Raw genomic sequence first — 1,153,433 nt, 5'->3', positions numbered from 1 at the left:
GTATATAAGCATTTATTAACTCTTTCAGTGACATTAGTATCTTGTGAAAGAAGCTTTTCAACGTTGAAGTGCATAAAAAGTCGGTTAAGAAGTAATTTAACACAAGATCACTTCGAAACATTTATGCTAACGGCTATAGAAAAAGAAGCTTTGAATGAGCTTAAAAATGATGAAATAATCTAGGAATTTGCTCAAAAATTTACTTTAATGCGAAAATTATTGATCGAGAGTTAAGTAAATATTTTATAAAATAATTGCAAATTAATGTTTAGATTATTGTGTTGTATTAACATCTTAAATATTACTAAATCAAAGTATCTGCACTGTACTTATATTTGTACTCTCTTGTATAATTGATTTACTAAAATCCAACTTAATACCTAACTGAAAAATTCTCAAACTTTTATTTCACTTTTATCAAATTATGGTTTCTGCCTTACCACATACAATATTGTCATACATGTCATTTACTATTTGTAAGATTGCTTATTCTTAAATAAAAAAATATAGCAAAATAAAAAAATCATTGAATTCAAAGTTTTATGTTTGATTTAAAAATAATTTATATTTTTGTTTTTTTGATTTTATGAAGAACGAATAAAATATCCTGATAATAGAAGGTTAAATGAGGAGGGGAGGCCGCTTTTCTATAAAATCACCGGGCCGCTTGAAAAATTCCAGCACGCCACTGCCAAGTGACGTCCATAACGTCGAGGAAACGTCAGCTTTTGGTTGAATATATACACGTGTTTGAACATTACGTTGTATACACGTCTTTTGTAGGTGATATTAAATACGTAAGATTAATGACGTTAAAATACGTTTTCATTTCAGACAGCCCAAGTCTGACGTCACAAAAATGGGAGGAGCTTAACGGGTTAATGCTTACAATGTTATGTTGTATATTGACGTTTATAAGCTTAAAAGAAATTTTTCATTTATTGTTTACGTGCTTTGTGTGGTAAAAAGGACTTTTCATTTAGATATTTAGTTAAAGAAACGTGTTAATTAAGAGATATTTATTCGTTTTTCTCAAGTGAGTAGTGAGTTAGTTTAATGCAATAGTTTTTCTTGAAAACGGTTTGAGATTATGTGTTTTGTTTTGGTGAATATTTCTGTTAATGAACTAATTATGTGTTATCGAGTTTAATTAAATTAATTTGTGAATAAATTATTTATTAGTTTATATGTTGTTTCAGTTTTGACACAGTAAGTATACCTTAGCCTTAAGCTAAATTTAAAACAGTTAAATGAAAAATTGCAATATAATACCAACAATACCCATACGAATAATTATTATTGTGTATTTTTAAAACCATAAAATGAAAAATAATCTAAAAAATGACATAAAACTACGTTTTTTATATCACCTGTTTAAAACGTGATAAAAATGACGTCATTTACGGAGGGACATATTCACGTGACTTTCGACGTCGAAAAAACGTGACAAACTGACGTGGTTTGGTGATAATTATGACGTCTTTTCAACGTTTTGTAAACGTTATTTGGTTGCCTGGGAAAGACGCTCTATTTAAAAACCTCTAGCTCTTTTGAGAAATAGTTTCGGACTAGATGAATTGGGTCAAAATATCTTCAAATAATCTCCGGTCTTCGTTTGTTGGGAGAGTATCTGGACACCCTGTATAACCAAGTTTTATTGGGTTATGTCTTTTCAAAATTCAAATCTGAGACTCAGAATTTTACAATAGGTAATTAATCTTTTTTTAGAATGATTTTCGGAGCGGAAATCGAACCGTCAAATATTAATTAAAAATGTAATTGTCATTACACCAATAATTTGTAGATTGATCACATAATAAACATAATTACATATTTAAATTAAAATTTAAAATGTCAAATAAAAAAAATAAAACATAAAATTTAGAAATGTCCTGTATTAACCCTCAGCGCCATCTTATCGAGAAAGTTTGAACGAACTTCTTGGAGTTTCTGTTTTATAAAGTTTGCTGTTTTATAAAACGTGCCGCCATCTGACGCTTGTACTGGGAACGTACACCGAGAAGTGAAGATTTGGTGTAGATTTCTGTTTACTCGAGGTCGGTGCGGCGCAATTCATCGAATTTCAACTCGTTGAAAGGCATTTCATATGCGCCCAACTCGTATACAGCAACTTCATCGAAGACCCGAACTTATCAACGGGACATTTCATATACATTCACATTAACGCCAGGGTTTGCTTTACTTACAGTTAAGTACTTAGTATACTGTTTTTTTTCCAAATTTTCTATTTTAAAATGGTTTAAAACTCAATTGCGTTTTAAACTATACTTCCTAGGCTCAAAATTTCGGCTCCAATGAACTGCATTCATGTTTTCCGAATGCTGAGAAAACTAATATATATTTTTGAAAAATTTAAACGCAGAATGAAAAATTACGTTATTAGCGAGGGCTGAAAGTCCCTGAAAATTTCTATAATGTTTATTTTACTAAGTTACAGGAGTAAAAAGAAAAGAGAAAATTTAGTGTGATTTGACGTTTCTATTTAGAACTATGTACACCGAGAAGTTTTAATGTTGTATTTTTGTATAGATTTCTGTTTCCCACAGGTTCATTCAGTTTTCAAGAAGTAATCAATAATATTTGGGTTCAGCTTTTGAACTAAAGATGGCGTAATAAAGACCAAAAATTAATCTTTCTATTTAGATCTTTATAGGGTGATAATATATTACAGAATGTAATAATAATTAATTATTATCTTAGAAATAAATCCTAATCATTATTTTTATTTGGATTTTCTTCTTTTTCTTCTTAGCCTTCTATTGTTCATTGGACATAGCATAGGCCTCTCATAACACCTTCAATCTTCCTGAGCAACATACCTACTTCCAATTTGTTTCGTGTTCGGTCCCAATAATATACCCATTTCATCTGTTGTCCTTGTCCTCCTGGTTGTCTACTTTTGTAAGGTCTCCAATGTTATAGAATGGCCGTGCGGTGCTATGATGCGATGAGGCAGCCGCATCAGGCGGCATCACAAGGGGGCGGCATAATCAGAAAAATCAAAATACAAATTGAGCCATTCAATAATTAAAAGTATATATAGGACCAAGTGTCAGCCGAAAATATTTAACTGGTGAAGGTTTAACAGAACTTATTTTGACAAATTTGGAAAAAATAGTTCTTGATTTAAAACGGCTCAGAGGACAAGGTTATGATAACGAGGTTAATATGAAAGGAATAAGAAAGGGTGTGCAAAACAGAATATTTGAAAAATATCCGAGGGCGTTTTACTTGCCCTGCGCATGCCACCTTAGTCATAAATGACGCATCGTCTTCTTCTACAGAAACAACAAACTTTTTTTTGTATTATAAAAAAACTGTACACTTTTTTTCTAGTTTTACAAAGCGTTGGAAAGTTCTGAAAAAAACATGTTTCACAACTAACACTAAAACCGCTGAGTACTACTAGATGGTTAAGTCGAATAGATGCATTGAAACCTCTCCTCTAATAAGATTTTAAATTTGTGAAATACATAATGCCTTATTCGAAATAATAGAAGACGTCAACAATAATTCAGAAACTAAAGTCAAAGCACGAGGATTAGTAAAAAATATTAAAAATTATAAATTTATATACGGTTTGTCAGATTGTGTAAAAATGTCAGAAACTATGGAAAAAATGAAAATTACTGATAATGAAATTGCAGAAAATCTTGTAAATAAGTTCCGAATTTCCTGCTGAAAACGAATATTGAGGCAAGAGAAAAATGCGTCAATTTGATCTGTGGATTAGCTCTCAACGGAGAAAGATAAATTTAAAGTAAATTTTTCCACCTATATTTTAAACATTGCCTTTAATTCTTTGATTGATCGATTTTCGTTTTTAGAAACTCATAATAAAAATTTTAAATTTTTATATGATATTTTTAAATTGAGGGAAATATAAGAAAAAGGAAAGATGATAAAATACTAGAAAATATTCATTCAATACTTTTCATAGAAAAAGAATTGGATATAGAGGCAAATGATTTTCTAGAAGATTTATTGCATGATTTATTCCAAATGACACCATACTCCATGAAACCTTTAGAGGTTTTGAACTATTTGTGCCAAAATAACCTAATTTCTTAATACCCAAATATAGTTGTATCACTAAGGGCCGATATTATCTGTTCCGATTAAAACTCGGTTAGAGGAATTTTGTCATGCGAGGTGCAGAAAGTACCGGCCCTAAGAATTTTATTAACACTCTCTGTCTCGGTAGCTTGGGGAAAGAAGTTTTTCAGAATTAAAAATGATTAAAAACTATTTACGAAGCTCCTTAAGACAAAGAAAACTAAAAAAAATTAACACTTATTTCAATAGAGTCCTCACTAGCTGCTACTTTAGACTACACCAATCTGATTGACGAGTTTACCAAAATTAAAATCAAAAGGATAAAATTGTAATTTTCATAAATTTTATTTAATATTAATACATATTATTTCATTGAATTTAAAGTATGTTTTGTTTTTAAAATAAAAGTTTTCGTCCATTTTGTGTAATTTCATTTAATAAAAATAAATACTAGTATTAAGTTTCAATAATATTTAGGGGGCGGCATTTCGAAGACTTGCATCATATTGAAAATATGTACCGCACGGCTCTGGGAGTTACGAGTTACAACATTTCGTCTAGCAGTGTGGCCTGCAAAGGCTCCATTTGAGTTTGGCAATTTGGCAATTTTTGTTATCAGTATTATCTGTCGATGTGTCGATGCCAGTATTAAATACTCTTCTTCTTCCGCACTTTTGTTCTATCTAAAGTTGCAGAATTTGGTCTAGGTAGATATATATTCTTGAACTTGTTTTATCTTATTGCCATATATGAGATCTGGGGTCATCTGTGTTTTGTGTTTGTTGTTTGTCATTGTTTTTGTTTTAGACATATTCATTTTTAGGCCAGCGCAACGTATTGAGAGAGCCATCTACGAGTTCTTCCACCATAGTACCTATGTGTGGCGACACGTTTCAATTACTAGACACGTCTACTTTTAAATGCTAATTTTAATTTTTAAATTTTAATAACTTTTTTAAAATGAAATAATACGTCCCATTTAAAATTCACATTTAATATACAAACCATATGCATAGAAGAGCCTGTTAAGTTTTAAGAAACGAAATATATCCCTATTCAGGTAAAATGCTTTGCAGTTTTAAAACACCAGATCTAATAAATTGTTGCCTGTCTGGCCATATGGTAGAACCACATAATGACAGATTAGTGTTTGTGGTCTAGTTCAGTAGAGTCACAGCGGGCACCCCGTGTGGTCACATCCTCTCTAAAATAACAAACCCTCTTTCGAGACATTTTCACGTTCTTTTTACCGATTGAAATAAATATATTATTGATAGAGAGTTTGTTATTTTTACATTTATTTTAATTTCATGTAAATGTTTCTGTGGACAATAAGGTTATTACACGCAACTCAACCACCACGGAACATATGTAATTTCTCGATTCTCGAATGTGCTCGCTATAATCACGATGGTGATGTCATCAGCGAATCTGAGGTGGATTAACTTGTGGTGATTAACATTGATGCCATGTTTAACCAATTTGTAGTTTTGGAGACTTCTTGTTTTAAGAGTAAGTTAAAAACCTTGATGGTATTACTTCGCCTTTTCGCACCCCTCTTTTAATAGAGATGGGATTTGTATTTTCGTCTAGTCGTACCATGATAGGTACTTGCGCTTTCATAATAATATACCTATTCTATTATGTATTAGTTGCTTCTTCAGTCTATTCTACAATAATTATTATTAATAGTTTGTTCTATGGTCAACATCTCTTTACTGTCCATGGGGACGGTAATCAGTGGCGGATCCAGAATTTTTGGGGAGGGGGTCATGAATCTTGAGGGTGATTTAATTACTTTTCTCTGATGCAAGGTCACTTAGTCTTACCACCCCTAGGATAAGTGGGTTTTCAATTATTTTTTAGATGGGCCTATTTTTTTTTGTTTGACAACTCTCGGTTTTTCTTATTTTTAGGATTATTGAATTGATATTTATTTTCGTTTGGGGGGGGGACATGCCCCCTTGATCACTCTGGATTCGCCACTGTGTCAAATTCCTTTTTATAGTCTACGAAGGCACGAATTATGGTTAATTGGTAGTATTTATTGGTGAATAGGTAATACATAGTATTCAAGTAAAGGGTTAAGATAGGCAAAATACCCTCAATCCTAGAATTCAATTTTTTAAATTTTTTTACGTTCTATGCAACTAAAAAATGAGATAACGCGGATTTTTAGCTCGCCACCCCCATTACTCCTCCCCCCACAGCCAAAAACGTAGATTATTAGATTTAATTTTTTTTGGTTGGGTTGCAATTGATATAAAAATTTCAAAAAATTCACACGTGTAGCTGAGGCTTTTACAAAACATGTCCATTTTTTATGGACCCATAGGTCGAGTGTATATAACCTCAAAATTTTTTTTTAACTTTTTTAAAGCTTATAACTTTTTTTTAGAGAGGGCTGCAGATCCAATTTTTTTGCATTTTGTGTAATTTATCAAAAGCTATCTCTCTCATTTTTTTCAGATTTTTCCGTCAGGTGCGCCATCTTGAAAAATCAGGAAAACTGTTTTTTTATGGGGTTTTTGGGGATTTTCTCCATTTATAGACTGCAACATGGGTCAACTCAAGGTTTTGTTAATAGATTATGTATAATTTGAAATAACTGAGTATTTTAGCACCACCACCCCACCCCACCACCCCCTCCCCTGTCCCCACAAAAACGTCAATTTTTCTGTTTTTTTTTTGTTTAGTTAAGTTGCAATTAATAATTAAAAATAGTAATAATTAAAACATATCTATTTTTATAGACCCGTTGGTCGAGTGTACAATACATATAACCTCAAATTTTTTTTTTATTTTTTTAAAACGTATTTTTGACTTCCAATCAATATTTTTTATAACGTCCAATGAATTGTACATCTCTCTCGCGGACGGCCGCTTCCATACGTGCTTAGCGCTCATTTTTAATTAAATTAAAATAATAGTTAGTAATAAAACAATGTCAAAAATTTCTTCAGGCTATTGCAGGGGGGGGGGGGCTTTAAATTTTGAGTTGGTCACTTTATGACTTTCATAATAATAATTTTTAATCGAGGTATTAAGCCTTGAAAATGGCTATTTTCGCGTTTTTCAAATTTTAAATTACATGTAACTCGACAACAGTCAATTTTATAGAAAAATCACAAGAGGCCTATTTGCTCAAGTTGATCCAAAGAATCTAAAACAAATTTGTCCGAAGTAAAAAAATTCATTTTTTGAATTCGTTTAAAAAATTGTTTAAGCAATTTTCCGACCGCGGTACTGCCTGGCACCTTGTAGATTTGTTATAAGGACCTATTTTTGAGTAAGTTTGTGCACAAAAATGAATCGGAATAATTTACCTAACGGGACAAGCATACAGCGTGGACTATTTGCATTATTATGAGCCAAACTTAGATGGTTTGGAAAACAAAACATTAAACGATAGATACTGTTGTAGATGCAAGTTGCGCAAACGGCAACATAACCATAGGCTGTTGTTCGCATGTAGCTGCCATGATATAATATTTATCGCATGGAAGATATTTTATAAAAATCATCAAGCCAGCAGAATATCTTACAAAACTCTTTGACAATACAGGTGTTATACCTATAGGTACCTGTAATAGACGAAGACAGCGATGAGACTTTAGAACTGTAAAGTGTAATACCAACGAATATACTCTACGGCAGTCTACGGGCCGGTATTTCAATAGCTACTTAAGCTTTTGCTTAGCTAAGCCTGTGTCAAAAGTTAAGGAGAAGCTTAAGCTCGGTGCCGTATTTCCATCATTCTCTTAACTGATGCTCAGCTGTAAAGTTAATTGGTTTGGTACCTCTGAATACGTCAAAGTGCCAGAGCTAACTGTTCTGAGGTAAAAACCACTACTGTTGACATTTAATTTTATCTTGTCATCTGTATCAATGTTATTTTTACTTCACTTAATTTTGTGTACATGGTACATGTGTTTTTAGTTTATTGTCTATATTTTCTCTGGTTATATTTTTATTGTTATTTTGCATAAGCAATAGATCCGTTTTTGTAATTTTGTTTATTGGATATATTCCTTAAAATGTCAAATTGGAATGTAAGTTTATTTTTGTAAAATAAATATACCTACCAAGCATTGTAGAAATAAACAATTTTCATGTGCCTACACCTTCCAAAAGTAGTAAGAATTTTAATAATCGTTATTACGATTAATAAATTAATAGATTATTATTTAATAATCCAATAATAACGTTATTACTTAAAAGTTGATTTTCAAAACAACTCTATAATTAAAAATCTATAGAAATAACCTCAAAAAACAGAAAACAAATTTTAAGCAAAGGCTTAAACCAACTCCCGCGCGAGCTTAAAATTATTTGGTCTAAGCCTAGGCTTAAGCCTCAAATTGAAGTGGAAATACAGGCATCTAAGCTTAAGCAAATGCTTATAAGTAAGCTTTGGCTTAAGTGAGGTTGGAAATACCGGCCCTAAGAGTATATACGGAGCTATATATTCTTTGGTAATACTTTCCTTATTCTTTTTATGGTGTTTTACGTGGCAGTAAATGTGAAGCAAAATGACAGTATAGGCAGAGATATAGGTTATGTAGATGGTACAAGCCAGTGATGTGGTAGGGAGGTTGTTTTTAAGTTTATTCAATAGCAAACTTTATATAATATATGAAAAAATGTTTGTCCGACAAATATGTTGGGCATTTTAACAAGTCCGCATCAAATGACAAATGACAGGAATTATATTGGTGGTAAATAGTAGTTTAATTTTTGCATGAGAGTTTAATGAAAGGCTAACAAATCAATTGGATATTCTGTCCGACAAAATACATGGGACGTTTTCGTAATCTGACGTTCGAAACTTGTAACGTGTTCAACAATTAAAACTTCCCCTGTTTCAGTGTTCCGGTACATCAAAGTTTGTCCGACTAGACACTGTTAAGCTATTAACAAATTTTCAGTTTGCTATTAATAAACTTGTTTTTGATACACAGTATCCAGGCCTGTATGAGTAACCGCTCAAAAACCTTTAAAAACATACCTAGTTTTTGGGTTTGCACAATTTTTGAATATCCCTGAAAACTCAGTTATTTCAAATTATACCTACATAACCTATAAAAAAACCTTGAGTCAATCTATTTTAAAGTCTATAAAATGGAGAAAATCCCTAAAAACCACCGAAAAAACCAGTTTTGCGGATTTTTGAAGATGGCGCACCTTACGGAATAATGTGAAAAAAGTCAAGTTTTTGATAAAATACACAAAACACAAAAAAATTAGACATGCAGCCATCACTAAAAAAAGTTATACGTACCTATTAAAAAACAAAAAAAATGAGGTTATAATATGTACACTCGACCTTCGGTTCCATAAAAATAGATGTTCTGTAAAAGCCTCAGCTGTGCGTGTGAATTTTTTGTAATTTATAATTTAATAAATTATTAACTATTTTAAATGGGAAATAAGCCACAATTTAACTAAAAAATGATTTTATTAACGTTTCGACGTCCACCACGGACGTCGCTGTCAAAATACAAAATATTAATAAATTAAACAAAAATGTTGTTGCTTGGTAAAAAAATCTTCTAATAATTGAATCTAATCTGACTTATTTATATAGATCGTCCCAAACCCTTTTTTCAGTGCGTCAACAGATTATCGAATTCTGTCTTTCGCATTACAGATGGAAAATAAAATAATTTTTTAGTTAAATTGTGGCTTATTTCCCATTTAGAACAGTTATTTACAAAAAGTCCACAAAGAAATAGCTTCAGAACAACATTTATAACTTATTTGCAAACCAACTTAAAAAAGGAGGTGAAAAGGAGGTGGGGGAGGGGACTAGGGGAAGTGGACTAAAATTGCAGTGAGTCCCAATTTTTTAAAATCATATAGAACGTAAAAAAATAAAAAAAAATATTCAGGCTCTATCGACCTCAAAAAATATAATTAGACCCGCAAAAACCCTTACAGAACTTTAAAAAACATGGTTTTTGGGGGTTTTAAAAGTGTTTCGCCCAATTTTTGAATACCATAATATACTCAGTTATTTTAAATTATACATAATCTATTAACAAAACCTTGAGTTGACCTATGTTGCAGTCTATAAAATGGAGAATATCCCCAAAAACCCCCTAAAAAACAGATTTCTTGATTTTTCAAGATGGCGCACCTGACGGAAAAACCTGAAAAAAATTAGAGACATAACTTTTGATAAATTACACAAAATGCAAAAAAAATTGGACTTGCAGCCCCCTCCAAAAAAAAGTTATAAGCTTTAAAAAAGTTAAAAAAAAATTTGAGGTTATGTACACTCGACCTATGGGTCCATAAAAAATGGACATGTTTTATAAAAGCCTCAGCTACACGTGTGCATTTTTTGAAATTTTTATATCAATATTGCAACCCAACTAAAAAAAAATTAAATCTAAAAATTTATGTTTTTGGCTGTGGGGGGAGGGGTAAGGGGGGGTGGCGAGCTAAAAATCCGCGTTATCTCATTTTTTAATTGCATAGAACGTAAAAAAATTTAAAAAGTTGAATTCTGGGAGTGAGGGCATTTTGCCTATCTTAACGGGGGGTACCCTTTGGTCGTGCTGTACCCTTCGCTGGTTTGCGAAGCCAGCCTGTTGTGTTGGTAATGGTAATCTCTTTGTCAATCGGTTGTTACTAATTCCCATAAACAGTTTGTATACTTGACTGAGCAACGATATAGGTCTGTAATTCTTTAGTTCACATTTTTGGTGTAAGAATATTACCATTGTTTATTTATATAGTCTATATAAACAATGGTATTACTAGAATCTTGTTCCAGCTTTTAGGAATTGTGCTATTATGAAGACATCTATTAATCTAGCTTAGATTAATCTATCTATTAATTAGAAGACATCTAGCTTTGTTAATATTGGGATTGATATTGTCTTGATTGTTTACAAAAGCTCAGCAATATACCTACTGTCGTGTCCTGGAGTTTTATTATTTTTAGTTGTTTTAAAAATCTTTCTATTTTGATTCCCTCTACATTTGTTTTTCTGAAGCTATTTCCTTGTGGCATTTTTATAATCAACTATTTTCAAGGGGAAATAAGCCACAATTTTACCAAAAAATGATTTTTCCACCTACCTCTACCGAAAGTATACTTTTCCGGACCTGATTGTAGGGAGCAAAGTTGTACTTTTCCTCCCTAGGGAGGAAAATATTTTTCCTCCCTAGGGAGGAAAAGTAAAAGTGACGTCATGGTATTTCATTCATGAAATATAACTTATTGACGCCCTGTACAATATCTATTTTCTATTACGTAAGTATCTATACATTTTAACGTTTATTTAAAAACACTCTGTATTTTGCAGAATGGTAAAAAACAGTAAATTGTTATTCTGATTTAACAATGTTTACATTAATAATTTGACTTATATTATTGACAGTTGACAGTTATATTGTACCTACTTATTAGTTTTAGTTCTAACAAATTTTGTTGGTTAGTTACATAAATAAATTAAGTAAAAATGAAAAAATGACTTGTTATTTGAGGAAGGTGGAAAAACCATATGTATAACATGGGAGTAAAGTGCCTTTTCCTCCCTTGAATGATTACTGCCCTCCGCTACGCGTCGGGCAGTAAACTTCATTCTCGGGAGGAAAAGTAGCACTTTCCTCCCTTGTTATACAAATAGCTATTATTAACGTTTCGATGCCTAAGTCGGGTGTCGTTGCCAAATTACAAAATACTACCCGACTTAAGCATCAAAACGTTTATAAAATAATATAAAATCATGTTTTTCCTCTATATTTACTTGTACCTCCGATCCCACGTTTTTATTTTTCGTATAACGTATTTATACAGTGCGCTGGAATAAGTGTTACGCTCCCCCCCTTCTTTTATTTATTTTTAGCACATAAGCAAAACGCTCGGACAGCTCGATTTTTAAAATAATCATAGTATATTATACCATCAATGTTTCGAACTTTCCGTGATCCCTCTTTATCTATATCTTTTTCGAATCCTGAGAAAACTAATAAATATTTTTGAAAAATTTAAACGCAGAATGAAAGAATACATTATTACCGAGAGTTAAAAGTCTCTTAGAATAAACAAAAAGTTTCTTTTTAAATTTGAAATTAAAAATCAGATTAAATTCTCTCTTTTTTTCACCCCTGTGACTTATTAAAATAAACATTATAGAAGTTCTCAGGGACTTTCAACCCTCGATAATACTGTAATATTTCATTCTGTGTTTAAATTTTTCAAAAATACTAGTTTTCTCTGAATCCGAAAAAAATAAATGCGTTTAAAAATAATTCGAACGAAATTTTGCGCCTATGCTCTTAAAAAGGATTAAAGTATTATACATTTTTGTAATCAGTATTTCAAAAGCTTTAAAATGAAGTGTCACATGATGTACTTTCCTATTTAAAAAAAATCAAAGTTATGCCTGTCACCTGAAGAGGAATCGTGTAAAGTTCGAAACATTGATGCTATAACCCTACTATGATTATTTTAAAAATCCACCTGTCCGAACGTTTTGCTTACTTGCTAAAAATAAATAAGTTAATAAGGGGGGGGGGGGGGGTGTAACGCTTATTCCAGCGCACTGTATAAGTATATCAGGCTATTTCTTTCATACATATATTAAATAACATTGATTTAGACCACATAAAAAAAAATGAAAAATAAGGCCCCTTCTATTGTTTTCGCCTAAGTATCCAAAATATCCGCATATGTTTATTTTTGAATCGAACCACGGAAAAATGACTTCCTCCAGCTCTTTTGGTATCATCATCCTAAATGACTCCAGTTCCGAGAAAGATTACGTTTGATGCCTTTTTCTTTCTATTTAAAAATAGTTATGGTCGTTTAGTTTTGTCGGCGGCGTTGTAATTTTTCTGTTTTGTTGTTCTCCGTATCGATTTCACCATAAGGCCATTTGTCAACGAAACACATTCTTAAAAGAGATGTAGCTTCGGTCATATGTTTTTGGTGTGGCAGAGGTAGACGACTCGGCACCATTTTCATTGGCGTGCTGTTACGAAATTACAATTCAAATGGAACAAAAAGAACTATAGTATTTTTACTACAAAAGCGATATTACGTAGGTCAAAATTTTTGACGTAAGAGAACTGTCAAAACATTAGAATGTGACTTTTCATTATAGCCATGTTTATAATAAACATGACAATAATGAAAAGTCACATTCTAATGTTTTGACAGTTCTCTTACGTCAAAAATTTTGACCTACGTAATTATAAACATTACTCTGGGCTAATTAGCAAAATTCATGGAAAAGTTATTTACCAGCAATTTTATTGCTGGAATCGAATTATAAGATCCTATATATTAATAATATAGGTATGCAAAGTCCGCAGATAGTGTGCTACTTTTTTTATAAACAAAATGGCGCCGACAAATCGTATTTTTTTCAATTATAGCTCTATAACTCCGAAGATTATAACTTTACAACCAAAACACCTTAATAAAAATTCACCGCAATTAAATTCTGCATAGAGATATGTTTTTCACGATTTGCTCCGATGAAAATTTTCCTCGGAAAATGCGGGTTTTCCTAACAAAAACTCTAATTTTCAAATAAAGTTTTAGGTAAGTAATTATTAATCAATAATTAAATAACTTAGCAACATCAAAGCTTTCTTGGTATAGATTGTAATTCCAGAAGCCGGTGAAAATTAAACGAATATTTTAGCAACAATTCAATTGTTAATTAACAAATTACGATCGCAATAATAACCAAAATAATCATGATACATTGATCAAACTTATAAAGATTATAAAGATGAGATGCTTATTTAATATTTTATTGACAAAATATAATTTTTTTTTGCATAATCTTTCAATTTTGAAAAAAGAAATAGTTATAATACGCTGGTCTAATTAGTAAAGTACAAAGAAAGGTTATTTACCAGCAATTTTATTGCTGGAATCGAATTATAAGATCCTATATATTATTAATATAGGTATGCAAAGTCCGCATATAGTGTGCTACTTTTTTTATAAACAAAATGGCGCCGACAAATCGTATTTTTTTCAATTATTGCTATAACTATAAACTATAACTCCGAAGATTTTAACTTTACACCAAAAACACTCAAATAAAAATTCACCCAATTTAATTCTGCATAGAGTCATGTTTTTCCCGATTTGCTCCGACGAAAATTTTCCTCGGAAAACGTGGGTTTTCCCAACAAAATCTCGAATTTTCAAATAAATTTTTTGGGCCAGTAATTATATATCAATAATTATATAGCTTGGTGAAATAAAAGCTTTCTTGTTATAGATTATAAATTCAGAAGCCGGTGAAAATAAAACGAATATTTTAGCAACAATTAAATTGTTAATTAACAATTTACAGTCGCAATAACAACCAAAATAATCACGAGACATTGATCAAACTTAGAAAGATTATAAAGGTGTGATGCCTATTTAATATTTTGTCGACAAAATATAAATTTTTCATTTTTTTGCATAATCTTTAAATGTTTAAAAAAAATTGTTATAAAGAAATTAAGATTTCTCAGAAATTGTTTATTATATTCTAATTTAAAAAAATACTTAAAATGCGTATTTCATAGGTCTTGAAAATGAATGCTTTAAAAAAATTTTCCAACCATTTGCAAAAAAGTTATGAAACAGCAAAGTAAATATACCAAATTTCCGTTGTTTATAATTTGTTTTAATTGTTTCAAAGCTTAAAAGTTAGTCTATGGTACAACTTAATTACTCACAAAGAATGTCGAAAATTAGTGCAATGGTTATATTTTAATCAAAGATTAAAAATACTTTTTTTGTAATTTTTAGCGCAAACGTAGGCCTGATACAGAGTCGGAGCTAAAATGTTCACTCGAAGCGACTGACACGCAGCATTCATTATTTATTAAAAGTGTACATCACGCGGCCGGTCGCTCCGAGTGAAAATTTTAGCTACAGTACTGTGTTACTCTACTTTCGCGCGTGTAAATTACAAAAAAATATATTTATAATCTTTAATTAAAATATAACTATTAAACTGATAATCGATATTTTTTTGTAAATAATTAAACACAGTAGTAATTGTATGTTTATTTTGCTGTTTCATAACTTTTTTACAAATGGTTGCAAAAAAGTTTTAAAGCATTTATTTTAAAGATATTTAAAATGCGCATTTTAGCTAATTTTTAAAATTATAATATAAAAAAACTTTCTGAGAAACGTTAATTTGTTTATAACTATTTTTTTTAAACATTTAAAGATTATGCAAAAAAATAAAAAATTCATATTTTGTCGACAAAATATTAAATAGGCATCTCATCTTTATAAGATTTCAAAGCTTGATCAGTGTATCATAATTATTTTGGTTATTATTGCGACCGTAAATTATTAATTAACAATTGAATTGTTGCTAAAATATTCGTTTAATTTTCATCAGCTTCTGTAACTATAATCTAAACCAAAAAGGCTTTTAAGTCACCAAATTATTTAATTATTGGTATATAATTACTTATCTAAAACTTTATTTGAAAATTAAAGATTTTGTTGGGAAAACCCGCATTTTCCGAGGAAAATTTTCGTCGGAGCAGATCGGGAGAAAGGCGTCTCTATGCAGAATTTAATCACGGTGAATTTTTATTTTGGTGTTTTTGTTGTAAAGTTAAAATCTTCGGAGTTATAGAGCAATAATTGAAAAAAACACGATTTTCGTGCGCCATTTTGTTTATAAAAAAAGTAGCACACTATCTGAGGACTTTGCATACCTATATTATTAATATATAGGATCTTATAATTCGATTCCAGCAATAAAATTGCTGGTAAATAACTTTTCCCAAAAATGGCCTATTCTCCGATAATCAGCCCAGACTACATGGCAATAATGAAAAGTCACATTCTAATGTTTTGACAGTTCTCTTACGTCAAAAATTTTGACCTACGTAATATCGCTTTTGTAGTAAAAATACTCTAAAAGGAATTTTTTTAAGAAATACAACTGCATAAATATAAGGTCATTAGTGGTGGTTTAGAAGTTGCTTGACGGAATGGGTGTAAAGGAAATTTTTTACGAAATCTTTTCGCATTTGTTGTGCTTATCGCCTGGTGCCGATCTCGCTGGAAACTCCAGAAGATGACGTGACTCTAGACACCAGGTGCTCCGAGTGTCGGTTTTGATGGCGCATTTGTTTTTAGCAACCTTAAAAACCTCCCGAGTATTCTATTTGCATCAATTTAATGCCGAAAACCCTCGAAACTCCAGAAGATGACGTGCCTTAGCAGTGGCTCTGGGTATCAGTTACCACAGCCAGTTTTCCGCTTTTCTTCTTACGTCGTTGGTCCATCTAGTCCTAGTCGGTGATCGTCCTCGGCTTCTTTTATAATTTCTGGGCCTCCATTCCACGATTCTTCTTGTCTACCGTGAATTTGTGTTCTAGCTAAGTGCCTTGCCCAGTTCCACTAAAGCGTATTGGTTCTTTCGATGACGTCTTGTTTGAACTGCTGATATTTGCCTGATTTGTTGGTATAGTACGTGGTCTCCAAGGCTCATGTTCAGCATTGCACGTTCTATGGCTCGTTGTGTAATGAGTTTACTTGCGGATTTTTGCGTTAGTGTTAAAATTTGTACGGGAAAAACACATTCGTTATAAACTTTTCACTTGAGACACTAGAGACACATGGGAACTGCACTTTTTGGAATATTGTTTAGTTTGCCAAACGCTGCCCTCCTCCTCCTCTATCTGTTCTCCTTCGTAAGGATGTAGTGGCGTCATGTAAGTCGTTTGACTATTTCTATCCAATCCTCTCTCTCCTGTGCGTGTTGTTTTGCTTCGGAGAACGAGTAACCAGTCATGTCCCTTATTTGGTCCGACCATCGTAATGGAGATCTTCCTCTGGATCTTCTGCCCTCTACGTTGCCTTCAACTATCATTCGTTCCATGCCTTCCCTTCTTCTAGTTATATGTCCAAAATATCTCAGTATATTTTGGTTGATAGTTGTGCTGAGTCTAGTTTTTATGTTAAGTTCATGCGGTCCATGGTATGCGCAACATTCTCCGGTAGACCCACATTTCAAATACCATTATACGTTTTGAATCTGCTTTTTTTATGGTCCAAATCTCTGAAGCGTAGGTGGCGATAGGAAATATTAACGCTCGAACAAGGCGTAATTTTGTGTTTTTTGTAATGTCAGTATTCTTCCATATTTTTGTGAGTTTGGCTGTTGCCGATCTGGCCATTATGATGCGCCTACGGATCTCGTTTTCACATCCTCCACTGTTAGTAATAACGGAGCCTAAGTAATTAAATTGTCTGACCACTTCGTAACCTGCCAAGTCTCTTATCTCCGGTTGGTTGTTTCTGATTCTATCGATGATCATTACTTTGGTTTTCTGTATATTTATTTTCAAACCATATTCTGTACTCACCGTTCCTAGCCTATTCATAATTTCTTCCAGTTCTTCTGGTGAAGACGCCAATATAACAGTGTCATCAGCATAACGTAGGTTTTTTATTTTTCTTCCTCCTATCGTTGCTCCATTCCTCAAAAACTTGACGCATAATGTGTTCACTATATATATTGAATAGACTGGGGGATATTATACATCCCTGCCGCACTCGAGATTTTAATTTAAAGTTTTTCGAAACCACATTATTAACTCTTACATTAGCGGTGTTATTTACATAAAGTGCTTGTAATAGATAGATTAGATCTTCTGGCGTACCCATTTCTCTAAGTATATGCCACATTTTATCCCATTTTACGTTATCGAAGGCCTTGGAGTTGTCAACAAAGCACAAATATGTTTCTATGTTAAACTCTCGAGATTTTTCGATAATTTGACGAATATTAAGAATGTGTTCTCTTGTTCCCCTACCTGGGACGAATCCGCATTGTTCTTATGGAATTTGCGGTAAGAGAATGGATTTTAATCTTTCAAACGCTACCCGTCTCAGGCTTATTCGCATCTGTATTTCATCTGTTTGAATTACTCTGCTTATTTTGATCTCATTTCCCAGATATTTGTAACTATCTATTCGTTGTATTGTGTTATTATCAATAAATATTGATTACGTAAGTTGTAATAAACTTAAAAAATATTTTAACAAAATATACCAACTTGTGTTTATCTCTTCCCCGCCACCGCCCCTAAGAACTCCTAAGCTGCTGATGCGATGAAGATAAATATGTAAGATAATAACTTTTTTTATTGCCTACATTAATTTGGACTCTCTTATAATATAAAACAATGGTTAACCATCCACCGTTCCATGTCTTAGAAAAAATGAGTAAGCATAATAATATGCAAATCGGGCCCCCTTTCGGATGGATCTTAGGGAAAAGTCGGGAGACGTTCTCCAGAAACTTCCAAGACTTGTTTAGTTTGTTGTTTACCGAACAAGTACATTTACAAACTTAACAAGTTTGCCTGGAGCCAAACTCAACTTAGGAAAATGAAGTTCCTCTAACGAAATTTACATATTTCATTGAAAGACAATTATTAGATGCCTCGAGTCATTTCAGGAAAGTGTACTTCAAGATATTATTAAGAGGCTCTGTATTCGAGAGGTACAAGAAACGATAATAAAACGATGACTGATTCAATTAAGAAAATACACTGCTCTTTATAACAGTTTTTGCTCCTTCTTAATTAAAATAAATTATATAAAGAAAGAAAGAAGAGGAGAAAATATATAAACAGTGGCAAGAAAATAGGTTGGATCTTCAAAAATTCAAAACTACATATCTTCTTTTATAAAAATAAAATAAAAATTCCATTTTTATTCAGTTGCAATGCGAAGGCAAAACAATCTTATTTTTCACTTAGAATACGGAGCGAAGTCCAGCACTCTGAATCGACGATTTTCGACTCTTTTTGGAGTCATCATCAGAGAGCCGTAGGCCTGCTGCTCTCTGCCCGAAGTGACAAAATCACGAAAACTTATCCCCGCATTGCAACTGACGTTTATGGAGTAGGTGACTAGCGTCATCTGGCAACTGAAAGACATAGTTTTCAACCTAATAGAAACATTAATAATATTGAAAAATATTAAAAATATTACTAAGCTTTTCAGTTGAAAACTTATTGGTCCATTTCCCTGGTGACACCTCCATGGCTTCTAAAAATTACAAGCCAGATGGATGCTGAAGCGAAGAAGACAAGAAGGAATTCAAAAACTTACAATTCACGACCCCGTCTGTTCAGCTGGTAAATTCCAACGGAAAATGGACCTAGCTACTCAAAGGAGTAAAGATTAATATAAAAATAAAATAAAAATTACATTGACCAGGGAAAAAATTCCAAAATATCAGGGAAATGGACCAATAAGTTTTCAATTAAAAATCTTTTAGTAATATTTTTAATAGTTTTCAATATTAGGTTTTATTAGGTTGAAAACTTTGTCTTTCAGCTGCCAGATGACGCTAGTCACCTACTCCATAAACGTCAGTTGCAATGCGGGGAGAAGCTTTCGTAGATTTGTCATTCGGGCAGAGAACAGCAGACCTACGCCTCTCTGATGATGACTCCAAAAAGAGTCGAAAATCGTCGATTTATAGTGCTGGTCTGCGCTCCCTGTTCTAAGTGAAAAATAAGACAATTTTGTTTTCGCATTGCAACTGAATAAAAATGGAATTTTTATTTTATTTTTATATTAGTCTTTACTCCTTTGAGTAACTAGGTCCATTTTCCGTTGGGATTTACCAGCTGAACAGACGGGGTCGTGAATTGTAAGTTTTTGAATTCCCTCTTGTCTTCTTTGCTTCAGCATCCATCTGGCTTGCAATTTTTAGAAGCCATGGAGGTGTTACCAGGAAAATTGACCAGAAAGTTTTCAATTAAAAATCTTTTAGTAATATTTTTAATATTTTTAATATTTTTAATATTTTTAATATTTTTAATATTTTTAATATTTTTAATATTTTTAATATTTTTAATATTTTTAATATTTTTCAATGTTATTAATGTTTCTATTAGGTTGAAAACTTTGTCTTTCTATCTTCTTCTTCAGCCTGTTTGCATCCACTCCTGGACAAAGGCCTCCCCATAAGCTCTCCACTCTCTTTTGTTTTGTGCAATTTGGTGCCAGTTTCTCCCTACTTTGTTTTTAATGTCGTCTAGCCATCGTTTTTGTGGTCTTCCTCTACTCAGTGGCGTAGCGTGAGTGTCGGCCGCCCGGGGCGTAAGACAATTTTGCCGCCCTCTTATTTAGGTACATATTTTAATTTAATGTATACTACACATTACATACAATAATTATATAGGTATAGAACGTTTCGGCGAGAACAGTCATCATTATCTTGCATTATACAGGTTAGATTTTCAATAAAAAAGTTTATCTAATGTCCAGTGGCGCCAACCTATAAACGATTGATTTGGATTGCCCGTTTATTTTAAAATATAATTGTCCAAAAACTGTCAAATTAAAAACAGAAAAAGTTTTTTTTATTTAGTCCAGAAAGCCACTGCGCATATTCCGATTCGGATTGTTTGCACAATCTTGCTCAAAAAGGGCCCATTTTAACAAATTTGCATGTTGCCAGGTCCAAAAATGGGTCAAAATTTTTTTAAACGTTTTTTTTTTTTGTTTTTTTCCTAAACTTTTTTTTTGCATCTAACAAAGTTCTTTTTTACGTTTTTTGGATCATTTCAAACAGAAAAGGTCTTTAGTAACTTTTCTCTAAAGTTGATAGTTTTTGACATATAAGCGATTAAAAATTTAAAAATTGCGAAATCGGCCATTTTAACCCTCAGAAACTATGTGAAAAACTGAAAATATCGATGTTGCCAATAAGAAGATATTCTTTGAACATCTATTGATGAAATACCGAGAAGCTTTTTGCAATACAATATCGAAAACCCCTTTGTTTTAATTGCCAATCAAGCGGGCACTTAATCGGCAACCGTTGCATGTATATGTAACATGCGTAAATATATGTGCGGAAAAATAATTCGATTCAATTTTTTTTTCACCATCTTGCTTGAAAATATCCCCTCTTAACAAATTTGTATGTTGCCAGAATCAAAAAGTCAAAAAAATTTTTAAACGTTTGTTTTTTGTTTTCTCCTAAAACTAATTTTTTTGCATCGGACAATTTTTTTAGGTTTTTTGGATCATTCCAAATAGCAAATATCTCAAGCGACTTTTCTGTAAATGTGATAGTTTTCGAGATATAAGCGAATGAAAATTTAAAAATTGCAAAATCGGCGATTTTTAACCCTCAAAAACTATGTCAAACACCGAAAATTTCAATGATACCAAGGTACGTAGATATTCTAAGAATATCGATTGATGAGGTCCCGAAGAGTTTTTGTAATACAATATCGAAAACCCCTTTGTTTTTTTTTAATTGCTAATCAAGCGGGAGCGACATTATTTTCAACCGTTGCATGTATACAACATTGTATGTAATATGCGTAAATATACATAATATGTGCGGAAAAATATTCTGATTCAATTTTTTTTCACCATCTTGCTTAAAAAGGTTCCCTATTAACAAATTTGCATGTTGCCAGGGTCAAAAATGTGTCAAAAAAAATTTTAAACAATTTTTTTAAACTTCAAATGTTCTCCGATTACATATACACATGCAACGGTTGAAAATAGTGTCACTCCCGCTTGCTTAGCAATTAAAAAACAAAGGGGTTTTCGATATTGTATTGCAAAAAGCTCTTCGGGATTTCATCAATAGATATTCTTAGAATATCTACTTACTTTGGTATCATTCCAATTTTTGGTGTTTCACATAGTTTTTGAGGGTTAAAAATGGCTGATTTTGCAATTTTTAAATTTTCAATCGCTTATATGTCAAAAACTATCAACTTTAGAGAAAAGTCACTAAAGACCTTTTCTGTTTGAAATGATCCAAAAACCTAAAAAAACTTTGTTCGATGCAAAAAAAATGGTTTGCGATAAAAATATAAAATGGTTCCAATATTTACAAAATATTTTTATTATTTATTGTTAAATTTTGCCACCCCCTAAAAAGTGCCGCCCGGGGCAGGCCGCCCCTGCCGCCCCCACTACGCTACGCCACTGCCTCTACTACGACTGTGTTCGCGTGGTCTTCAATGTACAATGTTTCTTGTCCACCTTTCCATGTTTTGTCGTGCCATATATTTATTTTCCGCTGATGTTCCACTTGTTCCAGAGTCCCTGTTTCACTTCCATATGTAACAACTGGACGAATAATAGACATGTACACTCTTAATTTAGATTTTTGAAGTTATACTTCTTTACGGGCGATATGGGGGTGAATTTTTATATGTTAAAACCTATGATCCGGGCGCATGCGCATTATAACTTTGTTCTGATTGGATGTTCAAATGACATGTCAAAAATTATCCAATATGGCAGCTGTAGCACTGCTGTGGTGTGGACGGTTGACGGTTTGGTTATGTAATGTATGGTTGTTGCGTGTTAACATTTGTGGGAAGAGAAACAACAAAGGTTAGTTAATAGTTATACTGCCTTTTTGAAGTTATACTGCTTTAGGCGCGATTTCATTGAGGGTGAAATTTTAGTAATCTGCGCACACAGGCAGTATGGAGTTCGTTACTAAATGTTTTAATTTATGTATGTATCAGTCCAGAAAAGGTGTGGAAAGAATATATTAGTGTTTTTAAATATATTTTTCTACAAACGTGTTAAAAATGCAATTTATAGCACTCCATAGGAGCGTTAAAAATGCTACTTTAAAGCACCGGTGCTTTAAAAATTTTAAGGCACTGCAGTTAAAAGTGAATTGTCAAATTGTGAAACGTCAAAATATTTATATTTCATTTAGTAACATTAATAGATATTAATAATACCTATTTACGAATGTTTCTTCTAAAATTTAGGAATACATTAATTTTATAATACATTTAAGTATGTAGTAATTTTCTTTATAATTTTTACTTACCAATTTGTTTTGTTTATACCTAATATCGCCGTTGTCTAGCAAGTGTCTGCGTAGATTAGCGGTATGTGTATTTAGCTACGGACCCGTTAGTACTTAATTCAATTCCCACATAAGGAAATTTTTTTTGTTTATTATTAATGGTTATTGACATCTTAGACTATTATTATATGGACTTATAAATGATTAAAAATAATTAAAAATAATTAAAATAATTAATCGGGATGTTGCCCAACTATTTACCGGGTTGCAAATTTATAATAATTGCCTATTTCAAAATGCACTTTTGAAATGAATTTTTCTTATTCATCCAACGCACCAAACTGCATTAAAATCCGTCTTACTGCGCCAAAAATCGAGAGTAAGGCCTTTTTTTGTGCTTCAATGCCTCGACTAATTCGGCCAGAGATCGAGAGGTCGTGAGTTCGAATCCAGTGCAATCCTATACTTTTTTTATTTTTTTGAAAGCGGTAAGCACAAAATTAGTTTGGTGTTTAAAAAAAAATTAAAACAAACTGTTAAAGTATATTTATTTTTAAGAAATCATATAATAGAAGTATAACTTCCTACGTGCGTACAAAGTACACACACACATTCTTTTTTTTCTAGCAATTTAGATCTTAATAATGATGATAGGAGGTATGGTATAATGCTCTATTCCCGGCAGTTATCCTTGCTGACACCTCTTTTTCTATGTGGTTGTCATCTGTGATTACCGTCCCCAGATATTTAAACTCTTACTACTTCGAAGTTGTGGTCACTAATAAGTTGTAATCATAACCGTTTGGAGGCCTTTGAAATGTGGCTGCACAGACGTATTTACACTAAAAATACCATGGACGGCTATGCTAACAAATGTGGCAGTCCTTAAGAGAGCAAATGCTGCCCGCGAGCTGCTTGATAACATCAAATATAGAAAAATGGGCTATTTTGAACACGTAGTAAGGGGAGACTGATATAATATTCTTCAACTTATTATGATGGGTAAAATCGAAGGACGCAGAGGAATTGGTAGAAAGCAGGCCTCCTGGTTGAAGAATATCAGGGAGTGGACAGGAATAAAGAAAGCAGAACAACTATTTAGAATAGCTCGAGACAGAGACAGTTTCACCATGTTACTCGCCAACGTCAAGGAGACTTGATAGGACACGTTAAGAAGAAGGTCATTAATAGTTCGACTATACCGTGGCTATCTCATTTCATCATGCTTATGGGTTTTCTCTAGCTGACTGCTGTCTGGGCCATGTATGTACCGTTCTGTGGTTTTCGTTATAGTCCATTAATTCTCTTAATACTGTGCTAGGACATTTCCTGATATTGTTGAATATTTCGAGTGCTCTTTCGTCTATCATTCTCAGGACTCTCTTTTGTTGCTTGTGTCTAAATACGTACCTTAGTGAGAAGTATCCAGGTAATTCAGAATTTCCCTGATCATGTGGTTCTGAATAGTCTATATTTTTTTCATGCGGCCGAGGTGTATGTTAGCGTTAACTATCTGGGTTCAGTTGAGGTCTCTAGTGTCTGCAATATATAGGTAATATGGTGTATAGATAAAGATTTGGCGAGAACACCGCTTCCTGTGGTAGACCAGCCTCCATGGTTCCAACTTCGGATACTATTGGCCCTAGGTATGAGAAGAGAAGACATGTCATCGCCTCACTATAACCATATTGGTTCATTTTATACAGCAGGCCGTCGTGCCAAACACTGTCGAAGGCATTACTGACGTCTATAGAAAGGCGGCTGCTGTATATTTCTTTTCGTTGAATCCTTTCGTGATATATTCTGTTAGCCTCAGTACTTGAAGTTCATATGAGTCTTCGGATTTAAATCCGAACTGTGCTTCAGGTGTTTTTCTGATTGCTTCTGATTCTTCTTTTCGCCTGGCTAGTATGATCCGATTTGCAATTTTGCTTATTGCTAGTAGTAAGCTTATCGGTCGATAATTCTGTGGAAGTGTGCCATTTTCCCTGGCTTTTCAATTATTACTAATTATTACGTGAGCTTTTTTCCATCTCACAGGAAAATGACTTAATTTTAACATGTTGTTTATTAAATTTGTTATGTATACTATTGCTTTTCGTGGCATTTTCTTCAGAACTCTATTCGTAATCTTGTTCTGTCCTGGAGCTTTTTTGGCGTTAGTACGCTTAATCAGCTGTTTGGCATCTTCAGGGGAGGTGTACTACCTACGTTGTCCCTTCTTCTTTTTAGAATTCTATATCATCTTTCGACTTCTTCTGTGAAATCTAGATCTTTATTGGGATGATAGTTTTCCCTACATCTTCTTTCTAGCGTTTGTTTCATTACTTTTTAGTTTTGTATTCTTCTGAATACACAATTCGATTTTCTCCGATTCAAATACACTGCGGTGCAAAAAATCAATCCACTAAAAAGTTGGTCATTTTTGATGTTTCGAATTTCCTAAACCGGTTGTCCGATTTAAGTGATTTTTTACCACGTTATAGCCTTATTCATTGGCAATATCGCTGTAATAATATTGTTGCTAGACAGTCAAACTGTCATTGTATACCGGGTGTACGAATCAAACTGTGTTTTTTTCTCAGAGTTCGCATTACCCTGTGGATTATTCTATCATTTATAAAATACTGAAATTAAAACCCAACTATAGCCTCAGGTTTTCTTAACATTTTGTCTTTCGATTCATTCGCTTATGTTGCATAATAAAAAAGTTAGGTACTTTAACAACTGGCCATGTTCGTCATCAGTACAGGGTGTTTCTAAATAAGTGCGACAAACTTTAAGGGGTAATTTTACATGAGAAATAATGACAATTTGCTTTCATATGTCCGCAAACGCTTCGTTTCCGAGATACGGAATGTTAAATTTTTTTTTACAAACTGACAATTTATTTATTGCTTTAAAACCAGTTGAGATATGCAAATCAAATTTGGTGGGTTTTAAGACGTAGTTATTGCACATTTTTGACATACAATTAAGAATTTAATATTCACCATTGGCGCGCAAACGGGTATTATGACCGATAATATTACCCGTACGCACGCCAATGGTGAATATTAAATTCTTTATTGTATGTCAAAAAATGTGCAATAACTACCTCTTAAAACCAACCAAATTTCATTCGCATATCTCAACCGGTTTTAGAGCAATATATAAATCGTCAGTTTGTAAGAAAAAATTCAACATCCCGTATGTCGGAAACGAAGCGTTTGCGGACATAAATATGATTATAAAGCAAATTGTCATTATTTTCTCAGGTAAAATTACCCCTTAAAGTTTGTCGTACTTATTTAGAAAACACCCTGTACTGATGACAAACATGTTCAGTTTTTAAAGTACCTAACTTTTTTATTATCCAACATAAGCGAATGAATCGAAAGATAAAATGTTAAAAAAATCTGAGGCTATAGTTGGGTTTTAATTTCATTATTTTGTAAATGATAGAATAATCTACAGGGTGATGCGAACTTTGAGAAAAAAGCACAGTTTGATTCGTACACCCGATATACAATGACAGTTTGACTTTCCAGCAACAATATTATTACAGCGATATTGTCAATGAATAAGGCTATAATTTGGTAAAAAATCACTTAAATCAGACAACAGGTTTAGGAAATTCTAAACATCAAAAATAACCAACTTTTTAGTGGATCGATTTTTTTGCACCGCAGTGTACGAGTTAATTAGAAACATTATAAGATTAGGGTTGGTGCAATTTTTTATGATTTTTTTTTTCAAATAATGTTATGTTTTCAGGGAACGTAAATTCCTTTTCGTACCTGAAGAAGGGGGGTGAATACACTTCAGTAAAATATGCATTTGTAGGATGAAAACACTGATTTTAAACACATTTATTGACATACACATACATAGATGTTGAGCGTTCAACAGATCTTTTTACACTCTCGTTTTTTACTACAGCGCAAAACCACAGGTCGGAGTAACGCTGCGCCTTACATAACATACATAAATCAGTGGTGGGAAGTGGCGCGCTTGTTTGAATTGCTTACAATTTGTACATGCTCCCCACCTTGAAAGGGCAAGCTTTCAACGAAACAAAAGTATTTTTCTACTAAACATTAATACAGAATTGATAGAACACCTGAAATTAAATAAAATTTTAAAAACACTTAAATAAATAAAGAAAATATTGTCAATGTTCATTCACTTGTACATCACTTGGAAGGGGACATAAATTAACGACAGTTCTTTTCAATAGTCCCTTGACAGTTCGAACGGTAACCACTCGGACCACACCATCTAGGCCAGGATGCAAAACTTCAACACGTCCCATGGACCAATTCAATGGAGGTAAGCACCGATCTTTGATTAGGACCAGTGTGCCAAGTTTTATGTTAGACTGACTCTGCTTCCACCTTTGTCTTTGTTGCAACTCAGAAACGTACTCTAGAGACCAACGTTGCCAGAAGTGCTGCCGAAGTTGCTGAAGTCGTTGAAATGATGATAGTCTATTTTGCGGAAGATGAGTGACATCAATTTCAGGTACGGATTCCATAGATCGTCCAATCAAAAAGTGAGCAGGTGTGATAGGAGCAAGGTCAGAGGGATCAGAAGACATAGGGCTAAGAGGCCGGGAATTAAGTATTCCTTCAACCTGAGCAAGCATTGTAGAGAAGTCCTCATAAGTTAATTTAGATTCTGACATTACTCGCACTAGATGTGACTTCATGGATTTTACTCCAGCCTCCCATAGGCCTCCGAAGTGAGGCGAATGGGCAGGTATAAACTGCCAATTTATATCATTATTTGCACAAATATCAGATATACTGGTTTGATTGGCTTTGAGAAATTTACCTAACTCTTGTAACTTGTTATTACAACCGACAAAATTTGTACCGTTATCTGACATAATTTGTGATGGTTTCCCTCGCCTAGCAATAAATCGTTTTAACGTGTCTAAGAATGATTGAGCCGTTAAGTCCGTAACAAGCTCCAGATGAATTGCTTTTACAGCTAGACACACAAATAGACAAACATATGCCTTGTAAGAGGATGAGTTTCGTCCTCGCTTAGTTTTAAGGGTAAAAGGGCCTGCATAGTCAACTCCTGTCACAGAAAATGGAAGAGTTGGAGTAACACGTGCCGCCGGAAGGTTTCCCATTATTGGAGATAGTTGAGTAGGCTTCATACGAAAACACCGTACACACTGACGAACTGTTTGCCTTGCAGTATTTTTGCCGTTAATGGGCCAAAAGGTTTCTCTAACCACAGAAAGCAAATGCTGAGGGCCAGCATGAAAAAGTCGAAAATGAATTGACCGAAACACCAAAGTCGTCAGCGGATGACGCGCAGGTAGTAACATGGGGTGTTTCTTATCGAAATCAAAATGAGAATGACGTAATCTGCCTCCTACTCTTATTACACCCTTTTCATCTAAGAACGGATTAAGGCTGATAAGTTTGCTTTTCGAAGAAATCAATTTTCCTTCCTTCAAAAGAGAAATTTCATCAGAGAAGCTTTCTAATTGAACTAATTTGACCAAACACAGAATGGAGGAGCGTAATTCCTCCGAAGTAAGGGAACCAGTCCATCTGAGAGAGTTATCACCAACTAGAGCATTGTGTCTAAATCTCAACCAATATGCCACCAATCTCGAAAGCTTGGTTAGACTCGAGAATTCCTCAAATGGAAATTTAAAGGGGTTGACTAAAACTAGAGCCTTAGTCAAATTTTTAGTTTCAGGAAGAACTTCAGGAGACTCAAACTGACGAGCAGGCCAACCATCTTCAGAGGCCACCAAGAATGTTGGGCCATGCCACCAGAGATCACAAGAACTAAGTAGAGCAGGATTGATACCCCGAGATACAAGATCAGCTGGGTTGTCAGTTGTACCGATGTGTCTCCAATTTGCAACTTTGGTTTTAGACTGTATTTCCGAAACACGATTAGCCACAAAGGTTTTGAGCAAGTGAGAGGGAGTTTTAATCCAACCCAAGACAATGGTTGAATCTGTCCAGAAAAATCTTTCATGAAACTCAATATTGAGGGATTGGTTTACCTTATCCACAAGCTGTGATAAAATAAGTGCACCACAGAGTTCCAGACGCGGAACAGAGATTTTCTTTAGAGGTGCTACTCTGGATTTAGCACATAAGAGATTGACTGATGTGTGCCCGTGATTATCCACACTTCTAATATAGATTGAAGCACCATAAGCTGATTCGCTGGCATCAGAGAATCCGTGAATCTCTCGACGAATAGAATTCTTTAGAATCGCATGTCGGGGAATACTCAATTTATTTAAACGACCTAAGTTGTCTCGAAAATGTAACCACTTAGTTTGAATATCGAGAGGAACAGATTGGTCCCAATCCAATTTTTCAAGCCATAATTGCTGCATTAAGATCTTGACCGTAATAACAACTGGACTGAGAAGTCCAAGAGGGTCAAAGATTTGAGCAATTCCAGAGAGGATGGATCGTTTAGACACAGTATTCAGCAAAGATGAACAATCGACTCGGTAAGATAAAAGATCAGATTTGGGGCACCACTGAAGACCTAACGTCTTTGTATCTTCATTGGAACCTAATGAAAATAACATGTCTGGAGAATTTAAGTTCTGCAGCTTTTGAAGAACCTTCGGTTCATTAGAGACCCATTTACGTAATGGAAAGCATCCAGATTCTAGAATGGAGGAAACTTCAAGGCAAATTCGGGATAGACTATCTGCAGATTCCGAACCTGTTAACAGGTCATCGACGTAAAAGTCATGACCAATAACTTTGGAAGCTTCTGGATATTCATCCACGGAATCAAGGGATAGTTGATGAAGACAACGAGTTGATAAGAACGAGGCAGCAGCTGTGCCATATGTAACTGTGTTGAGTTCGTAAGCACAAAGTGGTTGAGAAGGCTCAGCTCGCCATAGAATTTTCTGCAAGCAACGTTGCGATGGGTTTACTAAAACTTGCCGGTACATTTTGGCAATGTCTGCAGTGACAACATAGGAGTGTTGACGAAATCTCAGCAAAATAGATATAAGATCATCTTGAAGTGAAGGTCCTACCATTTGTAGGTCATTGATGGAGACACCTGATGAAGAGGGAAAGGAACCATTGAAAACAACCCTGAGTTTAGTAGTCAGGCTTTCCTCTTTGATGACTCCATGGTGAGGAAGATAAAAATTTGGTTCAGCAGTATCAACTGAAGTACATTGAGACATATGTCCTAAAGACAAATACTCGTCCATGAAGTTAACATATCTTTCTTTGAGGAGAACATTGGCTTGAAGTTTGCGCTCCAGACTATAGAAGCGTCTTGTGGCGGCTTGAATGGAATTTCCAAGTTTAGAAGGAGAATCTTTTAAAGGTAGTGATACAACGAATCTACCTTGTTCGTTTCTTTGGAAATTGTTTTTGAAATGTGTTTCACAATTTATTTCTTCTTCCGAAAGAAGTTTGGAAGTATGACGCTCTTCAATTTCCCAAAACCGAGTTAAGTCAGGGCTTTCGTTGTGGTATGAAAAGTTACACATAGTTTTCGAATTACCATAGCGAGATATGGGGCCGGAAATTATCCATCCCAGTTTTGTCTTCTGGAGTATGGGATTGTTCGGGCCTAATTTTATTTGACCAACACATAGCAGATTCCAAAAGTGACTTGCACCGATGAGAATATCAATATCAGATGGGATGCCATAGTTTGGATCCGAGAGCTGAATATTGGAAGGAATATGAAAGGATGACGTATCAAGATGGCAACTTGGAATCGTATCACATATGTTGTCAACAACTAAACATGACATAGAAGATTCATAAGAAGAGTGAAGCGACTTGATTTGGATATTGGACTTAAACCGAACATTAGAAGAGACTTGACCAATACCGACAACAGAGATTTTCGCCTCATTTCTGGGCAGACCTAGTTTATTTAGAAGCCTGCTTGTCACAAAATTTGATTGACTACCACTGTCGAGCAGAGCTCTGAAAATATGTGTGTTTTCTAGTTCGTCAAGCACTTGGACTCGGACAGTTGACAGCAAAACACCTTCCCGCTGGACGATGCTTGAAAGAGAATGAGAAGTTGAACTAGTACTTGGTTCAGAACTAGGATTTTCACTTGATTCAAAGTGGAGCAAGGTGTGATGCTTTTTGCCACACCTTTTGCACTTACCATACTTACACGAATTATTTTGATGACCACTGTGTAAGCAGTTGAAACAAAGAGAATGTTTCTTTGCTTCTTCCATGCGAGCTTGTACATTTTGTTGTAAGAAAATACTACACTGTATGATCTTGTGTTCACCTTTACACAAGATGCAAGAAGATGAAGAAGAATTATTGCTAACAAAAGAGCGGCTACTGGAAGGTTTAAATTTAGCACCTGATGCCGAATTGGAAGAGCGCCTGTAGGAATCTACAGACTGCTCAACCTTTTCCAACACATCAGCTTTATTTTTGAGAAACTCTAAGAAGTCATCGAAAGATGGATCAGTAGGCTTGGTTTTTTCCCAATCGCGCGCTGTTTCCGAATCTATTCTTTCCATTACGATGTAGATCAATAATGCATCCCATGTCTCCACCGGTTGATTGAGTGACTGTAGGGATCGAAGATTGCTTGTAATTGTATCAATTAGATGACGGAGTGAAGAAGATGAATTTTCCTTAATGTTTTTTAAACCAAAGATAGATTTTATGTGGTTATGAATAAGTAGCTGCTTATTTGCGAATCGGTCACAGAGAAGTTTCCAAGCGACCGTGAAATTGGAAGAGGAAACTGTAAGTGACGTAATGACCTTTTCGGCATTCCCCGAAAGACACGATTTGAGATAATGAAACTTTTGAATGTCTGATATGCTTTCATTTTGAACAATGATTGCTTGAAAGGAATCGTGGAAGGCAAGCCAATTCTCGAATGACCCTGAGAATTTTGGAAGCTGAATGGACGGTAAAGTAACTCCTGATGTTCCTGAAGAACGAGCATTATTCGAGCTATGAGAGGCAGAAGTACTTGGGTTAGTAACCCCAAGGATTTGCTTTCCGGTAGTAATCGCTTTGAAGTATGCGTCTTCGACTTCCTCGCGGTAGTTTAATTCAGCGTCCGGTATTTGGTCTAAACAAGACTCTATCTGACACTGTATATCCTCAAATTCTGAAAGAATACTTTCAGCTCTATCGAGTCTAGCTTGCAATACCATCGGAGCTACCTTAGACTTAGGATCAAGACATGTTTCAATGAATTTGGTGAAAACTGTCAGACGCGACTTAATCGAGCCTCTGCTTTTACGTAATTCAGCTAATCTCTCTGTATTAGCCATGATAAAGAGAGCACACTAATTGAATAAAATAAATGAAATAATAATAACCAATAATTAAGAACTAATAACCAATTATCAACAATTAATTAATTAATAATAATAATTAATAATCAATAAACAAATAATAATTAATAAATCAAATATTTATAAATGTAATAGAAAGTTATGAAATAATTCATAGATAAATCACCCTGTATTTTTTATTTTAAAAAGGTCTCCTATGAAACAGAATTGTTATTATTATGTAAAACTTGGTTCTGACTGAAAAAAGCAGCCGCGAAAGGTTAAAACCACTTACCCAAAACCAATGAAACTTGATATCTACGCTATGAAGGGTCGAGTGTGTTTATTTAGGTGATAAAAATTTATTATACTTGCATAAGTTGTTAAGGGTCGTTTAAACACAGCGATAAATCAAACAACTTATCAAGGTCAATCGAGTTGTTGCAACTTATCATTGTGTGTAAACGGTGCATCGCACAACTTATCAAAGTTGGAGTTGGGTTGAAGGTGGTATCGCATTGAATCGCAGCGTCTAAACAGTGTTTCAACTTGTCATCACAACTAGTTGCTGTGACTTATCGTTGTGTTTAAACGATGCTTTAGAATACACGGGAAGAAATTAATAGGTATTTGAAAGAATACTCACAGGACCGTAAAAATAATAGTTGACCAGTTGAGGTAGCAGACGCTTTGTTTGATGGTGTCTGGCAGTACTTCTTTTGGTCGACTTGGACTGGAATTTGACGATGGCGTTGTTCAATCTAGCTGACCAATTCAGTGGCAGAGTGCTTGATGAAGAATGTCTAGCAACACTTACTTGGTCGACTGGAACCTCGTTGATTGCAGTTGTTTGCGGGTAATTTTTGATTAATATTAATTACTAACGCTGGAATTTAGCAATTAATACATACAGCTCTGAAGGACCATGAAGAAGGGGGGTGAATACACTTCAGTAAAATATGCATTTGTAGGATGAAAACACTGATTTTAAACACATTTATTGACATACACATACATAGATGTTGAGCGTTCAACAGATCTTTTTACACTCTCGTTTTTTACTACAGCGCAAAACCACAGGTCGGAGTAACGCTGCGCCTTACATAACATACATAAATCAGTGGTGGGAAGTGGCGCGCTTGTTTGAATTGCTTACAATTTGTACAGTACCTATTAGTACATATCTATTGTTCTTAAAAAACTTATTTGTTTTGTTTAAATCAGTGGTTTTCAACCTTTTTGAGCCATGCACCACAAAATTCTTTTAATTATTTTTGGTAGGTATTTTTGTGTTGTTTGTAGAGGAGAATACCGTTTAAGTAAGGAAGAATTTATTCAATGTCGTTTTCGTAGTCAGTATGCCCACGAATCATGTGGAATAACTGGAAATTTGAACTTTTTTGTAGGAAGTGCTTTTAAAATATTTTCACAACAAAATGTAGGCTTACATCAACCTGTTTCTATTTATATTATATATGAGGCCATGAGAGCCAGAGTGGCCTAACTGCTTTTAACATTACTTTACTTACATAATCAAAGAAAATGATCAGAAGCTATCAATATCCGATTGTCTTAGTAATTGTATGTTGACCAATAATGATTCTTGGTCAACATAAAACTACTAAAACAACCTGACATTGTTAGCTTCTGATCATTTTCTTCGATTATGCAAAGTAATGTTAAAATCAGTTAGGCCACTCTGGCTCTCATGGCCTCATATGTGTCCACTTCATAGTCATAGCTCCATAACAAGGACAACTCTCTACGAATTGGACATTTTATAAAATAAAGTTTGGGAAGTGTTCGGGAAGTGTTCGGGAAGAGTTCGAAGTATTACGTAACGCGATTTTTGAAGATTTTTGACCCCTCCTCTCCCCTACGTGACGCACTGTAATGGGCGTTTAACTATTACGTAACTCAATTTTTGAAGATTTTTGACCAAACCTGTGTTACGTAATACTTGAACGGTCCCTTGACATGTTTTTCCTATACCAAAAGATTTTTATTTTCCGTTTTTTTTTATGAGAAAATAGATGCACAGACCCACTGCCAATAATCTAACGAAGAAATTTTTAAAAAATCCACAAGGAAAAGAAAATTTTTTCCTGTAGTTGGCTGTATAGGTACCATCAATCCCAAAAAGTGGAAAAATTATTTGTAATAGGTATAAAAATTTTTATTAAAAATCCCTTTAAGGGCTACAAGAAATTTTTAACTGTTTTATTCGCAGAAATATTTTACAGCTAAAAAATTAAAATTGCCCATTTCAAGGAAACTCTACCCTACCACCTAACTGAAATACCTGTCAACTTAGGTAATAATGTAATTAACTCCAAATACTCTGGATTTTGGCAGTTTTTATGTGTTTTGTTTTGTGTACCACCGCGAATAATGATATGTACCACCAGTGGTACATGTGCCACAGGTTGAGAACCCCTGTTTTAAATCGTACAATTAGATTACGTATTTTGCGATTTAAAAAGCCAATTTAAAGTTGCCTCGAAAATCTTTACATCTAAAAATGTGTGAAGTAAATTAGATTTGATGACGGCATCTTAAAGTAACAGATAAAAATCTGAACCAATTTGATACGCCTGTGAAAATGATGGGAATAGATTAAGTTGAAGTTATGTTTCGATGATTTAATAACGACCATCGCTAACAGCGATTCGCTTTTTGAAGAAGCTATCACTCATCGGCTCCTTTCAACTAAATATTTCCTATCCGTGTGAACATAATATCATCCCGCAACTGCAACTCTTTTATATCAAATGGGAAATGAGACATTTCGGCGGAATATCCGGAGTGATACAGTTATCAAAGGCGGCTATCCTGGATCAGTTGACTGTCGAATGACGGCCGTCCTCCGTTGTTTGTATTTTTAGCGAAAAGCGTCTTTGATGTGGCCGAGAACCAGTTGAGCGCAGCACCTAGGTGTTAACCGCCGACGCGATATGCTACATACAAAGTGGAGGAAATGTTCTGTGGTCGATAAAAATTATAGTTCAATCCTATCGACCATATGGTCCTCTGAACCAAACACTCGCTGATATTTGAGCATAAATGAAACAAAAATTAAAAAACCGCTAAACGCGGTAAAAATGAGGCGCACACAATATTCCAGATAAAATGAAAATTTCTATAGTTTTATTGTGAAATATTTTTCCTATATTATTTGCTAAATTTGAAGTAAAACGTATCATAAAAGATTGATATATCATTCGAAGCACCACCAGCAATTTACTTCTCTTTTTGTTAGCGTCCATGTTTTGCTTCCATACGAAATTGCTGGTCGTATTATGTCTTACATATCTGGATTTTTGCACCTCGTGAGAGAAGTTGTGACTTCATTAGATGTTACATTGCTAAGAAAGATCTGTTTCCTGCCGATATTCGCATTTCAACTTCTCGTTCTATTTTGTTATCATTGGTGATTGTTAGTCTTGTACCAGATATTTAAACTCTTTAACCACTTCGAAGCTTTGATCGCTTATAGACTTATAGTTATATTTTACAAACGACCATGTATTTTGTTTTGTATTCATTTATTTTTAAACCGATGTTTTGCAGCTTCTTCAAAGCTCGAGAGCATATCCTTTACTTCTAATATTGATTGTGCAGCTATAGTCCGGGGTAATAAGGTTTTTTCCATGACACTTCAACAGCCAGGGTAATGAAGTGTTTTTTTGACAGGTAATATATACCTATAAGTATTAGCATTATAAGAAAATTGTAACTATTTCCTGAGTAGGATCTGGCGGCCATTTTTATTTATAATCAATTTAGTGCCAAAAACGTCATTTTTTCCTTTTTTCTCAAATCAATGGAAAACAGTGAAACTTATGGTATTTTTAGTACAGACATCTTCGAGAGAATGGAAAAAGCTTTAAGATGGCGTATTACAAAGTTTAATATACTCATTTATTGTTAATATAACTGCGAAAAAAGATCGAAATTACAAGAAAAATAATTTTGCAATAACTATTGTAAAAATTAGTGTACAGCTTTGAAATTTTTGTCAATTCTTTGGTGCTTAATATGTGACAAAAATTTCAAAGTGATTCATTCAATTGTTTAAATTTTATTCAAATTGTTTATCTCAGAGAGCATTTTTTTGCAATAACATAAGTTAGAAAAAGAGGATGTTAGAACCATTCGACATGTGTTAAATGAAAGAGCATGAGCTATATTTTCAAATTGGTTTAAAAAAGTAAATAAAAAATGCATTTATTAGTAATAAATAATATGCAAAAGTATCGTCAATCTTTCCTTATAAACTTTTTATTTTTTTATATAATAAATTATATATATTTATTACGATTTTTTATCAATTATTATATAAATAACATTACTTGGTAGTTGTGCACCTAAAACAAGGTAAAAAAATACATAGAATTTTTTGAAACAAAATATTCAAAAAGTTTATAAGGAAAGATTGACGAAACTTTTGCATATTTATTTATTAATAAATGCATTTTTTATTTACTTTTTTTAAACCAATTTGGAAACAGCTCACGCTCTTTCATTTAACACCTGTGGAATGGTTGTAACATCATTTTTTCTGACTTATGTTATTGCAAAAAAAATGCTCTTTGGGATAAACAATTTGAATAAAATTTAAACAATTAAATGAATCGCTTTGAAATTTTTGTCACAACATATTAAACACCAAAGAATCCTCATTTGACAAAAATTTCAAAGCTGTACAATAATTTTTACCATAGTTACATATTGCGAAATTAATTTTTTTTGCAATTTAGACCTTTTTTCGCAATTATAATATCAATAAATGTACATATATCAAACTTTGTAATACTACATTTTAAAGCTTTTTCCATGCTCTCGAAGATGTTTATATGTACTAAAAAAAACATAAGTTTCAATCTTTTCCATTGATTTGAAAAAAAAAAAGGAAAAAACGCCGTTTCTTGATACTAAATTGTTTATAAATAAAAATGGCCGCCAGATCCTACGCAGGAAATAGTTACAATTTTCTTATAGGTATTACTTGTCGAAAAAACGCTTCAGTACCCTGGCTGTGGAAGTGTCACGAACAGGGTATATTTTTGTCTTATTACCCTGGCCTACTACTGCATCTACGCCATCGGCAAAGGCGAGTAAAATTTTTGCTCCTTGAGCAGCTTTATCTGGTTTGATTTTTTGGATAAAATTTTTCGCACGACATATTTTAAGACCAGGTTTAACAACAATGGTGACAACGGATCTCCCTGTGTCAGTCAAGAATTTACGCAGAGAAAGAAACGGCTTAATCGGAAGCAACGAAAAATAAAATTTTTGGGGAATGATAACTGCATCATCTTTGGGTAAAGGTTCAAAATTATTTTCAGCGTTAACATTTTTAATGAATAAATGCTAACAAAGGCAAAAGGCGCACCTGAAAAGACCAAATACTAGAGGATATATCAAAGATGGAAATTTCAAACTGGAGAGAAAAGATTCAGGACCAGAAAGAGTGGACAAAGATAGTACACGAAGCAAAAAAACAATAACCTTTTGAGAAATAGCTTAGATGACATCTTATGCGGACTAATCCACCCCGTTAAATTATTAAAAAGACCTCACGGAATATTGAGCGACCTATACTCTGCCTATACTAAATTTACAATCAAGATGAAGTAGAAATAAACAAACCAAGACACGTTAAATGCTACTAGGAGCACTCACGAATCATAATTTACAATGTACCTATATACATTGTAAATCCCAACTCCCAAAGTTTATACATAATAAATTATGATTCGGAAGTGCTGCTAGAAGCATTTAACGTGTCTTGGTTTGTTTATTTCTACTGCATCTTGATTGTAAATTTAGTATAGAGTCATCGGTCTATAATATGTACTCGTAATAATATTCTTAATATTTAACTTATGTTTAACAAAGAAAAGTCGACTTTACATTACATGATTTATCATGTGATTTGTCATATGATTTGGTCATGGAGTGAAATTTACATGTTTACACTGTGTGATTTGTCATATGATTTTGCATTGTTTATACGGCTCGTTTTGTCATAAGCATTGTCATGCGGCTCGTCATGGGAAAAATCATATGACAAATCACATGATAAATCATGTAGTGTAAAGTCGACTTAAGACATTACCAAACGTAAGCAGCATCTTAACAAGAGATATACCTTGTTAACATATTTTTATTGCTATCAAATCAACCGGAATAAAAAATAGTAAGTGAACAATAATAACCTCTTTGATACATCGCAAAACTACTGAATATTCAATCCAATCCAACACAAGACACAAAGCTTTCTCTGTTTTGTTAATATTAAACTACATTAGCCCAGTAAATGAACGTGGAATTCGTCGATACCATGTAATTTTCCGCTATTTTTCAAAAGAATAGACTTCATAAATACATCATTTATTCATATTTTTATAAGCTACATTTTTGCAAAGAGTATTTTTTGTGGATGTGCATGTTTGTTACGTTGATTTTGAAAAAGTATTTGACAAAGTAAAACATGAAAAATTAGTCTATTGTAAAGACAAAAAACATAGACAAAAAGGATTATAGATAGATAACGAGCCCAGACCCAGTCCAGAAATTGAAATCAGAAGAGGTGTTAGGCAGGGAATTATTATGTCCGCATTACTATTGAATGTTTATAGTGAAGCCATTTTTGAAGAAGCATAACTATATTAAAGTATCAAAGTGAAGGAATAATAATTACCGGAAGATCTACTAACAACATAAGATATGCAAATGACACCCGCGATTTTGTTTAGCTCTGCTGAACAACTCAAATTACTACTAACCAAAACAAACAGTTTTTTAAAGAATAAGGACTAAAAATGAATATAAAAAAGATCAAATACATGATAATAACTAGGAAAACAAAAAATATACAAACAAGCATACATTTGGAAAATGTACCGACAGAAAGGGTTGATAAATACAAAAACTTAGGAACCTGGATTTCAGAAAATAATGATCAAACAACGGAAATACGGGCAAGAATGCGTTTTTCAAAATGAAAATAATTCTCTGCAACAAAGACCTTATATTAGAACTGACGTGAAGCTACGTGTTTTTGATAGGTACCTACTGCAATGGACTTGAAAGCTAGACATTGAAGCAAGAACACATAAAAAATAAAGCTACGGTCATTTGAAATGTGTTGTTACAGAAGGATGCTTAGAATAGCATGAACATACAAAAGAAAACGAACACGGAAGTATTGCTGGAAATGGTCAACGAATACGAAATAATAAACACAATAAAAATAAGAAAGCTACAATATCTGGGACACATAATGAGGACACAGCGATATGAAATGCTAAGACTGATAATACAGTGGAATAAGGATAATAGAAGGAAGGAGTATAGGAAGAAGGAGAGTGTCATGGTTGAAGAATTTATGGGACTGGTTTAAATGCAGTTCTATAGAATTTTAGATGAAGTAGAGGGTAAGAGGACCAAATTTTCAAGCAAATCCGTCGTGACTAGGAAAATATCACTCTAAAAGGGTCATTTACTGGCCTATACATGGCCGAGACGAAGCTTCACCTACAAAGATGACTGGTAACAATTTCGAAGAAAAGAACAGAGCCAACGAGGAAGATGCAACTCCAACTCGGCGTAGAGTGTAGAGGCGAGGGTACTTTCCTCTTCTTGTCACCGATCAAATTTGACAGCTGGTACGATGAACGTGATGAATGAATGAAGGGAGAGATTACGAGTGGCCGTTGTCTTGAAATGCAGAACCGAATGTTCATTGTGGATTGTTGAAAGTGGCCACTGATTGCGAGCGGGGAGTATCTGAAGGCGGTTGGTCATTGTCACGGATGTTATACAGATTGTCACAAAGTTATACTTAATCGGTTTTGTGAAATATTAAATTTCAGAGTTTAGATAAGTTATATTAAAAGTTTCATACTCGCCATATCGCCATACTCAAGAATACGCACAAATCTGACATCAAAAACTGGAACGAGGACTGAATAGAGCAACTCATAGAAAACAACAGGCTTAAAATGTCATAAGACCAACGCTTTCAGAACATTATCAAAATTAATGACACCAATAATAAGAAAGAGAAGAACAAACAAATAATATAAAATACACAACAAAGTTAGTTGAGTACTTCTACAAAACAAAAGATAACGTAAAAAGAAAAATATTAAACGTGTAATATAAACGTGCTCAAAGGTACTACCAAATATGGAGGGTCTCTAAATAGAAAGAGCTTTACAAGATCTAAAAAATAATAAATCTTCAGGACACGACGTGATAGTATAATTAAACATTTTTTGGAACAAGTAGACAGTAACAATGTTAATACCAACAGAGCTATTTAATACATGTCTCCATAATAGCAAAATCTGTAAAACTGTAACGACTTCTTCTTGATATGCCCATCCGTGACGAATATTGGTGATCATCATGGCAATCTTCTCACATGTGTTGAGCAAGCTTCTCAGGTTCTTTAACCAGGATGTTCTTCTTCTTCCTGGACCTCGCTTTCCACATATTTTTCCTTGCAGGATGGCTGGAGAAATTGCAAAATATGGTGAAGGAACTCGCAGACAGCTCTCAATACATCGGCCTAAAAATGAATACGATAAAAATAAAAACAGTGACCAACACACGACAGCTCAGATGTAAGGGTAATGGATTTTGACAAGAGCTATGAGCCATGGTGAAACAGTACACAAGTTTACGTGTTATTTACAAGATCACAGCTCTTGTGAAAATCAACAACAACAGTGAACAAGTCTAAGAATATATCTATCTAGACCTAGGCCAAAGTCGAGGATATCACAACAAAAATTGCAGACCTTACAAAGGTAGACTACCAAGAGGAATACCACAGATGAGATATAGGTAGATGACATTAAAAAATAGCCGGAACAAATTGGAAGTATGTTGTTCAACATAGAGATCGATGGAAGGAATTAGCAGCGTAGCACTAGCAGCATAGCGCACCATCGGTCGGATTATGGTCTTATATGGCTGATTCCTATCTAGCTATGGAACCCTGATGTGGTTCCGTAGTCATGTATAAGAAGAACAATGTCCGGTACATATGATATAACTTCAAATTCTACACAATTTATAGGAAACGAAACTTCTAAAGAGACACCTATAGAAAAAATACCAAAGAAGAACAGACTCAGATCTATTGAACTGGACCTGACGATTCTGTCTAAAATATATTTTTTGATTGAAGTTTCGACTTTTAAAATGGAATAATCCCTTAAGGCCATCGGTACATAATTCGCAAATGTTTTACGGCTATCCCTACTTTTTCTGTTTTTACACGGCAAATTACGTGTAGTAAAATTCACACTGGTATGGATATGTAAACATTACTAGAATGTCATTCTACTTGAAAATGTCATCATTAACTTAAAGAAATGGCTTTTCAATGTTCTTAGATAACTGTTATTTGTATAATTACAAATTAATAATTCAGTTAATAGGTAAATGTGATAATTTTTCACTAACTATGTATTCAGTGATTGTAATAATTTATATGTACAACAAAAACTAATACTCAATCGAGAAAAGAGGAAAAGTGTTAAAGTGATTTTTTAATAATATAAGTATTGTTACTATTGAACGCTTACAATTTTGAACATTTTTAACAACAAAATACTTGGATCACAGAATATTTATCCTGATGTATTCTCTGCTTGGATCTTCCACAAATAACACACAATAAATAACTTTTTATTAAGTTCACGTCTTAAATCAATTATTTATCAAATACACTATATTATATCAATATTATTTAATCAACAACTCAAAATATTCCCGATGCCATGTCAAATATTTAAAGTTGTCACTGATTGTCACTGTCTGACTGACAATATGCTGACAATATTCTATTCGACTGAGTGCGTTGTAAGACAAAGATAGTTTTGGAAAATATAAGCACGGACATTGTGTTCATTTTTTTCGAATCCTGAAAAAACCAATAAATATTTTTGAAAAATTTAAACGTAGTAAAATTTAAAAATTTGAAAAATTTAAAAAAAAAACGTCAAACTGATAGTTATAAATTTAATCTGCTCTCAAAAAAAATTAACTTTTTTAATAATAAAAGTGTGTCAGTATATAAAAAAATTAGTGAATTTGACGAAGAAAATCGTGGCTTTAAACTGATGAACTAACGTGCTAAATATAAACTAATTTAACTATTTTATTTGTGTTTATAAGTGACGAACAAAAAAAAAACAAGAACAACAGTGTTAAGTGCTAAACAACAGGACAGAAAGGGGCTCTTGGCCCACGAAAGAGCCTTCCAGACACCGGATGACGACTAAGCTAAGTACCTTAGATGATTTTATAGACAATAATATTTTTGAAAGCTTGCCTGAATTGACAGATGACGAATTAGCTAATGATTTAGAAAATTCAAAATTAAATAAGACAAATAAAGTAAATTCAAATCATACCAATAAACTAAAAACAAAATTAGGTCCATCAGACAATTTAAAAATAATAAATAATTCACAAACAAATAAAAAGAAAATAGATATTGCAAACATTGAATTCCTAAATAAAGCTAATTCTACATATTCTGTAGGTAGCATAGTAACAGTAGTTACTGATTCCATGTCTAGTAATAGTAATATATCCACATGTATTTCCCATAATAATTCTAGCGAGGGTGAAATAAGTGAAAGGGAAGATGAAATCAGTGAAAATAGTACAAATATAAGCAACGTACAAAAAGAGAAAAGAAAAAGACTCAATTCCTTAGGAAGCGGCTCAGACAAAGGAGAAATTAAACGTGCCAAAGAAATGGACACATACCACAAAGAACTAGTTCGATCATTGGACACATTAACTGAACAGATGAAAAAAATGGAGGCGGAAAATAAGCGCCTAATGAATCAAATCCATCAAATGCAAGAAGAAAACAAGTTCCAAATGGTCAAACTAGAAGAGAAAATAACCGGCAAAGATCAAGAAATACAGAAACTAACTCAAAAGCTACTTGAGATGATAGACAAACATGCGGAAAAGGAAAAGCTGATTTTAAAATCGAACGAAAAACCAACGCAAGCTGAAAAACAAACGCAGAAGAAAACGACGGTAGAAGAACCAACAAATATGCATGAAAAGGAAAGACGTAGAACTTCTGCTAATAGTCCAAATAAAGAAAACTTAATTGAAATGGAAAACAACAATGCTGAATGGACAACCCAGCAGCACCAGAAGAAAAAACAAAACAAAAAAACCAAAATAACAGAAAAAAACGTCACAGAAGAAGAACCGAAAAATATTAGCGCTGCTGAAAAGCAGACATTAATAATACAAAAGAGAAATGAAGAAGCATGCGTAGCCAGAGGAATGCTAAGAAAGAAATATGAACAAGAGAAAGATCAACACACTGAAATAGAAATGGAGACTGAAAACGAAAATGAAAAAGAAAAATCGAAAAACAGTATTCCCAAATTACCAGCGCAAAAACAAAATACCGTAACAACAACAGAAAAAGAACAGCCAACGAAGGCTGCACCTAGACCACCGGCGATTATCCTCAAATCGATAGGAAAAAGCCAAGAGATATTACAAAAAGCCGCAGAAAGGGGAATCGGATCCGCTAATAAATTCGCTAAATCTGGAAGGTCAATCGTGATCCAGACAAATAATAGAGAAGGGTACCTAGCAATGATCAAGATACTTGAAGAACAAAATACAAAGAACCCTGAAAGCCCTATTGAATACATCGCATATCCAATAGATTCAGAACGCACCACAAGATTAGTAATCAGAGGATTACATGAAACAACAGAAACAAGCAATATACAAGAAGAACTTAACAAAAACGGAATCATGGCCATTAAAGTAACAAATATGATCTCCAAGAAGGAAGACAAGAAAAAATTGCCACTTTTCTTAGTTACAATAAACGAAGAAGATAAAGAAAAAATGAAAAGCTTGACAACTCTCTGTTACATGAAAATATATATCGAAGAAGAAATAAGAAAAAATACAGAAGTTATGCAGTGCTATAACTGCCAAGGATTCTACCATGGATCCAAAGCCTGTCACTGTGGAACTAAATGCGTTAAGTGTGGCGGATCACACATTAGCAGCGAATGCACAAAGGACAGGAACACCGAACCAAAGTGCGCAAACTGTGGCGAAGCCCACACAGCTAATTACAGAGGATGCTCCAAAGCACCAAAAAGAAAAACATACACCGCACAGGCACAAACAAGAAACAGAACAGAAGAACACACACCTACAGACAGAAGTACCAACAAAAGCTACGCACAAATAACAAAGACGACAGATGAATCTAAACAAAACAACGAAACGGCAAATCTCATGGCAATTGTAAATGAACAGATGAAAAACTTCATGTTCATGTTCGAGAGGATGACCAATGTAGTGAGTGCTATGGGCAATATTGGTGTAAACAGAACTAACTAATCAGTTGGGCGATCTGCGTATAGGGTCATGGAATCCAAATGGGCTAAAACAGAAAATTAACACCTTGGACGAGTTTTCCAACAGACTCGAACTAGACATCATAGCCTTACAAGAAACTAAGATAACGGAAAAAACAAAAACAAAATTTCCAGGTTATGATGTCTATAGAAATGACTACACAGCCACATCAGGAGGCACGGCGATCTTGATGAAAAAAGGAATCAAACACCAAGTAATTCCTACACCAGACGGACTCATCACTATGGAAGCCACCATAGTGAGGATCAAGACAGGAAAAGATATGCTGAAAATTGTTTCAGCATATGTTAGACCAAATGATCCAATCTTCAAGGAAGACTTAAATGTCATATTAGACACAGTAGAGCCCTCTATCATTATAGGAGATCTGAACGCAAGATCTCCGAACTGGTTCGATAGAACCACAAACCGCAACGGGAGAATATTGTGTGGCTATCTCGAAGAACGACCAAACACGATGGTGGCGGGACCCATAGAACCCACATGCTTCCATGGTGGAAACAGACTTCCCACATTCCTAGACATAGCAATTCTACAAAATGTGGGTCAACAATACGAAATATATTCAATGAATGAGGGTGACTCAGATCACAACCCAATTGTACTGACCCTGGGAGCAGTAGAAACAAACAACTTGCAAACCTATAAGAAAAAACGAACAAATTGGCCAAACTACAAAAGAATAGTAAGTGAAACTATTGGTGCAATACCAACAATAAATACAAAAGAAGAACTAGAGGAATGCGTTAAACATCTAGAAAAAACGATACAAAACGCTATCGAGGCCAGCACCACAGAAGAAAAAACTCCAACAACAAAAGGAAGATTCAGGGAAATCAGCAATGAGCTGAAAGAACTGATAAACGAGAAAAACAGGAAAAGAAGAAGAGCCAACAGAACAAGAAACCCAGAGGACAAAAGAATTGCTAATGAACTGAATAGGGAAGTCAAAAAACAATTAGACGATCATCGAAATGAAAACTGGGACAACTATATCCAGCAACTAAACCCAAATAAATCCGCGTTCTGGAAGCTATCTAAAATACTAAGAAAAGATAAAAAACCAATCCCTCCTTTACACGGTGAAAATGGAATTGTGTACACAGAAGAAGACAAAGCGGAAGTAATGAAAAACACGCTAGAAAGAGAATGTAGGGAAAACTATCATCCCGATGAAGATCTAGACTTCACAGAAGAAGTCGAACGAAGATGTAGAATTCTAAAAAGAAGAAAGGGCATTATAGGTATTACACACACCTCCCCTGAAGAGGTCAGACAGCTGATCAAGCGTACTAATGCTAAAAAAGCTCCAGGACCGGACAAGATTACAAACAGAGCTCTGAAAAATCTGCCAGGAAAAGCAATAGTGTACATAACAAATTTAATAAACAACATCTTAAGACTAAGACATTTTCCTGACAGATGGAAAGAGGCTCACGTAATCATGATTGAAAAACCAGGAAAAAATGGTACATTTCCACAGAATTATCGACCGATAAGCTTATTATCAGCATTAAGCAAAATCGCAGAGCGGGTCATATTAGTTAGGCTAAAAGAAGAATCTGAAGCAATCGGAACAATACCTGAAGCACAGTTCGGATTCAGATCCGAGCACTCGTGTGAACTTCAAGTACTGAGGTTAACAGAATATATCACGAAAGGGTTCAACGAAAAGAAATATACAGCGGCCGCCTTTCTAGACGGCAGTAAAGCATTTGACAGGGTATGGCACGACGGCCTGCTGTATAAAATGAACCAATATGGTTATAGTGAGGCGATGACGTGTCTTCTCTCGTCATACCTAGCCAACAGGAGGTTCAGAGTTCGGATAGGGCCAACCCTGTCCGAAGTTGGGACCATGGAGGCTGGTGTGCCACAGGGGGCAGTGTTGTCGCCATATCTATATACCATATATACGGCAGACACCCCAACTGAACCCAGATCGTTGCTAAGTCTATACGCAGATGATACAGCGATAGCTTTTAGCAGTACCCACCCAGATTTTGCAACAAGACATCTACAAAGAGCTCTTGACGAACTACAAGAATGGTGTGTGCAGTGGAAAATAACTGTCAATCCTGACAAAACACAGGCCGTTATGTACCAAAAAAGAAGAGGCAGACCAAATGAGGTACTATCCCTATTTGATACCCAAATTGAATGGTCAAATCAAGCCAAATACCTAGGCGTAATGTTGGACAAAAGGCTGACCTTTACAGAACACGTAAAACAAACGGTCAACAAAGCTAAAGCCCTTAGGAGTCAACTGTCATCGCTAATAGGTCGAAAGAGTAAACTGAGATTTAAGACAAAGATTAGGATGGCAAATTGTATAATTTTGCCAACTCTAACATACGCCTCAGCCGCATGGGGGCACACGTGTAAAACCAATAAGAAAAAAATACAAACCATCCAAAACCACATGATCAGGGAAGCTCTGAATATACCTACATATGTCCCATTAAGATATGTATTTGGACATACGCAACAAAAGAAAGTCCTGAGAATGATAGACGAAAGAGCACATGAAATATTTAACAATATCAGACACCATCCTAGCAGATTATTAAGAGAATTGACTAACTACGACGAAAACCAAAGAACGGTACATAGACGGCCTAGACAGCAGTTAGCTGGATATAGAGGAAACCCTTAATGAAAAATTGAGATAACCACAGAATATCGAAACACAAATGTCGCCCTTCAGGCACTAAGTACCCTTCAGGTAGGTCAAATGGACCATAGCCGCGGAATGTGAGCATCAAGGTCACGTACCGACAGACGTGGGCTTGATGGCCACACCTTTCGGGCGCTCAGCCGTCGAGGAGAACAAAATTTATTTTGCCAATTCGCCGGCTGAGTGACCGAGCACACACGGTCTGGACAGCAAGACACCGATTTAGATTGGTGCCTTGATGTCCGGAACACATTTTTTTAGGACTCAAGTCCAAAGTAAAGTAAAAAATTAACTTAGTCATTAATAGGGAGAAAAGCTCTTCTAGCTACCCCTAAAACCAGGTGGCTTAACCACATGAAGTAATACAAAGGGTGTCCCATTACCCAGGGCATCCAAAGTAACATTAAGATCAACGCCTCCCCATTCGGTATGTCCTTCGATGGGGAGGGGTGGAGGTATAGCTTGGGGGTCAGATAGGTACCACTCCATTACGGGGTGTGACCGGTTTGATCTTCGGACATGTGGGTTCCACTTTTCCATTGGAACACACATGTTCCCCGGGGCTGGGGTTGATACGAGCATGTGTGTGTATGAAAGACTAAATTATTACCGAGGGCCGAAAGTCCCTTAGAATAAATAAAAAGTTTATTTTGAATGAGATATTTGGAATTAAAAATCACACTAAATTTTCTCTTAGTTTTTCACCCCTGTAACTTATTAAAATAAACATTATAGAAGTTCTCAGGGACTTTCGGCCCTCGCTAATAACGTAATCTTTCATTCTGCGTTTCAATTTTTCAAAAATACTTATTAGTTTTCTCAGGATTCAAAAATAATGAATCCCCATTTGAATAGCATTGCAGCCGAAAATACGTACCCATCCCCTTAAATATATGTTTTTCATCCTAAACCACTCAATCTGTATCTTTAAAATAAGCACAAAATAAATATAATCATAACATTCTGTACAGAATGGTTAAAGACCGTTTTTCTAAATCAGGACAATCTGTATAACAATCCTCAAGTTGCCCATTGAACGCTTGAATTACCGATACAACATAATTAAGTGTTAGGCTAGGTTTAATATTTGATATACAACACTTGGATCAATAGCAGAAATATTCCTGTATTTTAGTCTTAAAAAGAATAAAATTTTAATTTTGAAGACTAGAATACTTCTGCCTACTATGATAACGGCAGTTCAATACCATTAAAGCTCAAAAATAAAAGTAACTTTGATGGGATGGATGTTTCCTGATTTGTAGTTAATAAAATAAGAATTTTGCGTGAATGATTGAGTATGGTGTAATGTGTAATTGTTTGGTACATATTAACACAGACCCATGGCAACTGGCATTACTTATCTGATCAGATCTTGTGTTGACTTTATTTTATTTGTGGTATATTCTATCTTCTATCTGCATATGTATAATGCAAGGCTTTTATGACAGAATATTATAACAATACAAGGCAATATAAAATGTAAATAAACAAATCAAAAAGGTTTCTTATTCTTCTTTAAACTCCTGTCATCCGCTAAGATTAAGGATTTCTTCTTGTGGTCTATTCTCTTTTCCAATCTTTTTTGTTTCACGATGTTATTTTCATTTCTGTGTAGACCATCCCTCTAACTTATCTGCTTTTTTTCATTTAATTTATTCAGATTTTTCTTGACCGTCCTCTTTCGGTTTGTTACTCTTTTAGTTTCTATTAATAATATTGTCTTTTGGCAATAGCTCATATTCAATACCTGTACGTGTCCAAACCATTTCAATTGTTTTCTGGTATTATTTGACTTAATATGGATACCATTATTAACTAATAAACACCATTCTTTGATTGTAAGACGGTGCCCAAAGAAACATTTGCTATAAATAAATATTATAAATAAAAAAAATATGTTAACCTGTAGATTCTAATAATTTGGCTCTTTACACATCTACATAGTCCAGAAAGCCACTGCGCATCCGCTAGGAAAAATATTCTAATTCGGATCTTTTGCACAATCTTACTCAAAAAGGACTCCTTTTAACAAATTTGCATGTTGCCAGGACCAAAAGGTGGTCAAAAATTTTTTAAAACGTTTTTTTTTTGTTTTTTTCCTAAAATTATTTTTTTTGCATGGAAAAAAGTTTTTTTAGGTTTTTTGGATCATTCCAAACAGAAAAGGTCTGTAGTGACTTTTCTCTAAATATGATAGTTTTTGACATATAAGCGATTAAAAATTGAAAAAATGCGAAATCGGCCATTTTTAACCCTCAAAAACTATGTGAAAAACTTAAAATTTGAATGTTTTTAAGGTAGGCAGATATTCTTTAAACATCGATTCATGAAATCCCGAAGAGTTTTTTGCAATACAATATTCAAAACTCCTTTGTTTTTTAATTGATAATCAAGTGTGCGCGACACTATTTTCCACCGACAGTATGGTGCAAATGAAAGGAATAAATTCGTTATTTCGTAAACCGGCAACTTTAAGGAAAAATACCGAAACAGGTCGATTTGTATTTTTAAGTTACGATATTATGGGGTATATGGTATACTAGTGACGTCATCCATCTGGGCGTGATGACGTAATCGATGATTTTTTTAAAAGAGAATAGGGGTCGTGTGCTAGCTCATTTGAAAGGTTCTTCAATTCTCTATCCAGTAATATAAACGTTTATATAATTATTTATACAGGGTGTCCTTCTACTTCTTTTTTTGTCAAATAATTTAATTTAATAAAAATTTTTTGGACACCCTGTATAAATAATTATGTAAATGTTTACATTGCTGAATAGAGAATTGAAGAACCTTTCAAATGAGCTACCACACGACCCCTATTCTCATTTAAAAAAATAATCGATTACGTCATCACGCCCAGACGGATGACGTCACTAGTATACCATACATGCCACAATATCATAACTTAAACATAAAAATCGACCTGTTTCAGGTTTTTTTCTTAAAGTAGCCGGTTTACGAAATAACGAATTTATTCCTTTCATTTGCACCATACTTATTACACATGCAACGGTGGAAAATAGTGTCGCGCACGCGTGATTAGAAATTAAAAACAAAGGAGTTTTGAATATTATATTGCAAAAAACTCTTCGGGATTTTATCAATCGATGTTTAAAGAATGTCTACCTACCTTGGCAACATTCAAATTTTCAGTTTTTCACATAGTTTTTAAGAATTAAAAATGGCCGATTTCGCAATTTTTCAATTTTTAATCGCTTATATGTCAAAAACTATCATTTTTAGAGAAAAGTCACTACAGACCTTTTCTGTTTGGAATGATCCAAAAAACCTAAAAAAACTTTGTTCCATGCAAAAAAAATAATTTTAGGAAAAAAACAAAAAAAAAACGTTTAAAAAATTTTTGACCATCTTTTGGTACTGGCAACATGCAAATGTGTTAAAAGGAGTCCTTTTTGAGTAAGATTGTGCAAAAAATCCGAATTAGAATATTTTTCCTAGCGGATGCGCAGTGGCTTTCTGGACTAACAGGTTAATATAATTTCTTAATTTATAATATTTCTTGTAAACGATTTCCGAATTCAATCGAAACGTCAAAATCAATAAATAAATACTTCAAATCCTCTCACAGACAAAAACATTGCATATTTTATTTTCAGTCTGTATTCGAAATATATTTTTTCCTTTTGAAAAGTTTAAAATTAATCAAAAGATCTTATTTTGAATGTCGTATTCTCAGAAATTCCTGGTATTTAGCTAAAAGAATCCAAACAAAACCACATTCCGGAAATGAAAAAGGGAAAGAGGAAGAACAAATCACTTGACAGGGTCGACAGGAAGGTCCATTGTCAAACAAAAGAATAGCAAACACATTGGCAGCACGTTCATCCTATTACCAGATGATTTTTGACCAAAAAAGTAGGTACCACTTGCCCTCAAACCACCCATGAAGATGCCCATCTGGACTGTAGATATTTTATTTAGAATTCATATTATACATCTAAATATATAGTTATTAGCCTTTACATTAGTTTTGTTGTGGTTCATATAATGTCCTTGGGATTATAAAAAGGTGTCAATGATTTTTTTTAAATATCATATTTAAACCACGAAAAAGATCCATAACAATTTTCCATGTCCGGAAAAGACGAAACAAACTGATTATTATAGAGATAAACCTTGAGTAATTGTGATTTTCCTTCAATTAATAAAAAAAAAGTGACTAACAAACTATGATAATGAAAAATAGTTTCTATCCTTGTGGGATCGGTACTCACCGGAGGGATCAGAGACGTTCGGATACAATTAGCGTCTCCTTGTAAAGACAATGGAGTCAACCTTTCAAAGTAACAAGACATTTACTCAACACACACTACACACAACATAGGTACCTGATTGCAAAATCAACTGTTCCATGCCAATCATTAGTTGTCGAGGCATTATGGTAGGGAAGCAAAGTATGCTAAATGTGCAGTCACTCGAGCGCTTTGGGGACCTATTGGGATGTGAAGAGTAGGTCTTAAAATCAAAAAAAGTTAAGTACAGTTTTCCATTTTAGCGGGAGCTTGCCATTTTTTAATTTAATTTTTTATTTCCAACAATCGATTTTTCCGATTATAACGCCATCTATCCATAATTCGAAAAAATGTTTCGAATAAGAGTTACTTATTTTTACGTAAGGAATCCAAATCTGCAATAAAAAATGAGGGTTCCTATTTAAGATTTTAAAGTAGCCCCCCACCCCACCTCCGTAGGGGGTCGTGTGTGATGCCATTCGATATATTTTTCAAAAATATTGAATAAGTGTATTTTACAGTTTTTCGATCTGATCTTCATTTCGCGAAATATCGCGGGACTCGTATTTAAAATATTAAATTTACCCCCACCCCTCTCCGTTGGAAGTCGTGTTTGGTATCATTCGATAGATTTTTAAAAAATATTAAGCACATATTTTTTAGTTTTTCGATCTGTCATTCATTTCGCGAAATATTCGCTTTTTTCTTGTGAAACTTTGGGACCCACCCATTTCCTTATGCCCGGCTCAAATCGTCAGATTTTTTAAATATACACTCTTTTGCATGTGCTTAACTTACCTTATCTTAATCTGACAATTTCGAGTTTTTTTAAGGATAGATTTTTTTTTTCGGGCCCCTCTTAACGAACTCCCCTGTGTTGAGAGCCAATATATGGTAGAGGTACATCTGCAGGGTACCAGGTTTCTCCCCATATGATAATCTGACGCGCTCGAGTAACTGCAAAAATCCCCGCTTGGGCTCCCCTACCATTAAGCTAAATAAAAAAAAACTATGATAATTACTATGACGTCCGCGAGCGGGATAGAAATACATTTTACACCATGAGATAAAATTGAATTGGTTCCAATCTTACTTGAATAATAGGAAACAACTAGTTAGAGCAAAAAATAATACTGACTCTAGTCTCAAAAACATTGTATGTGGAGTACCACAAGGTTCAGTATTGGGTCCTCTACTGTTCCTAATCTGTGTAAATGACATCACTAATCTAAAAATCGATGGGAAAATTTTTCTTTTTGCTGATGATACCAGTATCACTTGGAGCAACTCAACTATTGCATCTCTTCATGCAACTATAACTTCTGATTTGCTTACGATAAAAACCTGGTCTGACTCTAATTTACTCTCTTTTAACATGGATAAGACAGTAGCACTATCCTATAAAAGTGCTCTTCAACCCCTGCTTGTTAATAACAGCCAGATCTCTACCGCTGATTCTGTAAAATTTCTTGGTTTTTTTTAGACAGCAACCTCAAATGGTCCCTTCATATCGATTTGTTAAGTAAGAAACTCGCCTCAGCCGCTATGCTATAAGATCTGTTTCGAAAGAACTCAATTTAGCATCTTCTAAACCAACATATTTTTCCTTGTTGGAGTCTCATCTTCGATATGGTCTTCCTTTTTGGGGTTCTAGTACAGCTACCCAATTAGATGTTATTTTTAAATTACAAAAAAAAAGCAATAAGCTATCTGTTTGTCCTCAGAAGAACAACACACTGCAGAAGTTACTTCAAAGATCACGAAATTTTAACGCTTCCATATTTATATATTTTAGAAACTGTTTGCTTAATTCGTAAACACATGCATGTCTTTCCAGCAAGGCCTCATCATGACTACTCTACCAGAAATTCAACTTTTGATGTCTATTTACCGATGCCGTCCTCTGAGTTAGTAAAGAAATCTATATTATATTCCGCAAAAATACTATACAACCATCTCCCTTTACAACTCAAATAATCTGCAACATCTTTCCCCAAGTTCCGTAAAATGACAAAAGCTCATCTATCTAAAAGACCATACATATTTATTATTAGATGAAGCAACGAAGCATTAAACCTAGGAATTTTGTGCAGTAAGATGAATCGTCATGCAACTTTTTGCATTCGATTAGAGAGAGTGTCAGGCAACTTTGTGAACTAAATTCATCTAGGGCAAAAATTTTTGTGCATAAGAAAATGCATTTTAAAAGTGCATCTCGAAGAGGTGAAAATGAAAAATTTAGAACTCGGGCAATATTGATGGAAATGAGTTGAATTTTTATAATCGGGGGTTTTGGGGATCGCTGAGTACGAATTTCATATCGGCGATGGTCTCCAAGGTACCTGGTGCCCACGGTGGAACTCGTCGCCTAGAGTTTTACGTTATAATCATTAAAAATCAGTCAATATCCATTACTCGGGGGTTATTGGGGACGCCGGCCACGAATTTAGTGTTGGCGATGGTCTCCAAGATACCTGGTGCCCAGGGTGGAATTCGTCGCTTGGAATTTTATGTTATAATCATTCAAAATCAGTCAATAACCATTACTCTGAGGGTTTTGGGGGTCGCTGAACAAGAGTTTCATGTGGTCGATGGTCTCCAAGATACCTGGTGCCCAGGGTGGAGCTCGTCGTCTGGAGTATTATGTTATAATTATTCCAAATCATTTAAAACCATTACGCGGGGGGTTTTGGGGGTCGCTGAGCACGAATTTCATGACGGCAATGGTCTCTTGTGTACCTTGTGCGCAGGGTGGTACTCGTCGCCTGGAGTTTTATGTTATAATCATTCAAAATCAGTCAATAACCATTACTCTGAGGATTTTGGGGGTCGCTGAACAATAATTTCATGTGTTCGATGGTCTCCAAGGTACCTGGTGCCCAAAGTGGAACTCGTCGTCTAGAGTTTTATGTTATAATTATTACAAATCATTTAAAACCATTACTCGGGGTGTTTTGGGGGTCGCTGAACATGAATTTCATGACGGTGATGGTCTCCAAGGTACCTGGTGCCCAAGGTGGAACTCGTCGCCTGAGTTTTATGGTATAATCATACAAAATCAGTCAATAACCATTACTATGAAGGTTTTAGGAGTCGTTAGGCATCAATTTCATGTTGGCGATGGTCTTCAAGGTAGGTATACAATAATCTAAAAAATACGTGTTAAATTAAATGTTAGTGCACGTATTCATAATCAATTTATTTGTATAATATAATGAAAAAATTAATAAAAGAGTAAAATAAAATAAAAAAATATATTTACTTACTTGAAGTTACACAAATTTCGCTCTTCCGCAATTTCGAAAACCAAAATTATAAAACAGCGCAGCTATAGACTGTAGATAATGAACATTCCTTTAATTCTTTTAATTCCTTTAATACCATTTCCAACAGCTTGATATTATAATATTATACTTTATTCTGTAATTAACAGAACTAATAAGTATAAAATATATGACTTTCAAAACACCAACATTAAAAACTTACTTTGCTTTAAATACGGTATCACTTTTTAGATGTTCTTTTATAATAAATTAAAAATTTTTAAAAGAACAGAACTACATAAAAGTGTAGCTTGGAGGTATTCACATATATATACTATGCTTTGTTTTTAAACCAGGAGCAGTAAAATAAAAAGACAGATTCACACCCAAGAAAGTCAATAGAAAAATCACCATATACATCTTCTTTTTTGGTTGATCATATCGGCCTTCGACGGTAATCCATCAACATTATATTATACTAATACGTCGCTAAAGAGTTCTAAAAACCAATGTTTTTTATATAAAAGCAGACTAGAAATCTAAAAATTAAAATAATACCGCAGAAAACACAAAAAATCGCTGATATAACTTAATTACCCTTGAAATGCCAATTATGTCAAAATTTCATGAATGTCATTAGTGTCAAAATTTAACGACCACTGCTTTAAAAGCGACAAAATTTTAAAATAATTTTTAAATAGGTAATTTTTTAGGATATAATACATATAAAAGTGTTTTAAGAAAAATGAATAATGAAAAATATATTTAGCGACACCCAAAACACCGAAGTAATGGATATTGACTGATTTTGAATGAATATAACATAAAACTGCAGGCGACGAGTTCCACCCTAGGCACCAGGTACTTTGGAGACCATCGCCGACATGAAATTCGTACTCAGAGACCCCAAAAACTCCCGAGTAATGGTTATTAACTGGTTTTGAATGGTTACAACATAAAACTCCAGGCGACGAGTTTCACCCTGGGCACCAGGTAACTTAGAGACCATCGCCGACATGAAATTCGTACTAAGCGACCCCAAAACCCTAGGTATAATAGAGAAATATACGAGCAATATAGCGAACCAACTCTAGCACAACACACTAAACTACAGAGATTACGGTGGGCAGGGCACGTGGTCCGCATGCATGAGAATAGAATCCCCAGAAAATTGCTGAATGCAAGAATGCAGGGAAGAAGACCGGTTGGAAGACCTAAAAAGAGATGGGAAGACGAAGTCGATGAGGATGCCAGGAACTTCCTGGGAACGCGTTCATGGAAAAGAACAGCGGTAAATCGAAATGATTGGAGAAGCTTATTGAAGGAGGCCAAGGCTCGATTTGGGCTGTAGTGCCATTGGATGGATGGATGGACCCCAAAACCCCCAGATTAATGGTTTTTCACTGATTTTGAATAATTATGATATAAAACTCCAGGAGACGAGTTGCACACTGGAAACCAGGTACCTTGGAGACCACCGCCAACATTGTGTTTAGCGACTCCAAAAACCCCCTGAGTAATGGTTATTGACTGATTTTGAATGGTTATAACATAAAACGCTAGGCAACGAATTCCAACCCTTGGCACCAGGTACCTTGGGCACCATCGCCGACATGAAATTCGTACTCAGGGACTCTCAAAACCACTAAGGTAATAGGTTTTGACTAATTTTGAATAATTATAACTAAAAACTCCTGGCGACGAGTTCCACTTTAAGCACCAGGTATCTTGGAGACCACCGCCGACATTAAATTCGTGGTCAGCGACCCCAAAAACCGCCGTGTAATGGATATTGACTGATTTTTAATTATTATAACATAAAACTCCAGGCGACGAGTTCCACACTGGGCACCAGGTGGTGCCCAGTGACCATAGTCGACATGAAATTCGTACTCAGCGACCCCCAATACCCCCAGGGTAATAGTTTTTGGATAATTATAACTAAAAACTCTAGGCGACGAGTTCCACCCTGGGCACCAGGTATCTTGGATGCCATCGCCAACATTAAATTCGTGGCCGGCGACCCCAAAAACCCCCGACTAATGGATATTGACTGATTTTTAATGATTATAACATAAACCTCTAGGCGACGAGTTCCACCGTGGGCACCAGGTACCTTGGAGACCATCGCCGATATGAAATTCGTGCTCAGCGATCCCCAAAACCCTCAAGTATAAAAATTCAACTAATTTCCGTCAATATTTGCCAAGTTCTAAATTTTTCATTTTCACCTCTTCGAGATACACTTTTAAAATGCATTTTCTTATGCACAAAAATTTTTGCCCTAGATGAATTTAGTTCATAAAGTTGCCTGACACTCTCTCTCTAATCGAATGCAAAAAGTTGCATGACGATTCATCTTACTGCACAAAATTCCTAGGTTTTGGGCTTTTTAGTGCTTCGTCTAGATTCAGTAGAAGCGTTTCTTAATGAATAACTAAGAAATTACAGAAATGTACAAGTAACCAAACTTATCTATTGTCCTTTTCATGATCATTTTTGAGTGCGTAACAAATGATAGGAAAAAGGGTAAGTCCGTGATAATACACATTTATGACATTTATTCTAACATGGCATTTTAGTTAAATCTGACACTATAAAAATAATATTGTAGAATGTACTGATGTTTATAAGAAATTAATGACTATGAATCTGCAATCAATCACAAACAAGTCTGGCTAATTGGCTCTGCCAAAGCTATTTTTCAAAAAAAAAAAAAAAAAAAAAAAGACAGTTGTCACATTTTACTTATTTTCAATTTGGAATGAAAACAAATCAAATGTGATTCTTGCATTTATAAAATGGTATTTTCTTTGATTTGTATAGTCTTATAAATTATACAGATTATATTTGTAATATTATTATCTAAATAAAAAAAAATTATTTTTTTATTATGGCGCCATGGCGTCTATCGACAACTAGAATAACTAGAATAAATGTTATAGAAATGTCACCGACGAAATGTAATCACCGACGTGCCTTTTCTTCTGTCACATACAATTTAATGCGTTAGAAAGAAATCGAAAAACTGTGACGCACTGAAAGATGATCATGAGAAATACTGTATATTTGGGTGTCACATGCAGCAGCTTAAACTAATTAGTTCCTATGTCTGTATTTTACTTTGTTGTATGTTCACTTTGCAATTTCTATTAATTTTTGCAATATCTGGATTTTGTTTTATTTTCTTTACTTTATTAACTTATATTTTTTTATATTGACGTTTTATCAAATTTCAGAAAATTGTATTTATTATTAGTATTGTTATTATTTTTTTTTCTGACTTTATGTTAAGCTTTGTCCATAAAATTTGTATAATTTTCAGTGACAATAAAGCATATTTCTATTCTATTCTATTCTATTCTATTCTATTCTATTCTATTCTATTCTATTCTATTCTATTCTATTCTATTCTATTCTATTCTATTCTATTCTATTCTATTCTATTCTATTCTATTCTATTCTATTCTATTCTATTCTATTCTATTCTATTCTATTCTATTCTATTCTAAAATGTGACGTTTAAGCAACTCACAACTTACCTATTGCAAGTGTGGAAATCAAAAGAGGTGTCCGGCAGGGGTGTATCTTATCTCCACTCCTATTCAATATTTATTCCGAGGAAATATTTAAAAAATGTATGGAAAATGCAAATGAGGGCATAAAAATAAACGGTGAGTTAACCAACAATGTAAGGTTTGCCGATGACACAGTGATCCTTGCCAGTAGCATACATGAATTATAACAGGCAATGAAAAGGGTTAATTCAGTTAGTAATGAATACGGCCTGAGCCTAAACTTCAAGAAGATAAAATGGATGCTGATAAGCAAAAATCAACAACCTGCTCGACAGTTACGGATAAACAACATACTAAGTGACCATGTAGAATCTTATGTATACCTTAGCACCAACGTAAATGCAAAATGTAAACAGGGCAAAGAAATTAAGGCGAGAATAGAACGAACTAGAGCAGCATTTAACAATATGAATAAGCAAAGATTTAAAGACCTAAGTGGAAGAAGGAGGTATGTTACAAAGCCTACCTTTTGAGATATGGTCAGTCAAAGTTTTTATTCATCTACTTTTATCATGAAAATATTGGTTGTGTTATTTGGTTTTATTTATATTGCTGTAAGCATTCATTTACGTAAATATAGGTATAATGTTGATTATTTCATTCATAGGAGATTCTGAAGAAAGCTACAGAAATAAAAATTAAACTGATAATTTTTGATAATATCCCGTCCTCAAGTATATTACGTCAGATGCCCTTCGTTGCTATGAAAAATACATTCAGTGACGTTAATGACAAATTAATGTTTTAAAAATTATAAAAGTGATGACTTTCAACCGTAAAATATTTATAACAACTGTGTGTTTAATTGTACTAATTTGTACTTACATAAATAAATTACAATAAAATTTTGGTTTTGAACAGTTTTATTCATGAAATAATCGCAACAAATTGCACTCGATCTCTAAAATTAATATAGAATTTTAGAGCTCTTGTGCAATTACTACTGATAATTTGTTTTTATTTTTAGTACCTATTTTTTCTAAAAATAAATAAAAACTGTACATACCGCCTTCTTCCATTAATTTTAGTTTGTATAACTATTCTTTATCTGAATGGATGAAGGGGGTATGTTGCATGAAATAATACTCTGTAATCAGTTTTACAGAATTTTATGTAATTAAACACAAAATAATCTTCTTCTTCATGTGTCGTGCTCGATTATTAAGCGTTGGCTATCAAATTGGCTATAGTAATTTTGTTAATGGCAGCTCGGTAAAGGGATGCAGAGGATCTGTTAAACCATTCTCACAGGTGTCTAAAGCCATGACGGTCTTCTTCGACCGGGCCTTTCTTCTTCGACCTGGCGTTTCTTCTTTCGTCTACCTTGCCTTGTATTATTAAATGGAGTATATTATACAGAGTGAGTTTTATGTATGGAAAGCCTCAATTATCTCGGAAAGGGCTTGCACGATTTTTGATAGATTTTGGTGACAAATAGTTTTCTAATGCGACCGATATAATAGTGACAATTACATTGTTGTCAGAACTTTCGTCTTTCTGTAAATCTAATGAATTTTCTTATTTCAAATGGAGCACCCTGTATATTTTTGCGTTTTGAAGTCGTTAAGAAATGCTGTTTATTTTTCGTGTTGTATTTCCTATATCTAAATGACATAAGTTCGTAGTTATTAAGCTACATTTATTGAAAAAAAAATTTTAAACAAATTAAAAAAATCAATTTTTTCAACCTGGGTACATTACTTTAGGTTCTTTTGATCATTTGAAACAAAAAAGGTCTTTTGTAATTTTTCTGTAAAGTTAATAGTTTTCGAGTTTTAAACCTGAAAAAGACGAAAAATGTTTCATACCTCCTTTTTCCATTCAAGAATTGTATTTTACATGTTACATACCTCCTTCATCCACTAGAATATCTCTTATTAGGCTTTTTAGAGGTACAGTAAAAGTGGCATATGATAGTTAAGTTACATACCACCTTCATTCACTAAGAAACTCAAAATTTTAGAAAATGTTACATACCTCCTTCTTCCACTTAGGTATTCATTTATCTCTTCCCCTAAAAATACGTCTAATTAAATGCTACATTTTTCCGATCTTACTATATGGTGGGGAGGCCCTGGACTCTGATAGAGACGCAGACGCTCACGAAAAAACTAGAAGCATTCGAAATGTGGGTGTACCGACGTATTATTCGTATATCCTAATATCCTGGACCGAACATGTTACCAACATATGAGATGTAATCCACAGAATCGGAAAAGAGAAAGAAATCGTGAGCACAATTCAACAAAAAAATCTTGAATATCTAGGACACATATTGAGACACAATAAGTACACTGTCTACTGCAATTGATTGCCCAGGGGAAAATAGACAGTAAGCGAGAGCCATGCTGGAGAAAACACTCGTGGCTCCAAAATATGCGGAAGTGGTTCGAGCTCACATCAGTCGAACTATTCAGAAGTGCCGCAAGCAAGATCAAAATTGTCATGTTAATAGCCAACGTTCGCAACGGACAGGGCACTTAAAGAAGAAGAAGAAACAACCCACAAGAGGTTATGACATTTCTTGTTAGTTATAGAAATAATATCTATGTTTATCATTCTACAACCAAATAAAGTCATATCACAAGTGAAAACTACCATCTCAATTTGTTTGTATCGATGAAAAAACTATCTACCAAAAAATTTCTCACGCATACCACCCACCTCATTCCTCATTGTACTTTCACAAAGACTAAGCCAGATCAAGTCAGTATCGAGATAAAATCTGTCAAAGCTGTCGACAGTTTACCCAAAACAGAGATATTTTATATTTTCTCACTTTGTGGCCTGATGTCTAGACTGACGTATTGTGGTCATTGTCGATTGATTTCTAATGCCTTAAACGCTTTCATAATACCTTTAAATACCTGTTAAACGTTTCCTTTATCCGGCAAGAAAGAAGCGATTTTACAACGAGAATCACTGACAATGAAGGTGATGGATGTGAATAGAAAGTCATTGCTGGATGTGCTTTCAGGTGCATAGAGGAAGAGATAGATTGGTACGGCAATACAATTAAAGATTCTGATGGTGTCAACATATCGGTATGTCATTATAAAAGAAGAAACAAAAAAGATGTCATGGGTAGGCAAGTCCATTTTTTTTTATAAAAGTTAAGAACAGCGAACAGGATATTTACATATCCTTCTTTCTTATTAACTCTACATACTTTCTCTAATGTAGAGAATAATTGATAGAGATATACGTGATGAAACTGAATTACCCAAAATCAATTTAGATTATACAAAGCAGATTAACACCAGATGCAATTTTAACTGTGAAAACTGACCATTCAGTATTGCTCAACGAAGAAAAAGTATTACCTACCTCTATAAAAGTAGCAAAAATCTAGAAGGGAATAAAAGCTAAGACTAGAAGAAGTGAGACAAATACAAAATATTTGTATCGATGCTCATTTGAACATACAAAATTACTACTACCACTAATAAGATGATGAGGATGATGAAATGTTTTTTTTCTTCTTCATCAAAGACGCGAAGAAAGTGAGACTCTACAATCAAAGTGCGATAGTCCAATGTTATAGGAAAGTTAAAGAACTTACAGATGGGCCAAGATGGAGACATAAAGGAAATGTAATTGATTCTGACGGAGACATCATCTTGTATAAACAGAGTAAAATAAGAACGTGGAAAGAATACCTAAAGAGGCTGTTCGAAGACCAAAGAGATAACACCTTTGAGCTAGAAGAAGAAGTAAATGATGGATCAACAATATTACAGAAATAAATTTATTCTACAATCTACAATAACACAGCTAAAGGATGGTATAACAGCAGTACTCAAAATAATGGACAACGAATCAATGGCAATAATCCCAAAGATACCTACTCAACAACATTTATACTCTGGAGAAATACCAAGAGCATGGCTGAATTCTGAGTTTATTGCACTTCTCTCTCTAAAACTGTTGCTAAACCTAATCCTAAGATAATTTACAAGCTATGTAAATGTTAAATTTGTTTGAAAAAGAAAAAAGAAAAAGAATAGCAGGAAAAAAATAACAGAAGGTCAACTCTACGATAACCAAACACCAGCAGAAAGAGTGACGCACTACAACTACCTCTACGCCATAATAAATGAAGAATGGATCAACATCAAAGAGATAAGAGCGAGCATTGGAAAAGCTAGACCTATCTTCAACGGGATGGGGGTCTTCTTGAACAGCCACAGCCATTCTGTTGATATAAAGATAAGAGTGCTGCGATGCTACGTCTTCTTGTACTTTCTTATGGCGTTGAATCGTGGACATTAAACGAAGATATATGCAGAAGATTGGAAGCATTTGAGATGGGGCTATATCAAAGAATACTTAGGGTCCTACGGACTGATCGAGTCACAAATAACGAGGTCCTCAAAAGATAAATAAGAACTGAGAGGTACTGACCACCATCCAATTTGGAAAAATACAATACTTCCAACACATTATGCGAAATGAATCCAGATATGCCCTCCTACAAACCATTCTGCAAGGAAAAATATTTGGAAAGAGAGGTCCAGGAAGAAGAATATCCTGGTTAAAGAACCTCAAAACTTGGTTTAACACAACATCTGCGCAGTTTTCCGCGCTGCTGCAGATAAGATAAAAATTTCCATGACGATGGCCAAGAAAAGTATCTACTTGCCACATCCCTACGCCAAATAGAAAAGAGCATTGAATATAACAAGTCATTAGTCATGATATTTGTTGACTACGAAAAAGCTTTTGACACCATAAATCATCAAAAAATGCTAAAAGCCTTAACAGAGTGTCGTATAGATCATCGCTATATAAACATGATTAAATACATCTATCAAAATGCGACAGCAAGCGTGAAATTGGTAGATAAAAAGACCAACGCATTTAAAATAAAACGGGGAGTGCGACAGGGAGACACAATTTCGCCTAAATTGTTCACAACATTATTAGAGCGTATGTTGAAGAACGCAAATCTGAGTGAAAAAGGAATTAATATCAACGGAGAAATACATACTTAGTCATTGGAGATTCGACTTAGTCGACGATATTGTTCTTTTTGCTAACAGCATCGATGATGCAGTATCGCAACTGGAGAAACTATACCTAGCCTCCTTACAAGTTGGATTAAAAATAAACCATACAAAAACACAAATCATGACAAGTCTTGTGTTAAGCGAAAAGATTTCAGTAAATGGCATGCCTATTGAAGAAACCACCTCTTATAAGTACTTAGGGCATGAGATACGCATAGGAAGAGATAATCAAACGTATAGGACTCACTTGGGTGGCATTCAGCAAGCTGAGCTACGTCCTTAAGTCAGAACTGCTTATGTGTCTCAAAAGAAAAGTCTGTGATCAATGTGTGTTGCTAGTACTTACCTAGGGTGCAGAAACTTTAACAATAACCAAGAAAGTGAGAAATAAAGTTTGTGTTACCCAAAGAGCCATGGAACGCTCAATGTTAGGCATTTACTGTCGAGATCTAATTACGAACAGGGAGATAAGATGGAGAACAGGAGTTACGGATGCCATAGAAAGAATTATGGCCCTAAAGTGGAACTGGGCTGGACACATAGCTAGAATATCGGACAACAGATGGACACAGCGAATAATACACTAGAGACCAAGACAAGAAGCATATCGAAGTAGAGGTCGTCTAAAACTTGATGCAAACAGCACAAAACAGAAATGCATGGAAAATACTGAGGGAGACCTATATCCAGCAGTGGATGGATCCGGGTTGAATAATGATGATGATGTAGCCCTTTTAGGGGTTTTATATAAATATAGGTACCTTTTATACAGAAAAAATTTTCATTAAATTTACTTGTAATTAATGGTCTACAGTAACAGCCAGCTACAGGAAATTCTTCCTTTTGGATTTTGCATTTAAAGATCTTTATAGTCTTCTCTTTTGACGTTGCTTCTTTTTTACATACAACCTTCATTCTTCATTTATCCACCACCTCTTTATTTTCCTGAAGCATAAGACGAAGACATCAACTTTTCTTAACTCCATCTTCGCTAATCATAAATCAACAATCGCCTCAGGAAGAAGACGTAAAAAAACATCCGTTAAAAAACGATTGTCCCTCTCCAAGCTTTGTGTTAGAATGGGAATGCACCGTTTAAAATTCCTTAAGTATTAACAGGATTTGTGGTATTTCGTCTATAGACACTGATTAAAAACACTTTGTTGGTTAATTTGGGTAAAATTCTCACCGAGATCCGAACTACAATGGGTCTGTCAAGTGTTGAATGGAGAAGTCAGCCTCTTGAATGAGTTTTAATCCTATTCACGGTGTCACAGGTTGCACCGTAACAGTTATAATAATAATCTTCGGATGTGCACAATTCCACCAAATATTCTATTACCAGAATTATACAGTGCGTCCATAAAGTAACGCATAAATTCATTATTTCGTAAACCGGCAACTTTAAGGAAAAATTACGAAACAGGTCGATTTTTATTTGTAAATTTCAATTTTTTGGCATATATATCATACTAGTGACGTCATCCATCTGGGCTTGATAACGTAATCGATGAATTTTTTAAATGAGAATAGGGGTCATGTGATATCTCATTCTCTATTTACTAATACAAACAATAACATAATTATTTATACAGGGTGTCCAAAAAGAATTTTTTGAGATAAAAATTAATTGAGATAAAAAGAAGAATGTATGTAACTTATTTAATTCAAAATTCGTTTTACTTTTGTCAGAAAACAGGAATACATGTTTATTTGACAAATAATAAATATTGCTTTTCGCTTAAATTCAATGTTAGAGCTGCTACCCACCTGTCTCTTGGAAGTTTAACATTACGCTTAAGTGAAAAGCAATGTTTATTTTTGAAATAAAGCATTTTTATGTTTTCTGGCACCAATAAAATATATTTAGAATTAAACAAATTACATATTATGTACATTCATCTTTTTTAAACGCTTTTATTTAGTTCAATAATTTTCGTCAAATCTTTAGACGTTAATTTGAGTGCCTTTTCTCCAATACAAATGGATGAAAATTTGCAGACATATGCATTCGCGGGAACAATACACGAATAATCAATAATTTTTTTTATGTTTAATAATTGTTTAAATAAAAAAAACAATTTTAATAGGAAATGCTTAAATTCTCTTGTTTTTTACAATGTAAAAACTTGAAACTTTTACGGATTGTAGCTAATGATATGAACTATACATAATTTCACTTTTTACGTTAATCGTTTACGTTATGCTTCATAAATAAACAATAAAGTTTCAAATTTTTTGCTAAAATAAGAAACATAACGATATACAGTATGTCCCTGTAAGTTGTATCCATATGGAAAACTTTTTTATTATTAATTTTACGAAAAAAAGTTATTCTTCATAAAAAGCTCTGCATGGTCCAAAACCTAAGATTTGACTATCAAATATCAAATTTTTTGAATATTATACGAGGTATGTCAAAAAGTTTGAATTTCATTCAAGAGTAAAGTAGCTTTATTTCTCACAATATTGAAATTTGCTATTATGAAAAGTTGTTGGGAATTAAAAACTATGTTCTAGTATGTAATTACATCCTTCTAATTGAATTTTTTTTTTTTGAAAAATTATGGATAACCAACATTCTTTTCAGTTATTTCAATTCAGATAACTTTTTTATTATTAATTTTACGAAAAAAAGTGATTCTTAATAAAAAGTTCTGCATGGTCTAAACCCTTAAATACAACCATCATATGTCAAATTTTATCAATTTTATACGAGGTATGTCAAAAAATATGAATTTCGCTCAAGAGTAAAATACGTTTATTTTTCACAATATCGAAAATTGTTATTATGAAAAGTTATTTAGAATTAAAAACTATGTTTCAGTATGTAATTACATCCTTCTAATTGAAATATTCTGAACTGTAAAGGTACTTGACTTTTGATCTAAATTTATCTTTTTTGACATACCTCGTATAAAATTGATAAAATTTGATATAAGATGGTTGTATTTTAGGTTTTAGACTATTCAGAACTTTTTATTAAGGATCACTTTTTTCGTAAAATTAATAATAAAAGAGTTATCAGAATTGAAATAACTGAAAATAATGTTAATTTTCAAAAAAAAATGTTTTTTTTTCAATTAGAAGGATGTAATTGCATATTAGAATACAGTTTTTAATTCCAAACAACTTTTCATAATAGCAATTTTCAATATTGTGAAAAATAAAGCTACTTTACTCTTGAGTGAAATTCAAATTTTTTGACATACCTCGTATAACATTCAAAAAATTTTATATCTGATGGTTGAATCTTAGGTTTTGGACCATGCAGAGCTTTTTATGAAGAATAACTTTTTTTCGAAAAATTAATAATAAAAAAGTTTTCCATATGGATACAACTTACAGGGACATACTGTATTTTAATGTTTGAAAAGTGTCAGACTAAAAAGTAAAAAATAAAAAAATATGAAAAAAAAATTTTTAAGAAACGCTTTTCTTTAGTTACGAGTGATTAAAATTAAAAATAATATAAAAAAAAACAACTAAAAAGCAAAAAATAAAAAAAATTGAAAAAATCCAACACATTCGTTAAAGAAAAGCGTGGGGCGAAAACCGTTTATTCGATGAAGGCGCGCCACGCTTTTCTTTGACGAATGTGTTAGATTTTTTCAATTTTTTTGGTTTTTATTTGATTTTTCTATATTATTTTTAATTTAATCACTCGTAAATAAAGAAAAGCCTTTCTTAAAAATTTTTTTTCATATTTTTTTGTACCAATTAATTTAATTTAAAAAAACATTTTTTGGGCACCCTGACCCTGTATAAATAATTATATTAATGTTTATATTATTGAATAGAGAATTACATAGCCTTTCAAATGAGCTATTACATGACCCCTATTCTCATTTAAAAAAATCATCGATTACGTCATCACGCCCAGATGGATGACGTCACTAGCATGATATGTATGCCAAAAAATCGCAATTTAAAAATAAAAATCGACCTGTTTTGGGATTTTTCCTTAAAGTCTCCCGTTTACGAAATAATGAATTTATGCTTTACTTTATGGACGCACTGTATACATTTTTCCACACAATTCTATCCTGGGTCTGGGTCATATCAATATTAATCCCCTTTACCAACATGTCCTGCCTTATTGTCTCCCTCAGGTCTTCTTTGGTCTTCCTCTCCTACTCCTTCCAGGAATCTGCACTTCAGCTACTCTTCGTATTGGATGATTAATGTCTCGACGTTGAACATGACCAAACCATCTCAACCTATGCTATCTCATTTTGGCATCAATGTGGTGCCACATCTAGACTTCCCCTAATATACTCATTTTTAATTTTATCCTTTCTTGTCACTCCACTCATCCATCTAAGCATTCTCATCTTCGCCACATGCATTCGTTGTTCCTCTTTCTTTTTCACTGCAAAGTGATATACAAAGAACTAAAAAATATATAAGTGAATATCTACTTATTGAATCTTTACAACCTATCTGTTTTATTGCATGTGTCAATTATTTACTGAGATTTTTTGTTTCAGGTGACTGGAAAATACAACTTGACAAGAAATTAGAAGCTTCTACTGGCTGTAGTGGCCGTATAGAGATCAAGATCAAATTATAAGTAAATATTTTTTCTCTATATTGCTTAAGTGTTATTCTCTCGCTTGTAACTTGTAACTTAGCAAATCTTTCTTAAGTATCTCGTTGTTAAACATACCCTAAACATCTTAACCCATAGCCAATACTTATATAGTTATCTCCCACACTTTTCGCCTACTGTCTTATTCCTATCGCCATTTCTTTCTGTCGTATATGTCTTCTTCAGTGAGGTCTCTTTTTTCCAGTGCTGTTTTATTTGCCCATTCCACTGTAATATCTTTTCCTCTTTCTATTTGGTTTCCATTTTCAAGGGGCCGTTCAAGTATTACGTAACGCAGGTTGGGGGGGGGGGGGCAAAAATCTTCAAAAATGCGTTACGCAATAGTTAAAGAAAGGCCCATTAGAGTGCGTTACGAAGGGGGAGGTAAGTTCTTAGCAATATTCTTGTCTCGTCCATTCTTCGCATATGTCCATTTTTTGGACATATTTAACTCCGGACCATAGCATTGTTTGCGTTTAACCTGCGGCTTCTCTTCCAAAACATTGTTTCTATTTATTTTATTATTTTGTTTTCTATTCTTTTATTTGCGACCTTCGTCTTTGAGCCACACAGTGAGCAATTTTCCACTATTATCTTAAAGATTTGATACTTAGTTTTGCTTGTAATATTGTCGCTTCATATTATAGTCGGGTTTACCTAATTGTCGTGTTATTGTCTTTTCTTTTTTTATTTTATTTATTATACCCGTTTCATCTGATCTCGTATTTATTGAATTTATCTCTAAGTATTGTTATTTAGTTGTTTGTTTTATTGAGTTGTTATTTATCTCCAGGTCTTCTGCGGTGTTTCCGCATAATTATTTTCCAAACTCCAGCTCCCAAATTCTGCTTATAGCTATCTGCTACAATTATTTGATCATCGGCAAACAAAAGGCTATGGATACAGTTGTTGTCAATTTTTATTTAATCAGACCACATTTCTTGTTTCAATTTTTTAATGTCTGATCTATCATCATCATCAACAGCTATTCCATCCATCTTCTGATGTAAACCTCCCTTAGGTATATCGATTCATTTCTCTTCATTGTTTTTTGCATCCATACGTGAGCAGCCATTCGCTTGATGTCATCAATCCATGTTTTGTTTTGAGGTGTGCCCCTACTTCTGTTATTTGCTCTTGGTCTTGGTCTTCGTTCAACAATTCGATTCGTCCAACGGTTTCCTTCTTATTGTAGGTTCTTTCTTTTCTTTTATTTGGTTTTCTGTCTTTTGTTCACCAATATGGTTTGTATTTTTATAATTTATCTGGTCATTTTCTCTTTCAATGGCCTCTTCTACTACTAAGTTTTAGAAGAATTAGTTTATCTTTTAATTTAAAGGGTCAAAATCAACATTTTGATTTTTGGTGGAATGTTTTTAGCTGGAACCATGGATCACACTTTTAAATACTAGTTAATCATTTGATTCTTCGCTGATCAACTTCGTTATTACTTGATTATGGTAGCCCATTGATGGGCCAATTTAAAAGTGATTAATTCAACGTCAAGTGGACTGCTCATTGGATACTTTTGTATCTCTACTTAATACTACTATGTATTTTCTCGTATTTGCATCTCAAATATGTCAATGCTGAATGAGTAATTAGTAAAGTACTTACCAAAATGTTTAAAAACATTTTTTCTTTAAATCGACTGCTGCTGAATATTGTTTTCACCCATTTTGAAAAAATGTGAAATCTTTGTATTATCCACGTCCGTCTGTCCGTCTGTCCGTAACCACAACTCCTCCGGCAATATAGCAGCTAGAATGACAAATGAGGTGTCAAATGAAAGCTGATAATCCAAGGATGGTACTAAAGGTGAGATATTTGACCTTGGCGGTCTGTCCGTCGGTCTGTCCGACCGCGAATATAACTCCTTCATCATTATACCTGGTAGAATGACAAATGAGGTGTCAAATGAAAGCTGATAATCCAAGGATGGTACTAAAGGTGAGATATTTAACTTAGGCGGTCTGTACGTCGGTCCCTCCGACCGCGAATATAACTCCTCCATCGTTATACCAGCTTGAATGATAAATGAGGTGTCAAATGAAAGCTGATAATCCAAGGATGGTACTAAAGGTGAGATATTTGACCTAGGCTGTCTTTCCGCCGGTCCGTACGACCGCGAATATAACTTCTCCGTCATTATACCAGGTAGAATGACAAATGAGGTGTCAAATAAAAGCTGATAATCCAAGGATGGTACTAAGGTGAGATATTTGACCTGGGCAATCTTTCCGTCGGTCCGTAGGACCGCCAATGTAACTCCTCTGCTATTATACCGGGTAGAATCACAAATGAGGTGACAAATGTCAAAGTTTAGTAAGAATGACTCAACATTAGTAAATTCGTATATCAATCCACGCAAAGTTACACGTAAAATTCAAATATCGTCTTCCAGTTCTACTTTCGATTACTTTGGGTGAAAACCTAGGACTTACGAAGTCCAATTACTTGTTTGTGTATTGAATTACCAGTCTCTCAGAATCACAGAAGGCATATTATAATCATATATTTACTAAAAATACTAAAAATAGATACTTACACTAAAAATACTAGAAGCGAGAGTAAGAAAGAAGAGGAGAAAGCGAAGAAAAGGCCAAATATACGAAAAGGACATAACAAGAATACATACAAGGACAATACCTGATAATAATCACATAAAAAATATATAAATTCGCAGAAATAGAAAGATTACAGTACCAAGAAAAAGCTATTCATCGGGAGACCAAGTATAAAGGAAATAATCCAAGCTCCAAGCAAGAATTATGGGTGGTAATCGTTGTAGCTTTGCTCTAAACAAGGTATTAAGAAGTAAAGAATATCTAGGAATGTTAAGATAAGAATATACATATAAGACAGTGATAAGACCTATAGCATTATAATATGCTTGTAAACGTGAACGATGAACTAGTCCTAGATGCTGAAAGTGTGGGAAAGGAAAATCCTCAAGAAAATATTTGGAGGAAGATATGAAATAAAATGTTGATAAAAAGACCAAATATAGAACTTATGGAGATTCGAATATTGTAGTTATCATAAAATCACTTAGACTGAGATGGTTGGGATATGATATATCCAAATATGTTAAACACAAAACTACTCAATAGAATACTACTTAAATGGAAGGAATAGGAGGAAACCAGAAGAAAGGTAGTCCAAAAATCAGGTGGAAGAAGGATGCTAAAAAAGAAATAGAAGAACGTAAAATCACAAATTGGAAAAATTAAGCAGCAACCCGGAAGGGAAAAGAATAGTAAATCAAGTCATGGGATTTCTAAGTCTGAAGAGCTAAATCATTAAGGTCTATACCAAACTTACTCTATAGACACCCGACCATAGACTTTCTCAATATTCTGCAATTCACACCACCTTAATTCATAAACTTAGATCAAGAGTTTAGCGTTTATAAATTTTATAGCATTCTTGATTCAGACGAAGTGTAATGGACTAAAAAATGTTCCCTCGCCCTAATAACTCCAACACTGATTTTCGTTTCCAATCGTAAAACAAGTGATAATCGAAAACGGCTAGGCAAATACAAAGCAGACAGCTTGGCACCACACAGACAGCAACAGGAAACGACCCTGAGGAACACCCACCATAAAAAGAATGCACCCCAATTCATCATCTGGTCATAAAAACAAAAATAACGACTTCGGCACGACTATTAAATCTTTCATGGCTATTTATTAATGGCTGTTTTGTGTGAGTTTCTACTTTTTGTTTTTCTTTTTGAAATGTAACAGACATCTGGTCAGTGGCGGAACTCGAGGGGACTTCGTTCGAACAGGAATAGATATAATCAGTCCAAGAAATGAAATTTTCTTGGTCTTAATATTGATAGGTGTTATCATAAACCGATGACAAAGTATTTCAAAACTATTTGCAATTTACTTGTGTTCAATTTTGGAGTAAAAGTAGATAAAATACATATATCTAATATAGATAAAATATTACCGTTAAGAAGCACTTGGAAGAAGGGTCATTTAACAGTGCATTTGAAGACTGTAGCGTTAAATGTATGTTGAGACTTATAATTCAAGGAAAAATAGAAAGTAGAAGCGTAGGAAGGAGACGTGTTTGATGGATGGCACTTAAAGAAGAAGAAGATATTATTAACAACTAGTACCTACTATTAGGAGTTAGTTTCTCAATGTTTAACCTTGACGGGGTTGGAGAAACTATTTATACACTTTTGCCAATGTCAACGTGAAGAACAATTCAGCAAATAGACGACATTTTTAAACAAACCTTTAGAAGGCAAGTGCATTCATATACATATATAGATTCGGGTTAGAACGTCCTGCGACGTTGTCCGATGCCCAATTGCCATCGCGGCCTATCATTTCAATCGTCCTCTGTCAATCCTCGTTCGCTCATTGATCTTCGAACTCCTTCCATCCACGATTTTTTTGGTTTTCCTCGTTTCCTGTGTTCCGGTGGTATCCATTTTGCTACTTTCTTTGATAGTTTTCTTCTGGCATTCTTTGAACATGCCTATACCATATAAGCTGTTTTCTATCTATGCAGTCGGTCACAGTTTCTTTTAGACCCATTTCTTCCTTAATTGTGTTGTTTCGAACCCTATCAAGTTTCGTTTTTCTAGCTGCTCTTCTTAGTGCATCCATTTCCGTGGCTTCTATTTTCTTTATTTGATGTTCTTTCAGACGCCAAGTTTCAGATCCGTACAGCAGTGTGCTTTTTATCATTGTGTCATATATTCTCAATTTTCTTTGTTTTCCTATTTCAGTACTCCATAATACTCCATTCAGAGATTTAATTAATTTTCTAGCTTTATTTATTCTACTGTTTATCCCTACATCATCCGTTCCGAAGTGCACTCATTTTATCTATCAATTAAGATACCTGTACTTTTGAACACACTTTTACCAGGCCTTAATAGTGATGAAACTTAACATGTCTCTTCTTCTTTTCTAAAGTGTGTTTACCTGCTACAGTGTCGGATTTTTTATTGTGTTGGTGTCTATTCTCTTTTTCCGTTCTTTCTTGATTCTCGATATGATTTTAATTTCTGTGTAGTTCATCCCTCTGGCTTACCTCTTTTTATAATTTCATAAATCCAGCTCTTTCTTGGCCGTCTTCCTTTACTCTTTTAGTTTATAATGTTCTCTTTGGCCATCTTTCGTTTCCCATCGTCTATACGTGACCAAACCATCTCCAATTGTTTTCTGGTTATTTTATTTATTATGGATTATTGCGTCTGGTTGTTTTGTTATTTGATCATTTCAGATTCTGTCTTTCCTGGTGTTGTGTGTTATTTTCCTCAATATTTTCATTTCGATATCATGTAATTTTTTCATGTTTCTTTATTCTTTTATTTAGCGTAGGTATATTAGATTTTGTTGGCTTTCTTTTGTTTATGAAAAATCGAATTTTCTACCATTTGAAAAGATACTTCCTAGGTATTCAAATGTTAAGACCTCCTCCAGTTTTTCTCTTTGTGTGTTATTGTCTTTGCATTTTTGCATCAAAACTCATTATCTTGCTTTTTGTGATATTTATTGTCATCTTTAACTTCTTTATCTCTTCTATCCATATGCTTTTTAATTTGTGCATCTTGTTGTGAATGTCCGTTATAAGGAAATGTCTGTGTAGTGTGTAGTAAAGTATTGTTTCAAGTTGGGTAGAAGTCGATTGTATCCAACTGTAGTTTTGAGGACGCTCGTTCTAGATCTCGTATTTTATATTAATCTACCCATCAGTATTACAAATATTAGAGGGCTCAGGCTATTACCTTGTTTCACTCCTCTCTATGTGAAAAAATCTTCTTATATTTCTCTTCTGATGTGTATTTTCATTCTAGGATTTTCATTTAATATTGATTTTACTAGATACCTGTATTAGATTATTTGAGGTTTTGAGTTGTTTTAAAAATTTATCAAGTATTTTTCGATCTATTAGGTATGTCCAATGTCGATTGAAAGTCTACGAATGCTAGTACTATTTCTTCCCCTATATCTCCATTTTTCTTTCTACTATGTTCCTCAGTACACAAATATTATACATTGCCTATGTAACTGTTTTCTTAAGGTCGCTCGTTCTTCTTCAAGGTTTTTTTTAATTGCGGCTCTTAATTTATTCGCCACTGCGTAAGTCATGCAGTTCCAAAGCGAGTAGGTAATAGAAGAATACAATTGTCGTACTCAAGTGGTAAATTGATGTAAAAACCAGAAAGATCTTTTAAATTTTAACAAAATGTAAATTTAAGAAAAAATTCACGATAATCCCCTAACGTTTTGATACATTACAAAATAGGAACTCTTAATAAAAAGCTGCATGTTTCAATTACTTAATCAGGGAACAGCTTTATCAAAAACTATTTTATTGTCCATTAATTTAACTGCCCTTAAAAAATAGGGTACGACAGGTTGTATTGTAAAGCGTATTTGGTTACAATACGATCTGAGTACAATGGGGGATAAAGCCACAGGCAGCCACGTGAAATAACACAAAGTTTGTACAATTTTTATGGACGATTTGTCTTTTCTTAGTCGATTTAATGTTTGATAGACACTTTTCGGAACAATCGGTAGCTTATGGCCTTTTTTCCTTTATTACGATTCTGTCAGCAAAAAAACGGATAATACAAATATATATCGATTCAATTGTTTGTAGACAATATGTACTATGGTCAATGCTTTTTTTATTTCTATATTTTTTCCGTTAAAACTTTATTAGCAAGGAATATTACTATTGTCAAAGAATATGTAACAAATTACATAAACAAATACATATTAAATGAAGTAAAAGACATACGTACTCTCAATCATTTATTGTAACTTCCGACGACCGGTTTCGCTCTCTAAAGTATGCAGAGCATCTTCAGGTCAACGGTTACAAGTCACTAAATGATTCGGGTACGAGTAGCCCCTTGTAGCTGAATCATTTAATGACTTGTAACCGTTGACCTGAAGATAGCCGAATCATTTTATTAGTCATTTAGTGACTTGTAACAGTTGACCTGAAGATGCTCTGCTGCTCTGCATACTGTAGAGAGCGAAACCGGTCGTCGGAAGTTATAATAAATGATTGAGAGTACGTCTGTCTTTTACTTCATTCAAAATGAACTCTCACATGCAACCCATTCAACATTTAAATACATATTAAATTTGAGTGCTTTTTACTAGTCATTAATGATAATGTTTAGTCGTGAAATTGCGGACTGTGTTAAATTATCATTATGAATTAGCCTATATTTGTCCACTGCCGAATGTAGTCCTCCCGTAAAATTTTCCATCTATCTCTATTTTTGAGTTCTCTGCTTGGATATGCCTCTTGTCTTGGTCGCCATTTCAGAAATGTGTTAAATATAATACTGGATTAAATAAAAAATACTTAATAATATAAAATCACCGTAGATCCGCCACTGTACTTACGTCATTTTTGCTGCAATATTAAATTCTTATAGAAATAACTTCGAATTATACCAATTCTAATGAACGAGACGTTCGTCGTAATTACGACGTAATTACGACTTTCATGTACGTCGTTCGACGTACATGAAAGGAATGCCAGACAAAACGATCGCTAAAAAACTAATTACAGGAACACCTGGTAGAAGAAGATCTTATGGATATTAAAAATCAGAAGATGGTAGCAGATCGTTAGAAACAGAACACAGAACAGAACTGCGAATTTTGGAGCAGGCAGAGCCAAAGACGATGATGTAATTTTTTCAATTTCTATTGCTTCTCTGATTTCACGATTTATTTTAATCTCAATGCTACTAGCACCGTTGTTTGATTTCGATTCATTGTATCTCCTGTATTTGAAGGATGTTGGGCAAAGGACGACGCTTTTTCTCTCCTTTCGATGGTTCGCTTTTTCTCTCCTCTCTTCTTCTCGTTTAACATGGATTCTTCTGTTGGTCTGTAGATGTATGATTTATCACAGTGTCCACATGGAATCTTGTATACTCCTTGATTTTCTAACGATATTTTTGTTTTTGCGGATGGTTTCTATTTTGTTTTTTTACCGCTCTTCCTATTGTCTCTGTTGTACTCTTTACGTAGTAGGATGGTTTTGCGATCGGATGTTCGTCTTCTGTTGGGCCCTTAACTCTTCTTTGAGCCTTTTGGACCTTTTATATTCGTTATGTTGGGAAGCCGTTTTTTCTTAACACTTTTTGTCAATATTTAGGTATATTTTTTTATTCCATATTTATTTACGTTTTATTATAGTACGTTACCTACACACTCGATGAATGAATTCGTTTACTATTTCATTGTCTCAGGACGCTTCGCAGAAATTTCAAACATCCACTAATTAACAATTTACCAATAATTTTTTTAAATGATTGTCATGATTTAAATTGAATATTTTTGAAAGTAAATCATACACCAATCTGGCCGATAATGAATATTTATCGAACATTCATATAACGTAACGTACCAATGTAATTTATTGCTAGTTAAGCTATTATCGGTTTGAAATAATAATATAAATTAGTTTCATTTATTAAACCTAATTATTCCACATTAAAATATTTATTGTTTTGTTTTGGCAGTTTTGGAATTTGTGTAAACCAATTTGCTAACAATCCGTGAAACATGTAGGTACCTACAAGGTGGATTTTGTCGTGTTTCATGCATAACAACATTTTGCAGATTTATGATTTTTTCTGTTATCATTGTTTCCTGTGTTAATGGCAGGGCCGGATCTAGGCTACTCCGTAAGGGGGACAAGTTGAAACTTGCCGCCCCCTTTATTGAAAAAATGGATGTAGATCATAGCATAGGTGTTGGCAGGCGCGGATACAGAGGGGGGTCAACGGGTCCATGGACCCCCCTATTATATTTAGTCTATAAGCATTTGTTTATTATTTATTATTTTTTTCTGTCAACTCTTATTTTCAAACGATCAGTAAGTAAGTCTGGACCCCCCTATTATAAATTTCTAGATCCGTGCCTGGGTGTTGGTATAAAAAAATAGTACATACAGTTTTTTGGAAGGAATGAATTTAATTGTACATTTTGAGTTTCAAAAATATACTTAGTTATTACTAATTTGCAACATTACTATATACTTCATTACGGCAAATCCACAAAAACTAGGGCTAGGTATACTAACTTTATTTACTCATAAACCACCTTACAAAGGTAATTGATTTTACGCCTTTTTTTTTAGAAGCAAATACTTGTATTACGTCATAAAAACTAATGGAAGATGAACGTTTGTGCTCAATAGCTATGATGCTTAAATCAGTGAGCCTTTGTTGCTCCATTGAATTTCTTAGATAGTTTTTTACTATTTTTAATTTTCTAAAACTTCTTTCTCCCGAAGCAACTGATACTGGGATAGTTAGAAATATTTGTAGTCCTGTTGTGATATAGGGATAACCCTCATCAAGTATATTTTTCAAAATTATGTCAAGAGTTGTTAAAGCATTTGCATCCTTCAAGTTAGGATCTACTGCCAAAACATGGTTCTTGAAACTTTTAATTTCAAATACAAAGTCTTTTTTGTTCATGTCTTTCTTGTAGGCCTGCCTTCACCTTAAGATCAGAGATGTCCATTTCATTAATTCGATTTCCATTCAAAAATCCAAACTTTTCATTGACATTTTCCAAAGCTTTGAATTTAGTACTTAACTCTACTACCAATCTGTCAGTGATTTCTAGCACTGAACTTTTGAATAAGTCTTCTTGGGAACGGTTGACAACTTCATCCTCACATAGTTCGTCAAATATGGCTTTCTTCTTCCTTTTTCTTTTCTCTTTAACTTCTTCAGATACGTCGTTTAAACTAGCAAGAAACTTAGCTTCATCAAGGGCTTCTTGTGGCGAAAAATCTCTAGAAGATTTAATAAATTGCAGAAGTCCCTGCAGGTGTTTTGCAGCCTGATCAACTGTTATATCGTCGTTTTGAAGAAACTTCTGCACATAATCAATTCTTTTCAATTGGGTGGGAATACCAGAAACAACAAAATGCTATGAATGCAAAGTTTCACAGTCAGTACAACTGTTTAAGAAATTTATGGTACTTACTAATTTTGCATGTTGTTTGTCTTACTACTCAAGTTATTTGAAACCATTTAAATCTGTTTTTGACGTTTGCAAAAAAAAATTGCCGCCCCCTCGAATTTGCCGCGGGGGGCGCAAGCCCCTTTGCCCCCCTAGTTCCGGCCCTGGTTAATGGATATTTACCTCTTCCTCTCATACACACATAGGTACATATGTACATACTCCACTTCTTCTTCTTCAGCCTTACTTAAGTACCTAATCCAACTTTGGACATATGCCTCCCCCAATTAAATCCAGTATTTTCTATTTTCCCCACTTGTTTCCACTTGTGTCCTCCAATCTTCTTAATGTCATCCATTACGCAAATGAGACCATCTCATTTGTGGCCTTCATCTGCTTCTCCTTCCTAACCATGTTGTATTTTGTGATTCCATCTTTTATTCTTCAGTCGGGAATTGTGTCCTGCGAAGCTCCATTTTAATTTGGCAGCATGTTATCCTGCGTCTTTTACTTTGGCTTTGTTTCTAATCCATTTATTTGTTTTTTTGTCTATAAAAGTACGTATCCATACAAGGTTGAACCCTGCTCCGTGTAGCTGCTCAAATGGTTACGTCATGCGCTCCCCTACATATAAACCGCAAACCGGTTGAATCGAAGAGGGTGAGCGCCAAGGGATCATCCATAAACTACGTCGTTGAAAAGGGGGAGGGGGACATTGCTTATTACGACGGTATACGACAGGGAGGAGCGAGCCATAAGTGCACATCCTACGTCGTTTAAAGTTCACGAATATAAAAATATACCCTATTTTAGAATGAAAAAGAATTTGTATATTACTTTTGTAGCATACTTTTCATTTCGTTTTTATCACTCACAGCCTTAATAATATTGCTAGCAGTTTTATACAGAATAAAAAACAATAAAACATTGTCCTATGTCTTTAAACAAACGCTTCTTTTCAGAACAATGTCTGGAAGCAATAAATATTCACCTGTTCACTTATTTACTGAATACTCTGTGTGAAAAAGTTCTAAAAGAATGAATAGAAATAAAATATTCTATTCTATTTAGTTAGTACATTGTATCTATTTATACTTAATAAAAGAAATGGCATTGAAATCAAAACAAAATAAGAATCAAGATATATTATGATGCAGTTAAGAAAGCATAGGAACTCCGATAAAAGTGTTGTCTTTTGTCCCAATAAAGTTAATTATTAGTTGTACAGTGAATTGAGAGAAAAAAGTACGAGGATATTAATGAACTACATAGTAATACCGTTGACTGATAAATATACTGGTATTTATCCGTATTTATCAATCAACGGTAATACTGATTTGGACACATTCTTAAATAAACTTTGAGAGCTAACTTTTAAAAATTTAGGAATAACATGGAATTAAAAAAAACATCACTAAAAAGGGGGGTCATGAGTTGCAAATGCGACGTCGGTATGAGCGGGGGGGGGGGTCAACTGCAAACGACGCTTTACGACGGTAGGGGGGGGGGAGGGTATTAAAAACTCCAACATTTTTACGACGTACTTTATGGATGTACCCCAAGCAGCGTTCACCAACGTATTCACTACGTGGAGCTGCTACAACGAGCGGGGTTCACCCTTGTATGGATACCTACCTTAAGCTTCACCCAAAGCGTTGATCTTTCCATCGCTCTTTATGCCTTTACTATTTTATCCATATTGGCCTTGGTATAGTGACTGGTTTTCAAATATGTATTGTTCTATTTAGTGTTTTTCAAGATCCAACTGAGTTTTCCACATCCGCCCCACGCTAATCTTATTCTTCTGGCAATTTCGGCAGTTTGATTTTCTTTGTTAACTTTTATTATCTGTCCCAGGTAGATGTATTCGCTTACTGTTTATAAATTTATGTCATTCTACGGTATTTTTCTATATTATATTGGCCTTTAGTTCTTCAGATCTCCCCTGTCTCCTTTTTTGAAGAGAATTATTGTCAAACTTTCTTTCCAATCATTTGGGACTTCTCCTTTGTGAAGGCATTCGTGGAAAATATTTTTCAATTCTTCGAGAATAATTTCACTCCCCTTCTTTAACATTTCGGCAAGTTTTCCATCTGGGCCTGGAGCCTTTTTGTTCTTTAGTTGTGCCATAGCTTGTTTTATTTCGAAAGATTTTATATTAGACCCCATATTCTACATACCTACATACCCCACACAGCTCGCTAATTTTATCATTTTTTGTCATTCATTCTACATACTAAGCATTCTTATTTCCATCAAATGCATTCGTTTTTCGTCTTTTTTTTAACTACCCAACATTCAGTTATATAGATCATAAATAATAATCTTTGGCTGTTTTATAGAATTTTCCTACCTGTTAGATTTCCAAGATTCGTTTCCAAACAATAACAAAAGTACGTTAACAAAAATTGCTACGAAAACCGTTACATTTGACTTTTTCAAAAATGTTCTCTCCTATTTAAAGAATTTTATCTATGTGAAAGTTTACTTAAAAAGTCCCATATGGTAGTCAAACCAGACATGGTGGCACCAGCCCTCAAGGCAAGGCCTATATATAAACCATAGCCGCGTGTTGAGGGTTTTGTTTACAATTTCTAACCTAAATAAACAATTTTTAACACTTTTTGTCGATCCTAGGGAGCATTACCCTAGGTACATAACGAGATAGATTTTTTGAGAGAATTGTTTATTTTTATAGGAACGTATATCATTTTTATTGTTTTGATAAAAAAATATATGTTTGTTTAGGTTTATTACCCTTTCAAATGTGTCTAAGTATCTAATACTGAATTGTAACTTAATCTTTTGACTATAAAAACGAAACAGAAAAGTCGAAATGAATAAACAATATCTACTCTGTTCAAGTGGAATGAAAATTACTGTTTCCTACTGTAATAAGTACCTGTATAATAATTCAACTTCCAAAGATCTTCACCAAACTTCTTCTCTCATCTTAAACTATGCTCTCTTATTTTTGCATTTTGCATTAACTATATAATATTGTGAGAGACATGTATGATGGAGTAACAACTATAGATAGTGTTAGAACAGGTGTGGTAGAGACCTTAACACCGAAACTACAGGCTACAGGCTAACTTTTCATTGTGATTTTATTAATTGAACCTACGAGATGAATGGGCATGTGTTTGAAGAATATTTTGTACAAATGATTGCATTAATACCTAAACATTCAGTTATTGTAAAGGACAATCCAAGTTCCATTCCAGAAGACCATTCCATAGTTGAAAATTTACCAGCTATGCAATGGAAGAAAATGTAATTGCAACGTGTTTCATATCTTATTGGTTCAGAGGTATTATTATTGTGCCATTCAAAACAACTATCAGCATTTTTTATCTGTCTTTAGGTCATCGCTTACCATTTTTATGAATTTTGAAACATTTGAGACATACCTACTCTTCTACTCTTCAATTTTAGTTCCGTTATTAGTCCACGTTTGCTAACACAGTTTTAGATCATTGCCATCATTGGTGTAATTACCAGTTGTTTGAAATCAAAAACTCATGTTAGTTCTACATGTTACTAACAAAGTAATAGACCAAATCAATAATTAAGTCGGGGCTATTAGTATCATCCCACAAGGAGTACTGTATTACGTAGGTACTACTATTTTAATTCGTTAGTGTAAAGACTGTTGAACTAGTTTGTTACTAATTGATGTTTAAATAGGTACCTTTTTATTTTAAGATTTTGTATGACAAAACCTTATGATTCGCCAAGAATTGATTGGACGTGAGCATTTTGAAGGTTTGGCCTCTACATTTTTTTCTTTTTTTTATATAATAGTAGTTGAATTTATAAGATACTTCAACGCAGTAACGTATTATTTTTAATTTTTACTATAACTTTTCATTTTCAGTTTAATTTGTGATGTACAAATGCAGATCAGATGCAAAATTATGGAATAAATCATTTTTTTTTTTCAAGAATAGGCGATTTTGGAAATAAATACTGAAACAGGTCGATTTTTATTTTGAAATTATGATTTTTTGACATATGTATCATACTAGTGACATCATTAATCTCGGCATGATAACGTAATCGATGATTTTCTAAATGAGAATAGGGATCGTATGATAGCTCCTTTGAAAACTTATTCAATTCTCTATTCAGTAACATCAATATTTTATTAACATAATTATTTATACAAAGTGTCCAAATTTTTTTTATATTAAATTAATTGACACAAAATGGAGAATGTATTTCACAAATAAACATTGCTTTTCACTTAAATTCAATGTTCAAGCTTCCACCACCTGCCTCTTGGCAGTTTACATTTAATTAAAGCAAGAAGCAATGTTTATTTATAAAATAAACATTTTTTTTTCTGTTATCTGAGAGCAGTAAACTGTATTTTGAATTAAATAAACTACATACATACATTCTTCTTTTGTGTCAATTAATAATATTTTTTGTACACAATATATAAATAGTATCTAATGTTATTGTTTATATACATAATATATACTTACTATACTATATAGAGAACTATACTATATACTATATAGAGAATTGAATAACATTTCCAAGGTCGTGTGCTACCTCTATTCTCATCTCAAAATAATAATAGAATGCGTCATCACCCCCAGATGGATGACATCACTAGTATGATACATGTGCCAAAAAATTATGATTTAAAAATAAAAATCGAGCTGTTATTTCTAAAATCGCCTAATCTTGATAAAATGAATTTATTCAATTATTTTGTCCCTCTGTATATACAAATACATTATTATATTATTAAGATACATCATCACTTTCTAACAAAAGACTTTTTTTTGTAATATATTATTTTTTTGAGTTCTTATACAAAACTTAGACAATTAGGAACATAATTTAGAACAAACTACATAATAAATGTTCTGCTTCCAACAATTTTATTATTTTTCAGATCATAATCTAATTATTTCTCATTACAAAAAAAATAGTAGTAAAGTCGGTTCGCTAAACTCAGACACAACTGGATAGTGATTTTAGTAAGTGATTTTGCCAATTTGGTAAAATGGACAAAAAAAATAATTACTAAATAGTTAATAATTGCTAAATAGTTAGGAATTTTACCAATTTTGTCAAAATTGGCAAAAAACCAAAAAATTACCTACTAAAATCACTAGCCAGTTGTGTCTAAGTTTAGCGAATCGACTATTTATAATAATTGACCTTATGATACATATTTTCACAATAATTTATCCTCGATATGTATAAAGCTCAGCTTTTTTATCTTCCGCATTCCATCTTATTTTACTCAATGCAATGGAGGAAGGAACACCCTTCCCAATTTTCTGGCATTCGGTTTGGAATTCTTGCGTGCTAATGACGGCTCTACAGATCATACATCTTGCCGACGATGATAGTAACAAATGACTGTTTTGTTGCCCTACGCCCTTCCAAATTGCTTTTTCATCTATTTCTGTTGCTCTAAATATATACCTCGGTTTCTTAATTTAGCAGAAGTTGTCGTTTTAGGGATTAGGACTGATTAAGTAATAATCAGATTTTTTAGTTATGTTGGGTTGTCAATAAGATGCAGAAAATATTCAACAAATTACTCTATGAATTTTAAAGTATATTTTATTATAATAAAGAGGTAAAACCAAATCTTACAATAATTCTACTTATTTTTATACTTCATATTTCTCATAAAAACAGTAGACAGTTAAATGTTTCTCCAAATTTGCTTTTAAAAACTTCTGTTTTGTGTCAAAATATCTTCTTCTTCAGCCTGTTTGCATCCACTCTCCGACAAAGACGTCCCTATGAGTTCTGCACTCTTCTCTGTTTTGTGTCAGTCCCCCACCCCCATTTTTTCTTTATGTGGTCTAGCCATCGTTTTTGTGGTTTTGCTAGTGCTCGCGTGGTCACGGATGTACGATGTTTCTCGTCCAGCTTTCGTTGTTTTATCGTGCCACGTGTCCTACTCAGTTTCATTTCATTTGCGCAATTCTTCCAATTATATCTTCAATCTTCGTCCTGGTTCGCACTTCCTCATTTCGTATATGTTCTCTCAGAAAATCTTCTAACATAGCTCATTCGATGGCCCTCTGTGTATTTTCAGGCCAGGTCAGGCCACCCTGACCTTCTGTTATCTTTTTTTTGCTGACGATCATAAGCTTTGTTTTCTTTACTTACTATATTGAGTCCATATTGTTGACTATAATATGTGATTTTGTTCACTAGGACTTGTAGGTCTTCTAGTTTGTCCGCAAATACTATGGTGTCATCTGCATACCTGTTGTTATTCAGCCGGTACCCGTTTAGTAGAATACTTTTTTCAGTTTCGTGCAAAGCTTCGATAAATATTCTTTCAGAGTAAAGATTGAAAATTAGGGGGGACAAAATACAGTCCTGCCTCACTCCACGCATGATTTTCACATATTCGGTGTGTTCACCGTCAACTCTGAGGTTTCCAGTCTGATTCCAGTAAAGGTTTCTGACTATTTTCAGATCTTGGTTGTTAATTCCTGCTTCTTTTAGTATTTGCATCATATTGGCGTGTTGTACTCGATCAAACGCCTTATCATAATCAACCAGACATGCGTATACGTCGCAATTGACGTCTCTGCATCTCTGGAATAAGACTTTTATTGAAAACAAAACCTCTCTCGTACCAACAGCATTTATGAACCCGAACTGGTTGGGCGAAATTTGACTTTCACATAGCTTGTAAATTCTCGTATGGATTATCTTTAGGAACAATTTGAGGAGATGACTCATCAGGCTTATCGTACGGTATTCTTCGCATTTTTTGGCTCCTGGTTTTTTGGAAGTGCAATACACTCAGACTTCAGCCATTCTGTTGGTATTTCTCCAGAGTTGTATATATTGTTGAATAACTTTGTGATTATTTCTATTGATTCGTTGTCCATCAGTTTAAGTAGTTCTGCTTGTATATTATCGGGACCTGCTGCTTTGCCATCCTTTAGCTGTGTTATGGCAGAATAAACTTCCTGCTGTAATATTCTTGGTCGAACATTTACCTCTTCTTCTAACTCAAATAGGTGTTATCTCTTTGGTCTTCAAATAGTTTTTCTAGATATTCTTTCCACGTTCTAATTTTACTCTGTTTGTCTATGATGTTTCTGTCAGAATCAGTTAGATTTCCTCTCTGTCTCCGTCTTAATCCACCTGTGAGTTCTTTAACTTTCTTATGTACATTGTGACTATCGTACTTTGACTGTAGAGTCTTAATTTCTTGGCATCTCTCCATTGCTCCTTTTTCTTTCGCTTCTCTAATTTTCCTTCTTATTGATATACTGATTGTTTTATATGTGTCGGGGTCATTTTTGGCATTTCTTCTTTCGTCCATTTGTTTCAGGATCTCATCTGTCATCCATGATTTCTTCTTGGTTAATTTATCTGCCTTTAAGTGTTTATCCTTTACATTTTGAACTATTTCGGTCATCTGTTTGATCATTTGTTCTTCGTTCGATTCGTCTCTAATTGCAGTCACTTGCTCGTTTAACGTGGCTTGGACCCTCATTTTCGTGTCAGGGCCTTTTAGTATACATACATAGGTCGTATGATTGTAATTTATTTTTCTGCACTATTTTCTGTCTTGTTATATTGGCTGATAACTATTCAAAATATGCAAAATATCCTATGTGTATATGTCTAAGTGCAGGCGCACATACAGGGGGGTCACTAAGTGTGATAATAATGAAATAGTCTTCATTTACGTCATTGAAATTAATTTATTACAGTTCAATTAAATTATCTAGGAGTCGTATTTTTGTGAAAGTCTTAAGAATGATCTTTAACCTAACCGAACTCTTCCTTTCTTAAGATCTCAAAGTTATCGAATCGATGCAAGCCGAAATTATTCCTTTAGGATAAGTAAATTTTTTTTATATAGCTCCAACAAGGGTGGTTTTAAGGGTTGAAATATTATGATAGTATATCTTAAAGCATAAAACAATCATTATGTAACTATTAAGAACCAAATGTTGACAATATTAAAGTTTAAAATGTTATTTTATAATTTTTTACAATTAGGGGTAGTTTTCACCCTTAAAAAAACAAAAGCGTACAACGGCCCAATATAGAAAATGAACTAGAGGGTGGAATGAGCCTAATCCCAAATTTTTGTACAAATCGATGCTGGACGAAAAAATTGCGAGGTTTTGCCATTTTTTCAGCTTCATTTCCTCGACTAGTTTGACTGATTTTGTGAGTCGTTTCTAGGATCGATTAAACAATATTATGCAATGAAGTGTTTTGGATTTCCCATTTTATACAATTTTTTGCAAGATTTTTCTGTAAGGACACTCAACTACTTTCAGGACTCATCAACAAACTAATATTTCATAACACGCATAATTTAGACGAACACCGTCGTTTTTTTCTGCTAACGTCTATTTAAAATTACCTTGGCGCTAATTTTGTCTGACAGAAGAAAGATTTTCCTCAAACTACTCAGTCCATTTGACGAGGCTTTTTAAACCGTTTTGTTTTCATCCAGACCAACGATTTTGTTGGTCTCATATTAGTAATTAGTAATTAGTCTTATGTGACAGCATCCACCAGAGCTTGAGCCAGTCTATTTTCTGTCTGCTGCCGAATTTGTATTCGTATGTTCGGCCGTTTCACGAACGGCAACGGCCAAAATGCAAATGAACTTCAGAATAAAAAAAAGAATGTCCCGAACTAATGATGGATGGTGCTAATGAGCTATGGTACAGCCGGGCTATTATGACAGATTCAGGGGCGTAGTTTTAAATATACACTGAGATTTAAAGACCTTGAAGATAAATAATATTGGTCAAAAATGATTTCGCTAAAATATTTTTTATCTATCTTTACATTTTATAGGAAAGGTTTTATATTAATCAGCAATCTTATTTATCTCTGTTATTCATGTTTTTTCCATTTCGCTCACGCTACAAGAAATAATATACAACACAACCTGAATCTTGCCAGCCTTTTTCTATTATTTTTTTGATGATTTTTAAAGCATATAATTTGGCTATAGTCCTTTTGGTTTTTTATTTATTGAATGTCCTTCTACAAGGACAAAGTTACTTTAGGAAGTCACTGCGTAGAGAGAGTCGACCAGACGTAGTATTTTGATAAATTTTCTGGCCTGTTCTATTCTCGATCCTCATTTTAGCTCAGGATTTAGGCTGCTCACGATCCAAGTTTTTAGCTACTAGAACTTGTTGACCTGTTCTAAAATGTGGTTGTCTATTGTGTAAAGTTGATATTGATCTCTTTTTTTCTAAATGTTTATTTTCATACCAAATTGCTCATACACTGAGTTGGTCAAGTCGGTGAGTCGCTTGTAGACCCACGTCGAAATCCACAATCAACACCGTATCATCGGCGTATCTGATGCTGTTGATATTTATGCCGTTCACCTTGACTACATTCATGGAATCCTCCATTATCTCTTTAAATAGAAACTCGGAATAAAAATTAAATAGCACAGGTGACAAAACAAATTCTTGTCTAACTCATCCCCTAATTTCTACTTTTGCAGACATGGAACTTTCGATCTCTACTCTGGTGTTTTGGTTCCAATAAATAATTTAATCAAGTTCCAGTAAATAAATTATTTTAATACAAAAAAATAGTAGAGGTAATTGATTTTAACAAGAGCTATGACCTTGAAAATATCACGTAAATTTCTGTACCTACTGCATCGGCATGACTCATATCTCTTGTCAAAATCAAATAAATCTAGCTGTCATACTTAGCTTAATGTTTAAATATGGCATTATTTCTCGCGACATTTTAGACAAGTAAGGATCTGTTTTTAGGTGGATGTGAGAGGTGGCATTCAGATTTTTGCGGATAAAGTTAGGTGATAACTTCGTTAATAATAATTGATTTATGCTCCTTCTCAAATATGCCCGGAACATTAATAAAAAAAATAAAATATTTAAAAATTTCAAAAAATTTCGTTTTTTTTTCTACTTTTTTGCTTATAACTTAAAAACTATTCATTTTAGAAGAAAGTCCTATAGGAATAAAACAAAGATAATTAAATTTTATATCAGATGCGATTGGTTAAAAATGTCTTAATTTATCACCCTTGCTTCAAAATAGCAATAAATATAAAATAAGGGGGCAAAACAAGCCTGTCCTTATTCAATGATTTTCCATCACTTAGGTTACACTTAGAACCTTCCTAATTCGCTTAGAAAATTTTTTTAACGTGCTAAAACCCTCCACCAAATTTCATTAAAATTGACTTACTAGATTTTGCATAACAATTTTGCAATTTAAACTTTTTTTAAAAAATTAAAAATTTTTAAAATCTTGCACAACAAAAACTAAAACATACAAATATTTGTCAATTTTTTTACATATAAAGAAGTACTCCACCTCTCTAATGCACTTTACAGAATTGAAATCGGATTATTTAAGCAGCCCCAGCAATGTTTTAAAGTTATAAACAATTTTTTGGCTTATAAACAAATTAGTGCTGTGGCCAGGAGGGGGTGCTACGGGCTCCTTTATTTAGATGGACTTACCCAAGTTTTTTATGTATTTTGACCCGTAGAACACGAATTTTTTGGGTAACAGTTGATCCGGATGTCGATAAGATTGTTATAAACAAAGAACTTGAGGAATTACATAAAATCGATTTTTCGCAAAATAAAACATTTTTTGTATTTCTTGGGTAATTCTAAGCAAAAAATGTTGTTACAAGTTCTTTCGTAGGATGCATAGTTTTCGAGATAAACGCGGTGGAACTTTCAAAAAATCGAGAAATTGCAATTTTTGAACGCGAATAACGTTTGATTAAAAAAATAAAATAGCAATTCCGCTGACAGCATTTGAAAGTGTAAGTCAAATTATACCGGTTTTAATTATTTGCATTGCTAAAAATTAATTTTTTTATTATTAAAGCCATCAAAGCTATTTGTTTATAAGTCAAAAAATTGTTTATAAATTTAAAACATTGCTGGGGCCCCTTAAATAATTCGATTTTAATTCTGTAAAGTGTATTAGTGTATTAGATAGGTAGAGCACCTCTTTATATGTAAAAAAATTAGCCAACTCCTAAATGGTCTACTTTTTGTTCAGAAAGATTTTAAAAAATTTGAACTTTTTTAAAAACATTTACATTGTAAATTTATTATGAAAAATTTATTAGGTCGATTTTAATGAAATTTGGTACACGATTTAAGTATGTTACAAAGAATTTCCTAAGCGAATTACTAAGGTTCTAAGTGCCATCAAAGTGGTTAAAAAATATTGAATAACAACAGACTTATTTTGCCCCCTTATTTTGTATTTATTGCTATATTGCAGAAAAGGTAATACCTTAAGACATTTTTTACCAGTCGTATATCATACAAAATTCAATTATCTTTATTTTATTTCTCTACGACTTTGTTCCAAAACGAATCGTTTTAAAGTTATAAGCAAAAAAGCAGAAAAAAATCGATGTTGTTTGAAATTTTTAAATATTTTAATTTTTTTATTAATGTTCCGGGCATATTTGAGAAGGAGCATAAGTCAATTATTATTACTGAAGGTGTCACCTAACTGGTGTGGTATGGCCATGTACAGAGAATGCCAGACGACAGGATCCCTAAACAGATTTTGGCATGGACACCACAAGGGAGAAGAAAAAGAGGAAGGCCGAGAAGAAGCTGGAGGGAGGGAATTGAAAAAGAACTAGAGGAAAGAGAAATCCCTCCAGGTCTATGGTTAAACAGAGAAGAATGGCGGTTAGGAGTCGGAAGGCGTCGGAGAACGCTGTAAACCGATAGTAGTAGTCACCTAACTTTATCTGCAAAAATCCAAATGCCACCTCTCACATCCAAAAATAGACGTTTTTTCGCAGATCCTTACTGGTATATCTCCCTTCATTTGTAAAAACAATATTTTTGATTTGAAAATGTCATTTTAAAATTTTTGTGCTGGTTTATGCCATTACTTGTTGGGGCGATTATCAGCTGTGTTATAAAAACTGTATTCTCAATAATTTTCAAATGAAATATAGAATAATTTTCATACTTTCCTATTAAATAATAATTCATTACCAATACAAAAAATAGTAAAAAAAAAATGAAGATGTTGATCTAAAGATTACCATTCTCATATTATCCTTTGACATCTCCATCTACTCTAAAATTAAACATAGCACCAACAGTGACGTCAAATTTTTGTATGTATATAAAAACGATGGCGTAATACTAACAAGTTTGTAGTTGTTTCAATTTAATAATATTATGTCTTGCAGAAAAACTAAATATTTTTATAATATTTTGTGCTCTTTGTTAAATATTATGTAAAACATTTAATGCAAAAACGGCATTGAAAATGACTTGTAATGTAAACGACGAACAGGAAATGCACATTTTATCTACGTCAACGATGCATTGAGAAATTTCACACAAAAAATGTTTGTATGTATATCATATAAACTATGTGTATAAAGAAAAACATGTGCCATCTCCGCGCCGAAGTTGGCAATCATCATGGCTATTCTGACCTTCGAAGCAGCTGCTCTGAACAGTTGCCTTGAGCTGCAACCAAACCATTCTCTCAGGTTCTTCAACCATGAAACGCGTCTCCTTTCTCCTTCCTACGCTTTTTCTACCCTCTATCTTTTCTTGAATTATCAGTCTCAAAATGTTGTAGTTTCAGTTATCAGTTTCCATTGATGAGTTGAAATGATGCTTTTAACCCTCCAGCGGTGACGTACGGTCCACAGTTCCGACTATGAAGTAAATCATCTTTTACTGCGCAGAATTTCAACAAAGCCCTTCGTGAATATACATATATTATAATTAGGTGTACCAAATAAAGTCCTTCGCTGCCCGTGACGACCCAGTTTTATACGAAGTTCCTTACTGTTAGTAACCAAGTATTGGTGTCTCAGACCGTACGTCACTGTAATCAACTACTTACCCAATTTAAATAAAGATCTTCTTCTTTAAGTGCCATCTCCACGGTGGAGGTCGGTAATCATCATAGCTATTCGTATTTTAGAGACGGCTGCTCTGAAAAGTTCATTTGATGTACATCCGTACCACTCTCTCAGGTTGCGCAGCCACGATATTCTGCGTCTCCCTATGCTTCTCTTTCCTTGAATCTTTCCCTGCATAATCAATTGGAGCAAGCTATATCTCTCGCGCGTGTAATATGTCCGAGATATTCCAATTTTCTTGTTTTGATGGTATTTAGGATTTCCATTTCTTTTTTCATCTTTCTCAGAACCTCTTTGTTTGTGACATGTTCTGTCCACGATAGTTTTTTCATTAATGCAGCATTCAAGGTCCAAGCTTCTATTCCATAAAACAAAGTCGAGAAAACGTAGCACCTAACCAACCTAACTCTTAGCTCCACTCCAACTTCAAATCTCTTGTGCAGAGCACTTTTCTCAGTTTGAAGATCAAAATGAAGATCAAAGTAGATCAAATCAATAAGTATGTTTGGATTTAGAGAAAATTGTACTTTCGCATCACATGTTCCAAAACCGAAGAAAAACGTTCTTCTATTAGTAATTCCATGCATGACGAAGATGAGATCTATGGAACTACACAAAAACCAATGATGATTATTGACTATACAAAACGATGTTAGGAGTTGACATGGTAGATCAGTTATCATCAAAATACAATGTAGCTCGCAATACTAGAAGCTCGCCAGCTCTTTATTAAGTATCTATAATTGTTTGAAAAATGTGTCTTTATACGAATAAGTAGATAAAACGATACTCTATCGGTCCAACAGACCGAGGCCACCAATAATGTGTAAACTCCTTACGTCACCGCTGGAGGGTTTAAAAAACATTAATAAATGATCCTCAATCCTCAATATTTATACTTTAACACACATCTTATATGTATAGTATAAGGATCCGTGACCCGTCAAAATGACCCGGTCAAAACAGCCCCGTCAAAATAGCCCGGATACAAAATAGCCTCGACAAAATAGCCCGTAAACAAAACAGCCCCGACAAAATAGATCGCACGCAAAATAGCCCCGGTCAAGACAGCCCTGGCTAAAACAGCCCCGGCGAAAACACCCTTAATAAAAAGTTCTACCTTTTAACTTAGTACCATTTATTTTAAATCACTATTCTAATTGGGAAATAAGCCACAGTTTAACTTTAAAACATAATTTTATTAACGTTTCGACGTCGGACGTCGTTGTCAAAATACTAATTATTAATAAATTAAACAATAATTTTGTTGCTTAGTAAAAAAAATTCTTCTGATAATTTAATTTAATTTGACTCATTCATATCGGCAATTCAGACATATATTATACATTTTAAAGTAGAACATTTTAAAATGATATTGCCAATTTATATTAATGAGTTGCGTTCCTGGGACGACTTTATTGACAGATAGTTCATTCGATTACATGAAATCAACTTTAACTTAAGAATACCCGTCACAAAAAAAACATAGTATGTGATCCGTCTTTAAAAAGACAACCACACGCAATGGTGACAGTAAAATTCTCGTGTTAGTGATTCCATAGTAAATCACGAGGAAAACCAGGTTTTTTTCCTGGTTTTTCCTAACAGAAGACACAGGGTTCGAGTTCTCTGAAAAGACCTTTTTTATTTAATGTGGTTAAGATAATGATCTGAATAGAGGATAATTATTACCATTTCCGAAAAAATGTACTTTTAAGGGATTATTAATTTCATAATGAATTTTGAAGGGAGCTGTGTGTCGGGACTATTCTGTCGGGGCTATTTTGTCGGAGCTTTTTCGACGGGGCTATTTTGACGGGGTACCATAAGGAACATGTCAAAAGTATAGGCATCTTCCTACTTTTTGGACGTAGATTTAATATTTATTTATCAAATTATTATGACCAATCTGTAAACAGAAATTCTTCCTTTCGATACATAATATACCTATATAATAATTTATAATATAATTTATTATATATAATTTATAATGTATAATAATTGTTGTCTTTATTTTCATATAGATTCAGTTTTATATCCCTGGATTAATTTTCTCCATCCTCTAGCTGCGACTATGAACGCAACCTATAATGACAAAGTTATACATATGTCGGGCCAATCAGTGGTGCTATTTTTATCTATTGCATTTTTTTGTTTATTTTTACACATATGTATGCTCCTTACCACTAACGGCATTCCTCGCTGCTTTTTCGATTTTTTTCCTTTCTCCTTTTACAGTGGAATATGTATGGCAATGTTACGGCACAGTTAGATTTGTTTACAAGGGGCGCTTACGAACCATCAGTACATCCTGTACTGTTAAAGCCATTACGGCCATTACGTTTGTCGTAGTGTAAAGGTTGAAAGATCGAATTTCCTCAATAATTTTAAAATATTTTCTAACGTAGACAATCCTATTCAATTTAATATTTTTTGTAAAGGCAAATGTGGATAAAGGAATTGCTTGGGATTATGGGATTGCGATCAAAAGAACAATAAACAACGAATTACAACGAAAAATCGTATGATATGGCAATCCGACTTCATTAGTGCTATAACCCGGAATTATTCGCAAACTTTTCAGGAGAGCAAAAACAAGATTTTATGTGAACTCTTCATTTTTTTTCTCCGCAACTTCAATACCTAAATTAACCAAATTCTGCACTCATGTTAATTATGTGTGTAGCTATCTAATGCTGGTATTTATTTGTATTTATTGTCATTGCTTTACCCTGAAATTCACCCTTAAAATATGACAAGGCGCTATTGCTAACACACCCATATTCAAACATCGAGGATTAGGGAATTTCAACCTGCCATATCACAGGTTTATGGCACTAAAGAAATTTCACTTTAAGTAGTTTTTTTTTGCCAACAAATGCATTATCACATGTTAGTACATACAATATATAAAAATAAACGGTATTTACTAAATATCCACTCTTGACCACAGCGTAACGCAAACTGGCACTATTGAAATCGGGTGCGATATACCTAGCCATCATAACTGACATAAAAAAAGGGAACTTTAGATAAAAAAAAAAGATTAGGCAAAGAAATGCCTAATCACTGGAATAAAGAAATAAAACAAGAACAACATTACTTTAATAGGGACTTAGGGACCCCCATTTTCATTGCAGAGTTGGATTCCTTATGAAAAAGTGAATAACTTTTATTCGAAACATTTTTGCGAATTGTTAATGGAAAATTAATCGCAAATAGCTATTTGTATATCAAGGGAAGAAAGTGCTACTTTTCCTCCCGAGAATGAAGTAATCATTCCAAGGAGGAAAAGGCACTTAACTCCCATGTTAAACATATGGTTTTTCCACCTTCCTCAAATAACAAGTCATTTTTTCATTTTTACTTAATTTATTTATGTAACTAACCAACAAAATTTATTAGAACTAAAACTAGCAAGTAGGTACAATATAACTGTCAACTGTCAAATATGCCAAATTATTAATGTAAACATTGTTAAATCAAAATAACAATTTACTGTTTTTTACCATTCTGCAAAATACAGGGTGTTTTATAAATAAACGTTAAAATGTGTAGATACTTACGTAATAGAATATAGATATTGTACAGGGCGTCAATAAGTTATATTTCATGAATGAAATACCATGACGTCACTTTTACTTTTCCTCCCTAGGGAGGAAAAATATTTTCCTCCATAGGGAGGAAAAGTACAACTTTGCTCCCTACAATCAGGTCTGGAAAAAAATACTTTCGGTAGAGGTAGGTGGAAAAATATTTTTTCCGATATTTGTATATTAGACCATTTGAAAATGGTCTAATATGTCGAGAAATACAGTTCCAAAGAAAAACAAACTAAAAAACATGTGTTTAATATTTTTCAAAATTCTATCGAATGACACTAAATACGACCCCTTATCCCACCCCATGGGGATGGAGCAATGGGTACCTTTGAAATCTTATATTTATGGAAAGCCCATTTTTATTGCAGATTTGGATTTTGCATTCAGTAGGTACCAAAACAATTTCAACCTGCCATATCACAGGTTCTATCACCTTCTTCCATTCCCACTCACCCTTAAAAGGAGGGGGTATAATTAAGAGGATATCAATTTTTGCATGAAAATATGTATAACGGTGGACGGAAGAGGTTGCATGATGATGACAGGTAAATCACAAGCTGAGCCACCAAAAATACACGGGTAAAATTTTGGTGGCTCAATATGTGATTTGCCTGTAAGTTTAACCAAATTTGCTTTTTACCTTGGTCAACATTTCAATTTTAATGTTTGTATCCATTAAAATGGATATCTACTTATTTTAGGTATCAGCACTGATGATGATATATGTAGATTGAAAACGTTCTGTGATTTAGATGTGGCCCTTTGAGGGTTTTTTAATAAATGTATACCTTTTATAAAGGGATCCACAAGGAAAAAGTTTTCCTGTAGTTGGCTGTATACCATGTACCTAATACAAAAAACAATAAAATCCTTTATAAAAGGTATATATTTAAAATCCCTAAAAAGGGCTACATCACAGAACTAGTTTTCGATTGGTTGACCAATCATCATCAGTGCTTACGTGACATGTACATGCTAACCACCAATATATATATTTACAAAAATATGTGGGTCATAGCCCTTTACAAGTGATCCCTCAAGGAAACATCGGTTAAAAATGCTAACAAGCATGGATGTTAGAAATGTTTCGTTCATAATGGCAGCAAGTGACTATACTGTCATACTGTCACTATGTGAACAAGTCCAACCATAGCTCAGATGTTACCTGGGGCGTATTAACGAAATATTTCTAACCCATGCTTAAGTTAGCATTTTTATTAACCGATGTTTCCTTGACGGATCACTTGTAAAGGGCTGTGACCCACATATTTTTGTAAAAATATATCTTGGTGGTTAGCATGTAAATATCACGTAAGCACTGATGATAATTGGTCAACCAATCGAAAACTAGTTCTGTGATGTAGCCCTTTTTAGGGATTTTAAATATATACCTTTTATAAAGGATTTTATTGTTTTTTTTTTCTTTTATAAAGGATTTTTCAATAAATTTTTGTGATTAGCGGTATTACAGCCACCTATAGGAAAGTTTTCCTTGTGGATTTTTGAATAAAATAGAAATAATCAACTATTATCATCATTTTTATAAACTTTTGACGTCCTCGAGCGTGATGGAAATATATTTTACCCCCATGGATAAAATTCGATGTTTCAGCAACTGACAAGAGATGGCAAATTATGGCATTAAAATTTCATGTCAGTTATAGAAAACGCATTTTTATTGTAAATATCAATACAATATTTTTATATTTAATTTGAACCTACATCCATTTGCCTTTATTTTCATCTATTTTCCTCACCTACACGTACACAAATAATCCATTCCATGAATGACTAACAGCTTAAATGATGCTTATTATTTTTCTCCGGATCAAAAACAAACTCACTACACTCAACCTTAACCTCAGACAACTATCTCAGACCCAGACCCGTAAGTAAAGAATGATTGTTATTTAATTGAAATGGTGGTTTCAGGCTACGACTATAAGTAAATATTGAAACTGGCTCAAGACAATGTTTTCTATGTAAACAAGGCGTACAAGTGATACATAATTAGGCCACCAGATAATCCCGACTTGCTCTCTCACGGCGGGTTCTGAGCAGGTGCCACCACGCAAAAAATATTTTAATGACAAAGTGAATGATGGGTTTATGTAATGGTTACCTGGTAGAGTATTTTAAAAATGTTGCGAAAAAATTTTGGACGGTTTCATTACACCATGAACAACAAAAATAGATTGCTAACATAATACATTATTTTTTTCTATTTTTAAGTGTTTTTAACTTCTCTATAGCTATTTTTTAAATTTTTTCTCAATATTGTGCCATCCTTAACTCCATATTAGATATTACAAAAAATTAGTAAAGTCTTTTATAAACAGTATATTTTATTTAAAAATACCTTAAAGGGGCTACATAACAGAACGTTTTCGAACAAAAAGTTCATCATCATCAGTGTTGTTAACAGGTTGTTTTTAACAAGCTAGAGCCACCAAAATATATGGGTTCAAACCCTTTAAATGTTGTACATAGAAAGTTTACATATTTATATTAAATTGAATCATCATCATCATCATAATTGGCTCGACAATCCGTTGTGGATCTTGGCCTGCTCACAAAGAAGTCGCCACTCCTGTCGATTCCTGGCAACTTCCTTTCATCTTCTGACATCTAGAATTTTTAGGTCTTCTTCAACATCATCAATCCATCTTCTTCGTGGTCGTCCTCTACTTCTTGTACACTCTGGTTCTGAAAATGTTAATCTCTTGGTGTATTCGTGGTCTGACATCCTAACAATGTGTCCAGCCCATCTAAGTCTCTGCACTTTAACGAATTTCACAATATCTGGATCAGTGTATAACTGATACAGTTCAAAGTTGTATCTTCGATGCCATAGTCCATTTTCATTTACTGCCCCAAAAATCTTTCTAAGAATTTTTCTCTCAAAAATACCAAGAAGTCTTTCATCACGTTTCAGCTCCATATATCCAAACCGGTCTTATTAAGGTCTTGTATATATTGAGCTTTACTGCACGTTTTATATTTTTATTTTTTAAATGTTTATGGAGAGCGTGAACAGTTCTGTTTGCTATTGCTATGCCTCTTTTTATTTCATCGCTTGTCGTATTTATTGAGTTTACTAGCGATCCAAGATACGTGAATTATACTATATCGTCAGCTAATGCGAGAATTTGCGTCGATCTATTAAAAATAGTTCCATTCATTCTAATATTTAATTTTCTGACTGCCTTTTCCAAGGCAATATTAAAGAGGAGACACGCCAGCGCGTCTCCCTGTCTTAGACCATTATTAACGTCGAAGAACGTAGAGTTTCCTCCTTGAATTCTAACGCACGAGCTTACGTTTTGAATTGTTAGTTGGGTCAACTTAACTAACTTAGGTGGGATCCCAAAGTCTATCATTGCAATATATAATGCGCTTCTTTTAACACTGTCATAGGCTGCTTTGAAGTCGACGAAGAGATGGTGGGTATCTATGTTATATTCTAGTGACTTTTCTAGAATCTGCCTATGTGCTTGAATTTGATGTATAGTTGGCTTTCCAGCAGTAAATCCGCATTGGTATTGACCTACAATATCCTTTGTAAAATGTCTTTCAAACAATACATTGCCGAAGATTTTATATGCAGATGCTAACAAAGTAATGCCTCTATAGTTCTTACAATCCAGTTGATCACCTTTTTTATGCAACGGACATATTACTCCCTTTAGCCACTCTTCTGGTACCAATTCATTCTGCTATATAAGAACTATCAGTTTATGGATTGCTGCAAAAAGTTGATCACCACCTTTTCTAAACATTTCCGAACAGATTTCACTTCTTCAATGCCTAATAGTAGCGTCTGCTGCAGGCCTTTTATTGGACGTATCTCATCGAAGCCAATGCTTGGAATTCTGTCGTGCTCGTGCAGATTGGAATATGGAAGAGTGGAGAGACGTTCTGTTTACAGATGAATCTCATATTAGGAGATATTTACGTGATAACCGCCACAGAGTATAGTTTGGTGTTGAGGTATAATGGGATACGGCGACATTTCTTTGGAAGCACATACAGATTTTGTATGTTAGGAGCAGGTGGCCTTAATGCTGATAGGTACATTAGGGAATATCTGAAAGAACATGTGCTATGTTACATAGATTTTTAGGTGAAAACCTTCTCTTGATGCAGGATAATGCTCGGCGCACATAGCCAGTATTACCATGCAATACGTTAGCGATGTTGGTAATCAGTTACTAGACTGACCTCCTAAGAGTCCAGCTTAACCAGATATAGAGCATTTCGTAAGACCAGTGAGACAACTTCGGAAGAGTAGTTAGGCCAAATTATGGAGAGTTTGGAACTGTGGTAGCGTTAGAACGGGCGCTAATAAGCGAGTGGAAACCAATACCGCAAAACAACAAACTTTTTTATAAACGATTTGAATTCAGCAAATTGACTTGTAGGATTATTACTTTCGAGTACTTGTGTACATATTTGCAGCGGCATAGAACTTTTGATTTACTTTCCCTTTCCCCTTTCCTCGTTTGCCTTCTTTTTGCTCTGACGTTGTATACATATTGTTTGCAAAAATTTTAATTTTTTAATGTGTACTTAATAACTGTAAAATTATATTAAGTAGTATAACTCACGCCATTTACTTGGTGTCTGTTTCTGTTTTTGTTTTGTTTGTAGTTTTTTACTATTTTTTGTTTTTTATTGTATTTTTTATTTTGTATAAGCTTTGTCCACAAATTGTTAAAATTTTTTGACAATAAAGCATACCATACAAGAGTGCTGCTTTGATCCAATATAAAATATGTATGCCAGAGAGGATGCGAGCTGTTATTCGAGCTCGAGGAGGAAATATACGATTTTATGTATTTTTATATTGTTTATTTTACGATTTTATAATTTTTATTTGAAAAATATCTTACTTAGGAATAAAACGGTTGTAAATTTTTATTTGTTGTTACATTAGTCAATATTTTGGATTTTGTTTTTTACTTTATGATTTGTCATTGAACATACAATAAAAATACCTTATTGGAATAATTTTATTTTTCTTAAAATAAAGTTAGCGTCCGGTTACTTTTGTGGGTCAGTGTATTCATATATGTGTATTTGTGTATTCATTTGTAATGAATACACATTTTTATAATAGAAAACGTAAATATCTATAATCTGTCATAGAAATTTTCAAATTCGAAATCAGACAAATTTCTGATTTTAGTTCTACTTAAAATGCCCTTGAGATGTTTCTAAATGAATAAATGAAGCCAGTGAATGGAATGTAAAACGTGAAGTGCCCCATTCGTTCCGACACTTTTCCTCTAATTTTCACTTCATAAAAATTTCTTAAGGAGTGTTTTAAAGAACATTTTCCAAAATAACTGACAAGGTGTAAAAGGCTTGATAGTGTGAAGTGTATTACGATTACGGTTTACCAAAAATCTGGGATTTATAGCAACGCCGATGTCCCACGCCGAACATTAGGGTTTCTCTTACGTCGAAAAAATCAGTGACGTACAATTCATTAATATCAAGCCTCTTTCGTCTTCCAATATAAACTTTAAATTTGATTTAATTTCCTATTTGAAGTCTAGAAAACAAAATCATATTAGGACTGTCTTTCGTCTTCTATTTTTGTTTTTCCCGAATAAACCCTATTTCGATACTCAAAGTAAATACTTTAAGATGCTTAGAAGCCTTTGATATATGTATCTATAGAAGAAAGATTCTTGAAAATACTTCAAACGTTCAACAAAAAAAGAGAGTTGATTTGGAAGATAAAAATAAAAAAATGTACCTACCTATTCTGGCTCTATTATAAGAAACAGTTAAGCAAAGCTTTTAAAGAAAGGACTGAAAAGACGCAGAAATTTGTTAATGTTTGCGTCTCTAATAGTCCCCAACACGAAGCCCTGTGGCACTTCTACTGTGGTCTCCAGTCTGTGTTCTTTAGTTACCTCTCGCAATGTCAAATCTCTGATGTAGTCCCTGACCAAGTTCTGCAGATGGAGAGATATCCCAAGTCGCCCAGTAGTCTGACGATATTTTTTTACAATCTTATAGCTAGCGCAAGAGGTCGACAAGAGAGGAATTCTTGTCTTGATAACCACTTCTTGTCTTGTCTTGAGAAAAAATCAAGAAATTTTATAAAATCTTGTCTTAACGTTTTCTTGATATCTTATATCTTGTCTTGACTCAAGAAATTTCAATATCTTGAAATTTCTTGATTACCCAATCCGGTGATACTTCGGCGACCTTTTTATTGCGTTGCTAACACGGCTTTCACTGCCACTGGCTTCCGACCCCGGGAGTCCCTGATCTGCATTTGTTTCCTGACGACCGCAAAATTGATGTGCAGTTGCATGCTTTTATCTCGTTTAGTTAAAGTTAAGTAAGGTTAATATTATGAACTGGTAGTATGTACCGGTTTCGTTATATTTTTGATGGAAGTTTGTTAATATTGGTGATAAATAGTAAATTGTATTGAAATGATCTCTTATTTTACCGTGAGTGACATCGACTCTTCAGTAAATAGTTTCTCTGCTTAGTCATTTGGCTCTGATTCTGGCTCAGAATATTTACCAAAAAGCAATAGAAAGAAACGTAAGGGCTACGGTTTCAGTTAATATGAAATAATCGATAAGACTAACGACTAACGCCACTACTAGTGCGAGTATGAATACTGAGTTACTGAGATTGACAAATCTGAAGCCAGTGACCAGTGAACCAGTGAGACTGTAGTGTCTGCGATAGCGGCAGCAAAAGGAAAAAGTAGGAGTACAAATGCAGGATAGTAGTGGGTAGTACATAGTACTAGAGGAAAAAAAAATATTTTTTCTGCCTGTTTTTCAAGTTTTCATTATTAGTCAAGATATTTCAAGATTTCTTGTTTTCTTGACAATAAATCTTGGTATTGACATAAAATTTCTTGTCTTGTCTTGAAATCTAAAATTACTTCTTGTCTTGATCTTGTCTTGAAATGAAGACAAGATCAAGAGAAGATCTAGAAATTTTGAAGAACTTGGCGACCCCTAGCTAGCGCTATTAAAAGCATTTCTTATATCGAGGAAGAAAGCTGCCATTCATTTGCTCCTATACATACATCATCTCCTTTTCCAGCTTTGTTGTAAGAAAAATCGCATAGACCCTGTCTAAGGTATTTAACAGTAGATATAGGTCTGTATATCCTAGGCTGCTCTAATTGCTTTCCCTGTTTCGGGATAAGTATGAGATTTGCAGTTCGCAGATCTCCTAAGAACTATTGCCTTGTTAGCGGACAAGAAGACTCCTTTACCTTTTAAAATTCTTAGCAACTATTCCGTTGGCGTCTCCACAGATATCCTTTCCAAGATTTTCGCAAAGTTCTTTTCAACATCTCCTTTTTTCGTCATTTATTTCTCTCACCAGCTCTTTTTTCATGGTTTCTAATGTTTCTACCTCATCTTCCATCACTCGGAGCCTTCATATGTCTCTCGTGGCTTTTCTTCTTAGCTCGATGTAGGCTTTACTTATTTCTACAATCCTTTCCGTCCACTAATTGGAGCGACTATTTGCTCTTCTACTCTGCAGACTACATTTTTCTTCCATATCTTTTATCTTCTCGTATCCCTCTTCGAAGTTTCAGGTCCTTTACCGCTCGGATTTCCTCTTTGAGTCTTCTCTTGTCAAGATATTTCAACCTGCCTTCCTTCCTTCGTTTTATTACGTTTCCTGTAATTTAAAAAAAAGCTATTTACGATGAGTGAATATTTCTTCATCCATGATCTTTCGACTTATCGACATCGTTGCCATTGTGACGTCAAGATGTGTTTGACTTTCTCCCGAAGGTGTTTTGATGTTTTGAGAGAATAATTTTCAAAAGAATCTTTGAACGTTATCATGACCCGAATGCTAAGCAATACCGAATGAGAACAAATGCCGAGGTCAAACAGATGTATAGGGCTAGCGACATAGTCCAAGAGATTAAATCCCAACGTGTAAGATGAGCTGGCCATGTCCATTGACTCCTAATAACCGCCTTGCGAAGCTAATCTGAGAGGAATCTTTGACAAGAAGAAGAAGGCCCTTAGGATGTCTATGAATGCGATGGAGAGATACCATATGGTCAGATTTAAGAACAATAGGGCTATCTTTGACTCAACTATCATGGACGAGCGTTGAGATGGAAGCGAGTTGTGCAGTTAGCCAAGAACCCACCCCGGGTTGTGGTACTAAGAGAAGAAGAATAAGTAAGAGAAGAAAGTCACTTCTTGGTTAACTACCACACTTGCACACTTTATGGTCTTAGTTACGTAAACTCAGTTACGTTTATTTTCACTTATTTTTATTTAACAATCAAGCAAAATCGTCAGTTTTTCTTCTGTACAATTTTAAAAATGTGATCTTACGATATAATCCTTTTTCCACAAAACATATTTTCAGTGAATTCCCTCTTCAATGCTCCTGCCACTGGTCAATTCTCGAGTCTCAAGAATCAAATCGAGGCTGATTGTGGTGGCACCGCATAAAAAACTATAAAAGTTAAGTGTGTGAGGAGAACATTATCTTAGTGGAAATCATATTGTAAACCAAATGAGCAATTTGTTTACAATATTACACCGAAAATAGATCCGATGGAGCGTATGAATTGAGGGAGATGGAAATGCTCTCGCTGTTTTATATTTCGTACCCTGCTGCTGCTGCTGCTGCTGCTGCACAGTTTTATTCCAGACAATTTTAATTTGTCATGTTAAAGAAAACAAACAGATGGTCTATAATTAACAACTCCATGGGAGCGAGAGATATTAACGTAAAGATTTATAATTTGTGGTGTTTAGGGGAATAACTATGTATGTTTTACAAAAACTTTTAACCATCGTTTAACTATTATAAAGCCTAATAAATGTTACAGATACAAACAAACCGATGAAATGGGTTTAAGATTTTACAAAAGTAATACTGATAATATATCATGTAAACGATTTTTCCTTCTTGTTACTATCCTTCTTCTTCTTCTTGTGCCGTCTTCTAACAAAGGCGATCACTACTTTAAACGCTTCTCTATCTTTTGCAACGTGAAATATCTGTTCAACACTGAGGTTATTCCAATCTCTGACAAAATTTCTTCTTTCTTCCCAAGCGTTTTCCCCTCTACTCTTCCTTTCATGGGTGATGCTATGTATGTATTCTTCTTGATGTGCGATGTGCCTATCCGTGACGAATGTTGGCGATCATCATGGCAATCTTCGCTTTATCTGCAGCAACGCGGAAAAGCTGCACAGATGTTGTGTTGATTCAGGTTCGGAGGTTCTTTAACCAGGATGTTCTTCTTCTTCCTGGACCTCGCGTTCCAAATATTTTTCCTTACAGGATGGCTTATAGGACGGCATATCTGGATTCATTTCGCATAATGTGTCCGAAGTATTCCAACTTTCGAGATTTGTTGGCGGTTAGTACCTCTCGGTTCTTCCCCATTCTTCTAAGGACCTCTTCATTTGTGACCCGATGAGTCCATGGGATTTTAAGAATTCTCCGATATAGCCACATCTCATAATGCCTCCAACTTTCGGCACATATCCTCGTTCAAGGTCCATGATTCAACAAAAAAGGACAGAGAAGACGTAACATCTCAACATTCTTACTTTTATACCAAGAGAAAGGTTGTGGTTCTTGAAAAATGCGCCCATCCAGTTGAAGATTGATCTAGCTTTTCCGATACCCGTGGTTGTTGGTCCATTTTTCATTTATTATGGTGCCGAGGTAGTTGTTGTGCCTCACTCTTTCTACAGGGATTTGGTTGATATAGATTTATCTTTCTGTTATCTTTTTCTTGCTGACGATCATAAACTTTGTTTCCTTTACATTTATGTTAAGTCCATATTGTTGACTATAATACGTGATTTTGTTCATGAGGACTTGTAGGTCTTTTAGGTTGTCCGCAAATACTATGGTGTCATCTGCATACCTGATGTTATTTAGCTGGTACCCTTTTAGTAGAATACCTTTTTTAGTTTCGTGCAAAGCTCCGATAAATATTCTTTCAGAGTAAAGATTGAAAATTAGGGGGGACAAAATGCAGTCCTGCCTCACTCCACGCATGATTTTCAGATATTCGGTGTGTTCACCGTCAACTTTGAGGTTTGCCGTCTGATTCCAGTAAAGGTTTCTAATTATCTTCAGATCTTGGTTGTTAATTCCTGCTTCTTTTAGTATTTGCATCATCTTGGCGTGTTGTACTCGATCAAACGCCTTCTCGTAATCAACCAGACATGCGTATACGTCGCAATTGACGTCTCTGCATCTCTGGAATAAGACTTGTATTGAAAACAAAGCTTCTCTCGTACCAACAGCATTTATGAACCCGAACTGGTTGGGCGAAATTGGACTTTCACATAGCTTGTAAATTCTCGTATGGATTACCTTTAGGAACAATTTTAGGAGATGACTCAACAGGCTTATCGTACGGTATTCTTCGCATTTTTTGGCTCCTGGTTTTTTTGGAAGTGTAATAAACTCAGACTTCAGCCATTCTGTTGGTATTTCTCCAGAGTCGTATATATTGTTGAATATCTTTGTGATTATTTCTATTGATTCGTTGTCCATCAGTTTAAGTAGTTCTGCTTGTATATTATCGGGACCTGCTGCTTTGACATCCTTTAGCTGTGTTATGGTAGAATAAACTTCCTGCTGTAATATTCTTGGTCCATCGTTTACCTCTTCTTCTAACTCAAAGGTGTTATCTTTTTGGTCTTCAAATATTTTTTCTAGGTATTCTTTTCACGTTCTAATTTTACTCTGTTTGTCTAAGATGATGTTTCCGTCAGAATCAATTAGATTTCCTCTCTGTCTCCGTCTTAGTCCACCTGTGAGTTCTTTAACTTTCCTATGTACATTGTGACTATCGTACTTTGACTGTAGAGTCTCAATTTCTTCGCATCCCTCCATTGCTTCTTTTTCTTTCGCTTCTCTAATTTTCCTTCTTATTGATATATTAATTGTTTTATATGTGTCGGGGTCTTTTTTGGCATTTCTTCTTTCGTCCATTAGTTTCAGGAATCCATGATTTCTACTTGGTTAATTTATCTGCCTTTAAGTGTTTATCCTTTACATTTTGAACTATTTCGGTCATCTGTTTGATCATTCGTTCTTCGTTCGATTCGTCTCTAATTGCAGTCACTTGTTGGTTTAACGTGGATTGGACCCTCATTTTCGTGTCAGGGTATTTAGCATACGTAGGTTGTATGATGTAGCAGAGAGTATTTATCATTTCGAAGTATGTGGTCCATATGCGATGTTTTTCTTATTTTAATTGTGTTTATAAGCTTTCTGCCATGTCCAATTCGTCTTAACACTTCTTCGTTTGAGACTTTTGCAGTCTAAGGAATTTTCAGAATACAGCAAGAATAGCTACATTTCGAATTCCTCCAATTTTGTTACAGCTTCTAGTCCATATAGTTCTTCTTCTGGTTCCTATCCGTTTCGAATGTTGGAAATCATATTGGCAATCATAATCTTGCGCGCTGCGGCTCGAAACAGTTCTGTTGAGATTTTCTTAAACCATGTTCTCAAATTTCGCAGCCATGATATTCTCTTTCTACCAGGTCCTCGCTTACCTTTGACTTTACCTTGCAATATGGACTGCAGCAGGGAGTAACGGTGCTGATTTCTCATAACGTGTCACAGTTTAATGGTAAACACAATCTCCGGTTCATTCTTCATTCTTTCTAGAACTTCCTTGTTCGTGATCCTTGTTGTCCAGGGTATTCTCAGCATTCTTCTACCCGATATGGTAGTTGCAACCAAACATATAACATTCGACGGAGCTCATTCTAATGACCATACTCAATTTCTTATTTTTGTAAACATTGACTTGTATTTTATAAATTCTTTTCGAGCTATTGTGAATTTATAATTGCTCCGTACTTATTTATACTTGTCGATCACCATGTAATTGTTTTCACCACAGTTCCACTTAGCTTTCTACTAGGTGTTCTGTTATTATCCATTCTTATGCACAAGGTGACTTGCCCAGTTCAATCTTTGCATGTTTACATAATTTGCTACTTACACTTTATCCATTCTGTTCTAAATCTACATCAAGCGGCTCTATCTATTTCCCATGACTCTGTAGTACCGGTCCTAGGTAGGTACCTACTTAAAACTATTAGTTGTCACAATAATTTCACCATCCAAAGTTATCATTTTAATTATTGTAGTGGCAGCTCCATTTTTAAATGAACATGCTCTTTTTTATACTCTTACTATAGTTTATTTTTTAACCAGGAGGAGTAAACTAAAAAGACAGATTCATACCCAAGAAAGTCACTAGAATAATAACCAAATACACATCTTCTGTTTTGATTGATCTAGTCAGCCCTCAAAGGTAATCCATAAATATTATATTAAATTAATACGTCGCTAAAGAGTTCCATAAACAACTGCTTTTTATATAAAAGCAGACTAACAATCTAAAAATTAAAGGAATAACACAGAAAACACAAAAATCTTCGATATAACTTAATTAACCTATGAAATGTCAGTAGTGTCAAAATTTGATAAATGTCATTAGTGTCAAAATTTTATAACAGTGGAGTAAATTTGCCTGCGGATGGACCAATTACAAACAAGCAATACAGCGCGGTAAATTTGAATCACTCCTCTTTTTTAAAAAACAAACCATAGTCTCAGTTAATGTTTGTATCATAATTTTATACGCTCTTCTTTTGAATTTTCTTTTTATTGTTTTTTGTCATAGACATTTATATTAGTTTCTTGTTTCTTCATTGTTTTGTTTATTTTGCCTACATTATTTTTGTCAATATGATATTAAGCTTGTCTACTAGTCTACTCTCTTCATCCACTGCTTTCTTGACCAGTAAAACACTGAAAATGGACAAACATTTGAATTTTCCAACTTGGCTTGAGTATTTTGTGTCTCTAAGTATACGATTCCTTGAATTGGTCTGATCAAAGTGTGTGTGCAAGTATTAACAAATATTTTGAGTTTCCAATGAATTTCGAGCTAAAATAAAATACAATATTTATTGCAACACTTTGTTTATTTGACTAAACGTTCAACCAGTGGAGTAGATCCAGAGCAAAATTATACATGATTTTTACACACTGACAACAAATCCTTATATTTTTTAGAAAGAGGCTGATATGTTTTACACACACTTATGACAAATGAATCAATTTATAGTTTATACAATACATATTTAATTCCTAGATCGGCTTATGAACCCATCTTTGGAGCCAGAGCTATGGTCAAAATTTAAAAAAAACCTCTACTAAAGAGAGTTTTAATGTTTTTCTCTTTGTTCTATTCTATCACTTACCTTGATGGATATATTAGCTAGACATAATCTTTCTTTTCGAAATCTGTTGTTCTTCGCCATAGACATAGTGGTCCATGTGCTGTTCTATTTTTTCGTTTATAACTGTGGAAAAGGTTCTTGCTATTGAAAGCATTATCATTACACTGATCCCTCTATAGTTATTTGTTGACTTTTAGTCACCTTTTTTTTAAGCGGACGACATGTATGATGTCTCATCTGGAACCTTTTCTCCTGCTTCAATTTTGTTAAACAATATCAGCATAAAGGATACGATCCTTGTTCCTCCATATTTCAGTAGATCCATTTTTTGTTCCCTGGTCGTGGTGCTTTGTTGTGTTTGGCTTTCTTTAGTGCTTTAGTTAAACCTAAACACTAATGCACAAAAGGTGCATTGTAAGGTTAATAGATTTATAGAGATACAGTTTCTCTTCATTTGGGCATAGACCAGTTCTCTCGTAGGTACTGGCATTATACTTTTTCATTGACTTCATTCCCTTATTGTACTGTAATGTTCGTGTTGATGATAACAAAAAGTGATAAAGAACGGCTGTTTTGAACCTAAAATCCTCAGAAATATCTATAAAGGCGTGCAGTAAAACGGATTATGGCGTAGACTCTACAATTTTGAGCTTTACCACCTTTATAGTGAGCCTAACATTGGTAAATCTATCAAAATAAACAGACTGTGGTGGCTAGGCCACCTAGAGAGAATGAATGAGGCGGAACCGTCGAAACACATTCATAGCCAGAGACCGGATGAAGTTAGGAGTAGAGGCAGGCCCAGAGCACGATTTAGGGACCAGGTGGAAGACGACTTGCGAGTGTTAGGAGTGCGAAATTGGAAAACTAAGGCGAAGGACAGGAAGGAATGGAAGCTGATTCTGGAACAGGCCAAGACCAAGACCCACCATGGGTTGTAGAGCCAATGATGATGATGCCTGTACTGTAATGCTCGTCTATATTATTTTATCGAAAATCTGTTAAAGATACCTGGGAAGGCCTACCAATTAAAACCAACTTCAGTTTTTCCTATGCATCTGGCATTGCCTTGCCGGTATATGCAAAGGTGCAGCAGATGCAAAAGAGTTATTGTATAGTAATTAAGGGTAAACTACCCTCGTGATGGGGTTAGATGAGTATTTAGTGTATTCCTGATATCCAACCCCATCACAAGGGTAGTTCACCCTTAATTACTATATGATTTAAATGATATTGAAAGTATTGAACCCACTCCAAGTTACTTTTGTACTTTTGGTAGGAACTATAGCTTTAGATCAATATTTTCGATACTCTGTTTTGTCTTACTGATCATCATCATTATTTAATCTTCGCTTGTCCATTGCTGGACATGAGCTCCCTCATAATTTTCCATCTGTTTCCATCTTATGCCTCTTGCATCTTATTCCTATGACAACGTTTTAGATCTTCAGTCCAACGTGTTGGTGGACGAGATCTGCTTCGGTGGGCACCATCTCTTGGTCTCTATTCCAGTATTTGCTTTGTCCATCTGTTATCTCTCATTCGAGCCACGTGACCTATCCAGTTCCACTTCAGAGTTGCTATTGTGTACTTCCATAGTATCAGTTACTTCTGATCTTCGTCGTAGCTGGCAGTTTGGGATCTTGTTCCGCAGTGAAACGCCCAACATACGCACGCTCCATCACTCTTTGAGCCACACGGATTTTTCGCACTGTTCTCCTTGTCATGGTCAACGTTGCCGCTCCGTAAGTCAACACTGGCAAAACAGATTAAAGGTTTTTCTTTTAAGACATATTGGTATGTCGGACGATTATCTTTTCCTATGCGAATCTCTTGACCTAGGTATTTATGGGCCGTTACCTGGTCTATGGATCTTGTTCTTAATAAGCATAGGCGTAATTCAGGGGTGGCAGCTGCCACCTCAAAGTTTTGTACCCTCCTATTTTGCCACCCCAAAGATTGACCCATAAAACTAAATTTTATAAATAAATTATGTATAAAAATCAAACAGCACAATTGAGATACTACAAAGTTTTAGGACAGACCAATACTTCGACAAGCTGTTTCATTACTGCTCTAAAATTACTGAAAAATGTGGGTTTCGTCCAGCGGAGTTGAGCGGAGCTCCTAAGGAAAGGAAAAATCCCAGCTATACTTGACAGAGGCTCTAAAGCTCCATTTGAAATGGTTAAATAGCACCTAAATGCTACCGTTTTTTCCCACTCCTTGACACTTTGGAACAAGAAATTGAAAATAGGCTGCAGGAAAACAATTTGGATGTACTTAACCACCTGAGCCAATTGTTAGGAAGATATGAAGTAGTGGAGGAAAGCATCAAGTTTGTTTCAAAATACTACTCTTTGGATGAGGACTTACTTTTCTGCAAAATGAAAATTTTTCGTAACATGAGAGAAATGAGAAACAAAACAGTTGAAGAAAAATCGTCAGTTTTTGTGGAAAAGCCTCTAAAAAATGTATTGCCCATGACGTTTGAAATATTCAGGCTATTTTCCACGATACCACTAAACTCAGCTGGGTGTGAGAACCTTTTCATGCCTGAGAAGATTAAAAACCTACACCAGAAATGTTAGCGGCCATGAAAGAATGCCTGCATTGGGGCTTTTAGCCATTGAAAGGAAAGTCCTAGTCGTTATTGAAAGTGTCATTGATGTATTTAATATCCGGAAAAGGAGACTTCATTTAAGTTAGATTTGAATCCATCACCTCTAAAACACACATTGTTTCTCTTATCTTACTAAAATACTATTGTAAATAAAAGCCTATTTTAAATATTTGAATTATTGTATTGAATTTATAAGATTTAGACCTATATCCAGTAGAATCCTAGGTTGGTACACAAGGTTGGGGTAGATATTGTAAAAAAATCGAAAATCAGGATTTGTACAACCAGTATGTATAGTATAAAAAGAGGTGATTTCTTACTAACCTTCAGAAAATAAAATTTGCTAAAATGTTCGTCTTCTAAATATAAAAGTAATTATTATCCTTAGACATTCGGCGCCGCTGGTTTGAAAAGATGCGTTTCCGAACCTCCCAATTTTCCTGTCCCATAAAATACACCATTTTAAATAGCTGGAGGTACGTCTCCCGTCTCCCGTACTTTGTTTAATAAGAAAACAAACAGTCGTAGAGGTTAACCATATTTATTTATATATATCCTAATATTTTGAACATTAGGGTATTGTACCAGGTTCTGTGTAAATATATATAATGGGTGTCCTGTGGTGTTTGATGACTGCTTGTTAAGACTTAGATTAAAAAAATAATCGTCCTCAAATATTGTTATTATCGGCGAAAAACACGAAAAATCTCATTTGGGGATCAATATCCCCGTTGAACCGACTTTAATAAATTATTGAAAATATTTAAGCATTCTCTTTTTTCAACCTACGTATTTTTTAATATTCCGAAAATATTGGTCTAATTTTTTTCTTTTTGCATCATTGTCGAGGATGGGTCTTTGCCTGTCTGTCTATATCCTTCCATTTAGACCTCTCTTGTGCACTTTTCCTCCATTGTCTTACATTCATAGTTTTCAGGTCATCTTCCACGTCATTCAACCATCTCGTTTTAGGTCTTAGGTATTCCTTTTTTCGTTTTCCTATCGACTTAAGTTGTATATGTATATGACACCTACGAGTATATGTATTGTTATGCTCTACTTTATCTCTTTTATTAGATTGATTAGCAAATTCTTAATTTAATTAATTACTCAATTATTTTAATTTCTGCCTATGTAAAACACAAAACCAAATTCAAATTAAATTTTCTAATAAACTTTATTCTCAGGGCTAATTTTGTATTCGATGCAATACCTTTGATTTGTGGCTTCTAGTATCTCTAGTTGCTTACTCCTTCCAGGATAAAACAGGGAAATTAAATACATTCAATATCATATAAATGTAATCTATTATTTATTTATCCAATAGGCCGTATAAATAAGATTTGAAAAAAATACTAGAATCTAAATTTGTAGCAACAATTTCTTACTTAATAAATCAAGCTTTAATTCTGATGTCTCCTTGTTTGAGCAAAAAAATTATTTAAATAAATTATTGTTTATTCATACTAAATTTAATAAAATTTACTTTTCTCCTATTGAATTGATTACTTAAAGTTGGAATGACTAACTGAGTTATAGAACTGTTCAATACACAAAAAATAAGCATATTATATGGTGTGTATATAAACATGCTCTCTCCGTTTCGACAAATGATTTGACTAACCTTTTTGTTTCTTTACTGCTTCTTTTCCCAGATTGCGTTGTCCTTGATTCTCCCACACGTACTCTTATGATGTTGCGAAAAGGTCCCTCTCGTCCAAACTGCTTCAAAAACAAACAAAACCAGGACTCGCTCGAATTCTCCACTCAGTTTTCTCCTTGCTCGATATCTTGTGCAAATAGATACCAATCAGCTACTCGTTCTAGACTGAACAAAGGAATCTTCCTCGGACACAGGAAACTTTTACTTCTCAACCGGTCAACAATTTCGTTTCAACTTGATTCTGCTCGCAAAGGCCGATTTCACCACTTTACACTGACTTCTCACTTTTCAAAAACTGGACTGCTCTCTCCCGATATTCATCACACAGTGTATATCTTTTCTCTCTGAAATTCTGACTCCACATTCTCATCCCCTCCATCGATCTATCTCTACCAATTAAAAACAAACTCTCTACCCAAAACATTCATACTAAAAAATCCAACTTAATTTGTATTCAACTTTCCATTTTGTTGAAATTCTAAGAGACATCAAATTACTATCGTTTTTTTCAAAAAACTAAACAAAAGGCCTTACGTTCTAAACTCAATAAAATTTGTTTATCGGTTAAAGCTTCTACGAATTATTTACAAAAATCCTATTGATGTTCACAAAACGAAATAACATGCACTTTCCAATATTTTCGAACCATTGTCTGTAAATCCTTTCAAAAAACCCATTAACAAAAACCACAAATGCACTTTCCAATATTTTCGAAAAATTTTCTGTAAATCCTTTCAAAAAACCCATTAACGAAAACCACATTAACGATTTCACCTTTCCCGAAAAAGCACTGTTTATTAACTAAATTATACTCTATACTCTATACAATTTTTGGTCATATACAGGGTGAAGAAAATCTACGATCTTATGGTCCCTGATATAAATTTATTTTCTGAATTTTTCCAAAAAACGATTCTACAACAGTATATACTATTTTCTTTGTTGATATTGTATCTTCTTGTCTCTGGACATTTCCCAGCTATGACAGTCGTTGACTTTTAACAAATCTTACAATGTCGTGTCCTTCACTCAATTCATTAATCTAGTTGTTTTTCTGATTTTCCATCAGCAAATAGAGTGATTACTGGAAACTCCTGTGAAAATCCCAAGTCATTAATATAAAGGAGAAATAATATTGAGCCCAGGACTGACCCTTGAGGCACTCCATTCTTCAAAGGTATTTTATTAGATTTAAGCTGGTTAAAGAACACATGTGAAATCTATCTGGTAGATAAGACTCAATTAATCGAATAGACATAGGATAAAATTATTGGCATACAGTGTTTTAAAATACCTGTTACGAGTGACACGATCAAAATCTTTAGTAAGGTCAAGTAATGAGAAAAGGGTATCAAGAATATTTTCAAATCCTTCAAAAAGACGGCTTGTAAAATGACCGATATAGCAAGTGTTATTGTCTTGTTTTTCCTGAAGCCAAATTGAGCTACTGCAAATAGATTCAAAATAGTCATTAATCTCCCTCTTTAAAATCCTCTCAAATAAATTGGAAAGAATTGGTTAATTGTCACTTAAATCATACAATAAACTTCATTGTCTCTATTAAAACTTACGCCATAATGTAGGTATCTACATATCTATATATTAGCGAGGTTCCTACAGCCTTTGTCGCTTCTCGCATTTCGACCGCCATCGTTTTCTGTCCATCCATTCGTCTTCTTTGATGGCTCTATCTTCCATTATGTGCCGTATATTTTCTTTACAGGCAACTGAAGGCCTTCCCCTTTTTCTTCTTTGTTGTGGTACGTAATTTACAGCTTTCTTTGGCCATCTTTGGCCATTCATTCGTTTCACGTGACTATACCACACTAGTTGTCTCGTTTCAATTCTATCTACACTGGAATATATAGTATCTTTTGTCGTTCTTCTAATATCTTCATTGATATTAGAAGATATGATTATTAGCTGATATGATTTTTTTGCCAAACGCTCTCCTTAGCTAATCCATTTTTACTATGTACTTCTATTCCTTTTCTATCTTTTTTCGTGATCGGCCAAACTTCTGCTCCATAAGTCATAATAGGCTTTATCAAGGTTCGATAGATTGTCAATTCCGTTTTTTGTCTTACATCTTTAGACCGTAGTAGAGAGCTTAGAATGTTTACCGCTTTTTGCCCTGCTGCGTTCTGTTTTCGATGTCTTTTTTGATAGTGGCTTCTTTAGATATTATAGATCCGAGATATTTATATTCTTTACATGTATTTGTGGTTCCAATTTCTAACTCTGGATCTTCTTCATCATCCCCTATTTTAAGATACTCTTTGGGCTATTCATATTGAAGACCCATTTTTCATATTCTTTCTTTAGTTTTCTAAACATTGCATATTGCATCCACATAGCATCCACATACTCTACTGAAATTTGCTTTTGTAAATGTTTGAAACAGTTTTTTCAAAGGTACCGTATCGTATGCCTTCTCTAAAGCTACAAACAATAGGTGGGTAGATAGATTCTTTGCCTTCCGATTATCTATTACCAGCTGCTGAACGACTATATTATCAATGCACGATTTTCCTATTCTGTTTTCGTATTCTGATTCCTGATTCTATTCTTTCTTTTATTATTCGACCGTACAACCTCCCCACTAAGCTGGAAACAGTGATTCCCCTATGATTAGAGCATACATGTGTTTATCCCCTTTCTTGTATATTGAGCTGATGTCTCCAACATTCCAATCATCAGGGATATTTTGTCCTTTTAAGCATTTATTTTATAGTTGAACCAACATCTCATGTAATATTTTTGGTCCGTACTTTACCAACTCAATTAGGATGTCTCCAGGTCCTGTTGCCCGTTTTTTGATCTTTACTATAATAAACAAAATCAATCACTTGTTATGGTGGATAATCCTCTTTTGTTCTCCTGATCCTGATTTTTTTGATCCTGATTTTTATTCTGACTTTGAAACGTCACAATTTTTGTCTTTTTCAATATTTTCTTATTGAAATGGATTTATGTTGTAAAAAGCTCACTTTTAGAAATCTTTTAAATCACATCTAATTGTTCATTCAATTTTTCGTATTCTGACTCTTTGTGCTGTGATTTGTTCCCCTTTAAATATCCGTGTCTTTTATCTTCAAAGGAAACATCATTTTAAACAAAAACATACAAATGGCTATGCAAAAATTTCACGTAAAATCGGCCGAACTTTAAAAGCAATATCCCGGCAGAAATATTGCAAAGGAAAACAAAACATGAGCTTCCGCTACCGTCACAAGCAACCTCCTCCTCCTCATCCTCATCCTCCGATACAAAAACAGCTTCCTTTTCTCATATTTTCATCACACTTGTTCGGCTATCAAAATATATATCCACTTCGCCGATAGACTTTTTAAAGAAAATATTATTCCAAGCGCGCCCTGTATAAAATCATAACGGTTTTGATTTATTTTTGTAAAAAAGAAATGAATGGAACGCAACCTATGATACGGTTTTTATAGTTATTCACGCTAAAAGCACGTGATTGATTGAGAAAAACTATTTTTTAAGTACTCTTTCGTTAACATTTCTTTTTATGATATTCTTGTCATTAGTTTCATTTTAAATGTTTATAAACGAGACTAGAAACAAAAAACTAACAAAAATAAGTTGAAAGAAAGAATAAAACAAGGAATAAGAGGCAAAAACAGTAAACACCAGGCAGAATTTACTTCTTCTTCTTCTTTTTGAGGAGGAGGAGTCAGTCTTTTTCTTTGTAATTCGGGGTGAGTTTTCGCCACATCCACTATAACCCTTCATCTACTACGATCTTGCGCTTCAATTTCCCATTGTCGTACTCCAATCCTAGAAAAATCGGCTTCAACATCATCCTTCCAGCTTTTCCTGAGGCGGCTTTCTAATCTTCTGCCGTCTGGTCTCTCTAAAAAGATTGTCTTTAACACTCTGTCTTCCTCTGATCTTACCACATGACCTGCCCATCTCATCCGGTTAGGCTTTATATGTCTGACGATGTTTTCAGTACCATACAGTCACCAATTGCGACGCCTTCTCCACTCCTTTGTCAATTCATCTATTTGAGATCCAAATATTCTGAGAACCTTCCTTTTAAATACCAGCAGCTTATTTATTCACTTCACCTTTACTTCCATGTGTATAACTGGGCGAATAATTGACATGTATATATATAACCGGTTCTATAGCGTTCTACCCCTTCCGGTAACCAATCGCCAAGCCTGTCGATCTAGCCAGTCATTTTCTTGAAGATTTCTTTCTGACATAGCTTTTGTAATTCCTTGTTTCCAGGAGGTCGGTGGCCTTCCTCTTTTCTGTTTTTCTGGCGGTATCCATCTCATTGTAATTTTTGGTAATCTTTCATCTCCCATTCGTTGGACGTGTCCATACCAAGTAAGTTGGTTTCGTTGTACCTCGTCCACTATTGTTTTCTGCTTACCTACTTTTTCTCTGATCTGTTCATTTCGAACATGGTCCCATCTCGATATTCTGGAAGATCTTCTAAAAAAATCCATTTCAGTGGTAAGCAGCTTATTTTCGGATTTTTTTGTCATTTGCCACACTTCGGAGCCATACGTTAAAATTGGTTTCAGAATAGCGTCGTACATCCTCATTTTTGTATTTAAATTTATGTTATGTTGCCATAAGACAGGGTTTAGGGCTCTAGTAACCTTTCTAGCCTTCGTCACTCTATCATCTATACTGGGTTCCGTTCTTCCACTATTTGTTAATTTAATCCCTAGATATATATATATACTCTGTACAACCCCTGATGTAGTCACTTCCGTCAAGATCTAGGTCCTCCTGTTGTATTTGGTTACCGATGCGTAGATATTGTGTTTTCCTTATGTTTACCTCTAAACCCCATTTCCTGTATTCTTCCATCAATTTTCTGGTCATATATTCTAAGTCTTCCTTATCTTGGGCAACTACCACCTGGTCGTCTGCGTAGTACAAAGTGTATAATGTTATGTCTCCGTTTGGTATACCCATACCACTGCATTTCTGCTTCCAAAGTCTGAGAGCACCGTGGGTATATATATTCAAAAGAATGGGAGATAAGCAGCACCCTTGTTTAAGGCCTTTTGTTACTTGGAAGCTAGATGACAGATGGTTACCTCTCTTTACCCTTGACATAGAATCTTTATAGAGGCATTGTATGGCTTTGATGGCAGTTGCAGATATGTGTGTATTGTCCAAAACCTCCCACAATTTTTTTCACGGGCACTTTGTCATATGCTTTCGTTAGGTCGACAAAAAGTATATGTGTGTCTTGTCCACGTTCTAGTCTTTTTTCCATAACCTGTGTTAGACAGAATATATTATCAATCGTAGATCGGCCGGCCCTGAAGCCACACTGTTCTTCGGATTCATAGGGTTGATATTTTTCGCAAATAATGGTTTTCAGTATTCTGCCATATAAACGGCTCATTGTGCTTGTTACAGTTATTCCCCTATAATTGTTGACATCACTTTTACTTCCCTTTTTGTGTATTGAAGAGATCCAGCCCTCTTTCCAGCTTTTCGGAACTTGTTCTCCGTTAATAATTCTGTGAAGGAATTCTGTGATCATTCGGATTGTCTTTTGAACAGCTTAGATCTTAATAATGATGATAGAGAGTATAATGCTCCATTCTACGCAGCTATCCTTGCTGAGACCTCTTTTTCCATGTAGTTGTCATCTGTGATTATTGTCCCAGATATTTGAACTGTTTTACTACTTCGAAGTTGTGATCATTAATTTGGGCAGATTTTATCAATCACTTCATGAATCACGAAGCAGATTTTTAGAAGTGGAAGAATCATAATATACAAGACCATGTATTGACGATTAAACATTTAGCACAAAAACATTACAAAAGAAAAAGAATATGACGTAGATAAGACAAGTAAACGCGATGGAAAAAATTAAAGGACATAGAAATAAGCAAGATTTTTAAAGAAAAATCTCCAAAATTTTTAAAGAAATATTTATAGTACTAATAATGTTTATTCGTATAATATCCGTGGACAGTATCATAAAGAAATCGTTCCAACAGCTTTGATATTAAAAGAAGCAGGTTGATGATAAAAACTGTAAAAACAGCAGAGATGCAATAAACCCTTCGAAAAATCGATGGTAAGACACTATGGGACAACGCTAGAAGTACAGATAACGGAGATGCAAGATGGAGAACATTAATAATTGGGTAAGAAACAGAAGAACTCACTCCGTATTCGGAAGATATTCTAGGCGACTACCAATGCGGCTTTCGAAGTGGAATGTCAACAATAGATCAAATATTTACCATCCGACAAATATTAGAAAAAAACTGGGAATTCAACCGAGATGTACACCAAATCTTCGTAGATTTCCAGCAAGCATATGACTCGATAAAAAGAAGCAGACTATGGCTAGCAATGCTAGAAATGGGAATACCAAGAAAATTAGTGCAGCTCACTCAAATGTGCGTGGCAGACTCATATGCACAGGTAAAGATAGGAAACAGAACATCGATGCCATTTAGTATAACATCAGGGCTTAGACAAGGAGACCCTTTATCACCATTGCTATTCAATTTGGCTTTAGAATACGCAATAAGTAAAATATCGTCTGAACTAACAGGGGGATTTGCAAATCGAGGATCAAAACTATTGTTGGCCTTTGCCGATGATCTAGATGCAGTCGCTCATTCTACAAGAGACATAAGAGAGGTGTTTTCACAGCTCGAGGAGGAAACAGGTAACCTGGGCCTTCGAATAAATGAAGAGAAGACGAAATATATGCTGGTGACCAAAAATCCAAGAAGTTAGGCAGAACGTAACTATTAATGACCACAACTTTGAAGTAGTAAAAGAGTTTAAATATCTGGGAGCAGTAATCACACAGGACAATCACATAGAAAAAGAGGTCTCAGCAAGAATAGCTGCGGGAAATAGAGCATTATACTCCCTATCATCATTATTAAGATCTAAGCTGCTGAAAAGACAATCTAAATTAAGACTGTACATGTCAATTATTCGCCCAGTTGTCACATATGGGAGTGAAACATGGACTCTACATCAGCGAGAAATAAATAAATTGCTGATATTTGAAAGGAAAGTCCTCAGAATGATATTTGGTCCTCAAAGAGATGAATTGACAGGAGAGTGGAGAAGGCGCCGCAATGCTGAATTGGTGACTCTATATGGTACTGAAAACATCGTCAGACATATAAAAGCTAATCGGATAGGATGGGCAGGTCATGTAGTAAGATCAGAGGAAGACAGAGTGCTAAAGACAGTGTTCTTCGAGAGACCAGACGGTAGAAGATCAGTGGGCCGTCCCAGAAAAAGATGGAAGGACGATGTTGAAACCGATCTATCTAGGATTGGGGTACAACAATGGCAAATCGAAGCGCAAGATCGCAGACGATGGAGGGCCATAGTGGATGCGGCGAAGACTCACCCCGAGTTGTAAAGCCAGTCAAGAAGAAGAAGAAGAAGAAACAGAAGAGTAGAATGGAGTGAACACATAAACTGAATGAAAGTAGGGTAGTAAGGACAAGGACAAGGACGGCAAGAGATGGTCCCTCGATAGGAAGACGCTCAGTGGGAAGACCACGAAAACGACGGAACGACAATTCACTAGAGGCACATTGAAAAAACAGACAGTCATATCTTTACCAAAAGGAGGAGAAGAAGAAAAATAATTAAATCATAACTCTGAGCCTTCTTCGGATTAATTTCTTCTTGTTGTTAAACAGGTTCCTACTATCTTTTTGTGCATTACTTCTGATCCAATATCAATTTTCTAACTTATCTAATGGCGGAGTATGACTAATAGGCCTTGTTATAATTCGTTTAAAAATTATTGATAGCACAGTTTTTATGACTCGGGTCATTTCTATTGTATGTTGCATTGTACTCGAAGTCATAAGCTTCAAGAACATACAATACAAAAAATGACCTGCATCGTAAAAATTGTGCTATCAATAATTTTCAAACGGAGCATAGTTTTTTATTAGCTGTATTAGCATAACGAATAATTGGTGCATACTTCACAATTAAGAAGAATAAGAATGTTACCAACTAACTAAAATACAAAAAAAAATTTAACCTCAAAACAAATCTAACTGCCTCTCTACGTACAAAATATGATTTTTACTTGTTTATAAAACCCTTTCAAGTTGTAAGCAGATAGTGGCATATTATTATCCTACGAACATACATTTTGTGTCACTTGATGGATAGACAGGACAGACACGTTTCTAAACTTATTTTAAGCAAGCTGACAACTCCGATCCCGAACGATTAGGCTCAAAACACTAAATAGCAATGGAAAAGCAGTAGCGGCACAACTTACTACATACATACATTTTTTGTTTATACAGAAAAAAAGGTGAGAAAATAAATAAAAAGAAAGTAGAAGTTGAAAAAATAAACGCTTTGACCAGTAGATCTTTATTCGCTCATCTAAGTATCTATCAAATTGTCAATGGTGATCTGTTGAAGACATTCTACTTATGATATACATACAGATCTCTAATTTGCTCTCGAAGTCAAACGTCTGGGACAACGAGTACAGAGTACAATGGAAAGATGCATCAATAATCATGAAAGAAACAGACATGAAAAAAAGAAAAGTTAAAGAAGCAGTCCTCATCCTACTTAACGAAGAAAAAGGTGTAGCAAATCCATCAGCAGAACGCAGTAGGCTTTGGTTGCCAATACCCAATACTAAAGGAAGAAGTCAAAAAGAAGAACATACTACCAATAGCGGAACAAAGGAAGATGAAGAACAAACCATTGAATATCTCATCGAAAATACTTAAGCAACATACAACACAACAATGAACAAAATTAAGAATTCAATTTTTCCAACAATCACATCTACGATACAGATTATACAAACATATTAACAAAATAACACACAAAAAGAGTAAGAATTGATACTCCTAGGACAATAACATCATTTTCAGACAATTTGTTCAACCACATAATTGCTATAGTCCATAAGATGGAGACCAAAATTTCATTGTTTGAAATACATATAAAATACATAGCACAAAAAGGGTTATAAAATATTAGCAGAATTTTCAACGAAAACATTTCGTTTATAAATTCGCAATAGTGTGTGTGTTATTGCGTTGCCGCTCCTGCAATACTCAGATCAGATTTATCGATGGATTCTTATGTAGTTTTTTCTTCTGAATCCAAATCTGAAAACGGCATTTCGATATTTCTAACCGTCTTCGAGATAATCGACCTCAAAGTCTAAAATGTGACGTCACAATCGTTTTATTTTCTTCCGACATACTACACGTCCAGCTGAAATCGTTGCTATTAAGTAGGCTAGCTAAATTTTAAATTAAGTATTAATAAAACATCAATGACATTTGATAGTGAATTTAATTATTATATAAAATAAATAGGATGTTCAAAAATACAATTTGAGTATATTTTAAAAGCAATAATTTATTAACAGCTTTAAAAAGGTTTATACGAGTATACGGCCTCCCCTTTATGATAAATGGACTGTTCCAGTTGCTATGAAATTAAAATATAGTCGGTTCGCTAAACTCGACACAACTGGCTAGTGATTTTAGTAGGTAATTTTTTTGTTTTTTGCGAATTTTGCCAAAAGTGGCAGAATTACTAATTATTTAGTAATTATTAACTAATTAGTAATCATTTTTTTTGCTTAATTGCCAAAATTATTGACTAAAATCACTAGCCATTTGTGTCTGAGTTTAGCGAACCGACAGTATATGAAATAATATTGTTTGGTATAAAAAATTATGGTCTGATGTGTGCAATTACATTCTTCTAATGGAAAAAAATATTTGAAGATTTTTCTCAAATTATGGATACCAACAACATTTTCATTTATAACTCTTTTATTTTTAATTTGACGAAGAAAAGTTATTATTCATAAAAAGCTCTTCATGTTCTAAGATTTATGATGCAACCATCATATATAAAATTTTATTAATTTTATACGAGGTATATAAAAAATATGAATTTCGATCAAGAGTAAACTACCTTTATAGTTCATAACATTTAAATTAGAATGATATAATTGCACATTAAAACATAATTATTAATTCTAAACTACTTTTCATAATAGCAATTTTCCATATTATGAATTAAAATACGTAAATAAACAAAGTTTTCGTTATGATAATGCTCGCATTTTCAGCTTGTTTAGAATAAAATGATTTTTTCTTTTTTGAAAACAATTTCCGAAGCGAAAACATTAGCTAATTTAAAAATGTAATCTTCATTACACCAATAATTATGGTTACATCCCATATCCACATAATAATTACAATAATGCTAGCTGATACATTTTTACTCAACCATAAAACTAATCGTGTAAAAAGTGGCATCCGAAAAATGCAAGCAAATCCCTCTACACCGAGGTTACACAACTTATTTGTATCAAACTCAAGCTCTATAGAGCTTAAGCGAAACGTTCATAATGGTCTTAATAGGCATGTGGAAAGGCTCTATGTAATTTGTGGGTACACATCTTATTCAGTAACCATTTGACAGGCGTCAATTGAACAATGCTCGATGCTGGAGGCAGTTGATAAGCTTTCAATGCTACTAACACACGCTTGCCCTGGGATGATTGTTGTATTTCTTTAACCGGCTGATAATCTTTTACAGATTCGGGACCACCGTCGACGATAAAGAGGGCAACTGTATATGTATAATGTGGCATTAAGAGGGAATTTACTAGTAAATAACTACTAGGAAACACATTTTTTAGAACAAAAAGAATGATTCAAATTAGCGAAAAAAATTTGGGGTTTTAATTTAGAGTATTGATTTTTTGTGATCATTTTGATCATACATGTACTTTAGGGTGACCAAACTTCCCATAAAAACGGGATTGTCACGTTTTGTAATCTGCAAAATCATTGTTTTTATTTATTATCTTGCCCCACATTTTAATTTAAATTATATATTCAAAGGTAAATTGAAAAAGGTTTATGTCTCAAATTAGCTAAAAAGAGCATGTGTCAACGATTTGGTCTGCTTAATATACTTGCATAAAAAATAGTTTTGGCGAAGAAAAAAAATGTTTCAAATTAGCGAAAAAAAATTTGGCGTTCTAATTCAAAATAGTTTTGAAACATAGATATTATTACATTATGATACTAAGCTACAATTGATTATAATAACTATAATAAGAATAATCCATTTTCGTATTGGTAAATGTAAAAAATCGTTTTTCAAAAATTCTAAAAAAAAATTTTGAATGTGTTTACCCTTTAAACTTTTATAATCGTCTTCTTCTTCTTATTCTTTAAGCGGGTTGGCACGATCCAAGTTGTATCCAAGTGTGCTTCATCCAAGTCAACTCAAACGCTGCGCGCGCTACTTGGAAGCTACTTTGATCGTGTAAATTACTTGTACGTCAAATAAAATATCAAAATATAACTACATATTTGGAAATACAAAATTTTCTCATTCTTCTAAATGGGACACCCTGTATATTAGTATTGCATTTTGTAGTAAATACTGCAATATTTCTTTTGGTATAGTCGGTTCGCTAAACTCAGACACAACTGGCTAGTGATTTTAGACAAAACTGGCTAGTTTTAGTCGGTAATTTGGGCATTTTTTGTTTTTGGCCAATTTTGCCAAAATTGGCAAAATTACTATTTAGTAATTATTATTATCTAACTAAGTAATAATTTTTTTGCTAATTTTACCAAATTGGCAAAATTACTTACTAAAATCACTAGCCAGTTATGTCTGAGTTTAGCGAACCGACTATATTATAAGGTTATATGTACCTAGCATATGCCAGCATGTTTCGTTTTGTAGATAACGAAGTAGATTTTACTAGATAATAAAAAACTATAGATTTTACGTTTTTGCGGACTTTTTATTAAAAATTTTTTTTGGAAAAAAAAAGAATTATAATCTGGTTTTAGAAACATACATTAAAATATTAAATATAAAAATAAAAACGTAATTAAAGATTAAAATAAATCTTACGCTAGTACAATTCAATTGAATTTAATAACTTTCAATTATTTTACAAAAACTATTTTACCATACTAATGAATGCATAAATTAGTTACTAAATTAAATAAACAACCAAATTTGAAATCTACCCTAGTAATTTTTTTTTCTACCACAGCAACTTTCCTGTACCAAATTAATTGTGAGTCATATTGTATTTACGAGTAAGATCAGATAAACTTTTAATTTACCTTATAAATTTACACATGTGAGAACATAATTATAAAGTATGCTTTGAAACAAATGAATGTTAAATGTATTAGCCAAATTATTTATTAATATAAATAGTATTAACTGGTGTCACAAAAGCTGGTAATACTTTTGTAGTTGAAATTTTTATAACAATTTTTTATATTTTAAATTTAAATTTTTCAACCGAACAATTGGTGGATATGTCATTTGTTTTGGGGAAACCATAAGAAATTATTACCAGCGTTTATGACACGACTACATAGATACATATACTATTTACTTCATAATATACTTCTATAACGTTCATTTGTTTCAAAGCATAAGTATACCTTATATACGTTTTCAAGATGTATGTAGGTAAATTAAAAAGTTATTAACTGATCTTACTCGTAAATACTATTTACTATTTTTAACTAACAAAATTGGGTACAAGAAAGTTAGATACAACTAAAAAGATGATTGGGTACAAGAAAGATTGGGTACAAGTAGATTTTAAAATTAGTTGTTTAATTTAATAATTAATTTATCCATATTAATTACTTATTAGTATGGTATTGTTTGTAACATAATTTTAAAGTTATTAAATTCAATTTCAATTTCAATTCAAACGTATGCAAGTTGCGCTTGCAGTCGTTTTATTTTAGTGTATGTTTCTAAAATCAGATTATAATTTTCTTTTGCAAAAAAATTTAATTAAAATTATCGCGGAAATAAAATATCCACGTAAATTCTATAGTTCTTTTTTCAATATTTACAAAACCAAACATGCTATGTATAGTGTTATTCACTATATTTTGACCCACCTGTAAATTTATTTACAGAATTAGAAAAAAATGTTAAATACAAAAGTTATTCGATTTTTAAATTATGATTTTTTGACATATATAGGTATCGTACTAGTGACGTCATCAATTTGGGCGTGATGACGTAATCGCCTATTTTTTTAAATGGGAATGGGGATCTAGTGCCAGCTCATTTGAAAGGTTATTTAATTCCCTATTCAGTAGTATAAACAGTAACATGATTACTTATACAGGGTGTCCAAAAAAAATTTTTTAATTAAATTAATTGACACAAAAAGAAGAATGTATGTAATTTAAAAACAGATAAACATTACTTTTCACTTAAATTCAATGTTCAAGCTGCCACCCATCTGCCTCTTGGCAGTTTGAACATTAAATTTAAGTGAAAAGTAATGTTTATTTGTTCAATAAACATTTATTTCTGTTTTCTGACAGCAGTAGAATTTATTTTAAATAAAATAAATTACATACATTCTTCTTTTTGTGTCAATTAATTTAATTAAAGAAAAATTTGTTTGGATACCCTGTATAAATAATTATCTTAAAGTTTATATTACTGAATAGAGAATTTAATTACCTTTCAAATGAGCTAGCACACGACCCCTATTCTCATTAAAAAAATAGTCGATTACGTCATCACGCCCAGATGGATGATGTCACTAGTATGTTATATATGTCAAAAAATCATATTTTAAAATTCGAATAACTTTTTTATTTAACAGTTTTTTCTAATTCTGTAAATAAAGCAGTTTACAGGTGGGTCAAAATATAGTGAATAACCCTGTACATACCACCTTATACCAAAAGAAAGGTTGTAATATTTACTACAAAATGCAATACTAATATACAGGGTGTTCCATTTAAAAAAATGAGAAAATGTTGTATTTGCAAATAGTGATCACACTATATATTTTATGGCTATAAGTAAAAGATAGTAGGTAAATTATTTAAAAATGACAATATATTATAAAAACTTTGACCTATTACTTAAATTTTTATTACCTTGGAAACATAATCCACAGCCCTATAAATATTACCATTTTTCTCAATAAAAATGTACTGATGTGATCTTGATTATTGATATGAGATAATATTCTTATGTCATTTAATTTAATCAATGCATCAATAATAATCTAATTAATTAACCGGATCACATATCAATATGTTTTCAATCTCAGGGCGAATTATAAAATTAATTACTTACTTACGTGGCTTCTAAGTATTTCTCAATGGCTCCTAATCAGGATAGGAAAGAAAAGAGTCAAATAATACACACATATGGGTTACAATTATAATCAATCTATTGTTTATTTTATTTAAATGGCAATCACTGCTTAATATGTGCTAGATCTTATTATTCTTAAACATAACATTTACAAATGGGAATCTTATTTCCTTTTGGTTTCCAATTGAAAGTTTTTATGAACATTTAACTATTAGGATTCATTAGCAACAATTCTATTTAAGTTTGATGAAGCTTTTCTGATATTATTGATTATGTTCTTCAATTTATAATGTGGTATTTAATACGAAAAACCCATACATTCATGTCCAAACAAATGAGACTGACCTTTTTCTGGTGAACTGAGAATGTCTTCACACAAGACCCGTTTCCTGCTATCCTTGGCTGCGATCAAAACCTCGTCCTGGCTTTCAGTAATGTTCTCCTTTGAAGATTAGCTCGTATGGCTCTCGTTCCTGCTTCTGTCGTGATGCTGTGTTCTACCTTTTTCGAAACTGCAATCAGCTACCGGGACACTCTTGGCTCAAGGAGGTTCTTTACTCTCAACCTGGCCTACCTCTCGTTCCACGATAGATCTCCACACTCACGGAACTACACCGGCTTTCTCACTCTCCGTACACTACCGTCTACTACTGGACTTCACTTCTCGACAGCTCAAAACATTCTGCTCTCTATTTTTCATTCATTCCCCTACTTTCTAAATATCCCTTCCAGATTCACAAATCAACCTTCCACCACCAACTCTCATTCGCAGTATTCCTCAAAACCCATTTTTAATCTTTCTAAATATGCTTAATGGATTTCAAAAAAAAATAGTTAATTCCCATTCTAAAATTACTTTCTACTATTTACAAAATTTAATGACCTATTATCTACTTCAACTGAGTCTTATTTAGCATAGACTAATGATCGAACCTTCCGCGAACAACGATAATGACCTATTATCGATTTCAACTGAGTCTTATTTAGCATAGGCTAATGATCGAACCTTCCGCGAACAACGATAATGGTACGCGCCATTCACTTTGTTTATTCTAAGCGCATTGTCCCGAGTTTCGTATGCTTCTTCTAATCACTTCTTAAAATTAAATATAACAATTTGTTGTATACAGGTTGTTCTAAATTTATATGCCCGTGGTTGAGAAAATTGAAAATATTTTATATTAAATTGAATTCTGTTTATAATTATCAAAATTTAATTTTCATATCAAATAGACATATAACAGTACATATTTCGAAAATTATTAATTTTAGGCCTACCTATGAGACTTTATACAAATTTTTCATATTTTTAAAAAATATATTCAAAAATGATTTAATATATAGGGTATTTCATTAAGAAAAAAATACAACTTTGGTTCATACCGTCGTTCTGACTCACCGTGTATAATCGAAAGTAATTTTAAATTATATACGTCTTTGATTTACACAGGGTGACCAAATCATAAACGTGAAAAAAAAAGGACACTCATCCAAAGAGAGTTTGGGGGCGATACTCTTCAGCGGCCTGCATCGAGACGTAATCCTTGAAACATGCTTCTTTTTTTAGCTAATTTGAGGCATAAACCTTTTTCAATTTACCTATGAATATGTAATTTAATCTAAATGTGGGGCATATATGTGGGGCATATATGGGGCAAATCAGGGGCGGTTTCTCCATTGGTTCACTTGTGCAGTGAACACCCAATCAAATTTCATTAAACTACATATTTTTAAAAATCTCATAAATATCATTAAAATATTTTTTCTTAAATCTCATAAATATCATAGTATCATTAAAATATAACTGTATTTATTAATCACATAATTTGCTTGCACAACACCGCTACGCTAGATGCACGTGGTAAGTGCAGAATTCAAATTGAACCCAGCCACTATACAGTAACCCTATAGGTATAGAAGAACGAGAGCTCTTAAATCCGTGAACCAGGGATTCTCCTATCTTAATACATTGACGATGTGTGCACTGCACACAGAGACCGACCGTGGCGAAGCGTTTGGATTCACAGTTTGGCATTTTCTGTTGTGGGATTTTTAGTGGAGTCACTGAAGGTTTTCACCTCCGATTTCGTTGAACCTTCATCGATTTTCATGAAAATTGGTAAGTAGTTAGAAGATACTTCAAGGAACAAAGGTGACATGATGTTAACTTGCGCTTTTACCCTGGGGGTGGTTGCCACCCCTTCTCGGGGGTGAAATTTTTTTATTAAAAATAATACCAGAAATCGATAGAGGGGCAACTTCTAAGCAAAATTTGTTATATAAAGTTATTAACATAAATCAATACTTTTTGAGTTATTAAATATCAAAGATTTTATTTTTTCTTAAAAAAATGCATTTTTAAAGCTGTTTTTCACGTATTACTCAAAAACTATAAGCTTTTGTAAAAAAGCTATTATTACCAAAATTAAAGATAATAAAAAATTTAATACACTTCCTGTTTAAAGAACTAAACTAATGTTATTTTAAAGTGAGTTATTTATTTATTTATTTATACGGGCAAGCCCAATTCGGTAATACATTAATAAGATATTGATAATTACAGTGTTGAATATATAAGAATAAAATGAGTAAATGGGTAATTGAATGTATATTTTTTTCGACGAGTACTCAAATCTAAGTATTCATGCTTACATAACGGGATAACGATGCATTTTATAGAATATACTTGTTAAGCACTTGTCAAAATACTTCGGAATACCTATCCAATGAGCTTCAGTAGAAGTTAATAGCATCAAAATTAAGCAAGTTATGATGAAAATAAGAGAACCCTTTCGATTTTTTTAGGAAAAAGTTAAAAACTAAACATACGTCATTTCCGCAAAAATTAAAGTTTGTAGTAATCCTCACAACAATTTCTTTATGTTATCGTAGTTAATTATTTCAACAAATTTGACCGGTTTAGAATGCATATTTTTGAAAAAAAGGTATAATTTAAAAAAATCAGAATTTTTAGAATTATCGTACTTTTCATTTTCTTTTGATAATAACTCCAAAAATACTCAATATACGTAAAAAATGATAAATAGCTAAATTTTAGTTTTTTCTGTAACAAATACTTTACCCATTTTACTATTTTCGTAGAGTAAAAAATAACCGAGATAGAAACGTTTAAAATTTCAATTTTGCTGCGAGAACCATATAACCGGGGCCATTTAACCTTTTATTTTTAAAAAAGTAAGAGGTATAAATGACTATTTTGACGTTTTTTAGTAGCTCTTGGAATAAAATTTTAACCAGTTATTAGATGAACTTGCTACTTTAAAATTTAACGGAGTTATTTACAAAAAAACAATAACATTTTTTAGAAAATTTTTTAAAAGATACATTTTGAAACATTTTTGGTGCATAAAATTTAATGCTATCAACTTGTTCGAGCACTTATTTGATATATATTTCAATGAGCTTTGACAAATGTTTAATAAGTTTATGTTATAAAATGCATCATTTTCCCGGTTTTAAGCTTGAATACTTAGATTTGGGTACTCGACGAAAGAAATATACATTCAATTACCTATAACTCACTTTCAGTTAACATTGAAAGGTTTTTCTAGTAAGGAATTTATTTGATTTTTTATTAGCCTCAATTTTGACAATAATAACTTTTTTGTAAAAACTTATAGTTTTTGAGTTATTTATGAAAAATCGGTTAAAAACATGCATTTTTCTCACGAAAAATTAAAATCTTTGATCTTAAATAACTCAAAAAGTTTTGATTTATTTTAATAACTTTATATAACAAATTTTGCTTATAATTTGTCGCTCTATCGAATTGTGGGGTTATTTTTTATAAAATAATTTTCACCCCCGAGGAGGGGTGGCATCCACCCCCAGGGTAAAAGCGCAAGTTGGCACCATGTCATCTTTGTTCCTTGAGATATCCTCTAACCACTCACCAATTTTCGTGCAAATCTATGGAGGTTCAACGAAATCGGAGGTAATAGCTCATATTCACCTTCAGTGACTGCACTATTTATTAAATACAATATTGGTAGGTAGTTTTTTTTAGGATGGTAGAGATTTATTCAGTGAAGTTTATAAAATAAAATGCAAATAGTTTTGAAAATCGACTTCTTATAAAAAGAATGGACTAACTTGGCCGGATATAAACTTGGTACAAGAATGTGCAATAAGAAACAAAAAGTTTAAACATTGTTTTAAAGTTTTTTTTCCTTTTTTTTCTCTAATTCTGGCCTTGGTTAACTAGAAACTTTAGCCACGTAATTGTATAACTTATCACTAACTCAGGTGAAATGTGTAGTGTGTGTGTTGAGTAAGTGTCTTTTTACTTTGCAAAGTCGATGTCATTGTCTTTGCAAAGAGACGCTAATTGTATCCGAACGTCTGCGGTCCCTCTGGTGAGTACCGATCCCACAAGGACAGAAACTATTTTCATTTATTAATTTATAATAAATGAAAAAATTCCTGACCCTGATGAGATTCGAACTCACTACCATTCGGAACTTTCGATCCAAAGGTTAGGCGCTCTTACCACTGAGCCACAGAGGGGGTTGCTTTAAAGTTGAACAATATAGAAAAACTTAGTGATTATGTGGGTGTGATAAACTACATTCTTTATTTTATTTTCCATGTTTAGTATTTTCAAAGAATAAAACTATAATTTCAATCTCGGTCTTTCGATGCCGTTAAAATAAAAGGATTTTTAAACAGTTTTGACAAAGCCATTTCATTATTCGTAACTTCTGCCTCCACCTTCACCACCGAGGAAGCGCCATCATTCAGTAGCTATCATATTCTGCACAAAACAAAAAAAGTGTGTGACATCCTGACTAATCGGGTCAAAGATAGGTTTCATTTTACAGAACATCTTTTGGCGAGGCCCCAAAAATTTTTCGCCTGCGGCCCTTATTCACCGTTTGTATAATTACATTCTTTAATTGAACACCCTCCTTAAATTACCACGAGCCGCCACTTTGGCAAATAAATAAAATCGACGATTTTGCAGCTTAAAAACGGGACAATCCCGTGTTTACGGGAGGTTTGGTCACCCTAGTCTAACATAAATTTTTAAATTACTTCTTCTATATAGAGATTTATTTACAGCTTTATTCCTACCTATTACATAATGTAATACCTATGTACATGTGTATGTGTATTATTCGCATATAAATAAATATTGGCTTTGCCTAAATGTACATTAATCATAAATATCCTCTCACAGAGATACAGATCCTCTCCGTATTATTCCAGTCGATTTTTGTCTGAATATTGTATCAAATAATTGAGAGAAAGCAGATTCGGAATTAATAAAACATCAGGAATCAAACGGTTGTGATAACAGCGGTCCATAATAGAATGCAGATAGAGTAGAATGGATCGGCATAGCAATGAGATCAAAAGCTTTCATTATCATATCAAAGTGAGCTGTGAAATTCGGGATGAGTAAAATGCATTGTTATGGAGATGTGGCCATATTATCGGTCCGCACCACCACGCACCAGAATACTTTGTGAGAGTATAATATACCTCCCGGTAATTGCTTTTTCCGATTCTACGGGGTGTTTAGAATTTATTATCCGTGAATATGTTGATAAACTATCAGTGTGGTTTATGCGCATGATCTGTTCCTCAGATTAATTATTGCACCATTATTATACTGCATAGGTGGCCTTATATATGTCAATTATGATACTATTTGCAATTAGGCATTATATTTTTAGAATTTTGACGTCAGATCAGAACAAACAACAAGTAATTAAACATAAGCCTGAAAAGGAACTTGTTTAAAAATACCCTTATTTTCACGTAACTTATCAAATTACATGTAGAAAGAAGAAAGACGAATAAATAAAGGTGCTATCTACCACCGGTACGGTACGGTGCGGTCTACCACCGAGAGGATGCGGTCTACTTGTGCAGATAGCTCTATTATAATGTACGGTGTACCGTGTACCGATAGCAACCTGAAAATTCATAAAGGATTTGCGCAAAATAATGAAATGCAATCAAACTCTTGTAGAAAAAATATTTATTCACAAGTAATAAACATTTGGAGGAAAATAAATTAATGTAAAATGAAAGGGGACTTCTTATTTTCCCCTGAAAGTCCCTATTCCAGAATTCTAGAACCCTATTCCAGCATATACAGGTCTGATGGGGGGTGCATGTGTATTTTGAGTCACTTCGATGTCTCTGAAAAGTGTTTGCCGCCTTCGATCCAATGTTTCGCAGTCATGTAAGATATTATGGTTGACTGTTTCAGGTTCTTTGTTACAGAGTCTGCAGCTCAAGTCTCCATGAAACAGCCCCATTGTATGCAGGTGATCCTTAACTGGCGCATGCCCAGTGAGGAAACCTGTTATGACTCTGAGCTGATTCCTGCTTGTTTTTAGCAGTAATTTAGCCGTACTAGCACATACCCGTCTGATATACATTTTGCCATGTGTTTGACCGGGTATACCCTCCCAGTGTCAGTTCTGTTGGCTTCGGATCCAGGCTTTTTTACGTTCTCGAACGGTGCTTTTTGACACTCCCTCGGCCGGCTCTGGACCCAGGTATTTGCATCAGCTCTGGAACTCATACCAGTATAACACTGTTATGTTGCGCCAGTCTGTCAAGTTCTTGTCGACATTCCCACACTAGAATTCACCTTAGGGCTTATAAGAGCCCAATGGCTGCTTGGCTATCTGTGCATATGTTAACCAGCTGTAGTTCGAAGGCCCGCCGCAGGAATATTCTGTAGTGGTGGAAATTTCATCATTTCTATTCCACTGGGAGAATATACCTCTCTATTTCAGGGGAGCGTTCAAGTATTACGTAACGCGATTTTTGAAGATTTTTGCCCCCCCCCTTACGTAACGCACTGTAACGGGCGTTTAACTATTACGTAACGCAATTTTTGAAGATTTTTGACCCCCGTTACGTAATACTTGAACGGTCCCCAGGCAGAGATTTTTGCAATCTTGCAGTGTGCAAGAGAAAACAACTCCTTGCACACTGCAAGATTGCAAAAATCTCTGCCTGAAATAAAGAGGTATATTCTTCCAGTGGAATAGAAATGTTGAAATTTCCACCACTACAGAATATTCCTGCGCCCGACCCTTCTGCAGTTTTAGACCCGTCCGTATACCAGATGTAACCCTGCAGTCTGGGTCGAGAGTTTCCTTTGTCCCATTCCACTCGTGGGTAATGTCCACTCGAAAAGTTACTTCAGGCTTGTATCTGGATGTCATATGGTCAGAAATCATCACCCATTCGGCATCATTAGTTTCATTTATTATTCTAATATGTCCTGATTAACTGGTACTTTGCTCAGATTTTCTCGCAGTCTATAACATTCCATTCTCGCCTCACCTCTTATAATTATATGTAAAGGAGGGAGATCCAGCAGTGCCTCCGCATAGCTGCCGTAGGTGTGCCTCTCATAGCCCCCGTGATCCCGAAACAAGCAAGTCTTTAGTCTTTGAACCTTGCTTAATTTGATAATGGTACTTTTTTGCTACACTTTTGGCCACCATACCACTGATGCATATTATGTAATTGTGGGTTTTACCACCATACTATAAATCCAATGTACCATGTCAGGCCTCAAACCCTACATTTTTCCATGAGTACGTCTGGCTACTATTAACGTAGTTACCGCGCTCTTCGTTATTCGTTCTATCCACTGATTCCAAGTGTCTTGAGTCTAATATTATCCCGAGATCCCTAGGGAGGAAAAGTAAAAGTGACGTCATGGTATGATGACCTATACATAGTTTGACCAACTCCAATTCAGTCGAATTCGGGACAAGGCTGAAAAATATACCTAAAATCCGGGACTTTTCAATGAAAATCGGGCTATTTTTTTTAAATATATTTACAACTATAATATCATCATTTTATTGATTATTTAACATTTTTATGTTAACAATTTTTTTTTGATGGGATGGGTTGTAATGATAATTACATTTTTGTTGATCCAAAAAAGGAAAAAATTAACTGATCTTGGATTTCCATGTAAATAGAACCTTAGGTTAATATAAAAATATAACTATCATTATTTAATATCCATGTTTTTGAATCGTCTTTTCAGAATACGATAATTAAAATACAGAAACGGGACGGACAAGTCCAGAGTTTGAGTTTTCGTAGAACTATAATATCACGATATAAAATGTGGACGTTTTCGATGTGGTATTAGTATTACACGCTAGAAATTGTCGACTTTTTTTCGTCCCACCAATTCAATTTGATGTGAATTCTTAGAAGAATAACGTATTCAAAATTTTAAAATAGAATTTTACGAAAACGTTGAAAATTCGGATGGCCCGGAAGCCTTGTCCGGGACGCCGGGACACCACTTCGTAATTCGGGCCATGTCCCGGATTTTTCGGGCTAGTTGGTCACACTACCTATACAATATTATTCTATTATCTATTAAGTATGTACGTAAGTATCTATACATTTCAACGTTTATTTATAGTAGAGCACCCTGTATTTTGCAGAATGGTAAAAACAGTAAATTGTTATTCTAATTTAACAATGTTTACATTAATAATTTGACTTATATTTGACAGTTGACAGTTATACTGTACCTACTTGTTAGTTTTAGTGCTCTAATAAATTTTATTAGTTAGTTAAATAAATAAATTATTTAAAAATGACAAAATTACTTGATATTTGAGGAAGGTGGAAAAATCATATGTATAACATGGGAGTAAAGTACCTTTTCCTCCCTCGAATCTCTCCCTCCGCTACGCGTCGGGCAGTAAACTTCATTCTCGGGAGGAAAAGCAGCACTTTCCTCTCTTGTTATACAAATAGCTATCATTGTACATTCCTGAAATTGTTTGTTTTATACTTTACTTAGCAATAAACATTTTGCCTACAAACGCTGTGCTGCCTTTCACAGAAATATTGATTTCTGTTGGCACTCCGCAAGTGCACACGTTCTTTTTCTTGTTTATCACATCTTGTGTCTATCTTTGGATATTTGATCAAATTTTTTGTATGTTCTGTTTTATTTAATGAACATTGTGTTTAAAGTACCAATTAGATACATACATATTATTATTCTCAATTATTAAATGTTCATGATTATTGATTATTTGCTCTATACCAGATGTTCCCAACCAGTGTGCCGCGGCACATTGGCGTGCCCTGAAGTCCCTGTAGGTGTGCCGCGAAATTCACATAACAATACATTATGATTATACTCATTATTATACTCATTACCACGGCACCCAAGTGTGCCGTGGCTGAACGAGTTTTTAAGTTAGTGTGCCTCAAGCTAAAAAAGGTTGGGAACCGCTGCTCTATACTCTATACCTAGCTAAAATGGCTATTGCTTATTGCTAATATTATTTTGTATTGCTTCTTCCATATTTTAAAATGAGTATTATGCATTATCCTATTCTTTAAATGACTAAATAATTAAATTTAATGATTTGTAGTACATATATTGTATATTGTACTTTATCAAAGTATTCTGTAATAAAAGCGGCTTTGATCTTATAGGTTCAATAACTCGAATATTACTCCCACTTATTGTTTGTTTATATCCATTCTATATAGCCCATTGTTATTGAGAAACATTTTATAAGACGCTTCTTGTTTGGCTATTCAAAACTATACCATAAAATTCATTAGACTTACCCAATTTCTTCCGTAATACCATAAAAAAATCCATTGTAGTAGTAAAAAAAATCAGAATAATAACCCAAATCCTCACAAGTATTTGGCAAAGTGGCCAAAGACCACCCAAAGCGAGGGTGCCTCTCGACAATAGGGTTTTATATGCCCTATTAACCAGAGAGGTAAACACCGAACCCCTGCATCTGGTCAAGTGATGATTAGCCCACAAAAATTTCGAGATATTTGCCGGATATCTTAAATATTTTCAGAATTTGAATAAATATTTGTTTTGGATTGTGTCCTAATACGTGAATGGAGGAAATTTCATTCATAAAACTCGGCGATTTCGAGACATGGGTAGACAGATTTACAAGAGAATCCAATTACTTTGGAAGCGGGCCTAAAAAAAGTCAAATACTGCAGCAGCCAAGACTCGTTAAAAAGTAAATAAAAAATTAGCTCCATATCAAATTTCACGTTGTGTACAAATCAAACATGTCATCCAGTATTGTATTCATAATTTTTAAATATGAGGAATTAATACCACCAACAGGCCTATATGCAAATATGTAAATAATGTCCCAAATAGGAATAATGTCCCAAAAACTACACAAATATAAAATATACATGGAATATACGTATGCACAATAAACTAAGTTTAATTGATTTATTTGAAATACCAAAAAGCATAACGACTGACAATTAATTTAAACAAAACAAAATATCTGTGCAGAGGGGAAGACATTGAATACAAAAATTGTTTATAGTCCAAGTAATCAAGCTTAAAATAGGACAAAACCTCGCAATTTTTACAGAATGGATCGATTTGCTTGAAAATTTGAGAATAACTAGAGGATAGTCCAAGTATCAAAATCTATATGATACCGAAAGGCGCTTTTACTATGGGGGTGGTTGCCACCCCACCTCGGGGTGGAAATTTTTTATTATATTTAGACCGCAAAATCTGGTAAAAACATTTATTCTAAGCAAAAAAGCATCTATACATTTTTTTGATAAACTTAATAGTGTTCGATTTATTCGCTATCGACAGTGTTAGTTTTATATCGAAACAAGCTGAAAATGCGAGCATTATCATAACGAAAACTTTGTTTATATACCTATTTCAATTCATAATATAGAAAATTGCTATTACGAAAAACTGTTTAGAATTAAAAATTATGTTTTAATGTGCAAGTACATCATTCTAATTTAAATGTTGTGAACTATAAAGATACTTTACTCGAAATTCATATTTTTTTACATACCTCGTATAAAATTAATAAAATTTGATTCATGATGGTTGCATCATAAATCTTAGACCAAGAAGAGATTTTTATCCAGAATAACGTTTCTTCGTCAAATTAAAAATACAAGAGTTATAAATGAAAATGATGTTGGTATCCATAATTTGAGAAAATTCGTCAAGTATTTTTTTCCATTAGACGGATGTAGGGGAATGGGGGGCATGACGGGGTCTCGAGGTAAGACGGGGTACCGCACACAAACAAGAAACTACACGTTGGTGAATAGCATGCAGTAACTCAATAGGAAGAGTCATTCGACTAACGGTCCCTGCAAGAGAAACCGTGAATGAGAGTGCACGCGTTTTTTGTTTACAAACGGAAAACTGTTTTAGCGATCCGTTGATCTAATTTTGTGCAAGGACAACCATCGTTATTTTAAGGTAATTATGATCACCTCATTAATGTCTTTTTTATCGTTGTTTACTAGTATTCTTATTTTGATAATGGCATATTGTTTGTGTGAATACGTTAAACATTTAATTAGTGAATTTTTTTTTGTTCGAAGTTACCTTTTGAGGCAAGATGGGGTATTGGGTGCGGGGTATGATGGGACATTGGTGGTAAGTCTGGGTTAATTTAAATTTCTTAATAAATAACATTGGATTATTATTTTAGATAATACCATGGTACGTACTTACAAGAAAAAAACAAAAAGAGGAGAGTGGTCGAGATATGCTATGAAAACAGCCATAGATAAAGTGACATCGTCAGAACCCTGGGTAGGCTGCCAGATCTGTGGATGTTGAGCTCACAATGCTTGTGCTAGGGTGGACAATGAAGATCTGGAGCAAATACACATTTTTGTTTGTTTTGTGAGAATTAATTAGCATCACCATCATGCCCCAATTCCATTACCCCATCATACCCCATAGTATGGGGCAAGATGGTTTTTCATAATGTTCTTATTAATGGCTAATTTTTGAAAAATGTGATAGGTTGATTTTCCAAAGATTGTACCAAATCGTAATTAGATTAATGACGTAACGTGCCATCAATTAGTAATAGTAATAAACGTAGTAATTATGTTGTATTTCTGTTATTTTCCTTAGCTACCCCATCATACACCCCCTTCCCCTAATTTCATATATCAGTACATACTTTTTTATTCCAAACCAAATTTTAAATAACAATTTTCCAATATTGTAAAATAAATAATACATACATGATAAATATACTTTTTACTGATGAACTTTACTTGGATCTACAGACCTAGCGAGTCTCGTAAATTCCACGGCTTTGCGCCACTCTTCACGCAACCGTATTTGCGTACTTGTGTTTTGAGTTGTGTGCGCTGGTCGCTGGTCGAATGGAGTTATAGATAATTTACCAAATTTAAATATAATCGTTTCTACTGATTCATTATTAATATAGTATAATATGTATTATTGCTTTCAAAATATACTCAAATTGTATTTTTATACATTTATTACACTAATTAAATTTACTATAAAATGTCATTTATATTTTATTAATAGCTAAATAATTTAAACTTTAGTTTGACATTCACGAAGTGTCAAACTTAAATATAAATAATAACATTTGCTTTGCTTAACAAATTCAGATTAAAAAAGTAGCCTACTTCCTAATCAAAGATTTCAGTTGACGTTTAGTGCCTGGTAGGAGATAACCGGATTGTGACGTCACATTTTAGATTTTGAGGTCGATTATCTCGAAGGCGGTTAGAGATATCGAAATGCCGTTTTCAGATTTGGATTCAGAGGTCAAAACTACATAAGAATCCATCGATACATCTGCTCTAAGTATTGCAGGAGCGGCAACGCAATAACACACAGACTTTTGCAAATTTATAAACGAAAAGTTTTCGTTGAAAACTCAATGTTTTCTGCTAATAACTCCAAAGGTTTTCGTTTCATCAAAACAACTTTACTTACCAAAAATGTATCTTTTAAAAAAATAAACAACCGTTTTTTTTATTAAATTTTCTTTAAGACCAATAGTAATCGAGCTGGACTTTATTAATATGTTAACTCTTCTTCGTCAAATGCTAAATATTGTAGTTTCAAGTCAAAAGACGGGAAAACTATGCATTTTTCGAGGATAACTTGTTAAACTAATTTAAAGTATTTAAAAATATCTATCTCTAAAATTAGAAATAAAGAAAAGTCTCTAGCTCAAAAATTAAGTGACTTATAATGAATAGAATGACAGTCTCTATTTTTTTTCAGCGAAAAAGTGATTGGAAGCAACCTCCTTATCATCACCCGTATTAAAATTAGTCATTGACCTTATTTGGTCTTCTTTATTTATGTATTATTAATAGGTTCTAGAAGTTTGACCTGCTTAAATAAAGAGCTTTAAAAAAAATGGAGTTAAAAGCGAATAACGAAGTTTTGTAGTTTGGAAAAAATGGGTTTTTCTTCAGAATAGACAAATTAGCATCAGATATACGAAAAACCGTTTAAATATGAAATTGTAGCTCATTTAATTCTCAAGAACCTATTGAGTGAGCTATTGACAATTAAAACTTATAATAACTTTTTATTTTGACTTTTTTAGTACAAATATCTTTGAGGTTATGGAAAAAGCTTTAAAATGACATATTACACTCATTTATTGTTAATATAATTGCGAAAAAAGGTCGGAATTCCAAAAAAAATATTTTCGCAATAACTGTTGTAAAAATTAGTGTACATGTTTGGAATTTTTGTCAAATGAGGGTTCTTTGGTGCTTAATATGTGATAAAAATTTCAAAGCGATTCATTAAATTGTTTAAATTTTATTCGAATTGTTTACCTCGGAGAGCATTTTTTTTGCAATAACATAAGTCAGAAAAAAATGACGTTAGAACCATTCCACAGGTGTCAAATGGAAGAGAACGAACTATATTTTCAACTTGGTTTAAAAAAAGCAAATAAAAAATGCATTTATTAGTAATAAATAATTATGCAAAAGTATCGTAAATCGTTCCTTATAAACTTTTTGCATAACTTTTTCCAAAAATTTAACTTTTTTACCCTGTTTTAAGTGCACAACTACCAAGTAATGTTATTTATATCATAATTGATAAAAATTGTAACAAATATATATGATTTCTTATATAACAAACTAAAAAGTTTATAAGGAAAGATTTACGATACTTTTGCATAATTATTTATTACTAATAAATGCATTTTTATCCGCTTTTTTTAAACCAAGTTGAAAATATAGCTCATTCTCTTTCATTTGACCTCTGTGGAATGGTTCTAACTTCATTTTTTTCTGACTTATGTTATTGCAAAAAATGCTCTCTGGGATAAACAATTTGAATAAAATTTAAACAATTGGATAAATCGCGTTGAAATTTATATCACATATTAAGCACCAAAGAACCCTTATATGACAAAAATTTCAAAGTTGTACACTAATTTTTACAATGGATATTGCGAAATTAATTTTTTTTGCAATTCCGAACTTTTTTCGCAATTATATTAACAATAAATGAGTATCTATATCAAACTTTGTAATACGTCATTTTAAAGCTTTTTCCATAGTCTCAAAGATATTTGTACTAAAAAAACCACAAGTTTCCCTGTTTTCCACTGATTTGAAAAAAAAGGGAAAAATGCCATTTTTGACACTTAATTGTTTATAAATAAAAATGGCCGCCAGATCCTACGCAGGAAATAGTTACAATTTGCTCTTATAGGTATTAACTGTCGAAAAAACGCTTCAGTACCCTGGCTGCTCGAGTGTCATGGGAAAAACGTTATTACCCTGGACTATGATGGAAGACCGAAGAAATTGGAAGAAAGTTGTACATGTACAGTCAGCCAGGACCCACCCAGGGTTGTAGCGCTACGTGCTACGTGATGGTGATGATTACTTTGACAGTCTGTAAAAATTATTGCTTCGATAATATTTTTTTCTATGCAAATTGATACTGTTTTATTTAGTACGATTATTTCAGCATTGTAAATCTGACTGAATAACCTGGCGGACATATTATACTCTAAGAAAGGTATAATTTTGGGGCATTTTGATGTGATATCTAAAATATTCTAGATTTTTAATTCTTCTTCTTTTTCGTCTTCCTATATGGACTAAATCTTAGGTATCTATCGTAAGAATACAGTTAAGTAAGCACGTTAATTGGGGAGATCGGAGCCAATTGAGCATACAATGTAGCACACACCCCTCCCACGCCTCTGGTGCACGCAATGCCGCCTCGTTTACCGAAATGCCCTCCAGTTTTCCGTGTGTATGGGGAAACGGGAGAAGCCGTGATGGGTGGGTGAAAGGGGGTCGTACAACAATACTGGCGGTGTAATACGCGCTACACACTAAAACGTTTCGCAGCCTGCGGCTCTTGATACATTCCACTGCTGTTATTTTCATACCAAACATGGAAAATCGGTAATTAAGAGTTTCCATTAGAACTAGAGAAGTTTTAGTTCGAATTGAAGCTAAAATCAGCAAAATTCTAAATGATATATTTACCTTTGGATGTAGTTCCATTAACTGAAACAATAGCACGGCGACTGATGAAATACTGAACAAAAAACAGGCTAATATATGTATGAAGGAATTGCATACAGATTTTAGGTTAAACAAATAAAGGAAATTTTTTTTTAAATTAGTTTGATGGCTTTGGTAGGGACAGGGACCAATTAGCCAGACAATTTTTTCTTTAACTATAACAATTTTTATTATTTAAAACTCATCCTTCCTCACAATTACAATGCTGAAAATATTAGTAAGCTAAAATTAATGTGTGCAAATTTTTCTTTTGTTTTCTTTATAATTTGATTTTTACGTATCTTTTTATATGTATAATTTAGTTTGTTTTGTTTTAACTTTTTATTATTCTTTTTTATTATTTTTTTTTGTTTTAATTTTTTTTTTATTTTTTTTTTATTTTTTTTTTGTTTTTTTTTAAATTTTTTTTTCGGTGCACACGTACAAAACATAACTAGTTGCAGAATTGCTAACAAAGATGTGGTTGGTAATTTATAATTTCATTTTGCACTTCTTCGTGTGATATAAGGCAGCGGTTCTCAATCTGTGGTACATGTACCACTGGTGGTACATATCATTATTTGCGGTGGTACACAAAACACAAAAAAAAATAAAATAGTAGTACTTAGTAAGTCTTGATAATACAATCTAGTAATATAGGTGGTACCAAAAATAATAAAAATAACTGTAGATGGTACATGACCCAAAAAGGTTGAGAACCGCTGATATAAGGAATACAGTATAATATTATTATTCGTCTTAAAAATTATACAATTTAAATTTTATTTAAAATGCACTTTTTTGGTTGAAATTATTTTAAAAAACACGGTCAATAGGTACAGATTTGCGTTTCCTAAAAATTTAAGAAAATTGGATATGGTTCTTGATACATTTCATTGCTGTTATTTTCATACCAAACATGGAAAATCGGTAATTAAGAGTTTCCATTAGAACTTCTTTAAGTGCATCAGCGACGGATGTCGGCAATCATCATAGCTATTCGTACTTTGGAGACGGCTTCTCTGAAAAGTTTATTTGATGTACATCCGTACCCTTCCCTCAGGTTGCGCAGCCACGATATTCTGCGTCTCCCTATGCTTCTTTTTCCTTGAATCATTCCCTGCATAATGAGTTGGAGCAAATTGCAAATAATGTGAGTAAATATACCTTATTTGACGAGCCCCCTCTGCATATCAAATTCCTTTGCAGATTATATTTTTTAGTCAAACAGTAAATATTTTATATTATTCCAACATCTTGGTTCTGTATCCCAGATATTTTAAAAATGTATTTTAATAGTATACATAGGTAGGTCAATGAGGCACAGTCAGTTTTAAAACAACATAAAAGCAGGCTATATTTTGATTGTTTGGATCAAGCGATATGACTCCATAGCCATATTTTGCTAAAGGATTTGTTTGTTTAGAATGGCAGAGTGATTTTGCGTGTTGCGCTTAGAGTAGTTTTAATAATGCACCGTTAAACAAGGTGAGAGATAATAGATATATCGGCAATGTTTTTATATTCAAAGGCAAGAGATACCTATCATACATACAGGATAGAATGTTTACAGCGTACATTGCAGTGCCCATAATGTACTATTTTTTTATTTTAACAGTTTTTCTCATACGACTTGATCTTCTAAGCATTCTGCTTATATTCTGTTCTTGGTTCTATGCCTATAAATGTATATTTTGCCCATTCCCTGGCAAGTAGGTCCACTTTTTCGCTCCTGTCAATACCAGTATGTCCATTCACCCAGATTAAACTTACTTTGTTACTTTTTCGAACCGAATCGGATTCTGGAGAGGGCAGAACTAACTATGTAGTAGTCAATTCGATTCGATTGCAGTTATGGATTCCGATTCCACTGTTGTTATGGATCCGATTCGATTCCAGTTCCAATTTTTATAGATCTGTTCCTCAGTTCACCAGTGTCTCTTTATTAGTTTCTTCAGGCCCATCGCTGTAGCAGAAATTTCCGCTTGGAAGATAGTACGCACCCATAGGGGTGCTTGCATCTGACCTGAATCTTTTTCCAGAAGTTTTGGTAGAAGAGGGTTTATTTCCTGCTTTCTTTTTCTCTTTAGGAGGTTTTCATGTTTTGTAGTATAGGGTGACCAAATCATAAAAGTGAAAAAACGGGACACATCCATGGAGCAGTAGCGCACCTAGAACACTTTTGTATCATAAAATCCATAAAAAGGACAAATTCATAAAATAAAAGAATTTTACAAAAACGTCAGAGCAATAATAAATACGACCAGCATTAAAACAAAAGCACTAAAAAACAAAGAGGAGAAACCGTATTTGAAGACAAACAGATCAGCAGAATATGTGAAGAATATTACGAAAAAATGCTATACTTATTACAAATTACGAAAGGCAAAAAACATGGAATGAATAGAAATCCGCTAAGAAGTAAGACTCTAAGTAAGAGAACAAAGATGAACCTATATATTATATAAGACCTTAATAAGACCTTTTGTTACATATGGAATTGAAACAACGATGATTAACAAGAAAGAGGAAGATATCCTTCTGAAATTTGAAAGAAAAATTATGAGAACAGTGCTGTACCAGAACATAACAAGAGAGGGAGAAATAAGAATGAAACCAAATGTCCAAATTGAAGAATAATTTAAGATAGAAAATATAGATCGTCAGATAGATAAAATCAACCCAACGTAAATACGGGACATTTAGGCGTCCCGAGAGACTTCTTCGGGTCCCCGGGACAAATCGTTAAAAAACGGGACAATTCCGTTTTTACGAGCCGTTTGGCCACCCTATTGTAGTACCTCTTCTAGAGCTTTTTTAGAGGATATTCCTGAAGCTACATCTGCTTTTGTGTCGAATACTTAGTTTTTTCCTCGAGTTTATTTTCAGGGCATTCCAGGATATATTTTCTCCTATTTTGCACTCAACGAAAAAGGTACGTAATATCAATGAAAATGTTAATTCAGACAACAAACGTAATACTTAAAATTTGTCCAATTCTTGGTTTTATTGGGACAACAAAACGATGTTCATCAATTCATTATTTTCGTTCGTTGAGCCAATGTATTACGTTTATTGAATGGATGAACATTCATTATGTATACCATAATATCACTTTATTGGTATTACGAACTCTGTTCACTGAGTCAACGAACACTATTTATTGATATTACGAACTCTGTTCACTGAGTCAACGAACACTATTTATTGAAACAACAACTAAGTTAATTGACCGACAAAGACTATTCGTTGTGTCAATAACAGTGTTATTTCTCCTAACGTATTTCGTTTATTTCTACAATTATTTCCGTTTATTGTTACAATTAATTCCGTTCATTCCCACAATAAATACGGTTTTTCTTACAAGCAATTCTATTCATTCTTACAATAAGTTTCGTTCATTCCTACTATGAACGTATTTTATATTAATAATTCCTGAATGCAATAGAGACCACAAATGAGACGATGTATGATGGCCCACAATAATAATTTTTAAAATCCCCCTTTTTGTCCTTAACCTAAAGGACTTTACACTGTGTGATTTTTCATATGATTTCACTTATACAGTGTACTGGAATAAGTGTTACACTCCCCCCACCCCCTTATTAACTTATTTATTTTTAGCACATAAGCAAAACCCTCGGACAGGTAGATTTTTAAAATAATCAAAGTATATTATAACATCAATGTTTCGAACTTCACACGATCCCTATTCGGGTGACATGCGCGGCGTAACTTTGATTTTTTTAATGGGAAAGTACGTCATGTGACAGCTTATTTAAAAGCGTTTGAAATAGTGATTCCAAAAATGTATAACACTTTAATCCTTTTTGAGAGCGCAGGTGCAAAATTTCGATCGAATTCTTTTTAAACGCATTCATTTTTTTGGAATTCTGAGAAAACTAATAAGCATTTTTGAAAAATTTAAACGCAGAATAAAATATTACGTTATTACCGAGGGCAGAAAGTCCCTTAGAATAAACAAAAAGTTTCTGTTGTATGGTATACCTATTTGAAATTAAAAATCATACTAAATTTTCTCTTTTTCACCCCTGTGACTTATTAAAATAATCATTATAGAGGTTCTCAGGGACCTCAGACCCTCGAAAATACTGTAATATTTTATTTTGCATTTAAATTTTCAAAAATAATAACTACTTTTCTCAGGATTCGAAAAAAAATAATACATTTAAAAAGAATTCGACCGAAATTTCACGATATTAGACACACAAAAACTTCCTTCTACTACGGATTACACTTGAAAACGAAATGCAATTATTATTCGGCACTTCGGTAACACAGAGAAGCTAGGGCTATCACGATAAGGAAAAGCCGTTAACTTTCAAATGGTCAAGCAAAACATTTATTGTCTCAACAACGTACGATTATTGTCACAATGAACGCATTGATTGTGGGTATTAAATGCAGTAGTAGATTGATTAATGCATTCGTTGCCACAACAATCAATTTACATATATTCAATAATCATATATTACTCTATATTAGCAACATTTGTACATTGTTTTAATGAAATCTGTACGTTGTCACGATAAACCAAGGTAATTGTTTGTCATCTACGAAATCAAGAACGTGAGTTGCTGCCAGAATTAACAGTATTTATTAGATATACGAAACTAAGTTATTGGCTGAATAAATTGAGTGTTATTGATTAATGTACTCTAGTTATTCTCACAATTATTATTCAATCATTGTGACAATAATCAAATACATTCGTCAATGTCTAAAAGTTCGTTGAAACAACAAATTAAATTGTTGTGACAACGAAATGCTATTCAGTAATAACTGTTAATCAATATTACGAACTAAATTTTTTTGAGTGTGAAGATGTTTTTTACCGGCTTCCTGAAAATTCATTATGTCTTTTATTTTTACTGTTGGTTCTATACTGTTCCCCAGAGTAGCTAGGGAATAAATGTCCACTTGCTCTGAGCTCCGCATTTCCAATTAAGCCTTCTTACAACCGGAGGTCGTCTGAGATCCAGAGGGATCCGTTCAAGAACACATATTATTATCGTGTGGTCATGCATCATTTAGCACGGTGTCTCATATTTTGAATTACAGGTTTTTCCGTTTTTTTCCCATCTGTTTTAAGGTAAATGCTGTTTGTTTCCTGGGGATGTCAATGGCGGATCCATCAACTTTGCAAGGAGGGGGCAATGAAATACAAATTTTCTCGTTACTCGCGTACGCAGAATTCTTTTTCGGAATGGGCTGTTACTTTATTTTCTTCATGTATTATGTCCTTTCAGAACGTTGGTTACTATCATAGCTATCTTAATTTTATTCACTGCCAGCCTAAATCAACCACGAAGTGCTTCTTGATCCTGGACTGTGTTTGTCTTCTATTTTCTCTATTTTCACTTGCATAATATTTTGTAGCGACCTATATTTGAAACTTCTCATTACATGTCCAAAATACTCCACTTTTCTCTTCTTGATGCCTTCTATAATCTCAGTAGTCTTGCTGAGACGTTCTAGTATTGTGGAGTTTCGAATCTTCTTCACCCAAGATACTTTTAAAATTCTTCTATAGCACCACATTTCGAAAGCCTCAAGGCGATTTAGGTAAGTAGATAGATTTTATTCACAGTCCAATACAGTAAGACCATACAGTAAAACCGAGAACACGTACTTCGGAGAAGGAATTCTTCGAAGGAATTTATATTTCATTCCGTTATTCAGTTATCAACAGGTCACAAAACCCACTATCTATTTTCAATCGTAATTATCTCTTTCTTAAAAAAAGGCGATACCAGACGAAGTCTCAAGGAGGGGGCAATTGACCCCCCCTTGGATCCGCGTCTGGGGGATGTAGGTATAGTCATAGTGGGAAGCAGAATGATGGATGAATAACCTTCTCTTGGTTGTACTCGGAGTGTAGGATAAAAATGCTATCACGTCTTTTCAAATTGAGTATGTATGAGATGTAATGGAGCATGCCAAGTTGTTAATAAAAAACATTTATGTATTAGTGAAAATAATTGGACATCATAATATCGTTGCTTGTTAGTCTTTGGAAATCGTTAATAAATTATTTTTCTTGATGTGCCTATCCATGAAACATGTTGGCGATCACCATCATGGTGACACCATGGCAATATTTATCTTATCTACAGCAGCGCGGAACAGCTGCACAGATTTTGTGTTGCACCAGGTTCTGTGTTTCGTTAACCAGGATGTTCTTCTTCTTCCTGGACCTCGCTTTCCAAATATTTTTCCTTGCTTGTAGGAGGGATTCGTGATTCATGTTGCATAATGTGTCCGAAGTATTGTAACTTTCGAGATTTGATGGTGGCCAGTAATTCTCGCTTCTGCTCCATTCTTCTGAGGACCTCGCCATAGTCGGTACTCACGACTCGGTCAGTCCACGTGATTTATTTATTCTGTTAGGGGCTGTCCATTAACCACGGGAGGCTCGAAAGGGAGTGGGGGGGTTAAAAAATGACAAAAAAACATCACGTGATTAATGGACGGCCCCTTCGCCCCTTATTAGTAAATTAGTTTAAATCAAAAGTTCTAATTGGTAAGTCAAGTCGACTAGATTAAAATAAAAATATTTTGTAAGCAATCAAATAAAAATTTTTTTAGCAAACAGCATTTACAAAAATGCAAGCGTAGGGGAGATTTTTGTTCAATATTGGACGAATGAAGATAAAAAGAATCCTTATCGTAGGCGGCGAGTCTTTGACTTCAATTCTAAACAGAAATATTGAGATGAAAAGTCGGCCTTTTTGCATTATATTTATCTGGATTTATTGAGGATTCAGCTATATCCTTTATGACCTACCGATAATTTCATCCAACCATAGAAAAATGTTAATAGGTACTAGTATGTCACTGTTAAAATTTCAAAGGGCGAACGTATTTGAATTACTCAATACAGTTAGTTGTTTATTTTACGTTCCTTAAATATTTTCAGAACGTTTCAAATGATCTAGTTACTCTTCAATATCGCCAATCAAAAAACACTACACAGGATCCAAAAGTTATATTCTCTTTCCTGCTGCTAAACTATTTACGTCTTTACTTTGCTTTGATATATGGTCGACCATCAGAGGAGATTTTAAGCAACGAATGTCGGGCCACATCAAAGAAGTAGCAATGAACAAATTACCACTATTAATGATTCACCGTAAACAAACACTTCGTGGAAATAGTAGGGATCATACTATATGGATCAAAGGCTAAATACAAACTTTGGGGGATAATGCAGTGGCGTGGAACTGGGAGGGATTTAAAATTTAAATATAAATCTAGCAAGAAAGTCAAGTCTGATAATTCAAAAAGTTTTCAAAATAATAAAAACAGGGAGTGCTTATTAATAATTCAATCAGACATATTTTTTTATTTTCTTACGAGACGGAGATTTCTTGGACGGAGAAGTCTTGATTATTAAGTTCTTCCCTGTTTCCCTGTTTGTATGGTTTTGTGGTCGTTTTTCGTGACCATCTTCTTTATTTCTTCATTAATTATTACTATAATCTCTGATCTTGTTACCTTTGAACTCTGGCTGTATAGAAAGATCTTGAAAATAACTAGGACAACCCACACCATTAACGAAAATGTTCTGAGGAGAATAGGTATAGATAGGAAGCTGCTAAAGATAATCAAAGTTAGAAAAGTTAGCTACTTGGGACACATAATAAGAAACGAAAAGCAGGTACCCCTCGCTCAACTGGTCAGGGGACATCCATAAACTACGTCGTTGAGAAGAGGGAGGGGGGCTTGCTTATTTCGACGAAATACGACAGGGGGTGGGGGGATGACAGGGGGTGGGGGCACATTCGACGTCGTTTAATTTATTAAGCAAACAATATTAAATTGTTAATTCACTTATGTGCTGCATACTGTGTGAAAAAATAGTTCTGAAAGAATGAATGGAAATAAAATATTGTGTTCTATTTAGTTAGTAAGTTGTATTTATACTCAGAGAAGATTTATACTCAAAATCTTGGTCCAATTAGTAGCAAACGATATTGGTCTGTACGAATCTACTTTATTTACTGGTTTCCCTGGTTTCCCTGGTTTGGGAATCATGATTATTAGTTCAGCTGTTTTCCACATTATTGGTACATATTGTAACCGGAATACTGTATTTATTAGGTTTGTTACTTTTGCGATGGCCTTCCTAGGTAATTGTTGTAGTATTTATCCTGTTATTAAGGTTATTTATGTAGGTATTAGGTGATATTTTATTGCTTTCCACAGGTTGTTGACTGATACACTATTATAGGCCTTTCGAAGATCCATGAATACAATGTGCAATTCAGCGTTGAATGCTATTGTTTTTTCTATGAACTGTTTTATAGAAAATATATTATCAATACATGAACGTTCGGGATCTAAACCACTCTGTTCTTTTAAAGTTCGAAGCTGTTCCTCCTCCCTTTCTTGAACGATTGTCTCATACAACCTATCTACAGAAGATGTGACGCATATTGTGCTATAATTATTGGGGCTCTTTGTTTCCAGTGTTATGTATGGAGCATAAGTAGGACATTCTCTATTACTTCGATATTTTCCTATCAAATAGGCTTTGTTAAATATTTGTTGTAATTATCCATTTCTGCAGGTATATCTCCAGGGCCATTTGTTCCGTTATTTTCATCCTTTTTCATTCTTTATTTATTTTTCAGATCTGCAACTTGTGTTTGGTTGTGTCTTATTTCGTAAGTTGGAGGAGTATTTATAGTAGACATCTTTTTAAAGTTATACTTCTTTAGGAACGAGGGTAAATTTTTATTATTTTACTGAGCGCATGCGCACACCGACAGTATGGTATAAACGTTATACGGGATCTGATTGGGTGTTAAAATCATCTGTCAATAATTGTTCAATATGGAGATTTTGAATAAACAAATTAATGTTGTGTATATTAGTTTTTATTGTTGTGATGGAAGAGAAAAAGCAAGTTTATAATATTGTAGTGAGTTTTTAAATAGTTTTTAAAAGCGACAGTTACGTAATAATTGTAAATGTTTCAGTATCCTAATAAAAAATTTCATAGGTATCTACCCATTTTGAAAAATTTAAAAAGAACCTACCAAAATAGTATGTAATGCTTTGATTTACATAATTTAAATAACATCAAAATTTCTATCAATATTCACCTAATATATTGTTTTTTTACTCTATGTTTTGTTGTATTTCTTTCAATTCTAAATAATTTCAATTCAAAATCAAAGAATTTGGTTAAATTTAGAACCGTCAAAAGTTTAATCCGTTTAGTTAGTTGATCTTCGCACATGATGACACATGGTCTCCGTGGGTAAAAGTTTAAGGTGAATAAATTTCAATACTAACTGCGCTGATAAGCGGGTTCTAACCCCAATGGAAACTTTTATTTTTTTATTTTTTTTTATACATTTTATGATTGTAAGTTTATTTATTATATAATTTATTTTCAGGAAACACGTATTTAGTTGAAATTTTTTCCTACATTGTCCGGAAATCATTTGTGTCATTTTTCAATGTGTTTGTTTGTGTGTGTTTTATTTTTTTATTATTTTAATTTTTGGCACTGTTTTAATAAAAATGTTTGAGAAGTAGTAAGTATGAATTAGTTTAATATTTAAATAAAATATAAATAAAAAGTATATTAATTTCGTTGAAATCATATAATAGAAGTATAACTTCTTACGTGCGTACAAAGTACACACACATTCTTTTTTTCTTGTAAAAACTCCTAGTAATATTTTACTTATTCGTCCATTTGTATTGGTTCTATCTTTACACTTTCATGGGCATTCTGTCCAAAGTTTCTCATCGTTTTCTATGCCTCCCTGGCTTTTGAGTTTCCCTTTGGACTATATATCTTGTCCTATTAAAATAATAAACCAAGTATAATACTATTATAGTACTACTATAGTACTATTATAGTACTATTATACAACACAGTAAACATCTACTCAGTCTATTCATAATAGTAGACTGCAAAAAGTAAAAAATGTAATTTAAAAAAATCCAGATCTACAAAAAGCATATTATACTGACATGTCAATATCAAAACAACTGCGGCAAAAATTAAAAATTAACTAAATATTGTTAATACGATGCAATCATATTACGACTCCGGTTCGGCGAATCGGAGTCGAAGATACTATCGAACGTATTAAAAGGCAAAATGGAGATGGGCAGTACATGTTTCAATAATGAAGGACGATAGATGGACAAAAAAATTGCTTCAGTGGAGACCACGGGCAGACAAGCGAAGCCGAGGAAGGCTCCCAACGCGGTGGACCGACGACCTCAAAAGAATTGTTACCATTGGATAGCAGAGACGCAGAACAGAAGAAGATGCAAATATCTGGAGGAGGCCCATGTTCGACAATGGACAAACCAGGGGTGATTAATATTGTTCGTCCGCTATAACTTTTCCCATGCGTCACGATTCATTTTCAAACAAATTAAGTCAAAACATAAAGTGGAACGAACGTCGATGTGTATAGTATATAGTATACAGTATACAAAATGTATATACACATCGACGTTCGTTTCACTTTATGCTTTGACTTAATTTGTTTGAAAATGAACCGTGACGCATGGGAAAAGTTATAGCGGACGAACAATAATGAAACATATTACGAAGACATATTATATGCAAGAATTAAAATCAAATACGAAATCACTGCTTCCTGGCTAAAAATTTCTTTATAGACTTTTTACTTTTTTAGTCTACATAACTTTGATTAATCTTTTGTTCTTTAATTGAAAGGACAATGAAATAAGAGTATAAGTTTAAGTGGTGCCTTAATATCAATCGACAACAAGTAATTTAAGCGACAACTTGAGCAAACCCCTTTTTCTGTCCCTGTTGTATAGGGAATTTTTTTGACTGCTTCTGGTTTGTGGGTATCAACTAACTACGGCACTGCTTGAATCTAAACAGAGTCGGCATAGAGAATGAAAAGTTTATAAAATCAACGGCCTATCATCTGTTACCGATCAAACTCCTCTCTCACTGAGGTCGAGAAGGTTTGACGTAAACAAAACACTGCGATGTGATGCCATCAAACATATTCTGAATGATATAAGTATGTCATTAAGTTCATAATAATGTGAAAACTGCGGTCTAGTTCAAAGAGCAGGAAAGTTACTTCGCGCATCCACTTACGGCCAATTTCCTGGGAATCGCCGATTGTTGACTTCACTAACCAGGGATTTTTAATTTACTTGTTTGTGATTGTTTCTTTGGTACAAAGAGGGAATTTAATGAGCTCTTGCTCTTGGATATAAGAAACTGCTTAAAGAACAAACAATTCGTAAATACAAAGGATAAGAAACAATATACAATATTTCCGGATGATCAAATATGAAAGGTATAAAAATTTTAATTGGAAACTGTGTGCAAAGTGGATGTATTTACAATATTAGTTTAATGGTAATAAAAATCGAACCGAGGAGTACCAACAGTTGTTTAATTTCTGGACTTATCTCTAACAAGGAAAGAAAACTTGAGTTAAAATAAATAACTTAACATAAGAGATTGAATCAAAAAAACAGAATGTTAAGATCATATAAAGCTACAGTTGGTTTTTAATTTTAGTATTTTATAAATGCTAGAATATTCCACAGCGTGTGGTGAACTATGATAAAAAAAACACAGTTTGATACACCCGGTATACACTGTCAATTTACTTGTAAGCAACAATTTTATTACAGCGATGTTGTAAAGAATAAGGCTATAACATGTTAAAAAAATCATTAAATCGTCCGACAGGTTTAGGAAATGCGTAACATCAAAAATGACCCATTTTTAAGGTGGTGCGTTCATTTCTTGGAGTAGTGTACCTTGTAAATTATTGTTTGGTAGTGTCCTCATAACATTCAACGTGTCTTGGTTCGTTTATTTCTAGTGCATCTTGATTTTTTTTTACTCCAATTTATTTAACAATCTGTTCCGTTAGGAACAATCAGTTAAAGTTATGACTTTCTTAGGCTATAACATGTAGGTAAGAATTCCAATGAAAACTTTCCTTTCTAAATTATCAACAAATGTATAGATAGTACTACTAGTAAAATAAAGTAAAACTTAAAATAGTTCTAATTTATCTAAAATCTATTTGGTAAGTCAGTTGGTTTATAACGCTTAAGTCTGCGAACTTCGCCCTCCGTGTTTAATAATTCACTCGCGAAATCATTTGGATGCGCACTAAGTCTTTCTTCATACTTTTCACTGTATTTGCTGATTTCTTCTTTGATGCTGGGAACTTTCAGTTCAGGTCTCTCTCTATTATTGCGTTGGGGACGTACCATGGAGCGTTTACTATGGTTCTTAATGCCTTATTTTGAAAACGTTGTATAATTTCCAAGTTAGAGTTGCTGGCTGAGCCCCATAGCTGTATGCCATAGGTCCATATGGGTTTAAGTATGGCTTTGTATACCACTAATTTATTTTCAATTGACAGTCTTGAATGTCTACCCAGAATCCAGTACATTTGTTGAAGTTTGAGTCCAAGTTGCTTTCTTTTGGTGAATATGTGTTTTCTCCATGTTAGTCTTTTATCTAGATGTATGCCCAGGTATTTGGTTGTATTTACTTGTAATAATTGTTTGTTGTTTATGTATACTGGTGGACAGCTCTCTCTTCGCATGGTAAATGTGATGTGGGTCGATTTTGTTTCATTAGCTCTTATTTTCCATTTTTTTAACCATTTTTCCATTTTATTTAAGTGGGCTTGTAAGTTATGCGAAGCTCTTTGGGGGTCTGTGTGAGATGCGATAATACCTGTGTCATCCGCGAATGTTGCGACTGTTGTCAATCTAGTTGTAGGTAGGTCAGCAGTAAATAACAGGTATAGTAAGGGACCAAGTACACTACCTTGTGGGACGCCAGATTTTATTTTAAATAGTTCTGAGCGAGCATCTTGTTGTTTTACTAATGAAAAGCGATCTGTCAGATACGATTTTATAATTAAATAATATTGATACGGAAGATTTTTCTTCAGCTTATGGAGGAGTCCTGTATGCCACACTTTGTCGAATGCTTGGCTGAATCTTGATTGTAATTGTAATATAGTGGTAGGGGAGCCCAAGCGGGGATTTTTGCAGTTACTCGAGAGCGTCAGATTATCATATGGGGAGAAACCTTGTAAATGTAAATGTACCTCTACCATAATATATTGGCTCTTAATACAGGGGAGTTCGTTAAGGGGGTCCGAAAAAAAATATATCCTTAGAAAAACTCGAAATCGTCAGATTAAGATAAGGTGAGTTAAGTACGTGCAAAACAGTGTATACATATTTCGAAAATCTGACGATTTGAGCGGGGCGTAAGGAAATGGGCGAGTCACAAAGTTTCACAAAAAAAAACGAATATTTCGCGAAATGAACGTCAGATCGAAAAACTAAAAAATATGTGTTATATTTTCAATATTTTCAAAAATCTATCGAATGATACCAAACACGACCCCCCACGGAGGTGGGGTGGGAAGTTACTTTAAAAGCTTATTCGAGAGTATATAATATAACTTTTATTCTAGGCATTTTTTTTCGAATTATGGATAGATGGCGCTATAATCGAAAAAAAAACGATTGTTGGAAATGGAAAATTAAATTATAAAATGGAAAGTCCCTCCCTTTATGGAAAACTTTACTTAACTTTTTTTGGTTTTAGAATATACTCTTCACTACCCAATAGGTTTCCATAACGCTCGAGTAACTGCAAATTTAGCATACTTTCCTCCCCTGCTATAGATATTTTTCGTTAATGTATAAAAAAGTGACCAATATTTTAAAAGAAAAGTGACAGAACTCAAAATGTTAATCTTTTTTCTTTGTTAAAAATAAAATATAGTTTTTTTGGTTTTGCACAATAATTAGAAACTAATTAAGTATTTTCTATGGGAAATAAGCCACAATTTTACTAAAAAATGAATTTATTAACGTTTTGAAGCCCAAATCGGGTTTCGTTGTTATATACGTTAATAAATTCATTTTTTAGTAAAATTGTGGCTTATTTCCCATAGATGATAGTTAATTATAAAAATGCCACAAGGAAATAGCTTCAGAACAACAATAATTAGAAACATTTACTTATCCATATTCTTCGGTGTCGCGAAAAAAGGTCGCCAACAATTGGTCGAGCGAAAAAATGTCGCGCACATTTGAGCGCGTATCAAAAGGTCGCCGGCGAAAAAACAGCGCCGACGAAATAAGGTCGCGTGCAATTGATCGCGCGAAAAAAGATCGCGTCATGTTTTACATTATTAAAACCATTCAATTGGTTTTCAAAAAGGTTCTAAAGAAATTCTATTGGCATACTTTAACTTTATGCATTATGAGCCGATTAGTCTTGGAATTCCATCTAATTACTTTTTAATGTATTTTGGATGTATAAGAAGATGGGAAAAATAACGTATATCTAAATACTTTTTAATGTATTTTGGATGTGTAGGAAGATGGGAAATATAGGAGAATGGGAAATTATTTCATATGGTATTTTCAGGTTATTCAAGTGAATATACTTGAAAATTGAACAATTTTTAACATGAAGAAAGTATTTTTTTTGTTCTACGTGAATAATTTTAATATATGGATCTAAATTCAGAAAGGTACTTTCCTTCACACTTTTTACAGGCTTAGGACTGTCAGCAAAAAACTGGCGTGTTTAAAAGTGTTTGCTCTTCCTAATCGGATATCGTTAAAAATGTACAGTAATAATAGTTCTATTTACAGTATATATTACATACAAACGAATACCAGGTACCAGTTTACCTATTTTTGGTATTTTCAGAGACCGGTAATTAGCATAATTGGTTCTTAGTAGAAAGTCGTTATGCAGATTAGTGAAGAATAAGTAGTTTAGATAAGGGCACCTTATTGTGTAGGTATTTATTAGGAATTCCATGAAGTCATTACGATAAGACATTATTGGAAATGCTAAAATAAATATTGTACAAAAGTTCTTTGTCTAATTGTGCGTTATTCACTAATGTGGTAATTATTATTCCATATTCGTGAAACGTACTTTTATTACTTTTTAATGTATTTTGGATGTATAAGAAGATGGGAAAAATATCGTATATCTCATTATTCATTAGCTTGTCGATTTGTCAAGATGGTCTTAACTTACGTAAAGAGTCAAAAAGGTGCCAATATGTTGGTGTATAATGGATATATCCATAGAAAGGAAAAAACGATTGATCAAAAGACAATTTGGAAGTGCGCTCAGTACAATAAGCATAAATGTACCGGGAGAGTTCACACAGTGGGAGATGAAGTAGTGAAAAGTACAAGTCACAACCACGTTGCCGATGCGTCAATATTAGAAGCAAAAAAGGCTTGTAACAGAATGAAAGAACTGGCTCATCAAGTTGAACTAACAACACAAGGAATCATAGCTACCGTTTCACAAGAAGTGTCTGTGGGTGCAACTGGGCAGCTACCTTCTATTTCATCCCTAAAGCGAACTATTCAGAACACACGCCAAAGAGTGGAAGCTATTCCGGCAAATCCAAGAAGCTTAACAGAGCTTATTATTCCGGAAGAATACACCAGAAACAATAACGGCGAACCGTTTCTTTTATTTGACAGTGGTCCAAACGAACAGAGAATTTTAATATTTTCCACTGAAAGAAATTTAACTTTGATGGCGAGCTGTGAACACTGGTATGCCGATGGAACATTCACATGTACTCCTCTATTGTTTGGTCAGCTGTATACAATACATGGCGTACAGTATAGCAACGTTATTCCAACTGTTTTTGCTCTACTTCCTAATAAAACTCAGGCAACATACACTCGACTCTTCCATGAATTAAAAACGTTACGACCAGGTTTACGTTCTACAACAATAATGGTGGATTATGAAAAAGCAGCAATTAATGCTTTACAACAAGAGTTTCCTGAAGTCAGAATCCGTGGATGTTTCTTTCATTTCACACAATGTTTGTGGAGAAACATGCAAGGTACAGGACTGCAACAAGTTTATACAGAAGACGCGAATTTTGCTCTACATCTGCGACAATTGGCAGCCCTAGCCTTCGTACCTGAAGTAGATGTTGTTGCAACATTCGGAGAGCTACTGGACAGCGAGTTTTACACTCAAAATGAAAATTTACTAACACCTTTAATAAACTACTTTGAGGATGTATGGATAGGCAGATTGGATCGACGACAACAAAGAAGACCGCCAATGTTTCCAAGGAATCTTTGGAATTGCTTCGAATTTATAGAGGAAGATCTACCGCGTACTAATAATGCTGTCGAAGGTTGGCACAACAGCTTCTCCTCGATATTAAATGCAGCACACCCAAATCTATGGAAGTTTATTACGGGGCTAAAGAAAGAAGAGAGTTTAAATCGATTAAAAGTGGAGCAATACATAGCTGGAAACCAACAACCTCAAAAAAAATTTATAAAGATACAGCGCGGCGAATAAAAACGATTTGTTTGCAATACGGGAACCGGCCAAATCTAGAATATTTAAGAGGAATTGCCCAAAATTTTCAACTGCAAGTATAAAAAACTAAAAAACAATTAAAAAAAAAATTTAAAAAAAACAAAAAAAAAAATAAAAATTAAAAAAACACAAAAAAATAAAAATAAAAAAAAAAAAAAAATTAGAAAAAAATAAAAAAATTAAAATTAAAAAAACTTTTAAACACGCCAGTTACTAACTGCCAGTCCTAAGCCTGGATAAAGTGTGAAGGAAAGTTAAAGTATGCAAATCTGTTATTAATATAAATGTATTCTTTAACTATGATATCTTCAATAAGTACTCACCAGTGACAATGTATTAATGAAATTGTGCCTGTTATATAATTTTTAACCACAATATCATTATTTTATTTGGGAAATTTTATTTTAATAAAGATGGTAGCCCTTAACCTACCCTATCTATATGTAGTATATACCCTGTAAAATATATTAAGCTTATATTAAAACTTACTCTTAAATAACCAAGGGTAAATTTTGCGACACTGCCAAGTCGTGAAATAATACCTCTAGGTACTTTCCCTACAACATTTACAGTTAAAATTACCTTAATTCGACCATTAAATTGGTCGAACATTTTACATGATCAATTTCAAATAGGATTATTTACTTCCAATTATTTTCCTATTATTTAAAGTGGAAAATAAAACTAAAGTCATTTAGAAGTCAATATTGGGTTGACGAAATATTTTTTACCAATAGGTTAAAATGACTAATAAGAAAATATTTAACTGTTTGGGTCATTATTTAACAGCAATCCTTTAGTTCTATTGCATCATCTAAATCTGACCTAAGCCTGGATTAAGTGTGAAGGAAAGTTAAAATATGCAAATGAAAACATATTTTCTGACGCGATCTTTTTTCGCGCGATCAATTGCACGCGACCTTATTTCGTCGGCGCTGTTTTTTCGCCGGCGACCTTTTGATACGCGCTCAAATGTGCGCGACATTTTTTCGCTCGACCAATTGTTGGCGACCTTTTTTCGTAGATGCATATTCTTCGTTTTTAATTTATACATTTTAGCAGTTACCGTTTAAAACTTACAGTTAAATTAAGATCTAAAAAATCCATTTTCGTCTCTACTGAAAAAAGTTGTTTTTTGAGTTGTGACACTCTTCTACTCTTCTTCCGGGTGAGCGATTTGGATTTAGCGAAAGGCCACACGGGCGATTATTTACGGCGCCGGAAGAGCAGTAAACCTTAGGAGGCGTTTGTCTAACCCAGTGATTGGCAAAGTGTGGCTCCAGAGCCGCATGTGGCTCTTTGATTCTTTAAGTGTGGCTCTGGCACAAATATCCACGGAAGATACAATAATATTTTCATTTCAAAAAAAACTTATGTAGGAAAAAATCACTTTCCGAGCCTGCTGAAGCATCGCTAAAAATAATTCCTCTATGGGAAGGATTTCTCATCAAGGTTTCAGGAATTTAAAAACAGCAGAGCAACTTTAGCATATTTGTCAAAATTCTTCTTAATGCTACGATAGCCGGTGGAAATTTTCTTCTTTTGAAATTAACATTGGTAGCTTTGAAATACATTTGCTGGATTTAAGAAACAAGGAGCTATGGCGCTCTAAATTCGAACGCCTTTGTCTTGAATTGGAAATATTGGAGAATAAAAATGTGATCTTAGTTCACAACGCAAGTGGTCTGCTTTGCATGACCTGGAGAAGGAAGACATGATCGTTTTCAACACTTGGAATAGTATTCCTGACTCTTGCGATCGGCTGAAAAAGCTCGCCTTTGCTGTTCTTTCAAGCATGAACATTATCAAGAGCAAACTGAGAAGTGGTCTCACTGATGAGAACTCACTTTAGTTTTATTTAGTGTAATAAAAGTTTACTAAACAAGCAGATATGGCTCCCAATTTTTTTAAAAATTGTTGTAATGTTCATATTTGGCTTTAAGCCAATAAGTTTTTCGACCACTGGACTAACCAATTGTAGATGAAATAGGGAGTTAGTCAACCAATGCCCCGTGTTTACTTCTCTTACGGCGCCTTAAATTATCGCCCATGTGGCCTTTCGCTTAGGAAATCGTATTAAAGATGCCACAAAGAAACAATTGAATAATAATATTGTTTATACTTATACTGCATGTAATAGTTTACTTGTTTTAAAATAACTATTTCACGCCTTATATAGCTATTATACATCACAACACGTGTTTGATATTAATTTAAAAACACTGTCGACTATAACGTCTCTACTTCATTATTATAATCAAAAATCCGAAACATATTTTGACATTGTCGCTGGCGTTTGTCTTGTCCCCTTACAAATATAATCATAACAAAATCCCAAATTTAATACTGCATAGTTTAGATTGAGCCAGCATTTAAAAGACAGTATGCCTGGATTGTTTACGCTATTTTATGATTTGTTTGAAAAAGAGTAAGTGTGTGAAACCTCACACGAAGTCTCAACACCAACACTCGCAGCAACGAACCAGAACAGAACTGGTGCATGGTGATGGTGATGGTGACTTACATGTCAGCACAGCGCAAAGGATTATAACCGAACCGACTACAAGTCGATTGCAGATCCTAACTTTCTACGCATACCCGGTACGAATGGATCAATATAAGTTTATGAATAATATGTAGTTATATAATTTCACCTAAAATACATCAAAATTTTAATAATGTTATACAGGGTGTCCAGAAAAGATTGGCCATACATTATACCACAGATTCTGGGGTCAAAAATAATATGTTGATTGAATCTAACTTACCTTAGTACAAATGTGCACATAAAAAAAGTTATAGCCCTTTGAAGTTACAAAATGAAAATTAATTTTTTTCAATATTTCAAAAACTATTAGAGATTTTTTATTGAAAATAGACGTGTGACATTCTTATGACAGGAACATCTTAGCAAAAAATTATAGTGAAATTTGTGCACCTCATAAAAATTTTATGTGGGTTTTGTTCCCTTAAAGATCCCTAAAATTTTGTGTATGTTCGTAATAAATTATTGTTAAAATATTATTAGTTAAACACAGTGTTTTTAAAACTTTTTTGCCTCTTAGTACTTTCTCGAAAAGCCAGTTTTTATCGAGATATTTTGAAAATGTGTCAAATCCACCACCTATTTGTATATGGTTAAATATGATTATAGAGTCCTGGTCAGGTAATAATATGAAAAATCTATAATTTACATTTTTATAATATTAGACTAAGAGCCGCTATAGGTGAAATTTCTTAATCATTTTAGGCACGATGGGACCCTATAACTTAAATAGTAGAACCTAACAGAAAACGTTTGAACACTGTGCCGTCACTTTTCAGTGGCACATGCGTCGACAGTGGCGCATCAAACTTTCCACTTATGGACGGGATAAATAAATTAAAAGTTACCTTCCTTTACTAACAGAATTAATTTTTTTTTATTTTTTTAAGTTATATGTGATTAACACATAGAATTCAGCGTAATTTTAACCCACCACCCCCTTCCCCCTGCCTCCACCATCAAAAAATTCATTTTTCGTTTTTATTTTTTTTTTGGTGGGATGCAATCAATTTTAAAATTTCAAAAAATTCACACGCATTGCTGAGGCTTTTATAAAATATGCCTATTTTTTATAGACCCATAGGTAGAGTGTACATAACCTCAAAAAATTAAAAGAAATTTTTTTAAACAAAAAAGCTTATAAGTTTTTTTGAGGAATAGCTGCAGGTCTAATTTTTTCTTAATCTCGTGTGTTTTATAAAACACTATATTTTTAATTTTTTTCAGATTTTTCCGTAAGGCTCCCCACCTTCAAAAATCCGAAAAACTGTTTTCTGGGGGGTTTTGGGGGATTTTCCCTATTTTATAGACTTCATAATACATATATAAAATCAATTTTGTTTTTATAGGTTATATGTAACTTAAAGTAACTGAGTCTTATAGAATATTTAAAAATCAGAAAAACACGTTCAAACCCTCCAAAACCCCCTTAAAAACAGTTTTTTGGATTTTTGAAGGTGACCAGTGTTAAAGAAAAATCTAAAAAAATTAAAAATATAGTGTTTGATAAAATACACAAGACTAAGAAAAAATTAGATCTGCAGCTATCCCCAAAAAAAGTTATATACTTTTTTCAAAAAAAAAAATTTTTAAGAATTTTTTGAGGTTATGTTCACTCAACCTACAGGTCTATAAAAAATAGACATGTTTTATAAAAGCCTTAACTATGCGTGTGATTTTTTTGAAATTTTAAAATTGATTGCATCCGACCAAAAAAAATAAAATCGAAAAATAAAGTTTTTGATGGTGGGGGCAGGGAGAAGGGGGTGGTGGGTTAAAATTACGATGAATGTTATGTCTTAATCACATAGAACTTAAAAAAATGAAAAAAATTAAATTCTGGTAATGAGGGAGGGTATTTTTTAATTTAAGTATCCCGTCCATGAGTGGAAAGTTTGATCCGCCACTGTAGACGCATGTGCCACTGAAAAGTGACGGCACAGTGTTGAAACGTTTTCTTTTAGGTTCTACTATTTAAGTTATAGGGTCCCGTCGTGCCTAAAATGATTAAGAAATTTCACCTATAGCGGCTCTTAGTCTATATGAAAATATACTAAGAGGCAAAAAAGTTTTAAAAACACTGTGTTTAACTAATGGTACCGCAATAAAAGTTTAATTGGAACGTACACAAACATTTGGGGGGTTTAAAGGAACGAAACCCCCATACAATTTTAACCCTGGGCAGAACTGGTGTGGGGGCCCTTCATCCTGCCATTAAAAATCCTTTTCGAGATTTGAAAATTTCTTGATTATGTCGGATATGTCTAGTTGCTTTTAGACATCGTGGTCAATGCTCATTATAGAGAGATGATTCAAACGCTCTTGGCCCATCATAGACCGAAGTCAATTTTTAACTTAAGTGTTGAGAATGACCTCTCCCCGCTGCAGCTAGTTAGCATTAGAACTAAATATAAACGAAGTGCCACCTCAACGTTTGGAAACGCATCATTCACATTATTTTCTTCTAGCAGTCGTTACATTTGAATTTCTTTGCTTATATTTGATGAGCCGATTTCCTCTTTAAATGAATTAAAAAATTCTACAAATTGTACTAGTTCGACACCTAGTATTTCATCTAAATCATTGTTATAAGTGTCGGTAAGCTTCAGTGAGTGAGCTTCAATTTCATATAATTATTCTGTGGTCGTTTTCAATGTTTCTTCCGCTTACTATGTCGCGTCGCGTTTCATATATTTCGAAATTGTCCCGTCTTGACTCTATATATTCTTTAAGTGATCTAAGTGCCGTCAGTCCTGAATTAAGGGCAATATTTGAATCTTGGAGAATATGATTTAAGCTGTTTGTTTTCTCTAAGATTTCATTCCCGCAAAATATTGCAAATATTCCTATTTCCAGTAAAAATATTCGATTATACAAACCATTTGCGCCGCTACGAGTTGTGAATTTTTGCTCACCGTGTTCTGAAATTTTGGATAACTCTACTTTAATGTGATTATAACCTTTAACTAGAGCTTTTGCGGCATCACTTCTACATGACCATCTAGTAGTATTTACTCTTTTATGAACAACAATATTTCTGCCACGGTCTGCGTTGCTGTCGCTTAAATACGCAGCTTTTAAACATTCGATTAACCAGTTGTATCTATATCTAGAGGAAGTGAAAAATAGCAGGACCACAGTCAACTGCAGCTTTTTCAACTAAATTTAGAGAGTGGGCGGTACAAGTTTTTGCATAAAACAAAAATAATTGTGAATAATTTGTTGATATTTCTTACGTTTGAGGCATTGTGGGGGCCCCTGGAATGTGGGGGCCCCGGGCAGCTGCCCAGCCTGCCCCCTTAAATCCGGCCCTGTGTAGTTAATTAAAAAAGCCACATTATTCTTACAATAAATAATGCAATTGCAAAAACCGGCCATTTTGGACCATTCGCAACAACAAATTAACGAAATTAAACTTGCCATAGCTCAAATTGTGGCTTTTTTAAATTTACTACAACTTTCTATTTAAAAGTTATTCTCTAAAATGAATGAATGAATATTTTTATAAAAATGTTAGTTGTCAGTATTAGTCAGTATTTCATGTAAATAATAAGTTGTTTTTACAAACTGTAAAGATTTCAAATTATTAATATGTCTTTTTACGAAGTTTCATATATTCGCTCATCCGGAAGAAAAATGTCCCAACTCAAAAAACACGTTTTTTAGGGGAGATAAAAATAAATTTTTTAGATCTTAATTTGACTATAAGTTTTAAACGGTAACTGCAAAAGTTTATAAATTAAAAACGAATAATGTGGATAAGTGAATGTTTCTAAGAGGCAAAACCAAAAAAATTATGATATCTGATGTAACAAAGAAGAAAGATCAAAATTTTGAGTTATGTCACTTTTCTTTTAAAATATTGGCCACTTTTTTTAAATTAACGAAAAATACCTAGGCCACTTCTCGAAATACAACGGTTTTTGTGTTAAATAGCGATAAGTTCACGTCGAATGTCAGAGAATAACTGGAAAGTGTCATTGTTCCGGAATAAAAGTGTCCATTTTACCATCAAAAGAATAATGACACTACCGCCATCTTTCGAAGTTGGAAGTAAACATCTATGTGACATTTTTCCTGATGAAAGTGTAGGATATTTGGAGCCAATTTAACAAGATAACTTGATTTATGCATTTTTTGAGTTATGTCACTTTTCTTCCGGATGAGCGATATATGTAATTATGTAAAGATCTGCAGCGATTATGATTTGTTACTGAAGGAGTTACCTAATGTATATTATATAAAATTATTAAACTTTTGATGTATTTTAGGTGAAATTATATGTTTGAAGTACATATCCATAAACTTATAATAATCCATTCGTACCTCGCATGCGCGTAGAAAGCTAGGATCTGCAATCGGCTTGTGCTTGTAGTCGGTTCGGTTATAATCCTTGGCGCTGTGCGGACATGTAAGCATGATGATGGTGGCGTGTGCATGTGGATTTCCTTCAGCGTAAATATGGCAACCGATATTTACACGAAAGGCACTACAATAAAATTAACCTACTGTTTTATTGTTCGATAACGAGCGCATCTGTGTTTTTGCTGCTCGAACTGCGATACAAATAAAATGCCACAAGAAAATAGATAGACAAACCTATAAAAAACCCTGGATAATCAAATAAACTATGAGGCTAAAGTATAAAAAGATGGCATTTGCTTTTAATAACTTATATTAGCAACTTGTGAAATGTAAAGCAACTTGTGAAATGGTAACGAATAAATTCATTTGAGAATCCAATTAGGGTGTGATTTTTCCGATTTTGAGTTTTCCCCAAAAAGTACTTCATTTTTTGGTTATTTCACGTTAAAAGATTCGATTTGGTAATTGACGAATATGAACCTATATATATTTCATTAGCTATAACTCTGCTTCTACTACAGGAGCGTCATTTGAAATTTTGTTTGGGGGGGGCAAGCACTATATATATTATACATTATATATGATGTTATGATGAATATTGATGTATTTTTGGTAAATTTCAGTCATTTTTTAGGGCTAGGGGGGGGGCAAATGCCCCCCCCTGGACGCCCAAATGACGCCCCTGTTCTACTAGGTCTAAATATCTAACACCATTTTTTCCCCTTTTTGCAGGCTATATTTTTGCTAAGAATATTTTTTTCGACAAAATACTTACTTTTTGAGTTATTTGCGAAAAACCGTCTAAAAACGTACTTTTTTGTCGAAAAATTAACATTTTCAATGGCAAATAACTCGAAAAGTATTGACTTGGTGAAAAACTCTATAGAACAAAAGTTACTTAGAATTAGACATTGTATCGAATTCCGGACTTATTTGGAACGTATATTTTTTCACCCCCGAGAAGGAGTGATATCCATGGGGTGAGGGACTCACCCTAAGGGCAAAAGCACACATCGCCACAATATCACTTCATTTCTGTGACATGTTAGTTATGTGTATGCCAAATTTCACGTCAATCCAAGCGGTTTTTTAAAATCAGGAGCCAAAACCGTGAGTATTTTGACTATAGAGAGACCGTGAGTATTTTGTATTGTTCGTAATATGCTTAACTCGTCTCGAAACATCTTAAAATAAATTTTATACCCACAGTTTTTTCTACAGAAAATTAAAGACTATAAAAAGATTTTAGCTGAAATAATATATATTGATCCCTTATAAAAACACACCATTTTCCGCTACCAAACCAATCAATATCGAAAAGAATTTCCGAGTTCCATCGTCGTCAAATTAGAGCGGACAAATTAGAGCTCACATTTAGAGGGAGCCGAGCGGAAGGTGCGGCCTGTGTGTGGCTGTGGCTGTGAGCGTGAGGGGCTCATTGAAAGCCCTTCGTCGGGTAAACGATGGCATCGTCCTCGGTCGTTTAATAGGAAAAGCATATTTGCAGAGCACTTTAGTTAGGGCCAGTGTAAACACAATAAAGCGGCGGCGATTCCCCGCCCCTTCAATTTACTCCGACGGTTATGGGTTACGCTTCATGCACGCTTTTTTCTACCACAAAAAAATGGTTGCGTGTCACGGAATACGATCATTTTTAAAAAGATTTTAGATCTCAAACATTTTTAACTTAAACACTTTGAAAATAAATCAAAACAAATCGAAGACAAGTACAAAAAGGATGTTCTTCTTAAAATTAGATGTGGTAGATACAAGAAATAAGAGGAAAAATATTTAACCTTACTGCAAAAAACAGAAGAAAAAAGACAAGAAAAAAGATGAGACAGGGGGTTAAGGGAGGAAATTAATGATAACAATGGAACAAATGCAAAATATTCAATAAAAAAAGAATGTGTGTGTACTTTGTACACACGTAAGAAGTTTTACTTCTAAATATGATTTCAATGAAATAAATATACTTTCGGACAGTTTATTTGTATTTTATTTAAAGATTAAATTAATTTTTACTTACTACTTTCCAAAAATTTTTATTAAAACAATACCAAAAATTAAAAAAAAAGATTAGAAAACACCAGGATTCGAACCGGGGACCTCTTGATCTCCAATCCAACGCTCTACCACTGAGCTATACCCTTTTCTTTATCCGGGCTACAAGATTTCTCAGACATAGTGACAAACAGACGAAGTTGATTATAAAATACTTTAAATATTACTTATTATCTTATTCCCGAGGTCAAATACACAAAAATTATTATAATAGTTATTTATGATATAAATGTTAAAAGTACAATTTTAAGGCACGTATGTGAAAGTTTCGTGTGAAAGATTCGCTTCGCTCATTCTGCAATTCACATGAGTGCCTTAAAAATGTACTTTTTAACACGTATATCATACAATATTTTTTCTACAAACGTCTTATATATCAACAATTATAATTTATTCATTCTCAATTACAGGACAATACCTACAAAAACTTTTACTTGAACTTGACTGACATTCTATTTTTATATTTTTCTTGACATTACATCAAAACTGCCTATACTGTCAATACGCAAATCATAACAACTATAGAATAACATCAGAATCTACTTTTATTTTTGTATATTCTAACAAATTTTAATAGTTTTTTTCTACAAACGTGTTAAAAATGCAATAATACAGTTTAAATTAAATTTTAAAAAACCTTTTAAACCACCTTTTTCAAATTGCGCAAGTTTTATTATTAATATTAATGTTAATAAATAAAATATAAATATTTTGACGTTTCACAATTTGACAATTCACTTTTAACTACAGTGCCTTAAAAATTTTAAAGCACTAGTGTCTTAAAGTAGCATTTTTAACGCTCCTATGGAGTCCTAAAAATTGCATTTTAAACACGTTTGTAGAAAAATATATTTAAAAACACTAAAATATTCTTTCCACACCTTTTCTGGACTGATACATACATAAATTAAAACATTTAGTAACGAACTCCATACTGTCTGTGTGCGCATGCACGCAGATTAATAAAATTTCACCCTCAATCGCGCCTAAAGAAGTATAACTTCAAAAACAACCGGGGATAACGAGATATGAGGTTCAGGGTGAGGTAAGGTCAACTCTACGTAAAACCAAATTCCAGTAGAAAGAGTGACACGCTATATCTATCTCGGCACTACAATAAATAAAGAATGGATTAACAACCAAAAGATAAGACCACGCATCGGAAATGGTAGATCCACCTTCAACCGAATGGGCGCCTTCTTCAGGAGCCACAACCTCTCTCTTGGCATAAAAGTCAGCAGGCTGCGCTGCTACGTCTTCTCTGTCCTTTTTCATGGCGTTTAATCGTGGACCTTGAACGAAGATATGTGCAGGAAACTGTAAGCATTTGAGACGTGGCTATATCGTAGAATACCTACTTAAAATCCAGTTGACTGACCGTAGTCACAAATGAGGAGGTCCTCAGAAGAATGAAAAAGACATGAGAGCAGTGGCGGCTAGTCAGAGGAGGCAACGGAGGCTTGTCAGAGGAGGCAACGGAGGCTTAGCCTCCCCATATTTTTTTTACACATTTTATGTCATATCTGGGACATAATATTTCTAGAATTATTGATGAAATGTCACTATTTTGTTTATTTTGAATCACGAGAAACAACAAGCGCTCGTACTAATAGAAAGTGTAAATTATTGAACACTTTTGTAACTAAACGCATCTGGAATGCATCAATATGCCCACCTGTATGCTGTGAGCAGTTCCTCATATCCCTACCAAGGGAGGTAGAAGCCAGACTCGACTCCGTTGTGTTCTAAGTTACGACAAACGTCTCGAAACCAGCGATATAGTTTCCTATGCGTCCAATAATACTCGATAGAGAAACGTAATATTATATCGCTTCACGTCAAACTACCCAGAAATATATGCCAAGGGAGGCAAAAGCAGAATTAGGCTCACTTGTGGTTTTACTTATATTCTATAAGGAAGTTAATAGTCAGGGTATTTCTTGGTGTGATTTTATCATTTTATTTCTTTTAATTAGTGTTTGGTGAATTTTTGTATTTCATCTATTTTTAAATGTGTTGTTATTGGCTTGGTAAGGTTATTTTTACAATTTATGTACCGTTGTTTGTTTATATAAAATTTATATAAATGAATAATTTTAATACTTTAATATAAGTATATTATAATAAAGCTTATATTATTAAAACCTTAGAAAGACCACAGCCAAATTAAACTATTATTAAATCCTCAGATAACTTTTTGCTAAACAAAATATAGTAACTGCTTTAGATACAGCTCAAAAAGAGGCCATAATTACTTACAATAATCAGGTTTTGGAGAATAGAATGAATTTAAAAAGGCTTATCGATTTAACACTATATTTGGCTTCGCAAGAATTAGCTTTTCGCAGACACGATGAAAGTGATGATTATTCCATTAATCGCGGCAATTACAAGGAACTTCTATCGTTGTGGGGTAATTATGACTAAAAATTCGAAAAATTTCGTTAATTTTAGATTTAATCCTGTTTTTATAGTAAAGTTCCTTTAGTAACAATAATATTATTATTAGTTACAAAAGCTATTCTACATCTCAGTTATCAATGCAAGCATGCGGTAAGAGGGAGGGTCCCCGTAAGGTGACATGGAAATAAAAATGGTCAAAAACAAATGGAGCCTTAAATTACTTTTTTGGTGCATTTTTTTGCTAGTGCAAATTTGTCTAGATTTTTTATAGTTAGAGCCTCCCCTATTGTAAAACTTACGAGCCGCCACTGCATGAGAGGTACCTACTGATCACCATCAAATCTCGAAAGTTACAAGAGAGTTAAGCCCTTCTACAAGCCATCCTGCAAGGAAAGATATTAAAACTTACTTCATAGTTGCACTCAATCAGTATTATGCTATGCTTCACGGTTAATAGAAAGGAACAGTTTCTGTAGATTGGCAATTATTCTTTTTTGATTAATATTATGTATGGTGTTAGTCGGTTTATTATCATTATTTCTTGGTCTCTTATATTTATTTAATGGATCATTCAAGATGGTCTTTACATTAGAAGAAATATCACTTGGTTTGGTTGCTGTATATTGCAAGTAGTTTTCTCATACAGGCAGCATACAGGGTGTTTCATTGGGAAAATAACATACGTTAACTGTAGAAAGAGGACACTTAGGCGGTCTCAAAAATACCATACTTAATGGGTCTTACTTCATTAATAACAAAGATACTGGGCGATTTATCTATTTTGCCATTTTCTTATTTGATTAATAATTTTTTAACCACACCGTATATTTATTTTATATTTGGCAAGTAAATATTGTTTAACTTGTACAATCAATTAATTTATTTACAATTGTAAAACATCCAGGTTCGGATTAAAATATATTGGAAAAATTTTCCGACCCAAAAACAACACCCTGTATATTAAATTTTTTTAAAATGGATTTTGCATTTGAAAAGAGGATAAAAACTAAATTTGGTGGTATATTTTGAATTTTCGGCAAAATGATTTTTCTGGTAAAATTTTGAATTTGAATTCTGAAATTATGCGAATTGCAAAAGCTCGAAGTAAAAAAAAATTATACGACTTACAACTTGTTCAACACACTGTATTTTTCTTTTATATTTAACACCGAATATTCTTTAAGGTGCCCAATCACTTAATTTATTTACAATTATAAAAATTCCAGGGTCGGATTAAAAAATATTGGAAAAATGTTCCGATCCAAAAAAACATCCTGTACATGATTTTTTTTTAAATGGATTTTGCATTTAAAAAGAGTATAATAATCTAAATTTAGTGGTATACTTTGAATTTTCGTCAACATGATTTTTCTGGTAAAATTTTGAATATGAATTGTGAAATTATGTAAATTGCGAGAGTTCGAAGTAAAAAAATAATGTAACTTAATTTTAATTAATACCATTATTTAATCTAAATTGGTCAAATGGTAACATTTTAGTGTTTTAGGGCAGGGTGTTGTTTTAAAAAAATTTAATGGACAGGGTGTTGTTTTTGGGGTCAGAATATTTTTCCAATATTTTTTAATCCGGACCTGAATTTTTTACAATTTTAAATAAATTAGTTGATTGTACACCTTAAATAATATTTGCGTGCCAAATATAAAATAAATATACAGTGTGGTTGAAAAGTTATGAACCAAATAAAAAATGGCAAAATAGGTAAAACACCCAGTATCTTTGTTATTAATGAACTAAGACCCATTAAGTATGGTATTTTTGAGACCGCCTAAGTGTCCTCTGTCTACAGTTAACGTATGTTACTTTCCCAATGAAACACCCTGTATATTCATACAGTGAGCAGGTTTTTAAGATCGGTTTATGGATAATACAAATTATAGTGAAAGTAAAGATCGAGGGAAAGATAGGACTAGGAAGGAAAAGACTATCGTGGCTAAGTAACATTCAACAATAAACAAGGCTAAATTTTGAACAGCTCATAAGAACAGTTGAAGACAGAGAAGAGAAGGGAGAAAAGAGAAGAAAGAACATCAACTGTAGTAGTCAATCTCCATTGAGGATAGAAAGGGCACTTTAAGAATGGATAATTTCAGCGTGCAAGCAAGACCTTATGAATGTGAAAGGAAGAAAAGCCGTACTGATCAAACGACGACGACTGTGCGAGAAAAAGGAATACGATTTGAGGGTTGCGACATGGAATATTCGAACCTTGTATAGATTGGGAGCTCTCCAAAATCTCTTAAATGAACTAAATAGATACAAAATAGACATAACTGCCATACAAGAAATGAGGTGGATTGGAAACAATATAATGGAAAAAAGAAGCCACACGATTTTCTACAGCTGCGATCCTAAAGATCACGTCTTGGGCACTGGATCCATAGTAAACAAGAGAGTAAAACATACTATAAGAGGTTTCAGAGCAATTAGCCCCAGAATGTGCATTTTAAGAGTTAAAGGACGTTTCTTTAATTACAGTCTAATTAATGCGCATGCCCCGACAGAAGAAAAAGAAGATGAAACTAAAGAAGAGTTTTATGATGAACTAGAGTCCGCATATCAGTCATGCCCAAAAAATGATAAAAAAATAATCTATGGAGACCTAAACGCCAAAGTTGGAAGAGAACAGCAATTCCAACCCACAATAGGTAGGCACAGTCTCCATGAGCAATCAAATGTCAATGGCAATAGGTTAATAAACCTAGCAAGATCACTTAACATGGTGATTGCTAGCACATACTTCGCTCGCAAAGATATACACAAGGGTACCTGGAAGTCCCCAGATGGAATGACAGTAAATATGATAGATCATGTTATTGTAGACTCGAGACACCAATCGAATATAATAAACGTCCGCACCAGAAGAGGGGCAAATGCGGATTCTGATCACTACCTGGTCGAAAGTAGAGTAAGGGCTAGAATTTCAAACATCAAAAAGGAAAGAGGCTCTAAACATGAACGATACAAGGTAGAAGGACTCAAAGAAACAAACAAAAATAAAGAGTATAAAGAAAAGATAAACATCAAACTAGAAAACAGACCAAAACATGAAAACCCAAATAAGGAGTGGGAAGAGTGCAGAGAAATCATAAAAGAGACAGCTAAAGAAGTGTTAGGCATAGAAGGTAAAGAAAGAAGAACAAGAACGAATGACTGGTTTGACGAAGAATGTCAGATTATAACAGACAGAAAAAACAGAGCATATTTACTGATGCAACAGGGGCACAGAACCCGACAAGCAGAGGAAGAATATAAACAACTACGCAGAGAAGAAAAGAAAACTCACCGAAGAAAAAAGAGAGAATATATGAACAAAGAACTTCAGGAACTGCAAGAACTAAGTAGATCGACAGAGACAAGAAAATTTTATCAGGAACTGAACAAAAGCAGAAAAAACTTCAAACCGAGAACGACGATGTGTAGAAATAAGGAAGGTAATATATTGACAGAACAGCAAGAGATACTAAGAAGATGGACAGAACATTTTACGGAAAAGCTTGAAGGAGATGGGAGTGAGACAAACCCTTATATACCATTAGACCAAGCAGACAACAGAGAAAAGAGTCCACCAACAATAGCCGAGATTAGAACAGCAGTAGACAAATTAAAGAACAATAAATCACCGGGATCGGATCAAGTAGCATCGGAATTACTGAAGGAAGGAGGAGACGCACTACAGAAAACAATACATGTATTGATAACAAAGATATGGTCAAATAAACAGCTACCAGCGGAGTGGAATAGTGGTATTATTGTACCATTACATAAAAAAGGGAATCAGTTAGAATGTGGAAACTACCGTGGAATCACGCTGCTGAATGCAGCATACAAAATAATGTCCAACGTCATTTATGAAAGACTTAGACCACACGCTGAAAAAATAGTTGGCAGGTACCAAAGTGGCTTCTGTAGACAGAAGTCAACAATAGACCAGATATTTGTTCTGCGACAGATCCTTGAAAAAACAAGTGAACATAACATCGACACACATCATCTCTTCATAGACTTCGAAAGCGCATATGACAATATAAACCGAGAATTCTTAATAAAAGCAATGAAAGAATTTAATATACCAACACAACTAATAGAACTGATAAAAGAGTCTCTAAAAGTAGAAAGTAAAATCCGGATACAAAACGAACTAACGGAAACAATAGATGTGAAAAAGGGACTACGCCAGGGAGACGCTCTATCATGATAGCATGCATGCATGCATCTTGTTCAACATTGTACTCGAGAAAATAATGAGGGACACAACAGTCAATACTCGAGGAACAATAATTAATAAAAGCGTGCAAATACTAGCATTTGCAGATGATGTTGACATAATCGCAAGATCAAGAAGAGAAATGATAGACGCATTCAATCAAATAGAACGAGCTGCACAAAATAGTGGCCTGAAAATCAACCAGAACAAAACAAAATATATGCAGGTAAGTAAAAACACAGAAATAAGGCAGCCACAAAATATAACAATAGGAGAATACAACATTGAGGGGGTAAAAAACTTTACATACTTGGGATCCCTAGTCACATCTGATAATAACGTACACCGAGAGAAAAAAATTCTTGACATAAAGAAAGTTTATTAATATTTAAGAAAGATCGACTTGGCATATTGCCTAAGAAATATATCTTTGTATGTAAGATATAATTTTCTAAAATATTTCAAATAAATTCTACTATAGCCAAAGAAATATATCTTAAACATGATTGAACTATCACTTTCTGGCAAACTTCAAACCCATTTATCAGAAAGAAATTAAACTTGATGTTAATTAATTTTATTAGTCATAAAAATATATTTTCTACACATAACAAAACTATTCTTTCCGAGCAATAATATTTCTTAGTAAGGAATATTATTATTTTACTATTAATAATTAATGTATTTAATGTTAAGAAATATATTTCGCAGAGATAAACGTATATTTAGAGTTAAGTTAATATTTCTTGAAAATAAATTGATATTACATACGGCAAAATAAATAATTGTGTTAAGGTAAAATCATTATTTATTAATAAAACAAGATATAAAACGTTATTATACATACAAATATTTTCTCCACTCTTAAACCACTGGCTTCTATACAACAATAAAAGGATGGAGAGGCAAATCCAACTTCTTCAAATTTTCCTTCTTTTGTTAATAGCACTTTGTATATCAGCAATTCACTAAAACAAAATCGTTATGTAGAAAGAGTAGTAAACTTACTTTAATAAATTTTTTTTATAAAGACATAGATATTTATTTTAACAAATTTAGGAAATAAAAAAAAACAAATACACGGCCCCACATAAGAACTATTAATACTAATAATAATCAATCATATTTAGTTCAAACATGGCATTATTTAACCTACACATCTTTGTTTATTTTTTTCTTTTTGTTAATGAAGTATTAATTATTTATCTGTATAATATTAAGTCACACAATAAACATTGTTTAGCTAAAACAAGGGGGGAAATACAAACAATGTAAAACATTGAAGCAGACATAATAATATGTAATTTTCTTAATTTTTATAATCTAAAAGAGACAGCATACCTAATCATTAAGAAATTTTATTACGGGAAAGTATTATTAGTTTACATCTAAGTCATTTAATACATATTAACTAATTCACGGTTTTCGGCAATAACATTTCTTAACCATAAACATATATTTCTTTTAGACTAACTGATTTCTTTATCTCAAATAAATTAACAGAAAACATCCTCAGCGTTGCACCCGCCATGTTTAATATAGCGTTGTATTGTATATTTTTATAGAAGACGATACATTCAATAAACCTATTATAGTTGATACATAAGTATACACATTTTTAAAAAGGTACTTACATGTATGAAGTTCTACCATTTTTGGAAGGCCCCGCAGTTGGTTAATAACTCCTTTCTTAATATTGTTCTGAAGCTATATATTATATCATTCTGTCCCAGCTTTAAATTGTGGCATATTTCCCAGTTAGAATAATAAGCTCCTTTATTTCAGAGTCGTCCATCATTATACCTAAAAAGCATATAAAGATACTATTATGTTTCTTTTTTAACCATTCGGATACGCAACAATATTATTATTACATCTTAAATTACTCAATTTACTTTTATTTAATACCTATATATGTACGTACCTTCAAAATATCCGTTAATTTTTAAAGAACACCAATAAATCAAAAATCCATCTATATGAACATGAACATATCACGCCATCTTGACAAACACTGACGACTAAATCATAAATAGTTAATCTGCGCAATTCTTTTGTGGAAGAAAATCTCTTTGCAAGTAACATTTCGGCATTAATGACAAAGTTTTTATTTTATAACCACAGTTACTACAGAGGGTATTTCTGAAGAATTATTTCTTGTGGTTTAAAATATTTATTTGATTGCAAAAAAATTTCTTGTTCACAAATATAAATATGGATTAACTTAACATTATTATATTTCTTATACTACAAAATATTTGTAGTTTTCAATTTAAGGAATAAAAACTTTAGGATAAGAAAATTAAATGTAACCATTAATGCATTTCTTAGTATTGAAGAAATTATCTGTAAGAAATTATTGAGTTGTGTTTAAAAAACTCGTTTCTTCATATGTGAACCGGTATGTTTAAGTTAATAGGATATGTTAACTTTTAAGAAATATTGCTCAAAGAAATCGGTGTTTTAGGAGAAAAGAAATTGTTCTCTCGGTGTAGCAGAGGAAGTGAAGAGGCGAATATTTATTGCCAATAAAAGTTATCATGGCTTAATTCGGCAACTAAAATCAGACAACGTCGCAAGGAAAACAAAATGCCAAATATACAAAACCCTAATAAGACCGGTACTCACATACGGCTCAGAAACCTGGACACTCACTAAAAGAGAGGAAACATTGCTAGCCACCTTTGAAAGAAAAATCTTGCGACACATATATAAGGGCACAAAAGAAAATGGAATTTGGCGAAGAAGGTACAACTTTGAACTATACGAAATATACCAGGATCCAGATATCATAACATTCATTAAAATAGGACGGCTGCGTTGGATGGGACATGTAGAAAGAATAGAAGAAGGCGAAATACCAAACAAAATATTCAAACAGATGCCAGTAGGAAAAAGAACAAGAGGAAGACCGAAGCTGAGATATTTAGAACAAATAGAAAATGATATAAAAACCTTAAAAATAAAAAACTGGAGAAAAAAAGCACGAAACAGATCAGAGTGGAGAAGAATCCTGGAACAGGCCAAGACCCAGAAAGGGCTGTCGAGCCAATGATGATGATGATGATGATGATGATGAAGCAAGACTTTGCAGAAGCGTCTCACAGCAGTGGGAGGAAAATTGTGATAGATAAGTTCGTTAATAATTTAAATAAGAGCTTTACGATTAGTAAAAACTATTAGACGATTGCTATATTACGATTAGTAAAAACACTCACTATAACCTTATGGTGGGGGAACCCAAGCGGGGATTTTTGCAGTTACTCTGCAAAGAAACCTTGTACCCTGTAAATGTACCCCTACCATATATTGGATCTTAATACAAGGGAGTTCGTTAAGGAGGGAGCGAAAAAAAATTTATTCTTAGAACAGCTCGAAATTGTCAGATTAAGATAAGGTAAGTTAAGTACATATGCAGAACAGTGTATATTTCAGAAATCTGAAGGTTTCTGCGGGGCTGTAAGGAAATGGGTGAGTCACAAAGTTTCACAAGAAAAAAGCGAATATTTCGAGAAATAAACGTCAAAATCTATCGAATGATACCAAACACGACCTCCCTCCCCCTACGGAGAGGTGGGGGGTAAATTAAACATTTTAAATAGGAAACTCGCCATACTATCTACGCAAAATGAACATCTGATCGAAAAACTGAAAAATACACGAATTCCACGTTTTTGAAAAATCTATCGAATGACACCAAACACGACCCCCACGGAGGTAGGGTGGGGGTTACTTTAAAATCTTAAACAGGAGCCCCCATTTTTTATTTCAAATTTGGATTTCTTACTTAAAAATAAAAAACGATTGTTGGAAATGGAAAATTAAATTAAAAAATTTAAAATTCCTACTAAAATGGAAAACGTGTTTTCCATTCCCTAAACTTAATTTTTGGCTTTAGGACGTACTCTTCACAACCCAATAGTTCCCCTACGCTCGAGTAACTGCAAATTTAGCATACTTTCCTCCCCTCCTATTAAAACACGAAATCGTTAGTCAAATTTCACAGGGTTATATCAATTTCGAACAATTATTATAAAGAGATGAGCCAGCGAAACGATCATCTGATTAGGATACTCAATTAAAATTTGAATTTTTTGTTAAATTGAATATGACACTTCGCGCATGAAATGTTTTTCTATATCAATAGGGCAAACGAAAAAAAAAAATCACCACAACCGATACAAAATAAAATATTACACCACACTTTTGCTGTTTCAATTGAAACTTTGTGACAGACAGAAAAAATATCGCTCCAAGGGAAATAATTTATGACTTGGATAAAAACTGTATTTTTAAAATAATAATCAAGCGAATGTCAATCAATACAAATTATATTAGAAACTGTTTTTTCACGTCACTCATCATTTGGTTTAATGGGTAAAACGAAGAAAGGAGTTGCCCTAATAACTCCAGGGAAAATGTACTTTATCCGAAGGAAAAAGTTTCATTATGACGTGGACATTTCTAAAAAAGGTTTTAGTAAATTGTTTTTATTACACGTAAATTGTTTTTATTATATTATTATTATCAAATAAGTCTGATATATCAAGAAGCAAGAAGAAGAAACATCTATTTAATGTAAATAAATCGAATGCTTGTGTACGTTCCTTCCCTGCTTGGTTGATTTGGATTGTATATGTTTCTAAAAAAAATCCCTTATTTTTTCTATCAAAAAAGTGAAATAAAATTAAAATTCACTGTTTTTAAATTTTATGTTATTTTATAATTTCTTTAATTGATTCCAAATATTTCTAATTCAAAATTTTCTTTCCCGATTATTCTTCTGCCAGATGATGTAAGTACAAACCCCTCTTTTTATAAACAATGGTTGTTGGGTGGGTAAAGTCGTATAAAATGTTTAATTATCTTCCCCGCACTATTTATTTTCTCTGTAAATAATAAAGTCCGATTTGAAAACAGATTCACCTGCTTATTAAACATTGCGGTTGTATATTTTAAAATTTCGTTATTGGCGATTATAAGTTAGAAAGAAAAATAGTATTGATTAGACGAAAATAAATAGTCATAGATGTATGTTGAATGTTGATGTACAGAGCAGCTCAAACAAGTCTAGAAACCATTAATAAGCGTTATGCTGGATAGATAATATGAATTTTAACACTACTAAAACCAATACCTAACTGTTGCTTCTCGTTTTTGTACTTGTACTGCATCTATTTTCATAGATATTAAACAAGCATTTGATAGAGTATGCAGGGCTAGACTGTAGGAATGCGATGCAGGAATTTGGCTTTCCAAAAAACTAGTCAGGTTGATACGGATGTGTATGGAACTGTTACGATGTAAGGTGGTTGGACAGCAATACTCGGAGACATTCGAAATAAACAATGGACTAAAACAGGGAGATGCACTTTCTTCACAACTCTTCAACTTAGCTCTGGAACACATAATCAGAAGTGCAGGAATCGAAAAACCGACTAAACACCCGATTAAGGATGAAGGAGATTTTCGTGAGGTTGCATGGAAGCGAAACGTGGACGATAACAAAGGCAAACAAAGAGAGACTACGTGTTTGGGAAAGAAAAATTCTAAGGAAGATCTTTGGGCCTATGCTGGATGAATCATCAAGACAATATAGGATAAGAACTAACAAAGAGCTCGAAGAACTTTACCCAGATGCCAGAAGACTCCAATGGGCAGGACACCTCAGAAGACATTCTGACCAAAGAACAGTAACGCTGATGTGGGAGGAAGTCCCAACGGGAAGAAGACCGCGTGGACGCCATCGACTCCGGTGGCAAGATAATAATATAGCAGGAGACCTAAAAGCTATATTATCTCGCCACCGGACTCGAGGGCGTCCGCGTGGTCTTCTTCCAGTTGGGACTTCCTGACTTCCTCCCATACCAGCCATACTGTTCTTTGGTCAGAATGTCTTTTAAATGTCTTCTGAATTCTCGGTCATACAGGATACACGTGTAAAATTTCATAAAAATCGGTCAAGTCGTTTCGGCGGATGATGATAACTAACACTGTTACAGGAGAATTTTATGTTTATATATGTATGTAGTTGTGAATTAAATAAAAAAAGTGGCTAGCTTTGACCGTAATTACCTAGGCGAATTTTTTTCAAAAGTTCTTGTAAAAATACCAGCTTCTCAAATTCCACAGTAAATTTAGTCTACAAGCAATATTAACAAAGTTATTCAAATACCCCCCTCTCGAAGATGAAAAAAATACATTCAAAATAAGACCGGAAATAGATAAAATGACTAACTCTAAACAACTTTTTTTCTATAGAGTTTTTTCACTACAATACTTTTCGAGTTATTTACAAGTGAATATGTTCATGTTTAACAAAATAAAACATGTTTTTAAACGGTTTTTTCGGAGATACTCAAAAAGTAAGTATTTTAGCGAAAAAAATATTCTTAGCAAAAATATAGCCCATAAAAAATTGAAAAAAATGGTGTATACATGAGGTCTGTAGACCCAGTAGAAGGAGAGTTGCAGCTAATGAAAAGTAGGTTGTAGGTTCTTCTTTGTCAAATTACAAATCGAATATTTCAATGTGAAATAACCCAAAAACGGAGCACTTTAAGGGGAAAATTCATTTTAACTTTTTTAAAGTGCTTAAATAAAAAAAGTTTATTTTTGTTTTTTAAAAAAACATGTAATATTAAAAGTAAGTGAATTAAGCTTAAAAAATTGTTGGTCCCTTTTATTTTTTGCTAAAAAGATATACATTTTAACATTACCACTTCACAAGTTACTTTGTCTATGTATTATTTATATGATCTGTAAGTTTCATCGGTTCAAAGTGCTTCGTTTTGAAAAAGCTGTAGTTAAAATGGCTTGAACGAGTAACTTATCAAGAGTTTAGGCAAATTTTGGACAGCCATATCATAACTAATTTTTGTCTAACAAGAAAACAAAAAATCAAAAATATTCAGAAAAGCAAAACGTACATTTTATTACTCTTTGAGATTTTTGGTATTCCTAATTGTTTTTAAGTTAATTCCATAAACAATTACGATTTTTCTCAAAATTAAAAAAAATGTTTTATTTTAAACCCAATTATTTTCAAAACTGAGCGCACTTTGAACCAATGAAACTTATAGATAATATAAACAATACATAAGTAAAATAACTTGTAAAGCGGTAACGATTAATTTTATTTGAGAAGCTAATTAAGGGGTGATTTTCGCCATTTTTTTACTAAAAAATTAAAGGGACCAACAATATTTTGAGCATAACTCATTTGCTTTTAATGTTAGAAGTTTTTTTAAAAAATAAACCTTTTTTAAACGCTTTAAAAAAGTTGTAATGAATTTTCCCCGAAAATTGCTTCGTTTTTTGGTTATTTCTCATTGAAATATTCGATTTGGAATTTGACAAAGAAGAACCTACATTTCATTAGCTGCAACTCTGCTTCTACTGGGTCTCCAGACCTCTCGCATACACCATTTTTTTTAATTTTTTATAAGCTATATTTTTACCAAGAATATTTTTTTCGCTAAAATACTTACTTTTTGAGTTATCTCCGAAAAACCGTTAAAACTTAGTAAAAAACTCAATATAACAAAAGTTACTTAGAATTAGTCATTTTATCCAATTCCGGACTTATTTGAACGTATATTTTTTCACCCACAAGAAAAAAAATTTTACCTCGTATTTTCCAATTTTTGTAAAATAGAGGGGATGTCGAATTGTAAAATAGACAATTTCAACTACTTATTCCCAAATTTTCATCCTTCCTTTATTTTTTTGGAGGTTTTCGTAAAATTTTGCGTTCCCTGACCGGGCTATATAGAGAATTGTCTCTGTAAAATTTAAACTAATTGACGAATTGTCTTGAAATTTTTTTGTGTATTATGTGAACTGCTTTTCATGCAATATCAAAGTCTTATGTTAATTTTCGCAAAAGTTACAGCAAATTTTTGATTTTCGAAATTTTAGTTTTAATTTGCAATGTTCGAAGCAACAAATTATTGGACCAAAATTCAAAAACTTCCATTTTAAGGCTTTGCTCATCTACTAAAAGACGAATACCTACTCTAAATAAGATATTTGATTACCTACCTTACATTTTTTACCCTTATTTGTTAATATGTAACTGAAATTCTCGTCTGAACTGTGACGGGCATTTTTGTATTTGTAATTACATATTAGGTATATAGTATTGTTCTGAAACTATTTCCTTGTGGCATTTTTATGATTAATTATTTATATGGGAAATAGGCCACAATTAAAATGAAAAAAATAATTTCATTAACGTTTCGACGCCCAAATCGGGTGCCGTTGTCAAAATACAAAATATTACTAAAATAAACAAAAGAGTTGTTGTTAAGCAAAAAAATTCTTCTAATAATTTATTTAATCTCACTCATTTATATTGGCAATTCAGACATATATTATACATTTTAAAGTAGAAGACTTTAAAATGATATTGCCAATATTTATGAGTTGCGTTCCTGGGACGACTTACTGAAAGATAGTTCATTCGATTACATGAAATCAACCCCAACTCAAGAATATCCGTCATAAAAAATTATAGCATGTGATCTGTCTTTAAAAAGACAACCAAATGCAACGACAGTAAAATTCTCGCGTTAGAGACTTCATAGTAAATCACAAGGGAAAACCAGGAAAAACCCTGCGATACTATCCCGACATCGTAAGTATTTAGTCTTACATTAATTTACTCTCAAAAAATAATACCAAATTCTGACTTGTAACATGTTTAAATTATAAATAATATTAATAATACTAGATATATAAGTAATACTAAAATATAAAATATGTACTAGCTCGATATTATTGACTTACTAATCTTGGTATTTTCTTTCTATTGACTTCCTCTTTCAGTATGGGTAACCACATCCTACTGCATTCTTATTTCCCATATAAATAATTAATCAGGTATATAGTAAATACCCAAAAAACTCATTTATCTACTCTATCTCATATTATGTATAAGTTTTCAGTTTGTGAAAACTGTCATTATAGGTAGCAGTGCGTAAAGGATTTAAAGTGTGCGTGAAGTAACAATGTATTTTAAATGGGATTTACTTTTTCGCACTGTTTTGGGCACACTTTCATATAATCAAATATCCTTAACTTTCGCGTTGTCATGGTGATGACATAATGAGCAATAAGTTACAACAAAAGTTTTGACAGTTTTGTGGTTTTAAACAATTTTTAAATGTCAAATTTCTAAAAATTGTAGAATAGAAATGAATTCCAATGACGAAGAGTTACAATTTTTAATTTGTTTATCGTAGATAAAATATTGTATGAAACTGTGCGTGAAGTACCTCTTGCGAACTTACGCGATGTATAGCACTCGCTCCGCTGTCGCTCGTGCTCTAAACATCGCGTGCGTTCGCAAAAAAAGCATACTTCACGAACTGTTTCATAAATAACTACATATTGCAACCTGGCTGGTCAAGTGTCCCGACAAAAACCTTATTTCTCTGGACTAATTGTCGTCTGCTTGTATATTATTGTCCTGACGATTTATTCGAGTTTTATTAGGCCACGCTGTAGAATGAAAACTGGTGTATTCAGACAAAATACATTAAAGTCGCGTATTTATTTTATGGTTCCTCATATAATAATCAAACTGGTGGTATTCAAACAAATTATCCAAATTGACTGTTATTGTCGTTTCTGACGATTATTTTTCTTCGGTTTGAAATCACAAATCATCTCCGGTTGAATTTGAATTAGGGAATGCAAACTTGGTGATATGTTTGTTATCCTATTGCACGGTGGACTAATCTATACGGAAGAAGATGGTTAAGATTTAATTATAGGTGTAAACTGATGTGTAAAGACCTCACAAACAGATACAAATTTAAATTATATGTAACAAGAGTCCTGAAAATGTCTTCTTGTGACGATAATTAATTAAAAATTGGTACTTTACCTGTGTTGTTATCCAGGAATTACAATTTCACTAAAGAAAATATTCTGGAAGATAATATTTTTGAAGCTTCGCTGCACATAATACAGTGTTGGATAAATATAGTCCAGGGCGCATCTGTTTTGAGATGGACGTTGAGAGGTGACTCAAATTTTTTTGCAGAAATTGCTTGAAAATAAATCAAATAATAATATTTGAGTTATCCTCCCTCTCAAAAAGGTCTGGAACATTGTTTAAATAATCAAAATGTAAAAAAATTAAGGAAAAATTCGATGTTTTTCTTCGTTTTTTGATTATAACTTTAAAGGTATTAATTTCCGAGAAAAGTTGTACTGACATAAAAGTTGCGTAATTAAATTTCCTATCATATACAATTGACTAAAATTTAAAAAATAGTCATCCTAGTTGCAAAATAGCAATAATTGCGAATAAACCATACAAAAGCAAGTATCCGCATTTTACGTTTTTCAACCATTTATGCTACACTTAGGACCTTTATATTTCACCCAGAAAAACTTTATGATACAGTAAAACAATACTGTAAATTTCATTAAGATCGGTTTAATAGATTTTGCAAAATAAATTTTGCAATCCAGCTTTCGCAAAAAAAATTCATTTTTTCAAAATGTTACAGGACTGAAAATAAAGCAGATAGCAAGTTGAAATTTTTTTTGCTTATAGATGTGTACTGTACCTTTCATTTGCAATTTGCAAAATTAAAATCTATTACTTACCACGACGTCAGGAAATTTTTCAAATAAACATTAATTTTTGGTGCTATGCGCAGGACAGCGGTGTTCGATTCACACAAGTTGATTTCCACCAAAATTTCTTCCAATCTTTACCTAATATATTATTTTCTTAATCTATATTTTGTTGTATTTTAATATTTCAATTCCACAAAAATTAAACTAATTTTATTATTGTTTGTGAAATATTGTTTAAACAATTGCATATGTTTAAAAATAATAAACTTTTATTCTCTAAGTTAAAATATATGAACAAAGAAAGTTTTTGCTAATAAAAGTGTTATTTCAAATGACAAAGTATGTGTTTTTATTTTACAATAAACAAATTTATTTATTTATATTGAAATGTAATAAAAATTAAAATGTATCAATCATTATCAAAGGTCTTTGGAATGCTCAATCAGAGCAAACTATTCGCTGTCCTGCCCCTGCGCGTAGCACCAATAATTAATGTTTATTTAAAAAAATTCCTGACGCCGGCGCCGTGGTGTTAATTGATTTTAATTTTGCAAAATTGGAAATGAAAGGTACAGTACACTTATATAAGCAAAACAAATTTCAACTTGCTATCTACTTTATTTTCAGTCCTGTAACATTTTGAAAAAATGAATTTTTTTTGCGAAAGCTGGATTGCAAAATTTATTTTGCAAAATCTATTGAACCGATCTTAATGAAATTTACGGTATTGATTTAATGTATTATAAAGTTTTTCTGGGTAAAATATGAAGGTCGTAAGTCTAGCATAAATTGTTAAAAAACGTAAAATGCGAATATGTACTTGTTTTTGTATGGTTTTTTCGCAATTTATTTTGCAACAAGGGTGACTATTTCTTAAATTTCTAACCAATTCGATATTGTAGGAAATTTAATTAGGCAACTTTTATGTTAGTACAACTTTTCTCGAAAATGAATACGTTTAAAGTTATAATCAAAAAACGAAGAAAAAAATCGAATTTTTCCTTAATTTTTTGACATTTTGATTATTTAAACAATGTTCCGGACCTTTTTGAGAGGGAGGATAGCTCAAATATTATTATTTGATTTATTTCCAAACAATTTCTGCAAAAAAATTTAAGTCACCTCTCAACGTCCAAATGTACCTACTAATATTTTTACAGATGCCGCCTGGTCTAATAATCTTTATGTTTTTAATCTTTAAGGATTATAATGTTTAAAAATTTTTAAAAATTCATATATCTTAACTGCAATTTAGGTTGTTTCGATGAAATAAATCTGTATATTCTACGGGATCTGTTTTGAATTGGACAATTTTCATGATTCTATTTTTTGCTGAAATTACTTCCGAATGTATCTTGTATCCATAGTCACGATATGCGCAAGTCGCAAAACTTAGGTAAACCTTGTGCATAATTTTGGAAAAAATCGAAAAATTTTGCTTTTTGCACCCATATTCTCGCCAACAACAAGATAGATAGATAGAGATATTTTTTCAACAAAAAAATATAGAAAGTAAAGATTTCGTTTATCAAATTATGTTTGATAGCCAGTGTATAACTGGCTAGAAATTGAAAATTTAATGTTTATTGTTTGAAAATAGCAATACTTGGGAAAAGCAAGTGCAAAAAATGGAGTTTCCCTTTAAATTTTTTCGACTCTTTAGACATAACATACAGTCTTCATATTCCGCCTCGAAGAACTTTATAATACGGCTAAAAAGTGTGCAATTGTTCGTTAGGATGGGTTTAAGCTTTTGCATAATAATAACAATCCAGGGTCCGTAAGAAAATTGCAAATTTGCAAAGTTATGATGAGTCCAAAATAAGCATTTTAAATAGTCGAATTTTTTATAATGATAAAGAAAGACTCAAGCTAAGCTTCCAAACGCACTTTGAAAAATTGAAGTCGGTCAACTAGGAGAGTCTACGGACATTATTTTGGGCTCAGCATAATTTTACAAATTTGCAATATTTTTCCGGACCCTGGATTGGAAAATTATTGCGCAAAAAACTATTTCACCAATTCTAAGGAAAATTTTTGAAGTTATACTTCTTTACGCTCGATATGAGGGTGTATTTTTATATGTTAAAACCTACGATCCCGGCGCATGTGCATTATAACTTTGTTCTGATTGGATGTTCAAATGACATGTCAAAAATTATTCAATATGTCGGCTGTGGCAAAGCTGTGGTTTGATTATTTATGGTTGTTGCGTTTTGAAATTTGTGTGAAAAGAAACAACAAACAAAAGTTAGTTAATAGTTATACTGCCTTTTTAAATAGTTTTCATATATATTTTTGGAGTTTTGGACTACTTTGGACAAGGACTCATTCTAATTTGGTAAGTAGTTTTTATTATAGTAATATTGTAATTATACATTTGGATTAGGTTGGAATAAATTTATTTTCTCAAGAATGGGGATTTTAGAGAGAAATCCGAAATTAGGTCCGATTTTTATTTTTAAATTATGATTTTTTGGCGTAGATTTATTTATCTAGTAGGTATGTAATGCTTTGATTTACATGCTTAATTTGATTACCAACAAAAGTTCTACCAATCTTCATCTAATATATTGTTTTCTTACTGTTTTGTTATATTCTAATATTTTCTTCCACAAAAATCAAACTACATAATTTGATTTAAATTCAGAATAACTGTCAAACAGTAAAACGTTCAGTTGACCTATTTTTCCGCATGACAAATAATGAGTAATTGGATGAGTGAGTCTAGGCTTCGATTACGAATCAAAGCGTTCCCAAATTCGCGGGTTCGAATCCCGATGCAAGTTTTTTTTTTTCAGAAAATGCGTATTTAAAATTTTTGCCAACAATTATTATCGTTCAGAAATCATTTTTTCTTTGTGGCATTTTTCAATGTGTTTGTGTGCGTTTTATTCTTTTATTTTTTAAAATTTTTGGTATTGTCTTAATAAAAACTTTTGGAAAGTAGTAAGTATTAAAATTAGTTTAATATTTAAATAAAATATAAATAAACTGTTTAAAGTACATTATATCAATTTCGTTAAAATCACATAATATGTAATAGAAGTATAACTTCTTACGTGCGTACAAAGTACACACACATTCTTTTTTTGCTTATATTTCTGCCAACTTTTAATTCATTAAAAATAAATAAAAAACAACAAATAGGTATTTAAAGCAGAGTAGATAAAGTATTTAGGAGTTTTAATTGACAGGCACCTTAAATGTGACTTACAAATAAAAAATATTATAAGAAAAATACGAGGACTGCTACCAAAATTCCGCTATTTAAAAGAGTTTTTGGATGTTGAACAGCTTAAAATACTTTACGTATCTCTAGTATAATCTTATCTTGTATATATGGGATTTTAGGATGGGTTGGAGTAGCTGATTGCCATCTGGTGACCCTTCAAAATACAGTGGAACCTCGATAAGTCGGATTAATCGGGACAGCGGCCGATCCTGGTTATCGAAAATCCGGGTTAGCCGGAGAATATGGTAAAAATTATTAAAATACGGTATACTTAGAGATAAACTCCATTATAAATGCCAAAACATGAAATCCATATGCACAGTACATCTAACTTACATACAGTTGTATAGAGTATTGTTTATTTCTTGGTAAAAAACTCAGTTGAAATGAAAAAATTTTTGTTTTGTCTGATGAAAATCGGTCCGGGTTAGCCGGACTTCCGAGTTATCGGGGGTCGACTTATCGGGGTTCCACTGTACTCAGAAATGGTTTCTTAAACTAATATATTATGGAAAACGAAAAACATATCCGTCAGACCAACTTTTTCATGAAACTCAGATTCTTGATGTTCAGCAATTGTACTGCTTAGAGCTACTTAAAAATATTCATAAAGATAAAATTACTCTTAAAGTAAAAGTGTCAAATTATGAAACAAGAAGAAAATTGAATGTCGAATGTCTTCACACTTTAAAAATTCACTCAACGGTCAATTAAATATTTTGCTCCAAGAATATACGATCAATTGCCCATAAATTTTAAAAATATCAAAAATTTTTATTTGTACAAGAAATTAGTTACTGCTTGGGTAAAAGAAAAAAGGAGTTGTGTAACAATCCAATAAATTAAAATTATACTAGATAAAAAAATATAGAAATTAGATTAGAAACTGTAAAAATAAAATAATGATTTTTAAAAAAACCAATATTAGACAAATTAAGTGTCAACAAGCATGTTTATGCTGTTAAGACTTTTTTTACGTTTACTTTATTGAAAGTAAACCGAAATTGTAAGTTATTGTAATAACTATTGATTTGAATAAACGTATATTATTATTTCCAATTTATACATATTTATGTATCTACATAGTCATATATTATGTAAAATTGAAAAACGAAACTTTTTCCCTGTATGATTTTTTATAGGAGCAATAGTATCATTTGAGTTAAAGATGAGCACATTTTCGATTTTCTTCAGATTTTGTTAAATAAAAAATTATGAACAAGATTTACGACAGACACATATTGTGATTATTGATAAAAAGAAATTTTGAAGTGATTCCAGCAAAAAAGTAAACTCCTCTGGAAAATATCACGATTAACCTTTTACCTATAGTGTATATTTTATAGATATAAATAAATCAGAATAAATTGTAATTCAGTTTACATTTGTCTTTTCGATTTCCAATGCGAAAATAATTTCTGAACTATCAAATCTAGACCTAGTACAAACACTAATATAGTCGGTTCGCTTAACTCAGACACAACCTGCTAGTGATTTTAGTAAGTAATTTTGCCAATTGGGTAAAATTGGAAAAAAATAATACTTAATGATTACTAAATAGTTAATGATTATTAAATAGTTAGTAATTTAGCAATTTTTTTCAAAATTGGCAAAAAACAAAAAAATTACCTACTAAAATCTCTAGCCAGTTGTGACTGAGTTTAGCGAACCGAATATAACTCTTGAATGATGCATAGCCTTACGATAAATCGATTAATAGGGATGTTCACAAAAAATTAAAAAGTCATTTCAAACATGTAAAACGATTAAGAAACACCCTAGGAATAATTGTCCAAAATTTCAACAAAATTGAAAAAGCCTTTCTATAAAAAATCTTTATTAGAAATCTAGCATTAGTGTTACTGTTTACCTGTTTGACGTTTCAGGTCATTTTATTTTGTTCTCTTCTTGTTTTATCAGGGTTAAAGTGGAGTTTTATAGTGAATTTGTTTAGTTTAAAGTGGATAGACTGTTTGTAAGGACATATTTTGGGTTTTACAAAAATAAACAAATAAAATGGAAGAAGGTTTTCAGAAAGCCGATTCGTATAAACTACCGACTGTAGTGTAGATGTAACAATGGTGTATGATTTATTGGCATCTTGTAATCTTGTAATAAATCTACCTGCTTTACTGAGTGTATATTCCATATAATTTTCCATGTCTTCTTTAAGCTAAAAAAATAAATGCTTAATACTCCACAAAAAAAAAAAGAGAAAGTTGTATGCATGCATTGTTCGCATGCATATTGTATACATACATTGGCTGGTTATTACTTTACCTTGGTTAGGTGTATTAAAAATATTTTTATTTTTCTTCATGTGCCTTGTCCGTTTTGGACGTTGGCTATCATCATGGCAATTTTAATTTCATTTGAGGCGTTTCTGAATAACTCGATCGATTTTTGTCTAAATCATTGGCGTAAGTTTTTAAGTCATGAGTGTCTTTTCTTCCGGGTCCGCGTTTGCTCTCTATTTTACCTTGCGTTATCAGTTGGAGTATACGATATTTATCATGCCTCATGATATGACCGAAATATTTATGATTTCGTTTCTTAATTGTAAAAGAGATTTATTTTTGTTTTCCCATTCGACGCAATACCTGTACGTTGGTGTGGGTCGCCCAGGATATTTTGAGGATACGTGGGTACACCCACATCTCGAATGCCTCTAGCTTTTTCATTAATGTTTCCAATATTGTCCAGGCCTCTGCGCCATATAGCAAGACCGGAAATAATAGCATTTTAGCAGCCGCATTTTTAGTGGGAGAGATATTATGTCGCAATGGGTGAAAATATTTCTCATGCATGTTGTTAAATGTTGCTATGTCCTTTTCAACTCTAGATCTTATTTCGGTTGTTTCGTATTTCGAGTTGACAACTGTTCCAAGGTAAAAAATATTTTTGAACTTGGGTATTATACATTTTTATTTCAACCAATCTTTTCACTAAATTATTAGATAATGATTTTAATATAATATAAAGTCATACCTACATCCACATGTAGTTATTTCAAGGTTTACTTTTACTGTATGTATTATTAGAATCCCGTTTTTAGGAATATCCCAGTTTAAGGAATACAAATTTGAGGTCCCGAAACTTTTTCATTTACTCTTTAAGGGGGTAAGTGCAAAATCTTGGTCCAATGCTATTTAAATTCATTCATTTTTTTTCGAATCCTGAGAAAACTAATAAGTATTTTTGAAACATGTAAATGCAGAGAGAACAATTACATTATTACCAAGGGCCGAAAGTCTCTGGAAAACTTATATAATGTTTATTTTATTAAGTTAGTTCTTTAAGTTAGTTATTTTAATTTCTAGCTGCAACAAACCATTTCTTTTTCTGTTTTAAATTGGCTGGAACGGTAATAAAAATCTTGTCAGAACTGTTTTTTGATGTATTTACACACCCAGGAACAAAACACCACTTATTTGGCTTTATTTTTAATAATTAAATACGTAAAAAACTGCGCACATTCAAATACACTGAGTAAATAAGTATACAAAACTAGTCGTCGATCAAAGACGTTACGACTGCTGACGTCACAGACCGTAGCCTCGCTGCAGGGTACCGTTTTTCTAGCCTCCAAGAAAATCAACATTATGAACTCATTTATCTTAAAAAATATACATTTTTAAACAGTTTTATGATTGTTACGTTTTTATATACCTTGTAATCTATTGAATTTAACTATATTTAAAAATTAGTGAACATCCCTATTTAATTGATACTTTGTTTTTTCGAACATTTTGTTATGAAAATAATCTAAAATTAAGCCAAAAATGCCGTTTTTCTGGCGAATTTAATTTATCTGTTTCAACTTGGGTAAACCTGCTACGAAAGTATGTGACCCGTTCTGTAAACACTGTCTGGTCCATATACCGTACGGAGTCTGGACAGTTTCTTCGTCAATCTCGAAAATAATCTCTGACGAATCAATAAAAAGTGTGCTTTTTAGATAAACAGATACATGAGTTGTATCTAAATATATTCCCTTGACGTGTTGTCTGATTGGCAGAATTCGTCATTGTATAATTTACACTAAAATGGAAAAATTATTAAGTTTCATAAAAGTTATGTATTAGTATTTTGGTAAGTTTTTAAATCTCACTTGCATAAACTAACTTAAGTAAGCATATTCTTCAAATATGTAATGTTAATATCCAATATCGATTTCTTATTACTTTTTTTAAATTAAGGACATGTGTTCATTTGTAGCTGATATTCTACTATGTAGGTATTTATTTCCTCATCAAATATTTTTATTCTACCCTTTCTTTCTTCATTCTCTTTGTCTTTATCGATTATGCGGGGTCGAATTCCTTAGCTACATTTTTCCAAAGTTTCTATGTGGGGTCACAAAAATAGCAATCCCTTTTACTATTTTACCAACATGACCTAACCCATATAGCACACAACGTCCAATGTACGTCCATATAACGTACATTTAAAGTCCAAACGTCCATGGACCAAAACTGGAAGTACTATGTACGTACATTACGGGACGTCCATTGGACGTTTGATTTCAACGTACATTGGACATCCATTTGTGGTCCATGGATATTTTACACAAAACGCGACTATTATATTAAGTCCCAATATAAACTAAATGAGAATCTTCTTGACAACGTTGTCGCTCTTCGCGCTATCGGTCGTGAAAGGTAGTATTAGTCAGGTACTTTTAGGGGATTATCGCTGTTAATTGTTGTGGAATACTGAAGGAGGGTTTATTTATGATAATTCACAGAATGGCAAACCTGCTTGTAATATACAACAACGGTACTGACTCTAAAAATAGTTTGGAACAGAAACAGAACAGATATTAAACTTCTTAATGTGCATGCTTCCTAAGGCGTCATTATCTGAATCTCGTCTTTATGAAAATACATCCTGTGATATATTTGTGTTTTCTGTTTATCGTGCAAGTGCAGTCGTGCATTAATGAATTTCCTAGTTCCTATAATAAAGTATATATTATAATGAAGTTATAGTAAAGAGAAATAAAAAAGGTCTTTTGTGTAATATTTTTAAGTATAAGTTTAGTATTATAAGGAACTATTTCCTATAAAGGCTTTTTGCTATGTATTCACAAAATTATGGATACTAGATTGCTTTCTGAAAAGTGCCCTACAAATGTCCATAAGACGTACATTGAATGTACATAAGGTGTACACTGAAAGCTCCAATACAACGTACAATGTACGTTTGTAGCGGACGTTCTATGGACGTCCAATTTTGTGAACTCTGGACATTCGTTGGACGTCCATCGGATGTCCATTGTACCTTAGCGGGACGTCCATTGGTTGGACGTTCCAATGTACACAGATGTACGTCCATTGGATGTCCATAAAACGTACTTGTGCTATCTGGGAAGCGTCTCACCACAGGTGTTCCTCTCCTACTCCTTCCAGGAACATACAGATCAGCAATTCTTCGAATTGGGTGATATTTCGTCTCGACGTTGAACATGAACAAACTGTCTTAACCTATGCTCTCTAATTTTTATATCAATTCTCCACTCAAGTCCACTCATCCATCTGCATGCTAATTTCAGCCACATGCTCGTTGTTCCTTTTTTCTTCTTACTGCCCAAAATTCAGTTATGTACATCATAGCTGTTTTGTGACCTGTGTTATAGAATTTTCCCTTCAGCTTCATTGGAATTTTTTTGTACCACAACACATCACTCGCCTCCTTCTACTTCATCCATTAAAAATTCTGTGGTAGGTACCTACCGGTCTTATGTAGTTAAAATTCCACTTTTCACAATAGTTTCACCATCCAAAGACATCATTTTGTTTGTAGTAACTCCATCTTTAAATGAACATTCAAAATACTATGCGTTTATTCTACTACGTTTTAAACCTTTGTCCTCTTGAGATTATCTCTACTGTTTCGGTTTTTGTTCTATATCGTTTTCTCTATTGCCTACGTACCAGGGAATGTTACCCTGTAGTTTCGTGTAATCTGATTCAAAACTAATGAGAATAAATAGATACTAAGTACTAAGCCTTGGTGCATCTATTCTATTTTCACATGAATTTATTAAAAATGAAAAGGAACAATCCCAGTAGTAGGCTGTATAGCTACCACTAAAAAACTTGTATTTTTATGTTTTACTATTATATTATGTTTTATTAAAAAACTTTTAAAAAATCATACAAATGGATTATAAAAATTTCAGATCGTTTTCGGTCTTATCAGACCATCATCAGTGAAACATTATATTTTGTAGTTGAAACTATAGCCCACTTTGGTGCTTATAAAACCTCAGTGTTACATGATTTTGTTGTATCTAATAATTAAATTTTGAAACGACACTAGGTCGATGTTACAGGATTACCTTAAAGGGCAACATGGATATCCCTGCTCGGAAAACGTGGGGTAGGTACGTATCTCTATGAAGATGACGGATACAAAATCGGTCTGCACAAGCAACTTGTGTTGTTGACTTGCTGTCACAATAACTAAGTATATCTTCTATTCTTGGCATGGAATAATCACTATTACCATTCAGTTACACAAGAATTATATTATTGTCAATGGATTGTCAGGTTTAAAACGAGACTTTTTATGTAGGTACTCGATTTTAAAGACTTTTAAAAATCAGTAAACAGGATATTATCCCTTTTAACATAAAAATTGCGAAATACTCTTCCTTGTTTTAACGTTAAAAATTGGAGTTTATTTGATGTTTTTCCTTAATAAATTCAACACAAGTCTCCCCCTTTTATCATGGTTTACTTGATTTATTTCATCATGCTTCTCCCACATTTAAAATTGTAATTGAGGAAGTCGGAGGAAGTTGGTGTTTTTCCTGCGATGAAATCCCGGAAACGCCGGCATTTCCTGCAAACTCACGGAAAAATAAAGACGGCGGAAAACGCCGTCGCCGCAGAGCGAAATGAGAGAACGGCTTTCTCTCGTTTGCCGAAAGACGCCCTTTTCGCAGTAATATGGCGGGATAATACAGTGCATATTATACAAAACATAATATTATTGTTTCTTAAAACCTTAAAACTCTGAGTTTCTCGTTATCTTTGGAGATCATTTTGTTTTCCGATTCGATATAAATCGTCTTATTATGAAGATTTATTCTATACTGATTGTTTTTATTTACACAATAAGCCAGAAACTAAATGGTATGCAAAAGTATTAATGTCTTAACGCACTAAGACGTTAATTATTATTATTCTCTAATACTACAGAGAGATCAAGCTTTAAGAGAAGAAAAGTTCCTCAAAGAATGCAAAACCAGACTTATAAAGATACCAAAAAAGGGTGACAAAAATATTGCGAAAACTGGTGAAAAATCATATTCCTGAATCTTCTCCTGAATCTTTGCCATCTTCTAACGAAGGTTGGGGATCACTTCCTTAAACGCTTTCCTATCTTTTGCAATGTGAAATATCTGTTCAACACTGAGGTTAGTCTAATCTCTGATATTCCTCAGCAAAGATTTCTTCGTTTTTCCACTCCTTTTCTTCCCTCTACTCTTCTTTGGATGATGACGTGCAGGGGCGTAACAGAGGCCCCCGCAGCGTGAAGCTTGCGGGGACCCCAATCGCTTAGGGGCCCTATCTTGTCACCTGATATTATGTAAAAATCTGTTAATGTTATATTATTTTACGTTGTGTTTAAAATTAAAAACGTAAATTTCTAAATAGACGTATTTGCCAAGTGAATCATCTCATAATATCTAGAAACTTAACCCCTTCCGGCCTACCGAAATTTTATGGTAACGACAATAAACTATAATGCTTTGTACATGACTACTGAAAGATTTGAGGATTGCAATTTGCCGAATTTGATAATTATATGTAAAAATGTTTTGTTATATTATTTGCATACATACGTTTTTTTAAGCAGTGCAGTATTGAAAATGAAGTTGTCCATCCGAATTAATAGGTTTGTTCTAGCAAACAGTCAAACTAGTCAGAAACCGTCAGCAAACAGTTGGTCAGTGAGAGAACATAATACAGTCACCAGTGCTATCCCCCTACTCGCGCTGGTCGACTATTCGCTGATGGTTTCAAACCGTTTGAAACTGATGCTAGAACAAACCTAATAAAATTGTAGACATATTCGCTGATAGTAGATAGTGCACGAAGAAAGTTGTTCATCTCATAGAATAATAATAATGTAATCATTTAGTAATTTTTGTTCTATTTTATTCTATACCAATAGAAATATATTCTATTATACCAAGATGAAAAATGTAAGTCGTCATAAACAATGCATAAATACACCAATAGCTCAGTAAATTACAGTTTTGGAGTGAAATTATCAGCGTCACGACGGACGTATTTGCTTGATTATTTCATTCATAGGAGATTCTGACCAATAGAAAGCTACAGAAATCTAAATTAAACTGATAATTTTTGATAATTTCCCGTCGTCAAGTATATTACGTCAGATGCCCTTCGTTGCTATGAAAAAATACATTCAGTGACATTAATGACAATTAATGTTTTAAAAATTATAAAAGTGATGACTTTCAACCGTAAAATATTTATAACAACTGTGTGTTTAATTAGTTGTACTAATTTGTACTTACATAAATAAATTACAATAAAATTTTGGTTTTGAACAGTTTTATTCATGAAATAATCGCAACAAATTGTACTCGATCTCTAAAATTAATATAGAATTTTTCCCCCGTGACACTTTGACAATTTGTCAAAGTGTCACTCTGGAAAAATTCAATAATTTTAGAGCTCTTGTGCAATTACTACTGACAATTTGGATTTAGGTTCTAGTTACACTCCACTTCAAAGTTGGATTTATGCCGTTAGTTGCTTTTACTTCGGGGGGTGACACACCTCCTTGGGGTGAAAAACATACGTTTAATATAAGTCCGGAAATGTATAAATTGACTATATATAAGCAATTTTTGTTCTTCTATAGAGTTTCTTTATCTATGTTAATACTTTTCAAGTCATTTGCGAGTGAAAATGTTTATTTAAAAAAAACAACGTTTTCCGATGGGTTTTTCGCAATTAACTCAAGAAGTCAAGAATAAGTTTTTATCGAATTAAATATGTATTCATGAGGTCTATCGACACAGTAAAAACACAGTTGAAGCTCATGAAAAATTATTCTTATTTGTCCAATTCGAAATCGAATATTTTAACCTGAAATATCCAAAAGATGAAGCAATTTACGGAAAAAACTCTTAAAACTTTTTTTAAATGTTTCAAAAAAAAGCTTTATTTTTATTTTTATAAAAGTTTCTAGCACCAAAACTATACGAGTTATGCTCAAAATAAAGTTGGCTCCTTTTTTGGTAAAAAAAAAATCACGAGCCCCTATTTCGCACCCCAAATAAAATTTATCATTAGCGCTTTACCATTTACTTTAAATATTTATTGTTTATAATATGATCTGTAAGTTTGACCGGTTCGAAGTTCTTATTTTTAAAAAATTTTAAAAGTTTTTTTATTGCCTTTTTTTCAAAGTAACTTTCAAAATAAAAAGTATTAGTGATACGAAAAATCTCAAAAAGTAAAGAAATGTAGGTAGGTCTTGCTTTTATAAATATTTTGGCTTTATTTTATTTTTCTGTAAGGCAAAAATTGGTTAAGGCATTTCTGTTTAAAATTTGCATATACTCGTGATTAGTGACTCGTTCAAGCCATTTTAACTACAAATCGATTTGAAAATTTTTCTTTTTTTGAATTTCAAAAAAAAAAAATTAAAAAAAAACTATTTAGAAATCTGAAAACTGGTACGTTTATTTATATTTCAGAGATGAATCGATTTCATTAACTGCGAATTTCTAGTACGGGTCATATGCGCCCGTTTTGCGTAGGTCAACGGTTATTTTATCGCATAACATTTTTGTCTTTCATTTTTAAGCATTTTTGACTCTAGATTATTAAGTTATGAGGTATTCTAGTACTAAAAGTTACTCTTGCTTTAAGTTGATAAAATACACCGTTTTTTTTTGAAAATATTTTTTAATTTTTATTCAAATTCAAAAAACGAAAAATTTTCAATTCGATTTTTCTAGAAAACCGTGTGTCCTACGGACTTAAACCAAGAGTACCTTTTAGTACTAAAATACCTCACAATTTAATAATCCAATGTCAAAAATGCTTAAAAGTTGAAGACAAAAAAGTTATGTGATAAAATAACCGTTGCCCTACCCAAAACGGACGCCTATGATCGGTACTATAAATTGGAAATGGATGGAATCGATTTATCTCTGGAAGATAAATATACGTACCGATTTTAGTTTTTCTAAATTGAAGCGTTCTGGAGGTATTTAAGGAAAACTAATTACAAGAAGCCATCTTCAAAGAGCTCTAGGTCCTTTAGGAAGCATTTTCGGACTAGGCAAATTGAGCTAAATTGTCTTAAAATTATCTGAAGAATCTCCTGTCTTCGTTTGTCGGTAGAGTTTCTGGACACCCTGTATACACAAAATTAATTTCCATGAACGTCAAAACACCGCGTTTTCTTGCAATTAACCAAATAAGCTTATTAAACTGCAATGCGTTTTCTAGCAATTAACAAAATAAGCTTACAAATTGCAAGTCTCAACTGTTTATATGTATTCGTGTTATATTTTGCTATTTGTCATTTAATTTATATTTTAATCATACTTAACCTGACCCAATTAATTTCATTTAATTATATCACACCTCATCACAAGCTTCTTACAAGAACATAGTCAGCGATTTTGGTATGGTTTAAAGCCAGACTACATCAACATCGCCTATAAATCGTCCTGGTAATCGCCTTGCAGCGAGACCAAAAACAAAAAGAAGAAGAAGAAGAAATGTAATTTTTGACAATAAATTGCCAAAAAACTATCAAAATAACAATGTTCGACAAAATATTATTTTGTTATGTAGCAAATGGAGAAAAATTTGTGATTTGTGATATTATGTGAATATCTACGATGTTATCTAGGAAATTGAAAAAAATTATTTGTGATTTGTACAGAAATTTTCGGATATGAAAGTCTAGGATGGGTAATTAATTAATAATATAGAAAACAGTTTGGAGTGTTGTACCAAATGTGGTTTGCATAATTTTTTTTCTAGGGCATAACTTTTTTACATTTTTAGTTTTCACAATACTTTTATGTCATTGAGTTTCTTCTATCAGCTTGAGGTACCACATCCAGATTATGACTTAATACTTCTTTTGACATCATAACCGTGGGTGGGTGTTTGACCTTCCATTTAGATCTCTCTTGTGCCCTTCTCTTCGATTAGATTATGACTTAATAATTGTCCAAAATAAACTTTGGATTTTAAAGTAACATTCCTTGGAGCATGTCGGCTCTATTCCATCACATATTATATGTCTTGAAGCGAACCTGTAAGAAAAATGAACAAATTTTGTTTGGTATAGCCTAATTTTCCAACGACTTTTCCATTTTCTAATGGTATTGGCAATTTTTTGTACATTTCTGCCTCTTAGCAGTTCTTTCCACTGCTACAATAGCATTACCATAAGATAATTAAATATGGGGCCCTTTTCAACCTATATCCTTAAAGTATGAGTTTAAGAAAAGTCCTTATTCACTACATTGTGACATTCTGGTTCTAGAGATTTTCCTATTAAATTTACAAGAATCATTCACAGAATGTGAAACATATATTTACTTACTATTGTTATTAGTATTTTCTTTTGACTTTTATCTGAGGAAAATAGCGAAATATAAGTATAATACTTCATGTTTTTCCTATTGCCGTTTTTCATGACTAAAAACATGATACGGGCCTATGGTATTGATTCCTCTCCTTGGCTCTGTGTATAATTCTGTCTGCATCTTTTGCTTGAATAGGAATATTATTAGCTTCAAGGCTTTGACGATAAAAACAGGTGTGGGCCTATTATTGTTACCAACGATTTAAGGAAGTTGACACACTATATAAGAAATTAACTCATGCACAGAATTCTATCCAGTTCGTAGGATGGTGCCGCAACAACAACATTTTCCCCAAATGCTTGAAGCTAAGGCTATCCTATTCAAGCAGAAGATTGGACAAAATTTTACACAGATGGGAGAGGATTTAATAAAAACACGATATTATTATTATTACTACAATTAGTAAAAATAGATGACATTTAATAAAGAACTTACCAAAAATACCTATATTAAAATGTAGTTATCAGGCTCCATCGAGGTTTCATAACTTTTAAATCAATTATACGTTACTTTTCAGATTTAGTAAAAAGACTATTAGTGGATCCGAAGATAAAATATAAAATGAAATTATATAAAAAAGTTAATGCGAATCGCAATGTAAGGATTTTTACCTTCAAGTTACCCGAAGATGACATGATATTAGGTATTCATTTTATAAGTATTATAAGTACAGATTCTAGTGATCACATTTTGGTCCATTATCACAAACTTTTGTTTCGCATTATTTTGTAGTTTGTTACTGATTACTGAACGAGTTGTTTTTCTGACATTGAGCATTCTCTGTCTCCTTCTTGAACTATTTTTCTGCTGGTGTTACAGAAAACAGTAAAGTAGAAAAATTAATTTTTTAAATGTTTTTTAAATTCCAGCCCTAATACCCTAATCTGGGTACAATTTGGGGGGTCAGATAGGTACCATTATGGAGTGTGACTGGTTTGATCTTCGGACATGTAGGTCCCACTGTTCCATTAGAACACACGTATGTCTCCTGATCTGAGGCTAGCTTGTGTGTGTGGGGGGGGGGGGCGGGGGGACGCCTGTGCTAGTTTTGCAAGCGGGCACCTCATACCCTAGCGCCGGTACTGACAGCTGAAGTCGTGTCCTGGCCTCTCCCAGCATCTGTCTCTAAACATCCCGTTCCTCGGCTGCTCTCGTCTCGTGTAGTTAATTACCTATCTAATATCTCTCTAACATGGGCATCGGTTCCCCTTCGTTGTCTTTTTCTTCCTATTGACCGGCGACGTCCCACCATAGTTAAGGGCTTGTCCATATGCAGGCGGTTTGCCAACGTCGACTGAGAGGTTTACCTGTTTCCCCCTGTTTATCTTGGTGACTTCAAAGGCGGCATTACGGTGAGATCAAGTAAAACAGGTAAACCGCGCGCGCGCAGTCGACGTTGGCCAACCCCCACATATGAACAAGCACTAAACCACAGTATACAGATGAATACTGTGTATACTGTGGTTAAACTTAGGGCTTGTTCATCAGTGGCGGTCGGTCAGGGTCGGCAGGGTTGGCAATGCCGACCCACACATTTATATAGATAGATTTTTTTAATATTTGTATCTATGAAGTAAAAAAAAATCTGTCAGATAATACAGACTAAATTTTATTCATGGTTTTTAAAAGGATTTGATCAATCCGAGCGTTAAGTGATCCCTGCGCATAACAGACTTCTCAAAAAATGAATGATCCGAGCCACTCATCTGACTTTTCGGCTAGCCGTACCTAACTAGCCGAAATAACAAGTCGATGAGCAAGCGAACATACATTCTCTCCGTAGGCAGGTACGGCATATTTAAATCTGCCGGTCGGTGTTTCATTTGGCATCGCCAGATCGCATCGGCAGAAATTGCCAAAAATAATTACGCCGTTTTACTTCGTTTAATTGATATTGTAATTTTTTTAGGTTGTCAGGAATTATCATTTAGTGGACATGATGGATCGAAGCATTTGTTAAAAATCAAAGTAATTATAGAGATAATAATGAAATTGTTTTAGAAATATTTACTTTCTAATTCGAAGTGTATTCGTAATACAGAGTGAACTAATACATATACCTAATCAAATAGTTACATTTTGAATAACGTTATTGAATCTGAGATTTAGAAAACCATTTGCTTTTCGCTGGAACTAGATGAAACTTCTGATTATCATGTCATTCACAATTATCAATTATTGTTGTTCGATACGCGTTACGTGGTAATATTTATGAGAGGTTTTTAGGTTTTAGAGACGTGAGTAAAAGCAATAAGGCATAATATATTTTTGGAGTTTTAAAGAACAGATTAAAATTTTTTGATATCAAAAATAAATTGGTAGGGCAAACTGGGGCAATCTTATGACGGCGTTGCTGTGATGTGTGGTGAATTGAATGGTCTCCAGTCAAAAGTTAAAACTACATATTGCATCACAAGCTTTATTTACTCACTATTATGCGCATATAATGAATTTAGTTTTGCATGATACGTGTAAAAAAATAAAGAATATCGTCTTTTCTTGCCAGTTTAGCTCACCTAAACGGATTACTGCTTTAGAACAAATTTGTTTCGAAAAAAAAGCGAACAGTTTGTCAGACGCGATGAAATTTTAAATCTCGATTAGTTTTATCTAAGCAGATTATCTCTGGTAGTTTTAGTATCTGTAGCAGATTTTCGTGAACAGGTTTTGGAAGTTTTTGATTTTATTATCGAAGGCGACGATTTTGAAATTGGCGATACCTCGATCCGTGAAGCAAGCGGTTTGAGAACTTTATTAAATAATTACTCTTTTAATATTCTTTTAAATATTTTTAAGACAGAGTTTGCCTAAGATATTCATTATTGTTCAAAATCAGTCAACTGACATTATTTATTCAAAAAATAGAATACGAAAGCTGGTGAAAAATCTCAGAGATTTTCGTAATGATAGTAGTTTCCAATATATACGCAGTGGCATTTTGGATTCGCTTGATATTTCCGAACCATCCCAAAAAAGACAACAACATGATACATCTCTCGAAAAACGAGTAGGTATATCTTGAAATTTTGGATACCTACTAATATATGCAAATATTATAGATACTCGTTTTTCGAATTTTGAAGATTTGCAAATTTTTGACCTCTTTGACGATTCAAAATTTAAAAGTTACCTTCGCCAAAGAATTTCCAAGGTATTTATTATAACAAGTTAGGTACTTAAAAATTATGCCGATCCAAATATTTTCAGAAAGTGGGATAAGTTACAAAATATGTATGTATAATTCTATGTAGTAATGTACTGCAATTCATTATAACAAACTGTTCATAGATTTTCTTATCACCACTACCACCAATTTCTGCCTCAAATAAACGGGATTTATCTTGTCTCAAAAGAATTAACAAGTATTGTCGAAACGCCAGGAAACAAAAATTTCCTATGATGATTTAAGCCTTTTAGTTTGATGGTATACCTATATGAGGAGACAAAAAAACCTTGCCGACCCTGTCTCCAAGGCCACGAGACGCCACTGTTGTTCATATTATGTGGGCGGTTGGCCAACGTCGACTGCGCGGTTTACCTGTTTTACTTGATCTCAAACTAATGCCGCCTTTGAAGTTTCACCCTAATACCAAGACAAACAGGGGGAAAACAGGTAAACCTCTCAGTCGAAGTTGGCAAACCGCCCGCATATGGACATGCCCTAAGCGTTCTAATAGGTATTCCGTTCCGTTATTATCCATATTTTTATAAGGTGACCTCTCCAACGCAAGCTTTGTATTTTAACAGAATTTGCTAAAGAAGACTGTTCGTAACATTGATATAACTCGTGGTTGAACTTTATTTTCCACATACCATTGTCACAGATGGGTCACAATATCCTTCTCAATATCGTTCTTTCAAACGTATCTACTCATAAAGTTTATTATTTTTCTGTCATCCATGTTTCTGTGCCATATGTGGCTATTTTAGACATTTATTACTCCTCTAGTATTACCACGATTTAAATCTTCAACATTTTTAGTGTTTGATCGTTTTTGTATCTTCTCTTCTTTTTTCTGCATATTTAGTCTGCCTTTCTTCTTTCTTCGTTCTACATAAAATTTTTCGCCTCTTTCTCGTGTTATTCTTTGAATATACAACACGTATAGTTAATTTCATTTGTCTATTTCTTGTTTACGTTCTTCATGAAACCAAAGCTCTTTTTTTGAAGTTTTTTAATTCTTATCACTCCTTTAACCGTTTTCCATGTTAACTCCGGAATTTTATTATATTCTTTTTCTATTTCTTCCTCGCTTTCTATTCAATTCATCTCGCAATCACTTTGCTGTTTGAATTTTTCAGGTTGTCCTTTTCAATCCTTTTTATTTAGAAGATAAAAAAGGAATTTTTCGGAAGTATTTTTGATAAACAAGTTAAATATTAGATATTGTTGTACTTTATTATTTTTTGTTGAATAAATTTGTTGAATAAATAAAAACAAAATAAAAAAAGGCAACACAATGTACCTATGTATCTAAAAATAATATTGTAGTATGTACTTATGATATAAAATAAGAAATTTATGACTATGAATCTGCAATCAATCACAAACAAGTCTGGCTAATTGGCTCTGCCAAAGCCATATTTCAAAAAAAAATTGGTATTATTCAATTCCTTATATTATGTTGAAATTAAAAGAGGAATTTTTTGTTATAATTTTTGTAAAATACGTTGCCTTTTATTGTTTGTTGTTTTTTTTTTTTAGTTTATTGTTGAACAAAAGTTGTTCTAACATTTGGCATTTAGTTCTTGATATTTAGAAAATAAAAACAAATATTTTCCTAGTGATTTTTGTAAAACAAGTTGTAATTTGTTAAGGAAATACAGCTTTTGTTCTAATGTATTGTTGAACAAGTGTTAAAACATTTGACACAAACATTCTGTTAATTTCAAGCCTTAATTATTACTCGACTTGATGTTGCTATTACATTTTTGTTTGGCTTTACTTTAAAGAATGAGTTTTCAGCTTATTAAAGCTAAAAATTAAAGAATATTTTAGGCCATGCTTGTGGACAACATTGTTTGTTTCACGCCAAAATTGGAGGCAAAGATATTTCAAGAACGTATTCCCCAACATCAATTTGTTCTACAAGAGGATATGCTGAATTTATGATAAAGGTAAAGAATATTGTATCGCCATAGTGGCACAAGGATTGGGTATCTCAATTTTAACTTTCAAGATAGGCATGTGAACAGGGATTTTTGCCTTTTATTTTTTGTCCAATTATTTGTTTGGTCAAACAAAACTCAATTTTTTGTAGTTTTTTGCTGTATTTACTTGAATTATTTTTCCTGCAGAGAAGACTATATGGTCATTCTCAAACGTAACAACGAAAATATGCTTCTTTTTGTTAAGTGATTGTTACATTTTTTGCAAAAACGAGTTACCCAGTTCTTGTATATCTCGATCACTATAAGCAACAAATATTTCAGTGAACCATTTATTGTTCTTAGATTTATTTTAAAAACGAAGACCCTAAATTCCCGGCTGGTGGTAAAATGTCACAACATTTGGACAGTCTGAAAATTGGTGATGTAATCCAAGTATCTAATCCTTCTGGTAAAGTTATTTATAAGGGAGGAGGTAAATTCTATATAACTCATAAAGCTGGGACGCTTGTAGTAAACACCAAAAAACTTGGATTTATAGTAGGTAAGTAATGTTTAGTGCCCAATATTTTGTTTGTTTATTTTTTTGTCATCGCTTAGGTATCTCTTTAATTATTCAAACGTCTTACTTCTATCATGCTGATTTTTCTTTTCAATCTATACTATACTTTGATGATGTTGCATACATTAGTAACCAAAAATCCAAAACCAAGGGTTAAGCAGATTGGCCACAACTTCAGAGTTGTACAAGAGTTTAAATATCTGGGGATGGTAATCACAGATCACTAACGTATAGAAAAAGACGTATGGATAGCTGCGGGGAATAGAACATTATACTCCCTATCACCATTATTAAGATCTAAGCTGCTAAAAAGACAATCAAAAGTTGATTAATAGCAAGCTGAAAATTTGTTAATATCTTAACGGTGTCTAGTCGGACAAACTTTGATATATGAGAACACTGGAACAAGGAAAGTTTTAATTGTGGAACAGGTTAAAAATTTGGAACGTCAGACTACGAAAACGTTCCATGTATTTTGTCGGACAGAATTTCCAATTGATATGTTACCATTTCATTAAACTCTCATGCCAAAAAAAAGACTGGTGTTTATCACCAACTGGGGATTTTAATAAGTGGAACACGAAGAACATGTCAAATGACAGGAATCATGTTGGTTAGTGATATCAGTCTGATTTTTGCATGAGAGTTTAATGAAAGGGTAACAAATCAGTTGGATGTTCTGTCCGACGAAATACATGGGACGTTTTCGTAATCTGACATTCCAAATCTTTAAACTGTTCCACAATTAAAACTTCCCCTGTTCCGCTGTTCCAGTGTTCCCGTACATCAAAGTTTGTCCGACTAGACACCGTTAAGCTATTAACAAATTTTCAGCTTGCTATTAATCAACTTTTTTTTTGGTAGTCGGGATCCAGGTCTATAAGACGTGGAACTTATGGATAAAAACATGGACTCTATATCAGCGGAAAGCATCGTCAGACATATAAGAGCTAACCGGATAAGTTGGTCAGGTCCTCTGGTAAGATCAGAGGAAGACAGAGTGTTAAAGACAATATTTTTTAAGAGACCAAACGGTAGAAGATCAGTTGACCGTCTCAGAAAAATATGGAAGGATATTGTTGAAGCCGATTTACCTAGGATTAGCAAAGAAATTATTACAATGGAAGCCGATGGGATGACGAAAAACGGAAGTCTCAGAACGTTAGGTCAGACTCAGAACGTTTGCAACAGTCAGCAGTCATTCACTGCTTAGTTCGTTTCCGTTTATTTCCATTTGTTTCCATGCGGTATCCAAGGAGTGTTAATTACTATTGACTTTCTTGAATAATTTCAAGCTTTAACTAAGATTCCTTTCCATAATTTTTTGCCAAGAAAGCAATTCGATATGTATACGACTGCTAATGATAAATCTTTCCACAGGCGGAATTGGAATCACTCCTGTAATACAAATGTTGAGGACAATAATAGCCGATCCTCTAGATGGCATAAACTGTACCCTCATCTACGCCTCCAAAACCGAAGCAGACATTATTGGCAAAGAAGAATTAAACGAAACGGCTAAAAAAATGCCAGGCCGGTTAAAAATCTGGCATACACTAGAACAGCCTCCCCCTGGTAATTTTTTCGGTTCCAATCACATCTCGTAACGCGACAGTTCGTAACCCCACAAAATGAGTGGCGCATACAATATTCCAGCTACAAAAGAGCTGATATAAATATTACGTGGCGCGAAAATGTATTTTCATTTTGATGGAAAACAAAATTCTAGTTTTATTTTAAAAGATTTTTTCATAATATTTGCTAAATTTGAAGTAAACGCGCCACAAAAGAGTTTCAAAATTCAAACTGTATCAAAGTTACTCTTTTTTGGCGCGTTTTACTTCAAATTTAGCAAATATCATGGAAAAATCTTCTACTCGCCGTTACGAATTTATGGCGTTACGGATTGTGGAGTTACGAAATGTCGCGTTACGGGATGTCTTATTACCATTTTTTTTTTCTATATAGAACAAACCTATATTGTCATACATTTTGTTTTAGACTGGCGATTCGGCAAAGGGTTTGTTTCAAAAGATATGATGAGAGATCATCTTTTTCCACCAAGTACACAATCGTTAAATTTGCTGTCGGGCCCTTATCCGATGCTTAAAGCTTTGGCAAAACAATTATCCGATCTGGGTTATAGTAAACAAATGTATAGTAGATATTTTTGAATAAATTTTGTCAACGTAGCAGTGAAATACTCTAGTCAGAGTGATTCGCAGAATGACTTTCAGTCATTCTGCAAATCACATACGGAAGTTTTAATTTGAGATTTTTATATAATGTGAAGAAAAAGAATTTTGGTACAGAATTTAAAGAAGCTGGATTTTGCTAGTAAGGTGAATTTTGGGACCCCACAAAAGATACAAACAAGTTTTCCATGCCTACCCCCGAGTTTCCCCTTAAAACCCCCTCCTCGTAGGGGGGAAACATCAGTTTCCAAAGAATGTGTACGCCAAAGAGAAAATTAGTCCATGTGGTGAGACCGCTCCCGTCTGGAAAATTTTCTGATTCGGTTTCTTTGTCGATTCCTATTCAAAAATGTCCCCTTTAAACAAATATAAAGGGTGCCGGGCGGAATTTTTGGGCAGAAGTTGTTTAAACAATTTTTTTAAACAAATACAAAAGATCATGTTTTTCTGCTCTGAAATATATATTTTTAGGTTTTTTGGGTCATTCTAAACAAGAAATATATCTTGTAATTTTTCTCAAAAATTGATAGTTTTCGAGTTATAAGCGATTTAAAATCTGAAAAATGCGAAAATACGCATTTGTGAGGCTTAAAAACTCATATTTAGATTAGAATTTTTGAGGCTGCCAGATACTTAATTTGAAGGCTAAACATTGAGCTTCAAGATTCTGAAGAGTGGTCGCGTCTAACTTTAATTTATACCGTTGTTTTTTAATTGTTAAATATGCATGTTTATCCGATTTTTTTGCCGGTGCGGCGCGCTCTATTTCAAAAATCTCCTATTTTCCTCCGAAAAATATTTTTTCTAGATTCTTTGGGATATTCTAAATAAAATAAGTTTCTTGACATTTTTCTCAAAAATTAATAGTTTTAAAGTTAGATGCAATTTAAAAACCGAAAATACGTTTTTTTTTTGTCATTTTTCGGATTTTAAATCGCTTATAACTTTAAAACTATTAACTTTTGAGAAAAATTTCAAAAAACTTATTTTATTTAGAATATCCCAAAGAATCTAGAAAAAAAATTGGGGAAAATAGGAGATTTTTTAAATAAAGCGCGCCGCACCGGCAAAAAAATCGGATAAACATGCTTATTTAACAATTAAAGAACAACGGTATAAATTAAAGTTAGATGCGATCACTCTTCAAAATCTTGAAGCTGAATGTTTATTCTTTAAACTAAGTGTCTGGCAACCTCAAAAATACTAATTTAAGTATAAGTTTTTAAACCTCAAAAATGCGTGTTTTCGCATTTTTCAGATTTTAAATCGCTTATAACTCAAAAACTATCAATTTTTGAGAAAAATTACAAGATACCTTTCTTATTTAGAATGACCCAAAAAACCTAAAAATATATATTTTAGAGCAAAAAAACGTGATCTTTTGTATCTGTATAAAAAAATTGTTTAAACAATTTCTGCCAAAAAATTCCGCCCGGCACCCTTCAGATTTGTTTCAAGGGGACATTTTTTAATAGGAATCCACAAAGAAACCGAATCAGAAATTTTTTCATTCGGGAGCGGTGTCAACACATGGACTAAATATTGTTCTGGAGCTATCGTCACGTCACGGAAAAAGCTTCTACGAAGACTGCGTTTGATGGTATTTGTAACTAAAGTTGTGTAGTTTTAAAACACGTATCAATGCAATCGAAAAGAAGCAGTTTTAACTTATTTATTTGAAGTTTTCATATTCTAAGAGCTTTACAGGTTCACTGTGAATGTAATCGAGACCAGATGATTTTCCAGTTTTCATGTTTTTAATGCGCTTTATTTTATTTCTGATGTTAGAAGTCAGAATCATCATCATCAATGGTGCTAGAGCCCTATGAAAGAGCCTCGACCTTCCTAAGTTTATTACGCCAGTCAGTCCTATCCATTGCCAACCGTTGCCAGTTTGCTGCGCCTATTTTTCTCCCATCCTCATCTACACCATCCTTCCATCTGAGTTTTGGCCTACCTCTATTTCTACTTCCCACAGGTTGTGACAAGGATTTTTCTAAGAGGGTTGTTCTGCTATGATCTTTCTAGATGTCCTGCCCACCTTAGCCTTCCTATTCTTATAAGAATTTTAAATTTCACCAAATTTTTGTTTATATCTGTGGTATACCTCGTAGTTGTACCTCCTCCTCCAAACACCATTTTCACAGATGCCACCGAATATTGCTCTCAGGATCCTTCGTTCAAATATAAGCAGAAGGTTTTCATCTACCTTGGAGATGGTCCATGCCTCCGATCCATATGTCAACACTAGTTGGATAAGGGTTTTGTATATGGATATTTTTGTTTTTTGGCTTGAGTTTCAGCTTCTCATAATATGTCTTCTCTTCTTCTTCTTTGAGTGCCTCTCCTATCGGAGATTGGATATCATTAGGGCGATCCTAATTTTATTTACTGCTGTTTTGAACAATTCGTTAGTGGTACAGCCAAACCACTCTCTCAAATTTCTCATCCAGGACATTCTTCTACGGCATGGATTTCTTCGTCCTTGGATTTTTCCTTGCATTATATTTTGTAGGAATGTGTACTTTTGTCCCCTCATCAGGTGGCCTAAGTATTCAAGTTTTCTCTTTTTTATATTCAGTAGAACTTCTGTCTCGTTATTTATTCTGCGTATTACTTCTTCATTTGTAATTTTATCCACCCAACTTATTCTTAGTATACGGCGGTAGCACCACATCTCAAAGCTTTCAAGATTTTTAATATTCCTCTGTTTAAGAGTCCATGACTCAACACCGTAGAGCAAAGTACTGAATACATAGCATTTTAACATTCTAGTTCGTAGATGAATACTAATATCACGATTACAAAATAATTTTTTCATTTTTATAAAAGTAGACCTGGCAATTTCAATACGTCTTTTTATCACCCGTGTTGAGCTGGCCCCCCCCCCCCACTTGCAAAAATTAAAAAACAAATAGCCCTGATTTATGAGCTATTTATGAGCTCTCATATTCCGCAAACTAAAAATTTTGAGCTCGTTCCACTGAGCAGGAATTTAATACCCTAGTGGGGGGGGGGGGGCTGAGTCAGCCCCCCCCACTACTTAAAAATAGGAATATTGAATCGGTTTTTGCGGCAGAATTACGAGCTATTTATGAGCTCTTGAAATTATATAGTTTCGATTTTTGAGCTCATCCCCTTCACCCCCAAACAACCCTTTAATTGATTTAACTTAAGAGAAAGATGCTGAGAAAACTTAAAATATATCGTATTGCGAATATAATTCCTATAGCTTATATACTCTAAGAATAAACTATTAAATCAAGAGCATTTCGATTATTGAGCTACAACCCCTTCGCCAGAAAACCACCCTATCTTCCCGGCTTAAGAGAAAGTTGTATTAAAAATGCGTTAAACTAATTATTTGGTGACTACATATCATTTAATAATTTATAAGCTTCCAAATTACGCGCATTTAGATCAGTAAATTGCAATTTATTTTGTATAGTGCAGTCACTGAAGGTAAAAATCAACGATTACCTTCAATTTCGGTGAACCTTCATCGATTTTCACGAAAATTGGTCAGTAGTTAGAGGATACGTCAAGAAACAAAGGTGACATGGTACCACCTTGCGCCTTTACCCTGAGGGTGGATACCGCCCTTTCTCGGGGGTGAAAATTATTTTATAAAAAATAAATGCACAAATCAATAAAAGAACAAATTAAAAGCAAAACTTATTATATAAAGTTAATAAAATAAGTCAATACTTTTTAAGTTATTAAAGATCAAAGATTTTAATTATTTGTGAAAAAATGCATGTTTTGAAAAGGTTTTTTGTAAATCACTGAAAAACTTTAAGTTTTTACAAAAAAGTTAATAGTAGTTTAATTCGTATAGCTTATATTCTAAGAATAAACTCTTAAATCACGCGTCTTTCGATTATAGAGCTACAACCCCTTCGCAAGAAAACGACCCCATATTCCCGGCTTAAGAGAGAGTTGTTCTTAAAATAATTTAAATTAATTATTTGGCGACTACATATCGTTTAATAATTTATGAGCTTGCAAAATATACGCATCTCAATTATTGAATTGCCATTTTCTTTCTATAGTGCAGTCACTGAAGGTAAAAATCTACTAGTACCTTCGATTTCGGTAAATCTCCATTCATTTTCACGAAAATTGGTGAGCGGATTTTGATACTATCAACTTTTTCTGCATCTTATTTTTCATAGTTATTTCTAAGTACTTTGACAAGTATTTAGTACCTAAGTGTTATAAAATGCATCTCTTTCCCGTTATTTAAGCTTGAACCCTTAGATTTTAACAGTCGCGGAAAAAATATACATTTAATTACCAATAACTTACTTTAAATTAACATTAAAGGGTTTTTCAAGTAAGCAATTTATTATATTTTTTATTAGCTTCAATTTTAGTGATGAAAACTTTTTTGTAAAAACTTACAGTTTTTGAGTCATTTATGAAAAATCGCTCTAAAGCATGCATTTTCTTTCCAAAAATTAAAATATTTGATCTTTAATAACTCAAAAAGTATTGATTTATTTTAATCACATTATATAACAAATTTTGCTTACAATTTGTCCCTCTCTCGATTTGTGGGGTTATTTTTAATAAAGTAATTTTCACTCCCGAGAAGGGGTGACATATACCCCAGGCTAAAACCCCAAGTTGTTATTGTCAATTCGTGAAAATCAATGGAGATTTACCGAAATCGAAGGTACTAGTTGATTTTTACCTTCAGTGACTGCACTATAGAAAGAAAATGGCAATTCAATAATTGAGATGCGTATATTTTGCAAGCTCATAAATTATTAAACGATATGTAGTCGCCAAATAATTAATTTAAATTATTTTAAGAACAACTCTCTCTTAAGCCGGGAATATGGGGTCGTTTTCTTGCGAAGGGGTTGTAGCTCTATAATCGAAAGACGCGTGATTTAAGAGTTTATTCTTAGAATATAAGCTATACGAATTAAACTACTATTAACTTTTTTGTAAAAACTTAAAGTTTTTCAGTGATTTACAAAAAACCTTTTCAAAACATGCATTTTTTTCACAAATAATTAAAATCTTTGATCTTTAATAACTTAAAAAGTATTGACTTATTTTATTAACTTTATATAATAAATTTTGCTTTTAATTTGTTCTTTTATTGATTTGTGCATTTATTTTTTATAAAATAATTTTCACCCCCGAGAAGGGGCGGTATCCACCCTCAGGGTAAAGGCGCAAGGTGGTACCATGTCACCTTTGTTTCTTGACGTATCCTCTAACTACTGACCAATTTTCGTGAAAATCGATAAAGGTTCACCGAAATTGAAGGTAATCGTTGATTTTTACCTTCAGTGACTGCACTATACAAAATAAATTGCAATTTACTGATCTGAATGCGCGTAATTTGGAAGCTTATAAATTATTAAATGATATGTAGTCGCCAAATAATTAGTTTAATGCATTTTAAGTACAACTTTCTCTTAAGCCGGGAAGATAGGGTGGTTTTCTTGCGAAGGGGTTGTAGCTCAATAATCGAAATGCTCTTGATTTAATAGTTTATTCTTAGAGTATATAAGCTATATGAATTATATCCGCAATACGATATATTTTAAGTTTTCCCAGCATCTTTCTCTTAAGTTAAATCAATTAAAGGGTTGTTTGGGGGTGAAGGGGATGAGCTCAAAAATCGAAACTATATAATTTCAAGAGCTCATAAATAGCTCGTAATTCTGCCGCAAAAACCGATTCAATATTCCTATTTTTAAGTAGGGGGGGGGGCTGACTCAGCCCCCCCCACTAGGGTATTAAATTCCTGCTCAGTGGAACGAGCTCAAAATTTTTAGTTTGCGGAATATGAGAGCTCATAAATAGCTCATAAATCAGGGCTATTTGTTTTTTAATTTTTGCAAGTGGGGGGGGCCAGCTCAACACGGGTCTTTTTATCTCGTGATTTTGGTCACCTGTTTCATTGATAAGGGTTCCCAAGTATTTGTATTCGTTTACTTTTTCAAGTTGGGTACCGTTTATTGTGATACTAGTGTCATTTATTGGATTCTTACTGAAGGTCATATATTTGGTTTTTCCTTATTCCGTAGTTATTACATGCCTCATTCATACTTTCAACTAGATGTTGTAGATCTTCCGCTGTTCTTGCCATTATCACAGTATCGTCAGCATATCGAATGTTATTGATAACTTCTCCATTGACTATTATCCCTTCGTTTGCATATGAGAGAGCTTCTTGGCATATTTGTTCGCTGTAGATATTAAACAAGAGCGGTGTATCGTTAATATCGATGTCTAGTTTTTGATAGATTCGGTTGTGGATGACTCATCCACATAGAAATATTTTAAGCAGGTGACTCATCAAGGAGATTGTTCGAAGATCTGAACATTGCATTGCCTTAGTTTTCTTCGGTATATTGACAAACGTAGACAGCAACCATTCTTGCGGTATTATACCAGTAGAAGTTATAGTATTATACAGGTTATAGTATTATACCTACTGTATCTTGCATTGAATATATGCAATATTATGGTTACGGATTTATCATTCAAAAGCTTCAGCAGTTCTGTAGGGATTTCATCAGGTCCGTTTGCTTTTCCATTGTTAGCGTTTCTTATTGCGTATTCTCTACTTCTTCTTTCAATATGTCTGGCCCAGTTGCATTGATTATCTGAGTTAAGTTGTTTCTATCGTCTTCAAATAATTCATTCATGTATTCTGTCCATCTTTTTATTTTATTCTCTAGATCTACAATAAGATTTCCATCTTTGTCATTAAGTTTACCTATTTGGCATTTCTTTATGCTTCCTGTTATCTCTTTTACTTTTTTGTGCATATTGAACGCATCGTACTTTTTCTCATAGGTTTCCATTTCTTCACAATGTTCTTTAATCCACGCCTCTTTGGCTTCTTTTATTCTCTTTTTTATGTGTTTGTTTATTTCTTTGTATTTGTCTAGGTAATTCTTCATCTTTCTTCTTTGTTCCATCAAGTCTAGTATGTCCTGTGTCATCCACCCCTTGTTCTTTGTTGTCGTTTTTGTCAGATGTTTCTTTCCTGCTGTTTGTATAGCTATATTTATGTACTTTAATTTTTGGTTAACGTTATCTGTATCATCATAATATGTCTACTCAGTCCAAAATAACATTTGTTTGCTAGGATTATCCTTCGCTTGATTTCTTCCGTCTTGACGTTCTCCTTGGTGATCAGGGAGCCCAAGTATGTGAATTTGTCCACCACTTCAAAGGTAGAGTTATCTGTCGTGAATTGCTGGCTCTATTGTTAAGTGTCGATGCCATCATCTTAGTTTTCTCTGTTTAGTTTTCTGATGTTATGGGAGAATGGGTTAATTATTATCAACGTTTAAACTTTTGTTGACATCTTGTTCCCTGTTGTCTCAGAATAGATTCTGCATTCTGTATATTATATTTTTACCATTTCTCGTAGATTTCTTTTATTATTGGTAGGACCCTAGAATCTCTGTTTGTTAGTAGGTATACCACACTATCTTTTATTTATGTTTCAAGTTAGATCCTTTATTTTCTAGTGGAGAAGTTTGTCACCGTAATTCTTCTACCTCTTCACATATTTCTGTAAGTCACTTCTCCTTGCTTCTAGTATCTTTCGTCTGTCTGTGAACTTCTTTATAGATTTACTATTTATTCTTGTGTTGTCTTCTCAAATTCTTCATTTCTAATATTTCATCGGTCATCCATGGTTTTTTGCCTGTGAGTGTGTGTTTCTGAGATTGTCTTCAGTTTGATTTCTTATTGTTTCTAATTCAGACTACAACATTTCAGATCTTATCTCTCCCCACTTTCCGTATTTATATTCTTAAGTTCTCGTCATTTGGAAGTTATACTTCTTAAGGCGCGATTGGGAGTAAATTTAAATGTGCGCTAATTCATTAAAAAAATTTTAGCCCTACGCGCAGTTGAAACGTTATACGTTTGCTCTGATTGGGCGTTACAATGACCTGTCAAAAATGATTCAATATGGCGGCTATGGGTAAACAAATGTTGTGTTTTAGTTTTCATTGTTGTGAGAACAGAGACACAAGTAAGTTTATAATTGTAGGGACTTTTTACATAGTTTTTAATAGCAACAGGTACGTAATTGTAAATGTTTTAGTATTGTAATAAAAAATTACATACCTATTTGGAAAATGTAAAATGTACTAGTGCTTCGATTTACACAATTTGATTTCCAACCAAATTTCTACCTATCTCCATCTAATAATAATTGTTGTATTTTAATATTTGAATTCCACAAAAATCCAACTAATTTGATTAATTCACACAATAAGCAAATACGACCAACTGTCAAAAACTTTAAAACATCGAGTTGGCTTTTCTAATTGGCTGCATTTTAACGTACTTGATTTACAACCTAATGACCCTAATATACACGGGTTCGATCCCCAATGCAAATTTTTATTATTTTTTTATATATTTTATGATTCTAAATATATTTATTATATAAATTTTTTTTCAGAAAAAAAGTATTTAGTTATAATTTTTAAAGACAATTTTATTGTTCAGAAATAATTTCTTTGTAGCATCTTTCAATGTGTTTGTGGGTGTTTTCTTCTTTTAGTATTCAAATTTTTTGGTATTGTTTTTATTAAGATTTTTTGGAAAGTACATAGTAAGTATTAAAATTAGTTTAATATTTAAATAAAATATAAATAAACTGTTTAAAGTATATTGATTTCGTTGAAATCGTATAAAAGAAGTATAACTTCTTACGTGTGTACAAAGTACACACATATTCTTTTTTTTTATTAAAGTGACGTATTATATTTTGCTTCGTTTCTTCTTTCTTCGGTAAGTTCTTGTCTGTTTTTGGTTCTTTCTTTTTTGTTTTGATTCTTTTTAGTTTATTCTTAAATCTGGCTACGCTACAAGCAAAGTTTGATCTTTAATCAACGTGTAAATCAAAGCATCTTTGATTATTCATTATGTAGTCTGTCGATTTTTGATCTACCTAATTTTCTTTATTTTCTTGTGGCACTTTTCATGATTTACCTTTCATGAATCCAATCCCTACGTAATGAAAATGGGGTGAAAAAAAAATAAAAGGCTTTATGTAAATTCACAGGTACCTATATTTTCATAATTTTTAAATAAATAATATACAGACGCAACTTACGCTAATATTTATAATAATTATTGAAACATCTACATATATTACAAACGTTTATTTACAATTCACGTGAATACCAAATGCCCTTTTATACTTTTCGATAATATTTTGAACCAAAGTCGGATTGATTACGATATCGATGCTGTCATTTAATATTCTTTTAAAACTGTTTAGATGTAAAAAATAAAATGAATCACAAATGAATTTAATGAAAAATTCCTTTATAAAAGGTATATTTATTTAAAAACCCTTAAAGGGCTACATTTCTCACAGAACGTTTTCGCTCTAAATAAAGCATCATCAGTGCTGTTATCTAAAGTAAGTATAACCATATTAACATTTGTCTTCACTAATATATTACACATTTATCATAACCATATTAACATTCGTCTTCACTATATGGTTATACTTATTTTAACTAACACCACTGATGATGATGCTCTATATAGAGCGAACACGTTCAGTGATAAATGTAGCCCTTTAAGTGTTTTTAAATAAATATACCTTCTATAAAGGTCTTTTTCATTAAATTTATTTTAAAAAATACGTTTTGTTTCTAATGCGTACAAAAAATGACAGAAAAAAAATAAAAAAACTGAATGTACGGGAAGAGATGACGGCAGTGATTCAGCTGTTTTACACAAAACTAAGTGTTCATTTTTTCATGCAAGTTGCATTTAGAACAAAACATCAGTTCAAAATATTACAAAATAGTCAAGACTTCTGAAATGTGCCTTGAAGGACATCTGGCAAATTGTTGCTATAAATACTAGATCAAGATTTAAATGCATTGAAATATTTTATGGAAAATAGCCAAAAAACAATTGAAATAAAAGACAGGCTGGAATTTTTACAACCTATTTATGACAAACCTAACGAACTTGGCTACTAGATATAATACATAAATTTTTCTTTATTAAAATCTAATTTTTTATCACAAAAATAAAGTCAGTGCCTGGATAAGATATTAGAGAACACAAGTAGTATGATGTTATTGTTGTCTTTCGATGCGTTTAGTTACAGGAAAAAATCAATATAATCTAAGCTTATAACAGAATTTTTAACTGTCTTACGTCTTTTTATTAAACATCAAAAAATAATTACCTAAAAATAAGCAGTAATATAATAAGCTTTAAAATTAAGAACAAAGGTATTTAATGCATGCGTTCTACCTGTTCTGACATATGAGGCACAGACGTGGACGTGTAACAAAAGCAACTTAGATCAAATAAAAAAAAACTCAAAGGGCTATGGAAAGACAAATGTTGGGAATATCGCTGAGAGATAAAAAGAGGAACGAGTGGATAAGAGGCAAAATCGGAACAACAGACGCTGTCGAACTAGAAATTAGCCGCTGGAGACCATATACTGCAAGACAGTATTGGCAACAAAAGAATGATAATCAAATTATATATTACATGCAACTTTAAATGTGTAAAATGTACTAGTCAGGGTCCAAGAAATGTAAAAGACAACAAGGTTAAATAAATGCGAAAATTGTTCGGGAAATCATCCAGCAAACTACAGAGGTTGCAAAATTGCAACAAAAGACATATCCCACCAGACTACGCTAAACTTCAACCTCCAACAAACATAAACAGAGAAGCACAACAACCTTTAAACTTGATAATTGATGGATTCGACCGTTACTTGATGGAAGTTCATTTTATCTAACAATAAAACACTGAAAACGTTTGTTTTCTATACTTCCACAAAATTTATTATTTACAACTATGTGACTACAGCTGTTTCGGCGGAGTGCCTTTCTCAAGTGATATAGTTTACAATGTGTTTGCCTTTTTAAGTCTTCAACTGAAGAGGTTGAGGAGTGGGGAGCTGTTTGTCTCGAGTTGGTCATTCAGAATTATATCTGTATTTTTCAATTTATTAATTTCCATAGATTCTAAAAAAGATAGCTTAAGGCCTTTATTTTGAATATGTAGAATTTGAAACTCTTCATTGAAAGAATGATTATGATCTAGAAGGTGAAGTGCGTATGTAGAAGTGTCTGTTTTTCTATTGTTGAATGCCCTTTTGTGTTATGCTATCCGTTTGCCGGTCAAACTGGCAGAACTTATGACAAACGGATAGCAGAACACAAAAGGGCATTCAACAATAGAAAAACAGACACTTCTACATATGCACTTCACCTTCTAGATTCTAGATCATAATCATTCTTTCAATGAAGAGTTTCAAATTCTACATATTCAAAATAAAGGCCTTAAGCTATCTTTTTTAGAATCTTTGGAAATTAATAAACTGAAAAATACAGATATAATTCTGAATGACCAACTCGAGACAAACAGCTCCCCACTCCTCAACCTCTTCAGTTGAAGACTTAAAAAGGCAAACACATTGTAAACTATATCACTTGAGAAAGGCACTCCGCCGAAACAGCTGTAGTCACTTAGTTATAATAAATTTTGTGGAAGTATGGAAAACAAACGTTTTCAGTGTTTTATTGTTAGAACCTTTAAACTTTTAAACACACGCACAAGAAACATCTTAGCAAACATTTGGTGCTAATAATAAAAATCTGTCAATCTCAGTAAGTCCCTAGATTAACCACAGCTGCTACATTATATTTTGATGACACGGCTGTTCTTATATCACATATAAAAACCCACAAAGAGCATCATAAAACATTCAAATTAATCTGAACAAAATTTAAAAAGGCATAAAACATGGAAAATCAAAGCAAACGAAACAAAATCACACACTGACATTCACAATGCAATATTACCTACTTGGTCTCCAGTTTATTTAAATGATGGTCAACAAACACAAGCACATTCCAGAAAATGTCTAAGTAAACATTTGGATAAAAGACTGACTTGATATAGATGTCTAAGTCTGAGAGATAGAAGAAGACTGTTTAAACTTAGGGGTGCAATTATGGGGTACAGTAAGTAATTCTAAATTGTAAATGCTTCAAAGATTCCAATACTTCCTGGAACGTGCCCAATGAAGTGGTAGGAAGTGACGAAGAAATATCCAACTTCAGCCGAAAAAAATGCAAAGAGAGGCTAAGTATACCTACATCCCAACATGCTCACGGGTGAGATGTTCGTTGTTAGTGGTGAAGTGCTGGATTTTAAGATCAAACTGACATATCTGTTAAGTATTCTTTAAACCTTAATTTAATTTATGTTACGTCATTATTGCATATTCAGTTAAAGGGAAACTTTTTTGGAAGTGACATGACCATTATGTAATTTTTTACAAATAAAAGACAGGTGTCGAGCACAGTTCTTTATTTAATCTTGCCCAATGATTTTAGTTCCCAGAGCATCTTCAGGATCATTCCGTTAAAAAAATAGGAGGCTATCCAGCACATCCAGAAATATCGTGAGCATTGACATACGAATATACAAATAACAGACACCAGACAAAAGGACATACAGTTTAAAATAATTATTGTGGAGGCTACATTATGAGCAATGGCAAGAGACAGAATTCTGTCATTCTGTAGCTCTGCCTCCGGCCATTGCCCATAATGTGGCCTGCAGAAAAATTATTTTAATCTGTTTGTCCTTTTGTCCAATGTTTGTTATCTGTATTTTTTTGACGAAATGCCCCTGAAGATGCTCCGAGAGCAAAAGTATTTTTAGCAAGATTTAGTAAAGAACTGTACTCAATATCTTCCTTTTGCCTTATTGTTCCAATAGAAGGAACATATTACAATAAATAACAAAATGAGATTGATACATATCTTGGACAAGGATTCTAAGGTCTTCAATGCAGATTCTAAGGTCTTCAATGCAAAGAAAAAAACAAAACTTTTTTGCTCCTTGTTAATTTTGTGGATTAAAATTTCTATCTGTAGATTGTTGCAAATTACAAATAACCAAATAGTGCAGTCACTGAAGGTTTTCACCTCCGATTTTGTTGAACCTCCATCGATTTTCATGAAAATTAGTGAGCAGTTAGAGGACATCTCAAGAAACAAAGGTGACATGATGCTAACTTGCGCTTTTACCCTGGGGGTGGATGCCACCCCTTTTCTGGGGTGAAAATTATTTTATTAAAAATAATACCATAAATCGATAGAGGGGCAAATTCTAAGCAAAATTTGTTATATTAAGTTATTAACATATATCAATACTTTTTGAGTTATTAAAGATCAAAGATTTTAATCTTTTGTGAAAAAAATGCATGTTTTAAAGATGTTTTTCACGTATAACTCAAAAACTATTAGCTTTTACAAAAAAGTTATTCTTACCAAAATTGAAGACAATAAAAAATTAAATGCACTGTTTACTCAAAGTACTAAACTAAATTTAATTCAAAGTGAGTTATGGGTAATTGAATGTATATTTGTTTCGATGGGTACTCAAATCTAAGTATTCAAGCTTAAATAACGGGAAAACGATGCATTTTATAAAATATTATACCTGCTAAACACTTATCAAAGTACTTCAGAATGCCTAACAAATGAGCTCCAGAAGAAGTTAATAGCATCAAAATTAAGCTAGTTATGATGAAACAAAGAGAACCCTTTCAAATTTTTTAGGAAAAGTGCAAAATAAAACATACGCCATTTCCACAAAAATTAAGATTTATCGTAATCCTTACCAAATTTTTTTTGTATAGCATCAGTAATGATTTTAACAATTTTCACCGGTTTAGAATGCATATTTTAAAAAAAAATAATTTAAAAAAACAGAATTTTTAAAATTATCGTCATTTTCATTTTCTTTTGATAATAACTATAAAAATACTCAATGTACGTAAAAAATGGTCAACTTTGAGTTTTTCTATATAAACTATGCATTTTTTACCATTTCTGTAGGGTGAAAAATAACCGAGATAGAAACGTTTAAAGCTGTAATTTCGCTGCACTGAAAAAAAATATTGTACATAGTACCAATGAACGCCAATCATTGACTTTTTTTACATTGATTCAATGAAAATTTCGTTAATACTATAAACACGTAGTCATTAAGTAATGACCATATTCATTATTACAATGTAATTCTATTCATTAAAAAATAATGAATAGAACCATTAATCCAATAAATCTTTTTATCTATCCAATGACTTTTTTCATAATACTAATAATTTGTTCATTAGATATATGAAATTATACATCAGGATTATGCGGTTAAATTAATGAATATAAAACGTGGCACTAATGTACAGTGTTCTTTAAATTACGAACTCGTTTATTGAATCAATGTTTTCGTAACATTAAATCAATGTTTTCGACTTTGATTAATAACTCGATACATTGTTTTGATGTAACGCAATCATTGTGTTAATGTAATATACCTGAATCAATGATCAATTCATTGTAGCAATGATCTTATACATAAACCGATACATTTCTTAAAACTCTATAAGTGTTTTTATTGGTGTACAAAAATCACGTGACAACAGTTGCAGCCTTCTAGCAGACAGTCACCCTGCAGACTCTGAGGAGAGGTGTTTGGATTAGTGATTTGGTTGATTTTTGTAAGGTATGTATTTACATATATTTTTAACTATTTATAAATTATTTTGTTGGATTTCTATAAAAAAAGCTGTACTTCTATTTCCACTTTTGCAGATTGATATGGACTTTGGATTGGCATTTGGAAATGGAAATGGACTTATTGATGGATGGGACAGCAATTTCGAAAGAATTATCTCCTTTCTTCGGTGTGAAAGTCATATTAAGGATAAAACAAATAAATTTTTATTTGAAAAGATTACCCATGAAGACATTATGGAATGTAAGTACCTATTTCATTATTCAATCCTGCATATCTAGTATTAATTAATTTTTATTCTCTATAAATTTTTTCAAAAGCTAATTCGACACATAGGTAAAAGAAAATAGAAACCATTCGAAAATATTTCTAAATGGTATAATCTTATAAAAGATTAGTAAATTAAATATTTAGGTGATTAAACCGTAAATAATTGAAAAATATTATTAACTCTTGCAGTCGGTAGTATCTATCAAAGTAAAAATAAATATCTCAACATCTAGCAATTTTTTTCAGGATAAATTAAAATATTTCTATAAAAAAAGTGATACCCAAAAATACAACTATGTTCACTATTTAGATTTATTTTTTTATAATAATTATTAATATAAATTGTAGATGGCTAACATGCAGTTATTCTTTGGGTTCGACATCGATATTTTGTACGAACTAATAAAATGGTTAAAAAAAGATCTTAATGGACAACCAAATATATAATAAAATATACCATCAGAGATTTCCCGTAATCATTCTTACATCGGGAAGACCCAGCAAGAAGTCGAAGATCATATTAGATTTTTGAAATCAAAGAAAAATGCCATTCAACCATTTGTTTTTTGTTTGGGTGGTGATAATTAATCCTAGAGAGATGTTGTATTTAAGGAGATGTTATTGTAGATGTATTTATTTTCACGATATCAGGTATACATGTTTTATATAATATAAACATATATATTTTTTTATATTTTATAAGAAGAATTAATTTCTGTTATATTTAGTTATTCAGTTTTTTCCAAATTACATTATAAAAAGTTGTTTGTGGTAATTAAAAATATTTATGTTTTTTTCTTTAAACTTGTAGATTATAGATACTTAACATTAGTGTGAGAATCGGCAAAAAATCGTTGCTTCAACCTATATTTGTAATATTTATGTAGATATTAAGTCGTCATTTTGTTTACTTATTAACTATTTATATGATATATACAAATATATACGAAGATGCCATTCACTGAACCAAAAAAGTACGTAAATATAATGAAAAAAAACATTGATTCAAAAACGAAGAGCATTAATTTTCGTCCAATGATCAGTATCGTTGGTCCAATGTAAGTAGATACATTAACTAATGCTCAAAAACATTAATTTTAATGAATTAGTACGTTCATTCAATGTACTTTCTAGTTAAGAATTAATGTACCGATACATTGATTCCATGTACCGATCCATTGATTCAATGTACCGATACATTGATTCAATTTACCGATACATTGATTCTTAACTAGAAAGTATATTGAATTAACTTATTAATTCATAAAAATTAATGTTATTGAGCATTATTTAATGTATATACTTACATTGGACCAATGATACTGATCTTTGGACGAAAATTAATGCTCCCCGTTTTTGAATCAATGTTTTTTTTTATTATATTTACGTACTTTTTTGGTTCAGTGTGCGAGAACCATGTAACCATTGCCATTTAATCTTTGATTTTTAAAAAAGTAAGGGGCGTAAAAGATTAATTTCAACGCGTTTTAATAGCCTTTGGAATTACCTTTCAAACCGTTTTCAGGTGAACCTGATATCTTAACAGTTTACTAAGTTATTAGAAAAAAACGATAACATTTTTTAGAAAAATTTTTAAAAGATTAAATTTGAAAAATTTTTGGAGCATAAATTTTAATGCTATTAACTTGTTCTGTATCTCATTTGATAGATATTTTTAAGTACTGTCACACATGTTTAATAAGTTTATGTTATAAAATGCACAATTTTCCCGTAATTTAAGCTTAAATACTTAGATTTGGGTACTCGCCGAAAAAAATGCATTCAATTACCTATAATTCACTTTTAGTTAATATTAAAAGGATTTCTGGTAGAAAGTTTGTTTAGTTTTTTATTATCTTCAATTTTAGTAATAATAACTTTTTTGAAAAAACTTATAGTTTTTGAGTTATCTATGAAAAATTGTTAAAAACATGCATTTTTCTTACGAAAAATTAAAATTTTGGATCTTTAATAACTCAAAAAGTTTTGATTTATTTTAATAACTTTATATAACAAAATTTGCTTAGAATTTGTCCCCCTATCTAATTGTGGGGCTATTTTTAATAAAATAATTTTCACCCCGAGAAGGGGTGGCATCCACCTCCAGGGTAAAAGCGCAAGTTGGCACCATGTCACCTTTGTTCCTTGAGATATCCTCTAACCACTCACCGATTTCCATGCAAATCGATGGAGGTTGAACGAAATAGGAGGTAATAGCTCATATCCACCTTCAGTGACTCCACTAAAAGCTAAAATAATCACTAGCTGCACTAGAAAACTTTTTCAAAATCGGATTTTCCTAATCATAAATACACCGTTTAATTGTAATATAAATATTGAATTAAAAATAGGACCACACTCGGTCCACCGATATTTTTAGTTTTTAGTTGAAACCTATCAAAATATTGGCAGATTCTAATAAAGAAAACGATGGCTGTTTAGCAAGATTTATTACTTTAGTGTATACAAATGTGTAGAAGCGTTTAAACAAATTTTTGGGATAATACAAACGGTTTGAGTGGTAAGTTAGAATTGCAAGAAATTTATTGGTTTGGCGGTGGAATAGTCATATTTTACGTTGGAACGATTTCTGGAACATTTACAATGCGTGGATACCAAAGATTTCCCCAGTTGAAGAATCAAGTAAAATTTATTAATAAAATATAAAACAAACGTCGTTATCTACAGGATCATTACCTATATTAAATTTAAAATCAAGATGCAGTAGAAATAAACAAACCAAGACACGTTAAATGCTAATAGGAGCACTGCCGAATCATAATTTACAATGTATAGGTATACATTGTAAATTCCAAATCATAATTTCCAAAGTTTATACATTGTAAATTATGATTCGGTAGTGCTCCTAGTAGCATTTAACGTGTCTTGGTTTGTTTATTTCTACTGCATCTTGAATGTAAATTTAGTATAGTGTGTTGATAATGAAGATTGTATCACGAGAGTTAAAAGAGGAACTTTTTTAACAGATCGAGTGGTAACTACTATGTAATATACCATCAAAAGATCGAGGTTTAAAATTAAGGTTAAGGCTGTTTTATCAGTTGAAGCACATTGCAATGTTAAGTGGGCGTATCACTTACTTTCGTAGACTGCTTACGTCAGACACACGTGACTCCCTACTTGAAATTGATTGGAAGTAGGGAGTGCGACCGAGAATTCGATCTTTACTCAGTGGCGCCGGCGGACAAGTATTTTAATGACAACAAAATGCATTATTCTCCATTCAAATTAGTTTTGTCGGGAATACCTTGTTAGATTGATTTTATCGTGGATAATATTTTAAAAAGAATTATCACATTTTTGTCACATAGTTTGGCCTAGGTCAAACTAGTTTATCCTGATATAATAAAGATTCACACTTCAGGATAAACTAGTACGGCCTTCTTCTTCTTCTTGTAGTGCCTATCCGTTTCGGATGTTGGCGGCCATCATGGCAATCTCTACTTTTCACACTGCTGCCCTGAAAAGATTTGTAGTGGTTGTGTTGAACCACGTACGTAGATTTTTCAGCCAGGAAATCCTTCGCCTAGTACGGCCTAGCCTACACTAATTTAGCCGAGTCGAAAGTAATTTGACGAACATGTAAGGACTTTTACATGCAAGGAATTCCCAAATTACGTCCTTTATAATCCAAGGATGGTACTAAAAGTGAGAAATTTGACCTAAGCTGTCTGTCCGTCGGTCCGTCCGACCTCGAATATAACTGCTCCGTCACTATACTAGGTAGAATGACAAATAAGGTGTCAAATGAAAGCTTATAATCCAAGGATGGTACCAAAGGTGAGAAATTTGAGCTAGGCTGTCTGTCCGTCGGTCCGTCCGACCGCGAAAATAACTGCTCCGTCACTATACCAGGTAGAATGAAAAATGAGGTGTCAAATAAATGCTTTTAATCCGAAGATGTTATTAAAGGTGAGAAATCTTAGCGAGGCTGTCTGTCCGTCTTTCCGTCCGATCGCGAATGTAATTTGTCCGTCAATATACCACATATAATGACAAATGAGGTGTCAAATGAAAGCTTAGAATCCAAGGCTGGTACTAAAGGTGAGAAAGGACCCCGCAGAAACCTTATGGGAAATGGCTCTCTGTCAAATGCTCTGATACTTTGGATTCTGGTAGTCCTTGATATGTAGAACAAAAGACTTCATGGGCGCGTAGCTCCAAAAAATTATAGTTCTGAGATATAAGCCTCTGTTATAAGCTATAGGTCCAGTGAGGACGTTTGAGTTGAAATAAATTCATTTTCTCGAGAATGGGAGACTCTGGAGATAAATTACGGATCAGCTCGATTTTTATTTTTAAAGAATAATTTTTTGTCGTATATATCATACTAGTGACGTCATCTATCTGGGCGTGATGACGCAATCGGTGATTTTTTTAAATAGGAATAGGGGTCGTGTGATAGCTCATTTGAAAGGTAATTTAATTCTCTATTCACTAATGTAAACATTAACATAATTATTTATACAGGGTGGCCAAGACTTTTTTTTAATTAAATTAGTTGAGACAAAAAGAAGAATGTATATAATTTATTTATTTCGAAATACATTTTACTGCTGTCATAAAACAGAAAAAATTGTTAATTTGAAAAATAAACATTGCCTTTCGCTTAAATTAAATGTCCAAACTGCTAAGAGGTAGGTGGGTGGCTTTAATATTGAATTTAAGCAAAAAACAATATTTATTTATCAAATAAACATTTTTTTCTGTTTTCTGACAGCAGTAAAATGTATTTCGAATTAAATAAATTATATACATTCTTCTTTTTGTTTCAATTAATTTAATTAAAAAAAAATTGGGCACCCTGTATAAATGATTATGTTGATGTTTATATTAGTGAATAGAGAATTAAATAGCCTTTCAAATGAACTATCACACGACCCCTATTCCTATTTAAAAATATCATCGATTGCGTCATCACGCCCAGATGGATGACGTCACTAGTATGATATATATGCCAAAAATTATAATTTAAAAATAAAAATTGACCTGATTCGTAATTTATCTCCAGAGTCGCCCATTCTCGAGAAATATTCTCGCCCATTCAGAGGCTTATATCTTAGAACTATGATTTTTTGGAGCTACGCGTCCATGGAGTCTTTTGTTCTACACATCAAGAATTACCACAATCCTAAGTTTCAGAGCATTTGACAGAGAGCCATTTCCCATAAAGTTTCTGCGGGGTCCTTTGTTCTAGGACTTCCGTTTCTAGACGCTCACTTCAGGCCAAACTAGTTTGGGCTTTAGTAACATTCTTGGATTATAAGCTTTTATTTGACACCTCATTTTTCATTCTACCTGGTATAGTGACAGAGCAGTTATATTCGCGGTCGGACGGACCGACAGACAGACAGCATAGGTCAATTTTGTCACTTTTAGTACCATCCTTGGATTATAAGCTTTCATTTGACACCTCATTTGTCATCCTACCTGGTATAGTGACGGAGCAGTTATATTCGCGGTCGGACAGACCGACAGACAGACAGCCTAGGTCAAATTCCTAACTTTTAGTACCATCCTTGGATTATAAGCTTTCATTTAACACCTTGCTGAAAAATCTACGTACGTGGTTCAACACAACCACTAAAAGTCTTTTCAGAGCAGCAGTGAGAAAAGTAGAGATTGCCATGATGATCGCCAATATCCGAAACGGATAGGCACTAGAAGAAGAATAAGAAGAAGGCCGTACTAGTTTATCCTGAAGTGTGAATCTTTATTATATCAGAATAAACTAGTTTGGCCTAGGCTAAACTAGTTTGGCCTGAAGTGTGTTTATTTATATCAGGATAAACTAGTTTAGCCTACGCGTGATATGATAAACTAGTTTGACCTAGGTCATACTAGTTTATCCTAGGCGGTTAGGACAAAGTAGTTTGGCCTAGGCCAAACTAGTTTGTCCCGAAATCGGGTTTGGCCGGTAACATATACATTATTTTAATATATTTATAGGTTGCAGTTACATAAAAAAAAGTATCCAATTGATGAATAAAACACAAATCGTGGATAGTAGTATAATTTTCTGTCTTATTTTAAAACACCCTGGGACTCATTTCTTATCTTGTCAACTTATATCCCTAAACTAATGTAATACTTAAAAATACGCGTAAACTAAAGAACTTGTAACTTATACCACTAAACTAATAATATATTATGTACTTAAAATACCAGTAAACTAAATAAGTTTAATGTTTTCAAAATAACTAAGAATACTGTAAACTGTAAACACTAAGCAAGTTGATGAAGAAAATACAAGAATGAATAACTGGAAATGGATTCTAATAATTCAAGCGAACTGACCGACTGACCGTACGTTCATGAGATTTGTCGTCACGAAGGCGATAACGATGAAACTAAGCGCCAATGCTGCGTAACTCGTTTCATTATTAGATTTCAATATTTTTAGCAAATTTTCTTCAAAGTTGGAACACGCTTTTCTCGATTATTACTGGACACAGAAAGGTGAAAAAAAAATCAACGATTACAGAAAAAAAAACTCTTTCAAGTGATGGGAGTAAAAAGTTTGGTTATAATAGAACGTTAAACATTATAATCTAATTTTTCAACAGAATTTTCAAAAAAATAAAAAAAGTAAAACCATCATTTTAAAGGCAACATAATTTCGAACAACGTGTCCAAATTTCGAGACATTCTGTCGGTAAATAACAGAGAAAACACTGTCCCTAGGTTTTGGTGCACCGATAAAACAGCCTTAAATAAAATCTTTATTTAGAAAGAAAAATCACTTTTATAGAGCATTGGCAACGAAAATTAAAAAACTATGTCCACACGACATAATGTGTCACATTGTTTAAATCCTCACACAAAATAATCAGACATCAAAATTGATGAAGCCGTATACGAGCTTTGTCAAAAATATTTTTATGAATTTTTACCGTTATAAGCTTAGAGAATATTTTTTCAAAAACAGTAGTAGGCGACAAAATTTTAGATCCTCCTCACTAAAAATTATTTCTAACTAATCTAATATCGGTTAGTAACATATTTATTTCTATTTCATTAGCTTTTTAAATTATCTCGCCCGCCATGAAACCTTTTTTGGTTTTTTTGTTGCTTTTATATCACGGCCAATTGACTATCCAAGAGGCAATGTTCGAGTTTGTTCATACTGACACTATCTTAACAAATAAAAAGGAACTCCAGTTTGGTATTATACTCCGGTCAACTTACACATCCGAGGTTACAAAAATTACCATCAAGCTGAAAATTGGCAGGATTGTTCATAATACCATCATAAATGAAATCTAAAAAGTCCTTACAAATCCGACCCGAGCTAAAAAATTTACGCGGGGTCAAAGGTCACCAAATATAGTTTTTAGCGATTTTCAGCGAAACGGTAAGTTTTATCATGTTTTATTATAAAGTCAGTTCTAACAAAATATGTAGATTAGATCATTATCTATCAAAAATGTTTTATTAATTTTTTTCCTAAGAGCCACCGTTTTTGAGATACAACGATTCAAAAAGTTGTAATCGTCATAATATGCGCACACGTTTCCACACCACCTTTGACATAGTGTAGGTACTTAGCGCGTTTTTTAACGTGGTTTCCCCAGTAGGCCTATTTCACGGATCTGTTATGATTCTGTTTAATTTGAAGCTATTGAATAATTATTGATATTGGCAAGGGTTAAAAATGATAAAAGTTATAAAAAGCGGTATAAATTAAAAAAAAAGGAAATTTATCCAACTGGTTCATAATTTTCTAATACTTCTGCTTTCTCTTCTCCTTGTTCTTCCTCTTCTTCGTTACCTTCTAGTTCCTCTTCTTCTTCTTCTTCCTCTTCTTCTTCTTCTTCTACTTTATCTTGTTCTTCTTCTTCTACTTTTTCTTGTTCTTCTTCTTCTTGTTCTTCTTCTTATTCATCCTGGGTGCAAGTAAATTGCCCCAATAATGACACATCGCATGGCTCCTCGATAGAATCAAATGAATCCTCACTTGTTGGTGATTCAACGTTGGAGCACTACCGGTTTTGACAATTGGTGCATGCGACCGAACAAAACAGTCAACTTTTTTGTAACCACATTTAGCGCTACATCCCTTTATACAGTTGCAAAAAATTGTGTTCAGGAATTTTTCCGGCGCAGCGCAGGTGGGAGTAAAGTTTGAATTGGTTCTAATGAACTGTTGACTAATTTTCATCCCCAGTCTTTTGGATCTAGCTGATAACCAAGCCACACTTGAACTTGGTAATATACCCGAAACAGATGTTGATGAGGAGCCGCTGAGGTTGGAGGAAGACAAGATAATTGCACTTGTTTTTTATTTCGAGTATTTTTAAAGAAACATGCATATCGAAACTTATCTAAGCACGTAGTTTTTTAGGCGCTCAATACATAGAGAGAAGAAAGCAAATTCCGTTGGAAATAACTTCTTGTGGAGTTGAATTAGTTTTTTTAAAAACGTCAGCACATTCAAGTAATATAATACAACTTATACATTGCATCCGTCGGTAGACCGCAAGCTATATCAGTATCGTAGAATCATTATCATATTTATAATATCTTATATTATTATGTGTAATATAACTTAAGTTGGCCGATAGAATATTATGTTTACTTGTATTACAGCTTCAGTGATGTATATACGTGGTGTGCTAATACATATGACGATTAGAACTCTTTCAACTCTTTGAACCGTTGTATCTCAAAAACGGAGGCTCTTACGAAAAAAAGTAGTAAAATATTTTTTATAGATAATCATCTAATCTACATTTTTTGTTAGAACTAATTTTATGATAAAACTTACCGTTTCGTTGAAAATCGCTAAAAACCATTTTTCGTGACCTTTGACCCCGCGTAACTTTTTTAGCTCGAGTCGGATTTATGAGGACTTTTTAGATTTTATTTATGATGGTATTTTGAACAATCTTGCCAATTTTCAGCTTGATGGTACTTATTGTAACCTCACTCCTATTTTTGAGTCTAGCTAGACCGGTCTAATAGTTTGTGGATGGATTGAGTAACATAGTAAAGTATCACAGCCGGTTCTGTGTCCTGGTACAGCAGGTAGGTTAAGCAACAAGCCAACGGCTTGTTATCCTAAAAAAGAACCATTGTCAAAACAACCGATAGACCATCAGCTCAGGACTGAAAACCTAAGACGAACGATGGAAATATCCTATATTATGGATAATAAATAATATCCAAAATTGAATCAAAAATCGGAGAGACTACAAACGGAAAATCAAAGATACCGAAATAGCATAAGTGCAAAACCCTTCTCCGGTTTAGATGTTCCCACCATCATCCACACCTTCTTTATAGCCAAATTTAAAAATAAAATCAAAAGAATCTAAAACCAGATATGAACTTACTGAAGAAAGAAGAAATGAATCAAAATAGATCACGTCACATTAATAAAAAATATTGAGAATTTAAGAATAAAAATACAGAGAGTGGAGAGAGAACAAATTGACAAGTTGTGGTCTGAATTAAAAACAATAATTAAACAAACTGTCTAAGCATCTAAACAAGTCAATCTACTAAAAAAATCAATAGTCAAAAAAGTGCATGACTGATCGATAAACTATGAAATGATGAATTTGCGAAGTCAACACCAGAATAAAAATAACAGTAAATATAACGAAATTCACTAACAAATAAGAAAAAATATGGTGGAGGTAAAGAGAAAAGACTTAAACAGCAACATGTGAAGAGATAGAAGAATGATAGAAGGCTTACAAAAAAAAAGTTTAACAAACTTCTCTACAAAAAAATAAAGGAACTAACTGGAAGAAAAAACTGCACAAACATAAACATAAACTACATAGAAAAAAAGAGTAATGAAAAAAAAATAAAAATCTTCTAAAAGCCTCCTGAAAAATAACCGCACGCTAACACCAATAGACATTTTAGATTTTAGGTGTCCAAAATTTCATTCAAAAGAAGGGAAGATTATTTTAAAAAAGAACAATAATTAACGAAACAGTGAACAGCAGCATGAAGACGGGAACGAAATGGGCAAACCTACAGAGAATATAAATACCTAAGAATGAATCTTACCTATAACGGCACACTAGAGGAAGCCATAAGAAAACAATATTTAAAGAAGAAAAAGCATAGTTACTATTGAATATTTTTGAAGTTATACTTCTTTACGCGCGATGAGGGTGAATTTTTATATGTTAAAACCAGGCGCATACGCATCACCCAGGCGCATACGCGCATTATAACTTTGTTCTGATTGGATGTTCAAATGACATGTCAAAAATTATCCGATATGGCAGCTGTGGTTTGGAGGTAAAGGTAAAGCTAAACAAATGTATAATATATTAGTTTTATTGTTGTGAGGACAGAAACAAAAAAGTTTATAATATTGTAGTGACTTTTAAATAGTTTTTAAAAGCAACAGGTACGTAATAATTGTTAATGTATCATGAGTATAAACCTACCTGTTTGATCTGCCAAAATACATAGTATGTAATAATGTATATTGTTTTCTTACTATATGTTTTGTTGTATTTTTTTCAATTCTAAAGTCTACTTTACATCAACAATAATTGAATAAGAAATTGACAAGTTATTCAAGGTCAAATTTGGCTTATACAAAACACAATTCTACATCCGATTTTGCCGTGAATAAAAAGAAAATAAAGAAATTTGACAAAATAAAACATATCCAATTGTTCCATTTCATCAAATTCCTTCATTTTCTTTTACAAACCATACATTTTGTACTCGTCAAATTTGGCCTTCAATAACTTTGTCAATTTCTTATTCAATTTATTGTTGATGTAAAGTGCACTTAAATCATTTCAATTCAAAATTAAAATAATTTGATCAATTTTCAAAATATCACAAGTTTAATGACGTTCTACACCTTCGGCAAAGAATTAAGGATTTGCATGAAATTTTAGTATTTTATAGTTTACTTCAAAAAACTAAGACTTGATTTTTTAAAAAATGTTTTACCGTGCCGTTTAATTACTATTAAGGGTCAAAGTTAAGTTTTAACATGGGCTCTTATGGGAATTCTTAAAAAGTTAATAACTTTTGACCCAAATTTACGATTTTTAATTATTTGTGCTTAAATTAAAGGTATTTTTGTAAGGAATAACATATTAAAAAATGAGGATTGTTTACTGTACCATTATTAAATAAAAGTGAAATTACTGTTTCGAAATTTAACAAAGTTTGTAGTAGTGAGATCAGCTGCACTCATAAATTAGGCATTCCAAATCACGTGATATAATATGGCTGCTGGATGGCGAAACTGTCATCCATAGGCGTATCCAATGTTTAAACCACTTCATATTTAATTTGCTATCACAATTTCACAAATTTCGCTACACAATTAACAAAAAAAAACAAAACCAAACAGGATATTCTTTACAAATTTGTCAATATTCAATGTAAACATTAGATACGCCATGACCACCCCCCTTAACTATGTCTATGGGCATGTCAGTTTAGCCATCCACCGACCACCACTGACAGTTCATTGGAATCCCTAATTATATCCGAAACGTACGTGTCAATCACATGGCCTCGGTGGTCTAGTTGTTGAGCGTTCGGTCAGAGTTCGAAACGTCCCGGGTTCCAATCCTCTACGATTCATTTTTTTTTTAGTTGTTTTAATAAAATTTTTTTGAAAGTGGTAGATAAGAAGTCAGTTTAATTTTAAATAGAATACAATTACTTCGTTAAAATTATATAATAGAAGTATAACTTCTTACGTGCGTACAAAGTACACACACATTCTTTTTTTTATTTAGTTCAATGCCTCAACAAATAATGGCCATTGGCATGGTACAGTGGATTTTTCAAATCATATACCTAGTGTAATATGTGTGTGTTGAGTAGATGTCTTGTTACTTAGCAAAGTTGACGTCATTGTCTTTGCAAAGAGATGCTAATTGTATCCGAATGTCTGCGGTCCCTCCAGTGAGTACCGACCCGACAAGGATAGATAGAAACTATTTTCATTTATCAATTTTTAATAAATGAAAAATTCTCTACCCACGTGAGATTCGAACTCACGACCTTTGGGTCCAAATGTAGGCCAACCTGAGCCGCAGAGAGGTATTTATTGAATATTGAATGTAGTATTATGAGATAAAAATTTAAGCAAATAAAACAAAACAGTAAAAATCACGTATAGCTCAGAAGTATAGCACCTTTAAGATGAAAAGAAATATGCAAATGCTACAAATAAGAGAAATGGACCAAGAAGAAGCATAGCAGGTAAATCAAAGGTAAAGATAGTAACAAATCAGATAGATCATAGATTATGACTGCAAGGCACACAAAACTGAAGAAATAAAAGAAAAACAATTCATCTGATTTGGTCATGTACAGAGATATCCAGTGATCCAAAATTATTATCATCATAGTGGGCTCTAAAGGACAGATACAGCGCATGTCTATCATTAATTTAGATATATGTACTTGTCAGTTTACATCAACTTTGACTTTTCATTAATTTTATAAAAACGTAATTTTTTGCTCAGATAGCTTTGATGACAATTTTTGGACCTTGGTTCTAAAAAATTCATCACCTACTGTTTTTAACGGATCAACTTTAATGGTAGGGGAGCCCAAGCGGGGATTTTTGCAGTTACTCGAGCGCGTCAGATTAGCATATGGGGAGAAACCTGGTACCCTGCAGATGTACCTCTACCATATATTGGCTCTTAACACAGGGGAGTTCGTTAAGGGGGGCTCAAAAAAAAATTTATACTTAAAAAAACTCGAAATTGTCAGATTAAGATAAGGTAAGTTAAGTACATGCAAAAGAGTGTATATTTCAAAAATCTGACGATTTGAGCCGGACGTAAGGAAATGGGTGAGTCCCAAAGTTTCACAAGAAAAAAGCGAATATTTCGCGAAATGAATGACAGATCGACAAACCAAAAAAATATATGCTCAATATTTTTTAAAAATCTATCTAATGATACCAAACACGACTTCCCACGGAGAGGGGTGGGGGGTAAATTTAATATTTTAAATACGAATCCCGCGATATTTCGCGAAATGAACATCAGATCGAAAAACTGTAAAACACACTTATTCAATATTTTTGAAAAATCTATCGAATGGATTTTTTCATTTTTCTATCATTTTTTATTGTAGATTTGGATTCCTTACGTAAAAATAAGTAACTTTTATTCGAAACATTTTTTCGAATTATGGATAGATGGCGTTATAATCGGAAAAAACGATTGTTGGAAATGGAAAATTAAATTAAAAAATGGCAAGCGCCCACTAAAATGGAAAACTTAACTTAACTTTTTTTGGTTTTAAGACCTATTCTTCACAACCCAATAGGTCCTCAAAGCGCTCGAGTGACTGCACATTTAGCATACTTTGCTCCCCTACCATAAATATTTAGTTCGCAAGATACGAAAATATACGCAACAACAATAACTGAACTACCTACAATTATTTTTCCAGGCGCTTATCAATTTTTATAATACCCCATGTTGCATGTGTTACTAAATTATATTAACTGTCTCGATGCAAATATTCAGCATACATACTTTCACAAATTAGCTACAATAAACTAACCGAATATTTTGCATTAACGTGAGATTTGCGACACTTGTCGAAGAATTTAGTAAAAAAATAAAGATATTTATATATCATTCACACTTAAACATTAATAAAAACTGTGAACTTTTTCCTTATCTGTTTTGTTTCTTTCTGATAATATAGATATCTTTATATTCATCTTCATGGTGCCATTAATTTTTGTACAGATTTGCCCAAAAAGTTCTTTCGTAAATATTAGGTACCTATAACAATTAAGTTACGTAGCAGAGTTATGGTATAACACTCATATCTCTTGTTGTACATAAATAGAATGTTATACATTGAATTTGTTTTGTTTGTAATAATAATTAAATACATATTAAATAAAGTTAGTTTAAGAACAGCTTAGAAAGTGGGCTGGTCTATTGCTGAAAAGAGGAAAGAGATGCTGTGAATAGAATAAGATAGGTCAATGTGATTGCCAGCATCTCCTATAATCTCCTATCTCCTACAATAGAAGATCGGCACGTTTAGAAGAAGAAAAACAGCTAGTATTGAATATTGTGAAGAAACATAGGCACAGATCACCGATGATAACGAAAAAATTATATCAGTCAAGTTTAAAACAAAAATGGAACAGCAAAAAATTACACAGTAGGAAATAGGAAAATATAAAATTTAATTGAGGAACAATTATTATTCAAAATAATATAAAAATATCACTATAACGGGCTTCCAGAGAAAGAAAAATAATAAACAGAAACTCAAAAAATCGTACACTACCTTCTCATTAACCAAGTAAATATTCAATTCAATTGTCTTCGTTTTCACTTTTATGTCTAAAATTGTTTAACCCCTTTCACTTTTCTGTCAAAACTAATTTCGGTAGTTTTCATTCTAATAGATCTTTGCCTCATCACCCAGCTTTCACATCCAAATAAAAGAAAATAGGTGTGGCCAATGCCTTATACAAATTTATTAATGTATCTACCTTTCCTGTCTTGTTTTCCAATTTTAGCTGTCAATTTTGCAAATCATCAAGTTTGCAATGAAATTTATGTAGCATCCCTAGATAATTTTGAAATTACTTAGTTTTTCTAGTGTAAGTTTTTTCTTTTTTTGTTGACTCTTTTTAGCTCATTTCAAAATTTTGGATGATCAACTGATCATCGGCTCAAATATTGTTTTTATTTCTGTACGTTGATAGATCTGTATCCTGTCCATATTGTTTTATGATACCTACTGTTAATAAATATATTTACATATTGTTTTTGTTCAGTTGATTCCATTTTATTCGTTATATTTGTATTCATGTAGGTACATTAATATTTTGATTACCCTAGCTAGGTTTTTTCTAAATTGTTTCTGTCTATAATTGAGGCAGTCGGAGCAACAGTGGTCTAACCCACAACACACAGTTTTACCAAAACGCTTGTATTACATTAAAGTTTTTTCAGATGGAGAATGGCTCAAGCAACCATTTTTTGAGCCACTCTGCATCTGAAAATACTTAAATAAGCAATAACTTTAATGTAATAAAAGCTTCTTTTAACTTTGTGTTGTGGATTAGACCACTGTTGCCTGTTGCTCCGAGCGCCTCAATTGTAAGTTTGCACGAGTTAAGTTGTCTTCGTTTTTCGATTACTTGTTTTACAATGAAGGCACTGTTATTGTCTTTTCTTCTTATAGTGTCCACCTGCATGTCGGGGATCAGCATGGTTATCCTAACTCAGCTTGCTGCTATTCGAAATAGTCTGGTTCGTAGACGTATTCAACCACTTTCCGGTTTTTGAAGCCAAGATATTCTTCTTCTCCCTGGTCCTCTCATTCCAAATAGGTACCTTGCTCTGAAGAATTAGTTGCAGCAAGCCATATCTTTCTTCTTTTCGATAATTTTTCTCTTAATAACTGCAATTTTCTTCACAAGTTTTCTAATGATATTGAAAAATCAGGAAAAATAAATCATTTATGGGTCGAATATTCACACATATCCTGCCTGTGACAAATACACAACCAGATTGTATATCTATAATTTTCTAGATTTCAAACAAGTGTATAACAGCAATGAAAAGAAATCAAATGTTCTATGAAATATTACAAAAAAGCGAAGCACAATGGAAAGGATTTAGTTCAAACTCTGTGCAAGGTGATGCATGAGCATAATAGAAAATATAAAAAGGACAGAAATAATTTTTAAAAATAAAACACTTTTTTGCTTCTTTGGAAAACTTAATATTAGCTATAAAAAGTGTTAAAAGTTTGGTTTGAAAATCAACCATAGTCTATTCCACTTCCACTAAGATCAGTAAGATTGCTAGTGAAATCCAAAACTATTCCCAAAAAACGTGCAAAGTAAAAAAAAAACAAAAATATAAAGATTAAAAGCATTAGATGAACGATGTATAGAATAGAAGAAATAATATAGAAATTTAAGGAAGTATGCTAAAATACATAGTTTTATATTTAGTATTATGTAATTATTCATTAAATAACTTTTTGGGCAAACTGTAGGTATTGGTATATGTTTCAAATCACAGATTTTTACGTTTATTTGAAGAGATTCGCCTCCCACTTTCCCCCATAAAAAACCTAACGAAAATTGCACACAAATTCCTCGAAAACCTTATACATACGTTTCGTGCTAACCACCCATAATCATCATCAGTCTTCGTTATTTACATATTTACACGTCTAGTATGCCATACCCTCAGTACTTCTGCCCCACGCAGTCCGTCGATTGATAGTATGCGGCGGTGGTGCGATAGTTTGGCGGGCTAGGGGTGACGCCGGGGTGCCTGAAGCCCGCCAGTTGGCAGGAGGGGGCGGCACTGTTGTCAAAAATGATGTCTCGGTAGCTGGTGGCCGACTCAGGGGAGGTTTCGGGGCTGTACCAGGGGCTGTAACGGGGGGCGGCTTCGTCCGCTATGCTGTATTGGTGTTGCGGAGTAGCCGACGGACAGTACGAGTACATTCCTGTAACAAAAACTTCATTTTAATATGAAATGTCAGTTTACTTTTTATTCTCTACTCTATTTTCCACTATACTGGTTAATGATTAGTCTGCGAGAGATCTTTCTAGATAAGTCCGAATTGATTTAGCAAAAAAATGCATAAAGAACATTGTAAGATGTTTTAGAAAAGTGTAGATGTTTCAAATATGGAACCATATTACTAGAGCATATTAATAATTTGTGTAATGATCAAACCTACCAAAACCTATTGCCTTTTACAATCACTTCATCATACAACATTACTTAGTAGGTACATACATTCAATTCTGGATTTTTTTATATTGGGAGATCCTAAAGGGGGGGGGGTTACAGCTACTAGTGGGTCTCTGAGGGTGGGAGGGGGGTATGGAATACTAATGGTGTTAATCGTATAGAGCACAAAGTACATTCCAATGGGGGGAGGGTACGCCACTGCCCAAGACATTATGCTGACATTAATAATTGCCATTTCGTATTTTTAGTTTGGTTTTGACAAATATAAAAGTTATGTTGTGCTATCGACCAAATGGATAAAAATATCTACATTAACGATCTTCTTCCTCTTCCTCTCTATAAAAAATTTTGATTGTTTATTGACTCAATTTTATTCAAGGTTGTCACTCCATCTTTTCGTGATCTGCAAATACCTTCTTCTATGTATAGTGATGTATCTCTTGCCATTCTGACAAATCTGGTTTCCTGTTCTCTTTCCATGTACCTACATTAGTACATGAATGCATATACGTTACCAATACCATGTACGTTACATTATTTTCTGCCGAAAGAGGAGTGAACTCTTTCGACCTCTCATCGTATTGCCTGTAGTTCTTGTCAATATCCTCATCTCTGTCGTTCCCAATAGCTTTTGTGATGTGGTGTGGTATGTTTATATAAGATTGGATGTAGTACCTTTTATCATATTTTCTTGTTTCTATGTTCTAATCGTCGGCAAAAAGGATTGTACATAGGTACTTAAATAAATGTCTTCTATCTGTAGCCTTGTGGGGCTGCATTTTCTTTTCCATTGTTTTAAAGGGCTGCAAATATTTTGAAACAAAGCTGAAGAAAGGCAGAAACCCTGTTTAAAACCTTTTGTTTGTAGATATTACAAAAGGGGGAATAGTGTTATGTGTTAATGAATTAAAGAAACAGATTTAAAACTTAAAAGGACAAAAATGTATTTGGAATGTTCATTTAAAGATAAAGATGTTATGGATGCATGGATTGTTCACGGAATACACACTAGGAAAGTTTCGCAAAACAAATGGAACACGACGTCTCCGGAACACAAGGAGAAATAAATATAGAGAATGATTAGAGAAAAGAAAAGGACGAACTAGTAAAAACGAAACATATTTAGAAGGAAACAAACTACAAGTGACGACAATGAACCCCGAACACCAGAAGTGACGACAAACGAAGAAATAAACATTGAGGGACAGATACAGCATTAAGGAACTTAAAAAATGAAAATAACCAGGAGAGAACAGAATCCGGAACGAACTCATAAAGTAGATACGAAAGACCAGATGACCAAATAACTATTAAAAACTAATCTGAAAAATAATAGAACAAAACAGAATATCGTAAGAATGAAGATCAAGCATCCTAATAGCTACCTTCATAAAGGGAAACAAATGGGACTAGGAGAATTACCGAGGAATTACTTTATTGAACACAACGCTAAAATTAACAACCAAAGCGATAACAAATAAACTAAATGGAATTACAACTACAACACCAGCAGAAGAACAAGGTTTAGATCGGGAACCTCTTCCATGAGCTCCCTATTGTTTAACCTGATCTTTTTAGCTACGGAAAGTTCGAAACAGAAGTGGTAGATCAAGTGAATAGCGCAAGTAGTGCCGCAAGATGTCTGAATGAGACACAAAAATATCGAGAAAGAAATGAAAGCCAGAATTTACAAAACACTCATCAGACCAGTATTGCCAATCGGCGGATAATTATCCGATTTGCGTACCTTTTTGAGAGTTGTCGTATCTTCTTCGTATCTTTAAATAAATCGGATATTTGCGGATATTTTTCAGTGTATCTACCATCAACTAAAACTTTCTCATCCATATATTCCCAACACCAACAACACATTAATTTTGTTTGGTCCCACCCAAATTTTTATAAATAACCTATACTGGATGAATGTTAGTGATATCCGATACTTTTCATCTTTTGACAAAAGGGACATGTGCCGATTCTTTTGTTTAGAATTTAAATGCACAAGTGCATCCATTTAAGGCATACTAATCCAATTCAAATTTCAAAAACCGTTTGCCGTCCGATGTTATTTATGAGTTTTTAGTTTTTAGTCTTTAAACTTATGAACGCTAATTCACGCACGATTTTGTTTTATCTTCATTTTATGTAGTGCAGTGCTTAAGTAAACGTCTCGTCTGTTGAAATAAGTTTTGGTTTGTGAAAATACTTTTTTATAATGGATAAATGGTTAATAAAAAACGTTAAGGTGGGTAAGGTATTATGCAGAAAAGAACTTTCCGGCACAGAAACGTCACTTTTCTGCACACTACTGTGACAGTAGTACTGTCAGTTATTCTGTGAGAAAATATTAAGTTTGTTAACATAAAATTGTGCAGAAAAATGCATTTGGAATCATAGGCGTAACCAGGATGATCCTAAGGGGGGTTACAACTACCTGAAAGGGGGGGGGTTACAACTACTGGAAGGTCTCCGAGGGCTATGGTGTTAAGCGTATAGAGCTCAAAGTACATCCCAATTGGGGGGGTTACAACCCCCAAAACCCTCCCCTGGTTACGCCTATGTTTGGAATAGTGGTTGTAGAAAAATCTACTTATTTGAAACTAGTAATATCTAGATATCTACTAATGGACTCAAAAATCCTTTAAATTTTTTGCCTATAAAAATTATTGAGTCGGGCATTAACGTTGAACGTACCACAGGTATTATGGATAATAGCTTTGATACCTTAATAACTACAAGACTGTCTAATACATTTCTATTGTTTTAGTTGTAATAAATCTTTAGTTGTTAAAAGAGCGCAGGCGCAAAATTTCGAACCAATAATCTTTAAACGTATTAATTTTTTTCGAATACTGAGAAAACTAATAAATATTTTTTAAAAATTTGAACGCTGAATGAAAGATTACATTATTACCGAGGGCTGAAAGTCCCTTAGAATAAACAAAATGTTTCTTTTGAATGAGATATTTGCAATTAAAAATCACACTCAATATTCTCTTTTCCATTTACCCCTGTAACATATTAGAATAAAAATTATAGCAGTCTTCAGGGACTTTTGGCCCTCGGTAATAATATAATCTTTCATTCTGCGTTTAAATTTTTAAATAATACTTAGCTTTCTCAGGCCTCGAAAAAAATAATGCATTTTAAAAGCATTGCCCAGAAATTTTGCACCTATGCAATTAATGTAGCTGTAGTTTATTTTGTATTGATTTATCTATTACTTATTTTTCCAGTACCTAGTTTTAGGTAGTTATTACCTTTTAATAAAATAATATTTAAAAGTGTTTTTTTTTACTTAAATAATCATAATAAATTAATTTAACGATCCAAATAATGAAATATTTAGATTTATTTATTTATTTGACACTTACAATAATACAAAATACGAATAATATAATAATAGTAAGTAAATAGTATTTACATACATGAAAAATAATTAATAATCAGCTAGGATACGAGATTTTCATCTATAAACAAAAATTTTTAAACTGTGAAATAGAGAATCCAGTAGATTAAAGGGCCGGTTGTTCGAACGCTAATCAGAAATGGAATCAACTGATCATTATCAAATATTTAATTACTGTCAATGTCAACTTTGATTGGGTTGCTGAAAACATAATTGATTACAATTACGAGATTAATTGATTAATTAATCAATTATGTTAATAATTGTTACGTTAACTGATAATTAATAATTAATTAATCAATCAATTATGTTAATTGTCATAATGATAATTGATTACAATCAACTGATTGGCGTACGAACAACGGATTATGTTATTTGATGGTTGTTAAGGGGACTAAAAGAATAGCATTGGCAACATTGATTTTAATAACAGAAACATTTTTAACCTAGCGTACCTTGTCGTGACAAATCGGATATTTTTCGAGCGATCATCGTATAATCTAGAGAAATGCGATTGGCAACACTGCATCAGACCCATAATGACATAAGCGGCAGAAACACGACCTAACGCAGAGAAGACAAAAACAATGCTATAAACAGCAGAGATAAAAACCCTTATAGGCCAGGAACCGAAGCTTTTCACCTCGCAATTTTTACAGAATGGATCGATTTGCTTGAAAATTTGAGAATTAGTAGTGGATAGTCCCAGGATCAAAATATATATGATTTCGAAAGGCGCTTTTACTATGGGGGTGGTTACCACCCCATCTCGGGGTTGGAAATTTTTTATTATATTTTGACCGCAATACAATTACGAGATTAATTGATTAATTAATCAATTATGTTAATAATTGTTACGTTAACTGATAATTAATAATTAATTAATCAATCAATTATGTTAATTGTCATAATGATAATTGATTACAATCAACTGATTGGCGTACGAACAACGGATTATGTTATTTGATGGTTGTTAAGGGGACTAAAAGAATAGCATTGGCAACATTGATTTTAATAACAGAAACATTTTTAACCTAGCGTACCTTGTCGTGACAAATCGGATATTTTTCGAGCGATCATCGTATAATCTAGAGAAATGCGATTGGCAACACTGCATCAGACCCATAATGACATAAGCGGCAGAAACACGACCTAACGCAGAGAAGACAAAAACAATGCTATAAACAGCAGAGATAAAAACCCTTATAGACCAGGAACCGAAGCTTTTCACCTCGCAATTTTTACAGAATGGATCGATTTGCTTGAAAATTTGAGAATTAGTAGTGGATAGTCCCAGGATCAAAATATATATGATTTCGAAAGGCGCTTTTACTATGGGGGTGGTTACCACCCCATCTAGGGGTTGGAAATTTTTTATTATATTTTGACCGCAAAAGTTGATAAAAACATTCATTCTAAACAAAAAATATTCTTTACTTTTTTTTGATAAAATTAACAGTTTTCGATTTATTCGCTATCGAAAGTGCTTCAATGTTTTCGAAAATTCAATGTTTTTCGATATACTCATAATATACGATACACTCAATTTTTGCCGTAGAAAAAATTTTTTCAAACCAATTTTTTGGGAACTAATGCCTGGTTGCACCAACAGATCTTAAGCTCCAGCTTAGCTAAGATCTACTTATAATTAGTGCCCCCTTGAGTATCACTTACGTTGCACCATAATTTTAGATTCTTACCTTATTTTCAATCATATCTATTACTATATTATGGTATTCTTATTGTAATATATTATAATTGTATTATATTAATTCTTATGATATTCTCGACTTAAGCTTAAGATCTGTTGGTGCAACCGGGCATAAATATATTCTATAATTTTATATTGAAACATTTTTTCGTATCTCTGATGCTAATCTTTCTATTCTGAAGAAAATGGCATTTTTTACCGAACTACAAAAATTCGTTATTCGCTTTTAACTCCAGTTTTTTTAAAACTAATTATTCTAAGGAAGCCAGACTTCTAGAATCTATTAATAATACATAAATAAATAAAAATAAATAAGGCCAATGACTAAAAACACCGCTAACTTACATTATTATGCTTCCAATTGGATTTCTCCTTTTTTTTCAAAAAAATATATTGATTTTTCAACCGTAACTTTTTTATTTTTTATCTTAAAAAGTTTGTTAGAAAACAATTTTGTAGGTGTTTACAAAGTCCATAACCCTATTAATATTAAATGTTTTTAAAATCCTCAGTCGCAAAAAGAGGTGACTTTGAAAGGGTTGGTAAACGTGGTTTTTGCATGTTATTATAAGTTTTAATTGTCAATAGCTCACTCAATTTTTCTATAGAAAAATTTTTTTCAAAGCAGATTCTTGGGAATTAAATAAGATACAATCTTGTATTGAAACATGTTTAGTATCTCTTATGCTTATCTTGTTGTTCTGAAGAAAAGGCCATTTTTTCCATTTTTTTTTTAAATAATCATTCTAAGCCGGTCAAACTGCTTGAACCTATTAATAATATATGCATAAAAAAGACCAAATAAGGTCAATGACTAATTTTAATTAGGGTGGTGATTAGGGGGTTGCTTGTCATCACTTTTTCGCTGAAAAAATAGGGACTGACATTCTTGTCCTTATAAGTCTCTTAATTTTTGAGCTAGACACTTTTTTTTGATTTCTGGAGATAGATATTTTTAAGTACATACTTTAAATTAGTTTAAACAAGTTATCCTCAAAAAATGCATAGCTTTCGCGTCTAATGACTTTGAAACTACATACAATATTTAGCATTTGACGAAGAAAAGCCAACATATAATAAAGTAAGTATAGCTTGATTACTATTGGTCTTAAAGAAAATTAAAAAAAAAAAACGGTTTTGTTTATTTTTTAAAAGGTACATTTTTGTTAAGTAAAGTTGTTTTGATAAAACGAAAACTTTTGGAGTTATTAGCAGAAAACTTATTAAAAACATTGATTTTTTCGATATAAAACTAACACTTTCGATAGCGAATAAATCGAAAACTATTTATATTATCAAAAAAATGTATATAACGTTTTTTGCTTTGCTTATAAAATAGCGAATAAATCGAAAACTATTAATTTTATCAAAAAAATGTATAGAACGTTTTTTGCTTATAATGAATATTTTTACCAACTCTTGCAGTCAAAATATTATAAAAATTTCCACCCCCGAGATGAGGTGGCAACTACCCCCATAGTAAAAGCGCCTTTTGACATGATATAGATTTTGATCCTTGGACTATCCACTACTTATTCTTAAATTTTCAGGCAAATCGATTCATTCTGTAAAAATTGCGAGGTTTTTTCCTATTTTAAGCTTCATTACTCGGACTATTAGAAAAATGTATGGTAAAATACTATTAAACAGAGTTAGAAGTACATACATACAGACCAACAAGTAATATACATAGTTTGAGAATATGCATCTACAGAGGTGCAAAGTTAAGAACATCAAGTAGTATTGAGTAATAAAGAGAAAAGTAGAATGGAACGATCATAATAAACCGAATGAAATGTAGTAATATAGGTAGAGTAGTAATGGTGAAAGACGGTTCCCCGATAGAAAGAGGATCAATCGGAACACTACGAAAAAGATGGAATGACAACTTACTAAAGGCACATTGAAAAAACAGACAGAAAAATGTCTACATAAAATATGTAGATGAAGAGAATCATTTTTTGTATGTTCTCAAAAAAGCAAACGGTTTATTCTGTGATAGAGAAATTTAATGAAACTGAAAAAAAATATATACAGAAGTCAAAAGTTGATATGTATTTATAAAGAACAGACAACGAATTGATGTGGCCGAAATCGGAATTCTTGGATGGATAAGTGGAGTGACAAAAAAGAATTAAGTTAAGAATTGATGACGAAAGAAAAGAGCATAGGCTAAGATAGTTTGGTCGTCTTTATTAACCATCCAGTATGAAGAATTGTGGAGTTGCAACTTCCTGGAATATCAAACAATTGGTGAAAGACGCTTGAGACTTAATAAAGGCAAAGACAATGATGAATTATTCTTTGATATCTAGTTGTCTTATATTTGTCGCGTATAGTTGGCTTTCGCTGTATCTATCAGGAAAATTTTCTTTTATATTAATTTGTATGATGTATTGTTTGATTACAGTCAGAAAAATGAAATAATGCCCATGAACGATCACATCAATCACTTATTTTGTATTTGCTGTCATTTTCTATAAATAACAAACGTTTGTTATAGAAAAGGTAGCAAATACAAAATAAGTGATCTTAGATGTGATCGTTCATGGGTATTCTTTCATTTTTCCGACTGTACATACTATTGTTTTGCTTTGATTTTTCTTTATTTAGATGTTTTGTTTTCTGTTATTATCATGCTATGATATCTATCAGTGTTATAGTAGGGGAGCAAAGTATGCTAAATGTGCAGTCACTCGAGCGCTTTGGGTACCTATTGGGTTGTGAAGAGTAGGTCCTAAAACCAAAAAAAGTTAAGTAAAGTTTTCCATTTTAGTGGGCGCTTGCCATTTTTTAATTTAATTTTCCATTTCCAACAACCGTTTTTTCCGATTATAACGCCATCTATCCATAATTCGAAAAAATGTTTCGAATAAAAGTTACTTATTTTTACGTAAGGAATCCAAATCTGCAATAAAAAATGAGGGCTCCTATTTAAGATTTTAAAGTAACCCCCCACCCCACATCCATGGGGACTCGTGTTTGGTACCATTCGATACATTTTTCAAAAATATTGAATAAGTGTATTTTACAGTTTTTCGATCTGATGTTCATTTCGCGAAATATCGCGGGATTCGTATTTAAAATATTAAATTTACCCCCCACCTCTCTCCGTGGGAAGTCGTGTTTGGTATCATTCGATAGATTTTTAAAAAATATTGGACACATATTTTTTAGTTTTTCGATCTGTCATTCATTTCGCGAAATATTCGCTTTTTTCTTGTGAAACTTTGGGACTCACCCATTTCCTTACGCCAGGCTCAAATCGTCAGATTTTTGAAATATACACTCTTTTGCATGTACTTAACTTACCTTATCTTAATCTGACAATTTCGAGTTTTTTTAAGGATAGATTTTTTTTTTCGGGCCCCCCTTAACGAACTCCCCTGAGCCAATATATGGTAGAGGTACATCTGCAGGGTACCAGGTTTCTCCCATATGCTAATCTGACGCGCTCGAGTAACTGCAAAAATCCCCGCTTGGGCTCCCCTATCATTAGATTAATTTGTTACTGATATACCTAATTTTTATAATAATTTTTTATAATAAACTAATTTTTATAATAAACTATTCTGAAAACAGACTATTTCATTTCTTTCTTCTTTTTTTGGGACTTCTCATTAAAATAAAAATCCCAAAGTTACTGAGAATTACAGGACAAAAATGTTTTTTTTTTCTTGTACTTATGTATCACATATCTTCATTTTTAGTCCCTATGAGACAGTTATTTAAACCATGGACTATATCTACCATAATAATATACATCCTTCAATTAAATATCATTTGACTAACAACAATACTTTGCGAACCAAAAATTAAGGAAATCAACATTTAACTTTCATGAATATGCATATAATTCGCAATGTATTCCGTAACATGGTACGAAAATCTCAATTTAAATAAGTTATGTAAGTATTGTTGATGAGTTCATTAAAACTTTTCGTATTCAATATTATAATCGAGTCAGAAAAGGGTTCAGGGATTAAGAAGGAACAAAACAGGAAACAATTATGGGGAAGCTTTTATATGGAGAAGGGGTGGTATATCTACAAGGTACGATCAGTCGTTCAAGCTAAGTGAAAGTCTCATACAATTTACATTACTTACGTATGTGGAATTTAACCCTCTAGTGCCTGAATTTTTTTTACCACTACCAAATTTCACCCTAAACTGAAAACTACAGTGTAAAAATTTGTCTGATTGGCCAAATTTTTAACGGTTGATGCTTGTTATTGGATCTAGTCCAGAGGCTGGTTGGGGTATTGCAGCTATAAAATATATACTTAAATAATAAGCCTGGAAACTTTTATTACGGTCCGCCTTGGGCGGACGGGGGCACTTGGGGGGTAAGAATGTTTGAAGTAGAGGTGCGATCGATGTCTTTCGATCAGTTAAGAATTAGAAATACACCTTTTTGTGTAAAAAGTAGGAAAGATTTACAATATAAGTATATATTTATGATCACATTATACTTTTACGCTACGTAGGAGAGGCCAGTGGACTAAAGAATATCTAAAGCGAACAAAAGAACTCATATACAATACCATACTTAAAAGTATAATCACATATGGCATTGAAGTTTGGCAGAAGAGATCGGATACCAAATGAGAGAATACGAGAAATGATGGGAGTCACACATACAATAATTGATCAAAACAAAATATCTTATTTGGTACGGCCATGTACAGAGAATGCCAGATGACAGGATCCCTAAACAGATTTTGGCGTGGACACCACAAAGGAGAAGGAAAAGAGGAACCGAGAAGAGGTTGGAGAGAGGAAATTGAAAAAGAACTAGAGGAAAGAGAAATTTCTCCAGGTCTATGGCTAAACAGACAAGAATGGCGGTTAGGAGTCGGAAGGCGTCGGAGAACGCTGTAAACCAATAGTACCTAGTAGTAGTAGGAGAGGCCAGTACACAAAATGGAAACCAGTGAGAAAATATATGGACCAAGCTATCAAAAACTCACTCGGTGGTCTTTGGAAAACCGAATACATACGTCATTATTTGAAGGCTTCTGCTCCTCTATACCTGACATAATTAGTTCAGAGAAATAAGAAAAAAATATCCTGTTGGTGACACAACCCCCTCCAGGCCAAAACCAAATTTTTTGAGTAGTATGGACATCTATATTAATAACCTATATGTTTAATGCAGTCGATTTTGATTCTATACATAGTTATAATTATAAACAAATACAGATCAAAAAACGGTAAATTTTCGCTTTTTTCGTCTATAACCAAAAAGTTAAGTATTTTAAACAAATTTGAGAGTAATAAACTCATAAATCGTAAAAAAACTTCAATATGGCGTTCGCTGAATATGTCTATCCTTATTGGTTGCTTAGAAAGTTGCAAAATAAATAATAAATTTTGAGTTTTTATAAATATTCATAACTTATGTAAAAATTAACTTAGAACGTTCTTATTACACGGAATGCTGAGACTTCTGGTGCTTAAATCATACCCTAAAATTTAAAGCAATTGGTCAAATAGTTTAAAAGGTATTTAATTTGTTTATCCCAAATTAATTTTGAATTTATGAAAGAAGAAGATTTATACTATTAATTTAATTAAAAAAAATGACAAAAAATAATTCTAACTACTGCAAAATTATTTTGCAAAACATGTGATTTAAAAAAAGGGGGGCTAACTTCGTCACTAATTATTGTCCTAGGACAATTTTTTTCTTTCTAAATGTGTATAAAAATTCAGTCTTTCCAAATATGAAAAAATTATTTTTCTACGGGTAATGGTTAAAAAGTTATTCTAATTGTTTATAAGTAAGCAGAAAATCGACGTGTTATTGCAAAATAATTTTACACTGTTTAAAAATTACTTTTTGTCATTTTTTTAAATTAAGTCAATAGTATAAATGTTCTTCTTCCATAAACCGTCAGAAGTCTTACTGTAACCTCATAATTTTCTGACTTATAGTGTTGCAAAAAAAATGAATTTCGGATAAACAAATTAAAATCACTTTTAAACTATTTGACCAATTGCTTTGAAATTTAAAATATAATTTAAGCACCAGAAGTCTCAGCAATTCGTTTAATAAGAAGGTTCTAAGTTAATGTTTACATAAGTGATGAATATTTATAAAAACTCAAAATTTATGATTTATTTTGCAATTTTCTAAGCAACCAACAATAGTGATAGACATATTCAGCAAACGCCCTATTGAATTTTTTTAGACGATTTATGAGTTTCTTACTCTCAAATTTGTTTAAAATGCTTAACTTTTTGGTTATAAACAAAAAAGGCGAAAATTTACCGTTTTTTGATCTTCATTTGTTTATAACTATGTATATCATCAAAATCGGCTGCAGGAAACATAAAGGCTATTAATATAGATGTCCATACTACTCAAAAAATTTGGTTTCGGCCTGGAGGGGGATGTGTCACGAGAAAAATCTTATTTCTCTGGACTAAATGTCCAATGATTGATATCGGTTATGGAACTACAAAGAGAAATTTCATCCATATAGGTATCTAATATTTGATGTAGGTATACCACATACCAGTAAAGTTGAACAAGAACAAACTATCGGATGAAACAAATAAATATAAAAAGAGGAGTGAGACAACGTTGTATACTATCATTACTCGTTAACGGGTATACAGAAAAAATATTTAAGGATGCCTTAATGAAGGCAACAGAAGGCTTTATTGTAAATAGAATATCCGTGAACAATATTAGATATGCCGATGATACCTTGGTGCTGACTAATTGCGGAGAAGTCCTTCAAAATCTAATGAATCAAATAAACCAGACCTGTATTTAGATACTTAGTTAGCAAAAAAAATTATATGTATATGTACAGGGTGACAGCATAAAAATATGAGATGCCGTACTAGGCAGAGTAGAGAAGCTTGTGTATATCGACAGTACCTACCTATATAATATTAAATCTTAGTATGAACCTTCGCGTTCTAATGACATATTGCCATACATTTTCAGTACTACTGTATGAAGTGTAAACGTGGACCCTAAGTGAGGGTGTAAACTTAACCGCTAGGAAGCCTTTGAGATGTGGATATCCAGACAACTACTACTACTAAGAATAAGCAGGGTCGACAAAGTCAGAGTCAGAAATGAGGAGAGATCCTTAGACCAGGTGTGTTGTTTGGTTGAACCAAACACAAGGCTTTTAATATCATAATAAAGGACGCAGGCTGGAATATTTCGGTCACGTAGTCACATTATGAGACACACCCTTAAAAATATGAATTTTTGCATCTGATCATTTAGGGCAGGGAAAGATCCAAGGTAAAGGGAGCGTTCAAGTATTACGTAACGCGATTTTTTAAGATTTTTGACCCCCCCCCCCTACGTAACGCACTGTAATGGGCGTTTAACTATTACGTATCTGCATTGTCAGGATATCTGTGGGAGATAGTCTGGTCAAATCCGTATATGCGCACAGATAGTAAAATTAGAATCTGCAAGACTTGCATACGACCGATCATGACATATGGCATAGAAGTGCGCGAAGACACCAACAAAACGAAACAGATGCTAAGAGTTGCCGAAATGAAAACCCTAAGAACAATAATGGGGATAACAAGAAGAGACAGAGTAAGAAATACAGACATTAGAGAGCAATGAAAAATTCAAGATATTGTAAGATGAGGAAGGCAGCGCAAGAGGATGTGGTACAACCATGTAAGACGAATGGATGAGAATAGACTCCCAAAAATTGCTCTAGAAAACAACCCCCCCGGTTCAAGACCCCCGGAAGACCACCTAAAAGATGGAGGGATAGTTGGCAATCTACCTTCCAGGAAATTAACCAGAGGTAGCTTCAGAATTAAACAGATCGAAAGATCTCCAAGAAGTAAAAGGTTTAAAAGGTATGCTTGGAAAGACTTTCTATTGACGAATGAAGAAAGAAAAAGTAGCTAAAATCATTTAGATTAAATCTTCTTCTTTAAGTTCCATCTTCTATCGAAGGTTGGAAATCATCATGGCAATGCGGACCCTGTTGACTGCCGCTCTAAATATCTCTGCACTACTGCATTCGAACCATTCCCGTAAGTTCTTAAGCCAGGATGTTCTTCGTCTTCCCACATTTCGCTTTCCTCGGATTTTGCCTTGCATAATAAGTTGTAACAATGAGTATTTTTGCCCTCTTATCACATGTCCCAAGTACTCAAGTTTTCGTCTTTTGATAGTTAGTATTATTTCCGGTTGATTTCCTATCCTTCTAGTTACTTCCACGTTCGACATTCTTTGAATCCATGATATTCGTAGGATTCTTCTGTAACACCAAAATTCAAAGGCGGCCAACTTATTCAAATGGACTCGTTTCAACGTCCACGCTTCCAAGCCATAAAGAAGAGTAGAGAACACGTAACATCGAAGCATCCTTAGGCGTAGTTCTAACCTTATATCCCGACAACAAAGAAACTTTTTAAGTTTAATGAATGATACACGTGCTATTTCAATACGTGTCTTAATTTCTTTGGTTTGGTCTACATTTGATGTTATCCATGTTCCTAAGTATTTGTAGTTATCCACACTCTCAATTACAGTATCTTCAATAGTTAACTGGATATTTGCGTGTGCTGATTTAGCTATGATCATGCATTTAGTTTTCTTTAAATTCATCTTCAGTCCGTACTCATGACAGCGTTCATTAAGGCGTTGCATTACGTTCTGTAAATCATTGTTGTTATCTGTTATTATTACTGTATCGTCTGCAAAACGTAAGTTGTTCAAAACTTCTCCATTGATAGATATACCTTCTATTGAATTTGAGAGCGCTTCTTGAAATACCGCTTCACTGTAGACATTGAAAAGTAGTGGAGACAGCACGCAACCCTGACGGACTCCTCTCTGTATTTTGATCTTGGGTGTCCTGGTTGTCAACTCTTACCTTGGCAGTTTGATTCCAATATATATTAGATATAATTTTCATGTCAGGAAAACTTTTCCAAGATTGCTTAAATGGTGCCGAATTACCAAAAGAATGGAAATTATCTATCATGTCAACAATCCACAAAAAGGGCAGCAAGGATCAATGTTAAAATTACACAGGAATTGCGGTAAACAGCACAATAAGTAGGATGTATGGGAAACTTATTAAGAATAAAATAGAAAATGACTATAGAGATTACGAATCAGAGGAGCAAGCTGGCTTTAGAGCTGGGCGGTCCACAGTAGACCACCTGTACTCTATTACGCAAGTTATTGAGAAAAAAACAGCCGTCAATAAAGAAGTTCACCTGGTATACGTAGACTTACAAAAAGCATATGACAGTGTGCCCCTCAGCAAACTATGGTCAACCCTTTATCAAACCAACATTAAACATGGTCTTATCAAAGCAGTCCAAAGTCTGTATAATGGAACTACTGCAAAAATTAAAACTGGATCAAGGATGTCTGAGGGATTTAAGATCACGAAAGGATTGAAACAGGGTTGTTGTATTTCGCCTACCCTTTTTAAAATTTATCTGGAACAAGCACTCAAGCTGTGGAAAAGAAAATGTAATGGCATGGGAATCCCTCTCAATGACGACACAACACTATACACTCTATGTTTCGCTGATGACCAAATTCTGATTGCTCAAGATCATGACGACTTAAGTTACATGACGCGGAAGCTAATAGAAGAATATAACAAATGGGGTCTCGAAGTCAACATTAAGAAAACTGAAGCCATGTGTATTGGAGGAACAAAACAGTCCATTACATTAGACGATGGGGTAGAAATTAAACACTGCGATGAATACAAGTACCTGGGCATGAAGATAACTCAAGATGGAACACTCGATGCTGCTATAAAAGACAGAAACATGCAGGGTAGAAAAGCCATATCCATGATGAACGGCATTCTGTGGGACCAGACAATATCTAAAGCGAACAAACAGCTCATATACAATAGCATACTTAAAAGTATAATCACATATGGCAGTGAAGTTTGGCCACTGAAACAAAGAGCGCAGAAAATGTTACTAGTAACAGAAATGGACTTCTGGAGAAGAGCAGCAGGCAAATCAAGAAGAGATCGGATACCGAACGAGAGAATACGAGAAATGATGGGAGTAACACATACAATACTTGATGACAAAAAAACAAAACAATTGGTATGGTACGGCCATGTACAGAGAATGCCAGATGACAGGATCCCTAAACAGATTTTGGCATGGACACCACAAGGGAGAAGAAAAAGAGGAAGGCCGAGAAGAAGCTGGAGGGAGGGAATTGAAAAAGAACTAGAGGAAAGAGAAATCCCTCCAGGTCTATGGTTAAACAGAGAAGAATGGCGGTTAGGAGTCGGAAGGCGTCGGAGAACGCTGTAAACCGATAGTAGTAGTAGTAGTTCATGTCACGACTGTCAATATTTTTGTTTTTTAATATATCTACAAGCTTTTTATGTTGAACTTTATCAAATGCCTTTTCAAAGTCTACAAAACATAAGTACATATCCTGATTCATGTCCATGCATCTCTGGGCCAGCACATTCAAGCCGAACAAAGCATCTCGTGTGCTCATACCGTTTCTAAAGCTAAATTGTGTGTCACTGATTTCATATTCGAGAGTTTTAACAATTCTACTGTGTATTATTTTCAAAAATGTTTTAAGTGTGTGACTCATTAAAGATATTGTTCTGTGACCCGAGCAGGTTATTGCACTTGACTTTTTGGGAATTGCTACAAAGGTCGATTGCAGCCATTGTTTGGGGATTGTGGCAGTCTGATATATTAGATTAAAGAGTTCAACCATTACATCAATAACATCTTCATCAATAAGTTTTAATAATTCGATGGGCACATCATCTGGTCCAGTAGCTTTACCCTCTTTCGTGTTTTTAATGGCATAGATGACTTCGTCTCTTAATATTGGTGGTCCGGTATCGTCTGTGATTTCTAATGACAGTTCTCCTCTTTCATCATTAAAGAGTTCTTGGATGTAATTGGTCCATTGACACAATCTCTCCTTCACGTCAGTAATAATATCCCCTTTATCATTTTTAAGGGTATTCGTTCTTGTGCTTTTTCTAGAACCTGTCATTTCTTTGATTTTTTTGTGTAAATTAAAACTGTCATACTTTTTATCCAGGTCTTCTATTTCTTTGCATCTGTCGGAGAGCCACTTCTCTTTTGCCTCTCGAATTTTATTTCTGATGTTTCTCTGAATTTCTTTGTATTTATTCGGGTCTTTTGTTTTATGTTTTCTTCGTTCTTCCATAAGTTCAAGAATTTCTACTGTCATCCAAGATTTTGTTTTTTCTCCAAGTGGTTTGAGTGTTTCTTTTCCAACTGATACTAAGGCATGTTGAATTTTTCCCCATTTTTGGTCAACAGTCAGAGTTTCCGCACTATCTTCTTTGACTTTCCTTAAGTTCTCGTTTATTTTAAATTTCGTTTCCGCATAGGTCTTGTCTTGTTTGAGCCGCCTTGTATCCATGATTTTATTGGAGCGATTATTGGAGCGAGAGATTAAATAGAGATATTAAAAGCTGTAGAAAAATTTCTTATTATGTAGATTTATTGTTTTTGTTTTCTTAGTATTGCTTATATACTGATCTTCTTAGTTTCAATTAGTTTTTGGTAGAAGACTTAATGATGACAACCAATCGTTCAACTTTTTTAATGTTTAATTTAATATTCAACTTCTCTCTACACTTTTTAAAATATGTAGTTTCTCTATAGTGTCATTTTTTTAGTATCTTGGAAACAAATTTCCTTCCTCTGCTTGTTTTCTTTGTTGAATTATGTATTTAGACAAATTTTTGAGGTCCTGGAGGTATTTCTTCTCTACTATAACGTTATTGATTTGTCTTTGTCAATGTTTACTGTTTCATTTTCCTAAAGCCACTATCCTCTCATTTCATTATTCTGTTAAATGTTCCACATCCCTTATTATTTTTTTTGTGTATGTTTAATATCTATTGAATCCACAGTGCTGAATATACGAGAATGTATTGAAAAATTATTTGCCTATTGTAGAAGCAAATAAAATTTGAAAGTTGAAGTATTTTATTATTCAACTGTAACATTGTAAACGACCCACTTTGGTCTCGATTTCGAATTTAGTATAATTCTTCATAATCTTCTTTTCATTGATTCTCAGTCTCTCTTTATGTTTTACTATTCGATAAGCCCTCGTAGAATTAATTTTTCAGAATTTTAGATGGCCCTTTCCAAAGGGCCTAGCCGGGTAAGATGATGAAAAGTGCCCCCAACTCGATTCGAATTCCATATAGGTCACCGTTTAGCAAATATAGTGAAACTAACTTTCTGAAATTTTTAGCCCCCTAGGTGGTCATGTGACCCACCTAGAGCCTAATTAGGCTTTTTATGTTTTTATTTTTATCTCAGCCGCATCGAGAACTAGCGAAAAACTTTAAATAAAAAATTTGTAAGATTTAAAAAGTTCTGTGCGAAAAATTTTTTTTTTTTAAATTTTTGGTGGGAAATTTAAATTTTAGAACGATTTTAAAATTTTAAATGAGTATAAAAAAATAACTAAGACATTCGTTTTCACGAAAAAATATATAACTTGTATTTTTGCATAATATTTCACCCTGAATTTTTTCAAATTTTTAAAATTGGTGAAACGCACCTTCAAAAATAAAAAACCGCATTTTTTCGGTTTTTTTTTTTCGTTTTTTGATACAATTTTATACATATTTTTCAAAAAAGGTAACACCGTCACTGGAGCAGGTAAAAAATTTAAAAAGAACTGGGGTTTGCTTAATAAAAATTTTTTGTAACACCATCCATTTTCAAGATACAGGGCGTTGAAGAAAACAAAATTTTACACATTTTTTACAATTTTGCCAAAACTACTGGCAACATTGTAATAAAACTTGGCGGGTTTTAAGTGCATGTTTTGACATACAATTAAGGATTTGATATTCATCATTGGCGCGCTTAGGGGTAATGGTCTGAACTTTTCAAAGAAAAGAGATAGTACGCCACTGACATATTTCAAATTAACAATCATTTTAAATCATTTTAAAATTCCTCATTAAATTTGCGATAAAAAAACTATCTTATCATTTTTTCATACGAGGCGCCGTTTTGCTGCAAAAAAATAAAATATCTTAACGCTTCCAAAGTATTCGAATTAGTTTTTATAATGGACGTATGAGTTTACGTATGTAGATGTAGAAACTACTAATAGAAGTTCGAATACTTTGTAAGGGTTAAGATTTTTTTATTTTTTGAATAAAAATGGCGCGTCGTATGAAAAAATAGGAAGATAGATTTTTTGTCACAAATTAAACGAGGAATTCAAAAAGGTTTGTTAATTTGAAATATGTCAGTGGTGTACTATCTTTTTTCTTTAAAAAGTTCAGACTATTACCCGTATACGCGCCAATGATAAATATAAAATTCTTAATTGTATGTCAAAAGATGTACAACAACTACCTCTTAAAACTCGCCAAATTTTATTACAATGTTGCCAGTAGTTTCGGCAAAATCGTAAAAAATGTATAAAATGTTGTTTTCTTCAACGCCCTGTATATTGAAAATGGATGGGATTACAAAAAATTTTTATTAAGCAAACCCCAATTATTTTTCAGTTTTTTACCTATTTTAGTGACGGTATTACCTTTTTTGAAAAATATGTATAAAATTGTATCAAAAAACGAAAAAAAAAACCAAAAAAATGCGGTTTTTTATTTTTAAAGGTACGTTTCACCAATTTTAAAAATTTGAAAAAATTCAGGGTGAAATATTATGCAAAAATACACGTTATATATTTTTTTCGTGAAAACGAATGTCTTAGTTATTGTTTTATGCTCATTTAAAATTTTAAAATCGTTCTAAAATTTAAATTTCCCACCAAAAATTAAAAATAATTTTTTTTTCGGACAGAACTTTTTAAAGCTTACAACTTTTTTATTTAACGTTTTTCGCTAGTTCTCGATGCGGCTGAGATAAAAAGTAAAAACTTAAAAAGCCTAATTAGGCTCTCGGAGGGTCACATGACCACCTAGGGGGCTAAAAATTTCAGAAAGTTAGTTTCACTATATTTGCTAAACGGTGACCTATATGGAATTCGAATCGAGTTGGGGCACTTTTCATCATCTTACCCGGCTAGGCCCTTTATCAATAGCATCATCATCAACAGCTATTTCGTCCATCGTCAGATGTAAGCTTCCCATTCAGATCTGTTTTTGCATCAATTCGTGGTCAGGGATTCCAATTTACACCCTCTTGCACACCAACTTATTCCGGTCCTGCCAACATGTCACATGTCTTATTTTTAAAGTCCAATTATCCCTGGAATAAATTTTTTCATTGAGGTTTTGTATTTTTATTATCTCTTCATTCTGTATCTCCTTCTACCCCTTGTATTTTCCTTATCATATCTTTTTTTTCCTTATCATATCTTTCCTTATCATATTCTCTTATTATTATAGCTCCTGAGAAGACACGAACGAAAGAGATCAGGAGAGATGTGATTAGAGAAAGAACCGAACTGACCACAGTCTCTAAAATGTGTCAAAACAACAAAGACTGCAATGTTTTGGTGATCAGACGTAAAAATGAGAACTATATGGGACGAAGGATAGAGCTGTTAGAAGTTGAGGGATAGAAGAAAAATCCCGAGGAGAAGATGGAAGGATTGTGTAGCAGAGGATTTGGAAGAGAAAGGTTTACCTAAATTAAGAAGAAACGATGAACAGGAATGAGTGGCGAAAAAGGGTAAGAAATAGCAACCCCTGAAAAGGAAAAAAGTTGAGGAGGAGGAGGAATAAGAAGAGACGAAGAAAAAAATAATAAATTTTCCAAAAAATAGTTAATGAGAGTATAAAATTCACTTAGAAAATATAAAAATACTGAATATAATATCTAATAGTGTGCGTAACTTGAAAGTGTATTACATATAGTTCTGCAATAGAACTACGAGACTCATTAATATTCAGCCTGCGCGGTATTATTGCTGGAAATATGTACTTAAATAAACAAGGGATCACTTTATGACACAGGTAGATTTCTTGTTGATAGAATTTTAAATCTCAAAGAATAGAAACCCACTGAGCTGAATATTAATGACTGTCTTAGTTCGATTGCAGAACTATATCTACTTTATAAAATAAAAATAAACTAATAAAATAAAACAATTTGTTTTGAATTATTATTGATAAAGATAAAAATGAACATTACAAAAGACAAACACAAATGATACTCTTCAAACCGTATCGAACAAGAAAGGTAGGTAATTTGTGGCACGAATAATAATTATTAAAAGAATGAAAAATGTGTCCTAGAAAGAGATGAACATACTCAAGAAATAAAGAGGCCGTAAAATACCTACCAAGAAACTTAAAATTACAAAAGAAAAACAAGGCTAACATGATAGGGAACGAACAATGACAGCTATATAGTCGTAGATCCTTATACAGTTTAATTATTATTGCATAGTGGAAAAACTATTTTTCTACAGACGACAAATGGTGCATGTGCATCATCGTGGTTATCGTTAGCTCTGTGAAGTTGGCACCTCCAAACACGATTCTTTAAAAAAAAAATTTTTTTAATTGTCCATCAAATGTCCACTTTTGTCCAGCAAACAATCTTTTTTGTCCACCTTTTGTTTACGAGATACTAAAAAAACGTGAAATAAGGCCCAACACCCCCAAGTCAAAAAAACGTAGTAAAAACTGATACGTTTGATTGTCCAACTGTTGTCCACACTTGTCCAGGCATTTTTTTAATTGTCCACCTTTTATTTATTTAAATTAGCAATAATTATCGTTTGCTAGTAAAAATGCCAAAAAAATAAGAATTTTTGGAAATTTTTTTTCACGTTTGATTGTCCATCGAATGTCCACCCTTGTCCAGCAAAAAATTTTTTTGGCAACCTTTTGTTTACGAGATACTAAAAAAACGTGAAATAAGGTCCAACACACCGAAGTCAAAAAAACGTCGTAAAAACTGATACGTTTGATTGTCCATCTGTTGTCCACACTTGTCCAGGCATTTTTTTTAATTGTCCACCGTTTATTTATTTAAATTAGCAATAATTATCGTTTGCTAGTTAAAATGCCAAAAAATAAGAATTTTTGGAAATTTTTTTTCACGTTTGACTGTCCGTCGAATGTCCACCTTTGTCCAGCTAAAAGCTTTTTTGTCCACCTTTTTTGAAAAATATAGTGTAAAATAATTTTTCGGATTGGGAAAAAGTACAGTTTTCCGAATTCGAGATAAAGTCGTCAAAACTGACAGGTTTCGATTGTCCAATAGTTGTCCACACGTGTTCAGGCATTTTTTTTACTTTTCAACTTTTTTCTTCATTATAGGAATAGTTGTAGTTTTTTAATAAAAATGTCAAGAAGAAAAAAACAAATCTAATATTTACTCGTATGATTGTAAATCTCGGCTTCGCCTCTGGGTACAAACTTCACACTCGTAAATAAAACAAGTCCTAGTTATGTAATATACTATTTTTGAAATTTTTTTTCATATTTGTGCCTGAACACGTTTGTGCCTGAACACGTGTGGACAACTATTGGACAATCGAAACCTGTCAGTTTTGACGACTTTATCTCGAATTCGGAAAACTGCACTTTTTCCCAGTCCGAAAAATTATTTTAAACTATATTTTTCAAAAAAGGTGGACAAAAAAACTTTTAGCTGGACAAGGGTGGACATTCGACGGACAATCAAACGTGAAAAAAAATTTCCAAAAATTCTCATTTTTTGGCATTTTTACTAACAAACAATAATTATTGCTAATTTAAATAAACAAAAGGTGGACAATTAAAAAAATGCCTGGACAAGTGTGGACTACAGTTGGACAATCAAACGTATCAGTTTTTACGACGTTTTTTTGACTTCAGTGTGTTGGGCCTTATTTCACGTTTTTTTGGTATCTCGTAAACAAAAGGTGGACTAAAAAAAATTTTTGCTGGACAAGGATGGACATTCGATGGACAACCAAACGTGAAAAAAAATTTCCAAAAATTCTTATTTTTTGGCATTTTTACTAGCAAACGATAATTATTGCTAATTTAAATAAATAAAAGGTGGACAATTAAAAAAAAATGCCTGGACAAGTGTGGACAACAGTTGGACAATCAAACGTATCAGTTTTTACGACGTTTTTTTGACTTCGGTGTGTTGGGCCTTATTTCACGTTTTTTTAGTATCTCGTAAACAAAAGGTGGACAAAAAAAAATTTTTGCTGGACAAGGGTGGACATTCGATGGACAATCAAACGTGAAAAAAATTTCCAAAAATTCTTATTTTTTTGGCATTTTTACTAGCAAACGATAATTATTGCTAATTTAAATAAATAAAAGGTGGACAATTAAAAAAAATGCCTGGACAAGTGTGGACAACAGTTGGACAATCAAACGTATCAGTTTTTACGACGTTTTTTTGACTTGGGGTGTTGGGCCTTATTTCACGTTTTTTTTAGTATCTCGTAAACAAAAGGTGGACAAAAAAAATTGTTTGCTGGACAAGAGTGGACATTTGATAGACAATTAAAAAAACATTTTTTTTGAAAAAATCGTATTTAGAGGTGCCAACTTCACAGAGCTGTTATCGTTATTAAATCGAAAATGAAAAAAACAACACCACAGGTCTTTCTTATTTATTCACAATCATTGGAAGAACACTGTCTCATATTTGCAAACAAAAACACTAAAACAATGTAGGTATCAGTGGCGGCAGGTCAGGGCCGGCAGGGTCGGCAGTGCCGACCCACACATTTATGGACACATTATAGATTTTTTTAAATATATAAGTTAATCAGAGTTGATGATATTCGTTTCTGTGAAATAAATATCTGAGATAATACAGACTAAATTTTATTCATTGTTTTTAAAAGAATTCGAACGATCTGATACGTTAAGTGATCCGTGTGCACTGTGCGTAAGAGACTTTCCAAATTAAGGATCCTAGCCAGCCATACACCCGACTGCGGTTGTGTGAATTCATGGCCCGCTTCGGCTAGCCGTACCCAGTTGAGCATTTGCTTGTAATAAGACGCTATGGAATATTAGCCGATAGACAACCAATTATACATTCCCCGTATTTATTTGATTGACAAGTACTGCAAGTCTGCCGAGCACAGCGGTGATCTGCAAACGGCAACAAAACACGTACTTGGACGTTGAGATTTAATTTGGACGTTGAGAGGTGACTTATATAATAATATTTGAGTTATCCTCCCACTCAAAAAGGTCCGGAACATTGTTGGAATAATCAAAATGTCAAAAAATAAAGGAAAAATTCGAATTTTTTCTTCATTTTTTGATTATAACTTTAAAAGTATTCATTTTCGAGAAAAGTTGCACTGACATAAAAGTTGCGTAATAAAACAATACTGTAAATTTCATTAAGATCGATTCAAAACATTTTGCAAGATAAATTTTGCAATCCAGCTTTCGCAAAAAAATTAATTTTTTCAAAATGTTGCAGAACTGAAAATAAAGCAGACAGCAAGTTGAATTTATTTTTACGTATAGAAGAATACTGTACCTTTCTTCTATATGTAAAAAAAAAACCAACTTACTATCTGCTTTATTGTCAGTATTTTGCAAAATGTTTTGAATCGATCTTAATGAAATTTACAGTATTGTTTTATTATATCATAAAGGTTTTCTGGTTAAAATATGAAGGTCGTAAGTGTTAGCATAAATGGTTGAAAAACGTAAAATGCGAATACTTATTTTTTATGTTTTTTTCGCAATTATTGCTGTATTGCAACAAGGATGACACTTTTTAAAATTTTTAACCAATCCTATATTGTAGGAAATTTAGTTACCCAACTTTTATGTCAGTGTAACTTTTCTCAGAAGTGAATACTTTGCAAGTTAAAATCAAAAAACGAAGAAAAAAATCGAAGTTTTTCTTAATTTTTTGACATTTTGATTATTTAAACAATGTTCCGGACCTTTTTGAGCGGAAGGATAACTCAATTATTATTTACAAGGAATTTTCAAAATATCTATTAGACAAGTTCATTAAAAATTATCCATCATTCTTTATTCAAATAAAATAAGAAAATGGATTAACAGTTTTATATGCTGATCTAAATATTTTCGGAAGGTGGGATACAAAATATGTTTAATTTTATATACCTACTGCAATTCTAAGTACAACAAACTGTTCCCGAATTTAATAAATTATTGTGCTCAAATGTGGGCAAATTCTGCCTCAAATGAACGGGATTTCTCTTGTCTCAAAAAAGTCAAAACGTATTGTCGAAACACCATGAAACAAGAGAGAATGTCAAACTTGTCTCAAATGTCAATAGAAAAAAACTTTTAAAACCTCTCCAAAACAATAATAAATTTTACAATGACGTTATAACCCATTTTGCTACTTCGAAACAACATAGACTAGAGTTAATTTATAAACAGGTTTACAAAAAAAAATAAAAAAAAATAAAAAAAAACAAAAACCAAAAATCTTCTATGAAATTGAAGCCTTTTAATTAGATGACATACCTATCTGAGGAGAAAAAACCTTGCCGACCCTGTCCCTAAAGCCACGGGCCGCCACTGGTAGGTATTTATAGTAAAAGTAAAGCTTACTAACTAAAACTAATTTGATTCTGATCGTGTAAATGGTAGGTACCTATAAGAAATCAGAATCGAATCGTTGCCGTGTCGGACGATATAAACCCACCTTTATTCTTAAAATAAATATTTTTAAACAAAAATTTACACAGGAGAAAGATACAAATTTTTACGACTCATAATGGAAGGGAAAGTGGAAGGAAGAAGAGGTACAGAGAGGAGAAAATGCTCCTGGCTGAAGAACGCAAGAAACTGGACATACATGGACACACATTCGATACTAAGAACAGCTCAAGATAGAGAGCAATTTGCTGTAGTTATTATCAACCTTCAGTAATAAAGAAATCACCATAAGAAGAAGAAACAAAAATTGAACAAAGACAGCTGATACCTACATAGCAATTAAGGCAATAGAGAAACAAAAATGCGTCTTGAACTTATATAAGTATGCGAACGAAATAAAGAAGGACAACTAACGAAATTGCGACCAAGGGAAGAAAAATGTGCCAAGAGAAATACCAAAGAACTGAAGAAATGAAAAGTGCTCAAAAACGAACATTAAGCGATGACTGGCAAGCTAGAGAGGAAATAACGACAGAAAAATAATCGCAGGTCTCTCATATAGTAAAATAATATAGGTATTATAATACAGTGAAATGTTTTAAAGCATGTGTACATACCTCCAGATGAATGCAGTCTTGCAGAATTACTGTAACTAATCGCCTGTTCTCTACTGGTCATCAAACTGTCCACACTAAATGCCGCCGCACTGTCCATAGCCTGCAGACTGGCCGTAACGTCACTCATTACATGTTCCTGATGAACTATCACCGATTTAGGATCGCCATATTTCGTACTCATACAATGGCTCAATTCAGTATTAGGCTCCCTTTTAGGCTTGCATTCCAACTTGCTTTTGATATCTTCTAAAGGCTTCTCCTCGCGTTTGTTTATAGGAGAATCGGACTGGATTTGTTGTCTTTTCAGCTGCTCTTCTTTTTCCCGAAGAGCATCTTTTTTCTTGAATCGCCTTCGTCTTCTGAGGTAAGAACCATTATCGAACATGTTGTATGAGTCGGGATCCAAGGTCCAATAACTGCCTTTGCCCGGTTTCTTGTCGTCTCTAGGAACCTTCACGAAGCATTCGTTCAGACTTAAATTGTGCCTTATGGAATTTTGCCAACCTTGTTTATTTTCTCTGTAGTACGGGAATCGTTCCATGATGAATTGGTAAATGCCGTTTAGAGTTATCTTTTTGTCTTGTGCGTTCTGTATAGCCATGGCGATTAAAGCGATGTAGCTGTACGGAGGCTTCACCATGTCTTTGGCAGTGCTTAAGGGATGTTGTTGATGGTGCCATGGTGAAGGATACCCGTACCGAGAGTACTGCTCGTACGCGTACGGATTCGATGCTGTTATAGCTGCTGAAGCCGAACTACTGTAGCTGCTGTAGCGGTTGTAAGCCGTCGGATGCTCAGAAAATATAGTATGCATGATGTTTTTCCACTAGTTGTTTGTATAAACACGTCCCGCAGCGAAAGAAAATAAACAAAACTTGGGCAAGTTGTAATCGAAAAGTGTCAGGAGTTTTCTAAAAGGAAAACACCGACTGTTATTTCAACAGTACGTTACGTTTTGTGTTTTCATTCCAATCAATCTTCCAAAAACAAGTCGGAGCTCACTTAATATTATGATACACAACATAGGGTGGTTTACACAGAGATTAAGTAAAAACAGTGTATGTTGCTTCTTGCCGAGACACAATGTTACTAGTGAAAACAGTCGGCTCGCTAGGGCAGGGGAACCAAGCAATTAAAGCGGTGATCTGCGCGATTCTGTAAACTCTTGCCACTCCCTCTCACCGCCCCACCAATCTCCTTCAATGTACAGCGACGCTCCTCCCTCTTTCACTAATGCACCATGACGGCTACAGGACGCCTAGTCACCGCCCCAGCGCTTATTTTTTTGCTAGGCAAAAAGATCGCTCGCAAGTGGAAATATTATATCAATAAAGCCCTGGTAGAAATTATTCTAAGGCTTTTACTTTATTTTTAGCAACACAAAAGTTTTGTGTACGTTGCGAGAAGGGACACGGTCGAAAGACAATGGAGAGCTTGCTCTGGGTGAAGGCAGCTTAATGAAGATTGGGAGGTTGCGCTGGGCAGTTCAGTTCGTGGTGGCTGATGACAGCAACGCGGGAAAAAGTGTTGTTGATGAACTACTACTGTTTGGTTTTTATCTGTCGGATTATAGGTACCATGTGAGCTGAGCTGTCATACAAAGGTAAGGTTTTAACATTATTAACCCTGCTGTAAAGTACAAGAATCATATTTAAACAATCAAATTGGCTTTAAAGGCACATTTCAAATTTAAGGTTATTAAGAACTGCTTAACAACAGTAAATCTAAATATTTGTTGAAGAAAAGATACACAAAAGAAACATATTATTTAAACATGTTTTTTATTTCACTATGTTTTATGTTTAACTTGTACTTAGTCTACTAAGTAGATATTCAAACTAGGCACCTATTCAAACACTATATTGTGTGGTTTTCTTGGTAGGCAATAGGTAATAAATATGTCTTTTATAGAACCTTCATCTATTGGTTTGCGTTTAGGTACTACCTATTTAAGTAGGTATACCTATTTATTTCTAGATATAGATCTCGTCCTTTCGTCTAGTTTATATCCAATGCTGTCACTTATAGTACTTCGTTATCCAGCCTCCAACTGTTCCCGAAGATCATAGACCATCTGACTATCCATCTTTAGGCTCTTCAGTTTGGTCGCCAATATCTTAGGTATCTTTGTGTGTACCTACTCCAAATCTAGTGATTTTGTTAAATGATGACCTACAAATTGTCTTACTGTTCAGGTAATTGGTCACATGTCTCACATTTGCCGATTTTGACATTCACTCAACGAAAAAGGTACGTAATATCAATAAAAATGTTAATTCAGAATTCAGACAACAAACGCAATACTTAAAATTTGTCCAATTCTTGGTTTTATTGGAACAACAAAGCGATGTTCATCAATTCATTATTTTAGTTAGTTGAGCCAATGTAGGTATTACGTTTATTGAATGGATGAACATTCATTATGTATACCATAATATCACTTTATTAATATTACGAACTCTGTTCATTGAGTCAACGAATAGGTACTATTCATTGAAACAACAACGTCGTTAATTGACCGACGAAGACTATTCGTTGTGTCAATAACAGTATTATTTCTCCTAACGTACATATTTCGTTTATTTCTTCAATTATTTCCTTTTATTCTTACAATTAATTCCGTTCATTCGCACAATAATAAATACGGTTATTCTTACAAGCAATTCTATTATTTATTCTTACAATCAGTTTCGTTCATTCCTACTATGAACGTATTTTATATTAATAAATTACTGAATGTACTTATTTATAATGACTTTACTTACACTGTGTGATTTCTCATAATATGAGAAATCATATCATGTTTCAGTGCGCTGGAATAAGTGTTACACTCCCCCCTCCCTGATTATTAACTTATTTATTTTTAGCACATAAGCAAAACGCTCGGACAGGTCGATTTTTAAAATAATCAAAGTACATGTATTATAACATCAATGTTTCGAACTTTACACGATCCCTCTTCAGGTGACAGGCATAACTTTGATTTTTTTTAATGGTAAAGTACATCATGTGACAGCTCATTTATAAGCGTTTGAAATAGTGATTCCAAAAATGTATAACACTTTAATCCTTTTTGAGAGCGTAAGTGCAAAATTTCGATCGAATTCTTTTTAAACGCATTCATTTTTTGGAATCTTGAGAAAACTAATAGGTAGTTTTGAAAAATTTAAACGCAGAATAAAAGATTACATTATTACCGAGGGCTGAAAGTTCCTTAAAGTTTCTTTTGAATGGTATATTTGAAATTAAAAATCATACTAAATTTTCTCTTTTTCACCCCTGTGACTTATTAAAATAATCATTATAGAAGTTCTCAGGGACTTCAGACCCTCGATAATACTGTAATATTTTATCCTGCGTTTAAATTTTTCAAAAATATTAATTAGTTTTCTCAGGATTCGAAAAAAATTTAAAAAGAATTCGACCGAAATTTCACGATAATAGACACACGAAAACTTCCTTCTACTACGGACTACACTTGAAAACGAAATGAAATTATTATTCGGCACTTGGGCAGAGGTAACAGCATTGTTTAACAAAGAATTCCTTTGTAAACAATGGTAACATAGAGAAGCTAGGGGTATCACGATAAGGAAAAGCCGTTACATTTCAAATGGTCAAGCAAAAGATTTATTGTCTCAACAACTACGTTTATTGTCACCATTAACGCATTGATTGTGGTTATTAAACGCAGTATTTGATTGATTAATGCATTCGTTGTCACAACAATCAGTTTACATCTATACAATAATCATATACTTATTACTCTATATTAACAACATTTGTACATTGTTTTAATGAAATCTGTACGTTGTCACGATAAACCAAGGTAATTGCTTGTCATCTACGAAATCAAGAAAGTAAGTTGCTGCCAGAATTAACATTATTTATTAAATATACGAAACTAAGTTATTGGCTGAATAAATTGAGTGTTATTGATTAATGTACATACTCTAGTTATTTTCACAATTATTATTCAATCATTGTGACAATAACCAAATACATTCATCATCATCAGTAGTTCCACAACCCTTTTTGGGTCCTGGCTTGTTCTAGGATTTTCCGCCATTCTGTTCTGTTCTTTGCTTTGTTCTTCCAGTGGGTAATCTCTAGTGTTTTCAGATCTTGTTCCACTTGTTCCATGTATCTAAGTTTGGGTCTTCCCTTTGACCTTCTCCCTACTGGTATTTGCTTCATTATATGTTTTGGTGTTTCGGTCTCCAACATTCGTTCAACATGGCCCATCCAGCGCAGACGTCCGATCTTTATGGATGTTATGTTAACCAAATACATTCGTCATTGTCTAAAAGTTTGTTGAAACAAAAAATGAAATTGTTTTACAACGAAATACTATTCAATAATCACTGTTAATTATCTAATATTACGAACTAAATTTTTTTGAGTGTTCATTTTTGATGTTTATGTTGCAGTGGTGTGATCTAACGTTTAACGAAAGTCATGCATCATCCTTACTTTTGTCTTTGTGCCTTTGAAGAGTTCACTTCCCTAATTTAATTTCTCGATAAGTTTCGTTCTTGTAGTATACTTATCAATATTGATCACTCTAACTATGAGAAAACTACCTATTAGAAACTATCATCATCAATGGCGTTAGAACTCTTAGAAACTCGCGCCTTTGCCGCGTTTTTAATGCCTTTTATGTTTGTCAGTCCTCTATCACTTAAATTTCTCCCTTTATCCCACTCCCATTATCCCCAGACCCGACCCTCTCTGATTGCATCATTCCACCTTTTTCTAGACCGTCCTACACACCTTTTCTCATCTGGTCTTCCCCAAAACACATTGTTTATAAGGCTATTGTTGTTACTGCGTATCACATGTCCTGTTCATCTTAATCAATTGGTCTTTATATAATTTATATATCTCACTAGATTTCAGCTTTTCAGTCTTTCCCTTCAGTATGTCATTGGAACTTTTCTGTCACATAACCCACCACTCGCTTTCTTCCACTTTATCCATACAACCCTAATTCTACGCATGCATCTCCTTTTATTTCTCCATTACTCTGTACCTAATACAAATCCCAGGTAGGTATGTACGTACAGCTGCGGCCATCGAATACTTTACGCCCTTACATATGTAGTAACCGATTTTTTGAATTTTTACCTCGTAAACGCACGTTTTACGTTAAAATGACAGTAATTATCAGTGGTGAGCCCAGAATAAATTGATTAAAATTAAAAAATCAAAATAAAAGGTAAATAAATAAATCAAAAAATAAATCAAAATAAATATAAAAGTGAAGGTGTAAACTTTTCAGTGACCGCAGCTGTACATTAACATACTCAAAACAAATAGGTAGGTACTGTTCACAATAATTTCACCATCCAAAGATATCATTTAATTTGTAGTAGGTATAGTTAAGTCCATCTTTAAATGAACATTCCAAACTTTGTTTTTGGCTTACCAAGTTTTAATTTTTTCTCAAGAGCTTGTTTCCAGTGTTCCAATATTTGTTCCAACTCGCTCTCAGCGTCTTGCGTCTTAGAACGTTACATACATTAAGCACCATGGAACATTACCCTGTAAATTCGGTGTTATTAATAATAATTATTGATCCAATATTAATAAGAATAAATAAGAGCTAAGCACCAAGCCCTGATGCAATCTTAATTGCACATGAAAATCAGTCTCCCCACTACAGGGGCGGCCCGTCAGGGTAGGCAAGGTAGGCGCCGCCTAACCTCTTCAAATGTACAATGATAAATTATTTATTAATATAAATTACTTATTTCAAAACTGTAATTTATAAATTTTGAGACAATACCGAAGTATCTAAAAATCTAAAATAAAGCAAAGCTACTTTTTAATTCATCTCTGAAGTTGTAATAATTATTGTACGCTCCCCGTAGCGTAGCATTACTACGACGGCTTTACCCTAGGGCAGGCTCTCTAAAAAGTAGCCGAACAGAATTCGCATTTGTCTCACTCTTTATAGGCCTTGGGCCCGCATATACAATTATTATTTATGACCACACCGTTGAAACTTTTTGTACTTGTTATTTGGGTGGAGTCGGACAAATTTTGAGCTTGGCGCATTATGGTAGTGGGGCGTTTGTCTGTCAAGCGGTGACGAAGTTGTCAATTTTATGCAAGAAAAAAATTTATTACCACATTGGTCATTCTATTTTAATCAATGGATTTTATCATATAAACAACGAAAACAATTTTGTCGGACAAAAATATTGGGGCATATGACGCGTCGGACACGCTAAATATGTCAAATTTATGAAAATAATAAATTTATTACCACATCGGTAATTTTAACGGTATCTATCATAAAACCTTTTTACAATAATGTGGTAACCTTGTCGGACAATTTTCACGGGGCATATGCGCAGTCGGACGCGCCGAAGATGTCAATTTCCTGAAATTTTTTTATTTATTACCACAGATGTCATTTTTATTTTGTACTGTTCTTTTACATGTGTAATGCATATTGGATCACTTGTCGGACAAAAATAATGGGGCGTTTTGGTACAATTAAAAGAAGAAGTAATTTTTATGCATACAGGGTGTTTGGTAAAGAATGGGCCATAGCTTAACCTCAGGTTCCTGAGGTTAAAATAGGCCGATTTAAGCTAACTTACCTTAGTACAAAGTTTATAAGAGCCGAGATACAGGGTGTCAAAGTTAAACTTTTTTTTTATTTATTATTTAATATTTCCTGATAGGTATGAGATAACAACATGAAATTTTATATTTGGGGGTTTCTTGGGTCGAGAAATCTAAATTCCTTACCAAAAATTATGCATTGCCCAGAGGGCGTCACATATGCCTTTCAGCACTCATTTATTACGTTCAATTTTTTTTATCCCTCACTCTGTATAATTTTGACATTAAAATTTTTATTTTCCTATTAGTTTTACTTAATAAAGGTATACTTCTTTCATCTTCCTAAACTCAACCGTTTTCGAGATAAACGCATTTTAAATATGCGATACACCATCATTTTTAGCATAATATCATTGAAGTTACACCCGAAAAATAACTTAAAATTTATGAAAATAATAAATTTATTACCACATGGATAATTTTAACGGTATCTACCATAAAACCTTTTTACAATAATGTGGTAACCTTGTCAGACAGTTTTCACGGGGCATATGCGCAGTCGGACCCGCCGAAAATGTCAATTTCCTGAAATTTTTTTATTTATTACCACAGATGTTATTTTTATTTTGTACTGTTTTTTTACATGTGTAATGCATATTGGATCACTTGTCGGACAAAAATAATGGGGCGTTTTGGTACAATTTAAAAAAAATTAATTTTTATACATTTTTGACTTCATATTAAATTACGTATTTTTCGGCTCATATTACCCGTATGCGCGCCAATGGTGAATATTAAATTCTTAACTCTAGTTAAAAAATGTGCAATAACTACCTCTTAAAACCCACCAACTGGTCAACTGGTTTTAAAGCAATAAATAAATCGTCAGTTCGTCAGAAAAACTTCAACACCCCCTATCTCGGAAACGATGCATTTGTGGACATACGTTTTTCTCGTAAAGCAAACTGACTTTATTTTCTCATGCACAATTACTCCTTAAAGTTTGCCATTTAAAAACACACTTTGTCTATGAAAAACATGGCTAGTTATTAAAGTCCTTAACTTTTTTATTATCCAACATAAACGAATGAATGAAAAAACTGAATGTTGAGAAGGAATGAGGCTATAGTTAGGTTTTAATTTTAGTATTTTATAGATGCTAGAATATTCCACGGGGTGATGCGAACTTTGAGAAAAAACATTTTTCCCTTTTTAAATAGAAATTGAATAAAATTTCTGAGATCGGTAACTTTTGAATGGTATATACAATTTTCAAAATTACAATGGGATAAGACAGGGAGATTCTCTGAGTCCTCTGTTGTTCAACCTGATCATGGACGAAATAATAAAAAAAGTAGGAACAAAAAAAGAATACCAAATGGGAGAAAAACCACTTAAAATAATCTGCTATGCAGACGACGCAATACTAATCTCTCAAAGTGAAGATGATTTACAACGTATGCTGCACGAATTTAGTATAACCGCTAGAAAATTTAACATGTAAATTTCCCTAAAAAAGACTAAATGCATGGTTATAACAGCAGATCTAATAAGGTGTAAATTAGAGCTGGAGGGTCAAATAATAGAACAAGTCATGGAGTTTAAATATCTAGGCATCACACTATGCAGCTACGGAAAGCTCGAAACAAAAGTGGAAGATCAGGTGAATAAAGCAAACAAAGCCGCAGGTTGCCTGAATGAAACAATATAGAGAAATAAAAACATCAGAAAAGAAGTGAAAGGCAGAATTTACAAAAGAGTCATCAGACCAATAATGACATACGCGGCAGAAACACAACCTGATACAGAAAGGACAAAAATAATGCTATAGAAACAGCAGAGATGAAAACATTGCGAAAAATCGATGGTAAGACGCTGTGGGATAGAGCTAGAAGTGCAGATATATGAAGGAGATGCAAGGTGGACAACATTAATAACTGGGTGAAACAGGGTTGTAACCAGGATGATCCTAAGGGGGAGTTACGTCTACTTGAAGGTCTCTGGGGGTATGGAATAATAATTGTGTTAAGCGTATAGAGCTCAAAGTATATCCAAAAGGGGGGTTATAACCCCCAAAACCACCCCCTGGTTACGCCTATGGGGTGAAAAGCAGAAGAGTAGAATGGAACGACCACATAAGCCGAATGACAACAAATAGAGTAGTAAGGACGGTCAGAGAAGGTTCCCCAATAGGAAGACGATCAGTGGGAAGACCACGAAAAAGGTGGAATGACAACTTACTGGAGGCACATTGAAAAACAGACAGAGTAATGTCTATATAAAAGGAAGAAGAAGAAGAAGAAGAAGAGAAGAATTTTCAAAATTAAACATGCTTTGGAAAGGTAATGTTCAGTACTAAAGGAAGCTGTAAAGTCGGACTTAAATTTTCTAAATTTTTGGGAGTTTTGGGGACGAGAACGAAAAACAGACTCTAAATGGGACGTAAAATCCACACCCTTGGAAAAAAATGGATGGTTGACATATATCTCTTTTCCTATATTTTAAGATTGGATTTGGCCCAATTTTTTCAATTCAGTCACATTTAGAAAATCGAAAATTTCTTGTATAATATAGTGTCGCATGTACGGGAACAGCCGTTTTCTGGGATATAAAAAAATAATAAGCATCAAGGAGACCAAAGCGAACTATAAACAATTTTTCTCGGTTAGATCTACATAGATCAAACTGAAAATTTGTAGAAATACACCTTATAATATTTATAAGGACGTAACGTAGAGAACATTCCTTCTTCTTCTTCTTTCTCATAATCCTTAGTGCCCTTCAGGGCGTCGGATGTCGGGTTCCGCCTTGTAGAGGACATTCTAAAATTTTAAAAAAAATTTCCGAAATTTTCCCTCTTGTCGGAAAATCTTTTTGGAAAATTTTGTGTACAATTCTTTGTCATGCCCTTTTAAGTGTAATACTTAGCGTGTGTACCAATTTTTAGCTAAATCGATTCAAAAGTAACCGAGAAACACTGTTTTAAATTTTTTTTTTGATAATACCTCTTCGTCGATAGCCTAAAAGAATTAAGATTTCTGTTAGTTTGCCCCAACATTTTTGTCAGACAATTATATTTTTTATTTAAGAATATAATTACTTGTAACCTACTACTTTGGTCGGAAAAATGGTTGTAAAGATAAGGGATGCACGAACCCAGCATAATTTGAAAGTATACTTTACTAATAAAAATAAATTTTTTGTCCGACTGTCGAGTTGCCCCAATATTTTTGTCCGACACTTTGATTTTTTGATTAAGAATATAATTACTTATAACCTACTAATGTTGTCGGAAAAATGGTTTTAAAGGTAAGGGTTGCACGAACCCAGAAAAGTTTAAAAGACAGTTTATTAATAAAAATTAAATTTTTTGTCCGACTTTGGATTTGACCCAATATTTTTGTCGGACACTTAGATTTTTTGATTTGGAATATAACTACTTATAACCTGATACTTGTGTCGGAAATTTTTTTTTATTTCGAGAAAAAAAACTACAGAACGATGTTTGTCGTTGTTCAAGGAGTATGTACACAAATTATCAGATCACAGTTTTTCTAAAATTTTCCCTCTTGTCGGAAAATTTTTTAAGAAAATTTTGGGTTCCGATCTACGTCATACCCTTTTAAATGCTTTATTTAGTGTGTGTACCAATTTTCAGCTAAATCGATTCAAAAGTAACCGAGAAACACTGTTTTAAAATTTTTTTTTGATAATACCTCCTCGTCGATAGCCTAAAAGAATTAAGTTTTCTGTTCGTTTGCCCCAACATTTTTGTCAGACAATTATATTTTTTGTTTAAGAATATAATTACTTGTAACCTACTACTTTTGTCGGAAAAATGGTTGTAAAGATAAGGGATGCACGAAGCCAGCATAATTTGAAAGTATACTTTACTAATAAAAATAAATTTTTTGTCCGACTGTCGAGTTGCCCCAATATTTTTGTCCGACACTTTGATTTTTTGATTAAGAATATAATTACTTATAACCTACTAATGTTGTCGGAAAAATGGTTTTAAAGGTAAGGGTTGCACGAACCCAGTAAGGTTTAAAAGACAGTTTATTAATAAAAATTAAATTTTTTGTCCGACTTTGGATTTGACCCAATATTTTTGTCGGACACTTAGATTTTTTGATTTGGAATATAACTACTTATAACCTGATACTTGTGTCGGAAATTTTTTTTTATTTCGAGAAAAAAAACTACAGAACGATGTTTGTCGTTGTTCAAGGAGTATGTACACAAATTATCAGATCACAATTTTTCTAAAATTTTCCCTCTTGTCGGAAAATTTTTTAAGAAAATTTTGGGTTCCGATCTACGTCATACCCTTTTAAATGCTTTACTTAGTGTGTGTATCAATTTTCAGCTAAATCGATTCAAAAGTAACCGAGAAACACTGTTTTAAAATTTTTTTTTGATAATACCTCCTCGTCGATAGCCTAAAAGAATTAAGTTTTCTGTTCGTTTGCCCCAACATTTTTGTCAGACAATTATATTTTTTGTTTAAGAATATAATTACTTGTAACCTACTACTTTTGACGGAAAAATGGTTGTAAAGATAAGGGATGCACGAACCCAGCATAATTTGAAAATATATTTTACTAATAAAAATAAATTTTTTGTCCGACTGTCGAGTTGCCTCAATATTTTTGTCCGACACTTTGATTTTTTGATTAAGAATATAATTACTTATAACCTACTAATGTTGTCGGAAAAATGGTTTTAAAGGTAAGGGTTGCACGAACCCAGTAAGGTTTAAAAGACAGTTTATTAATAAAAATTAAATTTTTTGTCCGACTTTGGATTTGACCCAATATTTTTGTCGGACACTTAGATTTTTTGATTTGGAATATAACTACTTATAACCTGATACTTGTGTCGGAAATTTTTTTTTATTTCGAGAAAAAAAACTACAGAACGATGTTTGTCGTTGTTCAAGGAGTATGTACACAAATTATCAGATCACAATTTTTCGAAAATTTTCCCTCTTGTCGGAAAATTTTTTAAGAAAATTTTGGGTTCCGATCTACGTCATACCCTTTTAAATGCTTTACTTAGTGTGTGTACCAATTTTCAGCTAAATCGATTCAAAAGTAACCGAGAAACACTGTTTTAAATTTTTTTTTTGATAATACCTCCTCGTCGATAGCCTAAAAGAATTAAGTTTTCTGTTCGTTTGCCCCAACATTTTTGTCAGACAATTATATTTTTTGTTTAAGAATATAATTACTTGTAACCTACTACTTTTGACGGAAAAATGGTTGTAAAGATAAGGGATGCACGAAGCCAGCATAATTTGAAAATATATTTTACTAATAAAAATAAATTTTTTGTCCGACTGTCGAGTTGCCCCAATATTTTTGTCCGACACTTTGATTTTTTGATTAAGAATATAATTACTTATAACCTACTAATGTTGTCGGAAAAATGGTTTTAAAGGTAAGGGTTGCACGAACCCAGTAAGGTTTAAAAGACAGTTTATTAAAAAAATTAAATTTTTTGTCCGACTTTGGATTTGACCCAATATTTTTGTCGGACACTTAGATTTTTTGATATAGAATATAACTACTTATAACCTGATACTTGTGTCGGAAATTTTTTTTAATTGGAAAAAAAAAACTACAGAACGATGTTTGTCGTTGTTCAAAGAGTATGTAAGCAAATATCAGATCACAATTTTTCAAAAATTTTCCCTCTTGTCGGAAAATTTTTTAAGAAAATTTTGGGTACAGCTCTACGTCATACCCTTTTAAATGTTTTACTTAGTGTGTGCCAATTTTGAGCTAAATCGATTCAAAAATAACCGAGACAACTCTTTTAAAATTTTTTAATATTACTTTCTCGTCGATAGCCTAAATGAATTAAGTTTTCTGTTCGTTTGCCCCAAGATTTTTGTTAAAAAATTACATTTTTTGCTTAAGAATATAATTACTTGTAACTTACTACCTTTGTCGGAAAAATGGTTGTAAAGATAAGAGATACACGAACCCAGCATATTTTAAAAGTATAGTTTATCAATAAAAATTAAATTTTTTGTCCGACTTTGGATTTGCCCCAATATTTTTGTCGGACACTTAGATTTTTTGATTTGGAATATAACTACTTATAACCTGATACTTGTGTCGGAAATTTTTTTTTATTTCGAGAAAAAAAACTACAGAACGATGTTTGTCGTTGTTCAAGGAGTATGTACGCAAATATCAGATCACAATTTTTCTAAAATTTTCCCTCTTGTCCGAAATTTTTTTGGGAAAATTTTGGGTACAGCTCTACGTCATACACTTTTAAATGTTTTACTTAGTGTGTGTACCAATTTTTAGCTAAATCGATTCAAAAGTAACCGAGAAACACTGTTTTAAATTTTTTTTTTGATAATACCTCCTCGTCGATAGCCTAAAAGAATTAAGTTTTCTGTTCGTTTGCCCCAACATTTTTGTCAGACAATTACATTTTTTGTTTAAGAATATAATTACTTGTAACCTGCTACTTTTGTCGGAAAAATGGTTGTAAAGATAAGGGATGCACGAACCCAGCATAATTTGAAAGTATACTTTACTAATAAAAATTAAATTTTTTGTCCGACTGTCGAGTTGCCCCAATATTTTTGTCCGACACTTTGATTTTTTGATTAAGAATATAATTACTTATAACCTACTAATGTTGTCGGAAAAATGGTTGTAAATAAAAAAATTTCAGGAAATTGACATCTTCGGCGCGTCCGACTGCGCATATGCCCCGTGAAAATTGTCCGACAAGGTTACCACATTATTGTAAAAAGGTTTTATGATAGATACCGTTAAAATTATCGATGTGGTAATAAATTTATTATTTTCATAAATTTGACATATTTAGCGTGTCCGACGCGTCATATGCCCCAATATTTTTGTCCGACAAAATTGTTTTCGTTGTTTATATGATAAAATCCATTGATTAAAATAGAATGACCAATGTGGTAATAAATTTTTTTCTTGCATAAAATTGACAACTTCGTCACCGCTTGACAGACAAACGCCCCACTACCATAATGCGCCAAGCTCAAAATTTGTCCGACTCCATCCAAATAACAAGTACAAAAGGTTTCAACGGTGTGGTCATAAATAATAATTTTATATGCGGGCCCAAGGCCTATTACGCTAAGCACAGCGGCTGTATTGTCGCTTGCCTGGCCGTGTATTTTCGGGCTATAGGTAGGCTAGATTTTTTTGAGTCTTTGACATTGGTTGTGTCGAGCTGCATCTCCGAACTGCCAATTGCATGTTTTAGGATCTTGACTACCAATTCTGAAAAAAACGAAAAGTTCGAATTTTGTCGTGAAATTTGGTATGTGGGGTCAGAATAATATTTCTAACAATTTTTCCAAATAACTTTTTGCGATATCTCTAACGCCAAACAAAATATTGAAAATTCGTCCTGTTTGTGAATTCGCAATAGGCCACGTTTAAAATTTAAATTTCAGTTGACTATCTTAAAAAGTGTAAACCATCAAAATCAATGACTGCAAAATTTTAAATCTGTATTTATTTTAATAGCCGAAATATAAGGGTGTCTTCATCTTAAATACGACACACTGTATACAGGGTGTTTGGTAAAGAATGAGCTATAGCTTAACACTAGGTTCCTGAGGTTAAAATATGTCGATTTGAGCTAACTTACCTTAGTACGAAAGTTGATAATAACCGAAATACAGGGTGTCAAAGTTAAAACTTTTATTTTATTTATTCTTGAATATTTCCTAACAGACATGGGATAATAACACAAAATTTGGTAAGCGGGGATTTTTTGAGACGAGAAATCTAAATTCGTCACCAAAAATGATGTATTATCCAGGGGGCGCCACATACGCCTTTCAGCGCTAATTTAATAGGTTCAATTTTTTTATTACCCACTCTACATACTTTCTAAAAAAAAATTTTATTCTATTAATATTTTTACTTAAAAAAGGTATACTACATTCATCTCGCTAAACTCAACCGTTTTCGAGAAACGCATTTTAAATCTGCGAGGCAACATAATTTTTTGCAGCATATCATTGTAGTTACAGTTACACCAGAAAAATAACTTAAAATCATAAAAATTTACAAAAATGTATCTCAAATTTCTTCAAATGGAATTTGCAACATAAATATGAGAACTGGCACAATTATTATGGTTTCAAGTATATTTTTCGGGTCTAACTACAATGATATGCAAAAATTATGTTGTATCGCAGACTTAAAATGCGTTTATCTCGAAAACAGTTGAGCTTAGCGAGATGAATGCAGTATACCTTTTTAAAGTAAAAATATTAAGAGAATAAAAATGTTGATTCAAAAAGTACGTGGCGTGGGAGATAAAAAAAATTGAACGTATTAAATGAGCGCTGAAAGACGTATGTAGCGCCCTCTGGGTAATAGATCATTTTTGGTGGCAAATTTAGATTTCTAATCCCAAAAAACCCCGCTTACCTACCAAATTTTGTGTTGTTATCCCATGTCTGTCAGGAAATATTGAAGAATAAATAAAATAAAAGTTTAAGTTTGACACCCTGTATTTCGGTTATTATTAACTTTGGTACTAAGGTAAGTTAGCTTAAATCGACCAATTTTAAGCTCAGGAGTGTAAGGTTAAGCTATGGCCCATTCTTTACCAAACACCCTGTACCTATATAGGTATGTACATATTATTATACACCATATGCGTTGCCTACCCGGATACTGAGGTCACGAGCCGCCACTGCCCCACTACTCCCCAGTCAAAAGTAATCCCAGTAATCAACTGTCAAAATACTTTTTCTATCACTTTTTGAGATCCTTTTCGGGAGTTAGTAGGTAATACCTACCTAGTGCGGCAGATTCGTGCAATATATTATAAGAATTGCACATTTAATGATACAAGCGTATAATTTGGTCCACATATACTGCACAAATAAAGGTTAAAATTTAGATATGAGGCCATCTCAGTTTTTGCCTTTTACAAAAATGGCGGTTATTCAAAACGGGCGACTATACATATATGACTAATAGCACGATATCTTTTGAATGAAAAGTCCGATTTCAACCAAATTTGGTACGTAGGTTCGTTTTGTGATTTACAAGATCGATGCCATAAACTGGAAGAATCGTTTTACCAGAAGTTTTGTTTTTCCTGGTTTTTTATGTAAAACTATTTTATATTATGTAAATAATTTATTTTCAATTTTTTCACCCTGTATATATTAATTTTTCAAAATGGTAATACCACTATTGAAAAGAGGGTAAGAATATGTTTTAGGAAATATTTTGAACTTTGTAGTTATGTTAATTATAATTACCATTTAATAAATGCATAACGTATCTTCAGATGTACCTATATGTGGCAGATTCGTGCAAATATTATAAGAATTATTGTACATTTAATGGTAGAGTCATATAATTTGGATAACATATACTACACATACAAAAGTTCAAATTTAGATATGAGGCCATCTCAGATTTTGCCTTTTACAAAAATGGCGAGCATTCAAAATGGCGGCTATACATATGTGACTAATAGCACGATAACTTTTGAACGAAAAGTCCGATTTTAGCCAAATTTGGTATCAAGTTTCTTTTTTTGATGAATAAGATCGAGGTCTTGAACCGGAAGAATCGGTTTACCAGAAGTTGTGTTTTTACTGTTTTTTATGTAAAAATATGTTGTTGTTTTTTCAATTCTTTCACCCTGTATATATTAATTTTTCAAAAAGGTAATACCGCCATTGAAAATAGTGTAAAAATATTTTTTTAAGAAAGATTTTGAACTTTTTAGTTATGTTAATTACCATTTAATAAATGCATAACGTATCTTCATATGTATCTATGTGCGGTAGATTCATTTTGAATGCCTGCCATTTTTGTAAAAGACGAAATCTGAGATGGCCTCATATCTAAATTTGAATCTTTGTATGTGTAGTGTGTGTGGTCCAAATTATATGCTTTTACCATTAAATGTACAATAATTCTTATATTATTTGTACGAATGCGCCGCACATAGGTTCATAGGTACATGTTAAGATACGTTATGCATTTATTAATTGGTAATTAATATAACTAAAGAGTTCAAAATATTTCCTAGAAAATATTTTTACGCTCTTTTCAACGTCGGTATTAACTTTTTGAAAAATTAATATATACAGGGTGAAAGAATTGGTAAAAAACAACATGTTTTTACACAAAAATCAGGAAAAACACAACTTCTGGTAAATCGATTCTTCCGGTTCAAGACCTTGGTCTAACACATCAAAATAAGAATCTATATAACGAATTTGGTTGAAATCGGACTTTTCGTTCAAAAGTTATCGTGCTATAAGTCACATATGTATAGTCGCCATTTTGTATGCCCGCCATTTTTGTAAAAGGTAAAATCTGAGATGGCCTTATATCTAAATTTGAACCTTGATGTGTGTAGTATATGTGGTCCAAATTATATGCTTCTACCATTAAATGCACAATAATTTTTATAATGTTTGCACGAATTTGCCACACATAGGTACTTGTGATGATACGTTATGCATTTATTAAATGATAATTAACATAACTAAAAAGTTCAAAATATTTTCTACAAAATATTTTTACGCTCTTTTCAATTGCGGTATTACCTTTTTGAAAAATTAATATTTACAGAGGGAAAAAATTGAAAAAAAACATATTTTTACATAAACAACCAGTAAAAACACAACTTCTGGTAAACCGATTCTTCCGGTTCACCATATCCCTCTTGTAAATCAAAAAGAAAACCTATATACCAAATTTGGTTGAAATCGGACTTTTCGTTCAAAAGTTATGGTACTATTAAACACATAAGTCTAGCCGCCATTTTGAACGCCCGCCATTTTTGTAAAAGACAAAATCTGAGATGGCCTCATATCTAAATTTGAACCTTTATATGTGTAGTATTATATGTGGTGCAAATTATATGCTTGTATCATTAAATGTGCAATTGTTTCACATATCGGCCGCACTAACCCATATTTTATTATTTTCAGTTTATTTATTAATTTCATTTCATGGGTAGGTAATACCTACCCATATTTTATTATTTTCGTTTTGCTTTCTTTGCTCGTTGTTTGGTTATTTGTTATTTTATATAGGCAGGCTATATACGGTTTAAGTATTATACATAAAGCAGACAAAAGTAACCAGACTAAAGAAATAAACAGAAGAATAAGAATGGGTTGGGCGGTATTCGGAAAACTCTCATATACTATCAAAAACCAAAAATACCTTTAAAATTAAGAACAAAGGTTTTTAATGCATGCGTTCTACCTGTTCTGACATATTATGAGGCACAGACGTGGACGTGTAACAAAAGCAACTTAGATCAAATAAAAAAAAGAATGTGTGTGTACTTTGTACGCACGTAAGAAGTTATACTTCTATTATATGATTTAAACGAAATTAATATACTTTTTATTTATATTTTGTTTAAATATTAAACTAATTTATACATACTTACTACTTCTCAAACATTTTTATCAGAACAGTGCCAAAAATTAAAATAATAAAAGAATAAAACACACACAAACACATTAAACAAGCCACAAATGATGTCTGAACATTAATTGTCGAAAATTGTTTTAACTAAATACGTATTTTCTGAAAATACAATTATATAATAAATATACTTACAATCATAAAATGTATTAAAAAAAACAAAAAAGAAAGTTTCTATTGGGACTCGAACCAGCGCTGATAAGAGCGGTTGGTATTGGAATTCATTCGCCTTCTCCGCTTAGCCACGGACACTATGTGTCATTATTTATGAAGATCGACTAACTAAACGGATTAAACTTGTGATATTTTGATATTTTGAAAATTGATCAAATTATTTTAATTTTGAATTGAAATGATTTAGAATTGAAAAAATACAACAAAACATAGAGTAAAAAAACAATATATTAGGTGAATATTGATAGAAATTTTGATGGTAATCAAATTATATAAATAAAAGTATTACATACTATGTATTTTGGCAGATCAAATAGGAAGGTTTATATCCATGATACATTAACAATTATTACGTACCTGTTGCTTTTAAAAACTATTTAAAAGTCACTACAATATTATAAACTTTTTTGTTTCTGTCCTTACAACAATAAAACTAATATATTATACATTTGTTTACCTTTACCTTTACCTCCAAACCACAGCTGCCATATCGGATAATTTTTGACATGTCATTTGAACATCCAATCAGAACAAAGTTATAATGCGCATGCGCCGGGCTGATAGGTTTTAACATATAAAAAATCACCCTCTATCGCCGGTAAAGAAGTATAACTTCAAAAACTCAAAGGGCTATGGAAAGACAAATGTTGGGAATATCGCTGAGAGATAAAAGAGGAACGAGTGTATAAAAGGCAAAACCGGAACAACAGACGCTGTCGAACATGCATTGGAATTCAAATGGAAATGGGCTGGGTACAACGAAAGATGGAATAAAGAAATTGGCTTCTGGAGACCATATACGGCAAAAAGATCAAGAGGTCGACCGCAAATGAATTTGAAAGATAATATTGAGCAAAGCGCAGGTTCAACGTGGAAAATGCAAACAGAAGACAGAGACAAATGGAGACAAATGGGAGAATGGGAGAGGCCTATATTAAACACATGAATAGATTTTGGCACACGGATCTGAATTTTGGCAAATGACAATGAATGAGAAGAAAAAACTGGAAGTAGTAGAAATTGACTATCTAAGAAGAGCGTGTTGGACATCTAGACTTTATCGCATCCCAAATGAAGAAATAAGAAGAACAGGAAGGATCTACAATACCGTAGATTTATGGCCACTGTATGGTTTTGAAGATCTGTGTTTGACCTAGTTCCTTGCGACTGTTTATATAATTTTCTTCTCTCTTTTATTTTTTCCTGAGCTTCGTTTACCACCACCAGGTCTCTTTATTCTCAAACTTATTTCCTGAAAGTTTTCCAAAATTTCAATACAAGTATCTAGTATAGAAGTATCTCTAATAATACTGGCCATTTTCCTCCAAATTGTATTAGAACTTTCTCTTATGTCCCCACACATTTTTCGATTTTTCCCCTATTTTCGTCCTGAATAGATCTTCTTTCCCATCGTTCAACATTTCTACCACTTAATTTTTTGTGGTCCGCAATAATATTATAAATCTACTAATTAATATTAATATTATTACTAAATAATAGTAGATACCATTAAAATAATAATTAAAATAATAATACCGAAAATAATTTACTTTCATTTTGGTAATTCATAGACTGGACTATAGAACAAGCAAACAATAAATTTAGTTTTACGATAATGTAAAAAACGTGTTTTTTCTACCATTGCATAAATTAAGAAGTGACCCTTCATCCTATATTAGCAAAAAACTGAGAACAAACAATGGTGTCAATTTTCTTGTAAGAAAATAAACCAGTTTGGTCTTTACAAAATGTAAAAAAAGTTTTATGGGCAATTATCACCTAATAAAACCAACTTTTTATTTATTTTTATTACCTAGCAAACAAGCATATTAGGTTCCAAAAAAATAATGACATTTTTTGTTTTTTTTAATAGTTACCTATTATTGGTCTTTGAAAAATGATAAAGAAGGTATTTCTTATCTTAAATAAAATATGATAATTATTTTTAGGTAAGCTAATTTATTTGTACTTAGTACTTTATAGATACCTATATAACAATATTAAGTACCGTTCTTGGTTTTTATTCTTCATGTACTTTTCTTGTATACTCATCTAGTATCAGAACAGTTGTCGGGGAGACTGAGACTGATAAATTTCATGTGAAAGGAGATTGATTAGAGAAGGAATAGGATTGCACTAAGGCTCGATAATTTGTTTTCCGAGTACCTACCGTTCTGCAACTGTTGCATCTCTCAGGTTTTGCATATTTTATTTCTTTCTGGCCATTTCATTTTCCTTGCTGACATTTGCAAGTCTAGTCCTCAATTTTGAGATCACTGGGTAGTGATATGAGTCTATGATGGAGGTGCAGATAACGAATTAGACAAGAAAAGGAAAATACACTAAGGTGCGTGTGGGGCACATATAATACGGAGTAGTAGACCGGGGAGTATCGTCGCCCCCGCTAGCGCAATTATTCCGATTCGATTTTTTTGCACAAACTTACTCAAAAAGAGGTCCTTATAACACATCCACAGGGTGCCGGGCGGTGCCGTGGTCGAAAAATTTTTTAAACAATTTTTTTTAAACAAATTCACCAAAATAATTTTTTTATTTCCAAAATTTTTTTTTATATAATTTGGGTCATTCTGAGCAAAAAATGTCTCCTGTCATTTTTCTCTAAAATTGACTTTTGTCGAGTTATACGCGATTAAAAATTTGAAAAATGCGAAAATGGCCATTTTCAAGGCTTCATAACTCGATCAAAAATGATTATGATGAAATTCAAAAAGTGACAAAATCAAGATTCAAATACCATCTTCAGCGTTCTGAAGAGATTTTTGTCATTAATTTATTACAAAGCTGATATTTTTAGTTATTAACAATTAGCGCTATAGTCCAACTGTATCGTCGCCCCCGTTAACGGAACTATTTCGATTAGATTTTTTTGCACAAACTTACTCAAAAAGAGGTCCTCATAACATATCCACATGGTGCCGGGCGGTGCCGTGGTCGAAAAATTTTTTAAACAATTTTTTAAAACAAATTCACAAAAATAATTTTTTTATTTCCAACAATTTTTTTTAGATAATTTGGGTCATTCTGAGCAAAAAAGGTCTCTTGTCATTTTTCTCTAAAATTTACTGTTGTCGAGTTATACGCGATTAAAAATTTGAAAAATGCGAAAATGGCTATTTTCAAGGCTTCATAACTCGATCAAAAATGATGATTATGAAATTCAAAAAATGACAAAATCAAGATTCAAATACCTTCTTCAGCGTTCTGAAGAGATTTTTGTCATTAATTTATTACAAAGCTGATATTTTTAGTTATTAACAATTAGCGCTATAGTCCAACTGTATCGTCGCCCCCGTTAGCGGAACAATTTCGATCAGATTTTTTTGCACAAACTTACTCAAAAAGGGGTTCTCACAACATATCCACAGGGTGCCTTGCGGTGCTGTGGTCGAAAAATTTTTTAAACAATTTTTTTTTTAAACAAATTCACAAAAATAATTTTTTCATTTCCAACAATTTTTTTTTAGATAACTTGGGTCATTCTGAGCAAAAAAGGTCTGTTGTAATTTTTCTCTAAAATTGATTGTTGTCGAGTTAAATGCGAATAAAAATTTGAAAAATGCAAAAATGGCCATTTTAAGGCTTCATAACTCGATTAAAAATGATTATTATAAAATTCAAAAAGTGACAAAATCAAGGTTGAAATACCTTCTTCAGCCTCCTGAAGTGAATAAAATAATGCCAAAAATCTCTTCAAGACGTTGAAGAAGATATTTGAATCTTGATTTTGTCACTTTTTGAATTTCATAATAATAATTTTTAATCGAGTTATGAAGCCTTGAAAATGGCAATTTTCGCATTTTTCAAATTTTTAATCGCCTTTAACTCGACAACAGTCAAGTTTAGAGAAAAATGACAGGAGACCTTTTTTGCTCAGAATGATCCAAATTATCTAAAAAAAAATTGTTGGAAATAAAAAAATTATTTTTGTACATTTGTTTAAAAAAAATTGTTTAAAACATTTTTCGACCACGGCACCGCCCGAAACCCTGTGGATATGTTATAAAGACCTCTTTTTGAGTAAGTTTGTGCAAAAAAATCTAATCGAAATAGATCCGCTAACGGGGGCGACCATACAGTTTGACTATACCGCTAATTTTTAATAACTAAAAATAACAGCTTTGTAATAAAATAATGACAAAAATCTCTTCAGGACGCTGAAGAAGGTATTTGAATCTTGATTTTGTCACTTTTTGAATTTCATAATAATCATTTTTAATCGAGTTATGAAGCCTTGAAAATGGCCATTTTCGCATTTTTCAAATTTTTAATCGCGTATAACTCGACAACAATCAATTTTAGAGAAAAATGACAGCAGACCTTTTTTACTCAGAATGATCCAAATTATCTAAAAAAAATTGTTGGAAATATAAAAATTATTTTTGTGCATTTGTTTAAAAAAAATTGTTTAAAAAATTTTTCGACCACGGCACCGCCCGAAACCCTGTGGATATGTTATAAAGACCTCTTTTTGAGTAAGTTTGTGCAAAAAAATCTAATCGAAATAGTTCCGCTAACGAGGGCGACCATACAGTTTGACTATACCGCTAATTTTTAATAACTAAAAATAACAGCTTTGTAATAAAATAATGACAAAAATCTCTTCAGGACGCTGAAGAAGGTATTTGAATCTTGATTTTGTCACTTTTTGAATTTCATAATAATCATTTTTAATCGAGTTATGAAGCCTTGAATATGGCCATTTTCGCATTTTTCAAATTTTTAATCCTGTATAACTCGACAACAATCAATTTTAGAGAAAAATAACAGGAGGCCTTTTTTGCTCAGAATGATCCAAATTATCTAAAAAAAAGAATGTGTGTGTACTTTGTACGCACGTAAGAAGTTATATTTCTATTATAATATAATTTCAACGAAATAAATATACCTACTTAACAGTTACAATACAAAAAATTAACAATAATTACCAAAAATGAACCAAAACTTAACAATGCCAAATATTAAAAAAAAAGAAAAACATATGAATCGTCCGGGATTTGAACCCGCAATCTCGCGATTTTTTGATCTCTGGTCCAATGCTCTACCAACAAGGCCATCAAGCCGCATGCTACTTACCTTTCAGATATACATAATTATACATCACGGTGACAAGTGAAATATAAAAATAGATGTTTTATTATTTTACGCCCAAGGAAGACAAATCCAAAGACACAAAATTATAATAAAAAACCTTTTAAACCACCTTTTTCAAATTGCGCAAGTTGTATTATTAATATTAATGTTAATAAATGAAATATAAATATTTTGACGTTTCACAATTTGACAATTCACTTTTAACTGCAGTGCCTTAAAAATTTTAAAGCACTAGTGCCTTAAAGTAGCATTTTTAACGCTACTATGGAGTCCTAAAAATTGCAATTTTAACACGTTTGTAGAAAAATATATTTAAAAATACTAATATATTCTTTCCACAGATTTTCTGGACTGATACATACATAAATTAAAACATTTTGAAGTATAACTTCAAAAATATAATATGAAAACTATTTAAAAAGGCAGTATAACTATTAGCTAACCTTTGTTGTTTCTCTTCCCACAAATTTTAAAGCGCAACAACCATACATAACCAAACCGTCAACCGTCCAAACCACAGCTGCGCTACAGCTGCCACATTGGATAATTTTTGACATGTCATTTGAACATCCAATCAGTACAAAGTTATAATGCGCATGCGCCGGGATCGTAGGTTTTAACATATAAAAATTCACCCTCATATCGCGCGTAAAGAAGTATAACTTCAAAAATTGTTGGAAATAAAAAAATTATTTTTGTGCATTTGTTTAAAAAAAATTGTTTAAAAATTTTTTCGACCACGTCACCGCCCGGCACCCTGTGGATATGTTATAAGGACCTCTTTTTGAGTAAGTTTGTGCAAAAAAATCTAACCGAAATAGTTCCGCTAACGGGGGCGACGATACAGTTTGACTATACCGCTAATTTTTAATAACAAAAAATAACAGATTTGTAATAAAATAATGACAAAAATATCTTCAGGACGCTGAAGAAGGTATTTGAATCTTGATTTTGTCACTTTTTGAATTTCATAATAATCATTTTTAATCGAGTTATGAAGCCTTGAATATGGCCATTTCGCATTTTTCAAATTTTTAATCCTGGATAACTCGACAACAATCAATTTTAGAGAAAAATAACAGGAGGCCTTTTTTGCTCAGAATGATCCAAATTATCTAAAAAAAATTGTTGGAAATAAAAAAATTATTTTTGTGCATTTGTTTAAAAAAAAAATTGTTTAAAAATTTTTTCGACCACGTCACCGCCCGGCACCCTGTGGATATGTTATAAGGACCTCTTTTTAAGTAAGTTTGTGCAAAAAAATCGAATCGGAATAATTGCACTAGCGGGGGCGACGATACTGCCCGGTCTATAGGGACAGTCCATTTACAAACAATATGTTTTGGCAGAGATTAGATGGAAGAAGGTCTGTCTGTAGCACTATATAGGAAAAGATGCAGCCAAAGAGGAATTAAAGAAAATTGAGGTCACACAGTGGGAAATAGTGGCAGAGTAAAGTTGTAACGTAGTGGATAAAGATGATGATATGTTGGTTCGCAATTATTGTTCGTCCTGGATTTTCACCTGAAAACCTAAAAAGAGATCGTCTCTGATTTCGGAAAACTTTTTCTCTTTTTTGTTAGTAGTTGTAGTTACATAGTTTTCGATCGTATTTTGGGCATTTCTTCTGCCTCTTTGTACTTTTGCCTTGTTTCTTTTTGCCAAAATATTCCTACATTCTTCATCGAACCAATTTTGACGTCTCTTTATATGCTCTCTTCCTATATATTTTCCTCTGCTTTCGACATGGCTGTCTGTATGATCTTCCATTCTTCTTGTCTGTATTTTCTGTTTGATAGGATTCTCTAGCATTTTATTTAGGTATTGTTTTCTCTAGTCTGTTTACTATATTTATGTTTCTTTTAAAGGCGCTCTAATTGGTAATTTAATTTTTAACTTGACTACTTGACTGACTCAGAATAATGCTTTTCTATAGGTACATAGGTATTTTAATTTTGTTTAGTTTTTTTCTTTGCATCAAAACCCGAAAAAATAACAAAATTCGTAGGAGAACCACATAAAATATTTTCAACGTTTTTATGCAATAATTTTGTCCATAAAATTATAGGAGGTCCTAAACTGATGATTATTTGTGTTAACATTTACAAAATAATTCATTAAAATTTAACAATTATTCATAGAAATCGAAATATGTAATTTACCACTTATCCAAACTACAATAATTAAACATTAATTGATTGTAAATTAATTATCAATTAATTGAATAATAATTAAAGTCTTAATGAAGCATAAATTAAATCAAATAAATTATAATTGGATTAATCGTTTTGGTCTTTTAAGTAGTATGTAGATACAAAATAAAGAAGGTTATTACCTACATGTATTATCTATAGAATTATAATAATTTAATATAAAAGGAATGGTTAGATAAACCATATACAACAAATTAAAAACTGATAAGTATCTTCTCTTTCTATCATTTCTCTTTCTATCATTTCTCTCTCTCTCTCTCTCTTTCTCTCTCTCTCTCTTTCTCTCTCTCTCTCTCTCTTTCTCTCTCTCTCTCTCTCTCTCTTTCTCCCTCTCTCTCTTTCTCTCTCTCTCTCTCTCTCTCTCTCTCTCTCTCTCTCTCTCTCTCTCTCTCTCTCATATTCCTGAGGACTTTTCTTTCCCACACTTGGAATGACTTGTTTGGATTGTTCTTCGTGCATATTTCACGGGCATATTAATTTGGTCTCTTGGTGATTGACGCTCCTATGGAATCTTTCTAGTTCTTCGAATTTTATTTTTTTCTTCTATGATTGTTGTCGGGTCGGGTATTATCGTTTTATGTATTCTCGTTCTGCCTATTTCATATATTTGGTATTTTCTTCGTTTATGACTCTTTCTTTCTCGATTTATTTTTTTCTTATTTTTTCTTATTTCATCCTATGCTGGGCTCTAATTTTTCTTTAGTTCTTTAGTATTTCTTTTCATAGGCGTAACCAGGATGTTACAGAAGGTGGGGGTTACAACTTCAAAATGGCTAGATTTGTCAACAACACATAATGGTGTTAAGCGTATTGAGCTCAAAGTAGATCCCAAAGGGGGGGTGTTATAACCCCCACAACCCCCCTGGTTACTCCTATGTTTCTTTTTAATCTTCTAATGAACAGAGGAAAGACCTAGCCATTCTTGATAGTTGTATTGCTTCAGTTATTCTTCTTCTTCATATCCTGTTGTGGGCATTTAAAAGATTCTTCTTCTTTAGGTGCCGTATTCGTATTCAGACGTTGGCTGTCATCATGTTTACAAGTTCCTAAAACCTCTCTCTATCGGCTGCTGCGCGAAATAATTCTTCTATCGTGGAACCGCTCTAATATTACGCTCTAATAGTACACTCTAATATTACTCAACCTTGAAAGTTTCTTTCGACCAATCCATCTCTTTCCCTCCACTTTTCCGTGTATTATAAAGCGAAGTAGATGGTATATAGGTCCTCTAATTATATGGTCGAAGTCTGTTTTTTCCTCTTTATGATATTTATGAGCAGACGTTCTGAATTCATCATTTGCAGAAACATTTAAAAGCTAATCGAAGTATTCTTTCCATCTGTTCAGTATTTCCTCGTGACATACTTTTCTTCCATTTTGGGTAATAGGACTAAAGTACATACTGTGTTTTAAAAGTAACCTTTTTCCTCACTTTTTACCTCTTAATATAAGTTTCTAATTTTCTGTATTTGAGATTATGACTGAAATTAACAATAATTAAATTGTCCACATTTGCAGAACAGTGGTTGGAAAGTTATTTGCTGTGATCCTGTGACAACAAAAAGTTCAAAATAAAACATGAATTGATTAAATGACGCCTTAAAGAAACTACATTAAAAGAAAATGGAGTAAACATTGACAGTAATTTTGAAAATAGACCATGAAAAAAACCTAGTAGACTAAGGTACTACTAATAGATTGTTACTTTTAAACTAACAAATAGGTACAATAAAAAATAATAATCCTATTAATCTTTTTCTTTAAAAAAATTGGAAAATATCCTTTGTAAAAGGTATAAAATTTTATTAAAGTTGCCATTAAGTCATTGGAATGTAAACAACTCAATTTGGATCCCACGTGTTGGGAAATTTCAATACATTACCTTAGGGCATTATCCTAGTTGCCATGTGACCAACATAAGGCATTTTATTAAAGTAGGTATGCACTTTTAACGCATCTATGTTATATTTAATGGGTTTTTACCCGGATATTTTTCTTTGGTGGCTCAGTTAGCATCCAGCTTATCTAACACTGGTGATGATTTCTTATAAAAATCGAAAACGTTTTGTTGTGATGTAGCCCTTTAAAGGGCTATACCTTTTACAAAGGATTTTCTCCAATTTTTGTGATTGATGGTATACAGCCAACTACAGGAAAAACGTTTTTTTCCTTGTGGACTTTTTCTTTAACTGCCGCTTCCCAATCGGAGGTTGGATATCATCATCACTATCTTTACTCTATCTACCGTCTACTGCTGCTCTGAAGAGTTCTATGGAACTGCATTTAAACCAATCCCTTAAATTCTTCAACCATAACCCTCTACTTCTTCCTATAGTCCTTCCTCCTCTTATCTTTCCCTGCCTTATCAGTTTTAGCATTTCATATCGCTGTCCCCCCATTACGGGTCCCAGATATTGTAACTTTCTTATTTTTATTGTGTTTATTATTTCGCATTCTTTGCCCATTTCTCTCAATTCCGGGTTCGTTTTCTTCTGTGTCCATGTCCTGTAGCCTATTTATGTGTTCTTGTTTCAATGTCCGCAGCTTGCAAAGAACACGTATAGCATCTCAAAACTCTTACTCTCAGTTCTATCTAATCTAAGGTCTTTGTTGCAGAGAATTGTTTTCATTTTTACAAAGGCATTTCTTGCTATTTCTATCCTGGTCCTTATGTCTGTTGTTTGAGCATTTTTCTCTGAAATCCAAGTTCCTAGGTGTATGTATTTATAGTCGATTCGCTAATCTGAGACACAACTGTCAAAACTACAATCACAATAAAAATGTATGTACTAGGTATATAGAAATAAACAAACCAAGACATGAACCAAATCATGATTTGGGAGTGCTCTTCGTTCTTGTTTATTTCTCATGTATTTTTATTGTGATTGTAGTGTAGACAGTTGTGTCTCAGATTTGCGAATCGACTATATTTATCAATCCTTTCTATCGGTACATACCAAAAATGTATGCTTGTTTGTATGTTTGTTTTTTAGTTATTATCATGTACTTGGTCTTATTTATATTCATGAAGAGAAGTAGGTATCCATATTTCTCAAATGGGGTCTCGAGGTAACAAAGTAGGAAAACTCAAAGAGTTACCACAAAGTTTTTTTTTATTTATTCAATAAAAAGTCATATAAGGACGCGTTTCGGCTCTACACGAGCCATCATCAGCTTAAGTATAGGAACATAGAAAACAAAAGACTAACCAGAAACAGGAAGGAGAAAGAATCGACTAGTTAACATTGTGGTACCTCTTCGAGTTTTCCTACTTTGTTTTTTATATTCATTCTTAGTCCATATTCTTCACGGAAACTGTTTGTTTTGTTTAGTAGTAATTGAATTTGTGTATCGAAGCTCGCCATAATCATATTTATAAATAATTACAAACAAGTTTGTATCTGTCTTATTACAACAAAGATAGGTGTACCTATGATTAAAACTGTTGCAAATCAACAGATTCTTCCTAGTCTTCGTGATCGCCCTGTATAACCAAAAGCCCAACGTAATACAGTAGCGAAAGAAAAATCGTTAAGACTGTTTTGTCGGCAGCCGCCTTAGGAAGAATTGGATTAACTTTGGGCTCCGGCTCTTACGTTCATCCCCCTCACCCCCTAAACCCCAAAACGCACACATCAATATTCTCCCACCACCCGGACCCTCTTTGTTATTACAGTCTACGGAAGCCACACATCTTCTCACATGCCTTGTATTATATTTTTGTTCCCGGTCTGTTCTTTCCTGTCAATCAGTTTTCTGTCCCGCAGGCATATTGCCAATTCGAAGGTATATTTATTTTGTCTATTGTACGTGTTTCGATATTAACGATACTTTTAAACCGCTTTTTCGATTCAGTTTATAACCAATTAGCAAATGTATATTGGGCAAATAAGTAGGTATAAAAATCGATAGATCTATGTACCTATGTATATTAAAAACTACAAACAAAAATTTAAAAAGATATTGTTATAATTGTTGACAGGGATGTGTTCTCTGCCCTCTCATTTTAGTATCTACTCCGAACAATTTTTTAAAAAAGCACTGTGACTGGATGAAGCAAACGAAGACATAAAAATCAATGGAGAATCGACAAATAATATCCGATAGATGTGCGGACGATACAGTCGTACTTGCCAGTAGATGCCAGTAGTGTCGATGGACTTCAGCATCTTATGGACTATGGACAGGGTACAAATAGCGAGTGAACAAAGGGGACTTAACCTCAACATAAATAAAACAAAAAGGATGCTGGTCAGCAAAACTCAAAAACCTTGAAAAACATTTGAAAATAAAAAACCAATTAATTCAACACGTTGACTCGTACATACCTTGGAACAGTCGGCAACTCGAATTGGGATCAAACAACCGAAATACGATCTAGAATTGAAAAGGCCAGAGCCACATTTAACAATATGAGAAATATATTCACCCATTGCGACATATTTCTCCCACTAAAAATACGGCTGCTAAAATGCTATGTATTTCCAGTCTTGCTGTATGGCGCAGAGGCCTGGACAATAACGGAAACATTAATGAGGAAGCTGGAGTCATTGGAAATTGTGGGTGTACCGACGTATCGTCTATATTTTCTATCGAAATCTAACTATATTCTCCCTTCATTATGTCTCTTTTAGTTCATGGTTCATTCCTCTTCTCATTTTTCCATGTTCCATTCTTATCGGACCCATAATTCGTCTGAGGATTTTCCTTTCGAATATTCTTAATTTCTCTTCATCTTTTTCTGTAAGGCACATTGCCTCCTCACTCCTCAGTACATATATGTAACTACTGGTCTGATTGCAACTCTGTATATTTTCAGTTTTATATTTCTGGATAAGTTCTTATCCTTCATTAGCGTATGATATCTCCAGTATATTTTGTTGCCTGCTAGTATTTACAACGTTACTTCTTCTACTCCCTATATACCTACCTACCCCCAAATTCAAAATTGTTGAAGTATTTCAGAAGTATAGTTCTTTATCTTGATTTCTCTCGTCCTCTTCTCTTCTAGATTCTAGAGCAGATTAGATATTTTGTTTTTGCCTCTTTAATTTCTAGACCTCTTTTCCTGCTGCATTTGCCCGGATTTTTACTGCTTATTTTAATTCCTTGTTTCATTCCTTGTTTCTTTCCATCAGAACTATGTCATCTGCATACGCAACTATATATTTCTGTTGAGTGGACTATAATTTCTTTACTTCCGCTGACCTTAATTGTTCCTCCTATTGCTGTGTTGAGTAGTTAGGGAATCGCCTTGTCGCGCTCCTATTTCTATTGCAATTGATTTTGTGTTACCTTCTTCTGTCGTTACTCTAGCTCGAGATCCATCCATAGTCATTTTTGTTAATCTGATTAGCTTTACTGGTACCTATATGTTGATTTTTCATTTTAATAAATAATACTTTATTTATTCCAAGACAATCAAAAACTTTATATTGAAATGGAAATGGAAATATATGATATTTGAAAGGAAAGTCCTCAGAATGATATTTGGTCCTCAAAGAGATGAATTGACAGGAGAGTGGAGAAGGCACCGCAATGCTGAATTGGTGACTCTATATGGTACTGAAAACATCGTCAGACATATAAAAGCTAATCGGATAAGATGGGCAGGTCATGTAGTAAGATCAGAGGAAGACAGAGTGCTAAAGACAGTATTCTTCGAGAGACCAGACGGTAGAAGATCAGTGGGCCGTCCCAGAAAAAGATGGAAGGATGATGTTAAAACCGATCTATCTAGGATTGGGGTACAACAATGGCAAATGCGGCGAAGACTCACCCCGAGTTGTAAAGCCAGTCAAGAAGAAGAAGAAGAAGAAGACAATCAAAAACGATGAAAAAAAGGATATCAAATGAGAGAAAAACAACTTAAAATAATCTGCTATGCAGACGATGCAATACTAATCTCTCAAAGTGAAGATAATTTACAACGTATGTTGCACCAATTTAACATAACCGCCAGAAAATTTAACATGTTAATTTCCTCAAAAAAGCCAAAATGCATGGTTATAACAGCAGATCCAGTAAGATGTAAATTGGAGCTGGAAGGTCAGATAATAGAACAAGTGATGGAGTTTAAATACCTATAGGCATCACACTATCTCGCTACGGAAGGCTCTAAACAGAAGTGGAAAATCAAGTGAATAGAGCAAACAGAGCCGCAGGTTGCCTCAATGACACAATATGGAGAAATAAAAATATCGGAAAAGAAATGAAAGGCAGAATTTATAAAACAGTCATCAGACCAATAATGACATACACGGAAGAAACACGACCCGACACAGAGTGGACAAAAAAATTGCTCGAAACTAACAGCGGCGATGAAAACCCTTCGAAAAATTGATGGTAAGACTCTATGGGACAGAGCTAGAAGTAGGTGCAGATATACGATGGAGATGCAAGGTGGATAACATTAATAACTGGGTAAGAAACAGAAGAATAGAATGGAATGACCACATAACCCGAATGACAACAAATAGAGCAGTCAGGATAGGGAGAGACGGTTCCCCAATAGGAAGACGATCAGTGGGAAGACCACGAAAACGATGGAAAGACAACTTACTAGAGACACATTGAAAAAACAGAGTAATTTCTATAGAAGAAGAAGAAGACGAAGAAGAAGACAGTCAAAGGATTGTCTGAAGAATACGAAAAACGTGGGGAGTTCTATGAAAATGTTCCTGGCATTTTTCGATTGTTTTGAAACATGTTTTCGTGATTGATTGATAGTGGATCTGCGATCTGCCTTCTCTGAATCCTTGCTGGTAGTCTCCAATTTTTTCTCTGTGAATTGAGTTTTTGCCTGATGAGGGCTGTTACAATTTTATATGATGTAGAGATTCCTGCATAGTTGTTGCAGTCTGTTACTTCCCCTTTCTTAAATATCGATATAATTTTGCTTTCTTTCCAATCCTCGAGCATTTCTTCGTCTTCCCATAGTGTAACTATTATGTTATAGTTAGATGCTTCTTAATAATTTCCCCTTTGTTTTTAATTAGCTCTTTAGGAATTTCATCTTGGCCAGGTGTCTTTTCTGTTTAATTTTTTGAATGATGTCTAAATATTCATGATATTTGTTTGTATCCCTATACGCTGTGAGCTCGTACGTAGAGGGGATATTTACAAATTCGCGAGCGCCAGTAGTGGCAAGTCTGTAAACGTTTACCGGAAATTTGACATAAATGTCAAAGTGATTAATTTAAAATTAAAATTAAAAACATTAATTATAAAAAATATTAGTTGGTCAAAGCTGTGGTATATATTTTTACCTTAAATATATTTACGTTTTAAATACTGAATTTAAGTTTTTTTAATGTTCCGTAATATGTAATTATAAATTATTGTATTAATCTTGGCGCCATCTACACGATAATTGTGAAAGTATCCGAAGTAAGAAATTCATATTTTATCAATAGAACGTCAAAATGATTAGCAAAATCTTAAAATAATCGATTACAATTTAATTAATTTTTTGCGTTGTAAATATTAAGCGATAACAATTAAATAATAAATTTAAAAATTACCGGTGAAAGTTGAATTAGTAATCCGCCAGGAGCGACACCAGCGAAGCTCAGAGCGTATATCATTATCTCTCGTCTTCCATTGTGCCTTCTTTCTCTTCAGGGATTTCTTTGCATCTGTGTAGTTAGGGGCCGTCCATTAATCACGTGAGGTTTTATTATTGGCTTTTTTAACCCCCCCCCCACCCCTTGGTGATACATTGTGAGGTTTAAGACCCCGTATATCACGTGTATTGTGACATTTCGAGATTTTTTATAGACCCCTCCCCCCTTTCCAGCCTCACGTGATAAATGGACGGCCCCTTATGTGAAGTGTGTTTACTAACATTAATTATAGATCATGTACACAAAATCTACAAAAGTTTGAAATCTATTTATAATATTTTTGCAATTTCATCCCGAAAAGTACCAAAGTCCATGTTTATTCAAGAACTGCAACATCCGGATATCCCGCTGGCCTTTCTCGAATATCTCCAGATGTTAAAAGTCAACTGCCACTTCTGAAGCTACACTGATGCATCATGCATCAGAAATCTCGTTTTCTATTCTATCTCACACTTTCGGAGACCGCCCGTCGACACGTCCGCATTTTACACTACATTTAGATCAGATGACAGCGAAACCCGATACCCCTTCACTTTTTAATCTTCTAATTTGACTTAATGAACGGTCTTTGTTTATATTTAGAGGGATATATTTAATCATTCATTTCAAGATTTCATTCAATAATTTTGGCTGTCTGTTTTTAAAAGTTTTGTTAAAAGGAAACGTTTTTGGTGTCATTCTAATGAAACTCTTCCCTCAGATTGTTACGAAAAAATATACTTACTACGCGATTTTTCCTTTTATTTTTATTTCTTTGTCTTCTTGACAAGCTTTCAATGCAAGCAATGGTGCATATATATCGTCGGCTTACTACCAAAACAAGCTAAGTCCACTTTTTGTCAATTCTGAGTTAAGTACGCGAGTATACTTAATCTTTAAAGTTCAAAATTCTCAAAGAATATACTAAAAAAAAAACCATTAAATGTGAGAAACAAAAGGAGCTAAAAACTAATTCCAATAATAACACTTTTATTCAACCAAAACCATATTTGTCTTTGGTGAGACAGGATTTCCTAAAACCGAAAGTCCGGTGTCAAATTTCTCATCTTTAATACCATAAGCTTTCATCCAACACCTCATTTGTCGTTCTATCTGTAGGTATTATTACTTACGTGTAGATTGCAACCTTATCTAAAATTTTTTGTAGATCTGTAATATTTTCTGCTATTAGTATTGTATCATCATCATGTCTAATTTTACATATGTATGGGTAGGCCGTTTATTTTTATGCCTGCTGCTTCTTTTTCTAATGCTTTTTTGAATATTTCTTCTGAGTATGCATTAAACAGTGATGGCGACAAGACCCAGCCCTGTGATTTTTATTTTTAATTTTTATTTTATTAGTTTTTAAATTATTTATTCTTATGACAGCTTCTTGTTCATAATATACAGATTATTTATTATTCTTATATCCTGTGTGTCGATGTTCTTTATTCTCAGTAGTTTTATTAACGGATTATGTTTCACAGTATACATAATATGTAGGTATAATATGCTTTGTTATAATCTAGCAATAATCTAGGAAGCAGATAGATGTACTGGTTTACATATATACTTCTCTGTATTACTCTCTATTCGGTAGGGATACACCGGTCACGGATTAATAAAGAAACAAACGAATCGGCAGGTCGATTGTAATATTTTAGGTATACCAGTAACATAAGCGTAGATGTCGGGTGCGTAGAGGGCCAATATCTATTTAATTATTGAATTTTTAGTAATTTTTTGATTAAAATTTAATAAACAGGATAATTTAAGGAAAAATAATAAGATAAATAATAAAATACAATGCACCCTTGTTAGAAATACCTTTCTTAGCAAAAACTTAATACTAACTTAGGAGTAAGATTATGCAAAACACCTGACTAGAACATTTTCCCGAGCAGATGCGAAGAGACTTCCTTGACTAAAAGAACAATTAGGATTTACCCGCAAGTAATATTTTAAATACGAAAAAATATATAGATTAGTGCCGATTCGATATGCGGTCTACCATCCAATATGCGGTCTACCGCAGAGTAACTAATTCGTTATGTGGTCTATCACAGAGTAGTTATTTCGATATGCGGCCACCACTAAATAATGTTAATGCATTCAGTAAATTTTGCAACTACTCGTATATACAGTATGGTGCAAATGAAAGGAATAAATTCTTTATTTCGTAAACCGATGACATTAGGGAAAATCCCGAAGCAGGTCGATTTTTGTTTTTAAATTATGATATTTTGAATGAAGTAAAAGACAGACGTACTCTCAATCATTTATTGTAACTTCCGACGACTGGTTTCGCTCTCTAAAGTATGCAGAGCATCTTCAGGTCAACGGTTACAAGTAACTAAATGATTCGGTTACAAGGAGGTACTACCTCAGTATTCATTAACATGATATATCTGCTTAAGTTATGCTAACGGGATATGGTGGAATAGACGGAGAATGTTGCAAAGGTAAACAAGTTTATGGAATTTGGGAATTTTTGAGGGTGAAGAGATAGTTGGTGAAAGACAACCAACAAATCTGTACCGGTTTTAAAGATTTTTATTTCTATTTATTAAAAGATTTTTGTTTTTATTTATATTTATTAAAGACTTCTATTTATTAGTGTATGTGTTAGTGTAAGACTAACAACGTTTGGATCAAAACGGGTCGATATCTAATATGTATGTTAGATGTGGACGTGCAGCTGTAACCTAAATTGTTAAAGTCAATACTCCTTGATGTTTTAATGAGAGGAGTAGTGGTCGTAAAAAGAATGAAAAATCGGAAAGCTTAAAAATTGTAGCTAAAAGGGTATATTAGCAGTCATATAGTAATAACAGTAATAAATGTGAATTGATAGACAACAATGTAGGTACATGAAATTGAGATATAAATTAAAGGGTGAGAATTAGAGTAGAAAAGAAAAGAAAGGAAGGGATTAAAATTCAGTTGAAAGTAATTGATTGTAAATTGAGACTATGTATTATTGATATAAGCAGTGAAGAAACATTAATAAACTATTGAAACAGATAAAAGAAAGGAATAGTAATAAAATATATTTTGGGGGTATACCTATATTGTGTTTTAAAATCTGTCAATAAACCCATTCAACATATGATATTTTGGCATATATATCATACTAGTGTCGTCATCCATCTGGGGGTGATGACGTAATCGATGATTTTTTTAAATGAGAATAGGGGTCGAGTGCTAGCTCATTTGAAAGGTCATTAAATTCACTATTTAGTCATATAAACATTTACACAATTATTTGTACAGGGCGTGCAAAAAAATTTTTAATGAAATTATTTGACAAAAAAGAAGAATGTATGTAGTTTATTTAATTCAAAATACATTTTACTGTTGCCCAGAAACAGAAAAAATGTTTATTTCAAACATAAACATTGCTTTTCGATTAAATTCAATGTTCAAGCCAGCTCCCGCCAGCCACCTGTTTCTTAGGAAGTTTGAACATTTAATTTAAGCGAAAAACAATGTTTATTTGTGATATAAACATTTTTTACTGATTTCTAACAGCAATAAAATGTATTTTAAATTAAATAAATTATATAGATTCTTCTTTTTTTGTCAAATAATTTAAATTAAAAAAATTTTTTGGGCGCACTGTATAAACAATTATGTAAATGTTTATATTAATAAATAGAGAATTGAATGATCCAAATGAGCTAGCACACGACCCCTATTCTCATTTAAAAAAATCATCGATTACTTCATCACGCCCATATGGATGACGTTACTAGTATGACATTTATGGCAAAATATCATAATTTAAAAATAAAAATCGACCTGTTTCAGGATTTTTCCTTAAAGTCGCCGGTTTACGAAATAACGAATTTATTCCTTTCATTTGCACCATACTGTATAGTATCAAAATAAAGCTCATTTTTTGACCTAGGTATTTTAATTACGGTACTGTCTTGGCATTTTAATTATTCAAGTGAAAGTACTTAATTACCCAAATAGGTGCAAAACCAAATTAGAGAAAGTATGACAAACTAATGCAATTTTAATAGGTAATTTAACTAAATGGGTCGACAAACAAATCAGGAATGCTATAAGAAACTATAAGGACATTTGTTATCTTCCAGTTGAATTTATTCTGTCGAATTGGTAACGCCTTATATTGTTAATTTTGTGAGAATCTGTTCGTGCTGTTTAACCGAAAATGCCAAGACGTGTTTTAGATGTAGATACTCTAATTTGTAACCTACATAAGTACTTTATTGCGGAAAAAAACAATGGTGGTCCTTTAAAATCGGTAACGTCTGTACAACAACGCGTGTGCGATGCTTTAGAAATTAGCGAATCAAAATTAAGATCTACAATTAAAAACGAGAATAGTGAAGTGCCGGAAAACGATCACCACCATACTCGCCTGTTATTAAAAACGAACAATATGTTAGAAGGACGAAAATTTCAAATTCGTAATATCATATATCAAATGCGTGCAAATAAGGAACATGTGACTTTAGGTACAATTTTACTTAAGTTAAAAGAGAGGAAATTTGGTGACATCGGCAGAACAAGTTTATGGCAAGTCCTACATAACATAGGATTCAAATTTAAAAAAGAGGATAACAGAAAAGCGCTTTGTGAAAGAAGTTCTGTTGTACACAAGAGAATTGAGTTTCTGAGAAAATAAATATAACATATTTAAAGAAGAAGGGTCAACTTTTGTATATTTAGACGAAACATGGATATTTTCTAAGGGTGCTACCAAGAGAATATGGCAAGATGACAACATAAAATCGATCAAGCATGCTAGTGGAGAAGGGAAGCGACATATAATTCTGCACGCGGGAGGGAAGACAGGCTTTATAGAAGGTGCTGATTTAATATTTTCGTCTACATCAAAAAACAGTGACTATCGTGACAATATGAACACGGAAATGTTTGTGAAATGGTTGCGTGAAAAACTTCTTCCCGGATTAAGTGAGCCCAGCGTAATTATTTTAGACAATGCGCCTTATCATTCAGAAATACTAAACAAAAGTCCAACAAACTCGTGGAATGTAGATAAGATTAAAGAATGGCTAACAAATGAACGCATATCTATTCCACAGCATATATTAAAGTCTGAGTTGTTACGTTTGGCAAAAGAACATGCAAAACCAAAAATCTTTGTGGTGGATCAGGTTACTGAAAGTTACGGGCATCAAGTTTTACGTCTTCCACCATACCACTGCCAGTTTAATCCCATCGAATATATATGGGGAATAGCAAAATAATATTACGACAACCATATTGGGCCTAATGGGTATACAGACGAAGCGGTTTGGGAAACTTGGCGAGAAGCACTTTCAATTGCAACTCCAGAAGTATGGCGGAACTGTATATACAAGTGCGAAAAATTAATTGAGGATTGGTGGATTCGTGAAAATAAAATTAACGAAATAAGCCCAATCATAATAACAATTAACGGTGACGACAGCGATGATGATGACAGCGATGGCGATGATAGTGTGAACAATAACGACTAAATCATTTTAGTAAAAAAAATTGGTACGTATATTGACTTAATAATATTTAGCATTTTACTTAAATATTTGATGTTTACATAATGCCCTGCTGTAGGATTTCCGGATCCTTTTCAAGGCGTGATTTGTTTGAAATCGAAACTATTTGTAGATATTGTAGGTACATACGTAATATTATAATATTGTTTTTAATAATTTTTATTTACGGGAAAAATACCCCATTATACATATAAACTATAAAATATACATGACTAACATAGAAAACATGCGATCTGATAAAAGAATAAAACAAGCTCAAATTAGTTTACAATGTCATATAAACGCTTTTTACACGCGTCAATTGATTTTAATTTAAAAACATCCAACGTCAATATATCACTTAAATTGATTGTGACTTTATAGAAAACCATTTTAGAGATTAAATTAAAACATCAACAATACAGCAACGTTTAGCCTTCTACCTTTTATAAGTTATAATTTGTTTTATTTTTATTATATTGATATTCATGCAACAATTAATATTAGGTATATTGATTTTTGGCTACGGATAATGAACTGTTATAAAGAATCACGAAATTATGTCGTTTAGGCTTCTGAGGCTATACAAACACCTAAAATTTAAAATTATTTGATTTATATAAGAACCTCCTCAAATAAAAAATTACTGCGCCCATGTGTAAATAGTTAAACTACAGCGGACCAGTAAATTCGTTCATTTCTTTCTTAATCCATGACCGGTGTAAGTCTACCGAATAGACTTTAGCACATTTACTGCATATTATGCTTCTCTAGCAGGGGCGGATCCAGGACCGATTTTCGGGAGGGGCCATGGACTTTTTTTGGGGAGGGGGACCGTAGGTACGGGGGGGGGGGAATTTTTAAAAATTAGGGTTACAATGTTGAGTTTTAAGGCACTTCTCATACACTTTTACCGTGTGTGAAAAGTGCCTTAAATTCAAAATTCCTGCCGTAGTACCGATTCCTACACATTTCTTCGGATTTAAGTGCAGTTCTTTCAACAAGTTTAATAATACCGTTTTTCCCAATGCTTCTCCTGTTAGGCCTTGTTCTTCCCTCTTTCTTGATTTTCAGTAATTATTTTTAGGTTTTCATAAGCGTCAATGAACTTGACAAAGTCTTCACGAATGTTGTTATTGTATCAAATATCTGTTGTTGTATATCAAATTTAGGGAAAACTTTTCCACTTGGGATACATCTGTCGTTTCGTCAAATATGACAGAGTAATAATTTGCACTTTGAACCTCATCCATTATTTGTTCAATTATTTCTTGATTTTGACTGGTGCTACTCATGTATGTTGCTCAGAAAGATGCTGTAGATAGGTGTTATTTAAAAGTCTTATCTCCTTATGCGATTTTAAACCTTAACAATTCCCCTCATTGCTAGGTCCAGCATCTTCGTCCAGAAGCAGAAGGCCATCATCACGATGGTCTCTTAGAGGAATATTTTGTCGACCTATAACACGAACACTATATACCCTACTCTTGGTCATAGTCTTTATTTTTTTGTTTCTGTTTAGACCTCTGAGAGTCTATCTGCTTAATGACTGACTTTTGAGAGTTGCGATAACTTTGTAGAAAATCCAGCTCAACCTGAACGCACTCCTTGTGGTATGATGTTTTTTCATGGGTTTGTTGGCTCCGTCTTTGCTCATGAGTTTGGCGAAATATGTTAAAGGTTTAGTGACAAGGCTTTGGGCTGTCATCCCTTTATTGTCACCATATTTTTCATTAGAAAAAAAAACGCAATATTTGTAAAACCATTCCTTTTCACTGTGCGAAATTACCATCCAACTCCTTTGTTCCAGGTGCTAGTGACCCAAGTAATGCTTCATTTCTTTTTTATTCTTTGTGTGTATAGAATATGGAAATTGATACGATTTTGATAGCTGTAAAGGTCGTTCTAACAATTGGCCCTTTGTAAAATTATCAAAATTTTGATTTATAAAACATCCTATGTGATTCTTGAAGCTTCCATTACTGCCTTTGTTCAATTCTAGTCCAGAAAACATATCCTGTATCCCGTTTTGTACATATATATTTGTTTGCAATTAAAAACATTTGAACTGCAAATATTTAAATTTATTTTTTTTTTATTCTCGGAGGGGGCCATGGCCCCCATGGCCCCCTCCCTGGATCCGCCCTTGTTCTCTAGTCCCTTGAGCATTTCAGAATCCGAACTGAGTTTAATTGGTTATGATGGTTAAGATAATTGTGTTATGGCACAAAAAGCAGAAAGAAAAAAAAATACCAAATAAAACAAATTCAGATTTTAGGCTCTTTTATACCGCCTGAGTTTTTTTATCTTCATTCAATAAATTGAAAAGATTAAATAATATTTGCGTAAATTTTTTTGAAAAGAACAAAGTATATTTGTTTAATTTTGTAATCGAGCTTATAAAGAAAAAGTAAAAAAAATGTAAACATATTACTGCGCTACTTTCTAATTTTATTGCTCTCTTTTTTACTTTTTCTTTATAAGCTCGATTACAAAATTAAACAAAAACTTTATTCTTTTCAAAAAAATTTCCGACAAATATTTAAACCGTTATGGACGATATAAATGCATTAGGATTATGTCAGAAGAACAAGATATAGAGTAAGAGAAATGGATAGCGACTAATAAAAATAAAACAGTATTTTAACTACCTATATTTCAACTTATTATTAGTGATAAATTTTAGATTATCGACAATATTGCTGTTATTTTTTGGCAAAAAATTTACATTCAATCAACCAGTTCTTTTTTGCATACAATTTTGATTCCACAATATGTTATCCTTTGGTTGTGTTGGTTTTCCAACAACAGCATCTAGCACAATAATTTCTTATCACGTCGAAACAGTGGCAGGGCTTACTATGTACAATGTACACTATTGTTATTCAATATTGGGTGGATGTGAATCCGTATAATGAAACGCCCGTATGATTTTACCGCAAATTTACTCGCTCAATTTCGAAAAGCTTTTGTGCTTTTGTCCTGCTGCGGATGGATCCGCCGAATGCTGATTTTAAGCCATCGGCTTAACTTAATCCCAAATCCTCATCGCTTTGTTTCATTTTAATGGTTCGCCGGATTTATTGGCAAGTGCCAAATGAAAAATTTGTGCAGCGAAAGAGTTATATTAAAAAAATACTTTTTATAGATTAAACTTTAAAAACAATGTTGTAACATTGTTTATATTGCTTAGCTTGTTAGCTTATTTACTACTATTAGGGCCGGTATTTCCAACCTCACTTAAGCCAAAGCTTACTTTAAGCCTTTGCTTAAGCTTAGATGCCTGTATTTCCACTTCAATTTGAGGCTTAAGCCTAGGCTTAAACCAAATCATTTTAAGCTCGCGCGGGAGTTGGTTTAAGCCTTTGCTTAAAATTTGTTTTCTGTTTTTTGAGGTTATTTCTATAAATTATTAATTAGAGAGTTATTTTGAAAGCCAACTTTTGAGTAATAACGTTATTATTAGATTATTAAATAATAATCTATAAATCTATTAATTTATTAATCGTAATAACCATTATTAAAATTCTTACTACTTTTGGAAGGTGTAGGCACATGAAAATTATTTATTTATACAATGCTTGGTAGGTATATTTATTTTACAAAAATAAACTTACATTCGAATTTGACATTTTAAGGAATATATCCAATAAACAAAATTACAAAGACGGATCTATTGCTTATGCAAAATAACAATAAAAATATAACCAGAGAAAATATAGACAATAAACTAACAACACATGTACCATGTACACAAAATTAAGTAATTGACATTGATACAGATGACAATATAAAATTAAACGTCAACAGTAGTGGTTTTTACCTCAGAACAGTTAGTTCTGGCATTTTGACGTATTCAGAGGTACCAAACCAATTAACTTTACAGTTGAGCATCAGTTTAGTTAAGGAAATCATGGAAATACGGCACCCGGCTTAAGCTTTTCCTTAACTTTTGACACAGGCTTAGCTAAGCAAAAGCTTAAGTAGCTATTGAAATACCGGCCCTTGATTATCATCAATTATTAAACCGTGACCATTCTTCATCTTATTGCTCCTTTCGAAGGTTGGCGATGCAAATGGCAACTGTAGCTTTGGAAAGTGCTGCACGAATAAGGTTCAACGCTGCAGCACTACGCTGTGGATCCACAAAAGTAGATTCCGATCATTTACCGTGGCGTGGGTTCTTATGGGAGTGGACGTTCCATCACTCATTTTACTCACCTAGGCAAATGCCTACTTTGCCTATTGGTTAATCCAGCACTGGCTGTTGGGAAATAATTAGTAGGAAATATAGTCCTTTTCATTTTACTATTAAGTAAATATTTTGCAAAACGTACAGGAAGGGCTCCGTTTCGCACAAACCACAAATTACCCCCCTCAAAGGGATGAAAAGGGGGGTTCCGGGGCGAAATTTTTTAAGAAAAAGTTAGTCATATAATAAGCACCCTTGATATACCAGAAAAAAAAAAAATAAAACCGGACTTGTGTCCATTTTGCGAAGTTAAACCTCTGTTTCCTACACTACAGAGGAATTAAATTATTAAACCCAACAATAAAATTAACAACCAAAGTAGTAAAAACAAACTGGATGAAATTATAGCCTTTGCAGAAGAACAACAAACTAAATTTATATGGTAAGGGTAAGGACAAAAGAAATTACTAGAATACAACAAACCGACACCGACATATTTGTTTCGTGGATCTTAAGAAGGTATTTGACAGGATCGAATTAAAGAACGTTATCCGCTTAGACTGCATGCAAGAGAATAATGAAAACGATCGAAAATAACTATCACAACACAAGAAAGGTAAAAGTAAAAGAGAAACTATCTGAACCAATTAAAACTGGTAATGAAATCAGACAGAGGGGAATATTCAAGCGGATCATGGATGAAATAATAAAAAAGTAAGACGGAAAAAGGGAGTCCAAATGGGAGAAAAGGAACTTAAATAATTTTCTATCCAGACGATGTAATACTAATCCCTCAAAGTGAATATTTACGGTTAATTTACCCAAAAAGACAAAACGCTTGGTTATAACAGCAAATCTGCCAAGATGTAGGTCAGATAATGGATTAAGTGGAGAGGTTTAAATATCTAGGCTTTACACTATAAAGCTACGGAAAATTCGAAACAGAAGTGGAAGATCAAGTGAATAGACCAAACAGAAACACAATCGCAGGTTGCCTGAATGAAATAATATTGAAAAATAAAAATATCGGGAAAGAAATGGAAAGGCAGAATTTACAAACCAGTCATCAGACTAATAATGACAGACGCGATAGAAACACCACACGACACAGACGGAACAAAAAGAATTCTACAAACAGCAAAGATGAAAATCATTTGAAAAGTCGACGGTAAGACACTATGGGACAGAGCTGTTTAAAAGTACAGATATATACAACGGAGATGCAAGGTGGGGAACAAGAACTGGGTAAGAAACAAAAGAGTAGAATGGAAGGACCACATTATGTCAAGTGACAACAAATAGAGTAGTAAAGACAGCGAGAGAAGATTCCCCAATAGGAAGACGATCAGTGGGAAGATCATGGAAACAAACGATGGAACAACTTACTGGAGGCTCATTGAAAAAGAAACAGACATATTCATGTGTACACAAAAATAAGAAGAAGAAGATTAGGCGATGGAAGTTAAATTGTGAACGATAATGTGCATTCAGACCAAATAATGGGAATTGGTAAATGAGTAGGAAGAATAAAAGTGAACTTGACCTGTTCGTTAAGGAAATTTTAATTTTATTGACTTCTGCCTTAAACTTCTGTAATAGTTGAACCATTTTTGTAGATTTCTCGTCTCAGATATTTTTCCTTCCTAGACCTCTCTTTGTATACATCTTGCCTTGAATTTACAAGAAACAAATAAGAACAGGAAACAATCGTGATATATAAAACGCTGGACGGAAGGGCCGTCCGAGAACTTTATCGTACCGATCTATTATCGTTATCGTACTAGATACTGGCATTCTATAAAAATAACAAAGTTACTCGTTTTTTTGTTATTTTAGAAACACCTTCTGTACTTGAAAGTATTTTACGGTTCTACGCATCATTAATTCCTGCATTTGAGAAAATGTTCGATACCATATTTCGGGGATACACTATAGATGTATAAATTATTGCATAATTCAATAGAATATTAGTCATACTTTCATTTCAAATTAGTTCATTTTTCTGAGAAATTAATAGTTTACAATATTTGCATTTCATTCTATTTCGATTACGCCAGTCAATGCGCGAGATTAAGAACAAGATATTATCTCCGAATTCTATCCTACTGCATGGATTTTAATAAAATTTTGGGAGTAGCCCAATCTCCTAATTCATAGTCTATCCTATATACTATGGCGCTTTTATCATGGGGGCGGTTCCCAATTATAGAATGAATTTGATCACATTTTTTACAAAAACCATTCATTTTAAACCCGTTCAACTTTTTGAAAGTAGAAATAACACTATATTAAAAGGTATCGCATTTAAATTATGGTGGACGGGGAGTTAAATGTATATACTTTTAATTTTTCCTTGAAGTACATTAGTCATATATTTTTTGCACCATATCTCGCTTAATTTGTATGTAACCGACATTTAACGGTGCTCGTTTTAAAGGCCTTTTCAAACACTACAAAAGGTGTTGGTAGCATTATACACCTAAAACCTACCGTTCCTCTGTTATTTTAAGTTGAATACACCAATTTGAGCATGCACCAAAAAACAAACTATTTTCACCTACCACATCTCTTTTTGTATTATAAATAGAACATTTACGAAGGAACGAATATCTTTATTATTTATAATTTAAATAATGTTTTATATAGTGTTTTTAGTTCGATGCATAGTTTTTAAGGTATTCACAAAAAATCCGTCCGAAAAGGTGTCATTTTTCAATGAAAATAGCTAATTTTCAACTACGCATAACTCAAAAAGTATTGAGTTCTCAAAAAAAAGTATAGACCAGTTTTTGCTTAGACATAGGTTCTTTAGCCACTTCCGTGCTTATTTTGACCAACAAATTTTCCACCCCCTTGAAGAAGTGGGAACCGCCCCAAGATGAAAGCGCCATAGTATATAGGGTAGATTTTGTTTCTTGAGCTATTCCCTATTTACTGTGAAAATATCAAGTACATCAATGTAATAAGATGGACTTCGGAGCCAAATACCCTCATTGACTGCCCTACAATAATGTTCTGCTATGATCGCGTGAGAGAGGACACACATAAGATTATAGCAAAATTTCTATTTACCGTAACTTTTCGAGTTTTTGAGCTACAGCAATAAATTTTATGTCATTGGAAAGGTAATTTTGCATTCTTTCAAAATATGTAAAAATATACAGAGCATATCTAAAAAAATTCACATTTTTTATTTATTTCCGGTTCAACCGGAAGCCATTTTTTGGGTAAAATTGATTGTGATAATAGATAATAAAGTACTATATATGTCTGCAAAATTTCAAATTTAAGTTTCTATTATGAAGGAAGTTACGGGCACTCGAATATTTTTTTATAAAAAATTCATAACTCCCCTCCTATGTGGAGTTAACAAATCTGACTAATGTCATTCAATTTACCGATAGGATATCAAAAACATATCAAAAAATAAAAAAATTCCTTGGAGCCATTTTTGAAAAAATCGAGTTCAAATTTATGTCAAATTTTGACCCCTTAAATATAGGCAACCCCTAACTTTTTCTGAAAAACGATAACATCCTTCTTATAGTCCCATCTTTAGGCTATATAACGACGTTTTCAAATTAAACTTATCTTAAACAAGTTTTTAGATAGGTAGGGAAATGTGTCGGGTGGGCGGTCGGCCATGTTGGCCGCCATTTTGAATTTGGAAATGTCAAATTCCGTATTTTTATTTACCTATTGATGAGCTTACTTTGAGTTGAATTTCATCCATTTCGGTAAAAATTTGCCAAAATGGGCCCTAAATAACCCCCCTATTTCGGCCCCCCTTTGAGAGGTTTTTTTTAAAAGCTTAGTTTTTCGACAAAATTCTCTTAAACTTACTAATACCGAATTTCATCAAAATCGGTCCGGTAGTTTTTGCTGGGCGGTGGCGACATACGTACGTACGTACATACGTACATACGTACGTACATACTTCCGACATGTTTTTTTTATTTGCTTTTTAGACTCAGGGGTACTCAAAACGTCGAAAAAAAGTGAAATCTGAAAAAAAAATTTTTGCACGATCCTATAACTTTATCTATTATACTATACTACGTATATAGTACGATAAAGTAATATTATACTATACTACGTATATAGTACGATAAAGTAAAAATGTGACAATGCTGACAATTTTAGAAGAGTATTTCTAATAAAGTCTCTATTTCTGTATCAATCCATTTAATTAGAGAAAATATGAGACTATGAGACTATATAACAGGGGTGGCCAAGCTTCTTAATAGTCCGAGCCACTTTTCACAAGTTGAAGTTTTTCGCGAGCCGCAATAAAATACTTATTCAAAAAGTATCTATGTATAGAAGGTATTTACAATTTTTTTAACAGAACTTTTACTTACTGAAAACCGAAATACAATTACGAAATATTTAAACTTAATTACATTTTTGTTTTCCTTCTTTTGATAATTCTTTAGAATTTGGTGATTAATATGTGACTTCTCAGTAATTCTTTTAGATGCTGGTTAGGTAATATTGATCGGTGTTAGGATTTCACGAATTATAGAATGGAATAAAATGGTCCACACAAGTACGTTGTTCCTAATAATATGGAAATAATTTGACAAGCATTCTTTTTTAGGGTATCTTCTTGGATTCTGGTACAAATTTCCAAAATTCGGTATTCGGCGTCGACTTATAGTTTTATTTTCGAGCTTGATCTTCTTGCGTCTATTAATTTTAATTCTCCAGATGTTGTTTGGGTCATATATTGGTAATAATAAAAAATTCACCTTATGAACTATGTTCATTTCAAATGAATTCGGAAAAAAATGAAGAGACGATTTAACATATTTTAAGTCTTCAAATCTATTTTGGAGTTCGATCAATATTCCTTCCGGCTTTTTTATATACCTACTCGTTAAGTTTTTCTAGTATAATATGGTAAACATTTTTTTCTAAGTCGAGTAAAATGACTTAAATGCAAAATGTGTACCTAATACAAATTACAAATTACATCTGTAGCAAGAGTTATACAAAAATCGGTCTGGATTCGGTTGATTACTGACTTTTACATTGCGCCACTATTATGTAATGTTCGTTAGCGCAGTTTTCGATGTGTCATGTGTCATATCATTCTTATCTTGGATGGAAATGGAATTTGTTACAAAGTCTTTCATGTTTGTTGTCAGTAAATTAAAAGACATTTTGAAATACATATTATGGAACGATAATAATTTTTTTAAATCATATCTAATACAAAATTGAAAAATAACTCGGGTATTACAATCGAGAGCCACAAGTAATCCTTCAAAGAGCCGCATGTGGCTCGCGAGCCGCACTTTGGCCACCCCTGCATATAATAATATGGTCTCATTTGTTTGCTGTTGATTCAAAAAGTTCTATTATTTTTTGAACAGTATAGATAACAGTAACGTTTGTATGAAATTTCGTATTCATTCAGCCTCAAATCCCACAATTTTACCTGCTCTCCCGATTAGTTAATCAATACAGGTCTCTTCGATTTGACACCTACTTTGTCCATCACACCCTCAACATCTCGAAATGTTTACTTAATATCGAGAGGTTAATTTGTCGTTGCTCCTCTTTTCATGTCCCTGGAGCCGCACCTCTTAGTCCAGGATGTATTCTCGCTCCCGTATTATTCCGATTTTTTTTTTAGGACAAACTTGCTCAAAAGAGGTCCTTATAACAAATCCACAGGGTGCGAGGCGGTACCCCGGTCGGAAAATTGTTTAAACAATTTTTTTAAACAAATTCAAAAAATGAATTTTTCACTTTGGACAATAGATTCTTTGGGTTATTATGAGCAAAAAAGGTCTCTTGTGATTTTTCTCTAAAATTTACTGTTGTCGAATTATACGCGATTTAAAATTTAAAAAACGCGAAAATGGTCTTTGTTAAGGCTTAATAACTCGATTAAAAATTATTACTATGAAAGTCAGAAAGTAACCAAATAAAAGTTTAAAGCCCCCCTACAAGATCCTGAAGAAATTTTTGTCATTATTTTATTATTAAGCTGTTATTTTTAATTATTAACAATAAGTGCTAAGCGCGTATTTATATAGGCGGCCGTCAATGTGCGTACGAGTGAACTGCACCATTACGGTCGTCCAATGGTGTTTCTCACTCACACTCACCATTGGGAGCCTGTTGTCGTCCATTCGTTCTACATGACCATACCAGATCAGTTGTCTCCTTTGAATATCGTCTATGATGGTTGACTTGACTCCCATTATATTTCTGATTTGTTCATTTTGTATTCTTTCAAGCCTTGATTTTCTAGCCGATCTTCTCCAGAAGTCCATTTCCAATGCAAGTAGGCGTCGTTCCAGGGATTTAGTAAGTTGACATGTTTCGCATCCATAGGGAACTATACTTTTAAAGATGAAATTAAAGATGAGATGTTTTCTTTGATTATTTATTTCTTTCTCATGTTGATTGTTGTTCCTAAATGTACATATTCCTCCAAGTTCTTGATTGTTTCAAGGTCGTTAACTATTATATCTTCTACTTCATTCCCGATGCATAAGTATTGCGTTTTGTTTCTATTTACTGAAAGACCCCAATCTTCGTAATATGTTTAAAATATCTCGTCATGAATTCTAAATCTTCCTCATCCGCTGCTTCTACGACTTGGTCATCCGCAAAATGTAGCATATACAATGTTGTATCGTCGTCAAGTTGAATTCCCATCCCTGAACAAGCTCTTCTCCAGTGTTTTAGTGCTTCATTTAAATAGATCTTAAATAGTATTGGAGAGGGGCAGCATCCTTGTCGTAGTCCTTTTGTTACTGGAAATTCTTCTGATAAGGTGTTGTTTAGTTTTATTTTTGATGTTGCTTTATTGTATAATTGTTTGACTGCGGTGATCATCGTGCTATTTAAGCAAGGTCGTTCAAGAGATTGTCACAGCTTTCTCACAGGAATTGTGTCATATTATGCTTTTCTGAGATCCACAAATAAAGGATGTATAATATTCCATGGCTTCTTGCAACTTTCTTTTCATTAAGTTGTGTTAGGGTAAATATGTGGTCTACGCAAGATCTTCCAGCTCTAAAACCTGCTTACTGTTCAATTTCATGAGGTTCGTATTCTTGCTCAATCGTTTTTTTTAAGAATTTACCAAACAGCCTGCTAAAAGTACTTGTGACCGAGATACACCTGTAGTTTCCGCAAATATCTTTTGAACTTTTTTGTGAATTGGAGTAATCCATGCTTCTTTCCAACTCTTCGGGATTTCTTCCCCATTTAAGTATCTTGTGCTTGTGAATAGCACTTTAAGAAGATACCTTATTAGTTTTAGTTTTGGTGCTCCGTGTTTTAGAAGTTCTGCTGGTATGTTCTCCGGTCTGGATGCTTTGTTGTTCTTCATGGATTTAAGTGCTTGTTTATTCTTCTTCCACGTTTACATATTCGCCGTGTACTCGTATATGTTGGGGTAAATCAGAATATAAGCACCTCTTTTTGAGTTTGTGCAAAAAAAACGAATCGGAATAAGTTACCTAACGGGGGCGAGCATACAGCGTGGACTATCTACTCATCCTGGCCTTAGAATTTACGCCCGAAATTGTGGAATGAATGAGGTGAATGGCAAATTTAATTACGGACCGAAAATCGCCTGAAATAATATTTGGACAGACGATGCTCGAGTTGGATCTGCCAATTCGAGCCTTTTGTTTGTCTAAAGAAAGAAGAAAATATGGAATTTTAAATTGTTTATGTTCGTTTTGGGTATGTAGCAGAAGGTGTAACGATTTTGATGTGTTGAAAAATGGTGTTGTGTTTAAAATTTTGTATAATGGGACGATACGAAAAGGGGTAGTATTAGGTTACGGCCAGACAAGCGACAATTTACGGCGCTGTAAGAGCAATAAAATGAAGCGCGAATGCTGTTCCTAGTTGTTACTTTCCCTCTACTTTTTATGCAATGTTGTCTGTAGGTTAGGGACCGGCCCAGAGTTACCCCAAGACCCAAGATATATAAGTTGGTCTGTGTGTTCTATAGTGTATTACCATTCTACGCAATTTGGAGTTTTCGCTTGGCTTCCTTTGCGCGAAGGTGGAAGGCGCAGGCTTGGGTTTTAAAGGGATTGAGTTTCAGAGAATTCTGCGGATAAGTACTCTGTCATTGTTTATAAGGTAGTTTCGAGTTTCTCCTCCACTTCTTCAAAGCTATTTCCTTGAGCACATATTGCGAGATCCTCAGCATAGTGCGGAAATGCTTGGTTTAAGTCGGCGTAGGTTGGTCGTTTGTGTATATATTGAAGAGCATTGGTGCTAAATCATTTCCCTGTGGGAGGCCGTTGTTTTGAACTCTCCACCTACTTACTTTGCCATCCAGCATAATGAAAAAACGTCTGTTTTGCACTAAGGAATATTATACGACCTTACACACTTACACAGATGGTAGTCGTTGAGAATGTCGTATAATTTGCGGAGCAATGTTTTGTGCCTTACTATGTCATAGGCTGCTGTCAAATCTACAAAAGCAGCCCCTGCAGCCTGTTATTGTACTATCGGCACAATCCGGCAACTCTGTAAGTTGTGAAGCTAGTCACTAATACGTCAAGGCCGGGGCCGATGGCAGATCTCATCGCTCCTAACCTGACTGTTTGTATCGTTTGCATTGAGTTCAATAAACCTGAGGAAGTGCAAGAACCCTTTTACTTATTTAACAGAACAGTTTAACAGTTATAAGTTTTTCTTCAAAGCCCTCTTCAATGTGTTCTTTTGTTGCTATGTATAGCTTGTATAGTTTGAAAAAGTGACACAAAAGCGAAATAGGTCTGTAGCTACTGGGATTTTCTGGGTCCTGGTTTTAACAGGGCTATTACTTTGGATTTTCTCCATGACTTTGGAATTTTGCAGTCTTTGCAGCACGTGTTATAAAGTTGCAAGATCCAGTTTTTTGCTCCTTGGCCTAGATGCTTTATTTGTCCAGTGCATATTTATGTTCTGCTCACTGCATATAAACCAGCTATTACAACATCCAATCTGCGATAGGAGTGGCACCAAAGGAGGAAAAAGAAGAGGGTGGGTAATTGACAAGAAGACAAATAATGATAATGATATATAAAGAATTATGTATTACTTAATCTGTTTTTGAAGTTATTTTGTTGTGGCATGCACCTAATCTTAATTCAAGGTACTCTAACGAACATCATTGTAACGAACAACATGTTTTTAACATGCTGATAAATTCGTTCCCCACAGATTTGTTTCAGATAAAAAAGCTCAAACATAGATTAGTAGTTGTCGTCGGTCGTTGATTTGTCGCCGTTAAACGAGTACACGTGTCTCGGGAATGCCGTCGGGAGGGCCATTGAGCAAATGCCGGGACTCTGTCGGGACTCTTGCCTGGCGTGGCGGCAATTTGTGCCTTTCAAAGTGATGGATGATCATCCCGCTTAAGTTTACACGCCTGCGGTAAAGCCGGAAAATTAATATTTTACGTTTGCTCGAGCTTAATTTGCCAGAATGGCGATTAGGTGAGAAATGTGTCTTGTCGTTCGTTTGTGTGATTTACTTGTTTTCTTTAGCGTTTAAAACGAGAAGAACTTGACAATGTAAAAACTTTCACGGACCTTCTTTTTTTATATATGAATAAGAACTAATTATATCCACATCCAGACTGGATTAACACCCAAATAACTTCATACAAAATACTCAAAATAATTAAATAGCTTCTTCTTCTTTTTGTGTAGATGTGACTCTGACTGTTTTTCAATGTGCCTCTAGTAAGTTGTCGTTCCATCGTTTTCGTGGCCTTCTCACTGATCGTCTTCCTATTGGAGAACCATCTCTTGCCATCCTTACTACTCTATTTGTTGTCATTCGGCTTATGTTGCCGTTCCATTCTACTCTTCTGTTTTTTACCCAGTTAATAATGTTGTTCACCTACCATATCCGTCGTATATCTACACTTCTAGCTCTATCCCATAGTGTCTTACCATCGATTTTTCGAAGGGTTTTCATCTCTGCTGTTTCTTGCATTATTTTTGTCCTTTCTATATCAGGTCGTGTTTCTGCCGCATATGTCATTATTAGTCTGATAACTGTTTTGTAAATTCTGCCTTTGGGACCGTTCAAGTATTACGTAACGCAGGTGGGGGTCGGAGGAGGGTCAAAAATCTTCAAAAATTGCGTTACGCAATAGTTAAACTCCCATAAGAATGCGTTACGTAGGGGGGGGGGTTAAAAATCTTCAAAAATTGCGTTACGTAATACTTAAACGCTCCCTTTCACTTCTTTTCCGATATTTTTATTTCTCCACTTTGTTTCATTCAGGGAACCTGCGGTTCTGTTTGCTTTATTCGCTTGATCTTCCACTTCTGTTTCGAGCTTTCCGTGGCTAGATAGTGTGTTGCCTAGATATTTAAACTCCATAACTTCCAGCTCTTCCAGCTAAATTCCAGCTCTAATTTACAGCTTAGGTATTAGATTTGCTGTTACAACCATCTTCACTTTGAGATATTGGTATTGCATCGTCTGCACAGCAGATTATTTTAGGTTGTTTTTCTCCCATTTGGTATCCTTTTTTGTTCTTACTTAAAAAAGCAAGAAGAAAAAAGTAATTAAAAAACCGTTGTCACAAACAATTGAATAGAATATTTCAGTCAACTACAAATACAAGCTCAAAATACATGAAAAACAATGGGCCTAATATAAAAAGAAAAAGAAGAAGAACGTTTAAATGTTTATCAATTGGCACTGACCCAATTTGACAGTTGACTTATATAGGTCTCGATCTTATTTTGTAGGTTTAAACTATATTTTGAGTGAATTCTGAGAGCGTTGTACGATGGACCCTCGAATTGATATCAAATTCTTATTTTTCTGTGCTTATGTAATTAATTATGATTGATATCAATTTAACTATAAAAACCACCTCCCAGAATAAGGAACTTGCATTGCATAAAATTTTAAATTCGAAAAAAATGTTATAAGTCACATAGTTTATAGAACCCATAGAACATAGTTTAAAACATGTATAAAAGATAAAAAAAGTTTTGTTTGTCTTTCGTTTGCCCCTAAAAGACGATTAAAAATTCAAATTATACCAGCCAGCCCAAAACGCGTTGTGACGTCATCCGGTTATGTTTACATTCTGTACCAACAAAGTAAACAAAATTGTATATAATTTTAAATTAGACATTATAAGCGTCAGTAGAAAATACAATTATGTGACGTCACAAGTGTTTTTGATCGTTTGAACTATTCATAGAAAACTTGTACTTTTACAAAATGGTTTTATTTGCCATAGTAAACCTTCTTTCCTTTCCTTCAAAAACTGTATCAAACTCCGATCTCAACAAACTGGTAAGGTATATATTATTACAATGACATACGATACCTAAATGTCATTAGAATATAAATATTTTTCCCTTATTCCGCGGTGATGAGCTGCCCAAATACCCAAGTAGGTGGAGGCCAATAAACTAAAGAAGGAGAAGAAGAATATACCTAAATATAACCATAATCATAACTATATAATAGAACTATGTGACGTCACGAGTCGTTTGAATTATTTTATACCGCAGAAGACTTTAAATTTGTATTTCTAAGTTATTACGAGTTTTTGTAGCGTGAAATTTTGGAAATCTCACTTTTAAACAAAACTGAACATTATTCTGTAATAAAAAAAATGTGCAAGTTCCCTATTCACTCAAAATGTAGCTATTTGTCTATATCTAAGGTCGAAACGAAGTAAGTAAACTGTCGAATTGGTTGCCATCTAGTGCCACTTAAACATTTAAATGTTATACCTGGCACTAGATGAAAACGAGTTCCGGTTTGGAAATTGAAACGTCAAAACAAAAATGTAAAATTTCTCATTACAATCGATGATTGTGATTTGTGGTTTGAACCCCCTTAATTCTTGTCAACATATTTCTGTGCCTGTTTAATTAATTTCTTCAGTATAAATTATAATTAGATTTTGATCATTTGCTATTCCGAAATAGGTACGAGGAATTAAAACTTTTTCCCCAATTAATTTTTTCCAATTAAATAAATCCTGGAGAACATAAAATATAGCGAGCATCCCTTGAGCGAAGGGAGGAAGGAGGAAGGAAACTAAAATAGAATTAAGGGGTTTTATCTCAGACCCGAATACAGATCCGTATTTAGTTTTCCTCAATACCAGAACGAGAATAGTATAGATATAAATATGTACATAGAAATACCTTATACGTATTCCAGAAATACCTGAAAGAAAATGTATTCGCAGATTTTTTATGAAATTTTTTGTTATCGAATTAGAATGCTAAATGCTAGATATTGTTTGCATGAAGATATTCAGTAAATATTTTTCTGAGAATTTATGAAACAATACAAGAACATAAAACAGCATACGGGAATTTCAATTTGTAATCTGTATCTACAGAATTTTTATATACGGGCTCTAACTCATGTATCGAGATACATAGTTTCGAAACTAGAATCTTTGAGTGATACCTATTGAGATGACGTCAAATTAAAGATCTAGATAACGGTTGTGGAGGTTGGAACGAAGAGACCCTTTGGATGATGATCCGTCATCGAGATAAAAGCAAAGAGTACAGAAAAAGCTGCATTTCTATACTGATAAATTTATTGTGTCAGTGAACAACAATCTTCTTCTTCTTATTTATGTGTCGTGCTTGTTTTCAAGCGTTGGCTATCGTCGTATTAACAAGCTGATGTAATGTTTCTCAGTCGGCAGCTATATGAAACAATTCCTCGATGGTAGAGATGCATCAAGTCAAACTAGTTTGATTTTATTCAACAAACTTGATTTTACTTGAAGACCAAACTTTTTTTTTGTAAAAAATTTTGACTTGACTTGATTTTAATATCTTTAGGTTTGACTTGAAATCAAACTTCTTCAAATAGTTTGAACGTCAAAGTTAATTTAAATTTGGAAATCTCTCCGAAAAATATTAATTTTTGGCGGATTATTTGATTTATACCGTTCTAATTTAGTTTGTTTAGTTTTGTTAAACTTTTCCTTATTTAGTTTACATTTTGAAAGTGTTCATAAGTTAAACGTTACTTGAAAACTCCTCTATGGAGTCATCTAGTGGAGGCGAACCGCCTGATATTGAGAATTCGATGGATAGTAGCTGTGATTTACAAGATTTAAATGGATTTCTACCCAACCAGCCTCAAAATAAGATAAGTAGTAGTATTAATCTTAACAATATTAATGAAAAACAAAATACTTTAGTAAACTCAGATCAACCAGAAAAAACCAGGCCTGTTTATTTATACGAAAAAATTGATTTAGGACCTTTTTACATTTTCATTGAAAACTCCAGTTTAAATTTTACAGGAAAATTAAACGCTGTTAAAATAGGCGAGATCCTATTTACGTTACATCCAGAAATTGACAATTATATAAAAAAAATTGACTCAATCGGACGCAACCGAGTTAGGGTCTCATTTAAAAATTATAGTAGCGCAAATGCTTTAGTTACTTCCAAATTCCTTATTCAAAAAAATCTGACCGCATACATTCCAAAATTTCAATTGTTTAAACTAGGTGTAGTAAGGGATATAGATTCAGATATATCGGAAGAATATCTTAAAAATAGAATAAAGGAATTTGATCACCATTGCAAATTCTCGGTTGAGTATGTGAAACGAATAACAAGAAAAATAGTAGCAGATGACAAAGTAATATTTAATCCAACAAAATCAGTTATTGTGTCTTTTAAATGCCAGAATATACCAAAGTATGTAGTAATTAATCATGTCTTACACACTGTTGAAAAATACCAGCAAAAGGTAATTATCTGTTACCACTGCTATAGGTATGGGCACATAAGTAAGCAGTGTAAAAGTAATCCTCGCTGTTTTAAGTGTCATGAATCTCACCTTTCCGATTCTTGTTCTTTATCATCGTTTAACAAAAAATGTCTATCCTGTGAAGGTGAACACTTCACTAATGAATGGGAGATATGCCCAGAATTTGATCGCCAAAAGAAAATAAAACATTATATGTCTGAAAACAGCTTATCTTTTAAGGAAACAATTAAACTCTTTCCTAAGATAACTTATGCATCTATAGCAGCCAATAATTCCTCAATAAATTCTCATCAAACTCCAAATATGAATGCACCATCCTCTTCATATTCCTTTACTCAATTGTCCACGTCTCAAACATCTTCCAATCAGTTCGCTCTACCTTCAGTTTCAAATAGATATACAATAATAAAACCACCAAAATACAAACGACCTATCTCTTCCTCACCAGACCAAGTAACAATGGAACATCAAAAAATAATAAAGTTAAACCCCATGTCCAACAGACCTGGTGGTATTATCACCTCTTCTTCGTATCAATCTACATTTAATCCAGAACAAGGATCTAAAATACATGAACCATCAAAAGAATTAACAGAATTAATATCAAATATAGTTACAAGTATTATCTCTAATATAAATCACAAAAATTTTGAAATTCCAGAAAAATCAGTTCTAGTAAATTCAATTCAATCAGTTTTAAGTTCTCTCTTATATAATAATGAATAGATTGGTAATTTGTCAATGGAATTGTAGATCGGCTAACTCTAATAGAGAAAACCTTATCCACCTATTAGAAGACCAGAAAGTTGATATCGCATTATTATCAGAAACTAGATTTAAACCAGAAAAGTATTATAACTTTCACGGATACAATATTGTCAGAGACGACCGCTTTTCAGTAACTGTTGGCGGTGGCTCAGCAATTTTAATAAATTCAAACCTATATTACGAGGAAGTCACCATGAAAGTAGATTTAATAAACGTCAATAAAGTAGCAATAAAAATAAAGTTTAAGTCATATACTGTCACATTTATATCTATGTATGTTCCCCCAGGAACCAAGTTATTGTTACAACAATGGAACAATTTCATAACATCTATAGAAAGACCATTTATAATAGGAGGTGACCTTAATGCTCACCACATTGCCTGGGGCCTAGACAACCAAACAGATATGAAAGGTAAAATCTTGATGGACTGTATAGACGATAATAATTTAATATTCAAAAATGATGGCTCTCCTACTTTCTTTAGGAACTTCTCGAAATCGGCAATAGACCTGACCATTTGTACTCCTGACTTAAACCACCTGATCACTTGGAAAACACTTCAAGACCTATTTGGTTCAGACCATACACCTATAAGAGTAGAGTTAGAGGATCAACCAACTCATACATATAATTCATATTCACAAAAGTGGAATTTAAAGAATGTCGACTGGAAATTATATGAACAGTATTCGGAAGATGTATTCTCTCAATTTAAAGATATAAATTCTTATGAACAAATTTTGCACAATATAAATACAACTGCATCCTACTGCATCCCCAAATTTAAAATAAAAAAACCGACTTCCAGAGGAAAATACTGGTGGGATTTAGAATGTGAAGAAGCAGTCAGAAGAAGACAGGAAAGTTTTTGTATATTCAAAGAAAATCCAAACCATGAAAACCTACTTAAGTATAAAAAAGATGATGCACATGTCAAGAAGATCACTAAACAAACTAAAAGAAATAGCTGGAGAGATTATGTCGGATCCCTAAATAGGTCAGTCCCTATTAAAGATGTATGGTCAAAAGTTAACCGAATAAAAAATAGAAAAACAAAGAACAAAGTCCCTGTTATTCTGTCGGAAGCTTCGTGGATAGAAGAGTTCCATCAAAATATCACACCGCCGTCTGCAGAATTAGTAATTCCTGATTTACAACTAAATGCTCTGTACGACTATCCAGAACCAATCCGTTTCCTAGTCAAACCATTTTCTGCCACTGAACTAAACTTTGCGTTGAAGAAAAACTCAAATTCAGCACCAGGTGCCGATAATATCCATTACTCGATGCTATCAAATCTTTCAAGAATTGGTAAGGCTGCACTACTAAATATATATAATGAAATTTGGATGCGCCGCATAAAGATTCCTGACGATTGGCACGTTTACACTATTATCCCGGTTTTAAAACCAGGAAAATCATCAAAGAATTGGGATTCTTACCGTCCAATCGGTCTGGCTTCCTGTATACTAAAAACATATGAGAGAATTATTAAAAACCGTCTGGAATTTTGGCTAGAAAAGAACGACCTATTACCAAGAAGTCAGTTTGGTTTTAGAAAAGGTAAATCCACACAAGATAGCCTCTGCCACTTTTTAATAGACATTTATAGTTCCTTTACTTATAAGAAAGCAGTTAGTGCTTTGTTCTTAGATATAAAAGGGGCTTACGACAACGTTAATCTTCACATACTATACGCGAAAATGTTGGAAATAGGAATACCCGAGATAGTAACATGGAACATCATTAACTTATACATTAATCGAGCAGTTCACGTTAGATTAAATGGAGATCAATCTAACTCCCGATACACATCTTTGGGACTACCTCAGGGTAGCATCCTAAGTCCTATATTATATATACTGTATACTGCTGACTTAGAAACTAAACTTCCTCAACACATAAAAATCCTACAGTACGCTGATGATGTTGCGATATATGCAGAAAATAAGTCAATAGATAGATGTAATAACTACCTTAAATCGACATTGAATATTATAAAAAAATGGGCTACCGATAATAACTTAACAATATCAGAGAGTAAATCAACCATTGTTACCTTCACTAAAAAACGATATGTTCCTCAAAGCCATCTACAATTTGATAATACTAGTATTCCTTATAAAACTTCAATAAAATTTCTTGGCGTATTTTTAGACTCCAAATTAAATTGGAAAGAACACACAAATTACATATTACGAAGAATGGAAAATGCAATGAATATCATGAAGACTGTAAGTGTCAGTAACTGGGGAGCTGATCCAAACATATCAATATTACTATACAGAAATTTGATAAGATCAATCTTAGACTATGGATCTATTTTTTATGGCTCAACATCAAACTCTGTACTCCAAAAAATCGAGAGGATCAAAAATAAGGCACTTAGGTTATGCACTGGTTATCTTCGTAGCACACCTATATTGGTCATGGAATGTGAGCTTAATGAACCTCCACTTTCATTACGCAGGGAATACCTAAGTGAGAAATTTATAGTTAAAACAGCGGTTAACGATAAACTGCTATTAAATAAAATTGTTCATTTAACCACCTCATACCTAACTCATTATTACTGGGAAAAAAAGAAACTGCTTTTAGTTGTGGAAAGCTTCCTCAACGTTTCTAATTCCATTGGCGACATACACCAAATTGAACAAAGCTCGTCTCGAAAGCTAAATTATGAAGATTATTTATCTCCAGTTAACTGTCATTTAAGTAATATTCGTGCGACAGACTTCCTTACTAAAATAGACCACCTTCAGTGTGTACAAAAAAACTGGGGGAGTTATCAGAAATTATATACGGATGGTTCAAAAATGGAAGGAAAAGTTGGATATGCTATATATTACCCACAAAAAAGTATAAAAATAAACAACAGATTACCTGATAAAATGACAATTTTCACAGCTGAACTCATTGCAATCAAAGAAGCATACAAAATATGTATTAATCAAAAAGAACTCAATTATGTTATATTTACAGACTGCCAAAGCATTGTAAAGACATTGAAATACAATGTACATAATTTTGCAGAAAATTATATCATCAGTGACATCATAGCAATGAACAGTGAAGCTTTGAAATCGGGCAAAAATATAATATTGTGTTGGATAAAAGCACACATTGGTATAAAAAACAACGAAATAGTAGATGATCTGGCTAAAAAAGCAACAACGAAGGAATCCACTCTGCATACTTATCAACTTCCTATGGGAGACATAATTTCTATTATGAGATCTATCAAACGGACGAAATGGCAGGAACAATACAATAATTCAGACAAAGGAAATTATTACAAAAAAATCCAGCCTACACTTCCCATCAAGACATGGTTTAATCAAGTTTCCAACAAAGGCTTTATCAAAACTATTTGTCGAATAAGAAGTAATCACTGTCTGACTCCAGTCTACAAAAGAGAAATAGGACTTGTAGATAATGATGAATGTTTATGTGGAGAGCTAGCTGATCTACAACATATGCTATTAGAATGTCCTTTACATTTTATTGAAATATCAAACTTTTTTGCCAATCTAGTTCAAATTAATGTACAATTTCCTTTTAATCTTATATACCTTTTACAATCAAACAATCTAGATGTTTATAAAATTTTGTACAACCATGTTAATTGTTTAAAATTAAAGCTCTGAGAAAAAAAGAAAAAAAAATAAAAAAAAAAAAAAAAAAATTAAATAAAATAAAAAGTTACTAAGATCTAAACCTCCGCGAGGTTGAATCGGGTTTAGGTCTTAGCGCGATAAAAAAATATACAAAAAAAAAAAAAAAAAAAAACTAAAAAAAAAACTAAAAAAAAAATAAAAAAAAAAATAAAAAAAAAATAAAAAAAAAATAAAAAATGTAATAAAAAAAATGTTAAAAAATATAATAAAAAAAATAATAAAAAAAACAGAGTAAAAAAAAACAGTAGTACTAATAGTTTTAAATTTAGATACTAAGCATATATTTTGTAAAAGAGAGAATTCAAAACACATTGACTGGCCAGTTGGTTGCTTAAACCAGTGCCAATAAAACATAAACACACACACACACAAATAGTTTGAAATTTAAATATCATATTGCGCAACGTGATTATTTCCAATTCTAATTGAGAGCGTACCGACTTTTGTTTTGACTTATTTGGATAGGTCTGAATCTGCTACTCCGCAAATTAGTTTGTAGTTCATATTATTAAGAAGTATATGCTTGGCTTGTTTATTACGTTCGTTTTAAGTGTGTGCTTTGTGAAATAATATCTGAACCTGAATATTTTTCGGCTCAGAATAAGTACCAGATCAAATTGAGTCTGATTTTGAAGGTACTCCCAGTGCAAAAATTAAGAGAAAAAATCTGCATACTTGTATTATGTAAAAATAAAGCACAGCGTTATAAAATGACAAATAGTGAATTAATTCTTTAAGACGACATTGCAAAGTCGCAAAAAATTCATTAAACCTACTCTATTAAAAATATAATATTTTGTTGTTCCTTCATAAATTTTTGTTAAACAGTATTACGAAACGCAATTTTTGAAGCTCTTACATCCTTTTTATCCCATCTGTATCTTCTCATCTTTTGTTGTGAAGAAAGGTCCAGCTATTTATTGCAAACACGTGTTACTGTGCTTGATCTGGTTAATACAAATTTTAAGATTTTTTCAATTGAATATGTCCTATTGTAACATGAGCGGAGCGTAAACAATCCAGGGGTTCTATGTAAAATATAAAGTTGAAAAGTTGGGTGATTGTGATTCCGTTATTTTTTTTATTTAAGTTTAAAAACAATGTTACGTAACGCGCTGTTCGAACCTTCCTCCCTCCCTTGGTATGATAAAAAAACTATCCAACGAATTCTTTGTTTTAATCTAGTAACACTCAAATATGAAAAAGTTATATCGATAAAACGAAATTTGCCAGCAAGCAATTCTAAGCATAAGTACAGGAATCATTTTTAAAAAATTTACCCTATTTTGATTATAATCGCTTCCTGTATCAAGATTTTTTATGTGGTACTCATTGTATTATTAATTTTCTTGTCTTAATTGGCAAATAACATGTCAATCTCGACAAAAAAGTATATCTACTAACTAAATTATTTTTCAAACTCTTTCAAACTAGTTTGACAAACAGTTCAACAACAACAACTCAAGTCAAGTTCAAACATTTAAGTCAAACTCTATCGATGGGTGTTGTGCAAATTTCACATCCATATAACAAAACGAACCAGACGTAGCACTTCAATACTCGTAGACGTGTGGTCAATGACAAACTTCTACTGCAGAATACAGAAAGCCAGCTAACAAAGCTTTTTCGTGCAAGTTCTATTCTGGTGGAAATCGCAGTCAATCCAGCTACCCAGATATCTAAAGCAGCGGTTCTCAAACTTTTTGACTCATGTACCACCTACATTTTTTTTTAATTTTTGGTACCACCTATATTTTTAGATTGTATTATCAAGACTTACTAAGTACTACTATTTTAATTTTTTGTGTGTTTTGTGTACCACCGCAAATGATGATGTGTACCACCAGTTTACATGTACCACATATTGAGAACCGCTGATCTAAAGCGTTCCACCCTTTCCTAGATTTTGTTATCTAATTTTAGTACTAAGTCTTCGATATTAATTTTTCCGACCACCATCCATTTTGTTTTCTTTGCGTTGATTGTTAAGCCCTTTGCAACACATTCGTTGTTTACAGCGTTCAACGAGGTTTGAAGGTCTTCCAGACTGTCTACCATTATGGCGGTGTCATCTGCGTATCTGATGTTATTAATGATTTCACCAACGATTTTAACACCCACGCGACGATTATTTAACGCTTTCTGAAAAATTGGTTCGGTGTAGAGTAGGCATTGAACAATGTTGGTGACATAACACATCCCTGTCTGACACCACGCTTAATAGAAACTTTGAATAACATTACATTGGTGGAAAGTGGAAAGCAATCTCCAAAACCGACCCTGCGTCGGTTGGCGATTCAAAATAAACAGCGAGTTCCATAAAGCCTTGGCTCCATAATACTCGGGCTCCAGCTCTAACCGAAGTGCCCTCCCTTGTATAAACACTAAAATTCACCGCCACCGCTTCTAATGCCACTCTCTATTTGCAATGCAATTTGCCCCCTAGAAATTACAAATTAACGACTGAAAGCCGGTCACGCTTCGATGCTTCTTACGGCTTACGACTTGCGGTTTGCGGTTTACGCCTCGTCTCACGGATGGTGTCTTTCTACCGTGAACGAGACGACGCGACGTTTCGCTAAATTTGAGACACATCAGTAAAATTCGAGAGGTAGTTTTAGTCGGTTTGATAGTGCCGATGATGGGAACTACACACAATTCTTCTTTTACTACAACTTTTTCTGGCAAACTAAAGTAGATAATTCCATAATTTCAATAATTAACTTTTCACAATTTTCAGTACATAATAATTATATTTCTTATTAGTTTTCCTTGGTTGCTGGTTCAACAATCAACTTGATTATAAACAAGAAGTAACAGCGAGAATAGAGGTAGCCCGACAAGGTTTTATCAAAATAAAAAATTTATTTTGTAACAGTAGCATTAATATGTAATAATATCAGCCATATATGTCCTATTTTGCATTCCTTTGTGTGGTCAATACTTTTGTATGGAATGGAGACCTCGACACTCAACATAACGCTGATGAACAAGTTAGAAGCATTTGAACTCTGGCTTTATAGAAGAATCTTGAAAATACCTTGGACAACCCACACTACCAACGAAAATGTTCTGAGAAGAAAGGTAGGTACAGATAGCGATAGGAAACTGCTAAAACTCAGAAAAGTTAGCTATACCTGAGATACATAATGCGAAACGAGAAGTACCACCTCGCGCATCTGATCATCCAGGGTAAGATTAAAGGAAAACGGAGTCCCGGTAGGCACCAGATCTCATGGCTTAGAAATATCAGAGACTGGACCGGCCTTTATTCAACATCTTTGTTTAGAGCTGCATTGCACAGAGACATATTTGCCAGTGTAGTCGCTAACCTCCACTAAAGGAGAAAGCACCACAAGAAAATTAGTTTTCGAAACTGTACCAAAATATTATGTACCCAACCCATTGCTGATAAGCAAGAAAAGGAGATAGAAAATATTGATATAGATTAGATAGATAGAAATCTACTAGACACAAAAAAGAAGAAGTAATAATAGGATTTGAAGAGAGACTTCAACATAAAGGTTGAAAGTTACTTACTATGTAGCTAGATCCACAGAAGAACAAATTGGTAATACATAGTTTTTAGAGCACAAAAAACAAACAGAGAAACATATTACATGAAAATACTAATACAATTTGGAGGAAGATGACCACTGTCATTGAAGATAAGCATGCAGAAGTGTAAGTTTACGATCAACTTGATACCAGGAAAAGAAAAACAAAGATATATAAAATAGCAAAACATAGATCAAGGAAAGCAAAATATTTTAATCAGATTAAATCAGCGATACTCAACCTTTTTCTTTCCTGGGCCACATACATAGAGTAGCTTGCGGGCCGCAATCAAGATGAAGTAGTATAGAGGGTGTTTCATTGCGAAACCGAAATATGTACATGAATGGTGAATAGAGGTAAATGTTGCGGTTCTAGACATACTAAATTTATTGCTCCACCGACTTTATAACCGAGTTACAGGGTGTTTTATCGATTTTGTCCATTTCTTTCTGGACCCATAACTTTAGAACCACCTTGTATATTTTTTTTATATTTGGTACACATATGTCACATTTAGAACCCAAACCACCCAACTACTAATCACAAGAAAAATCCAGATCCGGATTAAACAAAATTATAAATCAATAATTGTGACCTTGAAACAACATCCTGTATATTGAAATTTTCAAAACCCGTTTGCCAAGGGCGTCATTTGGGCGTCCAAGGGGGCGCATTTGCCCCCCCACCTGGCCCTGAAAATGACTGAAATTTACAAAAAATACATCAATATTCATCATAACATCATATATAATGTATTGTATATATAGTGCTTGCCCCCCCAACCAAACAAAATTTCAAATGACGCTCCTATGGTGGCTCCTGGCTTCTGAGCCACCGTAGATAATTAGGGGTTGGTTACCCCCGACCATAAGGGTTGATGTAGTAAATAACTCTCACAGTTAATACATTTATTTATACGTGGAGTATTTAACGGTAAGTAGCTGGTGGTATATTATTTGCTTAATGTGATGTTACTCGCTGGAATCTCAACTACTAATTGATTTATCTGTTCCCCGTGAAAGTATAATTAAAGGTCGATTGTTTTGTTTTATGTTTTGGTAAGCAAAAGTGAGAGTGATTCAAAACTGCTGACTGCTAACAAACATACATTGATTATTATTGCAACTTGACCTTGTATCAAATACTAGCATGTATCGATGTGGTAATCTAGGTTAATCGTATTTATTAAAAACAAACATATTTGTTTTTACCACGGGCATTTAATTATTAAAGAGTTTGTCTTAAGAAGATGTTTACTGAGATGCTGTGTATCCCAACACACTCCTGCCGTTTGCACATTTGAAAAGAGCTTTAATGGAGCTTCCATTTTTTGGGCAGACAATTCAATAACTTTAATTTTGAAATTATGTCGAAATGGTTAGGAACACGAACTTCCAAAACAAAAATTTTGATATAATTTCAAAATTAATGTCATTAAATTATCTGCGTAAAAAATTGAAGCGAGAAATTAAACTTAGTTTTTTGTGCTCTTTTCAAATGTGCAGACGAATTTTGAAAATTTTAATATACACGGTGTTGTTTCAAGGTCACAATTATTTTAATTTTTTTTTTGTTAATCCGGACCTGAATTTTACTTGTGATTACTAAATGGGTCGTTGCAATGTAGTAAATAAGTATTGATTACTTTTAAAATGAATATTTGTTCATTAACTTTAATAATTTATTATTAAAAGTTAATAATACAATCAGAGTTCTTAAAAATTTCATATAATTTAAAATTAAAGTCATTAAATTGTCTGCCTCACGCCCAAACACGCCTCAAACACATCGGCACACTATCAAATAATTTGAAAAACACGTGAAATTTAACAAATAATTTGATCACAGGGCCCTTTAGTTAGCCTTCGGGCCGCATAAAAAACGCCAGAGGGCCGCAGGTTGAGTATCACTGGAATAAATGGTACGACGGTACGATGGTACGATGATACGATGGTTCGAGAGCTGGAGCTCCGGATCGTAGCAGTTACTGTAACAGATGAAACAGGACATAGTCCTATTAAGAAAAGAAGACGAAAAGGTTGTCATAAAGAGATAGAAAAGTACTTTGACAGTTTATTAAATAAAGAACTTGACCAAGAAGAAAACCAGTTAGGTTAACGGAAACAGTAAGAGCAATGGGCACCAAAATAACAAACGAGGAAGAAAACCAGTTAGGTTAACGGAAACAGTAAGAGCAATGGGCACCAAAATAACAAACGATTCAAACGATAAGCTATATAAAAAGTACGTGAACAAATTTAGAGAGTTGATTGATTATCTTGAAACATCTGTGAATGAATGGAGTGACCACGTAAAAGAATAACGATAATAATTTAGTAAGAAAGAAGAGCTTTGTTACTTCGTTAAATCAGAAAAAAATATGAATTAGTCTATATAAGTCTAGACTTAAAAGTGTAACAATTCTACCCTACTGTAGAGAGTAGAGTTTTTTACAGTGAATGAATACCGCTACAATAATTATAGGCCTTTATATTGTGGATTTACAGAAAGATAATGAGAAGTCCTTAAAAAATAAAAAATAGAATGTGATTTAATATGAAAACTGCATCATTTGAAAGATATATATGACGGGGTTTACATTAACTTTTACAGATTAATATTAATGGAAAAATTGTTGCAAAAATAAGTAGGTACAGGCAAATGAAAAATTACAAGACTTCGAAATGAAGAAAACTTCTTTTGATATAATATAATTAGTACTGAAAAATATACATAATATACAAACAAATGAGGTGTCAATTCCATATTAAATTATTTCGTTTTATACAAAATTCGTGAAACTTTAATTAACATGTGACTCGAAATTTTCGAAACCTCCGCACAGCAGTTCCTCTAATTTTATTCCTTACTTCTTCGATTACAAACATTAAGATAGCATCCAAGTGTTTAGTAGATTTCTGAAACGGGCTGACAGTCTGTATATTTTTAATAGTAAAACGGTAACAAACTGGTTCGATGCAGACAGGCCCAAAGTGCTTGAGACTCGAACGTCAAGACCTGATGGAGACCATAAGGGACTCTGTCCCGGGGCCCCTAATATCATCTAAATACGAAAATATATTGTATAAATATATCGCTTTACGTCTATATTTATCTTTAAACAATTTCAAACAGTATAGTGTGTTGGATAAACAACAACAGATCGCAAAACTGTTGGTTTAGGAGTTACACGCTTAAGAAAAACTTGAGTGCAGCATAGAAAAAAAATTGTAGGATAAGTATCATTTTTTTATATTCTTCGTAAGAATTCATTAATGTTAAATATTTTTTTCCACCTACCTCTACCGAAAGTATACTTTTCCGGACCTGATTGTAGGGAGCAAAGTTGTACTTTTCCTCCCTAGGGAGGAAAATATTTTTCCTCCCTAGGGAGGAAAAGTAAAAGTGACGTCATGGTATTTCATTCATGAAATGTAACTTATTGACGCCCTGTACAATATCTATTTTCTATTACGTAAGTTTCTATACATTTTAACGTTTATTTATAAAACACTCTGTATTTTGCAGAATGGTAAAAAACAGTAAATGGTTATTTTGATTTAACAATGTTTACATTATTAATTTGACTTATATTTGACAGTTGACAGTTATATTGTACGTACTTGTTAGTTTTAGTTCTAATAAATTTTGTTGGTTAGTTGTATAAATAAATTAAGTAAAAATGAAAAAATGACTTGTTATTTGAGGAAGGTGGAAAAACCATATGTATAACATGGGAGTAAAGTGCCTTTTCCTCCCTTGAATGATTACTGCCCTCCGCTACGCGTCGGGCAGTAAACTTCATTCTCGGGAGGAAAAGTAGCACTTTCCTCCCTTGTTATACAAATAGCTATTTCTCTGCATCTTTCAGCACACATGCCGTTTTCACCTTACAGTCTAGTCGCAACATAGGGGGTCCCGTGGGCACTTTTAGGTCGCCGCGATTTGATGGTGGTATTATAGGTTTTTTGGGTCGCTGAATCCAATGGAAGTGGTCTGGAAGCCCAAATGTGATGCGTTTAACTGTTACTAACAAATTATGGTAAAATTAGGTGTTTTTCAGGAATTATTAGAAGCCCTGTAATAAATTGATAGTGTTAAGGTCTTCTCTGGTGTATTTTTGGTCGCTGAATCGAATGCGACTAGTTGCGATTATTCAAAATATGTTCTTATTTTGTTAATAACAAAATAATTGTTTATTCGCAGAAAAGCTCGAAATGCGCTATTTACAGCAAGTTTGTAGTCTTTTTCATAGTATTTTTATACACTAAATCGATTGCCACTAGTCGTGATAGCTTAAATCACGTTCCGACTTTGTTATTAATAAATTATTGCAAAAATAACGATTTATAGTACATTCACTCACGGTTTTTGCTCTAAATTTTAAAAAACCACTTGGATTGACATGACATTTGGCACACACGTAGATAACATGTCAAAAAAAACAAGTGATATTATGCTGATGTCTGCTTTTACCCTGGGGATGAGTTTCACAGTTTCACCCCTTTTTGGGGGTTGAAAAAAGAAACGTTTAAAATAAGTCCGGAAGTGGATAAACTGTTAAACTTGTTTGACATGTTAGCTACGTGCAAGCCAAATTTCATGTCATTTCAAGTGGTTTTTTAAAATTTAGAGCAAAAACCGTGAGTAAACATACTATAAACCGTTATTTTTGCAATAAAAATACTATGAGAAAGACTACAAACTTGCTTTAGATAACGCATTTCGAGCTTTTCGGCGAATAAACAATTATTTTATTATTAACAAAATAAGAACACATTTTGAGTAATCGCGACTAGTCGCATTCGATTCAGCGACTAAAAATACATCAGAGAAGACCTTAACACTATCCAGGGACGCGCCGTCCATATGGGCAAGGTCGTGCGGCGCACGACGGCGCCAAAGCGTTAAAGGCGCCCTTTGGATCGGCAAAGTTAAATATCCATCCAATTCAAAACTAAATATTTTTTAAAATAAAAAAAAAATTGGAAAAAATAACTTAGTCCACTCATTTCAAAGACCAAGATTTTTTCTAAAAAAAAAAAAACAAAAAAGAACGGTTCTTTTTTGTTTAAACCAGATTCATTTGGTTTAAACCAGGTTTATTTGATACGAAGTATAATAAGTCTAAATACTTTAAAAATGAATAAATTATTTTATAAAGTAATAGCAATAAGCAATGAAAATAATTATTAAGGCAATTTTTATTTTTATTTACACACACAAAAAATTAATATAACAAAAAAAACATATTCAAACGTAATAATATTTAAAATAACTAAGTTCAAAAGTAAAAAGATAGAATTTATTTATATTAATAATGTTTATTTGCGGCAGTTGTATTAAAAGCTTAAAATAAAAACACCAGTTTGGAGGCTCAATAAAAAAAACAGGTCTTTTTCTTAAAAAACTAGTTGGTTTAAACCAAGGTTTTAAGCATGTTAGCTTAAACCTACCGATTTCTGTAGCTTCAGCCGAGAGATCATTTTCTAAATTAAACTAATTAAGAATTACTTAAGATCTAGAATGGGTCAGCAGCGGCTAGAAAAACTTGCTTTCTACACATTTCTACATAAATTTCTACAGAATCTGAGTTTTTAAAGGACCTGAATATTGAAAATCCAATTAATGAATTTGTCAAAGGTAAAGCAAGAAAAGTTCAATTTTTATAAGAAATTTCCGTTGGTTTTCATAATAATAATAAGTGTATTTGTTTAAAAAAATCGCAATATAAATATGTTTTATTTTTTGATCTTCAGTTTTTTAATAATTTTAAGTAATGATTTATAATTTCACATAGTTTTTATTCTGTTCTGTTTTATTATACAATATAGTGTTTTATATATTATTTTTAATAACTACTACCTACAGTTTATTTTTAAACCAGGAGGAGTAAACTAAAAAGACAGATTCACACCCAAGAAAGTCAATAGAAAAATCACCAAATACATCTTCTTTTTTGGTTGATCATGTCTGCCTTCGACGGTAATCCATATTATATTATACTTATATGTCGCTAAAGAGTTCTAAAAACAATAATTGTTTTTTTATATTAAAGCAGACTAAAAATCTAATAGTTAAAGGAACAACGTAGAAAACACAAAAAATCGTCGATATACCTAACGTAATTAATGAAATGCCAGTAGTGTAAAAATTTTATAAATGTCATTAGTGTCAAAATTTGATAACAGTGGAGTAAACTTGCCCGAGGTTGGACCAATTACAAACAAGCATTACGGCGCGGTAAATTTGAATTACTCCTCTTGGTTTAAAAACAGATCGTAGACTACCAGAAACAACAGAGATGAAAATATTTCGACAAAAAACAGGGAAAAGTATGTTGGATAGGGAGAGAAGCGAAAACATAAGGAAGCTCTCATACCAAAAGCGATATCCGATCGATATATGTAACACGCAACATCCCATATAGTCCAGACTGTATCGTCGCCCCCGTTAGGTAAATTATTTTGATCCGTCTTTTTTTGCACAAACGGTTTTACTTAAAAAAAAGGTCCTTATAACAAATACACGGTGCCGGGAGGTGCCGCGGTCGGATAATTGTTTAAACAATTTTTTTAAACAAATTTAAAAAATCAATTTTTTCACTTCGTACCAATTTTTTTAGATTCTTTGGGACATTATGAGCAAAAAATCTCTTATGATTTTTCTCTAGAATTAATTGTTGTCGAGTTATACGCGATTTAAAATTTGAAAAACACGAAAATAGTTATTTTCAAGGCTTTAACTCTGTTAAAAATTATTATTATGAAAGTCAGAAAGTGACTAAATCAAAGTTTAAAGCCCCCTTACATGATCCTGAAGAAATTTGTGACATTAATGTATTAAAAAGCTGTTATTTTTAATTATTAACAATGAGCGCTAACAGCGTATTGAGGCGGCCATCAATGTGGGTACGAGTAAGATGCACCATTGGAGTGCCGGAATGGTGCATATTTTTCGCACTCACATTGACAGCCGGCTAAATACGCTTTCAGCGCTCACTGTTAATAATTAAAAATAACAACTTAGTAATAAATTAATGACACAAATTTTTTCAGGATCATGTAAGGGGACTTTAAACTTTTATTTTTTCACTTTCTAACTTTCATAATAATAATTTTTTCCGAAAATCGGTCAGGAATTTAGATATTTTTGAAAGAAACGTTCGATATTTCCTTATACTTAGCCATTGCCTGGAAATGAAAAATAACTGTACGAAAATGTTATTTTCCACCCACCTCTACCGAAAGTATACTTTTCCGGACCTGATTGTAGGGAGCAAAGTTGTACTTTTCCTCCCTAGGGAGGAAAATATTTTTTCCACCTACCTCTACCGAAAGTATACTTTTCCGGACCTGATTGTAGGGAGCAAAGTTGTACTTTTCCTCCCTAGGGAGGAAAATATTTTTCCTCCCTAGGGAGGAAAAGTAAAAGTGACGTCATAATATTTCATTCATGAAATATAACTTACTGACGCCCTGTATAATATCTATTTTCTATTACGGAGTATCTATACATTTTAACGTTTATTTATAAAACATCCTATATTTTGCAGAATGGTAAAAAACAGTAAATTGTTATTTTGATTTAACAATGTTTACATTAATAATTTGACTTATATTTGACAGCTGACAGTTATATTGTACCTACTTGTTGTTTTAGTTCTAATAAATTTTGTTGGTTAGTTACATAAATAAATTAAGTAAAAATGACAAAATTACTTGTTATTTGAGGAAGGTGGAAAAACCATATGTATAACATGGGAGTAAAGTGCCTTTTCCTCCCTTGAATGATTACTGCCCTCCGCTACGCGTCGGGCAGTAAACTTCATTCTCGGGAGGAAAAGTTACACTTTCCTCCCTTGTTATACAAATAGCTATTCCTCAATAGGGAGGAAAAGTAAAAGTGGCGTCATAGTATTTCATTCATGAAATATAACTTATTGAACGCCCTGTGCAATATCTTTTTTTATTACTTAAGTATCTATACATTTTAACGTTTATTTATAAAACACCCAGTAGTTTGCAGAATGGTAAAAAACAGTAAATTGTTATTTTGATTTAACAATGTTTACATTAATAATTTGACTTATATTTGACAGTTGACAGTTATATTGTACCTACTTGTTAGTTTTAGTTTTAATAAATTTTGTTGGTTAGTTACATAAATAAATTAAGTAAAAATGAAAAAATGACTTGTTATTTGAGGAAGGTGGAAAACATATGTATAACATGGGAGTAAAGTGCCTTTTCCCCCCTTGAATGATTACTGCCCTCCGCTACGCGTCGGGCAGTAAACTTCATTCTCGGGAGGAAAAGTAGCACTTTCCTCCCTTGTTATACAAATAGCTATTCCTTACTATACATAAGGAATAGTATATTGTACAACAGGGAGAAATATGTCATTTTCTCATGTGTTGTATACTGTACTTTTTCTATGGATGCGGTTGTGTCATGACGTCATGAGTTTAAACTTCAAAATTGAATAATTTAGGTGCTTTTACGTATATTATATACATAAATTGAAATAAAATACATATACATGTAGTTATTTAATATTCTTAAAATTTATATATTTACCTTATTTATTTAAAATTCTAATTAACAGTTATTTTCGAACAGTTTTGAAAGGTAATTCCTGGTAAGTTTTGCTCCAACACATTTTATTTGACAATATTAACTTGTGCTTGTATTGCGCATGTTACCATGGAAACGGCGATCATATATCGTCGCCTTAGTACTATAACTTAATAACTCCAAAATTGATGTTTTTGAGATAACTAGTTCACAAGATGTATTTTATTTGCCTCCATATTGTGTAAAAACTTAATAGCTCGCTCCAAACGGGTTAAGTATTTATTTATGATTGACGAAAGTTGATAAAACTCAAATGCCCCTAACATTCAGTGCTAAAAGTTGACAAAGATAAGTTATCAAGCTATTATTTAATCGAAATAATCGTGAATACGACATACACTGAATGCTATAACTAGATAACTCGAGTTATCTAGTTGTAGCACATGTTTTTCTGAAACCATTGAGCTTACCACATAATTGCTATCTGTTTATTCGGTTCATTTTAATGCAAGAATTCGAGAATTGTTAGCAGATCTGGTAACCCCCATGGCAGGGGGCTAATTTTCAACAAAATAATGTATAAAATATTAGTTGTGTTAAAAAGTTCACTTATATGCAACTTGACACAACATGCGACATTACCAAATGTTAACATTATGGTAATGCTAAAAGTTGATAACTTTAATTTTTCATGGTTTTTTCCATATTGGAAAACAAATTTGCACCGTATTCCCAAATCAGTTGCCAAAAAGTTAAGGAACAGTATTTGAGAGTCGCAGAGTGAATTCCGTATTTTACCAACATCATGGTAGCAGCACAAATATCTTTAAAATCTTTAAACTCGTTTATCTCAAAACTCCTAATTTCGTGTTATCAAGTTATAGTATTAAGACGACGATATGGAAAACCGTACGAGAACCCGTGAGAAAAAATATTTCCCACTGCAATGGCCGACTTTTCTCACTGCATAAGAAATTGTTCGTTTTGAATGTATGTAAGTAGTGAGACAAGTTGCACATTGTATAACATCCATAGAAAAATATTTTTTCCTTACAGCAGATTCAGAACAAATGTATTATAAGTACTGTCAAAAATACGCAAATACGTCAAATTTGACAATTCAATATTTTTGTTTCTATAGTTACAAAACATGTACTTGGTGGCATCAAGAATATTTGAGTCAGAATATGTCTATTTGAAAATTTTAACATATTTATTTTAATATAATTTAAATGTTAGATTTTCGAAAAAATAGTATGTATACCTTGCAGGAAAAGCAACATTCCCGGACTCTGTATTCCCTTGTCTCGGCTTGCGCCTCGACAGCAATCTTTACATCGTCCGGGAATGTTAAGCTTTTCCTACTAGGTACACAATGATTAATTATTTATATGGGAAATAAGCCACAATTAAAATGAAAAAAATAATTTTATTAACGTTTCGACGCCCAAATCGGGTGCCGTTGTCAAAATACAAAATATTACTAAAATAAACTAAAGTGTTGTTGCTAAGCAAAAAAAGTCTTCTAATAATTTATTTAATCTCACTCATTTATATTGGCAATTCAGACATATATTATACATTTTAAAGTAGAAGACTTTAAAATGATATTGCCAATATTTATGAGTTGCGTTCCTGGGACGACTTACTGAAAGATAGTTCATGTCGCAAATTCCTCGGTAGAATGCAGTAGGATGTGGTTACCCATACTGAAAGAGGAAGTCAATAGAAAGAAAATACCAAGATTAGTAAGTCAATAATATCGAGCTAGTACATATTTTATATTTTAGTATTACTTATATATCTACTATTATTAATATTATTTATAATTTAAACATGTTACAAGTCAGAATTTGGTATTATTTTTTGAGAGTAAATTAATGTAAGACCAAATATTTACGATGTCGGGATAGTATCACAGGGTTTTTCCTGGTTTTCCCTTGTGATTTACTATGAAGTCTCTAACGCGAGAATTTTACTGTCGTTGCATTTGGTTGTCTTTTTAAAGACATATCACATGCTATAATTTTTTATGACGGATATTCTTGAGTTGGGGTTAATTTCATGTAATCGAATGAACTATCTTTCAGTAAGTCGTCCCAGGAACGCAACTCATAAATATTGGCAATATCATTTTAAAGTCTTCTACTTTAAAATGTATAATATATGTCTGAATTGCCAATATAAATGAGTGAGATTAAATAAATTATTAGAAGAATTTTTTTGCTTAGCAACAACACTTTAGTTTATTTTAGTAATATTTTGTATTTTGACAACGGCACCCGATTTGGGCGTCGAAACGTTAATAAAATTATTTTTTTCATTTTAATTGTGGCTTATTTCCCATATAAATAATTAATCATAAAAATGCCACAAGGAAATAGCTTCAGAACAACATTAGGTACACAATGTACTATTAACCGAGTTATTAAGCCTTAAAAATGGCCATTTTCTCTCGTTTTTTAACTTTTAAATCGCGTATAACTCGACAACAATCAATTTTAGAGAAAAATACAACCGACTTTTTTGCTTATAATGACCCAAAGAGTCTAAAAAAATTATACCTACGAAGTGAAAAAATTGATTTTTTGAATTTTTTTTAAAAAATTATTTAAACAATTTTCCGACCGCGCCACTTCCCGCCACCCTGTGGATTTGTTATAAGGACCTGTTTTTGAGTAGGTTTGTACAAAAATACGAATCGGAATAATTTACCTCACGGGGACGATGACATAGTCTGGTCTAATATGTTTCAACGGTTAACAGGCATCCCTTGAACGCACTTAAACTAAAATTCCTAGAATTCCGATGCAACGGCGATCGGATTCTCAAGAAAAGGGCAGTAAAGAGTGCCCAGATGTGCAAATGTGTGTGTTTGGAATTAGGGCGTAGAATATAATTATTAGGGATAATAGGATAAATTTATTTAAGTTTTGAGATAATAATACGTTTATTTAATTCAATTTTTTACAATGATTTGTTTACTTACAAAATAAACGTAAAAAAGTCTTAAAAGGATAAACGTGCTTGTTGACTTATCTATCTAATGTTTACAGATTAATACCTATTTAGTTTTTTGACAAATCATTTTTTTAGAGATTCTAACTATGTTGGACCGCAGACGTTCGGATACAATTAGCGTCTCTTTGCAAAGACAATGACGTCGACTTTGCAAAGTAACAAGACACTTACTCAACACACACACTACACATTACATCTGAGTTAGTGATAAGTTATCCAATTACGTGGCTAAAGGTTCTAGTTCTAAATCAAGGCCAGAATCAGAGAAAAAAAACATGTTATTTTCTAGTATAATTTAAATTTATTAAATTGTTACACAGATCCCATTTTTCTTTAGTCCAAGTAGTAAATAATTTTATATGTTCATAATAACATAATCTAAATCTTTCTACTTAACGGTGCAAGGTGTTTAAAAAATAAATTTCATGTATCTATATCATATACAAATCGTCTCCACTCTTGTTTATTCTTAGCCCTTCGCTTCGCTTCAGTCCAAGTTGTGTTCTTCTCTTAAGCGTCGTTTAAACACAACGATAAGTCACAGCAACTAGTTGTGATGACAAGTTGAAATGCTGTTTAGACGCTGCGATTCAATGCGATACCACCTTCAACCCAACTCCAACTTTGATAAGTTGTGCGATGCACCGTTTACACACAATGACAAGTTGCAACAACTCGATTGACCTTGATAAGTTGTTTGATATATCGCTGTGTTTAAACGATCCTTTAAGCGTCGTTTAAACACAACGATAAGTCACAGCAACTAGTTGTGATGACAAGTTGAAACACTGTTTAGACGCTGCGATTCAATGCGATACCACCTTCAACCCAACTCCAACTTTGATAAGTTGTGCGATGCACCGTTTACACACAATGATAAGTTGCAACAACTCGATTGACCTTGATAAGTTGTTTGATTTATCGCTGTGTTTAAACGACCCTTTACAATGCTGTTTCTTATTCTATCGCGTCTTGTAATTCCTTTTACTTTTCTTGGGTACTTCATGGCCATTGAGTTTATTCTACTTTTCGATGATTGTGTTAGCACCCAGCTGTCATTACCATAGGTAAGGATTGGCCTGAAGATCGTTTTATATACCTCTATCATTGTCCTCATCTTGCCTCATCCTTGCCTCATACTGCTGCTTACTCCTTTTTTCCAATGAATGCTCTGTTTAAGCTGTAGTAGATTCTGAACGGCATGGTTATCCTTTCGTTGACTTCTTCTTCTGATCTTCCTCCATTTTATATTTTCACACCCAGGTATTTATATGTTGTTACTTGTTATAATTTCTGGTTATTTATCTCTATATTTACTTGTTTATCCTCATTTCCCATGACCATTATCTTTGTTTTCTCCATGTTTATTTTCATATTTCTTTCTTTAATAATATATAAAAAAACAATTTTTATATAAATAAAAATTTGTGATATTTTTAAAGTTAATGCTGACGCAAAATATTGCAAAACCTATAAATTTGTAAACAACCCTTTAAAATAACATGAAAATCTCTCATAGACATATGTAAGTAGGTAGCATGTGGGGCAAGTTTCATCCCTTCCCGAGGGTTATACGTTCAAAATAAGGCCGGAAATGGATAAACTACGTAATTTTAAGCAATTTTTGTTCTATAGCATTTTTTCACTAAGTTAAAACGTGTCGAGTTTTTGAGAGTAAATATGTTCATTAAAAAAAAACACATTTTTATACGGTTTCTTGCAAATAACTCAAAAAGTAAGTAATTTTATAAAAAAAAACACTCCTAGCAAAAATGTTCATGTCTGTTCATGTAAAACAATTGCTGGACTATGAATAATGTTAAATGCATTCAGTGGGTGCGTCATCGACGCATTTTTCTTTCTTTTCTCTGACATCTTCTTAAAAATTGCCAAGCTACAATAACATCTTTTTCGCTTGAAGACATTTCAAATACTGATTGATATTCGGAAGTTCCAAAATTGGCACGCTCCTGTATTCTACATAATGATAAAATGTGTTATGGGACGTTATCTCTGTTGAGTATAAACAGATGTACGCTATTATGAACTGTGCAACATTTTACGTATGAATTTTATTGTATGTGTTGCATTTGGTCTGAGAGCTTCCTAAGAAGAGCATGCAATGTATAAGATATAAATGGATGGGTGACCAAACGGAAACAGGACTGGAACTAACACATTAGTAGAATGGCAGAGGATAGGATAGTACGAATAGCACGAGATAAGTCACCAAATGGACGAAGAAGTATTGGCAGACCAAGAAAAAGATGGTACGATAACTTAAACAATTTAAGAGGCTAATACGTATTGAAGAAGAAACAGGCTTTAAAGCCTACATACAAGAAGGAAGAAGAAGATAATATTATTTTTTATAAGTGTACTTGTGTACTATGTACTAATTGTTTCCTTCAAAAAAATCATAATTAGATGTAGACAAAATTTGATAGTTTTCAACGTTGAAATGTGAAGGAGTGATTGATTATAATATTTCTACCCTGGTAATTTTGATAAAGGCGCTTATCAATATTTTGCACGACGGCGCCGAAGTTACTTGGCGCGTCCCTGACACTATCAATTTATATACAGTGCTTTCAGTAATTCCTGAAAAACACATAATTTTACCATAATTTGTTAGTAACAGTTAAACGCATCACATTGCGCTTCCGGACCACTTCCATTGGATTCAGCGACCCAAAAAACCTATAATACCACCATCAAATCGCGACGACCTAAAAGTGCCCACGGGACTCCCTATGTTGCAACTAGATTATTACTCGTTCCTGTTGTTTCTTTGATTTTCTTGTACATATTCAAAAGTTTCTTATTTCCTTTATAGTTCTTTAACCTCCGTATTGATTTTTTTTAGACATTTGTTATACCCCACTGACGGATCTACGAGGAGGGAAAATGGGAAAATTCCTCCGCCTCTCATCTAACAAGTTTCAAAATTAACGAAAAAAATTGTTGAAACATAAAAGTTAATTAAACTAAAAACCATAGACAGACCACAGTCAAATTCAACCCAATAAATAGACCTGGATCCCGCGTACCAAAAAAAAAGTTGATTAATAGCAAGCTGAAAATTTTTGAAGATATTCTTCTTTAGCGGCGAATCGATTGAGGGTAAAATTTGATTGATCCGCGCGCATGCGCACACCGACAGTATGGTATTAGTTGTTATACAGGCTCTGATTGGGTGTTGAAATTTTGAAATGATCTGTCAATAATTATTCAATATGGAGGTTATCGGTAAATAAAAATATTGTATAATATTAGTTTTTATTGATGTGTGGACAGAAATAAAATCAAATGTATAATTATAGTGACTTTTTAAATAGTTTTGAAAAGCCGCAGGTACGTAATTCTAAATGTTTCAGTTGGAAATACCTAATAGTTTCAATACCTATCTATTTGGAAAATGTAAACAAAATAATGTAGTTACCTATTAGTAGGCAATGCTTTAATTTACATAATCTGATTACGAACAAACTTTCTACAAATCTTCATCTCATATGTCGTTTTCTTACTCTATATTTTGTTGTATTTTATTTCGACAAAAATCAAACAAATAATTTTATTAAATTCATATAAATTTATGGTGTAAACGTTTAGTTTGTGTATATTCCCACATGATCGATACGAGAGTTTGGTGCAGTTTGAAATGGCGTCAACTTTCGTACGGCGCGGTAGACGTGAAGTGGGTTCAAGCCCCAAGCAAGTTATTATTTTTTTATTTTTTTATTTTTTTTTATAGATTTTCTGATTGTAAGTATATTATTATATAATTTTTGAAGATATTTTTCTTTTTTGAAAGTGGTAGATAAGAAAGTTAGTTTGATTTTTAAATAAAATAAGTACAAATAACCTTTTAAGTATATTTACTTCGTTTAAATTACCTATTATATAATAGAAGAATATCTTCAGTAGATAGACAACCTGCGTTCTGGCACATCCCCTAAATCGCAACCCTTAAATATTAATAAATACCAAACGGCTTAACGTAGGATGACGTGTGACGTATCGTTGGAAAGGGGATGAAAAAGGGGGTTGAACGTAGTATGTGGCGTGCGCATCGGAATATGCCAAAAGGGCATTACGTCATATCTTCGTTTCTATTGGTCCGATTTTGACGTAAGAGGGCTCGTCGGAACGGGGAGGGGGTAACGAATAAGTTGAGACAAAAAACAAAGATGGCGGCAGTGCCAAAAGGGCATTACGTCATATCTTCTTTTCTATTGGTCCGATTTTGACGTAAGAGGGCTCGTTGGAACGTGGAGGGGGTAACGAATAAGTTGAGACAAAAAACAAAGATGGCGGCAGTGCCAAAACGGCATTACAGCATATCTTTGTTGCTATTGGTCCGATTTTGACGTATGGGGTGTCAAATAAAAGCGGCGGTGACACAGAAGCCAACTGTCAATTCTTCTTCTTCTTTTCGTTTGTCAATTCTTCTTCTTTTCCGTATAGTGCCTAACAGAACGTGACATTCGACATCTTTGTTGTCATTGGTCCGATTTTGACGTATGGGGCGTCAAATGTCGGACGGAAAACTGAACAATGTCATATAAATGTCACGTCATACGTCAAATGTCACGTTCTGTTAGGCACTATACGGAAAAGAAGAATTGACAGTTGGCTTCTGTGTCTCCGCCGCTTTCATTTGACACCCCATACGTCAAAATCGGACCAATGACAACAAAGATGTCGAATGTCACGTTCTGTTAGGCACTATACGGAAAAGAAGAAGAATTGACAAACGAAAAGAAGAAGAAGAATTGACAGTTGGCTTCTGTGTCACCGCCGCTTTTATTTGACACCCCATACGTCAAAATCGGACCAATAGCAACAAAGATATGCTGTAATGCCGTTTTGGCACTGCCGCCATCTTTGTTTTTTGTCTCAACTTATTCGTTACCCCCTCCACGTTCCAACGAGCCCTCTTACGTCAAAATCGGACCAATAGAAAAGAAGATATGACGTAATGCCCTTTTGGCACTGCCGCCATCTTTGTTTTTTGTCTCAACTTATTCGTTACCCCCTCCCCGTTCCGACGAGCCCTCTTACGTCAAAATCGGACCAATAGAAACGAAGATAGGATCCTGGACACCCATATAAAAAGCATGGAAAACGGAAAGTTTACCATGGACAGTAAAGTCCTTTGTGAACATTTAAGTCAAACTTGGACAAAAATTCAATACAAATTAAATGGAGTCAATTCTTTGTTACACATTATGCAGTCTAGGTTGGACTGGACTGTTCTAAATAAAATTTCTAAGATAATCACATTCAAAAAGTGTTTTTGTGTTAGGAAATAAAATATCAAGATATTACTTCTTATTTATTAAAGATATTACAATAGTTCCAGTAATTTTAAGATAGTTTTTCTTTGCAGTTCTGCCTTTTTATTTAAACCTAAATTCATTAGTTCAGTAATAATTTTACGTTTCTGAAGCATTTTTTCTCTGTATGATTTTCGTATGGTCATCCCACGTTCAGTTTTGTAAAATTGTCTTCTCTTTTCATTGGCTTCATATTTTCTTCTAATACCTTCCTCACCTCTTTCACACTTGCAGGTTGATTTTACGTGTAGTTCATGCACTGAAGCATATTTTTCTAGATTGCTAACGCCTCTGCTCGCTAGGGTAGAAATTTCATTACGTATACTTCGACAGAATTTTCCTCTCGAATGTAACCACTCTAATTTAAATACACTTCTCTCGTAATGAGAGTGAGGTTTACCTAAAAGTCCATCTCCATCTCGACGAAGGGGTTTTTGACCATCAGCACATGCAATGTATCTTAAAACACCAACACAATGATCCAAACAAATAATTTTTCTAAACGTAGTTTTTGGATGTAGTCTTTTCCCTGCACGTTGTATTTTCTTCTTGTAAGCCAACATTGTAGATCCATTTGTAAAGTGAATTAATGAATGCAGATGTTCGTGTGCAGTACTTCCGTCGTCTGCTACTAAATGACAACGGCAAATGGAATACCATTTTACATTAGGAGCACATGCTAGAAGAGTAAAGTCACTCTCATTTAAGAGTAAATGATACCATTCTCTTGGTGACTCTTCGTAATCCTTTGCCATGCCCGCTGGCGAAAGAGCTTTAATACCACTGACACTCAAAAGAGCCAGATAGTCACTTTTTGACAAAATAGACATATCTTAACTGGCTATTTAATAACAAAGAACTGAAATCTCAAAACTGTCTCACTAGACTAAGAGTCCTTACGAAGTTGTTAAATTTATCTACCAGTACAGCCTCCCCCACCCTAACTGATTATTTCACGCATGCGCTATTACCATGGTCAAAGCCTCGTTGAATTTGCTGATATGCAGAAAACGTGACGCCACGCTCAGATTTTTTTATTTCACGCATGCGCCATTAACAAGGGCAAAGTTCAAAAGATCGTTGTCTAGACTTGTTACTAACGATGCTAAAACAATTTGACTTGCTGTTCTGACACACCCCCCAAATCGCAACCCCACGTTAGGTTAGGCCAGGGTAGCAGAGGGTAGCAGAGAATGTTGTGGGTAACGCTGAGACATGCTGTGACGCTCTGCTACCCTCTGCTACCCTGGCCTAACCTAACGTGGGGTTGCGATTTGGGGGGTGTGTCAGAACAGCAAGTCAAATTGTTGTAACAAGTCTAGACAACGATCTTTTGAACTTTGCCCTTGTTAATGGCGCATGCGTGAAATAAAAAAATCTGAGCGTGGCGTCACGTTTTCTGCATATCAGCAAATTCAACGAGGCTTTGACCATGGTAATAGCGCATGCGTGAAATAATCAGTTAGGGTGGGGGAGGCTGTACTGGTAGATAAATTTAACAACTTCGTAAGGACTCTTAGTCTAGTGAGACAGTTTTGAGATTTCAGTTCTTTGTTATTAAATAGCCAGTTAAGATATGTCTATTTTGTCAAAAAGTGACTATCTGGCTCTTTTGAGTGTCAGTGGTATTAAAGCTCTTTCGCCAGCGGACATGGCAAAGGATTACGAAGAGTCACCAAGAGAATGGTATCATTTACTCTTAAATGAGAGTGACTTTACTCTTCTAGCATGTGCTCCTAATGTAAAATGGTATTCCATTTGCCGTTGTCATTTAGTAGCAGACGACGGAAGTACTGCACACGAACATCTGCATTCATTAATTCACTTTACAAATGGATCTACAATGTTGGCTTACAAGAAGAAAATACAACGTGCAGGGAAAAGACTACATCCAAAAACTACGTTTAGAAAAATTATTTGTTTGGATCATTGTGTTGGTGTTTTAAGATACATTGCATGTGCTGATGGTCAAAAACCCCTTCGTCGAGATGGAGATGGACTTTTAGGTAAACCTCACTCTCATTACGAGAGAAGTGTATTTAAATTAGAGTGGTTACATTCGAGAGGAAAATTCTGTCGAAGTATACGTAATGAAATTTCTACCCTAGCGAGCAGAGGCGTTAGCAATCTAGAAAAATATGCTTCAGTGCATGAACTACACGTAAAATCAACCTGCAAGTGTGAAAGAGGTGAGGAAGGTATTAGAAGAAAATATGAAGCCAATGAAAAGAGAAGACAATTTTACAAAACTGAACGTGGGATGACCATACGAAAATCATACAGAGAAAAAATGCTTCAGAAACGTAAAATTATTACTGAACTAATGAATTTAGGTTTAAATAAAAAGGCAGAACTGCAAAGAAAAACTATCTTAAAATTACTGGAACTATTGTAATATCTTTAATAAATAAGAAGTAATATCTTGATATTTTATTTCCTAACACAAAAACACTTTTTGAATGTGATTATCTTAGAAATTTTATTTAGAACAGTCCAGTCCAACCTAGACTGCATAATGTGTAACAAAGAATTGACTCCATTTAATTTGTATTGAATTTTTGTCCAAGTTTGACTTAAATGTTCACAAAGGACTTTACTGTCCATGGTAAACTTTCCGTTTTCCATGCTTTTTATATGGGTGTCCAGGATCCTATACGGAAAAGAAGAAGAATTGACAAACGAAAAGAAGAAGAAGAATTGACAGTTGGCTTCTGTGTCGTCACCGCTTTTATTTGACACCCCATACGTCAAAATCGGACCAATAGCAACAAAGATATGCTGTAATGCCGTTTTGGCACTGCCGCCATCTTTGTTTTTTTGTCTCAACTTATTCGTTACCCCTCCACGTTCCAACGAGCCCTCTTACGTCAAAATCGGACCAATAGAAAAGAAGATATGACGTAATGCCCTTTTGGCACTGCCGCCATCTTTGTTTTTTGTCTCAACTTATTCGTTACCCCCTCCCCGTTCCGACGAGCCCTCTTACGTCAAAATCGGACCAATAGAAACGAAGATATGACGTAATGCCCTTTTGGCATATTCCGATGCGCACGCCACATACTGCGTTCAACCCCCTTTTTCATCCCCTTTCCAACGATACGTCACACGTCATCCTACGTTAAGCCGTTTGGCATTTATTAATATTTAAGGGTTGCGATTTAGGGGATGTGCCAGAACGCAGGTTGTCTATCTACTATCTTCTTACGTGCGTACAAAGTACACACACATTCTTTTTTTAATAGCTTAACGATGTCTAGTCGGACAAATTTTGATGTAACGGAACACTGAATCAGGAGAAGTTTTAATTGTGGAACAGGTTAAAAATTTGGAACGTCAGACTACGAAAAAGTCATATTTATTTTGTCGGACAGGACAGAACTTCCAATTGATTTATTACCATTTCATTAAACTCTCATGTAAAAAATTAGACTGGTGTTTATCAATGACAGGAATCGTGTTGGTTAGTAATAGCAATCTGATTTTTGCTTGAGAGTTTAATGAAAGGGTAACAAATCAATTGGATGTTCTGTCCGACAAAATACATGGGATGTTTTCGTAATCTGACGTTCCAAATTTTTAAAATGTTCCACAATTAAAACTTTCCCTATTCCAGTGTTCCCGTACATCAATAAGTTTGTCCGACTAGACTCCGTTAATCTATTAACAAATTTTCAGCTTACTATTAATCAACTTTTTTTTGGTAGGCGGGATCCAGGACTAATCCATTAGTCAGAAAAATTAAGCGAACTTAGTGAAGATATGAAATATAGTGGAACGAGAATCTCCTCATAAACGGGACCAATGTCGAACGAGTAGACCAATAGACATCTTGGAACAATGATCAACTCCATAAATGATTACTTCCAGGATATTAAAATTAAAATAAAAAAGGCTCAAATGAATTTTAACCATGAGAAGAAAAGTGCGCTGCACAAGAGATCTAAAGTTAGAGCTAAGAGTATCTAAGGTTGGCTAGGTGGTACGTGTTTTTGACTCTGTTTGCGGAATTGAAGTTTGGACCTTGAATGCGGCATCAATGAAAAAACTAAAATCATTCGAGTTGTGGGTGTGCAGTCCACTTATGGGTATGAATGTGAGAAAACGCTCATATACTTTACGATCAGAAGAACTAACATAATAATAGTTGACTGGTCAATATGAGACAAACGTGATGTTGAATTGACACGGCTTCCTGCTGTAAAGTAACCAAACTAAGAAGAAATAAGAGGCTAAATCGACACCCCCATCGAACAAGGTTGTAACTTAAGTTACATCTTTTTCAGATTTCAACACAGGCGAATTCAGCAAAAAATTGCGCACAATTAAGGGCACACATGTTAATTTTGAAGTAGATATTAATAGTAAAAGAGTAAAGTAATAAAGTAAAATGGTTTAAAATTAAATATTTACAGATACGCAATAAAAATGCGAAAAATTTGAGATATTTTATACCGTGATTTTTTAATATTGATAGAAGTTGTGTTGAATATTATTGTTATTGTAAAATTTATAGTTTCCAATTAAAATTGTGTAAACTGTGAGTTAATATTTTGTTTAAATATACCATAAAAACTAATTTTCCCCTAGCTATATTGCAAATAACTCAAAACATACAACCTTAGTTAAGCGGAAAAAATAATTAATACGAAGAGTGTAATGGTTTTTACGGCGGGCGTAATTTCGGCCGGTAATCCCTTGGCCTACCTGCATAAATCAAGGGGTACCATTTATGACAGGGGTAATTTCGGCCGAGGGGTTGATGTTTACGATGAGATTAAAATATTAGTAATTACACTCCTGGGGTACTCTACACTCTAATACCCGAAAGTTAGGTTTTGACGAAGAGTTAGGTCTTCCTCCTTTGAAAATTGTACTGTGTAATATATAATATAATATATTGATTTTTTAAAATTAGCAAAATTTCGGTTCAAAACGAATAAGAAGCAACTTAAAACCTCCGGCCGAATTTACCTACCGGCTTTTAGTACCTGCCCTTTTTCCGGCCGAAATTACATCCGCCCGGTTTTTAGGCGAGTTACAACTTTTTTCTACGAATACTCATGCTTAATCTCAAGGTTGTATCTTCATCAAACTCAAGATTCTCAATAGCTACTAAAATTACAAAGCATAGGTACATCTCACAATAATCCCTTATTATGTTATAAATATCATATCACATTAGTGTAAAAGGGTCTAATAATTTCGCTACAAATTTTTAAAAATTCTTGTTTTTGTTTTTGCCTCTCCTGTAAAATCGCTAAAAATGAGTTACAACCTTATTCGATGGGGGTGTCGAAATGATAATTTGCGCGGAAAACTAGAGGGAAGGGCTTGAGTAGTGGAGGAGAAGGAGAAGGTAGGGAGGGTATCTGACTAATTTGTTCCTTTTGATCTTGACTACTTTTCTAAGAAATCGTGCAGACTCACAGGTAGTACTGTTTCTTTTGTATGTAATTTTATACGTCCACCATCATTGATGGTATTGCGCGATATTTGAATTTTTTAACACAATTTATATGGTTTACCTATAGTTTTTAATTAATTCAAATTATTATTTTTTCAACTTGTCGAAACCAAAAGACTCCATTTTCAAACAAATAAATGTTTAAAAATAATAAAATCTTTGGATTTCTTAGTTCGGAAACAGATTCTCTCTTATACTACTCTTTATCTAAGTTCAGGAATCCATAACTTACTATAACCCCAAAATAATTCTATTGAGTGAGACTAGGACGACATCAGATATTGAAGATATAGAGGTGAAACTTGAAAATTATTGCCATATTCGCTGTGACTCAACGAGTAGATACACTGGAGGTGTTATGTTATACATCAACAAACATTATGATTTCTCAAATTTTAAAACATTTCAATTGCGTAATAATTATTGGTGCAAAGTAATAAAAGTTGATTTTAAATCCATGGTCTACTTGGTGGGGTGTTTATACCATTCACCATCCAGTTCTGATGCTCAATTCATTGAAGATTTGGAAGAAATATGTGATGCTTCATTTACTACAAACTATCGTTGTGTGTTAGTTGGTGATTTTAATATAGACCTGTTAGCTAGTAATTTCTATGGGGAAAAAATAAAAAAAATGTTTTCGGCTTATGGGATACAACAGTGTATTAGTTATCCTACTCGTATTACTAACACTAGCAAAACTTTGGTAGATTATGTGCTTTCTAATCAAAATAATATAAGTGCTTGTGTTCACGACTGTCCAAAAATTACTGATCATTTCGTTATTTCAGTAAATATCTCTAATAATAATAGTTATAATATATCTGATGGTAATATATCCAAGTTTAGAAATTTATGTAATCAAAACTTGGATAAAATCAAAACTAGTCTTATCATGTGTCACTTTAATTTGGATTCTGTTGATGTTAATATCATTTACCAGGAAATTTTGCAAAATTGTGAAAATGTAATCAATGGCATAATACCAATTGTAACATGTCAGTTTCAATCTATATTACCTTGGTTTGATTATGAGGTATTTAAACAAATTAAACAGCGTGACAGGGCTTATAAAGATTTTAAAAAATGTATTGACGTTATTGAAAAAGAACATAAATGGCAAGTTTTTAAGAGACATAGAAATGAGGTAGTAAATATGTTAAAGCTTAAAAAAGAGCGATTCTATTTTAACAAAATAGACAGGTATAGAAACAATCCAAAACAAATGTGGAAAACTTTAAAAAAATTAATCAATGATAATAGCCGAGAGATGCCAAACTCGGTAATCTTTGAAACTGCTACAGGCCCAAAACGGTTAACAAACAACTTAGAAATAGCTAGCAGTTTTAATGAGTATTTTGTTGAAAGCATTGAAGGTATTGTTCAAAGTATTAAGAATTCTGAAACGTGGTGTAATGTAAATAATAATCTATATTTAAATTTTGATAAATTTGAAGAGCTTTCCATACAGGATTTGAGAAAAATTGTTGACAATTTGGATAATAAATTCTCACTGCACGAAACGTTAAATTGCAGAATGGTAAAGGAAGTTTTTGAAACCATTGGGCACGTTATGTTAAATTTAATTAATACATCTCTTGCTACGGGTAAAATTCCTGAAGTATTAAAAATAAGTACTATCACCCCTATACAAAAAATACCTAATACTACAAAAGCTGAAGAATTTCGTCCGATCAATACTTTACCTCCTATAGAAAAACTATTAGAAATTGCTGTTTATGAACAATTATTGGAACATGTAACAAAAAATAAAATTTTAATTAATAATCAATCAGGGTTTCGTAAACAATTCTCTTGTGAATCAGCATTACAAGTTACATTATGTCACATAAAGAGTAATTTAGATAAAAATAAGTACGTAGTCGGTGTATTTATAGATTTAAAAAGAGCTTTTGAGACAATCGACAGGACAATATTGATATCAAAACTTAAACAGTATGGTATAGGAGGTGCAGTAATTGAGTGGTTAGAAAATTATTTAGAACATCGCAAACAGAAAGTACGTTTTAAAGACCAATTATCATCTGAAATGGATAGTAATACAGGTATTCCTCAAGGCAGTGTATTAGGCCCTCTTTTATTTATTCTGTACATTAACGATATCGATATTTTTGTAAATTGTGAGTTTATTAACCTTTTTGCCGATGATACTCTAATCTGTTGTAGTGATGAAAATTTTGATATAGCCATTCAAAAAATTAATAATATTTTAGATATGGTTAACAAATACTTGATAATTAATAAACTTAAGTTGAATGTTAAAAAAACAAATGCAATGATTTTCACTACTAAACATAAATATAGCTTGCTCGATTCTGAGAACATAAATTTAAATATTAATAATGAAAAAATTGAAGTGGTTACAACAGCTAAATATTTGGGATTCCAACTTGACAATATTCTGAATTTTGACAGTCATTTCGAGTATGTTCATAAAAAAATATCAAAAAAACTATACTTTCTGAGCAGAATATCTCAAAATTTGTCAATGGAGTCAAAAATTACAGTATATAACACAATTATTCAACCTCATTTTGACTATTGCTCATCAATCTTATATTTATTTAATCTTAATAAACTTAACATGCTACAAAAATTACAAAACCGTGGAATGAGAATAATTCTTAAAACAAATCGTCGTACTCCAATTAGGACGATGTTAAATACCCTAAACTGGTTCTCTGTTGAAAATAGATTGTTTGATTTCACCATGATTTTGGTCTTCAAAATAGTAAATGGCTTATCACCTGAATATTTTCAAGAATTCATTTCTTTTAACAAAGATATTCATTCTTATAATACCAGAGGTTTAGATGACATATATATACCTAGAACTATTTATAAAAGTACGATGAATTCGCTCTTTTTTAAAAGCTTTCTTAAGTTTAATCAGTTACCTGCAGCTGTAAAAAAATGTACTAGTCTCAATAATTTCAAAATATTGCTTAAACAACATATCAAAAATTTATAGTGTACTTTCTTTTCTTTATATTGTATGTATATTAGGTTTTTTCTATTTAAATAAAGATCTATCTATCTATCTATCTATTATTTCTTCATTTTGAGACCTGCGAGGCGTCCTTCGGAGACGAGGCTCCTAGGCAACTGCCTACTTTGCCTAATGGTTAATCCGGCACTGGCAACGCCTAAAGAAGTGTCAAAATTTTAATTTAATTAAAAAACAAATATCTGTTATCTTATTATTCAAAAATAGTCTGTCTTAATTAGATAATACTTATTTAACTTTGAACAGAGCTTTCAGTTTTCATTCCTCTTGTGTTGGATAATCTACATATCAATTAGTCACCCTGTAATAGATGATAAATACCTTGGAAAAGGTTAAATATATGCATCCGTCGCCCTGCTCTTTACCTGTCATCCATCTTTCAATTGTGCCAACGTGAAAGATTTAATTTTAGCTCTACGCGGCGCGAAAGCATTCTGCTGGCCATTCCATACGAACAGAATGTTTTTTTAGGATTTTCCCCGAATAAAATCAACACAACTCAATTGGTACACGTTCGAGTTTAGAAATTAGGTTTCTCATTCTATAGTGTTATTGGCAACGTGTGTTTTTCTTTTCTGAGACTCGGTTTTTATCAAATTGTATTTCGTCCAAATCGGTCGATTCCACGTATAGCCTAATAAAATAAAAAAAAGTCAAAATGTAAATTCGTACAGGTTAAAACAAATGTTATATCAAAGTTTAGGTGGGTACAAAAGATATTTTCAAGAAAGTATCCAAATGATACAAGGGGATCATTGTTTAAATAATTAAAAAGGGGTCACTTTTGCAAAAAAAATACTTTTTTAACTGCTGAGGTAATTCACTTATTAACGAAGGTCTATGGAATATTTTTCTGCAAAGTTGAAGGGTAAATCTTTCACATAAGACTTACTAAATTAAATTTGACCCCCCATTTTTTTAAATAATTGCATATAAATCTTTAAAAACAAATTTGCAAAAAAATATTTTTAGCATTTTAAATAAGCACTATAAAATATCTTATTTTACAGACTAAGTTGCGATATGTTACCAGTATTAAGCAAAAAAAAAATTGGTCAAAAAATATTTAATATTTTTTGAGATATTTAATTTGTTTATTAAATGTTACTATATTTTCAATTGCAAAAACGCGGTTGTTGCCAAAGAAATATTCACCTGCTTAAGATCTCATTATTTTTATCTTTATGTAAATTTTTGATAAATGTATTGATAAATTCAAATTTCAATTAAACTCCCCTCTAAAATGGCATTTGAAAATTATTCAAATTTGTTTATAATTTGTTTTTTAATAACGTCGCAAGGATTAAGTATTTTGAAATGCCGTTTCGATAATTGGGTTCCTGGGAATTTTTTACTAATTAACAAAAATCTTTTGTCGTTTTTTCTTCTTCTTTTTTTTTCTTGGAGTTATATTAGATACTACGGGCCCTTTTAAGGTTAAATTTTATTAAGAATGTCGAATCTCTGAGTTGTAGATTCTAAACCTAAAAATATTAAGATTTAACTAAAATCTCTTAAATAAAATGTGGCTACTTACTGAGTTACAGGGTGTTTTATTTAAAAATTTAAAAATTATTGTTACCAAGTACTTTAAAACTATTTGACGTATCCTTATCATACTTGGCAGAAAGTTTGGCTATTAGACACCCTACCAAATTATGTGATTAACAAACGTTTCTAGCTAGTGTCAGAGGCGTGCGACAGGGGATAGTGAATGATTGACCCTTTCCAAATTCTTCGCCACATTCTCCAATACTTTGTATGTAAATAACTTTATTGGTATCGATAAAGTCATCAGTTTGAGAGATATTGGAAGTTTAAAATGAATGAATGAATTAATCAAAATAACTGCCGTTTCATTTTTAACGTCCAATATCTCGAAAACTAATGACTTAATCGTTACCAGTAAGGAGCATATTATTTACATAGAAAGTATTGGAGAATCGAAAAATTTCGCTAAAATAGTAATTCCCTCAGTGGCGTAGAATTTTGGAAATCTCAATCATTAACTGTCCCCTGTCGTACGCCTCTGGTGGTAGCTAGAAACTTATATTTATCACAATTTAGTAGACTGTGTAGTACTCACTCTTTCTGTCAAGTATGATAAGGATACGTCAAATAGTTTGAAAGGACTTGGTAAAAATAATTTTTAAATTTTTAAATAAAACACCCTGTAACTCAGTAAGTATTCACATTTTATTTAAGTGATTTTAGACCAATCTTAATATTTTTAGGTCTAGAATCTACAACTTAGAGTTTCGACATTCTTAATGAAACTTAACCCAAAAAGGGCCCGTAGTAATATAATTCCAAGAAAAAAAAAAGAGGAAAAAAAGAATAAAAAAAATTGTTAATTAGTGAAAAATTCCCAGGAACCCAATTATCGAAACGGAATTTCAAAATATTTAATCCCCGCGACGCTATTCAAAAAACAAGTTATAAACAAATTTGAATAATTTTCAAATGCCATTTTAGGGGGAAGTTTAATTGAAATTTGAATTTATCAATACATTTATCGAAAATATACATAAAAATTAAAATAATAGGATTTAATACAGGTTAATATTTCTTTGGAAACAACCGCGTTTTTGCAATTGAAAATAGAGTAATATTTAATAAACAAATTCAATATCTCAAAAAATATTAAATATTTTTGCACCAATTTTTTTTCTGTTAATACTGATAACATAGCGCAACTTATCTTTTAAAATAAGATATTTTATAGTGCTTATTTAAATCGCTAAAAATAATTTTTTGTAAATTTGTTTTTAAAGTTTTATGTATAATTATTTAAATAAATAGGGGGCCAAATTTAATTTAGTAAGTCTGATGTGAAATATTTACTCTTCAACTTTAAAGAAAACAATCCTATAGACCTTCATTAGTAATTGGATGACCTCAGCAGTTAAAAAAGTAATTTTTATGCACAAATGACCCCTTTTTAATTATTTAAACAATGATCCCCTTGTATGATTTGGATACTTTCTTGAAAATATCTTTTGTACCCACCTAAACTTTGATAAAAAATTTGTTTCAATCTGTACTAATTTACATTTTGATTTACATGTAGTGTAATTTTATTTTACTAGACTAGTATACCTACCTTATAAGTACAGTCGCATAAATATTTAACACATTTTATATTATAAATTCGAAGTCAATAGGAAGATTGTCATCTTGAACCTAGATAATTGTTGGGATGAAAAGTTCGTTGGTTAACATAGAAAGAAATTTTTTGATACCTTCGATTCGATACAACGATTAAAGCGGCCATAGAACTTTTCAATACCATTTTTATAATAGCATTTGTCTTTAGCCTAAAAATAAGCCTCAGTTGCGGCGATTATCTCTTCATTGGTGCTAAATTTCTTTCCAGCGATCATTCTCTTTAGGTCAGGTGGTAGTCACTGGGAACCATATCTGGTGAATACGGTGGCTGAGAAAGCAATTCGAAGCCCAATTCATGAAATTTTGCAATCGTTTTCATTGATTTGTGACACGGTGCGTTGTCTTTGTGAAATTGCACTTTCAGTGGCGTAACAAACTCCGTCGGCCCCCCCGCAGAATTGGAAATGGGGTCCCTTTAAAAATTACTAAATGCGACATGTGTAACAAATACTTATATGTGTTACAGCCCAGTAAATCAACGTAAAATAAGGCGATACCGTGTAATTTTCAATGTCACCACCGAATTGGTCAACTCAAGACCTTTCGAGTTATTTATGAGTACCTATATAAATGTTTATTGTTCAACAAAAAAAAAACACGTTTTTAGGCGATTTTTCGCAAATAGTTCAAAGAGTAAGTATTCGATCGAAAAGAATATTGTTAGCAAAAATGTATCTAGCTTATAAAAAAATGAAACAAAAATGACGTATATCGACTCAATAAAAGAAAAGTTGTAGCTCATGAAAAGTTTTTCTTATTCGTCAAATTCCAAATCAAATATTTCAACGTGAAATAACCAAAAAAGAATGTGTGTGTACTTTGTACGCACGTAAGTTATACTTCTATTACATGATTATATGATTATAAACGAAATTAATATACTTTTTATTTATATTTTATTTAAATATTAAACTAACTTATACTTACTACTTCTCAAACATTTTTATTAAAACAGTGCCAATAATTAAAATAATAAAAGAATAAAACACACACAAATACATTAAAAATTCCACAAATGATTTCTGAACATTAACTTTCGGAAAAATTTTTAACTAGATACGTATTTTCTGAAAATAAAATTATATAATAAATATACTTACAATCATAAAATGTATAAAAAAAATAAAAAAATAAAAGTTTCTATTTGGGATTCGAATAAACTTATCAGCGCGGTTCGTATTGGCGTTGTATTGGGGTTCATTTGCATTAAACGCTTCGCCACGGAGACAACGTGTCATTATGTGCGAAGATCGACTAACTAAACGGATTAAACTTTTGACATTTTTGAATTACATAAATCAAATTATTTTGATTTTGAATTGAAATGATTTAGAATTGAAAAAATACAACAAAATATAGAGTAAGAAAACAATATATTAGGTGAATATTGATAGAAATTTTGATGGTAATCAAATTATGTAAATAAAAGTATTACATACTATGTACTTTGTAGGTTCAAATAGGTAGGTGCCTATGATACATTTACAATTATTAGGGGAAGGGAGGGCAAGATGGAAGGCTTAACTTTATAATGTGTACAAAAATAAAACAACGTAATACAAAACTTTCATTTTAATTATTCTTGAAAGAGACCTTATACAGTTACAAAAGTCAGCCATTAAATATTATTAATAATAAGTAGAACTTTTTTTATGAGTAATTAAAGAATAATGTCAAAAATTCCATCTTGCCCTTACCCTGAGGGCAGGATGGAAAGCTTGTTCGGGCAAGATGGAATGTAGAGGAAAGCACTACATTTTACAGTTTACACACAAAAAACTGCCATCTTCTGTGTCGGTACACAATTCATGTGCCCAACCATTACATACAGGACATTGTACCCAGTCCTCTGTGGGCGGTTCCACATAACGTTCACCACATACACAGAACACATCATTTTGTGAAGACTGTTTTAAATGTTGTACAATATTTTTAACTTTTTCTGTTTTTGTCCCTTTTCCTTTACCTTTTCTTTTATTCTCGCAGGTTCCTATGTCCTTGCTATTATTTTTGCCTTGCCCTAAGTTGCAATTTTCCATCTTGCCCATATGCCCCTTTCCAATAATAATATCAATATTTTAAAAATTCTTTATTATTTCTCTTATTTAAATATCAATTCAGATAACCTGTACCTAATAGATACTTTGTATAAATGCATAATAATAATATTATACACCTTTTTTAATAATCGTATCACAAAAATTCAATAATTGCGTAATATTTAACTGCGAAAATAAGAAGGAAGCGTGTACACGCATTAGCTGACCTGAACTGATTCAGCCGTCGTTTGTAAATGGAAGAGGTTCGTCTGCATCTCTGTGAATGTGGATCCAGGCGCTTCATTGCGCAGTTCGGGTTTTATAGGTAATTTCCATCTTGCCCTACCCTTCCATCTTACCCTCCTTTCCCCTACGTCCTGTTGCTTTTAAAATCTATTTAAATGTCACTACAATTATAAACTTTTTTGTTTCTGTCCTCACAACAATAAAACTAATATATTATACATTTGTTTACCTTCATATCGAACAATTATTTATTATTGACAGATCTTTTCAACATCCAATCAGAGCCCGTATAACGACTAATACCATACTGTCGGTGTGCGCATGCGCGCAGATCAATATAAATTCACCCTCAATCTCAATCGCGCCTAAAGAAGTATAACTTCAAAAATGAAATACTTTTCGGGGAAACTCATTAGAATTTTTTTAAATTGTTTAAAAGAAGCTTTATTTTTACAAAAGTTTGTAGCATCAAAACTAAGCTAATTACGCTCAAAATACAGTTAATTCTATTTTTTTGTAAAAAAATTGTGAAAATCTCCCCCTATTTAGCACCCCAAATGAAACTAATCATTATCGCCTTACAAATTACTTAACTTTCTTATATGACCTGTAAGTTCACCGGTTCAAAGTGCTTATTTTTAAAAGGGTTTTAGTTGAAAGTCGTGAACGAGTCACTAATCACGAGTATATGCAAATTTTAAACAGCCATATCTTCACCAATTTTTGTCTTACAGAAAAACAAAATAAAGCCAAAATATTTATAAAAGCAACACCTACATTTCGTATCACTAATACTTTTTAAGTTATTTTGAAAAAAAGGCATTTTTCCAAAATAAAAAAAAAACGTTTTTTACTATGAAACCATTTCTTTTAAAAGAACTTCCAACCGGTTAAACTTACAGATCATCTAAACTCTAAACAATAAATATTTAAAGTAAATGGTAAAGCGCTAATGATAAATTTTATTTGGGGTGCGAAATATGGGCAGATTTTCACGATTTTTTTTTTAACCAAAAAAGGGGCCAACTTTATTTTGAGCGTAACTCGTTTAGTTTTGGTACTAGAAACTTTTATAAAAAAAAAATAAAAATAAAGCTTTTTTTTTAACATTTAAAAAAAGAGTTAAAGAGTTTTTCCCGAAAATTGCTTAATTTTTTGGTTATTTCAGGTTGGAATATTCTATTTGGAATTGGACGAATAAGAATAATTTTTCATGAGCTCCAACTGTGGTTTTACTGTGTCGATAGACTTCGTAAATAAGTACCTACACCATTTTTTTTGCATCTTATAAGCTACATTTTTGCTACAAATATTTTTTTGATATCTAATATTTAATTCGATTAATACTTATTTTTGAGTTCATTGCGAAAAACCCGTCTGAAAATGTTGTTTTTTTGTTGAGAAATAAACATTTTCACTCGCAAATGACTTGAAAAGTACATATTAACATAGATAAAGAAACTCTATAGAACAAAAGTTGCTTATAATTACTCAATTTATACATTTCCGGACTTATTTTAAACGTATGTTTCACCCTAAGGAGGGGTGTCACCCCCTACAACTTTGCATAAATCCAATTTTGAAGTGGAGTATAACTAGAACCTACATAAATCCAAATTGTCAAGCAAATACGTCCGTCGTGACGCTGATAATTTCACTCCAAAACTGTCATTTACTGAGCTACTGGTGTATTCATATATTGTTTATGACGACTTATATTTTTCATCTTTATTGGTATAGATAGAATAAAATAGAACAAAAATTACTGAATGATTACATTAGTATTATTATTCTATGAGATGAACAACTTTCTTCGTGCACACAACTTCATTTTCAATACTGCACTGCTTAAAAAACGTATGTATGCAAATAATATAACAACACATTTTTACATATATTTGACAACAAGATGAGGCCCTTGACATATTGGGGCCCCGTAAGCTTCATGCTGAGGGGGCCTTTGTTACGCCTCTGGATAATTGTATCGAAATACTAAACGTAGGAAAAAGATTAAAGAGAAAACCCATTTCTAGAGTTAGAAATATTGTTCTAAAATCTTTCAAAAGTCACGTACAAAGCATTATAGTTTATTGTCGTCACCCATAAAAGTTCATGAGACCGGAAAGGATTAAGTTTCTAGATATGAGATGATTCACTTGCCGAATACGCCTATTTAGAAATTTATGTTTTTAAATTTAAACACACAAAGTAAATCCATATACCTATAACAGATTTTCACATAATGTCAGACGATAAGATGGGCCCCTGCTCGACTGGGGTCATGTTTCATCCATTGTAATATATCGACGCCAAAAAATTAGGTTTTATTACGATTGAAGAGCTCCAACCTTTCTCAGAATGATCAATTCGTTGAAATCTATGTTCCTTCTTCTTCAGGTGCCGTATTCGTATTCAGACGTTGGCTGTCATCATGTTTACAAGTTCCTGAAACCTCTCTCTATCGGCTGCTATGTTCCTAGGTATTTGTATTTATTAACCCTTTCTATCGGTACATTTCCCAAATGTATGTTTGTTTGTACCTATATTTGTTTTCTTTGTTATCATGTATTTGGTCTTTTTTTATTAATTTTTAGTCCATATTTTTCACAGAAATTGTCTGTTTTGTTTAGCAGTAGTTGTAGTTTTTCAGCAGAGCTTGTCATAATCACGGTGTCATCTCCATATCTTATGTTGTTAATAGATCTTCCGTTATTTATTATTCCTTCACTTCACTTTGAGATAGTAATGCTTCTATCTCAAAGATAAGTATCTACATTAATAGAAAAATATGAACAAGCGTTAAATTCTACATAAAAAATTTAATCTAGTAGAATGAAGCAGAAGAAGAATATATTTCGTTTTTCTTAAATTTAATGAAATTTACTTATCCTTGTATTATGTATTTGTTTTCTCTCTCCTTAAATTCCTTATTTATAAATGACAAAGGTTAATAATCTTTTATCAATAATATTGTAGATGATTTTAACACACTATTTTTCGTATTTTCATAAAAAACAAGTAATTTTTCCCTATCATCTACGGCCTTAATGTTTTCTACTCCAAAACATTTATTGCACCTACCTATTCCTAAAGTGAAAAGGTCCTTTTAGTTAATTATTGTTAAAAACGATTGTGTCCTAGACAAATTATCTTAGGAAGGATTGATTTTTCCCTACAATGTGTGCATTCCAATATTTTTCTTCAGCAGTCCTTCGACAGGGAGCTATTCCTAACACTTTCGGTTTTCAAATATTTTCTTTACTCCGTCTAGACCAGATCGACATGTTTTCGTTGTATAAATTAACATTCCACCGTTGAAAAACATTTAAAACTAACAATTATGAAGAAGAATCAATACTCAAGTCATTGTCACCGCTACATGGCTGCCCGATGGTCTATCCTCAATGGTATATATTAATAAAAAAAAAAGAATAAACAAATTAAATGGCCATTTGTGTGATTTGCTTTGGGACAACGTACAAAAAGAAAACTTATCTACCCGTCTCAGTACAAATATGAACAAGTTATGAATATAGAGAATTTCAGTTGAGTACTTGGACAGATCAGCTATAAAAACACTCCAACTGGTGGAATTGACAGCATTTGATGAGAATGGGTTGAAAAGAGAATACTCACTGTACGTTTTGTCGGTCCATCACAGTTTTCAATTAGAGAGTAGCATTTGTACAGGGGTGTATCAATACAATTTTACGATTCAACTGAACAATAAAAAGTTACACGAAAATATTTCGATTTTTGCATTTTTTTATTATTCTTGTAAAAATATTCTTCTTCTGTTTATGTAGACATGACACTGTGTATTTTTAGTATGATTTCAGTATTGGTCTGAACTGATCGTCTTCCTATTGGAGAACCGTCTCTCGCTGTCCTTACTACTCCACTACTCCAGTACTCCTACTTATTCCATTCTACTCTTCTGTTTCTTATCCAGTAATTAATGTTATCCACCTTGCATCTCCGTCGTATATCTGTACTTCTAGCTCTGTCCCATCGATTTTTCGAAGGGTTTTCATCTCCGCTGTTTCGATCAATATTTTTGTCTTCTCTATGTCAGGTTGTGTTTCTGCCGCGTAGATAGATAGATTTTTATTAACTACTTTACAAAAAAAATATATTTTGTAGCAAGTCAAAATTACAAGGTATATAAAATTACAAGGTGTATAAATTAAGGTGTATAAAATAGAAATAAATATAAAACATAACTTATAAATATCACAAACAAAAACATAGATTAACAAGAAATATTTTGTGTCACGGTAAGCATTTCAGTGGATGTTCTGCAATGCGTCATATATTCTTACGAGCAATAAAAGCAGTACTTCAACAGATACTTTTTTATGACTTTTTTGAAACTGTTATAGAAACTGCTATAGAAACTGTTATTTAATAGATTAAACAGATATCTTTTGGTAAAATATTGTAATAGTTATAATTAAGAGAATTTTTATCTGAAAGACGCAATCTACAGCGATTTGTTCGCAAATAGTGAGAGTTTCGCTTATTGTGAACGTGAACATCAGACTGCTTTATTAAATGGGCCCGTTTTCTATGAATTTCAGTCAGAACTTGATATTATATCAACAGAGTAGGTAGCGGCATAATTTTTAATTTGATGAAGAGAGGTCGGCAATGTTCCAGATAACTAACCCCTGCTAAAATCCGGATAGCTTTCATTTGTATCCTGAAAATTTGAAGAGCACTTGTTGAATTGCCCCATAAGATTAATCCATAGCTTAGGTGTGAGTGAAATAAAGAAAAATATGTCACTTTCAATGTCTCAAAGTTGACAACCCTTGCTAGTTGACGAATAAGAAACAATGAACTAGACAGCTTCTTCTTTACTTGTGAAATGTGAGCCGACCAGTTCAATCGATTGTCTAAGGTTATTCCTAATAGTTTAGCAGTATTCTTTTCATCTGGATCCCCATATAAACTACTTACAGGTATAATCAAGTCCTGCACTTTATCAGTATTAAGTTTCAGTTTGTTCGCAGCAAACCATGTGCTAGATTTATCAGAAACTTTCTTGTAAGCCCTTTTTAAATCCTCATTATTATTACCTGATATTACGTATGTCGTATCATCCGCAAATTGTACTGATTTGTACGGAGATATGAATTGAGACAAATCGTTGACATAGATAATGAATAAAAGAGGTCCCAAGACCAAACCTTGTGGGGCTCCATGTTTTACGGGTCGAAAATCGGAGAGATGACCTTTAAGCAAGAAACCCATTATGAACGGCCAGCACGGCACAGCCCGGCACGGCACAGCACAGGCCGGCCCGTCCAAAAACCCATTTGTAACGGCCAGCGCGGCACGGCACCGGAAAAATGATCATTTGCCATAAATGATAATGTATTTTTATTAATAAAATATATACAGAGAGGGGCTAAATTATCGAATAAATTCATTTTCTCTAAAATGGACGGCTTTGGAAGAAAATACCAAAACAGGTCGATTTTTACTTTTAAATTACAATTTTTTGGCATATACAGTGGAACCTCGATTATCCGTCACCTCTGTTAACCGTCAGGGTCCATTAAGTTATATTGTATACACAAGTAAAAATTGAGTCATCAATTCATTTTGTTTGAGCATTGCGATAAGCCAAACGAAATTCATTGAAATGTACACGTGCAGTTATGCCATCACCGCATTTTTTTATGTAAATAATTTTTGTTCTTATTCAGGGCTCTGGATTAAATTTCAATTTAAATAGGTAATGATAAATGATACCATACAGTAAAACCTCGATAGAACGGACCTCTATTTAACGGACTTCGGATATAACGGACAAAAAATCAGATCAAATGTAAAAAAAATTGAATGCAAAAAAAATCGAATTCTAGAAGGAAAGACAACAAGGACACGAACTCGGCACTGCTTTGTGCTAATGCCAATGGACCGCATGGATTGACTACTATAATTGTTAGTAAATTTCTTAAACCTAGTGTTGTCAAAGATATAATTATCAAAAGGCATCATCTGCCCGTTTCGTATTATAGCTCTAATAGGGCATGGTTCACCAGATATTTTTAAAAATTTCTTTTTAAAGGATTTGTACTTGCAGTGAGAAAATTTCAAGAGAAGAAACTGGTAACACTGCCTAAAGAGGTGAAATGTTTATTGCTTTTAGACAATGCTCCTGCTAATCCCCCTGAAAGTATTCTAAATTCCGAAGATCGCAACTTTAATTGTATATTTTGCCAAAAAATACATCACTTATTCAACCCATGAATCAGTGAATAATTTCTTCAACCAAATGAAGTATATTGTAGAAAGTTTTTAGATCAAGTAGAAAAGTAAAAAAGTAGTGAACAAAACTTTATTCCTTTTTTAACTTACAGATTTGTATATACAGTACCCACATAATTAAAAAAAAATTTGATTGATTTTAAACCTATTTTTATACAACGGACTTTCGGCTTTAACGGACATCCCGTTCCCCCAATTAGTCCGTAATATCGAGGTTTGACTGTACTTTTAGAGTTCTATTTTTAGAATCGCAAGCCGAAAATAAAAATGTACATCACACAAATTATTAGTTAATATCTGTGTGTCACCATAGCAGTATGATTTTTATTTTTTTAATGTTCTGTTAACCGTCTTCTCTATTATACGTCATACCCTTGGTCCGGTGCCCTGACGGATAATCGAGGTTCCACTGTATTTCATACTAGAGACGTCATTCATCTGAGCTTAATGATGTAATCGATGATTTTTTTAAATGGGAATAGGGGTTGTGTGGCATCTCATTTGAAAGGGTGTTCAATCCTCTATTCAGTAATATAAACAATAATATCATTATTTATACAGGGTGGCCAAAACAATAATTTTTAAATTACATTAATTGACGCAAAAAGAAGAATGTATGTAATTTATTTAACTCAAAATACATTGTACTGCTGTCAGTAAATAGAAAAAAATGTTTATTTCACAAATAAACATTTCGTTTCACTTAAATTAAATCACAAACAGCCTCCCACCTACCTCTTGACAGTTTGAACATTTAATTTAAGCGAAAAGCAATGTTTTTTTGCCAAATAAACATTTTTTCTATTTTCTGACATCATTAAAAAGTATTTTGAGTTAAATAAATTGCATACATTCTTCTCTTTTCGTCAATTAATTTAATTAAAAAAGTATTTTTTGGCCACAAATGAGATGCCACACGAACCATATTCCCATTTAAAATAATCATAGATTACGTCATCACGCTCAGATGGATAACGTCACTAGTATGAAATATATGCCAAAAAATTGTAATTTAAAAATAAAAATCGACGTGTTTCGGGATTTTTCTCCAAAGCCGTCCATTTTAGAGAAAATGAATTTATTCCATAATTTAGCCCATCTCTATATAGGAGAAAAATGTTATGTATTGTTTTAATTTTATTTTAGAAACGCATCATGTCATCTATGATATATTTTAAAAACTATCGTAAAATAAAAGTTTTTAAAAGACATAAACTACACAATTTTAATGAATATATGCATCATGTTAAAAAAACGAATTCATGGTTAAAAGATAATGTACGTACCTGTCCATTGATCAAAATGTTCGGATATTTGTACCTATGCATTGTCCTTTTTCTTGCTATCGTGATAACCTGGGTCCGATGCATCATACAAAAATGGGTATTCTCTGACACTCTCAATTAAAAGTTCGTCCATATTATTTCAAAAGAAACAACGCGCTTTCAATTAAAAAATCAACAATATAATATTTTATAACAATTATGACACACTGGCGCCGACTGGCCGTTGAGGCCGTTCGACTCCAACGGATTTAATTCTACTCGGAGAATTTCGGCCGTTCCGTTTGCGTGCTGGCCTGTGCCGGGCCGGGCTGGCTGCTCATAATGGGTTACGTTGCATTTAAAACTATACAAATGAATTTGGACTGTCCTGTGCCGTGCCGGGCTGTGCCGGGCTGTGCCGTGCTGGCTGTTCATAATGGGTTTCTTGCTTTAGACACTACAACCTGGAGTCTGCCACGTAGGTACGAAGAGATAAGCTTAAGAGGGAAACCTCTGATTCCATAATAATTCTGCCGCGTACCTATATTATTATTGGTCTGATGACTGTTTTTTAAATTCTGTTTTTCATTTCTTTTCCGATATTGTTATTGGCTTTTACTCTGTTTGCTTGACTCACTTGATGTTCCACTTCTGTTTCAAGCTTTCCGTAGCTAGATGCCTAGCTATTTAAACTCCATCACATATTCTGTTATCTGACCTTCCAGCTCTAGTCTAACCTACATACATTTTTTTTCTCTGATTCTGGCCTTGGTTTAGAACTACAACTTGTCTTGTTACTTTGCAAAGTCGACGTCATTGACAGTCATTGTCTTTGCAAAGAGACGCTAATTGTTTCCGAACGTCTGCGGTCCCTCCGGTGAGTACCGACCCCACAAGGACATAAACTATTTTCATTTATTAATTTATAATAAATGAAAAAATTCCTGACCCTGGTGAGATTCGAACTCACTACCATTCGGAACTTTCGATCCAAAGGTTAGGCGCTCTTACCACTGAGCCACAGAGGGGGTTACATACATCTTATTGTATTTGCTTATCAGATAATATTGGTTTTGGGCATATCGCATCAGTGCCAGTCTGGGAAGGTTAACAGTTTTGGACTTAAAATTTAATATAACCGCAAGAAAATTTAACCTATTAAGTTCCCCAAAAAAAAGACCAAATACATGGCTATAACATAAAATTTAATAACATGCAAATTAGAGCTGGAAGGTCAGATAATAGAACGAGTCATGGAGTTTAAATATCTAGGCAACACACTATCTAGCTACGGAGAGTTCGAAACAGAAGTGGAAGATCAAGTGAACAAAACAAACAGAGCCGCAGGTTGCCTTAATGAAACAACATGGAGAAATAAAAAAATCGGAAAAGAAGCGAAAGGCAGAATTTACAAAACAGTCATCAGACCAATAATGACATACACGACAGAAACACAACCCGATACAAAAAGACATAAGAATACTAGAAACAGCAGAGATGAAAATCCTTCGGAAAATTGATGAGCTAGAAGTGCAGATATACTACGGAGATGCAAAGTGAACAACACTAATAACTGGGTAAAAAACAGAAGAGTAGAATGGAACGGCAACATAAGCCGAATGACAACAAACCGAGTAGATAGGACAGCGAGAGAGGGTTCCCCAATAGGAAGACGATCAGTGGGAAGACCACGATAACGATGGAATGACAACTTACTGAAGGCACGTTGAAAAACAGACAGAATGATGTCTACACAAAAAGAAGAAGAAGAAGAAGATATATATTACATCAGTGGTAAAAACATTGAAATGTTCTAAAATTTATGAGAGTTCAGGTTGAGTTTTATATTCCTTTAACATTATGTTATTTAGTGAAACACCTAAGCTAGTTATTATTGTGGATATTGTTAAGTTAAAATTGATTTTGTGTAATCGAATGAACTATCTTCTAATAAAGTCGTCCCAGGAACGCAACTCATAAATATTGGCAATTTCATTTTAAAGTCGTCTACTTTAAACTGTATAAAATATGTAAGTAGGTATGTCTGAATTGTCAATATGAATGAGTCGGATAAAATTAAATTATTCAAAAAAAATTTTTTACCAAGCAACAAAAAGCAACGATTTCCCAAATGGAAATCAAAACGCCAAATAACCTTAATTTAAAGTAAAATTGTGGCTTATCCCCACCAAAAATAGTTAAAAGAGTTTATTAAAAAAATCCTTTGTAAAAGGTATAAAAACTTTTTTCTACGACCGTTTAATAACATGCTCATTATTCGCTATTTTTTCATAGATAATAGCACCCGTTACTGTACCCGTGAGTAATAATTCATTACTCACGGGCTGAAGTTACTCACGGGTCAATACTCACGGGCTGAAGTTAGATTCAAGTGGCGCATGCCACTTTTAATATTAATCGTATATAAACTGCAAATAAAATTACTTAAACTTGTTTATTTAATACAATAATTATTGTAATTTATACCAATAATTAACTTCGAAAAATTTTTAAAGGAATTTTAACTGTAACAATGTCAGTATATTTTGTACGTTTATATCTTGTTTACTAAAAATTTTGACGTTTATCATTTAATTTAGTGACAGTGACATTAGCGCATTTTGTTTATGTTAATTGGAATTTATAACTAATATTGTGTTTGTTTTTCAAGTTATATTGTGTTAAATATGTTATAACATATTATGTATAGTTATATATTATTATATTATATATAGTTAAATGTAAATATACATTATAACTATATATTATGAAATCGTCCACCGAAAACCGCCATTTCCTATTTATTAGATTCACTGACAGTAGGTACAAATTTAAGCTTATAATTTTTCGGAAACGAATAGAACTTATATTGACTAGTTCTAGTTGTATTTTTACAATAAATAAGAATTTAGTAATAGTAGGCAACCAATTACTCAGCCACGTACTAGGGGTAAATACCATTTAGGTATTTCTGTAAATTATTATAATTTAAATCTCGAGTAGTTGATAATTAAATTTTTTACTAATTAAAATAAAAAAAAAGTCGTAGAAAAAGTATAGTATTCTACTCGCATGTAATGGCTATTACATGCTCGTTGAGTAATATACTATTATTAAAATCCCTTTATGGGCTAGATCACAACAGAAAGTTTTCTTATAAAATCATCATCAGTGTTAAAATAAACAGGATGAATGCTAGCTAAGCCACCAAAGAAATACCAGGGTGAGAATTCCATAGGATGGATAAAAGTAATAAGGAATTATGCCCTTAGGTAAGGTATGAACCTTCCCATCTAAGGGCATAATTCCTTATTACTTTTATCCATCCTATGGAATTCTCACCCTGGTATTTCTTTGGTGGCTCAGCTAGCATTCATCCTGTTTATTTTAACACTGATGATGATTTTGTAAGAAAATCGAAGACGTTCTCTTGTGAAAAGCCCTTAAAGGGCTTTTAATAAATGTTTTTATTAGGGCAGTCAATGAGAGCAAGAACAGATTATTACCTCCGAATTCTATCCTACTGCATCGATTTTAATGAAATTTTGAGAGTAGCCCAATCTCCTAATTCAAAGTCTATCCTATATACTATGGCACTATTATCATGGGGGCGGTTCCCACCCCTTCCCGGGAGTGAAAAATTTTTTCGTTAAACAACTCCGGAAGTTGCTAGAGAACCCAATTCTAAGCAAAAACTGTTCTATAATTTTTTTTTTCGAAAACTCAATAACTTTTTGAGTTATTCGTGGTTGAAAATTGGCAATTTTCATTGAAAACGGTTTTTTGCGAATACCTTAAAAACAATGCATCTAACTAAAAAAATTATCGATCGTCGATTTTATGTATATAATGCTACCAATACCTTTTATTGTGCTTGAAAAGTCCTTTCAAATATGCAATATTAAATGTCTATTACATTCAAACTAAGCGAGATATGCTGCAAAAAATTGATGACTAACGAATTTTAAGAAGTACATATATATATAACCCCTCACCCACAAAAATTTAAATGCATCGTTTTCTTTCTACAATACATTTTACTACAGTGTCATTTTTATGTTCAAAAAGTTAAGCGGGTTTAAAATCAATGGTTTTTGAAAAAAATATGATCAAATTATAGAGCTCATATTTAAATTTTTTTTAAATCTTCTTTTTCTCTATGTAACTTGAAAATGATAAGAGATATTGTTGTAAAAAATATTTATCTAGATGAACCCTTCATTTTTGTATGGCATCTTTTTTTGGCATCTCTTATCATTTTCGAGTTACATGGAGGAAAAGGAAGATTTTTAAGAAAAATTAAAAATGCGCTCAATAATATGTTATTTTTTTTTTTCAAAAACCATTCATTTTAAACCCGCCCTACTTTTTGAACATAAAAAGAACACTACAGTAAAATGTATTGTAGAAGGAAAACGATGCAATTAAATTCTTGTGGATGAGGGGTTAAATATACTTCTCATTTTTTTCTTAAAATACGTTAGCCATCAAATTTTTTACAGTTTATCTCGCATAGTTTGAATGTAATCGACATTTAATATTGCTTATTTTAAAGGTCTTTTCAAGCACAACAAAAGTTATTGGTAGCAGTATACACCTAAAATCGACCGTTTCTCTAATATTTTAAGTTAAATACACTGATTTGAGCATGCACCAAGAAAACAAGTTTTTTTCACTTACCATATTTTTTTTTGTGTTATAACTAGAAGATTCAAAAAGGAAAGAATCTCTTTGTCATTTTATAAGCTACAAAAATATTTTATATAGTTTTTTTAGTTAGGTGCATAGTTTTTAAGGTATTCGCAAAAAAACCGTTTAAAAAGGTGTTGTGTTTCAATGAGAATGGCCAATTTTCAACCAGGAATAACTCAAAAAGTATTGAGTTTTTGAAAAAAATTATAGAACAGTTTTTGCTTAGTATTAGGTTCTCTAGCAACTTCCGTAGTTATTTAAGCAAAAAATTTTCCACTCCCGAGAAGGGGTGGGAACCGCCCCCAAGACAAAAGCACACATCGGCATAGGGTAGACTTTGTTTCTTGGGATATTCCCTACTTACTGTGAAAATATCACGTAAATCGATATAGTAGGATAGAATTCGGAGCCACATACCCTCATTGACTGCCCTATATATGTTTTATACAAAGGATTTTTCCAATAAAATTTTTGTCATTGATGGTATACAGCCAAATACCGGAAAATTATTTCTTTTCCTTTTGGATTTTTTAAAAAATGGTTGATACTGCTTCATCAAAATGAAAAAATTGCTTGTGGCCATTCCGACTCTGACACCAAAAACCTCTTTTGAAATCTAGAAGCAAACAGCGGGTTCACACGTCGCGTCGTCGTCAGCCGACTTCGTCCTTTTAGTTCTCAATATGGCGTCACCCGGCCAATGACAATAGGGCGTTATGACAATACCCTTGGCTAGGTCTCTCCTCCTCTTTGCGACCACTTCATAGGCTGCAAGCGTCAATATTATTCCAATGCCCCATGCCCCATGCCCCCTTCGATCCCCACGACAGACCACATTGTCCAGTTATCACCGCTTGAAATAACAAGGGAACGAGGCTTTTGTACTCGAATGTCAGAGGCGGCACCACAAGAGGGTATTTTTTATTTACGGCTGATTTCTCAATGATAACAATCGTAAATTAATCATTACCTTTAAAGAAGGGTAGAAGAATAATCAGCAATTTTTTATTCTCGTCCAATATACTTATTACATATTTCTATTAAACAACGATTTAATCTTCTTCTTACGATGTCTTACCATTAAGGACGTTGGCCATTACATTTGCCCATTTAATCTTATTTGGAACAGCCCTGACTAGTTATTGTAAAAATAAAATAAGTACAGTGGAACCCCGATAAGTCGGCCCCCGATAATTCGGAAGTCCGGCTAATCCGGACCGATTTTCATCAGACAAACATTTCAATAATAAAAATGTATGTATTATGTTACAACATTTTATCTGTAGCCGCTTCTGGAATGTCTTAAAAATATCTAATTTCATTGATAAAATGCGCATACCCCACCGATCTTTGCTTCGATCATAATATAATATTTGAGATATAATGGGTATTTGTGTGATTTGAACTATATGATGGTAAAAATGACTCATGGCACACGGCGACGGCAGAGCGACGTTTATTATCACGGACTATCGTAAACAACAGACACCTGTTATTCCTTCATTTATTTCCAACTTTCTTAGCATTGTTTAAAAAAGACTTAAAGACTATTTAAAAAATTATTTTTTAAATAATGATCTTTTAAACAATGAAAGAGCCACTGTTCTTAAATAACATAACATCGTTCCGATGGCAGACGAAATTGACACAACCGAAACTGACTGAGTTTTTTTTACCTAGAAATCAACAATACTCTATACTCTACTCTATACTGTCTGTACTATACTCTATCTCTATACAACTATGGGTAAGTTAGATGTGTACCTATGCAATGCATATATATTTCATGTTATTTCAATTATAACGGACTTTATCTATAAGTATACCGTATTTTATTAATTTTCACCATATTCTCCGGCTAACCCGGATTTTCGATAACCCGGATCGGCCGCGGTCTCGATTAAGTCGAGTTAAGAAATAAAGAATTATTGGAAAATAGTGTCAACTCAAACTCAAAGACAAATTTTAGTGTCATAAAGTTTATTTGTGAACAAGATTTAACATTTCGCAGCGAAAATGAGTTGTCGAATTCATCACCAAAATGAAAATTATTTGAATACTCCTGTTATTAGCTGAATATGATATGATTAATTTTTGAAGCACCATATTAATAAATATTCAAATCCTGGAAGCAGACATGTCAACTATCTTTCATCAACTATATGTGAGGAAATTGTACATCCGATGGGTCAAAACGTATTAAATGAAATAGTTTCAAGGATTAAGAAGTCAAAATATTATTCAGTTCATATCACTCAATTAACAATCAATTTCTTAGAATAATTTCTTAGAATTTCTTGTGTTTTTCACTTCCTCTATATTATATAGATACAACTTAACAGAATGTTTAAAAGCTGCGTCTTTGAGTGACTAAAAAAGCAAATACTACTAGATGTTCATGAAGGTAATGCCGCAAAAGGGCTTACTTAAAGGTTATAATCAGATTAAAGGAGCATTATTCAAAATTTCGGAAGACTATGAGCAACAATTTAAAACTCATAGCATTGCAAATTAATAGTTTGTTGACGTTTAAACGTCAGAGGCTTTCTGCATATGAATCCATCCATTCTAATTTTTGATTTTTACATCATTTTGGAAAATTGGAAAATTTAACTCTGAATGAAATTGAAGCTCACTCATTAAAGCTTACCAACATTTATAGCAATGATTTAGATGAAAACTTGTGTCCATTTGGTACAGTTTGTAACATTCTTCAATTCATTTAAAGAGAAAATCAGCTCATCAAATATAAACAAAGAATTTCAAATGTACCAACTGCTAAAAAAAAAGAATATGAATGATGCTTTTCCAAATGTTGAGGTGACACTTTGTTAATATTTAGTTCTGATGCTAACTAACTGCAGTGGTTAGAGATCATTCTCAAAATTTAAGTTAATTAAAAATCGACTTCGGTCTATGATGGGCCAAGAGTGTTTGACTAATCTCTCTACAATGAGCATTGGCCACGATGTCTAAATGCAACTTGATATGTCCCACATAATCAAGAAATTTTCAATTAAAATATCTCGAAAAGTTCCCGACTTTAACCATACATCTTACTCTTATTTTTAATATTTTACTGTAACAAGTTACAGCGCTTGTACTTTTTATTATTTAAAATTATATTTATAAAAGTAGATCAATATTTTTTTAATGGTTGGAGGTAGGACCCCCACACCAAATCTGCCCATGGGCCCCCACAGGCTTAAATACGGCTCTGCGAGTATTATCTAATTAAACTCATTATGGACATAAAGTGAAGAGCAATAAAAAGGGGAAAAATTACGTCTTTGGTCTGGTCGACACCGGGCCCCTTACATCGCCGGGTCCCGGTAAAATGTACCGGCTGTACCGCCCTCTCGGCGGCCCTGTTTCTAGTGAGTGGCCCTCAAGTTTCATCAAGATTCCAAGGTACGTTATTCTTGTTAGGTAGTCATTCCAGATCTATTCCATCAACATTGATCTTCACCCTTCTCTTTCAGTGTTTGCTGATGACCAACGTATTTGTCTTCTTTGTATTCAATTTCATTCAAAATTCTCTACAGTCTATCGTTATTTCGTCTATTAGACGATGCAGTGCTTCTGCATTATCCACCAGAATGACCATGTCATCAGCGTATCGCAGGTTATTTCTACATTGCCCGTTTATAATTATACCATCCGAGGTCTCTTAAAAAGCTTTCACAAAAATATCTTCTCAGAGTAAACGTTGAATGTCAAAGGTGACAGGGCACATCCCTGTCTTACTCCCTTCTAGATATTGATTTTTCTAGATGTTTCGCTTTTATTCTGATTTTAGCCTTTTGTTCTTGGCAGAGGTTTGAAATGATCCTTAAGTCTTTATTGTCGATATGACACGACCTTACATTCGTCGTATCTTCTGCTTTTTTTAAAAGCGTCTGTGTGTTTAACCATTGATCCGTGTCTATAATCAATGGTTTAACCCAGTCGCCCAGTCCAGTCGCGAATGTTTTTCAGTCAGGATATTTGTCGTCTACCAGGACCCCCTTTTCCTTCTAGTTAACCCTCGTAATCATCTGTAATAACTCGTAATTATCATTTCTAAGTATTTGCCGCAAATACCCAGGCAACCAAGTGACGTCAATAACGTCGACGAAACGTCAGTTTTTGGTTGAATAAGTATATACACGTGTGTGAACATTACGTCGTATAAATGTCTTTTGTAGGTGTTTTTAAATACGTAAGATTATTGACGTTAAAATATCTTTACAAACACGTGTTCATTTCAGACAGTCCAAGTCTCACGTCACAAAAATGGGAGCAGCTATTTAATGCTTTATAATGTGAATGTTGTATATTGACATTTGACATTGACTCCAAATTTTATCTTTGTTTTGGTGTGGTGTGGTTTGGTGTGTGGTGTTTATTTTCTGTTAATAATGAACTAATTATTAAGTAATGTTCACGATTATGCTGCATAATTGTTAATAAATTATTTATTAGTTTATATGCTGTTTCAGTTTTGACCCAGTAAGTACTTATACCTATATAAAAAGTGAAATTGAAGACCTGTTTACAAAAACAACATACGTAACTGTATTTTTAAGATTTCTGTAATTTTTTAGTGTAAAAATACAATAGCTATGAAATAATTGCAAATTTTAATGCTGTTGTTTATAGATATTATTTATAGATATTATATCTATAATATTTATAAATAATATCAATAAAATTTACACATTCTTTCATATAAATTAGATTTTTGCAATAACAAATTACAGAAATCTTAAAACTACAGTTATGTTGTTTTTGTAAATAGGTCTTCAATTATTATTGTGTATTTTTAAAACCATAAAATGAAAAATAATCTAAAAAAACGACGTTTTTGATATCACCTATTTAAAACGTGATAAAAATTACGTCAGTTATGGTGGGAAATATTCACGTGACTTTCGACGTCGACAAAACGTGATATACTGACGTTGTTTGGTGATAATTATGACGTCTCTTCAACGTTTTGGAAACGTTATTTGGTTGATTGGGTAGGTATGGTTGACACCATCTATCTATCGTCCGTTCGGCAAATTCAAACAAAAATATAACTCCAGACCATATTCTACCACCTTTAGTCCAGACAAATTAATATATGTATTTAATATATTTCTACCACGAAAAATGAGATGTTTTAATCAAATATTGCTTCAATTATAATCTGCAGAATAATTTTGAATCACGTTCCGCTAATGAACTTGCTTTTTTGTCCTTAAAAGTAGAAAAAAGTTTCAATTCTATTGCTTAAGGGGCTATCCTAGTGTAAAAATACGAAATTAGTACTTACCTATTAGTACCGTACCAATTGTTTTGAAAATTTGTATGAACATTGATCATAAAAAGAAGTACATGCAAAATAATTTTCATAAAAAAATATTGAAAATTAAAAGATTTACTTATAGTCTGGGCTGATTATCGGAGAATGGGCCATTTTTGGGAAAAGTTATTTACCAGCAATTTTATTGCTGGAATCGAATCTTACGATTGTATATATTAATAATATAGGTATGCAAAGTCCGCAGATAGTGTGCTACTTTTTTTATAAACAAAATGGCGCCCAAAAATCGTGTTTTTTTCAATTTTTGCTCTATAACTCCAAAGATTTTAACTTTACACCAAAAACACTCAAATAGAAATTCACCGCAATTAAATTCTGGATAGAGACGTGTTTTTCCCGATTCACTTCGACGAAAACTTTCCCCGGAAAAAGCGGGTTTTTCCAACAAAATCTTTAATTTTCAACTAAAATTTTAGATAAGTAATTGTTAATCAATAATTAAATAACTTGGTAATGTAAAAGCTGGTTTCGTAAAGATTATAATTCCAGAAGCCGATGGAAATTGAATGAACAATTTAGCAACAATTGAATTGTTAATTAAAAATTTGCGGTCGCTATAATAACGACAATAATTATGATGCATAAGAATAACTATTATTTTTTCATAAAAATACACCATACCTATCTAATATACTAAACAGAATTAAAATTGGACTATTTAAGCGGCCTCAGGAATATTTTAAAATTATAAACAATTTTTTGGCTTATAAACAAATAAAATATCTCGGGAAATATTACAGTAAATTAAATCATGAAAACGGTATTCGAAAAACAGCAGCAGGACGCTTCTTCTAAAAAAAAAAAACATTTAATTATAACGGGTGGTTCCTGAGATACAACCGGTCAAAGTTGACCGGAATTTACGGCAAAGATATGAATAATAGGATCATAATTTTTAAACCATCACCTTTTTATTTTTATCCTCTTTCTCCACACCAATTTTCATATCTTTAAAATACTCATAACATATATTATTATAATAAAAACTATCGATAATACGTGTGAAAATTGCCAAAAATAGCGAAATTCCAATCAAAAATTAGGTTGGAGAAAATGTAACGCTCAAAGTTCAATATCGGTATACGTTAAAAAAATGCATTTTCTCGGCTTCCCATGGAGCAATTTCCTTCATTCTTTTTGAAGTTATACTTCTTTACCGGCGCTATGAGGGTGAATTTTTATATGTTAAAACCTATCAGCCCGGCGCATGCGCATTATAACTTTGTTCTGATTGGATGTTCAAATGACATGTCAAAAATTATCCAATATGGCAGCTGTAGGACAGCTGTGGTTTGGAGGTAAAAGTAAAGGTATACAAATGTATAATATATTAGTTTTATTGTTGTGAGGACAGAAACAAAAAAGTTTATAATATTGTAGTGACTTTTAAATAGTTTTTAAAAGCAACAGGTACGTAATAATTGTTAATGTATCATGGGTATAAACCTACCTATTTGATCTGCCAAAATACATAGTATGTAATACTTTTATTTATATAATTTGATTACCATCAAAATTTCTATCAATATTCACCTAATATATTGTTTTCTTACTCTATGTTTTGTTGTATTTTTTCAATTCTAAATCATTTCAATTCAAAATTTGATCAATTTTCAAAATATCAAAATATCACAAGTTTAATCCGTTTAGTTAGTCGATCTTCGTAAATAATGACACATAGTGTCCGTGGCTAAGCGTTGAAGGCGAATGAATTCCAATACCAACCGCGCTTATCAGCGCTGGTTCATATAGAAACTTTCTTTTTTGTTTTTTTAATACATTTTATGATTGTAAGTATATTTATTATATAATTTTATTTTCAGAAAATACGTATTTAGTTAAAAAATTTTTCGACAATTAATGTTCAGACATCATTTGTGGCTTGTTTAATGTGTTTGTGTGTGTTTTATTCTTTTATTATTTTAATTTTTGGCACTGTTCTAATAAAAATGTTTGAGAAGTAGTAAGTATAAATTAGTTTAATATTTAAACAAAATATAAATAAAAAGTATATTAATTTCGTTTAAATCATATAATAGAAGTATAACTTCTTACGTGCGTACAAAGTACACACACATTCTTTTTTTTTTGTTTCCAAGTAACTCGAGTAGAGCCATCGAACTAACGCATTATTAAATGTCAAACTTGCTTTTGTTTTGTTATTAATTAATTTATTATAACACAAAATTTTAATTTGTTTAAATAAAAATGGTTTAAATAACTATACAGCTTTCAATCGAGAATATTTATGTTTTTAACTTTAAAAGGTACACTTGTAGTAAGTTTATCTAAAAAAAAGCCTACAACTGGAAAAAATATGTAGTTTTCTGTTCTTATAAATAAATTATAATCTATTATAACAAAACAAAAGCAAGTTTGAAATTTAATAGTATGTTAGTTTGATGGCTCTACTCGAGTTATTAGGGAAGAAAAAAAGAATGAAGGAAATTGCTCCATGGGAAGCCGAGAAAATCCATTTTTGAACTTTGAGGGTTACATTTTCTCCAACCTAATTTTTGATTGGAATTTCGCTATTTTTGGCAATTTTCACACGTATTATCGATAGTTTTTATTATAATAATATATGTTATGAGTATTTTAAAGATATGAAAATTGGTGTGGAGAAAGAGGACAAAAATAAAAAGGTGATGGTTTAAAAATTATGATCCTATTGTTTATATCTTTGCCGTAAATTCCGGTCAAGTTGACCGGTTGTATCTCAGGAACCACTCGTCATAATTAAAAGTTTTTTCTTTTAAAAGAAGCGTCCTGCTGCTGTTTTTCGAATACCGTTTTCATAATTTAATTTAGTTTAATATTTCCCGAGATATTTTATTTGTTTATAAGCCAAAAAATTGTTTATAATTTTAAAATATTACTGAGGCCGCTTATATGGTCCAATTTCAATTCTGTAAAGTACATTAGATAGGTATAGTGTCTTTTTATGAAAAAATCATAGTTATTCTTATGCATCATAATTATTGTCGTTAATATAGCGACCGTAAATTTTTAATTAACAATTCAATTGTTGCTAAACTGTTGATTCAATTTCCATCGACTTCTGGAATTATAATCTTTACGAAAAGGACTTTTACATTACCAAGTGATTTAATTATTAATTAACAATTACTTATCTAAAATTTTAGTTGAAAATTAAAGATTTTGTTGGAAAAACCCGCCTTTTCCGGGGAAAGTTTTTATCGAAGTGAATCGGGAAAAACACGTCTCTATGCAGAATTTAATTGCGGTGAATTTTTATTTGAGTGTTTTTGGTGTTAAGTTAAAATCTTTGGAGTTATAGAGCAAAAATTGAAAAAAACACGATTTCCGGGCGCCATTTTGTCTATAAAAAAGTAGCACACTATCTGCGGACTTTGCATACCTATAATATTAATACATACAATAATAAGATTCGATTCCAGCAATAAAATTGCTGGTAAATAACTTTTCCTTGTATTTTGCTAATTAGCCCAGAGTATTATGCGCCATCTACTAACACCGTGAAAATAAAAACATGGTCCAACTGCTGCAGTGATTGGGACTAATAGAGATCCTGAATCATAAAATTTCAAAGTGATTATTGAAATATAAGATATTTCCTATACCATCAACTAAGATTTTTGAAAAATATTAAAATTTGGAAAAATGACGAAGTGTTGAAATTTTTTTTAAAAATTAGCTAAAACATTTTCAGTTTCTAAAACCACCAAATTGACATTTTTTTATCCGATCAAAAAACCCCTAGTTGATGGTATAGAAAATAACTTATATTACAATAATAACTTTGAAATTTTTTGTTTCAGGATCTCTATTAGTCCCAATCACTGCAGCAGTGGAGCTATGTTTTTATTTTCATGGTGCCAATAGATGGCGCTTAAATCGTTTAATATTCAATATTTTTTATGACGATTATTTTACATATACTTCTTTATATAATTAATGCTCATGCTAATTTTCAAAACAATTGGTACAATACTTTGTATTTTAGAAATTCCCAAATAAGTATATGAATTTCGTACTTTTACACTAGGATAGCCCCTTAATATTTCATCTAAATATAATCGTCTATCAATTTTAACTGTACTAATGCCCAAGTATACATTTTCAAGTGTTAAACTGATAGATTTATGATGAGTAACCCGGTTGTAAAAATACCGGCATGTGCCTTAACAAAGCGACATCGGTTTACTTGAATTTCATCACATACAAATGTTATCTGTTTGAATTTGCCGACGGGCGAAATATTTATGGACCCGACTTTACGTATGTTATTTTTCTCCTTTTAATGGTGGTCAAAAGATGGTCTCTTCCCATTCTGTGCATGTGCAACACCATGTATTTTTTACAAACACGTACCTATTTTGTTTTTACTTAATGTATTTAAAACACAAATGTTCCTTTTTCCTCTTTATGTAATATTTTGAAGTTTTCTTTTTGAATAGTTTTTACTGTTAAATCATCCGCAAAACCTAACAATAGGTACCTACCTATTTTAGTTTTTAACAATCTTTAGGTGCATCTTTATTATACCTATTTTGCATCTTCTATTACTAAGTATTGCAACCGTTAGATAGAAGCATATTACATGTAGGTACAGTTGCCTTGCATGAATGCCATGTAGGTAAGTATGGCATCATCCAACTTCTCTTCAGTTAGATCCCTTGTCGAGTTTTTTTCAATCATGAATTATTGAAATTATTCTTCTTTAGGCGCGATTCGATTGAGGGTAAAATTGTACATAAATCTGCGTGCCTGCGCACACAGACGGCATGTAGTTCATTGCTAATCTTTCAAGACAGGTATGTATGTATCTGTAACCGTGCAAATAAGTCATTAAAAGAATATATTAGTGTTTTTAGTAAATGTATTATTTATTATAATTCTTGTGTTTTTGGATTTGTGTTTCTCTGTAGTAAAATAATAAAATATTATGTAGGTATAACATTTTTACACTGTATATTTGTCGCCGTGTTGTGTAATTATATCCGAAACTTACATGTCAATTACAAGGACCTCGCTGGAGTAGTTGGTAGGGCGTTAGCTCCGAGATTGGAAGGACGCGGGTTCGAATCCTGGGCGATTCATATACTTTTTTTATTGTTGGTTGTTTTAATAAAAAAAATTTTGAAAGTGGTAGATAAGAAAGTTAGTTTAATATTTAAATAAAATACAAATAACCTGTTAAGCATATTTACTTCGTTGAAATTACCTATATAATAGAAGAATAACTTCTTACGTGCGTACAAAGTACACACACAATCTTTTTTTACTAAATATGTAATTTTATTATTTTTCCTGTTCCTAGTTTTATCACTGTTCCTACCATTTGATATTTTTGTCACAGGCTTGTTTAATCAATGAAAATTGTAAATTATAATGTGGTTTTGATACCCACAAAAACGTTCTTTGTGTTAAAATCGATCGATTTTTTTTGGGAAAATTCTTATAATGCCATCAATTTTCATAATTCGAAATTCGAATATAACAAACTGTGTAACAAATAACTTTCGAATGTAATGTTCTTTCCCCATCTATAATTTCTTTGTAAGTTACAAGTTGTAAAACATGAAATCGTTAAAGGAATCTGTCTTTCCATTGCTATTTGTTTTATCGTGTATCCATTAGATGGCAGCACATAGAGATCTGCAATAAAGTAAAGTTTCCAGTTAGAACTTACTCTATCCTTTTGTAGATGGCGCTAAAGGGAATTCTCCTTAAGAGTTCTTTGCTACGCCGGTAGATGTCGCGTAAAGTTAAAATATGTACATATAATATTTTTTAAACGTGAATTAACCGTGAATGTACCAAGTCAGTAAAATGACTTTTATCGAATGAGTGTGATATTACGAGCAGAGGGAGCGAGGCGAGTAACAGACGAGTTCGATAAAGGGTCTTTACTGACGTGGTACATACAAAATTGTATCACCAATCATAAAAAAACATTTAGGGCCGGTTGTTCGAACGCTAATCAGCATTGATCACTATCAAATACTTAATTACTGTCACAACTGTCAATGTCAACTTTGGTTGGGTTGCCGAAAACATAATTATTGATGACAATTATGAAATTAGTTAATCAATTATGTTAATAATTGTTATGTTAATTGACTAACTAACCTCATAATTATAATTAACTATGTTTTCAGCAATCCAACCAAAGTTGACATTGACAGTTGTGACAGTAATTAAATATTTGATAGTGATCAATGTTGATTAGCGTTCGAACAACCGGCCCTAAACTTACTTAATTACACCCTTCTAATGAAAAGAGTGTGTGTACTTTGTACGCACGTAAGAAGTTATACTTCTATTATTATGATTTCAACAAAATAAATATATTTTAAACAGTTTAATCGTATTTTTATTTAAATATTAGACTAATTTTAATACTTAAAATAAAATACCAAAAATAAAAATTACCGTTAATAATTACGTCATTGTTTATGAAGTGTAGCCTTCCGCAGCGCAGTTGCTTTTCCCTTGATGAATTGTAGAAAATGTAAATATAGTTATTTTCCTAACAAGTGCAGAAAGTCATACTTTTCCGCATGCGACTGCAGTTTGCCGAACGACGCAAAGCGAGAGTTCGGCAAGCAGTCGAGTGCGGAAAAGAGACTTTTCGCAAGAGTTAGGAACAATATTTTTTCTACGAGTCTTTAAAAAATTACCAAATCTTAATCAATTATAATTCAATTAATATGAAAATACATACACAAATTAATTCTTTGACAAAGTTCTTAAAACCAAACTTTCAGCATAATTGGTTAGCATAACGACGATCTTGGTTTCCATGACGGCGATTCAAAACCACTGTTAGTCTACTAGTCTACTGATTTGACTTTCGAATATTATGTCAAAATTATTTTATTTCATCGAATTCTTGCGTTAATTTCATTAAAACATGAACACAATAAGATATATTTGCAATAAATTAGTAAATAATATCTAAATATTAGTTTATTGCATGTATTATAATTACTTTAAGGCCATATTAACATATCTAAATTAACACGCGTGCGGAAAAGTAAAACGCGTACGGAAAACTAAAACGCGTGCGGAAAACTAACACGCGTGCGAAAAGTAAAACTTTCTAAACTAACACGCGTGCGCGAAAGTAGACATTTTTGCACGCTCGTAGAAAAAATATATTTAGGTACTAACATATTATCAGTAAATATCTATGACCGTCCTATATATAATCGAATTAACAAAAACACCATTTCATACTATATTTGCATAAAAAACTTAAAAGATTTAAGAATTTTTTTAATTTTAGACGAAATGACAATTTTGTATTACAGTAATGAGAGAATGACAACGGCGGATCCAGCAACCTTGCAAGGAGGGGGCAATGAAATAAAAATTTTCTCGTCACTCGCGCAAGCAGGATTCTTTTTCGGTATGGGCTGTTACTTTAATTTTCTTTATGTACCATGTCCTTTCAGAACGTTGGTTACTATCATAGCTATCTTAATTTTATTCACTGCCACCCTAAATCAACCACAAAGTGCTTTTTCGTCCTGGACTGCGTTTGCCTTCTATTTTCACTTGCATAATATTTTGTAGCAACCTATATTTGAAACTTCTCATTACATGTCCAAAATACTCCACTTTTCTCTTCTTGATGCCTTCTATAATCTCAGTAGTCTTGCTGAGACGGTCTAGTATTGTGGAGTTTCGAATCTTCTTCATCCAAGATACTTTTAAAATTCTTCTATAGAACCACATTTCGAAAGCCTCAAGGCGATTTAGGTAAGTAGATCGATTTTATTCACAGTCCAAGACTCGACACCATACAGTAAGACCGAGAACACGTACTTTGGAGAAGGAATTCTGTTTTATGTTTCATTCCGTTATTCAGTTATCAACAGGACACAAAACCCACTATTTATTTTCAATCGTAATTATCTCTTGCTTAAAAAAGGCGACACCAGGCGAAGTCTCAAGGAGGGGGCAATTGACCCCATTGACCCCCCCTTGGATCCGCGCCTGGAGAATGATTTTGATTATTTCATTCATAGGAGATTCTGACCAATAGAAAGCTACAAAAATACGAATTAAACTGATAATTTTTGATAATATCCCGTCGTCAAGTATATTACGTCAGATGCCCTTCGTTGCTACGAAAAAATACATTCAGTATACTGAATGTATTTTTTGTACACTTCGTCATTTTTCCAAATTTTAATATTTTTCAAAAGTCATAGTTGGTGGTATAGGAAATAACTTATATTTCAATAATCACTTTGAAATTTTATGCTTCAGGATTTCTATTAGTATCAATCACTGCGGCAGTGGGGCCATGTTTTTATTTTCATGGTGCTTGCTAGTAGATTACGCATAAATCGTTTAATTTTCAATCGATATGTGAAATATGAAATATGAATATTCAATCTTTCTATGAAAATTATTTTACATGTACTCATTTTAATCAGGGCCTATTTTACCACTAATCCAGTGAGGCACCTGCCTCGGGCCCGCATTTTAATGGGGCCCGGAAAGATCATAAAATTTTTTTTATTGCAATAAAACAAGATAAATTTTCAAATTTGTCAACTGTGGTCCTAGAACCACATGAAACACACTTTGAAAATCTTTCTACGTATCATCCACAGTAGAATCAGAGGTAAATGTGAAGAAGACCAGGATGAAACACAATTTGGCTTCAAAAATGGACTGGGAACCCGGGTCGTACTCTTTGCACTAAATGTATTATTGCAGAAATGCCGCGATCAAAGGAAAGACGTATTTGCTGTATTTATTGACTATGAGAATGCCTTTGATAGAGTACCACATCACAAATTAATTAAAATATTAAAGGATTAAGGAGTTGATAGTCAAGATGTACGAATCATAGAAAAATTATACTGACTTCAAACAGCGACAGCTTGTATAAAAAGAAAATCAACAGAAATATGCAAAATACAAAGAGGTGTCAGACATGGTTGTATACTGTCCCCACTGTTATTCAATTTATATTCAGATAGAATATTTAAGGAAGCGCTCCATATTTTGGAATGGGATGTGAAAGTTAATGGAATTCTGATAAATACAATCAGATATGCGGACGATACAGTTATTTTAAATGATGATATGAACAGATTACAACACCTTTTAAATGCCATTGACACAGTGGGAAGAGAGTTTGGCCTAAACATAAACTGTTCAAAAACAAAACACGTGGTATTTAGCCGTTTGGCCCATCAAGATTCACATTTATATGTTGATGGTTATATAATTCAAAGAGTACCCAGTTTTAAATATCTTGGTTGCCATATTACTGAACAACTAGATCCAGATAAAGAGATAAAACGACATTTTTAAAAATGAGGTCATTCTTCTATAATGATAACTTGCAACTTAAACTTCGAAAGCCCATGACTAAATGTTACATTTGGTCAGTCCTCTTTTATATTGTCGAAGCATGGACATTAAAAATATCGACCATTAATCGTTTGGAGGCCTTTGAAATGTGGCTGCTCAGACGTACACTGAAAATACCATGGACGGCTACTCTGACAAGTGTGGCAGTTCTTAAGAGAGCAAATGCTGCCCGCAAGCTGCTTGATAACATCAAATATAGAAAGATGGCCTATTTCGGACACGTAGTAAGGGGAGACCGGTATAATATTCTTCAACTTATTATGATGGGTAAAATCGAAGGACGCAGAGGAATTGGTAGAAAGCAGGCCTCTTGGTTGAAGAATATCCGGGAGTGGACAGGAATAAAGAAAGCAGAACAACTATTTAGAATAGCTCGAGACAGAGACAGTTTCGCCATGTTAATCGCCAACGTCAAGAGGACTTGATAGTGATTGTGTGTTTGATGTAAAAAGTGGACTGTAAACACTTTAGCTGTATTACTATCAAAATAAACAACTCATGCACTTGAACTATTTATTTTTAACAGTATTTAGTGACAAATTGAACAGAGGAATCTGGCTTGTTCCGTCCATTCCGACATCTTCTCTCGTTCCCCTTTATCATGCGCGGTAGGCCATGCGCGTACAAGTTGTGCTCTGACCAACCATGGGCGTGCGAATAAAATACAATAATGGCCTTAACAGATAGGGCACATTAAGAAGAAGAAGATGGTCTTAGAACAATTAAAAAATTTGATGTCAATATTAACTAATTAACTTAATTAATATTATTATTAAATTATATTTAGGGGCCCGAAAATTATGTAGTGCCTCGGGCCTGATTTGAAGTAAAATAGGTTCTGATTTTAATAGTAAATGCTCATGAAAATTTTTAAAACAATTGGTACATTTTTATTTTAGAAATTCGCAAAAAAGTATATGAATTTCGAACTTTTACACTAGGATAGCCCCTTAATAGACAAGGCGAAAACGGCGAGTTCGTTGAAAAAAACATTCCCATGAGATTTTTTTACATAATCACATTCGTGAGACATCCCAGAAAAAGGTTCAAGAAGTCGCCCACGTGAAAAGTGGTCCAAATTTTTTTTAACAATTATTTTAATCAAATTGCAAAAATCAATATTTTTGGCCCGAACAATTTTTTTTAGATTTTTTGGACCATTCTGGACAAAAAGGTCTCTTATAATGTTTCCTAAAGTTGATCGTTTTTGAGTTATAACGTTGATTGACGTATTGGGGGTTATAAACAATTTAAAATTGAAAAAAAAAAACGAAAAATGGCGATTTTCAAGGCTTAATAACCCGGTTAAAAGCTATTATTATGAAAGTCAGAAAGTGACTAAATAAAAGTGTAAAGCTCCCCCTACAAGATCCTGAAAAAATTTTTGTCATTATTTTATTACTAAGCTGTTATTTTTAAGTAGTAATAATGAGCGCCATGCATGTATTAGACGGCCGTCAGTGGTGAGTGCGAGAGAGATGCCATTCCGGCAGTCCGATAGTGCATCTTACTCGCACTCACATTTACAGACGTGTCAATACCATCTTACCGCGCATTGTTAATAATTAAAAATAACAGCTTAGTAATAAATTAATGAACAGAATTGAAGCATTGGAAATGTGGATTCATAGACGAATGCTAATGATACCCTGGACAGCAAGGAAAACTAATGAAGAAGTACTAAGGAGGGTCAACAAAGATAGAGAACTGCTAAATACTGTTAAACATCGAAAAATGTCTTATCTGGGATATATAGTGAGGGGAAGTCGATATAAAATATTACAACTGATCCTTAAAGGTTAAATAGAGGGCCGTAGAGGTGTAGGAAGAAAACAAGTTTCTTGGTTAAAAAACATTCGTGAATGGACTCAGATATCAAATGCAGGACAACTATTCCGAATTGCAGAAGATTGAGAAGCCTTCGCAATGGTGATCGCCAGCGTCGGATAATTCTGATATGGCACGTGAAGAAGAAGAATAAGTTATTGACACAAATTTCTTCAGGATAATGTAGAGGGGCTTTAAACTTCGATTTAGTCACTTTCTACTTTCATAATAATTTTTAACCGAGTTATTAAGTCTTAAAAATGGCCATTTTCGCGTTTTTCAAATTTTAAATTGCATAGAACTCGAAAACGATCAACTTTAGAGATAAATTACAAGAGACCTTTTTTGTCTAGAATGGTCCAAAAAACCTAAAACAAATTTGTTCGGACCAAAAATATTGATTTTTGCAAATTGATTAAAAATAAAAAAATAGACCATTTTTCGCGTGGGCAACTTCTTGAACCTTATTCTAGGGTGTCTCACGAATGTGATTATGTAAAAAAATCTCACGGGAATATATTTTCCTATGAACCCGCTGTTTTCGCCTTGTCTATAATGTCATTTTTGATGTTTTTTAATGAAATTTTAATTTCCTCTTTTACCTTTAAAATATGTTTTAATATCTTACGCAACTACAAAATTTAAAAAACTTTTCCCACTCAGCGTAAATAAAAAGGTAATTATTTGTTTTTTAACGACATATTCAATTTCATCATTGTTTGTCATTTGATGTTTTTTAATGAAATTTTAATTTCCTCTTTTACCTTTATAATATATTTTAATATCTTACTCAACTACAAAATTTAAAAGGCTTTTCCCACTCAGCGTAAATAAAAAGGTAATTATTTGTTTTTTTTAACGACATATTCAATTTCATCACCTAATAAAATTGGCTGTAAATTCTAACAGAAATCATAATTGGATATAAAAATTATTTCGAATAGAATCGTATAATAAAATTATATCTATAAAATTTTGTAATAATAAAATATTTTATAAACTATAATAGTGTAGGAAACAAAGGTTGAACCTTGCAAAATGGACATAAGTCCGGTTTAATTTTTTTTCTGGTATATCAAGGGATGCTTATTATAAGACTAACTTTTTCTGAAAAAATTTCGCCCCGGAACCCCCTTTTTCACCCCTTTAAAGGGGGTAATTTGTGGTTTTTGCGGAACGTAGCCCTTCCTGTACCTTTTACAAAAAATTTTTTTTATAGAAATATAAAAAAGACTATATTTTTTACGATTTATTTCCGACAGCATATGTCTATCATCCACCGTTTAGCGGGGGTGGAGCCCCAAAGTTGACAAGTTTTTAAAAAAGATGTTTGTAAAAAGAATATATTTTCCCTAAGTGTAACGGAAATTACAAAGAAATCCTGCGACAATTATTCATAAATAAGTGACTGATTTTTTGGTATAGGTTGTACTCAAGGGTAATTGCCCTATTTTTAATTACAGGGTGTTAGATTTTAAAAAACCCCTTTTTATACCATCTGAACCGTTTATGCCAGAGTAAAAAGACTTTCAGCGATTACCCACGTGCTGGTGATATTTACAAATTTGTATAATGCACCCCCATTTTTTCCCCGGAACTACCCAAAAAAAAGAAGAATTAATAAATAAAGTGATTTTCTTGGAATCTTTCACACACAATGCCCTTTATTAATATGCTTCATATATCATTTTGTGCACGTTATTATTACCCATGCATGGACACCAAAAGCGGTTTCCTAGTGCAACCCCTGTAGCCACAAAAAATAAATAAAATGGGGGGTTGAAATTTTTTTTTGTTTTTTGCTTTTTGATTTATATGGGCATATGCTTCATCAATAGTGCTTTTCAAAAATATATATGGTTATTGCAACATCCCTGCGGAAACCACCCCTATCCTTGAAAATATACTGCAGAAACTACCCCTATCCCTTGGCGAGCATTATTTTTACGATTTTCTCATTACCTATGCATTATTTTTAAACAAAACTTATACAAGATTAAAGACCACTATTTACTCTAAAAATTAGGTCCTATTCATTTCTTTCGTATAAGCAACCGTTACGGCACAGTGGCGCCGTAAACTTCATATATGCTTTGGCGGGCTCCAGTTTTTGTTTTCTTTTTTCGTCATCTGTTAGTTTTATTGATAAAATACTTATGTAAAATAAAACAACACAGTGTAAACTACAAATTATGACCTATGCACATTTTACATTATTTGCGCCCCAAAGCCACAGTTGTGGCCCAAAATGTATTTTTGCATATTTTCGCCACCTACACGCATTTTATTGCATTAATGCTACCTTAATAGCACAATATTCACCCTTAAGTGGTCGCTAAGCAGTGGCGGATCCAGGGAGGGGTAATGGGGGCGATCACCCCCCGCTCTCAAACCAAGTGATATTATATTTAAAGATTATAAAAATATTCATTTATTTTTATAGAGATTTAGCCAATTGACACCCCTCTCTGAACGATGCTGGATCCGCCACTGTCGCTAAAGCATAAAAAGTACGCCATTCTTATAAAAATAATAATATAAATAAGTATTTCTATAAAAATAAATGAATATTTTTATATAATCTTTAAATATAATATCACTTGATTTGAGAGGGGGAGGGGGGTGATCTCCCTCATCACCATCCCCTGGATCCGCCACTGCTTAGCGACCACTTAAGGGTGAATATTGTGCTATTAAGGTAGCATTAATGCAGTAAAATGCGTGTAGGTTGCGAAAATATGCAAAAATTGATTTTGGGGCGCAAAGAATGTAAAATTTGCATAGGTCATAATTTGTAGGTTACACTGTGTTGTTTTATTTTACATAAGTATTTTATCAATAAAACTAACAGATGACGAAAAAAGAAAACAAAAACTGGAGCCCGCCAAAGCATGTATGAAGTTTACGGCGCCACTGTGCCGTAACGGTTGCTTATACGAAAAAAATGAATAGGACCTAATTTTTAGAGTAAATGGTGGTCTTTAATCTTGTAAAAGTTTTGTTTAAAAAGAATGCATAGGTAATGAGAAAATCGTAAAAACATGCTCGCCAAGGGATAGGGGTAGTTTCTGCAGTATATTTTCAAGGATAGGGGTGGTTTCCGCAGGGATGTTGCAATCAGTGGCGGCTAGTCCTATGAGGCAGGTGAGGCAGTGCCTCACCGGTATATCAATCGACTCTTTACGTTATTTCGTTATTTCATCATCAATTCTTTAAATACAATTTAACTGTTTGAAATTTCTAAATAACTTTATTTTCGTTATTTCATCATCAATTATTTAAATACAATTTAACTTTTTGAAACCTGCTAAATACCTTAATTTTTATTATAAAACTTAATAACTTTATTTTTATGATAAAAAATAAAATAGGTAGGTACGGCCCTGACCCCGTATCTTTGTAGTTAAGCGTTCTTCATAAATACATCGGTAGGTAATACCTACCCTACGTGGGAGTATATATGCGTCTCATTGTCTCATTCTCACTTTCTCAATTTATAGCAGAAGCACTGCCTCAGATGGGTCCTTGTCTAGCATATTACGAAGCCGGCGGTGACCGGCCGGCCGCAATAAAATTTAAACTGAGAATAATTTTTGGAGTCGGGATTAAATATCCTTTCAGAGGCTGGCAAAAATATGCCTCTAGCGTGGTTTTGCAGTTTTAGTTAGGTAGTTTGTTCTGGTTAAGTGTACTTGGCCTTCTTACACTCTGGTTACTTACTATTAGTATAATAATTAGATGTTTAGAATATGTTATCATGCTGTTGCTAGCTGTATGCCATTTTGCTAATGTCAATTAAATAAGTAAATTAATAAAAAAATTAGAAATTATGATTTCTTTCCTAATAATTTTACTTTTAAGCACGCTGTTTAATAAAAAATATAAAAAACCAAAAAAATAAAATTTAACCCTTAGTTTATTTAACATAAAAAATCAATCTTATAATATAACAGTAATTTGCTTACTTGCTTGTTTTTATTTCCTATATATTCAATACATTTACAATATAAGATTGGTTCCAAATGAAATTATCACGTGTTTGAAGGTATACTGTTTGCGCACAATAATTTCATTTTGGCAAATGAATAATAAAAGAATCAGTCAACAGCGTAACCAGGATGATCCTAAGGGGGTATGCTGCAGTGCTAAGCCCAAAGGCGGTAACTGATTTTTTATCGAACATGAGATTTTTGTATTTCTAGGTAGGTTTCATTATATTATAATGCTACTACAACTCCAAAGACTTTGTAAATATATTCTAGATACCCATTATAATACTTCTACAACTCCAAAGACTTGTAAATATATTCTAAATACCCTGTTCTACCCAGAAATATAAAAATTTCATTTTCAATAAAAAAATCAGTTACCGCCTTTGGGCTTAGCACGGCAGTATGGGTCTCTGGGGGTATGGAATTAAGGAGGATGTTAAGGGTATGGGGCGCTTATAACCCCTAAAAAACCCCTGGTTACGCCAGTGAAATCAGTTGTCCGTTCTTGTCATGTAGTATATAATGTAAATTTTGTTTAATATGACTGTACAACGCTGATGAGACCAAGAAATGACGAAACATCTGACTCACACTGTTTTGATATGTGGTATCATATTAATTATTTTTAGCTAAAAAAACAGCTAATAAGAGTATGAATGATGTTATAGACTTAGAACTTTCGACTTTCTTTTGCGAATAAAATAATTGTTATTTAATATCGTTTGCAAGCCTTAAAATAAATACGGTGCCGTTTTGTGACGTTATGACGCCACAAAATCAACCCTCCGGCTATTAAACAAAAGCTAACCATAATAATACAGTAAACTCCCTCTATAACGAGAACTGAAATGGCGTACTAATTACCTCGTTATAAGCGGATCTCGTTATATCAGACAACAATATTATGTAATATATTATGTTTAGGATGTAAAAGAAGAAGACCAACGACAGACAGATGTCAGCGACGTAACGCCATTCCGGATAGCGTCATGTAACTTGTAAGTTGTAGCTTCTTGATTGCTAATAAAGATTTGTATGAACAATACTGTTTAATATTTGATTTACATGACGAAAGGAACTTAAAACAGTGCATATCACCACTACTGAAATCTTTTGAAGCCTCCTACATAGTTTATTAGGTGTCGATCATCGACTTCAACAATGAAACTTGGCCGTCGCAAATTGTAAATTTCCTACGATATTCAATATCGGTCGACAGATAAATAGGAAGGAAGTTACAGGCGGTGGAATTTATTACAGCACTGGCCTCGGTAAGCATACAGATGTTGGACATACCTCGTTATAAGCGAAACTTCGTAATACCCGTGTTCGTTATAGAGAGAGTCTACTGTAATATTCCTCAAGTGTAGTGTGCCTCACCATCTTGTTCTACTACGAGCCGCCCCTGGTTGCAATAACCATATATATTTTTGAAAAGCACTATTGATGAAGCATATGCCCATATAAATCAAAAAGCAAAAAACAAAAAAAAATTTCAACCCCCCATTTTATTTATTTTTTTTTTGGCTACAGACTACAGGGGTTGCACTAGGAAATCGCTTTTGGTGTCCATGCATGGGTAATAATAATGTGCACAAAATTATATATGAAGTATATTAATAAAGGGCATTGTGTGTGAAGGATTCCAAGAAAATCACTTTATTTATTAATTCTTCTTTTTTTTGGGGTGGTTCCGGGGAAAAAATGGGGGTGCATTATACAAATTTGTAAATAACACCCGCACATGGGTAATCGCTGAAAGTCTTTTTACTCTAGCATAAACGGTTCAGATGGTATAAAAAGGGGTTTTTTAAAATGTAACACCCTGTAATTAAAAATAGGGCAATTACCCTTGAGTACAACCTATACCAAAAAATCAGTCACTTATTTATGAATAATTGTCGCAGGATTTCTTTGTAATTTCCGTTACACTTAGGGAAAAATATATTTTTTTTACAAACATCTTTTTTAAAAACTTGTCAACTTTGGGGCGCCACCCCCGCTAAACGGTGGATGATAGACATATGCTGTTGGAAATAAATCGTAGAAAATACAGTCCTTTTTATATTTCTATAAAAAAAATTTTTGTAAAAGGTACAGGAAGGGATACGTTCCGCAAAAACCACAAATTACCCCCTTTAAAGGGGCGAAAAAGGAGGTTCCGGGGCGAAATTTTTTCAGAAAAAGTTAGTCTTATAATAAGCACCCCTTGATATACCAGAAAAAAAATAAAATCGGACTTATGTCCATTTTGCAAGGTTCAACCTTCGTTTCCTACACTATAACGATTAAGGGAAAATTACTAGGGATGTGGTATACGATTACTTACTATTTGAAATTCCCTGAAAAATCACTAATGAATAGGGATTGCAATTCAGCAGCATTTTCAGTCCAGCTGGACTTTTAGTCCTGCCGCCAGGGGCGGTACAACGGCCTCCTTTATTCAGATGGACTTACTCAAGTTTTTTTTATGTGTTTTGACCCGTAGAACACGAATTTTGTGGGTAACAGGTGATCCGGATGTCGATATCGATAAGATTGTTATAAACAAAGAACTCAGGGAATGCAATTACATAATAGCGGTTTTTCGCAAAACGAAACATTTTTTTTTGTATTTTTTGGGTCATTCTAAACAAGAAATGTTCTTACAAATTTTTTCGTAAGATGCATAGTTTTCGGGATAAACGCGACAGAACTTTCGAAAAATAAAAAAATTGCAATGTTTGAATTCGAATAACTTGGTTAAAAAATAAAATGGCAATTACAAAGCTATAAACAAATAGTGTTTATAGTATTATTATATAAGTTATATTATCTATTAAGTCATGTTTAGGTCATGTTTCATTTCGCGAAATATTCGCTTTTCTTTTGTGAAACTTTTTGACTCACCCATTTCCTTACGCCCCGCTCAAATCGTCAGATTTTTAAAATGTACACTCTCTTGCATGTACTTAACTTACCTTATCTTAATCTGGCAATTTCGAGTGTTTTTAACCATAGATATTTTTTTTTCGGGCCCTCCTTAACAAATCTTGTAAGTAATCGTATACCACATCCCTAGTAATTTTCCCTTAATCGTTATAGTGTAGGAAACAAAGGTTGAACCTTGCAAAATGGACATAAGTCCGGTTTAATTTTTTTTCTGGTATATCAAGGGGTGCTTATTATAAGACTAACTTTTTCTGAAAAAATTTCGCCCCGGAACCTCCCTTTTCACCCCTTTAAAGGGGGTAATTTGTGGAACGTAGCCCTTCCTGTAACTTTTACAAAAAATTTCTTTTGTAGAAATATGAAGAGGACTATATTTTCTACGATTTATTTCCGACACCATCTCTCTATTATCCACCATTTAGCAAGGATGGCGCCCTAAAGTTGACAAGTTTTTAAAAAAGATGTTTTTAAAAAAAATATATTTTTCCCTAACTGTAACGGAAATTAAGAAGAAATCCTGCGGCAATTATTCATAAAAAATTGACTGATTTTTTGGTATAGGTTTCACTTAAGGGTAATTGCCCTTTTTTTAATTACAGGGTGTTACATTTTAAAAAACCTCTTTTTATACCATCTGAACCGTTTATGCTAGAGTAAAAAGACTTTCAGCGATTACCCATGTATTGGTGCTATTTACAAATTTGTATAATTCACCCCCATTTTTTCCCCGGAACCACCCCAAAAAAAAAGAAGAATTAATAAATAAATTGATTTTCTTGGAATCCTTCACACACAATGCCCTTTATTAATATGCTTCATATATCATTTTGTGCACGTTATTATTACCCATGCATGGACACCAAAAGCAATTTCCTAGTGCAACCCCTGTAGCAAAAAAAAATAAATAAAATGGGGGGTTGAAATTTTTTTTTGTTTTTGGCTTTTTGATCCATATGGGCATATGCTTCATCAATAGTGCTTTTCAAAAATATATATGGTTATTGCAACATCTCTGCGAAAACCACCCCTATCCTTGAAAATATACTGCAGAAACTACCCCTATCCCTTGGCGAGCATGTTTTTACGATTTTCTCATTACCTATGTATTATTTTTAAACAAAACTTATACAAGGTTAAAGACCACTATTTACTCTAAAAATTATGTCCTATTCATTTTTTCGTATAAGCAACCGTTAAGGCACAGTGGCGCCGTAAACCTCATATATGCTTTGGCGGGCTCCAGTTTTTGTTTTTTTTTTCGTCATCTGTTCGTTTTATTGATAAAGTACTTATGCAAAATAAAACAACACAGTGTAACCTACAAATTATGACTTATGCACATTTTACATTATTTGCTCCCCAAAGCCACAGTGGTGGCCCAAAATAAATTTTTGCATATTTTCGCCACCTACATGCATTTTATTGCATTAATGCTACCTTAACAGCACAATATTTACCCTTAGGTGGTCGCTACGCAGTGGCGGATCCAGGGAGGGGTGATGGGGGTGATCACCTCCCCCCCTCTCAAACCAAGTGATATTATATTCAAAGATTATAAAAATATTCATTTATTTTTATAGAAATTTAACCAATTAGCACCCCCCTCTTAACGATGCTGGATCCGCCACTGTCGCTAAAGCATAAAAAGTCATTCTTATAAAAATAATATTAATATAAGTATTTCTATAAAAATAAATGAATATTTTTATAATCTTCAAATATAATATCACTTGGTTTGAGAGGGGTGGGGTGATCGCCCCCATCACCCCTCCCTGGATCCGCCACTGCTTAGCGACCACTTAGGGGTGAATATTGTGCTATTAAGATAGCATTAACGCAATAAAATGCGTGTAGGTGGCGAAAATATGAAAAAATTTATTTTGGGCCACCACTGTAGCTTTGGGGAGCAAAGAATGTAAAATGTGCATAGGTCATGATTTGTAGGTTAGACTGTGTTGTTTTATTTTACATAAGTACTTTATCAATAAAACAACCAGATGACGAAAAAATAAACAAAAACTGGAGCCCGTCAAAGCATATATGAGGTTTAAGGCGCCACTGTGCCGTAACGGTTGCTTAAACGAAAAACATGAATAGGACCTAATTTTTAGAGTAAATAGTGGTCTTTAACCTTGTATAAGTTTTGCTTAAAAAAAAATGAATAGGTAATGAGAAAATCGTAAAAACATGCTGGATAAGGTATAGGGGTAGTTTCTGCCGTATATTTTCAAGGATAGGGGTGGTTTGCGCAGGGATGTTGCAATAACCATATATATTTTTGAAAAGCATTCTTGATGAAGCATATGTTCATATGGATCAAAAAGTAAAAAACAAAAAAAAATTTTCAACCCCCCATTTTATTTATTGTTTTTGGCTACAGGGGTTGCACTAGGAAATCGCTTTTAGTGTCCATGCATGGGTAATAATAACTTGCACAAAATGATATATGAAGCATATTAATGAAGGGCATTGTGTGTGAAGGATTCCAAGAAAATCACTTTATTTATTAATTCTTCTTTTTTTTGGGTGGCTCCGGGGGAAAAATTATACAAATTTGTAAATAACAACAGTACATGGGTAATCGCTGAAAGTCTTTTTACTCTAGCATAAACGGTTCAGATGGTATAAAAAGGGGTTTTTTAAAATGTAACACCCTGTAATTAAAAAAAGGGCAATTACCCTTAAGTGAAACCTATACCAAAAAATCAATCATCTATTTGTGAATAATTTCCACAGCATTTCTTTTTAATTTCCGTTACAGTTAGGGAAAAATATATATTTTTTAAAAACATCTTTTTTAAAAACTTGTCAACTTTGTTGCGCCACCCTTGCTAAACGGTGGATGATAGAGAGATGCTGTCGGAAATAAATCGTAGAAAATATAGTCCTCTTCATATTTCTATAAAAGAAATTTTTTGTAAAAGGTACAGAAAGGGCTACGTTCTGCAAAAACCATAAATTACCCCCTTTAAAGGGGTGAAAAGAGGGGTTCCGGGGCGAAATTTTTTCAGAAAAAGTTAGTCTTATAATAAACACCCCTTGATATGCCAGAAAAAAAAAATAAAACCGGACTTGTGTCCATTTTGCAAGGTTCAACCTCTGTTTCCTACACTATCTCCCTGTTAGCCCGATCACGGAATACAACATTTTACGAAAACCTCCAAAAAAATAAAGGAAGGATGAAAATTTGGGAATAGGTAGTTGAAGTTGTGTATTATTATATAAGAAAAAGTTTACAATTCTACATCCCCCTCCATTTTATAAAAATCGGAAAATACGAGGTGAAAAATATTTTCTCGGGGGTGAAAATATATACGTTCAAAATAAGTCCGGAATTTGATAAAATGATTAATTCTAAGCAACTTTTGTTCTATAGAGTTTTTTTACTAAGTCAATACTTTTAGAGTTATTTGCGAGTGACAACAAAGTCATTTTTAACAAAAAAGACATGTTTTTGGACGGTTTTTCGGAGATAACTCAAAAAGTAAGTATTTTAGCGAAAAAAATATTCTTAGTAAAAATATAGCTTATAAAATATTGAAAGAAATGGTATATGCGTGAGGTCTGCACACGCAGTAGAAGCAGAGTTATAGCTAATGAAATGTAGGTTCTTCTTAGTCAAATTCCATATCGAATATTTCAATGTGAAATAATCAAAAAACAGAGCACTTTTAGGGGACAATTCATTACAACTTTTTTAAAGTGTTTAAAAAAAGGTTTATTTTTGTTTTTTAAAGAAACTTCTAACATTAAAAGTAAGTGAGTTACGCTCAAAATATTGTTGGACCCTTTTATTTTTTGGTAAAAAAATGGCGAAAATCATTCTCCAATTCGCTTCTCAAATAAAATTAATCGGTACCGCTTCACGTTACTTTACTTACAGTAGGAAAAATGAAAGAATACCCATGAACGAACATATAAAATAAGCTGTATTTTCCTGTCACCGTGTCACACAAAAAATTGGCCAGCGCAAGTACATGTAATAATTATTGTTACATGTACTTGCACTGGACAATTTTCTTTGTGACACGGAGAGAGGAAAATACAGCGTGTTTTATATGTTCGTTCATGGGTATTCTTTCATTTTTCCGACTGTATGTATTGTTTATATTATCTATAAGTTTCATTCGTTCTAAGTGCTCAGTTTTGAAAAAAATTGGGTTTAAAATAAAACATTTTTGTTAGTTTTGAAAAGAATCGGAATTGTTTATGGAATTAACTTTAAAATTATTAGTAATACCAAAAATTTCAAAGAGTAATAAAATGTACGTTTTACTTTTCTGAATATTTCTGATTTTTTTTTCTTGTTAGACAAAAATTAGTTAGGCTATGGCTGTTCAAAATTTGCCTATGTATAATATTAGTAAATAATGCCAGAGACAGTTATTATAGTTCTTTATTAATAGTTGAACAACAATGATCCCGCACAAGAATGAGTAAACAAACGAGTGACATAAGGCAGTGACTAATCATCCGCCGGAGGTATACGGTATCGGGTATGTTCCGAATACCAACATTATAATACATCTCCCCTTTTAAATGACAAAGGTCTTTAACATTAGGAGTAAAATAAAACTGGTTTTAATTCACAAATTAAACCTACTAGGTTTCTTAACCTGTCTACCAGATCTAGTTATGACCACAGCTGAAGGCTGAGGCGCTTGATTTAGTGCTACTTCCTTGTTTACATTATCCTTTAAAGGTTGAGCAAACGGTGTGGGAGACAGGATGTTTTGCTCTGCGGATCTATTTATTATAGGTAACGCCTTGGGTGGATTGTTATCAGAAGAAATATCATCTCTTTCAAATTCTTCATTCAAAATGGGGTTCTCCACCTTGAATGTATTGGGTGATGGTCGAAGATCCACACGATTTCTTCTAACAACATTCCCCTCTTTATTTTCTACCAAGAATGGCCTAGGTGAATCATGCTTTGCTACAACCCTGCCTGGTTCCCAACATTTCTTTACATCGTTATAAACCGTAATATTATTATCAATATCTAACTCTTTTAAGTCTCTCGCATGTTGATTATAATAATCTAAATTCTTTCTTTGCTTAGCGATCAATTTCTCTTTAATATTTTCACATAAACTTGGACGTAGCAACACATTGGAAACCGGCAATTTTGTTTTGCAAACACGGCTCATAAGGAGCTGCGATGGAGAGTAGTCCATATACCTAAGTGGTGTGTTTCTATACTGAAGTAACTCAATATGCATGTCAGTGCCATCATTAAGGCACTTTTTTTATCATATTCTTTGCAATGGATACCGCTTTTTCCGCTAATCCATTGGCACGTGGATAATTTGGACTTCTTGTTACAATGATAAAATTCCATTCCTGACCAAAGCTTCGAAAACAAGAGCTATTCAATGGGATGTTATCAGCGACAAGAGTATCAGGAACTCCAAATTTGGAAAACAATGATTTTAGTTTTGATATTATGGTTGGACCAGACTTATCCTTAATATCAATTATCTCTAACCAGTTTGAATATGCGTCCATTACTACTAGATACGATTTATCTGAATAAGAAAAAATATCAACTCCTAGCCTTTGCCACGGACGTTCTGGAATATCAAAAGGATGTAAACTTTCTTTACAATTTTTTCTACTAATGTTTTCACATGTTTTGCATTTTTTTATAAACAATTCTACGTCATTACTTAATTTGGCCAGTAAAAAATTTTCCTTGCACGAGCTTTACATTTTACTATTACATAGGTACTATTAATTTATAATCCAAAATTAAAATAATGACGCAGGTTTTCAGGGATATCAGTTTTAGTCAAGGGCCACCCATTTTTAACATAATATACCTAAAAGCTTGTTTAATTGTGAATCATTTTCTGTCTCAATTTTAAACTTATCCTTTTTTTGATCAGACATTGGTAATTCTGTTACTAAAGAATGAATCGCAAAATCAAATTCCTGATCTGATTTTAGCCCGCTGCAATTTAAAAAGGCCCTAGATAAAGTATCTGCAATGTATAAATATTTACCAGCTTTAAATGTCACATTCAAATCATAGTTAAGTAACCTGATTAGCATTCTTTGCAAGCGTGGTGTAACAGAATGTAGATTTTTACGAAAAAACTGACTCTAAGGGCTTATGATCACTAGAAACTTTAATATTTTTCATGCCATAGAGCCAAAAATGAAATTTTTGTATGGCAAACACGATAGCCAGAGTTTCCTTTTCTATCTGCGCATAATTTTGCTCAGTTTTATTTAGACTTCTAGACACGAAGGACACTGAGTGTCCATTTTGTAACAGGCAAGCGCCCAACCCATCCCTACTAGCATCAGTCTCTATCTCAACAGGTAGATTGGGATTAAAAAAAATAACACCGGAGCGCTTGTTAGTAGGTGTTTAAGTCTATTTAAAGAATGCTCGTGTTCTGTTGACCAATGCCACGGGACCTTTAGACTTGTTAATTCTCTCAACGGCGCAGTGATTTTGGACATGTTGGGTACAAACTTACTCAAATATTTAGCCATACCTAGTATTCTCAGAAGATCAGCCTTTGATTTTGGCACAGGCATATCTAGAATTGCTTTTACATTATTTGAAAAAATTTGACCCGTGTACCTAACACTCTGCTGCTTAAATTGCACTTTTGAAATGTTAAATTTAACATTAAACTTATTAGCTCTTTCAAGTACTATCTTAAGGTTTTGGTCATGCTCAGCCTCAGATGAACCTGCAATAATGAGGTCATCAAAATATACTCCCGCTCCGTCCAAATCACCAAATAGTTCATAGTTGTACTTCTGAAAAACTTCCGGGGCGCTACATATTCCAAAAGGCAACCTATCAAATTTAAACCTACCAAAAGGTGTTCCGAAAGTGCAATATTCTGAACTTTGTTCATCCAATTGCACATGAAAATACCCATCTTTCATATCAACAACTGTAAAAATATTTTTACCACCTAGCTTATTTGCAATTTCATCGACTGTGGGGATCAAAAAATGCTCACGCTCTATAGCTTTATTCAAATAAGTCGGGTCCAAGCATAACCTCAAATCTCTATTTACATTATTCTTTTCAAATATGACAAGAGGGTTTAACCATTTAGTGGGCTTATCAACTTTCCAAATGACACCTTGATCTTCTAATTCTATTAATTTTGATCTAACTCTAGCATATAAAACTCTAGGAACCCTCCTTACACGTTGAACCACTGGTACAACATTTTCTTTTAAAGTTATATGATGTTGACCTGGAAACTTGCCTAACTTTCCATCAAAAACAGTTGGATAAGCCTTAATAACTTCATTAAACGTTTTAAAATTAGCACACTTATTTTCATAAACCTGTGTACTATTAATTCTTTTAATTAAATTCAAGGTTACACAAGCTTCCAGGCCTAACAGAGGTATCTGATCATTGGCTTTTACAACTTCAAATGTCAAAACATGACCTACATTATTTTTATTATAACAGTTTAATGAAACTTTACCAAGAGATCTAGTTTTAAAATCAATACTACCATATGAAACTAGAGTCACTTTTGACTTAAGCAAACAAGCATCTGGGCACACCAGATTCAGTACATTTAATGGCATTACGCTTACCTCAGCACCAGTGTCTAGTTTGAACTTGATTTTCCGCTCATTTACCTGGAGCTCCTCTGTCCACATGCGGTTGCTGCCCTCATGAACCGCCCCAACATGCCTGCCTAATGAGCTTACATAAAACTCTTCACCTTCGCTGTCAGTCTGTTCATGTTCTTCGACATAGTGTACCCTTCGTTTGGACCCACTTGCCTCGTCCGATCCAAGTTTTCCCTTACTTTTGCAAACATTAGCAAAATGATGTCTCCCTTGGCACTTGGCACACGTTTTGTTATACGCCGGACACTTTCTTGGAGGGTGAGAGTACCCACAAAACCTGCATGATTCTCTGTTACCTGAGCTGTTACTGTTACCACTACCACTATCTGCTTGCTTAGATGGTTTGCGGTCAATTTTCTTAACCACATTCAACTGTACTACCTCCTGCATCTCTTTTGATAAATTTTTGCTGGTTTCTGAAGCACGACAAACGTTTATTGTTTTTTGTAGAGTTAGAGACGTTTCTCTAAGCAATCGTTCTTGGGTGCCCTTTTCAAAAATGCCCATGACTATCCTGTCTCTTAACATGTTATCTCGATCCTGGTACTCTGTGGTTTTTATGGCTTTACGAAGTTCCGTCACGAATGAGTCAAAAGACTGACCCTCTTTCTGCACAACACTATTAAACAAGAATCTTTCAAATATTACATTTTTCTTGGGTGCACAATATGCCTCAAACTTGTCCTTTAATTTTTTAAGAGTCAAATCACCTTCAATGGTAAATGTATTGTACAACTCCAATCCATCATCTCCTACAAGACTTAAATAACAAGCAACTTTCTTTTTCTCAGTTTTCTCGGCTAATCCAGAGGCCTCCGAATAAATTTCAAATTTCTGCCAGAACTTTCTCCAGTTGGCCGAAACATTGCCATCCAACTTAGAGGCTCAGGTGGTCTAAAAACAAGATTTTCCATTTTCTTCTTAATTGGTCACTTTACCTTTAATCACATGAACACCTGACACCATGTACCTATAATATTAGTAAATAATGCCAGTGACAATTATTATGACAGATAGATTCAGATTTAGATGGAACATAGCGAGCTCATACACAGGGCCTCGAACCTACATTTAAAATAGCGGACCAGTTAAAAGTTCGACAAGACACCATAAATACAACAACGATAAATTATTTGTCACGCAGCAAACAACATGCTTCTTTTGCGAAGCCCTCTCCTTTTCGCCCGAGTCGTTCCGAAAGTTGCCGAAGAGCGTACACTGATCGCTTAACAGGGTTGTCACGTCTCTCTAAAGTCCCTGCATTTTCAAAATAAAGAGCGTGTGCATAAAATTTCGGGTTACTGTTTAAATGAATATTTTTTTCGAATCCTAAAAAAACTAATAAATATTTTTGAAAAATGTTAACGCAGAATAAAAGATTACATTGTTACCGAGGGCAAGAAGTCCCTGAAAACTTCTATAATGTTTATTTTAATAATTTACGGGAATGAAGAAAAAAAGAGAAAATAGACTTTTTGTTTATTCCAATGAACTTTGGGCCGTCGCGTCGGTAATAATGTAATATTTTATTCTGCGTTTAAATTTTTCAAGTTTTTTCAGGATTTGAAAAGGACTATTGTAAACCAAAACCATTCATTTTTAAAATAAATAAAAGTGTGCCCTGTTCCATATTTGTCTTTTATCATTATTCATTTGTTGGTGCCGCTATACTATGCGGTCTACCGTCGCCATTATGTTATAGCTTGCGGTCTACCTGTGCGGTTAAAAAACCCGTTAATATTTTCTCAGAAAAGTTTGCACACAATAACGAAAGGCAATAAAAATGTTGTTGATATTGATAGTTGCAATGATGTTGATAGTCAAGACTTAACTAATTTTTTTAAATCTTCCAGGCCATTTTATTTGAAAAGAGCGGTTGATATTTACGCATACCCTGGGAAAATATTACGGTGTTATTTGCATAATAGTAAAGAACCTAAATTCGCATAAAGTAGGTACGGTGTTATTTGCATAATAGTAAAGAAACTAAATTCGCATAAAGTTTATTGTATATTCCTAAATAGTAGTAGGTAGTATAATGTTTATTAGTACTTATCAATAAACATTTTACCTACAAAGGTGTAAACCTTTCTGAGAAAATATTATGGTGAATAGCCGCACACGTATACAGTACCGTCAAAAACAATATTTACAAAATGAATAAAACGCAAAAGTCAGAAGAATTAATATTTTAATTTTACAAATTAATATTTTGTCATATCAATTTACTAGTTCAGTTGCGAATTAGCCACAAATTTGGCTTCTTCCGAAATAAAATAGCAAATTAATACAACAAATTAAATTATTATTATTCAGTATTCTTCTTCTTTAAGTACCGTGCCCAAATTTAAGGCGTGGGTAGCTTCCATAACAATTTGCCGATATCGTTCTCGATCTTGTGCGGCATCTAATAATTGATCTGCTGATAAGCCAGTCCATTGACGAAGGTTTCGGAGTCATGAATATTTCTTCCGACCAATTCCTCTTTTTTCGTCGATCTTTCCATTGAGTATTAACTGCAGCATCCTGTATCTGCTACCTCTCATTATATGCCCCAGATATTCAAGTTTTCTCTTTTTTATCATCTTGGTTAAATCACCTTCGCCTTGACCTACTCTGTTTAAGACTTCTCTGTTAGAAATGCGTTGAACCCAAGATATTCTGAGCATTCTACGATATGACCACATCTCAAAGGCTTCTAATTTGTTCATCATGTTAACCTTCATGATCCAGGTTTAAATTAAGTAATCATTTGTAAAACTAAAATAATAATTCTTAAGGCCCCGTCTCACCATCAAATAATTGACAGTTATTTGATCAAACTTGACAGTCAAACTTGACTAGTGACACAAACTATACATACTAACTGTCACTTTGTGTCACTAACTGTCAAGTTTGATCAAATAACTGTCAATTATTTGATGGTGAGACGGGGCCTTTATGATTTATCCGTTTTATTCACTTTGTAAAGATTTTTTTTGTCGGCATTGTAACATATGGGGTTTATACACCGCATCCCACGGTAGACCGCATACTACAGTAGCACCCATTTGTTATTTCTTAAATAAGTTTTAATATTATGTTTCATATTTTTTAAAGAAGTTGATGGTTATTTATTATTTTATATTATTTTTATTTTTTTATGAAAATAAATTTAGTCCATGTGGTGAGACCGCTCCCGTCTGGAAAAATTTCTGATTCGGTTTCTTTGTGGATTCCTATTCAAAAATATCCCCTTTAAACAAATCTAAAGGGTGCCGGGCGCAATTTTTGGGCAGAAATTTTTTAAACAATTTTTTTAAACAAATACAAAAGATCACGTTTTTTTGCTCCGAAACATAAATTCTTAAGTTTTGTGGGTCATTCTAAACAAGAAAGGTATCTTGTAAATTTTCTCAAAAATTGATAGTTTTCGAGTTAAAATCTGAAAAATGCGAAAATACGCATTTTCGAGGGCTAAAAACTCATATTTAAATTAGTATTTTTGAGGTTGCCATATACTTAAATTGAAGATTAAACATTCAGCTTCAAGATTCTGAAGAGTGATTGCGCCTAACCCTAATTTAAACCGTTGTTTTTAATTGTTAAATATGCATGTCCATCCGATTTTTTTGCCGGTGCGGCGCGCTCTATTTAAAAAATCTCCAATTTTCCTCCTAAAAATATTTTTTCTAGATTCTTTGGGACATTCTAAATAAAATCAGTTTCTTGACATTTTTCTCAAAAAGTTAACAGTTTTAAAGTTATAAGCGATTTAAAATCCAAAAATGCGTTGTTTTGCCATTTTTCTGATTTTAAATCGCTTTATTTTTTGAGAAAAATGTCAAGGAACTTAGTTTATTTAGAATGTCCCAAAGAATCTAGAAAAAAATATTTTTCGGAGGAAAATTGGAGATTTTTTAAATAGAGCTCGCTGCACTGGCAAAAAATCAGATAAACACGTATATTTAACAATTAAAAAACAACGATATAAATTAAGGTTAGACGCGATCGCTCTTCAGACTCTTGAAGATGAATGTTTAATCTCCAATTTAAGTATCTGGTAACCTCAAAAATACTAATTTAAATCGGAGTTTTTAAGCCTCGAAAATGCGTATTTTCGTATTTTTCAGATTTTAAATCACTTTAAAAAAACTTTAAAAAACTCGAAAACTATCAATTTTTAAGAAACATTGCAAGATACTTTTCTTGTTTAGAATGACCCAGAAAACCTAAAAATATATATTATGTTCCAGAGCAAAAAAACGTGATATTTTGTATTTGTTTAAAAAAATTGTTTAAACAATTTCTGCCCAAAAATTCCGCCCGGTACCCTTCAGATTTGTTTAAAGGGGACATTTTTGAATAGGAATCCACAAAGAAACCGAATCAGAAATTTGTTAGGACGGGAGCGGTCTCACCACATGGACTAATTATTATTACGATAATATTACTATTTATAGATCACTATTATCTCTGTTACTATAATACAAAATAGATTGGCATTTTTAGTTGAAGAAATCATTTCCAACAAAAAACGATAATTTTGGCAACATTGTACCATTCGACATTATTCGACTTTCAGTAACGATTCTGCTGAAATAGTTCAGAATCCAGTAGCCCGCTTGAGTATTTGATTTTTATGATATAATTCTTTGACAACTTTATGTTGTCCAACTGCGTGGAGCGGAATTACATGTAAATTGTATGTTCCCTTTAAATATGAATTTATCTTTATTAATAGTTGAACAACAATGATCCCGCACAAGAATGAGTAAACAAACGAGTGACATAAGGCAGTGACTAATCATCCGCCGGACGGTATACGGTATCGGGTATGTTCCGAATACCAACATTATAATACAGCCTAAACTCGTGATTAGTTACTCGTTCAGGCCATTTTAACTATAGCTTTTTCAAAAAGAAGCACTTTGAACCGATGAAACTTACAGATCATATAAGTAATACATATATACAAAGTAACTTTGTATTGTGAAGTGGTAATGATAAAATTTATTTGTGATGCTAATTAGGGGGTGATTTTAGCGATTTTTTTTAACAAAAAATAAAAGGGATCAACAATATTTTGAGCATAACTCACATACCTTTAATGTTACAAGTTATTTTAAAAGACAAAAATACACCTTTTTTTAAATACTTTAAAAAAGTTAAAATTAATTTTCCCCGAAAAGTGCTCCGCTTTTGGGCTATTTCACATTGAAATAATCGATTTGGAATTTGACGAAGAAGAACCTACTTTTCATTACTTGCAACTCTGCTTCTACTGGGTATACAGACCTCGTGTATATGTTACAGTTAATGTGATAAATCCGGTCTGTATTAATAATTACCGGTAAATATTAATAGTAACCGTAGCAGCTGGTCAATGTGATTAATAATGCCTTTATAATTAGATTTACCGGTTATTATTAATACTTTCCTAGCAATTCTGGTTAATGTAATAAAAACGCATTTTGGGCTTCACTATTGCTTATTTATGAAATTTGATAATAAAGTTATGCCTGGGTGCACCAACAGATCTTAAGCTTAAGCCGTGCCTTAAGTTCAGCTTAGGAAACATAGGCGTTACACCATTGACTCTTAAATCAATTTTAAGCTTGCCACAATGGATTATCACGAGGATTGCATAGATAAGAATCGAAAATTATGGTGCAACGTACCTAAGTGAGACTTAAAGCGACCATATCTATAAACTGAGCTGGGCCAATCTGGAGAACACCAAGTTTTGTTGGTGCAACCAGGCATTTAACACTTAAACAGAATTTATCAATAACAAAACTCAACTAGACACATTATAAGTAAAACCAAACTCATACACACGCATTAGGCTTTAAGTTACTAGACTATAATTACTTGTTTTTATAGGAAAGGCTCTTGCAGAACTTAGAATTAAAAACAACGCTTAATTGTTTGCGTTTGCACGTTTTTAATTGTACTGGTCACCAGAGCCTATTTTACTTCAAATTAGGCCTGAGGCACTACACAATTTGCGGGGCCCTAAATATAATTATTTAATAATAATATAGTTGCACAAGAAAATAAAATTTTGATTAACAATAAATTAAATTTATATTTAAACAATTAAACATTGTTTAAGGGGATAGGCGCAAACTTTCGGCTTCAATGCTATTTAAATGCATTCGTTTTTTTTTCGAAGCTTGAGAAAACTAATAAGTATTTTTGAAAAATTTAAACGCAGAATGAAAAATTACGTTACTACCGAGGGCCGAAAGTCCCTGAAATCTTCGATATGTTTATTTTAATAAGTTACAGGGGTGAAAAACTAAGAGAAAATTGAGTGTGATTTTTAATTTTAAATATGTGTCTTATTCCAAAGAAACTTTTTATTTATTCTAAGGGACATTCGGCCCTCGGTAATAATGTAATCTTTCATTCTGCGTCTAATTTTTTAAAAATATTTAGTAGTTTTTTGAGGATTCGAAAAAATAAATGTATTTAAAGAGCATTGAAGCCAAAAGTTTGCGCCTATCCACTTAATTATAACTCTTATGGTTATCATTTATGATTGCCTGTTCGTAAAATGAAAGAATTTAAAAAAATTGTTTTGCTATGGTAATAAACATGTTTTGTTTGGTGATCTTTCCAGGCCTCATTCAAATACGGGCCCGAGGCAGGTGCCTCACGGGCCTAGTGGTAAAATAGGCCCCTGCTGGTCACTACAATTGCAGTGGCGGAATCCTTGACTGCCTAAATTCGAATCTTTGCGAAGGCATTCAATGAGACTTATGTGAATATCAGGCGCTTTATTGACTGAAATAAGTGTTATAGCTTTTCATCTATAACAGAAATAATAAAGGCAATAATGTTTCGGCTATCGGCTTTAGCTCTATCAACTTCTGGAATTCGCACTCGACCACTTTGACTTACTTTTTCAAAAGGAAATCTATCATTGGAATGCTTTATTATTCTGTCAGATTCTTTTAGAAATTACTGTTTAGCAAGATCCCGAGTCTCCTGAATTTTCTTTGAAGTTTTGTCAATTGCAGTACCATCCTCTTCGTCTCCCTCATATGCTTTACACTAATACTCGCATTGTCTTCCTCACTTACAGCAATAGGGAACTTACATAAATTTTTAAATATTAAAATGATATTAAAAAACATAAGGTAACATGATCTTAAAACGCTTGCATGCGAAAAAAAAACAAATATTTTTAACCCGTACGCTAATTAGGCCGCTTTGAAAATGCTATAAAATTATCTTAGGAGGCTCTTGAACGTCCTTCTATTGGTTCGACGTCACGGGCCACGGTCAACCGGGCCTAGCAGTCGGAAACAACGGTATATTAAATATTAATCGTCTTTAATGGAAAATTCCTAGGTATTATTTATGTTCATCTTATATATTGTAATAAGTAGTTCCTTCTTCTTCTTAACGTGCCCTATCAAGTCCCCTTGACGTTGGCGATTAACATGGCGAAACTGTCTGTCTCGAGCTATTCTAAATAGGTGTTCTGCTTTCTTTATTCCTGTCCATTCCCGGATATTCTTCAACCAAGAGGCCTGCTTTCTACCAATTCCTCTGCGTCCTTCGATTTTACCCATCATAATAAGTTGAAGAATAGTATACCGGTCTCCCCTTACTACGTGTCCAAAATAGGCCATCTTTCTATATTTGATGTTATCAAGCAGCTCGCGGGTAGCATTTGCTCTCTTAAGGACTGCCACATTTGTCAGCATAGCCGTCCATGGTATTTTCAGAATACGTCTGTGCAGCCACATTTTAAAGGCCTTCAAACGGTTAATAATAAGTAGTTAATAAGTAGTTCCCCAATCAGCTTAGTTTTAAACTGAAATTGATATATAACAACCGTTTATAGCAATAGTTTGGTACCATTATATTATAGTATAAGGTTTACCCCGTGGGTTTGATCTACCTTCCTCTAATCTTAGGATTTCGTATATCCTGGAAAAGATTACGGTGTAATTTGCATTATAATAAAGATTATATTTTATTGTAATGTTTATTAGTACCTACTGGAGCCTTTCATTATTGTGTTCAAAGCCTTCTGAGAAAAGATCATGGTGATTAGCAGACGTACCGATAGAATGTGTACATAGCCAACAAAATCCTTCTTTACAAATTTAATAATACGCCTAAATAAGAAGAATCATTATTGTCATTTTACAAGTTAATATCTTTATCATCTCAGCTTATACTTACATCGCATCCCTCGATAGACCGCAAGCTATAGTAGAAACTCGACTGTAGACCGCATACTATAGTAGCACCAATACTTTTTAGTTACTCTTACTTTTATTACTAAAAGTTTTGTTTATTTTTAAGTTACTTGTTTCTTCTTTGTTCTTCAACACAAGAAACGACAAAAGTAATTTCATAAAAAAGAACTTTTTGATACATGTTAACAGAGATAAAATGTTAATATTTTGCCTGTCACAGAAAAAATCATTTTTGCCACAGATTAAAACAAGATATTTCAACTATATTATTTATCTATGGGCAAACTGCATTAAAGGCAATAGCCCACCGAACGGACAGATGAAACGAGTGGCCTGTGACGTCAGACCCCAACTCTCGCTTTTGAAGTTGTTTGAAACGGAAATTTTAGGCGCGGAACTTTGATCACATATTGTACGTATACTGTTTATTGTTAAGACGTAATATTTTGCATGTAACATTTTAAAACATAAATTAACAATTTTATGCAAAAAAATTTTTAGTGCAAGTTCCCTATTATCGCACTCGCATTATGTTCCATTGGGCTGTTAGTGTTACCTGTATCTTCAATATTCGCTAACTGTGAATCTTCGGTTGTACTGTTGAGTTGCATATCACCACGATGCTTTGCTCCATCATCAGCGTCATCAGAGTGATCTGCTATTATCGCTTCTAAATCTTCTTCTGGTTTCGGATAAAGCAGGACCGCCGCTACCATGTGTGCAAAGTGTGCATCCCACACAGGCGGCCAATAATAGGGGCGGCCAAAAACAGGTCACTGATGATACTCCTTTTTTTAAACTGAAATAAGTTCAAATAATTAAATAGTAATGTTTCAGATAATTCTAATTCTCAAGTCTAATATTCCAAACAATAATAATTATTATTATTACCTGATAATACTAAAACGGGTTCATTTAACATTTATAGCGCTTTTTTTCGCGAATCTAAATATTTTTTTATTATATTAGATTGTAGCCCAGATATAACGCACGCAGAACAAATAAATATCCATAAATTATTGTAGTAAGATAGTAAGATGTGTTTCAACTTCAACACCAGTTCGGATATTTTTTCTCCTGAAACTGACGTAACTGGACAAGGTCTCTTTGAATTTATAGAGAATAAACTTGGAGAATTAAATATAAATATTATGGATAATATGCGTGAACAGGGTTACGATAATGGAGCCAATATGCGTGATAGACACATTGGATTGCAGAAAATCGTCGATCAATTTTTATTTCCTTTTCTGCACATATGTAGTTTAAATCTGGTGGTGAATGATGCAGTAAAATTAAGTTTTGAGTGGGTGGAATTTTTTAATACTGTACGTACAGGAACTATATGTATTTTTTTGTTCTTGTATTGTTGGACATGCGATGGGAGAGTCTGATCGATGAAATCGCACCATTAAAAATCCAGATAAGTAAAATATATGATACTTTAGAAGAATTTCAAAATGATAACAAAAGGGATATCAATTTGGAAATTCAATGGATAAACATATTCAATTGTGCAATTGTGAGAAAGTGTATAAAGCCCTTACAGACATAAACAGCTCTGAGACTGACATTAGTGCAACTGATTTATATGAAGAAATTAATTAGCTATTCAATTATATGTTACCGCAGAAAAACGGCCTGGTAATATTCTTGAATACATTTACGAAATAATATTACATTTTAATTTATATTTTGAAATAACATTTCCAAACTTAACTATAATCGTACGTATATTCCTAACTCTACCCTTTACTGTAGCTAAGGTTGAGCGGTCGTTTTCAAAACTTAAAATTATTATTGGGCTGCTGTCTATCGCCGACACTATTTAAAATATATTTAGAGCAAGTTTTGAAATCCTGGAAAAGGAAATGTAAGAATATGGGTATACCGCTAAATGATGATAACATGCTATACACTCTATGTTTTGCGGATGATCAGATTCTTATGGCCCAGGATTATCACGATATTGAATATATGACCCGAAAAATCATAGAAGAGTACCGGAACTGGGGTTTAGAAGTGAATACCAAGAAAACGGAATATATGTGCGTTGGAGGTATACAGCAGGATCTAGCGTTGGAAAATGAAATAACTTTTAATCACTGTCAGGAATATAAATATTTGGGTCTTACAATCACACAAGATGGAACGTTGGACAAGAATATCCAAGAAAGGTGCACACAAGGAAGGAAAGCTATCGCATTATTGAACAAAATCCTATGGGACCAAAGTATCTCCAAAGAAAATAAACGTAACATCTATAACAGCATTGTTAAGAGCATTATAACATACAGCAGCGAAGTTTGGCCACTTAAAGAAAAATCCGAAAATATGCTCAAAACAACTGAAATGGACTTCTGGAGAAGATCTGCTGGTATATCAAGAATACAAAAAATCAGAAATACAAGAATATTGGAGATAATGGATGTAAAGCATACAATAATGGACGATATAAAAACAAAGCAACTAAGATGGTTTGGCCACGTACAACGTATGGAAGAAGACAGATTACCCAAGCAAGTGCTACGATGGGCACCAAAAGGACGGCGGAAGAGAGGAAGACCTAGGAAAAGCTGGATAGAAGGAATCCATAGGGAAATCGGAGAAAGAGGCTTGAACGAAGACATGTGCTACGATCGAGAGCAATGGCGATTGGGAATCGGAAGACGTCCTAGAACGTTATGAACCGATTATATATATATATATATATATATATATATATATATATTGTTGTGATCTTGATTATTGATATGAGATGATAATTTTATATGTCATTTAATTTAATCAATGCATAACTAATAATCTAATTAATTTACCAGATCACATATCAATATGTTTTCAATCTCAGGGCTTTTTATAAAATTAATTACTTACATACGTGGCTTCTAAGTATTTCTTAATGGTTCCTAATCGGGATAGGAAAGAAAAAAGTAAAATAATAACACATATGGGTTACAATTGTAATCAAAATATTGTTTATTTTATTCAAATGGCAATCACTGCTTAATATTTGCTATATCTTATTATTCTTAAAAATAACATTTACACATGGGAATCTTATTTTCTTTTGATTTCCAATTGAAAGTTTTTATTAACATTTAACTATTATAATTTATTAGCAACAATTCTATTTAAGTTTGATGAAGCTTTTCTGATATTATTGATTATGTTTCTTCAAATTTAAATGTGGTATTTACTACGAAAAACCCATACATTCATGTCAAAAAAAATGAGACTGACCTTTTTCTGGTGCACTGAGAAAGTCTTCACACAAGACCCGTTTCCTGCTATCCTTGGCTGCAATCAAAACCTCGTCCTGGCTTCCAGTAATGTTCTCCTCTGAAACTAGCTCGTATAGCTCTCGTTTCCTGCTTCTGTCGTGATGCTGTCTTCTACCTTTTTCGAAACTGCAATCAGCTACCGGGAACTCTTGGCTCAAGGAGGTTCTTTTACTCTCAACCTGGCCTACCTCTCGTTCTACGATAGATACTCCACACTCACGGAACTACACAGGCTTTCTCACTCTCCGTACACTACCGTCTACTACTCGACTTCACTTCTCGACAGCTCAAAACATTCTGATCTCACTTTGTCATTCATTCCCCTACTTTCTAAATATCCCTTCCAGATTCACAAATCAAACTTCCACCACCAACTCTCATTCGCAGTATTCCTCAAAACCAATTTTTAAACTTTCTAAATATGCTTAATGGATTTCAAAGAAAATAGTTAATTCCCATTCTAAAATTACTTTCTACTATATACAAATTTTAATGACCTATTCTCTATTTCCACTTAGTCTTAATTAGCATCGGCTAATGACCGATCCTTCCGCGAACAACGATAATGACCTATTAACGATTTCACTTGAGTCTTATTTAATCACTTCTTAAAATTAAATATAACAATTTGTTGTATACAGGTTGTTCTAAATTTATATGCCCGTGGTTGAGAAAATTGAAAATATTTTATATTAAATTGAATTTTGTCTATAATTATCAAATTTTAATTTTCATATCAAATAGAAATATAACAAATCCCCGCCTTGTATTCGATAAAATTTATCTGCATTTTTAAATAAATTTTCTCGAGGCAAAACCAACTCCCTGTATATTTCCTTACTTTAATCTACGTCTTATATCCTAACTTACTATCTACTTCATGTAATTCTGTCTTTTATTCGTGATATTTGTATACATCGTGAATATTATAAATTCCTCGGATCTTTTCCGAGTTCCTGTGCCTCAACTCATAACTATTTATCCCATTTTCATTATTCACGATATACGGGCCTTCGAAAACAGGCATCAACTTTGCGCAAATGCCCCCAGGAAGATTTGATACTCGTAATGCCCTCACGAGTACTTTTTCACCCTTTTGGAAAGTCACTGGTCTTCTTTTTCTATTTTGTTCCTGTCTTTGGATATATTTTTCGTTGCTTCGCCGTAATCTTCTCTGTACGGTTTCAATCACCTGTTGATATTCTTTTGGCTCTTGGTCTTCCCATGGCCTTATCGGCAGTACACCCTTCATGATGTATTCTGGGGTCTCTTTTGTTACTGTGCTCGGAATTGTATTTAGATACCTTTCTATTTCCGCCATTTTCCTGTCCCAGTGGCGATGTTGACCATCTGTTGCAATGCGAAGAAATTTCGTCACTTCCTGTATGAATCGTTCCGAAGGATTACTCTGTGGATGCCTGATGCTGACAAAATTTGTCTCTATTCCTCGTTCTCGAAGTTGTCCCTTGAAACGATCATTTCGGAAATACGTTGCATTGTCCAGTAGAATCTTTTTTGGTGTTCCTACTATGGCTATAAAATTGTCGATTTTTCTTAATATTTCTTCCCCCTTTGTGGTGCGGCAACTATATAATTTTACGTATTTTGAAAACACATCCACCATTACCAGAATATGTTTGTTCCTTTTAGTGGTCATAATTAGATCGCTTAACATATCTATCGCTACAATGTCTAGTTTGTTTCGGGCTTCAATATTTTTGGCAACATTTTCGTTTTTGAAATTCCGACTCTTATATTTTTGACATACATCGCACTTCTGGGTAATTTCCTTTGCAATGCGGTAATCCTGTCGGCTTATGTAATTTTCCCTAAAAACGAGCCAAACTTTTCTGCTACCGATATGCCCATTGTCCTCATGTAATTTCTTTATTATCTTTTCGGCCAATGTCTGTGTCACTAAATATAGTTCCTTTCCGTCTATTCTCTTAAAATATATGTTATTTTCTACTTCCGCTCTTCTTTTCTCTCTTTCCTCTAGGTCTTCCTGGTTTGTCCTTATCTCATTTAACGAATATATCCCTTCTTCTTGTATTAATCTATTTAGTCCCACCTGTAGAGTAATTGTTTCCTTTTTTCCGGTGTCCTCATCCCGTGTTAGAGCGTCGGCTATTATGTTGTCTTTTCCTTTTATATATCGGAACTCAAAATCATACTCCTGTAATAACAGAATGCCTCTATGTATTCTATTATTTACTAATCTATTCTTCATGATATGTACTAAAGCTGCATGGTCTGTTTCGATTGTGAATTTTGCTCCCAATAAGTAAAACCTCAATTTGTTTACGCAATATAGTACACTGGCAAACTCCAATTCTGTAACACTATATTTTCTCTCATGTGTTTTAGTCACTCGAGATATAAAACATATCGGTACTTCTTGGTCGTTTTGTACTTGAGACAGAACTCCTGCAAATTTTTGTATGGACGCATCAGTTCGGAGTATAAAAGGTAAATTGTAAATGGGGTGGTATATTTTCGTTCCTTTTGCGAATTCTCGTTTTAATGTTTCGAAAGCTTCCTCCTGTTCTTCTTTCCAATTCCATTTTATTCCTTTTTTAAGCAATTTTATCAGAGGGATTTCCTTTTGGCTCAAATCGGGAATCAGCTTTTTAAAATAATTTATCGTGCCAAGAAAACCTCTCAATGTTTTCAAATTCGTTGGTCTTGGGTATTCATCTATGAGCTTGACTCTGTCTTCGGCTAATCTTACTGTTTTGGTGTCCAATTGAAAACCCAAATAAATGACTTCTTTTTGAAAAAATTGACATTTTTCAATGTTTAATTTCAATCCCGCTGTGTCCAATTCTTTCAGAATTATTTCTATGTGTTCCAGATGACTCTGAGTATCTTGTGAAAAAATTAATAAATCATCGATATAATGAACTATGAAATATTCATGGCGATTCAAAATGGTATGTAGAGCTCGGACGAGTGCAGCACAAGCACTCTGCAATCCAAATGGCACTACCTTAAACCGGTAGACAATACCATCAATAGAAAAAGCGGTGTAGTTTCTACACTTTTCAGCTAACGGTATCAACCAAAAACTGTGTTTTAAGTCAATTTTCGAAAATATGTGTGACCCGGTGATTCTTCCAAAAATGGCCTCGATGTTTAGAGGTGATTCATATTGTGATACAGTGTGCTGGTTGATATTCCTGGCATCTAAACATAATCTCAATTCTCCATTGCTTTTCTTTACTATCACAATCGGGTTAACATACGGTGAATCACATCTTTCGATGATTTGATCTTCCAACATTTTATTTATTTCTTCTTTCACCTCTTGTCGATACTTGTATGGAATCGGGTAAGTCTTTGATCGAAAATTTCCCAAGTTTTTCACCTCAAATGAATGTTCGTACTTTTTCGCCACTGTGTTTTCCTCATTGATCAAATTTTCATAGTTTCTTAACATCAACCGCAATTCCTTTTCTTTCCCTTCTCCACATATCAATTTTCTGTCTTTTTTCTCAGATTCTTCACACATGTTTACCGTGCATTCTGCATCCTCGTTTGCATATACCTCCTCTTCAAATACGACTGTTTCAATCATATTCTTTTCACTTTCATTTTTTTGCTTTATTTCTTCTTCTCCTGAGCTCGTCTCTTCTTTTGAGGAATCCCAGTTTTCTTTTGCTTTTGATACTCTCAATTTTTCTTCTTCTGGGCTCAACTCTTCTTTTGAGGAGCCACAGGTTTCATTTTCTTTTGTCTTTTTCTGACTTTTTCTCCCTTTTCTTCTTTGTCCTTGCTTCGTTGCCAAATTCATTTCCACTGTTTGGTCTTTACCTGATTCGTCCGTATTTTGTTTCTCCTGTTCCTTGTCCTGTTCTTCTTCTTTTTCTTCTGTTAGATTCATCGTATTATTTTTAAAATCTATCACTACATGTTTTTCTGCCAATTCGTCAACTCCTACTATCATGTCATGTGACATGTTTGGCATTATTACACATTGTAGTGCATACATCTTCTTACCCAGTCGTACCATTACTCGTATGCCTTCATTTATAGTTGCCAATGTCCGTTTGTTTGCGCCCACTAAATTTACCCTAGGTATTTTGTAAATTAAATTTGTTAAGTTAACTTCTTCTATTAGTTTTCTGTTGACCAATGTTATTTCAGATCCAGTGTCTATCATAATTTTAATTGGTTTCTCGTTGATAAATCCATCCACAAATTTTAAATTAACTCCATTTTTCTTTTCGTTGTTTCCTGCCAATTTAATAAACTCCTTGGGGTGACAAAAGATTCCTGTTTGATTTTTGGTTTTTAGTGAGCGCCGTCGTGAAAAAGACGCCGGTTGCTCATCGTTGTTTATATTTTCGTCATAATGTCTCTCTCCGTCATATTCATCTGTCTGGGTATTATTTACTTCTCTTCTATTTTCTCTTGGTCTGTCGGATCTGTTTCGGTTTTCTCGATATCCCTGTTCATTTTGTCTACCATTATTTCTGTTTTCTTGATTTGAGCGTGTGGTGTTTCTATTCTGGTATTCTCGATTTCTGTCCTCATTCCATTGCCTATTTCTTTGTTCATAATTTCCTCTTCCGTTGTCTCTATTTTCGTTTTCCCTTCTGGGATTAAAATCTCGTCTTGTATAGTCCCTGCTATTTTGATTTCTACCTCTGTAATCTTGTGTTTCTCGGGGCCTGTAATCTTCTCGCGACCTTCTTGATTTTCTTTCTCTTAGACGTGATTCTCTTATTTGTAGGAATTGGCATAAACTATCTATGTCTTTGTAATTTTGCAATGTGATATGGTCTTCCAGCGTTTCCTCGAAATGTCTTGCAATCAGTTCGACTAATTGTTCCGATGAGTAATTATATTGTAAATGTTTTGCATTATTGTAAATTTGCAAAGCATATGTCCTTTCTGATACACCCATCCTATCATTGTATTTCCCATTTTGCAATTCCTTGTTAATTTCCAATTGTTGGACTTTTCCCCAGAAATAATTCAAAAATTTTTGTTCAAATTGTTGCCAATTGCCGAATTCTTCTTCTTTACTGTCGAACCATAGGCTTGCTTCATATTTGAGATGGTTTCTGATAGTTTCTTTTGCTGTTTCGAAATTTCCGATGTGCTGTATTTTCTTTTTCAGGCTATTTATGAACGGCACTGGGTGTAATCTTCTTACGTCCCCGCCAAACCTTATCTTCACGTCATCTGTGCTATGTATAACCATTTCTCTTCTTTCTCCTACATTTTGTTGTGTCCGGTTTTCGTTGACTTGTTTTTCTATTTCTGTGATTCTTTTTTCCACTTCTTCTCTGTCTACTTGAATAGCATTTTCCAACTTATTTTCCAAATTTTCTATTTCCTTTTTCTGACAATTCGTTATTTCCTTTATTTTGCTTTTGATTTCTTTAATCTCTGTCTCTTGTTGTCCCATATCGTTCTTGATCATTGTCAAACATCCTTTTACTTCCTTTTCATACTTTCCTATGCGTTCCTCCATTTTCTTGTTGTTCTCTTCTATTGCTTGTTTCATTTTTTGTTGTGTTTCATCCATTTTTTGATCCAATTTTTGTTGTGTTTCATCCATTTTTTGATCCACTTTATCCATTGTCCTTTTTGCTTCATCCATTGCTTGTTTTGTTTCTCTTTGATTGTCATCCAGTTTTTGTTGTGTTTCATCCATTTTCTGTTCCATTCTTTGTGACTGGAGTTGCATCATTTGTAATAGTTTATCTATTCCTGATAATTCTTGCTGTTCTGATGCCATGATTGTCGTGTCTAAGATATCTTCTTGGTCTGAATGTTCTTTTTGTTTTTTGTTGTCTTTGCTTTGGCTTCTTGTCACAGACATTTGTTTTCAAGAAGTACTGTCCCCGCCAAATATGAAATTTTACTAGTATGTTACCAAGACGACTTTTTCTCACCCAAATATTATAAATTGTCAATAAATATATCAAATGTAAATATCGTAAAAATAAAATATTAAATCAGTTATGTAAAATTTGTACCTAAAGAGATCTAAAATTTTATGTTATCAAATGTAAGTATCTCACTTTTTACCACAGGCATATAAATTTTCAAATACCGGCTTTACTCTTTCTATCCTTCAAATTTGCCACTAGAAATACTTTACAATGCCCTCCACGTTGGACGACAGTTGTTGTGATCTTGATTATTGATATGAGATGATAATTTTATATGTCATTTAATTTAATCAATGCATAACTAATAATCTAATTAATTTACCAGATCACATATCAATATGTTTTCAATCTCAGGGCTTTTTATAAAATTAATTACTTACATACGTGGCTTCTAAGTATTTCTTAATGGTTCCTAATCGGGATAGGAAAGAAAAAAGTAAAATAATAACACATATGGGTTACAATTGTAATCAAAATATTGTTTATTTTATTCAAATGGCAATCACTTCTTAATATTTGCTATATCTTATTATTCTTAAAAATAACATTTACACATGGGAATCTTATTTTCTTTTGATTTCCAATTGAAAGTTTTTATTAACATTTAACTATTATAATTTATTAGCAACAATTCTATTTAAGTTTGATGAAGCTTTTCTGATATTATTGATTATGTTTCTTCAAATTTAAATGTGGTATTTACTACGAAAAACCCATACATTCATGTCAAAAAAAATGAGACTGACCTTTTTCTGGTGCACTGAGAAAGTCTTCACACAAGACCCGTTTCCTGCTATCCTTGGCTGCAATCAAAACCTCGTCCTGGCTTCCAGTAATGTTCTCCTCTGAAACTAGCTCGTATAGCTCTCGTTTCCTGCTTCTGTCGTGATGCTGTCTTCTACCTTTTTCGAAACTGCAATCAGCTACCGGGAACTCTTGGCTCAAGGAGGTTCTTTTACTCTCAACCTGGCCTACCTCTCGTTCTACGATAGATACTCCACACTCACGGAACTACACAGGCTTTCTCACTCTCCGTACACTACCGTCTACTACTCGACTTCACTTCTCGACAGCTCAAAACATTCTGATCTCACTTTGTCATTCATTCCCCTACTTTCTAAATATCCCTTCCAGATTCACAAATCAAACTTCCACCACCAACTCTCATTCGCAGTATTCCTCAAAACCAATTTTTAAACTTTCTAAATATGCTTAATGGATTTCAAAGAAAATAGTTAATTCCCATTCTAAAATTACTTTCTACTATATACAAATTTTAATGACCTATTCTCTATTTCCACTTAGTCTTAATTAGCATCGGCTAATGACCGATCCTTCCGCGAACAACGATAATGACCTATTAACGATTTCACTTGAGTCTTATTTAATCACTTCTTAAAATTAAATATAACAATTTGTTGTATACAGGTTGTTCTAAATTTATATGCCCGTGGTTGAGAAAATTGAAAATATTTTATATTAAATTGAATTTTGTCTATAATTATCAAATTTTAATTTTCATATCAAATAGAAATATAACAATATATATATATATATATATATATATATATATACAAACAACTAGTTTATTAGGGTTGCAGTCAGAAGGTTGGCCAGGATGTTAAAGAAACACTCTTTTGACTTTTTGTCTAGCTTTCGGAATGGTTTTATTCCTTTTTCAAGACTCTGTAATATAGATAAAAAGAAATATGTAAATTTTTATAAAATATCACAATTCGTCAGTTCAACTTACTAGTCGTTGAGATTATTTAAAAGCTTTATGACCCTCAACAATACTAACACAAACATAGAATACAGAAAATAATGGACAAAATACATTCTAAAATTTGGTAAGGATGGTAAATTTTTATATTTATTCTATGACATCTTTTGATGGTGTGTTTTAACTCTGATACATAGAGAACAGAAAGAAAAAACAGTCAGATTAAAATGTAATTAGGTGTTTTTAATATTGTATTTATTTTCAAAAAACCAATAGGCCCATACTGGGTAATTTTTATTTTTAAATCTGTCTTAATGGTATGCAACCTGTTATGCACACAGATGTATTGTGTAGTGCATATGTATAAGAAATATTTATTTTATTTTTGATGTTTTTCCAGTAAGTAACAATAAATATTGCTCAGTTTATCTATGTCAGACTTTTTATTTATGCAAGACTTACTGGATTTTATCAAACACATTTCCAAGAAAACACGTTTTGAATGGTTTGTTTCTTTGGCCAAAATACATGAATCTTCGAAATTAAACTCATGTTTCAAAGTTAATGCATGTTCTGTAAGTGCACATGCATTTATTTTATTGGTTTTTATATCACTACGATGTGAGATCACCCTACTGTGGAAATTGCGAGATGTTTCCCCGATGTATACGTTGTTACAATTGGAACACGGTATGGAATAAACAACATTCGAAGACTCTTGTCTTGTGAAGGGATCCTTTGTTTTTGAGTATAACTTAGATACCGTTTTCACGTTCCTAGTTGAAATTTTTAAGCCATTAACATTTCTGAAAATGTTAATTAGCTTAGGTGTCAGAACTGGAATGTAGGGCAAGGAACCAAAAGTTATTTTAGGTGGTATTACTGATGTGTTGTCGCTGTCTGTCAATGTCAATTGTCGGACCTCATTATTATGAAAATTTTGTTTACCAGAAAATTGAGAAGGAAAAGGAGAACCGAAAATGAGTTTATTTAAAAGCCCTATGGGATATGAGTTCTCTAGTAGTATAGATCTCAACTTTTTTAGTCCCTTGTCCCTGAAATCAATGTGCGACAAGTTTGTAACCCTACTTTTTAAGGCCAAAACCAAGTTTGTTTTCATCCTAGATGGATGTTGAGAATGAAAATTTATGAAACGGTTACTAAAACAAGGCTTACGATACCACTCCGTCCTCAGAATGCCATCACTGCCACGATGAATAAGCATGTCCAAAAAAGGAATCATATTATCAGCCTCCCTCTCAACTGTAAACTTTAGGTGTTCACATTGGGCATTGAAGGTGTTTAAAACATCAGATACTTTGTTTTCAGGGACCGACAAAATCAAATCATCTACATATCGCTTAATAAAAGGTATGTGAAACGGTATCTTTTCTTTACAAGTTGTTATAAGTTCATCCAAAACAAAGTTACATAGGATGGGGGATATTTTGCTACCCATTGGAGTGCCAAAGATTTGTTTAAAAAAATTACCATTGAACAAAAAGATGTTGGAGTCAAATATGAACGTTAAGATTCTTATGAAATCCTCTAAACTGATCTTGGTATGCAGAGAAATGCTGTTCCAGTTGTTTTTGATGCTGTTAAGGATAGCATCTAGTGGTAAGTTTGTAAACAGTGACACAACATCTAAACTAATCAATATATAATTATTCGGAACTTTAACATTGTTGATGAAGTTACTAAACGTGAAGGAATCTCTAATATAGAATTCATTGGATTCGTTGTAGGAAATTGTGAGAATATCTGTGAGGTGTTTAGCAAGTTTACTATTGGGAGCATCAATTGAAGAGACAATAGGCCTCATTGAAATAGTGGGTTTGTGAACTTTAGGAAGTGTATAAAACCTGGGTATTCCAACATCTTTTTGTTCAATGGTAATTTTTTTAAACAAATCTTTGGCACTCCAATGGGTAGCAAAATATCCCCCATCCTATGTAACTTTGTTTTGGATGAACTTATAACAACTTGTAAAGAAAAGATACCGTTTCACATACCTTTTATTAAGCGATATGTAGATGATTTGATTTTGTCGGTCCCTGAAAACAAAGTATCTGATGTTTTAAACACCTTCAATGCCCAATGTGAACACCTAAAGTTTACAGTTGAGAGGGAGGCTGATAATATGATTCCTTTTTTGGACATGCTTATTCATCGTGGCAGTGATGGCATTCTGAGGACGGAGTGGTATCGTAAGCCTTGTTTTAGTAACCGTTTCATAAATTTTCATTCTCAACATCCATCTAGGATGAAAACAAACTTGGTTTTGGCCTTAAAAAGTAGGGTTACAAACTTGTCGCACATTGATTTCAGGGACAAGGGACTAAAAAAGTTGAGATCTATACTACTAGAGAACTCATATCCCATAGGGCTTTTAAATAAACTCATTTTCGGTTCTCCTTTTCCTTCTCAATTTTCTGGTAAACAAAATTTTCATAATAATGAGGTCCGACAATTGACATTGACAGACAGCGACAACACATCAGTAATACCACCTAAAATAACTTTTGGTTCCTTGCCCTACATTCCAGTTCTGACACCTAAGCTAATTAACATTTTCAGAAATGTTAATGGCTTAAAAATTTCAACTAGGAACGTGAAAACGGTATCTAAGTTATACTCAAAAACAAAGGATCCCTTCACAAGACAAGAGTCTTCGAATGTTGTTTATTCCATACCGTGTTCCAATTGTAACAACGTATACATCGGGGAAACATCTCGCAATTTCCACAGTAGGGTGATCTCACATCGTAGTGATATAAAAACCAATAAAATAAATGCATGTGCACTTACAGAACATGCATTAACTTTGAAACATGAGTTTAATTTCGAAGATTCATGTATTTTGGCCAAAGAAACAAACCATTCAAAACGTGTTTTCTTGGAAATGTGTTTGATAAAATCCAGTAAGTCTTGCATAAATAAAAAGTCTGACATAGATAAACTGAGCAATATTTATTGTTACTTACTGGAAAAACATCAAAAATAAAATAAATATTTCTTATACATATGCACTACACAATACATCTGTGTGCATAACAGGTTGCATACCATTAAGACAGATTTAAAAATAAAAATTACCCAGTATGGGCCTATTGGTTTTTTGAAAATAAATACAATATTAAAAACACCTAATTACATTTTAATCTGACTGTTTTTTCTTTCTGTTCTCTATGTATCAGAGTTAAAACACACCATCAAAAGATGTCATAGAATAAATATAAAAATTTACCATCCTTACCAAATTTTAGAATGTATTTTGTCCATTATTTTCTGTATTCTATGTTTGTGTTAGTATTGTTGAGGGTCATAAAGCTTTTAAATAATCTCAACGACTAGTAAGTTGAACTGACGAATTGTGATATTTTATAAAAATTTACATATTTCTTTTTATCTATATTACAGAGTCTTGAAAAAGGAATAAAACCATTCCGAAAGCTAGACAAAAAGTCAAAAGAGTGTTTCTTTAACATCCTGGCCAACCTTCTGACTGCAACCCTAATAAACTAGTTGTTTGTTTATATCGACAGTCACTAATATCCAGTATTTCTTATATATATATATATATATATATATATATATATATATATATATATACAAACAACTAGTTTATTAGGGTTGCAGTCAGAAGGTTGGCCAGGATGTTAAAGAAACACTCTTTTGACTTTTTGTCTAGCTTTCGGAATGGTTTTATTCCTTTTTCAAGACTCTGTAATATAGATAAAAAGAAATATGTAAATTTTTATAAAATATCACAATTCGTCAGTTCAACTTACTAGTCGTTGAGATTATTTAAAAGCTTTATGACCCTCAACAATACTAACACAAACATAGAATACAGAAAATAATGGACAAAATACATTCTAAAATTTGGTAAGGATGGTAAATTTTTATATTTATTCTATGACATCTTTTGATGGTGTGTTTTAACTCTGATACATAGAGAACAGAAAGAAAAAACAGTCAGATTAAAATGTAATTAGGTGTTTTTAATATTGTATTTATTTTCAAAAAACCAATAGGCCCATACTGGGTAATTTTTATTTTTAAATCTGTCTTAATGGTATGCAACCTGTTATGCACACAGATGTATTGTGTAGTGCATATGTATAAGAAATATTTATTTTATTTTTGATGTTTTTCCAGTAAGTAACAATAAATATTGCTCAGTTTATCTATGTCAGACTTTTTATTTATGCAAGACTTACTGGATTTTATCAAACACATTTCCAAGAAAACACGTTTTGAATGGTTTGTTTCTTTGGCCAAAATACATGAATCTTCGAAATTAAACTCATGTTTCAAAGTTAATGCATGTTCTGTAAGTGCACATGCATTTATTTTATTGGTTTTTATATCACTACGATGTGAGATCACCCTACTGTGGAAATTGCGAGATGTTTCCCCGATGTATACGTTGTTACAATTGGAACACGGTATGGAATAAACAACATTCGAAGACTCTTGTCTTGTGAAGGGATCCTTTGTTTTTGAGTATAACTTAGATACCGTTTTCACGTTCCTAGTTGAAATTTTTAAGCCATTAACATTTCTGAAAATGTTAATTAGCTTAGGTGTCAGAACTGGAATGTAGGGCAAGGAACCAAAAGTTATTTTAGGTGGTATTACTGATGTGTTGTCGCTGTCTGTCAATGTCAATTGTCGGACCTCATTATTATGAAAATTTTGTTTACCAGAAAATTGAGAAGGAAAAGGAGAACCGAAAATGAGTTTATTTAAAAGCCCTATGGGATATGAGTTCTCTAGTAGTATAGATCTCAACTTTTTTAGTCCCTTGTCCCTGAAATCAATGTGCGACAAGTTTGTAACCCTACTTTTTAAGGCCAAAACCAAGTTTGTTTTCATCCTAGATGGATGTTGAGAATGAAAATTTATGAAACGGTTACTAAAACAAGGCTTACGATACCACTCCGTCCTCAGAATGCCATCACTGCCACGATGAATAAGCATGTCCAAAAAAGGAATCATATTATCAGCCTCCCTCTCAACTGTAAACTTTAGGTGTTCACATTGGGCATTGAAGGTGTTTAAAACATCAGATACTTTGTTTTCAGGGACCGACAAAATCAAATCATCTACATATCGCTTAATAAAAGGTATGTGAAACGGTATCTTTTCTTTACAAGTTGTTATAAGTTCATCCAAAACAAAGTTACATAGGATGGGGGATATTTTGCTACCCATTGGAGTGCCAAAGATTTGTTTAAAAAAATTACCATTGAACAAAAAGATGTTGGAGTCAAATATGAACGTTAAGATTCTTATGAAATCCTCTAAACTGATCTTGGTATGCAGAGAAATGCTGTTCCAGTTGTTTTTGATGCTGTTAAGGATAGCATCTAGTGGTAAGTTTGTAAACAGTGACACAACATCTAAACTAATCAATATATAATTATTCGGAACTTTAACATTGTTGATGAAGTTACTAAACGTGAAGGAATCTCTAATATAGAATTCATTGGATTCGTTGTAGGAAATTGTGAGAATATCTGTGAGGTGTTTAGCAAGTTTACTATTGGGAGCATCAATTGAAGAGACAATAGGCCTCATTGAAATAGTGGGTTTGTGAACTTTAGGAAGTGTATAAAACCTGGGTGCAACTGCATTATAGATTTTCAAGGATTTTGCAGCTTCTGTTGTTATGGATTTGGAAGAAGCTAAATCCGAAACCAGCTTGTTCGCCTTTTGTTGGAGGGTGCACACCGGACTATTCCTTAGTTCGATGTAACTTTTTTTGTCATTCAATAAACTATTACTTTTTTCAATGTAATCATTCTTATACATTGCCACTGTTACATTTCCCTTGTCACTCCTAACAATGTAAATTTCCGGATGTGATTTTAAAAATTGTTTGCACTCATTGTATATATTGTTCAAAAAATGCCCTTCTTTACTTGTTTTGTGTAGAAAGTTAGTGATAACATTAGTGCTTTGAGATCTCATGATGTCCTTCTCCTGGAGTTCTAGACCAGAAATTAGAAATTCAATATCTGAGAGAAGAGAAGACATTTTGAAATCTTTAGCGCTAGGAAATAGGCAAAATTTTGGACCCAAAGACAAAAGTTTTTTGACATTGTAAGGAAAAGTGATGTCAGTTAGATTTTTAAACCATTTTTCTTGGAACGTTATTTTTGAAAATTGATCTATTTTTATTTTGTTAAATTTTTTGATGTTATTATTTCTAATTTGGAAAAATACTTTATTGTATTTAATTTTTTGTCTTCTATAAAATTCTTGTAGTAAAGGAGCAGGTAAATGTTGCTCTAATATATTTTTTAATTGATGTAAATTCTTTTCTATGTACGTGATATCACTTATTGTTACTGAAATTTCTAAGTTTAAGATTTTGGTTTTTAAATTTGAATTAAAGTTTTGAATTTTACTACCTAATTTACCTCCTTTATGATGTAACAAGTTATTGACGTTAAACTTTCCATTCTCTATGTGTACAGGAAAACAAAGATTTCTTCTACATTTCAGAAGGAAAATCCTTCTGTTGTTGAGTGATGCAAGCTTGATGTTGAAGTTGGCCCATTGTTTTAGGAAATCTACGCTAGCAGAACCATATCCTCTTCGGATGTTCTCGAAAAACCCCATATTGTAAATACAAGAAATACTGGATATTAGTGACTGTCGATATAAACAAACAACTAGTTTATTAGTATATATATATCAGAGTATATATATTAGTATATATATATGTATCAGAGTTAAAACACACCATCAAAAGATGTCATAGAATAAATATAAAAATTTACCATCCTTACCAAATTTTAGAATGTATTTTGTCCATTATTTTCTGTATTCTATGTTTGTGTTAGTATTGTTGAGGGTCATAAAGCTTTTAAATAATCTCAACGACTAGTAAGTTGAACTGACGAATTGTGATATTTTATAAAAATTTACATATTTCTTTTTATCTATATTACAGAGTCTTGAAAAAGGAATAAAACCATTCCGAAAGCTAGACAAAAAGTCAAAAGAGTGTTTCTTTAACATCCTGGCCAACCTTCTGACTGCAACCCTAATAAACTAGTTGTTTGTTTATATCGACAGTCACTAATATCCAGTATTTCTTGTATTTACAATATGGGGTTTTTCGAGAACATCCGAAGAGGATATGGTTCTGCTAGCGTAGATTTCCTAAAACAATGGGCCAACTTCAACATCAAGCTTGCATCACTCAACAACAGAAGGATTTTCCTTCTGAAATGTAGAAGAAATCTTTGTTTTCCTGTACACATAGAGAATGGAAAGTTTAACGTCAATAACTTGTTACATCATAAAGGAGGTAAATTAGGTAGTAAAATTCAAAACTTTAATTCAAATTTAAAAACCAAAATCTTAAACTTAGAAATTTCAGTAACAATAAGTGATATCACGTACATAGAAAAGAATTTACATCAATTAAAAAATATATTAGAGCAACATTTACCTGCTCCTTTACTACAAGAATTTTATAGAAGACAAAAAATTAAATACAATAAAGTATTTTTCCAAATTAGAAATAATAACATCAAAAAATTTAACAAAATAAAAATAGATCAATTTTCAAAAATAACGTTCCAAGAAAAATGGTTTAAAAATCTAACTGACATCACTTTTCCTTACAATGTCAAAAAACTTTTGTCTTTGGGTCCAAAATTTTGCCTATTTCCTAGCGCTAAAGATTTCAAAATGTCTTCTCTTCTCTCAGATATTGAATTTCTAATTTCTGGTCTAGAACTCCAGGAGAAGGACATCATGAGATCTCAAAGCACTAATGTTATCACTAACTTTCTACACAAAACAAGTAAAGAAGGGCATTTTTTGAACAATATATACAATGAGTGCAAACAATTTTTAAAATCACATCTGGAAATTTACATTGTTAGGAGTGACAAGGGAAATGTAACAGTGGCAATGTATAAGAATGATTACATTGAAAAAAGTAATAGTTTATTGAATGACAAAAAAAGTTACATCGAACTAAGGAATAGTCCGGTGTGCACCCTCCAACAAAAGGCGAACAAGCTGGTTTCGGATTTAGCTTCTTCCAAATCCATAACAACAGAAGCTGCAAAATCCTTGAAAATCTATAATGCAGTTGCACCCAGGTTTTATACACTTCCTAAAGTTCACAAACCCACTATTTCAATGAGGCCTATTGTCTCTTCAATTGATGCTCCCAATAGTAAACTTGCTAAACACCTCACAGATATTCTCACAATTTCCTACAACGAATCCAATGAATTCTATATTAGAGATTCCTTCACGTTTAGTAACTTCATCAACAATGTTAAAGTTCCGAATAATTATATATTGATTAGTTTAGATGTTGTGTCACTGTTTACAAACTTACCACTAGATGCTATCCTTAACAGCATCAAAAACAACTGGAACAGCATTTCTCTGCATACCAAGATCAGTTTAGAGGATTTCATAAGAATCTTAACGTTCATATTTGACTCCAACATCTTTTTGTTCAATGGTAATTTTTTTAAACAAATCTTTGGCACTCCAATGGGTAGCAAAATATCCCCCATCCTATGTAACTTTGTTTTGGATGAACTTATAACAACTTGTAAAGAAAAGATACCGTTTCACATACCTTTTATTAAGCGATATGTAGATGATTTGATTTTGTCGGTCCCTGAAAACAAAGTATCTGATGTTTTAAACACCTTCAATGCCCAATGTGAACACCTAAAGTTTACAGTTGAGAGGGAGGCTGATAATATGATTCCTTTTTTGGACATGCTTATTCATCGTGGCAGTGATGGCATTCTGAGGACGGAGTGGTATCGTAAGCCTTGTTTTAGTAACCGTTTCATAAATTTTCATTCTCAACATCCATCTAGGATGAAAACAAACTTGGTTTTGGCCTTAAAAAGTAGGGTTACAAACTTGTCGCACATTGATTTCAGGGACAAGGGACTAAAAAAGTTGAGATCTATACTACTAGAGAACTCATATCCCATAGGGCTTTTAAATAAACTCATTTTCGGTTCTCCTTTTCCTTCTCAATTTTCTGGTAAACAAAATTTTCATAATAATGAGGTCCGACAATTGACATTGACAGACAGCGACAACACATCAGTAATACCACCTAAAATAACTTTTGGTTCCTTGCCCTACATTCCAGTTCTGACACCTAAGCTAATTAACATTTTCAGAAATGTTAATGGCTTAAAAATTTCAACTAGGAACGTGAAAACGGTATCTAAGTTATACTCAAAAACAAAGGATCCCTTCACAAGACAAGAGTCTTCGAATGTTGTTTATTCCATACCGTGTTCCAATTGTAACAACGTATACATCGGGGAAACATCTCGCAATTTCCACAGTAGGGTGATCTCACATCGTAGTGATATAAAAACCAATAAAATAAATGCATGTGCACTTACAGAACATGCATTAACTTTGAAACATGAGTTTAATTTCGAAGATTCATGTATTTTGGCCAAAGAAACAAACCATTCAAAACGTGTTTTCTTGGAAATGTGTTTGATAAAATCCAGTAAGTCTTGCATAAATAAAAAGTCTGACATAGATAAACTGAGCAATATTTATTGTTACTTACTGGAAAAACATCAAAAATAAAATAAATATTTCTTATACATATGCACTACACAATACATCTGTGTGCATAACAGGTTGCATACCATTAAGACAGATTTAAAAATAAAAATTACCCAGTATGGGCCTATTGGTTTTTTGAAAATAAATACAATATTAAAAACACCTAATTACATTTTAATCTGACTGTTTTTTCTTTCTGTTCTCTATGTATCAGAGTTAAAACACACCATCAAAAGATGTCATAGAATAAATATAAAAATTTACCATCCTTACCAAATTTTAGAATGTATTTTGTCCATTATTTTCTGTATTCTATGTTTGTGTTAGTATTGTTGAGGGTCATAAAGCTTTTAAATAATCTCAACGACTAGTAAGTTGAACTGACGAATTGTGATATTTTATAAAAATTTACATATTTCTTTTTATCTATATTACAGAGTCTTGAAAAAGGAATAAAACCATTCCGAAAGCTAGACAAAAAGTCAAAAGAGTGTTTCTTTAACATCCTGGCCAACCTTCTGACTGCAACCCTAATAAACTAGTTGTTTGTTTATATCGACAGTCACTAATATCCAGTATTTCTTATATATATATATATATATATTGTTATATTTCTATTTGATATGAAAATTAAATTTTGATAATTATAAACAGGATTCAATTTAATATAAAATATTTTCAATTTTCTCAACCACGGGCATATAAATTTAGAACAACCTGTATACAACAAATTGTTATATTTAATTTTAAGAAGTGATTAAACGAAACTCGGGAAAATGCGCTTAGAATAAACAAAGTGAATGGCGTACCATTATCGTTGTTCGCGGAAGGTTCGATCATTAGCCTATGCTAAATAAGACTCAGTTGAAATCGATAATAGGTCATTATCGTTGTTCGCGGAAGGTTCGATCATTAGCCTATGCTAAATAAGACTCAGTTGAAGTAGATAATAGGTCATTAAATTTTGTAAATAGTAGAAAGTAATTTTAGAATGGGAATTAACTATTTCTTTTTTGAAATCCATTAAGCATATTTAGAAAGATTAAAAATTGGTTTTGAGGAATACTGCGAATGAGAGTTGGTGGTGGAAGGTTGATTTGTGAATCTGGAAGGGATATTTAGAAAGTAGGGGAATGAATGAAAAAGATAGATCAGAATGTTTTGAGCTGTCGAGAAGTGAAGTCCAGTAGTAGACGGTAGTGTACGGAGAGTGAGAAAGCCGGTGTAGTTCCGTGAGTGTGGAGATCTATCGTGGAACGAGAGGTAGGCCAGGTTGAGAGTAAAGAACCTCCTTGAGCCAAGAGTGTCCCGGTAGCTGATTGCAGTTTCGAAAAAGGTAGAACACAGCATCACGACAGAAGCAGGAACGAGAGCTATACGAGCTAATCTTCAAAGGAGAACATTACTGAAAGCCAGGACGAGGTTTTGATCGCAGCCAAGGATAGCAGGAAACGGGTCTTGTGTGAAGACATTCTCAGTTCACCAAAAAAAGGTCAGTCTCATTTGTTTGGACATGACAGTATGGGTTTTTTCGTATTAAATACCACATTATAAATTGAAGAACATAATCAATAATATCAGAAAAGCTTCATCAAACTTAAATAGAATTGTTGCTAATAAATCCTAATAGTTAAATGTTAATAAAAACTTTCAATTGGAAACCAAAAGGAAATAAGATTCCCATTTGTAAATGTTATGTTTAAGAATAATAAGATCTAGCACATATTAAGCAATGATTGCCATTTAAATAAAATAAACAATATTTTGATTATAATTGTAACCCATATGTGTGTATTATTTTACTCTTTTCTTTCCTATCCCGATTAGGAACCATTGAGAAATACTGAGAAGCCACGTAAGTAAGTAATTAATTTTATAATTCGCCCTGAGATTGAAAACATATTGATATGTGATCTGGTTAATTAATTAAATTATTATTAATGCATTGATTAAATTGATCATCACATATATTATTCAGGTAACCCTAATGGAAGACACGAAAATGGGGTAGGTATAATCTTAAATCAAGAAACTGCCAGACATGTTAAAAATTTTGTACCTATATCGGAAAGAATACTCCTCCTTCAACTTAATACCTACCCAATTACAACTAACATTATCCAGGTATATGCCCCTACAGCTGACAAACCGGACGAGATAATTGAAGCATTTTATAATGAACTATCCAACACCTTAAAATGCCTCCCCAAAAAGGATTTAACTTTGATTATGGGTGATCTAAATGCTAAGATTGGTAGGGGACAATCGGGAGAATTCATAGGGCAATTTGGACTTGGAGAAAGAAATGAGCGAGGAGACCGACTGGGTGAATTTGTGGCAGAAGAAGAGTTTGTGATTACTAACACTTACTTCAAACTCCCTTACAGAAGATTATATACATGGAAATCACCTCAAGACACTCCAGGCCGCATAGTGAGAAATCAAATAGATTACATCATGATTAATAAAAGATTCCGTAACAGCATAACATCAGTCAAGACATACCCAGGAGCTGATATCAAGTCAGACCATAACCCACTGATTGGCAAAATTAAGCTCAGGCTAAAGAAGGTTAGACGTAGTGTCAATCCAAAATTCGACATAAGGCTATTAAAAGACCAAAACACAGAACAGAGTGTAAAACGGTATATACAGAACAACTTGAATACCGTTATTCAATCGGATGTAATGGACCAGGAGATAGAAAAGTTGCATACAGTTTCACAAGACATACGTGAGAAATTCCTCAAACCACCAAAAATAAAGAAGAAATCGTGGATGACAAACGAGATTTTAGATATGATGGAAGAGAGGCGAAAGTCCAAAGATCAGGACATGTCATTATACAAAAGAATAGATAAAGATATCAAAAAAGCAATTAGAATAGCTAAGGATACACGACTAAGAGAACAGTGTGCGGAAATCCAGCAATTGCAACATAAACACGATTCATTCAATATGCACAAAAAAGTTAAAGAAGCTGCAGGCTTATACAAACCTAGAAGAGTTGGGTGTTTGGCAGATAACCAAGGCAAACCACTGTTAAGTGTGGAAGAAAAACTAGACACGTGGAAGAAATATGTGGAAGTAACTTTTGCAGATGAAAGGCAGAATACCATTGAAGACATTGAATGCCAAACAGGACCCCCGATTACCATTGAAGAAGTCACGTCAGCTATTAAAACAACTAAAGATGGTAAAGCTGTAGGGCCTGACCAGTTTTATGTAGAATTCCTAAAACTTATGGATGAACAAGGAATAAAATGGATAACAACCGTATTCAACAAAATATACGTAACTGGAAAAATACCCCAAAGCTGGTTAAAGTCGACCTTCGTAACTTTACCCAAAAAAGTAAATGCCAAAACATGTGAAGACTACAGAACAATTAGCCTAATGAGCCACTTACTCAAAACGTTTCTGAAGGTGATACATGGCAGAATATATATAAAAAATGCGAACAACAGATATCATGGACGCAGTTTGGATTCCGCGATGCCTTATGCACCCGAGAGGCTCTATTCGCTGTCCAAGTGCTTATGCAAAGATGCAGGGATGTTGACTGTGAAGTGTATATTTGTTTTATCGACTACAAAAAGGCGTTTGATAGAGTAAAACATGATAAACTCATAAACATCTTGAAAGAAGCGGGAGTAGATGATAGAGACTTGAGAATCATATATAATTTGTATTACAACCAAACTGCCAATATTAAAGTGGAAGACCAATTAACAGAGGCAGTCTCCATAGATAGAGGAGTGAGGCAAGGATGCATCCTGTCCCCGGTGCTGTTTAATATATACTCTGAATGTATCTTCGAGCAAGCGCTGGGAGAACTACAGGAAGGCGTATTAGTCAACGGAGTGCGTCTGAACAACATTAGATATGCCGACGACGCTGTAGTTTTTGCAGACAGTCTAGATGGTTTGCAAAGAATAATGTCGCGCATATCAGATATAAGTAGAGAATACGGACTTGATCTCAATACGAAAAAAACAAAGTATATGGTAGTCAGTAAGCGCGAAATATTAAATACACAGCTTTTGGTTAACCAACAACTAATTGACAGGGTCGACAGCTACGCATACCTTGGTACCAACATAAACAGCCAGTGGGACCACTCAAGTGAAATAAAACAACGCATAGGAAAAGCGAGATCAGCGTTCATAATGATGAAGTCTCTTTTCAGAAGCCACGATTTACCTCTTGCTACCAAAATCTCTATCATCAGATGCTATGTATTTTCTACGTTATTATACGGAGTAGAGGCCTGGACACTTTCCGAGGCTTCTTTGAGAAAACTCGAGGCATTTGAGATGTGGTGTTACAGGCGCATTTTGAGAATTTCGTGGGTGGATCGTGTGACTAATATTGAGGTTCTACGTAGAATAGGCAAGGAATGCGAGATTATTAACATAATCAAAGAGCGCAAACTAGAATATCTTGGCCATGTTATGAGGAATGAACAGAGATATGGCTTGTTGCAACTCATTCTTCAAGGCAAGGTATTTGGAAAGAGAGGACCAGGGAGAAGAAGAATATCTTGGCTTCAAAACCTGAGAAAGCGGTTTAATACATCGACAACCGGACTATTCAGAATAGCAGCAAGCAAAGTTAGGATAGCCATGCTGGTCGCCAACATCCGGAACGGATAGGCACCTTAAGAAGAAGAAGATTGATTAAATTAAATGACAAATAAGAATATTATCTCATATCAATAATCAAGATCACATCAACTGTCGTCCAACGTGGAAAGCATTGAAAAGTATTTCTAGTGGCAAATTTGAAGGATAGAAAGAGTAAAGCCGGTATTTGAAAATTTATATGCCTGTGGTAAAAAGTGAGATACTTACATTTGATAACATAAAATTTTAGATCTCTTTAGGTACAAATTTTACATAACTGATTTAATATTTTATTTTTACGATATTTACATTTGATATATTTATTGACAATTTATTATATTTGGGTGAGAAAAAGTCGTCTTGGTAACATACTAGTAAAATTTCATATTTGGCGGGGACAGTACTTCTTGAAAACAAATGTCTGTGACAAGAAGCCAAAGCAAAGACAATAAAAAAAAAGAACATTCAAATCAAGAGGATAATTCAGACCAAGAAGATATTTTAGACACAACAATCATGGAAACAGGAAAAAAGAATTGTCAGAATTAGAAAAGATATTACAACTTATGCAACTCCAGTCACAAAAAATGGATGAAGCAAAACGAACAATGGATAAAAATCAGGAAGAAACATCAAAGAAAATGGATGAATCAAATCAAAAAATGGATGAAACATCAAAGAAAATGGATAAAGTGGATCAAAAAATGGATGAAACACAACAAAAAATGGATGAAACACAACAAAAATTGGATCAAAAAATGGATGAAACACAACAAAAAATGAAACAAGCAATAGAAGAGAACAACAAGAAAATGGAGGAACGCATAGGAAAGTATGAAAAGGAAGTAAAAGGATGTTTGACAACAATGAAAAACGAGATGAAAGAACAAGAAATGAAAATTCAAAATAAAATAAAGGAGATAACGAATTGCCAGAAAAAGGAAATATAAAATTTGGAAAACAAGTTTGAAAACGCTATTCAAGCAGACAGAGAAGAAATGGAAAGAAAGATTGCGGAAATCAATATTCAACAAAATGTAGGAGAAAGAAGAGAAATGGTTATACATAGCACAGATGACGTGAAGATAAGGTTTGGCGGGGATGTAAAAAGATTACACCCAGTGCCGTTCATAAATAGCCTGAAAAAGAAAATACAACACATCGGAAATTTCGAAACAGCAAAAGAAACTATCAGAAACCATCTCAAATATGAAGCAAGCCTATGGTTCGATAGCAAAGAAGAAGAATTCGGCAATTGGCAACAATTTGAACAAAAATGTTTGAATTATTTCTGGGGAAAAGTCCAACAATTGGAAATTAACAAGGAATTGCAAAATGGGAAATACAATGATAGGATGGGGATATCAGAAAGGACATATGCTTTACAAATTTACAATAATGCAAAACATTTACAATATAATTACTCATCGGAACAATTAGTCGAACTGATTGCAAGACATTTCGAAGAAACGCTGGAAGACCATATCACATTGCAAAACTACAAAGACATAGATAGTCTATGCCAATTCTTACAAATAAGAGAATCACGTTTAAGAGAAAGAAAATCAAGAAGGTCGCGAGAAGATTACAGGCCCCGAGAGACACAGGATTACAGAAAGAGAAATCAAAATAGGAGAGACTATACAAGACGAGATTTTAATCCCAGAAGGGAAAACGAAAATAGAGACAACGGAAGAGGAAATTATGAACAAAGAAATAGGCAATGGAATGAGGACAGAAATCGAGAATACCAGAGTAGAAACATCACACGCTCAAATCAAGAAAACAGAAATAATGGTAGACAAAATGAACAGGGATATCGAGAAAACCGAAACAGATCCGACAGACCAAGAGAAAATAGAAGAGAAGTAAATAATACCCAGACAGATGAATATGACGAAGAGAGACATTATGACGAAAATATAAACAACGATGAGCAACCGGCGTCTTTTCACGACGGCGCTCACTAAAAACCAAAAATCAAACAGGAATCTTTTGTCACCCCAAGGAGTTTATTAAATTGGCAGGAAACAACGAAAAGAAAAATGGAGTTAATTTAAAATTTGTGGATGGATTTATCAACGAGAAACCAATTAAAATTATGATATACACTGGATCTGAAATAACATTGGTCAACAGAAAACTAATAGAAGAAGTTAACTTAACAAATTTAATTTACAAAATACCTAGGGTAAATTTAGTGGGCGCAAACAAACGGACATTGGCAACTATAAATGAAGGCATACGAGTAATGGTACGACTGGGTAAGAATATGTATGCACTACAATGTGTAATAATGCCAAACATGTCACATGACATGATAGTAGGAGTTGACGAATTGGCAGAAAAACATGTAGTGATAGATTTTAAAAATAATACGATGAAACTAACAGAAGAAAAAGAAAAAGAACAGGACAAGGAACATGAGAAACAAAATACGGACGAATCAGGTAAAGAACAAACAGTGGAAATGAATTTGGCAACGAAGCAAGGACAAAGAAGAAAAGGGAGAAAAAGTCAGAAAAGGATAAAAGAAAATGAAACCTGTGGCTCCTCAAAAGAAGAGTTGAGCACAGAAGAAGAAAAATTGAGAGTATCAAAAGCAAAAGAAAACTGGGATTCCTCAAAAGAAGAGATGAGCTCAGGAGAAGAAGAAATAAAGCTAACAAATGAAAGCGAAAAAGATATGATCGAAACAGTGGCATTTGAAGAGGAGGCATATGAAAACGAGGATGCAGAATACACGGTAAAAGTATGTGAAAAATCTGAGGAAAAAGACAGAAGATTGATATGGGAAAAAGGGAAAGACAACATAATAGCCGACACTCTAACACAGGATGAGGACACTGAAAATAAGGAAACAATTACTCTACAGGTGGGACTAATTAGAGTAATACAAGAAGAAGGGGTATAAGACGTAGATTAAAGTAAGGAAATATACAGGGAGTTGGTTTTGCCTCGAGAAAATTTATTTAAAATTGCAGATAAATTTTATCGAATACAAGGCGGGGATTTGTTATATTTCTATTTGATATGAAAATTAAATTTTGATAATTATAAACAGGATTCAATTTAATATAAAATATTTTCAATTTTCTCAACCACGGGCATATAAATTTAGAACAACCTGTATACAACAAATTGTTATATTTAATTTTAAGAAGTGATTAAACGAAACTCGGGAAAATGCGCTTAGAATAAACAAAGTGAATGGCGTACCATTATCGTTGTTCGCGGAAGGTTCGATCATTAGCCTATGCTAAATAAGACTCAGTTGAAATCGATAATAGGTCATTATCGTTGTTCGCGGAAGGTTCGATCATTAGCCTATGCTAAATAAGACTCAGTTGAAGTAGATAATAGGTCATTAAATTTTGTAAATAGTAGAAAGTAATTTTAGAATGGGAATTAACTATTTCTTTTTTGAAATCCATTAAGCATATTTAGAAAGATTAAAAATTGGTTTTGAGGAATACTGCGAATGAGAGTTGGTGGTGGAAGGTTGATTTGTGAATCTGGAAGGGATATTTAGAAAGTAGGGGAATGAATGAAAAAGATAGATCAGAAAGTTTTGAGCTGTCGAGAAGTGAAGTCCAGTAGTAGACGGTAGTGTACGGAGAGTGAGAAAGCCGGTGTAGTTCCGTGAGTGTGGAGATCTATCGTGGAACGAGAGGTAGGCCAGGTTGAGAGTAAAGAACCTCCTTGAGCCAAGAGTGTCCCGGTAGCTGATTGCAGTTTCGAAAAAGGTAGAACACAGCATCACGACAGAAGCAGGAACGAGAGCTATACGAGCTAATCTTCAAAGGAGAACATTACTGAAAGCCAGGACGAGGTTTTGATCGCAGCCAAGGATAGCAGGAAACGGGTCTTGTGTGAAGACATTCTCAGTTCACCAAAAAAAGGTCAGTCTCATTTGTTTGGACATGAATGTATGGGTTTTTTCGTATTAAATACCACATTATAAATTGAAGAACATAATCAATAATATCAGAAAAGCTTCATCAAACTTAAATAGAATTGTTGCTAATAAATCCTAATAGTTAAATGTTAATAAAAACTTTCAATTGGAAACCAAAAGGAAATAAGATTCCCATTTGTAAATGTTTTGTTTAAGAATAATAAGATCTAGCACATATTAAGCAATGATTGCCATTTAAATAAAATAAACAATATTTTGATTATAATTGTAACCCATATGTGTGTATTATTTTACTCTTTTCTTTCCTATCCCGATTAGGAACCATTGAGAAATACTGAGAAGCCACGTAAGTAAGTAATTAATTTTATAATTCGCCCTGAGATTGAAAACATATTGATATGTGATCTGGTTAATTAATTAAATTATTATTAATGCATTGATTAAATTAAATGACAAATAAGAATATTATCTCATATCAATAATCAAGATCACATCAATACATATATATATATATATTGTTATATTTCTATTTGATATAAAAATTAAAATTTAATAATGATAAACAAAATTCAATTTAATATAAAATATTTTCAATTTTCTCAACCACGGGCATATAAATTTAAAACAACCTGTATACAACAAATTGTTATATGTAATTTTAAGAAGTGATTAGAATAAGCGTACGAAACTCGGAACAATGTGCTTAGATAAACAAAGTGAATGACGCGTACCATTATCGTTCTTCTCGGAAGGTCGATCATTAGCCTATGCTAAATAAAACTCAGTGAAATAGATGATAGTTCATTATCGTTTTTCGCGGAAGGTTTCGATCATTAGCCTATGCTAAATAAGACTCATTTGAAAGAGAGAATAGGTCATTAAAATTTGTAAATAGTTAGAAAGTATTTTAGAATGGGAATTAAATATTTTCTTTTGAAATCCATTAAGCATATTTAGAAAGATTAAAAATTGGTTTTGAGGAATATTACGAATGAGAGTTGGTGGTGGAAGATTGATTTGTGAATCTGGAAGGGATATTTAGAAAGTAGGGGAATGAATGACAAAGTGAGATCAGAATGTTTTGAGCTGTCGAGAAGTGAAGTCGAGTAGTAGACGGTAGTGTACGGAGAGTGAGAAAGCCGGTGTAGTTCCGTGAGTGTGGAGTATCTATCGTGGAACGAGAAGTAGGCCAGGTCGAGAGTAAAAGAACCTCCTTGAGCCAAGAGTGTCCCGGTAGCTGATAGCAGTTTCGAAAAAGGTAGAACACAGCATCACAACAGAAGCAGGAACGAGAACTATTCGAGCTAGTTTTACAAAGGAGAACATTACTGGAAGCCAGGACGAGGTTTGATCGCAGCCAAGGATAGCAGGAAACGGGTCTTGTGTGAGGACATTTTCAGTTCACCAGGAAAAGGTCAGTCTCATTTGTTTGGACATGAATGTATGGGTTTTTCGTATTAAATTCCACATAAAAAATTGAATAACATAATCAATAATATCAGAAAAGCTTCATCAAACTTAAATAGAGTTGTGCTAATAACTCCTAATAGTTAAATGTTAATAAAAACTTTCAATTGAAAACTAAAAGGAAATAAGATTCCCATTTGTAAATGTTATGTTTAAGAATAATAAGAAATAGCAAATATTAAGCATTGATTGCCTTTTAAATAAAATAAAAAATATTTTGATTATAATTGTAACCCATATATGTGTATTTTTTTTACTCTTTTCTTTTCTATCCCGATTAGGAACCATTAAGAAATATTTGAAGCCACGAAAGTAAGTAATTAATTTATAATTCGCCCTGAGATTGAAAACATATTGATATGTGATCTGGTTAATTAATTAGATTAGTATTAATACATTGATTAAATTAAGTGACATATAAGAATATTATCTCATATCAATAATCAAGATCACATCAACTGTCGTCCAACGTGGAAAGCATTGTAAAGTATTTCTAGTGGCAAATTTGAAGGATAGAAAAAGTAAAGCCGGTATGTGAAAATTTATATGCCTGTGGTAAAAAGTGAGATACTTACATTTGATAACATAAAATTTTAGATCTCTTTAGGTACAAATTTTACATAACTGATTTAATAATTTATTTTTACGATATTTACATTTGATATATTTATTGACAATTTATAATATTTGGGTGAGAAAAAGTCGTCTTGGTAACACTAGTAAAATGTCATATTTGGCGGGGATAGTACTTCTTGAAAACAAATGTCTGTGACAAGAAGCCAAAGCAAAGACAACAAAAAACAAAAAGAACATTCAGACCAAGAAGATATTTTAGACACGACAATCATGGCATCAGAACAGCAAGAATTATCAGGAATAGATAAACTATTACAACTGATGCAACTCCAGTCACAAAAAATGGATGAAGCAAAAAGGACAATGGATAAAGTGGAGAAAAAAATGGATGACAATCAACAGGAAACAAAACAAGCGATAGAAGAGAACAATAAGAAAATAGAGGAACGCATAGAAAACTATGAAATGAAAATTAAAGATCACATGCAAAAACAAGAAATGAGAATCAAGGACCACATGAAAGAACAAGAAATGAAAATTCAAAATAAAATAAAGGAGTTAATGAATTGCCAGAAAAAAGAAATAGAAAATTTGAGAAACAAGTTTGAAAACGCTATTAAAGCAGACAGAGAAGAAGTGGAAAGAAAGATTGCGGAAATCAATATTCAACAAAATGTCGGAGAAAGAAGAGAAATGGTTATACATAGCATAGATGACGTGAAGATAAGGTTTGGCGGGGATGTAAGAAGATTACACCCAGTGCCGTTCATAAATAGCCTGAAAAAGAAAATACAGCACATCGGAAATTTCGAAACAGCAAAAGAAACTATCAGAAACCGTCTCAAAAATGAAGCAAGCCTATGGTTCGATTGCAAAGAAGAAGAATTTGACAGTTGGCAACAATTTGAACAAAAATTTTTGAATTATTTCTGGGGAAAAGTCCAACAATTGGAAATTAACAAGGAATTGCAAAATGGGAAATACAATGATAGGATGGGTATATCAGAAAGGACATATGCATTACAAATTTACTATAACGCAAAACATTTACAATATAATTACTCATCGGAACAATTAGTCGAACTGATTGCAAGACATTTCGAAGACACGCTGGAAGACCATATCACATTGCAAAACTACAAAGACATAGATAGTTTATGCCAATTCCTACAAATAAGAGAATTACGTGTAAGAGAAACAAAATCAAGAAGGTCGCGAGAAGATTACAGGCCCCGAGAAACACAGGATTACAGAGATAGAAATCAAAATAGGAGGGACTATACAAGACGAGATTTTAATCCCAGAAGGGAAAACGAAAATAGAGACAACGGAAGAGGAAATTATGAACAAAGAAATAGGCAATGGAATGAGGACAGAAATCGAGAATACCAGAATAGAAACACCACACGCTCAAATCAAGAAAACAGAAATAATGGTAGACAAAATGAACAGGGATATCGAGAAAACCGAAACAGATCCGACAGACCAAGAGAAAATAGAAGAGAAGTAAATAATACCCAGACAGATGAATATGACGGAGAGAGACATTATGACGAAAATATAAACAACGATGAGCAACCGGCGTCTTTTCACGACGGCGCTCACTAAAAACAAAAAATCAAACAGGAATCTTTTGTAACCCCAAGGAGTTTATTAAATTGGCAAGAAACAACGAAAAGAAAAATGGAGTTAATTTAAAATTTGTGGATGGATTTATCAACGAGAAACCAATTAAAATTATGATAGACACTGGATCTGAAATAACATTGGTCAACAGAAAACTAATAGAAGAAGTTAACTTAACAAATTTAATTTACAAAATACCTAGGGTAAATTTAGTGGGCGCAAACAAACGGACATTGGCAACTATAAATGAAGGCATACGAGTAATGGTACGACTGGGTAAGAAGATGTATGCACTACAATGTGTAATAATGCCAAACATGTCACATGACATGATAGTAGGAGTTGACGAATTGGCAGAAAAACATGTAGTGATAGATTTTAAAAATAATACGATGAATCTAACAGAAGAAAAAGAAGAAGAACAGGACAAGGAACAGGAGAAACAAAATACGGACGAATCAGGTAAAGAACAAACAGTGGAAATGAATTTGGCAACGAAGCAAGGACAAAGAAGAAAAGGGAGAAAAAGTCAGAAAAAGACAAAAGAAAATGAAACCTGTGGCTCCTCAAAAGAAGAGTTGAGCCCAGAAGAAGAAAATTTGAGAGTATCAGAAACAAAGGAAACCTGGGATTCCTCAAAAGAAGAGACGAGCTCAGGAGAAGAAGAAATAAAGCAAAAAAATGAAAGCAAAAAAGATATGATCGAAACAATGGCATTTGAAGAGGAGGCATATGAAAACGAGGATGCAGAATACACGATAAAAGTATGTGAAAAATCTGAGGAAAAAGACAGAAAATTGATATGGGAAAAAGGGAAAGACAACATAATATCCGACACTCTAACACAGGATGAGGACACTGAAAATAAGGAAACAATTACTCTACAGATGGGACTAATTAAAGTAGATAGTAAGTTAGGATATAAGACGTAGATTAAAGTAAGGAAATATACAGGGAGTTGGTTTTGCCTCGAGAAAATTTATTTAAAAATGCAGATAAATTTTATCGAATACAAGGCGGGGATTTGTTATATTTCTATTTGATATAAAAATTAAAATTTAATAATGATAAACAAAATTCAATTTAACATAAAATATTTTCAATTTTCTCAACCACGCGCATATAAATTTAAAACAACCTGTATACAACAAATTGTTATATGTAATTTTAAGAAGTGATTAGAATAAGCGTACGAAACTCGGAACAATGTGCTTAGATAAACAAAGTGAATGACGCGTACCATTATCGTTCTTCTCGGAAGGTCGATCATTAGCCTATGCTAAATAAAACTCAGTGAAATAGATGATAGTTCATTATCGTTTTTCGCGGAAGGTTTCGATCATTAGCCTATGCTAAATAAGACTCATTTGAAAGAGAGAATAGGTCATTAAAATTTGTAAATAGTTAGAAAGTATTTTAGAATGGGAATTAAATATTTTCTTTTGAAATCCATTAAGCATATTTAGAAAGATTAAAAATTGGTTTTGAGGAATATTACGAATGAGAGTTGGTGGTGGAAGATTGATTTGTGAATCTGGAAGGGATATTTAGAAAGTAGGGGAATGAATGACAAAGTGAGATCAGAATGTTTTGAGCTGTCGAGAAGTGAAGTCGAGTAGTAGACGGTAGTGTACGGAGAGTGAGAAAGCCGGTGTAGTTCCGTGAGTGTGGAGTATCTATCGTGGAACGAGAAGTAGGCCAGGTCGAGAGTAAAAGAACCTCCTTGAGCCAAGAGTGTCCCGGTAGCTGATAGCAGTTTCGAAAAAGGTAGAACACAGCATCACAACAGAAGCAGGAACGAGAACTATTCGAGCTAGTTTTACAAAGGAGAACATTACTGGAAGCCAGGACGAGGTTTGATCGCAGCCAAGGATAGCAGGAAACGGGTCTTGTGTGAGGACATTTTCAGTTCACCAGGAAAAGGTCAGTCTCATTTGTTTGGACATGAATGTATGGGTTTTTCGTATTAAATTCCACATAAAAAATTGAATAACATAATCAATAATATCAGAAAAGCTTCATCAAACTTAAATAGAGTTGTGCTAATAACTCCTAATAGTTAAATGTTAATAAAAACTTTCAATTGAAAACTAAAAGGAAATAAGATTCCCATTTGTAAATGTTATGTTTAAGAATAATAAGAAATAGCAAATATTAAGCATTGATTGCCTTTTAAATAAAATAAAAAATATTTTGATTATAATTGTAACCCATATATGTGTATTTTTTTTACTCTTTTCTTTTCTATCCCGATTAGGAACCATTAAGAAATATTTGAAGCCACGAAAGTAAGTAATTAATTTATAATTCGCCCTGAGATTGAAAACATATTGATATGTGATCTGGTTAATTAATTAGATTAGTATTAATACATTGATTAAATTAAGTGACATATAAGAATATTATCTCATATCAATAATCAAGATCACATCAACATATATATATATATATATATATATATATATATATATATATATATATATATATATATATATATATATATTGTTAAGATATGTAAAATTTGAATTAATATGGTTTCGATCTTAATATTTTAGAAAAGTTAAAACATATAATAAAAATATACCAAAATTCATTTCGAAGAAATGAAAGTCAATTATCTTTGGATGGCCGTAGGTAAACAAAATTTAAATAGGGATTAAGTATTTTCTTTGTACAGTTAGTATGATAAGAAAGTGGTTATGTGTTTGGACAATGAGACCGGGTTTCCCAAATGGACTTTTGCGGCGAGGGAACAATTGTATTTAGAAATTTAAATGAATGTAATCTTTGTTTAGATATTAAGAAAGGAAAAAAAAAACCGATTGGCATGTAATTAGTTTTAGGAAATTTCTAATGGTAGGGAAAATTGGTGTTTGTTATCTGAAAGGTAGATGGGGATAAAATTGAGGAACTCGGATTGGTGAAGAAGGAAAAAGGAGGGGCTAGGTATGAAGAATGGGAGTTTAGCGAAATGTTAGAGGGTGGAAGAAGAGTCAGTTGTTAAATGATCGTTAAGTCGACTAGTGGTGATCTCTAAGAGTCTCCTGAAGTAGTAAGGCAGATAAGTGAATAGTTGTGAGTTTGTTGAAATAAGTGTCCTGACGGAGGCTCATCACGTAAAGCATTGTAAGTTATATTGTTCTACTTATATTCCAAGAGTCACCGTTGCATGCCGAAACGAGAAATAGATTCAGTTTATCGAGAGGAGAAAAGGCTAGCATTGTTTTTTGAAAGATACGTGCATCTGTAGGGGGTCATTAATGACAATAGGCTTGCAATAATTTGTTGCGAGATTGCTGACTACATAGGGGGCTGCTAAGAGTAAATTGTTGGCGACCAGAGACAAGAATTTGGACAACTGATCATCCGAGAGACAGTTTTATTTTTTTTGTAGAATTATTCATAACGCAAATTTCAATAAGTACTTTAGATAGTGGTAGGGTTATTTCAATAATCAGAATAGGAGACATTATTTTTAGAGGATATTTTGAGGGTGAATTTATTTCAATAGATGCTTTTGTACCATATATGTGTTTTATTCCGTTAATCTTTGACCTTATTTATCATATGTAAAGCAAAGGAGATATTGAAGCACGAGAATATAAAACCCTGAGATTAGAGCATTAAATAGTGTGATTAAATCATAAGTGCATCATTAAAATTAAATTTAATTAATTAGTTAATTATCTAATCAAGTGCTTTGAGCACACCGATCTTTGAATATCACATTAACTGGAGCCCAGAACGTGGTGGCTTAAAAAATATCGCAGCTTTGCATTTGATGGTAGGGAAAGAGATAAGGAATAACTACAGGTGATCCAGAGATAATTTGACAATTTTTCCAGGTGTAAAAATATTTTTGATTTATGGATTGATCGTAGGTAGTTGATATTTACTGCTATTGAATTATTTAATATTTTTACCAATCGTACATTTGATATTTATTTTGAAATTTACTGATTGCATATTTGATATTTGTGGCGAAAATTTATTAAATTTGGGGAGAAATATTTGTCGTGTTCTGCAACTTATAGAGTGTTGTAAAATTTCACATTTGGCGGGGACAAAGAAAACAGTAACAAAAAGAAACAACATGTCGACCACAAGGAGGCAAAGCAAAATGCAAGAAAGCAGAGAGAATAACAGAGAAGAGGAAAAAATTGTTGAAGAAGGATTGGGTAATGAAGGAGATACAACGATTATGGAGAGAAAAGAACAGGAATTAACAGGAATAGAGAAACTATTGCAACTGATGCAACTCCAATCACAACAAATGGATAGAAATCAACAGGAAACAAAAAGGACAATGCAAGAAAATCAACAGGAATCAAAACGAGCCATGGAAGAAACACAACAAAAAATAGAGAAAAATCAACAGGAAGCAAAACGAGCCATGGAAATAACACAACAAAAAATGGAAGAAACACAAAGAGAAATATCACAGAGAATAGAACAGAAATTGGAAGAGAATGATGGCAAATTGGAAAAGCATTTGGAAAAATATGAAAATGAAGTGAAAGTCTGTTTAGAAAAAGTTAGAGAAGAAACAGAAAGGAAACTGAAGATGCAACGAGAAGAAATAGAAACTAAAATGAAGGATATTAAGACTGTGCAGAAGATGGAATTAGAACAGTTAGAAAGCAAATTTGAAAATGCAATACAAGAAGACAGGCGAGAAATAGAAGAAAAATTTAAGCAAAACGAAAAACAAATTGCGGAACTCAAGAATCAACAGAATTGTGGAGAAAGAAGGGAAATGATTATCCTTGGTACAAGCGACGCGAAAATACAATTTGGAGGGGATATTAGAAAAACACACCCAGTACCATTTGTTAAAAATTTGAAAACCAAATTGCAACATATTAGATATTTTGACGACTGCAAAGAAACAATTAGAAACCATCTGAAAGAAGGAGCAGCGTTATGGTATGAAAGTAAAGAAGATGAGTTTGAAAATTGGACAGATTTCGAAAATAAATTTCTCAACTATTTCTGGGGGAAAGTTAAACAGAGGGAAATCAACCAAGAGCTACAGAATGGAAGATATCACGAGAAAATGGGAATATCGGAAGAAAGATATGCTTTGCAGATATATAACAATTCCAAATATCTAGACTACAAATACTCTACCGAACAACTGGTAGAAATGATAAGCAGACATTTCGAAGAAACGCTGGAGGACCACGTGATTTTGAGAAACTATCAAGATATTGATAGTTTGTGCCAATTCCTTCAAGTAAGGGAAGCAAAAAGAAGAGAAATGCGAAACAGAAGACAACATGAACAATATAATGGACCGGCAAGAAGGTATCAATCAAATTATGACCAGAGAAACCGACATGCCCAATCAACAAACGAAGATAGGCCGAGAGAATACCAAAATTACAATAGACAACAAAATTATGATAACAGGAACCACGAAAAAAAAGAACATATGAAAATCACAACAGAAACAGAGATGCACAAAATCCTCCGACTAGGAATACGAACGAACAAAGGGACGGTAGAAACAATCAGAATTTCCAACGACAAAATAGAAGGGAGATGAATCATGTAACAATAGAAAACGAGGAAGAAGATGTATGCAATGAATCCAGACAGGATTTTCAATAAAGCATCCACTGAACAAACATAAACAACTCTCCGGTATATTTTGTCATCCGAGAGAGTTTATACAGTTGGCGGGAAATGAAAGACAAAGTTCTAATTCAAATTTAATATTCTTAGATGCATTTATAAAACATAAAGCGATTAAAATTTTGATTGATTCTGGATCGGAGATATCGTTAATCAATAAGAAACTAGTAAAAGAATTAAATTTGGACAGATTTGTGTATAAAATTCCTAGGGTTGCTTTAGTGGGTGCAAACAACAAAAAATTGACGACAGTAAATGAAGGTTTGGGAGTGCGGATCAGAGTGGGAGACAAATACTATATTATGCAATGTGTGGTGATCGAAGGTTTAAACCATGATATGATAGCGGGAATTGATGAATTGAGTGAAAAACATATCACCATAAATTTTTCGGAGAATCAACTGGAAATCAAAGCAGAACCAGACAACATAGAAGAAGAAACGGAAATAGAGAGGAAAATAATTGTTGAAAAGATAAATGAACAGGAAAAACATAAAGAAATCAATATGACTGTAGAGGAAAAACCGAAAGTACAAGAAAAAAATCAACCAAAAAAAAAAGAAGGAAGAAAAAGAAGAAGAGTTCAAAAAGAAAGAAGGAAAACACGGTGGATACAAGAGAAAGACAGGAAATCGAAGATACGGAAGAATTGTGGGCAATCGACGATAAAACAGAAAGGAAGCAGGAAGAAAAGGAAGTTCTCATAAGAGAAATGAAAGCAGTAGAAACATGGTGCTCGGGATACCAAATGGAAATTGAAGATAAAAAAAAACAGAAGAAGAAATAAAGGATGAGGACAGAGAAGAAATGGCAATAATGGACGAGAATCCAGAATTTTATGAAGAAATATTATGGACAGTGAACACATGCGAACAAAATGAGGATGAAAGAAAATTAAAATGTGGAGAAAACATGGAAAAGGAAGTAGAGAAGATTCTAGAAAATTATGGAGATTTGATTAATGAAGAAAGCCGAGTGGCTAAAAATTATGAACATTCTTTTAAAGTTAAAAACTTAGAAAATTTTAAATCAAAGACATATCCACTCCCGTATAAATACAGGCAAAGCGTCGGACAGGAAATTGAAAAAATGATCGAAGACAAGGTGATAGAAAGATGTGACTCTCCATATATCAACCCGATAGTATGCGTTAAAAAATCGAGTGGTGATTTGCGATTATGTTTAGATGCAAGAAACATTAATTCACACACAATCGCGCAATACGAAGCGCCTTTGAACATCGAAGCCATATTTGGACGAATCACAGGGTCACACATTTTTTCCAAAATCGATTTGAAACATAGTTTTTGGTTAATACCTTTGGCAGAGAAATGTCGAAATTATACCGCTTTTTCGATCGACGGAGTGGTATACCGATTTAGGGTGGTACCATTTGGCCTACAGAGTGCATGCGCTGCTTTGGTTCGCGCATTGAACACAATCTTAAATAGGCATGAAGAATTTGTTGTACATTACATAGATGATTTATTAATTTTCTCACCAGATATAACAAGCCATCTACGACATATTCACACTGTGCTAGAAGAACTGGATCAAGCGGGATTGAAATTAAATATTCAAAAGTGTCAGTTTTTCCAAAAGGAAATACTGTATTTAGGATTCAAATTAGACACAAAAGGGATTAGTCTTGCAGAAGATAGAATCGAAATTATAAATAACTACGCTAGGCCAACCAATTTAAAAACATTGCGGGGATTTTTGGGAATGGTAAACTATTTCAAAAAACTAATACCAGACATCAGCACAAAAGAAATACCGTTGATAGCATTACTTAAGAAAAATGTTAGGTGGAAATGGGGAACGGAACAAGAAATGGCTTTCAAAAATTTAAAAGGAGCTTTCTCCACAGCTGTAAGAGTACACCACCCAAGATATGATCAACCTTTCATTCTCCGGACCGATGCTTCCATAACAAAATTCGCAGGGGTGTTATCACAGATCCAAAACGATGTAGAGGTGCCAATCTGTTTTGTCTCCCGTGTAACCAAAACATATGAGAGAAAGTACAGCGTTACTGAATTAGAGTTCGCCAGTGTGTTATTTTCTGTAAATAAATTACGGTTTTACCTACTAGGGGCAAAATTCACCGTTGAAACAGACCATGCAGCTTTGGTACATATAATGAAAAATAGGCTGGTAAATAATAGAATTCATAGGAGCATTCTTTTACTTCAAGAGTATGATTTTGAATTTAAATATATCAAAGGAACTGACAATATCTTGGCTGATGCGTTGACGAGAGATGAACAATTCCGCAAAGAGGACCACAAAACTCTCCACGTTGGCATGAACATAATGAGAGAAGAAGCAGGCTTATTTTCTTTGGCTCAGATCAGGGAAAATCAGGAACAACTGGATGAAAGAGAAAAGCAAAGGGCCGAACAAGAAGATAACTTATATTTTAAGAGGGTCGATGGTAAAGAACTATATGTAATCACGGAACAGATGGCAAAAGAAGTTTTAGCAAAATTACACTGTGACAACGGACACATTGGAAGCAGGAAGGTGTGGCTTATGTTCAGGGAGAACTACATTTGTCGACAGGACTATACAATAGCCAAAGAGATGACTCGAAATTGCGAGACATGCCAAAAGTGTAAAAGTAAGAATTTCAAAAACGAAAACATCACAAAAAACGTCATAGCTCGGAAGAAACTGGATATTGTCGCCATTGATATGTTGAGCGATTTAATAACAACAACACAGAGGAATAAACACATATTAGTTATGGTGGATGTTTTCTCAAAGTATTTAAAACTGTACCCATGTAGAACCACGAAAGGAGCTGAAATACTTCGGAAGATAGACGATTTTATCGAAACAGTGGGAAGACCAGACAATATTTTGTTGGACAATGCGACATACTTTAGGAATGACCGTTTTAAAGGGGAATTAAGAGAGAGAGGCATAAATACAAAATTTGTAAGCATCCGACATCCACAGAGCAACCCATCAGAGCGTTTTATACAAGAAGTCACAAAATTTCTAAGAATTGCTGCGGAAGAACATCATCGACATTGGGACAGAAAAGTGTTTGAAATAGAGACGTATTTGAACTGTGCACCAAATACGGTTACCAAGGAGACGCCTTTATATGTAATGAAAGGAACAATGCCTACGAGACCGTGGGAAGACACCGCCCCCAGACAATACGAAGAAGTGATCGAGGTGGTTCAACGAAGATTGAGACGAAGTGGAGAGAAATATCTCCAAAGGCAAGAGAGGACCCGAAGAAGAAGGCCGGTTACATTCCAGAAAGGGGATAAAGTTTTAGTGAGGGCACTGAGGGTGTCCAATTTACAAAATGGTATTTGTGCTAAATTGATGCCGGTATTTGAAGGTCCATATAGGGTCAATACGGAAAATGGGGTAAATAGTTATGAATTAGCGCATATAGAGACAGGCAAGATACGGGGTATTTTTAACATTCACGACATTTATAAGTATCATGAGTAGAGTTTGGTAACATAATGGAATAATTTGATCCTAAAAAAAACTTGTGTCATTTAAATAAATAACAGAATTTTTTCGGCAAATCAAATGGCGGGGAGTTGTTAAGATATGTAAAATTTGAATTAATATGGTTTCGATCTTAATATTTTAGAAAAGTTAAAACATGTAATAAAAATATACCAAAATTCATTTCGAAGAAATGAAAGTCAATTATCTTTGGATGGCCGTAGGTAAACAAAATTTAAATAGGGTATTAAAAAGATAAATAGGGATTAAGTATTTTCTTTGTACAGTTAGTATGATAAGAAAGTGGTTATGTGTTTGGACAATGAGACCGGGTTTCCCAAATGGACTTTTGCGGCGAGGGAACAATTGTATTTAGAAATTTAAATGAATGTAATCTTTGTTTAGATATTAAGAAAGGAAAAAAAAACCGATTGGCATGTAATTAGTTTTAGGAAATTTCTAATGGTAGGGAAAATTGGTGTTTGTTATCTGAAAGGTAGATGGGGATAAAATTGAGGAACTCGGATTGGTGAAGAAGGAAAAAGGAGGGGCTAGGTATGAAGAATGGGAGTTTAGCGAAATGTTAGAGGGTGGAAGAAGAGTCAGTTGTTAAATGATCGTTAAGTCGACTAGTGGTGATCTCTAAGAGTCTCCTGAAGTAGTAAGGCAGATAAGTGAATAGTTGTGAGTTTGTTGAAATAAGTGTCCTGACGGAGGCTCATCATGTAAAGCATTGTAAGTTATATTGTTCTACTTATATTCCAAGAGTCACCGTTGCATGCCGGAACGAGAAATAGATTCAGTTTATCGAGAGGAGAAAAGGCTAGCATTGTTTTTTGAAAGATACGTGCATCTGTAGGGGGTCATTAATGACAATAGGCTTGCAATAATTTGTTGCGAGATTGCTGACTACATAGGGGGCTGCTAAGAGTAAATTGTTGGCGACCAGAGACAAGAATTTGGACAACTCATCATCCGAGAGACAGTTTTATTTTTTTTGTAGAATTATTCATAACGCAAATTTCAATAAGTACTTTAGATAGTGGTAGGGTTATTTCAATAATCAGAATAGGAGATATTATTTTTAGAGGATATTTTGAGGGTGAATTTATTTCAATAGATGCTTTTGTACCATATATGTGTTTTATTCCGTTAATCTTTGACCTTATTTATCATATGTAAAGCAAAGGAGATATTGAAGCACGAGAATATAAAACCCTGAGATTAGAGCATTAAATAGTGTGATTAAATCATAAGTGCATCATTAAAATTAAATTTAATTAATTAGTTAATTATCTAATCAAGTGCTTTGAGCACACCGATCTTTGAATATCACATTAATATATATATATTGTAACAAAATAATTATTGACCTACCCTCGTATACCAGCTCCCGTCTCCGCACAGACAGAACACTATCGATGTTTCGAGATACGCCGATGCAGCGCCGATGACGTGCAAGCGGTCGAGTCACATGGACATAGCTGGAGATATATAGATATTTCTGGAATATCTGTATCGCATATATAAATAGGACATATTTGTAAATAGAGTTAGTCTTAAGCTAAAGTTTGTAAAGTAAACTTGTATAAATAAAAAATAAAGTCGTATATAAATTACGAACCGCTAGTTTTATTGTAATTAGAAGTAATTACACTAATCACGCTACAGTTGGTGTCGGTGTTCGGTTAACTTAGTGCGATATAAATAAGTGAATTACAGAGAGACTTTAAAAGACTTTTGAACTTTATTCGTCGGGAATAACCGGAGTGCGTTAATTGTTCGGTATTCGGAAAGACTTTAAAAGACTTTTGAACTTTATTCGTCGGGAATAACCGGAGTGCGTTAATTGTTCGGTATTCGGAAAGACTTTAAAAGACTTTTGGACTCTATTCGTCGGGAATAATTAAAGTGCGTTGATTGTTCGGTATTCGGAAAGACTTTTAAAAGAATTCTGGAAAGTACGTGTGTGCCGACCAAAGATGTTGCTACAAGAACTTACAGTAAAACAGCTCCGTGAACAGCTAGAGGAACGGGACGTGGACAGCAGTGGGCTCAAGATAGTCCTACAAGCACGACTCGAGGAAGTCCTCAAGGAGAATGGAGATGACCCAAAGACGTTCCACTTCCAATCAGCAGAACAAGCGATCTTATCGAAATTTGAAAGTATTTCTCAAAAGATCGATGAAACTTCTATAAAGAACAACGAGAAACTTGAAGAAGTTAGTAGAAAAAGCGACGAGAAATTTGAAAGTGTTTCTCAAGTAATTAAAGACGTTTGTAGACAGAATGACGAGAAATTTGAAGAAGTTTCTAGAACATTCGATAAGATGCAGAAAAGTGTAGAGACCGTAGAAGAAAAGATCAAACAACTAGAGAGCATGATAACCGATACAAAAGTACAACCATCAGTTAATGCAGCAGCGTTAGATCCGGTAGTGAAAGATGAACTACCGAGAGACGAAACGTCGCATAATATGAGATTCAAATTACCACCATTCGATGGAAAGTCCTCTTGGTCCATATATCTTAGACAATTTGAAGCTATTGCGACCGCCAATCATTGGACCGAACAGGAAAAGGCTGTTTCCTTGACTGCTGCTTTGCGAGGTGATGCTGCAGATATATTAAGATCAATTCCTAAGGGTCAAGAAAATTGTTACCAGACCTTGTTCACTCGTCTAGAAAAACGCTATGGAGATGCCCATCTACAACAAGTATACAAAGCACAACTGCGAAGTAGAAGTCAACGAGCAAGTGAGAATCTGCAAGAATTTGAAGCAGATGTGGCTCGTGTGGTGCGGTTGGCTTATCCAGAGGTGCCAGACAGCGTTTTAGAAGAAATTGCAGTAGATACCTTCGTCAATGGGCTGAAAGATAATGAACTACAGAAAGCTTTACGACTAGCAAGGCCGAAAGTTTTAGATGAAGCACTTGCTATTGCCTTGGAACACGAAGCAGCTAGCCAAGCTTCACGAAACAATCGAGTAATAACCGTGGAAAAAGGCGATAAGAGAAAAGATGAACGTTTGGTGGAAATGGTACGGAGGGTGATTCGTGACACGATGCCGAAGAGACGCATGAAGAGGGCTGGAAGAGTTGGTTCAAATACAGATGCTTCCTCGATACGGCCATGCAGTGAAAGTTGTAATCACCGGCTTAAAGTAGATGAACAGCTTTGCCCTGTGAGACGAACTACCGTCGTTAATGAGCAATGGCAGCCACAACAGTTACAAGAAGCCCAAGAAGACGATCCATGTATAAAAAGAGTATTGGATTGGATGCGTCGAGGTGAGAGACCTAGTTGGCAAAACATTAGTGCATGTAGTCCGGAAGTCAAGGCCTACTGGAGCCAATGGAATTGCCTGATACTAAAAGATGATCTTCTGTACAGGACCTTTGAGAACGATGATGGTACAGAATCTAAGCTTCAGTTGATTGTACCTAAAAGTAAAGTGTCAGAAGTATTGCGTCAGTTGCATGACGGTACATCAGGTGGACACTTTGGTATTACGAAGACTCTGCAAAAGGTTCGAGAACGGTTCTATTGGGTGAACTGTAAAGATGATGTAAGAAGATGGTGCCAGAAATGTGAACTGTGTGCATCCGGTAATGGTCCAGTTGGTAAAAAGAGAGCACCCATGAGACAGTACAATGTTGGCAGTCCTATGGAAAGAGTAGCAATCGACATTGCAGGTCCATTTCCAGAAACTGATGCTGGAAATAAATACATCCTGGTAGCCATGGATTATTTTACGAAATGGACCGAGGCCTATGCATTACCAAATCAAGAAGCTGCTACCGTTGCAGAGGTACTTGTTAAAGAATTCTTCAGCCGATTTGGTGTTCCCTTGGAGATCCACTCCGACCAAGGGCGAAACTTTGAGTCAGCTCTTTTCCAAAACGTTTGCAAATTGATTGGTGTCAATAAGACCAGAACAACACCCCTGCATCCTCAATCAGATGGGATGGTCGAGAGGATGAACCGAACGATGGGTAAACACTTGTCCAAAGTTGTATCTGAACATCAGCGAGATTGGGACCAACACATTCATTTATTCCTGATGGCCTACCGCTCGGCCGTAAATGAAACTACAGGTCAAACACCAACCTGCCTGATGTTGGGTCGTGAAGTTCGGTTGCCCTGCGACCTAGAGTTTGGCTGCGGACCTTCCGAGGAACATGTTGCAGGCGAAGACTACGTTGACCGCCTGAAATTACGAATGAACAACATTCATGAACTTGCCCGACAACACATCCAGATAGCCAGTGACAGAATGAAAGATCAATATGATTCTCGATGCAAGAATGAAAGCTTCGAAGTAGGTGATCTTGTCTGGCTTTATAATCCGCAACGTCGTCGAGGCTTATGTCCTAAACTGCAAAGACAATGGGAAGGTCCATATGAAGTTAAGAAGAAAATAAATGACGTAATATATAGAATTAAGAAGTTGCCAAACGGTAAACCAAAAGTTATTCACATAAATCGTCTTGCACCATATGCTGGCTCAAATGAAACAGAGGAAGCCCGAGTCCTCCAACAGGAGATGAAAGATGCACCACAGCCAAGTTTTAAGGAATTTATGTCAAATTACGCAGAAAGAAAGAGTGCTAGATTCGGCGTGACCACAGAAGTTCAGCAAGATCTGTTTGGTGTTCCAGAAAACGTCTCTCTAGCCCACTGTGTTGCCCAAGACCTCGAGATGACTAAAGGAATCTCGTCCGTATTCAATAGAAAGTTCGGCCGCCTGGACGAGTTAAGGAATCAACAACCTAAAATTGGAAGAGTATTGCGATTGGAAGATGGTCCTCGATCTTTGCTGTATATAGTGACCAGGAAGTCTTATACGGACACGCCAAGCTACGAGAACATATGGCGTGCTCTAACTAATTTGAAGGAAATGGTCTGTAATTATGACATCAAAGATTTGGCTTTACCAAAAATTGGCCATGCAGTAGAAAATCTGGATTGGAAGATTGTGAGAAGCATGCTGGAAGTGATCTTCAGAGAAACTGGCGTACGGATTACTGTGTGTTGCATGAACCCGAAGATGTCATACCCTTCAAAGACAGTAGACTGTTACTTCTTTTCTAGGGGTGTATGCAGAGCTGGAGAATCCTGTAGATTCCGCCATCCTGGGCCATCTAGAGTTGCTGGTCGGGACGCTCAGATCTTAAGAGGGGAGCAGTGTAACAAAATAATTATTGACCTACCCTCGTATACCAGCTCCCGTCTCCGCACAGACAGAACACTATCGATGTTTCGAGATACGCCCATGCAGCGCCGATGACGTGCAAGCGGTCGAGTCACATGGACATAGCTGGAGATATATAGATATTTCTGGAATATCTGTATCGCATATATAAATAGGACATATTTGTAAATAGAGTTAGTCTTAAGCTAAAGTTTGTAAAGTAAACTTGTATAAATAAAAAATAAAGTCGTATATAAATTACGAACCGCTAGTTTTATTGTAATTAGAAGTAATTACACTAATCACGCTACAATATATATATATATATATATATATATATATATATATATAAAATTATTAAAAATTATTTGCGATTTTTAATGAAGCAAGATAAACTTTCTGCTTTAGCAATGTTATCTATCGAACATGAAGTGTGTGCGACATTGGATATTAAAAACAAAGACATTGTCAAAATTTTTCCCGAAACGGAAGCCAGAAAAGTTTGTTTTTAGTTTCTTTATGTGTTTGTGTTATATTATTCACGGTTTATTTTAATTAAATGGAAGTTTAAATTAGGATATACAATATACATATAATGGGCGTTGGATCATGTATATTCTAACTCTAATTGTTCAAGTATTTATCTATTTACAACTTATAATTGTTATGCATCTTCTGCTCATTTCTTTAAATACTAGTATGTACATATTTCTAAAGGAAGGGGGGCGGCAAATATTAAGTTGCACACGGGCGGCCAACACCTCAGCGGCGGCCCTGGGATAAAGTACCAGGAGGTAAGGATGGTTTTAACCCTGCTTTAGCCTTATGTATTTAATACATTAAATTAATAAATGGCCGACTACAGTTTGACTAACACTGTGGAATGGCCTATGCGCCGTATTTAGCTTCGGTATGTCGCAGTGATTAATAAACCTCCCTACACTCCGCAAGCTTCTACGCACTTAACGGTATTAAAATGTATCACATTTACCGGTCGATGTGATTAATTTTGGCATATTTATTACTTTTACCTAGCTATTCGGTTTGTATTAATAATAACCGGTAATTATTAATAATTTCCGATTAATCATATTTACCGTAACATATACACCATTTTATTCAATTTTTTTATGAGCTATATTTTTGCTAGGAATCTTTTTTCCCTAAGATACTTACTTTTTGAGTTATCTCCGAAAAACCGTCCAAAAACATGTTTTATTTTGTTAAACATGAACATATTCACTCGCAAAGTATGAACTTGGTGAAAAAACTCTATAGAACAAAAGTTGTTTAGAACTAGTCATTTTATCCAATTCCGGTCTTATTTTGAATGTATTTTTTTTCACATTTGAAAGGGGGGATAATAGACAATTTCAACTACCTATTCCCAAATTTTCATCCTTCTTTTTTTTTTTGGGGTCAAATTGTTCTTTGATCGGGCTATAATATGTTAAGAGCCAATATATTATGGTAGAGGTGCATCTGCAGCGTACCAGGTTTCTCCCATATGATAATCTGACGCGCTCGAGTAACTGCAAAAATCCCCGCTTGGGCTCCCCTACCATTATGTTTTTTAATATTATTTTAATATTTAAAAATTTATGCAAGTTCCCTATTGTGGCGCAATGCCATACCTATAAACATAACACAAAAATTTAATAAATGTCGCCTACAAACTTATAACTTAATAAATGTCGCCTACAAACTTATTTCTAATTAAAACTATTATCAGCAAGATAATGTTTATGTTCTATTGAAATTTGTTGTATATAAATATCGCAAATTTTGAAGGAATTTGCTAAAAAAAACGTTAACTGTCTAGTGCTAGTGTATAACAGTACGATTAAGAATGCGGTTCACAAACGGAATAATTATATTTTTTGTGATAGCCACTGTCGGTGTCGACGAAGTACTTTCAACATTGTTTAACCACACTCCAAAGAACATATCTTGTTGGGAGAACAACTGTCAGCTCCGATGTAACGATTGTAGTATACTGCGCGCCGGAGTGGCGAATAATTTTTTGTGTTTTCAATATGCTACGATTAGTGTCTTTGAATGCAGCGATAGTTTTCACAGGGTTGAAATGACCAAAGAATTTTTTCTTAAGATAGAGAAAGCCGAAGTAATAAAAATAACGAAGACAGATGCACGGCGTATAAAAAAAGACACATTTCCAAGTAGTACCACATTGCGGGAGTTATATTTGCCTGAGAACAACATTTCCATCATCGATGATTGGGCCTTTGGCAATATGAGTGCATTGACTCATCTTTACTTAAACAACAATAAACTGACATTCTTTGACGCTTTCAAGATAATTGATGGTTTGAGTATCAAATACTTGAATTTGGGAAATAATTCTTTAATATTTGATAAACTCAGGTTGGATAATGAGGTATATAATTTTAAAAGCATTACGTACTTAAATCTTGACGGAAATAAGTTAAGAAACATCAGTATGGGTGATTATATCACGGTGATTAAACACCGGGAACTTGTCAAAGAAGTATCGATGGCTAACAACTTACTTACAAGCATCACGTTAGGAAACTTCGATCCACTGACTAATTTGGAAATTTTGAACTTGGCCTTCAACAACATCAGTGATATTGATTTAGCTTTTTACAAGATGCAAAAGCTGACAACGCTCATTTTAAGTCACAATTGCATAAGTGAATTCGACAACTTCGCTTTTCCAAGTCCTGGCAGTCTGCAATATCTAGCTATTGATTACAATCAACTTATCTTAATGCCGAATATTATGGCACATATAGGCTCTTTAAAGAAAATCGCCATAGATGGAAATCCGTGGCATTGCAATTGTTTAAAACAGTACCGTAAAGTATTTCACGATCGCAATATACAAGAAGTATGCGCTGATGATGTCAAGCACGAATGCATTACTTTTATCGATAAATATAATTGTGGGGAATTGACGTCCATTCTTTACTCTGGTATAGAAATAAAAATGGTCAATTTGGATACACCAAATAGCACTTATTATTGTGTCTTAAATGAATTCGATCAATAAACAGAATCTATCAGTTTACTGCATTCAATTATCCTATCCCGTATCCCGTACGATCCCATAATATCCCGTTCATTTGTTGGATGCATGTTTTTGGAGCAGTGCCTAGCTCGGCCCAAGAAACAGGTAGGTCTTTTAAAAATGTCCCAAGTCGGCGCAAAGATTAAAACTGCCCGATATAAAATATACCAGCTCGACTCATGGGATGTTAATTGTTACATACTGTACATCGCATCGCCGCAACTACCTGAGGCGAGACCCAAAGGCCAGAAGACTGAAATGCATCGACAATATTGTCATCGACATTGTCTTATCATATTGTCCCATCGTAATTCCCAAATTTTACCATTGCATAACTAGACAGTGGCCACCAATGGCTGCGTTCACCAGAAATAATCGGTTTAAGTTTCAACTAAACAGCTGTGTTTCAGCGCTTTAAACTAAATTCAGTCTGGTGAATGGTATTTTTCCGTTTGACACTTTCATAGTTGGTTTTGTGTTGTCTTCTCAGTTCTCACCTGTTCTATGAACTTAATCTAAAACGAGAACGAGATTCGTTGTTTTTGTTTATTTATATCGTGCTATCGTTCAACTATAACTTGGACGTGTTTTAAACAAATTGAATTCAAAAATGGATAATATACTAATTACCTGTATTGTTTTTTGATAATGAAAATTAAATGAACAAGAAATAATTTTTAGTACTGCTGTACTGGACTTGGCAGAACCATTGAATGACGATGATGTATTTCCACCATAAAGAAATAATAATGTCACGAGAAATATGAATTATGTTGAACATATTGTTCCTCAATACACATATTTACAATTTCGTGAGCATATACAATTATGTATCTCCTCAGTTGCAATTACTGTATAATTAAAACCATTGTAAAAGTAAATATTTTCAAATAAGCGCGCCATTACAATGCGTTTCTTAAACATGTTCAATAGGGCTTTTCATCGATTGTCATTTGTTTCGAGCTTCTGTCATGTGTCACATAATATTAATATATCTACGCATACGTCTTTGGTGTGTATCATTGGTATATACCAATAACGTATGACGTAGATATATTAATATTATGGGACACATGACAGAAGCTCGAAACAAATGACTGTGAATGAAAAGCCCTATATTGAAGCGATGCAAATACTACGTTCAATAAAATGGCGTCCACTTCGTCAACACTTCGTCAATCTTAAACAGTTTCAAAGCGCTGACATAGCGCACTGGTCTGGTGAACGCACAGCGCACCCAATGGGCATTTTCACATTAGCCGACACGACTGCGGCACAGCAACGACACGTCACCGGCGCCGGCACGACTGCAGGCAGCACCTTTTTACATATAGTCCTGTCGCCAGTAGGGGTACAACGGCCTCCTTAATTCAGATGGACTTACCCAAGTTTTCTTTATGTATTTTGACCCGTAGAACACGAATTTTTTGGGTAACAGTCGATCCGGATGTCGATAAGATTGTTATAAACAAAGAACTTGAGGAATCACATAACAGCGATTTTTCGCAAAACAAAACATGTTTTTGTATTCTTTGGGTCATTCTAAGCAAAAAATTATTTTACAAGTTTTTTGGTAGGATGCATAGTCTTCGGCATAAACGGGGTTGAACTTTCAAAAAATCGAAAAATTGCAATTTTTGAACCCGAATAACTTTTGATTGAAAAATAAAATAGCAATTCTGCTTACCGCATTTGAAAGTTCAAGTAAAATTCTATCGGTTTTGATTATTTTCATTGCTAGAAATAAATTTTTTTATTGTTAAAAAAAGCTATCAACACATAGTGATTGATTGATATTTTCAATGCATTTCTAATTTGAAATGGAACGAGTAGGCGCGCATACAGAATTTCTACGTACATTACGTCCATTAAAACGTATGCATTGGGCCCGGGAAACACTATGTGTTTATACCTTTATTTAACAAATAAAAACTTATTTTTTAGCAATGCAAACAATCAAAACCGATAGAAATTGACTTGAACTTTCAAATGCAGTAATGAGAATTGCTATTTTATCTTTTTATCAAAAGTTATTCCGGTTCAAAAATTGCACTTTTTCGATTTTTTGAAAGTTTAACCGCGTATATCTCGAAAACTACGCGTCCTACGAAAAAACTTGTAAGACCATTTTTTGCTGAGAATCACCCAAAAAATACAAAAAAATATTTTGTTTTGCGAAAAATCGCTGCTATGTAATTCCTCAAGTTCTTTGTTTATAACAATCTTATCGACATCCGGATCAACTGTTACCCAAAAAATTCGTGTTCTACGGGTCAAAATTCATAAAAAAAACTTGGGTTAGTCCATCTGAATTAAGGAGGCCGTTGTACCCCCCCTGGCGACAGGACTAATAGCACGACCTTTCTCGACGACACACCACCGATAACCGAAACATTTTTTAGGTTATACCTACTATGATGGCAGGATTTAATAAATTAAATTTGCTTTATTTATTATATTTGAGAAGAAAAGAAAAACAACAAGCTGAAAATGCGAGCATTATGATAACGAAAACTTTGTTTATATAATTAAAAATGTTGAAAAAAATTGTTTTGAATTAAAAATTATGTTTTAATGTGCAAATATATTATTCTAATTTAAATGTTGTGAACTACACTGCGCGTCATAGAAAACGGGCACCCCAAAAAATGGGTCATTTTTCATGTCTCGTATCTCGTAAACCTGTGGTCCGCTTTAAGTAATTTTTTTAATATCTTATAGCTTTATTCTTTAACAATATCGCTGTAATAATGTTGTTGGTAAACAGGTAAATTTTCATTTTATACCTACCGGGTGTACCAATCAAACTGTGTTTTTTCCTCAAAGTTTGCAACACCCTGTGGAATATTCTAGTATTTACAAAATACCTACTGAAATTAAAACCCTACAATAGCCTCAGGTTTTCTTAACATTCTGTTTTTTTATTCATTCGCTTGTGTGTTGGATAGTACAAAAGTTATTAGGTACTTTAATAACTAGACATGGTCTTTATCAGTACAGGGTGTTTCTAAATGCGACAACCAGTGCGACAAACTTTAAGGGGTAAAATTCTGCATTAAAAAATAATGACAGTTTGCTCTACAATCGTATGCCCGCAAATGCTTCGTCTAGATACGGGATGTTGAATTTTTTCTAACAAACTGACGATTTATTTATTGCTTAAAAATTGGTTGAGATATGCAAATGAAATTTGGTGGGTTTCATGACGTAGTTATTGCACATTTTTTGACATACAATTAAAAATTTTATATTCACCATTGGCGTGCATACGGGTAATACGATCGGTCTTATAACCTGTATGCGCGCCAATGGTGAATAAAAAATTCTTAATTGCATGTCAAAAATGCGCAATAACTATTTCTTAAAATTCATCAAATTTCATTTGCATATCTCAACTGGTTTCAATGCAATAAATAAATCGTCGGTTTGTAAGAAAAAATTCAACATCCTGTATCTTGGAAGCGAAGCATTTGCGGACATATGTTTATAAAGCAAATAGTCATTATTTTTCATGCAGAATTACCCCTTAAAGTTTATCGCACTTATTTAGAAACACCCTGTAGTGATGAAGAACATGGTTTGTTGATAAAGTACGTAACTTTTGTATTATCCAATATAAACGAATGTATCAAAAAACAGAATGTTAAGAAAACCTGAGGCTATTCAGGCTATTGTAGGGTTTTAATTTCAATATTTTATAAATGCTAGAATATGCTACAGGGTGTTGCAAACTTTGAGGAAAAAACACAGTTTGATTCGTACACCCGGTATACAATCAAAATTTACGTGTTTAGCAACAATATTATTACAGCGATATTGTTAAAGAATAAAGCTATAAGATGTTGAAAAATTACTTAAATCGGACGACAGGTTTAGGAGATACTGGACAACAAACATAACCCATTTTTGGGGTGCCCGTTTTCTATGACGCGCAGTATATAAAGATACTTTACTCGAAATTCATATTTTTTATATACCTCGTATAAAATTAATAAAATTTGATTCTTGATGGTTGCATCATAAATCTTAGACCAAGAAGAGCTTTTTATGAAGAATAACTTTTCTTCGTCAAATTAAAATTACAAGAGTTATAAATGAAAATGATGTTGGTTACCTATCCATAATTTGAGAATATTCGTCAAATATTTTTTTCCATTAGAAGGATATAATTTTATATATCAGAACATAATTTTTTATTCCAAACAACATTTTATGTAACAATTTTCAAATATTGTGAAATACATAATACATATACAGAGAGAGTCTGTAAAGTGGAATAAATTCAATATCTCAAATACTAATTGTTTTTTTGGAAAATGCTCAGACCCGTCGATTAGTATTTCAAATTGTCCTTTTTGACATTCAATAAAAATGTATACAGGGCGTCCCAATTTAGAGATATGACGTCATCGTCGATTTTCTTAAATGGCAACACTGTCATTTTGATAGCTAATTTGATAGGGTTTGTAAAGTTATACATAACTGCAAAATATCAAATTTTTATTCTCTACCATTTACAAGATAATAGAAAATAACAAAGTTATATCTGTAATTTGGAATATATTCAATAATTAAAATACTAACTGTTTTTTTGAAAAATGCTCAGACCCGTCGATTAGTATATCAAATTGTCATTTTTGACATATAATAATAATGTATACAGGGTGTCCCAATTTAGAGATATGACGTCATCGTTGATTTTCTTAAATGGCAACACTATCATTTTGATAGCTATTTTGATAGCGTGTGTAAAGTTATACACATCTGAAAAATTTCAAAATTTTATTCCCTACCATTTACAAGATAATAAAAAATAACAAAGTTATGAAGAACAAGAAGTAATCAAATAATAATTGAATTTATTTATTTCAATTAAGCAAATGCTCATAACGTAGCCCATTGACAATTTGACAATAATTGAGGGCAACATTATGAGTTTTTGCTTAATTTATTGAAATAATTAAATTCAATTATTAGTTGATTACTTCTTTTTCATAACTTTGTTATTTTTTATTATCATCTAAATGGTAGAGAATACAAATTTGAAATTTTGCAGTTGTGTATAACTTTACACACCCTATCAAAATAGCTATCAAAATGACAGTGTTGCCATTTAAGAAAATCAACGATGACGTCATATCTCTAAATTGGGACACCCTGTATACATTATTATTATATGTCAAAAAGGACAATTTGATATACTAATCGACGGGTCTGAGCATTTTTCAAAAAAACAGTTAGTATTTTAATTATTGAATATATTCCAAATTACAGATATAACTTTGTTATTTTCTATTATCTTGTAAATGGTAGAGAATAAAAATTTGATATTTTGCAGTTATGTATAACTTTACAAACCCTATCAAATTAGCTATCAAAATGACAGTGTTGCCATTTAAGAAAATCGACGATGACGTCATATCTCTAAATTGGGACACCCTGTATACATTATTATTGAATATCAAAAAGGACAATTTGAAATACTAATCGACGGGTCTGAGCATTTTCCAAAAAAACAATTAGTATTTGAGATATTGAATTTATTCCACTTTACAGACTCTCTCTGTATAATATAATACATCGACATCAAGATACTTTTTAATGATGAACTGTAGTACTTATGGAATAGTCTATTTATCATTTAAGGGGAGGCCGCACAGTGTTCAAAATTGAAGGAAACGTGATCGAAAGTCCAAAAAAAATAAACCTGAGAATGCCGAAATTAAGGGATTTGTTTGTACCACTCATGATGCAACTTTTCAGCAAAAATTTTTTTTTTTAAGTTTGTTAGTGCCAGATGTATTAACGATCAAAAGTACAAAATTCAATATAATTTTATACATCAAATTTAAATCCTCGGAATATGCCTTTTACTTTGATTATTACTTCATTTATGTGGATAGATAATGTAAAAGTAATTATTGGAGATAAAAATACATACTTTAAAGATTAAAATGATATAATTAGCTTCACGGAAAGGTGATTATAATTTTGATATAATCGGCTGTCCAACAACCTATACAGTTTTTGATAAAATTAATGTTTGACAGCGTATTACGTTTATTGTGCCATCTTGTGCCACGTTAAATCCTTCACTAGATGAAAGATTACAGTGTAAGGAATAAAAAAATATATAACACAAACTGCGGAAAACTGCGCAACTGAGTACATGGCGCATTGCATCAAGCGCTGCGCGCGTTTAGTCTGAATTAATTGCATTTGTACGTATTGTTTACATGTATGTCAAACACATGATATGTACAATATTTGTTGGGGTTGCGAAAAGAGATTTTAGTTTTGATGAAGTAGTGTTTTTACTTAATAGAGAATATATATTGTACATTAGTTTTATAAATAGCTACATTAACAATTCATTGAAGTTATATTTCTTTAGGCGCGATTGGGAAAAATGTTGGGATTTGGAGTAAATGTGCGCGAATTCATCAAACATTGTTAGCTCTACGCGCAGATACGTTATAGGGTTTTTCAACGCTTCTCATTTGTTTCGAGCTTCCGTCATAATCTGTGTATATTAATACACTAAGCAGCAAAATTACCGCACTACCTGTAAAATGGGACATTTTTGATGTCTCGAATTTCCTAAACCTTTTGTCCGATTTAAGTTATTTTTCACAAGCGTCAATTTTAGAGAGGGTGAAAAATGAGCAGAAGAGATTATTTGTAGAAATGACACACATCCAGAAAAATAAAAAATGCATAAATAGAAAGTCAGATATAGACAAATTGAGTAACATTTATTGCTATATAATAGCATATCAACAAACATTTGGCACAACATCATAATCTGATTTTGTATCGCACATTCCATCATTAAAAATTCATAATAGGTTGAAGACAAATTGACTGGACTAATTTATTTTCATCAAATTAACAACTATAATAAAAACAACTATTGTTACTGGTTTTGCTTTCCTCCCAAAGAAATGGTAAACAAGTCATATAATGTTGAACAACGAACCATGGAAACAACATAATATTTTAGATTGCTTTAAATATTTTAATATGTGTGTGATTGTCCTTTTTTGTAAAGTTTCAACTTTATCTTTTAATCTCACGACTAGTAAGTTAGAAAAATAAATTGTAAGTACATCATTTTTATATTTTGAAATTTTTGTAGATGTCTTGAAAAAGAATTAAAGCAATTCGAAAGCTTGACAGTAAGTCAAAGAGTTTTCTTTGACTTGTGGGCCAATAAATAGACTGACTGCATCCTCAAGAGTTACTACTTTATATATATTGTTGTGATCTTTATTATTGATATGAGATAATATTTTTATATGTCATTTAATTTAATCAATGCATAACTAATAATCTAATTAATTTACCAGATCACATATCAATATGTTTTCAATCTCAGGGCTTTTTATAAAATTAATTACTTACATACGTGGCTTCTAAGTATTTCTTAATGGTTCCTAATCGGGATAGGAAAGAAAAGAGTAAAATAATAACACATATGGGTTACAATTGTAATCAAAATATTGTTTATTTTATTCAAATGGCAATCACTGCTTAATATTTGCTATATCTTATTATTCTTAAACATAACATTTACACATGGGAATCTTATTTTCTTTTGATTTCCAATTGAAAGTTTTTATTAACATTTAACTATTATAATTTATTAGCAACAATTCTATTTAAGTTTGATGAAGCTTTTCTGATATTATTGATTATGTTTCTTCAAATTTAAATGTGGTATTTACTACGAAAAACCCATACATTCATGTCCAAAAAAATGAGACTGACCTTTTTCTGGTGCACTGAGAAAGTCTTCACACAAGACCCGTTTCCTGCTATCCTTGGCTGCAATCAAAACCTCGTCCTGGCTTCCAGTAATGTTCTCCTCTGAAACTAGCTCGTATAGCTCTCGTTTCCTGCTTCTGTCGTGATGCTGTCTTCTACCTTTTTCGAAACTGCAATCAGCTACCGGGAACTCTTGGCTCAAGGAGGTTCTTTTACTCTCAACCTGGCCTACCTCTCGTTCTACGATAGATACTCCACACTCACGGAACTACACAGGCTTTCTCACTCTCCGTACACTACCGTCTACTACTCGACTTCACTTCTCGACAGCTCAAAACATTCTGATCTCACTTTGTCATTCATTCCCCTACTTTCTAAATATCCCTTCCAGATTCACAAATCAAACTTCCACCACCAACTCTCATTCGCAGTATTCCTCAAAACCAATTTTTAAACTTTCTAAATATGCTTAATGGATTTCAAAGAAAATAGTTAATTCCCATTCTAAAATTACTTTCTACTATATACAACTTTTAATGACCTATTCTCTATTTCCACTTAGTCTTAATTAGCATCGGCTAATGACCGATCCTTCCGCGAACAACGATAATGACCTATTAACGATTTCACTTGAGTCTTATTTAATCACTTCTTAAAATTAAATATAACAATTTGTTGTATACAGGTTGTTCTAAATTTATATGCCCGTGGTTGAGAAAATTGAAAATATTTTATATTAAATTGAATTTTGTCTATAATTATCAAATTTTAATTTTCATATCAAATAGAAATATAACAAATCCCCGCCTTGTATTCGATAAAATTTATCTGCATTTTTAAATAAATTTTCTCGAGGCAAAACCAACTCCCTGTATATTTCATTACTTTAATCTATGTCTTATACCCTAACTTACTATCTACTTAATGTAATTCTGTCTTTTATTCGTGATATTTGTATACATCGTGAATATTATAAATTCCTCGGATCTTTTCCGAGTTCCTGTGCCTCAACTCATAACTATTTATCCCATTTTCATTATTCACGATATACGGGCCTTCGAAAACAGGCATCAACTTTGCGCAAATGCCCCCAGGAAGCTTTGATACTCGTAATGCCCTCACGAGTACTTTTTCACCCTTTTGGAAAGTCACTGGTCTTCTTTTTCTATTTTGTTCCTGTCTTTGGATATATTTTTCGTTGCTTCGCCGTAATCTTCTCTGTACGGTTTCAATCACCTGTTGATATTCTTTTGGCTCTTGGTCTTCCCATGGCCTTATCGGCAATACACCCTTCATGATGTATTCTGGGGTCTCTTTTGTTACTGTGCTCGGAATTGTATTTAGATACCTTTCTATTTCCGCCATTTTCCTGTCCCAGTGGCGATGTTGACCATCTGTTGCAATGCGAAGAAATTTCGTCACTTCCTGTATGAATCGTTCCGAAGGATTACTCTGTGGATGCCTGATGCTGACAAAATTTGTCTCTATTCCTCGTTCTCGAAGTTGTCCCTTGAAACGATCATTTCGGAAATACGTTGCATTGTCCAGTAGAATCTTTTTTGGTGTTCCTACTATGGCTATAAAATTGTCGATTTTTCTTAATATTTCCTCCCCCTTTGTGGTGCGGCAACTATATAATTTTACGTATTTTGAAAACACATCCACCATTACCAGAATATGTTTGTTCCTTTTAGTGGTCATAATTAGATCGCTTAACATATCTATTGCTACAATGTCTAGTTTGTTTCGGGCTTCAATATTTTTGGCAACATTTTCGTTTTTGAAATTCCGACTCTTATATTTTTGACATACATCGCACTTCTGGGTAATTTCCTTTGCAATGCGGTAATCCTGTCGGCTGATGTAATTTTCCCTAAAAACGAGCCAAACTTTTCTGCTACCGATATGCCCATTGTCCTCATGTAATTTCTTTATTATCTTTTCGGCCAATGTCTGTGTCACTAAATATAGTTCCTTTCCGTCTATTCTCTTAAAATATATGTCATTTTCTACTTCCGCTCTTCTTTTCTCTCTTTCCTCTAGGTCTTCTTGGTTTGACCTTATCTCATTTAACGAATATATCCCTTCTTCTTGTATTAATCTATTTAGTCCCACCTGTAGAGTAATTGTTTCCTTTTTTCCCGTGTCCTCATCCCGTGTTAGAGCGTCGGCTATTATGTTGTCTTTTCCTTTTATATATCGGAACTCAAAATCATACTCCTGTAATAATAGAATGCCTCTATGTATTCTATTATTTACTAATCTATTCTTCATGATATGTACTAAAGCTGCATGGTCTGTTTCGATTGTGAATTTTGCTCCCAATAAGTAAAACCTCAATTTGTTTACGCAATATAGTACACTGGCAAACTCCAATTCTGTAACACTATATTTTCTCTCATGTGTTTTAGTCACTCGCGATATAAAACATATCGGCACTTCTTGGTCGTTTTGTATTTGAGACAGAACTCCTGCAAATTTTTGTATGGACGCATCAGTTCGGAGTATAAAAGGTAAATTGTAAATGGGGTGGTATATTTTCGTTCCTTTTGCGAATTCTCGTTTTAATGTTTCGAAAGCTTCCTCCTGTTCTTCTTTCCAATTCCATTTTATTCCTTTTTTAAGCAACTTTATCAGAGGGATTTCCTTTTGGCTCAAATCGGGAATCAGTTTTTTAAAATAATTAATCGTGCCAAGAAAACCTCTCAATGTTTTCAAATTCGTTGGTCTTGGGTATTCATCTATGAGCTTGACTCTGTCTTCGGCTAATCTTACTGTTTTGGTGTCCAATTGAAAACCCAAATAAATGACTTCTTTTTGAAAAAATTGACATTTTTCAATGTTTAATTTCAATCCCGCTGTGTCCAATTCTTCCAGAATTATTTCTATGTGTTTCAGATGACTCTGAGTATCTTGTGAAAAAATTAATAAATCATCGATATAATGAACTATGAAATCTTCGTGGCGATTCAAAATGGTATGTAGAGCTCGGACGAGTGCAGCACAAGCACTCTGCAATCCAAACGGCACTACCTTAAACCGGTAGACAATACCATCAATAGAAAAAGCGGTGTAGTTTCTACACTTTTCAGCTAACGGTATCAACCAAAAACTGTGTTTTAAGTCAATTTTCGAAAATATGTGTGACCCCGTGATTCTTCCAAAAATGGCCTCGATGTTTAGAGGTGATTCATATTGTGATACAGTGTGCTGGTTGATATTCCTGGCATCTAAACATAATCTCAATTCTCCACTGCTTTTCTTTACTATCACAATCGGGTTAACATACGGTGAATCACATCTTTCGATGATTTGATCTTCCAACATTTTATTTATTTCTTCTTTCACCTCTTGTCGATACTTGTATGGAATCGGGTAAGTCTTTGATCGAAAATTTCCCAAGTTTTTCACCTCAAATGAATGTTCGTACTTTTTAGCCACTCTGTTTTCCTCATTGATCAAATTTTCGTAGTTTCTTAACATCAACCGCAATTCTTTTTCTTTCCCTTCTCCACATATCAATTTTCTGTCTTTTTTCTCAGATTCTTCACACATGTTTACCGTGCATTCTGCATCCTCGTTTGCATATACCTCCTCTTCAAATACCACTGTTTCAATCATATTCTTTTCACTTTCATTTTTTTGCTTTATTTCTTCTTCTCCTGAGCTCGTCTCTTCTTTTGAGGAATCCCAGGTTTCCTTTGTTTCTGATACTCTCAAATTTTCTTCTTCTGGGCTCAACTCTTCTTTTGAGGAGCCACAGGTTTCATTTTCTTTTATCTTTTTCTGACCTTTTCTCCTTTTTTTTCTTTGTCCTTGCTTCGCTGCCAAATTCATTTCCACTGTTTGTTCTTTACCTGATTCGTCCGTATTTTGTTGTATTTCATCCATTTTCTGTTCCATTCTTTGTGACTGGAGTTGCATCATTTGTAATAGTTTATCTATTCCTGATAATTCTTGCTGTTCTGATGCCATGATTGTCGTGTCTAAAATCTCTTCTTGGTCTGAATGTTCTTTTTGTTTTTTGTTGTCTTTGCTTTGGCTTCTTGTCACAGACATTTGTTTTCAAAAAGTACTATCCCCGCCAAATATGAAATTTTACTAGTATGTTACCAAAACGACTTTTTCTCACCCAAATATTATAAATTGTCAATAAATATATCAAATGTAAATATCGTAAAATAAAATATTAAATCAGTTATGTAAAATTTGTACCTAAAGAGATCTAAAATTTTATGTTATCAGATGTAAGTATCTCACTTTTTACCACAGGCATATAAATTTTCAAATACCGGCTTTACTCTTTCTATCCTTCAAATTTGCCACTAGAAATACTTTACAATGCCCTCCACGTTGGACGACAGTTGTTGTGATCTTTATTATTGATATGAGATAATATTTTTATATGTCATTTAATTTAATCAATGCATAACTAATAATCTAATTAATTTACCAGATCACATATCAATATGTTTTCAATCTCAGGGCTTTTTATAAAATTAATTACTTACATACGTGGCTTCTAAGTATTTCTTAATGGTTCCTAATCGGGATAGGAAAGAAAAGAGTAAAATAATAACACATATGGGTTACAATTGTAATCAAAATATTGTTTATTTTATTCAAATGGCAATCACTGCTTAATATTTGCTATATCTTATTATTCTTAAACATAACATTTACACATGGGAATCTTATTTTCTTTTGATTTCCAATTGAAAGTTTTTATTAACATTTAACTATTATAATTTATTAGCAACAATTCTATTTAAGTTTGATGAAGCTTTTCTGATATTATTGATTATGTTTCTTCAAATTTAAATGTGGTATTTACTACGAAAAACCCATACATTCATGTCCAAAAAAATGAGACTGACCTTTTTCTGGTGCACTGAGAAAGTCTTCACACAAGACCCGTTTCCTGCTATCCTTGGCTGCAATCAAAACCTCGTCCTGGCTTCCAGTAATGTTCTCCTCTGAAACTAGCTCGTATAGCTCTCGTTTCCTGCTTCTGTCGTGATGCTGTCTTCTACCTTTTTCGAAACTGCAATCAGCTACCGGGAACTCTTGGCTCAAGGAGGTTCTTTTACTCTCAACCTGGCCTACCTCTCGTTCTACGATAGATACTCCACACTCACGGAACTACACAGGCTTTCTCACTCTCCGTACACTACCGTCTACTACTCGACTTCACTTCTCGACAGCTCAAAACATTCTGATCTCACTTTGTCATTCATTCCCCTACTTTCTAAATATCCCTTCCAGATTCACAAATCAAACTTCCACCACCAACTCTCATTCGCAGTATTCCTCAAAACCAATTTTTAAACTTTCTAAATATGCTTAATGGATTTCAAAGAAAATAGTTAATTCCCATTCTAAAATTACTTTCTACTATATACAACTTTTAATGACCTATTCTCTATTTCCACTTAGTCTTAATTAGCATCGGCTAATGACCGATCCTTCCGCGAACAACGATAATGACCTATTAACGATTTCACTTGAGTCTTATTTAATCACTTCTTAAAATTAAATATAACAATTTGTTGTATACAGGTTGTTCTAAATTTATATGCCCGTGGTTGAGAAAATTGAAAATATTTTATATTAAATTGAATTTTGTCTATAATTATCAAATTTTAATTTTCATATCAAATAGAAATATAACAATATATATATATATATATATATATATATATATATATATATATATATATATATCTATATATATATATATATACCTATATATATATATATATATATATATATATATATATATATATATATATATATATAAATGTGATATTCAAAGATCGGTGTGCTCAAAGCAATTGATTAGATAATTAATTAATTAATTAAATTTAATTTTAATGATGCACTTATGATTTAATCACACTATTTAATGCTCTAATCTCAGGGTTTTATATTCTCGTGCTTCAATATCTCCTTTGCTTTACATATGATAAATAAGGTCAAAGACTAACGGAATAAAACACATATATGGTACAAAAACATCTATTGAAATAAATTCACCCTCAAAATATCCTCTAAAAATAATATCTCCTATTCTGATTATTGAAATACTCCTACCACTATCTAAAGTACTTATTGAAATTTGCGTTATGAATAATTCTACAAAAAAAAAATAAAACTGTCTCTCGGATGATGAGTTGTCCAAATTCTTGTCTCTGGTCGCCTACAATTTACTCTTAGCAGCCCCCTATGTAGTCAGCAATCTCGCAACAAACTATTGCAAGCCTATTGTCATCAATGACCCCCTACAGATGCACGTATCTTTCAAAAAACAATGCTAGCCTTTTCTCCTCTCAATAAACTGAATCTATTTCTCGTTCCGGCATGCAACGGTGACTCTTGGAATATAAGTAGAACAATATAACTTACAATGCTTTACGTGATGAGCCTCCGTCAGGACACTTATTTCAACAAACTCACAGCTATTCATTTATCTGCCTTACTACTTCAGGAGACTCTCAGAGATCACCACTATTCGACTTGACGATCATTTAACAACTATCGTCTAGAATCACATTCGTTTAAAGGCCAGCACTAAACAGTAACGTTGAAAAAATTATTCTACCGTAAAATTAAATTATGTAAAAAATTATGAAAGTCCACTGACAACCATTCCAAAGAATTAAATTCCAAATTGTCAATGTCAGATTCAACACCAACTTTTCCTACCATTAGAAATTTCCTAAAACTAATTACATGCCAATCGGTTTTTAAGGAGATTACATTCATTTAAATTTCTAAATACAATTGTTCCCTAACCCGGTCTCATTGTCCAAACACATAACCACTTCCTTATCATACTAATTGTACAAAGAAAATACTTAATCCCTATTTAAATTTTGTTTACCTACGGCCATCCAAAGATAATTGACTTTCATTTCTTCGAAATGAATTTTGGTATATTTTTATTATATGTTTTAACTTTTCTAAAATATTAAGATCGAAACCATATTAATTCAAATTTTACATATCTTAACAACTCCCCGCCATTTGATTTGCCGAAAAACTCTGTTATTTATTTAAATGACACAAGTTTTTTTTAGGATCAAATTATTCCATTATGTTACCAAACTCTACTCATGATACTTATAAATGTCGTGAATGTTAAAAATACCCCGTATCTTGCCTGTCTCTATATGCGCTAATTCATAACTATTTACCCCATTTTCCGTATTGACCCTATATGGACCTTCAAATACCGGCATCAATTTAGCACAAATACCATTTTGTAAATTGGACACCATTAGTGCCCTCACTAAAACTATATCCCCTTTCTGGAATGTAACCGGCCTTCTTCTTCGGGTCCTCTCTTGACTTTGGAGATATTTCTCTCCACTTCGTCTCAATCTTCGTTGAACCACCTCGATCACTTCTTCGTATTGTCTGGGGGCGGTGTCTTCCCACGGTCTCGTAGGCATTGTTCCTTTCATTACATATAAAGGCGTCTCCTTGGTAACCGTATTTGGTGCACAGTTCAAATACGTCTCTATTTCAAACACTTTTCTGTCCCAATGTCGATGATGTTCTTCCGCAGCAATTCTTAGAAATTTTGTGACTTCTTGTATAAAACGCTCTGATGGGTTGCTCTGTGGATGTCGGATGCTTACAAATTTTGTATTTATGCCTCTCTCTCTTAATTCCCCTTTAAAACGGTCGTTCCTAAAGTATGTTGCATTGTCCAACAAAATATTGTCTGGTCTTCCCACTGTTTCGATAAAATCGTCTATCTTCCGAAGTATTTCAGCTCCTTTCGTGGTTCTACATGGGTACAGTTTTAAATACTTTGAAAAAACATCCACCATAACTAATATGTGTTTATTCCTCTGTGTTGTTGTTATTAAATCGCTCAACATATCAATGGCGACAATATCCAGTTTCTTCCGAGCTATGACGTTTTTTGTGATGTTTTCGTTTTTGAAATTCTTACTTTTACACTTTTGGCATGTCTCGCAATTTCGAGTCATCTCTTTGGCTATTGTATAGTCCTTTCGACAAATGTAGTTCTCCCTGAACATAAGCCACACCTTCCTGCTTCCAATGTGTCCGTTGTCACAGTGTAATTTTGCTAAAACTTCTTTTGCCATCTGTTCCTTGATTACATATAGTTCTCTACCATCGACCCTCTTAAAATATAAGTTATCCTCTTGTTCGACCCTTTGCTTTTCTCTTTCATCCAGTTGTTCCTGATTTTCCCTGATCTGAGCCAAAGAAAATAAGCCTGCTTCTTCTCTCATTATGTTCATGCCAACGTGGAGAGTTTTGTGGTCCTCTTTGCGAAATTGTTCATCTCTCGTCAACGCATCAGCCAAGATATTGTCAGTTCCTTTGATATATTTAAATTCAAAATCATACTCTTGAAGTAAAAGAATGCCCCTATGAATTCTATTATTTACCAGCCTATTTTTCATTATATGTATCAAAGCTGCATGGTCTGTTTCAATGGTGAATTTTGCCCCTAGTAGGTAAAACCGTAATTTATTTACACAAAATAACACACTGGCGAACTCTAATTCAGTAACGCTGTACTTTCTCTCATATGTTTTGGTTACACGGGAGACAAAACAGATTGGCACCTCTACATCGTCTTGGATCTGTGATAACACCCCTGCGAATTTTGTTATGGAAGCATCGGTCCGGAGAATGAAAGGTTGATCATATCTTGGGTGGTGTACTCTTACAGCTGTGGAGAAAGCTCCTTTTAAATTTTTGAAAGCCATTTCTTGTTCCGTTCCCCATTTCCACCTAACATTTTTCTTAAGTAATGCTATCAACGGTATTTCTTTTGTGCTGATGTCTGGTATTAGTTTTTTGAAATAGTTTACCATTCCCAAAAATCCCCGCAATGTTTTTAAATTGGTTGGCCTAGCGTAGTTATTTATAATTTCGATTCTATCTTCTGCAAGACTAATCCCTTTTGTGTCTAATTTGAATCCTAAATACAGTATTTCCTTTTGGAAAAACTGACACTTTTGAATATTTAATTTCAATCCCGCTTGATCCAGTTCTTCTAGCACAGTGTGAATATGTCGTAGATGGCTTGTTATATCTGGTGAGAAAATTAATAAATCATCTATGTAATGTACAACAAATTCTCCATGCCTATTTAAGATTGTGTTCAATGCGCGAACCAAAGCAGCGCATGCACTCTGTAGGCCAAATGGTACCACCCTAAATCGGTATACCACTCCGTCGATCGAAAAAGCGGTATAATTTCGACATTTCTCTGCCAAAGGTATTAACCAAAAACTATGTTTTAAATCGATTTTGGAAAAAATGTGTGACCCTGTGATTCGTCCAAATATGGCTTCGATGTTCAAAGGCGCTTCGTATTGCGCGATTGTGTGTGAATTAATGTTTCTTGCATCTAAACATAATCGCAAATCACCACTCGATTTTTTAACGCATACTATCGGGTTGATATATGGAGAGTCACATCTTTCTATCACCTTGTCTTCGATCATTTTTTCAATTTCCTGTCCGACGCTTTGCCTGTATTTATACGGGATTGGATATGTCTTGGATTTAAAATTTTCTAAGTTTTTAACTTTAAAAGAATGTTCATAATTTTTAGCCACTCGGCTTTCTTCATTAATCAAATCTCCATAATTTTCTAGAATCTTCTCTACTTCCTTTTCCATGTTTTCTCCACATTTTAATTTTCTTTCATCCTCATTTTGTTCGCATGTACTCACTGTCCATAATATTTCTTCATAAAATTCTGGATTCTCGTCCATTATTGCCATTTCTTCTCTGTCCTCATCCTTTATTTCTTCTTCTGTTTTTTTTTATCTTCAATTTCCATTTGGTATCCCGAGCACCATGTTTCTACTGCTTTCATTTCTCTTATGAGAACTTCCTTTTCTTCCTGCTTCCTTTCTGTTTTATCGTCGATTGCCGACAATTCTTCCGTACCTTCGATTTCCTGTCTTTCTCTTGTATCCACCTTGTTTTCCTTCTTTCTTTTTGAACTCTTCTTCTTTTTCTTCCTTCTTTTTTTTTCTGGTTGATTTTTTTCTTGTACTTTCGGTTTTTCCTCTACAGTCATATTGATTTCTTTATGTTTTTCCTGTTCATTTATCTTTTCAACAATTATTTTCCTATCTATTTCCATTTCTTCTTCTATGTTGTCTGGTTCTGCTCTGATTTCCAGTTTATTCTCCGAAAAATTTATGGTGATATGTTTTTCACTCAATTCATCAATTCCCGCTATCATATCATGGTTTAAATCTTCGATCACCACACATTGCATAATATAGTATTTGTCTCCCACTCTGATCCGCACTCCCAAACCTTCATTTACTGTCGTCAATTTTTTGTTGTTTGCACCCACTAAAGCAACCCTAGGAATTTTATACACAAATCTGTCCAAATTTAATTCTTTTACTAGTTTCTTATTGATTAACGATATCTCCGATCCAGAATCAATCAAAATTTTAATCGCTTTATGTTTTATAAATGCATCTAAGAATATTAAATTTGAATTAGAACTTTGTCTTTCATTTCCCGCCAACTGTATAAACTCTCTCGGATGACAAAATATACCGGAGAGTTGTTTATGTTTGTTCAGTGGATGCTTTATTGAAAATCCTGTCTGGATTCATTGCATACATCTTCTTCCTCGTTTTCTATTGTTACATGATTCATCTCCCTTCTATTTTGTCGTTGGAAATTCTGATTGTTTCTACCGTCCCTTTGTTCGTTCGTATTCCTAGTCGGAGGATTTTGTGCATCTCTGTTTCTGTTGTGATTTTCATATGTTCTATTTTTTTCGTGATTCCTGTTATCATAATTTTGTTGTCTATTGTAATTTTGGTATTCTCTCGGCCTATCTTCGTTTGTTGATTGGGCATGTCGGTTTCTCTGGTCATAATTTGATTGATACCTTCTTGCCGGTCCATTATATTGTTCATGTTGTCTTCTGTTTCGCATTTCTCTTCTTTTTGCTTCCCTTACTTGAAGGAATTGGCACAAACTATCAATATCTTGATAGTTTCTCAAAATCACGTGGTCCTCCAGCGTTTCTTCGAAATGTCTGCTTATCATTTCTACCAGTTGTTCGGTAGAGTATTTGTAGTCTAGATATTTGGAATTGTTATATATCTGCAAAGCATATCTTTCTTCCGATATTCCCATTTTCTCGTGATATCTTCCATTCTGTAGCTCTTGGTTGATTTCCCTCTGTTTAACTTTCCCCCAGAAATAGTTGAGAAATTTATTTTCGAAATCTGTCCAATTTTCAAACTCATCTTCTTTACTTTCATACCATAACGCTGCTCCTTCTTTCAGATGGTTTCTAATTGTTTCTTTGCAGTCGTCAAAATATCTAATATGTTGCAATTTGGTTTTCAAATTTTTAACAAATGGTACTGGGTGTGTTTTTCTAATATCCCCTCCAAATTGTATTTTCGCGTCGCTTGTACCAAGGATAATCATTTCCCTTCTTTCTCCACAATTCTGTTGATTCTTGAGTTCCGCAATTTGTTTTTCGTTTTGCTTAAATTTTTCTTCTATTTCTCGCCTGTCTTCTTGTATTGCATTTTCAAATTTGCTTTCTAACTGTTCTAATTCCATCTTCTGCACAGTCTTAATATCCTTCATTTTAGTTTCTATTTCTTCTCGTTGCATCTTCAGTTTCCTTTCTGTTTCTTCTCTAACTTTTTCTAAACAGGCTTTCACTTCATTTTCATATTTTTCCAAACGCTTTTCCAATTTGCCATCATTCTCTTCCAATTTCTGTTCTATTCTCTGTGATATTTCTCTTTGTGTTTCTTCCATTTTTTGTTGTGTTATTTCCATGGCTCGTTTTGCTTCCTGTTGATTTTTCTCTATTTTTTGTTGTGTTTCTTCCATGGCTCGTTTTGATTCCTGTTGATTTTCTTGCATTGTCCTTTTTGTTTCCTGTTGATTTCTATCCATTTGTTGTGATTGGAGTTGCATCAGTTGCAATAGTTTCTCTATTCCTGTTAATTCCTGTTCTTTTCTCTCCATAATCGTTGTATCTCCTTCATTACCCAATCCTTCTTCAACAATTTTTTCCTCTTCTCTGTTATTCTCTCTGCTTTCTTGCATTTTGCTTTGCCTCCTTGTGGTCGACATGTTGTTTCTTTTTGTTACTGTTTTCTTTGTCCCCGCCAAATGTGAAATTTTACAACACTCTATAAGTTGCAGAACACGACAAATATTTCTCCCCAAATTTAATAAATTTTCGCCACAAATATCAAATATGCAATCAGTAAATTTCAAAATAAATATCAAATGTACGATTGGTAAAAATATTAAATAATTCAATAGCAGTAAATATCAACTACCTACGATCAATCCATAAATCAAAAATATTTTTACACCTGGAAAAATTGTCAAATTATCTCTGGATCACCTGTAGTTATTCCTTATCTCTTTCCCTACCATCAAATGCAAAGCTGCGATATTTTTTAAGCCACCACGTTCTGGGCTCCAGTTAATGTGATATTCAAAGATCGGTGTGCTCAAAGCAATTGATTAGATAATTAATTAATTAATTAAATTTAATTTTAATGATGCACTTATGATTTAATCACACTATTTAATGCTCTAATCTCAGGGTTTTATATTCTCGTGCTTCAATATCTCCTTTGCTTTACATATGATAAATAAGGTCAAAGACTAACGGAATAAAACACATATATGGTACAAAAACATCTATTGAAATAAATTCACCCTCAAAATATCCTCTAAAAATAATATCTCCTATTCTGATTATTGAAATACTCCTACCACTATCTAAAGTACTTATTGAAATTTGCGTTATGAATAATTCTACAAAAAAAATAAAACTGTCTCTCGGATGATGAGTTGTCCAAATTCTTGTCTCTGGTCGCCTACAATTTACTCTTAGCAGCCCCCTATGTAGTCAGCAATCTCGCAACAAACTATTGCAAGCCTATTGTCATCAATGACCCCCTACAGATGCACGTATCTTTCAAAAAACAATGCTAGCCTTTTCTCCTCTCAATAAACTGAATCTATTTCTCGTTCCGGCATGCAACGGTGACTCTTGGAATATAAGTAGAACAATATAACTTACAATGCTTTACGTGATGAGCCTCCGTCAGGACACTTATTTCAACAAACTCACAGCTATTCATTTATCTGCCTTACTACTTCAGGAGACTCTCAGAGATCACCACTATTCGACTTGACGATCATTTAACAACTATCGTCTAGAATCACATTCGTTTAAAGGCCAGCACTAAACAGTAACGTTGAAAAAATTATTCTACCGTAAAATTAAATTATGTAAAAAATTATGAAAGTCCACTGACAACCATTCCAAAGAATTAAATTCCAAATTGTCAATGTCAGATTCAACACCAACTTTTCCTACCATTAGAAATTTCCTAAAACTAATTACATGCCAATCGGTTTTTAAGGAGATTACATTCATTTAAATTTCTAAATACAATTGTTCCCTAACCCGGTCTCATTGTCCAAACACATAACCACTTCCTTATCATACTAATTGTACAAAGAAAATACTTAATCCCTATTTAAATTTTGTTTACCTACGGCCATCCAAAGATAATTGACTTTCATTTCTTCGAAATGAATTTTGGTATATTTTTATTATATGTTTTAACTTTTCTAAAATATTAAGATCGAAACCATATTAATTCAAATTTTACATATCTTAACAATATATATATATATATATATATATATATATATATATATATATATATATATATATATATATATAAACAAAATTTTGGTATTTTTCGGGTTCTGTCGGTCAGGAATTAAAACAATTCTATTTTTTTGTCACTTAATATTTCGTCAACTGATTGTTGACTTCATCAGAAGTGCACTACAAATTTACAAGAAAAAAAGGTATAAGCAACATAAGAAAAATTACATAAAACACTACTTACAATGTGGAATTGTTGACAAATGAACAAAACAAACATTGGTCACACACACTTACAATTAGACTAACATTTTTGAAATGAAACAAATTAAATATAGATAAAATGATAAAAAATGTACACTAATGACTAGTTTATGTGTATAGATAAAATAAGTATAATTGGTAAATGTTGTATCAATAATCTAATTAAATAGATTGCAGAATATTGCAGTATATATTGCTGAGTTGGTTGGTGTCAGCCTTATAATTAATTACATTTTTTGTTTTTGTGATGTAACACATTTCGAGAAATAGCCTGTTTTTATAGTGTTGTACTGTTTGTAGTATTTCAACATTGGTATAGTCAAACTGATGACCTGTGTTGATGCAGTGATCGACTACAGCGCATGTATTTTTATATTTCTGGCAGTCACTTTTGTGTTGAGTAATACGTTGTTTCAGCCATTGGCTTGTTTGTCCAATATAGCAACCGTCGCAGCCTAAACACGGTAGTTTATAGATCGTATTGGTTGTGTACATAGTTGGTGTATGATCTTTTACACGAGAGAATAAACTTTTGTTTATAATAATACGCTGTGAGAGAATAAACGCTGTAGAAAATCAAATACTTTATTATATATATATATATATATATATATATATATATATATATATATATATATATATATATATATATATATATTGATGTGATCTTGATTATTGATAGGAGATAATATTCTTATATGTCATTTAATTTAATCAATGCATTAATCATAATCTAATTAATTTACCAGATCACATATCAATATGTTTTCAATCTCAGGGCGAATTATAAAATTAATTACTTACTCTCGTGGCTTCTAAGTATTTCTCAATGGTTCCTAGTCGGGATAGGAAAGAAAAGAGTAAAATAATACACACATATGGGTTACAATTATAATCAAAGTATTGTTTATTTTATTTAAATGGCAATCACTGTTTAATATTTGCTAGATCTTATTATTCTTAAACATAACATTTACACATGGGAATCTTATTTCCTTTTGGTTTCCAATTGAAAGTTTTTATTAACATTTAACTATTAGGATTTATTAGCAACAATTCTATTTAAGTTTGATGAAGCTTTTCTGATATTATTGTTTATGTTCTTCAATTTATAATGTGGTATTTAATACGAAAAACCCATGCATTCATGTCCAAACAAATGAGACTGACCTTTTTCTGGTGAACTGAGAATGTCTTCACACAAGACCCGTTTCCTGCTATCCTTGGCTGCGATCAAAACCTCGTCCTGGCTTTCAGTAATGTTCTCCTTTGAAAACTAGCTCGTATAGCTCTCGTGCCTGCTTCTGTCGTGATGCTGTGTTCTACCTTTTTCGAAACTGCAATCAGCTACCGAGACATTCTTGGCTCAAGGAGGTTCTTTACTCTCAACCTGGCCTACCTCTCGTTCCACGATAAATACTCCACACTCACGGAACTACACCGGCTTTCTCACTCTCCGTACACTACCGTCTACTACTGGACTTCCCTTCTCGACAGCTCAAAACATTCTGATCTATCTTTTTCATTCATTCCCCTACTTTCTAAATATCCCTTCCAGATTCACAAATCAACCTTCCACCACCAACTCTCATTCGCAGTATTCCTCAAAACCAATTTTTAATCTTTCTAAATATGCTTAATGGATTTCCAAAAAAAATAGTTAATTCCCATTCTAAAATTACTTTCTACTATTTACAAAATTTAATGACCTATTATCTACTTCAACTGAGTCTTATTTAGCATAGGCTAATGATCGAACCTTCCGCGAACAACGATAATGAACTATTATCTATTTCAACTGAGTCTTATTTAGCATAGGCTAATGATCGAACCTTCCGCGAACAACCATAATGGTACGCGCCATTCACTTTGTTTATTCTAAGCGCATTGTCCCGAGTTTCGTATGCTTCTTCTAATCACTTCTTAAAATTAAATATAACAATTTGTTGTATACAGGTTGTTCTAAATTTATATGCTCGTGGTTGAGAAAATTGAAAATATTTTATATTAAATTGAATTCTGCTTATAGTTATCAAAATTTAATTTTCAGATCAAATAGAAATATAACAAATCCCCGCCTTGTATTCGATAAAATTTATCTGCATTTTTAAATAAATTTTCTCGAGGCAAAACCAACTCCCTGTATATTTCCTTTTTTTAATCTACGTCTTATACCCCTTCTTCTTATATTACTCTAATTAGTCCCACCTGTAGAGTAATTGTTTCCTTATTTTCAGTGTCCTCATCCTGTGTTAGAGTGTCGGCTATTTTGTTGTCTTTCCCTTTTTCCCATATCAATCTTCTGTCTTTTTCCTCAGATTTTTCACATACTTTTACCGTGTATTCTGCATCCTCGTTTTCATATGCCTCCTCTTCAAATGCCACTGTTTCGATCATATCTTTTTCGCTTTCATTTGTTAGCTTTATTTCTTCTTCTCCTGAGCTCATCTCTTCTTTTGAGGAATCCCAGTTTTCTTTTGCTTTTGATACTCTCAATTTTTCTTCTTCTGGGCTCATCTCTTCTTTTGAGGAGCCACAGGTTTCATTTTCTTTTGTCTTTTTCTGACTTTTTCTCCCTTTTCTTCTTTGTCCTTGCTTCGTTGCCAAATTCATTTCCACTGTTTGTTCTTTACCTGATTCGTCCGTATTTTGTTTCTCCTGTTCCTTGTCCTGTTCTTCTTCTTTTTCTTCTGTTAGATTCATCGTATTATTTTTAAAATCTATCACTACATGTTTTTCTGCCAATTCGTCAACTCCTACTATCATGTCATGTGACATGTTTGGCATTATTACACATTGTAGTGCATACATCTTCTTACCCAGTCGTACCATTACTCGTATGCCTTCATTTATAGTTGCCAATGTCCGTTTGTTTGCGCCCACTAAATTTACCCTAGGTATTTTGTAAATTAAATTTGTTAAGTTAACTTCTTCTATTAGTTTTCTGTTGACCAATGTTATTTCAGATCCAGTGTCTATCATAATTTTAATTGGTTTCTCGTTGATAAATCCATCCACAAATTTTAAATTAACTCCATTTTTCTTTTCGTTGTTTCTTGCCAATTTAATAAACTCCTTGGGGTTACAACAGATTCCTGTTTGATTTTTGGTTTTTAGTGAGCGCCGTCGTGAAAAGACGCCGGTTGCTCATCGTTGTTTATATTTTCGTCATAATGTCTCTCTCCGTCATATTCATCTGTCTGGGTATTATTTACTTCTCTTCTATTTTCTCTTGGTCTGTCGGATCTGTTTCGGTTTTCTCGATATCCCTGTTCATTTTGTCTACCATTATTTCTGTTTTCTTGATTTGCGAGTGTGGTGTTTCTATTCTGGTATTCTCGATTTCTGTCCTCATTCCATTGCCTATTTCTTTGTTCATAATTTCCTCTTCCGTTGTCTCTATTTTCGTTTTCCCTTCTGGGATTAAAATCTCGTCTTGTATAGTCCCTCCTATTTTGATTTCTATCTCTGTAATCCTGTGTTTCTCGTGGCCTGTAATCTTCTCGCGACCTTCTTGATTTTCTTTCTCTTAAACGTGATTCTCTTATTTGTAGGAATTGGCATAAACTATCTATGTCTTTGTAGTTTTGCAATGTGATATGGTCTTCCAGCGTTTCTTCGAAATGTCTTGCAATCAGTTCGACTAATTGTTCCGATGAGTAATTATATTGTAAATGTTTTGCGTTATAGTAATTTTGTAATGCATATGTCCTTTCTGATATACCCATCCTATCATTGTATTTCCCATTTTGCAATTCCTTGTTAATTTCCAATTGTTGGACTTTTCCCCAGAAATAATTCAAAAATTTTTGTTCCAATTGTTGCCAACTGTCAAATTCTTCTTCTTTGCAATTGAACCATAGGCTTGCTTCATATTTTAGATGGTTTCTGATAGTTTCTTTTGCTGTTTCGAAATTTCCGATGTGTTGTATTTTCTTTTTCAGGCTATTTATGAACGGCACTGGGTGTAATCTTCTTACATCCCCGCCAAACCTTATCTTCACGTCATCTGTGCCATGTATAACCATTTCTCTTCTTTCTCCTACATTTTGTTGCGTCCGGTTTTCGGTGACTTGTTTTTCTATTTCTGTGATTCTTTTTTCCACTTCTTCTCTGTCTACTTGAATAGCATTTTCCAACTTATTTTCCAAATTTTCTATTTCCTTTTTCTGGCAATTCGGTATTTCCTTTATTTTGCTTTTGATTTCTTTAATCTCTGTCTCTTGTTGTCCCATATCGTTCTTGATCATTGTCAAACATCCTTTTACTTCCTTTTCATACTTTCCTATGTTTTCCTCCATTTTCTTGTTGTTCTCTTCTATTGCTTGTTTCATTTTTTGTTGTGTTTCATCCATTTTTTGATCCAATTTTTGTTGTGTTTCATCCATTTTTTGATCCACTTTTTGGTGTGTTTCATCCATTTTTTGTTGTGTTTCATCCATTTTTTGATCCAATTTTTGTTGTGTTTCATCCATTTTTTGTTTTGTTTCTCTTTGATTGTCATCCAGTTTTTGTTGTGTTTCATCCATTTTTTGATCCAATTTTTGTTGTGTTTCATCCATTTTTTGTTTTGTTTCTCTTTGATTGTCATCCAGTTTTTGTTGTGTTTCATCCATTTTCTGTTCCATTCTTTGTGATTGGAGTTGCATCATTTGTAATAATTTATCTATACCTGATAATATCTATAACTAATTAATTAAATTTAATTTTAATGATGCACTTATGATTTAATCACACTATTTAATGCTCTAATCTCAGGGTTTTATATTCTCGTGCTTCAATATCTCCTTTGCTTTACATATGATAAATAAGGTCAAAGATTAACGGAATAAAACACATATATGGTACAAAAGCATCTATTGAAATAAATTCACCCTCAAAATATCCTCTAAAAATAATATTTCCTATTCTGATTATTGAAATAACCCTACCACTATCTAAAGTACTTATTGAAATTTGCGTTATGAATAATTCTACAAAAAAAAAATAAAACTGTCTCTCGGATGATGAGTTGTCCAAATTCTTGTCTCTGGTCGCCTACAATTTACTCTTAGCAGCCCCCTATGTAGTCAGCAATCTCGCAACAAATTATTGCAAGCCTATTGTCATTAATGACCCCCTACAGATGCACGTATCTTTCAAAAAACAATGCTAGCCTTTTCTCCTCTCGATAAACTGAATCTATTTCTCGTTCCGGCATGCAACGGTGACTCTTGGAATATAAGTAGAACAATATAACTTACAATGCTTTACGTGATGAGCTTCCGTCAGGACACTTATTTCAACAAACTCACAACTATTCACTTATCTGCCTTACTAATTCAGGAGACTCTTAGAGATCACCACTAGTCGACTTAACGATCATTTCACAACTGACTCTTCTTCCACCCTCTAACATTTCGCTAAACTCCCATTCTTCATACCTAGCCCCTCCTTTTTCCTTCTTCACCAATCCGTGTTCCTCAATTTTATCCCCATCTACCTTTCAGATAACAAACACCAATTTTCCCTACCATTAGAAATTTCCTAAAACTAATTACATGCCAATCGGTTTTTTTTTCCTTTCTTAATATCTAAACAAAGATTACATTCATTTAAATTTCTAAATACAATTGTTCCCTCGCCGCAAAAGTCCATTTGGGAAACCCGGTCTCATTGTCCAAACACATAACCACTTTCTTATCATACTAACTGTACAAAGAAAATACTTAATCCCTATTTAAATTTTGTTTACCTACGGCCATCCAAAGATAATTGACTTTCATTTCTTCGAAATGAATTTTGGTATATTTTTATTATATGTTTTAACTTTTCTAAAATATTAAGATCGAAACCATATTAATTCAAATTTTACATATTTTAACAATATATATATATATATATATATATATATATATATATATATATATATATATATATATATAAAATGATGTTGGATAATCGAGTACAAATATAAAAATAAATAATCAAAATCATTGGCTAATACTCGTAAAGTGAATGTGAATTTAGTTGGAAATATATAAAATGATGAAAGGGTCATCATTCCATACATTTCTGTGCAACTATATACACCGGTGTTTCGGCCTATTTGGGCTTCGTCAGTATAGTGTAGCAAGTTAAAAAAGTTGTTTGTAAACTTGTAAAAGGATTACTACAGGAGCAAGGTTACCATTTTTGGTCAGATTGTTAGAAGACCCGCAGTCGCAAGGCTACAACTAACATTGCCAAGGAGGTAAGGCTACCTGAGGAAATGAAAAGCCATAACATTATTAAATAAAATGATGTTGGATAATCGAGTACAAATATAAAAATAAATAATCAAAATCATTGGCTAATACTCGTAAAGTGAATGTGAATTTAGTTGGAAATATATAAAATGATGAAAGGGTCATCATTCCATACATTTCTGTGCAACTATATACACCGGTGTTTCGGCCTATTTGGGCTTCGTCAGTATAGTGTAGCAAGTTAAAAAAGTTGTTTGTAAACTTGTAAAAGGATTACTACAGGAGCAAGGTTACCATTTTTGGTCAGATTGTTAGAAGACCCGCAGTCGCAAGGCTACAACTAAAGGTCTTCTAACAATCTGACCAAAAATGGTAACCTTGCTCCTGTAGTAATCCTTTTACAAGTTTACAAACAACTTTTTTAACTTGTTACACTATACTGACGAAGCCCAAATAGGCCGAAACACCGGTGTATATAGTTGCACAGAAATGTATGGAATGATGACCCTTTCATCATTTTATATATTTCCAACTAAATTCACATTCACTTTACGAGTATTAGCCAATGATTTTGATTATTTATTTTTATATTTGTACTCGATTATCCAACATCATTTTATTTAATAATGTTATGGCTTTTCATTTCCTCAGGTAGCCTTACCTCCTTGGCAATGTTAGATGTAGCCTTGCGACTGCGGGTCTTCTAACAATCTGACCAAAAATGGTAACCTTGCTCCTGTAGTAATCCTTTTACAAGTTTACAAACAACTTTTTTAACTTGCTACACTATACTGACGAAGCCCAAATAGGCCGAAACACCGGTGTATATAGTTGCACAGAAATGTATGGAATGATGACCCTTTCATCATTTTATATATTTCCAACTAAATTCACATTCACTTTACGAGTATTAGCCAATGATTTTGATTATTTATTTTTATATATATATATATATATATATATATATATATATATATTGTTGTGATCTTATTTATTTATATGTGATGATATTCTTGTATGTCATTTAATTTAATCAATGCATTACTAATAATCTAATTAATTTACCAGATCACATATCAATATGTTTTCAATCTCAGGGCTTTTTATAAAATTAATTACTTACATACGTGGCTTCTAAGTATTTCTTAATGGTTCCTAATCGGGATAGGAAAGAAAAGAGTAAAATAATAACACATATGGGTTACAATTGTAATCAAAATATTGTTTATTTTATTTAAATGGCAATCACTGCTTAATATTTGCTATATCTTATTATTCTTAAACATAACATTTACACATGGGAATCTTATTTCCTTTTGATTTCCAATTGAAAGTTTTTATTAACATTTAGCTATTATGATTTATTAGCAACAATTCTATTTAAGTTTGATGAAGCTTTTCTGATATTATTGATTATGTTTCTTCAATTTTAAATGTGTTATTTACTACGAAAAACCATACATTCATGTCCAAACAAATGAGACTGACCTTTTTCTGGTGCACTGAGAATGTCTTCACACAAGACCCGTTTCCTGCTATCCTTGGCTGCAATCAAAACCTCGTCCTGGCTTCCAGTAATGTTCTCCTCTGAAACTAGCTCGTATAGCTCTCGTTTCCTGCTTCTGTCGTGATGCTGTGTTCTACCTTTTTCGAAACTGCAATCAGCTACCGGGAACTCTTGGCTCAAGGAGGTTCTTTTACTCTCAACCTGGCCTACCTCTCGTTCTACGATAGATACTCCACACTCACGGAACTACACAGGCTTTCTCACTCTCCGTACACTACCGTCTACTACTCGACTTCACTTCTCGACAGCTCAAAACATTCTGATCTCTATTTGTCATTCATTCCCCTACTTTCTAAATATCCCTTCCAGATTCACAAACCAAAATTCCACCACCAACTCTCATTCGCAGTATTCCTCAAAACCAATTTTTAAACTTTCTAAATATGCTTAATGGATTTCAAAGAAAATAGTTAATTCCCATTCTAAAATTACTTTCTACTATATACAAATTTTAATGACCTTTTAACGATTTCACTTGAGTCTTATTTAATCACTTCTTAAAATTAAATATAACAATTTGTTGTATACAGGTTGTTCTAAATTTATATGCCCGTGGTTGAGAAAATTGAAAATATTTTATATTAAATTGAATTCTGTTTATAATTATCAAATTTTAATTTTCATATCACATAGAAATATAACAAATCCCCGCCTTGTATTCGATAAAATTTATCTGCATTTTTAAATAAATTTTCTCGAGGCAAAACCAACTCCCTGTATATTTCCTTACTTTAATCTACCTCTTATACCCCTTCTTCTTGTATTACTCTAATTAGTCCCACCTGTAGAGTAATTGTTTCCTTATTTTCAGTGTCCTCATCCTGTGTTAGAGTGTCGGCTATTATGTTGTCTTTCCCTTTTTCCCATATCAATCTTCTGTCTTTTTCCTCAGATTTTTCACATACTTTTACCGTGCATTCTGCATCCTCGTTTTCATATGCCTCCTCTTCAAATGCCACTGTTTCGATTATATCTTTTTCGCTTTCATTTGTTAGCTTTATTTCTCCTTCTCCTGAGCTCATCTCTTCTTTTGAGGAATCCCAGTTTTCTTTTGCTTTTGATACTCTCAATTTTTCTTCTTCTGGGCTCAACTCTTCTTTTGAGGAGCCACAGGTTTCATTTTCTTTTGTCTTTTTCTGACTTTTTCTCCCTTTTCTTCTTTGTCCTTGCTTCGTTGCCAAATTCATTTCCACTGTTTGGTCTTTACCTGATTCGTCCGTATTTTGTTTCTCCTGTTCCTTGTCCTGTTCTTCTTCTTTTTCTTCTGTTAGATTCATCGTATTATTTTTAAAATCTATCACTACATGTTTTTCTGCCAATTCGTCAACTCCTACTATCATGTCATGTGACATGTTTGGCATTATTACACATTGTAGTGCATACATCTTCTTACCCAGTCGTACCATTACTCGTATGCCTTCATTTATAGTTGCCAATGTCCGTTTGTTTGCGCCCACTAAATTTACCCTAGGTATTTTGTAAATTAAATTTGTTAAGTTAACTTCTTCTATTAGTTTTCTGTTGACCAATGTTATTTCAGATCCAGTGTCTATCATAATTTTAATTGGTTTCTCGTTGATAAATCCATCCACAAATTTTAAATTAACTCCATTTTTCTTTTCGTTGTTCCTTGCCAATTTAATAAACTCCTTGGGGTTACAAAAGATTCCTGTTTGATTTTTGGTTTTTAGTGAGCGCCGTCGTGAAAAAACGCCGGTTGCTCATCGTAGTTTATATTTTCGTCATAATGTCTCTCTCCGTCATATTCATCTGTCTGGGTATTATTTACTTCTCTTCTATTTTCTCTTGGTCTGTCGGATCTGTTTCGGTTTTCTCGATATCCCTGTTCATTTTGTCTACCATTATTTCTGTTTTCTTGATTTGCGAGTGTGGTGTTTCTATTCTGGTATTCTCGATTTCTGTCCTCATTCCATTGCCTATTTCTTTGTTCATAATTTCCTCTTCCGTTGTCTCTATTTTCGTTTTCCCTTCTGGGATTAAAATCTCGTCTTGTATAGTCCCTCCTATTTTGATTTCTATCTCTGTAATCCTGTGTTTCTCGTGGCCTGTAATCTTCTCGCGACCTTCTTGATTTTCTTTCTCTTAAACGTGATTCTCTTATTTGTAGGAATTGGCATAAACTATCTATGTCTTTGTAGTTTTGCAATGTGATATGGTCTTCCAGCGTTTCTTCGAAATGTCTTGCAATCAGTTCGACTAATTGTTCCGATGAGTAATTATATTGTAAATGTTTTGCGTTATAGTAATTTTGTAATGCATATGTCCTTTCTGATATACCCATCCTATCATTGTATTTCCCATTTTGCAATTCCTTGTTAATTTCCAATTTTTGGACTTTTCCCCAGAAATAATTCAAAAATTTTTGTTCAAATTGTTGCCAACTGTCAAATTCTTCTTCTTTGCAATCGAACCATAGGCTTGCTTCATATTTTAGATGGTTTCTGATAGTTTCTTTTGCTGTTTCGAAATTTCCGATGTGTTGTATTTTCTTTTTCAGGCTATTTATGAACGGCACTGGGTGTAATCTTCTTACATCCCCGCCAAACCTTATCTTCACGTCATCTGTGCTATGTATAACCATTTCTCTTCTTTCTCCTACATTTTGTTGAATATTGATTTCCGCAATCTTTCTTTCCATTTCTTCTCTGATTGCTTGAATAGCGTTTTCAAACTTGTTTTCCAAATTTTCTATTTCCTTTTTCTGGCCATTCGTTAACTCCTTTATTTTATCTTGAATTTTCATTTCTTGTTCTTTCATCTCGTTTTTCATTGTTGTTAAACATCCTTTTACTTCCTTTTCTATGCGTTCCTCCATTTTCTTGTTGTTCTCTTCTATTGCTTGTTTCATTTTTTGTTGTGTTTCATCCATTTTTTTATCCAATTTTTGTTGTGTTTCATCCATTTTTTGTTGTGTTTCATCCATTTTCTGTTGTGTTTCATCCATTTTTTGATCCAATTTTTGTTGTGTTTCATCCATTTTTCGTTGTGTTTCCTCCATTTTTTGATCCATTTTTTGTTGTGATTCATCCATTTTTTGATCCACTTTATCCATTTTCTTTGATGTTTCTTCCTGATTTTTATCCATTTTTTGTTCTATTCTTTGTGACTGGAGTTGCATCATTTGTAATAATTTATCTATTCCTGATAATTCTTGCTGTTCTGATGCCATGATTGTCGTGTCTAAAATATCTTCTTGGTCTGAATTATTCTCTTGATTTGAATGTTCTTTTTGTTTTTTGTTGTCTTTGCTTTGGCTTCTTGTCACAGACATTTGTTTTCAAGAAGTACTGTCCCCGCCAAATATGAAATTTTACTAGTATGTTACCAAGACGACTTTTTCTCACCCAAATATTATAAATTGTCAATAAATATATCAAATGTAAATATCGTAAAAATAAATTATTAAATCAGTTATGTAAAATTTGTACCTAAAGAGATCTAAAATTTTATGTTATCAAATGTAAGTATCTCACTTTTTACCACAGGCATATAAATTTTCAAATACCGGCTTTACTCTTTCTATCCTTCAAATTTGCCACTAGAAATACTTAACAATGCTTTCCACGTTGGACGACAGTTGTTGTGATCTTGATTATTGATATGAGATAATATTTTTATATTTCATTTAATTTAATCAATGCATTAATAATAATCTAATTAATTTACCAGATCACATATCAATATGTTTTCAATCTCAGGGCTATTTATAAAATTAATTACTTACATACGTGGCTTCTAAGTATTTCTTAATGGTTCCTAATCGGGATAGGAAAGAAAAGAGTAAAATAATAACACATATGGGTTACAATTGTAATCAAAATATTGTTTATTTTATTTAAATGGCAATCACTGCTTAATATTTGCTATATCTTATTATTCTTAAACATAACATTTACACATGGGAATCTTATTTCCTTTTGATTTCCAATTGAAAGTTTTTATTAACATTTAGCTATTATGATTTATTAGCAACAATTCTATTTAAGTTTGATGAAGCTTTTCTGATATTATTGATTATGTTTCTTCAATTTTAAATGTGTTATTTACTACGAAAAACCATACATTCATGTCCAAACAAATGAGACTGACCTTTTTCTGGTGCACTGAGAATGTCTTCACACAAGACCCGTTTCCTGCTATCCTTGGCTGCAATCAAAACCTCGTCCTGGCTTCCAGTAATGTTCTCCTCTGAAACTAGCTCGTATAGCTCTCGTTTCCTGCTTCTGTCGTGATGCTGTGTTCTACCTTTTTCGAAACTGCAATCAGCTACCGGGAACTCTTGGCTCAAGGAGGTTCTTTTACTCTCAACCTGGCCTACCTCTCGTTCTACGATAGATACTCCACACTCACGGAACTACACAGGCTTTCTCACTCTCCGTACACTACCGTCTACTACTCGACTTCACTTCTCGACAGCTCAAAACATTCTGATCTCTATTTGTCATTCATTCCCCTACTTTCTAAATATCCCTTCCAGATTCACAAACCAAAATTCCACCACCAACTCTCATTCGCAGTATTCCTCAAAACCAATTTTTAAACTTTCTAAATATGCTTAATGGATTTCAAAGAAAATAGTTAATTCCCATTCTAAAATTACTTTCTACTATATACAAATTTTAATGACCTTTTAACGATTTCACTTGAGTCTTATTTAATCACTTCTTAAAATTAAATATAACAATTTGTTGTATACAGGTTGTTCTAAATTTATATGCCCGTGGTTGAGAAAATTGAAAATATTTTATATTAAATTGAATTCTGTTTATAATTATCAAATTTTAATTTTCATATCACATAGAAATATAACAATATATATATATATATATATATATATATATATATATATATATATATATATATATATATATATTAATGTGATATTCAAAGATCGGTGTGCTCAAAACACTTGATTAGATAATTAACTAATTAATTAAATTTAATTTTAATGATGCACTTATGATTTAATCACACTATTTAATGCTCTAATCTCAGGGTTTTATATTCTCGTGCTTCAATATCTCCTTTGCTTTACATATGATAAATAAGGTCAAAGATTAACGGAATAAAACACATATATGGTACAAAAGCATCTATTGAAATAAATTCACCCTCAAAATATCCTCTAAAAATAATATCTCCTATTCTGATTATTGAAATAACCCTACCACTATCTAAAGTACTTATTGAAATTTGCGTTATGAATAATTCTACAAAAAAAAATAAAACTGTCTCTCGGATGATGAGTTGTCCAAATTCTTGTCTCTGGTCGCCTACAATTTACTCTTAGCAGCCCCCTATGTAGTCAGCAATCTCGCAACAAATTATTGCAAGCCTATTGTCATTAATGACCCCCTACAGATGCACGTATCTTTCAAAAAACAATGCTAGCCTTTTCTCCTCTCGATAAACTGAATCTATTTCTCGTTCCGGCATGCAACGGTGACTCTTGGAATATAAGTAGAACAATATAACTTACAATGCTTTACGTGATGAGCTTCTGTCAGGACACTTATTTCAACAAACTCACAACTATTCACTTATCTGCCTTACTACTTCAGGAGACTCTTAGAGATCACCACTAGTCGACTTAACGATCATTTAACAACTGACTCTTCTTCCACCCTCTAACATTTCGCTAAACTCCCATTCTTCATACCTAGCCCCTCCTTTTTCCTTCTTCACCAATCCGAGTTCCTCAATATTATCCCCATCTACCTTTCAGATAACAAACACCAATTTTCCCTACCATTAGAAATTTCCTAAAACTAATTACATGCCAATCGGTTTTTTTTCCTTTCTTAATATCTAAACAAAGATTACATTCATTTAAATTTCTAAATACAATTATTCCCTCGCCGCAAAAGTCCATTTGGGAAACCCGGTCTCATTGTCCAAACACATAACCACTTTCTTATCATACTAACTGTACAAAGAAAATACTTAATCCCTATTTAAATTTTGTTTACCTACGGCCATCCAAAGATAATTGACTTTCATTTCTTCGAAATGAATTTTGGTATATTTTTATTATATGTTTTAACTTTTCTAAAATATTAAGATCGAAACCATATTAATTCAAATTTTACATATCTTAACAACTCCCCGCCATTTGATTTGCCGAAAAAATTCTGTTATTTATTTAAATGACACAAGTTTTTTTTTAGGATCAAATTATTCCATTATGTTACCAAACTCTACTCATGATACTTATAAATGTCGTGAATGTTAAAAATACCCCGTATCTTGCCTGTCTCTATATGCGCTAATTCATAACTATTTACCCCATTTTCCGTATTGACCCTATATGGACCTTCAAATACCGGCATCAATTTAGCACAAATACCATTTTGTAAATTGGACACCCTCAGTGCCCTCACTAAAACTTTATCCCCTTTCTGGAATGTAACCGGCCTTCTTCTTCGGGTCCCCTCTTGCCTTTGGAGATATTTCTCTCCACTTCGTCTCAATCTTCGTTGAACCACCTCGATCACTTCTTCGTATTGTCTGGGGGCGGTGTCTTCCCACGGTCTCGTAGGCATTGTTCCTTTCATTACATATAAAGGCGTCTCCTTGGTAACCGTATTTGGTGCACAGTTCAAATACGTCTCTATTTCAAACACTTTTCTGTCCCAATGTCGATGATGTTCTTCCGCAGCAATTCTTAGAAATTTTGTGACTTCTTGTATAAAACGCTCTGATGGGTTGCTCTGTGGATGTCGGATGCTTACAAATTTTGTATTTATGCCTCTCTCTCTTAATTCCCCTTTAAAACGGTCATTCCTAAAGTATGTCGCATTGTCCAACAAAATATTGTCTGGTCTTCCCACTGTTTCGATAAAATCGTCTATCTTCCGAAGTATTTCAGCTCCTTTCGTGGTTCTACATGGGTACAGTTTTAAATACTTTGAGAAAACATCCACCATAACTAATATGTGTTTATTCCTCTGTGTTGTTGTTATTAAATCGCTCAACATATCAATGGCGACAATATCCAGTTTCTTCCGAGCTATGACGTTTTTTGTGATGTTTTCGTTTTTGAAATTCTTACTTTTACACTTTTGGCATGTCTCGCAATTTCGAGTCATCTCTTTGGCTATTGTATAGTCCTGTCGACAAATGTAGTTTTCCCTGAACATAAGCCACACCTTCCTGCTTCCAATGTGTCCGTTGTCACAGTGTAATTTTGCTAAAACTTCTTTTGCCATCTGTTCCGTGATTACATATAGTTCTTTACCATCGACCCTCTTAAAATATAAGTTATCTTCTTGTTCGGCCCTTTGCTTTTCTCTTTCATCCAGTTGTTCCTGATTTTCCCTGATCTGAGCCAAAGAAAATAAGCCTGCTTCTTCTCTCATTATGTTCATGCCAACGTGGAGAGTTTTGTGGTCCTCTTTGCGGAATTGTTCATCTCTCGTCAACGCATCAGCCAAGATATTGTCAGTTCCTTTGATATATTTAAATTCAAAATCATACTCTTGAAGTAAAAGAATGCCCCTATGAATTCTATTATTTACCAGCCTATTTTTCATTATATGTACCAAAGCTGCATGGTCTGTTTCAACGGTGAATTTTGCCCCTAGTAGGTAAAACCGTAATTTATTTACACAAAATAACACACTGGCGAACTCTAATTCAGTAACGTTGTACTTTCTCTCATATGTTTTGGTTACACGGGAGACAAAACAGATTGGCACCTCTACATCGTCTTGGATCTGTGATAACACCCCTGCGAATTTTGTTATGGAAGCATCGGTCCGGAGAATGAAAGGTTGATCATATCTTGGGTGGTGTACTCTTACAGCTGTGGAGAAAGCTCCTTTTAAATTTTTGAAAGCCATTTCTTGTTCCGTTCCCCATTTCCACCTAACATTTTTCTTAAGTAATGCTATCAACGGTATTTCTTTTGTGCTGATGTCTGGTATTAGTTTTTTGAAATAGTTTACCATTCCCAAAAATCCCCGCAATGTTTTTAAATTGGTTGGCCTAGCGTAGTTATTTATAATTTCGATTCTATCTTCTGCAAGACTAATCCCTTTTGTGTCTAATTTGAATCCTAAATACAGTATTTCCTTTTGGAAAAACTGACACTTTTGAATATTTAATTTCAATCCCGCTTGATCCAGTTCTTCTAGCACAGTGTGAATATGTCGTAGATGGCTTGTTATATCCGGTGAGAAAATTAATAAATCATCTATGTAATGTACAACAAATTCTTCATGCCTATTTAAGATTGTGTTCAATGCGCGAACCAAAGCAGCGCATGCACTCTGTAGGCCAAATGGTACCACCCTAAATCGGTATACCACTCCGTCGATCGAAAAAGCGGTATAATTTCGACATTTCTCTGCCAAAGGTATTAACCAAAAACTATGTTTCAAATCGATTTTGGAAAAAATGTGTGACCCTGTGATTCGTCCAAATATGGCTTCGATGTTCAAAGGCGCTTCGTATTGCGCGATTGTGTGTGAATTAATGTTTCTTGCATCTAAACATAATCGCAAATCACCACTCGATTTTTTAACGCATACTATCGGGTTGATATATGGAGAGTCACATCTTTCTATCACCTTGTCTTCGATCATTTTTTCAATTTCCTGTCCGACGCTTTGCCTGTATTTATACGGGATTGGATATGTCTTGGATTTAAAATTTTCTAAGTTTTTAACTTTAAAAGAATGTTCATAATTTTTAGCCACTCGGCTTTCTTCATTAATCAAATCTCCATAATTTTCTAGAATCTTCTCTACTTCCTTTTCCATGTTTTCTCCACATTTTAATTTTCTTTCATCCTCATTTTGTTCGCATGTGTTCACTGTCCATAATATTTCTTCATAAAATTCTGGATTCTCGTCCATTATTGCCATTTCTTCTCTGTCCTCATCCTTTATTTCTTCTTCTGTTTTTTTTTATCTTCAATTTCCATTTGGTATCCCGAGCACCATGTTTCTACTGCTTTTATTTCTCTTATGAGAACTTCCTTTTCTTCCTGCTTCCTTTCTGTTTTATCGTCGATTGCCGACAATTCTTCCGTATCTTCGATTTCCTGTCTTTCTCTTGTATCCACCGTGTTTTCCTTCTTTCTTTTTGAACTCTTCTTCTTTTTCTTCCTTCTTTTTTTTTCTGGTTGATTTTTTTCTTGTACTTTCGGTTTTTCCTCTACAGTCATATTGATTTCTTTATGTTTTTCCTGTTCATTTATCTTTTCAACAATTATTTTCCTCTCTATTTCCGTTTCTTCTTCTATGTTGTCTGGTTCTGCTCTGATTTCCAGTTTATTCTCCGAAAAATTTATGGTGATGTGTTTTTCACTCAATTCATCAATTCCCGCTATCATATCATGGTTTAAATCTTCGATCACCACACATTGCATAATATAGTATTTGTCTCCCACTCTGATCCGCACTCCCAAACCTTCATTTACTGTCGTCAATTTTTTGTTTTTTGCACCCACTAAAACAACCCTAGGAATTTTGTACACAAATCTGTCCAAATTTAATTCTTTTACTAGTTTCTTATTGATTAACGATATCTCCGATCCAGAATCAATCAACATTTTAATCGCTTTATGTTTTATAAATGCATCTAAGAATATTAAATTGGAATTAGAACTTTGTCTTTCATTTCCCGCCAACTGTATAAACTCTCTCGGATGACAAAATATACCGGAGAGTTGTTTATGTTTGTTCAGTGGATGCTTTATTGAAAATCCTGTCTGGATTCATTGCATATATCTTCTTCCTCGTTTTCTATTGTTACATGATTCATCTCCCTTCTATTTTGTCGTTGGAAATTCTGATTGTTTCTACCGTCCCTTTGTTCGTTCGTATTCCTAGTCGGAGGATTTTGTGCATCTCTGTTTCTGTTGTGATTTTCATATGTTCTATTTTTTGCGTGATTCCTGTTATCATAATTTTGTTGTCTATTGTAATTTTGGTATTCTCTCGGCCTATCTTCGTTTGTTGATTGGGCATGTCGGTTTCTCTGGTCATAATTTGATTGATACCTTCTTGCCGGTCCATTATATTGTTCATGTTGTCTTCTGTTTCGCATTTCTCTTCGTTTTGCTTCCCTTACTTGAAGGAATTGGCACAAACTATCAATATCTTGATAGTTTCTCAAAATCACGTGGTCCTCCAGCGTTTCTTCGAAATGTCTGCTTATCATTTCTACCAGTTGTTCGGTAGAGTATTTGTAGTCTAGATATTTGGAATTGTTATATATCTGCAAAGCATATCTTTCCTCCGATATTCCCATTTTCTCGTGATATCTTCCATTCTGTAGCTCTTGGTTGATTTCCCTCTGTTTAACTTTCCCCCAGAAATAGTTGAGAAATTTATTTTCGAAATCTGTCCAATTTTCAAACTCATCTTCTTTACTTTCCTACCATAACGCTGCTCCTTCTTTCAGATGGTTTCTAATTGTTTCTTTGCAGTCGTCAAAATATCTAATATGTTGCAATTTGGTTCTCAAATTTTTAACAAATGGTACTGGGTGTGTTTTTCTAATATCCCCGCCAAATTGTATTTTCGCGTCGCTTGTACCATGGATAATCATTTCCCTTCTTTCTCCACAATTCTGTTGATTCTTGAGTTCCGCAATTTGTTTTTCGTTTTGCTTAAATTTTTCTTCTATTTCTCGCCTGTCTTCTTGTATTGCATTTTCAAATTTGCTTTCTAACTGTTCTAATTCCATCTTCTGCACATTCTTAATATCCTTCATTTTAGTTTCTATTTCTTCTCGTTGCATCTCCAGTTTCCTTTCTGTTTCTTCTCTAACTTTTTCTAAACAGGCTTTCATTTCATTTTCATATTTTTCCAAACGCTTTTTCAATTTGCCATCATTCTCTTCCAATTTCTGTTCTATTCTCTGTGATATTTCTCTTTGTGTTTCTTCCATGGCTCGTTTTGATTCCTGTTGATTTTCTTGCATTGTCCTTTTTGTTTCCTGTTGATTTCTATCCATTTGTTGTGACTGGAGTTGCATCAGTTGCAATAGTTTCTCTATTCCTGTTAATTCCTGTTCTTTTCTCTCCATAATCGTTGTATCTCCTTCATTATCCAATCCTTCTTCAACAATTTTTTCCTCTTCTCTGTTTTCTTGCATTTTGCTTTGCCTCCTTGTGGTCGACATGTTGTTTCTTTTCGTTACTGTTTTCTTTGTCCCCGCCAAATGTGAAATTTTACAACACTCTATAAGTTGCAGAACACGACAAATATTTCTCCCCAAATTTAATAAATTTTCGCCACAAATATCAAATATGCAATCAGTAAATTTCAAAATAAATATCAAATGTACGATTGGTAAAAAAAAATCAAATAATTCAATAGCAGTAAATATCCAATACCTACGATCAATCCATAAATCAAAATTATTTTTACACCTGGAAAAATTGTCAAATTATCTCTGGATCACCTGTAGTTATTCCTTATCTCTTTCCCTACCATCAAATGCAAAGCTGCGATATTTTTAAGCCACCACGTTCTGGGCTCCAGTTAATGTGATATTCAAAGATCGGTGTGCTCAAAGCACTTGATTAGATAATTAACTAATTAATTAAATTTAATTTTAATGATGCACTTATGATTTAATCACACTATTTAATGCTCTAATCTCAGGGTTTTATATTCTCGTGCTTCAATATCTCCTTTGCTTTACATATGATAAATAAGGTCAAAGATTAACGGAATAAAACACATATATGGTACAAAAGCATCTATTGAAATAAATTCACCCTCAAAATATCCTCTAAAAATAATATCTCCTATTCTGATTATTGAAATAACCCTACCACTATCTAAAGTACTTATTGAAATTTGCGTTATGAATAATTCTACAAAAAAAATAAAACTGTCTCTCGGATGATGAGTTGTCCAAATTCTTGTCTCTGGTCGCCTACAATTTACTCTTAGCAGCCCCCTATGTAGTCAGCAATCTCGCAACAAATTATTGCAAGCCTATTGTCATTAATGACCCCCTACAGATGCACGTATCTTTCAAAAAACAATGCTAGCCTTTTCTCCTCTCGATAAACTGAATCTATTTCTCGTTCCGGCATGCAACGGTGACTCTTGGAATATAAGTAGAACAATATAACTTACAATGCTTTACGTGATGAGCTTCCGTCAGGACACTTATTTCAACAAACTCACAACTATTCACTTATCTGCCTTACTACTTCAGGAGACTCTTAGAGATCACCACTAGTCGACTTAACGATCATTTAACAACTGACTCTTCTTCCACCCTCTAACATTTCGCTAAACTCCCATTCTTCATACCTAGCCCCTCCTTTTTCCTTCTTCACCAATCCGAGTTCCTCAATTTTATCCCCATCTACCTTTCAGATAACAAACACCAATTTTCCCTACCATTAGAAATTTCCTAAAACTAATTACATGCCAATCGGTTTTTTTTTTCCTTTCTTAATATCTAAACAAAGATTACATTCATTTAAATTTCTAAATACAATTATTCCCTCGCCGCAAAAGTCCATTTGGGAAACCCGGTCTCATTGTCCAAACACATAACCACTTTCTTATCATACTAACTGTACAAAGAAAATACTTAATCCCTATTTAAATTTTGTTTACCTACGGCCATCCAAAGATAATTGACTTTCATTTCTTCGAAATGAATTTTGGTATATTTTTATTATATGTTTTAACTTTTCTAAAATATTAAGATCGAAACCATATTAATTCAAATTTTACATATCTTAACAATATATATATATATATATATATATATATATATATATATATATATATATATTATATATAATATTATTTATTTATTTATATATATATATATATATATATATATATATATATATATATATATATATATATATATTCAAAGTGATTATTTCGACCAAAAACAATAAATAAATCTGTAGGAAATATCAGGTATGTGGTCTATAATAAAAAATCTTTATTTTTTCTAAAAACTCAATATTTCGCACTTTTTTTTGATGGCTTCTTCAGGAGTATACTGTAACAACAATTTTAACAACTTACAAAGACGTACAAACTAGATTTTAAAATACTTACAGAAAGTTAAAAGATTTCACAAATAAATAACATTGACATTAAAATAAAAATTGTTACTGTCATATATTAAAATGCATCTTAAAATTAATATAAGGAAAGGTCTGAAGCACGTTCGTTACAGTAATAAGACAAAATACATAAAATGACTCAAACGCAAAAAATAACAACAAAAGAATAATTAGAGGAATACTATTACTTTAAGTATTAAGGTTAGTTGTTTATTAAGGCGAGTGTTAACTTAATGATTATTGTAAATTTTATTCAATATATTACAATATATGTTACTTAACTGTCCAGTGTCTGTTTTGTAATTTAAAGTTTTTTTTATTTTTGTTAATGTGATACATCTCCAGAAATAATCTACTTTTATAGTTATCAGACTGTGCCAAAATACGAGTATTATTATAGTCTAGCATATGACCGGTGTTTTCATAATGCTCAACTACTGCACACGTATTTTTTCTTAAGCGGCAATCACTTTTATGTTGTGTGATTCTTTGCTTTAACCATTGTGATGTTTGGCCAATGTAACTATTCTGACATCCTAGACATGGTATTTCATAAACAACATTACTTCTATACAAGGTTGGTACTAGGTCTTTAATTTTTGAGAATAATTGTTTGCTATTCATAGTATTGTATTTGGCTATATTAATATTGGGAACATCTTTAAATATGGATATGACTGAATGTGTTAGACTATTAATAAAGGGGAGTTTTTTTATATATAATTGACTTATTGTTGGAATCATGGACGGGACCATCATAGAAATTACTGCTGTAAATAAGTTTTTTTAAAATATGTTTAGGATATCCATTGTTGCGAAAGATTTTGTATAATATGTCTAGATTTTTTTGTAAAAAAGTGTCATCAACAATGGACATTATTCTGTTTTTCATGCCTAATACGGTATTGTATTTTTGGCGAGTGGTATGATTTGAAAAATAATTAATATACCTGCCTGATGCTGTCGGCTTTTGGTACCAATCCAATATTAAAATATTATTCTCAGTTCTTATTACCCTTGTATCTAAAAATGGTACACCAAGATCTGTCTCAGTTTCTATTGTAAACTGAAGATGTTTATTAAATAAATTAAAAATATTTACAACACTACATTAAATATTTTTAATTTATTTAATAAACATCTTCAGTTTACAATAGAAACTGAGACAGATCTTGGTGTACCATTTTTAGATACAAGGGTAATAAGAACTGAGAATAATATTTTAATATTGGATTGGTACCAAAAGCCGACAGCATCAGGCAGGTATATTGTCACGGTCCCAGGCCGGCTCTGTCCACAACAGAAGCTGTCGCGACGAACTGTCTGCGGGTGAGAGAAGCGTGTCTACCTAATTTGATTTATGATGTTCCATCTTTTTCTGGTATATTCTATTTCAACATAACAATTGCTTTCCAAATAACGTTTACCTTTTTTTGATGTTTCTGGAAATCAGTAGAAATTGTATGTAACTATATAAACAGACATTTTTAGAATTAGGAGTCAGTTAATATATTCGACGCGATATATTGTTTTATTGTTTGATCGGGTTGCTGAAATGTATGTATTTTTAAAGTAGATAAGTCGTATTTGTAAATAAATTAAATGTTAGAAAGTGTAAAATAAATTAGATATTGTTGTTAAATAAGTGTTAATTGTAAGTGTTATAAATAAACAATTTCAAGTAAGTCTTTTATTTATTTAATAATAATTAAAAGTCAATTCGCGTAATATTTCCTAAAATAGTAGAGTCAATCGCGTAACAATATTAATTATTTTTCAAATCATACCACTCGCCAAAATACAATACCGTATTAGGCATGAAAAACAGAATAATGTCCATTGTTGATGACACTTTTTTACAAAAAAATCTAGACATATTATACAAAATCTTTCGCAACAATGGATATCCTAAACATATTTTAAAAAAACTTATTTACAGCAGTAATTTCTATGATGGTCCCGTCCATGATTCCAACAATAAGTCAATTATATATAAAAAACTCCCCTTTATTAATGGTCTAACACATTCAGTCATATCCATATTTAAAGATGTTCCCAATATTAATATAGCCAAATACAATACTATGAACAACAAACAATTATTCTCAAAAATTAAAGACCCAGTACCAACCTTGTATAGAAGTAATGTTGTTTATGAAATACCATGTCTAGGATGTCAGAATAGTTACATTGGCCAAACATCACAATGGTTAAAGCAAAGAATCACACAACATAAAAGTGATTGCCGCTTAAGAAAAAATACGTGTGCAGTAGTTGAGCATTATGAAAACACCGGTCATATGCTAGACTATAATAATACTCGTATTTTGGCACAGTCTGATAACTATAAAAGTAGATTATTTCTGGAGATGTATCACATTAACAAAAATAAAAAAACTTTAAATTACAAAACAGACACTGGACAGTTAAGTAACATATATTGTAATATATTGAATAAAATTTACAATAATCATTAAGTTAACACTCGCCTTAATAAACAACTAACCTTAATACTTAAAGTAATAGTATTCCTCTAATTATTCTTTTGTTGTTATTTTTTGCGTTTGAGTCATTTTATGTATTTTGTCTTATTACTGTATCGAACGTGCTTCAGACCTTTCCTTATATTAATTTTAAGATGCATTTTAATATATGACAGTAACAATTTTTATTTTAATGTCAATGTTATTTATTTGTGAAATCTTTTAACTTTCTGTAAGTATTTTAAAATCTAGTTTGTACGTCTTTGTAAGTTGTTAAAATTGTTGTTACAGTATACTCCTGAAGAAGCCATCAAAAAAATGTGCGAAATATTGAGTTTTTAGAAAAAATAAAGATTTTTTATTATAGACCAAAAAATCTTTATTTTTTCTAAAAACTCAATATTTCGCACATTTTTTTGATGGCTTCTTATATATATATATATATATATATATATATATATATATATATATATATATATATATATATATATGATGTCATGATTTTAAATAGTTATTATGATTTTTTAAGATACCCAAACCATAGAATAGTTAAAATAATAGATAATTTAGTAATTTTAGTACAGCCCAAAGTATATGGATAATCATTTTTATTATTGCCACTTTTGAGGGGTATCGTTGATTGGAAGGTTGAGAAGAATAAGAATTATAAAAAGAACTAAAGTTATGAGAGCACTTAGTAATAATTAAATAGTTATAAGATGATTTTATTTAAGATTATAAAGGTAGAATTACATAAGAAATCAAAATAGGTAATCCTATATCAAAGATGATATTTGAATGGCATATAAATTAGAAATTTGTTACTAGAACCTATAATAATTTGAAAGTTGAGTTTTACCAGAGAATTGCTTATAGTTGTATACCACAATAGCCTTATTTATTCGTAAGAATCATCAAAAGGTTCCATTTTTCCAAAAGTCACTTCGAAAGGAACTTCGTTAAGGTGACACGTCTTGCATCACTTAGCTGCATGTGTGAATTTATGAAATTATGTTGAAATAGACATCAATCTAAAATTTGAGAACAATAGTTAGTTCAATATTAATATTATTAGTATAAATTTTACCAAAAATGTGGAAAATAGTTCAATAGAATCATAGCTTTGACAAAGGTCGAAACTCTAGGTAAAATTTAACGTATAAGAATGATATTTTGAGCAAATGGCTTATGCATATTCAATTGCTGATTTATTTTGTGTAAATTGAAAGTTATTTCAATCCTTTGTGTGTAGTAATTGTTTAAATATTTAAATTTTAATGTGAAAGTGTAAGTGTTAAAGAAACTAAAAATGAAGTGTCGAACGTTGAAGTGAACCCAAATAGAACTTTAATAAGGGCACCTAGGAAGAAGGACATTATATCAAAATAAACTAGAAAGTTTAATCTATTCAAATCCCAGATTAGATTATACCCAAATATTAGAATAGAATCACAATTTGGGTTCATATTTCCAAAATTTTCATCAAAATGATAATTGTATGATGAAATGTCAAATTTATTGGAATTATTTTATTGGTGGATTCAAATTTTCATAGCAAGGATTGTTATTAATAATTAATTTCCATTGGTTGTGAAGGGACGCCAAGCCAAAAAGAATCCATTTTAGGGAGAGGGTTGCAGACCTTTGAACAGGCAACAGCTTGTGCAATTGCTCCTCAAAATTTTGGAGAAAAATGCGGTAAATTATAAAAATTAAGGTTAAAAATTTTCATTCTACTAACCTGTATAAGTAATCTTCATAGTGAAACTAATTTTTTCAAAAATGACACTCAATTTAATAAGAAAAGTGAAATAGTATTCTGCATATGCCGGTATCTACCATAGAATTTAGAACATTGTTCCTGTGAAGGAGAATGGATTGGTTTCTTCTTGGATCCGAAGAGATTTCATAACAGTATTTGTTGGTTTCGTCATGAAAGGTTGTACTGAACAAAATTTTTAATCGATCATGATCAAAATCAATGTTTTTCATTTTCTAGCTTTAGTATAACAGATTTTGAATATTCAAGATAATTTTTGGGTTATCTTAGACTTAGTTTTTTTTGTCAAACAGTATAGTTTATTTCATAGTCAAATTCATTGCATCATATTATCGTATTTTTTTTATTGAATTTTCGACGAGATAACCTAAAATAAATAATTTAGCGTTAGATAGATCAATAGATGTTTCAAATTGATATTATATTGATCTGATCTTTATTATTGTATAATTACCTTGTATTTTTGATGTTGCATAACAAAGCCTTTTCATTTTTCAATATATTTTCAAGATTTTGCGTACACATTTGACAGTGTTTTGTTCTATCCACCATTTTGCAGTAGAGATTGAAACATATCTCAGATGATGACTTTAAATTTTTTTTGTGTCGTTTTGTTCAATTAATATTTCAGAAATCTTTTTCTCACACCTCCAAAGATTAGGAGATTTTCATGCAGGTTTTTACATTGTAGATGAGCTAGCTAGGTAAGTTGATTAATAGATGGCGCCGGGCAAAATCGATATTAAAATTAAATAATCAATATTTTAAAAATGTAATAAATAAATATAATTCAATAATAAAATAAATAATAATTAAATTAATAAAATTATAAATATATTAAAATTCATGTTAATTAGCTTACCCAACGTGGAAGCTAAATAAATAATAAATTTAAAATAAATTAATTAATAACATAAAAATCTATGTTAATTGGTGCCCAACGAGGGAGCTAAAATTTAATTTAAAATAGATAAATTAATTATCTCTAAAATATAATTTAATTAACATAAAATAAATGTTAATTGGCACAACCAACGTGGGACGATAAGATAAATATAGGGCAAAATTGTCACATATTAAATAATCAATATTAAAATTTTGAGTCTGATATATAATACAAAATGGCAGATGGACGTAGATCTGTTTCGAAGACGACACAGGAAGGAGAAGAACAGAAAGAAGAAAAGTCTGACCTTGAAAAATTCATGGAATTAATATTAACAAAGATGGAAGAAAATAATAATAAAATAGAAAGAAAATTAATTCACTTAGATGAAAACAAGAAAACAAGAAAATGAGAATAAAATTAGATGAGACTAGTCAAAAAACAGAAGAACATAATAAATCATTAGAGCAGAAATTAGAAGAAAATAGTCAAAGGGTAGAAGAAAAATTAGAAGAAAATAGTCAAAAAACAGCAGAAAATAATCAATCATTAGAACAAAGACTGGGGGAAAAATTAGAAACAACATTAATGAAGATGAAAGACAAGTTGGAAGAAAATAACAGAAAAGCAGAAGAAAATAGTCAGAGGTTGGAAAAGAAATTAGAAGAGAACATTAAAAGAATAGAAGAACAAATGGAACAGAGAGTAAATAAGAGTATTGGAGAAGTGAAAATGTTGTACGGAGAGATCATGAATAAACATGAAACGTTAGAAACTAAATTAACTGTTGAAAATCAGGATTTAAAAACACAAATTCAACAGCATAAAGAAAGAATAAATATAGTAGAAGAAGATATAGAAAAGGAAGCAGAGTGGACGAACAGAAGATTTATCATGGTAGATGAAAATATAAATCAAATCAAGAAAGAACAGAAAACATCCAAGGAGAAAGAAGATCAATTGGAGAATAAATTAAAGTTTGAAGTAAAAGAATTAAAGCAAGAGATAGAAAAGATGGAGAAGAAGATTAGGAATACAACAAAAGGAACAATAGTCCATACAATAGAAACATCAAAGAACAGAATCTATTTTAATGGAGATTATAAATCTCAACATCCTGTACCATTTATTCGTATACTCATGACCAAATATTTACAATACAATGACTTCGACGAATTTCGTGAAGTCATTAGAAATCAGCTGAAGGGTGAAGCGTTGATTTGGTACACGAATGTGGAGAATGAAATCCAAGATTTTGATAATTTTAAAAAGAAGTTTTTGGAATTTTTCTGGGGACAGTCCAGACAACAAGTTGTGAGAGCAGAATTGTTTGGAGGAAGATATAACTCAAACTCTAGAACAAGCATGCATCTATATGCTATGAGGTTATATAGTGCTGCCCAGTATCTGGATGGAAAACTAACAGAGAAGGAACTGGTGAACCACATAGTAGTTCATTTTGAAAGTCAGATAGAGAATATCCGACTAAATTTCCATTTTACCGACTTCAACATGCTCTGCAATTTTCTTATTGAAAAGGAAAAAGCTTTCAAAGTTATAGAGCTAGAAATAATAATAATGGCAATTTTCAAAATTTTATTGATAATAATAATTATAATGACAACAGAAATGATAATAATAATAACAATAACGTCTGGAGCCGGCGCTGGACGTGACAGCATGCGGGACGTCGGTGGCAGGGTGTTGAGGAGGCGGGCCCCTGTCATACAATCAGCTACAGCCCAACAACAACAACAACCACAAGCGAGCCAAACAACAGCAGGAGCTCCACCCGCTGAAGGTGCTGCGCTGGAACATCAGCCGGCGCTCACTCAAGCGGGACGACCGAGGCAGCGCATGAAATGGACTGTGTCCATTAACGAAAGCATTTTGCGCTTCTATTATAAGGTTACAAACCTCGGTCAAGAAACGATCGGCTACAGACAACAGCTGTATGCCGAATTTTGCAGGGAGTACCCAGATATTCAAGTATCGGAGCAAAGAGTATCAGATCAATACCGGGTAATCATAAGAAACAACCTTATCCCAGAGGCTAGACGCAATACGATCAAAAGCGAAGTCGAACGGGAGATCAACAACCAAGGGCTAGTTTTAGATCAAGTCCTAAATGAAATCCTTGATGAGCAGATTCCTGAGATTCCCATACCAGAAACTCAACCTGACAATACACAGCAGGAAAACAACGAGTTGCGCGATAGTCTAGCAAACGAAATGGCTCGTGCCGTACAAGAGTTTAATGAAACAAATCCACTTAGCAGACCACCGCTACCACGAATAAACTCTTGTAAGAAACTAGGTGCGCTGTTACAAATTGTGAACACTGAAGTCCTACCCAATTATGTCGTAGAAGCCCACACATTGGAATATCTGCATATGCTAATCTACTGTGCAGCAACAGCAATTGCTAATGTAATGGGCGTTAAGATCAGAACACGACGGAGTACTAATAACGGAAGGACTGGTAACAGAATTGCACCCTGGGAAAAAAGACTTCTCGGAAAAATTGAATTACTGCGTAGGGATATTGGTCAAGTCACAGAATATATAAGAGGTGTAACAAGTAGAAAAGTCATTAAGAGAGCTGAAGAAATAATGCGGAGCACTGCAAGACACTCGAGATACGATCCAGAAAATAACACAGCCCAACAGTGTCTGGATACATTAAAACAAAAACTATCCGTCTATTCAGGACGATTAAGAAGGTATAAAGTTAGTAACAACCGAAAATGTGACAATGCACTTTTTGAGAACTCTGAGAAGGCGTTCTACCGAAAACTGAACTCCACCGTAGAAACTGTAGACAAGTCTTACCCAAGCCAGGAAGAGATTCATGAGTTTTGGGGAAATCAACTTTCCACACCAGCTGCTCTTAACAACAATGCTGGCTGGATAGAAGATACGACGCACAACTGTCACCACTACGTCACAGCTAACTACGAACCATTCACTACTGAAGAGGTCTCAAATATCATCAAAGAGCTTCATAACTGGAAATCTCCTGGACCAGACGGAGTCCAGAACTTCTGGCTTAAGAAGTTTTGGAGCATCCATGAGTGCTTATCAACATTAATTAATCATGTTATTTCTAACCCGCAGGAAATACCGTCATTTCTAACTCAGGGAACCACTTATTTAATACCGAAGGATCAAAATAACACCCAAGATCCAGCCAAGTACCGCCCAATTACTTGTCTTCCAACTTTGTATAAATTGGTCACATCCTGTATAACCCGGCGTATCTACCAACACTGTGCTCTAAACAATATCATAGAGCCTCAACAGAAAGGATGCGCTAAGGGTTCTATGGGTTGTAAAGAACAACTTATCATCGACTCAGTCATTTCTAACCAGGCATTCACCAAAAAAAGGAACCTCTTTACTGCCTTTATTGACTACAAAAAGGCCTTTGATTCAGTGCCGCATGAATGGCTCATAGATATATTAAGAATATACAAAGTCGATGATAACATAGTGACTTTTTTAAGGATATAATGACAAGTTGGAAGACTAAAATTCACCTCCAAATACCTGGTGAAAACAATATCGAAACGGAAAATATCGCAATCAACCGGGGCCTGTTTCAAGGAGACTCGCTGAGCCCATTGTGGTTCTGTTTGGCTATGAACCCTCTATCACAGCTATTAAACTCCACTGACTCAGGTTTTAGCATTAAAAACAACAATACTGTAGTAGCGAAGCTTAATCATCTGTTGTATATGGATGATTTGAAATTAATGGCTTCTACTCGAGACAATCTAGAGCAGATGCTAAAAACAGTAGAAACATTCTCTAATGATATTAATATGCAGTTCGGCCTAGACAAGTGCCGTGTTTTGAATATAGTCAGAGGGAAGGTACAGCCCGGTGGATTCGATATGCAAAATGGCCAGAACATCGAGGCTATGGGTGAAAACGATATATACAAATATCTTGGAATAAAGCAGGCGCGGAAAATTGACCATAAGCAAATGAAAACTGAAATAACTACTGAGTTTATACGAAGGATAAAACAGCTGCTTCGTTCACAGCTTAACAGTAAAAATTTGTTTAAGGCACTAAACACCTACGCTTGTTCCGCACTTAGCTATTCATTTGGTATTGTTAAGTGGACAAAAACAGATATAGAAAATCTTCAGCGAAAAGTACGAACACACCTCACAAAGGCACAAAAGCACCATCCTAAAAGTGCAGTAGAAAGAACGACATTACCACGGAATCTGGGAGGAAGAGGACTTATGGATATAGGTGAGCAATTAGATAAACAAATTGCTAATTTAAGAACTTATTTTCAGATGCAAGCTGAGACATCTACTCTACATCAAGCTATTTGCGCAGTAGATGACACAACACCGATCAAACTGAGGGAACCAGAAATGCGCATAAACCACCTCACTAAAGACGAAAAACTGCGCACCTGGATGGGTAAACCTCTGCACGGGCGACATCCCAATGAGGTCAGCCAAGACTATGTCGACAATACAGCGTCGAACTATTGGTTGACATCAGGAAAGATGTTCCCTGAAACGGAGGGTTCATTACTGGCCATTCAGGATCAGGTTATACCAACCAGAAATTACCTGAAATATATCATCAAAGACCCTCAGGTTCAAAACGACAGATGCCGATATGGATGTCAAGCCCAAGAAACCATCCAACATCTTACAGGGGGCTGCCAGGCATTTGCTGCAACTGAATACAAGGAACGGCATGACGCAGTGGGAAAAATCCTTCATCAAGAGATAGCTATCAAGCTGGGACTTCTCCAAACGGATCATCTCCCGTATTATCAATACGTCCCTGAAAGTATGCTTGAGGATGGCAACTACAAGCTATACTGGGACCGCACTGTGCTCACAGACCAAACAGTGGCACATAATAGACCAGATCTCGTACTAGTTAATAAATTAACAAGACAGACAACATTAATTGATGTGGCGATACCTAACAACAATAATCTACGTAGTAAATTTACTCAAAAGATCGCCAAGTACAGAGATCTGGAAATTCAAATACGAAGGCAATGGAGAATGCAAAGTACCCAGACGATACCAATTATTATCTCTACTACTGGAGTCATTCCGAAGACCCTCCTCGAAAGCATAAAAAAGCTGGGTCTAAATGAACACCTTTATAAGACCATGCAGAAAGCTGTACTACTTGCGACGGCCAGATGCGTACGAAAATTTCTGGGAGAAACTCCAGCATACAAGTCACCTAGGGCTCGAAAACACGGAAAGAGTCCCACCAGAGCTCAATCCTTTTGATACCGTAGGTATCTGGGATGAGTCAGTTTTCCCCTTAGAGGGAGTGTGAGCCGTATGGCTAAATCTGGATAACAATAATCATTAACAATAATCATAATAATAACAATAATCATAATTTGGGACTCTTTCCGTATTATCGAGCCCTAGGTGACTTGGAATGCAGGTGTATCTCCCAAAAATTTTCGTACACTTCTGGCCGTCGCAAGTAGTACAGCTTTCTGCATGGTCTTATAAAGATGTTCATTGTGACCCAGCTTTTTTATGCTTTCGAGGAGGGTCTTCGGAATAACTCCAGTAGTAGATATAACAATAGGTATCGTCTGGGTACTTTGTATTCTCCATTGTCTCCGTATTTGAATTTCCAGATCTCTATACTTGGCGATCTTTTCAGTAAATTTACTACGTAGATTATTGTTGTTAGGTATCGCCACATCAATTAGTGTTGTTTGTCTTGTTAATTTATTAACTAGTACGAGATCTGGTCTATTATGTGCCACTGTTTGGTCTGTGAGCACACTGCGGTCCCAGTATAGCTTGTAGTTGCCATCCTCAAGCATACTCTCAGGAACGTATTGATAATATGGGAGATGGTCCCTTTGGAGAAGTCCCAACTTGTTAGCTATCTCTTGATGAAGGATTTTTCCCACTGCGTCATGCCGTTCCTTATATTCAGTTGCAGCAAATGCTTGGCAGCCCCCTGTAATATGTTGGATGGTTTCTTGGGCTTGACATCCATATCGGCATCTGTCGTTTTGAACCTGAGGGTCTTTGACGATATATTTCAGGTAATTTCTGGTTGGTATAACCTGATCCTGAATGGCCAGTAATGAACCCTCCGTTTCAGGGAACATCTTTCCTGATGTCAACCAATAGTTCGACGCTGTATTGTCGACATAGTCTTGGCTGACCTCATTGGGATGTCGCCCGTGCAGAGGTTTACCCATCCAGGCGCGCAGTTTTTCGTCCTTAGTAAGGTGGTTTAAGCGCATTTCTGGTTCCCTCAGTTTGATCGGTGTTGTGTCATCTACTGCGCAAATGGCGCGGTGTAGAGTAGATGTCTCAGCCTGCATCTGAAAATAAGTTCTTAAATTAGCAATTTGTTTATCTAATTGCTCACCTATATCCATAAGCCCTCTTCCTCCTAAATACCGGGGTAATGTCGTTCGTTCTACTGCACTTTTAGGGTGGTGTTTTTGTGCCTTTGTGAGATGTGTTCGTACTTTTCGCTGAAAAATCTGGACAATAATCAAACTTGGAATAATAAAAATAACAACAATAATAACAATAATTAATTCAAGTATCGGAGCAAAGAGTATCAGATCAATACCGGGTAATCATAAGGAACAACCTTATCCCAGAGACTAGACGCAATTCGATCAAAAGCGAAGGCGAACGGGAGATTAATAACCAAGAACAAGTTTTAGATCAAGTCCCTAATGAAAGCCTCGATGAGCAGACTCCTGAGATTCGAAATGGCTCGTGCCGTACAAGAGTTTAATGGAACAAACCCACTTAACAGACCACCGCTACCACGAATAAACTCTTGTAAGAAACTAGGTGCCCTGTTACAAATTGTGAATACTGAAGTCCTACCCAATTATGTCCTAGAAGCCCACACATTGGAGTATCTGCATATGCTAATCTACTGTGCAGCTACAGCAATTGCCAATGTAATGGGCGTTAAGATCAGAAAACGACGGGGTACTAATAACGGAAGGACTGATAACAGAATTGCACCCTGGGAAAAAAGACTTCTCGGAAAAATTGAATTACTGCGTAGGGATATTGGTCAAGTCACAGAATATATAAGAGGTGTAACAAGTAGAAAAGTCATTAAAAGAGCTGAAGAAATAATGCGGAACACTGCAAGACACTCGAGATACGATCCAGAAAATAACACAGCCCAACAGTGTCTGGATACATTAAAACAAAAACTCTCCGTCTATTCAGGACGATTAAGAAGGTGTAAAGTTAGTAACAACCGAAAATGTGACAGTGCACTTTTTGAGAACTCTGAGAAGGCGTTCTACCGAAAACTCAATTCCACCGTAGAAAGTGTCGACAAGTCTTACCCAAGCCAAGAAGAAATTCATGAGTTTTGGGGAAATCAACTTTCCACACCAGCTGCTTTTAACAACAATGCTGGCTGGATAGAAGATACGACGCACAACTGTCACCACTACGTCACTGCTAACTACGAACCATTCACGACTGAAGAAGTCTCAAATGTCATCAAAGAGCTTCATCACTGGAAATCTCCTGGACCAGACGGAGTTCAGAACTTCTGGCTTAAAAAGTTTTGGAGTATTCATGAGTGCTTATCAACATTAATTAATCATGTTATTTCTAATCCGCAGGAATTACCATCATTTCTAACTCAGGGAACTACTTATTTAATACCCAAGGATCAAAATAACACCCAAGATCCATCCAAGTACCGCCCAATTACTTGTCTTCCAACTTTGTATAAATTGGTCACATCCTGTGTAACCCGGCGTATCTACCAACACTGTGCTCTAAACAATATCATAGAGCCTCAACAGAAAGGATGCGCTAAGGGTTCCATGGGTTGCAAAGAACAGCTTATCATCGACTCAGTCATTTCTAACCAGGCACTCACTAAAGAAAGGAACCTTTTTACTGCTTTTATTGACTATAAAAAGGCCTTTGATTCAGTACCGCATGAATGGCTAATAGATATATTGAAAATATACAAAGTAGATGATAACATAGTGACCTTTTTAAGGCATATAATGAGAGATTGGAAGACTAAAATTCACCTCCAAATACCTGGTGAAAACAATATCGAAACCGAAAATATCGCAATCAACCGGGGATTATTTCAAGGAGACTCGTTGAGTCCATTGTGGTTCTGTTTAGCTTTGAACCGCCTTTCCCAGCTATTAAACTCCACTGACTCAGGTTTTAGCATTAAAAGCAATAATACTGTGGTAGCGAAGCTCAATCATCTGTTGTATATGGATGATTTGAAATTAATGGCTTCCACTCGAGAACACCTAGAAGAGATGCTAAAAACTGTAGACACATTTTCTAATGATATTAGTATGCAGTTCGGTCTAGACAAGTGCCGTGTTTTGAATATAGTCAGAGGAAAGGTACAGCCCGGTGGATTCGATATGCAAAATGGCCAGAACATCGAGGCCATGGGCGACAACGATATGTACAAATATCTTGGAGTAAAGCAGGCGCGGAAAATTGACCATAAGCAAATGAAAACTGAGATAACTACTGAGTTTATAAGAAGGGTAAAACAGCTGCTTCGTTCACAGCTTAACAGTAAAAATTTGTTTAAGGCACTAAACACCTACGCTTGTTCCGCGCTTAGCTATTCATTTGGTATTGTTAAGTGGACAAAAACGGATATAGAAAATCTTCAGCGAAAAGTACGAACACACCTCACAAAGGCACAAAAACACCACCCTAAAAGTGCAGTAGAACGAACGACATTACCCCGGTATTTAGGAGGAAGAGGACTTATGGATATAGGTGAGCTATTAGATAAACAAATTGCGAATTTAAGAACTTATTTTCAGATGCAGGCTGAGACATCTACTCTACATCGCGCTATCTGCGCAGTAGATGACACAACACCGATCAAACTGAGGGAAGCAGAACTGCGCATAAACCACCTTACTAAGGACGAAAAAGTGCGCGCCTGGATGGGTAAACCTTTGCACGGGCGACATCCCAATGAGGTCAGCCAAGATTATGTCGACAATATAGCGTCGAACTACTGGTTGACATCAGGAAAGATGTTCCCTGAAACGGAGGGTTCATTACTGGCCATTCAGGATCAGGTTATACCAACCAGAAACTACCTGAAATATATCATCAAAGACCCTCAGGTTCAAAACGACAGATGCCGATATGGATGTCAAGCCCAAGAAACCATCCAACATCTTACAGGGGGCTGCCAGGCATTTGCTGCAACTGAATACAAGGAACGGCATGACGCAGTGGGAAAAATCCTTCATCAAGAGATAGCTATCAAGCTGGGACTTCTCCAAACGGACCATCTCCCGTATTATCAATACGTCCCTGAGAGTATGCTTGAGGATGGCAACTACAAGCTATACTGGGACCGCACTGTGCTCACAGACCAAACAGTGGCGCATAATACACCAGATCTCGTACTAGTTAATAAATTAACAAGACAAACAACACTAATTGATGTGGCGATACCTAACAACAATAATCTACGTAGTAAATTCACTGAAAATATCGCCAAGTACAGAGATCTAGAAATTCAAATACGAAGGCAATGGAGAATGCAAAGTACCCAGACGATACCTATTGTTATGTCTACTACTGAAGTCATTCCGAAGAACCTCCTCGAAAGCATAAAAAGGCTGGGTCTAAATGAACATCTTTACAAGACCAGAAAGCTGTACTACTCGCAACGGCCAGATGTGTACGAAAGTTTTTGGGAGATACACCTGCATACCAAGTCACCTAGGGCTCGATAACACGGAAAGAGTCCCACCAGAGCTCAATCCTTTTGATACCGTAGGTATCTGGGATGAGTCAATTTTCCCCTTAGAGGGAGTGTGAGCCGTATGGCTAAATCTGGACTATAATAATAATAATAATTTTTACAATAATAATGATAATAATGGTGATAGCAGACGATCACCAAGACGAGACTTGGGTAATTCGAGTTCGAGTCAGCCTTCCAACAACAATGGTAGAAATAGTGATAATAGGGCACAATTTAGTGTAAATAATGTAGTGATGGATGGTGAAATTTCTGATCAACCATCAACGTCATCAGGTGTTCAAATGGAGTCATTTGAACAGAATTTTGTAGATCGCACCTGCTAGGCAATATAGCAACCAAACTGTACGAGCATCATAGGGAATTTTTTTGGACATGGGAGCTAATGTTGTATCTAAAAAGTTCAGGGGATTAATTTTTATTAAAGTTCAATTTTGTGGTAAATATTTTAAAGTTTTATTGGATACAGGGTCAGAGATTTCATTAATTAGTCAAGATGTCATTAAAAATTTGAATTTAGAAGATTCATGTTTTAAAATTCCAAAGTTAAGTTTAGTAGGTGCAAATAATAAAACGATTACACATGTTAATAAAAGTATTGTTGGTCATATTAAATTAATTAAAAAAAGATTATATTCTACAACTGATTGTCATTGATAAGATGAAATATGATATTGTGATTGGATCGGATATGTTAGACAAAATGGGTATGGTAATCAATTATGAGAAAGGTTTGGTACAAGTAGAGGAGGAGTGTGTGAAATTTGAGGAAGAATTATGTCCAGAAAAGGGCAAGGAATTGATGAATATAAGGAGAATGTATATGGAGGATAATGAAATATTTAATGAATTAAGTCCAGAAAAGGGCAATGAATTGATAAATAATGATTATATAGATATTAATAATGTATTATATGAAGATGTTGATGATGATGTGTGTAAAAGTAGTATGGATATAATGGAGGAGGAAGTAATATGTAAGAAAGAGTGGATAGGAGAAGTGAAGAAAATATTATTAAAGTATGAAGGACTCATAAATGAGGTAAATAGAGAAGTAGAAAAGATGTTAGAAAATGGAATAATAGAAAAATGTAATTCAAGAATAATAAATCCAATTGTTGTAGTCAAAAAGAGCAGTGGAGAATTAAGACTTTGTCTAGATGCAAGAAATTTAAATAATCACACCATACCGCAATACGAAGCACCTGCTACAACGGAAACTATTTTCGGGAGAATAACGGGGGCAAAATATTATAGCAAAGTAGATTTGAGACATAGTTTTTGGTTAATTCCTTTAGCCCATGAATCCAGAGATTATACAGCTATCATGATTGATGGTGTTCTGTACAGATTTTGTGTTGTGCCTTATGGTTTGCAATGTTCATGTAGTGCTTTGGTTCGTGCTCTTCATAATATTTTAGATAAATATGATGATTTTATTCTTCATTATATAGACGATATCCTTATACTTTCAAAAGATGAATTTTCACACCTAAAACATATAGAAATATTATTAAGAGAATTAGATTTAGCGGGTCTTAAAATAAATATAAAGAAATGCCAATTTTTTCAAGATAGTGTTACGTTTTTGGGATATAAAATAGATAATTTGGGAGTTTCAATGGATGAGGAGAGAGTAGAAAGAATAAAGGAATACCCCACTCCTAAAAATATTAAAAAAAGGCTTGTGCCTGATTTGAGCCAAAAGATAGTTCCTTTAAATCATTTACTCAAGAAGGGAGTGAAATGGTATTGGGGTAAAGAGCAACAATTAGCGTTTAAAATATTAAAAACCAATTTTGCCAAAATTTGAAGGTGTATCCTGATTATAGCTTGCCATTTATTTTACGAACAGATGCATCTATGCATAAGTTGTCAGGAGTATTATTGCAATGTCAGAATGAGATAGAAGTACCTATCAGTTTTGTATCTCGTTTAACTAGATCATATGAGCAAGGATATAGTGTTGGGGAATTGGAATTTGCTAGTATTGTATTTTGTGTTAATAAGTTAAGATTTTATTTATTAGGTGGTAAATTCTTTATAGAGACAGATCATTTATCATTAATTGATGTTATGAATAATCGTTTATTGAACAATCGCATACATAGGGGAGCTTTGTTACTCCAAGAATATGATTTCAAAATAAAATATATATCAGGTAAACTTAATATAGTAGCCGATGCATTGTCAAGAGACAATGAAATCAGAAATGTCAGTGAAAACAAGGTATATATTGGAATAAACATTATGAATGAAATGGAAGGATTGTTTTCACTCGATACAATTAGACAGGATCAACTGACTTTGAGGGAAAGGGACAAACGACGAACGATAATAATAAATGACTTTTATATCAAGAGGATAAAACAACAGGAATGTTATGTTGTTTCACAAGATTTGGCTCAAGAGATTTTGTTGAATCTACATGTCAATAATGGGCATGCAGGTAGTAGGAAAATTTGGTTAATGTTCAAAGAAAATTATATAAGTAAACAGGACAAAACAATAATTAAAAACATTACTAAGCTGTGTGACATATGTCAAAGGAATAAACATCGAAATATTGTGAACTTTAATACACCTAAAAACAGTTTAGCTAGGGAACCATTGGAAATTGTTGCTGTAGATTTTTTAACAGATTTAATACCAACAGAAACAGATGAGAAGCATATTTTTATTATTGTAGATATTTTTTCAAAATTTATTAAATTATATCCAACCAACAGAACTAATGTGGAGTCAATAAAATCAGCATTTTCAAATTATTTTGACAATGTAGGTAAACCCAAAACATGCATTGCAGACAATGCAACTTATTTTCAGAGCCACAGATTTAAACAATTTTGCCAACAGAATAATATCCAACTTCAATTTACAAGTATTAGACATCCACAATCAAATCCATCAGAGAGATACATACAAGAAATTATTAAATTTTTAAGAATCTATGTACAAGAACATATAAATTGGTCACAACATTTGACAGTTATTGAAAACAACATGAACTTCTTACCAAATACAGTTAATGAACAAACTCCTTATTATCTGATGACTGGACAACAACCTGATAGACCATGGACTATACAAAATGATGTCACGTATAGACAAGCTATGGACCAAGCCAATAGAAATATACAGCGCAGTGGGGAAAAATATTTAAATAGAATGTCTAAGAAAATGAAGGGTAGGAAAGTTAATTTTGAGCAGGGAGATTTAGTTTTATTAAGGGCACATAGAGTAACCAACATTAGGGAAAATTTGTGTGCGAAGCTTATGTCAATTTTTGAAGGTTCATATAGGATTCGAAATAATGACGGACAGAATTCCTATGAATTGGAGTATATTGATGGAGGAGGATTTAGAGGCATTTTTAATATAAATGATTTGTATAAATATTACCAGGGATAGATTAAAGTTTATAGGATAAGTAATTTTTTAAAATAAATATAATTAATATAATAGTTAAAATTTTAAATGAAAAATTTAAATTTTACTTAAGAAAAATTATCAATTTTTCATTTAGGGCAATTGTCATGATTTTAAATAGTTATTATGATTTTTTAAGATACCCAAACCATAGAATAGTTAAAATAATAGATAATTTAGTAATTTTAGTACAGCCCAAAGTATATGGATAATCATTTTTATTATTGCCACTTTTGAGGGGTATCGTTGATTGGAAGGTTGAGAAGAATAAGAATTATAAAAAGAACTAAAGTTATGAGAGCACTTAGTAATAATTAAATAGTTATAAGATGATTTTATTTAAGATTATAAAGGTAGAATTACATAAGAAATCAAAATAGGTAATCCTATATCATAAAGATGATATTTGAATGGCATATAAATTAGAAATTTGTTACTAGAACCTATAATAATTTGAAAGTTGAGTTTTACCAGAGAATTGCTTATAGTTGTATACCACAATAGCCTTATTTATTCGTAAGAATCATCAAAAGGTTCCATTTTTCCAAAAGTCACTTCGAAAGGAACTTCGTTAAGGTGACACGTCTTGCATCACTTAGCTGCATGTGTGAATTTATGAAATTATGTTGAAATAGACATCAATCTAAAATTTGAGAACAATAGTTACCTAGTTCAATATTAATATTATTAGTATAAATTTTACCAAAAATGTGGAAAATAGTTCAATAGAATCATAGCTTTGACAAGGGTCGAAACTCTAGGTAAAATTTAACGTATAAGAATGATATTTTGAGGAAATGGCTTATGCATATTCAATTGCTGATTTATTTTGTGTAAATTGAAAGTTATTTCAATCCTTTGTGTGTAGTAATTGTTTAAATATTTAAATTTTAATGTGAAAGTGTAAGTGTTAAAAAACTAAAAATGAAGTGTCGAACGTTGAAGTGAACCCTAATAGAACTTTAATAAGGGCACCTAGGAAGAAGGACATTATATCAAAATAAACTAGAAAGTTTAATCTATTCAAATCCCAGATTAGATTATACCCAAATATTAGAATAGAATCACAATTTGGGTTCATATTTCCAAAATTTTCATCAAAATTATCATTTTGATGAAATGTCAAATTTATTGGAATTATTTTATTGGTGGATTCAAATTTTCATAGCAAGGATTGTTATTAATAATTAATTTCCATTGGTTGTGAAGGGACGCCAAGCCAAAAAGAATCCATTTTAGGGAGAGGGTTGCAGACCTTTGAACAGGCAACAGCTTGTGCAATTGCTCCTCAAAATTTTGGAGAAAAATGCGGTAAATTATAAAAATTAAGGTTACAAACTTTCATTCTACTAACCTGTATAAGTAATCTTCATAGTGAAACTAATTTTTTCAAAAATGACACTCAATTTAATAAGAAAAGTGAAATAGTATTCTGCATATGCCGGTATCTACCATAGAATTTAGAACATTGTTCCTGTGAAGGAGAATGGATTGGTTTCTTCTTGGATCCGAAGAGATTTCATAACAGTATTTGTTGGTTTCGTCATGAAAGGTTGTACTGAACAAAATTTTTAATCAATCATGATCAAAATCAATGTTTTTCATTTTCCAGCTTTAGTATAACAAATTTTGAATATTCAAGATAATTTTTGGGTTATCTTAGACTTAGTTTTTTTTTTGTCAAACAGTCTAGTTTATTTCATAGTCAAATTCATTGCATCATATTATCGTATTTTTTTTATTGAATTTTCGACGAGATAACCTAAAATAAATAATTTAGCGTTAGATAGATCAATAGATGTTTCAAATTGATATTATATTGATCTGATCTTTATTATTGTATAATTACCTTGTATTTTTGATGTTGCATAACAAAGCCTTTTCATTTTTCAATATATTTTCAAGATTTTGCGTACACATTTGACAATGTTTTGTTTTATCCACCATTTTGCAGTAGAGATTGAAACTTTGAAACATATCTCAGATGATGACTTTAAATTTTTTTTGTGTCGTTTTGTTCAATTAATATTTCAGAAATCTTTTTCTCACACCTCCAAAGATTAGGAGATTTTCATGCAGGTTTTTACATTGTAGATGAGCTAGCTAGGTAAGTTGATTAATAGATGGCGCCGGGCAAAATCGATATTAAAATTAAATAATCAATATTTTAAAAATATAATAAATAAATATAATTCAATAATAAAATAAATAATAATTAAATTAATAAAATTATAAATATATTAAAATTCATGTTAATTAGCTTACCCAACGTGGAAGCTAAATAAATAATAAATTTAAAATAAATTAATTAATAACATAAAAATCTATGTTAATTGGTGCCCAACGAGGGAGCTAAAATTTAATTTAAAATAAATAAATTAATTATCTCTAAAATATAATTTAATTAACATAAAATATATGTTAATATATAAATATATATATATATATATATATATATATATATATATATATATATAAATCCTTTAAATAACAGCTGACTTTTTAGATGAAAATGGGGTTGAAGTTTATTGGGTATCCAGCTGAATAAAACTATTACACACCACTACCAACACCACATTACCCACAATGAAATACTTTAAATTACCATTCATACAAGACTTAACACCTAAACTTACACGAATTTTTAAATCAATTGATGATAATATTAAAATCGCTAATTACACAGTTTTAACAATCGGTTCCATTTTCACCAAAATTAAAGATAAAACACCTAAAGACCAATTATCTAACATAATCTACTGTATTCCTTGTGGAAGTTGTAATAAACAATACATCGGCCAATCGTCTAGACACCTAAAAAGCCGTATAACTTCACACAAAAGTGTCAGTAGATTATACCCTGATAGATGTTCCCTTGCAAAGCACGTACATGATGAACAACATATAATGAACTACAACGAAACAAAAATACTTGCAATCGAAAATAATCTTAACAAAAGACTATTCCTCGAGATGGCATTTATCAGTCAAACAGATAATTTAATAAATAAGAAATCAGACGTCGAACATCTAAGTGAAATTTATGCTTATTTATTACAATTAGAAAAATAACATCAAATTTATAACACATTTTTAATATATAATTAACATAATAAAAAATAATATTAAATTTTTAAACTAAAAGACAACCGATATGTTAAATTTCAATTAAATAAACCTTTATGATATTAGCGATATATAACTAAACTATTTTCCTACATAAAACACTTAATAACATTCAATATTTAATATGTCTAGTACCTCATCTGATTGACATTAATCAACTTCAAATAAAATTTTCATTCTTGTCAATATAAAACTAATTTCAATTAATCCTATTACATAATTAACTAAATTTAACCCACATTTTATCAAAATTGCAGTATCTCGATGTCATCTAAATATCATCTAAATACCATCAACCTCAATTAGGTAAGATAAAAATTGTAAAAAACCATACTATAAAATTGTACCATTTTTAAATATTGTAGCTTTCGTCTGATGATGCTGATGAAAATCAGCGAAATATAACGTTTTGTTAAACAGAGTACCACTTGGTTTTATTCAGCTGGATACCCAATAAACTTCAACCCCATTTTTATATATATATATATATATATATATATATATATATATATATATATATATATATATGTCAAGCGATGAGTCCCGGGACATTCTAAGCGACCTAACGATGACTTCAGGGACATTTGCTGAATTCCGGGTCTGGCCGGAATTCCTATACGTCTAATGATGACTTCCAGGACTGTCCCGGAAATCAATTTATGTATAATGCCTGCTTCCGGTACAAATCAGTTTTAAGGATCTCGCAAAAATAGTCATCAATCTAGTAGGATACTTATTTTTATGAGCCCATATAAGTTATAAATGTAAGAAAAAAATTCATTTTCTGTTCACATTTAAAATTCTCCTTTATACCCAATACTTAAAATTATAATTTCGAGTTCTAGCATCCTTGACAGTTGTTTCAAGTTTCGTTTTAACTAATCTTGACGACTTTATTTGTAGCTAGAGGAGAAGAGAATAAACTTGATAATGCCTATATTGTGAATACCATTTACTTATTAGGTTTAATGAACATATACGATAACGATACTCTAACTTAACCTATAATCTATGCTAGTTTAATTGATACTGAAGGCTTACAGCTCATGTTCCTTTTTGATACTCTGGTCATAAAATATGGAAAAACTAAATTTGAAAAATTCGAACCATCAAAACCACAGGCTCTGCTTGATTTATGTTACAACAGTTAACACATTTTAGTTTATTATAACTGTCGGAGGGCGTATATAACTCGACCGTCCGTCGTGGGGCCCACTATCCTTAGTGGTGCTAGCAGCACCCAACCTATACGATATCATATTGGATAGGGTCATTGCAATGAACCTATGTAAGATGTTTAAATAAAATTTGTAAAAAAATTAATTATATAATATACAAAGTACAACACAATCAATATACTGAAACATGAAACAACTAGGTCAATAGTACTTATTAGTAACATAAATACTGTTTATTACTACTGCAATATTTATAAGCCACAGGTATACAGGGTGTATAGTGTATACTATTTCATAGGGAGAGTATTGGTACCTCGTAAAGTAGAAAAGATAGGGAAATGTTGAAATCGGGAAAAAGTTGCGTATTTATGAAACAATAGTTATTTTCCTAACAAGTGCAGAAAGTCATACTTTTCCGAACGCGACTGCAGTTTGCCGAAAGACGCGAAGCGGGAGTTCGGCAAGCAGTCGAGTGCGGAAAAGAGACTTTCTGCAAGAGTTAGGAATAATATTTTTTCTATAAGTCTTTAAAAAATACCCAAATCTTAATCAATTAATTTAATTATTACGAAAATACATACACAAATGAATTCTTTGACAAGGTTGTCAAAACCAAACTTTCAATATAATTAGTTAGCATGACGACGATCTTGCTTTCCATGACGATGATCCAAAACGACTGTTATTGTCTACCGATTTGACTTTCGAATATTAAGTCAAAATAATTTTATTTCATCGAATTGTCGCGTTAATTTCATTAAAACAGGAACACAATAAGATACATTTGAAATAAAATAGTAAATAATATCTAAATATTAGTTTATTGCATGTATTATAATTATTTTAAGGCCATATTAAAATATCTACACGCGTACGGAAAAGTAAAACGCGTGCGAAAAAGTGAAAATTTCTAAACTAAAACGCGTGCGAGAAAGTAGACATTTTTGCACGCTCGTAGAAAAATAAATTTGCTAAATTAGCATTAAGGAAACCAGATCCGTATTTAATATTTAAAAATAATTAAAAAGTCCCGTTTTCTAATGTTTGTCCTAACTCCTTTATTTCACAAAATATTTAAAAAAAAAAACACTTGAGAAATACTACATTTATACGTGTTTAGTTTTATAATACAATGTTTCGTACTTTCGGGACCACCATCGACATTCGTTTTTTAAATACGAACCTGGAAGGTAGGTAAAAGAAATAAATAAAATAAATGTCCTACGAGACGTTTTCAAGTATTTTTAATATTAATAACCAAACCATAAAATCAAAGATTCCAATGACACCAATTTGTATAGTCTACTGACTAGTGATGTTGATTATAGTTACTTTCGAGTATTCGTTACAAATCGTTACTTTTGTATAAAGTAATCATGTACAGTATTCGTCACTTTGATTACTATAATTACTTTTGTTACTTTTGTATTTGAGTACCGGTAATCATATCGAGAATCGTATTTCTCAGTAGGTAGGTATTTTGTATAGGTATTCCGATATAAAAACTACAATAGTCGTCGTCGTTGCTCGCTTTTATACGATTGGTACGAAATAACGAAGTAATCAGAATAATCAAAGTATCAAAGTAACGGTTTGCCTCTCTGTATAGTAATCGTTACTTTCAGTATTCGTAAGTACCGAGTACTTTGTAACGAATCGTTACTTTTTCAACATAACAACTACTGACATTCTCTTTTACTAAAAAGTTTCTTGAACCAAACTTTTAATCAATAATAGGTACTAAAAACACTTTCAGACATTCATAAAATCGCATCGCCCAAGAAATGGTTAATATTTGAATCGTTGATAAATCACTATCAGTTACGAAAAATTATCGCCTGCATGTACAGCTAGCTCAAGAAGTAACTACCCACTAAAAAAATTCCCCTACTTTACGAGATACCAATACTGTTCCTATGAAATAGTACACCTACACCCTGTATGGACGGTAATTAGAAACCGTGAGAACTGCAGTTCTATAATTAGCATCCAAATTAATACGAGTTTTAACAAATGTGGTGCTTCAGCAAACACATACTTATTTAGGTGATTAAAAAATGACTTCTCTATCAACCTGCACTTCAGACCACACCCATACTGATTTTCCTTCAACTGAGCCTGGCAACGCTGTTGCCGTTAATTATTTATCAATCATATTATAAAAGTGTTTTGACTTGCAAGACATTTTAAATATATGGATATATACACGACTACCGGGACATTCGGCCCCGAAAATTTTGCCGCTAGTGGTTTACCGCTATATTATAAGATTAGTTATTTTTAACTATTTGTAAAGGAAGGTCTATTATGTACAAATTAAAAATTGGCACCTACATATTGAAGATTTCGGTTCTTATTCGAAAGTACGGGAATCGAGTTGATTACTGAAATAAATTCGAATTAACGAAAATATTTTGAATCATTCATTAAATTAAAAATTGTGTCATGGAAGCGATCAATAGAAGTCAGTTCTTTTTGCTTAGCTTAGACCTGTGATTCACAAACATTTGGCGAACATTTATTACCTACAGAGTCTATCGTTGACTTTGCTTTTTTCCTTAACCTTCGGATGACCAAGCGGGGGAAATTGTGACCCCAGCGTATGTTTTTGTTTAATAAATTCAAAAGTATTTTTAATTTTTAACTCATTATTTTTTTATTTGACTTTAATATCATTCTAGATATCCTCATTTCCTCATATTTTGAAATAAAAAAAAATCCCTATATTTTACGAATAAAAAATATATTCTGAAGTTGATGTTTAATAAAATAGCGTCTATTATGTGTAATTACAAGTAGTTTTACGCTAATGGCGTCGACTTTGCAAAGTAACAAGACACTTACTCAACATACACGCTACACATGACACTAATACTCATTTTGTGACTGGATGCCAAACAAAATTAAAAATTTTAAAAAAACTTTATTTTTTGTTAATTGTCATTTTTGACATTTTTGACCTGGGGTCATTTTCCCCCTCTTGGTCATCCGTGTAACAAAAAAAGGTTGGTCATCGGAAGGTTAATAACTGGTGGTAATAAGGAGTAAGAGAGTAACGACATCATTGAAGTTTTACACATTATAGGTGGCGAACATTTACCGACAGAGTCTATCGCTGACTTTGTTTTTTTTTTTCGTTAACGACTGGTGGTAATAAGGAATAAGAGTAATGACATCATTGAAGTTGTACATATTTCATAAGTATGTACCTTGCACAACAGAACTAAGTACCTACATAACAAAAATTCGTTCGAAAAAATTTGCCATATACAATCTTCCATCAAATTCTAATCGATAAATAGTAGTGTTATCGAGAAACTGATTGATGAGAAAAATAAATACTTATCTTTATAAAGTTTAAAACAAATTCCTCGTTAATTAGTTTATAGAGAACGGATATAGTCCGGTTATTTCAGGTTAACCTGTGAATGAAACATAAAGATGGGAATGGGAACTGCTTTGTATTTATCACGGTTATATAAACTTCACCTGTCTGTCCTCACTCTGCTACAAATCTGACGATCATTTTTTCACTAACTTCCGAATGTTCCATCGAGTCTTAATTAAACTCTGTTTCTCGCGACCCCATAATCCACAATATTACTTTTCGTTAAATAAGCAATGTATTGTTAACATAGTATATATGAGTACCATTATATTTAAATTACGGGTTACTAGTTATCTACTTCTTCACTGTTATTGCAATAGGTACTCTAAGTTGTGTGCTAGATTCAGCCATATTTATAATACCTATATCACACTTGAATACGTCACCAACAACTAAACCGCTTTCGTCCTAGCGGTCAAAAACTGACTCATCGATGAATATGCGGTATGGCCAATTTCAACGTACTGCAGTATTTGCGGTAATTTCTACACGCCCTTTTGTCTGAGTTTACTCTTATCCTTTCGTTAAATACGAATGCACTTTGCACGAAAGATAAGTTGACAGTCTTCAATGCGATTTTCATAGACATAAAGATCAGTAAACAGGTAACCGGTCTCTAAATATTAAACAATCTAACCCCATAAGGGGTGGTTATGGGCCTCAATTTTTATTAGTAAAACAACTATCTAACCCCACAAGGGGTGGTTATGGCCCTCAATTCTTGCGCAAGAAATTGTGCAATTAATTGCGCAATTACTTGCATCGTGTAAAGTGGCTATAAATTTCTAATAAGCAGTCACGCACCATACCGAATCCACTATTTTGGATTTTAAATCTGACAAAATCGTAATTAAGTCACTCCAAAAAACCCCAATTAATTTTTCTTTAGAAAAAAGTGGTAACCTCTTTTTAGTTATATCACGAATTCCCGATTACAACTCTGATTTTTACAAATTGACCGAAAATCCGCTCTCTATTAATTAACTAAATATGTTACCAGAAAAAAATTAAAATATGCCAGAACTCATCAACATATCAGAAACTCAAAATGATTACGTTTTTTTTAAGTATATAGTGTACCGTGTAGAAAGTAGTAATATATTCAAGATTTTGAGTATGTATTTATACCTTAATACTAATTAACTAAATACGTTACCTGAAAAAAGAATAAAATGTACCGGAACTCACCAAAATATGAGAAGCTCAAAAATAATACCGTTTTTTAAAAAGTATATAGCGTACCATATAGAAAATAGTAATGTACTCAAGATGTCGGGTCTCTATTTACACCTTAATACTAATTAACTAAATAAGTTACCTGAACAAAGTTTAAATTGTACCGGAACTAATCAATACATGATAAACTCAAAAATATTACCGTTTTTTTTTTAAGTATATAGTGTACCGTGTAGAAAATAGTAATGTACTCAAGATTTTGGGTCTGTATTTACACCTTAATACTAATTAACTAAATATGTTAACTACCTGAAAAAAATTAAAATGTACCGGAACTCATCAATATATTATGAGAAACTCAAAAATATTACGTTTTTCTTAAGTATATAGTGTACCGCGTAGAAAGTAGTAATGTACTCAAGATTTTGGGTCTGTATTTACACCTTAATTCTAATTAACTAAATACGTTACCTGAAAAAAATTCAAATGTACCGGAACTCGCCAAAATATGAGAAACTTAAAAATATTACCGTTTTTAAAAAGTATGTAGCGTACCATATAGAAAATAGTAATGTATGTACTCAAGATGTTGGGTCTCTATTTACACCTTAATACTAATTAACTAAATACGTTACATGAAAAAAGTTTAAAATGTACCGGAACTCATCAATATATGAGAAACTCAAAAATATTACCGTTTTTTTAAAGTATATAGTGTACCGTGTAGAAAATAGTAATGTACTCAAGATTTTGGGTCTGTATTTACACCTTAATACTACAGTAGAACCCCGCAAATCCGAACTAATTGGGGGGACAGCCTGTTCGGATTCCAAAAAGTTCGGATTATCCGAAAGTTAGCCTTAACTAGTAGTTCAAGGTTTTCATTGTGATTTTGAGTAGCCAAGCGTTCTCGCAAGAATGTGGACAATATTTTTGGACTCAAGTTGACTAAGGGAGAACCAAAGTAAGTTTGTGTTTAACCTTTATAAATATTTTATGAACCTAATATTAAAGTATAATATTTATTTTTAAGAAATTTTAAATGTCAAAGTCCTAGTAATCCTACATTGTCCAATTTTCTGGCTTTACTCTGTATAATAAACATGTTTTTAAGTTTTTGTCTTGAATTTTTAAATTTTTTTCACTTTCCGTTGGTTCGGATTTGCCGAAAGTTCGGATTCGCGGGGTTCGGATTTACGGGGTTCTACTGTAATTGACTAAATATGTTACCTACCTCAAAAAAATTAAAATGTACTAAAACTCATCAATATATGAGAAACTCAAAAATATTACGTTTTTCTTTTAAGTATGTAGTGTCCCGTGAAGAAAGTAGTAATGTACTCAAAATTTTGGGTCTCTATTTACACCTTAATACTAATTTACTAAATACGTTACCTGAAAAAAGTTTAAAATGTACCGGAACTCATCAATATATGAGAAACTCAAAAATATTACGTTTTGTTTCAAAGTATATAGTGTACCGTGTAGAAAGTAGTGTACTCAAGATTTTGGGTCTCTATTTCCACCTTATTACTAATTAAATAAATACGGTACCTGAAAAAAGTTTAAAATGTACCGGAACTCATCAATATATGAGAAACTCAAAAATATTACGTTTTGTTTTAAAGTATATAGTGTACCGTGTAGAAAGTAGTAATGTACTTAAGATTTTGGGTCTCTATTTCCACCTTATTACTAATTAACTAAATATGTTACCTACCTCAAAAAAATTAAAATGTACCGAAACTCATCAATATGTGAGAAACTAAAAATATTAAGTTTCTCTTTTAAGTATGTAGTGTCCCGTGTAGAAGGTAGTAATGTACTCAAAATTTTGGGTCTCTATTTACACCTTAATACTAATTTACTAAATACGTTACCTGAAAAAAGTTTTAAATGTACCGGAACTCATCAATATATGAGAAACTCAAAAATATTACCGTTTTTGTAAAAGTATATAGTGTACCGTGTAGAAAATTGTAATGTACTTAAGATTTTGGGTCTGTATTTACACCTTAATACTAATTAACCAAATATGTTACCTACCTCAAAAAAATTAAAATGTACCGAAACTCATCAATATATGAGAAACTCAAAAATATTAGGTTTGTATTTTAAGTATGTAGTGTCCCGTGTAGAAAGTATTAATGTACCCAAAATTTTGGGTCTCTATTTACACCTTAATACTAAGTTACTAAATACGTTACCTGAAAAAAGTTTAAAATGTACCGGAACTCATCGATATATGAGAAACTCAAAAATATTACGTTTTGTTTTAAAGTATATAGTGTACCGTGTAGAAAGTAGTAATGTACTTAAGATTTTGGGTCTCTATTTCCACCTTATTACTAATTAACTAAATATGTTACCTACCTCAAAAAAATTAAAATGTACCGAAACTCATCAATATGTGAGAAACTAAAAATATTAAGTTTCTCTTTTAAGTATGTAGTGTCCCGTGTAGAAGGTAGTAATGTACTCAAAATTTTGGGTCTCTATTTACACCTTAATACTAATTTACTAAATACGTTACCTGAAAAAAGTTTTAAATGTACCGGAACTCATCAATATATGAGAAACTCAAAAATATTACCGTTTTTGTAAAAGTATATAGTGTACCGTGTAGAAAATTGTAATGTACTTAAGATTTTGGGTCTGTATTTACACCTTAATACTAATTAACTAAATATGTTACCTACCTCAAAAAAATTAAAATGTACCGAAACTCATCAATATATGAGAAACTCAAAAATATTACGTTTTTCTTTTAAGTATGTAGTGTCCCGTGTAGAAAGTATTAATGTACCCAAAATTTTGGGTCTCTATTTACACCTTAATACATATAACTTAATACATATAACTTAATACATATAACTAAATACGTTACCTGAAAAAAGTTTAAAATGTACCGGAACTCATCAATATATGAGAAACTCAAAAATATTACGTTTTGTTTTAAAGTATATAGTGTACCGTGTAGAAAGTAGTAATGTAGTCAAGATTTTGGGTCTGTATTTACACTGTAATACTAATTAACTAAATACGTTACCGGAAAAAAATTAAAATGTACCGGAACTCATCAATATATGAGAAAATCAAAAATATTACCGTTTTTTTTAAAGTATATAGTGTACCTACCAAACAGAAAATAGTAAGATCTCTATTTATACCTTAATACTAATTAACTAAATACGTTACCAAAACAAACTGCTGTATTATTTATTTTTTCCTAAAAAGTTGGTTGCGAGTGTTTATGGGATTTTTGTAAACACGTTGTTTCATTACTCCCTATACACCACCATACACCAAAATCGAGCGAATTAAATTCTGGGCTACGTCGCGTCGTGGCCAACGAAAATGACTACCACGACCAATCCAGCGTTCAGGAAATTCGGTATTTGGGTATGTTCTCACTGCTCTCGTATAATGTGGGGGTGTATCATCTTGCATGAACCACAAATGTTGCCTTAAGTTTAATGACAATTCTTCCAACAAATTAATAAGGTCATTTTGTAAAAAATGTAAATACTTCTCGCCATTCAAATTACAAGGGTAACTCGCATGGCTGATTTGAAAAATGCGATTAGCTCGAAAACTGTTGAGTTTTAAATTTATTAACAAGTTTACCTTTTTTCCACACAAATAGCGATAACTTGAAAAACAAAAAAGTTAAGCCCAACATTTATGCCATATACGTGTCATATGTGGCGGCCTATATAAGCTACATCAATGTATGTATCAAATTATAATTGCACATACTCAGAAGCCTCCAGTCATAAATTTTTATATGTAAATGTCCACATTCATGAAACTTATAGCAAAAAAATTTAAAATTGCAATTTCAACACCCTGTATAATTCTTAATATCAACATTTTATTAAAGCAAGTTGGCTTAAATCGCAATATTTTAAAGTGTAGAGTCTACTGTTTCTTTATACACTATATACTGGTTTTTAAAAAGTATATAGTGTACCGTGTAGAAAATAGTAATGTACTCAAGATTTTGATCTGTACTCGTATAGACACCTTAAAAGAAGTCCCGGTAGTCATCGTTTGACCTATAATTAACTAAATACGTTACCTGAAAAAAATTCAAATGTACCGGAACTCATCAATATATGAGAAAATCAAAAATATTACAGTTTTTTCAAAAGTATATAGTGTACCTACCAAACAGGACACAGTAAGAGATTTTGGGTCTGTATTTACACCTTAATACTAATTAACTAAATAAGTTACCTGAAAAAAATTAAAATGTACCGGAACTCACCAATATATGAGAAACTCAAAAATATTACAGTTTGTTAAAAAGTTTATAGGGTACTCTGTAGAAAATAGTAATGTACTCAAGATTTTAGGTCTGTATACAGGGTTGTCCTTAAGTAATTTTACAAAAATAAACAGTAGATTCTACACTTTAAAATATTGTAATGTTAATATTAAGAAAGATACAGGGTGTTGAAATTGCAATTTAAAATTTTATTTTTCGCTATAACTTTAGTGAATGTGGATATTTATGTATAAAAATATACTTGTATACTTGTTAATAACTTCAAAACTTAACAGTTTTCGAGTTAATCGTATTTTTCAGATCAGCTGCATAACTCGGCTTAAATGCAATTACTGCAGGCAACAAAGGAAAAAAAACAAAAACAATAATACTTGTGAATACGAGTACTTTTGACTAAATTGATAGTTTCCAAAAGATTGACGATAAAAATAGTATACGCTAATATTTTTTACATACATCAGTAGGATACTTAATAACGTTTTATAGGTTGATATCAAACATTTTACGTTTTATATTAAATTAAAGTCATAATAAAATATATTTTATTTATAAACCAAAGTAAGAAATAGTTAAACTGAATAACATTAAACTTTTTTTCAAAGTAAGTGTTCGATATATCCACCAATTTCTTCAATGTATTTAGGTATCAATACGTTGCATAAAAGATCGTCTCATATTAAATAGCATCTTTGGTTCAAAACAAACTGCTGTATTATCTGTTTCTTCCCAAAGTTGGTTTGCGAATAAAGTTGGTTTGCGAATGTATATGGGATTCTTGTAAACACGTTATTTCTTTGCTCCCTATGTACCACCATACACCACGACCAATCCAGCGTTCAGGAAATTCGGTATTTAGGTATGTTTTCACTGCCCTCGTATAATGTGGGGGTGCATCATCTTGCATGAACCACAAATTTTGCCTTAAGTTTAATGGCAATTCTACCAACAAATCAATAAAATCATTTTGTAAAAAATGTAAATAGTTCTCACCATTCAAATTACGAGGTAACCAGCATGGCTGATTTGAAAAATGCGATTAGCTCGAAAACTGTTGAGTTTTGAAGTTATTAACAAGTTTTTTCACACAAATAGCGATAACTTGAAAAGCAAAATGTTAAGCCCAAATTTATCCCGTATACGTGGCATATGTGGCGGCCTATATAAGCTACATCAACGTATGTATCAAATTATAGTTGCACATACTCAGACGCCTCCAGTCATAAATTTTTATACATAAATATCCACATTCATGAAAGTTGTAGTAAAAAAAAATTTAAAATTGCACAACGCCCTGTATAATTCTTAATACATATCAACATTTTATTAAAGTAAGTTGGCTTAAATCGCAATATTTCAAAGTGTAGAATATACTGTTTCTTTATACACTGTATACTGTTTTTAAAAAATATATAGTGTACCGTGTAGAAAATAGTAATGGACTCAAGATTTTGGTCTGTATAGACACCTTAAAAGAAGTCTCGGTAGTCATCGTTTGACATATAATTAACTAAATACGTTACCAGAAAAAAATTCAAATGTACCGGAACTCATCAATATATGAGAAACTCAAACATATTACCGTTTTTTAAAAGTATATAGTGTTCCGTGTAGAAAACAGTAATGTACTCAAGATTTTGGGTCTGGATAGATACCTTAAAAGAAGTCCCGGTAGTCATCGTTTGACATAAATAATTAACTAAATACGTTACCTGAGAAAAATTAAAATGTACCGGAACTCATCAATATATGAGAAACTCAAAAATATTACAGTTTTTTAAAAAGTATATAGTGTACCGTGTAGAAAATAGTAATGTACTCAAGATTTTGCGTCTGTATATACACCTTAAAAAAAGTCCCGGTAGTCATCGTTTGACATATATATATATATATATATATATATATATATATATATATATATTGTTGTGATCTTGATTATTGATATGAGATAATAATTTTATATGTCATTTAATTTAATCAATGCTTTAATAATAATCTAATTAATTAACCAGATCACATATCAATATGTTTTCAATCTCAGGGCGAATTATAAATTAATTACTTACTTTCGTGGCTTCTAGTATTTCTTAATGGTTCCTAATCGGGATAGAAAAGAAAAGAGTAAAAAAAAATACACATATGGGTTACAATTGTAATCAAAATATTGTTTATTTTATTTAAATGGCAATCACTGCTTAATATTTGCTATATCTTATTATTCTTAAACATAACATTTATACATGGGAATCTTATTTTCTTTTGATTTCCAATTGAAAGTTTTTATTAACATTTAACTATTATGATTTATCAGCAACAATTCTATTTAAGTTTGATGAAGCTTTTCTGATATTATTGATTATGTTTTTTCAATTTTAAATGTGGTATTTACTACGAAAAACCCATACATTCATGTCCAAACAAATGAGACTGACCTTTTTCTGGTGCACTGAGAATGTCTTCACACAAGACCCGTTTCCTGCTATCCTTGGCTGCAATCAAAACCTCGTCCTGGCTTCCAGTAATGTTCTCCTCCGAAACTAGCTCGTATAGCTCTCGTTTCCTGCTTCTGTCGTGATGCTGTGTTCTACCTTTTTCGAAACTGCAATCAGCTACCGGAAACTCTTGGCTCAAGGAGGTTCTTTTACTCTCGACCTGGCCTACTTCTCGTTCCACGATAGATACTCCACACTCACGGAACTACAACGACTTTCTCACTCCTCGAACACTACCGTCTACTACTCGACTTCACTTCTCGACAGCTCAAAACATTCTGATCTCTATTTGTCATTCATTCCCCTCCTTTCTAAATATCCCTTCCAGATTCACAAATCAAAATTCCACCACCAACTCTCATTCGCAGTATTCCTCAAAACCAATTTTTAAACTTTCTAAATATGCTTAATGGATTTCAAAGAAAATAGTTAATTCCCATTCTAAAATTACTTTCTACTAATTACAACATTTAATGATCTATTATCTACTTTCACTAAGTCTTCTTTAGCATCGGCTAATGATTGAACCTTCCGCGAACAACGATAATGACCTATTTTCGATTTCACTTTAGTTTTATTTTAAGCGCATTGTTCCGAGTATCGTTTTAATCACTTCTTAAAATTAAACATAACAATTTGTTGTATACAGGTTGTTCTAAATTTATATGCCCGTGGTTGAGAAAATTGAAAATATTTTATATTAAATTGAATTTTGTCTATAATTATCAAAATTTAATTTTCATATCAAATAGAAATATAACAAATCCCCGCCTTGTATTCGATAAAATTTATCTGCATTTTTAAATAAATTTTCTCGAGGGCAAAACCAACTCCCTGTATATTTCCTTACTTTAATCTACGTCTTATACCCCTTCTTCTTGTATTACTCTAATTAGTCCCACCTGTAGAGTAATTGTTTCCTTATTTTCAGTGTCCTCATCCTGTGTTAGAGTGTCGGCTATTATGTTGTCTTTCCCTTTTTCCCATATCAATCTTCTGTCTTTTTCCTCAGATTTTTCACATACTTTTACCGTGTATTCTGCATCCTCGTTTTCATATGCCTCCTCTTCAAATGCCACTGTTTCGATCATATCTTTTTCGCTTTCATTTGTTAGCTTTATTTCTTCTTCTCCTGAGCTCATCTCTTCTTTTGAGGAATCCCAGTTTTCTTTTGCTTTTGATACTCTCAATTTTTTTTCTTCTGGGCTCAACTCTTCTTTTGAGGAGCCACAGGTTTCATTTTCTTTTGTCTTTTTCTGACTTTTTCTCCCTTTTCTTCTTTGTCCTTGCTTCGTTGCCAAATTCATTTCCACTGTTTGTTCTTTACCTGATTCGTCCGTATTTTGTTTCTCCTGTTCCTTGTTCTGTTCTTCTTCTTTTTCTTCTGTTAGATTCATCGTATTATTTTTAAAATCTATCACTACATGTTTTTCTGCCAATTCGTCAACTCCTACTATCATGTCATGTGACATGTTTGGCATTATTACACATTGTAGTGCATACATCTTCTTACCCAGTCGTACCATTACTCGTATGCCTTCATTTATAGTTGCCAATGTCCGTTTGTTTGCGCCCACTAAATTTACCCTAGGTATTTTGTAAATTAAATTTGTTAAGTTAACTTCTTCTATTAGTTTTCTGTTGACCAATGTTATTTCAGATCCAGTGTCTATCATAATTTTAATTGGTTTCTCGTTGATAAATCCATCCACAAATTTTAAATTAACTCCATTTTTCTTTTCGTTGTTTCTTGCCAATTTAATAAACTCCTTGGGGTTACAAAAAATTCCTGTTTGATTTTTGGTTTTTAGTGAGCGCCGTCGTGAAAAAACGCCGGTTGCTCATCGTTGTTTATATTTTCGTCATAATGTCTCTCTCCGTCATATTCATCTGTCTGGGTATTATTTACCTCTCTTCTATTTTCTCTTGGTCTGTCGGATCTGTTTCGGTTTTCTCGATATCCCTGTTCATTTTGTCTACCATTATTTCTGTTTTCTTGATTTGAGCGTGTGGTGTTTCTATTCTGGTATTCTCGATTTCTGTCCTCATTCCATTGCCTATTTCTTTGTTCATAATTTCCTCTTCCGTTGTCTCTATTTTCGTTTTCCCTTCTGGGATTAAAATCTCGTCTTGTATAGTCCCTCCTATTTTGATTTCTATCTCTGTAATCTTGTGTTTCTCGGGGCCTGTAATCTTCTCGCGACTTTCTTGATTTTCTTTCTCTTAGACGTGATTCTCTTATTTGTAGGAATTGGCATAAACTATCTATGTCTTTGTAGTTTTGCAATGTGATATGGTCTTCCAGCGTTTCCTCGAAATGTCTTGCAATCAGTTCGACTAATTGTTCCGATGAGTAATTATATTGTAAATGTTTTGCATTATTGTACATTTGCAAAGCATATGTCCTTTCTGATACACCCATCCTATCATTGTATTTCCCATTTTGCAATTCCTTGTTAATTTCCAATTGTTGGACCTTTCCCCAGAAATAATTCAAAAATTTTTGTTCAAATTGTTGCCAATTGCCGAATTCTTCTTCTTTGCTATCGAACCATAGGCTTGCTTCATATTTGAGATGGTTTCTGATAGTTTCTTTTGCTGTTTCGAAATTTCCGATGTGCTGTATTTTCTTTTTCAGGCTATTTATGAACGGCACTGGGTGTAATCTTTTTACATCCCCGCCAAACCTTATCTTCACGTCATCTGTGCTATGTATAACCATTTCTCTTCTTTCTCCGACATTCTGTTGCGTCCTGTTTTCGGTGACTTGTTTTTCTATTTCTGTGATTCTTTTTTCCACTTCTTCTCTGTCTACTTGAATAGCATTTTCTAACTTATTTTCCAAATTTTCTAGTTCCTTTTTCTGGCCATTCGTTAACTCCTCCATTTTGTTTTGAATTATCATTTCTTGTTCTTTCATGTGGTCCTTCATTCTAATTTCTTGTTCTTGCATGTGATCTTTAATTTTCATTTCTTGCTGTTCTATCTCGTTTTTCATTGTTGTCAAACATCCTTTTATTTCCTTTTCATACTTTTCTATGCGTTCCTCTATTTTCTTATTGTTCTCTTCTATTGCTTGTTTTGTTTCCTTTTGGTTGTCATCCATTTTTTGATCCACTTTATCCATTTTCTTTGATGTTTCTTCCATGGCTTGTTTCGTTTCACGTTGATTTTCATCCAGTTTTTGTTCCATTCTTTGTGACTGGAGTTGCATCATTTGTAATATTTTATCTATTCCTGATAATTCTTGCTGTTCTGATGCCATGATTGTCGTGTCTAAAATGTCTTCTTGGTCTGAATTATTCTCTTGATTTGAATGTTCTTTTTGTTTTTTGTTGTCTTTGCTTTGGCTTCTTGTCACAGACATTTGTTTTCAAGAAGTACTGTCCCCGCCAAATATGAAATTTTACTAGTATGTTACCAAGACGACTTTTTCTCACCCAAATATTATAAATTGTCAATAAATATATCAAATGTAATATCGTAAAAATAAAATATTAAATCAGTTATGTAAAATTTGTACCTAAAGAGATCTAAAATTTTATGTTATCAAATGTAAGTATCTCACTTTTTACCACAGGCATATAAATTTTCAAATACCGGCTTTACTCTTTCTATCCTTCAAATTTGCCACCAGAAATACTTTACAATGCCCTCCACGTTGGACGACAGTTGTTGTGATCTTGATTATTGATATGAGATAATAATTTTATATGTCATTTAATTTAATCAATGCTTTAATAATAATCTAATTAATTAACCAGATCACATATCAATATGTTTTCAATCTCAGGGCGAATTATAAATTAATTACTTACTTTCGTGGCTTCTAGTATTTCTTAATGGTTCCTAATCGGGATAGAAAAGAAAAGAGTAAAAAAAAATACACATATGGGTTACAATTGTAATCAAAATATTGTTTATTTTATTTAAATGGCAATCACTGCTTAATATTTGCTATATCTTATTATTCTTAAACATAACATTTATACATGGGAATCTTATTTTCTTTTGATTTCCAATTGAAAGTTTTTATTAACATTTAACTATTATGATTTATCAGCAACAATTCTATTTAAGTTTGATGAAGCTTTTCTGATATTATTGATTATGTTTTTTCAATTTTAAATGTGGTATTTACTACGAAAAACCCATACATTCATGTCCAAACAAATGAGACTGACCTTTTTCTGGTGCACTGAGAATGTCTTCACACAAGACCCGTTTCCTGCTATCCTTGGCTGCAATCAAAACCTCGTCCTGGCTTCCAGTAATGTTCTCCTCCGAAACTAGCTCGTATAGCTCTCGTTTCCTGCTTCTGTCGTGATGCTGTGTTCTACCTTTTTCGAAACTGCAATCAGCTACCGGAAACTCTTGGCTCAAGGAGGTTCTTTTACTCTCGACCTGGCCTACTTCTCGTTCCACGATAGATACTCCACACTCACGGAACTACAACGACTTTCTCACTCCTCGAACACTACCGTCTACTACTCGACTTCACTTCTCGACAGCTCAAAACATTCTGATCTCTATTTGTCATTCATTCCCCTCCTTTCTAAATATCCCTTCCAGATTCACAAATCAAAATTCCACCACCAACTCTCATTCGCAGTATTCCTCAAAACCAATTTTTAAACTTTCTAAATATGCTTAATGGATTTCAAAGAAAATAGTTAATTCCCATTCTAAAATTACTTTCTACTAATTACAACATTTAATGATCTATTATCTACTTTCACTAAGTCTTCTTTAGCATCGGCTAATGATTGAACCTTCCGCGAACAACGATAATGACCTATTTTCGATTTCACTTTAGTTTTATTTTAAGCGCATTGTTCCGAGTATCGTTTTAATCACTTCTTAAAATTAAACATAACAATTTGTTGTATACAGGTTGTTCTAAATTTATATGCCCGTGGTTGAGAAAATTGAAAATATTTTATATTAAATTGAATTTTGTCTATAATTATCAAAATTTAATTTTCATATCAAATAGAAATATAACAATATATATATATATATATATATATATATATATATATATATATATATATATATATATATATATATATATATATATATATATATATATATATATATATACAGGGTGTTTCATTAAGAATGTCCAATGTCTGAGTTGTAGATTCTAGACCTCGAAATATTAAGATTTAACCAAAATCACTTAAATAAAATATGGCTCCTTACAGAGTGTGTTATTTAAAAATTTAAAAACTATGCTCAGTATTTTAAAACTATTCTACGTATCCTTCTCATACTTGACAGATAGTGTAGATACTAAACACCCTATGAAATTATGTTAAATATCCGTTTCTAGTTAGTACCAGAGGCGTACGAGATAGGGGACAGTGAGGGGTTGACTCTTTCCAATTCCTGCTCCACTGGCGGAATTTCCATTTTAGCCAATTTAGGCGGAATTTCCAATTTTTCGATTCTCCAATACTCGACATGTAAATAACATACTCCTCACACCTAACGTTAAAATTATTCGTTTTAGAGATATTTGAACTTAAACAAGTAACGGCATAGATATTTTGAATAATGTATTGTGTCGCTTAATTTTAAAATATCTCGAAAACTTATGATTTTATCATTAATAATGAATAATATACTCTTCAGTCTTAACGATAAAATCATTGGTAATAGAGATATTTGAAGTTTAAGATTAAGCGGCACAATACATTAATTAAATGTATGTGCCGTTAATTCTCAATGCAAATAGTTCAATTCTCAATGCAAATTTTTATTTTTGAAGTTGCAAATTTTTATTTTTGAAGTTATACTTCTTTACGCGCGATATGAGGGTGAATTTTTATATGTTAAAACCTACGATATAACTTTGTTCTGATTGTATGTTCAAATGACATGTCAAAAATTATTCAATATGTCGGCTGTGGCAAAGCTGTGGTTTGATTATTTATGGTTGTTGCGTTTTGAAATTTGTGTGAAAAGAAACAACAAACAAAAGTTAGTTAATAGTTATACTGCCTTTTTAAATAGTTTTCATATATATTTTTGGACTTTTGGACTATTTTGGACAAGGAATCATTCTAATTTGGTAAGTAGTTTTTATTATAATCATATTGTAATTATACATTTGGATTAGGTTGGAATAAATTTATTTTCTGAAGAATGGGGATTTTAGAGAGAAATCCGAAATTAGGTCCGATTTTTTTTTTAAATTATGATATTTTTGCCTAGATTTATTTATCTAGTAGGTATGCAATGTGTTGGAAATTCCGATAAATTGATTTGTTGTGTGAATAGTTCGAAATCATGTCCCTTTTACCCTTGTCGACGCCCGTGGTTCCTCGCTTGCATATTTTCGAATGCCCATCTGGGCCGCGGGCAAAAGGACTAATCACGTGAAAACCAGGAATTTTGTTCTCCCTTCGACATCGAAGAGATGCATTTAGCCCGCTGAAATGTCAACACGCAAAAAATAGTGACTTGGTCGACGCGTCCTGATTAACAATTGTAAGTAACCTAGTAGACTTTTTACCATATTTTATTATTACCTATATCCTGTTATCGTTTGAGCTATTTGACCACCAACAATTGATTTAAATGTGTGTATTAATAAGTGTATGGCACCTATGAGAATTTCCATTTAATCTCTACCAATAGTAGCTATCGAAGAAAAATAGTAATTGGCAGGTAATTTGTATTGTTTATTGCTTGTGTTGATTTTATTAAATTGTTTTCGTTCAATACCTGCTAATAACCTACAATTTTGATCCTTCTACCGGATATGAATTATTTTTTAATATTATTTGATACACTGTTTAAAATTTGAAATGGTGGTTTGATTGATTCGTCGCAATTATAATACATATATTCGTTTATTATTATATATTACAATAGGTTTGTAATATAGAATTGATATATTAATTATTAATTATATTTGTTTTGTTTGATATCGGGATATGTACCTATTAGGAAAGTTTTATCGTTAATTTTGCGTCGTGTCGAAGCGAAGCTTATCTGTTTACCGTGACGAATTTAAGGGTTCTCGCCGCCGGGTGATTTATTGTACAAAGTAGGTACTAAATAGTTTGAGTTTCGGTTCCGCGAATGGGTCTAAAGATTTAATATTATTATCGTTTCTCGGTTTTAAGAAACAAAATATTATTTTGTATTTTTCCGAGTGTCGCCCCATGGGCGTAGAGAAATATTTTTTGTGTTATACTTTTAATTTTTTGATTTAAGTCTATAATTGCGTTTCGTGTTAGTATTTTACTATTACTGGATTATTGCATTTTTTTATCGTCGCATTTATAGTACAGTTAATATTTTACTTTGATCATTTCATTTCTGTTTGAAATTTTTATATAAAAAGTTGGAATTGATAAATCGAGAAAATTGAAATTCCAGCGGCATACAGCGCTCAATGACATTCAGTCCATTTTTGATTTGGGTAATAGAGCAGTGTCGGACTTGAGTTTAAGATCGTTGTTTAAAATTAGAGTTAGTGAAATAGATTTGATCAAGGACGAATTTTTAAAGCAGCATACAAGCATTATTAATAATGTTTTGTCGGTACCGGATTCAGATACGGGGGACGAAGAAAAAGTCCGAGAATTATTCTTGGACTTATTCTACAAAATAAAAGTTTTTGACGCGGAATTCTTTGGGTCACCATCTGAAAGTCCAGGTCCAGCGTCTTGTGCTTCCGGCGGAGCTCATCCTTCGCACATTCGCTTACCTCGTATTGATCTTCCGCATTTTCAAGGAAATTTTATTAATTTTGCATCCTTTATAGACCTTTATAATTCGATAGTGCATAACAATGCAGCCCTAGGAAACGTAGAAAAATTCAAATATTTGAAAGGTTGTTTAGACGGGACTCCGCTTAGCTTAATTCGCAATTTGCCCATAACTAACGATAATTACCAAGTGGCTTATGATTTAATTGTTAAACGGTACACAAATGTTCGTCGTTGTGCGACCGCCCATTGGGATGCAATAATGGGCGTTCAAAAATATCTGCGGTTAACTCGAAAAATCTAGCTAAATTAGTAGACACCTTTTTAGAAAATTTAGCCGCATTGAAAACTTTAGGCCTTCCCACTGAGCATTGGGATTTCATTATGTTCAATTTGCTTTTGTCGAAATTAGATGTTGATTCCATTAAGCTATTCGAGTTGGAAAATAAGTCTAATGGAATTCCTTCATTTAAAAAATTAGTAGCGTTCATCGAAACCCAATACATCGCGTATGATAATTTAGACAGTAGTATAGGTGAGGGAAAGAAGTCATCGCGGGCCCCAAATAGCACGGAGCCAAGGGCCAACTCCAAACACCAGGCTGGTGATTCAAGGCACAATCGTAGTAGCTCGTCGTTCGTGACAAATTCGTCTTCAGTATGTTGCGCTCTATGCAAACAAAGCCATTATCTCAACCAGTGTTCGTTGTTCTTGAAAAAATCGCCAAAAGAGAGATATCAGTTTTGTAAAGAGTCTTCTTCCTGTATTAAGTGTCTTAATCAGGCTAACCATTCAGTCAAGTCGTGTCCTAAATCCTTCAAATGTAGCAAATGTAGTAGTCATCTCCATAATAGTTTGTTACACTTCGAGAGAAACCGTTCCAATAGTCAGTCGTCCTCAGAAAATAATAGTCCAGGGACATCGGGAATCGAATCGTCTCCTGAAGTATCCCATTGTGCCGCTAGTTTTGTAGGAAATAAAAATGAAACCAAAAAGGAAATCTTGCTCGGTACTGTTTTGGTTCATGCAATTGACAGTAAAGGGTGCAAACAACCCTTGAGATGTCTTATTGATTCGGATTCGATGAGTTCGTTCATTAGTCGAAAGGCTGCCAATGGATTGGGATGGCCTAAAACTCCTTGCTCGTTCGAAGTTAACGGACTCAATTCGATGCAAACGAAACTGAATCAGGGGCAAATAAGTTTCTCTATCCAACCTCGTCATCAGCAGTCACCGGTGTTTCATTTGGAGGCTATTATTACAGATCGGGTTTGTTCGGATTTGCCCAGCACCCAAATAGATATTTCTGCTTGTACCCAAATAGATATTAAAAATTTGAAGTTAGCTGATCCCAAATTTAATTGTAGTCAATCGGTCGATTTGTTAATTGGTTGTAGTATATTTTCGAAGGTGTGGTTAGAGGGTAAAATTGAAGGTAAACCGGGACAACCTGATGCCCTAAATACCGTTTTTGGATATATTTTGTTGGGCCCAACTAGCACACCTAACCTTTCGTCAACTTGTTTTTCTTCTTCGTCGCTTGTTTGTCTTTCAAATGTGGAAGACTCGTTAGATTCTTCGTTAAGGAAATTTTGGGAACTGGAGAACATACCGGAAGAGCCAGTTTCAGACCCGGAAGACGTTCTGTGCGAAACCATTTATCGGGAAACACGTAGTCGGAACGTCTCGGGAAAATATGTTGTGTCTTTGCCTTTTCGTGAATCGCCGCCTTGTTTAAAAGATAGCTATGATGTTGCTTTAAACAGATTTATTTCGTTGGAACGTCGCTTGTTTCGTCAGCCGGGTTTGCAAAAGGATTATTCGTCCCATATGCAGAAGTATATTGATTTAGGTCATATGCAATTGGTTCCTGAGGGCGAAAAGACAAAGGGAAAGTATTATATCCCACACCATTGTGTTGTTAAATCGGAAAGTGTCTCTACTAAAATTCGAGTGGTATATAATGCGTCTCAGAAAAGTCCCAGGCTTGGTAAATCGTTGAATTATTATTTATTAGTCGGTCCTAAGCTACAACAGGACATCGTCTCGCTTTTGTTAAATTTTAGACTTAATCGTTTTGCGTTGTGTTCAGATATTCGTCAGATGTATCGTAATATTTTAGTAGTTCCTGAGCATACGGATTATCAACGTGTGTTATGGAGATTTTCTAGCTTTGAGGAGATTCAGGAATATCGTTTGTTAACTGTCACTTTTGGAGTTGTATCCTCGCCGTATCTCGCTCTAAGAACCCTTCAACAACTAGTGTTGGACGAAGGCTCTCCTTTTCCTAAAGCCGCCTCGCTCGTTTGTAATGCTTCGTATATTGATGATTTTGTTTTCGGTGCTTCGACGCTCGAAGAAGCACAAAGTTTAGTCGAAGAATTAGTCGCTTTGTTGAAGTTAGGAGGCTTTGAGTTACGGAAATGGTGTTCGAACGAACCCAAATTGTTGTCGCAATTTCCGGAATCGCATATTAATCCTCATTCTATTAATTTTGATCCAGAATCAAATGGTCCTTCTTTAAAAATCCTTGGTTTGAAGTGGATTGCACAGTCCGATGTCTTTCAATTTGCAGTCAAATTGCAGGATGTCCCTTGTACTAAAAGATCGTTTTTGTCCGAATTAGCTCGAATTTATGACCCGTGTGGTTATCTAACACCTATTACCTTTTTCATCAAACATTTAATCCAACGACTTTGGGCAACTGGTCTTGAATGGGATGATCGTCCTCCCTCAGAAATTATTCGTGTGTGGGAGCAATATAAAAGTGAATTATCTCTTATTTCACAGTTTAAAATTCCTCGTTTTTTGAATATTTCCTCTTGTCCCATCTTAAAACTTCATGGATTTGCTGATGCCAGTGAAAAGGGATACGCTTGTGTCGTTTATATTCGTAGTATTGATAGTCAGAACATGGTTCAAGTTAATTTACTTTGTGCCAAATCGAAAGTAGCTCCTATGAAACAGATTACGATCCCTCGATTAGAATTGTTAGCTGCTGTTCATTTGGTCAAACTTATGTCGTTTGTGTCACAGTCGTGGAAGAATATAATCTTTCAAAAGGTATATGCTTGGATAGACTCACAAATAGTATTGCACTGGATTAAAAGTTCACCTTCTAGGTTTAAAATTTTCGTCGCAAATCGCATTTCGTATATCCAGACCCATAGTCAAAATTATTCGTGGCATTACATTGAATCTCAAAGTAATGCAGCCGACGCGCCTTCGCGAGGCATGCTACCGGCCGCTTTTGTATCGAAACTAGACTGGTTGACAGGTCCTTCGTTTTTATATCATGTTCCATTAATATTTCCAGAGGTTCCTCCATCATTGCGGGAAAATTCCCCTTCGGAAGAGGTAAAGAAAAGTTTAGTGTTTGTTTCCACTCGTGAGGAACATTTTTTGTCTTGTTTGTTAGAAAACCAATCGTCTTTTACCTCTATCCAAAGAATTTTGGCCTTTATGTTGCGATTCGCGCACAACTCTCGTTTGAAAAGGTCAAGACGTGTAGGACCCTTGAGTTCAGTAGAATTGGAAAGCTCGTTAATTATTCTTGTTAGGTTTACACAGGAACAGTATTTTGAAGACCAGCTTCAGTCGAACTCGTTTCCAAAACCATTTCGCAAATTAGGAGTATTTTTAGATGATGATACTCAGTGTTTAAGAGTAGGTGGTCGTCTATCGCAGTCTTCCTTGTCGTATGAGGCAAAACACCCCTTTTTGTTACCAAAGAAATCTCGTCTTACGACTCTCCTAGTTCGTCATTATCATGAAAAGTACTTACATGCTGGATTTAAGAGTACTCAATTTTTGGTGAGTCAAAGGTTTTGGATATTGTCTTCTAAGCAGTCCGTTAATTCAGTCTTGTCTAAGTGCATTAGATGTTGGAAGCAATCTCCTAGGGCTTTACAGCCCCTTATGGGTGATTTGCCTAAATTTCGTCTCGGAGCCATTAAACCCTTTTCGATTTGTGGGGTAGATTATGGTGGGCCTTTTTCGATAACTATGTCTCGTTATCGAGGAGTTAGAAGTCAAAAAGCATATTTGTGCCTCTTTGTTTGTTGTGCCACAAAGGCTTTACATCTTGAATTGGCTAGTGATTTGTCCGCAGAAGCCTTTTTAGCCGCTTTACAGCGTTTTATTGCTCGGAGAGGTCGAGTATCGCAAGTATTTTGTGATAACGGTACCAACTTTCATGGCGCGTATCGACAATTGCGTAGCTTTATGGAGGGTGCTCTCGATAAAGAAAATATTAAATTTTCTTTTGCTCCTCCTGCGGCTCCGCATTTTGGTGGTATTTATGAGCGCGGCATTCGTTCTGTAAAAGAACATATTGCTCGGATAGTCGGGGCTCAAATTTTGACATATGAAGAGTTTTACACTGTTTTGACGTTGATTGAGTCCGTTTTGAATTCGCGTCCTCTCACCCCATTGACCAATGATGTTGAAGATCTCAACGCTTTGACCCCAGGGCATTTCCTGACTCTCGAACCTTTAACATCATTGCCTGTGCCTGATTTTTCGAAGGTATCCCTCAATCGTTTGTCCCGATGGCAGTTGTTACAACGCATCCATAGGGATTTTTGGGCTCGATGGCGTAAGGAGTATTTGCATACCTTACAACAAAGGTCCAAATGGTTAGATTCTGGCTTTGTACCCAAAATCGGTAGTTTAGTTGTTTTGAAGGAGGATAATTTGGCTCCGTGTAAATGGCCTCTCGCGCGTCTTGTTGAATTGCATGCGGGCAAAGACGGGGTAGCTCGGGTAGCCACCGTGCGTACGACTAACGGAACTTTGAAACGGCCTCTTGTCCGACTCTGTCCCTTGCCGATAGAGGACTAGATGTCAACTTTTCGTTACTTTAGATTTACGTTTCGTTACTTTAGATTTAGTTTTTTTTGTTCGGATTTGTTAGTACGACTGCGACAAAACCACCATTTTAATTTTAGTTTTGATTTGAGCTTAAGTTTTAATATCTTTTTTGTTTAAGTATTTTAGTATTTTTTTGTTTATTGGATTTGTTTTTTTTTTGTCATTACTTGTTGCCCAAGTAGTGATATATATTATTAGTAATTGTTAAATACCTTATGGCCTTTAAAGGGGGGAGAATGTTGGAAATTCCGATAAATTGATTTGTTGTGTGAATAGTTCGAAATCATGTTCCTTTTACCCTTGTCGACGCCCGTGGTTCCTCGCTTGCATATTTTCGAATGCCTATCTGGGCCGCGGGCAAAAGGACTAATCACGTGAAAACCAGGAATTTTGTTCTCCCTTCGACATCGAAGAGATGCATTTAGCCCGCTGAAATGTCAACACGCAAAAAATAGTGACTTGGTCGACGCGTCCTGATTAACAATTGTAAGTAACCTAGTAGACTTTTTACCATATTTTATTATTACCTATATCCTGTTATCGTTTGAGTTATTTGACCACCAACAATTGATTTAAATGTGTGTATTAATAAGTGTATGGCACCTATGAGAATTTCCATTTAATCTCTACCAATAGTAGCTATCGAAGAAAAATAGTAATTGGCAGGTAATTTGTATTGTTTATTGCTTGTGTTGATTTTATTAAATTGTTTTCGTTCAATACCTGCTAGTAACCTACACAATGCTTTGATTTACATGCTTAATTTGATTATCAACAAAAGTTCTACCAATCTTCATCTAATATATTGTTTTCTTACTGTGTTGTTATATTTTAATATTTTCTTCCACAAAAATCAAACTACATAATTTGATTTAAATTCAGAATAACTGTCAAACAGTAAAACGTTCAGTTGACATATTTTTTCACATGACAAATAATGAGTAATTGGATGAGTGAGTCTAGGCTTCGATTACGAATCAAAGCGTCCCCAAATTCGCGGGTTCGAATCCCGATGCAAGTTATTATTTTTTTATGCATTTTATGATTGTAAGTATATTTATTATATAATTTTTTTTTTCAGAAAATGCGTATTTAAAATTTTTGCCAACAATTATTATCGTTCAGAAATCATTTTTTCTTTGTGGCATTTTTCAATGTGTTTGTGTGCGTTTTATTCTTTTATTTTTTTAAATTTTTGGTATTGTCTTAATAAAAATTTTTGGAAAGTAGTAAGTATTAAAATTAGTTTAATATTTAAATAAAATATAAATAAACTGTTTAAAGTACATTATATCAATTTCGTTAAAATCACATAATATGTAATAGAAGTATAACTTCTTACGTGCGTACAAAGTACACACACATTCTTTTTTTTTTATTTTTTTATACATTTTATAATTGTAAGTATATTTATTATATATTTTTTTAGAAAATACGTATTTAGTTAAAATTTTCTCAACAATTGTTCAGAAATAATTTCTTTGTTTGAGTGTGTTTTATTCTTTTATTTTTTTAGTTTTTCGTATTATTTTCATAAAAATTTTTGGAAAGTATTAAAATTAGTTTAATATTTAAATAAAATATAAATAAACTGTTTAAAGTACATATATTGATTTCGTTGAAATCATATAATAGAAGTATAACTTCTTACGTGCGTACAAAGTACACACACATTCTTTTTTTTTTTCAGATAAATGGTTGCAACAAATTCATCATCTTCTTCGGTGATCCCTTGCTCTATATGCAGCTTCTTTAGCAACGTTGAAGTATCTCCTACGGTGTTTAGATGGCAAAGATGGTAAGTTAATGTGATAATATGATGTTAATAAGATGTGTGTTTGATTCTTCCTAAATATTTTTAAAATGGTGGTGTTTTTTGGAACTTCCTTTTCATTTACATAACTCCTAAAATAAATAATACATGCTTTCTTTAAATGCAGAAAGCTTTTTGGATCGAATCTGTCGATTCGATGTTGTAACTTCGCTTAGAAAGGGCACTCCTGAGAGGCGTTGTCCCATTATGACCCGATCTCTGAAGGGTAAGTATTTACCCTCAACTTTTTATACAAAAAATGTCTTGGATATGATAGTTTGATCAAAATATTTCGTTTTTAATAATAATATATTCAATTCATTATTGTTTTGTATTTACTTATTAGGCTGATTTCATTTTGAATTCGTATCTCCCAGAAATTATAATCCTTATCCACCTCCACAACTTCTTCTTCTTCTTCTTGTTCTTCTTCTTCTTGTTCTTCTTCTTGTTCTTTTTCTTCTTCTTCTTCTTCTTCTTCTTCTTCTTCTTCTTCTTCTTCTTCTAGTGCTGACTTCACTAATGAAGGTTGGCTATAACCATTGCAAATTCGTCTCTCTTCTTCTTTATTACGGTGCCTTATCCCTAAGGACGTTGATCATTACATTTGCCCATTTAATCTTATTTGCAGCCGCCCTGAATAGTTCTATGGAGAACATATTCGTCTATTTTCGTAGATTTTTAAGTCAAAGTTTCGTTTTCTTCCTTGCAGTGGCGACGCGTGACTTATTCTAAAGTGTTACCAGAAGTATTTTATAAATATTTTTATATATACAGTGTTCCCATACATCAAAGTTTGTCCGACTAGACACCGTGAATTTTCAGCTTGCTATTAATCAACTTTTTTTGGTACTCGCGATCCAGGTCTATTATAAAAATAGATGAAATACAGAAATAAAATTAAAAAAAGAATGTGTGTGTACTTTGTACGCAAGTAAGAAGTTATACTTCTACTACATACCTATTATGTGATTTTTAAGACAATACCAAAAATTTAAAAAAATAATAGAATAAAACGCACACAAACACATTGAAAAATGCCACAAAGAAAAAATGATTTCTGAACGATAACAATTGTTGGCAAAAATTTTAAATACGCATTTTCTAAAAAAAAAAATTATATAACAAATCATAAAATGCATAAAAAAATAAAAAAATAAAAACTTGCATCGGGAATCGAACCAGTGAATTTCGGGGCGCTTTGATTCGTAATCGAAGCCTAGACTTACTCGTCCAATTCCACATTATTTGTCATGTGGAAAAATAGGGTAACTGAACGTTTTACTGTTTGACAGTTGTTTTGAATATAATTAAATTATGTAGTTTAAATTTTGTGGAAGAAAATATTAAAATATAACAAAACAGTAAGAAAACAATATATTAGATGAAGATTGGTAGAACTTTTGTTGGTAATCAAATTAAGTATGTAAATCAAAGCATTACATACCTACTAGATAAATAAATCTACGCCAAAAAATCATAATTTAAAAATAAAAATCGGACGTAATTTGGGATTTCTCTCTAAAATCCCCATTCTTGAGAAAATAAATGTACAGTAGAGCGTCGATTATCCGAACGTCGATCAACTGAACGACCGCTTATTCGAACTATCGACTCCCGCGTCCCTCACTCGAATACCGAGCAAGCGTTAGTAATTGACGCTTAAAATATCTTCAATTTTCTTCAATATTGTATTCAAAAATAATTATGTTGTTGCAAAGACTGCACTTTTTTGTTTAGTTGCTAGTTGTCATTATCAAGATATAAATAAATATGTAGGTATATAAATATGGCTTTTATTCACTTGTGGATACTTGTGGATCCGAACAAATCGGTTTTCCGAACACCTATGTCCCCCAATTAGTTCGGATAATCGACGCTCTACTGTATTTCAACCTAATCCAAATGTATAATTACAATATGATTATAATAAAAACTACTTACCAAATTAGAATGAGTTTTCCTTGTCCAAAATAGTCCAAAATTCCAAAAATATAGGTATATGAAAACTATTTAAAAAGGCAGTATAACTATTAACTAACTTTTGTTTGTTGTTTCTTTTCACACAAATTTTAAAACGCAACAACCATAAATAATCTAACTACAGCTGTGCCACAGCCGCCATATTGAATAATTTTTGACATGTCATTTGAACATCCAATCAGAACAAAGTTATAATGCGCATGCGCCGGGATCATAGGTTTTAACATATAAAAATTCACCCTCATATCGCCGGTAAAGAAGTATAACTTCAAAAATTAAAAATTTAAGAAACTATATAAAGTATCTACAAACTAAAAACATATTTGTTGTTTTTAGGTAAAATATGTATTATATCACCTTTATACTTTATTAAAAAATCCAAATTGTATAATTAGTATACTAATCAGTACATTCATTTGTCATTTTTAGCCTAAAATATTAAATAATTTTTATTTTATTGATTATACACTACAATGTACTGTATAATCAATATTATTAGGTACATGTCATATAATAATGTTGTTGTTAATTAATATATTTCGACAAGTAATTAAAATCGAATTATATGATTTATATAGGATAAAAAGGTATAGATATGTTATCTGTATAGTAAGCAAGTACAGTTACAAGTTATAAACTAATAATTAATAATGCATATTATGCAATAATCGAATCCAAAGGGCCGGTACGGTTAACTAACCGGAGTTTAATCGAGAAAATACCGGCCCTAAGAATAACAGACTTCATAAATGGAATTATAATTATTACCTATAATTATAATAATAATTAAAATTACATTTATTAAGTCTGATATTCTTACGGTCGGTATTTTCTGTCCCGATTAGCTAACCGGGACATAAAGTACCTACCGGCCCTTACCTAGCCGTGTCATCAAATTAAAATTTGGTAAGACGAATACTAATCCACAGCGGCTTAAGAGCCATCGTGCCCGCAAAATTTTCAGAGACGATCCAGTCCTCTAGTCCTCTGACCGATACAAAGATCCTACCATGCATCGTTGCCACTCACAGAAGTGGTAAATAATGGCGCGGCGCACGGTAAGTAAGGGCACAGTATAAAGAGGGAACCTCTATATACTGTGGTAAGGGCGTGGTAAGGGCGTATTATAATACGCTGTGACTAGGTACACGCTAACGTGTACGTAAATAAAAAAGTTAGGTACACGCGAATTAAACTTCATCAAGCCAGTGACGTCATTATTTAGCGTGCGCAGTGGCTTTATATTTTGTTACAGGCTATTTTAATATATTTAGTGTTTGTTGTTTGTTTGATAGAAAATATTTTTATTAAGGGAAGGGGAAGGAAAGCAAAACTATTCATAAGTTTCAAACTTAATTGTAATAAAACAATATGTACATAAAAGTGTATATTCAGGTTAGCAAAATAAATCACTGCTAAAATAATTTTTATACTTAAATTAATTATACCAGTTTATATTGGTGTTTATTTTTGCTGTGGTGTTTATTTTTATTTATACAGGGAGTTGAACTTGTTACGATAAACGTACTTGTTACGTTCTTCATAGAAAATTGGTTATAATTTTGTAAATACCCTGTATAACATAATAAACCTTTATATTTTTGTGATATGGAAGTTAAGAAGATTTCGAACATAAAATAAAATATAGGGTGTTCCATTTAAAAAACATAGGTTTGTTTTGCCACTATATAATCGAGCGGCCTGTAACATTCTAACTAATTTTAGTAATTTTGTAATATAAAGCTCAAAGTTTGCTAAAATTTTTGTTACTAACTTTTATTGCTATCTATTACTATAGCGGATCTACTGAGCTTTATCACACTAATCAATCGCCCCGTATATTTTATCTTATTATACTTCTGCTACCCTTATTACATCTGCTACCTAATCACGAATTTTTGTCTCTTATCTTTTTCATACTGTTGTTAAACTCATTAAAGAATTAAATAATTGTCCACACCCAATAGCTAATTAAAAAAAAAACACTAAACAAGTAAAAAATATGGAAACTCTTTACAAATCAATATTAAAGTGTAAACATAACGCGATTAGACAAATTCTAACCACACTCCACACTCTGACACTCGCGATACTTACAGATACTTAATACCACAGCATACATGGGGCTCAAATTAGCGTGTATCAAAAAACCCAGTCATAGTACACGCTAAATAATAACGTCACTGACTTGATGACGTTTAAGCGTGTACCTAACTTTTTTATTTGCGTACACGTTAGCGTGTACCTAGACACAGCGATTATAATAACGTTCAACCGATTTTACATAAATTCGCTGATATTTTCGTGCATCTAGTTGGCTATTTTACTGAATTAGGTAGATACTATTAACAAATATTTCTATTTTTAAAAAATATAAATGGAATTATTTCATAGTAGTCATAAAATATTTATTTGCAAATTTTAACTGTTACCAATGGTAACAATGGTTACATGGACGCTTCGCCAGTGCTTCCTTGTCCCCCTTTGCTATTGATTTTGCCTTCGATTATAAGTTGGAGCAGTTCATATTTTTGATTTCTTACGATGTGTCCAAAATATTGTGTTTTCCGTTCTTTTATTATAAACATAAGCTTTCTTTCCTTGTTCATCCTCCGCAAGACTTCCGCATTTGTCCTATGGCTCATGTGGGATATTCTGAGCATTTTACGGTAAGACCAGAGTTCGAATGCTTGTATTCTTTTTTGTGTCGCTTCTGTTATTGTCCGGGCTTCAACACCATAGAGCAAGGTGAAGAAAACATAGCACTTAAGTATTCTAGTTCTCAATGAGATATCCAGCTGGCTGTTGCATAGAACTTTTTGCATTTTGTAAAAGACTGTACCTACGTGCCTTTCCAGACTTGTTCTTATCTCTAGTGAGTGACCCTCAAGTTTCATCAAGATTGCAAGGTACGTTATTCTTGTTAGGTAGTCATTCCAGATCTATTCCGTCGACATTCATCTTCACCCTTCTGTTTCGGTGTTTACTGATGACCAACGTATTTGTCTTCTTTGTATTCAATTTCATTCAAAATTCTCTACAGTCTATCGTTATTTCGTCTATTAGACGATGCAGTGCTTCTGCATTATCTACCAGAATGACCATGTCATCAGCGTATCGCAGGTTATTTCTACATTCCCCGTTTATAATTATACCATCCGAGGTCTCTTCCAAAGCTTTCACAAAAATATCTTCTCAGAGTAAACGTTGAATGTCAAAGGTGACAGGGCACATCCCTGTCTTACTCCCTTCTAGATATTGATTTTTCTAGATGTTTCGTTTTTTATTCTGAATTTAGCCTTTTGTTCTTGGCAGAGGTTTGAAATGATCCTTGTCTTTATTGTCGATATTACACGACCTTAAATTAGTCGTATCTTCTGCTTCTCTTAAAAATGTCTGTGTGTTTTACCCGGTCCAGTCGCGAATGTTTTTCAGCCAGGATATTTGCCGTCTACCAGGACCCCCTTTTCCTTCTATTTAACCCTGCGTAATCAACTGTAATAACTCGTAATTATCATTTCTAAGTACTTATTTGCCCCAAAGGTACGTATGTTATTTTTCTCCTTTTAATGGTGGTCAAAAGATGGTCTCTTTACATAACATAACACGTACCTATTTTGTTTTTACTCAATGTAGTTAAAACACAAATGTTGCTTTTTCCTCTTTATGTAATATTTTGAAGTTTTCTTTTTGAATAGTTTTTACTGTTAAATCATCCGCAAAACCTAACAATAGGTACCTACCTATTTTAGTTTTTAACAATCTTTAGGTGCATCTTTATTATACCTATCTTGCATCTTCTATTACTAAGTATTGCAACCGCTAGATAGAAGCATATTACATGTAGGTACAGTTGCCTTGCATGAATGCCATGTAGGTAAGTATGGCATCATCCAAATTCCCTTCAGTTAGATCCCTTGTCGAGTTTTTTTCAATCATGAATTATTGAAATTATTCTTCTTTAGGCGCGATTCGATTGAGGGCAGTGGCGTGCGGTGATATTTTCGGAAGAGGAAGCGATTCAATAAGGGTTTAACAAATATTTTCTTACGAGGGTCGAGATCAAAACATATACCTACTTAATAGGTGTATACCTAATGTATTACCTGTTAACTTATATCGACTAAAAACAAGAACTACAAAAAATTAGGTATAGTGTTTAACCCAGTCTGAGAGACATGCACACGCCTTGAGAATGAGATTCGGGTGATACAAATTCATTGAGGCAAGGAGGATTTAAGAGGTAACACAGACGGGGCGGCGTACGTCGACTGAACCCCCGCTGAGATGTCGCAGGCGACGCATCCCTATAAGGCTAAGGCTCCACGGGCGGGAAATTGACGCTAGCAGTAGCAGTAAAATGAACTTAAGCTTTCGCGGAACGGAATAGGGATAGCCGAACTGTACCGACTACAAGACTTGTGCGTAATCGGTTCAGTTCGGCTATTCCCATTCCGTTCCACGGAACCTTAGGTTCATTTTACTGCTACTGCTAGCGTCAATTTCCCGCCCGTGGAGCCGTAGCCGTACTATACTTTGATGCAGTAACACACACCAGACGCTCTTAAAATTTTTGATGCAGCGGCTTACTGGCGACATATCCTGGAACGCATCCACCGCCAATCGCTTTTATGACTTCGACGGCATATCATAAATGCGTCTATCGTTGTATGACACACACGTTTGAGCTGTTTTCTAGCGAATTCTGTAGTGAGTGTTGTCAGATCGTGTTTTTGTGACGGGAAATACACATGTAGAAAAATTAATTAATGAAATTCAGATGAGACCAGCTATTTTGGATTATCGCATTGATGAATATTCAAACAAAATAATAAAAAAAACCTTATTTATTATTATTTATTATTTTATTTATTTATTTATTATTTTATTTATTATGCTCTACAGGCCTTGTATTTACAATTTTAGATAATACAGTTTATGCTAATAATTTATATATAATTTTATTTGATGTCTATGTAAAAATTGCTGAACTATGGTTCTCCACTATATCCTATTTTTCAGCTCCTCTTTCCAGTGTGTAATTTCCATCGATACTACACCTTCCTGAAACTTTCTTGCCGTCTTTTTCTTGGTCTACCTCGTCTCCTAGTCCCAACTGGTCTTCTGTGCAGTACCATCTTTGGCATTCTTCCCTTATCCATCCTCTCGACATGACCTGCCCACCTGATTCTTTATGACTTTGTGTATCTTGTTACACTTGGTTCCTTGTAAAGCATCCTTAATTCTTGATTGGTGCTTCTATGCCAGCCGTCTTCTGTATCTGTATTTTTTCCCCTGAAAATAGCTCTTAGCAACTGGTGGCGCAACTAGTGGCTCCACCAAATTAAAGCACACAAAATATTACGGGCAACTGGTGGCCGATATGGGCAACTGGTGGCACAACCAGTTACCGTAGTCTAATAGGTCTCATTTACTTAAATGCCCCGTGACGTAATGAGTCACTGGTGGAGCAACTTGGTGGCGTCACCAGTTGCCTAATATAATACTGGCCTATATCTTTTTTTCTTCTGTTTTATTTAGCACCCATGTCTCACATCCGTAGGTGGCTGTTGCTCTTATTACGGTTTTGTATATTCTGGTTTTCGTCTTTCTCGATACGTACTTTGGCTTTAATTTGAATAATTTTTTTAATCAATTTAACACCTGTATTTGCTCAGTGGCGTACCATAGAACATAGAATGGAATGCCTCTTAGCGTTATAAATAGTTTTTCTTAGGTGATATGCTTTCCCTCATAACGGTGTTATTTCTTGAACACGGATTTTTAATACTCACTAATACTTATTTTATTAATGTTAATATAATGTGTATAAAATCCCTTATAATTTCGTTCCTTTATGATCGGATGTATCCAATATCTGCGTTTCTTTTTTTCTTTAGTCTAAGATAAAATACACTTGTATTTATTACAAAAGACAAATCGTCATAACTTTCAGACATCTTATCGTACAGCAGCCAACACGCGACTAAATTTGGCAACAACGAAATACAAATACTTTAAATCGTAGCATAGCTGCCGCTGTTATACCGCGCCATGTGTTTTACGCTGCCTCGACGTCGATTCGACGCGTGCCGCCTGGTGTGTCCTTGCTCTTAACTCTTATAAGCGGGCGTCACTCCATCCCGCCCCAATGCTTCATACTATCCACTTCCCCTCCGATAGCACTCTGATGCGCTATATGGGCTCTCTATCAGTAAAGTGCTTATTATGTGGGAGTCCTGGATACAAGGACTCACAAACGAAATCCTACCCCGATCAATGCAGGTTAGTGACTCTAGTGACTTACTATATCGTATATCTAGTGACTTATCATCGATCTGTACTGCTTGCTCAGGGTCGAGTCCCTGCTCCAGGCTTGGTTTCTTTAAACTTAAAAAGAAGAGTTCTATTCAAAATTGTTTTTATATTCCGATTTCGAATCACCTTCCATAACACACAACTTTCAACAATATGACACTTATTTACTTATACTTGAGTCCTATTCTCTTATCAACCATTGCAAATTTTTTGTCGATAACATCGTCGTCAAATTTTGGATTTTCTGATAATTGTTTAATAAATGCACTCTTTTTCAATGGATAATAGGGCTAACTTGGAAAGTCTGTCTTCACTTGTAAAATTTATTGTAAAACTTTTGATGCGTTTTAATACTGAAAAACTTCGTTTAACTGATGCACTTGTAGCTGGGATAGTTGGTGCCTATTACTTAATTCACACAACTTGCCCACTTCACACAGAGGCTGATTTAAACCAGTAGTATTCAAAAAATTCAACCGATTCCTAAGTATTTCTTTATCACTAATTTCAGGTGTTTTATAAATGACATTTAACTGAGAATGCAAAACTAGATTATCAAAAAAAATCATAATTTAATCGTACTGAATTAAATAGGTACATACCTCTGTGGGAGATTTTAATGAATTATAATTAGACATATTAAAATTACATAATTCTACATATTTTATTTCTTTAAAATTTTCAAAGTAATAATTCATTTGTTGTAGAATATTATCAAAAATTTCGATGTATAATCGTCGATAGGTCTCTCTTTCGCCGACAATATCAATCATCATTATTTTTCTTTTAGGTTCGAAGCCCATATTTTCAGCTTTATCCCAAATATTTTTAAACAGCTCATTTTTTTAATCATCATAAGTCATCAAATTGTCTTATACAAAATGCAATGTCACTTGACTTCGTCTGTAAAATGTCGTAGGTACTATAAAATATCAGTAAAAGGAAAAATCTCAAAATGTAAAATAAAATATTAGTAAAAATATTAAGCAAAAAATTGAAATCGAGCCATTTGTACCTAAATACCTACCCCTTATAGCAGCAGTAACAGACTCCGCATCTCGTTTTCGAATCGGAAGCGGTCGGACGAGCGCTTCCAGGCGTATCAAAATTCGCGTGAAAGGAACACGACTAGCGAGTGAGGTTATTAAACCCTGACCAATTTTTGAACAGGACAAATGCATGACAAGCAGCGATTTTGAGATGCGCTTCCGTCAGGACCGGACTGAATCGTTGAATTGTGTGCTTATTTGAGACCGTTCGTATGCGATCAAATTTTAATAATGTTTCAATGCCTATTAGTTACATAATAGATTACTTAGATTAGGGAAACATTGTTGATAATTAAATACTAATTAATAATATATGTATTTTCTTATATGGAAGTATAGGGAAGCGGTGCTTCCCCCGCTTCCATGGACCGCACGCCTCTGATTGAGGGTAAAATTGTACATAAATCTGCGCGCCTGCGCACACAGACGGTATGTAGTTCGTTCATAATCTTTCAAGATAGGTATGTATGTATCTGTATCCGTGCAAATAAGTCATTAAAAGAATATATTAGTGTTTTTAGTAAATGTATTAGTTATTATAATTCTTGTGTTTTTGGATTTGTGTTTCTCTGTAGTAAAATAATAAAATATTATGTAGGTATAACATTTTTACACTGTCTATTTGTCGCCGTGTTATGTAATTATATCCGAAATTTACATGTCAATTACAAGGACCTCGCTGGAGTAGTTGGTAGGGCGTTAGCTCGAGATTTTTTTTAATTTTGGTTGTTTTAATAAAAAAAATTTGTAAGTGGTAGATAAGAAAGTTAGTTTAATATTTAAATAAAATACAATTAACCTGTTAAGTATATTTACTTCGTTGAAATTACCTATATAATAGAAGGATAACTTCTTACGTGCGTACAAAGTACACACACATTCTTTTTTTTTTACTAAATATGTATATTTTTCCTGTTCCTAGTTTTATCACTGTTCCTACCATTTGATATTTTTGTCACAGGCTTGTTTAATCAATGACAATTTGTAAATTATAATGTGGTTTTGAAACCCACAAAAACGTTCTTTGTGTTAAAATCGATCAATTTTTTTCGGAAAATTCTTATAATGCCATCAATTTTCATAATTCGAATATAACAAAATGTATAACAAACAACTTTCGAATGTAATGTCTTGTCCCCATCTATAATTTATTTGTAAGTTACAAGTTGTAAAACATGAAATCGTTAAAGGAATCTGTCTTTTCATTGCTATTTGTTTTATCGTGTATCCATTAGATGGCAGCACATAGAGATCTGCAATAAAGTAAAGTTTCCAGTTAGAACTTACTCTATCCTTTTGTAGATGGCGATAGGGAATTTTCTTTAAGAGTTTTTTGTTACGCCGGTAGATGTCGCGTAAAGTTAAAATATAATATGTATTTTAAACGTGAATTAACCGTGAATGTACCAAGTCAGTAAAGTGACTTTTTATAGAATGAGTGTGATATTACGAGGAGAGGGAGCGAGGCGAGTGACAGACGAGTTCGATAAAGGGTCTTTAGTGACGTGGTGCATACAAAATTTTAAAACAACATTAACACTTACTTAATTACACCCTTCTAATGAAAAGAGTGTGTGTACTTTGTACGCACGTAAGAAGTTATACTTCTATTATTATGATTTCAACAAAATAAATATATTTTAAACAGTTTAATCGTATTTTTATTTAAATATTAGACTAATTTTAATATTTAAAATAAAATAGGTACCAAAAATAAAAATTACCGTTAATAATTACGTCATTGTTTATGAAGTGTAGCCTTCCGCAGCGCAGTTGCTTTTCCCTTGATGAATTGTAGAAAATGTAAATACAGGGTATTTCATTAATAATTGTCCATATAGTAACTGGAGAAGCCTTAGCACAAAATACGAAGATTTAACCTAAATCACTTAAATAAAATGTGGTTCCTTACTGAGTTATATGGTGTTTTATCTAAAAATTTAAAAACTATTTTTGCTCAGCATTTTAAAACTGTTCGACTTATCCTTTTCATACTTGGCAGAAAGTGCGACTACTATACACCCTACTAAATTATGATAAACAAACGTTTCTAGCTACTACCAGAGGCGTGCGACAGGGGATAGTGAATGGTTGACCCTTCCCAAATTCTACGCAACTGACGAAATTGCTATTTTAGTGTAATTTTTTGATTTTCCAATACTTTTTATGTAAATAATATACTCTTCATTCGTAACGATAAAATGATTAGTTTTCGAGATATTTGAAATTAAAAATGATGCGACACAATACATTAATCAAAATAACCGTGTCGTTTCATTTTTAATTTCAAAGATCTCGAAAACTAATGACTTTATCGTTACGAATGAAGAGTATATTATTTTCATAAAAAGTATTGGAGAATCCAAAAATTGAACTAAAAAAGCAATTCCGCCAGTGGCGTAGAATTTGGAAAGGGTCAATCATTCACTTTCCCCCGTCGTACGCCTCTGGTAATAGCCAGAAACGTTTGTTTAACGTAATTTAGTAGTTTGTATAGTACCTATACTTTCTGCCAAGTATGAAAAGAATACGTCAAATAGTTTTAAAATGCTGAGCAAAAATAGTTTTTAAATTTTTAGATAAAACACCCTGTAACTCAGTAAAGAACCACATTTTATTTAAGTGTTTTAGGTTAAATCTTCGTATTTTGTGCTAAGGCTTCTCCAGTTACTATATGGACAATTATTAATGAAACACCCTGTATAGTTATTTTCCTAACAAGTGCAGAAAGTCATACTTTTCCGCATGCGACTACAGTTTGCCGAACGACGCGAAGCGGGAGTTCGGCAAGCAGTCGAGTGCGGAAAAGAGACTTTTTACAAGAGTTAGGAACAATATTTTTTCTACGAGTCTTTAAAAAATGACCAATTCTTAATCAATTATTTTAATTAATATGAAAATACATACACAAATTAATTCTTTGACAAGGTTGTCAAAACCAAACTTTCAGCATAATTGGTTAGCATAACGACGATCTTGGTTTCCATGACGACGAAAACCACTGTTATTAGGTTTGTTCCAACTTGATACAAAACCGTTCTTGAATCGTTAGGCGCATGCGTATTAACGAATAATTATGCGCAGTAACACATTTTTCGTTACTGCGCGGTCAGAGCCTATTTTACTTCAAATCAGACCCGAGGCACTACATAATTTTCGGGCCCCTAACAAAAATTTAATAGTAATAATAAGTTTTTAAATGTATTAATTATTTAATAGAAATATAGTTGCACCAGAGATTTAAATTTTTATTAACAATAAATAAAATTTATATTTAAATAATTAAACATTGTTGAATTGTTTAAAGTGCAAAAACTACCGTGGAATTTCTCTACTATCCACAGCATATTATTATAAAGTCCTCACGTAAGTATATTATAAACCAGCGGCTCCAACCACTAGTAGAAAATATTAACTGGAGAGTATCAGACGAGCTGCAGACGGGGAAGATCGACAATGGATCAAATATTTACAGTCAAGCAGGTCTTGAGCAAATCATGGGACACGGCATTCATGTTCACATGTTTGTAGACTTCAAACAGGCATACGACTCAATCAAAAGGAACAGAATGGAACTATATGAACAACTTATTTCAGAAAGGGACTCGAGTCATGTTAACTAACTTTCGAGATAATATGTATAATATGCAAAAAACTGTCTGGATATAAACTGTCTTTCTGTAGTAAACGAGAAGTACGCTATACGATTTGTCTATTATTATAATATATTTAACCTGGTTCCTTTCTACAATAAACTATATGTCTACCATCGTAGTGAATGAATCCACTCTTAACAAAAAATAACAAAAGACTGACTTAGGTCCCTTTCTGAAATAAGCTGTTCATATATTGGCTGAATTGGCAATACCACACAAGCTAATTAGACTCATTAAAGCCACAATGTATGAAACTCAGGAATGTGTACGAGTACAAAATCACCGGACAGACTTTTTCAAAGTCTCGCAGGGATTGAAGCAAGGAGATGGGCTGGCCCCAACATTGTTTAACCTGGCACTGGAGTATGCGGTTAGGCAAATGCAAACTGGACGAGGAAACCTCCTGACCAACAGAACCGTTTAACTGGCCTCTTATGCCGATGATATTAATATTATGAGTAGAACATGAACAGGAGCACAGGAAACATACGCAGAGTTAAAAAAGCAAACGAAAAGGCTAGGTCTGGAAATTAACATAGAAAAAAACAAAAATAAAATAATAATATAGACGACTATTTCACTGTTTTTAACTGATAAAACGCTTCGTTTTCTACTGACAAAACTCCTTAACGACGTGAAATCTCAGCGACAAAATTATGACAGATAATAAATAAAGATAAATAAATGAATAAAGAAATAAAGATTATATTTCGTTGATATGGTGCATTAATTGTCTCGTGAAATAGTCTTGTCGAATATCACGCGAGAGAAAATTATTTCCGGCAAAATTTTCTCCTGGTTTCATTCAAGTTCGTTGCCTTTTGGTAATTTTCGCTTATGAAATTTTGACAAAATCACTCGAATGACGTCTCGTGATTTAAGTCAAAATTTAATTCGCGAAAATTGCCAGGTAACAAACTTTCATACCAGTCGAAAATATTGCCGGCAAAATTTTCTCTCTTGTGATATTATATACGACAAGAAAAAATATAGTCCCACAAAACATTAAATCTGAAGATGACATTGAAACGGTTGGAAAGTTTACATACCTGGCAGTAGAAATATATGCCGACGGATCAGAAGATGGAGAAATACGGAAGAGAATAACGCAGGCAAACAGAGCTTATTTTGCCCTCTCCCATATATTTAGGTCTAAAAGTGTCCACCGAAATACAAAGATAAGAATCTATAAAACCTTAATTCGACTAATAGCATGCTATGGCAGTGAAGTATGGGTCCTGAAAAAAACATCCAAAAACAAACTCGACACATTCGTAAAGAAAGTACTGAGGAGAATACTAGGACCTGTGAGGGAAAACGGAATCTTCACAATTCGAAACAACAACGAGCTTTATCAACTTTATAAGGAAACACCCCTGTCAGACTTCATTAGAATACAAAGATTGCAATGGGCTGGACATGTGATAAGAATGGGAGAGGATAGGCTACCAAAAAAGCAATGAACGCTAGGATGCAGGGAAAGAGACAGGTTGGAAAGACTAGAAAGTGCTGGGAAGACACAGTAACCAGCGCTGCACAAGCATTTTTAGAAGTCCGTGTATGGATAAAAGCAGCCACAGATAAAAAGTGTGGAGGCAAAAAATAAAGGAGGCCAAGGCTCAATTTGGGTTGTAGTGCCATAGAACAAGAAGAAGAAGAACATAATGGGAGGACGAACTTCCTTTTTGCGCACTGTTTTGAGGTGTAAAATAAGATAATATTGCATCTTTTTGTACCAGCCGTTTCAGTTCTCTTAATTTTTGCTTTTTTCGTTTTTCACTGTCACTTAAATGATTGTAACTCATGATAAGTTACGAAACGATTACTTAGATAAGAAAAATAAGTGTTTAAAGAAATTTAATAAAACGACTAATGATTAATAAATAGATTAGTTGAACTAACTTAAAACGCACAGGACTGAAAAAATACATACAATCAAGCAATACCTTATCTTTGCATAAAACGGCATTAAACATCAAACTACAGGCACGTAGCCAGGAAATGATCTTGAGGGGGCTCCAAACACATCTCAAATTTTTTTGTTAGATTAGACGGTAAGGTATTATAAAAACTATTCAGAATAAATTTTAAATCCGTATGCAAAATAAAATTTGAAAAAACTATTTTAATATTTTAAAATTGCAATAAGAAGTGTTTACTACTTTACTAAAAAATCACATCTTCTTCTTCTTCTACGGCACTACAGCCCAAATTGAGCCTTGGCCTCCTTTATTTTTCGCCTCCACCCTTGCTTGTCTGTGGCTGCTCTTCTCCATACACGGACTCCTAAAAGGGCTTGTGCGTCGCTGTTTACTGTGTCTTCCCAACGCTTTCGTGGCTTCCCAACCGGTCTCTTTCCTTGCATTCTAGCATTCAGTGCTCGTTTTGGTAGCCTATCCTCTCCCATTCTTATCACATGTCCGGCCCATTGCAATCTTTGTAATCTAATGAAGTTGATAAAGCTCGTTGTTGTATGGCTTTACTTTCGAATGTGTCGAGTTTGTTTTTGGATGTTTCTTTCAGCACCCAGACTTCACTGCCATAGCATGTTATTGGTCGAATTAAGGTTTTATAGATTCTCATCTTTGTATTTCGGTGGACACTTTTTGACCGAAATATATGGGAGAGGGCAAAATAAGCTCTATTTGCCTGCGTTATTCTCTTCCTTATTTCTCCATCTTCTGATCCGTCGGCATATATTTCTACTCCCAGGTATGTAAACTTTTCAACCGTTTCAATGTCATCTTCATGTATAATGTTTTCTGGGACTATATTTCTTCTCGTCTGAGTCATTATTTTTGTTTTTTCTGTGTTAATTTCCAGACCTAGCATTTTTGTTTGTGTTTTTAACTCTGCATATGTTTCCTGTGCTCCTGTTGATGTTCTACTCATAATATTAATATCATCAGCATAAGCGGCCAGTTGAACCGTTCGGTTGGTCAGTAGATTTCCTCGTCCAGTTTGCATTTGCCTAACCGCATACTCCAGTGCCAGGTTAAACAATGTTGGGGCCAGCCCATCTCCCTGTTTTAGTCCCTGCGAAATGTTAAAAAAGTCTGTCCGGTGGTTTTGTATTCGTACACATGCCTGAGTTTCATCCATTGTGGCTTTAATGAGTCTTATTAACTTGTGTGGTATTGCCAATTCAGCCAATATATGGTATAGTTTGTTCCTTTTGACTGAGTCGTATGCCTGTTTGAAGTCTACAAACACGTTGTGAACATCAACATCGTGTTCCCATGCTTTGCTCAAGATCTGTTTTACTGTGAATATCTGATCCAGTGTCGATCTTCCCCGTCGGAAGCCCGTCTGATACTCTCCAATAATATTTTCTGCTAGTGGTTGGAGCCGCTGGTTTATAATATACGTGAGGACTTTATATGCTGTACATAGTAGAGAGATTCCACCGTAGTTTTTGCACTGGAGTTTGTCTCCTTTTTTATATATCGGGCATACTATACTTTTTTTCCAGTCGTCGGGTATTTTCTCTTCTTGCCATACGTCTCTGATGAGCGCGTGGATGTGACTTGGATGAAAAAATCACATCTATATGACGACAATCTCACCCTAATAAAGTAAGTTGTTTTTAATAGCTTATTTCACCATTGTATGTTTAATATCATTTTAGCGTCCCTGATGATGTTAGTACACCTGGTCTTCTATTTAGCTATCTACCCAATAATTTTTGGTTATTTGATATATCATCATCATCTAGCCTTCTGCATCCAAAGTTGAACATAGGCCTCCCCTAATTTCTTCCAGTTTTGTCGATCTTGGACTTCCTGCAACCAATTCCCAGTAACCCTTTTGACGTTGTCTGTCCATCGTGTAGGTGGTCTACCTCTATTTCTTCTGTCTGTTTGTGGTCTCCACACTGTAATTTTTTGGGTCCACCACCGTTCTTCAGTCTGGGTACATGGTCCGCCCAATTTCACTTCAGCTATGCTATTCGCTGTAAGACATCTGTGATGATGATTTGATATGTATATATTTGGCTTTCGACGTCCAATACACGGAACAAATAGCCAATAACTTGAGTCTTTCGTTTCCCATCTTGTTTCTGGATAAAGTTTTTACTCGTTTCATTGTTGAGAACGAGGTTCTACGCTGGCCGTTGTGACAGGTATAGTTGCCAAAGTTGTAAGGAATTTATAAATGTTTGGAAAAAAATCTGTATTACAATGTTCCATTACGTAGAGAACTTCAGTATTTGGTTCCAAAGATGATATTGTATTACAGTTACTCCATAACATATATTCAGCTTTTATTGCTGTAAGGAAAGTATCGTGGAAGTAATAGTCAGCCAAATTTTCTAGCAATTTTGCTTGTTCTGTAGAGACAAATGCAGGTAAAAGAATTTGAAATGCTGATAGAATACTTTCGTTTTTGCTAAATCTGATTTTTAAATTGGATATAAATTGATCCGTACAGTGAATAAAAACAGAAATACTCCTAGTAAAAAATAATAATAATTACGTTCACTTTTTCAAAAATAATAATAATAACTTGGGGATAAACTCGCTGCCTTGCTACAAAAGCCGAGGGGCAGTTTTGGGAGGGGTCCGGACCCCATGGACCCCTCCTTTGGCTACGTGCCCGTCAAACTAAATATTAAATTTAAAAGTGCATTTTATGACAATACGTGACGATACCTCTTTTTAATCCTACCTCTAGCATCTGTAATCCTTCTGAGTGGTGTATAAATTTTGCTTATTGTTATTGGTGCCGACAAGGCAATCTATTATACCTACTCTTATTGCAGCTTTATGATGGTTTATGGTTTAAGAATGGTTTATGGACTTATGGTTTATGAATATCACTGTAACCTAATTTGTTATCATTTATCATTTCCTGTTCGTAAAATGAAATTTTGAAAATTTATTTTTTTTTAATAAAAATTTTCTTTTAGTGATGTTTTCGGGCCCCATTAAAATGCGGGCCCGAGGCAGGGGCCTCATGGGTCTAGTGGTAAAATAGGCCCTGTGCGCGGTTCACGAACCGTTCAAGAACGGTTTTGTATCGAGTTGGAACAAACCTATTGTTTACTGATTTGACTTTCGAATATTCTGTCGAAATTATTTTATTTCATCGAATTCTTGCGTTAATTTCATTAAAACATGAACACAATAAGATATATTTGCAATAAATTAGTAAATAATATCTAAATATTAGTTTATTGCATGTATTATAATTACTTTAAGGCCATATTAACATATCTAAATTAACAAGCGTGCGGAAAATAAAACGCGTGCGGAAAAGTAAAACGCGTGAGGAAAAGTAACACGCGTGCGGAAAAGTAAAACTTTCTAAACTAACACGCGTGCGCGAAAGTAGACATTTTTGCGCGCTCGTAGAAAAATATATTTACTAACAAATTATCAGTAAATATCTTTGATCGTCCTATACCGGGTGTCCACTTATATTGTCCCCCATTTTAACTGCCTATAACTTCTAAACGGCTCAAGATAGAAATATGCGGTTTTCACTGAAATGTTTTATTTTAATAAAAGTTTTGTCTGAATGGATGGAATTTTGTATATCGCTTTCAAATACGAAATAAAAAATGGCGGATTTTTGAAAAAAACTTTGTTGACTTTTTTTAATGGAACACCCAGTATATTCTTTTGTAAATTGAAAGCAAGGTCATTCACCTATCTAGCGATATAAAGTTTTTCAAAATCGGTTGTCAAATCACTGAGTAATTAATTTTTAAAATGAGAGGTGCAACGTGGATAACATAACATAACTAAGTAAGTTATGTGACTTCCACATTGCATCTCTCATTTTAAAAATTAATTGCTCAGTCACTTGACAACCGATTTTAAAAAAATTTATATCGCTGGATAGATAAATGACAGTTTTTTCAAGTTTTTAGGTAAATGACCATTTTTTATATCGCTTTTAAATAAAGAATGGCGGATTTTTGGAAAAAAAAATGTTGTTGACTTTTTTTATTAAAACACCCAGTATATTTTTTTGTGTCTTAAAAAAACGGTCATTTACCTATCCAGATATAAATTTTTTTAAAATCGGTTGCCAAATGACTGAGCAATTAATTTTTAAAATGAGAGATGCAATGTGGAAATCACGTAACATAATATCATTTTGCTCAGTTATGTTATTTAGGTATGTGATATCCACGTTGCACCCCTCATTTTAAAAATTAATTACTGAGTGATTTGACAACCGATTTTGAAAAACTTTATATCGCTGGATAGGTGAATGACCTTTCTTTCAATTTACAAAAAATATACTGACTGGGTGTTCCATTAAAAAAAAAGTCAACAAAGTTTTTTTTTAAAAATCCGCCATTTTTTATTTCGTATTTGAAAGCGATATAAAAAATTCAATCCATTCAGACAAAACTTTTCCTAAAATAAAACATTTCAGCGAAAACCGCATATTTCTATCTTGAACCGTTTAGAAGTTATAGGCAGTTAAAATGGGGGAAAATATAAATGGACACCCGGTATATAATCGAATTAACAAAAACACCATTTCATACTATATTTGCATACAACACCTAAAAGATTTGAGAATTTTTTTAATTTTAGGCGAAATGACAATTTCGTATGCTAGTAATGAGAGAATGATTTTAATTATTTCATTCATAGGAGATTCTGACCAATAGAAAGCTACAGAAATACGAATTAAACTGATAATTTTTTATAATATCCCGTCGTCAAGTATATTACGTCAGATGCCCTTTGTTGCTACGAAAAATACATTCAGTGACATTTAATTAATGACAATTACTGTTTTAAAAGTTATAAAAGTGATGACTTTTAATCGTCAAAAATTTACAGCAACTGTGTGTTTTCGTGCTTACAATTACAATTGTACTTCGTACAATTGTAATAATTTGTACCTACATAAATAAATTACAATAAAATTTTGGTTTTAAAGAGTTTTATTCATGAAATAATCGCAGCAAATTGCAGCTCGATCTCTGAAATTATTATCGAATTTTTGCCCTCGTGCCACTTTGACATAATTTCACTCCCCTTCGAGTCGTGACCAAAATGTCACTAGGGAAATATTCGATAATTTCAGAGCTCTTGTGCAATTACTACTGAAAATTAAAAATTTAAAATTATGTAAATTCTGAAAAATTACTTTCTTTGACATTGGTTGTTTTTGAAATAAACCCTTCAATTGTTTTGAAAATTTTCATGAGCATTTATTATTAAAAGAAATACATGTAAAACCATTTTCATAAACAAAAAATATTGAAAATTAAACGATTTATGTGCCATCTACTGGAACGGTGAAAATAAAAACATAGCTCCACTGCTGCAGTAATTGGGACTAATAGGGTTCTTGAAGCATAAAATTTCAAAGCATTATTGAAACATGTTATTTTCTATACCGTCAACTAGGGGTTTTTTGATCGGATAAAAAATGTCAATTTGGCAGTTTTTGAAACTGAAAATGTTTTTCAGAAAAAGCTAATTTTAAAATTTTTTTTAACACTTCGTCATTTTTCCAAATTTTAATATTTTTCAAAAGTCATAGTTGGTGGTATAGAAAATAACTTATATTACAATAATAACTTTGAAATTTTTTGTTTCAGGATCTCTATTAGTCCCAATCACTGCAGCAGTTGGACCATGTTTTTATTTTCATGGTGCTAGTAGATTACGCATAAATCGTTTAAATTTCAATCGATATGTGAAATTAATATGAATATTCAATCTTTATATGAAAATTATTTTACATGTACTCATTTTAATAGTAAATGCTCATGAAAATTTTTAAAACAATTGGTACATTTTTATTTTAGAAATTCGCAAAAAAGTATATGAATTTCGAACTTTTACACTAGGATAGCCCCTTAATAGACAAGGCGAAAACGGCGAGTTCGTTGGAAAAAACATTCCCATGAGATTTTTTACATAATCACTTTCGTGAGACATCCCAGATAAAGGTTCAAGAAGTCGCCCACGTGAAAAGTGGTCCAATTTTTTTTTAACAATTTTTTTAATCAAATTGCAAAAATCATTATTTTTGCCCCGAACAATTTTTTTTTAGGTTTTTTGGACCATTCTGGACAAAAAGATCTCTTATAATTTTTCCTAAAGTTGATCGTTTTTGAGTTATAACGTTGATTGATGTATTGGGGGTTATAAGCAATTTAAAATTGAAAAAAAAAACGAAAAATGGCGATTTTTAAGGCTTAATAACTCGGTTAAAAGCTATTAGTATGAAAGTCAGAAAGTGACTAAATAAAAGTGTAAAGCTCCCCCTACAAGATCCTGAAGAAATTTTTGTCATTATTTTATTACTAAGCTGTTATTTTTAAGTAGTAATAATGAGCGCCATGCATGTATGTTATGTAGATGAAATATAGAATAAAAGAACGTGTTGATATTTTATGTATTTGTATTTAAACAACTAACAACTCTTAATAAACATGATTACATAATTCTACATCGAAGAGTAATGAATGAATTGACATTTTTCATTCTTACAAAAACCGTTGACAATTGACATAACATAAGCAGTGCTGCCAATCATAGAGCACCAAACGAAACCAAGACAGGTTTGTTCCTTATTCTAGAGTAATTATTTAACAATGTATTAGACGGCCGTCAGTGGTGAGTGAGAGAGATGCCATTCCGGCAGTCCAATAGTGCATCTTACTCGCACTCACATTTACAGACGTGTCAATATTATCTTACCGCGCATTGTTAATAATTAAAAATAACAGCTTAGTAATAAATTAATGAACAGAATTGAAGCATTGGAAATGTGGATTCATAGACGAATGCTGAAGATACCCTGGACAGCAAGGAAAACCAATGAAGAAGTACTAAGGAGGGTCAACAAAGATAGAGAACTCGAGAACTGCTAAATACTGTTAAACATCGAAAAATGTCTTATCTGGGACATATTGTGAGGGGAAGACGATATAAAATATTACAACTGATCCTTAAAGGTTAAATAGAGGGCCGTAGAGGTGTAGGAAGAAAACAAGTTTCTTGGTTAAAAAACATTCGTGAATGGACTCAGATATCAAATGCAGGACAATTATTCCATATTGATGAAGATCGAGAAGCCTTCGCAATGGTGATCGCCAGCGTCGGATAATTCTGATATGGCACGTGTACAATAAATATATTATACACGGCTCACTAAAATAATTAGTTACGCCCCTGTACTACTGATTACTTAAAATTCAAGTAGTATTTATGTGGACCTTTCTGGAAACTCCAGGTTATTGTGGAGACTCACATTTCAACCCCTCGCCGGAGCAGATCGTCAAAAGCTTCCTAACGAGAATCATCTCTAATCTATCGACGCTCCCGCTATTCGTAAAAAGGCCGCATTTTACCGGCTTTTTTTGCTATCGTTTTATACCGCTTAGATAACTCAATTTGCTCAGTATTATCGACGATGATTTATTTAGCGTATTAGTGAGTGCCTTACAAATGAACCAAATGGATTATGGAATTCAATCAGAGCTCTGATGTGACGTCATCAAGGAATAAAACTGTGAGTACTCTACATATATGTGAACATAACTTATTAGTCGTGATACTGTATGCATTTTGAACCATATACCTTTCATAGAAATATTTCTTTTGTGCCATTTATGCAGATAATACTTTAAATTACATTTGAAAAATCGTTATCTACTCTTAACCAGCTTACCTATGGAAATATACTCTATAACCGTACAATAAGTACAGGTTATCATGTTGAGGATACTTTACGTATTGCCTTAACAGCACGTGAAGAAGAAGAATAAGTTATTGACACAAATTTCTTCAGGATCATGTAGAGGGGCTTTAAACTTCGATTTAGTCACTTTCTACTTTCGTAATAATAATTTTTAACCGATTTATTAAGTCTTAAAAATGGCCATTTTCGCGTTTTTCAAATTTTAAATTGCTTAGAACTCGAAAACGATCAACTTTAGAGATAAATTACAAGAGACCTTTTTTGTCTAGAATGGTCCAAAAAACCTAAAACAAATTTGTTCGGACCAAAAATATTGATTTTTGCAAATTGATTAAAAATAAAAAAAAAATGGACCATTTTTCGCGTGGGCAACTTCTTGAACCTTATTCTAGGGTGTCTCACGAATGTGATTATGAAAAAAAATCTCATGGGAATATTTTTTCCAATGAACCCGCCGTTTTCGCCTTGTCTATAATAATGTCATTTTTGATGTTTGTTAATGAAATTTTAATTTCCTCTTTTACCTTTATATTATAATATATTTTAATATCTTACGCAACTACAAAATTAAAAAACTTTTCCCACTCAGCGTAAATATAAAAGTAATTATTTGTTTTTTTAACGACATATTCAATTTCATCATTGTTTGTCATTTGATGTTTTTTAATGAAATTTTAATTTCCTCTTTTACCTTTATAATATATTTTAATATCTTACGCAACTACAAAATTTAAAAAGCTTTTCCCACTCAGCGAAAATAAAAAGGTAATTATTTGTTTTTTAACGACATATTCAATTTCATCACCTAATAAAATTGGCACCTAATAAAAACAGAAATCATAATTGGATATAAAAATTATTTCGAATAGAATCGTATAATAAAATTATATCTATAAAATTTTGTAATAATAAAATATTTTATAAACTATAACGATTAAGGGAAAATTACCAGTGATGTGGTATACGATTACTTACTATTTGAAATTCCCTGAAAAATTACTAATGAATAGGGATTGCAATTCAGCAGCATTTTCAGTCCAGCTGGACTTTTAGTCCTGCCGCCAGGGGCGGTACAACGGCCCCCTTTATTCAGATGGACGTACTCAAGTTTTTTTTATGTATTTTGACCCGTAGAACACGAATTTTGTGGGTAACAGGTGATCCGGATGTCGATATCGATAAGATTGTTATAAACAAAGAACTCGGGGAATGCAATTACATAATAGCGGTTTTTCGCAAAACGAAACATTTTTTTTTGTATTTTTTGGGTCATTCTAAACAAGAAATGTTCTTAAAAATTTTTTCGTCGGATACATAGTTTTCGGGATAAACGCGACAGAACTTTCGAAAAATCAAAAAATTGCAATTTTTGAATTCGAATAACCTGGTTAAAAAATAAAATGGCAATTACAAAGCTATAAACAAATAGTGTTTATAGTATTATTATATAAGTTATATTATCTATTAAGTCATGCTTAGGTCATGTTTCATTTCGCGAAATATTCGCTTTTCTTTTGTGAAACTTTTTGACTCACCCATTTCCTTACGCCCCGCTCAAATCGTCAGATTTTTGAAATATACACTCTCTTGCATGTACTTAATACTTAACTTACCTTATCTTAATCTGACAATTTCGAGTATTTTTAACTATAGATATTTTTTTTGGGCCCTCCTTAACGAATCTCCCTGTTAGCCCGATCACGGAACACAACATTTTACGAAAACCTCCAAAAAAATAAAGGAAGGATGAAAATTTGGGAATAGGTAGTTGAAGTTGTCTATTTAATAGAATTATGGTAGTCGGACAAATGCCAGACGAATGGAAAAGCAGTATACTGGTACCTGTTTACAAAAACAAGGGAGATATACAACAATGTACAAACGACAGGGCTATAAAACTGCTTAGCCACACCATGAAAATATGGGAAAGAGTAATTGACAGACGGATACGTGAAGAGACCGAAATATCCGAGAATCAATTTGGCTTTATGCAGGGTAGATCAACAACAGATGCAATTTTCATTATAAGGTAGTTGATGGAAAAATACAGGAGTAAAGAAACAAACGCTCATATGGTATTCATTGATCTTGAGAAAGCATATGATACAGTTCCTCGAGAGATTCTGTGGTGGGCACTCAATAAGAAAGGAGTCCCTGGTGAATATGTAAAGATTGTGAGGGATATGTATGAGGGAGTAACAACTAGTGTTAGGACAGGTGTAGGAGAGACTGATGTGAAAGTAGGATTGCAAAAAGGGTCTGTGCTTAGTCCGTATTTATTCTCATTAGTTTTGGACCAGATAACAGCGAAACTACAGGGTAACATTCCATGGTGCTTAATGTATGCTGATGATATCGTGTTAGTAGGAAATAGTGAAAGAGACTTAGAACAAAAACTGGAACAGTGGAGACAAGCTCTGGAGGAAAAAGGTTTAAAACTTAGTAGAACAAAAACAGAGTATTTGGAATGTTCATTTAAAGATGGAGCTACTACAAATAAAATGAATGGTATCTTTGGATGGTGAAATGATTGTGAAAAGCAATAGTTTTAAGTACCTAGGATCGGTATTACAGAGTAATGGAGAAATAGATGGAGATGCATGCAGTAGAATTAGGGCTGGATGGATGAAGTGGAAAGAAGCGAGTGGTGTGTTGTGTGACAGAAAAATTCCAACGAAGCTGAAGGGAAAATTCTATAAAACAGCCATAAGACCGGCTATGATGTACGGAACTGAATGTTGGGCAGTGAAAAAGAAAGAGGAACAACGAATGCATGTGGCGGAAATGAGAATGCTTAGATGGATGAGTGGAGTGACAAAGAAGGATAAAATTAGAAATGAGTATATTAGGGGAAGTCTAGGTGTGGCACCAATTGATGCCAAAATGAGAGAGCATAGGTTATAGAATAGAATAGAATAGAATAGAATAGAATAGAATAGAATAGAATAGAAATATGCTTTATTGTCATGAAAAATTGTACAATTTTATCGACAAAGCTTATAAAAAGTCAAGACAACAAAACAATAACAATCCAATTTACTAAAATTACATAAATCGTCAATATATTTACAATAATAACAATAATAATGAAGTTAAACAGAAGTAATCAATTGCAAAATTTAAGTAAAGTGCAAATGCATAGTCTACCTAGTAATTAATAAGTTTAAAAGTTAAGCTGCTGCATATGACACCCAAATATAGACAAAAAAAAAATGTTAATAAAAATACTACTTGTGCAAAGGGTACTGTAATTTCTTAGTTATTGATTAAGAAAATCTTCTACTGAATAATATGGTCTTTCAGATAGGTAGGCTTTTGTCAGTTTACGGAATTTGGGGAAATATGCTGCAGATTTAAGTTGTAGAGGGAGATGGTTGGAAAGTTTTTTTGCGGAATATAATATAGATTTCTTTACTAACTCAGAGGACGGGGTCGGCATATAGACGTCAAACGTAGAATTTCTCGTGAAGTAGTCATGATTAGGTCTTGGTGGAAAGACATGTAGATGTTTATGAATTAAGCAAACAGTTTCTAAAATATACAAAGATGGAAGGGTTAAAATTCTGTGATCTTTGAAGTAACTTCTGCAATGTGTTGTTCTTCTGAGGCCAAACAGATATCTAATTGCTCTTTTTTGTAATTTGAAAATAACATCGAATTAAGCAGCTGTACCAGAACCCCAAAAAGGAAGACCATAACGAAGATGTGACTCGAACAAAGAAAAATATGTTATTTTGGAAGATGCTAAATTGAGTTCATTCGAAACAGATCTTATAGCATAGCAAGCTGAGGATAGTTTCTTCCTTAACAAATCGATATGGTGGGACCATTTAAGGTTGCTGTCTAAAAAAATACCAAGAAATTTCACAGAATCAACGGTACTGATCTGGCTGTTATTAAGAGGTAAGGGTTGAAGGACTCCTTTATAAGACAATGCTACTGTTTTATCTACGTTAAACGAGAGTAAATTAGAGTCAGACCAGGTTTTTATTGTAAGTAGATCAGAAGTTATAGTAGCATGAAGAGTTGCAATATTTGTGTTGCTCCAAGTGATACTGGTATCATCAGCAAAAAGAAAGATTTTTCCATCGATTTTTAAACTAGTGATGTCATTAATAAAGATAAGGAAAAGTAGAGGACCCAATACTGAACCTTGAGGTACCCCACATACAATGTTTTTGAGACTAGAGTCTGTATCATTTGCTCTAACCAGTTGTTTCCTATCATCCAAGTAAGATTGGAACCAATCTAAAGAAATACCTCGAATTCCGTAGAAATTTAGTTTTCTTATCAAAATGTTATGATTTACACAATCAAAAGCTTTGGCGTAATCACAAAAAACGGTGGCAGTGTGAAGATTATTGTTCAGTGCTTGATAAACCTCATGTAGTACAGAAAAGATGGCATCAGTGGTGCATTTATTATTTAATAAGCCGAACTGATTTTGTGATAAAATGTTGTTTTCAACTAGAAAGGACATAAGTCGGGCTTTTACGAGTCTCTCAATAATTTTGGAGAGTACCGGTAGTAGTGCAATAGGTCTATAATTGCAGGTATTAGATATTTCACCACCCTTATGAAGAGGAATAATGATGGCTGTCTTCAGGCACTCTGGAAATTTACCTTTCTCAAAGGAATCATTAATTAGTGAGATGAGGACTTCTAACACATTTTCTGGGAGATTAGAAAAAATTTTTATCGATAGACCATCAGTACTACAGGAAGATTTGCTTTTGATACTATTGATTGTTTGGATCAGTTCAGATTTATCGACTGGTTTTATAAAGAATGAATTCGAGACCTTTCTTGAATTAGGGAGATAAGCAATGGGATCTTGTTGTGGCAAAATAGTTGATGTAATATTTTTACTCACATTAACAAAGTATTAATTTAGATTTTCAGGGTCTGGAAGGGAAATTGTTTTAGCAGTGTGGGTTTTATTTCGAAGATCGTTTATTATGGACCAAGTTTCTTTTGCAACACTTTTTGAGCTTCCCAAACGGTTATGGTAGTAGTCTTTTTTAGCTGATTTTATAAGTTTAAGATAGGTTGCCCTGTACTTGGTGATATATTCAGTGATAGAAACGTTGGTAGTAAATTTCCTGATATAGAGAAGAGAACGCATATTCTTGGAAGATATTCGGATACCTTTAGTAGTCCAGGGTTTGCGATGTTTTGGCTTAATTGCAATTAAAGGAAATGCTTTATTGAAGATACAGACAAGCTTATCCAAAAAAGCACTGAAATTATTATCCACGTCCATAGCAGGAAAGCGCCACTCAGAGGTTAAGCATAAATTTTGGAAATTACGAAAGTTCCGGGTGGAAAAAATCCTGCCTAAACGTCGGGTTTTCGATGAGGGTTTGCTCAAGATATTAAACTTCGTATAAACTGCTTCATGATCAGATAGTCCAGCATTAATAATTGTAGAGTGGACATCAAGGGGTGAAAAATCTGAGACAGTATAATCAATTATGGTAGATGAAGTTTTTGTAATCCTTGTAGGAGAATCAACGTGCATTGTTAGACCATACGATTCAAATATGTTGACCAAGGATATTTGTGTAGCACTAGCAGCAGCACAATCAATGTTAAAGTCCCCGCATAAAATTTTTCTACTTTTATGGGGCAGGTCATCTAACAAATTTAGCAGGTTCTGAAAAAATAGTTCCACGGAAGAGTTAGGTGATCTATAAATGCAAATAATATAAAGATTAAGATTCTTATTGTAAATTAACGAAAACTCAAAGAAGGCTTCACTTAGCAGAAAGTCATATTTTGTTACCGAAGAAAAATCATTGCTCGTAGATAAAATTAGGGTGCCTCCGTAAGCTGAGCTTGGACGATCATACCTAGCAATTGTGGTGTATTTTTCTACAAAAAAAGGCTCGTTGACTTCAAGCCAGTGCTCTGTAACCGCAACTACCGGGGGAAATCCTAATTCCTCTAGGAACAAAAATAATTCATCAGTTTTGTATCTTATAGAACGAATATTAATCAGAACCATGCTAAAGTTGTTATCACTAAAACAATTTGAGGATTCTAGTCCCTCAGAACACGTCGTGATGTTTAAAAATTTCGTTTTGGAGAGGCAGCGGAATAGTAATTTCGGTGACATTTCCTTGATTTTTGCAGGTGAATAATTCTTTCAAAAGTGAGAAAAGATCTGTAAGCATCAAGATCAGCTTCCACCTGATCTGGACCAATCCCATAGGCATTGTTAAATTCCAGCAGAATTCGTCGTAGATCTTCAATCTTAGTGGGAAGTCCCTCGGAAGCCAAAAAGAGTTTAACGCTTGTATTGGTAAATCCATCGTAAAACACTGAAGCTGGTTGGTCGTGTAGATAAGCAAGATGAAGTTTAATGGCTTTTAAGATATCCGGTTCCCTTAATCTGGCTAGAAGATAGAAGGTTAAGATGGTTTGGTCATGTTCAACGTCGAGACGTTAATCACCCAATACGAAGAATAGCTGAAGTGCAGGTTCCTGGAAGGAGTAGGAGAGGAAGACCAAAGAAGACCTGGGGGGAGGCGATAAGGCAGGACATGTTGGTAAAGGGTATTAACATTGATATGACCCAAGATAGAATTGTGTGGAGAAATGCAATTAGGTAAGCCGACCCCGCATAGGGATAAGGCAAAGAGAATGATGATGTAGTTGAAGTTGTGTATTATTATATAAGAAAAAGTTTACAATTCTACATCCCCCTCCATTTTATAAAAATCGGAAAATACGGGGTGAAAAATATTTTCTCGGGGGTGAAAATATATACGTTCAAAATAAGTCCGGAATTTGATAAAATAATTAATTCTAAGCAACTTTTGTTCTATAGAGTTTTTTTACTAAGTTAATACTTTTCGAGTTATTTGCGAGTGACTATATGTTCATTTTTAACAAAAAAGACATGTTTTTGGACGGTTTTTCGGAGATAACTCAAAAAGTAAGTATTTTAGCGAAAAAAATATTCTTAGTAAAAATATAGCTTATAAAATATTGAAAAAAATGGTATATGCGTGAGGTCTGCACACGCAGTAGAAGCAGAGTTGTAGCTAATGAAATGTAGGTTCTTCTTAGTCAAATTCCATATCGAATATTTTAATGTGAAATAACCCAAAAACAGAGCACTTTTAGGGGACAATTCATTACAACTTTTTTTAAGTGTTTAAAAAAGGTTTATTTTTGTTTTTTTAAAAAAACTTCTAACATTAAAAGTAAGTGAGTTACGCTCAAAATATTGTTGGACCCTTTTATTTTTTGGTAAAAAAATGGCAAAAATCATCCCCGAATTCGCTTCTCAAATAAAATTAATCGATACCGCTTCACGTTACTTTACTTATGTATTGTTTATATTATCTATAAGTTTCATTGGTTCTAAGTGCTCAGTTTTGAAAAAAATTGGGTTTAAAATAAAACATTTTTGTTAGTTTTGAAAAAAATCGGAATTGTTTATGGAATTAACTTTAAAATTATTAGTAATACCAAAAATTTCAAAGAGTAATAAAATGTACGTTTTACTTTTCTGAGTATTTCTGATTTTTTTCTTGTTAGACAAAAATTGGTTATGCTATGGCTGTTCAAAATTTGCCTAAACTCGTGATCAGTTACTCGTTCAGGCCATTTTAACTACAGCTTTTTCAAAAATAAGCACTTTGAACCGATGAAACTTACAGATCATATAAATAATACATACACAAAGTAACTTGTGAAGTGGTAATGATAAAATTTATTTGTCATGCTAATTAGGGGGTGATTTTAGCGATTTTCTTAACAAAAAATAAAAGGGATCAACAATATTTTGAGCATAACTCACATACCTTTAATGTTACAAGTTATGTTAAAAAACAAAAATAAACCTTTTTTTAAATACTTTAAAAAAGGTAAAATTAATTTTCCCCGAAAAGTGCTCCGTTTTTGGGCTATTTCACATTGAAATAATCGATTTGGAATTTGACGAAGAAGAACCCACTTTTCATTACTTGCAACTCTGCTTCTACTGGGTATACAGACCTCGTGTATATGTTACGGTTAATCAGGGCCGCGCCAAGGCTTTCAAGCGCCCCGGGGCAAGTAATTTTAGGCGCCCTTTTCCTCCTTCCTTTGTAAGTAGTTTTTTGTGCTTAGTGAATCGTTATACGGTATACCTACAAACAATTTTTTATGTGTTAGGAAAGTATCATCATCATAATCTAACCGTTATCATCCACTGTTGAACATAGGCCTCATCTAAGTTTCTTCATGTCTCTTTATCTTGAGCTAAAAGCTATCCAGTTCCCTTTACATCGTCACTCCAGCGCGTTGGTGGTCGATCTCTGCTTCGTTTATCCTATTGTCCGCCCGCGGTCGCTATTCCAGTAATCTTCTAGTCTAGCTATTGTTCGGTGTTCTTGTCACATGGCCTACACATCTCCACTTCGTTTTTGCTACATGTTCTACTATGTCTTTGATTTTTGTTCTTTGCCTGATATTATTTGGTATTCTGTCTCCTTGTGATTATTAGCATGGCCCTCTGAGTAACCCTTTTTTCTTCTCTTAGATTTTCAGCAGCAGGAAAGAAATATATTAATAAGTTATTATGAATACGATAAATATTTACATAAAACAACGATTATATTATCAGAGAACAAATAAATATATAATTATTATTATAGTCCATTTGCTTACTTTTTTTGCTCCGTATTTTAAAGAACCGCTTGGATTGATATGAAATTTGGCATACGCATAGCTAATTTATAACAAAGAAAAAAATTGATATTGCGTCGTCGGGAATGAAAAAATATACAGTAGGGGAAACCCGGGCAAAATGGGGTACTTAAGGTTTAAATTAGGATTTAAAACACATCTGTAACTTTTAAGGTCTGGAAATAAGCCAAATACCATTGTTATAGTAGTAACTATTTATTAATATAACTTAAAGTTAAAAAAAGTAAAAGATTTTCTTATCATATAAAAAAACAAAAAATAATGTAAAGTACCCCATTATGCCCGTCATATAGGGTAAAATGGGGTACCAAATTAAAACCAAGAAAAAGTTATTGACAAAATTCGCATACAAGTACTGATTCGTCATCCTCATCTTCTACACCTGCACATTAATTTTTAGCCCATTTAAGGCAACTGGATCAGCTTATCCATCCTTCTGTGGAACTTAAATAAAAGTTTCCGCAGAGCCAGTCAGTGTCACTATCTTCGCCTTCTGAATCTGACTCTACTTTTTTAGTTTTATTCAATTGCGATTTCTTACTCGTCTGTGATTTGGTTTGATCATCGGCTATCTTACTTGGTATGGTAAAAAGGGTTAAGACTACCAATAGGTATGGTAAAAAGGGTACCCCATTTTACCCTACCTATTGGTACCCCCGTTTTGCCCAAAGAGCAGATTTTGAGATTATGACCTGTTTAAATTATTACAAGTTTTTATTTTTTAACATAATGACAAACGAATACTCTAGAACACATTCACTGTTAGTTGGAAGTAATAATATTAAATAATAAATTGTTTTAGTAGATAATAATAACGATGGATTATTTTTCGGCCGATATTATAACTTGGTTAACTAAAAACGCACATGTACTGTTTACAACAATCGACTAACAGTTAATTATATCTGCTTTATGACAGAAGGCGTAAACAGGCGTCTATAATATAATTTCATTAACGTCGTATAGATCGAGCGAGTGATATTGAAAAAAAAGGGGGTACCCCGTTTTAGGCAGCTACCCCGTTTTGCCCGCCTTTCCCCCATAAATTAAAGAAATATGGAACATAGCTTTTTAAGACACATAAGAACCAGAAATCATAGCAACATTAACATTGGCATGTAGAAAATATCTTTGAACTAGAACCTCCTACTTCTATCTCTCTTTTTGGGAGTTTACTAAAATAGCGAGCCCAGCCGAATGAGCCGAAAGTATCTACATAATCGGACTTACGGGTCCGCACCGTGCCCACCGAACCCACTACCTTACCTACATGCACAGACAAGGCGATTGCAGATACGCGGTACGAATGGGTTATTATTTTTATAAGTTTTTGGATATGTATTTAAAACATATAATTTAACCTAAAATATTTATTTTAATATTTATAGTGCTAAATATTTCATGTGTGTCTATTTATGGATAATGATGATTGGCATTATACATAATATTATGTACAGTAAGAAAAATGAAAGATTACCCATGAACGACCATATAAAACACGCTGTATTTTCCTGTCACCGTGTCACACAAAAAATTGGCCAGCGCAAGTAAATGTAATAATTATTGTTACATGTACTTGCACTGGACAATTTTCTTTGTGACACGGTGACAGGAAAATACAGCGTGTTTTTTATGTTCGTTCATGGGTATTCTTTCATTTTTCCGACTGTATATTGTTCTAAAGCTATTTTTTGTGGCGTTTGTGTAATTTATTTTTCTAAATGGGAAATAAGCCACAATTTAACTTAAAAAATGATTTTGTTAACGTTTCGACCTCCACTTCGGACGTCGTTGTCAAAATACACAGTATTAATAAATTAAACAAAAATGTTGTTGCTTAATAAAAAAATTTCTTCTAATAATATAATTTATTCTAACTCATTCATATCGGCAATTATTAGAAGATTTTTTTTACTAAGCAACAACATTTTTGTTTAAATTATTAATATTTTGTATTTTGACAACGACGTTCGAAATAAAAGTTAACAAAATAATTTTTTAAGTTAAATTGTGGCTTATTTCGTATTTAGAATAATAAATTACATAAACGCCACAAAGAAATAGCTTCAGACAATATTTTAGGTGAAAAAATATATTTTAAATAGGTACGTATCCATAAACTTATAAAAATAAAATAATCTATTCGTACCGCGTATGCACAAAAAGCTAGAAGGATCTGCAATTCTGCAATCGCCTTCTGCATGTACTCAGGTCGCCGGTCGGTTCGGTTCTATTCAGTTCTATTCATCTATGGTTCTATTCCTTCTTGGCGCGATCGCGAGGCGGATCCTTAAATAGGAACCGGTCGTATAATAATTCTTATACCAGATTCTGACCTAGAGGTGGGCTAGAAGTATTTGCAATCATGTAACCGTAACCCATCGTAATTTTTATCGTGATTGTGATTTAACAGAGCAACAAAATAGTCGTATTTTAAACTCCTAATTAAAAATGTTCAAAGTAGTTTTTGTAATGAAAATAATATTGCATTAATAAATAATTTCATGTTTTTTCATTGTCTTAATTGTTATTAGAAAGTCTAACAAGAGCATAGGCGCCAAATTTCGGGCCAATGCTTTCTCAATGCATTCATTTTTTTCGAATTTTAAGAAAATAATAAGTATTTTTGAAAAATATAAACGCGGAATGAAAGATTACATTATTATCGAGGGCCGAAAGTCCATTAGAATAAAAAAAGTGTCATTTGAATGAGATATTTGAAATTAAAAATCACACTCAATTTTCTCTTCTTTTTACCGCTGTAACTTATTAAAATACACATTATAGAAGTTTTCAGGGACTTTTAGCACTCGGTAATTATGTAATTTTTTATTCTGCTTTTAAATTTTTCAAAAATACTTACTAGTTTTCTTAGGATTCGAAAGAAATAAATGCATTTAAATAGCATTGTCCCGAAATTTTGCGCCTACCCTCTTAAAAACGAAATACAAAGTAAACTTTAAATACCAGTATTTGCTACAAATACTTATTAGTTACTTTTAAATTAAAATTTCAGAATAGCAGCCTTTTAACCTTTTTATAATTAACTCGAGTTCTTCAATCAGAAATAATTAGACCAGCTTTGGAAATAACCGTTCGCAAGGCACTGATGTTCCAATGACACTAATTCGTTCTTGAGCTACTTGTGCATGATAAGGAAAAATATATTTATTTTCTCTCCGACATTTTAACGAATCTTCATTTCGCGGCAACCGATCGCATTCCCTAAATCTTTGCATTTCTATTATTGCCCTGCTTGTCGTAGTGCCTCGTGGCTGACCCTGCGATCCCATAATATCATCCGGATCTGCAGATGTTTTCTCATGTTCTAATAAAATTTAAGTCGTAAATCCTTTATCTTTTTGTTCCATTCCAAGTTTTTCTGCAATAAGAGCGATTCTATTTTCTGTGCTATTTCCGCATTTGTTGGATCCTTAAAAGGAATTAGTCGAAACCTTATTCTGCCAAGAAAAGTTGAAATCGACAGTTTATCGACAGTTTAATAAAATACTCATACATTGTTGAACTAGTGTTTAGGTACATATTTGTTATGCTTATAATAGCCTTAACAATTTCTTCTAGCTGAATAAATCTTTCCAACATATAAAATGTCGAATTACAACATGTGGAAACATCTTGCAGTAATTTGAGAGGATTCCCGTTTCCTGGATTTTTTCAAAACCTAAAAGTTTAGCAGTTGCTTGTAGAACTCTTTTTAAAGTGGCTAATGGTATTTTTTATTTTGGTTAAATTTTCTTATATCACTTTTGATAACAACATCTGAGGTAGAAGTTGAAACGTCAATAAAATCATTTTTTTAAGTTAAATTGTGGCTGATTTCCTCATCCTTTAAGCCATTGTTCACAATAAAGTTTATTTATTGTGTGTGCAAAGCATCCAAAATGTTTCATTTTCACATCATTTTGTACCACCTTTAACATTTTGTGCATTATAGGAAACAATAATGTATTAAAATTTTGTTTTCTAAGTTCTCTAAGTTTGATAAGACAGCTTTATCTTACAAATATTGCATGATGCATAATTATCATCCACTTATATAAAAACGTTCCATAAACTACTAAATTTTTCTATTTTTGTTTGGCACTAATGGCATGGTATGCGTTCTAATAGCAAACCCAATTTTGTAATAGTGACCTAAACAAAATAATAACACGTGTAGAATTTTACGATGGTCCACAGTGGTAACACTTTTTATTAGGAGTTTAATATACGAATATTTCGTTGCTCTGTTAAATCACAATTGAATCGGTCATTGCGAAAACAATCTAAGACCATATTTTGGGTAAAATGACGACGCTTTTCAACGCCATTAAATTTACATATAAATATATACATAAACATTTAAACTTGTTTTGCCTTTCAGAAAGATTCATTTATAACCCATAATACTTATACAGAGAGCACGTAAAGGTTGGAATAAATTAATTTTCTCGAGAATGGACAATTTTGGAAAAAAATCCCGAAAGAGGTCAATTTTTATTTTTAAATTACGACTTTTTGTCATATATATCATACTAGTGACATCACCCATCTGGGCGTGATGCCGTCATCGATTATTTTTTTAAATGGGAATAGGGGTCGTGTGATAGCTCATTTGAAAGGTAATTTAATTCTCTATGCAGTAATATAAACATTTACATAATTATTTATATAGGGTGTCCAAAAGAAATTGTTTTGAATTAAATTTATTGACATAAAAAGAAGGATGAATGTAATTTATTTAGTTCAAAATACATTTTACTGTTCTCAGAAAACAGAAAAAATGTTTATTTGGAAAATAATCATTCCTTTTCGCTTAAATCAAATGTTCAAACTGTTAAGAGGAAGGTGGGTGGCGGCTTTAATATTGAGTTTATGCAAAAAACAATATTTATTTGTCAAATAAACATTATTTCCTGTTTTTTTCTGACAGCAGTAAAATGTATTTTAAGTTAAATATATTACACAAATTCTTCTTTTTGTCAATAAATTTAATTCAAAAAAAAAATATTTTTGGACACCCTGTATAAATAATTAGTTAATGTTTATATTACTGAATAGAGAATTGAATTACCTTGCAAATAAGCTATCACACGACCCCTATTCTCATTTAAAAAAATTATAGATGACGTCATCACGTACAAATGGGTGACGTCACTAGTATGATACATATGTCAAAAAGTCGCAATTTGAAAATAAAAATTGACCTGTTTTGGGATTTTTTACCAAAATCGTCCATTCTCGAGAAAATGAATTTATTCCAACCTTTACGTGCTCACTGTATAAAATATTGTATTATCTCGGAATATCCAACTATTAATGAAAATATTTTTACGTTTCCTTAAAAGTTTACACATTGTAACATGTATTGTTTTCACAATGACTGATTCAGTTACAGACAAAAATCACAATGAATAAAATATCACTATCGTAAATTAGCCCACCTCTAGACTCGTTCCGTTGATTTAAAACAGAATGAAATGGTAAATGTAGGCGGGCTTTTGCAGAATCCAGCAGTCGACTGAGGTATTGTACTTGTATAATATAATAATTATTTGAAAATATTTTGTTGGCCAACCGCCTAGAGCCGAAGTACATATGTATTGGCATTGATTATAGACACGGAGTGTCTATAATCAATGGTATTGGCTATGATCCGTTTAAATATCGCTGGACCAATTAAGTCCGGAACTGGATAAACTGACACACTAATAACTCTAAGCAACTTTTGTTCAATATACAGTTTTTTCACTGTCAATATCAAGTCAATATTTTTCGAGTTATTTGCGAGTGAATATGTTTATTTTTCAACTTATAAACCATGGTTTTAGACGGTTTTTCACAAATAACACAAAAGTGTGTATTTTATTGAAAAAAATGTTCTTAGCACAAATATAGATTATAAATTTTTTTTAAAAAACGTGTGCACGCATAAAGTCGGTATATCTAGTAGAGGAAGAGATGTAGCTCGGGAAAAGTGGGTTCTTATTCGTCAAATTCCAAATCGAACATTTCAACGTGAAATAACGCAAAAATGAAGCACTTTTCGGCAAAACTCGTTATAACTTTTTTAAAGTCTTTAGAAAAAGCTTTGTTTTTGTTTTTTTTCAAAAAGTTTCTAGCAGCAAAAGTAAGCCAGTAACGCTGAAAATAAAGTTAGTCCCTTTTTTTGCTAAAAAAATATCGTAAAAATCTCCGCTTAATTAGCATCCCAAATGAAATGAATCGTTACAGCTTTACAATATACTTCAATTTGTATATTTACCTATATGATCTGGAAGTTTCACCATTTCAAGGTGCTTATTTTTGAAAAAAATTGGTTTTAAATTAAAAAAAAAAAATTGAAATTTTAAAGGAAATGCCTTCTTTTCAAAACTTTCCCAAGAATCTATTTTCGATAAAATACTTACTTTTTGAGTTATTTGCGAAAAACCGTCTAAAAACGTGTTTTTTTTTTTGTTGAAAAATGGACATATTTACTCGTATATAACTCGAAAAGTAGATATTGACTTAAGTAACATAAAAACTTTATGGACCAGCTTAACTTTATAGTTACTTACCATTCGTTAGTTTATCCACTTCCGGACTTATTTTGAACGTATATTTTTCACCCCCGTGAAGGGGTGGTACTCCCCTAGGGCAACAGCACACGTCGACACAATATCATTTTCTTCTTTGACATGTTAGCTCTGTGTATACCAAATTTCATGTTAATCCAAGCTGTGCTTTAAAATTCAGAGGTTTTGCAATACCGTGAGTGAATGGAGTAATAGTTCAGTTCAATGAGAGAAATAACGGTTCGTACACTTAGTTAGGGGATCAAAGTAATAATAACTACTGCTATTTTTATATCTACCTACGATTGGTAAATTTTCAATTTTACAAGATAATAAAATATTACTAATATTTCTGGTAATTTCATCACTGTCAAATTTTTTTTTCGGCACCTGCCGGCCGGCGCCTTTTTGGTTCGGCGCCGGGGGGCGCCGCCCCTCTCCACCCTTATGGACGGCGCGGCGGCCCTGCGGTTAATGTGATAAATCCGGTCTGTATTAATAATTACCGGTAAATATTAATAGTAACCGTAGCAGCTGGTCAATGTGATTAATAATGCCTTTATAATTAGATTTACCGGTTATTATTAATATTTTCCTAGTAATTCTGGTTAATGTAATAAAAACGCATTTTGGGCTTCACTATTGCTTATTTATGAAATTTGATAATAAAGTTATGCCTGGGTGCACCAACAGATCTTAAGCTTAAGCCGTGCCTTAAGCTCAGCTTAGGAAACATAGGCGTTACACCATTGACTCTTAAATCAATTTTAAGCTTACCACAATGGATTATCACGAGGTTTGCATAGATAAGAATCGAAAATTATGGTGCAACGTAAGTGAGACTTAAAGCGACCATATCTATAAACTGAGCTGGGCCAATCTGGAGAACACCAAGTTTTGTTGGTGCAACCAGGCATTTAACACTTAAACAGAATTTATCAATAACAAAACTCAACTAGACACATTATAAGTAAAACCAAACTCATACACACGCATTAGGCTTTAAGTTACTAGACTATAATTACTTGCTTTTATAGGAAAGGCTCTTGTAGCACTTAGAATTAAAAACAACGCTTAATTTTTTGCGTTTGCACGTTTTTAATTGTACTGGTCACTACAATTGCAGTGGCGGAATCCTTGACTGCCTAAATTCGAATCTTTGCGAAGGCATTCAATGAGACTTATGTGAGTATCAGGCGCTTTATTGACTGAAATAAGTGTTATAGCATAGCTTTTCATCTATAACAGAAATAATAAAGGCAATAATGTTTCGGCTATCGGCCTTAGCTCTATCAACTTCTGGAATTCGCACTCGACTACTTTGACCTACTTTTTCAACAGGGAATCTATCATTGGAATGCTTTATTATTCTGTCAGATTCTTTTAGAAATTACTGTTCAGCAAGGTCCCGAGTCTCCTGAATTTTCTTTGAAGTTTTGTCAATTGCAGTGCCATCTTCTTCGTCTCCCTCATATGCTTTACGCCAATACTCGCATTGTCTTCCTCACTTACAGCAATTATCGCACACGCATTATGTTCCATTGGGCTGTTAGTGTTACCTGTATCTTCAATATTCGCTAACTGTGAATCCTCGGTTGTACTGTTGAGTTGCATATCACCACGATGCTTTGCTCCATCATCAGCGTCATCAGAGTGATCTGCTATTGTCGCTTCTAAATCTTTTTCTGGTTTCGGATAAAGTACCAGGAGGTAAGGATGGTTTTAACCCTGCTTTAGCCTTATGTATTTAATACATTAAATTAATAGTGTATTACACAGTGGCCGACTACAGTTTGACTAACACTGTGGAATGCCCTATGCGCCGTATTTAGCTTTGGTATGTCGCAGTGACTAATAAACCTCCCTACACTCCGCAAGCTTCTACGCACTTAACCGTATTAAAATGTATCACATTTACCGTTCGAATCCGGGAATTATTAATAATTACCGGTCGATGTGATTAATTCTGGCATATTTATTACTTTTACCTAGCTATTCGGTTTGTATTAATAATAACCGGTAATTATTAATAATTTCCGATTAATCATACTTACCGTAACATATACACCATTTTATTCAATTTTTTTATGAGCTATATTTTTGCTAGGAATCTTTTTTTCCCTAAGATACTTACTTTTTGAGTTATCTCCGAAAAACCCTCCAAAAACATGTTTTATTTTGTTAAACATGAACATATTCACTCGCAAAGTATGAACTTGGTGAAAAAACTCTATAGAACAAAAGTTGTTTAGAACTAGTCATTTTATCCAATTCCGGTCTTATTTTGAATGTATTTTTTTCACATTTGAAAGGGGGGATAATAGACAATTTCAACTACCTATTCCCAAATTTTCATCCTTCTTTTATTTTTTTTTTGGGTCAAATTGTTCTTTGATCGGGCTATAATATGTTAAGAGCCAATATATTATGGTAGAGGTGCATCTGCAGCGTACCAGGTTTCTCCCATATGATAATCTGACGCGCTCGAGTAACTGCAAAAATCCCCGCTTGGGTCCCCCTACCATTATGTTTTTTAATATTATTTTAATATTTAAAAATTTATGCAAGTTCCCTATTGTGGCGCAATGCCATACCTATAAATTATAACACTAAATTTAATAAATTTCGCCTACAAACTTATAACACGCCTACAAACTTATAACGCCTACAAACTTATAACTTAATAAATGTCGCCTACAAACTTATTTCTAATTAAAACTATTATCAGCAAGATAATGTTTATGTTCTATTGAAATTTGTTGTATATAAATATCGCAAATTTTGAAGGAATTTGCTAAAAATACGTTAACTGTCTAGTGCTAGTGTATAACAGTACGATTAAGAATGCGGTTCACAAACGGAATAATTATATTTTTTGTGATAGCCACTGTCGGTGTCGACGAAGTACTTTCAACATTGTTTAACTACACTCCAAAGAACATATCTTGTTGGGAGAACAACTGTCAGCTCCGATGTAACGATTGTAGTATACTGCGCGCCGGAGTGGCGAATAATTTTTTGTGTTTTCAATATGCTACGATTAGTGTCTTTGAATGCAGCGATAGTTTTCACAGGGTTGAAATGACCGAAGAATTTTTTCTTAAGATAGAGAAAGCCGAAGTAATAAAAATAACGAAGACAGATGCACGGTTTATAAATTCATACACATTTCCAAGTAGTACCACATTGCGGGAGATATATTTGCCTGACAACAACATTTCCTTCATCGATCATTGGGCCTTTGGCAATATGAGTGCATTGACTCATCTTTACTTAAACAACAACAAACTGATAAACTTTGACTGCCTCTGTATTATTGATGGATTGAGTATCAAATACTTGAATTTAGGAAATAATTCTTTGTATGATGATGAATACTTGGATTTGAAGCAATATGATTTTGAAAGCATTACGTCCTTAAATCTTGACGGAAATAAGTTTAAAAAGATCAGTATGCGTGGTTATTTAACGCACCTGGAACGTGTCAAAGAAGTATCGATGGCTAACAACTTACTTACACTCATCGAGTCAGACTACTTCGATCCTCTGACTAATTTGGAAGTTTTGAACTTGGCCTTCAACAACATCAGTTATATTCGTAAAGCTTTTTACAATATGAGGAAGCTGAAAACGCTCATTTTAAGTCACAATTCCCTAAGTGAATTCGACAACTTCGATTTTCCAAGTCCTAGCAGTCTGCAATATCTAGCTATTGATTACAATCAACTTGTCTTAATGCCGAATATTATGGAACATACAGGCTCTTTAAAGAAAATCGCCATAGATGGAAATCCGTGGTCTTGCAAATGTTTAAAACAGTACCGTAAAGTATTTCACGATCGCAATATACAAGAAGTATGCGCTGATGATGTCAAGCACGCATGCATGACTAATATTCATAGCAATAACAATAATTGCTATATCGATGTTTTCTCTGCTGCACAAATAAAAATAGTCAATTTGGTTACACCAAATAGCACTTATTATTGTGTCTTAAATGAATTCGATCAATAAACAGAATCTATCAGTTTACTGCATTCAATTATCCTATCCCGTATCCCGTACGATCCCATAATATCCCGTTCATTTGTTGGATGCATGTTTTTGGAGCAGTGCCTAGCTCGGCACAAGAAACAGGTAGGTCTTTTAAAAATGTCCCAAGTCGGGGCAAAGAATAAAACTGCCCGATATAAAATATACCAGCTCGACTAATGGGATATTAGGCGCGTTCCAAGTGACATGAAAACCGTTCTTCGTATATACTGCCCTCGGCATGCGCATTATAAACAAGCTGAAAATGCGAGCATTGTCATAACGAAAACTTTGTATATTTACGTATTTTAATTCATAATATGGAAAATTTCTGTTATTGTTTGGGAAAGTATGCAACGTATTTTAGTATTTTAGTTTATTAGTTTTTTATAGTTAAGCATATGACTACTTAATTGTGTAATAGCAAATACCCTCTTAGTTTTCTTATAATAAATATATACATAGTTTAACTCCATTTTATATAATAGATTTCATAGTTAAATCCTTCTTTGCTACACCACTGGCTGTTCATAAATATTTTCTTGTTGAATGAGAGAACGCACTCACTTTGACAAAAGTTTGCTTGGCACATGTATCAGGCTAGAAAGTGTTTCAAGGAACCCCATGTGTCGGCCTTTTATGACTTCCAAGTTTTCTTTATCCCGAAAGGGCGGTACCTGAACCTTGCCAAGGAAAAGGAAGACAAAACTCAATTCAGTACGAAATTCTACGTCGAGTTGAACGAGACACATTTGCCTAGTTTACCACCCGGGTGGCCGTTCCGTCATGGAGATGCTGCCCACTCCTGGAGATACCGGCCAATTATACCCATTTTAAAGGTAGGTGCGATATTTTCTCTAACATTGATACAATTTATGAACATATAGCCAGGTCACCTTCTTCACATTTGCGTACAAACACACACATTTATTCATTTTTGCTATACTAAACGCACATACATATTTTATCTCTACAATTCTAAACAGTCCATTGTCTCTACTACCTAACTAATTAAACCCAGCGACCATTACTCATCAATCAGAAGACATTAGACGCTTCATTTTGGTTACTATCGAGCCAGGATTTTCATTTTTAATTAATTAATATAGTTATTTCATCCTTTGTTTTACTTCATTAATATCTTAATATCAATTAAACGGTCCTTCGAAAAATCTATTCATATTTCAATTACATCTATTTAATTTACATAATTAAGTGTGTTCATACTGTTTAACAATTTTATTTGATTACATTACACAATACAATTATTTGATTATATAAACATTTTGATTTTTCTATTATTATATTTATCATTCATTGTTTAATAATACAACATTGGTTATTGTTTATTGTGCTATATGATTTTAAGTGATTATTTTTTATTCAATCTGGTATTATACGCATACTTTTTCTTACACGTTCTTCTTCTTCAATTATTTGGATTCTATCTGTACCTGCTTCGTTATCCTTTACTGTACTTATCTATTTGTTGCTATTTCTGCTGTCTTGTATTATTGGTATAATATTATTATATTAGTTCTATTGGCAATAATATTATTACTCATTTGCGATTATTTGTGTCTCATATCAAATAGTATAATTTGTCTTATTCAATTCTAGAGCATTTATTCATTTTTCGTTGGTTTGCGTTGTTTAATTTTGACTGCATTGTCGCTTTACGTACGTTCTTACTTCTTATCTCGCAATGTTGAGCAGAATAAACACCTCCAATTCTTCGCTCCAAGCAGCACACCCTAGATTGAAACAGACACTCACATTCAAGCAGCAAGTCAATATTTTTGAACTATTATTCGTAGACGGGCAGATAAATTCGAAACCATTTTTATTGAAATTCTCACACATCGCACCGCTTCATCTCAATTTAATTCATTCAGTTTTGTTCTACTCATTCTATTCGTACTCAATCATTTTCTCATTACTTCTACTTTCTACGTTCTTCGTAATCTCGTTAACTCTAGCCTTTGGTGCCACATATCACCCTAGGGTTACTATTCAAGGTGTTAAATAATGTTTCTTTTGTTTTGGTTTTCACAATTTTATATACAGGTTCGTCTTTTGTTTGACTAAAAGGCCTTAAGATCATTTCGCGTTGGTTAAACAACATAATTTCTATGTAGACTGCTTGATTTCACCTTACTCATTCATTCATGCATTCATTCGTTTCACAGTAAGGGTTGCAAATCATCGTCTCACACTTCTCTTCATTTTAACCAACCTGCAAATAAATTTTGCTTCTTAGTTAACCGCTTCTTCAAACATTATATCAAGTGAAAACCACAACTTTGTATTAGATATGTCTCAAACCGCTCAGTTCAGTTAGCTCAGACTTTTCTAGTAAACTCTTCTTCTTCATACAACCACGTCCTATATGCAATCTTATAGGTGCTGAATTGGTTCTTCTTCTGTTACATTCTGATCGAATTCTTTGCGAACCAAATCAACTTGTGGCCTTAGAAACGATTTTCGGTAATGTTCTATAGGAGCGAGTAGAGTTGCACAAGTTTGACTTGAATGTTTGAACTTGACTTGAGTTTGACTTAATTCAAGTCAAACTCAAGTCAATCCTTCTGTCAATTAATTCAAGTCAAGTCAAACTGGTCAATGGTTAGAGGTTTGAAAATTCAAACTGTTTGTCAAACTAGTTTGAAAGAGTTTGAAAATTAATTTATTAAATAGATATACTTTTCCTCGAGATAAAAATGTTTAGTAATTTTTCAGGAACGCAACTCATAAATATTGGCAATATCATTTTAAAGTTTTCTACTTTAAAATGTATAATATTATATGTCTGAATTGCCGATATAAATGAGTCAGATTAAATAAATTATTAGAAGAATTTTTTACTAAGCAACAACATTTGTGTTTAGTTTAGTAATATTTTGTATTTTGACAACGACACCCGATTTGGGCGTCGAAAGTGTTTGAAATGTGGTGCCTACGTCGAATACATAGAATATCATGGATGGACAGAGTCAGAAAGGAGGAAGTACTAAGAAGAGCCGGTTTACAGGATAGGGAACTTAATTATGTTAAAAGTAAGACTACATACTTGGGGCACATACTACGAGGACGACGATACACTTTTCAGTAACTGATACTCGACGGAAAGATAGAGGGTAAGAGAGGACTGGGACGTAAAAAGATGTCATGGCTGCATAATCGCCAATGGACAGGAACCCACAGCTATGAAATGCTTCGCAATGCTGCTAAAAACAGAATTATGTAATCCTGACTATCTAACGTTTCACCGTCTATGCAGAAATGCACAGCATCTTAAGAAGAAGAAGAAATATGAATTTATAATTGCCAGACATTTTTGCACGTTTTATGCCTGGTTGCACCAACAGATCTTAAGCTCCAGCTTAGCTAAGCTCTACTTATAGATAGGGCCTCCTTGAGTATCACTTACGTTGCACCATAATTTTAGATTCTTACCTTTTTATCAATTATATCTATTATTATACAGGGTGTAACCAAAATACAGGTCATAAATTAAAGTACGTATTCTGGGACCAAAAATAGTTCGAATGAACCTAACTTACCTTAGTACAAATATGCACATAAAAAAAGTTACAGCCCTTTGAAGTTACAAAATCAAAATCGATTCTCTCGAATATATCGAAAACTATTGGAGATTTTTTATTGAAAATAAGCATGTGGCATTCTTATGACAGGAACATTTTAAAAAAAAATTATAGTGAAATTTGTGCACCCCCTAAAAATTTTATGGGGTTTTGTTCCCTTAAACCCCCCCAAACTTTTGTGTACGTGACAATTAATTTATTATTGTGGTACCATTACTTAAATTCAATATTTTCAAAAATTTTTTTCCTCTTAGTATTTTTTCGATAAGGCAGTTTTTATCGAGATGCGGCTTCATTTTTTAATACGTTTACATACAAAATTTATGGGGGTTTTGTGTCTTTAAACCCCATAAATGTTTATGTGTATGTTCCAATTAAACTATTACTGCGGTACCGTTAGTTTAACACAGTCTTTTTAAAATTTTTTGCCTCTTTGTATTTTTTCGATAAGGCACCTTTTATCGAGATGTGGCTTCTTTTTTAATATGGTTCAAAATATACCTAAAAATGTAAATCATAAATAAATTTTCATATCAGGAGCTTGGAGGAGTAAGGGCGAACCCGAAAAATGGTCATTTCAAAAACAGTCTCATATTTTTCACATACTTTTAAAGAATGCGTCTGTATATTATAACAGCATGTTTCGCCCTTCATACTCCTAAAATTTCGTAAGAAATAATATTCCAATCCATTCCTGTCAGAAGCTGAACTGCATAATCGTCTAGAAGAGTAAGGGCGAATCCACAGGCTTTCGCTGCGTTTCGTTCGCCCTTCTCTGTTAACGCGCCGGTGTTTCTGCAATTCTGTAGCTTAGTAGCTTTAATTGGTGAGATAGTCTTGTGTTGTATGCAGATTGCATTGTATGCAGATTGCGTTGTATGCAGATTGAATTGTATGAAGATTGCGTTGAATGCAGATGCATTGTTCTTGAGTTTTCCTGTACGATCGTGTATAAGGCGCCGGTGTTTCTGTAATTCTGTAGCTTAGTGGCTTTAGTTGGTGAGATACAGTCTTGCATTGTATGCAGATTGCGTTGTATGCAGATGCATTGTTCTTGAGTTTTTCTTTACGATCGTGTGCTTGTAGTTTTTAATCGTATTTTAAGGAAAAACCAAGGTGCATTAGCGTTTAACTTGCTTAGTTTTTTCTGATTTATTTTCAAAATGAACGCCGAGAATACGACAAGGTGGAAGCAAAAAAACACAGAACAATGGGTCGTTAACGTATGTAAAGCCAAACGAAACTGTGGTGAAGCATACGTTTCAAGAAATACAAAGAAACCTGTATCTGCGCGCACAATCGGGCTGCCTTGTAAGTGTCGTAAAACGTGTTTTGAAATGTTGGGCATGGACAATATCAATATGATTTTCAATAATTTTTGCAAATCGGCAACTACGATAGTCAAAACCAATATCTTTCAAAAGCGCTAAGTTTCAGTAACTGTAAAAATTCTTAAATTACTGGCAGAGCAAGTAGGAAGCTTCGGACCATCGGATATAGTGTTTCAATCAATGGTGAAAGAAAATGTGTTTGTCGTCATACTTTTATCAGCATCCATGGCATAAGTGAAAAAAGAGTTCGCGTTGTTTTAAACAAGCAGACCACCACAGGAACTGTGCTGAGTGATAACAGAGGGAAGTTAAGTCCAGGCAATAAAATGGGTGGGTATAGAACTCAGTTGGTCAGAGATCACATTGATTCTCTTGTTACTGTTTCCAGTCACTACAACAGAGCCAAAAGTACCTTTAGAAAATATATGCCACCGGGCTCATCAATTACTGGGGCATATGGAGCTTACACGGAATGGCTAAGAAACACATCTCCTGAAGCACTGCCTGTGACAGAGTCCTACTATCGAAATATTTTTGTAAACGAATTCAATATAGGTGTTCAGCCTCCTTCTGTTGATGAGTGTAATACTTGCTCTAAGATTAAAATTGAACTTGATGGGTTAAAAACTAGTAACTTGAAATCTCCCAGAATAATTAAATTGGATACGGACCTGAAGGTTCACTTAGCAAAGCAGAAAGCTGCTCAGCAAATGATGAAAAGCTACGAAAACAACCAGGATGAAAATATTGAAGTTGTATGTGTTGATTTACAACAAGCATTACCCACGCCTAAACTTACCTGCAACGTGCAATATTACAAAAGAAAAATGTGGACTTACAACTTAGGAATCCACAACATTAAAACAGGAACAGCCATGATGTATGTATGGGATGAAACCATCGCCAAGCGCGGATCGTGTGAAATAGCCAGTTTCCTCAGTCACTATTTGGAGAACTTTGTTAACGAGCAAGTGCGAAAAGTTATAATTTTTAGTGATAACTGTGCCGGTCAAAATAAGAACATAAACGTTGTTTTGTCTAACCTCCGCCACATTCATGTAAATCGCTTTGATCTTATTAAGCACGTTTTTTTAATGTCGGGGCATTCAATGATGGGTTGTGATCGAGATTTTGGTTCAATTAAATTAAAGATCAAAGACTGTGAGGTATTTTCAAAACAACACTATATCCATTTCATTGAACATACGAAAAAGAAGAACAAATTCCAAGTTGTTAATGTGACGAGGGAAATGGTTAAGGATTTCAGCGTTCTTCAAAAAGCAGCAACTAAATCTCAAATATTGGGAGCTAACTTCAAGGATGGCAGAATATTCGAATTTTCAACAGATTTTAAGATTGGCTTTAAAATTCAAATCGCATACAACACGGATATTTCTACAAGTGTGATACTCCAAAAGGGGAGAAAGAGACTTTATGATACCACAAATTTTAATTTAGATAATATAGAACTTCCTCTCAAATACCAGGGTGCTCTCAAGCTTACAGAAGAAAAGAAAAAGGACTTACTAGATCTTCTTGATTATGTACCCATGCCACACAAGTGTACTTTACAAGAAGCTATAAGTGGAGGAATTGGTATAAATGAAGACGAAGAAACCGTAGACGATGAAAATCAAATTGAATTCAATTAAAGCTTTCTTTGTGAATTTTATTAAAAACACTAGGGATGTTTACTTTTATAGGATAAAAAGTATTAAACCTCATTTTTTTTACTTCATAAAAATCTTGCAAAATCCTTAAGTTTTTAAGATCTACCTGAAGGATTACCATACCCTAGGAAAAGATTAGGGTGTAATGTGCATAACAGTAGAGAAACTAAATTTGCATAAAGTTTATTGTATATTGTAACTTTTAGTAGTACTTGGAGATAAACTTTCCGCTTTCAAAGGCGCCTTTTATTATTCTATTCAAAGCAATATTGTAGTGATGAGCCGATGTACCGATCGAACGTGACACCGACAAAAACTATTTAGAAAGTGAATATAAGGCATAAATAAGGATTATTATAGTAATTGTACAAGTTAATACTTTATTACATCAATTTACTATTTTAGTTGGGAACAAGCCGTAAAACTAAAATAATAATTCATAAGATTTACACGTTTTATTCACTTTGAAGATTTTTTGTCGGCATTGTAATAATACAGATTATACACCGTATCCCTCGGTAGACCGCACGCTATAGTAGAGATGCGACGATAAACCGCATAATCTAGTAGCATCACTTGTTCGCCCTTACTATTCTAACATGTTTGTAAACTTTAACTCAGTTTTCCCGAAACATCGTTTTTGCAGTTCGCCCTTACTCCTCCAAGCTCCTGATATTATGACCAAGTGTCCATAATCGTACTTAACCATATACAAATATGTGGTGGATTTGACAAATATTCAAAATATCTCGATAAAAACTGTTTATTCGAAAAAGTACTAAGAGGCAAAAAAGTTTTTAAAACATTGTGTTTAACTAATGGTACTATAATAATAATTAAATTGGAACGTATACAAAAGTTTGGGGGGGAGGGGTTTAAAGGAACAAAACCCCCATAAAATTTTTGAGGGATTTCCAAATTTCACTATAATTTTTTCTTAAGATACTACTGCCATAGTAATGCCACATGTCCATTTTCAATAAAAAAGCTCTAATAGTTTTCGATATATTGGGAAAAATCGATTTTCATTATGTAACTTCAAAGGGCTGTAACTTTTTTTATGTGCACATTTGTACTAAGGTAAGTTAGGTTCAATCAAACTATTTTTGGTCCCACAATATGTGAATCAATTTATGACCTGTATTTTTGTTACACCCTGTATATGTTATGTATTATGGTATTCTTATTGTATTGTAATAACCTGTATTATGGTATTCTTATTGTAATACTAGCTATAATACCCGGCTTCGCCCGGGAGTTGATATGAGATTACGCGGTAGTTGCAATAAAAAAATAAACTATGACGTAATAGTAAAAAAATTTATTGAAAACATTCGCTCATTTTTTACACTATTTGCTTATAAACAACGTTTTTCATTTTATTGTCTGGAGTATATATATATATATATATATATATATATATATATATATATATATATATATATATATATATATATATATATATATATATAGATTTTTCGGATTTCCTACCCTTGAGCAAGCTACATATAGCTGACCGTGAGAGAAGCATGGTTCTTTGAGGTTAATCTTATATTTTGAAGAAAGTGTTTTGATTCTTGTGTTTCCCCGGTCATGTAATGTAGAAATTCCTGTGGAGGTGCTTCCAGTGGTGGTAGTCGAATTTTTCCATTCATGCAACAGAGACCTGCTGTTTCTTTACTGAATTTTTTCGCGTGGCAAAATTGGCAAATGTTATCCATTTTTCCGATCACAACATGTTTATGATTGTAATATTTTTTCGTCGGTTCGTAGTGGAATGCTTCCTTTGTTAAATTATCTTTTAAAATTCTCGATTCTTCTATACTTTCGTTCTCTTTTCTTTCTTCATTTTTTGTGCTTCTCAGAGTTCTCATCTTAGTTCGTTGATTTTGTAAACGTGCTTCGCGCTCTTCTTCCGTTTCATTTCTTCTATGTTCTTTTTGTTTCCGCCGTTTCGCTGCAGAACTGGCAAGATCTCCTCCTTTTTTACGTCTAGGCATTGTATTCTGTAAAATATAAATTAAATAAACATTTTATAGACAAACAATTAAAAGAAAAAGAAAAACAACCATTAGAATTAATTAAAGACACTATTAATTATCTTTTCAAAAATAATTATTTTTTCAAAAATAATTAATATAAATAATTAATAATCAAACTGAGAACTTCCTTTTTCTGAAGTCGGTTAAAAATACTTACATTTGATATTTCACAATAAAGGCTCACAGACGACTTTTTTCTTCTCGGCTTCAAAATCGAGAATTAATTAAACACACTATTAAAAATACTGACACGTGATACTTCAAAATAAATGCTCACAGATAACTTCTTTCAGTTCCTTTCGCAATCGCTTTTCAAATCGAACTAACTCTGGCGAGTGATACCGGGCCCTTATATATTCAGAGAGCTAGGCTCTAGCATATTCGGAAAAGTTCGAGAGTATTTTCTTTTACACATTCTAGAATGTACTCGACATTATCGTCCGCCGTAACAAAGGCGCGAAATTTGAAAACTTAAATTTTTAAATATTTTCAGAATTAATAATTAATAATTTGAATAACTAAACTTATCTCGCTTCAACTCCAAAATATATATATTTATTATATATAATGATGATAATGATGTTAATACCGGAATATTTAAAAGTTTGGCGAAGGGGCAAAATTGGGAATATTTAAAAATTTGGTGGAGGAGCCAGGTCTAGTGCTAGCCAAGCTTGCTAGGAAAAGCCCTTATATCTTTAAAAATACGCCCTTTAAGTTAAAACGGGAACTTACTTGTTCGAGCGGGGATAAAGGGCTATTGCACTATATAAGTCCCTTTATCGTATCGGGAATCCTTTTTAAGTTTTATCGGCACACACATTTTATCAACTTAGTTTTATTATATATAATGATATTATAATTATATTATATTAATTCTTATGGTATTCTCGACTTAAGCTTTTGCTGTGTTTCATAGATTATAACAAGGCCTTTGATAAAGTGCGGCATGATCATCTAATCAGACTCCTGGCAGAAAAGAATTTAGATAAACGAGACATCCGACTAATAGCAAATATGTACTACAATCAGAAAGCAGTAGTGAGAGTAGAGAATAATACCACTGAAGAAATTGAAATAAAGCGAGGTGTGAGACAAGGGTGTATACTGTCACCAACCCTGTTTGATCTCTATTCCTAAGACGTAATGAATAGAACACTCTCTGAGCAATCCATAGGTATTAAAATAAATGGTGTTAGATTAAACAATCTGAGATTTGCCGACGACACCGTTCTGATCGCAGAAACACTTGAAGAGCTACAGACATTGGTGAATAAGATAGCAGACTGCAGCGAAGAATATGGACTATCTTTGAACATAAAGAAAACTAAATTTATGGTAATATCGAAATCAACACGAAATGTCCAAAATTTATATTTACACAATGAAATTATCGATCGAGTTAGCAAATACAAATATTTAGGTACTTTTATAAATGAAGACAACGATAGCTCAGCAGAAATCAAAATAAGAATAGAAAAAGCCAGATCCATATTCACTAAAATGAAGAGAGTGTTCTGTGGAAGAGATTTGAGCCTTGAAATGAAACTTCGCCTGATGAGATGTTACGTACTTTCTGTGCTGTTCTACGGAATGGAGTCGTGGATGCTGAAAAAGATTGATACCAAAAAATTATAGGCATTTGAACTGTGGATGTATCTCAGAATCTTGAGAATATAATGGACGGAGAGAGCCACAAACGTCGAGGTCTTGAGAAGAATGAATAAAGAAAAGGAAGTCATATTATTTACGATCAAAAAACGAAAACTGCAATACTTAGGACACATTACAAGAGGCGAAAGATATGAACTGCTTCGAATAATTATGCAAGGGAAGATAGCAGGAAATAAAAGGTCCATAGGAAGAAGACGAAACTCCTGGCTAAAGATTCTACGGGAATGGTATAGCTGTAGCAACAACGAATTGTTTCGGTCAGCGGTTTCGAAAATACGTATAGCCCTGATGATCGCCAACCTCCGGAACGAAGGTGGCACTTGAAGAAGAAGAAGACTTAAGCTTAAGATCTGTTGGTGCAACCGGGTATTATTTATCACAAACTATTAGTTGATAATGATAGATTTAAATTAAATATTAATAACTAAAATTTATCGTCAAAATTTTCAACAAAATAAAAAATACCTGGATAAATTAGGTATTTTTGTTTTAAATTAAATAATTATAGAATACAGACAGGACAAAATGAAATTGAAGTCGTATCAAAATTTATGCTTATATTTAAGAAAATGACATACATATCTTTATTATTTTCTCATTTTTTTCCTTGCAGAACACACATTGCATTTTTTTAGCTATTATTGTATTAAAATTTCACTTTCACTAACAAGAAACACGACTTTAAACTCAAACAGTGACTGGCCCATTTTAAATACATGTGCGGGCAATATGCCTTCCCGCATTTGTCGAAACTTGGGTAAAAATGGGTACCTGTCAGTAAAAGGTTCTTTGATATTTTACAGTATTTGTTGCTTTATTGTTGTAACTCTAATAAAAAAATCCTACTATTCTTTATTCTATTATGAAAACGAATTTTCAGAACGATGGTCCAGAAATACACTTTGGTAGTTGTATATTTGTTAGATGACTAATAAAACTACTGCCATTAAGAGTATAAAGTACCTGGTATATATAGTTATAGGAATCGTTACAAATAGTCAAAAATAATGAAAATTTACGTCACTGCTAAATACATATTATTTTTAAGCTTTTAAATCCATCTGGCTGGTGACTAAAACCGAATTAAGTCTGGTAATGCACTTATTTTTGTACATATACAAATATTATAATATTAAAATTATAGACCTACAAAAATAATTATTAATTGTTTATTTAAATTTTACCATTAAATATATTTTTCATAATTCATTTGTTACTTTCTTAAGTTGAAATTTTGAACAAGTACTTAAGACTTGCATAGAAGTCACCTGTTGCAAGAAAGCGGAGGGTTAGCAGCATCAGTACAGTAGAACCTCGATTATCCGTCAGGGCACCGGACCAAGGGTATGACGGATAATCGAAAAGACGGTTAACAGAACATTAAAAAAAATTGAGAATTCATAGTACAACTCTCAAATTTCATTTGTATGGTTTGTTTGACAATATAAGAGGGATTTGTGTTCATACAATCGAATCAATCAATCAATTTAAAATATTCTGAAATCTGTATTTGTTTTACTGTTGCTTCACATTTTGCGACGGCTGAATTTCTTAATCGGCATAAGATCATGCAATCTACTTTATCGGCTTCTTCTTGTTGAGAATACCACTCAATGAATTATTGCATATGCGATGCAGTTTCTCTAGATTATTAACGCATCTTTGTCAGTTACAATAGGTGCATCAACATATCTACAGTCAAATTCCAAGTCTGTGTCAGCTTCTGAATCGGTTTGGTCCGCCTTTGCTGCCATTTCAACAATTTTTTATCTATTAGCAATGGATAGCCGTTTGTGTCCTCATCACAAATCAAATTAACTTTTTTTTTATTTTTTTACATTAAAATTTTTGCTTATGTAGTCAATACAACTTCTGTATGTGCCCTGACGGTTAACAGAGGTGACTCCAAATCTTCGATAGACATTCTACAGAAATTTGTAACTTGGAATAAATTGTCAGTCATTAAATCACTTAACAAGGCATCGCCTCCTCCTTCTTTTCCCTTTTGTAACAAACTCGAACAGCACACTCTCTTCTTCCTTTTTTTTTTCGGCAAGTCCTGCAATAACTATAAAACTAGCAACGCTAACAATTATATCTTCACCTGTATCCTACATTGGTTCGACAACATAGTAAATATAAGATACACATCATAGTAAATATAAGTATATAATATTAGATTAGAATAAACATAATATTAGATTTTATTATTCTGTGGTCCTACTTTGTAGCGAACGAATAACCAAGCGAACACCTACGAATTCGTTCCTTCGTTCGTTCGTTCGTGTTCGCTTTGATTTAAATGCACCTTCAGATGTTTTAAAGAACTACATAGTTCCACTATGTCATTTTTATAACACTGTTTTTATTTTTACATAATGTGCACTTTGCAATTTTCATTGTTTTGGAATCGCCTGCCAAAACATTAAATAAATCAGTATACCTACATATTTATTTTTCTTGTTAATTAATTCTGCTTCGTCTACAGATTTTTTTCTCTTAATTGTTGCAGTGGGGAAATTTTCAAAATCATACTCACTTTGTTCTGGTACGTATTCTGAGCGTAAAAAAGTTCAGGTTCAGACATTATTGCACAAAGCACACCTTTCAAAACTAACGTATTACAACAAACAAGCAAAGCGTATGCTTCTAAATATGAATATAACCTATAACCAATATAACTAATTTGCGGACTAGCAGAGTACAGGTAGCAGTGTAGCAGAAAACCAAATCCGCAGAACAGACAACATAGATGAAAAATTGAAGTATATAAACACTATAATAAGAACTACGGGAAAGAAACACCTAACCAAATCTACAAAGAATCATAAGGTGTGGATGACACCAGACATACTAGAACTAATGGATGAAAAACGCAAATTGAAGAATAATTCAGAAAAATACAGAGAGGTTGATAAGAACATAAAGCAAATAATAAAGAAGGCCAAAGAATCATAGATTAAAGAACAATGTGTAGAAATGGAAGACTATGAAAGAAAGTATGACACATTCAATATACATAAAAAAGTAAAAGAACTGACAGGAACCCAAAGAAGACATGAAATAAGTTTGCTTAAGGACAAAGACGGAAATATTATTCTAGACTTAACAGAAAAAATTAATAGATGGAGTGAATACATAAGAGAATTGTTTGAGGGCAACATAAATAACATTGTCAAGGTAAATGGTGTAACGGGACCTGAAATCCTAACATGTGAAGTAGAAATGGCACTGAGAAATTCCAAAACTGGAAAGGCAAATGGACCCGATGGGGTTCCTACTGAATTACTAAAGCTCTTGAATGATGAATCAATAGGTATAATATTGCACTTATTTAACACAGTATACAATACTGGTATTATACCTCAAGAGTGGCTGCTGTCTACATTCGTTACACTGCCAAAAAAATCCAATGCAAAAGAATGTTCAGAACATCGAACAATATCTTTAATGAGCCATCTACTAAAGATATTTCTAAAAATCATCCACAACCGAGTTTATCAAAAGTTGGAGTCAGATATTAGTAATACACAGATGGGGTTCAGAAAAGGACTAGGTACTCGAGAAGCTCTCTTCGGTTTGAATGTTCTTACACAAAGATACCTAGACATTAATCAAGAAGTAGATGCATGTTTTATCGATTTTGAAAAAGCGTTTGACAGAGTACGCCACGATAGGGTAAGAGACATTCTTGAAAGAAAAAACATAGATAATAAAGATCTGCGAATAATTCTCAACTTATATTGGAATCAGAAAGCTAACATCAAAATAGAAAATGAGATAGAATAGAATAGAATAGAATAGCATACTTTATTTGTCCTGCAAGATCATTTACATGATATAGGATACGTCAGTTTAAAATACAAATACATATATGCATATATAAAATATTACTTTTTTTTTTTTTTTTATTTAATGTTGTAATATTTACAATCTGTCCTCAACTGAGAACAATAGGTAAATTATTTGACAAAAATTTAAAATTTTGACCTGTAGAGGGAGATCCAGTGATCACCCTCTTTACATAAATTAAATTAAAACAAATTAAAATAAGTTTAGTTATCACAGATTATTCGAATCTTCTTGCTAGATCCACTACTTTGAATCTCTTCAGGCGTCGTACATCATTGTGGTCATCAGTAAGGTTGCTGGCTAACTCATTTGGATGAGATTCTAGTCTCTTGGAATATTTTTTGTAATATTCCGTTATTACTGTTTTTATGGATGGCACATTGAGGTCTTGCTCTATCACATAGTTTGGCACGTACCAAGGGGCATTCAGCATTGTTCTAAGGACTTTGTTCTGGAATCTCTGCAATATTTCTAGGTTAGTTTGACTGGCTGTCCCCCAAAGTTGGATACCATAGGTCCACACTGGTTTTAATATAGTTTTATATATCAGCAGTTTGTTTTCAAGTGATAGTTGAGATTTACGACCGATGATCCAGTACATTTCTCGAAATTTTATTCCTAGTTGTTTTCTTTTTGTAAAAATGTGTTTTTGCCAAGTTAATCTCCTATCAAGATGGATTCCTAGGTACTTGACAGTATCGGTTTGTGGGAGTTGAGTTTCATTTAGTGTTACAGATGGACATGTTTGTCTTCTCATGGTGAAGGTTACAAAATATTACTTAAAAATTATTATAAAATAAAATACAAACAGTACATAGAATTAATTATTTACATCACCCATATATTCGCTTACACTATAGAAACAATTTTGCAATAGGTACGATTTTAGTTTGCCTCGAAATTTATGTATGTTTATTTCAGATCTAATACCATTGAAAAGATGATTGAAAAGTCTTATACCCATATAATACTGGGATATCAAAAGCAATAGAAATACGTAGAGGAGTAAGACAGGGATGCATTTTGTCACCACTGCTATTTAATGTATATAGTGAAAGCATCTGTCAGGAAGCCCTTTTGCAAGCAAATGAAGGAATCGTAATCAATGGAGAGGTTGTAAATAATATTGGATACGCAGACGACACTGTACTAGTTGCAAGAACAGTAGAAGAATTACAACGATTACTTACAAACATAAATATTACTTGCAACAATTATGGCATAAACATTAATATCAAAAAAACCAAGTATATGGTCTTCAGTAACATCATGACACAACCAGCATATATTAGGATAAACGGCATTCAAATTGAAAAAGTATCAAGTTACAAATACTTAGGAACTTTAATAAACGAAACTGGAGACGAAAACAATAAAATAAAAAGACGTATCGAAATTGCCAGGGCCACCTTCATAAAGATGAGAAAATTCTTCTGCAACAGAGATATAAGCATCACTCTACGATTAAGAATGCTAAGAGGCTACGTATTTAACACGCTATTATACGGTGTAGAGGCCTGGACTCTCAAACAGAACGACATAAAGAATATTGAAAGTTTCGAGATGTGGTGCTACCGTCAAATGCTGAAGATAAGTTGGGTTGAAAGAATCACAAATCTTGAAGTAATACGAAGGATAGAAAGAGACCCAGAAATTTTATTAACGATAAAACGAAGAAAACTCGAGTATTTGGGTCACCTGATGAGAGGTCATAAATGCGCATTACTTCAAAATATAATGCAAGGAAAAATAGAAGGAAAACGGAATCCAGGCCGTAGAAGAATGTCATGGATGCGGAATTTGAGAGAGTGGTTTGGCTGCACCACTAATAAACTTTTTAGGTCAGCTGTAAACAAAGTCAGGGTAGCCTTGATGATTTCCATCTCTGATAGGAGTAGCACAAGAAGAAGAAGAAGAGTACAGGTTCAGATCTGTCCAAATAAGTCAAAACAAAAGGCGGTATGCTGTCAATTAGAATTAAAAATAAACACGTTGCACAATATGATATTCAAACTTCAAACTGTTTGAAGAAGTTTGATTTCAAGTCAAACCTAAAGATATCGAAATCAAGTCAAGTCAAACTTTTTTACAAAAAAAGTTTGGTTTTCAAGTCAAGTCAAGTTTGTTGAAAAAAAATCAAACTAGTTTGACTTGATGCATCTCTAGGAGCGAGTCTCTACGGCTCTTTCAATTTCTTTTTACTTCACATTTACACTTGCTTTTTGCACTTTGCTTCTACAAAGGTTTCAGAAAGTCGAAAACATATCTAAATCTGCAGTTTTTGTCCCAGCACAATCAAGTTTATGAGGATATTCTCTAAGCTATTTATTTACTTTATTTACAATAGACAACACGAAGGTTTTATGGTACTCTATAATTTCGACAACATAATTCTCATTATTTTCTTTTCGATACATACTCACTTACTTTCCGGCATATAGTCGTTTTGTATGCTAGGAAACCCTTTCAGGAAATCTCATAGAGAAACATGTCGGGTCTAAGAATCATTTTAGTTCTTCCCTGCATATGACACCGTTTCCTGAATATGATTTTAAGGTGTTGTTCTGAAGCTATTTTCTTGTGGCATTTTTATAATCAAGTATATTCAAATGGGAAATAAGCCACAATTTTACCTAAAAATGATTTTATTAACGTTTCGACGCCCAAGTCGGGTGTCGTTGTCAAAATACAAAATAATACTAAATAAACAAAAATGTTGTTGCTTAGTAAATAATTCTTCTAATAATTTATTTAATCTGACTCATTTATATCGGCAATTCAGACACGTATTATACATTTTAAAGTAGACGACTTTAAAATGATATTGCCAATATCTACTTTAAAATGTATAATACGTGTCTGAATTGCCGATATAAATGAGTCAGATTAAATAAATTATTAGAAGAATTATTTACTAAGCAACAACATTTTTGTTTATTTAGTATTATTTTGTATTTTGACAACGACACCCGACTTGGGCGTCGAAACGTTAATAAAATCATTTTTAGGTAAAATTGTGGCTTATTTCCCATTTGAATACTTATACATGATTTTAAGGTGTCCACTTACTTAGTTACTTAATTACTTATTTACACAGCTCCTTGCGCAGCTTTTTATACAACAAATTATTAAATTCGTTACTTACATCCAAAATTCATTCTCGCTTCGACGTTCATCTACGTAATATGACGTTCGAGGTGTGTCTCTACATACCACTCTTATACTAGTCCTCAAAGGGCATTTCCTCTGTTACTTAATTTTCGATATTTTCATTACTTCTTCATCTGCAACATAAATCAAAGGTATCGATAAATTAACGTTAACAAGGAATTTTGGAACTATTCGAGAGTTCTCTGGAGATCGGATCCTTGTAAACCGCTCCAAGAATATTCTTCACGTGTCTGCATCAAGTCACGTCTTCATATTTTCTTACTTTACAAAACTCCAAGAGTTTTCGTTTATTATAGAGAATATTCTCCACGTGTCTGCATCAAGTCACGTCTTCATATTTTCTTACTTTATAAAACTCCAAGAGTTTTCGTTTACTACAGGATCACATTCTCCTACGGCGTCACTAACACTATCGCTACTTTCTACATTCATGACGGTTTGCTAGGAAGTGATTCTCTTTCATCTACTCGCTCTCTACAGTTAGAGCTTATTCAGCTTCTAAAGCTCGATGATTCGCAGCAAGCAACCATCTAAATCTACCCCGGGGTACTCAGCGACTTTGGTTCAGATAATTTGACACTTTTCTCTTTTCGTTTGCCAAGGAGGAATTCGTCCATTATCAAGGTACTTTCCTGGAATGGAGCCGTACGACTGACGTCTTTTCTTTTTTTTTTATCCTCTTGGCTTATTTCTCAGTGTCTTTTACTGGCCAAATGTCTGCTACAAAAATATTATTTATATTAACATGTCAGATTGTACTTGTATGTGCCAAATTTCTAGTGTCCTCTTTTACATGATCACCAATAGCAGGGTTGGAGCTCTTGGCACTCATAATGTCCATGTCACATTTTGTCAACGTGTTTTTCGTCCAATCTTCACGTTTGGTCAAATTTCACAATTGTTTACTTAGCTTAATTATTTTCTTGCCAATCATAAGCCACATACAAGGACTGATCTCATGTTTTTCTCGGCATTAAATGCCATCTCATCAAAACCTCGCAGCTTGTGTTAGTCGTGGTTGGTCACCGGCACAACTGTTACAGGTTCTCCCTACAATTGGCAGTTTTCTACCGTGGTCCACGTCGAAATATCACTTTATTATTACTTATCGGCTATCGTCGAACACTTTCTTTCTAATACCTACGACGTCTCGTAGAGCTTTCGACGCGGTTCTTCTTCTTTCTTTCGCATCCCACGGTTATCTGTCAATCAATAGGAATTTATATAGGAAAAAATGGTCTTATTTTGACAATCGATTGGATCAGATATCTTTTTCGGTTAACGGCATCCGACGCGCTTGTTCATCCATGTATGGCAACCTCAGACGTTCGGTGGTCAAAATACGCCCACAGCTTATCTGGCAATCAATATTTCGTCCTTACGGTATTATCCTGACAATCGATTGGATCAGATATCTTTTTCGGTTAACGGCGTCCGACGCGCTTGTTCATCCATGCATGGCAACCTCAGACGTTCGGTGGTCAAGGTATGCTTACGGAGTCATATTTCGTTTTCAGTGCATTCCTGTACTCCTCTTTCATTACTTTTCTTTTATTACTATTCTTTTATTACTTTTACTATTCTAACTCTTTTACTAATTTTACTATTCTATATCTTTTACCATTTTTTTATTCTATCTCTTTACTACGTTATATTCTATCTCTTCATGTTCATCTTTATACTTATACTTCCAATCGTTCTTAAAAACATTCGTTTTTGGAGGGGGAGAATGTTTGGGAAAGTATGCAACGTATTTTAGTATTTTAGTTTATTAGTTTTTTATAGTTAAGCATATGACTACTTAATTGTGTAATAGCAAATACCCTCTTAGTTTTCTTATAATAAATATTATTGTGTTTTCAATTTATCAGTCACAGGCAAAATGAAAATTAAATTAATTTTTTTTATTTTATAACGTGGGCACATAAATTTGATACACCCTCTATATTGAGCTGTAAATATTTATTAGAATTTAGTTTGGATGTAAGTGGATTTCTCTTTTAATGAGCTTTCCGATGAACCATTAAAGACTTTTGTGAATAATTAAAGTGAAAAGGACGATGTATTTAGATTTAAAATGGAAATAGATTGTTTATTACGAGAACTATAGAACCCCCAGCTAGATGTAATTATCATTTTCGAGAAAAGTGGTTTTAATAGAAAGTTTGGAATTTTAATATCTGTTTCAACACGAGTAAATGTTGTATAGGGTTCCCCGAAAATAATTAGGATGGTCGGAATAATTTTGAAAATGACTGTTTTGTTTGTCGAATGGAAAAGTCGATGTTTCGGATTCTTGGCAATGTGGAAGGGGAAAAGTAGTTGGAATGATTGAGAGAGTTTGAAAAAGAAGTCACTATGTTTTTGGCATCGCTGAAGAGCAGTTCGACGTTTTCGTGGATAGATAGTTAGCAAGAACCAGCGGCTGTTTGATAGTGGAGAATAGTGTTGAAAAGTGGAACGAGAGACAGATCAAATTGAGACGAAATACCTCTTTGATTCTGTATTATTGTGAGAAGGAGAGCAGAGAATTTTTGGAGTTTTGTTTGAATCGAGTACGTGTCAAAAGAGGCCCGGCTTGTTTGGAGAATTGGTGCTGGTATGCTGATAGTTTTGAAGCTGGAGAACGGAGAGGGTTTTGACATAGTCAACGAGGGAGAGCTGTTTTTGGGTCACGAGAAGACATCAGAGTGATTGAAGCAAAAGGTCAGTCAACTTATGTGAAAGATATTTTTATGTTCGGAAACTAAAATTTTGAGTAAAAAGCATATGAATTAAAATTACAATATTTCTAAAAGTAAATAGGAAGTATAGCTAATCTTGCGAATACATAATTTGGTTTTGTTTATTTTGTTCTACCAAAGTCATCGGGAACAAACCGATAAATAATTTTTAACTAGAATAAAATTAAATGGTAGAAATTTCATTCGGACATCTGTGTCCACAGATTTTAGATTTGATAGATTTTAGAGCATCGATTTTGATAAATAAAAGACAATTCTGTAATTTTATTTTAATATTTTGCTTTATTTCTTTTCCTTAGTTTATCCCGATTAGGATCAACTAAGAGATACTGAACCCACGAGAGAAGATAAGTATAACGTGAGATAATTTGGATTTTTTTTTTTAAAATAAAAAGGCACCCTGAGATTTTTTATTCATTTTTTATGTATGATTTGCGACAATTAAATAATTAATCAAATAAATAATAATTAATATAAAATTAATAAAAAGCAGATCATAACAACATGGCGAGCCAACGTAGGACATTAAAGTATCTCTGGTTGTGAATTTGAGGGGAATAGGAAACGGAAAAACAGGTGAAAGAAAATTTATTTGCCCGTCGGAAAAAGTTGATATATTTAAAATTTTTGAAATATTTGTTTGACTTAATTTTTTTTTATCTAAACATTTAAAAATTTGTGGGATAAATTGATTATATTTGGGGAGAGAAAAATTTTCGTCTCGACAGCATACAAGGTATTTTCGGATTTCATATTAGGCGGGGATAAATTTTAAATACATGTCGATAACAACCAGAAGCAAAAGCAAAGAAAACAAAAAATAAGAAGAACATTTCGAACAAAAAGAACATATAGAACAAGAAGACATTTTCGAAACAACAATCATGGCATCAGAACAACAAGAATTATCAGGAATAGATAAATTATTACAACTAATGCAACTCCAGTCACAAAAACTGGATAAAATGGATGAAACACAACATAAAATGCAAGAAAATCAGGAAGAAACAAAACGAGGAATGGAAGAAACATCAAAGAAAATGGATAAAGTGGATCAAAAAATGGATGAATCACAACGAGTAATGAAAGAAAATCAGGAGGAAACAAAACAAGCAATAGAAGAGAACAATAAGAAAATAGAGGAACGCATAGAAAAGTATGAAAAGGAAATAAAAGGATGTTTGACAACAATGAAAAACAGATAGAAGAACAAGAAATGAGAATGAAGGATCACATGAAAGAACAAGAAATGAAAATTCATAATAGAATGGAGGAGTTAACAAATTGCCAGAAAAAGGAACTAGAAAATTTGGAAAATAAGTTGGAAAACGCATTACAAGAGGACAGACGAGAAATATAAAGACAAATGGAGGAAATTAAGAATCAACAGAATTTCGGAGAAAGAAGAGAAACGATTATCCATAGTACAGAGGATGTGAAAATAAGATTTGGCGGGGATGTAAAAAAATTACACTCAGTAATTTTCATAAACAATTTAAAAAAGAAAATACGACACATCGGTAACTTCGAGACAGCCAAAGAAACGTTAAGGAACCATCTTAAAGATGAGGCAAGTTTATGGTTCGATAGCAAAGACGAAGAATTGGACAATTGGCATAAATTCGAACAAAAGTTCCTGAGTTATTTCTGGGGAAAAATACAACAGCTAGAAATAAACAAGGAATTGCAAAATGGGAGGTACCATGATAGAATGGGTATTTCAGAGATAACATATGCACTACAATTATATAATAATGCAAAACATCTACAGTACAATTATTCATCTGAGCAGCTAGTAGAACTGATAGCCAGACATTTTGAAGATACCTTAGAAGATCACATAACTCTACAAAACTACAAAGATATCGACAGTTTGTGCCAATTCTTGCAAATACGAGAAGCAAAAATGAGAGAAAGAGAAATAAGAAGATCGCAAGATAATTATAGACAACGCGAAAATCGAGACTATAGAGATAGAAGACAGAACTTTAGGAGAGATTATACAAGAAGAGAAAACGAAAATAGAGACAACGGAAGAGGAAACTATGAACAAAGAAATCGGCAATGGAACGAAGACAGATATCGAGAAAACCAGAATAGAAATAACACCCGCACAAATCAAGAAGACAGAAATGATAATAGAAGGAATGAACAGGAAAATCGGGGAAACCGATACGGGTCCGACAGACAAAGAGAAAACAGAAGAGCGGTAAACAACACGCAAATATATGAATATGAGGATGAGAGACAAAGCGACGGAAGAAGAAGCGAAGAAGAACAGCAAGCGTTTTTTCACGAAAGCGCTCACTAAAAACAAAAGAACAAACAGGAATTTTTTGTCACCCGAAGGAATTTATTAAATTAGCAGGAAATAATGATAATGGAATTGGATCTAATTTAAAATTTGTAGATGGTTTTATCAATGAGAAACCGATTAAAATTATGATTGATACTGGTTCAGAAATTACTTTGATTAACAGGAAATTAATACAAGAGGTTGATTTGACGAATTTGATTTACAAAATTTCCAGGGTAAGTTTAGTGGGCGCAAATAAACGGACTTTGGCAACAATAAATGAAGGAATACGAATAAAGGTTCGATTGGGGAAGAAATTTTATGCACTACAATGTGTTATAATGCCAAACATGATGCATGATATGATCGTAGGAGTGGATGAATTGTCAGAAAAATATGTGGTGATAGATTTCAAAAATAACACGATGAAAATCACACATGGAAAAGAAGAAGAACCGAACATTCTGAAAATGGACAAGGAACATGAGAAACGAAAAAAGGAAAATGTAGACAAAAAACAAACGGTGGAAATGAATTTGGCAATGAAGCAAGGACAGAGAAGAAAGAGGAGAAAGCAACAGAAGATAAATAAAAACAATGAAGCCTGGGATTCCTCGAAAAAGGAGATGAGCCCAGAAGAAGAAAAAGAAGAAAAAAGAGTGACAAAGGAAATTGACGATTGGAATTCCTCGAAAAAGAGATGAGTCCAGAAGAAGAAAAAGAAGAAAGAAGATTGATAAAAGAAAATGAAGATTGGGATTCCTCGAAAAAAGAGATGAGCCCAGAAGAAGAAAAAGAAGAAAGAAGATGGATAAAAGAAAATGAAGATTGGGATTCCTCGAAAAAAGAGATGAGCCCAGAAGAAGAAAAAGAAGAAAGAAGATTGACAAAAGAAAATGAAGATTGGGATTCCTCGAAAAAAGAGATGAGCCCAGAAAAAGAAAAGAAAGAAAAAAGATTGACACAGGAAAATGAAGCTTGGGATTCCTCAAAAGAAGAGATGAGCCCAGAAAAAGAAAAGGAAGAAAAAAGATTGACACAGGAAAATGAAGCTTGGGATTCCTCAAAAGATGAGATGAGAGTAGTGGGTGGGGGCGGTAAAGCGTGGGAAAATTTTGTAGAGCATGGGAAAATTTCTGAATTTGGCCCACCCCAAATTTTGGCAATTGGCCCACCCCCAAATTTTATGTGGGAAAATTTCTCTTACCTTAGTTAGACCAACCTGATTGCATGCCCACTAGTTTTTAACCAAATGTTTGTTTAATTATTATTTATTATTACTCCAGCGAAGTAAGGTTTTTGTCGGGACACTTGAGCAGCCAGGTTGCAAATGGGTTTTTTGGGTACTATATACCTAATACATTATACATACAAAAATGCCCGTCACAGTTCGGACGAGAATTTTAGTTATTAACAAATGAGGGTCAAAAATGGCAGTTTTTTTGTTTAAATCGCTACATGTAAAAATAGGATAATTAAATATCTTATTTATAGTATTTTTCTTTTAGTAGATGAGCCAATGTTTAAAACGGCACTTTTTTAATTTTGGTCCGATCATTTGTTGCTTCGAAAATTGCAAAATAAAACTAAAATTTCGAAAATAAAAAATTTGCTATAACTTTCGCGAAAGTGACCTTACGACTTTTATATTTCACAAACAGTTGAGTCGAAGGGTCCAAATACTGCACAAAAAATTATAAGACGATTCGTCAATTAGTTTAAATTTTATTCAATTTGTTTATCCCAAAGAGCTTTTTTTTGTAATGTTTTTGTTCAGAAAATAATAATTATTTAGAAATTCTGTGAAAACCACATGAAAGAACAATAGTCTTGTTTTCAACTTATTGAAGAAAATCATTAAATAGCAATTTTTGTCACTACGAAAACATTTTACAAAAGTAGAGTCATTTTTGGCTTGAAAACAATTTGAATAGATTTGTTAATATTGACTGTAGAGTAAATTTACCTTGGAATTTCAAAAGCTGGCATTTTTACACAAAATTTAAAAAAAAAACTTTTCGCCTATGTTAATTACGGTCAAAGTTAGCCACTTTTATTATTTAATTCACAGTTACTTCAATATACATAAAATTCTCCTGTAACAGTGTTTGTTACCATACTACTCCGAAACGGCTTGGCCAATTTTTATGAAATTTTACAAGTGTATCCTATGGGACTGAGGATAGGTTTTAATCTATTTTTCATATCCATAAGTTATAAGGGGGGTTGCCCCCCTGACATTTTCTTTTATTTTTTTGGACAAAATTGTCTATCGTAATTTTATATGATGTAGGATTAAAAAATACATACAACCCTTAATTTACACTTTTCCATCACCAACCCCTATTTGTTAATACCCATCTATATATTTACATCTATAAAATTCTCCTGTCACAGTGTTAGTTGTCATACTCCTCCGAGACCGCTTGACCGATTTTTATGAAATTATATATGTGTATTCGGTAGGTCTTAGAATCGGTCGTAATCTATTTTTCATATCCCTGAGTGATAAGGGTAACTCCCCCTAACATTTTGAAATGTTAGGTGGGGTTTTACGTACATAACGTACTCTACAAGACTACGAGTACATACAATTTTAAAAAATTATGATTAAAATCCATCAACAAGCTCTGGAGATTTTAATCGCAGGATATGTTTAAAGAATCAATTTCATTTTTTGAGTGTACGGATTTTAATAATTCATTTCCACCGACCACAAATCGATTTCGTTAGAACGTTATTTTTAAAGCTTTATTAACAACTCTGTTGAAGTTTAAAGTTTACTCAAACTTTTACACATAAACTATATATCTTTATCTTCGAAATGGCGCTAGTTGGGTTGCTTAATTGTTATAAACAAAGTAGCTGTGAATTAAATAAAAAAAGTGGCTAACTTTGACTGTAATTAACTTAGGCAAAAAGTGTTTTTTCAAAATTGGTATAAAAATACCAGCTTTTTAAATCCTAAAGTAGTTTTAATCTACAGTCAATATTAGCAAAGTTATTCAAATTGTTTATGAACTAAAAATGACCCTACTTTAGTAAAATGTTTTCGGAATGATAGAAATGACTTTTTAATAATTTTTTTTTAATATTTTGAAATCATGACTTTTCTTCTTTCATGTGGTTTTCACAGAATTGCTATTACATTACTATTTTCTGAACAATATTATTGCGAAAAAAAAGCTCATTGGGATAAACAAATTGAATAAAATTTAAACTAATTGACGAATCGTCTTAAAATTTTTTGTGCATTATGTAGACTGTTTGTCTCAACTTTTCAAGCAATATGAAAGTCTTAAGGTCATTTTCACAAAAGTTATAGCAATTTTTTTATTTTCGAAATTTTAGTCTTATTTTACAATTTCTGAAGCAACAAATGATCGAACCGAAATTTAAAAACTGCCGTTTTAAACCTTGGCTCTTCTACTACGAGAATAACAGTATAAATAAGATATTTAATTACCCTATTTTTACCCGTAGCGATTTAAACGAAAAAGCTGCCTGGTTCGTCCACATAAGTAGGAATAACAATTTTTAATTTTCTTGTTTTTGTAAAGAATATTTTAATTCATTTTCTTTTCAATATTATGGGACACCCCGTATATACGAGTAGGCCAATACCTAATTCAGTGAGTATGTATTAATTTTTATCATTATTTTCAAGTAAAAACCTTAAAGTTTTTTGTATGTAATTACCTGCCTACTCGCCTCATTTTAAAAAGACAATTCGCCAACCAACTCTCTTGGTTAACAGTCACTTACAATTATTCCGAAAAGTGTATAGAAACTCAATATAGTCCTCGCGAGTGATTTATACTACTCAGCAATAGCAGTACGAAAAATAGCAGGCCTGCTCCAGCTTGTGCAACGAGAAATGACAAAGTAGGAAATATTTTTATTACAATTTACTTTAAGGTCTGGTTTTTTTACTGTTATTTTTTTTTATTCTATTTTAAATTCACCCTATGCTAAACAGTCCACTAATAAAGCTCTCACTGAGTTAGTAGTCTCCTCCAAGATGATTTATTGATCCGTTACGAGCCTGATAGATCCATTTTCTATATTTTTTTCTTGCATTTTTCATTTTTCTAAGAGGGTAATATAGTCGGGGAAAGTTTCTTTTAAACCTGAATTGTTTGAGTTTATTGTCATACTTTGCTAATTTACAAAGATCAGAATCAAATTCAGGTTATTTAACCGCATTTCCTTTGACTTTATTTTTTTGTTATTCTTTAACATAAGGCGATAAAATATTCTTTACAAAATTAAAATCACGTATCAATTAGTAAATTGGTTTTTTGTTTGTGCCGATCGTTAGTGGTACCTATACCTCAGTTAATGTTGTTTTTTAAGTAAAAAAGGAACACATTAATGTAAAAGTAATTATTATTAAATTGTCAACGTCGGCCAATAGACGAATTTTGTTATAATAATTATTATACAGGTTGACTCTATTATAGATGAAACTGTGTGTTTATTTTACACAGTAATTTTTATTTAAAGGGTTTATGTTTTACAATTATTTTTTGTCTATAAATATTCAAATAGCAGAGGACATAGTTTTCTATTTTATTAGCACAAAGTTCGGTTGTATTTTATTAATTTTCGTGTGGTGAACCTATTTTATTTCCTAACGCTAATTTCATATTTTTCTAAATTTATTAATTCTACATTTAAATTTACAAAATGGCAGATAAAATTAAAAAATATCAATCTTTAAGACAAGATGAAGTGCAACAACAAATGACTGAAATTCATGATGTTGCTTTAAAGGTAGCTGCTGACGATAAGAATTTTTACCCGGTTTTGGAAGTTATGTATGAAGGATTGGAAAAAATTCGTGACAATTTTTATGATCTTCATAATAAAATAATTATGTTAGTTTCTGAGCAAGATAATGAGGACGCGCTATTTAAAGTCGAAGATGATTGCCGTAGTAATTTTGACAAATTATATTATAAAATTAAATTAACATACGTGCAAGCCTTTAGAAAATCTTCAACATCAAGTCAGCAAACTACATCAACTTCACAGTCTCAAAATCCTTTACCTATAAATTATTTTAATTTACCGAAACCGGAATTGCCATCTTTCAGTGGAAAAATAACTGAATTTAGAAGTTTTATAGATCAGTTTGATGCTCGCGTTCATACTCTTACTTACTTACAACCAATTGACAAATTTAATTTGTTACTATCGTGTTTAAAGGGTGCAGCGCGCGATGCTGTGGATCATATTGACATCACAGCAAACAATTATCCAATTGCCTATGATCTGCTTTGTGAAAGGTTTAATAATGTTAGGGTAATCGCTGCCAATTTATGGAATAACCTTGAAAGTTCACCACAACTGACTTCAGAAGATCCAAAAGAACTACGCAAGTTGTTAGATACATTTTCGAAAAATGTGGCATCTCTAAATAAGCTAGGACTACCCACAGTACATTGGGATTTTATACTTGTTCAAATGATTTTAAAGCGATTAACTGTTTCTTTAGTAACACGTTTTGAGCTTTTTCATAATAATTCAACCATCCCAAGCTATAAAAAACTGATTGATTTTTTAAATCAAAGTTGTCTCGCTTTAGATAATATTGATTTTCACACTAAACCAAAATCTAACTTTTCTAGAAAACCTAATTCTTCCAAATCTACATCATTGCTTGCTCAAACAGAACCTGAACCAAAATGTTCTATCTGTAAAACTAATGATACCCATGCCATTTATAAATGCTCCGTTTTTTTGGCAAAATCTCCTGTAGATCGATTTCAATTAATAAAAAAGAACAAGATGTGTATTAACTGTCTTGGATCACATCGTTCTAGCCTATGCAAATCTACATGGACTTGTCACTAGTGCCATAAAAAACATCATACACTACTTTGCTTCTCCTCTTCTAAGAAAGAAGAGAATGTTCAAGATTCGGCGGCATCCACTTCAAATTCAACGACTGGATCATCCGTTTCTGTGTGTTTTTCTTCCGCTGATAAAAGTACTTTGCTTTCCACTGCATGTATTGAGGTGCTTGATTGTCACGGTAACTACCAACCTGTTAGGTGTCTGTTAGATTCGGGAAGCATGACGTCCCTCATCTGTCAAAAGACCCTTAGGCGTTTAGGTTTACGTCCCATGAAAACTTCAGCTAACATCCAAGGATTAGGTTCTATGCAGTCGAACACTAATTTAGGTGGGGTTACCATTTCTTTTAAACCAGTACGTAAAGCTTCTCCTATTTTGACAACCGATGCGTTAGTCTTGACAAAAATATGTGAGGATCAGCCTTTATGTAATTTAGAAGTTAATACTTGGCCCCATATTGCTAATTTAAAGTTAGCAGATGATAACTTCTTTCGTAGAGGATCCATAGACATTCTTTTAGGAGCTGATGTATTCTCTACAATTCTTTTGGATGGACGTATTTACGGCAATCAAGATCAACCTGATGCAATTAATACTATATTTGGCTATGTGCTTATGGGAAAAGTAAATATTTCAAAGGCCCCTACTCTTACTTCTTTATTTTGCCAAGTTGAAGATACGGTTTCTTTGGATCAGCAAATAAAGAAATTCTGGGAATTAGAAGCAGTCCCTGAAATTTTTTGCTTAGCTCCTGATGACGCTAAAGTGGAAAATATGTTTATGAATACTTATACGCGTGAACAATCAGGACGCTTTGTAGTAGATCTACCTTTTAAGGAAGAAAATCCTGTCTTTCCTAATATTAGATCACTTGCTCTTAGTAGGTTTTATTCATTAGAAAGAAGGCTTCAAAAATCTCCTGAACTTTATGACCAATACCGCACCTTTATGAAGGAATTTGTTGAGCTCGGTCACATGGAACCTGTCCCATTGAATAACTTCGATTCACCTTATTTTTACTATTTATCGTATCATTGTGTTTTAAGACCTGAAAGTCTAACAAGTAAATTAAGGGTCGTTTTTAATGGTTCCGGGCATCTTCCAAATCAACCCTCACTCAATGACAAATTATTCACTGGTCCTAAGCTTCAGACTGACATCTGTACAATTTTGATTAATTTTCGATTGCATGGTTATGTAATTACGGCCGATATTTCTAAAATGTATAGGCAAATTTTAATTAATCCTACTCAAACAGATTATCAAAGAGTACTTTGGCGTTCTAATAATTCTGAACCTGTTCGAGATCTTCGTATCAACAGAGTTGTTTATGGTCTCTCTTGCTCTCCTTATCTTGCTATTAGATGTCTACATCAGTTGGCTAATGATGACGGGGATTCGTTTCCTCTAGCAGCCGAGGCACTTAAAACTGGAACCTACGTTGATGATATCGTTTCTTCCTGTCCTAGTTTCGAAAATGCCTTAGCACTCAGAGACGAACTTATTGCCTTACTTGCCAAAGGAGGTTTTGAGTTGAAAAAATGGTCCAGTAATGTACCCGATTTATTGAAAGGATTAGCTGTATCAGATTTAGCAATAAAACCTCTTACATTTAATGATGATATTTCGTCCAAAACACTTAAAGTATTAGGGTTGGAATGGGACGCTTCTTCGGATACATTTGCTTTTAAAGTTCAAGTTTTAGACTCTTCTTGTACAAAACGTCATCTTTTGTCCAATTTAGCAAAAATATTTGATCCTCTTGGATTTTTATCTCCAATAACATTTCTAATTAAACACCTTATTCAAAGAATATGGACTCAAAAGATTGGTTGGGATGATGCTCCATTAAAAGAAATTATCCGTTTGTGGAAAAAATACATTGATGATGTAGCATATTTGAGTAAATTAAATTTACCTCGTCGTTTATTAATTGACGATATTTTACGCTTAGAAGTTCACTGTTTTGGTGACGCTAGCGAGAAAGGTTACTGCGCTGTCTTGTACTTTCGATGCTTATCACCTTCAGGCCAACCTTTTGTTTCTTTTGTTATAGCTAAATCTAAGGTCGCACCCATTAATAAGGGACTTACTATTCCAAGATTAGAATTGTCTGCTGCGGTTTTAGTGGCTCGACTAGTCTCCTTTGTTTCTTCTGTTATTAAAGATAAAGTAGAAATCAAGGAAATATACTGTTATTCTGATTCTGCTGTTACATTACGTTGGTTACAATCTTCCCCTCATCAGTGGAAAACTTTTGTGAGCAATAGAGTAGCTTATGTGCAGGAACGAGTAACTTCTTCATGTTGGCACTATGTTCCTTCTGAAGAAAATCCTGCTGACATTGGTTCAAGGGGTTGCTTACCCTCTGAGTTAATTAACTGTTCCAAATGGTGGGCGGGGCCAACCTTCTTACAATCTGATCCGCTAACGTTCTTTGAACTTAATTCAAAGGAGTCTACTGTTACGCGATTGACTCTACTATTTTATTTATTTATATCTTTAGGCACTAAGTTTAATTTAAATAAAGGAAGACTTACTTATATTATTTTATTTACATCACTTATTTATTTTAATAATTACAAATAACACCAACTAACACATCTAATTTATTTACAACTCAAATTTATGATTTAATTAACTAAACATGATGATTTCTAAGAATGAACAGCAATTTGGACGAATCAGTGTGAATGGTCAACAAATAGAAAGAGTAAAAACATACACCTACCTTGGTACGAACGTCAATGAAAATTGGGACCATTCTATAGAAATCAAATGTAGGATAGAGAAAGCAAGATCTGCATTTCAAAAAATGGCAAAGTTGTTCAAATGTCATGATTTGTCGATACCCATAAAAGTCAGATTACTACGATGTTATATCTTTCCTATACTGTTGTACGGAGTTGAGTCGTGGACTCTCACAGACGCCACCTGCAAGAAAATTGAGGCTTTTGAGATGTGGCTTTATCGTCGAATCCTGAAGATATCTTATACCGACCACATTACTAATGAGGGTGTTTTGCTGAGAGTGAAAAAAGAAAAAGAGCTGTTAATCAAAATAAAAACAGCCAAAATCGAATACCTCGGTCACATCATGAGGAACAGTGAGAGATATGGACTGCTGCAACTGGTCTTGCAGGGAAAAGTAGAGGGAAAGCGAGGACCAGGAAGGCGAAGGATTTCCTGGCTGAAAAATCTACGAACGTGGTTCAACACAACCACTACAAATCTTTTCAGAGCAGCAGTGTGCAAAGTGCAGATTGCCATGATGGTCGCCAACATCCGAAACGGATAGGCACTACAAGAAGAGAAGAAGAACTAAACATAATAACTACGATAACTAATAAATACATTTCACTAAATCCGATCGAATACAATTATATCACGCGTCGCGGCTCGTTCACTGACTGACTGGCCTGTGATCGGATTCCTGTTCTTAAATACTCTGGCAGCGGTCGCCTCGAATCGCCGTGGAAGATCTGGCCTTTACTCGTAACGCGGAGAAATATCGAGAAGAATTAGGCCGGGTTGTGAGGCGTCACATTGCCCCCTCCTTAAAAGATGGTTCCTCCTGGACTGGAACTGGATGCTGGTATCTGCAACTGGACCCTCTTTTACAACTCCCAGTTGTATAAAAGTGACAGGGGACGGTCTTCTCTCCGCACCAGTAACTATGCGGATTGCAACAGACTAACACCTGGACCTCGGTGTCTTTAAAAATTTCTTCTACCATATTTCGGATAACTCTCCAGTCTAATTGGCGGCATTCTAACTTTGGCATGGCTAACTTTTGCACGTCGGACTCCAACACGTGCTCTCTCAATTGAATTAATGCATCCCATACATCTTGGTAGGTAGGTTGGTCATGGACAGTGTCTTTTGTTACCAGATAGAATAGGTAACGTGATGCATCTTGGAGTTTCAATGCTTTGCCAGGAGCTGGCAGTTGGCATTGAAGTTCTGCAACTCGACCAAACTTCCTTCGGAAGGCGGATGCCAACCCTCGTGCGTCTTTGATACTGGCCGGGATGGTATGGGCCAGCGAGTAGTCATCGGGAAGTGCGAGAAGATCTCGCTTTTCTTCAGTGGTAACACCATGTCTTGCTTTACCGGTACCTTAGTAGGCACCCATGAACTCTTCAAAGGTAAGGTCAGGTATTTCTCGAACTTGGTTGACTTCCACTTCTTCATCTACGTCGTGGTCTCCCTCGTACGGCGCCAACCGGTTATGGTGGACTATCATCGGCTTTCCCCTAGGAATCTTGCTTATTCGGTAGATAACGTCATTAATTTTCTTGACAGTGAGGTACGGACCTTCCCAGAACTGCTGCAACTTGGGAGAACAACCTGTTCGCTTCTTTGGATTATAAAGCCAGACTTTGTCGTTCTCCTTGAAACATCCCCTCTCGGCTTGGGTATCGTATCGTTTCTTCATTCGGTCGCTAGCGATCTGAAGATTAGAACAGACCAACTCATGTATATCGTCCATTCTTCTTCGTAATTCATTCACGTAATCCTCACCAGCAACATCTTCTCCAGGTCGACATCCAAACTCTAGATCACAGGGTAGACGCATCTCACGTCCAAATATGACTTTTGCTTGTGTTTGGCCAGTTGATTCATTAACAGCAGATCTATAGGCCATTGCGAAGAACGGAAGGTACTGGTCCCAGTCTCGTTGATGATTGGACACCATCTTTGTCAAATACTTGCCGACTGTCCTATTCATACGCTCCACCATTCCATCCGATTGCGGGTGATAGGCCGTGGTTCTTGTCTTCTTCATGCCTAGTTTATCACAGATTCCTTGAAATAGATCGCTCTCAAAGTTCCTTCCTTGGTCACTATGGATCTCCAGAGGTACTCCAAATCGGCTGATGCAGTCTTTGATTAACACATCTGCAATAGTGGCGGCCTTCTGGTCTGGAATTGCGTAGATCTCCACCCACTTCGTGAAGTAATCCATTACCACCAACATGTATTTGCATCCATTGTCACTTTCTGGAAATGGCCCGGCAATATCCAAAGCTATTCTTTCAAACGGACTTCCAACATTGTACTGTCTCATAGCAGCCTTTCTTTTCCGGTAGGGTCCGTTACTTGTAGCACAGGTAGTACATTTCTTACACCAGTCCTTCACATCGTCGGAACTATTCATCCAATAAAACCGTTCCCGAATTCTCTGAAGGGTCTTCTTTACACCAAAATGCCCTCCTGATGGACTGTCGTGTAACTGACGAAGTACTTCGGCTACTCTGCTCTTTGGAATCACCAACTGTGTTTTCCTCACTGAACCATCATCATTTTCTATTACTCGTTTAAGCAAGCTGTCTTCCAAAATAAATGAGTCCCACTGGGCCCAATACGTCTTAACTACTGAGCCTAGGCTTGATATTTCTTGCCAAGATGGTCGACGATTTTCTTCTTTCCATTGTCGAATCTTCTGTAAAACTGGATCTTTTTCTTGTTCTTCCTTGATCTTGGTAGGCGTCCACTCGTCGTTGACCACTGTTGTTCTTAGTACTGCTGCTTCCTTTGACTCTGTTTTGTTGCAATGGGAACATTCTGCTGGACACGGTCTTCTAGATAGAGAATCAGGGTTCCTGTGGCTAACTCCGGCCCGATGCTCGATCTTGAAATCATATTCTTGAAGTCGTTCAATCCATCTGGCTATCTGACCCTCTGGATTCTTAAACTGCATTAACCATTTAAGGGCGGCATGGTCGGTTCGGATTAGAAACTTCCTTCCATAGAGGTATTGATAGAAGTGTTCCACTGATTTTACTACTGCTAGAAGTTCTCTTCTCGTGACGCAATAATTTCGTTCAGGTTTTGAAAGCACTTTACTAAAATATCCAAGGACTCGTTCCTGTCCTCCTTGGATCTGCGACAGCACTCCTCCAATTCCCACATTGCTTGCATCCGTATCTAAGATGAACTCTCCTTCTGGCAGTGGATACCCTAATATTGGCGCTGTAATTAAATGCCTCTTCAAAGTTTCAAAGGCCGTTTGGCAGTCTCCATCCCAGCAATAATCCCTTGCTTCCTCTGTAAGTCGCGTTAATGGCTTAGCGATATCTGCAAACTTCTTAATGAATCTCCGGTAGTAAGTACATAGTCCCAGAAAACTTCTCACTTGATGTTTATCAGTTGGTTCAGGCCATTCCTTAATGGAATCAATTTTTCCTTTGTCCACGGCCACTCCTTCTTTGCTGACTATATGGCCTAGATAATTGATTTTACTTTGAAATAGCTGGCATTTCTTGGGGTTTAACATTAACTGGGCAGCTTTAAGTCGATTAAAAACGTCTTCTAAATTCTTCAGGTGGTCTTCAAACGTCTCCCCCAAAACGATTATGTCGTCTAAATACACCAGGCACGTCTTCCAAGATAACCCTCTCAATACATTTTCCATAAGCCTCTCAAATGTCGCAGGAGCATTACAGAGTCCGAACGGCATAACGTTGAATTCCCATAATCCAGATCCTGTCGCAAAGGCCGTCTTCTCCTTGTCCACTGGATCCATTTCTACCTGCCAATATCCAGACTTCAAGTCCAACGTAGAAAACAATTTACTTCCAGCCAATGTGTCCAACGTGTCGTCGATCCGAGGCAGAGGATAACTATCTTTCTTGGTAACATTGTTCAACAAACGGTAGTCCACACAGAACCTCGTAGTTCCATCTTTCTTCTTGACCAGGACCACCGGAGAGACCCATGGGCTCGTAGAAGATTCTATCACCCCGTCTTTCTTCATTTCTTGAACAATCCTTTCAGCTTCCTCTCTCTTTGCCTGTGGTAATCGTCGAGCTGTTTGACGAATTGGCCTAGCGGTACCAGTGTCAATTTTATGTTTGACAACTGTCGTTCTTCCTGTCTTTCCTCCTTTCGGTACGAATATGTCACGATATTGCCTAAGAAATTCCCTTAATTTTCTTTTTTCCATTTGATTTAGAGACTGGCCTTCAACTGCAACCATTTGGTCAAACTTGTCGTTGGAATTATCTGATGTTGTCGTCTGACGGATTATGGACGTCACGGGTACACAAGTTCCTACTTTTGTCTCCTTCTTGATGGTCACTGGGTAGTCATTGACATTAATCAATCTCACGGGAATTTCTTTAGCAGAAGTAACCAATTCCTTTCCAATTATGATTCCTCGGCCAACCTCCTCGTCGTGGTTCCATGGCTCCATCATAACAGGTGTTCCTTCTTCCACAATTCCCTGTAGCCGCGCTACGATGATCGTTTCACTCCTCGCAGGCACAACTGTATCTTCTTTAATGGCTGCTAGCACAGTGCTGTCATCATGTGGATGAAGAAATACCTCCTCGTTGCCAACTTTGATTACCCGGTTCTTAAAATCCAACTGAAATCCATGCAAATTCGTTACGTCCATTCCTAATATAACATCTTCTTCGATGTCTGCAACTATGACAGTATGGACGAACTTCTCTGCTCCAATCCCTAATTGTATCTGGATTTCTCCATGGGTGTTGGCGTTTTCACCTGTGGTAGTCCGCAGTTGCAACCTCGTTGGTAAGAGTTTCTTACGGCTGTTTAAAACTGACGGTCGTATAATGGTCCTGGTCGCTCCGGTATCCACCAACAATGTATACTTTTTACCATTTATTTCTCCATCCACATATACACTATCTTCACGACATTTCAAAGAAGCTATTAGTATGAGAGGGTATTTGGAAAAGTTGCGGGTCGAAGCTGCCCCCCTAAGGCCGACCCGTTCTAGTTTTCCTGCTGGTGAGTCTCTTGATTGTTATTGTACCTAGGGTACTTACATGAACTCCGTACGTGTCCCATTTCACCACAGTTCCAGCACCTTATGGTCTTCGTTTTCTTGGATGCAATGTCTTTCATCATATTAACAAGCTGGTCAAGTGTGTCCTCATCCTGTTCCTCTTTCACAGTCCTCACTTTACTGTACCCACCAGAGGCCTGGGTAGCTGATTCGTATTCGAGGGCGGCAGACAAGACATCGACCAGCGTCTTGTGACGAGCTAATCGCAGTGTTCTTTGCATTTCATGATCACGAAGGCCATCAATAAATGTTTGAACAGCCAACTTTTCCATCATGTCTTCGGGAGCTGTTGGATATGCATATCGTACCAACCTGGCAATATCGACCTCGTATTCTTGAAGAGCTTCATCTTTCTTTTGTCTTCGATTTTTAAACTGCGACTGATAGACATGCTCTAAATGTTCGTGCCCGTATCGCATATTCAGTCTCTTTTTAAGCTGCTCGAAGTCATCTGTCTCCTCTACGGCTATGGTCTGGAGGATATCCAAAGCGTCGCCTCGAAGAGCAATAGTGAGGTTTACAGCTTTTTCTTTTTCGGACCATCCGTTCGCTCTGGCCGCCGATTCGACCTGTTTCATGTAGTTGTTCCATGATGACTTTCCGTCGAAATTTGGCACCTTAACACGGGCATGACCTACACTCCCTTCAACTATCGACCGTGGCTCCAGTTTGTATTTGGTTTCATCATCTTTAATGTCTGTTAAGATGGGTTCCATCCCTTTGTCTACTTTTTCCGATTCCTCCATTTTCTTTTCTATTTCCTTGATCTTTTCTTCAAAAGTAGATTTTATGGACGATATCTTGTCGTCAATATCCGAAGTGACCCTAGAGATCTCGTTAGTCATTTTGCTGTCAAGGGATAAAATATCAACCGAAACTTTCTTCTCTAACGATGCAATGTCTGTCGACACTTTCAAAACATCCGAGGAAACTTGGGAAATTTCACTAGAAACCTTTTTCTCTAACGATGTGATCTCTGTTGAAACTTGGGAGATTTCACTAGAAACTTTGTTCTCTAACAATGTAATGTCTGTCGAAACCTTCGAAATCGACGAGATCACAGCAGCATGCTTGTCTTCAAACAAATAGGTTTCTGGATCTTGACCCTCTTCTTGAAGAGCGTTCTTTAGACGTTCGACTAGATCAGCCTTTTTCCCAGTAGTGTCCATGTCTCTCTCCTCTAACTGGTTGCGGAGCTCCTTAACGATCAAATCAGTGATTTTCTTATGTTGTGAAGACATTGTCACACACTTTATTTATTACGATTTATATTTATTTTTAAAAGATTCACACTGTATTTATGTTGATTTATCCACTTCTGATACCACTGTGATGTAATTGTCTTTTTACGCGGTTGACTCTACTATTTTATTTATTTATATTTTTAGGCACTAATTTTAATTTAAATAAAGGAAGACTTACTTATATTATTTTATTTACATCGCTTATTTATTTAATAATTACAAATAACACCAACTAACACATCTAATTTATTTACAAACTCAAATTTATGATTTAATTAACTAAACATAATAATTCCGATAACAACTAATAAATACATTTCAAAACATACGATTCGGATACATTAAATTACGCGACGCGCTTCCATCAATGAATGACTGGCCTGTGCTCGAATTCCTGTTCTTATATACTTTGACAGCGGTCGTCTCGAATTCCATGGTCGAGGCTCGTATTCTCTAGATTTAGATCCTTCTCTCAGAAATAGGCCGGGTAGTGAGGCCATTTATAATATGTGCGTCACAGTATCCTAAATTTGAGAAAAATCTTCAAATATTTTTTTTCCATTAGAAGGATGTACACCGACACAATACTGACTAGTGATTTTAGTGAACAATTTTGCCAATTCGACAAAAAAATAATTTCTAAATAGTTAATAATTATTACTAAATAATTAGTAATTTTGACAATTTCTACAATCACTAGCCAGTTGTGTCGAGTTTAGCGAACGACTAGAAATGGAACAGTCCATTTATCATAAAGGGGAGGCCGTATTTATAATGGTATAAACCTTTTTAACTGTTAATAAATTATTGCTTTTAAAATATTTATACTCAAATTGTATTTTTGAACATCTTATTTATTTTATATAATAATTAAATTCACTATCAAATGTCATTGATGTTTTATTAATACTTAATTTAAAATTTAGTTTGACATTCACGAAGTGTCAAACTCAAATGTAAATAACCTATGCTTGGCAAATCGAGATTTAAAAAAAAGTAGCCTACTTCCTAATCAATCATTTGAGCTGACATTTAGTGCGTCGGTAGGAGATAGCCGGATTGTGACGTCACATTTTAGAGTTTGAGGTCGATTATCTCGAAGACGGTTAGAGATATCGAAATGCCCTTTTCAGATTTGGATTCAGAAGGCAAAACTACATAAGAATCCATCGATACACCTGCTCTAAGTATTGCAGGAGCGGCAACGTAATAACACACAGACTTTTGCAAATTTATAAACGAAAAGTTTTCGTTGAAAATGCGTTCCAAGCGAACATGAACGATGATTCGTATCGTACACTGTGTTGTTCCAAGCGACCCATGTACCGTTTTGAAATCGGTAACTGAACGGTCCTTTTGATACATGCCTTCAAGCAGAAACTATTTGTACTGACTTGCGCAGTTAGGATTGTTTTCATTTTTACTGGGCACTGCTGTAGATCAGCTGATGATTCAATAATAGAATAATCCACAATCGACACTGTTAATTCTTAAGTCTTGTGAATCTTGATTTTCCTTTAAATAATTATTATTAATTCTTTTTTTTTCAAATTAATCTTAAAAATATGAATAGTTTATTTTTTTTTTTCATAGAAGACAGCGATGTTATGTCAAATATCGATTCTGAGGAAGATTTTTAAGTTGAAATGATAAATTTCATAAAGAACTGATAATTTCTAAAGCAAACTACTAGTGGTACTCGTACTGAAAATGGTTCCGGCCAGTGGTGTCATGGTGTGGGAACGCGTGGGAACGCCGTTCCCGCACTGGTTAAGAAAAGAAAAAAAATAATAGAGAATTTAGGTTTTGTAAACGAAAATTAGCAGTGCGTTCCGGCACTGCGTTCCCGCACTGCTAATTTTTCCATGACACCACTGGTTCCGGCGCAACTCGAACTTGAAATGGTACACAAATTCGTTCCAAGAGTGTTACGTACCGGTAATCGGTTCGGGATCGAAAGAAAACCGTTCAAGGGCGATTCTGCGCATTAAAACAGTCAATTCGATTTCGTGACGGGTTCAAGGGATCGTACAAATGTGTCGTCATGGAACGAACCAGTGGCGGCTCGTCAGAGGAGTCAAGGGAGGCTCAGCCTCCCCATAATTTTTTTACACACTCTACACTGTTTTTTTTATCATGAATCGCGAAAACAACAAGCGCTGTCACTATTATACACCGTGTAAATTCCATATTATCACTAATTATCCATACGTACGGAGATTAGCATTAGAACGCATGATCGCGTCTCAGTTTTGTTACATATTATTGTAGGCAGGACCCTGGGTTATCCCGAGATGCATGAACGGAGCACGGAGCCGAGAAGCCCAGCAGTCTCCGTTGCTAATGCTCCGTGCAGCGCAGCAGGCGTTTAAGGAGACCCGGTCTCCTAACAGTGGCATCTACGAGCCGTTTTACATGACCGAGAATTACTTCGAAACTGACGCTGATAACTACTATGAAAAATTATCTAATAGAAATATTAGATGTAAAACACAAGATTTACTCTGAAATTTCCCATGATAATTTTCAATATAAAAATTTAGAACCTGTTCTATATTCTAGAAAGTTTTCAGAGTAAACTACGCGAGTTTCTGCGCAGAACGTTAAATAACGCGGTGATCTTTACGATAACATAACCTTTATAATTACAACAAATGCTGATTTGTTTATTCAGTGAAGTGAGTGAAGTATCTTTGTTTTGTTCAAATTAATTATTTTTGCACAAGAATTAACTTCTCTGTCCAAATATATTACTAAAAAATAAACAAATGAAAGTTGTAACTCATAGCCTTAAAATGTCATTTCACATTTCTTCTTTTCTTATGTTACCTCTAACTTAGTTTTCTTTCATCAGTGACCTTTTATTTATAATCAAAATTCTATTTAATGTCAGTCACATTACACACTACGCATGCGTTTCACAACAATTATGTTAAGATTTAACTATAGGTGTAAAACAAGGATCATTGGAAAAATTGTATAATTTTACTACACAAATTTCCGTGATTATTCTTGAAATAATTTTCGAAGTAAATCTCGGTCATGTAAAACGGCTCTACGGCGCCATCACACGCTGCCCGGAGATATACCAAGGGAGGCAGAATAGCTTCTCGGCTCCGTTGCGTGGTTGCGTGCGTCTCGGGACAACGAATTTTAGTGTTGTTCTGAAGCTATTTTCTTGTGGCATTTTTATGATTAATTATTTATAATTTCTATATATTATAATTATATATTAAATATATATAAATATATTTTATATTTCCCATATAAATAATTAACGAATTTTAGGGTCCTGACAAAAATAATGAAAAATCTAAAAGTGGGAATTTTGTTATGAAATTTGGTATGTGGGGTTATAATAATATTTGGAACAACTTGCTCAAGTAACTTTTTCCGATATCTCTAACTCAAAGCAAAATATCGGTAATTTATGGTGTTTTTGAATTCGCACTAGGCCGCGTTTAGAATTAAAAAATTCAGTTGAGTATCTTAAAAAATTTGAAGTTTCATTATGTATGGACTGCAAAACTTCAAATCTGTATTTATTTTGATATGCGAGGTATCTATTTACAAATAGATAGAATTGTTAACAAATAAACGACACAAACTTTGGTATTAAACTTTTACAATTAGACTAACTATTTTTAAAATGATATGATATCATGAAATTATGAATTAGGATGATGTTCAATTTTCACATCCAAAAAATATTTTTATATTTTTTGCTGCATTTAATATTTTACTACAACCCTTAACTTTAAATAAGTAAGGGAGCGTTTAAGTATTACGTAACGCGGTTTTTCAAGATTTTTGACCCCCCCCCCTCCCCCCCTACGTAACGCACTCTTATGGGAGTTTAACTATAGCGTAACGCAATTTTTGAAGATATTAAACCCCCCCCCATCCTGCGTTACGTAATACTTGAACGGTCCCTAATAGGCCAACCCTGTCCTCTCCAGTACCACCTACTTAGTTCATCCCCTCCTTTCAATCCCTTCCAATAGACAATATTTGGACAATTTGCGATTGAGAATTGCTCTCTCGACTTACACCCGCCGTAGGGTAAGTTTATCTCTACACCGACATCCGTCCAAGGGTGACTCTCTTTACCATCAGCCGTTCTACGGTTAACAAGTAACGCTCTTCTGCTATACCCACCGTAGGGTGAGACACGTGAGGGTGCAGCCTCATCTCGACCTTATCAGCCTTTCTTTTGGGCTGAACGAAATAGCAATACTTACGTTACGTGCACGAACAGTAATCATAAACAGTATTTCGGGAGTGACGTCATACACGATTTCGCAACAGTCAAAAAGCGAAAGCACCGGTCGGTTCCTTGGATGTTCGGGGGACAGAAATATCGGTCGGAGAATGGTAGGGGTAATACTTCACACCACACTAATAAAAGTAATGAGGAATTCGTTCAAAACAGTAGGAAATTTGAGTTACACTGAGAAACAAAGTAATAATTAAAACTATAGTGTTTTAAGTTGATCTATTTAATGCGAATTGTATTTTTTTTCTGTAAAATTTAATATAACCCATATATCAATTTTGTTCAGATAAGTAAAAAGGTTTTAAGTTAAAAATATCGATTTTGACTAAATTTTTTAAACTATGTAAACGTGATGGATTTTTAATGCTTATGTAGTTGAATTTAATAGTTAATTTCAAAATATAGATGAAAATTTCTATCGATTTCTACTACTTTTTTTTCGTACTGAAAAACTTGTCAAAATAAATATTTTTGACCCAAGACCTTTTTACTTAGTACAGAATTATACTTTCAAATTTTCTATTAACTTTGTCTTAGGTTGATGACTTTTTTTGTTTCCTTTTAAAAAATTTCTTTGAATGTCTATTGACCTCCAACACCACCATATTCTCGCTGCATGAGAAAACTCTGCGGCTGAGCCTAGAATGACTTTATTCACCTTCGATTTCTTTCTGTGCATCTGAAGTTTATGGAAACTCTGGTTGTACTTACCAAAATCAATTCGCTTGGATATATAATAATTATCCCATTACATCTAGCATCTAATACCTGGGAATTAATCTATCAGCTGACAACAATATCGAAGAAGAGGTAAAACAACAAATATTAAAGCCAGTAGAACGGCCGGATGCCTAAACGACCTAATTTGGAAAAACAAACACGTAAGAGTGCAAACAAAGGCCCGAATATACAGTGCGTCCATTTACGATTTTTTGGCATATATATCATGCTAGTGACGTCATCCATCTGGGCGTGATGACGTAATCGATGATTTTTTTTAAATGGGAACAGGGGTCATGTGATAGCTCATTTGAAAGGCTGTTCCATTCTCTATCCAATAATATAAACGTCAACCTAATTATTTATACAGGGTGTTCAAAAACATTTTTTTTTAAAATAGGTGAGACAAAAAGAAGAATATAATATGTAATTTATTTTATTTCAAAATGCATTTTACTACTGTCAGTAAAGAGAAAAACATTTTATTTGACAAATAAACATTGATTTTCGTTTAAACGAAATGTTCAAACTGCCAAGGGACAGGTGGGTGGCAGCTTTAACATTGAATTTAAGCGAAAAACAATATTTATTTGTCAAATAAACATTTTTTCCTGTTTTCTGACACCAGTAAAACGTATCTTGAATTAAATAAATTACATACATTCTTCTTTTTGTCTCAATTATTTTAATTAAAAAAATGTTTTTTGAACACCTTGTATTGTGGCACGATTAATTTTATGAAACAGCCCCACGCATGGAAGCCATTTGATGAAAGACGATTAAGAATGGAAGTCATATGGGGCCATTTTAATGTAAGACAAAAGATAGCCCCTGTTGTTTTATGAAACATGACTAATTAAGAATTGGACAAAATTCGTGCTACATAATTTATTAAGTACCTCGGTTGCTACTGTCTCAGAGATTTTAGGGAGTGGATTCTTTAATAGATGTTATGATATATTCTTATTAGCTTAGAAAAATTAGAAAGATAGAAAAATCGAAATAAGGATGTGAAATAAAAAATAAAGAAAAATACAAATAAATAAAATATTGGGCGCCATTGGTTACCTAAGGGAAACCAAACTTTATACAAAAAAAATAGGAATAAAACAAAGAAAGATAAATTAGAATAAAACAAAGAAACATAGTCAAATAAAATGATATACATAATATACAAAATGTTATAATGTAACTTACCTCCTTTACTTTACACTCAAAATTATATACTCAGTCAATGTTTTGTTGTTCCTACGATTCAAGAGAGAAGGAAAGAAATAATAAATTTATATGTTGAAAATCAAACATTATTTATTAAAAAAAAACAAAAAAATTAATCTCTGATCTCTGTTATAATTAGAGACCAGATTACCAATTAATCAAAGATGAAACGAACAGTTTTACAAATATAAAAATTATACCTTAACAATTAGTGTCCTGGCTTCTTCCTCGTAGCTTGATTCGAAACTCCAAGGCGCTATTGCACTCGCGAAACACTTACTTCACTGTCGTTAATTACAGCAAACAGCAAACAGTACATTGTTTATAAACAAACATTATTATAGAAAAATTCAGCTTTCACTTGAAGATAAATAGTTTAAAAGTTCGTTAAACTGGATCAAATTTTACTTTTACTCGAATAAAATTATTTAGTTAGACTCGAACGTGATTATTGAAAGTTCATTAACTTTGACCAAAATAAAGTATGTGAGCATACTACATGTTTTAACTGCACTGTTAAACATAGTAATGAGAAAATTGAAACTCTTCTCTCCTACTTCTGGTTCTGACTGCTTAAAAGAAATTAGTGGATACCAAAATTGGTATAAAATGATAACGACGATTTGCTTAGAAACAGCGGGAAAATCGCCGGGGTTCACGATACACCATCACATTCACCGGGCTAGAATCAGCCCAATGGAACTCAACTCCATGACGATGGCCCTAAGGGAACCAAAACTAAACTCAACTCGATGGTGGCCCTGGTGGAACTCATCACTCAACTTCACTTGATGGTGACTTCTACGGAACTCAACTGAACATGATGATAGCCTATACGGAACTCAACTGAATCCGATGATGGCCCTGGGTGAACTGATTTCTAGGACCGCTAACTCGATCCTTCTCAAACTTGGGTTTCTTCTCCCAAAAAAAGTGACTTCCTACTTAGACCAATAGGAATCATACCAGATATTTCTCTACCAATCAAATGGTCAGAAAAACTCTCAAGACATCCCTCGAACGCCATGATGGTTTTACCTTCAACAAACTTCGCAATAACAAAATCCCTCGAGTTTACACGAAATGCGATGACTCATACAATATTACAGTTAGTTTTGAGAACCAATATTACTAAAGACATCGGCTTATTTTAGGTTGAGCCTTCCGGTTGCAATACACCCTCAATAAATTTGTGTCTGAGAAAGTCATAAAAATCTTTCATCTTCTAGACTGCAACAGCCTAACAGCATAGCAGGGGTCCTTCCTCTAGCTATTTGGATATACCGACGAAACATATAACCGACAAACCAAAACTGTAAATATCATAAAAACCTTTTATGCTCTGAGTCTCTACTTAACGTGGAATCTCTTTACCTTGCAAACTACAACAATTCAAGGGTTTATTGAAAAATATTCCGTTTCTTAAATGCGTATTATTTCAAGGAACGGATAAAGAAATAAAATTCGTAATGTTGTGGGAACGAACAAAATAACAAACTCACACCAATGCGGAAAAGCGATTTGAAACTGCGCTTCTCCGACTCAATATACAGGGTGTAGCGAAAGTGTACAACTGTAAACTGGGTCGAAATTTCAAATATTTAAACGGAGGACTTTCAGCGTGTTTCAGTATAAATAATTATGTTGACGTTTATATTATTGGATAGAGAATGGAACAGCCTTTCAAATGAGCTATCACATGACCCCTGTTCCTATTTAAAAAAAATCATCGATTACGTCATCACGTCCAGATGGATGACGTCACTAGTATGATATATATGCCAAAAAATCGTAATTTAAAAATAAAAATCGACCTGTTTCGGGATTTTTCCTTAAAGTCGCTGGTTTACGAAATAACGAATTTATGCGTTACTTTATGGACGCACTGTATAAGTCAGTTATTAGGCCAGTTATGACTTATACGGCCGAAACAAGACCAGATACAAGCAAAACAGAAAAACATCTGGAGACCAACGAAATGAAGATCTTAAGAAGGATTGCTGGAAAAGGACTACAGGACAGGGTAAGAAGTGAGGAAATCAGACGCATATGTGTGGTAGACAATATAAATACCTGGGTAAAGAACAGAAAAGAAGAGTCAAATCGACATATAAGCAGGATGTTTGAATCAAGGATAGTAAGAATAGCCAGGGATAAGTCACCGTTAGGCAGAATAAGTATAGAACGCCCAAGGAAAAGCTGGAATGACAATTTAGGGACAGAATGAAATGCACCGTTGAAGAAAAACAGGCAGTACTGCCTATATAAAAAAAGAAGGCATCAGATCTAGCATCTAACCACCTAAACCTGTTCTTATTTTGTTTCCAATAGGATCCACATCCAATTTTTTCGTATATACTCATTCCTAACATTATCTTTTCTAGTTATTCGCTAGTTCTAGTTATGATAACTACTGGTTTAATACAGAGCTTAACCTAACCCTAATGAAGCTCTGCTTTCACACAAAATTGTCCAGTTTCAGCTGTATTCGCTCTCTCTAATTGTTACCGTCTGATACATCTCTTGTACCACTCTCACATATTCAGCCGGCACTCCTTTCCTACTTAGTACCAATAGGTTTCTGGTAACTTTGCTATATACCTTCTCAAGATTAATATAAACACTATGTGCAAGTCTTTCTCTTACTCATAAGTTTTTCCCTCAGCTGTCATAAAATAAAAATTGATGTTGTGGACCTGCCTTGCATTAATTCAAAATGACTTTTATTTCTAGAACCGTACACTAAATTTTGTATATTTCAAATGTTGTATTACGATAACGAAAACTTATTTTGAATAGGGTGTTAAGACAAATACTTAATGATCTGAACAAAATTAAGCAAATGTTTGTTTACTGGAAATAAAATAATACTACTTATTGCAAATTAAATAAAACACTAAATAGCTATGTTTAAATTGTTTTTATTCTTTATTAAAAATCTGGGAATTAATAATTTTAATAGATAGGTACAGTGCGACAAGCGAGGGGTGGCGGCTGACCTTCTCGTATTCTGCATTTGTCGCTGTGTATTTTCGCTCAAGGTCACGTGCCAGCACTGGTTTGTCGGCTTGTACGAATATGGAATCATCTAAATGTTTGAAAATGAATCACATAAATGTTTAAAAGGAACTTCTCTCATTGTCCTACGGTCGTTTACCTGCTACGATTTCTCGGTACTGAAAACAGAATTATTTGTTCACGATCTAGTGGGGCATCCCCGCATCCCAGTACGAACCACACAAGAAAATCCACCCTTGCGTGGAGTCATCATAATCAGTGGCGTGCTGGAACTTTTCAAGCGGCCCGGTGATTTTATAGAAAAGCGGCCTCCCATCCTCATTTTACCTTCTATTATCAAAATGTTTTATTCGTTATTTAAAAAAAAAACAAAAATATAAATTATTTTTGAATCAAACAAAAAACTTCGAATTCAATGATTTTTTTAATTTGCTACATTTTTTCATTTAAGAATAATAATCTTACAAATAATAAATGACATGTATGACAATATTGTATGCAGTAACGCAGAAACCATAATTTCCTGAATAAATATAATAATTTGATGTAATTAAGATAAAAGTAAAATAAAATTTTGAGAACTTTTCAATTATGTATTAAGCTCAATTTTAGTAAATTAATTATACAAGAGAGTACAAATGCAAGTAGAGTGCAAATACTTTAATTTAATAGTTATTTATGATATAAGTGTTAAAAGTACACGTTTAAGGCACGCATGTGGATGAGCGATAGCGAGTTCTGCAATTCACATGAGTGCCTTAAAAATGTACTTTTTAACACGCATATCATACAATATTTTTTCTACAAACGTAATTACAGGACAATATCTACAAAAACTTTTACTTGAACTTGACTGGCATTCCAATTTTATATTTTTTTGACATTACATCAAAATTGCATATACGGTCAATACGAACTGCAGTGCCTTAAATTTTTTTAAAGCACTAGTGCCTTAAAGTAGCATTTTTAACGCTCGTATGGAGTGATAAAAATTGCATTTTTAACACGCTTGTAAAAAAAATATTTAAAATAATACAATGCAATAATGTAAAAATATTATTTTGCGATTATTTTATAAAATAATTATTTAACTCTTGATCAATAATTTCCGCATTAAAGTAGATTGTTGAGCAAATACGTCGATTATTCCATCATTTTTAAGCTCATACAAAGCTTTTTTTTCTATAGCCATTAGCATAAATGTGATCTTGTATTAAAGTACTTCTTAACAGATTATTTATGCATTTCAATGTTGAAAAGCCTTTTTTTTGCAAGATACTGGTGTCAGTGAAAGAGTTAATAAATGCTTTATATTAAACTATTTAAATTTAGATAAGCACACAGCAGACTGATATAAGTTAAACTTATGCAAAACAGCGTAACAGCAAGCTATACAATCTTTACATTTTTTAGTACTACACGGAGGTGAAGTTTTTACGATATCAACATTGTCATTTGTTACTTCATGTAAATTATCACTTAGATTAATAATATCATATTATCATCCTTCATATTTTCTGTAGACTGAACATATTCATCATTAACTCGATCTTCTATAATCTCAGTATGCATTTTGCAAAATCCTATTTTTAATACAATCCATTTATCAGAAAAATCCACGAGTTCTTCGCTACTTGCAGTCGCAGATATGGTAGGATAAAAATTTCTGACTTTTTCAGTATACCATTTTTTATTGTATCACAATTTCTAGGATGTAGAGTGCTTACATCATCATAAAACTATTTGATTTGTCTTGATCAAATCATTTTTCGATACTTCCAATAATTCGGTCAAAAATGTGCAGGACGTTTTTCCATTTTTTATTCTGCAGAGTACATACATGTTTGAAGGAAAAAAAATATTTTTTTATTACTTTTAAAAATTTTTGTGAAAACCTATTTGACCGGCCTCTCGGTGATTGCACCGATTCATTTATATGGCCAGCACGCCACTGATCATAGTGAGAGTTTATTTTAACAATAGATAAATATGTTTAATAGTATTATCATTTTTTCTACAATTCGAAAAGACTAACACAATAATTTTACAAATACATTCACATTATTTGTTAGGTTCAACAAACAGTTGTTAGGGGTTAGGTTGAGAAATAAGAAATAATACATGAAACATGGCGGATCGTACATGCGCACAGAAATTTGGATCGTGAAATAGTCGATGCTTTCGCTTCTTGTTGGATGGAGTATTCTTTGGTTTTGTGTTGTCTTCTCAGTTCTCACCTGTTCTATGAATTTAATCTAAAACGAGAACGAGATTCGTTGTTTTTGTTTATTTATATCGTGCTATCGTTCTAACTATAACTTGGACGTGTCTTAAACAAATTGAATTCAAAAATGGATAATATACTAATTACCTGTATTGTTTTTTGATAACGAAAATTAAATGAACAAGAAATAATTTTTAGTGCTGCTGTACTGGACTTGGCAGAACCATTGAATGACGATGATGTATTTCCACCATAAAGAAATAATAATGTCACGAGAAATATGAATTATGTTGAACATATTGTTCCTCAATACACATATTTACAATTTCGGTGAGCGAGCATATACAATTATGTATCTCCTCAGTTGCAATTACTTTATAATTAAAACCATTGTAAAAGTAAATATTTTCAAATAAGCGCGCCATTACAATGTGTTTCTTAAACATGTTCAATAGCGCTTTTCATCGATTGTCATTTGTTTCGAGCTTCTGTCATGTGTCACATAATATTAATATATCTACGCATACGTCTTTGGTGTGTATCATTGGTATATGTATACCAATAACGTATGACGTAGATATATTAATATTATGGGACACATGACAGCAGGCCCGGACTGGGCCGCCGGCCCACCGGCCCGCGGGCCGGTGCGCCTTTTGCCTTCGTTAGTATATATCCATTAAAAAAATGAAACGCTGAAAAAAATTTTTTTTAACCATTACACAAAGACTAGGTGGCAACCATTCCCCTAAAAACTGTTTCTACTTCATGAAGAACAGAAACTGCTATAGAAACCTATATAATGAAGCCAGTGGGTACAACAAAGTATAACTTTTACCAGGTATCAGATAATCAAATAGCACAGATACGACGCTCGGTGCCCTCGAAGACTATTTTTACGATTCGGGCGCCTTTCGTAGGTATCAATATCCGGTGTTTCTATTCTAATACATAGGTAGCTTAGATTCGACGCGTGGCGCCCTCGAAGACAATTTTTACGATTCGGGCGCATTTCGTAGGTATCAATAATTTTCGCTGTTTCTGTTATAATAAATAGCTTAGTTACGACTCGCGGCGCCCTTGATGACCATTTTTAGATTCATTTGCCTTTTGCAGGTATCAATATCCGCTGTCTCTATTATAATAAATAGGTTACATACGACGCGCGGCGCCCTCGAAGATAATTTTTACGATTCGGGCGCCTTTCGTGGGTATCAATTTCCGCTGTTTCTGTTATAATTAATAGCTTAAATACGACTCGCTGCGCCCTTGAAGACCATTTTTAGATTCGTTTGTCTTTTGTAGGTATAAATATCCACTGTCTCTAATTATAATAAATAGCTTAGATACGACGCGCGGTGCCCTCGAACATCATTTTTACGATTCGGGCGCCTTTCGTAGGTATCAATTTCCGCTGTTTCTATTATAAAAATGGTCTTCGAGGGAGCTGAGCGTTGCATCTAAGCAATTTAATTATCTGATACTTGATATAGTGTTACATCCCACAATTGGCCTATAATAGACAGGTGTAGTTTTCTGCTCTCCATAACTACATTATACATATAGGATTGTTGCGCCCCTGAATCCTACATAATGAAGCCATTGGGTACAACAAAATACAAATTATCAACTTGTATCAGGTATTAGATGATCAAATGGCTAATATAAGAGTGTTACATCTCACAATTGGCCTAAAATATATGAGTACAGTCTTCTGCGCTCCATAACTACATTATACATGTAGGATTGTTTCGCCCTAGAATCCTACATAATGAAGCCCGTGGGCGTAGTAGAAACGCAACTTTGTCAGAATGCGCAAAAAGTGGCCATTTTAATGTTTGGTTTAAATGTTTTAATGTCCTTTAAAAATAAGAGTTTGTCGATATTGTAACATCCCATTAATCATTTACATACCATTTATACTCCGGGCACTGAAGTGAGGCAAAAAGCCGCCTCACTACTGGACTCTCGTGCCTGATGGCCTCCCTTGCCACATCTGTAGCCGGAGTCGCTCAGTTTTCTCCCTTGCAGTCGGTTTTACCATGACCGAGCTGTGGGTATCTGAAGCATCGCTGGACATGGAGTCTCTCGTATCTTGCACGAGTTATAGCCAATATGTTCTTTTTCCAGTGCTTTTTTGGCTGCGATGCGCGTCAGTCTAACTGTGACGTTTGTGTTGCCTTCTCTATTTTCCCTTATAGATACGAGTTTGATGTGTTAGATTTTCTGCTGCCGGTATACCTGCGAACGTGTCTCAGGATTTCTTCCTTTTTGACATCACTGTCTATATTAAATATATCCACCTGGTCCTGATAGCCCCGGACGTTAACTACTACGTTTTCCTCCGTGCGGGCCACGCTTATCTTCTTCAGGTGTTCGGCCTGTTCTTTCCATGCCACTTCGAGCTTTAGGTCCCTGTACCTAATCTTCTTAGCGCTTTTGACATCAACTTGACTCTTCCTCGTGTCTGCACTGCCTTTGTTTAGCTTTAGCAACTCGGCGTAGAATTTTCAACCTCCCTACACGATCACCTTCTGCGTCACCACGTTCATACTCCTCCAGCGCGAGGTGGAGGTCCATACCCATAAAGGTGACTTTGAGGAGCTTCCTGAGGTTCCTACCTCTGTAGCCCCCCCTATACTCTTAGGGACGCCTCTCTGGTCTCCAGTATCTCTGTCTTCCCTCAATAATTTAGAAATAATTGCCAGTAATCTCTTGTCCCCTTCCATTTCCGTCACCTCTTTCTCTACACGGATCATGAAAATAGTCTGACGATTTCCTCGGTTCTTTTTCCTGACTCTACCTTGTAATTGTGATCATAGAATTAAGTGGGAGGTCTCTTGGTCTGTATATACCTACTGCACTTACTACCAGTTTCGGTTTTTTCTGGTCAGGTCGTTGGACCTTTCCCCTTCACCTAGAAGTCCAGGTTCCAAGACCATTACTAAGTCGCCTGGAGGTTTATTTCCTCTTCCCGGTTTGACGACCGTAAAGTAAAGTGATTTTCTTTCTATTTGAATTTATAATGTTAATTTTTTCAAAGCCTCTTGCCCTTGAGTTCAGGACCGTTGCGATCATTTGTATCTTTCTTTCACTAAGTTATTCGGAAATGAACGCTTCGAAGTCCATTTGTGTGGACACGTTTGCCGCTTCTTAATCGTTCCTTCCTCATCGCTTTTCTCCACTATTATATTTCGGTTCTCAATGCTGCCGAGGGCGACTTCTCTGAAAGTGCCCTCCATGTCTTCGGTGGACAGTGGTGTTCGATAGTTTAAGGACAGCGCAAGACGGTTCTCCAATAGGAAGAAGATCAGTGGAAAGACCACGAAAACGATGGAACGACAACTTACTAGAGGCACATTGAAGAAACAGACAGTCATGTCTATATAAAAAGGAAGAAGGTGTCTTTGGTGACTCTTTTAAGGTTTTTTACCTCATTCTTGATTTCGACTTTCATGTTCTTATGGTCGGACATTAGTTTCACTAAATTATTTGTAACTCTGGTAAGTTTATTCATTGCTCTTACCATAGCCGTTATTTCGGAACTCTACTCCTCTCTAGATCTTTTCTCCCCAAGTGAGGAGCTCCTTTGCAAGGTTGCCTCCGCTGGAAGCTCCGTCTTGTTCAGGTCCCTACCCCTGACCGGAATTCTTCCAACAGATCCCCTTTTTCCGAAGTCTCCTTCCTCTTTTCTTCTTCGCTGAGTACTTTCAATTTGTTCCCTTCACTACTGATGAACACGATATTATCAACTCATTCATAGCTTGTTCCAGATTGCATCACCACGGGTGACTCGCTCCATTGTCCCTTCGTTTTGTTTTATTTTTTCCTGCGTGATTAAATCCATATAGTTCCCATGAGTAGGGGCGAATTATACTGTCCGGCAAGGCAGTGCGCCCTTACCCACGTTAAGGCTTGAATTTCAGATTTCAAAGGGTTTCATCAGTTCTCCGAAGGCTCCGTTTGCGGCTGTCTGATCTAGGTCATTCACCACTCAGGCACGGATCACCTGACACCGTGTGGTTGCGGATATTTTATCTAGGTTTACTCTTCTATTATATGGAGTGTTAGAACGCTCTAAAAATTTGAAAAAATTCAAAAAGTGACTTATATTGAACACCAATCATGATTTTTGTTCATTGTTTTTGAACCAGTAGATTCATCTGTAGAAGCAGTTAAAAAATTACTCAAGCTTTTAAAAAATTTGTTTTATATCTCCAGATATCACAAAAAATGTAACGGAGTAAAAGGGATACTGGGAAACTGAGGCTATATTTTTATGGCATCTTAATATAATTTACTATTTCCAATAAAAATAGTAAATTATTTTATGGATTTAAATTAAAATAAACTTAAAAAAATCACAAGTAATATTTATAGCGTTACTTGAAAATACATGTGTTAGGATTTGAAAAAAGTTTGATATAAAGAAGGGGGGGGGGGGGGTCTGGCGCCTTTTTTTGGATTTGGGTTGGCGCCTTTTTTATGTGCCAGTCCGGCCCTGCATGACAGAAGCTCGAAACAAATGACTGTGAATGAAAAGCCCTATATTGAAGCGATGCAAATACTACGTTCAATAAAATGGCGTCCACTTCGTCAACACTTCGTCAATCTTAAACAGTTTCAAAGCGCTGACATAGCGCACTGGTCTGGTGAACGCACAGCGCACCCAATGGGCATTTTCACATTAGCCGACACGACTGCGGCACAGCAACGACACGTCACCGGCGCCGGCACGACTGCAGGCAGCACCTTTTTACATAGCACGACCTTTCTCGACGACACACCACCGATAACCGAAACATTTTTTAGGTTATACCTACTATGATGGCAGGATTTAATAAATTAAATTTGCGTTATTTATTATATTTGAGAAGAAAAGAAAAACAATAAGCTGAAAATGCGAGCATTATGATAACGAAAACTTTGTTTATATAATTAAAAATGTTGAAAAAAATTGTTTTGAATTAAAAATTATATTTTAATGTGCAAATATATTATTCTAATTAAAATGTTGTGAACTACACTGCGCGTCATAGAAAACGGGCACGCCAAAAAATGGGTCATTTTTCATGTCTCGTATCTCGTAAACCTGTGGTCCGCTTTAAGAGGAAACAGTAGCGATCAACAGGTAGCAAAAACGCGTTCCAAGATTGCGTCTGTGATTTTGAATATTTTTTCGAGATATTTGGCACACGTATTCGTAATATAATAAAGAATGGCGGTACAGAGTCCAATTTGAAAAATATATTAATATGTGGAAATTACTCTGTAATTAAATACAATATTAAAAAAACGAGCCTGTACCGCCATTAAGAAGAACAAAAAAATACACTTTCTTCAAATAAACTTTTTTATCCGATGCCTAGATTTTGTGTCATTTTGGAACTACTAAAATTTTTTATTTCATTAGTAGTTTCAAAATGACACAAAACCTAGGCATCGGATAAAAAAGTTTATTTGAAGAAAGTGTATTTTTTTGTTCTTCTTAATGGCGGTACAGGCTTGTTTTTTTAATATTGTATTTAATTACAGAGTAATTTCCACATATTAATATATTTTTCAAATTGGGCTCTGTACCGCCATTCTTTATTATATTACGGATACGTGTACCAAATATCTCGAAAAAATATTCAAAATTACAGTCAGAATCTTGGAACGCGTTTTCGCTACCTGTTGATCGCTACTGTTTCACCTTAAGTAATTTTTTCAATATCTTATGTTATAGCTTTATTCTTTAACAATATCGCTGTAATAATGTTGTTGGTAAACAGGTAATTTTTCATTTTATACCTACCGGGTGTACCAATCAAACTGTGTTTTTTTCTCAAAGTTTGCAACACCCTGTGGAATATTCTAGTATTTACAAAATACCTACTGAAATTAAAACCCTACAATAGCCTCAGGTTTTCTTAACATTCTGTTTTTTTATTCATTCGCTTGTACGTGTTGGATAGTACAAAAGTTATTAGGTACTTTAATGACTAGACATGGTCTTTATCAGTACAGGGTGTTTCTAAATGCGACAACCAGTGCGACAAACTTTAAGGGGTAAAATTCTGTATTAAAAAATAATGACAGTTTGCTCTACAATCGTATGCCCGCAAATGCTTCGTCTAGATACGGGATGTTGAATTTTTTCTAACAAACTGACGATTTATTTATTGCTTAAAAATTGGTTGAGATATGCAAATGAAATTTGGTGGGTTTCATGACGTAGTTATTGCACATTTTTTGACATACAATTAAAAATTTTATATTCACTATTGGCGTGCATACGGGTAATACGATCGGACTTATAACCTGTATGCGCGCCAATGGTGAATATAAAATTCTTAATTGCATGTCAAAAATGCGCAATAACTATTTCTTAAAATTCACCAAATTTCATTTGCATATCTCAACTGGTTTCAATGCAATAAATAAATCGTCGGTTTGTAAGAAAAAATTCAACATCCTGTATCTTGGAAGTGAAGCATTTGCGGACATATGTTTCTAAAGCAAATGGTCATTAATTTTTCATGCAGAATTACCCCTACAGTTTATCGCACTTATTTAGAAACACCCTGTAGTGATGAAGAACATGGTTTGTTGATAAAGTACCTAACTTTTATATTATCCAATATAAGCGAATGTATCAAAAAACAGAATGTTAAGAAAACCTGAGGCTATTGTAGGGTTTTAATTTCAGTATTTTATAAATGCTAGAATATGCCACAGGGTGTTGCATACTTTGAGGAAAAAACACAGTTTGATTCGTACACCATACATTCATACAATCAAAATTTACGTATTTAGCAACAATATTATTACAGCGATATCGTTAAAGAATAAAGCTATAAGATGTTGAAAAATTACTTAAATCGGACGACAGGTTTAGGAGATACTGGACATCAAACATAACCCATTTTTGGGGTGCCCGTTTTCTATGACGCGCAGTATATAAAGATACTTTACTCGAAATTCATATTTTCTATATACCTCGTATAAAATTAATAAAATTTGATTCTTGATGGTTGCATCATAAATCTTAGACCAAGAAGAGCTTTTTATGAAGAATAACTTTTCTTCGTCAAATTAAAATTACAAGTAGACAAGGCGGAAACGGCGGGTGCGTTGGGAAACATATTCCCATGAGATATTTATGTATAATCACAGTCGCGAGACATCCCAGAATAAGGTTCAAAAGTCGCCCACGAGAAAAGTGGGCCAATTTTTTTAACAATTTTTTTAATCAAATTGCAAAAGTCAATATTTTGGCCCGGACTAATATTTTTTTAGGTTTTTTTGGACCATTCTGGACAAAAAAGGTCTCTTATAATTTTTCTCTAAAGTTGATCTTTTTCGAGTTATAAGCAAGTTAAAATTTGAAAAACGCGAAAATCGCCATTTTTAAGGCTTACTAACTCGGTCAAAAATTATTATTTTGAAAGTCAGAAAGTGACTAAATCAAAGTTTAAAGTCGCCGTTACATGATACTGAAGAAATCTGTGTCATTAATTTACTACTAAGCTGTTATTTTTAATTAATAACAATGAGTGGTTGTATCGTATTGACGCTGCTGTAAATGTGAGTAAGATGCACAATTGGACTGCTGGAATAGCTTCTCTCTCGCACTCAGCATTTACAGCCCCGCACACGTGCATGGCGCTTATTATTATTACTTAAAAATAACAGCTTAGAGCTTAGTAATAAACTAATGACAAAAATTTCTTCAGGATCTTGTAGGGGGGGCTTCAAACTTTGATTTAGTCATATATTGACTTTCATAATAATAACTTTTAACCGAGTTATTAAGCCTTGAAAATCGCAATTTTTTGTTTTTTTCAATTTTAAATTGCTTATAACGTGTGATCCAAAATTATTGTCACCATAGGTGGCTCTGAACGACAGAGATAGCTATACAGTGCATGTCTATTCTTAATTCAGATATATTTACCAGTTTACGTCAACTTTGCAGTGTACCTCAACTTCAAGAAAAGTTAGGTTATGTAGAGATGTTAGTTGTTTGATTTTATTTATTATTGTTACTTATAATTTTGTTAATTCTTTTTATTTTTGATTAAAGTTCTGTGTTAAAGGTTTTGACTGATTTTTTATGTTTTATAATGTTAATCAAAATTAATTGATAAACCAATGATATAAATTCAGATTAAAAGAGGACATACGTAATTTTTTGCACGGCTAGCTTTGATCCCAATAATTTTGGATCGCTCGTTAAGTCGAAAACGATCAACTTTAGAGAAAAATTATAAGATACCTTTTTTGTCCAGAATGGTCCAAAAAATTAAATAAAAAATTGTTCGGGACAAAAATATTGATTCTTGCAATTTGATTAAAAAAAATTGTTAAAAAAAAATTGGCCCACTTTTCACTTGGGCGACTTCTTGAACCTTATTCTGGGATGTCTCACGAATGTGATTATGCAAAAAAATCTCATGGGAATATTTTTCCCTTCGAACCCGCCGTTTTCGCCTTGTCTAAAGAGTTATAAATGAAAATGATGTTGGTTACCTATCCATAATTTAAGAAAATTCGTCAAATATTTTTTTCCATTAGAAGGGTGTAATTTTATATATCAGAACATAATTTTTTATTCGAAACAACATTTTATGTAACAATTTTCAAATATTGTGAAATACATAATACATATATAATATAATACATCAATCAAGATACTTTTTAATGATGAACTGTAGTACTTATGGAATAGTCTATTTATCATTTAAGGGGAGGCCGCGGCCGTACTTATACTTACTCCTACAAATCTTTTGAAAGTTATTAATACATTATTGCTTTCAAATTATACTCAAATTGTATTTTTATACATTTATGACACATATTATTTTATATAGGTAATAATTAAATTCACTATAAAATGTCATTTATATTTCATTAATAGCTGTGTTTAGGCAATACGTAAAGTATCCTTAACAATAGTAACCTATACTTATTGTACGGTTATAGAGTATATTCCCATAGGTAAGCTGGTTAAGAGTAGATAACGATTTTTCATATGTAATTTAAAGTATTATCTGCATAAATGGCACAAAGAATATTTGCTACGAGAGGTATATGGTTCAAAATGCATACAGTATCACGACTAATAAGTTATGTTCACATACATGTAGAGTACTTACAGTTTTATTCCTTGATGACGTGTCACATCAGAGCTCTGATTGAATTCCATAATCCATTTGGTTCATTTGTAAGGCACTCACTAATACGCTAAATAAATCATCGTCGATAATACTGAGCAGATTGAATTATCTGAGCGGTATAAAACGATAACAAAAAAAGCCGGTAAAATGCGGCCTTTTTACGAATAGCGGGAGCGTCGATAGATTAGAGATGATTCTCGTTAGGAAGCTTTTGACGATCTGCCCCGGCGAGGGGTTCAAATGCGAGTCTCAACAATAACCTGGAGTTTCCAGAAAGGTTACATAAATACTACTTGAATTTTAAGTAATCAGTAGTACAGGGGCGTAACTAATTATTTTAGTGAGCCGTGTATAATATATTTATTGTACATATTGCCGGGGGCGACAGGCGAGAGAGATGGCCTATATCACCTCGAAGAGAGGGGATTGGCAAAGATGTGCACAACGATAAGAAATGTTTGAAGAAATTAGAGTTTATATACACAAGGGGTAACAACGATAAAATGGAGGAAAACGATAAGTTTTCCCCCTAGGGATAGATTTTAATCTTCCAGGGGAATCACAGCGATTTTCGTAATACCACGAAGAAAATCACCGTGAGTAGTGTGAATCTTGACAGTACGAACTAGACCATCCTTACCAGGCAATACATCTATTACCCTGGCAGTTGGCCATAAGAGTGGAGGAGTACCATCCTCCTTCAACAGAACCAAATCCCCGATCTTGACAGGGTCAGTAGGGTCGGTCCATTTATTTCTTTGCTGCAGGAGGCAAAGATAGTCTTTTTTCCACAATTTCCAAAATTGCTGTTGAATTTTACTAATACGCTGAAAAAGATTCAACCTATTTTCAGGTATCTCTGAAACACTTGGTTCAGGGGGCGCGGTTAAACTTCTTTGAACTAAGAAGTGAGCTGGAGATAGGAAAGCGAAGTCATTGGCGTCAGACGACATCCTAGTGATGGGTCTCGAATTTAGAATAGCCTCGATTTGGCATAATACTGTGTTAAACACTTCAAAGGTGAAGTGGGAATTTCCTATAATTCGATAGAGGTGATACTTCACACTCTTTATTCCTACCTCATGGAGGCCGAATTGATGGGGGTTGCGGGGAACACCCATCTTGAAAGTTATGGAGTTTTGAGTACAGAATTCCTTAATCTGTTCCGAATTATTTTGATTTAAGAAAAAATCATAGAATTCGCGCATTTCATTTTTTGCCCCATGGAAATTTGTGGCATTGTCGCTCCAAATAATACTGGGCGTGGATCTTCTGGCAATAAACCTTTTCAGAGTAAGAATATAGGCTTCTGCGCTTAATCCTGTGACGAGTTCGATATGAACACATTTAGTGCTCATGCAAATGAAATAGGCTACGTATGCTTTGTAAAGCGGTGCCTTCCTCAAATGTGAGGACTTAATTAAGAAGAACCCCCCATAGTCCACTGAGACGACTTGGAAGGGTCTAGTGGGGAGTACACGATCGGGATGCATATCTGCCATCTGTTGAACAGAATTGGGTGTCATGAATCGGAAACAGTTTACACACTTACGAATTAAGCGTTTAATCTGTCTTAATCCGTCAATTGGCCAGTACTTCATTTTGACATACGAAAGTACTGTTTGCGCGCCTGAATGTAATAACTTATGATGAGCTTGAGTCAAGATTAGTTCTACAACTCGACATTTAGAAGGAAGTAGAATGGGGTGTTTTTGATTATACGATATGGGGGCGTGTCGGAGACGTCCTCCCACACGAATCAGCCCATCATTATGTTGTAGGAAGGGGTTGAGTTTACGAATGGCTTTATTGGTCACGAGTTTAGCATTTTTCAATTCAAGAATCTCTTTTTTAAAGTAGATACTTTGGATATACCTGATGATCGCGTGATCAGCGATCTCCATTTCGGGTGGCGTCAATATATCCGTATCTCGTGGAGAGTTATTTATTTTCTTTTTAATATTACTGATGAATCTAAAAAGATAAGCGACAATTCTTTGAATTTTACGAAAAGAAGAAGATTTAGCGAATAGATTTTCAAAGGTGTCGTTGAGTTCGTGATTTGTTGCTATGTTTGAGACAACTAACTTCCTTAATTCAGGAAGATCATCCTGAAAATGAGGAATTTGATGAAGAGAAAAATCGATGGGATTGTCTCTAATAAAGCTAGGTCCGCATAACCAGTCTTCGGTGGTCTGGGGATTATCAAAGACATTTATCCCTCTGGAAGCGGGGTCAGCGATGTTTTCGTGACTTCTGACGAAATGGAAATCACAAGGAAAAGTTTCCAACAAGGAATTGACCTTTTGAATTCTGTTTTGTACAAAAATGTTCCAAATGTGTTTTTTAGAAAGTATCCAAGACAAGGCAATTGTAGAGTCAGCAAAGAGATGAGATGAAGATATACTCAAATTTTTCTTGAAGATGTGAAAAAGTCTATGAGCCAGAGTGACTCCCAACACTATTCCACAAAGTTCCAATTTGGGGATGGTGAGTTTATTTTTTAGCGGAGAAATTTTGTTTTTAGAAGCGATAAGCCGCGACGATACAGAAAAGTCTGAGTATGTCGCTTTGAGATACACACAAGTGCTGTATATTTTTTCCGATGCGTCGGTGAAAATAATTAATTGAACATCAACAACTTTCTTTTGTAAAAGTAAGCATCGAGGTACCTTGACCTCTTCTATAGTTTTGAATGTCGATAAGAGGTTTTGCCAATTTTTCATAATGATGGGTGAGTCAATGGGTTGATCCCAGTCCAATTTCTGGGACCATATTTCCTGTATCAAGAGCTTAGCGTTCACAAGGACAGGGGATAACCATCCTAGCGGGTCATACAAAGTAGCAATGTAGGAGAGAATAGTACGTTTAGTAACAACATTAGCCAATTTGAAGATAGGAGTTTTAAACGAAAAGTGGTCGCGTTCTGAATCCCAGAATATGCCTAAGACTTTATCAGATCCCGTGAAGTTAAGACTGACTTCAGAGACGGGATTTAAATTGTGTTGAGACAGAAATTCTGAAGAACTGCAGTTCCACTTGTGGAGGAGGAAACCATGGGTTTCTAGCAAAGAAGTTAATTGTTCGAAAAGACAACTTAATTCATGAAGACTGTCAGCACCGCTGATCAGGTCATCCATATAGATAGATTCTTGCAGAACACTAGTAGCAAGTTCGTGGGTATGTTTGTTGTTGTCAGCGATGTGCTTGATAACTCTTTGAGCGATAAATGGGCTACTTGGGAGCCCGAAGGGTAATCTTTGAAATTGATAGCACCGTAAAGGCTGCTGAATATTGTCCCTAAAGAGAAAATTTAACAGAAATGTTTCAGTGGGACAAATGGCGATTTGTAGGAACATAGCCTTGATGTCGCCTACTAGTGCGAATTTAAACTGACGAAACTTAGCGAGAATGTCAAAAAGTTCATGTTGGACGACATAACCTTTGTCTATGACGTCACTGAGGGAGATTCCCGTAGACGATTTATTGTTTGGATCGAAAACTATACGAGTGGAAGTAGTAGAGTTGGATTTGAAAACGGGAAAGTGAGGGAGAAAGTAATTAGGTTTACCTGAGTCATTTAGCATTTTTAACGGCACTTGAATTATTTGTCCGTTATTGAGATATTCCGATATAATGTCCTGATATTTTTCCAATAAATCAGGGTTGAGTTGAAAACGTTTCTCGAGACTGAGAAAACGTCTTTTTGCCGAGAGAAACGAATTTCCCATGTCTATATCTTCGATAGGGAGTTTGAGATTGAGTGTGGACTCATATCGTCCATTGGGGAGAACATTAACATGTTTTACAAAATTAATTTCAGCGGGGTGATCATTAATGAGATCGGTGTTCTGAGGAGCGGCTTCTTCCAGCTCCCAGAATTTTTGTAAATGATCGGATAGTTCCTCGTTGGACACTACCGGCTCATTTACGGCGGAAGGAGTGTTATGAGAACAACAAGTAACGAGAGAGTTTGAATAAAATTCCAAAGCCTTTTTAGTATTTTTCGACTTAAGAGCAAAGTCTGGAACTGACCCTGATATCGTGTACCCGAGTAGAGTGCGTTGAAGAACGGGAAGACCTTTTCCCAAACGAATTATTTCAGGTTGAATGATATCGTTATACAGGTCTGCACCGAGCAGGATACCAATTGGGGATGTTACATGGAACATCGGATCACCTAATGGTATCTCTGAGGGTATGTTTAGTTTGCTCGCCGAAATAGAAATTTGAGGAAGCGGATTTGTTATCTTTGGGAGTACAGAGCACGAGATGTCAAAAGGAACGTCGTTAGCGACAGCGAAAATTGTTGTATCTACAATAGATTGAGACGAGGATGAGGTGGAGTTAATTCCATTGATCCGTAATTTTCCATCTCTAGTGGTGAGTGACAGTTCCTTTACGAGGTCAGCACTAATAAATGAAACCTGTGAGGCCGAGTCTAAAAGTGCCTTTGCGAAGACCCTCTTGCCGCTAGGAGCGACAAGATAGACCTGGAGTGTGCTTAATAACACCAAATGATTATCAAGCGAGGCTGCAGATAGAGCCATTGAATGTGGAGTCGAATTTTGAAGATTAACTTCCGTTTCAGGAGCTCTAACATGTGAGGGCCCCTGTTGTGAATTACCCTGTGTATGGGAGTTATTTGAGATAGCGGTTTTATTATGATTATTTGAGTTGTGTTGGCCAACAGCCGCGGAAGGGTTACTATGACCCGTTTTGTCGAAATGGAGCAACGTGTGATGACGAGATTTACAAACTATGCAAGAGAATTTGGATTTACACTGATCGAGCATGTGAGACCCAAGACAATTAATACAAAATTTATTTTGTTTGACAAAACTAAAACGTTCTTTAGAATTCAACTGCTTGAACTGAGGACAAGAGTAGATCGAGTGAGAGTCGTTGCAATAGGAACATTTCTTAGGACCTAAGCGAGGCGAAAGGTTACTGGTAGAAGTATCTGAGGCTAGGTGTAAAGAGTGTCTGGAAGTAGTAGTCGATTTTGGTTTTGATTGAGATTGAATATTCTCAAGATGAACAACGCGTGTCTCGATTTCCCCTAGAAAATGGACAAAATCAGGGGTAGCTTGGCTACCACCGGATTGGAACTCAAGAGCCCTAATGGTAGGTGCGTCGAGTTTCTGAGTAGCGATATGTATGAGAAGTAAATGCAAGAGATCTGAAGGGGGCCTATTCAAGTTCAATAGGGCCTTGAAATTATTTGACATGACCGTATGAAAATTTCTTAATTGTGAGTGATTTGCGTTTCCAGAAATAGGAGGCGCATCAAGAATTTGAGAGATGAGAGTTTTGATAAGCGATTTAGAGTTGGCGTACCTTTGTGTCAGGTTATCCCGGGCTATTTTGTAATTGTCACCTGTGAGTGGGATATGCTCGAGAAGCGTCAAAGGCTCGGAAGTTAGAAAACTTTTGAGGTAAATGAGTTTTTCCAGATCACTTAATGTAGTATCAGATCCTATTATTGTATCAAAGGTCTCAATGAATGAATTGTATTCAGTAACTAAGCCACTAAATGGTTTTAACTGAATACGAGGGAGGTTTACTGTTCGTTGCCTAGCCATAGACTGTGAGGTTAGAGAAGAATTAGGGTCAAATTGGAGGGAGGGGGTAGCAGTCACATTAGAACTTTCAATGACCTCTAACCTTTCTTCCAATAGAGAAATTGTATCCAAATATTTATCAAAAACCACAGAGGAATCAGTAGAGGGGGTAGGTTCCTCGGGGATCGTCTCCAGCACATTTTGAGCATCGCGGAAAAGTCCGTAAGAATGTTTGAGTTGTGAAATTATTTCACGAATTTTATATTTGTTTAGAGAATTAAGAGTTGTGGGAACCGAATCAGCCAACTTGGTTATATCAAGTTTTGCGGTGAGCCTCTGTCGGTTATATTTTGATCGGTCAGCCATGTTGCGAGAATGTGAGATTAGATAGATTATTTGCAAATGTCTAAACCTATAAATCGATGCGAAAATGAGAGAATATGTACAATATATTATATATTACACGTTTAATAGTGTGAGATTGGCTTAATAGTATCACCCTGTATGAGCGCAGATTAGTATATGAAATGCAAAACTATAAAATTTCAAAATATATGCAATTTTCCAAAATGGGTATTTTTCAGCAAGTGTGAGACACCCTTAACAAGTATTTAAATTAATTAAATTGAAGGAAAAAACAATTATTTATTTTCTATAGTTTTCTAGAAGTGTAAAATGAGCTTAAGCGAAGCTAAATGTAGCAAAAACTTACAATTTATGCAAGAAAACAAAATTATTTTTAATAATTTTTGTAACCTGTGAACCAGGCTTAATCGGATTCAAAATTATAAATTTAATTTAAATCAAAAGGTTGAACAAACAATGTTAAAATTATAACACCCGTACTATCAGCCAAGAAATGAGTACACTTTTTGTATACTATAAACAGAAAAATATATTTACGAAAATAAAATAATGTAATATATGCAAATATTTTTTCATACAAACAAAACGACTCCTTTATTTGAACAAAGCAAGTAGTTTCTGAAATTGCACGTGTAGACCGGGCTTAACAACCTACCAGCTATTGTAGAGACGTGCTGGGTTAAATACTGAGAATTTGAGTGCAGAAAGAGAGGAATATTTTATTTTTGTGCCGGGGCGGCGTGGCTTGGAAATTTCCAAATGCAACAGAAAGACACTATAAATGAAAAACCGTTATTCTCAGAATAGAGATTATCAAAATATGCAAATACGAAGGACCTTGAGGATTTAATTAATAAATAATTAATATGATACGGCTCGATGGAACAGAAATGTTTAGGCAATACGTAAAGTATCCTTAACAATAGTAACCTATACTTATTGTACGGTTATAGAGTATATTCCCATAGGTAAGCTGGTTAAGAGTAGATAACGATTTTTCATATGTAATTTAAAGTATTATCTGCATAAATGGCACAAAGAATATTTGCTACGAGAGGTATATGGTTCAAAATGCATACAGTATCACGACTAATAAGTTATGTTCACATACATGTAGAGTACTTACAGTTTTATTCCTTGATGACGTGTCACATCAGAGCTCTGATTGAATTCCATAATCCATTTGGTTCATTTGTAAGGCACTCACTAATACGCTAAATAAATCATCGTCGATAATACTGAGCAGATTGAATTATCTGAGCGGTATAAAACGATAACAAAAAAAGCCGGTAAAATGCGGCCTTTTTACGAATAGCGGGAGCGTCGATAGATTAGAGATGATTCTCGTTAGGAAGCTTTTGACGATCTGCCCCGGCGAGGGGTTCAAATGCGAGTCTCAACAATAACCTGGAGTTTCCAGAAAGGTTACATAAATACTACTTGAATTTTAAGTAATCAGTAGTACAGGGGCGTAACTAATTATTTTAGTGAGCCGTGTATAATATATTTATTGTACAAGCTGAATATTTTGAAATTTAGTTTGACATTCACGAAGTGTCAAACTCAAATGTAAATAATAATCTAAATATGCTTTGCTTAACAAATTCAGATTAAATAATTAATACTAGCCTACTCGTAACATATTGATGTTTAGCTTGTTGAAAAGTAGCCTACTTCCTTCCTACGATTTCAGCTGACTGACGTTTAGAGCGTCGCGACGCGTCGGTAGGAAATAAACGGATTGTGACGTCACATTTTAGACTTTGAGGTCGATTATCTCGAAGACGGTTAGAGATATCGAAATGCCGTTTTCAGATTTGGATTCAGAAGACAAAACTACATAAGAATCCATCGATATATCTGCACTAAGTATTGCAGGAGCGGCAACGCAATAACACACAAACTTTTGCGAATTTATAAACGAAAAGTTTTCGTTGAAAAAGTAGAAGACAATTATGGGTCCATCCAATAATAAAAGTACGATATTTAGAAGAGCATTACTATACTCTTTTTGAAAAATTTTGCTCTGATACAAACAAATTTTTCAATTATTTTCGTATGAGCAAATCAACAATAATTGATTATATATTAATCAATATAATAGACACAATCAAAAAGAAAGATACCACATTTCGAATGACATTGCCTCCTGAAGAAATAATGTTGGCTGTGACAATAATGTTAAAAATATTTCTATTTAATAGTAATTGAACAGTTAATTAGAAAATGGAGATTTTTTCACAAAAAGCAACTTTTGTATATCTGCTATTAAAGTTTTAAATGCTCTCTACTTTTTACTATTACCTTACCTGTTTTTGTGAATGAAGGTGGCATATTACAAATTTTCTTGCAACTTGAAAAGATATAGGTACACACATCACACATAATATGATAAATATCACACACACACACCCTACTTCCCCTTACCTATATCTTTAATATGGGATTACCAGTGGCGTAACAAACTCCGTCGGGCCCCCCCCGCAAAATTGGAAATGGCGCCTCCTTTAAAAAATTACTAAATGCGACATGTGTAACAAATAGCTATATCTGTTACAGTCCAGTAAATGACCGTATAATATGGCGATACCTTGTAATTTTCAGTGTCACCACCGAAGTGGTCAATACTTCTCGAGTTACTTATGAGTAAAGATGTTTATTGTTTAAAAAAAAAAGTTTTTGGGCGATTTTTCGCAAATAGTTCAAAGAGTAAGTATTTGATCGAAAAGAATGTTGTTAGCAAAAATGTAGCTTATAAAAAATGAAACAAAAATGAAGTCTATCGACCCCGTAAAAGCAAAGTTTTTTTTGTTGAAAAGTTTTTCTCATTCGTCAAATTCCAAATCGAATATTTCAACGTGAAATAACCAAAAAATGAAATACTTTTCGGGGAAAACTCATTATAACTGTTTTAAAGTATTTAAAAAAGCTTTATTGTTATTTTTTACAAAAGTTTCTATCATCAAAACTAAACCAGTTATGCTCAAAATAGTCAAAATACAGTTAATCTCACCTTTTGGTAAAACATTGTGAAAATCTCCTCCTATTTAGCACCCGAAATGAAATTAATCATCATCGCTTTACAAATTACTGAACTTTTTTAAATGACCTGTAAGTTTCACCGTTTTTTATGGCCTTGGCATAGCCAATTAGCCAGTCTAGTTTGGTATTAACGCAATTTCACAAGTTAAATTACAATATATTACACATTTTCATATATCATAATATAATATACAGACACATACACATAGTTTCACCGGTTCAAATTGCTTATTTTTGAAAGGGTCCTAGTTGAAAGGGCTTAAACGAGTCACTAATCACAAGTATGTGCAAATTTTAAACAGCCATATCTTAATCAAATTTTGTCTTACAGAAAAACAAAATAAAGCCAAAATAATTTTAAAAGCAAAACCTACATTTCTTTACTCTTTGAGGTTTTTCGTATTACTAATACTTTTTAAGTTATTTTGAAAAAAAGCATTTTTCCAAAATGAAAAAACTTTTTTACTCTGAAACCAAATTTTTTCAAAAGTAAGAACTTCGAACCGGTCAAACTTACAGATGATATTATAAACAATAAATATTTAAAGTAGTAAATGGTAAAGCGCTAGCGATAAATTTTATTTGGGGTGCGAAATAGGGGGAGATTTTCACGAATTTGTTTTACCAAAAAAGGGACCAACTTTATTTTGAGCGTAATTTGTATAGTTTTGGCGCTAGAAACTTTTATAAAAAATAAAAATAAAGCTTTTTTTGAAACATTTAAAAAGGTTTTAATGAGTTTTTCCCGAAAAGTGCTTCATTTTTTGGTTATTTCAGGTGGAAATATTCGATTTGGAATTTGACGAATAAGAATAATTTTTAATGAGTCAACTGTGCTTTTACTGTATCGATAGACTTCATGAATAAGTACACCATTTTTTGTATCTTATAAGCTACTTTTTTGCTAAATACTTATTACTTACAATAAAATACTTATTTTTGAGTTATTTTTGAAAGACGCGTCTGAAATCGTGTTTGTTTTTAAATAAACATTTTCACTCGAAAATGACTTGAAAAGTATTAATACAGATAAAGAAACTCTATAGAACTTATTTGCTTATAATTAGTCAATTTATACATTTCCGGAATTATTTTAAACGTATATTTTTCACCCCAAGTGGGGGTCCCCCCGAAGTAAAAGCAACCAACGGCATAAGTCCAACTTTGAAGTGGAGTGTAACTAGAACCTAAATCCAAGTTGTCAAGCAAATACGTCCGTCGTGACGCTGATAATTTCACTGTCATTTACTGAGCTATTGGTGTATTCATGCATTGTTCATGACGACTTACGTTTTTCATCTTTATTAGTATAAAATAAAATAGGACAAAAATTACTAAATGATTACATTAGTAGCTACCAGGGCCGCTTTATCCATTAGGCAACATAGGCAGTTGCCTAGGGCGGCAACTTATGAGAGGGCGGCAAAAGCAAAATACACAAAAATGGTACATGTTGAAGGGTACTAGAGAATTGCCTAGGGTGGCAATTGACCTAAATGCGGTGCTGGTAGTTACATAGTATTATTCTATGGGATGAACAACTTTCTTCGTGCACTACTATCAGCGAATATATCTACAATTTTATTAATTTTAAAAGTTCGAGAGACCGGAAAGGATTAAGATTCTAGATATGAGATGATTCACTTGCCGAATGAACCTATTTAGAAATTTACGTTTTTAAATTTAAACACACAACCTAAAATAATATAACAATAACAGATTTTTACAAAATATCAGACGACAAGATGGGGCCCCTGATCGATTGGGGCCCCCCCGCAAGCTTCATGCTGCGGGGGCCTTTGTTACGCCCCTGGGGATTACAATCTCAATTAAAATAACAAATAGAACTCAAACTTTATGTGTAAATACAGTCGGAAAAATGAAAGAATACCCATGAACGATCACATCAATCACTTATTTTGTATTTGCTGACTTTTTCTATAAATAACAAACGTTTGTGATAGAAAAAGATAGCAAATACAAAATGAGTGATTTATATAATCGTTCATGGGTATTCTTTCATTTTTCCGACTGTACATTATACGAAATGAAACAAATTTTATTTTTTTAAGTAACAAAGAAAACTAGATACATTTTATTTAAAAAATATATATGTAGTATAGTCACGTTATACTTAAGTAAATTATCTATTAGAAGTCACTTTCCATTCTATAACGAGAAGGTGGTTCTTCTACTTGCACAATTATTTCTTCTTGCTGGTGTGAAAATGATGAATCAGAGGCAGGTGATGACATTGGATCATAATCATGTGAACAGGTGTGCTATTGATGCGTTCATTGCGTGACGTGATGTTCGTTTATTTTCTATTGTTTTTATTGTGTTTAATGCTTCCATCTAGAACTCCATTAATTCTGATTCATTCATGTCTCTTAAAAATAGTATGAATGACATGGTCAAGAGTTCCAGATCTGATTTACAGCTTGTGCTTGAAGCTGGCTCATTGGTAGGGGTCGACAAGACAAGAATTCTTGTCTTAAAAATAACTTCTTGTCTCATCTTGAGAAAAAATAAAGAAATTTAAAAAAATCTTGTCTTGACGTATTCTTGACATCCTATAGTAGGCCAATCAAGTTAGGTTTTTACTTGACATAACGGAAAAGACGAGGTTTGACAGTTGAAATGTGTAGTACGAGATATTACAAAAAGACTACCATCTTGGAATTCGTCAATTTTTTAGTGGAACAATTTTTAAATAAACAATCAAACGTCAAACTTAGTTTTTTGCTCATAACTTAAAAACTTGTTTATTTAGAGATTTGACGTCCACAGGCAGGGCCACTTTATCCATTAGGCAATATAGGCAGTTGCCTAGGGCGGAAAATTATGAGAGGGCGGCAGAAATACTGTACAAAAAAATATTTGTATTTATATAAAAATTAAAATCGAATAACATTTAAGTACATCCATCAATGGAATAGAAGTGGGCATTCATTTCTAGAAAACAAATTGCATTCTCTTAACACTATTCATTCAAAAAGGACGGAAGTGGCTTTAGGGATTATTGGGCCGCCGCCGGCAGCACCGTAAAGGCGGCGGGCCATTGAACACTTCAATGTAAATGTATTTTGCACATTAGGTAGAAACTAAGGACTTGATTTGGTTTGATTTATACTGAAACTTGGAAGTACCATTGTAGATATAAGTTTATTTTTGATGCTTTTTATTTAAGTATAACTTATATTGTAGATATAAGTTATCCACATATAGATGGAAAATTTTGACTGACAACTTAAAATCACCTGTTGTGAAATTTGTTAGTGAAACTAGGTGGTCCGCAAGGGCGGACGCAACTAAACCGTTATACACTGGCTTCAGCGAAATAAAAAATGCACTTCTAACGGCTAAATACCTCTAACGACGAATGTCAAACTGCAGCTGTGAAACATCAAGCACTTTCTATATTTGAAAAATGGATACTTTGAGTCCTGCAATTGATCTGGGTTCTGTCGTTAAAGAGTATGAAGCTCTTTCAAATTACTTTACCTTAATCAGAAATAATTTTGCCATTCATGAAGAGGAGGCCAAAAAATTGTACCCAAATAAAACATATAAAGAAATAAGAAAGAGAAAAAGAAAAATTTCAATTTGACGAGGGGGCCGATAATGAACTAAACTTTTCAGCTAGTGATGGGATGAAAATCCACACATTCTATATTATAATCGACAGTCTGATAAGAGACCTTAACAGACGTCTGGGATCTTATCGAGTTAGGTATTTATCAACGTTTTCGTGTTATAACAGATTTGCCAAAATTAAGCAATGAAGAAATTATTAAAGAAGCTGAAAATCTGATACAAATTTATAAAGACGACCTAGATACATCATTCATACATGAGTGCATTCACTTAAAAGGTCATTTGGATTCCACAATAAAATCACCAAATGACATATCTAAATCTAAATATTTAAAGAAGAGCGGATTGAAAGATATTTTCCCTACTTTTGACATTGTTTGCGCATTTATTTGTGCATCCCAGTTGCCAACGTGTCCGCTGAAAGGTCATTTTCGAAAATGTCAATAATTAAAAATAATTTCCGATCAAGTATGACGCAAGAACGTATTAACAATTTGTCGATTTTGTCCACAGAAAGTGACATAAAAAAGGCGATAAATTACGACGACAATATAGATGATTTTGCCAAAGAAAAATCAAGAAAGAAATCTCGGATGTGATTGAGCTGTAATGACAATTTTTTCTGTTAATATGTATATAAACATCGTAGTTTAAATCCATTTTTAGTGTGTTCTTATTTAAATAAAAAATTCTGCTTGCAATTTTTTTTTTCGGAAAAATGAAACATATTTAAAGGGCGGCTACTAGAGAATTGCCTAGGGCGTCAATTGACCTAAATGCGCCCATGTCCACAGGTAACTTTTTCAGAAAAAAAAAGATACATCGAATGAGATACACTAAATGAAAATCGGTTAATAAACAAAAAAGTTATTACAAAACCGACGACAAAATCCCTGTTTTTGAATATTGTTAATAACAATTTTATTGTTTATTAAAATTTTAAATATACCTAAACTTAAGGGCATTATGGTGTTTGAATGGTGAGCAAAAAATGGTCCAGATCTGTTAAATAGATTTTGCAAAATTGAATTTGTTTATAAAATTTTTTTGAATAACGAGCTAATTTCTGAGGCTGGTCCAGTTAATTTGGCTGAATGGATCTCAATAATTCGGGGCTCATTTCCTTCGTTAAGATGTATACTAATAGCCTATGAAAAAAAAAGTTAAAAAAATTACATGTACGTATACAAAATTATTTGTTAATAAATAGCAGTTTTTAAGCTCATAAACAATTACAATAATTCCGTAGAAATTAGATCAAAGTAAATGGCAATAAAAAATACGGAAATATGGTTAAAATACACAACTTCTAATAAAAAATTTAGGTCCTACGACCCTTGGGGGCTGAGATGGCCCCTTTTTTTGAAAAAATAACTGTTACGTTAATTAACAACACTAAGAGATGAAATTAACCAATCTTTTATAAGAAAAGTCAAAGTTTTTAACAAAGTTTTTAGCAAGAAAAAATGTTAAAAATTGTTGAAACAGGAGTGTTATAAACAAAGAGTATTTTGCGTTCAGACTAAAGTAAAAAATAGCGGGCGTAGTCGACTGACTGAATCGTGGGCGCGGCTGGCGAGCGAGCGCCAGCAACCCCTAAAATTACGTTATACCGACCACAAAAATCAACTTTAAGGTGAATGACAAATTTTTGGTCATTCCTTATGTTTTGAGGTCTCTGAATCCGAATATGGAGTTTATTTTTTTCTAGAATTAGTGGAACATGTTCAAAAATCAAATTCTAATCTTATTGACCAGGTTGCCAAAATTAAAATCAAAAGGATAAAATTGTAATTTTCATAAACGTTATTTAATGTTAATACATATTTCATTTAATTTAATGTATGTTTTGTTTTTAAAATAAAAGTTTTCGTTCATTTTGTGTAATTTCATTTAATAAAAATAAATACTACTATTAAGTTTCAATAAAATTTAGGGGGCGGCATTTCGAAGACTTGCATCATATTGAAAAGATGTACCGCACGGCCGCATTTATGAATATTTATGTACTTACCTAATACGAGTATGTATGTATATAGAAATAGAAACACTTTTGTTGACATTTTAATTTTGAAAACTTAACACACAAACACAATTTTTAAATCTGATGTTAGAATCTCCTTTTACACATAACAAAACAAGAGATGGACGATTTTAAACCTCAATCGGAAAGTCCAAAAATAATAAATAAATTATTTGGTATGGTGTAATAGTTATCGTCGGTTCGCTAAACTCAGACACAACTGGCTAGTGATTTTAGTAGCTAATTTTTTTGTTTTTTGCCAATTTTGCCAAAATTGGGAAAATTACTAATTATTTAGTAATTATTAACTATCTAGTAATTATTTTTTTTGCCAATTTTACCAAATTGGCAAAATTACTTGCTAAAATCACTAGCCAGTTGTGTCTGAGTTTAGCGAGCCGACTATATATTATAACATCATTAATTCAATTTCTAAATAATATCGACGGTTGAAAGGCAAAAGTTACCAAACGCCAACTTGGCGATATTGACATATATATATCACTGAAATCAGAAAATTTTTCTGCGTGATTGGTTGTATCCTCATGCGGCTACAATGAAGTTTTTGTCGCTTGGTTACTTAAAATAATTGACATTTTTAACAATTTTCGGCGACCAAGCGACTAGAATTTTGTATATTTAAGAACAACTTTCATTTGGTACCTCTTCCATTTTAATCATTTACAGTTAGTAAGTTTTTATTAGATTGTATTTTAAATGTTTGGGCGCGTAGTGATTTTTTACAAACAATATCTAGAGTTTTTAAAATGCTTAAGAAATTTTACCCTACCCGAAAATTTTGTTTTTGTCATTTATTACTTTTTTTCGCACATTAATTGAATACCATTTTTGTTTAGTTGATTATATCGAGATGTAACTTTCTTAAAAAAGATCAATAGTTCCTTCTTTCTACCGAAAATAGGTCTAAGTTGTCGCTTGGTAATAATTTACCTGCCGTTTTTTTATGTTTTTGTTGCTTAGATATAATATTATATTTCTTTAAAAAGGAAATTTTATAAGAAATTTTATCATTATTGCACGTAACCTGTTCCGTCGTTTAGAAGGGCTCCAAATCATAGTTTGATTTGTAGTTAGTAACAGAATACCGGTCAGTGTGCTTCGAAATTGGGGAATAGCTAAATATAATGGAGTGTAGAAAACGAATACATAACATCCTAAACCTAGCTTTAGCAAGAGCAGGGCATCTACCAAAGATTTACCTTCGGTAAGTCCCCATATTTATAATATTTTAGTGTTTCTTATACCATATTAGTGTTTGGTGTTACTAACTTCTTCTTCTTCTGTAAGTGCCGTCTTCTAATCGGATGTTGGATATCATCATCACTATCTTTACTCTATCTACCACTGCTCTGAATAGTTCTATAGAACTGCTTTTAAACCAGTCCCTTAAATTCTTCAACCATGCCACTGCCTTCTTCCTATACTCCCTCCGCCTCCTATATTTCCCTGTATTATCAGTCTTAGCATTTCATATCGCTCTCTCCTCATTGCGTGCCCCAGAAATTGTAACTTTCTTATTTTTAATGTGTTTATTATTTCGGATTCTTTAACCAATACTTCTCTCAATACTTCCGTGTTCGTTTTCTTCTGTGTCCATGCTATTCCAAGCATCCTTCTGTAACACCACATTTCAAATGACTGTAGCTTATTTATGTGTTCTTGTTTTAATGTCCAGCTTTCAAGTCCATATTGCATTATCTACATAAGCTAAAGTCTTTGTAGCAGATAACTGTTTTCATTTTTATAAACGCTTTACTGTTATATAAATAAGTCACTGGTACTTAATAGAAATATCTTAACATTTGCAAGTGTAGCAGTATGCCAAGAAATCAGTAAATATTTCAAATAAAAAATTTATACATTTCACTGATCATGCATGTCGTATAGATAAAGAAGACACGATTCAAAGTAAGATTTGTTATTAATAGATATGATAATTACTGTATATTATATTTTTTAGTTTTCTAGTTCAACCATTTTACCTGTTACAAAACATGAATGATTTTCGGATAGGTCATATTTCTGAAAATACATTCAAAAATTGATCGGGTTTAGTCAATTTTACCAGTTCCGATAATAAAAATTAGTCGCCTTCAGTATTTTTTTCCAGTTGAAGGTAAAAAAATATAGTCGGTTGGTAACTTTTTCCTGGTTGCGATTTAGCAGAAAATATTACTAACCGACACTATTTCATAAAGTATTAAAAAAATAGATAGTCTACAAAGGGTAGTTTATAAAGTATCTAAACTGCATTTAAAGTTCGTTGGAATTATGACAATAAAACCACTTAATCATGTTTTATGAATTTTTTTACAAATTTTCAAACTTTAAACCGCTCTAGTGTAAAGTTAGCCAAATGTCGCTTGGTCATTTTTGCCTTTCAGCCGTCGATATTCTTCCAATCTTTCATACATTTTTTAATACATATTCGGGTTGGTATGTATATGAATAGGGTCGTATACGATTTAGTGCTTACGTGCTGGCTGTATAGGAGTTGGGATTTGATGAGATGGTAGCCAAACTCATCATACGATCCATGTCATCGAATCTCAATTCATCGAAAGACGTCTCATATACACCTAACTCATCGAATCACAATTCATGGAGAGACATTTCATAAACACCCAACTCGTCGAATTTCAATTTATCATATACACCCAACTCATCGAAAGTCATTTTATATACACCCAAATTGTATACCTACACCCACTTCATCGAAAGCCCCAACTCATTAAATTGACAGTTCATAATATATGTGTTATAGTCAAAGCCCGAATTTCAGGCACTCCTAGGTTTGACTAGGCAATCCTCAGGTCTGACTGATGGTCTTAGTCAAAGCCCGAAATAAATTACAATTTCGGCCTTTGACTAGTCAAACCTAGGAGAGACTGTTGGTTAGGCAAAGGTCGAAATTTAATTTTATGAAATCGGGGTTTGACTAGTCAAACCCCGATCAGCTATTAAAATGTCGTAATTTGTTAGATTAGGTTTAATAAAACGTCTTGTCCTCCAAATTTAGAATATCTTTACTAATGTCTCTTAAAAAAGCTTAACGTCTGGAACATCTTCGGAATTAAGAAAATTCCCTTTGCATTCTCTTAGTTGATTTCTTGAAAAAAGTGTGTTTATTGTTCCGTATTTCGTACCAACTCTATAAAAACCGTCAATTGTTTTATCTTGTATGATATCCAAAATATTTAGAGCATGTCCTTTGGCTCCATCAAAGCTGGGGATAGGTATTGCTATAGTTTTCCGAACGACACTGGAGGACTTTTTTTCTCTTAATTGTTTCATAGCATTAGTCTGGGCATCAAGTCCTTTAATTTCCTTTCCTTTATTTATTTTAATCTTTTCTGTCTGTACACAACGAATGCATGTAAATTTTATTTCAAAACCTTCATAGTATGCGACAAGTGTACCTACTGTCAGCACACACAACATGTATCACCTGATTGCAAATTATGCACGTATGTGCGTCAGAGCTCTCTTTTTGGCAAATACTACAAACCACTTCTGAAGAAGTAATCTGAATTTTTTGACAATTTTCTTCCTCTCCTAGTGAAGACGGTCCAGGGACTTTGTTAGTATTATGGTCATCCTTAGTTTTTTCTCCGATTGTAATATCATCTTTCACAGTTGACGATGACATTCCGATTCCATCGTTTATGCTAAAATAAAATTCATATACTTAGTCAAACCAAATTACGTGTAAATAATAATCAAACTCTGTTCGCTCAACTCAGACACATTCTGACAGATTCAGAGTAGGAAACGTACATCACAAAATTTCCTACCTCACAATATTAACAGCTTAAATAAAATTTCATTAAAAAAAGAACGATTATTGAAAATATTGGGAGTGTACACTAAACTTATATAATTCTGTGGAATCTATTTCCTCAAAATATATTTATTCTGTGTAAAAAATTTAATATTTTTAAATATATAATTTTAAATAATTTTCTTATTTGTTATGGTGTAAATAAATTCAAATTATTAAAAAAACTGTAACAATACCTATCCCCGCAGCTTTGATAGAACTAAAGGAGATGCTCGAAATATTTTGAGTAACATACAAGATAAAATAATTGACGGTTTATATAGAGTTGGTACGAAATACGGAAAAATAAACAAAAAATGTTTCAAGAAATCAAGTCATAAGAGAGTTAGTCCAAGAGAGTTTTCTTAATTTCGAAGATGTTCCAGACCCAGACGTTAAGCTGTCTCTAAAAGAATTTAGTACAAAAGATTCTAAATTTCTAAGAAAAGGCTTTATAAAATGCTACTGCATTAAGAAAATCTCTTCAAAATTATGTAAGTGTAAAATGTCTAACGCATTGTGCAACTCTAAATGCCATAATGGCTCGACATGTGATAATACACAAAATTTTTTTTATTTTAATTACGACAATATAAAAATAATAAACATTAAAATTAAAAAATGACGTTTTATTAAACCTAATCTAACAAATTACGACAATTCAATGGCTGATCCGGGTTTGACTAGTCAAACCCCGATTTCACAAAATTGAATTTCGACCTTTGCCTGAACAACTTAGCCTCTCCTAGGTTTGACTAGTCAAAGGCCGAAACTGTAATTTATTTCGGGCTTTGACTAAGATCGTCAGTCAAACCTGAGGATTGCCTAGTCAAACCTAGGAGTGCCTGAAATTCGGGCTTTGACTATAACATATGCATTCACATTACGCCGAATTTGCTTGACGTTAAGTATACGGTTTTTCTTCTAAATCTTCTATTTTGGAGGGGTTTAAATTTATAAATTATAATATTTTTAAATTGAAAACTTATTGGTATATTTCCCTGGTGACACCCCCAAGGCTTCTACAATTTGCAAGCCAAATGGATGCTGCAGTGAAGACAAAGGGAAGGAATTCTACACTATGCAATTCACATACCCCGTCTGCAGCTTGGTAAAGTTCCAACGGAAAATGCACCTGGTTACTCTACGGAGTAGTACGACTAAAAATAAAACTGTATACCATTTTTATTCAGTTGCAATGCGAAGGCAAAACAATCTTACTTTTCAATTAGAATACGGAGCGCAGTATAGTTCTCTGAATCGCGTTTTTCGGTTCTTATTGGAGCCTCATCTGAAAGAACGTAGGCACTGTTCTCCATACCCCAATTGACCAGCGCCGAGAGTTTTTCCCACCCATTGCAACCGAAGTGAAGGTATTAGGTGACTAGCGTCATCTGGCAATTGAAAGATGAAGTAGTTTTCAATCCTAATAGCAAAATTAATAATATTGAAAATAATGCAGACGGGGGATGTGAATTGCATAGTGTAGAATTCCTTCCCTTTGTCTTCATCACTGCAGCATCCATTTGGCTTGCAAATTGTAGAAGCCTTGGAGGTGTCACCAGGGAAATGTACCAATAAGCTTTCAATTTAAAAATATTTTGGTAATATTTTTAATATTTTCAATATTATTAATTTTGCTATTAGGATTGAAAACTACTTCATCTTTCAATTGCCAGACAATGCCAGATGACGCTAGTCACCTAATACCTTCACTTCGGTTGCAATGGGTGGGAAAAACTCTCGGCGCTGGTCAATTGGGGTATGGAGAACAGTGCCTACGTTCTTTCAGATGAGGCTCCAATAAGAGCCGAAAATCGCGATTCAGAGAACTGGACTGCGCTCCGTATTCTAATTGAAAAGTAAGATTGTTTTGCCTTCGCATTGCAACTGAATAAAAATCCACAAGGAAAAGAAAAAGTTTTCCTGTAGTTGGCTGTATACCATCAATCACAAAATTGGAAAGAAATCCTTTGTAAAAGGTATAAAATTTTTTTTTATTAAAAATCCCTTAAAAGGGCTACATCACAACAAAACGTTTTCGATTTTTATAAAAAATCATCATCAGTGTTCGATAAACTGGATGCTAGCTGAGCCACAAAAGACAAATATCTGGGTAAAAACCCTTTACATAAAATATAGATGCCTTAAAAGTGCATACTTCAATAAAAAGGCCTGTGATGGTCACATGGCAAACAGGATAATGCCCTAAGGTAAAGTATACAGGTTTCCCAAACACGTGGGATCCAAATTGAGTTGATCACATTTCAATGACTTAATGGCAACAGTTGCCATCATGTGACCATCACAGGCCTTTTTATTGAAGTATGCACTTTTAAGGCATCTATATTTTATGTAAAGGGTTTTTACCCAGATATTTTTCTTTTGTGGCTCAGCTAGCATCCAGTTTATCGAACACTGATGATGATTTTTTATAAAAATCGAAAACGTTTTGTTGTGATGTAGCCCTTTTAAGGGATTTTTAATAAAAAAAAAATTTATACCTTTTACAAAGGATTTCTTTCCAATTTTGTGAATAAAAATGGTATACAGTTTTATTTATAAATTATACTTCCTACTAAATAAATTTCATTATCAACCTAAACAATTGCAAACGAACTATAGCATGATTTTCATTTCATTCTTTTCTAAAAATATTGAAGTTATACTTCTTGAGGCGCGATTGGGAGTGAATTTTTATTATTCTGCGCGCATGCGCACACAGACAGTATGGCGTTAGTTGCTAAATCTTTCAAGTTATGTATAAATATATCAGTGAAAAAAAAGATGTGAAAAGAATATTAGTGTTTTTAGTAAATATATTTATTATAGTTTTTGTGTCTTTGTTTGTCTTCCTCGTGAGTAAGATAATATTATTAAAACATTTATATTTTTATTATACTTCACTTCGTCTATTTGTCATTGTGAATTGCCATTATGTCCGAGGCTATCTACACAGAGACCTCGTACCCATATTGGTATTCGCGGTGTGCAAGTACTTGGAAAGGGAAACGAGAAACGACCGTGCGCGAGTCGCGGAGAAATATTGCAACTATCTTAAATAATTCATATTGTCAATTGAAATTGTCAAATTGACGTATATTTCATACCTTCTGTCATTGACGCAGAAAAATTATATATTGCTCCACAATATTGATATGATATGCAATTATTATATAAAGGTAAATTTAATTAATTGTATTTTCCTTGCAGTACTGCATTTTAATAACTGATTTTATTTACTACATACAGTTGTTTACGTTTGCTAAACATAACCTGCATCTTATTTTTTCTTCTTATTATTTTTTTGGACTATGGTCTTGACAATTATCCAGCAACCAGGACTAATATAATTGGCCAATATAATTAAAAGTGCGAATTTTAGTATAGAGCGTAGAAATAGAGGTCGCTTTGCCGAACTTGCACTTTCCCAATAGCATTCGGCTAGAGATCGAGAGGTCTTGGGTTCAAATCTGGACCATTCCTATTCTTTTTTTTTATTTTTGGAAAGTGGTAATCATTAAAATTGGTTTAATATGTAAATAAAATAAAAATAAACTGTTTAAAGTGTGTATGTATATTAATTTCGTTGAAATCATATAAGTAATAGAAGTATAACTTCTTACGTGCGTGCAAAGTACACACACATTCTTTTTTTTAATCTGGGTGTTTCTATTTCCTTATTTTTTAAAATCGGTTTTAAAATAAACTTTAATTTTGTTATTCTTCTGTCTCGTTTTACCATCATCATCATCATCATCATCATCATCATCATCATCATCATAGATGGTGTTACAGCCCTATAAAAGAGCCTCGATCTTCCCAAGTTTATTTCGCCAGTCAGTTCTATGTTCTATTCATTGCCAACTGTTGCCAGTTTGCTGCGCCTATTTTTCTACCATCCTCATCTACACCATCCCTCTGAGTTTTGGCCCACCCCTATTTCTACTTCCCACATGTTGTGACAAAGGGATTCTTCTAGAAGGGTTATTCTGCTGTGATCTTGCTAGATGCCCTGCCCATCTTAGTCTTCCTATTTTTATAAAAGATACTACTTCTTGACCACCAAATATATGTTTATATTTGTGGCAGGTATATGTCGTAGTTGTACCTCGTTCTCCAAACTGCATTTTCACAGCCACCAAATATTTCTCTCAGGATCCTTCGTTCAATTATAAGCAGAAGCTTTTCATCTGTCTTGGAGATGGTCCATGTCTCCGATCCATATGTCAACACTGGTTATATAATGGTTTTGTATATGGTTCTTTTCGTTTTTTGGCTTAAGTTTCTGCTTCTCATATGTCTACTCAGTCCATAAGAGTATTTGTTTATTAGGATTATCCTTCGCTTGATTTCTTTCGGCATGACGTTCTCTTTGGTGATCAGGGTAGTATGTATGAATCTGGTGATCAGTATGTATGTATGAATTTGTCCACCACTTTAAAGGTAGGAAGAGTTATCAACGGTGAATTGGCGACCGATGTTTATGGCTCTATTGTTGGGTGTTGATGCCATATCATCTTAGTTTTCCCCTCATTTACTTGCAGGCCCCTATTTTTTGAGGCATTTGAGAAGGTAGTATACATTTTTTCTAGCTTGCGTGTTGTGCGGGCAACTAGGTCCACATCATTTGCATATGCTAAAATTTACCTGTTTTACCATTCTTTTGTAAATTTCGTACTTGATTTTGTCTGCTTTGTTTCGAAGCATTTCTTTTTTTGTTATATATTTTCTTTGTTTCTTTATTTGTTATTTTCTTTGTTTGATCTTTACAGCAGGTATACGATACACTATTCGATTGTATGTTTTTCTGATAGATATTTGCGTTATTTGTTATCACTTGAATAATGTTTATGTCTTTTAAAATGTTTATGTTTTTCCTAATGTCTATACAAGTTTTTATAGACATCTTTGTTTATATTGATTGTAGAAGATTTTGCAATATTGCCGTTTCTTTTCATTTACTGCATTTTTCAACTGCTGAATACATTGTTCTAATTCTTTCCTGCTTCTTATTTAACTTTTCTTTCCTAATGTCTCATAAGCAGCATTTTTAATAAATATTCTCAATTCTCCCAATTACCTATCATTTATATTTGGTTTCGTGGATAGTTGTTTCAGGAATTTATTTAACAGTTTCTGGTCAAGATTCCTTTCGATTTCTTCTTGTAACAAATATTTTTTAAATACTTCTTCCCTGACTGCTGAGAGAATGGCACATAACGTATAACAATGATTAGGAGATCTACAGTGATTAGATACCTATATTTTTTTCTTTTGCTAAATTGTTTTACGAACGATTAAATACAAAATAAAAAAAAAACTACACTTTGATCCTCTTACTCATTTATTAATAACATTTTTATAATAATAATAATATACAGAAAATATGAAACAGTAAGAAAGTACAAAATATCAAAAATAATATAAACATAAACTACTAAACATTGTAAATAATATAAACATAAACTACTAAACATGTACAGAGGTGAGAAACTTTTGGTGTCTTATATTTTATCAGCATGAAAACACGTAACTAGGAAGATGAAAAATTTGAAATTAAAAAGGTATCGAAACATCAAAATACTTAGATAATTCTAGCCCTTTAGAATTAGAGAATGATAGGTAGAGACCTGAGAGAAGGTTACTGAGAGAGTATAGTGTTGTGGAGGACGATAACGGCGAACTCAGAAGAGGAAAAAGCCGAAGAAGAAAAAGAAGAAGAAGAATTAGAGGACGGGACTATCATGGAACTTTTGATTGCTGCAGCTGTATTAAAAGTTTCTCATCTCTGCCATCTACAGTGCGTCCATAAAGTAACGCATAAATTCGTTATTTCGTAAACCGGCGACTTTATGGAAAAATCCCGGAACAGGTCGATTTTTATTTTTAAATTACGATTTTTTGGCATATATATAATACTAGTGACGTCATCCATCTGGGCGTGATGACGTAATCGATGATTTTTTTAAATAGGAACAGGGGTCATGTGATAGCTCATTTTAAACGGTATTCAATTCTCTATCCAATAATATAAGCATTAATATAATTATTTATACAGGGTGTTCATTTTTTCAATTAAAATAAGCGAGACAAAAAGAAGAATATATGTAATTTATTTTAATTCAAAATGCATTTTACTACTGTCAGTAAAGAGAAAAAAAATTATTTGACAAATAAACATTGATTTTCGTTTAAACGAAATGTTCAAACTGCCAAGAGACAGGTGGGTGCTAGCTTTAACATTGAATTTAAGCGAAAAACAATATTTATTTGTCAAATAAACATTTTTTTCCGGTTTTCTGACAACAGTAAAACGTATTTTGAATTAAATAAATTACATACATTTTTCTTTTTGTCTCAATTATTTTAATTAAAAAAATGTTATTTTGAACACCTTGTATAAATAAATATGTTAATTTTTATATCAGTGAATTGAGAATTGAATACCCTTTAAAATGAGCTATCACATGACCCCTATTCTCATTTAAAAAAATCGTCGATTACGTCATCATTCATCATGCCCAGATGGATGACGTCACTAGTATGATATATATGCCAAAAAATCGGTATTTAAAAATAAAAATCGACCTGTTTCAGGATTTTTCCTTAATATCGCCGGTTTACGAAATAATGAATTTATGCGTTACTTTATGGACGCACTGTATAAGCTCATATGTATACAGTGATGAGTCCGCTAATAACCGGCAAAATAACGCAATTAATGGAAAACGTATTAAGTTGTGGGATAAAAAGAAATGAAACCAGTAGAGGTAGGAAATTTGGCGATAAAAACCTATAATTTTATATTATATTTATTTTTTCGCACCTTTAGACGTATCGGACCGGACGAGTTTGGCAACTGCCACTGGGACAGTGACAGTTTTAGTTGACACACTTCTCTGATGCGTCTAAAGATGGAAACCAATAAATAGAATGTAAATTTATAGGTTTTTATCGCTAAATTTCACACATCGACTAGTTTTATTTCTTTTTATCTCACAACTTAATATGTCTTCCACCTTTTGCGTTATTTTGCCGGTTATTAGAGCGATCATCACTGTATATTAACTTGTACTAACAAAACATTGTAAACTGTAAATATAACATAAAAAATATAATATAATTTAACAATTATTTTTTAGTCAATATCTTAATTTCTGTTGGACCTCCGCAAAGTTCATATAAGTACTGTGATTAGGACCAACAAAACCTTCTAAACTGTAAATATCACATCAAATATAAATATGTATATAAACCAACAATAATTATTTTTAGTCAATATCTGCATTTCTGGTGGGGTATCTTTTCGGTGGAATCATTCTCTTTAGTATAGCTCGGCGTTTTGCATTTAAACGTTTCTTTTCTTGTTTGGTTAAAATTAAATCGCAGTCATCGGAATCGAGATCTACCAATTCATCTAACTCGCCTCTTAGTAGTCTCTGAAACATAAAGAAATGCTGTTAAATACGGGGATACGCATTTAAAATTTGGATAGCTAAATAAAATACTTTTTATTATTTATCATCATCATTGGCGTTAGAGCCCGTTATGAGCCAAAGCTTGCTTTAGGACAATTCTCCATTCTTTTCTGTCAACTCTTCTCTACCCTTAAATTCTGATAGATTTTGTGTTGCCCTCTACGTTGTTTATGTACCTACCTAACTTTTGGTCTTCCTTGGGTCCACTGTTCATCTCATGTTCTCCTTGTCATGGTCAACGTTTCCGCTCCGTAAGTCAACACTGGCAAAACACACTGATTAAAGGTTTTTCTTTTAAGGCATATTGTTATTATATCAGATGGTTTGAAAATATGGTTCAGCTTGCCGAAGGCTGCAAAAGTCAGTCTTATACGACGGAAAAGCTCAACGATTTGATTATCTTTTCTTGTGCAAATCGCATGACATAGGTATTTATAGTTCTCATTCCTATGCTCTATCCATCCATCCATGAAAACATCTCAAAATTGTAACGTTTTCGTAAGAATCCTTCCTCTATTATTTCTCAATATTTTCTTTATATAATTTTTAGTTCATAGCTTTTAAGTAGTCTTTCTGTGTGACTACTTATCTGCTCCACATGTTATCATATCACTGAGCTTATTAAAGTTCTATATACGGTCATTTTTATTTTTATGGGTAGATTTATTCGCTAGAAATATCCAGTATTGCTCCTTTCTCTTCATTCTGAAAATCTTCTTTGCTTGTCTAAATTTTCATACTCTTTCATGGATAATAAATAGTATTCTACGCTGATCAAGCCTCTTAAGCGCGTGACACAAACGCAACCTTTAAGTACGCGTACGCGGGTTTAAAGATCGTGGACTTACTCGGCTTGCCGTCGCGTCGGTGACACACGGCAGACTTAGGTATATTGTCGGTATTTTCAGTACCTACGTTTCATTAAAATGAACACTTACATTTTACATTATATTTTACAAAAAATATCGTTTTATTTTTTCAAAAAAAAATGTCCTAATAGACCACCGTCGTCCGTCGTTCATTTATTCGTTCACTTTTTGTAAGTGAGGTAAGCTGTCAAAATTATGATGTGAAATATATCACTGCTTGTTTTTGTTCTATTATAGTTTAATACAAGGTAGGCCTATAAATAGGTAGGCCTATAAATATGTAGGCCTATAAATAAGTAGGTTTACTCCAAAAAAAAATAATCTAAAATAATTTAGTATAATTGCTTAAAATAGTTTTTTACCGTTTTCTAAAAACTTATAAAATGTAACTTGTCTCCTTTCAACAATAAACGATTCAATTATTTATAGGCAATTTGCTTAATTAGTGATTTTATAGGTGTAACTTAAACGAAATAAAAATAACGGCTCGCGGCTCGACGCAGTGATACACGTACAGGCTACGAGTAAGATTTCATTCAAACTTGTTGGATCGACGCGACGGCGCGCCGTACTTACTCGGCGGACTTAAAGTACACGTACTTGCGGTGACACATGCGCGAAAAAGGTCGTCGAGCCATAAGGTCGCGTACTTACTCGCGTGTGTGTCACCCCTTTTATATATCTACTTCATTTTGCTTACATGCTTCGTCGAACTAATCTTCAGTTCTTCTAGCTTATGTGTTCTTCTTGTCTCCTTAAAAAGGCCCCTGAATAAATTTATGGTGAACGCTACTGCTAAAATAATTTTCAAACAATTTAAACTTGTTGATCATGTGATAGAACATACAGTATGGCGCAAATGTTTGGAATAAATTCGTTATTTCGTAAGACAGCGACTTTAAGGAAAAAAACCTAAAAGAGATCGATTTTTATTTTTAAATTATGATTTTTTGACATAATATATCATACTAGTGACCGATGATTTTTTTTAAACGAAAATAGGGGTCGTGTGCTAGCTCGTTTGAAAGGTTATTCAATTCTATATTCAGTGATATAAACAATAACATAATTATTTATACAGGGTGCCCAAGAAATTATTTTTCTATTAAATTAGTTGACACAAAAAGAAGAAAGTATGTAATTTATTTAATTCGATACTGCTATTAGAAAACAGAAAAAAAATGTTTTTTTTTTAATAAATAAACATTACTTTCCGCTTAATTTCAATGTTCAAGCTGCCATCCAACTGTTTTTTTCCAGTTAGAACATTGAATTTAAGCAAAAGCAATGTTTATTTATAAAATACATATCTTTTTCTGTTTTCTGACAGCAATAGAATGTATTTAGAATTAAATAAATTACATAAGTTTTTCTTTTTGTGTCAATTAATTTATTACAAAATAATGTTTCTTGGGACATCCTGTATAAATAATTATGTCAATGTTTATATTACTGAATAGATAATTGAATACCCTTTCAAATGAGCTAGCACACGACCCCTATTCTCATTAAAAAAATCATCGATTACGTCATCACACTTAAATGGACAACGTCACTAGTATGATATATGTCAAACAATCATACTTCAAAAATAAAAATCGACTTGTTTCAGGATTTTTATTTAAAGTCGCTGGCTTACGAAATAACGAATTTATTCCAAACATTTGCACCATACTGTGTATGTATATGTTACCGTTAAAACCGGATTTTAGTTAAAACCCGAATTTACTAGGAAAAACTAGTTTTAACTAAGCGCTTTAGACAATTGTAGTTTTAACTAGTCAAAACTAGATTTTACTGCTAAATTCAGTTAAAACTGGAAATCCCGAACAAATTTCATTTAGAGTAGTTTATACTAGTTTATACTAGTTTTTACTGGAATTACTAACGAATACCAATTAAAATTGTTGCGAGAAGAGACAAATACGATTTGGCTTTTTCGGGGTAGGGTTAGTAACGAAGGCGGCCAGTCGGTAACAAACTATGTTATAGTGATAGTGCATAGTATAGTGTATGCAACTGTTGATTTTTCTGCATCGTTTTTATTGATTATATTACACACCTGTGTAATGTGTATTATTCACCATGAGTGATAATGTCGAAGATCAGGTTGAGAGCAGGGATATAAGAACTTGGAAAGAAGGTTTTTTGAAAAAGACCTTACAAAAGGAACAGAGCGAGAAGAAAGAAAGTCACTACAATGTTGTGACCAACCAAAGCATGTATAATAAATGAATGACCGAAGTACAAGATGCGGAACTGTCTGCCCAGAAAACACTAAAAAGATTTAGAATTGTTGAAATTGGCGAAATAAAAAAGTTGACTTCTAGAATTGAACCAAACGAATATTATGTACCTGCTGAAAACATTTTTGACATAATTGAAGCAGCCCTCGTTGCTATTGGTCATGGAAGTTGGGATAGGTTCAAGACTGAAACCTCCAGAAAATACGCAAATATGTATAACAATTGGTATGTTCAATAATTTTATATCAATTTGTGAGACCTGCCAAAGGAAGAAGAGTAAAGCGAAGAGGTGTCTTGTGTCGAAACCTTCATTTCATTCAAAAATGAATAGTCAGTCGCTGTTAGGTAGATTTGATCGATATGCAATCACCAGAGGATCACGGCTACAAGATTATTATGGTTTATTAAGATCATTTAACAACATTTGTTTTATTGAGACCATTACAAAGTAAGAGGGCGGACGAAGTTGCTTATCAATAATTAACGGATATAGTCTTGACTTTTTACATTCATGCATTTTACTTTCCGATAATGACCTAGAGTTCGGTAATGCAGTCATAAATGCGGTAATGTCATCCTGGCCTAAGGCAAAATTAGTTCATGGAAAACCAAGGCACAGTCAGACTCAAGGTTTAGTAGAGCGAGCTAATCAAGACATCGAGAAAATGTTAGCAGTCTGGATGAAAGACAATAACAACAACGTGGTCAAAGGACTTGCGTTTTTTACGTTTACGATCTTGTCCAGTATTTTACGTGAAATTATTTACAAACAACCAGAGCAGCAAATTATTTACCGAGTTTTAGTTGAATCTAGAAATTACTGAAAAGTTTAGTAAAAACTAGATTTGACTGAAATATGTTTAGTCACAACTAGAATTAACTGAAAATATTTGATAGTTCTAGTTTTCACTAGTTAAAACTAGAATTGTCTAAAGCCCATAGTCATAGTTAAAACTAGTTTTTCCTAGTATTTTTTTTAGGTTTTAACTGAAATCGGGTTTTTACGGTAACATATACATTAATTCAACAGTAGATGTTTTATTTGTTTTATTCGTGTGCGACTTATAAACTGCTCGTCAAAAATTAGGGATATAGAAAATTATGCTGATTTTCATAGTTGATTTTTTCGCGAACAGACGGATTCCGCTATTTTTTTTTATTTTAGCCTTTTCTTTAGTATTTACACAGTTGGGCAAAGGTTTACTCAAACTTATTTTCTGTACTTATACCGGGTGGAAGAAAAAAATATGTTTTTCTTGTGTTAAGTTTGAGACACCCTGTAGGGAGAACGAGGTACAAATGTGAGTATACATCAGAATAATATTGTAGTGTTATGTTTTGTGAACATGCTGTTGTTTGAATGTCCCTGATATCTTTAGAAACAAAAAAAAATAGATGGTTTTGTAATTTAACATGTGTTTTAACCGAAACAAAAGTTTGAGACACCTTGTAGGGAGAAAAAGGCACAAAGGTGAGTATACCCCGATATTATGTTGTAGTCTAATATTTTTTGAATATTTTATTTTTTTAATTTTTCTGTTATCTTTAATAACAAAGAAACTAGACGGTATTACTCTTTAATATGTTTTTCTATGTTTCACATGTGTGATGTGACGGATGTCGTCAGTTAAAACACATATAATTAAACTTTTATAAAAAAAGAACTTTTTTATAATAAAACCTTTTTATTATTTATAGGAAAGAATATAAAATAATTTATCGATAAACGATTTAAGGATAACATGCTTAAAATTCCAAAAATTACGCTCTGATAAAAAAGTACTTTTTATAATATCACGGTTTTGTTATTGTACATATAGGACACAACATGTTTGGAAAGAATAATTAACTTATAAAATATGAATTTTTAGTAAGTGTATTAACTGTTATTTATAATTATGATTCCAAAAATTACACACTAGTATAAAATAGTATTTTTTATAATACCACGGTTGTTTAAAATGGTATATATAATTTTAAGTATATAAACTTTAATTATTTATTAAAACAATTAAAAAAAGATACGCAACAGCCGGGTTCCAACTGGAGACCTCTCGATCTGCAGTCTAATGCCACTGAGGCACCATCAATTTGTAGATATCGATTTATTAACGTACTTTAAAATATCATTGCATTAGTCACATTTTTAAAATAGTTTGAAATTAAAAAAAAATCGATTTATCCATACAGTGTGATTGGTCAGTGGGGTAAAGCTTTGTAGATCCGTTATAAGTAATAGATAGTGATAAAAGTTAATAACAAAAATTGTAGCCAACTTCGATTACAGATTGATAATCAGTAATCGTAAATTGTAAGTTTTAGAAAATTATTCAGTCATGGCTTACTTAAAATTTGGAAAGATTTAGACCCGTAATTATTAATAATTTTGTTCGGAAAAATGAAAATATCTCGAAAACTAATAAATTTACACATAGGCAATGTTATACAAAAATTATAGTATGGTAATGGTACTTTTCGATAATGATATAAAATACAGGGTGTTCTATTTAAAATTACTGAGAAAATAATGTACTTGCGTTTTGATTCACCCTGTATTCAATATAAAGAAAATTAGCAAAACAACCATTTACGAAAATTTTGACAATAAATAAAAAATATGACGTCAATTTACCATTGACCTTGTGCTTGCTTTTATTTGTACAGGTAGTTAAACTTGTTACGACTTTTATATAAAATTGGTTATAACTTTGTAAATACCCCGTATAACATACCAAACCTTTATATTTTTGTAATCGAAAAGTTACGAAGATTTCGAATATAAAATAAAATACAGGGTGTTCTATTTAAAAAAAGAATGTGTGTGTGTACTTTGTACGCACGTAAGAAGTTATACTTCTATTATATAATTTTAACGAAGTAATTGTATTTTATTTAAATATTAAACTAACTTTCTTATCTACCACTTTCAAAAAATTTTTATTAAAACAACTAAAAAAAAATGAATCGTAGAGGATTGGAACCCGGGACGTTTCGATCTCTGACCGAACGCTCAACAACTAGACCATCGAGGCTCATTTGATTGACACGTAAATTTCGGATATAATTATGAGTGCAGCTGATCTCACTACTACCAACTTTGTTAAATTTCGAAACAGTAATTTCACTTTTATTTAATAATGGTACGGTAAACAATCCTCATTTTTTAATATGTTATTCCTTACAAAAATATCTTTAATTTAAGCACAAATAATTAAAAATCGTAAATTTGGGTCAAAAGTTTTTAACTTTTTAAGAATTCCCATAAGAGCCCATGTTAAAATTTAACTTTGACCCTTAATAGTAATTAAACGGCACGGTAAAACATAAGTCTTAGTTTTTTGAAGTAAACTATAACATACTAAAATTTCATGCAAATCCTTAATTCTTTGCCGAAGGTGTAGAACGTCATTAAACTTGTGATATTTTGATATTTTGAAAATTGATCAAATTATTTTAATTTTGAAGTGAAAATGATTTAGAATTGAAAAAATACAACAAAACATAGAATAAGAAAACAATATATTAGGTGAATATTGATATAAATTTTGATGGTAATCAAATTATATAAATAAAAGTATTACATACTATGTATTTTGGCAGATCAAACAGGTAGGTTTATACCCATGATATATTAACAATTATTACGTACATGTTGCTTTTAAAAACTATTTAAAAGTCACTACAATATTATAAACTTTTTTGTTTCTGTCCTCACAACAATAAAACTAATATATTATACATTTGTTTACCTTTACCTCCAAACCACAGGTGTCCTACAGCTGCCATATTGGATAATTTTTGACATGTCATTTGAACATCCAATCAGAACAAAGTTATAATGCGCGTATGCGCCTGGGTGATGCGTATGTGCCTGGTTTTAACATATAAAAATTCACCCTCATCGCGCGTAAAGAAGTATAACTTCAAAAAACATAAGTTTGGTCTGCCACTATGTTATCGAACTAACATTCTAACTAATTTTGTAATGTGCTCAAAGTTCGCTACAATTTTTGTTATTAAGTTTTATCTCTACACATTACTATAACGGATCTACGGAGCTTCACCCCACTAATTATTAATAACCCTGTATAATAGCAGTAAAATATTGCATTGTTAGCTAGTTCTAAGCTATCCTGCAAATTTCAGGTGTCTGGGTAGCCTAGAACTATTTTTAAAATGGATTACAAAATTTGCGGAGTCCGTGACACCAACCAACCCAAGTATATAAAAAGGTTTTAATTAAAGAGTAATATCGTCTAAAGTACAAAAAAAAAGTTTGAGTAAACCTTTGCATAACTGTGTAAATGCTAAAGAAAAGTCTAAAATAATAAAAAAAATTAGCGGAATCCGTTAATCTGTTCACGAAAAAATCTACTATACAAATTCAGCAGAATTTTCTATATCCCCAGAATTTTCTATATCCCTAACTTTTGACGAGCAGTTTATTTTATGCGGATCTAACTCATTCCTGTATGTTGCTTTCTAACTATTATTAGTACTACTGCACTACTACTACTAGTATCTGGTATATTAAATTTAATCTCTCAAATAGGAAAATGGAGAACAGTTTTATGAGATTCAATATTTTTTGGTGTTTGTTGTTTCTAGGCTGCTATTACAAATTCTATTATTAGTTCCACCGCAGATGCCTATTATACAGGGCATACGATGTATTTTGAACTTAGATTTTACTTTGCGAATATGGTTATAGTCCTCATTTATTTGTCATATTTTTCTATTGGCTATTAATAAATTTGGAGTATATTTTATAATTATAACATACGGATCAGAAACTCTCACACTCACAAAAACAACAGCACTAAAAATGCGAGTGGCACAAAGGTGCATGGAAAGATCGATTCTCGGCGTAACAAAAAAGATAAAATAAGAAACCAAAACCGAAGGAAAAGAACAGGTATTTATCACTGATGTCGTCGAACGTCTAGCCAAGCTGAAGTGGAATTGGACAGGTCACATAGCGCGACTGAAAGACTCAAGATGGACCAGAAAACTAATTGACTGGCGCCCAAGAGAAGACAAACGCAGCAGAGGACGACCACCAACCACCACGCTGGATGGACGACATTAAACGAATGTCCAAGAAATGGCAACAATGACAACAGAACCGTGAAGATGAAGAGTGCCGAAAAATAGGAGATACCTATGTTTAGCAGTGGACAGAAGAGGTTGCATAATGATGGTTTGGGCTCAAATCGTTCAAACTATTCAGAAGTTCCGTAAGCAATGTTCAGAATTGCCATGTCGGACAGGGAATAGTGTTGAGCGAGACTGGTCTTGGTCTTGCGGTCTTGGTCTTGGTCTTGCAGCAAGACCAAGACCAAGACCAAGACCGCCTTTTGGTTGCAAGACCAAGACCAAGCTTGCAAGAACAAGACCAAGACCAAGACCGAACCTTACAAGACCACGCAAGACCAAGACCAACCTGCAAGACTCTTGCACTTTTTTGAGAAAAATTGGTTTTTATTATTTAACTTTATTTTTTTAGTTCAATAATATATACTGACATTGTAAGAAACCTTAAACAATATCGAATTTTTAAAATACATAATATTTTGGTTATATTTTTAAGTCGTTTTGATTAAGTCAAACGGTTTGCATTTTCTCAACCTTCAAAGTGTCCAGAAGGCAAGTTTTCAAACGGCGACAGTTCAAGGACAATTGGAATTACTTGTAAGACAAAAAAATGTAATTATAGATAGGGTAATCCATTTAAAAAAAATGCAATTAAAAACGGTTTTTATGTACCAGTAGTTTTCGCTTTTTTGTCTAATAAAAATACTGACACTTATTTCAATTCTTTTCGCATAATCAAGGAAAAATGTAGGTCGTTAAATTTAAAATGAATACAAAAAATATCATAATGGATTTTGAAAAGGGATTCACAATGCTGTGAAAGCATTGTGGCCTGAATAAAAAATAACTGGTTGTCGATTGTAATGTGTCAAGCTTGGTATCGCAAAATCCAAAGCTTAGGTTCAGTTTCTGAATATAATGACAAAAATTCCGATACTGGGAAATTTTTAAAATTATTTTTTGGATTAATTTTTTACAATCAACGAAAGTTGGAAGTTGAATTATTTGTGAAAATCCCGGATGACAAACGCGTAAATAATTTTACTGATTTCATAGTTGAAAACTATTTGGAAGAATCTAGGTTTTCCCCAGAAAGGGCCAGTAGTACAAATAGTATGTGCCGCACTTGAAATGCATGCGCATCATTTCAGTGTGTTTTAAATTCTAGTTTTTACTACCCACATCCGAATATTTTCAACTTTTTAAATGTCATAATAGGTATTCAATCCAAAAATATGTGAAAATAAAAAGTGCGAATAACTCGTGTTACGAGAGCAATGTAATTTAAATAAAATTAAAGAACTGCAAGATAACAAATTACAGAATTAAGCGTTTATAACTCCCCATTAGGTTTAGTTATTATGTTATAGTATTAGGTCTATAAATAGGTATGGTAAATATGTACGTATTTACTAAAAAGTATGTTTCAGTTAGTTTATAAAAAAAGTTAATTATATTAAATAATGATTAAATAGAGTAAAAAATATTTGATTTTTGTGTTCTCTTAAAAAAATTTAATTTATGTTCTTAAATTTGACCCTCGTAGGATAAATACTACAGTGTTCGAGTGAAAGGAGCAGATCATTATCTGTTAACAACTATAAACCGTTTATCCCTTTTCGTAAAATCCGTGAATTGAAGGTCCCCGACCATTTGTGGCACCTTTAAGAAGCTCTATTTCTTTAAGATTTTATTAAAATACAGGGGCAATAAACAATAATCCAGACTCAAGACGTGGTCTGAATGCAGGCGGCAGGTATCGACAGCATGCAAAACACAACGTGACACAACCGAAGGCCGGCAATTGCAACAAGGGTTGTAAATTCATGTTTTTCCTACTGATAAACATTACCATTATAAAAATATACTCTAATCTTTTTATATAGAGGGAAATAATCAGGTCATTAGGTGAATGTATAATGTTAAAATTGGTATCCGTTTGAAACTACATTCTACATTCTGTTAAAATTTTAAAGCAAAAAATATAGTTTCATTCTTCACATCTTTATTTATTTCAATGTACATTTTATTCGAAATTGTTTGGTTCAAATTATTACTATCAAAAAAGCAAGACCAGCAAGACTCTTGCAGCAAGACCAAGACCAAGAACAAGACCGCTAGTGCAAGACCAAGACCAAGACCAAGACTAGCCTGGTCTTGGTCTTGTTCTTGTTTTGCTCATCACTAACAGGGAACCTGAAGAAGAATCCTATCCCGCTTCTTATTTTCAATACCAAAGTCAAATATAGAGATAAAAATATAGCTTTTGTACTCACCTGTCGTTTGTCTAGGCGAAATTCTTCTTCACTTTGTGTCCATATTAGTAAACATTTATATATATCATTGATTACATCGAAAAGTTCGGTATCCTCAACTATAGTTTTTGAAAGTCCTGAGTAAATTATACTCTTACAATTCACTGGAAAAGAATCTCTTTTTATGTACCACCACTCGTATTTCGTTTGGTACACCATTTTGCAATAGAATTTGAGATCTTTCCTAACATATTTAGTAAACTTTGAGGGTTGGAAATAAAATTTTATCTTTATGTGGTTGAAGTATAGGAAATAGAGTCCTTTGAGATCAAAAACTGTATGTGCTTTTTTCATAAAAACTTCATTGAAGTATTCTTCGCGTCGTTGTTGTTTTTCTGCGTTGGCTATTTGTTCTTCTTCACGAAGAGCCTTGAGTTCTTCTTCTAAAAAAATATAAGTACAGGTCGACCACTATATCTGTACTGGTGATATTTTATTCAGTTGCGCCTGACCAGGAGAGAAAAAGTATTCGGATAAAATTAGATAGATATAACACCGCTCTATTTTCTAATCGCCATAGCCAATTCCTTATTCTCTTAGACCGGGAGATATTAAATAAGTTCAGCCACGATTTTCCAAGTCCTGGACCTTTCCTGGTTAATACCTGGAAGGTATTGACCTTTGCAATACTGGAAGGATAGAGTAGGTACTTACAATTTAGGGAAAAATCGACTGGTTTCCTGTGACATTTTCCTGTAAAAATATTTCATGAAAAAAAAAAAAAGAATGTGTGTGTACTTTGTACGCACGTAAGAAGATATTCTTTTATTATATAGGTAATTTCAACGAAGTAAATATACTTAACAGGTTATTTGTATTTTATTTAAAAATTAAACTAACTTTCTTATCTACCACTTTCAAAAAAATTTTATTAAAACAACCAAAACTAAAAAAAATATATGAATCGCCCAGGATTCGAACCCGCGTCATTCCAATCACCAACTACACCAGCGAGGTTCTTCTAATTGACATGTAAGTTTCGGATATAATTACACAACACGGCGACAAATAGTGTAAAAATGTTATGCCTACATAATATGTTATTATTTTACTACAGAGAAACACAAATCCAAAAACACAAGAATTATAATAAATAATACATTTACTAAAAACACTAATATATTCTTTTAATGACTTATTTGCACGGATACAGATACATAAATACCTATCTTGAAAGATTAGCAAGGAACTACATACTGTCTGTGTGCGCCGGCGCGCAGATTTATGTACACTTTTACCCTCAATCGAATCGCGCCTAAAGAAAAATATCTTCAAAAATGAAGTGCAGGTGGAATGAATATCTGAGTCCTGCTATATCTATGAAATGATAGGATACTATGGACTTTATGAAAATAATTTTTAGGCAGGAAGGATTTTTAGGATTTTTCTTCACAAAATCGATTGCAGGTATTCTGTCATTCTATGGATATGGCAGGACTCAAAAATTCATTGCAACACCCCATTTTATTTTTCCTGTAAAAATCTAATTTTCACAGGAAAATATTACAGGAAACCCGTAATATTTTCCATAAATTGTAAGTACCTATTCTACTATTCTAATCTTCCAGTATTGCAAAGGGCAGGACCAGGACCGCCGCTAAAATGTTGGCCGCCCGTGTGCAACTTAATATTTGCCGCCCTCCTTCCATAACACTTTAATCTTTTTAACATAAGAACTAGTATCTAAAGAAATGTGCAGGAGACCGTAACGCGTATATTAATAATAATAATTGCTCTGATCTCGTCGTTACCTTTAGACCTGGATCCCGCGTACCAAAAAAAGTTATTATTATGTCAATAATACTATACAGAAATGCAATATTGTACTAATACCTACATGTGTAAGTTTTGCTTACAAGACTACTTACAACATTCGGCATGCTTAATTGTTTACTAATATATTTAAATATATGGGCTTGGATCCCGCGTACCAAAAAAAGGTTGATTAATAGCAAGCTGAAAATTTGTTAATAGCTTAACGGTGTCTAGTCGGACAAACTTTGATGTATGAGAATACTGGAACAGGGGAAGTTTAAACTGTGGAACAGGTTAAAAATTTGGAACGTCAGACTACGAAATCGTTCCATGTATTTTGTCGGACAATATCTTCCAATGATTTGTTACCATTTCATTAAACTCTCATGCAAATATCAGACTGGTGTTTATCACCAAATGGGCATTTTAATGAGGGGAACACGAAGAATGTTAAATGACAGGAATCAAGTTGGTTAATAATAGCAGTCTGATTTTTGCACTAGTTTAATGAAAGGGTAACAAATCAATTGGATGTTCTGTCCGACAAAATACATGGGGCGTTTTCGTAATCTGACGTTCCAAATTTTTAAACTGTTCCACAATTAAATCTTCACCTGTTCCAGTGTTCCCGTACATCAAAGTTTGCCAGACTAGATATCGTTAAGCTATTAACAAATTTTCAGCTTGCTATTAATCAACTTTTTTTGGTACGCGGGATCCAGGCCTATTTGACATACAGTAGTGTGCAAAAGAAACGGTCACACTACTATAATATAGTAGTGTAATATATTATAGTGTAATATATTATATTACAAACAAAATCATTTATCAAAAGCGTGTCTAACATCATTAAATTCTCAACTTAGACTGAACTATAACCCATCTATAACCATACAGACATAAGCATAAAGGAACAATATTATAGCTCGAGTAATAAAAAAGATTTTTTTATACCATCGAGTAATAAAAACGACTTTTTTATTACTCAATGAGAGCAACTTAACAAGCACTTATCTTAAATTCTCGGAAAGTATCCTATTGTCGTATCGTACTCTCTTAACCAATCATACATGTTCAGAATTTGAAAAAATCGCGTAAGGACCAAGTAGATAAAAATAGTAAGTCCGAAAGCCGCCAGCCACTTTGAATTAAAAAGCATTCCCGGAACTACTTTATGACTACAGCTGCAAAAGGGCAGTTCATATAATAAATAACATTTTCTGGCATTTTTGTTTAGATTGTTTGAAATATTAGAGTTTATAGAAATATCTGGATCATTACTATTTAATTTTTTGAAATTATTTTCATATGAAAAAAAGTATTAGCATCAGTGACCTGCTTTTGGCCGCCCCTATAATCGGCCGCCCGTGTGCGATGCACACTTTGCACACATGGTAACGGCGGCCCTGGGTAGGACTTAGTGGCTGAACTTCTATTCCATCTAATATCTCCCGGTCTATATGCTAAGTCTTCTGTTTGTGAATTAATTTGATGTTTATATCTGACAATAAAGTTCATGGAAAGTCTAGATCAGAGCTAAAATTAAATAAGAAATATTTCCAGTGCAGGGGCGTCATTTGATGGAGGGGCATTCCCCCCTAGCCCTGAAAATGACTGAAATTTACAAAAAATACATCAATTTTCATCATTACATCATATATAATGTATTGTATATTTGCCCCTCCCCCCAATCAAAATTTCAAATGAAATGACGCTCCTGTTCCAGTGTGTAGAAATGCTAATGAACAAACGAGCCATTTACAATCGTATATTACAATCACGTCAAAATGATGTTCCAAATAGTGAAGACAGGTGGATTGTAGATTAAGATATTACAGAAAGATATGCGCTCAAGAGTTTATAATTAAATATTCAGATTTGTAGTACACGATAACAAATTTCTGTCTTTCTAAATATAAGTCTTAAGATTATAATTCAACCTGATCATGGACGAAATAATAAAAAAAGTAAGAACAAAAAAAGAATACCAAATGGGAGAAAAACAACTTAAAATAATCTGCTATGCAGACGACGCAATACTAATCTCTCAAAGTGAAGATGATTTACAACGTGTGCTGCACGAATTTAATACAACCGCAAGAAAATTTAACATGTTAATTTCCCCAAAAAAGACTAAATGCATGGTTATAACAGCAGATCTAATACTAATAAGGTGTAAATTAGAGCTGGAGGGTCAAATAATAGAACAAGTCATGGAGTTTAAATATCTAGGCATCACACTATGCACCTACGGAAAGCTCGAAACAGAAGTGGAAGATCAGGTGAATAAAGCAAACAGAGCCGCAGGTTGCCTGAATGAAACAATATGGAAAAATAAAATCATCGGAAAAGAAGTGAAAGGCAGAATTTACAAAACAGTCATCAGACTAATAATAATGACATACGCGGCAGAAACACGACCTGATACAGAAAGGACAAAAAGAATGCTAGAAACAGCAGAGATGAAAACATTGCGAAAAATCGATGGTAAGACGCTGTGGGATAGAGCTAGAAGTGCAGATATACGAAGGAGATGCAAGGTGGACAACATTACTAACTGGGTGAAAAGCAGAAGAGTAGAATGGAACGACCACATAAGCCGAATGACAACACATAGAGTAGTAAGGACGGCGAGAGACGGTTCCCCAATAGGAAGACGATCAGTGGGGAGACCACGAAAAAGATGGAATGACAACTTACTGGAGGCACATTGAAAAACAGACAGAGTAATGTCTATATAAGAAGAAGAAGAAGAAGAAGAGAAGATTATAATTATTTTACGGGGATAAAATATCATCCGTAGGTACATCAGGTCGAAAACGATGTTTATGTAGTTGATAAAGACAGAAATGTTTGTGAACATGGTAAACGGCTCGTATCATTTTTAGAAATGAAAATTTTTTTGTTGGTGCCGAGAACTCATGAGCTCTGGCTTAGAAGGCCAGTATCTTCCCGCTAAGCTATGGCCATCCACGGCCGGTGGTAAAGTGTAGCCTACAAAGAAAGTTCGGGAAAAGAAGACGGATGTAGCTGAAATGAAAATGTTACGTTATATGCTTAGTAAGACCAAAAGGGAGAAGATTAGAAAGGACGTCATTAGGGTAGAAGCCGGAGTGACTACAATCTTAAAGAATATTCAAAGACAAAGACTGCAATGGTTTGGTCACGTCAGACGTATACATAAGAACTATGTGAGACAAAGAATAGAGCTGTCAGAAGTTGAGGGAAAAAGAGGTAGAGGAAAACGGAGGAGAATATAGAAGGACTGTATGGCAGTGTACTTAAGAGAGGAAGATTTAAATTAAGAATACACGATGAACAGGAATGAGTGGCGAAGAAGAATGTGGTACAGCGACCCCTCAAAAGGGAAACGCTGAGTCATAACTATATATATATTAACTGTTAGACTACCAAAAGGCATTTAACAGCATAATCATGATAAACTAATGTCGACAATAGAAAAAGTCATAATATATTATAAAGATCTTATAGTCCAAGTAATGAAGCTTAAAATAGGACAAAACCTCGCAATTTTTACAGAATGGATCGATTTGCTTGAAAAATTGAGAATAAGTAGTGGATAGTCCAAGGATCAAAATATATATCATGCCGAAAGGCGCTTTTACCATGGGGGTGGTTGCCACCCCATCTCAGGGGTGGAAATTTTTTATTATATTTTAATCAATCTCTCTTCAATCCTGCCCCCCGGAGGGAGTGTAGTGGTCGACGTGATGTCGTGTATTGTCCGTCTCCAAAGATCTCCGTCTCTGGTCATTTCTTTTAACTCATGCATATAGGTCTTTTGCATATTCCTGTAATCTGATTGATCCATCTTGTTGGGGATCTTCCTCGTGATCTTCGGCCTTCCGCCTTTCCTTGTATAATGAGTCTTTCCATGTTTTCTGTGTTGGCTCTCATAACATGTCCAAAGTATTTTATTTGTTGGAGATGGACTTTACTGGAGAGCCGTTGGCTAACTTTTAGCTCTCTTAAAATCGAATTATTTGTTCTGTGGTCGGTCCAAGGAATTCGTAGCATTCGTCTCCAACAGAACATTTCAGTGGCGTCTATCTTTCTTCTTTCCGAATTTCTCAGGGTCCAAGATTCACATTCGTAAGTCAGTATTGGGAATATTAAGCAGTTGATCAACCTCATCTTTAACGCTCTTGAAATTTGACAGTCCTTCCATATTGTGGTCATTTTTGCTGTGGCGACTTTTGCTAGATCACATCTACGTTTTATTTCTTCCTGTAGTGACCCTGTGTTTGTGATTAATGATCCCAGATATAAGTATGAGCTCACAACCTCAAACCGATCAATTGTGGTTATATGTGGATGATTGTTATGTAGTCTATCCACTATCATGATCTTTGTCTTTGATATGTTTAATTGCAGACCCAATATTTGACTTTCGTTTTCAACCAGTCGTATAAGATCAATCAGCTCTGCTTGACTATTTGCAAAAAGGGCTGTGTCATCTACGAAACGTAGGTTGTTTATTAATCACAAAAGTTGGTAAAAACGTTCATTCTTAGCAAAAAACGTTCTATACATTTTTTTAATAAAATTGATAGTTTCGATTTATTTGCTATCGAAAGTGTTGGTTTTATATCGAAAAAATCAATATTTTTAATAAGTTTTCTGCCAATAACTCCAAAAGTTTTCGTTTTATCAAAACAATTTTACTTAACAAAAATGTACCTTTTGAAAAAATAAACAAAAACGTGTTTTTAGATTTTCTTTAAGACCAATAGTAATCGAGCTATACTTTATTATATGTTGGCTCTTCTTCGTCAAAGAAGAATTTCTCTATGTTGCCTAATTAGTTATTTAGTTATAATATGTTCGATTTCTTGTTAGAAATCAAAAAATTTATTTGAAGAAAGTTTTTTTTTCTTCTTAATGGCGGTATAGCCTCCCTTTTTCAATATTTTATTTAGTTATAGAGTAATTTCCACGTACTAACATATTTCTGAAATTGGGCTCTGTACCGCCATTCTTTATTATATTACGAATATGTGTGTCAAATATCTCGACAAAATATTCAAAATTAGAGCCGCAATCTTGGAACGCGTTTGTTGCTACCTGTTGATCGTTAATGTAGCCTCTTAATTTAAAAGTATCAATTGCTATCAAAAACCTCGAAAACATTGCTTCTTCAGTTTTGTTGGGCATTGTATATTAAGATGGGTAAAATGTATAAATAATGTTTAATCTTTGTAACGCAGCATTAAAAAACTTAAAAACTTGAACAGCTCTAAATTTTTTTAGTGTGCTTTTGCATATACAGGGTGTTTGGTAAAGAATGGGCCATAGCTTAACCTCGGGTTCCTGAGGTTAAAACAGGCCGATTTAAGCTAACTTACCTTAGTACAAAGTTTATAATAACCGAGATACAGGGTGTCAAAGTTAAACTTTTTTTTTATTTATTATTGAATATTTCGTGACAGGTATGAGATAACAACATGAAATTTGATATGTGGGGTTTTTTGGGTTGAGAAAACTAAATTCCCTACCAAAAATTATGTATTTCCCAGAGGGCGCCACATACGCCTTTCAGCACTCATTTATTACGTTCAATATTTTTTATCCCTCACTCTGTATAATTTTGAGATTAAAATTTTTATTCTCCTATTAGTTTTACTTAAAAAAGGTATACTTCTTTCATCTCCCTAAACTCAACCGTTTTCGAGATAAACGCATTTTAAATCTGCGATACACCATCATTTTTAGCATATCATTGTAGTTACACCCGAAAAATAACTTAAAACCATATAGTGGAGTCATTGAAGGTGGACTCATATTATGAGCTATTACCTCCGATTTCGTTGAACCTCCATCGATTTGCATGAAAATTGGTGAGTGGTTAGAGAATATCTCAAGGAACAAAGGTGACATGGTGCCAACTTGCGCTTTTACCCAGGGGGTGAATGCCACCCCTTCTCGGGGGTGAAAATTATTTTATTGACAATAACCCCATAATTCGATAGAGGGACAAATTCTAAACAAAATTTGTTATATAAAGTTATTAAAATAAGTCAAAACTTTTTGAGTTATTAAAGATCAAAGATTTTAATTTTTCTTGAGAAAAATGCATGTTTTTAACCGATTTTTCATCAATAACTCAAAAACTATAAGTTTTTACAAAAAAGTTATTATTATCAAAAGTGAAGTTAATAAAAAATGAAATAAACCCCTTACTAGAAAAACCTTTTAATGTTAACTAAAAGTGAGTTAGGGGTAATTGGATGTATATTTTTTTCGGCGAGTAAAAAACTCTAAGTATTCAAGCTGAAATAACGAGAAATTGATTCATTTTATATCATAAACTTATTAAACATTTGTCAAAGTACTTAAAAATATCTATCAAATGAGCCCCGAACATGTTGATAGCGTTAAAATTTATGTTCCAAAATTTTTTCAAAATTTATAGTTTTAAAAATTTTTTCAAAAAATCTTATTGTTTTTTTTTAATAACTCCGTTCGTGTTTACGATTTCAGGTTCATCTAAAAACTGTTTGAAAGTTAATTCTAAGTGATATTTAAGCACGTTGAACCTAATCTTTTAAACCCCTTATTTTTTTAAAAATAAAAGGTTAAATGGCGGTGTTTGCATGGTTCCCACAGCAAAATTTAAGATTGAAACGTTTCTATCTCGGTTATTTTTTACCCTATCTTCTTCTTCATGTGCCATCTCCTCTAAGAAGGTTGGCAACCATCACGGCAATTCGCACTTTCGATACCGCTGCTCTAAAGAGATCAGCAGAAGTGCAATTAAACCAAGCTCTCAAATTGTTTAACCAGGAGATGCGTCTTCTTCCGCGACTCCTTCTACCCTGTATTCTTCCTTGCATTATCAATTGTAACAAGTTATAACGCTCGCCCCTCATAACATGTCCCAGATATTGCAGTTTTCTGACTTTAATTGTATTTAAAACCTCTTTATCTTTTCCCATTCTTCTCAACACCTCGATATTCGTGACTCTATCCACCCAACTTATTCTTAATATTCTTCTGTAGGCCCATAACTCGAAGGCTTCTAATCTGTCCGAAACATCCTTCTTTAATGTCCAAGCCTCCAACCCATAGAATAATACGGAGAACACGTAGCATCTCAGAAGTCTTATCTTTAAAGAAATTGTAATGTCCCTGCTACAGAGTACTTTTTTTAGTTTGTTGAAAGCATTTCTTGCCTGTCCTATTCTTGCTTTAATCTCTTCTGTGTACTCATTAGTTTCATTAATTATTGTACCCAAATATTTATATTTTTTCACCCTATAGAAATAGTAAAACAGGTAAAATATTTGGTACAGAAAAAACTAAAATTTGATTATATATCATTTTTTACGTATATTGAGTATTTTTGAAGTTATTATCAAAAGAATATGAGAATTAAAATAATTTTAAATAATATGAATTTTTTAAATTATATCTTTTTTTTCAAAAATATGCTTTCTAAACCGGTCAAAATTATCGAAAACATTACTTATGCTAATATAAAGAAGTTCTTTTAAGGATTACTACAGATTTTAATTTTTGTGGAAATGGCGTATGTTTTATTTTTCACTTTTTCCTTCGAAACGGTTCTTTTATTTTCATCACAACTTGCTTAATTTTGACGCTATTACCTTGTTCTGAAGCTCATTTGATAGGTATTCTGAAGTACTTTTACAAATATTTAGCAGGAATATTTTATACATTGCATTGTTTTCCCGTTATTTAAGCTTGAATAGTTAGATTTGAGTACTCGTCGAAAAAAAAAACACATTCAATTGCCAATAACTCACTTTGAAGTAACATTAGTTTAGTTCTTTATGTAATGAATGTATTCAATTTTTTATTATCTTCAATTTAAGTAATAATAACTTTTTTGTAAAAGCTTATAGATTTAAAACATGCATTTTTGTACGAAAAAAATTAAATCTTTGGTCTTTAATAACTCAAAAAGTGTTGATTTATTTTAATAACTTTATATAACAAATTTTGCTTATAATTTGTCTCTCTATCGACTTATGGTATTATTTTTAATAAAATAATTTTCACCCCCGAGAAGGGGTGGCATCCACCCCCAGGGTAAAAGCGCAAGTTGGCATTATGTCACCTTTGTTACTTGAGGTATCCTCTAATTACTCACCAATTTTCATAAAAATCGATGGAGGTTCAACGAAATCGGAGGTAAAAACCTTCAGTGACTGCACTAATAATAATTGTGCCAGTTCTCAAATTTATGTCATTGCATCGCAAATTCCATTTAAAGAAATTTGTGATACATTTTTGGATAATTTTATGGTTTTTAAGTTATTTTTCGGGTGGAACTACAATGATATTCTGCTAAAAATGATGGTGTATCGCAGATTTAAAATGCGTTTATCTCTAAAACGGTTGAGTTTAGGGAGATGAACGAAGTATACCTTTTTTACGTAAAACTAATAGCAGAATAAAAATTTTAATTTCAAAATTATACAGAGTGAGGGATAAAAAAATTGAACGTAATAAATGAGTGCTGAAAGGCGTATGTGGCGTTCTCTGGGCAATACATAATTTTTGGTAGGGAATTTAGTTTTCTCGACCCAAAAACCCCCACTTACCAAATTTCATGTTGTTATCTCATATCTGTCAGGAAATATTCAATAATAAATAAAAAAAAGTTAAACTTTGACACCCTGTATCTCGGTTATTATAAACTTTGTACTGAGGTAGGTTAACTTAAATCGGCCTATTTTAACCTCAGGAACCTGAGGTTAAGCTATGGCCCATTCTTTACCAAACACCCTGTATAGAATATTTTAAGATCGTGGTACAGCTTTATTATAAATATTTTTGTGACATCGTATAGAAACGAAGTCGGTAGAATGAATACCCAAAAATTAAAAAAAAGCCAATCTATGTAGGCGAGATAAAAACATTTTAGACGTATAAACAACAGTTTTTAAAGTACAAATTTATAATAAACCCAATGAATCATGTACGAAAAAATCTACTGTCAACACCAACAAAAATTTAAAACCTATTTTAAGTATTTTTTATTATTATATTACTTACCTATTCTCATATCCTGGCTGTATGTTGTTTCAATGTATGAGGATGAACAACTGCTATTAAACATTTCTTATTGATCCTATGATAAGAATGCAGAAAAAATTAGAGAGTGACATTGACACTATGAAAACAATCTTTACCTTGAATTCTGAATGCTGCCAAATAAACAGATGCAATTATACGTGTACTGAATCTTATTTTTAATGATTATTATAAACGTTTCAATACTATATCAATTTAATACTTACTTGTAATATTATTTTATTTCGTCGCAACCTTTCACTGACGAGTAAATGCGAAATGGAAAAATTGTAGATGTAGCAGCTGGGATACTATGGTACCTGCGTCCTTCTATAGTCGCGTTTTTGCACCTGCAAAAAGAGACAAAGAAAATTGTTCAAAAAATATTGTATTGTATTTTTATCGTCCTCTTTGAAGAAAGTAGATAGTTTTTGTTAAATTATTAATAAATACGAGGGATACAACATATATATGTTACAGTTGATTATCCAGTTGGAGTTGACTCCAACTAGTTGGAGTCAACTCTAACGGCTGTTTTCAGTAAAAGTTGATTATAAATATAAAATGAAGATTTATATTCAACATTTACTAGTAAAAGTAGACTCCAACTAGGAAAAGTATACTCTTCCCAATGCCATTTAGTAAAAGTTGATTCTGATTCACACAAACAGCCGATTCTAGAAATTAAATGTTACTGAATATGTTCAAACTAGTCTAGACTGTATCGTCGCCCCCGTTAGGTACATTACTCTGATTCGAATTTTTTGCACAAACTTACTCAAAAAGAGGTCCTTATAACAAATCTACTGGGTGCCAGGCAGTACCTTGATCGATAAATTGTTTAAACAATTTTTTTTAGACAAATTCACAAAAATAATTTTTTGACTTCGAACAATTTAGATCATTTAGGTTATTCTGAGCAAAAAAAGTATTTTGTGATTTTTTTCTAAAATTGATTGTTGTCGAGTTATACGCGATTTAAAATTTGAAAAATGCGAAAATAGCCATTTTCAAGGCTTAATAACTCGGTTAAAATCCATTATTATGAGAGTCAGAAAGTGACCAAATCATAGTTTATAGCCCTCTCTACAAGATCCAGCAGAAATTTTTGTCATTATTTTATTACTAAGCTTTATCTTTAATTATTAACAATGAGCGCTAAGTGTGTATTAGGCGGACGTCAATGGTGAGTGCTAAAGAGATGGTACCGCGTGACACCCTGTGTATTTGTTATAAGGATTGTTATACGGAGCAGATTTTTTTTTTTTTTTTTTTTTTAATTCAGTTAGTACTAAGGAATGTATTACCTCAATTTTAAATTAGAACTCACATTAAACTTTTTAATATCTGCATTTTTCATTATACCAATTAAAACTAAATATTAATCTCTTTGTTAAAAAATTTTTTCGGTTGACAGATGAAAAATTAACCTAACTGCCTTTGACATCTTGTCATTCATTTCTGGCACCAAACTGTCTAATCAGTTGGTTCGTAACCTCTCACCTGAACACAGGTACTTACCTTGTGCAATTTTCGAGCAAGGATGAAATACATTCACAGGTGATCTTTAAATCTTAAGACATCGACTTAATGTCGACCACTTTTGATTATAGAATGTAACAATAATGTATTTTTGAGGTTTTTATACCTATTGAAGTGGCTAGTTTCAATTACTTGTACACTGGACGTAAGTAACCACATTTTCTTAAAAAAAATTTTAACTGTCAAAATTTCACCCTTTTGCTTTTTAATCTTAGTGGTTTACTTATTTCCAGGTTTACACTGATGATGGTCAGTTTGACCGAAAACGTTTTGTACTTCCACTCCTTCGTGGATAAATTTTAAGGATTTTTTAATAAATTCATATATGCCTACATACAACAGAAGTGTTTACTTCATTCCACGTTGTTATACGGATGTATTTCTTTGAGTAAGTTTGTGCAAAAAATCGAATCAGAATAATTTACCTAACGGGGGCGACGTTACAGACTATACTAATAAGTAGTTGAAACGGTCAAAACAAAGAAACGCACACTCATCAAAAATGCACTTGAGATTCTCGTATAATCAACATTTACTGAATCGATCCAGGAAGAGTCAACTCCAACTAGTAAAAGTTGATTTAAATTTTTAAAATCAACTTTTACTGCTCGTTTCAGTTGGAGTTGACTCCAACTAGTTGGAGTCAACTCTAACTGAGAATCAACTTGAACTGTAACATATATACACACATATATTTTCGACATATATTTAATAGTGAACTTGCATAAAATTTTAAATTCGAAAAAATGCTATAAATCACAACAGAACATAATTTAAAACATATATCAAAGAAAAAACTTTTTTTATCTTTCGTTTGGCCCCTAAAGACTATTATAAAATCGGGAGAAAATTCAAATTATAACAGGCAGCCCAAAAGCAGACCTCATTATTGGTCATTACGTCATATTATTATAGTATTAGAAGTCCTTGCCATTAATTCATTAGGTTTGACATCCGTTCTGGCACTCAGTTTTATAAATATTTTGATAATAGTTCCTTCCTTTCATTCAAAAACTGTATCACACGCCAATCTCAACAAACTGGTATATTTATATAATTATTATAATGACACACGATAAATATCGTTATAAAATATAATTAGTCAATTTTACAGAAAACTTTTTGTTTGTAATTTTTAGCGCTAATTTTGATAATACACTTCTCCAAGAAATTAAGACACCATATTAAAAATGGATAATTTTTGATGTCTCGAATTCCCTAAACTCGTTGTCCGATTTAAGTGATTTTATATGTTATAGCCTTATTCTTTAAAACAATATTAGTCTAGTAAAATAAAATTACACTACATGTAAATCAAAATGTAAATTCGTACAAGTTGAAACAAATTTTATATCAACGTTTAGGTGGGTACAAAAGATATTTTCAAGAAAGTATCCAAATCATACAAGGGGATCATTGTTTAAATAATTAAAAAGGGGTCATTCTTGCAAAAAAATTACTTTTTTAACTGCTGAGGTCATTCAATTACTAATGAAGGTCTATATAGGATTGTTTTCGGTAAAGTTGAAGGGTAAATCTTTCACATAAGTTTTACTAAATTAAATTTGACCCCCTATTTATTTAAATAATTATACATAAAACTTTAAAATCAAATTTGCAAAAAATTATTTTTAGCGTTTTAAATAAGCACTATAAGATATCTTATTTTACAGGATAAGTTGTGCTATGTTATCAGTATTAAGCAAAAAAAAATTGGTCGAAAAATATTTAATATTTTTTGAGATATTGAATTTGTTTATTAAATGTTACTATATTTTCAATTGCAAAAACGCGGTTGTTGCCAAAGAAATATTCACCTGTATTAAATCTTATTATTTTTATTGTTATGTATATTTTCGATAAATGTATTGATAAATTTAAATTTCAATTAAACTGCCCCCTAAAATTGCATTTGAAAATAATTCAAATTTGTTTATAATTTGTTGTTTTAATATCGTCGCGGTGATTAAATATTTTAAAATTCCGTTTCGATAATTGGGTTTCTGGGAATTTTTCACTAATTAAAACATTTCTTTGTCTTTTTTTCCTCTTCTTTTCTAGACCTAAAAATATCAAGATTGGTCTAAAATCACTTAAATAAAATGTGGCTACTTACTGAGTTACCGGGTGTTTTATTTAAAAATTTAAAAATTATTTTCACCAAGTACTTTCAAACTATTTGACGTATCCTTATCATACTTTACAGAAAGTGTGGGTAATATACAGTCTACTAAATTGTGATAAATAAAAGTTTCTAGTTACCACCAGAGGCGTACGACAGGGGCCAGATTATGGTTGACCCTTCCCAAATTCTACGCCACTGAGGGAATTACTATTTTAGTGAAATTTTTCGATTCTCCAATACTTTCTATGTAAATAATATACTCTTTACTGGTAATGATTAAGTCATTAGTTTTCGAGATATTGGACGTTAAAAATGAAACGGCATAGTTATTTTGATTCATTCATTCATTCATTTTAAACTTCCAATATCTCTCAAACTGATGACTTTATCAATACCAATAAAGTTATTTACATACAAAGTATTGGAGAATCGAAAAATTTCGCTACAATAGTAATTCACTCAGTGGCGTAGAATTTGGGAATGGTCAATCATTCACTATCCCCTGTCGTACGTCTCTGGCACTAAAAACGTTTATTAATCACAATTTAATAGGGTGTATAATAGCCACACTTTCTGCCAAGTATGATAAGGATACGTCAAATAGTTTTAAAGTACTTGGTAACAATAATTTTTAAATTTTTAAATAAAACACCCTGTAACTCAATAAGTAGCCACATTTTATTTAAAAGATTTTAGTTAAATCTTAATATTTTTAGGTCTAGAATCTACAACTCAGAGATTCGACATTCTTAATAAAATTAACCCTAAAGGGCCCGTAGTAATATAACTCCAAGAAGAAAAAGAAGAAGAAAAAACGACAAAAAAATTTTGTTAATTAGGAAAAAAATCCCAGGAACCCAATGATCGAAACGGCATTTCAAAATACTTAATCCCCGCGACATCATTAAAAAAACAAATTATAAACAAATTTGAATAATTTTCAAATGCCAATTTAGGGGGGAGTTTAACTGAAATTTGAATTTATCAATACATTTATCGAAAATATACATAAAAATAAAAATATTGAGATCTTAAGCAGGTGAATATTTCTTTGGCAGCAACCGCGTTTTTGCAATTGAAAATATAGTAACATTTAATAAACAAATTCAATATCTCAAAAACTGTTAAATATTTTTCGACCAATTTTTTTTGCTTGATACTGGTAATATAGCGCAACTTAGTCTTTAAAATAAGATATTTTACAGTGTTTATTTAAAACGCTAAAAATAATTTTTTGCAAATTTGTTTTTAAAATTTTATATATAATTATTTAAATAAATAGGGGGTCAAATTTAATTTAGTAAGTCTTATGAGAAATATTTGCTCTTCAATTTTGCAGAAAAAAATCCTATAGACCTTCGTTGGTAATTGAATGACCTCAGCAGTTAAAAAAGTAATTTTTTTGCAAAAATGACCCCTTTTTAATTATTTAAACAATGATCCCCTTGTATGATTTGGATACTTTCTTGAAAATATCTTTTGTACCCACCTAAACTTTGATATAAAATTTGTTTTAACCTGTACGAATTTACATATTGACTTTTTTTTATTTTATTAGGCTATATCGCTGTAATAATATTGTTCCTGGATAGGTAAATTGTCATTGTGTACTGAGTGTACCAATAAAACTGTGTTTTTTCTCAAAGTTCACCACATCCTGTGGAATATTCTAGGATTTATAAAATACTGAAATTAAAACCCAACCATGGCCTCATTTTTTCTTAACATTCTGTTTTTTATTCATTCGCTTATGTTGGATAATAAAAAAAGTTAGGTATTTTAACAACTAGCCTTGTTTTTCATCAATACAGGGTGTTTTTAAATAAGTATGGCAAACTTTAAGGGGTAATTTTGTATGAAAAAATAATGGCAATTTGCTTTATAAACAAATGCTTCATTTCCGAAATAGGGATGTTGAAATTTTTATTACAAACTCACGATTTATTTATTGCTCTAAAACCGGTTGAGATAATAATATGCAAATGAAATTTGGTGGGTTTTAAGAGGTAGTTATTGTGCATACAATTAAGAATTTTATATTCTCCATTGGCGCGGATGTATCCCTATCCCTAAAACAGTTTAGAAATAGGTTTTCTAAACTGATTTTATTTCTCTTGGATCGCTGGTTAAGTATCTTCTCTTCTTCAATTATGTATAGATTTTTTGGAGTTTGTATCCTTCTCTTTTTGCATAGTTATTTATACGCTTCACCTATCTCTTATATGGATGTTCTTTTTCTCTGTTCGCCATATTTTATCGACCCCCCAATACCCAACTCCATGCATCGATTGAGAAAACCTTTGATCAAAAAATTGAACTGACTTTTACTATATTTATGTTGAAGATTGTTTGTACACTATTTGATTAGTAATCTGGCTTAAAATAGAAGTTAGCACAAAATGTTTGGTTAATATTATTTAAGAAAGTTGAAAAATATGATTTATATTATTTAAACAGATCATAACATTTAAATTTTTTTTATATTATGGAAGAAACTTATATAAATACTTATGATATAATGTGTATACCCTATTCCACGAACATACGACTGTGTTGGATTATCTCGACAACGAATATTTTATTGTGCAAAATATGAAGAACGAAAGTAAATTGCAAATTACATTGTTGTTTATTGGAATAATAATTAGAGCCATTTACTTTCGTACTTCTTATGTTGTACACTAAAATATTCGTTGTCTTGATAATCCAAAACAGTCGTATATTCGTGGAAGGAACCATAATATTGAAGAGATAAAAAGAATTTCACTATACAATAATCTGTTTATTAATATCTACGTAAATTAGCAATTTTACGCTAGGGGAAAAATGATAAATATTTACACAACTTGCTGTATAAACATGATATAATTGGTATCTTGGATCTTTTCGTATATTCCACCATTTATACAAAATCTTCTTCTTCTTCCACTTTATAAGCAATTCTGCTTGTTCATTGGCGGATCAATACCTCTACGCACCTTATCGTCAGTTTCAAAATTAAAACGTCACAGAGGCTTCTTTAATCAATAATATGATCATCATCAGTCATCATTCAACTCGGATCTATCTACTGGTAGACAGAGGCGTGCGGTCCATGGAAGCGGTGGAAGCACCGCTTCCCTATACTTTGATATAAGAAAATATATTATTAATTAATATTTAATTATCAACAAATTTTCCCTAATCTAAATAATCTATTATGTAGACAATAGGATCGAAAATATTAAAAAATTATCGCATAAACGAACTCAAATAATAATATACACACAATTTAACTCATCCTATACCAAGAGCCGTGCCTGTATGGAAGCTCTTTTCAAAATTAGCGCAGTTGATCCATTGAAAATGTTGGCCGGCGTGGTCAGGGTTTAATGACCGCACTGACAAGTCATCTGGAGTTCGCGCTAATTTTCTTACAGTGGAAGCGATTTGCTGTTCGCCTTACGCCAGCATTTACTTATAAGTCAGTCGAAATTCGTAGGTATACGAGGCGACGTTTTTTTTAAATTGTAAATTTTGTGCTGACGTTTATCTTTTTCTGCAATGGAAGGAGCGAGTGGACCGTCCTGTGGATTTATGAATAATATAGAAAACTGTGTTTGTATTTGTATTGTGTGTAGTAGTTTATTAAAAAAAGGATTTTTAAGTCGAAGTTATCAAGAGAAAGTGGACATTATTAAGTCTGGTAGGTCAACGGAGCCCATTAATTTGGAGACAAAAGTGGAAAAATCGGCAAAGAAATTTACCAGACATTTCCATGTGGGTTTTTATGAAAAATATGAATGGATAACTGGCTGCAAAATTGTATCAAAATTATTTTCTTGGCCCTGTATTCTTTTTAATACAAGCGAAAAAACACATTAGAACTCGGTCGGCGTTACAGATTTAAATAATTTTCATAAAAGTGTAAAGCGACATGTAAATAGTAAGTGCCATTTAAGTGTTACAATTAAAGAAAAAACATTCGGGGCATATCGCATTGAACATAGTTTGGACAATCATTTAAAAATAAGCCATAGACTTCACAATGAAAGAGTTAAAAAAATAGGGATGTGTTAAAACGGTTGATTGATGTAACTTGTTTCTTGGGAGAACATGAACTAAGTTTCAGAGGTCATAATGAAACAAGTGAATCGGCCAATCAAGGAAATTATAATATAGACCTTGTAAATTTTTTGGCAAAATATGATGAAACCCTAAAACATCATTTTATCAATTCCACAGTTTTCCGAGGTACCTCAAACAGAATCCAAAACGACTTAATTAAATGTACTGCTGACGTTGTAATGGATCATATTAAAAATGAGATAAAAAAAGCTCCATTTGTTTCAATTGCACTTGATGAAACAACAGATGTAACTAATTTTTGTCAGTTATCCATTGTTGTGCGATATGTGGTTGATGGTATTCCTCAAGAGAGATTTTTAGAATTCGTGAACATAACCGGCGATCGGACTGCAGAGGCTATGTTTCAAATTGTGTGTGATACTATTTCTAAGCTAGAATGTAATTCCAAGCTTGTCGCTCAGAGCTATGATGGTGCTGCAGTAATGGCTGGTCAGTTAGCAGGTCTTCAAGCTAAAGTAAAGGAACAGTTTAAACATGTAATTTTTGTTCACTGTTTAGCACACAGACTTAATTTGGTTTTATCTCGAGGCATGGACAATATTAAAGACGTTAAAGTTTTCTTTTCGACGCTAAGTGGCTTGGCATCCTATTTTTCAAAATCATCAAAAAGAACGCATGCTTTGGATATGCACGTTCAGAAAAGGTTTCCAAAAGTTGCTCAGATGAGATGGAACTACAATGGACGCTTAGTGCAAACGGTGTTTCAATACCATGATTCATTGATAGACTTTTTTCAAGACGTTTGGGATAATAAAGAAAAATGGGATGCTGAGACTGTTACTGCTGCTAAGGGGTACTTACATTGACTTAAAGAAAATTTCGATTTCAATTTTTTGCTAAATGTTTTTGTAGAGATTTTCCTTTTACTGATATTTTATTCGACATTTTACAGACGAAGTCAAATGACATTGGATTTTGTATAAGACAAATAGATGAGTTTCGAAATACACTAATTAAAAAACGAGAGCAGTTCAAAAATATTTGGGAGAAAACTGTAACTATGGGCTTAGAACCTGAAAGTAAAAGAATAAAGATTGCTAATGTCGGCGATAGAGAGACCTCCTATCGACGATTATACATCGAAATTTTTGACAATATCATACAACAAATGAATTCTCGATTTCAAAATTTTAACGAATTAAAATTTGTAGAATTATGTAATTTTAATATATCCAATTATAACTCATCAAAATTTCCCACAGAGGCATTTAATTCCCTACGATTAAATTATGGAAATTTTTTTGATGTCCCAGCTTTGAACTCTCAGTTAAGTGTCGTTTATGAAACAAGTGACATTAGTGAAAAAGAAATTCCCAGGAATCTGTTAAATTTTTTAAACACTACTGGTTTAAATGTGTGAAGTGGTCAAATTGTGTGAATTAGTACTAACTATCCCAGCCACAAGTGCATTAGTTGAACGCAGTTTTTCAGTGTTAAAACGCATTAAAAGTTTTACACGAAATTCAACCAGCGAAGACAGACTTTCCAAGTTAGCCCTATTATCTATTGAAAAAGAATGCATTAAACAATTGTCAGAAAATCCAAAATTTTACGACGATGTTATAGACAAATTTGCACTGGTTGATAGGAGAATAGACCTCAAATATAAATAAGTGTTAAAAGGTGCGTGTTGTGGAAATGCCTCGGAATATAATAACAATTTTAAATGGAACTCTTCTTTTTAAGTTTAAAGAAACCAAGCCCGGAGTCGAGGTCCGAGCAAGCAATACAGATCTATAAGTCACTAGAAACAGCGGGAATAGAGCGCCTCACGCTGGCCTGCATTGATCGGGGTATGATTTCGTGTGTGAGTCCTTGTACCGAGGACTCCCACATGATAAGCACTTTGCTGATAGAGAGCCTCTATAGCGCATCAGAGTGCTATCGGGGGGGAAGTGGATAGTCTGGAGCATTGGGGCGGGATGGAGTGACGGCCGCTTCTAGGAGTAAATCCTCCTCTCCCCAATGAATTGTATCACCCGAATGTCTTTCTCAAGGGGCGTGCAAGTCTCTAAGTCTGGGTTAAACAGTATTGCTTGCTTGCTTGCTTCGTTTTACAGGTAATTTTTTATAGTTTTTGTTTTTAATCCATATAAGTTAACAAGTAGTATAATATTAGGTATATACCTACTATTTACCTATTAAGTAGGTACATATTTATCACATAGTAAAAATTTTGATCTCGACCCCCGTAAGAAAATAATTTTATACTCTTAGTGAATCGCTTCCCCTTCCGAAAATGTCACCGCACGCCACTGCTGCTAGATATAGGTCTCCATCAGTTTTTTCCATGGATATGTCTCAGACTGAGTCTCCCTAGTCTTTTCCTGTTCGTAATTCGATCCCTACGAGGAATGCCCAAACATTGAGCGGTCCATGGCTCTTTGGGAAGCACAAATTTTATTTCTTACTTTCTTGTTTATTGTTAAAGTTTCTGCACCATATTTACCTAAGTACTGGCAACACACACTGATCAAAGACTTTTCTTTTGAGACACATAGGCAGTTCTGACTTAAGGACATAGCTCAGCTTGCCGAATGCCACCCAAGTGAGTCCTATGCGGCGGCTTAGTTCGCACGTTTGATTATCTCTTCCTAGGCGTATCTCATGTACTAAGTACTTGATGTACAAGAGTTGGTTTCTTCAATAGGCATGTCATTTACAGAAATCTTTTCTCTTAACACAAGATTTTTCAATATCACATCTTCTTCTTTTTGTAGAAGTCTTCAACTATCTTTGTGATTTTATATTTGTTCTTCTCTTCCTTATTATTGGTGTCTTTAATTTTGAAAATATTTGGAACACCTAGTGTTGTATTACCTTTGTTTTTCGCTACTCTATTAACTTCTCGTTCCATTGGTTGATGTCACATTTTAGTTAATTTATAATTGTTTTATGTAGTTCCACGCATTCTTAAGTATTACCTTTTGTTTTTCGCTAGTAGTTGTCTCCTTTTCTTCATTAGTTGCTTAGTTTCGTTGCTTATTTTGTCTTCTTCAGTTTATATTTTCTTCGCAACCAGTAGTCCGGTTTCGAGAAGGTTTTTATTTATGTTTTTGTAAACGATTCTACATATCTGTACCATCTGTGAATAAGTCGATAACTCAAAAATGCAATTTTTCGGTATGGCCATTTTAAACATTTTATTAGTTTTGAAGAATAAAAATTTAAGATTTGACTTATCCACTTATTCACGGTCTGTACCATCTGTGAATAAGTCGATAACTCAAAAATGCAAACTTTTCGGTATGGCCATTTTAAACATTTTATTAGTTTTGAAGAATAAAAAATTTAAGATTTGACTTATCCACTTATTCACGGATGGTACAGATATTATCATGCACTTACCGTTTCAGGCACGTAGCGTTTAGTTTCCGAAAAATATTGATTTTAATGGTTTTAAATATGAACAATTCATACTGGCCGGAGCGTATCAGACATCTCTTTGTAAAATCAGGTTTTTCGGAGACTACGCTACGTGCCGGAAACGATGAGTGTATGATAATATGTAGAATCCTTTTTAATGTCGTCAATTTTATCAATGTCGTCCTGATTGTGGAGGGTCTGAGCCGGACTTGCTCGTTAATACTTTTCGGAATTCTACATTTGTTGTTACTTTGAAGCATCTATCCGCGTTGTTTCTTTGTTCCAAAGATCCTTTTGCTCTCTGCTTTCATGTTAATATTTATTTTCGTTATAACTATAGGTACGATGATTACTACTAATTTATGTTATAAATTAAAAGAACTAAAAGTTCCTCTCGTGCTTCAATAAAGTCCAGTAAAGATTAATGTAATTTTTGCCTGCTTAGTACTTGATTAGCTAGATCAGCGGTTCTCAACCTTTTTTACTCAGCGACGCACTAACGTACTCCTTACAGATTCGCGACACCCTTATATGTACAAATTTTTGCTAGTGGTAGGTAAGTACAGATGAATATATTAACTCTTTATACTTTATGCCACTTATTGATTGGTATAACGTGGTATACCTAATAGTTAAAAAAATGGTTGAATGCATGATTGGTATATTATAACAAGTAAAAAAATATAAATAAAAATATCGTATTCGTAAATCTCGCGACACACCTGATAGGTTCTTCCGGCACACCAGTGTGTCGCGACACGGTGGTTGAGAACCGTTGAGCTAGATCATTTCTGCTCCTGTTGCTTTTCTATCCTTTGACCTTGACGTGATGGTTCCCATAAGATTTTGCATTATTATATGATCAATTCTAATGCCGCGTCCTTACTGGCATAGCCACCTTTACTTTACAAGCCATGAAGTTGAAACTTGGCAACATCTAAGCGTAGACCGGTTAATTCTGACAGTTCTCATTTAGAAAATACTATAGAAAATGAAGAACATAGAGAAATGAGAAGAAGATTAGAAAGAATTGAAATAAGAGATATATTACAAAATGAAGAATATTTTGAAATATTAAACAATCTCACACAAATAATATCTAAAAAACAACAAGAAATCTATAATAATAGAAGAAGACAACCAATAATCCAACCCTGATGAAGTTGAGTAAGATAAAGTTAAAATAAATAAAATAAAATATAAATTCAAAAATAGATATTTACAATTATAATAATAATAATTCAATATAAAATAAATAGATAAAAATAATAATTCAATACATAATTCATAAAAAAAAAAAAAAAAAAAAAACTACCAACTCTCTTCTGAAAATAGAGGGACTGTCTTTATAACTTAGAAGGGAGTTGATAGTACCAAAAATATTTTAAATTGTTTATTTAAATTTGTTTGTTATACGTAATTAATAGATTATGGCAAATTGTTATTGTAAAAATAGATTTAATGTAAAAATATATAAAAAAAAAAATATCTGTAATCCCATCAGGAAAAAACGACCTGGATTAGTTACTAGAGGCCAGGTCATATGTATAAAATAATAAATAAAAAAAAAAAAAAAATAAAAAAAAGTTCTCATTTATTTTTAAATGTTTTTAAATAATATTCACTGTATTTACAGAAAAACTCAAACATTTTACAATATTTCGTGCTCCAAATTATAAAGACTATTAAAAGGTATGTATTAAGATGATTTTAGTTCAATATAATATATTTTTATATACTATATTTTATAGTATAATATATTTTTATATAAACTTACGTGCATATAGAAATGCGTCCACTTAAAATTTTTGTCATTTTTGATGTCTTATACTTACTAAACCTGTTGGCCGATTCAAGTGATTTTTTTAATATGCCTGATTCTTTAACAATACGCTGTAATAATATTGTTGCTAAGCAGTTAATTCTAAACCCCAACACTTCACATCAAACCATGTGAGAAATTGTTGTTATAGTTATTTCTAGCGATATTTGTATATAATTTAAAATAAGATATTATTTACTTAAAGTAAAGTATTTTACACATATTCTTGTTATTGGTTTTTTTTTTGTATAATAATAATAATATATTAAAACCCAACTATAGACTCTGGTTTTCTTAATAACATTCTGTTTTTTTTATTATTTCGTTTATGTTGGATAATAAAAAAAGTTAGCTACTTTAACAACTAGATTTTTGTTCTTTATCAATTCAGGGTGTTTCTAAATAAGTGCGAAAAACTTTAAAGGGAAAGGAACAAAATGCAAAATTTTGACGCCTGTCAAAATTTTCAGTGTATTTTAAATGCAATCATTTTTTTCGAATTCTGAGAAAACTAATAAGTATTTTTGAAAAATTTAAACGCTGAATGAAAGATTACTTTATTACCGAGGGCCGAAGGTCCCTTAGAATGAATGAAAAGTTGTTTTTGAATGACATATTTGAAACTAAAAATGACACTAAATTTTCTTAATTTTTCGCCCCTGTAAATTATTAAAATAAACATAGAAGTTTTCAGGGACTTTAGGCCCTCGGTCCTAACATAATCTTTCATTCTGCGTTTAAATTTTTGAAAAATACTCATTAGTTTTCTTAGGATTCGAAAAAAATTAATCCCATGTATATTCTTGTTATTGGTTTTTTTTTGTATAATAAACGTTACTTACAAGGAAGTACTTTTAATTTTATTTTGTACAAACTTCTAATTAATAATATTTTCTTGTTCGACTCAAAAAATACTATAAATTTTACCAGAATTTCTACTTTAAAATTGTGTTTTCAAAAGCGGTAGTCCGAAAGTCGGACTACGCACGTCATCAATTGCGATGTTGCCTTTTTCTCTTCATGGCTTGTTAAGTAAAGGTGGCTATGTTACTGGTAAAAATTTGCGTCGAACCAGCTGTTCTTCGCAAATATTTGCGTGTTCGAGGTATGTAAATTGTGCTAATGTGGACGTGTTTGTCGCATAAATCGGACGCAAGAATTTTTGACGCCCACGCTCCAATCGGTTGTCGCTATGTTTTACATTTTCGCTGGTCGAGCACCGCGTTCTCACTGGTAAAAATTTGCGACGCAAATTCTTGCGACAAACCATTAGTTCAATACCCACGAAAAATTTACCAGTGAGGACGCGGCTTAAGGCAAAATATCTTTGCAAGTCATTTATAACCATTTAATATAGATCTGCTTTTCTTTTCTTGTACATCAATGTATGTTTTCGACTATCATTTATCACATTATCATTAAAAAATTCAACGATAGTCGTATCTTTTTTTCCTATATTCAAAGAACACTCTGGATTACGTTATTTTAGTTTCTGTTTCTTGTGTACAATGACTTCTTCTTTTTATATTTCCCCGTATAACAACTTTTTATATACATTAAGATAATAAATACACCTGCCACGCGTTATACCCGCCACTGATCCTAAGAATGCACTTCTCGTCAGTCCGAGGAAGTTCTTAATAAGCGACCACCAAGGAACAAAGCCATCTTAATTTTTTCAAATTCCTAGAAAGAGGCATCTATTGTACCTGTCCAATGCCGAAATTAGATACCTGCCTGGACTCAATCAAAGAAAGTCAAATGGATGATGACTCATTTAGCGCCAGCCAGCATTTAAATCTGTATCTTATCATTCATAAAAGCCACATTCAGAAAAGTTGTAAAATCTTTTCTGTAGAAAAGAATACAGCAATTTTCGGGTATTACAAGAAGAAGAAGGTAAATACTTGAAATTATTATTTGTATAACTGAATGCTCTTTACAGGGTGATTTTATTAAAAACTACTTTGTTGAGCAAATAATACAAGCTGTTCAATGAAAATACGTTATACAGTAGACTCGCGATTATCCGAGGTAACTGGGACCGTGACTACCTCGGATACGGAAAAACTCGGTTAACACTGAGATTGGTTATATTGATAGAAAAACACGTAAATAATCATAACTGTGGATATTTTAATGACAATATTAATACAGTACTGTCTATAAAAGATAAAAACATTTACCTTATCAATATTACTGTTTAAAAAAGTCTTTGATTTTGCATAAGTTTTATTCCTCTTTTTGATTTTGAATCGGCGACGTTGCGTCAAGGTTGAAAATTGTAACTCACCTGTTATTACTTTTTCCTCGGTTAACCGAGGGGCTCGGATGATCGAGACTCGGATAATCGCGAGTCTACTGTAATACCTCTTTTATACTCAATAAATCTTTTCCTTTTTGACATTAACATTGAAAGTGGGCCAAAAAACAGTGCGAAAAAGTAAATCCCATTTAAAATACATTGTTACTTCACACACAATTTAAATCCTTCACGCACTGTTATCTATAATGACAGTTTTCACAAATTAAAAACTTATACATAATACGATATTTTCAACTCGGTGGAATCATTTCTTAACAATAATATCTACATCTACTTCCGAATAAAACTGGGACATTTTTAGTGACCATATTAATAAAATACACACTAAAGTGGCCATTTAGAGATTTCTTTCGGCTTTTTTTTTCTATACTCTATCTATATCATTTTTGTAATCCATAATTTAAAAAGGTTAAAAAAGAGTTATCAAATAGTATTTGTTCAATAACTCTGAATTTTTTTTGTGTATCGTCAAAGTTTCTTGTAGGACTTGGTTTTCGATATAATTTTCTTCTACTCATTTCGATCTGAGCATAGCTCAGTATAGTTTTCTATTTTCAGGATTTTGATCCCTCTCATGACTTGGTCCTCCCATCTTTCTCTAGGTCGTCCCCTTGTTTCTGGCGTCCTTCTGGAGACCTTCTTAATCAGTAAGTAGTTTTTCCTTCTGTCTTTGTGTCCTATTGTCTCAATCTCTGCACTTTAATAAATCTAACTAGGTACATCTTCCTTCATAATGTCCTTTATTTCATGGTTCGTTGTTCTCCTCATTTTCAGATTTCCATTATTATTGAGCCAAAAATTCTTCTAAGAATTTTGCTTTCGAAAATTCTTAATCTTTCCTAATAATCTTTATTTGTGAGGCACTTTGTCTCAGAAGCGTATGTAACTACTGGTTTGATTGCAACTCTGTACACTTTCAGTTTTGTATTTTTGGTTAAGTTCTTCGCCTTTATTAGCCTATGGTATCTCAAAAATATTTAGTTGTTTGCTAGTATTCGCTCCATTACTTCTCCACTTCTCTTATTCTTGCCATTCACAATTACTCCCAAGTATTTAAATTGTTGAAGTTTTTTTAAAGTGTACTTTTTTATCTTGATTTCTTTCTTGTTATCTCTTCTTGTAGAGCACATTAGATGTTTTTGTTTTTCCTTAGTTAATTTCTAGATCTCTTTTCCGAGTTTCATTTGTTATGTTTGTTAATGCTTCTTTTATTTCCTTATCTGTTCTCTTTACTTATGAACTGTATCATAATATATCGTCTTCATATTTTACTATTTGTGTTGAAGAGTAGGTTATAGTTCCTTTAAATTTCGGTGGCCTTGACTATTCCTTCTACTGCTATGTTAAAGAGTGTGGTTGACAGGGAATCGCCTTGTCACACTCCTATATTACAATTGTGTTTGTGCTATCTTCTTTTGTTGTTATTTTAGTTCAAGATCCATCTCTAGTTACTTTTGTTAATCTGATTAGCTTTGTCGATATATCTTGATTTTTCATTTCATTAAATAGTTTATTTCATTCACTACTTCCAATACCAGACCAAGGCTTATATGAAGTCTACGAAAAGGGCGTGGAATTCTATGATGTGCTCGTGACATTTCTTGATTGTTTGTCTAGGTAATTATATGGATCGTATCTGTATTCTTCTCTGAATCCTAATCGGTAGTTCCCAGTTTTTTCTGTGTGAATTGAGTACGTTTTTTCCTGATGAGGTCTGTTAGAATTTTGTATGTTGTACTCAATAGAGATAATAGGTCTGCTCACCGTCGCTGTTCCAACACTTTAATAAAAAGTACAGTCCACTCTCAACCCCAAAATTCGAAAGGAACAGCCCAATTCATTTCTTCTGCTTTCCATATTCTAACTATTAGCTATTAGGTTATACAGGGTGTCCCGAAAAGATTGGTCATAGATTATACCACACATTCTGGATTCAAAAATAGTTCGATTGAACCCAACTTACCTTAGTACAAATAATGTGCTCATAAAAAAAGTTACAGCCTTTTGAAGTTACAAAATTAAAATCGAGTTTTTTCAATATATCGAAAACTATTAAAGATTTTTTATTGAAAATGGACATGTATCATTTTTATGGCAGGAACATCTTAAAACAAAATTATAGTTATAGAATGAGATTTGTCCATCCCATAATGATTTTATGGGGGTTTTTATCCCTTAAACCCCCCTAAACTTTTGTGTATGTTCCAATTAATTCATTATTGTGGTACCGTTAGCGTCAGTAAACACAATGTTTTTAAAACTTTTTTGCCTCTTAGTATTTTTTCGATAAGCAAGTTTTTATCGAGATGCGGCTTCTTTTTTAATATATTTACATAAAAATTTTATGAGAGTTTTGTTCTTTTAAACACCCCAAATGTTTGTGTACTTTCCAATTAAACCATAATTGTGGTACCATGTATTATTAGTTAAACAGTGTTTTTAAAACTGTTTTGCCTCTTAGTCTTTTTTTGATAAGTCACCTTTTATCAAGATGTGGCTTCTTTTTCAAAATATACCTAAAAATGTAAATTATAAATATATTTTCAGATTATTCACAGGTCTCTATAATCATACTTAATAATACATATACAAATCGCACCATCAATGCAAGACTATCACAACTCAAAAATTGTCATTTTTTGTTTTTTATGAATCTGTAATGGTAATGGGTAGTCTAACATAATGAAAGAGAATTATAACTCAAAATTTAATATAAGACATTATTAAACAATATTAATGTTAAGTTATAATACTCTTGCATTATATTAGACTACCCATTACCATTACAGATTCATAAAAAACAAAAAATGGCAATTTTTGGGTTGTGATAGTCATGCATTGATGGTACGAAATATATGGTGGATTCGATAAATATTCAAAATATCTCGATAAACACTGGCTTTTCGAAAAAGTCCTAAGAGGCAAATATGTTTTAAAAACAGTGTGTTTAACTAATGGTGCCACACAAATAATTAAATTGGAACGTACACAAAAGTTTGGGGGTGTTTAAGGGAACAAAACCCCCATAAATTTTTTATGGGGTACACAAATTTCACTTTAATTTTTATTTAAGATGCTGCTGCCATAAGAATGCCACATGTCTATTTTCAATGAAAAATCTCTAAGAGTTTTCGATATATGAAAAAAAATTGATTTTCATTTTGTAACATCAAAGGGCTGTAACTTTTTTTGTGTGCACTATTGTATAGATAAGTCAGGTTCAATCAACATATTTTTGACCCCAGAATCTGTCGTATAATTTATCGGGACAATCTTTTCGGGACACCCTGTATAGTTGCATGTTAATAATGTCGTTTGCGTTTATCTTTTTTTTTTATATCTATTGGTTGTTGTTTCATTGAAACTCCCCAAGGCAAAAGTCTAGATCCACCACTGCTAGAAAATTTAATTTTTTGAGAAAACATTTGCGTCTTCTTTGTTATGCCACTTAGTTTAGTTATCGCTGTAGTTTCATTCTTCTATACTTGTTAATAAACATCATTAATTAATAAATACAATTAAATCTATTCTAAATCATCCCTTTTGCTTCAACGAACACGTTATCACCCCGTAAAATCTTCAAGAACATTTCATCTCCTCTCCGTATAGTTACTTACCCACTTATTTTAGCATGTCTGGGAGGGGATGCGGCTGCACAACACAAACGCTCATTCATTTACGCTTATTTTATTAAGTCGCGACTCCACGCCTCTGCTTGACCATTCTTCATCAACAATCTCTTTAAGTTTTCGCGTTTCAGTACAATCGAACAGTGTCATAACGGGTTCTAAAACATAAGTGCATTTGGTTATGTTTTAGTAATTGTGCGACCGATGTAGGTAAGCAGTGGGTACCTTCAAGGTACCTCCATCTTTAAAACAAAGTGAGTAACCTTGAGAATCGTAAAGTTATAGCAAGTTATAGAGAGTCTGCCACTGTTTGTGCTTTCGGCTGTTGAAAACAAAACATACTTGACTTAAAAAACATAATTTATGAACTGAGTTAATTGGTTTACATGCCGAAAACATAAGAGGGTGAATGTATGTTTACTTTAAGTACATGTCTTATTTATTTAATTATCTACATAGAAAGTGTCGTCTTGTATAATTATTTATTATCTAATGAATATTATTTTTTAGAGATTTGAATATGTTAATGTTGCACCTGGTTATGCTTCTGGTACCTGTTCTGAGAACTAATAACTGTAGAATTAATCATTTAAATTCCTTGATGAGTGCTAATTGAGTAAATTCGCTACGAATTTTTTTGCGAATTATATGACAGACAATCATTTGTTTTCTCTATTAATTCGTGTATTTTTAATTTTTCCAGATATTGGTTGTTTTTGCGTTCTGAGTCAATATTTCATAGGATAAATAGCTATTTTTTGCAAGCGAGAGTCTTACCTAACCACGACGCATTCTATAGTATACATATTTCAATGCTTTTTCGCCATTTACTTTTTATACTTTTTCTCATAAAATCATCTTGTTACCTCAGTTTTCTGATGGTATTCTTTTCAACTGATATATTTTATCAATTATTGAACAAAGATAACTGTACAATGACTCAAGGTGTGTTGTAGGTGTCTTCCCATATATCCATTATGTTTTTCCTGCATTCTTGGATTCCTTCTATACTCTATACCCGATTTGGAACGGCCCTTTACCGACAGGTCCTACCTATTATAAGGGTTTCCCCAGGTCTTTTTTGGTCTTTCTTCCTACTCCTTCCAGGAAAACGGAGATCAGTAATTATTCTTTGTATTGGATGATTAACGTCTCGACGTTGAGCATGATATAATCATCTTAACCTATGCTCTTCAATTGGCATCAATTAGTGCCGTCTCTAGACTTTCCCCAAAAAATATAATACTATTAACGTCTATATTCTTTGCTTCCACTAATATCTTCTCATGGTTCCCTGCACCTATAGTGCGTTGGCGGATTATCTGTTCAGACGTTTCTCTTTTGCGGCATGCAAAAGTTCGACAATGCTAGTTATGCCTAGGAAGCGGATTTTATGCTAAATGCATATTGCATGCATATTTCGCATATTTGAGAACTTTACTAAATTTTGCATATTTTTAAAGAAACATGCATATTTTGTGCCTATTAAAAAACATTTAAGTCCAAAAAAAATTTTAAATTTTTTAATTTGACACGGCTCATTCATTGCCTTTCATTTTTTCTTAGAAAATACCCGATCTTTACACAAAGTACTTATAGTGCTTATAGTAACCCGTTATAAAATGATTGTAGGATGTTAAAGTGATGATGGAGGGTTTACCCGGAAATCCGAATTTTATTTACTTTTATTATATTAGATACCTATAATTCTGGTGATTCTTTTAAATCCTCTATTGTTAAGAGAATTTACACCTTTAACCATAGTTTTACGATTTAATAACGGAAATTAACAAGTTATTTTAAATACGCCCCAATTACTGAATTACTTCTATTGATGTTGAAAGGAATTTTTCAAGTTTAAAAATATTTTATCTAATCAAAGAATATGTTTCCTCGTAAAGAATTTGGAAAACACATTGTAGTGAATTAATAATCGAAGATAATAATATATTTATAGTGATATTGTTGTTTTATTTTAAATAGGTAACTATTGGTAGCAGTTTTTGTAAAAACTGTGAATAAATTGCATATATTATAAAAAAATGATTTTATTTGAAAGATAATAAATAAGATTGCCGCCCCCCCTATAAAAGAACCCCTTAGAATAGAATAGAACAAAAAATTTGTGGTTTTTCGAAATGTGCATTTTTTGAATTTTTGTGCATATCTTGCGCATATTTCGTAATTTTTTACCGCATATATATGCGCATATTTCATCAAAATTGATCGCATATAAATCCGCTCCCTATCCGCATAACTTATGCCTGTCCAGTTCTTTATATTTCTCAGCTACGTCATTTGTTTGCAACCCACTCCTCTCTTCCCCTCAATCTTTCCATGGATGATTAGTTGAGGGATTGCGTATTTTCCATTTCGAAGGCCTCCACAAGGCCGCCATATTTCGAAGAACTTATTAGTGGAAGATGTTTTCAATGTCCATGCCTCCATGCTATATAACAATATGGACCATACATAGCACTTACCAATCTATAACGAAGATTGAAGAAAATATTGCGGTTACAAAATACAGGTTTAAGGCCCGGTAAGACAAGCTTTTATTAAATTTAGGCCCCGTACTTTATGTCTCGATTAACAGCCGGTTAGTTATCCGGAATTTAATCGGGACCTCTTTAGGGTCTCTTTCGTTGTAATAAATGCAATTATATTAATTATTATACTTATTTAGAATTATAATAATACTTGCAATTGTAATTATTACAACGCAAGAGACCCTAAAGAGGTCCCGATTAAACCCCGGATAACTAACAGACTGTTAATCGAGACATAAAGTACCGGGCCTAAATTTAATAAAAGCTTGTCTTGCTTGTTCCGTAAGGCATTTTATTTCTTGTTGATGATCCCATTGGTCATTCACCATCATTCTCAAGTATTTGAATGTTGTGTGTTGTACTCTGAAAAGTGTGCCCTTTCTTATTACCATGCCTTTGGTTTTTCCAGCATTTATCTTCAAGCCATATGTTTTTCCTGCGGTATTTATTTTATTTAGCATCAACTGGAAGTCATGTTCATTATCTGTGATTATCGCGGTGTCGTCGGCGTAACAAATGTTATTTATCCTCTAATATACCTAGTCATTGTCAATTTTATCCACCACATGCATTCGTTATTCCTCTTTCTTTTTAACTGCCCATCGTTAAGTTCTATACCTATACATCGTAGTGTTGGCCTTATGGCTGTTAGAATTTTCCGTTTAGCTTCATTGGAATTTTTCTGTCACACAACACACCACTCGCTGCCTTCGACTTCATCTATCCAGCCCTAATTCTACTGCATGCATCTCTTCTTATTTTCATCTCGGAATACATCTAAACTAATTCAAATCTTTTGTTTTCTTTGCTCTATGTTTGGCTATTTTAAATATGTATCTTGTTTTTCCTACTGCTTCCTTCGCTTCCTTTTTGGCGATCATATAGTTTTAGATCTGTGTCCGACCTATTTTCTTGCCACTGTTTATATAATTTTCTCTCCTCTTTTATTTTTTATTGAACTTCTTTTGACCACTACCAGGTCATTTTCAAACTTCTTTCCTGACGTTTTTCCAAATAATTTAGTAGCGGTACCTCTAATAATATTACTCGTTCTTATAACTTCTATTACGCTATCTTTCATTTGAACATGAGCAATTATACCAATTCCCTGCCAATGTTACTTTTCCCTACGTACCTACTACAATTTGTATACTTACCTACTTCTTTCGCCCTTTGTTATTTCCACTTATAGTCCGTCCCACCTTGACTTTACAATATAAGGAACATAGGCAATGCAGTCCTTATGAGAGGATATGCCGATTTGATCAAAAAGGATTTGTAATCTAACATTAGAAAGCTTAAATTAAAACTGTTTTAGAAAGGTAATCTACAATTTTAGGATTCATATGCGGAATAACTATAGTACAATATCAAATAAACTTAAGCGCATATGAATCCTAAAATTGTAGATTTCCTTTCTAAAACAGTTTTAATTTAATCTCTATAATGATCGATTACAAACTATTTTTGATAAAGTCGGCATCTCCGCACTAACAACTCTTATTAGGACTGCATTGCCTATGTTTCTTATACTTGCTTATACTGTAAAGTCAAGGTGGGACGGACTTATAGTCTTCTCAATGCAAGGAATTTGTATTTTCCTTCTTTTAAGCGCATCTACTAACTCCACACTCTGACCTGTCAGGTTACGTTCACTATGGAGACCATCGCATGGTATCCTAGCCTAGAGCATAGTATCCTACTCTTCCTATTCGTGAATTCTCGCATTTAAAATAATGCATTTATTTTACATAGCGATCGATAATATAGTTTCGATCGCCAGGTAAAATAAATGCATTATTTTATATGCGAGAATTCACGAATATGAAGAGTAGGATACTATGCTCTAGGCTAGGATACCATGCGATGGTCTCCGTAATGAACGTAACCTTAAGGTACGTATTTAATTACGTATCCATACAAGGGTGAACCCTACTCCTGTAGCTGCTCAAGTGGATACGGCATGCGGTCCCCTACATATAAACCGCAAAGCGGTTGAATCAAAGAGGGTGAGCACTGAGCACCAAGCGGAGTTCACCGACGTATCCACTATGTGGAGCTGCTACACGGACCGGGGTTCACCCTTGTATGGATGCGTACCTAAACACTTCGAAGATTCCAAAACCCTATCTCAGTTTTTCTAACCTGTGATGGTGTTCCCCTGAAAAATTTCTGACCCAGACATCCGAATGGATGCTCAGTATGCTTCCGGAAAATTATACATCAGGAGATGCCATCATTTCACTATAATTTTTACTACATTATAGGTCTGGATCCCGCGTATGAAAAAAAAGTTGATTAATAGCAAGCTGGTGTCTAGTGTCTAGTCGGATAAACTTTGATATATGGGAACACTGGAACAGGGGCAGTTTTAACTGTGGAACAGGTTAAAAATTTGGAACGGTCACACCACGAAAACGGCACATTTATTTTGTCCGACAGAACAGACTTAAACTCTCCGAACAGAGATTAAACTCTCATGCAAAAATCAGACTGCTATTTATTACCAAATGGGCTTTTTAATGAGTGGAACATGTAGAATATGTCAAATGGCAGGAATTATGACAGGTAATAAATAGCAGTCTGTTTTTTGCATGGGAGTTTAATCTCTGTTAGGAGTGTTATAAGTCTATTATGTCGGACAAAATAAATGTGCCGTTTTCGTGTTGTGACCGTTCCAAATTTTTAACCTGTTCCACAATTAAAACTGCCCCTATTCCAGTGTTCCCATATATCAAAGTTTATCCGACTAGACACCCTTAAGCTATTAACAAATTTTCAGCTTGCTATTATTCAACTTTTTTTTCATACGCGGGATCCAGACCTATTAGGGAAAGCCATTTCATTATGGCCTGAAAAGATTTTCGGTTTTTGATGCTTGAATGCATTTTCTATCATACAACAGTTCGAATAAATACAATGTGAAATGCTAATGAAAGCGTATTTGTAATCAACAAACAAGAAATCATACACATGATTTGTATTGACTTTTTGTGTAAGTTGAAGAACACTTTCTTCTGTTTTCTGTAATTAGCACCGTATAATCTTATCAGTAACACCTGTTTACACTTCAATGTTTACGTGCAAATTATTCACTTGTAAACAAACGGGTAAATTGACTTACGAGAGTATACCTACCTACAGTTGCCAATTAATCTTTACCAAAATAGAAATCATCAATTCCCTTAAAACATAATTTAAGATGATTTGTATAGAATGGCATGTGTTTATAACTAGCTTAGGTGTTCTGGCTTGGCCATTTCTCTAAGAATATGCCACATTTTCTTCCATTTAACATTGTCGAAGGCCTTGGAGTAGTCAACAAAACATAAAATAAACATTTTTCTATATTAATCTCTCGGGATTTTTCTATAATTTAACGAATATTAAGAATCTTTTCTCTTGTTCTCCTAGTTGGACCGAATCTGCTTTGTTTTTGGAGAATTTTTCTTGGAGAGTTATTTTACTCTTTCTTTGATGATGGCTGATGGTTAGAAGTACTTTGCTCCCATGAGATACGGTAATTGCTGCAATCTGTCGTTGAAACCTTTTTAAATATGGGAATAAAAGTTAGTTTAAGGTACTAGTACACTTTAGAAGACCAAAAATAATCATTTTTTTCAAGAATTTTTTTCTCAAAACCTTTATTAAAAATGAACATAAATCTTTTTACATATTAATATCTAACTCTTAGAGAGTACAAAAAATATATCTTTTTTCATTTATGCATGTGCACTAATATTGTAAAGGGCGCAAAAGTCGAGGCCTCGAAAAATGATGGCGGACAGTTAATCTCAGGATTGGGATATCTAAAACAAAAAAATGGAACTGCATTTGAAAAAGGAAGGTTTCTTACGTGGCAATTCACCACAATTTGACAAAAAATAAAAAATAAATATTTTTTAACCATGAAAAACTAAAGAAAAATAGAAGATTTTTTCACAAATTTTTTTCAAATTTCCATAAAACCTTTTTTAAGGGTAATTTTTCACTAACGGTAATAAATTGTCACGTAAGAGACCTTCCTTTTTCGAATACCATACGATTTTTTTGTTTCAGATATCCCAATCCTGAGATTAACTGTCCGCCATCGGAACTACTTTTTTTAGAGGCCTCGATTTTGGCACCCTCTACAATATTAGTGTACATGCATAAATGAAAAAAGATATATTTTTTGTATTCTCTAAGAGTTAGATATTAATATGTAAAAAGTTTTAGGTTCGTTTTTAATATGGGTTCTGAGAAAAAAAATCTTGAAAAAATGCTTATTTTTGGTCTTCTAAAGTGTACTGGTACCTACTTTAACCCAGCAATTTGGCCATTTTCCGGTCTTCTAAATTTTACTGCAGATTCTGAGCATTATTTTAAGCCCCTACCTCTCCCAATTGTTTGAGTGTTCCAGCTTTTAGTTCATCTTCACCTTGTACTTTTCTGAATTTTATCTTTTTTTATCGCCACCTCAATTTGTTATCTCAGTATTTGTGGTTCTTGTTGATAACTTCTTTTCTCTGTATTATTGTCTGGGTGATTGTTCTTAATATTGTTTCCACACCGCTGAAATACTTTCTGGTCTGGGCTTGTTATGGTATTTCCACTATTATCATTGATGATGAAGTCTTCGTCTTTCTTCTACTAGGTTGAGAGTCTCTTCAGTCAATAAATGTTTTTCCTATCTATTTTTTCTTTGGAGTTTGTCTTTTTGATCATCTTACTTACTTAGTCCTAAGCCTTTCTACCTTTAGGTGTAAGGCTGGTGGAGTTGAGTTGGCATTGTAGTCTCCATGCTTTCCGATCTTGCGTTAGGTTTCTTGCACTTTCCAATGTCAATCCCTTCTTCTCGACTTCTTTCCTAATTTCATCTACCCACATAACTCTTGGTCTTCCTCTTTTGTTTTTCCCCTGCACTCTCGTTTCGAACACTCGTTTTGTTAGCCTCTCGTTCGACATTCTACACACGTGCCCGAACCATATAAGTTGTCCCTCCACTATTTATTCATTGATTGGTTCTAGTTTTAGGTTTTGTCTAATTGTTTCGTTTCGTATTTTGTCTGTCCTCTTTCAGTTTGCTATTTTCCTCAGGAACCTCATTTCCATAGCATTGACTCTGGATTTTTGTCTCCCCGTCAATGTCCATGTCTCGCTGCTATACATGATTGTTAGTCTAACTACTGATTTAACGACTGCCGTTTTTACTTTCTCCGGTATCTCTTTTTTCCCTAAAAATGTTGTTTTCATAGAGTTAAATAAGCTTCCTGTTCGTCCCATTCTCTCGTTTATTTCTATGTCTTGTTTACCATTTGATTCGATTATTACTCCTAGGTATTTAAAATATTCCACTTGCTTTAGTTGTTTCCCGTCTAATTCTATTGCGTGTTTCTTTCTCGTATTTGAAATTATCATTGTTTTTGTTTTCTCTGTATTAATTTTCATATTTATGTTTGATAGTTCTTCTAGGATTTCAAGATTGCTTTCTAAGTCTTCTCTCTTTTCTGCTATCAATACCATGTCGTCTGCAAATAGTAGCTCCGATAGTTGAGTCCGTTTCATTTGCCAGTATCCTAATGTTAGTTTTCTCATTCTTCTCTTGGCTTTCTTTATCGCTTCATTCAGTACCACTGAGAATAGCAGTCGACTCAGCAATGACTCAGCATGCATCCCTGTTTGACGCCTTGACTTTTCAGTAAATTCTCTGGATTCCTCTTTATTTGTTTTTGATCATCATGTTGCAAATAATGAAATATCTAGGAATCGATATATAGCTCATTTCTGAAATGACAACTCGAAAAGTATTTATGTGTTTGATTATGAACCAACAAAACTATCTGAAGTAAACTAGAATTTTTAGTTTTGATATTTGATAGATATTGGATTTTTGATATAATGTACTTTATAGATATCATACACGACAGTGTCGTATGAATATCCTCAGGCGGAAAGCCTAAGAAAAAGAAGATCTAAAAACCCAAAACAGTGCAAGGATTTTGCTTACTGCACAGACAGGAAGGATAAACAAAAAATAGTATATTTTAATAACCTTCTGTACCGTTTTACGCAGTTATTCTATTTGATGAGATATTTTTGGAGATTGTTATTCAACATACCTTCAAACAGTATTAATCACTATAATAACAGTTTTCGTATACCTGCTTCTATTTTTACTTAGCGTAAGAATCCAAATTAACTTCGATTTTATTGAGATTTCAATCTCAATAACTTAGAATCAATCATTTAGATTTGTTGAATTTACAATTCTCAGATTCCACTAGCGAACATCAACTTATGTACGATTGGAAAATCAAAAATTTGAAGAAGATATTTGCCTTCTATGAAGGCAAATACCTTCACTCAAACAGACTACAGAGCCACAAATATTGATCACACTTTCATTGTCGACAAAAATAATTTAGTACTTAACAAAAGCGCTAGATTTTCCATGCAGGAGACAAGAATAACGATATGAACTCCAAACAATAAGAAAAATCGCCAAAATGATAAAAAGCTTTTAGGGCTGATTTACGTTAGGACGGGACGTACACGATACGTGCCGCAGAACAATAAAAAGCGCACGTGCCTTGCACTCACCGGTATCGCCCCGTTCTGTTGTATGATAAACTAGCCAATGCTTTTCATATCAGACGATTGTTACGTCTACGTCCCCGTACTAGTGCGATACCCCAATGTGGTGAATCGTCCGGGAGTTCGTAGATACAATTTTGTAATAAGATTGACAAAAAAGCGAATTCTCGTGTGGCGACCAAGGGCAAGCAAAAGAAGTAGAGGAGGCCTCAAACAAGATGAATTGGTGACATCAAGAGAATGGCTGGCCACTAATGGATGCAAAAAACAGCAAACAGATATGAATGGGCACACCTAAGCGAGGCTTACATGCAACGATGGATGGAATAGCTGTTGATGATGATGATCTTCTTTCCCCAATAAGATTGACGGTAGATATAGGTGTAAGGTTCTTGTTTTTGGGTCTGTGGACCCATTTGTTTCCGAATATGTTTCCGAAGGGAATAGGAAAGTTTTAGGGAGTTTTGTGCTTTAAAATTTTGTGCTTGGATGATTTTTTGGGTGAATAATTTTGGGTATTTTATAAACTTTAGAGGAATCTGATGTAAACTAGCTTCCTGATCAATCCGTCATGCCAGACTATATCGAAGATCTTTTTTACGATTAGAAATGTGGCTATCGTGATATTATTGTCGTTTATATAATACATTGTGTGACTTATGTAGTGATGATCATAAAATCATGACCATTAATGCATGGGATGCTGATCTACTAAATTTGAATACATATTGATTACTTGGGATGATGTCGATACAGAGACATTGATACAGTAACTCTCTTTAAGGATACACCTAAAGATTTTTCCTAGGGAGTTTATAAGAAAGATTGATCTGTAGAATTCCACATACCTACCTGGTTTACACCGTTTGGGTTGGGTATCATAGAAAAATAAGTTTTAGATTCGTATTTTGGAAAAGAAATAGATCCCACAAAGTTGAACCAAGCATGTTATGCTTTATGTGCTATTGTTAACAGACACGTCAATTATCGTAACAGTATTCTTGTAATCATATTAATAGCCATTGATTCGTAAGCTAGCTACGCGCAAAACTTAATATACTTTATCAATATGTGAGTAAGCAAAAATCGATGATAGACATGTGTCATAATAGTATCACTTCTTCGTCAAAACAAAACCAATGAACAAAAAATCTAGTAACTTTATCTACAATTGATTTCATCAACGAAAACGTAAATGCAATATTTTGCCATAATTGCACATTCTGCTTATTCATTTTCTGCACAGATTATAAATATAGTATACTATTTACAATCATCGTGATTGGTAAGTTTCAGTCAGTATGTTTTTATTCATATGATTTTCACATGGTACAAAAATAGTCTAATATGGGTAGAGATCTTTTAACGTCACTAAACGTCTGCAATCATGTTCCATTCGGATTTTCTTCGTATTAAGTTATTAATTTATTGTTGAACGCGATACGTCTTGTGACCAATGTACTTCAGCCAACACCAATGAGAATAGATAATAAACTATCACCCAACAATGATGCAATTCAACTCTGAGTTGAAATTTACCCTCCATCTAATGCTGGCATCTTCATAACTTATAGCATTATATCGACCCGCCTTATAAAAATTCAAACTGATTTTCGGATAATTCGATTTCTTGACATGTTATGGTCTCTGACTATATTATAGTCTCCCATAATATTCATGGTGTAGCCGCCAGCACTCCCATACTAAAAGTGTTCACTATTTTTCTGTTTTACTGTTATCATCATCACCTAGAGCTGCAATCCTTAATGAAACTTGGCCGATTGTACATTTTTTTTTCAATTTTTTAGCAAGTTGTTGGATATTATCTCTCGATTGCATTTCGGGACGCCCAAGTGGTCTTTTTTTCTGTAGAAAACTCTTTTTTAACCAGTTTTACAAGTTTTTCGATTATTTTGTTTCTGCATTTAGAGCCGCTGAGAGCAAAAGTGGTGTAAGTCAAAAAAGGTGTTTATGGAATTTGTTTTTTGTTTGGATAAATAAATATAATACATTCTTTTACCCAAATAAAAAACAAATTCCATAAAAACCTTCGTGTGTACAGAATTTCTGCTAAAGCACTTACATACTTGCGGAGAACTTGATTCTTTGACTTACGCCACTTTTGCTTTCAGCGGCTCATTTGTTCTTATTCTATTGTTACGTTTTTATTTATTTTAACTTTATTTTAATTGAAAAACTCTTTATTAGTTTTTATTCTTAACGTTGTTTACACCTTTACTTCTATTTAAGTATTCACCGATTTTGTTCTCCAATATTCTAGACCGGGCCTGGAACAAATAGAATAAAATCGAATTGAATATGTACATTCAGACTACATCATATGTACATCAGAGAAATTTTTTCTCGGTTCGTTCGATTCGGTCTCCAGAAGCATCTACAGACGCGACGTCAGGATCGGCCTGCGTGATGTTGGGAATCGTAACACTATACTGTATTGTCAACATACTCGTATCATGGCGAGGTTCAAAAACCTCGTTTTCACTACAAAATATGTAAATCAATCACATAAATCCCATTCAATTTTTGTTATTGACAAATATGTAACATACAATTTATTTTTTAGGTAATTCGCCATGTTAATCCAATTTGTACCGCTAGCTTTGCTAACGGCATCCCTGTTCTTGCTAATAGACACAGGAGAAAGCTGCAATGAGGCCGTTTGTGGTAGTGTCGTCAGCAAATGTTTGCTAACGAAATCCTGCAACTGCGACTTGAAGAACTGTACGTGCTGCAAAGAATGTATTAATTGTCTAAGTTATCTCTACAGCGAATGCTGTTCTTGTGTTGGTAAGATTTTTTTAATATTTCATTCTTAGAAGTTAATGAACGACAGCTTAGGTTTCATTTCGGTTCAAATATGATCAGTCATCCCCTGAAGTACGCTTGTATTAACAGGTCTCATTTTCTTCCTTGTCTCCTTCAGTTCATTATCCCGTCTATCTGTTTTTATATCTTACTCTGAGCTAATTAGCAAAATACGGTTCAAATATGATCAGTCATCCCCCGAAGTACGCTTCCCTCTTGTCAAGTCCTTTGTACTTAAAGGACGTAAGTATTTGTAATGAAATAATACTCGATGTAAAATACTTTATTTTAAAGAATTATGCATTTTCTTATCGCAGTATTAAGTATCTGACAGCTGTCGTTCAGATGACAGTAGTACCAACCTACATTCATGGTTAAGGGAGTTTTACACGAACATAACACCTCTTTCCAGAGATCTTCAGATGGCTATGAAGAGATGATTGATAATCTCTGAACCGAAATGAAACATACCATAAGCTGTTTTTTATTTTCTCGGTTTACTCATATTGTGTGTACACGGAACCAACTTTTGTTGGAATTTTTACTTAGACGAATGGACGGAATGTGACTGCATATTGTATAGTACCTTTCGTCTCCTTTATTCGTCGTTTGCTTGCCTTGTAAAATTGTAGAAGGCAGACATTAAGGTTGTATCCAGAAAATGGTTCCACGGTATAGGTCTTCAGATTTTTGGAACTTGAATTTCTTATTTCGTCTTAGAAGTTATTAGAAGTTATTTACTTGTACTTCTCTTTACGTATGAGTACTATTACTACTAAGAATTTCCCAAGTTTTCGCTGTATTTCTTTTCTCAAACTATATCTCAGGATTGTTATATCTAGTAACAGCGATTGCATCATTCTTCAGCGATATGATTTCGCGGCAAATTTGGACTTGGCATTCCAAAATCCTTCTATGTATGTTTCTGTACATTCGGTTGGCCAGTCTACTCCATTCGCTATCGAAATGTTTTATACATCATATGAAATAATTTTTTCCACCTAACTGTACCGAAAGTGTACTTTTCCTGACCTGATTGTACGGAGCAGTCGTACTTTTCCTTCCTAGGGAATAAAAGTACTTTTCTCCCTAGGGAGGAAAAGTAAAAGTGACGTATTGGTATATCATTTAATTTGACGTATATTTGACAGTTGACAGTTAGACTGTACCTACTTGTTAGTTTTACTTCTCTAATTAATTTTGTTAGTTAGTTACATAAATTAATATATTTAAAAATGAAAAAATGACTTGTTATTTGAGGAAGGTGGAAAAATCATATGTATAACATGGGAGTAAGGTGCCTTTTTCTCCCTTGAGCCTTGAATGATTACTTACAGTAGGTAAACTTCATTCTCGGGAGGAAAAGTAGCACTTTCCTCCTTTATTATATAAATAGCTATTCCGATCAATTTTGAATCTTGATATTTGTCATGGACCTAATTATTGGACCTAAGTATGGAGTTAAGTTACTAAATGTTTTAATTTATGTATGTATCAGTCCAGAAAAGGTGTGGAAAGAATATATTAGTGTTTTTAAATATATTTTTCTACAAACGTGTTAAAAATGCTACTTTAAGGCAGTAGTGCTTTAAAATTTTTAAGGCACTGCAGTTAAAAGTGAATTGTCAAATTGTGAAACGTCAAAATATTTATATTTCATTTATTAACATTAATATTAATAATATAACTTGCGCAATTTGAAAAAGGTGGTTTAAAAGGTTTTTTATTATAATTTTGTGTCTTTGGATTTGTCTTCCTTGGGCGTAAAATAATAAAACATCTATTTTTATATTTCACTTGTCTCGTGATGTTTAATTATGTATATCTGAAACGTCAGTGGCATGCGCCTTGATGGCCTTGTTGGTAGAGCATTGGACCAGAGATCGAGAAATCGCGAGATTGCGGGTTCAAATCCCGGACGATTCATACTTTTTTCTTCTTTTTTTTAATATTTGGCATTGTTAATTTTTGGTAATTATTGTTAATTTTTTGTATTATAACTGTTAAGTATATTTATTTCGTTGAAATTATATAATAGAAGTATAACTTCTTACGTGCGTACAAAGTACTATACACACACATTCTTTTTTTTCTAATTTTTGTTCCACCTTATTTTTTTGAAGTCTTTATTTTTATTTTAGTTCGAAATTTCTATTATTTTTAATATTTAGATTTTTTATATGAACCTCTTCCTTCTATATACTTTATTATAAGAAAATAAATATAACTACCTAATAAAAATTAAATAAAAGATTCTAATATTCGTTTCTGAATTTTTCTTTATGATAATATTTCTTTTTTCATCTCAAATGTATTTGGTTTAGTCAGGCAACAGTTTGCCATCTTTGTAATTGAATTTAATCTAATATAAAAGATCTTTTGGGAATGCGGTATTAATTATTAGTCTAGACTAAAATCTGTCTGCAGTTTGAAGAGTGATTTCTTGTACGTATTTATTTGTTTTTCTGTCCGTATTATAACAATCTTCTAGTGGAAGCACTTTATTTAACATTGTGACAGAACAATTACGCATGGGCCACTATATTATTTCATATATTTGACCAATTTAAATTATTTAACACTGTGACATCATGCATTTTTACTATTTATTTGTCATTAATTCCTCCCTGTTTACTATAAACCAACATAAATGTGTTAGTTTTTTACAGAAATTTTGTCGTAAAAAGTAAATTGAGTGATTTTTTTAATATGTAGATTTGGATTGAGAATAAATATTTTTAATATAAATCTTTATGTTGTTGCTACTTTATGTTATGTCTAGTGTTGGAAAATTCTCGAGAATGAAAAATCAGAGAATATTCTCGATATGGAGAATTTTCTGAGAATGAACCCTACGACGCACTTAGGGATATTGTTGAAGATGAAATAGGGTATTAAAAGTCATGAAATTGTATACAAAATTATGAGACTAAACAACAGTGTTCTTTATAATATATAAACAAAATGCAAAAACAACAGAGAACACAAAATTTATTTGATAAAAAAATGAAAGTTTCTTCTTAACAACAAATAATGCAAGTAGTGGATGTGTTCATTTAATCAAAAAAACATGAGGCCTCAGGTTCAGAATCTGTTTCTATCATTAGCTCATCCTGGTCATCTACATTCTGCATTTCAATGTAGTGATGAGAAGTTGTGGGATTTTATTTTTCACGAGTCGTCAGCTCAGTCATGGATTGATCTACGTTTAAAGGGGCATTTAGACGGGCTAGTTTTTGAAGCAATATGTTGCCGAACATATATATTTGATATGTTTCTGGCAACGTTACAGCCATCTAATGAAAATATCGCCGTTTGGCTGAGCCACATGGCCGAAATCTTACTGGCATTTGAACACTATTGCAGTGCCTGATGCGTTGCCGATAAAGTCGACAACGCCTTCTATCTTTATCTCTATCTTTATTTTCTGTACTTTGCTGAAATTTAATTTGGTTTTGTCAAAACATACAAAGAAAGGATATACAGCGTGTCTTAGTTTTATGAAAAAAAATTATTCTTTATAAAAAGTTGTGCATGGTTTAAAACTGAAAACACAACCCTTAGTTATTAATTTTTTTAAGCCGTATACGAGGTATGTCAAAACATTGAATTTTACTCAAGAGTAAGTAGCTTTATTTTTCACAATATTGAAAATTGTTTTAATGAAAATTTGTTTGGAATTAACAACTATATTTTAATATGCAATTTCATCCTTCTAATTGAAAAAAAAATGAATTTGTTTTTTAATTATGGATAACCAACATTATTTTCAGTTATTTAAATTATTATCTCTTTTATTATTAATTTTACGAAAAAAATGTATACCTTGTAAAAAGTTCTGTATGCTCAAAAGCCACATATATCAATCATCCTGTATACAACCACATAATATCAAATTTGATCAATTTTATACGAGGTATGTCAAATAAGATGAATTTCGATCAAGAATAAAGTACCTTTATAGTTCAGAATATTTCAATAAGAAGGATGTAATTACATAATGGAACATGATTTTTAGTTCCATACAACTTTACATAATCACAATTTTCAATATTGTGAAAAATAACGGTATTTTATTTAAGTACTCTTAAGGGAATTCATATTTTTTTATATACTTCGTATAAAATTGACAACATTTGATATAACGTGGTTGTATTTTAGGTTTTAGACCATGCAGAACATTTTATACAGAATAACTTTTTTCGTAAAATTAATAATAATAATTGAAATAACTGAAAATAATGTTGGTTATCCATAATTAAAAAACAAATTCAAATGTTTTTGAATGAAATTACATATTAAGATATAGCTCTTAATTTCAAACAACTTTTCATTATAACAATGTTCAATATTGTGAAAAATAAAGCTACTTTACTCTTGAGTATATATATATATATATAATCGGTTTATAACGTTCTACGACGTCTTCCGATTCCCAATCGCCATTGCTCTCGATCGTAGCACATGTCTTCGTTCAAGCCTCTTTCTCCGATTTCCCTATGGATTCCTTCTATCCAGCTTTTCCTAGGTCTTCCTCTCTTCCGCCGTCCTTTTGGTGCCCATCGTAGCACTTGCTTGGGTAATCTGTCTTCTTCCATACGTTGTACGTGGCCAAACCATCTTAGTTGCTTTGTTTTTATATCGTCCATTATTGTATGCTTTACATCCATTATCTCCAATATTCTTGCATTTCTGATTTTTTGTATTCTTGATATACCAGCAGATCTTCTCCAGAAGTCCATTTCAGTTGTTCTGATCATATTTTCGGATTTTTCTTTAAGTGGCCAAACTTCGCTGCTGTATGTTATAATGCTCTTAACAATGCTGTTATAGATGTTACGTTTATTTTCTTTGGAGATACTTTGGTCCCATAGGATTTTGTTCAATAATGCGATAGCTTTCCTTCCTTGTGTGCACCTTTCTTGGATATTCTTGTCCAACGTTCCATCTTGTGTAATTGTAAGACCCAAGTATTTATATTCCTGACAGTGATTAATAGTTATTTCATTTTCCAACGCTAGATCCTGCTGTATACCTCCAACGCACATATATTCCGTTTTCTTGGTATTCACTTCTAAACCCCAGTTCCGGTACTCTTCTATGATTTTTCGGGTCATATATTCAATATCGTGATAATCCTGGGCCATAAGAATCTGATCATCCGCAAAACATAGAGTGTATAGCATGTTATCATCATTTAGCGGTATACCCATATTCTTACATTTCCTTTTCCAGGATTTCAAAACTTGCTCTAAATATATTTTAAATAGTGTCGGCGATAGACAGCAGCCCTGTTTAAGACCCTTATTCACTTCAAATCCTGACGAGATTTCCTTGCCTAGCTTAACTTTTGCTATATTATGTTGGTATAGATTTTTTACAGCTTTAATGAGGTTCAGACTGATGTTAGTTTTTTCGAGGGCTTCCCAAAGTTTACTTTGTGGTACAGTATCGTATGCTTTTTTTAAGTCTATGTACACTAAATGCAGTTCTTGATTGTAGGCTATTTGTTTGTCTATTAACTGTGTTACACAATATAGGTGGTCAGTGGTGGATCTGCCAGCGCGGAAACCGGCTTGCTCTTCGGCCTCTAAGTCCTTGTATTCTTCTTCTATTTTATTTTTGATAATTTTTCCATAAACTCTGCTGATGGTGCTTGTGACAGATATTCCCCGGTAATTATCGCATATATTTTTACTGCCTTTCTTGTGTATTGTAGAAATTACAGACAATTGCCATTCTTTTGGTATGACTTCGCCATTCATACATCTATTAAATAGATCTCTTAGGTATTCATACAGGGTGTTGCTACCGTATTTGAGCAGTTCTGGTGCTATGTCGCCAGGCCCTGACGCTTTTCTATTTTTTAGGGATTTGCATGCATTTCGTACTTCTTCCAGTCTTAACCGAATCGGTGAGCCACTGACAATTACATTGAAACTTTCGTGATCTTCGTTTTTAATAAAATCTTCTCTATTTTCTACTAGTAACTGCTTGAAATAGCCATCCCACTTTTCCAGAGTAATCGGTGTTATTATATCCCTTTTGGTATCTGTTCTCAACGTTTTAAGGAATTTCCAGCTCTCTGTGTTTCTTGTCCCCCCTATATAGGCGTTAAGTTGATTGCATTTGTTTGTCCACGTTTCGTTTTTCTTCTGTGTGATTTTTTTCCGCACTCTTGCTTGTGCTTCTTTGTATAAAACCTTATCGGAATCTTTCTGTGTACTCATATATTTCCGGTACTTTTCTCTCTTATCGTCTATTTCGGTGGCTATTTCTAAGTCCCACCAGTATGGTTTATTTCTTATGTTGTCTTTGTACTCCCCCAATGCCTCATATGCAGCTTCGTGTATACATTGTGTTATATGTGTATGAAGATGTTCCGTATTTATAAATGTATATTGTCCTTTCAGTTTCTCGTCCAGTCGCTTTTCGTATAACGTTCTTATGCTTGTTTGTTGTAAGCTTTCTAGGTTGTATTTCTTTTTTGGTGCCAATTTGTTTCCTCCTTGTTCTCGTTTTTTTTATTTTACTCTTGAGTAAAATTCATATTTCTTGACATACCTCGTATACGGCTTAAAAAGCTGATAAACGATGGATGTATTTTAAGTTTTAGACCATGCACAACGTTTTATAAAGATTAATTTTTTTCATAAAACTAAGAATAAAAAAGTTTCCCATATGATGCCGACTTAATTGGACACGCTGTATATGTGGTCAAATGAAATCACAATAAGGTTTATTAATGCAGTACATTTACGTCCAGAGTTGTGGAACTTGGCATAGGTACTTCTGGAACTATGAGATAAATGGAAAAGTAGTGCACCCTGAATAAATACATTAATCTGAAACTGTTAGTATGTATACATAATAATTGCTAATCTTATTGAGATTGGTATTGCGTTTCTCTTGTTTGATCTTTCTTCTCTATTCTTGGCCCTATCATATTTAATAATAGTTCGAAATCACTTTTTGACATTCTTGTAAAATTCTTAAACAAATAATTGTCTAGCATTATTTCCATAGTTAAATTACTCATTGTTTCGCGTTTACTTAGAAAAACAGTATCCACATTTTCCGTTTTTCATTTTTCTTTTTTAAATATCGTCTTAGCACGATTAAGGACGAAGCAACTCTAAGAGAATATTCTCGAGAACGAGAATATTCTGGCCGAGAATATTCTCTTCTTACATCACTGTCTACAAGTCTGTCCAAGTCTGATTGAACATCAAAACAATTATTGTGAGTTGATGTCACTTTGATAATGTCGGTTTCTTAACTTTTTTCAGTTTTTCGTTTTTTTTTTTATAGAGATTAGGGATCTACTAAAATCCGTCATATAAAATTAAGTCTACGTGCCAGGTTACTCGTGTAATAATAATTATTAATATATTATGATTAGTAATTAATAGTAATCCTTTGGAGTAATCCATGAATGTATTCATGTAGTGTCTTCAACTACAATATAACATGTATTATAATAGAATAGTATAATTCCAATGAGTCACTGATATATATCACAGGACGTGTCAGATCGAACATGCATTGATTTTTATACCCGTCATTCGTCATTCTTTTTTGGTCGCATTTTATTACTCGATGGTTAAAATTTTGCATAAAGTGTAATTTCTTCAAGTGACATCTTCGCTGTGGAGGTCGGCAATCATCATAACTATTCGGACTTTAGAAACGGCTGCTCCGAAAAGTGCATTTGATGTACATCTATACCATTCTCTCAGGTTGCGCAACCACGATATTCTACGTCTTTCTATGCTTCTTTTTCCTTGAATCTTTCCCTGCATTATCAACTGGAGTTGTATCTCTCTCCACGCATAATATGCCCGAGATATTATAATTTTCTTGTTTTGATGATATTTAAGATTTCCATTTCTTTATTAATCTTTCTCAGAGCCTCTTTGTTTGTGACGTGTTCTGTCCACGATATTTTCAGAATTATTTTGTACACAAACAGCTCGAACGATTCTAGTTTTTCATCGATACCGTATTCAAAGGCCAAGCTTCAATTCCGTAAAACAAAGTCGTGAAAACGTAGCACCTAGCCAACCTAACTCTTAGCTCCAACTTTAAAAAATATCTTTTAAAATTGGCTCTAGCCATTTTTATTCTGATTTGGATTTTCTCTAAGTAATCATTTGTGGAGTTGATCATTGTTCTAAGATTGCATATTGGCCTACTCGTTCGACATTAGTTCCGTTTATGAGGAGATTCTCGTTATTTCTTTGAGTTTTCGATATTCTCATAAATTTTATTTTCTTGACATTCATTTTTAGACCGTCTTTTTGTCGATAGTCTGCTATTATGGTCGCCAGCCTCTGAAAATCCTCATTATTTTCGACTAAGGTGACAGTGTCATCCGCAAATATAATGTTGTTGATGGGAACTCCTTATTTACTTAATCCAGAACTCGTCTACCTTTCAGTGTGTTGATGGGAACTCTATTTACCTTTATTTCGGCTGTTTCACCCTCAAGGATGTCTTCCGAGTAGACATTAAAATGTATACATAATCAGAAAAACATTTATTAACTTTGCTCAGTTTCCAATAATAAATAATCCTTTCCACAATTTTGTTAAAATTTGTAATTACTATTATAGCAACTAACAACGTAGGTATTTGTGTTTTAGATATATGCCCCAAACCAAACGATACTGCGACGGATTTGAGCCGAAAATCGCACGTAGAAGAATTCGATGAAGGAGTCCCTCAACTATTTTCCCTCTTAACAGACTTTCCGGATACTTACAAAAGATGGGATTCGAAGTCGTTTCCAATAGACATGGAACTGAATTATTACGAACCCAAGAAGGAAATCAAAATATCGATGTGTAAGTATTTATTTATAAGGCCAGGCCACAGGCCTTGAAGGTCTCAGGCTATAATGTTTAATTTCCCCATTACAACTAAGTATGTACAGTGGAACCCCGATAAGTCGGCCCCCGATAACCCGGAAGTCCGGCTAACCCGGACCGATTTTCATCAGATAAACATTTTGATTTTCAATATTTTGTATTTTTCAATTTAATTGTGGCTTATTTTCCACCAAAATAGTTAATTATCAGACAAACCTTTCAACAATCAAAATGTATGTAATATAATATTTGAGAGATAATGTGTATGTGTGTAATTTGAACTATACGATATTAAAAATGACAGCAACAACAGCCACCTGTCTGTAGTATTACCTATTCCTTTTTACTTCAAACTGTCTTAGCATTGTTTAAGAAAGACTATTTAAAAAATTCTTTTATAAACAATGGTCTTTAGTTTTCACTGTTCTTAAATAACATTACATCGTTGTGACTGTGTTGTGTGTCTTGTATTGTTCGCTTCCGTTTGCTTACGTTTGTGTTTGGTGTTTTTTTAGTAATTTTAATGAGTAGGTACTGTGCATATTTATAAATATATTTCATGTTATTTCAATTCTAACGGAGTTTATCTGTAAGTATACCGTATTTTATTAATTTTTACCATATTCTCCGGCTATCTCGGATTTTCGATAACCCGGATCGGCCGCGGTCCCGATTAATTCGAGTTATCGAGGTTCCACTGTACTATTTATATAAATTACATTACTATTTCTTATAGCCTTTACATACACTTTTAACCTTCCTTCCATTGATTCCTGCCCAATACTTTTTCTTTCCAATTCTTAATATTACCTCTTCATATGCGCTGCCCTCCCAGACTGGGAGATATTATACAGAAGTTCAGCCACGATTTTCTGAGTCCTGCCTTTTGCAATACTAGAAGGTAGACGAGGTACTTACAATTGGTGGAAACATCCACAAATTTCCTGTGACATTTTCCTGTAAAAATTAAATTTTCCCAAAAAATAAAAATAGGGTTTTGCGATGAATTTCTGAGTCCTGCCATATCCGTAGAATGACAGGCTACTATGGATTTTATGAAGACAATTTTTTGGGCAGGAGAATTGCAAATTGGCTAACGGAGTAGAGGTATATGTATATGTATACAACCATGTAAGGAAAATAATGAAATTTTCATGATTTTCTGGGTACTGCCAACTAAATAAATTAAACATATTTATTTCAAAATGATCAAAAAAAAAATGTTGGCATGACGTCTCCTACTAATTAAGTGTACTTGTCCCTTGGAAAATTTTTCAGAAAAATTTCCTGTCCTGCAGAGTCCTGCCTTTAAAAAGTTATGCATGCCATTTTGCATATGTTTCAAGAATCTTGATATAAGTCTATACAGGGTAGCGAGAAAGTATGGAAACACGGTGATTTCTCGGAAACCGGTCGAACGATTTTTATAAATTTTGGTGGGTAGGGGTGTCCTAATGCGCCCGATATTATAGTGGTAATTACATTGTTGCCAAATCTTCTGTTTTTCTGGAAATCTAATGAACTTTCTTATTTTAAATAGAACACCCTGAATATTTTTTGCGTTTTGAAGTCCTTACGAAATACTGATTATTTTTCATGTTATGTTCCCTATACCTAAATGCCATAATTTCGGAGTTATTGCTACATTTATTAAAAAAAAATTAACAATTTATAAAAATCAATTTTTTCGGCCCATGTAGACATGATTTTAGGTTCTATGGATCATTGGGAACAAAAAAGGTCTTTTGTAATTTTCCTCAGAAGTTAATCATTTCCGAGTTATAAACAATTTAAAACTGAAAAAAATCGAAAAATGACGATTTTCAAGGTTCAAAACCACAAGAAAAAAAATCATTTTTAAAATTACGAAGTATGTACCTAAATTCAAGCTCAAACTTTTTAAATTTCTTATTAAATTTTTATTAAAGTACCTAAATTTTTCTGTCGGATCATTGTTTTTGGAAAACATTGTTTTTTTTAATTGTTGATAAAGCTCATATGAGAGGACGGGCTATCGGGCTGCATTAACAACTAAAAAATAATGTTTTAGAATGAAATAAGACAAAATCACTTATCGGCTCTAATAAAATAAGGTTTGAACTTGAATTTAGGCACTTCATAGTTTCAAAAATAATATTTTTTACTTATGTTTTTGAACCCAGAAAATCGTCATTTATCGATTTTTTTCAGTTTTAAATTACTTATAACTCGGAAACGATTAACTTTTGAGGAAAATTACAAAAGACCTTTTTTGTTCCCAATGACCCAAAGAATCTAAAATAATATCTACCCGGCCCAAAAAAGTAAATTTGTATAATTTGTTAAAAAATGTTTTTTGATAAATGTCGCAAGAACTCAGAAATTATGGCATTTAGGTATAGGGAACATAACATGAAAAACAATCAGTATTTCTTAAGGACTTCAAAACGCAAAAAATATACAGGGTGTTCTATTTAAAATAAGAAAGTGCATTAGATTTCCAGAAAAACGGAATATTTGACAACAGTGTAATTATCACTATAAAAGCGGCCGTATTAGAATACCCTGACCCACCAAAATTTATAACAATCGTTCAAGCGGTTTCCGAGAAATTACCGTGTTTCCATACTTTCTCGCTACCCTGTATACAAAGAGGCAGGATGATTTTCTTATTTAAGTAGAACTGGGAGCAAAGATAGGACCATAATTTAAAACTATTTTCTAATATACAGGGCTACCCGTATCGATAGGGTGACACAAACTTATGTTTTTTTAAATGGAACACCCTGTATATAATTTTAAGATTCCTAAGATAATTTTAAGACAATTTAACACAATTCACGTAATCCAAAAATGCTTCCTAAGGGAGCTAGAGCTCTTTGAAGATGGCGCCTTGTAATTAGTTTTTTTTTATGTCTCCAGAACGCTTTCATTTCGATAGACAAAAACTGGTCCGCCTGTTTATATTCCAGAGATAAATTGATTCGAGTTTTCGTTTTTCTAAATGATTTTTTTAATTTTTTTTTTCAAATTCAAAAAACGAAAAATTTTTCAAATCGATTTTTCTAGAACACAGCGTATCATACCGACTTAAAGCAAAAGTACCGTTTAGTACAAGAATACCCTAGAATTTAATAATAAAGTGTCAAAAATGTTTAAAAGTTAAACACACAAAAGTTATGCGATAAAATATCCGTTTCCCTATCCAAAACGGTAGGTTGACCGATAATAAAAATTGACAATTAATGGAATCGATTTATTAAAGGAAGTTAAACAGGTGTATCAGTTTTCGTTTTTCTAAATATGTAGTAGCGTTCTGGAGCTATTAAAAAAAACTAGTTTTTTGGGCATCTGACGTAATATACTTGACAACGGGCAATTATCAAAAATTATTAGCTTAATTTAGATTTCTGTAGCTTTCTATTGGTCAGAATCTCCTATGAATGAAATAATCTGAGGAATCTCCGGTCTTCATTTGTTGGGAGAGTTTCTGGACACCCTGTATAATAGGTACATTCGGTACTATAACCAATAATTGTAAAAAATATTGATTTTCTTCCTTTTATTGCGTCTATTTAGATAAAAATATGATCTAATCGCTTAAAATAAAGATGTTACAGTTTGGTATTAGATTTGAAAGGTGTGTAAAAATTCCTAGACATTACATTAGGAACATAATATTTAATACCGTACGATTATCTTAACGATATAAAAATTAATTTTTATGTATCTTTGAGGATATCCTGCCACGTTGTATACGGTTTTAGATTAGTGTTTTTTAAGCATACTCGACATGGCGTGACTCAGAAAATTGTGGTGATATGAATATGTTTGTGTAACAACCTGTATTAATTTGACAGACTTAAAATTATATTTTTATATACGAAATAAATATACAACCATCCTGCCTCTTTGTAAATAGATTTATATTAACATTCTTGAGATATGTACAAAATGGCATGACTCAGAAAATTGTGTAACTTTTCACAAATTTTTTTACACATTTTTTATCTATGTATAGTAAAAAAGGTGTAACTAAACATCCTGCCATTTTTCCTGCCTAAAAAGGACTCGGACAATCATGAAAATTTCATTATTTTCATTACATGTTTGTATATCTATACAGGGTGTTTCATTAATAATTGTCCATATAGTAACTGGAGAAACCTTAGCACAAAATACGAGGATTTAACCTAAAACGCTTAAATAAAATGTTGTTCCTTACTGAGTTACAGGGTGTTTTATCTAAAAATTTAAAAACTATGTTTGCTTAGCATTTTAGAACTATTCGACGTATCCTTTTTATACTTGGACGAAAGTGCGACTATTAGACACCCTACTAAATTATAATAAACAAACGTTTCTAGCTACTACCAGAGGCGTACGACAGGGGATGGTGAATGGTTGACCCTTCTCAAATTCTACGCCACTGGAGGAATTACTATTTTAGTGCCATTTTTAGATTCTTCAATACTTTCTACGTAAATAATATACTCTTCATTGGTAATGATAAAGTCATTAGTTTTCGAGATATTTGAAGTTAAATATGAAACGGCACAGTTATTTTGATTAATTTATGATATGATTCATATGATTAAAATTAAAAAATTATTTGTACTCAGCACTTTAAAGCTATGTGGCATATCCTTATCATACTTGGCAGAAAGTGTAGGTACTGTACACCCTACTAAATTAAAATAAATAAACGTTTCTAGCTACTACCAGAGGCGTACGACAGGGGATAGGGGCTGATTGATCCTTCTCAAATTCTACGCCACTGACGAAATTGCAATTTTAGTGTAATTTTTTGATTTTGCAATATTTTTAATACAAAATATACTCTTCATTCTAAACGATAAAATGATTAGTTTTCGAGATACTTGAAATTAAAAATGAAGCGACAGAATACATTAATCAAAATAACCGTGTTGTTTCATTTTTAACTTCAAAGATCTCGAAAACTAATGACTTTATCGTTACGAATGAAGAGTATATTATTTTCATAGAAAGTATTGGAGAATCCAAAAATTGAACTAAAATATCAATTTAGCCAGTGGCGTAGAATTTGGAAAGGGTCAACCATTCACTTTCCCCCGTTGTATGCCTCTGGTAATAGACAGAAATGTTTGTTTAACATAATTTAGTAGCTTGTACAGTACCTATACTCTCTACAAAGTATGAAAATGATACGTCGAATAGTTTTAAAATGCTGAGCAAAAATAGCTTTTAAATTTTTAGATAAAACACCCTGTAACTCAGTAAGGAACCACATTTTATTTAAGTGTTTTAGGTTAAATCTTCGTATTTTGTGCTAAGGTTTCTCCAGTTACTATATGGACAATTATTAATGAAACACCCTGTATATTATATATACTCCCTTAGTCCTTTTGCAGGCCTCTTGCCCAAAAAATTTTCTTCATAAAATTGATAGTATTCTGCCATTCTATAAATATGGCAGGACTCAGAAATTCATCGCAACTCCCCTTTTTTTTCTCATGGAAAATCTAATTTTCACAGGAAAATGTCACAGGAAACTCGTGGATTTTTCCACAAATTGTGAGTACCTTTTCTAACCTTCCAGTATTGCAAAGGGCAGGACTCAGAAAATCGTGGTTGAAGTTCTATTAATATCTCCCGGTTTATTACATCTCTTTCTAGGTCTACCCTTTCTTCTTTTTTGTATTGGCTTTTGTGATAGTACCATTTTCGGCATTTTTCCCCTTTCCGTTCTTTGAATGTGTCCTAAATTTCGCATTCTCTGTGCTTTGATTACCGTCGCTATTTTTGGTTCGTTATATAGTTCTTCAAGTTCTTTATTATTTCGTCTTCTCCATTGATCATCTATTTTCACGCCTCCATATATTGCTCTTTGTATTTTCCTGTCTCATCTTTCTAAAAGGTCCATTTTTGATTTTTTTTAAGCACTGCGCTACTCTTGTTTCACATGCATATGTAACTGTAGGCCTGATGATAGCTGTTTTGTAGATTCTAATTTTTGTTTTTCTTGAGACATCTTTGTATTTCATTAATGATCGCAATGCTCCAAACTTTTTATTTTTTTTGCCATTCGTGCCTTTATTCCCCCATCGTCATGTCCTCCCACGTAAGGGGACATCCATAAACTACGTCGTAAAAATTTTGGAGTTTTTAATACCCTCCCCCTCCCCCCTTCCGTCGTAAAGCGTCGTTTGCAGTTGACCAGGGGGAAGTCGCAATTGCAACTCATGACCCCCCTTTTTAGTGATGTTTTTTTTAATTCCATGTTATTCCTAGATTTTTAAAAGTTAGCTCTCAAAGTTTATTTACGAATGTATCCAAATCAGTATTACTATGTAGCTCATTAATATTCGCGTACTTTTTTTCTCTCAATTCACTGTACAACTAATAATTAGCTTTATTGGGAGAAAAGACAACACTTTTATCGGAGTTCCTATGCTTTCTTAACTGCATCATAATATATCTTGATTCTTATTTTGTTTTGATTTCAAAGCCATTTCTTTTATTAAGTATAAATAGATACAATGTACTAACTAAATAGAATAGAATATTTTATTTCTATTCATTCTTTTAGAATTTTTTCACACACAGTATTCAGTATATAACTGAACAGTTTAATATTTATTGCTTCCAGACGTTGTTCTGAAAAGAAGCGTATGTTTAAAGACATAGGACAATGTTTTATTGTTTGTTATTCTGTATAAAACTGCTAGCAATATTATTAAGGCTGTGAGTGATAAAAAAGAAATGAAAAGTATGCGATAAAAGTAATATACAAATTCTGTTTAATTCTAAAATAGCGTATATTTTTATATTCGTGAACTTTAAACGACGTCGGATGTGCACTTATGGCCCCCTCCCCCCTGTCGTATACCGTCGTAATAAGCAAAGGCCCCCCTCCCCCTTTTCAACGACGTAGTTTATGGATGCTCCCTAAGGAAATTCTGAAACTCTTTTGAACATGCGTATTTTCTCCTTCTATCTCAAATGCCAATGTGAAATTGTCTTCTTTTTCTGCTTTGTTCATTAGCAACTATATTGTCTTTTCCTTATTTATTACAAGCTCAATTTTTTTGCCTCTTTTGTTCATTAATCTTTCTAGTTCTTTCTAACTTATCGTAATGTGTTAGACCGTCTGCGAATGCTATAAATTGATGCCTATTTTTTAAAATTGTTTTCTGCATATTTATTTCATATTGCCTGTGTTAATTTCGTTTCATTTACCTCTGTTAGTTTTTTGGTTTATGCTTTGGTTTTCAATTGTTTGAAGTTATTCCTGGTCTTTATTCCAAATCCATACCTCATCATTTATTTTTAATTTTTGGAATCCTACCTTAACATTTTTTCCTTTCCATTTAGCTTATTTTGCCTTTATTCTGATCTTTCCCTGTATTAAGTAAGCTTTCCCTGTAAGTTCAGTTTTGTCGATGTCATCGTTAATATATAATATTACAAATTAATATCTACAAAAGAATAATGTTAGGAGAAACTGCAAATTTCTTTAAAAAGACATCATAACATCAGTTTAAGCATTTTTTTGTATAAAGTTTGCAGTTTCATATTTAAACACTCAAAAGGTCCCGAGGTTTCGAAAATTTTCAAGAAATCCAAAGAAAAGGTGGGCAAAGTAGCTACCTTTTCCTTGTATTTCTTTGTATTTTTTTTAGCAATTGGACACTGCTCTACTTAGTGTTGATTATCATTTTAGCATCAATAGCTTCCCTTTTTGTCATTCTACTCAGTTCTGCTAAATGTCAGACGTTCTTTTTAACGGTTCAATATTCTGTGCCTTGTATGTCATACTACTCTTAGGAGTGCTTCTGTCGAACAGCTCATCAATTGCTTCCATCATTTTCTTTCTTTAGTAAACGCATACTTTCAACAAAAATATTGCCTTGTAAAGTCACATTGTCGAACGCAACTTTACTAGGCTCAGGGACATTACCTAAATTGTAGAACTTTTGATTTTTAGTAAGCGTGGAGCAAGAAGTGGACCCAGCAAAGCAGAACACCATAACGGTCAATTGTACAGTCGCTTTTTGGGCGCAGTGTATGAGCTGGAGGAAGTGTAAGACTAGTTGCCAGTCGATGGGCGCCTCTAGCTACCGATGGTTCCACGATGGATGTTGTGAATGTGTGGGTGAATACTGTATCAAGTACGGTATCAACGAAAGCAGGTAAGCAATAAAATAAAGTTACTCTTATTATAACATCCTCAGCTTTTTCCTTTTCAGGGATAGCTGTTCCTCACTCTTTTTTGCCAGTCATTTCTGTTCATCGTGTCATATTCATTTAATCCTATTTCTCTCAAGTCACCTGACACACAGTCCTTCCATCGTCTCCTCGGTTTGCACTACCTCTTTCTTCTCAACTTCCAACACACAGCCTCAACATCCTTCACACGTCTCACATAGTTCTCATGTCTACGTCTGACGTGCTATGGTCTGAGTTGATATCAACTCGGCCGTTAAAGATTTGAGGTAGCTGAACCTCTGAATGTGTCCAACTCAAGTGAGGGTCAAATGGTGCCCGGGGCCTAATCATGTAATATTTACAACATCCATGTTACTTACAACAATTTTAGCCAATGTTTCCATGACTGTATAATTTTAAAGGGTTTTTACCCAAATATTTTCAATTTTGGTGGCTTAGCATGTGGGCATTCTGTCCAGCACTGACGATGTAATCAGATCGAAAACGTTCTACATATGTGATGTAGCCCTTTTTAAGGAATTTTAATAAATTATATACCTTATATAAAAGATCTTACTTAAATTTTTGGTGACAGGTATACCTACAGCCAGCTACAGGAAAACCTTTTTCTTTGTGAATTTGAAATTTGTTTGTAAACATGATTATCTACACTAGGTTCGCTTTCAAGGTGCAGTAGAAATAAACAAACCAAGACGCGTTAAATGCTACTAGGAGCACTCCCGAACCATAATTTACAATGTATAATCTTTGGAAATCATGATTTGGGATTTACAAGGTATATACATTGTAAATTATGATTCGGTTGTGCTCCTAGTGGCATTTAACGACGTTCTACACCTTCGGCAAAGATTTAAGGATTTGCATGAAATTTTAGTATGTTATAGTTTACTTCAAAAAACTAAGACTTGATTTTTTAAAAATTGTTTTACCGTGCCGTTTAATTACTATTAAGAGTCAAAGTTAAGTTTTAACATGGGCTCTTATGGGAATTCTTAAAAAGTTAATAACTTTTTACCCAAATTTACGATTTTTAATTATTTGTGCTTAAATTAAGTTTTTTTTGTAAGGAATAACATATTAAAAAATGAGAATTGTTTACCGTACCATTTATTTTTAATTTATTTATTATAATTAATTACGTAGTTTACTCCGTAATTTCCGTAATTTATTAGAATTTATTTTTATAAAGTATACAATACTGAAACATATGATTTGAGTATTCTGCTATAAATGCATTGTTACCAACTTTCGCTTGCATATAAGTTTCCCCCCTTTCCTCTGAGAGGCATTCCCCGCAACGAAGGTGTAGAACGTCGTTAACGTGTCTTGGTTTGTTTATTTCTACTGCATCTTGAAAGCGAACCTAGTGTAGCTAGGTAACTGAAAATAGACGTGCGTTGTCTGTGCAAAGTGTTAGTAGCTCCATGATGCATTTAATTTGGTTTTTGTTGTCAATGTACCATTCCTCTTTCCAATTTGACTCTTATTATTTTTAAAGTTTAGTGATGTCGAAATTGACTCAGTTTATTGGAATTATAATCCATTTCTTCTAGATTTGTAAGTATTGTTAAGAGTTTCTAATACAGTATTATGTTTGTATGGGATTTTGCCACAATTGTTGGTTTAATGAAAATTACATTTCTTAAATAACTATTGTTCAACGTTTCGATTTCTACTCCGGAAATCGTTCTCAGAAAATTAAAAGAAATTAATTTCGGAAATTCTGGGAAAATTCTCATTGTGGCTCAATCCCATATAAACATAATACTGAATATAACATACCTCCAGAAAATAGATTCAGTATCTAAATTGTTGTTGTGTGTTGCGTGCTAAAGGCTATGTTATGTCTGGGAGAAACGGTCTGCTTCAAGGAGAACACATGCTGCTGCAAATTGGTCTGAGATCTTTCTACATTTTTGGAACAGATACAGTTGTGATGTCCTGTTGTAGTGTGCTAGCGTTTTTGTGTAAGGTTCTTCTTCTTCTTTTGGTTCATATCCGTTTCGAATGTTGGAAATCATATTGGCAATCATAACCTTGCTTGCTGCGGCTCGAAACAGTTCCGTTGAGGTTTTTCCGTCCATGATCTCAAATTCCGCAGCCATGATATCTCCTTCTACCGGGTCCGCGCTTACCTTTGGCTTTACCTTGCAATGTGGACTGCAGCAGGGAGTAACGGTGCTGATTTCTCATAACGTGTCCGAGATACTGCAATTTTATGCGTTTGATGGTAAACACAATCTCCGGTTCCTTCTTCATTCTTCCTAGAACTTCGTCGTTCGTGATCTTTGCTGTCCATGATATTCTCAGCATTCTTCTATAAAGCCACATCTCAAATGCTTAAAGTTTTTTAATAGTGGTGTCTGTAATCGTCCATGCCTCCGCTCCGTACAATAACACAAAGAAAACGTAACATCTCTAATGTCTCATTTTTTCGTCTAGGAACATGTTGAGGCTTTTGAAGATGGCGCTCATTTTCTTAAAGGCCGTTCTTGCCTTTCTCATAAGGTACTTTACATTGCTCCACTGTTCATTTATAATAGTTCCCAGGTAGCAATACTGTTTACGCGCTCTATCTGTGTCCCATGTATAGATGAGCAGGGCCGTGCCGTGCTATGATGCGGCGAGGCAGTCGCATTAGGCGGCATTACAAGGGGACGGCACAATCAGTAAAATAAAAAAAATTGTCAGATTGTGTAAAAATGTCAGAAACTATAGAAAAAATGAAAAGTTACATAGTTACAAATGACAAGTTACAAAGTTACAGACAATATGGCTACTAACTAAATGAAAATTTAAGGAAATTTCAGAAAATTTTGATATCTATCTATAAGTTCTGAATTTCCAACTGAAAATGAAATTCGAGCCAGGAGAAAAAAGCTTTTATTTGCTTACGAAAAATCTGAAATCTTAACAGATGAAACTAAATTTAAAATAAATTTGTTCATCCATATTTTCGACATTGCCGTTAATTCTTTGATTGATCCATTTTAGCTTCTAAAAACTCATATTAAAAATTTTTAATTTTTATATATTTTTAAATTGAGGGAAATAGATGATGAAAAACTTGAAAAATATTGTATGAATCTTCATTCAATACTTTCAATAAAAAAAGAAAAAAAAAACTGATGGTACAATAATCTTCTAAAAGCGATATATTTTAAACGATACCATACTCCATGAAAACTTTAGAATTTTTGAACTATTTGTGTCAAAATGACCTAATATCTTTATACCCAAATGTAGTTGTAAACTAAGAATTTTATTAACACTCCCTGTTTGGTAACTAGTGGGGAAAGAAGTTTTTCAAAATTAAAAATTATTTACAAAGCTCCAAAGACATACAAAACTAAAAAATTTAGCACTTATTTCAATAGAGTTCTCACTAGCTGCTACACCTATCTATCCCCACTAGATTACACCAATCTGATTGACGAGTTTGCCAAAATTAAAGTCAGAATGGTAAAATTATAATTTTAGTAAATGTTACTTGAGAGCATAGGCGCAAAGTTTGCTTGCAATGCTTTTTAAATGCACTTTTTTCGAATCCTGAAAAAACTATTGAATATTTTTGAAAAATTTAAACGCAGATTAAAAGATTACATTATTACCGAGGGCCGAAAATCCCCTAGAATAAACAAAAGGTTTTCTTTGAATAAGATATTTGAAATTAAAAATTACACTCAATTTTTTATTTTTTTTTTAACCTTGTAACCTAGTCAAATAAACATTATAGGGATTTTTAGGGACTTTCGGCCCTCGGTAATAATGTAATCTTTTATTCTGCATTTAAATTTTAAAAAAATACTAATTGGTATTAAAAGGTATGTTTTGTTTTTAAAATAAAAGTTTTCGTTCATCTTGTGTAGTTTCTTTTAATAAAAAGAAAAGTTACGTTTAAATAATATTTAAGGGGCGGCATTTCGAAGACTTGCATCATATTGAAAAGATGTACGGCACGGCTCTGTAGATGAGCCCCGTTTATATTCTCCTTGCTGATAATCATTTATTTAAAGTTCATTTGTGACTAATTCTTGGAGTTTCTACTGATAATTCTGTCCATAATTACAGTTTTTTGTATGAAAATATATAGGTCTGGTTCCCGCGTATGAAAAAAAAGTTAATTAATAGCAAGCTGAAAATTTGTGAACACCTGAAGGGTGTCTAGTCGGATAAACTTTGATTTATGGGAACGCTGGAACAGGGGCAGTTTTAATTGTGGAACAGGTTAAAAATTTGGAACGGTCACACCACGAAAACGGCATATTTATTTTGTCCGACAGAACACACTTAAAATCTCCGAACAGAGATTAAACTCTCATACAAAAAAGACTACTATTTATCATCTGTCATAATTCCTGTCATTTGACATATTTTATATGTTGCACTCATTAAAACGCCCATTTGGCGATAAATAGCAGTCTGATTTTTGCATGAGAGTTTAATCTCTGTTCGAAGAGTTTAAGTCTGTTTTGTCGGACAAAATACATGTGCCGTTTTCGTGGTCTGACCGTTCCAAATTTTTAACCTGTTCCACAATTAAAACTTCCCTTGTTCCAGTGTTCACATATATCAAAGTTTGTCCGACTAGACACCTTTAAGCTATTAACAAATTTCCAGCTTGCTATTAATCAACTTTTTTTTCATACGCAGGATCCAGACCTAATAAAACTTTTCTTAACTCATTTTTAATGTTTTAGATGCTCTGAATGTCCTCAAAGCGAAGAAAGTAAACAGGACAGCGATGATAACGAAGACGACTACGATTACGGCGAGCACGATGAAGATGACGAAGACGATGATTTTCACAACAGTCCAAATCTCTGATAATTGTAAGAATAGTTTAACTTTTTAAGCTATATTTATTTTCGTGTTGTAGCCAACATTGTGATTTAGAATATTTAAACCTATTAATGCCAGGTATTATTCTAAATGATAATGATTTATGTTGAAGATAATTCTTTAATATCAACAACGAATTTATTTTTTTTGAAGAAAGTAGTCTTTCTCGTTTTTAATTTTTGTTATCCCAGTGTATTGAAAATAACTTTACTCTAATAATTATAATTTTATTTTACTAACTAATAGAGTTAGAAAATACGTACCTATACTAAAATCACAATAAGTATGCACTACAAATAAACAAACCAAGACAGGTTGCATGTCATGAGGAGTACTCCCGTATTGTGATTTACAATGTATAAACTTTGTAAATCATGATTAGGGATTTACAATGTATATACATTGCAAATTATGATTTGGGACCGCTCCTCGTAACATTCAACGTGTCTTGGTTTGTTTATTTCTAGTACATCTTTACTGTTATTGTAGTATAAGTTGTTTTTTTTTATAAGATAACACTAACCCGTATAAACGAATGCAGATTAATTATTAAATTAATTAAGAAAACAATGAGGTATATTGACTTTCAGGTTAATGTTGTGTGCAACACGTATTTATATTATGTACAATAATATGATGTAACTAGTTTTAGATGCCTACATCCCTAAAATGTTTATATGTACTATGTTTAGATATGAGGTGTATTGGCTATTATATTTAACTATTGATTTTATTACTGCTTTAAGACACATTCTGACATTATTGTGCATCACTTTCAAATATTTTATATTCAAGTGTTACTTTGTTAGTTGAGTACAGTTATATGAATTCTTATTGTTTTGCATTTTGGTTTCTAAATGCTTGACATTATATTTCCAGGCTACACATTTTTTTTTTAAATCAATGGGTATATATTGTTTTCCTAGGAGGAAATAACCTTCCTCCATTTCAGCTCAGCGTTTGAGGTAGAGGCTTCTATTATGTCGTTGTTCCGAAGTCTTTCTTTTGGCGAGACCAATGTTACAAACCTTCAAATTGTTTTCCTTAAATTGCAAATTGTATTTCAGCTCGACATGAAGAATTTAAATTTGTAGGCACAGGGCAAATTTCTAGAAGCTAACTAAGAAAGTCTAATATTCGATTATCTTTCGCTGTCACCTATCACACAATGTTCGACTTTTAAAACGGCTACATATTTATTATTGAAATCATTATCTTCATCTTCCATTGACATGCTCGGAACATCCTCTGTGTCGTTTTCCTCTAGATGGTACCCGTTTCTTGTATTTCAGCTACCGTCCGAAGCAACAATTTCGTCTTTCTTTCCACTTCTCTGTTCTGTCTTGGCAGCACAGAGGTACTAATACTCTTTCCTCTTTGGACCATTTGCATGGTTTCGATTAGGTTCTTATTTGTACAAATTGAACTCGACGATGTAACACTGTTTCTAATTGAGTCACGAACATCGGGAGAAGATTCTCTCAAATCTTGAATATTTTGGTTTATTTGAGCCTCTTTGATTTGCAACATGTCCCGTTCTGTTTTCACCAACTGCAGTTTTTGTTAAGTCTCGATTTAGTCCTTTCGGAGGCCTTCTATAGTTTTTACAAAAGCATACATTTTCTTTTTCCTCTGCATTCACTTTCATCATATCTTTTCCAACTTCTTCACTGTACAATTTTAACATCTTCTCTTTAGAAGAAGCATGGACCTTAAACGCACCTAGCAAAAACGGGAGAAGGTTATCTTTTTTTTAATTCTTGTTTTAGTAATTTTATAAGCCCATTATTAAAATTTAAAACAAAATATTTATTGGGAATAAGCCAGAATTTTACTATAATAATGTTGACGTTTCAACTTCCACTTCGGAAGTCGTTCTCAAAGTGAAAAACACTAATAAATTAAACAAATTTTGTAAAAAAACTTTTTATTTGTTTAATTCATTAATTTAGGTACTATTTCAGTTGGGAATAAGCCACCATTTTACTTTGAAATTGTTTCTTTTGAAAAAATAATATTGTGGCTTATTCCCAACTAAAATAGTAAATTACTTTCGAAATCGAAAAGTAATAAATTAAGCCTAATAATAAAAGTAGTAAATTATATAAATTTATATTCTCATTTTACTTTACATCAGCACATAAATCCAAAAAATTCGGGAGGATTCATATAATTGTATGCTATTCTATCGTACGTAATACCTAATATTCTAAATAATAAGTTATTACTCATTTTCTATCTATTAATAATTATATGTTAAATAAAATGTAATTAGTTGTTTATATAATATTTATAATAATTACAGCCGTCCATAACAAATTGTATGAGTTTTAGTAACTACTAATGGGAAATGTAACTTTCTAGATTTGTATTTGATAATATTTTAAAATTAGAAAAAATGTTTTATTCATAATAAACTTCTAAAATTCATGAAACTTTTCAGGGTTTTTGGCCCCAGTGTCAGTGTAGACACTTTTAGCGCCCTCTTTAGGAGAAACGCTGAACTACGTAGTTCAACAATTTTCCTACAGAGGGCGCTATTAAACTCGACATTAGCGCCATTGCGGCTGGTCTCCAAACTACGTAGTTCAGCAATTCTCCTATAGAGGGAGCTCTTAAATTCGATTCTAGCGCCACTGCGGCAGGCCTATGAACTACTTCAGGGGCTGCCTCAGAGGTGTTAATAGAAGGTTTTAAAAATTAAAAATAAAACAATTTTTTGATTTTGTAGTTTTTTTATTGCAGGGGAGACAATAAGAATATCGATTTATCACATCCATTATAGTATTGACTAAATCAAATTTTATTTTTATAGAGTGTGGTGTATTAACAAAATGACAACAGAAAATTATACCAAGCACACAAAGATTATCCATTTCCATGATGTTCCATTTTTCTAGTTTTAGAAAAAACATGGTTACTATTTTTTAACAAAAAGCAAACTATTTAAAATAAGCAATTTACATTGATTGATGGATAGAAAAATTAAAAAACAAATATTTAAAACTAAAAATCTTATACTTATATATGTATTATGCAAATATCTACTAGTCAATATCGCTGCATTTGGCGTAACGAAATAAATACAGAGAAATAACGAAATACATATTCCATTATTATTAATAGACCACCTTATAAAAAAACCATACCAAAATCGCATAAAAATAACAAATTTAAACGTAAATCAGATAAATGTTCCCAATTATATCTATTCCATTTTACCTATATTTTACAATTTATTAAAAAAAAAACGGTACGGTACAGTACAGTAAAGTACTTATATAATTAATTAATATTAATAAGCACGAAAGGCCAAGGAATATGGACACATAATAGAAAACTGGTAGCAAATAAGAAACTAAAATCGCACTGATAATAGAAATAAAACGCTGAAACTAAATATTAACAGGATACATTTTATATGATTTGCATTCAGACAGTCATTTAAAACTCTAAAATTTGATCCAGCCTATGAGAAATCTCTTGTTGTTTATTTGAATTGACATACAGTACATTAAGCTCGATAGAATAAACAATTATTCAAAAAAAAGTAGGAAAAACCGCAAGCAACAGCACGGATTGAGTTATTTGGTACACTTAGGATAATTCTGAGAAGAAATGTAAAAGCTAAAACTACATCTTACACATATTTTAGAGAATGATTGCCATAATTTTCATATACAGATCTTCTAGAGTATCCTACAGAATATAAATAATCTTTAAATATGTACTGAATCATTTAGACACGTTTCCGGACTTAATTGTTGCCGCATTGTCTTCAATAATCTTTACCTTAGGCTCTTGAGAAACTTTAAGATGAAAAAATAATTTTACATCGCGGCATATAAGCCCGGAAAACAACGTATCATTATGAGACACCGGCCGTGAAAGCCTATACTCCACGTACTAGATAGTTCAGAGCAAGAATCTTTAAATCCAGGCAAACACAGAAGTTAATGAACAAAATTCATATACAGAAGACTTGAGAATAAAAATGACCTAAAAAGATTTGTAAATGTAGCATGTTTTACAGTTCGTTCAAAAAGGTAAAATTATTAAAAAGTTTAACTAAAATCAAAATATTATATTTGATCTTTACAAATCAAACTCGGCTAACTTACAGTAGTCATTGAGATGCGCCAAATGTAGACAGCTTATTACAGGTCTTGCAGTGTATAAACAATTTTCTCAAATTAATTATTAAAAGTTAAATTATCACAGTTTTTGATTTACGATTTTGATCAATGTCGAAAGCTGAAGAAGCTTCAGGCTTTCTTACTTCTTGTGAATGAGTACAGTAGAAACTGCTCTGCTCATAACTGATGTGCGTATAGTTTAAATACTTCAATAAATCATTTCATCATTATAATCATTAAATGCACTGAACTATTCATGTAAATGTTGAACTAGGCTTAGACCTGGGTAAGCTAATAAAGTATTTCAGTCGACATACAGTAAATTATGTATCAAAAAATGATATTTTACTGTTTGAATATCTGCAAATTGAGCAATATTTTATAAGTGTATTAGAACTATCAGATATATTAGAAATTGATAATTATGGTATCGCAAATAATGGCAAAAAATTATGCATTTCTATCATAAAAACATAAACAAGTTTGTTATCTATCTATATATTAAACTCTTATAACGTCGCTTAAGATGCAAAAGCTCGCAACCCACAAATAAGTTTTTCCACAGAAGAACAAAAAAAAAACATCCAGTGCATGAGAATATCGCCAAATCTAAATAGTGACTATTGATTTAATATAATGTGTTAATAATACCTTGATATTACATCAAGAACTCTCCATTTAGATCTAACGACTTTCGCATTTTTCACTTTTCGCACTTTTCAAAACAATGGAATGGACAAACATGGGAATAAACATGAATGGAAAGAAACTAAACCACCTAAGATATGCAGACGATGTAGTAATCAAGCATCAAATTTTTGAAGAACTACAAACCATGCTAACCGAAGTAGCAAATGAATCCGAACAAATAGGTCTAAAAATGAATTTTACCAAAACAAAAACATGACAAACACACAAGATAGTAGAAAAGTAATACTAAACGAAACCACAATAGAAGCGATTAATGATTATATATATTTGGGACAGATAATAAAAATAAATAAGAAAAACCAAACAGCGGAGGTAAAAAGAAGGGTCAGATTAGCCTGGGCAGGATTTGGGAAATTAAAATGGGTCTTAAGGAATAAAAAAGTAAAACAAAACTTAACAAGAGTGTTTGACCAGTGCATACTCCCAATTCTAACATACGCATGCCAAACATGGACCTTGACCAAAGCAAACATGGATAAAATAATGAAGACACAAAGAGCCATGGAGAGAGCAATTTTTGGAGTAAAATTGACAGACAAAAAGCAAAACAACTGGGTAAGAAATAAAACACAAGTCAAAGACGCAGGATATAGCCAGGCTAAAATGGAGCTTCGCAGGTCATAACGCTAGACAAACGGACAATAGGTGAAATACTACGATACAACAATGGAGACCATGGACAGGAAAGAGACCAAGAGGACGGACGGCTCCAGATGAGATGGGGAGAAGACATTAGAAAGATAGGAGAAACACACTGGAAACAGAAGCGAATGGAGGAAACTGGGGGAAGCCTATGTTCAAAATTGGACGAATAAAAGGGCAAAAGAAGAAGAGAGAATGTTCTTTTACTCTCCTGCACAAAAACCTATTTATGAGTTACGAGCTTTTGCATCTTAAGCGACGATAGTCTCGATTGTTTTGATTGTTCCTGTTCTGGACTATCCCGAAATAACAGTATACACTAAAATGTTGCTCAAGCGCAAATGAAGCAGAAAAATGCATCAATTGTAAAACTGCCCAATACAAAACACACAATCAACCATATTTAGCAATTTATATACTATATCCAATCACACGAATATTTTAAATCAAGTATTGGCTTAACATTCTAATAATTATTTAATGAATTTTCTGTTAAAATTTTTAAGACGCCAATTTACATAATATTAGTACATATTCAAAAACTATTTAAAAAACTAAAATTCTTAAGGCATCTTAAGGCTACAGTTCATTAAAATATTTTCAAGTGAGAATTTAACATTTCTAATATTATCGAGATTTGGTAAAATACAGCAAAAATTCAAATAATTTTTTAGAAAATTATTGTATAGTTTATACAATTCATCAACGGAAAAGCATTTGCGGAGAGGCTACATACAGTTCATCAAAAAATGGGGGACTTGGACTCAAATTGGACCAAATATGAATTTTACGAAATTTCCAAATTTCTAACCGAATTTTTTTTCACGAATCGTAAGACGTAGAAAAATTCTGATCACAGAGGAAGAACGAGCAGCCTTTTTATGTTTTAAGGAAAGGGCAACAGTTTATTATTCTTTTTACCCCTTTAAAATTTAACCAAAATACAGCAGCACAAAATCAAAGGCTATAGCCCATGAAAAATTAGGGTACGCAATTTTTTTTTAGACAATTTACGTTTTTGTGAGTTTATACGATTCATAACGAGAAAAGCAATTGCGGGGAGGCTACAGTTTATGAAAAAATGACAAACTTGGACTCAAATTGGACAAAATAGGAATTTTTTAATTTCACAAAATTTTCAAACCTTTATAAATTTTTTTCTCACGAACTAAGTCTTGGAAAAATTCTGAGCACGGAGGAAAAACGAGCAGCCATTTTTATGTAAGAAAAGTGTTACAATTTTCTTTTTTTAATGTTTTTACAACTCTACCAAAATACAACATCAAAAAATCAAAGGCAGCCCATGAAAAAATTATTGTATATAATTTTTTATAGAAAATTGTAGAAAAAAAAAAACGTTTTTGAGAGTTTATACGATTCATCACGAGAAAAGCAATTGCGGGGAGGCTACAGTTCATGAAAAAATTACGGATTTGGACTCAAATTGGACAAAATAAGAATTTTTTAATCTTACAAAATTTTCAAATCTGAACGAATTTTTTTCTCACGAACCGTAAGTCATAGAAAAATTTTGAGCACAAAGGAAGAAAGAGCAGCCTTTTTATGTACAAAAATGTTACAGTTTACTCTTTTTAATGCTTTTAAAATTTGACTATACAGACCATGGACAAAATAAAGGCTTACTATATATAGCCCATGAACAAATTAGGATATAAAATTTTTTGTAGAAAATCTACGTTTTAAAAAAAATTAACTATCAAATATCTTGTGTGACTGGATTATGTAAAAAACTACTCATATAAGTAATGTAAATACAATAGGCAAACATATAATACTCCATAAAGTTTCTAATTCCGTCTTTTTTGTAGAAAAGTGTAGGAATTTGGTAATTACAGATTGTTTATATTACAGGCTTTACAATAACGAATCAACATCATTATCGTAATAAAAGCTAGGAAGAAATGCACAAACGTTGCAGTAGCAAAAATTAAAATAATAGGTCTGGATCCCGCGTACCAAAAAAGAGTTTATTTAGCAAGCTGAAAATTTATTGATAATTTAACGGTGTCTAGTCAGACAAACTTTGATGTATGGAACCACTGGAACAGAAGTTTTAATTGTGAAACGTGGTTTTAAGAGGCAACAGTAGCGATCAATAACAGGTAGCAACAAACGTGGTCCAAGATTGCGGCTGTAATTTTGAATATTTTTTCGAGATATTTGGCACACATATTCGTAATATAATAAAGAATGGCGGCACAGAGCCCAATTTGAGTAATTTCCACATACTAACATATTTCCCAAATTGGGCTCTGTACCGCCATTTTTTATTATATTATAAATATGTGTGCCAAATATCTCAACAAACTATTCAAAATTACAGCCGCAATCTTGGATCGCGTTTGTTGCTACCTGTTGATCGCTACTGTTGCCTCTTAATTGTGGAACTTGTCATCCTGACAGGTTTATGATTGTGAAAACTAACAGGTTGTTTTTAAGTTTATTTAATAGCAAACTTTTTATAATATATGAAAAAATGTTTGTCCTACAAATATGTTGGCCATTTTAATTTTTAAGTCCAACACATAGACCATGTTAAATGACAGGAATCATGTTGGCGATAAATAGCAGTCTGATTTTTGCATGAGAATTTAATGAAATGGAAATAAATCAATTGGAAGTTCTGTTCGACAAAATACATGACACGTTTTCGTAGTCTGACGTTCGAAACCCGTAACTTTGTACAGGATTATCAGCATCCAAAATGAGAGTAAAACATATTCATTTAATTTTTAAATGTCTTACAAAACAAACATCACGTTTGTTGTTAAATAATTAGGTGACACCGATTACTCAACACAAGCGCACCTAGTTTTCAATAACGCTTTGTCAGCTATTCAATATTATTCTTAATTCACGGCCAGCCCGTGTCAGCATTAAAAACATCAACACTTTTCTAGTTTATTTATAGTTACATCAAAGCATCGCGGATCATTCTTTTATTATTCTTTTATCAATCATCATTCGTGATTCAGATTACTATTAGACAGTTAGACCTCAAGCCCACCAACTCGTTACAGATATTTAGAAGTGATCAATACATATAGTATGAATAAATAATGTTTTACCAAATCAACCCTCTCCTCAGGGTAACTACCCCGTAATTTATGGAGTTCTATTATAATTTGTTCCACAATTAAAACTTCCCCTGTTCCAGTGTTCCCCTCCATCAAAGTTTGTTCAACCGGACACCGTTAAGCTATTAACAAATTTTCAGCTTGCTATTAATCAACTTTTTTTGGTACGCTGGATCCAGGCCTATAAATACTTATAATATCGCTCTAGGGTGTTCATGTTGCGGTATATTACAAGGAATAAATATTGTCTAACAAACATGTTCTTGTTTTTAATGTAAAAAATGGTGCTTTATCATTTAAAGTATAATTACTCCGTTCACGCGCCAGCGAGTGATACGGTTACTTCAGTTAGGTGCCGTTCAACAAACTGGCTCCAAGGCAAGTTACATCCTCCTCGATCGGCAGCGAATGGGTTAAGAAGATAAATATCAAAATGTAAATTATTGATACTAAATAAAAATGTGATAAAAAGAAATTAAGAAAACTAGGCACCGATAACAAAGCAGTCAAACCCTCATTCCGAAATGTCTGCAATTTCTCTGCAGTTAACTTTTTATAGTATGTTCATTGAAACATTGGATGAGGGATGTACTAGTGATACCTATTGATGATTGCATTATATTATTTTTAATTTGGTTGATATAACCATATAGAACTACATAGAATTTTTAATTTAAACAATTTACACTGTAATAAACGTTAATTCCATTGACAATAGTATTCTTTACATCATTAAAACCAGAGAATTAAAGTACTTGTGTGAGAAATGCTAAATAAATCTATTACTGTTAATAATCAAAGGTGGACAATTGAAGGCAAACGTGGACAAGGTATAACAAGAACCTAGGCGCTCAACAATATATGGTATGGAAGCAGTAGACAAAGTAAATTGGTTTAAAATGTTCTACAAAGACATGATACTTGAAAGAAGAATGAAATAGGTAGGATCACTTTTATATTCGTTTCAAAGTAGGTATGTAGCTTATGCACAGTTTATAATTCAAAAACTAACTAATTGCAAATATTTTTAAAATATCTATTGTAAATTTAAAATTACAGATCAACTTCAACTAGTAGAATATGCAAATGATACAGTAATCATAGCGAAGATGAAGTTATAAAAGCAATTGAAGACTTAGATAAGGAAGCGAAGAGAACAGGGCTAGAGTTAAGCCAGCAAAAAAACAAAATACATGACGATAGGGAAGGACGACACAACAACTCAGAAATATCTAATAACACAGGACCATAAATTTGAAACTGTATCCAACTTTAACTACTTAGGAGTAACAATAGCGAAAAACGGACAAGAGAGAACAGAGGAAAGAATTCTAAAAGGCAAAAAAACATATGGAATGAATAGAAATCTGCTGAGAAGTAAGACAAGTAAGAGAACAAAGATGAACCTATAAAGACCTCAATAAGACCTGCTGTGGGATTACGATCACTCAGGAAACAACGACGATTAACAAGAAAGAGGAAGATAGCCTTCTGAAATTTGAAAGAAATATAATGAGAACAATACTGAGCTACAATGTAACAAGACAGGGAGAAATAAGAATGAAAACAAATGCCGAAAATGAAGAAGAATTAAAGAGAGGTCATAAAATACATAAAATCTCTTTACTTAGAATGAATAGGACATATGCAGAGACGCCCACAATCAAATATGTCGAGAAGTATAACTGGAAAGTTCAGTGCAAGGACAAGAAGAAATAGAAAATAATCAAAACAGCACCAAAGACACAGAGCAAGCTCTAAATGACGTAGAAGAATAATCCACCTCTCCCAAGAATAGGATTTTGAACACTATGGCGTTAATAACTATAATACCTAGGGATTGTACTGCTTAATGAATGAATGAATGAATGAATGAGAGAATGAATTGTAAATTTACTTATTTGTTAATTTCTTATCAAACTTATCTCTTTACTTATACGATTTAATGCAACTTATCTTTTACGTCGCCTGCATGGAAGTTAATATGGATTTTAATACGCAAACCTGTAAGGCATTAGTGTTAATTAACTTAATTATTAGGTACACTTACTAAACTTAGTATTAGCAAATCTTTACTGTTAAGTAAGGAGTTATCTAACATAATAGTGTGCAACTTGGAATATAAAATATGTAGTTTATTTTATATTCCAAGTTGCACACTATTATGTTAGATAACACGTAATACACATGAATACTCATCCTGCTGTATTACCTGCTGCATACAATTCCGGTGTTTACGCTAACAAACGCTTCGTTTCGTAATGGTTTCGTTATACTTTAAACGATAAAGCAGTGACCAAATAGCAGACAAAAATTTTATAATTATTACTGAGGGGTCCCCACATTCAATAAAGCCCAATCATTCAAAATATATCGTTCCGTATTATATATAGATATATCAATTATATTTTTTAATATATTTTATCTAATAAAATATTTTCAATTTGTCGCAACAGCTGTGTATTTCTTTTAAATACAATATATTATTCCTACCAATTCCGATTCACGTGATCAGCAACATTATTTATAGCATCATAGTACAAACTTGATATATTTTTAGTACGAAGATTGTACAGATTACATACGTTATTGGAAAGGAAAATAATAATAATTGTTCTTTTGCGGTAATATATACTATTTTTTAACTTTCATTACTATACAACTGATGACGTCGTCATTTTTCACTTCTGTTTGAATAAAAGAAATGTTTGAAAACGTCGAGGAAGCCGATTGATAACATGATGCGGATTTGGCAAGAAAATCCCTGTATTTGGTGGACCCCTTACTTTGAAAAAATTGACAGGCTCGTTTAAATTCGGCATATATATATCTGAGAGAGTACTTGGTAAACGATGAAAATATTTGATTTGATATTTTTGTTGCAGTCGTAAGGTCTTAGGGACTATACAGTCGATTATATAGAAAGTTTTTAAAAAAATTCGTAATGTTTGTTCAAAGTAAGGTCTAGATGTGCAGGTAGAAATACATATATACACAGTTATAAGTTTTGTTCTAACAAATTAGTAGAAATAAATCTTTTGTACACTAAATTTGACGAAATAATCTGACGCCAGTGGCTTTAGTTGTCATTAATTCCTTCAAAGTTTTATGCCACAGACAATATTCTATAAATTATGTTATTTGTACAGTATGTTATTTGTTAAAAACACGTATCACACCATCTCATTGTCTCGCTACCTTTGTTGGTATCTTCTTCAGGTGCAGGGGAAAGATGTTTGCATTTATTTTATTCTAGGAGCAAGAGGAAAAGGGCAAACCGCCTACATAAGTAACAGCAGATTTAAATTTATATACCCCGAAAATATTAGGATATGGAAAAGAAGCAAATGAACATCCATCGAAAGATCAGAACAGAATTAGAACATGATATGATAAAGAAACCCTCTAAAAATAACTAAAAAAAATATGAATACAATGGGCACAAATCCAAAAAACAACTAGAGCCGTGGTCTCAAAAGTAAAAATCGTTCTGATGATTGCCAACCTTCGAAGCGGAGACGGCACCTAGAGAAGCAGAAAGAATAAAAAAACAAATGCACCTTCTCTGTCTTAAAATATGATCTCTATCAGCTTTCAAGAAATTGAGATGACTACACATCGTCAAAGGAACAGTATAAAACTGTTTCGTCCTTTTTGGCATACTTTTCAATTCTACCTACTTTGGGTTTTAATAATCTCCTAAAAATTTGGTAAAATTAACAACTCCTTCGCTTTTACTACACAGAGGTGATTTTTTTTAAGAGATTGGCAGTTATTTTTTATATTAATAAAAAACTCTAAATAGTATTCTACAACTTATTTGTTATGATTTTCTTACGCTTAAAATACAATGTAGTGTTTGATTCATATATAATTCAAATAAAAAAATTTCTACTAATCTGTTAGACTAAAGATTCAATTATTTGTTACGTATTTCCGGAAATGTTTTCGATGGTTGTTTTATTTACAAAATATATTTTTTCTCGTTAAGTATTTTATTAGGTTTAAATGTTATTTATAATATTTTGATTTTATATATGCAGGTACATAAACAGTTTTAATTCTTTCAATACCGTTGAGCGTAAAAATATACAATACAGTGCTACATTGTGTTTTTATAATATTCTTTGAATCGTTGTAAAAAAAAGTTCTAAGTTATGAAAACCATTTTTGCAAAATAGTTGAAATACACAAAATAGTGTATAAAATCTGTATTAGCCATTTAAATAAATACCAAAGAATTTGGGAGTGTTTTTGACACGTTTCGATATATTATTTGACGTTTCTTACTGCAAAACAATATATCTGTAAGTATCATCATCATCTTGGTGCTCCAGCCCTTAGAGGACCTCGACCTTCTCAAGCTTTCTACGCCATTCTGTTCTGTCCCTTGCTTGCATTTTCCAGTTGCATATCTGTAAGTATGATCCATCAAAATGTTAAAAATCTAAAAACCATGAACTTAGAACGTTTTTGTTTACATCGTTTCATTATAATAATTTCAATACTATTTTGAAGGTCAAAAATATACAATACAATACTCTATTGTGAATTTTTAAAGTTTAAAAGCCATAGTTTCAAAGCATTGCAACATTTAAATCAATCAAAAATACATTTTTTTGAGAATTTGAAACAGTTTCGACTATAGCAAAACATTTTATTAATTTTATCTTCTCTGTTTCATCTTTTAATTAAAAAAGTACATCTCTAGTGGAGCTAAAATATAAAAGAAAGTTTTAGCGTTTTACCCATCTTAGCATTTATTTATTAATACACTTTTCCAAGAAATTAACGCACCAACAATGGGTCACTTTGATGTCTCGAATTTCCTAAACCTGTTGTCCATTTAAGGGATTTTTTAACATGTTATAGCCTTATTCATTAACAATATCGCTGTAATAATATTGTTCCTAGAAACGTAAATTGTCATCGTATAAGCGTCATGTTTTCTTAACATTCTGTTTTTTGATTCATTTGCTTGTGTTGCATATTAAAAAATGTAGGTAGGTACTTTTACAACTAGCCCTGTTTTTCATCAATACAGGGTGTTTTTAAATAAGTATAGCAATCTTTAAGGGGTAATTCTGCATGAAAAAATAATGATAGTTTGCTTTATAAACGTATGTCCGCAAATGCTTCATATCCGAGATAGGGGGTATTGAAATTTTTCTTACAAACTGTCGATTTATTTATTGCTGTAAAATCGGTTAAGATATGCCGGTTATAATTGAATTTGGTGTTTTATAAGAGGTAGTTATTTATAGAGATACAATTAGGAATTTAATATTCACCACTGACGTGCATACGGGTAATTTGACCCTTATGTGCGCCAATGATGAACACAAAATTCCTACCTGTATGTCAAAAAATGCACAATGACTACCTCTTAAACCAAACCAAATTTCAGTTGCATATGTTAAGCGGTTTTAAAGCAATAAATAAATCGTCAGTTGATAAGAAAAATTTTAACACCCCCTACCTCGGAAACGAAGCATTTCCGGATATACGTATATAAAGCAAACTGTCATTATTTTTTCATGCAGAATTACCCCTTAAAGTTTGCCTACTTACTTAAAACCACCCTGCATTGACGAAAAACAAGGCTAGTTGTTAAAGTACCTACCTTCTTTATTATCCAACATAAGCGAATGAATCAAAAAATAGAATTTTAAGAAAACACGAGGCTATAGTTGGGTTTTAATGTCAGTATTTTATAAATATTCCACAGGGTGTAGTGAACTTTTAGAAAAAAACACAGTTTGATTGGTACACCCGGTATACAATGACAATGTCCTGCCTAGCAACAATATTATTACAGCGATATTGTTAAAGAATAAGGCTATGACATGTTAAAAAAATCACTTAAATCGGACAACAGGTTTAGGAAACTAAAGACATCAAAAATGGCCAATTTTTAAGGTGTTGCGTTAATTTTTTGGATAAGTGCGATTTAAAGTTTTATTTTTGATTTCTTTGTGTACATCTATATCTCATCGAAAACATTTCTCGACTTACGTATGTAAATACTTATATTTTTATACAATTAGATTTATATAGACATATACATTTATTTCAGTGCTGGGAAATACACATTCATCACATTTATTAGGATAGTTGTAGATATGAAATAGTTGTTTATTTGACGGCGAATCGCTGCTTCTGTTTCTTGACGAATTCTGCAGCTACTTTGTCGCCGGATCTGTATTCCAATATTTGCAAAATTGGATGATCTAAAACATACAATTCGATATAAATATAAGATATAACATAGAAGGTACATGTGTCTTCTACATCTTTTTATTAAAATAACTTATATGTATATACCAGTAAAACGGCTTTATAAGCTGTAAAACTTAACAAGGAAAATCAAACAGCAAAGATCAAAACGCCGCCGCCTACGAAAAGTATAACTCCGAAAAATGCCGTTAAGGAGGGGGTATGGTTTGAAATCAACATATCGAGCACATTTTTGTGAATTTTTTTCGAAGCTATGGTAGAAATATTTTATTTTTAAATTAAATAAGCATATTAAGTACAATTCAAAGAATATGTTAGAAAAAAATTCAATCCAAAATATTGAAAAATAATCCATTGGTGACAAATTTTGACAGGCAGTTCACAAAAAAATGGATTTTGCGGTGGACATCAGAATTCGACACTCGATCATACGAAACAAAAAATTCAAAAAGATTTTATTAGCTTATGAGTTTCACGAGGTCACAACGTCGAGTTTTTTTATTTTTAATGATTTTTGAATTTTTGGTATCACTCAGAAATCAAAAAAATTAATTTTTGGTAAAAATTTTGTGAAAATCAACAGATTTATTATTGTTGAACAAAAAATAAGCAAAAAAGAAAAATATCTCGACGTTGTTACCTCATGAAATGTCTAAAGAAAATCTGTGCAAAATATCAGGTAGATCGGCCTAGTAGTTTTTCAGTTACAATGTCCACCGCATTTGAAAAAGCAGTTTTGAGAAAAATGCGTTTAAAATTTTCACAACTGCATCTTCATCTTCTTATTTGTCTGCCAAATCGTAAAGTGATGCACATTGGAATATGTTTTTTGAATCGAGGAATAATCTACAAAAGAGAAGGCAAACAGTTGTTTAACGTTTCTCACTACGCTCAAGCGTGCTGGCGCGAAGTCGCGGCAAAGCGACTCGAAGGTAGGGATATTTAACACCCTGTATCTCTGGTAATTTTACTCCGATTATTTTGAAATTTTCAGAGTGTATTCTTGAAAGTATGCACTTTTATTTGAAATAATAAAAAAAATTAAATATTTCAAACTATACCCCCCACCCTTAAGAGTAGAACTTTCAATGAACGCTGCGAAAAATATAATTTTCGATTATATGATTGTGAAAATTATAATTACTAATAAAGTGTTAGCGAAAAAATTTCTTTTTTGAGGAATATCGGCAAAAAACATCATTTCTGTTTGTGGGTTCACAAAAATTATAATTAGTAAAAAGTTCTCAGAAATAATTGTTTTCGTCGACAGACACAGAAACAGAAAGGGAAATATGTAATCGTTTTTAATTATAAATATTTTGGGAGTTATAATCTTCGCGGATACGCATATAAAAAATTGTGATAGCCAATACTTATCAAACAGTTATTATTTTCACTGGAAATGTATTAGGAATCACATTAATCATAGGTACCAGCGAAAAGACGAGTTAGACTGGCATGGGCGGCATTTGGCAAACTAAGCTCATCCTTAAAAAACAATAGATATCCATAACATTTTAAGACCATGGTATACAACCAATGCGTACTCCCTGTTCTCACTTATGGTTCCCAAACGTGGACGTTTACAAAAGCAAATATGGACAAAACCATAAAAACGCAAAGAGGAATAGAAAGGCATATGTAGCACATAAGACTAATGTTAATGGATAAAAAGATAAACGAGTGGATAAGAGAGAAAACCAAAGTTAGGGATGTAAGACAAGAAGTTTCAAAATCGAAATGGAGATTTGTTGGATACAATATAAGACAAAATTCTTGAGACCGATGGAACAAAACTCTTATAAATTGGAGACCGTGGGAATATGAATGAAGCAGAGGAAGGCTCTAAATGCGATGGGCAGAAGATACCAAGAAGCACGTGGGCTCTAGGTGGATAACTTCGGCGACAGATAGAGAAGAAGGGAAAAGGATTGGGGAAGCCTATGTTCAAAGAAGCCTAATAAGATAGTAAAACGATTTAGATTAGCAAAAATGACAATGGATAACTCTGAAGCAGAATCTAACAGACGAAAGAAATACAGAAACTATCTATTATAATATATATATACTAGGAATACGACAAGATGACAGCCTGTCTACTATACTTTTTAACATAGCACTGAACGGGGCGATTACGAAAAACAGGAATCAACAAGATGATCATCACAAATTATAGGATACACTGACGAAATGGTAATAGCCGTAAGGGACAAAAATGCTTAGAAGAAAAGCGACAATTAGAGGACTAAAAATAAATGAAGAAAAGTGGTATACATTACTAAAATTATATTGAAAAATCCTTTGTAAAAGGTATAAAAACTTTTATTACAATGCCTTTAAGTGCTTCACCACAACAGAACGTTTTCGATTTTCTTACAAAATCATCATCAGTGTTAAAATAAACAGGTTGAATGCTAGCTGAGCCACCAAAGAAATACCAGGGTAAGAACCCTTTAAATGGCATAATATATAGTTGTTTTATAAAGGCATATTTGCTTGAAATTCCATATGATGGATATAATTTATAAGGAATAATTATGCCTTTAGGTAAAGAATGAACCTTCCCATCACTTGGGATGTAAAGTGAGTTGTTTTTGTCTCTACATTACGACGGTCAGACAACTCAGTTGCCATCTGAAATAAAACTTGTAACAAAAAAGAAGTGATGGGCAGGTCATGTGGCAAAAAAAACCAATGACAAATGGACTAGAAGATTATTGGAATGGCGATTGCAGGCGAACAAACGAAGTAGAAGCCGACCATCAAAGCGCTGGAGTGAGAGTCAAGATAACTGTAGGGAAGTATATGATGGTATGTACCTCAAGACAGGTAGTCATGAAGAAACTTAGATGAGGTCTATATTCAGCAGTGGACGATAATGAGTAATATTGAGGAACATACTAATAAAGGTAAGTAATTCCTTTCGATTAAGAGCTGCAAAGAAGGCACTATTAAATAATAAAAAGAATAACAATTATTTTTGAATTTGGAAAAAAAAAAATAGAAAAAACACAGAGGACTTACTTCTTTGGTGTTGTTGCATTAAAATCAGTTCGACGGGTTTCAGTCCATGGAAATTTTCCACACCAGTCCCGATGTCCGCTACTCCTGGTATATTACCTAAGGCTAAAAATGCCTCTCCGGCGAAATCATTGGCAGTTATAACATCATGATCCATCACTGTGAAACCAATCATGGTATCAGGACGCCGGCATTGTTCTAAAGATACACTAAAAGACAAATTTAAAAATAATTAATAAGAGGAATGAAATGGAGTATATAAGTTCACAAAGTTAGATATTTGTGAACTACTAAGACAATCTGAATCGAATTATCTCAACGTCGTCATCATCAACCCGAATGCGTCCACTGCTGAACATAGGTCTCCCTCAGCTCTTTTCATCTGTCTCTGTTTTGTGCGGCTTGCATCCAGTTACCGATAATATTCATCTCGATAATATTCATAATCGGTCCATCTGGTTAGTGGGCGTCCTCTACTCTGTAGTGCTTCATTTCGTGGCCTACACTCGACAATACTTTTTGTCCATCGATTGTCTGACAATCTGGCGACGTGCCCTGCCCAACTCCACTTTAGCGACGCAATTTTTTCGACAGTTTCTGTTATTTTTGTTCTACGATGTATTTCTTCGTTTGGGATTCGGTCTCTCAGGGAGACACCCAACATCTAGCGTTCCATAGCATTCTGAGTTACACGAATTTTGTTCCCTACCTTTTTGTGAGTGTTAATGTTTCCGTTCCATAAGTGAGTACAGGCAACATACACTGGTCAAAGATTTACCTTTTCAGGCATATAGGTAAGTCCGATTTAAATAGATAGTTCAGTTTACCAAACGCTGCCACAGGCTAATGCTATGCGACGTGGGAGCTCGCACGTTTGGTTATCTCTCCCCAACCGAATTTCATGCAGAGGTGTAACTAGGATGTTTATAAGAGTCTGCTCAATATCCATCCCATCAACAATATTGCAATTTAGCACCAGATTAGTCATTCTTTGCGTCTTGTTGATATTAATATTTCGTCCGAAAGGACGATGTCATTTGATAATCTCAAATGAATGAGCTTCTCTTCATTTATGCTGATACCATATTCGTTCAGATCTGCCTTCTTAAAAGTGTGTTATAAAAGGGTTGTGATCAGTTTTGGTGAGATGGTGTCTACTTGACGTACTTACTCCTCGCTGTATACAGAATTTATTTGTTTGTTGTGCATATAGTCTTACGCTAGCCGTTGCCTTTTGTAGATATATTTGATCATATTAGTATAGCGATAGCCCACGTAGGATTAAGAAAAATAATTATTAATATGTACTACGCGTTTGGTATCTGCTATATGGGACAGAAATGTGAGTGCCAAAAGATCAACAAAAAAGCAGATTATAGTATAAGATAGGAATAACAGGTAATTTGTGCGAAAATACATCTATTTCAACATAATCAGGATTCATTCAATATAAAAAATTTAAGAAAGCGGCATGCTTATACAAGCCTACAAGACTTGGTTGTTCGACAGACAACCAAAGAAAACCACTAGAGACTAGACAGTTGGAAGAACTATATGTGGAAATAACTTTTGCAGATGAAAGGCAGAATATCATCGACACGGAATGCCAAACAGGACCCCCTATTACCATAGAAGAAGTCGCATCAGCTTTAGAAGAACTAAAGACGGTAATGTTGTAGAACCTAACAAGTTTTGTGTAGAATTGGTGAAACTTATGGATGAACACAAAATAAAGAGAAATTCAACAAAATATTTAACAAAATATATGTAACTGAAAAAATCTACCAAATGTTTAAAGTCGAACTTCGAAACTATAGCAAAAAAATTAAATGTAACACAATGCGAAGACTACAAAATACTCAGCCTAATGAGCCACTTACTTAAATCTTTTTAAAAATGATACACACAGTATATATATATATATATATATATATATATATATATATATATATATATATATATATATATATATATAAAAAAGAATGTGTGTGTACTTTGTACGCACGTAAGAAGATATTCTTCTATTATACAGGGTGTCCCGAAAAGATTGGTCATAAATTATACCACACATTCTGGAGTCAAAATTAGTTCGATTGAACCTAACTTACCTTAGTACAAATGTGCCCATAAAAAAAGTTATAGCCCTTTGAAGTTACAAAATGAAAATCGATTTTTTTTAATATATCGAAAACTATTAAAGATTTTTTATCGAAAATAGACATGTACCATTTGTGGTATATTATGAACCCTCTGTATAAATCATAATTTAAATATGATGTTATTAACATTTAGGGTATTGAACATACATAAAAACAATAGCTTATAGTTTGTATCACATGTTTATTACGAGTGAACTTGAACTATATTTGTTATGGTTCAGATAGGTATAAAAACACGCTGAGCAATCAGTATGGATATAGATATACAAATAATTATTAGAAGTTAGTATGTAATAAGGCGCTATGAATCATTAATGTTATTGTTTAGATATTGGATACCAGTGAATAAAATATAATGTATAGTAAGACGTGTTTAGTCTTTTTAATTAATTAGAACCAGAAGGCAGTAACAACACACCTATTTAATACACATTCTTATGGCAGGATAATCTTAAAACACAATTATAGTAGGATTTGTCTATCCCATAAAAATTTTATGGGGGTTTTGATCCCTTAAACCCCCCCAAACTTTTGTGTACGTTCCAATTGATTCATTTTTGTGGTGCCATTAGTTAAATACAACGTTTTTAAAAATTGTTTGCCTCTTAGTATTTTTTTGATAAGGCAATTTTTATCGAGATGCGGCTTCTTTTTTAATATATTTACATAAAAATTCTATGGGGGTTTTGTTCCTTTAAACTCCCCAAATGTTTGTGTACGTTCCAATTAAACTATTATTGTGGTACCATTAGGTAAACACAGTGTTTTTAAAACTTTTTTGCCTTTTAGTCTTTTTTTGATAAGTCACCTATTATCGAGATGTGGCTTCTTCTTCAAAATATACCTAAAAATGTAAATTATAAATAAATTTTCAGATTATTAACAGGTATATCATAGGTCCTTAACCATATACAAAAATATGTGGTGGATTCGACAAATATTCAAAATATCTCGATAAACACTGGCTTATCGAAAAAGTACTGAGAGGCAAAAAAGTTTTAAAAACATTGTGTTTAACTAATGGTGCCACAATAATAATTTAATTGGAACGTACACAAAAGTTTGGGGGGGTTTAAGGGAGCAAAACCCCCCACAAAAATTTTATGGGGTACACAAATTTTACTAAGATGCTGTTGCCGTAAGAATACTACATGTCCATTTTGAATGAAAAATCTCTATGAGTTTTCGATATATGAAAAAAAATTGATTTTCATTTTGTAACTTCAAAGGGCTGTAACTTTTTTTGTGTGCACTATTGTATATAGGTAAGTGAGGTTCAATCAACCTATTTTTGACCCCAGAATCTGTGGTATAATTTATGACCAATCTTTTCGGGACACCCTGTATAATAGGTAATTTAAACGAAGTAAATATACTTAAAAGGATATTTGTATTTTATTTAAAAATCAAACTAACTTTCTTATCTACCACTTTTAAAAATTTTTTATTAAAACAACCAAAAATAAAAAAAAAATGAATCGCCCAGGAATTGAACCCGCGTCATTCCAATCTCACGGCTAATGCATTACCCACTACTCCAGCGAGGCCCTAGGAATGGACATGTAAGTTTCGGATATAATTACACAACACGGCGACATATAGTGTAAAAATGTTATGCTTACATAATATTTTATTATTTTACTACAGAGAAACACAAATCCAAAAACACAAGAATTATAATAAATAATACATTTCCTAAAACCACTAATATATTCTTTTAATGACTTATTTTCACGGTTACAGATACATACATACCTATCTTGAAAGATTACCAATGAACTACATACTGTCAGAACTACATACTGTCAGTGTGCGCAGGCGCGCAGATTTATGTACAATTTTACCCTCAATCGATTCGCCGCTAAAGAAGAATATCTTCAAAAATGCGAAAAACAAGTGTCATGAGCACAATTTGGATTCCGCGCTGGGTTTCGAACCCCGTCCTACCTGCGTGGAGGTCAGACATACTACCGGCTGAGCATTCCATACCTAATCTCAGAAAATAAATATATTAACTTCTTTCTTCTAGAGTTCGATTCTTTCTCTGCATTGCGTATAGGCTATAAAATAGGATAAAACACTTCATACAATGTACAGAAACGTCGTATATATATTTTAAATTCACTCGATTAAAGGTATCAATACTTCTATTCAGTCTTACTCACCTAAACTCGAAACATTCGTCAAAATTGGGGTTAAGCGTCTTTTTATGGACGTTGGTCTGTTGAGTGCTGCAGAGCGGAAACATTCTGTGCGGCAACAGTTCTATAATGACGAAGGGGTCACTGTAGCCATTGGGGTCGAGGGGGATGATGTCTCTGGCGTGTAGCACCTGAAACAATTGAAACAATATATCAAAACTGTAGTATACAAAATGCAAAAGATGTGGATATACAGAAGTGTAATACATTTTCAATTTAAGATAAATCTTTATACACATATTGTTCAAAAATTCATAATTTTTTTTATATACAAATAAATAATTATTTCGTTCTAAAACAAAACAAGAGCCGTCTTATTTTTGGTTAGTTTAGAGAGCGCATACAGTTGTAAAAATGAAAGAATACCCATGAACGATCACATCAATCACTTATTTTGTATTTGCTATCTTTTTCTATAACAAACGTTTGTTATTTATAGCAGGGGTCACCAATTAGTTTTCCTGAGGGTCCGTTTCGAAAACCTATGACACTTCCGGGGTCCGGATTCATGCTGCCTGTGTCTGACTGGTCTGATTCGGTTTCTTTGTGGATTCTTGTTAAAAAATATCCCCTCTAAACAAATCAGAAGTGTGCCGAGCGAAATTTTTGGGCAGAAATTGTTTAATATTTTTTTTAACAAATTCAAAACATCACCTTTTTTGCCCGCGAAAATATTATTATGTTTTTAGCATTTTTGGGTCATCTTAAATAAAAAAGATCTGTCATTTTATTAAAACTTAAGAGTTTTCAAGCATCGCAAATGCATATTTTCGCATTTTTTAGATTTTAAATCGCTTATAACTCGAAAACTATTCACTTTTCAGAAATATCACAAGAGACCTTTTTTGTTTATAATTACCCAAGAAACCTAAACATATATGTTTCGAGGCAAAAAGTAATTTCGAATTAGCTTAAAAAATTGTTTCACCCGGCACCCTTCTGACTTGTTTAAAGGGGACATTTTTGAACAGGAATCCGCAAAGAAATCGAGTCAGAAACATTTTTCATACGAAAGTGGCCTCACACATGGACTAATATGGGAAGGAAATCTAATATTTGATTTTTTTATGGTTACTGTATACTTTTCTGTAAGTTTTCCTGGTACAATAAATAAAATATAAATTCATTGTGTATCATTGTGATGTTATTATCAGTATATTTTAAAAACAGCAGTATTGTAAATTGTTACTGAGAATATTTTAAAAATTAGGAATTCATATTTTGAATGCTAATGAAGTTTTTAGACATCTTCAATTTTGTAGAAAGGAAACTGAGAGATTTAAAATAAATAATCATAGTACAAAATGCTAATTAACATGTTATCTTTTCTACATTAGTGTCAATGCAAGGTGTTTGTTGCAAACTTATTAAATCTGAAAATAGTTTTAATTGAATGCACATCTGAAAAGTACTCCTACTTCACATAGGTATAGCAGAGAGGAAATGAATATAAAAAAAATGCTCATGACAATTTTATATTACAGCTTACTTAAATTCAAAATTAATGATTAGTAAAAATAACAATAAGGGGGGAAACTCTTTACAAAATTAAATTATCAGAGAGAAAAATGATATTTTTTTATGTACAACCTGTCTGAAGTTTGTCACTCTGAAAGTTTTCAGATTTTTTTTATAGACTCGCTCAAACGAAGCAATTAAGACCATTTTTAAGACTTTTGTAATAATTTTCAAAAAAGGACGGTGTGGTGGGGGCTAATATAAAATAAAACAATATTTCTTACATGTTGATAAACTACCGATGCATTTATTGCGCCGCCTATGAATTGCTATTCTCGTACTCCACTCACGTATAGAGTAGCATTTCGCGTGGGCGAAAATCTAAGAGTTTGTGCAAAAATCTTGTCACGTCAGTATCGAAAATAATGAAATATATGTGAAACATGAAGTAATATAATGAAAATTCGAAAGAAAGGGGATTTTCTTTTATTATTGTAGAAAAATGTAAGAAAATTTTAGTAGACGTAAGAAGTGGTAGACATGGAAAACGTAGACGTGAACGAAAGACTGCGAAGTTTACATAAGTCCAGAGAAATACGGTATTATAAAAACTGAAGTTTTAATGCACCAAGTTTGAAAAAGGTTGCCTTCCAACAGAGTCCTCTACAAACATTCAAACTCCAATTCGTTCATCTTTTATTAGTGGAGGGGATAATTTTAAAAATCGAAAAAAAACGTTCGTTTTTAATTTGTATGAAATCTATTAGTAGATTACGAATATACATTTTCTTATAATACATATTTATTTTAAATTGACCATGTAAAAATTTACATGGTCAATTTAAAATAAATATATTGCGAAAAGGGTGTCAAAACGAGATGGAGAAAGTACTTTGACAGCTTATTAAATGAAGAATTTGACAGACAGCCTGTAGAGTCAAGGAGACAGTAGCAGCAATGGTCACCAAAATAACAAACGAGGAAGTGGCTCAAGCGCTTCAAAAAAATAAAGGAAAAGCGGTAGGACCAGATGATATTCCTGGGGAAGTATGGAGAGAATTGGGAGAGACAGGAACAAGGTGGCTAGCAGGTTTATTTAATAGAATTATGGAAGTTGGACAAATGCCAGACGAATGGAGAAGCAGTATACTAGTACCTGTCTACAAAAACAAGAGAGATATGCAACAATGTACAAACTACAGGGCTATAAAACTGCTTAGCAACAACATGAAAATATGGGAAATAGTAATAATTGATAGACGGATACGTGAAGAGACCGAAATATCCAAGAATCAGTTTGGCTTTATAGGGCTTTTCATCGATTGTCATATGTTTCTAGCTTCTGTCACCTGTTGTATAACCTGTGTATCATATTAATATACACGGATTATACGACATTTGACAGAAGCTCGAAACAAATGACTGTGAATGAAAAGCCCTATGCAGGGCAGATCAACAACAGATGCAATTTTCATCATAAGGCAGTTGATGGAAAAATACAGGAGAAAAGAAACAAACGCTCATATGGTATTCATTGATCTTGAGAAAGAATATGATAGAGTTCCTCGAGAGATTCTGTGCATATGTAAAGATTATGAGGGATATGTATGAGGGAGTAACGACTAGTGTTAGGACAGATGTGGGAGAGACTGATAAATTTCTTGTGAAAGTAGGATTGCACCAGGGCTCGGTGCTTAGTCCGTATTTATTCTCATTAGTTTTGGACCAGATAACAGCGAAACTACAAAGTAACATTGCATGGTGCTTAATGTATGCTGATGATGTCGTGTTAGTAGGAAATAGTGAAAGAGACTTAGAACAAAAACTGGAACAGTGGAGACAAGCTCTGGAGGAAAAAGGTTTAAAACTTAGTAGGACAAAGACAGAGTATTTGCAATGTTCATTTAAAGATAGAGTTACTACAAATAACATGGTATTTTTGGATGGTGAACTGATTGAAAAAAGCAATAGTTTTAAGTACCTGGGATTGGTATTACAGAGTAATGGAGAAATAGACGGAGATGCATGCAGCAGAATTAGGGCTGGATGGATAAAGTGGAAGGAAGCGAGTGGTGTGCTGTGTGACAGGAAAATTCCAATGAAGTTGAAGGGAAAATTCCATAAAACAGCGATAAGACCGGCTATGACGTACGGAACTGAATGTTGGGCAGTGAAAAAGAAAGAGGAACAACGAATGCATGTGGCGGAAATGAGAATGCTTATATGGATAAGTGGAGTGACTAAAAAGGATAAAATTAAAAATGAGTATATTGGGGGAAGCCTAGGTGTGGCACCAATTGATGCCAAAATGAGAGAGCATAGGTTGAGATGGTTTGGTCATGTTCAACGTCGAGACGCTAATCACCCAATACGAAGGCAAGACGATTAGGCAGGACACGTTGGTAAAGTGAATTATTATTGATATGACTCAAGATATAATTGTGTGGAGAAATGCAATTAGGGAAGCCGACCCCGCATAGTGATAAGGCAAAGATAATGATGATGACCAGGTAAATTTTTAAACAATTTTCGACAAAAAATTACCGTACACTTGAATTTACAATAAATTGTTCTAAATCCTTTTATCAAAATCCATTAACAAGAACCGGAGATACTTTATAGCTTAAGTTTGAAGTTCATATTTTAATATCGCCGATTTGAAAAAAGGGACCAACTTCATCTAGAATAATCGTAAGACGACATTTTTTAAACTTGCCAGCTATTCGAATATGACATTTCTTGAGGAAGAAAAAACAAACAAAAATCTTACATAACCTTCTGTAGGACATGACTTTGACTCTTATATTACAGCTAGTTATCTTTGTTTCACACTCTTAAAGAAAAAGAGAAGTAGTGTAGCAGGTAGTTGCTGTGATAAAAAAATCCATATATGTTTTTTATTTGGCAACAGCGCTTTCCTCATAAACTTAACGGTGGCGAAAAAACTAATATATGAGAAAAAATTTGTTGAATTTGTTTGCCGTCAAGTTTGTACCGGTGGCGGTGGGTTGTGCGTTCCTAATTGTTTGACTTATATTTTAATATACTGTTATATTCCTATTTGACATGAGAAAGAAAAGACTATATATTTAAAATTCAAATTAAAATAAATTTTTTTCATATTTCTCAACCACGAGCATATAAATTTTGAACACCCTGTTTGAGACAAATTTTGTAAAAATAGTTATTGCTAGTTTTTAAGAAAGTGTTTTCGCAGAATTGTTTCTAGCCCCATGAACAATGCATTTTAAGTAAGCAATCAGGGTGCTGGTTTTAAGAAAGTGTTCTTTGAACTGTTTAACAAAACCACAGACAATATATTTTATTAAACAAAAGAATAGGTCATTAAGTTTTTCAAGATATGCGGGTAGGTAATTCATTAGCCGCACGGTACATAATAGATAGTTAAAATATACCCGTGTATTAAGATTCTTAAACATAGATAAAAATATGATTAGTGTAGAAAATAGAATTAAAATAGTCGGAATATTATTTTTTCTTGGATTTCCATAAAGACATGTTTAGAAGAAGGAAAGAGTTTTTTGGTAAATACGTCATGATTGAAAGTTGTTTTGATTGGTTGAAGAATTAATTCTGGAGGGGAACGATTTGGAAGGATGAGAATGAATGAGGAGAGAGAGTCGGTCTGTTTTGTTGGATCGAAAGAAAGAGTCCAGTTTTGAGGGTAGTGTACAAAAAATAAAAAATAAAACGCCGGTTGGTTTTTGGAAAAGTGACAAGCATCATATCGTAATAGGCCAAGTCGAGAGATGATATAACTCCTTGAGTCAAAAGTATCCAGTGTTTGTTTAAGTATTTCAAAAAGTTGGAATACTGCATCAGGAGAAAGCCGTAACGAGTACTGTACGAGGCATAGTGAGGAAAGGGTGAACGAGTTTGCAGAGGAGCAGGGACATTATTGGAAAACGTGGACGAGTTTCTTTGGATCACAACACCAGCAAAGAAGGAAACGTGTTTTGTGTGAAGACATAGTCGAATCATCAGCAAAGGTCAGTTTTATTTTTTTTGTTGAAACATGAATGTATGGTTTTGCGTATTAAATACCACAGTGCATATTGAACTACACATTTCACTATTATAAAATCATTAAACCTCAATCAATGTTGTTACTTATAAATCATTATAGTTGTTTTTTTTTATATACAATAATATTGATAAAATAAAATTTCTTTATATCAAAAAAAATTGAACAGGTAGAACATCCTGTATAGCAGAGGTAGAGAGATTCATAGTTAATTATTTAAAAAAACAAATTTGGAGACAAAAAGAAATAAGATTCCTATTTTCATAATTGTTAGATAAAATAAAGATAGAAGAATAAATAAAATTTGCAATATTAAACATTTATTTCCGTTTGATAAAATAAACGACTCTTATAATTTCTAATTGAAATTCATATGTGTATTATTTTATTCTCTTTTATCTGTCCCTATTAGGAAGCCACTGAGAAATATTTTGAAGCCACGAAAATAAGTATTGATAGCATAATTTAGCCCTGAGATTTACAATTTATTTATGTTTGATTAATGAGATAATTAATTGATTAATTAATCAAAGTAGATCACAATAATACACATAAACTAATTAAATAATTGTGTAAATATTTATTCTGCAGACCTTTATGAACCTTTAAAGTACTAGAAAAATATCGTCGGTGTATCGGCTTTCAAAAATACCTTTTGTAAAAATAAAACTAAAATAAATTAAAAATAGTATGGTAATCGATAAAAAAATCTAATTTGAATTTACAAGGGTACAGACAGACATTTTCTGTAAACACGGTGTTTGAAAAGTACTTTTCTCGTCGGCAATTGGTGATTGTACGTTGCAAGAGCAAGAGGGCAGTTTTGTCGAACAAAGCCAAGTGGGTCGTTACTGTAATGGCAGTCTACGCAGGCAGTGGCAGTCGATATAATGGCACTAATGATGTGAAACGATTGTTTGTTCATTCCGCGTGTGATGTTTTTTAAATACATCGAATTCAACTCTAAATTGAACGACACGACACGGGTATTCGCTTTCACGGGCTTTTACAATAATGTGAAAATATAATAAAACGAAACCAATCGATCGGAAAATAAAATATTTTTTTGATTAACCGGAGTGTCGAAGGAAAAATAGATGAATTTGTATTGGCATGTATAAAATAAATAAACTCTTACTCCGCCAGCAGTGTTGTTGGATGGACCGAGTAGCTTAGAATCTTCAAGCAAGGCTAGCACCCTAGCACCTTCTGATGGACTATAAAAATATTTTGCTGATAGAGACAGGGTTATGCCTGAGTTATCAATATTGCCTCACTGTCTTTCAAAGTTCATCCATTTACACTGAGAAATTTCTTGTTTTCAGTTTTTGAAGTTGTTTTTCAATATCTTCACCCATTCCATCTAGTCTTCTGTACTACAGACAGACACAGTATTGTTACTGCGTGGCATAAGTTTTACATCTTTGTCATCTTTTTCAAGAACCATTTTAAGAAATGCTGATATTGACGGTTTTATTAAATTATCTCCTATAGTTTGATGTTTTCCCGTTTTAGTGATGTATAAAGAAATTTGATAACTAGCCTTAAGAACACGATTATTAGCTGTTGAAGTATGAGCAGTAAATAGAGACTCTAATGCTCTTTATCGAAATCTACCATTGCATTTAAATGGCCCGCAGAGAAAAGGGGATACCAAATGGGAGACAAACAACTTAGAGTAATCTGTTATTTAGAAGATGCAATACTAATTTCTCAAAGTGAAGATGATTTGCAACGTATGCTGCACCAATAGGGCTTTTCATCGATTGTCCTTTGTTTCGAGCTTCTGTCATGTGTCACAAAATATTAGTATATCTACGTCATACGTCTTTGGTTTGTATCATTGGTATATGCCAATAACGGACGACGTAGATATATTAATATTATGTGACAAGAACAAATGCATGGTTATAACAGCAAATCTACTAAGATGTAAATTATAGCTGGAGGGTCAGATAATAGAGCAAGTGATGGAGGTTAAATACCTACGAATCACACTTTCTAGCTAGAGAGAGAAAGCTCGAAACAGAAGTAAAAGATCAAGTGAATAAAGCAAAAAAGAGCCGCAGGTTGTCTGACTGAAACAAAATGGAGAAATAAAAATATCGGAAAAAAAAGAAACGCAGAATTTACAAAATGGTCATCAGACCAATAATAACATACGCGGCACAACCACGACCTAATACAGAGAGGACAAAAAGAATAGAAACAGTAGATGAATATCCTTCGAAAAATCGATGGTAAGACACCATACACATAGGTACTATACAGCTGAGAAAACATTGGAATATAATAAACCTGCATTTATGTGTTTTATAGATCTGACTAAAGCCTTCGATTGTGTAAGATTAGAAGATGTGCTAACATTGCCATAGGAGAAAAATCAGCCAAACAAGATGATAAGGATAATTAAAGTCATTAATACGAAGAACAAAACCAGAATAAAAGTCGAGAATAAACTAACATCGGAAGTACAAATCGACTCGGCAATCCGACAAGGGAATAACTTGAGCCCATTGCTTTTTAATTTAGTAATGGACAAAATAATAGGAGACATCAAAAGTACAGAAAGAGGATATAAGATGGCAGAAAAACAAATAAAAATCGTCTGTTACTATGACGACGCAATCTTAATCTCAGATAACGAGGATAGCCTACAGCGAATGGCAGACTTTCAATACAGAGGCGAAGACCTATACCATAAAAATATCAACAGCCAAGACAAAATCCTTGGTAGTGTCAAGGGAACCAATAAGATGAAAAATAGTAATGAACAACGAACTAATTGAACAAGTCTCGAGATTCGAATATCTGGGAGTTGAAATATGTTGTTATGGAGATGCTAAAGGGAGCTTCCGAAAGCAAACAAATAAAGCCAATTACGTGTCAGGATGTCATCTGGAGCAATAAAGATATGAGGCTGGAAGGGAAAGTACGCATATACAAATCATGTGTAAGACCGATCATGATGTACGCGACAGAAACAACATGTGACACAGCAGAAAGCCAGAGGATATTGAGAACATCAGAAATAAGAACGTTGAGGTCAATAACTGGGAAAACACTGAGAGACAGAATACCGAACGACAGAATAAGAGATCTCTGTAACATACAAGATATAGTACGGTGGGGAAGACAGAGACGACGATAATGGAATCAACATGTGGCGAGAATGGACAGCGAGAGAATAGCCTGTATAGCCAGAGATTTAAAGCCAACAGGCAAGAGACCATAGGAAAGCCCTTTAAAAGGTGGCGAGATAGCTGGCAGTCAACATCAAAGCTAGGAATACAAGTTCAAAATCGGTTAAGAACAAGCCTAATATAAGAAGAAGAATGTCTTTACCCAAGGATCGTAATTCACAAATTCTGAGGGAAATAACGCTATCTTACGTTGCGTTGACTCCCGTCTTTAATTTCCATCTTTTTATATTAGATATTTCTTATTTCGCAAGGTTTGCCACGCCACGTTCTGTTGGATCCCAGCTTTACGCATACTGTAAAGTGTGCGGTTCCGGTATAAATAGCACTAAATTCGATCTCTCTCTTCCCGGTTGGGCAGATGATATATACGAAGCGATAATTGAAGCGTATGTCATTTGCTTGTCATCAACTGGGCCGGGTATGAACGAATTGTAATTTTGGTATTGTTTATTTCATATTAAATGTCGCGACCTGCTAAATTATTCGGTGAGGGTTCGTGATTTGTTCGCTACGTGGATTTATGGATGTTAAAAATTATGTTATGACATTTATTCGATTCGTTTGAAAACTCATTTTTTTTTTAACGTTCAAATATTATAGTGTTGCGTGTGTTTACTTTATTATTTTTGATTCAAGGGGAGGGTATGGCTTGAAATCAACATTTCAAGCACATTTTTGTGATTTTTTTTTAAACTATGGTACGCTTATTTTACTTTCAAGTTAAATAAGCATAAGATTAGCGTAAGCAGGTACAACTCACAGAATATCCAAAAAATTTTCAAGGAAAAATATTGAAAAATAAGGTAAACCATATGAGCTAGTGTAGTGCGGTACTAAGCCATATGAGCTAGTGTAGTGAGCAAGGTGCGGTAGTGTACATGTTAATTATTGTGGTGTAAATAGGCGATTTGCTAATATAAACTAAAAAATTACTACTGAGTAAGACTTTAGCATAGAAAAATATAGTTAGATTAGGTTAGAATCAAGCTACTCATTTTTCTATCAGTGAAGAGATTGTAATGTTACTCCTACTAGAGTATTAAAAAAACATCAATAAAATTATTCTTGGAAATTACACCTGTATGATATCTTTTTATTTATCTTCTGTAATGATATGCCTTCAGCACATCGACAGCAGAGCACTGTTTGCGTCCCGACATCTGCGCAACCCGATATCCCGCTCATTTCCACTTCTTCCTAAGCCTTAGGGTAAAAACATGCCGAAGATACATGGATGAGCGCGGTGTAGATCGCGGTCGCTACATCGATATCAGAACAAACCTTCATTTTCTGATACATGAGATCGCACATACCAAAGATATGTCACCCGTTCACCCTCGCGACCTTACATCGTAATTTACAGCGATGTCGATGCCAAAACAGGATACGGAAAGTATCTTCGGTATGTTCTGCCCGTCATTGATGTAAACCTCGACCGCGATCGCGACCTACACCGCGTTCATCCATGTATCTTCGGCATGTTTTTACCCTAAGACTCTCTGGCCAGCCAGTGTAGTGAACAGGTAGACCAACCTGAGTGATGGAATTCTATAGTGAAGAGATCCGCTGCTCGTAATTGAATGGGTTCCGTCTAGACGTGGAGTGAACAGCTACCGCAGCTCCGATCGGAGTTGTATAGATGTCCGTATAATTATTATATTAATATTTTGATTGTGGGACTCTTTGTGCCTTACACTGGAGTGAAGTTTAAGGATATTTTCTTCTGATAGTAATAAATATAATTTACTTTTTCTTTTGAAGACATCCAGCAAGGGAGCTTTTTCCGTAACGGGCAACGATTTAATTACCTTTTATTTTGTTATTTTTTATTTCGAACTGTATATAAATATCCTGAATATATTTACTTTACGTTTAACACATGTTTTACTGAGTCTGTTGTCCTGAAATAACTACCCGTCACACTTCCTTTTTTATCGCCTTATATAATCCAAGATATAGCAACAAATTATCTCATGTATTCTCGCCTTAACTAGTCGCATCTTTTATTTTGTTTTCTGCAGGAACAAATTTTCTCTCATTTCTAGTTTTACTCGAGTTGCAAACCAATTAAAAAGTTTATACTAGACATCAAGTGCCAACCATACAAGATAGGCGGGCGCCCGCGCCGGCACAATTTTAAAACGTTTATTAAATTTGTTATCTAAATAAACAGACTTGGCAGTTTGCAAGACGCATTAGAGTAGAGGAAAGAAAATAAACGCATATTATGCAGGTAACATTTTGTTATTAAATAAGCATAGATTAAGCTTCAAATAAGCAAAGAACGCTGCGTAATGGGTGCGTAATGGGGAACTGGGACAATAAAGGGATCACAATAGATGGAAAAATGTTAAATCATCTTCGTTTTGCAGATGACATAATTCTTATAATTGATCGCCTAGGAGAAGTAAAGGAAATGCTAAATAAGTTAGACGCTATCTGCTGGAAAACAGTCCTGAAAATGAACATTACTAAAACTAAATTTATGACTAATCTGATTCCTAGATGATAGCTGATTATACGTGAACAAGAAGTAGAACTAGTGGAAAAGTACATTTACTTCGGTCATGAAATCAGAATTGGAAGAGATAAACAAAACGTGCGAAATAAAAGGAAGATTAACTCTTGCTTGGGCAGCCTACGGAGCGCCAAGAGACATATTTAGGAACAGTATACCGATCAGTTTAAAAAGACAAGTGTGATCAATGTGTGCTATCGGTAATGACATATGGAACAGAGACACTGACTCTAATCAAGAAAACAGCGTCGAATATTGTTACGGTACGAAAATCATTAACATTTTCGATCAACCCTGTATGCTGAATCAGCTTCAGAAAATCATTAACATTTTCGCTTCACCCTGTATTCTACATTCGTTAAGATCATGTTTGTGTTTCAGAGGAGAATTGTTGAATTCTCACAAATCTATCGCTTCAGAGATGTAATGTGTATTACGTAATAAGTCGAGGACGCGGTTGTACTTCAAAGAGCCGAATCGTGAGGGCCGCCTGGATGTCGCTGGTTTGTTTATGTTGTCAATTCCTTTGCAGAGATAAAGGCTCTGAGTTTGTTTATGTAATATATTTATTGGTATCGAGTGGGCCAACTGTGCGAAACGCTGAATCAGCGGTTAGCGTGAGAAGGTCTTCAGCTAGAAAAGAAGTGACTGTCTTATAGAGTCGTGGTTAAAATTTGCTTTTATTTTTTTTATTCGTTGTTGAGATGAGGAATGGAAAAAGGAAGGATTAAACTTTTTTGTAATTGGTTGATTGAGAAATATTGGTGGGAAATGGGATAGTTTTGAGAAGAGGCGTCTTGTTTTTGAGAGATTGAGTTAGGGAGATCGGTAGATTCATTCAAGTTTGGGAAGTTGAAGTCAGAGGTTGAGAGTAGAAGTAAAGTTGTTCCAGCCTCGGCGGTAGCCACCAAGGCGTGGTTTCTGAGGAGTTGAGTTGCAATTTAAGTTGAGTTTTTTAAGCGGAAGTTTTGGTTAAGAACCCAAGTGAGAATGTAGCGGATTTTGAAGTTTTTATGAAGAAATCATGGCGTTGCCGCGTTCAGGCAAGAAGCTGGTTAGTTTCGGTGTGTAATACACCATCTAAGTTGTTTTTTTAAGCAGTCATGAATAAAGTCATAAATTAAGTGTCAATAACAATAATAAATACTCCAAGAAGTTAATTAGAAGTTATTTAAATATTTTAAAAGTCAATATGAGCAGAACCATTTGGAAGTTTATTTATTTTTGCTAAAACTTTTCATGGAAACAATCATTTTTGTACTTTTTATGTAAATTCAGTGAAATGTGAGTGTTTTGGACATTAACAACGAGAAGAATAAGGACAGAACTATCTACAACAAGGTATTTCATGTCAACTTTTATATTTTACAAAAGAATGGTCTCTTATATTGTATCCACTAGAGATCCATGGTTTTCCTTTTTATTTTTATTTTAATAAAAAATTTGATTCGTTTTGCAATAATGTTTTTTGACTATTAGTTATTATCTAATCCCTTTCTCTTGGTCCTAAATGATATTCAGCTAAGAACACTAAGGTAGGTCATATTATATTTATATTTATGTAAATGTGTTTGTATCTTAGGCTAATAGACTGAGATGGGCAGGGCATGTGATACGCAGTAACGACAATCGCCTTATAAAAAATGTGTTCTGAGAGAGGCCAGATGTAAGGTCTGTGGGGCGGCCTAGAAAAAGGTGGAAAGATGCAGTCAAAGAGATCTAGAGAAAATGGGAGCGTGACAGTGGGAATTAGTGGCACAGCGGCAAAGACTCACGAAGAGTTGTAACGTTATTGATTATAATGATGATGTTTGCATCTTATGACAACTATATATTTTTATTAACTTTTTACTTGAGTTTTTTTTTGAAGTTTTATGCATGTTTCGTCTCTCATTTTCTTTTTATTATGGCGCTCCCGAGCATTTGAGTTTCTATTATATTTAAAATCTATTAAGAATCCATCCCCTAGGTCTCTGAAGACTTAGAGCTACCGAGGTACTTCGAAAAGTTACGTAGCACTATTTACATATCATTTTTTGACTTTGTTATCCATAGAAGTGCTACAATATGAGGGTTGCTCAAATGAACCGTCTGCCTGAACTGCCTGTCTGAACTGTCTGACTACTTTAGAGTAGGTATAGAGATGGGCACACAGGAAGCGATTATGTAATCACAGGAAATATGAATTCTAGAGTTACAGCACTTACCTCAACGCACAGCGAATCGTGATTGAAATATGCTCTCACTGCCAGAGTGCCATACGGACTGGTCTGTATGGTGATCTGTTCTTGTAGTCGTTGACTGTAGAACATTTCTATTAAAGTCTCTGTGTCGGTTCTATGATACTGCAGTTTCTCTTCAACCTGCTGGTAAAATGGAGATCGTATAAGGTCCATGCTGATGCCTTGACCATCCGCATGGAAGAACTCTACGATGAGCTCCAAGGCAGCGTGAAGCCTCTCGTGAAACATGGCGGGGAGTTCGTCGCTGTTGACCCCGCTCTCCATTTGGTGGTTAAATTCAACAAGTGTGAAGTCCCAGATCTGTAAATATCGTAAAGGGATTCAATAGCAATTCCAATTAAGTTTTTTGGTTTTGTTTTTTGTTTTGGCGTTGGTTTGAAACCTTTAGCCCCGTAATTACATATATTGAATGAATACTATTATTTATCATTAAAAATGTATAAACATTTTCAATTTCATTGCAACCCGAAACTGCAGCAGCATTATATTCTAGTTCAATCAAAGAGTGCAGGAAGAGTCTATACCGGTTTCAGGGTTTTTGCCCCATCATCAGTAGACCCATATCCTCTTCTCTCCGATTGAACCAAGATACTTCGACGCGTGCCGTCCCGGATTGCAACGAACGAAATGGCTCGGGTGTCATAGCAACAGCTGCTAAGAACCAAACTAAGTTCTCAATCTAGTAGTACATAAACCGACAATAAATATCGTTCTACATACCACCAGATTGACAACAGCTGGAAACCTCTCTGGTTACAACCTCCGAGGCTTTTAAAAATATAGGAGATTTACCACGCTGAGCAGATGGTACGTGAATTATTTAAAATTCCTTTAAATAATTGATGGATTCGAGCGTTACTTGATGGAAGTTCATTTTATCTCACAATAAAACACTGAAAAACGTTTGTTTTCTATACTTCCACAAAATTTATTACAACTATGTTATTACTACAGCTGATGTATTTAAAATTCCCTCATCTTCTGATCGTTTTGGCACCCGCATGGCTTATAATTTTTAAAAGTCTCGGAGGTTGTAACCAAAGAATAAGAACCGAAGTAAAACAGGCATCGAGCCTTGTTTAAAAGATTTACCTCTTGAAGAATTTTTTGAAAATTCTGCGCTAATAAAGCTACGTTCAGTGCTATCAAATGTCCTCTAAGGAAGTCGAACAATGGTTCGACGGCTTGATCTGTTGGTAGAGTATCCGGTGACCAAGCCACATGGAACATTGCCTTTCTTAGAGTCTCTTGCATTTGCAGACCAGCTCTCCTAATGATATCCCGTATTCTCACTTGAAATTGGCTCAAAGTGCTGCTTAGTTGGGTGGTTAAAGGAGAAAACTGCGTCTCTGTCGATAACGATTGTAGAGTAAGAAAATCGAAGTAGTTTTCTGAAACCAAGAGGAAGATTATAAAGCACACTTTGGTTTTCCACTCGTAGGTGTCTAACAATACTTACCTAACAACGAAACGAAGTGATAAACGTATTCGAGATTATTCACAGATATGCACAATTCGTCGCTAATTCTAAAAGGTCCCAGTTTATCAAAATATCCAGTCTCCATCAGTCCTTGGTAAATGGTATCGGCGTAAAGTAAGGCCGCGGAGCAAATGCAGTCCAACAATTGGGATACTAAAAGTATTGACTGTGCTTTAGGCCACTGTAGGTAACGCCAAAATTCCCTTAATTGACAAAACATTGTTACGATGTCCACAGACGATGAACTGTGTCGAACGAATTTCTCTCCGTCGCAAATTTTCTGGATCATGACCGACGTTCGGACCTGAAATAAATATATTCAATATTTTCATTTTCAACACTTTTTTATTTTCAAAACTTAAGATATTCCTCAAATAATACATGGAAGACTACACAAAAAAGTAGAAGAAGATATAGATGACACCTAGATCGGGTTCAGAGAAGGAATAGGAACGAGAGAGGCTCTATTCGCTTAAAACGTTCTCGCGCAAAGACGACTAGATATGAACCAGAACCTCTGTCTGATTAATAGATTATCAAAAGGCTTTTGATAGGGGTGATAAAGGTACGACATCGGAAACTCGTAGAACTATTAAAAGAAAAGAATGTGAACAGTCCAGATATACGGGATATTGTCAATCTGTACTGCAATCAAGACGTGGAAGGTGACATATCTCTTGGTTAAATAATTTGAGAGCTTGGTTTAACTGCACTTCTGTTGCTCTCTTTAGAGCAGCGGTATCAAAAGTGCTAATTGCCATGATGGTTGCCGACCTTCTTAGAGGAGATGGCATATGAAGAAGAAGGCTGGAATCAAAAGGCAAAGAAATAGAAAATATAGAAACAGGAACTATAGAAATAAAAAGAGGTGTTAGACAGGGTTTCGTGTTGTCCTCATTGTTATTCAATCTGTACAGCGAAGCTATTTTTAAGGAAGCATTATCAGACGAAGAACACGGTATATCAATAAACGGAAAAATCTTGAACAACAGAAGATTCGCAGACGATATCGCTATTTTTGCAGAGAGTCTAGAACCACTACAACGATTAGTAAATCCATCCATCTATCCAATGGCACTTTCAATGAAGGCAGACATCATCATCAGGTCAACAGTTACAAGTAAACTAAATGATGCCGTTATAAGGAGTGATTTCTAAAGTCTTCACAAACATGATTTCTTGCTCAATTTATGCTAATAGGGAATTAATTGGATAGACGGACAATGCTGCATAGGTTAACAAGTATATGGGCAAGTTCTTGAGGGTAGAGAGAAAAATGGTGAAAGACAGCCAACAAATTCGTGTTTGATATTTTGTTTTTATGATGGAGTAAAATCTATTTAATTTTTAATATAGTGCAGCTTTTCTAGATATCAGCCAAGCATTCAACAAAGTGTGGCATACAGGACTCCTACATAAGCTGAAGAAAAATCTTCCGTATCAATATTATTTAATTATAAAATCATATCTGACAGAGCGCTTTTCATTAGTAAAACAACAAGATGCTCGCTCAGAACTATTTAAAATAAAATCCGGTGTCTCACAAGGTAGTGTACTCGGTCCCTTACTTACCTGTTATTTACTGCTGACCTACCTACAACTAGATTTACGACAGTCGCAACATTCGCAGATGACACAGGTATTATCGCATCTCATACAGACCCCCAAGAGCTTCGCATAACTAACAAGCCCACTTAAATAAAATAGAAAAATGGTTAAAAAAAAAGAATGTGTGTGTACTTTGTACGCACGTAAAAAGTTATACTTCTATTATTATGATTTCAACGAAATTAATATACTTAACAGGTTATTTGTATTTTATTCAAATATTAAACTAACTTTCTTTACCTACCACTTTTAAAAAAAAATTATTAAAACGATACCAAAAATATAAAAAAAAAGAATATGAATCGTCCGGGATTTGAAACCGGGACCTCTTGATCTCCGGTCACACGCTCTACCAGTGAACTATAATATCCCTTTTGCTTTGACAGGTTACAAAATTTCTCAGACATAGGGACAAATTTAATAGACCAAGTGGTATACAAAAATACTTTAAATATACTTACTATTATTATAAAATATCTTATTCCCGAGGAAGACAAATCCAAAGACACACAAATTATAATAAATAATACATTTACTAAAAACACTAATATCCGTTTATATGACATAATATGCATTATTTGCGCTGACAGCGCTGATACATACATATCTTGAAAGATTAGCAACGAAATATATACTGTCTGTATGCGCATGCGCCCGGCATTATAAAATGTCACTCTCGATCGTAAAGAAGTATAACTTCAAAAATGGAAACTAAAAGCTAATGAAACAAAATCGACCCACATGACATTTACCATGCGAAGAGAGAGCTATCCACCAGCATACATAAACAACAAACAATTAGTACAAGTAGATACAACCAAATACCTGGGCTTACATCTAGATAAAAGACTAACATAGAGGAAACACATCTTCACCAATAGAAAGCAACTTGGACTCTTCAACAAATGTACTGGATTCTGGGCAGATATTCAAGACTCTCAACTGAAAATAAATTAGTGGTATACAAAGCCATACTTAAACCCATATGGACCTATGGCATACAGATGGGGCTCAGCCAGCAACTCTAACTTGGAAATCACACAACGTTTTCAAAATAAGGCATTAAGAACCATAGTAAACGCTCCATGCTCCCAGCATCAAAGAAGAAATCAGTAAATACAGTGAAAAGTATGAAGAAAGACATTCAAAATGTGCATCCAAATGTGCATCCAAATAAAGTGTGCATCCAAATGATTTCGCGAGTGAATTATTAAACAAGGAGGGTGAAGTTCGCAGACTGAAGCGTTATAAACCAACTGACTTACCAAATAGATTTTAGATAAATTAGAACTATTTTAAGTGTTACTTTATTTTACTAGTAGTACTATCTATACATTTGTTGATAATTTAGAAAGGAAAGTTTTCATTGGAATTCTTACCTACATGTCATAGCCTAAGAAAGTCATAACTTTAACTGATTGTTTTTAACGGAACAGATTGTTAAACAAATTTGAGCAATAAAAAAATTTTTTTAATATGTAAAGGATTTATTTATATTTATTAAAATATTTCTATTTATTTATAATTATGTGTATAATTATTGTAAGACGGACACCGTTTGGACCAAAATAGTTATAAACTGAAATTGATGTTGAAATTATTACCTTATCAGCATAAATTGAGCAAGAAATCATGTTAGTTTACTTGTAACCCTTGACCTGATGATGCTATGAAAAATTATAGAGAGCGAAACCGGTCATCGGAGTAAAACAATAAATGATTGCGAGTACGTCTATATTTTACTTCATTAAATTCGTAAACTTTTCGGTTCCGCAAATGAATACGTTTAATGAAATCTCTTTCTAGTCCGGAATCCTTTTCTATCAGCAAATTGTATTATACGGCCCAATATCCAGTGCTCCAGTGGGATCTAATGAATTTTGGTCAAATTAGTTAAGATTAATACCCAAGGTAAAGCATTTAAATCTGAATCAACCCGGCATTAGCTCTCAACAATTTTGAATATAGCGAATAGGAATGGGGCGAGGTGTTGAGAGAATACATCGTTATTGGAACGGAAAACATTTGCTGGAAATGGAACAGGTATTGTAATATTTTCATTAATTTCCATTGACGTTTCCATTAGCTAGTGAATAATGGTTTACGGGAAAATATTTTAAATCGTTATTTTGTTAGGAAAAAAAAGTGGAAAACAACAATGTAGATGTGGGTATGATAGATTGGAATGAAACTTTATTGGATACCTTTTTAAACCTTTTTACGTTGAAAATAAGACGTACAACATATTATACGAAACAGACGTGTATACTTTTGGTGCGGTCCAAAAAACAAAAGCGCTGATCATAAATGGTTGGGGTTTGAGTCTTAGAGACAGCAAAGATTGTCGAGGTCTCTGTTATGTTAAAACTCGAGAAATGTCCGCAGTTCTTTTAACAGAACATCCCAAAAAAATCCTACTCCTACGTCCCCGTTAACGGGAGGGGATGATGGCGATTTTCCGGCACCATAAAACTGGAACAAATCGGCTCAGGTATGATAATCCTAACAGAACAGTCCCTGGTTCTCTAAGTTGGAGGTTGAGATGTAAGTCCAATACCTTACTTCGTAAAAATGTTCTAGTAAATATAATGGATGTAACAGAAGACGACTTGTCAAACGAAGGAGGTTTATGAGTTTGGCATCTGGGATATTACAAGAAGAACTACGTACTAAACAATAGGAGGTTATAGATGAGCTAAGTAGTTCAAATAGACAAAACAGTAGTTGTTAGTGAAACGAAAAAGAAATGCAGGGACAGTGTAAATGTCATTTACACTGCCCCTGCATTTATTACACTGCCCCCCGTTCTATTATAAGATTTTATTTGCAAAACACTGTTATTTGCAAATAAAATCTTATAATAGTACGAGAGACCAGTGTAGAATCACTACATTCATAAGTTAGTTAATTAAAATCACATTTTTATATAAATTTAAGAATAGGAGAATACATTGACAACCAGTCAAAAAGTACATTAAGGTACTAGTACACTTTAGAAGACCAAAAATAAGCATTTTTCAAGATTTTTTTTCTCAGAACCTTTATTCAAAATGAACATAAATCTTTTTACACATTAATATCTAATTCTTAGAGAATACAAAAAACATATTTTTATTTATTTTTGCACGTACACTAATATTGTAGAGGGCGCCAAAGTAGTTCCAATGGCGGACAGTTAATCTCAGGATTGGGATCTCTGAAACAAAAAAATCTTACGGCATTTGAAAAAGGAGGGTTCCTTACGTGACAATTTACCACCATTAGTGAGAAATTCCGCAAAATAAGATTTTACGGAAATTTGAAAAATTTTCTGAAAAAAACACCGATTTTTTTTTCAGTTTTTCATAGTTAAAAAATATTTCTTTTTTATTTCTTGGTCAAATTGTGGTAAATTGTCACGTAAGAAACCTTCCTTTTCCAAATGCAGTACGATTTTTTTTATTTCAGATATCCCAATCCTGAGGTTAACTGTCCGCCATCATTTTTCGAGGCCTTGACTTTTTCGCCCTCTACAATATTAGTGTACGTGCATAAATGAAAGAAGATATAGTTTTTGTACTCTCTAAAAGTTAGATATTAATATATAAAAGGGTTTATGTTCATTTTTAATAAAAGTTCTGAGAAAAAAATTCTTAAAAAATGATTATTTTTGGTCTTCTAAAGTGTACTAGTACCTTAATAGTTTTAATTAAATTAATACTTCTTCTTCTTCTTTCTCATAATCCTTAGTGCCCTTCAGGGCGTCGGATGAAAATAGGATTAATATAATTCAGGATTAATACTTATTGTAGTGACTTTTTAAATAGTTTTTAAAAGCAACAGGTACGTACCTTATTGTAAATGTTTCAGTATTGTAATAAAAAAATTACAAATTAGGTAAATACCTATTTGGAAAATGTAACTACCTAGCTAGTAGGTAATGCTTTGATTTACATAATTTGATTACCAACAAAAAATCTCCATCTAATATATTGCTTTTTTAGTCTATATTTTGTCGTATTTTAATTCCACAAGAATCAAACTTATTTGATTAAACTAACAGAATAAGCAATTGTCAATTTTTTTTTAAAACGTTTAGTTGCTAGGTATAACTTTCCACTTCATTCACTTGTCTCGGTAGTTAAATTCTACGTGGCGTGAGTTCAAAATAATCTAAACCTGATAGACGCAGGTTCAATTCCCAATGCAAATTTTTATTTATTTTATTTTTTTTATATACATTTTATGATTGTAAGTATATTTATTATATTTTTTTTCAGAAAATATGTATTTAGTTAAAATTTTCTCAACAATTGTTCAAAAATAATTTCATTGGTTTCATTTTTCAATGTGTTTGCGTGTGTTTTATTCTTTTATTATTTTTTTTTAATTTTTCGGATTGTTTTAATAAAAATTTTTAGAAAGTAGTAAGTATTAAAATTAGTTTAATATTTAAATAAAATATAAATAAACTGTTATATTGATATCGTGGAAATCGTATTATAATAGAAGTATAACTTCTTAGGTGCGTACAAAGTACACACACATTCTTTTTTTGTATAAAATTACAGCTCATTGTTTTATTAATACGATGATATAAGCTTGCCTGTAAAAATTAGGGTTTTTAAAAACGTCCGCTGTTAAAAACGCAACGTAACAGAGGTAAAGTAAAAGAGAAAGCTAGCGCGCAACGCCGCTGGTCTGACAAGATGACTGCTTTAACACCATCGAACACTGTCAACCTTGTCAAACCAGTGGCGTTGCACGCTAGCTTTCTTTCACTTTACCTCTGATACCTCAAATTTTTAACAGCTAACAACCCCAATTTGTAACCTTAATAATGTAATGTAACAATAAGTAACCTTATATCGTCGTATTAGAACAAAAATTAGCTTTAATTTGATATAAAAAACATGCATCTTCGTTATCAATATTTTTTTTTCAAAATGAATTACTATTAATTTAATTAAAACTATATTCGGTCACTTTTTGACTTCTTCTTAAGGTGCCGTGCCTTTCGGCTTTGGCGTCCACCGTACACTCTCTTGTCAGGTGAGATGTTAGATAATCAGAATTAAATAATTTTGTTTTTAGCAGCATTGCGAAGCATTTCATAGCTGTGTATTCCTGTCCATTGGCGAATATTACGCAGCCATGACATCTTTTTACGTTCCAGACCCCTCTTACCCTCTATCTTTCCTTCTAGTATCAGTTGCTGAAAAGTGTATCGTTCTCCTCGTAATATGTGCCCTAACTATGCAGTCTTACTTTTTACTTAACTAAAAGTTTCCTGTTCTGGAAACCCGCTCTTCTTAATGTTTCCTCATTTCTGACTCTGTCCGTCCATGATATTCTAAGTATTCGACGCAGGCACCGCATTTTAAACACTTCAAGTTTGCTAATGGAACTGGCCTTTAATGTCCATGCTTCCATTCCGTACAAGATTACAGGCTAAACGTAACACTTTAGAATCTTGTATCGGAAATCCAACATGCGATCAGTCAGAAATTTACGAATCCTCAAAAAACTGGAAAATATAAAAAATAACTTTTTGACTGGCAACCTGTTATCAATGTATTCTATCCTTAAATTTATATACACATGTGACATTAATTAATCAACTTAGGAACGTAGTGATTCTGCAGTGGGATCTTAGACTATTAGTCTTGCCGCCAGGGGGGGTACAACGGCCTCCTTAATTCAAATGGACTTACTCAAGTTTTTTTTATGTATTTTGACCCGTAGAACACGAATTTTTTGGGTAACAGTCGATCCGGATGTCGATAAGATTGTTATAAACAAAGAACTTGAGGAATCACATAAAATTTTTCTCAAAACAAAACATTTGTTTGTATTTTTTTAGTCATTCTAAGCAAAAAATGTTTTTACAAGTTTTTTTGTAGGATGCATAGTTTTCGACATAAACGCTGTTGAACTTTCAAAGAATCGAAAAATTGTAATTTTTGAACTCGAATAATTTTTGATCAAAAAATAAAATAGCAATTCTGCTTACCGGATTTGAAAATCCAAGTCAAATTCTATCGGTTTTGATTATTTTCATTGCTAAAAATTAATTTTTTTATTGTTAAACAAAGCTATAAACACATAGTGCTTAACTGATGTTTTCAATGCATTCCTCATTTGAAATCGAGCGAGTAGGTGCGCATACCGACAATTTCTACGTAGATTACGTACATTAAAACGCATGCATTGGGCACGGGAAACACTATGTGTTTATAGCTAGCTTTGTTTAACAATAAAAAAAAAAATAATTTTTAGCAATGCAAATAATCAAAACCGATAAAATTTGACTTGAACTTTCAAATGCAGCAAGCAGAATTGCTATTTTGTTTTTTAATCAAAAGTTCAAAACTTGCACTTTTTCGATTTTTTGAAAGATTAACCGCGTTTATCTCGAAAACTATGCATCCTACGAAAAAACTTATAGAACCATTTTTTGCTGAGAATTACCCAAAAAATACAAAAAAAAAAAATGTTTTGTTTTGTGAAAAATCGCTCTTATGTAATTCCTCAAGTTCTTTGTTTATAACAATGTTATCGACATCCGGATCAACTGTTACCCAAAAAATTCGTGTTCTACGGGTCAAAATACATAAAGAAAACTTGGGTAAATCCATCGGAATTAAGGAGGCCGTTGTACCCTCTCTGGCGACAGAACTATATAATATTTATTATAACTTTTATCAATTTTATATTTTTACCTTCGGTCAAATTGTCAAAAGTAAATGATTAATCACAAGAGATTTCTGAAACATCAATCTTATTATTAGTCGCTGCACCTCAGACTAGTAATTACTCAAGATATTAAAGAAATTACAAAGTAAAATTACTCTCGTCCTCGATTATTCTTATGCACACTTTAGCTGGTGCTTCAGACCGGCGACGAAGAAGATTCCGTTGTCTCTGAAAAATTTTAACCCGATTTCCGACTATCCAAACTTCTCGAGACATCATTAGCCCTCATTAAAATACAGATCTTAAACTGGATTAGAGTGTTTTAGTAAGACTGCAACTTTTCAAATATCACTAAAGTAGTTTTCGTTCGAGGTAAGGCGCTAATAAAGGGTGTCCCAAAATTCAATAAAAATTTGAATTTGCCAAAATTTGTGCAGTAAAGTAAAGCAAAAAAACAGTTTGACAGCTGACCGTTTGGCGTTAGTAAAATTTGAGCGTTACTCGACAGAACAGTTCGTTTTCATTGTTGAACTTTTATTTAAAAGATAATGAAAGTTTGACGGCCACAGTTCGAAAATTTTGTCAAAATTTTGATTTGACTTCGTTAACCCTTTCACTGCTCATGGCACGGATCAGTGACACATGCACATGCTCACTTTCATTGGCAGTAGGATCTGCGCTTTTGGGCGTGTCTTCGAGCAAAATGTAGCAGTGAAGGGTTAACTGAGACCTAACTTACTCACTATGCTTCTAGACTTTGTTTCTAAGTTTCTAAGGTTTCGGCACCGTATACAGGGTGTCTAGAAACTCTACCGACAAACGAAGACAGGAGATTTCTCAGATAATTTTAAGACAATTTAACTCAATTCATCTAGTTCGAAAATGCTTCCTAAGGGAGCTAGAGCTCTTTGAAGATGGCGTCATGTAATTAGTTTTTCTTATATACCTCCAGAACGCTTCTATTTAGAAAAACGAAAATTGGTATGGATATTTACTTTCCAGGAATGAATTGATTCCATCCGTTATTTTATCGCATAACTTTTTTGTCTTTACCCTTTAAGCATTTTTGATACTGGATTATTAAATTGTGAGGTATTTTAGTACTAAAAGGTACTCTTGCTTTAAGTCGGTAAGATACACCGTTTTCTAGGAAAATCGATTTGAAAGTTTTTCGTTCATGGAATTTGAAAAAAAATTATGCTTAAAAATTAAAGACAAAAAAGATATGCTATAAAATAACTGTTGACCTACCCAAAACGAACGCCTATGACCGGTACTAGAAATTCGCAATTAATGAAATCGATTCATCTCTGGAATATAAATAAATGTACCAGTTTTCGTCTTTCTAAATAGGTTTTTTTTGATTTTTTTTTTTTAAACTCAAAGAACGAAAAATTTTCAAATCGATTTTTCGAGAAAACGGTGTATCCTATCGACTTAAAGCAAAGGCACCTTTTAGTACTAGAATACCTCACAATTTAATAATTCAGAGTCAAAAATGCTTAAAAATTAAAGACAAAAAAGTTATGCGATAAAATAACCGTTACCCTACCCAAAACGGACGCCTATGATCAGTACTAAAAATTCGCAATGGATGGAGTAGATTTATCTCTAGAAAATAAATAAGCGTACCAATTTTTGTTTTTCTAAGCAGAAGCGTTCTGGAGGTATTTAAGAAAAACTCATTACAAGACGCCATCTTCAAAGAGCTCTAGCTCCCTTAGGAAGCATTTTCTGACTAAGTGAATTGGGTTAAATTGTCTTAAAATTATCTGAAGAATCTTCTGTCTTCGTTTGTCGGTAGAGTTTCTGGACACCGTGTATAAGGAGAGGTAGGACACAGTGACTAAAATCTTTAGGATTAAGACATATATGAAAAGTTCTTCTTATTGATGTGCTTATCCGTGACGAATGTTGCGGAAAAGCTGCACAGATGTTTTGTGGAACCAGGTTCTAAGGTTCTTTAACCAGGATCTTGGTTAAAGAACCTCGCTTTCCAAATATTTTTCCTAGCAGGAAGGCTTCTAGGAGGGTTTAACTGGATTCATTTCGCATAATATGTCCGAAGTATTGTAACTTTCGAGATTTGATGGTGGTCAGTACCTCTCAGTTCTTCATTCTTCTGAGGACCTCCTCATTTGTGACCAGGTCAGTCCACGGTATTTTAAGTATTCCACGATATAGCCACATCTAAAATTCTTTCAATTTTCTACACATATCTGGCCCACCATAAAAAAGTACAGAGAAGACGTAGCATCGAAGCATGCTTACTTTAATGCCAAGATAGAGGTTGTGGCTCTTGAAAAAAGGCCCCCATTCGGTTGAAGGTTTATCTAGTTGTTTTTTCGATGCACGCTCCTATCTCTTGGCTGTTGGTCCATTCTTCAGTTATTATGGTGCCGACGCAATTGTAAACTGTTTCTACACGGGTTTGGTTGACGTATGTAGAGTTGACCTTCTGTTATCTTAAAAGTTAAAGTGAACAGTTAATTATCTCAGTCATATTTCCACAAATATTAGGACTAGTGATTTCTATAAGATACTATAGGATTGTAATTAACTGATCATTAGTGCCACATTCTGACCTAACTCATGATCCAAATTACTCTCCCAACATAATAAGAAAGACATATTCTCCTTTTCTTTTTATAGCTAAAATACCAAGCCTAACAAAAACTAAAAAAAAAGATGTAAATATCGACACCTGACAGAATTACTCAGAAAAAAAAATGATAAAAGGTGAGTTTTTACGAACAAGAAGCTTCTAAGGCGACGCGACGTGTACATAGGAAAACCAACATGTATTTAAAAAAGTTGAATGAAAACTAAAGACTTAATTAGATGTTTCCCAATGCCTTTTCATCACACTCCACGAAACACTTTCATTAAGTCATCCACTCGTTTATATTACTCATTTCGGAGCAAGGGTTGAAGACCAAAAATAGATTTCACCCTTACATTAATAGCACCACAACCACAAACAACCACCTACACACATATATCTTTGTATATAAATAAACATAAACGTGTAAATACACACATACGGATGAATTGTAATTACACAAAACCACAATATTGTAATGTACTTGTATAATCAAAAATATAAAGATACGAAAAAATTAATTAATTTTTATGAAAGCTGATATCCATCTTAACGTCGACAGATAGTAACTTTTTTAAGGTCTATTGAAAATACAAAACGTCAAATAAATAAAAACATAATGAGAGAACTAACGATTGAAAATTTAATTTCAATGTGTTACTCTTTTAATCATACAAATTTTGTACAGTAGGAATCGTGCATCTTTGAAAGATATTACTTTCATAACAAATAGTCTACTGGATTCTCAATTTTATCGTCAAAATGCCATAGTACAGTCGTTAGTGATTGTAGTAGCTTGTATTTGGAGAGTAAAGAATAAATAGAAATGGAATAAGGCAAATCGAATTTTGCAGACGGAATTGTCTAAAGAATTGTAACCAACGGCTAGAAGATAAGTACAGGTTTATAGCAGAAGAAAGAAACGCTAAAATTTAATAGATTATGTGGTACATACGAAAGAACTAACAAAGATAATACAACATATTGACACAAGAAGAGAAGTAGAAATATGACCACTGCATAGGCTAGTCGTAGCAGAATGTATATATAGTAACACCAGAAAGAGAAGATAAAAGTGGGTACAGAAAAACAGCAACATCCACATTAAAGAAGAGAACACGAAACAAACTAATCGATTCAAAAATTAGAAAGTAAAGAACTTCAAAGAGATCTCAAAGACAAGTGAAAAATATTCAAAGGCAATATAACCTGTAAGGCGGAAGAAGGATGAGGAATAAGAAAATTGAACAAACATTTTAAGAGACCAGAATGGCGGAGTGAAGAAATCAAAAGAATAATAAAGGAAAAAATACTGGTAAGAAATGTGGCATAGAAAGGGATAAGAAGGAATATATTACAAAGACAAACAGCAAAAACGGAATCTGAATCCGACGCCTGAGAGGAAAAGGATACGAGAAGAAGACTTTTTTCGTATTTTTTAATATCCACTATCCTAACTGTAGAAACTTGTTTTCTTCTTTCCCTTCTTTGAACTAATTTTCGTTGAGATCGCTAATATTATTAATTTATTATTTTAGATATTAAAACATTTACGTAAAAACTAAGTTTTATACTAAAAATATCAACTCACCCTCTGTAAAGCCCTTCCTCGGCAAGAAGTAAGCCAGCAGCTAACTGCTGGCTCGAACCAATCATGACAGTGCGTCAAGAGTAGCTTGTGGTCACCTCCCACAGGAAGATGTTGACTGAAAGAGGCCAAATCCTTCACTTCCAGATATACGGAGAAAATCAGCCGATTATAAGCAGTGTCGGGATGCTCGTTCTGGTGTAGAAACGCCACGACTTCTTCAGCTATGAGACTGTCCATCTGCTTAAAAACTACGCTGAAATACGGTATGCCGTTCGTTCTGAAACAACAATTTGTTGGATAAAACGAGGAACAATTGCAACGATTACGTGTAACAATAATTTATGTTAAAAATGCAAAACGCTACATTCAATAAAATTGATAAAAAAGTTAATATGGTATTCATCGATCTTGAGAAAGCATTTCATAGAGTATGTAAAGCATAAGTATTTCCAGAGGTTCTGTAGTCTAGACTCTAGACTGAATATTTTTTATCCGATGAAAAAGTGTTGTTTTGATGCTATTTTCTTGTGGCATTTTTGTACATAATTAACTAGTTTTGATGGGAAATAAGCCACAATTTTACTAAAAAAATGATTTTATTAACGTTTAGACGTTCAAATCGGATGCCGTTGTCAAAATATGAAAACAAAAAAGATGAAAAAGTGTGAGAGATGTGTTTGGGGTAACTTGTAGAGGAGGCTTAGTAGGCTTTTGGGTCAGTAATTATCTAGGTCTGATGGATCGCCCTATTTGTGTAATAAAATGTTAAGTGCATTGTGCCATTTTGTAGATCTTTCACTTTGGTGCAGATATAATTTGAACAGCTCCTATATATTTTCTAAAAGACTGTCTCCTCCAATATTTCCGGCTTATATTATCTTTATATGATCAAGCTGTCTAGGTAGGCGTATACTTCTTTTTGTTCATGCGATAACTCTACCAAGACTATAACATTTCTAAAGACTTACCTCTTATTAGTGATCATAAAACCGATCTCGTTCCCAGTTTTTCCATTAGGGCTCTGCCACGTTCATCTCCGATGTTCTTTTTTGTGGTAGAAGCTGTTCATTTTTGATAGATTTTTTTCGAGCAGGAAACTAAGTAAAGTTTCACCGCGTATTCAATCTCAAATTAATCCATGAATTTGTAATCTCACATTATTCTTAACTTCCTAAACTTTTATAGTTTCACCGTGTATAATTGAAACATTGGGAAACATATCGATAATAGTTTAATTTTATGCATTAGAGTCCAGTGAACTTTCTGCAACCTAAATAAATTGCCGAATCGTGGTATTTCCATTTGAACTTCCTAAGTTTTGCAATAGCTTTCTCGATTAAACTGTAGAGTGCAAGTTCATAGTTCCTTGTTACCATGCAAGTTATTGATGATTTGTATATTTTGATGAGATTATAAATTAGCCAAAGGGACTATTTTGAGTCGCAGTCTATTATAGAACGTTACCTGACCAACAACTATAGTGTAATTATCAGTAATTGTCAATAACACCATATTCTTACTCCACTCTTCAACCATATATTTATCATCGTCGATCGAGAAGAATAGGACAAAAGGGCATTAGAAAACAATTCGAACCTGATATTTACATCGAATTGTCTCCACCGCGCTCATTCCTATTTCTCAAACCAAATTTTCCCAGTGATGTTTCTGTCTCACATATAATAGGCCAGGGTAATAAGACAAAAATATACCCTGTTCGTAACACTTTAGCAGCCAGGGTACTGAAGCGTTTTTTCGACAAGTAATACCTATAGGAACAAATTGTAACTATTTCCTGTGAAGGATCTGGCGGCCATTTTTATTTATTAACAATTAACTGTCAAAAAATGACATTTTCCCCCTTTTTTTTCAAATTAATGGAAAACACTGAAACTAATGATTTTTTAGTACATATATCTTTGAGATTGTGGAAAAAGCTTTAAAATGACATATTACAAAGTTTGATATACTCATTTATTGTTAATATAATTGCGAAAAAAGGTCGGAATTGCAAAATTATATTTTCGCAATAACTGTTGTAAAAATAAAATTAGTGTACAGGTTTGAAATTTTTGTCAAATGAGGGTTCTTTGGTTCTTAATATGTGATAAAAATTTCAAAGCGATTCATTAAATTGTTTAAATTTTATTCGAATTGTTTATCTCAGAGAGCATTTTTTTTGCAATAACATAAGTCAGAAAAAAATGACGTTAGAACCATTCGACAGGTGTCAAATGGAAGAGCATGAGCTATATTTTCAACTTGGTTTAAAAAAAGTGAATAAAAAATGCATTTATTAGTAATAAATAATTATGCAAAAGTAGGTATCCTAAATCTTTCCTTATAAACTTTTTGGATAACTTTTTCCAAAAAAATTAACTTTTTTACCCTGTTTTAAGTGCACAACTACCAAGTAATGTTATTTATATCATAATTGATAAAAAATTATAATAAATATATATAATTTCTTATATAACAAAATAAAAAGTTTATAAGGAAAGATTTACGACACTTTTGCATAATTATTTATTACTAATAAATGCATTTTTTATTCGCATTTTTTAAACCAAGTTCAAAATATAGCTCAGGCTCTTTCATTTGACACCTGTGGAATGGTTCTAACGTCATTTTTTTCTGACTTATGTTATTGCAAAAAAAATGCTCTCTGGGATAAACAAATTGAATAAAATTTAAACAATTGAATGAATCGCTTTGAAATTTTTATCACATATTAAGCACCAAAGAACCCTTATATATGACAAATATTTCAAAGCTGTACACTAACTTAAACAATAGATATTGCGAAATTAATTTTTTTTGCAATTCCGACCTTTTTTCGCAATTATATTAACAATAAATGAGTATGTCAAACTTTGTAATACGTCATTTTAAAGCTTTTTCCATAATCTCAAAGATATTTGTACTAAGTTTCACTGTTTTCCATTGATTTGAAAAAAAAAAGGGAAAAATGCCATTTTTTGACACTTAATTGTTTATAAATAAAAACGGCCGCCAGATCCTACGCAGGAAATAGTTACAATTTGCTATTATAGGTATTACCTGTCGAAAAAACGCTTCAGTACCCTGGCTGCTCGAGTGTCATGGGAAAAACCTTATTACCCTGGACTATAACCAATCTAATGAGTGTTAATATTCTATAATTAGAGTATTCATGTTTGTTTTGTCATCCCTTTATTGGCTCGTCAATTTTACAATGTGACACGCGTATTCGCGTTTCCTATCGTATCTTAATGTCTTGTTAGATGTATAATACATTATTGCTTCCAAGTTATCGTAAAATTTTTATCTCTTCCTTTTCTACTGATCGGAAATAAAAAGTTTTTATAGCCATGGTATTTTTATTGTTATTTGAATTCTACAGATTGATGTGAACTATTTACCGTCCCTCCCTACTAGACAAGATACGATATAAGGTTGAACTTCACCTAGCTGAATATCGGATAAAAATTATTGGATATCTTATTTAGCATGTTAACATTTACAAAAAACAAGAGGTGCCCGATCTAATTTTGTTCTAACTATAATTATTAATTAATAATTAAAAATGACTTTTTTTATAAATAAAAAAATTCGACCCGGGCAGATATTATTCCAGATTTTTTGGATCATTCTAAACAAAAAATGGTCTTTTGTAATTTTTCTCTAAAGTTGATCGTTTTCGAGTTATAAACAACTTAAAACTGAAAAAGGAATAAAAGATGACGATTTTCAAGGCTCAAAAACGTAAGTAAAAATATCATTTTTGAAAATACGAAAATACCTAAATTCAAGTTAGAACCTTATTCATCATCATCATCATTCTCTTTGCCTTATCCCTATGCGGGGTCGGCTTCACTAATTGCATTTCTCCACACAATTCTATCTTGGGTCATATCAATGTTAATCACCTTTACCAACATGTCCTGCCTTATCGTCTCCCCCCAGGTCTTCTTTGGTCTTCCTCTCCTACTCCTTCCAGGAATCTGCACTTCAGCTATTCTTCGTATTGGGTGATTAACGTCTCGACGTTGAACATGACCAAACCATCTTAACCTATGCTCTCTCATTTTGGCATCAATTGGTGCCACACCTAGACTTCCCCTAATATACTCATTTCTAATTTTATCCTTCTTTGTCACTCCACTCATCCATCTAAGCATTCTCATTTCCGCCACATGCATTCGTTGTTCCTCTTTCTTTTTCACTGCCCAACATTCAGTTCCGTACATCATAGCCGGTCTTATGGCTGTTTTATAAAATTTTCCCTTCAGCTTCATTGGAATCTTTCTGTCACACAACACACCACTCGCTTCTTTCCACTTCATCCATCCAGCCCTAATTCTACTGCATGCATCTCCATCTATTTCTCCATTACTCTGTAATACCGATCCTAGGTACTTAAAACTATTGCTTTTCACAATCATTTCACCATCCAAAGATACCATTTTATTTGTAGTAGCTCCATCTTTAAATGAACATTCCAAATAATCTGTTTTTGTCATACTGTTCCAGTTTTTGTTCCAAGTCTCTTTCACTATTTCCTACTAACATGACATCATCAGCATACATTAAACACCATGGAATGTTACCCTGTAGTTTCGCCGTTATCTGGTCCAAAACTAATGATAATAAATACGGACTAAGCACAGAGCATTGGTGCAATCCTACTTTCAGATGAAATTTATCAGTCTCTCCCACACCTGTCTTAACACTAGTCGTTACTCCCTCATACGTATCCCTCACAATCTTTACATATTCACCAGGGACTCCTTTCTTATTGAGTGCCCACCACAGAATCTCTCGAGGAAGTCTATCATATGCGTTCTCAAGATCAATGAATACCATATGAGCGTTTGTTTCTTTACTCCTGTATTTTTCCATCAACTGCCTTATAATGAAAATTGCATCTGTTATTGATCTACCCTGCATAAAGCCAAATTGATTCTCGGATATTTCGGTTTCTTCACGTATCCGTCTATCAATTACTCTTTCCCATATTTTCATGGTGCGGCTAAGCAATTTTATAGCCCTGTAGTTTGTACATTATTCTATATCTCCCTTGTTTTTGTAAACTGGTACCAGTATACTGCTTCTCCATTCGTCTGGCATTTGTCCACAGTTCTTGATAAATACTTTGGACTTATTTCATTTTTAAACATTGTTTTTTAGTTGTTAATGCCCTTTTTCCCATAAGGAACCTTCTTTATTAACAATTAAGACAAATATGTTTTAGAATAGAACATGGCTAAAATTCTTATCAGGATCTGATTGATAGAAGTTTGAAATTGAATTAGGTAGTTGATGATTACAAAAATGATATTTTTTACTTGTGTTTTTGACCCTTAAAAACCATCATCTTTTGTTCTTTTTTCAAATCTAAATTGTTTATAACTCGAAAACGATCAACTTCAGAGAAAAATTACAAAATACCTTTTTTGTTTAGAATGATCCATAAATTATGAAATAATATCTGCCCGGATCGAATTTTTTAATTTATAAAAAAAGTAATTTTTTAGTTATTAATTAATAGTCAGAAAAAAAAAAATAGATCGAGCACCCCTTGTTTTTTTTATAATTTTTAACATGATAAATTATCTACATACAGTTTATCTATCCCAAACTCTTTTTTCAATGCGTCATTAATTTTGACGTCATATAAGATTTTAAGAATGTCGCGAATCACTGTATGATATTTTAGTTAAATTTGACATTTGTTAGAATATTTATATTTATATAATATCAATATTTATTTAAATATTTGCCCGAATATTAATATTTAAAATATTCTAAGGAAAAAATAAATAAATATAGAATACAATTCCACTATACAATGTCCGAAGATACCAATGCTATAAAATATTTATATTTACGTCGTTGACAAATGTCTAACCTAGAATTACAGTTGTCGTTTTATCCGTTAACATTGTGAAAGCAGTGTCACGATAGATTACTTTTGTTTCAATTTATCTTTATTCGCATCATGGATTGGTTATCTATTTAGAGTATTGAAATTGTCAACTAATTATATATTTATACGCTCTGAGCTTCGCTGGTGGCGCTCCTAGGGGATTACTAATTCAACTTTCACTGGTAATTTTTAAATTTTTTATTTAATTGTTATCGCTTAATATTTACAACGCAAAAAAGTAATTAAATTTTAATAGATTTTTTTAAGATTTTGCTAATCATTTTGACGTTCTATTGATAAAATATGAATTTCTTACTTCGGATACTTTCACAATTATCGTGTAGGTGGCGCTATGATTAATTTAATTACATATTACGGAACATTAAAAAAACTTAAATTCAACATTTAAAACGTAAGTATATTTAAGGTAAAATATATAGCACAGCTTTGACCAACTAATATTTTTTATAATTAATGTTTTTACTTTTAATTTTAAATTAATCACTTTGACATTTATGTCAAATTTCCGGTAAACGTTTACAGACTTGTCACTATTGGCGCTCGCGACTTTGTAAATATCCCCTCTATGTACGAGCTCACAGCGTATAAGTCGCTTTAGTGCTTTAATATGGAAATACCCTTCAACGAATACATAATTTTCGAAGTTGTATGTATAATAATCACGGATATACGCTTTCTTCTGTCACTTCGAGCTCAATGTGTTAGAGCGAATTCGACAAACTATGACGCACTGAAAGAAGGGTTTGGTATAAACTGTATCCGATAATTTTTATTCGATAAACAGCTTAGGTAAAGTTCGACCTTATTTCGGATCCTCTACTATTAGACCAGGGCGCATCTGTAAAAATATTAGTACATTTGGACGTTGAAAGGTGACTCAAATTTTTTTGCAGAAATTGCTTGAAAATAAATCAAATAATAATATTTGAGTTATCCTCCCTCTCAAAAAGGTCCGGAATATTGTTTAAATAATCAAAATGTCAAAAATTGAAGGAAAAATTCGATTTTTTTCTTCGTTTTTTGATTATAACTGTAAACGTATTCATTTCCGAGAAAAGTTGTACTGACATAAAAGTTGCGTAATTAAATTTCCTACAATATAGAATTGGTTAAAAATTTAAAAAATTGTCACCCTTGTTGCAAAATAGCAATAATTGCGAAAAAAACATACAAAAACAAGTATACGTTTTTCAACCATATATGCTACACTTACATAGGACCTTCATATTTCACCCAGAAAAACCTTATGATACAGTAAAACAATACTGTAAATTTCATTAAAATCGGTTCAATAGATTTTGCAATCCAGCTTTTGCAAAAAAAAATCATTTTTTCGAAATGTTACAGGACTGAAAATAAAGCAGATAGCAAGTTGAATTATTTTTTACTTATAGAAGTGTACTGTATCTTTCATTTGCAATTTGCAAAACTAAAATCGATTAACTACCACGGCGTCAGGAATGTTTTTAAATAAACATTAATTATTTATTGGTGCTACGCGCAGGACAGCGGATAGTTTGCTCTGATTAGGCATTCCAATGACCTTTGATAATGATTGATACATTTTAATTTTTAATACATTTCGATATAAATAAATAAATTTGTTTATTGCAAAATAACAACACATACTCTATCCTTTGAAATAACACTTTTTTTAGCAAAAACTTTCTTTGTTCATATATTTTAACTTAAAGAATAAAAGTTTATTATTTTTAAACATATGCAATTGTTTAAACAATATTTCACAAACAATAATAAAATTAGTTTGATTTTTGTGGAATTAAAATACAACAAAATATAGAGTAAGAAAATAATATATTAGATAAAGATTGGAAGAAATTTTGGTGGAAATTAATAAACTTGTGTGAATCGAACACCGCTGTCCTGCGCGTAGCACCAGAACACCAGAAATTAATGTTTATTTAAAAAATTTCCTGACGCCGTCGTAATTAATCGATTTTAATTTGGCAAATTGCAAATGAAAGGTACAGTACACTTCTATAAGCAAAAAAAAATTCAACTTGCTATCCGCTTTATTTTCAGTCCTGCAACATAAGTTTTTCTGGGTAAAATATGAAGATCCTAAATGTAGCATAAATGGTTGAAAAACGTAAAATGCGAATAATTGTTTTTGTATGTTTTTTTTTGCAATTATTGCTATATTACAACAAGGGTGACTATTTTTTAAAGTTCTAACCAATTCTATATTGTAGGAAATTTAATTACGCAACTTTTATGTCAGTACAATTTTCTCAGAAATGAATAGTTTTAAAGTTATAATCAAAAAACCAATAAAAAAAATCGAATTTTTCCTTCATATTTTGATATTTTGACTATTTAAACAATGTTCCGGACCATTTTGAGTGGGAGGATAACTCAAATATTATTATTTGAGTTATTTTCAAGCAATTTCTGGAAAAAAAATTTGAGTGACCTCTCAACGTCCATCTCAAAAGAGATGCGCCCTGGACTATATAAAATTTCATTGTTTCTTCGACTTCCTAATTTGTCTAAAATCGTAACATCTTCCTACACATCGCACATCGGTTCCCATTGAGTGTCAACTCCTGACTTTAATGAAGCTTTTTGTTTCCCGAGTCACATAATAGATGAGACGTTAATTAAAAATAATTATTAAATTACCAATTTAAATTTTCTCGCAATAACAATATGATGATATTTAATTAACAAGACTAACTTATATCCAACGCAACGATGGATGGAGAGTAAAATAATTATCCTATGAGCTTATTTGTTCGTTAGGCACCCAAATTGACTTCATTTAAAATTATCTCAAAACTTTGTTGGCGGAATCATTTCTAATTAGGTTAGAGCTTAAATCATGAGCGTACTTAAGGGGGTAGGCGCAAAATTTCGGCTCCAATGCTACACTGCGCGTCATTAAAAAGAGGCCACCTAAAACTTTTGGCATTTTTTAATTTTCACGAATCATACAAGAAATTGTTTAAGAATATGTTCTAAAGCAGTATACAATCATTTAGTAAATAACAGATGTCAAAAAAACTCTCAAAATTATGATTTTAAAGGAAAATTAAAAAATTAACATTGTAATATTTTTCTGTTTTCTTTTAAAAAATTACGATACAGTCGTGATTTTTAATATACTGTAATACCACCTCTATTTTAAATTACGCTTCTCATTCCACTTACCATTGAAATGATCAAATTCTAGACGATATCTTGAGGAAAAGCTTCCCTTTATTCCATGAATGTTAACCAAAGCTGCTCACGATTTATTGGAGCAGGTCCTCTGTTTCTTACTCTTCGTTTGAATTGGTCCCAAATAGGCTCAATCGGGTTCAGACCTGGGCTCTGAGCCGACTAGTGGTCAATGTCGTTGTCAATGTGCTGCTGTTAACAAAGGTCCTGTTGCTGGGCATCGAGCGCTTAAACCAACTTCCCTTAACGGGTTTGGATTGCTCTAGCCGTAAACAACCGATTTTACAAAGAAGTGCGTTGTAAAGAATGGCCATAATGGTAAATGTGTAAATATCGTAGCCATAGTTTTAAATTTAAAAATTGAACAAGTTCACTCTTTGAACAACTGTATACTCATGAATGATTTTTGAAAAACAGAATAGTCAGATTTCAAGAAAAATAAAGGTACAAACACCACGTACATTACCCGAAGTCGTAAAACTGATATCAATTCTGCAAACTTATTACCCTTAATTGACCTCTAGGCACCGTTTGATGGTGCCTAAAAGTGTTTCTGCATTGTGGGAGTTTAGTTACAATAGAATAAATTGTATAACATTAAAATTATTGAAGAATTCTTAGAAAATTCTAGGTGGCCTCTTTTCAATGACGCGCAGTGTATTTAAATGCATTCATTTTTTACGTATTTTTGAAAAAATGAAACGCAGAGTGAAGATTACGTTATTACTAGGGCCGAAAGTCCCTGAAAACTTCTATAATGTTTATTTTAATAAGTTACAGGTGTGAAAAAGAAGAGAAAATTAGGTGTGATTTTTAATTGCAAATATCTTGTTCAAAAGAAACTTTTTGAAGTTATACTTATTTACGCGCGATATGAGGGTGAATTTTTATATGTTAAAAGCTACGATCCGGGCGCATGCGCATTATAACTTTGTTCTGATTGGATGTTCAAATGAAATGTAAAAAATTATCCAATATGGCAGCTGTAGCGCAGCTGTGGTTTGGACGGTTTGGTTGTGTATGGTTGTTGCGTTTTAAAATTTGTGGGAAGAGAAACAACAAAGGTTAATTAATAGTTATACTGCCTTTTTAAATAGTTTTCATATTATATTTTTGAAGTTATACTTCAAAATGTTTTAATTTATGTATGTATCAGTCCAGAAAAGGTGTGGAAAGAATATATTAGTGTTTTTAAATATATTTTTCTACAAACGTGTTAAAAATGCTATTTTTAGGACTCCATAGGAGCGTTAAAAATGCTACTTTAAGGCACTAGTGCTTTAAAATTTTTAAGGCACTGCAGTTAAACGTGAATTGTCAAATTGTGAAACGTCAAAATATTTATATTTCATTTATTAACATTAATATTAATAATACAACTTGCGCAATTTGAAAAAGGTGGTTTAAAAGGTTTTTTATTATAATTTTGTGTCTTTGGATTTGTCTTCCTTGGCCGTAAAATAATAAAACATCTATTTTTATATTTCACTTGTCACCGTGATGTATAATTATGTATATCTGAAAGGTAAGTAGCATGCGGCTTGATGGCCTTGTTGGTAGAGCATTGGACCAGAGATCAAAAAATCGCGAGATTGCGGGTTCAAATCCCGGACGATTCATACTTTTTTTTTTAATATTTGGCATTGTTAAGTTTTGGTTCATTTTTGGTAATTATTGTTAATTTTTTGTATTGTAACTGTTAAGTAGGTATATTTATTTCGTTGAAATTATATTATAATAGAAGTATAACATCTTACGTGCTTACAAAGTACACACACATTCTTTTTTGTTTATTCTCAGGAAGTTTCTGCCCCGGTAATAATTTAGTCTTTCATTCTGCGTTTATATTTTTCAAAAATATTTATTAGTTTTTTCAGGATTCGAAAAAACCATACCATGTCTGTGGTGATATTTTCTAAATAGAACATTCGCTATCTTTGTCATACAACGCACTGTGTCGAACAGAATGTTGTGACAAGACATCACAATGCCATTCTCAACTAATCTCCATACCAGTGAGAATTTTACTACACGTAATTTGCAGGAAGAAGAAGTAGGGATAGCCGTAAAATATTTACGCCTACGCTCTTAATTTTAGCGTTAATATTCGTTTATATTTGGTGTAAACACTGCCCCGGATTTTTTAGGCTATTGCGAAATTTGATATTCATTATCCCCGAAAAAGATTAATAATCCGTTACAAATTTACATAAGTAAACTTTTACACGCAAGGGAAAATTTTAGCGATCTTTATTATGGCACACCAGGGAGAATTTTAGCGATCCAGCTTGTATGATGAATTATACTACGCAATTATCCTTTACGAAAATTTTTCTGAAGGTAATACATGGCCGTATCTACAGGGTGTCCCAAAAGTAGTGGAACGGTCGAATATTTCGCGAACTAAACATCGGATCGAAAAAATGAAAAATACGTGTTCAATCATTTTCAAAAATCTATCCAATGACACCAAACACCAACCCCCACTACACCCCCTGGAGGTGGGGTGGGGATAACTTTAAAATATCAAATGGAAACCCCCAGTTTTTCTTGAAAATTTGGATTCGTTACGTAAAAGTAGGCAACTTTTATTCAAGACATTTTTTCGAACTGTGGATAGATGGCGCTATAATTGGGAAAAACGATTTATCCTGATACCATAGGTAAATTATAGAAACGGTCTAATATCTCACGAAATACACTTCCAAATGAGAAACTAAAAAACAGATTTTTAATATTTTTCGAAAACCTATCGAATAACACCAAACATGACCCTCCAACCCACCCCCTGAATGTGGGGTGGGGGGTAACTTTAAAATCTTAAATAGCAACCTCCACTTTGTATTACAGATTCGGATCCGTCATGAAAAATTAAGCAACATTTATTCGAAACATTTTTTAGAATTGTTAATAGATGGCACCTTAATTGGAAAAATTCGATTTATTAGCGCCATCTATCAGAAATTTTAAAAAATGTTTCGAATAAATGTTGCTTAATTTTTTATGACGAATCCGAATCTGCAATAAAAAGTGGGGGTTGCTATTTAAGATTTTAAAGTTACCCCCACCCCACATCCAGGGGGTGGGTTGGAGGGTCATATTTAGTGTTATTCGATAGGTTTTCAAAAATAGTAAAAATCTGTTTTTTGGTTTCTCATTTTTAAGTGTATTTCGTGAGATATTAAACCGTTTCTATAATTTACCTATGGTATCAGGATAAATCGTTTTTCCCAATTATAGCGCCATCTATCCACAGTTCGAAAAAACGTCTTGAATAAAAGTTGCCTACTTTTACATAACGAATCGAAATTTGCAAAAAAAAACTGCGGGTTTCCATTTAAGATTTTAAAGTTACCCCCCACCCCACCTCCAGGGGGTGTAGTGGGGATTGGTGTTTGATGTCATTGGATAGATTTTTGAAAATGATTGAACACTTATTTTCCATTTTTTCGATCCGATGTTTAGTTCGCGAAATATTCGACCGTTCCACTACTTTTGGGACACTCTATATAATAATATACTAAATGCGGGGAATACCGAAATAAAACACAATCTGCTTTCCGTAATGGTTTTGGAACGAGAGGCATTGTTTAGGATGAACGTACTGGCTTAAAGATGTCGTGATATATCTATATACATATACTGTTGGTTTATTGACTTCCAAAAGGCATTTGATTGTGTTAAGCACTCTATTTTGATCGAAGTTCTAAAGACATTGGCTTGGACGGCAGAGACGTTCGCATAATTGTAAATTTTTATTAAAATCAAATAACATCAATTTCAGTAGACGGTTTGGAATCACAGGCTCTTAATATTAAAAGAGGAGTACGACAGAGATGCCTCTTGTCTCCACTGCTTTTCAACGTTTACTGCGAAAGAATTTTCAGATATGCGCTTTCTGAAAAACAAGAAGGAATACTTATGAACAGTGAAGTCATCAATAATTTGTGATATGCGAACGAAACAATACTCCCCTAGCTTCTACTCAAGAAGATCTGTGAACGTTATTTGATAGTGTTGTTGAGAGTTGTAAGGAAGCAGGTCTCGATCTGAACATATACGGAAAACCAAAATAATCGTAATAAGTAAACAACAGAATATAAAACCGTCTATATAATAAGTAAATAATACCAAACTTGAGCAATTTGATCAAATTGTTTATTTGGATATCAGCTAAATTGTAACGCAGAGAGTGACGGTGAAATTAGACCCAGGATAGAGCAGGCCAGAGCCGTTTTTAGAAGGATGCTCAAGGTATTATGTAATAGAGACCTAAAATTGGCATCGAGGATTCGCCTACTTCGCTACGACGTGTTCTCGGTCTTACTGTATGGTGTCGAGTCTTGGACTGTGAATAAAATCGATCTAAATCGCCTTGGGGCTTTCGAAATGTGGTGCTATAGAAGAATTTTAAAGGTTTCTTGGGTGGAGAAGATTTGAAACTCAACAATAGTACAACGTCTCAGCAAGACTACTGAGATTACAAAAAGCATCAAGAACAGAAGAGAAAGCTGGAGTATTTCGGACATGTAATGAGAGGTTCCAAATATAGGTTGCTACAAAATATTATGTAAGAGAAGATAGCAGGCAAATGCAGTCCAGGACGAAAAATAATTTCAAAATCAATGGAAAAATTCCAATATTTTTTTTAATATTCAAATTTTTTTTTTACTATAATTAACAATAGTTAACATTAACACAGTTCTTTCATATCATATATTTAAGTTTATAATTTCATATATATCATTCCTTTTTTCATTTTTCCACCTTCATATCAGGCAACCCCCATTACTCAGCTATCTTAATTTAATTTCATATTCGTTCTTTCTTACATCAGTCTTAATTCTTTTGGTCATCTCTGTCACGTAAGTCTATTAACTGTTGCACTCAAAATATATTACACTTGTTTCAGTCTGTCCACTCCACTATAAATTACAAAAAACTCATAGTTCGCTATCTCAGAGATTTAGTAAATTTAGATTCTCCATTACATATTGACATTAACACACACTTAGACCTATTGGCTGTGAGTTTCGACGGTAGCGCTATCTCGCGGTTTGATACTTATACTTTTCTGATAAAATTTATGTATGTGAAATATACAAAACGAGAAAAATAGATACTTATCTAGAAAGACACAAATTATGAACTGAAATATTATTGTAACCTGATTACTAAACGAATACACAGAATTAATAGTAAAATTAATTATGTTTTTTTATTTTATTCATTATAATTTTAATATTTAATATATAAGTTCGTGAGACTGGATGACTGCTTACGCAAGAGACCATTGAGAAAAAGAATAAGTTTTATATGAATTATTTAACATTTTAAAGTTTACCTCCGTTTATTTTTGTGTGCTTACTGCTTTGCTTATGAAAAATAATGTATATTTTCGTATTTTCCAAAAAATTTCTCTCATATCGGATGACTACTAACGGCCACGGCACCAAAATTTGTAATTTGTATGAATTGTAATTTGTTTGAATTCTATCAAAATGGATATTAAACATTATACTGGATTCAGTCTTATTTCCCATGATATCCAATTTCAATCAGCAACACCAAAAAAGGAAAGGATTTAGTTGATACAGGACATGTCCGCAATGTTTCCGAATATAATAACTGCATCCAGTACTGTTATATTCAATAGTTTTACATGAATCAATACAACAGCTGCAATATCTTGATTTCTTTTTTGAAAAATCCATATTACCCGCCATTTCAGTTTGTGAAGTTTATCAAATGCACAAAACAAAACTGCCAACTGCCACTAACACAGCGTTGCCACATTTTATTTAGAAAATCTACTGTAAAAGTTTAGCTTACTAAAATCTACTTATCAAAAACTAAAATATACTATAAAACTTTATTAATATATTTGTATATAATTTATGACTTTTTATAATAAAAATAACAGCTGACTAACTAGAATTTTTTTTTATTTAGTTAATGCCTCGACAACTAATGGGCATTGGCATGGTGATGGTACAGTGGATTTTACCAATTAGGTAGCTAGTGTTAAGTCGACTTTACATTACATGATTTATCATGTGATTTGTTATATGATTTGGTCATGGAGTAAAATTTACATGTTTACACTGTGTGATTCGTCATATGATTTTGCCATAAGCATTGTGTTTTATCATAAGCATTGTCATGCGGCTCGTCATGGGCAAAATCATATGATAAATCACGTGATAAATCATGTAGTGTAAAGTCGACTTTATGTGTAGTGTGTGTGTTGAGTAAGTGTCTTGTTACTTTGCAAAGTCGATGTCATTGTCTTTGCAGAGACGCTAATTGTATCCGAACGTCTGCGGTCCCTCCGGTGGGTACCGATCCCACAAGGATAGAAATTATTTTCATTTATTAATTTATAATAAACGAAAAATTCTCTACCCTGGTGAGATTCAAACTCACGACCATTCGGACCTTTCGATATTTCGATCCAAAGGTAGGCGCTCTTACCACTGAGCCACAGAGGGAGTTTAACTAGAAATTAATATGACTGTTTGTAAACAAAAACCAAACTTTTTTATATTTTAACTGGGGAACAAAATGACCAACTATAATTAATTTTTATCAGTTTCATATTTAATATTTGTATATAATATTTTGTCATCCACTGATTTTAACATCTGCATATCTGGATCACATTCTTCAAACAATTATTTCGCATTTTACATTAGAAACACGCAAACACAACATTTGTTGTTTTGCAAAGTTACATATTTAGATATTTTAGTTTTCCATCGTTAGCTTCTAACAGGCTCACCGAATACCAGAACTCTCTAACACCTGAAATAGGTACTAATTGCACTGCTACTTGAAATCTGCAAGTTTGTTACACTAGAATCCAGTTTCATTTCTGTTTAATATTCATCATCTACGTCCTGGGGCTAGATTCCGTGCACTGTAGATATCTACACTTCGCTTTCTATCTATGTCAATTGTCGTGAAAATATTTGAATTTTTAGCTTTAATTGAATTATTTTCTAGTTTTGCTAGTTGATGCTGAAGTGACACTTGTAAAACAAGAAAATATTTGAATTAAAACTAAAAATTCAAATATATTGACATTGATAGAAAGCGGTCGGCGGTGTTAGCGATTGTACACAGAATCCCACCCCTGAATCTTATTTTCGGTAATGACATTGGGAAATTGTAACAAAATGTCTAAAAATTAATTTAGGAATGGGGCAAATACTATTAAAAAGTAAATTTTATTTTAGTCATAAGAAAATGTTGAAATATACCAAAAATCTACTAAAAAAATATTGCCTACTAGAATTTTTTAAAAAAATATCAAAAATCTACCAAAAAAGTAGAAATCTACTAAATGTGGCAACGCTGCACTAACAGCTGTGGCGAAAACCGTCAAATCCCCTCTCCTCTACCCATGGCGCGCCATTTAAATTTATCAGATAAATGCACAAAACTGCCACTAACAGCGCTGGCGAAAGCTGTCAAATCCCCTCTGCCCATCGGCTCATGGCCAATATTAGTTATCTTTCTTTCCATTATTCACTCATACAATAACCACTTCGTTTGGAAGCCTATCATGTTATATTTCCTACAATTATTTTATTTCATCGAAAACAACATAAATTTCAATTAGATTTTGCTGCCACATATTTCATTTCCCCTTTTCGTTATTAATTCCATTACATAACATAAATTTCAATTAGATTTTGCTGCCACATATTTCATTTCCCCTTTTCGTTATTAATTCCATTACATAATTTTATTCTTTTTATTATTTAAAATTATTTCTTTAACATTATCATTCACTTCCGGATCTTTATTTTATTTTAGTTACTTTAACATCTCCACAACTCCTACCCAATCTTAACAGACAGAATTTATTATTACAACAGTTTGCAGCTAAATCTAAACACTTCCCATCTTGTTAGGCAACCAATAGTACATATTTTTAAAACATACAAAATTAGAACTTTGGTTTATTTACCATCCAATCTTTCCACGTCAGGTTATTAATTGTTTACTATGTAGTATATAAATTAATTATACTAAATTAAACTGTCATCTTATCATTTTACAACCAATGACGTCACACTTTTAACCATGAATTATATCAACCTTAAATCTTACAATCCAAAAGTTTTTTCTGGAATAGTGAGTCGCTAATTTATACTTTAAAATAGATTATAATTTTTTATACAATTTTAATTACATTTTCAAACAGTTATTAACAACCATTACATTTTAATCAAAATCCGAACTTAAAACTTCACTTTTTGAAGTTCTTAACCAAAAATTGACTTTGTCTTATCTTGTCATGTCATAATGAAAGTGCATTTCCTATTTTGTCAGTTGGTCTGTGCCCATTGAACTGGCAAGTACCTAGTTTTTCGAGCAGGGAAGCATGTTGCCCTTTAAGCATGTACTAATTTAATCCTTCAACATCGACTGGTATTCACCATATTTTATTTAAATCTATCATGTAAACCATATATTATAATCAAGTATATTCAAATGGGGAATAAGCCACAATTTTACCTAAAAATGATTTTATTAACGTTTCGACGCCCAAGTCGGGTGTCGTTGTCAAAATACAAAATAATACTTTATAATAATAACTTTTAGGTAAAATTGTGGCTTATTTCCCATTTGAATATATTTGATTATAAAAATGCCACAAGAAAATAGCTTCAGAATATATTATAATGTTACCACCCTAATTGGTGTGCTAGTTTCAACTACTCACCAGAATGTAAGTATTCTCCACATGTTTTTTCTAATTAACAGTATTTTAACTTTTTTAATTTTAACTTTTTTGCCTTCAACTAACGTGAAAATACTTCATTCTAGGCACTGAAGATGTTCTGAATTAGAATGAAAACGTTTTGCACGACTTTTTATGAAGTTTTTTAATAAACCATTTTATACCAGTATACAACTTGAAGTTTTTACTTCTGTATGAGTTTTTTAAAAATAATTCCATGTTTGAAGAACGTACGAAATTGGTATAGTGTTGATACAAGTATAATATTTAGGGAGGCAGTGAATAAAATTAAGATAGCTATGATTGGTAACTAACGTTCTAAAAAGACATGTCACATGAAGAAGAATTATCCTTTGTATCTTTACATTGTATACCTACTTGTTATAGGTGGGCAACTCTATAGCGTTTTTCTAGTTAATTTACTAAGGTGTGAAGTGTTCAATCCAATAAAATATAAAATAATCTCAAATTGAAAACCTTATAGGGACCATTTTTCTAGTTACACCTCCGTGGCTTCTAAAAATGCAAGCCAAACGGATGCTGGAGCATGAAGACGAGGGAATTCTACAATTTACATAATCAATGCACAATTCATCTGTCCAGCGCAGTACTTGTACTCTACAGGAGTAAGCTAATGAAATAGAAATGAATAAACATTTTCATTTAGTTGCAAAAGCAAACAAAAGCCGTTTTATATTTTAGTTTGTTCAGAGAGCGCTACAAGCACCCTAACCGGTTTCAAGACTTATTATTTTATCACCAGAAGATGCATATGTAGCTATCTCTGAACCAAGTAAAATAATCCAGGTTCACTATCTCCAGAATGCAATTAACGAACTGACTTGGGTGTTTAAACGAAATCTACTAGAAACAAGTCAAAGTTATAAAGTCTTCAGTCCAATAAAATAAAAAAATAATATTAAATTAAAAACCTTATTCGGACCGTTTTTCTGGTGACGCCTCCGTGGCTTCTAAAAATGCAAGCCAAACTGACGCTGGAGCATGAAGATGATGGAATTCTACAATTAACAACTCATCTGTCCAGCGCGGAAAAGTTCCAAAGAAAAATGGACCCTTGTGCTCTATAGGAGTAAACTAACGAAATAAAAATGAATAAACATGTTCATTTAGTTGGGAAACGAAACCAAAGACGGTAAATTGTTGTGTCCGAAACCGGTCGTCTTCTGGTTCAATAAAATGGATTGTGAGTAATTCTGAAATTTATTTCTACAACCCAACTTTTTAAAAGTTTTGCCCGCCACTGGGCTATTTCACTAATTAACTAACATCTGATATTTTACCAACTTCAACTTTAAAAATAAACTTTAAATCGAAATAATTTTGTTTAAAACAATGTTCACTAATTAGGTTAATTAATTCGTAAAGTAGACACTAACAGTTACAAACAATGTTTCATCTTTTAATGAGCGCAGCTATCCTTGGGACGTTGGGGAAAAGGGGACAAAGGTACGAAAATATAATACACGGGACATAACCTACCAAAGCGGGATATTTCTGCTATTGGGAGATTAAAAACTCGACACGGAAAATATGAGGCGAATCTGCATAAAATAGGGATAGTGAATTCATCAGTTTGCTTTTGTGATAATGTTTCTAACTTAAGCAAATACATTAAGAACATTAAGAGCCAAAAGAAAAAGCACGTTACGGATGTGGTGTACACAAACTGACACGTGGTGACTGTCCAAAAACTTAAATCGGTCAAACTTGCTTTAATAAACGTATATCAGAACACAAAAGGGCTTTCAACAATAGAAAAACAGACACTTCTACGTACGCACTTCACCTTATTCTAGATCAGGGGTGGGCAAACTTTTTTTAATAAGGGCCACAAAAGGTTTTTGGTCTATTACCAAGGGCCGCAATGTTTTCAAATTTTTAACTTTGGGGGGAATGTTCAGCAATTTTTTTTAATTTGTTGGAAACTATGGTGGAATTATTTTATTTTTAAATTAAATAAACATATTCAGTACAATTCAAAGAATGTCCGAAAAAAATGTTTCAAGATCAACTATTGCAAAATAGGCAAACGGTTGCAAATTTTTAACGACACCTAAACAAAATGAATTTTTCAGTAGACATCAGAACTCGTTATTGGATCATATGAAACAAAAAATTCAAAAATATTTTATTAGCTTATGAGTTTCTCGACATAACACTGCCGAGTTTTTTTTTAGTTTTCACGATTTTTGCGTCTTTGATATCTCTCAGAAGTGAAAATACCGAAATAGTGAAAATCAACACATTTGTTATTGTTACCTCATGAAATGTCTAAAGAAAATTTTAAAATGAAAAATTTCAGGTGGATCTGCCAAGTAGCCTTTGAGGTACAATGTCTACCGCCTATAAAAAGCAGTTAAGCAGTTTTGAGAAAAACACGTTTAGTTTTGACAACTTTTATTTTCAATTTCTTCTGTCTGTCAAATCGTAAAGTGATGTACACCGGAATATGTTTTTAAATCGCAGAGTAATTTACAAAAGAAAATGGAACAGCTGTTGAACGTTTCTCGCTACGCTCAACAAGCCGCTGCAAAGCGAATCGAAGGTAGGGATATTAAACATGCTGTATTTCTGGTAGTTTTCCTACGGTCAAACTGAGGTTTTCCGAGAATATTTTGAGAAAAAAATCGAAAATTTCAAAATTTTCAAACCATATCCCTACCCCCTATACCACATTCGCACTTATTTAAGCACGGTATTTGCCGCAAATATACAGGGTGTTTCATTGAGAAACGGGAATACTTAAATTGTGAATAGAGGTCACTAAGGTGGTTCTAAATATACTACATTTATTACCTCAATGATTTTTATAATTGAGTTACAGGGTGTTTTATCGATTTTGCCCATGTCTTTCTGGAAGCATAACTTTAGAACCACCTTGTATATTTTTTGATATTTGACATAGATATCTCTCATTTAAAATCCAAACCACCCAACTTCTAATCACAAGAATAATCCAGATCCGGACTAAACAAAATTATTGGGAAATAATTGGACTAATTCTTTCTTTTTTATATGATCAATGAATAGTTTGAATTTCATTACAATAGTTTCATTTTGCGATCAACACTTATTTAGCAAAGTAGCAGTGTTTAATTTTTAAATAATTTTCTCCCCTAATTCACAGCATCTTTTAAGAACCTTTTCTAAACTTAATTATCGAATATGATTGTTGATTGTGGTATAAGACATCAGTATGTTCTGTCTCTAACTCTTCCAAAAGCTTTGAATTCACGATGATTTAATCCTATTGAACTAATACAGTTAACAATATTAGTTATAATTGAAATGACGTTGTCCACTTGCAAAACATTTTTGCACAATCTGAAGAATATAATTTGAAGAATAATAAATCATGTTCTGGTAACTGTTGAACGTAATCTTTAAGTTTTTTCAACGTTACAATATTTGCTCCTCTTAAATTTGGTGCTCCGTCAGTTGTTACTCTTACTAGGTGGTTACGGGTTAATTCAAAATTTTCCACACAGTTCCTGACTACTTCGAAAATATCATTTTCATTTGTTGAAATTTCATGGATTTCATTGAGGGAGCCGATAAATCTCTGTACCAAAAACCCAAATAATTGCCCGCGTTATGTTGACAATTTGCGGAAAAATCACCCGCTGCAAAAGTGATAATATTAATAGCTGCATTATCTATCTATATTTAATTATCAAAATTAGCAATAATTAGAAAAAATATTGAAATGAAAATAATTCACTTTTTCTCCTCGGGCCGCAAAAAAATGTCTAAAGGGCCGCATGCAGCCCGCGGGCCGCACTTTGCCCACCCCTGTTCTAGATCATAATCATTCTTTCAATGAACAGTATCAAATTCTTCATAATCAAAATAAAGCCCTTAAAGCTATCTTTATTAAAATCTATGGAAATTAATAAATTAAAAAATACAGAATATACAGGGTGATTCATTAAGAATGTCCAATCTTTGAGATGTAGATTCTAGACCTCAAAATATTAAGATTTAACCCAAATCATTTAAATAAAATGTGGCCCGTTACTGAGTTACAGGGTGCTTTATTTAAAAATTTAATAACTATTTTTACCCAGGACTTTAAAACTATTTGACAAAATCCCTGGTAGTGTCAAGGGAACTCATAAGATGCAAATTAGTAATTAACAACGAACTAATTGAACAAGTCTCGAGATTCCAATATCTGGGAGTCGAAATATGTAGTTATGGAGATGTTAAAGAGAGCGTCTGAAAGCAAGCAAATAAAGCCAATTACGTGTCAGGATGTCTGAGGGATGTCCTCTGGAGAAACAAAGATATGAGGCTGGAAGGGAAAGTACGCATATACAAATCATGTGTAAGACCGACCATGACGTACGCGATAGAAACAAGATATGACACAGCAGAAACCAAGAGGATACTGAGAACATCAGAAATGAGCACGTTGAGGTCAATAACTGGGAAAACACTGAGAGACAGAATACCGAACCACAGAATAAGATATCTCTATAACATACCAGATATAGTACGGTGGGGAAGACAGAGACGACGAGAGTGGAATCAGCATGTGACTAAAATGAACAGCGAGAGAATAGCCCGTATAGCCAGGGATTCGAAGCCAACAGGCAATAGACCGATAGGAAGGCCCTTTCAAAGGTGGCGGGATAGCTGGCAGTCAACATCACAGCTACGAATACAAGCTTGAGGTTGAGTAACAGTTCGGCGTATTTCCCCATGTAAAATCACATAAGAAATCCCTAAGGTTCATTACGGTAATTTTTGACACGTATAGTGGTGGAGACGCGAAGACTCGTAGGATCGTGACGTGCGTTAGAGCATATCTCCGTTGTTATTGATCCCATCGTCGCGTGAGACGGTTTGCAGGAAAGGGGAGGGGGTAAAGAATATTAATATTTCAATCAACGGTCCTAGTAGAGGAAGACCACAAAAACGATGGATAGACGACATCAAAGCACAAATGGGGAGATACTGGCACCAAATAGCACAAAACAGAAAAGAATGGAGAACTCATGGGGATGCAAACAGGCTGAAGAAGAAAATGAACTTCCATCAAGTAACGGTCGAATCCGTCACTTCATCAAAAATATATGAAATCAACTGCTAATTCGTTCTTGTTTATTGTATTCCACCCGTTGGTGTTTCTAATTAGCTACCAAACTATTCAAAAGTGATTAATTTGTTTTTAATTGAAACCCTCGAACATCAAATAACATTTTATAGACTTCTCTCGAACTGACAAGAAAACTCAAATATGACGATGAGGTAGCTCCAGGGGAGGGAGTTTCCAATTAAACAACCACGGAGTTCGTGTTTATCGAGTATCTCGGCAATACTAGAGATTTAGAGATTAAAAGAAGCAGGACTACAACATTTTAACGCATTAGGAAATTTAACATCACTCGACTAGATTAAATTTCTCGGTTCCACAAATAGAGAGACGGAAATAACGGGTTTTCGCGATTGTAGTTCCTGTTGAGCTGCAACGCGAAGATAAAAAAAATATAAAATATACAATATTTTAGCAAGCTATTTTTCGATCGTATTTATACGATGTTAAAAATTATTTAAAATGCTGCCTTTAAGGTATATTTCTACAGGTGATGGAATTTATAAAGTTTATCAAAACCATTTTTCTTCTTCTACTTTTGACCTTTAATTCGTCCAATTTTGAACATAGGCTTCTCCCAGTTTCCTCCATTCGCTTGTGTTTTGTGCTTTGTTTCCAGTGTGTTCCTCCTATCGTTCTAATGCCATCTCCCCATCTCATCTGGGACCGTCCTCTTGCTCCTTTTCCTGACTATGGTCTGACATTGTTGTATCGTGGTATTCCACCTATTGTCCTGCGAAACGCAATATCTGCGTTACGGCCTGCGAAACGCAATTTTAGCCTAGCTATATGTTGTCCGAATCCGAATGACTTGGGCAGCCGTAGGAAGACTCAATGATGTGTTGAAAAACAAAAAAATACCAATATATCTAAAGAAAAGGGTATCCAACCAGTTATGACTTATGGAATGGAGACCATGAGATTTACAGAGGTATGAAGAGCCAATATGTAAATTGAGAACGACACAGAGGGCGATCGAACGAGCTATTTAGGAGTATATCTGAGGGAACATATACGAAATGAGGACGTGCGAAACAGGATGAAGGTGGAAGGTGTAATTGGAAGAATTGCGCAAATAAAATGGACCTGGGTAGGACACGTGTCACAACAAAACATTGAAAGGTGGACGAGAAACATTGTACATTGGAGAACACGCAAGCATAGCGTGTTCTCCAATGGTCTTCCTCTTCCTCTACGCTATGCGTGTTTTCCAATGTTCTTGTGGTCCAATTTCCAATGTTTTTGTGGTCTTCCTCTACTACGACAAGGTAGTAGAGGAAGACCACAAAAACGATGGCTAGACGACATCAAAGCAAAAATGGGGAGAAACTGGCACCAAATAGCACAAAACAGAGAAGAATGGAGAACTCATGGGGAGGCCTTTGTCCAGGAGTGGATGCAAATAGACTGAAGAAGATGTGTTATCCTGCGTCTTTGACTTTTGTTATATTTCTTATCTAGTTGTTTTGCTTTTTGTCTTTTAATTTTACTCCTAACATTGCTCTCTCAATGGCTCTTTCTTTGTGTCTTCATTATTTTATTTATGTTTGGTTTGTTCAAGGTCCATGTTTGGCATGTTTATGTGAGAATTAAGATTGTGCAGTGGTCGAATACTCTTGTTTTTAAGTATTGTATTTTTTTATTCTTTAAGACCCATTTTAATTTCCCAAATCCTGCTCAGGCTAATCTTACCCTTCAACAAAGCCATTAAAAATATAAAAATTGACAAAAGAAAAATTCAGTAAGCTGAAATGGAAAGCTGAAGCTTCTAAAAACCACGCTGCAAAAGACCGCAGATGAAGTGTTGGGTGAAGTACTCAAAGGACAGTGAAAATACTGGTTTGACGAATAAAGCTAACAGGTAACTAGAGGGAAGAATAACGCGTATTTGAAGTTGATCAACAGAAGGACTAAGGGCCGGTTGTTCGAACGCTAATCAAAACTGATCATTATCAAATATTTAATTACAATTATATTCGATTAAGCGTACTTCTGACAGATGTCGCATTTTGAGGTATGTTGACTGATTTATTTTATTATTTTGGTTTTAATTTAAAATAAAACAATTCAACTCTTGCTGATGTTAATTTCTTCTTTTTACTTACAAATCAATAATAATAATAAGCAATTTTTAATCATTTAAGAGCTGCGGCTATATTTTAATTACTGTTTTACCTACAATCAATAACTGATTAGTGTTTTACATATATTTTTCATGTCGCGATTTGATTCCCATCAAGAAAATTGATTACAATAAATGATTCATTATAATCAACTTCTTGATTAGCGTTCGAACAACCGGCCCTAAGAGCAATGTTGAAAAATATCAAGTAAAGAGAAGAGGGGACCAACAAAAGCAGAAACAGAAAAAGCGGCAATAAATAAAGAGTTCGAAGAAATCGAAAACTTAAACGGAAAACACCAACACAGAAAATTTTACAAACAAGTTTCAACAAGAAGAAAAGTTTTCAAGCCATAAACGAACCCAAGTCAAGGCTCATAATGGAATTCTTCTAAACGAGAGAGTAGAAGTACTGAAAATGTGACAGAGACACTTTAGTACGCTACTTAATGGAGAAAGTAGAGCTGGAGGTAGAGGTAATATATAACTAGAACAGGAGAAAACTGAGCTACCAACTTTGGAAGAAATAAATAATGCAATCCAGTATCTATCCAATAACAAGTAACCTGGAGCAGACAACCTCTTTCACAAACTATTAATACAGGCATGGCAAGAACACGCTTTACCAGAAGATTGGAATACTGGAATCATATGTACTATACACAAAAAAGTAAACGTGCTTGATTGTTCCAATTTTAGAGGGATTTCCCTGAGAGTATGACATAGGCTGCCATTACATGTTCGTAGACTTTCTAGAAGTTCATAATTTCGAACTTTAGAGTTTTTGGTTATACCGATGGATGAACGTGGTTCTGCTAAAATAACTATATATGTTAAATGTGCTAAATATGGTCCGAAAAGGAAGAACGGTATGACCTCAACTCAGATATTAGGACGAATGCAGGAAGATTTAAGGAAGATAGGGGTAAAGAGATGGAAAAGACAGACTCTTGAGTGGAAAGGATGGAAGAATGTTTAGAGCTCACGAAGGACTATAGCGCCAACTGATAATGATGAAATAGAAAGTTTTAAGAAACTCCATTGAAGCAGAAGGCCAACAATCACTACCTCAAAGAACAAGAAAATCATTTAATATACTTAGAACTTATTTCTTTAATACACGAAATAAGTGATACAACAAAGTGTCTTCATAAAAAGTAAAAGTCCTGAGGAAGTAAGATTATGGTAAAAAAGGTAAATGGATGGTAGACTTTCCTCCAACAATCAATCCATTCAGTATCATACAGACTGGACCTCGCATGACTGGTCTTCGCCATGAAGACCAATTGGGTGTTTCCAAGAACTTCATTTAGAACTGTCTGACTGTCGCAGTAAAAGAAATGGCCCCGACAAGGAAAGCACAGACTAAGGTCGGGAAGATTTCAGCGTGAAGGACTTATGTATAACAGCTCTCTTTTGTTACGCCGTTTTTGTTTTATTTTAGTTCTCCCTTATTTACAGTAATTATATATTTTTAATTTACGAATCGGTTTGCCTAATTTATTCCGTGAGTGTTACGTAACATAAACCTTACGCGCTGTATTAACGATACATCTCTAGCCTCAAATATTTGCTAAAAAATCTGACTTACAGACGAACTGTAATAAACTCCCAAAATCAGTTTGGGCCGTAGCTTCAAGCGAGATGATTTATGATTTTCGAGCGAATTAATTTGCGAAAATTTTACGTCTAATAATTTTCGGAACTATGCATTTAGGAAGAAAAATTCGAAGTTAAATCCAATGTTCACAGTATTTAAAATATTTTTTAAATATTTTAAAAATATTTAACATTTCATTCACTTTTTGCTTCTCGTCCTACCAGGGGCTACCACCACCACAACTTTAAAAAATTCCCTAGGCTCTGTTAGTGAAACTATTTGAATTTTACAAAATGCGTTTAAAAGCTTTAACATTTCTATACACGTAAAAAATTTTCGATTACCTATTTAAAGTACTTCTTTTGGGCCCCACATAATTTTGCGATTTTGCAATTTTTTTGTGGGACCAGATTTGCAAAATTATTATGCAAAAACTATTAAACCAATAGCACATTCAAAAGTACTATACAAAGTTTTACTAGGAAAAATATGAAGCCTGTAAGTTATGTATAATAGTATGGTATAGTTAGACCCATACCCAGACATCCAAAGTGAAAGTTATCCATCCTCCAACACCAAATTGTTCTATATGGTCCACATAATGTTCAGAAAAAAGTCACACCATTTTGAGCGTCGGGTTTGGGGGGGAGAGGGGGAAGAAATCTGAAAATTCGTAATTTTTTACGTTTTTCGTCAATATTTCTAAAACTAAGCGGTTTAGCATGAACAACCCTCTACACAAAATTGTTCTACATTAAATTTGAAATAAAAAAGGCCCTATGCATAACCCTTCTAAAATGAACGGTTCCAAAGTTACGGAGGTAGTATAGTATAATTGGTCCAAAAAAAGGCCTAACCCAGACATCCAAAGTAAAAGTTTTCCTTCAACACCAAATTGTTCTATATGGTCCACATAATGTTCAGAAAAAAGTCACACCATTTTGAGCGTCGGGTTTGGGGGGGAGAGGGGGAAGAAATCTGAAAATTCGTAGTTTTTTACGTTTTTCGTCAATATTTCTAAAACTAAGCGGTTTAGCATGAACAACCCTCTACACAAAATTGTTCTACATTAAATTTGAAATAAAAAAGGCCCTATGCATAACCCTTCTAAAATGAACGGTTCCAAAGTTACGGAGGTAGTATAGTATAATTGGTCCAAAAAAAGGCCTAACCCAGACATCCAAAGTAAAAGTTTTCCTTCAACACCAAATTGTTCTATATGGTCCACATAATGTTCAGAAAAAAGTCACACCATTTTGAGCGTCGGGTTTGGGGGGGAGAGGGGGAAGAAATCTGAAAATTCGTAGTTTTTTACGTTTTTCGTCAATATTTCTAAAACTAAGCGGTTTAGCATGAACAACCCTCTACACAAAATTGTTCTACATTAAATTTGAAATAAAAAAGGCCCTATGCATAACCCTTCTAAAATGAACGGTTCCAAAGTTACGGAGGTAGTATAGTATAATTGGTCCAAAAAAAGGCCTAACCCAGACATCCAAAGTAAAAGTGTTCCTTCAACACCAAATTGTTCTATATGGTCCACATATTGTTCAGTAAAAAGTTACACCATTTTGAACGTCCGGTTTGGGGGGGGGGAGATGGGGGAGAAGTCGGTAAATTAATAGTTTTTTTAAGTTTTTCGTCAATATTTCTAAAACTATGCTTTAGCGTAAGGAATGTTCTATAGAAAAATATTCTACATAAAGTTTAAAACAAAAAAGGTTCTATACATAATTGTTATAAAATCAACGGTTCCAGAGTTACAGAGGGTGAAAAGTGGAGGTTTTCGATATTTTTTATATTTACCGATTTCTCTCCCCTCTCCCCCCCAAACCCGACGCTCAAAATGGTGTGACTTTTTTCTGAACATTATGTGGACCATATAGAACAATTTGGTGTTGGAGGATAACTTTCACTTTGGATGTCTGGGTTTTTGGTACAGTTATATCATAAATATTGCCCAAAAAATATAAAAAGTATCGAAAACTTCGACTTTTCACCCTTCTTAACTCTGGAACCGTTGATTTTATAACAATTATGTATAGAACATATTTTGTTTTAAATTTCATGTACAACATTTTATATATAACATTGTTTACGATAAAGCATAGTTTTAGAAATATTGATGAAAAACATAAAAAAACTACTAATTTACCGGTTTCTCTCCCATCTCCCTCCCAAACCTGACGCTCAAAATGGTGTAACTTTTTACTGAACAATATGTGGACCATATAGAACATTTTGGTGTTGGAGGAAAACTTTTACTTTGGATGTTTTGGTTAGGCCTTTTTTGGACCAGTTATACTATACTACCTCCGTAACTTTGGAACCATTCATTTTAGAAAGATTATTCATAGGACCTTTTTTATTTCAAATTTAATGTAGAACAATTTTGTATAGAGGGTTGTTCATGCTAAACCGCATAGTTTTACAAATATTGGCGAAAAACTTAAAAAACTACGAATTTACCGATTTCTCCCCCCTCTCCCCCCCAAACCCGACGCTCAAAATGGTGTGACTTTTTTCTGGACATTGTGTGGACCATATAGAACAATTTGGTGTTGAAGGATAACTTTCACTTTGGATGTCTGGGTTATGCCATCTTTTGGATCAACTATACTATACTATAAGGGGTCGAAAAAATTTATAGGAAAAACACTCTATTTTTGCACATTTTTTTTTCAATTATTGCTACTTTTTTAATCAATAAACATTACAATTATTATTTTTAGGTGGTAAAATATGTAAAATTGAAAAATACGCCAGTCAATGGGAGCAAGAATAGGATATTACCTCCGAATTCTATCCTACTGCACGGATTTTAATGAAATTTTGGGCCTAGCCTCCACTTATCTCCTAATTCAAAGTCTACCCTATGCCGATGTGTGCTTTTATCTTGGGGGTGGTTCCCACCCCTTCCTAAGGGTGGAACATTTTTTGGTTAAAATTACCATGGAATTCGCTAGAGAACCTAATTCTAAGCAAAAACTGTTCTATAATTTTTTTTTGAAAACTCAATACTTTTGAGATATTCGTGGTTGAAAATTTGCCATTTTCAGTAGTAATAACCCAAGGACATTGATAATTGTTCGAAAAAATTTTATAACAGATTTCGAAAGCTTGTTGCTTGGAAACAGACCGACGCCGTAGGCGGAGGTCTGTTGCCTGTAAGCAACAAGCTTGAGAAAGTTGTTAAAAAATTTTTGAGCATTTATCAATGTTCGAGGGTTATTCGGATAGAAAATTTTTTGCTGGTTATGAAAAAAAAACACAGAGCAGAAACAATTTATTTAAATGTGCAATTAACAAAGGAACAATTAGAAAAATTTAATGAAGATCCAGACATGTTAGTTTCTATACATTACATCTTTTCTTCTCATGTTCACAGCCCAATCATTTAAAATCGACGCCAATTCTTCCACCGTCCGATTTCCATCTAATTCATATTTTCTATCATTGCAAAAGTCCATAAACGCTTTCCATACAAATTTTTTACTGTAAACAGTATTCTTTGGTATATTTGATTCGATAATTTCATTAATATTCTCATCAGTATTACAACCAAATCGTGACATTTTGAAATATTGAATATTTGAAATGTCAAAATCGAAATGAAACGAAATGTAGGTATCCATAGCTACATGATTGAGTGAAAACAGCCCATGGGATCTGTTTTCAGTATAATGTTGGTTTTATTGGTTGTATTCAATCAGATGACCACAAATTAATTGATTTCATTGGATTTCTAATTGAGCAAAAAATTTTCACTAGTAATACCACTAGAGGTCAAATTATTTCCGGAAATTTTTTTGAGATCATGAATATTTTGAAAATTTCCCGAGTCGCAGACGAGTGTGACGATTAATTTGACTTCGCGTGGTATTCGGTAAGAAAATTCCACACCAAATTTGCATTTGAAAATCCAAAGCTGCATGAACAGATTAATAGCGCGCCATAGCTTTGTCAGCAATTATTTAGGCTTTCAAATTCGTAATTTCTACTCATTGTAGTTGCATGGGAATACCATTTCAAGATAGAAAATAGTATATTCTTCAATTTTACATAAGTTTTGAGTAACTACAAGTGATAGAAAATGAATCAAAACTAAATTATGTAAACAAATAAAAACCAGTCTGTCAAAAATGTTCTGTTATTGTAAACGTCAAAAAATTTCCACTATAATTCGCTGTTGGGTACCCCACGAGCAAAAAATTTCCGATAAAATACCTCCGTTGCCATGGTGATCTGTCAAAATAACGTATTTTGATTGGTTCAAAATTACAGGTGTGGAATTTTCATTGAAACATAATACCTTTTCGAACGGTTTTTTGCGAATACCTTAAAAACTATGCATCTATCTAAAAAAACTATATTAAACATTTTTGTAGCTTATAAAAAAACAAAGAGACAATTGCCTTCATAAATCTTCTAGTTATAATACAAAAAGAGATATGGTAGGTGAAAATACAGTACAACCTGCTATATCCGGACCTGTCATATCCGGACCTTCCCATATCCGGACGGTTCTGCCGTCCGCATCTACCAAAATCTACCGAGAAAGGCAGTCCTGCTGTTGGACAACGTACCCTCTCATGCCGACCCAAAAGAACTAAAAGATGGCGAGATCGAGGTATTATAGAATCTATAAAACGTGTCTATCGACGAAAGTTATTGACGGCGTTGATTATTGGAATTTATGAAGGATAAAACGTTTCAGAGACTATAAAAGAAGTGGTCTTGATATCCGGATTTTTTCGCATCCGGATCGGTCTGTCGCCACATTGATCCGGATGTGGCAGGTTGTACTGTAGTTTGTTTTTTGGTACATTCTCAAATTTTGGTGTATTCAACTTGAAATAACAGAGAAACGGTCGATTTTAGTTGTATAATGCTACTAATGCCTTTGTAGTGCTTAAAAAGACCTTTAAAATGAGCTATATTAAAGGTCCACTACATTAAAACTAAGCGAGATATGCTGCAAACAAAATTCATAGCTAATGTATTTTAAGAAAAAATGAGAAGTAATTTTAACCCCCATCCACCAAAATGTAAATGCAACGTTTTCCTTCCACAACACCTTTTCTTATAGTGTTATTTCTATGTTCAAAAAGTTGGACGAATTTAAAATGAATGGTTTTTGAAAAAAAAGGTCAAATTATAGAGAACATTTTTAAATTTTCTTAAAAATGTTCCTTTTTCTCCATGTAACTTGAAAATGATAAGAGACACAGTAATGAAAAATAAAAAGGAAATTTTTTATCTGAGAAAGCCCTACATTTTTGTGTGGTATCTTTTTTGGTATCTCTTATCTTTTTCGAGTTACATGGAGGAAAAGGAAGATTTTTAAGAAATTTAAAAATGCGCTCTATAATTTAATCTTATTTTTTTTTTCAAAAACCATTCATTTTAATCCAGTCCAACTTTTTGAACATAGAAATAACACTATAATAAAAAGTATTGTAGAAGAAAAACGATGTATTTAAATTCTGGTGGATGAGGGGTTAAATATACTTCTCATTTTTTCTTAAAATACATTACTCATCAACTTTTTTTGCAGAATATCTCGCTTACCCGTTGTCCTAGGTGAGCGACGGAAAACGACGCGACGCGATGCGATGCGTTGCGATGCGATGCGACCAGTAATTCACGCGACGTGTGGCTTATGTAGGGTCGCATCGCGTCGCTTTCCATCGCTCAATCTACGACAAACGTCACGATGTCAATTCATTCCTATTATTGGAAGTATATATAAGTATGGGGAAGTATACGGCAGTGTTACTAGAAAATTCATATTTTAAATACTTAGATTTAAAAAAATACCACAAACGAAGAAGAACGACAACAAATATCATATATTTAGAGCGAAATAAATTTGGAGAGTTTCATCATTTATATTCGAAATTAAGAAATAATCCACGTTGGTTTAAAGAGTATTGTGGCTTATTACCAAGCACCTTTGATTATATTATTGCAGCTGTTAAACCCAGTATTCAACTGTCAGTAAGTAATTTTCAAAAACCAATTTCTATTGAGGAGAGGCTGTTACTGACTTTCAGGTATGTTAATGATAAAACACTGGTATTATATAGTTATTATTAATTTTTATTTATTTAATAAACTATTGCGTAGCACAATTTAAATTGAAAAAAGCAATGGTGCTTGACGAAGTCTGGGATGATGATGATGATTAAGGTTGCGAAATCTGGGATGATGATGATTGTTGTTGTGGCTCGAATTTTGCTAATTCATTGAAAAGAATTTCTTGTACGTTTGTCCGAAACAGAAGTTTATTTAGTGGTGGCAATTTTTTTAAATATGGTGATATAGATTTGAACCAATTCAGATCATCGTCATCCTGAACGTCCATGTCCTTCTTTAACAACTTAATTTTCCCTCTCTCTCTCAAGATTCATAAATACTTCTGAAACATCAGTGGGGTTCCTCTTCTTTTTTTCAACAGCAGCTTCAGATTGATTATGACGGGTTTGTGGACGCGACGTACCAACTGACTGGTTAATCTGGGACATTCCAGGTGTTAAATTATCATTTTCAGTTGGTTCCATGGCATCTTGTTCTAGAGCAAATTGACCTTCAGTAGCATGAGCGACCGAATTGCTGTCATCTTCATGTTGTGTCTCAGTTTGATTTTCTGTAATAGTATCTGTATTACCCGATACTACTGTGGAATCTGACAAAACGGACATAATTGTGTCATCATCAAGCATATCTGTTTCATCTAAAAATATCCTAGGAACGCTTGTGGCACTTGCACGTGGCTTTAAAACTACTTCTAAAAATTTCATCGCCTCAAAATATGGCCAATCACCCCTGTACTCCCCCCCACCATTTTCAGCGTCAGCACCAGATCGTCTTTTAGGGATTTTTTTCAATTCTCTAGCAAAAGAATCACGTAGATTTTTCCACTTTTTTTGGGCATCTGCACCTGTAATAGAAAAAAATACTAATAGAGATTTATTTTAGGTACTTGGTAACTGGTACGCCGTTTAGAAAACTAGCATTTAGTTTTCGCATATCAAAAACAGCAGTAGCCAATATTGTAAAACAAGTTTGCGTTACTATATGGGAGACTTTAGTGCAAAAACACATGCCAGTACCAACAGAGGACAAATTTCTGCATATAGCTAATGATTTTTGGCAGAAGTGGCAATTTCCAAACCGCATTGGTTGCATAGATGGGAAGCATATCCGCATTAAGAAACCGAAAAAAAGCGGTTCCATGTATTACAATTACAAAGGATTTTTTTCCATTATTTTATTAGCCATTACAGACGCCAATTACAAATTTATTATGGTTGACATTGGTGCTTATGGTAAAGATAATGATGCCGGAGTATTTGATACAGGTTTGTTCCGTCGTGCGATTGAATGTGGAAAGTACCAGCAAAAGATTTTTTGCCAAGTTCCAATATTAAAGCTCCGTTCGTATTGCTTGGCGACTCTGCATTTCCGTTAAAAACTTATCTCTTAAAACCATTTCCAGACGCAAACACTGTTCCGGGAGATGATAAAGACCGTTTTAATTACAGATTGTCACGTGCCAGAATGGTTGTGGAGTGTTCCTTTGGATCTATAGCGTCAAAATTTGGAATACTTAGCAGACCTATAGCTACTGATGTCGATAATGCAATTCACATTGTAAAGCTATAACTATAATTCATAACATTGCACGTGACCTTGAAGCTCCCTCTAATCAAACTTCATACTCAACTACTTTTCAGAGACAACAATCTCTTCGAAGATCACGGCGCTATAATGACTCAACACGAGAAGCTTTGCAGACAAGAGATTTATTTTTAAATTTTTTTAAACACAACTAGATAAGTTAGTGGATTTCACCTTTATTACGAATATTAGTTAAACTTTCAATTATGTACTTACTAGTGCACCCAAGTCCATCAGCAACACGCTTCCAAGCTCTTCTTGCCAATAAACGATTTCTGTAATCTTTATGTTTTTTATTCCACAATAGTTTTTGTTCTCACACTGCATTAATAAGGAGTTCTAGATCCATGTTTTTATAAAACTAGAACACTACTATTTGCTTTATAAACTCACTTCTTCACTCACAATGTGTCGTGTCCAACGAACTGTCAATACTGACATACTGTCGTGTCTCGTCGCGAACAAAACAAGTTCGCATTTCGTCGCGTCTTGTCGTAGACTGATTAACCCGAAAACGTAGGCCACACACATATACAACCATTTACTTGATATTTTCGCGTCGCGTCGCGTCGTGTCGCGTTGTCGCGTTTGTCGCTCACGTAGGACAACGGGTTAGTTTGAATGTAATCGACATTTAGTATTTCTCATTTTAAAGGTCTTTTCAAGCACTACGAAAGTTATTAGTATTATTATTAGAGACTGGAAAATATGCACTAAAAAATGTCTAAAATATGCATGCAATATGCATTTTAAAACAAGCTGAATATGCACAATTAACATGCAAATATGCATTTATATATGCACTTATTTTTATATGAATAATTTTATGGTTTACGTTAAATACATAAATAAATAAAAAATAATAAAAATAAATAAATAGGTTTGAATTTAAACCAAATTGTATTATTATTTCTTAATATATTTTTTTAACTTCAGGTTTTGTGACAAATAAAACGGCAAAATATTTTATTTTGACCACAAGATAAATAAGAGTACAATAAAATAAATGTACATATTTTTATTGTTACAATATTGATTCATATTTTCTAAACTAATATTATAAAAAGAGTACAATAAAACAAATTTACATATTTTTATTGTTACAATAAATAATCATATATTGATTCATATTTTCTAAACTAATATTATGTCTTCTATCTGTTAATATTTGTTTATAGGCAGAAAAAGATCTCTCAACGTCACAAGATGTAATTGGGGCATATTTAAACTTTGCTATTAGAGACGGATCCATATTAATATTTTCATCGAAGTTTCCAAAATTGATTATATTATTTATTGAACGCAATAAAGTGAAACCCTCATTTTTGTTTAAAACGTCATCAAGTTTATCTTTAATTTTTACTCCAATTTCCCCATTCAGATTTGTTATTTTCTGTTTAACCGAATCAACAATAGACATACTATTGTGAAGACATAAATTTTGAGCCTCTAATTTTGTAATTGAACTTTCAATGATATCGAAATTCGATTTTATATACAACAATTGATTTTTAATAGACTTTTCTTTAAAAATATTTTGACAGTTATCAATAGCGGTACAAGTCGGATCAAAACTTGAAATAACGCTTTTGATGTCGTCGTAGTGTTCAGATAAAAATATAGCACTTTTAAGCCAAGTTCCCCATCTGGTTAATACTGGTTCTGGTGGTAAAGGAATATCGGGAAGCATCTCCCTATATACCTGTACACGTAGTGGTGCTTTCAGAAATACTTTTTTTACATTATTTATTAAGGTGTTTACATTGGGAAATTCAATTCTAACTTTCTCTGCAACTCTGTTTAGGCCGTGCGCCAAACATGTACAGTGAATTAAATTAGGGAAAAAGATTTTAAGATTGGATGCAGCTTTCATCATATATGAGGCGGCATCACTAAGCATTAATAATATTTTTTCAAATGGTACTTGATCAGGTAAAAAAAAATTTGTTAGGGATTCGTTAACAAATCTAGCTATTGTAGCATAGTTTGTTTTTTCCAAACATTTTACACTAATTAAGTATGAGTTTTTAAAATCGCCAGAGTCGTTAAGAACTCCAACAATTAGATTCGCAATTTGTCGACCCTTTGTATCCGTTGTTTCGTCGACGGAAATCCAAAGATATTCGGCTTTTAACTGATTTTTAATACTCGTCATCACATCTTTGTAACATGCACTGACATATTTTTTCCGAAGAGTTGAAGAACTTGGTATTTGAGCTGGTTTATCTTTAATCTTGCAATAAGTTTTTAAAAAGTTTTGACACGATTTATGTTCTAACTTGTGCAGAGGGATATTGCAGTTCAAAAAAAAATGGCATAAATCCTTTGCAAAGGTTTCTTGCCCAACTGACGTATTCTGAATCTGCAAACTGTTCTGTAGAATCTGCTGGCGAGGTTTATTATCATTTTTTGATAGCTTAGTTTGGTGAAGTGAAGTTTTTATGTGTTGAACTACTTGGAATTTCTTTTGACATGGAATCTGGAATATAATGATAATGATGTTTTAGATGTTTTCGTAAATAGATACCTACATTAAAATGATCAAACTTTTTAAACCTCCCCCAATTTTTTTTTATTTCTCAAAGTGAAATTGAAATCGTCAAACAATAAAGTACAGTCAGTGTACCGTAGTATACAGGGTGGGCCACTCTCAACACCTCGCTCTGTATAAGCCAAACCGTTGCGAACTTTAAAAAACAGTTTTTGAAGAAATGGGACGGTTTGTCATTTTAGAATAGACAGACACATAGATGTGCAAAGAAGTTTGATAAGTTTAAAAATCTATTGAAGTGGAGAACTTACCTTTTTATCACAAATGGTGCAAAACATACTTTCACTGTCGATAACTTTTAGATGATTGTTACTTCCAATCCAACTTCTGAGAAGACTTGATTTTTCCCTTGCTACTTTAGGCATTTTCACAATAATAATAAAATGATTTTTTTACACAGTATAGTCAATAACTTGCAATCACAAAAGTTGAATAATCGGCGATTGATTTAAGACTAACCATTCATAAAATAAAATAATCTATCCTACCCTTAAAATGCTTAAAATTTCGTTTTGGTTGGTTTTCCCAGAATAATTCATAGTTGGCCGACACCAGCAGAAAGTACAGGTAATATTTGTAATGTTATTCAAAATATAATCGGTATTTACTTAGGTAATTTGTAAATTCTGAGAAGTCTATAAATCTTAAATATCCGGATAATGATACCTGCAGCTATAAATAACGCCCATTATGTTTATGGGTACAACAACAAAGGAGCTTAACAGCAAAATATTTACTTTCACATTTTATTTTAATGGATGTTGATGTTACTAATATATACCTTATTTTTAAATGGGGTAGAGTAAATTCCCATCAAAATATGCATTTATATGCTCTTAAATCTCCAAATATGCAAGGCATATGCATTTATGAAAAACATGAGAAATATGCAGCATATATATGCATATGCATTTTGCATATAATCCAGTCTTTAATTATTATACACCTAAAATCGACAGTTTCTCTGTTATTTCAAGTTGAATACACCGATTTGAGCATGCAGCAAAAAACAAACTCTTCTTACCTACCATATCCCTCTTTGTATTTTAACTAGAAGATTTATAAAGGAACGAATCTCTTTGTTTTTTTATAACCTACAGAAATATTTTATATAGTTTTTTTGTTAGATGCATAATTTTTAAGGTAGTCGCAAAAATCCGTCCGAAAAGGTGTTAACTATTTTTCAATAAAAATGGCCAATTTTCAACCACGAATAACTCAAAAAGTATTGAGTTTTCAAAAAATAATTATCGAACAGTTTTTGCTTAAAATTAGGTTCTCTAGCCTCTTCTGTGGCTATATTAAGCAAAACATTTTTCAGCCCCGCGAAGGGGTGGGAACCACCCCCAAGATAAAAAAGCACATCGGTATAGGGTAGACTTTGTTTTTTAAACTATTCCCTACTTTCTGTGAACATATCAAGTAAATTGATGTAGTAGGATGGAATTCGGAGCCAAATACCCTCATTGACTGACCTAAAAAGAAACTTTTTGTATATTTTTTTAGGAGCAATATCTCTTGAGTTATATGCAAAAATAAGAAAATAAGTAATTAAATAAATATAAATATGTATGCGACTTTTTTCAAATTTTGTTAGTACAGTAAAACCTCCGTTAACCGGAATAATTGGGGGACAGGCCGTTTCGGATAACAAGAATTTCGGTTAAAAATAACATTGTTTTTTGTATTCTTCTTGTATCAAATTACATAGTATTGGAGAGATATAGTTGCAAAACATCGTTGTCAAAGGAAAACACAAAAGAAAATAGATTTCTTTAAAAAACCACTCTAAAAATGTTCATTTTCCTTAATTTTATTTCTTTTTTTAATTTACTTTTTATTGACGAAATGCAGTGGCGGCCCGTGAGGTAGTGCCATAGAGCCATGGCACTACCTTGCTAACTATCCATAAACATATTTTTTATCTTCACAACTTTTTAATTCCTATTAATTTTTTTGTGTGTATTTCTTTTGATCTTCATAAATTATATAAAATATGGCAACTATGGGCGCAATACAATCCCTGCCGACAGAGGAGAGTATTCGACAGGAGAATCTCCTTCGCGCCGAAGTCAGTACTGGCACGAGCAAAGAGAGAAAGATTTTACGAGCATTATATGTAAGTGACAGAGAAAGAGCTATATTGGACTATTAGCGTTGATTGATAAATACGGATATAGTATATTTATCAGTCAACGCTATTAGTATACCTTAACATTAGAATCTCTGTGCCAGGCACGAGGGTATGAAGCCAGGTCTATTTATTTTGAGTTTCTTTACGTTCTGGTTTGTCGCTTTTATTATGTATATTTTCTGTTAAAAAGTTTTTGTATTTATAATTAAACTTTTACTGCATCATGATCGTGGGTATTTGATAATATTTTGATTATTTATTAAGTTTAATTTATTAATTGACAATAAAGATTAGTATTTTAAAAAATTTTTTGGTGGTTTTTCGCTAGAAAAAAAACTACAAATGTTATAAGGTGTTGTGGAGCTTTCGAGTTAGCTTTAAGAGGTCACGACGAAAAAGAAAATTCAGAAAATAGAGGTGTATTTAAGGAGCTGGTCAATTTTAGCGCCGAATTAGACAAATACTTAATGGTTCATACTACTCAAAGTACCAGATCTTTCAAAGGTCTACCTTCTCCGGACATTTAGTTGCTTCTAATTTATTTATGTCCGAGGAGTTTTCTGCTTATAAGCATCAGTTCTCCGAATCATTTCTTAATGAACCATGGAGACAATTTTAATTTTTAAGCAAAACTCGGTTTAAAACTGAATTGGAAGTAGGTACTGTATTAGCGAGACGAATTAAGTACTACCTCTGGGGCTGTTTCGCTATCGGTTTTATTGTAGAGGGAAGGTTTAAAAAGCACATTTGAAGAAACTATTAAACTTTTAAGTATTTTAGTTACCATTCCTATATCAACATCTGAAGCAGAACGCTGTTTTTCGATGTTTACATCGAAACCTAGTGCTTTAGGTATGCTATCTGCAGAAAAGCATTTTGTAAATTGTATTGATAATTTTAATTATAAAGTCATTGAAAACTTTGCAACCAAAAAATAGAAGAATGAACTTCATATATCGTAAACTTTAAAAGTGACATTACAAAAATTTGTGCATGTGTGTGAATAATGAAATAGTATTATTTTTATAAATTGGTAAATAGAGACTAAATCGTAATAACAATTTTCAAGCACTATCAGCAGTAAATGCTGGTGGTAGGTTAAGAGGTTTTTATTATTAATTAATTTACGGAACTGTTTTGATCAATGTTGGACAATTTCTTGGCACCTCAGATCAATAAACTTAAGATATAGATAAAAGTATCTGCGCATATTTTTTTTTAGTTTTTGTTGTCAGTATACCTTTTTTTGACAATATCGTGAATCCGTCACTAAAAATTTTGGCGGCTGCCCGAGTTGTGGCACTACCTTCTTAAAGTGGTACGAGCCGCCACTGACGAAATGATTGAAACTGTCAGCCATTTCGGTTAAACGATGTTTCGGTTAACGGAGGTTTTACTGTAGTATTGTAATTTTGTAGACTGCTATGAAAGTTGTCCAATTCAAAACATTTCCCTCCTGGACTATTATTTTATCTATTTAGACTTGGACCTGGATATTAGATAATTCGCAGACTTGTGATAATCTCTTAAATAGAAGACTATTGTCAAAGTTATAATTCTAAAAATTTATTGTTAAGCGTTCCACAAGCTTCAATTAATATCAGCTGCTTTAGAAAGTAGTTCTCGTTTAATCCCAAGCTCTTTTCGAAACTGCTTGGACTAGTTACAAAGTTGTAATCTTTGTGTTAACATTTTGCTGCTATAATGAGTTTAGCCTAAGTGAGCAGCCGACCGTTCTCTATTCGCCAGGATTTATACTAAACAAACATTTTGTTCATCAAGACCGTTTTCATTTCGAGAATCACACAGAGTCAAGTCGGAAGCTGCTTCTGTTTGCAGCGGTATATTAAAATTAATAAAATTTCTTGTACTTTCAAATTTACGAATAAACGGACTGGAATAACGGACAGATTAAAGATGGCTAGTTGGAATTTGAGGATTAGGGTAAAACGAACAAGGAATTAAATAAAGACGACATGAAAAATCGTAAGACAAACACGGCCGTCAGGACTGAAACCAAAAAAAATCAAAGGACTAAAAATTTGGACTATAACGCCATGATATACAGTGAATGAGTCCAAAACAAAAGAGCTCGTTAAGCGTGTACGTGTATTAGCTGTTTCAATTTAGTGTTAGTACAAAAAAATAACGAGAATGTTAAAAATGAATAAAAAAGCTGGCAAAAACTAAAAAATAATATAATTAACGCAGCAATACAAGCACTTGAGAAAGGAAAGTAACGAATACTAACATATCAAAAAAGAAAACCCCATAGTTTAGATAGGAAGCAAAGACAAAATGTGAATAAAGGCAAAAATTCCTTTTACAACACAGAACACGATAAACACAAAAGGCATAAAACCCCTATAAACGAATCTGAAATGACACGAATACTTTATTTAGCCAAACAAATAAAAAGAAGAAGACTGGGGGAGTTTTTAAAAACAGAGGGAGCACGATTTCTACGGAACATGAAGAAAAATATGGAGAATGATCAGTGGATAAAGAAACGGGATGAAAGAACTAATCAAAACAAGACACATTCAGAAGAAAACATGGGTAGACTACTTTTGATACCTATTTGCTAAAGGTGGCGATAATGATTGATTAAATGTTACATTTTGATCAGTCCTCTTATAAGGTGTCGAAGCATGGACATTAAAAATATCGATCATTCATCGTTTAGAGGCATTTGAAATGTGGCTGCACAAACACAGTACACTAAAAGTATCATGGACGGCTATGCTGAAAATGTGGCAGTCCTTAACAGAGCTGCTCGCGAGCTGATTGATAACATCAAATGTAGAAAGATGGCCTACTTTGGACACGTAGTAAGAGGAGACCGATATAATATTCTTCAACTTATTATGATGAGTAAAATCGAAGGACGCAGAGGAATTGGTAGAAACCAGACCTTTTGGTTGAAGAATATCAGGGAGTGGACAGTAATAAAGAAAGCAGAGCACCTATTTAGAACAGCTACCGACACAGAGACACTCTCCCCATGTTAATCGCCAACGTCAAGAGGACTTGATAGGGCACGTTAAGAAGAAGAAGGCGATATTGAACCACCAACACCAGAAATGACGACATACGAAGCAATAAACATTGAGAAGGAAGAGGTAAAGGAAGCATTAAGAAAATTAAAAAATCGAATAACAGGAGAGGACAGAATTTCGAGGTGGTTACAGACAGAAGGTGGTTATCGAGGTGGACAGAATATATAAAGTATGGAGGAGCAGATCTGACAAAAAAAAATACTAGAAACAGCAGATACAGCAATCCTTAGAAAAATCGATGATAAGACACTATGTAAGATGAGAAAGGGAAGAGTAGCATGGAACGACCACTTTATGTCGAATGACAATAAATAGAGTAGTAAAGACGGCGAGAGACGCGGTTCCCCAATAGGAAGACGATCAGGGGGAAGACTACGAAAACGTACTTGCTAACTGCACTTGATTTTAATCTTGAAAAATGAGTAAGTCTTTTTTGACTATGGTTTATTTTTTAACCAGGAGGAGTAAACTAAAAAGACAGATTCTCACCCAAGAAAGTCACTAGAATAATCACCAAATACATCTTCTTTTTTGGTTGATCATGTCGGCCCACGACGACATGTTCAACCAAAGCGATCAACTTTAGCGACCTCGTCGCTAAAGAGTTCTAAAAACAACTGCTTTTTATATAAAGGTAGACTAAAAATCTAAAAATTAAAGGAATAACGCAGAAAATACAAAAAATCGCCGATATAACTTAATTAACCTATGAAATGCCAATTGTGTCAAAATTTGCTAAATGTCATTAGTGTCAAAATTTTATAACAGTGGAGTAAACTTGCCTGCGGTTGGACCAATTACAAACAAGCATTACAGCGCGGTAAATTTTAATCACTCCTCTTGGTTTAAAAACAAACCGTAGTTGTTTGAAATATATAATAATTCTATGTTGGAATTCCTGATATGACTCCAAATATCGATTTCCTCCTTAGAGTTTTTTACGTAGAATTGCTGATGTTTGCTTCCCTTTTTCTTCGATCAATTTTATAAGTAGCTTTATTATATTTTGATGTCACAAAATATTCGTTATTAAGTATTTTTAAGCGGAAACTTGTTACAAGGATTATTTAAGTAACGTTTTCTTTGCTTTCATTTGATTTAAATGTTCATAAACATTTGTTCAATTTGAAGTTTTATATTAATCTTTGATAACAGATTTATCGAGATGATTTTTTTACGAAATTGTTGAACAAAGATGAAGCTATATCGTAATATTAATAAAATGTAGCATTTGTTTCTAATAAATTCCAGAGTGTCGCAAAGTAAGATGAAAATAACACAATTTTCTATTTCCTTAGAAATATACCTATAATATAAAATCCAATCAACGATTCATAAGAAAACATTTGAATCCGGCTCTGTTCTCCAGACAACTGATTGATTTGATGGAAACAGCTGGGCATTTTTAGTTGGAAAGTACTTAATGGATATTAGAATTTTCCGACATTTTTCCTTCTAAACATGACAGTAAACTCGCCTTTAAATAGATTTTTTGATATTTTCGATGAAAGTTGCAAACAAATCACATAAAGTGCCAACTACTTTAACATAATATAAAAAGTAGAAATAAAGTAGGAATTGAAATAGGGCTAATAAATTGAACAGTCCCTAGTTCTTCTTTCCGGATCGGATTTTGGTTCAGACCACAATCAGTTAATTGTGTTGTGAAAATAGCATTAAAGAGAATTAACTCAGAAGACAAGAACAGAAAATTAATATAATATTGCTAAAAACAATGAATAATAAAAAATATATTACCTACCAAAACCACCGCAGACAGCCTAGTTAAAGTTTCTCACCTTTATTACTATCCTTGGATTATAAGTTTTCATTTGACATCTCATTTTTGTTATTCTACCTGGTACAATGACGTAGGAGTTATATTCGCGGTCGGACAGACAGCCTAGATAAAATTTCTCATCTTTAGTACCATCCTTGGATTATAAGCTTTCATTTGACACCTCATTTGTTATTCTGGCTGGTATATTGACGGAGGAGTTGTGATCACAGACAGACAGACAAACAGACGGACGTGGATAATTCAAAGTTTTCACATTTTTTCAAAATTGGGTGAAAACAACAATAAATCTGAAAATTCTCATGGAACCACTTCCTGGTAACATCCTTAATCTCCGCCTTTTACAATTTATAAGGCAAAGAATCAACGAATAAAGAAGACGAAACGAGCTCTACAATATGCAGTCACAATCCGTCTATTCGTATAGGAAAAATTACAATGAAAGTTGATTCCGTGTATTCAAGATATGACAAATTGAAAAACAGCTTATGTTTCAGACAAGTCTCAGATCTAAACAATAAATCTGAAAATCGTCGGCCTCATATGAAAAGTGCCTAAGTCCCAAAATAAGCAAAAATGAGATTTTTGCGCCATCTGATTAATATTTATGGTACACATGCATAGCAAGACAAAAAAGTTCAAAAAAGTCAACAGATGTCGCTAGAACCACAAAAAAGAATTCTACCCAACTCCACGGCGTTGGGTGAATCACATGAAACTTGCCAAAGTCCATCATTTTCATTGAGGTTAGATGTACTTTTGCTGCGCTGCTGTGGTATATCTTCAAGAAAAGTATTATAAGCTAACATATCTTCATGGAAATAGTGTAAACTTATTGAAGGTAAATCCAATTTGATCATATTATTATAGTTTTTGTGTTGACTACATTTAAGTAGCATTATTATCCTTAAAACCCCACTTTTTTTTTCTTGTGGGACTTAAGCATTTTTCAGAGTTAATTTTTGGCGACTTTTTATGGAGTTACGCATATTTCTTCACGCTTTTCGTTATTAAATGTGCCTAACTCCAAAATTTTTCCTTATTTCAAAAATGAAAGTTGTCTAACTCCATTTTAAAAATAATATTTTAAAAATAGATCTATCTTTATGAGAAGGCTGACGGACACTATTCTAAGTAACTGTGTCAAATAAGATAAAGTTTTAAGTCAAAATCATTCTTTAAATCCGTTTTTTTCGTCTGCTGTAAAATTTGTTAATTTGGACTTAGGCACTTTTCATATGAGGCCGACGAAATTCTCTTGGAACCACTTTCTGGCAACATCCTTAATCGCTGCCTTTTACAATTTATAAGGCAAGGAGACGACGAATAAAATTTCATCAGTAATCAACTTTCGTTGAAATTTTACCTCTGGCTGAATAGACGGAATGTGACTGTATATTGTAGAGTTCCTTTCATATTTTTTATTCCTCGTCTTCTTGCCTTATAAAATGTAAAAGGCAGATATTAAGGATGTTACCAGAAAGAGGTTACAACAGAATTTTCATATTTATTGTTTAGATCTGGGACTTCTAATTTTTCTTTTTTTTTTGTTTGCTTCCTTATTACACTCAACGAAAAAGGTACGTAATATCAATAAAAATGTTAATTCAGACAACAAACGCAATTCTTAAAATTTGTCCAATTCTTGGTTTTATTGGAACAACAAAGCGATGTTCATCAATTCATTATTTTCGTTAGTTGAGCCAATGTATTACGTTTATTGAATGGACGAACATTCATTATGTATACCATAATATCATTTTATTGATATTACGAACTCAGTTCATTGAGTCAACGAACACTATTTATTGAAACAACAACGTCGTTAATTGACCGACGAAGACCATTCGTTGTGCCAATAACAGTGTTATTTCTCCTAACGTATTTCGTTTATTTCTACAATTATTTCCGTTTATTGTTACAATTAATTCCGTTCATTGGCACAATAAATACGGTTATTCTTACAAGCAATTCTATTCATTCTTACAATCAGTTTCGTTCATTCCTACTATGAACATATTTTATATTAATAATTACTGAATGCATTAGCCCCAATGTATCATAATAATTGATTAATAATAATTTTTTAAATCCCCTTTTTTGTCCTTAACCTTTAGGACTTTACACTGTGTGATTTCTCATAATTATTATATCGCTTATACAGTGCACTGGAATAAGTGTTACACTCGTTACACTCCCCCCCCCCTATTAACTTATTTATTTTTAGTACATAACAAAACGCTCAGACAGGTCGATTTTTAAATTATCAAAGTATATTATAACATCAATGTTTCGAACTTTACACGATCCCTCTTCAGGTGACAGGCCTAACTTTGATTTTTTTTAATGGGAAAGTACATCATGTGACAGCTCATTTAAAAGTGTTTGAAATGGTGATTTCAAAAATGTATAACACTTTAATCATTTTTGAGAGCGCAGGGGTAAAATTTCGATCGAATTATTTTTAAACGCATTCATTTTTTTGGAATCCTGAGAAAACTAATAAGTATTTTTGAAAAATTTAACCGCAGAATAAGAGGCTACATTATTACTGACGGCTGAAAGTCCCTTAGAATAAACAAAAAGTTTCTTTTGAATAGTATATTTGAAATAAAAAAATCATACTAAATTTTCTATTTTTCACCCCTGTGACTTATTAAAATAATCATTATAGAAGTTCTCAGGGATGTCAGACCCTCGATAATACTGTAATATTTTATTATGCGTAATTTTCAAAAATACTAATTATTTTTTTTCATTCAGGATTCGAAAATTCATTTTCAGTTCATCTTATAAATAACATCACAAGACAATATTAAAAGTAAACACTTACAAACATAAGACACTGACAAGTTTATTTTTAATTAGAATGTTCTCCCGTATTTACCTTATCAGAAAAAACTTACTTTTATTCAAATATAAAAAATAAGCAATATCTTATCCTTATCTTCCTTCTACTACGGACTACACTTGGAAACAAAATGCAATTATTATTCGGCACTTTCAAGGAAAAGCCGTTACATTTCAAATGGTCAAGCAAAACATTTATTGTCTCAACAACCACGATTATTGTCACAATTAACGCATTGATTGTGGGAATTAAAGGCAGTAGTAGATTAATTAATGCATTCGTTGGCACAACAATCAGTGTACATCTATTCAATAATCATATATTACTCTATATTAACAACATTTGTACATTGTTTTAATGAAATCTGTACGTTGTCACGATAAACCAAGGTAATTGCTTGTCATCTACGAAATCAAGAACGTGAGTTGCTGCCACAATTAACAGTATTTATTAAATATACGAAACTAAGTTATTGGCTGAATAAATTGAGTGTTATTGATTAATGTACTCTAGTTATTCTCACAATTATTATTCAATCATTGTGACAATAACCAAGTACATTCGTCAATGTCTAAAAGTTCGTTGAAACAACAAATTAAATTGTTGTGAGAACGAAATACTATTCAATAATCACTGTTAATCAATATTACGAACTAAATTTTTTTGAGTGTAGTTAATTTCATTAATTTTTTTGTTTGTATTTGTTTTGCTTCGTTGATAAAAGAATGCCTTTAAAAATAACAGTGATCTTCTGATGGCAAATTTCCGTTAATTTAATCACAACACGCTGTATAAGCCGCAACCGTAGTATTGTATTTTTCCCACGAAATCATATTAGTAGAATTCGGCATATTCCGTGGGATCTGGGATCCCTTTAAAGCCAATATTGAAATCAGGCATCCCTACAATCCTACAATGCCTGCGAATTTCGGTGGAAACGAGCATATTTGTCTAGAATTCATAAGGGAGCTTCTGCTAATTCGATTAGTGGGTACCGAAAAGTCGCCACCTGATAATATTCCCATCACTAGTTCGTCATCAGTTCCCCAGAATTTATATTATATGTAAATTGATTTATTCGATTCCCTTATAATGTCCAATTTGTTGTTTTAATTAAATTAATGTTATTCATTAATTATTATTTAGAACAGTTTCCAATTGGAAATGAAACCGAGGCTACAATTTGATCCTAACTTTTATCATGGCACATATCTGGACATTAGAAACTTACTCCAATCCCAACAGAACGGCAGTTCTCGCCAGTGGCGCACAAACCCCCTACACGCGACACTACATATACACGAAATTTTCGATTTTCTAAATCTGATTGAATTGAAAATTGGGCCAAATCCCACCTTAAAGCTCAGGAAAAGACTCACCAATCCATATATTATTATCAACCATCCATTTTGGTCAAAGGGTGTGTCAAAAATCATTACTCGGGGGGTTTTTGGGTCGCTGACGACGAATATGACATCGTAAGTGATCTACAGAGTACCTGGTACCCAGGGTACCTACTGTTTACCTCGTTTTCTGGAGTTTTTGGCAAATTTATTAAAAAACATTAAAAATTCAAAAATTAAAAATTTATTAAAAAACATCATTAGTTACGAGATAAACTGTAGGTACCCTGGGCACCAGGTACACCGGAGATCACTTTCGATGTCATATTCGTCGTCAGCGACCCAAAAAACCCCGAGTAATGGTTTTTGGCTAATTTTTTAATGAATTTGCCGAAAACTCCATAAGAAATAGGTACCCTGGGCACCAGGTATTCCGGAGATCGCTTCCGATGTCATATTCGTCGTTAGCGACCCCAAAAACACCCGGGTAATTATTTTTGACTAATTTTTAATTAAATTTCTTGCCGAAAATTCCACAAGACGAGGTAAACAGTAGGTACCATGTGCACCAGGTACTCTGGAAATTACTTTCGATGTCATAATCGTCGTTAGCGGCTCCAAAAACCCCCCGAGTAATGATTTTTGACTAATTTTTAATGAATTTGCCGAAAACTCCACAATACGAGGTACACAGTAGGTACTCTGGGCACCAGGTAATCCGGAGATCACTTTTGACGTCATATTCGTTTTCAGCGACCCCAAAAACCCCCGAGTAACAAAATTGAACTCATTTCCGCCGATAATTAACGAGCTCTGATTTTTTTTATTGTCTGTTTGAGATGCACTTTCAGAATGCATTTTTTGTATGTAGTTTTTCAATATTATATCATGGCTCCGGTTCACAAAATTTCCTGGTGCATTCCGAATCGAATTCAAAAAGAATTATATTAAGATCCGTCTTGTCCTTTTTTGGAGGTTCAGTGCTTTATTGCTTCGACTACCAAGAGCTTCTTCAAAATTTAAAAAAGCACGTCAATTTTTAATGGAAGGGGGACGAATTTTCATGCAAAATTCATGCCCCTAAATGTAACCCCCTACTGCCCCGCATCTACCCTCACTTTTTTTAAACAGCAAGTGTGGTCGAGTAGTCGAGTGGCACATCATTTGAAAGGTAATTTTTTTCTCTAAAATGACGCTTTATTTTTTTTTTAATTTACGTAATAAGTTTGAAGATAATTTTGGACTTAACAAATTTATTATAAATTAGTTAAATCCAAAATTATCTTTAAGGTTATTCTGCAAATTAAACAAAATTAGAGGGTCCCGTAGAGAAAACTGGTTTCTGAGTTACTGGGGTGGAGGTCAAATTTTCGGTGGAACACTCTGTATATATAATCAAGTGTTCGATTCAAATACATCATAATTATACAAATTCAAAAGAAAATCAATAAATAACAATTCAAAACTGCAAGGAATCGAATATAGAGTTAAAACAAAACCTATTAATCAACCCATCTCATCCGATAGACATTTGTATAAAAAGTTGTACTTACCCTTCGAAGATCGGGTGATAATGGGACAAAGCTTGTCTCAGTTGGATGTAGAGCTCGGCACAGAAGTCCACAAACGTAGGATCGTATTCGTCCGAAGCGATCACAGAAAACTTTAAGGACCTGAACCATTCAGGAGTGCCTTTTCTGAGCGAAGCTACAATGTCACCCCGGATTTCTTTGTTGAACGGACAGACCTTCCAAAAAGCTTTCTGCAAATTAAAAGAAAACGTATTCATATTAGAATTTCCGCCGCTATCGAGAATTATTGATGACTTCAAAAATCAACGTTATGTAAACTTAGGAAAGAGTTCCAAACAACTACACTTCTCCAAGAAATTAACGCACCACATTAAAAATGGGTCAGTTTTTATGTCTAGAATTTTCTAAACCTGTTGTCCGATTTAAATGATTTTTTCAATATGTTACCAGCCTTATTCTTTAACAATATCGCGATAATAATATTGTTGCTAGACACAATCATTGTATACAGGGTGCACCAATCAAACTGTGATTTTTTATCAAAATTCGCGTGACTCTGTGGAATATTCTATTAAACAGCAAATTAAAATCCAACAGTAGCTTCAGGTTTTCTTAACATTCTGTTTTTCGGTTCATTCGCTTATGTTGAATAACAAAAAGATTAGGTACTTTAACAACTAGCCTTGTTTTCGTCAATACAGGGTGTTTGTAAGGCAAACTTTAAGGGATAATTCTGAACGAAAAAACAATGACAGTTTGCTTTATAAACGTATGACCGCAAATGCTTTGTTTCTGAGTTAGGAATGTTCAAATTTTTCTTACAAACTGACGATTTATTTATTGTTCTAAAACCGGTTAAGATATGTAAATGAAATTTGCTGAGTTTTAAGAGGTAGGTATTGCACATTTTTTTTTATATACGATTAGGAATTTAATATTCACCACTGGCGCGCATACGGGTAAAATAACTCTTATGTGCGCCAATGGTGAACATAAAATTCTTAATTGTATGTAAAAAATGTACAATAACTACCTCTTAAAACCCACCAAATTACATTTGCATATCTCAACCGGTTTTAGAGCAATAAATAAATCGTCATTTTGTAAGAAAAATTTCAACATCCCGTATCTCGAAAACGAAGCGTTTACGGACATATGTTTATAAAGTAAACTGTCATTATTTATTCATGTAGAATTACTCCTTAAAGTTTGTCGCCCTTATTTAGAAACATCCTGTACTCGTATTGATAAAGAAAATAACTAGTTGTTAAAGTACCTAACTTTTATATTATCGAACATAAGCGAATGAAGCAAAAAACAGAATGTTAAGAAAACCTGAGGTTATAGTGGGGTTTTAATTTCAGTATATTATAAATGGTATAATATTTCACAGAGTGTGGTGAACTTTGAGAAAAAAACACAGACTGATTGGTACATCCGGTACACAATGACAATTTACCTGTCTAGCAACAATTTTATTAAGCGATATTGTTAAAGAATAAGGCTGTAACATATTTAAAAATCACTTAAATCGGACAACAGGTTTAAGAAATTCGGGACATTGAAAATGACCAATTTTTAAGGTGGTGTGTTAACTTGTTGGAGAAGTACATTATATTTTTTTCAACGTTGTAAAATGTTTCGCAAATAATCAAACAAACTTTACTTACCATATTCGACATATAAGCTAAACATCTTAGAAGATGCTCCAGTCTTGTTAAAGAAGCCGAATGTAGAGCAGGGAATAATTGACGATGGTGTCTTATTTGCTGCAGCCATCTCTCTGGAAATAAAACAAATAAAAATAATTACTACTTTACTTATTTAAACGCAATGATTAGTTGTTGTACCTGTTAATATGCACTTTTACAACCTTTAAACAGGGAAATAATTGATAATATAAAAATCAGCTTATACTGAGAAATGCTGTGAATCGGCTGGTATTACATAAACAAACTAAAAACTATAAAAACTGGCTTTGTCGCTGCTTAAATTCAAACGCATAAACTCGTCACACCACGAAAAACTATTTTTTGTTTTTGTGTGTCACACAAACCAAAACTTATAGTGGAATTGGAATAAAAGTCGATATGCAACCAGTATTACAACACGAAAACCGCAATTATTGCCAACTTTTAACAAAGCAGATTGAACATAGAATTTTTAATAGCAACAATTTTTAAATTAGTAATTATCTAAAGTGAATTTTAAGATTTGTTTGGCTTCAGTGGGAACAAAACTTAATGAACTATATTTCCCGGATGATCTGGATACAGTTTTCGATTCACTAGTGCGTTTAATCAACCTTTGATCACAGTATATCTCTAAAGAATTAAACTGTGCTTTGATGGACAAAGAATGACATAGGTCGCTATCTGAGAAAGGACACCCGGACTGAATAAATATTATAAAATATTAAAATGAAGCAAACGTGATCCAACTCAAACCAATAGGAGTAATAAAATGAAACAAATAGAACTGGTTGAAACAATATTAATTCTCAACAATTGTTAAGCTCTTTTTAGGAAACTTTGGAAGAAAAATACACAAATTCAAACAATATATTTGTCATTGCTAGCTTGTGCAAAGTAAAAAAAGAGAAACTAAGACAAACTATGGGAGGGGACCACAAAAACTCAAGTGGTGGATGTTAAAAGATGAGAAAGAAGGTCTATTCAGAGCACAAATAGTAGAAAAAATGTAGTAGAACATAAAATCTGGCCCTAATATAATTTAGAGCAGTGGTTCCCAACTGGTCGTCCGCGGACCCCTGGGGGTCCGCGAGGTATGGCTGAGGGGTCCGCAAGATATAAAAATAAATATCTGAAGAGCCAGGGAGAAAAACGATATAAGTCCATTTTGCAAATTTTTTTAGGGGAGCGAAAACAAAGTTTTTCTCTTTAAATCTTTAAAATTAATAACATATATCGCGCAAACTTAAAGTTATATCAAATTTTAGATTTTCGATTTTTGTGGGAGGACCAGATATTGGAAGATTTTCTTTTTTAATGCGAACTACTTCACACAACAGCAGCAGATATTTTTACTGCATTGAATGATTTTTTCAATAAACATGACGTCACATGGACAAAATATGTGGGCTTGTCTACGGATGGAGCAAAATCAATGGCTGGCCACAAAGCAGGATTTCAAGCTCGTGTCAAAGCAGTAGCTCCTGAGGTGAAATGGACACACTGTTGTATTCATCGTGAAGCCTTGGTAGCCAAAACATTGCCTGAACCTTCGCAGAAGATACTTAACGAAGTAGTTCAAATCGTTAACTACATTAAAACTCGACCTCTGCAATCCAGATTATTTTCTTTGTTGTGCAAAGAGAACACCTTCTTATTCATACGGAAGTAAGGTAGCTCTCTCTCGAATGAGGATATTGACAAGATTTTTTGAACTTAGAGATGAAGTTCGTGTTTTTCTTCTTGACACCAAGTACGCAGATGTTCTCACTGACTTTTCTTGGCTTTGCTCAACTGCCTACTTAGCTGACGTGTTTGAACACTTGAATGTATTAAACTTAAGTTTGCAAGGGAAAAATGTAGACATGTTCAAAATTGAAGATAAGATCAGTGCTATGGTAAAAAAGGAAACGGCAAGGATTGAACGGCAAGGATTGAAAACGAGTCGTTCACCAACTTTCCTAATTTGAAACAGTTCTTGGAGTCTGCAGAGCAGAGTTTACCTGACCCGATAAAGATCAACGCAGCCGAGCACCTACGCAGCCTAGCCACGACTTTTAGGATATACTTCCCTGAACCGACCAACCCTGACGATGGTTGGATTCGAAATCCTTTCAGCTGTCAAGCAATTGAACAAATCCAAGGCCTCACAGAAGAAGAACAAGATAAGCTTATGGATTTGTCGAGTTGTAGTACGTAGAAGGACATTTTTAATGGCGAGAAAATAGCAGACTTCTGGGCAACAGCACGCAAGGATTACAAAGAACTTGGAGACAAGGCCATTTTCTTCCATGTGCTTCATGAAAAACAAATATAGGAATCGGCTTGAAATGCGGTCGGATTTCAGAGTGAAAGTTTCAAGTTTGGAACTTAACAATAAACAATGGATTCTAAGGTTAAATTCAACGTATCTCATTAATTGAGGAGTGAAAATTAAAACTAATAATGTACTTGTGTAGGTACTCTGTATTTTCACAACTAAATCCTAAATAGCATTGGTTTGATTCATGTTTTCACATATTTTGGCTCTTTTCAGGTAACTTTAGGTTTGTTTAGGTCTTTAGGAAATAGTGGGGGTCCTCGTCATTGTAGAACCTTGAAGGGGTCCTTGGAAAAATTTAGTTGAGAACCCCTGATTTAGAGGACGATGATCAGTATCATTAGAGATACTGCTATGAAAATCGTCAAGATAGAAGTTTGAGAATAAATAGACTTTTAAAGTGGTGGTAAAACGAAGACCACCCCCTTGGTGGTAGAAGAAAAATAAAAGAGAAGATTGTAGGTATATATAGTTTCAAGAAAATAGGTCGAACACATACCTTCTAAATTATACAGTCGCCAAAAAGAAGCCAAAGTAGAAGTCATTATCATCATCATCAACATCATCACATAGCCAAATTTGTCCACTGTTGGACATAGGCCTCCTCAATATGTCTCCACCCTTCTCTGTCCTGTGCAGCTGCACTCCAGTTTGTCGCTATTCTTTTCATATCGTCCGTCCAGTTGGTAGGTGGGTCTAAAATGTTCTTTGTTTATCTGTTGTCTCTCGGTCTTGGGACGTGTCCTGACCATTTCCACTTCAACTTCGTAATGCGTTTCCGTCATGTCTTCCACTACACTTCTTCGCCATATCTCATTATTTCGTATTCTGTCTCTAAAAGTTAGGCCGAGCATGGATCTTTCCATTTTTCGTTGTGCTACTTTTAATTTTCTTAATGATACTTTAGTCAATGCCAGTGTTTCAGCTCCATAAATGAGCACCGGAAGTACGCACTGGTTAAATGCTTTTCTTTTTAGCTTTATTGGAATGTTTCCTCGAATACGTCTCTTAGTTTGCCATACGCTGCCGATCTTGAAGCTATTCTTCTAGATAATTTGCATGTTTGGTTACTATTTGTATTTCGTGTCAACTGTTTGGATATGACAGTTTTCTAGTTTGTCTAGAAAATACTTACAACTATGTGAGCTACTCTACATTGATTTGAAACAGACTATAGTACGTCCTTAACCATCCTTAATATAAAGGAAATTTAGCCGCAGAGATTGGGCCTTTGTGTTTAGCGGCTCTGTTACTCGTGTCTTGTATGCTCAAAATCACGGTTAATCTCGACCTGACTGCACTAATCAATCGTATTATATACGCGTTGGTAAAACTATTTAATTCAGCGAATGTAATTACGTTGACACGATCATGTATAACAACTAATCGAGTCCGAGCATGAATATTGCACTGTACTTTCAATCGCTTTGCGATCGGTTGTAGCATTATGGATGCATTTAAATATTTTATTAACTTTATATACTCTGGGCAAATTATAAAAAAACAAGAAAGTTATTTATGATTGTATATAATTTAATAATTACTCTGGGCTAATTAGCAAAATTCATGGAAAAGTTATTTACCAGCAATTTTATTGCTGGAATCGAATTATAAGATCCTATATATTAATAATATAGGTATGCAAAGTCCGCAGATAGTGTGCTACTTTTTTTATAAACAAAATGGCGTCGACAAATCGTATTTTTTTCAATTATTGCTCTATAACTTCGAAGATTTTAACTTTACAACAAAAACACCCAAATAAAAATTCACCGCAATTAAATTCTGCATAGAGATATGTTTTTCACGATTTGCTCCGACGAAAATTTTCCTCCGAAAATGCGGGTTTTCCTAACAAAAACTCTAATTTTCAAATAAAGTTTTAGGTAAGTAATTATTAATTAATAATTAAATAACTTAGTGACATCAAATCTTTCTTGGTATAGATTGTAATTCCAGAAGCCGGTGAAAATTAAAAGAATATTTTAGCAACAATTCAATTGTTAATTAACAATTTACGATCGCAATAATAACCAAAATAATCATGAGACATTGATCAAATTTTTCAAGGTTATAAAGTTGAGATGCTTATTTAATATTTAATCGACAAAATATAAATTTTTCTTTTTTTTTGCATAATCTTTAAATTTTGGAAAAAAAAATAGTTATAATACGCTGGTCTAATTAGTAAAGTACAAAGAAAGGTTATTTACCAGCAATTTTATTGCTGGAATCAAATTATAAGATCCTATTTATTATTAATATAGGTAGGTATGCAAAGTCCGCAGATAGTGTGCTACTTTTTTTATAAACAAAATGGCGCCGACAAATCGTACTTTTTTCAATTATTGCTCTGTAACTTCGAAGATTTTAACTTTACACCAGAAACACTCAAATAAAAATTCACCCCAATTTAATTCTACATAGAGGCATGTCTTTTCCGATTTACTCCGACGAAAATTTTCCTCGGAAAATGTGGGTTTTCCCAACAAAATCTCGAATTCTCAAATAATTTCTTTGGGCCAGTAATTATTTATCCATTATTATATAGCTTGGTGAAATAAAAGATTTCTTGGTATAGATTATAAATTCAGAAGCCGGTGAAAATGAAACGAATATTTTAGCAACAATTCAATTGTTAATTAACAATTTACAGTCGCAATAGCAACAAAAATAATCATGAGACATTGATCAAATTTAGAAAACTTATAAAGGTGTGATGCCTATTTAATATTTTGTCGACAAAATATAATTTTTTCATTTTTTTGCATAATCTTTAAATGTTTAAAAAAAATTGTTCTAAACAAATTAACATTTCTCAGAAATTATTTATTATATTCTAATTTTAAAAAATACTTAAAATGCGTATTTCATAGGTCTTGAAAATTAATGCTTTAAAAAATTTTTCCAACCATTTGCAAAAAAGTTATGAAACAGCAAAGTAAATATAAATTTTCTCCGTTGTTTATAGTTTGTTTTAATTGTTTCAAAGCTTAAAAGTGAGTCTATGGTACAATCTAATTACTCACAAAGAATGTCAAAAATTAGTGCAATGGTTATATTTTAATCAAAGATTAAAAATACTTTTTTTGTAATTTTTAGCGCAAAAGTAGGCCTGATACAGAGTCAGAGCTAAAATGTTCACTCGAAGCGACTGACACACAGCATACATTATGTATTAAAAGTGTACGTCGCGCGGCTGATCGTCGCTCCGAGTGAACATTTTAGCTACTACAGTACTGTATTACTCTACTTTCGCGCGTGTAAATTACAAAAAAATATATTTATAATCTTTAATTAAAATATAACCATTAAACTGATAATCATTATTTTTTTGTAAGTAATTAGCTTGTACTTTAAACTCACTTCTACGCTTTGAAAGAATTAAAAATAATAATAAACACCGTAGTAATCGTATGTTTACTTTGCTGTTTCATAACTTTTTTGTAAATGGTTGCAAAAAAGTTTTAAAGCATTCATTTTCAAGATATTTGAAATGCGCATTTTAGCTATTTTTTAAAATTATAATAAAATAAAAACTTTCTGAGAAACGTTAATTTGTTTATAACAATTTTTTTTTTAAACATTTAAAGATTATGCAAAAAACTAAAAAAATTATATTTTGTCGACAAAATATTAAATAGGCATCTCATCTTTATAAGATTTAAAAGTTTGATCAGTGTATCATAATTATTTTGGTTATTATTGCGACCGTAAATTATTAATTAACAATTGAATTGTTGCTAAAATATTCGTTTAATTTTCACCAGCTTCTGGAACTATAATCTAAACCAAAAAAGGTTTTAAGTCACCAAATGATTTAATTATTGGTAGATAATTACTTATCTAAAACTTTATTTGAAAATTAAAGATTTTGTTGGGAAAACCCGCATTTTCCGAGGAAAATTTTCGTCGGAGCAGATCGGGAAAACACGTCTATATGCAGAATTTAATCACGGTGAATTTTTATTTGAGTGTTTTTGTTGTAAAGTTAAAATCTTCGGAGTTATAGAGCAATAATTAAAAAAAAAACACGATTTTCGGGCGCCATTTTGTTTATAAAAAAAGTAGCACACTATCTGAGGACTTTGCATACCTATATTATTAATATATAAGATCTTATAATTCGATTCCAGCAATAAAATTGCTGGTAAATAACTTTTCCCAAAAATGGCCTATTCTCCGATAATCAGCCCATACTAAATATAGATATGCAAAGTCCGAAGATAGTGTGCTAATTTTTTTATAAAAATTAGCGCTCCGAAATCTTCTATTTCTCAATTATTGCTCTGTAACTCCGAAGATTTAAACTTTACACCAAATACAAGCAAATAAAAATTAACCGTCATTTAATTCTGCATAGATATATTTTTTCCCAATTTGCTTCAACGAAAATTTTCCTCGGAAAATCCGAGGTTTTCCGACAAAATCTGTTATTTTCAACTAAAATTTTAGTTAAGTAATTATTTATGAATAATTGAATAACTTGGTAATATAAAAGCTTTTTTTGGTATAGATTATATTTTCAGAAGCCAGTGGAAATTTAATGAATAGTTTAGCAACAATTAAACTGTTAACAATTTAAGGTCGCAATAATAACCATACATAATAATAATGATATATCAGATTAATTATAATTGTCGTATAAAAAGGCACTATACGTATCTAACGTACTTTACATAAATAATTGAAATTGGACTATTCAAACGGCCACAGGAATATTTTAAAGTTATAAACAATTTTTTGGCTTATAAACAAATAGAATATCTCGGGAAATATTAAATTAAATTAAATTAAGAAAACACCCGTGTTGAGCTGCCCCCCCCCACTTGCAAAAATTAAAAAACAAATAGCCCTGATTTATGAGCTATTTATGAGCTCTCATATTCCGCAAACTAAAAATTTTGAGCTCGTTCCACTGAGCAGGAATTTAATACCCTAGTGGGGGGGCTGAGTCAGCCCCCCCACTACTTAAAAATAAGAATATTGAATCGGTTTTTGCGGCAGAATTACGAGCTATTTATGAGCTCTTGAAATTATATACTTTCGATTTTTGAGCTCATCCCCTTCACCCCCAAACAACCCTTTAATTGATTTAACTTAAGAGAAAGATGCTGAGAAAACTTAAAATATATCGTACTGCGGATATAATTCATATAGCTTATATACTCTAAGAATAAACTATTAAATCAAGAGCATTTCGATTATTGAGCTACAACCCCTTCGCAAGAAAACCACCCTATCTTCCCGGCTTAAGAGAAAGTTGTACTTAAAATGCATTAAACTAATTATTTGGCGACTACATATCATTTAATAATTTATAAGCTTCCAAATTACGCGCATTTAGATCAGTAAATTGCAATTTATTTTGTATAGTGCAGTCACTGAAGGTAAAAATCAACGATTACCTTCAATTTCGGTGAACCTTCATCGATTTTCACGAAAATTGGTCAGTAGTTAGAGGATACGTCAAGAAACAAAGGTGACATGGTACCACCTTGCGCCTTTACCCTGAGGGTGGATACCGCCCCTTCTCGGGGGTGAAAATTATTTTATAAAAAATAAATGCACAAATCAATAAAAGAACAAATTAAAAGCAAAATTTATTATATAAAGTTAATAAAATAAGTCAATACTTTTTAAATTATTAAAGATCAAAGATTTTAATTATTTGTGAAAAAAATGCATGTTTTGAAGAGGTTTTTGGTAAATCACTGAAAAACTTTAAGTTTTTACAAAAAAGTTAATAGTAGTTTAATTCGTATATCTTATATTCTAAGAATAAACTCTTAAATCACGCGTCTTTCGATTATAGAGCTACAACCCCTTCGCAAGAAAACGACCCCATATTCCCGGCTTAAGAGAGAGTTGTTCTTAAAATAATTTAAATTAATTATTTGGCGACTACATATCGTTTAATAATTTATGAGCTTGCAAAATATACGCATCTCAATTATTGAATTGCCATTTTCTTTCTATAGTGCAGTCACTGAAGGTAAAAATCAACTATCACCTTCGATTTCGGTAAATCGTCATTTATTTTCACGAATTGACAATAACAACTTGCGGTTTTAGCCTGGGGTATATGTCACCCCTTCTCGGGAGTGAAAATTACTTTATTAAAAATAACCCCACAAATCGAGAGAGGGACAAATTGTAAGCAAAATTTGTTATATAATGTGATTAAAATAAATCAATACTTTTTGAGTTATTAAAGATCAAATATTTTAATTTTTGGAAAGAAAATACATGCTTTAGAGCGATTTTTCATAAATGACTCAAAAACTGTAAGTTTTTACAAAAAAGTTTTCATCACTAAAATTGAAGCTAATAAAAAATATAATAAATTGCTTACTTGAAAAACCCTTTAATGTTAATTTAAAGTAAGTTATTGGTAATTAAATGTATATTTTTTTCCGCGACTGTTAAAATCTAAGGGTTCAAGCTTAAATAAGGGGAAAGAGATGCATTTTATAACACTTAGGTACTAAATACTTGTCAAAGTACTTAGAAATACCTATGAAAAATAAGATCCAGAAAAAGTTGATAGTATCAAAATCCGCTCACCAATTTTCGTGAAAATGAATGGAGATTTACCGAAATCGAAGGTCATAGTTGATTTTTACCTTCAGTGACTTTACTATAGAAAGAAAATGGCAATTCAATAATTGAGATGCGTATATTTTGCGAGCTCATAAATTATTAAACAATATATAGTCGACAAATAATTAATTTAAATTATTTTAAGTACAACCCTCTCTTAAGCCGGGAATATGGGATGGTTTTCTTGCGAAGGGGTTGTAGTTCAATAATCGAAAGGCGCGTGATTTTAGAGTTTATTCTTAGAATATAAGCTATACGAATTAAACTACTATTAACTTTTTTGTAAAAACTTACAGTTTTTCAGTGATTTACAAAAAACCTCTTCAAAACATGCATTTTTTTCACAAATAATTAAAATCTTTGATCTTTAATAACTTAAAAAGTATTTACTTATTTTATTAACTTTATATAATAAATTTTGCTTTTAATTTGTTCTTTTATTGATTTGTGCAGTTATTTTTTATAAAATAATTTTCACCCCCGAGAAGGGGCGGTATCCACCCTCAGGGTAAAGGCGCAAGGTGGTACCATGTCACATTTGTGTCTTGACGTATCCTCTAACCACTGACCAATTTTCGTGAAAATCGATGAAGGTTCACCGAAATTGAAGGTAATCGTTTATTTTTACCTTCAGTGACTGCACTATACAAAATAAATTGCAATTTACTGATCTAAATGCGCGTAATTTGGAAGCTTATAAATTATTAAATGATATGTAGTCGCCAAATAATTAGTTTAACGCATTTTAAGTACAACTTTCTCTTAAGCCGGGAAGATAGGGTGGTTTTCTGGCGAAGGGGTTGTAGCTCAATAATCGAAATGCTTTTGATTTAATAGTTTATTCTTAGAGTATATAAGCTATAGGAATTATATTCGCAATACGATATATTTTAAGATTTCTTAGCAACTTTTTCTTAAGTTAAATCAATTAAAGGGTTGTTTGGGGGTGAAGGGGATGAGCTCAAAAATCGAAACTATATAATTTCAAGAGCTCATAAATAGCTCGTAATTCTGTCGCAAAAACCGATTCAATATTCCTATTTTTAAGTAGTGGGGGGGGGCTGACTCAGCCCCCCCCACTAGGGTATTAAATTCCTGCTCAGTGGAACGAGCTCAAAATTTTTAGTTTGCGGAATATGAGAGCTCATAAATAGCTCATAAATCAGGGCTATTTGTTTTTTAATTTTTGCAAGTGGGGGGGGGGGGGGCAGCTCAACACGGGTTAAGAAAACGGTATTGGAAAGAAAGTGGCAGGGCGCTTCTTTTAAAGGAAAAACAGTTTACTTGCGATGAGTAATTTCTGAGATACAACCGGTCAAAGTTGACCGGCATGTGCGACGAAGTTATAAACAATAGGATGGTGATTTTTTGCATTAGTACCTTTTGATTTCGTTCCACTTTCTACATACAAATTTTCATGTCTTCAAGAGACTCATAACTTTTTCTTCTTTCTCATAATCCTTAGTGCCCTTCAGGGCGTCGCGTCGGATGAGACTCATAACAAATATTATAATAATTAAAACGATCGATATTACGCGTGAAAAATACCAAGAATACAATTTTCAGACCACACCACGACATTAACACAAACCAGTATAGGATCAGAACCAATATCGAATTAAAAGCACTCTACGATGACACCGACATTGTTCAAGAAATTAAATCACAGCGAGTAAGATGGGCAGGCCACGTGCACAGACTTCATAACGAGAGACTTGTAAAACTGGTATGGAAGGAGATTCCTACAGGCAAAAGACCACCCGGGCGCCCCAGAATGCGATGGAGAGATAACATCCAAGCAGATCTCCGGAAAATGAACATTCCATTTGACCCTGGGTTGATGGAAGACCGAACCAATTTTAAAAAAATTTGTACAGTCAGTCAGGACCCACCCAGGGTTGTAGCGCTACTTGATGATGATGATGATGATGACGTTAGATAGGTATAGAGCCTTTTTATACGACAATCATAGTTACTTTGATGTACATATTATAATTATTATGGTTACTATTGCGACCGCAATGGCTATGGGCTATGGGTACCTAATTCGCAAATATTTTACGGCTATCCCTACCTTTTCTGTCTTTACATGGCAAATTACGTGTAGTAAAATTCACACTGGTATGGATATGTACATATTACTAGAATGTCATTCTACTTGACAATGTCATAACTAGCTTAAAGAGATGGCTTTTGAATGTTCTTGGATAACTGTTATTTTTTGTATAATTGCAAATTAATAATTCAGTTAATAAATGTGATAATTTGTTCACTAGCTATGTCATAATTTATATGTACCTACAACAAAAACTAATATTCAATCGAGAAAAGAGGAAAAGTGTTAAAGTGATGTTTTAATAATATATTGTTACTATGGAACGGTTACAATTTTGAACATCTTTAACAACAAAATACTTGGATCACAGAATATATCTTAATGTATTCTCTGCTTCTATCTTCCAAAAATAATACACAATAAATCTGTACCTTGGAAGAATAAGGGCCAATCTCCAAAAATTGCTGTTTTTAGCTTATGGTACCAATATTCATGTCTTTTTTCATACTTTCAGTAGTAAAGCGGCCAATCTCCTAAAATTGACCATTTAAAAAATAAACATCTGTTTTAACGGCCAATGTGCCAACTAGCTGAATTTTATAAAGGCCAATGTGTCACTTTGGCCCTTTCAATACGCAGGATAAGCTAAGCCAATGTGCAGATTGGCCCTTCTACTTGTTTTGGAAATAACACCATTTGCAAAATTTATTAAATTACAGAATCAAACCTAAGTGCAATTTTTGTGAAAGGTATTACCCAACTGATAAGACGTTTTCGTCAGATGAAGAGTTAGCATTGCTGGACAACTGGAATGACAGTACAGACATATATTTAAGAATATAACCTGTCTTTTCATCATCCTGCTAACGACATATGTTATAAGTGTGACAGGATTAATTTAGTCTCAAATCCTTAGCTAGTCTAAAGCTGGTTAATGAGCAATAACAGGAAGAAAGAGCGATGCTGGAAAAACAAAAAGAGAACCATTTGCTTCTCGCATTAAAAACTTACTCAATGAAAGCAGCAGATAAAGAAAGTTCCAAAAGGGATGGAGCAACAGTTACAGCTTCTTTTGATTTGGAAAAGTGTTGATTTGTGTTTGCAAATGATGATTTGTGTTCTTTACCAGAATCTATAACAAAGATAAATTTTTACAGCGGCTCGTGCTCAGGACAAAGTAAGAACATTTACTTAATAACAATATTTTGTACTCTTATGCAAGAAAAAGGCTCCGTAACTGAAATTAATTATAAGTTTATGGAGCCTTGGCACACACACATGGAAGAAGATACAATTCATGCCTCAATTGAGAGGCAAAAAAGAAAACCACAATGGACATTGAGGTACCATATGACTGGTGCAATTTCATTAGGAGTGTACAAAGAAAATCCGCTTTAAATGTTCTCAAAATGAATCAAACTGATTTTTTAAATTTTGGGAAGCTATTGACTAACAAGCTTGTTCACAGGAAAAAGAACGAAGAAGGTGAAGTAATACCATGGATTCAAACCAAGTGGCTAAAATTCACAAAAGAGGCATTTGTTTTTTCTATAATAACTTCGAATAACTATAATAACTAACTTCGATGCCACGAAATTCAAAAAAGTTGATCTTAGGAGAGGATCACTTCGAAAACGAGAAAGCAAAATAGATTTTTTATTGGCGCCCATTAATAGCGAACCCCTACCATTACCTGAACCTAAAGTGAAAGCCTTAAGGAACTATTGCCCTACATCAGTCAATACAATAGACGATTTCATGAAGAAATTAGCTATTCTAAAGGAAACTTAGATGATTTTCCATCACACGAAGGAGATGATTTTTCTTATTCTGACAGCTAAAAATAATAGTGTTTTGTTCTTTATCATTATTTTTTATTATTATTATTATTAATAATACCCATACTTTGTAAACCTAGAAGTTTCTCTTGAATACATTTTATTAGTAATCGAAATTATGATTTCATTAACCATGTAAGTCAATAGAGTGAGTGGCACAGATGCATAATAAAAGGGCCATAGTCCAAACCAAAATATTATACGGTAAATTGAAAAAGGCCAATATCCACCTAAAATAACATTTCTACTAAATTTTGAAAAAAAAATTCACACCACTAATGGTCCTTGTTATACAAATACAGCTGCAATAAAATAAAACCTGTATATAAAATACCCTAAGGAAGACAACGAATTTTAAGAGCGAGAAACCTAATAAGTGGAATTACTCAAAAGTGAGAAATTGGACTTTGGCCCTTCTTCTTCCAAGGTACAGAAATAACTTTTTATAAAGTTCACCTCTTAAATCAATTATTTATCAAATACACTATATATCAATATTATTTAATCAACAACTAAAAATATTCCCGATTCATGTCAAATAATTATTTAAAATTGTCACTGATTGTCAGTGTCTCACTGACAATATTCTATTCGACTAAGTGCGTTGTATGACAAAGATAGATTTGGAAATATTACCACGGACATTGGATCATTTTTTTAGAATTCTGAAAAAGCCAATAAATATTTTTGAAAAAACCTAAACGCAGAATGAAAGACTAAATTATTACCGAGGGCCGAAAGTCCCTTAGAATAAATAAAAAGTTTATTTTGAATGAGATATTTGAAATTAAAAATAACACTAAATTTTCTCTTAGTTTTTCACCCCTGTAACTTATTAAAATAAACATTATAGAAGTTCTCAGGGACTTTCGGCCCTCGCTAATAACGTAATCTTTCATTCCGCGTTTACATTTTTTAAAAATACTTATTAGTTTTCTCAGGATTAGAAAAAAATGAATCCACATTTGAATAGCATTGCAGCCGAAAAAACGTACCGATCCTCTTAATTAACAATTTAATTGTTGCTAAACTATTACTTCAATTTCCATTGGTTTCTGTAAATATAACCTATACCTGTACCAAAAAAGATTTTATGTTACCAGGTTATTCAATTATTAATAAATAATTACTTACCTAAAATTTTAGTTAAAAATAAAATATTTTATTGGGAACCGGATTTTCCGATGAAAATTTTTGTCGAAGCAAATAGGAAAAAAGTATCTACGAAAATTGAATTACGGAGAATTTTTATATGAGTGTTTTTGGTGTTAAGTTAAAATCTTCGCAGTTGCAGAGCAATAATTGAAAAAACACGATTTCTTAGCACTAATTTGTTTATAAAAAAGTAGCACACTATCTGCGGACTTTACATACCTATGTTATTAATATATTATACAATCATAAGATTCTATGCCAGCAATAAAATTACTGGCAAATAACTTTTCCAAAAAATGGCCTATATCCCGGTAAACTGCCCATACTAATATAATAACGATTCAATTACGAATCGAAATCGAATTGAAACAAAAATTAATTAATGTCTTGCTTGAATAATCTAATATTAATAGATATTGTAAAATTCATATTAATTCAGCGTTTATTCAATTACATGCATTATAAAAATGTAAAATTAGTTAAACGATTTTAACTAACAATAAAACACTGAAAACTTTTTTCTACAAAATTTATTACACATTAATGCCACTGCAGCTGTTTCGGCAGAATGCATTTTTAAAGTCTCTAACTGAATAGGTTGAGGAGTGGGGAGCTGTTTGACTCAAGTTGGTCATTCAGAATTATATCTGTATTTTTCAATTCCATAATTTGCAAATATTCTAATAAAGATATCTTAAGGCCTTTATTTTGAATATGACAAATTGGAAACTGTTCAGTAAAAGAGTGATTATGATTATGATCTAGAAGCCATAGCCAGCCGAGCCATACTTTGATTTGTAGACAACAAGTTTGCATTAAATATGCATATCATACCTTGCATCGAGGTAAATCGCTCAGCCAACCACATTTCTTCTTCCTTGTTCAATGAATAATGTGGCCAATGTGTCTCAATATTCATCATTAATTGCAGCATCCATCTTGGATCTAGCGGATGCTTCATATACACTCTGGAGGCAGCAGCAAACCTCGACATTGCTATTTGCAGATCGTTTAAATCACCTGTAGAAAGAGTTAATCACATAAGTAAATAAAAATCCACCAGGAAATTAAATTTATGTATACCATAAATCACAAAAAATACAAAAATTCTTTATTAAAGGTATATTTATAAAAAATCCATAAAAAAGGCTACATCACAGAACGTTCTCGGAATAATAATTCCATCATTAGTGCTTTTCACCTAAAATAAGTAAAACCTTTTTAGTGAAGACACACACAAGGTAAAATTTTGACTAGAGATTGAAAATTACAAGATGGTTATAATACTATGGGAGCCACCAAGATGGTAACCGATCAATTGCTCGAATGCAATTGCTCGAAAATCAATTGCTCGACATGAAAATTGCTCGAAATACAAATTGCTCGAATAAAAAAGAAAATTATATATCTAAAATATTTATTCAAAATAATACAAAATATAGACATAAGAAAGATTCTTGAATTAGGACAAATTATGTGATATGTCACATAATATATAATTGTATATTAATTTATGCTGAAAAAGTATTTATTACAAATCTAAACTATCTTTAAACTTTTAAAATAATAATTTATTTATTTATTTATTTTTTTATTTATTTATTTATTTATTTAGTACCCAAATAACAGTACTGGACCAATTACAATCTGGGTTAGTGTATTAAGCGTATTAGTAAATTTACCGTTTACAGATCATAAACATAACAACAAAACAGTATAAAATACATAGACTACATAAACGCCGTTTATATGTAAGTGTGTGAAAAAACTAAAAATGAGAAAAACACACTCACATACGAACAACGACGAACAAAAACTTATACAGTAATTAAAGAAAAACAGAAAATACATAGTATGTAAAACAATTAAATACAAAAATACAGAATAAATATATAATATAACAGCAAGATGCTAAAAAGTGACTGGTTGCAACCTAATATCGTTAGCAGTATTCTTAATGATGCGTAAATTAGAATTGAAGATGTCAAAGAGATCAGAGTTCGCATTGTAGTGAGCTTGCATTTGTACTAGAGGTGACTGCACCAAAATATTTGATCTGGCTCTGTTAACATAAAACGTTTGTGAAGTACGAGAAGCAACACGTGGTACGTGGAGATTAAGAAGTTGCAATAACTCAGGAGTATTTACTTGATTGTTAATAATTTTAAATAAAAAGCATAAAGATTGAGTTATTCTACGACGCTGAAGACTTTGCATCTTAAATTTATCGAGAAGTAGCTCTTCAGAAAATCCCCTAGCAGGATAAATGCCAGTGGATTTAAAGTGCATACTTTTTAAAAACCGCCTCTGTACTGATTCCAAAACAGTTGTGTGATTTTGATAAATTGGAGACCAAACTATCGATGCATAATCGAGTTTGGGGAGAACAAGAGATGAATATAAAAATTTGCAAGTGTCAATATCGGTAAGTTCTTTCGCATTTCGTAAAATGAAACCTAGAGTACTAAACGCACCCGCAACGATATTAGTGATGTGTGGAACAAATGATAGTCTGCAGTCAAATATGACCCCCAGGTCCTTAACAGAGCTGGGGCGACAAATGGAAGTATTATGTATATGATAATCGTAGTGTGTTGGAGAAGGGCTTCTAGAAAAAGACATAACATTACATTTAGACGCATTTAGCTGCAAACAATTAGTGTCACACCATATACTGATTTTATTTAAATTTTCTTGAAGTCTAATGCAATCGGAGGGTGACTTAATTTCAAAAAATAATTTTAAATCGTCCGCATAAATTAGTGAATGAACATCTAGGTCATCAACAATATCATTAACGAATATCACAAACAGTAGCGGCCCTACAATTGAACCTTAAGGTACTCCGGATAACTGAGGAAAAGGGGTTGATTTAAAACCTCTAATTTGTGTATATTGCCATCGATCTGTAAAATAAGAGTTAAATAATTGTAACAGCGTAGGTGTGATTGAAATAGAACTGAGCTTATTCAGTAGAATTTTATGACTTAAGCGGTCAAAAGCTTTGGAAAAGTCAGTGTATATGACGTCGACTTGAGCATTTCTGTCTAATGCTTCACACAGGAATTGAGTGATATTAACAAGATTTGTTAAAGTAGATTTACCACTGATAAATCCGTGCTGTTGGGGAACTATGAATGGTGAAATGTGGGTGTAAAGGTGTTTATTTATACATATCTCGAAAATTTTACTAAAGTTGGATATGATAGCAATAGGCCTATAGTTTTGGATAGAAGTTCGATTTTCTTTCTTAAACACAGGGACAATTTTAGAAACTTTTCATTGTGTGGGAAAGACCGAACTGGATAATATGCAGTTAAATAAAGTACACAGAGGAGTTGAAAATACGTGGGCACAATCTTTTATGAGAAATGCAGGAATATTATCTGGTCCCATCGTCATGTTCGGCTTAATCTTCCTTATGGCCTGTTCAATTTCAGATTTTGTAAAAGCGGGAATGTGCAATTGTTCGGCAATATATGTATTTAATTTGGGAGTGATATGGTCGGGAGGAGAAATATCGGTGTATGACTTTGAGAAGAAATCGGCAAATGATGAGGCAATATCCTGTGAAGTCTCTAGCTTTATATTATTATACGACATAGTTTCAGGAATAGAACAATTTGTTTTCTTGGAGTTTATGAACGACCAGAAGCTACGAGGATCTTGTTTAAGATTGAGTTCTAGTTGAGACACATAACGCTTGTATATTATTTGATTAAAGTATTTGAATTCTGAACGAATTCTCTTGAATTCAGTGTAATTTTGAATATTACGAGATTTTTTGTACGCGTTCCAAGCTCTATTTTTAGTATTCAGAAGATTAATCAGATCACCATTGAACCAAAACGGATAACGTTTAGTTTGCTTCTTTTTAAGAGGAATATGTTTAGAGAAGATGCTGTGAATATACTGATAAAAGGCATTTAGGTTGCTGTTGATATCAAGATCAGTGGAAAGAAAAGACCAGTCAGATAAATAGAGTTCATTATAAAGTTCTATAAAGTTGGCTCTCTTAAAGTTAAAATTCTGCTTACTGTCGATTTTGATTTCATTAAATTCTTTTTTAATACTAAAATCAATGATGAGCGGTGGATGATGGTTATCCATGAGAACAACATAGTCAATTGCCTGATATACGTTACAAAATATATTAGAAAATACCAAATCTAGGATTCGTTCATTATGATTAACTACATGATTATATTGCGATAGATTAAAGAAATTTGCAACATTCTGCACGGCCACTGATTTACCGGTAGTAATTCCTTGAGTATATTCCGGTATATTAAAATCACCCAAGACTAATACTGTTTCGTTAAAAAGGCATTCAACTGTTTCTAAACACTCTAGGAATAATTCTAGTTCAGCTAGAGGTGTTTGCGGAGGTATATATACTAACACGAGATAAAAAACTATTTTCTTTGATACAACTTTGCTTATGACTACATCAATTAATTTGACTTCAGCAATAGCAGCACATATAGAGTAGACATCAATAGGAATAACATTTAATGCTTTATTAACTGCTAATAGTACACCTCCACCTCTAGTTGTCCCAGTGGCTAAAAAATCCCGATCTGAACGAATCACAGTAAACAATTCAGGATCAAAAAGTTCCGAATCATACACACTAGAATTTAACCAAGTTTCAGTGAACGCAAAAATTTTATGGGTACCAGGAACGGAGCCGTGGTTAGTGTAAACCAATTGAGTCCGACCTAGCAAACTGCGACAGTTTTGGTAATATACTTCAATATTTAGTTTTGGGCTTCCATTATTCTTCACCTGGGGCTTAATAAATTGTTTCTGTGGTTGCTATTTAATGTCAAGTATATTAGCCTTAAATGAGTCCAGCGTATGCTTGAATACATGACATGAGGATTTATCCCATGTTGCATGGTCAGTATTAATCGTCTGAACTCCATCACGTTTGTTATAATTAACACAGTTTATACATTTTAAAGCAGTAGACTTACATTCAGCGACTTGATGACTTAAAGAACATTTTGGACAGACTACTTGATTTGCTTGACAATTATTTGCGAAGTGATGAAAAATAACGGTTTTGATTTTCTCTCATTATGATAATTAGGTATTATAATTTCCAGGTATTAGCGAAAGATTAAAATCATTAAATACCCATTAACATGCTTACCCATTACCAATGTTTCTTTATTGGGTATGTATTGGATTTTTGTGGATATTTTGTGGATTATTACTTCTCTTTTTATTTTATTTTATTTTATTTTATTCGAGCAATTTGTATTTCGAGCAATTTTCATGTCGAGCAATTGATTTTCGAGCAATTGCATTCGAGCAATTGACCTAGAACCCACCAAGATATATGGTTAAAAACACTTTAGATAATATATAGGTTTAAAAAGTTTACATGATGAATTATGATATTAAAATTAGCGTGATGCTTAAAATATTCCTTGACTTAGCATCAGGTAACACAGGACAACCAGCAACTAAATTGAAAGTTGAAGTCTGTGATATGAGGTTCTATCTTCTCAAATTTTACAAGACCCAGATGAATCAGAGTATAAGTTTAGCAGATGAACAACAGGGTTTTCATACTGGAAGATCGTGTACATATGCAATATTCATCATAAAGCAAATTGGGTCAATCTGAGGAATCACTAGAGTATAATAGACCAGCACTTCTATGTCTGATTGACTTGAAGAAAGTATTTGAAAGAGTAAGACTCACAGAGAAAGATATCATAAAAGCTATTGAAAACATCTGCCAAAACAACAAAATGGAAGTCAGAATAGATGGACAACTTACAGAACCTATAGATATACGCAGCGAAATAAGACAAGGGACTCATCGAGTCCTATGCTCTTCAATTTACTCATGGATGAAATCATCAAAAACGTCAACAAAGGAAGATGATATACAGGGTGTAACAAAAATACAGGTCATAAATTTAATCGCATATTCTGGTGTAACGTTTGAAAAAACTCCAACATTAATTTAATATCCCAATTCCCAAAAAGAATGTCTATTTTTTTAATTTATTTTGTGAAGTTCAATATCATTATAAGATCCCAAGCCGACCCTGTATACAGCCATGAAGTATTGCAGCAACATTTCAATGTGTTACAAGATTCCTGTTTATTTGAGACGCAAAAACAGAATTTGTAAGAAGTGTTGACAAAAGTACAGTTCTAATGCGTAGATGAACTTTCTAGAACAAATCTTGAACTGAAAGTTGAGTTCTTGTCAACTAAGCATCCCTAAGGATCAAAATCGCTCGGTACTTCCGTCGTATTTTCCCCGATCTGTGGCTTCAGACCGAAGCGCAGATCAGTCCGGTTTGATTTCTTCAAGCGTGAAGATCGCTTGCCGACTCACCCCAAAAGGGCGTGGTGCCTTTTGTTACCCGCCGGTAAAGGGTATAGTATGTCTTTCTGGAAGATCTAGTGTGAGGGCACGATGTTTTTTTTTACCCCGTAGTGAAGTTGGGTGCTCTTACACTGTGTTTGAGTTGTGACGCAGTACTATACGCCGGCGTGGTATGAAGTCCCTGTATCTTGTCCAAGTTCCTGTTTAAATGAAGTCTTCCGAGTCCCGATTGATGTCCTGATGTAGACATTTTGAGTTCCAGTCCCGTGATGTTTATCCAGTTGATTGCCCCGAAATAAAAAGGAAGCCATGAAGCCCACCTCAGGTCGATGACCCTGCTTGTTTGTAGATGAACCCCCTTTCCGTGTAGTTTGTGACGTGTGATAAAGGATTTTGTTTAAATATGGTATGATATATTTTTTTAAATTTTGCAAGGATCCCAAATGGATAAATATTTTTGTTGGTAAAGAGTTTTGAAAAATAATAGTTGTTTGTGCTTTCATGATGCAACTTGTAAATTAAAATGACAGTGACTTTGACCTTTGACAGCTGCGTCAAAATTTTGTTTTGACATACACTGTCCAACAAGTTCTTTTGTCATTCTTTTGTTATGTTAAATTGAAGATTTTTTTTGTAATGTAAAAGATTTGTAGATATTTTGTCCTGTAAAATCATTTCCTGTTAAAAGTTTTTTTGTTTGTTTAAAAAAAAACCACCGTAAAGTTTTAAATAAATGTTTGTGAAAGTGTATCTATCATCTCATTTCTGTAGCCTTTGGAAAAATTTTAACAGAAAACTAATGCAACTGTATGAAAGTTTTAGTTCAGGAGAAAAGAAAGAATATGGCATAGAAGCCAATAATAAGGAAAGATGTTGTCCCAATGTAACCCCAAAGAGGAATCAATGATGATTGTCCCCCCGATTGGTACCCGTAAGTAAGAAAGTATCCAGTAAGTACCCATAGGTGAAATAGAGGATTTATTTCAAACGGCGTCCCTTTTTGTTAAATAGTAGAAAGATCCTCTAGTCAGAGTAAGTACCCTTATGTATTTAGTTATGGTAGTGTAGTCATCTTAACACCCCTTCACCCTCCCTAACGAATCTACGACCTAGCTCCCGCACAACAAATGAGCTGCCGTCCCGCAACGAGGCTTTATGTGTCTGCTTCTTCTTCTTTAGCCCCATTCTTACCCCCCAGTATCTCTATAGATAGTCTTTCCTTGTTCCCATATGAGCAGACATGTAAAACGCTTCAAATGGCGCCCAACGTGGGGCCGATTCATTTTTCTGCCTCCTTCAGTATCCAGTAGTTGTCTTGTCCAGTTGAATGCTTCAACTGGCCCCGACAACGTGGGGCGTGTTATTTCTACCCCCTGACCCCATTAGCATGTGCCCACTACCATATCCCTTTAGCCTCCTTTCGGTCTCATTTGTACTACAACTGTTAGGCAGTGCCCGTCTTGGGTAGCCGATCTCAGTTTGTGGTGCAAGTGTTTCCGATAACATGGAAGCTCGACTCGTGTCATGTTTTGTATGCCCATTGTTACAAGTCTAGCTTGTAGACATGTTCAACTAGTAGTTAGCCTATCTACTAGTCCCCAATGTCTTTAGCCACCCCCCACTTAGTGTTACATTTGTAACGTACACCCTGAAGTTTGACCCGAGTAAATATCGCCCAAGTCTTCCCATGTAGTTTAGCCCAGATTCCTCTTGTCTTGCCCCCAGAAACTGTTTCATGTCTGTTAGTGCCCCCGAAACTGTTTCAGTCTGTTAGTCCCCATGAAAGAGCCCATTTTTGTAGTTTTTGTTGCAAAAGTTAATAATTTTTCCAAAGAGGTGTAAGTATGTACACATTTTGTTGTGATGTTGATTTGGTCGTGCTGTTGATTGTATAGGCATGTACCATTTCATACATCATAGTGTATTTAACTTGTAACCCCATATGTATACTGGTATTGTATTGTATTGTAAGTATCGTAGAACAGAATTGTATGTTATTGTAGCGTACTAACTGTATTGTATTGATATTGTACCCATGATGAAAGCATTGAATTGATTTTTTTGAAAGTATTGATGAAATATATAGACAAACAGTTGAATAAAAAAGTAACGTAAAATTTTTTTGAAAATTTTGATTAAAAGTAACGTTAAATATTTTGAATATTGAATCCAATTATGAAGTATAACAGTATGTTGTATTTTTTGCATGTATTCCTATAGATCAACAGTTTTTTACAGAATAACCGTTTTTTGTGATTATTGATTTGGTCATTTGAGTAGATGTGTAATGTTGTTGGTATGGTCCGTGTATGAGTTTAGTCCCGTATAGTCTGTGTGAGAGAAGTTACCCCTTGTAGAAGTCACCCCATGAAGAAGTGAAGAGGGAAACCGTGGAGAGGCCCCCCACTTCTGTGTTTTTTTCAAGCAGCCAGGAGAAAAGCTGTCACTTTTAGATTTGAAGATAGCGTTCTCTGTCGACACTGTTTGAGAATAACTGTCTTGAAGTGTAGAAGTTAGCCCCTGAAAAAGCCCCCCCCTTGTCTGTGTTGCCCCTTGTTTTTTTTTTTGACTAATCTATCTTTGTAGGTGTCAAAAGGATGCCAGAGGTTAGTTAAAAAGAGCCCGTGAAGTAGTAGTTGAAGTCTTCCCCCCAGTGAAGTAGTTGAAGTCCCCCCGTGAATGAAGTATGTCTTTTTGTATCTGACATGTCACAAGTGTAATACTCGTGATGAAGGAAGTGTTGTTCAGCTATCTGTGAACACTTTCATTAGTAGTCGGAGCAAGAAATGTCTTATCCCGTGTGAGCTCATATAGGAACCAAATTTCAATATTGTTTGTGTTTGTAAGCCCCTGAGTATATCTAGAAGTCAAAAAGTATGTTGTTGTCTGTTTGTTTGTCTATCCCTGTTTTGTCTGGAAGTTTTAGAGCCCATTGTCTGTTGTCCCGTGTTGTCTATTAGCCCGTGTTGTCTATTAGCCCGTGTTGTCTATTAGCCCGTGTTGTCTATTAGCCCGTGTTGTCTGTTAGCCCGTGTCCGTGCTGGAGTTTGATTTTTTTTGGCGAATAGTTAGTTGACCTCTCTTCTCTTTGTTGATTGAAAGTAGGCCAAGAGCAGAAGCTGTGACAAGGCTGGTGAGGTTAGGATCTGGCCGCGTTGAGTACAGGTGAAGCTTGCTTTCGGTCGATAAATGGAAGCGGTTGTTCGTCAGAACTGTCATACTTTCCAATGTCCCTTTGGTCTTCCCCTTGCGTGTTGCTTTCATCCCCTGTTTTGAAAAAGTAGCCCCCCGTTTTGAAAAATAAAGTCCACCCCCAGTCTTGAGAAATGAAATGCCCCCAGTTTTGAAAAGTAAGTCTATCCCCAGTTTTGAAAAGTAAAGCCCAACCCCCCTGTCTTGAAAAATGAAGTCTATCCCCTGTTTCGAAAAGTGAAGTGTAGCCCTGTTTTGAAAATGAAGTCTTTCCCCAGCTTGTGATTTGAAAATGAGAGAGTTGTCTAGTGAACGTTCATGAAAGGTTCTTATGTCCTGGATTGGACTGTTGATTGAAAACGTAATGATGTAGTGTTCTCTATATCATATGTTGCGTTCATTTCCCTTAGTCTTGTTTAAAAAGTTTGATATCCTGTTTGAACCCAGTATACTAGTCTTTTTGGTCTTTTGTTGTTGTCACACATACCCCCTCCCCCTTGTTAGTCTTGTTTTGATTTTAGCCCTTGTTGTTGTCATATACCCCTTTGTCTAGCCCTGTCTTGTTTGAATGAGTTGTTGAAGTAAGTTGTTGGTGAGATTTTGTCTCACTGAGGTGTTTAGACTGGATTGTCTAAATCCTCGTTTTGCAGAACCGTTGCCGAAATGTCCCGTGAAACTCGCTAGGTGTTAGCAGAGTTTGGGCAGATGTTTATCTGTCAAACATCAACTTTTTAGTTTTTGTGAACCGCTCGCGGTTAGGCAACGAGGTGACAAGGCTGTGTCTGCCCTGGTATGTCACTTGTGTTACTGCTGTGGATGTCAGCGAGGTCCACACAGGGCACAAGTTTAATTTCTTTCCCAAGGCACAGAAACTCTTGTCACCTACAGTTCTTTGTAGAGTCAAGAAACATTTAAGTCTACTCGACTTTAAAGAGTCTGGCGATTGATGGCACGCTAGCCCAATCCCTAACGACTTTTTTGTTTTGTTTAATCCCCACTAGCCATTATCTAAATATTTTGATATTGTTGTCCTGTCACACCTAAGATGTCCATGTTGGATTTTTTTCTGTTTGTTATCGAAAACTGGATAATCTTATCCAGGTTTCTCTTTTGCGCGGAGGCTTTGTAACGTTTGAAAAAACTCCAACATTAATTTAATATCCCAATTCCCAAAAAGAATGTCTATTTTTTTAATTTATTTTGTGAAGTTCAATATCATTATAAGATCCCAAGCCGACCCTGTATACAGCCATGAAGTATTGCAGCAACATTTCAATGTGTTACAAGATTCCTGTTTATTTGAGACGCAAAAACAGAATTTGTAAGAAGTGTTGACAAAAGTACAGTTCTAATGCGTAGATGAACTTTCTAGAACAAATCTTGAACTGAAAGTTGAGTTCTTGTCAACTAAGCATCCCTAAGGATCAAAATCGCTCGGTACTTCCGTCGTATTTTCCCCGATCTGTGGCTTCAGACCGAAGCGCAGATCAGTCCGGTTTGATTTCTTCAAGCGTGAAGATCGCTTGCCGACTCACCCCAAAAGGGCGTGGTGCCTTTTGTTACCCGCCGGTAAAGGGTATAGTATGTCGTTCTGGAAGATCTAGTGTGAGGGCACGATGTTTTTTTTTACCCCGTAGTGAAGTTGGGTGCTCTTACACTGTGTTTGAGTTGTGACGCAGTACTATACGCCGGCGTGGTATGAAGTCCCTGTATCTTGTCCAAGTTCCTGTTTAAATGAAGTCTTCCGAGTCCCGATTGATGTCCTGATGTAGACATTTTGAGTTCCAGTCCCGTGATGTTTATCCAGTTGATTGCCCCGAAATAAAAAGGAAGCCATGAAGCCCACCTCAGGTCGATGACCCTGCTTGTTTGTAGATGAACCCCCTTTCCGTGTAGTTTGTGACGTGTGATAAAGGATTTTGTTTAAATATGGTATGATATATTTTTTTAAATTTTGCAAGGATCCCAAATGGATAAATATTTTTGTTGGTAAAGAGTTTTGAAAAATAATAGTTGTTTGTGCTTTCATGATGCAACTTGTAAATTAAAATGACAGTGACTTTGACCTTTGACAGCTGCGTCAAAATTTTGTTTTGACATACACTGTCCAACAAGTTCTTTTGTCATTCTTTTGTTATGTTAAATTGAAGATTTTTTTTTGTAATGTAAAAGATTTGTAGATATTTTGTCCTGTAAAATCATTTCCTGTTAAAAGTTTTTTTGTTTGTTAAAAAAAAAAACACCGTAAAGTTTTAAATAAATGTTTGTGAAAGTGTATCTATCATCTCATTTCTGTAGCCTTTGGAAAAATTTTAACAGAAAACTAATGCAACTGTATGAAAGTTTTAGTTCAGAAGAAAAGAAAGAATATGGCATAGAAGCCAATAATAAGGAAAGATGTTGTCCCAATGTAACCCCAAAGAGGAATCAATGATGATTGTCCCCCCGATTGGTACCCGTAAGTAAGAAAGTATCCAGTAAGTACCCATAGGTGAAATAGAGGATTTATTTCAAACGGCGTCCCTTTTTGTTAAATAGTAGAAAGATCCTCTAGTCAGAGTAAGTACCCTTATGTATTTAGTTATGGTAGTGTAGTCATCTTAACACCCCTTCACCCTCCCTAACGAATCTACGACCTAGCTCCCGCACAACAAATGAGCTGCCGTCCCGCAACGAGGCTTTATGTGTCTGCTTCTTCTTCTTTAGCCCCATTCTTACCCCCCAGTATCTCTATAGATAGTCTTTCCTTGTTCCCATATGAGCAGACATGTAAAACGCTTCACTGGGACCAAAAATAGTTCGATTGAATCTAACTTACCTTAGTACAAATATGCACGGAAAAAAAGTTACAGCCCTTTGAAGTTACAAAATGAAAATCGATTTTTTCCAATATATCGAAAACTATTAGATATTTTTTATTGAAAATGGACATGTGGTATTCTTATGGCAGTAGTATTTTAAGAAAAAATTATAATGAAATTTGGACACCCCATAAAAATTTTATGGAGGTTTGGTTCCTTTAAACCCCCCAAACTTTTGTGTACGTTCCAATTTAATTATTATTGTAGAGCCATTAGTTAAACACAAGTTTTTAAAAACTTTTTTTGTCTCTTAGTACTTTTTTCAAAAGTCAGTTTTTATCGAGATATTTGAATATTTGTCAAATCCACCACATATTTGTATATGGTAAAGTACGGTTATGGAGACTTGGTAATAATATGAAAATTTATTTATGATTTACATTTTTAAGTATATTTTGAACCATATTAAAAAAGAAGCCACATCTCGATAAAAGATGCTTTATCAAAAAAATACAAAGAGGCAAAAAAGTTTTAAAAACACTGTGTTTAACTAATGGTACCGCAGTAATAGTTTAATTGGAACGTACACAAACATTTGGGGGGTTTAAAGGAACAAAACCCTCATAAAATTTTTATGTAACAAACATATTAAAAAAGAAGCCGCAACTCGATAAAAACTGCCTTATCGAAAAAATACTAAGAGGCAAAAAAGTTTTAAAAATATTGAATTTAACTAATGGCACCACAATAATAATTTATTTGGAACGGACACAAAAGTTTGGGGGGGGGGGGTTTAAGGGAACAAAACCCCCATAAAATTTTTATGGGGTGCACAAATTTCACTATAATTTTTCTTTAAGATGTTCTTTCCATAAGAATGCTACATGTCCATTTTCAACAAAAAACCTCTAATAGTTTTCGATATATTCAAAAAAATCGATTTTAATTTTGTAACTTCAAAGGGCTGTAACTTCTTTTGTGTGCATATTTGTACTAAGGTAAGTTAGGTTCATTCGAACTATTTTTGGTCCCAGAATATTTGGTTTAATTTATGACCTGTATTTTTGTTACACCCTGTATAATGGGAAACAAAGAAGTAAAAATACTCTGCTACACAGACGATGCAATATTGATAGCCCAAGATAAAGATAGTTTGCAAAGATTAGTCCACACTATCGTTCTGTGATGTAGTCCGTTTTAAGGATTTTTTATAAATATACCTTTAACAAAGGATTTTAGTAACTTTTAATCTAAGTAAATAACTTAAGGATGATTACTAGAGTCCTACCTTGTACAGCATGCTGATGTAAAATAGTCAAAGCCAATCCTGGTAAATCTCCACCCCAAAGCCACGATTCTCTACCCCAGTTTTTTAGTTCGTAGTTTATAAAAACGACGGTCAAGTTTTCGTGCTGCGTAACTTCTGTCCAATTGTCATCTTCGTTTGAGCCGCGTGGTTCTCTGGTGGAGAGCCACAGTTTTAACTTGATACGGCCCTGGACGGAACTGCGTTGGGAGCGGGCCTCCAGTCTGAACCAACCTTCCAAGCCAGTTGAAGGGATATCCTGAAACAATGGGGAATGTTTCGTACAATTTGAAGATGATCAGTAAAATGATGAATTTATTAACGTATTTAACATTCAGAATAGAACGTACTAAAGAACAATAAAGAATTTTGAAGCAGTAGATATTACAAAAATCTTTTAAAGATCTTTTAATAACACCCAAGAGATTAAGGGCTCTGTTACACATGTCATTTATATGAGTATCAAACCTTATAGATCCATCAAAATGGCAGGGGAGCCCAAGCGGGGATTTTTGCAGTTACTCGAGCGCGTCAGATTATCACATGGGAGAAACTTTGTACCCTGTAAATGTACCTCTACCATATATTGGCTCATACAGGGTAGTTCGTTAAGGGTGGTCCGAAAAAAAAATCTATCCTTAGAAAAACTCGAAATCGTCAGATTAAGATAAGGTAAGTTAAGTACATGCAAAAGAGTGTATATTTCAAAAATCTGACGATTTGAGCGGGGCGTAAGGAAATGGGTGAGTCACAAAGTTTCACAAAAAAAGCGAATATATATCGAAATGAACGTCAAATCGAAAAACTAAAAAATACGTGTTCAATATTTTTCAAAAAATCTATCGAATGATACCAAACACGACACCCCACGAAGAGGGGTGAGGGGTAAATTTAAAATTTTAAATATGAACCCCGCGATATCAGATCGAAAAGCTGCAAAATACACGTATTCAATACATATTTTTGAAAAATCTATCGAATGGCACCAAACTGGTAGGGGTTACTTTAAAATCTTAAATAGGAGCCCCCGATTTTTATTGCAGATTTGGATTCTTTACGTAAAAATAAGCAACTTTTAGACAGATGGATCTATAATCGGAAAAACGATTGTTGGCAATGGAAAATTCAATTAAAAAATGGAAAGCCCCCACTTTATGGAAAACTTAACTTTTTTTGGTTTTAAGACCTACTCTTCACAACCCAATAGGTCCCCATAACGCTCGAGTAACTACAAATTTAACATACTTTCCTCCCCTACTAAAAATAACCTCCGTCTTTTACGGATGTAACATGACTAAGCACGTTATTATTTAATTTGTGATCATAGCTTGAGGAGATTTTTTGTTAACATAATTGTTGGGTGAGATTGTTTAATACATTTTTATTTTCTGCATTGTTTGCCATGTTTTCCTGACATTTCTTTTTCACTGCGTCAGTTCTCGAATTTCTTTGGATAATTTTAACCTTTGTTTTTTTTAATTTCGGTATTGTTCCATGCTGCTTATTGTATATTTATGGGTAGTTTCTCTGCTGCTTCATCAAGTTGTTCATTAGTTTTGATTGGTACATTTAAGTCAACTCTCTCACTTAACTCAAAACTATTCCAATCCGTTCTTTTATTGATTATGGAAGAGTTATTTTCTATCCCATGCTCACTGATTGTTATTAGTATTAGAAAGTGATCAGAATAATTATTGATATTATCAGCTTCTTTTATTTTCATAAAATTTGTGTTGTTAAACTTTTCTTGTAATAAAAAAGACCTCTTATAAAGAATTTATATTTGCTTCATTCCCAAGTGATTTAATATAATATATTATTCGCTGTATTTAAATATCACAAGACCAGGTATTGAATAATACGATTCCATATATATTTTTTATTCAAAAGCATCTTTTCATCTTTTACGAAAAAGTAAACACAAAGCCCACAAAATTATGTATGCACACCTTTACCTTTATTTTAAATCAAATTTGGAGCACGACCTGTTTGGTTCTGTTAAAAATGCCATTCGTGCATTTTACATTGTTTCTGACCTACGTAATATAAAACCTATCCTCTTCAGTCCCGTGTAAGCTCTTCTAAATATTTAATACATGTCAAGGATAGAGATAAAAGTCCCCTTGGAGAGATGTACCTAAACTGTTTATCGACTGAGAGTAAAATACTAACGCCGGAGTACTAAAAACTAACGACATACAGAAAGAGAGAGACGATAATGATTGCTCTGTTGTGAGCTTTTCGAACAGAGAACTCCAACCTCCAACGAGTATGTCTAGAATATTTGTTAAGGTAAAAGATAAAAAGCAAGAGAAAAATTCATAAATAAACCATGTATATGTATAAAATAACGTTTTTTTTTATTTGTGACAAAACTATAGAATTATGGTTAGTCCAGGCTATATGCTCGCCCCCGTTAGGTAAATTATTCCGATTTGTTTTTTTTTGCCCAAACTTACTAAAAAAGAGGTCCTTATAACAAATCCATAGGTTGCCAGGAGATACCGCGGTCGGAAAATTGTTTGAACATTTTTTTTAAATACAGTGGAACTTCGATAAGTCGGATTAATCGGGACCGCGGTCGATCCGACTTATCGAAAATCCGGGTTAGCCGGAGAATATGGTAAAAATTAATAAAATACATATAAATAATAAACAAATTACACATTACAATTGCCAAACATGAAATACATACAGGTTGATTGATTAGTGCGGTAAAGCTCAATAGATCAGCTATAGTAATAGATAGCAATAAAAGTTAATAACAAAAATTGTAGCCAACTTTGAGCTCCACATTAGAAAATTAGTTAGAATGTTACAGGGTGTTCGATAATACAGTGTCAGACCAAACTTATGTTTTTTAAATGGAACACCCTATATTTTATTTTATATTCGAAATCCTGTTAACTTCTCCATCACAAAAATATAAAGGTTTGTGATGTTATACAGAGTATTTACAAAGTTATAACCAATTTTGTATGAAAATCGTAACAAGTTCAAATCCCTGTATAAATAAAAATAGGCACAACAGCAATGGTTTATACATGCCATATTTTTTATTTATTGTCAAAATTTTCAAGAATTATTGACATTGCAAATTTTCTTTATATCAAATACAGGGTGAGTCAAAACGCAAGTACATTATTTTCTCAGTAATGTTAAATGGAACACCCTGCATTTTATATCATTATTAAAAAGTAACATTACCGTACTTTAAATTTTATATAATATTCCCTATGTCCAAATTTATTAGTTTTCGAGATATTTTCATTTTTCAGAGCAAATTATTTTAGGTGTCTAAATTTATCTAAATTTTAAGTAAGCCATGACTGAATTGACAATTGACGATTACTGATTATCAATCCGGTAATCAATGTAACAATGTAGCAAATAAAGAAATAAAAATAATTTATTAGTAATACATTTTACAAAAAAAAAACACAGCCACCACATGCAACATTTTTGAAACAATTAAAAACTGCTTTTTTATGTAAATGTAACAAACAAAGAAAGAAAATTAGTAATAAATTTTACAAAAAAACACGAAAACACAAAATACAACATTTTGTGAAGACAATTAAACACTACTTTTGTATGTAAATATAACAATGTAACAAATAAAGAACGAAAAAGAATTTATCGGTAATACATTTTGCAAAAAAAACATGTTTGAAAAAATAGGAAGATACTTTTAATAAAATATTTTTAATATTTAATTACATAAGGTGTTCAAAATTACCTCCTGACACATTTATGCACGCCTAAAAACGATCATTGAATGAGCTACTTACTCTATGAAGCATTTGTAAATTAACACATCGAAATACACTTTGTATTCTATTTCTCGTCTCACCCCTTGTTGTTGGAGGTATTTTATAAACTTCATGATTAACGTAACCCCAAAAAAATCAGTCCAGTTTATTAAATTCTGGTGATTTGGGTGGCCACGCTACTGATCCATTGAAAAATGAAAATATCTCGAAAACTAATAAATTTAGACATAGGGAATGTTATCTAAAAATTAAAGTACGGTACTGGTACTTTTCAATAGTGACATGAAATACAGGGTGTTCTATTTAAAATTACTGAGAAAATAATGTACTTGCGTTTTGACTCACCCTGTATTTGATATAAAGAAAATTAGCAATATCAATCATTCTTGAAAATTTTGACAATACGAAAAAAATATGGCATTAATAAACCATTGTTGTTTTCTTTATTTTTATTTATACAGGCAGTTGAACTTGTTACGATTTTCATATAAAACTCATTATAAATTCAAAAAAACCTTTTTTTTTACTTCGGACTAATTTTTTTCAGGTTCTTTAGGTCATTATGAGCAAAAAAGGTCTAGTGTGATTTTTTTTAAATGGATTGTAGTCGAGTTATACGCGATTTAAAATTTGAAAAACGCGAATATGGCCATTTTCAAGGCTTAATAACTCAGTTAAAAATTATTATTATGAAAGTCAGAAAGTGACTAAATCAAAGTTTAAAGTCCTCCCTACAAGGTCCTGAAGAAATTTTTGTCATTATTTGATTACTAAGCGGTTACTTTTAATTATTAACAATGAGCGCCAAGCGCGTATTAGTTGGCCGTCAATTGCGAGTGCGAGTGAGATGCACGATGCACCATTCCGGCCGTCCAATGGTCATCCAAACACGACCCAGTAAAGGACCTGAGGAGTCAGATCAACAAAGCATCTGCATTGTCCTGATGTCTGCGGGAGATAGTCTGGTCACATCCGTATCGGTTCAAGACCCCCCGGAAGACCACCTAAAAGATGGAGGGATAGTTGGCAATCTACCTCCCAGGAAATTAACCAGAGGCAACTTCAGAATTAAACAGATCAAAAGATCTCCAAGAAGTAAAAGAAGAAGACTTTGGCAAATGTATTATATGCAAAACTTTGACATGTGTTTTAATTCGTAGAACAAATGTAACATTTGTTTTAAAATACAGAGTTCAGTTCTGTACACATAGCATCTCATGACTGTTGATTTAAATTAATTAGAGAAGCAGCAATTCAAGAGTTTAGAATTTCCCATTGAGTTTCCTATGTCCCGTTTGATGATTTACCAATCGGTATATATTTGGCTGTTTACCTTTGTAGGTACTATTTGGATATTTGTAACTGTGCAGATTAATGGAGCATACAATATTGATCAAAATTTACAATATTTTCTGTAACTTTGTTATAAAATCTCTGGATTATCTATAAATTGTGTCTTTTCATGCATTTTTAACTTCAGAAAAAATATTTTATTTATTTTAATCTGTGCAATAAACATAAAAAACAACATCCGCTTTTTTAAATTGAATTTTAAGATATGCAAAGAGAGAAAATATAAAATTATTACAGCCGGTATGACGACGTACATTATAAAGAAGAGGGTAAAAGAAAATGGCGAAAAAAATTAAGTGCGTGACGTAGAAAAGTTTAGGTGTTGTGAATAACGTACTTCAAATTTTACATTCAAATTTAAGAGACGCTTCTGAGTTTGAGAATTTTTTTACTGTACGTAGAAGCGAAGAACCGTGTTTATGGTATATTATGTATATGTGCATATATCTTCACATGTGAGTATGTATCACGGGAAAGGAATCGGTAGGTATACGAGGAGAGTTTGATAGTTATGTGATGTAAATAATTGCCTAGACAAGAGACTAAATATAGATCACTTGATAGATGTTAAAATGGTCGATAGGTAAAAAAGTGTTGCCAACTTGCAGTTCTATACCTCTTAGCGAACTCGCACACCAAAGCAATATCCTATATCGCATATGACATACATTGCGAAAAGATACTGAGTGTCACATCTGGTTTTCTGTGAACGAAATTCCAGCGAAAACCAGATGTGACACTTAGTGCGTATCTTTTCGCATTGTATGCCATATGCGATGTAGGTATGCAACCCGCTTAAAAACACCCATTATATGAACAGACAATGAAATCATACCGAAATTTAAAATGTTACTCTACAGTTAAGTCACCAACTCTGTTTATTTGCCTATATATTTTGTGCGTTACTTGAACTTCGGACAAAAAGCGAGACAATGGGTGCTCAATATATTTAACATCTGTCGCTCTACCTACCAGATTCCAAAACTGTGGCGTAAATCAAAAGTAGTAGCCATTATGAAACTTGGGAAAGACCCTGAACTACCGAGTAGCTACGGTCCGATATCTCTGCTATGTCACTTGTATAAATTGTATGAACGCCTCATTTTAAATCGCATCCAGGAAAAATTAGATGCAAAACTAATCCCACAACAAGCAGGCTTCAGGCCAGGTAAACCATGCACAGGCCAAGTGCTGAACCTAACAGAGTACATAGAGGAGGAATTTGAGAAAAGATAGTGAGAGTAGCCTTGATAGACCTCACAGCGGCCTATAATACCATAAACCACAGAACCTTGCTAACTAATGTCTATAACACTTCTTGACTATGACCTGGTAAATATCATTAGATCACTGTTATGTAACAGACGCTTCTACGTTGTGCTAAATGGAAAGAAGAGCAGATGGAGAACCCAAAAACATGGCTTTCCTCGAGGAAGCGTTCTAGTGCCGTCCCTATTTAACATCTACACCAACGACCAACCAATGCACCCCCAGACTGAGAGTTTTGTTAACGCTAACGACCTTGATACCGCCGTAAAGAGGAAAACACTCACACAAGCAGAGTCGACAATGAAAGAGGCTTTAAACATGATGTCAATTTACTAAAAACGAAACTCATTGAAGCCAAACCCTACTATACTCCGTCTACCGAATAAGTATGTGCATTCCATCTCAACAGCCGTCTGGCGCAAGTAGAACTGAATGTTTCTTGAAAGGGATAACGCTTGGAACATACTGATAGGCCCAAATATCTTAGAGTGATACTAGACCGGTCACTAACATTAATTACATTGTCAGAGCACAAGACAAAAGGTTTCTACGAGAAACAACCTTCTCCGGAAACTTGTAGGGAGCAAGTGAGGTGCAAACCCCCAGGTCTTAAAGTCAACAGCTGAGGCCTTATGTTTCTCAACAGGGGAATATCCTGGTCCCGTCTGGGGTAGACCTAGACACGCCCAAATAGTCACCACAGCGTTAAATGAACATGTAGAATAACTACCGGTTGTATGAAATTTACCCCTCTAGCTCTACTGTACCGGGCAGCTGGATTCGCATCACCAGACGACCGTAGATGCGTCTCATAATATGTGAAGAAGTTCAGCCAAACTTTCGATGACAGGCACCAATTATAGGGGTTTAACGAACCCCCAAGAACCAGCCGACTTAAATCAAGGAAAAGGTTTATGAGAAATGTCAGCGTCGAACCACCCGAACTGTTCCCCCTACATCCAGAACGACCTAATGGAATAAACCTGAACTAGAAAACCTGGCGGACACTTAACCGCATACGCACAGGTGTTGCCCCTGTAAAACAGAACTTCATTAAATGGGGCATCAAGACAGATAACGACGCACTTTGTGAATGTGGGGAAATACGGAACGTGGAGCACCTGACAGTATTCAGACTTTGTCCATCGCAGTGCACCCTCAATGATTTATGGCTCGCAAATACAAAGGGTATAGACGAAGCCCGATATGTCTGAACTAAGTGCGAATACGTAAGTGCGTTAATTGAAATGTAAACTTTCGTTTGTGGGCCCCCTGTCTCACTTTAAATGTTCTAACTGGAAGTAATTCCATTAGGAATAGCTAAATAATTGAAAGTCTGTTAATGCAAGATAACGGCATTTAATATATTTTGAGCATTTGATAAAATATACAAGATAATTATAAATGAAATTTTCATTGTAAGGCAACTGATGGAAAAATACAGGAATAAAGAGACCAACGCTTATATGGTATTCATTGATCTTGAGAAAGCATATGATAGAGTTCCTCGAGAGATTCTGTGGTGGGCACTCAATAAGAAAGGAGTCCCTGATGAATATGTAAAGATTGTGAGGGATATGTATGAGGGAGTAACGACTAGTGTTAGGACAGGTGTGGGAGAGACTGATAAATTTCAGGTGAAAGTAGGATTGCACCAAGGCTCGGTGCTTAGTCCTTATTTGTTCTCATTAGATTTGGACCAGACAACAGCGAAACTACAGGGTAGCATTCCATGGTGCCTAATGTATGCTGATGATGTGTTAATAGGAAATAGTGAAAGAGACTCAGAACAAAAACTGGAACAGTGGAGACAAGCTCTGGAGGAAAAAGGTTTAAAACTTAGTAGAACAAAAACAGAGTACCTATTTGGAATGTTCATGTAAAGATGGAGTTACTACAAATAAAATGGTATGTTTGGATGGTGAAATGATTGTGAAAAGCAATAGTTTTAAGTACCTAAGATCGGTATTACACAGTAATGGAGAAATAGATGGAGATGCATGCAGTAGAATTAGGGCTGGATGGATGAAGTGGAAAGAAGCGAGTGGTGTGTTGTGTGACAGAAAAATTCCAATGAAGCTAAAGGGAAAATTCTATAAAACAGCCATAAGACCGGCTATGATGTACGTAACTGAATGTTGGGCAGTGAAAAAGAAAGAGGAACAACGAATGCATGTGGCCGAAATGAGAATGCTTAGATGGATGAGTGGAGTGACAAAGAAGGATAAAATTAGAAATGAGTATATTAGGGGAAGTCTAGGTGTGGCACCAATTGATGCCAAAATGAGAGAGCATAGGTTAAGATGGTTTGGTCATGTTCAACGTCGAGACGTTAATCACCCAATACGAAGAATAGCTGAAGTGCAGATTCCTGGAAGGAGTAGAAGAGGAAGACCAAAGAAGACCTGGAAGGAGACGATAAGGCAGGACATGTTGGTAAAGGGGATTAACATTGATATGACCCAAGATAGAATTGTGTGGAGAAATGCAATTAGGGAAGCCGACCCCGCATATGGATAAGGCAAAGAGAATGATGATGATACAAGATAATTATAAAATATACAATGTAAAATATTTGTTAATATTACTCAGCCGATAAAAGCATTATAAAATTTAAAGCGAATTGGATATTTCAATATAAACATTACTGGATAATAATTAAAACAGCACGAAGTTGAAAACAATGAGGAGATATGCCAAAACATAAAGCAATTTGGAAAGTCTGGAAAAGAACTAGATACTTCAAAAACTTAGCTAGAGGTGTTGTGTTACATTTTTCTGCCAGAATTGTAGTTTTATCAAGGACGTTTATGTAGAATAAAAGAACAATGAATATGGTTGGAACAATTTTTTATAAAAGATGTTTTCAAGTTATTAAAGTATATCAGAAATGAAGAAATTCGGAATAAAATCCGACTCGAAGGACCATGAAAAAGATCAGCACAGTTAAAACTTCTAGCTGAGCCTTGAATCGTTGCTGGAGCCGTTCGGACTGCTGTAGTAGCGAAACAACAATTTACAATGATACAAGTTTATTTAACACTCTGACCCGGGAAAAATAAAAACTTATGTTAACAGTTACAACGTATAAAAGCTAATCATCTAATTGAAGTTACATCTTGGCTGTATCGAGTGATTCGAATGAATGAATATGAATGTACGCTTTTCTTAGTGGCAATATAGGTATTTCTGGGTCAAGCCCCACCCGCGTTGTTACATACCTATATATTACATATTACCAAATATCAAAGGATTTATTAATCGTCAGCATTTCTGTGCAATCTTCAAAATATTGTTCATGATTTGTTCGGCGATAATAAGGCAATTGTTATACAATAACATTTTAACTAAAATTAGGCTATACACAGAGCGTTTAATAGATTGTTTAATTCTCGGATATGAATTTATGAATATTTGAGATTAAACACACGGCGTTAGTAGACAGGATAAAATCGAAACTGTCCTGGTACAGCTGCTGAGAAGAATACTACACGAAATATTACCGAACCAAATACATAATTGGGTCTCACAAAGAAGAAGAAGGAAAGGCTGTGTCCTTCATGCTTTATTGAGTTATTTATTTCTAGGTCTTATGCGGTATTTCCAGTGACCATGTATTGCATTTTATCATAATTAATTTCCAAAACCAGCTTCCAAATTCTTTTTCCAACTTTTTTATCATGCCGTCTTAGTGTGGTTCTATTTTTATCCTTTCCTCCATTTGTATTGGTTCTATCTTTACCCTTTCATGGGTACTCTGTCTGAAGTTCCTTAATATTTTTCATGCCTTCCACGCCTTTGAGCTTCCCATCTAGTTATTTACATATTTACATCTTTTTGGTAAGATTGGTTTTTTCTGCTCTTTATTTCTTTTTTTGTTTCATAAGTTGTATTTACTTCTGGATTCTTGATATTTTGTAGTCAGCGACTTTTGGTAAGCTTTCTTTTTTCTTTTATTTGGTTGTCTATTTTGTTATTCGCCAATATGGTTTTGTCATCTAGTCATTTTCCCTCCCAATGGTTTTTTTTTCTCCTAGGTTTATTGTATTCCTTGTAGGGTAAGTGTGGTAAATAACAAAACCAGTAGATTATTTAATATACTAAGAAAAGCAGGTCAAATGTCACACAATAAAAAATCTTCTTGTATTTGTTTAGCAAATGGCGAAATATTTATTGAAAAAAAAATCTTTTTCAAAAGTTTCACGTATCCTTGTTCGATTATATAGTGCGCCATTCATAGAATTTACACCTCATATTAAATTATTTATTTCCACAATTTTTCCCGCACTAAAACCTATCACCTGTCCCATAAAAATTGAGGTCATAACCTTATGTCCTCCCATTGACATTTCTCTGTTGGTTTTTTATCATAAAACCATCGACATCGTGTCGTTGTCGTTGTCTTATATATCTATCCGGCCTCGGCCTAGCAGAGCGAGTCTCGGTTTTGGTGGTGAACTATAACGTGATTTATTAGAACTTATGTTCGTCTGTTCACTCGCCGAGATTGAAGTCGAGACAGCGATTTTGTGGGATAGCACTACATATCCCATTCAGCACCGGGAAAATAGAGGAGGGATTTGCGATTTGATTGCGACGATACGATAGAAATAGCTTCACGACTCAGAAGGAAAAATGTTTCAATATTAAAATTGGAAAAAAATTTTCGCGAATAAGAGAAAAGTTAAAATTTAAACAAATATTTAAAAGACGTGCTCAGCATTTGGATTTTAAAAGCTTTGAGGTATAATTTCGATGCAATTTTAACCTGTGATTAAATATTATTTACCACCATTATTAATAATTTTTTATATATACCTTCTGTGTCAAAGGCCTTTTCATAATCTATAAAACAGGCATACACCTCTCTAGATCCCACTCCATTGCCAAATCCTCACTGTGTTACTCATGCTAGGGTCTAATATTTTTTTAAATACTACAGTAGTGTATAACTCTTATAAAAAATTATTCGTATATTGCTCATTTAACTTATTATTCTGTGACCTTTGCATTTTTCGCATTATTTAGCGTTGTTTTTCTTATTGACTGCAATGGAAGAAGAAATCAGCCAATCATCCGGTATTTCTCCAATTTCATAGACTGTATTAAAAAGTTCTATATTCTATTCTATAGGATATGGTCCACAAGAACGCCAAGGAATATTCTTGAAAACAATACCCAATATCATCAAAAATAAATGTCTGGCTAGACCCAATATTATTGGACCAATATCTTCTTCTTCTTGATGTGACTATCCGTGACGAATGTTGGCGATCATCATGGCAATATTCACTTTATCTGCAGCAACGCGGAAAAGCTGCAAAGATGTTGTGTTGAACCAGGTTCTGAGGTTCTTTAACCAGTATGTTCTTCTTCTTCCTGGACCTCGCTTTCCAAATATTTTTCCTTGCAGGATGGCTTGTAGGAGGGCATATCTGGATTCATTTCGCATAATGTGTCCAAAGTATTCCAACTTTCGAGATTTGATGATGATTAGTACTTCTCGATTCTTCCCCATTCTTCTAAGAACCTCCTCATTTGTGACCCAATCAGTCCATGGGATTTTAAGAATTCTACGATATAGCAACATCTCAAATCCTTCCAATTTTTGGCACATATCCTCGTTCAAGGTCCATGATTCAACACCATAAAAAAAGTACAGAAGACAGACCAATATACAGAACGGTTATTAAGCCTAGAGTATGCATCAGAGAAAATGTACATGCATCAGAGACATGAACATTAAATAAAAAGCGAAAAGAAATGGTGCAGATATGGGAATGAAAAGTACTATGGAAAATATTTGGAGGAAAATGGAGAACAACGTTTGGATCACAAAGACAAATGAAGATCTGAGAGAGTTAGCAGAGAGTTAGAGATCTATAGAGAGAAGCTTGTTATGCATTATTGCGTATTTTAAGATTATTTGTCCATAACTGAATACATTTCATTGACTTAATTGTTTTTTAAACAATAAATCACAAAATAAAAATAGTGACAATTCAAATATTATTAACATCTATTAACTGCATTGTGACTGAATCAGTTTGATATTAACAATATTACCTATTACTGTTATAAAAATTCGGCACTGCGTGTGGCCTGTTTTAATTTGTAGAACAATTTTAAGCAGGAATTCAACAGTTTAGAATTTCTCATTGAGTTTTCTATGGCCTGTTTGTGACGATTCAGATTTAATTCATATCGATGGTTAAATACCAAAAACCTCTTAAGTGAAAATCTACAAGTTTTCAGGAGAGCGAAAAAACTTAGTACATGTTTTTTCTTTCTCAGTATTTATATAATTATGACTTTGAAAAAACATGCCAAAACATACTTTTTAACAGAAAATAAAGAAGAGAAAGGAAAACATGTACTAAGCAAGGAAGTTCGTTCGCTCTCCTGAAAAGTTGTGGATTTTGACTTATGAGGTTTCGGTATTTAACTGTCGATATGTAATATGAATTTTATATATTGCTGACCACGTAATTACAAGAGAAGAAAAGAGTGAACTCAGTATTATTGACCCTGGAAGCTCACACTTGGGTGTGAGATACCCATCGTGACACTTAGTTGCATGTAGCTTGCGCAGCTGCATTTTAATGGTAATGCTGCTTTATGTAAATTCAGTCTCTAGTCTGCCAAGGACGGGTGTGTAGTTGCGGTCTCATTTGAGCAATATTTCCAATCACGAAAATTTATTGAATACAGGCTAGGGTATGTAGCACCCACATGTGAGGTTTGCAAGCAAGTGTGTGTTCAAGTTAATGACCTAACAACACAACATCCCACAAATTTAGTAACGCAAACTAGGTGATATTTCTGCAAAGGCAAAGATGGAAAGGCAAAGAGTGCATGCTTGGCTTGCTATAAAGTATAATGCATGGAGCATAGAGCCACACTGCCTTATGAATGTAGTCACTAAAATGAGGGAAACTGAAATACCTGGCTAAGAATGAATATGAGTTCTATAATCAAAAGATGTCATATTTTAGTTAGAAAGACCATTTGCTGTTAAAATAAATTAAAACATGATGAATTATGTTTCCGGTTTTTAGAAAATGTTTGTTAATTATTTTTAGGTATTTTTAATATTTTTTTCCTTTGTGTTACTACAATTAAGAGAGAAAAAATAAAATGACTGATTTAATTATTCTTATGTATTCAATAGTGATTAGAGAGTCTCTGGAAATCATAAAATATTTACTTTTTTATATTTCTTCACAAAAAATCATTGGGTATCTGATACCCATGTGTGCGGTTTATTTAATAAAAAATAGGTGTGATCTTCCAGGGCTAAGAAATGTTCTACAATGATTTGCATAACAACAAAGAGGATATGTTCATCTACATCTACATGGTTATAAATATACATCAACCAAATCATCAACATCAGAACAACCAGTTCATCTACATGGCTATAAATCGAAGAATCATATAAGGGAAGACTTATATAAACAGAATATGTATATAATGAACCTTAAAAAATACACAGTTACATTAAAACATCTCTATTACCATTACATCATTGATTTTATTCATGAAACTTATAGGAAACATAAAAACAACAAAAGATCTATGGTAGAAAACATGCTAAGTAAAATTGGGTTCAAAGTGTAACTCACCTGTATTGGAATCGTTACACATCCTAGAAAATCGTCCTGAGAACTTTGTCTTGCTGATTGGCATACTTGTTTGAAGAATCTACCTAGGCCTCTTACTCCTCGTACCTCATTCAACTTGCTGACAGCTTCCAGTACTGAACTTTCGTCATCATGATCCCATATATCCAAATGTATCGAGTCTGTTGATATGTCATCAATATCACTGTAACAAATAGATACAATAGATACTATTTCTATGATTAAAAAAACTGATGTAGTATTAGACAAATTAAAATATTACCTATCCTATAAAGGAAAAACCTCATTTAGGCTGTATTAGCTAACTCAGATCAGGAACTACATGATGACAAAAAGCAGGGGTGACTACAGTCTCAAAAAAAAAAGATTCAAGAATAAATACTGCAATGGTTTGGTCATATGAGACGTAGAAATGAAAATTCGTTAGGACAACGACAAAGGATATAGATGTTAGAAGTTATGAGAAAGAGAGGTAGAGGAAAATGGAGCATAAGATAGAAGGACTTAAGAGAAAGACTTGGATGGAAAAGGTATGATGGCCAGAAATCACAGATGAAGAAGAGTAAGGAACTGAACTGAACCCCTGAAAAGGAAAAAAGTCAGGAAGAAGAAGAAGGCATTATTAGCTAACTCTGACGATTCTTTTAGTTTGTTTTAGACTTCTGAAATGTTATGTATTCCCAGTTTTGTTATAAGGAATGAAGGCCTAACATTTATGAGAAAAGTAGAGGCCTTTAAAATGTGGGCTTACAGGTATTGAAGCATATATTATGTGTACATTACGTATATCCTGGCCTGAGTATGTGATCAACAAAGGTACTATGCTGGATAGGTAAAGAGAGAGAGGTAGGAATAACTATAAAGAAAAGAAAGTTGGAACACTTGGGTCACATTATGAGGCACAATAAATATAGACCACTATAGCTGATCATCCAAGGGAAAATTGACAGCAGAAGGGGTCCAGGGAGGAGGAGACATTCGTGGCTCCAAAACTTCCAGCAATGGTTTGGATTATCATCTGCCGAACTATTCAGTCTGCCATAAACAAAGTCAGAATAGCCATGTTAATTGCCAACGCTCGGAACGGATAAGGCACATGAAGAAGTGTTCATGGAATACTACTACTGGTAGGTACTTACTTGGTCTTATATACTTGGATATGTATAAATTAACTTTGTGTCAGTGCTTCCTTTCTATTATTAAGAGTCTTATATTCGTTGCATCTATTTTCAACACCTGTAGCTATCTCGCCAATTGAGATTTTAATAATAATGCTAGGAAATAATTAAAAAACTTGACATCAGCCGACAGTAAAAACTGTTGATTTATGTATGAAGTATGAACTGAAGAAACTTTAATGCCGTTTCGAATTGGTAACTATTTAATGTAAAATGCAGCGAGCAACCTGCACTTTAGTAAAAAACTTTTAACAGAACTTTTTGTTGAAAACTAAAACTGAGTAAAAACCAGTAAAAACTAAAACAGTAAAAAATCAAATTTTAGTTTTAAAGTAGTGACAGTTGAGTTAAGTATAGTCTAGTATAGGCAACCCATTATACAGCACTTCGTATGTTACTTTGCCTATAAGTTAATGGAATAATAGGGAGTTTTTGTTGCTACGTAACGTACGCATCTCCGTATACGTAAAGCCACTAACGTGTCGTAGAGGATGAACGTTAAAATAGGTAGTTTTTGTGACTGCCTTAACGTAACGTAAAGCAAATCGTAAAGTAATTTTTAAATTCCGTTGACATTAAAAAAATAAAACAATGTTCACACAATATACAATTAATATACAAATGTAAAAAAAGATAAATGAATGATGAAATTGTATGGTTTTTATTGCTTCTATTTAAATATAAAAATATTATTTTTCCTTAGGTTAAAATTTTTTTATTTTTGTTTATACCTACTTTTTAGTTGTAAATTATTGTACCTACATCAGAATTCCAGTATAATGTAAATAGTTTGTTCATATTTATTTGAAAATTTTACAGAAATTAGGTCATTTATTTATCAAGTTATTAATTGTGGTGATCACAGTATTTCTTAAATTAATACAAGATTTGTTTGTTTTGCTTTATTAATAGACAACTTGAAAACAATAAAATTTTAAATCTATTATGAAGTTCCAATTTCCAATTACAAACACAGAATAATTTTACTCAATTAGACACCAATAACCAATATAACCTTAAATATTTATAAACGGGTAGTACGCTGATGAAATGTTCATTTGGTAGCCATTGGTAGGTAATCGCCAATCGGGCAAGATCCTCGTGTGCATTCGGTGACTTTCGTCTCGATAGGGATGCGTCTGAACGTACGTATCAGAGCGCTACTTTAGGTAATACGCATCGAGATACGGGAGTTCAACCATTAATGCGCAAGCGTATGTGTCAAAAAGATGGGTTACGTTTACGTATTTGTGTGCACAAAAACTCCCTAATAACAGAAAAAATTATTTTAAAACTTAAATGCCACAGTACTAGAATATATACTATATACTCTCCTAGAAGAAGTTTTTGAATGGAACAGATGGTCACGTTTATTTGTTCCTTGAAAATACCGTAGTCGTTGTCAGGCCACATATGCACCTACTCGGTAGCAACACAAAATTATATGCTGAAACGTTACAGGGCAGTACCCTTCTATTAACGGCTATATTCTTTGGTGGTACTACAGTACAAAATATGAATTTCACAGTAGTAAAATACCACTAAAATAAATAATCTACATTCCTCTTCTGCAGCTGATTGTTTAGACTAATTGTTTTCGATGTTGCAAAAATAATTCTCATAAAATCTTATATAAACTTAAACTTATACCTACAAACCTTTTCTAAAAATTTAAACTATTCCTTCTCACAAAGATAACAACGTTGATTGATTAAAATAAGATTAAAATTAATTAAAATTGAAAATTAATAAGAAGAGAAATGAGAAGTCCCAAATCTAAACAATAAATCTGAAAAATCCCTTGGAATCACTTTCTGGTAATATCCTTAATGTCTGCCTTTTACAATTTATAAAGCAAGGAGACGACGAATAAATGAGACGAAAGTGATTATACAATATGCAGTCACATTCCTTCTATTCGTCTAGGAAAAATTCCAACGAAAGTTGATTCCGTATACTCAAAATATGAGTAAAATGAAAAATTAAAGACAGCTTTTGTTTCATTTCAGTTCAGAGATGGTCCTTCATCCCCACACGTCCGTTCCGGTCTCTCCAGACCTCTTCAGCGAGGCTACATAAACACCTCTGAATCGAAACGAAACCAATCGAAACAAACGAGAGAGTCAGAGAAATCTTGGAGCTTACACATAGGTAGATACTATTGTTGACGACATCAGGACGAAACAATTCAGTTGGTACGGACACGTAAGGAGAATGCCGGGGAATAGAATACCAAGACTGATTCTCGAATGGCAACCAATAGGTAGGCACAGACCAGGAAGGCCTAGAAGAAGTTGGAGAGAGGGAGTCGTTGGAGAAATCAGGGACAGAGAATTGGAGGACGATCCATGGAATGACAGAATGAGGTGGAGATTGAAAATCGGAAGACGTCGAAGAACGTTGTGAACCGATATTATAATATACGCATAGGGATAGTATAACATCTCTGAACTGAAATCAAATATAAGCTGTTTTTAATTTTTCATTTTACTCATATATTTTGAGTATACGGAATCAACTTTTGTTGGAATTTTTCCTAGAAGAATAGAAGGAATTTAACTGCATATTGTAGAGTCCATTTCGTCTCTTTTATTCGTCGTCTCCTTGCCTTATAAATTGTAAAGAAGCAGATATTGAGGATGTTACCTGAAAGAGGTTCCAAGAGAATGTTCAGATTTACTGTTTAGATCTGAGACTTCTCATTTCTCTTTAAGAGATGTCGCTACTGCTACAGCGTCCGATACGCAGAATTATTTTTGAAATAATTCGTTTCGTTTCGATTCAGAGGTGTTCATGTAGCCCTACTGAAGAGGTCTGGAGAGACCAAAACGTACGTATGGAGATGGTGGATCATCTCTGAACTGAAATGAAACATTGTCCAAAAGTCGAAGCTTTTCACCTCGCAATTTTTACAGAATGGATCGATTTTCTTGAAAATTTGAGAATAAGTGGTGGATAGTCCAAGGATCAAAATCTATATGATGCCAAAAGACGCTTTTACCGTGGTGGTGGTTGCCACCCCATCTCGGGGGTGGAAATTTTTATTATATTTTGACCGCAAAAATTGATAAAAACATTCATTCTAAGCTAAAAATGTTCTATACATTTTTTTTGATAAAATTAATAGTTTTCGATTTATTCGCTATCGAAAGTATTAGTCTTATATCGAAAAAATCAATGTTTTTAGATAATACTCATTTACGATCAAGGGCGGATCCAGGGAGGGGGCCATGGGGGCCATGGCCCCTCCGAGAATTTAGAAAAATAAAAGTTTTTAGTTTGAACTACATATATATTATGTACAAAACAGGGGATAAATATGTCTTCTGGACCTGGGCTAGAATTGAACAAAACCAATAACAGAAGCTACAAGAATGACATAAAATATGATGTTTTGTAAATCAAAATGTTGATAATTTTACAAAGTACCAATTGTTAGAACGACCTTGGCAACCATCAAAGCCGTAATCATTTTCATGTTCTGTACAGACAAAGAATAAAAAAAATGAAGCGTTACTTGGGTCATCAGCACTTAGAACAAAGGAGTTGGTTAGTACTTTTGCACATTCAAAAGGGATTGTTTGCAGTATCAAAAGTGTTTGCAAAAGTATTGCATTTTATTTTTCTAATAAAAATTATGGTCACAATAAAGGGATGAAAATGACAGCCCAAAGCCTTGTCACGAAACCTTTAACATCTTTCGCCAAACTCATGGGCAAAGACGGAGCCATACAAACCCATGAAAAAACATCATAATACAAGGAGGGCCTGGATTTTCTATAAAGTGATCGTACTCGCAAAAGTCAGTCATTACACAGATAGACCCTCAGAGGTCTAAATAGATACAAAAAAATAGAGAAAGGCAATACCAATAGTAGAGTCTATATAGTTTTCTTAGGTCGACAAAATATTTCTCTAAGAGGCCATCGTGATGTTGGCCTTCTGCTTCTGGACGAAGATGCTGGATCTAGCAATAAGGGTAATTGTTTGTTAAGGTTTAAAATCGCATCAGGAGATAAGGCTTTTAAACAACACCTATCTACAGCATCTTCCCGAGTAATATATGTACATTAGCAGCCTAGTCAAAATCAATTGATAACATGCTGTGGTGAAGAAAGAGGGAAAGAACGTCTGACAGGAGAAGCATTGGGAAAAGTAGTATTAAACTTGTTGAAAGAACTGCACTTGGATCCGAAGAAATGTGTAGAAATTGGTACTGGCTTTAATAATACTTTAATAAGGATAATTTTTGAATGCCTTTACGGCACTCAAAAGTGTATGAAAATTGCCTAAAACTCACCATTGTAACCTTAATTTTTGAAAATTATGTCCAGACCCCCTGATATTCTTCCCCAAAAAAGTTCATGGCCCCTCCCGAAAATGGGTCCTGGATCCGCCCTTGTTTACGATTCACTCAATTTTTGCCGTAAAATTTTTTTTTTCAAACCAGGTTGTTGGGAATTAAATAACCTAAAATTTCATATTTAAACATTTTTTCGTATCTCTGATGTCAATCTTTCTACTCTGAAGAAAAGACCATTTTCTGCAAACTACAAAAATTTGTTATTTGCTTTTAAACTCCATTTTTTTAAAAACTAATCATTCTAATCCAGTCAAAGTTCTAAAATTATTAATAATATATAAATAAAGAAGAATGACTTAGGCCAATGACTAAAAACACCACCGACTTACATTATTATGCTTCCAATTCAGTAGCGTACTGATAGATCCGCTGGCCCTGGTTCCAGTTGGGATGCGGGCCCCCCGCCCAATAAAAACCCACGTTGTATATTAAAAGTTTTTAAAAAACATTAAATATAAATCATCATTTATTTATAAAAACTCAAGCTAATTTAAAACAGTAAATTAATATTAATCCTATCGTTTTTCATACTGACATAATGAATCACTTTACTTTAGCCGTTTTTATAAATAATGAAAATCAAAAATTTTCCACATCTAAATCTCCAATCTTAATTAAAAACCTTAATATCGAAAAACTAAAACAGCTTTTAAAAAATAAATATTAGAATGCAAATTACATCAACAAAATATGTATATTCTCAAATTGCATATATTTATATTGCATATACTTATAAATAAGTTAAATAATTATATATTTACAAACCTCTAGGGAGATAAAACGCTTAAATAAAAAAATAGCAAAAATAAAACCTTGGATAACTGTGGGGTTTATTTATAAATCAAACGACGAGATTTTCTTAAAAAAATTAATAAAGCCACTTTCACCAACACTTAAATGGATAGGCGCAAATTTGGGCTCCAATGCATTTTAAAGGCATTCATTTTTTTCGAATCCTGAGAAAACTAATAAGTATTTTTTAAAAATTTAAACGTAGAATGAAAGATTACGTTATTACCGAGGGCCGCAATCCCTGAAAACTTTTATGTTTATTTTAACAAGTTACAGGGGTGAAAAAAAAGAAAATTTGGTGAGATTTTTTATTACAAATATCTCATTCAAAAGAAAATTTTTATTTATTCTAAGGGACTTTCGGTCCTCGGTAATAAACGGGACTTCGGTCCTCAGTATTTCATTCTGCGTTTAAATTTTTCAAAAACATTTATTACTTTTTTCAGGATTCGAAATAAATGGACACCATGTCTGTGGTGATATTTTCCAAATCGAACATTCGCTATCTTTGTCATACAATGCACTACGTTAAACAGAATGTGGTGACAAGATAGTTACAAACAAGGTTACTAAATATTTGACACTGATACGGCTTTAGGAATATTTTGAGTTGTTTATTAAACAATAATAATAGTGTATTTGATACATAATTGATTTAAGACGTGAAATTAATAAAAAGTTATTTATTGTTTATTATTTATGGAAGATCTAATCAGAGAATACACCAGGATATATTCTGTGATCCAAGTATTTTGTTGTCAAAGATGTTCAAAATTTATCTAAGCGTTTTAGTAACAATATATTATTAAAAAAAATTGCTTTTACACTTTTCTCGATTATTAGTTTTTATTGTATAGTATATAAATTATTGTAACCACTGAATACAAAGTTAGCGAAAAAATTATGATATTGATTAACTAAATTAATAATTTAAGCGGTAATACAAGGGATACAAGTAACGGTTATCCAAGAACATTCAATAGCCATCTCTAAGTTAATCATGACAATGTCATTGTCAACCAATGTTTACGTCTCCATACCAGCGAGAATTTTACTACACGTAATTTTCTGTGTAAAGAAAGAAAAAGTAGGGATATTCCTAAAATATTTGCGCTTACGCTCTTAATGTTGATTACAAAAACTATAGAAATAAACTTAATAGTTTGTTCAAAAATTAGACAAAAACGACTTATATCAAAATAAAATCCATGAAGCTGATGCAAACACAAAAAAATTTGAAATGTTATAAATAATATCTCCAGTCGGAAGCAAACGTCTAAAACATTGAACATTATATCAATGATCAAAGTAAAGTTTAAATAAATACTGGTATTATAATTTTACTATCAAGGTATTCAAATCTAAAGTGGTTACCGTATAACGTCGGTCGTGAGTTTATTGTCTTGGGATTATTTTTATAACACTCCGTATAACTTGCAATGACTGTGTCAATTTACAAATTTTTCCAACTTTCTAGTTTACAACTAATCCATGAAATGTGCTGATATAAATCTAGGTTTTTGAGTTATAAGGTACAGGCGGTAATTCTTTACATGAGTTGGAACGAGGGCTTCAGTTTTAGCAGGTAGCTGGTAAGACAAGTACAGAACCTTACAAAAGTTTTCCCTGTGTCTATTAATAAATTTTGTTTTTAAATTTTTTGATAAATAGGTAGGTATTCTTCGTTTTTATTTATAAGTACCTACACAAAAATAAAAATATGTTAAGAAGTTACATTTCCTATTGTGTAGGTACTTGTAAAGTGCAAAATGTCCCCATCAAATTAGAAAAAAAAGCAAGGCCCCTGCGGGGCCCGGGCCCTGGTTCCGCAGAACCCGCGGAATCCGCAGAACCATGCTAAGTACGCCACTGTTCCAATTGGATTTTTCCTTTTTTTTTAAATATATTGATTTTTTAACCGTAACTTTTTTGTTTGTTATCTTAGAAAGTTTGATAAAAAAATTAAGGCCAATGACTAAAAACATCGCCGACTTACATTATTATGCTTCCAATTGGATTTTTCCTATTTGTTTTTCAAAAAAATATATTGATTTTTTTAACCGTATCTTTTTTATTTGTTATCTTAGAAAGTTTGATAAAAAAATTTTGTAGGTTTTTACAAGATCTATAAGTTTATTAATAGTAAATATTTTTAAAATCAGTCGCAAAAAGAGGTGACTTTGAAAGGGATGGTAAAGGTAGTTTTTGCATGTTATTACAAGTTTGAATTGTCAATAGCTCACTCTATTTTTGGCGTAGAAAAATTTTTTGCAAACTAGGTTCTTGGGAATTAAATAAGATAGAATTCCATTTTTAAACATTTTTTTATATCTCTGATAATAATCTTGCTATTCTGACGAAAAGGCCATTTTTTTCCAAACTACAAAAATTCGTTATTCGCTTTTTTTAAAACTAATAATTCTAAGCTGGTCAAACTTCTACAACCTATTAATAATACATAAATAAAGAAGACCAAATAAGGTCAATTACTAATTTTAATTATGGTGGTGATTAGGAGGATACTTCCGATCACTTTTTCGCTGAAAAAATAGGGAATGACATTCTTTTCATTATAAGTCACTTAATTTTTGGGCTAGAGACTTTTTTTATTTCTGGAAATAGATATTTTTATATACTTTAAATCAGTTAGAACAAGTTATCCTCGAAAAATGCATAGTTTTCCCGTGTTTTCACTTTGAAACGACAATATTTAGCATTTGACGAAGAAGAACTAACATATAATAAAGTATAGCTCGATTACTATTGGTCATAAAGAAAATAAAAAAACGGTTTTGTTTATTTTTTTAAAAGGTACATTTTTGTTAAGTAAAGTTGTTTTGATAAAACGAAAACTTGGAGTTATTAGCAGAAAACTTATTAAAACATTGATTTTTTCGATATAAAACTAACACTTTCGATAGCGAATAAATCGAAAACTATTAATTTTATCAAAAAAATGTATAGAACGTTTTTTGCTTAGAATGAATGTTTTTACCAACTTTTGCGGTCAAAATATAATAAAAAATTTCCACCCCCGAGATGGGGTGGCAACCACCCTCATGGTAAAAGCGCATTTCGGCATGATATATATTTTGATCCTTGGACTATCCACTACTTATTCTCGAATTTTCAAGCAAATCGATCCATTCTGTAAAAATTGCGAGGTTTTGTCTTATTTTAAGCTTCATTACTTGGACTGTTTTTAATTAATGAAAATTAATAACAACTTCAGTGCAGTAAAGTGACCGGGTAGCTTGGTGATATACCCTATTCCACGAACATACGCCTGTTTTGGATTACTTCGACAACGAATATTTTACTGTGCAAAATAAGAAGAACGAAAGTAAATTGCAAATTACATTGTTGTTTATTGAAATAATTATTAGCGCCATTTACTTTCGTACTTCTTATGTTGCACAGTAAAATATTCGTTGTCGAAGTAATCCAAAACAGGCGTATGTTCGTGGAATGGCCCATAGTATATTATTCAGCGAGCATGTAATGATGGCTATTATTCACGATGATGAAGTGTGGAAATGTGAGACACTAGCCGAAGGGGAGTATCGTAATTCATCAGATAGTAATAGTCATTACATGCGAGTAGAATACTATACTTTTTCTACGACCTTTTTTTATTTTTATTCGTAGAAAAAAGTAGTTTATTTATATTAGTTTCTTATAGAGGTATTTTTAAAAGGTATTAGAGGTTTTTTTATAAGGTAATTAGCAAAATACACGTTGTGATCCAAATATAGGCCAATTTTATAGTACCTATATATTTCAGATTATCTTAAAAAATACTCCAAAAAGCCACAAAATGATTTAACATAATAAAAGTAAATTGTAAAGGGATCAATAAGACATATATTGGCTTATATGAACTCCAGCCAGTATTTACGTAGACCATAGCCGTTGTATTTCTGGGTCGTGATCGTGACGAAAAAGAATTCTCAAAGGATGTGGGAAAACTAATATATATTCTGATAAGGTTCTGCCTAGTAGGGAAAGGGAGGTAAATTGCATTTAGTATAATTGGCTTGTAAGCTATGAAAATCCGAAAGATATATATGGACTTAATTTCGGTCTTCCAGCTACTGAGAATATTTTAATTACGTTTGGGTATCTGAAAGCCAAACATTTCTTGCCTTTCGCTTTTCGCTTTCTCTTTATCTCCGCCGTTTGCTCTAATTGATTTTTCTTGGTCGATGTTGTTATTTTATTAAGATGAGTCTGCGAATTTGGCTAATATTGGAAATAACTAGGGCAGTTTTTTTTATAGCAAGACGAATATTTCGTTGTTAGACTTTATTTAATGTAAAAAATATGTTGCAAGTTATTCTTTTTCTTTTTATCTTCAGATATTATTAGTAGGTATTTGTTATACAAATTAAAGACAATAATTAAATTTGTGAAATAAAAATTGGGACGTTAAATGAATAGACAAACTAAAAAACCGCGATAAAACATATGAACGCAACTATACTAAATTTAAGTACAATTAAGATGCAGTAATGTTGTTCTGAAGCTATTTTCTTGTGGCATTTTTATAATCAAGTATATTCAAATGGGAAATGAGCCACACTTTTACCTAAAAATGATTTTATTAACGTTTTGACGCCCAAGTCGGGTGTCGTTGTCAAAATACAAAATAATACTAAATAAACAAAAATGTTGTTGCTTAGTAAAAAATTCTTCTAATAATTTATTTAATCTGACTCATTTATATCGACAATTCAGACACGTATTATACATTTTAAAGTAGATGACTTTAAAATGATATTGCCAATATTGATGAGTTGCGTTCCTGGGACGACTTTACTAAAAGATAGTTCATTCGATTACATGAAATCAATCCCAACTCAAGAATATCCGTCACAAAAATTCATAGCATGTGATCTGTCTTTAAAAAGACAACCAAATGCAACGGTGGCACTGAAATTCTCGCGTTAGATATTCCACAGTAAATCACGAGGGAAAATTTATGCTCATCATCATATGTATCAAAAAATAACAAAATGCTTTTCTTGTATGGTCATCGATAAGGGTAAACAAATATTTTGAACCAGCATATTATGGAACCTCCATAGGTCCAGCTAGATCTGAATGAACCAAATCGAGTTTATTTTTAGCAACTTCTTTGTTTGGATTTTTAGGAAATGGTTTTCTGGCATGCTTTGCCTTAATACAGCTTTCGCAAAGCTCAGATGTTTCTTGTTTTTCATAGTGTATACCAGTTGCCATACCATTTTTAATAGATCCATGCTAAAATGGTTTGAATGACCCAATCTTTTATGCCATAACATCTGTGAATTTTGAGGTTTAGCAATGTTAACTGTTTCCTTAGCCATTGTATTAAGTTTATACAATCCATCGAGATTTGTTGCTGTGGCTTCAGGTCTCTTCTTCACTGCTATCTTTTGATTGTGAAAAAGTCTGCATCCGTTGATGTCAAATATAACAGACCAACCATTGCTTACTAAGGCGTTCACTGATAAGAGATTTACCGATAGGTTTGGTACATACCTAACGTTTTGTATCAATTTTTCTTCTCGACTTTCTCTTAGTGTAACTGTAGCATTACCAGTTCCTTTTACTGTAAGCCTGGAGTTGTTTGCCACCACAATCTCTTGACCAGAATTTTTGTTGGTAATATCTGTTAAAATTTCGTATTTTCCGGTCATGTGTGAAGATGCACCGCTGTCAACGTACCATACATCTTCTTTCATATTGATACCAAATGCAGCGAAACATGTTGTACCACCTTTTTTGTTACTTTTGCTTTGATATTTACTTCTTTCTGGCGATTTGTCCATTTTCTTCTTAGTACATTGATTTTTGTAATGTCCTTTGGAACCGCAACCCCAACAATGTGGTACTTTTTTAAATCTCTGCGCCGAGAGTGCATTGTCTTCTTCACATTTACCTTTTTGCCATTTTTTGTCCTGCAAAAGTTTAGTTTTCACAAAATCAGCTGTAATGTCAACATTTGAATTTTCCAGAGCCATTACCATTGGGTCATATGCTTCTGTGAGACCCTGCAGCATGATTGCACCCAAAAATTCATCATCCACCATTTTTCCAATAGAAGATAGTTGCTAAGATAAGTCAATCGCTTCGTTTACATAATCTTTCATTGTACTAAAATTGGATAGTTTAATTTAACATAAATTTCGTAGTAAACGAAGTCGACGATGAAGACCTTTATCCTCAAATGCTTTTTTAAGTACAAGCCATGTCTCTACATCTGTTTTGCATTGCATTACATGAGGATATGTACTCTTATCCAGAGAAAGTATTATTTTTGAAAGTGCTTTCTCCTCGTGACGCTATTTTGCTGGATTGTCTAAATTAACAACATTATTACCATCATTAGTATTATTACCAGCTGGTTGAATCTCTGGCTGAACACAATACCATAAAACATCATACTTCAGGAGAGCAGTCATTTGAAATTTCCAGGTACTGTAATTTTCTCTGCCTCTGAGTTTTTCAACACTTCCAAGTCCCGAATGATCATTTTCAGGCATCGTACAAAAAACAAATCTTTAAGTTTTTTCTTGCTGCAAATATTCTTCTAACTGGAGCGGCCCATAACCTATTAGTATTATTAGTATCTTATAATACTATTGTGCGTAGCAGAAGTTAAATAAAGTTCAGGATCTTGAATTTAAAATGTATTTTAAGAATTTATAAACTAGAGTCTAGTTTATATCTAAACTAGACAATCTAATGACAATTATTGAAGTTATTTATTTTTTTGAAAAGCATACTAATTAACAACATGAACTGGTACATAGTAGACACTTAGGATATTGCCTTTTTAACAGAAATTTAGACTAAAAGATAGGTTATGTTTATTATTTGCTTTATTTCTGTGCTCGTGTTGAAATTACTCGTAGTAAATTTATGTAAGTATTACAAAATGCAATGGCTCACTATCTTGTTAAAATAAAAATGATTATCCTTCAAAAGCTATCATATATAAAAAAATAATAGGACATCATACCTAATTTTATTTATTTATCAACATTGGCCATTTGCTTTTGGCCACTGTCGTTATTGACCGGTTATTGATGAAAACTCTAATTTTAGGTTATTTTTTATAACATTGGCCAATAGCTAACGTTATTGTAGTTAATGGCCGGGCATTGTCGCTAATAACCATGGAAAATGGACATTCACGACAATGCCCGGTCTTTAACGTCAAGGGCCAATTTACATTATTGTTCGTAACATATTACATTGTGAATTATGATTCGGGAGTGCTCCTAGTATCATTTAACGTGGCTTGGTTTGTTTATTTCTACTGTACACCATATACCCCTACCTTACTTATTTAGGCTCTTGACTTGACGCTCTTTATAACTTCATTTATGATTGGATTGAATGGAATTTGCCTTAGTAGTTAATCCCTTGGTTTCATTCAATTGCCTTTACATATAGGTCCCCTAAGTTGTCCATCTATTCTAACGTCCATTCTAACCTTGTTAATTAATGTTGTCAATTGATCCGTTATTACTGCTCCATATTTCAACAATTTATTTGGTATCCCATTTTTACCTGTTGATTTTCTGTTCTTTAGTTTTCAAGCGTTTTTTGTACTTCATGCTTCAAGCAAAAGTATTTCTATAACCGGAATATTCTAAAAACCGATTATTGTTGCCTAATAGAAACGTCTCGGGACCTCAAATTTCAATTCCTTAAAGTGGGATATTCTATTCCTAGAACCTGTATTCTAATAAGCGGGTTCGACTGTATCAGGCAATTTTGATTGGAAGAGTTAGTCGAAGACATTAACTTGTATCGTGAAGTTATAAATAATTATATATAAATTAATGTGATTTTAGTAAATTGTAAATGAATTAAAAATAAGTGTTATAGAAGACTGTAGCGAATTGAAATACATGTACATAAATTAAAAAATTAAAATATTAAATGAATAACAAATCACGTTACAGCAGATGGAATGAGATTTTATGCCGGAACTAGCATCAAATAGGTCTGGAACCCGCGTACCAAAAAAAGTTTGAATAGCAAGCTAAAAATTTGGTAATAGCTTAACGGTGTCTAGTCGGACAAACTTTGATGTACGGGAACACTGGAACAGGGGAAGTTTTAATTGTGGAATTCGTTACAGGTTTCGAACGTCAGACTACGGAAACGTCCCATGTATTTTGTCAGACAGAACCTCCAATTGGTTTGTTACCGTTTATTAAACTCTCATGCAAAAATCAGACTGCTATTTACCACCAATATATTTTCTGGCATTTGACATGTTCTACGTGTCGGACTTATTAAAAAGCCTAAACATAATTTTGGCCCACAAACATTTTTTCATAATATGATACATAAAATTTGCTATTGAATAAACTTAAAAACAACCTGCTAGTTTTCATTATCATAAACTTGTCAGAATGACACGTTTCACAATTAAAATTACTTTCCACAATGAAAATTTCACCTGTACCAGTGTTCCCGTAGGTACATCAAAGTTGTCCAACTAGACACCATTAAGCTATTAACAAATTTTCAGCTTGCTTTTAATCAACTTTTTTTGGTACGCTGGATCCAGACCTAAAGCCTTTTAATGGAGAGAAATAAAGAGAGTGTTGCTTTATATCCAGCTACGCTTAATTATTTCATATGTGTGTTTATGCTGTAGCTACGCTTTTATTTGGAATGAGTACATTGGATAATTAATATCCAGAACATTATTAAATCAATGATTGCTTTAAAATGGGACAATTTTTAATCAGGGTTTCAATTTGCCTTGCTTTATGGATTGTAAATTATATTTGACACGGAAATGTAATAAACATGTTCCCTTTGACATAAAACCCTTAATGGTGTACAGGCATAAAAGTTGAATTTGCGTAGTAGATTTTACACTGAAAAACGTTTATCATTTCCATAATCAAATCTCATAATCATTAATTTTAAGTTAAGTACTTTAAAAGCTCTATCTAGTATTTGTAAAATTATTTCTCTATTGGACACCACCTACTTTCTAAGTTTTCGTTAATTTATGGGTTCTTTATGTCTTCAAGTCAAATGGAAAAAGGATTTGTGGAAAGCTGGCCATTTTTTCATTTTTCTCCCGAAAATCCTGAAACCTCGCACTCAATGAGCTTTGAAGTCTTGAAATTAAACTTTTAAACTTATCGTAATTTAGAATAATATTTAATTTGACGGCTAATTCCTTCGTGAATTTGAATTGGATGAGGTTTTTTCCAGTAAACTCTGAATAAAGTCATACTAAGTGTCTTCGCTGATCTTACATGGCTAATGTTGTAAAAATACAATATATTTTCTTAATTTTTTTATATGTTGTGAGTTATGTTTAACTCAATTGAATAATTTATTTAAGGGGATAGGCGCAAAATTTCGACTTCAATGCTATTTTAAATGCATTCATTTTTTCGAATCCTGAGAAAACTAATAAATATTTTTGAAAAATTTAAACGCATAATTAAGACTACGTTATTACCGAGGGTAGACAGTCCCTGAAAATTTCTATAATGTTTAGATTAATAAGCTCCATTTAAAAGAAACCTTTTGTTTATTCTAAGGGATTTTCTACCCTCAGTAGTGATGTAGTCTTTCATTTTGAGTTTAAATTTTTCAAAAATATTTATTAGTTTTCGCAGGATTCGAAAAAAATGAACGTGGTGATATTTTTCAAATCGAACATTCGCTATATTTGTCATACAATGCACTCAGTAGGACAAAATGTGGTGATAAGACAGTGACAAACAATGCTACTAAATATTTGACACGTTTCAGGAATATTTTGAGTTGTTTATTAAATAATATTGATAAGTGTATTTAATAAATAAGTGATTTAAGAAATGAAACTAATAAAAAGTTATTTATTGTTTATTATTTTTGAAAGATGCAAGCAGAGGATACACCAGGATATATTTTGTAATTTAAGTATTTTATTGTTGATGTTCTCAAAATTTATCTGGGCGTTCCATAGTAACGATATATTATTAATAAAATAACTTTTTCTCTTTTCTCGAGTATTAGTTTTTATTGTTGTTATATAAATTATTGTAATCACTGAATACATAATTAGTAAAAAAATCGTAATAATTAACTGAATCAATAATTTAAGCGATTAAACAAGTAACGGTTATCCAAGAACATTCAAAAGCCATCTCTAAGTTAATGATGACAATTTCATTGTCAACTAATCTCCATACCAGTGAGAATTTTTCTACACGTAATTTGCCGTGTAAAGAAAAATAAGTAGGGATTCCCGTAAAATATTTACGCCTACGCTCTTAAATCGAATATTCAAGAAAAAGTTGCATGTACTAATCAAGAACGTTAAAATATACAGGAATATTATACCATACACATGAATATTATAAATAATATTCAGTATATTAATCTGCTTGCAGAGAAAACAATGGTCATATAAAAATCGTACGTTTTGAATAATTTTTCATTTTAAGCCACGTATAATTTTTTCTATAGCCATGTACGACCTCCTCCATGCTTTTAATATAAGCCTTACCAACATCCTACTGAACTAGATTATCATTTTTTGTATGTATAATTTCGCATTGCGTTTTAAAAAAGGAATCGGCTTATCTCACACTTGGGTAGATTTTCTTTATTATGCGGCATGCCGTTCCTCTCTGCACATAAATCCTTTTAATTAGACTAGTAATACCGGTTGCTTTGTGTACCAGAAAAGGATTATTTTATTGCCTACACAGGAGTGTCTATAGAAAAATGCACTGAATATAATAAACCACTAGCTTTAATATTTGTGGACTATGAAAAGGACTTTGACATCGCAAATCAACAAAAAATGTTGGAAGTTTGACTATCGGTATATATGTAAATATAATTAAACACATATATACCAAAACCCAACAGCCAGTGTTAGAGTGGGTGTTGGTACCCACAAACCCAGAAATTCCCGATACAACGTGGAGTACGTCAGGGGGACACCATATCGCCGAAACTGTTCACTACGCTTTTGGAATATATACAGTATGTCCCTGTAAGTTGTATCCATATGGAAAACTTTTTTATTATTAATTTTACGAAAAAAAGTTATTCTTCATAAAAAGCTCTGCATGGTCCAAAACCTAAGATTTAACCATCAAATATCAAATTTTTTGAATATTATACGAGATATGTCAAAATGTTTGAATTTCACTCAAGAGTAAAGTAGCTTTATTTTTCACAATATTGAAAATTGCTACATATTATGAAAAGTTGTTTGGAATTAAAAACTATATTCTAGTATGCAATTAAATCTTTCTAATTGAATTTTTTTTTAAAAATTATGGATAACTAACATTATTTTCAGTTATTTCAATTCAGATAACTCTTCTATTATTAATTTTACGAAAAAAGTGATTGTTAATAAAAAGTTTTGTATGGTCTAAAACCTAAAATGCAACCATCTTATGTCAAATTTGATCAATTTTATACGAGATATGTAAAAAAATATGAATTTCGCTCAAGAGTAAAATACGTTTATTTTTCACAATATCGAAAATTGTTATTATGAAAAGTTATTTAGAATTAAAAACTATGTTTCAGTTTGTAATTACATCCTTCTGATTGAAATATTCTGAACTATAAAGGTACTTTACTTTTTATCTAAATTTATCTTTTTTGACATACCTCGTATAAAATTGATAAAATTTGATATAAGACGGTTGTGTTTTTGGTTTTAGACCACCCAGAACTTTTTATTAAGAATCACTTTTTTTCTTCGTAAAATTAATAATAAAAAACTTATCAGAATTGAAATAACTGAAAATAATGTTAGTTATCCAAAATTTCTCAAAATTTTTTTTTTCAATTAAAAGGATGTAATTGCATATTAGAATATAGTTTTTAATTCCAAACAACTTTTCATAATAGCAATTTTCAATATTTTGAAAAATAAAGCCACTTTACTCTTGAGTGAAATTCAAACTTTTTGACATACCTCGTATAATATTCAAAAAATTTGATATTTGATGGTTAAATCGTAGGTTTTGGACCATGCAGAGCTTTTTATAAAGAATCACTTTTTTCCGTAAAATTAATAATAAAAATGTTTTCCATATGGGTACAACTTACAGGGACATACTGTATATGTAAAATGGCAAAACTGACTGACAAGAGCATAAATATAAACGGAGAAAAGCTTAGCCATCTGAGGTTTGCAGATGATATTGTACTAATAACTGATATGATAGATGAGGCCAAAGAATTTTTAAATCAGCTCTACCTTTCCTTGCTAGAACAGGGGTTGAAAATAAATATAATATCTAAAACCCAGATGATGACAAATCTTGTAGTCAACGTTGATAAATATATGCGTAGGAACAAGATCCATAGACTAGGTAATGATCTATAAACACCTAGGTCATGAGATTCGCATAGGAAAAGATAACCAAACCGTTGAGCCTCTCCGTCGTGTAAGACTGACTTGGGCAGACTTCGACAAGCTGAATCATATTTTCAAATCGTCTGACATACCAATATGCCTTAAAAGAAAAACCTTTAATCAATGTGTTTTGCAGGTGTTGACTTACGGCGCGAAAACGTTGACAATTACAAGGAGAACAGTGCAAAAGATCCGTGTGTCTCAAAGGGCGATGGAGCGTGGCATGTTGGGCATTTCACTGCGAGATGGGATCCCAAACCACCAGCTACGACAAAGAACAGGAGTGCCTGATGCAGTAGAGAGAGTAGTAACACTGAAATGGAACTGGGCAGATCACGTGGCTCGAATGACAGATAATAATAGATGGATAAAGTGGATACCAGATGGAATGGAGACCAAGAGATGATGCCTACCAAAACATAGGTCGTTCACCAATACGTTGGACTGATAATCTAAAACGTTATCATAGGAATTGGATGCAAGCACAAGATCGAAATATATGGAGAATTATAAGGGTGATCTATGTCCAGCAGTGGAAAAGCGAAGATTGAATGATGACAGAAGTATCATTAGGTTTTCACGAGATATTATTCAAATGAACGCAACTTATATTATCAATAAATTACAAATAAGAAGGAAAACTAATGTAAATTGGGAATTTAATATTTAAATCTTAATAAAAAAATAAAATAGGAAATAAAAACTCGAAACTAAACCATCCTCGAAGGTGTAGAAGCGTGTCATACGATCTTTTTAAATCGATGCATATCATGTGCACCGATCTATTTCTTGCCATTCTTTCCTCAATTAATTGTTGGTGTGTATAAGTAGGGTCTATGCAGCGACTATGCAGGACCTTCTTGCAATGATTATTTCCGATTGCCCATATATCCTGCCCATACATACCATCACTCTAATGCCTCTGTAGTCTTCGCATTTCTTCATATCTTGATTGTCGCTGGCGAACTGCCAGAGACAATCAAACTGCCGAACTACAAAGAAGAATCACCTTAACACGGACCGCATATTGAGCTATCAGACATCTTCAAGAGCAATACAACATGCCAAATTAACTGAAAAAGAAGACTCTAGACCAATGTGTGCTTCCAGTCATGACTTACGCCGAAACACTATCGTTAACCAGAGGAACCAAACTTAGAGTGGCCCAAAGAAGAATGGAATGGTCAATACTTGAACTGACTCTCACAGACAGGGTTAGAAACGAGGAAATCAGAAGGACAGGTGTCACAGATGTCATAGAGCGCGAATAGCATGGCTGAAGTAGAATTGAGAGGGCCATGTAGCCAGAATGAAGGACCGGAGGTGGACCCAAAAATTACAGTGTGGAGACCAAGAGAAGACAGAGGAAGTAGAGGTAGACCACCTACACGATGGACAGACGACGTCAAAAGAGTTGCTGGGAAGTTTTTGCAGGAAGCCCAAGGCAGAACTGGAAGAAATTAGAGTAGGCCTATGTTCAACTTTGGATGTAGAAGGCTGGATAATGATGATGATGACCTTTTTATGTATTAGGTAATATGTGATTTGGACCATTCATCTGGTATTTCGTTCAGATTTATAGCTTTACTGAACATTTCGTGTACGATTTCTGTGCAGTCTCTTTACTCCGTACTTAATTAGTTCATTAACGATTATTCCTGGTCCCCCTGATTTTTAGTTCTTTAGAATTTTTATGGCACTTTTTACTTCGTTTAAGGTTACCGTTATCCGTTTTTCATTTTGATTTCGATGTTGTACATATTCTGTATCTGCTTCTATGCAATCTGGGCGGTTTTCTATGAATACGTAGTATTTTTATACTATTCTTGTTGGCATTTTTCCTTAAAAACTTCAATATTTGCCTGAATTCATATTTCCTTGTTTTTCCTATGTATTGTTCAATTTACGGACATGTTCATTTCCATTCTTCATTATTTCCTTTTGCCCTTGTCCGCTCTACTTCCCTGTTTATCTCTTTGTACTTTTATACGTCTTCTAAGGATCTCATATATAGAATTTTCTTTTCTTCTTCAATAAATTTTTTAGTTTTCTCTTTCTTTTGCTCTAATTCTGCTCATGTATATTGTATTTTATGTGCTCATACGCTTCTTTGACTTGACCATAGTTTCTCGTCAAGTCTCTGATAGATGTCTCTTATAAATTCGTCTTACAGTAAATGTATATTGAACTTTATTTCTTGTTCTTTCTCTTGATGTTCTACTTGGCGTTCCTTCTTTTTTATAGCTTGGATGTTTAATGGCTATTGGGACAGGCAAATGTACAAATAATTTATATGTTGAGACTTATTTTTTCTTCAGAAATATTTTAACAGTTCTTCAGTGATTTAACTGTTTCCCAAGTAGGTATTTTAAATGGCGTCGTTTCCATGTCGCACATTTTGTTATGAATTATTCAGAAAAATAAAAAGCACAGCCTTCACATTTTATAGTAAATTGGTGTTTTTACGACTCGTATTAAGTGATACTTAGAGTTACAGTGAAAAATGTTGACAATATATTATTGTCACGCACCGACGGAAACTTTTTAACTGCGCTTAAGGTTTGATTTTCTTTACAAGCGTGCTTTCCTTACAGTGACGTGCGATCGAGTTTTTTTTTGATTTCTCAATTAAGTATTCGCGAAAATATACTAATGGCAACATTTGCGGATGACGTTAGTCTACTAGCATCAGACATCAACGAAATATTAGCATTTAACAAATTGCAAAATCATCTCAATGAACTAGAAGACTGGCTTAGATGCTGGAAAATAAACGTCAACACAAAAAAAAATTGTTAAGTAAATTTCACAAATCGAAGAATTAGATGTCCACAACTACACCTGAAAAATTCACCCATACCAATAAAAATAGAAGTGAAGTACCTGGGCATTCATTTAGACGAAAAACTTATTTTGGAAATCACATATTGAAGCCAAACGACGAAACCTCGACCTACAAGTTAAAAATATGAGCTAACTAATCAACAGAAGACCGCAACTTTCATTAGAAAATAAACTGACCATCTATAAAACAATACTCAAACACCAAAATACTACAGACATTCGTATGTTACCTAAAGCCCCATGGTACGTATCAAACCAAACCCTTTATGTGGACCACAACTTTCCTTTCATTTATGATGTGATCACTAACCACTCCACAAGATACATGAATCGCACAATCCATCCAAACCATCTCATAAGCGAATTATTCAACCCTCCATTGATTGACAGACGCCTAAAAAGACTTGGCCAAAAGACCTAGCTGCTAGGTGAATTCCAGAGAGTCGTCAATGGACGACACCTGCCACAAGCAGACCACAAGAATGTATTATCATATTTATTACTTTATTGAAGTAGATTGTAAATTATAAATAAAAAAAAAATAAGTATTTACAATGTTTACAGTAGTAATGAATAGAACAAATGATAGAAAGGCTAGAAATGCATACAATAATATGAAACCAATATTATGTAGTAGAGACCTCAGCCTAAATATTAGAAAACAAGTACTAAAGTGTTATGTATTTTATGTTCTTTTGTATGGTGTGGAGACATGGACTCTTAATAAACAATGTCTCAATAGATTGGAAGCATTTCAAATGGGGACATATCGAAGAATACTGAGAATCTCCTGGACAGACAGAATAACCAATGAAGAAGTACGACGAAGAATAGAGAACAGCAGGGAGATACTGGATTCCATCAAAATCAAAAATCCTTTTGTCATATAACACGTGGTGACAGATCATCATCATCATCATCATCATCATCATCATTGGCTCGACAGCCCTTTCTGGGTCTTGACCTGTTCCAGGATTCTTCTCCACTCTGATCTGTTTCGTGCTTTTTTTCTCCAGTTTTTTATTTTTAAGGTTTTTATAACATTTTCTATTTGTTCTAAATATCTCAGCTTCGGTCTTCCTCTTGTTCTTTTCCAACTGACATCTGTTTGAATATTTTGTTTGGTATTTCGCCTTCTTCCATTCTTTCTACATGTTGACTTCTTTGACTTGTCTCATACATGTACTTTGTACAATGTCGCATGTGATGAATAAATTTGACTTGACTTGACTTGACATGTCCCATCCAACGCAGCCGTCCTATTTTAATGAATGTTATGTTATCCGGATCCTCGTATAGTTCAAAGTTGTACCTTCTTCGCCAAATTCCATTTTCTTTTGTTCCCTTATGTATTGTCCTTTTCATGATCATTTTTCAGTGCGTAACAAATGATAGGAAAAAGGGTAAGTCCGTGATAATACACATTTATGACATTTATTCTAACATGATATTTTAGTTAAATCTGACAGTTGTCACATTTTATTTTCAATTTGGAATAAAAACAAATCAAATGTGTTTCTTGCATTTATAAAATGGTATTTTCTTTGATTTGTATAGTCTTATAAATTATACAGATTATATTTGTAATATTATTATCTAATTAAACAAAAAATTACTTTTTATTATGGCGCCATCTATCGACAACTAGAATAACTAGAATAAATGTTATAAAAATGTCACCGACGAAATGTAATTACCGACGTGCCTTTTTTCTGTCACATACAATTTAATGCGTTAGAAAGAAATCGAAAAACTGTGACGCACTGAAAGATGATCATGAGAAATACTGTATGTGTCGCAAGATTTTTCTTTCAAAGGTGGCTAGCAATGTTTCCTCTCTTTTAGTGAGTGTCCAGGTTTCTGAGCCGTATGTGAGTACCGGTCTTATTAAGGTTTTGTATATTTGGCATTTTGTTTTCCTTGCGACGTTATCTGATCTTAGTTGCCGAATTAAGCCATGGTAACTTTTATTGGCAATAACGTGGTGACAGATATGAACTGCTAAAATTAATAATGCAGGGAAATATTCAAAGAAGGCGCAGCATAGGTAGAAGAAAAATGTCCTGGTTGAGAAATCTCAGAAAATGGTTTGGATGCAGCTCAACCGAATTCTTTCGGGCTGTAGTGTCAAAAGTTGATTGCCAACGCGAAGATGGCACGTAAAGAAGAAGAGCAAGGAGATTTTCAATGTTATCTGCCACTATCGCTGTGTCATTGACTGTTGTCACCTAATGTTGTTAATAAATATGGCGTTTATATAATTATATATGATGTGTTGAAAAACAAAAAGATACCACGATACCTAAACAAAAGGGTACTAACCAGTCGTATTCTACCAGTTATGACTATGGAATGGAGATGATGACACCTAAAGAGGTATCAGCTAATAGATTGAGAACGACAAAGGGGGCGATCGAACGAGCTATGTTAGGAGTCTCTCTGAGGGAACATATAAGAAATGAGGAAGTGCGAAGCTGGACGAAGGTAGAAGATGTAATTGGAAGAATTGTGCAAATGAAATGGAGCTGGGTAGGACACGAGGCATGACAAAACATTGAAAGAAGGACGAGAAACATTGTACATTAGAGACCACGCGAGTACAGTCGTATGGGCCATTCCACGAACATACACCTGTTTTGGATTACTTCGACAACGAATATTTTACTGTGCAACATAAGAAGTACGAAAGTAAATGGCGCTAATAATTATTCCAATAAACAACAATGTAATTTGCAATGTACTTTTGTTCGTCTTATTTTGCACAGTAAAATATTCGTTGTCGAAGTAATTCAAAACAGGCGTATGTTCGTGGAATAGGGTATAGTAGAGAAAGACCACAAAAACGATGGCTAGACGATATCAAAGCAAAAATGGCGAGAAACTGACACAAAATAGCACAAAAGAGAGAAGAATAGAGAACTCATGGGGAGGTATTTGTCCAGGAGTGGATGCAAACATGCTGAAGAAGAAGATATAAAAATATGCAAATATATTTATATTTTGCAAAATATGCTGTGTGCATATTTGCCTAGGTCTGTTAATTATGTGGCAAATAAAAAAATATATACTTGTGCTGATTGTTCCAAACCGGATGCCACTGAATCAGTAAAAGTTATTGCGTACGAAAGGGTACGGAATTTCTCAGGATTGGAGAATGTGAAGAATTATGTCAAAGTTAGCGTCGCGTCCGCGTCCCTACCATCCACATTACTGAACCGTCAGGACAGGAATAACTTTCAAGAATTTAATAATTCCTCTTCTACATTGTGAACAGTTGTATAAAAAAGCCTTTAAAAGAGAAAACGCTTTATGAAAATGGTAAATTTTACCAAGAAAAAAACTGTTAAACTAACGTGTTTTATGCACACCGGCATGGAAGGTCGTAGATGCTTTTTATTAAAAATTTAAGAGCAGAGGAATATGGTATCGCTAGAGTTTTCAAAGTTTTTCCTGCTTCAAGATTGAAATTAAAAAAAAACATACAAAAAGAAAATCAAAATTATAATTTTATTCTAGTTATTAATATATTGTCATATTTATAATTTTTATTTTTACATTATTTATAGATTGACAGATATTGCTCTGAAGATATTTTCTTGTGTCATTTTAATATAATTTGTACTTGTTTAACTTGTAGCTTAAGAACAATTTTCGAAGTGGAAATCGAAATGTCAAAATAAACATATTTTCAAATGAAATTCTGATTAATTTTCATGAAAAATAGGTGAATTAGGCAATACGTGTACAGTAAAACCGAGTTGTCTGCAACCGTCAAGAGAAGACACAATATAAAGTCAATAGTCCATTATAAAGTCACTGTACACTGAGGCGAAATGGTGTGACACACTATGGGATAAACAGTGACGAATTTGACGTACTTACTGGAATCAGACAGGGATACGTGCTTTCTTCGTTTCTTTTTAACATAGCTATAGACTATGTTCCCTCTAAACTAGACTCCGGCACAAGAGCGATACAATGGACAATGGATGAATCACACGCTTAAGCCATCTAGAATTCGCCGAAGATATCTGTCTATTAGGATAAATGTTCCAAGATGTGGCTGACCAATTGGAAACACTTTCCACTGAAGCCAATAAAATAGGTTTGAAAATCAGTGTTAATAAAACTAAGTCCATGAGAATAAATGCAAGGAACACGGCAGGTTGAAAATGTAGAAAACTTTACGTATCTTGGAATTATCATGACAGAAAACGAAGGTACAGAAGAAATTTGTACAAGTATTCAGCATGCTCAACACTGTTTGGAGGTCTGGCGAGTATACTACAAGAATAAAGATCCGAATATTGAAGTTAGTGTTGCCCAAATGCAAGACCAAGAGGAGACTTAGACAGTCTTGGTCTTGGCCTTGCGTCGGTACACCTAGTCTTGGTCTTGGTCTTGGTACTGCGCTCCCGGTCTTGGTCTTGGTATTGCAGCAACAGTCTTGCAGTTGCCTATTAGCTTATTGCATATCTTTGAACAACTTTACAGAGAGGTACATTTTAATCTGGAATATCGTAGCCACAGTAAAAACCAGCCAAATTAATAAATATCTACACCAGCGGTTCTCAATCTGTGGTGCATGTACCACTGGTGGTACATATCATTATTTACGGTGGTACAAAAAAGCAAAACAGCCAAAATCAGCCACAATTAATTAGATTACCTAGATATTTCAGTTAGGTAGTAACAAAAATAATAAAAAGTATTTTGTGGTACCTACATGACTCAAAAATATTGAGAATCACTGATCTAGATAATTGACACCGGGTGGGGTTTGGACCCCATCTAAGTGATCCGTGCATATGTTCTAACTAACTAAAGTTTATTAGAAACTTATGTATTTTGTTATCCAATATAAGCGAATGAATAAAAAAAAACATATATAATAATAGACTAAGTTTTTCAACCTAATAAAAATATTTGTAAATTAAATATTTTTAAAAGATTTTTAATTGAAAAACTTTATTGGTCCATTTCCTGGTGACAACCTCCAAGGCTTCTACAATATGCAAGCACATGGATGCTGCAGTGAAGACTAAAGGGAAGGAATTCTACACTATGCAATTCACAACCCCCGTCTGCAGCATGGTAAAGTTCCAACGGAAAATGGACCTAGTTACTCTATAGGAGTAATACTAATATAAAAATAAAAATGTATACCATTTTTATTCATTCAGTTGCGGTGCGAAACCAAAACTGTCTCAATTTTTACTCAGATCAGAGAGTGCAGCCAGCACTCTTATCGACGATTTCACCTCTTGTTAGAGGTTCATCAGAGACTGCATAGGCTGCTTTTCTCTGGCCCAGGTAAAAATTTCCGACATATCCATCTCCCTCCATCTCTTAAAAATCTTTTAAAAATATTTAATTTACAAATATTTTTATTAGGTTGAAAAACTTAGTCTTTTATTTAGCAGATGCCGCTAGGCACCTACTACCATCTCGTCAGTTGCGGTGGGAGATGGATATGTCGGAAATTTTTACCTGGGCCAGAGAAAAGCAGCCTATGCAGTCTCTGATGAACCTCTAACAAGAGGTGATATCGTCGATTAGAGTGCTGGCTGCACTCTCTGATCTGAGTAAAAATTGAGACAGTTTTGGTTTCGCACCGCAAATGAATGAATAAAAATGGTATACATTTTTATTTTTATATTAGTATTACTCCTATAGAGTAACTAGGTCCATTTTCCGTTGGAACTTTACCATGCTGCAGACGGGGGTTGTGAATTGCATAGTGTAGAATTCCTTCCCTTTAGTATTCACTGCAGCATCCATGTGCTTGCATATTGTAGAAGCCTTGGAGGTTGTCACCAGGAAATGGGCCAATAAAGTTTTTCAATTAAAAATCTTTTAAAAATATTTAATTTACAAATATTTTTATTAGGTTGAAAAACTTAGTCTTTTATTTAGCAGATGCCGCTAGGCACCTACTACCATCTCGTCAGTTGCGGTGGGAGATGGATATGTCGGAAATTTTTACCTGGGCCAGAGAAAAGCAGCCTACGCAGTCTCTGATGAACCTCTAACAAGAGGTGAAATCGTCGATAAGAGTGCTGGCTGCACTCTCTGATCTGAGTAAAAATTGAGACAGTTTTGGTTTCGCACCGCAACTGAATGAATAAAAATGGTATATATTTTTATTTTTATATATAATAATGTTAAGAAAATATGAGGCTATCGTTTTAATTTCAGTATTTTATAAATGTTAGAATATTCCACCGAGTGATCATGTTGTTTTGAGTACCTATTCCTCTGAGAAAAAACACAGTTTGATTGGTACCTACACCCGGTGTAGGTACCATGATAATAATTGATTTGTCTAGCAACAATATTTTTAGAGCGTTATTTATAAAAATAAGACAACATATTATTAAAAAAATCACTTAAATCGGACAACAGGTTTAGGAAATTCGAAACATTAACAATGACCCGTTTATAAGGTGGTGCGTAAATTTTTTGGAGAAGTGTATATCGTTATTAAATAATATTACGGTATTTTGTTGGGGTATCCGACATTATCAACTGTTCTTTTGTCTCGGTATCATACTTTTAAATATTATACGCGCCGTTTCGGCAAATCTTTGTTTAACTGAGTGACCCCATAGTACATTCAGCAAAAGCAATACATACCAGTCTTACTATTCAATATACCGATAAGGATATATAGGATATTCAATATTACTATCGGCGTCGCAAAGCAAGAATGTTATGTTATTAGAAGGCGACTATTCTCATAACCGGGACAATTAATTTCAGAGAAGTAGTCTGCTGGAAAGGAATGAATACAAAATATTTTATTTTTACATTGTAATAATGACCTCTGATTACGTGTCAAATAATGTGTGAAGTGTTCTTTAAATGTATATTTTGATTTGCTATGTATGTTTATGGTATTGTTCGTAGTGCGCATAAGTCCAATTTTCAAAATTTTTGTTACATTTTTTTTTGTTTCTCTTTATTTAAGAATATAGTCGAACTAATATACTTCATAAAACGACCCTCAGTTCTTACTGCAAGACGCAAGAGTCTCGCAGGCTTAGTCTTGTTCTTGCTCAAGTCTTGCACGGTAAGTCTTGGTTTTGGTCTTGCTAAAATTAGGCGGTCTTGGCCTTGGTCTTGGTCTGGCGAAAACGCAAGAAGAAGACCAAGACTGCAAGACCAAGACCGATTTTGGGCAACACTAATTCCAGTCAATATCATGTATGTTCTCTGTTCTACTCTACGGATGTGAAACCTGGAAAGTGACACAAATCCTTACGAACAAACTGCAGGTCTTTGTTAACAAATATCTACGAAGAATTGTTCGTATTTTCTGGCCAAAAATCATCAGACACGAAGATCTACTACACCTGATCCAACAAAAGAGGGTATAAAATGAAATAAAATCCAGAAAGTGAGTGTCCCTAGAGTGGAATCACCAAGAAAAAAGAAAAAGAGAGGAGACCTGCCCAGCACAAACTTGGAGAAAAACCATCATAGACGAGATAATCAAAAAAAGTCTTGGAATGCATAAGGTGAAGGCCTTAGCGCAAAATCGAAGCCGATGTCAAGATTTTCATTTCTCATAATTTAATTCACTTTATTTGATTCTGCGAAAATTTTGTGAAGAATTCTAAGGTTCATTCTGCTCATTTTGAGCGTTTCGTAGTAGAGATAGACCAGCTCGTTGAATGGTGATATTAGAAGGAGAGTAGCTCTAAATAATTACGCTTTTATAAAAAAACTTTTTATAATAAAACGTTTTCATTATTTATAGAACCCAAAAAATTTTAAACTATTTTATTGTTTTAATTTCTATGTCATAAAAGAATTTTGTAATCGACCTTTTTAGAGGCAGAATTTCTCTAGAGGATTTAAACTCATACAAATCAAAGAAAATATTTAAAATGGTAGGTAGGTATATATAATATTTATATATAGGTGATAATTAACTTATAAAATATGAATTTTAATTATATTAACTTTTAATTATTTATTTAAAAAATTTAAAAAAGATATGCAGCAGCCGGGTTTCGAGCTCAGGACCTCTCGATCTCCAGTCTAATACTCTACCACTGAGCCACTACCTACCTGTCGATCTATTGACGTACTTTAAAATATCATTTAAATTTCATTGCATTTAAAATTAAATGTCACATTTTTAAAATAGTTTGAAATTAAAAAAATCGATTTATCCATATAATAGCAATTGAATATTGCATTTTTAGCTAGTTCTGAGCTATTCTGAAAATTTCAGGTGCCTAGGAAAGATAGAACTATTTTTAAAATGGATTACAAAATTTGTGGAGATAGTGACAAAGACCAAGCCATGTATATAAAAATGTTTTAAAATAATTAATAGAAGGTTAGGGCTATAGGGTGAATTGTCAAAAGGACCTTAAGCTTTTAATGCCCAAATGACTTAACATACAGAACCATGCGATATGTCATATGGCAGAAAAATATTTCAATTAATTATCTAGTTATTGATGACGGTTTTGTACAGCTATCAACCTATCGATCGAGAAAGTGATATTAATTCAGAATAGGGCTTTTCATCGATTGTCATTTGTTTCGAGCTTCTGTCATGTGTCACATAATATTAATACATCTACGTCATACGTCTCCAGTTTGTATCATTGTTATATACCAATAACGTATGACGTAGATATATTAATAGTATGTGACAAATGACAGAAGCTCGAAACAAATGACTGTGAATGAAAAGCCCTATACTAAAGAACTCGAAACATCTCACTGCATAGAACCAAGTATGTAGAGAAAGGTCCTGATAATAATTAACACATGTTTACATTTTAATTTATACTTTAATAAATTTTTATATTTAACATACTTCGTTCATAAAGGCACTGCACGTATAATACTCCTGTTGATAACCTGTTAAACCGCTTGGATATTGTCCTCGAAATCGATTCGAAACAAGCTGTTTTGCATTCTGCTACACACAATAGGGCCCTTTTCTCGCTAAACCTCGCTCCAGTCAACACTCCATTCATTCTCATATGCCTTTTGTTTTGTGCTTTGAGAATTTTCAGAGATCCTTCGAAGGATCTGCTTTAGCCTGTCTATTTGTGTATATTTATGGCAGCTTTAGTTCCATTTCTCAGAACCGTAATGTACACCACTTTTGAGCCCTATTAACTAAACATGTTTCTGCTAGTTTTAATGAGAATGTACAAACGTATCATTAGTATTGTGCAGTGAAATGTAAAAAATATAGTTAACAACATATTATTTTACTTGTAAATAAGAACAATGAAATTGAATATACAACATAATAATACTGGGTTTTCTTTTTATTCGATAGCTGATTCATTTGTATATATGTATATGAAAACTGCGTTTAAAATGCATTGTCTTTAAAAGTTTAAAACTTCCTAGCCTGTCGGAAACTTAGTTTAAACTTGATTACAAAATTTCAGCCAAACATCCAAACAGCAAATAGGAAGTCAATAAAACATATTCATATTATACAGTGTACTGTATAATATGAGGTTCCAGAACAAGGTACTGAAGAATATTGTCGATGCACCATGGTATTTTAGAAAAAATGAAAATTGATTATGTTGTCCAAAACATAAAAACCCATTGGAATAAGTTACAAATAAAAACTCTTTGAAGTAAAAAATCTAATCGATTGGAAGCAAAATTTGAGCTCTATCAGCCAAGAGAACAGGCTGGTTTTTGCCCCAACTACGGTACAAATTAGTGCAGTTACTGAAGGTTTTCACCTCCGATTTCGTTGAACCTCCATCGATTTTTATGAAAATTGGTGAGTAATTAGAGGATACCTCGAATAACAAAGGTGACATAATGCCAACTTACGCTTTTACCCTGGGGGTGGATGCCACCCCTTCTCGGGGGTGAAAATTATTTTATTAAAAATAATACCATAAGTCGATAGAAGGACAAATTATAAGCAAAATTTGGTATATAAAGTTATTCAAATAAATCAACACTTTTTTTAAATCGGTTTTTCACGAATAAATCAAAAACTATAAGCTTTTACAAAAAAGTTATTATTACTGAAATTGAAGATAATAAAAAATTGAATATATTCCTCACTTAAAGAACTAAACTAATGTTAGTTCAAAGTGAGTTATTGGCAATTTAATGTGTATTTTTTTCGACGAGTACTCAAATCTAAGTATTCAAGCTTAAATAACGGGAAAACGATGCAATGTATAAAATATTCCTGCTAAACATGTGCCAATGTACTTCGGAATACCTATCAAATGATCTTCAGAACAAGGTAAGAGCGTCAAAATTAAGCAAGTTATGATGAAAATAAAATAACGGTATCAAATTTTTTTAGGAAAAAGTGAAAAATAAAACATACGCCATTTCAACAAAAATTAAAATTTATAGTAATCCTTACAAGAACTTCTTTATATTAGCATAAGTAATGTGTTCAATAATTTTGACTGGTTTAGAATGCATATTTTTGAAAAAAAGATATAATTTAACAAAATCACAATTTTTAAGATTATTGTAATTCTCATATTCTTTTGATAGTAACTCCAAAAATACTCAATATGCGTAAAAAATTATATAAAACCAAATTTTAGTTTTTTCTGTGCCAAATATTTTACCTGTTTTACTATTTCTATAGGGTAAAAAATAACCGAGATAGAAACGTTTAACTCTTAAATTTTGCTGTGGGAACCATGCAACCGGAGTCATTTAACCTTTTATTTTTAAAAAAGTAAGGGGTTTAAAAGATTAGGTTCGACGTGCTTAAATAGCACTTGGAATTAACTTTCAAACAGTTTTTAGATGAACCTGATATCGTAACACGAATGAAGTTATTAAAAACAATAACATTTTTTGGAAAAAATTTTAAAAGATAAATTTTGAAAAAATTTTGGAGCATAAATTTTAACGCTATCAACATGTTCGGGGGCTCATTTAATAGATATTTTTAAGTACTTTGACAAATGTTTAATAAGTTTGTTATAAAATGCATCAATTTCCCGTTATTTCAGCTTGAATACTTAGAGTTTTTACTCGCCGGAAAAAATATACATTTAATTCTATAACTCATTTTTAGTTAACATTAAAAGATTTTATTACATTTTATTCGGGGTTTATTTCATTTTTTATTAGCTTTAATTTTGATAATAATAACTTTTTTGTAAAAACTTTTTGAGTTATTGATGAAAAATTGGTTAAAAACATGCATATTTCTCAAGAAAAATTAAAATCTTTGATCTTTAATAACTCAAAAAGTTTTGATTTATTTTAATAACTTTTTATAACAAATTTTGCTTATAATTTGTCCTTCTATCGACTTATGGTATTATTTTTAATAAAATAATTTTCACCACCGAGAAGGGGTGGCATCCACCCCCAGGGTAAAAGCGCAAGTTGGCATCATGTCACCTTTGTTCCTTGAGGTATCCTCTAATTACTCACCAATTTTCATGAACATCGATGGAGGTTCAACGAAATCGGAGGTAATAGCTCATATCCACCTTCAGTGACTCCACTAAATGACCCTCTACAGTGCATAAAAGTCTTGATTGAAAAATCAATTGAATACAATATATCTCTAGGTCTAACGTTTATAGACTTCCATAAAGCGTTTGATACTATCGAACTACCCGCACTTTTAAAGGCACTGAAAGAGTGTCGAATTGATCAAAGATACACCAATATTATAGAAAATATATACAGAAATGCTACAATAAATATAAAGCTGCACGGTCCTACCAATAAGATACTTCATTACGTTGTTGTTCATAAGTTGTTCATTACTATACTATACAGATGATACTACATCTTTACTATACAGATTGTATATACAGAGTCTTTACTATACAGATGATATTGTTCTGATTTCAGATAATCTAAAAACTGCCAATGATATGTCGAATGAACTCAGCAATGCAGCACGTAAAGTAGGTCTAAATTTTTATTTACCGAGAGACAAAAATGATTACGAATTTAGTCCCGAGCCATCCTTTAAAGGTAGAAGACTTCGAAATTGAAGTTGTTGGCAGCTACATATGGTAAAAATTAGTAGACAATCAAACTGATGAGCTGCTAAGAAGAATAACTCTGGGACGGGCAGCATATGGAACGTTACGTGATATCTTTAAAGGTGATATACCTAGCAGCTTAAAAAGAAGAACCTTTAATCAATGTGTCCTGCCTATTCTTACATATGGCGCAGAGATACTTACTCTAACAAGGAAATCTCCACGAAATTGCATGTGACGCAACGTAGAATGGAAAAATCATTGTTGGGCATAACGTTGGGAGATAGAGTAAGAAACGAACAAAATTCGTAGAAGAAGTGGTCTAGAAAACATTATAAAACACATAGCCAAAATTAAATGGAAGTTGGCAGGACACGTCGCTAGAATGAAAGATGTAGATGAACCAAAAAAATCTTGGACTGCAAACCGAGAGCCGATAGACGAAACCCGCGAAGACCACCTACAAGATGGACTGACGACATAAAGAGGTTTTGTACCAACTGGATTGCAGCAGCGCAAGATAGATCTGAATGGAAGTTTTTCGAGGAGACCTATGTTCAGCAATGGACGACTATGGGCTGATGATGTTGAAAAGCAGAATATGCTTAGTAAAAGTGGCATAATTTATTTATTACTTAAGGAATACTTGAAAAAATTAGATCAATTAAGCGTTAGTGCTGTTTTATATATCTTGCTAGTTGTAAATTCTATTATCTTTACATGTATATATGAGACACGCAAAAACTTCAGATTTTTGTTAGAATCACAGCAAGCGAAATAAATTACGAAAGAATTTTTGTTTTACACGAAAAGTTCGATAAACACACAAACCCCAGAAGCACGTAAAATAGAGGACGAGAACATTAGAAGAACCTTTTTCCTTCCACTTGTAGGTCGAGTATCTGCAGTTGAACGACGTGTTACATTCGAAAAATATTTGATCAATGTGAAAAAATACAGCGACGAAAATATTGTACTAAAGACAAAGTATACAAAAAAACCTACAATATTCGATATTAGAAGAGTATCATTAAACATTAATTTGTACAGTATAATAATACTTTGTAAATAATTATTTTTTCTTCAAACGTCAAATAATGATGACATTACTTATCTAACTTGATCCTGTCAAAGTTTGATGTCTCCGCCGGCAGCAGTTTTTTTTCCCATTTCTTTACGGCGGAGGGAAAAATGTTGTCATGGCAACAATATGAAACATGTCACAAAGTAACAATACAAATGTCATTAACAACAATTAAACATCATTTTTATTTATAGTAATATTAAAAGTACAATTAGTTAATGAGGCATTTTCAAAATTGAAACCGTGCAAAAATGTTCCCGACTCTTGATACGCATTGGTAATTGTTGATGATACTGATGGTCGAGCAAAACTTTCAGCAATCATTCCCGATGTTGGCGAATCATGAGGGTTTAAAATTTTTTGAGCATTATCGTTCTTATTTCTTATTGAATCCTCTATATATCCTTCGGCAACCGTGCTTGATTTCCAGTCCCCATGTCGTTTGAGGCATTCTAGATTTCCGCCTCCATCAATTAACAGTATTGCTGAAGTTCGTCGTAATAATAATTGCAAACAACTGTCAAACAACTGTAACCACGGAGACGCAAATCCCACCGACGACTTAATTATTTTAATTTCTAACATCTAGACGACTTTGATAGTTGTCACAGTTAATTTCGAGTAAAAATAGCGTATGAATTTTACTATTTATGGTTGAAAATTGCTACGTTTGAAGAAAAAATAGTATACTTTATTCGGCAAAGAAGCGACTTTTCTTGACTTGCCCTCGGAATATCGGGCGCGTCAAGAAAAGTCATGCTTCTCCGCCTCATAAAGTAATATACTATTATTTTAGCATTTTATTTTTATTTGTACCAATTTTCTATACAGAGAAGCAATCATTTTAATCTTAAAATGAAGAAGTCTTAAAAAAGCTACGTTTAATAAAACTACAAAACGACAAAAAATTAAAATCAACTAATTAATATTTTTGTGTTAAGTGTTGTTCAGTTTTGTTGTTATTGCCCGTTAATTTGACCTGTCAAATGCTTTCTTCTGGTCCACGAAACATAAATATGCCGGTTTATTGTATTTTAATGATTTCTGTTGCACTTGTCTCATTATAAATATGCCGTCGGTGCATGATCTTCCCGATCTGAAACCTGGGTAACCTACTGATTAATTTTTTTTAATAAAATAGAATAATTGATGATCTAAAACGTTGTCCGATGACCTAAAACGTTGTCATAGGAATTGAATGCAAGAAGACAAGATCGAAAGAGATGGAAACTTATGAGGGAGATCTATGCGAACAAGCGAAAATTCATTGATTATGATTGTCAATACAATCTATCGCAAAGAACGAAAATGTCAGTTTTTCTCACCAATTTTATGGTGATACAGGCGTATTTCATCATTCTCTTTGCCTTATCCCTATGCGGGGTCGATTTCCCTAATTGCATTTCTCCATACAATTCTATCTTGAGTCATATCAGTATTAATCCCCTTTACCAATATGTCCTGCCTAATCGTCTCCCCCCACGTCTTCTTTGGTCTTCCTCTCCTACACCTTCCAGGAATCTGCACTTCAGCAATTCTTCGTATTGCGTGATTAGCGTCTCGACGTTGAACATGACCAAACCATCTCAACCTATGCTCTCTCATTTTGGCATCAATTGGTGCCACACCTAGACTTCCCCAAATATACTCATTTTTAATTTTATCCTTTTTTGTCACTCCACTCATCCATCTAAGCATTCTCATTTTCGCCACATGCATTCGTTGTTCCTCTTTCTTTTTCACTGCCCAACATTCAGTTCCGTACATCATAGCCGGTCTTATGGCTGTTTTATAGAATTTTCCCTTCAACTTCATTGGAATTTTCCTGTCACACAGCACACCACTCGCTTCCTTCCACTTCATCCATCCAGCCCTAATTCTACTGCATGAATCTCCATCTATTTCTCTATTACTCTGTAATACCGATCCGAGGTACTTAAAACTATTGCTTTTTACAATCAGTTCACCATCCATTTGTAGTTATTTGTAGTTATTAACATCCAGTTATTTGTAGTAACTCCATCTTTAAATGAACATTGCAAATACTCTGCCTTTGTCCTACTAAGTGTTAAACCTTTTTACTCCAGATCTTGTCTCCACTTTTCCAGTTTTTGTTCTAAGTCTCTTTCACTATTTCCTACTAACACGACATCATCAGCATACATTAAGCACCATGGAATGTTACCCTGTAGTTTCGCTGTTATCTGGTCCAAAACTAATGAGAATAAATACGGACTAAGCACCGAGCCCTGGTGCAATCCTACTTTCACATGAAATTTATCAGTCTCTCCCACACCGGTCCTAACACTAGTCGTTACTCCCTCATACATATCCCTCACAATCTTTGCATATTCACCAGGGACTTCTTTCTTATTGAGTGCTCACCACAGAATCTTTCGAGGAACTCTATCATATGCTTTCTCAAGATCAATGAATACCATATGAGCGTTTGTTTCTTCACTCCTGTATTTTTCTATCAACTGCCTTATAATGAAAATTGTATCTGTTGTTGATCTGCCCTGAATAAAGCCAAACTGATTCTCAGATATTTCGGTCTCTTCACGTATCCGTCTATCAATTACTCTTTCCCATATTTTCATGGTGTGGCTAAGCAGTTTTATAGCCCTGTAGTTTGTACATCGTTGTATATCTCCCTTGTTTTTGTAGACAGGTACTAGTATACTGCTTCTGGCATTTGTCCAACTTCCATAATTCTATTAAATACACCTGCTAGCCACCTTGTTTCTGTCTCTCCCAATGCTTTCCATACTTCCCCAGGAATATCATCTGGTCCTACCGCTTTTCCTTTCTTTATTTTTGAAGCGCTTGAGCCACTTCCTCGTTTGTTATTTTGGTGACCATTGCTGCTACTGTCTCCGCTGACTCTACAGGCTGTCTGTGAGATTCTTCATTTAATAAGCTGTCAAAGTACTTTCTCCATCTCTTTTTGACATCCATTTCGTGAACTAGTATTTTATTATTTTCATCGCGGATACATCTAATCTGATTAAAATCCTTTGCTTTCTTTGCTCTCAGTTTGGATATTTTATATATCTTAGTTTCGCCTTCCCTGGTATCAAGTTGATCGTATAGGCTTGAATACGCTTCTGCTTTGGCTTTTGCTTCTGCTACTTTCGCTTCCATTTTCGCCACCATATAGTTTTGAAGATCTGTGTCAGGTCTGGTTTCTTGCCACTTTTTATATAATGTTCGCTTCTCTTTTATTTTTCCTTGTACTTCGTTTGACCACCACCGAGTCTCTTTATCCTCAAACTTTTTTCCTGACGTTTTTCCAAGTATTTCAATAGCAGTCTCTCTAATAATGTTGGCCATTTTTCTCCAAATTGTGTTAGGGCTTCCTTTCATGTTCCAACAAATTTTCTTTCCCTGAATAGACCTTCTTTCTTTAGCAGCCACCACTTGATTTTTTGTGGTCCTCTCCGATATTTTTGTTTAGTTTCGCTTTTTACTTCGATGTCCAGAACAAGCAGCTTATGTTGTTGGCTTACTGTCTCACTAACTATTACCTTGCAGTCCTTGCATTCACGTATGTCTTCTTTCCTTATCATGAAGTAGTCTATTTGGGATTGATGTTGTCCACTTTTGTAGGTAATAAGTTGAGTTTCCCTCTTTTTAAAGAATGTGTTAACAATCGCCATATCCAATGCTGTTGCTAATTCAAGCATGTCATCTCCAGCTTCATTTCTAGTTCCAACGCCTAATCCCCCATGTATTGCTTCGTATCCTGCCTTGGCTTGGCCCACATGTGCATTGAAATCACCTCCTATTATAACTTTCTCCTCTGCTGGGGCATCACTCAGTACGTCTCCTAATTGGTCATAGAAAGCTCTTCTTTCATTTTCACCCAGACCTGTTTGAGGAGCATACACACACAACATGTAATACCTCTTTATCAATTACAAATTTCACTGACATCATTCTATCACTCGTTCTTACAACTGCTACTACGTTATCTTTCATTTCACTATCAGCAATTATACCAACTCCATTTCTAGTGTTACTACTCCCTACATACCCCAATTTGTATCCTTCACCTAGTTCTTTCGCCCTTTGTCCTTTCCACCTAGTTTCTTGAATACAAGCAATTTGAACTCTTCTTCGTTTGAGCGCATCCACTAACTCCAAACTCTTACCTGTAAGACTACCAAGATTCCAAGACCCTATCCTGATTTGTCTAACCTGTAATGGTGTTTCCCCTGAGATAGTCTTTACCCGGAGATCCGAACGGAGGTTCATTTTACTTCCGGAATATTTTACCTCAGGAGATGCCATCATTTCACTATAAGTTTTTATTGCGTTGGAGAAGGTCTTTTCATTTTTATGGCCTGAAAATATTTTTTTGGATATTTGATGCCTGAATGCCTTTTCTATCAGCACCATAGCCTGCTCTGCACGTTTAGCCAATACACCACCAATGCAACCAAAGTGCAGTATTACCCCACACCCGCCTGCATTTTTCTGTATAGGCCATTATCTCTACTGTAAGGACTGCCCTAGAAGCCAATGTATTGTTGCCCGGATCCCGCCACTAGGAGGCACGTACTTAATTCGGGATACTGATACGGGCATATTTGCAAAAGAGAAAATCCTTTGCGAAAATATAATCAAAAATTTAAATGTTAATAGATTATTCAGCGAAAGTGGATAAATTACCAAACTAGATAAAGACTAAGTTCTAATAATGTTGGTATATTTTTTGACAACTATAAAATAAATTTGTAGATGTCAAGACTCTTTTATTCAACCTCACTTTTTAAAAGTAAGACGGATCGTTATGAAATATTTTGCATTCGATTCGGGAGATCCTTAGGAAAAAAAGTTGACATATTGACCTATTGGCATGAGGGACAAATGAAAATTGCACTGCTGTAAGTGGAAAATGCACTTTTCAAAGTGCATCTCAAAGTGTTTAAAAAAATCAAAATTCACAATTCGAAAACTAATCATGGAAATAAGTTCAATTTTCATATTCGAGGTATTTTTGAGGTACTTGAACACGAATATCGGGTCGGCGAAACTGTAAGATGTACCTGGTGCGCGGTATTCCGGTATTCACCTCGTCTCCTGAATTTTAATGGAAATTCATTATAAAAATCCTTGAAACTTGTTATCCTGAGGTTTTTGAGGTCGTTGAACACGAATATTTCTGCTACGATGCTGTACGAGATAACTGGTTCCCTGTAATTACGTCGTCTCCAGAAATTTTATGTATTTATTCATTTTTACGATGTAGACACCGGGCACCAGGTACCTCGTACACCATCATCGACGCAATATTCGGGTTCGGCGACCTCAAAAACCCTGATATAATAAACTTCAACTATTGTCATAACGAATTTTCATAAAACTCCAGGAGAGGACGTAGATACCGGGCACCAGGTATCTCCTAGAGCTTCGCAACCGCGATATTCGTGTTCACCGACCTCAAAAACCTTGGAATAACAAGTTTAAACGATTTTAATAACGAATGATCATACAACTGAGGATGGGAGAAAAATAGGCGCAGCAAACTGCCAATGGTTGGCAATGGATAGGACTGACTGGCGTAATAAACTTAGGAAGGTCGAGGCTCTTTCATAGGGCTGTAGCACCATTGATGATGATCATAAAAACTACAGGAGACGATGTAGATGCCGAACACCAGTTTCGCTGACACGATAATCCAATTCAACGACCTCAAAAACCCCCCGAGTATGAAAATTGAACTTATTTCTATGATTACTTTCCACATTGTGAAATTTTATTTTTTAAACACGTGGATATGCACTTTGAAAAATACATTTTCCGTCTACAAGAATGCAATTTTCATTTGTTCCTCATGCCAATAGGTCAACTTTTTCCTGAAGCTTTCCCGAATCAAATGCAAAAGGTTTCTTAACGATCCGCCTTACGTTAAAAAAGTTTGAGGTGTAATGCTTTATTTCCTCGCCTATTAGACAATAAAGGTATCTCTGATGTGCGCGATAGGACAATTTTATTTTTTATCTTTTTGCAATCGAAGTAAACTCACATATAAAATAGTTTATTACACACACTTCGTAGTTAAAACCGTCATATCCCGATGTCATTTAATCCCGCAATAACATTGTAAGCGTATACGAAACACGAATCGACATAGCGTTTTAAAATGCATTGTAAACCGAGGTTTACACCAGTGCCAGTGCCAGTGCCAGTGCCAGGTTATTGGAATTGGATCGTGAATTATTTTGTACAACATTGTTATTGTTGCCTAGTTAATATACATACCTAAACAAGGGTAGCATCTGTTCGATGTATTCATTTTTTCTAATGAACAATATGAACATCAATCGGAGTATTTTACATTTATATTACATATAAATATGCTTGATGTGAATACAAGTATTCATTTATTTTCGTATACAGGGCGATTGATTAGTAGGGTAAAGCTCAATAGCTCCGCTATAGTAATAGATAGCAATAAAAGTTAATAACAGAAATTTTAGCCACCTTTGAGCTTCACATTACAAAATTAGTTAGAATGTTACAGGGTGTTCGATAACACAGTGGCAGACCAAACTTTTGTTTTTTTAAATGGAACACCCTATATTTTATTTTAAATTCGAAATCCTGTTAACTTCTCCATCACAAAAATATAAAGGTTTGTTATGTTATACAGGGCATTTACAAAGTAATAACCAATTTTATATGAAAATCGTAACAAGTTCAACTCCCTGTATAAATAAAAATAAGCAAAACAACAATGGTTTATTAATGCCATATTTTTTAACGTATTGTCAAAATTTTTAAGAATGGTCGATATTGCTAATTTTCTTTATATCAAATACAGGGTGAGTCAAAACGCAAGTACATTATTTTCTCAGTAATTTTAAATGGAACACCCTGTATTTTATATCACTATTAAAAAGTACCATTACTGTACTTTAATTTTTAGATAACATTCTCTATGTCTAAATTTATTAGTTTTCGAAATATTTTCATTTTTCCATAGACCAGTAGCGTGGCCACCCAAATCACCAGAATTTAATAAACTGGACTGATTTTTTTGGGGTTACGTTAATAATGAAGTTTATAAAATACCTCCAACAATAAGGGATGAGATGAAAAATAGAATACAAAGTGTATTTCGATGTGTTAATTTACAAATGCTCCGTAGAGTAAGTAGCTCACTCAATGATCGTTTTTAGGCGTACATAAATGTGTTAGGAGATAATTTTGAACACCTTATGTAATTAAATATTAAAGATATTTTATTAAAAGTAGCTTCTAATTTTTTCAAACATGTTTTTTTTGCAAAATGTATTACTGATAAATTATGTTTCGTTCTTTATTTGTTACATTGTTACATTTACATACAAAAGTAGTGTTTAATTGTCTTCACAAAATATTGTATTTTGTGTTTGTGTGTTTTTTTGTAAAATTTATTACTAATTTTCTTTGTTTATTTGTTGCATTTACATAAAAAGATAGTTTTTAATTGTTTCAAAAATGTTGCATGTAGTGGTTGTGTTTTTGTTTGTAAAATGTATTACTAATAAATTATTTTTGTTTCTTTATTGGCTACAGTGTTACATTGATTACCGGATTGATAATAATCGGTATTCTTCAATGGTCAATTCAGTCATAGCTTACTTAAAATTTAGATAAAAACACCTAAAATAATTTGCTCTGATAAATGAAAATATCTTGAAAACTAATAAATTTGGGATAGGGAATGTTATATAAAAATTAAAGTACGTTAATGTTACTTTTCAATAATGATATAAAATACAGGGTGTTCCATTTAACAATACTGAGAAAATAATGTACTTGCGTTTTGACTCACCCTGTATTTGATATAAAGAAAATTAGCAATATCAATAATTCTTAAAAATTTATTTTGACAATAAATAAAAAAAATATGGCATTAATAAACCATTGCTGTTGTGCTTCGTTTTGTGTAGGCATGGCTTTGGCTTTTTTGTGACTCCAGTAAGTTGCCATATCATCGTTTTGATGGTACTTCCACTAATCGTCTTCCCATTGGAAATCCGTCTCTCGCCGTCCTTACTACTCTCTATTTATTGTCATTGGGCTTATGTGTTCGTTCCATTCAACTCTTGTGTTTTTACACAGTTATTAATCTTGTCCACCTTGCATATCCGTCGTATATCTGCACTTCTAGCTCTGTTCCATAGTGATTTACCATCGATTTTTCGAAGGGTTTTCATCTTCGCTGTTTCTAGCATTATGTTTGTCCTCTCTGTATCAGGCCGTGTTTCTGCCGAATATGTCATTATTGGTCTGATGACCATTTTGTAAATTCTGCTTTTCATTTGTATATTTATTGTAATACATATTACATATACAGAGTTGGGCTAAAGAATGGAACCAAGCAAATATCTTTGAAACGAAAAGAACAATATTTTTGAAACTTTGCATACAAGTACAGTGACGCATAACGCATCTGTTGCTATACTTTTTGTTACTAGTTCACTTCCGGTTTCACCGGAAATACCCTTAACTTATTTATTTTAAATGGGACACCCTGTATATTTTTGCAGATTTTGAAATAACTTATTATTTGTAATTCATAAATACCAAGTTTGGAAGAAAAAACTATTAAAACAAGAAATAAATCTCTTTACAGGTAAAAAATAGGTTAATTTATTTACGTTAGACCAATGATAACAAAAATAAAAAAAAAATCATTTCAAATGTTGAAAATGCCCGCCATTCACCTCTTGACAACGTGCAAGCCTATAAATAAATTCTTGAGTCACTCTTTCCAGAATTTCTCCACGTATTAGATCACATTCATGAATTATTCTCTGTCTCAAATCCTGCAAGCATGTTGGTCTATTAACGTAAACCCGTGATTTTAGATAACCCCAAAGAAAAAAATCTAACGGGTTGAGGTCGGGAGAACGAGCTGACCACTCTAGGAATCCTCTACGTCCAATCCATTGATTTGGAAAATTCATATCCAAAAAATCCCTAACCCGTCGATCATAGTGGGGAGGCGCTCCATCTTGTTGAAACCAAAAATTTTGTGGTAACTGGCCATTCTGTTGAAGTGCAGGAATAATTTGGTTATTTAGTAAATTTAAATACTTGTCACCATTCAAATTTCCGTCTATGAAAAAAGGGCCTATTAGTCTATTTTGAACAATTCCCATCCAAACATTTAACTTTTGTGGATGTTGGGTATGTGCTTCAATAATCCAACGAGGATTCTCATTCGACCAATACCTACAGTTATGGCGGTTAACGGTTCCATTTAAGCAAAAAGTTGCCTCATCGGAAAACACTACATTACTTGCAAAATGTTCGTCATTGTTACAAATGTCCATCATTCGTTCGCAAAACTCTAGCCGTCGGTCAAAATCATCATCTGACAATTCTTGAACCAATTGTATCTTATACGGATGATATTTTTCCATTTTCAATATTCTCCTTACAGATCGTAGACTTATTCCATGGTTTAGTGCCAAATTTGTTGTGGAAGTTTGAGGTGATTCCTCTAAATCAATTGCAATATTTTGTTTAATAACTTCGTTCGTTGCAGTCCGTGGTCTTCCAGTTTTTGGCAAATTTTTGACTATCCCAGCTGCATTAAAACGTTTCAATGCTTTAGTAACCGTTGAACGTGATATAGGATTTCTTTCAGGATGCAATTCATTAAAAATATTACACACCTCGTCATGAGTTCTAACACGATCACCATGACCGATTATCATTAATATTTCAATGCGATCTCTTTCACTTAAATGAACCATTTTGAATAAAACTTATTTCTGTCAATTAGTTCAGTAACAGTTACCTACTATGCTAAATTCAAATAAATACAACAATAGTTTTAGTCTATAGTATGGATGGTAGTACTCGTTTATTTTTAATACAAAAAATTATCTACAGACACTTTTTAACTATTTTTTTCTTCCAAATTTGGTATGTATGAATTAAAAAAAATAAGTTCTTTCAAAATCTGCAAAAATATACAGGGTTTCCCATTTAAAATAAATAAGTTAAGGATATTTCCGGTGAAACCGGAAGTGAACTAGTAACAAAAAGTATAGCAACAGATGCGTTTTGCGTCACTGTACTTGCATGCAAAGTTTCAAAAAGATTGTTCTTTTCGTTTCGAAGATATTTGCTTGGTTCCATTCTTTAGCCCAACCCAGTATATGAATGACGTAACTATTACAAGTTTTGAAGTATTTTAATTTATTGACTTATGGCCTGGATCCCGCGTACTAAAAAAAGTTTACTAATAGCAAGCTGTAAATTTGTTAATAGCGTAACGGTGTCTAGTCGGACAAACTTTGATGTATGGGAACACTGGAACATGGGAAGTTTTAATTGTAGAACGTGATTTTAATTGTGGAACGTGTCATCCTGATAAGTCTATGATTGTGAAAACTAGCAGGATGTTTTTAAGTTTATTCAATAGCAAACTTTATATAATATATGAAAAAATGTTTGTCCGACAAATATGTTGCGCATTTTAATAAATCTGACACGTAGAACATGTCAAATGACAAGAATTATGTTGGGGATATATAAATTAATAGCAGTCTGATTTTTGCATGAGAGTTTAATGAAGGGGTAAAAAATCAATTGGAAATTCTGTCCGACGAAATACATGGGACGTTTTCGTACTCTGCTGTTCCAAATTTTAATCTGTTCCACAATTAAAACTTCCTCTGCTCCAGTGTTCCCGTACATCAAAGTTTGTCCGACTAGACACCGTTAAGCTATTAACAAATTTTCAGCTTGCTATTAATAAACTTTTTTTTACGCGGGATCCAGGCCTATTATATGAATGAATTAAAACTTCTAATATCGTTCAAAAAAGACTTACCCCCATTCTTTGTTAAACGTTAAACCACAGATTTTCGAACAATTGTTATCGAACAATAAAACGTATGTAAACAAATAAATTTCATTCGGTAGCACATCTATAATAATATCATTCACTATGTATATTATGTCAAAAGCATTGAAATAAGATAATTTACAAAAAAAGTAACTTACAATCTGAACTTCTCGTTCCACTTGGGATTGAGGGTGTGCGGTTTGACTGAAGTCGCTCGGATGAATTTCGCGGGCAGTGCGCCGCCGATACTGTCCCTTTGTTCTCGGACCCTGCCATCTTTTCTTTTGAAGCTGAGCTTGAAGCTGTGGTGCTTCCGCAGCTTCTCGTTGCCGCTGACGCTCGTGCCAGCTCCCTGATTCACCGATAGGGGATTATCGTTGCTTAAGCCGCAGCCGACGTCGGAAAGCGTCCGACTGGAGGTTGACGGTTGGGGAGATGATGGGGCCGCTCTCGGTTGGATGCCCAACATGCAATACGGATCGCTGAATCCTAAAGAATCAAACAATTAATGGCAATTTTGACTTCAACTATAACTTACAGTAGATATTGTGTACTTATTGTACTTCAGAAGGATACAATATAATATGTGTGTAATTCTAAAATCTTTAACTTATACCGATTTTAAAAGAGATAATATTTATGTTAGTAGTTTTTAGATTATTGTTGAGTATTAAATTATTTATCAAACAAGGCCAAATGTCGTGGCAAAGAATTTACCTTATATTGTCTTGTCGAACAACCTAGTGTTATTATATAAATGAACTGTTTAATGATGATAGACTCGAAGAACTGGAGACGTTAGATAAAGGTGAAGGACCAGAAATACTAAAATCAGAAATAGTACACGCTATAAAATTGGTAAAAACAAGAAAGCCGTTGGCCCTGACAACATACCGATAGAGATGTTAAAGCTCATTAATGAGGAAAACATTGGAATACCTACTGGTCAAACTTTTCAATGATGTTTATTCGAATGGTGATATCCCTGAAGATTGGTTAAAGTCCGAATATTTCATAACCCTACCAAAAAAGCAACGTCTGAAAAACTGTAGTGATTATATGTATAATAAGCCTTATGATTCACACTTTGAGAATAGTTCTGCGTATCATGCAAAGTAAAATCAGAAATAAATGTGAAGAAGACCAGGATGAAACAGAATTTGGCTTCAGAAATGGACCGGGAACCCAGGACGCACTCTTTGCACTAAATGTATTATTGTAGAAATGTCTAGATCAAAAGAAATACGTCTTTTCTGTATTTATTGACTATGAAAAGGCCTTTGATCGAGTACAGCATCACAAATTAATTACAATATTTAAGGATAAAGGAGTTAATAGTCAATACGTACGAATCATAGAAAAATTATACTGGCGTCAAAACAGCGACAGCTTGCATAAATAGAAAATCAACAAAAATATATAAAATAAAAAGAGGTGTCACACAGGGTTATATACTATCCCCACTGTTGTTCAATTTATATCCTGATAAAATATTTAAAAAAGCGCTGCATAATTTGGAATGGGGCGTGAAAGTAGGTACATGGAATTCTGATACATCCAATCACATATGCAGACGATACAGTTATTTTAATTGATGATATGAATGGATTACAATGCTTTTTAAATGCCGTTAACACAGAGAGAGGGAAGAGAGTTTGACCTAAACATAAACTGTTCAAAAAAAAATACATGGTATTTAGCCGTTTGGCACATCAAAATTCACGGTTATATGTTTATGTTCATATAGTCCCTACCCAATTTTAAATATCTTGGATGCTATTATATTACTAAACAACATTTTTAAAAATGAGGTCATTCTTCCCTACATCTTTGCATTTGAGTAATTATTTATACCTTTAATCTTGTTTTTGCCTTCTTGATATTTATTTTGAAAGCTTCACGTGCAAAACTTTAAGGCCCATTTAAAAGACAATAAAAATTTTCGATGTTATCTGCTACTATAGCTATGTTATCGGTATATTAATTAATGTTAATAAATATGCCATTAACTTTAATACCCTTATTAGAGTCTACCACTTTTTCTGCGAATGATTTTTCTTTGTATAAGTTAAACAATTTTTTGAAAAAATTTTACATTTCATTGAGAGTTTAAAGATTGGTTCCAATACAAATTAGCAATAATTCTTATATCCTTAGCATCCAATTCCAACTTTTGTACCCAAATTAAGAGGACTAAAAAAGCTTAAACAGAAAGGTCACAAATAAATTGGATAGATGATATTATAGATGAAGACCTCTAACAGTAAAGTATGGTAACGTCAAAGATCATAAGAGTTAAAATAGTGTAAGATGCTGGTGCCAGCTTTTATAAGAGCCATATTGCCAAAAGGTAAACTAAAAATACACTGTCTGTCAAAACGATATCCGAAAAAATTATTTTAAGAGAAATCCGTTTTTGGTAGCAATTTTCCTTTGATTGTTATATTTCATCATTTTATGAACAAGACATGTTCAGTTATTTCTGCTATATTTTCTCAGTTAATCCAGACCCATTCTCTGACATGGAAAATCTGAAGAATATTTGTTTCTGATGTCAGCCCTATACCTTATTTAAAAATTGTATCTCAATCCATTGTTACTTCCTCCTTACTTGAAACTAATCATTCTTCTTCTAACGGTGCCTTATCCTTAAGGACGTTGTCCATTACATTTGCTTATTTAATTTTATTTGCAGCCGCCCTGAATAGTTCTATGAACGTCATATACATCCATTTTATTTGAGCATTGATATTCTGGGAATTTTACGGTAACATAAGATTTCCAATGCTTGGATTCTTTTTTGTGTTGCTTCTGTCATTGACCAGGCGTCAACACCATACAGCAAGGTGGAGAAAACATAGCACTTAGTATTCTAGTTCTCAATGTGATACGCAGCTGGCGGTTGCATAGAACTTTTAGCATTTTGTAAAACACTGTACGTGCCTTTTTCTTTTATCTCTAGTGAGTGCGTCCCAAGTTTCATCAAGATTACCTCCAAGGTACGTTATTCTTACCCTTTCCAGATCTGTTCCGTCGACATTGACTTTCACCCTTATGTTTTAGTGCTTGCTGATGACCATCGTTTTTGTCTTCTTTGTATTCAACGTATAGTTGTCATCAGCGTATCGTAGGTTATTTATAAATTGCCCGTTTATAAAATTATACCATCCGGGCAAAGGTGACCTGACACATCTCTGTCTTACTCTCTTCTCGATATTGATTTTTCCAGATGTTTCGCTTTTTATCCTGATTTAACTAATTGTTAAGTGGACCAATACTTAACAGACACATAAAACAATGTTGAAATTATAGTGTTAAAACCATTAACTCTATTGTCTAGTTAATTCCTTAAATTATGCCATTTTAGAGGTAACTAAACCAGAAATGATCTACGCTTTGTACTATAAATGAGCCATAAAACCGTCGTATTAAAACTAAATTTACCGGACTATAATCCAACGTATAGGACCGTCACATAAAGATCTGGAAGAGGATCTTGGCACAGAAGATAGAGTCGACAAAACTATAAAACTGTAATTGTTTTCGTTCAGACGAATTCACAAAGACGGCCATGACGACAGCAATATCAATTTTCGGGTTTAGTGGGATTGTCGTCTCGAACCTTTATTTTCTATTTATAGAACGTTTTGAGGACGATGTGAGTATTAAATGATTCAATTGTCAACTATGAAAACGAACCGTTCTTTCATACACCACTACCAACAAACATAGAGGTAAGGTTCGCGGAATCAAGACCAGTGAAACTTTGTTATGTTGGAGAATAAAACTCTAATTCTTTCCAGTCAGTTAATCCTAATTCCAAGTTAATCTTATGTTTACTTTATTCTAAGATTAAACTACGAAGAAAACAAGAATAAGATTAATTAAAAACATCGTGAGTGCTTAACTTTTTATTTCATGAAACACACAATGACTGCATGGCGGACGGTGAAAATTAGGCATCATATATATGTCATTAAAAGAATACATGAAGTATGTATTCCATTAATAGAAACGATGAAAACTATAAACAATGTATAAAGAGTAGAGGAAAATAGTAAAAAATGTGCGAAGGTGCGAAGTAAATCGACGATCCTGGAAAAATTTTGGAGACAAACTAGGAGAAAGCAGCAACGGCAACAAAAAAGTAGAAAGTTATAAAATGTCTAAGGGGTAATAAAGAAAAAGAAGTAATTGGTCCTGGTCGATAAAGAGTAAGAACGTAGACCTATTGACAAAAGAAACAACACAAATGAATACTTAAAAGGATAGAAAGAGTATTTTTCTAAAAATTTTTACAGGCTAAAAAAAAATATTACATTTTCGCAAAAATAAAAAAGCGATAATGAAGAATATAAAATTACAGAAAATATTAGATTGGGGTGTAAACCTAGATGTAGGAATGGGACAATTGAGATGTAGTTTCTGGCGGGGTGAGCTGGAACCACTATCCCTGCTACATGTACGGCCATGGAGGCGACTCAAGTAGTTCAGACTGAACTGGCTGGTATCTCCAAAAGAGATAACCTAGAAAGGTATAGCCGGTAAAACCATAATAATTTGCACCATAATAATTTGCAGACAAGCGCTATTAACGCTGAATAGACCACGTGCCATATCAGGGCTAGTAATGGAGTGTCATGAGTCATTACCCCAAGCTTCGCATGGAAACAACATCATTCTGAGGTGAGTTAAAGGACACAACGGAAATAAAGGCAGCCACATTGCTGACTAGCTAGTTAGAAAGGCAGCAGGCCTAAGAATCTTACTACCTGGTGACCTTTTTGGCTGGTCAACTGCAAAAATCACGGAAATTGCCAAATATCACTTTCACACTAAAACCGCGAAAAGATGGGAAGAAGGGCCAGGATGTAGACTTGCCAAGACTAAGGAATCTTGGGAAGTCAGTATCAGAAAAGTGCTTGAGAATGACCAGGAAAAAACGACACTTGACACTTGGGTTTTTAACTAGCTTTAACTAACACTTTAGTTTTCAACTAAGTCCACACCTCCACACACTGGGTCTAGTAGACGTACCTATGTACAAGAAATGTGAACGAGATGACGAAACTGTCGCGCATGTCCTATGTGAATGTGCGGAATTATCGTGAATACGTGAGTATGCATTCGGCAAGTCTTGGCCTACACCTGCCGACGTAGGGGAGATGTCCCCTGGCGATTTGTCCACCTTCCCGGAAATGGCAGGATGTATAATGAGCTAAGGACGACAACCCCCTGGGGGGATGAAAATGGGTCAATTGTGGCCTAAGTGCTGTGGGACTTGACTCGCCCTCCTTACTATATGTACAGATACCGATATTACATTATGAACAATTAATAGATGCAATAAGGAAATTAATAAAGGAAATAAAATAAGAAATGTAGTGTGTCAAAGTGTGTAAATAATTTATTTCTTTAGCTGAGCGCTTTCGACATAAACGTCATCATAGGAGCTAATGCTAAAATAAAAAAAAGAGGTCTTGTAAGAAAAAGAAGTACAAAACTCTTTTTTTACTTACGACAGATTGTAAAAAAGTACCGCTACAACATTGAGGTGTTATCATTTGCATCTTGTGAATATAAATATGAATTTTGGTTGGAAATGCTTTGTCCTCCGTACAACCCCAAACAGAAAAAACAGAAAAAACGGCCACATTACACGTTAGACAAACACAAAACTTTTTTCATGGCATAGGTATCACCCATCCATTGTTGGCATAGTAGAAACAGCTGACTGACAAAGTTGGATATTCTTTTTTTTTTTATTTTTTTTTGGAGTTGTATGACCACGGGAAAAATATAGGAAATAAAATAAGTCGGATATTCAAATCTGCTTTTATCTGTTCTGCGTTGACCTATGACAGCTGACATTAAAATATGAATATTTTTAACATTTTTGAAAGGAAAATTGAAAATTTTTACAATTAAATTGATAAGGAAAGGTACCTTAGATGTTTGTATCAACTATCTTTTAACTATTTTTTTTAATAAGAAAATTAAAAAATGGAAAGTCACCACTTAAAAATAATAAAATTAAGGACGAAATAAGGAAAATTGTGGTGACAAGAACAACAAAAACTACTGGAATTACTCAATACAACATGGAAAGAGAAACAAGTGCCTACATACTGGGAAATATGATACAGTAAATTGGTACAGAATTTATTTCATTAATGAGTGCATATTTTTCTACCTTTAGAACCAGAACAGAAATGAGCTCATTTTGTGTTTGTTGACTTTTTTATGAAGCATTTTATTAAAGTATTTTATTAGGCCCTTTGGTTTACTTAATAATTTTTATAATCGCATCGAATTTTGCTAATAATTCAAAAATACCCGAAAAGGGAACTTATATCGTGGTTATCTGCCTTTTCTCTGTGGCCACAAAAGGCTATATTACACATTGGCAGCATTAGAGTAGCATCAAGGAGTCTAGAGAGAAAGATTTTTCTTTTTTGTTCATGGACTCTTGCTCTTTTTCTAAGGTTCCCTGTAGCATCCTTTGTTGATACGTAAGATTATCGCCATATATGTCGCCATAGCCTTCCGTCCACTTCTTCTAAAGGTGCCTATCTTCTAGAGATGTTGGCGACCACATTGACTCATCTTATTCTATTCATAGCAGCTCGAAATAGATCAGTTGACGTTAAACCACTCCACTTCCTAAGGTTGGCCAACCAGGATATACGTCTACATCCAGGGCCCCTCTTGCCCTAATTCTTGCCTTGTAGAATCAACTGTAGAAGTCAGTATTTATTATTACGCGTAATGTAGCGCCGATTTATTGTTATTTACGATGTTAATAATTTCTTTGTCTTTTCTTAGATTCTGGAGAATAGTTCTCTTACAAGTTGCAGAGAATCTTCCTAAGACTGTTAAAAGAGCTTCTGGCTTTTTCAATACGAGTTTTTATTTCGTGACTATAATCCCAAGTATCTGTAATATTGCAGTCCAGATAGCACATTTTCTGTGCTCTTTCTAACGATGTATTGTTTATCGTAATTTGGGCGTGTCCTCACTAAAGATCATTATTTTTGTCTTCTTACAATTTAGTTTTATGCCGTATTTGTTACATGCTTCTACTATATTATCCATCATCCTTTGGAGTCCCTGCGCACTATCTGCCAGCAATACTGTATCGTATGCATATCTAATATTGTTTATAAGTTGTTCATTTACTGCAATACCGTCTTCTGATTCGTCCAAGGTCTCTCTAAAGATATTTTCAGAGTATATGTTAAATAATGGCGATGACATTATGCAACCTTGTCTAACTCCTTTTCCGACTGTGAATATTTCAGACAGTTCATTTCCGAATCGAATTGTTGTTTTTTTGTTGGAGATATAAGTTTGAGACCAGTCTTACGTCCTTACCATCCAGTACTGATGTTTTTAGGATATCGATTAATTTCCCATGTGAGACTTTATCAAATGCCTTCTTAAAATCAATGAAGCATGCATATACATCGCAGTATTCCGTCCACACATTTTGTATTTTTTAGATGACCGATTTTCTAATAACCAACATTAATTTTACTTAAATAATAACGATAACTTAAACAGCAATTTTTTAAATAAAAAAACTGAAATTAACCTACATTCTTGTCTAACAAGGCAGAAGAAAGATTAAGTGAAATTTACCTTAAATTTCTAATTTAAGGCACACTCTACTGTTACCTATTGAGAGTTATCCAAAAAGGTATCGATGGCATTTAAAAAGTTGATTAATTTGATACAAAAAATTTCTGATAAATGAAAAATTTTTGAACGGTATTCCATTTCATTAATTATAACCTGATGATGCCAAAGTGATATCAAAAACGAAAAGAAATCTTTCATCCATCGTAAAATCTTTTTTAACTCTTTAGCTTTTTTAAACGTCGGCCTCTACTTTTAATTAACTTGGGCAGAAAATCTTCTTCGGGAATCCCCAGGATTAAAATGCAATTATCATACATTTTCTCTTACCGTTGAGAGTTAGCGTTATATAGAGAATCATAGGCAGAATTTTTACTTTCTTTTCGATTAATTAAAAGGAAATTTTTATCTCTACCAGAACGGGAAAATTTTTTATTATAAAATACCGTTATTCAGATGTTTATGTCTTCTTTTTTTTTCTTGTATGTGAGCTTTAAATCCTGTTCCTTCTTCAGCATTAGCCTCCTAAATTGTTTAAATTATTGCACCATCTTTTTCTTGGTCTGCCAATACTTCTTCGTCCATTTGGTGATTTATCTCATGCCATTCGTACTATCCTATTCTCTGCCATTCTACTAATGTTCGTTCCACTCCTATATACGTTTTGTCACCCATCCATTATGGCTTCTACTTTGCATGTTCTTCTTATGTTTTGGTTTCTCTCCCTATCCAACAGACTTTTCCCTAATATTCGTCGAAGTATTTTCATCTCTGTTGTTTCTAGTAGTCGTCTCGTTTTAGATGTGTCAGATCTTGTCTTTACCGTGCATGTCAATATAGGTCTATTTGCTACTTTGTAGATGCAGCAATGGATTTGCTTTTGTGTCTTGTCTTAGGTGTTTGTTCTTCCAGATCGTGTCATTAAGAGATCCCTGCCGTTTCTTTTAAACTTTTTTGTCATACTTCTTCTTTAACATCTCCGTAATCTATTCCCAGATATCTTAACCTTGCTTCTTGCTTTATTATTTTCCCATCAATTTCGATATTAGATCGTAGTGGGTATTTAGATGTTGTCATATATTTGGTTTTTTCTGCTGATATTATCATATTGTATTTCTTGGCTGTTGTATTCAAGATGTGTGTTAATCTTTGAAGATCGTCTTGTGTCTCGGCGATTAATGAGGCGTCGTCTGCATAACATAATATTTGGATTTCTTATTCCAAAAGTCAAGTGCAACAATCTACCCAGCTCATAGAACAATAGCTTTTATGAGTCATACACTTAAAACATTTTTGAAAATAATAACTCAGAAAAATTGTTAAAACTCTTATATGAAATAAGTGACACATAATTTGGTTTTAGAAATGGTATGGGCACAAGAGATACTTTATTCTAGTTGAATGTAGTACCTAGTCCAGAGCTGTATGGACATGAATCAAGATGTACTTATGTGTTTTGGATTTTGGAATGGCATTTGATAAGATTCAACATAAAAAGCTTGTAGTTTGCAAGGTAAGAATATCTGACATATCAAAATTCAGAGAGGAGTTCACCAGGGTTGCGTGCGGTTCCCACTATTATTCAATGTATTTAAAGAAGCGCTCTCAGATTCAATAGAGAGTATATCCTATTAATGGAGAAGTTATGAATAGCTTATGCTTTGCAAACAATACAGTAATAATGATGGATAATAACAATGATTTACAGAACGTAAAATGCCTTAATGAATGCTGTTATGAATACGGACTGAAGGTGAATTTGAAGAAACTAAATGTATGATCATGACTAAATCAAAAGATGCACAAAAATGTTTAATTGAAATTGTGGTTTACTAAGTAGTTAATACAAAAATGTATAAAAACATGTTTCACAATCACACATCCTGAAAAAACTAATAAATATTTTGGAAAAATTTAAACGCAGAACGAAAGATTACATTATTAATGAGGGCCGAAAGTCCCTTATAGAATAAACAAAAAATTCTTTTGAATGAAAAATTTGAAATTAAAAATCACACTAAAATTTCTCTTCTTTCATTTCTGTAACTTAAAGATTAAAATAAACATTATAGAAATTTTCAGGGACTTTCAACCCTCGGTAATAAGGTAATCTTTCATTCTTCGTTTAAATTTTCAAAAATAGTTTTCTCAGGATTCGAATCAAAATGAATGCATTTAAATTGCATTGGACCAAGATTTTTCGCCTACCCCCTTAATAAAGAAGTTTTTATCTTTTAATATCTACATACATGAAATTGTTCTGTTTGTGATGTTTAGAATGCAGTAATATCAATATAAATTGGATGTAATTCCTTTGTGTACATATTGCATATAAATTTCAAATAATCTCACAATGAAACAAGTTTTGAAACTAAATTTAAAATAATAATATCTACAGATAAGACATGCCATGAAATTGGTACGAATATAATGTGCAGCGAAAACTAAGATTAATTTTTCTCCCTCAAGTATTACTCCACTTAAAATGTATAACTAGTTTCAAGAACTACAATAATTTCATATTATATATACACCTATATGGAGATAAGAGGAAAGTATGTCGGAGAAAATAGATATTAACATAATATTCAAAAATATGTTAACGAGTAGATATTATAAAGGGTAGACGAGCGTCTTAACCTCAGTCTAAGAGCCATTATTAAGTTGATATTACTTCCTGTTATTTATGATATTTATTAAAAGTTGTTGAATACTCTGGCAATAATATATACTTAGTATAATTATATTATTAATAATATAATAATTATTAATAATATATTGTTGTGATCTTGATTATTGATATGAGATAATATTCTTATATGTCATTGAATTTAATCAATGCATTAATCATAATCTAATTAATTTACCAGATCACATATCAATATGTTTTCAATCTCAGGGCTTTTTATAAAATTAATTACTTACTTACGTGGCTTCTAAGTATTTCTCAATGGTTCCTAATCGGGATAGGAAAGAAAAGAGTAAAATAATACACACATATGGGTTATAATTATAATCAAAATATGGTTTATTTTATTTAAATGGCAATCACTGCTTAATATTTGCTATATCTTATTATTCTTAAACATAACATTTACACATGGGAATCTTATTTCCTTTTGGTTTCCAATTGAAAGTTTTTATTAACATTTAACTATTAGGATTTATTAGCAACAATTCTATTTAAGTTTGATGAAGCTTTTCTGATATTATTTATTATGTTCTTCAATTTATAATTTGGTATTTAATACGAAAAACCCATACATTCATGTCCAAACAAATGAGACTGACCTTTTTCTGGTGAACTGAGAATGTCTTCACACAAGACCCGTTTCCTGCTATCCTTGGCTGCGATCAAAACCTCGTCCTGGCTTTCAGTAATGTTCTCCTTTGAAAACTAGCTCGTATAGCTCTCGTACCTGCTTCTGTCGTGATGCTGTATTCTACCTTTTTCGAAACTGCAATCAGCTACCGGGACACTCTTGGCTCAAGGAGGTTCTTTTACTCTCAAACTGGCCTACCTCTCGTTCCACGATAGATACTCCACACTCACGGAACTACACCGGCTTTCTCACTCTCCGTACACTACCGTCTACTACTGGACTTCACTTCTCGACAGCTCAAAACATTCTGCCCTATCTTTTTCATTCATTCCCCTACTTTCTAAATATCCCTTCCAGATTCACAAATCAAACTTCCACCACCAACTCTCATTCGCCGTATTCCTCAAAACCCATTTTTAATCTTTCTAAATATGCTTAATGGATTTCCAAAAAAAATAGTTAATTCCCATTCTAAAATTACTTTCTACTATTTACAAAATTTAATGACCTATTATCTACTTCAACTGAGTCTTATTTAGCATAGGCTAATGATCGAACCTTCCGCGAACAACGATAATGACCTATTATCTATTTCAACTGAGTCTTATTTAGCATAGGCTAATGATCGAACCTTCCGCGAACAACGATAATGGTACGCGCCATTCACTTTGTTTATTCTCGGCGCATTGTCCCGAGTTTCGTAAGCTCCTTCTAATCACTTCTTAAAATTAAACATAACAATTTGTTGTATACAGGTTGTTCTAAATTTATATGCCCGTGGTTGAGAAAATTGAAAATATTTTATATTAAATTGAATTTTGTCTATAATTATCAAAATTTAATTTTCATATCAAATAGAAATATAACAATATATTATTAATAATATACTTAGTTGAAAAACTGATGATATTATTTGTGATCTGTATGAAATAAGACATAGGAATAAACGTGAGAATGGGATGAACACGAAGCTTATTTTTAACACTATGAAATGGGGAAAAAGGAGATATAACACTCATGTATAGCAGCGAGACATGGAAATTGACGGGGAGACAAAAATCCAGAGTCAATGCTATGAAAATTAGGTTCCTGAGGAACATAGTGAACAGATAGAGAACAGACAAAATACGAATCGAAACCATCAGGCAGAACCAAAAAATCAATGGACAAATAATAGATAGACAACTTAGATGGTTCAAGCACGTGTGTAGAATGTCGAACGAGAGGCTTACAAAACGAGTATTCGAAACGAGAGTGCAGGGGAAAAACAAAAGAGGAAGACCAAGAGTTATGTGGGTAGATGAAATCAGGAAAGAATTCGGAAAGAAATAATTGACATTGGAGAGTGCAAGAAACCGAACGTAAGATCGGAAAGCATGGAGACTACAATGCCAAACTCAACTCCACCAGCCTTACACCTAAAGGCTTAGGTATAAGTAAGTAAGTAATTAATTTGTCTTCAATTTTTAGCAGTGGACAATATCTAAGATCATCTCGATGGTTTATTATTTTTAATTTCTTTCACTTGGCCCTCTATTTCAAATTAAGGGGATGGGTACGTATTTTCGGCTGCAATGCTATTCATATGGGGATTCATTTTTTTCGAATCCTGAGAAAACTAATAAGTATTTTTGAAAAATTTAAACGCAGAATGAAAGATTACGTTATTAGCGAGGGCCGAAAGTGCCTGAGAACTTCTATAATGTTTATTTTAATAAGTTACACGGGTGAAAAACTAAGAGAAAATTTAGTGTGCTTTTAAATTTCAAATATCTCATTCAAAATAAACTTTTTATTTATTCTAAGGGACTTTCAGCCCTCGGTAATAATTTAGTATTTCATTCTGCGTTTAAATTTTTGAAAAATATTTATTGGTTTTTTCAGGATTCGAAAAAATGAACACAATGTCCCTGGTAATATTTTCCAAATCTATCTTTGTCTTACAACGCACTCAGTCAAATAGAATATTGTCAGCATATTGTCAGTCAGACAGTGACAATTTTAAATATTTGACATGGTATGGGGAATATTTTGAGTTGTTGATTAAATAATGTTGATATATAGTGTATTTGATAAATAATTGATTTAAGACGTGAACTTAATAAAAAGTTATTTATTGTGTATAAATAATATATGTGTTTAATATATCTACGCCATACGTCTTTGGTTTGTATTATTTGTAGATACCTGTAGATACCAATAACGTATGACGTAGATATATTAATATTATGTGACACATGACAGAAGCTCGAAACAAATGAATGTGAATGAAAAGCCCTATTATTTGTAGAAGATCCAAGCAGAGAATACATCAGGATAGTATATTCTGTGATCCAAGTATTTTGTTGTTAAAGATGTTCAAAATTGTCAGCGTTCCATAGTAACAATATATTATTAAAAATCACTTTAACACTTTTCCTCTTTTCTCGATTAATTATTAGTTTTTGTTGTACATATAAATTATTACAATCACTGAATACATATTTAGTGAAAAAATTATCACATTTATTAACTGAATTAATAATTTGCAATTATACAAATAACAGTTATCCAAGAACATTCAAAAGCCATCTCTTTAAAGTTCATCATGACATTGTCAAGTAGAATGATGTTCTAGTAATGTTTACATATCCATACTATAAAAATAGTGTGAATTTTACTACACGTAATTTGCCGTGTAAAGACAGAAAAAGTAGGGAGAGCCGTAAAATATTTGCGAATTATGTACCGGTGGCCTTAACTAAAAAATTATATAAGGAATGATCATTTTCAAAGACAAACTAAAGCAAACAAATTAAAATGTAATTGGTAGGCACAGGGCAGTGGCTGCATACAATAGGGGAGACTATACCTAATTGTAAAATATCTAGACAAATTAGCACCAGCAAAAAAAATCCTCCAAAAAAATCGAATTGAAGGCCCCATTTTTTGACCATTTTTTATTTACATTTTATTATATCATCATAATTCACAATTTCATAATATCATATCATTTTAAAAATAGTCAAATTGTAAAAGTGTATTACCAAAGTTTGTGTCGTTTATTTGTTAACAATTCTATCTCTGTAAGTAGATATGCATATCAAAATAAATACATATTTGAAGTTTTGCAGTCCATTCAGGTTGAAGGTTCACATTTTTTAAGATACTCAACTGAATTTTTTTAATTCTAAAAGAGGCCTACTGCGAATCCAAAAACACGGTAAATTACCGATATTTTGCTTTGCATTACAGATATCGGAAAAAGTTATTTCAACAAGTTGTTCCAAATATTATTCTAATCCCACATACCAAATTTTATCAGAAAATTCGCACTTTTAGTTTTTTCATTATTTGTAGTCAGGATTCTAAAATCAGGGATGCAGCATGGGCCGATTGGCCGCCCTTGTCCAATCTCCGGGCAGCGTGTGCGTTAAGCGATAATGCAGCATTAGCAAGTGAGATTTTCTGGTCAGCAGCCTCCTCTACGATTTTAGGATCCTGACTACAAATAATGAAAAAACTAAAAGTGCGAATTTTATGATGGAATTTGGTATGTCGGGTTAGAATATTATTTGGAATAACTTGTTCAAATAACTTTTTCCGATATCTCTAACGCGAAGCAAAATAGCAAAGTAAACAAAACAGTATAGCACGTGTAAAAAATTTATCGGGAGGCTAAGCCTCCCTTGCCTCCTCCGACCAGCCGCCACTGGTACAGAGTAACACTGAATTAAGTACACGTTTTCGATTACTATACATTACTGATTTGTTATATTTAAATGATTTGACTCACCATTGGCATCCTTCGCCTCTAGTCCCTCGGCTTCGATAACGACAACACTAAGGACGACGATGGGGGGTTGTTCCTCCCCGGCCACGTTCAGCATATGATAGTGCCTATCAGGAGGCATGCCGAATGCCCTTTGCCCGTAAAGATAAAGATCCTCTTTAAAATGTGCGTATTGACCTCCCGGGGCAGGGGCTCCAACCTGCAATAAAACATGTTACAAAATTTATTGGAGTATATTGGGTAGATTTCGCTTTAGTCCAGGCTCTATGCTCGCCCACGTTAGGTAAATTATTCCGATTCGTTTTTTTTGCATAAACTTACTCAAAAGAGGTCCTTGTAACAAATCCACAGGGTGCCAGGAGGTACAGCGGTCGGAAAATTATTTAAACAATTTTTTTAAATAAATTCAAAAAATCAATTTTTTTACTTCGGAAATTTTTTTTTAGATTCGTTGGTTAATTCTGGGCAAAAAAGTTCTCTTGTGATTTTTCTATAAAATTGATTGTTGTCGAGTTACCATGCGATTTAAAATTTGAAAAACGCGAAAAGTGCCATTTTCAAGGCTTAATAGTTAGGCTAAAAATTATCATTATGAATGTCAGGAAGTGATCAAGTTAAAGTTTAAAGCCCCTCTACAAGATCCTGAAAAAATTTTTGTCATTATTTTATTACTAAACTGTTATTTTTAAGTATTAAAAATGGACACTAAATGCGTATTGAGGCGGTCTTCAATAGTGAGTGCGAAAGAGATGCACTATTCCGGTCTTCCCATGGTGCATCTCACTCGCACTTACACTGACGACGCCTCAATATGCGTTTAGCGCTTATTGTTGATACATAAAAATATCAGCTTAGTAATAAAATAATGACAAAAATTTCTTACGAATCTTGCAGGACGGGCTTTAAGCTTTAACTTGGCCACTTTCTGACTTTCACACTAATAATTTTTAACCTAGCTATTAAGCCTTGAAAATGACATTTTTCTAGCGTTTTTGCAATTTTTAATTGCATATAACTCGACTACAGTGAATTTTGAAAAAAATCACAAGAGAACTTTTTTGCTCAGTATGAACCAAAGAATATGAAACAATTTGTCCTAAGTGAAAAAATTGATTTTTTGAATTTGTTTAAGAAAAATTGTCAATTTTACTACAGCGTTTCCTCCTGGCACCCTGTGGATTTGTTATAAGGACCTCTCTTTGAGTAAGTTTATGCAAAAAAAACGAATCGGAATAGTTTATCTAACGGGGGCGAGCATACAGCCTGGACTACTTGCAAAGGTTTATGTCACGTAGTAATTGGCAGAGTAAGGGAAATTTGTTGTTTTGAATGAACCTTTTCGGAACCTCGGCTTAAAGGGTATCTATAACATTAAAAGGGTCTGCATTTTGTGAAGCTTAGCAGACTGAAAAACAACTTTACCTCAACACTTATTTTTGAACATGTCTCTGTAACTTTATTTTCATTATTTTCTTTTCAGATGATATAATAGCCTTACAGTTCGTTATACCCCAGGAAACCAAGTCCAAAAAGCACTTGAAACATGGAAAAATTACTATAGTCGGTCCGCCAAACTCAGACACAACTGGCTAGTGATTTTAGTAAGTAATTTTGCCAATTTTATCAAATTGGCAAAGCAATAATTACTAGATAGTTATAACTACTAAATAGTTAGTAATTTTGCCAATTTTGTCAAAATTGGCAAAAAACAAAAAGTTACCTACCAAAATCACTAGCCAGTAGTGTCTGAGTTTAGCGAACCGGCATTAGCCGGTATTTCTTAACTGAAATGTTTGGGGCAAGTCAATAGAAAAGCGTATCCTCTAGTGGGTATCGAAATTTTTACTACGTCATGGTTTTTATTAAAGTTTGTCAAAAAAGCGACTTTTTTCATTCACTGCAATATTTGAAAAATTACGCAAGCTATACGCGAATAGTGTAGATAAAAATGTTCAATAGACGACTTTCTTAAAAATACTTTCTTGCTCTTTAAAATGTTTATGAAGACTTTTAAATTAAAACATGTTTATAGAAAAAAAAATTATTGTAAATTCAACCCGAGGTTTTGTTTGTTTTTGCTTCAATTGTTTACATTATTTAAGTACTTACTACTACATTATTTAATGAGTTTCTACATACTATATTATATATTATTTCTATGTACTATGTTACTATATGTGCACATAATATAGTAACTACATAAAAAACTAGAAAAAAGGCCGAGTAACGACATCTTGTAGAGAATTTGGAATAAAATTGAATATAAAGAAGAAAAAACGATGGTCATCAGCAAGCACCAAAACAGAAGGATGAAGCTCAATGTCGACAGAACAGATCTGGAAAGAGTAATACGAATACCGTACCTTAGCTGGGTGTCTCATTGAGAACTAGAATACTTAAGTTCTATGTTTTCTCCACCTTGCTCTATGATGTTGAAGCTTGGACAAGCAACACAAAAAAGAATCCAATCATTCTAACTCTGGAGTTACTGTAAAATGCTCAGAATATCCTACATGAGCCATACGACAAATGCGAAAGTCTTGAGGAGGATGCATAAGGAAAGAGAGCTTATGCTTATAATAAAAGAACGGAAAATACAATATTTTGGTCACATCCTAAGAAATCAAAAGTATGAACTGCTATAACTTACAATCGAAGGCAAAATCAATAGTAAAAGGGGACAAGGAAGAAGACGCAACTCTTGGCTTAAAAACCTACGACAATGGACAAATATGACCTCCATAAAACTATTCAGGGCGGCTGCAAATAAGATTAAATGGGCAAATGTAATGGTCAACGTCCTTCCGGATAAGTCACCGCAAGAAGAAAATCAACATTGTGAATAGTTGTTAAAATTGTTAAACCATAAATAAACTGAACAGTTTTTAAATATATTATATAGATAAAAAATTCCATTTTTCGCTTCCAAATCACTTTTTTAATAATTTTGATTATTTTAAAACGAAAATAATTGTGGTGATTTTTTCATAGAATGCTTACTATAAGAATAGAATGCAAATAAACAATTAAAAATGCCGAAAAGAGCCAATTTTAGCGTTTTTTGAGGCCATTTTTCAATAGCTTCGTTTCCCCTTTCCATATTATTAATAGATGCTAATAAAATTTGATCTCTCTATTTGGCACTACGGAGCTTGGCACCTAATTTTAAGCGATCTGTTACACGGATTCATTTAAATTCAAATTATATTCACGAGGTTATCGGCGCAGTATATTAACGAGGCTACTGATAGAGTGAGCTCCAAGATAAATGGATTCTATTTTATTAAAACCAAACTTAATTTTGAGTCATTGCTACAAATACAAATTTAAATCACTGAAAGTATCTACTAAAGACACTTGAAATTGAAAAATCTTCAGTCATTTTTTACTTTGATCTCTTTTCTTTATTGTGACTGTAAAATAGATCAGGGAATTATCCGGGAGTGGAAAACAATGACAAGCACAGCGATACCGAAGTCGTAAGCGTAAACAAAGCTCTCAGTCTGGGGGTGCATTGGTTGGTCGCATTGGTAGGGATGGCGCCAGAACGCTTCCTTGAGGTGGCCGATTGTTTTGGGTTCCCCATCTTCTCTTCTCTCCATTTAGCACAACGTAGAACCGTCTATTACCCAACAGTGATCTAATGATATTTACCAGGTCATAGTCATGCACAGTGTGTTAGATCTTAGAGAGCCAGGTTCTGTGGTTTATAGTATCATAGGCGGCTGTGAGCTATCTATCAAGGCTACTTCCACTATCTTTTTCTGTTCAAATCCCTCCTCTATGTATTACTCTGTTAGGTTCAGCACTTGGCGTGTGCATGATTTTCTTGGACAGAAGCCTGCTTGTTGTGGGATTAGTTTTGCATCTAATTTTTCCTAGATGCGGTTCCAAATGAGGCGTTCATACAATCTGCTCGGGAGTTCAGGATCTTTCCCAGGTTTCAGAAAGGCTATTACTTTTGATTAACGTCACAGTTTTGGAATCTGGTAGGTAGAGTGGCGACAGATGTTAAATAGATCGAACACCCATTGTCTCGCCTTTTGTCCGGAGTGTTTTATCTGCTCTGTTAGGATTTCGTCCACCCCAGGCAATTTTCCATTTTTCATAAGATCCATACCATTTTTGATCTCTTCGATGGTAAATGGGTTAAGCAAGAAATCTGTTTCCTGTTCTTGAATTCTTATAATCTTTGGCGTTTTTCAACGATAGTTTGCTTTGCCATTTAGAAGCAGTTGGTGGGCTATCTGATTTGGCGTTATTGCACATGGCTCTTTCATCTCTGTGGGATCATCGTTAAGTTTTTAAATCATATTCCAAGCTTGCTTACTACTGTGCGTCATATCAATTTTACTTAATGTCTCCCTACACCGTTCTTGTCTTCAGGCGCTTAGTATTTGCTGCAATCTCCCCCTATACCTGCCGTAACTTCGCTAAATGAGTCTTTACTATATTCTTTGGTGTATTTTGTCATTACGTCTTTTGCTTCATCGTTCAGACCAGATATGTAATGTTGACATCCTCTGGGTATGTGTTTACGTGAGGTTCGTTTTATAAGTTTGATGAAAGCATCAAAGTTTTCGGGACTATGTTTTTCAATTGTGTTTCCAATTCATCAGTATATTTTCCCAGTTCGATTTTTTGAAATTAAACGTTCGTTTGAAAGGTATTTTGGAGGCTTTTATAGCGCTATATTCGGTTATTCCCACTGGCCTATGTTGTGTCTTTCTCTTTTCTATAAGTGCCATCTCCGGGACGAAGGTTGGCTATCATCATGGCTATTTTGACCTTCGAGGCAGCTGCTCTGAACAGTTGCCTTGAGCTGCAGCTAAACCATTCTCTCAGGTTCTTCAATCAGGAAACGCGTCTCCTTTCTACGCTTCTCCTGCACTCTATTTTTCCTTGAATTATACGTTGTGTTTTTGGTATAGACTTGTACTCGTACACCTTTCTAACGCAATGGTCCTCTAAAGACATGCTGATGAAAGTGAGATCCAGGTTGTAACCTTTCTTCCACGAATATAGCAGTTTGGGTCATGCAGTTATGCAGTAACAATTTACAAAAAACAAGGAGCTTATGAAAATTGCGGAAAATAAAATAAAAAGTAACATAAAAATTATCATTCTGTACCATATGCATGTTTTAAAACAATTCTGGATATTTAAATATACCATATTAAGTGTATTTTTACCATATAAATACTACGGACAACTACCTAGAGATATGATTTAGCCAATGACAGGTTTTCGTGAAAGTGTGTTCAGGATCAAACCTAAAATCGTCTCTAGAGCTTAACAGATCGTTAACTCATTGAATTGCACGCCCGAGAAAATCGGTTAGAGGCCCATTATTGAGCCTCAAGTTTGCTTTCTTATTGAGTGACAGAGTTCAATCAGTAGCTCAATGGGCGGGATCAGTGGGACGTGTCAATGCCGCTGCCGCCGCCGTTTTAATTAGACGACAGATAATCAGTGGTCTAATAAAAATAGTAACGACGAAACGCAGCAAAGGGCAATGTACGAATTTTTAATTAAACTGAAAAGGGGGTTAAAAGAGGGAAATTTGTTTGTACGATAGAATTAAATAATTAATACATTTTCTGTTAATTGTTGATACCAATTTTTTTAAACGAGTACATTGAATTTAAGTAGTTGAATGTTTCTAGATTAAACCACAATAGGGAACTGACACATTTTTGTTTTATTACACAATATTGTTGAGTTTCGTTTAAAAATAAGATTTTCAAAATTTCACGCCTCGAAACCTCATAGAAGTACAAATTTAAAATCTTCTGTGTATTTAAATCATTTCAAATGATCTAAAAAGCTCGAGAATACTTGTGACGTCATATTATCATATTTTTTATGGCATTTCTAACGTCTCATTTAAAATTACATAAAATTTTGTTTACTTTGGAGTCCCACACAGATTTTGAAGAGATAGTATTGAATTGTGTATGTTTTTACTATGGAAATTAAAAGTAAATACTATGAAGGTGTTGATTAATACCATTCTGTCAAAGTAAAACCATTGAAACCCCAATAAAATATTTATTAGATTACCAGTCGATAAGCAACGGAGTTTAATAAAGTAGTTACAAAGCACATTAAAGACATTTTAGTTTATTCTCAAGGTCTTGATGGATGCGAAGCTAATTCTAATGTAAGTAACTGTTGTCTTAATGCAATATCTGTTGCCTGCTGTTTAATAACTGTCTTTTAATAAATCAAGTGTATTTTGAACAAAAGAACATAGAACTCTTGATAACAGAATGTATATAGGGTGGCCAGAAACTCTTCCGGCAAACGAACACTGGAGATTCTTGAGATAACTTTAAAATAATTTAACCCAATTCACCTAGTCCGAAAATACTTCCTAATGGAGATAGAGCTCTTTGAAGATGGCATCTTGGAATTAGTTTTCCTTAAATATCTCCAGAACGCTTTTATTTAGAAAATCGAAAACTGGTTCACTTATTTACCTTCCACAGAGTACTACAATTACATCAAATATAAATTTCTAGTACCGGTCATAGGCGCCCGTTCTGGGTAGGGCAACAGTTATTTTATCGTATAACTTTTTTATCTTTAACTTATAGGCATTTTTAAAACTGGATTTTTAAATTCCACGGTATTCTAGCATTAAAAGGTACTCTTGCTTTTGTCATGAAAAATTTAACAATTTTATAGACAAAGCTTAAAAGAATCATAAATAAAAACAATAACAAATACAATTTACTAAAATTATACAAATCGTCAATACAAATAAAACATAATAAAGTGAAATAAAAATCAGTAACAATCTATTGCAAAATTAAAAAAAAATTGCAAATTGCGTAATCTACCTTAAGAAATTTAATAAGTAATTTAATAAGTTATGCTAATAAGTTATGCCTAATAAGTTTAAGCCGGTAGGATGCACCGTTTTCTAGAAAAATCGATTTGAAAATTTTTCGTCTGTTTATTTTGAAAAAGAAAATAAATAAAAAAAAACCATTTAGAAAAACGAAAACTGGTACGTTTATTTATCTTCCAGAGATAAATCGATTTCGTGAGTTGCGAAATTCTTGTACAGGTCATATGCGTCCGTTTTGGGTAGGTCAACGGTTATTTTATCGTATAACTTTTTTGTCTTTAATTTTTAAGCATTTTTGACACTTGATGAAATTATGAGACATTCTACTACTAAAAGTTACTCTTGCTTTAAGTCGGTAAAATACACCGTCTTAAAAAAAAATTCAAATTTTTTTCAAACTAACTAAACGAAAAATATTCAAATCGATTTTTCTAGAGAACGGTGCATTTTACCGCCTTAAAGTAAGAGTACCTTTTAGTACTAGAATACCTCACAATTTAATAATCCAGTGTAAAAAAAGTTATGCGATAAAATACCACTTACCCTACCCAAAACGGGCGCCTATGACCTATACTAGAAATTCGTAATTAATGGAATCGATTTACCTCCTGAAGATAAATAAGCATACTAGTTTTCGTTTTTTTAAATAGAAGCGTTCTAGAGGTATTTAAGAAAAACTAATTACCAGACGCTATTTTCAAAGAGCTCTAACTACCTTAGGAAGCATTTTAGGACTTGGTGAATTGGGTTAAATTGTCTTAAAATTATCTAAGGAACCTTCTGTCTTCGTTTGTCGGGAGAGTTTCTGGACACCCTATATATATATGTAAAAGATAAAAAGAATGAATTAATAAAATATATAATATCAACTATGTGAAACATTTTCATCCTTTTGAAAATAAGTGGCCATCCGGCCACCATTAAACATATTTACAATGGGTTATCAGACTGTCCTTCAGAAAAACCCTCTTCGGTCATTTAAAAAAAAATGTGTTAACAAAAACACTCAAATATTTTTAAATACATAGTTCACAGCAAGTATCTAAAGATTTATAAAACTGAAATACACCATAAAATGATTATTTTACAAGTAAACGAATATCAAACGTAATGCATTAATGGCGCTGAGTTTAAACATTACAATGATATGACGTCATGACCAATCAGGGCGCGTTTTGGGCTGGCCGCTACAATTTTAATTTTTTCTCGATTCAAGAGGGGCCAAACCAAAGACAAAAATAACTTTTTTCTTTGATATATTTTAAATTATGTATGTTCAGTTGTGATTTGTAGCATCTTTTTCAAATTAAAAATTTTATGCAAGTGCTCAATTATTGGAGTAATGAAAATTACATTTTTAATTAACCGACCTTTGACGTTTCAATTTCACATCTTCCCAGGATTTTAGAATATTCTTTTTGAGATCGATTTTCGGAGTGCAAATCAAAACGTCAAACACTAGCTCTTTAAAAATATAATTTTCCAAATAAAAATATAAATTTAATGCACCAATAATTATGTACTCTATGTATGACCTTTCTGCTGTAAATCCTACCTAGTCATCTTAGATTTTATTTGAGACAGATTTTCTTGCTCCCACATGGAATTTGTCTCTGTCTCCTACACCTCTGATAATAGCAGTTGTTAATACTTTATACATATCTCACAATTTCTACATCAATTCAACCGGAAAGATATATAGGCTATTGATTATGTACTATAAAAAGGAACTACAACGTTAACGGAGTTTTATTATTTCATATGGTCAATGAATCTCTATATATGAAAAAACCGCGGAGTGCTACCATTTAAAGGGGTGCGTTTTTGAGAAATGAGTGAATTAGTCCCTGAGCACAGGTTACATTAGGGTGAGTTCTATGCACTTTTGCTACAAACACGTTTACATAAAAATTATTCCTGGTTAAATTTCCTATCTAAATATAACTTTTTAAAGTCAAAGATACTTTTTTTACAAAAATATATTCAAAAGTAAAAGCACAAAGAAACCCAAAAGAAAGAAATTTTGTTTTTTGTCCCATAACTTTTGTCCACGGGGATATAGGTATAGATATTGCTTCACAGAAAAAAAACTTCATATTTTCTCTTTAAAATGATGTTTAGTAGAGGTCATTAGGATTTACAGTTTTAGAAATATGATTTTTCAAAGTTCGCCACTCACAGCAATTTTGGGCAATTTTCCTTGTTATTTCGCAAATATTTTTCTGTAACTTTTTTCTACGTAACTTTAGGCATATGAAATGGTACATGTAAGAGGAATAGAAATCAATTACCTTTAAAATGTTCTACTGTATAATGTTGTACGACTTCTTTTAAAGAGGTTATCTTTTTCAAGACTTTATACTTTTAACGAATTTTTATATTTTTTACGATTATTTTTTAAATTTCCCATTATAACTTTTTTTCTACAGTTAGGTATATATTATATAATAAAAAAGAAAGCTTTATTCTGTTTACTTTAAAATGGTGTATTACAAAAAATTCTAGGATTATTTTTGAATAAGATATGCTTTTTCAAAATGTAATAAGTACTTGCAAAAATTTTTGATTTTAGAATTATTTTTTAAATTCCTCATAACTTTTTTATGTGATTGTGTGTTATGATTGAATCTTATTTTTTATAGGTAATACTTTGGATCCGCTTGACTCGGCCGGGCAAACTTCAAAATATGGATTAATTCCAATATTCACTGTCAAAGCTCAAGCACCACAAGCTTTGTTTGAAAAAATAACATGTAAATGTACCCAAAGGATGTACAAAAATCTGCGGTTGTAGGAAGATAGGAATTAGTTGTTCAATATTTTGCAAAGGGTGCATGTGCATGGGTACTGATTGTAGGAACTCTAAGATAACTGAGGTGTCAGAGGAAGATATTGAAGCTAATGCTAACGAAGAGATGGACTTTGATTTTGAAAATTTTTTAAATATCAACGTTTAAATAATTTTAACTAAAGTGATGTTTTCTAAGACTAATGTTTATGTAATTTTGGCAAAAGAAATAATTTTAAATAATACAGGTAAAAAAATATCAAAGAATCACTCGGTTTCCATTATGTATTTAAATATAGATGATACACCATTTTAAAGAACAGAAATAAAGCCCTCTATATTGAGCAATATATAGTATATTCATGTACAAGAAAAAAAAAGGTATAATGAGAAATAAAAAATGTAAAAATAATATTTTTTTATATTAGGTATTATATAATATATAATATATTATATTATATATACTATATATAATATAATATTATATAATATATAATATATTATACAATAATATTATTTTATTTATATATTATATTATAAATAATGGTTAAAAGTATAAAACCTTGAAAAACCATAATCTCTTTAAAAAAAGTCGTACAGCATTATACAGTAGACCATTTTAAAGGTAATTGATTTCTATTTCTATTACGTGTACCATTGCATATACCTAAAGTTACGTAGAAAAAAGTTACAGAACAATATTTTCGAAAACTATAAATCCTAATTACCTCTACTAAACAACATTTTAAAGAAGAAATATGTAGGCTTTTTTCTCTAAAGCAATGTCTATACCTATATCCTCGTGGACAAAAGTTATGGGACAAAAAACAAAATTTCTTTCTTTTGGGTTTCCTTGTGCTTTTTCTTTTGAATATATGTTTGTAAGAAAAGTACTATTGACTTTAAAAAGTGATATTTAGATAGGAAATTTAACCAGGAATAATTTTTATGTAGATATGTTTGTACCAAAAGTGCATAGAACTCACCCTAACGTAACCTGTGCCCAGGGACTAATTCACCCATTTCTCAAAAACGCACCCCTTTAAATGGTAGCACTCCGCGGTTTTTTCATATATAGATGTCCATTGACCATATGAAATAATAAAACCCCATTAACGTTGTAGTTCCTTTTAGCTATCTTATTTTGAATATAATCAATAGCCTAATACTTTTATAGTTTCTGAAGGTATTTAGACAATTGTATTTCTTGTTTTTTTTTTAAACTACAATTATACACAGCTAGAGGTATAGGTCGATCATGACAGCATTTGCGGAATTTCTCACATGCGGTTAAGAAAAATGTGATGCATTTCTACGCTATTTGTAGGTAATTAAAATGGGTCTGTTTTATTTAAAACACAATCTAAGAAAAAAACACCACCGCCTCTTGTTTTCAACACTTCCACAATATTTATTACAATTTATTTTTACCCTACTCTTTCAGCAGAGTGCCTTTTCCATCACTTATTTAAAACACAATGATTTTCTGAATTAAATATTATCTTGAATTAATAATTTTTACTGTAATGGTTTATAGTAAACAAACTCTAATCCATATTTTGATACATACGTATAGATTTAAGATAGTCTCTTAGATTTTCTATTGGACACATCACCACCTAGCATCTCGGATAAATTCTTGGGTAGGCAATAATGAGACCGTTGTTGTGCATAGTGTTGGCAGTATATTAATATGTATTCAATGCTTAAATATGTGTAAGCGTCAACTATGTAAAAAAATGAAAAATTGTATATTCTGATTGATATAATTACTTACATTTGAATAGTGAATAAATTCAACCAAACTTTCTTTGCATTCTGCAACCGGTGTCGTTTTTGGCCAAAATTGACAGAAACCCATTACATTATTTTCTATTATATTCAAAAACTCAAACTATAATACATTATTTTAATATCCTCTGTCGTTCAGAACTCCATATACATTTCTAAACAAAACCTTTTGTCATATTAGTTTAATATTTTAGATATCAAATTTCCAAAACTACATAAATATGTAATCATAAAATAAGCTATGACGAGATTACCAGGTAGATTTCTACATGCTTTTTATCAAGTCCTAATAGTAGCAGTAAATGTGTCTGGTTTACAAGCTTCAACAACACAGGCCGACTCTTTGTAGAGCAAACTGTATGCAAATTCCAAAGTGGATTGAACGAACAGTTTGTTACTCTCTATTATTGCTTTTGTTGCTTGTAGAGACTCGTTTCGAGCTATATTAAAACTAAAGGCTGTCTGTTAATGCAACTAGTGAATGTCTGTTTATATTTTAATTATTCTTTGTGTTGGATAGTTAAACATTCAATTAAATACTGCTTGCATAAGAAGAGTACTATTATTGATATCTTAAGCTTTCGAACTGAATCGAATAAAAGGAATAATACGATAATATATAATAATAATAAGAAATTTTCTATTTACGTACTAGTACTAGGGCGATCCGATAAGTATTTAACCTTCAAAAGAAAAATGAAAATTTGGGAAAGTGGCGATTTATTTCTGAACCTAGTCTCTTTTTAGCTCGACACACTTGACCCAACGATTCCCCACCTTCTTTAACCCATCTGAAACATACCTTTAGGTTTCCGTGGCAGTGATGAACTCTTTATTCGGCTTAAACTTCTGCTCGGTGAGCGACTTATTCAAGTTTGGATACAAAAAAAAGTCGTACGGGTCCAAATCTGGAAAATGCGTTGGATGAAACAGCGTTTTGTAGTGCATTTGGACCACTTTGACCATGGCGATGGCGGAAGTGTGAACCGGGCCGTTGTCATAGTGGAAGAGTATTTTTTCTTCGCCAATTGAGGCTGTCTTATCTGAAATTTGGCGTCGAATTGGGCCAATAATGCGGCATTGTAAAGCCCCATGATCTTTTTGCGATTTATCCTGTAGTAAATGTAGATCACACCTTGTAAATATCAGGAAATGGTGGTCATCGCCTTTCCAGCTAATTGGGCAGTCTTCGCCTTCCTCATCGGAGCACGTTCGCGGGGTGACGTCCACTGTGTATCGACTATTCCTTGGTATCTGGTTATAACTTTATAGATTTTGGTTGCTAGTGCTTTCTTTTCTAGTCAGTGGCGGCTGGTGAGGTAAAATTTTGGGTAGGCAAAGCCAGCAAGTATGTGTAATACATAATATGCAAATATAAATTTATTTTTATGTATAAAAATACTTAGAAGGTAACTTTAACAGATTTAGTAAAGCCTCAGAAAAACTCATTTTTATGTATCAATTATAAAACTATCGCACTATTCCAAGAAAAATTTTAAACAATTAACCGAGATCGGCCAAACCACTAGTAATAACAGTGAAAATCGAACAAATTTTTTTTCGCATTTTAGGAATTTTTTTGAACTCATTTGCGCAAACGTGCACTTGTTTACAATTGTGTTGTTTGTCTAAAAACATGTTACAATTATAGATTATGTTACATATTTTTTTATCAAAATTTAAAGAAAATTTATATTAGAACTCGATAATTATGTTTAAAGTGGCAACGAGGCTGGGCGAAGGCCAGTTCGATTCGGGCCTATACACCAAGCATAACACGACAAATAAAATCATTGTCCGGCAAGCTGCTTAACTTTAAACGCTTTTTGTACGGAGATCTTATGTGAGCTAGGTCGGCCTGGTGGGAGCGGGCCTATTAATGATATTTAAAATGCCTGAATACGATTCGATGCTTTCTGTGATAATACATTTAAAAGTTATTTACATGCTTTAACATAATTTTTGAATATATCTCTTTCAATTTTAAAGCTCTTAAAATTATTGGGTAGGCCCGGCCTATCCTGCCTACCCCCAAAAGCCGCCACTGTTTTTAGTTTGTCTACAAAAACATCTCCAGGATCGTTGTTTTGCCTCGAGTGTTAGATCTTTCGCTAGTACTCTTTGTATTGTTTATAATTCTCTCTATATTTTTTATCTGTTTTTGTTCTTAAAAATATTACTTAATTCTCCCATACCTCTAATTAGGACCTCTACGCCAGGGAAATAAGGCAAAAATATACCATGTTCGGGACACTTGAGCAGCCAGGTTGCAAATAGGTTTTTTGGGTGCTATATACCTAATACATTATAAATTCAAAAATGCCTGTCACAGTTCGGATGAGAATTATAGTTATTAACATAAGGATCAAAAATGGCAGTTTTTCCGTTTAAATCGCTACAGGTAAAAATAGGATAATTAAATATCTTATTTATAGTATTCTTCTTTTAGCAGATGAGCCAAGGTTTAAAATGGTTTTTTTTAATTTTGGTCCGATCATTTGTTGCTTCGGAAATTGCAAAATAAAACTAAAATTTCGAAAATAAAAATTTGCTATAACTTTTTCGAAAATGACCTTAATATTGCATTAAAAGTTGAGTCAAACAGTCCACATAATGCACAAAAAATTTTAAGACGACTCGTCAATTAGAAACCACATGAAAGAAAAATAGTTATATTCTGAAAGTATTGAAAAAATCATTAATAAGTTATTTTCATCACTCCAAAAACATTTTATTAGAGTTATTTTTGGCTTATAAACAATTTGAATAACTTTGTTAATATTAACTCTAGGCTAAAACTACAATGGGATTTTAAAAGCTAGTATTTTACACGGATTTTCAATAAAAATCTTTTCGCCTACGTTAATGAAGGTCAAAATTGACCACTCTTTTCAGTTATTTGACGGCTACTTTGTTTATAACAATTAAGCAACCTAACTAGCGCCATTTTGATGTTGAAGGTATATAGTTTATGTGTAAAAGTTTGAGTAAACTTTGAACTTCAACAAAGTGGTTAGTAAAGTTTTAAAAATGACGTCCTAACGAAATCGATCAGTAGTCGGTGGAGAGGAATTATTAAAATCCGTGCACTTAAAAAATGAAACTGATTCTTCAAACACATGCTGCGATTAATATCTCTGGAGCTTTTTGATGGATTTTAATTATAATTTTTTAATTTGTATGTACAGTTGAGTCCGCGAGTCTTTACCCGTGCGTCATTAATACCTGGCGATATAAAACACATACTTTTTATCTATCATCATTCTCTTCCACGCATGAAACTCATTATATGACGTGCTGACGTTTGTTATTAAGTAAAACACATGTTATTTTTATGAACCATCTAGAGTCAGTGCATTGAAAAGAGATAGGTACAAAAAAAGACGATTCGGTATGTTTTCATATTTTAAGCACAATTTGTTTGACGTTTCCGCTTTGTTTAATTTTGTGGCTGTCAGTCAGTTGAATTCTTTGCGGTTTTTGTCGAATTTTTGCGTTTTGAAGTTTCTTTATATTACACAAACAGTTGTTTTCACAACTAATTTTATATTGGGCTTTGAAATTTTAAGGTAAATAATTATATTTTGGCAATTAATATTTAAAACATACAAAGCTAACGTCATTCACACGGTAAAGAAATGACTGTGTTTAGATTTCCGCCAAAGTGAATAAAATAACAAAAATAAAATATGTTATTGAATTTTTTTATAAATTGTTTATTTATTTATTAATCAATAATAATAACATAATTTATTAAGCTACTTCAAATGTAGCTGTAATTCTGCACAAAAATTTTGAAGCAAAACTTACATTTGACATTCTATATATTTGATAACGTCAAATTTTATAATAAAACCCGTAATCGGAACAGTAGCCACTTTTTGTCAGTTGTTGTTGCGTGAAATAGATTTCCGACTTATTTCGTATGCTTTAAATGATGACGCACGGGTAAAGACTCGCGGACTCAACTGTACTTGTAGTCTTATAGAGTACGTTATGTACACATATCCCCACCTAACATTACAAAACCACCCTTATTACCCAAAAATATGAGAAATAGATTACGACCGATTCTAGGACCTACCGAATATACATATATAATTTCATAAAAATCGGTCAAGCGGTCTCGGAGGAGGATGGCAACTAACACTGTAACAGGAGAATTTTATAGATGTAAATATATTGTTATGATCTGCTTCTTATTAATTTTATATTAATTATTATTTATTTGATTAATTATTTAATTGTCGCAAATCATACATAAAAAATGAATAAAAAAAATCTCAGGGTGCCTTTTTATAATGTTAAAAAAAATCTAAATTCTCTTACGTTATACTTATCTTCTCTCGTGGGTTCAGTATCTCTTAGTTGATCCTAATCGGGGTAAAATAGGAAAAAGAAATAAAGCAAAATATAAAATAAACATACAGAATTGTCTTTTATTTATCAAAATCAATATTCTAAAAATCTATCAAATCTAAAACCTGTGGACACAGATGTCCGAATGAAATTTTTACCACTTAAATTTATTCTAGTTAAAAAAAAAAAACAATTTATCGGTTTGTTCCCGATGACTTTGGTACAACAAAATAAACAAAACCAAATTATGTATTCGCAAGATTAGCTATACTTCCTATTTACTTTTTGAAATATTGGAATTTTAATTCCTACGCTTTTTACTCAAAATTTTAGTTTCCGAACATAAAAATATCTTTCACATAAGTTGACTGACCTTTTGCTTCACTCACTCTGATGTCTTCTCGTGACCCAAAACAGCTCTCCCTCGTTGACTATGTTAAAGGCTACTCATCAAAGCCCTCTCCGTTCTCCAGCTTCAAAACTATCAGCATACCAGCGCACCAATTCTCCAAAACGAGCCAAAGCCTCTTTTGACCAGTACTCGATTCAAACAGAACTCCAAAAATTCTCTGCTCTCCTTCTCACAATGATACAGAATCAAAGAGGTATTTCGTCTCAATTGATCTGTCTCTCGTTCCACTTTTCAGCACTATTCTCCACTATCAAACAACCACTGGTACTTGCTAACTACTTATCCACGAAAACGTCGACCGCTTCTCAGCGCTGCCAAATAACTTACTGCCTTCTTTTTCAAATTCACTCAACATTCAAACCACTTTTTCCCTTCCAAATTGCCAAGAATCAGAAACATTTCTCTTTTCCATTCGACAAACAAACAGTCATTTTCAAAATTATTCCAACCATCCTAATTACTTTCGGGGAACCCTACAACATTTACTCGGGTTGAAAACAAAGATATTAAAATTCCAAACTTTCTTTTAAACCATTTTTCTAGAAAATGATAATTACCTCTACCTGTAGATTCTATAGTTCCTGTAATAAACAACCTTTTAACATTTTAAAACTAAATACATCGTCCTTTTCACTTTAATTATTCACAAAAGTCCTTAATAGTTCATCGGAAAGCTCATTAAAAGAGAAATCTACTTACATCCAAACTAAATTCTAATAAATATTTACAGATCAATATACAGGGTGTATCAAATTTATGTGCCCGCGTTATTTAAAAAAAAAAATAAAATTTAATTTCTATTTTGGCTTTGATTGATAAATTGAAAACACAATAATATAGATGGCTATTAATAAATAGGCGTTGGTGATAGAAGAGTGAAAATTAAGGGTTGTATGTATTTTTTAATTCTACATCATATAAAATTAAGGTAGACAATTTTGCCCATAAAAATAAAAAAATGTCAGGGGGGCAACCCCCCCCCTATTACTTATGGGTATGAAAAATACATTAAAACCTATTCTCAGTTCTATAGGATATACGTGTAAAATTTCATAAAAATCGGTCAAGCCGTTTCGGAGTAGTATGGTAACTAACACTGTTACAGGAGAATTTTATGTAGGATAAAAGTAACTGTGAATTGAATAATAAAAGTGGCTAATTTTGACCATAATTCGTGTAAAAATGCCCAGTTTTTGAAATCCCAAAGTAGTTTTACTCTACAGTCAATATTATCAAAGCTATTCAAATTGTTTATAAGCCAAAAATGACTCTACTTTAGTAAAATGTTTTAGGAGTGATGAAAATGACTTATTAATGATTTTTTCAACACTTTCAAAATATAACTATTCTTCTTTTATGTGGTTTCTACAGAATTGCTATATTATTATTATTTTCTGAACAATAACATTGCGAAAAAAAGCTCTTTGGGATAAACAAATTGTATAAAATTTAAACTAATTGATGAATCGTCTAAAAGTTTTTGTGTATTATGGGGACTGTTTGACTCAACTTTTCATGCAATATAAAAGTCTTAAGGTCATTTTCGCAAAAGTTATAGCAAATTTTTTATTTTCGAAATTTTAGTTTTATTTTGCAATATCCGAAGCAACAAGTAATTGTATCAAAATTCAAAAACTGCAGTTTTAAACCTTGGCTCATCTATTAAAAGAAGAATATTATAAATAAGATATTTAATTACCCTATTTTTATCTGTAGCGATTTAAACGAAAAAGCTGCCATTTTTGACGCTTACTTGTTAATAACTAAAATTCTCGTCCAAACTGTGACGGGCATTTTTGTATGTATAATGTATTAGGTATATAGTACCCAAAAAACCCATTTGCAACCTGGCTGCTCAAGTGTCCCGACAAAAATCTTATTTCTCTGGACTAGGTACTCGGTATGCTAGCCATGTTAAGAAAATACCATTCTAAAATTTGGTGAAACGTCCAGTAATTTGATGTAAAAAATATATACGCATCCACCATTTTCTTCATTTTAATACCTATAATTGAAGAGCTTATTGCAACATAATGGTAAGCCACAAAATAATAAAACCGAGATATCAATGTTTAAAGTTTAAAAAAAATCTAAAAAATATTGGTTTAAATGTAAAAACCTGATCGCTTGTTAGTTAGTTATATTAATTATTAAAATACATGTACATTTATTATTTCACAAAAAAAACACATATTTATATTAAAAAAATAAGTTTATTAAAAAAAAATGTGGCTTAACATATTCTTAAATTTAAAAAATCGCAATACAAAAAAATCAACTAAGTTATGTTTCTACAATTTCCAATTCTTCATTAACTTCAGAAGCTGCGTTTAACTGATTATAAAAAGTGTGGTACACTGGCGGGATATAAACAAACTTTTTATATTGTCCAGTTTATTTTTCGCAATTTTCAGAGGTTCGTTATATTTCTTGGGAATGTTTGACAACTCTATTATTGCAGGTCTGCCTTTCCGTAAAACGGAATTTTCTTCGCCAATTTCACGTGACCTAATAATCGTCTTGGTTTTCTTAGAAGTATACTGCTGTCCTGAATTACGGCTTCTTTTTCTTTCATTTCGATCATAGTGTTCCTCATTTCGTTGTCTCCATCTTGTTGGTTTTTTCTTCTCTGAATTAACCTCCTTATCTTTAAAAAGCCTGGGTATTGGTTCCTGCAATTCATCCTAGAACAACAAAAAGAGACTGTATTACACTCTAGAATTTGCGAATATTTCAAAAATTTTATATCAATAACTCGATAAGCCACATGGCATACCATATTATTCCATGTAATATATATGAATATTTTTGTGCAAAAACATGGTAAGCCAAAAAATCAGAAAATAAAGCTTACCTCACTAGATTGAGACGGAAAATCATCGCCACTGGGCTTATGGTCTTTATCTGCTACACTGTCATCTTTATCATCAATAAAATTGACATTTAAACTGCTATTTTCGCTTAAAACCGCTCTTAATTCAGAACGTGCACCTGATGTCGGCGCCATTTTAATGTGGCTTACCACGTTTTACGCGAAAAAGTGAACAGAAATGGGCGATTGTATAAACACGATACAGCAATAACTCCGCCATCTATTGCAGTAATCACCAAATAATTTTTATATGGCTTAACATAGGTTTCTTCAAATACATAATGCAATAAAAGAGAATTCTGTAGAATTGTGGCTTACCATTATGTTGCAATAAGCTCTTCAATTATTTCCGACAGGTTTTTAAACATTTGCGTCAAAAATAGTCTGTTATAGTCAGTTACTTTAATCATTATCGATTTTTGGTAACATTTTAGTGCTCATATGGAATAAATTTCAAAATTTGCAATTTTTGAATACCGTATAAGAGTACATACTTCAATGTTGTACTCAGAAGGTTCTGAAACTGTTTTCTTAACCTTTAACTACCCGCGCATCAAGTTATAACATAACTACACGCGTGGCGTACTTTATACGCCACAAGAAAATACACTTAAAAACAGCGGATTTGTTTATTTTTTTTTTTGAAAAAAACACTTAGTTGTTTGTTGTAAACCTTATTCGGCATCAGTGAATACTTGGAGTTGCTTCTCAGTAAGCCAATTGGGATTTATAACTGGAATCATGGAATAACTGTATTCCATGATAAAGAAAATTAGCAATAAAAATTTTTTTAAATGTGATTTTTTACAGGAGAAAAAGTATCGTTTATAAAGAAAAATATATTTTGTGCTATAATGACTAAAAAACAATTAAAATATGTACTTATATTACTACTTGTATTAATATAATCGTGGCGTATGTTGTCCACCACCGGAAACAACAAATAATAAACTGTAAATTACGATCTTCCCAGAACGCCGATTATAACAAAACTAAAACCAAATTGTAAAGCACATTCCAGTGTTAGGTTAGAGAGATAAACAAGGTCAAAAATTAAATTTGTAAATATATTTGCAGTAGAATTCTTTTATCTGGCGTACAAAATACGCCAGCGCGTGTAGTTAAAGGTTAATAGGTCTCATTTGAATATTATGTATATATGGGATTAAGCCACAATTTATTATGTACACTCCAACAACTAATTAAGAAAATAATGGCAAAAACTAAATCGGTCTACATGGCATTCATCGATTTAAAAAAAAGGATGACATGATTCGCGGAAAGCAACTACAGAAAAAAATTAAGGAAATCGGGATAACGCAGAGGTTAATGAAGCCGAAAGAGTTAAAACCGGTAATAAATACTCAAACAAAATTAAGAGATCAAAAGGCTTACTGCAGGAATGCTCTACATCTCCGACGCTCGTCAATATATTCTTAGAACCAATTAAATACATACACACATACATGCAGATAAAAAACGATAAATATAATAAGTCTGAAATATTTCTCACGCTTAAACTTTTTGTATGGTTACTATAAATCACAATAACTGCTTAAATATTTAACTTTGAGTTCAGTCTATTTTGTGTTTTATTTTTTCGTTAACTTATAAAGTTGGCTTGTTCATAAACCGAGTAAAGTTCTAACTAGATTCCAGCTGGTCTCTAATTACATGACGAGCTTTAATTTTAGGTATAGCAAAATTAATGGCTTGATAAGATGACTTTATTGCATTAGAGCTAATAATAAAGTACAAACGTCCATTATCAAGCGCGTATATTATCATAATTTTGCTATAACGATATGCTCTTGGCTAAATGAATATTTAACATTTTATTAACACTATTACCGTTAAATAAATATGGGCAGTTACTACTAATGTATGATAATGCATGCAATATAACAATATCCTGTTAGTTAATCGATACGTTCACACACATGCCGTGATGAAAGTGATATAACTAATAAAATATAAAAACCCTAAACAATATTTTGGTTTAACGATTTATTTATCAAATAAAAGCGAAAAGTCTCAGATACAGGATTCACCATTATAATAAAAATTAAAATGTTAAATAATTATTAAGTCAAAAATTAATAACCACTTTCAATTTTGTTGCAACACGAAACGACAGCCGCATTACATTCTAGTTCAATCAGAGGGTGCAGCAAGCACCTCTACCGGTTTCGAGACTTATTAGTCTCTCATCAGGAAGCACATATGCTGCTCTCCCTGATACAACCAAAACAAACCCCGGCGTGCAGTTACGGATTGCAACGAACGAAATGGCAGGGATGCCCTAGCGGAAATTGTTAGCAAAAGACTAAGTTTTCAATCTAATAGCACATAAAATAATATCAAAATTACTCTACATCCCACCAGATTAAAAACAATGGAAACCTTCTCTGGTTTCACCTCCGAGGCTTCTAAAATTTGCAAGCCATAACGGATGCTGAGACTTAAGAAGATGAGGGAATTTTACAATTTATAATTCACGTCCCATCTGCTCAGCACGGTAAAGTTCCAACAAGAATGGTTCCCGCGAACCGGGCCGAAGAGATGAACTTTACCGCGCTGAGCAGATGGGACGTGAATTATAAATTGTAAAATTCCCACATCTTCTTTAGTCTCTGCATCCGTTATTGCTTGCAAATTTTAAAAGCCTCGGAGATGTAACCAAAGAAGGTTCCCATTGTTTTCAATCTGGCGGGATGTAGAGTAATATTTTTGATATTATTTTATTGGCTATTAGATTGAAAACTTAGTCTTTTAATTATTTCAATCTGAAAACTTTTCTTGTTGGAAATTATTTCTGGTTCATCCTTAATCTGTGACTTTTTCAATTTATAAGACTACATAAGAAACTTATTAGTTTATGGTCACTTATTTAACTATGTAAATGAATATAATTTACTGTTTGTAAATCAATCTGGTTTTAGATGTAGGCACTCTACTGAAACTACATGCCAGTTAGTATGTAACACATGGAAGAAAGATATAGATGACGGTAAAATAGTAATTAGAGTCTTTGTAGATTTAAAAAGGGCTTTTGAAACAATAGACAGGCATATGTTATTAACGAAATGCAAAAATTATGGAATAACTGGAGTTGTGTTCAAATGGCTAGAAAATTATCTAAACGGTAGATGTCAAAAAACTAAAGAAAATAATAATATTTCAGACGAAATAGGTACTATATATGGAGTTCCCCAAGGGAGCGTTCTTGGACCATTATTGTTTATTTTATATATAAATGATCTACATCTCTATCTTAAAAATTCATTTGTAAATCTGTTTGCAGATGATACATTAATTTCTGTCTCTGGACAAGATTTTAATAATTTAGTTCAAACAATAAATGATGAATTAGATATTCTTAATAATTGGTTGATGGGAAATAAATTGAAACTAAATGCTCATAAAACTAAGTGTATGATTTTGGGTACTAAGATAAATTGTTCTAAATTTAATCAAGGAAATTTTAGTATTAAAATAGGTGAAGATATAATAAGTTATGTAGATGAAATTAAATATCTTGGAATTTTATTTGATCCACAATTAAATTTTACCAAACATATAAATTTTCTGTGTAAAAAAATTGGTAAAAAAATCGGTTATTTCTCTAGAATATCTAAAGGGCTTTCCCGATGGTCTAGGAAGGTTGTGTATAATACAATAATATTTCCGCATTTTAATTATTGTATGTCACTGTTTATTTCATGTTCAAATGAACAGGTATATCGTTTTCAGTTGCTTCAAAATAAAGCTATGAGAATTATTGTCCTTAGATATAGCAAGTATACCTCTATAAACTTTATGCTGGAAACATTAAATTTTTTAGATGTTAATCAGCTTATTACTGAGTCATGTTTGGTGTTAATATTTAAAATTATTAACAAGCAAGCTCCTCAATACTTCAATAATTATGTCATTAAAAGATCACTTTTGTTAGGTCAGTATAATTTAAGATTTGATAATTATCATATTAAAAGGTTCAATACAAGTGCCATGGAAAAAACTCTTTTTGTTGAAGGACTAAGAATATTTAACAGTCTACCATCTAGCATAAAAGATTCCCCAAATGTTAAAGTCTTCAAAAGTAGGTTAAAAAAATTGTATTTTAAGAATTAGTTGATTTTTCGTTTTTAAGTTATATTTGTTTAAATATATGTAAATGTTTAAATTACTACTAGAATATGATGAGGCTGCAGTTTCGTGTTGCAACGAAATTGAAAATGGTTATTCATTTTTGAAATAAATATACTTTAAACAGTTTATTTTTAAAATGTTGAATGGGATTATTTTTATTTTATTTAAATATTAAACTAATTTTAGTGCTTACCAGTTAAAAAAAAAAAAGAATAAGGATGGTCCGGATTTGAACCCAAGACCTCACGATCTGTAGCCGAATGCTCTACCAATAACGCCACGAGCTCTCTGTTTAAATAGTTTCTCGGACATAATGACAATTCACGGTAACAAACAGACGAAGTTAAGTATAATAAATGTAAAAATGTTTTTAATACTTATCTTAATACTCCCGAGGAATACAAATCCAAAGACACAAAAATTATAATAATTATATTTACTAAAACACTAATATATTCTTTTCACACCTTTTTTGCACCGATATATACATAACTTAAAAGATTTAGCAACTAACGCCATACTGTCTGTGTGCGCATGCGCGCAGAATAATAAAATTCACTCCAAATCGCGCCTAAAGAAGTATAACTTCAAAATGGAACTAAAAGATTGAAATGTTCACGTTCACATAAAGAGTGTACCAACATAAAAAAAAAACAAAATCCCCTAGTAGCAACGAATTTATCATACCGCAAAACTTATTGAACAGCCTAGTACTTGGATAGACATTTCACAAGATTTTGGATGTATGCATTTTGCGGATTTATCTTACTGCACACCACTTTAAGACCGAATATCAGCTAAGCATTGTTGTAAAATCACTTAATCATTCTAGACAGAAATAAAGTACATCCACGTCCATGGCTAATTGTAGCGTCATTTACCGCCAATACTAAAGGAATGTTCCAATAATCGGGTACGGGCACGGGCACGGGCATGTCATTCCGTGGGATTTCAACTGTAATTGGTAGGAAGTTTCCTCTAATTCTCTTCGGAAGGATAACGGGCCACTAACTACGTATCAAAATCAGAATGAGGAAAGTGCCCAAGATGCCTTGGATTTCCTCCAAAGGGAATTTATGGCCTTTACGTGCCTTTTGATGTTCTCGAGCTCTATCGAGTAAGTTATTTAAATGGACCGCTTCGATATTACAAATATTTTATTATCTATCTGTTGTAATAGATAGCACTGCTTTATCTCTGAAGGAATTACAGTTCAGTAAGATTTAAATGTTTTTTTTGAAGTTATACCTCTTTAGTCGCGATTGGGAAAAATGTTGAGAGTAAATTTTTGTAAAAGCGACAGTATGAAGTAGTCGCATACCGACAGTATGAAATTAGCTGCTTAAACTTTCAAGTTACGTATGTATCAATAAAATAATTCGTATTAAAATATGATTATAATTGGAAAAGAAAATTAAAAATTTGTGTAGAAAATCTGACGTTTCTTAGGCTTTGTACGATTCATTATGGGAAAAGTAATGGCGAAAGGCTACAGTTGATAAAAAATGACGTATTAACGTTATTTTTAATTTTTGGTATTATTTTAAATAATTATCAATATAGTTTATGTACTTGAAACGTTATAAACAAATGCATTCGAAACTATTTTATAACTTATAAAATCATACTTGTTATTTCAGTACGCTGTATATTGAAATAGCCTCTGGATTGGAACAAAGTTTTAACAGAATTTAATATTCGGAGAATTATTAAATTTCTGCAAGTAAGTTATTTATTAACTGCACTGCTATATGTTTACATACACATTAAATTTCATTTGGACGCTATTTGCAAAGATTATATAACTCTCCAGTATATGTATGTATGTATGTATAAACTTATGTTCTTATATTACTATATATGCACATAGTCTGTACAGTATGTTTTCAGTATTAGATGGATAATGCCGTTATTTACTTTTATTTTGTTGATAAATTTTTTGATTATTCCTTATTGTTCTTCTATTTCTTTTATAGTCGTTTTCGTAGTATCTATGTAGAGTGATGTCCTATAATTTAATACGTAGGCAAAAATCTAGTGATTCGCAATTCAACGGATGTTTCAGTCAAAGATGGGATACCAAATGACCTGCTGTTGAGATATCATAGAACAGTAATGATGGATCAACTGTACACAACCAAAATTATATGGAATCACCATGTATTTGAAACCTGCAGCGTTTGGAAGTTATTAGGTAATTTGATGTAAGTATTTCAGTTGAAACGATAAGAAGAAGAATTTGTGTGCCCAAGGACTATATAGCAGGAGAAAGTTACGGGATTCCGAGCTATCCAGGCAGCACAAGATTGATCACGTAAATTAGTGTCTTCAACACCACAATTGGAGCACTGGAGATTGGCAAAGTATGATATTTTCAAAAGAAAGTAGGATGTGTAAAATATATCTGTAGAGGGCAAGAACAACACGCCAGAACGGAATCTACCAGATCTGTTCACAAATATAAAAGAGGAGGTATCATATTCTGGGGAGGCATTATGACCGGTAAAAAAATCCTTTAATTTTTATTAAACCAACTTTAATAGCTCACAGGTATATTGATTTGGTTCTATAACCTGTAGTTAGGCTCTGGAGAGGTGCAATAGAAGAAAAATAAATTTAGATTTAATTCGATTAAAATAATAAAAAATATCAGATGATTCCATATACAAAAATAAAACGGGATAATACCCGAAGGTTGGCTGTATACCATCTAGTTAAATAAAATTAACATGAAGTAAGACTCTCTAGTGTAGTTGGTATATTTAATAAAAATTCTAAAAATTTTTAAAAATCCAAACGGATTACGTTCGTAACGTTTTCGGACCTATCAGTCCATCATCAGTGAACCTAAAAGTAAGTAATCTCACTTAATAAAATATACGTTTGGTTGTATGTTAAAACATTAATTAATAACAAAGTCTTGAAATTGTTTTCTTGTGGCATGTCTAAGCTAAAAATAGTGTTCACCAACATCATTTTTGTATACATTGTTTGATTTTTCGTTAATTTCTTTCCTAGCCTATCAAATTATTATAGTCAAACTACATTTGACTGATGATTTGAGTGATTGAAATTGAATAATAATTATATTATTTTAATTAAAATGATTTTTATTTAGTGTAGTTTGAAAATTGTATTACCTACGTTTGATTTTTATGTTTTTTTGAAGTTATACTTCTTTAGGCGTGTTGGGAGTAAATTTATATGTGCGTGAATTCATCAAAAATCTTGGTCCTGGGCGCAGCTCAAACGTTATACGTGCTCTGATTGGGTAATTACAATGACCTGTCAACAATTGTTCAATATGTCGGTTGTTTTATTAATATGTCAATGGTTATGGGTAAACAAATGTTATGTATATTAGTTTTTATTGTTGTGAGAACACAGACAAAAGCAGGTTTATAATTGTAGTGACTTTTTAAATAGTTTTTAAAAGCAACAGGTACGTAATTGTAAATGTTTCAGTATTGTAATAAAAAATTATATAGGTAGGTACTTACCTATTTGGAAAATGGAAAATGTACTTACCTAGTAGGTAATGCTTTGATTTACATAATTTGATTACCAACAAAATTTCTACTAATCTTCATCTAACATATTGGTTTTTTACTCTATATTTTGTTGTATTTTAAAATTCCACAAAAATCAAACTAATTTAATTAAGACTAAGTTTTCACTCTAATGACACATAACATATCCCACCAGAATGAAAACAATGGGAACCTTCTCTGGTTACACCTCCGAGGCTTCTACAATTTGCAAGCCATACGGATGCTGAGACTAAGGAAGATGAGGGAATTCTACAATTTACAATTCACGTCACATCTGCTCAGCGCGGTAAAGTTCCAACGAGACTGGTTCCCTTCATACTCCACACAGAGTAAATGTAAATAAAAAATGAATAACCATTTTCAATTTCGTTGCAAAACGAAAATACAGCCGAACCATATTCCAGTCCAATCAGAGAATGCTGCAAGCACCTCTACCGGTTTCGAAACTTATTAGTCTCTCATCAGGAGGCACATAAGCTGCTCTCCCTGATCCAACCAAAACAAACCCCAGCGTGCAGTCCCGAATTGCAACGAACGAAATGGCATAGATGCCCTCGGAGGTGTAACCAGAGAAGGTTCCCATTGTTTTCATTCTGGTGGGATATGTTATGTGCCATTAGAGTGAAAACTTAGTCTTTTGCTAGCAGTTTCCGCTAGGGCATCTATGCCATTTCGTTCGTTGCAATTCGGGACTGCACGCTGGGGTTTGTTTTGGTTGGATCAGGGAGAGCAGCATATGTGCCTCCTGATGAGAGACTAATAAGTTTCGAAACCGGTAGAGGTGCTTGCAGCACTCTCTGATTGGACTGGAATATGGTTCGGCTGTATTTTCGTTTTGCAACGAAATTGAAAATGGTTATTCATTTTTAATTTAATTAAATTCAGAACTGTCAAACAGTTAAACTTTCAGTAGGCCTATCCTACCACATGACGGATATGTGTAAGTGGGTAAATGAGTAGAGGCTTCGATTATAAATCTAAGCACCCTAACATGCACGGGTTCGATCACCAATGCAAGTTTTTATTTTTTTTTATTTTTTTTTATACATTTTATGATTATAAGTATATTTGTTATATAATATTTTTTTCAGAAAATGCGCATTTAGTTAAAAATTTTGCCAACAATTACTGTTCAGAAATCATATCTTTGTGGCATTTTTCAATGCGTTTGTGTATGTTTTATTCTCTAATTTTTTTAATTTTTGGTATTGTTTTAATAAAAATTTTTGGAAAGTAGTAAGTATTAAAATTAGTTTAATATTTAAATAAAATATAAATAAACTGTTTAAAGTACATATATCAATTTCGTTGAAATCACATAATAGAATTATAATTTCTTACGTGCGTACAAAGTACACACACATTTTTTTTTAAATCTTCATGTTTATCAAAACTGTCATTACTTACTTTGTAACCACGAGTAGTACGTTTTTATTAGTATATATTCTCATTTTTAGAATGTCTTGAAAAAGGAAACACAATACAAAGTTTCCGAAATCTTTAAAAAAATTATACATATTATTGTGTATCAATTTATCAATCAAAGATAGAATAAAAAACTTTATTAATTTTAATAGAACGCGGGCACATAAATTTGATACACCCTGTATATTGATTTGTAACCATTTATTATAAGTAGTTTTTAAGAAGTGGGTTATCGTTAATGAGTTTTTTTCCCTGAAAAATAAGACATATTAGGAAAGAAAGTGATATGAATAGACAATAATTGTTCAGGGTATTTGGAGATTATAACGGTGCTTTGTTATGCACGAGGATAAAAGCAACAGGTAATGATATCTTTAGAAAATAATGTAAAAGAAAGTTTTGAATTTTAATCTCTTTTTGTTTAACCCCGAGTAAATTTTGTAGAATTTCCCGAAAGTAATTATTATGATGGTAGGAATATTTTTGAAAGTATGAGTGGGTTTTTTTTTCGAAGGAAAAAAATAATGGGGAAGAAGAAATGTCTCTGATTGGTTTGGCAATTTGGAATGGAAAGATTTCAGATAGTTTTGGAAAGAGGGATTATTATGTGATCGGCATCGCGGAAGAGCAGTCAATGTTTTCGTGGATAGTTAAAAAGCAAGTACCAGTGGTTGTTTGATAGTGGAGAGTGGAGCTGAAAAGTGGAACCAGCGACAGATCAAATTGAGAAGAAATACCTCTTTGATTCTGTATTATTGTGAGAAGGAGAGGAGAGAATTTTGGAGTTGTTTGAATCGAGTACTGGCTAAAAGAGGCCTGGCTCGTTGTTTTTTGGAGAATTAGTGCTGGTATGCTGCTGGATTGAAGCTTGAGAACGGAGAGGGCTTTGATGGGTAGCCTAACATAGTCAACAAGGGAGATCTGTTTGGGTCAAGAGGAGACATCATTGTGAGTGAAGCAAAAGGTCAGTCAATTTATGTGAAAGATATTTTTATGTTCGGAAACTAAAATTTTGAGTAAAAGCATATGAATTAAGATTCCAATATTTCAAAAATTAAATAGGAAGTATAAGTAATTTTGCGAATACCTAAATTTGTTTGTTTAGCTTGTTTTATCAAAGTCATCGGGAACAAACCGATAAATTTTTATTTGAACTAGAATAAATTTAAGTGGTAAAAATTTCATTCGGACAGCTATGTCCACAGGTTTTAATTGATCGATTTTTAGAGTATTGATTTTGATAATAAAAGATATTTCTGTATGCTTATTTTATATTTCTATTTATTTCCCTTTCCTATTTTTCTTCCGATAAGAACCATCTAAGAGATACTGAAACCACGAGAGAAGATAAGTATAACATAAGATAATTTAGACCATTTTTGTATCATAAAAGGCACCCTGAGATTTTTTCTTAATTTTCTTTTATGATTTGCGACAACTGGATAATTGATTAAATAATTAATTGGAGTAATCAAATAAAGACTAAAGGCCGGTTGTTCGAACGCTAATCAAGAAGTTGATAATAATCAATCATTAATTGTAATCAATTTTCTTGATGGGAATCAAATCGCGACATGAAAAATACATGTAAAACACTAATCAGTTATAGGGCTTTTCATTCACAGTCATTTGTTTCGAGCTTCTGTCTTGTGTCACATAATATTAATATATCTACGTCATACGTTATTGGTATAAAATGATACAAACCAAAGACGTATGACGTAGATATATTAATATTATGTGACACATGACAGAAGCTCGAAACAAATGACAATCGATGAAAAGCCCTATTGATTGTAGGTAAAACAGTAATTAAAATATAGCCGCAGCTCTTAAATTATTAAAAATTGCTTATTATTATTGATTTGTAAGTAAAAACAAGAAATTAACATCAGAAAGAGTTTAATTATGTTTTTTAAATTAAAACCAAAACAATAAAATAAATCAGTCAACATAACCTCAAAATGCGACATCTGTCAGAAGTACGCTTAATCAAATATAATTGTAATTAAATATTTGATAATGATCAGTTTTGATTAGCGTTCGAACAACCGGCCCTTATTGATATAAAAAGTAGATCACAACAATATATTGTTTATAAATACTGAATAACGCGATAGAACATAGACAAATAATAATTCGATTTGAAGTATTTTTTTTGTTACATTAATATATCACATGTCATTGTTTTTATAAAAAAACATTCGTGTATTTTCTTTTCGTGTCGACTCGTGTCTAAATGAGTTACAGGACATTAGGGTCTTTGTGTACTCACCAAAAGATAAAATGATATAAATGTATACATAATAGTCGACATATCCGGCTTCCTTTCAAACCGACAAAGGGGGCAGGATGTACAAATGGGCTTATTTTCACACGAAGAAAAAATGCCATCACGATAATTCTCGTTATTTCCACTTTTTTTAGGATAAATATTTTTTTGACATAGGTAGTTTTAGTCCTGTCGCCAGGGGGGGTACAACGACCTCCTGTATTCAGATGGACTTACCTAAGTTTTTTTATGTATTTTGACCTGTAGAACACGAATTTTTTGGGTAACAGTTGATCCGGATGTCGATAAGATTGTTATAAACAAAGAAGTTGAGGAATTACATAACAGCAATTTCTCGCAAAACAAACCATGTTATTGTATTTTTTGGGCCATTCTAACCAAAAAGTGTCCCTACAAATTTTTTCATAGGATGCATAGTTTTCGAGATAAATGCGGTCGAACTTTCAAAAAATCGAAAAATTGCAATTTTTGTAACCGAATAACTTTTGATTAAAAAATAAAATAGCAATTCTGCTTACCGCATTTGAAAGTTCAAGTCAAAGTATATCGGTTTTAGTAATTTGCATTGCTAAAAATTTATTATTTTATTGTTAAACAAAAGTATAAACACCTAGTGCTGGAGTGATGTTTTCAATGATTTCTCATTTAAAATCGAACGAGTAGGTAGAGTAGGTACAAGTGCAAGCGAGGCTATTTCTACGTAGCATGCATGTAAACGCATGTATTAGGCACGGGAAACACTATGTGTTTATAGCTTTTTTTAGCAATAAACACATAAATTTCTAGCAATGTATATATTCGAAACCGATAGAATTTGACTTGAACTTTCAAATGCGGTCAGCAGAATTGCTATTTTATTTTTTAGTCAAAAGTTATTCGGGTTCAAAAATTGCAATTTTTCGATTTTTTGAAAGTTCAACCGCGTTTATCTCGAAAACTATGCATCCTACGAAAAAACTTGTAGGAACATTTTTTGGTTAGAATGGCCCAAAAAATACAAAAACATGTTTTGTTTTGCGAGAAATCGCTGTTATGTAATTCCTCAACTTCTTTGTTTATAACAATTATCGACATCCGGATCAACTGTTACCCAAAAAATTCGTGTTCTACGGGCCAAAATACATAATAAAAACTTAAGTAAGTCCATCTGAATACAGGAGGCCGTTGTACCCCCCCTGGCGACAGGTCTATTTATAATGAGGATAAAATAAAAACTTCTACGTTCTTAGGAATGGTATTTTATAAATAGGTACATTTTTTTGTTTTTTCTGTTTGTGTCACGGTTTTGGGTTTAAATAAAAGAATCGAAAGGTATTGGTTATTTAATTCGTTGCCACATTGTAGTTCCTATATTGTTGCTTGTTTTTTATTTTGTATTCGTTATTTTTTAATGACAAGGGAAAAATTATTAGAGACATTTTTGTAACAAAAAAAAATTGAAGAAAAATCTTCTGTGTAAAAGGTATATTTATTTAAAACCCCAATAAAGGGCTATATTAAAAACCAGAACGTTTTCGCTCTAAAGAGAGCATCATCAGTGTTCTAAGCAAGCTTTACATGCTAAGCCACCAAAAATACATGGGTTAAAACCCTTAAAACGCCGACCAAAAGTCTTACATTGGCGTGTTATATATTAAACCTTGGCGATGGGTGAAATTTAAACAAGATATACCTCAAAGTATCATATGACTATACCACGTGTATGTGGGTGGTTGAGTTTATTTCTCTGTTTTCACAAAGAGAAAGGTAAAAGCCAACTTTCTCTTTGTTGTAATAAACAACGGTTAACAGCTGTACTCATTTTCTTTTGTAAATTACTCCGCGATTCAAAAACATATTCCGGTGTGCATCACTTTACTATTTGACAGCCAAGAAATAAATTGAAATTAAAAGTTGACAATACTTTAAACGCGTTTTCCTTAACACTGCTTTTTTCAAAGGCTTTAGAGATTGTAACTCAAAAATTACTTGACCGACCCACCTGGAATTTTGTATATATTTTCTCTAGACATTACTTGAGGTAACGCTGTCGAGATTTGTTTTGTGCATATTTTTTGTTTAACAATATATTGAATATTATGTTGATTTTCACCCTTTTTGCAAAAAATTGTTTTTATTTCTGAGTGATATCAAAAAGTCAAACGTCGATAAAACTAAAAATACTCGACAGCGTTATCTCTAGAAACTCATAGGCTAATAAAATATTTTTGAATGTTTTGTTTACCATGATCCAGTGATGAGTTCTAAAATTTATTGTTTTCGAGCTGTCTTTAAAAAATTGTCACCGTTGGCTTACTTTTCGATATTTTTCTTTGATTTTTTTAATAATCTATGAACTGTACTAAATATGCTTATTTAATTTAAAAATAAAATGATTCTACCATACTTAAAAAAAGTGCTTGAAATGTTGATTTTAAACCTTACGCTCCCCTCTCCCATTACGGATAGCTATGACAAGATTTTGATAGGCAACCCATGCAAGTTATATAAACATAAACAGAAACAGAAATAAATACAATTTTTTGCAAAAAGGGTGAAAATCAACAATATTCAATATATTGTTAAACAAAAAATAAGCACAAATCAAATCTCGACAGCGTTACCTCAAGGAATGTCTAGAGAAAATATATACAAAATTCCAGGTGGGTCGGTCAAGTAATTTTTGAGTTACAATCTCTAAAGCCTTTGAAAAAAGCAGTGTTAAGGAAAACGCGTTTAAAGTATTGTCAACTTTTAATTTCAATTTATTTTTTCTCTGTCAAATAGTAAAGTGATGTACACCAGAATATGTTTTTGAATCGCGGAGTAATTTACAAAATAAAATGAGAACAGCTGTTAACCGTTGTTTATTACGTTCAAGCGCGCTGGCGCGAACCTGCTGCAAAGCGAGTCGAAGATAGGGATATTCAGCACTATCTCCCTACTTCCCAACTTTCGAATCGCTTTGCAGCTTTTGCATGTGATGCTTTCGGTTTGAACATTTTTTTCTTCTTTTTCTCGTTGTGCTTATGCCCAATAACAGCGTCGGAATTTGCTGTCACCTATTTATCTTTTACCGATTTCTTCCACGCCTTCGTCTCCTGCTATTTCCCTTATCTGTTGCACTGTTTTCCCTCTCTTGATTCCCATTTCCTGGCTTTGTTCCATCCACTCCTTTCTAGGTCTGCCCCTTCTTCTTTTTCCCCGTCTTTTGGCATCAGTCACTTTCTTTACTAGTCTGTTCTCGTTCATTCTAGTTATATGTCCAAACCAATTCAGTTTTCTTTTTCAATTTTTTTCTGTATTGGCTCCTATCTTAGCACGTTTCTGATGTTTTCGTCCCTGTCCAGCTATTTTTCTCAGCTGATTAATTTCCGCTGCATTTTTGGAACTTTCATGTCTATTATTTGTAACCCATGTCTAGCTTGCCTATAGAGGAGTTGGTATTGTGATTGTATTATATACATGGATTTTTGTTTCTTGGCTAATTTCCCTTTTTCCCAGTATCGTGTTATTTATCACATAATATATTCTCGTTGCTTTCTTTGTCCTATTTGAAATTTCTAAGTTTAGCTTTCCATCGTCGTTTGATAATATCGTGCCCAGGTACTCGTAGGCCGTCACCATCTCCAATTCTTGTCTTTTAGAGAGGTTTCACGCCCAATCTACCGCTTCTGCTTACCTATTTTTATCGTGTTGCATTTGCTGATGTTTATTTCTAATTTCTTTTATTTATTTCCTCAGTCCATACATCAATTAGTTGCTGCATCTTTCTCGGGTTGTCTGCTATGAGAACCACGTCGCCCGCATACAGTAATCCTTCTATTATAACTGGTGTTAGGTGAGTGCGAACATGAATTTCAGGAATACAAAAACAATGATTAGAATAAACCTTTGGTTAGTCCGTGTAAAAGACGCTGTTTTTGATTCGTACAAATTTCTATTTACGGAAACTGTCTTTTAAGTAATAGCTACTTAAAAAATCAACGACGTTTACATTTGTAATGCCAACAATTCCTCTTCAAACGCCAACGTTTACAAAGCGAAAACTTGAAGAGTAAGTGGAGTAATGAGAGTTGTATCACCCTTCTGCCGTTCGTCTAAAGCATTAACCTGAAAACATTTTTTACCGGCTACTTATGCAAAGTGGTGTGTCATTATCGTTAAACATACCTTCACCTTAAGCTTGTGTAAGTATGGTAAAATGATTTATAATCCGATAAAAAGGGTAAATAGGGTTAAAATTATACCCTCAGGATTATGGTTTTGGCGATTAGCCGGTCGTTTTAAGTTTTTGAGAAGGGATAGATCGTAGTACAGTAAAAAATCTGTTATTTTTTGGATTCTGAAATTAATATATAAACATTTGGTGGCAACGTAAAATTAAATAAACAAATTATACCCACACAAATCTTGAAAAATTTAACAAATTGCTTTGTTTTTGTTAATTGAATATTGTCAACATTTATAAAATGAAAATTAGTAAAAACAACCATAATACTAACGAAATCTTGATAGTAGAGGGCCAGCAGCTCGAAAGAGTAAAAAAGTACACTTAACTAGGAACATTTATAACAAAAAATAATGACTACACTTGTAACGTTACAAACGTCACATCTTTGATATTTTATTTTTAAATAATTATTTTACCTTATTTCCTTTAATATTTCATTAATAATAATTATCTTCTTCTATTTGGTTTACCCATTTCCCCTTTAAAAATCGGTTGGCGCCCGTTCTATAATAGGCAACCCTATTTATATTGTATCATCTCTTGTGTTCCATGTTCGTTATTTCGGATTTCGGTCCAAGGTTCGTTTTCAGGTCATTTTAATGACAGTGACAACCCCCATATTTTATTCTCCAAAATAGTGGTGGAAATGTCATAAAAGGCATGTAATTCCAAAATTAAATCATTTTGATCCATCAAATCATCTTCCTCTTCTCCCGGATCTTCTCAATTCTCCCGATTCTTCTCAAATCATCTCCTCCCTTCGGGAGCTTCAAGCCATCCTCATCACCGGTGAGGAAACTACAAAGGCTGGACTTCATGAATGCATCGCAACTAGACAGCAGCACGCAACATCTAAGTATGACACCACCAGGACTGTAGCTGCACTGACCTAGGGCCACAACATCTGCCCAGGTCAAGAGAAGTCCACAGCAAATCCATACGACATCAAGAAGTTACCATCAGCTACCAAATGCCATAAGTATAATCCAGAATTGTTAGTTTTTGGCAAGAATTTGAATACATTTGTTAATGCAATTTACTAAGTCATATTTTTATTATATCTTTATTGAACAATAAACATGATTAGTTAAAAATATTGTTTTGTTTGCTTTCATTCTAAATTTCAGAGTTCATTTCTTAGATTAGGACAAAACGAACACACACCTGAGTGACTGAGCTAAGCTGAGGGTGTGGCAATGGCTATCTTGGTTGATCGGAGTAATATTTTCGAATGTTATTTCAATTAGCTGGGGTAGTCCATCGCTTATTTAATTTCACACTTTAGAAATCAAAGTCAGAATCGAAAAAGCACGTTCTAATTTTATGAAAATGAAAAAGGTCCTATGTATCTCTTAAACATTAGCTCTTAAAGTACGCCTAACAAATTGTTACGTATACAGTGTACTATACTATGGAGTGGAATCGTGGACGTTAAATGTAGAGACAATGAAACGACTTAACGCCTTTGAGATGTGGACCTATAGAAGAATTATGAAGGTTTTCTGGGTAGATAGAGTTACGAACAATGAAGTACTCAGAAGAATAGGTAAAGAGAAGGAAGTTGAACTTACAATTAAAGAAATGAAGCTACAGTATCTCGGATATGTGATGCGGGGCGAGAAGTATGACATCCTGCGACTCATAATGCAAGGAAAGATAGATGGCAGAAAAAGCATCGGAAGAAGACGGATTGCATGGCTGAAAAACCTGAGGGAATGGTTTGGATGCAGCTTAAAACAACTATTTAGAGCTGCTGCCTCAAAAATTAAAATAGCTATGATGATTGCCAACCTCGATTGAAGAAGAAGAAGAACATTTATACCATTTTTTGATCAGCCAGAGATACTGAATATTTTTTTTTGAGTACAGGTCGAATAGTAGTGGTAGTAATATAGAACACCATTTGATTCCCCTTTGTATTATCATAATATCGGCACAGATATTTCGGTTCCAATATAGTTCATCTGCTATCTTGGTATCGTTTAAAATATGGTCATTTTCCCCCATTTCATTAGCTTTTCTGGATGGATTTTCTGTACATTAGAACAACTTATGGTACCTGTAGGTATACAATAATTAATGGAATAAAACAGGAGGATTCACTTAGCCCTATGCTATTCAATATAATCGTGAATGAAATCATAATAGTGACCAATTTAGAGGTTCTGTGGCGAATGTGGTAAAGAAATGGGTGTATTAACAACTGTTAAAGGAAGAAAGTGTTATATCTGGGCCATGTGTTCCCTAATGATAGGTACATTCTCCTACCGCCTATTATAGTAGAAAGCAATATTGAAGGTAGAAGAGGTATAGGTAAAAAAACCTGACAAAGAAACTTTTAGGGAATGGTTCCAAGTACTAGAAAGTATGCTTCGAATGCTAATGCAAACATAATACATGCAGCAAAAACAGAGAAACCTATCATTTGATAGGTTTCAGGTTTCTCAGTAGTAGATGGCGCATAAAGAAGAAGAATGGTTGAAATTATTAAATTTATAGAATGAGAGAGAGAAAAGGAGTGATAAAAGGAGTGATAAAATAGAAAGAGACAGGAAAAGAAAAGGGAAATATTATAGCGAAATATTTTATTGCATTAGAGTTATAAAAGTGATGTCTTCCCTCAACTCTAGACTCAATAAACAATTAAATCCATTGTTTCCCAATATACAATTTACTATTGTTTAGAATACTTCACAAGTTGATAAATTGACTTGGTGAATATCTCTCGTTCTTTACATAAGACGGGGACCAGCTTCTGTAGTGGTTAATTACGAAGACTCCGATTATCTTTATCAAGGTGTAAATAAATGAAGATAAATGTTTTATTTTATACCACAAACACTTTTTACAAACAATGTACAATAATAACCATTACGAATTTTAATATACATCTTTGCTATGTCTTAGCGCGTCATGATTAAACATAAATCGCGTCTTTAGTGTCAAACTTGTACGTAATAATGATAGAATAATAAATATGCGTAATAAACGTGATATTGTCCAAACTATGGACGAAACAACAGTAACGAGAAAATTGTGAATCGAGAATGGGGACTACATTGTGAGCATCTGACTAACTCCGCGATTGGTTGGTAACTGACTGTTAATTCTGAACCGTATAAGAAGTCGGCTTCTTGTGACTTTTACAACGAGGGGAAAATCAATAATTTTTATGCGTGTCTAATTTAAATTCTTGAGTAAATAAAGCCTTTTAGGTCGGTCTGGTACCACAAAGGGCTTTTAGAGGTTTGTAGAGCATAAATGAAATAATAACGAACGGAAGTTGAGCTTCTAATCGGAGCTATATTAATTCATATGTGGATTCAGACCAATAAATTGTTATTGCGAAGGTTGGAAACGTGTGCAAGAAGAATAAATTTGGGGTAGATATTATAAATTCGTACGTGACGATCGTTAAGTCAAAGGTTGACGATAGGCAACGGAAATATCGTATTAATTTAATGGTCTTTCTCATATTAGAGATAATTAGAAGCTGCAAAGGCCAGATACCTGAATAGGTGTATAAAGTAGTAGAAGATGCGATAAATTACATTAAGATCGTATAAGTAGAAATAAATTGTCGATATGTTGCAAGGTTGTAACAACTACGTTGACTGTATATCGACTTTACTAAAATTTACCTCTTCGTATGCTAATGCCATGCCGTGGGAAAATTACATGAGGGACTAAAGAGTAGAGGCATCTCGTTTATTATTAATTGTTTCACAGAGTGTCTCAAGGAAGTTTGCACAATAGGTCGAGATTGGAGTTTCCAGCACCCAAGAAAGTGGATCTTAAATATATCCCACGGCTTCGTGAAAATTTGTCAAAATTTATGAGGTTTCTACTCCTAGTTATACATCGTAATGTCTCCTCGTAAACGAGTTGACACTAACAATAATAGTTATTTATGAAGGAAGGATAAGGTCTTAGACAAACATGGAGCATGGGGTGAAATGTAGGGAGGGCAAACCGTGAAGCGTTTCAAGGCATTCTTTTATGGCGCTATAAAATAGGTTAAACTAATAAAAGTTCATCATTTTGAATTTGGATAATTTAATGGAGGAGAGCTTTTATTACTTCTCTTTTTTGTAGTTGTTTTTGAATCAGAGTTTTTTTCAAAGTTATTTTATTAGTTCGACCTATTATTGTGACTTTTCTCCTTCGTATTTTAGCACCGATATAAAAATAGTGATTTTATTGTTTATATTTCCTATTTGGGTTTACAATTGCCTTATTAAACACTGATATATTTCTTTTTTATTAGCTGAATTGATGGTAAAATGAAAGAAACTGCAAATAACCTAAAACACAACCATCTTCTATAGAAGAGAAATTAATGATGATCTAAAGATGAGAACTCAAATCACGAATACGACTTATGGAACAATTTAGAATTTGAAGAAAAATATATTAAATAGGAGAAAAGTACAATACGAAGAAATAAATATGTACTAACATCATAGGTATACTAAAAAACATGGCAAAACAGTATCCCGAAATTCGTGAAAAAAGCAAAAAACTTAAAACAGAGATAGGTCCAAAAACAATCAATTTAGGAGTACAACCAGAAAATAAAAAAAAAATTTAAGGCACTCGTGGGAGTGCCGACAGAAGTGAAAACTTCTTATAGTAAATAAATTACGAGCTCAATGCTTTTTCCCCCTGCAAAAAGAAGTGCTATACCTATATCATATTATACGCGATGCGTATGCTCTATGCTATTTACGTATACATATACGTAATTTATATACGTAAAAAAATTATTTCAGCGAAGTGATGACGATCGCAACTTCAATACTTTTCCCCATCCAAGAAATGCATAACGTCCCTAAGGAAATTTTCAATTAAAAAATTTATTTCTTTGAAGCGATGACGTTCCCTATTTTAATATTTTTCCCCATCCAAAAAGTGCACAACGTCCCTCAAGAAGTTTTCACTTCAAATATTTATTTCGTCGAAGCGATGATGGTCGCGGTGACGGTCGCTAATTTAATACTTTTTCCTATCCAAAAAGTGCACAACGTCCCTAAAGAAACTTTCAATTCAAAAATTTATTTCGTCGAAGCGATGACGGTGGCTAATTTAATAATTTTTTCCCATCCAAAAAGTGCACAACGTCCCTAAAGAAGTTTTCACTTCAAAAATTTATTTCGTCGAGGCGATGACGGTCGCTAATTTAATACTTTTTCCCCATCCAAAAAGTGCACAACGTCCCTTAAGAAGTTTTTACTTCAAAAATTTATTTCGTCGAAGCGATGACGGTGGCTATAATAATTTTTCCCCATCCAAAAAGTGCACAACGTCCCTAAAGAAGTTTTCACTTCAAAAATTTATTTCGTAGAGGCGATGACGGTCGCTAATTTAATACTTTTTCCCCATCCAAAAAGTGCACAACGTCCCTTAAGAAGTTTTTACTTCAAAAATTTATTTCGTCGAAGCGATGACGGTCGCGACGACGGTCGCCAGTTTAATACATTTTCCCATCCAAAAAGTACACAACGTCCCTAAAGAAGTGTTCACTTCAATAAATATACGTACAAAATTTATTTCGTCGAAAAAATGACGGTCGCGAAATAAATCATTTTTCCCCATCCAAAAATAGGTTTTACATTTATTTTACATTTAAATACTTCTATGCAACTTATGTATTAATACATATAATATTATTATAGATACGTACAAAATTTAATTCGCCGAACAGATGACGGTCGCGAAATCAATCCTTTTTCCCCATCCAAAAATAGGTTTTACATTTATTTTAAATTTAAATACTTCTATACAATTGATATATACTTACAAATAATATATAGCATAAGCGATGACGGTCGCAATGACGGTCGCGATGACGGTCGCGATGACGGTCGCCAATTCAATGCTTTTTCCCCTATCCAAAAATCGCACAACGTTGCTAAAGAAGTTTTCACTTTAATAATAACTCGAAGAGAAATATATAGATATTAAAATATAGCAAATAAAATCCGACATACAGATTTGGGACAGATTTAGTGTATAAAAGAAGTTCAAGCAAATAACAGAAAACATTCAGAACGAATAAACCACCAAAAAGTAGTTAGTAAACATTTTGTCAAAAATACTTTTTTAATTAAATTATTTTAGCTCTTGTATGAATGATTTCGTATTTATAGTCGAGGTTCTTAGGGTGTAATGTTGCAAATGATGATTTTAATTAAGGCAGCCTTAAAGTTAATAGGCTAGAATTGTCGGCGTATTTAACAGACTGGTTGGTAAAGTGCTAAACTAAGCCTGTAATAGTATTTCCCTTTTACTCAGATTAAATAGTGGGAATAGACGAGTATCGCTTCGTCACAAAACAGGATTAAATCCTAGTGTGAAGATTTTAACTTTACGTTATTTGCCGGTTACTGTTTATGATAACTTCATGTTTGTTTGAAAAACTTTCCATAAAACACTATCTTTAGTTACCTAATAAGTATTATTGCTTTCTTTGATAAGTTTGTACTTATGTAATTTTACTTCTCCCTCCTGAAAATGGTTAAGTCTATTAGGATCATTATAGCTTAATATGCGCAAGTTTAAAATATAATTTTAGCATACGTGGACTGTAATATAGGATGTGGTTCAAAGAAATTTAGAGAGGTAAGCTGACAATATCTACTTAAGTTTATAACAAAATCTTACCAAAATCACTGTTTCACTTGCGCATCGATCAATGTCAGATATTCAGATTTCATTGGCTTTAGCGGACCAGCGGTTTTTGTATACACATAATGGATTAGCGGTACTTTTCTACTTTATTGCATTTAGTGGAATCGCCGGTTTCTTACATTTAAGAAGAGAAAACAGCTAATTGCGTCCATTTACTTAGACAAAAGGCAGGAGAGAGAGAGAGAGAGAGAGAGAGATATATATGCACGTTTGTTCTCTTTGGGCATCAATAATGAGAAGAGGAAATTTTTGTTTTCAGGATCTCAGAAAATGTCTGTACGTGGGTATGGATAAAACTAGGTGTACAGGATTATCATCATCCAAAATAAGAGCAAGACATATTCGTTTAAATCTTAAATGTCCTTAAATAATTGAGGTTACACCGATTACTTAACACAAGTGCACCATTTTTCAATAATGCTTCGTCAGTGGTTCAATATTATTCTTACTTCACGGTCAAGCTGAAGTCAGCATTAAAAACATCAACATTTCCGAGTTTATTTATAGTTACAGCAAAGCACTGTGGATCATTCTATTTCATTAGTTTATCAATTATCATTCGTGATTCAGATACATAATTAGACAGCTAGACTTCGAACGCACCAACTAGTTACTGTGGTATTTAGAGTTGGTAAATAAATAAGTATTCAGTAAAAGTGTTTAAGTACTTCATCAACCCCTATCGTAGGGGGTAACTACCCCAACTAACCTAGGATGTTCCTGAGGGTGGAGCACCACCATATAGGTACTACAAATTATTATTCAGGTTTGAATTAAGGAGTAGTTTTTAATATTGAGAGTAGAAATTATCAAATGATACAGCAATAGTTATTTTCCTAACAAGTGCAGAAAGTTATACTTTTCCGCACGCGATTGCAGTTTGCCGAACGACGCGAAGCGGGAGTTCGGCAAGCAGTCGAGTGCGGAAAAGCGTCTTTCTGCAAGAGTTAGAAACAATATTTTCTCTATGAGTCTTAAAAAAATTACCAAATCTTAATCAATTAATTTAATTAATATGAAAATACATACACAAATTAATTCTTTGACAAGGTTGTCAAAACCAAAGTTTCAGCATCATTGGTTAGCATGACGATGATCTTGGTTTCCATGACGACGATTCAAAACCACTGTTATTGTCTACTGATTTGACTTTCGAATATTATGTCAAAATTATTTTATTTCATCGAATTATCGCGTTAATTTCATTAAAACATGAACACAATAAGATATATTTGAAATAAATTAGTAAATAATATCTAAATATTAATTTATTGCATGTATTATAATTATTTTAAGGCCATATTAACATATTTAAATTAACACGCGTGCGGAAAAGTAAAACACGTGCGGAAAAGTGAAACGCGTGCGGTAAAGTAAAACGCGCGCGGAAAAGTAACACGCGTGCGGAAAAGTAAAACTTTCTAAACTAAAATGCGTGCGCGAAAATAGACAATTTTGCACGCTCGTAGAAAAAAATATATTTTTTTATTTGTGAAAACTGGAACACTTTGAACACAATATTTTGTATAATATAAATATAATAGACTTGCATAATGGAATTTTTTGACCAAACTTCTTTTTAATTTCATTTACTTTTTCCAAAGGTCAATACGACTACCAGAATCGTACTAGCGCAGTCCTGCAATCCATTTGGAAAGTGACAACGTTATCGGTTACATGATTTCCGCTTTAAAAAAGTGAAAAAAAAACATTGAGATATATTTCCTAAAGGAAAGGTTAACATGGAAACCCGGTGTTTGAAATCTACCCGATGCCGATGTCGAGGCCGATGTGTGCGATCGAGTCAGCAGGTGTTGAGAGAAATATCGGATGTGTTTCTTGCTTTTTATATAAATGTGTTTTGTGTCGGACTAAATTGATATATGTTTTTCAGCATGTTCAGCAAATTTTCTACTGCACATTTATTATTTACAAAATATAATTGTGTTACGCGATTTTATATCAAAAACTTTTTTATCAGTATCTAATTTATTACCATTTTTGAATGACTTTATTTTATTCTTTTAGTATCGAATTACGAATCCACTAATAAAGGTTGATTATCACTGTAAATTCGTCTCTATCTTCTGCTGTTTTTAAAAGCGTTTGTGACTTTAACTCGGTCCAGTGGTGAATGTTTTTCAGCCATGATATTTGTCGTCTACCAGGAACCCTTTTTCCTTCTATTTAACCCTTCATAGCTGCAAGAGCTCCTATTTATTATTTCTAAGCATGTGCTCCAAATATGCTGTTTTTCTCCTTTCAATGTTGATCAAAACATCTTTGTCTTTTCCCATCCTGTGCAACATCATTTTGTTCGTAATATGTTCGGTCCATGATATTTTCAAAATTCTCCTACAAAGTCACATCTCAAAAGCTTACAGTTTTCTCATTAAGTCAACATTAACAGTCCAAGCTTCGGAACCATAAAGAAAAATACATATTGTTATTTGACATAATATTGAATATCTATAATATGTTTATAATACTTTCTTTTTATAGTATTGATACAATACCGATCTTTCTCTACGATTTTTCTACACCTGACTCTGTGACTCTTTACTATGAGCTCTGGAACCTAAGGTCTCCACTAAGCTCTCCACCAGACAAACTATCTCCATTTTATATATTATGCTATACTTACACTATTTAAAATGGCTGGCTGCGCCAATTATTCAGCGCCTTCGCCATTTTATTGTGGGTTTGTGACTGCGCCATTTTTTAAAAGTAATTTAATAAAATAATAATGTTCAATGCAGTTGAAATAATAATTACTCCTAACAGGTATGTATTTATTTAATTATCTAAATTTATTATGTAGATAATCAATATTATTCTGTACGAACAGCAGAAACTTTGGCTTTGTGCTGCCTATTCATTTTGTTGTATTCCATAAACTTATATAAATATTACTGTAATACTAGTCGTAATATACCGCAAAATACCTCAATACTTGAGGAGCAGATTGTTCAACCAATGCATTCTTCCTATCATGATATATGGATGGCAAATATGGACCCTAATCAAGGTCAATATGAATAAACTAGCCACAACCGAAAGGGCAATGGAAAGAGCAATACTGAGTATACGACTATCAGATGAAAAGAGGAACGACTGGATAAGATCAAAAACAAAAGTCGAGGATACCACAACACAAATTGCCTAACTCAAATGAAGCTTTGCAGGCCACACTGCTAGACAAAAAGATCACATGCTATTTAAAGATTTTTTTAAAGACATATCACATGCTATGATTTTGTTGTGACGGATATTCTTGAGTTGGGGTTGATTTCATGTAATCGAATGAACTATCTTTCAGTAAAGTCGTCCCAGGAACGTAACTCATAAATATTGGCAATATTATTTTAAGGTCTTCTACTTTAAAATGTATAATATACATATGGGAACACAAAAGTTGTTACAACAGCAAAGGACAAATCACCAAGAGGTGGAAGAAGTAAAGGTCGACCGCGCAAGATATGGAGTGACAATTTTTCATAGAAGTAACAACCTGCCAACGAACAAGCAAAATTGCTTATATAAAGAAAGGAAGAATTTATTTTTTTCTTTCGCTACGTATCGTTACTCCACTCATAAAGCTCTGTTTATTAATTTCTTTTAATGTAATAAGCTATATGTACATCGAGAACGCTAATAGCATTATTTATTTCCAAAAACACACATACACACTTGTTTCAAATTAAATTCGTCGCTATTTCGACGAAATTGTGATTTGAGGTGCATCAAACCGAAAATGTAAAATTTTTCATGTCTCAATGTTCTCAATGCAATGGCGGCGAAAGGGGAGAGAGGAAGTTCAATTCAATTCAACGCAAATACACTGGAAATTGGTTGTGGAATGAATTCAGGCAGCAATGCGTCGTCAGTTCAATTTTAATACTGTAAAGTTTAGCGGAGCAATAACAGGAAACTATTATTTCGCGAGTCGTGATTGCTGAACGTAGGTAGTTATTTTGTGCTAGAGCTGGATATTTATGTCATCGACAGTACTTGTAAACATATTTACATTTTAATAAAGCATATAAACGAAGGCAAATAGAGTTAATTTACTACATAGTTCTGTATTTTAACCATTATTTTGAGTTCAATTGGAATTTGTGTTTCATTTCACATTCCGCTTTATTTTCCATTTAAATAATAGTTTTTGTTTATTTTAACAATCTATATTCTTCTTATTGCAATCTATATTCTCATTTGGATAGAATGGAATAGCAATTGAAAATATTAAATATTCCGTTAGAGACATAAAACGTAAACTGTATGAGCTAATTGTGGACATATGGAGAGAGGAGCAGATGCTGACAAATTGGGAAAAAGCAATAATAATTCCGATTTTAAAGGATGGCGATGAGGTAGAGTGTAAAAACTATCAAGGAATACCACTGCTAGATGTAGCCTATAAAATAATAGCGACAATCACTAAAATCAGGCTGTAGGTACTACTTGAACCACAGATAGGGGAATATCAAGCAGGATTTATTAAAGGCAGAGGAACAACCGATCAGATATTCATAATGAAAGAGGTACTGATCAGTTGTTATGAATGAAAAATATCGGCAATAGAGTTTAAAAAGGCGTCCAACTCTGTCAAGAGAGAAAAAATTGCGGAAGTTATGAAAGAATTTGAAATACCTACGAAGCTAAAGAAACTAGTGACAATGACATTAAAGCATACTACCTGCAATGTATAAGTAAAAGAGGGAACCTCAGTAGATCAACGCTAATATTTAACATGATACTAGAAAAAATCATTATGAATAAATAATTATTGTACAAGAGTCATCAATTAATGGGATATCCAAATGATATGGCAATTATAGCGACGAGTGAAAAGATACTGAAAGAGATAACAGAAAGAATAGTAAATGAAGCGTATAAGCTGGTTCTACAAATAAATCAAAAGAAAAGCAAGGTTATCAAAGTAGGAAGACAAAGGGGATGGGACAAAGTTCAACATAAGCACACAATTAGAAGAGTTTTAAGGAAATAGACGAATTTGTATATCTAGGAGCAAACAAATGAAAGAAATTGATGCCAGCTTAAGTAAAGCCAATCGATCTGCGGAAGCCATGAGTTATTTACTAAGGTCAAATCAGCTTTCATGGAATATGAAATTCAGAATTTACAAGCCTATAATAAGACCAACAGCGATATACGGATTTGAGACATGAATGTGAGACCAAACAACAAAAGAAACAGTAAGAAGATGGAAAAGGAAAATACTCAAAAAAAGAATGTGTGTGTACTTTGTACGCACGTAAGAAGTTATACTTCTATTATATGATTTAAACGAAATTAATATACTTTTTATTTATATTTTATTTAAATATTAAACTAATTTATACTTACTACTTCTCAAACATTTTTATTCAAACAGTGCCAAAAATTAAAATAATAAAAAAATAAAACACACACAAACACATTAAAAATGCCACAAATTTCTGAACATTAATTGTCGGAAATCTTTTTAACTAAATACGTATTTTCTGAAAATAAAATTATATAATAAATATACTTACAATCATAAAATGTATAAAAAAAATAAAAAAATATAAGTTTTTATTGGGATTCGAACCAGCTATCAGCGCGGTTGGTATATTGGGATTCATTCGCCTTAAACGCTTCGCCACGGAGGCAATGTGTCATTATGTGCGAAGATCGACTAACTAAACGGATTAAGCTTTTGACATTTTTGAATTAAATTAAATTATTTTGATTTTGAATTGAAATGATTTAGAATTGAAAAAATACAACTCAACATAGAGTAGAAAACAATATATTAGGTGAACATTGATAGAAATTTTGATGGTAATCAAATTATGTAAATAAAAGTATTACATACTATGTATTTTGGTAGGTTCAAATAGGTAGGTGCCTATGATACATTTACAATTATTACGTACCTGTTGCTTTTAAAAACTATTTAAATGTCACTACAATTATAAACTTTTTTGTTTCTGTCCTCACAACAATAAAACTAATATATTATACATTTGTTTACCTTCATATTGAACAATTATTTATTTTTGACAGCTCATTTCAACACCCAATCAGAGCCCGTATAATGACTAATACCATACTGTCGGTGTGCGCATGCGCGCAGATCAATATAAATTCACCCTCAATCTCAATCGCGCCTAAAGAAGTATAACTTCAAAAATATTAGGTGGGAAGAGAACAGAGGACGGGTATATAAGAAGGACAAATGACGAAGTTTATTATATTTACAAAGAACCACAAATACTTAGCGTAATAAAATCAAGGTTACAGTGGCTTGGCCATAAAGAATGAATGAACGATAACAGAGTGGTCAAGAAATAGCGTGGAGAGTACCAGATTACAAAAGAAAGAGAAGAAGACCACGAAAGTGATGGAGAGAGGCGGTAGTAGAACACCAAAAAGAAAAAGGAATAACAGACTAGAAGAAGTTCACAAATAATAGAAAGCTCTGGAAAAAAAAACAACAAAGCTCTGGGCCTCTGAAAATAAAATTTCTATCAATATTCACCTAATATATTGTTTTTTTTACTCTATGTTTTGTTGTATTCTAATATTTCTTTCAATTCTAAATAATTTCAATTCAAAATCAAAATAATTTGGTTAAATTCAAAACCGTCAAAAGTTTAATCCGTTTAGTTAGTTGATCTTCGCACATTATGACACACGGTCTCCGTGGGTAAAAGTTTAAGGTGAATGAATTTCAATACTAACTGCGCTGATAAGCGGGTTCAAACCCAATAGAAACTTTTATTTTTTTTATACATGTTATGATTGTAAGTTTATTATATAATTTTTTTTCCAGAAAATACGTATTTAGTTAAAATTTTTTCCTACATTGTTCAGAAATCATTTGTGGCATTTTTCAATGTGTTTGTCTGTGTGTGTTTTATTCTTTTATTTTTTTAATTTTTCGTATTGTTTTAATAAAATTTTTTGCAAAGTAGTAAGTATTAAAATTAGTTTAATATTTAAATAAAATATAAATAAACTGTTTAGAGTATATTAATTTCGTTGAAATTGTAACGGGTAGTTCTTTTAGGACGACAGACTCAGTAAAACAACACAAGTTAAAAATAAAGTAAATATATTAAAGATAATTATATACAGTTTAAAACAAATAAAATAAAATATAATTTTATCTTCTGCAAAGGAAAAACTATTAAATTTTATTACAGTCATCCGATCATAATAGCAACATTAACATAATACGATAAACCATATTATATACAATAACAACAGCAGCAGTTAAATCAACATAGCCCTATATTCCGATCCGGAGATCATTCCTCGCTACTACCGCGTACTGCGATAACTTAACGATCGTGGCAAGACCCCACGTAACTACTGTGGCGTCCGCCTAGGCATAGTTCCACCTCACAAACGGTGCATCTTTGCCAAGCCAGCTAAAGCTCGTTCAATACGCGAGCAGCAGCTGTTGACTCATGGTTAGTTCAATACGCTACCCACGACTCATCTTCTCATTCTCCTGGTTCGCCTTAAATATGCTCTCGCTGCCACTACTCCTTTGATTTCCCCCAGCGGTGGTATGAAGAAGGAATGCGCAAACATTAACACTCCTCACTCCTTCGGTCGTCTCTATGGTATTGCAGCTCATCGCTTGCCGAGGTGAGGTATCATATCGTTACAAAATCATATAAATAATAGAAGTATAACTTCTTAGTATACAATAAAAATGGTGACAATATTTTCGCTGATATTTTCGTGCGTACAAAGTACACACACATTCTTTTTTTAAACACGTTTATATATCAGATATTAGCCATTTTTTCAGAATTTCTCCGGTATAGTAAATTTGATTAAATAATTAAATGTGGTTCTCTTTTATACAGACTGTACAGAAACTTTTTTTTTTTCAGTTTATCCAAAAAGATATTTTGAAAATTTTTGAATGGCACAAAGGAACGATCTTCTCAAAAACATGTTTTCGTGATCGAGTTGTTTAAACGAAGTATTACGCCGCAATAATCACATAAAACACCGCAGAAGCGTCACATCAGCTAATAACCCGTCAACCAGAATAACGACCAACCAAAGAAATTTGAGTTTTTCGGAATGAAAATCGTCTGCAAACCAACAGCGGCATTAAAGAAAATTGCTGTGTTTGTCACAACTGTTTCTGTATTCATTCGGGACAATAATGCGGCTTAATAAAGAGTTCATTTTCAGAGAAAGATATTGTTCCATTCCATGAAAAAAGTAATTTAAGCCCTCTTTTAAAAGCGAACAATTTTTTGCGGGAAACAATATCGTCGCGTTGAGTTGGTCGTCTCCCAAACTTTATAAATGGTCTGAAAGGGAATTTGCGTATTTCACCAAAGTAGAATAATATGTGCTCTATTTGGTTTGAATTGAGTGAGTACTAAATATGTAAAAGTAAGTAGGTTCAACACAAAAGTTCGAGTTCTCTTCATCCACAGCTTGATAAAATATAAAATTTAAGTATTTTTCAAAGACCTAAAGGGATTTCTACATTTTTTTAATTATTTTTAATCAAATGAAAGCTTATTTTTTTAGTAGCGCAATTTGAAAGTTTAATCTCATTTATCATCATCAATGACGTTACAGCTCTTCGTGAGTCTTTGCCGCGTTTATTATTGCCTTCTATGTTTGTCGATTTCCCCATATATTTTCTCACTGAATCTTTCCGCCTTTTTCTAGGCTGTCCTACAGACCTTCTTCCATCTGGCCTTTCCCAAAACACATTGTTTATAAGGCGATTGTCGTTACTGCTTATCAGTGGCGACGCGTGACTTTTTCTAAAGTGTTACCAAAACCAGATATATTATATATTATCTATATATATAATGTATTTTATAAATATTTTTATATATACAGTGTTCCCATACAGCAAAGTTTGTTCGACTAGACACCGTGAATTTTCAGCTTGCTATTAATCAACTTTTTTTTGGTACGCGCGATCCAGGTCTATTATAAAAATAGATGAAATAAAATTAAAAAATTAAAAATTTAAGAAATTATATAAAGTATCTACAAACTAAAAACATATTTGTTGTTTTTAGGTAAAATATGTATTATATCACCTTTATACTTTATTAAAAAATCCAAATTGTATAATTAGTATACTAATCAGTACATTCATTTGTCATTTTTAGCCTAAAATATTAAATAATTTTTATTTTATTGATTACACACTACAATGTACTGTATAATCAATATTATTATATGTCATATTATAATAATGTTGTTAATTAATATATTTCGACAAGTAATTAAAATCGATTAATATGATTAATATAGGATAAAAAGGTATAGATATATTATCTGTATAATAAGCAAGTACAGTTACAAGTTATAAACTAATAATTAATAATGCATATTATGCAATAATCGAATCCAAAGGGCCGGTACGGTTAACTAACCGGAGTTTAATCGAGAAAATACCGGCCCTAAGAATAACAGACTTCATAAATGGAATTATAATTATTACCTATAATTATAATAATAATTAAAATTGCATTTATTAAGTCTGATATTCTTACGGTCGGTATTTTCTGTCCCGATAGACACCGGCCCTACCTAGTGTCACCAAATTAAAATTTGGTAACACCAATACGCGGTTTCAGAGCCATCGTCCCCGCAAAATTTTCAGAGACGATCCAGTCAGAGATCCTACTATCGTTGCCACTCACAGAAGTGGTAAACGGCGCGGCGCACGGTAAGGGCACAGTATAATAAATATGGAACCTCTTTATACTGTGGTAAGGGTGTATTATAATAACGTGCAACCGATTTTACATAAACTCGCTGATATTTTCGTGCGTCTAGTTGGCTATTTTACTGAATTAGGTAGATACTATTAACAAATATTTCTATTTTTAAAAAATATAAATGGAATTAGTTCATAGTAGTCATAAAATATTTATTTACAAATTTTAACTGTTACCAATGGTAACAATGGTTACATGGACGCTTCGCCAGTGCTGCTTATCACATGCCCTGTCCATCTGAGTCTATTAGCCTTAATATATCTGACTAGATTTTCCGTTCTGAATATAGACTCTAACTCGTTATTATATATTTTGTATTTTATATGTATTTGCACCTCCATTCGTTTGTCACACTATCTCTGCGAGGACCATATATAATTTAATCTTATTATTGTATTAGAAAACATTAGCCAGTGAGTTTTTTCGCAAATATTCATTTGGAGTATCTTTACATTAATTGTTTTTGCATTCTGCAAAATGCATTACTATTGCGAAAGATCCAATTAGATACAAGCTCGTGGTAGAGAAGAAACCCATAGAATAGCTAAACCAGTTAAAATATGCTTAATGAATAGAATAACTGAAACCAGTAGAACATATGGACTAGATATAAACACCAGCAAAACCAAGCTAATGATCATCAGAAAGCAAAACATAACTGGAGTAAATCTGTATGTGAACCAAATGAAAATTGAACGTGTCTCACAATACAACTATTTGGGCACTATAATCAATGAGTCGTGGGACAATACTCAAGAGATTAAATGTCGCATCGGAAAGGCAAAGAGTGCATTCTTGACTAGGAGCTCTGTGTTCAAGAGCCATGACATCACTCTAAAAACAAAAATAAGGCTCCTTAAATGTTACGTGTACTCAGTGCTTTTATACGGAGTAGTAACGTGGACCTTGAAGGCGGAAACTTTATCGAAACTTCAAGCTTTTGAGCTATGGTTGTACAGAAGGATCCTGAAGATACCATGGACAGACAAAGTCACCAATGAAGAAGTACTACGAAGGATGAACACAACCGCAGATTTAGTCAACATCGTGAAGGGCCGTAAGCTGCAGTACTTAGGGCATATAATGAGAAATCAAGGCAGATACGAGCTACTCCAGTGCATTTTACAAGGTAAAATTGAAGGAAAAAGGGCCCCAGGACGAAGAAGAATATCCTGGCTTGCTAACCTGAGAACATGGCATAGAAAGATCTCAACACAACTATTCCGTAGAGCAACTAACAAAGTCATCATAGCCAGAATGATCGCCAACGTTCGGAACGGACAGGCACCCTAAGAAGAAGAAGTTAAAATATCTAGTTGTAGATTTATCAAGTTATCATGACCAAACCTTAGGGTAAGAACAGAACAAGTGGGTGGAGGTGGAGGTGTAGGTCGCGGTGGATGCTACTAATTAAGTCGCGGTCGATGTCGACAGCACATAGCAAGGAGGTCACCTGCGGTGTCAGTCGAGCTAGAACCACTATCAAGTAAAGTAGTTTAATGAAATTTAAATGACAAAAAGACTGTGCTTTTGCGATGTTGTGTCAGTCAAGTGATGATAGTGATGAAATATCAGCTGTAAATAATCAGGTCCTCCTTCATATTTCAAAAATTTACTGTATTTAATTACTTTAGAAATTCAAAAATAAACTGAACACAAAAAAGGGATTAGGTATATAAAAAGTATCAACTCAGATAGCGCAGGTAATGACAACTTGGCTTCGAACGGACCAATCACAGGGAAGCATCCTTGGAGGCCGCGCAGTAGACATCCATGTAAAACAAACTCATTTTATTTTCAAAAGCATCGATGTAAACCTCCTGGATGGCATCGCGCTAAACCTCCACCGCGACTTAGCTGCTCTGTTCGCTTCCATTCATTACAATGTGTTTGTTTTACATAGATGTCGACATCGACCACGACCGAGACCTCCACCTCCACCCAATTGTTCTGTTCTTACCATAAGAGGACAAATAAACAAGCTCGCAATCATGTCCGGGATGTTTGAGAGGTGGTCTGGAATAACCCATGTATGAGAAGAATGTATGGAGAGCGAAGTTAGAATTTATAAAATTTGCATCAGCCCTGTTATAACTTATGATATTGAATCGAGATAAGACATCAATAAACCCAAAAGCATGCTGGGAGCAAGCAAAATTAAGACACTAAGAGCAATAGCAGGGAAGACAAGAAAGGATAGAATACGAAACAACATCATCAGGGAACAATGTGGCGAGCAAGATGTAGTAAGATGAGGTAGGCAAAGACGAAGAAAATGGTTCAGTCATGTAAAAGGAATGGAAGAGCACATACTACCTAGAAGGAAAACCAGCTGGCAAGCGCCCACAGGAGAGACCACAAAAAAATGGAGAGATAGCTGGCGGCCTACCTCTCAAGAAATACTTCAACGTCGTCGAAATTAACAGATCGACAGCCCTACAACAAGTATAAGAAGAAGAAGATCTTTACATTCAAAGCAACGAAAAATCTAAAGAACTAAAAGATTTATGATTTTACCAGTATCTGATTCTTGATATCGACATCATCTTTAATCTTTAGCAAATATTTTGAAATGTGTGACTTTAATTTACATTTTAAAAATGGATAATAAACAAAAATCATTTCACCTACGTGTTAAATATACTACGTGCTTTAATATATCATACAATTAATCAATGTTTGTGGTGACTGCATCAAACCCATTGCACTCTGTACTTTAAAACTTTTATGTATACTGTAGAATGATTTATTACTAATTGCACCAACTGTATATTTAACTCGGCTGTTTAATGTAAAAATCGAAATTTACTCGGCAGAGGCGATAGCTTTATTGTATTTCTCAAATGACATATATATATATTTTAACACGCAACACCTTGTATTTCTTGATTTATTGATAAAATAAAATTTGTGTTGCCACAATTATGGTAAATTATATCAGTGTTTGTACGGGCGTGGTCCGATAAGTACTTAAATCTACCATCGTGTAATACATCCTTATAGACAACGTTTGTCAAAATATTAGCCAAATCGGACTCGCAATTTTGTTTTGACCGCCTGTCTAAGCGGGCGTGTTTGGGGATTTTAGAAAAATGACAAAAAAAGCAATATCAGTCGGTGATTCGACTCTTGTTTTTACAAAGGAAATCCCACAGCGAAATCAAAAAGCGCTTGAATGCTGTAAACGGTGACTCTTCTCCTTCGATGGAAACCATCAAATCACGATTTAGTGAGTTTTAATCGTTAAGTACTAACATCTAAAATCAATGACGTAAACAATAACTAACCGCCTGACAGACGGGTTTAATATTTTAGTGGTAATTTTTGTTTTTGTTAAATATTTTAATGCAAAAAATATCTCGATGACTTACTCAAAGTATTGATTATCTAAATATCACAGTAGTTAATCTAGTTTTTCTGTATTTATTAAAATAAAAAACATTTTAACAAGGATGGAAGGATTTTTTTACTCCTGAATAAAAGTGTGAATAATTAAAGAACCTTAATAAAAAATTATAATTGAGTTAAAAAAGAATGTGTGTGTACTTTGTACGCACGTAAGAAGTTATACTTCTATTATATGATTTCTTAAAAATAAATATACTTTAAACAGTTTGTTTTAATTTTTTTTAAACAGCAAACTAATTTTGTGCTTACCGCTTTCAAAAAAAATAAAAAAAAGTATAGGATTGCACTGGATTCGAATTCACGACCTCTCGATCTCTGGCCGAATTAGTCGAGGCATTGAAGCACAAAAAAGGCCTTACTCTCGATTTTTGGCGCAGTAAGACGGATTTTAATGCAGTTTGGTGCATTGGATTCGTGAGAATGTCAGGAAATTTTGTGAACTATTGTAATGAATAAAAAATCTGAAATTGCATTTGTGCATAAGAAAAATTCGTTTCAAAAGTGCATTTTGAAATAGGCAATTATTATAAATTTGCAACCCGGTAAATAGTTGGGCAACATCCCGATTAATTATTTTAATTATTTTTAATTATTTGTAATCATTTATAAGTCCATATAATAAGAGTCAAAGATGTCAATAACCATTAATAATAAACAAAAAAAATTTCCTTATGTGGGAATCGAACCGAGTACTAACAGGTCCGTAGCTAAATACACATACCACTAATCTACGCAGACACTTGCTAGACAACGGCGATATTAGGTATAAACAAAACAAATTGGTAAGTAAAAATTGTAAAGAAAATTACTACATACTTAAATGTATTATAAAATTAATACATTCCTAAATTTTTAGAAGAAACATACGTAAATAGGTATTATTAATATCTATTAATGTTACTAAATGAAATATAAATATTTTGACGTTTCACAATGTGACAATTCACTTTTAACTGCAGTGCCTTAAAATTTTTAAAGCATCGGTGCTTTAAAGTAGCATTTTTAACGCTCCTATGGAGTGCTATAAATTGCATTTTTAACACGTTTGTAGAAAAATATACTTAAAACACTAATATATTCTTTCCACACCTTTTCTGGACTGATAAATACATAAATTAAAACATTTAGTAACGAACTCTATACTGCCTGTGTGCGCAGATTACTAAAATTTCACCCTCAATGAAATCGCGCCTAAAGAAGTATAACTTCAAAAAGGCAGTATAACTATTAACTAACCTTTGTTGTTTCTCTTCCCACAAATTTTAAATCGCATCAACTATACATAACCAAACCGTCAACCGTCCACACCACAGCTGTGCTACAGCTGCCATATTGGATAATTTTTGACATTTCATTTGAACATCCAATCAGAACAAAGTTATAATGCGCATGCGCCCGGATCGTAGGTTTTAACATATAAAAATTCACCCTCATATCGCGTGTAAAGAAGTATAACTTCAACAAAGAGTAAGAAAAATGAAAATAAAAAGGTTTTTAAAAAATGTTAAACAAAAAAAAAACTGACAGGTACAATAGTCAGTACAGTGTAGCAATGGCAGTCAGTGGCAACATTTTCATCACAAATTGATTCCACTTCGCTTATGTCGTCTTCTACCTCATCAAAACCTTTCAAAAGAGTTTCTTCAGGGTCTGTATTCCCTTATTTGATGTTTTTTGACGAACTGGGGCACATAATGTGTAATGACGAATTGGGCACAAACACGTCTATTATACGGAAATCACATTTTGAGCCTAAATATCTTTCGAATAACAACGTGCCGCAAATTGCCGAATTCAATACTACTGAAGAACAACCCAACTTGAAAAGTCATAAACGGGTGACCTTCAAAATTTTCGAGAAAGAGAAAGCGATGCCATCGCTTTCGACAAGCGATGCCGTCTGAGAGACGGGGTGTTAGTACTTAAGGGTTAACGTGGTGGCACGTCGGCCTTTGATAGGTCACTCCCAGGTGCCCTTAAAACGGCTACCACTGAAGATAACAAGAAATCAATGATCTCGTATTGGTAGACCGCCTATTGAAGGTGCGTGAGATAGCTGACACAGTAAGCATCCCAAAAGATCTCATTGGTCATATACTGCATGAAATTTTGGGCATAAATAAGCTGTCGGCGCGATGGCTGCGCATTTTCTAACTTCGAATAATACAACCATAAGACCATTTCAGAGCAGTGTTTAACTTCGAATAACACAACCATAACATCATTTCAGAGCAGTGTCTGATGCTGCTTAAGCGTAATTCAAATGAGTTTATACGTTGCTTCATAACTGTCAACGAAAATTGGTTCCACTAGTATACACCAGAGTCCAACGAACAGTCGATACAGTGGACGTCACCCCGTGAACGTTCCCCGAGGAGGGCGAAGATTGCCCGATAGGACGAAAGGGCGATGACCACCATGTTCTGGGATTCACAGGTGTTCTCTATATCCACTTCCTGGAAAAGGGTAAAAAGTTCACAAGACTTTAGTACGCCGCATTATTATCCCGATTCGACGCCGAATTTTAGCAAAAACAGCCCCAATTGGGGAAGAAAATATGCTCTTCCAGCATGACAACGCTACGGCTCACACCTTCGCCATGGACATGGCCAGATTGGTTGAATTTGGCTACAAACTGCTGTTCAATCCAACGTACTCTCCAGATTTGGACTGTGCGACTTCTTTTTGTTTCCAAACTTGAAAAAGTCACTCACCGAGCAGAAATTTAAGCCGAATAAAGAGTCTATAAGCCTACTTTGCAAACCTCGAGAAAAGGTATGTTTCAGACGGGTTAAAGAAGGTGGAGCATCGCTGGGTCAAGTAAATCGAGCTAAAAGGAGACTACGTTCAGAAATAAATCGCCACTTTTTTTTTAATTTTCGTCTTTCTTTTGAAGGCTAAGTACTTATCGGACCGCCCTAGTATCAGCTCCAGATATTGTTTAGACCATTTTGCAGATTTTTGTGATAAGAAAAAATAGTGTTAAAAAAACTGATACCTTTTATCGATTTGTCATTGCGTCTCTGGATGTATTTCAAGCACACAATGTTTTTGTCATATACATATATAAAATAATTTGTCAAACACGAACGCGGAAATAGAGAATCGATTACTTGACTGGCTGCTACGGAAATGATATACCCAGAAAAGGCAACAACTCTTCTTGAAACTCGTTATATATGTATATTTGCATTTTGCGGTTGGTTTTTTTGAAAGAGATTCTGTCAGATAATACACTTATAAATATACTGCTCTTGAAAAGAATCTGTAAACACATTTTAAAAATCGACCAATAAGAAATGTTTTTTCACACCCCCCTTTATTGACTACTTTTTTCTTGCTACTTTTTATATAATTTTCTCTTATAATTTGTTATTGTTTTATGTTTAGAATTTTGAACATTTTACTATCTCTTTATTTTCAAATTTCTTTCTTGGCGTTTATAGAAGTATTTCAATACTCTAATGGGTATACCGACGCATTCTTCGTATATCCTAGACCTAACATGTCACCAACATAGTGGTAATCCACAGAATCGGAAAAGAGAGGGAAGTCGTGAGCACAATATTAAAAAAAAATAATGTGTGTGTACTTTGTACGCACGTAAGAAGTTATACTTCTGTTATATGATTTCAACGAAATAAATATATCAAAAATGGGTAACCATTTTCAATGTCGTTTCAACACGAAACTACAGCCGCATCATTATTCTAGTCCAATCAAAGAGTGCAGCAAGCACCTCTACCGGTTTCGAAACTTATCAGTCTCTCATCAGGAGGCACATATGCTGCTCTCTCTGACCCAACTAGGACAAACACCGGCGTGCAGTCACTGATTGAAACGAACGAAATGGCAGGGATGCCCTAGCGGCAACTGCTAACAAAAACTAAGTTTTCAATCTAATAGCACATAAAACAACATCAAAAGATGCTACTCTACATCCTACCAGATTGAAAACTTAGTTTTTGAAATAAATATATTTTAAACAGTTTATTTTTATTATATTTAAATATTAAACTAATTTTATTATTTACTACTTTTCAAAAATGTTTAACAAAACCAAAAGCAAAAAAAAAGAATAACAATTGTCCGCATTTGAACCCGGGACCTCTCGATCTGTAGTCGAATGCTTTACCAATGACCCACGACGGCACTATTTATGCGGTTTCTCGGACATAATGACAAATCACGGTAACAAATAGACGAAGTGAAGTATAAATATAAAAACGTTTTAATAATACTTATTATCCTACTCCCGAGGAAGACAAATCCAAAGACACAAAAATTATAATAAATATATTTACTAAAAACACTAATATATCCTTTCCACACTTTTTTTGCACTGATACATACATAACTTGAAAGATTTATCAACGAACTCCAGACTGCCTGTGTGAGCATGCGCCCAGGATAAGAAAATTCACTCCCAATCACGCCTAAAGAAGTATAACTTCAAAAAACTTAAATATCGCCACATATTGAGACACGATAAGTGCCCTCTACTACAATTGATGGTGTAGGGGAAAATAGAGAGTAAGCGGGGGCCAGAGAGGAGAAGACACTCGTGGCTTCAAATTCTCTGGTAGTAGTTTGGGCTCACATCGGTCGAATTATTCAGAAGTACCGTAGGCAAGATCAGAAATGCCATATTAATAGCCAACGTTCGCAATGTACAGGGCACTTGAAGAAGAAGAAGATGGCGAAAGCTTTTTTCACTCTCATCCAGCTCTGTTTAAAAAGCACAAACACACAATATTCTAATCAATAACTATACTAATTTAATAAAGTTGGACTATATAAAACTCTAAAAGTACCTACTACTTATACAGATTCTTTCCGATGCATGATTTTTAAAAATAATAAAAAAATACCCACTACACCTTATTTATAAAAACCATTAACTTTAAAATCCTGTATTTCTTTAATAATCCTAATTAACGCAAAAAAGCCATTTTACTGTAAGCTTTCATTTTATTGCGCCTTTTTATAGGCCTCTTTATAATCTTTTAGTACATCAGCAATTCCACTCACTGGAATTTTGCTCTTTATTCCTACTCGGGATGCAATATTTCTTGAAAACCTTTTCTTATTGTATTATTGCGGATCAAAGTGAACATAGCTTGGAAAAAGCAAAACAGCACATTTTTATTGTTTTTTTAAAGTCTCTTTAATAAAGTTGGTTCAGGTTCAGTTTTAAAAATTACAAAAATTACACGTTTTATTCACAAGAACTGTTAAGTATATTTTGAAATTTATATTTATAAAATAAGAGCAAATTACGTAATTAATACCTTTCACACATATAACAGTATATACTGTAGCAGGTGGTATAAAATGTTCGTAGACTGACACATAGATGGCACTACTGGTATTAAATCCATATGATTTTTAGTCAGCCCTAAACTTCAAAAGATGAGTTTATAAATTTGGCAGCTGTCGAGCTATAAGTTTATGAGATATAGCATATTGAGTGAAGCCACTTTTGTTAGTTAAAAAAAAATGAATCAAAAGGAATTTCGTATCTTAATAAAGCCTGCTATTTGGCGAAAAAAATTTGGAGACCAACGCTAAGCTTGATAAACTCAGGCTCAGCAACATTTTTCGCACTTTTAATTATATTGGCCAACCATATTAGTCCTGGTTACTGGACAATTGTAAAGGCCATAGTCCAAAAAAATTATAAGAAGAAAAAGTAGTATTAAGGTTATGTTATTAAAAGGTAAACAATTATATGTAGTAAATAAAAGTAAGTAATAAAATGAACTGCTACAAGCAAAATACAATTAATTAAATTTACTTTTGTATAATAATTGCATATCAAAATTGTGGAGCAACATATAATTTTTCTTCTTCATTGACAGTACATATGAAATATACGTCAATTTGACAATTTCAATTGACAATATGAATTATTCAAGAACGTTGCAAGATTTCTCCGCTATTCGAGCACGATTGTTTCTCGTATCCCCTCCAAGTACTTGCACACGGCGAATAGCATCAGTATTTTAGGATGCGCAGGGTATAATATTCATGAATTGAAAGAGACTTTATGACTTGACCCATAATATTCATGGACTATCTTGAAAATGGAAAACCATTAACAACGACTATTATATTCCGTTATTAGGGCGTTCAAAGGACGAAATTGCGAAAAACAGCTCTATTTGAAGAAGATGAAATTACTACTTCATCAAAACAACGCACTGTGTCATAAACCAATAAAAACTATGGCAAAATTACATGAATTGGGCTTGAAATTGCTTCCGAAGCCACAGTATTCACCAGATATGGCTCCCACCGACTACCACCTATTTGTGGACCTCAAGAGAATGCTTGCTAGAGAGAAATTTAGCAAGATGTAATCGCCGAAACTAAGGCTTATTTTGAGGCTAAAGACATATTATATTATAAAAATGGCATTGAAAAGTTGTATGACCACTATATTCGTTGTATCGCCCTCGAAGGTAACTATATTGAATAATAAAATCAAATATTATCAAATAACAAATTTTACATGTTAATCCACGAACTTTTCAGCCCAACGATTATTTTGAGAGGCTTGACGAATTCTAATTTTTTTTTGAGCCAAAACAAAATCAAAAACACTCACCGTATTTGCGATGGTGTAAAGCATCTCGACATAAAGTTTCTGCTTTTCGTCGTGAGATAGATTATAGTCAATCGGTGAAATTCCCAGGTCCGGTTCGGGAACTGGGGCTTCAGATGTTGAGGCATCTGACAGTTTCAGTAGATTTAATCTTTGGTTTTCTTGTTCCCAGGCTAGAGCGGTAAAACTTTCGAAGTACGAACAATCAGTTTCTTGAATTCTGAAAATAAAAACAAACTATTTATTTATGAAGTTTAATAAACTTCAGTAGTTCTGAGATATCTTACCCTCAGATATCCATCCGACACTGTCTTTTATCTATATTTAATAAACCCCTAAACTTTTAAGGAGGTAGGCGCAAAATGTTCGTCCAATGCTATTTAAATGCATACATTTTCTTTAAATCCTAAGAATACTAAACATATTTTTGAAAAATTTAAAGGTAGAATGAAAGATTACATTATTACCGAGTGCAGAAAATTCCTTAGAATAAACAAAACGTTTATTTTGAATGAAAATCATAATAAATTTTATTTTTTTTACCTCTGTAACTTATTAAAATAAACATTATAGAAGTTTTTAGGATATTTCGACCCTCGGTAATAATGTAATCTTTCATTGTGCGTTTAAATTTTTCAAAAATACTTATTAGTTTTCTCAGGATTCAAGAGATCTTCAACATCCTTCGAAAAACCCACATTTCAAAGGCTTATATACGCCTCATACTTATAATTTCGAGAGTCCATGTTTCCACTCCCTATAGAAATATGGAATGAACGAATGTTTTTAAAAATTGGTATCGGATATCCAAGGATAAGCTAGAGTTTATAAGGAACTTTTTCATTCTTTGAAAAAATTCCTTATAAACTCCACCTTATCGTTGGATGTATTTAAAAAAACCGTAGAGACTAAATAGCACAGAAATTAATGGAGGATAAAATGGCAGAAGAGTTAAGAACATTGGAACAAATGGAAACAAACCATACACATTAAGGAGTACCAAAGGTCAAAATTATCCCATAGAAATTCGAAAATTGATGCAAACAAAAATATTAACCAGGAAATATGGCAAAATACAGAACTAAATAAAATAAAAATGTAGTAAACAACCTCACCCAAGAGTTGAAAAGAGAAATATATTCAATACCTAAAAGACCTGAGACCTGACAAATTTCTTCTTGAAACGTTTCAGGGAGAAGAACAAGAGGACGGCCACCCTTAGAGCAGCTGAAGATAGATACCAATGGAGAAAATTTATTAGGAGTAATGGAGGAGATCACGATCCTCAGTAATGGGGAAACGACAAGAGAGAGAGAGAGAGAGAGAGAGAGAGAGAGAGAGAGAGAGAGAGATTTAATCTTAAATTTAGTCTTAATATTAACACTTTATAATTTTTTACCGTGTAACTTGCTCATATTAATATTAGTATAGTAATAACCTATGAAAGAGTTAGATATACACCATTTGCACCTTTAAAATGTAAAATATTTGCCTTTAATTAGCAGAGTTTAGGGCAAACTTGTAAAAGTTAAGACTATAACTTACTATTAAAACAAAGAAACGTTCTATTTAATTTACATAAAGAAGGTTCTTGAAAGTTTTTTGTTGAACTTTCACAAAAGACCAATAAACTTTCAAACTACAAAATAGCGTAATATTTCCTCACAGAATCTCACTATAAACAATATTGTGTTTTTACAAAGCTTTCTTTCTGTCTAAAAGGTGCTTCGTATTATTAAAAACTGTGTTTATTTCTACGACAGAATAAAATTGTGTGAACTTACAAATAATATGTTGATAATACTTTTGGTCTATTTGTGACATTATTCCTAACAGAAAAATCCTTTGGCACTTACAACCTACAAAATTAATCAAGACATGTTATGTAAAGACTTTAAAACGGGTTCTCTAACTTTCCCTGCTCGATTGTTCTTCACGTTTATACCTAAAGGTGTATGAATACCTCCCAGTAATAATGATAAGATAAAGTTTAATGAAATACAAGATCAATGCAGTATCCAAACGGGCTTCTTTTTTCGGTGTAATATTAGGTCTACCTAACGCTGGCACTTACATTGGAGAATTATTCAAGGTCTTCAGCTAATCGGAATAGTTCGCGAATTTTCTTGAGCCATGTTTCCTTTCAATCCCTCTGCGGACGTTCATTTTACCTTTTGGGATAAGCAGACAAGTTTTTGTACGATAATTTATAGAGGCATCATTCTACTCAATATGGCATATAAAGTGTTGACCAACGTATTGTACAAAATACTCCTCCCATACGAAGAACAAATAGTGGGAGGATATCAGTGCGGTATCCTCCTAATAAATCAACCTAGAGTTCGGTGTCGACACCCACCACATATTCGTGGAAGACGAATGAAGACATTAAGAAGACAGATATGGCCTCAAAAATACATAGAAAAATTAAATTGACTGTCTACAAAACACTATAATACGACCAGTGCTAACATATGGTTCAGAAACCTGGTCACTTACACATGATGACCAAGACCTCAAACGTTTTGAGCGAAAAATCCAAAGACGAATATATGGAGGCATAAAAGAACAAGGTTTGTGGCGCAGGCGTTATAACTTTGAGTTGTATAGAAGTTTTGGAGAGCCTGACGTTGTAAAATTCATTAAGGTAGTACACCTTAGATGAATAGGTCATGTAATCAGGCGAGAGGAAGATGCCATAGTCAGAAAAGTTTTTGACCGAATAGGGCCGATAGGAAAACGAGCAAGAGGAAGACCGAGACTTAGGTACCAAGACAACTTTAGAGAATGATTTGAAATCTATTGGAATTAGAGCATGGAGAAGAGTTGGCTGAGACAGGAGCGAATGGATGATTTTTCTGAAGAAGGTTTTGGCTCATAAACGCCACAGATGATGATGATGATAAGCAGACGAATTTTGTATCGGTCTTTTCTTAGAACATGCCTTAGGTATGATTTTCTCTTATTTTAATAGTTTTCAATAACTTACGAACGGTTTATACTCTTCGTTGATATGCATCACTGCATCACTGACTAGGTATTCAAGGCATTCTTCTATGCAACCACATCTAAAACGCCTCTAGAAGATTAATCCTATCAACCTACAGAGTTCAGGTTTCGATGCCATGTAACAACAGATAGGTTTAAGCTATGGTTACAGAAGAATGATTTTATTTTTAGAATCGTTGTTCGAGTTGTTTTAGAATCGACGAAGGTCATTTTACATTTCCATTAATACTATATAGAGTTACTTTTATATAAATTATTTTAGTTATAATGTAGTCTAACAGTGTAATTTTTTGTTTTGAAAATCATCCGTAAATACCTCACTTTGTAGCTAATGTAGGTCTCAGGTATTTCAAAATTATATTTTAACAAGGCTTCTCTAAAAACAGAGCAAAAAGTAAATGTGCGGGTCAAAATAACTGGGTTTCAGTAAAAATTTCATTACGTCGGTCGGTCGGACCCAACGAGGCGTAGGTGTATACTGGCAACTATGTCGAGGGTTTGGAAAATATTGGCATATGGTCGGCTGATGCTGATGAAATCAGAGTTGATTAAAAACAACTCAGGGTTTTAAAGTAGCATTTTAAATTAAACGGATCTAATTACCAGAAGAGAAATGTACACAACTTTTTGTGTTGCATTATCCACTACGTTACATTTTTTAATTTTAAACTAGTATTTCATAGTAATATACAGTGTGTCCATAAAGTAACGCAATAATTCATTATTTCGTAAACTGGTGACTTTAAGGAAAGATCCCGAAACAGGTAGATTTTATTTTTAAATTACGATTTTTTGGCATATATATCATACTAGTGACGTCATCCATCTCGGCGTGATGACGTAATCGATGCTTTTTTTAAATGAAAATATGGGTTATGTAATAGCTCATTTGAAAGGGTATTTAATTCTCTATTTATCAATATAAACATTAACTTAATTATTTATACAGGGTGTCCAAAATTTTTTTTATTATTAATTAATTGACACAAAAAGATGAATGTATGTAATTTGGTTAAATCTAAATACATTTTACTGCTGTCAGAAAACATAAAAATCTTCAAATTAAAAAATAAACATTGATTTTCGCTTAAACGAAATGTTCAAATTACCAAGAGGCAGGTGGGTGGCAGCTTTAACATTAAATTTAAACGAAAAGCAATATTTATTTGTCAAATAAACATGTTCTTTCCTGTTTTGTGACAACAGTAAAACGTATTTTATATTAAATAAATTACATACAATCTTCTTTTTGTCTCAATTAATTTAATTAAAATTGTTTTTTTGAATGCCCTGTGTAAATAATTATGTTAATGTTTAATATATTAGTGAATAGAGAATTAAATGAGCCCTTTCAAATGAGCTATCACATTAGCCTTATTCTAAGTTAAAAAATCACAGATTACGTCATCAATCCCAGATGGATGACGTCACTAGTATGATATATATACCAAAAAATTGTAATTAAAAAATAAACATCTACCTGTTTCGGGATTTTTCGTTAAAGTCGCCGGTTTACGAAATACTGAATTTATTCGTTACTTTATGGACGCACTGTATTATTTAAACGTAAAACACACAGCGGCAAAATTAACGGAACATCTTAAAAATGGGAAAAGTTTCATAGATGTCTCGAATTTCCTAAACCTATTGTCCGATTTGAGTGATTTTTTAGTATGTTATAGTCGTAATATTTCCCGGGAGCAGTCGCGCTCACTTCTGTAACGTAAGTAGTCGCGCGTAGAGAAAATAACCCACAATATAGATTTAAATACGAATTTAAATCAAATTTCTATTTTATAATATTTTTATTTACTTGTTATGTTAAAAATATCTATTTCTAAAATTTTAAGGCTAATTAGTTCTCACCAAAGACATAAATTCGGTAAAAAAAAGAAAAAAATTAAAAAAAATTAAAAAAAATTATACGCATTACCACGATCTTCCTCGAGGCACTTACGAGTTGAAAGCAATGTTGAAAAATTTTTCATCAAATTATCACGGAAAAGGATAAAATGTGAGATTTTTCTCACGGCGCGACTGCTCTCGGGTTAAGAAAATTGAGGTAATAATATTGTTGCTAGTCATGTACTTAAATGTCATTTTATACCAGGTGGAAGAATCATACTATGTTTTTTTCTTAAAGTTCGGATTAACCTGTGGTTATAGCACATATAAAATATTGAAATTAAAACTTTATTGTAGCCCTAAGCTTTATTAACATTTTCCTTTTTTATTCATTTGCTTATGTTGGATAATAAAAAAGTTAGGTTACGTTAACAACTAGCCATGTTTTTCATCAATAAATCCTCATTTTCTGCTTAGTTAAATAGACAAGCCTGAAGTAGTCTATGAGAAAAGACTAACTTAATAGATGTGAAATTGTTAACAGTCAAAAAGTGTCTGGTTTGTTTTGAAAATTAGTATATTCATTATTTAAAGTTTCAATTAAGTCCGTATTTTTGTTGTTGTTTGGTGGAAATGGATCACGCTCCAAGGAATTTGACTCGCGATGAGTGTGTTCAATCAGTGATCTTACATTGCGAAGGACTTAACTAGCATGATATCGGGTCCTTATATTGGTAAAATTTTTTTGCTAATGCACAATAATGCAAGATTTCTTGTTCACAAACTGTACTCGAATATTTACAGCAGGTAATTCTTCTCAACAAGAAGTAGAAACATTAGCTCTCGAGATTTGGAATGATATTGATCAAGACCAAATAGCATACCTCATTTGTAATATAAAAGTACATATCTCTTTTATTATCGAACATAAGCGAATGGATTAAAAAACAAAATGTTAAAACAGCCTAAGGCTTGTAGCATTACAATTATACAGCTACAATTATTAAGTTCTAATTTCAATATTTTATATATGCTAGAATATTCCACAGGATGTTCCGAACTTTAAGTAAAAAACACAGTATGATTTTTAAACCCGGTATAAAATGACATTTACCTGCCTAGCAACAACATAATTACATCGATTTTTTAAAATAATGAGGCTATAGCACACTAAAAAATTCACTCAAATCGGTTTAGGAAATTCGGGACATCCAACATGTCTCATTTTTAAGGTGTTCCGTTAATTTTGCCGCTGTGTGTATCTAAATTGTAAGAGATTTTTGTGCTTTCTTTTCCATATATTTCTACATTGAATAGTATAATACATTTTCCATGTATTGAATAGTATAATACTTGTAAAATACTGAGGGAGACCTATATCCAGCAGTGGATAGATCCGGGTTGAATGATGAAGGGATTTTTATGTAATTCCTAGGTAACCGCTTTTGCAAATTAGTTATACAAATAAGTATCTTATTAGTTTTATAATTAGAAACACACGATGTATTAAACTGAAACATCTACTAATTAGCGTAAGTAGTTTGAATGAATGCAATCAAACCTTAATCAAACCACATTATACCATTTCAATGTAGTCGATGATTATATAGAAATTTCGTAATACCTAGATCTAGATAGATTAACTAATTGAAATGTTTGTTTAAAGTTTTAGCTAGCTCAATTTTACCAGCTAAAACTGGTGTACAATATATAAACCTACGAAAATCAGGACCGTCATCTATTAAGGAATAAAGAAAAATTATGAAAAATCAAATGAATTATTAATTCTCGAAAAAATTACAAAAGCTAAATTAATATATGATAAAAGTAAGATAAGAAAATAAAAAATATCTAAAATATATAAAATAAATAATAGCTAATAGAATTACATATCTAAAGTAATGAACGATATTAAAGGAACACATTAAAATAAATTATAGTGAAAAACAATAACCCAAAAATTGGCGTCGTTTGAAAAATAACAGTGTACAAATACAGGAATTTCAGAAAATATAAAAATATTGACTGTAATGGATTTGACACCCATTTATAAATAATAAAATTGGTACAATTTTTTTAAATTGTCTATTGATTTAATGAAACTTCACCATTTTGTGGATAGAATAATATTTGCTTTTTAAGGTGATTCAAAACGAGAACTTAAATTTTTTTAAACTTTTTTAAATGAATAACTATATTCATTATGACATTTTTAGATAGAACTTTTTTATTTGTTAAGTTTTGTTAACTACTTTCTATACCTATATCTACCAGTGATTGAGATATTTGGCTTTTTGGTCGTTGGGCCCACCATTTAAAAAATATTACCTCCCCATGAGACTTTTTTTTATTCAGTTATTCATGTAGAGTCGAAGAACTTTTCTATTTCGGAAAATTTACGGAAAACTTTAATGCCTTCCAAACCTGGAGTGCCCATAAAAATTTGTCAGACAATATTACCAGTTAAATGTAACTATTTTATCAAAAAATTCTGCAAAAATCAGCTGTGAGGGTATAAATTTTATGACTCTTTATGATGCGCCTTCCCCCAATGGGGACGCGCTATGGAGTCATAAATGATACTCTTTTTACAGGATTGTTTGATAAAAATACTTACAATATTCACGTGAGTATAACCTATAACTGTTAAAATCGTAGTCAAAATTTTAAATACTTTGCATTATCTTATTAAGTTATACATATTTTAGGTAAACACTGATGATGATCGGTCATCCGATCGAAAACTAGTTCTGTTCTGTGATGTAGCCCTGTATAGGGATTTTAACAAATATACCTTTTATAAAGGATTTTATGGTTTTTTGTAATAAATGGTATACAGCTAACTACAGGAAAAAATTTTTTCCTAGGGAGGAAAATATTTTTCCTCCCTAGGGAGGAAAGTCAAAGTGACGTCATGTATTTAATTTATGAAATATAACTTATTGACGCCCTGTACAATATCTATTTCCTATTACGTAAGTATCTATACATTTTAACGTTTATTTAAAAAACATCCTGTATTTTGCAGAATGGTAAAAAACAGTAAATTGTTATTTTGATTTAACAATGTTTACATTAATAATTTGACTTATATTTGACAGTTGACAGTTATATTGTACCTACTTATTAGTTTTAGTTCTAATAAATTTTGTTGGTTAGTTACATAAATAAATTAAGTAAAAATGAAAAAATGACTTGTTACTTGAGGAAGGTGGAAAAACCATATGTATAACATGGGAGTAAAGTGCCTTTTCCTCCCTTGAATGATTACTGAAACTTCATTATCGGGAGAAAAAGTAGCACTTTCCTCCCTTGATACTTACAATATATGTATTATTATTTACCAAATGCTTACCTCACAAAAATTTTGCGAAATAGAAAAGTTGTCCGACTTGGCATGAATAACTTAAAAAGAAGTCTCCAGGAAGTCCAGGGAAGTTTTATTTCACAGTTCGTAAATATTAAAAACGTTATTTTATCTATCTGTCTATCTATCTACTTAATATATTTATCAATACTTTAAAAGGAAACTGACAGATTTTCTGTTCCAAACATAAAATTAAAAGCAACTGTGCTAATTTTGCAAAAAAATTATTTTCCGTAGACAGGTAAAAAATTTGGACGTTTGGCTACAAAAATTGCAATGCTTAAACGCTCTTTTTCGGTTTAATTAAATCAATCTACCTGAAAGCATCAACTTAACGTTTTCCCAGCTAAATCGATATTCGTCTTTGAGAGAAGATGCTGGGGAAATTTACATAAAGACAAAATGAGAAATCACAGATTTTATATTTAACATTTAAACGGCTTATACGAAATCGTTAATATTAAGAAGATTTTCTTAATGATATACCATTTGTAACAAAAGGGAGGGTAGAGCAATAATTATACAAAATAAAAAATATATAAAATATTAAATATTGTATTCACATGGAATTAAACCACAAGTATAATAAAAAATAAATTTTACATTTGTTTTGAAGGTTTGCCTTTCTTTCCTTTAAATAACCTTAATAAAAGATTGTCGTTACATTTTCCAGATTCATCATCATTCCCTTTATCTAATTTACTATTTCAATTGGGAAATAAGCCATAATTTAACTTGAAAAATTATTTTATTGTCGTTTCGACTTCCACTTCGGATGTTCCACACAATATGGATAATACACAATATTGATAATATTTTGTATTTAGATAACATCCGACAATTTCTTTGTTTGAGTTTCTCTGCTTGGTTTTATTACTTGTCCCAAATATATATATTCTCGTACTTGTTCTTCTCTATACTCTGTTCTTCTCTATTTCACTTCCTCGAATAGTGAGAGCAGTATCTTGTACCGTGTTTGTCATCGTCTTTGTTTTTCAGAGATTCATTCTTAAACCTACTTTTTTGTCTGGTGTTCCAATTATTCGAGCATATCTTTTAGTTCTTCTTTACTGTTGGCTATTAGGACGATATCATCGGCGTATCTAAGGTGATTCAAGCATTACCCAAAGAAATCAAAATAAATGGGCAATACTTGAGATCCTTACTTACTACGAAGAAATGTTACAAATAATTTTGATTTGTAAATAATCCTTAACGTCGGTTTTTTATTATCCCTTTTGTCTGATAAACTATTCTAATTTATTGGAACTATAATATATTTCTTATAATTTTGCCGAATTACATTAGAGACATTCTTTCGTAAAAGACGGCTTTTATTGAAGGATATTCTTGACCTTTCCTCGTATACTTCCTTATTTCGTCAAAGACTTTCATACACTTTACAAATCCCTTGAAAATCTTTTTGGTCATATCCAAATTTTCCCGAAGCCAGTTATTTTTTTAAAGACTGCTTCGTCTGTCGCTGAGTTATTGAGATGTGAAGATAGGGATATCGTCTTTGGCATTCATGTTATTATAGAGGTCCGATTGATTTTAGAATATAAAAAGGTTAAGCTGCAGTTTTCGCTCCCCCACTGTCTTTGAATTTATGAAGGGTATAATAATATATCCTACTTTTCTTATTCTGCATATATGACGGTCTGATTTTCTTTTAAATTTGAGTCAAAATTTTTGTGTTCTACTACTATGGTTATATCTACTACTATTTATAAAAACAAAAAGAATGTGTGTGTACTTTGTACGCACGTAAGAAGTTATACTTCTATTATATGATTTCTTAAAAATAAATATACTTTAAACAGTTTGTTTTATTTTTTTTTAAACACCAAACTAATTTTGTGCTTACCGCTTTCAAAAAAATAAAAGAAAAAGTATAGGATTGCTCCGGATTCGAACTCAAGACCTCTCGATCTCTGGCCGAATGCTACGAGGACTGTGGCCAAATACGCTACGAGGACTGTGTCTGTATCGGTTCGGACGTACCTAATGACAATTCACGGTGACAAACAGACAAGGTGAATAAGAATACAAAAAAATGTTTTAATAATACTCATCTTACTCCTGAGGAAGACAAATCCAAAGACACAAAAATTATAATAAATATATTTACTAAAAACACTAATTAGTCGAGGCATTGAAGCACAAAAAAAGGCCTTACTGTCCATTTTTAGCGCAGTAAGATGGATTTTAATGCAGTTTGGTGCGTTGTCAGGACGTAATGTCAGGAAGTTTTGTGAACTAATTTAATGAATAAGAAATCTGAAATTGCATTTGTGCATAAGAAAAATGCATTTCAAAAGTGCATTTTGAAATAGACAATTATTATAAATTTGGAACTGGGTAAATAGTTGGGCAACATCCCGATTAATTATTTTAATTATTTTTAATAATTTTTTAAGTCCATATAATAGTCTAAGATGTTAATAACCATTAATAATAAACAAAAAATTTTTCTTTATGGGGAATCGAACCAAGTACCAACACGTCCGTAACTAGATACACATACCGCTAGCCTACGCAGACACTTGCTAGACACGGGCGATATTAGGTATAAAAAACAAATAGGTAAGTAAAAATTGTAAAGAAAATTACTACATATTTAAATGTATTATAAAATTAATATACCTATTCCTAAATTTTAGAAGAAACATTCGTAAATAGGTACATTTATACAAAACATTCGTAAACACAAAAGAATGAATCATGTAGGTACCTGCACATAATAATTGACTATTTCAAAATGCACTTTTGAAATGCATTTTTCTTATTCACAAATGCAATTTCAGATTTCTTATTCATTACATTAGTTCACAAAATTTCCTGACATTCTCACGAATCCAACGCACCAATCCGCATTAAAATCCATCTTACTGCAAAAAAATCGACACTTCAATCCTTCAATGCCTCGACTAAATATATTCTTTTCACACCTTTTCTTGCACTGATATATTTATACATAACTTGAAAGATAGCAACTAAACGCCATACTGTCTGTGTGCGCATGCGCGCAGTATTATGAAATTTTACTCTCAATCGCGCCTAAAGAAGTATAACTTCAATAACAGTATTTTGGATGTAAATGACATAGTTATACACAATTGATTCGCAATTGAATGACATTTTTGCACTATTTCTTATAACCGTATCAGAAAATATCATCATCATCATCATCACGTAGCGCTACAACCCTGGGTGGGTCCTGGCTGACTGTACAACTTTCTTCCAATTTGTTTGGTCTTCCATCAACCTAGGGTCAAATGGAATGTTCATTTTCCGGAGATCTGCTATCTCTCCATCGAATTCGGGGACGTCGAAGTGCTCTTTTGCCTGTCGATCTTTTTAGAAAATATCGATTTACCAAAAATTTCAAACAAGAAATGCAGCTGAGATAGTTTAGAATAATAATATTTATTAGCACTTTTTACGTAGAATGAATTGCTCTCTCAGAAACAACGTTTTAATCGACAGGCGATTTTGAATGTGAATTACGCGCGCGAAATCAATTTTTTAAATAAAATTTGGATCAAATCAACGATAAAAATTCGATACCTTTTCGAAGTAGGTGTTCCACACTACCTTGTGGAACACCTGCTCTAATTTCTTTTAAGTCTGAAAAATAGTCTTCTTAGTTAATTCTAAAATGTCGTACTTTTATGTACGATTTTAAAAGTTTTGAGTGCTGTTTAGGTAAAAAACTTTTTAGTTTATATATAAACCTTCATGTCAGACTTTATCAAGAGCATGTGCAGCATTAAGGAAGGCAGTTGAATAGACTTTCTTTTCTTCTAGCGATCTTTCGATACTATTTGTGATTCTGTGCACCTGGTCGATTGTTGAGTGCTTATTTTTAAATCATAATTGATGTGTCAGAATCAAATTTTTTGCTCCAATAATTGGTTTTATTTTCTTGAGGATCAATTTCTCAAACAGATTCGATATTACAGGTAGCAGAGTTAAAAAAGGCTGAATTTAAACTTTCAAATTAAAAAAATAATCTTACGTCAAAGAAAATGTCTCCACGAAAAAGGCATGGAGTAGAGTTTGTAGCTGAAGTTGTGTAATTTCGAAAAACGTAGTTGTGCAATTGAAAAGAAGCAGATTTAAACGTTTTTTGTCCTTTATAATTTGTAGTAAGTTTTGATAAAGAGTAAGATAAACTCAAAAGCTCAGAAACTCCTAATAGTTTTACTTAAGGGGGTAAGCGCCAAATCGTGGTCCAATGCTATTTAAATGCATTCATTTTTTTCGTATTATGAAAAAAACTAATAAATATTTTTGAAAAATTTAAACGTAGAATGATAGATTACTTTAATACCGAGGGCCGAAAGTCCCTTAGAATGAATAAACAGTTTCTTTTAAATGAAATATTTGCAATTAAAAAGCACACTAAATTTTTTCTTTTTTTTTCACTCCTGTAACTTATTAAAATAAACATAGTAGAAATTTTCAGGAACTTTCGGCCGTCGGTAATAATGTAATCTTTAATTCTGCGTTTAAATTTTTGAAAAATACTTATTAGTTTCCTCAGAATTCAAGAAAAATGAATGCATTTAAATAGCGTTTGCCCAAGATTTTGCGGCTGCCCCCTTAAAAGCCAAATCTTGTAAAATCATGTAATTGTAAAATGTCTTGTAAAATCATGTAATTTTCGACAATAGTTTTATACAATAAGATTTTTTTTGGAGATTAGCTATTCACGTTTAACATTGATTAAGCTATGCAACCATTAGCGTATTGTTCTCTAGTTTCAGAAGAACTAATATTCCCTTTTGTGAATTGATAACTACCTTTCTGCTTTGTTTGTTTTGAGGCCTTTATTTTATTTTCCTCATACATATATGTACATGAAGAGAATTTTAATCATTACGCTATAATTTTAATAACTTTCATTATTTATATGTATAGTGAATAAACTACTTTGTGTTTTTGTGTTTTTGGGCCTAGCTCTGAGGTATATCCACCGTCGTGTAATTTTCGCTATCAGATAGCTAATGAAAAAATTTAGGAGAATATAGAAATAAACATATTGTGCCCATTAACCTTCGGATGACCAAGCGGGGTAAATTGTGACCCCAGCGTATGTTTTTCTTTAATAAATTCAAAAGTATTTTCAATTTTTAACTCATTATTTTTTTATTTGACTTTAATATCATTCTAGATATTCTCATATTTTGAAATAAAAAAAATTCCCTATATTTTACGAATAAAAAATATATTCTGAAGTTGATGTTTGGTAAAATACCGTCTATTATGTGTAATTCCAAGTAGTTTTTCAAGTCATTTCATTTGTATGATTCCTTCATTTGTAACCCTATCTCAACGGACTTTTCCAGTAATCCATCTCTATGGCTCTTAATTCTTGTTTAATTCGTTCTTTCAATGCGTAACAATTTCGTAGCTATACATTATTATGCTCTATACTCTATACTATAGTGTCGTATATTTTCTATTTATTTGTGTTGTTTATTGTTGTATCCCGTAAGACTCCATTCAACCTCTTAAAAACGCATTTAAATGCAACAATATACCAATTAATTGAGAATGTACAAATTTTTTTAATTATAAATTGAAGCATGTCAGAAAAAATACATCTCCATCCCATTAATATTATCAAAACATCAATAAACCAATAATAAATCTTCCCGAATATTTCCTCCCACTATTTAATGTTTTAACTGTACCAGATGTGCCAAAAAGACCATAAATAATTATAATTACCATGGTTTTCTAATTGTTCTCTAAAGTTACGGAAATTAAGATGAAGTAAATGTGAACATTAATCATTTTGTTCATCGAGAATTTCTAAACAGTAATTGTTGAGGGGAAAATTATTCGCGGTGGAATAGTTAATATATATTTTGTGATTAATTGGGCACTTTTTTTAAAGACGATACTGTTTATTATTAAAATCTATTATCATTTATAACTACTGTAAATTTGTTCAATTTTAGACAAACAAGATTAATTGAGGCATATATTATATATGAGGGTTAAGAATTTAGTCCCTATTTTTTCTTCTAGTGTTGAAGTAAACACTGTAAATGAAATACTCTAAAAATATAATAAAGACATACCTACATATACTCAAAATCAAGAAAAAATTAAAAACTAAAAATTTATAATGGCTTGTTAGGCTGGCTACTACAATTGCAAACTCTTCTCTACCTTCAGCTGTTCTTATTAGCTGTTAAAAATTTGGCCCTGTCCATTGTCGTATGTTTTTGAGCCACGATCGTCTTTTTTTTTTCCTAGCCCGCTCTTTCCCTCGTTTTCCCTTTCACTATAAGTTGAGCATATTGGTACTTTATTTCTCAGTATGTGGCCTAGGTATGATGTTTTCCTAACTTTCACTGTGTTGAGAAATTGTCTATTATCAGACAGAACTCATTGCAGTGTTGTGGATTTGGCTTTTTTGGTAGTAGGATGAATATTGACTCTAGACTCTAGCAAATGTTGGAGTATTTTTCCTATATTATAAATGCGATTGAATAAAAGGACAAACATTTAGATATTTTCTTCGATGATTAATTTTAAATTTTCTGGGTATATTCCATCTGCACCTAGGCTTTTATTTGTTTTGAGCTAATTAATTGCATTTAAAAGAGGGATAGAGACAGTAAATAAAATTACTTGATTTTATTTGTAATTATTTGCATTCCTGTGAACTATGTGATGCTTTTATGACAAAACAATAAATTTTTAAGGAGTACCGAAAAAGTTAATGAGCTGTAAACACGTAGTGTCTCGGCTCTTGATATTTTGTCTATTACCAGTGAAACTACCAGTTTTTAATTATAGTTAAAGTGATCAAACTAACTTTAAACTGTAAGTTTTATACTACATACATTATTTAATCGTATATTTGCGTATTTAAACCAGTTTTGTTAGTTTATATTCCTGTATACTACACCAGTTATTGTAAATAGACACAGGTTTATGGATTATAAACAATTTACCAGTTTTGTTTTTTGCGGGAAACGAAAGTAATTAGTTTCGGTAGTACCGTAAATAAATTATCAATATGTCATCAGATGTTACTATACAGGATGTCCCAGCGAATAAATCTTATTCTACCGCAGCTTCACAGCAAAATTTCTTCCCAGGAAACGAAAACGCAATACTTTTTAGCGCTATTAATAATACACCACTGCAAGATTATCTTATTTCTTTAGGTAATTTAATAAATCCCAAAAATATCTTATTCTCGTCTCGCCTATCTAATAATCGAATATGCATGTATTTAAGTTGCATGCAAGCTGTTGAGGATTTTATGACAAACTATGGTTCTATACAGGTAAATGGAGAAACAGTCAGGGCCAGAAGGCTCATAACGCCTGTAGAAAGAATAGTACTATCAAATGTTTGTCCAAGTATCCCACACGAAGTAATCATCCAAGAATTAAAACATCTCGGCCTAAACTTAGTTTCTCCAATCACTTTCCTAAAGATCAGTGCCTCTCTTCCAGAATATAGCCATATAAAAAGTTTTAGAAGGCAAGTGTTTATTAGTCCGCATAACACGACGATCCCAGATTCAATTCTTCTGAATTATGATAATACTAATTATAGAATATTCATTTCGCAGGATAGTATGATATCCTATATCTGTAAACAAATAAATCACATTGCTAGTAACTGTCCAAGCAATAAAAATTCTTCTTCTCAGCCTTCAGGACCCTTAACTCCACCTACTGTTCAATCTTCTGACTCTCCTACCAATGCTGGTAATCAAGTAGACCAAACTTCTAATAATGATCAAAATAAAAATACCGAAATATTTCCACAAGTACCCATACCAAACACCTCTAACTCTACATCAGTGGAAATTATACAGCCCGTTTCTGAAGCAACCCAAGATTTAAAAACTAACGAAAATACTCCACTGGAATCTTCTGCTACAGCCGAAAATATAGAGATAATTTCACAGACTTCACTAGCGATCACGAAAGAATCACCCTGTCCCTCCACCAAACGAACCATAGAGGAAACATTATCTCCACCTGTTGAAAATGTCGTTGATAATCAAACATTTCTTCTTCCTGCTCAGCCTCATAAAACAAAAACTCAAAAGAATAAAAAACCTAAACGCTCATTACCTATCCCCGAATCACTTGAATCATATCTAAGTAAACAATCAACACCGTCCATTTTAAGCTATGACCAATTAATGATGCTTATTGAAAATATTCAAGGCAGCCAATCTCCTATCGAAATTGTTAAAGAATTCACATCTGATTTCCTTGGTCTCGTAAATTTGCTTACCGTCTCTTATCAATATATTCCAGACAGAGCCACAAAATATCGTTTTACAAGGCTAAAAACCCTACTGCTACGTTTTCTCGGTGACGAAGCTACTACTGAGAGTGAACTCTCTTCAACTGAAACATAACATTCAACTCAATTTTACAGTGGAATGTTGATGGGCTTTTCCATCGCTTACCAATGCTCAATATCATTCAATCAGAACACTGTCCCGAAATTATATGTCTACAGGAAACTAATCATGTATCTTCTAACCCATATTCGCAAATACATTTTACATGCTTTCGTAAAGACCGAACTAACACAGCTCGCGCAAGTGAGGGAGTTGCAATTTTAGTACCACTTATTTCGACTTTCCCGCAGTCGTTGGAGTTTCACTTATCTCAACAAAATGGTAGAATAGTCAACTTCATTTGGACTCCTTGGAAATGAAGATGCAGACTCAAGTGCGCGTAGTGCAGTGACTGGTGCGGATTCAGAAACGGTATTACAATATGCCCCTAATGACTTGAAAGTGTTGTTAAAACAATATGTGTTAAATGACTGGCTCGATGAATGGCAAAACTCAAATTTAAAACTTAGACCAATTAAAGACACAGTAAAAAGAGTCAAAACAGTTTATAAAAGTTGTTATGAGCAAGCAGTTTTCAACCGCCTACGACTAGGCCATACCAGGCTTACTTACTCATATTTGGTCTCAAGATCTGAACCACCTATTTGTGAATCGTGTAACACACAAGTAACTGTCAAACATTGAATGCCAAAAATATACACAAGAACGTATTGATTTTAATATCGTATCAAATATGTCTGTTCTGGGTGCCAATAATAAAGAACCAAAAATTTAATTGACTTTTTAAAAACAGTTGGTGTATTCAATAAAATATAACAAGTTTTTGTAGATAATGCATGTAACCTTACCATTGTACTATACTTATATTGTACCACATTTTTGTTTAACCTATGTATTGTTCCGTCGCTAATAACCATTAGGTGGATGCGACTTTTTCTTAATAAAAAAAAAAAAATAAATTTTTAATTTATTATATAGATTTATTAAATTGAACAATCTGTTATGGTGTAGAATTGTTTTATTTTTTCAACATGCAACTCAGTACACCAAGGCTCCAAATCAATAGAAAATATAAAACAACGGTGCAGACAAAAGAAATGACATTGTATACTTTATGGGGCGTCCAATTTCATAAATCGTGTATTGAATTGCTAGCCTGTTGCATGTAGACTACCTGGATTATTAATGTTTGAGCCGGTGTAATATATTATTCATTCGCTGATGATATCGTTATAGTTGACAGAAGTATGATTAAGATATCGTCTACTGAGAAATATGTGTCAAGTTACTTATTCTAAAAAAGAGGGTAATGGGATAAAATGTATTAATTAGTCCTTATTAGCGACTTAAGAATAATAAAAAACCTTTAGTGGAATTAAAGAGAAGAAATTGTAATAGGTAATGAGCCCAGTCCAGAAATTGAAATCAGGAGAGGATTTAGACAGGGATGTATTATATCTCCATTACTATTTAATGTTTATAGTGAAGCCATTTTTGAAGAAACATTACTCTCTCAAAGTGAAGGAATAATAATTAACGGAACACATATTAATAACATAAGATAATGCAGATGACACCGTGATTATGACAAGCTCTGCTGAACAACTACAATTATGTACTGCTAAACAAAACAAACAGTTTCTGTGAAAAATATGGACTAAAATGAATATTAAAAAGACCAAATATATGATAATAACAATGAAAACAAATATACGAACAAGCATATATTTGGGAAATGTACCGATAGAAAGGGTTGACAAATACAAATATCTAGGAACCTGGATTTCAGACATTAATGATCAAACAACAGGTATAAGGGCCAGAATAGAAATAGCAAGAAATGCCTTTGTAAAAATGAAAACCATTCTCTGCAACAAAGACCTTAGATTAGAGCTGGGAGTAAGAGCTTTGACATGCTACGTGTTCTCGATACTCTAATAAGGACTTGAAAGCTGGACATTGAAGCAAAAACACACATAAGCTACAGTCCTTTGAAATTTAGTGTTACAGGAGGATGGTTAGAATATCATGGACACAGAAGAAAACTAATACGAAAGTATTGCAAGAAATGGGCAAAGAATACGAAATAATAAACACAATAAAAATAATAAAATTACAATATCTGGGACACGTAATGAGGGGATAGCGATACGAACTGCTAAGACTAAAGAAAAAGAGCTGTAGCCACAATTGTGAGCCAATATTGTGAGCCACAATAACAACAGCCAAAATTGAATACATCCGTCACATCATGAGGAATAGCGAAAGATATGGACTGCTGCAACTAACTTTACAGGGAAAAGTAGAAGAAAAACGCGGACCAGGAAGGAACTCGGTACAGAACGTTTTTGATAAAAAACACTACGTTAATATAACACAAAACGGTATATAGACCTATCTGCATAATATAATAAAATACGCTAATATATAAGTAATATAAATGAGTCAATCTGAAATAGTCGATCTCGTTTTGTTTTGGTTTACACATGTTTGGGATTTGGAAGAGCATTGTAACATAACGGAAAAGCAGAAGCAATATATATATGTACCGGGCTTTTAAACAGACAATCCATTTTACTGTAATTCCCTTGTGATTCTATTCGCATGCCTCTGAAAATTGTAACAAGTGTTACATCAGGCACCTGTGCTGTGTGCTGCTGCTGCTGCCGCTATCTGCTCTGCTCAACTCGATTCTAACGAAAATAAAAATTAATGAACGAGGAAATAAAAACTGATTTTTTCGCGATTGTGAAACACAAAAACAAGTTGTGTGTGTTGTTTTTTGTTTGGTGTATTGGTCTAGTGAATGTATTATTGTCAAATAATGGAAAATTGTATTGGATAATCTAAAAAACAATGAATGTGTATTTATTTAAAAAATAGTGATTTAAAGGTAAAAAATGTACATATGTACATATTAATAATCGCTTCTATTCTACCGTTATCTTTTAACCGAATTTTCTCCTGTATTTTCTGTTCTTTATCACTTTTGTTTTGCAATGCTAATTATTTCTCCTTTATTATGCCAAGCAATGGTTTCATTTTAATCCTGTTTTGTATTTCTTCATTTGAAAGTTTGTCTGCTCTTCTTGACCCTTATTGTCGTTCTATTGAGATATTTCATATCTGCTGCTTGTATCCTGCACTGTTATCTTCTGCTTAAAATCTGTTCTAGCCCGTATGTCAATGTTGGTCTATATTATTTCGCATATTATCATATTCGTATTCGTTTTTCTTAATATTTCTTGTTGAGGAATCCTCTATTTAGTGCATAAAATAGTTTTCCTGTATTCTCTAGGCTTTACCACTATAATAAAGCGAAACTGCCTGCAGTGGGCAGGAAATATATCCCGGGCCCCTGAATCGAATATGATAAAAAATATTCTAACAGCGCAACCCGTGGGAATGAGAAGACGGGGTAGACCAAAGCCGAGGTGGATGGACGGGGTAACACAAGATGCCGAGAAGAACGGAGTCGGCAACTGGAAAATGCAAGCAAGGGGCAGAACATAATGGCGTAGACAGCTTGAGAAGGTCGAGGCCCTCTAAGGGCTGTAGCACCAAGATGATGATGATTATAAATCTCTGGGCTGTTGTTTAGATGTCTTCAATGCTTCCAATAGAAAATAAGCTGACGATAAGGAAATTTTATCACCAATCTTAGAAAATCTGCAGCTTATGTTACTAATGTAGGATTGATGTCACTGGTATCAATACTAATTAGTATATTATATTATCAAAGGATTCTGTAATATCAGGTAATGCTGAAGCGTAATAGATTTTAGGCTTCAAATCTACTTTGATCTTTTCGTTATCCTGTAGTGGTTGATATTCTTATCCAAAATCAAATTAGTGGTTAGGTGTTTTTCTTCAACAATTGTCTATAATTTTTCGAATAGCTTTGATAATCATACAAAGCAGATAAATAATAGGGTTGTTCTAGCATCAGTTTCAAATGGTTTGAAACCATCAGCGAAAAGTCGACCAGCGCGAGTAGAGGAGATAACACTGGTGACTGTATTATGTTCTCTCACTGACCAATTGTTTGCTGACGGTTTCTGACTAGTTTGACTGTTTGCTAGAACAAACCTAATATTACTTAACTTCCGTAGATGTTTTTGCAAATTTCTTCCCTACACAATATGTCAGTTAATTTCTTAGAAGCTTCAATATTAATCTATTATAGTTATTAAGGTACCAAGAGTATAATGATAGTCACGCTTGAGGTTAACGCCGAGGGTCTTTGGCCCGAGGGATATGCGTTGACCGAAAGCGTTATTATCCATAATACCCGTGGTGTCTTCAACGTTTAATATCCGACTAAATATTCTTTATATGCGAAAAGTTTGAATAAATTTTGAATTAATTAGATTTCAAATAAATTCATTTACCAGCAATAGTTCTAACGAAATTGTGGTAACCATAGTTTTACTTAGGTGGTTATTTATCAACTTGACAGTATTTAACTAGTTATTTAAATGTAATACCCTAGGGTGTTATTCTAAGGAGGAGCTGCTAAAACCAAACGAAGAAACAAAGAAGAAATCTTGGATGACTCCAGAAATCCTCTACTTAATGAAACGCAGAAGGTTAAGTAAAGGAAATACAGATGAATATAAAAAAATGCAAACATGCATTAGAAGAAAAATAAGAGAAGCTAAAGAAAAAGAGACTGTAGAGAAATGTACCGAAATAGAAAGACTACAAGCCAAGCATGACAATTTTAATGTACACAAAAAGGTAAAAGAAATAACAGGTACTTTTAAAAAGCGAACACAAATGAAGCTCATAGACACCAATGGAAAATTAATCATTGACATCCAAGAGATAAAGGACAAATGGAGAATATATGGAGACAAATACATTTGAGATGTTTTGTTTTCTCAATATATTATTGCACGGAGCGGAGGCATGGACGCTTACAGAGGCCACTATTAAAAAAGTTGAAGCGTTTGAGATGTGGCTCTATAGAAGAATGCTGAGAATATCCTGAACAGCAAGGATTCCTAACAAGGAAGTTCTAGGAAGAATTAAGAAGGAACTGGAGATTGTGTTTACCATCAAACGCATAAAACTGCAGTATCTGGGACACGTTGTGATAAATGAGCACCGTTACTCCCTGCTGCAGTCCCCATTGCAAGTCAAAGTCAAAGGTAAGCGAGGTCCCGTTAAAAGGAGAATATCATGACTGCGGAATTTGAGAACATAGTTTAAGAAAACTTCAACGGAACTGTTTCGAGCCGCAGCGAGCAAGGTTATGATTGCCAATATGATTTCCAACATTCGAAACGGATAGGAACCAGAAGAAGAAGAAGGGTCTTTGGAAAATAACGCCCTAGGGAAATATATAATATTTAACAGACTGTGAATACATGTTATTAATTTGTCAAATAATATAACAATCGGCCATTAACACAATAATTACTATTCTATTTTAATAAAGTGGTTGTCCAGAAATGTATGTCAAAAATCTAAAGAAGCATGACTCGAAAAATAGAAATTTATTTAAGATTTAATCTACTAATAATTATTTACGTAAGAGTTCATATTTTATATCTTCTTAAACTTAACATAATAAAAAGTACTAAATAATGTAAAAAGACCCTACGACATTTTTTGCGATTACTGCTATCTCAGAATCACATTAATCTTCTGTCTACTGACCCTGCCGACGGAATAATAAAGGCCATTATTCTTTTGATACATTCTTTACATTCATGTTTAGAAAACCTCCTCTATATTTTACAAGGACTGCAACAGGTTGCGTTCGATCCATTTTTTATTTGTTATTTGTTCACATCCACTTTAGTGTGATTAAGTGACAGCAACAGTGCTCTCCTTGTTGGTTTGTTTGTTTTTATATTCAAGTGAAGACTTAATTGCTACATCGAACGCACTATAAAAGAACGGCACACTAAGACAGATACATTTTAATGGAAAAATAAGAAGTTCCTATTTTTGGTGTAATATTTTTGTAAGCACTTTAAGGACGTTTCCAAAAATTCCCGTTTCGTTTTTGTCTTTTTCTTTAATCTTTTTCATACTTTTTATTTGTATTCGAGACTTGCCTTTTTTGTGAAAACGTTCGAAATATTTTTCTCTATTCTGTTATATTCGTTATCTTTCATTATTTCATACAATGAAATAATTAAAATGCATAAATTAAGGGAAGAAACAACGAAAATCTGATACAAAGAGGAATTATAGAAGTGAATGGACAAAGAGGAAGAAATAACAGAAATAGTAGAAGAAGTATGGAGAAATAGAGATGAATTTAAAAGATGAAGAAAACAACTGTTATACGAAAAAAGAAAAATCAAAGGGAATTGAAAACAACGTAATTTTAACCACATTTTAAATGCTTCCAATCTATTGAGACATTGTTTATTAGGAGTCCATGTCTCCACACCGTAAAAAAGAACAGAAAATACATAAAACTTTAGTACCCGTTTTCTAAGATTGAGGCTGAGGTCTCGACTACATAATAATATACATATGTTTCATATTATGGAATGCACTTCTAGCCTTTTCTATTCTAACTCTGATTTCTGTGGTATAATCCTTTGTTTTATTAATGTTTGTCCTAAATAGTTATAATTTTGAGCTCGTTCTGTCGTCTTATTATTTACGTGTAGATTGATGTTTTTAATATTTTTCTTTGATATAACCATAAATTTTGTTTTCTTTGTGACGGACCAAATTCTTTACTCGTTGCAACAACGCTATCTAAAATTCTTTCTAGATCTGTAATATTTTCTGCTATTAGTATTGTATCCATTACTCAATGGGAAATATATCACCTTGAGCAGGAAATATCACTTTTCGTTAAAATACCTTTTTTCTGCGCAGCTAATTAATATTCACTTATTTTTATATCATAACAAAACAATTAATATAAGTTCACTTGTACAAAAAATATAAAGTTCTAATTGTATTATCTTTTATTATTCATTTTAACAAGTTCGTTTCATTTTGAGCTGCTTATTAGCGATTGATTTATAGCATAATGTATATTTTATGGATAACTCTATGAAATGCATGATTCATAATACAATACATATTGTTATTGAAAAAAGCCTTTCAAACGAATAAAAAGTAAAGTGCTTGAAGTAAAATTGAAGTTTACTTTAATTTGAATTTTTCAATAATTAAAATCTTGGTTTAACATAAGAAAGCTATAGAGGAACATGATACGCAGATTGAATTATAAATGTGGTCAAATAAGAATATGTAGTTTTCCATTTTTTCTAATAGCAGCATCATGTTGGCCATTTTCAGATCGAAACATACTTTAACCCTCTTTTGCCCAAAGGAAGAAATCCTCAACCCATGATAATTTCCTTATAGCATTTTATAAAAGTATATTGCAAATAAACCAGAAAGTATTAGTGCTTAAAATTTGTGAACAATTAAACTTAAATAACATAATAATAAGTCACTTGAATAGGTTTTCATAAAAAAATTATTAGAATAATAACAGTAAGTAAACTGAATTTACCGCTTGTGTTGATGGCTTGAAAAACGCGCACACTCACAGAACAACAAAAAAAATCAACATTACTTAATACATAGTTTGAAACCGTTTAAATCAAACACATATAGCCAAAAGTATATATGGAAAGAACAGCTGATTGTGACAACCAAGGTTTGAACTATTAAAAAAGCCCGCAATATTTAAAAAATCAATAATTATAAAGTAATGTACCTTGTGAGATACATTGGGCAAAAAAGGGCTAAATTCGAAAAAACTGAATTACTTGATGCTGATTTTACCATCTTATTCCGCTACAGCCTTTATTCTTGTGAAGCAGTGTATGTTTTGTGTTCAAGTGGCAATGACAACATTGATGGATTCGACCGTTACTTGATGGAAGTTCATTTTATCTAACAATAAAACACTGAAATCGTTTGTTTTCTACACTTCCACAAAATTTATTACAACTATGTGACTACAGCTGTTTCGGCAGAGTGCCTTTCTCAAGTGATTTAGATTACTATGGGTTTGTCTTTTTAAAGTCTTTAACTGAAGAGGTTGAGGAGTGGGGAGCTGTTTGTCTCGAGTTGGTCATTCAGAATTATATCTGTATTTTTAAATTTATTAATTTCCATAGATTTTAATAAATATATCTTAAGGTCTTTATTTGGAATATGCAGAATTTGAAACTGTTCATTAAAATATTGATTATGATCTAGAAGATGAAGTGCGTATGTAGAAGTGTCTGTTTTTCTATTGTTGAAAGCCCTTTTGTGTTCTGCTACCCGTTTGTCAAAAGTTCTGTCTGTTTGACCGATGTAAGTTTTCGGAAATTCACCACAAGTTAGTTTGTAAATACCACTCTGTAGTTGTTTTCTCTTTCGGCTCTTATTGTTCTTAATATATTTGCTTAAGTTGTTGTTAGTTCTGAAAGCTGGTGTTATTCCTTTCTTTTTTATGTATCTGGCTATTTTTGTAGTTATCTTGCCAGTATATGTGATAGAGCCGAAGGTACTGGGTTCTTTCTGTGGTAGTGGATAGACTAATTTCAGGGCTTTCTTATGGAGTTTTTGGTTTAAAAATTGTTTGTTCGTTATAGCCATTGTTTACTTCTATTTTTTTTAATGATGTTCAGTTCTATCTCGAAGTTATTTTATGACATGGGAATTTCTGTTAGTCTATGTATCACGCTATGGTAGGCTGCTAGTTTGTGTTGTGTAGCATGGGATGATGAATTGTATATAGTTGTGTCAGTATGGGTGGGTTTTTGATATACGGAGAACTCATGTTTGTTGTGTAGTCTGGTAATTGTTACGTCTAGAAAGTTTATGGACTTATTCTGTTCTGTTTCTATTGTGAACTCAATGTTACTTTGGAGTAAATTAATGTATGATAGAAATTGGTCAAGTTGCCTTTTACGTTCCTGTAAAGCATACTAGTATATATCATCCATTAACAAAATTTTAAACCAAAAACTCCATAAGAAAGCCCTGAAATTAGTCTATCCACCACCACAGAAAGAACCCAGTACCTTCTGCTCTATCATATATACTGGCAAGATAACTACAAAAATAGCCAGATACATAAAAAAGAAAGGAATAACACCAGCTTTCGGAACTAACAACAACTTAAGCAAATATATTAAGAACAATAAGAGCCGAAAGAGGAAACAACTACAGAGTGGTGTTTACAAACTAACTTGTGGTGACTGTCCGAAAACTTATATCGGTCAAACTGGCAGAACTTTTGACAAATGGACATCAGAATACAAAAGGGCTTTCAACAATAGAAAAACAGACACTTTTACATACGCACTTCACCTTCTAGATCATAATCATTCTTTCAATGAAGAATTTCAAATTCTGCATATTCAACATAAAGGCCTTAGGCTATCTTTATTAGAATCTATGGAAATTATTAAATTGAAAAATACATATATAATTCTGAATGATCGACTCGAGACAAACAGCTCCCCACTCCTCAACCTCTTCAGTTAAAGACTTTAAAAAGACAAACCTATAGTAATCTAAATCACTTGAGAAAGGCACTCTGCCGAAACAGCTGTAGTCACATAGTTGTAATAAATTTTGTGGAAGTATAGAAAACAACCGTTTTCAGTGTTTTATTGTTAGAATGACAACATTGTTATTCCGTGCCTGGATGCGAATTCGTGCAGCTTTATTTATAAATCGTTTTTTTTTCTCCACCACTGTTTTGTTCTAAGGTTTAGGTACATTCGTGATAATTTAGTATTTCCTTGTTTTTGATTGGAAAATAATTGTTTACAATTTACTTTTTTAGAGTTTCGCTAGAGTTTTAGAGAATTTCGCTCTGTCATTCTCTAATATTGAACTAGACCACTGAACTAATTTACCCGACTAAATTACTGGACTGTGTTAATCAAATAATTCGGGGAACCGTCTCTCTGGATACACTTATTAGGAAGTGTTTGTACAAAGTCTCCAATGGTTATGAATATGGGTTTAATACCAGGAAATAACAGGAAAATGATTGCTGTCTTATCAAGTTAAACGAAATATGCAAATTATTTTCAAATTTTACTTACTCAGTAATTTTCAAGGAATTAGGACATAAATATATCCTCAATAGAATTTGGTATAATTTGGTTATGTCTATTGAAAGAAGCTGCGAAAAATGAAAACTGTTTTTTGCATATTGGAAATCACAAATCAGAGATTGTTTATGAAAATATATGTACAACATAGGAATAAGAAAAGAAAAATACCTGTGTCAGAATAATTATGTTTAAGGTCAAAAATATATAATGTTTTCTACAGTTTTGGTAACATACCAACATACTTTCCAACGCATGTCTAAAAATCGGTTATACCATTAAAAAGTTACCGAGCTCAGAAATATTACTCAATTTTTATTTAAAAAGGGGAAAATGTTTGTGGATATGTATGTGTGTATGTACAAGAATAAAAAAACCGCTAAACGCCGTAAAAATGAGTGGCGCATACAATATTCCAGCTACAAAAGATCTGATATGAATATTACGTGGCGCGAAAATGTATTTTCATTTTGATGCAAAATAAAATTCTGGTTTTATTTTAAAAGATTTTTCCGATAATATTTGCTATATTTGAAGTAAAACGCGCCACAAAAGAGTAACTTTGATACAGTTTGAATTTTGAAACTCTTTTGTGGCGCGTTTACTTCAAATTTAACAAATATTATGAAAAAATCTTTTAAAATAAAACCAAAATTTTGTTTTGCATCAAAATGAAAATACATTTTCGCGTCACGTAATATTCATATCAGCTCTCTTGTAGCTGGAACATTGTATGCGCCACTCATTTTTACGACGTTTAGTGGTTTTTTTTTATTCTTGTATGAGTAGTTTTTCAAAGTTATTTATAAATTAAATGTATGAAGTTGAATGTATCTCCACATCTCGATAAGGGCTTAAGGACCGAAGAGAAAAACGGGGTTACCCTTTACAGTGATTCTGGTATGTATTGGATTGATAATAGCTCTCCTTATAGCCAATTCTGAAGACAATCTCCAAAGGCTACTGCATGCATTTAATATTAAAGCTAAATAACCAAATATGCTCATAAACACCGAGAAGACTAAGTGCCTAGTAATTTCCAAAGAACCGATAAGATGCAAATTAGAAATTGACTGTAAACTGTGGAACAGGTGAATCATTTCAAATATCTTGGAGCTGAAATAACAAGCTATGGAAATCTCTCAAAAGAGGTCAGAGAACAAACAATGAGCGGCTAGAATCTGAGGATGCCTAAAAGAAATCGTATGGAAGAACAAATATCCAAATACTGAAAGAAAAGTCATAATATATAAAACAACAATAAGACCTATTATAACATATGCGGCAGAAATATGTAAGACCAGATACAAATCGAACTTTTACAAATTTAATCATGAGAACAGTTGAAATGAGAACACCAAGAAGTAAACAAGGCAAATTCTACGTGACAGAATAAGCAGTGTAGACATCAGACAAAACTGTGGAATACAGAGCGTAGGAAGGTCAGATCGATACTATAGGTGGGTAAGACAGAGATGAATATATTGGAACAAACGTATAAAGAGAATGGAGGACAGCAGACTCGTTAAAAGCACAAAAACGAATAACCCAGTAGGTAAAAGACCACAGGGTAAACCACCAAATGGCGAGAATGCTGGACCTCATCGTACGGCGAAGACTTGATGGCAATGAACAGGCAGTAGCCTACTAGCATGATCGGTCATGCTAGAAAGAAGAAGAAGAAGAATGAGAATTGTATAACTTACCCAGATTTAACATTGACGTCAACCTCCGGCCAACTTGTCCTTCTGCAGCAAAAAGTGATTTGCTTGTCGGGAGTAGCACGCGGTGATTTTTGCCGAAACGAGCCCGGTCGACGCGAAGGGCTCACGGGAATCGGACATTCCAGGTTGCTTTTGCGACGTTGGACGAGGGCCACGGCACCCGGAGTAGGTATCACTTTCGGAAAACCTGGAGCGTTGCCATCTGCTGAGTTGCTGCGGGAACCCGACGGTACAGCTGCAGCTTCGGTCGCTGTTTCGGTTCGAGAGAGCGAAAATCTGAAACAAAGAAAATACAGAGTAGATCCAATATAAATTAGATATAAATATAGAATAAAAAGACAGAACTATAAATATTATTTTGGAAAAAAATAACTAAACAAATATTTTCTAAATATAAACATTTATAAGAATTTTTTTCCACCAAGATTGCCATTTGTCCTTCTTCATCTACAATGTCCTTTCAGAACGTTGGTTACCATCATACCTATCTTATTTTTATACATTGCCACCCTAAATAGCATGCTTGTATCAACTCCATACCAATCTTGCAAGTTCTTCAACCATGAAATTCTTCTTCGTCCTGGACTGCGTCTGCCTGCTATTTTCCCTTGTATAATATTTTGAGGTCAGAATAATATCAGAAGTACAGAATCTGCATAGATCATCATCTGCCAATCCCATCAGCTTCAACTGTCTATTCAGTTTAGAGTGTCATATTAGCAGATCTACTATAGCCTTGACTGTTTTCCTGTCTTTGCTAGGTCTGCCGTAAATTTTGGAGAAGGAATTGTTTCGCCTATATCTATCCCGGTAAGTTCCTTCGCCATTCTACAGTTTTACTTGATAATAGTATAGTATAGAGCAGCGGTTCTCAATCTGTGGTACATGTACCGGTAGTACATATTATTATTTGCGGTGGTACTCAAAACTCAAAAACTTAGCCAAAAGCAGTACTATTATAGTTAAATAGATTACCTAGCTAGATAGATAATTCAGTTAGGTGGAACAAAAAAAATAAAAGTATTTTGTGGTACTTCACTCAAAAATATTGAAAACCACTGGTATAGAGTATAGAGTAGAGATTTTTCATGGAATTTTTAGAAATGAACAAATAGCTGGAATTTTTTTATTCTTATTTACACTTTTAATTATATCAACTTGAATGTGCCTATCGACGAAAAAAGGATAAACAAAAAACCTTTTTTTTATTTAGCTAATGCCTCGACAACTAATAGCCATTGGCATGGTAGGTACGGTGAATTTTTGCAGTTAGGTACCTAGTGTCATGTGTAGTGTATGTGTTGAGTAAGTGTCTTGTTACTTTGCAAAGTCGACGTCATTGTCTTTGCAAAGAGACACTAATTGTATCCGAACGTCCGATCCCACAAGGACAGAAACAATCTTCATTTATTAATTTATAATAAAAGAAAATTTCTGACCCTGGTGAGATTCGAACTCACGACCATTCGGACCTTTCGATCCAAAGGTAGGCGCACAAAAAAATCTTTATTATGTTTAATTGAACAAAATGTTACAATAACATTACGAAACTGAAAATATTTAGATTTTTCTGTCTAGAATCTTAATAAAAGAAAGCCCTTTAAAAATAACGTCATATTATATATTGATTATTCCAATTTTTTTATTTCTGCCACCTATCGCTATAAGGAAAACAATTTTAGTTCAATAAATCAAGTCTTTGTGCGTTACCTTCGCTCTCCACAGGTAATCACTCATTTTATTTTCCCAAATCTCTTTTATCCTCTGGCAACCTCGAACTGAAATTTCCGCGGGTAACTTAAAAGCCGAATACCTATAACTAATCGTCGACTTGATGGAGAATTCTTGTATATTGGAAACGTTGCTTGACTTAAACTTAATAATGATAAATAGTTGTTCTTAGATAATGAAAAACGTCAACTTGTTTAAATAATTTTGTTGAACGTGCCGTATAAACTTCTAGAAAAGATTCCCAAGATAACAGGGATTTTTACTAAAGGTGGAATAAAACGGATTCGGCAGGAAAAGAGTATAAAATCCATAAAATATAACAATCCTCAGGAAAAGAGAGATATAATCCATGAGACTGGCAAACATGATTTTATTGATGAAGCGGATCTTGTGTTTCCCTCCAAATCAAAAACGGTTTTAAAATCCCAACCAATATTAGTTGGTTGACAGTGACATTAGCGCATTTTGTTTGTGTTAAATATGTTATAATTTATTATATATAGTTATATTATTATAGTCGGTTCGCTAAACTCAGACACAACTGGCTAGTAATTTTAGTAGGTAATTTTTTTATTTTTTGCCAATTTAATAATTATTTTTTGCCAATTTTACAAAAATTCGCAAAATTGCTTACCAAAATCACTAGCCAGTTGTGTTTGAGTTTAGCGAACCGACTATATAGGGTGTGGCAGATAACTGGCCTATTAGAAATATCTCGAGAACTAAAGGCAACAGAATCATGAAAATTGGAATAAAGGGGTTTTGAGGGATGATCTATTAAATGAAAATATTTTCATGTCTTTGCAACTTCCAGTTATACCGGAAGTTGCTTATAACTTGGTTTTTTAAATGGGGCATCCTGCATATTTTTATATTTTTGGATTCTCCTCAATATATTCTTTCTTAAAATATGAGATTTTGTAATATTATACAGGGTATTTTAAAAGATATTTACGTTTTTTTATTAATTTCGTAGCAACATTCACACCCTGTAGAATTGTAATAGTTTGACATTAAAAACTCTGCTTACGTTCAAGTGATTTTTAATATAGTTTATTATCGTTAAGAATCATTAGTATAGCTAATTTTGAAATATTAGTATACAGGGTTGGTCGAAACTCAAAATGAATATTTTCTGAGTTTTCTTAAATAGAACACCCTGTATTTTAGTGTTGTAATGAAATGATATTTCATAGTACTTTTTTATTTTATAAGTATTCCCTATACCTAACTGCTTTAATTTGTGAGTTATTGGTGATTCAAGCTAAACAATAATTGCAACAAAAAATACGTAAAATTTTATTAGGTTGGCCATGAAAATATGCAATCACAAACAATTTTTCAGAAATAAATACATATTAATCCAGACCGATCCTTAAAATTACCAATAATGGTTTAGCTATCAAAATAGCTACGTAGTTAAGATTGTTGGTGCGACTAACAATTAAGCACAAATTAAAGCAGTTATGTATAGGGAATGCTTAAGAAATAAAAAAGTACCATAAAATATCATTTCATTACAATACTAAAATACAGGGTGTTCCATTTAAGAAAACTCAGAAAATACTCATTCCGACTTTCGACCAACCCTGTATACTAAAATTAAAAATTTAGCTATACTAATGATTCTTAACAATAGTAGACTATATTAAAAATCATATGAACGTAAGTAGAGTTTTAGTTGTCAAACCACTACAATTCTACAGGGTGTGAATATTGTTACGAAATTAATAAACAAACGTAGTTATCTTTTAAAATACCCTGTATAACATTAAAAATCCTCATATTTTAAGAAAGAAGACATCGAAGAGAATCCAAAAATGTAAAAATATACAGGGTGTCCCATTTAAAAAAACGAAGTTATAAGCAACTTCCGGTATAACCGGAAGTTGCAAAGAGATAAAAATATTTTCATTTAATAGACCATCCTTCAAAACCCCTGTATTCCAAATTTCATGATTCTGTTGCTTTTAGTTCTCGAGATATTTCTAATAGGCCAGTTATCTGCCTCACCCTGTATATTATATTTTATAGGTAAATATAAATGTACATTATAACTTTATGAAATAAGTCCACCGATAATGCGTTAATAGCCATTTCCTATTTGTAAGATATGTTGACAGTAGGTACAAATTTGTGCTTATAATTTTTCGGAAACAAATAGAACTTAAATTAACTATTTTTTGTTGTATTTTTACAATAGGGCTGTTCATTCACAGTCATTTGTTTCGAGCTTCTGTAATATGTCGTATAATCCGTGTATAACTAATATTATAAATATACAGATTATACAACATATAACAGAAGCTCGAAACAAATGACAATCGGTGAAAAGTCGATACACAAGATATAATTTGGTAATAGTAGACAACCAATTATTCAGCCACGTACTATAGGTAAAAAGTATTTAGGTATTTTTGTAAATTATAATTTTAATCTCGAGTAGTTGATAATTATATATTTTACTAATAAAATAAGAAGGTTCGTAGGGAAAGTATAGTATTCTACTCACATGAAATGGCTATTACTTACTCTGATGAATTACGACAATCGCCTACGGCTGGTGTTGCAAACTTCATCATCGTGAGTAATAGCCATCATTACATGCTCGTTGAATAATATACTATTTCAACCCCTAGAAAACATATTAACAACACCTACTTTAACGTCAGAATGAAAGCTAATCTGCAAGTAGATTTTGCGGGCATATACACAAAGAAAGCCAAAATATACGTCACAAATTTAAGAGAACCTGCCAGTATTATTTAGCTTATACAACGTAAATGGTAAATGGAATCAATAGCTGCATTCGAAACGTTATCTGAATTTACAAATGTTTGAACACGGTTTCGGTAAACTGATTAGATAAAACTAATTAAATACAATGTGGGCTAATGCTGACAATTCACTTTGAATACCTAAAATGTTTACTGACAACTATGCCAATACATACCTTTCAGAATATAGAGATACTCTACAAGCTATATCGCTTATCTTTATATCAATACATCTTCGTTTATATCTGTCGTATGTGATAACAGCTTGTTTTTTAATAACGTTGATGATAATTGACACTAGGACCTAAATTTCAATAAAGCTCGACTTTTTGCAGTACAAAACAAAAATAAATCGAAAAATGACTGAAGTAGAGAGGTCGTGGATTGCAACTTCGATTTGCAAAAGTTTTGCACAACCAACAAGTTGATTTTATTATTAAGGGATTAAAAGATCTCGCTAATTATTTTTATTATTTTAGATATTTCTTTGGTATTTACACTGTTGAGCAAAGGTTTACTCAAACTTCTTTTTAGGGTTTGTATCAGGTGGAAAAATTGATTTTTTTTATGTTAAGTTTGAGACACCCTGTAGGGAGGACAAGGTACTACAAGGGTTTTATTTCACTGATCTCTTTAGAAACAAACAAAATAGACGATTTTAGTCTTTAACATTGAGTTTTAATTTAAACAATACTAAATTAACAATAAAAAAAACAATAAACACAACTTTAAAAATAGATACATAACGTAAACAGTTCTGATCGACACTTTTAAGAGTTCTTTTTCGACCAGGTGGGCGGTATGCACAGTGCAACATAATAGAGACGAGATTTTTTAATGGAGGCTTTGTGATGTTTTGGGGTGAAATTTACTTGACAGCAAGAACGGATTTGGTATATTTACGTCGAGGTTCTTTAAACAACGAAAGGTATATTGCAGATATTTTCTTTTTTTGTTCCTTTCGCATCTTATATAGAAAATAGTTTCATCTTATTGCATGGTAAGGCAGGACCTTCCCACTTAACCGTGTGGCTACTCAATATTTAAGTAAGATAAATATTCAGGTATTGAATTGACTCCCTCATAGTCCTCACATGAATCCTATTAATGACTTATGAGAATTCGCGTTATTAGTTTACGTTATATTCTGTTTTATTAAGTTTTTTTAACTGTTGTTATTTTTTATTGCAAATTTTGTATTGTTTCAATTGAAACACATCTTAAAACCATCTGTTTTCTTTATTTTTAAAGACATCAAGGAAATAAGAAATAAGAAATAAGAAAACAAAATGTTCACAAAACATGAGACTACGACATGATTTCGATGTATACCTGTTCTTCCACCTTTATATAATCTGTTCCTCCATACAAGGTGTCTCAAACTTACCATAAGAAAAACAGTGTAAATATCAAAGAAAAATTTTAAATAATAAAAAAATTAGCTGAATCCGTTTATCCGTTCACGAGAAAGTCAATTATGAAAATGAGCATAATTTGTGGTGGAGCAAAACTTTTGCTCTACCACATACCTAATGTTTTCACAAAAGTTTTCGAGCGAAATTAAAAGAGGAGTGCGACAGAGGTGTGTATTGTCACCAATACTATTCAATGCATACATACCTAATGTTTTCACAAAAGTTTTCGAGCGAAATTAAAAGAGGAGTGCGACAGAGGTGTGTATTGTCACCAATACTATTCAATGCATACATACCTAATGTTTTCACAAAAGTTTTCGAGCGAAATTAAAAGAGGAGTGCGACAGAGGTGTGTATTGTCACCAATACTATTCAATGCATACTCTGAAGAAATTATAAAATGAGCTCTTGAGGGAGAAACAGCAGGAATAGAGATTAATGGAACGCCAATTAACAACATTAGATATGCGGACGATACTATCATAATAGCGGACAACCTCCGAGATCTCCAAAAGCTAATGAACAAGATAGTTGAAGATGGAGAAAGATATGGATTATCAATAAACATCAGGAAAACTAAATTTATGAGGATATCAAAAACCCGAAATAATGATGAAAACCTGACAATTAACGGTAAATCTTTAGAATAAGTTGAAAACTACAGCTGTCTTGGCCCAATAATTAATCACACAAACGATTACTTCAAACACATCAGTCCGAATAGAGAAAGAGCGAACAAACTTCAATAAAATGAGAAAGGTACTTTCTGCAAGTGAACTGAAATTAGACTTGAGAGTTAGGCGAGCAAGGTGTTATATTTTTGAGAGTTAGGCGAGCAAGGTGTTATATTTTCTCAACTGTGCTTTACAGGATATAAGCATGAACACTTTACGCGTCGAATACTAAAAAGTTAAAAGCATTTGAACTGTGGGTGTATAGAAGAAACTTGAAGATATTATGGACCGAACATGTAACAAACAAAGAAGTCATGAGAAGAGTCAACAAAAGAATGGACATATTGGAAACCATCAAGACACAAAAGCTACAATACCTGGTGCATGTTATGCGTAATGAGAGATACAACATACTTCAATTAATTATAAAAGAGAAAATCCAGGGCAAGAGAAGTACAGGAAGAAGAAGAATCTCATGGTTGCGTAACTTGATGGAATGGTGCGGATGCACATCAACCGAACTATTCAGAGCAGCAGCATCTAAGATTAGAATAGCCGTGATGATTGACAACCTCCGTCGCGGAGATAGCACGTAAAGAAGAAAACTTTTGCGGATAAGTTTATAATATCGCATTTAGATTTTAACAGTAGTTTAACATTGATCTCTCGAAATTATTTCAAGTAAGAGTTCTTCAAATATATGTAGAATAAGTATATATCGAAATTTTTTATATTGAAGTCTATTAAGCAAAAGTTTTCATCCGTCTCTAATTTTTGGTGCACAAGCCAACAAACCCGTAATCTTCTTTCTTACTTCTTTATCCGTTTGACGATGGACGATTTAGAAAACGGATGCCATAACTTTTTTTATTAACTTCCCACTGCATCCATCGGAGTTACTTAATATTTCGGTCAACAGTTGTGAACTTAATGTAATTGGATAGAAAGTTTTGAAACCATTTGCAAAGCCTTCGAGGGAATAACCCGTCAGGAAATTGCGAGACTCTAGGAAACACTTGATTAAAGGCCGAACATAACAAGGCCAGAAACTTGATCGTCGTCGAAGTATTGCGATGCTCTTCTCAAACTTCTCTGATTAAAAAATGATTAAAAGATTCTCCGGAATAATGGCTTTCGACGATTGTTTCTGCACTCTTGAATAATCAATTCTACATAGCGATTTGTATGCTGTATAAATTTTTTACGACACAATTGTATTGAAATTATTTTTAAGAAATGTTTTTAAAGAAATTCTATAGAACTCTGGGCCGTATTAGATGGAATGAATAACTCAAGGATTGATTCCAGATATATAATATTCCTAAAATAATTAACGGTAATGCAACTATGCAAATAAATGTAGCAGAAGGCCTAACAACAAGCAAAATAATAACGGAAGGAAGTATTAGATAGGGAGACACCATATCTCTCCAAAACTATTTACTCATGCATTAGAAGATATGTTCAAGAAGGTAAATTGGAAACAACGTGGAATTAAAATCGATTGCACATTTCTAAGCCACCTAAGATTGGCCGATGACATACTAATAAGCAACAATACAGAGGAACTTATCTGCATGCTGAAAGAACTTAAACAATAATCTGAGAAAATCGGTTTAAAAATGAAATTAAATTTCTAAAACAAAAGTGATGACAAATCAAAATATCACAATCGACTTGGATGGAAGTGAAATCAAAAGGGTCGAAGAGTATGTATACCTAGGTCACACGATCAAACTAGGCAAACAGAATCAAACGGCAGAGATAACTAGAAGGATCCGAATGACTTGGGCAGTAGTAGGAAGCCTCAGTGATGTGTTAAAACACAAAAAGATACCAATAATTCTACAGAAAAGGGCATTCAACAGTTGTATTCGACCAGTTATGACTTATGGAAGGAAGACCGTGACACTTACAGAGTTGTCAGCCAGTAGATTAAGATCAACACAGAGGGCTAGCACAGAGAATCTAACGAGCTATGTTGGGAGTATCTCTGAGAGAACATATACGAAACGAGGACGTATGAAGCAGGACGAAGGTGGAAGATGTAATTGGAAGAATTGCGCAAATGAAATGGAACTGGGTAGGACACGTGGCACGGCAAAGCAACGAAAGGTGGACGAAAAACATTATACATTGGAGACCACGCGAACACAGTCGTAGTAGAGGTAGACCACAAAAACGATGGCTAGACGACATCAAGGCTAAAGTAGGGAGAAACTGGCGCCAAATAGCACAAAAAAGAGAAAAATGGAGAGCTCACGGGGAGGCCTTTGTCCAGGAGTGGATGCAAACACGCTGAAGAAGAAGAAGAATAATAGAATATCCAGAACGTATGCGATTATAAAAATATATTGATACACCATTCGTTGTTATTTAATCGTCAACACATTATTATTATAAATACGTGAGACTATTTCTCATAGCCTTTAAAGGCACAATTTATACTAGGCCTTTAGGATTCTAATACAAGTTTGTGTTTTTCATAATTGCGAAAATTCGATAATAGTAATACAAATAAAAAACCATAAATTTACTCACCTCTTTGGACTTTTTAGACTCAATCCTGCTACACTGTTGCTCACGTATTCCTGCAAGGAATTCAGGAAACTCATGGTGTTGTTGCTGACGAAAATTCCAAAACCTGCAACAAAATTTAAAATGTCAAAGTATGCGAACTATTTTGGGATCTGGTTATAGCCGTTAAAATCCATAGCATTAAAATTAGTTAAAAAATGATTAAATTAACGAAATTATTTCATTCATAGAGATTTTGACCAATAGAGACCTACCAAAATAAAAATTACAGCGGTTATTTTTTATTGAGTTTACCTTCCAATCGTGCAGTAAGATATTTCATCACGTATTTAATTCTGTCCAATTAGATTATTATTCTTCTTCTACGGCACTACAGCCCAAATTGAGCCTTAGCCTCCTTTATTTTTTGCCTCCACCCTTGCCTGTCTGTGGCTGCTCTTCTCCATACACGGACTCCTAAAAGGGCTTGTGCGTCGCTGTTTACTGTGTCTTCCCAGCGCTTTCGTGGCTTCCCAACCGGTCTCTTTCCTTGCATTCTAGCATTCAGTACTCGTTTTGGTAGCCTATCCTCTCCCATTCTTATCACATGCCCGGGCCATTGCAATCTTTGTATTCTAATGAAGTTTGACAGGGGCGTTTCCTAAAGTTGATAAAGCTCGTTGTTGTATCGACTTCTGAAGATTCCGTTTTCCCTCACAGGTCCTAGTATTCTCCTAAGTACTTTCCTTTCGAATGTGTCGAGTTTGTTTTTGGATGTTTCTTTCAGGACCCAGGCTTCACTGCCATAGCATGTTATTGGTCGAATTAAGGTTTTATAAATTCTCATCTTTGTATTTCAGTGAACACTTTTAGACCGAAATATATGGGAGAGGGCAAAATAAGCTCTGTTTGCCTGCGTTATTCTCTTCCGTATTTCTCCATCTTCTGATCCGTCGGCATATATTCTACTCCCAGGTATGTAAACTTTTCAACCGTTTCAATGTCATCTTCATGTATAATGTTTTCTGGGACTATATTTCTTCTCGTCTGAGTCATTATTTTTGTTTTTTTTTGTGTTAATTTCCAGACCTAGCATTTTTGTTTGTGTTTTTAACTCTGCATATGTTGAACCGTTCGGTTCGTCAGTAGATTTCCTCGTCCAGTTTGCATTGGCCTAACCGCATACTCCAGTGCCAGGTTAAACAATGTTGGGGCCAGCCCATCTCCCTGCTTTAGTCTCTGCGAAATGTTGAAAAAGTCTGTCCGGTGGTTTTGTATTGCCTGAGTTTCATTAATTGTGGCTTTAATGAGTCTTATTAGCTTGTGTGGTATTGCCAATTCAGCCAATATATAGTATAGTTTGTTCCTTTTGACTGAGTCGTATGCCTGTTTGAAGTCTACAAACACGTTGTGAATATCAACATCGTGTTCCCATGTTTTATTCAAGATCTGTTTGACTGTAAATATTTGATCCAGTGTCGATGTTCCCCGTCGGAAGCCCGTCTGATACTCTCCAATAATATTTTCTGCTAGCGGTTGGAGCCGTTGGTTTATAATATACGTGAGGACTTTATATGCTGTACATAGTAGAGAGATTCCACGGTAGTTTTTGCACTGGAGTTTGTCTCCTTTTTTATAGATCTTGCATACTATACTTTTCTTCCAGTCGTCGGGTATTTTTTCTTCTTGCCATACGTCGTTGACGAGCGCGTGGATGTGACTTGCTAGGTGGTCGCCACCTACCTTATATAGTTCTGCTGGTATTTCGTCAACTCCCGGACCTTTATTGTTTTTCTGGGCCTTAATGGCTTCGAGAACTTCCTCTATGGTTGGAGCTTTTACTCCATTCTCTTCTACGTAGATCATACCCATTTCATCTTCCATGTCTACTTGAGTTCTAAGTAGTGTTTGAAAATAATGCTTCCAGGTTTCTATGACGTTCTGTTGGTTACTGATTATTTGCCCACTTTCATCTTTGCATAGACTTGTTCAGATTATTATTATACCGGGAATATTCTACGGAGATTATATAGGTACTGGGAATATTTTTAGGTAAATTGTTTCTGTTTAATTACAACTAGCTTCCTAGTTTTGACAACTGTCTATTTAAGAAAATGAACCATAATAGACTTTTAGTCCTGCATCTTCTAATGTCAAATTGTCACGAGGACAACACAAATCAGCAATTTTAAGCGCTCGAGTGTATTTCGGTAAGATTATTTCATGAATTAAACTGTATTTATAAATAATTTTAACTAATATTTTATTGATATATCCGTGAATATTTACTAAACTGTGCTGTTCACTTTGACAAGTTGAAAAATGTGTGTCACATCAATGGGGATAAATGTCACTGAATGTTTTTATACAAAGATTTGAATTTTGTATGTAACCGTTACAAAATAACCTGTGGAATATCACACGATAGTAAGAATAAAATGAGAAAATAATGTTCCAATTTTTTCTCAAACTTGTTTCCATTCGGCAATAGTCACTCGAGCCCTCCGGACTCTCGTTTCTATTGCCAGACAACAAGTTTTCGAAAAATTGTCTTATAAGTAGTACATTCTTTCACGGTTTTTGCGGTAAATTTTAAAGATCCGCTTGGATTGACATGAAATTTGGCATACGTATAGCTAACATGTCTAAGAAAAAAAGTGATATGATGCCGATGTGTGCTTTGGACCTGGGGTGAGTTTCACCCCATCTCGGAGGTGAAAAAATATATGTTTAAGATATGTCCCGAAATGGATAAACTGACTAATTTTAAGCAACTTTTGTTCTATAGAGTTTTTTCACCAAATCAATACTTATTCGAGTCATTTGCAAGTGAAAATATCATTTTTCAACAAAATAACCACGTTTTTAGACGGTTTTTCGCAAATAAGTCAAAACGTAAGCATTTTGTCGAAAAAAATATTCTTAGCAAAACTATAGCCTATAAAAGAGTAAAAAAATGGTGTATATATTAGGTCTCTATACCTAGCAAAAGCAGAGTTATAGATAATGAAAAATACGTTCATATTCGAAAAATTACAAATAGAATAATTCAATGTGAAATATCCAAATAATGAAGCACTCTTGGGGAAATTGCATTACAACTTTCTTAAAGTGTTTAAAAAGAGCTTTATTTTTGTTTTTATAAAAGAAATTTCTAGCATCAAATGTAAGCAAGTTACACTCAAAATAAAGTTGGTCCCTTTTGTTTTGGCAAAAAAATATCAGGAAGATCACACCCCAATTAGTAATTTAAATGAAATAAATTGTTACCGCTTCACAAGTTAGTTTACTTATGTTGTTTTTATATGATCTGTAAGTTTCATCGATTCAAAGTACTTATTTTTGAAGGAATGTGGTTTTAAAATAAAATTTTTAAAAATTTTAATTTTGAAAATAATTTTTTTTTCAAAAAAACTTAAAACTTGTTAAAGTTACCAAAAATCTTAAACAATAAAAAAGCCGGCTTTATTTTTCTGAATATTTTCTACATATTTTTTTGTTTTTCCGTAAGACAAAAATTGGTTAAGATTCGGTGTTTCAAAATTTGCATACACTCGTGATAAGTGATTCGTTCAAGCCCTTTTAACTACAGCTCTTTCAAAAATAAGAACTTTGAACCAATGAAACTTACAGATTTGATCATGTGATTAATACATACTCGAGTAAAAAACTTGTGAAGTGGTAACAACTAAGTTCATTTGAAATGATAATATAATTAGGGGATGATTTTCCCGATTTCTTACCAAAAAGAAGGGAACAACTTTATTTTGAGCGTAACTTGTTTACTTTTTAGTCTAAAAACTTTTTTTAAAAAACAAAAATAAGCATTTTTTAAACACTCTAATAAAACTAAAATGAGTTTTCCCCAAAAAAGTGCTTCGTTTTTTGGTTATGGCACGTTAAAATATACGATTTGGAATTTGACGAATATGAACCTATTTTTCATTAGCTATAACTCTGCTTCAACTAGGTATATTGACCTAATATATACACCATGTTTTTCACTTTTTTACGTGCTATATTTTTGATAAAGAAATTTTTTTCGACCAAATACTTACTTTTTGAGTTATTTGCGAAAAACCGTCTGACAACGTGGTTATTTTGTAAAAAAATTAACATATTAACTCACAAATAACTCGAAAAGTATTAACTTGGTGAAAAAACTTCATAGAACAAAATTTGCTTAAAATTAGTCATTTTATCCATTTTTCACCCCCAACGGGGGTGAACCTTACTCCTAGAGCAAAAGCACACATCGGCAAAATATCCCTTTTTTTCTTTGACTTGTTAGCTATGTGTATGCCAAATTTAATGTCAATCCAAGCGGTTCTTTAAAATTTAGAGGTTTTGCAATATTTTACCTTTAAAGAAAGTACTATTATTATTGTAAATTTATTCTCACTCTCTTGTGATATTAATGATGGTTATTTTTTAATGATTTTAACTTCCAATCGTGTAGTAAGATTTTTCATCATGTGTTTAATTCTGTCCAATCAGATTATTATTACATTCGTAATTTTCTACGGTACACAATTACAGTGGGAATTTTTTTTAAGTAGATTGTTTCTGTATAATTGTAACCAGTTTCCTAGTTTTGACAACTGTCACATTTAAGAAAGTATCCATAATAAAGTTTTATAATAGTTCTGCATCTAACGTCAAATTGTCACGAGGAGAACACAAATCGGAAAATTTAAGCGCTCGAGTTTACTTCGGTAAGATTATTTCATGAATAAAACTGTATTTATAACTAATTTTAACTAATATCTTTCTCTAAATAATTGCTAAACTGTACTGTTCACTTTGACAAGTTGAAAAATGTGTGCCACATTAATTAGAATCAATGTCAGTGACTGTTTTTATACAAAGACTTGAATTCTATATGTAAGCATTAAAAAATAATCTTACGAATATCACACGATAGTAAGAATAAATAAGAAAATATTGCTCGACTTATTCTCAATTTTCTTGTCATTGGGCAGTAGCCACTTGGGCCCTGCGGACTCTCGTGTCTATTGCCAGACAACAAGTTTTCGAAAAATTTTCTCATTATTGTCAATTGGTTCGCACTCTCTTGTGATATTAATGCCGATAATGCTTTTCGATAGTTTCCCGTCGTAAATATTACGTCAGATGCTCTTCGTTGCTACGGACAAATGAATATTCAGTGACGTTAATGATAATTACTGTTTTACAACGTGTCAAATAGAATACCATGAACAGGTTTAGCAAACATTCAGGCAAAGATATCAATACAATGTTAGTTAAAATGATTTAAAAAACAGCTTTATTCATGAAATAATCTTACCGAATACTCAAGCTCTTAAAAATCACCGATTTGTTTTGCCTTCGAAACACTTTGAGATAAGTTTTAAAAACTAAAACTGTCAAAATGTCACTCGGGATCGGGATACAAATCGATAATTGAATGGTGGGCTACAACCACGGTTATTAGACTTTATTACGGTTGTCTTGTCCGACGGTGGTGGGGAGACTTATATTTTTGACTTTACGTCACAAGAGTTTACATTCCCATATTTTTAAATGATTTTCGATCATTGAATGTGTGTTATTGTGTATGTATGTGTATTATTTGTGTTATTATGAAATAATTAGACAAATAGTACACATTTTATCTTATACCGGGTGGTGAATCGTAAAAAGGGCCATAGGAAACTCAATGTAAAATTCTGAATTGTTGAATTCCTGCTTCCCTAATTATTTTACATCAAAAGTCATGAGAGAATACTTGTAGAGAATTAAAATCTGTATTAAAATCAAAAGTTAAAATTGTTCTACGATTTAAATGTATTCCAAAATTTTGAAAAATATGATACATTTGCCACAATAGGTATACGTGTAAAAGTAAGGCCACACGTTACTATTTAACTGACAGTGCTCACACCATTGACTGAATAAAAAAATCTTTATTATTAATCCTTTCTCCGCAACTGAGGGTATCTTATCAACTGTATTGTTTTTAAACAATAGCTGATAAAATAAAAATATTGACAGTTCAAAAATGGGAAATGTTCCCATTTTGGGCTACAACCACGGTTCTTAGACATTACTACGGTGGCCTAAATCGACTAACCAATGAACATTAAGGGTGAGATTACGTCACGAGAGTTTACTGTCATTTGAATCGTAATATGATTTTTTTCAAATCCTGAGAAAACCAAGTATTTTAGAAAAATTTAAACGCAGGATGCAAGATTACATTATTACCGAGGGCGGAAAGCCCCTTAGAATAAACAAGCAGATTCTATTGAATGAAATATTTGAAATTAAATATCACACTTCTCTTTTATTTCCAGCCCTGTAACTTATTAAAATAAACATTCTAGAAGTTTTCACGGACTTTCAGCCCTCGGTAATAATGTAGTCTTTCATTCTGAGTTTAAATTTTTCAAAAATATTTATTAGTTTTCTCAGGATTCGAAAAAAATGAATACAATTAATTAAAACACATTGAGAATTTTGACATGCGTCAAAATTTTGCATTAACTCAATGTAAAATTCTGAACGTTTTGAACTGTTGAATTCCAGCTTCCCTAATAATTATTGTACATCAAAAGACATTAGAAACTATTTGTAGAGCATTGAAATCTGTATTGGAAATAACTGTTAAAATTGGTTTACGTAATTAAACATATTCCAAAATGTTGTAAAAATGTAATACATTTTAGTTTTCAGCCCAAACTTAGGCCACACACAATCCAATAATGTTCCCATTTTTGAACTGTCAATATTTTTATTTTATCAGCTATTGTTTAAAAACAATACAGTTGATAAGATACCCTCAGTTGCGGAGAAAGGATTAATAATAAAGATTTTTTTATTCAGTCAATGGTGTGAGCACTGTCAGTTAAATAGTAACGTGTGGCCTTACTTTTACACGTATACCTATTGTGGCAAATGTATCATATTTTTCAAAATTTTGGAATACATTTAAATCGTAGAACAATTTTAACTTTTGATTTTAATACAGATTTTAATTCTCTACAAGTATTCTCTCATGACTTTTGATGTAAAATAATTAGGGAAGCAGGAATTCAACAATTCAGAATTTTACATTGAGTTTCCTATGGCCCTTTTTACGATTCACCACCCGGTATAAGATAAAATGTGTACTATTTGTCTAATTATTTCATAATAACACAAATAATACACATACATACACAATAACACACATTCAATGATCGAAAATCATTTAAAAATATGGGAATGTAAACTCTTGTGACGTAAAGTCAAAAATATAAGTCTCCCCACCACCGTCGGACAAGACAACCGTAATAAAGTCTAATAACCGTGGGCTACAACAACGTTGTAAGCGACAGATTGGGTCAAAGTGAGGTTTTAATGCAATATTATTGTATATCCAATGACCAATACGAGCATCTTTCAATCAGGCTAAAAACATTTTACCTTCCCCGAGTTTTTCGTACCGCAATATTGTATCCGTATTGTCATAAATGACTTGTCAATAAGTTTTTTCCATCTCCTGCATAATCTTAATTCTGTCGCTTACAACATTGTTGTAGCCCACCATTCAATTTTAGAGGTCTCGTGTAATTACTACTGAATATTTTACAAAATATTTGTCTTTTAACATAACAATATACATATAAGAAAGTTATAGCTACAGTCATAATATCTGAACTCCTATTTTGCACACGTGTATCTCAACATTATAAAGAATGACCGGTTCAATTTGGGTATTGATCCGGAAGTTTTTGTTCCAATGAATCTCGGTGTTTAACAATCGTTTCCTAATTAGTAACTCTCGGTTGGTTCATATCCGCATATCCGCGCTTCCTTGCATTCTCTTCCCATCACAATAATTTACCTTAGCAGGATCGTTTTTAAGTGAACACCGTCAAATTAAACGCCTGGATGCCTCTAATGATTTTACTTTGGAAAACTACTGTCGTAGAAATCTTTGAGTTGTGTCAATGTTTCATTTCAGTTTTTTGAACTCTTGATTGTTTCAAGACCAAAGATAACAAAATGAGTGCAACATTATTTTTAGGTAGACGGAGAAATATTTATGTAACGGTATTCTCTTAAGAGGCAACAGTAGCGATCAACAGGTAGCAACAAACGCGGTCCAAGATTGCGGCTCTAATTTTGAATATTTTGTCTAGATATTTGGCACACATATTCGTAATATACCTAATAAAGAATGGCGGTACAGAGCCCAATTTGAGAAATATGTTAGTATGTGGAAATTACTCTATAACTAAATAAAATACTGCAAAAAGGAGCCTGTACCGCCATTAAGAAGAACAAAAAATACACTTTCTTCAAATAAACGTTTTATCCCATGCCTAGATTGTGTGTCACATTGGATCTACTAAAAATCAATTTTCTATAACAATAAATCGAACGTGACTGACTCGGCAACATTTTCAACTCGTTTTTGATAGTACAATGTCACTGTCAGTGTCGAATTACCGATGCACTGTTGCCTCACTGTTAAAAGTTCGCAGAACTTTCGAAAAACAAAACTATTGATAACGCGCTACTGTTTACTCTTAATCAAAGATTAAGGGAATTTAAGAACATTGCACTCTAACACATGACTGGCTAACATACGCATATGCAGCTCTTCCTAAAAAAAGCAAGAAAATGTGAAGACCATCGAACTGTATCCCTCATGCCGCTAAGACTTTTGTGCAAATAATTTATAACCTAATTTACAATAAGTGTGTGAAGAATATCTGAGTCGTTCTCAATATGGTTTTATAACAGGTAAAGGTACCAGAGTAGCAATTATGGGATTGACACTGACGGCAAAAAGGTATATTGAGGTTCAAAAACGGCTGTATGTGTGATTTGTCGATTATAGAAAGGCCTTCGACCGCATCAAACGCGGAAAATTAATCGAGGTGCTAAAAGAAGAAGGGTTGGATTGAAACGACATAGCTATCGTAAGTGGTACATGCTGGAACCACACAGGATACGGTCTAACAGAGAAAGGAAACACCAATTACATAAACATAGAATGGGGAGTGCGTCAAGGGTACATTTTGTCCCCCCTATCATTTAATGTATATGACTGACGAACATATAATCAGATCGCCCAGAAGATGCCAGGGTCAATGGAATTATCATAAACAATGTAAGATATGCCGACGACATCGTAGTATTAGCGGAAACAAAAGACCAACAGAAAATATTGATGAACTATCAGAAGAAAGTCAATAGCCTGGACCTGGACATTAACTTTTCCAAAAATAAAATTATAGTAGTCTACAAAAACCCCCCATGAACAAATTACAATAAGATTGAGAACACTAAAGTGTTATGTGTGGTCTCTACTATTATATTGCTGTGAGACATTAAAACAGTAAGACGTCAACAAACTGAATTCATTCGAAATATGGATGTACCGCCGAATCCTAAGAATAAACTGGACCAGCAGAACTACGAATGAAGAAGTACTGAAGAGAATGAACAAACGTCCTCATCTGGTCAATACTGTAAAAATTGGAAAGACGTCATTTCTAGGACACGTAACGCTCCATAGGGAATTTGAGCAGCTCCAGGTAATATTAGAAGGCAAGATCGAACGTAAAAGGGGTATAGGAAGAAAGAAAAAATCTTGGCTACGAAACATCAAAAATCACACAACAGGAAATAACTTAATCCATCAAGCCCACAACAGAGAGAAATTTGCTACAGTGTTCGCCAACCTCAATAGAGAAGGCACTTAGGAGGAGGAATCAAAGATAAATAAATAATAATAATAGATAATCAACCTTCTTTATTATAACATGATAAAGGTATAGTTAAAAGGAGAGCCAATTGTGTATCAGATCATAAATTAGTATTGCAGGAAAATGAGGCAAGACAAAAGTAAGTAAAACATCAATCGCTTATCGATGACCGAACAGAACAAGAATCTAAAAAAATCCAAAAACCTAAAAACAAATGCAACACGGAATGAATATAAAGAATTACAAAGAAGAATAAAACGGAAAATCAGAAAAGATAAACGTTTCATATGGAACAGAACTTCATTAAGGGTATAGGCGCAAAATATCGCCATAAAAATGACCCATTTTTAAGGTGGTGCTTAATTTCTTGGAGTAGTGTAATATTCTTATAATTTACCATTCCCAACCCAGAACGACCCTTGATTTAAATTTGACTGTACGAATACGAGTATACCAATATGGAAGCTTTAATAATTAGATTGTTCCCAAAATGCCCATGTTTCCCGACATTTCCGATATCTTTAATAAAATAATCCCAAATAAAAGAACATCCTTGTTCTTTCCGAATCGTTTTCGTGTACCTAATTTAATAGCTGTTGTCCGCCTCAAAACTTATTAGGTTAATAAAAAAAGTTTCGAACCGTAATTAGATTAGAGAGAACAAAAAAAGTTTTATTTTTCTGCCAGTAAGTTCTAGATAACGTGAAAAGGAAGTTTTGTTTTTAAAATTGTTTGGCGATTGAAAGGATGTTTTCAAGAAATTTTAAATATTTTTTTAATTCGAAAACAATTTTTTCTTGAAGTAGGGAAATCTGTAAATGGTTTTAATGAAGTTCTTAACAAATACAATAAAGACTTTAGAATTCAAGGAATATGTTAATTAATTAAGAATTTATTATTCAAGACAATCTTGAGGAAGCTAAGATGACCTAAAATATGAAATTAATAAAAGAAATATATGACATCTTTTAATGTTGTCCTGAAGCTATTTCCTTGTGGCATTTTTATAATCAACTATTTATAATAAGAAATAAGCCACAATTTTACCAAAAAAAAATTTTTTAATTAACAGTATAATATCGTCATTCATCATATTTGGATTTTTCAACTCTTAGTGAGTTTTTTCCGCATTTACTATTGTCTTCCATTGGTTCTGATCCTGTGCTACTATTTCTTATGGTCTCACTTTCATCTTCTCCAGCTCTTCCCTGACTACATCTTTCCATTCTTTTCTATGACATACTGCCTGTCTTCTACCGTCTGGTCTTTCCCAAAACATATTGCTAATCTAGTCTGTCATCATAACTCAGTACCACGTGGCCTGCCTATCTTAGTCATGTTGATTTAATTTAAAACAAAAAACAACTACATAAACAAGACCAATAATTTGTAAAATATATCTCGTTTCATCCGCTTCTCTTCAGTTTTTCATGGTTAAAAATATTTATTTTTTATGTTTTGGTCAAATTGTGGTAAATTGTCAGGTAAGAAACCTTTCATTTTGAAATGCAGTACGATTTTTTTGTTTCAGACATCCCAATCCTGAGATTAACTGTCCGCCATCATTTTTCGAGGCCTCGACTTTTGCGTGCTCTACAATGTTAGTGTACGTGCATAAATGAAAAAAATTATATTTTGTGTTAAATATTAATATGTAAAAAGTTTTATTTTCATTTTTAATAAAGGTTCTGAGAAAAAAATTCATGAAAAAATGATTATTTTTGGTCTTCTAAAGTGTCCTAGTACCAAATCGTATGAAGTCCGACGTGCATTATCAATTTTAAAAGATTTTTCTAATACATTAGAAAGACTATAGACGCGAAAAACCTGTAAAAGAGATAAAATTTTCTTCTAAGCTAATGTATCTTACCAAATCAAGGATACCATTAAAAGCAGCTTAAAAATATCAATAAATCTATTGTTTTATTGAAATATACAACAGAAAATACAAAACCGTGACAAAGTATACACGAGCAAAAATATAAATCGAGCAGTCGTAACTTTATAGGTCTTCAAATTCCAAAATAAACAACATGGAGTATTTCTCCAAAAGGAAACATTTTCAAGAGAAATAAATGTTTACTGCGATATTTTCCACAACAGTAAACATGTGTTATCAATGGGAATTTTTCAGGGTTTGGTTGCTGTTAATATAGAGGGCTTTTATTAGAAAGCAATAAGGAAAAATTATCATAAACAGAAAAGAATCACTGAGACACTTAAGCTGTAATAATATTATAAATTAATATTAATAAAAGTATATGTTAAATATCTTGTCATTAAAGATTCATGTCATCGTCCGCTACGTAGACACCGTTATTTTTGCAGACAGTTTGAACAGTTTACCTACAGCAACTAATAAACAAAGTTAATGAATTAAGTGAAAGATTTATACTACAAGTAAATAAATCAAAAACTAAATTTTTATGGTCATAGCAAAAATAAAATTAGAGACGCTCAACTGCTTATCAAAAATATACCAGTGGATCGAGTAAAACAGTATAACTATCTTGGAACAATAGTAAATGAACAATGGGATCACTCACAAGAAATAAAATGTAGAATAGAGAAGGCTAGGAGTGCATTTAATAACATGTAGTCCAGAAAGCCACTGCGCATCCGCTAGGAAAATATTCCTACTCGAATATTTTTCCCAATCTTACTCAAAAAGGATCCCTTTTAACAAATTTGCATGTTGCAGGACCAAAATTGGGTCAAATATTTTTAAACGTTTTTTTTTTGTTTTTTTTTCCTAAAATTATTTTTTTTGTATGGAACAAAGTTTTTTTAGGTTTTTTGGATCATTCCAAACAGAAAAGGTCTTTAGTGATATTTCTCTAAAGTTGATAATTTTTGACATAATATAAGCGATTAAAAATTGAAAAATTACGAAATCGGCCATTTTTAACCCTCAAAAACTATGTGAAAAACTGAAAATTTGAATGTTGCCAAGGTAGGTAGATATTCTTTAAATATCGATTGCTGAAATCCCGAAGAGTTTTTTGCAATACAATATTCAAAACTCCTTTGTTTTTTAATTGCTAATCAAGCGTGCGCGACACTATTTTCCACCGATAGTATGGTGCAAATAAAAGGAATAAATTCGTTATTTCATAAACCGACTACTTTATATTAAGGAAAAATCCCGAAACATGTCGATTTTTATTTTTAAGTTATAATATTCTGGCATATACGGTATACTAGTGACGTCATCCATCTGGGCGTGATGACGAAATCGATGATTTTTTTAAATGAGAATAGGGGTCGTGTGCTAGCTCATTTGAAAGGTTCTTCTCTTCAATTCTCTATTCAGTAATATAAACATTTACATAATTATTTTTACAAGGAGTCCAAAAAAATGTTTATTAAATTAAATTATTTGACAAAAAAAAGTAGAAGGACACCCTGTACAAATAATTATATAAATGTTTATATCACTGAATAGAGAATTGAAGAACCTTTCAAATGAGCTAGCACACGATCCCTATTCTCATTTAAAAAAATCATCGATTACGTCATCACGCCTAGATGGATGACGTCACTAGTATACCATATATGTCACAATATCATAACTTAAAAATAAAAATCGACCTGTTTCGGGATTTTTCCTTAAAGTTGCCGGTTTACGAAATAACGAATTTATTCCTTTCATTTGCACCATACTGTCGGTGGAAAATAGTGTCGCGCACACTTGATTAGCAATTAAAAAACAAAGGAGTTTTGATTATTGTATTGCAAAAAACTCTTCGGGATTTCATCAATCGATGTTTAAAGAATATCTACCTACCTTGGCAACATTCAGATTTTCAGTGTTTCACATAGTTTTTTAGGGTTAAAATGGCCGATTTCGTAATTTTTCAATTTTTAATCGCTTATATGTCTAAAACTATCAACTTTAGAGAAATGTCACTACATACCTTTTCTGTTTGGAATGATCCAAAAAACCTAAAAAAAACTTTGTTCCATGCAAGAAAAATAATTTTAGGAAAAAAAAAAACAAAAAAAAAAAAACGTTTAAAAAATTTTTGACCCACTTTTTTATTATTATTATTATTATTACATAGAAATAAGGGCTGGGGTCATGGAGACCCATAAGCCCATTTACAAGAAAAATGAAATAGTACCTACATTACAAAAATTAGCTTCGCAAATAAACTATAGACTAATAGATTGTGCACAACACTGATCAGTTTACAAACAAATAACTGTCTAGTTGGTTTTTGAAAACATTAATAGATGGAGAATTTATAATTTCCGTTGGGAGACTGTTCCATATACTAAAAATGCGATTACACAGAAAATGTTGGCGCTTTATCGACGAAAAGGGTTCCTTCTTCACTTTCAAACTATGTCCACGTAGTCTGCTGTGATCGTCTAAAATAAACAAGTGTTGCAAATCTCCATATCCATACTTTAAAATTCGGAAGGTGATAATTAAGTCACCACGGAGTCGACGAGCTTCAAAAGTTGATAACCCGGCTAAAGAAAGTCTTTGTTGGTAATCTGGCCTTCTTCGTTTGAAACATAGTCTGGTGGCCTTCTTTTGAATATTTTCGAGAAGAGTTCTATCGCGCACTAATTCTGGGCACCAAACCGTTCCACAGTACTCCAGTAGGGGTCGGACATAAGTTTTATACAAACGAATAGAACCCGAAAATGATATTTTTGTAAGAGTCTTACTAAGTAGGTATAACTTACTATTCGCTTTTTTAGTAACGTTTGAAATATGCTCCGACCAACTCAAATTTTCAGTAATTGTTACACCAAGGTCACTATATGATTCCACAGTATCCAGTAAATGCCCGTCTATCGAGTAAGACAAACGAGGGTTATTTTTTCCCAAATGTAAAACCACACACTTATCTCTATTTAGAGGTAACATCCAATCCGAACACCACTTGAAGATCGAATCTAAGTCACTTTGTAAGTCTTGCCCATTCAAGAGTGGGTCAGCAAATATTTTTGTATCGTCTGCGTAGAAAGCTTTCCTAGATTTGATATGAGATTCAAGATCACTAGCATACAACACAAATAGAAGTGGACCCAAAACAGATCCTTGTGGAACACCACTTAAAACCGTTTTTTTAGATGACAGCGACTTGCCAACTCTAACACAAAACTCCCGATTTGTTAAAAAATCATTAATCCACTCAAGAAGTTGTCCGCGAATGCCAAAATGTTCTAGTTTATACATCAATTTTCTTCTTGGTACTCGATCAAATGCTTTTGCAAAGTCTAAATATATTATATCCACAGGTCGTTTTTTATCTAATGCTGCTGTCCACTCATTAACACACCACAGTAAATTAGTCATGGTTGATCGACTTTTCACAAAGCCATGTTGTTGTAGAGGAATAATTTTTTCTCGAAGTAAAAATTCTGAAAGACACTCTGTAATAATTGATTCCATAACTTTACAAATAACAGGTGTAAGGCTTATTGGTCTGTAATTATTAGGATCTAACTTATTCCCTTTTTTAAATATAGGTGTCACCGAAGCACTTTTCCAAATTAAAGGCAAAGAGTGTGCATTAAAAGATGAACGCATCATTAGTGATAGTGGAACAGAGAGAGCATCTGAACATTTTTTCAAAAATAATGTAGAAATTTTATCGGGCCCTGGAGATGAGTTGTCTTTTAATTTGTCAATATGGCGCTGAATGATTTCAGGTGAAAAATCAATATAATCAATTTTGGGAATAACTCGTGGATTACTGATTATAGGAAACTGATTTTGAGACGGTTCAATAGCAAAAACTTTAGAAAATGTATCTGCGAGAATATTAGCGACCTCACACGTGTTCTGACAAATCGTTTCATCATGCTTTTTTAACAGTGGAATGGACACTTTAGAAGACATAGCAGACCTAACATATTTATACAGTTTTTTAGAGTCGTTGCAGCTTACAATAGATTCTTCATATGCCATTCTGGCTTCGTTGATATACTTTTTTAGTATTCCTGTGTAGTTTTTGTGAGTTTGCAAGTCACGTGTATCACCTGTACGTTTGTATTTTCGCCATAATTTTCTTTTGTGTCTTATAAGTGATATCAATTCACCGTTAATCCATGGCTTAAGTTTGTTCCTATAGTAAGTTTTTTTTGTAGTGTTGAGTCTTTTGTAGTTGTCAATGATGTTCATGAAATTATTCCAAACTTCTTCCGGATGTTCTAGACTTCCCAGTAGTAACGGCCAATCAACATCACGCAATTGAAGAGAGAGGTTTTCAAAATTTGTTATTTCATGTATAACTGTATTTTCAGAAAGATGATTATATTCCATAAGAAACTGTATGTTTGTCGTGATAACTACATGATCAGAATTGCCCACTGGAGTGCGAATCACCGGTTCTGTAAGCAACTGGTCATCATTTGTAAAAATCAAGTCTAACGTTGATGGCAAATTGTTTATTCTGAAACGAGTTGGATTGGTAATCAATTGGTGTAGATTAGAACTTTGAACAAAATTTGTAAAAATGTTTTTCGAATTTGTTAGTTCATTGCTTACAATAGTCAAAGGCCAAGAGATATCGGCATATACGACTTTTGGTCGTAGCAACATGCAAATTTGTTAAAAGGGGTCCTTTTTGAGTAAGATTGTGCAAAAAATCCGAATCGGAATATTTTTCCTAGCGGATGCGCAGTGGCTTTCTGGACTAATGTACAAACGATTTAAAAGCCACAACCTTAATCTGGAGATAAAAGTAAGGCTCCTACGTAGTTATATCTTGTCAATATTATACTACGGAGTTAAAAACTGGACACTCACCGAAGCTATGGAGAAAAAACTTGAAGTCTTCGAGATGTGGCTATACAAGCGAATCCTAAGGATATCATGGACGGACAAGATAACCAACGAGACCGTATTAGGAAGAATGGGAAAAGAAAGAGAAGTGATGTATACCATTAAAAGGAGAAAGTTAGAATATCTCGGACACATAATGAGAAACGGCACTAAATACAGATTACTCAAGGTAATCCTTCAGGGCAAAGTATTTGGAAGGCGAGAAATTAAGAGAAGAAAAATTTCATGGTTAAAGAACCTGAGGAAATGGTTCTCTACAACAACAACTAATCTATTTAAAGCAACAGTTAAAAAATAATTATAGCCAGAATGATCGCCAATATTCGAAACGAATAGGCACCAAAAGAAGAAGAGAAATTAATAATTTTATCCAATGTGAAACACTTTACTGTACTTTTCGGATTCATATCTGGCATCTGGGCTAATATTAAAATTTTTGTTGCTTTTTTCACGTCCATCTTTATATTTTTTTTTCATATTCGTCTATAGTGTGATTATTTTAAGTTTTTCTCTATATCAATTTTCGAGTCATTTTTTTCTCGTTCCATTTCTCAAAGCGTTGACGTCATAGCTGTCTACCTGATTTTTTGTTGTCAATTATTATAGATGGTGTTTAATATAAATATCATTATGGTATTTTATAATATAAAATTATCGTCCCTGGTTTTTCCAGAATTATAACTTGATATGTATCTGAAAATTTGAATTATGTTTTAGAATTTTTTAATTTCCTCTTGGTCAAAAATATTCTTTCTCTTCGAGAAATCAAATCTTTTCGTTCGGCTTTATAATTAAAATTTGACGAATTCGAAATAACTCATTTTTTCGCTTTCTTCCACTTCTATCGAATGAAAGATTAAATTTGTAATCAAATATAAGGGATGAGTTGAAGGCCAATAGGGCAATGGACGACCCATTTTACAAGTAATAATATCCGTTATCTTAAAATTCATATATTTTATCGGTATCAGTTATTTATTAGTATTTCCTAAAATTAGTTAATTTTGTGCAGTAAGATGAATTATTGTCATGTAACTTTTTGCATTCGATTCGAGAGAGTGAAATTTTGTGAATTAAATTGATCTCCGGGAGATAAAATTATATTTTGTGCGTAAGAAAAATGCATTTTCAAAGTACATCTCGAAGAGATGGAATATGAACACGAATTTCATGACAGCGCTGGTTTCCGAGGTACCTGGTGGCCAGGGTGGTACTCGTCGTCTTGAATTTTATGTTTTAATCATTCAAAATCTGTAAATAACCATTACTGGGGGGGGGGGGGGGTTTGGGGGTCGCTGAGTATGAATTTCATGAGGGCGATGATCTCCGAGGTCCCTGGTGCCCAGGGTGGTACTTGTCGTCTGGAGGTTTATGTTATAATCATTCAATAACCATTACCCGGGAGTTTTGGGGGTCGCTGAATATGAATTTTTATATGAAATAGTAAACTTTCTTAAAATACTTTTACAGTATATCTAAAAAATTATTCAAAAAATTATTTTTAAATTTAGGCGCTTTTCAAGCAGTTTGTTCCATGGATGAAATGCCAGGTGATATAAGGATATTGACGTTAAATAATGTTGTAAAAAAATATCTTAAAATTAGTTTTCATCAATAACCGGTCAATACCGACAGTGACCAGAAGCAAATGACCAACGATGATATATAAATAATATTGTCCATGCTGTATTATTTTTTAAAACAACTTTGGAAGACTAATCATTTTTATTTTAAGAAGATAGTGAGCCATGGCATTTTAAATTAGAAACTTAATTGTTTGCACGACAAGTATACTTATTATTTTTATAACCACCTTTGCAATGGCAACGCTTGTAACCTTGACTCGCTAACATGCTATTTTCCACTGCAACTTGTCTGAGAGTTATTTCCTTCTCTTTTATTGAGTCAGTTATATTTTCCAATAAAAATGCAATCTTAACCAGGCAACCAAGTACCTTGGAGACCATCGCCGACATGAAATTCGTGCTCAGAGACCCTAAAAACCCCCGTGTAATGGTTATTGACTGATTTTGGATCTTTATTACATAAAACTCCAGGAGATAAGTTCTACGATGGTCACTAGATACCTTGTAGACCATCGTCGATATGGAATTCGTGCTCAGCGACCACCAAAACCGCCGAGTAATAGTTATTGACTGATTTTGAATGATGCTAACATAAAATTCCAGGCAACTAGTTACACCCTGGGCACCAGGTACCTTGAATACCATCGCCGATATCAAATTCGTATTCAGCGACCCCCAAAACCATCGGATATAAAAACTGAACTTATTTCCGTCAATATATCTTGAGTTCTAAGTTGTTCACTTTTCATCTCTTCGAGATGCACATTGAAAATGCATTTTCTTATGCCCAAAATGCAATTTTTATCTCTCGGAGATAAATTTAGTTCACAAAATTTCCTGACACTCTCTCGAATCGAATCCAAAAAGTTGCATAACGATTCATCTTACTGCACAAAATTCCTAGGTTTAATGCTTCGTTGTCTCGCCTATAAATACATACTCAAAAAAAGTAGTAAGACAATTACAAGATTGATGGGAAAAAATTCCTGTCGACAGCTTTCACTTGACTTTACGATCTAATTATACGCTCGGATCGGGTGTGGTCAGACTTTGTTAAAGACTAGGAAAACCGGAGGAGACTGTAATTGTGTTGCGGGAAATGAGCTCGTCCGAATGCAGTCAGGGGTTAATTCAAAGAAAGAGTTTCAAAGCGAGAACGGCCATCGAGCTCTCAGCGACACCTGCTAATCATGGAATGGACTGCAAATATTTGCCGTCATGAAATTGAAACGAGACGACTTTGTTGCCTTGGCCACTCTATTATTCTCAATTTAATTAGGTTTTAGATTTTAGAGAGACTGCATAGTATTATTTCAGTATAGGAAACGAAACTTTATAAACCAGAACCAAATATAAAACCTTTGAGTTACTATCTCTCTCTCAAATACATAAAATATTATTCATTTTATACACGCGTATTTGTTAATGCCATAGTCAGAAAAGTTTTTGACCGAATAGGGCCGATAGGAAAACGAGCAAGAGGAAGAGCGAGACTTAGGTACCAAGACAACTTAGAGAATTAGTTAAAATCTATTGGAATTAGAGCATGGAGAAGAGTTGCCAGAGACAGGGGCGAATGGAGGATTGTTCTGAAGAAGGCTTTGGCTCATAAAGAGCTGTAACGTCACTGATGATTAGACTTAGGCAAAATGCAAAAATGTCCACTTTTGCATATTTTTATATAATTTTGCATAAAGTGCATAATTTTGATTGTAACTATACATATCTTTTTATATTCATGTAACAAATAGCTTGGAAATCTCAATATTTCATTTTGTTTTATAATCTCTTGGTATTAAAATTTTTGGTATCGGAATGTAGTAACTAATAAAAGATTTATAGGCGTATACATAGTTATGTCACGTTTTTTCCGTGACACAAAGGTTCCAAAATCTACCAATTTATATCTCTAGGTAAAAATTTTAATTTTGACGGTACACTTCACTTTTGTTGTAAAATAAGCCGTGAACCCGTGTCTTTATAATTGAAGTGTCAGAGGGAAAAACAATGAATGTCAATTTTTGTCCATTTTGCGATTTTCGTTCAATCTGTTAACTTAAAAAGAGTACTATCAAACTGTGAATGGCCAAGAGGAAATAAAGATGATAATCGTCTTAAAATCACGTCAAAAGATTGGACGCAAGGGGAAAAACAATGAATATGTAACTTTGTTTCTCATTTTACCGAAAATGTTTGCAGATTGATATTCATCGTTCTTCCCCCTGACTCTTCAATTGTGAATGATGATTGTGCTTTGAAAATGCCGAAAATAAACAGTTCAGTGTCATTCATAAAATCAAACTACACTGTGCGTCAAAAAGAAACGGGGCGGCCCACAAAATTGGGCAATTTTGATGTCTCGAATTTCCTAAATATGTTGTCCGATTCAAGTGATTTTCTTAAAATTTTATAGCCTTGTTATTTAGCAATATCGTTGTAATAATGTTGTTGCTAAACATATAAATTTTCATTGTATACTGGGTGGACCAATCAAACTGTGTTTTTTTTTCTCAAAGTTCGTTACACCATGTGGAATATTGTAGCATTTATAATATACTGAAATTAAAACCCAACTATAGCCTCAGGTTTTCTTAACATTCTTTTTTTTCATTCGCTTATGTTGGATAATAAAAACCTTAAGGTACTTTAACCACTAACTTCAGAAAACCATTACCCAATTAGAATCCTCCAAATTATCATTGCTAGACAGCACATTGTTAATAAAAGAATTTGAATCATTGTGTCAAAACGTTAAAAGTAATACTTATTGGAAAGAAAATTTTCCAAAAATTTAAAGTAACCATGGGAAAAACGGTTATTACCAGGTTCTTGTAGTGGTTCAAGTATTAGATGGGACATTTTCCGAATCACTAAATTTATAACCAACTATTATCGTAAATTTGAAAAATGCACCTGTTACATCAATTTGTTGATGTCGAAAGAAGTTTTTCTTTGTACTCAGATGAGTACAAGATGATACTTTGACTAAATTTTTATTAGAAAATTTTGAACAGCATTTGATAATTTATTGTTACCACAATTCAAAAGAATATCATTTATTTGTTAAAATACTTAAATATTTAATTACATAAGCTTAGTTTGTAAAATACATAGTTACACGTTAATTAAGAAAACATGTGAAGATACTGTAAATATTTTTTATTACATGCATATTTTCTAGATGAACATGCATATTTTTAGGTAAAATACTGCATATTTATGCGCATATTTCATACCTTTTTATTTGCATATTTGCCTAAGTCTACTGATGATGATGGTGTATTTGTTAATAATTAAGCTCGTCGCTAAAAGTGGGATTGAAAATAAATATATCTAAAACCCACATGATGACAAATCTGGTAATCAGCGAAGATAATATATGCGTCGGAACAAGATCGATAGACCAGGTAATGACCTATAATACCAAGGCCATGAGATTCGCACAGGAAAAAATAACCAAACCGTTGAGCTTCTTCGTCGTATAAAACTGACTTGGGCAGCCCTCGGCAAGCTGAACCAGTGGCGTACTGAGCATGGTTCCGCGGAGCCTGCTCAGGCGCCGACTCCGCGGATTTCCTGCGGGCCCGGGCCCGGTCTAAGCCGATTTTTTCTCCTTTTTTTTCTAATTTGATGGGGGCATTTTGAACTACACAAGTACATCCTAGCAAATGTAACGGCTTAATAAATTTTTATTTTTGTGTAGGTAAAATGCTTATAAATAAAAACGAAGAATTAGGGCCTATTTTACCACTAGGCCCTTGGGGCCCCGTCCTCGGGCCTGCATTTTAATGGGACCCGAAAAGATCATCAAAAGAAAATTTTTATTGCAAAAACAAAATAAATTTTTAAAGTTATTTCATTTTACGAACAGGGAATGATATGAACAATAAGAGTTATATTCTTATATTCATAAACCATAAAACGTTCTGATCATAAAAATGCAATAAGGGTTGGTAGATTGCCTTGTCGGCAATATCGGCATCAATATCAATAGGCAAATTTGTTAGACACCACTGCGAAGGATTTGCAAGAGATAAGACTAATAATAGGTATTGTCACGTTTTGTCAATATATTGATTCAAAATGAACTTTCAAATTTAATAGGTAGGTAGATTTTGATGCCGTTTTCAGCAAATATAAAGTATTGCTTGCTCGTGTTATTTTTCATTCTTGTGATTTTTACATTAGTTCAATTAATCTATCCATTAATCATTTAGTCGTTTTATTAAATTTCTTAAAAACTTATTTTTCTTTACTAAGTAATAGTTTCGTTATTATCATGAGTTACAAACATATAAGTGGCAGTGAAAAACGAAAAAAGCAAAAATTAAGAGATTTTCTTTTATATTTAATTAAGAGAATATTTTATAAATAATCAACCGAATCAAAATATTGATAAAATTGGTGAGTGTGTTACACAATTAGATAATAATAAAAACAGGTATTTGCAAAGTGCAATTTTTTATAAAACAAAAGCTAATGGGGAAAATTCATCGCGAGTGGTTAGTGTAGCCGTGTTTATTGTTACGTTTGTAAACTGTTTTATACGAAAATTGTTCTTCTAACTTCCGATGGGTATAATGACTGGAAAAATATCAATACGACAGTGTTGTTATTCAATATGAGCGATCTGCTGAGCATATTTCCTCAATTGGTACGTTAGTCAAGAGAAGTAGTACAGTAAAACCTGTGTTACCGGCCACCTGTCAAAATTGGCCACCTGTACTAACGGCCAATTTAAAAATTCACCAAACAAATTATATGTAGATTGCCTTATTTATTATCTGGTATTTACGGCCACCTTTATAATACGGACGCGGCCAAATAATCACATATTTTTAAAGCACATTTTATAGAAATTTTCCTGTTAATGTCGGCCAAATATTTTTGTCAACTTGTTGATAGAAATTCCCAGTACTATATTTAATACCTATTGTACCTACCTAAAAAGGAATTAAATAATTAGGGTCGGTGTGGTGGTCATAAAATGTCATAACAGAGGAAATGTTTGACACTATTTATAAGTACGGTTTAAGATTACAAAAGTTGACCGAAAAATATGGTGTTGTAAAAATTCAAATTATCAAAGGACATTATAAAAAAATAACAGTGAATTGAAAAATTCTTCAACAAAGCTTAACATCCCCTTTTTTTCGTAGAATTAGTAGAGTCCGTTCATATATAGAATTATATTTGCTTTTAATAATAAAATAAACAAAGTTCCAATTATCTTTTATGTATTTGTGGACTACACAAACTGGCAATACCGGCCACCTTTCTATATCGGCCAATAGTTCGTTCATTTGTAGTGGTCGTTACTGACAGGTTCTACTGTACATCAGGAAAATTGTAACATTAATAAAAAAAAAACATTTAGAAGAAAAGGAACATTGGAGAAATGTTCTTGTGCGTCCTTTTGACGCACAAATTTAAATACGTGTGTCCCTTTTTTTCGAAATCCTGAAAAAACTAGTTAATATTTTTGAAAATTTTTAACGCAGAATGAACGACTACATGATTACCGACTACCGATGGCCGAAAGTCCCTTAGAATAAATAAAAAAAATAATTTTTGAATGAGACATTTGAAATTAGAAATCACACTAAAATTTCTCTTTTTTTTCACCCCTGTAACTGATTAAGTAGACATTAAAGAGGTTTTCAGGGACTTTCGGCCGTCGGCAATAACGTAATATTTCATTTTGCGTTTAAATCTTTTAAAAATACTTATTAGTTTTCTCAGGATTCAAAAAAAAATTAAGGCATTTAAAATGCATTGGAGCCGCAATTTGCGCCTATTCCCTTAAATGTTGGCGAAAATTGCTTTATTAATTTCTTGTTAAGAAAATCTCGTCGTTTGATTAAATATTATATCAATCCACCGTTACCCAAGGTTTTATTTTTGCTATTTTTTTAGAAGCCTTTTATTTCTCTAGGTTGTATGTAATTATTTAACTTATTTATAAATGTCGAAAATATCGAAATCGAGAAAAAAAAATAAAACGCCACAGTTGTTTGATTATATTTTGTGGAATAGGAATTTAGATCATAATTATTGATTATTACATAAAAGTATAAGTGATCTGCAACCCAAGCATCAGCTGTTATAATATTTTACACTTGAGTGCCTGAACTTGAAACTCTTGAGAATGAGTAAATGACTGTTAAACGGGCACCACACTCTCGGCGAAGTTACTTCGGCAAAGTTGACCGAAGTCCGAAGAGCCTCTTTACACACTCGTTCTACTTCGCGAGGAAGTGTGATAACGACAAAGAGCGGTGCGATACCGACAAAGATCCCTTTGACTCGGACGCGTCAGACCGACAGATTTCGGAAGTAGAACGAAGTAAGGCAAAGTTAGACAAGGTGACCGTCTACACTGTCGTACTTGTTGAACCTTGATCGACTTCGACGAGAGTGAGGACGGCGTTTTATGATTACATTGTTTATATCATGTGGCATTTGTGGCAATATTATGGAAGTGAGTGATGATGACGCAAAAATATTTTTTAACAAATTACGATTTATTTCGAATCTCCGGGGATTTCCCTATATTTTCAAAAGTAGTTTTTAAACAATACAGAATTAGTAAGTATTTGTCGATTTTCAAAGAAGCATTCAGCCATATTCAATCTTTAAAAGAATATACATACATATAAGTTATAAATATTCGTAATATTTTTAGAATAATGTCCATTTGCCAAGCATGCAAAAGTGGGCATAAAGAGCCTACTCAGCTCAGATGTATAATCCTTTTTATGTCGATAGTTTATCGAGTATTGTATCGATATCGTATCGAAATCAATATCAATACGATATTTTTATAAGAAAGTATTGCCGATATCGATACTCGATACGACGATACTTTATTAACATAACCAATACAATACTCAATACTTAAAAAGTATCGATATTGTATCGTATCATGAAGCTCTATTTGTAAATCTAATTCAACATTATCAAAGCTGACCGGACGTTCGAATTTTTGTACAAGTCGTTACAATTTTATATACAGTGCGGTGGAATAAGTGTTGCCCCCCAACTAACTTGTTTATTTTAAGAATATAAGCAAAACGCTCGGACAGGTCGATTTTTAAACTAACCATAGTATATTATAGCATCAACGTATCGAACTTTACGCGATCCCTCTTCAGGTGACAGACATAACTTTGATTTTTTTAAATAGGAAAGTACATCATGTGACACCTCATTTAAAAGCTCTTAAAATACTGATTTCAAAAATGTATAACACTTTAATCCTGTTTGAGAGCGTAGGCGCAAAATTTTTGTCGAACTCTTTTTAAACGCATTTATTTTTTTCGAATTCTGAGAAAACTGATAAGTATTTTTGAAAAATTTAAACGCAGAATCAAAGATTAGATTATTACCAAGGGTAGACAGTCGCTTAGAATAAACAAAATGTTTCTTTTGAATGATATATTTGAAATTGAAAATCACACTAAATTATCTTATTTTTTCACCACTGTGACTTATTAAAATAAACATTATAGGAGTTCTCAGGGACTTTGGACCATCGAGAATACTGTAATATTTCATTCTACGTTTAAATTTTTCAAAAATATTTATTAGTTTTTTCAGGATTCGAAAAAAATTATTGCAATTAGAAAGAATTCGACCGAAATTTTGCGCCTACGCTCTCAAACAGGATTAAATTATTATACATTTTTGAAATCACTATTTTAAGAGCTTTTAAATGAGGTGTCACATGATGTACTTTCCCATTTAAAAAAATCAAAGTTATGCCTGTCACCTGAAGAGGTATCGCGTAAAGTTCGAAACGTTGATGCTATAATATACTATGGTTAGTTTAAAAATCGACCTGTCCGAGCGTTTAGCTTATATTCTTAAAATAAACAAGTTAATAGGGGGGGGGCAACACTTATTCCACCGCACTGTATGAGGAAAGACAGCTTTAGATTAAGTTCGATTCGGGGCCACCACCACCATCGGCTGACCAACTGAATCCGAGCTGTCAAAGTATGAATTATAATAAAATAGTAAATGCGTTAGCGACATCTATGTAGAGACAGAGAAAAGTATTTGTAGGTCGGAGTGCAGAATCCTTGGTAACTATCTATTGTCTGAGCTGTTTACTAATTTATAAAGACCCAGGCCGATAAGTAGCGGACATGGGAGGATCTACAATATACATCCATCTCCCATGAACCAACAATTTCCTATATGTTGGTTTATGTAACTCTTTAAAACTAAATAAATAATATTTGCGGCTTGGTTATATTCAGTTCACATTGGTAGACTTTGTATATAAAATGTTACAATATTTTTAGAGCATTCATCCTTATTGAGTTTGAGTTTCAACGCTCGGTGTCGAATTTTAGATGTAGTCTGCATCAGCTATGAAAATATTAGAACAAACATTTTATTCATGTTCGATAAACCGTTACAAAATTGTGGAAGACGTATCTAAAAATATATAGAGCGACGTTTGAAACGACATCTGAAAACGTACTACAAAACATTTTAGGTTCACGTTTTAAGACCTTGTGAAGGCATTATTATGCCATCGATAGGGGTCGATTTTATTAAACTATATTAGTAATAAAAATAAAAATGAGATTATGCTGGCAACCCGCTATACATATTCTCATTTTAATGTACAATAGGGAACTTGCACATTTTTGATTTATTACACAATATTGTTGAGTAAAAATGGGATTTCCAAAATTTCCAAAATTTACTTAAAACCTCATAATAACTTAAAAGTACAAATTCAAAAATCTTCTATACATTTTAATCATTACAAACGATCGAAAAAGCACGCGAACCCTTGTGACGTCATATAGTAATATTTTATAACCACAATTCTCATTATGACAATATAAAAATATATACCACTTTGTTTAGATTGGAGTTTAATATAGTTTTTGAAGAAATAGTATTGAATTGTGTCTGTTTTTACTATGGACAATAAAAGAAAAAAACTATGCATAAGTGTTATTTAGTACCATTGTTTAAAAGTACAACCACAAACTCCAGGAGCATTGTGTATGCATTGAAGGAGCATTGTGTATGCTCCTCAAACAGGTCTGGGTGAGAATGAAAGAAGAGCTTTCTATGACCAATTAGAAAGGCCCCCCCTAATACATGGGGGATTAGGCTTTGGAACTACAAATGAAGCTGGAGATGATATGCTTGAATTAGCAACAGCACTAGATATGGCGATTGTTAACACATTCTTTAAAAAGAGAGAAACACAACTTATTACGTACAGAAGTGGACTACATCAATCCCAAATAGACTATTTCATGATAAGGAAAAAAGACATACGTGAATGCAAGGACTGCAAGGTAATAGTTAGTGAGACAATAAGCCAACAAAATAAGCTGCTTGTTCTGGACATCGAAGTAAAAAGTGAAACTAAACCAAAATATCGGAGAGGACCACAAAAAATCAAGTGGTGGATGCCAAAAAAAAAATGAGAAAAAAGGTCTATTCAGGGAAAGATTAGTAGAGAACATAATATGATGGAACATGAAAGGAAGCCCTACTACAATTTGGAGAAAAATGGCCAGTAGTATTAGAGAAACTGTTATTGAAATACTGGGGAAAACGCCAGGAAAAAAGTTTGAGGATAAAGAGACTTGGTGGTGGTCAAACGACGCTCAAGGGAAAATAAAAGAGAAAGGAAAATTATATAAAAAGTGGCAAGAAACCAGATCCAACACATATCTTCAAAACTATATGGTCGCGAAAAAGGAAGCGAAAGTAGCAGTAGCAAAAGCTAAAGCAGAAGCGTATTCAAACTTATACGATCAACTTGATACCAGGGAAGGCGAAACGAAGATATATAAAATAGTCAAACAGAGAGCAAAGAAAGCAAAAAATTTTAATCAGATTAGATGTATCCGAGATGAAAATAATAAAATACTAGTTCACGAAAAGGATGTCAAAAAGAGATGGAGAAAGTACTTTGACAGCTTATTAAATGAAGAATTTGACACAGCCTGTGGAGTCAACGGAGACAGTAGCAGCAATGGTCACCAAAATAACAAACGAGGAAGTGGCTCAAGCGCTTCAAAAAATAAAGAAAGGAAAAGCGGTAGGACCAGATGATATTCCTGGGGAAGTATGGAAAGCATTGGGACAGACAGGAACAAGGTGGCTAGCAGGTTTATTTAATAGAATTATGGAAGTTGGACAAATGCCAGACGAATGGAGAAGCAGTATACTAGTACCTGTCTAAAAACAAGGGAGATATACAGCAGTGTACAAACTACAGGGCTATAAAACTGCTTAGCTACACCATGAAAATATGGGAGAGAGTAATTGATAGACGGATACGTGAAGAGACCGACATATCCGAGAATCAATTTGGCTTTATGCAGGGCAGATCAACAACAGACGCAATTTTCATTATAAGGCAGTTGATGGAAAAATACTGGAGTAAAGAAACAAACGCTCATATGGTATTCATTGATCTTGAGAAAGCATATGATAGAGTTCCTCGAGAGATTCTGTGGTGGGCACTCAATAAGAAAGGAGTCCCTGGTGCATATGTAAAGATTGTGAGGGATATGTATGAGGGAGTAACGACTAGTGTTAGGACAGGTGTGGGAGAGACTGATAAATTTCATGTGAAAGTAGGATTGCACCAAGGCTCGGTGCTTAGTCCGTATTTATTCTCATTAGTTTTGGATCAGATAACAGCGAAACTACAGGGTAACATTCCGTGGTGCTTAATGTATGCTGATGATGTCGTGTTAGTAGGAAATAGTGAAAGAGACTTAGAACAAAAACTGGAACAGTGGACACGAGCTCTGGAGGGAAAAGGTTTAAAACTTAATAGGACAAAGACAGAGTATTTGGAATGTTCATTTAAAGATGGAGTTACTACAAATAAAATGATATGTTTGGATGGTGAACTGATTGTAAAAAGCAATAGTTTTAAGTACCTGAGATCGGTATTACAGAGTAATAGAGAAATAGATGGAGATGCATGTAGTAGAATTAGGGCTAAATTGATGAAGTGTAAGGAAGCGAGTGGTGTGTTGTGTGACAGAAAAGTTCCAATGAAGCTGAAAGGAAAATTCTATAAAACAGCCATAAGACCGGCTATGATGTACGGAACTGAATGTTGGGCAGTGAGTAGGAGATAGTGAAAGAGACTTAGAACAAAAACTGGAACAGTGGAGACAAGCTCTGGAGAAAAAATGTTTAAAACTTAGTAGAACAAAAACAGAGTATTTGGAATGTTTATTTAAAGTTGGAGTTACTACAAATGAAATGGTATCTTTGGATGGTGAAATGATTGTGAAAAGCAATAGTTTTAAGTACCTAGGTATTACCATATTACCATAGATAAGTATTACAGAGTAATGGAGAAGTAGATGGATCTGCATGCAGTAGAATAAGGGCTGGATGGATGAAGTGGAAAGAAGCGAGTGGTGTGTTGTGTGACAGAAAAATTCCAATGAAGCTGAAGGGAAAATTCTATAAAACAGCCATAAGACCGGATATGATGTACGGAACTGAATATTTAGCAGTGAAAAAGAAAGAGGAACAAGGAATGCATGTGGCGGAGAGAGAATGCTTAGATGGATGAGTGGAGTGACAAGAAAGGATAAAATTAAAAATGAGTATATTAGGGGAAGTCTAGGTGTGGCACCAATTGATGCCAAAATGAGAGAGCATAGGTTGAGATGGTTTGGTCATGTTCAACGTCGAGACATTAATCATCCAATACGAAAAGTAGCTAAAGTGAAGATTTATGGAAGGATTAGGAGAGGAAGACCAAAGAAGACATGGGGGGAGACGATTAGGCAGGACATATTGGTAAAGGGGATTAATATTGATATGACCCAGGATAGAATAGTGTGGAGAAATGAAATTAGGGAAGCCGACCCCGCATAGGGATAAGGCAAAGAGAATGATGATGATGATGTTTAAAAGTACAACCACAAAACTCCCAATAAAATATTTATTTAATTATCAGTCGATAAGAAACGGCGTAAGTGGTTACATTCATTAAAGACATTTTTAATAATATTTTACCTATACAATATTTTTCTGGAACTGTTTTTACTAATAATAAATATTTACATTCATAATAATTAGTCTGGGCAGATTATCGGAGAATAGGCCATTTTTGGGAAAAGTTATTTACCAGCAATTTTATTGCTGGAACCGAATTTTATGATGATATATATTAATAATATAGGTATGCAAAGTCCGCAGATAGTGTGCTACTTTTTCTATAAACAAAATGGCGCCCTAAAATCATGTTTTTTTCAATTTTTGCTCTATACCTCCAAAGATTTTAACTTTCCACCAAAAACGCCCAAATAAAATTCACCGTAATTAAATTCTGCATACAGATGTGTTTTTCTCGATTTACGTCGATGAAAATTTTCCCCGGAAAATGCGGGCTTTTCCAACAAAATCTTTAATTTTGAACTAAAATTTTAGATAAGTAAGTGTTTATCAATAATTAAATAACTTGGCAATATAAAAGCTCTTTTCGTATAGATTATAAATCCAAAAATCGATGAAAATTGAATGAACAGTTTGGCAGCAATTCACTTGTTAATTAAAAATTTACGGTCGCTATAATACCCACAATAAATATGATACATAATAGTAACTATCATTTTTAAATAAAAAGACATTTTACCTATCTAATGTACTTTAGAGAATTGAAATTGAACTATTTAAGTGGCCTCGGGAATATTTTAAACTTATAAACAAATTTTTAACTTATAAACAAATAGAATATCTCGGGGAATATGAAATTAAATAATGAAAACGGTATTGGAAAAAAGCGGCAGGACGCTTCTATTAAAAGAAAAAACGTTTAATTGTGATGAATGGTTCCTGAGATACAACCGGTCAAAGTTGACCGGCATTTACGGCAAAGATATAAACAATAGGATCATAATTTTCGAACCATCACCTTTTTATTTTTGTCTTCTTTCTCCGCACTAATTTTCATAACTTAAAAATACTTATAACATATATTATTATAATAAAAATATCGATATTACTAGTGAAAATTGCCAAAAATAAATGTAATAAAATGTAATCTTAAAGTTCAATATCGGCATACGTTAAAAAAATGCATTTTCTCGGCTTCCCATGGAGCAATTTGCTTCATTCTTTTTTTTCCCAATTAACTCAAGTAGAGCCATACAACTAACGCATTATTAAATGTGAAACTTGCTTTTGTTTTTTTAATTTGTTTAAATAAATATTGTTTAATTAATTATACAGCTCTCAAATGAGAATATTTGTGGTTTTAACGGTAAAAGGTACCCTTGTAGTAAGTTTACCTAAAAAAAGTCTACAACTGGAAAAAATATGTAGTTTTCTTTTCTTATAAATAAATTAATCTATTTATTATAACAAAACAAAAGAATGTTTGACATTTAATAATGCGTTAGTTTGATGGCTCTACTCGAGTTACTTGGGAACAAAAAAATAATCAAGAAAATTGCTCCATGGGAAGCCGAGAAAATGCAATTTTTTAACGTATACCGATTTTGAACTTTAAGATTACATTGTCTCCAACCTAATTTTTGATTGAAATTTTGCTATTTTTGGCAATTTTCAATCCTAATATCAAAAATTGGTGTGAAGAAAGAGGACAAAAACTAAAAAGGTGATGGTTCGAAAATTATGATCCTATTGTTTATATCTTTGCAGTAAATTCCGGTCAACTTTGACCGGTTGTATCTCAGGAACCACTCATTACAATAAAACGTTTTTTCTTTTAAAAGAAGCGTCCTGTCGCTTTTTTCCAATACAGCTTTCATGATTTAATTTAATTGAATATTTCCCGAGATATTCTAATTGTTAATAAGCCAATAAATTGTTTATAACACAAAATTTATATTACAGTGTCGTTTTATACAAAAATCATAGTTATTCTTATGTATATGGTTATGATACAGCTTATGTATATTCTTATGTATATGTATGTGGTTATTATAGCGACCGTAAATTTTTAATTAACAATTTAATTGTTGCTAAACTGTTCATTCAATTTCCATCGGCTTCTGGATATTATCTATACGAAAAGAGCTTTTATATTACCAAGTTATTTAATTATTTAATTATTGATAAACAATTATTTATCTAAAATTTTTGTTGAAAATTAAAGATTTTGTTGGAAAAACCCGCATTTTCCGGGGAAAATTTTCGTCGAAGTAAATCGGGAAAAACACGTCTCTATGCAGAATTTAATTACTGTGAATTTTTATTTTGGTGTTTTTGGTGTAAAATTAAAATCTTTGGAGTTATAGAGCAAAAATTGAAAACAACACGATTTTCGGGCGCCATTTTGTTTATAAAAAAAGTAGCACACTATCTGCGGACTTTGCATATCTATATTATTAATATATACAATCATAAGATTCGATTCCAGCAATAAAATTGCTGGTAAATAACTTTTCCTTGTAGTTTGCTAATTAGCCCAGAGTAAATGGTGAAACTATGATACTACCCGTTAAAAAACTATCTTTGGTCGTTTTAAAAAGGTTGTCTTAACAAAAACACTCAAATATTTTTAAATACATAGTTCACAGCAACTATCTAAAGATTTACAAAACTGAGATACACCATAAAATGATTATTTTACATTATAATGGTAGGACGTCACGACCAATAAGAGCGCGTTTTTGGCTGGCTACTATAATTTGAATTTTCTCGCGTCTTTATGGGCCAAACGAATAAAAATAACAACTTTTTTTCTTCGATTATGTTCTGTTGTGATTTATAGCATTATTTTCGAATTTAAAATTCTATGCAAGTTCCCTATTAGGTTGCCAGCATAATGTTATTTCTAGTTTTGGTATTAATATCTATATAAATAGAAATGAATGTTTGTATGTATGTATGTACCCTATAGACTCACAAACTATGCATTTAATCGTAAAATTACCTTAATCAAACTTGTTGTGCATGAACCCGGGATAGTTTCTAAAGTGATACGACATACCTAAGTGAGGAGAAGAGGGCTTGTCCCCCCGAAATTTTTAAAAATTTTTTTGAACAAACTCTTTTTTCTTAATTTTGTACGATGTAGAACCAAAATATACATACAATCCTAAATTTTCACTTTTTTATCTTTAACCGTTATTTTTTAATAGCCATTTATATATTTTACATCTATATATATAAAATTCTCTTTCGCAGCGTTTGTTGTCATACTCCTCTGAAACTACTTGAACGATTTTTATGAAATTTGGCAGTTAGACTCCTTGCTATCCAACGGTATATAAATCGTCTCTCTAGCTCAATTAGTTTCCGAGATAACAAAACGAGACCGTAGGACAACACGAGAACACGAGAGACGACATTAATCACACGAGAAGAACGAGCGAAAATTGTACTAACATCTGTGAAAATATGAAGTTTTTAACTTTACGATTACTATTTTTAATGTACAAAAAATATTACAAAATTTTGCCGAATGACCATGTCTCTGGTATAATAATCAAAATGTTGGCGGATGCTTTTGGTGGAGGCGCCTCTCTGGTATAATAATCAAAATGTTGGCGAAGGCGTGTATCCCTGCTATAATAATCAAATTTTTCGCAAAAAATTGGCGCAAGAACACTTCGCTCTCTGTCTCAATAGGTCCGTCCATCAGTTTACTCTTTTTAATGCTTTTAAAATTTTACCAAAATACAGAAGCATAAAATCAAAGGCTATTGTTAATCAAAAAATTTTTCTATAAAATATTTTGTAGAACACCTACGTTTTTTAGAGTTTATACAATTATTCCAGAGAAAAGCAACTGCCGAAAGGCCACATTTACTCGAAGTCAATTGCTCGAATAAAAAAGAAAATTGTATATCTAAAATATTTATTCACAATAATACAAAATATAGACATAAGAAAGATAGTATAATAGGGAAAATTATATGATACTCCACGTATATAATCGTATAATAATTTTTGCTGAAAACATCTTTATTATAAATCTTAAATATGTTTTAGCTTTGGAAATATAAGAAAAATAACGGCGGAAATTTATTTCCGCTCTAGAACAAGAACAAAGTTTAAATGAACTAAAAATTGAACAGTGTGGTCCTTCTCAGAGGCATTTTTCAGTATGTCACAAGTGACCGCAAAAAAGGTAAGTCCGTGATAATACACATTTATAACATTTATTATAATCTGACATTTAAGTTAAATGTGACAGTTGTCAGAATTGTAATCAACCAAATATGAAAAGGGTATTGCAGGTTAACCCTTTAATTTGCAACTTGGTATAAAAACAAATCAATTGTGTTTATTGCATTTATAAAATTGTATTTTCTTTGATTTGTATAGTCTTATAAATTGTACAGATTATAGTCGTATATATAATTCGTAAATCATTTTTTGTACGATTATAGCGCCATCTATCAACAATTAGAATAAATGTTATAACAAACTGTGATCACGTACGTACCTTTTTTCTATCACTTCCAACTTAATGCGTTAGAAAGAATGTAACGGGTAGTTCTTTTAAGGACGACAGACTCAGTAAAACACAATTTAAAAATAAAGCAAATATATTAAAGGTAATTATATACAGTTTAAAACAAATAAAATAAAATATAATTCCATCTTCTGCAAAGGAAAAACAATATTAAACTTTATTATAGTTATCCGATCATAATAGCAACATCGAAATAATACGATAATCAATATATACAATAATAATCTCGCTACGTTAAAACAACGTAGCCTGGAGACGGCATTTCACTTCAATGCAGTCACTCGTTCCTCGCTACTACCGCCTACTGCGATAACGATTGTGGCAAGACTCCACGTCACTACGGTGGCGTCTACCTAGGCATAGTTCCGCCTCACAAACGGCGCATCTTTGCCAGGCCAGCTGAAGCTCGTTCAATACGCGAGGCATCAGCTGTTGAGCCATAGTAAGTTCAATACACGAACCATGACTGATTTTCTCATTCTCCTAGCTCGCCTTAAATATGCTCTCGATGCCCTCTCCTTCGGTTTCCCCCAGCGGTGCCGTGAAGAAGGAATGCGCAAACACGGACACTCCATCAGTCCCCTCCGGTAACAGCAGCTCATCGCCCGCCGAGGCATCACATCGTTACACCCCCTTCTCTTTGGAAAACAAAAAAAAATGTAGCATACATTTTTTTTTGTGCCGTGTGTGCAACACGGCTTGGGCTCATCATCGGTGTGGTCTTGGTCGGTTCTTCCTTACTTCGTAAACTGGTCCTGGATGGCTGTCAAGAAGATGCTTCCCTCTGTAGATCTTGATCGTGGTCCCCTCATATCCATTGGGACAGTGTACCAAGGCTTTTCTACAGCAAATGGTCACATTCTTCCTGCTGGCTGCATCTGCGACGGTTTACCCTTAAGGCATGTACTTTCTGTCGATTTTCTTTCACAAACTGGTCTGGGATGATTGTCAAGAGGATGTTTCCTTCTGTAGATCTTGCTCGTGGTCCCCTCAAATCCATTGGGACAGCTTATCAAGGTTTTTCTACAGCAGATGGTCACATTTTTCTTGCTGGTTTCATCTTTGACGGTTCCATCAACAATGTCGTATTTTTCGGTGATTCGTAAATTGGTCTCGGATGACTGGCTAGAAGGTGCTTCCTTCTGTAGATCTTGGGCGTGATCCCCTCAACTCCATTGGGACAGTATGCCAAGGTTTTTCTACAGCGAACGGTCGCAACTCTTCCTGCTCGTTGCATCGGCGACGTTTATTTTCGGTTCCTTCTCGGTTTCGGTTCCTTAAGAATCTGAAAACAAAGAAGCTTAATCATCTTTGAACGGGTTCTATTTATTTATCCACGACGTGGACCTGGTACTGAGTCTGTGTCTTTGTATGGTTCTAATTATTGCTCGGGTGCCAATTTGTAACGGGTAGTTACAAACTGCGTAGCTTTTATTTTGCTCGGGCGCCATTTTGTAACGGGTAGTTCTTTTAAGGACGACAGACTCAGTAAAACACAATTTAAAAATAAAGCAAATATATTAAAGGTAATTATATACAGTTTAAAACAAATAAAATAAAATATAATTCCATCTTCTGCAAAGGAAAAACAATATTAAACTTTATTATAGTTATCCGATCATAATAGCAACATCGAAATAATACGATAATCAATATATACAATAATAATCTCGCTACGTTAAAACAACGTAGCCTGGAGACGGCATTTCACTTCAATGCAGTCACTCGTTCCTCGCTACTACCGCCTACTGCGATAACGATTGTGGCAAGACTCCACGTCACTACGGTGGCGTCTACCTAGGCATAGTTCCGCCTCACAAACGGCGCATCTTTGCCAGGCCAGCTGAAGCTCGTTCAATACGCGAGGCATCAGCTGTTGAGCCATAGTAAGTTCAATACACGAACCATGACTGATTTTCTCATTCTCCTAGCTCGCCTTAAATATGCTCTCGATGCCCTCTCCTTCGGTTTCCCCCAGCGGTGCCGTGAAGAAGGAATGCGCAAACACGGACACTCCATCAGTCCCCTCCGGTAACAGCAGCTCATCGCCCGCCGAGGCATCACATCGTTACAAGAAATCGAAAAACTGTGATGCACTGAAAGATATCTCTGAGAACGATGAATCCATAAGTGGCAAACAACCTCAAAATGGTCATAGAAGATATAGAGATAGTGTTGAGAGGTTATTGCGTTTAATAAACAATTATTATGAACCACAAATTAATATCTGTGATATTAATATCTGTGATATTAATATTACATAATTTGTCCTATTAAATGTACCTCTCTTATACACCTACAAATTTTGCATTATTGTGAATAAATATTTGGACATAATAATTTTCTTTTTTATTCGAGCAATTTGTATTTCGATCAATTTTTATATCGAGCAATTCATTTTCGAGCAGTTGATTTTGAGATATTGATCTCTAACAATTTCGTTCGATCAATTGATCTAGAATTAATATTATGCCACATTATCTAATTATGACACATTATCTAAGGTGCAACGAAGTTCACCGGGTCAGCTAGTAGTTTAATAAAATCTATCTCAAGAAGTGGTCCAATTGGGTGAACATAAAAAATTCAATTCGTACCCTACTCTTATTTCAGCCATTTAACCCAAATCCATCCAAAAAATTGCAATATCAAAAAATAATTCATGAAAGGGCTACCGCGCAGGATAAAAAGGTAAAAATAAAAATAAAGCGGAAAGAAACGGCAGATACGATCTATTGGATTGTATACTCTGCGGCGGTTTTTCGGAACATTAGGAAGATAGATGTATATAGCATATTCCAAAGTTCTTGGATGTGTATAGAAGTATACAAATATATTAAATAGATGCCACACACTACAAAAATTATAATTATAAACATTCTGACACTGGAAGGAATAATCAGGAAAAGCAGAATAAACATGCAAGAAACGATATTTAAAAACGGCCACCGATGCATAGAATTTGCAAATCATCTGACACTATTAGCAACAAACAAGAAAGAACTACAAAAATTAATGAAAAACATAATAACAGAAGCCAAAAATTGGGACTTAAATAAATGAAGAAAAGACAAAGTATATGATAATGGGACAGATCCAAAAAGAAAAAGAAAATAACATCATAGTACAAATAAATGAAAAAAAAAACATACTCGTTCAAAAGACCCAAAGAAATTAATTACCTGGGAGCCAAAATAGATGAAGCTGGTCATGAGGTAGGGTAGATAAAGCCAAGAATAGCTAAAGGAAATAAAAAGTATGGAGAATTACGCACTTTAATGAAATTAAAAGACGTATTAAGAAAAACAAAAATCAGAATTTATAAGACTGTTATCAGACCTTCAGTAACATACGCATGCGAAAGATGGTTGCTGAAAAAGTCAGAAACAGACCTATTCGAAAGATGGGAGAGAAAAATGCAAGGAGCAATATATGGAGTTGTGAAAATAGGTCAGTGGAGAAGAACCAATAAAAATTGGAAGGACTAAATAAAAGAGCCGATCAAAGCACAGATAATACGATATTCGGGGCACATCGAGAGAATGGGAAGTAAAAGAATGCCAAAAATGGTACTCTCGCAAAGACGAAGACAAAAGAGAAGGAAAGGTAGAAGAAAGGAAAGACCAAGAATAAAAGTAGAAGGACACTGTGTTTACGAAGACCTGATGAAACGTAACATTGAGAGATGGAAAGAACTAGCATTGGACAGACGGAGTTGGAGGGAGGTGGTGAAGGAGTGTATAAAACGACTGAAGTGTAAAAAAATAAAATTTATAAGACTAAAATATGTACAATGTAATCAGAAATGTAAACATTTTAACCTTAGGCCTAAAATGCCTGTTGAGCTTAATAAATAAAATTAAATAATTATATACAGAACTTTAGAAATAATAAATTTAGCCCAGTATACGAGAACTTGAGCCGCGCACTTGAATTTATTTTCAATACCTTCTGTATAAAACGTATTTAGACCATTAGGTATATTTCCAAAAGAAAATCATGATCAAACGGTTAGGTTCAAACAATTTTTCAGCATTTTCCGAACTTTTACGAGCCCATCGAGATAAACACCATGGAAAAAATGGAAAAAGTGGATCGTGGAGAAAGGAGAATCGTTTTTTATTTGAAACGCACTTGACCTGCTCCCAAACTCATATTCTGAGATATAAACAGACAGTGACGTAGACCAAACTGCACCAAATAACATTTGTCTGACTATCTTGAAATTAACTACACAATTTTTTCTCATTCATTAAAAGTGGTTTTACGATGTAAACCGTTACCATAGTCAATTTTATATGTCTCTATCTCTCGTTTATTACCAATTTGAAATTTTTACTGCTTGTACTTCATGTAGGTGTAGAGTTTACGATAATTTACATTTACAGTAAAAAACATAATATACGTAACGGACATTTAACTAACAATAAAACACTGAAAACGTTTGTTTTCTATACTTCCACAAAATTTATTATAACTAAGTGACTACAGCTGTTTCGGCGGAGTGCCTTTCTCTTCGGACATTTAACTTTTGCAAATTGGAAAGCGGGGAGGTCATGAGAAACAACAGTTTTCTTCACTTATTAGGGAAATAGTAATTGTTAAATTTATCACTGTATATGATCTATGTCGACTAAGACAGAGTAGCTCATGGAGAAAAAAATAATTCTCTTAAGAGAAGAAAAGCGAAAATATATAGAATTTGTGAAAATAAACAAAACAACTAACAAAATGATAAGAAAAGATAGACGCAAACATCAAGAACACGCAATAGAAAACGTAATTGAAAGAAACGGGAATATGAAGTGTTTAAGCTCGTCTCTAGGAAAAATAAAACTGTTTAAAATAAAACATGAATTGGGAAAAGAAATCAATGATACATACAAGATGATCGAGAGAATTGAAGAATACGACAGACATCTGTATGAATCTAAGAGAAGAACACCAGAAAACGTAAAACAAAAACTTACAACCAAAATTCGGAACGTAAAAATTCTGAGCTGCAACCCGAAATTAGTAGTAAGTAGTAAGGAAGATAAAAAATTCCCTTCGAGAAATGAAGAACAATAAAACACCTAGTCAAGATGGGGTAACAGTGGAACTGTTGAAAAACGGAGGAAACTTAGAAAGACCCTACAGATACTGTTGAACAAAATACTTCAAGGGAAAAGAAGAATATTGCTCTAAGCAATAACAGTGTAACTATTCAAAAAGGGAGACAAATGTGATCTGAACAATTATAGACCAATAACACTACTGAACACCATGTATAAATTGCTTACAAAAATTATAACACACAGATTTACAGCAAAGCTAGACAAATACCAATGTCGAAATCAAGCTAGATTCAGAAAGGCATAAAGCACAACAGACTACTTGCTAACAATGAAAATACTCATTGAACGCGCTAATGAATACAGAATACCGCTATATGTTGCTTTTGTGGATTTTGAAGATGACTTTGACAGTATTGAACACTGGGCCATACAATCCTCTCTAATAAATGGAAGGATCGACTATCGATACACAGAAACGTTGAAAAACATCTACGAAAAAGCAACCAAACATCCACACAAAAACACCAAACGAATAAAAATAAATAGAGGAATTAGGCAAGGAGACACAATATCCCCACAATTATTTACACAAGCACTAGAAGATATATTCAAAAAAACTTGAATAGCACAACAAAGGAATCAACAAACTGTCTTTGTAATAATATGATGACACAACTGGACAATGAAACAAACAAGTCTAAAAATGAACTATATAAAAACTAAATATAACAAACGTAGAAGAGGACAATGAAACTATGTAACTAGGAACAAGTACAATACAGAAAGAAAAGGAGTACATATACCTAGGACAAATATTGAAACTGAGTAAAGAAAATCATGCAGCAGAAGTAAAAAGGAGAATGAGCTATATCCTGAAAAACCAGAAATATGCCCAATACCTCCGCACAAAAGTATATTATGATCAATATGTCCTACCAGTACTTTCATATAGAGCACAGACATGGACCTTCACAAAGGAAAATATGGCTAAGATGGCCAAGACTCAAAGGGCAATGGAAAGGCAGATGCCGGGTATCAAGCTAAGTGATAAAATGAAAAATACATGGATCAGAAATAAAGCCAAACATGCAGCTACTCTCAAGTGGATATTTGCAGGACACAACAGCAGACAAAAGACGGAAGATGGAATGAAGGGATAACCCACTGGAAACCTTGGGACCATAAAAGAGGAAAGGAAAGACCACAGATGAGATGGTCGGATGACCTAAGATATACGTAGGGACCAGATGAACAGGATTAGCACTGAACGAAGAAGAGTGGAAAAATAAGGGGGCAGCCTACGTTCAACTTTGGACAAATGAAGGGAAATAGATAGAAATACACACAACCAAACGTATATGGAATCATCTGGTATTTCTTATTATTTCGTGCGAATTTAAAAAAAAAACAACACACGAAGTCAAATATAATTTATTTTAAAGCAATTTAATAAATAACAAATACGTAACAATTGAATAAAACAATAAAGTATTTAACAAACAAATTGGAACTAGTTGTTTTAAAGTCAATGGAACAAAAAGTTTCAATGTAAAACTAATAATGTTTAAATTGTTTTTATTTATTTTTTTTATTTTTTTTGGTAGTCAGTGTTATCACCTCTAGTCCTATGCAAGCTTCAGTTTGAGTGGGCACGCTCCTAATTCAATTATCAACATTTTGTTTTGGTAGGTTGCTCCATTCTTCAAGAGAAGCTTATACTAGCCGTGCGGTATTTTGTGGATTATCCCGGCGAGCTCTAATTTTTCTTTTAAGCATATCCCACAAATACTCTATAGGGTTAAGCTTGGGTGAGCAAGCAGTCCACTCCAAACAAGGGATACCTTATGCTTCAAAGATGTCTCTAGTCACTCTAATGGTATATGCAGGCCCATTATCATGCATGAAAATTAAATTTTCTCCTTTTGCATCTGTCCAGAGCCTAACTACAGGTTATCAACATACCTGTAAGCAGTTAAAGTTGATTGGATGAAAATTGAAGGAGTTTTTTTACGGATCACCATTTCTCTCCAGAACACTATAGTTCCCCCTGTATATTTGTGAACAGATCTGACAGTTTTCTTTTATGCTTGTCTTCTTCGACTTTTAAGTACACGATTTCGTGGGTCAGCTGATTTTACACCAATCCTGACTTTTTCTGAAAATAGCACATTTTGTCAATTCCCAATGTTCCAGTTTTGGTGGAGAAGACACCAATTTAGGCGATCAATCTTGTGCTGCCTGGATAACTCGGGAAATCATAACTGTCTCATGCTGTATACTTCTTGGCACGAACTGTTCTTCTTATCGTTTCACCAAAAAACAATTACACATGTAGCTTTCAAAAGCTGCCTTTGGAGCTGCAGGTGAGAAATGGTTAGGTGTCTTCCAACTGATTGGAAAGTTAAACAATCGTGGCGAGCCGTTATTACTTTTTGGCGACGACTTTCCCTTGCTTTATTTTTGAGCTTTCCTAGTCCTGTTACCTAGCATAGGTTTTGGACAGAACGCCCTGTGTTTCGCATAGCTCTACAGCTATGTCCCTCTGAGAACATTACTTTCTCCACAAGACCAATAATTTTTCCCCGTTGTAAGTTCTATAACCCCACATGAGGCATATTTTCGTTTTTGGACGCAAAAGTTAGTTTATTTATTTTCGTTCAATTTGTAACTCAACATAACCTATACCGTACCGAGCTGTACTATCTGATTGTCTTATCGATTTGTTTATTTTCAACAAAAACCTTTATTCTTCGCAACAATAACAAGCTTTTTCAAAAGAAATAATTATTGCTTTGAAATACATGGTGATTCCATAATATAAGTTGGGTTGTGTGTATATGAAAGTATAAGATATTTTTTCGTAGGAAATATTTATATATTAGAAAATAGGGCAAAAGTAAAGTTTTGGCATAAATCATCATAATAAAAGCGGCTGTTTTCAGATTTTGTACAATTCTACAAATCTGTTGAAAATGTAAAGAAATTAACAATTTTTTATCTCGCCATTCCTGAACAGACTTTATGCAGACAAATTTGAACCCTAATTGAAATAAATCTGACTGGCAGGGCCTCTGTCAGAAAAAATCCATTAAAATAACTGTCACGTTCTGCAATGTACTAACTCAGGACTTCCAACACTTTAAGAGCGCGGATTAATGAAAGGTTAGCACGCGACGCGACGAGCCAACAATCTCACTTAATAAACACAACTTTGACAGCGAGACTTAAGTTATGGCTTACATTTTTTTATATTTCAAATTTTTATCTTAATTTTACATTTTCATTTTAGCAAAAAGAATCGCATAATTACTAAAACGGAAAAATAGTTTAAAAATAATTTTTAAGTTTTAATAGAATGTTATAATACTCGTCTATCGTCTCCTTTAGATGCCTAAAAACCCCTTACATTTCAAATTGAAGCATGTTTTTGCCGAAAAAAAAAAACAGTAAACAAAACTCTGTTAAAAGAGAATATTTATTTTGGACATTTCTGTTCCAGAATTTGATATGTGCACTATGCCTGCTTGTTTTTTCAATAAGGAGGTGCGTTCTTACAGAAAATGAGTAATTTAACGTCAGAACAAGCAGCCCAAATTGTAGATTTAATTGGAGATAGACGATTGCAACAATATCTTGCGATTGCAGCGTTTTCAGTACTTTAAGAAGGTATAGAGAGAGTGGTCTTAAAAAGACCAGTTCCAGGACTTCCCAGGTGCACGAACCCCGCAGGTGAATGTCATTTACATCTGCAGACTTTTCGTACACTTATGTTACAGCAAGACAACTGCGACATGATCTTTTCACCGGCAGTAACGTTCTAATAAGTGCCAATTCGGTTAAAAATAGGTTAAGGGAATTTGGAATCAGAGCCAGATTGCCTGCTACTGCTCCACTGTTAACGAGGGCACATCGTATAGCACGTTTAAGTTTTGCACCAGAACACGTCGATTGGGATATTAACGACTGGGCTAATATTATTTTTATTGATGAATCAAAATTTTCACTTTGTGAATCCGACAGTTCAAAGTGTCTGTCGGATCTTAGTCTGGGCTGATTATCGGAGAATAGGCCATTTTTGGGAAAAGTTATTTACCAGCAATTTTATTGCTGGAAGCGAAGCTTATGATTATATATATTAATAATATAGGTATGCAAAGTCCGCAGATATTGTGCTACTTTTTTTATTAACAAAATGGCGCCCCAAATCGTGTTTTTTCAATTTTTGCTCCATAACTCCGAACATTTTAACTTTACACCAAAAACACCCTAATAAAAATTCACCGAAATTAAATTCTGCATAAAGACCTGTTTTTTTCCATCTGCTCCGACGAAAATTTTCCTCGGAAAAGGCGGGTTTTCCCAACAAAATCTTTAAATTTCAAATAAAGTCTTAGATAAGTAATTATCTACCAATAATTAAATAACTCGGTGACATAAAAGCTTTCTTGGTTTAGATTATAGTTCCAGAATCCGATGAAAATTAAACGAATATTTTAGCAACAATTCAATTTTTAATTAATAATTTACGGTCGCAATAATTACCAAAATAATTATGATACACTGATCAACCTTTGAAATCTTATAAGGATGAGATGCCTATTTAATATTTTGTCGACAAAATATAAATTTTTAATTTTTTTGAATAATCTTTAAATGTTAAAAAAAATTGTTATAAACAAATTAACGTTTCTCAGAAAGTTTTTATTATATTCTAATTTTAAAAAATATCTAGGCAAAATGCGTATTTCAAAGATCTTGAATATGAATGCTTTAAAACTTTTTTGCAACCATTTGCAAAAAAGTTATGAAATAGCAAAGTAAACATACGATTACTACGTTTATAATTTTTTTTAATTCTTTCAAAGCGTAAAAGTGAGCTTGAAGCACAAGCTAATTACTTACAAAAAATATCGATTATTAGTTTAATGGTTATATTTTAATTAAAGATTATAAATATTTTTTTTGTAATTTACACGCGCGAAAGTAGACTAATACAGTACCGTAGCCAAAATTTTCACTCGAAGCGTCGACCTCCGCGCGACGTACAGTAGTTAATAAATAAATAAAGTTAAAGTTAAAATAAAAAAATAAATAAAGTTAAAATCTTCGGAGTTATAGACCAATAATTGAAAAAACACGATTTGGGGGCGCCATTTTGTTAATAAAAAAAGTAACACACTATCTGCGGACTTTGCATACCTATATTATTAATATATATAGCATCATAATATTCGATTCCAACAATAAAATTGCTGGTAAATAACCTTTCTTTGTACTTTACTAATTAGACCAGCCTATTATAACTATTTTTTTTTCAAAATTTAAAGATTATGCAAAAAAACGAAAAAATTATATTTTGCGATAAAATATTAAATAAGCATCTTATCTTTATAATCTTTATAAGTTTAATCAATGTATAATGATTATTTTGGTTATTATTGCGATCGTAAATTGTTGATTAACAATTGAATTGTTGCTAAAATATTCGTTTAATTTTCACCGGCTTCTGAAATTACATTCTATACCAAGAAAGCTTTGATATTACTAAGTTATTTAATTATTGATTAATAATTACTTACCTAAAACTTTATTTGAAAATTAGAGGTTTTGTTGGGAAAACCCGCATTTTCCGAGGAAAATTTTCGTCGGAGCAAATCGGGAAAAACACATCTCTATGTAGAATTTAATTGCGGTGAATTTTTATTTGGATGTTTTTGTTGTAAAGTTAAAATCTTCGGAGTTATAGAGCAATAATTGAAAAAAAAAACAAGATTTTCAGGCGCCATTTTGTTTATAAAAAAAAGTAGCACACTATCTGCGGACTTTGCATACCTATATTATTAATATATAGTATATAGGATCTTATAATTCGATTCCAGCAATAAAATTGCTGGTAAATAACTTTTCCATGAATTTGCTAATTAGCCCAGAGTATCTACAAAGTGCAAATTTTGACTAATCAGTAAAAAGAATATTAGTCCAGTCGGTAGTATCCCGATCGACATATTCTGGTGTAAAACTTAAACGTGCTATACGGTGTGCACTCGCAGGGCCGCGCCGTCCATAAGGCTGAAGAGGGGCGGTGCCCATCGGCGCCGAAAAGAAAGGCGCCGGCGCAGGTGTCGAAAAAAAAATTTAACAATACCGAAATTACCAGAAATATTAGTAATCTTTTATTATCTTGTAAAATTGAAAATTTACCAATCGTAGGTAGATATAAAAATATCAGTTATTTTTAAGTACTTTCATCCCCTAAGTGTACGAACCGTTATTTTTCTCATTAAACTGAACTTTTACATTACTTCATTCACTCACGGTAAAATATTGCAAAACCTCTGAATTTTAAAGAACAGCTTGGATGAACATGAAATTTGGCATACACATAGCTAATATGTCAAAGAAGAAAATAATATTGTGTCGACGTGTGTTTTTGCCCTAGGGGAGTACCACCCCTTCACGGGGGTGAAAAAATATACGTTCAAAATAAGTCCGGAAGTGGATAAACTGACGAATTGTATGTAACTATATAATATGTATAAAATTAAGTTGTTCTATAAACTTTTTATATTACTTAAGTCAATATCTACCTTTCGAGATATTTGCGAGTGAATATGTTCATTTTTAACAAAAAAAAACGTTTTTTTTAGACGGTTTTCAAAAATACGTTCTTAGGAAAAATTTTGGAAAAAAGGCGTTTCCTTCAAAATTTCAAATTATTTTTTTTATTTAAAACCAATTTTTTTCAAAAATAAGCACTTTGAAATGGTGAAATTTCCACATCATATAAATATACATAAGTGAAGTAAATTGTAGAGCTGTAACGATTAATTTCATTTGGGATGCTAATTAAGCGGATATTTTTACGATGTTTTTTACCAAAAAAAGGGACCGACTTTATTTTCAGCATTACTGGATTACTTTTGCTGCTAGAAACTAAAAAAAAAACAAAAGTAAAGCTTTTTCTAAAGACTTTTTCTAAAAAGTTATAACGAGTTTTGTTCGAAAAGTGCTTAATTGTTTGGTTATTTTACGTAGAAATATTCGATTTGGAATTTTACGAATAACAACCCACTTTTTTCAAGCTAAAACTCTTCCTTTACTAGATCTACCGACTTCATAAGAACATTTTTTATTCAATAACACACACTTTTTGTGTTTTTTGCGAAAAACCGTCTAAAACCGTGGTTTTTATGTTGAAAATGAACATATTCACTCCCAAATAACTCGAAAAATATTGACTTAGTGAAAAACTGTACATGGAACAGAAGTTGCTTAGAATTAGTCAGTTTATCCTCTTCCGGACTTAGTTTTAACGTATATTTTTTCATCCCCGACGACGCAATATAAGTTTTTTTCTTTATTATAAATTAGCTAAGCTATGCGTATGCCAAATTTCGTGTCAATCCAAGCGGTTCTTTAAAATACGGAGCAAAAACTGTGAGCAAATGGACTATAGTAATAATTATATATATTTATAATGTAATCGTTGTTTTTTGTAAATATTTATAGTATTCGTAATAACTTATCAGTATATCACTTTCCTGCTGCTGAAAATCTAAGAGCAGAAAATAAGGCTGGCCCGGAGGGCCATGCTAAGAATCACAAGGAGGCAGAATACCAAATAATATCAGGCAAATAACAAAAATTAAAGACATAGTAAAACATGTAGCAAAAAAGAAATGGAGATGTGCAGGTCATGTGGCAAGAACACCGAGCAACAGCTAGACTAGAAGATTATTGGAATAGCGACCGCGGGCGGACAATCGGATAAACGAAGCAGAGATCGCCCACCAACGCGCTGGAGTGACGATGTAAAGAGGACTGCCGGGAACTGGATAGCTAGTAGCTCGAGATAGGGAGACATGGAGTAACTTAGACGAGGTAACAGTAAGATTATAATGATGATGATACTCTCCTAAACACATAAAAAATAGTTTGTAGGTATCATAACAATTCACTAAGCTACAAAAAACTACTACAAAGGAAGGAGGAAAGGGGCGCCTAAAATTACTTGCCCCGGGGCGCTTGAAAGCCTTGGCGCGGCCCTGTGCACTCGTTAACAGTGGAACAATAGCAGGCATTCTGGCTCTGATTCCAAATTCCCTTAATCTGTTTCTATCCGAATTGGCACTTATTCGAACATTACGGGCTGTGGAGAGATCATTTCGCAGTTGTCGAGCTGTAACATGATGTGTACGCAAAGTTTGCTGATGCAAATAGCGTTCATCTGTGGGGTTCGTCCACCTGGGAAGTCCTGGAACTGGTCTTTTTGTGTATCCTCCACTTTCTCTATACCTTCTTAAAGCTCTTAACACGGTGGATTGGTGAATTCCCATAACATCAGCAAGAAAGTGTTTCGATCGTCCATCTCCAATTAAACCTACAACTTGGTTAAAATTAAATATTATTTTTAAACTTCCTTTTTGTTTCAATAATTATGCGATAGGTACTTTTTGTGATAGTGTATTTTTGTTTTAAATCAATTTATATTCTACAATTTTCATTATATACGGCTTATTCCCATTTGTAAAACCGTTTTTGCAAATAATTTGGATTTTTTCCACCAAAGTTATTTTTTTCTCCTATGTATTTTGATGTTCACTTTTGTACTTACAACTTGCCATAGTCCGTTATTATATCACTTAAACTTTTCAAACAAAAAACACATCACGCTGGAAATCACATGTGGAGTGCTCTTTAGCACGCTGAGCCTCTTTTATTTTTTACACTTTTCGGTGCGAGCTTTTACCCCCCGGGTGAACGTTTTCGCACCCTACTCACTCCCAAGAGAGCAATATTTTTTGCTTTTTGATGTGGTCTGTTTAAAAACGCTCGATTATTTTTAGAAAATCGATATATAAGCACAATTCAGGATTTCTTTATTTTTCCTTTTTAAACTTTTTGGAAACTTTAGCGCTGAGTAATGAGAACAATACCCAAAATTGGGAGCATTTGGTAAACATTCTCGCCAGTGGCGCACAACCCCCTACATACGACACCACATATACACAAAATTTTCGATTTTCTAAATCTGACTGAATTGAAAAATGGGCCAAATCCCATCTTAAAGTTTAGGCAAACACTAGCCCATCCATATATCAATCATCCATTTTGGTCCAAGGGTGAGGATTTTACGTCTCTCTCCATCTGGGGTCTGTTTTTCGTTCTCCTCCCCAAAACTCCCAAAAAATTTCAAAAATCAATGTCCAATCTCTGCCGCTTCTGATAATATTGATCATTACCTTTCAAAGGCATGTCTCATTTTGAAAATCAGTTATATCATTCAAAGATACCGAAATCAGAAATTTTACTCAAATTCTATTTAAAAAGGGGAAAATATTTCTGGATATTTATGTGTGTATGTGTATGGAAAAGTTACATCGATCTAAATTTTTTTTCTGTCAAGAGGGATCAGGGCCTATTCAGAACCGGTGTACTTTGTGACTTTTGACCACCCATAGCATTGGATAGGTAAAACAGGGTATATTTTTTGGGTGAATGTATCTCAGGTTAAAAGAGAGATAGAAAAACTTGAGTAACACACGGTAGCGCTTGAGTTTAGCTTTCAAATTGTGCCCAAGTGGTCAGGATCGGATATACGCACGGCTCAATATAGTCGAAAAACTGGAAAATTTAATTTTAAAATTTTGTTTTTCAACAATTACTCAAAAAATTTCCACCTACGAATTACGCCAATAACTGAGCGTTTGTAGGAGAACTCCAGACGCGTCTAGCAATGTATACCTCATGTCTGAGAAAATTCGAATTTTTAAGTTATAGGCCTCATAAATATGATCAAATCCATTTCCGATAGGAAAAAGGTTTCTTAAGCTCACCTTCAGATATTATATTCGATCTTGAGTTCATCAAACACTACTTGTAAATAACTGTCAAACTCATGTTTAGTGAACAAAATCGGTTAAACTGTTTAGCATGTAGCATGTACAGCATGTCATCGTGTCAGACTCTGTCGAATGCTTTACTCATTTAGCTTACAATGCGATGAGTTTTCCCTGACACAAACATTGACTTGGCTTTCCAGGTTCCAATTTTAAGTCTATAATTTTCGTTTATTCCCACGTTCAGGTGATTTCCATCAGTCTAGTAACATAATTCAAATCCCCAAGGAAAAACTTCCTGTAGTTGGCTGTATACCATTAATTACAAGTGAAATTTAATAAAAAATTTTCTTCTTGGTAAAAGGTATATTAGTTTAAAAAGCCCTAAAGGGCTACAAACATATGAACAAAACGTTTTCGCTCTGTAACAAGAGCATCATCAGTGTTACTAAAATAAGTATAACCACATTAATTAAAGCAAATGTTAAAGTTAAAATGATGACCAAGATGATAATTCAAATAGTATAATGTAGGTCGTCGTCTACCAAAAGTTTTATAACTGTTTATATATAAATATTTATCAAGACTTCTTCGAAATGTCACCTTCCAAGCTAATTTTATGCAATTTACTACTTTTAAAAGCTTTATATAATGATAGCGTATCACGCAAGCCAAAAGTTTATGTTCTAAACCGATTAAGTGAATAATCTAGGTATAAATATAAATGACGCTAAATCTTGGCAGCAAGTTCTTAAAAAGGGTTCACGGATAATTTATAGACACGCATAACATTATGTGAAAGAACGCTTACACTTTTTAAAGGTATCAACAAAAAAATTAACGTTTAAATTATGTTCGTCATAAGGTATCGTGTTCAGTTTCGTCTGGTAAAGATAAGAAAGAGACGAACGATTTAATATTTTGTTTGTGTGGTAGTTCTTATGAGGAACATAAACCTTTTCTTATATATTCTTTTATTCTTGCACGCAATGTCTTACTAACATCTTTTTTGTTCTTTCGCTTAAATGGATCCTGGTTTTTTACTTTCTTCGATAATAATTGACCCGCTCTTAATTTTAAAAATACACTCAACCAAGAAATTAACGCGCCACCTTAAAAACGGGTCATTTTTGATGTCTCGAATTTCCTAAACCTGTTATCCGATTTAATTTATTTTTAAAGTTATACTTCTTTAGGCGCGATAAGGAGTGAATGTAAATGTGCGCGATTTCATCAAAAATGTTGGGCCTGGGCGCAGATGCGTTATACGTTTGCTCTGATTGGGTGTTCAAATGACATGTCAAAAATTATCCAATATGGCGGCTGTGGCGCCGCTGTGGTTTGTTATGGTTATGGCTGTTCAGTTGTGTTTTAAAATTTGTGAGAACAGAGACAAAAGTGAGTTAATAGTTGTACTGAGTTTTTAAATAGTTTTTATATATTTTTTTGGACTTATTAATATAAAAAAAGAGATTTTGTGTGCACTTTGTCCGCACGTGAGAAGTTATACTTCTATTAAAATTGTGTAGAAAATCTGACGTTTTTTAGATTTTCTACGATTCCTCAAGGGACAAGAAATTGCTGGAACGCTCCAGTTCGTCAAAATATGACGGATTAACATTATTTATCGAGAATTTACCATTTTTAATTATTTTAAAATTTGACGAAAATACAAAGGTAATAGTATAAAGGGTTTATAGTATAAATTTTTTGTCGAAAAACGACGTTTTTTAGAGATTATATGATTCCTCTAGACAAAAGCAATTGCAGAGACTTTAAGTATAACTTTTTACGTGCGTACAAAGTACACACACTTTTTTTAATATATATCTAGCCTTATTCTTTAACAATATCGCTGTAATAATATTGTTGCTTAGACAGGTAAAGTGTCATTGTATACCGAGTGTACCAATCAAACTGTGATTTTTTCTCAAAGTTCGCGTCACCCTGTGTAATATTCTAGCATTTATATAAAATACTGAAATTAAAACCCAACCACAGTCTCAGGTTTTCTTAACGTTCTGTTTTTTGATTCATTCGCTTATGGTGGATAATAAAAAATTTAGGTACTTTAACAACTTGCCTATTGCCAACTATAATAGTTCGACGACATGTAAAGACCCGTGAGTGTCCCGAAAATTTTTTATTCTGCGGTGACACTTCATGTACTTCTAAGATGGACTATGAAAAATGTTTGTAAATACACTTATCCAACAAATTTCGAGCTTTTCTCAGGATAGATTTTTTTCCGACCCCCCTTAACGAACTCCCCTGTAATAAGAGCCAATATTTATAATAGGGCACATTTACAAAGTACAAGGGTCTCTCCATGTGATTTTCTAACGCACTAGAGTAACTGCAAAAATCCCCGCTTAGGCTCACCAACCATTATGAGGTCTGTTTATTGTAGACTACAAATAATGCTATCCAAAATTTATATAAAGTAGATGTTCAATTTTCATGACAATATTTGCTAATAAATTACTGAAATATTTCACGTGTTTAAATTTATAAGACAAGCTTTTAATTATTAGGTAAATTTCAAAAAATCATTACCAAACATTTATTTAATATACTCCTACAAACACAACTTGACCGACTAACTTCGCAAACTTCCTCAAACTCTGCGGCTGACACGCTCACGGCGTAAACGCTGTCAAAACCTCCCTCGATGCCATAGTGGGCAGCTTCAGCTTCTATTTATAGATAATACCCTAATCCCTACCTAGTTTATATAGCAAAAGTTGATTGTCTAACTTTTTGCCAATGAAAACTTTTGATATGTTTCGATTAGGTATCACAAAATTACCAATACCTAAATTTCCTTGTTTTATTTGTTTCCTTGTTTATTAAGAAGAAGAAGAAGAAGGGGTTCATTCTCAGAAAATTCTCCATATCGAGAATATTCTCCGATTTTTCATTCTCGAGAATTTTCCAACACTATGTATATAGATGAGATAAGACTAAAATGGAACGGCCACATAAGCAAAATAGAAAGTACATGGATAAATAAGGTTACAGAACGAAGCCCAAGAGGAACAAAAAGGAGAGGACGATCCAGAAGAACATAACAGAAGGAAATCAACGAAGTCATGTCAAAGAAAGGAGTGGAAGACGGAGACGGAAACTTGCCACAACAGAAAGAGAAAACAATACAACTGTCAGATAAGAAGATGAACGACTGTTATCTTCTTCCGACATAAATTATTAGCAAACCATTTTTTATCGACCCAATTTTTTACGAAGAACTTAAAATTCATATTAAAAAGCAAATTTCCAAAGTAAATAAAATTATTTGTCGGGAAAACATATATGTAAATATTCTCATCTCAGTAGGATAATAAAATCCCTTGCAAAGAGATAATACCGCATCTTGTTTAAAACATTTCCAAAAGGAATTTTAAGCTGCCGTCGTCCCAGTGGTATTTATTCTGTCTGCGAGAGCATGCTCACGTATGTTAAGGATTCGAACAAGCGAAAGCATTCTGCACTTTGTCCCAAAGCTTAACTATTTTTAAGTTGTTTAAAAATTTATGTAGAGATAGTAAAGTATAAGATTAAGGTAAGTCTGTGTGAATGAAACACGTAAAACTTCTGCTGTTGAAATATTTACAAAATTTCTGATAATCTATCTCAGGAGTTTTGACGTAACCACAGAATAAAATATTTGGGGGACACTGTAGCGAACATATTATAAATTTTTATAAGCGAAATATAGATTCTTGTATTTCAGTTTGTTTTGTTTCTTATACGTTCCTGCCACATTAATTTGGTCTTCATGGCTTACCCATACAAATAGGTTAAAGTTGGAATCTACTAATAAAATTTGGCTGTCACCATATTGTAATTTTACTTACATTTATTTTGGGTCGTCCCAAGAGAATTAAATGTAGCCCTGGAGAAGATGAAATGTAGAGTTATATACTGGGTGTCCATTTATATTTTCCCCCATTTTAACTGCCTATAACTTCTAAACGGCTCAAGATAGAAATATGCGGTTTTCGCTGAAATGTTTTATTTTAGTAAAAGTTTTGTCTGAATGGATTAAATTTTTTATATCGCTTTCAAATACAAAAAAAAGATGGCGGATTTTTGAAAAAAACTTTGTTGACTTTTTTTAATGGAACACCCAGTATATTTTTTTTAAATTGAAAGAAAGGTCATTCACCTATCCAACGATATAAAGTTTTTCAAAATCGGTTGTCAAATGACTGAGTAATTAATTTTTAAAATGAGAGGTGCAACTCTCTAACTAAGCAAATTGATATTATGTTATGTGATTTCCACATTGCATCTCTCATTTTAAAAATTAATTGCTCAGTCATTTGACAACCGATTTTGAAAATTTTTATATCGCTAGATAGGTAAATGATCGTTTTTTCAATTTTTTAGGTAAATGGCCATTTTTCATATCGCTTTTAAATAAAAAAATGGCGGATTTTTGAAAAAAAAACGTTGTTGACTTTTTTTATTAAAACAGCCAGTATATTTTTTTGTAACTTGAAAAAAATGGTAATTTACCTATCCAGCGATATAATTTTTTTAAAATCGGTTGTCAAATGACTGAGAAATTAATTTTTAAAATGAGAAATGCAATGTGAAAATCACAACATAATATCATTTTGCTTAGTTACATGTTATTTAGGTATGTGATATCCACGCTGCACCTCTCATTTTAAAAATTAATTACTCAGTGATTTGACAACCGATTTTAAAAAACTTTATATCGCTGAATAGGTGAATGATCGTTCTTTCAATTTACAAAAAAATATACTGGGTGTTCCATTAAAAAAAAGTCAACAAAGTTTTTTTCAAAAATCCGCAATTTTTATTTTCGTAATTGAAAGCGATATAAAAAAACTCAATCGATTCATACAAAACTTTTAGTAAAATAAAACATTTCAGCGAAAACCGCATGTTTCTATCTTGAGCCGTTTAGAAGTTATAGGTAGTTAAAATGGGGGAAAATATAAATGGACACCCGGTATAATAGGCAACTTTTATTTAATTATACAGATTTATTTATATAGAATAAATCTTCTTCTCCTTTTACTTCTTGGAGATCTTTCGATCTGTTTGAAGCTGCCTGTGGTTAATTTCCTGGGAGATAGGTTGCCAACTGTCCCTCAATCTTTTATTTGGTGTTCCGGGGGGTCTTGAACCGGGTTGTTTTCTAGGGCAATTTTTGGGTTTATTCTCATACATTCGTCTTACATGGTTGTACCACATCCTTTTGCGCTGCCTTTCCCATCTTACAATATCTTCAATTTTGCATTGCTCTCTAATGTTTTTATTTCTCAGCCTGTCCCTTTTTGTTATCCCCACTATTGTTCTTAGGGTTTCCATTTCGGCAACCCTAGTATCTGTTTTGTTTTGTTAGTTTTTCGCGCACTTCTGTGTCAAAATATGTCACGATCGGTTGTATGCAAGTCTTGCAGATTCTAATTTTACTATCTGTGCGCATATACGGATTTGACTCGACTATATCCTGCAGACATACTGACAATGCAGATGCTATGTTGATCTCACTTCTCGGGTCCTTTACTGGATCGTGGGTGCTTGATATATCTATGCCCAGATATCTGAAGTACATCACCTATTCTATGGGGTGGTTCTCAACTACTAATTTACATCTGAGCGGATCTTTTGCTATTGTCATACATTTAGTTTTGTTGGTAGAAATGTTCATATTTAGTTGGCGGCTTATTTGAAAGAACTGAAAGAGCTGACTTTGAAGATCATATTCTGATTCAGCAATAATTGTTGCATCATCTGCGTAACACACTATACTAATTCTTTTGTTGCACATTCTATATCCGAGACTAAGAGATGTTACTTTATTTATAATTTTGCCCATGAGTAGGTTAAACAAGAAGGGGCTTTAACTGTCGCCTTATCTAATTCCTCCCGGCGTTGGAATATTTTCAGTGAATTGGTCTCCTTTTCTAACTTTGGTTACGTTGTGGTTATTTTAGGTTATGGACTATCTTTGTTATGCTGGTCGGTATTTTACTTTCTATTAATATATTTAGAATGTCTCCCAGGCGCACCTTGTCAAACGCCTTCATCAGATCAATGAAGCAAATATACGCTGGCATGCTAAACTCTATAGCTTTGTCTTTTATTAGTTTTATTATAAATACTGCGTCTGTTATATACCCTATGGAAAACCTTGTTGTTCTTCAGCATTAGTGATTTGCCTTTCCAATTTGTCCTTACGAATACCAGTGAAAAGTTTTATCGTTGTATTTAACAGGGTTATTCCTCTGTAGTTTTGTGGGCAAGTTTTTGTCCTTATATGGGGATTGTGATGTTCTTATGCCATTCCTCTGGTGTTTCTGTTTCTCGTTTTAATAAATCAATGCACATAATTAAGATTCTAAAATCCTAGAAAAGCGTTCGCCTCTGTCACAGAAAATGTGGACCTTTATAGACCTTTTCTATACTTTTATTTAACGTATAATTGAATATATCCTTTTATATAGCATATCCGTTGGTACGCAAATTTATTCAACAAAATTCCTCTCTTTCATCACGTGTATCCCATACAAATAGGTTAAAGTTGGGATCTACAAATGAAATTTGGCTGTCACCATTTTGTAATTTTATTTACATTTATTTAGGGTCGTCCCAGGAGAATTAAATGTATTATATCTAAAAGCTTCAAAAAGTTTCGCCTCACTTAAAACTCCAAGGAAGTCTTATGGTTTTTTAATTACGGTATTATAAAGGAGCCGTTTATAAGCAGGGCAAAACTTAGTTTCGGAGTTATGAGCCATTTTAACTTCGTAAAAGATTTGTGGATTTTTTACAGATAATTTATATAATATAATAGTTATTTTCCTAACAAGTGCAGAAAGTCATTCTTTTCCGCACGCGACTGCAGTTTGCCGAACGACGCGAAGCGGGAGTTCGGCAAGCAGTCGAGTGCGGAAAAGAGACTTTCTGCAAGAGTTAGGAACAATATTTTTTTCTAAGAGTCTTTAAAAAATTACCAAAATTAATTTAATTAATATGAAAATACATACACAAATTAATTCTTTGACAAGGTTGTCAAAACCAAACTTTCAATATAATTAGTTAGCATGAGGACGATCTTGGTTTCCATGACGATGATTCAAAACGACTGTTATTGTCTACCGATTTGACTTTCGAATATTATGTCAAAATAATTTTATTTCATCGAATTGTCGCGTTAATTTCATTAAAACAGGAACACAATAAGACATATTTGAAATAAATTAGTAAATAACATCTAAATATTAGTTTATTGCATGTATTATAATTACTTTAAGGCCATATTAACATATCTAAATTAACACGCGTGCGGAAAAGTAAAAACCGCGTGCGGAAAAGTAACACGCGTGCGGAAAAGTAACACGCGTGCGGAAAAGTGAAACTTTCTAAACTAAAATGCGTGCACGAAAGTAGACATTTTTGCACGCTCGTGGAAAAAAATCTTTACGAGATATTTTTCTGTAGAAGGGCTTGACATGATGTCACAGATTTATGATTTATTCAAATGTATTATTAATAGATATTTTAATAACCAATCATATACTAATGTAAAGATTTTTTTTAGGGCATATGACAATTTGTTTGAAGAGAAGCTTTTGTTGTGGCGTATCAATTTTTCTCTGTAGTAAGACTAGACATACGATGTTTAAGTGCAGCTAATATTGGAAGCGATCACAACCTAGTACTTGGAAAAATCAGAATAGAGCTACAAAGAAACAGGAAAGAAGACCCTGTTGAATGTGAGACAAGAATAAAGGTAGAACAACTACGAGACTTGTCAACGCGAGATCTATACCAGAGAAGACTGCAAAAAGTACTGAATGAAAACTACATTACACCAGATAAAGACATCGAAGAAAGTTGGAGGAAGGTCAGAGATAATATCAAAATGGCAGCAACGGAAGCACTTGGAGAACGTAAGATAAGTAAACATATACGAAAGAAAAGGAGTTTTCTCCATGTTTCTGTAAAGAAATAAAAATAAAATGCCAAGAAAACAAGAAAATCTACCTAGAATACAAGTTCAAAAGAACGAGACAAACATATGAAGAATATAAAAAAGTACAAAATGAATTAAACTCAATAGTAAGAAGGAAGAAAACAGAACACTGGGAAGCATTTTCAAAAGAGATGGAGCACGACTTTTATGGGATGCAAAAGGAAATGTGGAAAATGATAAGAGGTCAATGAGCAGAGATGAAGGAATTGATAGAAGTAAAACATATTGATACAAATACACGAACAACTTACCTAAAAAACCTCTATCAAACAGCTAATCACAAAGAACTGGAAACACCAGGATTAGAAACGGATGAGAAAACAGAAATTAAAGAGGAAGATATAAAGAACGCCTTAAAAAAGATCAAAAATCGAAAAGCTCCTGAGATAGATGGAATAGCTAATGAACTTTTAAAATACGGAGGAGATAGACTTCACAAATAAATGAATATCCTTATAAGTAAAATAATAAATACAGGAAGAATTCCAGAAGAATGGAGAACCACTCAAATGATAGCGTTATTTAAGAATGGCGATAGGGCAGACCCCAGTAACTATAGAGGGATAAATTTACTGAGCACTATACTGAAACTCACAACAAAAATACTTATGGAGAAAATAATGGCGTGCATAAATATATCGGATGAACAACAAGGATTTAGAAGTGGAAGATCATGTAACGATGCAGTTTTTGTGATAAGGCAAATAGCGGAGAAATCACTAGAATATAACAAACCAGCCTTTTTCTGGTTCATAGACCTAGAGAAAGCGTTTGATAGAATCCAATTAAAAGATGTGATACACCTACTATATGAGAAAAATTTACCACTGGATATCATAAAACTGATAGAAAACATATAATGTAAGAAATAAAATAGAAATGAAAGTCAATGGAATAATAACAGAACCCATAGAAACAAACACAGGAATCAGGCAAGGAGATTCATTAAGTCCTCTACTGTTTAAAATAATATTGGATGCAATAATAAAACAAGTGAAGAAAAAAAGAGGGTACAAAATGGGTAATAGAGAGATAAAATACTCTGTTACGCTGATGACACCGTGTTAGTAGCAGAGTGCGAAGACGACCTACAAAGATTATTGCACGAGTTCAACATTAACCCAAAAGAAATGAATATGAAAATATCAGCCCAAAAAACAAAAAGCTTAGTAATTGCCAAAGAACCAATAAGATGCAAATTGGAGTTAGACAATCAAATTATACAACAAGTAATGACTTTCAAATATCTGGGAATTAATTTATCAGCCGACAACAATATCGAAGAAGAGGTAAAAGACCAAGTAATTAAAGCCAGTAGAACGGCCGGATGCCTAAACGACACAATTTGGAAAAACAAACACCTAAGATTGGAAACAAAGGCCCGAATATATAAGTCAGTTATGACTTACACGGCCGAAACAAGACCAGATACAAGCAAAACACGAAGACATCTGGAAACCAACGAAATTAAGATCTTAAGAAGGATTGCTGGAAAAGGACTACAGGATAGGGTAAGAAGTGAGGAAATTAGACGCCTATGTGGGGTAGACAATATAAATACCTGGGTAAAGAACAGAAAAGAAGAGTAGAATGAACACACAAACAGGATGTCTGAATCAAGGGTAGTAAGAATAGCTAGGGACAAGTCACCGTTAAGCAGAAGAAGTATAGGACACCCACGGAAAAGATGGAATGTCAACTTAGGGGCAGAATGAAAGGTACCGTTGAAGAAAAACAGGCAGTACTGCCTATATAAAAGAAGAAGAAGAAGAAGAAAATAAAAAATCGTCACGACCGACAGCGACATGTGAAACAAATGGAAGAGTAGTGTTGCTCAAAATCGGACTTGATCTTGCACTCTTGGTCTTGTTCATGCACTTTAGAAAGACCAAGACCGCCTAATTTTAGCAAGACCAAGATCAAGACTGACCGTGCAAGATTTGGGCAAGAACAAGACTAAGTCTGCGAGACTCTTGCTTCTTGCAGTTAGGACGGAGTGTCGTTTTAGGGAGTACAATAGTTCGGGTATATACTTAGAGACTCTATGAGACGAAAAAATATGTAACAAAAATTTGGAATTGGAATTATGCGCATTATAAACAATACCATAAACCTACATAGCGAATTAAAATATCCATTAAAAGAACACTTTACTTACATATTTGACACGTATTTATAAGTCATAATTACAATATAAAAATAAAATATTTTGTACATACTTTCCCAGCAAACGACTTCTTCACTCTGAAATTCATTGTACAGATTTTGAGAATAGCCGCCCTCTAATCATAAAATATTCTTCTTGCGTTGCGACGCCGATCGTATCGAAACATTTATGTCATATCGAAATATGTCATCTTAGCTGATAAAAAATATAATAAAGTTGGCGTACTAAGCATACCTACTGTTAAGGACACCTATTCAATAATTAAATTTTTTTCCTTATTAGCAGGAATCTAAATACCACAAATCTTATCAGCCTGAGACTAAACATCGTTTCTGCTAAGTGTGCGATGATATCATTTGGACAAAGTTTGCTGAAAGAGCGCAGCTAATATTAAAAAATAACGAAACAAGTTAATAACAGATAATGACGGCTACCGTGTAAACAATATACCGAAATATTTAAAAAGTAACGAAGTAACGATATATACATAATTCTCGGTTTGGTTTTCAATGCTTAGGGTATTGGATAGTAACGAGTATAAAGTAACGAGTAATTACTTTTTCGACATCTTTTCTAGACAGATCTTAGTAGCACATGTAAGCTTATTAAATACAAACGTTTATTAAGAAACATACTGACTCCCGTGGGACATGGTAGATAGCTCAGTTAGTTAGAGCACATGCACTTGTCGGTTTAAACCCACCCGGTGTCAGTTGTTTAGACATTTATTAATTTGGTTTGTGTTTACTATGGCTATGTTAATTCAAGCTTAAAATATACCTACTCTGTTACATTGTTCTAAGATCTAAAGTAACGTTTAATAAAAGTAATATGCTAATGGGTAACTGCAAGATTTGCAAGACTTTTGCTACAAGACCAAGGCCAATACCGATACCAAGGCCAAGACCAGGTGTGTTGACGCAAGACCAAGACTGTCTAAGACTCGTCTTGTTCTTTCATTTGAGCAACACTCTGGAAGAGGAAAGGATCCAATAAAATCTCTTTTCTAAAAGTTATTTTATTTTTAAAAGACGATTACCTATTTTATTTTAGTCTATTTTATCCATCATATTTTGTGGTTATTCATTACCATTTTTATCTTGGGTATCGATAAGAAGTATTCACTTTAAAAATTAGCTAAACCGGTTCAGTTATTCTGAAGCTTTTATAAAGAAGATATAAAAAATAAAATGACGTTTATTAAACGTCATTTAATGTCTACATATCGAATCTACAAATGGCCCGAACAGACTGCGTGACTTGACGCATTAGTCTTTTAAAAAATTAGATGTGTCCTTTTATTTATTTTATTTTAAATAGTATAACAGTTTAGCACTTTAGTAGTTTGCTACACTCAAATGAGTTTTCAAATGAATAATCAATGTCTCTTAGAAAATCAAAAACAAAATGGAGAAACACATTTACCAAATTAATCCCTTCGATTTGAATAAGCCTCTTAATGATACTATCGAAAGTTGTACGATTGTTTGACTTGGGAACTCCAATAAGTTTCTATTATGAGTATTTTAAACCAAATTTATTGGGTTGGATAAACAATATGTTAGAAATGAAGAATTCCATATTCAACGTGTTAATTTGAGTTTCCGTGAAGTTGGATCTCTTACATAGATTTATCACAAAACAAAAGAGATTATTTTTGATATAGAACTACATCTCATAATAGGGCTTTTCATTCACAGTCATTTGTTTCGAGCTTCTGTCATGTGTCACATAATATTAATATATCTACGTCGTACGTTATTGGTATTACCAATGATACAAACCGAAGACGTATGACGTAGATATATTAATATTATGTGACACATGACAGAAGCTCGAAACAAATGACAATCGATGAAAAGCCCTAAAGAAAGTTTCCAACATAATACCGAAACTTTTGATAAGTAGTTAAAATATTTATCCAAGTCGAAATAATTTGGTAAACATCTTGTCCTTTCTACACTAAGCATCAAAATTAACGCAATACCTTAAAAATGGGACATTTTTTATGTCTCGTATTTCCTAAACCTTTTGTCCGATTTGAGTGATTTTTTAGTATGTTATAGCTTTATTTGTTAAGAATATGAGTGTAATATTATTGCTGCTAAACAGGTAGTGTCATTGTATACCGGGTGTAACAATGATAGTGTGTTTTTTCCTCAAAGTTTGGAACACCTTGTGGAATATTCTAGCATTAAAATATTGAAATTAAAACTCAAGTGTACCCTTAGGTTTTCTTAACATTTTGCTTTTTGATTCATTCGCTTTTGTGGGATAATGAAAAAGTTAGGTACTTTAACAACTACTAGTCATGTTATTCATCAATATAGGGTGTTTCTAAATAACTGTGACAAACTTTCTGGGGTAATTCTACATGAAAAAATAATGACCGTTTGCTTTATAAACATATGTTAACAAATGCTTCGCTTCCGAGATACGGGATATTGAATTTTTTATTACAAACTGACGATTTATTTATTGCTCTAAAACCGATTGAGATATGCAAATGCAATTTGGTAGATTTTAAGAAGTAGGTATTGCGCATTTTTTGACATACAATTAAGAATTTTATATTTACCATTGGCGTGCATAAGGATATAAACATTTTAGATACATCCCGTATGCATGCCAATGGTGAATATAAAATTCTTAATTGTATGTCAAATAATGCGCAATAACTACCTCTTAAAATCTACCAAATTGCATTAGCATATCTCAACCGGTTTTAGAGCAATAAATAAATCGTCAGTTTGTAAGAAAAATTGAACGTCCCGTATCTCGGAAACGAAGCATTTGTGGACATATATTTATAAAGCAGACGTTCATTTTTTTTCATACAATTACCCCTGAAAGTTTGTCGCACTTATTTAGAAACACCCTGTATTGATGAATAACCGGGCTAGTTATTAAAGTATGTACCTAACTTTTTTATTATCCCACATAAGCGAATGAATCAAAAACAAAATGTTAAGAAAGCCTAAGGCTACAGTTGAGTTTTAATTTCAATATTTTATATACGCTAGAATATTCCACAGGGTGTTCCAAACTTTGAGGAAAAAACACATTATCATTGTTATACCCGGTTTACAATGACACTTACCTGTTTAGCAATAGTATTATTACATCGATATTCTTGAAGAATAAAGCTATAATATATACTAAAAATCACTAAAATCGTACAACAGGTTTAGGAAATACGAGACAGCAAATATGTCCCATTTTTAAGGTGGTGCGTTAATTTTGATGCTTAGTGTATAATGTTCTCATACAAATTAATAAAATTAGAGCAGTAGTTGCAAAATATTAATTAATAATTGACTAATATTGAAAAATATGTTGAATATAATAAACCACTCACGTTGATTTTCATCGACTTCAAGAAAGCTTTTAACACCGTGGAATTATCGGGGCTATTAAGAGCATTGGAACAAAGCCGAATATAGATACACAAGTTTGATAAAACATAGATACAACAACGCAACAGCATCTGCTAAACTCCATGATTTTATTGAAAAATATAGAATTGAGCGAGGAATTAGACAGGGCGACACCATCTCCCCGCAACTATTTACTGCAGCTATAGAATTGGCACTTAAAAAACTGGATTAGGCTAAAAGGGGAATAAATGTTGATGGTGAATATCTGAGCCACTTACTCTTTGCAGATGGCATTGTCATATAGCCGAGAGTTTAAATAAAGCTCACAAAGTGATGGGAGAACTGAAACAGGCAATAGGGCTTTTCATCGATTGTCATTTGTTTCGAGCTTCTGTCATATGTTTTAAAATTTGTGCATAATATTTTAATATACACGGATTATACGATATGACAGAAGCTCGAAATAAATGTCTGTGAATGAAAAGCCCTATAGAACAAGTAGGCCCTGAACATATACTTTCAAAAAACCAAATACATGAGCAATTCAGTTCCAGGTGATGTTACGAGAGTAGGTGGGCACGAAGTACATCAGGTTTTTAGCTATATCTATTTAGAGCATGAAATTAGAATATTAAAAGACGATCAAACTTGTGAGACCCAGCGTCGTATAGGCTTGGATAGGCAGCATCTGGCAAGATGCGACATATTCTAAAAGGAACGCTACCGATTTGCTTGAAAAAAAAACTCTACAACCAATGTATACTGTCGGTAATAATATATTATGGTTCCAAAACCATAACCTTGACTAAACATTCTGCAAATACATTGAGAATAACCCAAAGAAAAATGGAAAGAGCAATATTGGGAATAACAAGAGGAGATATCGTACCAAACAGGATAGTGAGGAAGAGGAATTAAGTGACAGATGTCATAGAAAACACTGCACAAGCCAAATTGAAATGGGCTGGACATATCAATTTCAATGATAATAGGTAGACCAAAAGACTCATAAAATAGAGACCTAGAGAAGTTAAAGACACCGAGGTAGACCACCAAAAAGATGGATGGATGACTTGAGAAAAACAATGGGAAATTGGATACAGAAGGCACAAGATAGAGAACAATGAAAGAATATGGAGGAGACCTATATCCAACAGTGGATGCGAGAAGTTCAGTAATGATGATCATGATGAAGTGAAAGCTATCAATGATTGCTGATTTGTTGGCCCTGAAATCATTTTTAGTTTATTCTGTTCATTCCCTGTATATAATTTATTTTATTTAACATAAAATAACCAGGTAGTACAGTCAACCACATGAAACAATTTCCTTGTACTATAAATATGTCACGATACGACACAGGTGCCATTGTAAGTATTCAAATAATTTCTGAAAGTTTTGGAGTTTGCTTTCTATTCTTCTTGGTCGCTATGGAGACAAACCAAATTACCATAATGCTTGTTCTGGAATTCAAATATATCTCTATGTGGTAAATTATTACAGAGCATTTGGGATATATTTTTTGGTTGATACAAACATTTTAGTAATTGAAAACTAGTACGAATTCGAACTGATGAAAAAAGGGTTCATATAAGTTATTACAAAATTTTAGAAATACAAAATATTTGAATAGATAGTGTTTGAAATTATATCAGATAATAGAGAACTTCTAAAAATATAAAATAAAGTAATTACCTGAACTACTTTAGGGAAAAATCAGAGTGAATGTATTGGGTGAAGTTACCAATTGATGCTAAAATGAGAGAATATAGCTTAAGATGATTAGGGTATGTTTAATCCGATATTCTAATCACCGTGACGAAAAATCAATGAGTTGAAAGTTTTTGAAAAGAAAAAGAGGAATACCAAAGAAAACCTACAGGTAGCTCACATCTATCAAATAAGAATAGAAGGAATCCAATCTTATTCTTATCATTTTTGTGATGATATCGAACTTGTTCCTTTAGTTTTCCTTGGATTAATAATATCTCCGTATTATCGATATATACTGTACGTCAAAAGAATGCGAATATACTGGAAAATGTATAAGGATAAAAGAAAACTAAATAATGACGATGATGAGTAAAGTAAGAAAAGTAAACCAGTTTGAAATTCGTAATAAAAACTAAAGAGAACTAAAAAGATTAAAATAGACAGCTAAAGGAATATAAATATCAGCCTCATCATTATAATTAGGATGAGAAAAAAAATTCTTAAAAAGATTTTTGGCTTTGTAAATGAAAATGGGCTACGGCGTGAATATACAACTTGGAACTATATCAGTTATACACCGATCCAGATATTATAAAATTCGTTAAAGTTCAGACACTTAGATGGGCTGGACACATTGCTAGGATGTCATATCAAGGATACACAAGCAGGTTAACATTTTTAAGACCAGAGGGGACAAGAATTAGAGAACAACCACGAAGAAGATGGATTGATGATGTGGAAGAAGACCTGAAAATTCTAAAGGTCGGAAGATGGAGGAAAGTTGCATGGAATCGACAGGAGTGGCGACTTCTTTGTGAGCAAGCCAAGATCCACAACGGATTGTCGAGTCACTTATGATGATGATTATAATTAGGAACACTACAGCCTAGTTGAGCCTTGCCCTACCTCAGTCTATTTCGCCAGTCGTTTCTGTTCATCACATTCTGACCTTCGTCACGTCTTGGTCCACTCCTACTGATAGTAAGTACAATTAGGATTCGTCCGAGTGGGTAAATTTCATTTTCTCTTGCACATGGCTAGCCCATCAATTTTATTAGAGATATTATATCCCGACCATTTACTCTTTTTTTATACTTATTTTACAGAAAACCCTTAAATATCACAATTGCCCTCCAATAACCGGAACAGTTACAATTACTTCTAAAATTGAGTGGAGTCATGGACCTTAACTGAAGCATTTGAAATGCGGTGATATAAATGCGTGTTGAGGATTTCCTGAATAGACAAAGTTACCAACGAAGAAGTTCTACACAGAATGGCTAAAGAGCGCAAACTAGTCATAACCATAAAATGTTGCAAATTGGAATACATGTAGACATATAATACCGGAATACCTGGGCTATAATATACGAGTAATACCCAATGAATAACTATATGACATACTTCGGACCATACATAGATGAATAAAAAAATGGTTGTTACATATTAATGTCCAACATCGGTAATGAATGGGTACCATAAGAACAAGAAGTGTACTTTCAGAACATCCTATAATATGGAGTGAAAGTATGACCAATGACAACAATACGAAATAAAATAAAAACAGTCGAATTGGACTTTATGAGAACATGTCTGCAAATCACCAAGGAGGATAGAATAAGAACAGAGAAAATATAAAACAAAATAGAAGTAAAATGCTCAATTACAAAAACGTTAGAAAACAGAACCAGTGGTACAAGCATGTACAAAGAATGAAAGAGCACAGATAGATGAAAAGAATAAATATTATACTGAGACCCGCCAGAAAAAAGACAGAGAAGAAGCACCTGTCATGGGAAGAAAAACGTACATAGAAAATATGACCTCAGAGAAGGTGACTGAGAGAATAGAGTGCTGTGAATGGAAACGGCGAACTCATAATGGGAAAAAGCCGAAGAGGAAAAAATTGATGACGGATGAAGGACGAGTTATGTCCTGTGTAGGTTGATGAACAAACCTACCATTCGCATTATTATAACGATTTATTTTGCATTGCAACGGCAAAAATTGTGATATTCAGTGTGTTTCAACAAAAACTTGACCCCATTACAGAAAATTTAAAAAAAAACACCAAAATTTGTATTTTCATGCAAAATTCATGCCCTCAAATGTAACCCCCTACTGCCCACCAGTTTTTTTTTAAGTGTGGCCGAGTGGCACATCATTTTAAAGGTATTTTTTTACATGACACTCTATTTTTTTTATTTACGGAAGATAATTTTGGATTTAATTAATTTATTGCTTGAATATCAGTAATAACAAAAAACCTAAAATTTCATCAAACTAACCAATTAAATATTCAAAATAATAATTAGGATTCATTACTTTTAAAAAAATTCATATGAAAATGTGATATTTTTACAATAAGAAAAAAATATCTTCAACACAGTGGCGTGTTCATATCGATTTGCAGATTGATTGAATTATTTTAATGGAGGTCGCTAAGAACATTTAATTGGTTAATTTGGTGAACTTTTATGTTTTTCTTGTAATTACTAATATTCCACCAATAAATTAGTTAATTTCAAAATTCTCTCGGTTTCTGAGATTCGGGGGGGGGGGGGCTCGTACATAATACGTATCTAATAATAATAATTTATTATTTTACAGAGCTCCACAGGTAGCGCTAATTATTTTAGCATTTAACGTTTATTTATTGACATTTTTAATTGAAATTAGTCATTTTTTTAATACTATTTAACATTGTTTTTATTCATAGAATTATACAAATCATTTTGCACATATATAATAATTAGTTGAATCAAAAATAATCTTTAAATCTGCCGAAAAGGCTAAAATTTTGTCATATATACAAGCTCGATCGTCCCTTACCTTAAAACATTCAATGTTTTGTTGGTGTTCTGTCAAAAATCGAGAAAGATAAAGCTATAAACAAGTTCGTAGTAGAGACGATCGCAACAAGCGGAAAGTAGGCAACACTCAATCACATCCCGTCGCGACGTACACACAGTGAACAGTGAGCGCCAAACGAATGGGCGCTAATATAAAACAGGTGCGACGCGCAAACGCACAAATGCGCAGATCATTGATTGGCGTCTTGAGATCCCTCAGGCCCCCCCGCGTGTAATATTGTTTACGCACAATCCTTTTACTTCATGCGAGAAATATTATTGTCATGTTCTCCTCTTTATGACATTTTTCAATAGCCATTTTTCCGGATTGAAACGTAGCGAATGCTGTTTTATTATCCTATCGATGCGATGGATGAATTATTCCACTTCGTTGGATCACTACGACGAAATTAGCCAGATTAACTATGTTTTGGCGATTAAACCAACTATAATCTTTTTTCTTGTTCTAATTTTCAAAAGATTTTGAGATTTTTTCAGGTATAGTATATTTAAAGGTTTGTAACACTCCAAGATTGGTTGCTTTCCTTGTTTGTAACACTACCAAAAGCAGTACATGCGACAGAATGTTCCCAGTGCAGAACAATTTCCTTAATCAACCACACATTTAAGATATTCCCCAAAATAATACATGCAAGACTATACAAAAAAATAGGAGAAGATATAGATGACACCCAGTTTGGATTCAGAGAAGGACTAATAACGAGAGAGGCTCTGTTCGCTTTTAACGTTCTCTCGCAAAGACGACTAGATATGGACCAGGATCTCTATCTCTGCTTTATAGATTATCAAAAGGTCTTTGATAGAGTACGTCATTAGAAATTCGTAGAATTTGTGGACATGAAAAGAATGTGGACATTCCAGATATATAGGTTATTGTCAATCTATACTGGAATGTCGAAATAAAAACCATAGAAATCAAAAGAGGTGCTAGACAGGGTTGCGTGTTGTCTTCATTGCTATTTATTCAATCTGTACAGCTAAGATATTTTTAAGGAAGCAATATCAGCGGAAGAACCGGATATATCAATAAACGGAAAAATCTTGAGCAACATAAGATTCGCAGACGACACCGCTATTTTTGCAGACAGTCTAGAAGCACTGCAACGATTAGTAAATCGATTACTTAAAGTCAGTATAAAATATGAAGTACAAATGAACGTTAAGAAAGCCAAGTTTATGATTATTTCTAAGCAGCTTACAGTAGGAAGGCTATAGATATCGACGGAAAACCAGTAGATACAGTGAATAACTACAAATATCTGGGAACCTGGGTAAATGAAAACAATCACCAAGGTAGACACGCATTGAAATTACAAGACAAGCATTTATAATGGTAGAGGAGCCCAAGCGGAGATTTTTGCAGTTACTCGAGCTCGTCAGATTATCACATGGGGAGAAACCTTGTACACTGTAAATGTACCTCTACCAAATATTAGCTCTTAATACAAAGGAGTTCGGTAAGGGGGGGCCGAAAAAAAATATATCCTTAGAAAAACTCGAAATCGTCAGATTAAGATAAGGCAAGTGAAGTACATGCAAAACAGTGTATATTTCAAAAATCTAACGATTTGAGCGAGGAAATTTTGAGTAAGGAAATGGGTGAGTCACAAGGTTTTACAAGAATATTTCGCGAAATGACCGTCAGATAGAAAAACTAAAGAAACGTGTTCAATATTTTTCAAAAATCTATCGAATGAAACCAAACACGACCCCCACGGAGAGGGGTGGGGGGTAAATTTTAAATACAAACCCCGCGATATTTCGCTAAATGAACATAAGATCGAAAAACTGAAAAATATACGTATTCAATATTTTTGAAAAATTTATCTATTATGGCACCAAAAACGACCCTCCACGGAGGTGTGGGGGGGGGGGGTTACTTTAAAATCTTAAATAGGAGCCTGCATTTTTTATTGCAGAAATCTTTAAGTATTCTGTTTATTCTACGTAAGGATTCCTTACGTAAAAAAAGTAACTTTTTTTCGAGACATTTTTTCGAATTATGGATAGCTATAATCGGAGAAAACGATTGTTGGAAATGGAAAATTAAATTAAAAATGAAAAGTCCCCACTAAAATGGAAAACTTAATTTATTAATTTTTTTTGGTTTTAGAACCTACTCTTCAAAACCCAATAGGTCCTCAAAGCACTCGAGTGACTGCACATTTAGCATACTTTTCTCTCCTATCTATCTATCTATCTATCTATCTATCTATCTATCTATCTATCTATCTATTAGCCTTGTGACATCCAATATTGAACATAGGCCTCCCCTTCGCTCCTCCATCTTTCTCTATCCTGAGCCATGTGCATCCATTTTGAGCCGGTTTGGTGTATTAGGTCATCTACCCATCTTATCTGTGGTATCCCTCTCTTTCGTTTATATGTCCATGGTCTCCATTCTGTAATAATTTTATTCCATCTTTCGTCTTTTTGTCTAATCGTATGACCGGCGAATTTCCATTTTAGTTTAGCTATTTGACGAGTAGCATCTTTAACTTGTGATAAAGAACATCAAAACAATAAATCTGTAATATTTATGCCATATTACCAGAGGTGCGAAATATGAGATATAAGTACTCATAACTTGAGGCCAGCACAATTATTATAAATATGATTAGTACAAGATAGATAAGAATTCCAACTGATGATCGCAAACCTCCGATGAGGATTGACGCACATGAAGAAGGAAAGGCCTTGAAAGAATTACTCTATGAAAGTATTCCTTCAATCTACTTAATTTTGGTTGATTTCACTTTATCTGTCTAAGAGTTCATTCCGATTTCTTACTCAGCTAGTACTTTGACTTTATTAATCAAATTGAAGCGGTGAATTTGATTTAAAAGTTTTCTATTTCCTATAGTCCAGGCTCATAATAAATACAAATTTAGAACATAATATAAATACGCACTGGATACAGCGCAGAATGGATAGGTTTGAGCTGGACTGGGCGTTTGGTAAACTACTGGAAATATTTAAAAATGATATGCCCATCGGCCTGAAGAGAAGATAGTATGAATTGTCGGTGATAACATATAAAACAGAGACCCTAACATTAACGAAAAGGGCAGCAGAGAATCTAAGAGTGGCCTAGCGAACCATGGAGAGAACCATGCTAGGAATCACAAGGAGAGGGAATACCAAATAATGCCATCAGGCAAATAACAAAAATCAAAGACATATTAGCACATGTAGCAAAAAAGAAATGGTGATGGGTAGGTCATGTGGCAAGAACACCGAATGATAGATAGACTAGAAGATTATTGGAATTGAAAATCCGGGGGCTGACAAACGAAGCAGAGATCGACCATCAACGCGCTGGAGTGATGATATAATGAGAACTGCCGGGAACTTGATGATGGTAGCATAAGACAGGGAGACATGGAGAAACATAGAGGAGGCCTATGCTCAGCAGTGGACGATAACGGCTAGATGATGATGACATTGATGAACGATATGTAACACAATGAACGAGAATTAGAGTGAAAGATATGTTCGAGCGTCTGAAAGGGCTTTTAGTTCAGAATAGTGCTGAAATATTGTGTCCATCTATTAAGAACTGAGTTTGTATCATGTAGACTTTCACCGCTGATATGTCTACATCTTTTAACTCTTGGCATAAACTCTTAACGTATTTAGGGATTTGTAATATTATCTCAGTTCATCTTTGTCAAATAAAATTTTTATTTCATTTAACGTTTCCTGTTCAAATTTCCTCTTTCTTAGTCGTTGGATAAGTTTTCTCTTTCTTTTGAGGCCTCTATAATCTTCTTTTTTCTATTACTAATTCTATTAGGTACTACTACATACTCCTACTATTACGACTACCACTACAAATGTACTAATCGATATAAAAACATTTAATACTACCTGTATAAGTTTAAGTGATTTCTTGTTTATCGTCCAATTCTGCCGTCTCAATGGAAATAAATGAAATTCCCCGTCAATAAGACCCAATGTCAGATGTCGAGCTTTGACTCCAAATTAGAATTTATACTTCAAAGTTGGGGCATCTGCATATTAATGAAATGTCCTGGAAACGTGGATAAATTCCAAAGTACTCGCCAAGTAATGATTTTAAGTTTAGGTTAAAAAGTTTTTAAACGTAGTTTTCTTCGGCCTACGTGGTCACATTATTATTCATTGCGGTTTGAGTTTAAAAATATGACCTTTTATTTTTTGGCAAGAAATAGGTTCTGAAATTTACGACAGAAATCTGCCTAAGGAAATCTTAACAAAGAAGTCAAATTTTGTTATTTACAGACCGAATTTCATATTAGTTAAAAAATGAATGCTTTATACATATTTGCACCTATTTTTTGAATGCACTGTATATGGAAATATTAATTAATTTTCTATTATTGAGGTTAGTATCTTCTTCTTACGGTGCATTATTCTTAAGGGCGTTAATGAATAGTTCTATGGAGGTCATATTCGTCCATTGTCGTAGGTTTTTAAGCCAAGAGTTGCGTCTTCTTTCTGCAACTCATAAATTGCAAGTCTCTGCAAGACTGCAATCAGTCTTGCTGATTTTATCTGTCGTATTTTGTTTCTTTTAAATACGTTTAATTTCAAATTGAACATTTTGTATAATAATTTCTTGTTTTTTACCTCTCCTTATCTTGCTTGTTAACGTTTAACATATAGTCTAAGAGCTAGAGCCGAAAAATCATCGTCATAAGTAATATGGAGTTTGGCATGTGAAATGTGTCTATTGTATATTGATAATTATGACCCCTTTCAAGCTGACACCTCAGTGGATACAGGAAGTAGCAATAAGGGATGAAAGGGGAAAGTTAGTGTAGTCTTTAAAGGTTTTCATCTCCTATTTTGTTAAACCTCCAGCGATTTGCATGAAAATTTATGACTAGTTACAACATACCTCAGGAAATAAAAATGATTTGGTGCCAACTTGCACTTTTACCCTGGGGGTGGATACCACTCCTTCTCGGGGGTGAAAACGATTTTATTAAAAATAACCCCACAAATTGATAATGCGACAAATTATAAGTAAAATTTGTTACATCATGTTATTAAAATAAATCAATACTTTTTACGTTATTAAAGATCAAAGATTTGTCTATTTAAGAGCACATACGTGAAGTTACGGATGATAAAAAGAAAATATTAATTAATTGTATGTTACTAAAATATTATTTTTATATTATTTCGATATTAATGCACGCCAACAAAAGCTACTGAGGACGCCTGAAATGGTAGAAACAGCCTGTCTAGCGGGTGTGCAACCCTCTGAATCGAAAACAAGCAAAACCATCATTTATTACTTTATTTCCTTTACTCGGTTTCAGTACTGAAAGTTCCTCTGCTGTCCTTTTCCTAGACGAATGAAGGCGGAATGTGATCGTTTCCCTTTCGTTTTCTATATTCGTCGTCTGCTGTCTTATTAAGTGAAAAAGTCGCAGATTAAGGATGTACCAGTAAGAACTTTCAACGCGAAAAGTCTCAGGTTTAAATCACTATTTACCATTTTAATTTTATTAAATTGGTGGATTCTGCATCTGAGTCTCTTCAATTTGTTATTTCGATATTATAAATTTAGCAAAAGTGTATTCGAATATGTCAAATGTAACCATTATCGGACACCCCCCAGTTTCTGGACATATTTAGTTTATAATGAAAAAAAAAAATTTCAATTAAATATCGAAATAATATATAAAAATAATATTTTACCAACATATAGGCTATTAATTATGTATTTTAGAAAGGAACTACAACGTTAACAGGGTTTTATTGTTTCATATAGTCAATCAACCTCTATATTTGAAAAAACCGCGGAGTGCTACATTTTAAATTGGTGCGTTTTTGAGAAAGGGGTGAATTAGTCCCTAGGCAGAGGGCGAATTAGGGTGAGTTCTTTGCACATTTAGTGCAAACACGTCTGTAGGAAAATTATTCCAGGTTAAATTTACTATCCAAATATCACATGTCAAAGCCAAAAACACGTTTTTTTACAAAAATATATCCAAAAGAAAAGCAAGAAAAAAACATGAAAGATAGCAATTTTGTTTTTTGCCCCATAACTTTTTTCCACGGGGATATATGTATAGGCATTGCTTCACAGAAAAAAAAACTTCCATCCTTCCTCTTTAAAATGGCGTTTGGTAGAAGTCCCTGTGATTTACAATTTCCAAAATATGATTTTTCAAATTTCGCCACTCACAGCGATTTTGGGATATTTTCCTTGTTGCTTCGCAAACATTTTTCTGTAACTTTTTTCTACGCATATCTAGGTATACGCAATGGTACATTAAGTAGAAAGAGAAGTCAATTAACTTTAAAATGTTCTATCGTAGAAGGTCGTATGGTTATATTTACGCAAGATATGGTGTTTAAAAATGTTATACTTTTAATGATTTTTAATATATTTTACGATTATTTTTAAATTTCTCATTATATCTTCTTTTATTGTATATTTGGGTATACGTATTGTGTAATAAAAAGGAAAGCTCATTTTCTTTACTTTAAAATGGTATACTGTAAAAAATTGTAGGAGTATTTTTAAACAAGATATGCTTTTTCAAAGTGAGACATATACACATGCAATAGTTGGAAAACTTTTTTAGTATTAATTTTATGAAAAAAAGTTATTCTTTATAAAATGCTCTTCCTAGTCTGAAACCTAAAATGCAATTATCAGATATAAAATTTTATTAATAGTGTACGAGGTATGTTAAAAAATATGAATTTGCTCAGGAGTAAAGTACCTTTATATTTCAAAATATCGAAAAGTGTTATTAAGAGAAATTATTTGGAATTAAAAATTATATTATAATATGCAATTATATTCTTCTAATTGAAAAGAAAATAAAAAATTTTAAATTTTTTTTTTCAAATTACGGATACTCTTGGATATCTTGTTTAAAAATAGTCCTAGATTTTTTTTGAATACATCATTTTAAAGTAAAGAAAATATACAATGTATATCCCTAAATGTACAAGAAAAAAAGACATAATGATAAATTTAAAAAATAATCATAAAAAATCATTAAAAGGATGAAACCTTGAAAAAGCAGAACTTGCTTCTACATAGTCAAGTAACCTTATACAATAGATCATTTTAAAGGTAATTGACTCCTCTTTCTAATAAATGTACCATTGAATGTACCTAGAAATGCGTAAAAGAAAGTTACAGAACAATGTTTGCGATATAATGGGGAAAATGGTCCAAAAATGCGTAAGCGGCGAATTTTGAAAAATTCTTTTTCGGAAAATATAAATCCTAGAAACTTCTACTAAACGTCATTTTAAAGAGAAAGAATGTAAGTTAATTTCTGCTGAAGCAATGTCTATACCTATATCCCCGTGGAAAAAAGTTATGGGGCAAAAAACAAAATTGCTTTCTTTCGTGTTGTTTTTTTGCTTTTCTTTTGAATATATTTTTGTACATATAACTATTTTTGACTTTAAAATGTAATATCTCGATAGTAAATTTAACCTGAAACAATTTTCCTGTAGACATCTTTGTACCAAAAGTGCATATCACTCACCCTAATTCACCCTGAGTCTAGGGACTAATTCACCCATTTCTCAAAAACGCACCCATTTAAATGGTAGCACTCCGCGGTTTTTTCAAATTTAGAGGTCCATTGACTATATGAGACAATAAAATCCCGTTAACGTTGTAGTTCCTTTTAGCTCTCTTATTTTGAACATAATCAATAGCCTAATACAATTAATTAACATGTTCTTTTTATCATCCGTAACTTCACGCATATGCTCTTAAATAGACAAATCTTTGATCTTTAATAACTCAAAAAGTATTGATTTATTTTAATAACATGATATAACAAATTTTACTTACAATTTGTCCCTCTATCGATTTGTGGGGTTATTTTTAATAAAATAGTTTTCACCCACGAGAAGGGGTGGTATTCACCACCAGAATAAAAGTGCAAGTGGCACCAAATCTGTGTTGTTTCTTGAGGTATGCTCTAACTAGTCACCAATTTTCATGCAAATCGATGGAGGTTTAACAAAATAGGAGGTGAAAACCTTTAATGACTGCACTAACTTTCCCCTTTCATCCCTTATTGCTACTTCCTGTATCCACTGAGGTGTCAGTCTTAAAGGGGTCATAATTGTCAATATTCAATGGACACATTTCACAGGAAAAACTTCATATTACTTATGACGATGATTTTTCGGCTCTAGCTCTCCGTCTAATAATTGAGTAACAGGTAACAGTTCTCATAAAACTGAATTAACCACAAATTATCCAAACTTTATTCAGACGCCGGTTATTAAGGCTAACTTGTTGTTCACTTGTATAATTCCTAATAAAAAATTGATTGGTTTCGCTTCTACAGACTTTATTACCACCGCCATAATAATAATTTGTTTGTCGTGAATATTTCCAACCAAAGCAAACTGTTGATCATCCAACCCCGACGGAAAATATTTCCTCAAGCGTGTTGCCATAAGGCAAAGAAAATTTGATAGCGTAATAAAATACAAATATCTCAATTCTTAACGAAATTTTAGTCGATATAGATTTAAACAAGGAAACAAGCTGATATAAAAATACTAATAACAAAAATATTCGGCAGTCAAATATAACGACGAATTTATTCAAGGTTAAATTTTTGGAAGCCCATTTTTTACTTCTGCTTATGGTCCAGAAAGCCACTGCGCATCCGCTAGGAAAAATATTCTGATTCGGATTTTTTGCACAATCTTAATCAAAAAGGACTCCTTTTAACAAATTTGCATGTTGCCAGGACCAAAAGATGGTCAAAAATTTTTTAAACGTTTTTTTTTTGTTTTTTTCCTAAAATTATTTTTTTGCATAGAAAATAGTTTTTTTAGGTTTTTTTGGATCATTCCAAACAGAAAAGGTCTTTAGTGACTTTTCTCTAAAAATGATAATTTTTGACATATAAGCGATTAAAAATTGAAAAATTGCGAAATTGGCCATTTTTAACCCTCAAAAACTATGTGAAAAACTGAAAATTTGAATGTTGCCAAGGTAGGTAGATATTCTTTAAACATCGATTAATGAGATCCCGAAGAGATTTTTGCAGTACATTATTCAAAACTCCTTTGAAGTTGTTAAAGAACCTAACTTTTTTATTATCTAACGTAAGCGAATGAATAAAAAAAAAAGATTATTCAGAAAACTTGAGGCTATAGTTGGGTTTTAACTTTAGTATTTTAAAAATACTAGATTATTTTACAGGGTGATGCGAACTTTGAGAAAAAATCACAGTTTGATAGTTTGATGGGTACACCCGGTATACAGTGACAATTTACCTGTCTAGCAACAATATTATTACAGCAATATTGTTTAAGAAACAATTGTTTAACATATTAAAAAAATCACTTAAATCGGAGAAGAGGTTTAGGAAATTCGAGACATCAAAAATGGCTCATTTTTAAAGCTGTGAATTAATTTCTTGAAGAAGTATATTTTCATAGCTTTTAACTTTTGATTATTTTGATTTTAACTATTCATTTGATTATATTCAAAATCCTTCTAACCCATGGTACCATATTTACCAAAGCATGTAATCAATAAGTTTAACTCTATTTGCCCAATTTTTGGATCTTGTATGATATTGTAATATGATATTAACGATGTCTTGGATGTCTCTTGGAGATACCCTTTATAATCAATAATTGTCTGGGGTATTTTGTAAATAATTATGCATTTCCTAATGATATTTTAATATATATGACATAACTTTTATCTTCAGTACACATGAAACTTATTAAGAATACGTTATTTCCAACTAAAGTGATTAAGTTGATAATTGCCGACTTCATTTGCATTCTTACACCCAAAAACAATAGGTCTGGATCCCGCGTACCAAAAACAGTTGATTAATAGCAAGCTGAAAATTTTTTAATAGCTTAACTGTGTCTAATAGTCGGACAAACTTTGATGTATGGGAACACTGGAACAGGTGAAGCTTTAATTGTGGGACGTGATTTTAATTGTGAAACGTGTCATCCTGACAAGTTTATGATTGTGAAAACTAGCAGGTTGTTTTTAAGTTTATTCAATAGCAAACAAAAAAATATAATATATGAAAATATGTTTGTAGGACAAACAAGGTTGGGAGTTTTAATAAGTTCGATACGTAGAATATGTCAAATGACAGGAATTATGTTGGTGGTAAATAGCAGTCTGATTTTTGCATGAGAGTTTAATGAAAGGGTAACAAATCAATTGAAAGTTCTGTCCGACAAAATACGTGGGACGTTTTCTTAGTATGACGTTCCAAATTTTTAACCTGTTCCACAATTAAAACTTCCCCTGTTCCAGTATTACCATACATCAAAGTTTGTCCGACTAGACAACTAGACACCGTTAAGCTATTAACAAATTTTCAGCCTGCTATTAATCAACTTTTTTTGATGCGCGCGATCCAGGCCTATTATCAAAAATTATAGTCTAAATTTTAATTTAGTATCAATTTTTGTATAAACTTCAGTTTGGTGCAGACAGCCTAGGTGACACCATGAATCTATTATTGAGAACATTTGTACTTGTGCAAAGTGTATTTGTGTTAACGGAAAGTTACAAAATTTTAGGTGTGTGTCCTATGCCAGCACATAGTCATTTTACTTTGGAGTTTAGGCTATTAAAGGCACTGGCCGATCGCGGACATGAAGTGGTTAGTATTAATAGTCATCCACAGAAAGAGAAAATTAAAAATTTTCGGGATGTGTCCGTTGAAGAAATTGAAAAACCTCTAAGGGGTAAGTAAGATTTTAATTACATTTTTTCACTCCTATGGCGCTACAGCCCAAGTCAAGCGCTGGTCTCCGCCAGCATTGACCTCCAAGTATCTCGGTCTCCGGCTGCTCTTCTCCAGTTGTCCAATATCTCTTAAGCATCGTCTATCCACCTATTCCTTGGTCTTCCTACTGGCCTACGTCCCACCATAGCCCGCTAAGCGATCTAATAATGTCATTATCCATTCGTTTCTTCCCCGCATCGTAATCTTTATATTTTTCCACTAGAAAAAAATTTCCTGTAGCTGGCTGTATAGATACCATTAATTACAAGTAAAATTTAATAAAACATTTTACTTTATATTTTTGTTACATAATTTGCTATAAGGTTTTCTGTAATATTGGTATAACTCGTGGTTGAACCTTATTCTCCATAATATACCATTGTCGCAAATGGGTCCAGTATAATCCTTAATGTCTTTCCTTCAAAAGTATTAATAAGGTTTATTGTCCTTTCAGTCATGATCCATGTTTTTATACCAGATGTTGCTGTTTGCCGTATGGTCGTTTTATATATTTTAAACTTTACCTCCCTATGGATGTCTTTTGATCCAAAAGCCTGCGACAGAGAGAAGTATGCTTTGTTAGTAAGCATTATCTCTTTCCGTATTTCTTCCTCCTCGCTGCCATTCTCAGTAATCTGTACACCCAGGTATGTTAGCTGTTCTACTACTTCTATATAAGCGTCGCCTATTGTTAAATTCTGCAAGTTTCGCTTGTTCCTTGCTTGTATTAGGACTTTAGTTTTATCTGCGTTGACGGCCAGCCCTATTTCTTTTGCATTTTCTTCAAGCTCCACATATAGTTCTATGAAGTCTCTTGCGGTTCTTCCCATCAAGTTTACATTTTCTGCGTATATTGCAATCTGCTTAGACTTATTAAATAGTAAATTTTTTGGATTGATGGACATTTTTCTTATGACATATTCCATACATATTTAAACAGAGTCGGTGCCAGCTTACCCCCCTGTTTTAGCCCTTTAGATCTGGAAGGAATCTCTCAATTCATTTTAAAACGTTTTTATATACTTGGCTTGGTTGGTGTCACGGACTCCGCAAATTTTGTAATCCATTTTAAAAATAGTTCTAGGCTACCTAGACACCTGAAATTTTCAAGATAGTTTAGAACTAGCTAACAATGCAATATTTAACAGCTATTATACAGGGTGATTGATTAGTGGGTTAAAGCTCCGTATATCCGTTATAGTAATGGATAGCGATAAAAGTTATTAAAAAAATTGTAGCCAACTTTGAGCTTCACATTACAAAATTAGTTATAATGTTACAGGGTGTTCGAAAACATAGCGACAGATCAAAGTTATGTTTTTTTAAATGGAACACCCTGTATTTTATTTTATATTCGAAATCTTCGTAACTTTTCCATTACAAAAATATAAAGGTTTGGTATATTATACAGGGTATTTACAAAGTTATAACCAATTTTATATGAAAATCGTTTAAAGTTTAACTCCCTGTATAAATAAAGATAAGCACAACGGCAAATGCTTATTGATGCCATATTTTTTATTTATTGTCAAAATTTTCATAAATGATCGATATTGCTAATTTTCCTTATATGGAATACAGGGTGAGTCAAAACGCAAGTACATTATTTTCTCAGTAATTTTAAGTGAAACACCCTGTATTTTATATCACTATCGAAAAGTACCATTACCGTACTTTAATTTTTATATAACATGCCCTATGTCTAAATTTATTAGTTTTCGAGATATTTTCATTTTTCAGAGCAAATTATTAATTACGGGTCTACATTTTTCCAAATTTTAGGCAAGCCATGACTGAATTGTCTAAAACTGACAATTTACGATTATTGATTATGAATCTGTAATCAAAGTTGGCTACAATTTTTATTATTAACTTTTATTGCTATTTATTACTATAACGGATCTACGAAGCTTTACCCCACTAATCAATCACCCTGTGTCCTGTATGGATAAATCTTTTTTTTATTTCAAACTATTTTAAAAATGTGTCTAATGCAATGATATTTTAAAATACGTTAATAAATCGATATCTACAAATTGATGGTGGGTCAGTGGCATTAGACTGCAGATCGAAAGTTCCCTAGTTCGAACACGGCTGTTTCATATCTTTTTTAAATTTTTTTAATAAATAATTAAAAGTTGATATATTTAATATTCATATTTTATAAGTTAATTATTCTATATAAATATTATATATACCATTTTAAACAACCGTGGTATTATCAAAAGTACTTTTTTATGATAGTGTAATTTTTGGAATGTTAAACATTTTATAACGTCAAATTATTTTATATTCTCTCCTATATGAAAACGTTTTATTATAAAAAATTTCTTTTTTATAAATGTGTAATTATTTAACTCGTACTTGCGCTTCTGTGTGAGTCATGGTGGCTTGAATTAACTTTACCAATTTCCTTGGTATACCAAATTCTTGCATAATTACATTTATACATATTTTATCTCTATATATGCTATCATAGGCTTTTTGAAAATCTACAAAGATTTGGTAGATATCTATGTCGTGCTCCCAGGCTTTAGCTAATATTTGTTTTTCGTTGAATTTTTTGACTTTTACATTTTGTTACAGGTGTTTTTATATTTGTTACTGGAAAAAAATTAATGCTTTACATCTAAATCATTATTATGCAATTATCCTGGTCAAATGTTTGGAATCAGAACTGTACGAAACAGTTTATGAAGGAGAAAACAACGATCTTTCTCTATGCTCATTTAAAAAAATGTAAAGAAACATATCTGTGTGAGCACTTGTTAAAGATAAACCTAGTGACTCTATAAAAAAGATAGCAGCAATCTACATCGTAAGACAGCATGCTCTAAACTAGTCTAAACCATAAAAAATTAACTTTGAATGAAGAAGATTACTTGAAAAAAGTTGAAAGACTGATAAATTTGTACACACTTTAATGAATGAAGTGAAAAAATAGTATATTAAAGTGTGTAAATAATTTATTTCTTTAGCTAAGCGCTTTCGACATAAACGTCATCATCCGAGCTAATGCTATAATAAAAGAAGGAATCTTATAAGAAAAATAAGTACAAAACTCTTTTTTTTTACTTATTTATTTTGAATCACTCTATCCCGCAGGTAATATCAAGAAAATACAATTAAATAGTATCTTCTATGGTCATGTGAAACGGATGCCGCAAAATAGACTAGAAAGAAAAAAATAAGTCAATGTCTTAAGAGAAAAGGAAAAAGAGCCCACACAAATTGGATGAATAGGAAATATGGATAGAACATACAGGCTAGCGAGAAAGTATGGAAACACGGTAATTTCTCGGAAACCGCTAGAACGATTTTTATAGATTTTGGTGGATAAGAGTCTTCTAATGCGACCGATATTATAGTGGTAATTACAATTACATTGTTGTCAAATCTTCCGTTTTTCTGGAAATCTAATGAACTTTCTTATTGTAAATAGAAAACTCTGTATATTTTTTATGTTTTGAAGTCCTTAAGAAATACTGATTATTTTTCATGTTATATTCCCTATACCTAAATGCCGTAATTTCGGAGATAGTGTTACATTTATTAAAAAAAATTTTTAAACAAATTATAAAAATTAATTTTTTCGGCCCGGGTAGACATTATTTTAGGTTCTTTGGCTCATTGGGAATAAAAAAGGTCTTTTGTAATTTTCTTGTAAAATTGTTTCCGAGTTATAAACAATTTAGAATTGAAAAAAATTGAAAAATGACGATTTTCAAGGTTCAAAAACATAAGAAAGAATATAATTTTTAATATTACGAAGTACTTAAATTCAAGTTCAAACTTCTATCAGCTCCCTATAAGAATTTATGGCACGTTTGATTCTAAAATATTGTTTTTTTTTTAATTGTTAATGAAGCGCATATGAGTGTACGGGCGATCGGGCTGCATTAACAACTAAAAAACAATGTTTTAAAATGAAATAAGACCAAATCACTTATCGGTATCTAATAGAATAAGGTTTGTACTTGTATTTAGGCACTTCCTAGTTTCAACAATAATATTTTTACTTGTGTTTTTGAACCTAGAAAATCGTCATTTTCGATTTTTTTCAGTTTTAACTTGTTTATAACTCGGAAACGATTAACTTTACAAGACTATTACGAAAGACCTTTTTTGTTCCCAATGATCCAAAGAACCTGAAATAATATCTACTCGGACCTAAAAAATTAACTTTTTATAATTTTTTTTAAATAAATGTAGCAACTCCGAAACTACGGCAATTAGGTATAGGGAATATAACATGAAAAATAATCAGTATTTCTTAAGTACTTCAGAAATTAAAAAATACACAGGGTGTTCTATTTAACTAAGAAAGTTCATTAGATTTCCAGAAAAACAGAAGATTTGACAACAATATAATTACCACTATAATATCGGCCGCATTAAAAGACCCCCACCTACCAAAATCTATAAAAATCGTTCTAGCGGTCTCCGAGAAATTATCGTGTTTCCATACTTTCTCGCTACCCTGTAGAATGCATATTTCACAACTTGTTAAATTTTCATATAAAAACTTTAACATTTTTAATTTTGTTTTAGAGTTCATTGCCGAAATATTTGATTTCCCCAAAATGCCGTATATCTCTCAGCTCTTGCGAATGGTGGACTTCCGTAGAGTAGTGACGACACATACATTTAAAAACAAAAACGTCCAAGATCTGATGAAGTCAAACGAAACATTTGATTTGGTGATAATGTCACATTTCGTCAATGATGCCATGGTTATTTTCGCACACAGATTTAAATGTCCCCTGATAATTTTAGCTCCTGGACCGGTTACTCCTTTTAACAATTTTATGTTCGTCAATCCAACGCCATCATCATATGTGGCAAATGTGTTGACATCTTACGGCTCAGACATGAATTTCTGGGAAAGATTGGATAACACTTTCAAAAATTTGCTTGCCGAAATGGTCGTTCATTACAGGTGAGGTGTTTCTTTTTAATAGTAGCTTAGTATTTGGACAGTTGGATATTGTTATTTTTTCTTAGTTTGATATTTCGGATATATAAAATATTCCATAAAGTACATGGGAAATATCAGAAAAAAACCATGCAAGAAAAATTATGGAGTGGAGATCAGTGCTGAGAAGAAGAGAACGCCCGAGAAACACATGGCATACTAACGTACAATAAGAGCAAATATTTTTTGTGACAAACATTTCGTGACGAAAGTTTTTAATTATTTAATTTAAGGCATAGACAACGATATTCACTGAGCCCATTAATATTTAATCTGATAATCGATGAAATCATATAGAAAGCTAAAAAGAAGAGGATATAAAATGGAAGAAAAGAAAATAAAGATAATATCCTACTCCGACGACGTCATAGCTGAAAATAAATATGACCTACGAAAATTAATTAAAAAATTCGAAGACACGGCGCTCATTTACAACATGGTGATCTCAACAGAGAAAACTAAATCGATAGTGATATCAGCGGAACCAGGACGATGTAAACTGGTCGTAAATAACAAAATAATAATACAAGTGATGGAAACAGAATACTTAAGGAAAAAACTGTCAAACTACGGAAAAGTGGAAGAAGAAGCACAAAACAAGTGAACATGGCGAACAGAGCAGCAGGATGTCTCAACAACACAATCTGGAGAAACAAATACCTCACAACGGAAACGAAAACCAGGATATATAAATAATCAACAATAAGACCAATAATGACGTAGGTACACAGCGGAAATATGAGCAGATACGGCGAAGACACAAAGACTGCTGAACACAGTAGAAATGAAAGTATCGAAAAATAACAAACCACTCTAAAAGTCTAAAACTCTAAAAGACACAGTACGAATCAACACATAGAAAGAATGGCAGAAAATAAAATAGTACGAATAGCAAGAGACAAATCGCCAAAAGGAAGAAGATCATTTTGACGACAGAGGAAAAGATGGTCAGCAGACAACGTCAATTGAGGCTAAAAACCGAAGTAAAACAGGCAGGACCCTATTTATAAAGTAGGAAGAAGAAGAAGAATCTAAGACAGATTTTTAACTAAAGACAAGATATTGATACTGATTCTAATATATTTCTTTCATTTTAGATACCTTCCGTCGCAGGATGCCATTTTAAAAGATGCCTTTCCCGATTCCCCACCTTTATCGTCTATAATTTACAATGCCAGCTTAATGCTTATTGTAACAAACCCTAGTTTAGACGACCCAGTTCCTCTACAACCGAACATTAAGGCAATCGGAGGTTATCATGTGCTACCCCCGAAACCACTACCCAAAGACATTCAAGAGTTTATGGACAATTCAACAGAAGGCGTAGTATTTTTTTCAATGGGATCTAATATTAAAAGTTCTAACTTTACTTTGAAAGCCCGTAACGCAGTTTTGAATGCATTTTCAAAAATTCCACAAAAGGTTTTATGGAAATATGAAGAAGATTTGACAGAGAAACCTGCAAATGTAAAAATTATTAGCTGGCTACCTCAGAGTGACATATTAGGTTAGCATACACTTTTTTATATCATTATAATTGAGGGGGTCAGACATAAAAGGGTTTAAGTGCAGTTTTTATAGTTCTGAGATGATTAGCTTCAAAGTTATTTGAGATTTATAAATTCTAGGAGTCATTAAACTAAAATATGTCTAGTGCAGAATATTCGATAAACTGATAAAAATATAGGGGTATATTATTACTACTCTTACTATATCCTTTTTAACTTTGTAGTGTATTATTTGCCCAAAAATTATTGGAGAATCTAAATATTGTGCTAAAATAACAATTCTGCCAGTTGCATAAAATTTGGGAAGGGTAAACCATTCACTGTCCCAAGTCGTACGCGTCTAGTAGTAGCCCAAAACCTTTGTTTATCGTAATTTAGTATGGTGTACGGTAACTACACTTTCTGCAAAGTATGACAATGATATGTCAAATATTTTTGTATTTGGATTGTAGTATTGGACATTCTTAATGAATCACCCTGTATATTTTTTTAGCACACAACAATACGCAGGTGTTTATATCGCATGGTGGATTACTTGGGACACTAGAAGCTATTCATTATGGTGTACCTATACTGGGCGTTCCAGTTTTCTGGGATCAGGAAAGAAACATAAATTCCGTCGTCAAAAAAGGGTTTGGCTTAAAATTAATGTATAAGGATCTCGAAGAAAAAGCATTTGAGAAATCTCTGAAAGAAATACTAAATAATCCTAAGTAAGTAGCATAGTACTACAAACAAGTAATTGGACTTCGTAAGTCCTAGGTTTTTACTTAAAGTGATCGAATGTAGAACCGGAAGTCGATATTTGAACTCTTCGGGTAAATTTGCGTCGATTGATATATGATTTTATTAATTTTAAGTCATTTTTACTAAACTTTCTAGGTTTTCATTTTTACCGGGACTAAAGTTACGCTCGACTTTTTAATACTCTTCTATTGATATGTCACATGTACTTAACTAGTTTTGATGGGAAATAAGCCACAATTTTACTAAAACAATTATTTTATTAACGTTTCGACGTCCAAATCGGATGCCGTTGTCAAAATGCAAAAAATATTAATGAATTAAGTAAACAAAAATGTTTTTGTTTAATTCATTAATATTTTTTGTATTTTGACAACGGCATCCGATTTGGACGTCGAAACGTTAATAAAATAATTGTTTTAGTAAAATTGTGGCTTATTTCCTATCAAAACTAGTTAATTATATAAATGCCACAAGAAAATAGCTTCAGAGTCACATGTACTATTTCTGAGACTATAATATGGCACTTCCGGTTAGAAATTTTTAGGCAGAAATTATATAAAAACCAAAAGTACACCTTTGTTCTTATCTTGCTGAGGCACGTCGAATAATATATCGCTCATACTATTTCGGTGACTTTAAAACAGTACTTCCGGTTGCAACTAAAACCGGAAGTTCGATGTCAAATTTCTCATCTTTAATACCATCCTTGGGTTATAAGCTTTCATTCGACACCTCATTTGTCATTTTATGTGTATTAATAACGGAGGAGTTATATTCGCGGACAATCGCGGACGGCCGGTTAGACGGACAGGTACTAATGAAACCGGAAGTATATTTGTTCTCGTCTTGCTAAGGCACGTCTTGCATCACTTTTACTATTCCCGTTACTTTAAAATAGTACTGCTGGTCACATTTCTAAAACCAGAAGTCCTAAGTCAAATTTCTCACCTTTAGTACCATCCTTGGATTATCAGCTTTCATTCGACACCTCATTTGTCATTCTACGGAGGAGTTGAGTTTACGAATAGACAGACAGACGGACAGACAGACGGGCGTGGATAATTCAACGGTTTCTCATTTTTTCAAAATAGGGTGAAAATAAAATAATAAACAAAATCTTCGGTTTTGTTGCTTTATTCTTGCTGTCGCAAACGTGGTATATTTTATAATCTTCTTTTTGACTCTACTTGGTTCGAAACTTCAGTATATTTTGATCAGTGTGACGGGAATTAAAAGATAAATCAAAATGAACTTACCTGGGCTGGATGGTAGAAGCATTGGGGTGTCGGGCTAACTCTGAAAAACACTCGAAACTCCAGAAGATGACGTGCCCTAGCAGTGACACTGGACACCAGGTGCTCCAAGGGTTGTTTTTGATGGCACATTCGTGTTCAGCGCCTCAAAACTCTTCCAAGTAATCTGTTTGCATCAATTTAGTGACGAAATCCCTAAAAACTCCAGAAAATAACGAGACCGTAGACACCAGGTGCTCCGGGTGTCGATTATGATGGCGTATTCGTTTTTAGCAACCCCAAAAGTGGCATTCGTTTTCATCAATTTATGCCGATAATCCCTCTTACCTCCAGATGACGTGCCTTAGCAGTGATCCTGGGCATCAAGTGCTCCGGTGGTCGGTTCTGATGACGTAGTGGTGTTTAGCGACTCCAAAAATCCACGAGTAACAAAATATGGCCCTTAATATGTTTATTTTGACATGTTTATGAAATTTTGGATGCATTTTTGCACTTTATAACGAAATTATGCATTTCCACCCATTTTTCTATAGCACCTATATTTTTTCCTGATATCATTCTGAACACAATGCAAAAAGTTGTAAGTCTAGGTGATGTATTTTAGAAATCTATTTATTCCGTTGTTTTTAGTGCTAAATGACCTGGTCTCTGAATAAAATTCAAGTTATTTACAAGCTTCTTGTCTAATAATTAACACGGGTATTAAAAAAAATCTGTTTGTGGACAAAAAATCCACAGCATACTAGCTGGTAATTACCTTCATTATATTTTTTTTATATAACATTATTATATATTTCTGCATTATTCGTATTTTTAGATATATGGAAAATGCCAATAAACGATCAAAAATATTTCACGATCAACCAATGAAACCAATGGATGAAGCGATTTTCTGGTGCGAATATGTGATACGGCATCAAGGAGCTCCACATCTACGGTCAGAGGCTTTAAATCTCTACTGGTATCAGCTCTATTCCATGGATATTGTCGCATTTGTACTTGCATGTCTTTTCGCTATTTATGTTGTGTTAATGTTGTTCATCAAACTTACTATAAAAAGTAACAGATATGATGATAAAAAGAAAAATAAATGAAAGAATGTAAACACATGAAAGCACTGCTTCTTTTGTATCGGTTATGTACTTTGTATAAATCCCTCGATTTGAGTGTCCAGCCCTCTACGCCATATAGCAGCACCGACCATACGTAGCACTTAGTAAGCCTTAGTCTCAGTTGAAGATCGAACTCTGAACAGGTCAGTACCTTCCTGAATTTTATGAAAGCTTGTCGAGCTTGCTCAATGCGACATTTTACTTCCCTGTCTAATGCCGAGTCTTCAAAAAGCCACGTTTCCAGGTATGTATTTAAATTTGCTCACTCTTTCAATGGACTTGGTATTCAGTGTTATGGTGGAGTTTGCAAGTGCCTCCAAGTTTCTGGAAATGATCATGAATTTGGTCTTTTTGGTATTAATCTCTAATCCCATTATCTTACAGTATTCTCCGATTATAGTGACAAGTTGTTGAAAATCGACTATGTTGTCACAAAATAAGACACCATCATCAGCATGTCATATGTTGTTGATCAGTACTCCCTTCACTTTGATTCCCATCTCTGCATCTTCCAAAGACTCTTGAAATATGGCTTCCGAATAAATCGAGGGTAAGCACACATTCCTGTCGAACACCTTTTCTTATATGTATGGGTTTGGATATATAATTATCCATTTTTAATTGTGCCGTTTGATACCAGTAAAAGTTTTGATTGCATCTTATGTCTTTTTGGTTTATATCAAGTTTCTTGAGGAACACTTGTGGTGTTGGATACGATCAAACGCTTTCTCGTAATCTAAAAAGCATAGAAACACGTCGTTCCTCTGATCGTAACAATTTTGGACCAGCATCAGTGTTGCTACTAGGTATTGCTTCTCTTGTTCCTAAACCATGCCTAAAACCGAACTGAGAATCACTGATGTCCCGTTCACATTTTTTTTGTGCAATCTTTGATGTAGTATTTTTAAGAATATCTGTAAAGTGTGACTCATCGGGCTAATGAGTCTGTGATCCTCACATCTTTTTGCATTGGTTTTCTTGGGTAAGGGAATAAATGTAGAGCGTATAACCACTGTTGAGGATAGCAACCAGTTTCATAAATAAAATTAAATATTTTATGTAGTGCTGAAATTCCCCTTTCATCCAATAGTTTGAGTATTCCTGAAGGGATTTCATCTGGTCCAGGTGTCTTATTGTTTTTTGAATGTAATATTGCCTTTTCTATCTCCTCTTTAGTAATTGAATGGCCAGTCAGCTGGGCGTCTGTATAAACTTCACTCATGGGTCTTCCGTCATGGAAGAGCTCCTGAATATAGTTTTCCCATATATCATTTTTCTCCTTTTCACCCAGCGCTATCTGGTTATCCTGATTAACTATAATAGTTGGTCTTCGATTTCTGTATATTCCAGCAGTTTCTTTAAGCTTTTTATGTAAATTACGGTCGTTGTAAATGTTCTAGATCGATACAATAGGTTTGTTCTAGCATCAGTTTCAAACGGTTTGAAACCATCAGCGAATAGTGGACCAGCGCGAGTAGAGGGGATAGCACTGGTGACTGTATTATGTTCTCTCACTGACCAACTGTTTGCTGACGGTTTCTGACTAGTTTGACTGTTTGCTAGAACAAACCTATTATTGCTTAAGCCATTCATTTTTTGCTATTCTTATCTTTGTTATTCAATTCTACTCTAATCATCAACTATTTTTAATGGGAAATAAGCCACAATTTTACCAAAAAAATGATTTTAGTAACGTTTCGAAGCCCAAATCGGGTTTCGTTGTCAAAATACAAAATACTACTAAAATAAACAAAAAATTTGTTGCTAAGTAAAAAAATTCTTCTAATAATTTATTTAATCTGACTCATTTATATTGGCAATTCAGACGTATATTATACATTTTAAAGTAGAAGCCTTTAAAATGATATCGCCAATATTGGCGATATCATTTTAATATACTTAGAATACACTTTAAAATGTATGATATATATCTGAATTGCCAATATAAATGAGTCAGATTAAATAAATTATTAGAAGAATTCTTTTATTTAGCAACAACATTTTTGTTTATTTTAGTAGTATTTTGTATTTTGACAACGAAACCCGATTTGGGCTTCGAAACGTTACTAAAATCATTTTTTTGGTAAAATTGTGGCTTATTTCCCATTAAAAATAGTTGATTATAAAAATGCCACAAGGAAATAGCTTCAGAAATTCTATTCTTATTCGATTCTCACGTAGAGATAAAGGTAAAGGGAATAATTGATAATAAACGTGTTTTGAAATCTTTATTTTTAGTACAATTATGATGATACAAAATATGTACCAAATTGTACTTTAATGATTCATTTTTGGTCGAAAATTTTACATACAAATTTTTCTTATTAAATATTTTTCTTATTTTCCGAAGTTTGTTCCATTCAGTAGTTACTAATTAGGTTATTGAATATTTCAACAATATAAATTCTTTGTATAAATCACCACGAAAAGAGGATTAAAATTATCATAGAGCGGAAAGATAAAGGTAGATAAATCGAATAAATTATGCCATACAATAGAAAGAAAAGTCATCAACAATACGACACCACTACGGCCAACATACCAACACCAGGGGGAATCAGGCAGGGAAACAGCCTCAGCCCATTTCTATTCAATATTCTGATGAATGAAATAATAGAAGATGTGGAATCGCTACAACTAGGATACAGACTCGGTCACAGTAGAATCAGTATAGTGTGCTATACGGATGATGTGGCCCTGATTGCAGAGGATGAGGATGATGATGATCTACAAAGACAACTTTATCGATTCTACCAAGCATGTCGATGACTGAACATGAACATATCCATGCAGAAAACAAAATGCATTACCATTGCGAAAGATCCAATTAGATGCAAGCTTGTGGTAGAGGGGAAACCCATAGAACAGCTAAACCAGTTCAAATATCTAGGTGTAGATTTATCAAGTTATCATGACCCAGCCAGAGACCTAAGAGGACAAGTAAACAAGGACGCAGTCCGCAGTCATGTCCGAATGTTTGAGAGATGTGGTCTGGAATAACCCATATATGAGAATGGACAGCAAAGTTAGAATTTATAAAACTTACATCATACCTGTTATGACCTATGGTATTGAATCAAGCGAAGACACCAATATAACCAAAAACATGCTACAAATAGCCGAAATGAAGACACCAAGAGCAGTTGTAGGGAAGACAAGAAGAGATAGAGTACGAAACAACATCATCAGGGAACAATGTGGCGTGCAAGATATAGTAAGATGGGGTAGGCAAAGCCGTAGAGAATGGTTCAGTCATGTAAAAAAATGGAGGAGCACAAACTAGCAAGAATTACGCCAGAAGGAAAACCAGCTGGCAAGCAAGATGGAGAGATAGCTGGCAGTCTACCTCTCAAGAAATATTTCAACGTCGAAATTAACAGATCGGCATATCTACAAGTGCAAAAAGAAGAAGAAGGAAAGATAAGGGCAGATAAATCGAATAAATTGTTCCATACAATAGAAAGAAAAGTCATCAACAAAAGAAAAATAACGAAACAAACTAAAACTAAAAACTATTACGTATCGGTGTAATTCCTGAATACTAAGTACAACAAAGAGCAGCAGAGATGAGATATTTACGAAGAGTACAGGGTGTAACTGGAATAGATCGAGTAAGAAACAATTTTTTAATAGAGAAATTAAAAATAGAGTCGATGGCAGAGTATATTGAAAGAAGGCATTCAGTTGGTGTGGTCATCTGCAACGACTAAAAAATTAAATGCTGGTCAAAAATAAATGGAAAACAAAAGGACTGTGAAAAAGAAGTAAAGAATGCCTAGACTTGGAACGACATAATATCAAAACAACTTGACAAAAAAGGAGTTACATGGAGGAAAATTTTACAAGCAATAACATAAAATTATTAAATATATTTGTGAATATGATTTTTGTAAGAACTCAGATCTGCTTTTGTATAGAAAATGATATGACTTAAAATACGTGTTTTGATTTCTTTTTATTGTCATTTTAATATTACAGCTATTATTAGATATGTTCATATTTGTGTTATCTGACATTGGTATACGTTTTAAAATACATTAAAAGGTCTTGTAGAAAGTAAAAAGCCTTTGATGAGGCGAGAAGAAGTGGTAAAGTGGAACTGGCCAAGTTCTATTGTATGTATTTTGCAACAACAATCTCAACAGTATGAGTACTCACTAAGTAATTGAAAATGTAGACAATTTTAAATAAAAGTTGTCGTTTTCTTTACCAAATCTTTATGTGTGTTCAAACAATTTTGTAATTTGATCTTCTTCTTCTTCTTTTGTCCTTTAATTCGTCCAATTTTGAACATACGCTTCCCCTAGTTTCCTCCATTCTCTTGTGTTTTGTGCTTTCTGTTTCAGTGTGTTCCTCCTATATTTCTAATGTCATCTCCTCATCTCATCTGGAGTCGTCCTCTTGCTCTCTTTCCAGTCCATGGTCTCCATTGTTGTGTGTCACCTATTGTCCGTTTGTCTGAGGTTATGATCTGCGAAACTCTATTTTAATCTGGTTGTTGTCCTTATAATTAAAAATTGTAATTTTTAATTATGTTGTCCTGCGTCTTTGACTTTTGTTTTATTTATTATCCAGTTGTTTTGCTTTTTGTCTTTTAATTTTACTCCTAACATTGCTCTCTCCATGGCTCTTTGTGTCTTCATTATTTTATTCATGTTTGGTTTGGTCAAGCTTCATGTTTGGCATGCGTATGTGAGAATTGGGAGTGTGCGCTGGTCAAACACTCTTGTTGTTAAGTATTGTTTTACGTTTTTATTCTTTAAGACCCATTTTAATTTCCCAAATCCTGCCCAGGCTAATCTGACCCTTCTTTTTACCCCCGCTGTTTAGTTTTCCTTATTTATTTTTATTATCTATCCGATATATATTATTATATAATCGTTTCGTTTACTATTACGTTTCTATTATCTTGTGTGTTTGACATTGTTTTTGTTTTGGTAAAATTCATTTTTATACCTATTTGTTCGGAGTCCTTTGCTAGTTCGGTTAGCATGGTTTGTAGTTCTTCAAAACCTGATTCCATTACAACTACATGGTCTGCATATCTTTGATTTTTGATCTTAGCACTAATAATACAATTATGAGAAAGATATACAAAAGGCCTAAGTGGATGTTGGAAAAGGATAGAAGGGGTAAGATCAGGAACGACGACTAGGGAAAGAACCAGGGTGACTACACTCTCAAAAATGGGCCAACAACAAATAGGTACTGCAATAGTTTGGTCCCGTCATAAGTAGAAATAAGAACTATGTTCTGGTAGGAAGGATGAAGCTGTTAGGGATGTTGAGAAGATAGGTAGAGAAAAACCGAGAAGGATATGAAAGGACTGTGCGGCAGAGATCTTAAGGGGAAAGAAAGGTTTAAAGAAGACACGATAGACATAAATCAATGGCAAAAAGGAGTAAGGAACAACGACCTATGGAAAGGGAGAAGCTGAGGGAAAAGAAGAATAAAAAATAAAGAAGATTAGTAACTAAGAATTACTACAATGTTAGTTAAGTCTAGAAAATCTAGTAAATAACAAATGGAACTAAAATCAATTTACTTAAATTGATTTTAGTTTTCAGCTAACGATTTTTATCAAAAAACACACTTATATTTATTTTTAACATATTTTTAAAACAATCTAATTAAAATGCATTCCCTTATAAATTTTAAAGCCCTCCTCCAAATATACTTATCTTATAAACAAATTTAACTTGATAAAGAATATTGTCTGGTTTAGGTCTTCCCGTCTATCGTAACATATTTGTCATCATAAATATTTTTTCGTACTTCCGGGCCTAAAGTGACAACTTCACTCCCTTCCCAGATAGCACAAGTACGTTTTATGGACATCCAATGGACGTACATCTGTGTACATTGGAACGTCCAATGGACGTCCCGCTAAGGTACAATGGACATCCGATGGACGTCCAACGAATGTCCAGAGTTCACAAAATTGGACGTCCATAGAACGTCCGCTACAAACGTACATTGTACGTTGTATTGAAGCTTTCAGTGTACACCTTATGTACATTCAATGTACGTCTTATGGACATTTGTAGGGCACTTTTCAGAAAGAAATCTAGTATCTATAATTTTGTGAATACATAGCAAAAAGTCTTTATAGGAAATAGTTCCTTATAATACATAAACTTATACTTAAAAATATTACACAAAAGACCTTTTTATTTCTCTTTACTGTAACTTCATTATAATATATACTTTATTATAGGAACTAGGAACTTCATTAATGCACGACTGCACTTGCACGATAAACAGAAAACACAAATATATCACAGGATGTATTTTCATAAAAACGAGATTCAGATAATGACGCCCTAGGAAGCATGCACATTAAAAGAGGTTTAATCTCTGTTCTGTTTCTGTTCCAAACTATTTTTAGAGTCAGTACCGTTGTTGTATATTACAAGCGCGTTTGCCATTCTGTGAATTATCATAAATAAACCATCCTTCAGTATTCCACAACAATTAACAGCGATAATCCCCTAAAAGTACCTGTATAATACTACCTTTCACGACCGATAGCGCGAAGAGCGACAACGTTGTCAAGAAGATTCTCATTTAGTTTGTATTGGGACTTAATATAATAGTCGCGTTTTGTGTAAAATATCCATGGACCACAAATGGATGTCCAATGTACGTTGAAATCCAACGTCCAATGGACGTCCCGTAATGTACGTACATAGTACGTCCAGTTTTGGTCCATGGACGTTTGGACTTTAAATGTACGTTATATGGACGTACATCGGACGTTGTGTGCTATATGGGTTGTGACAGGTACTAAAGTGTCACATTTAATCCCTCCGGGATTAAATATTGACGAAACTCCCGGAACGATTAAATCACAAACAAACGAATTTAACCTGCTCAGACGTGAGAATTCTTGACTTCTTTGGCTTAAATCCCTCATTTCTTCTCTTCAAAAAAGCTAATAATTTTGGAAATTTACTTATATCAATATCTTCTCTAATGTTAATAACCGATTTCAGCATTGAGTAATTCAGAGAGTTGAGGCACAAACCGCTTTTGATTTATCATCGAAGTAGACTAACAGCGCATTTTCAGTAGGTTGTCTCACATTTTTTAAGCGGCACCACTTTTTAAAAGCATCGTACTGCTGCTCGTATAGTTTTCTAGATTTCGGTGGTAACAATTCTTCACCTACTTCGGCTGCTCTTTTATCAATATCAGATACACCTTCTTCACTCATGATACCAATAATTATCAATAACAATGTTTCTTTACAATGACACTAGTAATGACAATGTTTCTAAATTATAACTGTCACAACGCAATGTTACTATGGTAACTTATTTTAAAGACAGTTTATTAAATGAGTTGAAGAGAGAAAAAACTGATTGAAATTATTGAAATAATTAATAAAATCATACCGGAAGTACGAAAAGTATCGTATATACCTTGCGACTGAAGTACATTTAATCCTTCAGGTAAATTATGGCCCTCCCTGCGGTCGGGCCATAAACTTTACCTTCAGGATTAAATGTACTACTTCAGTCCCGCGGTATATAATGTACTATTATAGTAATATAATTTTGAGCTGGTCAGTCAGCAATCTTACAGTTTTAACCAAGAAACGTATAATATACTCCAGAAGGATGGACGAAACTAGAAAAAGAGAGTATTTAGTTATGTTATCACTAAAGTGATGTACTGGCTATAAATATAAGTGTAAATTTCCAACAATATTAATTATACATAAAACATTTACAACACGTTATGCGTTATTCAGCTCTCAGAAGTTTGAAACCTTTTATTGCCCATTTTATTTAATATTAATATATTATTAAATTCAACAAAATTTAGAACGCTTAATATGCAAAACCTTTACAGTACATAAAAATTTCTCCTGTATGATTGCAAGGAGATCTTAATGTTCTTTTTAAATATTTATTACATTTAAATTCTTTTATCTGAGTTGAAATTTTCTGCTTCTTTTGCTACTTTTGTATATGGTCCTCTTACTTTTTTTTCGTTTTTCATTGTGCGCTTTTCGGATATGTATAAGTAAATTATTTAAAAAAATGGAAAACAAAAGAAACAAAACCAGAAAACAGTTACGAAAAATGAAAATAAATGCAAGTTAATAAATCGAGTAGATAAAGAAAGCAAGAAGGGACTAAAACCGATAAAAGATGTAATAATAAGATACTCCTTAGACACACTAATATTAATAAAAATATATTAATAAAAAAATGTAGGATAATTTAAAATTGTGACAAACATTCTAATCCAATTTAAATAAGAAAAAACCTATTGGAAAAGGCAAAAGCAAAGTAAAAAAACCTAAAGCAAAAAAACAGCAATGCTTTCAGAAGATTTTAAACCGTCTACACATGCTCTGACAAAATCACCTGTCGGGGCTGACAAAGTTGGGTCTGACTGTTTAAGGCGTATGTATAATAGTATGCTTATAGGCTTGTCGCACGACAAAAATGAGTAATCCTGAGAGTCAGGCGCTGACCGATTTTGTTGGGTGATCGTGCTATTCCAACATTCTGACAAATTTAGTGTGTCAGGACGTGTGTAGCGTTGTTGGCCTGATTTCTGACTCTAACACGGATGAATAATTATTTCTTTTTTAAAGCGGTGTTGTTCTGAAGCTATTTCCTTGTGGCGTTTTTGTAATCAACTATTTTAAATGGGAAATAAGCCACAATTTTACTAAAATAGTTATTTATGAAACAGTTCGTGAAGTATGCTTTTTGCGAACGCACGCGATTTTTAGAGCACGAGCGACAACGGAGCGAGTGCTATACATCGCGTAAGTTCGCAAAAAGTACTTCACGCACAGTTTCATACAATATTTTATCTACTCTACGATAAACAAATAAAAAAACTGTAACTCTTAGTCACTGGAATTCATTTCTATTCTACAATTTTTAGAAATTTGACATTTAAAAATCCTAACTACTTTCAAACCACAAAACTGTCAAAAATTTTGTTGTAAGTCATTGCTCATATTGTCATCACCATGACAACGCGAAAGTTAAGGATATTTGATTATATGAATGTGTGCCAAAAAACCCATTGAAAGTGTGCGGAAAAGCAAATCCCATTTAATAGTTATTTATGATATAAGCATATATAAGTGTTAAAAGTACACGTTTGAGGCACGCATGTGAAAGTTTGCAGAATGAACGAAGCGAGTTCTGCAATTCACATGAGTGCCTTAAAAATGTACTTTTTAACACGCATATCATACAATATTTTTTCTACAAACGTAATTACAGGACAATATCTACAAAAAATTTTACTTGAACTTGACTGACATTCCATTTTTATATTTTTTTGACATTACATCAAAATTGCTTATACGGTCAATACGAACTGCAGTGCCTTAAAAATTTTAAAGCACTAGTGCCTTAAAGTAGCATTTTTAACGCTCGTATGAAGTGCTAAAAATTGCATTTTTAACATGGTTGCAGAAAAAATACATTGTTACTTCACGCACACTGTAAACCCTTCACGCACTGCTATCTATAACGACAGTTTTCACAAACTAAAAACTTAACATAATATGACATAGAGTAGATAAAAATGATTTTATTAACGTTTCGACGTCCAAATCGGACATTTTTGTTTGACAGCGGCATCCGATTCGGACGTCGAAACATTAATAAAATCATTATTTTAGTAAAATTGTGGCTTATTTCCCATTTAAAATAGTTGATTTAAAGCGGTGGTCACAAATTACGTGTTTACTATGTTACGGTCTATAATATATATAGAGTACATAATTGACTACTTGGTGCTGTATATTTTGACATGTTTGCATTTTTTTACTCCTATTATAACATTAGAAATCAAAAAACACGGCTTATTATACACATTAGGTTTAGAAAAAATTTAAGTAAAATGATAATTTTACAAAATATACCATTTTTAGCATAAATTCATAATACGTTGCTTATTTCGGTCTTTTTGTATTCGTTAATGATCCATTTATACACAAATGACGAATTACCTATGATAATTTACTACTTGGAGCTGTATATTTCAAAATGTTGCACTTTTTGTATTCGTAAACAATAATTTTACGTTTTGTCAGGACGTGTGTAGAGCCGACTCCGACAAAAATGGTCGGGGAATTTTGGCGTGTCAGGAGGTCAGGTTGTCAGGGCGTGTGTAGAGGGCTTTAATTCCAAACTTGGCCGAGTTCTGATAATATTTTTTGCTGATAACTTGGACAAATATAAAAAAATATACAGTGATTTTTAATTGATCTGACTAATGTACTGGCAGTGGCGTAACTAACGCCAATGCAACCAATGCGGCATAGGTGTAACCAGGGGGTGGTTTTGGGGGGTCATAACTCCCCCCTTTTGGATGTACTTTGAGCTCTAGACGCTTGACACCATTATTATTCCACACCCCCCAGAGACCTTCAAGTAAACGTAATCCCCCCTTAGGATCATCCTGGTTACACCTCTGCAATGCGGTGCATTGGGGCACAGGCCTAGGGGGCGCAAAAAACTGATATTCTGGAAAAATGAGTCTACGAATAGGAGCGCACGGTGAATACTTGCATTGGGGTGCAGTCAAACTAGTTACGCCACTGTGTACTGGATTTTAAAGATGTATTATTTACCGTCTACAAGAACTACTCTTGGTCCACTCAACATGATTTTTGATTTTAAATGGAGAAAAAGGTTATTAAAGAATTTCTTGAGAATTTTACCCGCACATAATTTGTATTTTCGGTGTTTAGTAATATTAAGATAAGAGCAACTTTTGAAACAGTTTCTTACATTTCTGAACAAAAAATTCGGACAAGTTTCTTGTGACTTGTTGCAATATTTACGTACACCTATGCATGTTTAAGGGTTAAATTTTTATAAAAAATATTTGAGAAAACATGTCAATACATTAATTAAGAAAAAATATAATTTATTTCGCTTATTTGGATTTCATCAGCAATATTCTTTATAATTTATTTCTTTTTTTATGGCCCTACAGGCCCATAAAACTATTTAGTCTCACTATGAAAATATGGGGGAGAATAATTAATAGATGGATACGTGCATAAACCGAAACATCCGAAAATCAGTTTGGCTTTATGCAAGGTAGATCAAGAACGGATGAAATGATTTTCATTATAAGTCATTTGATAGAAAAAAACAAGAATAAAGAAACAAAGGCTCATACGGTATTCATTTTATCTTGAAAAATCATATGATAGAGTTCCTTAAGAGATTATGTGAGGGGGGGACTCTATAAGAAAGAAGTCCCCGATGAATATGTAAAGATTGTGAGAAACATGTATGAGAGAGTAACAACAAGTGTTAAGACAGACTGGTAAATTTCATGTGAAAAGAGTTTCCATGGCTCGATGGTTAGTCCTTATTTATTCCTTATTTATTAATAAAGATTGTGAGAAACATGTATGAGAGAGTAACAACAAGTGTTAAGACAGACTGGTAAATTTCATGTGAAAAGAGTTTCCATGGCTCGATGGTTAGTCCTTATTTATTCTCTCATTGGTTTTGCAGCAGCAAGCTAACATCGACACTACTGGGTAATATACCCTGGTGACTAATGTGTGCTAATGTAATGTTAGTAGAAAATAATGATAGCGACTTTTTATTGAGGAAATAGGTTTAAACCTTAGTAAGATAAAAACAGAGTATTTGGAATATTCGTTTAGATAAATATGTATTTACTACAAATAAGATGATGTCTTTGGAAGGTGAAATAATAGTGGCAGATAGTGATAGATACTAGTTTTCAGTACCTAGGATACCGATCCTTACCTACTACCGATTAGTAATGGGACAATAGATAGATATGTATGCTGTAGAATTAGGGTTAGATGGATAAAGTGGAAGAAAGTAAGTGGTGTGTTGTGTGACAAAACAATTTCAGTGA

General features: G+C 33.1%; 12 protein-coding genes across 20 annotated transcripts in view; 7 read left to right on the top strand and 5 right to left on the bottom strand.

Moving 5' to 3' along the window:
* The first annotated feature begins 198,287 nt into the window (after positions 1 to 198,287).
* On the top strand, positions 198,288 to 206,994 carry LOC114332703 (NADH-cytochrome b5 reductase 2-like). The gene is made up of 6 exons (XM_028282530.2): positions 198,288 to 198,445; positions 199,649 to 199,774; positions 204,131 to 204,249; positions 204,586 to 204,784; positions 206,183 to 206,377; positions 206,804 to 206,994. The coding sequence occupies exons 1-6, from the start codon at positions 198,442 to 198,444 to the stop codon at positions 206,974 to 206,976; spliced, it is 816 nt and encodes a 271-aa protein (XP_028138331.2). The 5' UTR covers positions 198,288 to 198,441; the 3' UTR covers positions 206,977 to 206,994.
* Positions 206,995 to 236,870: 29,876 nt separating this feature from the next.
* On the bottom strand, positions 236,871 to 264,946 carry LOC114332701 (fork head domain-containing protein crocodile-like). Its single transcript, XM_028282528.2, has 2 exons — positions 263,877 to 264,946; positions 236,871 to 238,329 (listed from the first exon to the last, which is right to left on the bottom strand). Exons 1-2 carry the CDS (start codon positions 264,688 to 264,690, stop codon positions 238,064 to 238,066), a joined length of 1,080 nt encoding a protein of 359 aa, XP_028138329.1. The 5' UTR covers positions 264,691 to 264,946; the 3' UTR covers positions 236,871 to 238,063.
* Positions 264,947 to 265,351: 405 nt separating this feature from the next.
* Positions 265,352 to 754,759, top strand: LOC126884930 (protein twisted gastrulation-like). 4 transcript variants are annotated; one of them, XM_050651284.1, is made up of 6 exons: positions 265,378 to 265,479; positions 551,961 to 552,068; positions 729,890 to 730,113; positions 738,777 to 738,977; positions 746,950 to 747,154; positions 751,892 to 754,759. In XM_050651284.1, exons 3-6 carry the CDS (start codon positions 729,900 to 729,902, stop codon positions 752,016 to 752,018), a joined length of 747 nt encoding a protein of 248 aa, XP_050507241.1. In that variant the 5' UTR covers positions 265,378 to 265,479; positions 551,961 to 552,068; positions 729,890 to 729,899; the 3' UTR covers positions 752,019 to 754,759. The 4 variants fall into 4 exon arrangements, with proteins under 4 accessions (XP_050507239.1, XP_050507241.1, XP_050507238.1 ...); XM_050651282.1 differs by lacking the exon at positions 551,961 to 552,068 and having other exon boundaries at positions 265,352 to 265,479; XM_050651281.1 differs by lacking the exons at positions 265,378 to 265,479; positions 551,961 to 552,068 and adding an exon at positions 718,193 to 718,434.
* Positions 427,110 to 459,730, top strand: LOC126884882 (uncharacterized). The gene is made up of 3 exons (XM_050651188.1): positions 427,110 to 427,249; positions 428,836 to 431,229; positions 459,723 to 459,730. The coding sequence occupies exons 2-3, from the start codon at positions 428,994 to 428,996 to the stop codon at positions 459,728 to 459,730; spliced, it is 2,244 nt and encodes a 747-aa protein (XP_050507145.1). The 5' UTR covers positions 427,110 to 427,249; positions 428,836 to 428,993.
* Positions 459,786 to 465,107, top strand: LOC126884929 (leucine-rich repeat-containing protein 70-like; the record flags this gene model as incomplete). The annotated part of the gene is made up of 2 exons (XM_050651280.1): positions 459,786 to 460,830; positions 465,079 to 465,107. Coding segments are annotated over exons 1-2 (1,020 nt in total), but the record flags the coding sequence as incomplete, so codon positions are not given.
* On the top strand, positions 509,205 to 522,185 carry LOC126884881 (uncharacterized). Its single transcript, XM_050651187.1, has 2 exons — positions 509,205 to 509,928; positions 522,166 to 522,185. Exons 1-2 carry the CDS (start codon positions 509,205 to 509,207, stop codon positions 522,183 to 522,185), a joined length of 744 nt encoding a protein of 247 aa, XP_050507144.1.
* LOC126884880 (uncharacterized) lies at positions 545,783 to 552,026 on the top strand. The gene is made up of 3 exons (XM_050651186.1): positions 545,783 to 548,165; positions 548,715 to 549,211; positions 551,961 to 552,026. Exons 1-3 carry the CDS (start codon positions 545,783 to 545,785, stop codon positions 552,024 to 552,026), a joined length of 2,946 nt encoding a protein of 981 aa, XP_050507143.1.
* Positions 601,893 to 603,163, bottom strand: LOC126884933 (uncharacterized). Its single transcript, XM_050651287.1, has 2 exons — positions 602,868 to 603,163; positions 601,893 to 602,674 (listed from the first exon to the last, which is right to left on the bottom strand). Exon 2 carries the CDS (start codon positions 602,666 to 602,668, stop codon positions 602,171 to 602,173), a length of 498 nt encoding a protein of 165 aa, XP_050507244.1. The 5' UTR covers positions 602,669 to 602,674; positions 602,868 to 603,163; the 3' UTR covers positions 601,893 to 602,170.
* LOC126884932 (uncharacterized) lies at positions 677,647 to 699,672 on the bottom strand. Of its 4 annotated transcripts, none has more exons than XM_050651285.1 (4): positions 699,362 to 699,661; positions 699,225 to 699,300; positions 688,389 to 688,810; positions 677,647 to 677,864 (listed from the first exon to the last, which is right to left on the bottom strand). In XM_050651285.1, exons 2-4 carry the CDS (start codon positions 699,286 to 699,288, stop codon positions 677,697 to 677,699), a joined length of 654 nt encoding a protein of 217 aa, XP_050507242.1. In that variant the 5' UTR covers positions 699,289 to 699,300; positions 699,362 to 699,661; the 3' UTR covers positions 677,647 to 677,696. The 4 variants fall into 4 exon arrangements, 2 of the variants coding, with proteins under 2 accessions (XP_050507242.1, XP_050507243.1); XM_050651286.1 differs by having other exon boundaries at positions 699,470 to 699,661; XR_007698195.1 differs by lacking the exon at positions 688,389 to 688,810 and having other exon boundaries at positions 699,470 to 699,672.
* LOC126884928 (BAI1-associated protein 3) lies at positions 753,020 to 1,121,278 on the bottom strand. Its single transcript, XM_050651279.1, has 18 exons — positions 1,121,143 to 1,121,278; positions 1,053,587 to 1,053,689; positions 1,044,431 to 1,044,724; positions 1,016,102 to 1,016,318; positions 954,915 to 955,110; positions 940,337 to 940,667; positions 894,652 to 894,853; positions 880,614 to 880,890; positions 867,812 to 867,997; positions 852,985 to 853,097; positions 851,336 to 851,544; positions 801,662 to 801,938; positions 789,165 to 789,489; positions 788,798 to 789,096; positions 787,670 to 788,005; positions 774,203 to 774,369; positions 769,882 to 770,087; positions 753,020 to 766,850 (listed from the first exon to the last, which is right to left on the bottom strand). Exons 2-18 carry the CDS (start codon positions 1,053,658 to 1,053,660, stop codon positions 766,756 to 766,758), a joined length of 3,804 nt encoding a protein of 1,267 aa, XP_050507236.1. The 5' UTR covers positions 1,053,661 to 1,053,689; positions 1,121,143 to 1,121,278; the 3' UTR covers positions 753,020 to 766,755.
* A 10,373-nt stretch (positions 1,121,279 to 1,131,651) lies between these two features.
* LOC114338116 (UDP-glycosyltransferase UGT5-like) lies at positions 1,131,652 to 1,141,538 on the top strand. Its single transcript, XM_028288697.2, has 5 exons — positions 1,131,652 to 1,131,905; positions 1,136,498 to 1,136,885; positions 1,138,019 to 1,138,428; positions 1,138,923 to 1,139,142; positions 1,141,247 to 1,141,538. The coding sequence occupies exons 1-5, from the start codon at positions 1,131,665 to 1,131,667 to the stop codon at positions 1,141,521 to 1,141,523; spliced, it is 1,536 nt and encodes a 511-aa protein (XP_028144498.1). The 5' UTR covers positions 1,131,652 to 1,131,664; the 3' UTR covers positions 1,141,524 to 1,141,538.
* Positions 1,141,539 to 1,145,477: 3,939 nt separating this feature from the next.
* The window catches only part of LOC114338119 (GTP-binding protein Rhes), a 108,289-nt gene continuing 100,333 nt past the window's right edge, over positions 1,145,478 to 1,153,433 (bottom strand). For all 3 annotated transcript variants that reach the window (XM_050651275.1, XM_050651274.1, XM_050651273.1), the window contains one exon: positions 1,145,478 to 1,153,433. This exon is cut by the window's right edge and continues 1,224 nt beyond it. The gene's annotated coding sequence lies outside the window, so the exon portion shown is untranslated.

This window comes from Diabrotica virgifera, chromosome 5 (assembly GCF_917563875.1).
Source record: "Diabrotica virgifera virgifera chromosome 5, PGI_DIABVI_V3a".
NCBI classification, from domain to species: domain Eukaryota; kingdom Metazoa; phylum Arthropoda; class Insecta; order Coleoptera; family Chrysomelidae; genus Diabrotica; species Diabrotica virgifera.
This window is presented reverse-complemented; position numbering and strand designations above follow the sequence as displayed.

Coding starts and splice junctions, on each gene's coding strand:
- LOC114332703 (XM_028282530.2), top strand. Junction 204,250..204,585: donor ATGCTGAATTTATGATAAAG/GTAAAGAATATT, acceptor TATTGTTCTTAG/ATTTATTTTAAAAACGAAGA. Junction 204,785..206,182: donor AAAACTTGGATTTATAGTAG/GTAAGTAATGTT, acceptor ATCTTTCCACAG/GCGGAATTGGAATCACTCCT.
- LOC114332701 (XM_028282528.2), bottom strand. CDS start 264,690: ATGCATACTATATTTTCTGAGCATCCGACGGCTTACAACCGCTACAGC. Junction 238,330..263,876: donor AAGACTGCATTCATCTGGAG/GTATGTACACAT, acceptor TTTTTGTTACAG/GAATGTACTCGTACTGTCCG.
- LOC126884882 (XM_050651188.1), top strand. CDS start 428,994: ATGGGGTTTTTCGAGAACATCCGAAGAGGATATGGTTCTGCTAGCGTA.
- LOC126884881 (XM_050651187.1), top strand. CDS start 509,205: ATGAGAATAAAATTAGATGAGACTAGTCAAAAAACAGAAGAACATAAT. Junction 509,929..522,165: donor ACATCCTGTACCATTTATTC/GTATACTCATGA, acceptor TGATTTTTTAAG/ATACCCAAACCATAGAATAG.
- LOC126884880 (XM_050651186.1), top strand. CDS start 545,783: ATGTTCAATTTGCTTTTGTCGAAATTAGATGTTGATTCCATTAAGCTA. Junction 548,166..548,714: donor TGTGTGGGAGCAATATAAAA/GTGAATTATCTC, acceptor TAATATTTCCAG/AGGTTCCTCCATCATTGCGG. Junction 549,212..551,960: donor TTAAGAGTACTCAATTTTTG/GTGAGTCAAAGG, acceptor TTTTTTTTTCAG/ATAAATGGTTGCAACAAATT.
- LOC126884933 (XM_050651287.1), bottom strand. CDS start 602,668: ATGCCTAGACGTAAAAAAGGAGGAGATCTTGCCAGTTCTGCAGCGAAA.
- LOC126884932 (XM_050651285.1), bottom strand. CDS start 699,288: ATGTTTAATAGCAGTTGTTCATCCTCATACATTGAAACAACATACAGC. Junction 688,811..699,224: donor CAGCCAGGATATGAGAATAG/GTAAGTAATATA, acceptor ATATTTTTTTAG/AAGAAGAACTCAAGGCTCTT. Junction 677,865..688,388: donor TTCGCCTAGACAAACGACAG/GTGAGTACAAAA, acceptor TTTATGTTTCAG/AGACTACTAAGAGGCGAGTT.
- LOC126884930 (XM_050651282.1), top strand. CDS start 729,900: ATGTTAATCCAATTTGTACCGCTAGCTTTGCTAACGGCATCCCTGTTC. Junction 738,978..746,949: donor GGAAATCAAAATATCGATGT/GTAAGTATTTAT, acceptor TTTGATTTTTAG/TAAGCGTGGAGCAAGAAGTG. Junction 747,155..751,891: donor TACGGTATCAACGAAAGCAG/GTAAGCAATAAA, acceptor TTAATGTTTTAG/ATGCTCTGAATGTCCTCAAA.
- LOC126884928 (XM_050651279.1), bottom strand. CDS start 1,053,660: ATGAGTTTCCTGAATTCCTTGCAGGAATACGTGAGCAACAGTGTAGCA. Junction 789,490..801,661: donor GAGGAAGGGCTTTACAGAGG/GTGAGTTGATAT, acceptor TATTTATTTCAG/GTCCGAACGTCGGTCATGAT. Junction 788,006..788,797: donor TTCAAAAAATTCTTCAAGAG/GTAAATCTTTTA, acceptor CGATATTTACAG/ATCTGGGACTTCACACTTGT.
- LOC114338116 (XM_028288697.2), top strand. CDS start 1,131,665: ATGAATCTATTATTGAGAACATTTGTACTTGTGCAAAGTGTATTTGTG. Junction 1,136,886..1,138,018: donor GAAATGGTCGTTCATTACAG/GTGAGGTGTTTC, acceptor CTTTCATTTTAG/ATACCTTCCGTCGCAGGATG. Junction 1,138,429..1,138,922: donor ACCTCAGAGTGACATATTAG/GTTAGCATACAC, acceptor ATATTTTTTTAG/CACACAACAATACGCAGGTG.